This window comes from Sciurus vulgaris (assembly GCF_902686455.1).
Source record: "Sciurus vulgaris genome assembly, chromosome: 2".
Lineage (NCBI taxonomy): Eukaryota > Metazoa > Chordata > Mammalia > Rodentia > Sciuridae > Sciurus > Sciurus vulgaris.
Window position 1 is genome coordinate 39,568,612 of NC_136462.1, and position 1,153,433 is coordinate 40,722,044.

At 37.3% G+C, this 1,153,433-nt stretch overlaps 6 protein-coding genes, 1 long non-coding RNA gene and 1 pseudogene across 17 annotated transcripts; 4 read left to right on the forward strand and 4 right to left on the reverse strand.

The window, feature by feature from the left end:
• Nucleotides 1-505: 505 nt before the first annotated feature.
• LOC306653332 lies at nt 506-8,161 on the reverse strand. The gene is made up of 3 exons (XR_013761704.1): nt 7,835-8,161; nt 732-1,666; nt 506-623 (listed from the first exon to the last, which is right to left on the reverse strand). It is a non-coding gene; the product is annotated as an uncharacterized lncRNA (long non-coding RNA).
• Nucleotides 8,162-8,294: 133 nt separating this feature from the next.
• LOC306653321 (sphingosine-1-phosphate phosphatase 1) lies at nt 8,295-124,678 on the forward strand. Of its 7 annotated transcripts, none has more exons than XM_079126289.1 (3): nt 8,295-9,128; nt 30,580-30,669; nt 122,797-124,678. In XM_079126289.1, exons 1-3 carry the CDS (start codon nt 8,445-8,447, stop codon nt 123,988-123,990), a joined length of 1,968 nt encoding a protein of 655 aa, XP_078982415.1. In that variant the 5' UTR covers nt 8,295-8,444; the 3' UTR covers nt 123,991-124,678. The 7 variants fall into 7 exon arrangements, with proteins under 7 accessions (XP_078982415.1, XP_078982416.1, XP_078982418.1 ...); XM_079126290.1 differs by lacking the exon at nt 122,797-124,678 and adding an exon at nt 35,108-37,526; XM_079126292.1 differs by lacking the exons at nt 8,295-9,128; nt 30,580-30,669 and adding exons at nt 85,551-85,766; nt 95,227-95,366.
• On the reverse strand, nt 120,228-121,293 carry LOC306654039 (nuclear transcription factor Y subunit beta-like). Its single transcript, XM_079127251.1, is given in 2 exon segments — nt 120,228-120,719; nt 120,722-121,293. Coding segments are annotated over 2 exon segments (615 nt in total). The 5' UTR covers nt 121,089-121,293; the 3' UTR covers nt 120,228-120,471.
• A 40,698-nt stretch (nt 124,679-165,376) lies between the features above and the next one.
• PPP2R5E (protein phosphatase 2 regulatory subunit B'epsilon) lies at nt 165,377-320,889 on the forward strand. 3 transcript variants are annotated; one of them, XM_079126301.1, is made up of 14 exons: nt 165,377-165,999; nt 168,462-168,625; nt 250,686-250,882; nt 276,826-276,927; nt 283,484-283,576; nt 304,303-304,433; nt 304,582-304,641; nt 305,660-305,768; nt 307,370-307,423; nt 307,541-307,591; nt 309,567-309,686; nt 312,540-312,667; nt 315,437-315,523; nt 320,467-320,889. In XM_079126301.1, the coding sequence occupies exons 2-14, from the start codon at nt 168,469-168,471 to the stop codon at nt 320,564-320,566; spliced, it is 1,389 nt and encodes a 462-aa protein (XP_078982427.1). In that variant the 5' UTR covers nt 165,377-165,999; nt 168,462-168,468; the 3' UTR covers nt 320,567-320,889. The 3 variants fall into 3 exon arrangements, with proteins under 3 accessions (XP_078982427.1, XP_078982426.1, XP_078982425.1); XM_079126300.1 differs by having other exon boundaries at nt 165,379-165,999; nt 168,465-168,625; nt 315,437-315,538; XM_079126299.1 differs by having other exon boundaries at nt 165,380-165,999; nt 315,437-315,538.
• On the forward strand, nt 269,513-970,452 carry KCNH5 (potassium voltage-gated channel subfamily H member 5). Its single transcript, XM_079126274.1, has 13 exons — nt 269,513-269,523; nt 441,084-441,656; nt 615,197-615,391; nt 684,893-685,016; nt 699,352-699,458; nt 703,915-704,043; nt 714,065-714,180; nt 719,681-720,073; nt 741,725-742,151; nt 869,716-869,915; nt 908,427-908,679; nt 922,674-922,870; nt 967,550-970,452. The coding sequence occupies exons 4-13, from the start codon at nt 684,994-684,996 to the stop codon at nt 968,495-968,497; spliced, it is 2,793 nt and encodes a 930-aa protein (XP_078982400.1). The 5' UTR covers nt 269,513-269,523; nt 441,084-441,656; nt 615,197-615,391; nt 684,893-684,993; the 3' UTR covers nt 968,498-970,452.
• LOC306651725 (mitochondrial import receptor subunit TOM6 homolog) lies at nt 352,811-353,343 on the reverse strand (annotated as a pseudogene). Its single transcript has one exon. The product of its transcript is annotated as a mitochondrial import receptor subunit TOM6 homolog (transcript).
• Nucleotides 366,393-374,934, forward strand: GPHB5 (glycoprotein hormone subunit beta 5). 2 transcript variants are annotated; one of them, XM_079126588.1, is made up of 2 exons: nt 366,393-368,819; nt 373,227-374,934. In XM_079126588.1, the coding sequence occupies exons 1-2, from the start codon at nt 368,616-368,618 to the stop codon at nt 373,413-373,415; spliced, it is 393 nt and encodes a 130-aa protein (XP_078982714.1). In that variant the 5' UTR covers nt 366,393-368,615; the 3' UTR covers nt 373,416-374,934. The 2 variants fall into 2 exon arrangements, 1 of the variants encoding a protein (XP_078982714.1); XR_013761754.1 differs by lacking the exon at nt 366,393-368,819 and adding an exon at nt 372,484-372,729 and having other exon boundaries at nt 373,227-373,357.
• Nucleotides 382,859-470,737, reverse strand: RHOJ (ras homolog family member J). Its single transcript, XM_079126305.1, has 5 exons — nt 469,920-470,737; nt 408,453-408,511; nt 398,928-399,092; nt 396,992-397,087; nt 382,859-388,319 (listed from the first exon to the last, which is right to left on the reverse strand). The coding sequence occupies exons 1-5, from the start codon at nt 470,095-470,097 to the stop codon at nt 388,173-388,175; spliced, it is 645 nt and encodes a 214-aa protein (XP_078982431.1). The 5' UTR covers nt 470,098-470,737; the 3' UTR covers nt 382,859-388,172.
• Nucleotides 970,453-1,153,433: the final 182,981 nt, after the last annotated feature.

Genomic DNA, 1,153,433 nt, shown 5'->3' on the forward strand with positions numbered 1-1,153,433 from the left:
ATTTGTATGCATATACAACATAAAAATATAATTTGGTCAATACTATTCCCCAGTATCTTTCAGTTGTTTTAAAAATTCTTCTCACTTTTTCCAAGTTATAACATTTTTTTTTTTTTCCTTTTGGTACCAGGGATCGAACCCAGGGGCGCTTTACCACTGAGCCACATCCCCAGGCCTTTTTATTTTTTGAGGTAGGGTCTTGTTAAGTCCTGAGGTTGTCCTCAAACTTGTGATCCTCCTGCCTCAGCCTCCCAGGTCACTGAAATCAACAGGTGTGTGCCACTGAACTCAGATATATCCGTTTCATTTAAACATCTGAATGGACATATATTTAATTCTAAAATCAGACACACTTCACTCCATTAAATAGAGTAAGTGTTCTGATAAACTGAGCAAGGAAGGGTTTTACAGACAAAGAAAGAGAGAAAAAAGCAGAAACAAAGAATGAAAAGTGGATTGGTCATTTCAAAATTACTTTCCTTGTAAGGTGGAGACAGAGTAAGAGGAAAATTATTGGCTGACAGTTTATTTTGGGTTACATTTTTTTTGTGTAAGAAATAAGATACAGGGAACTTTATCGTCATGCCAATTGAAACTGGTCTGGTTGAGAAATTTGGCTTTACCTCTCATTTCTCTTGGTATCATGTATGGTTTTGTGTAAGAAATAAGATACAGGGAGCTTTATCGTCATGCCAATTGAAACTGGTCTGGTTAGAGAAATTTGGCTTCACCGTTCATTTCTCTTGGTATCCTGTATGGTCAGATCAACAGCATAGTTCTGGTTTGGTGAAGTAGAGCTTTCGCAGTGGGTGATTCCATTCTGATTTCCAGTCTGGTCTGTCCGGGTCTAAAGTAGAGGCCTTGTCCAGACAATGGCATCCTGTGGTTTTTATTCAATGCCTTGCTTGCTCTTTCTCTTTTTCTGTGCCTCAGATGTTTTTCTCCCCTCTGAATTTCTATCCAACACAAATGCTAAAAATACTCTTCCTTTCTTGTTTGGGACATAATTCCTTCTCTTATTATTCCCCTGGCCTTGTGTCTGCACCTCCGTTAAAACATTTAACAGGCTGGGCTTGCAATTCTCCCATCTCAGCCTCCCCATTGCTGGGATTTCAGGTGTGTGTCAGCAGGCCTGGCTTCCCATACAGTCTTTAAATCTCTCCTTCAAGATTATAAATTTTTTGAGGGCAAGACAGCGTTTTATTCCTGTATATCTTCTCTAGAGTTTAATAGGATGCTTTGCATTTGGTAATCACTCGATAATTGTTTGAGTGGAAAATGACATGGAGTCTCAATGGTTGCCTCCATGTAACATTTTGCACAGTATATATTTATTATACTTTAATGACCAACCAAACATAATATGAAAGTTCAGGACTCAGAAGTCGACTGAATGTTATTTTCCATAAGGAAATTAGAATTAGAATTAATTACAATTTCCTAAACAGTGATGGTAATAGAAGAGTAGAAAAGAGTCATTTTAGGAGTTCTTGTGCCAGGCATGGTAGTGTACCTGTAATCCCAGCAATCTGGGAGGCTGAGGTTGGAGGATCACAAGTTTAAGGGCAGCCTCAGCCACTTAGTGAGGCCCTAAGCAAGTTAGTCTCGAAATAAAAAATAAAAAAGGCAGGGGATGTAGCTCAGTGGGTTCAATTGTTCCCAGTACCTAAAGAGAGAGAGAGAGAGAGAGAGAGAGAGAGAGAGAGAGAGAGAGAGAGAGAGAGAGAGAGAGATCTTAGGAGACAAGAGCATAATGTATACTATAATGCATAAGAGTTTAAATTCTGGCTTTGGATGCCTTGGGTCCTAGCTTTAGTACTTACTAGCTCTGAAACTTGAATATATTTTTTAATGTTTTTGTACCTCTGTTTTTCACATGTGGGATGAGGATGAAAGAATACCTTACAGTTGTTGTGCAGATTGAATTAGTTACCCTCTGTAAGGCACATCAGATAAATACATGTTGCATAACAAGATCCAATAAATGTAACCACTTTAAAACTGGTTATCCAAGAAGGGAAATCTTCACTTTCTCATTGTGTCCAAGTTATAATTTAAATTAAATAATTCTAAAGAATTTATTACCAAACAGTTACTGGACACACTGGTTTGACCAGAAACGGCGGCATCTCTAGCATAGTGAGGCGTCCTCAAAGATTTGTATGAGGGCCTGGTGGTGTTGCTTGGTGGTACAGCACCTGAAGCCCTGGGTTGGATCTCCAGGACCACCAGAAAAGAAAATGAAAAAAAAAAAAAAAAGATTTGTATAAGGACTGAAAAAGAGAATGCCTTCTTAATATTCATGGTTGCTGTTCTGGGGCACAACTTAAGAAAGGATGGATCACCACTGAGAAGTCCAAATTTGAGAGTCTTTCATTAGCCAGCTGACTGAGTGTCTCACACAATGCCCCAAAAATGGCTACTGGGAGAACAGCCCTGATCACAGGGTTGTAGGGGTTTTTATACCATAAGTCAGTACATCCGTCATAAGTGTCTGTTGCTATGATTTAAAATTACAAACTAACATCATACAATCTAAAATCATTAGCAGAAGGGGAAGTGGGTCAAAATGACCTTACTTAGGTACAAATTAAAAATGGTTACTAACATCTAGACAATCACTGTAGACATCACTGCTGACATGGTACATTTAGGAAAATAGGAATCAAAAAGAGAACAATTTTTCATTATACAAGTTGCCATTTTGTGTTGCCAAACATGTCATGCTAAGCAACTGTTGATGGGTACAGAGGTGGGGTGTTCCAATGGGAGAAGTATTTCTCCATAACATAGAGTCTCAAGGTAAAATGGAGTCTGTTCAGTCATTGCCCATATAGCCTGGCCTATAACATTTCCATGGAGTCAAATATGTTAAACCGTCACAGTTGCCCTGGCAAAAGCCACAGCCAAACTATCAGGTTCATATGAGTTTTAAGAAGCTTTTGGATTTCAGTATCTTTATTTTTTAGTGCTAGGGATCAAACCTAGCCTGCTGGACAAGGTTTCAGTTTCTTTGGGGGAGGTCTATAGGAATTAATTTCTTTTCAGTACTGGGCATTGAATTCAGGGCCTTGCACATGCTAGTAGGCAAGTGTTCTACCTCTGAACTATATCTTCAACCTTTTATAATTTTTTATATTTTTTAAAAACTTGAGGCAGGGTCAAAGAGGTGAAAGATCTCTACAATGACAACTACAGAATATTAAACAAAGAAATTGAAGAAGACCTTAGAAGATGGAAAGATCTTCCATGTTCTTGGATAGGCAGAATCAATATTATCAAAATGGCCATACTTCCAAAGGTGCTATACAGATTTAATGCAATTCCAATTAAAATCCCTATGACATTTCTCATAAAAACAGAAAAAGCAATCATGAAATTCATCTGGAAGAACAAAAAGACTCAGAATAGCCAAAGTAATCCTGGGCAGGAAGAATGATGCAGGAAGTATCACTATACTAGAACTTAAACTCTACTATAGAGCAATAATAACAAAAACAGCATGGTATTGGCACCAAAATAGACAGGTAGACCAATGGTACAGGACAGAAGACACGGAGATATACCCACTTAAGTACAGTTATTTCATATTAGACATAGGTGCCAAAAACTTACCATGGAGAAAAGATAGCCTCTTCAACAAATGGTGCTGGCAAAACTGGAAATCCATATGCAGTAAAATGAAATTAAACCCTATCTCTCACCCTGTACAAAACTCAACTCAAAATGGATCAAGGATCTAGGAATTAGGCCTGAGACCCTTCACCAAATAGAAGAGAAAGTAGGCCCAAATCTCCATCATGTTGGCTTAGCACCAGACTTTCTTAACAAGACCCCCATAGCATAAGAAATAAAAGCAAGAATCAATAAATGGGATAGATTCAAACTAAAAAGTTTTTTTCTCAGCACAGGAAACAATCAACAATGTGAAAAGAGAGCCTACAGAGTGGGAGAAAATCTTTTCCACACACACTTCAGAGGAGCACTCATTTCCAAAATTTATAAAGAACTTAAAAAACTTTATACCCAAAATACAAAGAACGCAATCAATAAATGGGCTAAGGAAATGGGCAGACATTTCACAGAAGATACACAGGTGATCAACAAATATATGAAAAAGTGCTCATCATCCCTAGTAATTAGAAAAATGGAAATTAAAACCACACTAAGGTTTCATCTAATTCCAGTTAGAATGGCTATTATCAAGAACACAAGCAAAAATAAGTGTTGGCGTGGATGTGGGGAAAAAGGCACACTCATATATGACTGGGGGAGTTGCAAATTGGTGCAGCCTCTCTGGAAAGCTCTATGGAGATTCCTCAGAAAACTTGGAATGAACCCACCATTTGACCCAGCTATCCCATTCCTTGGTTTATACCCAAAGGACTTAAAATCAGCATACTATAGTGATGCAGCCACGTCAATGTTCATAGCAGCTCCATTCACAATAGCTAGATTGTGGAACCACCCGAGATGCCCTTCAATGATGAATGGATAAAGAAACTGTGGCATATATACACAATGGAATATTACTCAGCCATAAAGAAGAGTAAAATTATGACATTTGCTGGTAAATGGATGAAGTTGGAAAATATCATGCTAAGTGAAATAGGCCAAGCCCCCAAAAACCAAAGGCCAAATGTTTTCTCTGATAAGTGGATGATGATATATAACAAGGGGCGGGGGGTGACGGGGGAAGAGAAGAATGAAGGAAATTTGGATAGTGTAGAGGAAAATGGGGTGGGAGGGGGTGGGGTACAGAAAGATAGTAGAATGAAACAGTATTACCCTATGTATATGTATGAATAAAGAATGGTGTGAAACTACATTGCGTACAACCATAGAAATAAAAAGTTGTACCCCATTGTGTACAAGGAATCAAAATACAGTCTGTAAAAATAAATAAGATTTTAATTTAAAAAATTTTGAGGCAAGGTCTCATTAATTTGTCCAGACTAGTCTTAAATTTGCAATCCATCTGCCTCAGTCTCCCAAATAGCTAAGATTACAGGTATGTGTCACCTCACCCAGCAGGAAGTTCATGCATTTGTATTTTTAATCCATTCAGTTATTTGATAAACATTTTTGTGTTAGGTGCTAGGGATACAGAAGTCAAGATGCTGTTGTCTTCAGCTACCTCATGGTCTAATTTACAAAACAGTCTTGAAGGATTCAGTCAGGTGAGAAGTGGAAGGAAATGAGTGCAAGACAGAAAGACATTGTATAAACTACTAGGAATGCAGCTCTCTGGTAGGGCATGCTTCAGTCCCCAGACACACAAAAAGGTATGAACTGACACACAAGCACAAGCAAGTATGAAATATTCAGGGAACTTTATTTAAGAATTATTTAATGTAGGGTGAGAAGAACTGGATGCAGGACGGTCATAAGAGGAGGAGGCAGGATGAGGACCCTGCACAGGAGACCTTAAAAGCACCGGCCTTCTCTCACTGCCTGGGGACGTAGCTCAGTGGTAGAGCTGATACCAGAAGAAAAAAAAAATTCTATTTTGAGACAGGGACCCTTTAAATTGCTCAGACTGGCCCTGAAGTTGAACTACTCCGGCCTCAGCCTTCCAAGTAGCCCAGATCACAGGTGTGCACCCAGAGGTCTAGCTCCTTTCTTGTCTGACTTGAACTAGGGTTAGGATTGTGAAAGTGGGAACAAGGAAGAGCAGGTGGAGAATTCAGAGGAAAAGTCAAAAGATAACACTAACCTGGGAAGACTGCAGAAGGATAGCACTCTCAATGATTATATGAACACAGCATTTTGAAAACAGGATCTGTCCTATTACGGGCGTATCTCCAAGAACCTAACACAGGTGAATAAATCAAAGGACACTCTGTAAATGAGGAAATGAAGAAGATGGCCTATAATCCTCTTCCAGCCCCACAATTCTATTAGTCCATTTCTTTTCTTTTTTGTAGTTCCTGGGGATTGAACCAAGGACCTGGGGAACAAAAGTAAGTACTTTAACACTGAGTTACATCTCCAGTCCTTCCTTCTTTCCTTCCTCCTTCCTTCCCTCCTTTCTCTCTCTCTGTATGTGCATGTGGTACCAGGGATTTAACCTAGGAGTGCTCTACCACTGAGCCACATCCCCAACCCTCTCTATTAAATTTTTATTTTGAGACAGAGTCTTACTAAGTTGCCCTGGTTGGCCTCCAACTTGTGATCCTTCTGCCTCAACCTCCAGTACCACTAGAGTTATGAGTTCAAATGAAACAGCTAGTTTCCTAGTTTCAAAATCTTTTTCAAATCTTCCTTCTGTCTCCTGGAATGACTGTCCTGGACCAGGCACTCATTCTTCTCACCTGGTTCTACACTCAACTTCTAATTATTTACCTGGCTTTCAGTCTCTGGCCTCTGGCAATCCATCTTTGACTTCCTTCCCAGTTTTTTTTTTTTTCTATGTACCAAGGATTGAACCCAGGGGTGCTTTGCCACTGAGCTACATCCCCAACCTTTTTTATTTTTTTTTATTTTGAGACAGGGTCTCACTAAGTTGCTTAGGGCCTCACTAAGCTGCTGAGGCTGGTCTTGAACTTGCAATCTTCCTGTTTCAGTATCTCAAGACGCTAGGTTTACAGCTGTGTGCTACTGCACCTGGCTCCAGTTATCTTCTTCTTCTTCTTTTTTTTTTGCTTCCTCTTCTACTTTTCTTTCTGAAGCACAGTTCTGATGGGGTTTCTCCCTAGCTTAAGTCTTTTAGGGCTCCCACTGCCTACAAAATGAAATCCCTAGCTTGGGAGTCGAGGCTTTCCAATGTAGTTTTATCCCCCCTTTCTAACCTCTTTTCCAATAGTCCTACTCTGATTTCTATATATATATTTTTTAAACCAAATGTATCTTTGCACATTCCTATCCCCAGTCTTTGTTAATTTTTCTTCCTAAAATGGACTTCTTCACCTGTTCATATATCTTTAATTTCAAACAAGCTAAACAGGATCAGCTCTTAACACTTTTTTATTTTATTTTTTTGGGCACTGGGGATTGAACCTAGGGGTGCTTAACCACTGAGTCACAGTCCCAGCCCCCCCCCCCGCCCCCCCCCCCCCCCCCCCGCCTTTTTTTGGACACAGGGTCTTGATAAATTGCTTAGATCATCACTAAATTGCTGAGGCTGGCCTTGAATTTGAGATCCTCCTGGGATTACAGATATGTGCCACTGCCCACGACTTAACACCTTTCTTGCTGGCTCTGATCATACTTGTTTTTTCGCCCCCTCGGTGCACGCAGTTTGTCTCTTTTACATCTGTGCTGTACTCTAGAGGTGGTCTATCTCCTCTTTATACTGTCAGCAACTTGAGAATCAGGATGATGATTTATTTCTCTTTCTCTGGCCACAGCCCAGCAATTGAAGTAGGAGGAAGAGAGAGTAACCTTCCCTGGGAAATGAAAGTATTTCTAATGAAGTAAAGGCGAGGAACGTTTTCCAGTCAGTTTCTTGGGAGTAGTTTGAATTTTTTAATTATAGAAATAACTTCCTGGAATTAAGAGTTCAGAGACCTTAGAATAAAATCTGTCCTATCTAGAAGTCGTTTGTGCATATCAAACTCAAAATCCAATGTACTGTATTCAACCATTAATTACATGTCTTTGTGCGAACATCTTAGCTATTAGAATTTATTAAGAGGAAATTTTACATGTAAGAATACCTGTGCTCCCTCAATGTTTGATAAATGACACGATATTTTGAATTTGTAGGCCATTAGGTTTCCTTTGCAGAACACAACTGTTAATTTTACCGATTATATATCCTGGATCTGTCCTGGTATCACCATCTAATCTTGCCACCACTGGTCAACTGGCACGTGGCTTTCCTGACACCCACCTTCCGAGACAGCTCTGTAATTACTTGCTAATGACTTAAGTCGAACGATTCCGGGTGCATGGTGGTTATTTCGCCTCCATTCATCATTCACCATTTGACTCGGTGCCAACAGGATGTCCGGCTGCTTGGTCACCAACACTGCCAAAGATGGCATCAGGATCGTGGCCTCTCTAAGTCAACGCCTGGTAGAGGGAAGCCGGCAACACCAGTCTGCAGGGAACTGGGGCTGAAGATGGGGCAGGGAGACCTGCCCCGCCCGCCGCACGCCGCGACGCCTGGCGGTGGGCACTAGGGGAACCTCAGGGCGTCAGCCCGCGGAGCCTGCACGCCTGGCCGCCCGCTGCGCTCGGGCGGACCCGCGCGGCCCGGCACGCTCCCGGAGCGCGGCAGGGGGCGGGGCACGGCGCGCGCGCGCGGAGGCGGCGGGCGGCGGCGGGGCGCGCGCAGCGAGGGAGGGGCGCGCGGGGCGGGGGCGCGCGGCGGCCGCTGCGGCCTGTGGCGCCGTCACCGGCAGACTCCAGCGCGTCGAGCGAGGCGCTGCTGCCGCTGGCCAGGCGCGGGGACGGTTCGCTGCGCGGGGGCCCGGTCGCCTCCTGCAGGTCCCGTTATCATGTCGCTGAGGCAGCACCTAGCCCAGCTGGCTGCCTGTCTGCAGGAGCCGCAGAAAGTGGCCCGTTTCCAGCGTCTGTGCGGGGTGGAAGCGCCGCCGAGCCGCTCAGCCGAACGCAGGGAGGATGAGAAGGCGGAGGCGCCGCTCGCCGGAGACCCCCGGCGGCGAGGACGGCAGTCCGGAGCGACCGAGGGCCCCCAGCCGCCCGGGAGCGACCGCAATCAGTGCTCAGCCAAGCCGGACGGCAGCGGCGCCCCCAACGGCGTGCGGAACGGGCTGGCGGCCGAGCTGGGCCCGGCCTCGTCGCGGCGCGCGGGCTCCCTGCGACGCAACTCGCTGACGGGCGAGGAGGGCGAGCTGGCCCGCGTGAGCAACTGGCCGCTCTACTACCTGTTCTGCTTCGGCACGGAGTTGGGCAACGAACTCTTTTACATCATGTTCTTCCCTTTCTGGATCTGGAACCTGGACGCCCTGGTGGGGCGCAGGCTGGTGATCATCTGGGTGCTGGTCATGTACCTGGGCCAGTGCACCAAGGACATCATCCGCTGGCCGCGGCCCTCCTCGCCGCCGGTGGTCAAGTTGGAGGTCTTCTACAACTCCGAGTACAGCATGCCCTCCACCCACGCCATGTCCGGCACCGCCATCCCCATTTCCATGGTCCTCCTCACCTATGGCCGCTGGCAGGTAAGGCGCCCTCGGTTCCCCCGGGTCAGCCTCGGGGGAGTTAAAGAACTCGGAGTTCTCTGTGCTCTTTACAGTTATTTTAATTTGGCCATTCCCCTCCAGAATCTCTTTCCACAGGTTTTCACAGTGCCGCTACAGAGGCCCCTTTTCCGTTAAAAAAAAAAAAAAAAAAAAAGAAGTGTTGGGGGGAAACCTAGAAGATTTAGCCTGTTAAATTACATTTTAAGAGCGTGCCTTTCACGCCAAGTGTAATATTACACTTTTCATGCAGTAACATATTATCATTGGACTTGGGCTGAGTTTTCAAGTTGTTTGAATTCTTGTGATGCACAGTGGAAGTGGATTTTCTTAATTAATCACTTAGTAACTGAGACTCAGTTTCACTGTCATGTATGGTGCTTTACCCCCAAACTGATTGTTTCAGACGCAGGTAAAGTCGTTAGCTTGCATGTGAGATGGTGTTTACAAAACCGTGGTATAATTCCGAAATAAACATGCTAGTTCCAAGCCACGAAGTAACGAATTTTAAACGAAAGCTGCTCTTGCTGGAAGTTAATGGAGCAGAGACCGAATTCTGTTTTTAAGGGACGTGGTTGCTAATTTGCTGATAGACAAAGTTTAATTACCTTCTGGCTCACTGATCTGTAGAATCAAGTTTGTGAGCTATTACAGTACTATTGTCACAATAAGTGTAAAAATGCATGGTTTTTAAAAGTTATTCTTGAAGCTAGGGTTCTTAGACTAATGGTTTTATAAACATGGTAAGTATGACAGCAGGGTAAGAGCCAAGGATGAGTATTTGATCATTTTTATCTTGCCTATGTCCTTTGGCCTTCCAGTTCCGAGTTCTTAATGGTCCGTAGATGTTGTAGGTTTAGAAACTATCTTTCATAGAGAAGAAAAACTTGTGCTTCAATTACAGGGCTTGTTTTTATCCGTCTTAAGTTATATGATTTGTTAGTCTTGCAAGACCAGTCCCTTAAGAATAAAGCACATAATTATGGAGAATCTAAGGAAGCAGGTTTTCTTCGTTTTTTTTAAATGCACATGATGTTCTTACATTGAGAAATACACATTCTATGTAAAACTCCGTTATAATAAGCTATAATGAGCTTGCTTAGCCTGTATGCAATGTAAGTATAGGTAAAAATCTTGTCCCCATGGATAGTTCTGTGTAGTGTTTCTCTTATTGTAACATAGAGAATGTGTAATGTGGGTATTAAGAATGGCAGAATTAGGAGGGAATAGTACCATTGAAAGTTTTTTCCTGTTTAACCAAAGGGGACACACAGTGACATTCAGATTATAAACCATGCCTGTTTTGCATGATTGATAAATACCTCAAATTTTTCATTTAATCTGAATATTTCCAAATTTAAGATTGCCAATGAGTTGTATTTAGTGTGATATTTACTAACTAACTGATAAAACTTATTTTCATGCAACTGTCAGCATTCTAAGATTGGGAAGCCTTTTATAATGCCTCCTCAGTGAGTAGTTTTGTTGTGAGCTATTTAATATTAGCAATTGAAGTAAGAGAAAATAGTTACGTTTTACTCTTCATTTTTTAAGGACACATGCTAACAGGAAGTCTGAAAATAGTACTGCTGAATTGTTTATAGGATGTAGCTAGCATTTGAATTATTAGAATAAGCTTACTTATAGTTTTTGAACAACATAGTATATTTAATTCAATGTTTGAGGAATTTGTAAATATAGTTTTAGAAATTTGAGCCAGCAAAAATGTTAGAAATCACCTACTCTTAAACATGTCATTTTACAGATGTGGAAAGCGACCAGTTACATCAGAACTAATCCTGTAGTGGTTTATTCGTTTATTTATTTTTTTGTTACTGGGAATTGAAGCCAATGGTGCTTTATCACTAAGTCACATCATTAGCCCTTTTTATTTTTCATTTTGAGATAGAACTTGGTAAATTGCTGAGACTAGTTTTGAACTTGCTGTCCTCCTGCCTCAGCTCCAGAATCACTGGGATTACAGGCATATGCCAGTGTACCAGCTAATCTTATAATGGTTTAAATTTCTTATTTTATGTTATCTTTCCTCTAAATTTGAATAAACTCCTAAATTTGCATAATTGTTTTCTAATTGTTTTGGAAAAAAGCATCCCTTACATACATAAAAGTTCTTTCTTTACAAATGTTTGACTATAGTAACTCAGTACAAAAATCAAAATGACTTTTTTTTTGCCTTTATACTTTTCCTTATTATGTATGGCAAGCAAAAGTTACCTTCCTTTGCTCAAGTATTGTACTACACTGTAGGTTTCTATTTCCAGAGTGGGAAATGAAAAAAAAAAAAAAAAAATTAGAAACTGGGAGAAGAATTAAACAATGAAAGCCTGGTGTTTTTCTAATTAGCATCAGTTTTGGTAGACAGTCTTGTCCCTCTGCTATGACCCAGATACTTGCTTGGAACAGGTGTGATTACTTTTATATGTATATGATGCCTCTCAAAACTAAATTAGCTCATGTACCTTTCTTTAGGCTGGGCATAACTACTTCATTCCTCCCTACCACTTAATATTCTTACCCTCCTTGAAATTTGCTCAAGATTCATCTTATATATGGAGTCTTTTAAATTAATCCTTTGTGTTTTTTATTATTCTTCATTCTTAAAGTGACAGTACACAAAAACAATTAGCTGGGTGTGGTTTGAAGTGCAGATTTCTACAACTTATTCCCAGAGATTCTGATCCATTAGATAAGCGAGGAACATTGTATTTTATTGGAGTAAGTTCCAAAGACTAACATGAGCACCTTAGAATATATATTTCTCCAAAATAATCTTTTCTCCGGAGGCTGAGGCAGGAGGATTGCGAGTTCAAAGCCAGCTTCAGCCAAAAAAAAAAAAAAAAAAAAAAAAAAAAAAAAAAAAGGCTCTAAGCAACTCAGTAAGACCCTGTCTCTAAATAAAAAAATACAAAATAGGGCTGGGGATGTAGCTTAGGGGTCAAGGGCCCCTGAGTTCAATCTCTAGTACCCCCCCCCCAAATAATAATAATAGTAATGTTTTCTTAAAAAGATTGCTGTCTCAGCCTCTTTGCAATTCTAGTCTTCAAATCTTTGTAAGGTATATTATGTTACAAAAAAGGAAATTGGAGACATATAGCTGCAAGCTGTTGCCTAAAGACCTTTTTATAAGGGCTGGTAATGGAGCTCAGTGGTAGAGCCCTTGCTTAGCATGCATAAGACAGATGGGTTTGATCCCCAGCATTGCAAAACAAAACCAAACAAAACCTAAACTATCTTTTATGATGACATGAGATAGAATATGATATGGCATTCCTGTGGGGATTAAATAACTTAAGGTCCATTGGCCAAGATAATTGTTATTGCTCACATTTTATTTGGAAGTTTTTGTAGCTTGAACTGGGAAAAAAATTAAGAAATAAGGAGGGATTGGGGTTGTGGCTCAGTGGTAGTACTTTTGCCTGGCCCATGTGAGGCACTGGAATTGATCCTCAGCACCACATAAAAATAAATTAAATAAAATAATGGTATTGTGTCCATCTGGGGTTGTGGCTCAGTGGTAGAGCACTCACCTAGCATGTGTGAGGCACTGATTTCGATTCTCAGCAACACATTAAAAAAATAAAATAAAGGTATTGTGTTCATCTACAACTAAAAAAATTTTTAAAAAAAGAAATAATTTATTGTTGTTGTTGTTGTTATGCCCTTGGGCATGCTAAGAACGAGCTCCACTCCTGAACTGCACACCCATCCCCAAATTCTTAATTTTTAAATAATATGGCATATAACCAATTCTATTAAATACTTGCTTTAATAATGTATCTTCTTAAAAATTAGTTTTATCATACACTTGGTAGACAACCCATTTCCAACCAGTCTTTTCTACATATGCTTTCACTACTTTTTCTAATAATAATAATAATAATAATAATAATAGATATACATTACTATTAATATTTATTAATGACTTACTGTGAATGAGACATTGAAATATCTATTACCTCATTTAATTTACTTTTGTAATATTGCAATTTAGTCCTGTTATTAACAAGTTTATGGGTGAGGAAACTGAGATACAGGGACTTCATGCAACTCAACACAGGTAATAAATGGCAGAGGCTGGATTGAAGTGTAGATAGACTGACTCAAGTCATACTCTGTGTATAATTTTTAAAGTGTCTTTGTAATAATAAATGTTATTTTTGAAATAACAATTAGGTTCTTAAAAAACAAGAATAACTTTTTATGCCTTGAGAAGATAACTTGTGTATGTGCATATGTATGAAATAGCCACAGATATTTGTGTATTCTTTTGTTTTTGTTTTGAAATGGGGGTCTTATTATTTTGCCCAGGTTGGTCTCAAATTGGTGGGCTCAATAGATCCTCCCACCTCAGCCTCCAAAGTAGTCAGGATTACAGGTGCAGGCCACTGTACCTACCTCCAAATATTTGTGCCTTAAATGTGTTAAAATGTTCATTTGTCACCCTTCTTTCCCTCTATCTACCTAGTATAAATAAAAAATTCAATAAACATGTGTAATCCAGCAGCTAGAGATGCTGAGGCAGGAGGATGACAAGTTCTATGTCAGCCTTAGCATCCTAGTGAGACCCTCAACAACTTAAAGAGACACTGTCTCAAAATAAATAAAAAGGACTGGGGAAGTGGCTGAGTGGCAAAGTAGTCATGGGTTCAATCCCCGGTACCAAAAAAAAAAAATTTTTTAAATAAGCATAATAAGAGCTTTGGAAAAAAAAAACATATAAGATGTTCTGTCAAAATACAGTTTATTGTACATAATAGAGAAGGATATTGGTGGGGTCATTAAAAGATAGAAGGAAGAAAAACAAGGAATAAGGGTCAACGAAGTGGTTCATAAATAACAAAGACCAGAAGAAGCTACAGGAGCCAAGGGAAGTGTGCATGTATGAGAGTGTAACAACAGATCCCATTAATATGTACAACTATGATGCGCCAATAAAACAAGGTGGAAAAAAAACAAGGAAAATGGATTACTGTGGTAATTCTGGAAAAAAACACAATTTTTATTACATATTGTCAATACAATATTATGCTAGTTTTTAAGCTAGCATAATACTTGTGTTGGAAATGTACTTTTTCCTGATTTTACAAATGCTTTTCACTAATTCTTGGTTTAAAATTAATTGCCATTCTCTATTTAAATAAGTAATACATTGTTGAAAATTCCAAATTTACATACAAATATCAAGAAGAGAGTACAGTTCTCTTTTCTTTGTCCCAGTTATGAGGATTTCTTTTCCACAGAATTTATTATATTTTTCTTGTTTAGCTTTCCAGAGATAGTCTTTACTTTCATAGATGTGTATTTATATATTTCATTTTTCATACTAAGAGCAACATACTGTATTGTTCTGGCTCTCACTTTTTTTTTCTTTTTTTTTTACTTAGAAATATATTGTGAGGGGTTTTGAATGTAGCTCAAGGTAGAACACTTGACTGGGTTCAATTCTCAGTACCACAAAAATAAAATAAAATAATACACACACACACACACACACACACACACACACACACACACACACACACGATTTTCCTTTCTTTTACTCAGAAATTAATAAATGCTAATTGTGCTTGTGATTATTTTAAATGGTTTACATTACTTAATTTTTAATTTTTTTTTTTTTTTTTTTGGTGCTCAGGGTCACTCAGGGGAGGTCACTGAGCCACATCCCCAGTCCTATTTTTCGTATTTTATTTAGAGACAGGGTCTCACTGAGTTGCTTGGTTGGCTTTGAACTGATCCTCCTGTCTCAGCCTCCCAAGCAGCTGGGATTACGGGCATGCACCACCAAGCCCAACTTCATTCTTTAATCCCCATAAAATCCTATGAGAGTAACATCATCACTAGTTTTCAGAAGAAACTGAGGCAGAGGATGATTAAGTAATTTACCTAAGATCACTCAGAAAGTATTATAGAGCCAGAATTCAAACCAGGCATTTGACTAGAAATGGATATCAGACTATTGCATTATATTACCATGTAATTCATTGTGTTCTATAGAGAGAGATATCTTATTTTTTCACATTTGCATGATGTGTTCAATATATAAATATAACCTAATTTAATAAGTTGAACATTCCAGTACCTTTAGATTCCCAGTCATAACGTATAGGGAGACAGTGATTATTTATATGTATACTAACACATTACAGTGTCAAAAGAGTATGTGTATTTAAGCATGTGTTGGGATTTGCCTATGGCCCCAATTACTTGGGAAGCAGAGACAGGAGGACCACTTGAGTCCAGAAGTTTGAGACCAGCCTGAGCAACACAGTGAAACCCTATGTTAACAAACAAAACAGTATATACATCTGATTGTCAACAGGTAATGGAATATTGCCATTCATAAAGATTGTACCTATTTACATTTCTACTAGCAGTATATGACAGTACCTGGTTTCCTACACTCTTACTATTACAATATATTGTCAAACTCATTGATCTTTCCCCAAGATAATTTTAACAAATTTGCATTTTTCTTATCAGTAAAGTTAAAGAGTTTTATCTAAGTTTATTGACCATTTTTGTATCCCTTTTTATGAACTGCTTATTCTCTGGTTTTTTTTGTTTTTTTTTTTTTTTTTCTATTAGATCATGGGTATTTTGCTTTTTAGTTTTTTTAAAACTGTATTCCCTCTTCCCTCTTTTCAGTAGTTGCTCCCCTTTAAGTAATATACCACTCAGGTATAGCATAGAACCTTTCAATAGTATACTACCACTTTCCCTTCTCCCCTTTTTGTATTATAACATACATTTATATCAATGTATGTTATAAAGCCTACAATACATTATTATTTTGTATAATGTTCCAGGATGTAGTTTTAGAATGTGCTAATATAGGTTTGGAACTGGTGTAATTTTCTGCCTAAACAGCTTCTTTTCACATTTTTTTTAGTTTATATGTATTAGCAATGACATTTTTCTTAGTTTTATTCTTTGAAAAACATTTTGACTTAACTTTGGGAAAATATTTTCATGAGATACAGAATTCTAAGTTGATTTTTTTTTCTTTCACAACTTTAAATATGTGGCTTCATTATCTTCTGGCTTGCATAGATATCAGTATGATGTCTGCTATAATTTTTATCTGTGGTCCTTTGTAATATGTCTTTGCTTTTAAGATTTTTTTTGTCATTAGATTTGAGAAATTGAAAAATGATGTGCTTTGATATGATTTTCTTTATATTTCTTCTTAGAATTTATTGATCTTGTCTGTGGGTTTGTACTTTTTATTTTATTCGGAAGATATTTAGCATTATTTCTAGAAAAAAATTCTTCTTCCCTTCTATCCTCTGCTTTGGGAATTCCAGTTTCATGCATTATACTGTTTATTCACAGGTCACTCATGCTCTGGTTTTCGTTTTGCTTTTTGTTTGGCTCTGGCTTTGCTCTGTGTGCTTCCTTTTGTATAGTTTATATTGCTATGACTTCAAGTTAACTGATCTTCCACAGTGTCTAATGTTCTAGTAATTTCATCAAGTAAGATGGAATATAATTTCAGATACTGTGTATTTTGTATCCGTAAGTTCCATTTAAACCTTTTCCAAAGTCATTCATTTCTCAGCTCATTGTGTTTATAAGATTTTCAGTAGCTGTTTTAAGGTCCTTATTATTAATCCTATGATCTCTATCATCTTTGGGTGTTTTGAACATTTCTTCTGGTTATGGTTTGTATTTTCTTGCTCCTTGGTTCTTTTTACAGGTTTTGAACTTTGTTGTATTCCTTTAAATAGTGTTGGACTTTGTTCTGGAGGGCAGTTAGATTACTTGTCAACTTAATCCTTTTAGTCTTGCTAGGATGGGTCCAGAATAAACAGCCTAGAGTTAATTTAGCTTCATGACTTAGGTGGTAACCTTCTAACTGCTCTACACAGTTTCCTCTTTCCTCTGCTTGATAAGAATGCCAAACTTACATGAACTTTGGGAATTTGGGGCCTATTTCTTTCCAGTAGTTTGTCCCCAGTCTGGAGGACTTTCTCCCCATGCTTGCAGATTAGTACTTGGCCAAAACTTTGCACAGTTTCCTATACACATGTCCAGGGCTCATTCTCTGCACAGATTCCTCTCTCCAGTACTCTGTTCTGCAAATTATATCCTTTTTGACCTCTGGGAACAACAACTCCCTCCCCTTAACTCAGTGAGATGTTGGACTCTTGATTTCTTCTCCTGTGCTACCTCCTGGGACCTGCCTGCAGCAAAGAGCTTGGGATATATATATATATTTTTTTTAAAGTACTGGGGATTGAACCCAGAGATGTTTTATCACTGAGTTACAGCCCAAGTCTTTATTATTTTTATTTATTTTTTTTTCTGTTGAGACAGGGTCTTGGTAAAATGCTAATTGTCTCTAATTTGCAATCACTGCCTCAGTTTCCTGAGTAACTGGGATTGCAAGGGTTTACCCCTAGCTGTTTTGTTAGTTTTTTTTTTGTTTGTTTGTTTTTTTTTTGTTTTTTTTTTTTCATATAAAAGTTAATTCCCCACCTCCCATAGTAGGAGTTGAACTCAGTGATGCTCTACCACTGAGCTATACCCCTAACCCCTTTCAGTGTTTGTTTACTTATTTATTTTTTGTTGTGGAAGTACTGGGGTTTGAACTCAGGGGCTTTACCATTGAGCTACATCCCCAGTCCTTTTTAGAAAAAAATTTTATCTTGAGACAGGGTCTTGCTTAGTTGCCAAGGCTGACCTCAAACTTGGAATCCTCCTGCCTCAGCTTCCTGAATCTCTGGGATTACAGGCATGTGCCATTGCACCCAGCTACATAATAGTTTATTGATATGCAATCCAATACCATACTATTCACCCCATTTAAAATATATATTTCAACCAGATGTGTAGTCTCAGGTATTCAGACCTGAGGCAGGAAGATTGCTTGAGCCCAGAAGTTCAAGGCCATGTTGGGTCAGATCTCATATCAAAAACAACAAAGAACACAGTTCAGTGATTTTTTAGTATATTTATAGAATTGTGTAACTGTCACCACAATCAACTTAGAACATTTCATCATCCCCCAAAGAAAGTCCCTATTTATAGTAGTCACTATATTTTCCCCCAATCTCTAGGCAACTACTAATCCACCTTACATGTATATAAATTTTCCTATTCTAGGCATTTCACGTAAGTGCAAACATGCAATACGTGGTCTGTTGTGACTAGCTTTTTAAAAAAAAAAATTGTTTATAGTTGTCAGTGGACCTTTTTTTTTTTTTTACTTATTTATATGCAGTGCTGAGAATCAAATCCAGGGCCTCACTCATGCGAGGTAATGTTCTACCACTGAGTCACAAATCCAGCCCGTGACTAGCTTTTTTCACTTTGCATAGGCTTTTTAAAAATCCATTTACCCAGTATGTTTTTACATTTCACTCATAATGTAGCATATATCAGTGCTATAATCCTTTATTTCTTTTATTGCCAATTAATATATATTTAGGTGGGCATACCACATTTTACTTATCCTTTCATCAATCTATGGCCATTTGGGTTCACTTTTTGCTTGTTTTGAATAACACTGCTTCTAATATTTTTGTACAAGTTTGTACATGGAAATATGTTTTTCTCTTGGGCTGCTTAATGGTTTTGGTTTTGGTTTTTGTTATCAGGGATTGAACCCAGGGGTGCCTAACCAGAGTCACATCCCTAGTCCCTTTTAATATTTTGTTTAGAGACAGGGTCTCTCTGAGTTGCTTAGGGTCTCGCTAAGTTGCTGAGGCTGGCCTCCATCTTGTGATCCTCCTGCCTCTACATCTCAGGCATGCACCACCACGTTTGGTTCTTTTTTTTTTTTTTTTTTTTTTTTTTTAACTTATCTGAAATGCCACATCTGTACGTATCAAGTTCCCATATACGTATGGGTCTGATTCCGGGTTCTCTGTTCGGTTACACTGTTATGTTTGTGTCTTTATCAATATGGTTATCTTTCTTGCTTTAATTGCTGCTCATCCAAGTTCCCTACCTTCAAAGTTGTCTTGGCTAATTTGGTCCTTGCTTTCAGTATACGTTTTAGAATGAGCTCTTCAATTTCCAAGAAAAACTCTGTACTTTATTGAAATTACATTAATTACATTTATAAATTAACTTGGAGAGAATTGATGGCCTTACAATATTGAGTCTTATGTGTAATATGGTAAATCTACTTATTATATCTATCAATGTAGCTTTGTAGTTTTTTCCATATAGGTCAAGTGTAAGATTTATTTTTAGCTATTTTTTTGTTTCTATTGGAATTGATATTTAATTAAAATTCAGATTTGTGGTTGGAATATAGAAATGTAGTTGTTTTTATACATTGTTGAACTTATCCTTAATTTAATAACCTGTATGTAGATTCTTGTGCTTTTTTCATAAAGGAAATCATGTCAACTGAGAATAATAAGTGCATTTCTTTTGTTGCAATGATCTGTTTTTCTTCTCGTGGAATAAAAATCAAGATAATTTGATTCAACAAATATAATCTTTTTTTCTTGACAGATGTCGTGGCACACACCTCTACTTCCAGCTACTTGGAAGACAGAGGCAGAAGGATCGCAAGTTCAAGGCCATCCTGGGCAACTTAGCAAGACCCTGCCTCAAAACAAATAATAATTTTTTAAAAAGGGACTGGGGATGTAGCTCAGTGGTAAAATGCTTGTCTAACATGTACTGGGCTCAATCTCCAATACTGCAAAAAATTAAAAGTTGAAAAAAAATTTCTAGGCAATATGGTAGGCCCTACACATATTGGTGTGAATAGAACATATGGTTCATTTTTCAAGAATAGATTGGTATTTTAGGAAGATTCTCTCTGTTGTATAGAAAATGCACTAGGAGGAAGCAACACTGGCTGTAGGGAGACCAGACAAGGGAGGGGGTTATTTTACCAGTTCAATGGAGAAATGACAGGTACCTAGGATAGGGACCTAGATCAGTGGTTGGCAAACAATGGCCTGCCACCTGGTTTTTTGGGTTTTGTTTTGTTTTTGTTTTTTTAATTTAAATATCTTCTGCTTTTTGTAGTGTTAGGGCTCAAACCCAGCTCTTATGCATGCTAAGTACTTACCGTACCACTGAGCTATACCCTTATACCTGCTGCCTATCTTTATGTGACTTGTGACGTATAAGTGGTTTTCACATGTTTAAGTTGTTGTAAAAAGCCAAAAGAATATTTTGGGGCATATGAAAATTATGTGAAATTCAAAATCTTAATGTCTGTAAAGAAAGCATATGGGAATGCCACCACGTCTGTTCATTTTTATATTGTCTGAATGCTTTTATGCTACAGTAGCAGAATTAAATGGTTGTGACATACATGAACTGTACTGTCTACAAAGCTTATATTGTTACTGTCTGGCTCTGGTTAAAAACTGCTCAGAGCCAGGTGAGGTAGTGCATGCCTGTAATTTGAGCAACTTGGAAGCTGAGGCAGGAGGATTGCGAGTTCGAGGCCAGCCCTGGTAACTTAGCAAGACACAGGCTCAAAGTAAAAGAAAAAAGGATTGGGGATGTAAAGCACCCCTAGATTCAATCTCCAGTACAAACAAAACAAAACCTAACCCTGGTAGCATCAGTGGTAATAGAAAGAAATGGATGAATTTGGTAGATATTGCAGGTAGAATTGTTAGGACATGATGACTAATTGAATGGCAGTAAGGAGGGAAATAAAAGGAAGTATTATTCTTGGATATTGTGTTTGGGAAGCTGAGAGAGAGTAAGCAGTTTGATTTGTGGAGATGGAAGCAGGTCATAGTTGGGCCAGGTGCAGGGTAGAGTACAGAGATGATTTTACTTTTAGTTTTGTTGAGTGTGAAGTGTCTGTAGGACAGTCATCCACAATTCTCTAGGAGGCAGTTCTATCCATGAAGGACATCTGGGCAGTTTTGGTGTCATCAGCAGGTAGAGTGAAGTGACAGGAGTGGATAATATTGCCCTAGGAAAGGACACACAGAAGACAGAGGCTCTCTGGAGAAAACCACTTAAGATGTCAATATTTAAAGAACTGAAAGAGTAAAAAGAACCTGTAACAGAATCTGAGTCATTTGAGAGGTATGAAGGAGTATCTAAGGGTGTGTGTGTGTATAAAATAAACTATTCTGGACTAACTTAAGCAAAAAGAGGAATAATTATTATTTTGGGGTTTTTTTTTTGTTTGTTTGTTTGTTTTTTCCGTGGAGTAGAGCGGGGAATCTGATAGAAACCAAGGGCATGAAAGTGCTGCTGGGTCTTGTGAGAGATTGGAGCCAGTTTCAGGCATGTGAGGAGAACTACGTCTCGCTGTCTTTGCTCCTTGGGATTACATAGTCTCTCATTCCTGCTCCTTTCTCCTCTCTCTCTGCTTTGGTATGCATGTGTCTATGTCACCCCCGGTTCTATACTATTTACAAGTTCAAGCACACAGCAGAGATGGTCTTTCTGACTTTTTTGAATTACTGTCAGAAAAAAAAGAATCTGATTAGCTCAGACCCACCACTGAATCTGCTTCCCCAGTGCCAAGTATCCATGCCTAATTCAAACAGCTGTGATCAAATGAGCAGGATTGCACAGTGTAAGCATGTCTTCAGGCACACTGCTGGGTCTCCGTGGGAGAGTTTACAGAAGAGAGGGTATAGATTGGATAGTAACATAAAAAGAATATGCTGTATAGAGGGAAAAGAGGGGTGGCAGGGTTGGGGGGGAAGGGAAAAAATAACAGAATGAATCAAAGGATATTGCCCTATGTAAATTTATGACTTTCAATTAAAATTTAAAAAAAGGAAAAAAAAAAAAAAACCAACAAACAAACAAACAAAAAGAATATGCCGTAGAGGGAAATCAGAAATCAAAGTAAGAGAGAGGGTGTTTCTAGAGAAGAAAAGTAGTTAGCATTGTTAAATTCTGCCAAGAGGACAAGCAAGATAAGTACTGAAACTCATAGAAGACTTGGAAAATAAACAGAGTAAGGAAAAAGGCAGTATTGACATTTACAGAACTTTCCTTGAAATTTGGAAATAATTGGGGCCATACTACATATGAAGTTTATTTTTTAAATGTAATTTTATGCATAAAGCTTAATTTTTTTGTGAAACTTGACTAGTCTGCAGTACCCAGATTTTTAGTGAAACCCTATTTTAGAAGGTTTTGTGTAAGGTTTTTTTGTCCTGGGAATTTAACCCAGCTTTGCTCTTCCACAGAGCTACATCCTCCCTTTTTATTTTTTTATTTTGAGACAAGTTCTCACTAAGTTGCTGAGGCAAACCTCAAACTTGTGATCCTCATGCCTCAATATCTTGGGTCACTGGGTTACAGTTGTGTAGCTTTATGTTTTCATCTAAGAGGTTTATGGTTTAGTTTTTATTTTGAGTTAATTTTTTGTACATTATGTAAGGTTGGAGTCCATCTTCATTCTTTTGCATGTCGATATCCAGATGTCTGATTTATTTATTTTTTTTTTAAGACAGGGTCTTGCTTTGTTGCCTAACCTAGTCTCAAACTTCTGAGCTGAAGAGTAGGATGTGGTGGCACTAGTCTGTACTCCCAATGGCTTGGGAGACTGAGGCACAGGTTCAAAGTCAGCTATAACAACTTTGTGAAGCTCTAATCAATTTAGTGAGACCCTGTCTTAAAATAAAAAAGAGCTGGAATGTAGCTCAGTGTTCAATCCCCAAGCTCAAGTGATCTTCCTGCCTCAGCCTTCTGAGTAGCTGGAACTACAGGAGCATACCACCATGCCCATCTTGAGCAGTATTTGTTAAAGACACTGTTCTTTCACTATTGAATGGTCATAGCACCCTTGTTGAAAATCAATTAGCTGTTCAACAGCTGTTCTATCTGGGTTTACTTTTGGACTCACAATTCTGTTCCATCAGTCTCCTGTCTTTTATGCCAGTTTTATTTTTAGCTATTCAGGTCTCTTGTAATTCCATTTGAATTTGAAGGTTTATTATTGGGTATTTTATTCTTTTGAATGCTGTTGTAAATGGAATTGTTTTCCTTTTTTTTTTTTTTTAATTTGTACTGGGTATTAAACCCAGGATATTTTACCACTGAGCCACAGCCCCATCCTTTTTGTTTTAATTTCGAGGCAGCCTAAGTTGCTGAATTCTTGCTAATTTGTTGAGATTGCCCTTGAATTAGTGATTCTCCTGCCTCAGCCTCCCCAGTCACTGGAATTATAGGTTTGTAGTACTATACTTGGATAGATTTTCCATAACTGCAAAAAGGCAGTTAGAACTTTGATAGGGATTACATTGGATCTGTTTCATTTTGGGTTGTAGTGCCATCTTAACTATAGTATCTTCTAGTCCATGAACATGGAATGTCTTTTCATTAATGAAGTCTTTAATTCTGAAATATTTGTAGCTTTTGGAATAAAAGCCTTTCATTTCCTTGGTTTATTACTAGGTATCTTATTCTTTTGAATGCTGTTGTAAATGGAATTATTTTATTACTTTCCTTTTTAGATCATTTATTACTAGTGTATAAAAATAACTGATTTTGGTTTGTTGGTCTTGTACCTTACAGCTTTACTTTATTTAATTAACTAATTAATTTGTTTATTTGCAATGCTATGTATTGGACTCAGAGTCTCCTGCATGCTTGGCAAGTGCTCTACCACTAAGTTATATCTCCAGCCCATTTTTTTAATAACAGAAAAACCCATAATTATTGATACTGATATTATTGATAATTACATGCCAGCATGCTTAAACTAAAAAAAAAAAGGTAAACTCTCTAGAAACATGGTAATTATTTATTAGCATAGCAATAATTTGTTTTAAATAAGATTGAACATAATCCTATTTACCAAAATCTATAATGCAACTTCTAAGAATATATTTAGCAAGAAATGTACTTAGTGCTGGATGTGGTGGTACATACCTGTATCCCAGTGACTAAGGCTGAGGCAGGAGGATTGCGAGTTCAAAGCCAGCTTCAACAACTTATCAAGGCCCTAAGCATCTAATTGGGATCCTGTCTCAAAGTTAGACAAAAAAGGGCAGAGGTGTGGCTCAGTAGTTAAGCGCTCTTGGGTTCAATCCCCAGTACCAAACAAAAGAAGGAAAGATAAGAAAAGAAAGAAATGTACTCAGTCCTCTGTTTTGATTTTTCTTTGTTTGAGACAGATATTACCCCATGCTGGTCTTCAACTCTTAGGCCCAAGCAATTCTCCTGCCTAGGTCTCCCAAGTACCTCAGAGCACAAGTTTGTGCTGCCATGCCTGCCTGAATTTAACTCCTGTTGGTTGGGGTGTTTTTTGTTTTGTTTTGTTTGGTTTGGTCGGATCTTTGGGATTTTCAATTTTTTAGAATCATATCTGTGAATAGAGATAGTTTTACTTTTTCTTTGCCAATTTAAAAGTCTTTTCTTTTTCTTGAAAAAATGCTATGACTAGAACTTCTAGTACAGTGTTACATAGCAGTAGCAAGAGGTATCTTTGTCTTATTTTTTAAAAAATATTTTAGTTGTAGATGGACACAATACCTTTATTTTATTTATTTAGTTTTATGTGGTGCTGAGGATTGAACCCAATGCCTCACATGTGCTAGGCAAGCATTCTACCACTGAGCCACAACCCCAGCCCTCCTTGTCTTATTTCTAACCTTGAGGGAAAACTCTCGGTCTTTAAATATTGAGTGTGATGTTATTTGTATATATTTCATAACTGCCCTTTATCATGTTGTGGAACTTCTATTTCTTGTTTTTTGAGTATTTTTATTGTGAAAGGTGTTAGATTTTTGTCAAATGCTTTTTTTTTTTTTTTTTTCTTAAGTCAACTAAGATGTCCATATTGGCTTTATTTTGAGGCTTTGGTGCATGTATTTTTCTAATTGTTATATCCTCTTGTTGAATTGACTCTTGTATTATATATAACTCTCCTTTGTCCTTTGGAACAGTTTTTGACTTAGTCTATTTTGTCTGGCATTGGAATACCTACCTATCTCTCATTCAGTTATTGTTTGCATGGAATATCTTTTCCATTCATTTACTTTCAACTTTTTTGTGTCTTTGCATCTAAAAGTGAATCTCTTTAGGTAGCATATATTTTCACAATGTTTTTTGTTTTGTTTTGTTTTTTGCGGTGCTGGGGATTGAACCCAGGGCCTTGTGCTTGCGCGGCAAGCGCTCTACCATCTGAGATACATCCCCAACCCCTTCACAATGTATTATTCTTTCTACCAAATCTTTACCTAGTTGAGGAGTTTAAACTATTTCTGTTCAAAGTAATTGGTAATAAGGAGTGACTTACTTTTGCCATTTTGCTATTTTTTTCTATCTCTCTTATACCTTTTTTTTTGGGTAGTGTTTGGGGATCGAACCCAGGGCCTCATGCTTGCAAGGCAAGCACTCTACCAACTGAGCTATCTCCCCAGCCCCTTCTCTTACACTTTTTTGTTTCTCATTTTTTAAATTTTAGTCTCTGTGTCATGGTTTTTTTTTTTTTTTTTTTTTGGTAGTATGCCATTTGAATTCCCTTCTCATTTCCTTCTGTGTACATTTCTTAGATGCTTTCCTCATGGTTAACATTAGGATTGCAATTAACTGGATGAGGAGATGACAGAGAAATCTAGAGTTTAGGTTTGGTCATGTTAAATTTGTGATGCCTGTTAGACATTGAAATGGAAATATCAAGAAGGCAGTTGGACATACAACTCTGGGATTTAGGAGAGAAGTCCAGGCTAGAGAAATAAGTTTAAGTCAAGAGCATATGAACTGTATCAAGGGAGTGATGTAGAGTGGGAAAGGAAGTATACCTAGGAATAAGCCCTGGGGTACCCCAAAAAGTCATGAAAAAAAGGGGAACTAATAGATGACTGAAAAGGAGTAATGTGTATGTATGTGTGTACGTACATATATATATATATATATACATTATATATGTTTAATGAATTATATCGGTTTTTGGCAAAGGATAATTCCACATTATCCTTTCAGATCCATTTAAATGAAGACAGTGGTTCTAAATTTTTTTTTTAGAGATTTTTTAACATAAAATTAAAAGTAGATGTACTTTGGAAATTCATAAATATGAAGTAAATGTAATAGATGAATTAGTTATGCATAATTCTTCACTTGATCCCACTTTAGCTCTGTTGTTCTTAGTCTATCTAGTTTGCTTTATTTCATTTGGTTATTAAGATCTGAGGTCTTTTTTTGATCTCCTTTAAGATTACTGAAAATACTTTTTGTTGAGCTACTACTGGCTCAGACTTCTGTTATTCAATGGGGAGTTAACATGAAAGCCATCATGTAAGTCAGAACTGAATCAGGTGTTCCCCATAGGAATTTTTCTCAGAGAGAATTCTAGAGAAAATATCCTGAAGGCAGAGACTAATGGCCTCCCCGAAATCAATCAATTGATTAAAATGAAAATGATGTTTCCCAACTATTTGACTCCTAGAGGTGAAGTCTGAAAGTGCCATGGGTTAGGGTAAAAGGAAAGGCTAAGGAGGGGTTTTGTTTTATTTGTTAGGCTGTCTTTTGCTATTAACAATTTTTAAAAAAGATTAACAGAAATATCTGAAAGACTTGAGTCTTTACTATAGAGATAGAAACCGTGTTATAGAGATGGAAACCATGTTATCTCTCACCTAGATAATAACTAAAAGTCTTCTAACTGGTCTCCCTGTTACTACCTCTCATCCCCCAGATTTAATTGCAGCATAGCAGCCAATCTGACACTGCTGTAGTTAATTTTTGTTTGTTTTTGGTACTGAACCCAGGGTCACTTTATCTCTGAGCTATATCTCCAGTTTGAACCCAGGGCTTCACACAAGCTAGGCAAGAGTCTCACTGTGGTGCTGAGGGTCTTGCTAAATTGCTGTGACTGGCCTCAAACTTGGAATACTCCTGCCTTAGCTTCCCAATTTGCTGAAATTATAGGTGTGTGCCACTGTGCCTGGCTGGTGTTGCTGTGCCTCAAATCCTGCAGTGATTCCTCGTTTGATTTCCAGCAGAAGCCACGTTTCTTACAGTGGCCTCTCAGGCTGTTCTTAATGCCCTATTTCATTTCCTCTCTGACCGCTGATGTGTGCTCTTTCTGCTCTGACTGCACTCTGTTCCCTGCAAGTATTGTTTAGGGACTTGGCACCAGCTGATTCCCCTGCCTTGTGTGTTGTGGTCTTCCCTCAGTTGCCCTGCTTGGCTAATTCTCTCTTCTCCATCTGGTTTTGCCTCACATCTCAGCTGCTCAATCAAGCCTTCACTGACCTTCTTCTGTATGTCGTGGTAACAGTAACCTGCCCCACTAACACTTCCAGACTCCTTATCCCTCGTCTGTTTCTGTGTAAATGAAAGTAAGTTCGGTTATGTTGTGGCAATGACTTTACCCCCCAAATCTCAGTGATTCAGCACAACAAAAGCTTATTATCTCATTTGTGGTTACGTATCCATTATGGGTTAGCAAACAGCTCCGTTCATGTACAACCTCAAGGACCCAAGGTGATGAGTGTCTACCTACCTTGTTATGCGTCTCAACATGTGGTTTTCCAAATCACATCTCAGGGAAGAGAGGGCTCAAAGAATGATTGAAAGAGACCTGAGGTACCCCACTCCCCGATAAATAGCTTATTGTCCAAAACTAGTCACATGCCCCTAATCTAACTGCCATTGAACCTGAAATATAGAGCATGAGGAATGTTCATGACTTTTACAGTTTCTTTAACACCTGCTCTCTTTCTATTTTCTCTATACCACTCAATCATATTTTAATGTAATTTAAATTTATATTATAATTTGCATATTTCTGTGTTTACAGTTTAGTGTTTTCCCCATTAGGAAGAGAAATTTGTTCTCACTGCTCACAATTTCTTGCATATAGAAAAGCCTTTGCTCATCTGTTGCTGCTGTTTGTAATATTCTCCATCTTTTTGACTCTGTGTTTGCTCCTTCCTTTCTCTGATGAAATCCTACACATCTTTCTTTCAATGTTACTCAATCTGGGAGGCTTTGTTGACATCCCTAAGATAAGTGAACTGCTTATCCCCCAAGGGTACCTCTGAATGTTTCATATACTCTGGTCATAGTACTTACCTCAGGGTTAAATGTCTATTTGCCCAAGTAAACTAAGTTCCTCATGCATTGGAGCAGGGTCCAGGGAATCTGTGTAAGAGCAATATAAATAGGGATGCAGAAGAAATGATAGCAAGGAATATTTAGAAGGTAGTACGTGCTAAGGCTAGATTAGTCAAGCTTAGTTATTGGTTAAGTAGAAGGATAAGAAAAGAAGCAAGGATAATTCACATTTCTTATTTAGAATATTATGTAGTTTATGATATTTCCAAATGACATAGGGAATATGAGGGAAGGAACAAGTTTGGATGATAGGATGATGAGTTTGTTTTGAGATGGTGGGTTTAACTCCATAGGGACCTCAAGGTGGAGATACCTGTAGGAGTTGGATATTTGGTCCTTAACCTCAGGGAAATGGATGGGTCTTCATCATGCTCAGTAAAAGATGGAGACGGTTGGCAAGTCACCGGAGAAGTCCGCTTTATTACAAGATGAGGCTTACATATATACTCTTGGGGCTTCCGGGTTAAGGGAGAAAGTGACGTGTGGGTTTCTGATTGGTCCGGCTTGCCGCCGGCGGGAAAATAGGTGGCGGGAAGCCGAGACTTATGGGAAGAAGAAGCCGCTCAGGGGCCATCTTTGGTGTGGATCGGACTGCATATGGAACCTTACACTCAGTACTAGTTAAAAAATAAGAAGGGGTGAGGTAGGCATCACAGTGTACACCTGTAATCCCAGCAACCCAGGAGGCTGAGGGAGGAGGATTTCAAGTTCAAGGCCAGCCTCAGCAACTTAGTGAGATCCTGTCTCAAAATAAAATATAAAAAGGTTTAGTTTATTTCACTTAGCATGATATTCTCCAGCTCCATCCTATCTGCAAATGCCATAATTTCATTCTTCTTTAAGGCTGAGTAATAATCCATTGTGTATATCTACCACATTTTCTTTATCCATTCATCTGTTGAAGGGCATCTAGGTTGGTTCCATAGTTTAACTCTTGTGAATTGAGCTGCTATAAACCTTTATGTGGCTGCATCACTGTAGTAAACTGAAGGCCAGATGTTTTCTCTGATAAGTGGATAGTGATCCATAATGGTGAGGAGATAGGGAAATATGAAGAACTTTGGATTGGGTAGAGGGGAGTGGGGGGGGGAAGGGTATGTATGTGGGGGAAGGTCTGTGGAATGAGATGGACTTTATTAACCTAGGTACATGTATGACCACACTACCGGTGTGACTGCACCATATACAGCCAGAAGAATGAGAAGTTGTGCTCCATTTGTGTACAGTGTGTCAAAATGCATTCTACTGTCATGTATAACTAATCAGAACAAATTTTTTTTAAAAAATTGTCTTAAAAAAAAAAATATATATATATATGTGACTGAGGACGTAGCTTGGTGATAAAGTGTCCCTGAGTTTAATTCCCAGTACTCCCTCCCCAAATAACCTTATATACACTAATGTTTAAGGAATAAAAAGAGGAAGATACACTCTTGGATCAGAAACAAAAGAGAACTTGAGAGTGTAAAGGCATGGCTCTCAAGGGTATTTAGAGTTTCAAGAAAAAGGGGAGGGCCATGTCAAATGTAGTAGAGTAGTCAAACAGAAGAACTGTTACTAAATATTTACTACTCTCAAAATCTTAACTTCTTTCTTTCAACTTCACTTTTCCAACCATCTTGGCTTCAATTTGGTTTTCAAATTTTGAGAAAATTGAGGTATAAACTGCCCTGACTGTGCTTTCTCTTCTTCCTTTCAAACGTAGCATTATGTCCATCCATTCTTTGTTCTTTCCCTCTAATCTCAGGACATTCAAAGCCGATTCTTCCACTGGTGCCTTTGATATCAAGAGTTGCCTATACTTTCCATTTATGCTTTTTTCTTTTGGGGGGTTTTTGCTCTCGTTGTCTCACTGTGGATTTTTTTAATATTACCATTTGAAATTTTAGTGGAGGGCACAGAAGTGGAAAGCCAATTACTAATTGAATATTGAATATGAGGACAGGAAATGTCAATGCAAATTGAAAATAGCAGTCACTGATGGAAATTAGGGGGATAATGCCTTCTCCTCAGGGAAATGAGGACATTGACATGGACCAGATTTAGGTGCTGTTTCAGCAACTCTAATTTTGGAACCATTTAAAAATTTGTCTCTTACCTGTCCTTCTTCTGTAACATGCCAGTGATCAAATCTGTACTGTAGAAGCAAAAATGAGCCAGTTCCCAGAAAGAATAGTGTAGAAATATGAAAATTCAGTCATTCGTTCATCCTGGGAAAAGTATTTCTTTGGTGTGTGACATGTGCTGGGCTGTGAATTAGGTGCTGGGAGTACAATGGGGAGTAAAAGCAGTTCTCAGTGTCCTGCAGTTTAGTACAGTGATTTGGTTTTTATTTGCTTGTTTGTATCTATCTTAACCTAACCAATTTCACTTCTTTCCCTTGTAGTATCCTCCTGTATATGGACTGATTCTTATTCCCTGCTGGTGTTCTCTAGTTTGCCTAAGTAGAATTTACATGGGAATGCACTCCATTCTGGTAAGGAAAACATTGTGTCCTTAATGCTTTATTTTTTCTGACATTCATGAAAATTTTTATAATTTTAATCATTTGCAAGTTTATATGAAACCTAAATGAGAAAATAGTTATTTTTTTCTGTTTTACAGAAGTATCAGTATGATAACTTGTGAAGTATTAATGTAGTAATTATGTATTTCATAGAAACAGGTTCTAGTAATCACAATAGCAGACATTATCCTCAGTATAACATTTATTCCTTCTTCCAGTCTCAGTTGTATATTCCTTTAGAATCTCATAGGTGCCGCCCTTGTCACTGAACTGAAACCAAGGAGAGCTCTAAGTATTAGTCAAGATAGGGACTGGTAGCTGCTTGAACTTAAACTATCCTGATGCCATTTGTCTTTACATACGAAACCCTACTGTTCTTCACTTTCCTATCAGTATTTTTAGGACTCATATCATATATTTTATTTTGAGACTTCATTTACATTTGAAAAGCAGCAGCACAGGGAGGGGGTTGCTCTGTTTGCAGCCACACCTACTCACTTCCCATCCCTCTCTATTCTCGGTTCCCCTTGTTATCCCTCGGTTCTGGCCTGTGTCATGTATTGACCAGATTATTTCAGGAATTTCTTAATTAGTAGTCCTGCTTCAGTTTGACTGCTCCAGCTAGTACTCAGTCTCCTGGTTAGTAAATACTCACACAGATGTGATGCCATGCTGAGTTGCATTTACTTAAATGCAGTGTTTCTTGCCTCCATGACTTTAGGAATACCTTCGTGTGGAAGGCCCTTTCACTTTGCCTGGCTGACTCTCCCATTCATCTTTCAGGGCTCACTGCAGTGTTTTTAGCCCCTAAAAGCCTTATTACCTTCCCCGTCTTCCCTTTCTCAAGACTAGTTAGACGACCTTTCTCCTATTTATCCTAAATTGGGATTGCTTTCTTCCTTGTCCGTCATCTGCACTGGACTGTAAACTCCTTGAGAACATGACTCTATACTTGTATCTCTTCACCTCAGCATCTCATGTGGCCTCATATGTTTATAATACTCCTGGTTGGTTAAGAATAGATGCCAGCTAGGGAAGCATTCAAATTCAACCAGGACTAGTTAATTAATCCAAAATCCGAAAACAATCTAAATGACCATCAGTAGAAAAATGGATAAATTGCATAATCACACAGCACAATATTATACAGTTGTGAATATGATTGATCTACAACTATATATAATGAATGAATCTTAAAACCTTCATGTTAAGTGTAAAAAGCAAGTTAAAGGGACTACATGGGCCAGGCATGGTAGCATACACCTGTAATCCCAGTTGGCTCAGGAGGCTGAGACAAGAGGGCCAAGAGATTAAAGCCAGCCTCAGCAACTTAGTGAGGCCCTAAGCAACTTGGTTAGACCCTGTCTGTAAATAAAATTCAGAAAAGAGCTGGGGATTTGCCTCAGTAGTTAAGTGCCCCTGGGCTCCATCTCCAGCACAAAAAAAAAAAAAAAAAAGGGAGGGGTGCGGGATGCAGGGAGACTACATGCTGTATGATAATATTTTTACAAAGCTCAGAAAGAAGCAAGACTAGATAATATTTTGCATGGCGATATGTGGTAAAACAGTTTATTCAGCCAAAATTCAGACTTGGAAATTGCTTCTGGGAAGGATACAGTGATAGAATTAGGAGGCAGTGTACCCGTAGATTTTACAGTACTGGTAATATTATAGTTCTTTTGTTGGGCATTAATTTCATAGTTAGTAATTTTGTAATTTCACATACATCTTACCTTTTTTTTTTTTTTTTTTTTTTTTTTTTCTGTACTGGGGATTGAATCCAGGGGTGCTCTCTTGCTGAACTACAATGTAATAAAAATTTTTAATACAAAACCTTAAGCAGATAGTCTGTTACTTAATTATGCTGAATGCTGTTGAGAAGTGACTATTGTAGCTGGGTGCAGTGGGGCACACAATAATCCCATTGACTTGGAAGGCTGAAGTAGGTGGATCACAGTTTAAGGCCAGCCTGGGCATTTAGCAAGGCCCTGTCTCACAGTAAAACATAAAAAGAGCTGTGGATGTAACTCAGTGGCAGAGGACTCCTGGATTCCATCCTCAGTTGGCAGGTGGGCAGTGACCACTGTTTTTGCTAGTATCCATGAGGAGTGGTAGTTTCATTGCAGTGGTGAGTTTAGAAAAAAACAGGAAGTAAGGACATGGAGACCAGGACTATTTTTTTTTTTTTATTGTAAACAAATGGGATACATGTTGTTTCTCTGTTTGTGCATGGCATAAAGGCATACCATTTGTGTAATCATAAATTTACATAGGGTAATGTTGTTTGATTCATTCTGTTATTTTTTCCCTTCCCCCCACCCCTCCCATCCCTCTTTTCCCTCTATACAGTCCTTCCTTCCTCCATTCTTGCCCCCCTCCCTAACCCTAACCCCTCCCACCCCCCATTATGTGTCATCATCCACTTATCAGAGATCATTCGACCTTTGTTTTTTTGAGATTGGCTTATCTCACTTAGCATGATATTCTCCAATTTCATCCATTTGCCTGTAAATGCCATAATTTTATCATTCTTTATGGCTGAGTAATATTCCATTGTGTGTGTGTGTGTGTGTGTGTGTGTGTGTGTGTATATATATATCACAGTTTCTTTATCCATTCATCAATTGAAGGACATCTAGGTTGGTTCCACAATCTGGCTATGGTGAATTGAGCAGCTATGAACATTGATGTGGCTGTATCACTGTAGTATGCTGATTTTAAGTCCTTTGGGTATAGGCCAAGGAGTGGAATAGCTGGGTCAAATGGTGGTTCCATTCCAAGTTTTCTAAGGACTCTCCACACTGCTTTCCAGAGTGGCTGCACTAATTTGCAGCCCCACCAACAATGTATGAGTATACCTTTTTCCCCACATCCTCGCCAACACCTGTTGTTGCTTGTATTCTTGATAATCGCCATTCTAATTGGGGTAAGATGGAATCTTAGGGTGGTTTTGATTTGCATTTCTCTTATTACTAGAGATGTGGAACATTTTTTCATATGTTTGTGATTGCTTGTAGATCTTCTTCTGTGAAGTGTGTGTTCATTTCCTTAGCCCATTTGAGACCAGGACTATTAACAACTTTTTTGACAAAATTTTCAGTGATACAGAGTAGATCTGAGGATTTGGTTTCATGGTAAAAATTATGGAACATGTTTGTATGTTTTCAAGAATGATTCAGAAAAGTTATTTTAGTACTAGCTTTATTTCCTTCAGTAAATCAATTTCTTCTCTTTTGCTTCTTTCCCCTATTCAATTCATCACCAAGTTAAAATCAACTCTAATTTTAAAATATTTTACTTAATCCATCAACATAACTTCTCTTCATGTAGCTATGAATCATGTAGAGAGCAGAGCACTGCAGTAGCCTCCTATTGTTATCTTCAGTGGTTTCAACCTTTCCCCCTACACTCTATCGTCTTACAAAGGAGATGGAACTTTCTTTTAGGACTGTCAGTCACATTGTTACATTCCTACTTTGAAATCTTCCAATGGCTCTCTACCACTTCTTTTTAATGTGTAAACTTTAATTTTATTTTTATTGGTTGTAGTACTAGGGATTGAACCCAGGGTCTTATGCATGCCAGGCAAGCATTCTACCACTGAGCCACAACCACAGCCTTCCCTATCACTTTTGAAATAAAATCTAAGCTCTTTCCTTAGCTACAAGATTTCTACATGATTGGACTTCTGCCTGTCTCCTTGACTTTGTATCACATCCCTCTTCCTTTGATATTTGAGTCATGCTGAATTTCTCTCAGTTCCTTGAACTCACCACTTTCTTTTCTCCCTCAAGGCCTTTCTTTGCCTTTGCCTTTGCACTTGGTATTCCCTCTGCCTGGAGAATCTTTTCCTCTAGCACTATAAAGAAAGATAGAGCTAGTTCCTATCTAAAATCTAGTCTTCGCTTAGGGGTGACTTCCTCAAACAGGCTTCCCTTGCACTCTAAAAGGAACCTTCCCAGTCTGTTTTACTTTCTACACGTTTGTAACTATCTATAATTATATTTATCTGTGTTCTCACTTACATGGTTTTCTCCAGTCTTTTCCACTAAAATGTAAGCTCTATGACAGCATGTGATTGTTTCTTTGGATAATAAATGTACTTTTCAAAAACAAAACTGTCCAATGTAAGCATAGTTTATTGTTCAGAATCTGAATATAAATTGGTGTATAGTGTTTATGGTCTTAATTTATGAAAGGGTAGAACTATGAAAATAATCTTTTATTGTTACCAGTAAATCTTTTTTATCATTAAAACCATTTTTAGTTTGTAGTTTAATTTGAGAATTTGACTTTGTAAAATTTATATTTATTCAACCTTTGAAATGTGAAATATATACTATTTTTTAAATATCAAAAATAGTATTATATTAAACAATTATACTAAACAACTTTTATCTTTTCCCAGGACATTATTGCTGGATTCCTATATACCATTTTAATCTTAGCTGTTTTCTATCCATTTGTGGATCTGATTGACAACTTCAATCAAACTCATAAATATGCTCCACTAATTATCATTGGTCTTCATTTAGCTTTAGGAATCTTTTCTTTCACTCTTGATACCTGGAGCACATCCCGTGGAGACACAGCTGAGATTCTAGGAAGTGGTGCTGGAATTGCATGTGGATCCCATGTTGCTCATAGCGTGGGTCTACTATTAGATCCTTCTTTAGAGATGCTACCGTTAGCTAGGCCCCCCATTACTGTGACTCTGTTTGGAAAAGCCATATTGCGAATCCTCATAGGAATGATATTTGTACTGATCGTCAGAGATATAATGAAAAAGATCACCATTCCTTTAGCCTGTAAAATCTTCAACATACCATGTGATGATATTCGAAAAGCAAGACAGCACATGGAAGTTGAACTTCCTTACCGGTATATTACCTATGGAATGGTTGGTTTCTCCATTACATTTTTGGTTCCCTACATATTTTTCTTTATTGGTATCTCTTGATGGGGACATACTGTTTGTGATAAGAAAGTGGTTATCAGTTATTGATACCTAAAAATACACTCTAGATAAAAGATCAGAGTTAGGCTTTTGCAAGAATTTAACTTAAATAATTTTTTAAGTAAATTCTTAAGAGTCAGTGCTTTTTATCATTGCACATCCAGATTTTGTCCTAGGTGAGCTGAGCTATTTCTGTACTGAGAAAATGATAAGTATCTATTTAGAATGTTCATGTAATGTTGGAGAGTTCTGTGCTGTTATGGATTCAAGTTATATATAATATATATTGAGGTACATAATAGTAGATTATATATCTAATATATGTTATATATAAAATAATATACCTAAGTTTTTTTTAAACTGTGAGGTGTATTATGAAATCAATAATAATATGCAAACAGTTGTGCCTGTGTATTTGGAATTAATACAGGTATGTTATTAACAAATATATTTAACATTTATTTACTAGGGAGCCATTTCCTAATTGAATTGCATAATTAATAGACCAGAATTCATATGCTACCACATATTAATTTACTGCCTCTTTTTACACTGCCATCACCTTTCATGTTACCCATGATGTTGAACATGGGAGGCATTTTTAATGGACCAAATTTTCAGAAAAATTACTTTTTAGATTCCTTATTTTTTTTTAAGTTCTGTACACTGTGTTGAATGTATTTTTTTTGCAACTGTTTTGTACATCTGTTTAATAATTCAGGTACTGAATTTTATTGCTTGCTAATTGTGCCTTTCTGTTGTTGAATTAAGAAATGCCATGTATACTGTGATATAAAAGACTAATTCTATCTTAATTACATATAATCAGGCAAATATTTTAAAAATACATGTCAGACTAACAGGGATTGAACTAAACCACCCTTAATCCTTTAGTCCTTTATTTAGAAAGAAATGTGGAATGGGCTAAAATTTCTCACTAATTTATTGGAAAGCTAAGTGGATAAATATTTTCCATTTTTTGTAGATATTTTTCTGTGTATTGTAAGTTATAGGAACAAGATATATTTTTTTGCACATTGTCTTGATTGTTTATACTGCAGGTAGATATTTCCAGTGAACGAAATGTAGTTGAAATTTATAGATGGGACAGTGCAAATGCTTCATATGTAAAACCATTTTTCTAAATTTAGAAAGGATTGGATTTCCCACTGTTAACTTTTAATACTTACTTATCAGCTACTTAAGATAAATTATAAATCTAAAAATAATAAATATCAATTGTTTAGATTCTATTATTTTTCCAACTTTTTATTATTTTCACAGTGGAAAATTTGGGTATGGTATGTAACTTTTTCTTTTGTCTGTGCCTTTATATTTTCAAGTGTGATTGTAATTAGATTAACATAATTTTATTTGTAGTAAGATATTCATAAAGAAGAGAATTAACTTTCCATATGAATGAACATCAGGTATGGAATTACTGATTTTAGTGCAATATCTATATGATTATCCAGAAATATCAATTCAGATGTATCTATTTTGCATAGCATAACTTTGAGCTCATATTTTTATAATTCTGATTGAGAATTTAGGGACATGGTAATTTTTACCAAAACTGAATCTGATAATTTTAAATAAAGCAAATAAATGTGGGCTCTTTACCTATTAAAAAGAAACCAAGGCACTTTTGGAACCTATCGGTACGTTGGAAAATGTGAAAAGAGCTTTTCTTTCAAAATGTGTGGTTAATGAATGAATTTTGGGGTCTATGCTATCCTATTAATTTTATGTCCAGCTTAAAAAGTATTTGAAAATATTCCATTTCTTTGTGTTTTATTATTTTCTGTCCTTTGACAGTTCTATGCTAAATGTATTTTAAAATAAAAATCAAAGTCAAAATTGAATGGTGTTCATTTGTTTTGTTGGTATTCTATGCATCTGTCTCTATTATCTGGTACAGACTTCTAAAATAGTCTAGTATTTTCATTCTTGCTGGCTTTTACCCTGAAGCAATTTGTTCAAAATCAAAGTGCTGTCTTTAGCAAGACATTTAAGAAATTCTTTAAGATTCAAACAATCTTATTTATGATTTTTTTTTTTTTTTTTGGTATTGGGTATTGAACCCAGAGCCCCTTGCACATTCCAGGCAAGTACTGTGCTACTGACCTACCCATTTAGCACTTTTTAATTTTTTTTTTTAGACAAGGTCTTGCCAAGTTGCCCAGGCTGGCCTCAAATTTTGATCCTCCTGCCTCAGCCTCCCAAGTTGCTGGGATTACAGGAGTGCATCACCATGTCTAGTTTATACACTTTTTGTAAAAAATATTTTTTTAGTTGTAGACGGACACAATATCTTTTTTTATTTTTTATTTTTTTTAAATTTTTTTTTTAAGTGTGGTACTGAGGATTGAACCCAGTGCCTCACGTGGGCGAGGCAAGCACTCTACCACTGAGCTACAGCCCCAGCCCTCTAATGCACTTTTAGTGAGAAGTTTCATAATATTCTTTTTAAAAATTTATGCATAAGAATGTTTCAGTGGCAAATAGTATTGTAGGTAATTTAGTGCTATTCCATTAATGTCAGGAATTAATAATAAGGCTAGGAATAGGAACTTACAAAAATTGGTATATTACAATTATACATGATAGTGGAATTTATTGTGCCATATTCAAATATGTACAGAACATAGTTTGACCAATATCATTCCCTAGTACCTTCCCTTTTTCCCCTTCCTCCTTGATCTCATTATTATTTTAATTAGTACATTGTAATTTTACATATATAATAATCAGGATTCATTGTGGTGTATTCATATGTGGACATAGCATGATTTGGTAAATTTTGTTCCCCAGTACTTCTCAATGCCTTCCCCTCCTACTCCCCTTCCAATCCCTTTCCTTTACTCTCTTGTCTCCCTTCTATTTTTGTGAGATTCCCTTTTTTGTTTTTTTACTTTTTTCTCTTAGCTTCTACACATGAGAGAACACATTTGACCTTTAATTTTCTGGGTCTGGCTTATTTCATTTAGCATGATGTTTTCCAGTTCCATCCATTTACCAACAAATGACAAAATTTCATTCTCTATGACTGAGTAAACCTCCATTGCATGTATACCACATTTTATTTGTCCTTTTGTCTGTTGATGGGCACCTAGGCTGGTTCCATAACTTGGCTGTTGTGAATTGTGCTGCTATCAATATTGATGTGCTGGTGTCAATATAGTCTGCTGATATTAGTTCTTTCGGATAAAACCCAGGAGTGGGACAGCTGGGTTAAATGGTGGATTCATCCCTAGTGTCTTGATGTCTCCACGTGGTTGTACTAATTTGTAATCCCACCAACACTGCATAAGTGTACCTTTTCCCCCCACATCCTTGCCAGAAATTATTGTTATTTGAGGAACTTTTTAAAGCAAATAAAAACATGGACATTTCACTTTGTAACTCTAAAGTGCCATGATATATGAATTATAAAAACTAGGTCTGTCAAAAATTCATAAGACCTAGTATAAAATAATGCTACTATAAGAGTGAAATAGTTATTTTTATTTTTTAGCTTTCTCTGTAAGTAACATTTATTAAATATATCTTTAAAAAACAACAAAAAATTAATTCAATGAAGTGAATAGTATTTAAAGGTAAATTTTTCTCTCATCTTTCCCATCAGCCCTTTAAAGGATAATTTTCACAAAACATTCAATAAATATGAGTAAAATAGTAAAATGTTTTTTATTTATATGATCTTACAATTTTATACTGCAAAAAATTTTTATTGCTAAAGCAATTTCATTTTTGTCAATAGTTAACACTATTCTAATTTAAAAACCAAAATCAGTAAGAATCTCTTTTCAAAGTGTAACCTTATAGTTGAAGTATATTTTCTGAAGGGAGATTTTGTCTGGTAAGGTTTCTTAACATAGGAGATGTAACTGCTGGATATTTTGTCAAATCTTGGTTGTGTTCTTTCCACTGCTTTTGAAGTCCATGAGTTAAAAAGAAAAAACATTACTTGAATTTGAGTTGCAATTACATAAGTTATATATATAATAAAAAGTTGGTCTGGGATATAGCTCAGTTTGTAGAATGCTTGCCTGTCAAGCACAAGTCCCTGGGTTCAATCCCCAGCACTGCAAAAATATAAAACATTGTAACATGCTACTTGTAAAAGACATTTTAGAAAGCTCTGTATTGTTAAGCATATCTTCTAAGGAAACATGCCTTCCTTGTGAGACGTGCAGAAGGAAAAATCCAAAGAACAGTAAGAGACATTCTTTAAAAAGTGAAAATGCTGAAGGAAGTAAATAATATTTTAACCTCAGCTACTTGACTTTTCCCAACTTGCCCTTCCCCTGCCTCCTTTCTTCCCCAAGTAAGGAATTCTACATCTGATAACAACCTCAGGGAGAATAAAATGTGCTTTGATAACTGCTGTACTGATTGTTCACTCTGAGAACTCCGGGTGATTACGAGGGCTCTCTTGCCTATAAATAGGCTATCTAGATTCTTCCATTGCTCCAGGGGCTCTATTGACTACTTCTTTTTTTTTTTTCCTTTTATTATTTTTAGTCTTGGTGTATTTTCTACAGGTGTCAAGAAAGCCCATTTCCTGATAGAGTAAGCAACACGATGTGACAGAATGTCTACTACTATGTTTATTAAGTTTTTCCTCAAAAAAACTAAATTACTTTTTTTTTCCACCCCCAGTACTAAGATTGAACCCAGGGGCCTTTTAACCACTGAGCTACCTTCCCAGCGTTTTTATTTTTTATTTTGCAATGATCTTGCTAGGTTGCTGAGGGTCTCACTAAGTTGCCAAGGCTGGCCTGAACTTTCAATCCTCCTGCCTCAGCCTCCCGACTGTCTGGGGTTTCAGACCTGCGCTACCTTGCCTGGCAAGCCAGATTAATTTTAAAAGTTTCCTTCCTTGTGCCAGGTGTGGTGGCACACTGCATTTCATTCCTGGGCAAGCTTCTGTATGTTCATTTTTGGGGGGAGAATCTCAAACGTTCATCAGATTCTAGAGATGAATGATCTGAAAAATTTTTAAATTGCTCAGTAGTCTACCTTTGACTTCTTATTTTAGCTATTTTAAAAGTTTGAGTCGGCAAGTAAATGCTTCCAATTTATCTGGTAAGAATTTGGTCACTTTTCATACAAATATTTAAGGGTTAATAGTTTAGATTCTTGGAAAGCTTTGTGTGTGATTACTACAATAACCTGTTGTATAGAATGGAATTTGTATCCAGATTAGTTTTGAGACCATTTTTTAGAACTAAAATTAACCCTGAAAAAAAAATTCTCCAAATATAAGGATGTATTTTTCAGATCTAACAATAAGCTATGTGTTCTCAAGAATATTATTTTGTATACTCGATGTTTAATCTTTCATATAACCAGCTATTTAATTTAAACATTTTTAAAATTCTAATTAGTTATACATGACAGAGAATTTAGATTCATTGTACACAAATGGAGCACAAGTATTCGTGTCTCTGGTTGTACATGATGTAGAGTCACACCGTTCGTGTGATCATACCTAGGGTGATGATGTCCCTGATTAACTTGGATTACAAGTGTATGCCACCAGGCCTGGCCACCAAACACATTTAAATGAACAGCATTATTTGCTTGTTTCTGATTGAAATGTTGTGATGACAGTCTTAAAATTATAAAAGTTAAGAAACTAGAGGGGGACTTGAGTTGTAGCTCATTGGTAGAGCACTTGCCTGGCATGTTTGAGCCACTGAGTTTGATCCTCAGCACCCACATAAAAGTAAGATAAATAAAAAATAAAAGTATTGTGTCCATCTACATCTAAAAAAATTTTTTTTAAAAAGAAACTGGAGGTATAATCAACTTTTTCCACTCTGAAAAGCATTTCAAATAACTTTTACAAATTTTTAAAATATTTGTTTCTTTGCAGTATATTTCCAAAATCTTATTGAAATTATTCAAGGACACAGGGTGTAAATTTTTAAAATTAACTTTTTTATTTATAGTTATCATTAATTGATTATAAATCCAAATATGGCATTTATGTGAAATACTTGTCTACCTTTTCTTTATTTTTTTTGGGGGGGAGGTACTGTTGATGGAACCCAGAGACACTCTGCCACTGAGTTACATCCCAGTTTTTGGTTTTTTTTTTTAATACTTTCAGTTGTAGATGGACTCAATAACCTTATTTTGTTTATTTTTTTATGTGGTGTTAAGGATTGAACCCTGTACCTCACATGTGCTAGGCAAGTGCTCTATCCCTGAGCCACAACCCCAGCCCCGACCCCAGCTCTTTTTACTTTTTATTTTGAGACAGAGTCTCACTAAGTTGCCAAGGCTGGCCTTGAACTTGTGATCCTCCCGCATCAGCATCCTGAGTCTCTGGGATTACAAATGTGCACCATTGTACCTAGTATGCTGTGTATGTTAAAGGTAATGATAGCATTATAAAATATTTAAGGTACATATGGAATCTTAGAGCTAACATGGCAACTTCTTACCTAATTCATAAATCTCATATTATTAGCTGATTATCATGTAGAATATTTTTAAGTTCCTAGGTACTCAATCAGGCCAAATTGATAAGATATTCTATTCCATTGTCAAATAGTTCTAAATGAGGGGCTGGGGTTGTGGCTCAGTGGTAAAGTGCTTGCCTAGCATGTGTGAGGCACTGGGTTCGATTGTGAGCACCACATATAAATAGATGAATAAAATAAAGGTCCATCAACAACTAAAAAGATATATTTAAAAAAAAATAGTTCTAAATGAAATCAGATTTTGATGGTTTGCTAAAAGTAGTTTGGTGGGGCAGAGGATTTTTCTTTTTTAGGTCCCAAGAATGAAACCCAGGGTATCACACGTGCTGGGCTATACCACTGGGCCATCCATACCCCAGCCCGATGATAAATTTTAGGAGAATAAATAGGATCAACCAAAACCATAGAAATGGGAACAAGTTTGGCATGTCTGCCAAACAAATTAGATTGCCGTTTGTCTGGAACCTTGGGATACCTGGAAGCACAGCAGGATCCACAGCTGAGAAGTGGCCTAAGGCCTGGAGAAGAGCTACTTATTTAGCTTATAGATGCAATTACACCAGCTCTAAGCTAATCAAAGCTATTATTGGATAGATATTTATTAAATATTTCTTCCTTAAAGTCTAATAATAAGGGAAGAAAGGGCTGGGGTTGTGGCTCAGTGGTAGAGCGCTTGCCTCACACTGGGTTTGATCCTCAGCACCACATAAGAATCAAGTTATTGTTGTCCATCTACAACTAAAAATATTTTTTAAAAAATAAAATGAAGGGTGGGAGGGGTGGGGGGAAGGGAAAAAATAACAGAATGAATCAAACAACATTGCCCTATGTAAATTTATGATTTTTAATAAAAATAAAATAAAATGAAGAGAATTGTGTGTTTTAAGTCTTACTAAGAGGTGAAATAAGAAATATGTGTGTGTGTGTATATATATATATATATATATATTTTTTTTTTTTTTTTTTTTTTTTTTTTTTTCCATTTTTCAAGACCAGAACATTTACTGGGTGGCTAATTGCTGAAACTTTCAGGATGAACTGGATGCTGCAACAGCTGCCCTCCTGGGTGTAGGAGTTGTTCCTTCATAGAATCCACTCCTGAATTTTCTGTATACAATTTTTTGGTGCCTCATTCGACCAGTCCAGGCGACATCTGGTCATTTAGCCTTGGCGCTTCAGTTACACTTCCTCTTGCGCTTGGCAGGGCAGCCACATTAGCCTCAGGTGGTAGGCCTCAGAGCCACAGCAGCAACACAGTGTGTGCATATTATCATGACACCTTCCAAACCGTGACATTTCCCTTTGTCATCTCGCTTCTGCGAGACCAAAGATCACAATCCTATTTTTAAATCCTGGATTTTATATGTGAAAAATCTCAAGTCCCTTGCATTTTGGTGCTACTGTATCATGACCGCTGTAACTGAGGTGATTTAGAAAAGTAGACTTCAGGGAGTTAGGAGAACGTTGAATGCGAAGTTATTCTCTCACCTTCCAAACTGTCCCTGAAGGTTGTGGTGTGGGTCTAGGAAGGGTGCTGGCAGTCAGACACCGCAAGCATATTCTGTGTATTCTGTGAAATACACCCGTGGCCACCTATTTTTTTCTGATCCAATATTTTTGTCTAAGAAGGCTCTTGGCTTCCTCATTAGGTTGTCTATTACATGAATCCTAATAAATTCATGTCCATTTTTTACAAGGACAACCACACTTGTCTTATAAGTTGCCCAAACAAGTTACTAGCCGTTACAAATCACAAATATAGCTATACCATGTGTTATCATTCATCTGAAACTGTAAGGCCAAGGATAGTTTAAAAAATTTTTTTTAATTATAGATGGACACAATACCTTTATTTTATTTATTTTTATATGATGCTGAGGATCAAACCCAGTGCCTCACATGTATGAGGCAAGAGCTGTACCAGTGAGTCACAACCCCAGCCCCCAAAGAAGTTTTGATGGCTTTTCCATAGAACTGCTTCTTAAGCAGGGAGGGGAAAAATTACAGACTTCTGTTGTGGGGGTTAAGCTGTGCCATGTCACAATATGTTACACCATATTCTTGCCCTGTCATAACTCGCTTCAGATTGTGAACTTGTGAATAGGAGTTTTTCCCAGATCCTGATCCTACCACTTTACAGACCTCTTTTGCTCATTCCTATGAAAATTTTGGCACATCAGTTCCTTTTGCTTGAAGATGCTGGTGCCAAGCTGGTACTGACTTTTACATCCTTCCTTCTTTTTATTCTTTCTTCAATAAATAATAGTGAACAAAACAGATAAATTAAATAAAAGAAATAGACTCATGCCAGTACAGTGTAGATAAGGAAGTAATTATTAGAAGTCAGGAGACCAGGGCTGGGGATATAGCTCAGCTGGTAGCATGCTTGCCTTGTAAGCATAAGGCACTGGGTTCAATCCCCAGCACCACAAAAGAAGTCAGGAGACCAGGCTTCTGTAGTCTTTTCTATAATTTGCTATCCCTCCCACTAGGCACTAGCTCCACCTTCTGTGGCATATTGTTTCCTGACAGATAAAATGAAGAGGTAGGACTTGTTCTCTCAGGTCCCATTCAACATTAAAATTTAATAAGCTCTAGTAGGATGAACATACACAACCAGAGGGAGTATGTCTATTGTTTTTACTAAGATTCAGAAGTTTAACAAAGAATAATGAGGAATTTTCATTCACTTTCACTTAAGAAAATTACTACCTTTACTTATTAGAACATTTCTAGATTGTAACAGTGCTTGTTGCACAAAGGGATTTTTTTTTTCTTTTTTTTTTTTTTTTTTGGTATTTCATAAGAAGTTTCATTAGAAAAGATGAGGTTATTCTTGGGTATCAACTGTTTTCTTATATAGTAAAGTATTTCACAGAAATGGGAAGTTACTTCCTTACTTCCCATGAAAAATCATACAAGATATTTTTATAGTTACATTACTGTTTTTTTTAAATTCAAGTGATACAAGAACAGCAAAAGTCCCCTTCTTAGTATCATCACTATGGAAACCAATATGGCATTTCCTCCAAAAATTAAAAATAGAATGACTATATGCAATCCCACCACCAAGAAAATATCCTAAGGATTTAAATCAGTATGTCTAAGAGATATCTGTACTCCTCAGTTACTGCAACACTGTGTACAATAGTCAAGATACAGAATCAACCCCAGTGTCCGCCAATGGATGAAAGGATAAAAGAAATACAATATACATATATACACAGTGATATACTTTTCAGTCTTTTAAAACAAGGAAATGCTATCATTTGCAACAACACAGATCAATCATTTCCAACAGTACACCAACTTGCTCTGCCCCATTTCTTTTCCCTAATTTCTTGAGAATTGTCTTTATTTTCTCTCTCCTCTTTTCAACATCCATTCCCTCTGGTTTGTTTGTTTGTTTGCTTGTTTATACAAGGGATTGAACTCAGGGACCCTTAACCACTGAGCTACATCCCCAGTCCTTTTTTGTATTTTATTAGAGACAGGATTTCACTGAGTTGCTTAGGGTCTCACTAAGTTGCTGAGGCTGGCTTTGAACTCATGATTTCCTGCCTCAGCTTCCAGAGGGATTGGGATTACAGGTGTGCGCCACCACTCCCAGCTCCTCTATTTTATTTTATACTTTAAGAATTGCAGAAATGTGAGGGGAGTGAAGGGAGGGGAAGGGAGGGTGGGGGTAGGAAGGATAGTAGAGTGAAACAGACATTATTACCTCATGTACATGTATGACTGCATGACTGATGTGATCCTACAATATGTATAGTCAGAAAAAAGATAACACTCCATTTATGTATGATCTATCAAAATGTATAAATGCATTCTATTGTCATGTACAACAAATTAGAACAAATATTAAAAATGTTAAAAAAGAAATTGCAATGTTAAAAGAATAAATAAATATCTACATTCCCACTACGTGGAATGCACTGCCCTTAATATTTTGTCATATTTGCTTCAAGTCTTTTTTTTTAAGTTACAGATGAAGCTAAAGCACCTTTGAATCACTGCCCCATTCCCATCCTATTCTCCTGCTTTACAGAGGTAACTGACCTGAGTCCTTCCAGTCCACTTTGATGTGCATATTAGACATCCAGAACCAATATATGATATTGTTTTTTTTGTTGTTTTAAACTTTTTAATGATATAGCACACAAATTGCTTGTCTTTACTCAACATTGTTTTTGAGATATATCCATGTTATCCATATTTATCCATAAATTAGGTCATTTATACATCTAATTCATTTCATAACCCAGTGTATAGTATGTCACCATACAATTATACCACAATTAATTTATACATTTCTCCAGAATGGACAATTTAGATTGTTAACAATATTTCTTTAATTGAGCCTTTTTTTTTTTCTTTATAAGTTTTAAGTTCACAGTAAAACTCAGTGAAAAGTATAGTGAATTTCCAATACCCTCCCTCTGCTGTTGCTCCCCTCCCCATACTACCATCTGCATCAGTATAGTATGTGGGGGTCCTCTCTGCCACGTCCCCCGTGGATGAGAAGAGGGTTAACTGCCAGAGGATGATGTTGGCGGTATATCACTCAATTACCCAAAAAACTTATCTACTCAATAAACACACAAGAGCCAATACTCTTTTTAAATGAGGGGGCATGATGGGTCTGGCCATACCAACCCTGGCCTCTAACAACAACAACTCGCCCAACTCTCTTTTATTTATAATAGACAGGTAAAAGGGGCCAGGACCGGGTGGAGCCTCTTCTGTGATGGACAGGATAGGGTGTAGTTAGGGGAGCCATCCTTTTAGGGGGAAAATTCCAGAAGGAGACAGGGAACCACTCCCAGGCAGTGCCACATGCTTCCCAGCAGTTCCTAGAAGCCAGGCCTCTGTGTCCCGTGGCTCAACCTAGTCTGATTCTGCTAAAAAAGGATGGCTTCCCACAACAGTACCTATGCATAAAGTCCACAGTTTACATTAGGGTAAATACTGCAGGTGTGACAGTGTAAAGTGACATGTGTCCACTATTGTATTTACTTGCAGAATACTGCTCCAGATATCCCCTGTGTTCTACCTGTTTCTTCCTAGCTCCCCACAAGCCTCTGGCAACCACCAATATTTTCACTGTCTTCACAATTTTGTCTTTTCCAGAACAGCATGTAGTTGGAACCATGTGGTTTGTAGCCTTTTCGGACTGGCTTCTTTGACTTAGTAATATGCATGTATTTATTTATTTATTTATAAATAAATACATGCATATTGAACCCAGGGGTGCTTTACCACTGAACTATATCCCCAGTCCTTTTTATTTTGAGACAGTTCTCACTAAGTTGCTTAGGTTCTCGTTAAGTTGCTTAGGGCCTCACTAAGTTAACCAGGCTGGACTCCCAAATCTTGCCTCAGCCTCCCAAATCACTGGGATTACAGGCATGCACCACCTGACCTGGCTAGTAATACGCATTTTTACATTACAACAGTGTGCTTCAATGTGTAAGAGAAAGACTGAGGCTTTATGCAAACTATGGTCTTCAGTTAATAACTTATCAATATTGGTTCATCAGTTGTAATGAATGTATCACAATAATTCAGGAATTAATTGTGAAAATTAAGAGAGAATTAGGAGGTATATGAGAACTGTGTACATTTTCCCAATTTTTTAAAATCCTTTTTGTGCTACTGGGGATTAAACCCAGAGGCACTTTACCATGCAGCTATCTCCAGCCATTTTTACTTTTTATTTTGAAATAGGGTGTCCCTAAGTTGCCAGGCTGGCCACAAACTTGTTATCCTCCTGCCTCAGCCTCCTGAGTCACTAGGATTACAGGCATGCACTGTTACACCTGGTGGGTCAAAAAAAGTCTTGATTAAAAATAAAAATGAATGCTGCGAATGGTAGTACATGCTTGTAATTTCAGCAACTCAGGAGGCTGAGGAAGGATCCCAAGTTTGAGGCCAGTCTCAGCCATTTAGTGAGGCCTTAAGCAACTTAGAGAGACCCTGTTCCAAAGTTTAAAAAATAAAAAGGCCTGGGGATGTGGCTGGTAGTAAAGTGCCCCTTACTTTAATCCCCAGTACCAAATAAATAAATAAATAAAAGTGACAGGCCTTACAAAATTTAACTCAGAATGGATCAAGGAGTTAAAACTAGCCAGGTGCAGTGGTACACACCTGTAATCCCAGTGGCTCAGGAGACTGAGGCAGGAGGATCTTCAAAGCCAGTCTCAGTCAGCTTAGCAAGGCACTTAGCAACTCAGTGAGACCCTGTCTCTAATAAAATATAGAAAAAGTACTGGGGATGTGCCTCAGTGGTAGAGCACCCCTGGGTTCAACTCCCAGTACCAGGAAAAAAAAAGTTAAAACTATAGAATTCTTAGGAGACCTAGGATTGACAAATCTTTGTGACCTTGGATTAGGCAAGAGTTTCTTAGATATGACAACAAAAGCATGCAACTGAAGAAATAATAAATTGAACTTTATCAAAATTAAAGCGTTCTTACTGGGCACTGTGGCACACCCCCACAGAGTCAGGAGGCTAAGGAAGGGGCATTGCAAATTTGAGGCCAGCCTCAGCAACTTAGCAATACCCTGTCTCAAAAATTTAAAATAAAAAATAAAAAAGGCTGATGTAGCTCAGTGGTAGAGCACCCCTAGGTTCAATTCCTAGTACCACAAAATAAATAAATTTTAAAACATTAAAACCTCCTGTGCCTCAAAAAAGACACCATCAAGAAAGGGAGGAAAATTGACAGAAAGGGAGAAAACTTTTACAAGTCAAATATCTGATAATGGGAGGGGTACTCAGAATGTGTAAAGAGCTCTTACAACTCACAATTTTAGAAATCCAATGTAATAAATAAGCAATGGACGAATGACAATTTTCTAAAGGAGATAGACAAACGACCTGTAAGCACATGAAAAGATGTTTAACATTATTAATCATTAGGGAACTGCCACACCCATTAATTTGGCTACAGAAAAAAAAAGATGAATAATAATAAGTGTTGGTGAGATTTGGAGAAATTGGTACCCCAGTGAATTGCTGGTGGGACTATAAATTAGTGCTGAAATCTTGGAAAGCAATTTGACAGTTCCTCACAGGTAAGCATAGCTATTATAAGATCCTGCAATGTCACCCCTAGATTATAATAAATTAATCAAAGGGTGTGGATTAAAGAATGAAGCAGTAAGTATACTTCTGAGACTTGTAGATTTATAAAATTCATAGACATTACATGTTATAAGTAAATCTAAACTCAGATATATTATGACTATATCTAAATCAAGAGGAAAGTAAAACCTAAAGCACACAGTATCTGCCAAATTGCTGAAGCACCAGATCTTAAATTCTAGTGCCAATGATCTAACTTTTATCACATACTTTTCAAACAACAAAGGGAAAACATTGAAAATGTCAATGGAATTAAATTGGCTGAACAGTGATTCTCAATGTGCAATTCCTGTATCAGCATCACTTAAGAACTTACTAGAAATGCAGCTTCCTGGGTCCCATGCCAGACTTACTGAATCAAAAATTTGAAGGTCAAGTCCCAATGTGCTCATTCAGATGCACATTCAAGTTACTGTTCAAGTTATGTATTGTAAGCACTTTCTCATTAAATAAACGGTGTAGTTATTAAGTTACTAATTCATGTGGTCTGCTTGACCTAGATTCTCTAAAATCAAACCCTTTCAAGTGGTTAGAATGGATTTTTAAGTGTGTGTGTGTTCCAATATGGACTAAAGATCTTTTAAGGGTATTGTGGGCCACACTGGTCAGCTGTAATCTATTTAAAAAGCTCTGAGCTAGAGAAAAGATAATTTTTCACGTTGGAGGCCTACAAATTCCTTTAATCATCTGCAATCCCCACAAACGAGAGGACCTCCTCTCCTAACTCCCTCTGACTTGAACACCAAAGCCTCAGGCATCCAGAACCAACTTCTAACACATCAAGGTACATACTGTGAGGAACAGGCGGTTTTATCCAAAATTTTGGCTCACTGCCCATTTGTGACATCTGCCCCGCAACAGTTCTTCCCTTTTTTATGTTTATTTGTACATCTATGACATTGATCCAAAAATATTAAATGGAGAGGTCTATCAATTCATTCATTTCAAATTGTATGTCATTCTGAGTAGTGTGATGAATCTTTTGTCATCTGCTCCATCCCTTGCAGGACCTGAATCATCCCTTTGGCCATCCATGCGGTATAAGCTACCCACCAGTAACTGTCACTTAGCAGCCCTCTTGTCATCAGATTGACTTTCATGCTATGACAGTGCTTGTGTTCTACCCTTATTTTACTTAATAATGGTCCCAAACCACAAGAACAATGATGCTGACAATTCAGACATGACAAAAAGAAGTTGTGAAGTGCTTCTTTTATGTGAGAAGGGGAAATCTCTTGACCTAATAAGGGGGAAATGTCATTTGCTGACATTGCTAAGATGTGTGGTAGGAAGGAAACAAATTAATACATATGGAGTTCATACTCTCCAAGGGTTGGGGCATTGCAGGGTCTTGAAATGTACCCACTGGGGGCCTTGCAGGACTGTGTACTGCATTTCCAAATCAGACCCTTCGAAAAATCCCTTTATCTAGAAAGCCTTCTTCTCTTGTCAATTTCTCCCTTTCAGCCTTGTATTTAAGATTTTTACCTAAAGTAATTAACATCAAGCTTCTTTGTATCATAACATCCTAATCTCAGAAAAAAAAAAAAAAAACAGACTAGCTAATATTTGCACGTCATAGAGTTCACATTGCTAAACCTGTGCTGTGCTACTGCCCAAGGCCCTCTCTCGCTTCCTTTGCTAACTGGAATTTTTGTCCTGAGCATTTCCACTGGTCAGTCTGTGCTATGGGCATGAAGCCAGAAGGGGCATCTTTGCATTCGCTGATCCTGCAAGTGCGAGGAAGGCAGGTATAAGACAGAGCCCTACCATTCAAACCAATAACCACGGGATTTACTCTTGGCCACAACCTTAGCCCATCAGTGTTTTTTTTTAAATAAAAAATTGAAAATGCCCTTTAGTAATCAACACTTTTATAATAAAAATAACAGTATTAGTTTAATAGACTTCTGTACCTTCCACTTCAAAACATTTTTAAAAACAGCCTTATAGCAACGTCTTTCTCTTACAAATTTTGTCTTTTGTTTACTATGACTCTCAAGATAACCTATGCTTTAGTATGATCATGCAACCTTTGATTGTGTTTATGATTAAGTTTTAAAGTCATGTTTTCAACATATTTTCTTTTATTTATTTATTTATTGGTATTGGGAATTAATTCAGGGCCTCATGCTTCCTTGGCAAGTGCTTTACAACTGAGCTACATCCCCAGCCCTCTTCAAAATTTTTTTATGGGCTGGGGAGATAGCTCAGTTGGTAGAGTGCTTGCCTTACAAGCACAAGGCCCTGGGTTCAATCCCCAGCACCACAAAAAAAAAAAAAAAAAAAAAAAAAAAAAATTTTATGAGACAGGGTCGTGCTGAATTACCCAGGTTGGCCTGAAACTTGCAATCCTCTTGCCTCAGTCTCCCAAGTAGCTCGAATTACAGGTGTGTGCCACTGCATCTGGCTATAATTCATTTTTTATTTTCTGATATGTTTTTTAAAATATATTTTTGTTAGTTGTTACCTTTATTTTATTTTTTTTATGTGGTGCTGAGGATTGAACCCAGGGCCTCACACATGCTAGGTGAGTGCGCTCCCTCTGAGCCACAATCCCAGCCCATGTTTTTTTGTTTTTTAAATATTTTTCTTTAATTGTAGATGGACACCTTTATCTAATTTATTTATTTTTATGTGGTGCTGAGGATTGACGCCCGTGCCTCACACGTGCAAGGCAAGTGCTCTACCACTAAGCTAACACCCCAGACCTGATATGTTTTAAGTTTATTGCCATCAATCAAATGCAAGTGCATTGTTCTTTTTATATTTTAAATCCAAATTTCAATTAGTTGTATGAACAATGATAGATCATTAATGTTTATTGATAATCATACCACAGCACAAACTACCACATTTCAAACAATCTTCTAAATATTTAAATTGACAGTTTTATTGAAACATGTCAATATAAAACCATAACTTTCCCACCTCAAAAATAATACTAATAACTGGGTACAGTAGTGCATGCCTGTAATCCCAGCTAGTAGCGGGGCTAAGGCAGGGAAAATTGGAAATTCCAGGCCAGTCAGGGCAATTTAGTGAGACCTTTTCTCAAAATAAAAAAGTAAATAAATAAGGGTTTGGGGTATCGCTCAGTTGCAGAGCATTTGCCTAGCAAAGCTCTTGCCTAGTTTTTGCAAAATCAGGAAGTAACATTGACTTGTTCTAAGTACAAGAGTGGGAGGGGATAGGGGGCCCTAAGGATGAGGCTCAGGGGTAGAAGTGGTTGCCCTGGGTTCCATCCACAGTACTGCAAACAAAACAAAACAAAATCCTACATCTAGTGCGTTCAATAATATATATTTAATAAATTTAATTTCTTCTAAAATAAATTGAACACACTGAAATTTTTTACTTCCATCTAAATTTATCCAGATTGCCAAAAGAGCATTTTCTTTTCTGCTATGCAAGCTTTCCTCAAAGTTCTGAACTTGAAGTATTAGACTTTAAAAACACTTCTGGGCAGGGGAAGGGGAAGGACAATTCATTTCTATTGTGGAATTTTAAAAAACCACCAATGGTAACGTAATAGTTATAAAAGTAAAATAGCTGGAAACATACAATGCTCTTCCCTTATTGGAGCTCTGTAAGACTCCAGTGACATCTCATCTGCTCAAGGACTCAGCAGAGTTGAGGGATGTTTTTCCAGGTCTTAAACAAAGCAGTGACAAGAGGGTGAATTGTTTATTATTAACAATCCAGTTCAATTGGCCTAAAATGTATAATTACTAGATTGTAAATTAACTCTTGTCAGGCTTCCTCAGTTCTTCCTGCTCAAAAGAGAGTGTGAGTCATACTTTGATTGTAATTTCCAATATTTTATATCTCCCAATGTGTTACAAGGAATATTGATGGACATTAACCTGCATATTTTACCTTTTTAAAAGCTCTCGTTACATAAATATTTCACAAGTAAGTGTTCAATACAAATTCTGTTGCTAGACATTGGCATGTCTTAAAAAGATTCTGTTCTATTTCTGGATATGGTATTTCTAGAATAACAATTTCTCAATAGAAAAAGCTACATTTGGATTTTGAAAAATTAGTACCCAGTTTAAGCTCAAAAGAGAGGAACAGTAGTTGTTCCCCCCTCCACCAAATTACTATTTCTTTGCAGTTATTCAAAACACTGTGTTGGACATCTGCAAAAATAAGAAAGTAACATTTACAACTTACTTTCATTGTCCTTGATAGAGTAGTCCTAAAATAATCAGGAGTAAGTTGTAAATTCTACCATTATCTCCACGTTAAAGTGTATTAAGTTAGAGTTACATACCACTTAAAACTAACCAGAATGTTGAGATTTGAAGGGATTTGATAAACTTATTTTTAATTAGTTCAGTATTAAAAAGAAAGTCCTTTTTGATGAAAATCCTTTTAAATTTATACATAAACACTTCATGATTTTGTAATTAACTCTAATCTTCCTTTGACAATGGAGAGTCTAATCCCCTCCCCAGTCCATATCTGGAACAAAAAGTCTTTAGACCCTGACCTGGAAGTTAGAGGCAAATTTTTCTAAACAGGTATTTCAGCAATGATTTATTCTTTGGTACATGATGACTTTTTGCAGTGCTGAGGGATGGAACCCAGGAGCCTGTGCATGTTAGGCAAGCACTCTGCTGGTGAGCTACATCCCTAGCCCAGTACCTGACATTTTCATGTAACTATTTTATGCAGTTGTTTTGATGCATTTATTTATTTATTTTGCAGTACTGGGAATTGAGCCTGGGGCATTCTGCCACTGAGATACATCCCCAGTCCTCTTTATTTTTTATTTTGAAACAGGATCTCACTAAGGTGCCCCAGGCTAGCCTTGATCAGAAGATCCTCCTGCCTCAGCCTCCTAAATGGTTGGAATTCCAGGTGTGTGCCCAGATTGTATTAATGTTTTTAAAATTTTATCATGGGCTAATAAAACTTGCATATGGTTAAGTAAAAATTTAAAACAGAATTAAGAGGTAAAAAAGGAAAAATTAAAATCTCCTCCCACTTTTAGTCAAATAGTCTCACACCTCAGAGGTAACTAGTGTTAACCAGTTCTGTTGACTTTTTAAAAGTTTATACGTTGGCTTGCATATCCCTTTGAAAGTTATTTTAAGTAAAAATGAGCTACATATATGATTCTGTAGTTTTCTTCATTTAGAAATGTATCTGAAGTATCTATGTAATTTTAATGACTGCATATTATATTATTCTTATAGCATAATTCAGATAGCATTCTATTTGCACATTTAGGATTTTGTTGTTTTTCAAAATTGCAATATGCTGGGTATGGTTGCACATTTCTGTAATCCCAGTGACTTGGGAGGCTGAGGCAAGAGATTGAGAGTTTGAAGCTAGCCTGGGTAATTAAGTGAGACCCTGTCTCAAAGTAAATTAAAAGAGATGGAGTATAGCTCAGCTGGAGTATTACCAAGTACATGCAAGGCCCTAGGTTCAATCCTCAGTACTGGAAAAAGGAAAAAAAATGTAAAAATGAGAGTCATACAGTGACCATTATTGCAAACACACTTTATTCATTTATGGGAAGTGGAAGTGATTAGTCAGAACTTTTGCGGATTTTTTTATGTCAACAGATGTTTTCAAATTGCTCTCCAGATATCTTGTATCCATTTACATTGCCTTCAATGGTATATGAGAGGAACTCTTTCTGCATTCACCACCAGCTTTGGCTGGATGTTGTTGAACTTTCCTGATCTTCATTCTGAATTAAAAATGCCTCATTTTTATAATTATTTTTATTTTTTAATTTTGCATTTACTTATTTATAAGGTTAAGCATTTTCCCAAATGTTAATTTATTTATTTTTTGCTTTATATATTCATGTCTTTGTTAAATTTTCCTTAGGGTTTTTTTGTTTTGCTGGTTTGTGAGAGCACTTTGCATACTATCCCATTCTCTATGATACCTATCTCATAGAAATATTTACCATATTTTATATGAAAAACACTTATATATAATGTATACATATATAATATTACACCTATACAATATTGTATCCATAGTATTATAAAGGAATATTTTGAAGAGATAATAACAACAACAAAGGGGGCAACTCTATACATACTTACGTGGAATCAATTCCAAAGCATTTTCAAGAAAAAAAAGAAAGGGAAGAAAAGGATGCTCCCACTTGGTGACTAAAACCAGATATAAATCTATATTTATACCTACATTCATTTTATAATGTGTGTGTGTGTGTGTGTGTGTGTGTGTGTGTGTGTGTGTGCCCCTGCGCACACCCAGAATATCTCTGGAATGATAGGCAAGAAATTGGTTGTAGTGATTGCTTTTGGGAAGAAGAGTGGGAGACAGAGTGGGATAATATTCACTTTTAGGAGGCACTGGAGATTGAATCCGGGGGCAGTCTACCACTGACCCACATCTCCAGCCCTTTTTAATTTTTATTTTGAGAGAGGGTCTTGCTAAGTTGCTTAAGGCCTTGTTAAGTTACTGAGACTGGCCTCAAACTTGCAATCCTCCTGCCTCAGTTTCCCAAGTCACTGGGAATACAGGCGTGTACCACTGCACCTGGCCAACTGCTATTTTAAAAGTGTTTGGGGAATACTTTGTATTTCTAAACATTTTATCAGCCAGATTTTTATTCATCCATTTTAAGTGCAGTTTTGTGGTATTAAAAGTACATTCTCATTGTTGTGCAATCATCACTACCATCCATCTCCAGAATCTAGATAAATTCTAAGTAAATTTTGTCGTTTGAAAAAAAAATGCTGTTGGTATTCACCATTATATTCTATGTATAGGTTAATTTACATAGACATAATGCTCCCACAGTATTAAATCTTTTTCACCAAGCACAATACATGTCTTTCCTTTTTATTCATTTATTCATTAATTCGCTCAACAAATATTGAGTACCTAGTATGCCAGGAGTTTACTTTGCACTGGAAATATAAATGTAACAAAAATGTACCTGTTATCTTGGATTTCATGAAATCCAGAAGAGAAGAAAGGGATTAATCATACATTTGTACCAGTAAGCATAAACATCATGGTTTTAAATGCAATGCTAAGAGGGAGATAAATGTTCTTATGGCAGGTTTATATTAAGTGATTTTTTTATCTATGATGGGGAGTGGGGTCCAGACTGTTTCCTGAAGAAATTACAACTGAGCTGACTCTGAAAAATACGCACAAGTCATCTTCAATATCTTTAACTGACTTTATACCAGCCCATTGATTCCTTCCTTCCTTCCTTTTTTCTTTCCTTCCTTCCTTTCTCCCTCTCTCTCTCTCAATTTTTTTTTTTTCCAGCACGGAGGAGTGAACCCAAGGATGTTATCACTGGGTCACATCCCTATCCCTTTTAGTTTTTAATTTTGAGACAGGGTCTAAGCTACCCAGGCTGGCCTTGATCTTGCCCTGCCTCAGCTTCCCAAGTAGCCACTGTGCTCAGCTATTTGTCTTATTTTCTAACTTCCATTTTTTTTTTTTAATTTATGGCAAAGCTATTGAGTTTTGTATATGAGATTTGTAACCAGCTGCCTTTAGGATTTTATATTTTTAATTTTCATTATTGGTACATAATAATGACATATGATAGTGGGATTCATTGTGCCATATTCATATATGCATATAACATAATTTGATTAGACTCATTCCCCAGTAATTTCCCTTCACCTCCCCTTCCTCCCTCTCCTGATCTGCTGGCTTGATTCTACTGATCTCTTTTCTAATATTGTTTCAATTAGTGTGTTATAATTATATATTATAATTGAGTCCTAATGTCATATTCATGAACATAGCATAATTTGGTAAATTTCATTTCCTAGTACTTCCCTAAGTCCACCCCTCTTCCTTCCCTCTTGATACCCCTTTCTCTATTTAATCGGTTTCCCTTCTAATTTTTGTGATTCACTTTTATTTTATTCTTTTTTTTTCCTCCTCTTGCTCTCTAGGTTTCACACAAGAAAAATATTTAACCTTTGACTTTCAGAGTCTAGCTCATTTCACTTACCATTATGTTCTCCAGTTCCATCCATTTACTAGCAAATGACATAATTTCATTCTTCTTTATGACTGAGTAAAACTCCCTTGTGTATATACCACATTTTCTTTGTCCATTCATCTGTTCATGGGTATCTGGTTCCATAACTTGGCTATTGTGAACTGTGCTGCTATAAATATTGATGTGCTTGTATCACTATAATCTGCTGATTTAATTCTTTTGGATAAATCCCAAGAGGTGGGATTTGCTGGGTTATCTGGTGGATTCATTGCTACTCTTTTTAGGTCACCACACTGCTTTTCCAAAGTGTTTGTACTAGCTTGCAGTCCCACCAACCGTGCTAAGTGTGCCTTTCCCCCACATCCTCTCCAGCATTGCCATCTGTATTCTTGATGAGTGCCCTTCTAATTGGAGTACAATGAAATCTCAGTATAGTTTTGATTTGCATTTTCCTGATTTCTAAGGATGTTGAACATTTTCCAACATATATTTATTGACCATTTGCGTTTCTTTTTTTAGAAATGTCTGTTTAGATCATTTGCCCATTTATATGTTTTTTAGTTGCTGATGGATCTTTATTTTATTTATTTATATGCAGTGCTGAGGATGGAACCCAGTGCCTCACACATGCTAGGGAAGCGCTCTACCACTGAGCCACAATCCCAGTCCATCCTTTGCCTATTTATTGACTAGTTTGTTTATTTATTTATTTTTGGTGTTAAGGTTTTTTTATATTCTTTATACACTATCGTATCAATTCCTTGTTGGAAGAGTAGCTGGCAAGGATTTTTCTCCCATCTGTAGACTCTCTCTTCGCATTCAGAATTTTTATTCCTTTGCTATACAAAAGTTTTGGTTTTGGCCGGGCACTGTGGCACTCACCTGTAATCCCAGGGGCTCAGGCATCTAAGACAGGAAGATAGTGAGTTCAAAGCCAGCCTCAGCAACCTCGTGGTGCTAAGCAACACAGTGAGACCCTTTCTCTAAATAAAATACAAAAATAGGGCTGGGGATGTGGCTCAGTGCTTGAGTGTCCCTGAGTTCAACCCCGCTACCCTCCACCAAGTTTTGGTTTTGTTTTGGTTTTGTACTAGGAATTGAACCTGGGGGCATTTTGCCACTAAACTACGTCCCCAGTCTTTCTTATTTTTTATTTTGAGACAGGATCTTGCTAAGTTGCAGAGGGTCTCACTAAGTTGCTGAGTCTGACCTTAAACTTGAAATCATTCTGCTTCAGCTTCCTGAATCATTGGGATTACAGGCCTGTGCCACTGTACCCAGCACAGAAGCTTCTAATTTGATGCCATCTCACTTACTGACATTTGATTTTATTCCTTGAGCTTTTGGAGACTTATTAATTTGAGACCAGGTGTTGTGATGCTTCCTGCTCACTCTTCTTGCTCAGTATTGCCTTGTTTATTCTGGGTCTCTTACTCTTCCATATGAATTTTGGGTCTGTCTTTTCTAGTTCTGTGAAGAATTGGTGTTTAAAAAAATTATTTTTTAGTTGTTGATGGACCTTTATTTTTTATTTATTTTTATGCGTTGCTAAGGATTGAACCCAGTGTCTCACTCATGCCAGGCAAGTGCTCTAGCACAACCCCAGCCCTGTTTTCCTGATTTCTTTCTCAGCAGACTCATTGTTAGAGAATAGGAAAGGTATTGATTTTTGTATGATGATGTTATATCCTGCTACTTTGCTGAATTTATCAACTCCAGAAGTCTTCTGGTGGAGTTTTTTTGGGTCTTTTAAGTATATAATCAAACAGGTAATTTAACTTATTTTTTTCTTATTTGTGTCCCTTTAATTTCTGTGTTAGTCAGCTTTTTGTCACTGTGACCAAAATACCCGACAAGAAAAATTTAGAAGGTGAAAAGTTTATTTGGGCTCACGGTTTTAGAGGTTCAGTTCATGGTCAGCTGACTCCATTGCTCTGGGCCTGAGTTGAAGGAGAACATCAAGGCAGAAGAGCTAGACAGAGGACAGCTGCTCACCTCACGGTGGCCAGGAACAGACAGTGAGAGAGTGAGGAGCCAAGGGAAATACAAACCACCAGGGCACACCCCCAGCGACCTACTTCTAGACACACCCTATCGGCTTACAGATAAAAGCGGTGCTTTCAAATTATTAGTCCGTCAAATGGATTAATCCATGAACTAGGTTATAACTCTCATAATCTAATCATCTCACCTTTTGCCTGATTGCTGAGTTTCAAGAACTATATTGAGAAAGGAAGGGTAAGAATAGACATCCTTGTCTTGTTCTGTGTTTTAGAGGAAATGCTTTCATTTTCTCCCCGTTCACTATGACATTGTCTTTGGGTTTTTTGTAAAGAGTATTATGTTGAAGTAAGCTCCTTCTAGCCCTAGTTTCTTCAGTATTTTTAAAACGAAAGGGTGCTGGATTTTTTTGAAGGCTTTTTCTGCATTGATTGAGATGATCTTATGATTTCATCCTTAATTCTGTTTGTGTGATGAATTACATTTATTGATTTTCATATCTTTAACCAAACTTGCATCCCAGGGATGCAACTTGATCACGGGGAACAATCTTAATGTGTCTTTGAATGTGGATTGCTAATATTTTATGAAGAATTTTCACAGTTGTGTTCATCAGGGATTTTGATCTATAATCTTCTTTCCTTGATGTGAGGATTTTCTTGTTGTTTCTCAAGGAATCCATTCTCTCATTTTTGTACATTTTTGCCTCAGCCAATAAGATGTCTATCAAAACTTCCATCCTCTTGGAAATTTAGGGAGCTGCTGCTGACATCTCTACTTGTGTGAGTTCAAGAGTGGTTTACCTGTTTGGTTAAATGGTGAGAATATTCTGGGTCATCTTTCTTTATTGGGTTGTACTGTCCTGTGAAAGGCCATGGTTCCTAGTTACCCATCTCTCTTTCCTTATTGTGCGCTCTCTCTCTCTCTCTCTCTCTATCTCTCTCTCTCTCTCTCTCTGTCTTGTCTCTCTCTCTCTCTCTCCTATCTTTCTCTCTCTGTAGTATAGGGCTTGAACCCTGTGCTTTGCTCATGCTTGGTAAGTGCTGTACCACTGAGCTATATCCCCAATCCTTTTTTACTATTTTAAAATATATTTTTAGTCTTTAGGTATATAAATATACCTAAAATATATATTTTTTTAGTTGTAGGTGGACACACAATACCTTTATTTTATTTTTATGCGGTGCTGAGGATCAAACCCAGGGCCTCACGTGTGCTAGGCAGATACTCTACCACTAAGCCACAACCCCTGCCCTACTTCGTTTTGATATAGTCTCTCACTATGTTGCCCAGGCTAGCCTCAAACTTGTAATCCTTCTGTCTCTACTTCCTTTGTAACAGAAATTAATGGATGTGCCACCCAGCCCGACAAGGTCCATCTCTTTGACTCGCTATAGTCAACAAAGTGGACTCCAATTATTTTATTAATAATTTTCAAATATTTTGCTCTCACTAAAATATTAGTAATAATAGATTTTTAAAAAAGAATCTTGGTTTAACATCTCAGATATAAAGCTCCTGGTTTTACATTCAATTCAATTATTGGTTTTAATGTCTTATTGTAGATGAAAAGCATTCTTCAAAAGTTCCTCAAAAAGGTATCAACTTCAAAGGGAAGTTGATTTTGTTTTTTGAATTTTTTTACAGTGCTGGGGATTAAACCCATGGTCTTGTGCATACTAGGTAAGCAACTGTACCATTATACTACAACCCCAGCCCATGAGAATGATATAAAATCAGGATACTCATTTTTTTGGTTCCCTAATGTCAATCAGAAGATTTGGGGTATTTATGTTTGTTGTTGTTTTGGTACTGGGGATTGAACCTAGGGATACTTTACCTTGAGCTACATCCCCCATCCTTTTGATTTTTTATTTTGAGACAGGATCTCATGAAGTTACTTTGGGCCTTGCTAAATTGCTGAGGCTGGTCTCAAACTTGAAATCCTCCTGCCTCAGCCTCCTGAGTCTCTGGATTACAGGCATGTGCCAACATGCCTGGCTGCATTTTTATCTTTAGAAAAATAAATTCAAATCCACTGTAAGTCTTCATTTGAAAAAAAATTCAAACATATTTGACAATTCTGTTTCTAAATTTCAAGGTACTTGAATTTTTAGAGGTGACAAACTTACATAACTTTCAGCAATAAAATCACAGAGTGATACAAACATTTCAAATTATACTTGCTTTTGATAAGCAATTATTTTTCCATTCATTGTTAAAATGTCACTGTTACCTTGAAGGAACAGATAAGTGTTCTTTTATTTTTTTTCTTTCCTATTCCCAAAAATATTATCTGCCAACACTGCACAGCACTGAGACCCACTTGTTCGAACAGGATAGGTCAAGAAATAAAAAATACTTTTCTTTTTTATAAAGGGAAATTGCATTATTTATCTTCACGTTGGCATATTTTGTTAAGTACTTTGCCATAAACTATCGGTGAATCTCTCTGCTGTTTGAATAACTTAGGCTGCCACATCCACAGCACAGTTGTGCCAGGCCAGTTGGTTAGGTACTGAAAGGCTGAAGAAAGTCTAGGTATGGCATGGCAGACACATGATTTATTGGGAAAGGCTTACAAGAGAGCAGTCACTGCTCCAAGAAGACTTCAGCGGCGACAGGCTGAACCAGTAGCACCTCTGTCCTTCACGACCCAGTTCCAGAAAAAAATCTCCTCCATCCCTCCTGGCACTATGTCCAGTGGCAACTGGCTGGACAGCTGGCACATACCCTCTTAACAGCACCCTTACTTCTGTGCCCATCTCCTCTCAGAGTGGGGGTTTTATATGTTCGACTGCAGAAGCAGCGACAGCGTCAGCACAAGCTTGCTTATTTGGCTTGTATGACCAGCATCCCAAGGAGCAACGGGCCTGTGGTACATGCAAGAAAGTAACTTTCTACAGATAACACTCACTTGTCCTAGCTCCCCGTGTGCATAGAGAAAGCCTGTGTCCTTCAAGATAATATGTATCTGGACATTGTGGCCCAGGCTTGCTCTCACTGTTCCCTTAACTTGGCTAGATTTTAGGGACTAGAAAGGGGGCATTCAGGGACTTGATGTTTTACTGTCCTCCTTTTCCTTAAGGATGATGCACAGTCTATTTGACAGATCTCTAAAAAGTATTGTAAGGAAGCTATACTAAGCATTTAAATATTGTTTTTATTAAAATAACTAGATTGCTGGGCACAGTGGCACACACCTGTAATCCCAGCAGCTCAACAGGCTGAGGCAGGAGGATCACAAGTTCAAAGCCAGCCTCAGCAACAGCGAGGCGCTAAGCAACTCAGTGAGACCCTGTCTCTAAATAAAATACAAAATAGGGCTGGGGATGTGGCTCAGTGGTCAAGTGCCCCTGAGTTCAATCTCTAGAACCAAAAAATAAAAATAAAAAAATAAAAACAACTAGATCAATGATACCATAGAGAAGTTTGTGTAATGTGGTTCCAACCTTCTGGTTATAACTTGTTGGTGAAGACACATTACTACAGACAAGAATGTATATTAGACAAGACTGCAGTGATTTGATTCTGTATGTATTAGCATTGCAATTTCAGAAAATTCATTTGTTTTAATGAAGTCAGCTGCTCCACTAAAAAAAAAAAAATCAGTTTTATTTTCCCATGAATAAATAGTAAAAAATTGTTTTTTTAAACAGTGAGTTATTGAAAAAATAACCTTTCTGGGATAACTTTCTTTTCTTCTAATCAAATCTCTATTTGATTATCATTTTTTTCTTGGCTCCACAGCTGAAGCAGGAACTAAGACATAATCCTGAACAAAAGAAAGAACATGACTAAAAATTGAGGGAGGAAAAGAATGTTTAATTCAGGAAAACTAGGATTTTTATGGCTAGAATGGGGGGGGTAAATGACATATAATATCTAACTTTTCAAATAATGAAGACATTGATTCAACCAATATTTATTGGGCATTTATTAAACATCACGCCCCTACTGATGAATAACATAGCATTTCTGTCACTAAGAAGCACATCACTCTTATGGTGAAGGTGGGGAGGATAAGACATAGATAACATGGGGCAGGTTGCAAAAAGTTCCTAGGGCTCTTATCAGCCCATATGTCATAGCCACAGAAAGAACGAGCAAGAAACAAAGCTACACATGGCAAAACGTCTAGCTGTCAATGGAACACGTAGCACTTCCTTGAAAATCCTAAAAATATTAAAGTCATCCCAGTGGTTGGCCATGTCTTCTCCAACCCCTATCCCATATCCATAACATAACAAAAAGGGGGCAGGGCTTCTCCAAGATGGTAAGAAAAGTCATTTCCACTGCTGTCTTGAGTGGTCAGAAGAGTCACTTCCATAGACATCAGAAACAGGAGGAATTTTTCTGACAATGAGGGGAAATCTAAGATGAAGAAGCAAGTGGCTGATTTCAAGTTAGATCATCTTTTTGGTTCCCTTGGTAACTGTACTATTATTATTATTATTATTATTATTATTTGGTAGTGGGGATTGAACCAGATTCCCAGTCCTTTTTCTTTGGGACAGAGCCTCCATAAGTTGCTCAGGGTCGCACGAAATTGCTGAAACTGGCCTTGAACTTGAGATCCTCCTGCCTCAGCCTCGAGTCATTGGGATTGCAGGCATGCACCACTGCGCCCAGCACAAGAACTATAATCTTAATTATGTGGGTTTATTCATTGCTTTGTTCACTCACTGACTTACCAACTCACTATGGAATAACTTTCTTCTAATGATTAACAAAAAAATCTGTCTTGTATTTCCTTTTTGACTCAGAAGTTAGCAAATATGTAAGTTGGGACTTAGATACACTTTCACTTTCATCAAAATGAATAGGAACTTCCCACACTGCATACATAATTTAATCTTCAACTTATTTCTATAACTTTGCCATATTTTCTAAACAGATTTCCTTTAGTGTACATTAACTAAAGGATGTGAGTCGAGTTTTACTTTTTAAACAATTCTATAAATGACCTTATTTATTTTATTTATTTTTTTCTTGCGATACTGGGGATCAAACCCAGGGCCTTGTGCTTGCAAGGCAAGCACTCTACCAACTGAGCTATCTCTCTAGTCCCTATTTATTTTAACTGTGGCAGAAAAGAAATATTTTCTTAGTGGTATACAAGTTGTTTTCTTCTTAGTTTTTTTTTTTTTTTTTTTTAATTTTGTGATTCATTAAGAAATCTTGGTACTGGGTGCAGTGTCACGTACCTGTAATGCTAGCAACTTGGGAAATTGAGGCAGGAGTATTGCAGAGTTCAAAGCCAGCTTCAGCAACCTAGCCAGGCCCTGAGCAACTTAGCAAGACCCTGTCTCAAAATAAAACATGAAAAGGGCTGGGGATATGGCTCAGTGGCTAGTGCCCCTGGATTCAATCCCTGGTATCAAAATAATAATAATAATAATAATAATAATAATAAATGAAAAATAAGAAAAAGAAAAAAGAAAAGAAACTTTGGAAATAGGAAATATCAGTATTTTAATTTAGTAAAATTGTTTCAAGTGTTGCATTGATTCATACATATTAAACATTTTGCTAATAGTGATGCTTTTCTCTTTAGGTAATATATCAAACCACTATAGTCACTAAGGCAAGGTTCGATTGTTAGAAAAGTGGGTAGAAATGCATTTTTCAATTAGTCCTCTTTGTAATTTCAAATTGTTTTAGCTGACTTCTTGTTAGATTTCGTTAAACTGCCATTTGTCATACATTTTGGCGAGGAAGAGGTTTAGGGAAGTAGGACAAGAACTCCTTCTGCCATTGTGGCATTGTGGCTGTGGTTTTCGTTACTGATCTTTCCAATCCTTCTTTTCTTTGAATGACTATTCAGAACCATATGCTTACTGTTTTTGGTCAGGTTCTCAAGAAGCAGAGCCTGACATGGGGATTCTTGCACCTGGATTTTTTGAGTGAGCTCAGCTGAAACCAGGAAGGGAGTGAATGGAACAGAATAGCATAGGGGAAGAGGGGGTTCCACTGAAGTCTCTCCTAAATTTGACCCCAGAAGGAGCTCTGGAGTGTGGATGGCCCTGCAGACGTGTCTCACATTGAGGTCACAAGCAAGCCTCTTGCCTCCCATTATCATTCGGTCCTACAAGCCACCCAGGAGTGTCGGGTAGGGTGTAAGTGCCTGACCTTCAGGTTAGGCAGCTCCCTTCATTTACATAGTTCTCCCAAGCAGATGCAGGTTGTGAGCTGTTAGCAACAAGAGTGGGGCATGTGGAGAGTGGGAGCACTGACCCATTAGTGGGATGGGGCAGGGCACCCACACCTACTATATGGGGTAAGTTTAGTTAAAGCTAAATAATATAATCACAAATAGTAAGTAAATCTTTTACTTAACCATTGTACAGTGTGCCATAATGTGCTGAAAAGATGCAAACAAGTGAGGGTGCTCCTGTCCCTAAAACCCCCCACCTTATATAAACATCTGACTGGTAGAGAAACAATGTCAATCCACATACTAAGTTTCAGGAAAAATTAATTTTCAGTTGTTAGATTTTAAAATATATATATAAATAGAAAAGAAAAACAACAATAATACATATATAAATAGAAATTCTAATATTTTCTTCATGAACCCCAGGGAATCATTTTGCAAACTCCATTTTGGAGATCACTGTGCCAGTCATTAGTGACCAGGAAGTACAGGCCTATAAAATGTGAACCAGAAGAAGCTGATCTACATTCTTCCACCTGCCCTTTCAGTGTCTTTTTGCTTTGGACACCCTGTTCCAAATTTTCCCAGTGTCTTCCTACTATATGTATATCTTCAAGCTTGCCAGAATCCTCCATTTCCTTCCTATATGAAGTTTCCACACATCAGTAAAACCAATAATCCAATAGATAAATGTGAAGAAATCATTCATTGAAATGGAAAAATCATAATAGAAATGCAAATCAAGCCAGGCATGGTGGCCCACACCTGTAATCTCAGGGGTTCTGGAGGCTGAAATAGGAGGAGCACCAGTTCACAGTCAGCCTCAGCAAAAGTGAGGTGCTAAGCAACTCAGTAAGACCCTATTTCTAAAAAAAAAAAAAAAATACAAGATAGGGCTGGGGATGTGGCTCAGTGGTTGAGTGCCCCTGAGTTCAATCTGTGGTACACCCCGCCAAGAGAAAGAAATGCAAGTGAAAACTATAATGCAATACCTTTTTTTTTTCATTTAGCAGATGACAGAAAATAATTTCATAAAACATCGTATTAATAGGGTCTGAGAAATAGATAATTTATGGAGGTCAATTTTAGTAGTATCTATCAAACTGTGAAAGGTATATCACTTTGACTCAAAAATTCTGTTTCTAATAATTTATGAAGCAATACTTGTGTATATTCATGCATGAAGAAGTATGAATAAGGTCTGGGGATATAGCTCAGTTGTAGAGTGCTTGCTTCACATGCACAAGGCCCTGGGTTCAGTCCCCAGCACCACACACACAAAGTTATGAATAAAAGCACTTATTCTTTATAATAATGGAAGATCAAGCAATAATGTTATAGCCACAATAAGCAGCAATTGCTTTGCATGTGAACAAATCTCTAAGGTGTGTTGTTAACGGAAGAAAAGCAAAGTGTAAAACAGGCGGTTTATGCCACACAGGCACTAGCCAACACAGGCAGAATGTTTCTGCATGATAGACAAGAAATTGATAATGCTGGTTGCCTCCTACGAGAGAAACTGGTTGGCTGAGGGACAGGGGGACAGGCAGATTTTTTTTTTTCACATGTCTTTTAAACCATGTGCTTGAAATACCTTTATTTTTTTTTTCTTTATTTTTTTTAATCTCAAAATTTTAATGAAGACAAAGGTACAAATGACATAGGTGTGCAACCAAGAGCAATTGGCTCTTCAGATCTTTGTATCAACAATGGCCTTATGTTTTAACTAAAACACAGAAACCATACAATTTTTAAGATACCTAGATATCACAGATGATGGAAAATTTTGCAGCCAAAAATATCTACTAGTAGATTACAGGAAGAAGAAAGCAAATATCATACTGGTCTAGGTTACCAGATCAGTTAGTGCAACATTTGTTTGCAGATACTTAACAGTAATCATGTATTGATGGTGTATCTAAACTTTCAGTTTAAGTTGGTGTCCAGGGCAGTCACGTGGCACTTAACATAAAGGATACATTCTGAGATATTTGTCGTTAGGTAAATGTGTCATTGTGTGAATATTACAGACTATACCCATATAAACTCAGGTGGCTATATCACCAGAAAATGTAATCTTATGGGACCATTGTCACATATGTGGTCCATTTTTGACTGAAACATACACTATATGGCACGCGCTATATGGCACATTGACTGTATTTTTATTTGCTAACTATGAAACCCTCAATTGCTGGGATATGCCATATTTTATAATAAAACCATTCCCAAGTTTTACTCTGTCATCACTCATAAGAAAAAGTCAGGCTTTTTCTCTCCTTTTATTTTATTTTAGCAAAAGTAGATAGGAAGCCTATGTTGATTCCTCCTGCATTCTTTAACATTTTTGACCCTTCTAAGCCCAATAGCCTCAAATGTGGGAGATCTTCATAAGTCAATTATTTTCTTTTATTTTTTATTTTTTATTTTTTATTTTTTTTTAATTAATTAATTAATTTATTTATTTTATTGTAAACAAATGGGATACATGTTGTTTCTCTGTTTGTACATGGCGTAAAGGCATACCATTTGTGTAATCATAATTGAAATACCTTTAAAAAGGTTCTTAGCATGCATGAAGCTCTGTGTTCAATCCCCAGCACCAAACCAAACCACAAAACCTCACAAGTTCTCCATTCTCTGTTAGCTCTCACAGGAGCAGGGAGTGGGAGTAGTTACCTGACAAGCAGGTCCTGCTGGAGAGTTAAATAACTAGTACAACCTGGAAAAGGGAGTTCAAATGTGGACAAAAGACTCTTGAAGGTTCCCAAGACCCATTGAAGGGAAATCTAAAATTTCTTCCCCTTTCCTCCTCCTTGTCTCTGTGAGGCTAGATTTTCTTCAGATTCTTTAGTCAAAGCAACATAGATTGCGTGCAGAGGCAAGTATGAAAACCCAGGTTTCTTCTACATGCCAGACGTTAAGGAGATATGCAAATACATAAAACAGAACAATTCTTTTTACTATCCATTTTTCTCTATTTTAGAAGATATATTTTTATAAAATGTTTACATAGAGTGGATTTAATACTGCTAACTAAAAATGGATAAATATTGATTTTTAAATGTTTAATTTCTAACATAATAGTAAGTATTGATAGCTATAACCTGCTTAAATAATAGGGTAATCAATCTTTTGTTTGTTTGTTTGTTTTGATACCGGGGATTGAACCCAGGGGCACTTTACCACTGAACCACCTCCCCAGTCCTTTTTATTTGTTATTTTGAGATAGGGTTTCACCAAGTTCCCAAGGGCCTTGCTAATTGCCAAGGCTGGACTTGAACTTGCAATTCTCCTGCCTCAGCCTCCCAAATTGTTGGGATTACAGGCATGCACTACCCGCCTGGCCTCATAATTTTAAAGAGTCCCTAACACCAAAACGTTTGAGACTCTGTATTTTAGAAAAGTCTCTACTTTATTCACATTCTCCCTTTCCCCAGCACTATCATGTTCCACCTCGTTCATGCAGATTTGCATACCTGTGTCATTCCTCCTACTCGAAAGAAGGGACTTTCTTCACCACAGTACTCAGCAATACTTTGCATGCAATAGAGACTCAACAACAGAATTTTTTAAAAAATGCTTCCTGGTTTTCTTATAAATTTACTCTCCTTCTCAAATTCATCTTTGCTTGACTCTGATGCTTGTTACTGATAGCTGTTGACTCTTTTTCCTTTTATTGCTAAGACTTCTCAAATACATGGCCTTCTCTTAGCTCCGGATCAAGTGTGATGTCTTATCCAGTGTGGACTGTGGGAAGGAAACAGGCCAGGAATTCAGTTTTGTTTGCTGTTAATTTACATACTCACCTTGCTCAAGTATTGGTATTGGTTATTGTTATTCTTGCTCAAGAGCCTATATTATTCTTGCTCAAGAGCCTATAATGTAACTGTTTACAGCCTCAGGTATAAATGCCTCTGCCTGTGTTTATGTTCACAGCTTTACCCCACCTACCAGTTCCATTAACCCAGCAGAACACCTTCTCCAAGTCCGGCTGCCAGCCTCACTGGTTCCCACCATGACCTTTCCAATGGTACACCTTTGCCCTGGCCTCTCCCACCACATGGCTAGATGCCACCCATCCACCCCAGTGTTAGATACCACCGTCTCCAGGAAATCTTCTTGAATTTTCCTTTCTTTCCTCCCATACCATCATAGCAAACATGAACCTGGAGATATAGGCTCTGGGATAGGGACTAGTGATAAAGAGTCAGCTACATATAGTCCCTGTCATCATCAGGACATTTGGGGAGAGAAACGTGATGATCATAAATACTATGTTCCAAATATCTTAAATGCATTATCTCACATTATTCTTAAAATGAGCCTATTAGATCACAGGTCCTAGTGCCCCTGTCTGAGAAATGGAGTAACTGGGCTGGGGGTATAGCTCTGTGGTAGCGTGCTTGCCTAGTGTACACAAGGCCCTCGATTCGACCTCCCATACTAAAAACACAACAAAACAAAATAAAGTAACTGAATGCTCAGTGGATGGGTAGCTTTCCCTATTACACATCTGGGAAGTGATGAGAGTCTTTAGGACCCTGAAACTGGAGTTCTTAATCACTGCCTTGTAATTACTGCTCCCCAGCTGAAATAGATTCAGAGCATAATGGGTAAAGTGACTGGGGAAGAAGGGAAAAAAGTCTTTGTCCCTGGAAGGAGGGAGAGGGCAGGATTAGTAAGAAAAGCTTCATGTTGTACTTCTGTACATAGGCATGAGCGCACGCGCACACGTGCACACACACACACACACACAAACACAAACACACACACACACACACACACACACACACACACAAATCCAAACACACTGATCAGCATCATCAGGGGCGTGGAGCGATGAGTGAGACACAAACGTGGGAAATGTGTGGTTCTTTTGGATTCCCACGAAAGGTTGTTGTCCCTGCTTTTACATCAAATTCACTGAAGCATATTGATTTTCTATGCTTCTGTTCCTGCCATTAGGGATTCCTTCAGGATGGGGAAAATGTTTTATTCATCTTTCTATACCTGCTAGCACATGATAAGGGGTTCAGTGTGTGTCTTTAAAGGAATGAAGGGTCATCATACTAGGTGTGTGAAGCCGGAGGCAGAGTGCTGACAGAGGAGATCAGAAGGCAAGGGAAGGCCTGACTTTAGAGAGAGCGATGTGGAGATTTAAGTTAAGTTGCTGAGGATCTTGTTAAGTTGCTAAGGCTGGCCTTGAACTTGTGATCCTCGTGCCGCAGCCTCCTGTGGTGCAAACCTGGCTTGACATTATTTTAAAATATTTCTTTCGTATCAAAGCGGATGATTACTTTGTTCTGCCATGGCTCACCCCTTTCATTACTGTGGGTGATTTCTAGGTCTTCTCTGTAGGCCAAGGATACTGACATCTCACAGAATGTGTCTTAGTATGGGTTCTCTTTGTTTGGTCAAGCAGTGGAGACTTCAATCTTGTTTTCAGACACATTCTTATGTTATTTCTCTGACAAACTATTATTCTCTGTTTTATCTTTTCTATTTCAGACCTCATACTAATTAATCTTCTGAACAGATTCTCTCTTTAAGAATTTTTCCTTCTTTTTTCTTTCTATTCTGCTTTCCATGAGGTTTTTTTTCCATTTCCATGAACTTTGTTAATTTATATATACATACTAAAATACATAATATACAATGCATGCCAAGTTCTTTGTTAGCCGAGATGTACATTACAATTACATGTATCAATTAATAAGAAAGCTTAGATATTTATTCCATATATATTACAAAATATACATTTACATATACCTGTTACTGTTTTGAGGATGCAAATTATAAGTACAATTATTTTAAAGCTTTCCCTCAGTTGACCCTATTCTTCAGTTCTTTTTCTATATTTATTTGTTTAATGAAGACTATGTCACAAGTTTTTCTCAAATGTCTACAATTTTTTTTTTTTTTTTTTTTTTTTTTTGAGTGAGGAACTATGAAATGGGAGGTGGGGAACTGGTATTCCAATCACTTTGAGCACAGACTTTTGGTCCTGTGTCTAATGTTCTCTTGCAGACTTGATGCCGAGCCTCTGAAGCCTTCTTCGGGGCTAATTAGCTTGCTTTTCATTAACATTTTTAATTTTTGTTCTTTAAATTGTGACTTCCTCAACCCTGTTATATCAATTACCACACTTCCCTCCAATTTGCATCTTCTATAAATCCATTAAAATCTTTTTATTGCTGGGTGCAATGTTACAAGCCTGTAATTCAGGAGTGGCAGACGGCTGAGCCAAGAGGACTGCAAGTTTGAAGGCAGTCTCAGCAATTTAGTGAGACCCTGTCCCACAATCAAAAAGTAAAAAGGGGGGCTAGGGTTGGGGCTCAGTGGTAGAGCACTGCCTAGCACATGTGAGGCACGGGGTTCGATCATTGTCCATCTACAACCAAAAAAAAAAGTAAAAAGTGCTGAGGAGGTACTCAGTGGTAAAGTGTCCATGGGTTTACTCTCCAGCACCAAAGCCAACAAACAAAAAGCCTTTTTCTTCTTTCTTGTTTGCTTTGTCCTTAAGGATTAACTTTTAAAAATTCTTTTATGGTCATTTTAGAAAATGGGAGGGAAAAGAAGCTTTTGGGTGACTCCACAGTTTTAAACCAAAAGTCCACTGAAGTTTTACTTAAGTAGGAGAGTCAGGCATTTGCTGCACATTTTTATTTTTAAAGAGAGACAAAACAACTGCATGTGGTGGCATACGTCTGAAATCCCAGCGACTTGCGAGGCTCAGGCAGGAGGATCACAAGTTCCTGGCTAGCCTCAGCAACTTAGTGAGGCCCTAAGTAATTTAGTTAGATCCTGTCTCAAAATAAAAATAAATAATAAAAAATAAAAGGGACTGGGATGTAACTTAGTGGTAAAGTGCCCCTGAGTTCAATGCCCAATACAAAAAAAAAAAAAAGAATACACACACACACACACACACACACATATAATACACACATGCACATACACTTTTATTTACTTTGCTGAATCAAAGGGTCACACAAATTATTTCTAAGGTTGATATCAAGCAAACAGAAAGGTGCTTTAGAAACCCAGTTGCCTTGGAGTTTATTTAAACTAAGAGGAAAAGGTCATGTTTTTCTGCAACACATATTTGGTTCTTTAAATAACAATTGTGACAAAAAGCAGAAAGAAGGAAAGCTGAACTTGTGATCCATACAAAACACCAACATTTTGGGTTGAACATAATTAAATATATCACTTTTTGAAATACTGTGATAGCAAATACTTAGAGGAATGTCTTAGGTGGGTATAGGGATGCAGGTTAAAAATAAATTTTAAAAAATCACATCAGAACTATTCAATTTCTTTAAAATCGCTGAGCAACAAAAGCAGCACTGACCTTCCTTACTGATGTTACACAACTTCTATACGGTACCTTGACTTAAATCCAAGAGCAAAAGTTAAGACTCTCCTCTATTTGCAGTAAACAACAGCAAGGTAAATTTAGATGACTTCGCCCCTGGGTTTTACCTGGGAGGGGCCTTTTTAATATTTTGTTTAAAAGAGGGCAGATTTGGCACTTTAATACTAATGTCGCCAAAGTTAATATTTCTCAGATTTCTCCGATTTTGTGCATTAATGTGTATAATGACCTCATTCATGTTGGTCTCCAATACCATTCCCTCACCATTTCTACAAGAATATTGTGAACCTTATCTACATGGAAAATTAAATCCAGTTCACAGACATTTTCAAAAGATTTGTCTAATGTTTCCAACAATACTTGAATTGGACCTAAAATGCCAAGATGGGGGCTGGGGTTGTAGCTTAGTGGTAGAGTGCTTGCCTTGCATGTGTGAGGCACTAGGTTCCATCCTCAGCACCACATAAAGATATTGTGTACATCTACAACTAAAAAATATTTTTTAAAAAATGCCAAGATCACTCTCTGAAGAATCCACACAGAAGACAAAATATGGCATTGCATAATGTCTACAAATCAGTGTGCCGTCAGATCCTCCAGTTAATTATATTTAAGTTAATAGGTACAATATTCTTACAATTTAAGACTGATTATGAATTGGGCATGGAGGTGCACACCTGTAATCACAGCCGTTTGGGAGGCGCAGGCAGGAGAATCCAAGTTCAAAGCCAGCCTCAGCAACTTAGCAAGGGTGTAAGCAACTTAGTGAGACCCTGTCTCTAAATAAAATATTAAAAAGGGCTGGGGATGTGGCTCAGTGGTTGAGCACCTCTGGGTTCAATCCCCAGTACAAAAAAAAAAAAAAAAAAGACTGATTACAAAAATCCTCCTTCTGGAAAATTACATTATCAACATCTTCATCTCCTTCAGATACCCAACAGAAAGTCTTCCTCTTCCTGATGACTTGCTGTTGCAGATCTTCACTACAAGCTGGTAGAACTTGGAGAAGACAGGATCACTAGATGGGTGGGTTCTGGGGGCCAGGGCTGGGTGGGCACTTGTACCTGGTGTTCAGGATCATCCCCTTCCAGCTCTGCACTGGGCAAGTGCTGTACCAGGAGCTACATGCCCAGACCCTTGTTTTCCCTTTTTAAAAGATAAAACATCGGTGACTATAGAGAAAAGATTGGAGGAAGAGCAAGATGCAGGCAGACAAAGGTGGCCTAAAGCTCTAGCAAAGTCCAAGCAGAGCATGACAAGGGGCTGACTTGGTGCAAGAGTACAGGAAAATGCTTTTTCTTCCCTAGGCACCATCAACCAGTGACTGAACGCAGAGGATTAAGTCGAGGGTTAAAAATGATGTCAAGGCTTTCAGTGTAGTTGACTGGGATGGTGAACCACTAAGAGAGGGAACACAGAAGGAGGAAAGGGTTTGTGGAACTCTGGAGACACATTTAGGAGAGACAAAAGCACTTACAAAAGGGCTGGGGGTGTAGCTCAGTTGGTAGAGTGCTTGCCTCACATGCACAAGGCCCTGGGTTCAATCTCCAGCACCACACACACAGAGAATGGGATGTAGCAGAACCAAAGGGGAATAGTCTTTCACAAGATGGCTGGACAGTCATGTCAGATAAAAGTAGAGAAAGTTTTTGTATTTGATCATTAGGAGTTGATTTGTGACCTTCAAGAGAGGTTTTCATAGAAGCCTAGAGACTAACGCTATATTCTAGGAGATCAAAGGGAAATGATGCAGCATAAAAAATTTCATAGAAAATGAAATAATAAATTAAGAGTAGTTAAGAATCACTGGAATTTTTTTTTTTTTTTTTTTTTTTTTTTTTTTTTTGGTACTGGGGATTGAACCCAGGGGTGCTTAACTACTGAACTACATCCCCAGCCCCTTTTATTTTTTATTTTGAGACAGGGTCTAACTAAGTTACTTAGGGCATCGCTAAATTGCTGAAGCTGGCTTTGAATTTGCAATCCTCCTGCCTCAGTGTCCTGAGCCTCTGAGATTGCAGGCATGTGCCACCGCACACAGCAGGAAATTTTTTTTTTGGAACGGAAGAGACTTGCAGATTTGCAGGAAGAAGACAAATCTAGTCCTAAAAAATAGGCTAAAAATAAAATGAGGATATGATTGTTAGTTCAAGGCCTCAAAAGACATGTGATCAAGGTCATGGAATGAGATCAACTTTAGAAAGAAGTGCGCTTGTGAGGTTCCTAGGATCTCCCATCTAGTAACCTCTGCTCTCCTTAAAACTCACCCACCCACAAGGTTTGGGTCTTGTACCATTTTAATCTGTAGGAAACAATAACTCATTGTAATACATATCCTAAAGTATAAATTCAGTACAGAGCAACATTAAGGGGGCATCATCAGAAGAATCTAAGGTTAACTTTGGGTTTTTTTTGTTTTTCATTTTTATTGGTGCATTATAATTATACACAATTGTGGGATTCATTGTCATATATTTGTACATGCACACAATATAAGAATATGATTGGGTCAGTTCTAAGGTTAACTTTGGCACTCCCAGTTCTAGTCACCATCGAGGTCTCTTCATCATTGTGGGGTAAACAGATGTTTCTCATACTTTCCAGTCATCCAACAGATAACTGTTGTATGTCACATGCACAAGCTCCCAAGTCCACTGTACTTCTCAGAAAGTACCGAGTTACTCCATCACTTTCCATCCTCTTCGTTTGCTTCATTTTTCTTCATAACACCAGGGTTAATCTTCAGCTAATACACTTTAGCATGATTATATCAGTTGCTGTATTATTGGAATATTTTACTACCAAGCTGGTAAGAAATAGTCTTGGATCCTGAGTGCATCCACCCCTTTTCCTACTCCAGCATCTCCTAGATCTTCCTGTCATCCAACAACTAAAGACATAATGCCCAGTCACAAGGAGGCTAAGACTAGCCCATGCTCTGACCAGGGGCAAGGTGGGAGTAAGAAGGGAAGTGTGTGGGAACATAGTCACAGCTCAAATATATACAATAGTTCCCTGTTATTGGCAGGGGATATGTTCCAAGACCCCCAATGGATGCCTGAAATTTTGGACAGCAGTATATTTTTCTATACTTGCATACTGGTGATAAAGTTTAACTTATAAATTAGACACCATAAGAGATTAATAATAACTAATAATGAAATAGAACTATAATGTTATGCTGTAAAAAGGCTGCATCACTACTTTCGTGCTTTAGGGCCATTATCAAGTAAAATAAGGATTATTTGAACATAAGCATTGTGATACTATGATAGTCAATCTGATAATCAAGAGGGTTACTAAGTGACTGATAGGTGGATAGCCTATACAGCATGAATACTCTGGACAAGGGATGATTCTTGTCCCAAGCTGGATGAAGTAGGACAGTGTAAGATTTCGCTGAGCTATTCAGAATGTCACACAATTTAAAACTTACATTTATTTCTGAAATTTTCCATTTAATATTTTTGGACCATGGTTGACTATGGGTAACTGAAAGGGCAGAAAGTGAAAGTAGGAATAAGGGGGGACTATTGTATGGTAACAATTTATTGGGAAGTTCAATGTCAAGGAAGTTGGTGTGAGACGAAAAAGGAACTGAATCAGAGAAGGGAGAGAGCAAATATAAGGGAGCACAGAGGATGTGATACTAAGCTGGCCATACCTATGTTAAATAATTTGATTTTCAATCCCCACATCATAGTTACCATAGCCAAAATTACATTATGTAGTTTTAAATATAAATTATCAACATTGTTTTTCTGCCTACTAGAACACAAGCTGTGTGAGGGCAGGTGTCAGTTCCTCATTTTTTACCCTCCAGTCTTCTACTTATGCCCAAAGTTGTACTTGTATATAGGAATGAGGATCAGGGATGAAGCTGTATCTTAGTAGTAGAATGTGTGTCTTGCATGCCCCAGACCCTGGGTTCCATTCCAAGCACCCCGCACCTTCCCAAATAAGGACCATACTCATGACCATTTCCTATCATAGTCACTACACCTAGGGTGAGTACCGTCACCTATTCCAAGATCCAGCAAACCTTTGAATTCTTGCTTTTCCTTACCTTAGCTGACCAAATAGGTTATCAAGGCATCTATAAAGGGAAAGAGGAAGAACTGCCTACCTTCTATCCAGAGCATTCGAGAGTTTGGGAGCAAACAGTATAATTTATCCCACTTGGTATATATTTATGAATTTATTTTTATTTTTATTTTGTTCTTTTCTGTTTGGTGCTGGAATTGAATACGGGACCTCACATATGCTAAGCAAGCACTCTGGCATAGAACTACACCCCAGCCCTTGATTTTGCTTTTTGAAAGAAGTGCTTTCCTTTTTGTTCTTTTTTTTTTTCATTGCTCATTTTGTTCTAAGTGGTAGTCAAATAAGTTTTTGCAATGTATTTTTTTTTTAATGTGGAAGATTTCTGGAAGAAGTTATTACATGCTACAAGTTTAGGTAAGAAATGCTTATCAAAAGTAATAAATATTGTAGCACAAACCAACAATTATCATGCATCAATTTTTAATATTTAAACCTAAGGGTGGGAAATGTTAATTAATTAAATGAATATATTCATGTTGAGACTGTAATCTACTTACTGTTCCTTTTATCTTCTACCAAACCCAGGAATAAGTTTCACTTCATGAGCCTGACAGCAATCATCTATAATCATTTGTAATCATCTGATTACAAATTTATTCAAGCTGCTGGCTCTCATGGTGACTGTTTTATCTCCTTCATCAAAACTTTTTTTTTTTTTTTTTTTTAGTACTGGGGAATTGAACCCTGGGGTGCTTTACCACTGAGCAATTTCCCTAGTCCTTTTTATTTTAAAAAAATTTTTAAAATTTTTTAACATTTCTTACCCGAAAGTGGACATAATACCATCATTTATTTATTTTTATGTGGTGCTGAGGATCGAACCCACAGCCTCACACATGCTAGGCAAGTGTTCTACCACTGAGCCACAACCACAGCCCTTATTTTTTTATCTTGAGACAGGGTCTCCATAAATTGCTTAGGGCCTCGATAAGTCACTGAGGCTGCCCTTGAATTACAACCACTTAGTTGTTAGAATTAAAGGCATGTGCCAAAACACATTTTTTAAGCTTTTTTTTTTTTTCTTTTTTTTCTTTTCAGTACTGGGGATTGAACCCAGAAGATCTAGGCATGCTAGGCAAGCTCTCTTCCACTGAGATACATCTCCAGCCTTTTAATTCTATTTTAAGATAGAGTCTTCCTGAGTTTATCAGGCTGGCCTTGATTATTATTTTTTTAAGTACTGAGGATTGAATCCAGGAGTACTTTACCACTGAGCTACTTCTCCAGCCCTTTTTATTTTTTATTTTGAGACAGGGTCTCACTAGATTGCTGAGGTTGACCTCAATTTGCAATCCTCCTGCTTCAGCTTCCATGGCTGAAATTACAGGCATGTGCCACTGCACCCAGCAGGCTGGCCTTGACTTTGGGTCCTCCTGCTTTTGCCTCCCAAGGCACCTGGGATTATAGGTTTGCACCACCATGCTCACCTTAAATGTATTTTTAAAAATGAAAGAAATCATGTCATTATTTTGATATGATACTACTGTTATTGCTCATATTATTAAGATCCCTGCAATCAAGCCTGGGTGCAGTGGTCCAGGACTATAATTCCAGCTACTGAGGAGGTCTAGGCAGAAGGATCACAAATTCAAGGCCATCCTTGGCAATTTACTGAGACCCTGTTTCAAAAAGAAAGAAATAAAAAGGGTTGAGGATGTAGCTTAGTGGTAGAGCATCCCCAGCTTCAATTCCATCAAAACACACACATACACACACACACAATCCTGGCTAACATGAGTAGATCTATCTTTAAAATGCTGGGTATGTTTTAGAATATTGTATTAATCTGGCATGGAATTTCATTTAATATAATGCTTAGAAAATTAAATCCAACCTCCTAATAAAATTCTTTTCCAGGATAAGAAATTAGAGACACGTAAGATATAAATCCAAAGAGAGATAGACAATGAGTAGAGATACCATTGGTATTTGAGTCTGTGGTCCAATGGTTCCAGAAATCCTACAAAAGAAAATGGAAGGCTTTCATATTTCTTTTATAGCTCAGATAAATAGTTTTGTATTATATGTCATACATCAGTTAGAAATCATGTAAAAAAAAAAGAAGGAAAAATCCTAGGGATATTAGATTAGTATAGTAGTCTTATTTCACATAAATGTAACTCAATTTCACCTCAATTCTTTTTTTTTAACTGAAACTATCAAATTTTATTTAGCATGCCAATAAAAAATGTGGAATGCTTCATGAATTTGCATGTCATCCTTGTGTAGGGACCATGCTAATCTCTGTGCCATTCTAATTTTAGTATATGTGCTGCCAAAGCAAGCATCAATTCTCCTTTAAATATTGTGTACTACTCAACTTTTCTCTGCCTATAACTGATCTTTTTCACTTATTCTTCCTTAATTCTATTTCCCGGTTGTTGTACATTCCTAGTGCTATCATTTAACCTGTTTTTCTTTTTATCCCCAAGGATCACTTTCAACAATTAAAAAGCCCAGAAATATATCCTTGTTTTTGTCATCCTTCCTACAATCTCATAGAGCAGTGTAGGTGGAGCAAAGTTTGGAAATTGAATTCACAGTTCCTGAATGCTACAGGATAAGTATATTATTTACATTGTTATTTAATCTTATAAAATTCCTGAATGGGAGATACTGTCACCTGACCAGTAATTTGAGGTTTGGGGAGAGATAAGATAATTTTACTCAGCACACCCAGCTTTGAGTAAGAGTCCTTATTAAAAAAATCTGCCTACTGTGAAGTTTGTTTTTGTTTGTTTGTTTGTTTGTTTTTTGTTTTTTGCCTGTGCTGGGGATTGAACCCAGGGCCTCATGCATTCTACCACCCGAACAGTAATATTTACAAATGAAATAATATTTGGGATTTGTTTATAAATAATCTGACAGGAAATGTGGGAATGGGGGTGAAGGTATAGATAAAGTTGGTTCTAAGTTAAAGTTGGGTGATAGGGTCTATAATCAAGGTTCAAAGGCGATGGGTGTAGCTCAGAGCATGCAGGAGGCCTAGCAAGCACGAGGCCCTGGGTTATATCCACAGCGCCAAAAAAAAAAAAAAAAAAAAAAAAAGTATAACAAAGGTTCACAACACTATTTTTTTCTACTTTTGGGGAAACTTTCCATACTAAAAAATTTGTAAAAATAAATAATCTGAAAAATAGAATTAGAGTTGGGGGTGGTGGGACACGTTTGTAATCCCAGCAACTCAGGAGGCTGAGCTAGTTGGATCGCAAGGTCAAAGCCAGCCTCAGCAACTTAGCAAGCCCCTGTCTCAGGAGGCTGGGGATGTGGCTCAGTGGTTAAGTGCCTCTGGGTTAAATTCCCAGTATTAAAAAAAAAGGGAAGTGTAAATGTGTAGTTATATTCCTCTAGCAATTGAATAACTTTGGTTTTGTGTTTTGGTACTGGGGATTGAAGCTGGGGTGGAGACGGGGTGGTTCTATCACTGAGGTACATCACCAGGCCTTTGGTTTTTAAATTTAGAGACAGTCTTGCTAAATAGCTGAGGCTGACCTTGAACTTGCAGTCCTCCTGTCTCAGCCTCCTGAGTTGCTGCAATTGTAGGTGTGTACTTCTGTGCCAGGCAGTACCCCAATAACTCTTTCAGCTTTCATTTATATATGTTTAGAGTCAATCTGGCATAATCTTTTGATCAACTTCACACAAAAGAGTAAATATGCATTTTCACATCTTATGTAATGAAGAAATGAAAAAATTTTTTCATATAATTATTAAGATCCCAAGTCATTCCTTTTGGTCCTACCATATTTCTCTGTTTAAAATAAAGAAAGTCTGGTCCTAATCCTTAATTAAACAAAAGACCCAGACTCTGGGTTTTTTCTTTTTTTTCCTCCTGACTCCATACATTTGTAGCTATTTTGATCTTTGTTCATTCTTTTAATCTCAAAGTGGCAAGAAAAGAATAATGAAACTTAAACTAGTCAACTCACCCACTTTTCAGTAGCTTCGTGAAAGTTTTCTGGAGGTAGGTGGTGTTTTTGATTAGCATAATTATCAGTTTCATTACCAGCCCTACCTCCTCCTCAACTTTCATCTGTACAAACTGAAAGAGTTTAATAAAGTCCTTCTTTAAACTGAAGGAGTTTTAACACCACCACCTCTTATCTCGAAAAGAGCAGTCTGTCATAGTGACTGGTATAAAACCAGCCAGTACCTGTCACAAGATGATTTCACCACCCCCAACAAGGACAGCCTTGTTGACATTTCTGAAAGCTCCAGAGTTGATGACTTGCCAGCAAGTACTCCTTCTGTAGCAGAGGCAGTAGTAGAGGCATGCCTAAATGTAGGCCTCTATGTATTGGGCAACCTTCAGAGAGCTCTGGGATTCAAGATTTGGACAAAGGAACATGGTGTTCAGGACTAGCCCTTCAAAAGCCAGAGTTTCAAGGTTAGTCAGTGGAATAAGGCATGGAGGTAGAGAGCCAAGGCTAGAGCTGTTCCTTTCAGAGGTATTTTACCAGAAAGGGGAAAGTGAGATGGTTTATATATATTATATGCTTATATTAACCTGCTCCCACAAATGTAACGCAAAATATCATTGTTCTCTGAAATGAATTCCAAGTCTCAAGCCCTACTCTTCAATGATCTGAAGTTCTTCTATATATAGGACTGTAATAATCAGTTTTAAACCTGATAATCAGTTTCAATGTACCTAGCCTACAGTGCTCAGTTATTTAAACACTAATCTGTGTGTTGCTGGGAAGGTATTTTGTAGATGAGATCAATATTTCATAATCAGTGAATTTTAAGATTATCCTTGATAATCTGAGTGAGTTTGAATCAATCAGCTGAAAGGCCTTCAGAGCAAAACAGCAGAACAGGTATGCCCAAAGAAATTCTTCTTGGACTGTAGTGTCATGCCTGAGAATTCCAGCCTGCCTTTCCTGATGGGCTGCTCTTCTTTTCAGATTTGCCTAGCCAGTCCCTAAAATTGTATAAGTCAATTCCTTGGGGAGAAAAATTCCTTACAGTATCTCTCCTATGGATTCCATTTCTCTGCTTGAGCTGGTATAGTGATTAAGGGTAAGAACTTGAAAGTAGTATTAAGTACAATTTGGGCTTCACAGCACATTTTCTTTTTTATATAGTATATTTTAATAGTAGCAAATACAAATATTTTATGTACATGTGTGTATATGGGACTATATAATTATTTACCATTTTAATGGTAGTTTCTTAAATTATAACTTACCCCTTCATAATGTAATTTAAAACTATTTTTAAAAACTTTTAGTTAGCTCTTCAGTGATAAAGTTAAATTTATGAATAGCCTCTTTCCTTCTTTTTTGGGGGGTAGGTGGGAGATTTACTGGGGATTAAACCCAGGGGCTTTACCACTGAGCTACATCCCCATCCCTTTTTATTTGAGACAAGGTCCCACTATATGCTGAGGCTGTCCTCCAATTTATGATCCTCCTGCCTGACCCTCCTAAATTACTGGGATTAGAAGTGTGAGCCACTGGTCTCCCTTTATTTATTTATTATTAATTTTTTTAGTTTTTCAGTGTGTTTTAATTAGTTACACATGACAGTAGAATGCATTTAGACATACTGTACACAAATGGAGTATAACTTCTTCCTCTGAACATGGTCACACTAGTAGTGTAATCATACATGTACTGATTTGATTTATTTTTTGATTACATTACTTCTCAATAAAAAAATTACCACTTACTCCAATACAATATATTTTTATATATACATCAAAAAGTTTACACTGTTATATCATGTACAAGATTTTTAAAACACAGGAATGAAAAGAAAAATAAGGTTAAAATACAAATAGGTGTGCTAATTTCTCCCGTTGCATGTCAAGAGTCACCTCGTATTTACTTTGATGCACTCCTTAAACTATAGTTCAACAGATGGTGTACAAAGATGATTAAGAAGTTCATTGCTTTAAAAGCAGTAATGGTATCTGGGCATGGTGGTGCACACCTGTAATCCCAGTGTCTCCAGAGGCCAAGGCAGGAGAATCAAGAGTTCAAGACTAGCCTCAGCATGTAGCAAAGCGCTAGGCAATTTAGCAAGATCCTGTCTCAAAATAAATAAAAAGGGCTGGGGATGTGACTAGAGGGAAAGTGCCCCTATGTTCAATCTCCAGTACCAATGAATGAATGAATAAATAAAACGAATACTTAGGGCCTGGGGGTGTAATTCAGTGTCAGAGTGTGTGCTTAGCATGTAGTAGGCCTCTGTTCAATCCCTAGCACCAAAAAAAAAAAAAAAAAAAAATTGAACAGTTATCAAACAAACCAGCAATTTTACCTTTAGTTATGCACCCGAGAAACAGAAACACACACCAAACACGTATTAAATTTTAAAAATGAAATGAAATGGAACACTCTGGGATCCTCCAAAAGCCCTGCTCAGTGAGAACTTAGAAAAGTTTATACACAACAGCCAAAAATGCACACAGTTTATGCAGTTAGTTGATTTATCACTCAGCGAATCACTGCTAACCACAATAACAGCCTTGATGCCTTGAACCACAGAAGCCTTGATACAGTTTTTAATGGGTTTTATTCTTAGTCATGGAATATTCAATTTAGATCCCAAATGGATCAATGATTTAAAATAGTATGCAAAAACAAACAAACAAAAGAATATAAAACAAGATGCAAAAAGAAAATATTATTAAAATGCTGGTTAAGGAAAGCATTAAAACAATTTTGCATTTTTGACTTGGGGTATTCTTACTATAATGGCACATTTCACTTAGTACATTGCACAGAATATTAAAGTAGAACTACAGTGGTTTTACACCCAACTTGACTCTTCATTTATTGGTAATAGTTACATCTGTAATGTTTCATTTACAAACAACCTAGAACCTCTAATAATTTTGAAAAAGGGGGGGCAAAGATTTTTTAATAATTTTATTTTTTAAACAAAGATGTAATTCCAACCATCAGGCATAAAAGCAGTTTTTGCTTACCTTAATCCTATAAAGTGTGTCATTTTTAAATCCAGAAAAATGGAATTTTTCTTTTTTTTTTGTGGTACCTGGGATTGAACCCAGGGGCACTTAACCACTGAGCCACATCCCCAACCCTTTTTTATGTTTTCTTAGAGACAAGGCCCTCACTGTTGCTGAGGTTGACTTTGAACTTGCCATCCTCCTGCCTTAGCCTCCCGAGTCCCTGGCAATACAGACATATGGCCACTGCACCCAGCTGAAAAATTGAATTCTTATATATCCCACATCACGGTTTTTTTTTACATAAATGAAACACTTTGTATTACATATGAAAGAGTAAAAAAATATAGTTTGTCAAAAGAAGTCTACTCAAGAAAAGTTTTTCTATTTATAAATTGATTTTAACTTCTGCAAGACACAAAAATGATGAAATTCCTAAATGGGCTGTGGAAGTAAAAAGAGTTCATAATTCAGTAAGGCAGGATAACTCTATCTTAATAAAGGTTGAAAATTAACTTCATAACACAATCTTTAATAACATACACGTGTTCCTCCTGACATCCTTCAAAATTGACATTTTACTTACAGCACTATTTTCCTGTCAGAACAGCAGGCAGTTCCACTTCATGGCCTATCAACACTTGATTTATACGTAAGCAGTTGCTACCTAAGTCATATTATACATAATTACTAAGTTTAGATTTTTGGTTTTGGTTTTGTTTTGGGGGATTACTGGGGACTGAACCCAGGGGCACTTTACCATTGAGCCACTCCCTAGCCCTTTTAAAATATTTTATTTAGACACAGGGCCTCCCTACGTTGCAGATACTGGCTTTGAACTCACGATCCTCCTGCCTCAGCCTCCCCAGCTGCTGGGTTTAAAAGTGTGTACCATCACAGCAGGCTGTTCAAATATTTTCAGATGAACACCAATATGAAAATCAAAGGCCGTTTTGCTGTAATGGCAAAATTTTTATAATTTAATGCACAGTAACCATGAACACCTAACAGAGTGCTACGCACAGCTGTCAGTAAAAAGTCTGTTGAAAACACACTTATCTTTTATGAGCACACATTTTTCCATTTTCTTTGCCTTTGCCTTTATGGTGCTGATAAACCGAAGGATAAAAGCACAACGCATCACGTCAAAACCACAATAAACGTCAGCAGGTATAAGAACAATACGGAAAAACTCAGTTGCAATAACCGCACTAATCCTTTTTTGGACCTTAACATCAGGCACTACAAATCCCAGGGTACCCTGGGACTGAGGCGGAGCTATTTCCAAATTGACAAAGTTTTCGTCCAATGACAACCAGAGAGATCCTAAACCACAGTCGCGCCAGTGAGGACTTGAATGGTTCCTCCGCGTTCAAACACGGAATTACTTAGGCGTTCTGCCCACGTGATTTTTCAGGGCCTGACTCTTCCAAATTATGTCTCACCCTCAGTATTAGTCTCTTAGCCACCCGTGTTTGAACCAGTGGACGCCCTAGCGTCTAAACGCTGAAAAGAACCCACACATCCCAGTATCAACAGAAGCTCCGGGGAGCAGGGGAAGAGGAGGAACCTGTTTATTCTTGCGCTTTACTAAACTTCTATCCCAACCAATGGGGTCGTTCAAACTTCCTTAGCGTAGCGTATGGGCGGTGCTGCGAGGCGCTGGATCTACGCAGGCGCATATGTCCTTCTCCCGTCCAATCGGGAGCTAGCAAGAGGGGACCGCTCTTGGAGAATTCCTGGCGCCTTCACGCCCCGCCTTTTTCCTTCCGGGATTTTGGCCCGTCTTCTCCTGTTGACCAATCCTCTGCATTTCCTTTGCTCTTTTATCCAATCGTAGAGGTGGAGGGCGGAGTTCCGGGCGTCAGCTCTAAGCTACTGCTGAACTCGCGATTTTTCTCCAGCTCCAATTTGGGGTTTGTAGCTGAGGTACTTCTCCCAGGAGCGGGCGGGCGACGGTCCTGGGATGGGCAGCTCTCTTTTGACAGGCGACTGTAGCCCCAGTAGAGTCTAAAAAGCCGAGTCACTGAACTTCTAGGGTGGGAAACTCCGAGGGACATGGCAGATGCCGGGAGGAGGGAACACGTGTTGGGACTTCTCGCTTGGGGTCGGGGTCTCTGGGTCAAACCTGCAGCGGTCCTGCTTTGCGGGTCTTTGTGCAGGTCAGGCTGGTGTTGCCGACGCCGACCGTAGCTCCTCTGCTCTGGGTCATTTTCTGGTAAAAGCTAAGTTTCCAAGGAAGAGTCACGAGGACCGGTTTTTCCTCACTCTCCCTGTCCTCCCACTTTCTACGTTTGGCATTTTTCCAAGTTAGAAAGCAGATTTTCACTAGGGAAGAGACTTCGTATAGTATATATAGTATGTGCTATGATAACAGCTACTGTGCTAAGCACAGTGTGTGTATTTTAACACTGAATCCGCACAGCAGTCTGAAGAGGTAGGTGCTATTAATATGTTCATTTTCACAGAAAGAAACGGACTTAGACCCTAAATTACCTGTCCATGTGTTTAGCTTGTCTCCGATAACTTTATTGAGTGTGGCATTCAGCTTTCAGGGATGTAAAATTAAAAGATGATATTATTTGTAAAATATTACTAGTATTTTCTTCCGAGATTATTTTCAATCAGTACAACGTACTTGGAATTAAATTGATTATGATAATGGTGGTAAACTGATCAAGTAGAAAGACATCAGCGTGGAGGCAATTTGGCATCTCTGGTTAAGTCGTCCTCAGCTTCTTCAACTGTAGAATTAAAATCAGTAGCACATTTGCCTATTTCATACAGTTGGTGCGGATCAGATGAGAAAGTTTCTATAAAACGTATTACTCATATCAACTGCACCTGACTGAATCTGTGTTTCATATTCTTTTCTGACATCTTGACTGTCGTTTGAACCCACTGCACAGACTAGAACAATGATAGCATGTAGCATAGTGTGAAATACCTCTTAAGGCTATATAGACCATTTACCTCCTTGTCCAGGGTTCAGGACAGTTCCGTGTGCAGAACTGAGAAGTGTCTGGTTTGTATTCTTTCTTTAGACTATTCCATGTCTAAGGGAAAAGTAAATCAGCTCACATAACTGCTTTTCTGAGTTCTTTTCTCTCACCTTGTGTTCATCAGTATTTAAGTTGTATTTTTGTTTTAACCTAAAATTCTGAGTACCCTTTCTGTAGCTTCTATGTATTATAAATAGATTTTAAATCACAGCTCTTTTGCTACCTGGGATTGAACCCAGGACCACTTAAGCACTGAACTGCATCACCAGCCCTTTTTTATTTTTTATTTTGAGACAGAGTCTTGCTAAGTTGTTTAGGGACTTACTGAATTGCTGAGGCTAGCATTGAACTTGCAATCCTCCTGCCAAGTCACTGGAATTACAGGCATGTGCCCCCACGCCCAACTATTTTGCTTTTTCACCAAAATGCTTTAAAAGAACTATATTTGCAGTGATTTCTATGTATTTTCATTTATTCAGCAAAAACAAAATTTCTCTATTTCTGAAATGGGAGCAATCCTTGTTAATTCAGCTTAACATAGGTTGGATCATGTGTATGTCATTGCTGAAGTATCAAAAAGGTGTACTAATTTTGTTACCACAAACTTGCTGATAACACAGATGTATTATCTTTCAGTTTTGAAGGTCAGAAGCCTGACTGAAATAATTTTCACTGGGCTCAAGTTAAGGTGTTACAGGCCGGATTCTTTCTGATGACTCTGAAAGGAAGATCCATTTTCTAGTCTTTTTTCAGCTTGTGTCTTTTTATGTTCCTTCACTTGTGGCTCCTTCCTCCAAAGCGTATCACTCCAGTGTTTGCTTCCATCATCATATCACCTTCTCTTCTGTGGTCCAGTCTCCCTCTGCTTCCCTTTTATGAGGGCACTCCTGTTTACACATAGGGCCCATCCAGATAATCAGGGATAATTGCTAGGCTGGGGCTGTAGCTCAGTGGCAGAGCACTTGCCTAGCATGTGTGAGGCAGTGGGTTCAATCCTTAGTATCACATAAAAGTAAACAAGCAAAGGCATTCTGTCAATCTACAACTTAAAAAAAAAAAAAAAAAAAAAAAAAAAAGATGCTTAGTTTGTAAAGCCCACCTCCTCCTTTTTTTTTTTTTTCCTCCTTATTTTTGTCATATAATGAAACATAGGTTCTAGGAATTAGGACCTGGGTATCTTGAGTGTCATTATTCACTCTCCCACAAAGTATCTAAAGTTTTAGTAGGGAATATAGGAGGAAAAAAAACACATTAAATGACTGTTAAATTAGACTTTCAGGTTGCTGTGAAAAGAACTTTCAGAGTTAAAAGAGTTTGGTGCTTCTTCAACTTTTCCACTGGATTATCTCCAGCAGCTGAGGTAAATGAATATTCCTATGATATTTGCACTAAAAACCTGAATTCTTTTAGAAGAATAAAGCTTAACCAAATTCTCATCTTTTACCTTAAAAATTCATGTGACGTAGGCATTCGCTTTCATAATATGCTCATGATTGATGCTGTTTTTAATTATCACATCATAACATTGCAGTTTGTGGGAGAGACATTACTATTTATTCTGTGGTTTCTTTCCCAGTTTACTGTAGTCATAGGTTTGTGTCTTGTCAGTTTAAGTAGCATGATGTTAAGTGATGGGAATTCATGATAAGGAAATCGTTCAGACCATCCAGTCAAGCCTCTGAGTCCTGTTGCATCTATCCCAGAAGGCGCAGTAGACATTATGGAGAACTGGACTGATGGGATCCCCTGCTGTCTTCTGGCTCAGGATATGCTGGTGATTCATCTAGCCAGCTACTTACAACTTGCCTTTAGCCCTTAGTTTCCAGCCCTTTCAACTTTTGTTTTCTTTAAAACTTCCCTTGTCATCTAAATGTTTCTCTAGATAACCCTATTGGGCAAAGTCCCTTTTAAGCTGTTTCTGGACTTGTGATGCTGACAGAGCCACAGCAAAAGCCTCTTTTTTTTCTCTCTCTCTTTTCTTTTGCTACTGGGGATTGAACATGGCCATGTGTGCTTAACCACTGAGCCACATCCCCAGCCCTTTTTATTTTTTTATTTAGAGACAGGGTCTCCCTGAGTTGCTTAGGGTGGCTTTGAACAAGCCTCTAGGATTACAGACATGCACCACCATGCCTGGCTTAAATCTCTCATCCTTTGCTCTAATAAAGTCTGAGTATACAAGCCCATAACAGTGTAGTGCAGCCAGTTCTCCTTGTGCTATATGAGCAGATAGCCAACGCAGTCTCTCAGAATTTTTCAGCATGAATCCTATATCAGTAGTTTTCAGGAGGCCAGGTCAAAACCATGCTTATGCATGGTAGGAGACAAGGAAAAAATTCTACAATAGCCCCATAAACAACTTCCAAAGATACCCTTTTTTACAACTTCTTTACTCTGGTTCATATATTCTTCAACATAGGTGTCAGTATGAAACTAGTTGTGTGGGCCACCTCCTTTGTAAGCCCAATGTAAGTGGTCTACCCCTCAACTTCAGAGTGTGAGGATATAGTATACAATTATAGGCCACAAATTTTTAATTTTTTTTTTTTTTTTTTTTTTTTTTTTGTACTGGGAATTTAACCCAGGGGTCTTAACCACTGAGCAACATCTCTGGCTCTTTTTTATATTTTATTTAGAGACAGAATCTGGCTGAGTTGCTCAGGGCCTTGCCAAGTTGCTGAGGCTGCCTTTGAACTCACAATCCTCCTGCCTCTGTACACACCTGTAATCGTTGGGATTACAGGTGTGTACCACATCACCCAGCGAAAATTTTAATTTTTTTTTTTTTTTGGGTGCTGGGGATTGAACTCAGGGCCTTGTGCTTACAAGGCAAGCACTCTACCGACTGAGCTATCTCCCCAGCCCCGAAAATTTTAATTTTGATGTACTTTGATTTTTTGAAGAGTTTTCTTGATTATCTAATTATATAAATTTAAAAATAATTCTCTGCAGTAATCTGAACCTACACTATTTCACTTATTTGTTAAATGCTCACATTGGGTTCACTAGGCCTTTTTTTTTTTTTTTTTTTTTAAACCAGCCCTGTTTCTTTCTTTTAACCTTTATTTGATTTTTATGTGGTGCTAACGATCAAACCCAGGGCTTCACATGTGCTAGGCAAGCACTCTACCACTGAGCGAGAACCCCAGCCTCAGACCTGTTTCTTTTTTTTCCAGTGCTGGGGATTGAACCCAGGGCCTTGTGCTTGCAAGGCAAGCCCTCTACCAGCTGAGCTATATCCCCAGCCCTAGCCCTGTTTCTTGATCTAGTAAATTGCCTTCAACTGACTAAGATAAGCAGTCTGAAATTTAAAACTTTTTGAGAACCAACACTTGCCACAAATGGACAGTTTCACATCATGAGTTTGTTTCATGTACAAAATCACTAAAAACTAAAATTACCTTTAAACTATGTATATAAGGTGTGTATGAAGCATAAATGAATTTTATGTTTAGACTTGGATCCTAAGATATCTCATTATGAATATGGAAATATTCCAAAATCCAAAACACTTATGGTACCAAGCATTTCAGATAAGGGATACCCAATCCATACTGTTGCAGGACCACATTATTTCATATTTAAGCATTTAAAATTGGATTCACTTAGTTTTAAATGCAGATTTTTCTTGAGTTCCAGGTTCATTTTGGCAGGACTAAATGGTACACCATTCTAGTCAGTTAGATTGTACAGCAAATGATAATTAGTAAAACTCTATTAACATTTTAAAGATCATAAAACTACATTTTGTGTTCTGTATTTTCCACATTTTCTTGGCCAAGCATTAATTGTTGTGAAACAATTTTAAAAGTATAAATCATAAAATTGTTGGCACCATGGTGTGCAAAGAAGCACTTTGAGTCAGAAGATATATCTAGATCATGCAAAATGTTTAACTTTTCTAAGCTTTAGTGTATTCACTTGTAAAATAAGAATAATTTTTACAAGTACTTGTCCTACTCTCAGAGTTATAGAATCCAACAAAATGACAAATGCTGTCATCCTTTGCAAAATGTAAAATTCTTTCATAAACAAAATATAAGGATATATTGTCTATTTTACCTTTTTTGTTTGTTTTGTTTTGTTTTTGCAGTGTTGGGAATTGAACCCCGGGTCCTTGTGCTTTCGAGACAAGCACTCAACCAATTGAGCTATCTCTCCAGCCCCTCTATTTTACCTTAAAGAATTTAAATTTAGTGTTAGTTCTGTTTTAAATTCTACTAGTATGTGATTTTTTTAAAGCTCTATCAGTTTTCCTCTTCATAAATTGACTGGATCAAAAAATGTAAAATATCTGGTCTATCAGAGGTTTTAAGTTGATATTAGCGTGCCTCCAAATTTCATTTTGCTTTGCTAATACTGCAGTCATGGGGAAATTAGAAGAAACCTTTTCCAAAAGCTAATAAGCTTGGTGTGCCATCTTAACCAAAGACATTTTCCTGATAATTTAGTTCAGTCTGTCAGGTCTAGATATTTCTTTTATATGTTCCTTGGTGTTAGTAGGTTTTTGGGTTTTTTTGTTGTTGTTGTTCGTTTGGTTTTTTTTTGTTTGTTTGTTTTTTGTTTTTTTTTGTTTTTTGTTTTTGTTTTTGACATCAGGGATTGAACCCAGGGGCTCTTAACCACTGAGCCAATTCTCCAACCCTTTTTTGTTTTTGAAAAATGGTCTTGCTAAGTGGCAGAGGCCGGCTTTGAATTTAGGACCTTCCTGCCTCAGCCTCCTGAGTTGCTGGGATTGCAGGTGTGTGCCACCTTGCCCAGCAGTAGGTATCTATTGAAATAAATGATGACTCTAATCTTGTGAACATTCATCTCGATCATTATTTATTTATTCATTTACTTATTTTAATTTAAAAATTTGGGGGAGCGGCTACTGGGGTTTGAACCCAGGGGGTGCTTTACCATCAAACTGCACCCCCAGCCCTTTTTACTTTTGTTTTTCTTTTGAGTTAGAATCTCACTGAGTTGCTTAGGGCCTCACTAATTTGCTGAGGCTGGCCTTAAACTTGTGATCCTCCTGCCTCGGCCTCCCAGGTCACTGGGATTACAGGCATACACAACCTCTGCCTGGCTATGTTTTTTTTTTTTTTTTTTTTTTTTTTTCCCTGAATAAAGATTTTACCATTGTATGAATTGGTAGCAGAGCTAGAGGCTGAGCAAGATTTTTAACCCACCTACCTGTATTGAATCCTGACTCTAGTTACAAACTATGTGATCTTGGGTTATTTATTTGTACCAGATCTGTGCTTCAGTTCCCTCATCTGTGAAATTGGTAACAATAAGTACCTCATAGGATGTCATCAGAATTAAATTAGTGAATATTTGAAAGGCTTAAAACAGTGCCTGACGAATACTGTTAAATGTTTCTTCCCCACTGGAAGTGTTAATCAAGAGTTAATGTGACATAAGAAGGAAAGCTACACATGATGACTTTTTTTAATTTATTACATCTCACAACTGAAACTATTTAAAATCTTTAAGCCTATAAGCATTTAGAAACTTGTATGTATGCTACAGGTAACCACAATTTGCATTGGATTTCACATCATTGATATTTCCATTTCTAAAAATAATATATCTTTATTTACTATCAAGGTTTTTCACATGAATACACTTCAGTATTTTAACTGTATGGTTGTTGGAATTATGATTGTTATGATTATTTCCTTAATGTATTATGATTGTTTCCTTAATGTAAATAAGAATTGTAATAACACTTTACATTTGAATGGACATTTGAAAATGCTTGGTAATAGGTCCTTTGTATCATTCAAGCAGCAGTATAAGCACGTGTTTAAGAGTTTGGGCTCCTACAACCAGATTTGAGTTCTAATTCTTGCTCTGTATTTGTGAACTGAGTGACCTTAGGGAAATCACCTACCTTTTCTAAGCTTTCCTGTCCTAATTACAAAATGAGGGGAGTGTTCCTAATTTATAGATCTGTCTGGAAGGCTGAGGTGTACTGCATAATAAAGCATTCAGAACAGTGTGTGGCATATAGCAGGAATTCAGTCCATCTTACTTACTGTTGTATTACTGATGCACGCAAAAGAACCAGTCCGTAGAACAAATGGCATGGGGCTGGGCATGGTGGTGCTTGCCTGTAATCCCAATGACTTGGGAGGCAAGAGGATATGAGGTTTGGGACTAACCTTAGCAACCTAGCAAGACCCTCTTTCAGAAAATAAAAAGGGCTGCCGTTTTAGCTCAGTGGTATAGTACTCCTGGTTCAAACCCCAGTACCTGCCCCCTCCCCCCCCAAAAAGCGATTTGTGAAAAAACCAAGGTTCAGGTAGGATCTGAGATTTACTGGAGGCCAGCCCTCCCCCCAAAAAAGTAAGCCCCATCAAATTTCACCTCTTATGCAGATGTTTTCCTGTAAAAATACTGCCTCTTTTCCCACAGCATCCCCTCTTTAGCTCCCCTTGAATACCCAGGAATGGCACCTTCCTTTTCCATTTTGTTTTCTAATTCTTGTGTGTGGCAGTTCTCATTCTGTCAGAGCCCTTGCCTTTCTTCCTCCATCCTTCAGCCCTGCATTACTGAGACCTAGAGCTGTTAGCATAAGTAACAGCAATATATTTTCAAAAAAGAAAAATAGGCATTGAAGCTAAATTTTTCACATTGTGTGGTTGAGTCCCATCTCCTATGTCCTCTCACTCATTTTTATTTAATGTAACACTGAGTTGTTTTTATAAAGTTATATTATTTCCCCTAAACATCCTCCCTATTTTTCCCTGAAATTATAAAATTAAATTAATGTTTTTCTTGGGAACTATGCAGTTTTGAGAATGAGAGATCCCCTGAGCCATTTCTTTTTTTTTTTTTTTATGATTATAATAGGGTTGATGTTACTTTATTTTTTAAGTTAGGATTCCAGCACTCAGAATGGGCAAGTTGGGCATCTATTTCCCCCTTTTCACAGACTCAGATACCAATGGATTTAGAACTTATTAAAACATACAATTGTTTTTTGTTTTTTTTTGGTTTTTTTTTCTTTTTTTTTAAATTTTAATTAAAAATCATAAATTTACATAGGGCAATGTTGTTTGATTCATTCTGTTATTTTTTTCCCTTCCCCCTTCCCCTCCCACCCCTCTTTTTCCTCTATACATTCCTTTCTTCCTCCATTCCCTGAGCCATTTCTAATAAGAGGAATATAATTCGTGATTTATTGGGTTATTTTTTAAGTCTTAAATGATTAATAATATGGATTTTTTACATCAAAACATGTTTATGTCATAATATTTATTGCATACTGAAATTTGAGATAGTTTGAGTCTATAAGGTATTTTGTGAGATCAAAGTAGCATCTTGAATATATTATTTGAGTTTCTAGAACTAGCTAAATACTACAAATGTTTATTAAATACTTGCTGTTTCATTGGTTACTGCATAAGACTGTAAGGTGATGTTTCCAAATCCTAACCCTCTCCTTGGCTTCCTGATACTTCAGGAGGCTGGGGCAAATTCATCTTCTCAAAGTTATGGTTATGGATGTTCTATCGATATTGTTACTATTCAATTTATTCTTATGTAAGAACTTTACTTTCTTAAAAAAGGTAGGGGACGATAACTGCCTCTGAGGCTCAAGGGTTGTTTTTGTGAGCTATTTCCTGTTTAAACTGCCATTGTATCACATATGTATGTGATTCTTATCTTTGCCCCCTTGTTTTCCTCTACTGAGTATATTTCGTGTGGGTTGGTATGTATACTCCTCTTACAGGAAGTATATTTCTTAGACTGGTAGTAGGATTGATGTTAAGGAATTGGAGAACATGTTCCTTGTATTCAAGTTTTATACTTTGGGAAAAACATTTAAACATTATAAAAAACCATTTATAAATGGGAAAAACAAAAATATGTAAAATATAGAGATATGAACACTTCAGTATATTTAGCGTATGATTATTGCTGTATATAAATAGTATTTTGGCATTCAAAGCAAGTAAAAACTCTTTCTGTGCTGGATTAATAAAGGTATAGTAGAATTTGAAGTGGCTCTTGAGGTATGGGTAGGATGTAGGATTCTTGGAGAGACTAGCAGTCCTTTACTTTTTAGTTTGTGGGAAAAAAATATTTTACTGACCAAAGTAATACATTTTACTGAATAAAATATTGATGAGCCTACAAAATACTGAAATTCACAAGGTCAGATTTTCATTCAATATCTGCGACCATGCAGAAACAAGAAAAGAATGTTATGATACTTTACAAATATTAAGCATTGTTTGTGAAATCATCCATTTGCTTTTTTCCCAGGTAATGCCATCCCAAATTTTCATATTTTTTATGACACGAAATTAGTTTCAAAGAATAAAGTTCTTAGATTTGAAATTTCTCCTATGAGTTGTAAGAATTTATCCTATTCTTGCCATTTTGTGCAGGAGCCATTTAGATGTTAAGTAGTGTTTCTTGCCCTCTCTGTCAGGAATGAGGGAGGTTATTGCACTTACAGATGAGAGATAATGAGAAACAAAGAGGATAATGGAATGCCCGCAGATGGGTATGAAGGGCGGATTTCAAGGTAGGATTTATTAGCTAACTGACTCTTGTCTCTTGCTTCCCTTTAATCAAAGATGATTCTGATTCTGAGTCTAGGTGACTGAAAAGATTGTGCAGCTGACAGAGATTATAAGGTGTGCAAGTTATATTTTGCATATATTAAATTTGAAATTTTGGCAGCATGTTCAGATGAGGGGTTCTAGGCAGAAATACTGATTGGAATTTGGGGCAGATCAAAGTCAAGGTAAAAGTCTAGTTCATATGGAGCCCGTAATTTTTTACATTGCTCAGGGAAGAGAAGAACTGAGAAAATTTTAGTTCAATTTCAGTTATCATGATTAACAGCAGAACTTTAATTATTAATATGTTAAAATATCCTGTTTGGAGATCGGAGTTACATCTGATTTTTGCAGTTCTCTTATTTTTGTACCTGCTGCTAGATGGCAGTAGTAATCAGTGCCAAGGGCAAAGAAGGCAAGTATTGAAACAGTTTCATAGCAGAAGTCTGATTTGTAAGTTAGTTAAGATGCAGCTGACAGTACGTTATTTGTAGTCCTTTTCGTCCATCTTGTCAGTTCTGTAAAAGTGTGAAGTTTTTTCTCTTAATATCCGGCTTTTACAGAATTATGCCTTTTGTTTGTTATTCCTCTGATGTCAGGGTCCTCTACTGTGCTTAGAGGAGAGGAAATGAGTTTAGAACTTCCTAGATTCGGATCTTCCCATGACACAGCACAAGTGTTTAATACTTTATAGCACAAGTATTAGACAGGCTATAAATATTTATGTTTAAGGCTTTCACCACTTTTTTTGATTTCTGTTTCAATATATTCCTTTTGAATACGCTACGAATTTGGAGTTATTAAGTAGTGATTTTTACCTCAAAATGTTGCCTGGGTTGAGGAATGTAGCTCAGTGTACAGTGCCTCTTAGTATGTGCAAAGCCCTCTTAGTATGTGCAAAGCTTAATCCCCAGCACCCCCCCCCAAAAGAAGTTTATTGTATAAAATATGCTAACATGTTTATAAGCTATTCAGTGTCAGGAAGTTCTGGCTTAATCTTGTTTCAGTCGCTGGTTAACAGTGGAAGTTTAAAGAATCCTTAATGTAAATACGTTAAAAAGTATCTTTCTGCTTGGTAGGGTAGCATTTTTGGAGGCATGTTTACTGAATTCACTTTAGAAGTATCTAATTACCTGTGTGTGTGTGTGTGTGTGTGTGTGTGTGTGTGTAGAAATCTAATAGTTTGTCCTGCAAGTTATCGTTTTATACTATTGTGAAAACTTATATAAATGGAATATAAAATATGTATCTTTTTGGTGTTGTTTATATCATAGGTTTATTCATTTTTATTGCGGAATCAAAGTTCATTATGTGAATCTTAACATAATTTTCTTTTTTTCATTCACCAGATGATAGATATTGTTATTTCCGGACATTTGACTGTTGATGAATAAAATGGTGATGAACGTTTGTATACAGGTCTTTGTGTAGACATGTTTTCATTTCTCTTCAATGAATACCTAAGAGTAGGGGCTGGGGTTGTGGCTCAGTGCTAGAGCACTTGCCTAGCATGTGTGAGGCACTGGGTTTGATTCTCAGTATCTTATAAATAAATGAATCAACATAAAGGTCAATCAACATCTAAAAAATTAAAAAATATATACATATATATTAAAAAAATACCTAAAAATGGTATTGCTGGGTAAGTGTATATTTAACTTAAACTGCTTTCCAAAGTGGCTGTATCATTGTACCATCAGTGTGGTAAAGTTCCTGTAGATTTGCATTCTCACCAGCACTTAGTATTGTCAGTCTTTTTTTTTTTTTTTTAAGTCAATCCTTTTTAATTATAGTCAGTTTAGTAAATGTGTCCTAGTGCCTTATTGTGGTTTAAATTTGCATACCCCTGCTGACTAATAAGGTTCAACTTGTTTTCATGTGCTTGTTCTTTATAGACTTTAGTGAAGTATCTCTTTAAAATGTTTTACTACTTAAAAATTATTTTGTGGTCGCTGGCATGGTGATACACTCCTGTAATACCAGTGGCTCAGGAGTCTGAGGCAGGAGGATCACCTGTTCAAAGCCAGCCTCAGCAAAAAGTGAGGTGCTAAGCAACTCAATGAGACTCTGTCTCTAAATAGAATAAAATACAAAATAGGGCTGCAGATGTGACTCAGTGGTCAGATGCCACCAAGTTCAATCCCCAATACCAAAAAAAGTTATGGGCTAGGGATATAGCTCAGTTGGTGGAGTGCTTACCTTGTAAGCACAAGGCCCTGGGTTCAATCCCCAGCACCACACACAAAAAAAGTTATGTATTTAGCCATACTGTTGATTGAAACTAGTGTCTTGCATGTGCTCTGTAAGCCCTCTACCACTCAGCTACATTCTGTCTCCTGCATTTTTTGAGACACAGTCTTGCTAAGTTGCCCAGGCTGGCCTCAAACTCTTGGTCTCCTGACTCAGCCTCCCAGGTAGCTGTGATTATACGCATATAACACCAGGCCCATCTTGCATACTTTTTCCTTTTTCCATTTTGCTTTTTTTTTTTTTTTTTTGGTGAAAAGTTTGTGGTACACTCATCCCTTAGTAACTGAGGGCTCCACGTCAACAAGATTCAGTGAGGTTCAGATCCAGAACGATTTGGGGGAAAAAAAAGTGCATCTGCTTTAAATATATACACTTTTTTTTCTTGTTATTGCTCCTTGAACAATGCAGTGTAACAACTATTTACATAGCGTTTAAAATGTATTAGCATTTGTAAGGGGCTGGGGAGATAGCTCAGTTGGTAGAGTGCTTGCCTTGCAAGCACAAGGCCCAGGTTCAATCTCCAGCACCACAAAATTAAAAATAAAATGTATTTGCATTTGTAAGTAATCTAGAGGTGAAGTATATGAAGGGATATATGTAGGTTATATGAAAATACCATACCATTTTGTATAAGGGATGAGAATATCCTAGGTTTCGATGTCTGTGGGGGTTCCTGGACCATTCTGCCAGTGGGTATCAAGGAATGTCTATAATTCTCTCTGATTCTAAACGTTTTTCTGACTGCCTTCAAGACTTTCTTTGGTTTTCAGAAGTTTTATAGTACATCCAAAGTTCTGTGTGTATTTTTTCTTGAATTGCCTAGATCTGTAGTTTGCTGTCTTGTTAATTTTGGAAAATTCGTATCCACTTTCTTTAACTCCTTCTTTTGATACTTGAGTAACATTTACATTAGACCGTTCGATTTTTTTTTTTTTTTTCCCCATACTTTTTGGATGCTGCTGTGGTTTGAATGTTAAATGTCTCCAAAAGGCTCATATATTTTAATGGCTTAGTCCAAGATGGCCTTATTGGGGGTGAGGGTGAGTAGTGGAAACTGTAGGAGGTGGCACCTAATGGGAGGTCCTTTGGGTCATGGTGGGCATGCCCTCAAGTGGTACTTCTCCTGGGACTCAATAATTCTCTCAAGAGGATTGTTCTTAAAGCCTGAATTTGACTCTACTTTCTTTGCTTCTAGTTGGAGATGTAATTACTTGTTACTCCCACACAGGCTTAAGAATTGAGCCAGTACCATGCCCTTGAACCTCCAAGACAGTGAGCTAAATAAACAAGCCTTTTCTCATTATAAGTTAACTGCCTCAGATATTTTGTTGTAGTAACACAAACCTGACTAATACAGATGATGTCCTATGGGTCCCCCTCACATTTCTTCACCCTTTTTGGTGTTTTAGTTGGGATTTTTTTTTTTTTCCTTTGACACCAGGGGCACTATTTAGAGACAAGGTCTCATTCAGTTGCTTAGGACCTCACTAAATTGCTGAGGCTGGCTTTGAACTTTTGTTTGCTTTGGCCTCCTGAGCTGCTGGGATTACAGATGTGCCACACCATGCCCAGTTGGGATATTTTTTTTTTTTTTTTTTTTTGGTGCTGGGGATCGAACCCAGGGCCTTGAGCTTGCAAGGCAAGCACTCTACCAACTCCAGCCCCTGGGATAATTTTTGTTGTGCATCTTTTTTCTTTCTTTCTTTCTTTTTTTTTTTTTTTTGTACTGGGGATGAACCTAGGGGTGCCTTGCCACTAAACTGTACCTCCAGTCTTTTTTTTATTTAGAAATATGGTCTTACTAAGTTGCTTGAGGGTCTTGCTAAATTGTTGAGGTTGGCCTCAAACTTGCCTTACCTCTAGCCTAGAAGGAGGGAGTTGATTGACCATGCATGGACTTTTGAACCCATTGAGATCTTTGAAACCATGAGATAGAATAAACTTTCCCTTCTGGTGAGTTGTTCCAGTCAGGTATTTTGGTCATAGTGACAGAAACCTAACACAAGAAAAGTTAAATCTATTTATGGTGTACAACATGTTTTGGTAGATGTACATTGTGAAATGTTAAAGTAAGCCAATGAACATTTCTGTTACATATTTTTTAACTCAAAATCTACACACTTAGCAATTTTCAAATAGTTAATGTTTATCAACTATACTTGTCACCTTGTATAACAGTATATCTTCTGGGGGGAAAAAAAGAGCTTCTGAACATATTCCTGCTGTCTAACTGAAATTGTACATCTTTTTCATCAACATGTCCTCAATTCTTTCAACATCTCCTCAGTACTCCTCATCCACAGTCCCCGGTCACCACTGATCTACTCTCTGCTTCTAGGAGTTTGACTCTTTTTTAGAGTCCACAAATAAGGGAGATCATGTAGTATCTGTCTCTGCCTGGCTTATTTCACCCATGGTAATATCTTTCAGGTTTATCCTCATTTCATGAATAACACAATTTCCTTCTTTTTAAAGGCTGACTAATATCCCACTCCATATATATATACCACATTTTCTCTATTGATTCACCTGTTCATTGGTACTTAGGTTGAGTCTGTGTCTTGGCTGTTGTGAATAGTATTGCAGTGAACATGGGAATGTAGATAGCTTCTCGACATAACTAATTTCAGTCCCAGCTACGTAGAAGGCTGAGGAGGGAGAATCACTTAAAGCCCGTGAATTTGAGAACAGTCTGGACAGCATTATAAGACCTCATCTCAAAAAGTTTTTAAAATTAAAAAAATATATATGGCATCTAGGTTGGTTCCATAGTCTGGCTATTGTGAATTGAGCAGCTATGAACATTGATGTGGCTGTATCTCTGTAGTATGCTGATTTTAAGTCCTTTGGGTATAGGCCAAGGAGTGGGATAGCTGGGTCAAATGGTGGTTCCATTCCAAGTTTTCTAAGGAATCTCCACACTGCTTTCCAGAGTGGCTGCACTAATTTGCAGCCCCACCAGCAATGTGTGAGTGTACCTTTCTCCCCACATCCTCGCCAACACCTGTTGTTGCTTGTGTTCTTGATAATCGCCATTCTAATTGGGGTGAGATGAAATCTTAGGGTAGTTTTGATTTGCATTTCTCTTATTACTAGAGATGTTTTATTCTTGAAAGAGGATTTGATCTGAGGTCAGCCACTTCTTACCATCATAACTCTTGCCCAGAATTTTGCACAATTGTCTTTCCTATTTAAACTCTTGCTCTGAGGTCTGTTCTCTGGGCGGTAGCTAGAAGAATCTGTTCATAGTATCCTTCACTTACTGTCAACTCACGGTGGCCTTCTCACTCAAGTTATTATCTAGAGTTCCTGCCGTGGCTTACAAAACTCTTGCCTGACTCTTTAACCTACTTTCTCCTACACCATGCTTTCCTTTTCTGACTCAACTTTGACTGCATTGACGTTCTCATTTTTGTTTTGTTTTCTCCTCTACATAGAAGGTTCTTGCCCCACATACTCCGATACCTTGTTTCATCATTTCATTCTAGATTCAAATCAAATGTCACCTCGTGGGAAAGCCTTTTCCTTAATAATTAAATCTAAAAGAACTTCCTGCCTCATTTTTCTTGCCTTATCCTATACTTTTCTTACACTTATCACTAACTATTTCTATTATAATAAATTATTTGCCTGTGTGTCTTTTTGTTCTCTCGCTGTCTTCCCTGAGGACAGGGACTTTGTGTCTTTTGCTGAATTTAGTTAGGTCCTAGGCCTGTCATATCATAACTCTTCATAAATTATTTTTGAATTCTTTTTTGGTTGGGTTTTTGTTGTTTTGTTTTTATCTTTTGAGATGGAGCTTCAACATGTTTTCCAGGCTGGTCTTGAATTCTTGGGCTCAAGTGGTCCTCCTGCCTTAGCCTCCAGAGTAGATAGGACAATAGGAGTCTGCCACCAGGCCTGGCTTTGTTTTTGAATTCCCTTATAGGACTTTTGAGTAGATTTAATGTTAGAGCTTATAACTTCTAACTATGATTTGCATGCTATTTAATGTTTAACATAGCTTCTAACTATGATTTGCATGCTATTTAATGTTTTCATAATTTTATTATCTGTAACAGGCCTTTTTGTTTTTCCTTTTTTTGATATCAGGGATTGACCCAGGGGAGCTTAACCATTGAGCCACATCCTAAGTTGCTTAGGCCTCGCTAAATTGCTGAGGCTGGCTTTGAACTTGAGATCCTCCTGCCTCAGCCTCCTGGGCCACTGAGATTATAGGCGTGTGCCACTGTGCCCTTCTATTTTTTCCTTCTTTTTTTTGCAGATATTAAAGATAGCATTTGTTTGATTTTTTTAAAGCATCGTTTCAGAATTAGAAAAAGAAATAGTAAACATATAGTACCAATTCAAGAATTGGGTTATTCCACATTGCTTCTAACTGTTCCAAATTAAGACATCTGGTGACTGGGGAAGTTTTGGTTTCTTTGTGTTTGGTTAACCAGCTGGTTGTTCTGGAAAGGAAAAGGCAGTCACTGTTCTTGTTGAAAGAAGCTGGGCATTCATAGACTTACTGTAAAAGGGTGACTTTGGATAGGAGAGTTAATTGAGAAATTGGGCAAATCAGGATGTTATTGAGGAAATGTGTTTGTTTTTAAAAAGGTGTTTCGAATGTCATATCTGGAACCTGAAGGATAATCTTGAATTACATGATAAAGCATGTGTCATTCTCTTCTACCCTTCCCCCTTTTCCTTGGTAACAGATTCCTGCACTTTAAAATTGTGCTTTTCCTTAGAATTTTAGTGTACTTAATGCATGGGGTGCCATATGTTGCTACCACTAGCATCCTGAACATTTATGTGAATAAGAATAACATATTCACAGTCACTAAACTGGATTAATTTATGAAGACATTAAGTCTCAGTCATTAATGAACATGAAATTTAAAATTATATTGCAATTGTACCAGATGTCATTTTAGAATACCTTCTACTAAATATTCAGCACTTCTTCTCAATTTAAAACAAATGGTTCTTTGGCAAGTTGTTTAAAGCCAATTCTATGTTAGTTTAAAATGTCACACAAATTTCTCTAAATTGTTGATATAAATGTCTTCTTGGAAAGATTCTACTAAAGTTAAATCAATATATGCTTTTTATCCCAAGGTATCGTTCCCTCTAGAACACACTGCATATGCCCAGGAGTGATTTGTGCCTCTGTAGTCTTCCCAGTTTTTCTGAAATGTTAACACCCAGATTCCTAGGCTCCCCAGAGGTGCAGTTTTCTTTCAGATAAGCTGACATTAGAGATATGCTTGACAAATAATACCTCTCTTTAGCTTCCAGGGTAGAGCCAGTGTGACCGCCATTAGATTTTTCAGGTTTACCATTGATCTTGCCGTAGGTACAGGACATTAGACATTTAAAATTAATGATATATGTTTATATAAAGGTAATAGTATATCCCTATATTTTATTTTATTTATTTATTTATTAGTACCGGGGATTGAACTCAGGGGCACTTGGCCACTGAGCCACATCACTAGCCCTAATTTGTATTTTATTTAGAGACAGGGTCTCAACAAGTTGCTTAGCACCTTGCTTTTGCTGAGGTTGGCTTTGAACTTGTGATCCTCCTGCCTCAACCTCCTGAGCTGCTGGGATTACAGTATAATATACTTACTACAAAGGCATTTTAGTGTAGGAATTAATAGCCTGGTCTCTAGAATAAGAATGATTAATTCATAAAGTAACTTTACTGTGTATTGGCTGTGCTTTTCTCATGAGTCAAGTGGATATATAATACTTGGGGAGTTTTAGGATATTATTATGATCATTAAAATGTTCAACAATACAGAAAAATTAGAAAGCATACTACCCCTACATACACACACACACACACACACGTTACTTTGTTTTTTTTACCTGTTGATGGATCTTTATTTATTTTCATGTGGTGCTGAGAATTGAACCCAGGGCCTCACACATGGTAGGCAAGCGCTCTACCACGGAGCCACAATCCCAGCCTACTTCAGTTACTTTGAAATACATTTTATGAACCTTGTTCTAGAGACCTTCCTTTGCAATGGACAGAATATGCATGACTAGAAATATAGTTATACATTTTTCTTTAACATTCTATTTAGTTTAAGTTGGATTTAATACACAAAAATGAAAGAAATGACTACAAATCAGTAGTAGTACAAGATTCGGGTTCTTGAAAATTATTTCAAATTTAAGTTTTTTTCAAAAAGATATAATATTAAGAGGTTGGAATTTTAATTTTTTAATTTTTTATTTTTTTAACTACATGTTAGAGATATATACACAACTGATTAACTGATGCACTCAAGTGTCGGTTCCTGGTCAACTCTCACCCTTTCAAAGGGTGCTGAGAGGACTTGGTCTTCTTTTGCTTCATGGCTCTTCCATCCAGTGGGCCCTGGAGCCCTCTGCATCATGCCAGCAGGTAGATAAAGAAAAGACTTACCACCTCTTAGTCACCTGGCCTAAATGTGACACAGCATCCCTTTCACTGGCAAAGTCTGTTCTTGTGCTGGCGCTGCAGCAGTCCTTGTTGGGGCACCTGGGTTCCAGTTCTTTCTTCTGAGGTCCCAATAAGTTCCCTATAGCAGGTTCTACTTCACCACATCTCAAGGCATTCCTCTCCTGCGGGCTGTTTCTCATTTCTCAAACTCGGCGTGGAGATCTTAAAAAATTACATCCCTCACAGTTCTTTGCTGAGGCCCTCAGCGTAGACAGGAAGGTCTACTCCTGAGTTTTTCCAACGTTGCCCACCCACTCCCCCAACTAGCTTCTGCCCAGGTCAGAAGTGTTAGGATTCTTGAGCTTTATTTTTGCTTGTCTCAATAATGCTTCAGCAAAGGGAATATTGGCTTGGGGAAGGAGTTTCTGTTGGGCTGCTTTGCTAGCTTGTGGTAAAACAAGAGTTTAAAATGAGAATTTTTGCTTTGGTTAAACCCCTTGCTATTTTAATTGTACCACACTGGCAGGTTTTTGTTAAGTTAAAAATACTTCACTGCAATATTTACATTAAATCCAAGTTGACAATTTCTGAAAGTATTTATAAGAAACTGTTAACATTTATTGCCTCCTAGGAAAGGAAGGATGCTTGAAAACAGAAATATTCCAAAACAGTAGTTTTGGAGCATTTTGAATTTTGAACCTTGTTGACTATATTATTCATAAATATATGTAAACATTATTAGAACATACAGAAACTTCCCAGATGGAATTGTATATTAAAACATTTTAAAATCTATCATTTCAGTGGTGTGTTTATTTTGTTGCTGTCTTTAGAATCAGGGCTTCTACCATAATTACTGAGCATATTTTATAATAGAGTCTGCTGAGAATTCCTTTGTTTATCTTTTTTGCCTTTTTATTTTTTTATTTTTTTAATTTATTTTTATTGTAAACAAATGGGATACATGTTGTTTCTGTTTGTACATGGAGTAACAGCATACCATTTGCATATTCGTAAATTTGCACAGAGTAATGGTGTTTGATTCATTCCATTATTTTTTTCCTTCCCCCCCACCCCTCTCACCTCTCTTTTCCCTCTATACAGTCCCTCCTTCCTCCATTCTTGTCCCACTCCCACCCCCCATTAAGTGTCATCATCCACTTATCAGTGAGATCATTCCTCTTTTGGATTTTTGAGATTGGCTTATCTCACTTAACATGATATTCTCCAATTTCATCCATTTGCCTGCAAATGCCATAATTTTATTATTCTTTATAGCTGAGTAATATTCCATTGTATATATATACCACAGTTTCTTTATCCATTCATCAATTGAAGGACATCTAGGTTGGTTCCATAGTCTGGCTATTGTGAATTGAGCCGCTTTGAACATTGATGTGGCTGTATCTCTGTAGTGTGCTGATTTTAAGTCCTTTGGGTATAGGCCAAGGAGTGGGATAGCTGGGTCAAATGGTAGGTCCATTCCAAGTTTTCTAAGGAATCTCCACACTGCTTTCCAGAGTGGCTGCACTAATTTGCAGTCCCACCAGCAATGTATGAGTGTACCTTTTTCCCCACATCCTCGCCAACACCTATTTGTTGCTTGTATTCTTGATAATCACCATTCTAATTGGGTGAGAGGAATCTTAGGGTGGTTTTGATTTGCATTTCTCTTATTACTAGAGATGTTGAACATTTTTTCATATGTTTGTTGATTGCTTGTACATCTTCTTCTGTGAAGTATCTGTTCATTTCCTTAGCCCATTTGTTGATTGGGTTATTTGTATTCTTGGTGTAGAGTTTTTTGAGTTCTTTATATATTCTGGAAATTAGTGCTCTATCTGAAGTATGAGAGGCAAAGATATTCTCCCACTCTGTAGGCTCTCTCTTCGCATTGCTGATAGTTTCCTTTGCTGAGAGAAAGCTTTTTAGTTTGAATCTATCCCAGTTATTGATTCTTGCTTTTATTTCTTGTGCTATTAAGAGTCCTGTTAAGGAAGTCTGGTCCTAAGCCGACATGTTGAAGCTCTGGACCTACTTTTTATTCTATAATCTGCAGGGTCTCTAGTCTGATTCCGAGGTCCTTAATCCAATTTGAGTTTAGTTTCGTGCATGGTGAGAGATAGGGGTTTAGTTTCATTCTGTTGCATATGGATTTCCAGTTTTCCCAGCACTATTTGTGTTAGAGGCTATCTTTTCTCCATTGCATATTTTTGGCACCTTTGTCTAATATTAGAAAATTGTATTTATTTGGGTTTATGTGTCCGTGTCCTCTATTCTGTACCATTGATCTACCTGTCTATTTTGGTGCCAATACCATGCTGTTTTTGTTACTATTGCTTTGTAGTATAGTTGAAGTTCTGGTATTGCGATACCCCCTGTTTCATTCTTCCTGTTAAGGATTGCTTTAGCTATTCTGGGTTTCTTATTCTTCCAGATGAATTTCATGATTGCTTGCTCTATTTCTGTGAGGTACATAAGGGGATTTTAATTGGAATTGCATTGAATCTGTATAGCACTTTTGGTAGTATGGCCATTTTGACAATATTAATTCTGCCTATCCAAGAACGTGGGAGATCTTTCCATCTTCTAAGGTCTTCCTTAATTTCTTTCTTCAGTGTTTTGTAGTTTTCATTGTAGAGATCTTTTACCTCTTTGGTTAGATTGATACCCAACTATTTTATTTTTTATGAGGCTATGGCAAATGGAGTTGTTTTCCTCATTTCCCTTTCAGATGTTTCATTGCTTGCGTATAAAAATGCTGTAGATTTATGCATGTTGATTTTATAGCCTGCTATTTTGCTGAATTCATTGATGAGGTCTAGAAGTTTTCTGGAGGAGGTTTTTGGATCCTCTAAATATAGAATCATGTCATCAGCAAATAGTGACAGCTTAAGTTACTCTTTTCCTATTCGTATCCCTTTAATTTCTTTAGTCTGCCTAATTGCTCTGGCTAGAGTTTCGAGGACAATGTTGAATAGAAGCGGTGAAAGAGGACATCCCTGTCTTGTTCCTGTTTTTAAAGGGAATGGTTTCAGTTTTTCTCCATTAAGAATGATGTTGGCCATGGGCTTAGCATAAATAGCCTTTACAATGTTCAGGTATGTTCCTACTATCCCTATTTTTTCTAGTGTTTTCAGCATGAAGGGGTGTTGTATATTGTCAAATGCTTTTTCTGCGTCAATTGAAATAACCATGATTCTTATCCTTAAGTCTATTGACATGATGGAGTATGTTGATTGATTTACGGATGTTAAACCATCCTTGCATTCCTGGAATGAACCCCACTTGATCGTGGTGCACAATTTTCTTAATATGTTTTTGGATACGGTTTGCCAATATTTTGTTAAGGATCTTAGCATCTATATTCATCAAGGATATTGGTCTAAAATTTTCTTTCCTTGATGTGTCTTTTCCTGGTTTGGGTATGAGGGTGATATTAGCTTCATAGAATGAGTTTGGTAGGGTACCCTCCTTTTCTATTTCCTGGAATACTTTGAGAAGTATTGGAATGAGATCTTCTTTGAAGGTCTTGTAGAACTCGGCTGAGAATCCCCCTGGTCCTGGGCTTTTCTTGGATGGTAGATTTTTAATGGCTTCTTCTATTTCATTGTTTGATATTGATCTATTTAAATCATGTATGTCCTCCTGGTTCAGTTTGGGAGGAGCATGTGTCTCTAGAAATTTGTCAATGTCTTCGGTAGTTTCTATTTTGTTGGAATACAGATTTTCAAAGTAGCTTCTCATTATGTTCTGTATCTCAGTGGTGTCTGTTGTGATATTTCCTTTTGCATCATGTATTTTAGTAATTTGAGTCTTCTCTCTCCTTCTCTTTGTTAGTGTGGCTAAGGGTTTATCTATTTTGTTTACTTTCTCAAAGAACCAACTTTTTGTTATGTCAATTTTTTGAATAGTTTCTTTTGTTTCAATTTCATCGATTTCAGCTCTGATTTTAATTATTTCCTGTCTCCTACTACTTTTGCTGTTATTCTGTTCTTCTTTTTCTAGGGCTTTGAGCTGTAATGTTAGGTCATATAATTGTTGACTTTTCATTCTTTTCTGGAATGCGCTCCATGCAATGAATTTTCCTCTTAGTACTGCTTTCATAGTGTCCCAGAGATTTTGATATGTTGTATCATCATTTTCATTGACCTCTAAGAATTTTTTAATCTCCTCCCTGATGTTTTTTTGTTATCCATGTTTCATTCAATAGCATATTATTTAGTCTCCAAGTGTTGGAGGAATTTCCCTTTTTTATTTTGTCACTGATTTCTACTCTCAGTCCATTATGATCTGATAGAACACAAGGCAGTATCTCTATTTTTTTGCATTTGCTAAGGGCTGCTTTGTGGCATAACATATGGTCTATTTTCGAGAAGGTTCCATGTGCTACTGAGAAGAAAGTGTATCTGCTCGTTGATGGATGGAATATTCTATATATGTCTAGTAAATCTAGGTTATTGATTGTGTTATTGAGTTCTATGGTTTCTTTGGTTGGATTTTGTTTGGAAGATCTATCTAGTGGTGACAGTGGTGCGTTAAAGTCGCCCAGAATTATTGTGTTGTGGTCTATGTGATTCTTGAAATTGAGAAGGATTTGTTTGATGTACAGGGATGCACCATTGTTTGGGGCATAAATATTTACTATCGTTATGTCTTCCTGATTTATGGTTCCCTTAAGCAGTATGAAATGTCCTTTTTTATCCCTTCTGACTAACTTTGGCTTGAAGTCCACTTTATCTGATCTAAGGATGGAAACCCCCGCTTTTTTACTGGGTCCATGTGCGTGGTAGGTTTTTTTCCCATCCTTTCACCTTTAGTCTGTGGATGTCTTTTTCTGAGATGAGTCTCTTGCAGGCAGCATATTGTTGGGTCTTTCTTTTTAATCCATTCTGCCAGTCTATGTCTTTTATTGATGAGTTTAGGCCATTAACGTTCAGGGTTATTATTGAGAAATGATTTGTATTCCCAGTCACTTGGCTTATTTTTGGTTTTTAAGTTGGCTTGGTTTCTCCTTTGAGTGGTTTTTCTCTAAGGTAGTTCCTCCCTTTGCTGACCTCCATTGTTGTTTTTCATTTCCTCCTCATGGAATATTTTGTTGAGAACATTCTGTAGCACAGGCTTTCTATTTGTAAATTCTTTTAACTTTTGTTTATCATGGAAGGATTTTATTTCATCTTCAAATCTGAAGGTTAGTTTTGCTGGGTATAGGATTCTTGGTTGGCACCATGTTCTTTCAGAGCTTGAAATATGTTGGTCCAGGCCCTTCTAGCTTTTAGAGTCTGGGTTGAGAAGTCTGCTGCTATCTGTATTGGTCTCCCCCTATATGTAATCTGATGCTTTTCTCTCAAAGCCTTCAAAAGTCTATCTTTATTTTGAATGTTAGGCATTTTCATTATAATGTGCCTTGGTGTCGATCTGTTGTGATTCTGTGCATTTGGTGTTCTGTACGCCTCTTGTATTTGATTTTCCATTTCATTCTTCAGGTTTGGGAAATTTTCTGATATTATTTCATTGAATAGGTTGTTCATTCCTTTGGTTTGTATCTCTGTGCCTTCCTCAATCCAAATAATTCTTAAATTTGGTCTTTTCATGATGTCCCATAGTTCTTGGAGATTCCGTTCATGATTTCTTACCATCTTCTCTGCTTGGGCGACTTTATTTTCAAGATTAAATATTTTGTCTTCATTGTCTGAGGTTCTGTCTTCCAAGTGGTCTAGTCTGTTGGTGATGCTTTCCATTGAGTTTTTTATTTGGTTTATTGTCTCCTTCATTTCAAGGATTTCCGTTTGGTTTTTTTTTGAGAATCTCTATCTCTTTGTTGAAATGATCTTTTGCTTCCTGCAGGTGCTCTTTCAGCTTGTTGGTTTTATGATTCATTGCCTGCATTTGCTCTCTTATCTCATCCTTTGCTTCGCGAATCATCTTAATCATGTATAATCTGAAGTCCTTTTCTGACATTTCTTCTACCATACTGTCGTTGGATTCTATTACTATAGAATGTAGATTTGTTTGCATCATTTTCTTCCCTTGTTTTTTCATGTTGTTCGTGTATCTTCCCCTCTAGTGCTGCAGATCTGGGGTATTGCAGATTTCCCCCTATAGGCTTATAGTGGCCCTATAGGTTTCCAAAACCCTTTCTTTAAGGGGAGATCAATATTAGCAGAGCCCAAACCAGACACTATGCAATCCTAGACCAAATAGCCCCTATGGGAACAGTAACATCATGTAAATAAGGGAGAAAGCGACTCTGAGGGAACAGGTAAACAGAAGGAAAAGAGAGCAAGAAACGTAAAGAAATAAAAACTTAAATATTTTTTTTAAAAAAGGAGAAAAAAGAAAATCTACTGTATAATAGTCATATGCTAATGAAACCTCCCAGTGTTCAGTAGCCTGATGTATGAGAGGTACCTGATAATGAGCTTCAAGCCTCCAGCAGGCTTCTCGGGATGGGATTTGCCCCACCCGAAGATCGGAGCTACGGCTTCCAGGATTATCCAAGATGGCTGCTCTGGCTTCCAAATGTATTGGCAAATGGGGAGCTGCAGTTCAGGGGTGGATGTGGTCAGCTGGAGGTCCTGGAGACAGGATGCAGTTGGTCCTGGAGGTTGGGTGTGTTTGGTGTGGTTGTGGGATCCTGGAGGTCGGGTGCAATCAGTCGGTCTGAGTTCCCGGTGATAGGGCGCAGTCAGTTGGTTTGGGGGTCCTGGCGGCAGGGAGCAGTCAGTTGATGTGAGGGCCCCAGAGGCAGGGAGTGATCGGTTGGGCTGAGGGATCCTGTAGGTACTGTAACAGTGAACTTCCAGGCAGCAGCAGGCAGCTGGTTCTCCACTGGCGGTCTGCGGCCAATCTGCTGGCAGCGAGAAACTGATATCCTCTGCTTGATTCCGGCGTTGCGTAGCGACAAGGAACGCAGCCTCCCTCTAGACCGCCATCTTGGATCCCCTCAACATTTTCTTAAAATTTCCTGCTGTTCAGGTGCTGGTCCTTCTCCCTAGGGATCTTCAACCCCTGCACAGCAGAGCAACCTGGGGCTCCTAAGCAGGACAGTGAAGCCTAGAGCTGAATCTGCCTTTTTATTTTTAAACAAAAGCAATTGAAAGGGAGAGTGAAAGAGAGGGAGAATGAATGATCAAATTTCCTGTCTTTAATATGAATGAAATTGACTCCTGTGTGTTCCCTATAATTTTCCAAATTAGGTCAGAACTTGGTGATATATCTAAGATTTTATTTGATTATCTCTAATTAAGATGATTCTGATTGCATTAACAAAAATTCTGCAGCAAACTGACTTAAATAATCAGGAAATGTCAAGTCCCATAATGTGGTGCAAAAGTTCTGCCCATCTATTGGCTTGATTCCAGTTGAAAGTTAAGAGTTCTACATCTGGACAACTTCTTGTTGGGAGGGGAATGGATGCAGAGTAGCTTATTTGTAAGGTTTCTGAACCAATTAATGATAAAAGGAATAAGATGCTGTAGTTGGTGTAGGCTAATCAGGGTTGGTCCCTTGAGGTGGAGACAAGTCCAGAAACCATTCTGGGGCTTATGGGGATGAAAAGGAGAAATTAGAGGAATAACATCATTCTGTCCATTCAGGTTTCTTAATTGCTTTTCAAATGAAATATTACACACAACTGACTCCTGTTACTAACAATAACTTTTGGAGAATATAATTATTTGTACTGGATGAGAGGTACAGGGGGTTTCTTTTACTGTTCTCTATTCCATAACAAAGTTTGTTAAAATAAAAGTGGAATACAAAAATCAAAAGTAATCCCAGGGACTCAGGAGCCCGAGGCAGGAGGATTGCAAGTTCAAAGCCAGCCTCAGCAATTTAGTGAGTCCCTGTCTCAAAACATAAACAGGGGCTAGGGGCATGGCTCAGTGATTAAGCACACTTGGGTTCAATCCCCAGTACAAAAAAAAAAAAAGGGAGAGCGAGGACTGGTTGCCCACTGTAAGCTTTTCTAGGTTGGTATGTGTTTTCTCCATCATACTGCTTCCTTTTTCTCAAAGCCTAATGTGCTTATTCTTAAAGTTGATAATGAAGATTGAGTGTCTTAAGTGTTTCAGATTTTGGAATACTTTTTTTTGTGTGTGTGTGTGTGTGTGTGTGTATCTTGGGATTGGAACTCAAGTTTAAACACAAAATTAGAGCTGGAGTTGTGGCTCAGCAGTAGAGCCCCAGCCTCATACATGTGAGGTGCTAGGTTCAATTCTCAGCACCATATAAAAATAAGTAAATAAAAATAAAGTTTAAAAAACCCACAAAGTTAATTTGTTTCATATACATCTTATACACATAGCCTGAAAACAATTTTATACAATATTTTTAGTGCACCTGTATTTTGACTGTGCTCCAACACATGAGATCAAGCATAAAATTTTCTGTCATGCCAGTTCTACAAAGGTTTTGAATTTTAGAGCACTTTGGGTTTTTGGAGCATTTCGAGTTTTTGGTTTAGGGTTGTTAAACCTGTAGTATATTAGTTCAGCATAGCTTAGTATTTGAATGAATACAGATTCACAGGTTTTGAGGTTACTTGAATTTCAAACCAGACTCCCCCTGTGTACTCACCATGCTCTCAGCTCTGAGAGCATGAACAAGCAGGCTCTCAGCTTCAGTTTCCTCTGTAAAATGGTGATACTGTCTCACACATATGTATATATCAGAGATAAGTTTCTGGCACAGAACTGAGCATTTCTTAAACTCCAATTGTGATTTTCTTCTCTGACTCAATTATTCTGGTCCAATTTAATAGATGTAGTGGCATTATTATTGTTAAATTCTAAGTATGGATTGCTAAATTTTTGGAGCCCATTCCTGAATGACTTTCCCATTATACTTCTCTGTATTGGGGACATTTATATTTCACAATCATTAGAGCTTGGTACTTATAGTCAATAGGCAATATTGAGTATCAGTTGTGGGGAATTAGGATATCTAACCCACATCTGATAAACTGTCTCAAAAAAAAAAATCACACTTCCCAGGCAATTGTTACTTTTCAATATTAAAAAGGTAGTAATTCATGCTGCTTATGTTGCCAAATCTTTCAATTATGATGAACGTTCTCATGAATGTTCCTATCTGAAAAATAAAAATTGGCTTCTTTCTAAGGGTACTGCTAATATTTTATGCAAAAATAATATGCAGAAGATTTCATGTACTACATTTCATAATCAGTTTCTAAACAGGTATTTATTCTAATAATTTTTGTCTACTTCCTCTTTTATGAAGTTATTTAAACTAGGCCTTCATATATCATATTCAAACTGAACCAATTGAAGAATAAGCAATACTCAGTTGCAGTTATATTTATTTAAGATGTGTTTTATAAATAGGAAAAACATTACTTGGTTTCTTTTAGGAAATAAGATGAAACAATGTGATAAAAAATAGCTTAAATTTTACTTAGACAAAAGCTTCAAGAGAAGTTCCTACTTACTTAGGTTTAGTTATTTTATTACTAAGTAGTCAACTCTTAATTAGCTAAGAACAATGTTTCAGATCAGAGGTTAGTCAGCATTTCTCATGCAGTATTTTGCAAGATGGGCCAGGTACAGTAGTGCTACCGGTAGGGCATGCTTGTGATCCCAGCGTCTTGGGAGACTGAGACAGGATTGAAAATTCAAGGCCAGTCTCAGTACCTTGATGAAACCCTGTCTCAAAAAAGGGCTGGAGATGTAGCTCAGAGGTAAAGCACCCCAGGTTCAATCCCTAGTATCTCTCCCCCAGAATGTTACAGGTGGCCATTCATCATATAGTTACTGTTGGAAGCTTGCTCCAAGGTGTCCATTGGGGTATCTTTCCAAATCTCTCCCAACTACTACATTATATTCATACCAGAGAATTTTGTATTCCAGTAACAACCACAACAGCAGCGATGACTCAGTGCTAGGGCACTGTGGGTTTTCTGCTATTCTTGATCTGAACTAGGTGACTCCTTGAATTCTAGGCAAGATGAGATATTAGTATTTACCTCCATTCCCAGAACATGTAGGTCCATATTTAAATGGGTTGTGGTTGCTTGCTACATCCTCTAACTCAAGGATGAGGAATTTCTTTTCAGTGAAGAAAAAATTTTTCAGTCAAGCAAACTACTACAGCATATGACTTTTTCTTTATCTGGACTTTTTTTTCTTTTAATGTCAGTATTGGGAAAGGTATGGACAGCAGTGTGGTGGCAGTAACTCCCCTTTCACTTTTCTGTACTGTTCTCTTTCTGCCTATCTTCATTACTCTTTCCTTTGGTACTCTTTTCTTTCCCTCTGTGTGTGCATAGATGTATAGTGATAGAATAAAGTCTATTTTAGTCCGTTTTTTTGCTGCTGTGACCAGAAGACCTAACAGAACTTTTTTTTTTTTTTTTTTAAATACTGGGGATTGTACCCAGAAAGGCACTTAACCATTGAACCACTTCCCCAGCCCTTTTTTTGTATTTTATTTAGAGACAGGGTCCCACTAAGTTCCTTAGGGCCTCATTAAATTGCTGAGACTGGCCTTGAACTTGCAGTCCTCCTGCCTCAACTCCCTGAGTTGCTGGGGTTACAAGAGTGCACAACCATGCCCGGCAACAAGAACAGTTTTAGAAGAGGAAAAATTTATTTGGTGCCCTCTCCATAGTTCTGGGTCCGAGGTGAGGGAGAACAACGTTGTAGAAAGGCATAGTAGGATCCAGGTGCGGTGGCACATGCCTGTGATCCTAGCGGCTCAGGAGGCTGAAGCAGGAGGACTGCAAGTTCAAGACCAGCCTCAGCAATGTGGTGAGGCTCTAAGCAACTTAGACCCTCTGTCAGTGGTTAAGTGCCCCTGGGTTCAATCCCTGGTATCAAAAGAAAAAGAACGGCATGGTGGGAGAAAGCAGCTCTGGATGTAGCAATCAGGAAGCAGAGAGAGCTCCACTCACCTGGGACAAAATATAAACCCCAGAGGCATACCCCTAGTGACCTGTGTCCTCTAGCCACATCCTACCTGCCTACAGTTAATCCATATCAGTGGATCAATCCAGTGATACAATTTTAAGCCTCATAATCTCATCATTTCACCTCAGTTCTGGGGTTGTCTCACAAACTATTGAGATCTAGAATGCTAATTAAGCATTATTTTATGCATCTAACAAACATAAAAAGCAATTTAAATTATGTTAATTTTGTTCTCCAGGTGTGTTGGTTAGGTTGAGTCATATGAAATTGTCAGTATCATTTTGATCTACAGAAATAGATTTAATCTAATATTTCTCTAAGCAGCCTGCAACCCAAAAGTAGGATTTGGAGATTGAATGAATGGTCTGAATGGGAGAGTGAGATGTTTATGAGTATTTCAACCTTGGATAACTAGGTAGAACAAATGCCATCATGATGCCAATACCATTGGACAAAATGGAGAAAATTGAGACATGTAAGTTGTTTGATATTTTTTAAGGGGGAGGTTTTGGGAAGAGGGGAGCATGAATAACCACTTTTGTTTGGGAGTATAATAGGACACATCCAAGGAGAAATTGCTAGTGGACAAGTTGGACCTATGGATTTAAGTAGAGTTAGATAGGATTGTTCACTGATAGGAGGCACTTGAAAACATCAATATAAATGAGGTCACACTGTAAGTATGGAGTGAAAAGTTAAGTGCACATTTTAGGATATTTTGAATAGCTTGTGGTAAAAATTTATGTCAAATAATGTTTTTCTTCACAAATGTAAAATCTCAGTAGTTCCTTTTGTACTTTGCCATTATTTTACAAATTCCCATGAGTGGAGTTCCCCATGCAAACACAGATGCATGCAATATTCTTTTAGGTTTATTCTGTTGCTCCTAGAACTCTTAGGCTCTTAATGCATGAAAATCATATCAATTATGCATTGATTTATTCAGTGACCAGTTTTTAATGACATGAGTCAGATAATATTCATTTATAGAATACAGTTTTTCAAAAATTATATTGAATGTATAGTGTAAACTTCAAAGAATATACACATAAATGTGGTTCCTTTTTTGTGAATTCTTAATCACAGGAGTAAAAGTTTTAGTTGTGTGTATAATGTTTCATTTCTTTAAAAATTCTGAATCAAATGTGGCAAAAATGTTAGCATCTGTTAAATCTGGATATTACATATTTGGTTGTCATACTTTCTTCTACACCTCTGTGTACATTTGAAGTTTTCTATAATTAAACACTTAAATGTTTTAAATTAATAGAATAGGCAGTGTGACAGAGAACTTTATGCAGGTTGATGGGGAAGTTCTTTCTAGGGAGGAGACATATACTATGATCTGAATAACAGGAAGGAGTTATTCATGTAGAAAATGTGGGGAAGAGGATTCCAGGCAGAGAAAGAGCTATTGTTACAGTACTGAGGTAGGAGAAACCATATGTTCCAGAAAAAAAAAAAAAAACATTTTAGCCTGTTGGTTGGAAAACCAACAGCTATGCTGATAACTACCACAGCATAACTAGTCAGTGGTTCTGTAGGCTCTGAATACTTAAATTGAATGAAGTTCTATTTTTGGTCTAAGGTAATTCTTCCATAGTTTTTCCATGTAGGACTTATAGATTGATGGGATAATGTTATTAAAAAACAAAGTATTTCTCAGTGTCAAAACAGTTTGGATATCAGAGGCAACAAGCTCAGTGTGGTGGCTTGTGCCTGTGGTCCCAGCTACTTGGGAAGTTAAGCAGGATTTGCTTGAGCCCAGGAACACCAGGCCATCCTGTGCAAAATAATCAGACTATGTTAGGTTTGTATATATGAAGTATCCTCCAAAAGCTGTGTTACTGCAGGAATATACAGGGGTAAAATGATTAGATTTTAAGAGCTCCATTCAAACTAGTCCATCCTAGTTTGAATGGAGACTGGGTGGTAACTGTAGGCAGGGGGAGTGTGCCCTGAAAGGGTTCATCTTCCCTGGGAGCCCCATCCCACCTCTTCTCTCCTTTCTCTGCTTCCTGACCTGTCTTTCCTCCACTGGACCCTTGCCCCATGTTGTACTGCCTCATCTTGGGCCCAGAGCAATAGAATCAGCCCTATGTACAACTGAGACTTCTAAACTGTGAGCCCCAAATAAACTTTTCCTCCTCTAAGTTGCTCTTGTTGGATATTTTGGTTGCAGCAATGAAAAAGCTAACTAAAACAAATTCCCATCTAAAAAAAAAAAAAAAAAAAAAAGGCAATGGACTATTACACACTTATTAAATATAATTTCTTAGTGACAATAGAGAGGGGGAGAGAATCTTTTTTTCCCCCCCTAGATGAATGTCAGATGAGGTAGAAAGAATGATTGAATGACTGCCTAGCAGATCCCACTATAATCATTGATTAAGGCAAAGGTAATCAAAGAATGCCAAAATCTTTAGTTGAAAGGTTGTTGAAGAATAGCTATTATACAATCTCAAAGTATCACTGTATGGTTATTTACTAACTACAAAGGGAGAAGTTAAAGTGTATTTAATTTATCTAATGTAAAGTGTATTTAACTCTGATAGTGACCACCTTAACCAAGAGCTCATACTTGACATTATATTCCTCCCTGATGTGACCCAACAAAAAGTACTTAGTATCACCTAAATAGTGTCCCTACCCAACATGTTAAACTATTAGTCATGAGGAAATGGACAAATCGAGAATGTGGGATATCTTTTGAGACAATTGTCCTGGACTTTTAAAAACATTCAGTGTTATGAAAAACCAGGTTGGGGAATGTTCTTATGCTGAAGTATATAGAAATGAAGTGGCATTTTTTTCTGTGACTAACTTTCAAATGGTTCTCACACACAAAAAAGGAGTGTGTATAAATAAAGAAAGAAAGCAAATATGACAAGAAGTTAACAGTTGGGACTTCAGGAGCTTAAGGACTATGTGTATGTATATATGTGTTCAGCTTTTAGATTTTTTTTTTTAATTTTTTAATTTATATTTATTTATTTATTTAAGGTTCTGTGGATTGAACCCAGGGTCACTTAACCACTGAGCCACATCCCCAGCTCTTTATGTTTTATTTTGAGAGAGGATCCGCCTAGGACCTTAGGCCTTACTAAGTTGCCAAGGCTCATCTCAAACTTGCAATCCTCTTGCCTCAGCCTTCCCAGTCACTGGGTTTACAGACGACTGTACTACCATGCCCAGCAGTTTTTATAGTTTATAAATATTCAAAATTAAAAGTTGGGGGTAGTTCATGTACCAATTTTGAACTCAATGCAACTTTTTATTATTTTTGTCCACTGATTTAATTCTGCTATTTGAAGCCACTCTGATAAATCCAACTTCTTTATCATTTGGTGTTAGTGGCAAAGGTAGTGGTGATACTGGTTATTTTTACAGTATTGTTTATGGAATATGTACTATGCTCTATCAGAGATTGTGCACAAAACATCACATTATTTCAGTTAATCCTGTTAACTGTTGAGTTAGTAATCACTTAAAAATGAAAAGACATCTTTTTTTAAACGTTATCACTAGGGGCTGGAGTTGTGGCTCAGTGGTAGAGCACTTGCCTGGCATGTGTGAGGGCATGGGTTCGATCCTCAGCACCACATATAAATAAATAAAATTTTTTAAAAAAGTTATCACTAAAGCAACAAAAAATTTAAGAATGAAGATGTGAATCTGTGAAGCACGCTAGAATATTCATTAATGAAAAGTAACAAAGAAAAACTTTGACGAGCTAGACATGGTGGTGCATACTTGTAATCCCAGTGACTAGGGACACAGGAGGATCTCAAATTCAAAGCTAGCCTTTGCAATTTATTTATTTTATTTTATTTTTTTTTACCTGGGAAACATGTTTACAATATATTGTTAAGTGAAAAAAGCAGGTTACAAAACAGTATGCACAATATGAGCCCATTTTTATAAAAAATGTACATATTTAGCAAAGTAAAAGGACAAATGATATTTATCAAAATATTAACATTGGTTATTTCAACACAGTAGGATGATTGTGGATTCTGCTTAACCACCCTCTCCCTTTTTCCTTTCTGAATTTTCTATAATAAAGATTATTTTTTGAATGGGGGTAGGAGGCAAAGGAGTTACTGACCTCATAGATGCTACTCCCAAAGGTTTCTCCCAGCAAAGTGAACGTGCCTGTTCATCCTGTGTCTAGGAAAATGCTTCTACCTCAGACACCTGGGTGTCCCTCATATACGACGTCTACCCAAGCTTCCTTCTTGCACTGTCCAATAGCCATTTTGATATTACAATTAAAAAACCCCTCCTATTAATTATCACCAAAAAGAATAGATGAGAAAATACAAATCCTCACTTTAAAAAAGCAACGACCCAAGTACATACTACTAAATTATACAAAGTTACATTATCTAAGTTTAGTTTATTGCAAAGATCAGGGAGCACACTGCTTCTACTGCACGCTGCTCGCAGCACTCACTCTTCTCCATTTGTTCACTCATTCGTGCAAAAGGTCTGTACACACAATGATGTCCAATGTTTCTTGGTTTCCATGAGAAAACAGGAAACCTGATATTTCAATTAAAAAGGTAAAATGAAGACATTTATCATGATCTGTAAAATCCTCTTCTGGAAGAGGACACTGTAATACTTGAAGATACACTTTGAAAAAAAAAATCAAACACCAAACAAAAGGGGCACCATTTCAAGAGTGCTAGGACTACATTAAACTGAAATGAATTCCAACACTCGTAATAACATAAATCAAAAACAAATCTAGTGTTAAACAAAAGCTCCAGTAACTAAAACTACCTTAAAAGGCACAATGAACAGTGTAAACACTGTTAATGGGCACCAAGTTTAATAGGGCAGACAATATTTGCTTCTGCATTCACACTTAGTCAATTACATTTTTTAAAAAAATGGTGCTGCTTAAGCCATGAATGTTTACCCAAAAAAAAAAAAATTTTTTTTTAATAAATACAGCAAATGCTAAAAATCTAGGTTATCATGCAAGATATTACATACTAAGACAAACTCAAATTTATAATAAAGGCAACTTGCATTCAAAATGAACTCTACCCTTATATTTTATTAAAAGGGCAAACATCATGAATTAACCCAGCTGCTTACTTGAATTACAAAAATAATATGATTCAATATGAAAATAAGAAACTGTCTACAAATCTCTGACAGTAATAAATTGCAATATACAATGCATACAGGCGTCATACAGAGCAACAAACTCTTGTACAAAACAAAAATATTTTAATACCTTTAAAATCCAAATTTGTCTTTAAAATCATTCATGAAAAAGATTCTCATCTCAAGTCAGAATTAACACCTCAATTAGTCAAGCATCAGGAAGCTACATTACAGCTACTTAATATACAAAGAGACACCGCTTCACCAGTCATTTCCTCTGATGTCTCTGTTCCCGATTCGTACACGCTCGCTTCTCTCCACTCCCCATTCCATCATTTCTTCGGATCATGAAAACTGAATTTGTTGAACACCAGAAATCTGTTGATAGGACGTTGTGTAAACCATAACATTTTGTTGTTGACCATCTGCAGTTATTAAGCCAGCTGGTAACTGGTTAGTAAATGCCTCCTCTGTACGTTCTTCACTTAGTCCATCTGTAGCTGTGACTGCTCCACCAATTCCCTTCTCTCCTTTCATAGCTTCTCTGAATTTCTGAAGGTATAATTTCAGAGGTTCTACATAACTGTCGAACCTAAGGTAGACATGGCAAAGAGAATATCTTCTCCATTGATTGTCTTCCACTTCTCTTGATGGCATCTTTCACTTGCCTCTGATGTTATAAAGCTTATGAACTCACTCACACATTCCCGCACACATTCTTTGGCATCCTTTGCAATCTTTCCTGTTTGAGGTATAGCATTTTTCATTATCCTAGCCATGTTTGCAATTGGAAGATATATATCTTGTTCTCTGAAACTTTCTTTTGAACCATTTGTATCTTCATAATCATTCATGCTGTCCTCAGTATCATCGTGAGGCTGTATCACATAATGACTTCCTCCGATATAGTCTGCAGAAATCCCTAGTTGGGAAGCATCTGTTGTAGAACTGTCACCATCCATTTACTGTCATGAAATACTGTCAGAACGGTGTTGTGAGTGGTGCTCAAGAACACCTGTTTAAAATGGTGTCCAATCTTTGTCCAATTTCAACCTCCAATGCAGCCCTGGTTGGCTCCCGTCTCCAATCGGCTGTTTGGTTGGACAGAAAATGGCTGCGAAGGAACCAGTCCCAGCGCGGAGCTCCGCTTCCAGGACTCGGCCTCCCCTCCCTCCCAGCCTTTGCAATTTAGTAAGGCCCTAAGCAATATAATGTGGGACCCTGTCTCAAAATAAAAAAAAAAAAAAAAAAAGGACTGGGGATGTGGCTCAGTGGTTAATAAGCACCTCTGGGTTCAATCCCTGGAACCAAAAAAAAAAAAAAAAAAAAGGAAAAGGTTGTGATAGCTGGGTATGGTGGTGCACACCTGTAATTCCAAGGATTCAGGAAGCTGAGAGAGGAGAATTGTCAGTTTAAGGCCAGCCTCAGCAATTTAGTGAGACTCTGTCTCAAAATAAAAAATAAAACAGACTGGGAATATAACTCAGTGGTAAAGCATCCCTGGGTTAGATCCCCAGTACCAAAAAAGAAAATCTGTGATAAAGTCACTAGGCATGTATAATTTTCTGGCTTTGAACTTGTTATACATAAAACCTACCATGGAGAAGCAATCTAGTGTGGTGGTTATGAGTTCATTTCCTAAAGCCAGAATGTCTATGTTGAGATACAAGTCCCACCATTTATAAGTTGCTACTGCTTGAGATTTTTATCCTGGGAACTTATATTGGTTTCCTATTGCTGCTATAACCAATACCTGCGTATTTGATAGCTTGAAACACACAACCATATTTATTATCTTATCGTTCTTTACGTCAGAAGCCCAAAATGGATGTCACTGGACTAAAATTAAGGTGTCAGTGGACTTGTATTCCTGCTTGGATCCTCTGGAGAAGAATGTTTCCTTGCTTTTTCCAGTTTCTAGAGGCTACCTACATTTCTTGACTTAGGACACCCATCTTAAAAACTAGTGATGTTGTATCTCTCTGTGCCTTTCTTCCGTGTAACATCTCCCTCTAACACTTTGTGTTTCTCATCTACTTTTTAGAAACACTTGTGATTATATTGGGCCTACCCAGATAATCTAGAGTAATCTCCCTATTTTAAGGGCAGCTTTAAATTAGGCTAATTGGCAACCTTAATTCCATCTGCAACCTCAATTCTCCTTTTCAATGTAACGTAACATATTCTCAGGCTCCAGGGATTAAGGCATGAACATCTCTGGGGAACTTCCCCCCCCTTCCCTGGCCTGCACATCCCTGCTTAAATTCTAAAGTTGTATGAGTCATCTGGGACCAGAAGATGACTCACAGTCTTTGCCAAAATTGAGACTGTGAGCAGGACCAATAATTGGGTTTGAACTAAAAGGAACTACTAAATACATATATATTGACCTTTTCTTACTAACATAAAATACACTTGGTAAATGCAGCATTGAAGAGTAAATTAGAAGGCAACTGAGTTTTACTTATATTGTGATAGGAAAATGATTAAAATAGTAGAGCAACTTCTATTTCTGTTTTGTGCCTTTTTTTTCCCCCCCATTTACCAGGGATCGAACCCAGAGGACTTAAACACTGAGCTACATCCCTAGCTCTTTTTCTTATTTAATTACAACATTAGAGAAACTAAATTTAATTTAGTTTAATTTTAATTTTTATATGTCTATTACAGAGTTTTACTACCATTGGATGCTACGTTGATATGGAGAAGATTGAGGAACAATTTTCTAATCTGCATATTATTAAACGTTCCTCAGAACCTAAGGAACCCACTTATCTGCTTGACATAGACACATCAAAGACTGTAGAAGCAGAAAAAGGGAGCTTGGTTGCTGTTTTATGTTCTAATGGATCAATAAGGATATATGATAAAGAAACATTGAACATACTACGAGAATTTAATGGATATCCTGGACTTCTTAATGGAGTCAAATTTGCCAATTCATGTGACAATGTATATTCAGCAAGTACTGAGGGCACTGTAAAATGTTGGGACGCTCGATTAGCCAGTGAAAAACCTGTTCAACTGTTCAAGGGTTACACTTCCAACGTCTTCATCAGTTTTGATATCAGTTGTAATGATCATGTCATTTGTGCTGGTACAGAAAAAATGGACGATGATGCATTGTTGGTATTTTGGGATGCAAGAGTTAATTCTCAGGTTTCGTCTACTACTAGAGACCCACTTGGTGCATATTCAGAGACACACAGTGATGATATCACTCAAGTACGTTTCCATCCCAGTAATCCCAACATGGTCGTCTCCGGTTCAACTGATGGCTTGGTAAATGTATTTGATATTAATGTTGATAATGAAGAAGATGCACTAGTTACAACCTGTAACTCAGTGTCATCAGTAAGCTATATTGGTTGGTGTGGGAAGGACTATAAACAGATTTACTGCATGACACATGATGAAGGATTTTCTTGGTGGGATCTTAATCATTTGGACACTGATGAACCGATTACACGTTTGAACATCCAGGATGTCAGAGAAATAATTAACGTGAAAGAAGGTAATTTGGACTATTTGATTGGTGGCCTCTATCATGAAAAGATGGACAAACTGTTTGTTATTGGAGGAACAAACACAGGAAGGATTCACCTGATGAACTGCACCACGTCGGGACTGACCCATGTGACGACCCTTCAAGGAGGGCATGCTGCCACAGTTCGTTCTTTCTATTGGAACACACAGGATGATTCTCTGCTGACAGGTGGAGAAGATGCACAGTTGTTACTTTGGAAACCTGGAGCAGTAGAGAAGATGTTTACGAAGAAAGACAGCATGAAAATAGCATCTTCTGTGCACCAGCGAGTACGCATTCACAGTAATGATTCTTACAGGAGAAAGAAAAAGCCGTGATGTTACATTGGGAGTTTACTTGACAGGTTTTATAGTTTCGAGTAATTGTTTCTGTCTATACCTGTAATAGGCATGTTTAAACTTGTATGTAACAACAGATGAGTTAGCAAACAATCCTGGACAAATGTTGAGAATGGTTTAATTCAAGAGATCTGTTTGTATTCTTAAATATTTTTAAAGCCTCCAGTTGAATATGAATATCAATGAGTTGAAAGTAAAATTACATGCCTCATTTTAAAGACCCATCTGTTGAGTTAGTAAATGTTGGGTATGAAGAAATAGCTCGAATAAGGACTTTTTAGAAGTAGATAGCTGATGAATCTTAATAAAACAGGTGATTTGAGCTGGTTTTTTGTTGTTTTGTTTGTTTTGTACCAGGGATTGAACCTGAGGTGCTTAACCACTGAGCCACATCCCAACCCTTTTTTAAATATTTTTTTGAAATGGTCTTGCTAAATAGCTCAGGGCCTCAGCCTCCTGAGCTGCTGGGATTACAGGCACGTGCCACACCTGGCTGATTGTTTTTTAAGGTCAGTTTTTTACATTATAAATTATCTTCATTGTTTATAAAACCAAAGTCAGATTATTTTCTTCAATTGAGGAGATTCTACTTGCTTAATGTACTTAATATATTACCATGGAATATTTAAATGTAAGAATTCTAATGAATGTAAATAGAATTATTATTTTTTTTTTTTAGAAATAAAACAGGGGTTTGAGGTGTAGTTCAGTGATAAAGCATATTTGGCTTGCATGAGGCCCTGGGTTCAATCCCTAGCACAATAAATAAATAAACAAATAAATAGCAATGAATCATAGGCATTTACCTGAAAAGAGAAGAATATATTTAGTAAATATTTATATTGTTTACTTTTAGTTAAATAGTTATTGAAGTTATCTTGTGAAATTTATTTTGAGACAAAATATAAAAATAAAAATATCCATAATAAGACTTTATTTCAAAATATCCTTTCAATAATATTTGTGGCAAAATTTTCTTTTACAGTGTTTCAGCTTTAATTTTAACTTTATTTTTTAAATATTTTCTTAGCTGTTGATGGACCTTTATTATTTATATGTGGTGCGGAGCATCAAACCCAGTGCTTCACACATGCCAGGCAAGGGCTCTACCACTGAGTCACAACCTCAGCTTCTTAATTTTAACCTTGAAGTTTTGTTTACTGCTAATTTTGTCAGTCTTTTAAAAAATATTTCTGTAAAGAGTCTTAATAAAAGAAGTTGATTATTCTGAAGGTTTGGTATCTTTTCTAAAAGGTAAGAATATCTTTCTGTAGATACTAGAAATATTGTGAAAGACAAATATTGCATTAGAACCTTTTATATCTCTTTAAATGTGAACTAATAATGTCATCTTTGAATCTGTGATGCTAGGAGAAAATTTGTTTTTATGTAGAAAATGTAGCTTATATTTCGGCTATGATCTAGAATAGCTCACCTGAGACTACACAATACATAAATCATAGTTTAAAATATTCAAAGTATATAATTCTTTTTCTGTTGTTTTTTTTGTGTGTGTGTGATTCTGGGATCAAACCCAGGGCCTGATACATGCTAAGCCCACGCTCTACCACTGAGCTACGCCCCTGGCTTCGTTGCCTATTTTTATATGACCTATGACATATGAATGGTTTTCACATCTTTAAATAGGAGCAAAAGCAAAAAGAATATTTTGTAACATGTGAAAGCCTTAGTCATAATAGCCAAAGGGTAGAGATGATTCAAGTGTCCATCAGTAGATGAATGGATATGCACAATGTAGTATATCCATTCAGTAGGATGATATTTGCCCATTAAAAAAAAGGAATGAAGAACTGGTACATGCTTTGACTCAAATGAATCTTAAAAACATGCTAAGGTCAAGTAGTTGGCAAAAGATTATATATCATATTATTCCATTCATATGGGATGTGAAGGGTAGTAGAGATGTATGGAGAAAGAATATGTATTAGTGGTTGCTGGAGTTGAGAGCAGGTGGAGGATGGGAGGTTGGGGAAGTAACAGTTAAAGGGTATGAGATTTTTTTTGGAGATGAGTAAAAATCCCAAATTGACTAATGGTGATTGCACAATTGTGAATATACTAGAAACTAGTAAATGGTAATTTTTAAAAATTTTTGAAAAAAAAAATTGGGAGTAGTAGGGATTGAATCCAGATGTGTTCTACAACTGAACTACACCCCCAAACCTTTTTATTTTAAGACAGGACCTCATGATTTTGCCGAAGCTTGCATTTCTTCTGCCTCAACCTTATGAATTATAAAAAGGTCTATTTTGTTTATGAGTATATATGAACATTTAAAAATATTAAGTAACTCATTGTGACCAAGTGTAGTTCACCTGGTAATGTCAGGGTAACTATCAGAGAATCTATGATACATAAAGGAAAAAAGATGATTTTAATTGATACAGAAAAATATACGGGAAGGTTTTTATATCTATTTAAGAAAGAAAACAACCCAATCAGTAAATGGGCTAAGGAACTGAACAGATGCTTCACAGAAGAAGATGTATAATCAATTAACAAATTATATGAAAAAATGATCAACATCTCTAGCAATTAGAGAAACGAAGATTTCATCTCCAATCAGAATGGCAATTATCAAGAATACAAGCAACAATAAATGTTGGCAAGAATGTGGGGAAAAAGATATACATTGCTGGTGCGACTGCAAAATAGTGCAACCATTATGGAAAGCAGTTGGAGATTCTTCAGAAAACTTGGAATGGAACCACCATTTGACCCAGCTATCCCACTCCTCAGTTTATACCCAAACGATTTAAAATTAGCATACCATAGTGACGCAGCCACATCAATGTTTATAGCAGCTCAACTCACAATTGCTAAACTATGAAACCAACCTAGCTGTCCTTCAACAGATGAATGGATAAAGAAAATGTGTGTGTGTGTGTGTATATATATATGATAGAATATTACTCAGCTTTAAATGAGAATGAAATTATGGCATTTGCTGGTAAATGGATGGTGTTAGAGAATATCATGCTAAGTGAAATAAGCCAATCCCAAAAAATCAAAGACCGAATGTTTTCTCTGATATGTGGATGCTAATTCACAGTAAGTGAGGGAGATAGGGAAGAATAGAGTTACTTTATATTAGGTAGAGGTGAGTAAAGGGAGTGGAAGGGTTATGGGGGTAGAAAGGATAGTAGAGTGGAACCAGCATTATTATCTCATGTACATATATGACTGATGTGATCCTACAATGTATATAATCTGAAAAATGAGAAATTATACTCCATTTTGTATGATCTATCAAAATGTATAAATGCATTTTACTGCCATGTATAATAAATTAGAACAAATAAAACAAAAAATATAAATACCAAACTAGCAACAGAATCCTTTTTTTCTTTTTTTAAGTACTAAGGATCAAACCCAGAGGTGCTTTACCACTGAGCCACATCCCCAGCCCTTTATATATTTTTATTTTGAGACAGGGTCTCACCAAGTTCTTAGGGCCTTGCTAGGTTCTTGAGGATGGCCTTGAACTTGTGATCCTCCTGCCTCAGCCTCTCAGGTTGCTGGGTCTACAGATGTATACTACACACCTGTTTCTCTGCTGAAGGATTATATATCAAAAACCTATTGTAACTATTATGCTTAATGGGGAAATGTTATATTAAACACATGTCCTTTAAGAGGTAATAGTTAGGGGCTGAGGAGATAGCTCAGTCGGTAGAGTGCTTGCCTTGTATAGCACAAGGCCCTGGGTTCGATCCCCAGCACCCCCACCCCCACCCCCAAAAAAGAGGTAATAGTTAAAAAGCACTATTTTACTTTAATCAGTGTGCATCAAATGCAAGCGGTGTGTGGACTCCTATTGGACTGTCGTCCACAGAAGTAGACAACCTAAGTAATGACGTACATTAATATAACTGTTCCAGTGTTTACTGTGAATCCTGCAGAGGGGATATCATGGAGTAAGATGCAGTTTTGTCTTGGAAGAGGTCACAGATTATGAGATAGACACATAAAGCACATTTAAATGTAGCATCGTAAGTGCTGAGAGCATGAACAAAACGCCGTGTGAAACCTAGACGGTAAAGTGCCACAATATGTACCACTGTAGTGGCAAAGCACTTCTCTCCTTTGTCTTACTGTTCACTGTTCCTGCCTTCCTCCTTCCCCTTTCTTCTTATGCCTCTCAGTCAAGTAGGTATACTTTAGCTCTCCTTTTAGTGTTCAGAGTGACAGAAGTCTTATAGTGATTGATTAAAAGGTTTGCTTTGGAGTTAAGAGATTTTGCGCTTCTTCTGACTTGTTTTCAACATTGTATTAGTCAAAGTACCACCACAAATCTGTTTCCACACAAAGCTTCAATGTCTTTCCCTAACTGGTCTCAGGTAGGCTCTGAAACTATTGCCCTGCCTCATTTATAAGCCTGTATATTTCTACACACATACCTGCAGATAACTGCTTTCCTCCTCTAAGTAATAAAAAATCAAGTTGAAAACAAAGTCTACAAAAGAGCAAGAATTGAAGGTACCATGGATATATATAACATCTTTCTTAAAAAAATATATATATTTTTAGATGTCAATAGACCTTTATTTTTTTCATTTATTTATATGTGGTGCTGAGAATTGAACCCAGTGCCTCATGCATGCCAGGCGAGCGCTCTACCACTGAGCCACAACCCCAGCCCTAGATAACATCTTAATCTGTTGAATATATTAGATTGCATATCTTATTGACACTGGTGTTAGATGTTATCATTTGTTGTTTTCATATCTCCTGCCATTTCTGTTTTCTTAAATCTGCCCTTTTTTTCCTAACATTAATATTACTTCAATTTTTATTTTTAAGACAGGCTCTAAGTTGTCATTATGTTTTGGGTATGGTGTCCCCTAAAATCTTGTGTGCTGATGCAGGAATATTCAGAGATAAATTGATAGTGTTATGAGAGTTGTAGCATAATCTGTCCATCCTAATTTGAATTAACTGGGAAGTAACTGTAGGCAGGTGGAATACATGGTTAGAGGAAGTGGGTCACTGGGTTCATTCCCTGAAGGGATTCATCTTCCTTGAAGCCCTTCCCCTTTTCACTCAGTTTCCTGACTGCCAAGAATATAACAGTGATCCTTTACTACATTCTTCTGCCATGATGTTCTTCCTTGCCTTTGGCCCAGAACAAAGGAGTCAACTGACCTTGGACTGAACATCTGAAATGATGAGCACCAAATAAACTTTTCCTCCTCCAAGTTATTGTTGTCAGGTATTGTGGTCACAATGATGAAAACCTAACTAACACAGAAGTTGGTACCAGGGGGCTGAGATTGTAGCTCAGTGGTAGAGCACTTGCCTGGTGTGTGGGGGGCACTGGGTTCAATCCTTAGCACCACATAAAAATAAATGAAATAAAGGCATTGTGTCCATCTACAAAAAAAATTTTTAATTAAAAAAAAAAAAAATTGGTACCAGGAGTGGGGTCATTGTGTCTAACCTGACCATGTGGTTCCCAAGTCTTTGGAACTGATTTTTCAAAGGAATTTGAAAAATTTTGGAAATGCAAAGCTTAATAGGCAATTCTGGTGATGACCAGAATGTTAAGAGTGTAGCAGACAGTAAAGACTGTTCATGTAGTTTCAGAACAGGGACTCTTGGAAATAGGACTAGAGGCCATTCATAGTACATTATGGCAAAGAACTTATCTACATTTTGCCCATGTTCTGAGATTTTGTGTGAAGCTGAATTTAAAAAATGAGGAACTGTTTAATCTGGTGGAGAAAAATTTAAGGCAGCACAGAATTCAGGCAGTGGCATGAATTTTGATGACAGCTTTTAGCCATATTTACTGTGAGAATCAAGAACAAAAAACAGAGCTGAAGAATTTTCAAAATGTACAGTTTGTCCAGAAAAGTGAAGGTAAAACTGGGACCAAAGAAGTTGTGGTTGATAAAGAGAGCTCACTTCTTTCTGGCCACCATGAAAAGAAAAGCACCCTTCCACCATGTCCTTCTCCTGCAATGTTCTGTCTCACCTTCAGCCCAGAGCTATGGAGTCACCAAACCATGGACTGAACCCCTGAAACCATAAGCCCCAAATAAACTTTCTCTTGTTTAAGTTGTTCTCATCAGGTATTTTAGTCATATGATGAAAACCACAATTGCCCGGGCTGATCTGAAACTCATGATCCTCCTGCCTTAGCCTCTCAAGTATCTGGAATTACGGGCATGCATCATCACATCTAGCTCTTAAAATTACTTCTGTGAGTCAATCATATTAATTTGTTCTCTTCTTTAAAGATACGATAATTTGGAAAATCCTATCTTCCTTTAAAAAGCTTGAAGCTCAGCCATTGTTGTATGTAGTAACATATCCATCCAATTCTATTAGGTGAATTTCTGTGTCAGTTGTCGAAAGCAACTGTATTAGTCTGTCCACTGTAATTTTACCATTGTAGTACTGACTCACTTGTCCATATAAAAAAAAAAATAGGTGAAATCAGAAATACATATTATATACATAATTGCTTTCAGCTACCTCTTATCAGTTGGATTATAGAGTATTCAACCAAGGACAAGTATGTGAAGAGAAAGTTCATGAGAAATCATTTACTATAAGCCAGGCATGGTGCCACATGCCTGTAATCCTAGTGGCTTGAGAGACTGAGGCAGGAGGATTGCAAGTTTGAAGCCAGTCTCAGCAAATTAGAGAGGCACAAAGCAACTTTAGCAAGACCCTGACTCTAAATAAAATGTAAAAAATGGTTGGGAGTTTCGTGGTTCAATGATTTAAGCGCCCCTGCGTTCACTCCTTGGTACCAAAAAAAAAAAAAAAAAAAATTTCATTATAATACAGTTTTGGTTTGAAGTTTGGTATTCTAGTTGAATTCTACTGATTATTCTAATGGTCCTTTTTTGTGATTTTAATGCTAAAGCTATTTGTGATACTTTCTGTAATAAAATGATGATGAAGAAAAATTGGCATCACTAACTCTGACATTGGATCAGGTGTTTCTCTTGCGATGAGTTGTCGTCAGCTTGGCATCACAAACACCTCCATTTTAAGAGCCTTTTTTTTTTTTTTTTTTTCCATTGTAGAAAATTTAGGAACATTCCTCAGAACCCTCTTCCCCATCCATCTGGCAAATCTGCTAATAAGAGGTATTCATGTGAGTTTTGAAAGACAGAAAAGAATGAGGATATTATTATATAAAGATAGGTTTAGGCAGATGAATGGACATATGTGAACTTTAAAACACCTAATTGAGCTTCCAGTGAATCATTTTTTATGCTGTTTTATACTGATTTCAGAGAAGTTTATGATACTTCCTACAAATTCAGGAAAGGCTCTTATGAACTTTAAAATCACCAATGCAAATACCTGACATTTAATATCCTACAAATTACAATGGTTATTTTAACCTCCAATTGTCTATTAAATTCTTCATGGAGGGATGAATCGTCTCTGGTGGAAGATAATATCACACAATGTCTGATATTCAATAATAAATACATAGGCACATGAAAAGACAAAAGTAACTGAAAATCAGTGGAAAAAGACAAACTGATCTAGATAGTCTCAGACAAAGAATTACTAGATAGTATATATTAAAATAGATAACAGATTAAGAAGGAGGATAATTTTAACATCAAACTGTTTTTTGGGTTTTTTTGTTTTTGTTTTTGTTTTTGTTTTGTCTTGTCTTTTTTGGAACGGGGGATCAAACCAGGACTTCATGCATATAATGCAATCAGTTTGCCACTGAGCTACATCCCAGCCCTCAACATCACACTATACACACACACACACACACACGGACATTCAATCACTGAATTAAGAGCTCAATGAATGAATTTCATATCAGATCCTGCAGAAGAATGTATTAGTGAACTGGAAGACAAGTCAATAAAAAATACATAAAATGCAGTAAAGAGAAAAAAGCGTGAAAAAATGTTAGGAGACATGTGAGACTATAATAAGGTCTAACATTTGTATAATTTGAACTGTAGAAGCTGCAGGGAGAGAGAAAATGGAGCAAATCAAATATCTAAGAAGATAACAGTCACAAATTTTTCAAAAATGTTGAAAATCATCAATCCACAGATTCAATAAATTTAGTATTTCCAAACTGGATACATACAAAGGAAAGCATGCATGCTTTCATTATCAAATTTCTGAAATCCAGCTGAAGAACAGACAAGTTCCCTTCTCAGTTATAACGTTAGACTAACAACTAACTTAAGAGAAAAAATGGAACCGAGAGGGCAGAAAATACTTAAAATGATAAGACGAAAAATAACCCAGCCCATACAGAATTTTAAGCAGAAAAAATATTGTTAAAAAGGAAATTAAAGGGCTGGGGTTGTGGCTTAGAGGTTGAGCGCTCACCTAGCATGCGTGAAGCCCTGGGTTCGATCCTCAGTACCACATAAAAAAATAAAGGTATTGTGTCCATCTACAACTAAAACAAATATTTTTAAAAGGAAATTAAGATACTTTTTAGACAAACAAAATGAATCATCATCTGAACTGTTTTAAAAGAAACACTGAGAGAACTGGGCACAGTGATACATGCCTATAATCCCAGCAATTCGGGAGACTGAGGCAGGAAGATCCTGGGTTCAAAGTCAGCCTTGGCAATTCAGAAAGACCCTGTATCTATATAAAATATAAAAAGGACCAGGGATATTGCTCAGGGGTTCAACACCCCTGTGTTCAATCCCCAGTACCAAAAACAAAACAAAACAAAAAACCACTGATATCACCATTTCCCGGTGACAGGTTCTGTTTCCTCAGGGGTTGTAGTATAACATCAGAGACGCACACCGAGGCAAGCATATTAAGCAGGTTTTATTTAAAGATAATAATACAGACTTCTCCCTGAAGTGAGAAGGGGGCCATGGCTGATGTTCTAGAGTCCCAAGAAGTGAGCGCGCCCTACATCCTCTATAGGTTAAGGTCCCTTTTTGTTCTCCATCTCTTCCCCCTTAGCTCTCCTTCCTGCCTACTTACTAGACCTGGTTTTGTAGGTAAGATGTAAAAAGTGAAAAGGGGCGGGGCAAGTGATTCAGCCAGGTAAGAGCCCAAAGGGCATTAATTAGCAGCCTCTTGCCTGACAAGGGCAGGTAAATTTGATAATCAATGGGCTCTGGAGATCATTGACATTTCATTCTCCCAGGGCAGTCTCCAACTTCCAGAGGCAGATGGCTTTCATGGCCTCTATTTCTTCCATTTGACGGGATCCTCTATTTCTACACTAACTGCCTGTCCCCAATTCTGGCTTCACCACTATGAGGGTTATTCTGATAAAGGAGAGAAAAAATTTAAATACCTTAATTTATTTATCTTTATTTATTTTAAAAAAATCTTTTATATGTTGATAGACCTTTATTTTATTCATTTATTTACATGTGGTACTGAGAATTGAACCCAGTGCCTCACACATTATTGTTTCCCACACTGAGAGAAAGCTTTTTAGTTTGAATCTATCCCATTTATTGATTCTTGCTTTTATTTCTTGCACTATGGGGGTCTTGTTAAGGAAGCCTGGTCCTAAGCCAACGTGATAGAGATTTGGGCCTACTTTTTCTTCTATTTGGTGAAGGGTCTCAGGTCTAATTCCTAGATCCTTGATCCATTTGAGTTGAGTTTTGTACAGGGTGAGAGATAGGAGTTAATTTCATTTTACTGCATATGGATTTCCAGTTTTGCCAGCACCATTTGTTGAAGAGGCTATCTTTTCTCCATTGTAAGTTTTTGGCACCCTTGTCTTGTATGAGCTAACTGTACTTATGTGGGTATGTCTCTGTGTTTTCTATCCTGTACTATTTTGGTGCCAATATCATGCCGTTTTTGTTACTATTGCCCTATAGTAGAGTTTAAGATCTGGTATAGTGATACCTCCTGCATCACTCTTCCTGCCCAGGATTGCTTTGGCTATTCTGGGTCTTTTGTTCTTCCAGATGAATTTTATGATGGCTATTTCTGTTTCCATGAGAAACATCATAGGGATTTTAATTGGAATTGCATTAAATCTGTATAGAACCTTTGGTAGAATGGCCATTTTGATAATATTAATTCTGCCTATCCAAGAACATGGGAGATCTTTCCATCTTCTAAGGTCTTCCTCAATTTCTTTCTTCAATGATTTGTAGTTTTCATTGTAGAGATCTTTTACCTCTTTGGTTAGGTTGATTCCCAAGTATTTTATTTTTATTTTTTTTTTTTGAGGCTATTGCAAATGGAGTTGTTTTCCTCATTTCCCTTTCAGCTGTTTCATCGCTTGCGTATAAAAATGCTTTAGATTTATGCGTGTTGATTTTATAGCGTGCTATTTTGCTGAATTCATTGATGAGGTCTAGAAGTTTTCTAGAGGAGGTTTTTGAATCCTCTAAATATAGAATCATGTCATCAGCAAATAGTGACAGCTTAAGTTCCTCTTTTCCTATTTGTATCCCTTTAATTTCTTTAGCCTGTGTAATTGCTCTGGCTAGTATTTCAAGGACAATGTTGAATCGAAGTGGCAAAAGAGGACATCCCTGTCTTGTTCCCATCTTTAAAGGGAATGCTTTCAGTTTTTCTTCATTAAGAATGATGTTGGCCATGGGCTTAGCATAAATAACTTTTACAATGTTCAGGTATGTTCCTACTATTCCTATTTTTTCTAGTGTTTTCAGCATGAAGGGGTGTTGTATTTTGTCGAACACTTTTTCTGCATCATTTGAAATAACCATATGATTCTTATCCTTAAGTCTATTGACATGATGGATTACATTTATTGACTTACAGATGTTAAACCATCCTTGCATTCCAGGGATGAACCCCACTTGATCGTGGTGCACAATTTTCTTAATTTGTTTTTGGATATGACTTGCCAGTATTTTGTTAAGGATCTTTGCATCTATATTCATCAAGGATATTGGTCTAAAATTTTCTTTTCTTGATGTGTCTTTGCCTGGTTTGGATATGAGGGTGATATTAGCTTCATAGAATGAGTTTGGTAGGGTTCCTTCCTTTTCTATTTCCTGGAATACTTTGAGAAGTATTGGAATGAGATCTTCTTTGAAGGTCTTGTAGAACTCAGCTGAGAATCCGTCTGGTCCTGGGCTTTTCTTGGATGGTAGGCTTCTGATGGCTTCTTCTATTTCATTGTTTGATATTGATCTGTTTAAATCATGTATTTCCTCCTGGTTCAGTTTGGGAGGAGCATGTGTCTCTAGAAATTTGTCAATGTCTTTGGTATTTTCTATTTTGTTGGAATACAGATTTCCAAAGTAGCTTCTCATTATGTTATGTGTCTCAGTGGTGTTGTAAGGCCCCCAAAAAAGGAAACCCCAACTCTGTCCCATGGATGGACGGCAACCCCAATCAACCACAGGAGGCGTCACTTGATGCAAACTGCAAGAGGTGTTTATTCCAGCGCGCTGGGACCCAACTCGAGGAGTCGAGTCCCTAGCAGAAAATCTTGTAGGTTTATAAAGGCAGAAACCACACATCGGGAGGGGTCGCACATGAAAGGGAAAAGGGGGACAAAGCTGCCGGGAAATTTCAAAGGGGGTTCTGGGTTTGCTGATAACATACAACATGTTTCACAATGTTTTACAACAGGGCGTAGATTCTGGTCAATAGTTTCTGGTAATCATTCTGTTTGATCACTATCTGGCTATCTGGCTCAATTTACCCTTTTATTCTCTGTTTGGGGCTGTTTCTTGGAACAGCTTTAAGGGCTTTGTTCCCATTCCTGGGAGGGTGACCTTAGGGAGTTGAGATGACTGGGAGGGTGACCTTAGGGAGTTAAGATAACTGGGAGGGTGACCTCAGACAGCTTAAAAAAAGGTCCATTCTTTCAGTGTCTGTTGTGATATTTCCTTTTTCATCACAAATTTTAGTAATTTGAGTTTTCTCTCTTCTTCTCTTTGTTAGTGTGGCTAAGGGTTTGTCTATTTTGTTTACTTTTTCAAAGAACCAACTTTTTGTTTTGTCAATTTTTTGAATTGTTTCTTTTGTTTCAATTTCATTGATTTCAGCTCTGATTTTAATTATTTTCTGTCTTCTACTACTTTTGCTGTTATTCTGTTCTTCTCTTTCTAGGGCTTCAAGCTGTAATGTTAGGTCATTTATTTTATGATTTTTCATTCTTTTCTTGAATGCACTCCATGCAATGAATTTTCCTCTTAGTACCGCTTTCATAGTGTCCCAGAGATTTTGATATGTTGTATCGTTGTCCTCATTGACCTCTAAGAATATTTTTATCTCCTCCCTGATGTTTTCTGTTATCCATGTTTCATTCAATAGCATATTATTTAGTCTCCAGGTGTTGGAGTAATTTCTGTTTTTTTCTTTTGTCATTGATTCCTAATTTCATTCCATTATGACCTGATAGAACGCAGGGTAGTATCTCTATTTTTTTTGCATTTCTAAGGGCTGCTTTGTGGCATAACATATGGTCTCTTTGAGAAGGTTCCATGTGCTGCTGAGAAGAAAGTGAATCTGCTCATTGATGGATGGAATATTCTATATATGTCTATTAAGTCTAGGTTATTGATTGTGTTATTGAGTCCTATGGTTTCTTTGTTTCGTTTTTGTTTGGAAGATCTCTCCAGTGGTGACAGCAGTGTGTTAAAGTTACCCAGAATTATTGTGTTGTGTCCGATTGGATTCCTGGAATTGAGAAGGATTTGTTTGATGTACATTGTTTGGGGCATAAATATTTACGATTGTTATGTCTCCCTGATTTATGGTTCCTAAAGGGAAATTCTTTAAGACAAACCTAGAAATAAAAATAATAAAGAGACTGTGAATGGTAAGTATGTGTATAACAGTGGTTCACTTTACCTTTTCAATAGAGCTCTCAGGGCTTATTTTAAAAGGGACGTGTTTTTCTTTTCCTCTTTTCCCTCTCTCCCCCTCCCTAACCTGGGGACAAAAAACAAGATTACTTTTCCCCTCCTAGGGGGGAATTATCTGTCCTTCAGCACACACCTATCACAGTAAGGTGATGTCACTGGAAGATCTAGGCAATGACTATCTCCCAAATTATAAGTGAATTTCAACACACCAGCAGGGTGTATCTGGGGCCCTCCTGTCAAGGCACACCTGGAATGCAGCCTTTGAAGAGCTTCTTTAAAAGCCCTCTGTTCTTTATACAGCCTTTAGGTCAGAAGTACCCTGTGCTCCTTTTGCTAGCAAAGCAATAAACTTTCTTTTTCCTTTTCCTCAAACTGTATCCTTATTATTAAATTGGCATTGGGGACAAGGACCATGCTTTAGGTAACATGTGGGCAAGTGTAAGTTAATTATTGACTGTAGGCCAAGTGTGATGTTGCATGCTTGTAATCAATCCCAGTTACTCAGGAAGCTGAGGCTGAACAATTGCAAGTTTGAGGCCAGTGTCAGCAACTTAGTGAGGCCCTAAGCAACTTAGTAAGACCCTGTCTTAAATTTTTTAAAAAAGGGCTGGGGATGTATCTTAGTGATAAAACATCCCCAACTTGAAAAAAAAAAAAAAAAAAAAAAAAAAAGACTAGAAAAAGAAGTTATACTTTGCATATGAAATGTCCCCTCAAAGTTTCTGTGTTAATGTAGGAATGTTTAGAGGCAATCTTCTATCAGAGTGATGGGTGATGGGTATTGCTGGCAGTTTCTAGACAGGTTTACTATGAGAAATGGAAGCAAAAAGCAGAGCTAAAGGATTTTAAAAACTTACAGTTTGGTTAGAGTGCATATAAAACTGGGGTCAAGGAAAATGTGCTTGTTGAAAAGATTACAGCACCTAAAGAAATGCTAAGTACTTTGCACAGTGACAATAGGAAAGATACTTAAGGCATCTCAGGAATTTGCAAGATCATACCCTCTGCAGGCTCTAGGGTAAGGAAGGGAAAAATTCTTGCACAGAGGAGGGTCTAGGAATTTGTTTCACCCTGCTTAACTGTCTCAGCCACTCAGAGGCTGCTGCTTCCATGAGCTGGCAGCAGACCTTGGCATCATCCATATGGTGCTGGTTTTGCAGGAATACAAAATACTAAAGTTAAGGGGTCAGGGAGGCTTACGCCAAGATTTCAAAGGAAGGCCTGTGTGACCTGACAACGTGCGGCAGGGTCAGAGTCCTTGCAGGTTGCCCCTAAGAGGGCAATGCATGAAGTTGTGAAGATAAAACTAAAGCAGGAATGGAGACCTCAGAAGTTAAAAGATACCAGGAAGTTAAAAGCTTTACTACCAAGAAAAGTTTCTGACTGAAGGGAATTTGGGGGAGCCAGGTTAAAGAGAGCCGTAAAGTTTGAGCACTGCAAACATCAAAATGAAAGCCGTGGGACTGCCCAATGCCATTTAGAGAGAACATATCACCACCCTGTGTCCTGCATCATGGAGGCAGAACTACAGGAAGTTGTTTTGGTGTCATTCCTTTTTTCTATGTCCCAATTCCTTTCTTTTAGAATGAGAATGTTTACTCTGTGCCACTGTATATTGGATATATGTTACTTGCTTTTGATATTCACAAGGGCTCACAACCAAGGGATTGCCTTGAGTCTCAGAGAAGACTTGGGACTTGAACTTTGGGGCAATGTTGGAACTGTTAAGACAACGGAACTCTTGGAAATGGAATAAGTACAATTTGCAGTGTGAAATGGATGTGAGTTAGGAGCCAGAGGCAGGATGTTATGGTTTGGATCTCAGGTGTCCCCCACTCCCCCTGCAAAGCTCCTGTGTTACTGCAGAATGTTCTGGAAGTTAAGTGATTGGATTGTGAGAGTTTTGTGCCCAGATCATGAATCCTCAAAGACCACCAGGGAGCCATCTCCGATGCAAAAGCAAAAGGGTCTTTATTGTAAGCTGGAGCTCTGACTCACAGCATTCACTGACGAAGCAGGTACTGGCTGTGAGTACCGAGTCTAGATTCAGCGGGATTTTTATGAGCTCCACAGTAGAGCGGGAAATTTGAACAAAGCAAAGTACAAGATTGGCTGATCTTTCAGCATGTGTGGTTTGGCATGTTTCCATTGGCTTAGGGTACCCAGCTCTTAACATATTGACATATATGGTTTGGAATGTTAGGCATTGGCTTGTTAGCTCCTGATAGAAACCTAGGCCTGGAATCTTTCATGCTCTAAACGCAGCCTGTCATGGCCGTGGTTCAGCTCCCTTTTCAAAAACTATAGCCTAATCAGTTCATCTGGTTTGAATGGACTGACTGGGTGATAACTACAGGCAGGTGGGGCATGGCCTGGAAGTGTGCATCCTCCCAGCAGTCCCTTCCCCTCCTTTTCTCTCTGTTTCTTGGCTGCCATGGGGTAAGTAGTTTTCCCCTACCATGCCCTTTGGCCACCTCATCTTGGGCCCAGAGCAATGGAGTCAGCTGTCCAAACTGAGACCTCTGAAACCATGAGCCAAAAGAAACTTTCCCTGATTTAAGTTGTTCTTGTCAGGTATTTTAGTCCCAGTGATATGAAGTTGACTAACACAGATATACTAGAAAGATCTTGTGGAATTAAAAATATATGTAGAACTAAGATGCATGAAAGCAATGAAAAAAGGCAAGGAGAACATACATGGAATTAGGTATCTAACACTGTAGGACTGTTAAGATGCAATAAAGGTAGCTGGGAGCAGTGCCACACACCTGTAATCCCAGCAGATCAGGAGGATAAGGCAGGAGGATCGTGAGTTCAAAGCCAGCCTCAGTAATTTAGTGAGACCCTGTCTCAAAATGGAAAAAAAAAAAAAATAACAAGGACCGGGGACATTGCTCAGTGGTTAGTGCCCCTGGGTTCAATCCCCAGTACCAAAAAAAAAAAAGTAGTTAATGTAAAGATTTGTTTTAGATGGTAGTAAGTTAAGATGCATGGTATAGGGCTGGGGATATAGCTCAGTTGGTAGAGTGCTTGCCTTGCAAGCACAAGGCCCTGGGTTCAATCCCCAGTAGCAAAAAAAAAAAAAAAAAAAAAAAAAAAGATACATGGTGTAGTTTATAAGTTACCAACTGAAAGAATATACCAATTTAACAGAGGGGGCAATAGAATAGTAAGTAATATTTCATTACTTTTCTTAAAAGGAGGAAAAGAGAATCCAGGGTAATGGTATACACCTGTAATCCCAGCTACTCAGGAGGCTGAGGCAGGAGGATCACAAGTTCAAGGATAGCCTGGACAACTTTGTGAGACCCTTTCTGAAAATAAAATACAAAGGGCTGGGGATGCACGCAGTGGTAGAGTTCTTGCCTAGCATGTGCAAGGCACCTGGGTTCCAAGCTCAAGTACTGGCAGGTAGGGATGGAGCACAAACAAGTAGGTAAAAGAAAAGAAATAGTAGCATTGTACACATAAGGTTTACTAACTTTTCAGAAAACTTTGCAGACTTCCTGAAAAGGAGATGACATTTGAACTGAGACCTGAAGAATAAGAGGGAGTCAGTTATTCCAAAGTGTTAAAGGAAGCACATTCCTGGCAGAGGAAACAGTAAATATGCAAACCTGAAGTAGAATGAAAATAACTTGAATACTTTCTTGGAAGATGACTATATTGTAGCTGCTACATACCCATATTTTTCAATGAGAGGTAAAAATATTAGCATATGAGCCACATTTTTGATATTGTAATATGATCCAAGAAACCCCTGCTTGAGATCATTCTTACAATGTGCATAACCTTCACTTTAGTGTTCTTGCTTAATGCTATCTCACTTCCTGAAATTATGTAGTCCTTGAGGGCAAGGTTCTTGTCCACTGCTGATTGCTATGTCCCAAACCAATGCTTGATACATTAGTGAATATTTGTAGGTTAACTGAATCTTGTAAAACATATATTTCTTTTAGATTTGAAATTAGCAGACTGAATAGCAAGAATAATTTGGGGGCTGGAGTTGTGACTCAATGGTAGAGCGCTTGCCTAGCATGCATGAGGCCCTGGGTTTGATCCTCAGCTCCTCATAAAAATAAAGGTATTGTGTCCACCTATCCACCTACAACTAAAATAAAATATTTAAAAAAAAGAAAGAAAATGGAATAATTTGTAATTTTGCATTTACCATGCTCTAGAAGAAAGTATTCTATAAATTAAACATTAATATTGGGGAGAAGGGCCAAAGGAGAAACAAAGTCAAATTTGGGAAGTTAACCTTAAAAAACTAACCTGACCAATTGGAACTCTCAAACATTTTATCCTAATGGAGAAAACTTGGTTAGATGTTAATAATGCAAATAAAAAAGACCAAAAATTAGGATTTATTTGTTAATAGTGTTTGCCTCAGAGAAAAATGAACATGGCCAGGTGTGGTAGTGCACATCTGTAATCCCAGTGGCTCAAGAGGCTGAGGCAGGCAGATCACAAGGTGGAGGCCAGCCTCAGTAACAGTGAGTCCCTAAACAACTTAGTGAACCCTGTCTCAAAACAAAAAATTGTGGCTCAGTGATAAAGCACCTTTGGATTTAAACCCTAGTACCAAAAGAAAAAATAAATAAATAAATAAAAAGGAAGAAAAATGAGCACAGGAGTAAGACAATACAAATTATGCTCCTTTACTAGCAGGGCTTGATTAAACAAGTCAGTCAATTCTCCTTCCTTCAAGTTAAGGAACTGCATTCAATGAGGAGTAACTGCTTAAGGTTTTAGACCATTCCTAATCATCCAGGATGCTCTAAAAACCAACTTGAGGGCTAGGGTTGGGGCTCAGTGGTAGAGCACTCACCTAGCATGTGTGAGGCCCTGGGTTCAATCCTCAGCACCACATAAAAGTAAAATAAAGGTATTGTGTCCACCTACAAATAAAAACTAAAATACAAAAAATAAATAAATAAAAACCACCTCGATCTTAAATTTTATTTATTTATTTGTTTAATATTTTTTATTTTTACAAACTGCATTTTGATTCATTGTACACAAATGGGGTGCCACTTTTCATTTCTATGGTTGTGCACAATGAAGAGTCACACCATTCATGTAATCATACATGTACATAGGGTAACGATGTCCGTGTCTCTCCACCACCTTTCCTTCCCCCACCCCGTCCCTCCCCTCATTTCCCTCTACACACTCCAACGTTCCTCCGTTCTTCCCTTACCCACTCCCAGTTTAAATTTTAAAATATGTAATATTTGCTAATCTGTTAGCAACAAAGTTATAGGATTTGAATTCTGACACTTACATGATTAAGAAGAAAATGGGCAATGAAATGCACAAAAGTCAGGCAAGCGCTGAAGTACAGAAGAGACAATGTGTGAGGAAAATCTAGGCCAGAAAATTAAGTATTGGCTTGTGGAGTTGAAGGATGGATTTACCCAAGGGTCAGTAATTGATGAGCAAATTGATTCAATATAACATTGTTGATGATAGTGGCAGAAGATGACATAAAATTTGCCAGGTGGACCACAAAAATCATCTGAGACATTTTTTAGTTTCTCCTTTTAATTTTTCCAGGAATGTCATTTTATTTTTCCTATTTACTTAAACCACAATTTATTTTTCAGAAATTATGCCCCTTATTTATCAAAGGGGTGAAGGAATGACAAACAAGGGAAGTGCCCACCCTGCGAAGTCAAGCTAGGTTCTTAGACAGATGTTCCCATAACCCCAAGAGGCAGGTTTTATATTATTCACAAATAAGAAAACTGGGACTTAGAAAGGTAAAGTTAACTTTCTAATACGTGACAATTTGAAATGAGATGCGACTCTAGATTAGGCAAATATAATGGGAATGGAAAAATAAGGTGGTTGAGAGGCCACTTAGACATTGTACTCATTATCAGCAAGAAATTACTCTTCTTTCCTTAAAATGTGGACTTAAATGCCCATTTTAGGGCTGGGGTTGTGACTCAGCGGTAGAACGCTTGCCTAGCATGTGTGAGGGACTGGTTTCAATTCCCAGCATCACATATAAATAAATAAATAAAAAGTAAAGGTCCATTGACAACTTTAAAAAAAAAGTCCATTTTCCCCTTCAAGTGGTTGCATATGGAAGAAAATTGAATTTCATTTGACTTCTATTTGCCTGTTTATTATTGAGTGATAGGAATTCTTTGTGTATTCTGGATATAAATCTCTTAATTCCTTCATCAGATAAAACGATTTACAAATATCTTTTCCCATTCTGTGTGTTGTGTTTTCACTTTCTTGATTGTATTCTTTGAAGCACAAATTTTTTAATCTTGATGAAGTTCAAGTTATCTATTTTGCCTTGTACATACTGGGCAAACTCTACCCCTGAGCTACATCCATGGTCCTATTTTTTCTTTTATTGCTAATGTTTTTGGTATTAAACCATGGTTATTTTTGTAAGGATCATCTGATAAAGGTCCTTAGATATTGTTTTAAAATGCCTTTTTTCATTCTAGCTCTCCCAAATCATTTACATAGGACTAACAAGAATAGATCCATTTTACAACCAATTTCTTAAAATAAAATTATCTGCTATCTCAAAGCCTGTAAGATCTCATTGCCATCTGCCCAATCACTTGCCAACCCTCAGCTTACTATAAGTTTTATAGCTAGAAGAGATTTTGAATGTTTTCACCACAAAGAAGTGATAAATGTTTAAGGTGATGAATATGCTAATTACTCTGATATGATCATTATACAATGTATACATATATGGAAATATCACACTCTATCCCATGCATATGTACAATTACATGCCAATTTCAAAAAGAATTAGTTGCAAAGCTTGGAAATATATTTGGGAAGAGACTACTGTATTACCATTGATATCATTAGTTACTCTGACTTCTCCTTTCTAGAACCTTTGAGCAGGAAGGGCCCTGAGAACTCAATTTGTCTTGTCCTCTCATTTCATAGATAAGCAAGCCAGAAACGTTATGTGATCTCGTTAAGTCATACCTTAGCTCCCAACGTAATTGATGATGTCTTGCTGTAACACATTAAGACCTGCTGGATGGGCATGGCCAAGAGTTTAAAGTAGATATTTTGGGCTAGGAGGCTGCAAATTCCACCTGCTCCTATTGAAGCCAGCTTCACTCTCCTCCAGTGTTTCAAGAAACATCTTTTGTTTCTACTTGGGGTGCTGAAGCAGGAGGATCACAGGTTCAAGATCAGCTTTGGCAACTTAGTGAAACCCTGTCACAAATTTTTAAAAATAAAATAAAATAAAATAAAATAAAGGGTTGGGGATGTAAGTTAATGGTAGGAAAAAAAGAAAAGAAAAGAAAAAACAAAGACCTTGTTTCTAGTTCTATATCTGGGGCAGTAGCACTACTATTTTGATAGACTCCTATGGCTACCTGAATTGGCTATATACACATAGCAGGTGCTTAGTACAGATTTATTTCACTGAATATTGATCAGTTGTCCTTCACTGATTCTCTTTCCAAAATCATGCTGGCAAGATATTGTCTCCCTTCCCATTTTTGCTGTGGTTTCTTTGCATTTAAAGAGAAGTAACAGTAGGAATGGAGAGGCAGGCTGTTTCTCGCAGGTGGTTAGTGACATGGTCACTGCTATCCAGGGTCTCCTTTCCATTTCTGAACATCTTAAAGCTCAGTTTATAGAATTGATCAAATTACTGAGTCACTGAATACCCTGAATAGCATACAAAGTCATACCTTTATGATCTGATCTCTTGATTAACTTTCTAGCAGGCATTCTTCCTGCTTCACACTTTATGAATAAACCAAAAGAAACCACTTTAAAGTTCCTGAGTGCACCATGATCATAATACAACCATTCTTTGCATTGGTTTTGTCTTCTAAAAAAAAACAGGCTTAAGTCTATGTAGAGTATGTGACATAAATAAATAACTGTCGGGGATGGGTTGTAGCTCAGTGGTAGAGCACTTGCCTAGCATGTGTGAGGTACTGGGTTCGATGGATGGATGGGATGGATGGGTGGATGGATGAGTGGATGGATGGATGGAGAGGGGATATGTCAGGGAAATTGACTCTCATTGTGGAAGGCAAGAAATCCCCCAACATGCTATCTGCAAAAGAAACTGGAAAGTCAACAGCATGGTTCAATTCAAATCTGAAGGCTTGAGAACCAAGGAAGCTGATGGAGTAACTCAGTTCAAGGTCAAAGCCCTAAGAAAGTGTAGGAACACTGGTGCAAGACGCAGAGATTGAAGGCAGAGAAACTGGAGTTCTGATATCCAGGGGCAGGAAAAGATAGGTGTCTCAGTTGAGAGAGAGAGAGAGAGAGAGAGAGAGAGAGAGAGAGAGAGAGAGAGGAAGAAGACGAATGAGGAGAAGGAGGAGGAGGAGGAAGGAGGAAGAGGGGGGGAGCAGGAAGAGGAAGAAGAGGATGGGGGAGGGGGAGGGGGAGGAGAATGTGTTAGAACTCACCTCTCCTTTGCCGTTTTGTGCTATCCAGGCCCTCAGCCGATGAATGGTGCCTGCCCATTTTGGATGAGAGTAGATTTTCCCTGTTTAGTTCAGTGATTCAGATATTAATCTTTTCTGGAAACACCCTCACAGATATTATCAAGAAAGAATGCTTTACCAGGTTATCTATATATTCTTTAATCCACTCAGGTTGACACCTAAAATTAATCATCACACTTGACAAATTTATCCTTCAACACCTAGATCAATAGATCAGTCATTTCCTTTACTATGAAACATTTTCTGATACCCGAGGGATTTAAATCCCCCTTTGCTTCATTATGGTTCTTAATCTTGGGCATACTTTTATAGCAAGTAATACATTTTTGTTTATACATTTGTTCCCCTACTAAACCACTCTTTTCACTAAAGCAAAACAAACAACCAACAACCCAACAAACTGGAGTTCTCCCTTAATTAACATAAAAGTATCTCAGCTTATGTAGATTGTGATTCTGCTTTCAAACCTACTCTAATATTCAATGTGCCCACCCTGCAAACCACTGCTACCTACCCAGATTCTTTTTTTTTTTATTTTTTTTATTTTTTATTTTTTTTTAGTTTTTGATGGATCGTTTATACGTGGTGCTGAGAATCGAACCCAATGTGTCACACGTGTGTGTCAAGTGCTCTACCACTGAGCCACAACGCCAGTGCCCTACCTACCCAGATTCTGATGCACCTCTTTGGGTAGGCTTATCCTTTTCCCCTCTCCTGGTCTGCTCAGCTGATAGGTTGAGATGAATATGGCTACGGTCTGGATGTGGTTTAAGTGTATCTCCCAAAGATTGATGGGCTGGAAGCTTGGTCCCCAATGTGGTGACCAAATTTAAACTGTGCTGCTACAGTTTAAATTTGAAATGTTGGCCTAAGGCCCATGCGTTTAAAGGCTTAGCAGTTTGGTGCAAAGTGGTGAAAACTTTAAGAGGTGGGGACTAGCGAGATGGTGTTTTCTGGGAGGTTATGCCTTCAAAGGGGACAGTGGGATACTATCTCTCTGCTTCCTGGCTTCATGAGTGAGCAACTTGATCTACTACACACTCCCTGCCACAATGTAACATCTCACCACAGACTCAGAAGCAACAGGGCCAACTCACCATGGACTGAAGCCTTCAAAACTGTGAGCTAAAATAAACCTTTCCTCTTTATAAGCTGATTATTATATCAGGTATTGGTTACAGAATGGAAAGCTGACTAACACAGTAGTGGAAACTTTAAGATTCGGAGCCTAGTGGGAGGTAAGAAATGGGGCATGGCCTTAGGAGGGAATAATGTATTTCTCTCGGGACCTTGTTTAGTTCCCTTAAGTGGGAGTTGTTATAAAAGGAGAGACCTTGTTCCTGAATCTCTGTGGCTTCCTGTCTCACCAAGTGATTTCCTCCACACAAACTGCTGACATTGTGACATTGTCCACCATGGGTATTCACTAGAGGCCAAACTGATGGTGCTGCCCAATCGTGGATTTTCAGTCTCCAAAACTGTAAGCTAAAGGAACTTCTTTTTAAAAAGAAATTGCCCACCCTTGGAGATTTTGTTACAGCAGCAGAAAAATGGACAAATATAAGTACCTATTGAGTTGGGCACTGTAGTAGGCAATGCTAAGGAAAAAGGTTTAGTCTCTGCCCTGTACAGTCTGCAGTGTGCTAGGTTAAAGAGATCTTCAAATAATAATATAAGGCACACAGTGCAGAAGTAGAAGAGACAAGGGAATGAGTCATTTTTTTCTTAGCCACAGGGTATGAAAAGAGGATGCCTGGCCTGCTGTTTGAAAGGAACATAGTTTACCCAATAGAGTGAGAAAAGGAAAGAAAAGGGTAACAGAAGATAAAATGGGCAGAAGGAGTGACATGTGCAAAGGCGCAGAGGCATAAAATACGTGGTTAATTTTAATCACGAGGATTGAACTCAGGTCTTCCCAAGTTTCTGTGCAAACGCATTCAATAAACATTTCCTAGGGTGAGTTACCTCTGCAGATGGCTCATGTCATCTTTTATGTCTTGTTTTTGCACTATTTAAATTCTGAGGACAATGTTTCCCCAAGCTTGTTCCCTAAATTCAATACCACTAGGTGAAATTGTTCATATTACTATTTCTGGGAAAATGTTCCTTAGTGCCAATTCAAGGCCTACCATTGACTCATCCTGAAGTTGTGTACATTCCTTCCAAAAGCTCACTCTTTTCTCTAATATTCAGAGCATCTGCAAGAATGCCTTGTAAACACTTTCTGATTACTTTTTACCTGCACATTTTTAGTTAAAGGCAGGTTCCTCTGCTTCCTGCCTCTGTGTGTAGTCCTAGCCTAGGGGCAGTGCTTGCAGGGGTCTAGCTGGAGTCCATTCTTTTTGATTCTTGTAGCTTCCTCATTAATTAAACTAGACTACATGTGTGAAGTTGCCTCTGTGCCTTCAGATCTCTTCTCCAGGACAGAATAAAGGCTCCAGACGTTGCTGAAAGCTCAGTCCTTGTCCCCAATGCCAATCCAGTAACAAGGACATGATTTTGAGAAAAAGGAGAAAGAAAATTTATTGCTTTGCTAGCAAAGGAGAAACACAGGGGACTCCTGTCCCAAAGGCTATGATTCTGCCATCAGCAGCATATAGGAACTTAAGCTCACTTTGTTTGTAACAAATGATGCCCATTATACTTATCTTCCATCCCTTTGTTGGGGGAGATGGCTTAAAAAAATAACTTAGATTGAAAAAAAAAAAAAAAAAAAGGCTCCTTAGGACCTTTATAAATTATGTACCTTGGTTCAGAAATTGAATAAAGTCCCAGTAGGAAGTTCAACCAAATTCGCTCACCTGGAGACCCTCAGTGGCTGTGATTCCCACAGAGGTCACAGAGATCTTACTTTCAGTTTGCTGGACAGAGCTGCAACTGTCTGTCTGGCAACTCCTTTTAATAGTGGATTGATTTTTTTTTTTTTTAAACAAGGCTTAAAGACCAATCTGAATTTAAGCACCATCTGTAAGCAACTGTTAGTGCTGTTTTCTCTCTGCTTCCATTGTTTTTTACTCACACCTTTGCTGTTATGCATGCATATGACATGCCATGGATAAAAACCATTTCTTTCTGTTCCATGTGGTGTATGTAACCATCAACCATTACCACCAACGAATTCAGAAATGAATGTCTCATCTTGTGATTGTTTCTTTTATTTGGTGGGGGAGGTAACCAGGGATTGAACTCAGGGGCACTCGACCACTGAGCCACATGCCCAGCCATATTTTGCATTTTATTTAGAGACAGGGTCTCACTGAGTTGCTTAGTACCTCAATTTTGCTGAGACTGGCTTTGAACTTGCGATCCTCCTGCTTCAGCCTCCCAAGCCGCTGGGATTACAGGTGTGCCCAGTTTGAATACTTATTTTCTTCATGAGAGCTTGTTTGTTTGGCCACGACTGATAAGGCTAGATTGCTAGACCTTAGTGTTATTTGGTCATGCAAATGTACGCCTTAATAGAGGCTTAGTTCCTCCCCAATTAGTATTCATTGTGCTTTATAGCTAGATGGTCCTTTGCTTCTCTTTACTATTGTACCTGTTACAGAGCAATCAGCTGCTGGCCCTGGCTCTAGGTTTGATTCCTTTCCTATCATTGTGACCTGAGGTGGTGTTAGAAATAATCCTTGCGAACAACCTCATGAGTTAGGAACCATTAATATCCTCACTTTAAATATTGAGGAGACAAGAATTTATAGGGATGTTGCTTCTGACTCCGAAACTAGAACAAGAAGCCATGTAGGAAAGAGAAATAATTGGCTCCTGTTAGGATCAGGGCTCATCCTTAGAGTCATATATAGGAGGTAGTCACATGAAGTGGTTAAGTGTGGACTTGGATGCCAACTTTCCTAGATTTAAATCTATTTATTGGGGATGGGGTTGTGGCTCAGTAGTAGTGAGCTCGCTTGGCATACATGAGGTCCTGGGTTCAATCCTCAGCACCACATAAAAAAATAAAATAAAATAAAGGTATTGTGTCCACATACAACTAAAGAAAATATATATGTGTGTATATATCTATATATACACACATATATATATAAATTCTATTTCTGTGATTTGGGGGGGCAGGGGGCACAAATTACATAACTTCTCTGGGCTTTGGTTTCTTTGTCTGAAAAAAAAAAGAAAATTAATATTCCTTATCCCTATCAGTTGTTATAAGAATTAAACCTGTTAATGTGGGCGAAACACTTTCCATGGTGCTGTGGACCCGAAAAGTACTCAATAAGTGTTGGCCACCTCTACCACTGTCATCATCATTGAAACCAAGTTTGCCAGGTAGTGGAAGCCAGATGCAGTCAGATCCAGAGGTCCTAGTCATTGATTGCATGTACTTGCACAATGCTTTCCTCTCGAAGAACTTTCATCATTATCTTGCATGATCCCATCACTGCGACACTCTTAACTAGTACAATTATATCATCCTCATTTTATAGATTCATTTCTTCGCTACTGTTTTTTAAGGACTTTTATCTACTAAGAACTATGTTCTAAGAATTTGAAGAAGGAAACTCATGGTTTCTGCTCTTATGTTTATAAGAATGGTCTTTGGGAGATTTTTCAGGAGATATTTTGCTTCCTATACTCTGAACTTATATGACACAAATGTATCAATGTACTACTTTAAAGGTTCATTGGTAAAGCATTTATTTAGCATGCCAGAGGCCCTGGGTCCAATTCCCAGTATGTGTGTATGTATGTGTATATATATATAGTACATATATATATAAAGTACAACTTTTATGGTCAAAAATGAAGTTCGTGAGAAGAGGAGTTCATTGGGGAGGCAGGCATGCAAATAGCTGATTATAATACAATCATCTTTATTTAGGAGTAGACAAGGGTTAGTGGAGTCTGGGAGGAAAGTCAGGGATGAGACAGAAATGTTGAATATAAGTTTGCCAAATCAATCAAGAGGTGTTGGAGCACAGGAGATGTGAGTTAAGTTGTTTATACACTTTGCTTGATCAAAGTGAGAGACAAATGATGGAAGTTAAGGCTGGTTCCTTAAGCTGCAGTGTGAAAATGAAGGAATGTCCTATACAGAGCTATTCAGTTTGCCCTGTAGGCAAATGTGGGGGAGAAACATGATCAGATTTGCATCATACCACTAGTGATGTGGATAATCTGTACTGACAATCTGAAGATTTTTCTAAAATTCTGAAGTGGTCAAAGCACTACCAATTCCTGAAGTTAAGTGTTTTGACCCCAAGTTTAGTTGATTTTCCACTTAGCCATGCTGTCTCCTTTAAAAGAAATATATAGAAGGTCCTCACTATTTACTATATTGATTTGCTAGTGTGAATTTAAATTCCTGAATAAGAATGAGAAAAGATCCACATAGTCACTAAGCAACTTAACCTTGTCTTTCATTCCTTTTGAAGGACAAAATAGTTTTCTCTTGAATTCAGTCCCTTCTTCTGAATGGAAGAGAGTTTCCAATTCATTAACTCCTAAATTATGTGCAAGCATAATTTCTACTGAATAATTTGCTCCAGGGTCTACACTGTTTATAATTTGTGCACTTTTTATTCAGTGTGAATTTAATTTTTATTAATGCCATTAATAAAATCCCATTTCCTCCAGTTCCTTTCCTAAGATTATGCATCAAGTTTAAAGATGGAAGGAGAGTAGGAGAGCTTGCTCCCTCCACGAGGCAAAAACTACTTTAGGTGTGTTGAATTAATTCTCTCTCTGCCTTCATGCCCCAGGCGCCACTGGAGAGTGTCAGTCAACCTTGTGGTCACCAACTGGCCAGCAAAGAATCTGCCACCAGGTGTGATGATGCTTTTGCTTCCAGTGGTCCGTCAGGAGAGAAGGGAAAGGTGGTCCTGCCCTGTTAGCACTCTCTTCTGCCTTTTCCTTCCTGGAGGGCAGTTCTGCCAACCTGGCAGGACCTTATCATTAGGATTCCACGGGTTCCCAAACTCCCAATTGTTCATGGTTGGCATGATCTTATGTTTCCATCAGAGCTTTAGTCTGAATTTGTCTCAGGGATGGTATCGTCATTCTGGCAAAAATCATGTCATTGACTGTCTCTTTGCCATCTGTGTTCTACTTCCTGCTTGCTGGAACAAGAGGTACTAAACTATTCTCTGCTCCACATACTCCCCCCTCCAGGGTTAAGTTTGATTTCTTAAACTATGCTCAGCAACATGGCTTTTCATTCATGTACTTACTTGTTCTTTCATCCATTTTTCTGAGTGTTTATTATATGCCAGTTCTTTGGGGCACGGTGTTGAACAAAATAGGCCCTTCTATCCTGAATCTTCTGCTCTAGTGACCCTGGATATTGGGGGCGGGGGTTGTTAAAAGTGAAGAACAGCTTGTTAACTGAGACTGGGAGGAAATGGAAGCGTCTACAGTTGCCAACAGTGTAATTGATGCATCCTAAGTAAGAAGTTTAAACATATTTTAATGGTTATATATGAGCATGATTGCTATTTTCAATTTAATTAGAGGGAAGGCAATATGCCGCCTGTTAACATGTTGCAGTAGAGTCCATGAGAATGGGCTATTTGTTCAAAAGTGAACATAATTCCTCAAAAAATTAAAAATAGAATTACCATATGATCCAACAATCCCACTTCTATATACCCTCAAAATTTGAAAGCAGGATCTCAAAGAGATATTTGCACACCTGTGTTCATTTCAGCATGACTCACGACTGCCAGGGGGAGGAAGCAGCCCAAATGTCTACGGATAGATAAATGGATAAAGCAAATGTGGTATATACATATAATGGAACATTATTTAGCCTTAAAAATGAAGGAAACCCTGTCACATGCTGCAATGTGGAAGGACCTTGAAACATTATGCTGAGTGAAACAAACCAGTTTCAAAAGGACAAATATTCTATGATTCCACTTTTATGAAATATCTCAGGTAGTCAATATCATAGAAACAGAAAGTACAAGTTGTTCTCAGGGAGGGGCTGGTGGGAGCAAGAAATGTAAAGTTGTTTAATGGTTATAGAGTTTCAGTTTTGCAAGATGAAAAAGATCTGGAGATATGTTATACGATGTGAATATAGTTATCACTACTGAACTGTTCACTTGAAAATGGTTGAGGGGCCAGACGAAGTGGGGCATGCCTATAATCCCAGTGGCTGGGGAGGCTGAGGCAGGAGGATCTCAAGTTCAAAGCCAGCCTCAGCAACTTAGTGAGGTCCTAAGTAACTCAGTGAGACGGTCTCTAAATAAAATACAAAAAAGGACTGGGGATGTGGCTCAGTGGTTAAGGATCCTGGGTTCACTCCCCAGTAACAAAACAAAACAAAACAAAAAAACAGAAAAAATAAAATGGTTATATGGGTTTTGTTACCGGGACTAAAAATAAAAATCCTACATGTTTAAAAAATAGCATGATTAACATGGAAGCAGCTGTGGGTATGGTAGAAAGAATGGTGAACTGGAGTCAATTAGAAGGTCAACAATGTGTCTGAATGCATTCTGCTGTCATGTATAACTAATTAGAACAAATTTAAACAACAACAAAAAGAAGAAGGTCAAGTTGCAGAGTTGGCACTGTCAATTCCTAGCTGTGTGACCTGGCATTTACCCTGTAAGCCTCTTTATCCTCATGCTACCTACTGCATAGAGTGTTGCAAAGGTTAAACGAAGTGGTGTGTGTGCAAGTTGGCAGACATGAGAACTTGATTCAAGTGGAAGGCGTCTTGAGGGCAAGGACGGTGGTTTTCTGTCACCTGGCCTCACCACGGTAGTATCTGGCCCTTGCTGGGTCTGGTAAGCTGTTGAGGGACTAGCTCCTACAGTTTATCCTTTTCCAGTTTATCCTGGTACTTCCTCTACTTCAGGGCTCCAGACACTGAAAGTGGAATGCTAACATGGCTGCTGCTCCCTACACCAGCAACCGCTCTTACCGACTCTCTCCAGGCCAATTCTCCGTGTTTCCTTTTCCTTGTTTAACTTTAAACTCACAGAATCAGAAAGTTTGAAGACAGTCGTGTGAGGCAAGCGGACTGCAGTGTGAGACAGTGAGATAACTCCTGAGGAGGACCCAGAAGCAGCCCAGGCCAACCTGTGGAAGAGGGAAAGGTCTGAATAAACAAAACATGGAGAAGTGGAAGGAAGGGTTCAAATTCTTGGTGGGAGGGAACCTCAGGGGCGAGAGTTTGGGGTGAAAATAAATAAGGAAAGCTTGGAGGATAAGGAGAAGGGGACACCGGTTTGCTTTAAAATTTGAACCTGAAACATGATTGTGGGGGAGACTTGTGTTGCAGGCTGAGGGCACTGGATTTTATGCAGTGAGGAGCTTAGTCATTTAAGTTTGAGAACCCCAAAACATCAGTCTTGAAATTATTCATAGACCCAAAGTAATTATAGTGAAATTCCAATGGGTTTTTTAGGGCAGGTCTACAAAATGATACTGAAATTCAACTAGATGAATCATTAAGTGAGGATAAGAAAAAGATATAAGCCGGGTGCTGTGGTACATGCATGTAATCCCAGCTACTCAGGAGGCTGAGGCAGGAGGATTTTGAGTTTGAGGCCAGCCTGGGAAATTTACTGAGATTCTGTCCCAAGATAAAATAGGGGGTTGAGAATGTAACTCTGAGTAGAATACTTACCTGGAATATGTGGCCCTGTGTTCCATCCCTAGTAGTGGGGGCAGGGGAGTGTATAATGAAGAAGAGCAGGATTTGTCAATAAATGATAGCAGAATTGGTTATTTATACGTTTTCAGTTTAGGTTCTTTTCACAGACCACATACTAAGATTAATTTAATGTTGATTAGAATTTAGTGAAAAGAAAAATAAAACAAAAGTTAGAAGATAATATAGATAAATTTCTACTCTGGGTGAGTAAGGGTTTTTAAAAAAGCATTAGAATCTCTTAGATACTGCAATTGGTACAATTGTTAAGGAAAGGAATTTGCCACTTTTAGATACACACACTAGACAAACCACAGTACACAAGGAGTCGAGCCCAGGAATGTCCAAAGTAGTAAAATGCTGGAAATAATCCAAACCACACAAAACAGAGGATAAATAAACTACAGAGCATTTATAAATAGAATGCTACATAGCAGTGAGAGTGAATGATCTAGTGTCCATGTCAATATAGTTAAATTCAAAATATGATGAGCCTGGCATGGTGGCTCATGACTGTAATCCCAGACACTCTGGAGGGTAAGGCAGGAAGATCTCAAGTTTGGTGCCAGCCTGGGCAATGTAGATAGACCTTGTCTCAAAATAAAAAATTAAAGTTTAATGATAGAAAAACCCTGGATTCAATCCCTAGTACCACAAAAAACAACAACAACAAAAATATGATGTTGAATGAAAAATTAGGTTACAGAAGATAACATACAGTATAATACCAACTAAATACAATCCTAAAATATAAACACATGGAAACAGCACGAATCCCCCTACCCAACATTCATTTTGTGCATTATGATTCCACTGCCCCAGAGGTAATGGATTGGATCAGGTATGGGTAACTGACAGAAGCTGGGCCAGGGTCCCTTTCCCAGAAACTTCAAATTAAAACTAAAGGATTATGAAGGAAAGGATTCAATCAATACCCAAAAGTCTTTACTATTGTATTCCATATGTAGCCTTTCCGACCTTTTTCTACATATTTACAGGGTTACATCTACTCTAAATAAATGTCCAGATTTATTTTGTGTAGACCTATGGATGTATTGCATTTCTCAGGTTTTCCTAATATAAATAAGATTCTACTTTACCTATAATTTTGTGATTTGCTCTTTTTCCATTTAATATCATGGACATTTTCCCATATGATAGACATTTCCTTTATATTTAATACCTACATAGCATCCCATAGACTGGAGGTACCATAATTTTTTATTATCATTCAGCTAATACATATTTAGGTTGTTTCTATTTTTTTGTTATTAAAATTCTACAGTGAACATCCCTGTGAACCTTAGGAATATTTTTATATGAAAGATTTCCAGGGGAAGAAATTTTTAAGGGAAAGATTTTCTAAGAATTTATGTTTAGCAATGAAAAAAAATCCCAAAGGAAATAAAGTATACTCTTCTATGTAAAATCAATGTGTACAAAATTCACATAAGTAAATCACAAAGGCAATAAAACTGTAATAGAAAAAAATAAGCAAAAAACACCATTAATCAATTTGCAGAGAAAGAAATACAAATGACTACTAAATCCATGCAAAATATTTATATCTATTTTACCTGTGTAATTAAAGTAATGAGAGTTATAATTAGTTTCAAAATTTTTGGTCTATAAATTTAGACAAGGTGAGAAAGTGAGTCACAGGGTTGATAATGAGGCAGAACTTTATCAAGAACTTAAAACATTTAGATCCTTAGACTGTTAAATCTACCATCACAGCCAGATGTGGTGACACACACCTATAATCCCAGTGGCTGGGGAGGTTGAGGCAGGAGGATCCAAGTTCAATGTCAGCCTCAGCAACTTAGTGAGACCCTGTCTTAAAATAAAAAATAAAAAATGGGCTAGGGATGTGGCTCAGTGGTTAAGTGCTCCTAGGTTCAATCCCCAGTACCCCCCCAAAAAAAATCATAAATAAATAAATAAATCTTTAAAATCTATTGTAGGGGGCTGGGGAGATAGCTCAGTTGGTAGAATACTTGCCTCACAAGCACAAGGCCCTGGGTTCGATCCCCAGCACTGAAAAAAAAAAAAAAAAAAAAAAACAAAACAAACAAACGAAAAACTCATAAACGAAAAAAAAAAAAGAGAAAAAAAAATCTATTGTAGGATTGGGGATGTAGCTCAGTAGTAAAGTGCCCCTGGGTTCAATCCCCAATATCCCAAACAAACAAATGAAAAACAAAACAACCACCCCTACTATTATAAATTTAATTTGAAGAAATAATCAAAGATGTTGTAAGTAGACAACAATTGGGTGCATTTCAGGGATATGGTTTCCTCTTTTCCTCCTCTAACACATATGGAAATATCAGAGTTTATGCTTAGCAATGAAAAAAAAAAAAACCCAAAGTATTTATTGACCAACATTCATTTTGTGCAATATGACTCCAATACCCTGGCCAAAGTTGATTGGACCAGGTAAGGGTATCTTTCCCAGGAATTTTAAATTAAAACTAAAGGATTCTAGTCTAAGTTCTGGCTGCTCACTTAAATGGAGGTGATGCAATGTGAGAACTTGACCTGCCCTTTTGTACTACCAAGTCTGTCCCTCAAAGAAAGCAAGAGAAGAAGGAAGGAAGTACAATTATAGCAAGGGTTAGAGGCCAAAAAGGGCCTGCGATCTGATCTTCCCCGTTCTACCACTAGTCTCTGCTCCCTGAGATTAAGTGCATCCTTGCCTGGAATTCTAATTACAACTTCCTCCCTTTGCTTACATCAACTCCAGTATGTCCTCAGTAAGGCTCTTGGAGCTCCAACTGAAGAACAAGAACCCCCAAATCTATTCAGTACCTTGATATCACAAAGCATAGAAAGCAAGGAAAGTGAGGGTTCTAATTCCCATTTTTTTTTTTCTTCTAGTTTCCAATTCTGAAGGAAAAAGAGAAGAACATTAATACTGGTTGTTATGATTTGGATCTGATGTATCTCCCAAAAGCTCCTGTGTTAATGCAGGAATATTCAGAAGTGAAATGACCAGACTGTGAGAGCAACGTAATCACCCATCTTAAAGTTTGAATGGACTGACTAGGTAGTAACTGTAGGCATTTGGGGCATGGCTAGAGATGGGTTAATGTGGGTGTGCTCTGGCAGGATTCATCTTCCATTTCCCCTTCCCTTTTTCCCTTGGTTGTCATGGATGGAGTGGCACTCTTCCACCATGTCCTTTGGCCATAATGTTCTGGACTACCTTAGACCAGAGCAATGGACTCCATTGACCATAGACTAAATCTCTGTGACCTTGAGCCAAAATAAACTTTTCCTTCTCTAAATTGTTCTTGTTAGGTATTTGGATCATAATGGTGAAAAGCTAACTAACAAACACACTTAGTAAGATGAAATAAATATTCTCTGTGAGCCACTTTGGATAGTTCCTGTTCCACAGTAAAGAACACCTTAAACAAACAAAAACAAAGAAGCATGTCCCAAGCCAGGAGTGAACATGACTCTGAGTGTTACCAGTATCATATTTTTTTTTTCCTTATTATTTTTCTATTTTCCCCTCCTGGTCTTAAGGCATTGTACCAGGCTTTCATAATAATTAGCCCTTGATCATAACATCTCGTAATACACTAGAATGATAGCACTTACTGTCTCGTAGTCATATTTAAATTTCCCTAGAGTACAGAGTGGCTTCCTAAATGTTTAGGATGTATGTATGAAAGAGTGGTTAAATAAAATAATAAAAATGTGGTTAGGGAAATTCTCCTATATTAAGTGTTAGAAATAGTTGTAGAAATGTTCTGATCATCATGAGGATAATGATTTCTCTTGAACATTTACTATAGTTTGCTTGTGAAGTCAGTGGTTTTTAGCCAATTCTGACTGTATTTCTCTTAGGGGTCAGGACAGCTGAAATTTTATGTTTTCAATGAGTCTCTTCCAGTGCTTGTTTTTCAAAAATACTTGTTCATAAATACTTTGTTCTAGTTGCCAACTGGTTTGTTAACTGGGTCACCAACCTCCCAATTCTGAGAATATAAGCTTTCTTGACTTAGAAATACCATCAAACAGAACATTTTCAAATACTGGAGATGACGACAGTCTCTATCCTTGTTTTCAAAGTTCTTTAAACCTAAATTCTCTAGAAAATTAAGAGGAAGTTTGGTTTGGATCCATTCTGCAACCTAACTCTACCTGCTTCTCATCAAAGAATGGAGAATCTTTGTGTTTTTGGAAACACTTAAATATCAAGGAAAATGAGCTGGAAAGGCTTCATGTTTTCTATATATTCTATACAGCACCATATACTAACCATATTGTATGGAGACTTTCTGGGGGTGGGGGAAGGAAAGGCAGTAAAACAGGAATTTCAGTGCCTGACTCCTTCTCAAGCTTTGCTACTAGATGTATGACCTTGAAAGAGAACCGTCAGCTTCCTGAATCTTAGTTTCTGCATCTGTAAAGTGGGATGAAATATTTCTGTCCATGTGTTATTTTGAGCTGTAAACAATATCATACATATAAGGTGCTTGCCAAAGTTCTTGGCTCACAGTAATGCCGATGGGAAGATGTGGCCCACTGTTTCTACTTTCTTTAAGTTATGACCTCATAGAAGATATTTAACTGCATATTTTAGTAGCCTTTCCTTCTTTAAGAAGGAAATAATAATGTTTGATTACTTGGATATATCGTTAGCAAACAGACAGAGGTAACTTGGTAAAGTGTGAAGAGATTTGGCCCTTGGAAGTGTTTGAATTGTGATTCTACTAGATACTAGCTATCTGTCATTGGGCAACCTCCCTATTCTCAGTTTTCTTACTTATTTTTAAAAATATTTTTTAGTTGTAGATGGACACATACCTTCATTTTATTTACTTATTTCTATGTGGTGCTGAGAATTGAACCCAGGGTCTCATATGTGCAAGGCAAGCGCTCTACCACTGAGCTACAACCCCAGCCCAGTTTACTTACTTATAAGATGAAAACAATATGTGCCAACAGTTAAGGCTCAAACTAAATAGTACATATGAAACTGCGCTGCACTGCTATGCAGATGTTTGCAACTGTAATTACCAGTACCATGCAAGATTATATACATTGACCTTAAATGTTTATTTTGTTTTAGTATCAGTGTGCTCGGATTTAAGTTTGTACCCTCTTTTTGTTGTCTTGCTGTTTTAGAACACTTTAGTTATCATTTGTATGTTCACAGATTTTTACCCAATTTTATCACCTTAAAAACAATGTTCTTTCTCTATAAGAAATAGATAAGAACCCTAACTGTAGCTTTCAACTACAGATTTCATTATAGAAAATATGACCTTAGTGTTTCAAGAGAAAAAGTAAAAATAAACTTTTCGAAGTTAGCAGATAGTTTGCTAAAGAACAGTGCTGATTTTCACACTTGGTAGATCTCTGTTCAGTTCCTAGCTTACATATCTGTGTTCTAGAGGGACTCATACAACTCAGCTCTGCAAGTGTAATTCTTAAGAATACCTACTTTGAATCTGAACTTTAAAAAAAACCGCACAAATAAATTAAACTTGATGAGTTACATTAGGAAAGAATTCCTGGCAGGGTCACTTTAAATGATTCCCTTCCATGCATAAGATTAGATTTATTTATTTTTTAGTTTTTGGTGCCAGGAATTTAACCCAGAGGCACTTAACCATCGAGCCATATCTCCAGCCTTTTAATTTTATTTTTGATACAGGGTCTTGCTAAATTGCTTAGGGCCTCCCTAAATTGCTGAGGCTGTCCTTGAACTTGTGATTCTCCTGTCTCAATCTTCAAGACACTGGAATTACAGGTGTGGGCCACCTTGCCTGGTAAGATTAGATTTAATTTTAATACTTCATTTTGTTCAACTTGTAGAAAACCCCAAGTTCCAGGCTTAAAATAAATTGAAGCATGAAGCAGTTAAGTGGGACTTGCCTGCATATTATTATATTATTCAGAATTCTTTTGGGTGTACATTATAGAAACCCAACTCCACAGTGGATTAAATTAAAAGGGAAAAATTGTTTTTGGCTGATATATGGGAAATGAGTTTCAGCAATAGCAAAATCCAGCAGTTCCAACAATGTTATTAGAACTTGGTATATGCTGAGTTTCTTCCAAGGTGTTGGCTTCCTACAAGATGTGGCTTTAGTCACAAGTAGTTCCAACTACATCATTTTTTGTTTTTTTTTTTTTTGTTTTTTTTGTTTTTTTTTTTGGTACTAGAGATTTAACCACTGAGCCACATGGCTAAGTTGCTTAAGGCCTTAAGCAACTTAAGCAAAGCTGAGGCTGGCTTTGGATTTGGGATCTTCCTGCTTCAGCCTCCCAAGTTGTTGGGATTATAGGTGTGTGCCACTCCATCTGACTCCAATTTACATCATTTCTATGCAGATAAGAAAACATAAAGAAAAATTTCTAGGTGGATAAAGAGTGTTAAAAATAAGAAAATGAATGATTGTAATAACCGGTAATACCGAGTAATTTTTGAAGAGTTAACATATGCTAGGTACTATAGTAAATGTATAACCTTATTTAAATCTGATGACTATCCTATGAATTAGGAACTGTTAGTTTGCTTATTTCCAGGTGAGGAAACCGTGATTGAGAGGAGTGAATAATTTGCCTTAGTTCCTAACTGTCAGAGGTGGATAACCTCTGATCTCACTCTCTGTTCTTCCGGCATGTAAACAGCAAATCTTGGGGAAGATCCAATTAATTCCTTTGACTCATGTACCCATTTCTCTGGGGGGTAGGAAGAGGGAAGCCTTGTGACCAAGAGTTCCTCCAGGATCACATGAAATGTGAGAGAGTGTGGTCCTCAAAGAAAAAAGGGATGTGTGGGAAGCACATGACTATCACACTAAGACTAGACCATCATTAAAAGCAGGGCTAAGACTAGACACCAGTCCTTAGCTTTTGGTCCTAGTGCAGTTCTAGAAGTTATGGTAGGGAAGAGAAATAGAACAAAACTGATTTGAGCTTCTTAAGGGAATATAAATTAGAAATGAAGATAAAGCTCTGAAGTGATGTTGTCAACTTTTTTTTTTTTTTAACTTTCAGAAGTATATGAGCTATTGTTAATGAATGCTCCTACACATATTCTATCAGTTAGTGAGGAAGTGGATTGAAAGGCATGTCTCTGGTTTCCTTGCTCCTTGTTTTCTTCGTGCTACAAGAGGTATGTCAAAATAAAATTTTGAGGGGGAGGGGGAAGAAAGCTTAAGGAAAAAATTTTAGGTGGATGAAGAGTATTAAAGATAAGCAAATGGGGGCTGGAGTTGTGGCTCAGTGGTGAAGCACTCGCCTAGCATGTGTGAGGCACTGGGTTTGATTCTCGGCACCACATTATAACTAAATAAAAATAAAGATCCATCAACAACAACAAAAATAAGTAAATGGATGGTTATGGTAATAACTAATTATCAAGCAGTTAACATATGCGAGGCACTAGCATAAATGTATAACCTCATTTAAATCTGATAACCATCCTATCAGTTAGGAACTGTTAATTTGCTTATTTATAGGTGAGGAAACCAAGGTTGGGAGGAGTGAATAATTTGCTCTAGCTCCTGTCAGAGCTGGGTAACCTCTGATCTCAAGAGTCTGTGTGCTCCTCATAAGGTTTATAATTAGGCCATTTAATTACCTAAGTTGGCTATTTTACAAGCAAAAGTATTGTTTCTGGCACATTATTTTATCCTGTATGAAATAAAATGCTATTAAAACTGGTTTTCTCTTCTTTCTGCCCCCCACCAACTTTCCTTCACTATTAGTGATGGAAGGTCGCTCTCCCTTCCTTGACCCTGGTGGGTGACATGGGTCCTCTCCTGAAGACAATGCAAAGGTCTTCTGATAGTCATTCTGGATTGCAGCTCAAACTGCTAAGTAGAGAACTGGAACCTAAACATTTTAAACTTCAATCAATAATTATGTACATTAATCACATGGAAAGCTATGAAAAAGCTATAACCCTTGAAGCACATCCAAAAATGTAACTGCAATATTTAAATTATGACCCAAGAAATTGACTTCTAAAGGTATTTCCTAGCAGATGTGGCTCAAAGAAACATACCACACCGGGTGAGGTGGCACAAGCTTGTAGCTTGTAATCCTAGCGGTTGGGAGGCTGAGGCAGTAGTATCATGAGTTCAAAGGCAGCCTCAGCAAGGGTGAGGTGCTAAGCAACTCAGTGAGACTCACTGAAACCCTGTCTCTAAATAAAAATACAAAATAGGACTGGGGATGTGGTTCAGTGGTTGAATACTCCTGAGTTCAATCCCCAGTACCCCCCCAACCAAAAAAAAAAAAAAAAAAAAAAGATACCAAATGTTCCTTTTTTACACTAATTGTGTGTATGTGTGTGCGTGTGTATGATTTTTTTTCCCAAAGAAAACAGTCATTGCCTCATTTTTTTCACTGTATTTACAACAACCAGCCTCATGTACTCCTGTCCTCCACACAATCAATTTGGGCTTCTTTAACTCTGAAGATTGGTGTCTTATTGATTATTGGTTTGATGCTACTTCTATTTATTACCTTAGCCCTTCCTTAGTTCACCAGTCAGCCAAAATTTGATAGTCTGTGTCTTCTAATCACATGGCCAGGCTACCAATAGATTAATCTATATTAATGATAAGCTCAGCTTTCATATCTGGGAAGTGAATGCTTTCATCTGATAACAATGAGCTGCATTTTGTCACTTGATAATCATCTCCCAAATGGTTATAAAGTATTTCTTTTCATATTATCTAGCAGTCTCTAAACTTTTAAATCATGCATTCCTATCAGTATATTTTTTTGAGTATATTCTTCTAAGTATTTGTGTATTTGGTCATAAAGTACACATACAGTACCATCATTTAGCTTATAAGTCATGATATACAGTTGTTAATGGTAGTAAATGTAAATCCACATTTCAAATAGTCTTTTTGATGATTTTGTTACCTTTTAGTCAAAGTTTGGTTAGACCTATTAGAATGTCATTTTAATTTTGAAATGTGACTGTCAAAAATTTGATACTAAAAGGCTCAGTTCTATCATTTACTTGTTATACATTGTGGTTTCCTTGCAAAACTCTTGAAAAGTCACTTGTCTATTTTGTGGGTTCAATTTAATTAAACCTAGATAATATAGTTAGTAAATACACTTAATTTAACCCAGAAAACTGCAGTAAATTACAACAGGTTGATGGTGGTTTACTAGATGGGATCACCACTGCCAATCTCTGGGAATGAGTATCTCTTTTCCCTTAGGACAATCTCTTATGCTGCTCTTGCAAAGGGACCATTTCATGGACCAAGAGAAGGGCTGCTTGTTCTGTATATTATTAGTTATCTTAATGTTATTTTTTTTTTTGAGTAGAATTAAGCATAAGTAGATGCCCTCATTATTTTTTTCTCTTGTATAACAAATAAATTGCCTGGTAGTATCTTTGGAGTATACACACCCCTGGGATGCATGGACTGCCTTAAAAAATTATTGGTTCAGAAAATAAATTCTCACATAGGCAAGGATGTTTCCATTAAAAAAAAAAAACCTGCTCATTTCAGTTGCTCAGCCATTTTATAGAAAATGAAATGACTTTGAAATGAATTGTCTTTATAGAGATCCATAATTTGCAAGCAAAACCCTCACTCTACAAAATGTGAAATGTTCTAAGCAACAGCTGTGAGCATTTCAAACATGCACTACTTTTTAACGGTTCAACTGTTGCCAAGGGAAATTGAGTTGGCTTCAAAATCTTTCTTGGTTTTAATCCTACATTTACCCTCAATCAAGAGATTGAGGAAATAGGTTCTGCTTGGCTGGGATACTGAACTTTCATGAAGCCTAATATATGGAAATATAAGTTTCTTGAAGGTAGACACCAGACTGGTGGTATTCTATACAGTTTTATCTGGCCTACAGGTAACCATATCTATCGGAGCAAAAATGGGCATAAGCTTATACAGTGGCCAATCATCTGGAGACAGTAGGGGGAGCCGGTTTCCATCTAAGAGTCACCTTTTGGCATTTCCCATTTCAGTTTAAAGCAGGAGTATATTTATCTTTCATGGCACAAAAATCATTTTTCCACTCGAGTCATTTTTGGGCGCAGGCATATAAATTTGCAACAATTGAGTGTTAGACAAGAGAAACACAAATGCATTTTTTGCTGTCATTTGTACATGTGTTACACAGAACTTTATATACAGTTCCATTACCCAACCCTACAGAAAACATGATAATTATATCATGGGGAGAAATTATGCTACAGAACGCCACGTTAACATAAAAGGAAAAATATTCTTGAAGGAAGTACACCAAAATGCAAACGGTGGTTATCTCTGTGTTGAGGAATTCGGAATGTTTATTTTTTTCTTTATCCACCCCTCCCTCATGGTCCGAGTTTCAAACAATTGGCAGCCTGATGTTTGTAGTCTGCATTCAGGATTTCTTTTTTTCCTCAAAAAATGTATGTAGCATGCATTCAAACAGACGGACAATCTAAAAATATTCTCTGGAAATGCACCATTTTGGCCTAGGGTTCACCGAAGATGCAAGCACATTGGTAAATATTTTAGCACAAGTTCTATATAGAGGTACGTGAAGTCTCCTTTGTTAAACTGTCAGGGACTCAACTTGTCAATTGAAAGCTTCCATAGTTTGCAGTTGGGTCTTCCTGACTCTGAAGCAGCCAGCTGGCCAATGAGGTTAGCCTGGTGACAGTGTTCCCTTCTGCAAAAACGAAATGAACGCTGGCCACCACGAAGACTTGCAACGAGCTTCAGGGAGCTAATATTCAAAACAGACATTTAGGGAAAGGAGATGAGGTGAGAGAGAAGGTGAAGCGTTATCCAACTCTCGCCCAGGCCCTGGGGGTTTAAATTTCGGTGTCAGGCTCAGGCCTTCTACGAGGTTCTGTGGGGAGAGGCTGCTGGGGTTTTCCCAGCGGGATTCAAGGGACCCATTTATACTAGCAGTGGCACGCTAGCGCGGGCGGGGCATCTCATTTCTTTCTACGCGGTGTGTGGTTAGGTCCTGAATGGAACTCTTGGAGTCCCGAGGGGACACACTAGCCACTGAAGGGGGCGGATCAAGGCCCAGGGTCTCGCCCACCCGAGCCCTCGGAATCCCCCGGTTGAAGACGACAGCAGTCCAAAGGCTCCCAATGCACGGAGCCTTTCTTGCTGATATGCCAGTGACACATCTCCCGGAATTAAGGAGCCCCTCTCAGACTCAGCCAAAGTCGCTGCACCCTACTTTCACCACTTCAGCCCACCCAGCCGCTTGGCGGAAGCTGCGGCCGCACGGCCCGAGCTCGCTGCTGCATCCGGGTCCCTCACGCCTCGGCCCAATCCTGGGCCTCTTCTCTTCCCACCCTCCTGTTTCTCCGCCCCCCCCCGCCGCCAGTCCCTGTTCAGCTCTCAGCCGAACGTGCTGGCAGGGGAGTGAAGGCAGACGCCGGCCAATGAGGCCTCGCTTCCCGTTTGAAGTCTCCAGTGGGCGGGCGTCGGAGGCGGGCGCTGCTGGTTAGGAGGTTCGGTTGAGCGTGTGCCATGGACCCAGCCGCCCGGTGATATTGACAATAGGAGAGAGAAAGGGGCATTGACTAGGACCCACCGCGGGTAGCGAACGGCGGCTCTGGCAGCGGCGGCTCCTGCTCCAGCGGCTCCTCCTCCTCCTCCCGACTCCTCTGCCTGCTGCTGCTGCAGATCCAGTCTTCCTCCCTCCCTTCCCCCCCTCCCCACGTCGCCGCCGCCGCCGCCGCCGCCGCTGGGTCCGGGGCTACCAGCTGAGGCGCCGCCCGCCGGGAATGTGAGCGAGGAACCACCGGCGGAGCCGCAACGGGGTCGGTGCCGATTTGATGGGACGGGCCCGCGGGGGAGGATCGTGAGGCCGCCGCCGCCCCTGCCGCCGGAGCGCTGAGGTTCGGGTCCGGCCCTGAGGCCTAGAAGCGCCGCCGCCGCGGAACCGGAGGGACACCGCACCGGACAGCCGTCACCCCGGGCTCCCCGCAGCTGCCCGGACCTCCCTCCCCCTGCACCTCCGGGTCCCACCGCTCGCCCCCGCTGCGGCCCCTTCGCCCTTATCCCGCCCCTCGAAACCACAGATCATCTTTGGATTCTTCCCCTGAAGCTTCAAGGTAACTTCGTTCCTCCAGCACCGCGGCTTGCCCGCTTCCCTTCCTCCCGGTTCTCCTGGGGAACCTGCAGGGCACCGGACTTGGGAAGGCCTGGCCCAGGAAGGCGAGGGGTGCAGTGGGGTGGGGTGCGGGAGAGGAGCGGTCCCACTTGTCTGATTTACCTGCAGATGGTTCTGATGATACCTCATTCACTCTACCTCCCTCTCCCCTTTTTCTCCACCTTTGAGATTGGAGGCGTTTTCTTGTCCCCCTTTATCCACTGGCGGGGGTGGGGAAAGGGGGGGGTTTGGTGTAGTGAGGAGGATTCTGTAGCAGCGTGTCTTTTCCAGGGCTTGGGGTGTATGTAAGCATCCCTAGAGCTAAACCTCCCCCCACCCCCCGCGGGATTATCCTGAACCTTGGAACTGCCCGGTGCCCGCTGTTGAGAGGATGATAAAGCTTTGGGCTCCCTGGCTTAGGTGAAACCTGTTTCTCTGGGCTTTGCACAGACCCGCTGTTCCCTTACATTCGATTCAGCTATGCTTTTTAGGGTTGATATCCTTGACGTTTGTTCTAGGTTGGGGACATAAGTGGCCAATGATTTAAAAAAAAAAAAAAAAAAAAAAAGCTAACTTCAGATCGTCCTTAGAGGTGGGAGATGAATGAAGAAGAGACAGAGTGATGGAGGAACAGGATTTGCAGAAGTCTTGTGTTGTTAGGGTTAGAATGAAATCTAAATAATTCACTTTCAAGATTGGAAAATCCGCTCCTAAATTTACAACATACAAATGTGATGTGGCGCTTCTTGCTGATGCAGTCATTTTTTTTTTAAATGAGCATACATTTTCTATAGTATTCATAGTTTGCAATTCCATTTTGAATGTCACATTATGTTGAAGGCTAAGTTAGGTTTAAAAACAGTTTTTAATGAAAGACTACCAAGGAAATCTTCAAATTTCCATACCTTGACATCATAGGTATCCTGCACTTCTCTGTGCTTTTTGTTTTTACTTTGCCAGAATGCAGATAATTCAGGTAACTTTTTTTAGTCTTGCACATTCAGGAAGGAACTCCCATACTGTTATTATTTATTTATTTATTTATGTTAGTTGTAGATGGACACAGTACCTTTATTTTATTTACTTAGTTTTAGGTGGTGCTGAGGATCGAACCCAGTGCCTCACACTTTAGGCAAGTGCTCTATCACTAAGCCACAATCCCAACCTCTTTTCTACTCTTATGTAGAAGTTAAAAACCACTGTCTTATGTATTGGAATGACACATGAGTAATTGCATTTCAGCATTTCCCCTGTATATTTTATTTCTATCAGAGTCTGCCATTAATCTTGCATGGAATCTCAGTGCCATGCATCTATTTAACTTGGGGAATGAAATTGAGCCTAATACTTGTTACTTTTAGGAAACAGCCTTCAATAGCCTTCATTTTGATTTTTTGAGAGGGTTAGAAAGTAAAAGAACTGTTCAGTTCTATCAGTTTGACGGAACGAAATTGGTATTTGAACTTCAAAGTCTAAACCCCAAGGGAACTCAACTTGGTTGTCTAAGGCTGTGAAATTATGTTTTCAGTTCACCTTGGTGTGTGGTTTCTGATGGTTTTGATTATTATGCTTTAATAACTTAAGATGGCTTCATTCAAAAGGAAGACTTCTTTAAAATGATTTTAATTATGCCTTTTGTGTGTTTTGCTTATAGGAGATCTAGCCTGTCCTCATTTGCAGTGCAGTGGTTCATGGTAGCAAACACTGCAAGTTGTGTTAAAAGTCATACTTAGTTTCAATAACTGTAAATGCACCTTGCCATGTTACATTGGTGTAGATTCTTGAAGTACAGTAAGGGTTTCAACCCCAAAGTCTGTGCATAATATTAAATATGTTAGGAAAATTTATCTGTGGGAATTTTTCAGCTGCAGAATAACTTCAAAATTACTTCAACAACCATGAGACGAGCTTTGCAATTAAATTGGGCAGATAGCATAGAGGTCTTCAAGTCTAGATGAACATCATTTTATTGCTTTGAATGGAGTAGCACAAACATTTGGGTTATGATATTGTTTACATGATAGTAATTACTGTTTTTCACCAAATTCTCATGTTTTCTTGTAAGACTTTCTTTAATTAATTAACTTACTTTTTTTTTTTTAATGGAACTGGGATTAAATCCAGGGATCTTTACCACTGAGCTACATCTCTAGCCCTTTTTATTTTTTATTTTGAGACAGGATCTTGTTGAGTTGCTTAGAGCCTTGCTGAGTTGCTGAGGCTGGCCTTGAACTTATAATCCTCCTGCCTCAGTTTCAACCAGTTGCTGGGATTATAGGCATGCCCCACTGTGCTTGGCTTATTTACCTACTATAGCACATATTCTTTTTTTCATGATTATCATGTGTGAGAATTTTAGAATTTATGTAATTCCATGTATGCTTCCACCTTGGGAAAGTGTTTATGATACCTCTTTCTCTTCAGTAGGGATATGTCCTCAGCACCAACTACTCCTCCATCAGTGGATAAAGTAGACGGATTTTCTCGGAAGTCCGTCAGAAAAGCCAGACAGAAGAGGTCACAAAGTTCCTCGCAGTTTAGGTCTCAAGGCAAGCCTATTGAGTTAACACCTCTGCCGCTGCTAAAAGGTAAGTCTCATGACCAGGTGATTCTTTTTCAGTTGATCTTTTTGTATCTATGTAATTTCCTTTTTTGTACACTTTCATATCTGTTAAAATTTTGTGTTGCAAATTGAAGGGATGGGAGGCTTCAGACACATCAAGTTACTGGTGTGTGTGTGACCAAGTATACTTATTTTCCTTTTTAAAAAGCACAATTCATTCTAAATAGCTGTGGACAAATGAAGAGAAACTTATGAGGAGACTCTCAAACTAAGTTAAAAAACTTAATGGCAGAGTCTGGTTTGTCTTTTTCATTTTTTCTTTTCCTGACATTTAGGTGGATGCACTGTGTGCAATGACAACTACAAATTATATTGTCTTAGGAAGTAAAGGAGATGGTAACATGAAGAAAATGGTTTTGAAAAAAGCTAGTTTTAAAAATGAAAATTTATAATTGAGTAATGCATTCTTGTATTCATATAGTAGAAATAAAAAAAGTATATGATGATCATACTTGCCTAATAGTTCTTCTGGAGTCCATTAAAAACTGCTATTTTTCTAAATAAGATCTTTAATCTTTTGTTTTAGTATATGGATAGTGTTTGTCCTTTTAAATATTCATGTATTTGCCTCATGTTTATGAATAGACGTTATTTGAAATGTATTAGAACAATGGCTGTTATAATGTGGAAACTTTTAGGATCTACCTTTGAAGATGGAATTTTGACTGCTGAATATTTGAATGGGGAGGAAGGGAACATGAACAACACAATAGACTTGAGTAGTTTAGGGAAACCAGACATTTACTAGTTCATTAATGCATGTTTATTTTCAGATGATATAAGAAAAACTGGAATGTGACGGGAAAAGATCCTCACTGTTTAACCTAGGATATTTCAAGCCTGTTTTTCCCATGCGAACACTTTTTTTTTTTTTTTTTTTTAAAGAGAGAAGGCAATTCATAAATAAGATTCCAATGTTTATATTTGCAGTTGGTGGAAACTAAATAAATACTAATACTGTAAAGATGATTTATCTGTCATTTAGTAAAGATGGACTTTTATGAACTTTGGGGGAGAAGAGAAGATTTTTGCCTATAAAGATTTTGGTGGCCAAAATGACAGTAGTTTGTATGAGGCTTCAGAAGGAAAATTAAGGAAAAATTCTGGGATAAAACCACCAATGTTTGAAATTCACAGTTGGGGAGATGCATTAGATTCTTTAATACCATTGACTCTGAAGTAGACATGTAATTGCTATGATCATCTAGATCTGGTGAAGGTTTATTTTTTTTTTTTAAATTTATTTTTACAGACTGCATTTTGATTCATTGTACACAAATGTAGTACAACTTTTCATTTCTATGGTTGTACACCATGTAGATTCACACCAGTCATATAATCATACATATACATAGGGTAATACTGTGTCATTCTATTATCTTTCTTTCCCCCACCCCCTCCTGAAGGCTTATTTTTTGAAAGCCTAGATTAAACTAATTTGAAAACTTAATTATTGCATTAATTTCTCAGGGCTCATGGTAAACATTTCAATTAGAATTTAACTGACTATTCATAGCCAAGGTGTTGGTTTTATAGGTAGTGAAAGAGACATGCATGAGAATCACTTGAACCTGTATTAATACTCTGCTGTCCCTTTTTTAATTGTGTAAAATAAAATATAAAATGTACCATTTTAACCATTTTTAAGTTTGCAATACAGTGGCATAGAATATATTCACCTTGTTGTGTAACCATCACCACCATCCCTTTTTCACAATCTTTTCGTTTTCCCCAACTGAAACTCTGTGCCCATTAAACACTTTGTTTTCCCCTAACCCCCAGTTCTTGACAACCACCATTGTACTTTTTGTCTCTGAATTTCAGTCCTCCAGGTACCTCCTCTAAGTGGAGTCATGCAGTTGTCCTTTGGTGATTGGCTTAGTTCACTTAGCATAATGTTCTCAAGGTTCATTCATGTTGCAGCATATGTTAGAATTTTATTATTATTATTACAGTTATTACTATTTTTGGTACTAGAAATCTAACTTGGGGGCCCTCTACCTCTGAGCTACATTCGTAGTCCTTTTTATTTTTTATTTTGAAACAGGATCTCACTAAGTTGTTTAGGGCCTCACTAAATTGTTTAGGGCCATGCTAAGAACTTGTGATCCTCCTGTGTCAGCTTCCCGAGTCCTGGGATTACAGGTGTGCACCACTGTGCCCAGCTAGAATTTTATTCTTTTTTAAGGCTGAATAATATTTCAGTATATGTATGTATTACATATTGTTTACCCATTCCTTCATCAGTGGACATTTGGGTTGGTTTCACCTTTTGACTGTGAATAATGCTGCTGTGAACATGGGTGTAGAAATATCTGTGAAAGTCCCCGCTTTTATTTCTTTTGGGTACATACTTAGAAATAGAACTGCTGGATCATGTTTAATTTTTTGAGGAATTGCCATATGGTTTTCCAGAGCAGCTGCACCATTTTTCATTCTCATCAGTGATGCACAAGGGTTCTAATTTCCCCACATCCTCTCACTAACACTTGTTATTTTCCATTTTTTATTTTTTTCTAAAAATAAGATGCAAAGTGGTATTTCATTGTGCTTTTGATTTGCATTTACCTAATGATTAATGATGTTGAACATATTTTTTCATGTGCTTATTGTCTGTACATAATATTTTTCTCAGTTTTAGAGGCTAAATTAAAAGTTTTCTGACAATTCTTCTCTTCAAGAATATTATTTTTTGTGAATTTGTATATTTTGCCATTGTGGGAGAATTAGAAAACAATAGGATTAGATACCCACAAACCTGTTTCTAGATTGACTAAAATTGATTATTGTGTAGAAAGGATGTTCTAGGTAAATGTTCTGGAAAATATTCCGCAAATAAGATTTCCATATCTATAATAAAGAAGTATAATTATACGTAGAAATACGTATTTGCTGTTGATTTTTATAGTGAATGTAGAGTTTGTTAAATGACCTTTGTTTTCCTTATAGTGGATTCTGTGTGTCCTGTTCTCACTAACTTTTTGGAAGTAATTTTATAGAATACAGAAAGAATATAGGAATTTGTTTTTTCAGTCTTTTTTAAAATTTGAAGTAGGAAAGACCAGAATAAATTGTATATGCATGCTGAAGAATAGATAATTAATTTAATTTTCTGTAATATTTCTTCTACTAATTTAGAAGGTATTTGGGATACATTAAAGTTGCAATTGAATTTTATGAATTGCTTTAAAGAATAAAGTAAAAGACACATATCAAGCTCTTTAACTTCAGGGGTGTTTGAATATGGAAATTGTGTAAGCATAATTGTCTTTAATATGAAGTTTTTGAAATTTGCAAATATCAAACATTAATAATCACTTGATTTGTATATGTATTGTCCAAATGTTTATGCATTACAATGTTTGACACTTATAATACTACATTAATTCTTAGCATTTTTTTTGCGGTGCTGGGGATTGAACTCAGGACCTTGTACTTGCAAGGCAAGCACTCTACCAACTGAGCTATCTCCCCAGCCCAATTCTTAGCATTTTAAAAGTTTGTTTTCTGACAGTACTGTAACAAAGCGAAGGGAAAGTTTTGTATTTTGCCCTTTTTTTTCTTGTAGGAGGGGTTTTGAATTTTGCATCACTGTTATTTTCTGTAGACAGTAACAGCACCATGTAGTTCTGTATAAATATCTAGCGAGTAACTTGGCTCAGCTATGTGTAATGAATCACATGAACTTTACAAATTACAGACATTTTGAATTTTTCGGTTTTGATTTACTTTTGAATGTGTCTTTGGAGAGTTCTAACATTTTTTAACCTGAATGACTTTTCCTCATTTTTCCTGATGAGGAAAACCCAGTAGAAGTTTAACATTTTAGGTTTTTGATAAGAAAGTAAAGACTCGGACATTTTCTTTGTGTCTACACAGCAGGACATGCAGCAGTTTTTGACAGTTATCTAGGTAAGACTACAGAATAAAGACAGTCAAAATTAACACTTAGGCAAACACACACATACACACACACACACACAAATGCTCATACTTCTGTTAATAAGTAATAGTAATACCTGGTTAGGGGATGCATGTTTTTCCCTCCACTTTTTCTCCTTGCTGGGGATCGAACCCAGGGCCTAGCATATACTAAGCAATCTCTCTACCACTGAGCTATATATCTCCAGCCCCAAAATCACTAAAAAGAAAATTAGGCTTAATATTCAGCTTACATTTTTATTTTTTAGGGTGATAGTTTGTAAGAATTACAATTTAAAGGTGGTTTTTATGCCTTTCTAATGATTGAAGTCTTGGCTTTTGTATCTGCTTTGTGTAGTGTAAAACTGAAATGTGCAGTATAATTCCAGATTTCTATAAAGGGCTATGCACTAAGGTGCATTTATAGTTATAGTCTCTTAAATGTTTTAGTGTTTACCATCTTTGTGCTTTGTGATTCGTTGTGGTACGGGGAAAGTTGCATGGGCTTTGTTGGCCTGAAAGAGTCTTAGTTCACCCACAGCTGTGTTTGTTTTGGGCAAGTGAGTTAACTCCTGAAAGTCTTGGTTGTCTATAACATGAAGAGGATGATGCAAATCAATAGCTGTGGTGGTGCCACATTCAATAGACACTAGCTATTGTTATTTTATCTGGGATTTTGGAAGTTAGAATATGAATAGTATGGGATTATTTTGACATTTTCCTATCAAAATATCAAAATTGGAAATTTCTCTGAAAATTATAAACTGAAGCATGGTTTTGTAGTCATGAAATCCTTTTCAACCAAAACATTAAAAAAAGTGTAAATGTTTTGAATTTAGTAGGCTAGCTATTCTATACAACCTTATCAGTAGGTTTTCATATATAGCACTGATATCTTGCCATAATATTTAGTGTAACTTTTTAATTTACTCATTTTTTGTATAGGTTAAATACATGCTTTAAATTTCAAAAGGTACAAAAGTATGTGTAGTGAAAAATCTTCCTTCCTCTCGATCTTATTCTAGCTTTCCTTCCTAGCAGCAACAGTCATAATATTCTTCTATAGTAGGTATAGAGATTCTTAAAACTTTGATTGAATTTGAAATGTAGTGAGCAGCCTAAAATTATATTTACATATTATATGCATATGTCTATTTTTTAAGTGGGGTCATTCAGTACAATTTTTCAGATTCTCAATGGGGTATATAACTCTAAATAGGTTGAAAACCATTGATTTCTTTGTGCCTTGGATTAATGATTTTTTTTTTCTCCCTTTTTGGTACTGGGAATCCAACCCAGGGGCACTTAACCACTTAGCCACATCCCCAGCCCCTTTTTGTATTTCATTAGAGACGGTCTCACTGAGTTGCTCAGGACCTTGCTAAGTTGTGGAAGCTGGCTTTGAATTTAAGATCCTCCTGCCTCAGCCTCCCTAGCCACTTGGATTACATGCATGCGCCACAGTACCCGGCAAGATGTATGTTTTTTTGGCACCTAAATTGATGTGTGTGTGTGTGTTAAAAAATAATCATAAGCTTTGCTTTTGAACTGGAAGAATATGTTGAAGTTTAGTTTTATGCACTTTTGAGAGACTCTGGTAATATATTTTTTTGGGGAAGGAGTTAAAGATCTTGCCCAAAATCAAATGCCAAACTACATTATTTTCATGTGTGAATGATTACACTTAGTTGTAGCAAATATGTATTTTATTCACTTTTAGGTGGGAGTATGTTTTCTTTATATATCCTAATAGTTTGTTTCTGTAGTACTAAAAAAATTCCCATATAGTTATATAGGCCAAAAGCAATCGAGAGTGTTCCTGTCTTATTTATTACTTAAAAGTATAGTAGTGGCATGTGTTCATGTTCCATTCTATCTGTGTCTGATAATCACAGGTTGAGTACCCTTTAAGTGAAATGCTTTGGGACCAGATGCATTTCCTATTTTGGATTTTGGAATATTTACATATATATATATATATCTGTCCCTTGACTATCTACCTCCTCCCCTGTGCAGTTGAGAATCTGAGTATAGCATTTAAGAAATATTAAAGACCTTTATTAATAGGTACTTGGTATTTTGACTTTTAGAAAAAGTCAAGTTGGGAATTTTTACTACATACTGAAAATGAACTTCAAAAAATCTCACCTTGATCAGATATGAAACAATTTAAAAACCTTAAAGAGTGTAGTGAGGAAAAACCAGGCTTTAAAGTCAATCTATCTATTATTACTAAAAAGAGCTGTCTTTGAATAAAAATAATAAAAACCTCATGCTCTATAGGTAATAAAGATCATAAGTAATTAACCTGCAAAAAGCAAGCACTTAAGGTCTTGAGCTCCAGTCATTTTTCTTTTGGGTACCAGGGATTGAACTTGGGGACACTTGACCACTGAGCCACATCCTAAGCTTTATTTTGTATTTTATTTAGAGACAGGGTCGCACTGAGTTGCTGAGGCTGGCTTTGAACTCGCAGTCTTCCTGCCAGCCTCCCGAGCCACTGGGATTACAGGTGTGAGCCACTGTGCCTGGTTTGAGTTCCAGTCTGTATTTACTTTTTCTTTTAGCACTGAGAATTGAATCCAGGGGAGCTTTTCCTTTTTTCCTTTTTTATTTGGAGACTAGATCTTGCTCCATTGCTGAGGCTATCCTTGAACTTGTGATCCACCTGCCTCAACTCCCCGTCTGTGTGATTGCAGATGTGTGCCACCGTGTCTGGTTTAAGTTCCCATGTCTTTTGCATTTCATGCATTTCCTGTTCATTTCTTCTTGGGTGACTAGATGATGGCAGAGATGGTAAGGCCACATTTACTCAGCCTCCTGTTGCTTAGCCAAGGGAGTGCACACATACTCAGCTGGTGTTTGAGGTGTCTGCTGACCTGGGGTCTCATCTGTATGATTTGCCTTATTCTCTTCATTAATTTCCTCTCCAGGAGTTTTTGGTAAGACGGGCCCTGGGGGTCTATAACCCCCAAGTCTTGTTCTCCAGTACCTGGCTATTGGCTCTCTCCATCACTCACTTTCCACACAGGAGGGTTGCGATACTGTGATTGAGGCCCACAGGTAATAAGGGCCTCACATGTAATGAGGTGGGATCCTTCACCTGTGATAAGGCAAGCATTATTGGGCCTAGCCTTCAGAGCATTTCCTTGTTCTTTTCCCATTCTTACTGTTCTGATAATTGTCTAGAGAACCCCTGTGATGTGAATAGCTTCTGTAATGGTTATGGTCTTCTGCATATTTATTGCCTTAAACTAGAACTCCACCTAGGCCTGTAACATTTGCTACCTCTAGGTCCTTTTCCCTGTCAGCAACATGAGGCTCCACAGTCTATTAATCTGTGCAGGTACTTCCTGGGGTTATTCTTTCTGGCAGTCTTGTATATGGTATATCTGCTATGGTGTCATTTGTCTTGATAAAAGCATATCTATAAAAGCACATCAGTAAAATGTTGAGTCATTTCACTGTGCCTAAAACCTTCCTTGTAAAGACAGTAGAATGAATCTGACATAACTTTCTCATGAATATACCACAGTGAATCTCATCGTTGTGTACATCCACAAGACTGGGATCCCAATTAGAATAAGTTATATTCCATGTTTGTATAAATATATCAAAATAGATTCTACTACCATGTATAACTAAAATGATTAAATAAAAATTAAGAAAAAAACCAAAAACCTTCCTTGTGATGACTTTCTTGTCTCTGCCAGCAGTTATTCCTGGGCCAGTTTCCTGTACTGCTGTCCGTGGTGCTGGGCTTAGCATGGGACAGGGCGGGTTGCTGCTGGGGCTTGGCCTTACTGCTCACACTTTTGGTGGTGATAACTGTGGCCAGTGCAGGTGCTCCTGCTTCTCTGGGCATGATGGCAACTAGGCTGTTGGCTGAGCATAGGGCTATCTGGGTTCTGCTTGCTACCAAATGAATTTGGTGAAATATTTTTCTTTTTTTGGTAACATTGGGGATTTAACTCAGGGGTGCTCCACCACTCAGCTCCAGCCCTTTTTAATTTTTATTTTGAAACAAGATGCTACTAAGTTGCCCAAGCTGGCCTTGAACTTGTGATTCTCTTGTCTTAGCCTTCTGAGTCACTGGGATTATAAGTGTGTGCCACTGCACCCAGCATCAGTGTAATGTTGATTGTCTAGAAACTTTCTGCTACTAAGGACATGCTGTTGGCTGGAAGTCTTAACATGAACAGTCAATTACACATATTTAATGTTATATGGATTATATGTAGTGAAAAATATACAAGAAGCATGAGATATCACTTTTTCCCCCCCTTTTTGTGTTGCTGGGGACGAACCCAGAGCCTCACACATGCTAGGTTGATGCTCTACTGCTGAGCTATATCCGTGACCCAAGAGATTGCATTTGATGACACTTTGAAGTTTACTGGAGGGAAGGCAGTGTTTGCATGGAGGTATTACACAACTTTAAACCAATACTCTACTCCTGAGTTCAATGCAGAAGCAATAGAAGATGGCTATAAAATTATTATGGTAGTACAGGTGTACTACAGTAAATTTTATGTAGTTTTGCTTTAATATCCCATTTTTACATTTGTTTACCTTTCTCTTGATTGTGAATGGTGCCATGTACATTTGAGTTCGTGTGCATAAGTTTTGATGTTAACTTTTTGTAACTTTGTGTATGCTTTATGGTAGTAAATTATAAAATAGGGTGTTATATATTTTATGCATTCATGACATACATTTTTCCTAATTTTTTGACATTTCTAGCCTAGGAGCTTCATCTTTCTTTGTTTTCAAGTTGTTGCAAATCTCCAAAAAAAAAATTCCTTATGTAAGTGAACCCACACAGCTTAAATCAAGGGTCAGTGTAGTACATAATGAGATCTCTTGGGAATGGGACCCAAGTCTAAACATGAATTTCATTTATGTTTTATATATACCTCATATACATAGCCTGAAGGTACTTTTTATACAATATTTTTAGTGCATAAATGTTTTGACTGCGGCCTGTCACGTGCAGTCGTATGGAATTTTCCACTGTATCATCATGTTGGTGTTAGAAAAGTTTTCAGTTTTGTAGCATTTTGGATTTCAGATTTTTGGATTAGGGATGCTCAACCTACATTTAGTTCTTAACCTAAAGTACATGGTTTTTGGTTGGGACAATGCATCATGGATGGGCTTCAAGTTTCCAAGAATCTCCAGAATTTTATGTAAAGGTTACTTCTGTGGGCATTTTTATTTTGGAGGAGAGAATTCAGCCCTTCCATTCTTTTTCTTTCCCCTTTGTTTCCCCATAGTTTTTGACTTAGATTAAAAGATTAGAATTATTGTCATTGTTTTCTGAGTATTGTGTTACTTGTGTGTATGTGTGGACATTTATATTAAGCATTGTAAACTGTAAAAGAAATCACGAGTTGGGCCTGTCCAGTATGTAACCATAACAGGGCATGTAAATATTGAACTGCCAAATGAGTGTTCTCATAGGTGAGTTGGTCCTTTTTTACTTAGGACTTTCTTCCCTGACTCCGTAGCATTTTTCAAGTTTTAGCTCAGTGAGACTACCTTGGTATCTTCCTTGACGATCTTTAAGAACAGTCTTCTTTGAAGTTTATCTTCCTATTGTTTCTTATCTGAAATTATTTTATCTGTTTGTTACTTGTATGTTATCTGTCTCCCCCCATTAAAAAATATAATCTTTGGTGTAGAAACCTTATTTTTCTAATCTAGCCTTGTATGTAGTTTGCATTCAATAAATATTTCTTATTAGTTGACATCTAGGTGGAAATTGACTAGTTAAGTAATAGTAATATAGGCACAATATTTTTTCCTTTCTAAATAATAAAACATTTTCAAAATCCAGGCCAGCTTTATTTTAATAAAATAAATTTTAATGTAAATTTTGTTTTAACTTATAACTTGCACCAAATCATATGAATCTATTTAATCATATATGCACATAGGATCTGAGAGTGGTTTTGTGCTCTGGTAATTCCACGTTTCAGGTGAAAAAAAGAAGTGATGTGTTGTGGAGAAAGGATGGAGTAGATTTTATGTCCATTACTTTGGGGTTTATCATTTTGTGTTGCAGAAGTAAAGATATTAAGTACAATGAATCCCTTTTATCTGTTGGTGTTTGGGGATCAATTATGGGCTAATCAGATGACCAGACTTCATATAGTGCAAGAGAGATTAGCATATCTGAATATTATAATGGACTTTTAGAGCAGGATTTTATGATCAGTTTTCTCTCATTTGTAAAACTTATATTTTTAATAATGTTGGTTCATATTAGTAATAACATTTTGTAGTGCTTGAAAAAAATCAGTAAAGTTTCTACATAATTTCAAAAAGGCTCTGGGTAGTTCTTTTACAGAGATGGCATCCTATTACTATTAAATTTTGTTCCACCTTTTGTATTTGAAGATTGTTTGAAATCAAATATGGAATTTTATTCTCATGTTATAGTAGAATTGAGCATTTAATGAACATCGTATTTTTTTTTTTTTTTTGGGTTCTGGGGATTGAACCCAGGAGCCCAACCCCTGAGTTACACCCCCAACACATTTTGTTTATTATTTTGAAACAGGGTCTTGCTAAGTTGCTTAGGCTGGCCTTGAATTTGAGATCCTCCTGCTTCAGCTTCCCGAGTCACTGGCTGTAATGAGCATCTTAATTGGATGGTGTAATTTGCACATATTACTCAAGCAAGGCAGATGGTCTCTTTCACATAAGAATGTAGACACTGGGGTCATACTTTACCAGGGTTTTAATTTCTGGGACTACTGCTCACACCTATTTGGCTATTATGCCTTGATTTTCTTATCTGTAGTATTGAGAGAGTAATAGGACCTACCTCATAGAATCAGATTAAATGACATGAAACAGGTAAAATATAGTTCTGTCTGGGTACATTGTAGGAACTAGAGAATATTAACTACCGTAATTATTGGAAAAACTGTGCAATGGCAAATCCTTATTAGTGTTTTTCAGTTTGTTTTTTATTTCTTTAATATATTACATAGATTTATTCCCATTTAAGGAAAAAAAAATAAGAGCATATAGAGCTGTGAGAATTAGACTTTAATTTTTTTAGTTTGAATATCCATATATATTTTCACATATATATTCCTATATATGTTTATATGCATTCATGTATATGTATACATGAACGTACCTTAATGGCAACCAAATTGCTGCTTATACATTTTCATATATTTTCAGTTACAGAATCATAAACTATAAATAAAACAAATTGTAAGTATCCATTTCAAAAGAAAAATAACTATATACAAATTTATATTCATTTAAATATTTTCATGTATATTTTTACATATATATTCATATTTGTATTCCTATATATGGATAAAAATGTTCAATTCCTAAACTAACCCTAACTATTTTTCTACATTAGTGCTATACCTACCAATACACCTCAGAGAAACTGCTATACATATAAATCATAACATTTTACATGACTGTACCTATGTATTTGGGGATATAAATTCATAAATTCACATAAAACGTATAGATATTTTATATATCTACTCATTTCCATAGGCATAACCCAGATTTCACATGTAATGTAACAATATTGCTTACCTTAAAAATATCCATAGATAAAAGAATATTTATGAATTTTGATACATATTCTCTGTATTCATATTTATATTCATATATATTGATATATATGTTCCAGAGGTAATCTGTCCCCTAAACCAAAACTGTAACTCAGAACTAAACCTAACCCTACCCATAATTGTGAGTCTTTTAAACAAAAATTTATAAATATGACTGAATATCCATATATATATTTTCACATATATATTCTGTATATATTTATATATTCTCATATATATATATACATATATGTGTGTGTATGTGTTCTAATGGCAACCCAAGTCCTATCCATATATTTTCATATATATTCAGGTACATAATCATATCCATCTTACCAAATCTGTAAACATCCATCTCAAAAGAAAAGTAACTATATACAAATTAATATCTACTTAAATATTCATATATATTTTTACATATATATTCACATTTGTATTTATACACATGAATAAAAATGTTCAAACCCAATTATTGTGTTGTGGTCTATTTGATTCTTGAAGTTGAGGAGGGTTTGATGTATGTAGATGCTCCATTGTTTGGGGCATAAATATTTATGATGGTTATGTCTTGATGTATAATACCCTTAAGCAGTATGAAATGTCCTTCTTTGTCTCTTCTGATTAACTGATCTGAAGTCTACTTTATCTGGTGTGAGGATAGAAACCCTTGCTTATTTATGCGATCCATGTGAATGATGTTATTTCCCATCCTTTTACCTTCAGTCTGTGGATGTTTTTGCGATGAAGACGCACTTTGCAAGTGCATCTCTTGGAGACAGCATATTGTTGGGTCTTGTTTTTTAATCCAGTCTGCCAGTCTGTCTTTTGGTTGATGAGTTTAGACTATTATTGTTCAAGGTTATTATTGAGATATGATTTGTGTTCCTTGTCATTTTGGTTTATTTCTAGTTTTTAACTTGAATTAGTTTCTCTTTGATTGACTATTCCTTAGTGTATTTTCTTTCTTCATTGGTTTTCACTTTTTTTATTTTCCATTTCATCTTCATGGAATATTTTGTTGAGAATATTCTGAGTTGCAGGCTTTCTGGTTGTGAATTCTTTTAATTTTTGCTTATGGAAGTTTTTATTTCAGTTTCAAATCTGAAGCTTAATTTTCCTTGCTGTAGGATTCTTGGTTGGCATCCATTTTCTTTTCAGAGCTTGGTATTTGTTATTCCAGGGCCTCCTAGCTTTAAGGATCTGGGTTGAGAAATCATCTGGGATCTGGATTGGTTTTCCCCTATATGTAATCTGCTATTTTTCTCTCTTAGCCTTTAAAATTCTATCCTTATTCTGTATGCTAGGCCTTTTCATTATAATGTGCCTTGATGTGGGTCTGTTGTAATTTTGCACAGTTGGGGTCCTATAGGCCTCTTATATTTGATTTTTCCATTTCATTTTTTAGATTTGGGAAATTTTCTGATATTATTTCATTGAAAAGATCGTGCATTCCTTTGGTTTGAATTTCTGCACTTTCATCTATCCCAATAAATATTAAACTTGGTCTTTTCATGTTATCCCATATTTCTTGGGATTTCTGTTCATGGTTTCTTAACATCATCTCTCTGGTCACCTCTGTTTTCAAGGTTATATATTTTGTCTTCATTGCCTGAGGTTCTGTCTTCCAAGTGGTCTAAGTCTGTTGGTGATGCTTTCTATTGAATTTTTAATTTGGTTTATTGTTTCCTTCATTTCAAGGATTTCTGTTTGTTTTTCAGCATCTCTCTATTGAGATGTATTACCTGTATTAGTTCTCACCTCATCCTTTGCTTCATAGATCAGTTTAACTGTGTACATTCTAAACTCCTTCTCTGACAATTTTTCCACTATGATGTTGATGGATTCTGTTATTGGAGTATCTTGGTTTGCTTGGGATGGTTTGATCCCTTGCTTTTTCATGTTGTTTGTGTGTCTGCCCATCTAAAAGAATGGATCTGAGTCAGAGTTTCTACACTATGGACTAAAAGAGTGTCGTTGAAGGTTTCTAGTACCTCACTGTTTAGGGGAAGACAAATAATACCATGACCAATGCAAACAATACGCAGTATTACCCAAATTGTTCCTACTATGACATCTACAATGTTAATTATCACAGTAAACAAATGATATGATCATTTATTTCCTATAATAAAAATGGCAAGTTTGCAAAAGGGTTTACCTTTTGAAAATGGTGGACATGGAGAGAACAGAAGTGATATAGGATGTGATGATAATGAGGAAGGAGAGAAGACAGAAGTAAAAGATTAAAGGAAGAGTGAAAGAACAGTAGAAATTGTTAGCAGAAGAAAAGAGAATCAAGGGAAAAAGAAAAATATATAAAGCAAAAATTTAAAAAATTAAAAGAATACAAAACAAAACTAAAGCATACAAATCAAATATCCTGGTTCAGAAAAAACTAATCTATGTAAAATAACTGACTTCAAAAATGCTAGAGATAAGAAGAAAAAACTAGGAAACTATATAAATGTCCATGTACCATGAAGGTCATAATTAAACAGTGAAAAAGAGTTAAAAAAAGAAAAAGAAAAACTTTTTTTCTTTTTACTTTTTAAAATATTTTTAAAGATTTTGATAGACCTTTATTTTATTCATTTATTTATATGTGGTGTTGAGGAGCGAACCCAGTGCCTCATACATGCTAGGCAAACACTGTACCCCTGAACCACAACCCCACCGCAAGAAAAAAAAATCTTGATGAAAAGTTGAAGAATTCTTTCCTTTGGAGTTCAGAATATTCTCAGCTTCTCTTCTGAGCAGTTTTAGGTGGGGTCTTCTGGAGTGTGATGCTCCCTCCACCCTTTGGATGGCTGGAGTGAGAGGAAATCCTGTAGTTGGAGTTCCTGAAGGCAGGGTTTAGATTTAGGCGGGCTCCAGGTTCTTCGCTGAAAGCTAATTGGTCTGGAGATTTTAAATCAGCCACCTCCCCTCCAGCGCCCAGTACTTGCTGGTCTTTGCTGGAAGATTTTTACCCCAGGCATCTCCCCTGGGTTCCACTGATGTGGTGGGGGAGCCAACTCTTAGTCCCCTTAAGTCACCTGCAGACCCCATGTTTCCTGGTCTGAGGTTCAGTCTCCAAACAGTTTGTCTCCTCGCAGTCCTTCCGAGTTCCTATCCATATGGGTCTCCCAGGTGCCCCTGCAAGCAGTGAGATTGGGGTAGATTGGGTGGGGTAGAGCTGGGTGTGTTTCTGCGACCAGTTGTCTGCTGTGTAAACCTCTCTCCATGTTTGATTTTCTCCTGGTCACTTAAGCACAGCCTATATCAGACAGCGTGTGTTTACTGGGCCTGTATTTCGGGCCAAACTCGTGTTTGCCAGGAATCCGCCCTCTCCATTGCTGGCCCCTAAGCTGAAGCTGCAAAATGGTTCCTTCCTTTGTCCTCCACACGCTGCTCTGAGAGAGGGCGGTTTCTTTCCCCACACACGGATATCATGCAGCTGGTCCTTTAGTCCTTTTGTTGGGCAGTGTCCTTGGTCTCTGAATGCTTGGTACCAAACATGCCTTGGGCTTCCCCAAAGTGTGGGTTCCTTTAATTCTCTTATCCCTCTACTATGCTCACGGAGGGACCCCTCTGGCTGGAGCTTCCGCATGGCTGTGCTGCTGGGGATTTTTTCCTTATTATATCTAACCTCCTGTGCCCCTGGTCTGCTTTGAATGTCCAGTTTTAAGTTCCAGTAAAGTCCCTCCCTTTTTTTTTTTGTTCACCCACCTTGTGGAGAAGCTGCCTGTTTGCTTTCTTGGCTTCATGCCACGAAGTACAAAGGAATGTGACCTCTTATATTCCTCCATCCAAGAATTAGACTTTTAAAGCAAAAAGGAGAACTAGTTCTTATGGAACCATCTTACTATTACTGTTCTGCTAATATCAGTTTCAGACTGACTTCCTGTTTCTGAAATGAGAACCTACAGTGGCTATTACAGTTATTTTTAAGGGAAATTCCATTTGTAGAGAGTGATGAGGTAAAATTATTGTTATATAAACTAATTTTGATAGTTGTCTACCAGGGAAGGATCTCCAGACTTTCCTGTAATTCTTACTTCTAACTATTTCCCTTACATTTGTGCTAGTATACAACTATATAATATACATTAAAAATTCACAAATTTTAAAAAGATGATAAAGAAGAGTAAAATAGATGTTCTAATACTTAAGTTTTGCACCTGCCTTTTCCCTTGCTCATCCTCCACTGGCCAGAGCACAGCTTTGAGATTTTGTTTCAAAGAGAGAAACTTCTGCTGGGTGTGGTGGTGCAAGCTTGTAGTCTCGGTCATTTGGGAGGCTGAGGCAGGAGGACAGCAAGTTTGAGGAAGCCTGGACAACATGGTGAGATGTGTCTTAAAATAAAAATTTCTGAAAACACCTGAGGATATATCTCAGTGGTAGAGCATTTGTCTAGCATGTGTGAGGCCCTGAGTTCAATCCCCAACCCTGACAAAAAATGTGAGAAAACCTTTTTAAGTTTTAAGCTAAACATTGTTAGTTTTGTTGTATTTTGTTTTAAACCACAGTCAGGAATAGTCGAATGGGAACATTCGTCTTTTGCCTTCTTGAAGTTTTTGTCTGGGTTTTGAGTTTATTATACCCAAAGAAACAAAATCTGAATTGAGAATTTTACCAGTGTAAGAAGTATCAACCATGGCTCTTAGTTGAGGGTTCCTATCTTGTGGTTGATGGGTGAATTTTAGAGGGCCCTTGATCCTCTTGAAATTTCAGCTAGTATTTGGGATCTTTGTGCAGACTGACATGTGTTTGGGCAAAAGTGTAAAGCTTTCTTCAGATTCTCCAGGAGTTCACCAAAGGCAAGGAACTACTGCTCTGGGTGGGAGGGCATCAGTTTTCTCACTCAGAGCACAGAGAATTTGTCATTATAACCCAGGTCTGTATAGGGAGATCTCATGACTAGGAGTTTCTTATTCTGTATGTTGGTTCCATTTTTTAATTTGTTTGGATACCCAACAGAATTTAAAAAGATGTTCAAAGATAGAAATTACTGTGTGACTATAGTGTAATTATTTGCAGATTTTTTGATCATTTGAAAAAATTAAGTTGGGTAAGTAGGAGTACCAGTGGTAAAATTGAGTGTGCCTGTAAAAGAGCATTTTTATCCAGAACAGCTGTGGACCTAGAAGTTGAGAGGGGACATTCAGGTTGTTTTTGCTGGTAAAGAAATAGCTTGGCAACCTGTGAATGAGAGAAGTAATATATGTTGACTCTGCTGTATTGCAGGCATTGTACCACATGGTGTCTCATTTAAGCCTTCCAACACCAGTGGCAAGGCTGTTGCTGTTAACTGGGAACCAAGTAACTTGCCTACTCCTGCAGAGGGTGGGGGTTGGGACTCCAGGCTACTGGCTCCAAAGCCAGTGCATTTTCTGTTGTGGCCTGTAGCAATAAAGGAACCCAGATAATAATTGAAGCTAACCTAGCTCTCACTCATGCTGTGCTGGGATGATGTACTAAGTGAATTGTCTTACTGCCAACTCTTTATAAGAACCCTGAAAATTGTGAGGAGACTGAAGTAAGAAAGAAATCAGAAGAGCCATGGGAGCAGCTAACCAGCAGCAACACTGTGTGGGTGATGGGGAAAAGTCATGGTATAGCAGGGGACCAGGACTCTGGGCTCCTTGAGCAGGAAGTGGGGTGGGTAGAGAGGGAGAAGATGCTTCTCTGACTCCTATTTGATTCAAGACTGGCCCCATAAAGGCATGACAGCAACAAGGTAGTGCACAAGGGTTTGGTACACCGTGGCAGTGTCCTTTATTGTTCATTCATCTTTCTCTCTTTGGGGAACCCACTTTTTGTGGATAAAGGACTGGGTTCAAGGCTGGCCACTAATTCTGACTTTGTGAATTGAGAAAACTTATTTAACCTCTTTGGGCTTTAATTTCCATTTTTGTAAAATTGGAATCATATTTCCCCGGATGGTTGTGGGGTGTAAGGGAGGTAGGGTGGGAAACTGCATGGTGCATGGTTAGTTGCTTAAGAAATATTTCTTCCCTTTCTTTCTGTTTGCCATTCATCTTTTTTGGAGTCAGCCCTGTGGACCCAGATCTTATTCAGAATATGCAGTGTTGTGAGAAAAGAGGTATGGCAAAAGTACATTTGTTATGTAGTTACCAAGAAAAACTTATGTCAGCAATGTCAGATTTTAATTTAATTCAGGGTTGCTTTTGCCTGGGACACTGTTCTAAGTAAAATGATAAAACATTAAGAAGAACATGGAAAAAGATTGGGACTTGGCATCATTTCAGGTTAAAGTATCATCTTCTAATAAGGAAATATAGGCTTTGGAATTGACCTTTGACCAAGGGCAACGATGATAGGGGCTTCTCCTCTACCATACCTTATGAGGAAATTCAGTGAGAATTCACAGTGAGTTTAGCGGGCTTCTAAGGAGCTGTCTTGTCTTAGCAGTGTAGCAATCATAGCTGTTGCTGCCTTGCTCATTATAGGCACACAACACTTCTTTTTGAATGAATATTTTGAAACCAAGACATTTGTAGGAAAAGGGAAGTATTTTGAGGGTCAGAAGGCTACTTTCAGCCTTTGTCTCATTAAGTTACTTTTTCAGAAAGATAGACATGAATCAGTAAGATTGGTGTTTATCTCTAATTTTGAGCAACAGTTAAAATAACTTGGAAACAGAGTGACACGAGACTTTTTGAGTAAAAAGGAAGTTTTAATAGTCCTCCTTCTGTACTGTCTTTAATTTAGCTGTCTTAACCTCTTCAGCTCTATCTATAGCTGATGGAACTAACTGGTATGTAGTTTATTTTTTTTCCTTCCTTTCCTTTTTTTTTTTTGGTGCTGGGGATTGAACCCAAGCTCTTGAGCATGCTAAGCAAATGTGTTAGCATTGAACTACATCTTCAGCCCCTAAAGCCAATACATTTTAAAAATTATATCTATTTTTTTTAAATTTATTTATGTATTTTTGAGACAGGGTCTCCCTGTGTTACCCAGCTGATCTCAAACTCCTGAGTTCAAGTGATCCTCTTATCTCATCCTGCTGAGTAGCTGGTACTATAGGAACAAGGTCGCTTTGCTCTGCTTATATTTATTTTCCCAGTGGCTTGGGAGGCTGAGGCAGGAGAATCACCAGTTCAAAGTCAGTGTAAGAACAGCAAGGCATTAAGTAACTCAGTGAGACCCTGTCTCTAAATAAAATACAAAATAGGACTGGAGATGTGGCTCAGTAGTTAAGTGTCTCAGAGTTCAATCTCCAGAACCCAAAATTAAAAAAAAAAAAAAAAAAAAAAAAAAGAAAAGAAAAGAAAAATGTATTGACTTTTATCACAATATCACATTAATAGATACCATTTTTATGTTTTTATGTACCAGCTAGAAAATAAATATAAGCTGAGCAAAGCGACCTTGTTCCTATAGTACCAGCTACTCAGCAGGATGAGATAAGAGGATCACTTGAACTCAGGAGTTTGAGATCCTAGTGGCTTGGGAGGTGTGCAGCACTGTGCCCAGCCAAGTTAATACATTTAAAAAATTTTTTAAAAATTTGTTCTTTTTATACATAGCAGTAGAATGTATTTTGACATATCATACATACATGGAAATAACTTCCCATTCTTGTGATTGTAAATGATGTGGAGTTATATTGGTTATTCATATATGAACATAGGAAAGTTATGTCTCATTCCTTTTACTGTCTTTCCCATTCCCATCTCTCCTCCCTTCCCTCATTGCCCCCTGTCCAATCTGGTGAACTTCCATTCCCCTTCCCCCTGCCTATTGTGATCAGCATCTGAGTATCAGAGAAAACATTCAGCCTTTGGTTTTTGGGTACTGGCTTATTTCACTTAGCATGATAGCCTCAGTTCCATCTATTTACTGGCAAATGCCATTATTTCATTATGGCTGAGTAATATTCCATTGTCTATATATACCACATTTTCTTTATCCATTCATTTACTGAAGGGCACATAGGTTGGTTCCAAAGCTTAGCTATTGTGAATTGAACTGCTATGAACATTGATGTGGCTGCGTCACTATGGTATGCTGAAAAGTCAATGCATTTTTTTGAGGAATGTTAGTTTTGATTCCTTCCACTGCCCATGTAGTTTCCCTAAAGGTTGAGTCAAGGCACATCTTTAAGGTAGCCCTTTTGTAAAGAGTCTGTGCTTAATCCACAGTTAATCCTTGTCAGTGCACAATTCTTTTATGCGGCTTCTTTTATTTCCCTTTGAGTTTTGCACATACTTAGGATGAATTCAAATTCTCCACTGAAGATCTTTGGGAACTAATTTTTTTAAGCGGTTTACTTTAAGATCAGTTTTAGAGTAGATGAATCTGCTTGGTTCTCAATGTCTGACACTATTCCTAAACAGGAATGCATTCAAGTCACATTGATTTCTAAACTGTCACACTCAAGTAGTACACATCTATGGAATTTGCCATTATCTTTAATTGGACATCATGTTCTCAGGATTAAAACTAAAAAAACTTGATGTTCCCTTGAAAATTGGAATATTAAATCAGTATAACTGAGATTTCCCTTACATCCTGTGCTTTTTTTTTTTGGGCCTTGGGACTGAACTCAGGGGAGCTTTACCACTGAAGTACATCACCAGCCTTTTTTATTTTTTATTTTGAGACAGGGTCTTGCAAAGTAGTCCAGGCTGGCCTTGAAATAGAATCTTCCTGCCTCAGCATCCCGAGTAGCTGGGATGAACAGAACTGTACCACTGTGCTTGGCTCTATGTTTTTAGATTATTATCAACAATTCAGTCCTGGAATAATTCTTATGGTTATCAGTGCCCTCATCACTTTGAACTGTCCTGGGTATCATAATCTTTCCCCTTATATGAATCAAGATTTGTATTGAACAATGACTTCTGGATTACAAAGGGATTTAGTTTTTGTACCTGTCTATAAGTCTTTGTGCATAAGTTAAAAACCACACCCAAGTACTACTAATGCCTTTAATGGTAACCTGGCATTTAACAATAATTTTCATTTTACTTTAAGAAAGTTTAAAGATATTTTAATCAAAACCAATTAAAATGAAGTTCTAAAACTCAATAGCTTTTGTCTGGAGTGTGGCTGTCTTGAGAGATCTGTCTGGGACTTTTCAACTGTGAGGAACCCTCATGTAGACTTGGGCTGTTGAGAAAACTTTGTGCTTTACTTCTCATAGTTCTGATTTAAAAAAAATGTGGGACAGAACTGTATTTCATTGTATTTACATTTACGTCATAACATTGTAAAATATATTTCAAATAATTGTGGAGTTTTGACTTTTCTGGTTTAGTGAGATGTTCTACTTTTGAGATACTCGAGCTTGGGAATGGTAGACTCCACTTATACTTTTGAATTATGGGGAGGCTTGATTGAAACAGATTGTGTGCAAATGTTTTTCAAAGCCTGTATGAAGTAAACACCTAATAAAGGAATCTACATATGACCTGGCTAATTTAGTAGTCTCCTCCCAGGAATGTAAATTCTTATTTACGTACTTATGAGCTCCATATTATGATTCACTCATTCATAAATTTCTTTCAAGCAGTTGGTATATTACTGTTCTGGGAACATAGTGATGGGCAAAGTTGGATTGGTGTCTGTTATTCTAGGGAGAGAAGACATAAGTTAACTAAATGGACAATTCCAAGAATGCTAAGTTCTTTTGGGGAACTATGGTAGCCTCAGGGGAGATTTCTTGGAGGAAGTGATAATTAGCTGAGATTTGAAAGATGGAGCTTATAGGTTGATGTGGTTCTTCTCAAAAGGTCATGGGATCTGGAGGTCAGAGGGTGGGTGGGTTTTAAAGTTGTCAGGGGCCACATTATCCAGGCTGAGGTAGAGAGTTTGTCCTTCCTCCTAAGGGCATTTGTACATCCATAAATAATACAACCACAAAATATATCTATCACCCGTAGAACCCCCTCAGTTACAAGAAGTAACATTTCCCCTCATGTTTATATATTCTTGTGTTCTGCTTTTTTTGATGTGCAATGTGTTGATTAATAGTATTATGGTGGAAGCTTACTTTGAGATAGTTTATTATTGGAGTTGGAATTTTAAAAAGTTCTTTTGTCATGATGGCATTATGCTTGTCATATTTTATGGTCTTGTTTTTTGGAAAACAAATCACTTAATCATTGTTTTCTTCAGGAAAAAAAGAATAATTTTAATTTGAAAATGGAAAAAATATCAGATCTTTTAAAAATATAAGTGAAATTCATCTGTAGGTTTATCTCTACTCTGTAGTTGGTACTGTATTAGTAAGGTGCATAATGTTAAGTTTTCGAATATTTTTAATTCTCTGTTTTTGATTTACTGTTTGAGTAGTGGGGACACTAGATTTACTTATGTTTAGAAGATTAGAGCTAAAATTGTCAGTACCAGTTGAAGTTCAATAAATAAGTATATAAGCAGTAAGATCATACACAGGCAAAGCAATGAACTTTATGATGTTATAATTATTGTGAAGGTCAGAAAAACAAATAATTGAAAGTATTTCAAATTTGACAAATAGAATGAAGTTAATAATTGAATACACCTCTTTGTCACTTGCCAATTTAAAATTTTTATGAACTGTTGTGATGTAAATTATTGAAAGTTCTCTCTACTCCATTTTGTAAGGGCTGAAAATTGGAGTGTTTTTTAATACCAGTGCATGAAGTGGAACTGGACTTGTGATGGTCTACATATGGAAAAAAAGCATCAGTTATGATTATTTCAGTCTCTGACCTGTAGGGGTCTAACAACATAAATAAAAAGACTGTTGAATCTGGAGTTTTGATAGTCAGTTCTTAAATGACCACTCTTGCACCTAAATGGTCAATGTATTTCAAAATGATTTTAGTCATGGTTAGTCAGACAATGTGTATTCTGGTGAGTATAGATCTATACTTAATATTAAAATAATCTTGGTGAAATTATATTTCTTCGCAGTTTTACTTAGTGGCATATTCTTTTTTCATTTGTGTTAATGTAGTATATTCCACTTATATTTCTTGACTAGAAGAATATCCGTGTGTGTGTGTGTATGCACTTATTTATTTTTCTGAGCAAGGCTGTTTACAATTGTGTTTTTTCTCTCTCTCTGTCTCTGTTTCTCTCTTTCTTTTTTGGGTTCTGGGGAATTGAACTCAGGGCCACTTGACCACTGAGCCACATCCCCAGCTGTGTTTTGTATTTTATTTAGTGACAGGGTCTCACTGAGTTGCCTAGCACTTCACTTTTGCTGAGGCTGGTTTTGAACTTGTCATCCTCCTGCCTCAGCCTCCCAAGCTGCTGGTATTACAGGTGTATGCCACCGCACCCAGCTACAATTGTGTATTTTCTATTAAGAGAATAACGTCTAGGGTATCATAGTTAACAATTTTATACTCATTTCTACCCATAAATGTGAGGATAATTGACCAGGTAATTGCCTCTTTCCTTATGGGTGAATCATGAGGTTCTGCTTGATTGATTTGGAGATGAGGAATGATTAAGAACCTGGTGGCTATGAGGAGTGAATGAGTTAATGTAGCTAATGGTTAGAACATGTCCCAGCTCATGGTAAGTGACACACACACACACACACACACACACACACACACACAAATATCTTTATATAAATATTTATTTATATATAAATGTCTTTCATTGTTGCTGTTAATATCTATTTATAAATACTGTTATCTGAGTCTTAAGTGTGGTTCTTAAATAGATCATGTAAAGATGATTTTGTATATTGTGTTTAGGAAGGTGGGTGTTTGTTTTTTAAAAAAATTTTAGTTCATCCATTGATTATAGTAAGTAAAATAATATTTCAGTAGTACATTTCTTTGATAAACTTTAAAAAGCATTTAAAAAGAATTTTTGAGTGAAGTAACATTTGGAAAATGTCAAAATTAGTACATCACTAAACACAAGGACTAATCTAGCCAAGTGGGAGTGGCATTGCGTCATGATAGATGTTAAAGCATTGTGTTCACCTAGTCTTCCTAGCTGATGTGTGTGGTGAGTTGGAAGGGTTAGAGATTGGGGAATTGAAAGTATATGATGACAATGAATATCTTCACTGCGAAGCAGTAGTTGGGAAATAGCTATTAATCTTGCACTTTTATCAAGTGGGAGCATTGAGAAAAATCTTAAAAAAATTGAAAGAAGATACTAGGAATTTTGCAAAAAAGTATCTTTGAAGCAGGTGGCTTAGAATATGAGTTTCATGTGTTAAATTTTTTTCATCTGTGAATTTTTACTTAGAGCTATTTTTATGCACTGAAATTATGGAACTGTGCACATGTAATTTTGATTAGCGGTGAAACCTGTATTTAGTCTTTATACACACTTAAATTTTTTTTTTTTCTCCCTCATGGGATGCTATGGTTTTTACAGTGTCCCAAACTCTAATTTTTCATACTTATCTCAAGATAATGACTATCATCATTGACATGTCTTCAGCTTCTGTCAAGGCTAGAGAATGTATTCACCTTATGGATTTTTTCTTTCATAATAAATTCAAATAAAACAAGTGGGCGAATGAACATGTTCATAAAATCAACATGTACATGTTTTTGAAGTGTGCATATAATAAAGGAAATCAAGCCTTTAAGAAAGCATTGACAGTTCAGTATTTGAAAGTGTGATTGAACTGAGATGTCAGCCAGAATTCTTTCTTCCATGTTTCCTTCTTGAGCTGGAAGATGCTGAAGTTTATGTTCTACTAAAGAATTTGAGGGCACAGTTGTACAGGACTATGATCCTAGCAGTTCAGGAGGGCTGAGGCAGGAGGATCGTGAGTTTAAATCAAAGCCAGCCTCAGCAATTTAACAAATTTCTAAGCATCTTAGCAATACCCTGTCTCATGGACTGGGGATATGGCTTAGTGATTAAGTGCCTTGGTTCAATCCCCATTAAAAAAAAAAAAAAAAAGAATATAAACACCAAGACTGGAAAGTGAAAGCATTAGTCACTTTAGGTGGGTACTATTTGAATCTAGCTTTATTGAAGTTTGGGGCAGCTTCTATAGTTTTTTCCCCCTCCATTCCTTAACATTTTTTTTCAAAACTATAAAATTGATTTTATACTCTGAGAAATGACAATAAGTAAAGAATAATTTCCCAATAATTTTTCTCTATAAAATAGAAAGTAAATAATCAATAGCAGAAAATTGTGAAAACAAAACAAAACTGAAAGTAAATGTACAGAGTAAGAATATAGGTACTAAAGATGACTCTTCAAAGCTTCTAGAATACATAGGGCAGAAGTGATGCAGCCATCAAAGTTGAGCTGAGTAAATCCACTCCCTCCACACCCATGGGCAAAGATAGGAGATGTAGAGTCATTGACCAGTACAGTTGGCTGCAGCATTTTTGTTGTTTTTTAAAATTTTTATTGTTTTAATTGTCAGTGGATATTTATTTATTTATTTATTTATTTATTTGAGGCGTAAGACTTAAACGCAGTGCCTCACAAATGGTTGGCAAACACTCTACCACTGAGCCACAACCCCAGCCCCTGTCAGCAGCATTTGTAATGGTTCCAGAGGTCTTAGTGCACAGATAGTAGATTTCCTTGCTCTGGGCCACAGGTAAGGGAGAACATCATGGTGCAAGGGCATGGTGCAGGAAAGCAGCTCAGAACATGGAACCAGGAAGCAGAGAGGGAGAGACAGACACACACAGAGACAGAGACAGATAGAGGGAGAGGGAGAGACAGAGACAGAGAGACTTAGAATTTTATTTGAAAAATACATTTTAACTTTTCTTTTTTTCTTTTTGTATTTTCCCCTCTTTTAGTTGTTTTGAGGGCTTGCTTAGGCCATACAGAACCATGGCCAGGTAGGAAATACAAGAAGCATCATGGGATGCTAGGGAGGTTGGTGATTAAGATAAGATGTTTGGAGTTATGGGAAGAGGTTTATTTATTTAAAAAATTAAAAAAAAATTAATTGTAGATGAACACAATACCTTTGTTTTATTCATTTGTTTTTATGTGGTGCTGAGGATCGAACCCTGTGCCATGAGGTGCTAGGCACACATTCTACCACCGAGTTAAAACCCCAGTCCTGGGAAGAGCTTTATGAGTTAGACAGACATCTTGGAATTGCATCCAATTTTCTTTGTAAGCTGGATGACCTTAGTCAGAAAAATGACCTTCTCAGAGCCTCAGTTTGCTCATCTTGAATTGGTGCCAATATCTTCACCAATTCATTTGAGAAGTAATGTATGTGAAATTCCAAGAGCAGTACTTGACATATGGTAGGTACTTGCTAATTGACAGTTGTCATATTATTTCCATTGATGAGGTCAGGGTCCATGTCCATTCCCAGTGTCTGGGATAGTATCTCCTCACATTCTTACTGCTCAGTGAGTACTTGTTGAGTGAAACCATCCTTTTTATATTGTATATAAAGCTATACTAATTCTTAGTACAGTATTCATTCTTTTTTTCTAGTTCACATCTTAAATATCTTCTAGAGTTCCTTTTTTTTTTAAATTTTAAGTAGAGAGTGTTTTGTGTAAAGCATTTGTGTAATAAGCTGAATTTAGCTTTAAAGACAAAGTTTTGTGGTTGTGATCTGCTCTGCTAATAGGAAGGTGGCTTTGGACAGAGGAGGATCTTTGAAAGACCTGAGATTGTCAAAGGTTCCCCAACACTTTGAACAGCTCTGGACCTTCTGTTGAAAGGCTCTTCTGGTGTTATTGTCAGTCTCTTCAGCTGTGTCTGAGGCTGACTGTGTCTAGTATGTAGGAGATGTAGAATAAATGTTTATTGAATAAATGAATGTGGCAGTGGTTTAAATTCTTTTTTTTTTTTTTTTTTTGTATCAGGGATTGAACCCAGGGACACTTTACCCCTGAGCCACATCCCCAGCCTGTGGCAGTGATTTATATATTAAGATTTAGTGGGGTCTTTATTGGGTAGTGTTTATTTGATCAGTTTTGAAAAGCAGAAAACAGTATACAGGCATTAAATGAATATCAGTGCAGCCTTCACAATAAGACCAATTCAGTATCCTGTCACATCTTGGTCTTAGACTAGGTAGGTATTTGCCATTCCTTAAGAATTGCTATTGGTATGGAAATTCCTAAGAAAACTTGGAATGGAACTACCATTTGACCCAGCTATCCCACTCCTCGGTTTATACCCAAAGGACTTAAAATCAGCATACTATGGTGACACGGCTATGTCCATGTTTATAGCAGCTCAATTTACAATATCTAAACTATGGGACCAAACTGGTGCTCTTCAATAGATGAATGAATGGATAAAGAAACAGTGGTATATATACACAATGGAATATTACTCGCCATAAAAAGAATGAAATTATGGCCTTTGCTGGTAAATGGTTGAAACTAGAGAATATCATGCTAAGTGAAATAAGCCAAACCCCCAAAACCAAAGACTGAATGTTTTCTCTGATAAGTGGATGCTGATCCATAGTGAGGTGGGTGGGTAGGGAAGAAAGAAAGAACATTGGATTATGCAGAGGGGAGTGAGGGGAGGGGTGGGGCAGTGGGAATGGGAAGGGCAGTAGAATGAGACAGACATTATTACTCTGTATACATGTATGAAAAAAATTTTTTTAAATAAAAAATAAAGTGCAAAAAAGAAGAAAAAGAATTGCTGCTGGGACTGGCGTTGTGACAGTGGTGGAGTGCTCGCCAAAGGACGTGTGAGGCACTGGGTTTGATCCTTAGCACCACATATAAATAAATAAATACAATAAAGGTATTGTGTCTGTCTACAACCAAAAAAATTTAAAAAGAAATTGCTGCTGGCATTAACCCGGCACTTGGCAACTCCTCTCCTAAAATACACCCTAGGGAACACTTGTTTGGAACCCAGGACCTGAAGAGCATTGTCTTCCTACTGTCTTTCCTGGCTGGGTACATGGGGCATGTGTGAGTGGAGAAGTAAGCTGTAGGACAGGGGATGATATTCTAGGACTTTATCTTACCCTGGCCCCTCTTGCCTTATATGGATTTATGTCAGTTCAGACACCAATTCTGACTTACGATTAATGAAAGAAGCTATATGAAAGTTCCTATTCTGGTCTTCTGTGTAGTTTCTCTTTCCTCTTAGATGCATAACCTGTCTATATTTTTTGTTTGATTTGTATTCAGGAAATTTAAAAAGCTTCTTTTAACTTTAAACAAATGTAACTAAAAAAGATTTTTTTTTTTTTTTTTTTTTTTTTTTTTTTTGGTGTTGTGGATTGAACTCAGGACCTTGTACATGCAAGGCAAACACTCTACCAACTGAGCCATATCCCCAATCCAGGAAAAGTTCTTTTTAAAAAAGCAAAAATATTAAAAAAAAAAAAAAAAAAAAAGAAAAAATAAATAAAATAGGAAAAAAAAAAGTAAAAGGGAAAAAAAAGTTTGTGTTTGTTGTGATGGGAATCCTTTCCTTCCGCTATCTCCAGCCTGTGGAGGAGATTGTTACCTTTCTTTTAATACACTGGAAGAAGTGAATTTTAGGTAGTCTTTGCTTCTATTCCTTCACTATGGTGTATAATTAAGAGGTGGAAGGATCTAATGTGGTTTTCTAAATTCTTAACAGTAGAAGCATACTAGTTACCTCATATTTTTGAAAGATTTTACAGTATTTGGGGAGATTTTCTTTTATTAGAAACCTCATTTCTCAGGCTCTTCATTTCCCTGGGCATAATTTGATAAGACTTAATCTGTCCTTGTGCTTTGTACTTGAAGGCGGTGTGGTGTATATTCTGAATAGGCTAGTGCATGACCCGGAGAGGCCTTTCTTTGGTGAGTATATATTCAGAAGCAGGGGTAATCAGGATCTGTCTCCAGGAATTTTCTTTCTTCCAGGAGATTCATTTCCACATGTCAAATATAAACTGGGCTTATAAACTCTGGTGAGTACTTTCATTTAGCCATCCAAACAATTTCGGTTTTAGTTCCAAAAAAGGCAATTTTCCCCCAAGCCATTCAATAGTTAGGTTTCCTTTTTTGTTACTTCCTTTTTTTGCGGGGGGAGGGTAGGGTCTTATTGCTGTTGGCTTCTCTTGGGTGATCATGGATGAGCTGTTTGAGAAATCCAGCCATTTTAATGCTTAAACTGAACATAGAATTTAATGTTAGATTATAGAGTTTGGAAAGTTCTGATGGCAGAATACTCGTGTATAAGGACCATTCTACTTCTACTTGACCACAGGGGTAGTATGTGTGTGTGTGTGGGTGTACATATATTTATATATGTGTATTTACATATATATTTTTTTTCTTTATTATTTATTTTTTTGAAGTTCTGGGAATGGAACCCAGGGCCTGACACCTGCTGGGCAAGTGCATTACTACTGAGCCACATCCCAGCCCCATAATTATAGATATATAATATATATATATATATATTTTTGGTGGTGCTGGGGATTGAACCCAGGGCCTTGTGCTTGCAAGGCAAGCACTCTACCAACTGAGCTATCTCCCTAGCCCGATATATATAATATTTTAGTTTTGAAAATTGCAGCATCTGACAATTAGATTTAAAAGTTGAATTGGTCTAGAAGGAGATTCAAGGAAACTCTTAATGGTGTTCATCTTTGAGAAATAGGAATGTAAGATTTTATTTTCTACCTTGACATTAAAAAAATTAAAAAGCAGAAGAGTGGTCATACGTTTTAGATATGTGTGCTTTCCAACTAATAGGAAATGAGCAAATTAGTGGTAACAAAAATATATGAACACTGGTGATCATTAGGTTAAACCTTTATATAGTAAGTTACAATGTGAGGAAATACCTACTGAAGTCTTTGATTATGGTTTAAATGCTTCTGCTCTATTATTTGAGGTATATATGTTAGTCTGTCCTTCCATCCTCCGTCTATCTACCCATCATTCTTCTGCCTATCCATCTATATCAGCTAAGAAAGAAGTACAACTTGTGATTTCTTTGATAAAATTCATTTCTTTTCTGTAAGGAAAGAACTAAGTTGTTCATCTATACAGGTAATGTTGGAGAAGTATTATTTTTTATGTTGGGCAGGAGGGTAAAGTACTTGGTAGTTTTAAGAAGTAGTGTGTAGGACTTTGAAAAAGTAACTTCTTTTCATACGAAATTTTTTATTCTTTCTGTTTTCTGAAATTCTTAGCTTAGTGATTTTATTGCACAAAGTACTCAACTTCCTGACTGTCATACCACACTTTAATGAGCTACACAGTAATTTGTAATTATGCTCTTTCCTCTTCTGATCAACTCATCAGTGCTGTGACCATTCTGTGTAAATTGATTTTAGGATTGAATTTTTTGTGTGTGTGTGTAATGCCATTAGAGAGATCAAGAGAGCTTAGTGGTTTGCATTTGATTTGAGGGATAGTTACAGTTAGATTTTGTTGCTTAACAAACCCCTCCAAAACTTGGTGGCTTAAAACAACAGCCATTTATTTAGCTCACCATTCTGTGATTTGGCAATTTGGGCTGGGATTAGCTGTGCAATGGATCTTGTCTCCTCCAGGCTCACTTATGCACCTGTAGTCACCTGGGCAGTCGATGGCCTCACTCATGTATCTGAGGCTGACTGTTGGTTGGCTAGGGCTACAGGAGTCCCTGAGTCTGTGTCTTGTTACCTAGCAGGTTAGCCTGGGCTTCTCCACATGGTGTTTGTGCACTTCTCTAGAGCAGCAGGAGAGGGAAAAGCACATGTTAAGTACTTTTCACATCTTTCTTTGCATTATGTTTGCTATTATCTCACTGACCCAAGCCAGTTACAAGACCTGTGAAAATTCCAAGGGTAGAAAAAGATCCCTGCCATCATGGGAGGAGCTCTAAAACTCAACTACAGTGGCATGACCGTAAGGAGGGAAAGAATCTGTGGCCATTTTTGCAGTCTGCTATAGATGGTCTTGATGGCATCACATCTTGGTTCAGTGGGTATTCTCTATTTTGCAATATATCTAGAATTCAATCACTTTTTACTACATCCTCTGTCACCTCCTAAGCCACTATCTTTTGCCTCGTAACAGGGTCCCTGCTTACATCTTTATCCTTGTGCTCCATAGAGCAGCCATGGTATACTTTTAAAATTAGAACTCAGGCTGGGCATTGAGGCACACATCTGTAACCCCAGCAATTCAGGAGGCTGAATCAGGAAGATTGTAAATTTGAGGTTAGTCTCAGCAATTTAGTGAGGCCCTAAACAGCTTAGCCAGTTCCTGGTGCAAATAAAAAATGAAAAGGGCCTGGTTAGTTGTGGCTTGTCATGAGAGCTGAGGTGAGGGCTGAGTCTTTCAACCTTGCTAGAGGCAGCTGATCTCCCCTGGTCTGATGCTCAGCTAGACTAGCCTAATCTTTTTTTTTTTTTTTTTTTTTTTCCCCTTGTGTACTGGGTGCCACCGTGCCTGGCTAGCTTAGTGATCTTAATGAAGAGTTCATCTTATCCCCTTTAAAATTTTTTAACAGATTTTTAATTTGGTGAATTTTTGCCATTTTTCTTTATAAATGCGTGTCCTTTTGGATTTAGGAATATAATGATAGTGTGCTTCTGGTTTATATAAATGCATGAATATACATATGTATGCACTGTGAAGGAGGTTGTACAGGGAGCAGATGCTCTAAACCGGACATGGAGGCTCAGGTAGTTGTTAATATCTATCTCCTTGTGCTTTTGAAATTCCTGCAAGCCCCAAAGTCATTTTTACTCAGGCCTATGTATCAAAGTACGAATGTCCCACTGTGCTAAATTTCCCCTGAGCTTTACCTAACCCATGAGTTGCTGTTCTCCAAGTGTAATTTGTCTCTCACTTGACTTTCCCATAACTGATTCTGAGGCTTTGAATCTGGATTCTGTTCATCCATAGTTTACCATATGCAGGCATGTGTTTGTAATCTAGCTAAACTCTTATTTGGAATAATGAGATGGGATAAGAATGAATAGGAGGAAGGGTACTCTGGCCTCATAAAATAATCTGAATCATAGAATATTTAAAAATAAGGACAATTACATGATTTTAAAAATTATAGTGCGTATGATAGACTAAGATATAACTGGGACATGAGCCATGGAAGCAACAATAATAGAAAATATTTTTATTTTATTTTTAATGCTTTTATTAGTGCATTATAGTTATACATAATAGGGGGTGCATTTTGACATAATCATACATGTGTGGAATATAACTTGCTCCATTTCAGTCCCCATTGCTTCTTCTTTCGTTTCCCTCATCCATCTCCCTGGTCCTCCTCCTCTACTCTACTGGTCTAATAATGGAAGTGTTTATAATTCACAGTGGAATGATCTAAGGATTTTAGATCATCAGCAAAGTTTTTTTTTTTTGGTTCTGGGGATTGAACTCAACTACTGAGCCACATCCCCAGCCCTATTTTTTTTGTATTTTATTTAGAGACAAGGTCTCATTGAGTTGCTTAGGGCCTCACTTTTGCTGAGGCTGGCTTTGAACTGGTGATCCTCCTGCCTCAGCTTCTCAAGCTGATGGGATTACATGCCTGTGGCATTGCACCTGGCAGCAAAGTCAAGTCTTTTTTTAAGAGTTATTTGCCTCAGCATTTGAAGGGCAATCCAAAGACTCTGAGAAATTTGATTTCTTCAAACCTTTGATTTGAATTAGTTAATGATTTTCATATTAAATCCTCCCAATTTGTTAGTATCTGAAAATGTGCTCCTGTGTACTAATTTGTACTGGATTAGAATCATATTTATGAAGTCTAAAATGTAAATTTCGAAGAGGATGAACTAAGGCATGAAACTTACTGTCCTGGCTTCCTTCCTCTGACCATTTGGGTAATCCTCTTTGGGGCTGTCTCCTGATCCAGAGGTGAATGGGTGTGTACTATGTTTTGTTGTCCTAAAACTGGGTTTTAAATTTTGAGACAGGATATCACTAAGTCCCTGAGGCTGGCCTAGAATTTGTGATTCTCCTGCCTTAGCTTCTGGAATTGCTAGGATTACAGGCATGAGCCACTGCATCTGGCACGCTGGTTGAGTTAAGAAGCTGAGAAACAAGGCAAATAACTCAGTGAAATGAAGGTGCCGATGATGACTGCAGGGATTACTGGACTTTTCTGGACAGGAAGGGAAAGGACTAAGAATATACATTATGGGATCAGACTAGCTATAGTTTTAAATCCAGTTGTGCCATTTACTTGTTGCAGTGATCTTAGAAAAGTTATTTAACCTCTATCTGTCTCCATTTCCTTGGTGTTAAAAAAAAGGGGGGGTTGTTGAGAGAGTTTGTATCTTAGGGTTGTTGTAAGGATTAAGTGTTTTTTTGGGTAAAAGGCTTATTACTACCATAGGCACATAGTAGATGCTAATGCAATAAGTATTAGCTAATATTTAGAGGAGACATATTTTTCTCAGGAATTCAGGAAAATGATACTAGAGGGGCTTAAATGGTTATCTAGAGCACAGTCTTCTATGACATTTTGGCTCCTCCAAGAATATGGAATACAGTTTGTGAGAGGGACAAAGTGAAGGGTAACAGCCAGAAGGAAGAGGTTGCTCAGTCTTTAGAAAGACTGCAGCTGGTAGGAATAGTGAATGGGATGCTTTGTAGAGGAATGGGCAGGACATTTTACATGTGCATAGTGGCTCCAAATAAGTATGTGATATATACAAGGAGAGATGAACCCACACTGGTAATCGAGGTCAAGAGCTATAGGGGCAGGGAGAGAAACCTTGTGTGTGTAAGAGCATGTGTGTTTGGAAGTGGAGCTAGATGGGCATTTGACTGAGGGGTTTGCAGGCTTGGATCAGGCAATCACTTTGGATTCCAAGGGCAATTAGAAGCCACTGAAGCTAGGTTTCCACAAACAGGAATGATGTGAACTAAGGCTGAGGAAGACCTGAGCTTTTCCATTGGTTTATGATAGAGGCCTAGTGTGATGCTTCTCAAAGTTAACCAGTCAAGTGCTCCTGCAATTTCTTCGTGAAGTCTTGTTTTTATTTTAAAAATACAGGGAGTTCTGCATTTCATAATTAGTTATAGATGGAGTGTCCTTTATCTGAATGCTTGGAAGTAGAAGTGTTTCGTATTTCAGACTTTTGAGTATTTGCATATGTATAGTGAGGCATCTTGGGGAATGAAACCCAAGTCTGAACATGAAATTCATTTATGTTTCATATATACCTTATGCATATAAAAGGTAATTTTAGGACTGGGGATATAGCTCAGTTTGTAGAGTGTTTGCCTTGCATGCTCAAGGCCCTGGGTTCAATCCCCAGCACACCACGCGCACACAGATAATTTTATGCACTGTTTTTAGTGTGTTTGCTTTTTAAAAAATTTTTTTAGATGTTAACTTTATTTATATATATGTGGTGCTGAGAATTAAATCCAGTGCCTCATACCTGCCAGGCAAGTGCTGTACCACTGAGCTACAACCCCGGCCCAGTGTGCTTGCTTTTTAAAAAAAAAATTTTTTTTCGTTGTATATGGACACAGTACCTTTATTTTATTTATTTTTTATGTGGTATTGAGGATCAAACCCAGTGCCACACGCATGCTAGGCAAGCACTCTACCACTGAACCACAGTCACAGCCCTAGTGTGCTTACTTTTTGACTGCGACCTGTTACATAGGTCATGTTTGGAATTTTCCACTTGTGGGGTTATGTATGCACTGAAAATTTTTTGGATTTTCAGATTAGGAATGCTCAGTTTGTAGATTCTTTTTTTTTTAAATTCATTTTTATTGTAAACAAAAAATAGATCTTGTTTCTCTGTTTGTAGATGAAGTAGAGGCATACCATTTGTGTAATCATATATTTACCTAGGGTAATATCATTCTGTTATTCCCCGCCCCCCACTCCTCACAACCCTCTTGTCCCTCTATAGAGTCCCTCCTTCCTCCATTCTTGCCCCCTTCCCACTCCCTATATGTGTCATCATCTGCTTATCAGTGAGATCATTCATCCTTTGGATTTTTGAGATTGGCTTATCTCACTTAGCATGATATTCTCCAATTTCATCCATTTGCCTGCAAATGTCATAATTTTATTATTCTTTATGGCTGAGTAATATTCCATGATATATATATATATCACAGTTTCTTTATCCATTCATCAATTGAGGGGTCTCCACAATCTGGCTATTGTGAATTGAGCAGCTATGAACATTGTTGTGGCTATATCTCTGCAGTATGCAGATTTTAAGGCCTTTGGATATAGGGCGAGGAGTGGGATAGCTGGGTCAAATGGTGGTTCCATTCCAAGTTTTCTAAGGAATCTCCACACTGCTTTCCAGAGTGGCTGCACTAATTTGCAACCCCACCAGCAATGTATGAGTGTACCTTTTTCCCCACATCCTCGCCAACACCTATTGTTGCTTGTATTCTTGATAATCGCCATTCTAATTGGGGTGAGATTGTGTAGATTCTTTTCATTCTAAAAGTTGGTGTTTTTAGTAAAGTTAATTGTTTCAGGGAGTACTGCCAGATTTATTCTGTGACTTCTGAAAGGGGTCCCTGAAGGTAATTAGCAATTAGGGTAGTTGGATGGCGTGAAAGATGGGCTTTTAGCATTGACTTCCTTCTCAGAGTAAGTAGGCCTCTTAGGCCCCAGATAACTTCCTGTAATGCATCTGTGGAGGATTTGAAAGCCCATTCATAGTCCTTTATTGCTCAGTGCTTACCTGAGCTACTGAATTTTTTCCTCCCTAGCCTGTACTAGCACCCAGAACAGGAAGAAATGGGTGTGTTTAATATTCTTGTTCTGTCAGTGTCAGTCAGTGTGATGTTTCTAAGCTGCATTTCTGAGGTGGTTCCTGCCACTCACTCTGTTGACCTCTCTCCACCTTCCATCTTCTTTTCCCTGGCGTAAAATACCCAATCTCTTTTTGACTGCTTTTCGTTTTAACATTTTTATTGGGACATACTCATTTTGTTTATCCATTTATCAGTTGATGAACATTTGGATTGTTCCCACTTTTTAGTTATTACAAATAATGAGTTATGAACGTTCATGTGTGTGGACATAGTTTCAAGTTTTTTTTTCTTTGTTTGTTTTTGGTGAACACCTAGGAGTGGAATTGCTAGGTCATAAGATAACTCTGTTTAACCTTTCAAGGAACTGCTAATCTGTTTTCTAAAGCTGCCACACCATTTGGTATTACCACTAGTACTGTCTGAGGGATTCTGTTTCTCTATAACCTTGCAAACCCCATGCTCTTTTCTTTTTCATTATAGCCATCATGCTGGGGTGTGATTTGCATTTCCCTGATGAACATCTTTTCATGAGCTTCTTGGCCAATTTGTATATCTTTCTTTGGAGAAATGTTTAGTCAAATCCTTTGCCTTCTTTTGGGTTGTTGTTTTTATTACCCTGGGTTAAGATTCTTTTTGTATTGTGGGAGCAGGTCTCTAATCAGAAAGATCACTTGTGGATATTTTCTCCCACTCAGCGGTTTGTCCCTTCCCTACTCCTTATTATCATATTTTTTCTTTTGTTGACTGTTTTTGCTCATTGCTTTTTTAACCCCTAATTATTTTGAGTTGTTGAGTTTAGACTCAGATTACCTGGGTTTTGGTCAGTTTTGCCATGATCCTGCTGATAGCGGGCAACTCATCATTTGCCCTGCCACACCAGTCTGTCTTTTTATCTGGGCATGGTGGTGTATGTCTGTAATCCCAGTGACTTGGGAGGCTGTGATAGGAGGATCACAAGTTTGAGGGCAGCTTCTGCAACTTAGTGAGATCCTGTCTTAAAAATAAAAAGGACTGTTGGCTTATTGTTAAAAAGTGCCCTGGGGTTCAAATCATCTCCCCCCTACCAAGGAGATTTTTTCCTCAAAAAACCCAAGTTGATTGTGTTTCTTCCCTCTACACTAACATTCTTCTGTTTTCTGTCCATAAGGGATAAAATCTAATGCTTTTATTTGGCATTTAAAACTTTTGCAGACTGGTCCACTCTATTTCTTTACACTCCATTTCAAACATGTTGAAGGTCTCACCTAAACCTAATCAGTTATATCCTTGTCCTAACCTTCATGATTCTGTGAATTTTTTTTCTTCACTAAGAATGCCTTCCACATCCCCTACCTCTCTTTATACAGCAAATTCTCTGTTTATAATCTAGAGAAATGTTTATGTTGTACTATGCAGTGTACTATGTAGTAGAGAAGTGTTTATGTTGTACTATGTACTGGTGCATAATATGTGACCAGTACCTTTAGCTAAGTGAATGAATGAAATAAATAATACCTGTTCTTGAAATTCTTGCCTGACTTTTTATATGAAGTTGTTATTTCCTCTCTTGGGTTCCTAGGATGTATATATTTCATATTATAATAATCCTCAGATTGATTTGTAATTTATTTATATTTTCTTCCTCACCCAGTGATAACTTACACACTGTGTTCCCAGTTTTTGGCATGTGTAATAGTAGAGTAAGATGGTCAGTAAATGTCATCTGAGAATGCTTAAATTGCTCTGTGGAACTCTTGTCAAGTTAAAGGGAACACGTTTGCTTTAGATTACTGGTTCTCAGTTTTCATGAGCCAACTTTGATTATAATTGTAGAGTATATTCAGAAGGTTATGAAAACTTAAATGCTCGGTAAAGGATATTCTCCAGGTTGCATTCCAAAGTATCAGAGTCTCTTTGAAGATAGTTGGCACCAAGACCACAGCCTCCTTGCCTGGTCTTTTGAGTGTTGGGGAGGGGTGAGAAGAGAGTGAATGGTGAAACATTCAGTGTGTGAGTAGGTTGTTATTGTTACTATATTATGATAGCAATAGTTCATGTGAATTTCTTCTGTTTTAAAGTAGTCACCATCAGGTTTACCTTTTTATCTTTAGAGCCATAAAGCTGCTTTGGGCATCTTTGGGATTTACCAGATTAGATGATTTTAGTAATATTTTAAGATTTATTTTGGAGCAGTATGTGGTATAGTGCTGGTAATCCTAGTAACTCAGGAGGCTGAGGAAGGAGGATCACAAGTTCAATTTGAGACCAACCTTGGCAACTTAGTGAGGCCTGAAGCAACTTAGCGAAATCCTGTCTCAAAAAAGTAAAGGGGCTATGGGGTATAGCTCAGTAGTTAAGTACCCTCTGGGTTCAATCCCCAGTACCTCCCGCCCCCCAAAAAAAGTTTCTTTCAGTTCTAAGATTTCATGACTCAAAAGATTGTCTTCCCCATGAAACATTTTTTGATTACATTAATCCTCAGTGATTTCTGGCTTCTTAACCTAAGTCATACAAGACTTATTCATAAGAACAGTGTGGTATCATTTATTCAACAAACTTTGTGCTAGATGCTGGAGTGACAAAAACGACTCAATTTAACAGCGTTTATTGAACACATATTTTATGCTATGCCCTGGGAATGGAGTGTGACTAAGAAGGGCAAGGAACTTGCATTCTGCAGGTTGTTGCTTTTTATGGGTATTGGTTTTCTTTGCCCAATTAGACTATGAGAATTTTTTTTTTTTTCTGTTTCATTCCTGTAGATATCTAACATGCTGAGTAAATAATTCTTAAGAATTACTTGATTGACTTCTTAGATGGAGTTGTTTTGGTTGTCAAGAAAAACTCTGCCAAGGAAACATAAATGGTGTTTGAAGAAAACAGAACTTTATAATTTGTACAGTAGGTTCAGGGGATTAAATGCAAGTGACTATTCAGGTAGTATGGTAGGAATAAATCTGTACTCGTGACAGATTCTTTTGGAAGATAAGTTTGGAAGTAGCTCATCAGAATCATTCAGAACTTCTTATACTTCCTAGCCCTTTTCAAAAGATTTCATTTCTGAATAATAAACTTAGGTATTTAAATTTTGGACTCAGAGGACACTGGCATGTGATTTCAGAACTGCTTGCTTAATCAGAACTTCAAAGAGTTTTTCTGTTTTGCTTTGCTTTGCTCTTAAAACCAGGCCTTTCTTAGTAAAGCCCATTTGGGCTTTAAAGGGGTGCTTGAGCTGATTGGGAATTTTTCCAAATGTTTCCCTCTTATTCTACCATCCAAAACCTTCTAAATAAGGGCTTTCAAAGCCCTCATGCAGTTCTCACAGTTTCATTATATCTAAGAGGAGACAGATTTTGATTTTCAGATATGAAAGTCATTAAAGTATATAGTATTTTAAAATGCTTAGGTGAAGGATAACAGTAGGAAGTATTAAAACAACATCTTTTAATACAGTGTCTTTTCTTGCAGTGTCAATGTGTGATTTTAGTGTACTGTTTTTGCCTTTATTTATTTATTTTTCTTTTGGTACTGGGAATTGAACCCAGGGGCCTTAACCACTGAGTCACATCCCCAGCCCTTTTTAAAATATTTTGTTTAGAGACAAGGTCTTGCTGAGTTTCTAAGTTGCTGATGCTGGCTTTAAACTAGAGATCCTTTGCCTCAGCCTACTCAGCCACTGGGATTAGAGGTATGTGCCACCATGCCCGATTGCCTTCATTACTTTCTTATTGTGTCAATTCTGCTCTGGAACAGTTTTCAAATTCCATTGTGCTGAAGAATCACCTGAGGAAATGGTTCCAGTTGTTGCTTTTCATCTGTACTTCCTAGTGGTTCTTACTCAGTAGATCTCACTTGGGGAGGTGTAGGCCAGATGGTTTAGATGTCATGAGCCACAGATTGGCCATGTATTTGGAGATTTCACAGTGTTCTTTTCGAATCCCACATGGGCCTGCTGGTGCTTCACACCCCATATTTGAAGACCTCAGTGCCTTTGCTGTATTCATTTTCCCAGAGATGGAAATGCACTCTCTGTCTCCATAGGACTTGGCCTAGGAGGTAGATTTCCTGAGAAATCTTGTCTAATCTAGTTCACCTTGATGGTTCTTTCCTCTGACCTTTTCTATGCATAGGGCAGTTTTTCAAAGTATCACTAACTTTCCCTATGGGGTTCTTGTAGGTATTCAGTGTATAATTTTTGATTTATGGTCTGTAGTGCTCATCAGACCATTCCCATTTACTGTCCTACATTAGTTATCTATTTCAGGGTTCCCATATACAGTGTCAGGTGTACATGGTATAATTGGTGCTTTTTTTTTTTTTTTTTGGGGGGGGGGCGGTTGTCGTTTTTGAGATGGAGTCTCAAAACTTCTGTTTGCCCCTGCTGGTCTTGAACTCGTGAATTAAGGCAGTCATCATGCCTTAGCCTCCAGAGTAGTTGGGACTTCAGGCACGCACCCCTACCCTGGCTTTCTCTCTCTCTCTCTCTCTCTCTTTTTTTTTCCTGCCTGTAGATTTATTTATACAAACAGCACAGGAGGACACCAGTCCCCATAGATAGGGGCTCAGGGGTCACACCAGCCCTTCTGTCCTCACATTTACAACTTTTCATTATGGAGTCTTCGCAGGGACCTGGGCACCCTTGGGGGTGGGAGCCGGAGCCGAAGCTGATACTGGAACTGGAGTTGTAACCTGGGTCTTGGCTTGGGCTTTGGCCTTTGGCCCGCAGAGCCTGTGCTCCCTGGCCATGTGGGCATGAGCATGTTTCCCGTGCTTGGGATGGGCAAGCAAGTCAAGGCGATAAAGTTTGAACCTGGTACCCTTTGGCTTCTTGGCCTTAACCTCCTTAGGCTTTACCAGGGCTTTGACAGCCTCAGCACGTGCACTCATGGCCTTGGCGTATTTGCCTGCATCTTTTTCAGGCCCTTCTTTTTGTGCTTCTTGGCAAAACACATATTTCTCAGGAACTTGGGATCTACCCCCTTAAGAGATTCATATCTCTGTGATCGGGGTTTCTTGGTGCCATTGCTGTGCCACTTTTGGGATTTGTTGTGCGTGGTGTGGTTCTTGGACTTGGCCATGTCTGCACCGTAAGCTGCTGCTCCCAGAGTGGTTGAGACTGGAAGCGTCCTCTCTGTTTAAAGTAGAATAATCCATTTCTCTCTGTGAGATTTTAAATGCCTTAAACATAGGAATAACCTTCATTTTTTTTTGTTCTTCACAGCATCCAGTAACTATTTATATTTAGTTTTTTACTTCTAATGTTTTTATTATTCCCAGTAGAAAAATAGGATATGATTTTATCTTTTAATTAGAATAGAATTGTGCTAACAAATTGACTTAAGATTGACTACAGAGCCTTTAATTTGTTGAATGTGTCTAAAAGTTTTTTTTAGAGTTCTTTTTTCTACTTGTTTCTAACCTGTTACATTGAAAAAAAATTTTTTGTAGTCATAGATGGACAGAATGCCTTGATTTTGTTTGTTTATTTTTATGTGGTGCTAAGGATCTAACCCAGTGCCTCACACATGCTAGGAGCTACAGCCTCAGACCTCATGTCTGTTACATTTTGATAAGCATGTAACAAGTAGAACCACTGAAGTACTATTGATTGAATATTATCTTATGGAATGTATAATTGCTAAATATTTTGATGTAAAGATCCCAGTTAGAAACCGACAGACAGGTATTTCTGAATCTTGCCAAATAAATAAATAAACAAACAAACAAACAAACAAATAAATAAATAAATAAATCAGTCAGAGGCTTAGGGTGTAGATCAGTGGAACCCTAGTGGTTCCATCCTCTGCAGCACCCAAAGAAAAAGAAAGTACAAACTTAAAATATGTAAATAGCTGAATGTATGTATGTGTGCGTCTTACCTTCAAAAAGTTTTTAAAAGATACAGAAGTCATACATGTGTTCTCTTAGAAAATACAGGTAAACCTTGAAGAAGATTATAAAACTTTCAGCTCTGGAGATGATTGCCACTTCAAACATTTTGGTGTGTATTCTTTAAGCTTTATTTATTTATTTATTTATTTTAGTGGTGATGGCTCTATTTTTATGTTCTTGAAAGTAATTATGAATTTATTTCTAAATAGACACTATTTTGGAGGGCTGCACTATCGCAGTATAGTAGTCTGGTAATAAAAGTTTTAAAAAGTCATCACTATAACTTATATTACTGTCTTTTTCAAGTCAAATTAAGTAATTAGCTTATCTAGTTAGCATAATATGTTCTGATTAGATCAGTGTCTTAAACCAGAAGATAAGGAACTTTTGAATATAAAGCAGTGCTTCTAGAATCCATTTTGGGACCCACTGAGTGTTGTTTTATTTTTTTAAATTGGAAATCGAACTCCAGAACATTTATTACTTGTGGTTTGAGGAATGAGAGTATTCATGGTCAACTTATTTGCATTTTGGAAGATGGTTTACCACATAATATGTACATTTTACTAGGTATCTTCCTATGCTTCCCATCTTCCAGGCAGACAGGAATCCTCTTAATTGCTGACTAATGTAAATACACAGATTGACACCAGTTCATAGAAGGAATATGATAATAGTAGAAGAACAGCCTTGGATATTTGCTGCTTCTGTCTGTGTGTAACCTTCAGCAATTTTAACCCCTCTGAGTCACAGGTATCTTCATTTATAAGACAGGAATTAGCCCAAACAGAAAAGATTTAATTTGATAGATAAAGTCTGCAGTCCCATTCCATTTTATTCCTTTATTTCTTCCTGTGCCCTGCCATGAACTTATCTCCTTGTGATGATCAGCAGGTAGGAATTGTCTTGAACTACATTTTCCCTCTTATTTTGGTGAAGAAGGTATTCAGCCTGCTCCGTAAAATTCATTTTCCATGTTCTGGATTTTTCAGTGCTGCTGCTGGTCTTTGCTCATCTCTTCTGTTATCCTGGCTCTCTTTCTCCTCCTCTTCTTGGTGAACCTTCATTAATCTGACAGGGTTCACCTCAGATGTTACCTGTAGGAAGCCTCTTTCGCTGGCCTCAGGGAGGTGCCTGTCCCTCCTGTGTACTCTCGCAGCATCCCCAGTTCTCTTAATATCATTCTCCTCAATAATGGCTTTTGGGGATTTCTTGCCTGATTTCCTCACTCACTTTAAGCTCCCTGTGGACTTTGTTAGTATCTTATTTATCTTATGTAGAGTCTAGGAGAATGAATAGAATCAGTGGTGAATAAACAGCTGTCTAAAAAAATCCAGAAAAAAATGTTTTGCTTTAGTGGCAGTATTCAAAATGAGCTAAGATTCTGGACCATGGACCATGACGAACTCCTGGGACTTTTTTGCTTAAACCCATACCTCAGCTCAACCTGTGCTGTTTTGGCAAGGTCCCAAGTTGCTATTTCTCTGAAATGGGGCTAACAGTAATAGTATTTATCTTATACTATTATTGTGAGAATTAAGTGGCCTAATTAAGTGAGTAGTGCTTAGAACAATGTGGTACACGGTGAGTGCTCCCTCAGAATTAACTATTTATTGTTTTTATTACTGTATTACATGAGCTTTCAGGTATTTTCTGTTAATCTTCTGGTAATTTTGATTTTATGAAATATTTAATGAGCTTTCAGGTACTTTCTGTTAATCTTCTGGTAATTTTGATTTTATGAAATCTCCACACAGGAACATTTAGTCTTCCTAACAATGGTATGCAATTATTTGGGAAGCATTTTCATTGTATTACCTTTCATTGGGTTTTTACAGAAGTGAGGAAGTAAACAGGATTAGTATTATCACCCTCATGGGTGTTAGGAGGCAGGGTGTACCTTCTGTCTGTAAATCTGGTGCCCTCCACTACATGGTGCATTGATGGTTCCATTAAAGAAATAAAATAAAAAACAGCAGACACAGTGATGCATGCCTGTAATCTCAGTGACTGAAGCAAGAGAATTGAATTCAAAACCAGTCTCAGTAATTTAGTGAGACCCTAAGTAACTTAGCAAGATTCTTGTCTCAAAATAAAAAAAGGTTTGGGGATGTGACTCAGTGATTAAGTACCCCTGGATTCAGTCCCTGGTACCCACACCTTTAAGCCTAAATAATTTTAGGCTTAAAGTTGCAAAAATAGAGCCGAACATGATGGTGCACACCTGTAATCCCAGTGGCTCAGGAGGCTGAAGCAAGAGGATCACATGTTCAAAGTCAGCCTGAGTAACTTAGTGAGACCCTAGGTAACTTAGTGCGATCCTGTCTGTAAATAAAATACAAGAAGATCTGGGAATGTGGCTCAGTGATTAAGTGCCCCTGGGTTCATTCCCTGGTATCCCTCCCCCCCAAAAAAGAAGTTGTAAAAGTAAAGAATTCAAACTGCTTCACACATCATATAGTTCACTCATTTTAAATGTATAATTCAAATAGTTTTTAGTATATTCACAGAGTTGTGTAACTCTAGCCACAATCTAAGTATAGAACATTTTTGTCACCTCTGAAAAAACCCCTGGTCATTAGCTGTCACTCCCCATTCCTCTCTCTGCTTTCTTCCCAGCCCCAGGCAACCACCAATCTACTTTGTTTATTTCTAGATTTACTTATTCTGGGCATTTCGTATAGTTTTCTACCATCTTTGTATCTGGTGGACATATTCTATGTAGACGACAGGGCTAAAGTGCCTCCATTTAAAACCTGGATCTCCCTCTTATAAGTGTCTGCCTGTCTATTTAACATTTAATTTGTCTCTGCCTTGGTTTCCTAATTTGTAAAGTAGGAGATAATAATAATATGTGTATAGAGGGTTGTGAATACAAATGCATTAACTTGTGCAAAGCACTTAAGGCTATTTCTGACCCCAATAAATAGCAGTCTTAACTATTGTGGTAGGATCTGTCATGCTTCTGATTCATTTTGTAGTCTTCCATATTGGTGTTTATTGTTTATGTTGTTAACAGTTAACTTTCCAAGTATGTATATAAAAATTATTCAGATCATTTTTCATGTTGTGTCCTAAATCCTGAGTTTAGAATTTAGTCATTGTGAACTATGTTCTGTCACAAAGACTTAGTTGGTGAAGAGAATTGCAACATTTGGCAGTGTAATTATGCATCCTTATTTGGCACCTTGGTGAATTTATTTGAATGAGAGATGATGCACCCATCTGATTTAGTAAAAGTCAAAGAAAATCTAGGGCATTGGTTTTTGAAAACCAGTATTTTATTTTTCATTAAAGTGAATTTGTTTCCTGATAAGTTGCTTTTGAAACTAATTAAAAAAAAAAATTATTTCTCAGACTTCCCCAGATCAAAGAGAAGGTACATTCTTATAAGAAAAATCTCACAGTGCCCAAAATGTAGCCATCACCACCACCTCTGTACCTGAGAAGAGTGCTGATAATTTAAGTGATCTGCCAGATAGTTCAATGAAGCTTGAGAAATACCTCTTGAAAATAGTAATTCATTGTCAAAATAATTTTCAACATAAATATGAATTGAATTCAGATTAGAATTTGTGGGAGGGATTGTTAAATACCAGACAAAAATTTGAAGTCACTGGGCTTGGAATCAGGAGATCTAGGATCAGGACTTGGTACCACTCTGCTGAACGACCTAGGGCTAAGCCACCTAATGTTCTCTGAATGACATTTTTCCTCATGCGTAAAATGAGACAGTTGAATTGGAATAGATGATCTCTTGGGGCTTATCCAGAGGGAAAATTAGTTTATTTATTTCTTATGATTACTAACAAGATACTACGAACTGCTGATCAATTCTCTGTGCATTAGTAAGAAAAGGATGGAAGAGAAATATTTAAATGTGTATTTTTGCTGTACTTTTCATTGCTCCATGTTTATTGCCATAGCCTTTCTAGTTTCACAGTGTTGTATGATTTGTATTCTTAAATATATGCCACCATGTGTATTCTCTCTTTTTCACGCAGCTTTGTTTTTAGTTACCGATGCTCTGGCCAGGTAGTGGAGTACAGGACTAAACTACCTTCCTTCTTTGGTAGTGGAAGTAGAAGTTGGCACCTTCTGTGTTCCATTGTCTTTGAAGCCTTTCTTCGAGTAGCTGCATTTCTTAAAAATTACCTATGAAGTATTTGCCTGTATATAAATGATTTTTGTTACATTTTGATTTTAAATTTGGATTTGTAGTTTTATGGGGGAAAATCATTGACACTTAATACACAGTAACTTTTCACTTAAAATTGTGAATGTTTACTTTAAAGATCTATTCTGCTTGTAATTGGGAGGTTTTATATTTCATACTTTCTGACACTGGTTTTCACTTGTATGCCACTCAAACTAAAGAGGTATGCGAAATTATTGTAAGGGGTCAGTCATTCAAACAAATCCTCAAGTACAGACTAAATAAATAGTAGGTCTTGGGTGTTAATGCATTGATATTTTTCACATGTGATTTAAAAAGTTTTATTTAAAAGTACTTATTGGATTTATTAAAATCTGTCATATTTTCTTTAATGATATTAATGATGCAGTTACTATTATATGAAGATCTAGGAAAACCTTAAAACTTTCCAGAGTCACATACATGAAGCTTAAAAACATTTTTTTCTAAAACTATGTCAAGAAGTTTGTAAAGTGATCAGAAGGACCACCGATATTATATATTTACTTAGCTATTTGCACATGTTGAGTTTGTTTTAAGTACCAGAAACTTAAGAGAATTTAAGCAACCTTTGCTTTGTCACATAATAAAACCCACATTATCTTTTTAACAGAAAGTCTCAAGATAAAAACAATAAACATTCAGAAAAGCTTTCAAGAGTTGGTTGACCCTATCTAGACATGCTAAGTTATAAAGAAAAGATAGTAACTCCATTTATGTTAAGATGGTTAGTTTTGTTGACACTATTGGCATTTCACTCAAAATAAGATATAAACTGTAGAAACTAAATTCAGTTACCGTCAAAAGTAACACCCAATATATTATCATTTTGTGAATAAGAAAATGAAATTTGTTGGGAATTTGAATAGTAGAGAAATGAGATGCTAGATGATACCACCACCATGAGTGTGTTTCTGACCCTTAAAGGAGCATGTTCCATGACAGCTTAAATTGATTGATGATTTACCAGTTTCTGGATAAACTTTGAGCAGGTTCATGTGAAGCAGGTTCATTCTCAGTTACTTTCCCTGTATTCTGTTTGGAGGGGAAGAGGTGTGGTTAAATTCAGTGTATTGCTCACAGTCAGGGAAGAAAATACTGTGGTCTTTTGATGGGGAGCCAACATTTGTAAAAATCCCGTGGAGCCAGTCTTCAGATCCAGGGTTCTAACTGGCTAAAGACTTTCTTCAAAATTCTTTTACTTCCTTGCATTTTCAAAGGATAGGAAATACTGTCACACTAACATTTATGCATTTCTATATAAAATGCTTAGAAATGATATGAGATGGGTATTGCACATTTGTAATGATAATTCCCTGATTAAGGTCAAAATGTCATGGAAAAATGGAAAAACTTAAGCAGGAGAAAAGAGTTTATTTTTAGCAATTTGGAATGTTCCATTTAAAAGCAGTTAAACTGGCTAGAGCTATGGATGGGGGAGGGGTTCTGGAGTGGTTTAAAGGCCATCGCTATTATGGTGAGTGCCTGACATTTTGTTTTGAAGTGTGTCTGCCTGTGTATTTTAGAACCAGAAAAATTTCTTGGAAAACTGCCTTTTCTACTGTGCACCTAGATAATTTTTTTTTTTTATTCCAAATCTAGAATTAAGATTTTAAATTTTTATTAATTGCCAGGTCTGTCAATCTTTCAGACATTTTGCTTCTGTGATTATTCATTCAAGATTTAAGCAGAAGAAAAACCTCATCAATTAGTTTTGATCTTTTAGGTCCATAAATTGAAAGGGAAAGTTAGAATCATTTAAATTTGCATATAAGATTTTTCTAAATTAAACTATCAATGTTTAGTAAATATAAAAAATAAGGATTCTGCTAAATTAACCTACTCTGTATGTATTTTCTTAGCTGTTGATTGCTTATGGTTCAAGAGGGCAGCTGGGTGAGGTTTCTTAACTCTTTGAGGTTGATTTGGCAAATTTAATTACCCCTTAAGTGGATCACTCTTGAGGGCTTAACAATGTCAGTATAATGTTGATGGATAAATAATGAACACCAATGCATTCCAATGTATGATATAGAATAATTCACAAAACTTGATTTATAAAAGTAGTGACATTCACCAAAGCAAGTCTGAGACTTATATTTGAAAAATGAGGTCTGCCGACTCATTTAAAGTCTTAAAATGACTTTTGGCTTTAAAAAACCCACATTTTTAAATGTTCAATATCATTAGCATTACGGAACTGCAAATCAAAATTAAACAGATTTTATCTCACACCAGTCAGAATGGCAGTTATCAAGAATATAAATAATAATAAATGCTGGAGAGGATGTGGAAAAACAGGAACAGTTTTACATTGTTGGTGGATTTGTAAATTAGTACAACCACTATCGAAATCAGCTTGGAGATTCCTCAAAGACTAGAAATGGAATCATCACCTGACCCAGCTATACCACTCCTCAGTATTTATCCTGAAAAATTAAAGTCCTCATACTACAGTGATACATGCATGCCCATGTTTATAGCAGCACAATTCATAATAGCCAAATTATGGAACCAGTCTAGGTGTCCATCAGTGGATAAATGAATAAAGAAAATGTGGTATATATACACAATGGTGTTTTATTCAGTCATAAAGAAAGATGAAGTTAGATCATTTTATAAGAAAATGGGTGGAACTATTACGTTAAATGAAATAAGTCAAACTCAGAAGGTTAAGTAAGGGTCATTATATTTTCTTTTGTATGTGGAAACTAGAGAGGAAAAGGAAAAGAAAGTTGGGGGAGGATCTCATGAAAATCAAAGGGAGATCAGTAGAGGAAAGGGTCCAAGGGGCTAGAGACAGTGAGGGAGGGGGAAATGCTGGGAGGTGGTATTGGCCAAATTATGTTGTTAAATTGTGTATTGTGTGCATGTATGAATATGTAACAACAAATCCCATCTGTATGTACAACTGTAATACACCAATAAAAATTGTGGGGAAAAGAGAAAAAACATCTCACATTCTTGTAAAAAACCCAAACAAACCAAATTAGTATATATCTGTTCAGACTCTTTGTCTATGGATATACATATGTATGTGCATATTATTTTTACAGAAATAAGATTGTACTTTTCCCTACAGTCAGGCTATCACTGAATATTCTTGGTTCTGTTAATTTTTACTAATTGGATGGATCAGAAAGTTGTATCTAATTTTTATTATAAAACTGTAAAAAGTTCTTTTAAAAAAAAAAAAACAAATAATTTGAACAGATAACTATTAGAAGCAGGAACATTCTCTCTTCTGAATAATTGATCATCATTATTGCTGAGGTTGAGAAACCTTGTGTTATGGTTTGGATCTTAAGTGTCCCCCAAAGGTCCATGTGTGAAAGCTTGTTCTCTAGAGTGGTGCTACTGTGAGGTGGGGCCTAGTGGGAGGTCTTTAGGTCATTGAGGGCATGCTCTGGATGGGGAGAATGGGACCCCAGTCTCTTCCTCTTCCTCTCTTTTTCACTTCCCAGCCATGAGGTGTGTGCTTTTGCTTCACTACTACTTCTGCTATGATGTGCAGGCCCAGAGCAGTGGGGCTGATGATTATGGACTAAAACCTCCAAAAGTGTATGCCAAAACAAACATTTTCTCTTCATAAGTTAATTATCTCAGGAATTTGTTATAGGGACAGAAAGCTAACACTCTGAGTGCTATACCAGAGAGTTGTCTTTTTTCTTAAACTATTTCTTTCCCATTTTTTGTGACTACATGGCAGACTGACTTTTAGAGTGGTTGGCTAACTTGGTTACTTTTGAAGACTGTGTTGTAATTTCTAGTTTGAAAAAATGTATTGCTCAGAGATTGAGACTGGAAATTGAGACTGGCAGGTCTTTAGGTGAATTTTGACTAAGCAAAGCCTGGTTTCTTCTCTGAGTTGTTTAAAGAATCAGCTTCTGAGTTTTGGTAAGGCTTTTGGTGATTTTTGGGCTAGAAGGTTGGCTATCATTACTTTGATAGTAAATACCTTTCCTCTCAAATGCAGAAGTAAAAAAATCATTTAGCTCAACCCCTAAACCAAAATCAAAGAAAACACCCCAAAATGAAAACAAGATACTTGTGAGCAAGGTGAGCCTCAAAGTTAACTATTGTTATACCACATTTCATGTTTGTACTTGACCTAGGCTAGCATAAGAGAGACCTAACTGGTATGACTGTCCTGAGTGCATTTCCAGTGAAGAGGCTGGGAGAGTCCAAAAGAATGTTTTGAGTCATCAGATCCTTTTAAAATGCCAGATTCTTTCCATGGGTTAATTTAAACCTGTTATGACCCTTTAAAAAGTCTTCACAAGAGCCTCAGAGCTATAATAACATGGAATGCTGTTTGTTTAGTAGAAGTCTTTCAAAGGGCACATTTATATTTGACCACATTTCTTATATTATCAACCATAATGTATGAAAGAAACAGGAATTTTTGGGTTCTTCACTGGAAAGAACAGCCACTTGGAGCAGAGATTCTCATGAAGTTCTTTTTTTTGAATAAGAAGTACACTGTTCTATTGGAAAATAAGATAGACTATTCTTCCTTTCCCAAGACAATTAAGGTTTAGGTTAACATATGAAGTGTATATGAGGGGTGTAAAAATTTAGTGCTGTATTTACTTTAGATACACCTGTAATTCTTGTTCAGAGATATTTAACTAAGTTATGTTATTGAAGAACAAAGAGTCATCGAGTTTCTTTTATGATCACAGAGGAGAAAGTTTCTGGGTTACCCAAACCCAAAGGAATGTAAGTTTTCCCTTTTGTGTTCTGTTGTCTTTCTTTGTTCCCTTTGTTTCTTTCATTGTCTTAGTTTCATGCTCTCTAGTAATACACATTAATGTGATACAAACCCAAAATGTGAGCCACATATATAATTCAAATTTTTTAGGAGCCAGGTTTAAAAAAAAAAAAGGAAACAGATGAAATTAGTTTTAATAATATACTTTGTTTAATTCAATAGATCTAAAATATGGTTGGTTGGTTCCAGTTCTTCTGCAGATACCAAAATCGTTAGATGCTCAAGTCCCTTAAATAAAATAGTATAGTATTTGCATATGACCTATTAAACTCCCACATACTTGAAATCATCTCTAAATTACTTGTCAGTGCAGTGTAAATGCTATGTACATAGTTGAGATACTCAATCTTTTAGGCAATAACATTGAGGATTAAAGTCTGTACATGTTCACCACAGACACAATTTTCTTTTTCCAAAATGTTTGTGGTTCAAGGTCCTTAAATCTATGGATACTAATAAACTGTGTGTATGAAGGACTGATTGTATTACCTTTTTAACATGTAACTAATATAAAAATGAGTGATTTTACATTCTTGTTTAATACTATCTCTTTGAAATCTTATGCGTATTTTAGAGTCATAGCACATACAGTTATAGGTCGTTATATTCAAGTGGTCAGTAGTTGCATGTGGACCAGCAGTTGCCAAATTGGATAGCACAATTTTAGTTTATTTCCACTCTGAAAAAATTTTATACTTACTAGTTAAGACTCTTAGGCAAAGGTTTTCATATGTTAGCACATACAGTGTTAAGAAAAATACATATATTTTTTGTGATAACCTTAATTGTTTGCAACAATACCTCATGTTTTAGTGTTGTACTGATGGCATAAACTGGTATGGACTTTATTCATTTTATTTTATTATTATTTTTATTACTCTGGTTTATGTAATTTTTAATTAAAATTTGTTTATTTTTACAGACTGCATTTTGATTCATTGTACACAAATTGGGCACAACTTTTCATTTCTATGGTAGTACAAAATGTAGATTCAACCATTCATGTAACCATAAATATATATAGGGTAATACTGTTTCATTCTACTCTCTTCCATCCCCCACCCCCTGCCACCCCATTTTCATTTTGTTTGTTGCTGTACATGTTCCAATTTTGCAGTGACCTGTTCTTTGAAAACAGGTTTTGTAGATGAATAAAGCATTACCCAGAGAAAAGGAAAATAACTTTTAGTTGAATTAAATTGGTAAATACTCTGATAGAAACATTCAGAACCTCAGTGTCATCAAGAAGTTTGTTCATCAGTGAAATAAAGAAATTGAGTATTTGGTGAACAGCATTGAGTGTGATGCTACATAAATTTTTGAAGGAAAAAATGGGCTTTCATTAATGACTTTATAAATTGAAGATAGGACTAAGTTGGATTTAAACTTTAGTAAATGAAACTTGGAGTTTTGGGACAAAGATGTTTTATATTGAGTGAGGTATGTGAGAAGTAGTGACACTTGAATGATGAATCAATGTGTTTTTTCCTTCCACTTTTTAAAATTGATGCATTGTATTTGTATATAATGATGGGATTGATTGTTACGTGTTAGTATGTGTATACAACATAACAATGTAATTTGGCCACTATCTCTGAATTAATGTTTTATGCTCACTTTTTTTTTTTTTTTATCTTCCAAATGTTGTTTGGTGAGCTTGTATTACTTTTTAAATCAGAAATAAACTCTCAAGGAATTAAAGGAAGGAATTCTAAATGAAAGAAAAAATTTAGATCCCTAAACCACTAATAGTACACAAAAGTGAAGAGGTTTAAAGACCTAAATTATAATTCTGCTTCTGTCATTAACCATCTGTGTGATTTGAGGTAAGTTTGTTAATATGTACCAGTTTCTTTTGATTCATTTGCAAAACCAGAAGTTAAAGTTAATTAGATTCTGTAGATCTTTTTGGCTGCCTTTTGGGCAGGTTTTCTTTTTTTTTTTTTTTTTTTATAAGAAATGAAAGGGGTTAGAAGCTCTGCTTCTCACAGGGTCTGGGTACAGGTGTGGCTTTATGGGCAGCTGTATTTAAAATAAATTACTAGTTATAGAAATGTGGGTTTGAGACAGTTTATCTCTGTTTATATTATATGCCAGTATCATAGATACTGTAGGGACATAGATATAATTAATTTAATTCTCAAAGGTCATACCTTATTGCAGCATGAGGTCAAATTAAGTGCTATAAGAGAGATGTGAGTGAGGGACCCAGCAGCAGAAAGGAAGGGAGAAATCACATTAGGGTTAGGTATCAGCTAGGAAAGTCTTTAAGGAAAAAGCAGCATTTGAGGGGGCATCTATGTATGTGAGTGGAGAGGGATGAGAAAGGGAAGAGCATCTGATACCACCAGACTAGGGGAATGAAGGCTTGCATGGGGTGTGTGTTTGAGAAAGGTTCTTGCTGAATTGCCCAGGCTGGCCTAGAACTCAGGACTCAAGTGATCCTTCTGCCTTAGCTTCTGGAGTGCTGGTACTACAGGTACATGCCACTGTGCCCAGTTTATTGCACGAGCTTTTAACCTAACCATGGTAACCCCAGTTTGATTAGGGTATGAGTTTATATGGGATAGCAGGGAAGGAGGGACCAAGAAAGCAAGAATGGGATAGGAAAGGAAATGGGAAGGGAGGGATAGTGGAGTACTGTTCATCTCATGTGTTTTGCAGCTTTATATTGTGGTGTAATCCTAATAATGCTGTTAATAAACACTCGTAGTAGTTTTAAATCTAGTATGTGTATAATTTAGTACACATCATACAGTAAGAATGCTGGTATATGTACTTAATAGATATTTATTTATAGAATGAGAGAGAGAGAGAGAGAGAGAAAGTAGGGGGTGAGGAGAAGGGAGAACAGAAAGGAAAGAGGTGGTTTGAGAGAGAGGAGCTAGAACTAAAGGTAATTAGGGTACACCTTTTAGAGGAGATGCCTTTTGGGGGTTTATCTGTCACATATTTGTCATGTTTGTATGGTTACACAGACAATAACAAATTAATTCTTATAAATTATCTGTAGATTTTTTTCCTACTTGAATAAAAAGAAAACATGGAAGAGGCTACTCACATTTCATAGTTGACCTTGTTGCCAGTATGCTTTGATTTGAACAGCAGCACTACCAGCTTGCTTGTCAATCTGAGAGATATCAGGCCAAAATTGTACAAAAGAAATTGTTGCTTCAGTGGATAGAACATTTACTTTTGTAAAAACAAGAAAGGTGGAGAAGCTAAAGAAATCACTTTTTAAGTTTGGATATAATAATTGCTTCAGGGGAAAGATTTCTTTCTTTCTTTTTTTTTTTTTTTTTTTAAGTAAGGAGTTCCTTACTTTAAAAAGGCATTGTTCCTTAATATTGGAATATTGTCAGAAGTGTATCCTCTGAGAGAAGGTGAGCAAGCTTGCCAAATTTGCTGTGGGCGATTCTTTTTTTCTGCTTAGTCTTACTATGAATTAAAAAAAAAATCATTGGTGTACATGTGTTCATTGTAGATTATTGAAATATTAGGCCATAAAAATTAAACTGTGTGGTGCTGATTCAGTTGTTTTTAAACCTCCCTGTATCTTTAATAGCCTGAGAAAACTGTGAAGGACTTCAAAAATATACTTGGCCTAGCTTTAGAATTTGTGTTTGACCTTCTTGATCTTTTGAGTAAGTTCTGAATATTTTTTTTTTGGTTTGAATTATAATATTATGTCTATGGTACTGGAAATGATTTGTATAGCCTTATGTTTGCCATCGTCTCATTCTTAAGGAGCTGCTTTTAATGGAATCATTGCATGCTTAAGACAGATGAAAACATATTAATAGTAGTGTATGTAGACCAGTTCTTCCTGAAAAAGGGAATGGTTAGAATTCCTTGGTACTCTTTATACTCAATCCTGGTTGTCAGGGGAGGGTTATCATCCATTTGGGCGCATTCATTTTCCCCTCTTAGATGCTTAAGTTTATGTCTCTGAGGCTCGAATTTTCTCCAGTCCAGATTTGCTTTTCTAGCTATTGACTGGCACTTCAAATTTAGCATGTGCAAATTTCTCCAGGATCTCTTCTTTTGTGATTTTCCATTTTGGGTAAAGGCGCCACCCTTTTTTGTGGTTTGAGCTCCATCTCTCTGGTCCCGAGTCTTTCTGCTGAGCCTTCAATGGCTTTTTGAACCTCTCCTGCCTTGCTCTCCCACCACTGCTCTACTGCCTTTCATTTTTCCTATTGCTGGAGCCCCCAGTGGGTCTCTGCCTCCAGGTTGGTCCCATTGGAGCCACCTTTCACAGAGCTGCCTCATGAGCTGATAGAATGTTCTGTGGTCTTCCACTGTAGAAAATGAAAACCCCTTTGACTGCACCTGCCTTCCTTTCTGTGGCTTCCTATATCCATTTACAAATTTGTTGGACTAACTGCCAGGAGCTGTCTGGGTTGAATGCATTCGTCTCATACTCCTCTCTGCTCTCACAAGGCTGATTTCTGCCCTGGAGTGCCTATCTTCCTCTTATGCTTCTGGCCAACTTCTTTGGCTCTCCCAACACTTGGCTCAGATATATATAAGACGTGGAATTGTTTCTTCCTCTACATTCCCATTAGCTTTAATCTCCTGTGGTACTTAATGCTTTGGTGCTATAATTAGGTAAATGTCTGCTTTTTCCATAAATCTTATGAAGTTATTTTATTTCAAATTGTGAGCTTGCCCCTTCCCATTTCCTTTCCTTATTCTACTTTTTTCTATTGCTCTTGTCTTCTTTCAACATACCGTATAAAGTTCTTCTTGATAATATTTATTATCTGTACCCTGTTATAACACAAATTCACTAGGGCAGAGCTCTTCATCTCCTTGTCTGCTGCTATAATATCATTGCCTATTACTGTGTGTCACACTTAGAAAATACACACAAATATTTGTGGAAGAAATGTGTACTTGTATGTCCAGATTCCCACTCCCATTAGGCATTGGTAAATTGAACTGATGGTGAGCAGTTTGTTCTGTTAGACTTTCTAGGTGATGTCTGTCTGTGCTCTTGTTTGGTACTTAGAGGTACATTTAATTAAATACTTGAAAGGATTTTTATACATTACAACAGATTTCTCCTTTTGTACAAGTCTGAGGTACTATTAGTTTCATATGTCTTACTCTGAGATGTTTCATGCCTACTCATATTACCCCTCTTTATTCTATAAGCTGAAACTCAACAACTAAATAATTTAGACAATTTTTCCTTAAAGCTCCTGCTTTCAGAATACCATCCACATGGAGTCCAAAATCACACGTGCCCCATGGCAGCATTTTTCAAGGGTTTTTGCTTGTATAAGCTAGGAACAATTTTGTGTTTTGTATTGATTCTGATTTTTTTCACATAGCATGTTGCATAGCTTGTCATTTTCTGTATATTATAAAAATCAGTATTTAAGGATCATACTGTTTTATTCATAAATATGTAGCCAGTGGAATTTGTTACCATCATTATCTTCTAAAAAATGAAAAAAAGCTCTTTAGTCCTTTCTTGTTGGAAGTTATATTTCTGTTCGACTCTGCAAAATTTTATCAGAATAAAAAACATATTTTAGACTTGAAAGTCTTACTGATAAACCTTTTTATACTTTCTCATAAAAATCAGTTGAGGCTAAAAAAAAATATGAAAATCTCTTGTGACCATAAGGCTCTAAATGTTAATTCAGTCCAGAAGTAACAGAACTTGTAGTATTCCCATATAAATAAACCAAATAAAGTTATTACACATTTTGATAAATGTTAAAAATAGAAATTGAGAATTTGTTAGAAATACATCTGTTAATGAGGTAAACAAGTCTCCGCTTCTTTTTTTAAAAATAAACTTTTAGTATCTGGATGAATATTGATTTTTGCCAGACTGAGGATTCAGCATCAGTTCTAGTCCATATTTTTGTTTTTTTCTTCTGTCTTTAAAAATCACTCACAAATTCTATTTATATAAATAAAAGATGGGCATAGTCAGAATTCCGTAATTGTAGTGTCATTAAATTCTTCAGATTGTTTGAGGTACATGTCAAAAAATCAGTCTATCACCAAATACTATTTTTGATGTCAGCTGACTAGACTCTTTCAAAAGCAATGAAACTGCCAGAGTTGAAAAAAGAATTTGCTTTCAAATTGTTGGTTACTCATTTTCTTGATAGGGCATCAGGATCTCAGTTAGCCCTTTGATGAGAGTAAAGGAAGTAAGCTGTGCTAAGGTTGAGGATCAGTGACTGGTGTGTCTCTCCCCTTCATGAAGTGGTAAAGGAGATTTTAAAAGGGAAACTGGAAAAGGAGTCTCTAAGCTCAGTTTCCAACAAGATTTCAGGCAGTTGGGTTTTAAGAAGGAATACATAAGGAAATTAAAACTTTGGAAATGGATTTTCATAAAATGATGTATGGTGAAAGATTGGCAAAGGCTGTTGAAGCTGAGTGGTGGGTATGTCGGGTTATACTTTGTACTTTTGAGTGTATTTAAATATTTGCATAATAAAAAGTAAAATGAAACAAAGCAACAATTCTGTGGAAAGTGTTACTCTGAGCATTCCAGTTTGAGGACCGTTTTCTTTGATACCACTAATACTATTAGTCATAGTGCCCTGTTATATTTAAATGAATTAATATTTTTAAATTTTCTAATTTGATAAATATGGATAGATTTACTCCAATTAAAGTTCTTTGGAGTCCTTAATAATATTGAATAATAAAGGACCCTGAGAACAAAAGGTTGAAAATTGCTGCCCTAGAATTTCCTGGTTTTTTAGTTACATATTAATTTAGTTTCTTTAATTTTTAAAAATTTAACAGAGGACATTGAACATTTAATGTGTTTTTTTTTTGCTTACTTAAGTATCATATGTCATAATTTAAGACAATATTCTGGCTTTTGTGATAATATAGAACTAGCCCCTAAATTTTTTTGTCAGAGAGCTCAGTAAAGAACTTTACCTTTTTTTTTAATAATTTTTTAGTTGTTGATGGACCTTTATTTTATTCATTTATTTATATGTAGCGCTGAGAATTGAACTCAGTGCTTCATACATGCAAGGCAAGTGCTCTACCACTGAGCCACAACCCCAGCCCCACCTTTGGTCTTCTTGAATACTTAATGTATACTTCACTTTGCTATTTTCAACTTCACTTGGAGAATTGCAGAAATGATGTACGATTATCTTGTGAAAGAATTAATGGTGCTTGGAAATGGCTTTGAGTAATTTTTATGTTAGATTTTGAAAGGGTATCTGGACAAGGAGGTCTTCAACTCAGTCTCAGACAAGATTTCAGGCATGGGTTTTAAGAAGAAATACGGGAGCAGGGGGTGGAGTTGTGGCTCAGTGATAGAGCATTTGCTTGGCATGTGTGAGGCCCTGGTTTCGATACTGAGCACCACATATAAATAAATAAAAGACCCAATGACAACTAAAAAAAAAAAAAATCGAAAAAAAAATACATAAGGAAATTAAAACTTTATTGATATGGGGCTGGGGTTGTGGCTCAGTGATAAGAGTGCTTGCCTGGCATGTGTGAGGCCCTGGGTTCAATTCTCAGCACCAAATAAATAAAATAAAGGTCCACTGACAACTAAAAAAAATATAAAAAACAACAACAACAACAACAAACAACACCTTTGGAAATGGATTTCCTTAAAATGATCTATGGTGAAAGATCTATGACAAGGACTGTTGAAGCTGTTAGGTAATTTTTATGTTTTGAACACCACCACTGAACTGCTATAGTTTGGATCTGGAGTAACCCCCAAAAGCCTGTATGTTTAAGGCTTGGTTGCCAGCCTGTGATGTTATTAAGAGGTGGAAGAACCTTCAGGAAGTAGAGCCTAGTGGAAGTAAGTTAGGCCCTTGGGGTTGTGCCATTGAAGGAGATCCTGGGATCCTGACCTTTCCTCTCTTTCTCTTTTATTCCTGGTAGCCATGAAGTGAACAGAACTCTCCCATGAGCTGCTGCCATGATAGACTATGCCACCAATTCTGGATGTATTTTTTCAAGCCCTAGACTTTAAGTGGGTACTGTAATTGTATTCTTCCTAACCAATAGATTGAAACTTACTTTTCTTCATGAATTTTGATATACATTTGTATACAACTCAGATCCCATTTAATTAATATACTTCATTTTACCTGGAAAATAGAAGATTGCATAAAAGTAGAACTTTGCTGGAAAATCTAGAATGGCATTTTTAATTTTTTTTTTTTTATATTTATAGTAAAGAACTTGTTTTATGTCCTGACTGCAGTACACGCATCATATATATAAATGCAAAAGTATACATGCAACCAATATAAAAATTAAATAATGCACTGGGTGTGTGGCTCAGGGTGGAGTACTTGCCTAGCGTGTACAAGGTCCTTGTTTCAATCCCTAGGACTACACACACACACACACACACACACACACACACACACACAAAATTAAATGAAACAATGAAACAGACCTTTTTCAATAAGATCCTGTATTGTATTAGATGAGATACTCTATGTAGCTTATGGCTACCTTATGTTTATACTTTTCTTTGAAAGGGCCTGCCTTAAAATTAATCTTTGAATTTATTTGGAAGTTAACTTTTATAGGTAATATGTCTAACTTCTCTTTCCCTCTTTTTCCTTACTCCCTCTTCCTCTCCCCTTTTCATCTCCTTTCTCTGCCACTGCTTTGCCATGTTTTGTTTCCCTCTCTCTCCTCTCTTTTCCTTTCTCTCTCTCTTCCTTTCTCCCCTCTCTTCTTCCCTTCCTCCTTCCCTACCTCCCTTCTTTCCTTCTCAAAAGTGAATCAGTAAGATGATAGAAGAAGACATTTTAATACAAAGATTAAAGTAAACCTTTGGCAGGCATCATTTAACTTGATATTCTTTCTTAAAGTTTTGACTTTCTTTTTTATTCTGGAGGTGTTGTCTGTAGATCTGTTTTCTTTTCTCTTCTCTGCTTTCCTTATTTTTTCAGTGTTTTCCTTTTTTAATGATTGTTGTGAAGATGGAATAATATTGGTAAAAATTACTAGCATTTATTGAGTGATTCTCATGTGCCAGACATGGTTTAAGCACTTTATTTGAACTAGCCCATTTCATCTGCACATGATAAAGAAAGAACAGGGTTTCTGGTGCAGGGTTTTTCACTGTCGTTGTGACCCTGGGTAAAATACTTGGTCTCTACATGTCTTGGTTTCTCTATTTAAGTGTGATGCCATGCGATAATTTCTGTAAGGCGAATAGAACATTGTCTGGCACACTATAAAGATTCAGTATATGTCAGCTGCTATTATTTTATTTTTTTACCATTAAAGCAGGTTGGCATTTCCTGACATGTACTGAGTACTCAGTGAATGGTAGTTGTTTGCATTATTAATATTACTATATTTTATGTTTGCTTTTGAGTGATATAGTGAGTTTGGCTGAGGTAAATGTGAAATAGTATTCTTGTTTGTTTTCTTAATTTTTCAATGAAAAAAAATTTTAATGAAATGATGCAGAAGCTGATATTTCATGTCTGTGATCGTCATATTTAATAGATATTGTGGCCTTCATAAAGAATATTCCTGAGAATAGCCCATTATTTAAATGGGATTGGGGAGAAGATTTAGTCCTTGTAAATAACCATTTCAAAATGCAGATGTATTGGATGTGCGCGTGTGTGTATGTGTGTGTGTGTGTGTGTGTGTGTGTGTGTGTGTGTGTGTGTGTGTTTTAAAGTCATAGAACAAAAGACTAATACTCTATGGTCCAAATGATTCATCCCACTCTCATTTTCAGTTATTAGTGGACACTTGTCAAATAGAATAAAGCAGCTTTATATTTTGTTACATTTGTGTTAAATATATGATCTTATTCATGATATCCTGAAAAATACTTTGTAGATTGCTTTATGACTACTCCTTGTTAATGGGTTTGGAAGCACTTGAAATTCTTTTTCTTTGGATGGGGCGGGTACTGGGGATTGAACTCAGGTGCACTTGACCACTGAGCCACATCCCTATATTTTATTTAGAGACAGGGTCTCACTGAGTTGCTTAGCACCTCACTTTTGTTGAGACTGGCTTTGAATTTGAGATCCTCCTGCCTCAGCCTCCCAAGCCACTGGAATTATAAATGTTCATGAAAGCACTTGAAATTCTAAGAAACGATGGGAGCACAGTGTCTTATAATGATTTCTATGCCAGCAGTCTGAGTTCTGTGTGTTCATTAAGATAAAATCTCGCCACATAATTAATGAATTGTAACATAGCAATGTAGTAGAGCATCCAGTGCTTCTGAACTGATAATCATTTAATGATGAATGTAAATATTGAGTAAATAGTTGAATGTGGCTTAGAAGTCAAGAGTTTGGTATGTGGTGTGTGAACCAATTTCAGCAGGGATCCCTAATTAAGGGATATATTAATAAAAACTTCAGTGGAAGGAGCACTTGTAATGTACAAGATATAGACTTGAATGTGGTCCTGGTTACTTATACTGTGTATAATTTTGAACAAATCATGAATCTTTGGTGTAATCGACACTCCTCATTGCAAATGAGTGAGCCTTGTTCACAAAGTTGTTTGGATCAGTGAATGAAATAATACACTTTGAGGATGCTTGAAAAATTTTTGAGTACTACACAAATGTAAATTAGCATTCTTTCTGCTTTCAAATGGCAGGGGCATTGTTTGGGGAGTGTTCTGACACCAGTATGTTTATGGCTTTAATTTTTTTGCTATTTTGTTTAGGTTCATCAATACCAGTATAAGCCTTAATTTTCATAATCCTCTTTTTTTTTTTTACCACTAACTGTAATGAAGAATATATATATTTAAGTCTGGATGTATGGACATATGCATATGACAGCAGTGCTATAGTTAAGCATTTGTCAGAGTTTCCACTTTGAACTTTGTTTTGGCTGTGTTTTAAATTTTAGCTTGACTTTCTTGTGGGATAAAATAATAGGGCCTGAATGTTTTAGATGGAAACTTTTTTCTCTCTTTAGTAAGTAATGAATGTGTGCTATTAAAAAAAGTTTCATTTGATAGCATTTTATCACAAAAGGTTTAAAGATAAGTTTATAGGTAATTTGATTTCTTTATATCATTAAGTGTATTAAATGTTGTGACTCCATGGGCTGGGGTTGTGGCACTTGCCTAGGACATGAGAGGCATTGGGTTCAATCCCAAGCACCACATTAAAAAAAAAAAGTAAATAAAATAAAGGTAAATGTAGTAATTCCATATTTATAAACACTTTTCTTTGTTATTATAGTTTTTCCTTCTAAAATTATCACTGTCTTCAATGTGTCATCCAAATTGAAAGAATACAAGTAATTTTTGTAAACTAATTTTGTGATATAAAGAACCAGTGGCATATTGAACATCTAAGTACCCATCTTAAGACCAAGTAAACTGCTTGTAACTTATAAGCTTCCTTAGACTTTCATCAGTAAATGTGTACATTGGTCTTTGTTTTACATATTAGTAGTGTGTTAGACACAGACTTAGAATACCTTCATGCCCACAGACTCTTCTAATGAATGTCATGTGGTACCAAGTGCTCCGATTTTAGGTAACTTGTTGAATGACCTCCTGACTGAAGACTGTCCAACCTCTAGTCAAAGCAGTAATCTGCCCCAACAGATGCCCCGACAGATGAAATTGTCATGGTGGTCCAGTTAAAACCTTTCTCTAGGGAAGTTTGAATTTTGTCATAGAGCTGAAGACAGGAATAGAAGTTGAAAGACACAAGAAAATGAAGCCAAAAAAAAAAAAAAAAAAAAAAAGTAATGTTGATGGGGAAGGTGATCATCCTTTATCATTGCTTCACTGAAATTACTCTCATTAGGGCCGATTCCAAATGAGTACTTGCCAACAGCCGGTGATACTTGTCTGCATTCTCCTTGGGGAAACACTCTTTTTTTGCTTGGTTGACATTACCCAGGTTTTCTTCCTACCTCTGCTTTTTTTTTTTTTTTTTTTTGCATTCTCTTTGTTTGCACTTCCTTTGCTCAGTTTGTGTTAGATTACTTCAGGGCTCCTGGCTCACTCTCTGCTCTTGTCACAGGCAGTTACATCCATCCCCTTGGCTTTAAGTTCATTCTACATACTGTTGGCTTCACTCTGACTCTTTAAGTGCTGTTTTTTTAATTTACAGTTGTTGACTGTATATGTCTCCTAACCATCTCTGACTTAACATGCTCTTAGTAAAGCACCTGATGTCCTCTGCCAAGTGATTTCTTTCCTTTTACTTAATGGACAATCAACAGTGGTCTTTGATTCCTGACTCTCTTGCATCTTTTACTTCTGTACCCTTTCCTCAGAATACCTTTTGTCAACAAGTATAATCAATTCACTTTAGTTATGTATCTCTACTTTGTCCACTTTGTTTTCGATCATTATCGTGACTTTTACCATGGGCCTTCTATGTAGCAGTAGTCTCCTAACTGGTTTCCCTACTTTTTATCTTCCCACTTTTCATTCATACAATACAGATCATATATTTCCGGTTTTACCTTAAAAAAACTTTCCTCCCTTGGGCTGGGGTTGTGGCTCAGTGGTAGAGCACTTGCCTGGCACATGTGAGGCACTGGGTTCGATCCTTGGCACCACATAAAAATAAAGTTATTTACTTTTTTTTTTTTTTTTTTCAGTGCTGGGGATTGAATCCAAGGCCTTGTGCTTTGTATATGTATGATTACATGAATGGTGTGAATCTACATTGTGTACACCTGTAGAAATGAGAAGTTGTACCCCATTTGTGTACAATGAATCAAAATGCAATCTGTAAAAATAAAAATTTAAATGAAAAAGAGAAAAAATAAAGTTATTGTGTCCATCTACAACTAAAAATATTTTTAAAAATTTAACATTTTTAAAAAATTCAAATAAAATAATTTTAAATATTTAATTTTTAAAATTTAATATTTAGTATTTTAAAAAATTAATATCTTAAATACTTTAAAAAACTTTTAAAAATGCTAAAATGTTTTTTAAAAAATATTTTTTAGTTGTAGATGGACACAATGACTTTATTATTATTTTTTTGTGTGATGTTGAGGATTGAACCCAGTGCTCACATGTGCCAGGTAAGCGCTCTACCACTGATCTACAACCCCATTCCCAACTAAAAATATATATTTTTAAAAAAATCTTTCCTTCCTCTGATGTCTTGGAGTTACCTCACATTCTGTTGTCTTCAATACTAAAATTCATGAACTTCTTCAATCAACTAACTTCTCTGTGTAGTGATATCATTTTTAGCACTATCATCATTCTCTCATCCTGGAAACATTAGTGATTTTTGACTATCTTTCTTTTCCTTTGTGGCTAATGTGTGTGACACACACACACACACACACACACACACACACACACACACACACACACACACACACACACACACCCCTGTTTCCTGCCTTCTAAATGTGTCTAGACGCCTTCCATTCTTTCATAGCCATCAGCTCAGTGTAGGCCCTTATAACTCTTCAGGCTTGATTTTGGTGACAGTGTTTTGGTTAGTTTGTCTCTCTTCAGACCCCTGCAAAACACTTTTTCATTACGTTTGCTTGGACCCAACTTTCTCTGTTCTCAGCTAAATGATACCCATATTACACAACATTTTTCCAAATCCTTCATGGCCAGATAGTTTCTCTTTTTATCAAGGTGCTTCTTATTCTTCACTCTGGTTTCCTACTACTTCCAGTCAACTCCTGTGCCTTACACATGTGTATCTTCTCTCATTTCCCCTACAGTGTGCTCATTTTCACTTCTGTGCTATTTTTGTCTCAAATGTCTTTGTACCTTCCCTTTGTTTATCCCTTGTCATTTTCATGCTTTCCTTCATTCCCATCTTGAGCTGGGAGCAGCTTAGCCTACCTGAATGTCTTCTTGTAAGCTGTGAAGGTAAAGATGACCATTCAAGTTAGAATACTCAGACTCTACTTATCAAAACTTAGGAGGGATCAACAAATGTCAGGTGTTCTGGAACAAAATGAAACAACAAAACCTCTGTGTAGTTACATATCCCTGAAGAGTAAATTAAAAATAAACAAAGAATGTTTAAGTCTTTGAAGCAAGCCAGTTTAGGTGCACAGGAGGATGTTGGAAGGCCAGAGAAAACTTGAGATTATTTTTTTTTTTGAGAGATTTAACATCAACATAAAGGGTTTTTTTTTTTTTTTAATTTATTTTCATTGTAAACAAATGGGATACATGTTGTTTCTGTTTGTACATGGAGTAACAGCATACCCTTTGCGTAATCATACATTTACATAGGGTAATGATGTTTGAATCATTGTTATTTTTTTCCTTCCCCCCCCACCTCTCCCACCCCTCTTTTCCCACTATACAGTCCCTTCTTCCTTCATTCTTGCACCCCACCCACCCCCCATTATGTGTCATCATCCGCTTATCAGTGAGATCATTCGTCCTTTGGTTTTTTGAGATTGGCTTATCTCACTTAGCATGATGTTCTCCAATTTCATCCATTTGCCTGCAAATGCCATAATTTTATTATTCTTTATAGCTGAGTAATATTCCATTGTGTATATACACCACAGTTTCTTTATCCATTCATCAATTGAAGGACATCTAGGTTGGTTCCACAGTCTGGCTATTGTGAATTGAGCAGCTATGAACATTGATGTGGCTGTATCTCTGTAGTATGCTGATTTTAAGTCCTTTGGGTATAGGCCAAGGAGTGGGATAGCTGGGTCAAATGGTGGTTCCATTCCAAGTTTTCTAAGGAATCTCCACACTGCTTTCCAGAGTGGCTGCACTAATTTGCAGCCCCACCAGCAATGTATGAGTGTACCTTTTTCCCCACATCCTCGCCAACACCTATTGTTGCTTGTGTTCTTGATAATCGCCATTCTAATTGGGGTGAGATGGAATCTTAGTGTAGTTTTGATTTGTATTTCTCTTATTACTAAAGATGGTGAACATTTTTTCATATGTTTGTTGATTGCTTGTAGATCTTCTGTGAAGCATCTGTTCATTTCCTTAGCTCATTTGTTGATTGGGTTATTTGTATTCTTCATGTAGAGTTTTTTGAGTTCTTTATATATCCTGGAAATTAGTGCTCTATCTGAAGTATGAGTAGCAAAGATCTTCTCCCACTCTGTAGGCTCTCTCTTCGCGTTGCTGATAGTTTCCTTTGCTGAGAAAAAGCTATTTAGTTTGAATCTGTCCCAGTTATTGATTCTTGCTTTTATTTCTTGTGCTATGGGAGTCCTGTTAAGGAAGTCTGATCCTAAGCCAACAAGGTAAAGATTTGGACCTACTTTTTCTTCTATAAGATGCAGGGTCTCTGGTCTGAGTTCAAGGTCCTTGATCCATTGTGAGTTGAGTTTTGTGCAGGGTGAGAGATATGGGTTTAGTTTCATTCTGTTGCATATGAATTTCCAGTTTTCCCAGCACCATTTGTGGAAGAGGCTATCTTTTCTCCATTGCATATTTTTGGCCCCTTTGTCTAGTATGAGAAAATTGTATTTATTTGGGTTTGTGTCCGTGTCCTCTATTCTGTACCATTGATCTACCTGTCTATTTTGGTGCCAGTACCATGCCGTTTTTGTTACTATTGCTTTGTAGTATAGTTGAGGTTCTGGTATTGCGATACCCCCTGTTTCATTCTTCCTGCTAAGGATTGCTTTAGCTATTCTGGGTTTCTTATTCTTCCAGATGAATTTCATGATCGCTTGCTCTATTTCTGTAAGGTACATCATTGGGATTTTAATTGGAATTGCACTGAATCTGTATAGCACTTTTGGTAGTATGGCCATTTTGACAATATTAGTTCTGCCTATCCAAGAACATGGGAGATCTTTCCATCTTCTAAGGTCTTCCTCAATTTCTTTCTTCAGTGTTTTGTAGTTTTCATTGTAGAGATCTTTTACCTCTTTAGTTTGATTCCAAGTATTTTATTTTTTTTGAGGCTATTGCAAATGGAGTTGTTTTCCTCATTTCCCTTTCAGCTGTTTCGTCGCTTGCATATAAAAATGCTTTAGATTTATGTGTGTTGATTTTATAGCGTGCTATTTTGCTGAATTTATTGATGAGATCTAGAAGTTTTCTAGATGAGGTTTTTGGATCCTCTAAATATAGAATCATGTCATCAGCAAATAATGACAGCTTAAGTTCCTCTTTTCCTATTCGTATCCCTTTAATTTCTTTAGTCTGCCTAATTGCTCTGGCTAGAGTTTCGAGAACAATGTTGAATAGAAGTGGCAAAAGAGGACATCCCTGTCTTGTTCCCATTTTTAAAGGGAATGGTTTCAGTTTTCCTCCATTTAGAATGATGTTGGCCATGGGCTTAGCATAAATAGCCTTTACAGTGTTCAGGTATGTTCCTACTATCCCTATTTTTTCTAGTGTTTTGAGCATGAAGAGGTGTTGTATTTTGTCGAACACTTTTTCTGCGTTAATTGAAATAACCATATGATTTTTATCCTTAAGTCTATTGACATGATGGATTACGTTTATTGATTTACGGATGTTAAACCATCTTTGCATTCTAGGGATAAACCCCACTTGATCGTGGTGCACAATTTTCTTAAAATGTTTTTGGATACGGTTTGCCGATATTTTGTTAAGGATCTTTGCATCTATGTTCATCAAGGATATTGGTCTAAAATTTTCTTTCCTTGATATGTCTTTTCCTGGTTTGGGTATGCGGGTGATATTAGCTTCATAGAATGAGTTTGGTAGGGTACCCTCCTTTTCTGTTTCCTGGAATACTTTGAGAAGTATTGGAATGAGTTCTTCTTTGAAGGTCTTGTAGAACTTGGCTGAGAATCCGTCTGGTCCTGGGCTCATAAAGGGGTTCTTTAAACACTAAGAGAAATAATAAGCCAATTGGAGACTCTGTGGTCACCTCTGGTAGTTGCATTTTGCTTGGTACAAGAAGGACATAGATGACTGCATGCTTGTCTGCTTTAGTCTACCTTAGAGTCTGTTAAAAAGATTAATTCTTCCAAGAGGTCCCTTCAGTGTACATTATAGTATTAGATGAAAAAAATGAAAGTGGTTATTGATAAACCCACTCATGTTACTCTTTAGCAGAAGTGGTATACTGTATACTGTATATAGGTACCAAATGCCTGGTTCTGAAGTTAACAGGGCCCCATTTCCAGCTGTATGATAGTGGGTAAGTTACTAAACATCTCTAACTCAATTTCCTATATGTAAAATTATCCTATAGATAATGATATCTCACACAGCAGGGTGGAAAGGATGATAGGAATTAATACGTGTAAACTGCTTAGAATGGGGACTGCTACAGAGTAAGTGCTTGCTAAGTTTTTACTATTATTATATGTATATGATATGACTGGGAAAGGATGACTCATTTTCAGAAAGAACTATTTATTCTGAAATAGGAAATGGCTCTTGAGACTGAGTTCTTTTTTCATAACTGACCTGCCCTCAGCGACTTGTGTTTATTTTGGTTTATACACCCAGTAACACATATCTTTTGACATTGTTTATAGTATTAATGATTCTATATTAGAGGCCATCATATTTTTGATTGAGGATAGATTCTGAGAAATACTCCAGTGAGGATTGTATGAATGAGAATCTTCTGGCTCATCTGGATGTGGGAACCATCTGTACACAAAGCATCTGATTTCATTTGAATTTGAAATGTACGTATTTTTAATGTATTCTCTCCATTCCTACAGAGAGCCTGGTGTGTTTTTTTCCAGACTTGTGTAATACAAGAATTTCTGGAATATAAATGGATGTCTTTCAAAGTGGTCTCGGCCCTTTGCAAGGATACATATCTGTCATCAACATGCAGTGCTTCATAGCATGAGTGTTTTGATTTCAGGGAAGTGGCTCAGAAGCTGTTGCTTGGTCAACTTTTTGTTATCATGGTAGATCAGTGTTATAAGCAAGCAATGTCAATTGCTCAAACTCCAGAATAAGATACTTTCTTTTATTAAGGTAATTGAAAAAGTCTGTTGGTGAAGACTTGCCTTACAATCTTGAGAAAAGTAGAATAGGTGTGACTGGAGAGGCTTCAAATAATTTGCCCGTTCGGATGCTTGAAATTTTCTTTGTTAAAACTAGCCCATTGGATGATGCTATTTTGTTATTGTTACTATGCAATTCTTGTAAATAGTACAGATACTCTTTGTCCTAGGGTAACAACTACCACATTATCAGAGGGTAAGGCAGAATTTTTTTTTTTCTTTTTTTTTTAAGTGTGGGCAGGTTGTGAGTGCAGGATGTGATTATGGTGAAAGTACTTGTGTGTGCCTTGGGACGTTGGAGGTGGGCTATAAAAAAGCAGGAGGGAATGAGGAAGACAAATTCATTGCCCTGCAGTTTAAATTCCTGCTACCACATACACTGGTCTAAATAAATGTTGAGAAAGGGTTCCATTTTGATATAAATTCTGGTTTTATGTCCTGCAGCTATTTATATACCTGAGCATTGACCCATATAGTAAAAACTGAATATCTTGCAACCTCAGTTTTCTTTGTGTAAAATGGGAATATTAAGTCTAAGTTGCAGGATTTTTGCAAAGCTTCAATGAGAAGACACTTAGGAATATCCTAGCTATAATATTGTATAGCCATATACAATAACCAGACAGCCAGGTGCTGTTTTCCTTCTTGTTTCTTAACCTGGTCCATTTAACTTATATGTAAATGAAGGCTTTTTTTTTCTTATGCTAATCTTGCTTCCCACCAGACTATAACTTTTTTTGAGAGCAAGTACTATTTCTTTTTCATTCTCTACACAATACATGCTTCTGTAATACCTTAATCTTTTCTTACAGTGCAAGCCATTTTACTTTTATATTTATTTAAATGACTGCTTTATTATATTCTCCTTTTGATCTGTAAGCTTCTTGAAGGCTAGAATCTTGTTTGGTTTTGCTCAGTAAGGTATATTTAAGGCCTAGACTTGTGCCTGGCATGTAAAAATGTGTTCTGCAAATAATTGTGAAATGAATGAATGAAAGAATGAATGAATAAGTCACACATGGTAGATTCTAAATGAATATTTATTCTGGGAATTTTGAAATTACCTATCATATTCCTTCCAGGCTTAGCCTGAAGCCATAAAGGAGGATATTAAAATTGTAGAATTTTAGCTAAGATCTTAGATCTTTAAATAACAGGGTGAAAGAGAAAAGATGTTTACAAAATACTTTGAAGTGGTTCAGTATTTTGTTATTTTAGTGGAAGATCAGTAATGTTTGTTTTGAATATGTTGTAAAAAACTCTTAAGTGTAAATCACTATTACTACTTTTAGTTAGTAATTGTAAGCATTAACATCCATGAGTACTGATATTAATTTAAAATTTATACTCAAGGATGAAGATGCCAAACATTGCTTGTTCCTTTCCCTTGCATAGTCCAATTGTATGGGAAGGAATCTTTGGGGATGGGTTGTATGAGAACTGGTATATCCTGGGCTTGGCAATGCTCCTTTATAATTTTTTGTTTCTCTGTCCCAAATACTCAGTTTTTCTGCCATTTATTCATCCAAATGCTCACTGTCTTTGCCTTCCAGGATTTTGGCACGATGCTGATGCAGGTCCTCACAGCTGAATCATTCATTTCACATTGAGTCAGCACCTTCACCTTTCCTCTAATCGTATTACAATTTTTTTCTGAAGTATTCTCACTGGTTATTAGTAGGTCAAGCTCAATTTTGTTTTCTTCAAATATGTTTTATCCAACTGGACACACAAGAAAGCGGGGGAAACCCTATGTATCTCAGCAGTTTATATATTTACTGGTTCATTGTTTTTTTGAAGACTGACATTTATTGAACATTTTCCATATTCTAGACATTGTATGAAGTATTTTATATATTACCTCATGAAATCCTTGAGTTATCCTCGATAGAACTAATATTCTTAAACTCATTTTTATAAAGGCTACTTAAGCTTTGCAATGCTTTTTTAAAACATTAATTTAGCAGCTAAATTTTATTGAGCTCCAAACGCATTCCAGATATACTTCCATGTGATTTTATTTTAATTTGCTCATTTAATTCTTAAGTCTACATTATGTGGTAGGTACTATTCTTATGCCCTGATTTACACATGAGGAAAGGCACAGAGAAGCAAGGCCATTCTTCAAATCCAGGCAGTCTGACTCTATGCCCATTATCTATCTCAACATTACCTCAGATTGCCCAGCATGTACATAGTGGCACCTTATTAGGATTGTGCATGGCCCCAAAGGACCACCTTAGTCATCTGGAAGAATTTAAAATGGGTTTCCATTTCCCTCCAAGTTCCCAATTTTGCTGAAAGCAATCTAATTCGTTTGACATCTTAAAACTTTCTTTGATGTTTTTCCAAATGACAGTTGACAGACGTTTGTAAGAGTGGACTTTGTTGCCTAGCTTGGTTTTAATTTTATTACATTTAATAAGATGAACTGGTACGTCTCATATTTGGTCTAATTTCTTAAGTGAAAGATATGGTAATGAATAGCAATATGTTTTCTGAAAGGGAAAGTCATTTTCAGTGAAGACTGAAGAGAAAATGTTTGTACTACTCAGTGGCCTGTTTAGTTAAGCCCTAGAGTCCACCATTAGACATAGAACGCTGAATTACATCAAGATCTGGGAGAAGACTGTTCTTAGAAATGCATTATTAGCATACACATCTTTAGATTTTTCAGTACCTCCTCCTACTCTTCAGACATTGTGTTTTGTGGCCAGGGAGCCAGCAGCATAGAAGGAACTTACTTTGTAAATATTTTAGCTGTAGCTAGTATCAAATCTTAACTATTCAGTGATTTGAAGTATTATACTTTCCAGGAACATTCACTGCCTTTTAAAAATTTCTGTATTACTGTTCTCCAAGTTTTGGTTTTGGAGTCATGCACTCACATTTATATTTTAAGTACACACATAGAAGTTTCTCTTTATTGTTTTATGCTTGAACACTACTGTTTTTTATACATGCTAAGAAATTAACTTCTTTTCTGTTAATATGATATTTCAGACTTGAATTTTCTCAACTCATATATGGACTTACATTTGTATATAATTTATATTAGTATTCTTTGTATGAAGCATACATAATTAGGGTGGTGTACCACATACTGTCATGGATTTTATTGCCCAGATTATGACTTTAATTATAAATGTATTCTGTTTACTACTTTTGGGATTAAAGACCATTTCTCTGTACTCAGTCCAATGTCACTCTCAGGAGCTTATGGTTTCATCTTTAAAATCCCATCTGAGGATCAGAAATGGCATCTCTAAGCTGGCATTGCATCATTGGATTGACTGATTTTTTTTTTTTTTTAATTTTAAACCTTTAATAAAAAGGTTAATGGTGCCTTTGAGTGGTAGCAGCTATTAAGCTGTGAATTAACAGACATTGGACTTAATTGATGTTAATGTGTTATCTATCTGTTTTAACTTCAAATCATCCTGTTAAAACAGCTGCAAGTTCATGTTATTCTGAAATGAATTGTACTGGTGTTAATCCTCAAAACAGATGGAAAGTACATAGGCCATTTTTATCCCTGTAGAAGTTATCTCTTGGGAAAGGATCCTCAATTAACAGAAATGGTTGAAAATAATGTGTTCTTTTATTGTAAATTTGTGTGTGTTTATGTGTGTGCATGTGTGTGATGTTCAGCTGTTGAGCGCTTCCTAAAAATCCTTAATTCTATTAATTTCTTTACCTATAGCAGTGGCATAAGTAAAAATAGTCTTTTTTGAAGGTTTTTTTTTTTTGTTGTTGTTGCTCATATTTCTGAATCTGGATGAAAATTGAATTTCATTGATGCTCTTAGGCACATCCAGGAAGTTTGCTGTTTCTTTTTATCAGTTTATGATTTTATGATTTGCTTCTTGTCTTACAAGTCAAATATTTATGAGAAGATAAATTATAATTATTTCCAGGTTGTAGGTAGATAGCTTTTGTTTAACTAGAATAAAATTTTAACAAAATTTTACTGTTTCTAGAAAGACTTCAGAATTTATTTTCTAAATGCTTTTAAAATAATTTTGAAGGTGTGCTAAAAATAAACATAAGTAATTCTCTTCAGAAGGTAGTCTTAACAACAGTTATAGAAGAGGAAATTGATTTCATTCTGTATTGAAGATGCTTGATAAATGTTTGTCAAAGGAATACTATTTTGTTGTGAAAAGCACTTCCTTATAAATGACTTTTACTTAATCTCACTTAACCATGTAAAACATATTTTCTCATTTTTTTAGATAAGGAAACTGATGCTAAGAGAAGCAAGTGACTTTACTAAATAGTCTATCAACTATTTGGTAAACTGTGAGGGTGTGATTCTATTCCAGAACCTGGGTTTGCAGGCACTGGGATTATAGGCACGTGCCCCGCCCAGGTTCTGCCCCATCTTTTGCATCATAAATGTGTCATTAAAAGCTGTCCTTTTCAATCCCTAGTACTGCCAACAAATAAAACAAAACACAACTGTAGTTTTAAATTTGCACTTAAGGACTTTTTGTATTAATGTATTAGGAAGTAATGCATGATACTTTTTTCTTTCTTTAGTATAATTTTATTTCTAGAGAAATAAGTTCTAATTTAAATTTGGATACATGCAGAAATAAGATTCAATGTGTGTTTACTTACTCAACTAATATTTTTGTATACTTTCTATATTCTAGAAACTCCTACCAGGAACTGAGAATTAAAAGGTAAATAGGACATGTGAGGTGCTGTTTTAAAAAAAAAACAGGTCAAGGGCTGAGGCTGTGTGTGAGGTACTGGGTTCAATTCACAGCACCACATATAAATAAGTAAACAAAAAAAAAATCACAATATAATGTGGCAAATGCTCAAGTGAAGGCATGTACAAGTTTTGTGGTGATTTTGTGCTAGTTTTTAAGGGCTACATGGCTGCCATTCCTATATTGCAGAACATATGGTTATCTTCTCAGCGTTAAATAAAATTGAAACTAGTATTGTAGTTACAGACTGCTGTTTATACTTCTAGGAAAAAGGGGAAATGGGAGTAATGTGACTCAGGAGTCCCCACATCTAGAATTTACCATTAATGGGCAAAGTGAAAAGTAAGGAGACGAGAAGGAAAGGTCCGGGTAGAAAATACATACCTGTGTATATGTGCATATGTGTGCCGGGTTGCCAGCTCTCCTTTTTTTTTTTTTTTTTTAAAGGAATTTTTGTTTATTCTGAGATTGGGCTTTCTTTTTTGTTGTTATTTTAAAGGTCCTTTCTGCAGGGTCTGGTGGTGCGTTCCTGGAATCCCAGCTACTCAGTAGGCTAAGGCAGGAGGATGGCAAGTTCTAGGCTGGCCTTGGTAACTTAATGAGACCCTGTTTTGAGGGGGTGGGTTGGAGTGGGGAGAAAAAACAGCTAGCAGCTGGGTGTTGGGGATGACTGGAATTGTTCCTGAGTGGTAGAGCACTTGCCTAGCATGAGCAAGGCCGTGGGTTTAATCCCTAGTACCACTAGTGGTGGTGGTGGTCTTTCTTTTTATGAAACTATAGTGAAAGTGAATGATGACCAGTTTTTTTTTTTTTTTTTTTTAACGCCTAACTGGAAGAGAAAAAAATGGCAACGTACTTTTTTTTTTGTTTGTTAATTTACTGTTATGTAAAGTCCTCAAAGGAGGGAACCACTGACATGGATACTGTAGAATACTATGTAAGTTTTGGAACCCTTTTGGCACAGCCCAGCAAGGTCCAGGAATTCCTCGTGTTCAAAAAGTGTTGGTTTCTGTGCTGCTCATGTCTCCAAGCCTGGAATAAGCCCTTAGGAAATGAATTAATAATAGAGACTTTGACCTGGTGAGTCAGAGGCTTTGGTGGCCCCTGTCCTGTGGTGAGTTTGGTAATGGGAAAGTAATTTTCACCTATAATTAGGAGTTGGTCAGTTTCTAAATATTTTATTTCTTGTGTTGACAAATTTCAATGGCTCCCTTGGCATTAGAAGATAACACACGGGGAATAGAAAATAAAGTGTTGGAAACAAATATTTATCATGTGTGTATCTGTGTGTGTACTTGTGTGCTTATATATTCCCTCTTTATTTTGATTGAAATGTAGTGTCAGAATAACATGAATCATGTAATTTGCTGCTGAGGCTGCCATACTTGTCTGTAGTGACCTTTGAGTTTTGCTTATAAATCAGTGTGTGTGTGTGTTTTACCTTTTAGAAAATGGAACTGGAGAGCTCCATGAGAGAATAATAATAAATACATGTTGATTATCTCAGCTGGGGAAAATAGTTAATATATTATTATTAAAAAATTAAATTTATCCACCTACATTTGTTTACTTGTTTAGGGCTGATTTTATTCTATTGTTTTGAAACATCTAAGTATTTGAAGAAATATCTGTTAAATTTTCCTTATTTATTTATCTATTTATTTATGCAGTGCTGGGGATTGAACCCAAGGGCGCTTTACCATAGACCTACATCCCCAATCCTCTCTACTTTTTAGTAGGAGACAGGGTCTTAATCGTTGACCAGGCTGGCCTCAAACTTGTGAATCTCCTTCCTCAGCCTCTTGAGTTGCTGTGGATTATAGGTGTGTGCCCCTGTGTATGGCTTCCTTTACTTTTAGATTGGCAGTGGAAGTACATTTATAGTTCCAGTGGTGGCAATTATGACTGTTAGTCATTGTTATTTATTATAGCCATTATTGTTATCATTATTGTTATTGGTGTGGAACCTAGGATATTGGTGTGGAACCTGGGATAAGACTACCTGGGATCAGATACTAATGCAGCTCTTCCTAGTGTGTGATGTTGGGTAGTTGACTCAGCTGTTCTGGATATCAGTTTCTTCATCTGAAAAACTGGAATATTAATAGTTGCCACTAATAAATAGAGGATTAACTTAGTACAGTGGTTTACAATAGATAAATGTTAATTATACTGTTATTGCCATTCTTTTTACCTTGAAACTTCAGTACTGGCCTTTTCTGCTTTTCAATAGTCTTTTTTTTTTTCTTCCCCCCTTTGGATGGTACTATAGATTGAACCCAGAGCCTTGCACATGGTAGGTAAATGCTCTACCACTAAGTCACATCCACAGACTCCCCCTCTTTAAAAATTTTTTTGGAATCAGGGTTTCACTGCATTTCCCAGGCTGACCTCCAACTTGTTATTCCCCCTGCTTCAGCCTCCTGAGTAACTGAGATTACCCGTGTGCGCCTCCATGTTCGGCTGGTGTCATGCTTTTGATCCTGCTGTAAAATTTGTGCTAGCCTTTCTGTAATATATGTTTTGATATAGAAAAAGTGTGTGCTAATAGTTAATGAAGTGTTTTGCAAGTTTTCTAATAGATTGACAAGAGTTCTAAAAGCACCCAAGTCTTCATTTACTTTTTTATAGTCAAGGCCAATAAGAAAACAGATGTTTCCAGGGGTTTTCCTTAACTTGGAAGCTGAAAGGTTTGACTGCCAACTTTGAGTAAACTAAGAGAAAGACTTTCAAAGATAAAGGAGATGAAAGAGGATTTTAAAGTTCTTGCTCTAAAAACAGTGGTTTTCAACCCTAGCCACACAGAAATCACATGAGGGGATATGAATTTCTGGCAGTGGAAAAAACAACCACCACCACCATTTTCCAACAGCAAACATTTTTGAACCCACTAATTTGAATATAGTAATATAGTAATTGAAATGTTCAAGAATTTAATGCTTATTTTAGTTAATTGGCTGTATGTTGAAGTACCTTGTGTGATTCGAATGTCATGTTTGGATCCAGTTCCTAGGACATGAAGCCTAGTTTTATTATTTGATTCATTATGAAGATTTACAATTATGTCCTTGTTTTGATGAAATGTTATTGGTTAGATCTGTGATTTATCAGGTGTCAAAATCAATTTCTAACGGAAGCACAGTTCTAATAAAATGAGGTTCTTTTAAGATTTCCTGTAATAACGTGCTATACACAGGAATGACTCTGCCTATGTCTGTGTTTAAAGGTAACATTTGGTGACAATGAATTGGATGAACCCCAGGGACATAATTATTTTACCATGTGTGCTGGTAATCTAGTATTGTACTAAGCCTCTTCTTAGACCCAAGAGATACTATTCTTACTTTTCTCTAAATATAAACTCATGTAAGACTTAGTAAGTAAAATATTCATGAATTTTGTTTAAGTTTACAAAAGGTTGCCTATGAGGGACTGATAGCATACACGGACACTAAACGGCAATGTTCTAAGGGTTAGGGTGGCACGGTTAAGAGATCCTAATTTCCACGCTTGTTCTGTGTTGATCCCTGATTTTTTTTTTTTTTTTTTAAGTTGGAGAAGTGGAAGTAAAGGAGTTGAGTGATTAATATCTTAGAATGTTTCGAAGTGAAAAGCATCGTTAATTTAGAAGGATTCTATTTTAGATCTTTTGGAGGGAAATGTTACAAATATAATTTATAAATATATTTCATTGAATAACAGATACTGTTCATTAGGAGTTCAGTAATGTTATAGTTTAGCTTCTAATGCAAACATCTTATGGAAATATTTATTCCATGCCTTTATTTATTAAGTAAATGTTTATTCCAAACATTTATTTATTTATTTATTTATTTATTTATTTATTTATTTATTCATTCATTCATTCATTCATTCATTCATTCATTTACTTATTAAGGTACTGGGGATTGAACTCAGGGGTACTTGGCCACTGAGCCACATCCCCAGAACCCTATTTTGTATTTTATTTAGGGACAGGGTCTCACTGAATTGCTTAACAACTCACTTTTGCTGAGGCTGGCTTTGAACTCATGATCCTCTTACCTCAGCCTCCCAAGCCACTGCGATTATAGGCATATACCACCACCATGCCCTGCAACATTTACTTTTATTGTATTTCCCCGTGTATTTTTTATTTTCATTTTTATTGATTGATTGATTGATTGATTGATTGATTGATTGCAGTTCTGGGAATTGAACCCAGGGCCTGTGTGAGGCAAGCACTCTATCAACTGAGCTATATCCCCAACCTGTTCCCCATGTTTTTTTTTTTTTTTTGCGATGCTGGGGATCGAACCCAGGGCCTGTGCTTGTGAGGCAGGCACTCTACCAACTGAGCTATATCCCTAGCACCCCCATGTATTTATAATAACTTATGTATAAATAAGTTCTAGCCACATCTTTTTTAAAAATTAATTTTTAAAAAAAATTGCCTTATTTTATGATATGGCTAATAAATATAGTGATATGTACCTTCTACCTTCTTTATTTATTTTGTTGGCATATTTGCAAGTGTGAATTTAACATTCTGATTTTTAGTTGATTGGAGTCTGATAGCACCAAAACTAAAAGACACCAAACTTGAATTTTATTTCTTCTTCCTTGCTACTTGTTTGCTTTTCAGATTGCCAGTGCTTTTCATAGTTCTGATTGAGCCAAGCCTCAAGAGAAAGCTGATCTTGGATCCATGATCTTGTGCCCTAAACATTAGGTAGGATAATGGAAGTTAATGACTAGGGAATAATGAGCTTCTGCGAATGGTAAATAACAACCAACCTTTTAAGCCATAATGAGGGAGAAGGGAGTTCTCTTTCTCACTCCTATTATGATTTGTGGGTCAGGGAGAGGGACTGTGATTAAAATACATAATGGATCCTGTGGACTGTTCTTTAGATATAAGGAGAATCAGTTGTTGCCACTGAATCTGAATTTGTACTCTTCTCTACTCTTGACTGTGTCCATTTTTCCATTACATATCACACTTGTAAATTTTAAAGTTATTTGTGTATGAACACCTTGAAGGGGCGGTAGTCATTTGCTCTAATTGTTGACAGTTGTTAGCAATGCTGGGAGATGGTGATCTAAAAGATATATGGAAAAAATGATTAATGCTAAAAAGGAGAGTAAGACAATACAGTGAGAAATGTAACTTAGTTTGTCCCTACACTGTTTTCTTGGTGAGAAGCACATTTTGGAAATCAGTTTTAAGTGTTCTTCTAGATTCATGGAGTCTGACCTAATATGATTTTATCACCTGTTATGACCGGATCAGTTATTCTCCCCTTTAAACAAATACTAACATTGGATGGATAGTCATTGTGCTAATGACCTTCATGGTATTATTACATAACTACTTATTGATTCCTCGTTATTTATGGTATGATTTTGTGGGATTTTTCTCCCTGGGGGCAGGCTAGCTTTTGTAGACCAGGGGTTTCCATTGGAAGATAGAAAGAAGTACCCACTTTCTGATCTGCTTGGGGATTCTATGATGACCTTTAATTTTCTTTTAAGTTACTTCAGAAGTGTTTAGATTTTCAGGTGATTTGGATTTGGGAGGTGGGTAGCTAGTGTTATTTATTTAATGCATTGTGATTGGAATTTACTGACTATCTGCTTTCTGTCATTTATGAGATTTTTTTCTTTATGGTTTAGTAACTGATCCTTTTTATAAATGACTCTTTAAAAAGAATATTTATATCTGCTTCTGAAACTGGTTCCATACATAGATACTAAACTTCTTTAATTTTTTTGAAACCCTTGGGACTATTCAGAGTGTACCTTCGGATCCCTGCCTGTCCTACCTATTAATTCTACCTTTTCATAGTCCACAGGGGCTAGGTAGATGAGAGCAGAAGGATTGGGAGCAACATAGCTATGGGGGAGGAGTAGGACAGTTCAAGGGGCAGCCGTTACTGGTTCTTGCTTGGAGTAATTGTGGTTTTTGTTTTGTTTTAAAAGAGATAAGGTCTTGCTATGTTGTCCAGGCCAGCTTGAATGCTTGGACTTAAGCTGTCTTCCTGCTTCACCTACTCACTTTGTCCTTCCTGTAGCTGGAACTATAGGTGAGTTTCACCACACCTGGCTTTTGGAATGTTTGATAGGTTATTCTTTCCCCACAATGAAATAGTTTCTCTTCCTTTTTAAATCATTACTGTAAAGGCCCCCGCACCCTGCCTTGCACCCATCCCAGCTTTTGATTGCTCTTGACTGCCTAAGTTCTTCAATTTAATGGAGTTCATTTTAGAAGAATTTAGTTTGTGATGAAGGATGAAGCATAACTTTGACTCTGTATGTTAATCTCTGGGGGAAACACAACACCCCCCCCCCCCCCCCCCCTTTCTGGAATATAGTAACTTTCTGGCCGTTGATTGTGTTCGAATGGTACCTGGTGGTGATGAGCCCAGGCCTGGAGCCAGATTGCCTGTTTGAAACCTGTCTCCAGTGCTTATTAGCTGTAAGACAGATTACTGAATCAGTCTCTATCTTGGTTTATTTATCTAGTAAATTCTAAATAGTACCTACTGTGTAGGGTTGTTGTAGATATTAGAGATGTAATATGTGTGTTTAGAATAGTACGTAGTAAGTATACCCACTCTGTTCAATAAATGTGTATGCTATTATCATTATTCCATCTGCAAGTGGTTAGCCTGGCTCTCGTTTATCTGTGACATACCAGTTTGCATAAACAAAGGATAAATTCCAATTGCTTGACATTAAAAATGATCTAAATGTTACAGCCCGAATTTTTGAATTAAGTAAATGAATCTCTTGACTGTTATTGCAGTAACTACAAATATTAATTGTTGTTACTACTAAAATGTTGATTTGCTCTCAGAAAGGCCATCATTTACAGATGTTTTGTAATTCTTGTGTGCTGTGTTAAGGAGGTCTCCGTGTGAACAGTCTGATTTTTAGGCTTTATTAAAGTCATGATTTCAAAAATTGCAATTTCCCCTGAAGATTTTAACCTTTAACCAATACTCCATTTAATAAGCTTTTTTTTTTTTTTTTTTTTTTTACAGCATGAAAACTTTCATTCAGCTTAAGGTGTGGGGTCTGGACTATGTTGGTCCTGTGCATGTAATTACATACTAGTTAAGACTCTGCAGTCATATTCATAAGCAGCTGTATTTAGTTTTTGCTTATTTATTTATTTGAAATACCTGAACAGGTATTGCTTAAAGAGAAAGCTTGATCTGACTGTTGTCTCAGGCTAGATGTTTTAAAAATGATTGATTATAGGAGCACAGAATAAGCTGTATATTATGCCTTAAATCCAAAGTATTTGATTTTAAGATATATTAAGTTGCTGGGGACCTTTGGAGGTGTTGGGGTGAAGTGAAACTCACTGTTAAACAATTACTAAATTTACAACTTGTTTATGCCGAGAAGTATATAGTGGTGATACTACATACCTTCAAATGTATTATTGTTTCTTGTTCCCTAATATCCTTTGGAAAAGGTCTGTTTTCCTTTCAACTATGTTTTGTGGTTGGGGGAATTATTTATGAAGTCCAGGGTGACTTGGCTGGTGCCCTGGAGCTTGGGTTGAGGGATATGGGTAGGAGATGGGAGTTAATGGAGCTAGTTATGTGGATCCCGTGTGTATCAGCCTGAGGCTTGTCCCCGCCCTCCTCTATGGGGCTCTTGGCTATAAGGTGGGTTCTAGGGGATGTATCAATCCCCTCCAGAGAGTGGGTGACCTGCATTGCAAGGCCACTCTAGAGCATTTACTGGAAGACTGACAACTGAGGATGGTTGCTAGTGACTGGCCAAACACTGTTAAAATCTTTCTTGAGTAGTACGAAGGGAACCTGGGAGTATGGCTAGAGACTTGGGCATTGTGCCCAGCTCCATAACTCATTCTTATGTTGATCTCAGTGACTGTGTCTAATTTTCTTTTTGAAAAATGAAGAATAACCATGCCACCTGCTTACTTCTAAGGATATTCTGAGGAGTAATGAGTTAATTGTCTTGAGTAAAGGCAGCAGAGCCTACCTTGGTCATAATTTTCATTGCCTCTTCAGTGATGCTCTAGTTTAGGGAAATAAAATGGTAGAGAATATAGGAGTGGATTTGGTTGTCTGTAGCTCAATTGTGTATTTCAGATCCAACTGTAGAACAGACTCTTTTGTAGCTGGAGAATTTAAACTAACCTAAAATTTCTACATTTTTTTTTTTTTTTTTTTAACCAAGCCAAATGCCTGACCTGCTGTTTGCTTGAAAAAGAACAGATGTCTGTTCTGAGAACATATTAATAAAGACGTTAGTGTTTTTTTCCCCTGTGTAAGGGAAGAAGGTGGATCAAAAGAGAGTGTAGATGAAGGGAATTTGCTCTTATTTTCCTACTACTGGTGTGTGTGTGTGTGATTTAGTACCAGGGATGGAACTTGGGGGCCCTCAACCACTGAGTCACACCCCCTGCCCTATTTTATAATTTTATTTAGAGGCAGGGTCTTACTGAATTTCTTAGCATCTCACGGTTGCTGAGGCTGGCTTTGAACTCGAGATCCTTCTGCCTCAGACTCCTAAGTCTCTGAAATTTCAAGCGTGCACCACTGTGCCTGGCTGTTTTTATTTTTACTTATTTGTGTTTTTGTACCAGGGATTGAACCCAGGGGTGCTTTACCACTGAGCCACATCCCCAGCCCTTTTTATTTAAAAAAATGTTTTTTATTTTTTATTTTGAGATAGGGTCTCACTAAGTTGCTTAGGGCTTCGCTGAGTTGTTGAGGCTGGTTTTGAACTTACGATCCTCCTGCCTCAGCCTTCTGAGCCGCTGGCTTTACAGTTGTGTGCCACCGCACTCATGTAGTGTGCTCTTTTTTAGAGAGTTGTTATTTTTTCATTTTGTTAGGTTTTCAAGTGTCTTTGACAAAGAAACTTCGCAAAAACAAAACAGAAAATAAAAACACACAATAATTGCTTTTTAAATACCAAGGATGTCAGCATGAAATTAAAATGGATAGACTGACATTTCTGCTTTGAAATTTTTTTAGTAAAACTAATTTAAACCAACAGTGAAAACTTCTGACTTCATCTTATAAGGGGAAATTTGACATTTTTCAGTGTTTTTGAATTTAAGGGTATTGACATCAGTTTTTTGTTGTTGTTAAAATTTGCTTCAACCTTCTAATGGCTCTTGGGATTTTAGTCAATCTTTGGTTGCAGAATAGCAAACACAGTCAATTGTGTTGGTACATTGTAGTTTTTAGAACCAAGATCTCTGAAGTAGTGTATATGTTATCCCCTCCCCCCATGTGTAACTGTTAAAAAGAACACTATTGTCATGTGAATTCTTTTTCTTTTGAGCTTGCTTTTGAAGTAAATTTCGCAGAGAATTCCTGTTTCTTAGAAATTGATGACAGACTTAAACCATTTCCTTTTTTTTTCTTAGACGTTCCAACCTCAGAGCAGCCTGAACTGTTCCTAAAGAAACTTCAGCAGTGCTGTGTCATTTTTGACTTCATGGACACGCTATCTGATCTTAAAATGAAAGAATACAAGCGCTCCACTCTTAATGAACTGGTGGACTACATTACAATAAGCAGAGGCTGTTTGACAGAGCAGACTTACCCTGAAGTAGTTAGAATGGTGAGTTTCTTTTTTCCGCCGCTGACACTTTTAAGCATCTTCCGTAGTGACTCACATATGTATTTATTACAGAGTGAGGTCTCTGGAGGTTACCTTCACAAATGAGAGCCAACCTTCTGAGAGCTAAGTAAAAGTAGTCGGCACAATACTAGAATCTGAAGAGCATGATTTCATGAGGATGAAATCCAGAACTTTTCAACTACAGCAGCATTGAAGGAATCAGTAACTTCAAAATATGAAGCCAAGATTGCCAGGGTATTATTGGATTTCTGGCCTTGGAAAAAGAACAGACACAGGAAAATCAACCAAAGTTTTAGATCAGTGTTTGAAAAATATTCAATCCTGTTGGATGTCTTGCTTTTTGTCCTTCCCATTCATTGTGGTATATTAGAAATGCCTTTACACTTAATAAAATTGTGATTGTAGACTGTAGTAAAGCCCTCTCTTGGCTTTAGAACTAATCCTCTCTATAATCTCCTTGAAATCAGGGGTGATGCCTTTCACGATTTTAGAACGGTGTGTTACACTTTGTGTGTTTGTTAGGAATTAATAGGAAGAAACATTAGTATAGCGTGAGTAATTATGTTCTTATTGAGTCAACAGTTATATTAGTCTTTTAAAAGTTGAGCAAAAATATGGTTGTCTGTTAGATTTCTTTGGGAAGGTTGCCTTCCTAGACATCTCAGAAGATTTTAGATCTAGAAACATGCTATTTAGGGGTGGGTAGAATGGAGGATAGGGCTGGTGTACCTACTCCTGAAATTAAGCTGCAGAGGTAACGAAAAGGTCAGTGTATCATTGGGAATCCCATTGGGGGAACTGGCATACTCTCATATACTGCTGAACATCTATCTAGCTTTATTATTTAATTTATTATTTGTATTCAATAGGTGCAGAAAAGAAAAATTGTGATGGTTAGAAATGATTTGGGAAGGGGCTTGAATTATCTTGGCTTGAAAAACTGATATATGAAGGTTGTTTCAAAACTATGCCAAATATGCCAGATCTATAGATGAATGGGCATTGGAGTTGTTATACATCCTTGTAAAATACAAGAATGTAATGTTACAGTGTTTTGTAAATTACTTTTATTGTGGCTCTTGCAGTACTTCTTACCCTGAAGCAGTTTTACTTCACAGGGAACATTTGGCAATGTCCAGAGACATTTTTGGTAGTCACAACCAGGCACAGCAGGAGGATGTGTTTGGCAGTTAAGATGTCTAATGGTGCACAGGACAGACCACATAACTAAGAATTATCTGATCACAAATATCAGTAGTTGCACTGTTGGGACTCCTGCTCTTGAGTGTGTATGCTTTCTAATTTTATCCTAAAACTAAGAATTTTCTCTAGTCTACTTGCCTTCCCCAGAGCCCAGTCCCTTTGTTATATGTAATTGTATCCTCAGTCAGCAGAGGTATACACTGTTTATAACTTTTCTCCAAATCTTCCCATTGATAATTATGAATATATAAGAATACACATTTTTATAAATACTGTCTTTTGTAAGCACAAATGATGGCATACTGTATACCCTTTCTGCACCTTGCTTTTTTCACTGAGTAATATATATCAGTACATCTAAAGCTGCCATGTCTTTTTACCGATTACATTGTATTTCATTTTATGAATGTACCATATTTAACCTGTACCCTATGAATATGCTCATAACCACATCAGTTTGCCCTTGTATGAAAATAATCTGTATATTTGTTTATTCATTTTTGAAGATTTTAATTTTTTTAGAGCAGTTTTATGATTGCAGAGGGGATGTCCAGATATTTTCCATATATCCCTGCCCCGGACAGGCATAGCTTCCCCCAACACAATGGTACATTTGTTACAATTGATTAAACTTGCACTGGCACACCATAATCACCCAGGGCCCTTTGTTTAATTAGGGTTTGTGCTTGGTATTAGTATCTATTCTTTGTGTTTGGACAAATATGTAATGATGTGTATCTACCAATTTTTATCTCACAGAATATTTTCTCTGCACTAAAAATCCACTGTGTTCAGTCTTTTCATTATCATCCCCATCCCCAACTCCTTGGCAACCACTGATTTTTTTTTTTTTTTAATCATCTTCATAGTTTTGCCTTTTCCAGAGTGTTACATAGTTGGAATCATACAGTATATACTCTTTTCAAATTGACTTCTTTTACTTAGTAATATGGGTTAAGTTTCCTTCATATCTTTTCATTGCTTGATAGCTCATGCTTTTTAGTGTTGAATAATATTCCACTGTGAGGGTGTACACAGTTTGTCCATTGAACTGTGAAGGACAGCTTGGTCACTTCCATGTTTTGGCAGTTATGAATAAAGCTCCTGTGAACACCCATATGCAGGCTTTTGTGTAGTCATATGTTTTTTAATTCCTTTTTTGTAAATAGCAAGGAGTGCAATTGCTGAATCTCATGGCAGCAGTTATGTTTAGTTTTCTAAGAAATTGCCAAACTGTCTATCAGAGTAACTTCCATTTTACATTCCCAACCAGCAGTAAGTGAGAGTTCCTGCTTCTCCACGTCTTCTCCAGCATTTGGTGTTAATTTGTTTTTTAATAGCCTATTTCTGGCCTATCATGTACGTTCCAGCCCCTGCCTCTGATTCACATTTTCCTTTCAAGAGCTTATTTACAGTGTTGCCACTGTTTCAGAAAGCCCAGTGCTTTCTTTTTCTTTTAGGTCCTCTGCTTCTTGGCAACCTATCCTTCTGGAATTTGTTTGGTTTTGTCCTTTTACACACTTACCTAGTTTTTCTAATTTCTGGAGTTTTTGTGTGGTGCTAAAGAGTCCATAGGGTAGTGGGAAGAATGGTCTTAGTTTTTCCTACCCCACTTCATAAATATTCCATGTAAATAACATAATTCTGCTTTGTTTGCATATCAAGGTTCTCACCACCTCAGATGCACATACAGTTCGACATTAACAGTTAAAGCTCTGTAGGAAGACTGGGAACTAAGTCTCCCTTGATGCTCCCTACTACTGTGTTGTGACCACTTGTATATGTGTAGAAATTCTGGTGCTATTCACTTTCTTAATCCATGTCTTACCTACCTTTAGGGGGGTTTCGTGAGGATTGATGATAACTTATGTAAAGCTTTTAGAACAGTGCCTAACACATGACAAGAATTAGATAATATTTTTCTGTTTCAATAATTTTGTTATTAGATATTTCATTTTATAATCATTGGTGGAACCCACAATTTGTTTGTGGACTTAAAATGCTTTCTCAGATATGTCATTTTCCATTGCCTTAGTGGTTCTCATTCCCTAACTCCAGGATGATCCTGCTAATTGAACAGTTACTGTTCCCATCTCTTCCCATCTTGGTATTATAGAATGAAACTACCTGACTAGGATTAGTGAAGACAATGATAGTATTTTTAATGCAGTATCAATGACTGTTTCACAGGCCATAATGGATACTGACTTATAACCACATGGTGTGCGGTGTAAGCATCAACACCAAAAGCTCATCAGCCTGATGGGGACCCATACTATGAAGCTGGTATTCCTGTTAATGGGAAATAAAGTGACAGATGAAACTAATCTATGAGTTAGGGAAGTCATTTCGATGTTTAAATGAAGTCTGGATACCACCTGCAGACTGCTAGAATTAAGGAAAAAAACCAACTCTTTAAAACAAAACATAACAAAATAGTACATAACTTACCCACAGAAAAGTTGTATGGGAATAGTAGAAAGAGCCTCAGAAAGCGAATATGGAAGCTGTCCTCATATTTTATCTTTCACTTATGTAGCAGTGAGACCTTGGCTAAGTAATTTCTTCTTTTAGTCTCATTTTCTCATTGGAAGGAGTTGATGATGATGATCTTTCCAACTCTGAAAACTGCCAAGTATTGATAAACATAATCTAAAAATTTATGATGGATCCTGACTGTAAGTTTACAAATCATTATCTGGAATATATGCTTAGGTAAGTGGTATATTTCATGTATTTCTCATGGGGTCATATCTGATGGAAAAGTAAGAACTTAGACTTTTAGTTTCTTTAAGATTAGCTACCTTCTGCTTTCAGTCACTTCCAGTGTCAAACTTTTGTCCTTGAGGTTTGTGTGTGTGTGTGTGTGTGTGTGTGTGCGTGCGTGCACACAGGTGTGTTTTAAAATCACATTACACTAATACTGTTTTTGGTTCTGTTGCTTTGTATTTATTTGAAAGATTTCTTAGAATTTCTGGCTCTCCAAGTAATCCTGTGTAAATTTTTATTTACCCAAATCTGAGATCTGGTTTGGGAATTCCATATATATTTTAGTTTTTGGGTACTGGAGATTGAACTCAGGGGCACTCAACCACATCCCCAGCTCTGTTTTTTTTTTTTTTTTGTGGTACTGGGGATGGAATTCAGGGCCTTGTGCTTGTGAGGCAAGCACTCTACCAGCTGAGCTATCTCCCCAGCCCCCCAGCCCTGTTTTTTGTATTTTATTTAGAGATAGGGTCTCACTGAGTTGCTTAGTACCTCACTGTTGCTGAGGCTGGCTTTGAACTCAAATCCTCCTGCCTTAGCCTCCTAAGCCTCTGGGATTACAAGTGTGTACCACCGCACCTGGCATATTTTATGTTCTTTATATTCATACATCTTTTTCAAAAATATTTCTGTTGGGGGATACTTCAAATGTGAGATGAATTCTTATTGGTGAAGACATTGTTTTTGTTAATTCCAGGTAATATTTATTAAATGACTTACTGCCATGCTTTTGCATTTTAATTATTAAAAAAAGATGGCCTTGCTCTGCCAAGGAGCTCACAATCTGATGGAGAAAACACTTATATAAGCACCTTATAAGACAGTGTCACATGTACACTCAGAAATATGTACAAGGCAAGGAAGGAGTAGAGAGAGTGGGTGATTGATTGGCCATGTAGGGTGGTCAAAGCAGACTTTACAGAATGAGTGAAGCCTTAGTAGAGTATTAAAAAATGAACATGTGTTTTCCAAGTGGCAGAAAATGTTGAAATGAAAAAAAAACAAATTATATGATACAAAGGAATTCCCAAACCACATGATGAATACAGGGAGACGCTAGGAGTGCTATGTTGTTACAGCCTTAAGAGGGAGGGAGGTAGGGAGAGAGGGAGGAATGGAGAAAGAGAGGAAGAGAGAGAGAGAATGTGTGTATGCGTGCGTGCACGTTTTGGGGAGCAGGAGGAAGTGAGTAGTGGCAGCTGAAGATGTCCACATGAGATTCTGAAAGAGTGATAGGGTTGGATTGGCATTATAATGGCAGTAGGGCAGATAGAATGGAAGGGGCTGACATTGATGACAGAGGGGAATCATTCAGGGGAGTGTTGTTACAGAAGATGTGGAGTGCAGACTAGCATAGGTGAGGAAGTGGAGAAGGACAGGAGGGCTAACACTTGGGCTAGAAATGTCTCTCAGTGGTAAGCGCTTGCTGTTGTGTGAGAAAGGTTTGGCACCAGGGAGAGCAAATTTTGGATAGAAGAGCCAAGGAGTTGATTTTTGGTATGTTAATGTTGAGGTTCCCATGGGAGACCTAAATGTGGAGAGGTGGGAGATGGATTACTGTCAGCATGGAGTAGGGCAGGGGAGAGAAAGACCAATGAGAATACTCCAGATGTTGGCATAGAATCACTGTGTTTCAGTGCAGTGGTACAGGGGGGAGCCAATCCAGTGGATTGAGAGTGGATCACGTAAGGAAGTTGAGATGGTGACGATTGATAGATTGCTCCCGCAGTGGTGGAACCTATGTTGTAATATCTTCATTAGAGTAAAATCCTATAGCATTTCCCTCTTACAAAAAGTATTCAGCCTTATCACATGTTCACTGTTGTTATTATTTACCTGTTTTGTCATGACATGGGCTTGTCTTCATTTCTAAGTCTGCCTTACTCCCAGTCTGGTAAAATCTCTGTACACCTCAAATTGTGATTTTCCCAAAGCTAATGTAGTTTCAGTAAAATATGGTGAATGGTTGTTTTCTTCTTTTCTATTGAGCTCTTTCCTTTACTCCTTTATATTGTTTCTTGGCCACCACTAACTTTTTTTTTTCCCAATCTCAGATTATATCCTGTCACTTGGTTATCTAAGTACTTTATCTTTTATAAATTCTTTGATTTAATCAGAAATCATAGCTCTTATTAGCCTCTTAATAGAATAATATTATTTTGTGGGAGGTTATGAAGTCACAATTAAAGATCTCAGAGTTTGCCTATACATATTCTTAGAGTGCTTTGTTAACTCCATTACATATGCTATTGGCTGACGGAAAGAGGATTTTTTTTTTTTTTAATAGGATCATGACTATCTAAATGAATGATGATGACCTGGGAAAAATAAGAACTTTTCATTTTCCCTCTTCCTGCATCTGTTTAAGAAAATAACTATATATCCTGGCTAGAATTTGCCTTAATGGATTCAAAGATATTACAGGCTAGAGCTGGGGCTGTAGCTCAGTGGTAGAGCGCATGCCTAGCCTGCGTGAGGCACTGGATTCCATCCTTAGCACAAACAAATAAATAAAGATATGTTGTTCATCTACAATTATTAAAAAAAAGAAAGAAATTACAGTCTTATATTAATAGCATAGAGCCATTGGAGGTAAGTGGGTGGGGGTGGATTGCTTAAAATTGGAAATAAAAGTAATGCAGGAGAATTGAGTGACAGGTGAGAGGCACATTTAGTAACTGAAGTTATTGGGAAATTTTGAGGACAGGATAAAGCTAAGAGATAGGATCTGAGAATTAGATTAGAAAATTTAAGATTTCCTCAGTACATAGGAAAAAAGTTAAGATTTATTAATGAAAGTTACCCCAAAGACATTTTTAGAATATCAGGAAGAATTCACTGCTCAAGATTGGGAACTGATTGTTAGCATTTGTAATTTGTCAGAGTGTAGAGAAACTGGGAGGTACTTTGTTCTTTCCTGTATTATTGTCTTAAACTGTCTCTCTGTACTATTCAAGTTAATGCTCATTTAACAATATTTACTTAGCATCTTAGGGTGCCTACAGATTGGTTTCATGGGGTCAGTGAATATGTAAACTTTTGTATATTGTTAGGTATTTTTGTGGGAGAAAAATCATTCGCTTCTGATTAAACTTTCAAAGGTATATCTGACTCAAAATTGTTTGATTTTGCCATGTATGCACTAAACATCTATGCTAGATATTGCTTAGTTGGAAAAAGATTAGAAAGAAATAGTGTTCTCCCAATTTTGTCAGCAACTAAAGATGAAAAATGAATCTGTTAGAATGACTTCACCAGTGAAACCATCTGGGCCTGGAGTTTTCTCTATGGGAAAGTTTTTGGTAGTGAATTCAGTTTCTTAAATACATGTTTGACTGTTCAGATTTTCTGTTTTGATTATCTGTTTTGATTTTCTGTTCAGATTATCTGGTTCTGATAAATTGTTAGAATAGGCAGCTTAGAGTTTTAGTCCTATTTGAATGCTTACAAGTTCTGCACAAAGATGTGTAGTAATAAAAGAGGATTGCCAGCTCTTGTATACTTTCCATTGTTAGAAGCACAATAATCTGTGGCAACTACAGTGCGTGAATTAATTCAATCTTCACAACAACCCTGAGTATTATAGATACCACTTTATAGATATGGGAAAGGTAGTAGAAAAGTTAAGAAACTTGTCTAAAGCCATGCCACTCACTTGGGTAACTGAGCTTTGAATCCACAAAGTCTGGCTCTAGATACCATACTTTAGCTACTCTGCCATAATGTGTCCCTATAATCATTCTTTCCTGTAAAGAATGACGACTAAACTGGGGTTGTAGCTCAGTGGTAGAGCACTTGCCTGACATGTGGGGCCTTGAGTTTGATCCCCAAGTGTGCAGCATGTATGTTTGTGTGTGCATGCTAACACACACACACACACACACACACACACACACACACACAGAGTGAGGACTAAAGTCCTAAAGGTTGGAGTCCTACCTTGGTATTGTTTTGTTTTTCTTTTTCCCGTGAGCTGTTCTAAATAGATGAAAAGTCCTTCCCTGTATCTCTTGCTACTTCTGACAAGGCTAGTTTAAAATAGTAGGTTCTGGGGTTAAACAGCTTCCCCCTTTACTCCCTCTCCTCTCACCATCTCATTGCCCTGTACAATAACTTTACATGACCTCTGTGTAATTCTTAAATTGATAACACTGCTTCTCAGCCTTTCCCCTACCCTAACCGTCTTTTCCTAGTATGGGAAGATACATATTGACTTGGGTTAAGGAGGAGCCCAGGAGGAGGGTTTTGCTGTTCAAACCCCACTCTGTTCCACCAAACTACAGTTCTTGAGATGATTCTGTTCCCTAAGTTCACATGCTCCCTCATGCCACTTGCCTCCCTGTCCCACCATTACAAGCTTCATGTGGCTGATTTAGCTTGGTAATGTGCCACCTTTGCAGTCTTGTTTGTGGTTGACTTGGTTGAGCTCACAAGAGACTCAGAAGGGAATTCAAAGGGCCAGTGTATGAAGTTAGAGTGAGAAAAGCACTTCTCAGTAGAGAGTTGTTAGCATATGTAGTCTGCCATCTGTATCCATTGGTTCTGTATCCCTTTCAACCAAACAACTGACGATAGAAAAATATTTGAAAAAAATTGCATCTGTACTAAACATATACAGACTTTTCCCCTTCTTATTACCTAAATAATGTAACAAGTATTCAAATGGCATTTGCATTGTATTAGGTATTATAAGTTATCCAGAGATGATTTAAAGTATATGGAAAGATGTTGGTAGGTTATATGCAAACACTATACCACTTTATTTAAGGGATTTGAGCATCTGCAGATTTTGGTGTCCATAGAGGAGTCCTGGAGCAGATCACTCATAGGTACCCAAGGATTGTATTTGAACTATGCCTTCTCTCCCTGCAGGCAAGCTGTTGGGGCAGTCAAGGAATTCTTAAGTTGATTGGTCAACCTGCGTTTGGAGCAAGGGGAGTTTGATGATTTGCACATCATCATTCCATCTTTATGATGGCCCCTTTAATCCTTGAAAGCACTAATATACGTACAACCTACTTTTCCTTTTTATTCTCCTGCTTGAATAAGAGGTACAAATAGACCTGGACCCAACCTAGCCACTTAGTTGTGTGATCTTAGGTGTGTGGTCACTTTAGAAGGTTGTTGTAAAAATTAAAATATGAAAAATGTTTAGCACAGTTATCGTTATTCATGCTACCACCTATGATATCTCTGATAGACCTATCTTTTCCTTTAAGATGAATTTATACATTTTCCTGGTTACAGTAAGGTCTTGCTGGCCTGCAAGTTTGTTTGTTGTTTTTTTGGTTATCTTTGAGATGACTTCTTGGCTGTTAATTTTAAACTTGCCTTTTGGGAAATTTCATTTCAGGTTTTTAAATTTTTAAAAAAATTTATTTCTTTTTGTGAGAGAGGACCCCCTGTAAATTGGCATGTGCCCAAGTGTTTATAATTATATATGTTTGTGTATATACTGCCCTTAGTTTATCTAAATAAAAAATTTTCATGTCTCTCCTACATTAATAGTTTACCATTTCTCTCCCATAAGAATTCTCTCTTAAGGAGTTTGACAGTGATTTAAAAGTGTTTAGCTTTAATTTAAATATGCTAAAGAGAAGGGTTTTACTCAGGAAGCAACTATTTGCTTCACTTACAAGCTGTAGTCCTTGTGGCTTAACTGCTTTAAAGGTTGTTCAGAGTTTTCAATATACTTAAAATTGTTTGAAGCTGTGACTTGTCTAGTGCTGATATATCCAATAATATCATCTCATTGTAATGAGAATACATGCCTTCTGTCTCCTGCCTTCCCCCAAGAACTGACAGAATTTGCAGGATAAATTATAGTACTGCATTCAAGTTTTGGTTTCTCTTTTTTTCCTACCTTTTAATATGACCTTGAAAGTGAACATGTGGTTTAGAGGTTTAAGCAATGCTTCTGGAAAAATCTACCTTCTTGGTAGATTAATAAATGATAAAGTGGTTGGGAAATACTGCCTGTGGTATGTACAAGTGGGTCTTAGATAATTCTAGTGCTTGGTGTTAGTTTGTATGGTTTAGTTGTCTCTCTCCTGATAGAAATGAGAGAGATGTGTTGATTAATTCTCTAAGGAGGAAGCTAGTTACACTATAGTGGTGTATTTTTAGTGGGGGGAAAATGCAGAAACCTCGTGTCTTCAATGTGAAATTCCTAAAAAAAAATTTTTTTAAAGTTGTAGATAGACCCAATATTTTTATTTATTTGTTTTTATGTGGTGCCGAGGGTTGAACCTAGCGCCTCACACATGCTAGGCTCTACCACTGACCCACAACCCCAGCCCCCTCGATGTGGAATTCCTTTTTTTTTGTACTGGGGATTGAACTCAGGGGCACTCAACCGCTGAACCACAATCCTGGCCCTGTTTTGTATTTTACTTAGAGACGGGTTCACTGAGTTGCTTAGAACCTCCCCGGTGGTGCTGAGTCTTTGAACTCCTCTTGCCTCAGCCTCCTGAGCAGCTAGGATTACAGGCGTGGGCCACCTCACCCAGCAGAATTCTTGAAGCAAGAATTTGGCAAAAGAGAAGGCTGTGGTGGTACATGCCTGTAATACCAGCTACTGGGGAAACTGAACCAGGAGGATCATAGGTTTGCAGCCAGTCCCTGCAATTTAGTGAGATAGTCTCAAAATAAAAACATGGGCTGGGGGTATATAGCTCAGTGGCAGAGTGCCCCTGACTTTAATCCCTAGTATCCACCCCCTCAACACCCCCCCACCAAAAAAAAAAGGCAAGAAAACAAAAGAGCAGGTCATTTCCAGGAGGTGGTTGACAGCTGACCAATATTTAACGTCAAACTTTATCTGTAAATGAAGAAGAAACAGAAAAAATAAAAATAAAACAAATATGTATCCACTATCCAGTGACTTCTTAAAAAGTTTCTTCTGAAAAATGGGGAGAAGATAAGGCACTATGAGAGGAAAACCACAATTACACTGTTAAATACAGGGAGGCAGTAGAGAAAAGACAATAGGATGAGTTTCTGGCAAGGAAGAATTTAGCTATGAGAGCAAGGGATGACAGGTACAGGAAAAGATGTTTCTGAGTAAAAATAGGACTGGTTATAATTATCCAAAAAGTTGGAGAGCTAGGTATTTTTTTTAATAAAATGGGTAAGCAAGCTCTACTTTGGATGTATAGGTAACAAGTAGAGTGAGGCACTTAATGGGCACCTTTGGATTCCTGCAGAAGTTAAATCCTTTAGCAGAATAGGGTAAGCCCCATCTGGGATCATTCAGGCTTCCTCCTTTTGAGGGACTTTAGGCTTTTTCTCTTAGAAAAGTTTGAAAAATTGTTAAACTTGGACAATATAGAGCTGGGATACTGAGTTTTGTATTTGTGCTGCTCTTAACAGCAAAGCAGGGAATCTGTTATATCCTTTTCTGGAAGGATATGAGTAGTTATTTGAGAGACAGAATACTTAGAAAGCAGTGATGCTTAAGGGCACATTTAAAATGGAAGCTAATAGGAACTGTAGTCAGTCCCTATCCCAAGAGTCCTTTCTTGATTTTCTTTAGAGGAACTTGAACTCCAGAGGAATTGTCCTGCTCCCTAAGATGAAACTAGCACACATCAGCTGTCCTCCCTTGGAGTGGTGTTATGTGTTCCCCAATTTATTATGAGCACTAGATTTAGAGTAAGGAGCCTGTTAATCTATGGACAGACTCTGTAGTTGCATACAGGTCAAGTGCATTTTAATTATTCACCAGCCAGTTCAGGGCCTTTGTTTTACTAATGAGAAGTCACAGAGACAGTCATACCAACCCAGAGTAAGAGACAGTGACAGTTTTGACAGTATTTCCCATTTATTTTTAGTGATTTCAAGAACACATACCCAGTAGTCAGAAGTATACATTAGGAGCTTATGTGTTTTGTGTATGCTTTTTTAAAGTCAAAATTCAAGAGGTTTAATTTTTCTTGTAGTATTAGCTGATTTTGAACTATAAGATGTTCAGAGCAGCTATTTAAAATTTGTGTTCTTATAAAAGCCCAGTGTTGGTATTGTTTTATCAGCTTGTGTACTTTGGAAATCACTTACTTCACCAGATTTAGTAATTTTCTGGGATTTAGGATCCACAGTCCACAGAGTGTAAAGTGCAGCAAAACTCTACAGCCATAATGCTAGTGGATGTGGGGGTCACTGGAGCTTGACTAAGAGGAGGGCCCTGTGCTGCAGTTACACAGTAAGCACTGACTGTTGCAGTGTTCACATCTCTATTTTTGGATTCTAAGATTTAATATCAACAACCTTTACTTTTGAATTTACTGTTACATTTCCAGTTTTGGAGAGAGTGAAATGTAATTGTTTCTGTGTGAAACGTCATTTTCCTGTGATAGTTTTGTATGCGGAATAACAGACTCTAATAATTAATTTAACATTATAGTCATCATTTTAGCAGGTAAAAAGATGTCTCTTATTTGAGCAACATTTAATCTTGAAATAGAAGTCTACTGGGAGTAGAGGATTTTTAGTTGGAATTTGGGAGTGATGAGGTGGAGAGGCAGGGATGGGTCCAGATTAGAGGGGACTTGGCAAGCCAAGTAGAGAAAGTTAGACATAATCTTGTCAGTAGTGAGCAGGAAGTTGTAAGGGGTTTTGAATATGACGTGAAATGCAAATGATATTCTTGCTTTTCTTTCTTTAATTCCTACAAGAAAATTTTTGCTCCTCTAAGGAGAATGAGACTGGCATTTAACCCAAGATGATGAATAGTTGAGGAGGACTCTTGTCTTCATCTAGTCAGGAAGAAGAAATGGAGAAGATTATGTAAAGAAACTCTCCTTCTCCTGTATTTATTTCCCCAGGCTCATCAAAGAAAAGAAAGAAAAATCATTGATAGTTTCATTATTTCAATTCAATCACTATTCACATTTTGACCAATTTTTCCTACTCTTTTTTAAATGAGTTTGTCCCTTAATTTAAAAAAATTAAACATTTAATATGCATATGCAATAACTTTTTTTTTTTTTTTTTAAACCCAGGGGCGATCAACCACTGAGCCTTATCCCCAACCCTTTTATATTTTATTTACAGACAGGGTCTCACTGAGTTGCTCAGGGCTTTGCTAAATTTCTCAGACCGGCTTTGAATTTTTGATCCTCCTGCCTCAGTCTCCCAAGCTACTGGGATTATAGGCATGTGCCAGCATGCCTGGCTGCAGTAAAGTTTTAAGAATGGGTCTTAGGCAGTGAATGTTTGATGAATTTAATAATTGAATGCACTCATATGCATTACCTCAGTGAGGCCTAGAACATTGTCACCATCCCAGAAAATTCCCTTACACTCTTTTTCTGTTTTTCCTAAGTTTAGTATAAATAATTTTGGATTCTCTAAAAAATGTCTTGAGCATTAGGAAGTAAACATGCTTTCATGTAATTCAATATTTTTAAAAAATTATTATTCTTACGGCTGCCATTATCACTGTTCATTTAACTGTTTTTCCATTTTGGAATATTTAAACAATCCTCAAATTTCCACTATGAAAAATAATAGCACCATGAACACCAGTCATTTTTAAGCAATCATATGACTTGTTGAAAAAATGCTGACAGTAGGAAAAGGAAAAAAAGAGTTAAAGACAACTCTGAAGGGTTACAAGAATTGTGACCCACTGTGAGAATAGGGAAGGTAGGAAGAGAATTCTCCTTTAGGAATTAGTGGAGGTCAGTAAGATGAGGTTGGTTTTAACCAGACCAAATTTGAGGTGATAGGGAGCTGCTGTGTATAATTGGAAGTAAAGGACTTTAGGAATTCAGAATATCCATGTGCCCTGGAAACAGAGGCCATAGTGGGAAAGGTGATAGAAAACTGAGTATTGAGAAAAGAAGAGCAGTTTACCAAGGGCTGAACCTGTTCTCCTTTGAGTTCTAATGCTGAGTTTTTTTGTTTTGTTTTGTTTTTGTTTTTTGAGTTTTGTGCATTTGTTCTTTGGATGAAATGATGACTTGGAGGCATTCATTCGAATTCTGTGCTCAATATTCTGAGATACTGAATTTACTTTAATACTAATACCTACTACTAATGTGGTTGATGCTAATTCTGAGAAAGAAAGTGAATGTGGATCTCTTGTTTTGCCATGCCTAAAATGAGAATAACTATCATTTGATTTTTTTTTTTTTTTTTTTTTTTTTTAATTTTGCTGGGCTCTTTCCACTAAAAAGGGATTGGCATACTTGTGTAAGGAAATGAAATTACTTAAATTAGCAGAAGTTACTGGAGAATGGAAGAAATAATTTAATAGGAAATAATTACTAAATTTTGAGTAAATAGAATAGATTGAACAGATGTACCTTTACTTTAACTCTTTGATAACTCACCAAATTATTGGAAAGATGTAAAACCCCTAAGAAAAAGCAGAATGAAGAGATCTCAGAATAAACATTTTAGAAGATAGCAAGCAAATGAACTGCAGTTACTACCTTAATTGTTCAGAGAAAGCTGAACCTGAAGCAGCAGCAGGGGAAATCTGGAAGTAAGCCACATCATGCCGTCTAACCTTAAGGAGCTTCAGGAACACACCTCTCAAAAAGTACATGGGGGTGAAAACAAGGTGTCTTGCAGAGTTTGTGTAAGTATCCAGAACTCCTATCCCACCCCATTCCCAAATCTGTGTAAAAGACTGCAGGCTTACTCTCTGCAGAGTTGAACTGGGAAGAATCTGGACTTGGGAACTTTAGGCACAACTGAGAACAATGGGTATCTTTCTGAATGTAGAAAACCATTTTGGAAAGAATTTTTTCACCATTTTCTGCACTCAGCTCACTGATCATGGATGCTTTCTAGTCAGGAGATAGATGATTTTTCTCTGAAGGACCCAGAATGCCCAGGAGCAAAGGCCTAACTACACAAGTTAAAGGGGAATTCTTAGGGAGTGAAAGGGTGATGGTGATCAAGAATTAGCCCAACCAATCTCACTACAGGCAAGCCCAATCGTCTCCTACAGAGCCCCCGTCTTAAGTATCGTTGTATGTGGCACTGAGGTTAAGAGCACAGAGTTTCAGAGTTTTGAGTCCTCTTTCCTGACACTGCTGTGACATTAATATCATTAATTAGTTTTATCTGATTTTGAACTTTATATAAAATGAGTTAAACAATATGTATGTTTTATTTTTTTGAAGAAAGAAAAATATAATCTTTTATTGCTAATATCTGGGCCATAGACCTCAAGGGTCTGTACAAATGAAAAACCCATACTATTCAATACATATAAATATAGAAATGTTTTTCATATTTTTAAACATCAAAAATTCTGCAAATCAAAGTTTATCAATTGTAGTTTTAAATAGAGTATTCACTTAGTCAGTCATAGTCCACAGTGTATCCTTTGTAAACATTGGCTCAATATTTTTCTCTTCTAAGATGAAATTAAGTGTAGTTTGACTGGGTTTAATTTTTTTTTTTAAAGAAAACAATCAGATAGTAGTATGGCATAAATCTTTTGTCAAATTAAATTTTTTCTTTTAAGGTATTCAAAGATTCATGTGCAGGAGATTAGATGATTGTAAAAATAATACAGAGGGAACTTAGTCAAGTTTCCCCTAAAAAATAATCCTGCAAAACCATAATACACTATCACAACCAGAATGCTGACATGATATAGTCAGTACACAGAACAGGTATTTCACCAGGAGGGTCCCTCCCTTGCTTTTTCATAGCCACACCCAAGTTCATTCCACACCCAGTCCTCCTGAGCCACTGGAAAACATTGTATCTCTGTTTCTGTTATTTGCCTCTTTTTTTTTTTTTTTTATCTTTTATTTTTTATTTTATTTTATTTTTTTTATAATGTATTTTTTTTTATTGTAAACAAATGGGATACATGTTGTTTCTGTTTGTACATGGCGTAAAGGCATACCATTTGTGTAATCATAAATTTACATAGAGTAATGTTGTTTGATTCATTGTTATTTTTTCCCTTCCCCCCATCCCTCCCACCCCTCTTTTCCCCCTATACAGTCCTTCCTTCCCCCATACTTGCCCCCGTCCCTAACCCTAACTCTAACCCTAACACTAACCCTTCCCTCCCCCCATTATGTGTCATCATCCACTTATTAGCGAGATCATTCGTCCTTTGGCTTTTTGAGATTGGCTTATCTCACTTAGCATGATATTCTCTGTTATTTGCCTCTTAAAAAGTATAGATAAATACACAGATATATGGACCCATACAATATATAATTCTTTGGGGTTGGCTTTATTTTTATTTTTAAGGGCAGTGTGGTTATATATAACACTAGGGTTCATTTGGACATATTCATAAATTCATGTAAGATAGTTTTCTCCATTTCAATTCCGAGTGCTACTCCTTCCCTTTATATTCCCTCCCCTTGTTCTCCTCCTTCTGTGATATAGTTTTTGAGGGTGTATGCTTTCTTTTTATTTAACATTATATGTATGAAATATATCCTGTTTGTTGCATACCTGTAGCTTATTAATTTTCATGACTATTTACTGTTTTATTATATGCATGTATTATAATTTGTTTCACTGTTCAGTGAACACCTAGGTTGTTTTCAGTTGGGGGCTGATATGAATGCTGCTTCTATGGACTTTCTTAACGCTAGTTGACATTAATAATGGCTGTAAATGGAGGGAGCCCAGCAATGTCTTCTTTACCTTGAATCTCCTCCCCTAACCCACTGTCTATTTTCCTGCCCTGGGGCATCTCTGAAGTCTAATGACTGAGGAGAGTGAAACAAAAGAAAGTCCTTTCCTTCACCCACTTTCCCCCTTTGTCCTTTTACATTGAAATGTTGACATATTCCTTAAAATGGCTTTGTGTTTACATTTGATTTGTATTCAATTTCTATTGATTCTCTGTTCTTGCTGTCTGAGGACAGCTCCTTTTTTTTCCAGTTGGCAGTGCTCTCATCTTCTGAATGAAATTCAGCATCTAAAGGGATCAAATTATTTGCAGAAACAATCAGTACATGTAAAATCCAATTGTACCAATTCATCATAACAATTATCAGCTGAATGCTTCTGCTACCAATAGCAGCAGCAACAATAACAGTAAAAACAGATTTCTTTGTTTGGTCTTTGTGAACCTGTACAATATCATACACCCAGTGTGGTAAAAAAGAAATACCTAATAAAGGAAAAACAAGTAAAAATAATATATCACTGGAGAGTTAGGAAAATAGTACATGTCAAAAATTTCTATTACTTTAATATTGTTTTTGAATGTTGGCTGTATATTTAAAAATGCCAGTTGGGCAGAGTGTGTGTGTGTGTGTGTGTGTGTGTGTGTGTGTGTGTGTGTGTGTGTTTCTTTGTTCAATTACCTGTTAAGCTTATTTTTGTCATTTTAGGAAATTCCTTCTTCTTCGTTTCAGCAATCAGGTGAAATAAAATAATCACTGTTCTAGAGAGCCTGCTAATCCAGAATTATAGTATGACAATGCACGTGTTAACACTAAGATTGTGATCACTCACTTTAGAAATCTTTTAAATCTTAGAACTGTCAAAAGTGCATGTTTCTTAGCCCCATGCAAACCATGTACTGTGTATTTGGTTGAGTGGGTGTTTTCTCAAAGCTATGGAGCTTTGTGCTCAAATGCAGTTTTATCCTTACAATGGGAACAACCTTGCTTCAGTGGCTTGACCACATGCAGGCACCACAGTGTTTGAAATGGTCAGTGTGCTGCTTCAGCTTGCACTTGTGATAAACAAGGATGCAGTGGAAATTGTTTTGGCTCAGGGAATCATATTTAACTTAAGTGAACTTGTTTGGAATAATAACTTCTGTTAATTCTTTTCTGAAAATTATAGTTGTATTGATAATATGACATAAAAGTTATCGTATTTAGTTTGTTAGATAATAAAGTTAGACCTGCAGTACAGGGCCAAAGCCCAGGAAATTGTCAAATTGATTTGATTAAATTTTTGCCCCTTAGACTAGGGTGCTAAGGACATGCCATTATGCAATACTAAAGTATTTTGTTGCTTCCACAAGTTCAGATTACTTTTAGGTGGTTGTGATCATTCATGTTGATAATAAAGTTTATAAAGCATTTAGACTGTCTGAAGTTGAAAACTATAGATTTATCATGGTAATTAAAAGATAATTTGACATTGAAATTTATTGATTAAATGAATTGGTCAGTAAATTAAAATAAGTACTAATTGGAAACTTAATGTTTTTGCCATTTGTTTCCTAATCAAGTGTCATCTTAAAAGATATTTATCTCCATTTGATTCTAAGCCCCCTTGAGCATAGTTACTTTGGAATTTTTCTACTTGTTTTTACTTATCATATATTATTTCTCTACAGTTAATTTAAAAGGGTTGAGGGTCAGGTTTGAAAGTTATCATTGGGGCCATTAAAAGTTCTGAACTTTGGTGTTACCAAAAGCAACTTTGCATTATACGAATATTATTATTTATTATTTTTATTTTAGCAAATTTTGTTAGAACTTTAGTTCTCATTCTTAAGAGTTCAATATTTAATAGAAATCCTACAATTTGAAGTTTTATATGTGCAGTTATCTAATTTAGAGATATATTTTCCACATATTGTTTCAGTTGTAACTGTTTTTAAAATTAGGTATTCATGGTAAATGTTGATGGACTCCTATGAGATTGCCTATTTTCTTTCAAATCAGTTTTACCCTATCTACTTAGATTTATTATTAGTGTTAACATAAAATGTTTGAGAATAAAGCATGGTAACTTAGCTTCAACATTGAATTTACTGGGTTTCCCTGTGGTTGTAGATGCTTAATGAAATTATTTTGGTTTCTTTTCAGTATACAATAGATTATCGAATGAATAAGTTGGATAAAAAGAACTCAGGGATATCACTAAAGTTGTTACTTGAATGAGGAGAAATAATGGCACCTTTTAATTTGCTTGAATATTCTGTTTAATACCATTCCTGTAATTCTTTTTTGTTAGAAAATTTACTTTTTAGTTGTAAACTCAAGAAAATTCATTTTGTAGCTCTGTTGTCATTACTTTTGCTTTTATAATTGATATGTTTGTTATATAATTGAAATTATACCTTTACAGATAAAGGGAAGGGATGTTTTGGGGGTCAATGAATTTATCTGTTTTTTTCCCAAGACAGACATGAACGCCCAGTCATCTAGAAAATATACTGTAAAGCACAGAGATGATGGTTTAGGTTGATTTGTTATACTGTGGTACTGTAAGGCCCCCAAAAAGGAAACCCCAACTCTGTCCCATGGATCCACGGCAACCCCAGTCAACCTCAGGAGGCGTCACTTGATGCAAACCGCAAGAGGTGTTTATTCCAGCGCACTGGGACCCAACTCGAGAGTCCCTAGCAGAAAATCTTGCAGGTTTATAAAGGCAGAGACCACACATCAGGAGGGGTCGCACATGAAAGGGAAAAGGGGAACAAAGCTGCCGGGAAATTTCAAAGGGGGTCTGGGTTTGCTGATAACATACAACATGTTTCACAATGTTTTACAACAGGGTGTAGATTCTGGTGTCTTAACTGCCTGAATACTATCTTACTCCAATTACTCTTTTACTCTCCCTTTGGGGCTTTTTCCTGGAATAGCTTTAGGGGCTTTGTTCCCATTACTGGGAGGGAAACCTTAGGGAGTTGAGATAAAACAGACAGCTTAAAAAAATGTCCATTCTTTCAGTACAAGGGGTCCACCAATCATATTACATGCCTGTTTTAGCAATATATTAGCAGATATGTTTGCAAATTGCCTGCTAAAAGTTACATAACTAAAGGAAATTCAAAGTATTTATTAATTTTTAAAAACTTTCAGTACGTTGTCCTTTTTTGTTTTGTTTGGTATTAGTCTTGGCAGATATTTAGTGAGTAGCTAGCTACTAGATAACAGTCACACTCTTCTATTACAGTATGTTAGATCTTTGCTAGTTATTTTCTCTAAACAACAATAGTAATAGAAAAATGCCTACCAGAGTCATGGTGTAAAATTTATAGTTTCTGTAAGACTATAAAGGTTTTGGTAACAGTGAATTATTTTTTCTGCAGTAATTTAAATAATTTAAATAGTTAATAATTTAAATAGTTAGACATACTAACTGTTGTATTGTGCTGTTATAGGTACAAAAGTATTAAATTATTTAATCAAAAATTGATAAAAATTTGCCCGAGCATTTCTTGCTCTTTAGTTTATCAAGTCATAGATTTGAAAGCTCTGTAGTCTCCAATACCTTTTGACCAAATCTTTGAAATTTATGTTTTTATACCACAGTTAACAGTAGAAAGCAGTAAACTAAAATACTAGAATAATAACAAGAGAGCCAGGCTTTTAGAACAAACAGCCATTAGGTTCTGTTCCTTGCCTGCAGTACTATCCCCCCTTTGTTTAGTATCTATTTAATATTAAGAAATTCTTAATATTAGTGTAATTTTAGGGTTGCCAGATTTAGCAAATAAAAATATAGGACACCTACTTAAATTTCAGTTTCAGGTAGTGAATTAATTTTTTAGTATGACTGTCCCAAATATTGCATGAAACAGACTTTAAAAATATTTGTTGTTTATCTGAAATTGAGATTTAACTGATGTTGTAAATTTTATTTGGCAACGCTAGTTATTTCCATGTATTGTATATTAGGTACCAGGTGTTGAGACATGAGTAAGGAGCCCTTCAGGGACTTAAAAATCTAATTGGGGGGAGACAAGAAGAAGGTATGTGAAGAAGAGCAACACCAGGGTGGAGACCTTGCAGTAAAGAGGTGTTTGACAAGGAGATTGATACATTTTCTTGTTAATGCTTAGCAGGGTCATCTGGTAGGTAAACAGTGCCTGGGTGCTTTTGAGTGGTACTTGGAGGCCAAAAACCAAGGGGACTATGGAATAGGAGAGAAGAGAAAATGAATAGGGATGGGGGAAGTCAGGGTAAAAGGAGAGAAATAGAGAAGCTAAGGTTCAACTTTGGTCATCAGGGCCAGAATTGGGGTGGATTTGGTCCTTCAGAGAAGGAACCCTGAGATTCCTGCTACCTTGCAGAACTCAGATCTTCTTGCACCTCAGTTTCCTCTTTATAAGGAAAAGGGGCTGGATCAGAGTCTCAAACCTGACCTGATTCTAGAAACTCAGCAGCCGAGTTCCTAATCTTAGGGTTTCCACCTTTGAAGAAGGGTTTTCCAGGTTTTAACACCTGTTCGTCCCGTATTCTCAATCTTGCCTTCTGACCTTATAGCCAGTTTTTGGAGGTCAAACCAATGTCTTCAAGCCTTTAGTTTGATTCCAACACACAGTGTGTATTATGTGTTTGGAATGAAAATAAACTGGACTTCCTCAAAAGACATTTCTTAAATTGTCTTTGTACTAATATGAATGTAAATTAAAAGAGTTGAAAATAAATCCTAATGTTCTTTCTTTTGTTCATTTTTTATTATCTGTTCCTGAATGAATAAAATAAAAGACTTAGAAATAGTCTTAATATGTCAAAATAGATTTTGACATATTAGGGAAGCAGTTTCCAACTTGGGAAATACCTGAATGCCACACAGACTCATTACAAAACTGCTGTGTGCTGGGGAGTGATGCTGGTGGCTACTCGAGGTCATGATACATTGGCATAAACATGTAGCTGCCATTACTTATTTAATAATTTGTTCAACCCTGGACTTTAAATAAAAAATGATTGCCAGTGATAAAGGACAATTGAATGGAAGCAAATCTATTATTTGGAACAGTGATTTTTAACCTGTTTTAGATACTGGAATTTTTTGCAAATCTGAAAAGGTACTGGTCTTGGTTTAAGTTTGTGATTTTGGAACTCAACTATGCAGTTAAATAGGTCCATTCATTCAGTCCTTAAGTCATTCATTCATGAACTATTAAGCTCTGAGGTATAGCAGAATCTGATTTTTAGCTCTTTCTGGACAATAGTCTTATATAACAAACTTAAGAGCCCATTTTCATCTTGAAATGGAAAGTGTAACTCATATGCTGTGTTGCTAACTTAAACTTTTAAAAAAATTTTTGTAGTGCTGGGGATTGAACGCAGGGCCTCATGCTGCTCGGCAAACACTGTACCACTGAGTTGCATTCCAATCCCCATCCTCTAACTTAGTGTTTAAAGATTTAGAATTTATTTGGTGTGTCCCAAGAGGAATAAGAGCAACTATGTAGTTTATCATCCTTATTTCTTTCACTTCAATACAGCTTTTAATTTCCCTTTAGTTATCCATTTACATTCTTCATAGTTATACAGCTTTCTATTGCTTTTCCACCTAAATCTCTATTATAAACTTTTGTTGTGCTTCCATATAGCTATAATCTTTAAAGTGGCACCCTAGTCCACTGAGTTGATGTATGTGTGTGTGCAGGACAAGTTTATTCTAATTTTATGGTTTTTTTGGAGAATGTTATAAATGACAGCTTTATTTAGCTTTTTCAGTCTTGTCTTAGATTGGTTCCTTATGGTGGATTCTCAAGGATGGAAGTAAGGATTCATTTATTTCATGGCATTTTCTTGCGCACCTACTATATGCCAGGCTGGATCAAAGATTTGGCCATTTACTTGACACTTGATGTGCTTTATTATTCTTTCCCATTGTGCTTGAGAGCTTCTTTGCCAGTCTAGTCAACTCTGATTTATCTGGCCCAACAGACATGCATTCATCTGGTGAATGTTTACATTTACAAGTAAACATAGTAAAGCATGCAAGGAAGGTAAATCTAAACAGCAGCGTGTCTCTACGCCTACTAGTAGTTAAAATTATTTGTACAACTTCACCTTCTTTTGACATTATAGCTGAGAAATGAAACTTTGACCAAATCAAACTCTACAGACTTAAATATTCTTATAAATTCTTATAAATTATATTCTTATAAATATAACCTAGATTTATTAAAATCACCTAGAAAACTTTAAATTGAAATTTGATTATACTAAAATCACAATAAACAACTCAATATATATGAACTTTTATTTTGTTGAATGAATTCCAAGTATATATTAGGAAAAAATGTTTTGCATATTCTTGATTAGTTCTTGAGGGGTGAGAAGACGGAAAAGTGGACAGATAGTTGCTGCAGCAGATGGTGAGCACTGTAACTGAGTTTGTATGTCCAAGGGGACAGAGGAATAGAAGTTTTGAGGTCTCTTTACTCAGATTTTTCACTCCAGAGATGTCTCCCCTACCCTTCCTCCTTTTCCATGCCTTGGTAGGGGTTTCAGGGGATCCTCATTAAAGAGTATGGTACATAGAAAATGAAAACTCAATATTGAGTAAAGCATACTTGTGGATTGTCAAGTGCAATATGGCTGATTGGTTGAAGGAAGTCATAGTGGATGGATGATTGTCTGCTATGTCACTGATTTCTTCACAATCATAATTTCTAATAATCATTAGCAGGGACAAAAATAATACAACTGAGCATGCTTTATTAGCCATAGCAAGACAATCCAGTATGATCCCTTTTTTCTGTCTTTCAAACTAAAGAGCAAAAAAATTGGTCTCCTTATTTTTCTAGAACACTGTGGGAATCCTGACAATCTAGGTCCCATTGTAATTCTGCAGGTTGCTGATTGTAACCTGGGAGCTTAAAACACTTGTGCATCATTTCCTCAGTGGTGAATTGGGGACAGTGGTAGTACACATTTTACAGTATCCAGTAGCTATTGCTCTGTGCTCCTTAGCCTTTGAGAAGCATTTGCTGCTGTTGCCTTCTCCCTTCTTAAAACACTCTTTTCTCTCAGCTCCTGAGACCCCAAACTGGTGCTTCTCCTCCTGCTCCTTTTCATTTGTTGTTCTTGGCTTTACTTCTACTTCCATTTCTAAATATAGGATGGTCAAGGACTCTTTTCTGTTCCCTTTTTTGTCTGTTCCTTGTGGCTTTAGATATCTTCTATGGTGCTGATGAGTCCTGATGTGTTTCCTTTCCTGACCTATCCAGTTCACAAGTCCAGATTTGTATGCCTGGTTCTCTGTTAGATATTGCTCCTTTAATACATCCTTAGAAGAACTTTTGGATCTTTCCATCAAAAAAAGCAAGCAAAGAAAAATCATTTGCCTTTCCTAGTTATCTCTACTTTGGGTAAATAGCCTTAAAACTATGACTCATCCTTCATTCTTTCCTTTCCTTCACGCCATGCATTCAAGCCTGTAGCAGGTACCACCTCCAGAATCATATGTTTCCTCTGCCACCATCCTATTCTAGGTCAATATCATCTCTTGCCACAGCAACATCCAGGTTGTCACCTTCTTGTTCATTCTATAAATAGCTACTGGAGTGATTTTTTTTTTTTTAAAGCACAAATCAAATGATGTCTTTTATCTGTTTTAAGATCCACTACTATTTTCCTATAGTATGTAAAATAAAATCTCCTTTTTGAAGCTTATACATCTGATATTGGTTTCCATAGCTAGGAAGTGGGGCATGGATTTATTTATTTATTTTTGGTACCAGGGAATGAACCTAGGGTCATTTAACCGCTGAGCCACTCCCAGCCCCCACTTAAAAAAAACTTTTTTTTTAGTTGTAGATGGACACAATACCTTTATTTTATTTATTTTTATGTGGTGCTGAGCCACAACCCCAACCCCGAATCCCCTTTACTTTTTTATTCTTTTTCTTCTTCTTTTTTTTCATTTAATACCAAGGATTAAATTCAGGGGCACTCAACCTCTGAGCCACATCCCCAGCCCTATTTTATGTATTTTATTTAGAGATGGTCTCATTGAGTTGCTTAGTGCCTTGCTTTTGCTGAGGCTGGTTTTGAACTCTCTCCTCAGCCTCTTGAGCCTCTACCATGCCCAGCTGCTTTTTAAATTTTGAGACAGGGTCTTGCTAAGTTGCTGAGGCTGGATTTGAACTTGTGGTCCTCCTGTCTTAGCTTTCTGATCTGCTAGACAGGTGTGTGCCACTGTGCCCAGCCAGGAATGGATTTTTTTTTTTTTTTTGGTCTGCTTCCTTCATGATTGTTTTCCTTGTACTTAGAACAGTGTGTGCACATGATGGACAATAAATGCTTATCAGGTGAATAAACATATTCAGCTTATATGGAGCCCCTAAAGCTTTTCTTCTTTTCTCTTACAAAGTATTATATCATAGCGCAGCATGTCTGCATTACTCAGAAAGTCCGTGGAAGTGTTCTGTGCAATGTCTCCTTCCTTTTCCCTCTCACCTTCTACACATATTTCCCCTACCCCTGGTTTAGTCATCAGATCAGAAGATATTTGGGTCATTGGGAGAAGATAGGTGAGCGTGTAGGAAACGAAATAACATGGAAATTAGAAAGGAACCCTGAGAATGCTACTAACAGCAATTTTAAAATAAGCGTTAACTTTAGAAATCTGGTAGTAGTAGATAATGATAAATTTTCATTCTTTATCACACTGTTTGAATTGTCATCAATGTACAGCTGTTCTTTGAACAACTAGCATTTAATTTGGATATTGCCTATGGCAAAAGAATGTCTAGTTTATAGAGGTTTATAGCACAGATCTGCCTTATCCTGGGCATCATTACTATTTTTGTAAATCAACTGAGGACAAATTAGGTGTGATTTTTAAGAATATTAGAAATGTTCTGAAATATCTTTCATGATTTGTGTGTGTGTTGTATGTATATGTACGTGAGTGTATGTGAATGCCTAAAATTTGACCATTAGCTCAACTATAAATTTGTAAATTGTGAAAAAGCCTGAGAAGGGAAGTACATGTAACCCATTAACAGTTATTTATATCTTACTTTAAAGCAGTTAATTAGAAGCATGCTTAACTGCTAAGTAGCTAAGAGCTTTGATGGGAAGTCTAGAATCACAGGGACCTGGGATGGGGATTGCTAAATAAGGATGAGGGTAGGAAGGACTGCTGCTTTGCCTTAGTGGTATTTTCAGCCTCAAAGTATGTGGAAAGAAGTTCCTATTCCAGTTTGGTGGCGAATTGTCTGGTTTCCCTTTGGCTGACCACAAGTAAGTCTGCCCAGGATGTGCTTCCAGCTAACTCTGATGCTCATTTATTTTTAGGTATCTTGCAATATATTCAGAACTCTCCCTCCTAGTGACAGCAATGAATTTGATCCAGAAGAAGATGAACCTACCCTTGAGGCATCGTGGCCACATTTACAGGTACTTTGAATTAACCTATGTTACAAAGGAAAGATCCATTAACTTGTTCATTGATTTGCATGGGAATTCCTTGAAGGCCTTTATTCACCAAGAAGTTAAATTAGAATATATTGATGGAAAAACTGAAGAATGCTTTTTATGTTTCCTACTCTTCATAATTAGGATGTTAAAAAAATAATTTCAATGCAGTGCTTTTGTGTGGGGCTCCCCCATGTTGCAGGTCCAGCTAATATTTGTTACTCTTTTATTAGAGCTTATTTGCCATCGTACTCACTGGAGTTTTAAACAAGAACAGAACTTTTTTCACATTAACATTAGTTGTATATGATTAGGTCACAGAGTACATACCTCATTTTTAGCAGTAAGTACCCTGGTGACTTTGTATGCCTGCCTTTGTGATAACCACAAATGTGTCTCTTTAGTCCAGAAGGGCAAAAACCCAGTTGCAATAGCTATTTCTTCCCCAGGTTATAAGAATGAGAAACAACTGAGAAAGCTTGGGTGAAGGCCTCTTTTGTTCTGTTGCACTGAGAAGGCCAAGTCATACACTCATACTCATGTGCCAGATGGGTTAGTGGTATCACTATATCTCCTTTTCTAGCACCAGGCGCATCTATATTGTACTCTTGGTCATTTTCCAATTTGTCCTTTCTCTGCTGCCTTTTCTCAAGGCCAAAATTTCTCAAAAGAATAGAATGAGGAAATTTGAAAGTATCAAACCCCAGAATCATCTTTCTATTGAGTTAGAATGTCTGCAGTGGCTGGGAGACAGATAGCAAGGAGGGAAGGTATGAAGAGAAGGTGTAGAACCCTGTACATCTCCACCCCTAGGCAGAACTCACTGCCTCTTTGTAGAAGTATGCTGATGGTTACTAGTTGACGTTTTGAAGAGCTGAGGATTGTGCAGCAGAGAGTGATGAAGCCTAGATCGAGACATTTTTATGAATTTACATTTTTCCCCCACTTCTGAATTTTTGACATAAATTTGCAACTTGGTCTGTCCTACTTTTGCAGCTCCAGGTTGCTACAGGTTCATATGTATGCTGCTTCCCCTGGTTACACCAGAGCTTTCCGGAGCTGTTGTCTCAAATCTTACTCAGACATGTGATACATATGTGATCCTTCACCAGTGCCAAGATTGGTAGATTAAATTAGTTAAATTTGTGGTTGTTTGATTTAAAAATTGTTTAAAATTTACTTTATTTATTTGGCAGTAGGGATTGAACCCAGGGATGCTTAACCACTGAACTACATCCCCAGACCTTTTTATTTTTTATTTTGAGACAGGGTCTCACTAAGTTTCTTAGGGCCTGGCTAAGTTGCTGAGGCTGCCTTTGAACTTGTGATCCTACTGCCTCAGCCTCTGAGTTGCTGGAATTACAGGCATGTGCCACTGTCAAAGTTTTATTAATTTATTTTTTAAGATGCCAAACATACTGTCTGTGCATTTCATAGGTATGTCCCAGATCGTGACAAAATCCAATCAGACTCTTTGGAATGGGTGGGCTTCTTGTTCTGTCATATTCTTACTGCTTGACTCCAGTTCATTAGGTTGCAATTTAGTTTGGAAAAGAGAATCTCCTTGGGAAAGGCCCACATTGTATGGTAGAAAAGACAGAGAGAGGATAGCCTCAAGACTTCAAGTTACTGTTTTCTCTATATTCCAAAGAAGAGATCACTCTTGTCATTTGGAAGAGCATTTTGAACACCATAAATCATGATCATCATCATTTCTCCTAAAATACAATAAAGTTTAAGTCAGTATTTCAGGTAATCCTCCCTATGGTGAATGATTCCATAAAAATAGAATTAAATTAATTTCTGAAGCTATTAAATTTGTCACCAAAATTTCTAGCCTACATGTGTGAGAATATTAACCATAGTTCATCTGAAACCCTAAAACCCAAGCAACGGTGAAAGATAGTGATACGTACGACCTACGCCTTTTTGGATGTAGTCACAAACCATTTCAAAAGGCTGGTTTCATCTGTTTTGACATCTTATTCAAGCCTATAATCCATCAGGTCCCGTCTTTAGCTCAGGGGGAAATATGACTAAGACTGGATTAACTGAAGGAAATTTACTTTTAAAATTCATAAATTGTCCTTCATTCATAGTAAAGGTCAGGCCAGAAGGTGTTATCTTCGTCATCTCTTGCTTTGTGTTATCTTTGTACAGGCTCCTGACTTGTCCCAAGAGGCTGATGTTTCCTTTATACAGTCTTCTTGCACAAAATTAGTCACGTTTCCATTTTCATTGAGAGGTGGTTTTAACTGAGAGAGCACTCACTGAAAATTTCAGAAATCTTTTTTTTTTCTATGCATTATAGGTCATTTGTGTCATAGTCACCCTGAGTAAATTCAAAAGTTTACTTTTTAATTGATTCAGTAATCTCTTTTTCTGACCAAAATAGCATGATGTTAGATTTTATTCACTTTTTCTTAACTTCATAATGAGCAATGTGCTTCCTCTTCTGGACTGTATTTTACAAGGAAGCAAAGTGTAAATATCTAAGAATAGTAGCTAAGAACAAAATTAACATTGAGATGTGATTATAGGGTGGTTGGCCAGACTCATTGTACAGTTACTGTTCCTGCATACCTCTTCTTTGATTTAAATTTGTGGTCCATACAGAATTACTAATAATAAAAAAAAATCAATCTTTGGAGATATTTAAAAATAGACAAAATAATATTAAATCCACAAATTTTTACTTCATATATGTTAGTAGATTACTTGATCTTTCCTACTATCTATATTGGTGTCTTTTAAACTGGTATCATGTAGTTACCTTGGTCATTGTTTATGTATCTTCTGAAATTAGGTCTGTTTTTCCAGTAGAGTACAATTTGCAGGACTTCTCTTTATAATTAAGAAATTGTGCTGGGCATGGTGGTACAGTCCTTAACCCCAGTGACTCTGGAGGCTGAGGCAGGAGGATCGAGAGTTCAAAGAAAACCTCATCAAAAACCGAAGTGCTAAGCAACTCAGTGAAATCCTGTCTCTAAATAAAATACAAAATAGTGCTTGGGATGTGGCTCAGTGGTCAAGTGCTCCTAAATTCAATCCCTGGTATCCAAAAATAATCCCCCCCCCAAAAAAAAAAAATAAAGAAATGGTCGTGCTTTATACTTGAGCCTCAAAAACATGGATGCCGAATTCTTATTGCTTATGTTCCTTGGAGAATTATCTTATGTTCCTTGAAAAGTAATTTATCTCCCCTCTCCCCTCGGTCTTTCCCTTTAGAAACTCAAAAGGGAGATTTTTGATTCCAAGGTTTAATCTATCTCTTAAGTGCAGGGCACATGTGTGCTTATTAATAAATGTGTCTGAAGTGTTTCCACCAAACCGTTTTGAACTACAACTTCTTTCAAGGGACCAGAGGTAGGGAGAACACACTGCCATTCCCTCTGGAAACCCTTACCTTCCAGGTCAGGCATGAAAGATGAGAATTTTTCACTTTGTGGGAATCAGGAGAGGGTTGAAAACCACTTTGAAGAGGTCATTTGAAGAAGGCTGACATTCTGAAGTTACAAGGCTTCTTTAGAAAGTATTCAAGTTAATGATATTCTGTAGATTCTTAGGGGGGCCTGAGAGTTTATTTCCAGTGGCCTGCAAGGTCAGTACTGTTACTTGCCCTTTTCACTGAGTTGACTATTCATTGTACTATTTGTAGTATTTGTTGTAAAAGCAATAGTGGTTAAGACTGCTGTTGCTTTAGCATCAGTGAAAGGAGTTGTGTCAAACTGGTCAAGTAGTTACTGTTTTTCCTCACTACCAAGTATTTATACTTTAAAAAAGCCAGTTTCACTTGAGATAGTCCTTGAAGAAGTAGTAAAAATTGTTAATTTTATTAAATTTTAACCCTTGAGCACACATTTTAAAAAATATTCTGCATGATGAAATGGAATCTACATGAATCATGGACTGTGGGCTGAAGATGGTGGGCTATCTTGTGGAAAGACACTTGGGGTTTTTTTGAGCTACAGACTGAACTGTTTTTTTTTTCCATGAAACATCATTTTTATTTGAAGGAGTAACTAAGAACTATGGTTATTAAGATATGTGTATCTGATGGATATTTTTTCTAACTAAAACGAACAAGGAAACCAGTTGGTAACATTTATTTCCACTGATAGAATTAGAGCATTCAAAGCAAAATATAGAAATAGAATTTCAGAACACTTGTATCTGTTTTACATGTCACCTTAAGTATTACTGCTTCCCAAAGTTTAAAGACTGAAGCAGGGCAGATGTAATGTGATTTTTTTTTTTTTTTTTTTTTAAGAATAAAATTTAATGAAATGTGAAAGTCTTTGAATGATCTGCCTAACTCTGTGAACTGATATTTTCCAATTGGCAAATGAATGATGTTAGGAAGCCATATATGGATAAAGGGCCATTCAAACTGCAAGACAGAGGATTGGATTTTAGTGTAACAAAATATGAAAAGGCCACCGATAGTGTTTCAGATTCCGTATTGCAGCTAATTTTTAAGAAATGAAAATTTTTCCAGTTTTAGTGTAATATGAGAAAAAATACAATAGTTTTGTGAAAAGACTCAAATAATCTCCTGTATTCTGACTTCTAGATTGATAGGGTTTTTTTTTAAAGTGGATTTTTAAAAATAATTATTTTATTTTGTTTTGGATATAGTGCTGAGGATAGAACCCAGTGCTTCAGGAATGCTAGGCAAGTGTTCCACCGAGCCACAATCCTAGCCCTAATAGGATTTTTAAAAAATATACTTTAACCAAAAAAATACTCCACAACAGATTGAATACAGAAGCAGATGAGACTGTGTCTTTCATTAAGCCAGCCATTAAAGAAATTTGCCAAAATATAAAATAATACTTCTTAATAACTTTTTCAGAAAATAGTTATTTTCATAAAAATATATGTACATTAACATGTAATGCATTTTGTTGTTTTAAAATTATATAATAAATATCTATTTTTTTATTTCTAATTATATTTAAATATAAAGAATAATGGTACACAATTAATACATAAATCTGTCAAAAAAATAAAAGCTTTTAGAGGTCCTTGTTACTTACTAAATGTAAAGGAGTAAGATTGATGTGTTTGCAAATGCCAATTTAGGCAACATGACAGTGAATCTCTGTGTTAGTCATTGTGCAGAAGGCTTTGTGTGTAATATCACATTTAATCCTAGGGATTATCATCCCCATTATAAAACTGAAGAAATGTTTCAAAGAAATGAACTTGCTTTGTATTACACAGTAAGGAATAGAGTGGGCTTTTTAAGCTCTGTGCCGGTCTCTTTGAAGTTCTGGTTTTGATATACTGTTGTATAGCACACCAGCATTTAATAGAACTTTTAACATAGATTTATTACTCAAAAAATAAGAGAAAAAAAAGTAACTCCCCACTGTTTATCAAAAGTTATTTGAGGTTGCCTCTTTGTAGATGAGAATATTCTTATTCTTGGTTTTTTTTTTTTTTTTTTTTTTGGAGGGAGGGTACTGGGAATTGAACCCAGGGCACTCAACCACTGAGCCATATCCCCAGCCCTATTTTGTATTTTATTTAGAGACAGGCTTTCAACTGAGTTCTTTAGCTCCTTGCCTTTGCCAAGACTGAGTTTGAATTCATGATCCTCCTGTCTCGGGCTCCCAAGCCACTGGGATTGATTACATGCCTGGTTCTTATTCATTTATTTAAGTGAGGATATTGTGTCACACCACCATATGTTAATTGGAGAAATGTAAATTGCTATACATTTTCTGAAAGGAAATTTAGCCATGAATATCAAAAATTCTAAATGTTTGGATATCTTTTGACCTAGCATTTCCACTTTTAGAAATACTTGTGAAGTAATTGAAGAAGTGCACCCTGATGTATGTTCAGTAATCTGTATTATGTCATGATTTGATAGAGAAATAATTCAGAGAGACTTCTTAAATATCTAAGCAAAGGAGATTGGTTAAATTAATTATGAGTAATGGAATTATTCATTATAAATTATAATGATCTACTTATATCTACTGAGAATGATGGGCTTAGATATATTTTTTATTATAATTTTTTTTGTTGTTGTAGATGGACAGAATGCCCTTATTTTATTTGTTTATTTTGTGTGGTGCTAAGGATCAAATCCAGTGTCTCACACATGTCCCTGTGTTACAGCCCTAGCCCTGGTTTAGATATTATTGACATAAGTTGTTCACAGTGTATTGTTTAAATGGCAAAAGTAGTTTACCAATCTATGTAAAGATATATTTATAGTATATTAATATGTTGTAGAATGAGGTTTAAAATTAAAATGTTAACAGTGGTTGTCTCTGAATCATAAGATTAATGGCGAATTTTTATTTGCTTTGTTTGACTCCATTTCTGAATTTTTAACTCTGAAAGGTTTAAAACAAAAACATAACAGGAAGTATGAGCCAAAAAAAAAAAAAAAAAAGAACTAGCATGGTTCATTAATATCAAAACCTAATGTTTAAGGTGTTGTCAGTTTTGGTATAACAGGCTAGTGTTAGTTTTTAATATTATTCTTAGGGAATTATAACTTGATATTAATCTGTTACAGCTTGTATATGAATTTTTCATACGATTTTTGGAAAGCCAAGAATTCCAACCCAGCATTGCCAAAAAATACATAGATCAGAAGTTCGTATTACAGGTAAGCAAATTCTTGTGATTGTTTTTGTTATTCATTTGTTAATACTTTGTTTCATTTTCTCTTGGATGTTTGTTAAAAAAATAACTCATGCTGATGTTATAGCACCTCATAAATACACACACACACGCACACACACACACACACACACACAACATTAATTTCTGGTACTATTTAAAGAAATAGGCATCTCACTTATTTGTGGTAGAAATATATTACATTTTAAACAGCCAGAAATGCTAATGCCTAAACCCCTGTAGTTTTCTTTTTTAAAGTTTAATTATAAAGGAATTTCAATTATATAACCCTGGTGTTGTGAATCTTTATGTAGCTAAAAACTTAGATTTGCATAAGGATTCTTAAAGAATTGTTGCATAGATCTGTTAAAACTGAGTTGGAAAGATCATATTGCAGAGCATAAGTAACCTTTAATAAATATTCAAAATGAGAGTACTGGAGAGCTTTCCCTACTAGAAAATTGCCCAGCTTAACACTTTATAATTTCCCAGAAGGATTAACTCTACCCTGTGAGTTTGGAAATTCTGAGTGAGTGTATTTTTCCTGACTTCTCATTTTATGTTTTATAATCATAGACTTTATATTCCTTTTTACCTGGGACATGGAGTATTTTTATGGCAGTGAATTTTTAGAATCTCCTTGCTCCTCTTGTTGATATTCATCAATAGAAATGGACACTGGAGTCAGTTTGGTATAAAAAAATAAATATCTTATCTCCTAGGGAGCCAGAAATATAACTTCAGAATAACAACATCAATTTGGCAGAATATTGATGTCCGTTGCCATACCAGACAAGATAAAGACTGTTAACCTTCATTGATGTTCCTTTCCTAATTAAATTAATAAATTTAGAATTAAGGATAGACAGGTTGAGCCATAGCTTTTATTTTGACTGCTTTTGACACTCAGAATGTAGCAGAATCATAGGGTTCATTCCAACAGAAAGCCAGATGCAGGCTACAGAGAGTAGAGAGTCTTGAAGGCTTCTTTATGTACTGGGTAATGTGACTGAGTAGAGTTAAACCCAAACTTTAGAGCTCAACTCAGAACTAAAAAGGAGCTTTGGTGTCTTGTAGGGGAAGAACAGTGGGGATAACTCATTAGCACCTATAACCCCCTTCTAGGCAGATCATTGAGCTTTGCTGTACATTTGAGAATTTCAGCACAGCATTGGTGAGTCCATGGCTCACACCTTAACATGGAAGGCTTTGGATCTGACCTATTGGTTGTCAATATATATTCTCTGTCATTGGTTGCCAGTATGTGACTAAGTACTTAGTTCCTTCAACCTTTTTTCATTTGTCTAATTTTGAAGTCTGTAACATCTGAATGTCCATTTGTCTTCATGCATGACATGTTACCTTGGAACACAGTGTCCTGGTCCTGCCAGGACAGCTTAGATCTAGGTTTCCCATTCCCTTGTCTGGACTCAGTTTCTCCCCTTCCCCTTCCACCAAGGATTGAACCCAGTGGCACTTAACCACTGAGCCACATCCCCATTCCTTTAAAAATTTTTAAATTTAGAGACAGGGTCTCGCTAAGTTACTTAGGGCCTTGCTACATTGCTGAGGCTGTCTTTGAGTTTGTGATCCTCCTTCCTCAGCCAGAGCCTCTGAAATTACAGGCATCAGCCACACCTGGCCGTAATCAGTTTCTTAAATGGAAAGTCTCATTAACATTCTTCAGTTTGTATGATTTTGCCAACTTATGTTAAACTTATGGTCCTAACTGACTTATAATTGACCTTTGCATATTTTGCTACAAAACTGTTTTCCCTTGTTCTTGTTATGCAGCTTTAAAAAAAAAATAAGTATAGGAACATGGCATATATTTCCATGGAATATCATTTCTTTCTAGTCTTCGGAGGACTTTCTGTATCTTTTATTCTGTCATCAATCTTATTTTCTATACCTTGCATCTTCATGATATCTTCTTAAATGTGCTAATCGTTGGCATCCTCTAAGCCATAGATTAAAATTGTTAAACTTAACCAAGACTGGACATGTCTTTAGAAATGCCCTTATTTTAACATAGATTCACTAATCAGTAATCTTTGAATTCTTTTCTTGAAGTGGTTAGAAATTTACCTAAGTATGTTATCATCTTTCCTGCAGTACTTAGTTTTGATCACAAGGAGAACATCTTGTTAGATGCTATGGTAAAAGCCAGAACTTGTTGATAAGTGTTCCCCTCAGGTGAGTTGTATAAGTTTATCATAAAAAGGAATGCCATTCATCTGCCATGTCCATGTTAGTGAACTTCCAGGGCTACTGCTATTTGATCATGCTCTAAGTACTTGGCAAACCATGGAATTGTCTGTGTATCCCAGAGTTTTGCCAGAGATAAGAAATAAAGTACAAATATCGTTTGTATACTTTACTGTTTCAATGCCTTCCTCATTTTTTCCAACCTTTGCCTTCTTTATTTTCCTTCCACTTCCTTTCTTTACCCTTTAGTCTGCTGACGACTTAACCTGGGATCCAAACACCTTCTAAGAGTGAAGCCTCAATTCCCTACCTGGTTCTGAGCTCCCTTCCTGGATGATTTGGCTGACTTGGGTCCTGCTGGGACCTTGGAGCTTGAGAGGTTTTTGCTGACATTTCATTCTTTTACCCCCATCTGACCCGCATCCCTCCCATCCCCTACAGTATCTTAATTGCCCGTGCTTTGGCCACTTCTTCCCCCTTCTACACTCCCAGTTCAGGTCTTTTTTACACCTTCACTTTTTCCTTGCTTGTTTTCCCTTTGGTGCCGCTTGGTCCTAGTGTGTTTTGTACCTGTTTCAGTCCTGATGTGGAAACCCTTTTACTAATTTTTTGGCAATCCAGATGACATTTGCCTTATTTTCTTTGGGAAAATTTCTTATTTTCTGTAGGTTCTCAACAATCCCGAAAAGAGTTTGGTGATTTGAACTTAAAACTTCTTTATTCATTAAATATAATTTACGCCAGCCATGAGATTTAAACTTATTTTCTCTTGCAGTTAGATGTATTCTTTACATGCTTTTTTCTGACTCTTAAGCCCCCATGTCATTGAATACAAAAATAAAATAAGAATTGAGCTATTTTGCCATAATGTAGTAGAAAGTTAGGACACTCTGGGTTTGAATCTTGACTCCACTGTATACTATAAGTATATTTTAGGAGCTCAGACTGTGAACTATGGGGACAGAAGAAGCTGCATTTCAGTTCTGGTTCTTTTGTGTACTTGCAGTGAAACTTTCCAGTATGTACACTTGATTACCAAACCTGAATCTCCTCATTTGTGATGTGGGAATAGCAGGATAAATGAGATACCATTAAGTAAAATAGGAGACACCTCAAAATTAATAACTGTTAAGTCTGCCTAGTTCACTTTGTAGTTTGGACACAAAAACAGGATTCCTACCTTCAGTCTTAAACAGATTGAAAATCTTGGGCAAATTGTCGATGACTACCCTGAGGCTCACTGTATTCTTTTATAAAATGGTGGTAAGAATCACCTTTGTTATAAGTCACAAGTGAAATAAAATGAGATGTCTTGTAAAAGTGCTTTTTGGTATTGTATTGTGTATGGGCATAGTAGTTACTCATTAAATATTAATTCTTTTCATACCCTTATCATATTATCTACCCACATTGGCAGGATATCTTATTTTTCTTGCCAATATTAATTTACAAATCTTCACCTTTTGAAACCCTTTTTTGTTTTTCTAGTGCCAAGGATTGAACTCATGTTGTCGTGCATGCTAAGCATGTGTTCTACCACTAAGCTACATCCCCAGCCTTGAAACAAAATTTAAAAATCCATATGAAACTTGTACTAAACTTTTGCAAAGCATGCTTGAATAAATGCACAAATGTAACATATTTCTAGATGGGAAAACTTGCCATAATAAAGATACCTATAAAGTCTTCAAATTAGTTTATGTATTTAGTGCAGTTCTAATTAAAATTCCAGTAGCTTTTTTATTTGAAATGTTTAGAGTTCATGAAATAAACTTTTGAGAAAGATGACTGATGGTAGTTTACTTTACCTATTAGATAATAAAGCAAGCCATTTGTCAGAACTGCAAAAAATAAATAAAATCAAACATACTTTATAGTCACAGTTAAAACTGTTTTTTGAACAGGAAAATGGAGCATAATAGAAGCTCGAGTGGAGAAGACTTTTCTGAGTATGCTCTAAAACCCATAATAAGATGTGTGTGTGTGTGTGTGTGTGTGTGTGTGTGTGTGTGTGTGTGTGAGAGATATGTATATATATCTCAAATTGGTATAAGATCTGAAGAAGAAACCTGGTAGTATTCTGTCAAATTAAATTTTGACCCAGCAAGTCCATGAGAAATAATCAGTTGTGTATAAAAAGATAAACATAAAAATACTGAATTATCATTGTTAATAATTATTATAAAATTGGAAACATAATTCCTTAGTAGGAGTTAATTGAATAAACTGGACATTCATATAGTGAAATAGTCATCAGTAAAGAGAATGCAATAGAGTTACATAGACTTGTTTTTAAAGTGAAGCATTTATGTTATAGAACATGATAGGTTTTGAGCCTTCATCTGTTATTTTAGGGAAAAGGAATGTTTGTATTTTTGTCTTAGTCTGTTCGTACTGCAGTAACAGAACATGGTGGTGTCCCCCTTTATCCTTGAAAGATATGTTCCAAGAATCCTCAGTGGATACCTGAAACTGCAGATAGTATTGAACCTTACGTACAATGTGGTGCAAAGACAGTTGATATGATAATCCAGATGGCTACTAAGTGATGAATGGGTGGGTATCCTATACAATGTGGATGTGCTGGACAAAAAATAATTCACATCCAGGCAGGATGATGTGGGATTTTTTAGATTTTTCTTATGCTACTTGGAATGGCATGCAATTTAAAACTAATTATTTCTGGAATTCCTGTTAATAATTTCAGATCATGATTGTCTATGTATAACTGAAATGAAGTCACTTAAGAGGAGACAGCTGTTACCTGAGATTGGATAATTTATGAAGAACAGAAATTTGTTTCTCAGTTTTAGAAACTAGGAAGTCCAAGATCCAGGTGTTAGCATCTGGTGAGGACTTCTTACTGCAACCTCACATGGCAGAAAGGCAAGAGAGAGTGAACCCATTTGTGCAGTCGCTTTTTATAGAGGCATTAATTCATTTCTGGGGGTGGAACCCTTATGATCTAAACACTTCCCAAAAGGTATCACCTAAAATTGTGCATTGGGGACTAAGTTTCCAAAATGTGAATTTTGGGGGATACCTGCAGACCCTAGCAATATGCATGAATTTTGGAAGGAGATAAGCCAGATTGCTAATTGTCTGGAATGGTATAATTATGTATGATTATCACTTTCTATTTTATATACATACACAAATATATACTTGTAACTAAAAAATAATGAACATATGTGTTATAATCAGTAAGAGTTGTAAACAGATTTCAGTTGCGAGTACATTCTATATTCTTTTATTGCTCTGCAATTTTCATAAACCTGATCTGAATTTGTGCAATTAGCTTTCATAAACCTTTTTTTGGTAGGACTGTGTGTACCATTCTTTTATGTCCAGTATTCATTTTATTTCCTTCCTTTTGGCATTTGGATATGCCCTTTTAAAATTTGAAGCTCACAAGAAAGCTTCCTGTATTATCTCTAGAGTCTTTTCAATCCTTGAGCTTTTCTTCTCCATCAGGAAGCAGTATAGATTGGCGGTTAAGTATAGAGATTGGCTTGAACTCAGAATCTGACATTTTTTCATTGTGTGACCTTGAGCAAATTCTGTAACTTTTTTGTGTCTTAGTAGATGCAAAATATTTTTAATATGGTTATTAGATCATAAGGTTGTGGAGTTATAAAGAGTGAATATCATATAAACCCTTAAAATAGTTACAGACACAGGTAAGTGGTCAGTAAATGTTGTGCTGCTCTGTCACTAATATTTTTATTAAAATCAGTTCTTGTTTTGAGATCCTTCTTTAGTTGTATTTTCTTGAATTTTGTGAAGCAAAACACTGTTTTCTATCATGTCTCGAGTGTTATGAATTATTTGATATCTGACTCTTACTCAAAAAATCATTGGTACCATTTGGACTCTACTTACGTGATTCTTCTTGGGCTCTCAGGACCTCTCATATGTTATATGTGGTCTCTCATATCCCTGGGTTCTTACCAATTCAACATTGCCAGTTAGTGTCTTCCAGTCAATGTTAGAAATGAATGTTTATTAATGCCAGGAGCATATAAATTATAATGTGTGAAAGTCAGGGATAGCACATTCAGATCTTTACAGAGGACAGACAGGTGGTATATAATGAAGTAGTCTTGGTAGGATCAAAGGGAATGCTAGAAATTGGTAATTGGCCATTCCTGCTAACCAGCCAAGTGTTTCTGGATCTTCAGGTTTTTCAAGAGAAGCTGGAAATCCAGATTGTGTATGAGCCAGACAAAACATATTTTTTTTTTTTTTTAAACAAGGGTTTTGAAGGTTCTTATTTGAAGGGTTTTGTTGGTTTTTATGACTGGTCTACTGGAATTTCATTGTGATTTTTTTTTTTTATTAAATCTAGATTTACATATCCCTTAGTATTTTTCATGCACTCATCTAAGGCTTTACATAGAAGGCTGTCAGACACTTTTCAGGTAGTCATTTCATTGAATAGTGCCCTTGTGTCTATGATAATTGATTTTGACTTACATAACATGGTGATCTGCCTTCTAAAGCTACAGGTTGTAGACTACTCTAGGGTTATGGATTAATTTTGTCTCTTCTCAATAAAGATCATTTTCATCTGTGTTGGGAGGGTTGGGTTTCTTTATGATTTTTTCTGCTCCTTCTTTAGAGACAAATAAATTGCCAAACCCTGGATTATTTCATTGAGTAGATTATTATGGTCAGAGTTTTAGCAGCATATTTCTAAAGGTTGCTTTCAACCACTGCAAATCTGAAAAACAGTAGTTGCTAAGAGACATACAATTCAGGTATCCCCATAAACATATGTACTGCTGAAAATTGCTATTTAGTAATTTGTACTTCACTTTTACAGTCATATTTAACTGAAAGGTGCTGTAATTATCGTACAAATTATGCAAATCACCCAGCCTATCCTTAAAGATGATTTTTTTTTTAACTCAAGACAAATTGGACATGATACAGACCAAGATGTTAAAAAACTTAAAGTTCCGAACTGAAATTTCATGAAGGCTTGAATTTTAGCTTCAATAAAAGTTATTTTCCAAACAAGTTCCTCGAATATGTCAAAATGTTTACATTACTCTCTCAGACCTACAGCAAATCAAACTTTAGAGAATTTATTTCTGCCTAGAATTTTATCAGATAGACACTAGCAGTTAACAATAAATTGTCTCACCCTGTCCTGTCCAATATGTAACTTCAAAACCTTAAAAAAGGGAGTTGCTGCTCTGGCTCCTGCATCCAGAGCCAGCTTCATGGTCACACCTTATATACCGTTGCCTCAGTTCTCTGAATGGAAGAGACTTGTGCTTGATTTAATGCTCTGCTATTGCTGTAAGAACCCAGAAAACCATGCCGGAAACGGGAACTCATATAAGGGAGTTTATTAAGCACACAGACAGTGTCTCCCTGCAGGGTAAGAGAGAAAATGAGAGGAAAAGAGAAATGGTGCACGCGCAGGAGAGAGAGAAATGGAGGAGATAGCATGAAAGCTAGGAGGAGAGAGAGGAGCATGAAAGTGAGGAGAGAAGAGGGAGAAAATGGTGGGGAGCTATCCTTAAGCAGTCAAGTTCTGAGTTAATGGGACCAATAACGGAGAAGGATACTGATGAACCAATAGCTAGCTAGGATGTTCACAGACTGACAAGTAGTTAGGAGGCAGGGAAATGACTGCACAGGAAAGCGGGGGTGTGGGGTGGGGGGTAGCAACAAGAAGTTGTGAGGCGGGGAAATGAATGCAGCTGTAAAGGGGGGGCAGCTGTCTTGAAATTCTTTTTTTTTTTTTGTGGTGCTGGGGATCGAACCCAGGGCCTTGTGCTTGCAAGGCAAGCACTCTACCAACTGAGCTATCTCCCCAGCCCTTGAAATTCTTAGTACCAGATGTTCATTTTACCGTGGCCCCATGAATTACATAGCTGGTCTCTGTGTCTCAGTAGTGCATCATTTATACAACAGCTCTTTTTCAAATGCTGTCCAGATTAGTTGTCTTGAAATTTTAAATCACAAGGTATTCTTGAATCAGATAGAATACTTAAGGAAAAGAGGGAGGATGGACTTACCTAGTGTTTTGAAATGATTCCTGAAATTAGGAGAACAGTTTGACTTGGTAGAGTTGTTTGTATTTGTATGACTTAAATCTTTGAAAATTTTATACTTAATTTCCATATGGGTCTTGACATCAGAATTGCTAGAAACTTTTGACCCTTTGTCCCTGCTGTGCTTTTCTCAGTGGTTGCCCATAGGTTGCTTTATTTTATGTAGTGGTTTCCTTGACTCTTGATTCTTTGGAGTTGGGCTACCATTTGCTCTTGTTTCTTGATTCTGGGCTATTCTCAGTTTTCAGGTGTTAGAATAAATTAATATTGCTAACAAAGCCATAAATGTGGAGGTCTGATTTTAGTGTTCTTTGTCAGTTTGGATGAAAACATTTAGAATACCTATTTGAATGGTTATTTACTTAAAGATTTCTGATGTTCTTTAAAATCTTACATTACATGAAGCAGAGCAATTTTCTATTGTAGTAGAAGGCAACTGGATGTTTTGCTTGAAGTCTTTTGCTCCCAATGATTTTTAAAAATAGTTTTCATTAACAGTGTAATGTCTACTTTGAAAATTCAAAATTCAAATGTAGTGTTTGTTTTTTTCTTGGTGATGCTCGGAATTGAACCCAGGGCCTTGTGCATGCAAGACAAGCACTCTAATAACTAAGCTATATCCTCTGAAAATTCAAATGTATGGTCCTCTGCCTCATCCTTCCCTGGAAACTCTTCTAGTCATTCAAATCTAGATTTTTTCCATGTATTTACCTCCATATTTCTAAATACTATGCTTATACTGCTGTTTCTTGATTTTTCATTTTAGATTTTATCTATTTATCAACTTCCTGTTAGAAATTGTTGTGTATCTTCTTCTGTATTTCCCCGCTCCACATCCAGTGTAGTTGTGCTTGCAGAGTCCTAGGTAGAGACCTGACTGTGGGGAGCCAATAAATCAGGTCTGGTCCCTTGTCCCGAAAACCAAACAGAAAAGGTACAGTTGAAAAACATGAAAGGAACTTTAATCAGTGTAGCTACACTGGGAAGACAAGGGACCCATGCTCTTAGCCCTGTCTTTGAGGTACTGACAATGACCCTGAGGCTTTAGGAAGGGGAATGAGGGCAAGGATTAAGAGATTTGCACAGCTGGAGGCTTTTTACAGCTGCCAACACAGGTGATCTTGATCAGGTGTGGTCTGTCCATCATCTCACGATTGGCCAGGTGGGGTTTCTCCCTAATAAGAAAGTTGCTGTCGCCTGGGGGTAGCTTCCACTTATCCCAAGATGTATATAGAATCACCTATTATTCCTAGAATTCAAGGTACTGCAGAATGAAGGAGACCAATGCAAAATGGAGGCAGAAATGTCTTTTTTTTTTTTTTTTTTTTTTTAATATTTCAGGGACACATTAGCTTTATTTTATTTATTTACTTTATGTGGTGCTAAGGATCAAACCCAGTGCCTCACACATTCGAGGCAGGTGCTCTACCACTGGGTCCCAACCCCAGCTCGAGATGTCAAGTCTTTAATCCTGCTTTTATCCACCCATTAGACATTCACAGGCAAAATTTTTACAGATGCATCACAAAATTCAACTAAATCAAAGTTTAGTGTTGACTTTAGCATGACTGTATACATGTTGTTCATAATTACTTTTCTTGTGGAGCTTTAAAAACAAAACAAAACCTCAGAATTAATAGTTGCCTTATTGCAGAGCAAGGCCATATGCAGAGCTGAAAAGACTAGAGCTAGAGCAGAGGTCCTTGGTCAACAGTTCTTTGTGATCACACCATAAGGATTTTAGACAAGTCACTCAGGTAGCAGGCATGAATTTACTAGAAAGGATATGAAAAGGGAAACAGAGAATATTCTCAAGGGAAAAAGGGAGAGAGTGGGTCCTCTCAGAGGATAGGGATAGCACTCCCTTCCTGTCTTCCTATTTTATTGTGGGTTTCAGAGAAGCTTCCATAGAATCTTACCCAGGACATCTCTTGACTTCTTCCTGATAGCAGGATTTCATCAGACTTTCAGATATCCACTGTGCATGGTTTTACCCTATGTAGGGTAGATTTTACTATTATAATGACATGCTAAATATCCAATTCTAATTGAAACTTGTTCTTAAGAGATTTTGTGGTTGGGGGGCTTTGCTTCTAGTAATCCTGTTTCCCTTATTCCCCTATCTGATCTGTGTAAAGGTCATAAAAGTCTACCTTCAGGGCAGACCATACTCTGCTTATCACCTTGGGCCAGCGTTTCTCAAGCCCAAGAGGGCTAGAGCAGCCTCAGGCAAATTGCCTTTCAAAAGAAAGGATGGTGGGGTCAGCACAGTGTGTCCAGTCCATGGCACCATTCCTGCAACTTCATATTCCCACTGCCCATGTCGCCACCTATCAGTCATAATATTTGCTTGCTTTTCTGTATATTGGCAACTAATTTATCCCCTAGTTCTCTGAGATGGCTATACATCTCTTCTCATTGTGGCCCACACATCAGCTAATCTCTCAGTTCTTTATTTTTGCCCCCCTTCTCCTTCCTTGGAGGCCTCCTCCTGGGAGCTCTGGTCATCCTGCTTTGATTGCACTGGTGGCTGCTCCTAGGCTGTATTCCCTGTGGTCATCCTGAGACTTCCTTTTGCCACTCTTCTGGGCTTTGCCTTTTTTTGCTTAACTTCCACTCTTTCTAGGTACTTCTTAAGAAAGCATGAATGAGATGTTAATTTTCATGGAGTACTTGTCTGAAACATCTTTATTTTACCCACATACGTGATTTAAAATTTTGGCTAGGTACAAATTTATATCATTTGATTCATCTGCCCGAGGCATTTACAGAATTGCTTCATTGACTTTCAGCTTCCAATTTTGAATCAAGAAGGTGTGGGCCAGCAGAATGCCTTATCTTTTACAAGGATCTGGTTTTCTCTGTAACCTTTTGAGATCTTCTCTTTGTTCCCAAGCCCAGAAACTTCCAAGTGACATTCCTTAGTTTTAGTCTTTTTTTTTGTCCTTTTCTTCTGCGCCCCTGCCCCCCACCTGCTGGAGATTGAACCCAGGGCCTTATGCTTGCGAGGCAATCACTCTACCAACTGAGCTATATCCCCTGCCCTAGTTTTGGTCTTTATTCATTGCGTATCGCATCCAATGGGCCATATCTGTATTGAAATCATGCCCCCCCACCCCCCGAAAATTGCATTGAATTGGTGTCTGCCTTGGGTTATTTTATTTTCTGTTTTTCTATCCCTGTGACTCTCTGGATAACCTTTTAGTAATGTATTAGAACTTCTGAATCAATCTTCATTTTCTTATCTTTTTTTTTTTTTCCTTTTGTATGCTATTTCTTTTTTTTTGGTTATACTTTTGAGGGAGTAGATTTGTTCATGTTAATGTTCTAGTCCTTCTGAAATTTTTATTTACATTATATTTTAAATTTCTAAAAGTTGTTTTCAATTTTCTGAATGTTCATCTGTAATGCACTGATTTCGTTTCAGGGATCCAATGTGTTTGTTTTGTCTCTGAGACGGTTATAGTTTCCTTTTTGCAATTACTCCTTGCCTAGTGCCTGTTTCCTCTTGAGTTCCCTATGTTTGTTTTGTTTTGTTTTTATTTTCTGATCTTTGCTATTAATTCTAGTGATTCTTGACTTTGTAGTCATCATTACATATTATTTTATCAAAAAATTAATTGGAACCTGTGTGTGTGTGTGTGTGTGTGTGTGTGTGTGTGTGTGTGTGCAAGTATATATGTTTTATTTATGTGACACTTAGCAGCTGGTGACTTTCAGTAGGATAATTTGGCAGGGATCTTGTCTTTTTACTGAGAACCCCTCAGATGTTAGTTTACCTGTAGGTCTTTCCTCTTCAGGTTATTAGTTTCCCCAGAGAGCTTTTGATTTCTTGCCTTATCCAAAATTGAGGGCCTAATTAAGGAAGGCTGGCAGAGGTCTCAGGCTTAAGTATGTAGGGTTTCATTTAATTTTGTTAATTTCAATAAATGCCTCATCAGCAGGGTATGAAGCTCCAAGACTAGATACTTGGTCATTTATTCTCTCTAGACTTCGTAATGCTGCATGGGACAGGGATCCAGGGGGCTCGTTTCTGCTACAGGCTTTCAACCAGTCCTTCTGTTTGCATACTTCTCACACCCTGATCATCAAACATATCTGCATGCCTTCAATTCTTAAGTCCTTTAAGGGACCCTGATGTGAATTGGCACACTTCTTATCAGTGTTCCCCTTCCAGCAAAATGGAAGAACATGTAGCAAAATGGAGCAACAGGAAACCAAAGATGGTTACCTCTTGTCTTCTACTTCCCATCTGTGAAAAATTTACAAGTATGTTGGATCTGCTGTCCTCCCGTGTTCTCTGCTCTTTGGGTTTCTTCCATTGTTTTTCCTTCGCTGTCATTTCAGGAAGGTTTTTTGAGGGAAGTTTCAGTTCCCTATGTCTAACTGGAAGACCCTTACTATCCACATTTCACTATAGATTTATTATGAAGTTCAAAGAAGGGCTCTTTTGCAAAATCTCTGTGCAATTCATCCTTGTTAACCTGAGGAAAGCTGCTTTTTTTCTTTTTAAGTCTGGAGTCAAATGTGTTGACAAGTCTGCTTTGCTCTGTAATCACCTCAGAAACTCTCTTCTTTGACAACAGATTGCCTGTTATATTATGGATGGCATGGTTATAAATGCCGGGTTAATATTTCTTATTGGTTTTTCTGTGTTATATTTATGATATATTATAGAAACCCCCTTTTGGTCTTTGCTTATTATACTTTTTCTTTTGTCTTATACATCATAAAATCATCAAAATTATGTTGTATAGAGCACTAGAAAAGTAGTTTAATATTGTAGTTCATCTTTCTTTTTCATAGAACAGAATACATTTAATATTTGTGACTTTGTAATACTAGTCTGGGACCTGGTGATACCTTTTCTTTGAGAACTGTGTTACTTTTTTGTCCCTGGGCCTATTTTGTGGCACAACATTATGGTGGGGAGCATGTAACAGCAAAGCTGCTCCCTCATGTCTGCTGGGAAGGGGAAAGAGCATGAGAATGCAAGAGAGCTTGAGTGAGAGCAAAAGCTGGGGACCAGGGATATAATAGGACTCGTCCCCAAAACTAGCTCCCTTGAACTAGTTTCTACCTCCCCCTGTTTCCATCATCTCTCAATTGTCCATTCAGCTATGAATCCATAATGGACTAATCCAGTAATGAGTTTAAAGTCCTAACCATACCTAATGAAAACTTTAATTAAATAATTTTTATTTGATTATATGTTCATTAAACTCTTAAGATTAACTTCATAAAGCATAGTTGATTCAAGTTTTACTAATATTATACCCCCTCAAGCCTTCTCTTATGTTGACTGCAAATTAGTCATTAATCCCCCTTTATTATTTTATTTATTTATTTATTTATTTATTTATTTATTTATTTATTTTCCCCCCATCCCCACTACCCCACCCCTCTACTTACAAGGAACAAAGTTCCTTCACTCTTCCCTACCACCCCTTACTATGGATTAGCATCTGCTTATCAAAGATAAAGTTCGGCCTTTTGTTTTATGGGACTGACTTATTTCACTTAGCATGATCCATTTACCTGTAAATGCTATAATTTTGTTCTTTAAGGCTGAGTAATAGTCCATCATACATATATACTGCATTTTTAAAAATCCATTCATCTGTTGAAGGGCATGTAGGTTGGTTCCATAGTTCAGGTATTGTGAATTGAACTGCTATAAACATTGATGTGGCTATGTCACTGTAGCATGCTAATTTTAAGTCCTTTGGATATACCAAGGAGTGAGATAGCTGGGTCAAATGGTGATTCCATTCCATGTTTTCTGAGCAGTCTCCATACTGATTTCCAGAGTGGTTACACCAATCTGCATTCCCACCAGCAATGCATAAGGGTACCTTTTCCCCCACATCCTTGCCAACACTTATAATTGCTTGTATTCTTGATAATTGCCATTCTGACTGGAGTGAGATGAAATCATAGAGCAGTTTTGATTTGCATTTCTCTAATTGCAAGAGATGATGAACATTTTTTCATTTGTTGATCAATTGTATTTCTTCTGTGAATTATCTGTCGAGTTCCTTATCCATTTATTGATTGGGTTATTTGTTTTTTTGGTGTTAAGTTCCTTGAGTTCTTTAATATCCTGGAGATTAGTGTTCTATCTGAGGTAAAGATTTTTTTCCCACTCTGTAGGCTCTCTCTTCAAATTATTGATTGTTTCCTTTGCTGAGAAGAAGCATTTTATTTTGAATCTCATTTATTGATTCTTAATTTTACTACTTACACTTTAGGAGTCTTGTTATGGAAGTCAGGTCCTAAACTGACATGATGAAGATTTGGGCCTCCTTTTTCTTCTCTTAGGCACAGGGTCTCTGTTCTAGTGTCTAGGTCTTTGATCCACTTTGAGTTAATTTTTGTGCAGGGTGAGAGATAGAGGTTTAATTTTATTCTGTTACGTATGGATTTCCAGTTTCCCAGCACCATTTGTTGAATAGGCATCTTTTCTCCAATGTATGTTTTTGGTGCCTTTGTCTAGTATAAGATAACCATATTTATGTGGGTTTGTCTCTGTATCTTTTTTTGGTACCATTGGCCTACATGTCTATTTTGGTGCCAATACCATGCCGTTTTTGTTACTATTGCTCTGTAGTATAGTTTAAGGTCTGGTATTGTGATGCCTCCTGCTTCACTCTTCTTGCTAAGGATTCCCTTGACTATTCTGAGTCTCTTATTTTTCCAAATGAATTTCATGTTTGCTTTTCTATTTCTATGAAGTATATCATTAGGATTTTAATAGGAATTGCATTGAATCTGTATAACACTTTTGATAGCCATTTTGACAATATTGATTCTACCTATCCAAGAGCATGGGAGTTCTTTCCATCTTCTAAGGTCGTCTTCAATTTCTTTCTTTAGTGTTCTGTAGTTTTCATTGTAGAGATCTTTCATCTCTTTTGTTAGATTGTTTCCCAAGTGTTTTATTTTTGTTGAGGCTATTGTGAATGGGGTAGTTTCCCTTTGTTGCTTATGTATAGAAATGCATTTGATTTATGGGTATTGATTTTGCTACTTTGCTGAATTCATTTATGAGTTCTAGAAGTTTTCTCGTGGAATTTTTTGGATCTTCTAAATATAGAGTCATGTCGTCCGCAAACAGTGATAGTTTGAATTCTTATTTTCCTATTCGTATCCCTTTAATTTCTTTCCTCTGACTGCTGTGGCCAGAGTTTCAAGGATGATGTTGAATAGAAGTGGTGAAAGAGGTTATTCCTGTCTTGTTCTAGTTTTTAGGGGGAATGCTTTCAATTTTTCTCCATTGAGAATGATGTTGGCCATGGGCTTAGCATAGATAGCTTTTACAATGTATGTTCCTACTATTTCTAGTTTTTCTAGTGTTTTGAACATGAAGAGGTGCTGTATTTTGTCAGATGCTTTTTTGTGTGTTTATCGAGATAATCATATGATTCTTGCCTTGTCTACTGATGTGATATTGTAAGACCCCCAAAAAGGAGACCCTAACTCTGTCCCACGGATCGAAGGCAACCCCAGTCAACCGCAGGAGGCGTCACTTGATGCAAACCTCAAGAGGCTTTTATTCCAGCGCGCTGGGACCCAACTTGTGACTCACGCAGGAGTTGCAAGGAGTCAAGTCTCTAGCAGAAAATCTTACAAGTTTATAAAGGCAGAAACCACACATCGGGAGGGGTCGCACATGAAAGGGAAAAGGGGAACAAAGCCGCCGGGAAATTCCAAAGGGGGTCTGGGGTTTGCTGATAACATACAACATGTTTCACAATGTTTTACAACAGGACGTAGATTCTGGTCAACAGTTTCTGGTAATCTTATATCCTATATATCTTAACTGTCTGAGCACTATCTTGCTCAATTTACCCTTTTACTCTCTGTTTGGGGCTGTTTCTTGGAACAGCTTTAAGGGCTTTGTTCCCATCACTGGGAGGGAGACCTTAGGGAGTTGAGATAAAACAGACAGCTTAAAAAAATGTCCATTCTTTCAATATATTACGTTTATTGAGTTCCATCTGTTGAACCAACCTTGCATCCCAGGGATGAACCCCATTTGACCATGGTGCACTATCTTTTAAATATGTTTCTGTATGTGATTTGCCAGAATTTTATTGAGAATTTTTGCATCTCTGTTCATCAGGGATATTGGTTTAAAGTTTTCTTTCCTTGATGTGTCTTTGTCTGGTCTTGATATCAGGGTGATACTAGCCTCATTAAAAGAGTTTAGAAGGGTTCCCTCCTTTTATATTTCATAGAAAAATTTGAGGAGTATTGGTGTTAATTCTTCTTTGAAGGTCTTGTAGAACTCAGCTGAGAATCTGTCTGGTCCTGAGCTTTTCTTGGTTGGTAGGCTTTTGGTGGCATCTTCTATTTCATTGCTTTAAATCGATTGGTTTAAATTGTGTATGTCCTCCTGCTGCAGTTTGGGTAGATCATATGTCTCTAGAAATTTGTCAGTGTCTTCGAGATTTTTCTATTTTATTGGACTATAAGTTTTTCAAAGTAGTTTCTAATTATCTTCTGTATTTCAGTAGTGTCCATTGTGATATCTCCTTTTTCATCATAATTTTAGCAATTTCAGTTTTCTCTCTTTCTCTTTGTCAATGTGACTAAGGGTTTGTCAATTTTATTTATGTTTTCAAAGAACCAACTTTTTTTGTCAATTTTTTAAATTGTTTCTTTTATTTCAATTTCTCATTAAGCTCTTTGCAACACTTAAAAATACAAATCAATTAAAAAATAGAACTTGAAAAGTTAATCATTTCTATTAATAAGGAATAAAATGGGGTGATCAGGTATCTTCTGTCATTTTGAGGAAGTCCAGAGATAAAGAGATAAAGAGATACTGACTCCATCTGGGTCTTTTTTTTTTTTTTTTTGCGGGGTTTGGGCGGGACTGTTGGAGCCTCATGCCTTTTTTTTGTACATGGAATGTTGGCCTGTGGAAATGAATTGTTAACTTGCTTATTGCCTCCCGTAGTGAGCTCCAAGTTTGTTCAGCACTTTGTGTGTGCCCAGCAACAAGAACCATCCCTGGCACATGGAAAGAACTCTTCTTGTTAAGTGGGCAGAGAGGTGATAGGTGTTACCAACCGAATCTTCTATTTAGATAGGTTGCTGGTGAGGGTGTGTGTGTACTATTGAATCTTTCATATACATTGCTGTGGTTTGAGTGTCCTTTAAGACTTGGTTCCCTGGGTGGGGCCTAGTGGAAAGCTCGAAGGTCATTTGGTGTGTGCTTTTGGAAGGGATTATGGGACACCAGTCTCTCCTTCTTTCCTCCTGGTTGGAGACTTAATGATTTACTTGCATCCACATAATTGATTTCCACACCATGAGGTGATGCCATTAAGGGGTGGCCCTTGTCATAGGGTCTTTGCTATGCTGTTTGACCTTTTACCCTCTAAAACTGTGAGCTAAGTAAGCCTTTTCTTCTTCATAAGTATCCTGTGTCAAGTATTTTGTTATAGTGGTAAAGAACTGACAAATACAAACACTCTTGCCCCACCCCACTCTTCTAACTCCTATTTCTTCTTGGGTCAGCCTGGATATCACTTCCTCTAGATGCCTTCCCTGTTACTACACTTCTTCCAAATAGAGTAGTTAGGTCTGTTATGCATTTATATAGTTTCCCAAACAGTTTTTGCTATTTATTCACCTGTGTCCCCCATTAGACTAGGCTCTTTGAAAGCAGAGTGTGTCTGTTGGAACCATTGCTGTATCCCTGGCTCCTTGACCATTGACTGGGTCTTGCTAGACACACAATACATATTTACCTGAAATACTAATTTTCTTTTAAATAAATGATGGCACTGTAGAACCAAAAATGTTATCCTATTTTACTGCCCAGTTTTGAAGACTACCCTTCAGTTTGTGCTTCTTACCATATATGAAGGATCATTTTTTGTTCACAGTTCTTTCATTTGAAGAAAAGCATCAAACTGAAGCACATTCATTTTATTACTGCCTACCCAGTTATGCTTCTGCTGTCAATCTCAGCCTCATATTTTAACCACTTGAAGTTGTGCTTATGTATGTCTTGATAGCTTTTTTGATGCTGGTATTAATTTGCTTTCACTTATGTGCTTCCTTTGTTCTTGCAATGTTTTGCTATGAAAGACATTACTTTTGTTTTATAGCAATGGTAATGAATATATTTAAAAACTCAGTAAAAATCAGACCAATTTCCAAGTTTGTTCTTTAGCCAAAGGGACTTGCCCACTATCATTTTATAAGGTAACAGGTTTATTGAATTATAATTTATAGAACATAAAGTCACCATTTTAAAGTTTATAGTTCATTGGTTTTTAGTATATTTACAGAGTTGTGCACTTGTTACCACCATGTAATTGTAGGTATCTCCCAAGCAAATCCATACCCATTAGTAGTCACTCCCCATTGTACTTCTAGTCTATAGATTTGCCTATTTTGAGTATTTCATAGAAATGGAATCATATGTGATATGACTTTTTGTGTCTGGTTTCTTTCCCTAAAAATGATGTTTGGAAGGTTCATCCATGTTGTAAAAATACGCTGATACACACTACTTCTTTTCCTTTGATAACTGAATAGTATTCGATTGCATCACATGTTATCTCTCCCTTCATCAGTTGATGGACTTTTGGGTTGTTCCACCTTTTGACTGTTTTAAATATTGCTACTGTGAACAGATTTTTGTATGGATATTTGATTTTATTTCTCTCCATTGTGCACCTGGGAGTGATGTTGTTTCATCACAGAATAACTGGAAATTTTGAGGAACTGTCAAACTGTTTTCCAAAATGCCCATACCATTTTACATTCTTGCAAATAATATATGAGGGTTCCAATTTCTTCATATCTTGGTCAAGACTTTTTATCATCCCTCTTTTTAATTATAGCCGTCAAAATAAATAGTATCTTCTTCTTTTGCATTTCTGTAATAGTGCAATTGATCACCGTTTCATGTGTCTTTTAGCCATTTGTGTACATTCTTTAGGAAACACAAAAAAAAAACCTGTCCTTTGTCCATTTTTGCATTGAACACACATTTTTAGATTCAGTTATCCATTTTGAGTTGACTATATGGTATGGGGTGGGGGGTAGGGGTCTACCTTTATTCTTTTGCATGTGGGTATCCAGTTGTTACCAGCACCACTGGTTGAAAAGATTATTCTTTCTGCATTGTCTTGGCACCCTCGCTGAAATTCGTTTGACTAAATTTGAGGGATTGTTTTTAGACCCTTAGTTTTATTCTGTGATCTGCCTGCCTGTCCTGACAGTATCACACTCTGTTGATTACTGGAAGCTTTATACTGTTTTGAAATTGAAAAGTTTGGGTCCTCCAATTTTGCCTTCCTTGCAAGATTGGTTTGGCTTTCCTGGGTATTCCCATATGAATTACAGGATCAACTAGTCAATTTCTGTAAAAACAAAGCATTTGACAGGGAATGTGTTGAACCTGTAGTGCACACTGTCATTTGACCTGGGCCTTAGCTCATTTTCTTTTTTGGACTACATCTTTTAAGGCATGGTCTCATTATGAGTATATGGATGTGATATTATCAGGATTCTGTTGTTCACTTAAAGTTATAAATGATTGAGGGGGCTGGGGTTGTGGCTCAGTGACAGAGTGCTTACTTGGCACATGTGAGGCAGTGAATTGGTTCTTAGCACCACATAAAAAAATAAAGGTATTGTGTCCATGTACAACTGAAAATATTTTTGAAAAAAAGATTATAAATGATGGAGAACATAAAACATGTTATTCTCTTATAACAAATATACTGAAATAATGAGTGCTTACTCTGATGACTATTTATATAATGAGCATACCTATGTAACAAGAACCCAGATCTAAAAAGAACAATATAGGTATCACTGAGGACTTTTGATATTTTACCTTATTTTCTGGTAGAACTGAAAGCTTATCATAATTGTGTATTTGGAACATAATATTAGTAGGTAACATAGCACGGTGGTTTTTTTTTTTTTTTTTTTTTTTTTTTTTTTAGCATGGTGTTTTGATGTCATGCACTTCAGGCCTTGACTGCTTGGGTTCTAATCTCAACCCTACCACTTATTATCTCTGACACCGTAGCAAGTTACTTAACCTTTCTGTGCCTCAGTTTTCTTATCTGTAAAATTGGCTTATATAAACTACTTCATTGGGAAAATTCAGATGTAGATTGCTTAGAAAAGTGCCTGATGATCATAGTAAGTGCTATATGTGTTGGCTATTAATATTAATGTTATTGTTATTATTGTATTTCTCTTCACAACAGTATAAGCCCCTTGTCTGACTTATTTATCCCTATATTCCTGCAGACTAACATGGTACTTGGTGCATAATAGATACTAAATACCTTTCTTGAGGAAGAAAGAAATGAAGGGAGGGATTTTAAATAATGAATGATCATATGCCTAAATTCTTTCCTGAAATGACAACTGTACTGTTTTTCATTTACCACAGCTTTTGGAGCTATTTGACAGTGAAGACCCTCGGGAACGGGACTACTTAAAAACAGTCCTACACAGAATTTATGGCAAGTTTCTTGGTCTTAGAGCATTTATCCGAAAACAGATTAACAATATTTTTCTAAGGTAAGTGGAGGGTGGGGGAACAGTAGAAGCAAAGTTGGTGTTTTTATAGAAATATTAAGTATTTCAGTATTTGAACATAGTGTACTGACTATTCCAACTCACTTCCTTCCCTCCCTCCTTTTTTTCCTGCCCTCTCTTCGCTTTTAAGGTTTGTTTATGAAACAGAACACTTCAATGGGGTAGCTGAATTGCTGGAAATATTAGGAAGGTAAGCACTTTCTATGTAATTGTTAATCTCAGGTGAAATATCATTCTGAAGATTAGGTTCAGGTGGCACAGAGAAATGCTGACCTAGGTGTCTTGTTGTATTTAGACTGGGTCTTTCTCATTTGTGCTTAGCATGTTTCCCAACTGACTCTACAAGGCACCATTTCCTCTTCTTGTTCCACAATTATGCATTGCTCATTCCTCTAGAATGACTGAAAGAGCCAACAGTCCATTCATTATTGTAGAGACAGTATATCTCATTGTGGTCAGGCCAGTCACACCAAAACATCCTATGCATCCTAGCATAGTTTCTAGGCTACCCATGCTTTGCCATATCTATTGAAAGAAAGTTTATAATAGATTGGAAAGGTTGCCATTTTCAGTGGAACTATGTACCCAGGTGTAGTTCTAGAATAGCTGCTGCCCGGCGTAGTGGAACAAATTGGAAAGAGACAGCTGTTATGCAGGTTTCTATACACAAGGGAGCCTAATGTTGCTGGACAATGTGATTGCTTAGTCTTTCCTCCTGATATGAGGAGAAAAAGAAAGTGAACTCACCCAATTTTCTCTCATCGACCTCCTGAGGTTGGCCAGAGATTTCAGGAATGAGAAGGAATAATATCTGGAAATGGAAAGAGATATATTAAAAGAGGAAGTGAGCAAAGCAGGCATTATATGGGGAAGACGAAGAAGAAGGAAGGAAAAAAGAAAGGTTTTTTTTGTTTTGTTTTGTTTTTTTTAATAGAAAACTTTTGGAAACCATTGGACTAGTTTTAAGAGCACATGAGCCTTTGTTGGGTGTTCAGGGGTGATCATAAGCAAATTCACTTCTCTTAAACTTCTTCCTACTTAAATGAACTCTTTGAAGTAACTAAAAAGTCTTGACTGCCATTTTGGGTTTTGGTTATGTGTTTGGACAAACAGCTGATTAAGACTTAATCAGACTCTCAAGAACAGTTTGTTTCAGTCTCACATGTTGTGGTAACATTGCTAATTCATGTCTCTTTTCTTTTTCCTAGTATTATCAATGGCTTTGCTTTACCTCTTAAGGCAGAACACAAACAGTTTCTGGTGAAAGTGTTGATCCCTTTACACACTGTCAGGAGCTTATCACTCTTCCATGCCCAGGTAGAATTTTAAAGTACAACTACTTTTTAAGCCAGATGAAAAGTTTGCAAACTCAGTGTTTCTTCTGATATTGATAGTTCCTTTATTTATTTTGTTTAAAGTCTTGTTAAAGTTTAAAATATCCCTGAGGATAATTAGGATGTATAGATTTTTTTCTGTTTACAGTAGAACCGTGGGAATATTTTAAGATGGGAACAACTGATGTTCAGTCTTGTTTCTTTGATGATTTGCTCAAGTTCACCCAGATATTGAACATATTGCCTACAATAGAATGTATGTGGGCTCTTCAGATTTAGGTCTTTGGACATTGGGTAAAAATTTTTTTAATGTTCTCGAATATTTTGTCCTACCTCCCTTTGCATTGGACCATCAGGTGCCCTTTTGCCCCCTCTTATACTTCATTCACCATTTCTTTCTCACTTTGCACACAGAAATGAACATTCTCACAAGTAAACAAGTCTTCAGTACATTTTACATTCAGTACTTTTTACATTTTTTAAAAACCTTGATTACTAGAGAAAGCATATCCTGTCTTGTCCCCATTCTAATGTCTGTGCTAACACTACCTTGCATGGAAAGCGTGTCACTAAAGGGCAGATAAATGATCTAGTGGTATTTTTAATTTTAGTATTTCAAACCTCTGACTCCTTCCCTCCAGTGGAAATGCTTTGAGTTTGCATAAAAATGTAACAGTTTTCTGCATAATGTTCTTTAAATGTGAAATTCTGTGTTTTGAGGAAAAATTAGTCCATTATGGTTCTAATTTAGAACACTATCAAAATGGTGTTTCTGAGGGTGGACTTCTTGTCCAAGAATCTGACAAGGCCTTCACACATTTTGCCTTTTATTTTTGCAATAGTCTGTCTATCACATTTCGTGATCATTTAAAAGAATTCTTTCTTAGATGTGTTAGTATCAGATTGGGACTCCGCATTTCTCTAGCTTCTAACTATGGCAGGTACAGCCTTTTATCTCTTTTTGTGAAACTGTTAGTTTGTGTTTGCCATTGCAGGCAACCAGCTGGGACTTGAGAAAGTACCTACCTCCCCTGTAGAACTCTTTTGAAAAGCACAGTAAAACCTAGTACTATTGATGTTAGCAAAGAGAAAGGAAGCCCATGAGATGTAGCCCAAACTGTGTATAAATGTGATACTTTTGGAATATGTTTTTAGAATGTGATGTTTCACCTCTACTTTTCATTAGCTGGATGCTTCAAGTCTCAGTACTCTTTAAAAAAAAATCTCTTAGGACCATATTAGTGTTGGTTTTTGATTAGGAAAAATAGCTTTTAGCTGGGCATTGTGGTGTGTACCTGTAGTCCCAGCTACTCAGGAGGCTGAGGAAGGAGGATCACTTAAACCCAGGTGTTCAAGGCCAGCCAGGGCAACACAGCATAGGAAGACCTTGTCTTTTTTTTTTTTTTAAAGAGAAGAGCTTTATATTTTGTTTGATATGTTTTATTTTCATGAGAGTTAAAATGAATTCATTGTGAAGTTAAGACCAGACCTTGGAGACATTTTAGGAAGTTTTAATACTCTTATCTTTTGAGGCCTTGGTATAAAGAGTTCACAATTTTGTCTTTCACTGTTTTGTTTCTTCAGTTGGCGTATTGTATAGTCCAGTTTCTGGAGAAAGATCCTTCACTCACAGAACCAGTAAGCTTTCCTCCCACCCCCACCTCAAGTTCAGAATTTAACTTCAGAAAAATAACTTTTCATTAAAGTGTGTATTAAAAAGTAAATACCACATTTTTTTTTTCCCTTTCTTACTAGGTTATTAGGGGACTAATGAAATTTTGGCCTAAAACATGCAGTCAAAAAGAGGTAAGTGCTTACTGTCAAAGAGTAACAATCGCTTACTAAGTGCTTTGCTGAGTGCCAGGCATTGGGCTAAACATATAAATGTAAATCATCCAAAGCTCATTTGTAGCTCTATGAGGCAGGACTGTCCATCTCATTTATTAGTGATGATTTGAGACTTAGAGGGGTAGTAGCCCACTCAAGCATGCTAACAACAGGTGAGTTGATCAAAACCCACCTCCCTAACTCCTGAACTTGGGACTTTCATCCGCTGTGCCGATGGTCTCAGGTAACCCCAGATGAGACCCCACTCATGTGTCCAGTTGCCTAGTTCTGTTGTTGTCCCCTTCATAGTATGTAGATTTTGCTCTTCACTAGATATAGAGGCTATAGCAAACTGTTCACATGCCTACTTAAAACACAGTATAGATGGGATCTTAATGTGTATAATCTTAAATTATGTAATAGCCTTTAGTTTCATTCACAAGTAGCGCTAGGAAGTTCTGACCTATAGTCATTTGTATCTTTGTTGAGACCTAAGCAGGTACATATTGCTGTGTAAGGTTTTGGGGAATGAGTCCTCAAGCACACACCTTAGTGGTGAGCCTAACTGAATCTGCCCCCGATCTATAGCCACTCTGCTGAAAGGTTAGACCTATGTGGAACTTGGCCTAGAAACCAAAGTCAACTATTAGGTTTATATTTTGTGAGAATTTTAATCGAACTTTTGTGTGTCTTGACGAATGGCAAGGTTCAAAGTCCTGCTTTATGCAATTTCAAAAAGTCATGTAATTTCATGATATCTGTTAGGTAAACTTTAAACTGTGCATTGCTGCCCAAAACATCCCAAGATATGCCAGCAGGATCATTTTTCATATTTTACTTGCATACTTAATTTTTTCCTAGTTATTTTCCATAGTTAAATAGGTACCTTTTTAAATTTCCCCATCATTTTTCCATTATATTTAATATAGTTCACCAAATCAACTATTATTCCAGCTCCATCTTATAATCGAATTGCTCTGATCTCTAGGCACATTGTGCTGAGGCCATGAGATTCACTGTGCTCTCTAGAGGGCTTATGTTTGTGTTTGTGTGTGTGTGTGTGTGTGTGTGTGTGTGTGTGTGTGTGTATGTAAGTACAGAGGATGGGATCAGTGTATGTTGACAAGTTTAATGTGGCACCTTCATGTGGGTGAGTTTGCTCATTTGTCTTGTTCATTTGACTTTTTTCTATTCTGTTAATTGGTATATCTACTGCACAGCAGAGATCACACCCGCTCGGCAGATGGCTGCCTTCACCACTATGTATTTCTGCATGTCCACGCAGGAGGCCCCCCTCCCATTGTTTGAAAAAAGAAGAAAAGGTGGGGTAGGAGAGGTAGAGATAGCTAGGTTGCTAGCAGTAGATGGGAAAGCCCTACAGGGAGAGCCCTGTTTCCCAGGGGCCTGGTGCAGTGTGTGAGCGCCCCTTGTTCCCTGTCATGTGTAGCAAGTAGACTACTTTTTTCAAACTAGGTTGAATTCTATTTTCAATGTTGTAGGGAACTTTTGACATATATCCTGTGGTGTGAATTCTTTGTAAAATGAACATCTCTAACATGGGATAATGCATATGTTTTGGGTTTTATGTGCACATTTTTCACAAAGTGGGGTAAACTATCATTAATCCTCAATGATCATGTTGATTTTTTTTTTTTTTTTTTTTTTCTTCTCATTGGAGCGGCCTGGGATTCGAACCACGGCCCTTCCACATGCTAGGCGAACGCTCTCCGAAAGGAGCTATTTCTTCAGCTCCTCATGTTGATTTTTTTAAACATTGTTTTAGATGTTGATAGTCCTTTATTTGATTCATTTATTTATATCTGGTGCTGAGAATAGAACCCAGTGCCTCACACATGCTAGGCAAGTACTGTACTACTGAGCCACAACCCCAACCACAATCATGTTGATTTTTTAAATTAAGTGCCTCACATTTATGTTTTGCTTCTACTTATAGGTCATGTTCCTTGGGGAGCTGGAAGAAATTTTGGATGTGATTGAACCTTCACAATTTGTTAAAATTCAAGAACCTTTGTTTAAACAAATTGCCAAGTGTGTATCTAGCCCCCATTTTCAGGTTGGTAGTATAGAGTACATGAGCCAGAGTGGCCTATGCAACATGAATTGTTTTGCTTAGATTTTTATTTGTCTTGAAGGAGGTGTAATGGATGCCAGCTGTTTTTTTTTTTTTTTTTTTTTTTTTAATTTGCTATATTTTGTTTGTTGTTTTATTTGCTGTTGGTTTTTTATTTGAATTTTCTCACATATTGATTATCTTAACAGCCACCCTATCTTGAGCACCTTCTGCTTAATGGCCACTGTGATGGTGCCTTCTGTCCAGAATCTTGAAGTCCTGTAATACCTATAAGGAAGGCATTCTGTGTTTATAGATTTAAGATAGAAATACCAAAACTCGAAGTGGTAATTTATCTCAGGGAAATTGCTGGATAAGAAGTGGGCTGGTTGGGTTCCTTTTGAATTAGAAAGAAGCCTAAATAATACTTTAAAAAGAGAGAGGAAAAAAAAGATAACCCTAATATTCTATACTATGCTGGATGCTTTATGTACATTATTTATTTATAAACTTCACATTATGTATGAGGCTCTTTTCCATTTTTTTTAGATGAGACTCAGATAATGCTTTATACAAAGTCCCAAATTAATAGAGCATGGAGTTAAAATTTTAATCTTACACATAGCTTCTTACTGAAGCCCATGACCTTCCTGTGGCCTGCTCTGCCTCCTTGTGGCCACTGAGGGAGAACACAGGGAAGGTAGACCTTGGCATCAGCTTTCTTTGCTGGAGCCCTTGCTGCAGTGCTGTGGAACCTACCTAGAGAAGAAATGGGGATCAGAGTCGAAAGACACATTTGGTTTTATCCTCTGTCTGTCTCACTGAAGATCCATCTCATAAACCTAGAGGATTGGCTTTACATACTACCTGTCACATCAAAGAGATTTTTCAGATTGTGGTTTGCAACACAAAAGCACATTCAAATGGAGTCATTTGATGGGGAACTTTCCCCTAAGCTGTCATTATCCAACAGAGGCAGAGGTTGGCTCTTGCTGTTGTTTTAATTTTTGACCTGGAGACATATTCATTTGTCAAAGCAGCTGTCTTATAAGAATTTAATGGTTGTGCTACAAAGAAAGGGGAAAACAAGCAGAAACCATTACATGAAGTTTTCAGGTGATATAACACATATCTGGATAAAAATAGAAAACTGCAGAACATTATATAGGCGCTTTGCATATTACACCTGTAATGCTTAAACATCTGGATCATTCACCTTGTTTTTTCCTTTTCATTGGGATGTTTGGTGTAAGAGAGGCCAAGAAGCCAGGCTCTCTTTTAAATGGGCATCACTGGGGAGGTTTAAATGATGCTCAGAAGCTTAGAAAGGACAGACAATATAGTTGCTCAGGATGTTGTAACAAAATAGCATTGACTAAGTGGCCTAAACAACAGAGATTCATTTTCTAATAGTTTTGGAGACTGGAAGACTGAAATCAGAGTGCCAGCATGGTTGGTTTCTGGTGAAGTCCTGCTTTCTGGCATGTACACTGCCTCCTCACCCTGTCTTCCCATGGCCTTTCTTTGGTATATATGTGCAGATTATTCATTCAGTCCAGATTATTCATTCTGCTCTTTCTTCTGGTACTTTTAAAACTATATCTGATATAGCCTCTAACACAATTTATATTGGATAGGACCATAGATTCCTCTTTCCCTTACCAGGTGATCAACACCTTAAGGATAACAAAGTAAGGAAGTTAAGAGCAGAGGCTTTGGAGCCTGCTACTTGCTGGCTTATCTCCTCTAAGCCTTATTTTCCCCATCCTCAAAATAGAAATAATGGTACCAACTCTGTTGGTTCTGAAGTTTAAAGGAGCGGAACACTTAGCACAGTACCTGGCATATAGTAAACATTCAATAATGATTGCTTTCTCTGTATTCTTAGGGTCTAGCACCTAGTGAATCCCAGGAATTTTCTTGAACCAAGTGAAATAATGTAAATGGAAAGGTTCTAATTTTTCAGTCTGTTAATAGGGCCATCTTGTACCATTTTTGTCTGTGTAAGACATAATTTCTTAATCTGTATGAATGAAGGAAACTACTCTCCTTTTTCCTTCTCCATATAACTACTCTTTTTAGAGATTTGTTTTTGAGGCAATCCTTTAAATTAATAATATCCAAGATGAGCAATTCAGTCCCAACAGGCCAAGTAAGAATAAGTTGGTAATGTGGTAGGCAGAGAATGGGGATCTAAGACAGCAAGCTGATATTGCTGTAGCAGCGTCTCTGAGTCCAGAAACTAAGCAGCCATCTTTAAGCTTTAAGCATCCTCAGCTTTAAGCATTTACTAGCAGTGTGATTTTTGAATAGTTTACCCAATCTCTCCAAACCTCTTGAAACCTGCTTCTTGGATGGCGGTGAGGATGGTACATTGTACCTGCAGTGCAGGCTCACTGTGTGGCCACAGGAGGTGCTTAATAAACATGGCTGCTCTACAGGGATGGGCACCTGTGGGTTTTCCTGTGCATCTGTTGCTGAACGCCAACCATATGCTAGGCCATGTGGTTGCTCTAAAGTATGTGGGATGAGAGAGGTAAGCCAGGAAAGGGGATCTGTAAGATGGGATGAAATGATGGGGAAATAGTGTGGTATGTGAAAGTAGTATAAAGATGTTTGGAGTGTGAGTGCTGTGTAAGGGGAAAATGTGTAATCAGATGAGATGGTAGAATTAAAGGAGAATATAAACATCAGGTAGGAAAACCAATATTTTCCCCTTCCCTTATTTGATGAACTACTTTGTAACTTTTTAAGAGATTTTAAATCCATAAAAATGTTAAGTGTGATTAATGTTTAATTTTTACTTTTGATTGAATGATTTGGAAAGATTATAACTTATTTTTTCTTTTCCCAAAGGTGGCAGAAAGGGCACTCTATTATTGGAATAATGAATACATCATGAGTTTGATAGAAGAAAACTCTAATGTCATCCTTCCCATCATGTTTTCCAGTCTTTATAGGATTTCAAAAGAGCATTGGAATCCGTAGGTTTTTAGTTTCTTTCTTCTCCTCCTCCCTTCTTCTTCTTCTTCTTCTTCTTCTTTTTTTTTTTTTTTTTTTGGCACTGGGGATTGAACTCAGGGGCACTTGACCACTGAACCACATCTCCAACCCTATTTTGTATTTTATTTAGAGACAGGGTCTCACTGAATTGCTTAGTACCTTGCTTTTGCTGAGGCTGGGTTTGAACTTGTGATGCTTCTGCTGCAGCCTCCCAAGCTGCTGGGATTACAGGTGTGCACCACCGTGCCTGGCCGCTTCTTTCTCTTTTGCATAATAAAATGTCTTGAATGCTCACTGTGTGCCACATGATGTACTTGTTGCTAAAGATGGATATATGAAAAGGTGAAATCCCTACTTTTAGGAATTTGCTGACTGGTTGGGAAACTCTCAGGTAAATAGATATTTTAACAAAACAGCTCTGTTTTGGTTTACTTGTGAGACTTTCTGACCTGTCTATGAAGGTATATATTTTGGGGATATCTGAAACTGAGAGAATATTGATGGGATGGTAGCCCATAAATTAAATCTTAAAAGAATTTGGGGTGGGAAAATGCCTTTCAGACAGAGGTCCATCCATCACGTAAAATGACGCAAAGATGTAAAAAGCACCTACCTGTCAAGTTCTGAGACCTGTGTGAGGTTGGGAGGGCTAAGGCACAGTGTATTTGGACCAAGGTGCTGGAAGATCAGGTTAGCAAAGGGACATAGGTGCTGGGTGTGGTGTCACATGCCTGTAATTCCAGTGACTCAGGAGGCTGAGGCAGAGGATCATAAGTTCAAGGCCAGCCTCAGCAATTTAGCAAGGCTCTAAGAAACTGTGTGAGACCCTGTCAAAATAAAAACACAAGGGACTGGGAACATGGCTCAGTGGTTAAGTGCTGCAGGGTTTGATCTCTATTTCCATTGCCCCCCCAAGGGAAAAAAAGAAAGAAAGGAAGGAAGGAAGGGGAATTAGGCCCACACTAATCTTTACCAATTATATGATAAGGAGATACTGAAAGGTTGCAAAGAGGGAAGTAGTCTGAATAGATTTGCATTTTATAGCAAGATCTATTTTTTAACAACTAACTTGGTTACTAGACATATTCTACAGCGGGGAAAAAACTTTAAAATCTTAAGGAAGTTTAATCCAGTCCTGTGAATGTTAAAGCATTCTCTATTTGAATGACTTTACTTACTCTTACATGGAATAGAAGGAAAATTTAATGTAGAATTAAAGAATTAATAGATGTATTTGGTGTATCATGTTTTTAAAATTTTTGCATATTATAGTAAAATAGCACATTTCTCTATTTTCAAACTTGCTGAGTTTGAAAATAAAACTTGAAAAAATAAAGGAATGGTCAACAGTTAAGTCTCATTATATAAATGGTCTCTTGAGGACCTGGAGAGTAGTTTTTTGGAATCTCTGTATCTGCTCAGTATTTGGTGCTTCTCCAGCACTGCCCTTATGAGGAAGATCAATCTGGAACTTTAGCAGAAGTGAATTTAAGTTTTCCTTTTGATGGATACAGGGCAGATAACACTTCAGCAAGTACACTTTCTTATAAATGTTTTTAAAAAATCAGACTCATGGTTTTTTAATAAATGGATTAATTTTACCAATGCCTTCTTAGTAGTATTGGGAGCACATTTGTTGCAAGATGGAAATAACATTTTATATTTTTGTGAAGGGTAAAGCTGTTTAGATTCTAATATGAGTCTGTCAAAACCATCATGACACAGTTCTCACATTGTCTAAGGGCTTATTCTCCCACTTAATAAGCATTGGTCACCATTTTGGCTTTTAGTTGTATATGTTATATAACTAATAATGACCATCACCATCTGCTTGCCAGTTATCTATCTTGTCTGCCTCAATGTTGGTCAGCAAAGGAACTAAGCAGGAGTAGATGGACTATTGATGCAAATCACAACTGGAAAAATAACCGACATTAAACTGCCCAGCTTATAGGGATTTGGTATCATATCTTTGAGTATGAATATGTGTGTGTGTTATGTGTATACATAGATACATGCATATATCTATGTATGCATATATCTATGTATATGATTTGTTTCCATGGGGACAGCTTCCAATTTTGGTTTTATGTATATTAATACTTCAAAAGTGAAATTTTATGCAATTTCAGGTCTTTAAGGTTAGTCCTACCATAGTGCTTATTTTTAGGGTGAAGTTGCTTAATTAATCAATTTATTTATTTGCGGGGGGGCAGTGTTACCAGGGTTTGAACTCAGGGACATTTGACTACTAAGCCACATCCCCAACCCTATTTTGTATTTTATTTAGAAACAGGGTCTTTGCTTTTGCTGAGGCTGGCTTTGAATTCAGCGATCCTCCTACCTCAGCCTCCAGGGATGCTGGGATTACAGTTGTGCGGCACCACATCCAGCTGAAGTTGCTTTATTTTTACACTTAAGTTGCTTTATTTTTACACTTGCCTTTTAGTGAAACAAAATTATCAGGTGGCCTTGAGCAAGTCTACTCTGGGTACTAATGATTTGAAGGGTAAAATCAGATTTTTTTCTCACCTAATTCTGCAACCCCTCAGAAAGATCTTGCCTTGAACAGAATTTAAATCCCTTGATGTGGAAATGAACTATAGGTCACTTCTAGTTGTTCCAACTCTAAAAGGATGGGAACAGTTTGCATTTGAGCTCAATCAGACAAAAGTTGTGCTTTTGTTTTCTTCATTCTACATTCCATTATGTAAGTCTAACCAATATGTTCCCTTTTCTCTGCTTCACAGGGCTATTGTGGCATTAGTGTACAATGTGTTGAAGGCATTTATGGAAATGAACAGCACCATGTTTGACGAGCTGACAGCCACATACAAGTCAGATCGTCAGCGGTAACTTTTTAAAGCTTTTTTGTCTGCAGTGCATTGAACTATTGAGTTCTTTCCTTGTTCTTTGCTGAAGTTGCCTAGTTGTACTCCAAATCATAGCCAGCACAATTTTGTTTATTTACATATTCATTTTTGCATGCTCATTAGCTGTGTCATTATTAGTGTGCCACTGAATAATAAAGCTTTGTGACAGTGTCATTTTGATAAAGCCTGCTTTCCTCCCTTCCTTTATTTCAGTTCTGCCTCAGGGTTAAGAGCCTGGCACATAACTGGTATTTCAGGCCCACGTAAGGAGACCATCAGGTAGTTTGCCATCTGGATTCACTCCCATTCCTAACTTGCTGGGACTAGAATTGGACTGATGTTATACTACACTCCAACAGCAGGACAGATGAGACCCCATCATCTAGCTTTTTGGTGCAGAACTTACCTTCCGTTCTAGAATCCAAAAAATTCATTACAATTTAAAGTCAGTGAAAACAATGTGGAAGTTCATAGTCTGGTATTAGATGAATCTTGATATGTTTGAGACCGTAGGGAGAAAAACCGGTGGATACCTCTATAGTAGATCTTTATGGCTTAGTAAAGCCTTTCTTGACTTCATTTACACGATTCTCCAGTTTTGTTATTTCTTGTCCAATGTGTCCCAACTTTCCTAAAGACATACATGGAGAGACTAAGGAGTCTAGAGAACTCTTAGTTGTTTTGACCTCTGATTTAGCTTTGATAACCAAGAAACGAATGTAAGCTTTGTAGATCATAAAACCATGAATTTCAGAGGTGCATGTAAATGTTCATATCTAGGACCTTACTAAACCTCCTGGACAAAAGCCTATCATTTCCTTGCTTTTTTGCTCTGCCTGATTTTGAATGTATTACTTGTGTTTTATTGATTAAAAAGAGCAATGAGGGGAAGGTTTGGTGGCAGAGGGCAAAGGACCGTTACAGTGATATTTTTTTGTTTTCACCAGTGATATGGCTTATGATAAACAACTTTATTTTAGAATGTGGAAGTATTTAGCAACAGGCAGAGTCTGAGATTTTATTTTTTTTTTCCCGCAATATTGGGATGAATATCATTTATGGGATATGTCATGCCACACTTATAATTTAAATTATTTTTTCTCTTTTTCATTGGTGCATTATAATTACACACAATAGTGGGAGTTGTTGTTACATATTCATACATGCAAACTTTAAATTCACTCTGTTAGCAGTTGTTGCAAATCATTAAATTTTTAATGACCCTCCATGCCTCAAACTTAAATTGAATTGTTTTGTTTTTTTGGGGGTGAGAGGGGTGGGATATTGGGGATTAAACTCAGGGGCACTCGACCTCCAAGTCACATCCCCAACCCTATTTTTTGTATTTTATTTAGAGACAGGGTCTTACTGAGTTGCTTAGTGCGTTTTTTCTGAGGCTGGCTTTAAACTCATGATCCTCCTGCCTCAGCCTCCTGAGCCTCTGGGATTGTTGGTGTGTGCCTCTGTACCCAGCTGAAATCTTTTTAAAATGTTAACTAAGGGCACATTTTAATACCATGGTACAACATTAAAGAGTGTGTAGTGCCTAGCATTTGTCTTACAGAGCAACAGAAAACTTATTAATATTATCTCGCTTGAAAAAGGATTAAATCTATATAATCCCATCAATAATATTGAAAGGGCTGAGGCTAATAGCTCAGTAGCAGAACCCTTGCCTTAGCATGTGCAAGGCAGTGTGTTCAGTTCCCAGCATGCCAAAAAAAAAAAAAGAAAAGAAAGTTATTGAAGAACTTATTTCTAAAATATTCAAATTAATTGCTTTATATTGAATGAACAATGAAACTTTAATCATTTATGATCTAAACTAAATAGACAGATCCCTTGAAAAAGATAAGAATTAACCAAGGGGAGCAAAAATAGATAAAACTGTGAGGTTGATTCTGATAGTCTGACATAATAAAGTGAAATCACTTTATATTGAGTAGACTTTCTTAATGAGAGAAAGATTAAATTTTATTTTTGGTACTGTGGATTATCCCAGGAGTGCTTAACCACTGAGCAACATCACCAACCCTTTTAAAATATTTTATTTAGAGGCAGGTTCTCAATGACTTGCTTCACACCTTGCTTTTGCTGAGGCTGGCTTTTAACTGGCGATCCTCCTGCTTCAGCCTCTTGAGCTGCTGTGCAACACTGTGTGCAACTCTGTGCCTGGCTGAGGAAGATTATTTTAAAGCAAGGACAATACCTTTGTCAAATATCAGTAGACAGTTATACCAAACAAATGGAAACATTGGTCCCTTCATAGATTTGGGAATAGGAAAAGAGAATGAAGAGATTTATTTGGTACTCTCAGAGAAAAACTGAATGAATTTCTTTTCTGAATAGCCTAGAAGTTAATGGTTCCAGTTCAGAGCATATTTTTAATTATTAGAAATCTGAATGTGGTATCTAACGCCATTAGATACATACACCAACACTGGTGCTTTGTAAAATTGAAATTGGAAGAGAATCTGACAATATCTCCAGCATGACAATGTGATTAGATTTTAAAATTCTCACCAACAATGATATGGTGGGAGAAAGTGGGGGGAAGAATAGGGTGACAATAAACATGTTTGTATTTACAATTTCTGAAGCTAAAGTTGTATGAAGGCTTTATTAGAACTCAGCATAAATTTCATCTGGAAGAAAAACCCCACAAGACAAGCTGCACGGAATGCTGTAAAGATACTCATCAAAAACATTAATGAAGTGCTTCAGTAAGAACAGGATGAGTGTTGTAATGATATTAACACTTAGTTTAAATTGAAAATTAGGGTGATGCAAACCTGATATATGTTGAGCTGTTTTTCAGTTCAGTAACATTCCCACGCCCTTGCTCACCATCCCCTTTTCCCTCCTCATAAAAAGGTAAAATACATTAAAACTCAGCAGAATCTATAGATGAATTTATATGTGTTCAAATCAGTGTTCTCTGAGAACATTTACTTAGATTAATATTATCCCCAAACTGTATTGAGAAATAGAAAGTGATAATTTGCCAGAGAGCTTGCTTAACAGTGAAGAATCTGGATAAAGATTGGAGGATTATCAAATCTTGCTCCTTATTGCCCTGTAAATGCAATTTTTCAGGGTCAAAATTAAGAACTAGGTAATTCTTTGAATATGATTGTGTCTACTGAAATTCATATTATGGAAATTGCATTTGAGATAGCTGAAACCAATAGTAAACAAGGCCTAAATTTTCAAAGTAGCAATTATGAAACAGATTTTATCTAATATTGTGTAATTTAATATTTCTGCAAGATTCAAGTGGAATGAGAACAAAAAATTACTTAGGTTTCTCTAGAGTTTTTTTGTCGGGGAGTGGAGGGTGAAGATAAATGTCTATTGCTATAGAAGTTAGTAATAACTTTTCCAAAATTTTGGTGATACCATAAAAAGGATGAGACATTGGAATTATGCAGAAATTTCACTTAACCTGTATGAACTTCTCTCAGTAAAAAATTGTGTAGTGGCTGAAGTTAAATCTTTGCAAAGTAAAATTGTGCAGGGATCAATTCTCTCATGCCTGAGATGGCAGAGGAACCATTTTCAGATATTATTTGAATTCATGGATTCACATGGTTTTTACTAGCTCATTACAACACGAGAAAACTAGGGGTAATACAATGAAATCATTTATTTATTTATTTATTTAGGTACCAAGGTTTGAACCCAGGGGCGCTTAACCACAGAGCCATATCTCTAGCCCTTCTTTGTATTTTATTTAGAGAGAAGGTCTTGCTGAGTTGCTTAGGACCTTGCTGAGTGGCTTAGGACCTCTCTTAAGTTGCTGAGGCTGACTTTGAATTTGCAATCCTCCTGCCTCAGCTTTCTGAGCCTCTGGGATTATAGGCATGTACCACCTTGCCTGGCTGAATTATTTTTAATAAATATGAATTTATATAATTTACAACATAGTCATAAGTTCTTTGATTATGTAATTCCCACTTGGTTGATATTAAAAACATTTTTCCTTATTTTTAAATATATGGTTATTTCAAATGTCTTTTGCAAAGTAAAATTTATTGACCCTATTTTGTATTGTTTGGGTTTTTTGGTAAATTTTCCCAAACAATTAAATCTGAAAGTCTGGAAGTTACTAGTAAAATTGATGTTGAACCAAATTTGAAGTCTTAGTAATTTAAAAAAATATATAAAATACTATCAGCAAAGTTCCATCCAGATCATTAATACTAAAATTGCAAGTTTTCAGAAACTGCCAGAGTTTCAGTATATATGGCATAGGAAAAACTGATATGAGTAATAGAGTTTGCATTTTCTTGATCTTTGATAGTTCGTATTAGTGTCATTTCCAGCATCCTTTCTGAGATGAGTCCCTCTATTTAGGAACAAAGAGGAAGTCAGATTCTAACTAGGCCCCATGTAAAAATCACTAAGTACCCTTGGTTTTAGAACAACAGATACACATAAACCATCCTAATGTTTCTCAGTGATTTGAAGTTAATTTTCTGTATTAAGCTAAATATAAAGGAAATTATTTTGAAATCTTTAAATGGTCTTTTTTAAAAAATATTTTTTAGTTGTCCATGGACCTTTATTTTAGTTAATTAATTAATTAATTAATTAATTTATATGTAATGCTGAGAATCAAACTCAGTGCCTCACACATGCTACGCAAGTGCTCTACCACTGAGCCACAATCCCAGCCCTAAAATAGTCTCTTTTCCAATTCTCTTCATTAGTACTACTTATGTGTCTACATTTTTTTAAATGTCAGAAAAGAAACCCCATGAGAAAGAAAAACTTACAAGCTTAATGCCAAACTTTTCAAAGACATTTACAACACACCTCAGGGAAAATATGTGAAGGGGCAGTTATTGTTGAATAATCTCTTTAAACCTTCTCAGCTGCTTATATTGTATTCTGTTTTTTCCCAGTGAGAAAAAGAAAGAAAAAGAGCGTGAAGAATTGTGGAAGAAATTAGAGGATCTGGAGTTAAAGAGAGGTCTTAGACGTGATGGGATAATTCCAACTTAACAAAAATATGACAGCAACATTACTAACCTGTGGAGTCACATTTATGTAGTAGAAGATGGAGCAACAGTTTTCTGTATTGTGCAACTTTACAGTAGATTTCACATTTGTTTCATTATTACAACAGCACTGTATATACCTGTCTCTAAGTAAAGGAAAAAAATAAGGACTTCAATCCAAAGTTTGGACAGTAGATGGACTTCTCAGAACTTTGCAAACATAATCATTGTTCTAACCCTCTTAAAAAAAAAAAAAAAAAAGCAGTCTTCAAAGATCTGTTGATGAAAGATCTGTTATGTTAAAATTCCATTATCAGGAGTTCTTATTTATCACTAGCAGAGAGTATGATACAATTTTCAAATGTGAACAATCTTAAATTTAGCTTGTCTTTCTGCTAAGCTGTTAAATGTATTTATAGTAAAGGAAGAAAAAAAGACTGTCATTTCCTTCTAAGTTTGTATAACATCTTCCTCTGGATAACTTGACTGTAATTTGACATCTTTTCCTTTTGCACATCTTCATAGTTGAATGTCCACGTTGAATGGGACCCTTAATTTTAAAGGTCCCTGATGAAAGTTTTGTCTACTGGGGTGAACATCTTTCCAGTAACCAGGTAGTCCTGGTACTCCTTTAGTTTTAAAATTAGGAGTAAAAAGAGAAGAGGTGATAAACATAGTAGGGAAGGGAATTTTGGATTCATGCATCAGTTTATGGTGAATCCAAATCAATGTCTTGAATCCTTTGAAAACAGGCACTGGGACATCACAGGCTTCAGTACCTGACCAGTATTAGTTGTAGACATCATTGAACATACATACCAGAGACATTTTTGAAATGTCAGAAAGACATCCTTTTGGACCATATGAAATAAAGACAAACACTAAACAATAAAACCATGAAATTGATCGCCAGGATTGCGAATCTAATTGGGAAAAGAGTTGAGCAAACAGCTTGGACTGTTTGGAGTTGTTGCCTTACTTTTTAATATGTATTTATAAAGTATTCCAGCAAAAGAGGATGTAGCCTCTGGGAAAAAACAAACATGTTACAGTGTTTTTTGTAGATTCTCGTTCTATATCTCATCACAGCGCCAGCCCTGTTTTTAGCCAGAAAGGATTCAGGATAAACATTATGCATTCTGATTGGATGCATATTCCTAACTACTGTATTTGTTACCAAAAGTGGTTCTACAAATGCTACTGAAAAAAGCTGGAAATTCCTAATGTCCTGAGTATTAATAATAAAGTTTAAAAATGCTTTTATATCAAAGGTGCATCGTGACCAAATTGTTTAAGAAAAAAAAAAAAAAGTCTAGGGCTGTATTATAGATAGATTTTATTGGCTCTTTGCTTTGTATTAAAAGAGGAATCCTACATCTTGGGTAGGTAAATTGCTGGTAAAACTTGTGTACACCATGTTCTTACCTAATGTGGTTGCATTATTATGTATGAGAAGATATGTTTTGGGATTTGTTTCTAGGATGCTTTTGCTTTCTGTGGACATGGCAGCAGTGAGTTGATAATCTTAAGCCATCACTTCCAGCAGTGTTCACAGTATAGAGCTGATTCTCTGTTCATATGTTGAGTTGTGATAGTAGCAAACATGAACATATGAACTATTGTTGCTCTCAGTAGAAATATAATATAAATATGGGCTTGTATGTTTTCTTCCTTCCATTGAGATGTAAAGTAGAATATACAGTTTTATTGTTTCCAAGAAAAAGGGAAAAAAAAAAAAAAACACAAATGCCACTGACCTTTCTCCCCTATGAAGTGTTGCCAGATTATCAGGTCCTTGTGTATACATAAAAGTCAGCTAATTATGGATATTGTCATCTAGGTAACTGTAAAAAAAAAAAAAAAAAAAAGTGAATCAAAAGCAAAATTTGGCATTGTTATTCCTAAAAAGAAATAGCAGTAAAAAAATCATATGCATCTCCAACACAACATGGTTTAATGGAATGGATAGTTTTCAATTTTATTTTAAACAAATGAACAAGAACATTGATGGGGACTCAGTGTAATGTTGGCAGAGGCTGCCAAAAATGAAACACCTTACTTCAACAATGCTGGAACAAAGGTGCAAGTTCACATACTAATGATAAAAAATAAATTCTTCTCCTTTAGCCCTTTTGATTTTAGCCCTTCAGTTTTGACTCTGCATTAGTTATTTTTTACATGTAAACTTTTGTTTGCCATTAATTCATCTTTTAGATGGAAGGCATTAAAAATCACAGGTTTATGAAATGAGAAAGCCCAGGTTCCCTTTTTGCACCTTACCCTGTTAGGGTGAAAATGACACCGATATCCTTGATGTCAATTTTGTATGTTGACCCTTCCAAAATGAGAAGAATAAAGCCAAGTTTTAGACATATTTAAAGAAGCAATTGGAACTATCTGTTGAAAATTCTAGAGCAACTTCTGAGAAGAAACACTGTCTTTTTCTTTTTTTGTTTAACTGAAAGTGACAATGTGACATTTGTCATGTTGTGTGCGGTGACACGGAGTAACTTAGGTAATCTGACTGTTGCACTATGTGACATATTTAAGGACGTACTTGCTGCATTTGCAGCAGCCCTCTCTCTGTCCCTTCCCGCAATTCTGCTGTTGCTGCAACTTGAGTTAATTGTGACAAATGCATCTTTGTGTTATATTTTGTTTGCTTCATAGTTTTCAGAACTATATATAAATATATTTTTTAAATAGCAAATATTGTAGTTAGTGAGTGATGATCACTCCAACCTTATCCCTACCATATTGGTTTCAGGGGTAAGATTAAGAGTGTCCTTGGAAGAAAAAAAATATACACACAACCCTGTGGTTTAGAATGATGCTGAGGCCTTAGGCTGTGGGCCCAGAACAACTATGTGAGTGAAGTGACCCATCTCCTTTGAATCAAGCATGCATTCCTTTTTCTTATTGTACAAGTGTCCCCAGCTGTTTGTCTTCAGTGTTTAGTTTTTGTCCTTTCCAAGTTTGTTATATTTTGCTCTCCCTAACATCTGTTTTTTAATAAAAGAAAAAAATTTAAAAAATAAATAATACCCTTGATGCCGCTGGATACTCACAAGCAGGGTTATGCTCCTTCATCTTGGGCTTCTTTGCCTAATTGGAAGGATTTCACTGATTTTGTACCTCCTTCTATATGTGGGGCATTCCAGGGTGCAGAGCCAGGAATTGCTTGTAATTGCACCTGCTATACTTAAATGTATAGCCCTAGGCTCAATCACACTATGGAAAGAAAAAAAAAAAGTATATTTAGAGCTTTAAAAGCTTTTTTATTTTTTTGTGGGGATGGGGTGGGGTGGGAAAGGGATGTATGGATGTTAGGATGTTATTGGCATTTTTATGTGTTGCAGGATTTTGTTTTGTTGTTGTTGTTCCTGTTTCCCGCCCCCCCCCCAATTAATTGGATGCACTGACCTTGCCCAGGAAATGAAGAGATTCTCTCTTTTGATGCTGTTACCAATGTTATCACAAAGTGACAGTCACCTGTAGCAAAAAGGTGGCACCAGACATGATCAGTGATGTTTTATTTGCACATGAATATTTTTATTTTTGTATTCTGGCTCAGCTGCTTCTCTGAGTGGAGTTAAGGAATGAGCCACAAAGGATTTTTGTAAAAGGTATATTGGCAATGCATTTTATATTCCTCTATATTTAATTTTGAAAATCTAAAAGAAGGATTGTGCATCTTGAGAGAAAGTTGAGTAAACTTTGATCTAGCGGAATGTTAATTTGTGCTGCTTCTTGTGCACGATAGCAGCGGTAGTATCTCTCTTGGAAATGAACATCCCATATTATGATGTCTATGAATATAGGTTTCCTTTTCTTCTCTCCCTCCTTCCCTCCCTCCTTCTTTCCCTCCCTTCTCCCTCTCTCTCTCTCCCGTGTTTCTCCTTCTATTTCTTTCCTCTCCCAGCCTCTCTTCCCCCTTCCCTCTTTCCTTTTTTTTTTTTTAAATTTGAAATCACTTATTGTAAATAAGTTGTAATCCAGACCTCATGTATCAATGGGGAACTTTCAAATATAAATATTACCAATACATTTTCTGGTTGTGGTCTGATTTTTGACTGAAGTATAATGGGAATGATATGTCCATTGTTTTTAGTTTGAGAATTTTGCTTTAGCTTCATGAATCTTTTGGTATTTTAGTACTTCATTGTTTTAGCAGGAGAGGGCAGCAAAAGTTCATTTTCTCTGTAAGTAATGCTGTGGTTCTTGATTGGTTTTAAACTTAGTTGTGAGTGTGTGTGTATTTTTTTTAAACAGCATCTGTTTGTAGGTAGAGGTAAAAATTGAAACATTTTTGATATGAAAAGTTAAATATGAAAATTATAGACCGGTTCAACCAGACAGTGAAGACTTCTGATCCACATCAAAGTGAAAAGGCTACAAAACAATTTTCCAGCTCTGGCTGAAACATACTACTTCTTTTCAAACATGACAAAATGCAAACTGAGTCTTAAAACTCTTGGAATTTAAAATGTTCTTTGGAAATGATTTACTTTCTTCATAGTGGTAATAGAAACAAAAAATGAAGGTGCTCCCAAAAAGCAATGTAACCTTCCCCTTCACAGCTGTGTGAGAGGTTCTGTACTGTGGGTGCAACACAATAAAGCAGCAGTGAAGAGTTTGCAGGCGCCTGGCTGTTTCTGTTTGTTTCTGACCTCGTAGCCTTCTGGAGTCATACAGATGATAGATTCAATTAAGTTAATGGGTTTGGTGTATTCAGGCTTTCATTTTGAGAAAATCAGTTCATGACAAGGAGTAACATTGGAGAATGATCCAGTCTCTTGCTGTGTATTATACACTCCAAAAGGGTGGCTTCAAACAATGATAATATTTATTCTATCCACATATCTATAATTTGGGAACAACTAGGCAAGAATGTCTTGTCTCTGATCCTCAGTATCACCTGGGTGTCTCAAGTGGGACTGGAGAGTTTACTTTTAGTAACAACATGGCTCACTCAGATGACTGGCAAGTTGGTGCTGACTTGGCCAGGAGTTTAATCAGGGGTCTCAGGTCCTCCTCGCATTACTTCTCTATTGGGTTTCCTCAGTATGGCAGCTGGGTGCTCAGAGACAGGAAGTGGAAACTGCTAGTGCTTTGAGGCCTTGTCCCAGACAGTCAAAGCATCGCCTCCAACATATCTGAAGAGTCCCAGCCTGCTCAGATTCAAGTGGTGGGGACACAGACTCACTGTGAATCTGAGAAGGGTGTGAAATAAATTGCAGGCATCTTTATCATAGGATAGTTTATGTGTAAAGTATTTAGGTGGGATATATTCTCTTAATTAAATCACATCAAATTTGGAACCATGTGGAGTTAAATAGTTAAATGTTTCATATTCAGTTAATCCGGGAAGAGGAGGGAAAAGCTCTTAAAAGTTTCAAGCAATTTTGTATTTCAAAGCATAACTATTTGTAGCATCTGAAGTTCAACTTCTTGGCAAATTAAAAGAAGAAACTTGTACCAAAAATGCTTTACAATTCAAAGTTTTGAGAGACTTCAACAGAATGTCTAATCCATTGCATAATGTCTCTTCCTGCCTGTAAAAAATATTTATTAGAAGGGAGGCAAAATAAATTCATGGTCTATGGTCCAATTCCTAATTCCCAGATATTTACATAAGAAATGTGTCCTAGAGGTTCTATTAGATTAGTTCTCTTTAGACTTTTTTTTTTTTTTTTTTTTTTAGCAGACTAAAGTATGGGTTAGCTAAGAGAAATTAAAATAGGATTTTTTTTTCCAGATCGTGATACAAAAAGCTCCCATGAAAGTGTGAATCTAAATCTGGGTTCTCTGTGGTCCAGTGGTTGATTTGTTGGTCCTTATTCCAGAATCAAACTGTCATGATTACCATAGCTTTATAATGGTCTTAAATCAAGTTGTCTATGTCCCTTCTATTTTGTCTTTCAAAATTATTCTCAGTGTTTTAGGTCCTTCGTTGAAGCAGGGTACCAGTTTCTACAAAAGAGAATAAATGCCATTGAAATTGGGATTACAGATCTATAATTTCAAGAACTGACATTTTGGTAATACTGAGTCCTAAAATCTGTGGTTTGAATGTGCCCTCCAACAAAAGCCTGTGTTGGAAAAACTCCTGAACACATACAGGAGGTGGGGCCCAATGAGAGGTGATCAGACTAGAGACCTTCGCACTCACAAATGGATTAATGCTGTTATCAGTGGAGTGAATTCATTATAAAAGGGCAAGTTTAGTCCCCTTCTCTTTCTCCCTTGTCCCTTCTCTCACCCTCTTGTTTTCTGCCACGGGATGATACAGCACAAAGTTCCTCACCAGATGCAAGCACCTGGAAATCGGACTTTCAAGCCTCAAGAACTGTGAGAAATTTCTATTTATAAATTACCATGGGTATACTATGACAACGCAAGACATAATGAGCATGTTATATCTTCATTTATTTAGTCTTTAAATTTTCTCAGCAGTATTCTATGCAATATGGCTACCTTTAGTGCACAGGTCTCATATCTTTTGTTAAATGTATTACTAAGTATGTTTCAAAGGTATCAGTGGAATTGGTTTTTTATTTTTCCATTTTTCACTGCTGTTATGTAATAATACAGATGGTTTTGTATATTAACTGACATTCTCCAACCTTGCTAAATTACTTAATACTTTATTACTTCAATAATACTTAAATTACTTATTACTTTAATAACTTAAAAATGTCGTATAGTGCAGTCATCATTTTTATCTAGTGCCACAATACTTGTGGCAGCTGCAGAAGGAAACCCAGTACCCATAAAGCAGTCATTCCCTTGTTCTCCCCTCACCCCTGGAAACCATTAATCTGCTTTCTGTCTTTATGGATTTACCTATTCTGGATAGTTCATATAAACGGGATCATACAATATGTGACCTTTTGTGTCTGGCTTCTTTCACTTAGTGTAATGTTTTTGAAGTTCATGTCGTAGCATGAGTTGATACTTCATTATTTCCTATGTCTAATTCTATTGTGTGTAATCCCATATTTGCTTTTTCATTCCCCCAGCTGATGGACATTTAGATCATTTCTACCTTCCACCTACTGTGAATAGTGCTACTATGAACATTCATTGTTTTTGAACACTTTAATTCTGGGTGTTTTTGTAGGAATGAAGTTGCCATTTGATCTGTTGAGGAATTGCCATGCTGCTTCTGCAGCAGCTGCCCTGTTCTACATTCTGGCCTGTGGAAGGGTTCTAATTTCTCCACACCTGTGCACTGTTATTTTTATGTTTAGTATTATTATCATTATCATCTTAGTGGATATGCTGTTCAATTTTTTTTAAAAAATACCCTTTTTCCAATGTTCTTCCAGTTGGATAACTTTCATTGACCTATCTTAAAAGTTCTTTCTACTATCATTTTTGTTGATTGTTAATTACCCTATGGTAATTATTTTTAATTTGCTCTAGCAAACAGTTAACTTGGAAGAATTCAAAATTCAAACTCCTCTGGGTCAGCAGCTCCAATCTCAGTTCACTTCTTTATCTTTCTTCAGAGTTTGCTCCATGCAAGCAGAGATCAGGAGTTAGCCTTAGATTTGGGCTTAGTTATACACAAGATTTGAGTTCTTCCTCTGGACTTTTTCTTCAGGGTAGCCCCCTCCCAGACTTTCCCGTGCCTCTGGTTGTCCTGAACTCTGTTCTTTGGTTCTTCAGGCTAGAAAGATGGGTTTTCAATTGGTATTCGGCTTCACATAAATGTTGACCCTAGCCTAACGCCCATAAAAATAGAAAATCAATATCACCCTTTCTTCCAAGAGTTGATTTCCTTTTGCAATAGATTTTCCTCCAGAATGTGGCTCTGAATGCTTTCCTGGTGAGTTCATAGGTACCATCCCCACAACTTCCCCTTATAGTTTCTACACCATAGGGTATCATTCCTTGGTACAGCTATCTTAGATTCAGTGCTATTAACTAGCATACAGAACTTATTCCTATTTTACCAGTCTTTTCATTAATGTGACTTTTCTCTTCCAGAATCCAACTGAGAGTCTACATTATATTTAGTTGTTATGTCTCCGTTAGTCTCTTCTACTCTGTAATGGTTCCTCAATCTTATCTTTCTCACCTCACACTTTTGAACTTTTCTTTAGTTCAACTTTCAGTTGTTTCTTAGGAAGTTTCTCAAGTTGGGCTTTTCTGATGTTTTCTCATGATTAGATTGAAGTTATGCATTATTTGGAAGGATGTTTCAGATGTGATGTGCTTCTCAGTGCATGATATCAGGGAGTAAATAACGTGACATCCCTGTTAATTACTGGAGATGTTAACCTTCATCATTTGCTGAAGTTCTAACTGCAAGACTTTTTTTCACTGGAAAATTACTATGTTTGTTTTTATGATTACTAAATAATTAGGGGGGAATACTTTATGACTATGCAAATACCTGGGCTTAAGCTTTTGTCCACTAACTTTGAGTAGTGTTCTAAATGGTGATTTTCTGTTTCTTTCGTTGCTAATAAATTTATTAATTTTTTCTATAAAGAAGACTATTTGCTTCTTCCTTATTTAAATCTATGTGAATTCATTAATATTTTGTCTTTTGGGTTATAATCTAGTACTGTCATCATTTTGTTGTTCTAGGTTCCAACTTGGTCATTAGGAGTTTTTAGGTTGACTCCTATGATGTTTTGATGTACCCCCCACCTCCTTTTTTAAAACACTTTCTTACTTTTGGCACCACAAAATGTATTGTCCCTGCGTGAACCTCAGGGATTAACCAGTTCTTCTATAAGTCCTGGTTTCTTTGTTGGAGAATGGTACTAAGAAACCAAGATCTGGAAGGGAAACATGATCATTGCTACTCCTAGCCCCTCCCAGTAGATATTGTTAGGATATATCTGTACGTGTACTAATTCATGTATACATATATCTATATTTCTGTATTTATTTGTGTATATTTTTTAAAATTGTGAATAAAACCAGCACTACTGAGTTCATTCTGTCCTCTTCTTTCCTTGTTTATAATTCCTCTCTCCAACTGTAAACAAATTCTAGCAATATTATGAGTAATTTATTTGTTCAATTTTATTATACAGAAGAAGTATTTTCAGAGTTTGTAACCAGTACCTATATAAGAAACAATTTTACCACTTAAAGTATGATATCTGTGTATAGTTCTTTTTTCCCTCAGGTTCAAAGTCTTAATTATTTTTATTAGTGTATTATAATTATACATAGTATTTGGGTTCATTTTGACAAAATTATACATACAAGGAATTTTATTTCAGTTCCCATTTCTCCTTTCCACTTTTCTCCTTCCTGTACTCTACTGATCTTCCTTTTATTTCTTTCTTTCTTTATTTATTATTGGTACTTTTTACGTATATATAAAAGTAAAATTCTCTTTTGTACATTTATATATGTACATGATATGATTTTGTTAAATTCATTTCCATATTTCTTTCTCTTTCCCTTCCTGCCTCCCTTCCTCTTGTTCTCCTATAACTCCACTGATCTTCCCTCTATTTTTATGGTATCTGATTTACCCCGCTACCTTTACTTTAGTTTCCACATGTGAGAGAAAACATTCAACCCTTGTTTTTCTGAGTCTAGCTTATTTCACTTTACATGCTTTTTCTCCATTTTCATCCATTTACCAGCAATGCCATTACTTCATTCTTATTTATGGCTGAGTTAAACTCTATCATGTATATATGCTGCATTTTCTTGATTCACTCATCTCCTGATGGCCATCTGGGTTGATTCCATAATATGGGTCTTGTGAATTGTGTTTCTATAAACATTGATGTAGCTGTATTGCTATAGTATGCTGATTTTAGTTCTTCTGGATAAATACAGAGTGGGATAGCTGGGTCATATGATGGTTCTATTCCTAGTTTTTAAAGTAATTCCCACACTGCTTTCCAGAGTGGTTGTACTAATTTGCAGTCCCACCACCAATGTATGAGTATACATTTCCCCCCATATCTTTGCTAGCATTTATTATTATTTGTATTCTTGATAATTACCATCCTTACTAGAGTGAGATGAAATCTTAGTGTAGTTTTGATTTGCATTTCCTTCATTGCTAGAGATGTTGAACTTCTTTTCATATATTTGTTGGCCATTTGTGTTTTTTCTTTCAAGAAATTTCCGTGTAGTTCTTTTTCCCCTTTATTGATTGGGTGGTTTGTTTTTGGCATTGAGTGTTTTGAGTTCTTTATATATTTTGGATATTAATCCCCAGAGGAGTAGGTAGCAAAGATTTTTTTTTTCCTCATTCCATAGGCTTTCTGTTCACTCTCTTAATTGTTTTGTTTGTGGTGTAGAAGCATTTTGATTTGATGGCATCCCTCTTACTGATTCTTGGTTTTATTTCTTGAGCTTTAGGGGTCTTATTGAGGAAGGTGGTACCTGCACCTATATGATGGAGTATTGACCCTGTGTTTTCTTCTAGCAGTTTCAAGTTTTCTGATCTAATTCCTAAGTCTTTGATCCATTTTAATTTGACTTTTGTGCAGAGTGAAATATTATCCAGTTTTCCCAGCACCATTTATTAAAAAGGCTATCTTTTCTCCAACATATATTTTTGGCACCTTTGTCAAGTATTAGACAGCTATAAGTATATGGATTTGTCTCTGTATCTTCTGTTTTCATGTCTATTTTGATGTCAATACCATGCTACTTTTGCTACTATAATTTGAGATCTAGTATAATTGAGAACAGATATTGTGATGCCTCCTGCATTACTTTTTTTGGTACCAGGATTGAACCCAGGAGTGCTTAACCACTGAGCCACATCTTCAGCCCATTTTACTTTTTATTTTGAGACAGGATCTCACTAAATTGCTGTAGCTGGTGAACTTGTGATCTTCATGCCTCAACCTTCCAAGCCCCTGGGATTATAGGCATGTGCCACCACACCCACTCACTTTTTAAAATTCAGAATTGCTTTGGCTATTCTGAGTCTCTTATTCTTCCAAATGAATTTAAAGATTTTTTTTTTCAATAGCTCTGTGAAGAATGTCATTTTAGTGGGGATTGCATTGATTCTGTATATTGCTTTTTTAGTATGGCCATTTTGAGAATATTGCCTATTCAGTAACATGCGAGGTCTTTCCATCATCTGATGTCTTCTTCAGTTTATTTCTTCAGAGTTTTATAGTTTTCATTGTGGAGATCTTTCATGTCCTTGGTTAGATTTAATTCCTAGGTTTTTAATTTATTTATTTTTTGAAGATACTGAAAAAGGGATGTTGTTTCTGATTTCTTTCTTAGCTGAATGACTATTGGAATACAGAAAATCTGTTGATTTATGAGTGTTGATCTTGTATCCTGCCACTTTGCTAAATTCATTTATCAGCTCTAGGAGTCTTCTGGGGGAATTTTATGGGTTTTCTAGATATAGGATCATGTCACCAAGTAGTGATAGTTGGACTTCTTTTCCTATTTGTATCCCTCTAATTTCCTTCTCTCTCCTGATTGCTCTGGCTAGAGTTTCGAGAATTATATTGAATAGAGTGGACATCCTTGTCTTGTTTTGATTGTAGAGTAAAAGCTTTCAGTGTTTCTTCAGTGTGATGTTGGCTTTGGGTTTGTCATATACAGCTTTTATAAGGTTGAGGTGAGTTTCTTCTATCCCTAGTTCTCCAGCGTTTTTAACGTGAATGTTGCTGTATTTTATCAAAGACCTTTTCTATATCTTTTGAGATGATTATATCTTGTACTTAATTTTATTTAAATGTGAATTGCATTTATTGATTTGCATATGTTGAATGAACCTTACGTCCCTGGAATGAAGCCCATTTGGTCATGGTGTATTATTTTCTTACTATGTTTTTTAATGTGGTTTGTTAATATTTTACTAAGGATTTTTGCATCGATGTCCATCAGGTCTGTAATTGTCTTTCCTAGATGTGTCTTTGTCTGGTTTTGGTATCAGGGTTATACTGGCTTTATAGAATGTATTTGGGAGTGATCCCTCCTTTTCAATTTCATGGAATAATTTAAGAAAGACCACTGTTAGTTGTTCTTTAAAGGTCTGATAGAACTCAGTGAGAATGCATCTGGTCCTGAACTTGTCTTTGTTGGTTGGCTTTTAATTGCTATTTCAATTTCATTATTTGATATTGGTCTATTTAGGTATTCTATATTTTCCTGATTCAATGTGGGCAGGTTATAAGTATTTAGAAATTTGTCTGTGTCTTCTAGATTTTGCAGTTTATTGGAGCATACTTTTTCAAAATAGTTTCTAATGATTCTCTGAATTTCAGAAGTGTCTGTGGTGATATCTCCTTTTTCATCTCTAATTTTGTTGAAGGGCTGGGGATATAGCTCAGTATAGCTCAGTTGGTAGAGTTGATTTGGATCTTCTTTCTTTCAGTTTGGCTAAGTGTTTATCATCTTATTTATTTTTTCAAAGAACCAACTCTTTATTGCACTGATCCTGTGTATTTAAATTTCATTAATTTTGACTCTGTGTCTGCCTTCTGATTTTGAAGTTAGTTTGTTCTTTTTTTCTCAGGACTTGAGGTGGAGCAAGAGCTTATTTATTTGGGATCTCTCAAATTTTTTGATGTAGGCACTCACTATAATACATTTTCCTCCTAGTACTATTTTCATATGGTCCTAAAGATTTTGATATGTTGTATCACTGTTATCATTCATTTCTAAGAATATCTTGATTTCTTCTCTCATTTGTTCTTTGTTTCATTCTTCATTTAAGAGAGTATTGTTCAATCTCCAGATGTTTATGTGACTTCTATTATTTTTCTTGCTGTTGATTTTTAGTTTTATTCCATTACAGTCTGATAGGAAAGGGGATTATATTGATTATTTATTTGCTTAGAGTTACATTATGACTTAGAATATGATCTGTTTTAGAAAAGGTTCCATAGGCTGCTGAGAAGAAGGTAAATTTCTGCTGTTTTGGAATGAAATATTGTATTGATGTTTATTAGGTCCAATTGATTGACACTATTATCTAGGTTGGATATATCTTTATTGATTTTATGCTTTGATGACCTGTCTATTGGTGATAATGGTGTGTTGAAGTCACCCAGTATTATTGTATTAGATTCTACCTGGGAATTAATGTCAAGGAGTATTTTTCAAATGTAATTGGGTATGTTGACATTTGGGGCATATTTATTATTGTTATATCTTCTTGTTGGATTGTTCACTATACTAGGATGTAATGGGCTTTGTCTTTTTTTAATTTTTGCTTGAGATCAACTTTGACATACATGAGAATAGCTACTCCAGCTCGTTTATGGGCTCTGTTTGCATGGAATATTTTTTCTATCCTTTTACTTTCAACCTGTGAGTGTCTTTGCCTATGAGATAAGTCTTTTGCAGACAGCATATCGTTGGATCTGGTTTTTTGTTCCATTCTGCTAATCTGTGTCTTTTTTAATTTGTCAAGTTTCTTTATTTTTAGAAGTAATTTATATATTAGTATACATAATTATCATCAATCATAAATTAATCTATGTCTTTTAATTGGGAAGTTAAAACCATTGATATTCAGTGTTATTATGGATATGTGTTTTGTGGTTTCCTGCCATTTTGACTTTTTGTTATGTTCAGTTCTGTCTTGATTCTTACTTAGATAATTAGTCTTATATTAATCTTCATCTATTTGGGAGTTTTGGGATTTATTTCAGGGTTCCTGTATGCAGTTTATCTTTGAGAATTCTTTGTAGTGCTGGCTTGGTTGTCATAGAAAGTTTTAATCCTTGTCATAGAAAGTTTTAATTTCCTCATTGAATAGGAAAGAGAGCTTTGCTGGGTAAAGCAATCTTTGTTGGCAGTTGTTTTATTTTAGAACTTGGAATATCATCTTCTAGACCCTCCTTGCTTTTAGTGTCTAAGTGGAGGAGTCAGAAGTGAGCCTTATTGGTTTGCCTCTGAATGTGACCTGATGTTTTTCTCTTGTAGTTTTTAATAGTCTTTCCTTATTTTCTGTTAGGCATTTTGATTATGATGTGTCTTGGGAACTTCTCTTTTGCTCCGGTCTATTTGGGGTCTTGTATGCCTTCTGTATGTGAATATCAATCTCCTTTCTGATATGGGGAAAGTTTTCTATGACTTTCTCATTGAAACTGTTCTTAATGCCTTTAGTTTTTATCTCCATGTTCTCTTCTATCCCAGTGATTCTCAGGTTTGGTTTCTTGATGTTGTCCCAGAGTTCCTGAATATTCTGATCATGCTCTATTCTTTTTCCCTTTTTTGTATTCTGTGTACTCAAATTCATATATCCTGCTTCAAGTCCTGAGGGTCTGTCTTCAAGGACTGAAGTTCTATTTTCTACACAGTCTAATCTATTGGTGATGCTTTCAAGTGAATTTTTAATTTGGCTCATTGTGTCTTTCATTGTCAGGATTTATTTATTTATTTATTTAGTACCAGGGATTGGTCCCAGAGTTGCTTTACCAGAGTCACATCCCCAGCCCTTTTTATTTTTTATTTTGAGACAGTGTCTTGCTAAGTTGCTTAGGGCCTCACTAAGTTTCTGAGGCTGGCTTTGACTCACAGTCCTCCCATCTCAATCTCCCAAGCCGTGGGATTACAGGTTTGTACCACCGTGCCAGGCTTCATTTCCAGGATTTCTGTTTGGTTTCTTATCAATATTTCTATTTATGTGTTCTTTCATCTCCTTTATTTGCTCTCATAATCCATTCTTTAGATCTTCCTTTAGTTCATTGAATGTTTTAATAATTAGTTTTTTATAATCTTTCTCTGGAATTTCATCCTCTTTTATATCTGTGGGGTCCTTTATTGGGGGACTGTGAATTCTGGGGGGAGATTTGTTTGCCCATTTGCTCATGTTTTCAGAAGTCCTGGACTTGCACATCAATTGAGATAGATTCCCTTCCACTTAAAACTATAAGAGAAAAACATCAGGTCACATTCAGAGGCAAAGCAATAAGGCTCACTTCTGACTTCTCAACTTAGACACTAAAAGCAAGGAGCATCTAGAAGGTGATATTCCAAGTTCTAAAAGAAAACAACTGCCAACAATGATTGCTTTTATGTGTCCTATGTGTGTATTTATTTTTTTTTTTCTAGGATTTCTCTGTTTTTCACATATGGGTAGATGTTGAGGGTTGGAACCCGAAGTTCCCCTCTGGTTGTTCTTCCTTGGGACCTGGTTTTTGGTTTGGGATTTTTCTTTCCCCAGTTCTGTGAGTTGAAATAATGTTTAGGCTCAGGTGGGGTTAGATCAGGTGTGGGGTGAGAGTCACTGTTCCTTGCTGAATTGTGTTTCTTGCCAGCAGGATCTCTACTCTGTGATCTTGAAGTGCCCGGATCATTTTACAGCCCCTCTTAGAGATAGAGGGAGCCAAGAGTAGTTCTGATGTCAGCAACAGATGTATAGTTTTGGGGTAAATGTCTGGTGTCTACTCTGACATCTATAACACTGATTGCCACCTATTTAGAAATGGTAGGGTCAGCAATTAACATCAGTACCAGCATAGAAAACTGTGAACTAGGTTAGGCATTCCACAGCAAGTATCTACTGTGTCATCCACTGAATTAATAATCACAACATGAATGGGGTATGACTTATATAACTATATATAATTCTGTTATTTTTTGGAATTATAGTTTCTTAAGAGATTATAGGGTGGGGAGGTGAGAGAAAGAAATATTTCTTCAAAAAGTGGTCAGAGGAGAGGTAGGTGGTAGTTAGCAACTGAAAAGAAGAAGGAATAAAATATTCATAGAGAGTAATAAAGAGAGGACATGGGAACAGGAAAACTTGACTTTTAGTGGGGGATAAGAGTGATGAAGGGGAGACAAGAGGGACAATATCCCAGGTAGGGACAAACCAGCAACTCAAACCTACATATAATTGAACAAGGTTAAATAATAAACAGGAGCAGAAGAAAGCAATCAATTTTAAAGTAAAATTATACAAGTATACATGTATTTTCTGAACTATCTGCTCAGTGAGTACACACATACCCCCCACCCACACACAAAATCATACATGTTGGAAGAAAATACAAATAGTACAGTATGATGGAACGATGTTTGAAAAAATTTCTAAGTAGTTAAAATTTAAAAGGAATAAAAAGAATAGATGAAAGAATGAGAGTATAAAGAAAAGAAAAAAATGTTGCTGAGAAACAAAGGGCTTATTTCTGCTGAGGTGATCAAATCCATGGTGTTGAATGAATTTTCATTCTCTATTTGTTTTGGACTTTGTAACTCTTGGGTCAAGTGTTGGAGGTTAAGCCCAACATCTTTCTGTTCCTCACTTAGCTGCCCCATTTAGTGGCTAGGAGGCACAGCTGGTTGTAGTAGATCTCACCTTCCAGTTGGATAGCACAATTTGGATGCTGACAATTGTATATTTCTGTGATGGGGGTGTTGTAGAAGTTCTAAGGTGGAGATTCCAGTGATTGGGGTTTGGCCTAGACCAAATTTTGGAACTTTGTGGGTAGGTGTTTGAGAATTGCTCCACACTCCCTATTGCTGGGGAGATGCCTGTCTCCGCAGGACATCTAGATCTCTAGGGTCCCTGATAAAATCCACTTTTAGGGTGTAGGGACAAAACCTCCATAGATTTCACCTTTACCACTATAAGTATGAAATACTGGGTATCTGCCCTAGAGTGCAGGCACTCCTGTGTGGTCACTGTAGCACAAGCAACAATGGGAGCATTCTTCCTTGGGATCCAGAGCCTGAATGGTCCAGGCAAAATTTTCTTTGTGCCTATTTCAGTTTCTCTGGTTCAGGCACACTCTAGGAATTTTAATTTTTTTTATATTTTATTTATTTTTTTGGTCAGCTGCAGGAGTTTCCAATCTGCTTTCTCCTGTAACCCAAGTGCCTGTTTTCACTGACAGTGGGGAGCCCAGTGACTGTCTTCCATGCCCAGAATGCTTCCCCTCCCAGGGGAGTTGTTTTTGAATTTGCTTTCACTGATTTGCTCCCCTACTGATTCTGTGTCTATTAAAATTAGCCTTCCTCTCTAATCTGCAGGTTACCATGAGTCAATTCCTTATTTTCTAATTTCTTTATCCTCTGGCTGCGCCATCTCCCGTGTCTGTGCTGTCCTTCCCTTTCATGGCTGGCTCTGGTGCCCAAGATGGAGCTTTTCTAATGTATTACTTTTTTATATGTACTTTTTTTTTTTTTTTTCTTTTTACTTCTGTGACTGTTTTAGTCAGTTTTTTGCTGTTGTGACTAAATGACCTCATCAGCACAACTATAAAGGAGGAATAGTGTATTTCAGGGCTCCTGGTTTCAGAGTCCTAGAAGGCCAACTCCATTTCTTGGTGAGGCTGAATAAACATCATGGCGGAAGAGTGTGGCAGAGGGAGGCAGCTCACATCATGATCAGAAAGCAGAGAGAAAGAGAGTGTCTCCACTTGCCAGATATAAAATATATACCCCATAGCCACACCCCCAATGCCCCACCTCCTCCAGCCACACCCTCCACTTCAATTACCGCTCAGTATATCCCTATCAGGGATCAATTCACTGATTGGGTTAAGACTCACAACCCAATCATTCCTCCTCTGAACCTTCTTGCATTGTCTCACGTGAGCTTTTGGGAGATATCACATCTAAACCATAACAGTGACTATTTATTTTTACAATTTGATATTAAGTTTCATTGAGTTCCCTTATTTACCCACCTCACTGAGAAGCAATCTTCCCATTTTGTAAGTCTGGTGTTGAGGAACTGCTGGGAAGCACACTGTTCCTCTACTCTGCCATCTCTTCTCCCCAGCTACTGTCTTAATTTAAATCACTATTTCCCATAGCAATTTAGGTTAGCTCCTTTCTTCCCCAGCCCCTCAGTGTAGTTGAATGATTCATTTGTAATATAGTTGTCATTGTTTTCCATCTTTCCCTCCACATCCTGCCTGATATTTTAAAATTCATAAATAGCATAATTCATTTCTTTGTGTTAAAGAGACCTATGGCTTTGCCATGCATACAGTCTGGTATCACATCACCAAAGAGACCCAGTACCTGCCCCCAGGAAAGCTGCTTCGTGATCATCCTTATAAAAAGCCCTTCCAACTCCCAAGTCCTAAGAACTACTGATCTGTTTTCCTCTTCATAGTTTTGCTTTTCCAGAGTGTCATTTAAATGAAATCATACAATGTATAGCCATATAAATGGATCTGACTTAATTTCCTCAACAAAATGTATTTGCAGTTCATTCATGGTATTGTATGAGTAAGTAGTTTATTCCTTTATTGTTGAATAGTCTTTGTCTACCTGCCAGTTAAGGGGCATCTGTGTTGTTTCCAACTTTTGGTATTATGAATAAAGCTACTATAAACAATGTGGACTACTGTGTGAAACCAGGTTTTGTTTTTCTCGCCCCCCTTTTTGATAGATCTAGGAGTACCCAGATAAAGATATAGCCACCCCTGGGTGCCCATCAAAATGAATGAAAAAGATTCTCATCAAGGTACATGCTTGTGAAATGTTCAAAACATGAGGAATAAAAAGACATTCTAAAAACTTTAATCGGGAGGTAAAAACATATTTTAAGAATCAGAATGATAAATCAACGTAAGAGATTTTAGACATAAGAATATCCAGAAAATACTTCTGATGCATTTTTTTCTGTATTTTTCCCTGGTGCTCTCCAGCTGTTGATAATGATGGGGTTTGTTGTTACATATTTGTACATGCACACAAAATACAATATAATTTGGCCTATATCACTCTACATTCATGCATTTTACTTCAGTTCAAAACTGCTTAAAGATCTATTCCAGTACAACAAGAAAGCAGAAGAAACAGGACCCAGGAAACAGTGGCTCCCCCCAGGAAGAGAACAAAGGTCAACTGAAGACTTGTTGAGCAGGCCTAGAGAGCCCTAGCATCGACTGGAGCAGGGGAAGAACTGGTTCCAGAAGCCAAGGGACTTGGTAGAAAAATTGATGTAACATTTGGAAAAGATTAATGACATGTAGTTGGCAGATAGGGTAAGAGAAAAGGAGAGTTAATTAGAGACTCCTGGGGAATGAACAGCTTTCACGGGAAGAAATGTAATCATAGTATATTGCTGGACTGACGAGAATGTTTACACAGTCACATTACCACAGACTGATTGCTGATTTAATTAAAAATGGTGAAATAACTGTATTAGGATGAGCAAGGGGAGGGAGGAGGTATAAAAGAGCTAAATCCTTAATAGATAATGTGCGTAGAGTTGCTAAATCAAGAAGTAGCAATATAAGCAAATTGGAAATGTGGGAGTAATTGCTGACAGCTTAAGTTAAAATTAGTTAAAAGTAGTCAAAGGGGGAGAAAAGAGGATCATGCTAAGGAGGCATACTATCTTAAGTCTCAACACCTAAAAAAATAGGTCAAACAAATGGTATATATTCTTTTTTCAAAGCTCTGTGTAGCAGTCCTTACCTGACCTCAACAGCAGGTTGAGACATGCTTCTTGGTATAAAGGGCTTTCTCTGAGGCTAACATGATTACATCTGTAAGGACATGGCAGATCCAGGTCAAGCATCAGGAAGTAATGGGTTTGGCTAGTGACATCCCCTTCCCCAATTTATAACTAGTTTTTTTTCTTTTTTGAGCTTTTGAGAATGCAAGGGTCAAAAATTGATCTGTGCCATTGTGTTTATTATATTGTAGGTTAAAAGAAAACTGGCACAAATAGCGTCCTAGCTTGCCTGAATGAGGAAATGTGAACATCAGATGAAGTTAATGAGTTAGGAGCTGACAAGCAAGTTCACTGACACAAAAAGGATATTATCACCGTCCCTGTTACACTTCAGCACCCGGAGTGTCTCAGACAATAGTGCCTTCATATAACTGGTGAGCGATCTGAGGTGTCAGGGATGATGATGGAGCAAATTGAGCTTGTGGAATCAGAGGAAGGCCTATTTCTTTGTGAGAACCCCAGAACAGCATTGCCTCTTTCGAAAACTCAGTGCTGGCTTCAGGGGGAATGTCTGACTGGGAAGGGGCCTTGAGGAGGGCCTGAGAGGGGGCCACCAAGGGTGGGAGAGGAGCTTTGTTGTTTCTGCAGACTAAACCTGAGAGCCAAAGGTCACGAGGCATCGTGTGGGGTCAGCATCCCTCTTACTGGCAATTGGATAAGGAATTATCAGAGAGAGAAACCTCTGAAGATCCATAAACACTACAAGGACAGTTCAGCTCAATTATAGCCGGCAGGGGAGGGAGGGATGTGCTGGGGAGAATCATTTTAAAAGCACATCAATTTCGGAGGCTTTATTTTCATTAAGAAAGCATGCATTCTTTCATTCTTACTGTTGATTGAAATGTAGATATCCTAGCAAAAAAGTGCATGTGCCATACATGAACAGCTTACTGAATTTGCACTGATTTCTTTATAAAGATAAGAACAGGAAACCAGTGTGTGTAGAAGACAGGTTAGGAGAGACTGTGTTCTGTACGGTCACTATCTAGTGACCAGAGGCTGTAATGTGCCAGGATATCACTGATGGCCAGGTGTGGCTGCATCTCCCTGGAATCTTTTCCACTCCTAGAAAGACCATTAGGGATTTCCTTGGGTGTGACCCTCTGCAGGGATGCCCACAGCACCTGACATCCTGGCCAGTTTTGAGGTTGCACCCAGACACACCTGGCAATGCTAGAGAAGTCTTCAGACCCAAGTTATAAAAGAAATGGGACTAGGAACAAGTAAGAAATAAATGTTAAGAACTTCCTATGGTTTTTCCAAGAAACTCATGGTTTATTTCCATCCCATGATTCATTACTGATTCAAATAGGTGAAAAAGCCTAAAGGAAAGGCAGTGAATTATTCTAAATGCCAGATCATCTCACTGTCTTTCCTAAAGCCTTTCCATGACTACCTGATAGACAAGGAATAAAACCAGATTCTCCACCACAGTCTTCCTGGTGCCAAGTTACCTGGTGCTACTTAACTCCAGTTACCCTTACTCACCTGTCCTGATCCCGCTGGTCCCATCCTGTTTCTTGACCATGACCACTTACTGTTTCCTCTGCCCTAGGCATTTTGTGTGGTTGGCTTCTTCTCACCTTTCAATTTTTTTTTTTTTTTTCTTATATGCTGCCTCTTCAGTGCACAACTCTAACCTATCAAAAACAGAATCCCTTCTCCCAGATCAATCCCATCTCACTCTCTTGTTCATTGACTGAACAGCTAATCTCAATTTGAACTACATTTTATTTATTTGCCTATTTGCTCACTTGCCTCTTGGCTACCTCACCTTTCTAGAACGTCAACTCTTTAATGGCAAAGACTGTCTTCCTCACTCATGTCTGTAACCCAGCCCCTAAAATAATAATGCTTTGCACATGGTTGGTACTTAGTAAGCATTTACTTGCTTAGAATGCAAGAATAAGTGATATGCATAATAACATATACTAGGTTTAGGTATTTTCAGGGTGAGCCCAAGTCTTTCTCCTTTGGAAGCTCCCATGGGGCCTTGAAGATGTTAGATGCTCTACTTTCAAACCCCTGGAAATGGGGTTATTGAATTCTTTATTAGTTAACTATTGCTGCATAATAATTTACCACAAACTTGGCAACTTAAAACATCCATTTATTTTCTTATCATTTCTGTGGATTAGGAGTCTGGGCCTGGCTTAGCTAGGTCTGCTTCTTGGGACCTATCATGAAGCTTCAGTCAAGAAAGCCAAGGTTGTGGTCTACAAGGACTGACAGGAAGGCTCTGCTTCCAAGTTCTCATGAGGACAGAATTCAGTTCCTTGCAATTATAAGACGGAGGACCTCAGTTTCTGGCTGGCCATTAGCTGAATGCTACTCTCAGCTTTTAGCTGGTTACTGGCTGGAGGCTTTTCTCAGTTCCTTGCCAGTGGACCTCCCCAGCATGGCTGCCGGCTACATGAAGACAGCCAGGAGTCTGCTAGCAAGATGGACATTGCCATGTTATGTGCTGTAATCCCAGAAGCAGCAGATCATCGCCTTGATCATATTCTATTGTTAAAAACCGATCATTAAGTCCAGGCTGAAATCAAGGGGAGGGGATTACACAAGAGTGTGCATACAAGAAGTGGGGATCATTCATCTGTTCGAAGTCCAGAATCTCATCATCTAAATCAGGAACCTTACTCTCTGGGTGAACTTTCCCTGGCTCTATGAATTTTTGAAACTAGAGAAGCAAGTTATCACCCTGTTCCCCAGCAAGCAATTGTGGACTAGTTGTAGGATGAGAATGGTAGGTGATGGGAGGTACAAATGCATCCTGGGAATAATTCTTTTTGGTTCTTGGCTTTGTCCTCTGAGGTGGTGGTTCCACCCTCTGAATCATTCACCCCTTTTTATACCAGATAGCGCGCACATATAGTTTGGTATTCTTACCAACTTGCTTCCTGCAGGAGGAGCTGGGGACTCCACATGCCTCTTTTAGTTCGTAGTTATCTCTATTCCCTTCAGTCCAGGAGGGCAGTGTTTTTGCTGACATGACTTTCTTGAAAACCTTGTAGGTCTTCTGAGTATTTCACTGGGGCGCCCATCTCTCAACAAAAGTCATGCCTATGGATCTTTTTAAGATAGACCCTTTCTACCTTGGGCTCTTGCTGAGGTAGCTGAGGGACAAGGGTCCTAAGTTTCCCACTGTCCCTCTGATGTGATTAAGAAAATTGGTGAGGCACACCTTTAATGTCTTGAAAGGCTTCTTTGTGTGCCTGAGAATGATTCTGATCTTCTGCTCTGCCTTGAGATTTTAATGACAGGCTGCGCAGTCACACTGTTGGCTTTTTCTCTGTGCTAATAAGAAACCATTTCTTAATTCTAGTATCTTTTGCCATCTGGAAAGTTTAATAATTTTCAGTGATTAAGTCCTATTTTTTTTTTTTTTTGGTTGTTTAACATGTTTCTCTTGACTTATGTCTCCTCATATACTACAAGTAGTAAAGAGATTTCAGGGGTACCTTCTTCACTTTGCTTGTAGATCTCTTTCACTAAATGAAGTTCATTCCTTAATGTCTTGCCTTCTGTAAGACCTCAGGAGACAACTTTGCTAAGTTCCTGCTACTGCACAGCAAGTCTTTCCTTCTCCTTTCCAAAAACTTGTTCTTTATTTCCTTCTTGCTTCCCTCGGAGCCTTTACCAGCAGCATCCTCATAACCCCTTCTGTTAGCACTCTTTTTGAGCCAGTTTAGTTTTATTTTATTCTGTATAACTCAAAATTCTTGTCGCCTCTGCCCAATTTCACAGCCACTCTCACTTTAGGGGACATTTGTTACAACAGCACCGTGCTTCCATGTACCAAAGTTTCCATTGATAAGGCCTGTGCAGGTTGCTCGTGAAGCTGGAGTAAGGGAAGTTGACATTTGGGTCACTTTGATTCTCAGAGCATTGAATGAAAGCTTACTGTTCTCCCAACAGGGTGTCAGGTGTAAGAGAAGCTATTTGGTGGTAGTCATCTTTTGGGGCAAGGATGATGTTGATGTCCTGACCTTGTTATTCCATCACCTCCGACAGGTTTATTTTCCCTGCACATTTATATGCCTTTTGGGTTCAGTATCCCTGGTTCAGGATTTGGGAAGGATGAATTGAATTCCCTTGAAGCCAAGCCAGTGGATATAGATTCTGGGGCTTTTGGGAAGTATTAGCATCAAGGAAGACACAATTGGGTGAGAATGACTTAGGGGGAATCAGGAATGGGACATTTGGAGATGGGCTTGTGCTTAATGATTCCAATCCATCGAAAGATGTGGACTACCCAGCAGGCTCTTGGACCACAGCCCACACGTTTCCTCCAGCAGTCTGACCTTCCAGCAGGAGGAGCATTTCCTGTGATGACTGTCCCCTGGAGTGGCAGCCAGGGCACAAGAATCCTGACACATGATAAAGAAGCTTCAGGCTGGCAAACCCTCCTGGCAACACTATATAGCTTCTAAAAAGCGATGTTGTCAGTGGGTGCCATGGCCTGTGTCTACTCCTGGGGTTGTGTCCTGAAGAGCATGCTGCCTGGAGATCCCAGCCGGAGGCCTCCCACAGCTCAGGAGTGCTGCTTGGCATTCACGCTTGACCCCGGCTAATCTGGGATGTTTCTCTATAGCACATACCAAAATGACATACCCATAGGCATCCCAGTTCCCTGAGGATCATGCCTGTCAAACTTGGTATGTATCTCATGAGCTTAATTCAGCATGATGTCATGAATGCCATGGGCATGTCCTTATATCTTGGTGTCCTTGCATCTCGGTTGACTAAGTGAATCATTCTGTGTGGGAAATTGCTATTGCCTGAGCAACATCCATTCTTATTGAAGTTTCTGTTTCATTCAGGTCAATATATTTCTTAGTTCTAGCCAAGATCCTGGCCTCCACTGTTATGTGAATGCAGTAAGGATTCACACTTACTGCTCATTTCTTAGAGAGGTTCTTTCAATCATGGTGTCCTTTCCTGAAAGCCTTTGTCTAACTTTCTAATCAACTAAATTAAAATCTGTTATTGGTTTTCCTTTTTGGGGTGAATAGGAAAGAGGAATCTCAGGGACAAAGTATATGGGTAACAGTATTTTTAGGTGATGTGAGAAATAGGCAGTCTTGAAGTATCAGGTTAAGTAGAAAATTCAAATTCTTTAAAGGAAGATTCAATGGCCACTTATTATTTTAGTAACCCTATAAGAGTTGGTTTGCATTCAGGTAGAATGGCATCATTATTTCTGATCATCCAGCCTGGATGTAGTTTAGCAGAGGCAAGCTTACTGTTTGTCTCTGCCCATCTCCTCTGTGAGCAGCTGCACTCTCCTCTCTTCTCCTTGAGTGTTGTGAGTTGAATGTTGGTCCCCCAAGAGATGTGACCACAAAGAACCTGTAAACATGAACTTGTTTGGAATGGGTTACTGCAGATGTGCTGAAATTAATGATCTGGAGATCATTCTGGTTTTAGGGTGGGCTTAAACCCATGAAAGTTGCCCTTGTAAGAGAAAGACAGAGGTGGAAACAGAGAGGAGAAGGTGAGGTGAGGACAGAGACAAAGAATGGAGTTGTGACGCTCTAAGCCAAGAATACCAAGGATTGCCAACCACTCTCAGAAGCTAAGAGAAGGACAAAATGGATGGTTTCCCATGGGCTGCAGAAGAAAGCAACCTGGTGCACACCTTGGTTTTGGATTTCTAACCCCCAGAACCCTGAAAGGATAAATTATGATTGTGGTAATTCATAGTGACAGTTGTAGGAAAGGAATATGGCACATTGCAGAGATGTTAGTATTTGCAGTGTTATTTGGTGTGATGGGATAATATTTTTTCCCTTCAAGAAAAAGTACTGGATATGAGATATTATTTGGAGCTGGCATCAGGGGCCCAGAGTGGCTGTTACAAGGTCTTTGAAACCAAAGGATGCCAAGACAGGGGCTGAAGGCTGCTTTGGCCCAATAATATCAGGCAATTGCTTGAAAGATGACCAGAGGAGTATGCTTCTCTGAGTAGAGACCAGTTCATGCTGCTGGGACAAGATTTTTTTATCCTTAGATAATTTCGAGGGAACATGATCACAACCATTGTTGGTGGGGAGACTGAATTGGAAACTACCATTTTCCTCTCACTTGGAGAGTTGGAATACATACTTTTCCCCCTTAGGGATCATAAAAAAAATTTGTGCCAGTAATGCTAGTCATAAAAGAGTTACCCAGGCCCATTATAAATATATTTGTTTTAAGACTCATTGATCTAATGCTGTGGCAGAGTTCCTCCTAGCCCCAAATTGCTATAACTTTATGAGATAAAAGTTAGGAGTTAGATTATTATTAATTACTACTACTACTACTACTACTACTACTATTACTACTACTACTATTGCACTGGAGATTGAACCAGGACTTGGTGCATATTAAGCAAGTGCTCTGCCCCTGAGCTACATCCCTAGTCCTGGATTATTTGATATTTTATCATCCAGAGTTCTCTGCAAATACTGACACATCCTGATCCTTTCAGGGAAAAATATTTGGAAATAGTGTTAATGTTAATAAAGAAGAGAAGAAAAAAATGACTGATCTTAATTCCTGGTCGGCCATGCTGGAGAGTCTATGAACTTTCCTAATGATATCAGTAGAACTTGTGGAAGGGCCAGAAAATCTGAGTTCTAGCCAGGGACAAGCTCATAGATGTATTGTCTTCACTGAACTAGAACAGTTATTAGAAGCAGAGGAAAGAGATTGCCTGGAGACTGGGTTCCAGTTGCAGCTGTGATACTGATTTGGTACCATTTATTAGATTTTTCAATTGTCCAATAGAGAACTCCATTTTCCCTTGGAAAAATCCAGATCTCATCTCCTACCCATTTCCTAGGCTTTCGGATTCCTTCATCATGCTGTAATGGAGGTTCTGCTGGGAGCTTGGATGTCCACTGGAGAAGGTACAAGCAGAGCAGCTCAGTGACAGGTGGTGATGGTCCAGACCTGTCCAGTATGGTGGTGACCTGAACTGTCCAGGGCCAATAGTGTCATCTGGAGCAGATCAGTCTGGCTTTGTTAACGACAGCCTATTCTCCAGCTTTCCCCCTCATTTCTCTGAAGTCTGGCAACGCTGGTTTCTGTTGTTTAATACAGCTGTGTAATTTTGTGTAAACAATATGATAAAATTAAGCTTCTTAGAGTTTTAGAATGAAAGACTGGAAGCTAAAGGATTCAAGGGGCTGATTGTGGGGTTTGAATACTAGCATGCTCACACTTTTTCCTGATCAGGAGGTGAAAGACAAGGTTTAAAAGCAGTTGTATGTTATTCATTGCAGTGTGCTTTCTGGTAGCAGAAGATTAAAGACAAGGAAGCAATAGGGAACAGATGGAATATACTGAGGTTGACATGTAATGAGTTTATTATTGTTCCTTTGAAATGAACTAGTAGCTCCATGCTTTATAAAATTCTCAAGGGTTAATTTCCACTATGGTAAATATTGACAGAAAACTCTTGGGGGTCCTCAAAAACTCTTGGAGTTCCTCAATAATTTTAAGAAAGAATAATGGGATCCTGTGACCAAAGACTTGAGAACCAGTGACTTCACCAAAACTTGTATTCATTCATGTGCGCATGCAGGATTTCTCTTCTACTGAATAAGTTCATGTGATAAAGTCTTTAATTTAAAAATTCTCAGTTGAAGTGAAGCCTAAGCTAATATTTATATAGGACAACGAACGATCGAAACATTTAAAGTTGTAAATATCACCTTTAATAGTATAATATTCCCTTTTCCTATAAAATGGGGTTAATATCACCAAACTCCTGGGGTTACTGGGAAGAGATGGCATATGTAAAACACATGGCTACACTTGTCACTCAATGGCTTTGATTATTATTTTTCAAGTATATCTGTATATACTCTTGAACATGTTGGCTTAGCTGGGGTTCTATTCCTCTCTGGTGACTTTGCTACCACATACCCGTGTGGTTGTGTAGTCCTGAAGTTTTTCTCCTCTTCATAGAATAAAAATTTCACATAGGAAGTATTTTTAGACATTTTTCTTCATGCCCCATGAGGAGAGTGAGTCCAACTTGCAATTCCAAAGTAACAACTGTTGTCGCTTTTTGAAAAAGAAAAGGTAAAGAAGTCTGTTGCAGAATATTTCTTAGGGAGGGTTATATTATCTTGGAACCTCAGTGAATTTGAGTGACATGTTCCTAATGGGACATTATGGAAGTCTTTTAGTGTATTGAGAAATCCCTACTCACAACCTTTCTTTTTTCCTTTACTTGGCACATGATTCCTAAAAACCATACTATTACTACTATTTTCTGTTCTTTTCAGATTCATCTATGGCCTCATTCAAAAATCTTTGATGTCTGAGATTTCAGAACAGACTGTGGCTCATTATTGTGACTAGAAACCAGATCATGATATTTGTGTTTGGCTTAACTACCAGGAAGAAAAGTGCAGAAAGATGAGCCACATGTCTTTTCCTTTGATCAAATGTCATGATTATGAATAATAGAAATCCTGGTTTTGCTGAAGAGTTGACCAAACCGCATAGAGTTACTATGTTAACTCTGAAATAAGTAAACATGTCTCTCTGCTGTCTGTGATTTCTTGACACAGAGGCATTTTTTCAAAGTTCAGTGTTTTAATGCTGACATTTAATTGACAGCTTAGAAACATGAATTGGTAGAAGAGAAATTTTGGGAATGGCTGAAGAATGTGCCATTAACATGGAATATCCTTAAGGAGACTTTCCCAGGATTTGATCATGGAAGAAATAGGATGAAATCACCCCCCACCCCCAAGAGAGTCTTCTAGAGAAAAACTGAATAATAGACTTGGGAGAAACTTACCTAAAAGTCAACTTTTCCATATCATCTTATTCTCTTAAATTGACTTTGTTCAAACACTGGTTGGGTTTATTGTAGCAGGATTATTGGGGGTGTCTTCCTTTTCTGTCTTCTTACTTTTACCTACTGATATTTGCCTATTTCTTTAACATTAATACCAAAAGGATGAAGACAACACGGAAGTAATTCGCAGCAAGATGGGAGTCAGACGTTACAATTAGCTTGACTTTTCTCAGTTATAAAACGGGAACGTTAATATTCCCTACTCCATAGGATCATCCTGAGGATTAAAACAGACAATATGTGTAAAATGTTCAGCATGGTGCCTGGTACAAAGTAAGACTAACAAATATGAATTGCAAACCATTGCATGTGAATTTGTTTTGTTGACTGGGGTTGCATAATTGACTGAAACGAGGCTTAGATTTTATGTTTCCATCCATCTCTCCTGAATTTGCTTGACAGGGATTTTCTCATGAACCAACCCCCAATGATTGTGCTTCTGAACCTTCTAACAGAAAGACATGAATATTTCAGTTTTAATGAGTTAAATACTCCCTCCCACGTCACGGCAGAGGAGTGTGATGTGAAGCTGCAGGTGAGGAGTTCCTTTCTGTTGGTCTTATCGTATCCAATGAGATGGGGCTGCAAGTAGCAGGGACCAGTGGCTTACAAACAAGAGAGTTTATAAATTCAGGCATCTGAGAACTGGTTAAGTTGGTGCATCGGTGAGACCCAGGGACTTCTTACCACTCCACTGTCCTTATCACACCGACTTTCATCCATAGGCTTGTCCCCTCCTGCGTGCAAATGACTGCCACAGCTCCTGGCCTCGTGCCCTCATCATACTGAATCACGAAGGAAGACAACCTAAAGTTCTCTTCATCAGAGAGGAAATGCTTTTCTAGAAGTCTCCCAGGAGACATCCCTGTCTTTACTTGAATTCTCCATATGAAGAGCATGAGTTAAAGTTCTAGATTTTAAAGGACGAAGCAATGGAGACAATGAAGAACCCAAATAGGTAACAAAGGTTAATACTAATGGTGAATTTTACCTCATTGTGACCCTGGTACATAGGGCTTTCTGTGTCTGTGCATGCTTGCATGTGTACCGGTGGTAGTGTGTGAATTCATTCGTTCATTTCATTCATTTCATTCATTTATACATAAAGTCAATAATATTGAGCATCTACTATGCTGAGTGCTGGGGATTCAAGGATGAATGTGACGTATCCCTTGCTGCAAGGACCCTGTGGCCTGTCAGCCCTCTCCTGTCCTTTACTGCCTCTCTGTCTAGTTCACACCCCTGTCTCATTCCCTCCCCACTTTGAGGGCAATGGTGTTCTCGGCCCTCTAGGGTCCAGCTGACCTGAAGACCGTCTAGTCTGGGCTCAGTGGGACGCTCTTCTTTCTGCACTCTTGCTGACCTGGGCCACTGATAGCTGCAGAATAGTCTTGCAGACCTGGGAAGCAGCCTCTCTGCAGAAGTATAGCTTCAGGCTCACCTGGGTCCTTTTGCAGTTTGGCTGTCTAAGTTCGGCTCAAGCCCTCGGGGTCCTCGGTGAGTTCATTTTCTGTGAACTCCTAGTACAAGTCCATCCTCTCTCTGACTTTCTTTCCAATTCAGAGAAAAAAAAAAAAAAATGATAGCATGAAATGAATACTTCCTAAACTTCCGTTGGTCCCTGTCTGGGAAATCCACCTGCCCTTTTATTGGACTCTATTTTGGTACCACTCACGGACCTTCAATAAGGAGCAGCATGAGACACAGCCTAAGCGCCTAAGCTTTTTTTCTTCTTCTTTTGCTACTAGAGACTGACCCCAGGGTGCTCTGCCACTAAGATACATCCTAAGTCCTTTTTATTTTGAGACCAGGTCTCACCAGATTTTGATCTTATTTATTTATTTTGATTGATACATAGTCACTATACATATTTATGGGGTCTGATGTGGCGTTTCATTACATGTATGCAATGCACATGATCAGATGTGGCAAACGGCATACCCATCACCTCAAACATTTCTCATTTTTTTGTGTTCATAACCTTCAAAGTCCACTTACTCATCCTTTTGAAATATACAATTGATTGTTGTCTGCCATAGTTTTCTTACTGTGCCATAAACACTAAGATATTCCTCCTATTCAACTGCATCCCCTGCACCCAGTAACCATCCTTATCCATCTCTTCTCCCCCAATTCCCTTCCCAGACTCTGGGAAACATTGTTCTGTAGAAAACCAGATTTCTGTTCTGAAATAAGAGCAAGAGGGGCAGTGACAAGAGGTGTGTTCTTAGATCAAAATTTTGGAATCATGGCGGAATAATATTCCATTGTACATATATGCCACAGTTTCTTTATCCATTCATCAACTGAAGGGCATCTAGGTTGGTTCCACAATCTGGCTATAGTGAATTGAGCAGCTATGAACATTGATGTGGCTGTATCTCTGTAGTATGCTGATTTTAAGTCCTTTGGGTATAGGCCATAAAATTATGGCATTTGCAGGCAAATGGATGAAATTGGAAGATATCATGCTAAGTGAGATAAGCCAATCTCAAGAAACTAAAGGACGAATGATCTTGCTGATAAGCAGATGAGGACATATAAGGGAGGGTAGGAGGGGTTAGCGTTAGGATTAGGGTTAGGTTTAGGATTAGGGATAAGGAGGGTGGTAAGAATGAAGGAAGGAAGGACTGTATAGAGGGAAAAGAGGGGTGGGAGGGGTGGGGAGGAAGGGAAAAAATAACAGAATGAATCAAACAACATTGCCCTATGTAAATTTATGATTTTTAATTAAAATAAAAAAAATTCTGAAATCATGTGCTAAGGCTTGTAATTTCTTGAATTTGAAGCATGTTAGACTTGCTATTTTTCTGCCTCTTCAAGAAATTATAGAACAATGATTGTATATCATTGTTTAGTCAGCATGTATTAAGCATGTAAATATTCTTGGTTGTACATTTGAACCTGAGGAAACTAAATCAAATGAAGTTTGGTCTCTACCTTCATGTGAATTATGTCTAATGTGCAGGGAAATACATGGACTGGAAAATGAGGTGTCGGGTGATGGAACAGTGGGACCCTACGAAGGTAAGCACTTGGGCCAGGGTTAGCTGAGTGCTAAGCTCTGGGGCTCCTCATCCCACTTCTTGCCCTTTTTCTTCACTGCATATCTTCCCTGGGAGATCTTATTCATCCCCAAGGGCTCCTGAGTGTCCAGATGCAAGGGACAAGGTCGTCTTCTCACCCCGACTTCTCTGTGGGCTGCAAAACTGAGTGGTCCCATGAAGAGGCGTGTCTGTTCCCTTGCCTGGCAGGTATCTCAAAGTGAGCACAAAGTCAGCCCAACTATCCTCAAACCAGGTTCCCCCAGGTTCCCTGCTAGCTGGCAGTGACAGATGGGCTGCCTGAGATGTCTGCTCCTTCTTCCTCCTTTATCACTAGGTCCTGCTGAGTCCACCTCCCCGTTAGATTTCAGTTGCTCCCTCCCCGCTTACCCACACTCCCCTTGTCAGAGTCCATTCTCTCAGAATTTCTCCCTTCATTAGCTGGATGGTCTCATGTCGGGTCATGGAGTCTCTTTCGGCATTCGCGCCCTCCGTCACCTGCCACACACACTTCAGCCCTCTGGGTCGAAGGGATCTATTTACATCTCTCATGTGATCATTTTACTTCTCTGAGTAAAATCCTCTAGTGTGTTCCCAGTGGATCCTTGCCCTTGCTTGCCTTGGGGTGTACCCTCCATCTCATGTCACGTTGCCCAATGCCAGAATGGCTTTCCAGTTTTTTCTCACTTCTAAGTCTGCCCGGATGCCTCTTTCATTCCTCTGTGCTCGCTCTTTCTTTCTTTCTTTCTTTCTTCCTTCCTTCCTTCCTTCCTTCCTTCCTTCCTTCCTTCCTTCCTTTCTTTCTTTCTTTCTTTCTTTCTTTCTTTCTTTCTTCCTTCCTTCCTTCCTTCCTTCCTTCCTTCCTTCCTTCCTTTCTTCCTTCCTTCCTTCCTTCTTTCCTTCCTTTCTCTCTCTCTCTCTCTCTCTCTCTCTCTCTCTCTCTTTCTTTCTTTATCTTTATGTGTGGTCTTTATTTCAAATATTTCTTATAACACCATTATTATTCCTTGGAACAAGAACAAAGATCACCTAAGCAGAAACTTAGGAACGATGTACAGAACTTTACAGAACAGAGGCAATTGGGCAGAATATGAATGTTGACCAGTGACTGGAATTCAGCTGGGGAAGGGGAAGGTGCCCTCTGAATCCAACTTCAGCTGCCATCAGGGAATACCTTGTGCCAGTCACAGATTTTGGCTGTTTTTGGAAGGTTTGGGTGCAGCACAGGAATTCCATTTGTGTACTTGGTTAAACCCCTGGCTGAGATGCCGTTAGGTCAATGTCATTCAAGTATTGAGCCAGCCAGACTTCCGCTGCAAAGAGTCCCCAAATTCAGGATCAAGTTCCTCTGGAAATCATTCCTATCCATGGCAAAGCGGTAGACGCCCCCGAAGCCAGTCTCCTATGTTTTCTGGAATTTTGGGGGCTTCATTTGTCAAGCTGGTAGCGCTCACCGGAACCCCACTGGAAGCCATTAGTACTTTCGATCCCTCCTCTGTACACTTGCATGCCAAGTTCTTCACTTGCTCAGAACACATTACTTCTCTCCCTCCCCCGACTAGGTTAGTGCCTCTCCAAACCCACAGTCGCCTGTGCGCATCTCTCTCGTGGTGTTTATCACCGTTGTAATTCCTGACTTATCTGTTCCTTAGACTAAGAGCTCCTCAAAGGCAGGGACTGTCCCAATGACAGTAGTGCCCAGTAGATGACCTCACGGTGATGATGTTGAAAGAGACAACGAAACCCCCACATGCAGTGACCGTGTTCACGGATCTAGACCAGGCAAACGGCCTTCTAGCAGATCTTACAGAACTGTATGCAGAACTATTGCTAGTGAATTTTTGAGACAGGGCAGCAAGGGAACCAAGAGATCAACAAATGTTGCCCAAATTTTAAAAAGACATCGGAAGATGAGTTATTGAAATTAGAAAAATAATCCTGATGGGTGTGTGAGTACTTAGCGAGGCAATACTCACTGGCGGTCAACATGAGCTCACCAAAAATCATGCTGAACTCAAAAAATTTTAAAACATTTTTATATTTTATTTTTTAAGAGATGGGATCTCACTGTTCTCCAGGTCGAACTCCAACTTTCAATCCTCTCACTTCAGCCTCCCAAATAGCTGGGATTACAGTTTCATGCCACTGTGCCCTCCAATATTTCTGAGAAATTTATGCAGCTATTAGATGAGAAGGATTTAGTGCATCTTTATTTCAGAAAAATGTGTAAAATGTCCAATAATACCTTTTTTTTTTTTTGGCAAAATGGAGAGAGCCAAGATATGTGGTGGATACTTGATATTAGGAGCTCTGTTTGTAGCCCAATCTCTTCTTTCCACACATTCCCTTTTTCCTTTGGATCTCTTTGGGAAGGTGGAGCCATTAAAGTATTTTAAAAAGATTTGAATGAATGGGAGACTACTTTGATAGGTGTTCAGAGAATATGTCATCTATTTGCTGTGTTCTCTTTTTTTTTATGAGGCCATCTGTAGGGCCTTGGTGAGATCTTTGGATAGGACAAAAGAAAAGATTATAAAAACTTCTTTTTCCCCTCTCACTTTTATTTTAAAATATGTAAAATTTTAGCAAAGAAATATATTCCATGGTTAAAAATTCAAGTTCTATACTAACATTCTCTTTCTCTATTGCACTGCGACTCCAAGATCAGCTATCCAGGGGCAAATATCTTCAGTTCTTTTTAGCTGTTTCTCTTGTCATTTACTTCTCCATTTCCAAAGAACATGCCTATACTCTTATTTATAGGTGTATACATTTTAGACATTAAATACTTCATAAGATGAAAGTTGAGGGGGCAGGATAAGCCAGGGCATGGTGGCTTAATAGGTCACCAATCCATTTCCCCTTTCCCATCCTTCAAATGCAGGTAAACTTATTCCGGTTTGGATTTGTCGCTCTCCAGGCCTGCTGTTACACCTGTTATTTCTGGACTTCTTTTCAACTCTCTCCAGCCTTAGATTCCGGATTCTTAGATGAAATGTTTTCTTCTTCCCTTATTTAATTCCTTGTTTACACTACTTGGGAACTTACTGAGAAAAGGTATGTGGAGAATACAATTTTTGAGATCTTTCGTTTCAAATATTTCTTTTCTTTTTGGTACCAGTGATGGAACCCAGGGGCACTCAACCACTGAGCCACATCCCCGGCCCTTTTTTTGCATTTTATTTAGAGACAGGGTCTCACTGAGTTGTTTAGGGCCTCACTAAACTTCTGAGGCTGGCCTCAATCTTGTGATCCTCCTGCCTCAGCCTCCTGAGCTGCTGGGATTACAGGCATGCATCTGCTCCTGGCGAATATTTCTTTATTGTACTCTCACACTCAATTGAAAGTTTGGTTGGGTATGGAATTCTAAGGTAAAAACTGTTTTCATTAGAATCTTTGAAGGTATGGACCCATATTACTATGAAGGGAACAACAGTGGGAATATACTGTGTTCACTAAATGTGTTTATTCTATCTTCTTGGGTGGGCACGACAACCTCATTCCTCGGCCTTGTTTGCAGTTAGATCAAGACCATAAGACTGAGTTATGGCCAATGGAACTGGGTAGAAGCTGTGTGCCAGTTCCAGGCTTACCCAATTCTATAGGATTTCTCTTCCCCTTTCATGGTGGTAGAGGCCACATCTTGAAGATGGTGAGGCTACATCTTGAAGATGGTGATGCCACCAGCTGAGTCCTCAGTCCCTAAATGATTGCCAAGTCCTGCTCACTGCTTCTGCTGACCGTGAGCCATTTTATTGTGTTACATTGTTGATATTTTAGGGTTATTTTTAGCTGGTCCTGATGGATGAATAAGTCCTTTGCCATTCTTTCTAGTTCCTGTGCCTGTGACTTGCTTTCCATGTGAGGAACACAGCCTGTGTATGACATTTGGACATTGTCCTGAAGGATGAGAAGGAATCTTCTGGACAGAGAGGGCAGCATAAGCCAGGGCACAATGGTGTGAGAGAGCAGAGTGTGCTCGAAGGACAGAGAGGTCCACGCAACCAGTCATTCATTCACTCACTTACTGAGTCTATTAGATATTAGATAGAATCACTAGGGAATAGAGGGGAAATTTCCCCATATTGATTAATGGAAGACATAGAAATGTAAACATTTTAAAAAAATAATATTCAAATACTATAAGAGCAATATAACATAGCAGCTAAAAGCATAAACTCTGAACACATAATCTTTAAGTTCAAATTCTGGCTCTACCACTTTTAGCGTTATGACCTTGGCAAGTTAATTCAGTTGCTTTGTATGTAAAACGTACAGGATTAAAAGAGAGGATGCAATATAAAGAACTGCGTGTTGAACACAGAACACAGCTTTAAAATATTAGCTGTTATTGAGTTCATGTGGACATAGGCTGATACTTAGTTGGGAAAGACTTATTATAAGTCATGTCAAGGTGGTGTTAGGGCTGTACTCTGTAGACATTAGAGATTGTTTTACAGAGAAATAATAATTTTCAAAGAGGACAGCATTTTCTTAAACTCTTGTAAGCCTATTAATATGGTTAGAGTCAACAATATGCCAGAGCATATTTGTTAGGTCTTACTTTTATTGACTCTGCTTTCAAAGTTCAGAGTGCAAAGTTGAATCCCCAAGGCCAATGTAAGTCAAATTTGTTCCTTTCTCAACTTGTCTTAGGCTACTTGTGGTTCAATTTCCTGCTTGGAGACATTTGAATATAGTCATGGGCTCACAGACTCTTGGGGCTTGGAGATGCTCTCCTCCAGCAAAAAAGCCAAAAAGCCAGGGTGCTTTCCAGATAAAGAAGATGTGGCTCAAAGTGGATGGTTGATTTTATACCATCAACAGTGCTTCTGGCAGTAATTGTTAGTGTTGGGGATGATAAGTAGTCATGTTCCTTTGCTTGCTTCGAGCTTGGAAATGAGAAAGTGAGATGAGAGAATCTGACAAGAGGAGACAAAAATATTGACTTTCTTGTTGAGTGAAGTCAAATTAGAGAGTATAGCTTGATATGTAATCAAATTGGCCTTTGCCCTGAGTTGACAAGCCCGGATACTTGACAGACACTGGGGGTTGTCCACCCTACAGCAATTCCCTGCCTTTCTCCCTGGTCCCCAACTCTCCAGGCTGAAATGCGGGTGGTCTTTCTCATTCTCAGCCTCCCTCACGGCAGGTCGCCATCATGTGACCTGACGCTGGCCAAGGTGATCAATGGGGAAATCTGCATTCAAAAATAAAAGTTATTAAAGAAAAAATCTGCAGGAAACTTCTGTTAAAACTTTTGTCTCTTAAAAGAGAGATGCTTGTGACAAGATGCCGCCTTCCCTTTATTCTCTTTCTTTTCTGTTTTTGGGCATTGTGGCTTCAGGACACTAAGTCTGAGCTGGGAGGCTTGTCAACACTTGAGGGTGGCAGAGCAGAAAACAGGGAAGTACCTGGGTCTTTGACAATGTTGCTGAGCAGCACCACCACACTGGATCTTCCCAACTCTGGGATTCTTGTTATTTAAACTTAAAAACTGCATGCCACCTTCAGTACTTGAATCCATCCCAGCTGAGACTGAACGGAATCCAGGATGCTGAACCACCTGGACCATTTTCATTCTCCAACCTCATCATCAGATTAGAAACTCAGGTGGGAGTGTTGAGCAGAGAGACAGAGGCCAAATATTCTCTATTTTTTCATTTGCCTATTATGGAAAAATGAGAATGAAGATAAGTCTCCTGTTCCCCTCACCAAGCCTGATCATAACATTGGAAGGAAAAAATTAGTGTCTAAAAGAGCATTGTAATTTTTAAAAATTGGGACTTAGCTCTCTATTTTTATATGATAAATGGAGTTGAATCAAGCTCGTGTGTGTGTGTGTGTGTGTGTGTGTGTGTGTGTGTGTGTGTGTATTCTGACAGTCTTCCTAAAGCTTCACACTTTGGCTTAGTCTCCAGCAGGCCTCATCGATCTTCAAGGCAATTCAGAAAACAGAGCATTAACAAGAGTGTTAGGCATGCCTGAAGTAGGCATTTTGTTTCCAGAGCCCTGGACAAGAACAATGCAAAAGGGATGAATCTAGCGATGACATCTTTGAGGCACAGTAATTTCATTATGAAGTTTCCTTCTTTACTTTTGCCCCTGAGGGTAGAGGATTATTACAATTATGTCATTGCCCATCAGGCTGTCAGAAAAGCCCAAACTCTTTTTTTTTTTTTTTTTCCTTTATCCCAACTGAGATGCAGAATAGCAACGTGATGGAAGCAAATAGCTGGCTGTCAATCAAATCTAATTTCCATACTCTCTGCATTTCCTTGATGAGATAGTTCAAGTTGCAAAGATGGAAAAATGCTTGGTTTTTATCTCCCTAAGTAATAGACATTAGTAATAAAACCCAGCCAAACCGAGCAAGGTGCCAAGGAGTGCTGAGAGGCAGATGCCTGTCCAAACAAAGGAATCTGTTCAAATTGGTGTGGGTGGAAGTGACCAGGTTTAATGTCCTGTGTGGGAAAGGAGGTGAGGGAGAGTGGGTGCTGACCCAGCTGCGTGGGCCGGTGCTTCCAGGACCCCTGTTGCCTGGGTGGGTCCATGCTGTGCGAATGGGCCTGCACTGCACCCTCAAAGTTCTAGCTATTCCATGGGGACACCCATACCGGCCCACTAAGTTCTCATTTAGATCTGGGGAGACAAGTCTTGTCAGACGAATGGTTCAATTTTCTGAAAATAGATGTCAAAACTTTCATGGAGACTGACAAAGTTTTAAGTCAGGACAAAAATATTTGGTGTTGTCCACAATCATTGAGCTGTTTGTTTATTTACTAGGTGTTGATTGCTCACTGGGCAGGCATTGGAGACGAAAGGGTGAAGAGGACAGTCACACACAGCTACATGGAGCCAATGGTCTAGTAGGTAAAGAGACAAGTGAGCTGTTGGTGATGAGGTGATGTGAAGGAGACACCACAGGGGAAGCTCAGGGGGAGCATAAGTGACACAGGCACCCAGCCCAGACCTGGAGGATCAAGGGGACTTCCCAAGGGAGGCAGCAGCTCAACCAGGTCCCAGAGGAAAAGTGCAGGTGATGCAGAGGAAGGAGTTGTGGCAAGGAAAGGGAAGATGTCAAGGTCAGAGGAGAGGGGCCGAGGAGCCTGCTTTGTCAGGGAGTGTGTCTTTTATCCTGAGTTCCCAGGAACAACGAAGAGTTTCAGCCAGAATGTACAGACCAGGGTGAGATTTACATTTACAAAAGAACTTTCTAGCTCTAGTGGACTGAGAGGAAGGAGTCAAAGGCATCAGTAGAAGCGTCTTTGATGTTTCTGAATTAGGGAGACTGAGTCGTGCGGTATTTGGGAGAAAGAACTGACAAGCTCTGTGTGTGTTGGGGGGGTGGGGTGCAGGATATGTTGCAGGGACCTGTCTAGAATGAATCTCCAGTGGCTTCATTTACAGAGATGGGAAATGCAAGATGAAGAGGTCGGGAACGGGTCTGAGGAGAAAGACAGCAGGCTTTGTTTGGAACCTAAGGACATCAGGTAGCGTGTTTCTGTGACATCTGAGTAAGGAGCAGAAGTGGATGGTGAGGAAATCGATGAATGGCATTGGATGTTGAAGTGCTTCCTACTTCCTGCTGGGACTTGGGCTGTGTGTTCAGGGCCTTGTTGGTTTTCTATCCCGGGCCTCTTAACTCAGTCGTGGGGTTGAGGCCTTTACATTGCTCAGCTCTTAAGTCTTGACCCACCTCTCTAATCTTTGGCCAGCATTACAAAGGAGGGTGACTAATTTCAACAGATAATGATGCCAGGACCCAAGAGCCACAGCAGCAGGCAGAACTGAGCCTCAGATCAGTCTTAAAAATGCTGCTGTTCAATACGCTCACCCCTTTCATGGCTTCAGGATCTCTTTTGGTATTTTCCTTCTCCACAGCCTTTGCCTGTCCAGCCTGGGTGGTAATTTTTTTTCCCCCAATTCTATCCTTTATGATGAAATCTCTCTTGATTGTATTAGTTTCCCTTCTCTGGACCTGATTATTATTCTGGCCTCATTGCTCACTAAATGTCAAGGCCATCTCTACTTGGGAGGAATCTCTCTCTGATTCAATTTAATGCAGCCTCCTCAGCAACCTTAAGGTAAGGAGCAGTGATTCAGTCAGGCAAACAGGCACATTTCCAAAGATGGAGACTCTCAAGTAAGTCGTCGGGCTCAGCAGATCAGAAATCATCGTTCTGGATAAATAAGCATTTTGATACATTCTGAAAAACATTCTCTGTTATGGACTCCTTGCTGCTTTAAGCTTTGAAACTTTACGTGCACTGAGGCCTGGGCTCAGCTGGCGTGGGTTCAGATACTTCTGTAAGGCTGACCTAATAATCTCCTCATGAGTTTCTCGTTGGAACAAAGTTTCTGAAGCCGCCAGACACAGCCCAAATCAGTCAGTCCCAGCTGAGTTCAAATCCTAGTTCCATCTCTGACTAGCTGGGGGGCTGTGGAGAATTTGCTTAACTTCTTTGGGCCTCAGTTTCCTCATCATGAAGGGTAGATATTAATACTTAATAGGGTTATTGTTATTGGAAAAATAAATAAATATGCCACATGAAAAGGGTCTGGAAGGAGTTGAAATTAGCACTCTGCTGGGGAGCACAGCACTGTCCACCATGGCAGCCACGAGGCGTAGCTCTTGAGCACCTGACCTGTGGCTAGTGTCAATGAGGCTGCTGCCAGTTACATGTGCTATTAATGCACATTAGACTCCAAAGGCTTAGTGCATAAAACAAAGAACAGGAAGGGTATAAAACAGTTCGCCAGTTGCTGTTTATATTGATTACACGTTAAAATGTGAACATTTTGGAGAACGTTGGGTTAAATAAAATCTATTTTATTTTGATCACACTGGGATTAAGTATTAAAATTAATTTCATCTGTTTCATGTTTCCTTTTTAATGTGGCTACTGGAAAATGTAATACTTCCTTGAGTTCTGCCTCTATCTGATGCCTCTGCTGTCCATGTAGGATTATCCTGAAGCGGGGGCTAACGTCCGCAGCTCAGGTCAAGCACTCTCCCTAGTCCGCGTCTGCTCCAGTCTCTCGCCCTGCTGAGGTCTTGGGTTCTCCCACAGTCCTGACCTGCACCCCAACGCTGCTGCCCTCCTCTTTCCTGACTCTTCCTGAGCTCACCATTACAAACTGGAAACTCGCCAGACCCTCTGTTGTGTCTTTAGTGATTCATTCAATAAATGGTTCTCGATAATTAACTGTCAGTCAGGCAGTGTTCTACGCATTGGGGAAACAGCAGTGGACAAGACAGACAAAGATCCCGATCTACAGTAGTTTCCTCTGCTTGGAATGAATATCTTCTCACCTTCTCTGGGAGTCACCTCTCAAGGAAGTTTCTCCTGACAACATACCTTCCCACCCCCCTTCTTAAGCTCCCATTGATCCTATTTTCATTTTTGTCATAGCATTTATCACATTTTACATTGTGTTGATATTTTAAAATCAAATTATTTTGAAGTAATTGTTGATTTACCTTCAGTTGTAAGAGATAATGCAGGGATTCCAGGTACCCTGTATCAGTTTTCCTTAATGGTAACATCTTGTAACACTATAGCACAATATCACAACAAGGTTCTTGACATTGATACAATTTCTGATCTTGTTCAGATGTTCTGTTTTACTTGTATTTGTGTGTGTGCATTTGTCTTTATTTTTTATTTATTTATTTTTTTGGTACTGGGGATTGAACTCAGGGGCACGCGACCATTGAGCCACATCCTCAACCCTATTTTGTATTTTATTTAGAGACAGGGTCTCACTGAGTTGCTGTGTGCCTCACTATCGCTGAAGCTGGCTTTGAACTCTCGATCCTCCTGTCTCAGCCTCCCGAGCCGCTGCGATTACAGACGTGCACTTTTATTTTATGTTTTTCTCATGTATCTACCACTGTAGTCTGGAGAACATTGCCGTCATCATGAAAATCCTCATGTTGCCCTTTCATAACCGTGCCCCTTCCCTCCCTCTCCATCCCTCCGTAATCCTGGGCAAACACTAGTTTGTTCTTCATTTCTTTGTCATTTCACGAATTTATATGAATGGAGTCATACAGTATGTAACCTTTCAGAATTAGCTTTTTAAACTCAGCATAACTCTTGGGATAATCATCTAATTTTTTTTTCTATCTTTTTTAGGTGGTGCTGGGGATGGAACTCAGGACCTTGTGCATGCTAGGGGCTCTACACCCCCAGTCCATGGTCATCTAAATTGCTGTGTATTCTTTCCCTTTTATTGCCTAGTAGTGTTCATGACATAGGTAGGCCCACAGTTTGTTTAACCGTTCACCTGCTGAAAGGACACCTGCTGAAAGGAGTACCCAGGTTTGGGTTCTTATGAATAAAGCCGCTTTGAACAAGGAGAGGTTTTATTTTAATGTGAACATAAGTCTCCATTTCGGGATAAATGACCAAGAATGCTATTTCTTAGTCATAAGCATGCTGGTTTATTTATCATCATTACTGGGTATTGGCTCTTTGATGTCGGATTCTTAGCTCTATTCGTACTTATATCATATCTGGTTGTTATGTATCTGGCATATGGTAACACTCAATGAAATAATAATAGGAATATATGGAAGGATGGGAAGAAGGAAGGAGGAAGAGAAAAAGAAACAAAATCTGTCATGTTTGTTAGCTCTTCCCACCCCCAAGCTAACCAACATCATTGTCTTTTAATGTTTTCTAATGAACCCAGTGACCCCAGAGCAAGACAGTGTTTGGGACACAGTGGCTGCTTAATACGTATTTACTAAATGATGTAATGAATACTCTGGAGAGTAGACCAGCTCTCCTTTCCTCTCTCCTTCCTGCCTCCACCCCGCTCCACCAGCTCAGGAATGGGCACAAACAGACATATGTATGCATACTCTGGGGCCTTGATCCCAGGAGTCTTTTCTGGAACAAAGTCAATAGCTAACAAATGGAGTGCTGTTGCTTCAAAGCTTGCTAACCACAACTTGGGCCTTGTCAGTGTGACTACTTGGGGAATTACAAATGAGGGGCTTGGGGACCCAGCAGCTTTGCAGATGCATTCCAATGAGAATACGGGATGCACTTGAAATGAAGAATGCTTCTTTGTGACTCATTAAACTCCTCTCTGTTCTTCTCTATTAGGCATGTGTCTGCCATGCCCTGCAAATCTATGACACTCCAAAGTGGAAGAGTCAGGCGGAAATAAAAACATTTCACTTCAGCGCCTAAACCATGTGCCCCTTAATTTGAAATAAATCTGTGACAACCGACAGATACTTCTTTCAGACAGTCGTGGAGAAAGGCTTGACTTGTCCTAGTAAATCAGACACAGGCTTCATTATTTTTAGTCTCGTTAAAAAAATGTTACCATGGCAACATCACCATCATCTAGGGCAAATGTTATCTCTTTAAGTCAATAACACGAGGAGCTGAGCCACAAATACCTAGTGCTTTCAGAGGAAGAAATGGCTTTCCAATAAGATTAATTTCTTCTGAGTCTTCACCATTCATCTTCATTTGCAAACCCAGAAGTTTTCTTCCCCTGAAAATAACAGATATTAAAAGCAATATACAACTTTGCAAGATCCAAGGCTGACCTTTCTTGTACCTGTTTGAAAAAAATCATTTATTCTATTAGTTCCTTGAAACATGTAGCTTCGTTTGTGGCTTTTTAATTCGCCCACAGGAGGCATAATGGTAATTAATTGGACCCTTGGGCAAAGCATTGTGCTTTCTGAGAGGAAAGTGGGGAAAGCCACATTGGAGCAGGAGCAGCTTTCTGAAATCTTAAGGGATCATTTTAAGGGATGCAGCAAATAACTTAGTGCCTCTAGGCCTTGGTACCTGTGGAGCATGGGGGTGGGGCACTCAGTAAGTGCTGGTTAGCTTTGCCAGTTGGACTCCGTCTTTAGTCAGAACTGAAATTCTTTAGTAGTATTTGTGAAGATTAATTCATATATTGAATTTTGCAACTATGGTAAATTTGTGCCCCCTGCCCCTCCGGGTAAGATTTGGACCTTAAAAATTAAATCTAAACCTTCAAACTTCTCCTACCAAAAATCATGTTAATTTTAGTGTCAGATCAAAGCCTCACAGGTTGAGTGGGGTAATGAGTTAGAGCACCCTTGACCCTTTTTCAGACTTTGTGTCTATTCTCAGACTTATATTTCCCCCACTCTATCACTATCTCATACTTCAAAATCAGGATATGCTTAATAACTGCTGATATGACCCAAATTTTTATTGGCGGCTTTTGATTTCTTATGATGGTGATGCAGTTCCTGGGAAGGAAAGAGAAGTAACATTTATTGCCTGTGTGTCACCCAGAAAGCACTGGGATGTGCACATGACCCCTATGAAGGAGGTGTGTGAATGTGTGGGAAGCTGAGGCTCAGGAGGGTTACAAGACTTGTCTGAGATAGCAAGTTGGTAATTGTCAGAGTCAAGATTTGGACACAAATTGGATGACTTTATTGTAGTCAAATGACCTCTCAGATTTTCCATCTGATTTGCCCTCGGCTTGTTCTGTTTATAAAATAGTTTGGAGATCCTTACATTTGGAGCTGAGAAGTACCTTATGAGTCATGGGGTCCAACCCACCATGTTACAGATGAGGAAAGTGAGGCCGAGAGAAGCCACTCATCAAAGGTAAAGGAAGTTGTGCCACTGAGGATCAGCAGGGCTGAGCCAGGAATGGGAGATTTTCAGTCTCTTTCAAGGCCTCCATCTCAGCACAGTGAGGTCCCTGGGGACCAGGCTTGGGTGCTCAGCCACTCCTGGGCACTGACACTGCTCATTCCTGCTCTGTTGTCCTGTTCCCCCAGACCTCAAGATGATCACTCACACGCCACCCCTCTATTAGTCCATCTCTTGTTGCCAATAACACAATACCACAGGGTGAGTGAATTATATAAAAAAGAGAGAGAGAGAGAGAGAGGAATACTTTGGTTCCCAGTTCTGGAGATGCAAAGTCAAGAGGCTGCATCTGGTAATGGGCTTCTTGGTGCCAGAATCCCTGGCAAGAGAAGGGGAGTGTGTATACAGGTGCGTGTCCTCTGATCTCCTCTCTCTTTCTTATAAAGCCACTAGGATTCAATCACAGGGGCTCCACCTTGATGACCTCCCGCAGACCCTATCTCTGAACACCTGAGTCAGATTAAGTTTCCACCCTCTTACTATCTCCCAATGGGGAATATAATTTAATGCATGAAATCTTGGGGGACACATTCAGGTCACATCCAAGCCATAGCATTGCTTCTCCCCTTTCCTTTCCCCTACTGAACTTTTATCTTCTGATTTGTCCTCCAAGGTGACAATGAATCCCCATGAAGATGATAATGGAGCAGAGTAAGAGAAGCTTCTCCCAGGCCTGTGTGTGGAGACATGACCTATGTCTTTGCTATCTCAAGAAAGCAGGGAGCTCCATGTAGCTGGAAGAGAAGGTGGCAGGTGCACAGACCATGGTGGCTGAGGTATCCTGTAGGATCAGGGCCCTCAGCAGCCTTTACAGTCAAGCTGTCACCTCTCACTTTGCCTGTGGAGGGGTACATGGCATGGCAGAGTGCAAGGACTGCAAAAGGTGGCATCCAGACACCACTGCCCTTCTTGGTAGCCCTGATGCAGCTGAAAGGCCACTGCTGTCTGCATGCAGGGCGATTTCAGGCACCTTCTTGATACAATGCTCCAGGCAGCCACTTCGATGGACTGTAGTTGGTTGCAGAGAGGAGACCAATTGTCGTCCCCAATGTGGTTGAAGGTTTTGGAAGTAGGCACGTTACAAAATGACTCAGTCTCCACTTCTCCCAATGTAAAAAGGAGAAATGATGATTGACTTACAGAACTTTTGGAAGGTTTAGAGATGCCATATGTAAGAGCACAGCAGATTCCTAGTAGGGAACTGGTAAGTGGCCACTGCAGACGCTCATTACTGTAAGGCTAAAAGCTGACGGGGCAGAGGGCAAGGATGCCAGGCAGTTGGGAATGGTGACAGAAAGCTGCTCTTGACCTCCCTTTGCTGTCTGTCTTTATTTCGTGATATGCAGACGTAGGTGTGCACGTTTCAGGTCCGAGAGGCACGAGCAGCCCTCTTCAGAAACAGTTCTCAGCTGCTGGCCAGCTCTTTGCCTAGCAAGTCAGGGAGATCACACCATGCAGCAGTCTGTCCCCACGGTGTCCCATTCCTGGTTCTGCTACTCACAGACTGAAGGGTCACAGAAAGCCCTTAATTTTTTTTTAAATTTTAATTAAAAATCATAAATTTACATAGGGCAATGTTGTTTGATTCCTTCTGTTATTTTTTCCCTCCCCCTTACCCCTCCCACCCCTCTTTTCCCTCTATACAGTCCTTCCTTCCTCCATTCTTACCACCCTCCTTATCCCTAATCCTAAACCTAACCCTAACCCTAACGCTAACCCCTCCCACCCCCCCCTTATATGTCCTCATCCACTTATCAGCGAGATCATTCGTCCTTTGGTTTTTTGAGATTGAAAGCCCTTAATTTTAAGCCTAATTCCACTGTCTTCAAAATACATATGGTAACCAGATTCTGGAAATAGGGGTGGTGCTTTGATGAACACTCTGAGTGTTGTTATATGTTTTGAAGATTCAAACCTTTTATGAATACATTTAAAGAATAACTTTCTTTGCAGAAAACAGAGATGCTTTAACTTTTTCATTTAGTTTCATTAGTTATTTAATATGCGTCTTAAATGTCTATGGCTATGTCATGATTTACTATGATATGGAAACTCCTAAGGGCAGAGATGATGTCTGCTTCATTTGCTTTTTAGAGCAACCAGAAAAATGCCACAAACAAGTAGGTTTTTAATCCATTTGCATGTTGTTGTTGCAGACTGGAATATAAACTATGTTCCATACTCATAAAAATTATCCCAGTCTTATGTTAACCTTTTAAGATCAGAAATCTAATGGAACATTTCCACTAGAGCAATTCATGAAGTACAAATGCATAAATATTGCTTTATTGTAATTTAAAAATATTAATAATATTAATTGATTTTCTATAATAAAAATCTGGCCAATGTAGAAAATGTGAAAAATCTTAAAAAGCATAGAGAAAAAATGAAGTCATATTTTTCCTATATGATTCATTTAAAATGTTGTTAATAATATCTCCTATTTAACTAATTTTAAGACTTTCAAAAATTGTTCTTACTGTGATTTTTCTCTTCTAGTTAGGATTCCCATATTCTTCCCAGTAAGCACTAATGTTTTGTTTGTTTTCACTGTATTGAAGCACATGGTGATTCAAGGAAAGAGTTTACCATGAGCTGCTGGTGACTTCCCCTGCTTCAAAGGAAACTTTGAAAAGTTACCATGAAGGAAAAGTTAATCCATCTTTTGCCACTGCATTTGTTCTCTCAAAACCAGGTGAACTACCTCTGATTATTTCCTAGGATTATGTCACCCACCAGGGCAACTTTCTGTTTCAGTATGTGATGTTAAGAAACAAAACAACACCCTTTAAGTTAATCAGTTTTGGAAAATAGAGACTGGCTTTATATTCCACGACTTTGATGTGCGTAGTAGTTCCTGTAAGAATCGGCCTCCCTTTTGTTGTGATTGACAAGACCTTTCCTATATATTTGAGCAACTGAGCAGCCCAGTAACAGAGGGAAGAGATATTTATCCAGAGCTAACTTCACCACTCATTGCTGCTTTGTAAAACCCTGGGTACAAGTGTCAACTGTAAGTGTCAGAAGAGTTGGCTCCAGCAAGATCAGGTAAGGGCCTCTCCATCTTTGCGACTTCATTCCTCTCAAGGGGAAGCCTAGAGACCCTGCATGGTGACAGGTCAGACCTGTGACAGCAGTTTTGGAAATGCAGTCCCTTTTAAGCAATAGGGACGGGTGGGGGGGGGGCATTTCGTAAATGTCCTTTTCAGCCTCACTTCAACATCCACATGTGTTCTGCCTTATGGACCAAGCATGAAGGGCCCATTCTGGTGACTAGACCACGGGAAATGATCCTGGTCTGTTCTTTAGAGGATCCTCCAGATATACTATCTAGAGGGGGTAGACTTGACAGTAGACTGGGATCATGTTTTTAATACTCTGATGCTTTCTAGCATTTGAATTAATTTGAATCATGATGAAGTGCTTATTAGAGCAGAAGCATAGAGCAGAGGCAATTTGTCACAAGTAGGACACATTTTTATGAATGGCCATCTAGACAGGTGCCTGGTTTTATAAAATCCTCTGCATATCCACGTTGTGTGGTGGATTGAGTCAGTAACAACACATGCAGGGCCTACCTTTATTATTTATCTACTTCTCTATTCATTCCTCAGGCATGACACCAAAAATAAAATTTTGATCAAAGCGTGTAGCATGGGACCCAAATACCCTAGACCAGAATAAAAATAACTTATGTGTATTCATGTATTATGTCAAGATACGGAATTCTTTTGTTGTTACTTATATTTTGTGTTCATTTTGAAGAACACAAATATACAAGTCTTTAATATACAAGTCAACTCCACCACTTGGGTTACAGTAAGGTAAAGCCTTAGAATGCCTATCAAGGATTGGATATCCAGAAAGGTCCAGGGAATCTATACTGGAGTTGGTTACAGAGAACTCTGGGCACCCGTCTTGGAGTTTGCGGGTATTTAATCTTTCTTGGCCCCTTTTTTGTGAAATGCCAAGAGCAAGGTCCCTTTGACAGCAGCCAGTGTGCTCTTGGTCACCACACTGAGGGCAGCTGGATTTGTTAAACTTGATTTCTTTTTCCTCTTGGGAGGGACAGCATGAAGCTGGCATACCTGTTCCTTGGGGCCATGGCCCTCCTGCTTCTGTGTGGCTGTGGCTCTGTCCTCAGCACCTCCAGCGGGGACCTGCGGACCTTTGTGGGCTGTGCTGTGAGGGAGTTTACTTTTCTGGCCAAGAAGCCGGGCTGCAGGGGCCTTCGGATCACCACGGATGCCTGCTGGGGCCGCTGTGAGACCTGGGAGGTAAGTGGCTCAGGCCTGATTCCAGAGCAGCGCTCACCACTTTAGGGACTGGAGGTAGAACTGGACATCTGCCCTTTCCTATGGACTTAAAAACTCCCAACAGCATCGCCTAAAAATGATCTGCATGATGTTGCCCCTCTAACAAACATGGATAAGATTAATAGCTTTTTTTTTTTTTTTTTTTTTGCTGGGGGTTGGGGACCAGGGATTGAACTCAGGGGCACTCCACAACTGAGCCACATCTCCAGCCCTGTTTTGTATTTTACTTAGAGACAGGGTCTCACTGAGTTGCTTAGTACCTTGCTTTTGCTGAGGCTGTCTTTGAACTTGTGATCCTCCTGCCTCCGCCTCCCCAGCTGCTGGGATTACAGGTGTGTGCTGCCGCAACCAGCTAGATTAATAGCTTTATTTATGGTCTCTGGGAAGTCAATATGTGCTCTTATTTCACGCATTTTACACATCACAAGGAGGGATTGAAGGAGCAAGAGACTTCAAAGTCATGGAGGGAGTCACTGCACAGTTGGGAATAAATTCTTGTCTCAAACCTGTGACCAGATTACCTTCCTGTATTCCTTCATTTGTGATAAAGTCAACCATTTGCCAAGAAAGAGGCTGCTATCACAGCCCTGTCCCCTCAGATCCCTGGGGCCCTCGGGGATCATCATGAACAGATCTATGAAGCCCCTTTATATTCAAGTAAATCTGGCCTTTCAGTTAAAATGGGGATAAAAATCTCAAACACAGTTGGAATCCTACTGGGCTGAGATGAGGAATTGGTTAACTTAAAGAGGAAGAGGGCCCCTGAGTACCCCTCAAATCACACCACCTGTGGTTAGCTGACTCTTCTCACCAAGGCCCATGTTGGTAACTGACGGAGCACCAGCTCTGATCTTGTCAACCCTAGCTATCAAACTTTAACGACCACTCGCTCCTGTGAATTCAGTCACCAACTTTCAAGGTCCAGCAACGTGGCATCTGCCTGCTTTCCCAGAGACTACCAATATTCTTAGGTTTGGCTTTGTCAGGCTGAGTTTTAAATGTTTTATTAGACAGCCCTCACGAAATCTCATTTTGGTCCTCTTCTCCTATCCCGCCTCATTTCTGTCATATTATATTTATTCCTCAATGCTGAATCCCAGTGCCAACTTCTCTAAGCCTTGTCTGGCTCTGTGGTAATTCCTTGATTGTGTTCTACCTTTCGTTTGACCCCCGCCACATGATTTTAAGTGTTTTTGAGGACAGAAGTCCATGCTTGCCGCTTTCACAGCTTTTGTTGAAGTGCCATGTGTGGAAGAGGCAGTCCATAAATGTTTGTTAATTCAGAAGGGGTTGACCTCTTCCCAGAGGTGGCTGTCCTCTGATCTAATGGAAGCCAGCTTTGAAGCACGTGCTCATCACTAGAGGACTCTTCCACTAGGAAAAGCAGGCTTTTTTCAGGGACTTAGAGAGCAAACTGCTACTGCTTAAATAAAATTATGGACCTCTGAATGGAATTGGGTTATGATGCAGAAATCTCCAAACCAACTGAAAGTATCCCATCAAATTGGCTTCGTTTTTTGCATCATTCAGGAGCTTAAGAGATAATAGCCGGTGAAAATTCAGTTTTGCTAAGTAACTGTCTGTTGCCGTCTAATGACCTCAGGGAACTTGGGCACCTTCTCATGTGCAGGCCCTGGCCTGGCAGTGCCACCTTTGGTTGACTGTCCAGCCCTGGGCTATTGGCAGCTAGCCCTTGGTGTGCCATATTCGCAGCTCCTGTTTCTTCCATCCTCTTCTCTCAGTTGGTGACTGTCTTTAGCTGGAATATGGTCCCTCAGAGGAGGACAGAGACTGTGCTCTCACTGGAGAAATGGAAGCACCAAGACAAAGAAAGAAGAGTGTCCTTAATTTTAGCCAACTTTTATTTGTACCTTTACTGTGTTAGGAAATTGGAGGTTACCTAGGGAAATAAATACATATATGAGATTCATTTTCCTAGCAACCAGAGGTTTCTGAGATTAAAGCACTATTTTTTTTTTTTTTTTGTAGCCATACTGGGGAGCATGTCTGAATATAAGGATGTTCATGATAACAAAGTGGTTGAGTTTACTTTTGAAGTGGAGCTATTGCTGCAAATAGTGATTTCTCATGCCCTGGGTTTAGAGTTGCCAGATTTAGCAAAAGGAAAGCAAAACCAAACCGAAAAACAAAAAAACAAAACAACAACAACAAAAATGAATCAATGAAACCCAAATATCCACCAATCTCTGCTCCCCACCCTCCAAGAAAAACCCTGAACCAAAAGAAAAAAAAAAAAAAAAAAAAAATCCAGAGTGAAACTCAACAAAAGACCAGGAAGTCCAGATAAATTTGAATTTCAGATAAAACAACAAATAATGTTTTCAGTGTAAGTTTGTCTCAAATATTGCCTGGGACAGATTTATACTAAAGAATTAATTACCTGAAACACAAATGGAGCTGAGTGTCTGGTCCGCCCATGTTCCCAGAATACTGAGGGTAGGAAGACACAGAGTAAATGGAGGAAGATAGGAGAAAACAACCTGGGACAAATTCAGCTCTTCTACCTGGTCCTTGTTGAAGGCGAGGTTGTTATTTTCATCATCATGCAAGAACTTCATATTGGGCCTATCTATCATTTATGTATCTATCTATCATCTATCGTCTAGGTATCTATCATCAATCTACCTACCCATCCACCCATCCATCCGTCTATCCATCCATCCACTTACCTTTTTTGCCTAGAACAAGTGAAGGCACTGTCCTTTGACAGATGTTATCATTTTTGCCATAACTTCTAATGATATTAACGGAATACATTTATTGAACACTTATCTGTGCTAGGCACATGTCATCTCACCTTATCTCCACAACAGTACCCTAAGGCAGATGTCTTGTTTCACAAATGAGAATGCTGGGACTTTAAGGAGTTTAGTTGATTTCTCAAGGTCTTCAGTAAGTAAGTTGTATAGCTGGAAATTAAGCTTGACAGGTCTGACTACACAGCTCGAGATTTTTTCCCTTGACTTTTATTTTTCAGCTATATTTTAACTTTTTTTTTTTTCCCCCACCCTGTGATACTGGGGATGGAACCCAGGACCTTGTACATGCTAATAGGCTCCACCACTGAGCCATATCCCCAGCCCTTTTTGTTTTATTTTGGGACAGGGGTATGGTTAAATTGCCTGGGTTGACCTTGAACTTATGATTCTCCTGCTTTGGCCTCTTGAATAGCTGAACACCAGAGATATTTTATCCATATTTCATTTTGGTATATTATAGTTATACATAATGGTGGCATTTGCTGTTACATATTTGTGCATGCACATGATGTAAGGGTTGGAGAGTTTTAACTTCTACCTTGTGTTGAGTTTTCTCTGGTCTATATGCTCTGTTTATCAAAATTATCTTTGAATTCAAAGTTAATAAAAGGTGAGGGAAGGAAGTGAGTCCTCTGCTTGTCAGAGGGGCCCTCGAGTGTTCAGGAAGCTGCCTGGCACTCGTCTTTTGTTGACTCCCAGCAGATAGTTATGAGGACCTCCCAGGTTAGGTACTGGAGCACCACAGGGAGCAAATAGGCAGGAATTCTATCCTAACAGAGCTTACTCTCCAGAGTAGGAGAAATGTCACACAAAGGAATAAAATACCTAAGATATCATGTCAGGAGGAAAAGCAGGAAGGGGAAGAGGAAGCTCTAGGGTGTGGAGGGGGATGTTGTAGTTTTAAATAGCATGGTCAGGAAAAGCTTCCCTAAGAGGTTAGCATTTGACAAAAACCTAAGGAGCAAATCCTCTGGCAGAATGTTTCAGACAGAGGGAACAGCAAGTGCAAAGACCCTCGATGGGACTGTTCCTGGTGGGTTGAGGAATGATAGAGTCCACCGTGGCTGGAGCCTAGTGAAGAAGTCAGCAAGGTGGGGACTGTCACAATCCCATCAGGAGGTGAAGGTGTGGGGAAGACTGATGCAGGTGTTGGCTGGAGATCACAAGTTCTCTGGCTTTTACTGGGTGAGATGGGAAATGGGTGGGATTGGAGGGGGTGGAGTGGGTGGGGGGCCATGTCTGATGCTTTAGAAGGTCACTCAGATACCATGTTGCAAACAGAGGGCAGGGGTTACAGTGGAAGAGGGGGCACCAGTTAGAAGGCGTTTGTAGTGATCAAAATGATTCATTTGCTAAATATTCCGCCAGCACTTCCTGTGTGCTGTGGACTCTTCTGGGAGCTCAGGATATGGTAGTGAACAAAAATCAGCTTCCTGTTTTCCGGAGTTTGCTTTCTACTGAGAGGAGGCAGAACAATAAGTAAACAGAAGAAAACCAAGTTAATGTCAAGTAATGATAAATGGTGCCAAGAAAACGAAACAGGGTGGTATGTTCTAATGGGTTCTCTGTTTTCTCCCTGTGGGGACAGAAACCCATTCTGGAACCCCCCTACATTGAAGCCCATCATCGAGTCTGTACCTACAATGAGACCAAGCAGGTGACTGTCAAGCTGCCTAACTGCACCCCTGGAGTCGACCCCTTCTACACCTACCCTGTGGCTGTCCGCTGTGACTGCGGGATCTGCTCCACGGCCACCACGGAGTGTGAGACCATCTGAACCGATGTGATCGGCAGGTCGCAGCTGGTGGCCTCAAGCCTCACGGACCTACCTGCATGGGCAGCACAGACAGCTCTACCCCTGGCTTCGCTCAAGGACTGTTTAATTTGGCCATCCCTGTGGAGGTGGTTACCAGTCTCCCTTTACTTAGGTGCAGGGCCTGAATGCAGTATACTAATGTTGAAAATGCAAAACAATACTTGTTCCTTTACCAGAAGAATTTCTCTGGTTCATACACCTTCAAATTAGTTTTACTTTGCCTTCAGTCTTGGAACACAGTTTGTATATTACAGTCCTCTCCCAATTTGTACTGGTAATATGCCACTGACTTAAATGCACTGGATATAATTAGGAAATGGGGCTGTAAAGTCTTTTAAAATTCCTACGTTCCATTTAGCCACTGACCTTTGACTAGGATGAAAAGGCTAAAAGTTATCAACACCAATGCACTAGTCTTCATTACCCAAAAAGAAACTCGACTGCAAGTTTCCTTAGAAAAAATGTTCCATTTCCTTTTTAAATGAGCAATTATCTACCCAAGAAATAGACTGCTCAGATTGATAAAGAGCAGGGAATTGATCAAGAGAGGAGCTCAAAGTAGAAGGTTGGATTTGGCTAATTGTTTTTCCCCAGCAATATTCCTTAAGTTCCTGTAAGATCCTTACTATAAAGAGGCTCCTTTGTGATTAAAAACAAAAACAAAAACAAAAAAACCTAGGAAAAAAATTAGCTAGAGGCTATCATTTAGGTATAAAAACCTCTGAATCTCATGTTTTTGGAGTGTGATATTCTCCCAAAGCTATGGCAAAATGGTCATTTACAAATATTCTTCCTTCCTTAGCACATTTTAAAATTTGAATTGTAATTTATTAAAATCAGAAATTTTACATTTGTAGGGGTAAAACTGCACTGCTGGCTCAGAGGAGAAAAGTCTGTGATTGTCTAGCTCTTGCCCTCTCTAAAATCTTACAGCAGCTGGTTCTGTGACTTTTTTCTTAAACTCCAATTTTATGCAAATGTCTTTCATTCTGTCATTCTGGGGGTTGAATTTAACCTTGTTCACTTTTCATAATATGCCAGGAAAATCTATATAAATACCAATAAAGTGCATTCTCTTTTGAATTCATACAAATTTTCAGAAAAGTCTTTTTAGTCTTCACTATGCTTTCTCTAATGTTACAAAGAACACTGAGAAGGAAATATGAGGTTTTCTCTGGAGTGTTAACTTGGGATTTCATGGTCAGTAAGGGACACAGAGAGATGACTCTGGGTATCCCAAAGGTAGTAAAACCCTGGCACACTGCAACTGGGAGCTATGAATCTTCTGGAAAGAAGAATCAAGGAGTCCCCATGAAAAAACATGTTGAGATTGATGGTCAAGGACTGGGATGTGGGGCTGAAAGTCTGGGAACAAAGGGCATGGGCATGATTCACCCCAACCCTTAGCAGGCCTGTTGGTAGGAAAAGGAAGTCACTCTACATAAATAGGAGTCCAGCCAGGCATGGTGGCACATGCCTGTAATCCTAGTGGCTTGGGAGGCTGAGGCAGGAGGATCATGAGTTCAAAGCCAACTTCAGCAACTGAGTGAAGGCCCTAAGCAACTCAGCAAGACCCTGTCTCTAGGTAAAATACAAAAAAAAGGGCTGGGGATGTGACTCAGTGGTTGAGTTTAATATCTGGAACAAAAACAAAAACAACCCCCCCCCAAAAAAAAAAAAAAAAAACAAAAAAAAAACAAACAAACAAAAAGAAAGAAAGAAAGAAAGAAAGAAGGAGTCGAGTGCTGTGATTTCTGCTGGGACCATGGGTGACGATTGGGGACGACATGGATGGCCCCACTCAAATGTTTTTGCCCCATCTCTAGGAATCTTCTTTAGGATTTCCTGAAGCTAGTTAGAATTTGAGGAAAGATGACTGCAGCATGGTCCTGACAGCATAGACTCATGGGAGGTGGAGGGTCTGATAAAGAGGCTGTTTATAAATGTGTGGGCAGAGGAAGGGAAACCAGCAAGCAGGGTGAAACACGTCTGGCCTGGAAGCAATGGCCACCCTAGGCTGAAGGAACAAGAGAGGGAGTGGTTACTATACTCCAGAGAGAACTCCAGATAGGGACCCTGACAGGAGGTAGGAAGTGTCTGTGTGTGGGGGTGTGTGTGTGGGAGGGGTGGGGGACAAATGCCCCAGCCTCACTCTCCTTCCACCCCCTGGTCATCTGTTGAGTCAAATGGTAAAGCATGGAGTGAGGGACCCCTGATTTGGTCTCTAAATGTTGGCTTCCTGGGTAGGGGGTTATGGAAGGGTGGAGACTAGATCTAAAGGGGCAAATGATCAAATCCAGCAGAGTGGTCCTTCTGGGAGGTTCAGCGGCAATGCAGAAGGGTGGTAATGTTGGCTGTGAGAGCTACGGCGCATGCTTAGTGCCAAAGTGACTAAGACCTCCCAGGTGACTGGGGATGCACATGGGAAGGCAGGTACTCGCTAGTATCATGTGGATAACATTGGGCCACATGGGGTCAATGTGGGATTAGTAGCTTGTTAAATTCAATCGCAGCCCCCAGGGCATGCTGGGAAAGGTGAATTTGAAAAAAAAAATATTTCTCCTAATACAGCAAGAAGGTGGACTGTGCTGAAAATTAGTCCTAAGATCTGATTGGGAGAGCAGCTCGATTTTTTTTCCATCTGCATATCTTTATATTTTTACTACCTATAATCAGAACATGGGTATTGGTTTTAAACATCATGTACATTTTTTATAAGTGTATCATATTTTGTAATCTGTATGTAAATTGTTGGTTTTTAATGTAGTAAGATCTATCAATCTCTTAAGGTTTATACCTTAGAGGTTTTTTTTGATATTTTTGTATTTATTTATGCATCCTAATGATACAAAATAGACTCCCTGTGGCCTGTGTGTACATGTGCACAACCCAGTTGCCGGTGATTGCAGACTTCCCTTGCTTGGAGACCAGAAAGGGCCCCGTCTGAGGAGGGTGTTTTCCATGAAGACACTTGCCCTCCTCAAATGCTGCTCCCCTCCCCCTGAATCCCTTCCTCAACTCTACTTGTCTCCTTTCTATTTTCATGAGGTCCCTTTTATTCCCTCTTTTCTCTCCAGCTTCCTCGTGTGAGAGAAAGCATACGACCCTTGACTTTCTGAGTCAAACTTATTGGCTTAACATAATCCTCTTCCATTCCATTCATTTTCCTGCAAATGACATAATTTTGTTCTTTTTTAGGTCTAAACAAGTCTTGTGTTTATATATCACATTTTCTCTTTCATTCATCTGTTGATGGACAGCTACGCTATTTTTCATACTTTGGCTGTAGTACATTGCATTGCTATAAATGTGTGTATGTATATATTGCTATAATACAATATTTTTGGATTACTACCAAGGAACGGTATAACTGGATCATATGGTGGTTCCTTGCCTAGTCTTTTGAGGAACCTCTATACTGATTTTCATAGTGGTAGTATTAATTTACAGTCCCACTAACAGTGTTTAAGTTTCTTTTCTCCTGTAACCTCACCAGCATTTATTATTTGTATTCTTCATTATTGCAGCTCAATTATTAAAGAGACTGAATCTGCCACCCTGGAAGATCTCCTGCACTTATCACATGGTCCTAATAGGGAAGGAAAGGTACGCGGAGATCTGGAATGGGGACACTTAGGTGGAGGTGTTGAGGTTTCCCTGTGAAAGAGGCTCACCTGCTCTTCCTTGGAGACTATCAAGGTCCCCCATCTAAGGAGGATGTTTTACGTGGTGATGCTTGCCCTTCTCAAATATTGCTCACGGCCACTGTTGTTCCAGATGAATAATTAGCACCAAGTCTCAGGGTGGTCAGGCTGGAGAAAGGCTTGCCCTGTGATGGGAAGAAGGAGTTCCTGCACAAAGGAGCTTTAGGAATTGTAACCGGTATAACCAGGAGGAATTGGTAGATGTACTTGGCCATGGATCTTGAGAGTGCACCATGGGATAGAGAGGAGGGTGGCAGAGCATGTGACTGGATGAGAGGAGTTTACCTCTATGGAGCACCCTCTGCATTTCCCTTCACCATAAGGGTGCAGGATCTGGTCCCAGTGTGCTGTTGGGATGGCTCCTTCGAGCCTGGGGAAATGGCGGCTGGCATTAATGAAGAGCTGTCTGAACTGTCCTGGCAGAGCACTGAGGAACAGGAGGGTCTGCTAGCATGGATTTATTACAGGAGACCAGAGAGCTCAGCAGCTGGCCATGTTCATCTGAAAGGTTCAGAGAACACGCCCTTCAGGAGAACAGAAGGATGGCCCTGGCCAGGGCACTGCATCGCGGGAAGCCTCATGGCGGCTCTTCTCTGTAGTCTGGGCAGGTGCTGGGGAAGCTGCCGCGGAACCCGGCTTCCTGGTGTTGGCAGAGGTGATGGGGTTCTGAATTAGCAGCCACCAGGTGGTGACAAGTGGCCATAGGAGGCAAAGCAGACCTAATTGCTGTAGCAGGTGGCAGGACTACAGTGGCAACCAGAGCGCCGTGATCTGCAGTCTCTGTGGTGCTGGTCCATGGTGCTCCTAGGCTGTGGCATTCAAAAAACTTTTATAGTAAACATCCATCATAATCAGAAAGGTTATTAATGAAAAACAGAGGGAAATATATGTCAGGATTTATACCAGTGCTAAACTCGAATCTTTTTCAAAGGCCCTCTTCCCTCTTCCTGTCTTCCTCTGCCTTCCCTTCTGCAACTTTATCTTCCTTCTACAAATATTTATTTACTTTTTTAAATGCATTTTTAGTCGTTGATGGACCTTAATTTTATTTATTTATATGTGGTGCTGAGAATTGAACCCAGTGCCTCACACATGCTAGGCAAGCACTCTGTCACTGAGATACAACCCCAGCCCTACAAATATTTATTCAATACAATTTTGTGTAAAGCATTGGGAAATAAAGATATAAATATCATTATCATTTATGGAACCCCTACTGTAATCAAGACCCTTTATACTAATTCTTTTTTATTTTCTGTCAACCACACTAGTAAGCATTGTTATTGACATTTTACGATTACCATTTTATGGAGGATGAACCAAAAGCCCAGAGAGGTCAAGTAACTGGCTCAAATAACATAGCTAACAATCAGCACATGGTAGATTTCTCTGACCAAGAAACTTTCCCACTAGAACATGATGATTTTTTGGGGGAATTCTTCTTCCAAGTCTTTCCTGTTTGGAGAAGTCTTGGAGTGTATCCATGTTAGAGGATCTCACACTGTTGATGAGCATTTTGTCAGTCTTTCCTGGAGGTGGCTCAAGGCAAGGTCAGGTTGTTCTATGGGGATTGGAATTTTTCTCCGATTTCTTTTATAACCTCTAGTAAGATTCTGTTTTGCTGAGCTCAAATCAAATGTTACAACAGAAGACACCGAGTGAGCAAAGAAGCAGACGCTCAAAGGGAGACTCAGGGTCCCCTGCAGAGCTGAGGGCGGGCCCTGTGCTTGTTTCCCAGGCAGTGTGGAAACTGGGGCCAGGCAGTGGTGGCCACAGGGCCTGTTAGGGTGGCTCTAGGTAAACTAACTCTCAGCAACTCCTTATTCTGAAAATATGTTTATTTTGTAGTTAATGAAAGGCAAGGAGTGAGTGAGTCTGTGTGTTGCTGGGGGGGTCTTCCTGGATTTTTTTTTTTTTTTTCCATGAGAGTGTTTTTGAATGCAGAATATAAATTTTCATAACTGATTCTACTTCTGGCTTGATTAGATCCATTGCCTGAAGTGGTGATTCACACTTCCCTTCTACCATGGGTTAGGAAATGAATGAGCCACTAGGAAAGTACCAAGTCTTCAGTGGTGGCCCAATTAACTCTTCAGATTAATTAGGTTCTTAAAGTAAAAAGATCATTTCAGACATAACAAATGAACTGTGTATCTAATTGCAAATAATGTAGTCTTGATGAGAAAAGTTGTATTTCATAAAATTTTCCATGAGGACTGTTTTCTTCATCCAAGAGAATTTCTCCTCAAAATAATGTGTGCTTTATCCTTTTGGGTGCTATTCTTTGGTAGGGCATTAAGCAAACTATTAAGAGGTAACTTTTAAACCATTCTTTAGTAAACTTTTCCAATTTTATTTTCTGTTGTAAGTTTCTACTCGTGAAACAGTCTCCTGGATTACAAGAATCAAGTTCCTCAGTGGCAAGATGGATCTTCATTTCTTTTACAAAAAAAATCTTCCTTTGGTTTAACGAGTGGAATTATTTGGAATTGTGAACAGGGAAGTCAGGAAGGCTTGGAAGATCGTGGGATCCTGGAGGATCTAGAGGAGGTGCGAAAGTGTGCGAAAGTCCTTTGAGCAGGTGGTATCTAGAGACAGGAACAATAAACAGGGAAAGGACAAGGGAACTAGGGTGGGGGCAGGTGCAGAGTGCTGTAATTGAGAGTGCCGAGCAGACTTGTCTCCGTCGTGAAGGAATTTAGAGGAATCATTCTACTCTCTTTTCCAGGTCCTCATTATCAGAAGTAAAGTAAACCTTTCCCAGGCTTGTTGGCTTTATTTTTGTCCCTAAGTTCCTCCAGCTGTACAATTTCTTTCAGGCACTGAATAATTGAATTTAAAAAAAAAAGGTGGCTTCCTGACACACAGGATAAGTTATATGCTCTGGCCTTGATTGTGAGCCATTGCAACTTTTGGAAAATCATGTCAAGCCAAAAAGACAAACAACCTGCCCCCTCCCCAGGGGCAGACATTTCCCAGGGGACAAAAAGCATCTTGATTAACAAGAATATTAACAATACCAAAATCATAATGGTAATTTTCTTTTGGTGATGTTGAAGATAGGATTATAACCGAAGAATAAATGTGAATATCCCCAGGTCACAAAGACAATTTAATCATTTGGAAAGGAGAGTGATTAACTGAAAATAAACCCTGTATGTATACAATAAAACATATTAATGAATCATTGTTATCTTGAGGAAGTATACATGAGGATTATGCACTTGGAATGTTAGGTTCAAGTTCTTTCTGAATGAAATGTGTGAACAGATCATGCTTTCTTGGCTTTTCTGTGTTGCTTATGGAAAGGTCCCTGAGCTGACATCCCTTGTGTGGAGAGGAGTGCCATCGAAGTCAGGTGACCTGAGCTTCTTTCCAGGCTGTTCTGATCCTCACTCTTCCATTTCTCCTTGGATTCAGCATATTACAATTAAACTAATTTGGGGCACAGATTTTACCGAGTGGAATTAAAGCATCTAGCTTTTGAAAATACATTGGAAGTGTTTTTAAGAAGAAGATTTTGTTCCGTTTTTGGGTCCAGCTTTTTAGAAACAAAGTCCAATTGAAATAAACTGTGCATGTCAGCATTAAAACCATTTAAGCCAACTTCGGGACAAGGCCGAAGGTGGGAAGGACCATAAATTCACCCACACCAATCTCCACGCTTTAAAGTTGCAGAGGGAGAAGAAAGGAGAAGGCCCTGCTGATGGTGGGGGGAGGGTTCCCTTTTTCAGGCTTGATTATTCCAATGTGTTTTATTTAGTAGAAACCTTTCTATTCAAAAGAAGAGAGACTTTCAGATGGCTCAGACTAGGACTTCATGGTTACAGTAAAGGGACTACGAATCAAACTCAAAAATTACAAGTCAAAGGACTCTTGATGAGAAATCAAGGCTGATGAGAGTTTTCTCCCCCTCCTGGTTTCTCATGAAGAGAATCAAAACGGACTCTCCTTTGTGGCCTGGAGAAGGAAGGATGAAGGGGGTGCCGTGTGTCCTGCCAGGCTGTGGAAGGACATGCAGTCCCTGGTATAAAAAGTGCTTTTTGGCAGTTTGCATCAGTGGTTACAGGCAAGAAACCAGGGACCCATTTGCAGCAATGGAAATAATCTTTGGTTAAGACCCCATTTTTGAATTTGATCAAAGCCTTCTGAGAATGCTGGCTGCTTTGACTAGCCAAGCTGCTCCTGGAGGTAAAAGTGTCCCCGTTCAAAAGCTTCTCAGTGAGGGATCCTCCCAGGATTCAGGGGCGGGGATTCCTATTGCTTACAGCTTGAAGAAGGACACCTGACTATAAGCACTGAAGTAGGGCCTCTGTCGCGGTGTGAAGGGAAACCTGCTGCAAAGAGGGAGGCCCACAGCCCTCACAGAGGAGGCGGTCCCTTAGTGATGGCGCCTTGTCAATGCAGTCAGGTCTTTATTCTGAGATGGAATCGCTGGCGTCCTAGCCAGAGAATTAATTAGCTAGGTCATTTACATAGGGAGTGGTCACTCTTGTACTCTTGCTGATTTATCTGAAGAGAGGTGTGATTTGCATTCAGAACTTCTTCAGCAACAGTGGGATTTGAATAGGGCCGGAGGCTTCAGTGTGTGTGTGTGTGTGTGTGTGTGTGTGTATGTGTGATTTTAAGGACTTTGTACAGAAGGTGAGATCAAAGCGTGGTCCCCAGTGATGCTTAGTGAAGATATGTTGAGTGAGGGAATAAAGACTGATCTGTGCTTAAGACAACAGAGAAATGAGTCTGCAGAAAGGGTCTATGCCCTGCCCAGAGGATACGTTTGTTTGTGGTCAATCCTTATCTGACATCTAGAGATGAAGTCTCTAGCTTTGAATGAAGTCAGAAGCTTTGCCAAATGTTTTATGCCTTAGAAATTTGTTTTATCTTCATTTTATAAATTTATACTTTCATGTGATATGAATCTTATTTCTTCAGAAAAAGTAATTTCATTAAAAAAATTTTTATATGTATATTTTTAGTTGTTGATGGACCGTAATTTTATTTATTTATATGTGGAGATGAGACTTGAACTCAGTGCCTCACACATGCTAGGCAAGTGCTCTGCAAGTGAGCCACAACCCCAGTCCAGGAAAAGTAATTTTAGAGGACATTTTTTTCTCTCTCCCTTATCAACACCCCAAAGACTTACAGAACAGAAATACTTTAGATTTAGCAGATCTTTCAAACCAGATGCTGCTTTTCTGTTCAATTCCAAAATATGCATATTCCTTTACTGCAGCTGGGTAGCACATGACAAGAAAAGAAAGGACTTCTGGCAGCCCTTTCATTCATCCAAGAAATGAAAATGACTCAATATTAAGCTAGGGAATACCCATAAGGAAATATCTGAGAGACAGGCTAAGTTGACGGCTTCTTCGTCAGGCAGCTCTGTGTTTGGATATAGAGACTAATAATGAACTTGAGTGTCTCATAGACCAGTTCTCCCCCAGTTTTAATGTGCATACAAATTACCAGCGAGGGGGTTCTTATTAAAATGCAGAGTCTGACTCAGTAGGTCTAGACTGGGCCTGAGATTGTATGGTCCTAAGTGGCTCCAGGGTGATGCCGATGCTCCCGGGCTCAGAACCACAAGAGTAGCAAGAGGCCGGACAACTTCCCATTCTAAAAGCAACCGTTTACTTTTAGAAGGCCGTTTACTTGAGTTATCAATGGAGACACCTTCAGATGATTCACAAGGGACAGTAGGAAAAAGACTATTTAATGATTTGAAAGTCAGGACATGGCACAAAATAAACTGCAAGGTTAAAGAGTACATGAAATAACATTCCATTAATTATGAAAAAGGTATGTCGATCAGCCTTTACACAAGAAGCAGACTGTAGGAACACCGGCCAGTGAGGCGGCCAGCTGGACTTCCCTTGACTGCAGAGATTACAATGAGTAGAAGATGAACAGTTACAATTGGGAAATACTCTGCTGAGATATGCTTAAACAGTAATTTTTGTTTCCTCAGAGTGAAAGACGACTTAACCAGGTGATGAGAATGTAGAATTCATTAACTTTCTTGCCTGTTTGCTCCTGGAGGAGAAAAGAGTCTGTTTAACAAACAAACAAAAAAATTAAATGATGCTAGGTAGAGGTCATTGTAGAGTGTATTTACAAAGCTGTCCCAGCTCTGTCTCTTTTTTTCCCCTCAAAGAACAGACACACTGAAGACTGCCTAGTGCGGGATCCCAGGGAAGCGGAGCGTGCTAAGCAAGGTTGCCGACTATGGGAACCTTCTCCTCATGGTGTCCCAGACATTACAATCCCCTGTGACACTGATCAGATCCTATTCAGCTAAGATAACTGTGTTACTGAGAGACTTGGAGGACATAGCTAAAAATACAGCAAAATTACTCCAGCTGTCGCATCACAAAGCTTCTGAGCTACCACAGAACTCATAGAACAAAATAGAACTTCCAGGGTGGGATGCGTTTAAAACACACACAGACCAAAGCAATCCGGATTCTTGACATAATATCCCCTAAGGGGGAAAAATAGACTGTGAGCAGGATTAATCCTGCAGCTTTTACTCTAATTTCCTGTCGTGGAATTTCAAAGCCAAGAACAGTTGGCGAACTGCACCACCATTTCACAGATGAACCAAACTCTCTTTGACTCTTTCCTTCCCTGACCCAAAGGGCTACCCAAAGAGCACGGCAGAGCCCCTGATGGCTGAAGCGATGCTGAACACAGAGCTTGGTGCTCTGATTTTCTTTCTGGTCTTTGTTAACCATTGAAGCACCATGAATTATTGCTTTATCATATGCGATTGCATTATACCTATTAAATATGATCTTTCTTTTAGAAATGTCCCTCCGAGGATGAATAAATGCTATTCACACAAGTAACTGTCTTTCCAGATACTCCAAAGTCATCCTTTTCAGATTTTTAAGTCATGTTCGAGCTTAGGAAAACTTTCATTTGTTCAATCATATTTCTTGGTTAGGTTTTCCTTAATTGTCCATTCTGTATAAACAGAGATGGCAAGAGGCTGAAGTCCCACCCTGCTGTTCAGGACCCAAAGAGCATTGCCCAGGATTTTACTCATTTGTGGCGAATCATGAGTGGAATCGCCTAGCATCATGATCCGAGTAGCCCTGATGATCATGGAGTGCTCTTCACAGTCACGGTCCCTTCGTCCCCCTGCCTCTAGAGACCAGGCAGAAGTTGACCACTCTCCAGGAGAATTCTCAGGTGTGTCTTTTACCTGTGTATGTTTGGGGCTTCCTCTCCATCCTCTGTTACCTTTTTCCAAAAGGCCTAACTTCCTTTCTAAGAAACTCGGTTTCCCTGATCTTCTCTTTTCCTTTCCGTTTCTAATGGTCCTGGAAATGACACTATTTGGCTCAGTTTCCTTATGGATACTTGGGCAGCCTACTCAACGACTCTGAGAACAGCTGGTGCCCTCTGGTTCTCTCAGTTGAGAGAGAATACATATTTCAAATCCTGGCAAACTAAACAAGGGTGGGTTTTAAAAATGAACACATAACCGGTTAGATAAAAATCTCCAGCATGACGTCAATACACTTTTAAAGCAAACCCTCAATTTGGAATCCTCTATCTCTTTGGTCTCATGAATGAGCTCGCCTTTATGAATGCAATAGGGCATCTTCGGATGCTTGCTTTGAGTCAAACATAGTTATTCTTTTTGTAAATTTTTTTATTGTTCTTTTTAGTTATACATGACAGTAAATGTATTTATTCTTGAAGATGCTCTACTTTGCAAGGATACTGCTCAAAGCAAACCGAAACAATGACCTTTTTGTTGGATTCAAATTTTGGATTGAGCTTTATTTTCTCCTAAAATTGTGAGTATAATTGTGATTGCTCTTTTGCTGCCATTCTAATACTATTTCCATATTGGTGGTCGCACCCACTTCTCTGATGGATCATGCATCTTCCCAAAGTTACTTTGCATATCATAATCAGACATATTGCCATCAAAGTCTCAGTACTAAAGCCTTCTTGCCATATACGTATGACTTACTTTTTGACTTCCCAGCTTGGGGCTTCCTAGTTTAATGTTGCTGTAGTTAAACGTTGCTGTATACCCTGGATTCCAGGCATTGTCGAACATAGATTGAATTCTTATGTCTAGTTTTTCAGTAGTTTGATGGATTTTCTTATTTAAAGTGGCTTAACTACAAGAAGTTGTGGGTTCAAAATGTGTCTGGATAGTAACCTTAAAAATTTCATCTTCCATTATTTTCTTAGCTTGCTTGGACAATGTACTGTCAAATGCATTTTGTAGGGTATAAACTCTATCACACGGGATACTACCTTTCAGATGTCTTTATAAAATTTGTAATTATTATTAATAATATGATATTTATGTGGTCAAAAGATGTGTCAGGGTCTGCAGGATAAATGATGTAACTCCAATGATATACCTATGAAACTCCAACTTAATATCCATGTTAATGAATCAATTGGACTGTGGAGTTAAGGGCACTGAATGGGAAGAAGAGCCAAGATCTGTTTCAGCTCTGCCATGACACACCTCTCTTAAGTCATTTCAGTAGAGTCTCTCATATGTACAAGGAAGGACTGGACTAGAGTTTCTGAGACCTTTTCTAGCTCTGCAAAGTTAAGACTCCACCCTCACATAGAGATCCACTGCCGGTTCTTGACTTTGGGAGATAGTGTGAACCATTAAAGGATCCTTCTTCAGATTTCTATGTCTTTTTATATTTTTGGTTTCAGAGCACTTCATTCAACCTTACAGCAGAAACCGCTTTTTAGTGAAATGAACTAGGTTTTGACATCAAAGAGGGAATGAATGGTTAATTTGGTGGGATGCTAATTCACCTGAGTTGCTTTGTTCTATTTGGTAATTAAATCCTAAGGTGTCTAGGAGTCTGTGTTTCATTCAGACATCAACGGTCTCTGTGCAGGTTCTGGCTCTAGGCAAGTGTGATCTTCCCATCACCAAGGATTTTATTCCAGTGGCCCATTAGGGAGGTGATGACCTGGGAAACTATGTGCCTGTTCAGTGCACACATCTGGAAAATTCTCTTTGGTGGAGCCAAAGTACTGCCTTCAATTTTTCATCCACATCAATGAGAAGGAGTGGCCTTTTAGCAAGATGTAACCATACAACAATGTAACAAAACTGGCTAACAACACTTCCTTTATTACAGGGCTAAATGCTCATTATTGTTTGTAAAGGATGAACCCATAACCTCTGCAGTTATAGTTCATACATGGTTGATCTCCGTTTACAAAGGCTGAAAGTTCTTGTGCTCTCTAAATGTCAAGCTTTGACTTACAAAGCTCCTGTTTCCTTTTAGGTGGTGTGTGTGTGTGGGTGTGTGTGTAGTGTTTAAGAAAATGCTAGCAATTAGATGGGAGAGAAGAATAGTACTTGAAATGTGGAAGAAATGAAAACACATTTCAGAAATTTAAACTAACCAACCAATTAACCAATAAAACCAAAAGACTGAAGAGGTATCATGCAAGATCTTAAGAGAAAAGACCCATCATACAATTCTTTTCTATGTGGTTCTTCTAGGAGCCGAAGGGACAGAAACACGGGCTTTTTTCAACCCAGGGAGCTTGAATCTGGAAAAAATTGGTATAATTTTATACTGCAAAAACAGGCTTTGCTTATGCAATAATATAAAAACAATTAAGTGACTACCTGGGTGATTTCAGGGTATGTGTAAGCAAATAAGACTAATTAGAAGCCATTATAGTCTCTAATTAGAAGGGAGGAAGTAGCTTGCTCTGTGCCACAGGAATTTCTGGATGTTTGGAATTGTCATACAGAAAGGGCACACCATTCCCTACCGGGAGATTTCCTTTCTCCTAGGCCAAAGTCCTTGTAGTACATCATTTTGAAAATGGATCCAGAACTTGGTATCCACAAATTTGGTTCCTCAACTGACTTTCGGAACAAGGAATATGGAGAGAGAGGCAGTAATTTAATACCTGCTGTAACTGGAAAATGTCATTTAAATGAATGGAGTGTCCGTGGGACAAGCTAGAAGCACCTTCAGTTGAAGCAAGTAGAAAAATCAAGGCACTTTGCTTGAGCTGGGGGATTTGGAAACACTCTTTCATGGACAATGTGCAGCTCTTTCTTGTAGGTCAGGTTATGACTGGGAAGAACAAAAAGAATGGGACACAGGAGAACGTGTAAAATCAAGGAGGAAAAGGACATGCACCGGGGAGACAGGAAGTAGGAAAGTCTGTTCTGCTTAATATTTTAAAGGTTGGGTTCTGCCATCTTCTTCCTCCACTCAGTTCATCTTTAGTTTGCCCTGGCAATATTAGGTGGAAAAAAGCAGGTCACTTAACAATTTAAGCCCTTGTAGAGTGAATTTTTGGCCAAAATGGGGACCTGCAATAATTCAGATGATGTTTTCTTTTCAAAAGTTATTGCTCTGTAAATTTCCAAAAGTTTTAAAGTTTTCTCTTGTCTTGGTATAATCAGGCATTCAGAGGTACATGTTGGTTTCAATAACTTTGGTGGAAACATGCTGAAAACAGAAATGAACATAAACCATCTCGTCTGTAGGCTACTTTGGTATGGATTTGAAAAGGCCTGAGTAAATTGAGGAAATAAGGAAATGTCTTGAAAGAATGCAAATGAACATTAACACACGGGTAAACCAGCAGATTCAGAAGAACACGTTGGAATCATATTCCCAAGTTTTGTGAAAGATGTAAGGCCACCGATACAGGAATTGAGCTCCTCCTCTCCTGTCAGCTTTGTGCGTGTGGGCGAGGCAGGTGTGAAGTGCAAGGCGGCCCTTGACTCTTCCCCACGGGTTGGGCAGTGAAGTTGTCTGAGATCCCGGCTCCGCGTTCTCCTTGTGCTGTGTGGGTGCTTCTGGCCGGCAGGGGACGTGGCAGTTGGCTGAGGCTGTGCTGGGGAGCTCACAGGGTGGAGCGGCCTTTGTGTGAGGGAATTCATTTTGGTCCTGCCTTCCTTTTTGGCGGCAGCCGGGTGGCAGAGATTGGCTGCGGGTGCACCCTTGGGTGGGGCGGAGGCGAGTCTCCAGCGGCCTCAGATGATTGAGCAGCAGCCATGACACTCAGAGCAGCGGCTCTTCTTTTTCTTGGGGTGGAAAATGGTGAGGATTGCTTCGTCAAACACCGCTTTGAGACCCTTCTGAGTCAGGGCCGAACACTCCAAGTAGCACTGTGCTCCGATCTTAAATACAAAAGAGAGACAGGCCTGAGCAGGAGGAAAAGAAGAGCAAAACGCCGCGGGTCACCCCTCTGTCCCACCAGGTCTTCCGCCTGCCAGTCCCACGGACAGATTCTAGATTACGTCTTCTCTTCTGCATTTCAATTTGCATCTGCCGTCCTAATTTTTTTTTCTATATTTTATTTCTTACAGTCTTGCTTTAGCAATAAGTGGTTGTGGATCATTTTTGGTCAACAATAACTCAGAAAGTGATCTACAAACATTTTTCCTAACAGGAAAATACAATCGAGAGGATTGGAAACTGATATGATTTGAATATGTGTTGTGAACAACAGGACTGCATGCTATTGTTTTTAACATCCTCTCGTTGGTATGGCAGTGGGGAAGTTAAGTTCAAGTGAAAGGCATCTCCTGGATGAAGTAAGGCAGAGTCAACCTGGAGGACGGAGTGCCCAGCTAGGGTGTGGGTGATAGGATTTCTAGGTTATCCTTGATGAAATACTTCTGATAAGCTGTCTCTCAAGAAGGAAATGTCTGATTGGTATTACCATTTGCTTTCAACATACTTTAAACACATTTTAAAAAATTAAAAGGTGTATAAATATTTTTAAAAAATCAAAAATACATTTACTGACAGACAACTTCCTTCTCAGGGTACAGTCTGTATTTTTAAATGGTACAATTTGTACTTGCTTGGGGCTTTACTTCAAAACTTTTTTTTGGTGGACTACTGGGAATTGAACTCAGGGGCACTTGACCACTGAGCCACGTCCCCAGCCCTATTTTGTATTTTACTTAGAGACAGGGTCTCACTGAGTTGCTTAGCACCTCGCTTTTGCTGAGGCTGGCTTTGAACTCGTGATCCTCCTGCCTCAACCTCCCCAGCTGCTGGGATTACAGGCGTGTGTCACCACACCCAGCTTTACTTCAAAACGTTTTAATGATGTCATCTGATAATCACAAAATTCCTCTAAGAAACATAGACATTCAGGCCAGAACTATACGTTCTCATTAAGAAAATCACAGGCCATTAAGACCAGTCAGCCTCAATGTAGGAGACCCGAGGTAGAAATTGCTTGCAAGCTCAGTATTGAGCCAACAACATGATGTGGACCTCTTAAGATTAAGGACATCTGGAGAAATACTTGGGTTATTTTTTGCTTCACATTATGCGAACACCTTTGAAAAATTAAAGTAGATTCAGAAGAGGTTGACTGGACGGTGAGCTCTTGGAAACTATAGCTGATAAATGGCTAAATGGGGCAGCAAAATCATAGGTCTATGAGGGCCAATACATACATATATGAGGAAAGCAGGGTAGGTGTGAGGCAATAGGGAGAAGTGGGGACTGTGGTGGACTGACTGTAAAGTTCATGCCCCCTCCAGGGTGGGCAGTCTTATAGAGATGGTTGTCTATTTTTGTATTTTTCAAGAGGAGTTGAAAATCTGTAATTTTTAATTTAAGTTTATTTTGGTGCTCGGGATCAATCCCAGAGCCTCATGCATGCAAGGCCAGCACTTTACCACTGATCCATGTCCCTAGCCCCTAAATTTTTATTTAATATTTATTGATTTTTAAAACCTTCTCTGTGCCATGCAGACCCTGATGTGAGATGTATTTGTAACTAGCTAGTTTGCAGTTTGTGGACTAAAGAAAAACGGGGGTTTAGCTTAGACAAGAGTGGGAACAGCCCCTGGAAGGTAAAATGAATTGCTTAGGGGATTCAACTAGAAAGTGAAAGAATCAGACCTAAAATCTAGATCTCTTGATGTGTGTTCTTTTCCTTGTTCCATGACAGTAACTCTGATGCTTACTGCTCTACTCTGGAAGAAGCTGTTCAAGTTGACAGTTAGTGAATGAGGCTGCTTACTTATTTGAAAGGCCACAGCTATGAAGACTAAGAATGAAATAATGTTATTTTGATTGAGTTCAGAGACTATTTCCTAATATCTCCAATAGATATTGTGTACTTAAAAAAAAAAAAGTCATTTCATGAACCAAAAGAAAATACCAAAAGCATGATATTGAAACCATCAATGGAAAGCCTATTTTATGGCTTTCGATGGCCTTTAGATTAGGAAAGAACTTTTTAAGAAAATAAATAAAAACAGTAGGGTACAAAAGGGGAATAAAGAGCGAAGAAAAATTTCCTAATAATGTCATGAAATGTCAACTTTTTTGGGGAGGGATTGTGGCCATGCTTGATATGTTAATTGGTTAAGATGGAAATTCAACCAAGGTGCCAACTGAATCACTGCTTGTAATGCGATGGCTTGTGTCAACCAAGGCGCCAACTGACTAACTGCTTGTGATGTGATGGCTCGTGTCGGTCATGCTGAAGAAATACCTAGAAAGTACCATGGGGACGTTCTGTCTGGGGAACCTTCCCGCAAATGACCACAAGCCTAAGACTGATCCTGGAAATTCCAGGAGAGCTGGGTTGAGCCATGTTTAGGCCGGGGGTCCTGCAAGATGGGTGGGGTACTCTGTTCCCCGTCCGCATAGAGCTGTGGATGGCATGTCAGAGTTTGCCTTTGATGATGCAGGAGGAGCCCAAACTTGTCTCTCCCAATTCCAACATTACTGAAGACATGAAAGAGTAGATAAAGGCCTTGTTGTGTAACAAGGTTAACATAACATCATGCTGAACTGATAGTTCCAGGAAAAGTAGCCAAGAGATTTTGGGTGTGATTTGGGAAGTATGTGTGAGAAACAGAACTCAGTTATGAGGTAAGTACTGTTATCATGTTTCAAGGGCTCTGAGGGTCAGAGAGAAGAATTCATCCTGGTTCAGGGAACAGGCAGAGCCTGTTAGAGGGACTGTGGGGGAAAAAATCATTGATGTCCTCAAAGGTGTGAAATGGAAAACTGTCTCATGGAAATCTATTTTTTCTTACAGCAGTGATTTCATCTGCTTCTTGGTGCAAAATGACTTACTCCGTCAAATATGTAGAATCCATCTGTAAGTGCTCAGGATTTTGTTTAGATCCACATGTTAACAATCTGGAGCCTGCTTTAGCAAACTGACATGTTTTCAAGGAAAAAATGGAGATTGAGGATGTCGACAGAGAGAACCCTTTTCTGATGATCTTATAATGGCTAAAGTTTATTGTTTCAAAAGCTAGGAAATGGCTTTGAGCCACAAAGATACAGAAGATACAGGAGTCTGACGAGAAGGAATTAAAACAAACAACAAGCCCAGGGATTGATGACCAGTCAAGTGAAAACTACTCATTCTGCTGGATCGTCCTGGTGGCTGTGGGGAATGTGGTAGTGTGAGATTGAAAGTAACTGGAAGAAATAAAAGCAGAGAGGCCTTCCCAGCTGTCTGAAGGGCAGAACTGATTCAACAACTGTAGCCTGCTGACCTAGAGCTTGGAGAACATGAGTGCATTTCACCACCATAAGGACTGTACAAGGCAAGTCTATCACCACCCTCATTGTACAGCCTGAGAACCGATGTCCAGAGAGGTGAAGTACCAGTTGATGTTCATACAACTAAGAAAGGACAGGGATTAGTATTTGTCTGTCTCCTGAACCAATGGGAAAGTGTTTTGGACTTAGTAAGGGTGATAGGAAAAGGGACTGAAAAGTAGGGCATTTCTCATAAAGGAAGAGAAGAGGTACATAGAGAGGGAAACTGGCCAAGGGAAGGAACAAGAACAGAGTCCCTTGTGAAGAAATGTCATCTCAATCCATCAGTATCATAACCAGATTGATGAAAGAGGAAAAGCATTTCTGGGTTGGATGAATTTGATGCTGATTTCTTCAAGAGTATAAAGCAGAGATTGCCAGCTCGAGAATAGATAATTCCCTGGCATGGTGACGGATGCCTGCAATTCCAGTGTGACTCAGGAGGCTGAGGCGAGAGGATCGCAAGTTTGAGGCTAGCTTCAGCAACTTAGCGAGGTCCTAAGCAACTTAGTGGGACCCTATCTCAAAATAAAAAAATAAAAATAAAAAGGGCTGGGAATGTGGCTCAGTGGTAAAGTGCTTCTGGAATAAGTCCCCAGTACCAAAAAAGAAAAAAAAATGTAGATAAAGTAAGTGCAGTTTATGTCCACACAACTAAGAAAGGGCAGAGATTAGCATTTGTCCATTTTCTGAGCCAGAGTCTTAACCACTCATCTTTGGGGATTGTGGTAAATTGAAGGGTACATACCTTGTCTGTTTTAAAGTTTCAGTTGATGAGGAAATACTGGCTTAGCATTGCCAGGTCTTCTGGACTTTTTTTTTTCTTTTTTTTTTTTAGAAGCCAGAACAACGTATATTTGTGCAAAGTTTCCAAAGTGTTAATTTTTGGTCACTGAATTGCATTAAAAGTACCTGTGGGGCTGATCAAGAGATTTGTGGGTGAAATTTGGCCCATTAGTTGCTACTTTACTCTCTTCTGCTTTAAAGGATGACTTTGAAGGTACCGGTCTGGAATTTTGTCTCCTGTCCCCTAACTTTGTCTACTGCAGAAACTCATCCTCATCCTTCATGAAACCTGACTGAGATGTCAACCACTTCTAGAAAACTCTGACTCCTCCTTCCCTGAATGTCAGTCACTCCCTGCTCTCTGCTGCTTTAGAATTTGCACTCATGGTTTGCTCGTTCATTCAGCCTGTGTGTGTTTGCCTGCCTGTCTCCTCCTCTTCCAGCCTATGGGCCTCTGTAACCCGGATGGCAGTGGTGCCTTCAAAGACCTAACATTGATAGCATTTGTTTTTCTGCTTTAAATTCCACCTGTGCATATCAAAAAGGCAACAGGTAATAGGTGCAAAGTTAGAGTGACAATAAGAACAAAAGTTACCAGGGGAAGAAGATGGCAGGAGAGGGCGAAAAGAGGCCAAAGAGCCAAAAGAAAAATAGGAACGTGTGGTATCAAGAAATATGGGAGGCTGAGGCAGGAGGATCATGAGTTCAAAGCCAGCCTCACTAATGGTGAGGCACTAAGCAACTCAGTGAGACCCTGTCTCTAAATAAAATACAAGAAGGGCTGGGGATGTGGCTCAGTGGTTGAGTGCCCCCGAGTTCAATCCACTGTTACCTCTCCTCCCACAACCACCCCCCCCCCAAAAAAAAAAAAAGAAAAAAAAAAGAAGAAATACCTCAGGGAGTCTGAACTTAGAAAATCATGCTTAGGTTGTATGGGATGGAATTGAGATAGAGAACACACAGAGTACCATAATCTTAGAACTAATGTGTAACGTGCAACATAACACCTAGCACATAGTAGGTGTTTAATCAATTTTTCTGGAAAAAAATCTGGTAGTAATATGGACACTTATGAATGTGTCAGCTGAGGATTAAGAAACACAATAATTGAAGGACAAGGAAGGACAGAACAAGTTAAAGGGTAGCAAGGAATGTTTATGATAAATCGATGCAAAATATTTATGTGACTGTGGTTGGCTTTGGAGGTTGAAGAATGGTAAATATGGATGTTATGAGAATATCCTTTGTTATGGTTTGGATGTGAGGTGTCCCCCAAAAACTCATGTGTGAGACAGTGCAAGAAAGTTCAGAGGAGAAATGATTGGGTTTGTGAGAGTCTTAACCTAATCAGTGAATTGATCCCCCGTGGGATTAACTGAGTGGTAACTGGAGGCAGGTGGGGTGTGGCTGGAGGGAGTGGTTCATTGGGGGCGTGGCTATGGAGGGAGTGGTTTATTGGGGGCGTGGCTATGGAGGGAGTGGTTCATTGGGGGCGTGGCTATGGGTATATATATTTGTATCTGGGGAGTGGAGACTCTGCTTCCTGGTGATGTGAGCTGCTTCCCTCTGTCACACTCTTCCACCATGATGTTCAGCCTCACCTGGAGCCCTGAGGCAAGACCTCTGAAATCGTGAGCCCTCAAATAAACTTTTACTTCTTTAAAATTGTTCTGGTCAGATCTTTTAGTCGCAGCAGCAAAAATGCTGACTAAAACATCCTTTAAAAATAAAATGCCCTTTGAGAACAAAAAAAGGGATGAAAAATACTGGACAAAAGGACTCAGGTATGAGAACTCTGAATTCACAAAGCATTTTAAGTTCTGAGGAGAGTACGCACAGTCAAATATGGGTCTTCCGCACACGAAGACAGAAGCCCTCACTAAGGGCTTCTGTTCAGAGGTAGGAAGGAGGCACCGTGGTTAAAGCACTGCCTCGCATCCTAGCTGTGCGCCTCACTTCTCTGGGCCTCAGTTTCCTCTAGGCAAGTGGAGATAATAACAGACAACACCTGGGGGGGTGGCTATGAGGATTAATTAAGATGAAGCATGCGAAGGGCTTGGCACGCAGCCCAGTGCATTATAAACACTGCATAAATGCCGGCTGTTATCATAAACTACTTGACAGAAAAATCAAAGAGGAGAGAAACTTAGAGCATCTCTATAATTACATGAATTGTGATGAAACAAGTTAAAACCTTGCTTGGTTTTTCTCCTAAATTGGGTTTTGTAAGCTAAACATGATTCTCTCTGTATCTGAGAGCAGTTGCTAGGAGAAACTGGCAGAAGGCAATACAGTGGTGAACTCAGCCATTGTTCCTAAAATAAGTCTGAAATGAGATGGGAGGTTTTGGAGCGACTTCTTTTCAGAGGGAAGAAACAACTCCACAAGTGAGAAGTGGGGCTAGGAAGCTGACAGGCTGAAGGTGGAAGACAGGCTTAGAGGCAGGGAGCCAGGAGACCAGGCTCCTTCAGGGAGCTGGTGCTGAGCCACCCGGGACCTCCTGCTACCAGTCATACACAGTTATTTATGGAGCCATGTATTCGTATGTGTTAATGAGAACATTTGAAGCAGAATGTTGGGAGAGAAGGTAGAAGAACCTATAGATACATACTTATTTTCCCAGAGGAAAAGTAAATGGTTGGATGCAGAGCGCCATCCATGGCCTGCAAATAAAACCACGCTTGGTTGAGCCATCAGACATGGGAATCTGGCTCTCAGGAACTGACAATCATGAAATATTGTTCCAGATTGCCTGGAGTATGTGGTTTCTGAGCAGATTGGTTCACCGCCAGAATCTGCAGGCCCTAGATGTGCCAATAACCTGCTAAAGCAAAATGGCTTGCTTAATTTCGCCCCATCCTGTTTCTCACTGAAGAAGCTCCTCCAGGTCCCCCTTTGGCCTGTATCACTACAAATAAAGAGAGCGTGGGCTCCTCCATTTTGTTATAGTCAGTCCTTTTAGCACCCCTCAGCCCATCACGCCCCCTGATTCAAAAGATAATTTTCTCCTGTGCTTTTCTATTAAATAAATTTCTTAGCGATTAATTTACAGCCAGCCCATCCCTCCAACAGGAACCCTTTCCCTTGCCCACTGGGGATATACAGCAAGAGTTGGAGAACAGTTTACACAGGGTCAGGGGTACAGGTAGAGATGTCCACAGAGCTGGATTAGGTTCTCTGGTTTCATTAGGATTAACAGCTTGAATCAAACATGCTTGTCTCCCCAAGACTGTCTTTACTCACCTGTAAGGCGAGAGGAACACTATCCACTAAAGAGGGTTATACTGAGTATGCAGTGAGGTGGAGTTTATAAAATGTTCAGCATCCTAAAAATTGAGTGACTGATCCTGGTGACATTGATGTGACTGGGCAGAAGTGGGAGACTTCAAGTTGGGAGACATTCTCAGGTTTTGCATCATGAAAACAATTTTCTTTAATTCACTTCTAGCTAAGTGTATCACATTTATTTTTAGTGCCTATAAACAAGTTTTAATATGAGAAAAGTGTACATTTTTGTCAATGAGCAACTCACAGTCATTAAGATTCTCCACTAAGAGAGGGCAGTCAGCTGCTGAGGGCCACGCGTTTAACAGCGTTAGTTACTTAAAAAGTAAAACAAAAATTTAAAGCCTCCTACTTGTGTTGATGAATTTGAAACTAAATCATTGAGGAAGGGATTCAAATGATGGAAATGTGGTTTATAAGCTTTCTCTTGCATAAAATATTTCTGTTCTCTTGTGTCCATTTTACTGACTGCTTTGCATACACTTGGTAAAAATGGAGAGGCAGAGATTTGGTGTCTGGCAAATACTTGTTGAAGCATTTCTCCTAATGAAATCACTATACATGTTAATCTCTTAAGACTGAGAAAGGGCCTATGAAAATAGTTCAGCTCTGAGTAAGTAGCCATTATCTGTTGAGCAACTGCTTAGATTCCCCACCTAGTTACTTTTTGGCGTATGTTATTTTTCCATATGCTGTTGTTACACAACCTAGCTTTTCTAAGTGGCTATTCATTATATAATGAGAAATATTGTATAAATATAACCTGAATCTAAGTCTCTTCCAAGAAAAATCACAAATGCTGTAAATAGGGTCATTTAAATGAGTTACACTGCTAATAAGCAGTGAGATTTACAAATAGACATGACTCCCTTTAATTCATTCTAAATATGACAACTATTTTGTATGGCAACCTCTTTTTAGAGGTTGATAAATCAAAATGGTAAATACTTCAGCTGTTTAAATTCACAAAGTTTCTGTCCTAATGAAAAACACACAATCCTGGCTGACAAGAACGCTAACCAAATGGCCCCTTCAGTTTTTCTAGAAATGAGGGGAGTATATGAAGCAGAGAGAGGATTCTAAACATACTGCAGCTTAAAGCAAACCCTTAGGGAGACTGCCCACCCCAAAGCACACACCACACTCTTCTCTAGCAACCACTTAAAGCTGAATTAAAATCCAACAGTACCGCTTTTGCAAGCTTCACCCCGTGCTCATAAGTGAGTGGCTTCTCCTTCATATACAGCAGGCGGGCCAAAGTTTTGGGGTCGTCGCGGAGATCGATCTGGCAAAATACACGTGAGACAAAGTCATTCATTTTTTTCAGGACCTGACTGGATGTTTTAAACTCTGCCATCACAGTTTCCTTCCCCTGAACATCTCTGAAGTGGCTGAATTTTCTTTAAGAAAGCACTTGCATGTGCCCATGTTAAGTCTAAAAGGTTAGGTGATTTGCACTTGGCCACACCAGGATGTCCTTATACTTGCTCCTTCAGAGCAGTTGGCCTGGGTGCAGGTGGCCTACTTCAGTGATACTCGCTTCTAGTGATTTTGAAATTTTCTATTTATTTGCAGTTTTCACTGATAGGGCATACAAGAACCAGACACTTTTGTTACCTTTCAGGGATGATTTATCAGATCCCAATTTATATTATTCACTATTTAATATTCTATTCCCTGACTTCTTTTTTTCTTTTTTGCTTTTCCAAATCAAATATTCACTCTCAAATGGATGAAGATTTGCTACCTATCCAACTCTGCAAGCTCAGGAGGGCAAGTCCCAAGGAGGAGTTTCCAAAGGGTTTGCTTAATGAAGAATCTTTCCAAAAGTAAAACTGCCTTGAAGGGAACATGTCAGGTTTGATAATTTAATAAAGTGTTTTGATTGCTTTAATTTCGCTGTTTATGTGAACCTGAATGTGAGCACACAGGGCTTGTGTCTTAAAGAAAAAAACAATGTGCTCATATGTTAGGGTTCCATGGATAAACCCAGTGCTTAGCTCATTAAGTTGTGGTATTTGATTTTTGTTTTTTGTGTTTGACCTTAATTGCTTAAGTGCCTATCTGTTATAAAGTATGCTTAAGTCTCACTAAAGAGTTTGGGTGTCCAATCATATTTTGGCAGAGGGATTCAGCTCCATCAGTGTGTATAAACATTATCATCTGGAATTTAAGGCAAAAGACTTCATTTAAACAAATGATTGTCTTTCAGGGCAGAAGTATTAATTGTGTGCCCTGGTCTGTAGATAAGTGAATCTTTCACTTTGTCTCTGTTCAAATAAACACATATACTTTCTATCTGTCCATGTCTTCATTAGGCAGTTTTTCTTTATGGTTTTTAAACATTTCTCTTTGTCAAGCATGTAAAATGAGAAATAGAAAGAAGCAGCTTATGACACAGAAAACCATAAAGTCTCCAGCGTCATTACATTCCTATGACTTTGGAATAGTACTCCAGATTTTGAGAAAGCAAAAAACAAAATCCTTCTAAAAGTACAAAAAGTGAACAATCTTTAATCCATTTGTGCAAACTGACTTACTGCCAGAAATTCAAACTATGCAACTGTATTTGTTTTCAAAACACTTTAAAGGGCTTTATGGTCCAGGTTTGTTTATCTTGCATGTGTGTTTTTACTTCATTTCTAAGATGTGGAAGACTGAGAGGTTTAATGACAATAGAGTCATGAATTTGTCTTCCTTCTCCAAGAGTGTTACCAAGGAATTCTGTCATCATATGCCCATTTGGATTGCTAGGGTTGTTTGACATCCACACCTATTTTGTGATTTTAAAACAATTCTGGATTTTAGCTACAAAAATATTAGATGATACTACCCTCATTTTGTTACTCTGATTCAGGGCTGGAGGAGTGTCTATTTTAAAAAGATCACTGTTATTACAAAACACAATTTTTAAAGGACATATTAAAACTCAGTGGTTCATATTAAACATTTGTGGTCTTTTTTGACCATAAGCCTTTAATCAAGCATAACCGGAAGGACTCCCGATCATAGGAATGACATGTCTGAAACCACCTCCCTCAGTGTTTGGTAGAACACAATGTCAGTGATGTACCTAGAGTCTTCCTTCTTGCAGCCCACCCACTCTGCCATCGCCCTGTCCTAACCTGGGTCCCTATGAGGACGTAAGGCACGTGAGGCATGCAGTCCTTCAGCTCTGGCACCCATTCCTCCTGGACATTGTGGTAAGAGGCAGGATTCACGACAGAGAAGCAGATCAAAAACACATCGGTGTTGGGGTAGGAGAGCGGCCTCAGCTGGTTGTAGTCCTCCTGCGGGGAAGAGCAGACAAGAGTACGCAGGGCTGTGGAGGTCACACGTGGCTCTCGGGAGTGCTGACTCCTGGATTCCACTCCAGGCACTGTGACCCGCTCCTCCCCACCCTGGAGTCTGGTGTCTCTGCTGCTAGGAATACAGGGGCCCCTGGGCAGGAGAGCAGCTTTGTGTTGTGGATAGAGATTTGTATCGCCCTTATTTAGATGAATTTAAAAACTGTTTTAGCAGCTTTACTGAGATATAATTTACCTATCATAAAGTTCATCCACTTATTTTTCACTTTTTAATGGTATATGTTTAGGGAGGTTTTGTTATGCTACAGTCAAGCAAATTAGCATATTCATCTCCTCACATAGTTATCTTTTTAATTGATGACAGCACCTAAAATCTACTTTCTTAGCAAATTTCCAGAATATTACACAGATATTATTAACTGTAGTCCTCACACTGTGTTTACTTCTCTCTAGATTTATTCATCCTACATCACTGGGACTTTGTACCCTTGACCAGTATCTCCCATTTCCCCCACCCTGATAACAACCCTCTTACTCTCTGCTTCTGTGTATTCAAAAGTTTGTCCATTTAAGGGGTATAATCCAGTAAGGATCACTGCAGTTTCCCTGTTACACTGGACTGGTGGTGTATGGGACATGGGTTTAAATTAGTAGGCGGTTGACCAGAGCAAAGAAATCCCCTCCTTGTGTAATTTAAAAAAAGTTTCCAAATTTAATTTAAGAACAAGATAACCAAAATACAAAAAGTTGAAATCAGACACCACAGTTTTTGAAGAAATAGGTTGGGTGAGGGTTCAGAGCTAAGAATTTCAAATTTATTTTTAAGATTTTCTGAACACCACAGTGTGGCCAAATAAATAAAATGCCAGATTATTTTTTCTGTGGACTCTTCAGATCAGAATATGTTTCTGATTGAAAGTTTCCTGGTTTCACATTTGCATATCTGTTGTATTAGTGGAAGATGATAAATGCCTAATGTTATTCTTCTAAACATTTGATATTTATTTACATATATAATAAATACATGTTTAGTTGAAGAACAATTTGATATACTCTTGTGGTACTTATTTTTAAAATATTAAGAGGTTCTGAGAATATTTTTCATATGGACCTCACGATCTTTGTACTGACTCTAACGTGTTTATAAAAAGGAGTACACATGTATGCAGACACATGTGACTGGCTGTTACCTTAGAAGGCAAAGTGTGGTCATCTCTGGTTGGTGGACATGCACTGATCTATCACTGGGCTACTCAAAGTATCCAGAGGGCTCAGTGTGCATGGTCACCGCAGTTACTAAAATTCAGGCAAAGACTTTAGGTACCTAAATAGAATGCAATGCAAGGATGGAGCAAAATAGAATCTTAAAAACTCAACTAACCAACCAATAGCAACTCTGTGACTGTGGGCTCCTTTACCACATTTCTATTAAAGCAAGTAATCGAGAGTTGAGTACATTGATGAATAAACATTGGTCATACTGGGAAATTAGGCTAATCCTACTGGCTGCCTCTCAGTGACTCATGCCCATGTCTGGCTCTGTGTTGCATGTGGTGTAGGGCAGACAGCTGAGACAGTTCATCCTGTGGTACTACCTTCTCCTATTTATACATCTAACCCACAACACCAGACTTTCTCTCCCATGATGTCTCTGCCTTGCTCCTTTCTCCTTTGAGTATTCCTGCTGAAAGCAGCATGCTAAGAAATCGAGGTTATAATCTACAACTGTGCATGACACTACCTACCATCTGTTACTTTCCATCTGGATTGTCATAAGTGGATAAGAGCTCATGTTGACTATCCCCCCCCCCCCCCCCCATTTCCCACCTATACTCTTCTAGGGCAAATATTCCATGAATGTAGTGGACTCACTGGTAGAAGGGGGGTCTACAGTGACCTTCAAATGAACACGAAGTTTTCCTATGGACCATTTACTACCATGGCTTTAATTGGAGCTTTTGAAACATCTTGCTGTCAGGTAATCACTAGCAGCCACTCGCAATTCTGGGATGAATTAAATCATAATCTCTGGAGAGTGGACCTGGGTGGCTATGAATCCTGCATCAGTTGAATTGGGGTGGGCCTGGGCCATCATCTTTACCATCAACGGAGGCTGTGTCGAGGGCTTATAGCTAAGGACCAGGCATTGTTTCAAGCAGTTATATGAACCATCTCATTGAATTTTCACAATGGCACTGGAAATATGGCACCATCAATAGAAGAAAAAATTAAGGTTTAGAGAATCAAGCTCATGTTTCACAATTTCCATAATGGACCCATGCTACAGAGTTGTTGGATATCAGAAGGCGGCATTTAGCTGCATCTAGATCTGGCTCTTAATTGTGACCACGCTATTGCTACAGCTCAGAATTTAAGTGACAGATTAGGTATTTTCTTAAACTCACTTATCAAAGAATTAGTTAATGAGTTGCCCAGGGATCTAAGTGGTAGACTTAGGGTATGTGTGTATTTAAAAATTTTTTTTTAGTTATAGGTGGACACAGTACCTTTATTTTATTTTTATGTGGTGCTTAGGATCGAATCCAGGGCTTCACGTGTGCTAGGGGAGCACTCTACCACTGAGCCACAACCCCAGCCCCACGTTGTGTATTTTGATGGCTGCATCTGCTCAAAACCACCACACGATGGCAGCAGACACTGTATTTTAAAACCTCAAAGCCCCAGACCAAACCAAAACGCGATTGAGAGAAATGTCTGAAGGTTATGTAGGAGCAAATAATTGGACTGAAAGAATCATGTTTATTTGATTCTTTACTCAGCGGCTATCAGATTCATCCTGCTTACATTATGCAAAAGTTAGAGACCAGGGTTCGCTGGGCTAAGTGTAGGTGTGAAGGCGAGTGAAGTGTTTCTGATCCGTGGAAACCTTAGTCCTGTTGCGTAATTCCACATAAAACAGTTTGTTGTCACTGAATGCATAGCACTGTCAGGGATTCTATATGAATTATGCAAGGCAAGTAAGAATTGGTGTTGAGTTGGGAAAAGAAATGCATGAAAATTTAATTTACGTGAAATGAGGTGAACTTCTGCTTGCCTTTTGTTAGCTAGTCTGATAAGGTACCATCTGACCGAATTGGAAAATACAATGTCAAGGCTGGAGGATGACACCTTAGAGATGACTTAGTGCAGTGATTTCCAAACCGTGGTCCCTGGACCAGCAGCACTGGCATCACCAGGAGCTGATCAGGAATACACCTCCTCAGGCCTCGCCCAGCCCTCCTGAAGATGAGGCCAGGGGAGAAGCTGCTTCAAGTTTCAGAAGTACAGGTTACAGCTATCTCCCCCAGCCCCCCAATTTTATAGTTTCAGAAACCAAGGACTGATGTACTGAGGATTTAAACAGGACTACAGAACCAAAATACTTTCAGAGAAGGCTTCTGCCTGGGCTGGCAGGGGCTGGCCCTTGGCTATGGCTATGAAACATGGCAAGGGTATAGGACTGATAAAAGAAAGTGTTCCCTTGGGACTGTGGGCTTGGTGGTGGGAGGTTTTGAACTGATGCTAGCTGAGAGCTTGAATGATTTTTGTGACGGAGCACACTTTGACCCTAGCTTGTACGATCACGTGTTAAGATGACTTCAAGGGGTCTGAGGAGGGGCTGAATGATCCAGCTGTATTGAGGCCCCTTCTCATGTTGAAACTGAGAATGGAAGACAGGTGCATCTGAGCTTCTTGAAGAGACAATGTTTTAACCTGTAAGAGCCACTTGATGGGACTTTGGAGGGCTAAAGTGGACAAAGGGGTGGGGAATTTGGGGTTTTTGAGTGTTTTCCACCCAACTTTGCCCCATGGGCAAGAGAGTGTCCAGTCTGAAGGTGGATCTGATGCTCTGAGGTGGTGGTGGGGAACTATGGGTGATTATTTAAAAAGTGCAGAGGAAGCCTCAGCAGCAGATTGGACAAACACCTGGCTCCTAAAAATGTTTCAGAATAGCCACATCAAGATGGTACAGGTGGTGGATTAGTGAGGCCATTAGATCAGCACTTCTCAGACTTTACATACATTTGAACCACCTGGGATACTTGTTAAGGTGCTGATTCTTATTTTAGCAGGTCTGGAGTAAAGCCCAAGGATTTGTATTTCTAACAAGTTTTTGGGTGCCTACGCTGCCGGTCCAGGGACCACACTTTGAGTAGCAAGAAGAGTTGCACTGAGCCCGGCTCCCTGTTTCATACTCACATTAAAGAACTGGGAATAGAATTCTACGTCCAATTCTTTGTGGTTTTAGGGACATTTATTCTGCATTTTTCAGCACCATCTTGTTTTCATATTCTCCCACAGGGGAGGCTTGGTTTAGAAAACATGGGTATGCGTCATGGGCTGGGTGCATAGGATGGTGCTGAAGCACATAAACCGTGGAGACAAGTTCTCCAGGTTCACGTCCCTACCTTGCCTGTGACTATGATGTGATCTTGGGTAGGTTCTGCCTCCGTTTCCTTATCATTAAATGTAAATGATGATAGTGTTGGCCTCATAGGGTTGTTGTGAGATCGAAATGCGTTAGTATCCATAGACTACTTGGAATGGTGTCCTGAGCATGGGAAGCACTTTAATGACTGAGTGAAAGAGTCCATCCTCCATCTATGTCAACAACAGCTGCAGTTCTTGGCACTGTTTTCCTCTCCTCACTGGATACCAAGGCTGACTCTGAAATTGACTTTTTCTGAACTGAGTAGTAATGAGATCCACATGTTTGTAAACTCTGTGTCTCTCGGTCAACATCCCTCCAGTTTCATTTTTCATAATTTGTGGAGAAGTAAGATGGGTCCTCGGTTACTTTTACCAATAACCTGTCATGTGGGCTAACTACTCCCTAATCCCCCTAGAAACCACAGTAAATGCCTGTGAGCAAGGAAGTTTGAGTTGCTTATTGAGGGAAAATCATTTGTTCTGAGTTTTCAGGCAAACTTTCCACAGAGGGTTGAGGCCAGATCCCGTGCTCCAGATGGCTCCACTGGGTCAGCCAATAGCTAAGAGAAAGGCCTGTGTGTGTCCAAGTGGACCTTCGGTTTCCATTAATGAACCCCAGCTGTACTTCCCTCCTGCTGGCTTGTGTGCTTCTTTAGCCCTTGGGGGAAATAGGAGCTTCAGAAACCAGATTCTGGTGGAGCAGTGTGGCCTGCAGTCCTGGGTGAGTGAGGCTCTGGGCGGATGGCTTCCTGTCCCCACCATCACTGGTGGCAGCACCACACGCAGCCCCTACTGTGTCAGGATGGTGTGCAGAAAACTCTGGGATGGACCCTGCTGGGAAGTTTGGAGCCTGGGTTGGCTGACAGCTGGCTGCCCTTGGCTCCTGATCTCGGGAGGTGCTCATTTGTCCCTGGCAATGCTGCTACTTCCCATTTTGCAAATGCTCTTTGAGATATTTCCATTCTGGAGGTTGTCCCAAGAGGCCACCATATGAGCAGGGTGTGCTCATGTCGCTTGTCTGGGCGGGGTCCTACTGAGAGGAATGCAAGGTGTCTTGGTACCTTTGCTGGCTCCACTCTAGGTGGCCTGGCTCAGAAGCATGACCTGGGAATGACTCCTCCTCCAGATTGCCATTCTTTGGGCTGCAAATGCCCAGAGTTTGCTGCAGCATGCCTACTCTACCTTCCTCTCTCCACTCGGTCCCTCATGACATGCTTTAAATGAACTGGTCAGCACAGAGCAAATCATGGAAGTCAGCTCTGGGACTCTTTCTACAGCAGGGCCAAAGATCTGAGCTCTAGAAATTCTTTTCAGAGAGACTTTCAGTAACACACCACAAGAGGCATGTGCTGTAGAGGATCAGTTGGCTCTACCTAAATGGATTTGGCTGGAGGATTGGCCTTATCGCCTCCCTAGCATGATCTGGGGAGTAAATTCCCCACTTCATTGTCTAACCTAATGTTTGGAATTCTACCCAACAGATGGACCAGAGTTCTGCAGACTCTTTATCTTCAAAGGTCTCTGCTCAAAGTCCACATGTTAGCTTGTTTCCGGGGGTCGAGGAGGCAGCTGCCATGTGCTGACAGTGTATGTGTGTGACTTCACAGTAAAATGTCTTTATCAAGTGCTTGGCTCAACTGTGAAGGGGCAGGAGTGTCTGGAGCCAAGGCTTTGCTGAAGCCATGCCTGAGGCAGACCAGTACCTCAGAATAGGGGGAAACGGGTCAAATGATTCTGTGCAGGGCTGATTTTGTGGGTAGAAGTGATGTGTTCCCATCACTTTATCTTTCAAAACACATTTGCTTCTTAAGGTGGTTTTTGTTGACTCTGACCCATGGTTAGCTCAAGACAATGCTGAGGGGCACTGCTCTTTGGTTTATTCATGTAATAAAATCTAATTATTCAAGCAAGATGGAGCTCCATAGCCAGATTCAGAGACTTATTTAATTTTTTGTTGTTTAGAGATTATCAACTGGTTTGGAGATCATCTTTCTTCATTACTAATTGGCCAAGCGAGTAATCTTGAATTAGTTATAGATAGTCCTTAGTCCTGAGACCTCAGCAACATTTATTAGATAGAATCTAACCCAGGAGGGGTGAATTATCCTACCTAGGACTGGGAATGGAACTTTTGGAACAATGTTTCAAATTAAATTTACTAAAAGCCTTCTTGGCTGTACTGTAGGATCACAAGAATCAACTCTGGGAACAGTGCTTCAACCACCAAAGACTTCAAGAGTAGTGCTTTGCAAAGTTTAATGTGCATACAAAGTGAATTTTCAAATTCACTTTGACTCTGGGGAGAGGTCCCAGATCTGTGTTTCTAACATGCTCCTGGTGATGCTGATCTGCTGGTCAGTGGATCAAACTTTGAATGGCAATTTTCTAGAACAGTGATTCTCAAAATTTGCCACACAGACCAGCAACACCAGCACCAGGAAACTGCTAGAAATGTGAATTCTTGGGACCCAGCTATAGAATCAGAAACTCTGGGGATGGGTCCAGTGTCTGACTTTTAACAAGCCCTACAGGTGACTCTTATGGTTTGACAACTACCATTCTAGAAAATGAATGATGGATTATCCTTCAGTATAACATCCTAGTATTTGAAATCTTTCACTACTGAAAGTTCTCCCTTGAGTCTGGCCTCTTCCTTTTGCTTAATACTCAAGTTCTTTCAGGCTTTCTTGAAATTATCTTTTTAAAGTTCTAATCATAGAATTTTAGGCATAGAAGGAAGCTTAAGAGATATTCTTATTCCTTTTCCCTATGCTTTATACCTGCTGTGAACCTTGTTCCCCACTGACCTTTCAAAATAACTGGTGGAAGGCATTAAAGTCAAAGTTAAATTGAAGAAATATCTAGAACCCATTTGTTAGTCTATTATTAGTATTTATCACTTCTGTGTCAAAGGTTTGGGCAAATCTGCTTGCTTTGATTTGGAGTTTGATATTTTTATGTCTGAGAGCTTCAACCCTTATACTAGTATTATTTAAAAAAAATAAAGGACAAGAGCAGTGGAAAAAGAATAATTAAACTCCATAAGAGCTATTAAACAGTATTATTGGATTTGAAATTGAACGATGGCCCAAGGAGGAGGTTCTTGGGGCAATTAATGTACAGGAGCCGACTATTGTGACAGAAAAAGTGGAACACAGGTTGGACACCAGGGGCATAGAGGGCTTTGGAGAAGGCAAGGGAAACAGGGTTCAGAGTCATGAAAGAATTCTTGTATTGAATTTTTCAAACTGGATTATGTTAATAAAATTTGACTATAAACCTGGCACAGTGGTACATGCCTGTAATCCCAGTGGCTCAGGAGGCTGAGGCAGGAGGATTGAGAGTTCAAAACCAGCCTCAGCAAAAAACGAGGCGCTAAGCAACTCAGTGAGACCCTGTCTCTAAATAAAATACAAAAAAAGGCGAGGTTGTGGTTCCATGGGTAAGTGTCCCTGAGTTCAATACCAAGTCCAAAAAAAAAAAAAGATTATGAGGGAGGAGGGTGTAAACTCTCTCAGGCTCCGAGATCCCAATGAATGGGGACACCTCAATGATTGTGTGATTGAATAATAGTTGGCAATTCCAGTCCCCAAAACAGTGCACTGATATGGCTGGAGCCTTTATGTTGGAGGATACAACCTGTACTGAGGCCCTTTGACCTTAAAGCAGAGAAGGCGAGCTGATTTTTCCAGGAAAATGGGGGTGGCATCATTTTCTAGTTATGGGTCTTGCTACTGATGTGTGAGAGGTCACCCCCACTCCCAGCTGCCCATGAGGGACAACTGGATGCTCCTAGCGGCCTTGAGTCTGGTGCTAGATTTTCCAGGTTCCCTTTGACATCCTGCATACATCTTATATGATGGTCCTTGCAAATGCACATGGAACTCCTCGAAGAGATTCCATGTATTTATTTTCTAATGGGGAGTTTTCAGGTTGAGCAAAATGACATAACTTCAAATAATCATGGAAAAAGGGCTAGGCAAGTGGGTAAGTAATAACAATTACCAGGAAACCACAGTGGGAAATACCATGGTCAAATGTTCATTCCAAAGGACTTAAGATGTATGAATTTGGACAGGCTGAATAACCCGCTGATTTTGACCTAAATAAATGACCCACAACATATGATAACAAGCTCTATCCAAGAATTTGGGCCACCGCCACCAACTGCTTATTGCCTTCTCCTCCTCCAGCCTATGAACTTAGGGCATTAGAAACTTCATAGGATGCACAGGCACTAGGAAAGATAGCCAAGGTGATATTTTTACCCAATAGACTGTGCCAATTAAGAGTTGAAGATTCTAGTTCATGGTTTTATATTATTGTTTGCCCGGGTTCTCCAGCTTGAAGAAACATTTCTGTCAGAGTGGAAGTATTTCCAGAATCTTAGAGAATTTAGAGTCAACTCCCAGTTATTCACTTTGGAAAGCATCCAGAATCCTGGCTTTTCTTCCAACACTTAATCTGTTGTCTCCCTGCTGCTGATACTTCTTCTACCAGTCTCTTTTTAGACACTTTCCCAGTCCATTAGGCAATTCAAATGAAGGATGGGCAAAGAAAATAACATGAAAAAAATAGTAAAACTAAAATTTATGAGATCACCCCATTAAGCCTGGTTCTGGATTAGGTTTGGGTAGGAGGAAATTGAGACTTTTGGTCAAATATATTATTTTGGTTATTGATGGTTGTCAGTAAATGACTAAATCATTATCGATACTTTGGATATTATACTGATTTAGCTTTTTGTAATTATAAATTAAAAAAAAAATTAGGAATGTGAGTTTGATTGTCTTTTAGGTAGCAAATAAATTGGCCCCTCTGGTTAGTCCCCATATCCCTAGCCAAATGGGCCATTCTTTCTCATACACCCCCTTCCCTAATCCTTAATGAATCCAGATAATAAAAATGTACCTGTCCTGCAGTGTCATACAGTCCGAGCAAGTGCTGCTTTCCTCCCACGGTCACTGTAACTAGGGGAGAAGAGAAAAGGAGAACCCATCAAAACAAGCTTCAATCAGGAGCTCTCACGTTTCCTCGTGCCAGCATCTCTCTGGGCAGCAAGGATAAGCATATGCTTCACCCATGTTTATTCTAAACCAAGTTGACAGCATGATTTCCAAATGAAAGGCAACCTTGGGCTGCAGTGACAGCAGATGGGCTGAGCCAAGTCCAAATTTCTCCACCGAGATGGGTATTATTGGTGCTATGAGGGCCTCTGTAGGCTGCTCCCTGGTCCTTTTTAGGTTCTAGAATATCAAGCTCCTGAGGGAAGAAAACGGAAGCTGACACCTTTCAGGTTAGGTTATTGTCTTCTTTGGTTTGAGTCACCTTTTGGGAGACAGTATTGTGTACACAACTCCTCTGTTAGAAATCTCTCAGCTTTTATCTGCCTTTGAAATGTCAATAAAACCCTGAACACGAAGAATATTAACCCACCTCCATATTTTATAGTCTACAAAGCAAAGCAAATAATTAATTGAGAACAGCTTAGCATTTATTTAAAAAAAATTTTTTTTAGTTAAATATAAACTTGATTAAAAACATAGAAAAAATATCCCGTGCTTTAGTCCAACAGAGTTGTTATGATTTTGGTTGCAGAAGGAGATGTTGTATGGGTTCGATTTCACATCCCTAAAGGGAATCTAGAGAGTGAAAAGTAGTCAGTTTGATTTACCCAGCAGGCTTCTTGCCTCGCTAAGCAATTGTGTCCAAGAGTGAGAAATAATACAGGGATACAAAGCACTCTGTGCATGTCTGGAGATGAAATAAAGTCTCCACTTGAAACTAAACTGAGATGGGACAGATTGAAGGTAGAAGTTAGATAATTCTCTGAGTGAATACAAAGAGTAAATTTAAATTTCCAGAAAAATCAAATCTCTTTTTGGAAATAGGAAACAAAATATGAAGGAAAGGTGAGTTTTTTTTCTTTAGTTGATTAAAAAATGTGCAAGTGCAATGTAAAGATGTTTTGTGATTCCTCCATCATTAGCTGTGCAGGAAATGAAAGATAAACTTTATAGCAAACTTTGATAACCATATCTCTTATCTGTGCCAGCCAGGTTCTCTAGTCTTGCGACTCAGGGTTGCTGATTTGGTACTGAGTTTTACTTTTATTTTTACGTCTGTGGGCTTAATATATTCGAACTATTTCTATTTCTATTTCTTTTGTAATGTGGGGGATTGAACCTGGAGTCTTACACATTCTAGGCAGGTGTGCTACCACTGAGCCATGTCCCTACTCCTGTAAAACATTTCTTAATGCCATTTTTTGAAAAGAACTTGTTTAAAGGTACTGTCTGTCCAGACACAGGGAACTATTTTTCTAATCCACTCAGATTAACCTGTGTTCAGTTTGATAAAATGGCTCTAGCCACCCAGGTGAGTTTTTAAAGGTGCATTTTAAAATGGTGAGCCCAGCTCCATTGAATCTTGGTTACCATGCTGACAGAGGAAGGGCATTTAAACATTTTACTTCTGTTTATAAGTTAAGCTGGTTAATGGAAATGAAGGTGAGACCATGTGACCTGGAGTTCTTTGTCCTGTTTTATTTTCCTGTTTGTGTATACTTCAGAAGAGAGCTGGGTCAGATGTTCCTGAAAGCTGCCCAAATTATTTCTTTCATGACCAATTGGCTGCCTAGTCATGGATTAGGAATGAAGGGAAGCAATCCAGCCATTACAACATGAAATTTTCTGCCTCTAGGGAACTGGTACAAGTTGGTCAGGGCAGCTGTTCCTGAGACCCTTAGACTGTCAGAAGTAGAAGACCAGACACAGTTCCTCCTTTTACGGAGCATGAAGACAGGTGTTTTACAGAAAAGGCCTGGGCACAAGATAGTGAAGCATACGCTATGCTGGGGGCAGCGTGGAGGGACATGGGAGCTCACAGCAGAACTACTGTGTGTGCAAATGTGTACACCTGCTGGATCAGAGAAAGCTTTCTGGAGGAGATGTCTGATCTGAGTCCCAAAGAATCACCCAGAATTACCCAGGGTGCACCGGGGGAGATGGAGCTGAAGAACTGGGTGTACGGGGTCAGCTTGCCATAGTTCACTAACCCAGGTTTGTTAAGCTGTGAAAGTCCCAAATTCTTCTTTTTCCCCAAGAAAGTAAAAGAAAGGGGATTAAAACAATTCTTTTGGGTTAATGCAAAATGATGGTAGTGGAGAGAATACCATTTTTGGTGAGGAAGCCATGTTGGAGTTTCAGCTATGATGTGTAGTGGCTGTCTGTTCTGTGTGGGGTCAGCCCTGCTGGAAGAATTCTGAAAGAAGGGTGTGGAACTTGTGCCCTATCTCTAGAATCACTTTACACTTTCTTCTCTGCCCCTTCATTCTCTCATTCTGTTGGAAGGAAAATAAGTGGATCACATTTATGCTATAGGATTCCAAGGGACAGCCAGAGACGTATCCAAGCATCCCTGTGGGTTGTATCCATCAGTCATGGCTTTGTGAGTCCTTATCTGGGACTAGCAGTGGATGCAGTACTGCTTGCCAACCTGTGTCCTGTGAGGCTCCTTGGTTTGGAAAAGCACCAGTCACAACTGCACAGAAGGAAGATGTGTCCCTAAAATGCTAATGATAAATGTAGTAAGGTTGAAAGAGGAGGATCTCCCAAGTCAGACAGTTCTGCATTTGAATCCTGTTTGCTATTCACCATGGAAGTGACCTTGAGAACGTCACCTAACATCTATGAGCCTTTGTTTCCTTATCTGCTAAAAGAACTCGTGAGGAGGAAATGAAATGAGAGAATGCCTGGTTCATTGTAGGTGCTGAACAATTTTTCAACAAATGTTTATTGAACTCATTTTAAGGACAAGGGCACTGTCCCTTGCTTTCCACTGAATACCTGGTACACATTAACTGACGCATAATGGGATCTTAATATTTGTGAATTACTAATCACTTTCTGCCCTATGTGGTAGCTGTTTAGGTCTGTCTTATATCCTTGCTAGATAGGAAGACCCTTGGGACGTCCATATCCAGAGTGCTCCATACTACACAGCACGGTTCCTTCTGAACACGGTCAATGCTGAATACAAAGTACAGAGATGGAGCGCTGGGGGTAACTCAGGCCAACAGAAGCCCTTCAGACAGTGCAGACTGCAGCTCGATACTCCCTGGCAAGATGCTAACTGCTGGGAAGCATCTATAGCCAGCAAAACTGCCTGGCAGACAGTGGTCAGGCTGAAATCCCAGATCACCTTCTATTCTGGGAGCTATCAGAGTTGTTTTCTGAGCTTAGGGAGGTTTTAAAGAGAGGAGGTGAAATGACCTGCTAATAGCTCAGATGTTCTCTCAGTAAAGTGTGAATAGTTGTCAGTGACCTGTTAAGTATGTAAAATGAAGGCCTTCTTTCTCAAATCCATTAAACTCTTTGCTTCCTTGTGTTTTTTCTTTGAGTGAATTGGAGTGGTTAATTTTGAGGCACTTGTGAGGTACTAATGAAGCCTAAGTCATGGGTTTGCTCTCTGGAGCATCAGTTAGTTTTGCCCAGAGAAAAAAATATCCCAGGCAGGACCTACATCTCCTTCCCTAAGCATTTCAGTTATCTCACAAAACTGTGTGTCATAGGAAGATTAGTTGAGGAGGTATTGGTGATGCCTTATAAGGAACTCAGACCATTGGTCCAGTCCATTACCTGCACAGGGAACTGGTTCGAGGCCCCTTCTTCATTTGTTGGTAGGCTGTCTCAGTTACCAAGAGCAGGGTTTTGAGGTCAATGAATGAGACATGAGGAGTCCCAGGAGATCCCTAATGGTAGACATGTGGGTCAGTGAGGAGGGAGCCCTCAAATACCCTTCATCCAACTGTCTGCATCCCTTGTGTCCAGTGTCCCCTATCTGGTGAGTAGGATGAGGCCTTCCTGACTGTGTGGTGTGTGTGTGGTGTGTACCATAAAAATGCTATTTTGGAGGAAAAAACACAAGCTCTACAGTGTAGTGAGAAATAGAATTTTTAAAAACTTAAAAACATGACTCTCATGCAAATGTAAAATGAGTACGTCAAAGATTTATTAACTCATTAATAAGTGGACCAGTAAGATAGTAAATCTTGTCAAAGAGTATTTTGAGGAACTCAGTATTTATAGGTACATAAAAAGCAATTTATAGAATAAAATGGCTGAGTTCAATAGAAAACTGGTTATTGTCCTATAAAAAAGATAACCATTGATAATTTTTAACTGAACAGGAATTATTTGCTTCTCTTCCCAACAAGATTTACAAGTTAGCATGTAACCTCGCAGTCTAAACTTTTAGTTTTTAGCAGAATGAAACAAAGTTAGTAATCTTCCCCTAGATAATTAATTAATCCTGGGAGGCAGATGTGTTAACAACACCCAGCAGGACATTGAAAGGCATCTTGATGCTCATAGCCTCATATCTAAATTCCAGATAATTTTTCCTAATGTCTGAATTCAAGTCTGTGCTTTGCTACCTGTTTGTTGAGGTGTTGGGCAAGCAGTTAGTGGGCCTATGTCTCAGTTGAAAATGAACAAATCACCTTTACTCTAAAGGGGCAGAAGAGTCATTCCAAAGGCCGGGTGGTCATTGCAACAGGTTGTCTCTGTTTAGGGGGCTTTAAGAACTGGGGAATTTAAATGAGGATTCACAATTCTCCCTGCCTCGAGTTGTCTGGAGATCTTCAGCAGCGTCCACTGCCCCTTTCCCACCTCATCCCTGCTTTCTCTCCTTCCTTGTGTTCTGGAAGATACCGCCCGGGGGAGTGTAATGGTTGATTTGAATTGTCAACTTGATTGTATTAAGAGATGCTGATGATTAAGAAGCTTCTTGGTGTGTCCATAAGGGTGTGTCTAGCAATGATTGGAATGTGGGATAGTAACTGAAACGGAGACATTCCCTAAGTGTGGGCAGCACCACCAAATAGGATGGAATAAAAGCTGGAAGAACAAGGAAGCAGATGCAGATGAAAGCTCAGCTGTTCTTGAACGGGTTCTTGATCGCTGCTTCGATTGTCTGAGGATATTGCTTCTTCACTCTCTCCGAGTGGACTCTGCCAGTGATGCTCAGGTAGTTTCCAGAAGCCTCGGTCTTAGACTAGGATAGCACTGTTGATCTTTCTTGTTCTGGGGCTTCTGCATCTTGGACTGCGCAGCTGCTGGTTCTTCCAGCTCTCCAGCTGCAGATGGCCATTTTGGACTGTCCAGCTTCTGGTTGTGTAGGCCAACCCCCAAAAAATCCCCTTTTTATGATCATACTTCCTGTTGATTCTGTTCCTCTAGAGAACCCTGACTAACATAGACAGCAACCCTACTCTGCTCTGGTGTCCACTCCCACAGGCTGCTCAGGCACGCTTGCTACCTATTTTAAGCCTCACATACGTGCATGTGCATTTTATCAAGGATACATGCAGCAGTACCAGGGAGGAAGGTCCTCAGCAATCACGGGAAGTGAGAAAGCAGTTCATAGGAAATTAGAAACAACACTGCATTTTCCTAAATATGAATGGGGGCGAATTCCTCCCTGAGGGGAACACCTGTGTTCCCCCTAAACCTGCTCAAGCAACTTCTCGCCCATGGAACCAGCTTGCCTCAGCCAGCTCCTTTCTTGCAAAGGATTTCTCTTCTGTGTGTGTGGAAAAAAAAGGTGGCTGGGGAAGTTTCTTATTTAATGTGCTGGCATGAGGTCCTATTTCTGTGGAACCATGAGGAGAAAACCAAACAGGTTTCTTGAGAATCCACTAGGTTCTGAGCTGAAGGCTTCCTTTCCTTAGATCTGTCTACTCATCTCACAAAGACACGAGTCCTATTTGAACAGGCAGCATAACTGCCATGCATCTTCTAGCCTTGGTCCCGTTTCTTTAACCTGTCAGGTGTCTCTGTTGTGACCAGTGATTTGGCTTGTGGTCATACCATTTTCTAACCTCCGTGAATTTTAAGGTGGAAGAGCAGATTGGCACCCTGGACTCATTGTGAACAAACTCTGGGACTTTGAGCAAGTGACAGCTTCCCTAAGCCTCTGTTTTCTTATTGGCAAATTGAGGTTTATTCAAGGAACAAAGAAGATGGTGGATGTGAAAATTTTGTACACCCAAGTGACATCACTGAGCAGACGGCTTCCGAATTAACGGTATTTATGGAAATGGAGCTTCCTGGAAAGATGCTACCCTGGTTCTGGGTGTGGGGAAAGTACCTTCCCTCGTTAGGTACTTGTTTGATGACGGAAGGGGAGTGGGGAGAATTTTCTGAGTTCTGGACTCTTGAAACTGACTGGGGATGAGGCCAAGCCTAAGAAGGAGCTACGATTCCAAGACATCCACATTCTGGAATTTCAGTCTTGCTTGGCTCTACCCTTCCTTTCTCAACATCATTTTTGCCCACATCCTGCCATTTCTACCTGCGAAGTATCTTCAGAATCTCACTCTTCTTTGCCATCCCTAGAGCTGCCCCAACGTAGCCCCCAACCTCATCAGTTGGAAAAGGCTCCTAGTCTGCTTTCTTCTCAGTGTCACCAGAGGCAATGCAAGAGAAATCCACACATCTTCTAAGAGCACACAAAGTCCCTGAAGTCTGGCCCCTGGTTTGCCTTTCTAACTCTCATTTATTTATTTATTTTTGGTACTGGAGATTGAACTCAGGGGCACCCCAGTCCTGTTTTGTGTTTTATTTAGAGACAGGGTCTCACTGAGTTGCTCAGTGCCTCACTTTTGCTGAGGCTGGCTTTGAACTTGTTATCCTCTTGCCTCAGCCTCCAGAGCTGCTGGGATTACAGGAGTGTGCTACCACACCTAACTCTTTTATTTATTTTCTTAACCTTCCTGTAATCCAAACTTTCTGCAACCTATTATATTCATGATGTCTTTGCTTTAACTGTTCCCTCAGGAATTCTGGTAAAGTAGTTCTGGAATATTTTCTCCATACTTGGAAAACTTACTTCCATAATCCCTCCTTGATGCCCACCAATGGTCTCATGCCTATTTCCATGCTTACTTTCCCACAAAGAGGCTGCATGTTATTTTTTCCTCATGTCCCAGGGTCCTGCAGTGGCTGAGCATGCAGCTCCATAAGCATTGGTTGAGTGACTGACTTGTACATTAAACTCCAACCAAAGTGAATATTTTCTTTGAGGCATCTATTATCTCAGGTAAGTCTTTGGCATTCCCCAAAAGGTCACCATTAGCTTTCCAGACACTAAATGGCAGGATGGGGCCCCCAACCAGACACCCTACACTAGAGCAGGTGCACCTATTGTGAGGGGGCACCAAGCAAACTTGGCTCTGCTGGGTGGCATCTCGGCTCATGGCTGTCCTCAGCCAACTTCACCAGCTACAAGGCTGGACCAATGGGGTAGGACCTCTACCTCTTGTCCTGAGGTTACCATAGAAACCAGAGCACAGAAAAGTTTTGTTTTTAAAGTAAGATTCTGGGAAGAAGTGATTGGATTTTAATTGAAATCTGTTCATGGGGCCATGGTCCACAAACCAGTGTGCCTTTTGTTAAGATCCTCTGCATAGATATTTTAAAAATTTATACCATCTCCTTTAATCATATTTATACATTGCTGGAACCTCCCAGTAAGGAAGCCATCACTGAGGTGTGGTGGAGTAAGGACCTGATTCAGAACCCCAAACTTTGCACGTTAACTGACTTTGATTTGGTGATGTAAATGTTTCATAGATGTCACCAGGGGGAGCTAGTTAAAAATAGCTTCCTGGTTTTACAACTCCCTTAAGGATCTGAGGAAATAGGTCTGGTTAGGGCCCATAAGTCTGCATTTTTAAGATCTCCGATAAGTGATTCAGACCTATTCTCAGTTTCCTTGCCTTTAAGACGAGGATCATACTAACTGATGAGATAACATATGGGGGAAAACTTAAAATGTATAAGGCACTACACAGACATTACTTCTTTTGAGCATATCCAACACACAATATAAGAGTGAGACAGCCTGCAGGGAACAGTGCTCACCTGTCCTTGTCCAGAAGTGGTCACTAAGAAATTCTAACACCTGGGTGATGATAAAGTGGGCCAGTGAATTACTACTGTTAAGGGTTTTCAAAGAATTATTAGGCTCATAAAAGTTCTATCAGGTACCAGCTATCACTACTCAGAAAATATGGTGGAAACTTTCTTTTTTACAATAACAGCAAAAACTATAAAGTGTCCTGGAATGTTCAAGACCTTTATGGAGAAAGAGCACAACACTTTGCTGAGATACATAAAAGGATTGTTAAAATAGTTCCTGTTCTAGAATGTGAGCTCCGTATTAGAAAGAACCATAAAGAAAAAGATTGATACATTTGACTTTAAAAAAGGAAGGTAGATGTTCTGAAAAAAATAGTCACAATATGTGCAGGGTCAGAGAAGTTTATTATATTTGATACCTTAGCACATTTTCTAATCAATAACGATTACTTCAAAAGAAAATAAGGGGCTGGAGTTGTAGCTCAGTGGTAGAGTGCTTGCCTGGTTTATGTAAGGCACTGGGTTCAGTTGTCAGCACCACTATAAATAACTAAAAATAAAACAAATGTATTTTATTTAGTATCTTGATAACTAAAAAAAATTTAAAAAAGGAAATAGGAAAGAATATCGACATGTCACAAAAAGTAAACATAACATGCCAATAAATATTGGAGTAAAAATATTTTAAATTAAGTTGGGCATGATATACATACACAAGTCACAGCAGCTCCAGAGGCTGAGACAGGAGGATTGCAAGTTCATGGCCAGCCTCAGCAACTTAGTAAGGCCCTGCCCCAGAGATTAAAAAGAAAAAGGGCTGGGGTTGTGGCTCAGTGGTAAAGTTCCCCTGAGTTAAATCCACAGTACCAAAAAAAAAAAAAAAAAAAAAAAATTCAAATTAAACAAAGATACCATTTTCGGTCTATCACATTGGCAATGATAAAGGAATGATACCTAGTACTGGTGAGTGGATGAAGATGTGGGCACTCATACATGACTGGAGGCAATGTAAATTTGCTCAAGTTTTCTGGAAAACCATTTAGTAATAGAAATTAAGAACCTGAACACGACATTTTTTTCTCCACCCTTAACTCAGCAATCTTTTCTGTATTCTAAGTAATACTCATACAAGTGTGTAAGGATATATACATGTAAGAATAGTCATCATCAACACGTTTATAATAGCTGATAGTTGAAGGCAACCTAGCATTCAATAATTGCGATGGGTCCTCCCAGTTACAGAGCACCCTTACCATAGGGCTTTGTAAAGAATGAGGAACGTGGTAAAATATTGAGAATATCATGTCTAGATAGTAGGAAAATATTGTGTATGTAAAATATGCATGGAAAGCTTTGTTTTCAAACTTTGATACCATGAAAATTTAAAACAATAAAAAAAGATTGCTCAAAAATTATGCTTATTGGGCTGGGAATATACTCATTTGGTAGAGTGCTTGCCTAGCATGCACAAGGCCCTAGGTTCAAACCCCAGTTTACTACAAAAAAAAAAAAAAATTGTGGTTATTATGCTGCTATTATTGTTACATGTAGATTGGATTAAATGTCATCTGAGTGAATTCTGTTATTTCTTTGAGGTTAGCTCTCTGAAGTTTTTGTGTTAGGCTTGTCCAGATTTATTTTAGGCTGTAGGACCATGCCAGTGGTTTTACTAGGAGAGAGTGTGATGAATGAGTGTGTGCAGCAGTGGAGCTTTATAAACTGTGTTGCAGAGAAACCCATCTTTCTCAGAGAATTATGATGAACTGCTAATGTTCTACCTATACTTGCTTTTCAAAGGTACCAGGAAAATAGTGTGCATTTGAGAATTCTGGAGCCTACCACAATGTATTAGTTGCAAAGAGAAAGAAGTATATGGGCTGTAAGACAACAGTAGTAAATTGGTCCCAGATACAGTCCTTTATTGACGATGTCTAGGCAGAGGGAGATAAACTAGCCAGGTGATATTTAGAGTGTGTCTTTCTGCTCTCAATAACTTCTTTTCCAAAGTGTTGCAAGATAATTTGGAGAGCATTAAGTGATTTCTCTGTTTTTTACTTTTGTGTGTGGTTGTTATCCTAAGATTGTATTTATTTTCCTGCCTTTTTGTCATTCAGAGTCCTAGGAATTTAATGTATTTGTGGTTTTTTTAAAAACTTCATTTATCTTCATCTAATATCCCCAACCAGAATAGAAGTTATTTTCAGGTAATAAATAGGAGTTCTTTGCAGGTAAAAAAATAAGATAGCCTTATTTTTCATTTCTTAATCTCTGTTAAGAAATATTCTGTCAAGAAATATTTGATTACTATTTGATGGCTAATGGTGATCCAAGGAGGATGTGTGCATATGTATATATAAGTGTATATGAATTATATATAATTTGAGGTAAAACAGTTCTTGGATCTTTTCTGCAATAAATATATGCGAGACTATCTTTTCCTTGTAACTTAACTATGAAGCATGAACTCAGAGTTTGTATAAGGTAACGCCTACTGCTTTTATGTCCTTGTTCATGTATTTTTCCCTAATTGTTTTTCTTCAAACCACCTAAAAATAAACATATATTTTCAGGGATGCTTATCGGCAACATACAGTGCCCAGCTAGCCTGTTCTATCTTTAAGGTGAGGTTCAAAGTCATAAGGGACACACCGAACGTTGTCTACCTTTAGAGTCCATGGGATGCACTGTCATTCAAAGTCAAGAAGATGCTGCGTGCAGTGTTTGACACTTGGGGTCAATTGTGTTGATGGATTAGTAATCTGAGGCTTTGAATTGTTATTCTTGGTTTTGCTGAGGCTTTTTTTGCTGTTATTGTTGCAATGTTGTAGTGAAGTATGATTTATCTGTGTAATTAAGGGATTTCTACAATGTAACTCAAATATGAGTGGGGAACCATTTGGTACAATCCCAAGGTGTGTCCACATTCAGGGAGACACAGGGCCAACGGCCCAAAGTGCTTGTAAACCATTCTGATCTTTCCTGAAAACAAAGATACCAAGAGAGGGTTCAAGTCATAAGCTATCACGTGGCTTCTGAAAACCATCTTCTCTGTGTTTTCTGAAGCCTGCCACAGCCTTAAAGCTTCACCTCTACCCTCTGCTCCTCCCCAGACCACCTGTCAATGTTTGCACCTCCTGGCAGCACAGTAAAGCCAGAGCTTGCCTGGTACTTCTGTGTTTTCCTTTGGGCTTTGGGAGAGAGGGATCCTCTCCCAAAGGGTGAGGGGTGGGAAAGATGTTGCACTTTTAAAACTTAGCACCTTTTCTTGTATTTCTAACACATTTATAATACAGGCACCCCCCTAAAAAAAGAAAAAGGTCAAGGGGTCATTTGCTAAATTCTTTTATATCACTACTACAACTCTTTCTTAGAGCCCGAGTAGTTTAAAGGATGTTGTCAAAGCACTCTGACTAGCTGCGACTGCAAGCTCTGCTAGGCCACGAGAAAGGCTGGAGGTGGAAAAAGGAATTGGAGATCAGATGGTATCCTCTTGGAGCTCAGAGGCAAAATGAAGTCATGCCAGAGGAGTCCTGTGGACGTGGGGTGGGGACAGCCCTGTGTGGAGGGTGCAGAATCATCTGCTCTGCCCTTCCTTGTGAAGTCTATCATGAGGGCCTTAATGGCAGTAAGGTGGTGAAGGGTGGTATCCAGTGGTTTCCAGGACTATGGAGAAGTGACAAGCTTGTGAAAAAATCAGGGAGTAAAAAACTTGCTAGCAAAAAAGATGGAGTTAGGGAAAGAAGATGAAGAGGAAGGAAGGGGAACATGGGGAGGGAGTGGTTTACTCTGAGTCAATCTGTGGAAGATGGGGTGGCTCATTCCAGGACAGACCCTGCTCCAGGTGAGTTCAGGGAGCTGGTTCAATTACCCAGGCTATCTGGGCTTACAGCTTTTGTGACCTCTCCATGGTCATCCTAAACTGATCTGGTCACCTAGAGAGCTCTCTGACTTGTGGCCTCTCTGTACATCCCAAGTCTTGACCTATGACCCTTTAACTGGGAAAATGCAAACCACTTTGGAGCTGGTTGTGGCAGAATAGCATATGGCCCCGGGCTTGGATCTTATTGGGAGATCTCTCAGGAGTGCCAGGGATTGGGTGAAGAGAGAACAGAGGTACTCTTGTCCTCTCTGTCTGGCCTGTTCTTTCTGGGTGGACTCTCATACCACTGAACCCTGTCCTCTAAGAAGGAGCTGGGAAAGGGTCAAGGTTAGACCAGGGGTGTCACAGAGGGGTGAAGGGTTGGTACAGTGAGGAAGGCCACAGGGACACATCTGTTACTTTCACTGTGGCCAGGCACCTCTACCTTGTGAAGCTTGAGTTTCTCTCTCCTCAATCACTGGTGTCTAATGAGGTCTATGGTGGGACTGTGCAGTCTGAGCCACAAGCTCCCAGAGGACAAATGTCAGTGGAGTTTGGGGCCTGCTTTAGGGATTCAACAGATGGATAATAAACAGAAGAATATTTTTAATGACAGAGTTCATTAGATGATAACATGCCAGCTGCCAATTTGTGGTTACGTAGGGGGTAAGTGATACAGGGCATGAACTATAGAAACATGAGGTTGATGAATAAAAAATCAAGGTGCTATACTGATTTGCAAGGGCCTTGGCCACCCTTGACACAAAGCATCCTTCTATGGATGGTGGAGGAAATGTTCTTGTTGAAGTTCAAGGCAAGAGTCACTTCTTAAGACTCCAAGAGGTGTGGCTCCAAAACAGAGGGAGAGAAGATAACCCTTGGAACAGTGGTCAAGGAAGAATCCTTCAGGGGAGTCTGAGACAGGACAGAGAGCAGGGCTGGAGTTCTTTTCATCTCTTGCTGTGACCAAAAGGTGCCCTTGAATCAGGAGCATGCTTTGGTGTGCTGGGGATGGGGGTGAGGAGGTGGAGGTGGGGCTGGGATGGTGCTGCTGGTTCTTATTAAGTGTGGATTCTGGTTCAGTTGGTCTCTGGGAGGCTTGAGAGTTTACGTTTCTTATAAGCTTCCAGGTGGTGCCCCTGCTGCTAGTCTGCAAATCACACGGCATTGACAAGGTTCATCCTCTCTTAACCATGACCTCTTTGAGCCCCTCAGATGGTTGGCAGACATGTATGAAAGGGGGAAGTGCAGTCCACAGAGGAAACACAGGATGTTGGAATTGAACACAACTGAAGTACTCATTCTTATTTGCCCCCTCGCTGGTCTTCAGAAACTGAGGAGGGATGGGCATAAGTCCAGGAAGGGTCCTGCAAGGAGTCCCATGGCCTGCTATGGAACACCTCCTGGGAGGGCTGCTGGATTCCCAGTGGGGACTGGAGGCCTGGGAGGGACTTTGGCCAAGAAGAGATGAAAGAGATGAAATTATAAACAAGCAGTCTTGGGGTTTGGAAAGTCTCACTCCCCTGGGTCATCGCCGAGGGGATGTTGATCTCAAAATCCAAGAGCATGAATAAAGAGAGGGAGGCAAATGACCAGGGCAAAGGACACCGTGGAAAGGGCTACTTTTCCTACTCATTTATTTCAATATTTCAGGAGATGGTACCCAGCAGGTTGGATGGCCATAAAAAGCCAACACAGTTTCTTTTATATGGAGACTTCTGAGTATCTCTTTGAAGTTGTGACCTAATTTTTAAAAATGTACTTTTGGACCTGTGAGAGTCCCTGCTTTGGTTGTGTGTCCATGTGTCCCCCTGATGGTGGTGTGGACACGTCTGCAGGGGTAGCTGGTGATGTCAGCTTGTTCATCTTCTCTGGGTGAGTTCCCTCACCCTGTTTTCTCCTCTGTGGTCCTGGCAGTTGGCATCTTGTCTTCCTCTTCTTTTTCATTAAAATCTATCCTGTTTCCTTATTTCCCACACATTGAGGGACCTTATACATGGTGAGTGACTCACTGGACTGTGGACTCCTTACAAAGACAAACCCCTAGGGCCCAGCCTAGCATCTTGTGAGTGATGGATAATCAGTCAGTGGGTCTACAAGTGTCCTCTTGCAGTCTCCAGGAGGGCATCTGCTTCAAACAGGATCACTGCAAACTGATAAGCACAAATAGTGATCTCAGGAGCATCTGGTGGGTGGGAGGGGAGGGCGTGGAGTCTTACAGCTTTCCCAGCACTCAGGAAATCGCAGCAGAAGGTGCTGGTGATACTTTCTGGTGTGGATGCCAGGAGAGACAGTTGTTGAATTGAAACTGATCAATTCTAGAAAACAAGAAGGCCATTGAGCCATGGCTTGGGCACACTCCAAGATAGACAGTGATGGAGTGTTTGGCTAGCTCCCAGCCCAGGCAGGCCAGGCGCCTCTGACACAGTCTTGTGGGACATAAGGCAGCCATTGAAGCTGTCAGTTTCAGGGCCTGAGAGGAACAGCTCAAGCCCTTGACCCCAACTTTTGTAAGGGGCTGGCTCTGCCCCGGCTCTGCACGGTGCTACAGCCGCTCTGCTCCCCAGGCAGGAAGCAAAGAGAAAAATAGCAGAGCTCATCTGCTAATGATGTTCCAGGCTTAAAAAACCTAGTGAGTATAAATGACCATTTGAGACAAATTCAAACTTTTTGTTTTTAAATTCTCATATTCACTTGATACTTCAGGTGTCAGCAAAAAGTTTTCTCTTTTAGACTTTGATACATGGCTCAGTTCTTCCAGCTCACCGTGAGGTGTGGCATTTGTAGCTACTTGTTTTCCACATGTGATCGCAGAAACAGTGAGAAGGGAGTAGCCTTACAAATCAATAAGTGCTGACCTGCCTAAAAATAGAAATGGCTAGAGGAATGCAGAGGATGGCAGGAAAGAAAGAAAGGAAAGAACAAACGAAACTGCTAAAAAAACGATTTACAATATTATCTAAACCTATGTGCTCTTGAGGTATTCAGGGAAGGACACTATTAGCAGATGGGTGAATTATGAATGGGGACATGCAGGCAAGTGCCAGCCTGATGCTCAGGAATAAGAGCAAAAATGCAACCGAGTGACCCTTTATATGACATGACCCTGGATCTTGAAGGGCATTTACCTTGAGAATGAGAGAGGTCTGGACTTTTTTAGAGTTTGTTAAAAGAGTAAGGAAAGGCAAGAGGAATATATGATGAGTATATTAAAATACCTGGAGCTAAAGAAGGATTGGAAAAATTATCTAAAAATCAAGTCAAATCCCTTTTGAAAGATTATAAAAATTCCTAATCTCTCTGTTAAATATCATCTCAGCTTCACATTCTTCTTAAGAGGGGCTGTTTATCTCATCTTCATGACTCTGTTCTGATGCCACTGCATTATTAGGTGGTTGGGGAGGGTTTGAGGGACAACAGGAAGGGTGGCGGATTCCAGGCAGGAAGAATGACAAAAGAGCTGCTTTAATCACAGTGCAGGCTAGAGGGCTATTGATTAGGAAGCAATGAAGATTTTTTTTTTTTTAAGAGTTAAAAATCAGCATTTGGAAATAACCTTGGGCTACTTTGCAGGGTAAAAAGTATTTGATATCATGTCTTCGGGCTGAATTGTTTGAACTCATGAACTGGCTCAAATGGCTAGTACTGCATAGTAGTATTAGGTCTTTGTTATGATTTTAACCACATCTTAAATTCATGTCTGTATCCACAGACACCTAATTGTTTAGTGAAGCTGTGTTAGATGGGATAATGGTCCCCAAGGACGTCCATGTTCTAATTCTCAGAAGCTTATGTAGCAAAAGGGACTATGAAGGTGGTTTAAGTTAAGGATTTTTTTTTTTTTTTTTCTTTTTTGGTACCAGGGATTGAACCCAGGGGTACTTGACCACTGAGTCACATCCCCAGCCCTATTTTGTATTTTATTTAGAGACAGTTTCTCACTGAGTTGACTTAGTGCCTCACTAAGTTGCTGAAGCTGGCTTTGCACTTGTGATCATCCTGCCTCAGCCTCCTGAGCTTGATTAGGGAAGATTATCCTGGGTTATCTGGTGAACTCCATACAAGGGAAGGAAACAGAAGACTCAATTCAGAGAAGGTGATATCAGAACAGAAGCAGAGGTTGGAGTGACGTAAAGGGGCCATGAACCAAGGAATGCAGGCAGCCTCAAGAAGCTGGCAAAGGCCAGGTACAGATCCTCCCCCAGAGCCTGCAGGAATAGTCTGCTGGCACCTTGCTTTTAGCCTAGTGAGATACATTTTGGTCTTCTGAGTTTCAGATCAATAAGGTAATAAATTTGTGGCAATTTGTTACAGCACTATTAGGAAGCCAACACAATGACTTGTTACAGCTTGCTAGCCGAGATAAAGGTAATGAAGTCAATGATATTTGGGAAGAGAAGACAGCTTTTCTCCTGGTTTAGTGCTTCTGTGAGAAGGCACTCTTGGTCTGACTTCCCCCAGCGAAGCAGAGAGAATTCTTTGGTAGTTTGGGAGCAATAAACTGGTGCACACTGCTCAGCCCCTCCCCACTTCTCTTTGGGATCTGTGGGCACACAGCTTGCTGAAGTTTAGTGGTGAAGGAGCCACCCAACCCCCTTTGTTCTCCAGTGCTCTTAGTGATGGATTGGGGGAGCCCACTGCTCCCATGTACCAGGCTCACAGCTGATCTTTTTCTGACTCCGTTTTCTTTCTCTCAAGCAGGACATGCTATTTCTCAAATTCCCTGAAACACAACTTGCCACACAGCTATGCTTTCTTATTTCCCTGAATAAGTTTTTTTAAAAATAATTTATTTACTGTGTCTCACTTAGTTCCAGAGAGTATATAAGTTGGCTTATAAACATATAAGAATAAATGATAAGGAGATAGAAGGCAAATGAAGGCAGGGCTGATTAGATGGAAATGGAGAGATGTTAAAATGCAAAATACATAGCAGGAGAGCCTGTTCTGGTGCTGTCAGGGGCTGGGGTAGGTGAGGTTCATGAATTTGTCTCTGAGCTTCTCAATCAGTCAAAGGAAAGAGAGAAGTCTGATGGGTGGGTGAATGATTTATAGAATCGTTATGGAGTCAAAATATCATGATTTATGAATATAGTAGACAAACACCAACTGGATACTCAAGAAAAATAAAATTATTCCTAAAATGGAGATTGTGAAAAGCTCTGAGAGGTTTTTTTTTTTTTTTTTTTTTTTTTTTCCCTCTCTGGGAGAACACATATAGTGTAGGGGACAGGGTCCTAAATATTTTGAGTGAATACTGCTAGATATTTCAGAAGCTATTTCTTACAATGTCTCTCAGCAGAAGCAAATGAATAGAACTTTTCTTTCATGTACACTATTTTTTCATCATCTGCTGTGGGTCAGGGGTAAGGTTGGGTCCTAGGGCATACCTGGGTGAGCAAAAAAGAATCACCCTTGTCTTTGGGGACCTTACAGTGTGAAGGGGAGCCACATACTGTACAACCCCTCCCTAGGAAAATATGAAGAGGGCTGTGGGAATGTAAGGAGACTCACTCTTGATTAGACACCAGGGACACCTCTTTGAGGATGTGACATTTAAACAGAACCCCGAGCAATAAGTAGAGTGAGCAAGGCAAATAACGTTTTGTGTTCAGTGGGAAGAGGTCAGGTGAGTGTATGTAGAACTTTCTGGGCAGAGGAGACAGCACATACAGAGGCCCTGAGATGGGAAAGGTGTTAACAAAAAAAGAGACCAGTGTGGCTGGAGTGGAATGAACTAGAGGCAGAGAGCTTGCATGTTGTATAGTTTGAATTCAGTAAAAGATGATGGTAGCTCAGGTCATCCTCTCCAGTGGAGAGTGGGGAGGTGTGTGGGCTGGGACAGAAGCATGCTCAGGAAGGTGACTTGCTGTCGTGGAAAACATTTCTCCTGATTTCTGAATTTGATTTGATCTTGGGCCAACTTTGTTTCCTCACTGATTGGCTGTAGCATTTGCATGTGCAAATGTGGCATGTTACGAAGGAGACATCTCCATCTGTATCGAGGTTCTGCTCGGAGCAGTGGTTGTTACCCTTGGCAGCACCTTGGACCCATTACAACAGAGTCTGTTGAGACCCAGGCATTGCTATTTTCTGAAGCTTCCTAAGTGATTGCATTGGGAGACCAAGGTTGAGAACCACTGACTGACTGAGAGCATTAGATTGATGATGAGGTATAAAGAGTGAGTTTAGAATTAAATATAGTATTCAAGGTGGGAAACAGGGTAGAGGAAGAATATTTCTACTAGCATGAGTTTGGGTCGAGCTCTTTGCAAATTTCTCTAACCAGCTCTACATGGGGAAAATTAAATCATGATTAATTGAGGAAACTAACATCCTTGCAAACACTTTAACTTTCAGCAGCTCTTGTCAAATTTATCTGAAGCCCTGAACTTTATAAATAAAGATGAATTCTTAGGCACGGCATGAATCAAAGTGTAGGCTAATTGGACACGAAAGGTTTCACCTCTAAATCACTGCCAGAGGCCAGCAGCTTTGAGCATATGGTGGCTGCTCAGTGGTAGTTTTTAACAGAACTGCAGTCTGCATGCTGTTGCTCTGGGAAGATTCCCAGGGCATCAGAAGTGAGTCACATATACACTGATTGTCGAGTTCCCCTCATCCCATCAACTCTTTAGAGGCTATTAGCTCTGTAAGGACAGGGACCTTACATGTCTTGTTCCTTCCAGAATTAACTTCATGCCCTCTTCTCCTTCCTAAAAGTGCCCGAGCTTCTCAGCCATACGGAGTGAGTGCTGACTGGGTTGCAAGGGTAAGCTCTGATTGGCTTGAACCTTTCAGATGTCCTATGTCCCTGATTGGTTAGGAGTTGGGACATAGCCCAAGTCAGACCAATAGAGACCAACAAGATTTTGTTCTAGGTCCTTTATTTGAGCAATGGGGGAATGGGTCTTTTTGTGACTAGAAGTGAATGGAGTAGCTCCAGGAATTGCTGGCAGCCATCTTGGAACTGTGAGAAGAAACTCAAGAAGGCAGGGCAGAGAGATGTCCTGTGAGCAAGGTGCCAGGCTTCATCTGAAGCTTGGACTATTCTCAGAACTCACAGTAATAAAGACTGTGTCTGCCTTATTCACTCTGTGGCACCAATATGCCAATAAATGTGTCAAATGAAAAAATGGTGAAGAGAGAAAAGGATACAATGTTGGGAAATAGAAGTCAGCGTTGAGTTTATATAACCACAGAAGAAAAAAACCATTATATTAACAGCCAAACTCCCATGATTTTTCTGTCTCTGAAATGTACTCAAAATAGCAAAATATGGAATTCCCTTCTGATTACCTTAGAATGACAAAAGGAGCTAAAATGGAAAAGTTCAGTAATAAACAATGTCTGGCTATGGATGGATGGGAGGGAGCAAATTCTTTTTCCATAACACTAGTACCCAGGGAAGTCTGACTCAGGTTTAAGGCATGTAAGTCAATGAGTCCCCAAACCTAAGTATTTTATTATTTCTTCAGCTCTACAAATGTTCTTCTTTTTTTACCTTGATATAAATGATTAAAATGTACCCATATTTGAATTTGTAGAATCACTGGATCATGAAGAAAAATATGTACAGATTTAGATATACTACTCAAGACTGACATACCTCATCAGAGTTTCACATTACAATTTATTAATTTATTCACAGGTCCTATCAGAAGTCTGATGATCATGATGAAGCCTGTATCATGCTTTTACCTAAGGACACATTCAGATCACAGACACAATTCACTTTTTAAAGAATAAGCATAGTTTGCATTTGCTAATGAAAACTTATTAGTTTCTTCTCAGACAATGAAAAATTTTATCATTTCTTCCCTTAAGATTAGATTTTTGATTTTCAATCTTCCTCCGACCCCCTCTGCCTGCCTCACTAAAACATACCAGATTCTAAGGCTACAGGAAAGAAGGAAGTAGAAACAGAAGAAAAAGGAAAGGTTTTAATTTTAAAGATTTCTTGTCTGAAAACTCAGAAACTTTTGGTGAGCTGGCAGCCACCCTTGGAGATGCAAACTATCCCTGTCACATCCACCACTTTGGAGACTTACCAGGGGCTGAGGAGTCTACATACTACTGAGTGTGTACAATGGGAAAACCTGAGCACTATTTCAACATAATGCCACCGACTTTTGCTTAGTGTTTGATCTGGCTACTCTGTTCTTCACCTTGTTCTTCACTTCACTCAAGATAAAGGCCGAGATTCATATGTCTCCTGCAAGTTACCCTGAGTAACTCTGATTCTTCCTCATCTCAGACATGTTCTATAGCTCTTTCCAGTTCTCTCAAAACCTGTAACATGGATCTGGGTAAGAACACAGGGAACAATTAAAATGAATGAATGAGTCTCTTTCCACTAAGATCTGTCTCAAAGCCTTATCTTATAAACCCCTGAACAGACTGTGATCTAGTTTGATGAGTCGAACTTGAAACTTGGAATATGTTCATCCTCCCACCTCACCACTGCTAAGTGATGGGCTTTCAAGGTTAGCCCACAATAGCACATGATAAAGTGACTTCTTTTAAATACATATAAGAAACAGTTGGAGATTTTTTTGCTCCATATATTGTTACAAATTGTTAAAAATTTATCTTGAAACCTAGTGGTCAAAGAAAAGCAAGGTGTAAGAGATTGGAGGAAGGAAATATTTATAAGAGCTTAATGTTCACTGCATGCTTTTTGCCATGTAGACACTGCTAAGTGCTTCATGTAAATTATTTTCTTACTTTAACAGTGAAGGAAAAAGGGACCTCAGGCTTTGTGATTGTTCTGAGAATGTACTAGTAGTAAGAGTTGGAACTGAGAATAGAGCACAGCTTTGTCTGGTTTCAGAGCCCAGGTTTGCCTTACTATGCGGTTTTTGTAAAGATTATGGAAAAAAACCACTGGACACTTACAAGGCTCTTGATGTCACTAGTTTCTTATTAAGCCCAATTTCCCTAAATACCCAAGACTTTAATTTTTAATATTTTTATTGTTTCAGGTTGTGCTTTTCACTTACACAGGAAATGGAAGCAAAGATAAATTGCCCGAGACTAAAAGAAAAGTATTTTGAAGATGGAGTAGGCGTGGTTAGCAGTGAAGACAGGAGGGAAAGGAGGGGGACCAGTGCTTGAGCAAGGGATGGGTAGCAGACATGGGGTTGTGCCCTTCCTGGGAACCTATCTCAGGGCCCTTGGCTGTTGCCAGGAGAGAGCTGGGGGAGGAGGGAAGCAGGAGACACTCTTAAGCTGGGTCTTTGAAATATAAAGAATCCTTGCACTAGGGGTCTCTTTTGGGTTTGTAAAGAGGTCATAAATCATCTAATAGTGACATAAATCTTCTAATAGTAACATGGATAATAGGTGACAGAACTAGAATTAGAATTCTGGTCGGTCTGACTATTCAAAGCCCGGATTCAGATCCCTCCCTTCTTTTGACATCTTTGATGGTCTGAGTTACTGTGACTATGGACATCTTCTACAAGGTCCATCTCAAGTGTGGCTATGGAGTTTAGAAGTGTCACAGACCTTTCTGTTTGTAGGCATTTACCCATGATGAAATCAGTCCCAGATTTATATACTGGTTGATATGTAGGTCAGATTTATACAGTTAAAAAAAAAAAAACAAACATTTTTTTCCCCTGAAAAAGAGGGCTCTGTGTTGATGGAGCCAGTGTGTTTTCTGACATTCTTTGTAATGAGGCAAGCCAATTTTGAACTTCTCTCCATTATTGAGTTTGTACTGAGATAACACAAAGGTAAGGCAAAGTAAAGCTCAGAAACAACAGTCCTGAAAAATTTGATGCCTACAGAGTTGTTTAGAACAAGATAGATGCTTTGGGTTTTATATTTCCGAAGATATGATGGAGGTGATGGGAAATGTTTGGGTTTTCATTATTCAGGGACTTTTTATAGCTCAGGATGTTGATATACAGAGAAAGTCACACAGAAATAAATTCTGGACACTGTATTTAAATTCATGTTTGTGTGACTCTACAGCTCAGGTTGCTTTCAATGTGCTCTGCTCTTGGGAGTGTGTGGCATGTGTACACACAAATACCCGTGTGTGAGTGGACAGAACCAGAGGCTCACACAATGACACCAAAGCTGAGACTTTGCTCACCTGAAAACTCCTTTATTTATTTGTGGAAAATTAATTTTAAGTAGTTCTATGACCTTGGATGAATTATTTAATATATTTGAATTTGTTTCCTTGATTTTGAATTGGGATATTAATACTTACTGTGATATTATTTTAAGGATTGGAGATATCAGGCACAAATATCACAACACTGCTTGAAACTTAATTGGTGTTAAAAAATGGTAGCCATTGTTAATTTATAAACCTCATCATTTTCTACCAACATTACTTAGATTTGGTACCTTGATAATGTCCCTAATAGCTTCATAAGCAACTGTAATAACAATAATTATAATAGTTGCTAAAATTTATTGTCTTCTTGCAATATGCCAGTTGCCAAGCATTTTATTTGAGCACATTGTATCTTATGTATTCCTCTCACCAAACCTACGAGGTCAGAGCTCTATCATTCCCATCTTAGAGATGATGGGCCCAGGGATGAGAAGTTCATAGCATCATCTGTTTTAGTAATGAATGAATATTTTGAGTAGGGATATGTACAGCTAATCAACTGACATTAGTTACAGAAATTCATCTATAAAATGTGCTTTTTATCATGTTCACTGTCAGCATTGGGTCAGAGAAAGTGCCTTCTGCACAATGTAAATGATGGCTATATGCCTTGGAAGAGTTCTTGAGCTCTTATAACCAAATGGAGATCACTCACAATTATGTGTGTCATTGGGTCAAGTTCTTTCTGGTGCATCAGAAATATTGTTCCATGTTATATGTCACTCCAAAGAGCAGAGGAATAGGAGAGACTAGCCATGGTATTTCCTAGTGGGTCCATCACTACCACCTCACCAAGATGGTGAGGCCTGCTGGATTCCTTCAAGACCTAAGAGAAAAAATTCTTTTCTTGGATTCTAGAAGGCCTTGTTCAGATTGGAATGGTGAAAGTCTGAACATTGGCCACTTTTTTTCCTTCGACTTTTTCTTCAATTCATTTTTTATTTCAGTTAAAAAATTATCAGAATGTGTAAGTACTGTATTTCTCCATTTGTCCATCTTTTCATCTTAAATATTTCTGTGCCCACAATATACATTTCCATGGGTCCTGAATCTAGTAGGTTCCTTGTATTGGGTGACATAGATAATACAACATATTGACTTGAACTTAAATAAAGCTCAATAGAAAATGGAAGCTTTCTTTTTTTGACCCATTTGTCAGAGGTTTCCATTTATATAAAGAATATTGCGTGTAGCAAAGAGTTGTGACCATTCCATTTTACATCTTTGAGGTACCACTCAGCATAAATTCTAACATTGGAAGAGCTTATATATTTTTCACATAAAATGGAAGTGGTGATTGACTTAAAGAGAATCATGGCACAGAAACCTTTGGGGAATAGGAGGGACTGACCATGGAACTTGCTGCTGGATCCATCAGAAATGGACAGGCCTGGTATGTGCCCTCCTGTTGGAACCTGGCTTCTCAAACTGAATCTGAGTGGTGAGGAGTGAAGAGGGTGTTTCTTCCTGCTACATCAACATCCAACAGTACCACCAAATAGCATTTCATTTTGACATTAAAACAAAGATAGATATCTTATGGGTTAGAATGCCACATTCACAAGAGTATTAAAGATAAAACTTGCAACTTTAAAGAACTTCTGTCCTTGCCACTGCTGGGTGCACTCTTATCCATTGCCCCCCTTCCTTTCCCAGCATTCCAAGTCACTCACTTCCCTTGGACTTACTACCAAAGGATTTGCTTTGCAGTCATATTCTTACCAAAGAATGGCATTTGGTGGAAAAATTCCAGAGGTGCTGGTAATTTCACACATGCCCTTTAATTCACCAGAGGGTAATGTGGTCTTTAAAATGGTGTCCTCCTACCATTTACTCATTTATCTTTATTCCATGGAGTCTCCTGGCCTGAATATAAATTAGCTTGACATTTAGCCACTGGATCAACCAGCTCCTGCAGGGACTTTTCTCCTGAAGATACTCTGCCGGCCTCAGGCTGATTTTCTAGTTGGCTCTGGGAGTCGGCCTGCACTTTTGTCCTCTTAGCCCCTTAACAACTTCACTAACTGCTTTGCAAAGCTAAAAGGATATTGATGTCCTTGTCGTCTGTAAAGCTGCAGCAAGCACATAACGGTAGTTAATGTAAGTGTCTTTTTCTTATTCTTGCTTTTCTTTATATCAGTAAATCCTAAACCCTCCCTTGAAGCCACCAAAAACTACTGGCAGGTCATCTTTCTGAATGTGTGCCCAGAGACAGGGGAAGAAGTATTTGTTTAAGATATAAAATAAAACTGAAAAGTTTGATGAAATTAGAAATCTCTTCCTCTCTCCCTATCTTGGTGCTCTGAGTATTTACGGCTATCTCAAAGGCTCAGGAGGATGCAAATGATTTTTGGTACTTGCTTTCTCAGAAAGCTTAGAGGATGGATGATCAATACTATTAGGATGGCATTGTATTTTTAACTCGCTACTTAAAATCCATGTTTTATTTATGTGGGCTTCCAAATGACTATGGAAAGAATACACATATGGTGGGACTTCCCATTACACTTGACTCCCCGCCCCGCCCAGCAGTATTTTGTGAGCCAACTCCAGAACTGATAATACTCTCAGAGGAACTTTGCTGGGCAATATCCTCATCGCCTGGTGTTTCTGTATATTAGTTATCTCTCATGAGCTCTCTGGCAAGAAAACAAGTGAAATATTGGGAGAGGGCTTGCCGGGGGGTTGAATTTGTTATCGAAAGCTTTATTTATGTATGAAGTCCACTGTTGAACACATTCTTAGCAGATTACAGTTTCTATTTTCATGGAACCATTAAAGACATAGGAAAACGAATACAGCAGAATCCTGTTAAGATGTCTTAGTTATATATTAAATGAGTTGAATAATTTTTCTTGAGAAACCTAATTTCCTGGGGAAAAATCCTGATATAACTTGATTTTGATATATTTTTACTTGTTCTGAAAAGGCCAGTGGGCATTTATGAAGTATCTCTTGTGTGATCTAATAAGAAAAATGTAAAAGAAATAATCTTGTAGTTTGTAGGGTTGACTTTTTTAAAAAATATTTTTTATTTTAAATTTTAAATAATTATAAATACTTCAAATAAATTTTAACTTTTTAAAAAATTTTATTTTTGATCAATGCCGGGCATTGATCATCTACTCCTTTTCCTCTATGGTGTTCAGTATGAATATTCTAATATCTATCCGTTGTTTCTTCTCTGCTGCCTGGAGCCCTCTCCTTCCTCATCCAGATCTTTTTTTCTTTTTTCCTTCTCTGAGATCAGTCAACCAGCAAGTATTTGTTATGTTGTATTGTAGCAGGATTTGCAGGAATTAGACTATAATTCCTAAAGGAATGGGGAAGATTTCAGTCCAAATTGCTGTGCAGAGCAGTTAATATAGAAGTAGCTCATGCCAGAAAGCACTTAGAGGTTTTGATTACCATAATAAATATGTACCTTAGAAATGGATGGGATATTTACCTTCTTTTTAAAAAACACAACTACACTTGGACGATTCCAGAAAGTATATTATTATGAAAACTTTTTAATGTTTTTGTTTAATCACCAGACTTTACTAGTTCCTTTTTTTTTTTTTTTTTTTTAACATAAGGGAGTTTATTAAGCAAAGTGTCTCCCTGCAGGGTAAGAGAGAAAATGAGAGGAAAAGAGAAAGGGCATGCGCTAGAGAGAGTGGAAAAGCGAGGAGGAGAGAGAAAAAAAGCTACTGGTTCCTATTAATCAAATTCAACTTCTTTAGTGTTTTCTCTCTATTTTCAATGTTACAAATTATTCATTTTACCATTGTGCCAAATATTTGGAGTACTTATTGTATGGAATAAAATATAAAAATCTGTGACACTTTATACTGGAAATGTAAGTTGGGGGTCCTTGTCTCCTGAATATAGTGAGATTCTAGCCAGGTGTGTGGTGGTGCATGCCTGTAATCCAAGTGACAACAGAGGCTAAGGCAGGAAAATCGCAAGTTTGAGACCAACCTCAGCAACTTAGAGAGACCCTATCTCAAAATAAAAAAATAAAAGGGACTGGGATTTAGCTCAGTGGTAAAGTGCCTGCTGGGTTCCACCTGTACTAAAAAAACAAAACAAAACGAAACAGTAATGAGATCCAGATATTCACAAGGGTTGACTTGGTTTATAACCTCCTCTTTTCTCTGCCCTTAATTCCAGGAAACTTCACAGGTACAGACTTTAGAGAAGTCTGTATCTCTGTCCTGCAATAGACAAGAGTGGCTGCTGTAATGCTGCTTACAGTCTAGATGCCCTGACCTGGCCTTCTCACCCTTGAGCTACTTCATCTGTGTAGATCAGTCAAGTTCAGATCTGACAACCCAGTTAGTGAGTTCTAGTCAAAGCAACCTTCGTAAAAAGCTGAAAGCCATTTAAATTTCCCACAGAAGTCAGTGAAAGTATTTGCATTCCTGGCTTTAATGTTCTCAGAATAATGTGGGAACCATGGAAAGTCCGTGGGGTACCCCAATTTTTCTCTGATAACATGGGTCAAATTTATTGCATGAGAGTTCATTTTGGAATAGGTCATGCTTGGCCATGTGTAATAACCTAGAAAGACTCCTGGGCTAAGTTTGGGCTACCACTCCCTTAGCATCCAGTCTAGGGTCTGATATGCCTGTGTGGTTTTAGGTTGTGAGCATGGGCTGAGATTCACTCTGTTGCTTACTCATATGGAATGTGACCATGTCATATTTCCTAGTTGTGTTGTATTGTATTTATTTCCAGAAATGGGGAAATCACAACTTACCTACCAGGACCCCAAGGAATGTGTACTGATATATAGGGAAATCCTCCTGATAGTTCCACAAGCACCAGCAGAACTTAACAAACTCCATGCCCATAGAGGTTGACTATCCCTGATCTGAAATCCTTGGGACCAGAGGTGCTTCAGATTTCAGAATACTTTAAAATACATAATGAGATATCTGGAGGTGGGGACCTAAATCTAAACACAGAATTTATATGTGTTTCATGTATACCTTATACACACACCTGAATGTGATTTTATAGGATATTTTTTAGCCTGCATTTTGACTGTGATCTGTCACATGAAGTCAGGTGCTTCAGAATTTCCCACATGAGGCATCATGTCATGCTCAAAAAGTTTCAGATTTGGGGGCATTTGGATTTTTGATTCTCAAATTAGGGATGGTCCATCTCTATTCTCCTCCCCTTACAGCTAAATGTACAAGGCTGGAGACTTTCTCCTGACCCTGAATCTTCTAGAGCTAGCCTCATACCATGCCAATGGTGACTGTTGCTTCAACAATTTAGACAGCTTCCTAAAAGTCCTCTGGTCTGAACTACATTTTTTTCATATGCCTGAGGAAAACAAGGAAATAAAGCAAGTAAGCAAGAAAAAAAAATGCTGCATTACCTCTCATAATACTTCTAAAATAAATTTGACTTCAGATTTCTAAATATACTTGAACGCTACAATTTTTTTCTCATCTCTCACTTATGAGTTATCCAGAAAAATTTCTTCCCTACGTGAAAGATTTGCTGGGTGAAGCCATGATCTGCGGCTGGTGGAAACCTGAGCCAAGAGGTGAACTCATTAGCGTGACTCGAGTGTGGCGAATCTGGTCTGAAGCCTGCCAGTGCTTGGCAGCTGCAGGACCAGCAGGACAGAGCAGGGTGGGAGAACAGCCAGGCTTCAGTGGCAAGAAAAATTCCTTTCACACCTAAGTTGTACTTGCTAAAGAATGAGAGGCATGTGAAAAATCCCTTTATCTCACTATGCAGCCATGATAACAAGACCAGGTGTGATGGAGAGTTGAGGGCACACACCAATTCATTCAGTCTATCCTTCAAATCCAGTAGAAATCCATGACAAAAATCAAAGTGATAAAAATGTATAGCTAAAATTTCATCAGCATTTATCTATCTCTTGTGTCTGCCATATTTGGATGCTAATTGGGAAACCAGATGAAGAAATTGCCCCTTGGAACCATCAAGTTTTAAGTTAAACAGAAACTTCACAAGTGCGTAATTGGGGTTTTTGACTAATGGCTAACAGAATGCATGTCACACACCATTTTCCTGCTGTTGGCCTAAGGAAAACTAGGGGGATTTAGGAAAGGATAATGACTCTTAAGAACAGACACTTTTAATGTTTTAAATTTAAAAATTTCTAGGGACCACAATTGATCTGACATTCATACTGTTTAAAGTATTGTGTAGAAAACTTTGGAAACTAAAGAAAATCATCCTTTTTACATTTTAAAGTCTTTACTTGTGAGATAAACTGGACCTGGTTAATGTTTTGTCAAATCATACTTTCTAGGTTATGTCATCTTGTTTCTTCATAGGACCAAGCTCAGTGTTAAAAAAAAGGCGGGGGGGACTGATTATTTTTTCTCTTGCTCATATTTTCTCTTATTTTTATAGGCAAATTATATCTCATGAAACATCTGCTAAAGGTCCTTTGGGATAAAGTTCCTCACTGTGTGTGTACATGTGTGTTTCAAAACTCTATTGAGAGAGAATTCTGTGCAGGGGAAGAGATAGGGGTTAAATTTCATTCTGCTACATATGGATTTCCAGAAATGTTCTCTCTGATATGTGAATGCTAACACACCACAAGGGGCAGGTAGTGGAAGAAAAGATGTTCAGTGGATTAGACAAAGAGCAATGAAGGAAGGCAGTGGGGACAGGAACAGGAAAAACCGTGGAATGAATCTGACATAACTTTCCTGTGTTCACATATGAATACACCACAGTGAACATCCACATCATGTACAACTGCAAGAATGGAATCCTAATTAGAATAAGCAATACTCAGTGTGTGTATAATATGTCAAAATATACTCTACTGTTATATATATAAAATGAACAAATAAAAACAAAGTAAAATAAAAAAGAGAATTCTGGATCTTTTGTTTCTTATTGGCTACTGGAAAATATTCCATGTCACATGTAGACTTGGGAAAGGGTATTCTAGAAGGCATTAGCTGGGTCATCTACCAACACATCTGGTTCACACATCAGGCTTTGTTGAGGAGGTCTTATTCATAAAAAAGATACTATGTCAAGAGGGTCATGAAACTTTCATTCTCTTTTAGAACCTGAAAATTGTGGGGTGAAAGTAAGAAGAGATGGACGTGGAAGGAGAGATTTGACATATGTGGAAAAATTCAGAAACAGCTTAATGAATGCCATGTTTAGTTTTTAGAACATTAAAATAATGAAGTATATTTATGAAGGGGAATTTCTTCCATGTTTCCATATGTACATTTAGAGACAGACATTAGCTTGCCTTTTGCTCTTTCCTCCATAGGAGAAAATAATTCTAACCTCAGGTCTGTTTGATACACTCTAGAGCAGGATTACAGAAGGTACTTTTCTGACTTAAACATACTGTCAGCATTAATAATCAGAAACAAACCCTGGCATCTCTGTACCATTAGTTACCAAGAACAAGCTTACTTAGCTCTAATACCAAATGACCTCAAATTGACAAAGTGCTAGGTGTAGTACTCACAACAGGGGTTATTTCAAAAAATCTTCCTTCAAAGAGGATTTTATTCCAATGTTTTATTTTAAAAAATTTGAAACATACTGGAAACTTGAAAGAATGATAGGAACACCCAATATCTTCCCACCACCTAGATTCATCAGTTATTTTGCCACAAATGTTTTCTCTCTCTTGATACTTGTACACACCCCATATCTTCTCCTTCCCCACCTGCCTCTGAACAATTTGAAAGTAAATTGTAGACATGGTGACATATTCCCCATAAATTCTTAGCAGACTTTCCTAAGAAAAAGATCATTCTCTTATATCAGCACAATAGCAATAACATATCCAAGGAAATTAACACTAATTTCTTAATATAACCTAAATGATTCCATCTTAAACTGTTCTTAGTTGCCTGTAAAATGTATTTTTAAAAATTTTTTATTTAAAAAATTATTTTTTAGTTGTTGATGGACCTTTATTTAATTAATTTATTTATATGTGGTGCTGAGGATTGAAACCAGTGTCTGACACATGCTAGGCAAGTGCTCTACCACTGAGCCACAACTCCAGCCCTATAAAATATCTTTAATTTTTTTTTTTTTTTTTTTTTAAATCAGGATCCAGGTCTGCATGGTGGTACATGCCTGTAATCCCAGAGCCTCTGGAAACTGAAGCAGGAAGATTGCAAGTTCAAAGCCAGCCTCACTCAGCAACTTATCGAGGCCCTAAGCAACTTAGTGAGACCCTATGTCTAAGTGAAAAATAAAAAGAGCTGGGGATGTGGCTTGGTGATTGAACGCCCCTGGGTTCAATCCTTAGTTAAAAAAAAAAAAAAAAAATCAGGATTCAATCAGGTGAAAATACAGCATTTAATCTAGAACAGTCTCTTCACTTTTTTTCTTCTCCTGTGATATTGCCTGTTAGGCAAGTTTTCCTGTGCAGTGTGTCACAGGAAAACATTTTGATTTGCCTTTTGATAATTTAGAGTCTCAAAAGAAGAGAGAGCCCTAAGAACTTAGTTTGGTATGTTAGTAAAGAGACACCAAAGTACTTTCATGTTAGCATAGAAACCCCAAGAGATTTGATTGGATAGAAGGAATTTGGCAGAAAACATAACTATTTTGGGATCACGATTTTTCCAAGTTTACTGGTTTTTAGATATTCTAAAATCAAGCAGAAGGGAACTAACTTCTTTAACAGGTCATCATCCTTCAGTGGATATTTTTAGCCAATGTTTGGGAATGTTGATTTGGGCTTAAATGAGAGATTGTGGTTAAATTAAAGAGTTATCTATATAATAGTGTAATGGAGATCTGTGGATTCTTTTCATGTATACGAATTCATGATTTTTAGAAAAAAATATTTGTGAAAGTCAAGTGAAAAATTATTCTCTTATAGTAATGGTTTATTTTATATGTTTAAGTGTTTTCATGTTCAAATATGAAAGTATGATAACTCATGTACAAATATACATGTAAGTGTGTGAATGTCACAACTATTTTTTTTGTGGAGGGTACTAGGGATTGAACTCAGGGGCACTTTAACCACAGAGCCACATCCCAAGTGCTTTTTTGTATTTTATTTAGAGACAGGGTCTCACTGAATTGCTTAGGTTCTCAATAAGTTGCTGAGGCTGGCTTTGAACTCACGATCCTCCTGCCTCATCCTCCCAAGCTACGGGGATTACAGGTGTGCGCCACTGTCTGGCTACATATTCAATTACTTTGGATCTGAACAACTATAAAACTGGCATTACTGTTACTAACACAAAATTTATGTCTTTCATGTCAGGTTCTTTGCACTCAAGTGAAAGGATGGTTTGAAGGTAATGTTGTCAATATTCAAATAATCTCTTTAGTTCCCTTTTTTTTCACTTATCCAAGGAATCCTTCAGCACTGACAATATGTCAGGTGGTATACTCAGGACGGAAATGCAAGGAGGAACATTAGCACATGTCCCTCTTTTTGAGAGGTCACAGTTTAGCAGAAGGAAGTGGAAATGTACAAAGTTCTAGCTGTGAAGAGCTGCCATAATAAAGATACATAGGAGGTGTCATGTGCTGGCCCATATCAGGCACTCGGAAAGAATCTGAGGGATCAGTGGATGAGTAAAGATCACGAGCTGGAGTCACCCCAGATGGGGAGATAGAGAAGATTGAGTCATATCTTAAAGGACATAAAGGAGTGTTAGAAGTGGACATGGACAGTTGGACAGAGTAGGTAGTTTGTACACGTGGAGACGAGAGCAGCAGATGATGTGTAGTGCCATTTGGCCAATCCTAGGGTTCACCCTGGATGGTGGGTGGGAATGTGGTGAAAAGAGGAGCACAGAAAATAAGGGCATTTTGAATCTTTCTAGAACTTTCTACCTCTACTCTAGAAATGGTTGTGAGACCAGTCAGTACTGTTGATGGAGGACTGACATACCTGGGTTTGTTGGCTTGTTTAGAAAACCTCCCTGAGGGTGGTTTGGAGAATGGAAAGGGAGGACACGGGCTGGTTAAAAGTCTATTGCAAGTGATGTAGATTCCATACCACTCGTGTGATCATTCACGTACAACCAGAGAAATGAACGGTTGTGCTCCATTCATGTACAATGAATCCAAATGCATTCTGCTGTCATATATGACTAATTAGAACAAATTAAAAAGAAAAAAACCCCAAGAAGATATGTTCAACAACAACAACAACAACAACAACAACAACAACAACAACAGCAACAAAGTCTATTGTAAGCATCCGAAAAATGTTGCTGAATGTCAGGGACAACAGCAGTGGAGATGACAGACCAAGAGCGAGTTGGCCTGGTAGCCAGATGATACCGTAGCTGTTAGCTAAAACCCTGCCTGTGCATTTAGGGACTGAGAACCTAGATGAATTTATATAAGGGGCTGAAGCAAAAATTTCCCTACATCATTTCAGGGATTAGCAAATGATTTGGTTTGAATTTCAGTTTTATATTCAAAGGGATCACAACATCTTATACTTTCTTTCATTTCCAATTAGGGTAGTGCCTCCTTATCCACAGTTTTGCTTTCTGTGATTTCATTTATCTGAGGTCATCATGGTCTGAAAATATTAAGTGGAAAATTCCAGGAATAAACAATTCATAATTTTAAGTAACTTTTTTTATACTCTATTAGAATCATCCTATTTATTTTATTAGTTATTAACCATTTAGTGTACCAATTTATAAACTACTTTATCATGGAATTCATATATATGTAGGAAAAAAACAGTATATGTAAGATTCAGCAGTGTTTCCTAGTTTCAGTATCCACTGGGGGTCTGGGAGCAAATTCCCCACAGTTAAGGGAGGACTAATACGTTTTTTCAGCTTTTTAAAAATTGAGATATAATTCACACTATATAGTTCCTTCCTTTAAAGTGTACAATTCAATAGTTTTTTAGTATAGAGTCTGAAGCCACTCCAAAAAGAAATAGTTACACCTATTAACACAAAAGAAATCTTACACCTATTAATAATGGCACCAATTGTACCTTTTCCCTAGTTCATAGAAATCCCTACAGTATTTCTTGAAATCCCTGACTTAGAATAGTTCAACTTTTGACTTTTTGACTTTATGGTGGTTTGAAAGTTACTGAATGTTGTTTCTACTGAATGAATACATTTGAATTTTGATCTTTTCTTTAGCTAGTGACATGTGGTACAGTCCTCTCTCTGGATACTGGATGGTGGCATTGAACTGCAGCTTCCAGCAGCCATGAGTTTGTGAAGGTAAATTACCTACACCCAGGTAGCATGTCACCAGTATGTTTAGGATCCAGGTATTCAATAAACTACGTGAGATATTCAACACCTTGTTATACAATTGATGGGTGTCAGTTGAGTTTTGCTCAACTGTAGACAAGTGTGCTGTCCTGATCTTGTTTAAGGCTGGTGAGGCTAAGCCCTGATGTTCTGCAGGTTAGTTGTATTAAGTGCCTTTTCAACTTAGGGTATTTTCAACTTATGATGGGCTTATTGGGAAGCAACTCCATTGTAAATTGAGAAGCATCTGTAATCTATTTTCTGTCTCTAGATTAGACAGAAAATGACTTATTTCCTGAGTTCAAAGGCTATGTTTTTAACCATATCTGAGGATACAAAGCCCTCTACTCTTCCTCCCCATTACTTTCTCATTCATCTTAGAGACCATGTCTCACGATCCTCACATTCTTCTCAATTTGTAATGTCTGATCTGTCTTTGGCTACTTGCCTCGCCATTTGAAGATTTCAGAAAACGCATGAAACTATGTCCTTTTAAAGAGATGGTAATATTAATAATTCACTGTTTCCCTGTCTGTCAGACAGAGCTGGGGGGTAAACTCTGTTGTGAAAGTGGGTTGGGGTGATTCCTGTTTATCACTCAACTAATTGAGTAAGGCTTGTTACTTGAAAAGCATAGATATTTAAATAATTATTATGATAACTAAAACCATAGTTACTATTGCCTCTCAATGTTGAATGAGAAACATGATATTCTGAATCTTACCAATTGTGGTTTATGGAGTTTGGACATAGATTGCACAGGGAAGAGCTTCCTGCGGGGTCTGACTGTGCATTGCTTTTCTATTCTGGCAGACTACCTGAATGGTTAGGCAGGAGAGTGGCAGTAGGAAATAGACTCTTTTCTCCATTGCCTTCTTCCCAGGCATCTTAATAGAACTTTCTCTCATGTGCTATCACCTAAAGTCCCTTGAGATTATTTTGGACCAGCAAAGTATAATTGTAGGCAGATATGACAGATTTTCCTATTCTGAATTTAAATTTGATAAGCAATCTTTAATACACTTTAAATTTAATAAGTAATCTTTTAAAGGAAGAGTATACATAAATGCCCCAAAATTTAAGAATTGAATTGAAACTGGCAGCCTTGTCTCCCTAGTTGAAAATGATCTGATGAAACCCACAGCTTTGGGAGACTACACCAAAAAAAAAAAAAAAAAAAAAGAAAAAAAAAAGTCAGGAAGGGACCCGAAGAAGTCATTTCCTATGACCGGCTGCCTCAGGCATGTCAGTGTGCTAACAACCCAAGTACCTGCCTTTCTTCTTCAGGTGCCGGCCATACCTCCCACCCTCACTTCAGGGTCTTATGAACAGACAAAGCAACATCAATCCATACTGGTTTAGTCTCCAGGTTCTTTGTGCTATCTACTCTTTTGTGGATGTAGGAAGCTGACCACAGCAGGGAAAATACTGTTTATGAGATGAGATGTCACAGAAGGATGAAGTTGGACCAAGTGTATCTACCACCTGAATAGCAACAACAAAAAATAATAGCAAAATCCACTCACATTTATTAAACTCTGCTACCTATATTGATGGCTAGCTTTCTAAATCCTCATAAGTCCTAGATGAAAAAAGTTCCATTAGTATCCTTATTTTGCAAATGAAGAAACCATATATTAGAAAGTAAACGATTTGGCTAAGGTCAAACCATCACTGAATTACACAGGCGAGTGTTTAATTTAGGTATATTTGATGCCAAATCACATCTTCTTGACTGCTCTATGTGTATGCACTTATTCCTAATATGGTGTGTCTCATAATTGTAAGATGTACTTTTGCAAAAGCATGAGAGAGAGAGTCAGACAGACAGAGAAATTGCATGTGTGTTTCAACATACTGGTGGGTGCAGCATATTAGATGAGGATAGAGTGTATAGAAAAATAAAGCAAGGTAAATGAAGGGCAGCTCCTTTTTTACATGGTGTGATTAGAGAAAATCTTGGTGCTAAAGCATTAGGGCAGAGGTGAGCAGGCCAGTCACAAGGCTCACAGCCTCTGCAACAGACATAGGTATAGGGGGTGTAACTATTGAGCAGTGGGAATAGCAAAAGCAAAATCTCTAAAAGGGAATCTGCTTTCAAAGAACAGCAGAAACCAGATGGGTTGTGGGGGCGGGGGGAGGGGGGAGAAGAAAGTGCAACTCAGCTAAGTTAGAGATATACCCATTGTTGGACGTTAGTTTGCGATGTAGATAATGGGAGTTATAGAAAATAATTACTTGACTGTAATCCAAAGTGCTATTTGGGGAGAGTAGGTTTAATTTTAATAGTGTTACAAAATAGAGTAACTTATGATGTTAGGTAAAATTTAAAAGAAATAAGAAACAACTAAATGAGAGGGGGAAAGATGCCTGATTTTGAGGAGAGAAGAAAGTTCAGATGAAAAACAAATTTTCTTGAAAATATTTTTTTAAAGTATATATTAGTGAGGAAGAAAATCTGACCACATCAAATCTTGTATTACCTCTACAATTTACACTGCTAATGTTAAATGCTTAACATGTGTGTATGGCAATTGAGCATTTGATTCCCATTTTTGTCTTACATCACCACTTAAGCTGGTATATAGGCTTAGGAATGTTCCTGGCAGTCATTCCTACACTAGGAAGATTAGCAATAACTGTACATAAAAGTAGCTAAACCATACACGGAAGTGATTAAACCCTAATTCATGAAGCTAAAACCTATCTTTCCCTTAACTGGAGTCTAAAACATCCCACTAATTCAAGGATAAGAAGTTGATAAAGTAAGAGAGGCAAGAGAGAACTATCTTACTACACTAAAAGTAGCTTAGAAAGTATCTTCTGCAAATGCTACAAAGGCGTGTGGCCATGTAAGCACCTTTCTAGACCATCCATACCTTGGACGGTAGCCCTGAATGAAGGTCTCTGCAACTTAATCTTCATCAGCTTCACTGTAAATCTCCCTCTGGTGTTCAATGCTTTGCAAGTTGAGTGAGTAATTAAACTTGGATCTTTGTCAGATATGGTGTCCAAAACTATTTGTTGAGTAATTTGTTTCTCTTTCATTAAAGTCCCATTTGTCTGTTTTGACGTTTTACACCACACTATTAGATGTCAGTCTATGTGACAGTTCTATGCTGTTTAATACTGAGACTTTACAATTGTGCTTGAGAATTTGATAGAACTATTGTTCCTTGTTTTGTTTTGTTTTAGGGTTTTTTTTGCAGCAATTCCAGTTTGTTTTGTTTTTCATGTAAAAACATTAACGTTAGAATTTTTATTGTGACAGTGTTAAATATATACATTACTCAATGAGGAGTTCATCTTTGTTATATTGGTAGATATTTCTATTTGTTCTAATTGTTTTGATGTTTAAGGATATTTTGAAATTTTCTTTATAAAGATCTTATACATTTTTTTCAGATAGCTAATCCTTTGTGTTTAAATGGAGTAATTTCTTCTATGTTTTTCTAAGCAATGCACATATATGAATTAAAGGCATTGATTATTGTTTCTAAGTTTTATTAGTTCCCTAATTTAAAATATTTTTTGTAGTAGCTTTTCAATTGATTTTTCCAGGTGTACTATTTGCAAAGAGTGGTAGTTCTAGCTTTCTCAACCTTTTTTACCTTTAATATCTTGTTCTTGTCCAATGACATCATCTTGTACCTCCCATAAAATGTTAAATAATAAAGATAATAAGGGAATCCTAGCTTTATTCCTAAATTCAGGGAAAAACATTTCTAGCCTTTCTCCCTTAAGCCTGATCCTGACTTTTGGACTGAGATAGATATATCCAGAAAATATCCATACGTTTAAGTTGCCTATTGCTGCATAATAAGCTGCACCAAAATTTGGTGACTTAAAAAAACATTTTGTTATCTTTCACATTTCTGTGCAATGACTGGATTCTGCTGGGCTGTTTTTTCTGTCTCACGATAGATCAGCATGCAGTCGTGTGGGTTTGGCTGGGACATCCCAGATGGCTAACTATAGTGACTTAATTCTCATTTTTTGTCTTTCTGTATGCCTTGGATTTCACAGGATTGACAGAGAAATTTGATAGTTAGGAATCTTCATAGTTTTGTACAAGGGATTATTGTTAATTTTATAAAGCAATCTTTTCCTCATCTAATTTTTTAGAGAGCACTTATTCCTTGCAGTGATAAAATGAACATTTTTTTTTGTTTTCTTCTCTTCACTTCATTTGTGCATTGCCTGATTTTGATTGACAGTATTGTCTTAGGAGGATTTATCATATTTCTGTTTCTAAGTTGGTGAGCTTTCTGTTTTTTTTTTTTTGTTTGTTTCACTTCTGGTTTTTATGGAGAAAGTAATTGAGATGTGTGTGTGTGTGTGTGTGTGTGTGTGTGTGTGTGTATACATATATATTTATGTATATATTACTCCCATTTATTTCTTCTTTCTGTTCCCAATTGTTAATTGTGTCATTTCTACATTGGAAAGGCTATTACAGTTACATTCTGTTCTGTCAGTTTAATCTCCACATATGTTGTATCTTAGTTTTTCTGCCAAAAATATGTATGATAAACTTCTAGTGCTGTTTTGCAGATTCCCTAGTATTTGTTGCATGAAGTTTGTTCTGCAGTCATTTACTCCTTCAAGAAAATCTCATGACATCAATATTTCTGAAACTCTTGCATGTTAAAATCAGCTTAACTTTACTTGCAGTGTTGTTATAGGACTGAACTGAATATAAACTTGGTTGGCTTATACCTTCTTTCTTTGATTATCCTTAAATGTTACTCCATTATCTCCTAGCACTGGGGAGAAAATTTAGGATTACATATTTATTTCCTTTAATTAAGTAATTTGAGGCTTTTGTCTGGCTCTTCAAAGCAATCCTTCTTTGGATTTTCTAGAAGTTGTGTTAGTGTTGCCTTTCAGGTCAATTATCCTAGAGTAATCTGTTTAAAATGTAGATTTATTGTCTTCCATTCCAGAACATTTTTCTCAATAATTTAATTCTCATCTGTTTTATGACATTATTTTATTGTTTAAAAAAACTATTTGGGAATGCCAATTACATATATGTTGGATCTCCTTTGCCTAATTGTTGATATATCATTTTATTTATGTATATTTATATTTAATTTGTATATTACTTCACATATAATTTCTCTCTAATATTTTTAAACTATGTTATATTTCATTTACATTTCATATCTTTATGTGTTTTCTATGGAGTTTTTGTTTCTGTGATTTTTCCAATTTTTATCTTCATTTCTCTGATGGTTTTACTTTGCCTTCTGATTATTTTCTGGATTCTGATAGCTGACATTCCAGTTTCTCCAGCAGTCTTTCCATTTCTGCTTTTATTTCCTGCATTTTTGCTTTCTGATCTTTCATAATAGAGGTGATCATTTTATTAACTTTTTCTAAGTCATAGCAAAATGTTTGTTTGCAATAACCATCTGCCATGTGGCATTGCTCTCCTTAAGAGTAAGTCTTGTCAGTTAAGAAATTTGCTGCTCTTTCTCCTCTTTATTTCTTCAGGCATCTATGATTGGGTGCAGTGCTAGTTTATTTTAAAAATGGATTATTATGTAAAGAAATGAAGTTCAATGAAGTTCCCTGTACCAGCTATTTGTAAGTGGTCATTGAGAATGGGCTAACCTGCTATTCCAGGTTGGCCAATGTTTACAACAAAAAGGTTGATTGTTTCAGTTGATATAGAGACCTACATCTTCCAGTAAATATGGCTTTATTTGCATTTTTCTTCCTGATGCCCTTAGTGTCTGTGATCTGAACCAGGCATATGGAGACTGCTGATTCCTGTAAGATTAATCTCTTTTCTGGATCTCTCTTCTATACATGGGATATAGTTCTTTTTCCTTCCAAAAAAAAAAAAAAAAAAGTTTTCATTTGTAGTTTCTGAGATCTCCCCCCAGGGAACTTTGTCTCCTCAGCTTATTTCTACTTCTTCTTATTGTCTTTTCTGTGAATTCTGCTGGCTTTGGCTCTGTTTTCAAAATATCTTAGAATCTATCCTACTTTTACTGAAAATATAGTTTTTATTTTTCTCTTTTTTTCTTTTAGATAATTTTCAGTGCAAGAGAGGAGAAAACTAGATTTATATCATCATCATCATATTAAAAGTCTCAGTGAGATATTAATTTTACAGAGGTAAAACTGAAAACATGAAATTGATTTTCATAAGCTATCAAAAGGCATTTTAGAGTTGAAATTTCTTGAGAAATGAGACATTTCAATATTTATGAAAATAGGGATGAGATTATTTATAAGTGATTTTCTCTTCTTTTCCTGATAGTAAATATAACCATCATCTGGAAAATTAGAGGAAATTTATATTGCTCTAAAGGGATTTTTTCCCCCCTTGTCAACTTCTACTTTTTGGTTAAAAGTATGTTGGTTATAGTTGTATAGTGCATAAGGATTGTTTAAGTGATAAATGGCTTTCCTTGAAGATTGATCTCACTTTCAAAACTTCAATGGGGTTAAGAGGTTAAGTAGGTTGGGGGCATTAGTGAGAGTTTCCCAGAGTGGAGTTGTAGGATAAAACTAAGCACTAACTTCAGAAGTCACAGAATGCTAGGAAAATTATAAAAGAAGCAATTGCAACAAAAATCTTCCATCCCACTAAGTTCTGATCTATTCTAGTAGGAACTCTTACTTATAGTAGCACCTTTTAATTCATAGTTTTGTTATCTGTGGGTTCAGTTATCTATGGTCAACCATAATCTGAAAATAGTTAATAGAAAATTTTATAAATAAACAATTCATAAAATTTAAATTAGATACCATTCTGAGTAAGATGAAATCTTACACCAGCCCACTCTTTCTTGCCCAGGAGGTGAAAAGTGCATTTTTCCAGTGTATCCATGATGTACATGTCATCCTCCCATCAATCTCTCAGTAACCATCTCAGTTATCAGATTGACTGTTGTGATATTGCAGTACTTTTGTCCAAGTACCCCTCACTTAGTAGTCTAATGCTAAGTCACAATGCCTGCATTGTCCCCCTCACTTCATCTCATCACGTAGGCATTGTATCATCTCACATCATCACAAGAAGATGTTTAGAGAAAGAGAGAGGCAGAGAGACCACATTCCCCAATTGTTCTATCTTATTGTTAGTTATTTTTAATCTCTCACTGTGTCTAATTTATAAATTAAACTTTATTTGAGATATGTATATATAAGAAAAATAGTATTTATAGGATTCGATATGATACTATATGTAATTTTGGGCATCCATTTGGAGTCCTGCAATATATCCTCCATAGATAAAGGGGGACTACTATAGTAAGTACACTGAATTTGGTATAAAGCAGGCCTAGATTTTTTACTAGGCAACACATTGCTTGAGGTATAGTATCAACAGTAAACAGTATAATTACAATTATGTCTTTAGAATAGAGTGTTTTAATATCCAAATGTTCTTATTTGAGTCTTCTTAAGGTCATAAAAATGGATTTACATGCTTGATTAGGAACGATTCTTAGCACTGCAGCTGGGTGATCTGTGTTGTGGAGATCCCCTCCTCCATCCCCACTGCCTCTGAGATAATGCCAACAGCTCTGAGGCATTTCTATCCATAAAAGGAACCGGAGGATCATGTGTATAAGTTACAGCACACAAAGCAGAGACCTTCAGTTCTGAGCCCATATTACTTATGCATGTGTGAAGGAACAAATAAGATTAAGTACATTCTTAGGGATGTAGTGTTAGGGAAAGAGGATGTTTTTGGTTTTATGATTTTGCTGCAGCTTGTGGCTGATTGTACATTATGACATTCTACATTCATGGCACATTTAATAAATAAAGTGATTTATAACTAAAAAGAAACAATATTCTGTAGTGCTTTCAAGCACACAAATGCTGTCATGTTCGTTATATAATTTGTGATGTTTGGGGGTTTTTGGATAACACAGATAAGTTGCTTGGGGACCCTTGCAGCATTGAGTTGTCACAGAGTTACTTGATTTCAGTGCAAAATTACATTAGAGAGAGTTGTGGTAATAAACTCAACAAAATATTTTTAGAGGCTCTCAGGGTTGAGTGAATTTGGACTATGAAAAGAGATTATAAACACTTTTAAAGAGCTTTCATGGATCATACCACCTTTGCTTTCTTTCTTTTATTTTTTTATTTTATTTTTTTTACCAGTGATTGAATCCAGGGGCAATTGATCACTGACCCATATCCCCAGCCCTTTCTATTTTTTTTTTTTTAATTTGAGACAGGGTCTTGCTAAGTTGTTGAGGTTGACCTTGAACTTTCCATCTCCTGCCTTAGTGTCCTGAGCTACTAGGATTACAGGTTTGTGCCACTGTGCCTAGCTTCATATCACCTTTTTTTTTTTTTTTTAAACAAAACAAAACAAAACATGTTGAAGTCATCTTTTAAGAATGAGGTTGAATCCTAATTTGAAAAAAACAGATCTATGTAGGGTAACTGGAGGGCAACATCGAGGAATACATTAATAATTAACTCTGCATGGAGCAATCTCCCTATAAAAGAAACACTGGTAGAAAATGTGATGGAATAGGTTGGAATGGTTTTTTAGGAAATAACTCACTGAATGTGCTCCCCCTTCTCTTCAACTTTGTGGATTACTTAAGATGATGGCAGCAAAGGGCAATGACCAAACATGTTATGCATAAATGTAGAACTTGAATGAAGAGGAAATAAAAATGACCTGTAACACCATGGAAGTGCTATCTATCAATGGAGACAAATTTGGCACAGAGAAGATTGGTAGGGCCCTAAAGACAGGGAATGATTGGACCTCTTTCCTATGCTAATAGATCCTGCCAGGACCAATAATCAAGGTGGATAACCTTCAATTTTTACTTTTCAACCATACCCAACAGAGTGCATGAGACCTGGCGTAAGTACCTCCATGGAATACCACAGATGACTTGCACCTTGGAATTCTGTGGAAAATAAATCTCAGGTGTATGTAATTGTCCATGAACCCCAAACTCTGCCTTGACTCAATCTTGTCACTTGTCATTCAACGATTGTAGGTGAGATGAGAGTAGGACAGGTGATTCCGTTTCTTTCCTCCCTCCTTTGCCCCTCTGTGTTATCCAGATAGAATTGACAAAGGCAAGATATCAAATGATCTTTGAAAGAACTGCATGCTTCTTGAGATTCAGAGATGATATACTACGAGGCTGCTCTCATTGAAAAGTGAATCAACTCACACCAATATCATATCAGATCCTCAAAAGGGAGATGCTGCTACTATTTTGGAAATTATACAGCAATGTCATCTTCAAGCCTGTCTAGTTTAAATCCCTCATTTTATATTAAAACTTTTTTTATTGATTTATTTGGGGGGATGAGATCTTGCTATGTCACCTACGCTGGTCTTGAACTCATGAGCTCTAATGATCCTCCTACCTCAGCCTCCAAGTAAATGGGTGTGAGCCACCTTGCTCAGTTAAATTCCACATTTTGTAGTTTAAGATGATATCCTGGGTGCATCTAATGAAGAAAGTGAAAGACTTCTACAATGAAAATTATAAAATACTGAAGAAGGAAATTGAAGAAGACACCAGAAGATGGAAAGATCTCCCATGTTCATGGATAGGCAGAATTAATATTGTTAAAATGGACAATAGTACCAAAAAGCAACATACAGATTTAATGCAATCCCCATCAAAAAGCCAATGGCATTCTTCATAGAAGTAGAAAAAAAAAAGTCCTGAAATTCATAATGAAGAATAAAAAATCCAGAATAGCCCAAACAATTCTAAGTCAAAGAAAGCAATGTTGGACTCATTATAATACCTGATTTCAAATTATACTATAGAGCTATAGTAACAAAAACTGTATGGTATTGGCATAAAAACAGATATGTAGACCAATGGAACAGAATAGAATACAGAGAAACTCACTCAGATATAGTCATCTGATCCTTTACAAAGGTGCCAAAAACATACATTGGAGAAAAGATAGCCTTTTAAACAAATGGTGCTGGAAAACTGGATATACATTTATAGACGAATGAGATTAGATCCACATCTCATCTTGCACAAAAATCAATTCAAAATGGATTAAAGACTTAGGAATCAGAGAAGAAACTTTGCAAATGATAGAAGAAAATGTAGGGTTCACACTCCAACATACAGGCGCAGGCAATGACTTTCTCAATAGGACTCCTAAAGCTCAGGAGATAATACCAAGAGTTAACAAAGGGAATGACATAAAATAAAAAAGCTTCTGCAGAGCAAAGGAAACAAGAGTGTAGAGAGGAAGTCTATAAAATAGGAGATAATCTTTCCAAGCAATCTTTCTGACAGAGGATTAATATCCAGAATATGCAAAGAACACAAAGACCACCAAAATGAACAAAATAAAACCAGATAACCCAATTGGCAAATGAACTAGACACCTTCTCAAAAGAAGAAATGCAAATGGCTGAAAAAAATATATATATAAAAGTTCAATATCTAGCAATTACAGAAATGCAAATCAAAAGTACACTGAGGGACTAGGGGTGTAGCTCAGTGGTAGGGCACTTGCCTAACATGCACAAGGCCTTGGATTCAGTTCCCAGGACTGCATAATATAAAATAATAAAAGTTGCATACAAATCATAATTTAAAAAAAAAGAACACTGAGATTTCATCTCATTCCAGTTAGAATAGCAGCCATCGAGAATGCAAATAATTAGTTTTGGTAAGGATGTGGACAAAAAGAAACACTTTTACACTGTTGGTGGAATTTCCACTATAAAAATCAGTATGCATGTTCTTCAGATGACTAGGAATGGAATCACCAAATGATGCAGCTGTCCCCCTCCTTCGTATTTATCCTGAAGGATTAAAGTCGGCATCCTATAGCAACGCATGCATACCCATGTTTGTTGCATACATTTGTACACAATTCACAAGTGAAATTATGGAACCAATCTAGATGCCTGTCAAAAGATGAGTAGATAGAGAAAATGTGGGGTATATACACAATGGGATTATATTCAGCCATGAAGAAAAATGAAATTATGTCATTTTCAGGAAAATGAATGGAACTTGAGCATTATGTTAAGCAAAATAAGTCAAACTCAGGTCGGAGATCATTTTTTTTTTCCAATGTGGAAGCTAGAGAGAAAAAAGGAAAGTAAAAGGAAAGTGGGGTGGGTGGGGGAGTCTCATGAAAATAGGAGGGAGACTAGTAGAGTAGAGGAAGGTGAGAGGGATGGAGGAGGGGAGAGAAAGAGGAGGTACTGAGGAATGAAATTTACCAATATCTAACAATGAATATCTAACAATGAATATCTAACAATGAATCCTGCTGTTATATATAATTATAAGAATTAAAAAAAAATTTTTTTTAAGACAATCCCTTGGGCATGTCCAAGGAGGGGTATAACACAATTCTCATTCCTTGGGCGTACATTATGTTCCCCACACTGGAAAAGTTGCCATATTCTTTGTCACCATTCTCTGGAGTTTGATGTATGATGAACATGTACTATCAAGTACCTGCTTCTAAGCCCATGTTTGACAGGGGAAGCAACCTTAATAGGGGTCTGTAGTTGAGAAAAAATAGAGAGGGAGGAGGAAAGTGTGGGGGATTTTATTGCTTTAGAGACCAAGCATGACAATATAGATATTTAGACAAAGAGCATGGTTTAGGAAAAAATTCCAATTTTGCTTGTTGGATTTCAGTGTTTTAAATTATTGTATGATAGTATATATAAAGGGGGAAGGAATCCTGGAAGTGTGGTTAAGATGTCACTTTTATATTTCTGTGAACACTTGAATCTTTTCTAAAAATATCCCACTCTCTTGAGTTCATTTCCTGCTCTATCTAATAGACCAGGTCTCCATGCAGATCCTGCTTTCGAAACTCCTTCTCTTGGGTGGTAAGATGGTATGTTCCAGCTAGGGACCCAGAGGCCAGGTGGTTCCTGTGTTTATATTACTTCCTAGAATACCCTTCTTATTTCTGAGACTTGACAGGAGCAGACATGAGGGGAAATAAGAGGAGTTTTGCTGTCTTGCACCAAGGCAAGGAAGCTAATGAGCCTTTTTTTTTTTTTTTTTTTTTTTTTTTTTTGGTGGTGCTGGGGATTGAACCCAGGGCCTCGTGCATACAAGGCAAGCACTCTACCAATTGAGCTATCTCCCCAGCCCACTAATGGGTCTTAGTGGAAAAAGTATCAAGGGTTTGAGGCGGAAAGAATCTTGTCCTTGAATAATCACAGGAAAAATTTTTACTTAATTTTTTCTTTCCATAGATTTGATAGACATTGCTCTGGGGCAGACTCATGTTCTATCTTCTGAATTCCTGATTAATTCACCAAAGAAGAAATAGGCAGTCCTTCCTAGTTCCCCTTGCATCAGAGCATAATTTCCATAACTGAATTTCTATGATTCTCACATATACCATTAAAATGTTTCTTGAGTCTTTTTTTCCTTGATAAAGGAAAAAATTTAAATAGCATTAGCATGAAATTTGGCATATCAGAAGCTGCTCCTCACGTTGATATACTACGACCTTTCTCTTAGATGACACACATTCCACTCCATGTGGAGTTCAGCTAGAGGAAATCCAGAAGAGGAAAACTCTTCATGCACATATCAAAGAAAATTTAGGAGTCTTTAGAAAAGGAGCAAAAGAGCACAAAAAGACCAAATAAGAACAAACACAATTTTTCTTGATTAGCAGGTTATTGATTTTCAGAACTATGAGGGAAAACAGTCACCATCAACAGACACTTTGTTTAAAGGTTGTTGGTGCCCATTTACAAAGAAAAAAAAAGTTAGCATCTTTTAATGGGAAAATAGATTATTCTGTGGGTTGATCTTTTTTTTTTTATCTCCAAATGCTTTACTTCAAATCCCTCTGGGTCTACATTCATTGCAGGATTTGTGGGGGTAACTGTATATCTGTGAAAGTGGAGCTATTGGTCTCATCTGCAGAGTTTCCTTCTTTACTTCAGGGAGACAGGCTCCTGAATTGCAAAAACTGAGGCAGTAGTGATACCAGAAAAGAAAACTGTGGTGGCTTTACCAACTCCTTGTGACCCAGAAGGAAAATGAAATGTGTTTTTCCAAATGTATGAGGTATTGAAGGCATTTATTTATACCCAAGCCCCCTGCTACTCTTTTGCACTACCATAAGAGCTAACACCTGAACATCACTTGACGTTCTGAAAATTACCTGAGGACCCACATGTAGAAAAAGGTACAATGTGAAGTAATTTCTTTCACTGTGTGTATTACTATACTTAAGGTTAGTTGATAATATAGTAGAATCCAAAATAATGCATGGTCTCTTCTAAGTGCCTCGAGGTTTGTTTTTAGTTTGGAGTGCAAGATTTCCTGGATCCATAAAAATGCACTGAGTTCTATTAAAGGGATACGAATTGGAAAAGAAGAACTCAAACTATCCCTGTTCGCTGATGACATGATTATATATTTAGAGGAACCTGGAAATTCCACCAGAAAACTCTTAGAACTCATAAGCGAATTCAGTAAAGTAGCAGGTTACAAGATCAATGCTCATAAATCCAACACATTTTTATACATAAGTGATGAATCTTCAGAAAGAGAAATTAGGAAAACTACCCCATTCACAATAGCCTCGAAAAAAATAAAATACTTGGGACTCAATCTCACAAAAGAGGTGAAAGACCTCTACAATGAGAACTACAGAACACTAAAGAAAGAAATTCAAGAAAACCTTAGAAGATGGAAAGATCTCCCATGTTCTTGGATAGGAAGAATTAATATTGTCAAAATGGCCATACTACCAAAAGTGCTATACAAATTCAATGCAATTCCAATTAAAATCACAATGATGTACCTTACAGAAATAGAGCAAGCAATTATGAAATTCATCTGGAAGAATAAGAAACCCAGAATAGCTAAAGCAATCCTTAGCAGGAAGAGTGAAACAGGGGGTATTGCAATACCAGATCTTCAACTCTACTACAAAGCAATAGTAACAAAAACAGCATGGTATTGGTACCAAAATAGAAAGGTAGATCAATGGTACAGAATAGAGGACATGGACACAAACCCAAATACATACAATTTTCTCATACTAGACAAAGGGGCCAAAAATATGCAATGGAGGAAAGATAGCCTCTTCAACAAATGGTGCTGGGAGAATTGGAAATCCATATGCAACAGAATGAAACTAAACCCATATCTCTCACCATGCACAAAACTAAACTCAAAATGGATTAAGGACCTCGGAATCAGACCAGAGACCCTGCAGATTATAGAAGAAAAAGTAGGTCCAGATCTTCAACATGTTGGCTTAGGACCAGACTTCCTTAACAGGACTTCCATAGCACAAGAAATAAAAGCAAGAATCAATAACTGGGATAGATTCAAACTAAAAAGCTTTCTCTCAGCAAAGGAAACTATCAGCAATGCGAAGAAAGAGCCTACAGAGTGGGATAATATCTTTGCCAATCATACTTCAGATAGAGCACTAATCTCCAGAATCTATAAAGAACTCAAAAAACTCTACTCCAAGAATTCAAATAATCCAGTCGACAAATGGGCTAAGGAAATGAATAGACACTTCACAGAAGAAGATCTACAAGCAATCAACAAACATATGGAAAAATGCTCAACATCTCTAGTAATAAGAGAAATGCAAATCAAAAGCACCCTAAGATTCCATCTCACCCCAATTAGAATGGCGACTATCAAGAATACAAGCAACAACAGGTGTTGGCGAGGATGTGGGGAGAAAGGTACCCTCATACATTGCTGGTGGGGCTGCAAATTAGTGCAGCCACTCTGGAAAGCAGTGTGGAGATTCCTTAGAAAACTTGGAATGGAACCACCATTTGACCCAGCTATCCCACTCCTTGGCCTATACCCAAAGGACTTAAAATCAGCATACTACAGAGATACAGCCACATCAATGTTCATAGCTCCTCAATTCACAATAGCCAGACTGTGGAACCAACCTAGATGTCCTTCAATTGATGAATGGATAAAGAAACTGTGGTATATATATACAATGGAATATTACTCAGCCATAAAGAATGATAAAATTATGGCATTTGCAGGTAAATGGATGAAATTGGAGAATATCATGTTAAGTGAGATAAGTCAATCTCAAAAAGCCAAAGGACGAATGATATCGCTGATAAGTGGATAATGACTCATAATGGGGGGAGGGAAGGGTTAGTGTGAGGGTTAGAGTTAGGGTTAGAGTTAGGGTTAGGGAGGGGGGCAAGAATGGAGGAAAGAAGGACTGTATAGAGGGAGAAGATGGGTGGGAGGGGTGGGGGGGAGGGAAAAAATAACAGAATGAATCAAACAACACTACTCTATGTAAATTTATGATTACACAAATGGTATGCCTTTACGCCATGTACAAACAGAGAAACAACATGTATCCCATTTGTTTACAATAAAAAAAAAATGCACTGAGTTCTAATCACCCCAGTGTAGAAAATATCTTTTCTATACTACTGAAAGTCTGTAGTAATGATGAGGTTGCTAAATTAAGTTGTTTGGCTGGTGTGCAATATCCTTAAAAAGCTTTTAATGTGTTAACTTGTGGGAAGGGAGTGAAGCAGAAGAGTAACTCAGGGTGGTTTGCGAATTACTATATACTAAATCTAGTAAGACCTGAGCATCTGTTAAAATGACAAGAGTATTCAGTCTGTAAAACACAGTGATCCATGGTAACCGTGGTGACCACAATGTCTCCTATAACACCAAAAAAAAAAAAAAAAAAAGAAGTATCAACTTGAGTCAAGATTGTGTTCTTTAATGTGTGGCCCTTGTACTTATATGAAGATCTCATAGCTACATTAAACTAAGATCCAAACAAATTCTGTTTTTTGAAAGCCTTAGCATGATATTCCAATATAGATTGACTTGGGGATAATTTGATATTTATTAAAATGTTGGGAGAGAAATGTAATACTCTTGTATTGGTGGACTTCAGTTCTCTACCTTTAGTTAAGCTGACCTAAATCAATTTGAATGTCAAGAGTAAAAAGCAGAAGACTGAGTGATCTATGATCTAAACGATTGTTTAGTCTGGGCTTTTCCATCCTGTAGGACTGTGCCTAAGCATGTGACAGGATGCGCAATCCTCCTAAAAAGGTGCAAAAGCTGTGGGTTTGAAGTGCAAATTGTGAATCGCTAGAATTCATGAGAAGCTTCCCATTAAAAAAGGGGAAAGAATAGGTGAAATATAACGGGAGTTGGAAGAATCTGGGTGCATAGTCTGTGGGTAACAAGGATGAAAATTTCCTCGGTCTTCAAATACACCAGAAGTCATTATTGCGGGGATGATAATGGGGTTTTCTCCATTGCTGCTGAGCTCGAGGGATAGGAAATGACTCTGATCTGCAGCCTCAATAGATTCTGTTTATATCAAAAAGAAAAAAGATGGCATGGAGTATTATTAAGGGGATAAATGAGTGAAATGAATAGAGCAGAACATCCACCGCAAAGTTTATGCCTAATATTGGCACTTGAGATTTAGCATCCACTCTCTGTCTTTTTTGAAAAGTTGGTTAAAAGCATGTTTAGGATGAAAAGTTCTTAGGGCTCTTATTTACCTGCTTGAACTATTGCAAATGTCATCTGAAATTCACTTTAACTGAGGAGAGAAGCATTTTGGGCTCTTAGTGCATACTAATTCAATATGAGTAGAGGGAAGGTTCTGGAGAGAGAGCGAGCACAACCTCTTTTCTCCTAATACCTCTTGCTTTGACAAGTATAAAGTGCCCCATTATTAGTGTAGATGAACATATTCATTGCATCTCTTGCAAACATACCAGCTGAAAATTGCTATACTTTCTAAGAAATGAATAGCTGCATTATATAAACATCACTCATAATTCTTTGGAGGCTTATACATGGTGCATATTAAGGAGATCACTTGCTTGCTATTTTCCTCCTAATTAATCTCATTATTTGAAAGAAAAGTTATATAGCACATACTTAAGCAATTTTTTTTCCTCTAGGACATAGCATAAGAAAAACAGAGATAAAACCACTCCTTAATAGAATTAGGAAAACAACTTTATGCCTATTTAAAGCACTCAGAACTCACAACTTTGAAATTTGGAAGCAAAAAGTTTTGGAATTTTTTTTCCTAGAAAACCAAAAAAAATTTTTTATGAGTTTTAAACAAGGCCAATACAATCTTTTTGAAGATGCAATTGTGAATCTTTTTAGGACATAGGATAATAAAATAATTTCAATATAGAAAATTCTCCTAACTGTTCACCCAGGGTACTAACTTCAGTGAAGACTCATGGCTAAGATAGCGGGGCTGTTGGCTGTCATTCATTGGTTCATTCAATAAACATTTCTCAATGGCTATTGTATTTATTATATGCTCATCCCCAGGTATTGGGGACATAAAAGGAAACAAGGCAGAGAGAACTTTGCCTTCAGTAAGCATATTAGAGGGAGAACAGCAATGGACAATTAAATAAGCAAGATAAAATCTAAGGAGTACATAAACAAGTTCTGAAAAGGAGACCAATTTAATCAGCGTGGTCTGACCTCACTGAGGAGGTAACACGTGAACTAATAGATCTGAATCCCAGTTCCACCACTTCTTAGCCACGTGATGTTGGTCAGGTTGCTTCTGTGAGCTCTAGTTCCTCACCTGTGAACTCTACTACTCAGAGATAATGTGAAGCTCAAGCATGGTAGCAGAGGTCACACAGGGCCTACTGTGCTATTTAATATTAGTTAAGTATTGATTTTATTTGTTCACTGTGACTATTACTGCAAAAAGATCAGGAGCCAGTTTTGTTCATTGTGGAATGTTCTGCTGTGGCCACACAGCACTGTTGTGTTCTTCTCTTGCTGGTGAGTAGGATCATGTTTGGAGGCCCGGTTTACCAATTTGCATGAAGACAGCTTGAGAGACTCCAGGGGAAGGCTTGGTCCCCACCAGCACAGGGCTTGTCAACGGTTGTCCAGATAAGGGTGGCTGAGTTCCAATTATGCAATTTCTACCTCTCCCAGATTTTGTTCACTCTCTTTTTTCAGGAACCACATTTGAGCCTAAGTGGAGGCCTTTTTGGGCTCAGAGAAATTGTATTGTAGGAGGTTTTCCATTTTTGTTTTTTTTTCCTCCTCCAAATGTTAGGTCAAAGCATGAAGCAGAACAGAAGGGTTTGCAGAGGGGAAACAGATGTTTACTGTTCATTTCATAATCACAGGGCTGGATGGATATGGAAGAACAATAATAGTTTCCAAGGCAGAATCACACTCAAACTGCCCCAAGGATTCCAGGCTCTTTCCTGTTGTTTAAAACTCCTTTGCTTCTTCCCAGGAGAGTAAGTGTTTTCTAATTTCCCTTGGTGACCCCTCCAGAGGTTTTACGGTTGTCCTGATTTTTTTATGTGCAGCAGTCTCAGGGAAAAGGAATCCACACTCATGCAGCTTTGCAGGTCATGCTGAAGGTCAAGACTTTACTCCAAGCACTCGAGTTGACCTGGTCACTCTCTCACTGCTATGCCTGATGATTCCCATGTGCCCTGTTCCGAATTTGGAGGCTTCTCTACCCTCCCTGCACCAGCCCTCTCCCAATACTTGCTGATTCTGTTTTCTGAGTTCACTTCCTTCCAGGGTCTCTCTCCATGTCCCAACAATGGGTACAGATCTTTTTTGAGAGCACCCTGTTTCCTCATTTAGGAATCTGCTGGCTGTTTCTGACAGACTCTAGAGGCCTCATCTGTTTCACACAATCTGTTAGAAACTCCCAAGTCAAGGAGTTTCATATGCCTCTCTGTTTTTAAGTTGTTTTTTACTGATTGATGTTTGATTATAGAATTGCTCCTTTTGGCTTGATTTATAGGCATCTTCATAGCATAGAGAAAGGTTTGCCAAACTTGCCAAATTATATTAGCTTGAACTATATAGATTTATGATATTCAAGTGGTTTTGAACTACAAAATGGCAGTTTCACAGGTTCTATCTAATAAGAAATGCCCAAGGTGCTTGTCGAAGTTTATTGTCACAGCTCTGTCCTTACTGGGTCCAGTTTAGCAGCCTGGACATGGATTTCAGCATCTGCATTTTTGAAAACCATTTTTTTTTATGACCAGAAAAGTCTAGAAAATACACATATATCATCTATATTGAATAAGTAGCTAATTAAAAAAATGGTGTTTAGGGCAGTTTGTCTTGGTTACATGTGACAATTGTATTTGATAAAAGCAATTTCAGCCTAGTGACTGTAGTGAAGATTACCAAGTGTCAGTTAAAATCTGTCACTTTTTTTGGACACATAGCTGGCTTCCCTTGAAACGTGTGGCCCACAGTTCACATTCTTTTTGTGAGATGTGGACAAAAGGGAGGCAGGCCATGTGTGGGACTGGCCCTCACCACCACTTCTTGCCTTCATGCCTCCATCATCTTTCAGTTCCTGCCATCTAGATACAGAGCACCACAAGGACTTGGTGATGGCAGAGTCAAAGATGGAAAGAGGTAGATCCCTGAATGACCACATGGACTAGAACCACCTCTCTAACCTGAATACCTGCTCAGGTCTCTTACATGATCAAGAAACATGATTCTGATAGTTTGAGCCATTATATATTTGGATCTATTTGTTACAGCATCCTCACTTTCCTGGTAGTGTGATACCATCATTTAAAAAACCTAAAAAGCATGCCATTGGCTTAGCTGTTAAGTGGCAGATGGTGAGAAAACAGATGATTGGATAGATGAATTTGTAAAACTGTTTGTGAAACCTGGGTAATAAACTTAGTTCCTACTGAGTTCAGAGCATTCTATGAAAAGATTTAATAAGCAGAATGTCAATGTATATTAGTTGGTACTTTATATGTTTAACAGGACATTGAAGAAAGGCAAGAGCTGAGTTGGTTGCTTTTTTAAAGCAGAGATTGATAGACATTAGTGACCTTACAGAGCTTAAAAAAAAAAAAAAAAAAAACAACTGGATTCTGGATTCTACACAAATAGTAGATACAATTAAGAAAGAATTTGAGCATCAAATATCCATGAAGATGTCTGTTAAATCTGCTCTCTAAGCCTACTGTTTCAGACTCCATGTGGCTATTGTTAATTTGAGAGCAAAAGGAAGCACACAAAACATATTTAAAAAGTACATCTAAGAAGGACATGCATTGATTGGTCTTGGATGCAGCTGTTGGCACAAGGAACTTACCAGAAGCCTGGTAAGCACTTTTCTTTTTCTTTTTCTTTTTTGGCAGTTCTGGTGATTGAACCCAGGGCCTCGTCCAGGATAGGCAAGTGCTTTATCACTGATCTACAACCCCAGCCCTTTCAAAATTTTTCTTTTGAGACTGGGTCTTGCTAAGTTGCCCAGGCTGGCCTGAAATTGTGATTATCTGCTTCAGACTCCTGAGTAGCTAGGATTACAATTGTGGCCACCATACCCAGCTAGCCTAGTAAGATTTTAAAATTTCTTTTAAAGTTTTTAAAAATATTTTTTATTGGTACATTACCAGTTATGCATAATGGCGGGATTTCTTGTTCCATATTCTCACATGCACACATGTATAGCAATATAATTTGGCCAATATCATTACCCTGTAGTTACCCTTTTCCTCTCCTCCTCCCTTCCCCTGGTCCCTTTCTTCTAGTCTACTGTTCTTTCTTCAGTTTCATGAGACCAGCCCCTCTTTTCTTTTCCTTTTTCTTCTCCACATAGGAGAGAAAACATATGATCTTTGACCTTCAAGTTTTAGTTTAGTAAGATTTTGAGGGAGCTGCGTTTCCTAAGCATCTCCAAGCTTGGACTGAATATGCTTATGACTATAAAATGACAGTTAAACCCCCAAAATTACACAAGCAAGAAGCAGGCTGAGGAAGTTGTGTAGTCCCCAAGGTCCAATTCACATGTGGGTCATGGAGGGTAATGGACAAAGAGGAAAGGTATTTCTCCTAGGCCACAGCATCTGGGTTAATTCAAGAACCTTCCCAATGAAGAATCCCAATGCTTGCCATTAGGATTTTATTACTGCTATGTGCCTCCCAGTCTTTTTTTCTAAAGGTGGTTTTTTTTTTTTTTTTTAATATTTTGGTTCTTCCATTCCTATCCTACCATTGTATGAGGGGTGATTGTGCACATGTCCTAGGTAATTAATCTCTTGTTGGACAAGAGGGACCCACCTCTTGATCAAATTGAGAAAACTGTGCATCCCTATTCATGCTGGACTTGGCATGGTGGCAGTAACACTGTGGGATTCTGGGGAGAAGGGTGATTTTGTTTAACATGTGAGAAAAGTGTGTGAAGACATTTGGTGGCTGGAGAGATTGCTCATTACCATCAAAATCCATCCCCTCTTCTTTGGCACATAGATTGTCTTTTTCTCAGCCTCCCTAAAATGAGGTGTGGCCTTCTGACTGGAATCTCTTGTGGAAAGGAACCGGAAATGATGCCTGTTACTTCCAGGCCTGGTGGATGAAACTTTCCATTAGGTTTTTCTGTGCTCTTTCTCATTAGGATCATTGAATGCAGATGAACTATACCATCCTGGTGATTAGAGGGAAGTATTCTGAGTCCCTAGGTGACCACATCAAGGAAAGGAGGAAAGTAGCCCTGCTGACTTGAATATTGGACCAGAGGCACAATATTAGCAAGGAATACCCTGCCACTAAGTAAATCCACTATATGTTTGTGTCTGTTTGTTATAGCAAGTTAGTATGCCCTAACATTAACTTTTAAATTAATGTTATTAGTTATAATAACATAATTAATTTACTGCTTATATTGTTTGTTATTCTCTGGTCCCCACTTACTCCATTACAGGTTTTAACCTTGGGAAACTTGATTAATATTTTTGTGCACTGGTTTCTTCGACAGTAAAACTGAGAAAATAATGGCATCTCATAAGGTCGTTGTGAGGACACAGTGAATTAATAGATTAAAAGATACTTCAAATATGCCTGAATCCGTAGCACAGACTGTGTAAGTGGATAGCTCTTGCCATTTGGTTGACATATTTTCCATTGGCATCACAGTTTCATGATTCAAATCACCACACTGCTTGTGTGTGCATATGTGGCAATAATGAAAGGGATACTGTGTTCGAGAGCAAATAATACCATAGATAAAAGCTGTACTATGGACCAAAACAAAAGGCTGAGCAAAAGTACAGTAATCATATCCTTTTGTGAAAATTAGCACATCTAAAAAGTCAGTGGACTTCAGAGTGGACTCAGAGACAATGTCAGGCCACTCCGACTCAGAGTTGGCCCTTATTGAATTCACTATGAGACTTATTCCCAGAAAACATTTGGTTTTTGCTAACTAACCCAGATAGTATTTGTTTGTGGGAAAGAAGATTTTCAAACACACGAGAACCTGCATCTTAATACTGAGGATAGGACTTCCACAGATCCTTGTGGGTTTTGTGCTTGGGACTAAGGAGGGGGGTACTTTCTTGGAGTTTTCTGCCCTGTCCTTATGTTTGTTGCCTGTCTTCATGCTGCCTTTGTAGAACCGGGCACTTGTATCCCAAAACATGGGGGTTCAATGTACTGAGCTTACTCTAAGTGATATTTGCTATTTGCCCCACAGGAAGAAGAGGGTGGTTTAATAAAAGCTTTCCCAGCAGCTGTTTACCTAAGGTCAGCTTTATGAAGCAGTTCCTAACCTGCAGTCAAGGGACCCTAGCTGTGTAGAGTTAAGTCTTGCTCAGAGGGCACCTGTCCACCAGGCCTTGGTTTCTGTCCTTGGTGTGCTGCTGTTCAAAGCTGGAAATGCAGGACACAGAGGGGATGAGCAGATGCAGTGTCCAACCCTGAAGTGGGTTTTCCTTATGCTACTTTGGTCACAGATACGTATTTCTTTTTTCCCCTCATTTGTTAGTCTGTCTTTCTTCCTAGCAGGAAAAGAAGCTCACATTGTACCATCTCTGCAACATTTCACTTTCTGAGTGCAGTTTCCACTCTGGAAGCCTCTGGAGAAGGTAATGTGATTCCTAAGAATCACAAGGTAGACTGTGGAAGGAACTAAACAGCTGCTGTATGATTCCTGCCATTGTGTCTCCACACACATCACCCTGCCCCAGAAAGAGACACTTGGGTCTGTGGGGTGGGATGGGATACCTATAAGACTTCTTGAGTGTCATTGCATTTAGAAGGAACAGAGTAGGTGATTCAATTGGTCCTCTCTTGTTGCCTCTTTCAAGAACTTCTTATATACTTTTTTAAAAAAAAATATTTTTATGTGGTGCTGAGGATCGAACCCAGTGCCTCACACGTGCTAGGCAAGCACTCTACCACTGAGTCACAACCCCAGCCCCCTTATATACTTTTACTTAAGGTTAAGAACCTGGTGATTTATTTCATAGGTCCGCAAGAATTGCTTTAGGTTTTCTTATGGCTTACAAAAAATACTCATCATTTCTTTGGTGTCTTCAGAAAGAACAAAAGTGAAACTCCTGAATAAATTTTCCCATCTGAGAAGAACTGTGACACAGCTCTTTATAGGCCTGGGACACTGTTTTTATTCCCTCTTACTATTTTTATGTCATTTCCCATGCTCCCAGCCTGTGGACTGGACATAGTTTTCCCTCCTGCTCTGGTCATTATGGTTGTGACTGTATCCACCTTGGCTGACTGCTGTTCAATTTGGTGGAAAAAGTTAGCACTGATTTTCAGCTCCCTATGAGAGCTGCTTCCTTTTACACCTCACTCAGCTGATAGAGCAGCTGGATTTTCCTCTTTTCCATGAATTGTGTTTATTTCCTGCCTAGGCCGTCTGGGTTTGAAAAAATTGGCTTAATGAGAATTTTCAAATTTGATGGTTTTTGACAAAAGAGCTGTTAAGAGGGATGGGTTTTGGAGAAAGATCCTTAGCCAAAATACATTTTAATTCAAAGGATGGTAGCAATGGTAAGTCAGGAACCTCATAAATAGTTTTCAACTGGATTTGGCTTATTTTATATACCTGTATGCCCAAACATAAAAGCCATGTGTTCAACCTAACTTATTCAGCATACAATCAAACTAAACTCAAAATTCAAGTCTTATGTCATGTGTCACTCGAAACACTAATAGATAAGAATATTTTTTTAGGAAAGGGTTCACTATGAAATTTAAAGCTATAGATAAGGATAGGATAGGAAGATAAATGTGATTGCCTCTGGTAAACTGTGAAAGCTTTAAGTTGGGAGGACATCTTGTATCTTCCCAGGAGCAGCAGGAAGCAGGGCCCAGAGATGTTTTTTTAGGTACATGTGTAACAAACGTGAGTGACCCACTGCATGTAGCTACTCTGTAGCCCTAGCTCTCTTTGAATTTGGGTGATTCTGAAATGTGCTCTCTATATACAACTAAAAGAGTTTGAATGGTCCATCCAAAGTTTAGGCTAGGTTTTGAATGAAATGCAAATGGAGGAATACCAAGTGACATTTACACATTATGGAGTTTCACTGTAGACAGATCTGATACTGTCCACACAGGTCAAGACATTTAATACCGTATTATAATCACAGTAGGGATAAAATGACTATCCAAAATATGAACAAAATAGTTCAAAAATAGAACACATTTAATAAATGCTTTTATAAGTTTATTTCTAAAGAAATATCTGTTGGACCAGCAATTTGTTCACTTTTGTCATCAAAGTCCAAATGGGTCAGGAACTATCTAAGTGCTGGAGGCACCATTAGATGATTAAGACATAAATTAATTTATTCAATGACTATTGAGAGTCTACTGTTTTTCAGAAGGTGCTGATTTTAGAAGTTGGAGATAGCAAATAAATATGTAGTGTTCTATATCATGAAAAAAGATGCAGCAGAATAGGAGGTCAAAGCGAGCGTGTGTGTGTATGTGTGTGTGTGTGTGTGTGGCATATGTATTAAATAATTGAAGCTAAGGAGATCTAGGGGAGTGTCAGGATAGGCTGAGAGCAAGTGTAAAGTCTTCAAGGCAAGAGAAGTTTGGCACTTTTGAGGAATAGCGACTGGGCATGAACCTCAATAGAGAAGAGAGGACCAGTGGACTGAAGACTGAGGTATGCTAACATTTAGTGGTTGGAAAGAGATGGAGGCAGAGGCAGAGGAGATGAACAGAGGTTGCTGGTGAGTGTACTAAACACCAGTAGAATACGGTACCCCAGAAACAAAGCGCAGAAAATGTTTCAAGAAGGAGAGTAATAAACCATACAAATGGCTTCCAAGATGAGGACTAGATTTGGCGAGGCATGGCCCCTTCCTCAAAGGAGTTCACAGCACAGAGGAGGATGGGAAAATAAGGAAACATAAATTGTGATACAATGGTGTCATGCCTCAGAGCTGCGAACCTACTTCCGGAGATGGACTGAAGACCGAGCAGGGATTGTCCCTAGAGAGTCAAAGAAAGCTACATGGAGGAGATGTATTTTTGGATTCTGGGTATTTAGGAAGAAGGGCTTCGAAACCAGGATTCATAGAACTTAAAAATTTTTTTCTAGCTGCTTGTTGCTTTTTCTGCCATCATTTTACAAAACTGGTATTTCCTCTCCCAAATTAATATTCTACTTCTACAACTTCACAAACAGTTGCTAATTATCAGCACACGTGACACAATTATTTTGTAAGGACAATAATGCACTCCACCATACTCTACTCTTCTATAAGATATTCTTGGAATTACATCTTCCCTTGTCAGACCTTTATCTTTTAGTTACATTTTAATTCACTTTCACAGGGGTACACAGTGTATTGACTTTACTCTAAATAACAACTGCTAAAAAAACTATTGCTTCTCACATGTGAGGTTCTAAGAACTTTACATACAGTAGTTCATTTTGTTCTTACAACCTATTTAAATACCTTTATTGTCCCTGTTTTTATTTTGTCATAACTGAGACACAGAGAGGTTAAGTAACTTGCTCAAGACTGCAGAATAAGTGACGGAGCCAGGATTAGAACTGGTCACCTGACTTTGGAGTTCATTATCATATTGCATCCAGAACAGTATGTTGTACCTCCATCCTTACTGTTATATTTCTATGTTCCTGGGATGAGCAGTTAATTATTAGGGAAAGATCTTTAAGAGATAGGCTGTCTTTGATTTCATTTGCAATGTTTTAAGAACTCAGAACCTTGATGACAGGTTGTCATTTCAGAGTGGGTCAGGGGAACCCAGGAACTGGACACTGGATCCAAATGGAGAAGAGTGCCTTTAGGTCTTTAACAATTGATTGTAGATTGCCACATGACTGTGCATGGATGACCAGAGCGTGTGTGACGAGGGTGGTAGCAAAAGCAGCAAGAGTGTTGTGACAGAGTGTCCTCTGCTGATAGAGGTGTCTAGCGCATTATGATCCCAGATGCATGGGGTACACACCTTCATTTCCTTTTTAACTTTACCAAAGGCACAGGAGATGATTTCACATTTAAAGAAGTACAAAATGTAAGGCAAAGCAACTGTGGTTAGGAATGCCTACTATGTGCAAGGGATTGCTCTGGGTACAGTGGTTTTGGTTTCCAGGGTGCTTAAATAATACAGTGGCCAAAGTCTGATATGTTTTGATGCTCAAACCCCAGTCAGTGTGTGCATAATTGAAATAGAAGATAATTGGATCCTAGCTGAATCTAGATATGGTTCAGGCTTGGTTTGATCTCTAATGTGTCTTTTAAGAGGTCGATTTTATTTCTAACGATGGTTTTATCTTCTTCTTGACACCACTGCAATTGGTTTACCCAATAGATGAGGCTTGGGATATATAATTTTCTAAGCATTTGAAGCCTCCCCTTTTGGTAGATTTTGAGTTCTACCTTTGATCTAAAAGTTTCTGAAATAAGGTGCTCACCACTTTTCTCTTCATGGCACAAAGAAGATGTAGCATAAATAACTTTTGCTATGATGTTTTCAGGACCGGTTCATGAGTAACTTTCTGAAGGCATACAGCCATGAATTTTATAATTAGTTTTTCCCCCCAAGATGAAAGTATATCTGCTCTTCTCTATATTCTGCTCTCTTTAAAGTGCTTTTTTCTGGGCATAATTATTATATTTTCAGCAAAGTTTAAGGAATCCAGCATTAAAATTTTCTCATAGTATCAACAAGTGTAGAAAATTTGTTGGGAAACGGATCCTGTACTCAGTGTGGCTCTTTCCTTGTCTGCTATGTGGTAATATTCTTGCAAGTTATGTATGTGCATGAAGGCGGGGGAAGACGTAGGTGAATATCCAACTCTGGAAAAGAAGCTACTTCCTATGGAAGGAGAATTTCAAATGGCCACAGAGCCAAGCAAACACTCACACTGGCTTCCTGTGGGCCATTTCCTCTTTGTGAAACTGATCCAAAGCCAAGGTGAAGAAAAAAAAATATTCCTCTTTCAAAATCTCAAATCTCTGACAATTCTCCATTCCGAACACTGTTCAAAAGAAGTTCTAAAATGAACACTACTGTATGTTTGAAGAATTTCATGAATTTGCATGTGAGAAACTTCATAATATTTGTTTTGAAAATTAAGAGAACAAGTCAGAGTCAAAATTGGAAAATTCAAATCATGCTATTGCACTGACAAGTAACATCTATAAACTTCAGAATATTCAAAAACTGAAAGTCCACGGAAAGAAGTCATGACTACGATATCTTAACTGCCATGCTTTAAAATATCTTACACTTAATCTTGTCCTTTTGGGACATGCTTTAAGATATTCAAATTCTATTTGTACTTTTATTTTTAAAAACACATCAATTAAAAATGTTTCTTTTAATCCACGGTACAGATTACCTAATTAATATTTAAAAACTTTAAAAACTTTTTCTCCCCCCCTAAAATTCCAAGAAAGTGAAAGTACAGTATTTTGGTACCAAGTACTCTAGAAAAGATGAGTGTTTTATTTATTAATCTGAGCATTCCCATTTGTAAACAGCATGAGACGAAGAGATGAAATGTAGCAAGACATTTCTTTCATCAGGTGTGGTTTTTTTTTTTTGGAAAGGAAAAATTGTGATGCGATTACACTGTATCTTAAAATGTTCACAATAAAAAGTTGATGAATCTTCAAAGAAATGACTAAAATCTCTGGCCCAAAGTCTGGAGGGCAGTTCAGAGTATTTTACCAAGGGTTATTCATTTGCCTTGGTGGTGGTGGTGGTGGGGGGGTGTTATAGTACAATTTGATGCACAAATTCTTCTCCCCACAATCCTGGCAAAGTCCTTGGGTGTATTTTTTGCTGATCTCTACAGTGACTGCCAGGCTCCTACCTAATACTGACAGTGAACTCAGCCGGGCCCCTCTGAACTTGGGGTCCGGCCTCCCACACTGTGCATCTGGATGCAGGGAGTCCCACTTTTTCTTACCTGCATAGTGGTCGAACACAGTGGGCACGTAGTCCTCGGGGAAAGCATCATTGGCATAGCTCATCAGCAGGCAGGTTTTCCCCACAGCACCGTCCCCAACCACCACACACTTCAGCATCTTCTTCTCCTCGTTGCCACCGCAGCTGCAGCTGCTGTCATTTCCCTCTTTGCAGTTCATTCTTGCGGCTCCAGCTGCTGCTGCTGCTGCTGCTGCTGCTGCTGCTTCCAAAGCACATGAAGCGGCGGGAAGTGAGCTCCAGGCTGGAGTTTACCCTGCCTTACTTTGGCTACCCTGGGTCATGCAGGCATGTCTGGGGCTGGTATATGCCCTGTTGCTTACCATTCTAGTAAAGTAAGGTAACAGACACTTGGGGGAATTATTAAAAGGGTCCGTCTATCCCTCTTCCCTATCAGGTCCACTTAGGAAGCGCTGCTTTCCACAGAATTCTAGAGACTTCCCAGCAGTTCAGAAATTTCAGCAGCCTGAGGGTTTCACTCTGCTCTCCTCCTCTCCAACCTGGCTGAAGGCACGGCAGAATTTTGCTGAATTGTTCCCATTTTCCACCTCACATCTAACATGGAGGAAAGCTGGGCTTTTTAATGGAGTTTCCCCCCTGCTTCCTCTGGCTTGCCGAGTATCAGGAAATCATGGGTTTCCTGCTGCATTCCATATTAGGATCAGTGGGCTGGGGAAGGCTGCGACAATGGGAGCTCTGTGTGTGTGTTTGTACTTCTGGGGAGGATGCCAGGACGTGGAGTGGGAGAACACTAGGGGTCCCACTGCAGGCTGAGCCGTCAGACTTCCTGTTCTGTCCGCTGCCGGTCAGGCTGTTTGCTTGTGGCTGGCTGGGAAGAAGCTGACGAAAGGATGGAAACCGGGAACGGTCTGAGCGAGCAGAGAACCACACCAGCAATTGAAGGATAACACATGACATCATCCCTCACTGAGTCACCAGGGAAAAGCTCTGCAAATTAAAAACGGACAGTTTTTTTTTTAACTTATTTAAAATGAGAAACCTCAGGAGATTCTTTTCTGTCATAAAGAAGACAATCTCCTAGAGTTACATAGCTTCAAAAGAAATTTTTTTTTATAGGTCATAGGTATGGACAGTACCTGTGATCGGGTTTATAAGTTGCCGCATTTAAGTGCGATGATTAAATATGTATTCCAGACACTAACATTTTTTAAGGTTGTAGCACAGAAGAAATCAATGAGATGTGGGATGTTTGCATTTTCTTATTAGTAAATAAACACACATGTGTTTGGCTTCTATTTAACACCCTTGGAAACAAGAGGGTGAAGGATGGTTTCTTGGTTTGGGTCCCCAGGGCTGTTTTGGCTTGACCATCACTGTTTGATTTAGTCTTCTCCCCTTGGTCAGCCTGGCCCTCTTCAATTACAAAGGAGGCATTGGCAGCTAATTCATTTGTCTGTTGAGTCTCTCAAAATCAAGCCCCTTTGAAGTTCTGCATTTGATTAATGTACTTGGTCCTGGAAAAGAAGTGGCACTCGGCAAATGATTTTGACAAATGGATTAAAATGAGGGAACTCAGTTTTTCTTTGATATTTTGAAGGATTCAGATTATTCAATTGCTTTGAAAAGTTTTTCTGGGTGGGAGCGAGGTGGGAAAAGTCTGTTTTCTTAAGTGGTTATCTGTAGTATTTATACCTATGTTTCATATGCATACCATCGTATAATAGATATAGTACCAAATTTCTTCCGTTTTAGATTATAGTAGTATTTTCAATAATGTTTAGTGTCCCAACATTTCTTTCCTAAAAAGGAATGGTGTTTCAGTTACATTATGGTGTGTTAGCTAGGTTATGTTGCAGTAACAAACAACCCCCACAACTCAATGATTTAAAATAACAAATATTTCTTGTTTCCCTTGTATTTTTGTTTTGTATCACTGTCATGTTTACTCAGGGATCTAGGCTGATAAAGTGGTCATGCTGAGAACATTGATGATCACTGAGCCAGAAGAAGAAATGAATATTGTAGTGGCATCAATTTGTAAATCTTCCTCTTGGATGTCACACTTCTGCTCACATTTATTGACTAAAGCCAGTGATGTGCCCGTACTGGGTCAATAGGAGGGTCAGAAGTTTAATCCTGCCATGTGTTGGGGATCATATATTGGTGAACAGTCTGAATGACAACCAGAGAGTTGAGGTTATATTTGCAATATGAAAGTTGAATAGTTCATGTTCAGTGCCATTCTGAAGCATTTGAAGACATGTGTGATTACATGTGATTTATACAATTTTAATTTAGTCTTCCTGGAACACCTGGAATATGTGGTAATAAAATTTCAATTTGAAAATGCATGTTTTATTTTTAGAAAAAAGGTTTGAGTATGAAGATGGTAGCCAAATAAATCTGTGTAGGTGAGGGAGTGGTTGGCAGCGTCAACCATCCCTCCTGAGGATGAGTGGGATCATTCCAAGCACAGTGTGGAGATAAGTGTTTGGTGGAACTTTGACCTCACTCCTGAGATTTGTGCAGTAACTGTGGCATGATACCTCATTCATGGAACACTGAAACATGGCTACCCAACCTCGCCAACTAAAAGCCTGTGTCCCTACACCACAAATGTGCCCCTGTGTGCTGAGATCTTGGCCTAGAAAAAAAATCGAGACATTGTATTGGGGCGAAATTTTGCTATATCTGTGTATAACCTAAACCTTGCACCATCAGATAGGAATATTCAAGTCTGTTCTGATTACTAGGTGGACTGTGATTTGAGTCAGTTGAGAGATTTGAAGCAGCTAGTTATGGGTTCTTTATCTCAAACTCAAAGGATTGGCAATCTGCCCAATTGGATTATATACAAAGATTGGTTATGGCTATAGAGAATGTTGGCTCTATTTCTCAAAATAGACTTGTTTTTATCATTGTTTACTGCCTCCTAAATTTAATATTCATGGAGAAAAAAAGTTGAGACATCCTAGTAAAAATGAGGAAAGTTAAATAGCTTGCAAAGTGGATCACATTGTCCATGAGAATAAATCTTTTTAAATATTTGAAATATTTAAATATCAAAAGACGGACATGATCCTGAATAACAAATTCTTAAAAACAAGTCAGCATTGTTCTCATAGATCTGGGAGCCCATAGCATTATGTTTGCTTGCCCAGGTAGAATGGTCAAGAATATACTTTGATTCCAAAGATTTAAATGTGTAAATAAATTTGGAAGTGGTATGAAGACCACTGTGTAAAATACTCTACCAGATGCCTGTACTTTTGGGTCTTAGGTCATGTAAATGATTGAGTGGTGGTTACATAGCCATTAATTATTTGGTTTACTTCACCACCAAGTTTATACAAGCTTACCATCATGTGGTGAAATCGCTTTGGGTGATGTTTTCTGCTTTTCTCAAGAGATCTTAAGCACTGAATCCCTCTTGTCCTCTGAGCTTTGGCTTCCCAAGAATTTAAATACCAGCAGGGCTATTTTTTTTTTTTTTTTTTAATAACATTCTGATTCCTTTGATTGCTTCCAGTTTTCAGAGAAAACTTAGTAGAAGAGCTTAAACTCCCTGGTCTTTTTTTTTCCCCTTTTGTGCTTAAAACTAGAAGTTACGTGGGGTAAGTAATGCAGCAGGATCAGACACTCTGAATCTGGACCCGTCTGTGTAGAGGATGCTTTGCCTTTAGTTTTAGGAAAGTGGGATGTTCTGTGTTTCAACGATACCAGGGTGCTCAGCAGAGTCACGAGTCATCCCACTTCAGAGAAAACCCTCTCTGGGCCTAATCTGAAGTCAGATCCCTGATGGTGGTGGGTTGGGTATGGTGTGAGTTGAGAGGATCAGTGTTTGATAGTTCGAAGGCTGCTGATCCACCTCCCCGCTGAGCCTAAACTTTAAGACCAGTTGGGGATGTTAAAACTGAACAGACCGTCCTAGGACTGGCCTGGCCTGTAGCTGCGCCTCTCCAAGGTGGGTGAGCCATTGCCCTCAGGGAGGCTCACGAATCTGTTTTTCATCTGCTAGGCCATGGGCCCTCAGTCTCTGGCTATTGTCCATTCCCTGCATTGTATCATGTCAGGTACATCATCTATCAGCCACAGTTTCTTGGGTAAGATCTTCCCACAATTTTAGAATGACTGTCTTTTTCCTATTGAGAAGATTTCCCTTTTCTCTTCTAATATATTAATTCCAAGAGAGATATGTCACTCACAAATCATAGGTGAATGGGACTTCTTTTTGTTCTAGGAAGAAAGAGGCCCACTTAGTCAGTAATGATAAAGGGCTGGGTGTGTGTTTCTTGTGTATTGCAATATTTCATAGCTTAACTCTGACTACCAAACCTTGTCTAAAAGGGAAGAGGGTCTTGTGGGTTATTCTTCCACCAATGCCATTAATGGTAATAGCTTGCAGAAATAACTCTCTTGGAGATCAACAAAGATCTTTGATGTTTGCTTTGTCTATTTAGTGATTTGTACCCAAGAAGGCTAGACTCATTGGATTGGTCATTGGGTAGACAATGGTGTCATGGCCACAGGTTGAACTTCTGTGGGCACAGCATGTCATAGTCTATTGTTCTTTTTTTTGTATGTGGGATATAAAGTGAGAAAAATTGATGGAATTTTTCCACTTTTGCTAGAAAAACAACTCAGACTTGCGTTTTGGATTTGGATACATTGGTAGCATCAATGTCATATAAAAATAATACATAGGATGAGGACTTAAAAACATCAAGTATCTCAACAATGGCTGGGTAAATGGGTAAACTCTGGTATACAAGGATGTATTGTAGTTATGACTGGATTACACACAAAAAAGGAGTCCTTCTGAGAACCTGCATGATACTATCGACCCTCTGGTAAAACACTAAATATGGAATCTGATTAGACTATCTGAACAGCTCATTTGCTGGTAATCTGTATCTAAAATTCACCTGCATCAGAAGAAAGAGAGATATAAAGACAATCTAAATTTAAAGTAGATTATAGCTCAAATCTCAGATTTTATGCTTGTGCATGATAGGGACTGTGAGGAAAGATTTTGGAATTGAGTAAGTCGAAGAAGAAAAAGGTAAGGTAAGAAAATACCATCAAATACATTTATTAAAACTCCCAGGACAAAAGAAGGGAGAAAATTAAATATTTCCATGATTGTAACTTCAGAAGCCAGGGAGAGAGGATGGATGGACTTTTAGTATGGAAGAATGGACAGTGTTCAGGCTAAGTCCCAGAAAAGATTCCCCCACCCCTTATTGTCAAGAAGGAACATTCTTGCAATGTGTTTTTTTTGCAGATCTTCATGAAGTTTCTTTTTTCTTTTTTTTTGTTTTTCTTTCCACTATTGTGCTATTTAATTGAAAGCACTCTGGGTACTTTGATATTAAATAGTGGTTTTTTTTATTTGCTTCTATTGTTTTAGACCATATTGTATTTGGAGACTATTTGGTATTTTACCTCACTTTTTGGAAAATTAAAAAAAAATTGTAATTGTTTTTGTGAAATATCTCTCTTATCTACTCTAGAAGTCTGAAGTAACTTCTTTTTGCTTTAATTTTGTATGATAATCTAATTTTTATTGACTGTGTAACAGGAGGATAGATAATATGCTAAAAATATTTTGGTTTTTGTAAATTTCACATATACTCTTTTATCCAACCTTCATTTCATCCTTACATATCAAAAGAAAGATGATCCTTCAAAACTGCCTACATGTAGAAAGCATTCATTGGCTAATTCCAAGTGTAGCAAACTCAAAGTAGTATCATTTGTTATGGATATCCAAAAGATTTATTTCTGTTTTCATTTTTTATTATGTCTCAAAATCTTTCTAAACCTTAATCTTATTGAATCTTTTAAAAATTTGTTCTCATTAGATATACATGACAGTAGAGTGCACTTTGACACATTGTACATAAATGGAGTATAACTTCTCCTTTTTCTGCTTGTACATGATGTAGATTCACATTGGTCGTGTAGTCATATATGCCCATAGGGTACTAATGTCTGATTCATTCTACTGTCCCTCCTTCCCCCATACCCCTTTTCCTCCCTTCACTCCCTCTGCCTAATCCAAAGCACCTTTATTCTCCCTTAGTCCCCCACCCTTACTGTAAGTTAGCATCTGCATATAAGAGAAAACATTTGACCTTTGGTTTTATGGGATTGGCTTATTTCGCTTAGCATGATTGTCTCCAGCTCCATCCATTTACTGGCAAATGCTATAATTTCGTTCTTTAAATTTGAGTAATAGTCCATTGTGTATATATACACATTTCTTTTATCCATTTACACCTAGGTTGGTTCCTGTTTTAGTCAACTTTTTTGTTTCTGTGACTAAATGATCTGACCAGCACAATTATAGAGGAGGAAAGGTTTATTTCACAATTTCAGAGGTCTTAGTTCGTAGACAGCTGGCTCCATTCCTCAGGGCTTGAGGTGAGGCAGAATATCATGGCAGAAGAGCATGGCAGAGGGAAACAGCTCACATCAGCAGTAGCAGAGAGGGACTCTACTCTCCACATATAAAGTATATACCCCATAGCTATGTGCCAATTCCCACCTCCTCCAGCCACACCCTACAACTTCAGTTAATCCCATCAGGGTTTAATTCATTGATTATGTTAAGACTTTGTTACAACCCAGTCATTTCTCCCCTGCATCTTCCTGCATTGTCTCACATGTGAACTCTTGGGGGATACCTCATATCCAAACCTTAACAGTTCCATAGTTTAGCTATTGTGAATTGAGCTGCTATAAACATTGATGTGGCTGCATCACTGTAGTATGCTGATTTTAAGTCCTTTGGATATAAATCAAGGAGTGGGATAGCTGGGTCAAATGGTGGTTTTATTCCAAGTTTTCTGAGGAATTTCCATACTACTTTCCATAATGGTTTCACCAATTTGCAGTCCCATCAGCAATGTATGAGTGTTCCTTTTTCCCCACATCCTTACCAACATTTATTGTTGCTTATATTCTTGATAATTGCCATTCTGACTTGAGTGAGATTAAATCTTAGAGTTGTTTTGATTTGCATTTCCCTAATTGCTAGAGAGGTTGAACATTTTTTCATGTTTGTTGATCAATTGTGTTTCTTCTTCTGTGAAGTGTCTGTTTAGTTCCTTAGACCATTTATTGATTGTTTTATTTGTTGTTTTGGTGTTAATTTTTTGAGTTCTTTATAAATCCTGGAGATTAATGTTCTGTCTGAGGTGCATGTGGTAAAGATTTTCTCCCTTCTGTAGGTTCTCTCTTCAAGTTATTGATTGTTTCTTTTGCTGAGAAGAAACTTTTAAGTTTGAATTCATCCCACTTATTGATTCTTGATTTTACTTCTTGTGCTTTAGGTGTCTAGTTAAGGAAGTCAGATCCTAGGCTGACATGGTGAAGATTTGGGCCTACTCTTTCTTCTATTAGGTGCAAAGTCTCTGTTCTAGTGCCTTAGTCTTTGATCCACTTTGAGTTGAGTTTTGTGCAGGGTGAGAGATAGGGGTTTAGTTTCATTTTGCTACATATGGATTTCCAGTTTTCCCAGCATCATTTGTTGAAGGGGCTATCTTTTCTCCAATGAATGTTTTTGGCACCTTTGTATTTATGAGGGTTTATCTCTGTGTCTTCTATTCTGTACCATTGGTCGACATGTTTGTTTTGGTGCCAATACAAAATCTCATTGAATCTTAAAAGTTCTTTTATAATTATTAAATCCATTTTCCCAAGCAATAAAGGAATTTTAAAAAATAGGGATCATAGGCTGTGCCCATTTCATGAACACCATTATTCACTGTGCAAAATAGCAACAACAACTATTTACTATTTTTGTAATCAAGGTGGAGTTGTCTCTATGATGGATGCTGGTTGTTTTTACCCAGGATCTCTTCCCTTTTTGGTGATAGCATTCCAGTCCCTTTGAGGTACCCATCTCTTCTACTTTCGGTTCACATTGTTCAGTTGGGGCTGTCACACAACCCTGTAATCTGGGAGTGGGCCCACAATCTAGGTTGACAGATTAGAATTATCTCTGGGTTCTTTTCCCGAAATTCTCTGGAAAGAGAATTTCTTGTCCTATGGAATTTCTCACACTAAGTATCACATAAACTTATTGTTGGGGGTCATCTTTGCCACCAGATGAAAAGAACTTTCCTAATGTGGATAATAATGAATTATGACATAGTAATTTATATTTTTGAATTCATTCAATCCTCCCTTTAAAACCTAGGAGGTAAACATTTTTATTATCCTCATTTTTATGATTAAAAATATGGAGGTGCAGTTAGGCGATAAGGTGAGTGTAAAACAGCTAGTGGGTAATGGGTCCAAGATTCTAAACCTTGCAGCCCGCTTCTGGAGTCCATGATTTTAACCACTGTACTACAAAAAAAAAAAAAAAAAACACAAAAAAACAAAAAAACAAAAAAACAAAAAACAAAAAACAAAAAAACAGTTGAAAGAGAATGAAAAGCAGATCCCTGATCACATCATTTGAGCCCTTGACCCAGCTATTTCTTTCGTAGTCTGGGGTTTCCCTTTATAATGAGCCAATGCATTCCCTTTTGGTTTAAATTAATTTGGGATGGATTTCCATTATTTGCACTTGAAAGAGCCCTGAATAATGCATGAATGAAAAATGGGACGTCTTGGGTAAACTCTACTTTGCTATGTGATATTCGAGACAATGCATGTAGAGATGACTCGCTTAGCAAGTTTATGCTTGCTTAAGCCAGCTATGGAAGCTGGGGGAGCATCCTGGCACATGTGACGATGATCTAAGTTGATTTTCTTCTCAAATCTACTCTTTTGTATTTAATGGTTAAGACCTAGATCCAAATCTCTTAAACCCTGGTTTGTGTATACTCCTGATAGATTCTCATTAAATAATAACTTTTTGTCTATTAAAAGCATACTAATTACATCCATATCGAATATAGTCATGAATTTATAAGAATAAAAGATATAAGGATCTAAATTAGCTTAACTTAAATGATATTGACTTAATTCATTGAGGTTGCTATAAAATATCTTAGACTTGGTAATTTATAAACAACAGAAATTTACTGCTTATAGTTCTGGAGGCTAGGAAGTTCTAGATAAAGGCATTAGCAGAATCAGAGTCTGGTGAGACCCTGTTCATCATAGCAGGCACTTTCTATGTGTCCTTTCGTGGCGGAAGAGAAACCAGCTCTCTTAGACCTCTTTCTAAGGATGCTAATCCCATTTATGAGGGCTCCTCCCTCATGACCTAATCACCTCTTAAAGACCCCACCTCTTAATACTAGTGCTTTGGTGACCGAGTTTCAACATATGAATTTGTGCATGTGTGGGGGTGAACATAATAGGGTTTTATAGTCCTGTGACTGGACAGTCTAGGGAAGCTGGCTTAGGGTTTAGCTGATCAATGTTGCCACTAAGATCTATTCTTGACTTCTTATTTTGGGGTTGGCTCTATACTCAGGTTCTGCAAGTGGGCCCCTGGCATCTCTAGGTCACCCACAGTCACATGGAGGAAGTTTCACATCTTCAGCCCCCAAAGGGGGAGAGTATGCATTGTGGCATTTCCTGCACAGGGCCAGATTCTTCTGTTTTGGGTTGAGATATGCTGATGAGTTTAAGTCAATCAGACCCCACCTCTGGTGTCCATCAAACTTCAGGGCTGCAAATGATGAATGGAGATGGGAGAGGAAAGTCTCATCTCCATCTCTCATTATTGATGATATTGAGGTTAGGAGGGGAGTACTAGTAATAGTAATAATAGTCCTGCAGTAGTAGTATTTATAACAATGATAATAATAATGGCTAACAATCCAGTACTTACTATGTGTTGGCATTTATTAACACATCTAATCCCTGTCAAAAGTCTATGAGTTGGGTATCCTTAAGTCATAATTTCACAGATAAGGTAATTAAAACAGAGCAATTGGATTTACACAGCTAGGAAGCAGCAGGGTCAGGACTCAAATATTCCCTCTGGCTATAGACCTTGTACTGTTCGGTTGGCTATGTTAATCTCTGCAGCTGATGCCAACTATTCCTTAATTAAGGATGACACTTAAATAACATTGCCCCCATTTTCCTGGCTATCTTTTACATAATCAAGACAGGGTTGGCTGACTGAATAATATTCCATTGTGTATTTATACCACAGTTTCTTTATCCATTCATCTGTTGAAGGGCATCTAGGTTGGTTCCACAATCTAGCTATTGTGAATTGAGCTGCTGTAAACATTGATGTGGCTGTGTTACTGTAGTATGCTAATTTTAAGTCCTTTGGGTATAAACTGAGGAGTGGGATAACTGGTTCAAAAGAGGGGTCCATTCTAAGTTTTCTGAGGAATCTCCATACTGCATTCAGAGTGGCTGCCATAAAGAAGAATAATATGGCATTTGCAGATAAATGGATGGAACTGGAGAATATCATGCTAAGTGAAATAAGCCAATCCCAAAACACCAAAAGTCGAATGTTTTCCCTGATAAGTGGATGATGATACATAATAGGGGTGGGGGTAAGAGAAGAATGGAGGAACTTTAGATTATGTACAGGGAAATGAGAGGGAGGAGGGGCAGGAGTATGAAGGATGGTGGAACAAGACAAACATCATTACCCTGTGTACATGTATGATTACATGAATGGTGTGAATCTACATCATGTACAACCATAGAAATGAAAAGTTGTACTCCATTTGTGTACAATGAATCAAAATGTAGTCTGTAAAAATAATAAAAAGAAAACAGGGTTGGGATTGTAAGTGTGAAACTTCATTGCTGGATATGAGGACTACATCTTTAACAACATATTTCTTGAGTTGTTACAGAAAAAGAGCTATTTAACCTTTTGTTTTGTTTTGTTTTTCCTGGTACGTAAATTTAATACATAATAGGAAATGTTTATTTCCTTCTGTTTGGGTTACGAAAGCTCATGGCCAGAAAAGTGGACTACCTTTGTTAACATTTTTCAGGGGGAACTAAATACCATTTTATCCACTTTTCTTTCTTCCAAAATATATTTTGGACATGATATATATATTTTAAAAATTAAACCATCACATCCTCTACACCATGAAGAGGCCAACTTGATGAATATTGTAGTGTGTTAGGAGAATGATTATGTTTATGTCTGACGTTCTTTTCTTCAGTTAGCATCTGTTTCAGGTACTCGTTCTTAGTATTTTTTTTAATACCAGCACAATCAATATAAAGCTTAATCTTAGATTATTCTGAACTGAAGATCTTTTTAAAGAGTGTTGGAATTCTCTTTATGTCATTGAGTAAAGCTTCCTTGGAATAGATGTGGCCTTTCAAATCTTGTGGAGGGCATGGGATTTGTGAAGCCTGATTAGCTAGCCTTCTGTGGTCTTAAATCCAGGACTGAATAAACTGAAAGAAGGGACTCCATAAAATGAAGTGACAGCCCAATTGGTTTGATAAGCTTCTGTAGAAATACAGATTTTCCACTATCTTTCCTTAAGCCTTTCCGAACCTCAGAAATGATTCTACAATTGATGCTGATATAACACAGCTTCCCTCACAATTACGCACTGAAAAACCAAATGAGCATTTTGAGGAGAAAGTTCTTCTAGGAGGCAGTAGGCTGAACCTTTAAATACAGTATGGTAGATTCTGCTCAGTTGCTACTATCCTCTCTGGCAATGTCAAGGTAGTTGTCATGGCTGAATCTGGACCTGGCCACCAAACCCATCTCAAACTAGTAAAATTCTTTGCCATCCTTGCTCAATTTTCATGAGACAGAAAACTCCCCTGGAATCAAAGAGGAAGGAGAAATGGGAAATGAAGCTTATGAACATTTAATGAACAAATATTAGGTGTTAGGCATTGTGTTCAGAAATTTTATGCAATTATCACATTTAATTCTGTCAATAATCAGAGAGCTGGGAGTCAGGATTTTCATTATTCCTAAGTGGAAATGAAAGCTCAGACCCAATGGGACACAGCTGGCAGGTTAAGTAATGGAGCAGAGATTCAATCCAAGTCTGAATCTTAAGACCCTATCTCACATGTTCTTTAAGCCTTTATGAAATTAAATATTATTTATTTGATTTAAAATATATAGTACAGGTATATAGTATAGGTTCAGAAAAATGTCTAGACTAGTTTACCCAGACCTGTTATTTTCGTAACATATACTCATCAAGTATTTACTAGTTCCCAGGATATTATAGTGAACAAATCAGTAAAATCATCACTGTACTTTTTGAGATTAGTGGAAGGAGATAAATAATAAACATAGTAAATATATAAATTATCTTACTAGTGATAAGTGCTATGGGAAAATAAGAAGCCTGTAGTAAGCTAATGATAACTGGCCAGAAGAGAAGAGGGGTTTTGAAATTTGAACATTTAATAGAGAGTGAAAGGCCCTGAGGATTGATCCCCAGCACTGCAAAACAAAACAAAACAACAACAAAAAAAAAAAAAAAGAAAAGAAAAGAAAAAGAAAAAGAAAAAAGGAAGAGAAACCTGAATTATCATGCTTGTTACTCTGTCTTACCGTGTAATACCCTCTACCATGTTATGATGCACCAAGAAAGCCCTTACCAGATGCTGAACAGATGTCCATGTTCTTGGACTTCCCAGTTTCTAGAACCTAAATGAAGCTCTATTATTTATATCTCAGGCATTTCCTTATACCAGCAGAAAATGGACTAAAAACTCCAAGTGGAGAAAAGTGTTTCTTGGAGTTGGCAGTGATCAATAATACTATATATTTCAAAAAAGCTAGAAGAAAGGGTTTTGAATGTTTTTACCACAAAGAAATGATAAATATTCAAGGAGACAGATATGCTTTTACTGATTTGAACATTAAGTAATGCATACATGCATCAAAACATCAGATGGTATCCCATAAATATGTACAATTTTTATGTGTCAATTAAAAAAGGAAAATACCACCCAATGCTGCTGATGTTCAAGAATGAGGGGAACTGATCATTGGATTTGGTAATGTGGAGGTCACTGGTACTTTCGACAAGAGTGGTTTTGTAGAATTGAAGCTTAAGGAGGGATCAGAGGAATTAGAATTTTTTTTTTTTGAGAAAAAGTTACAGCATGTTTTTATGCTGATGTGAATGATCTAATAGAAAGGAAAAAATTAATAGGAGATGGAGAATTGCCGGGAAAAGAAAGGTGCTGACAAGTTTGTGCAGCGAGGGAAGAGATAAAAAATATTTCTTCGTGATGATCTGATGACAGCATTATGTCATTGGAATATGTTTTCAAATGTTTGCTCAAGTGGTGCGTCTTAGTGATCTCATAATCTCCAACAGTCTGATCTATTGTTGGAAAGCTGGCATATCATGATATTTAATGTGGAGGGTAAAATAACAGGATTCGTTACAAAGACTGACCTATTGTAAAAAGGGCTTGATTGCTAAGAATTTGATTATTTTCTCCCTGGCACATGATGATGTACTTCTCTCATCCCAGAAAAAAATGATAATATATTATTTGGGGACAGTTGAAAACTGTTTCTAAATGCTATTAAAGGTCCAGAAGAAATGCTGCCAAAATTGAATGTTGTCAGAGTGGACCGGGAACTGACTCATACTGCTCACCTTTCTGCTTTTGTGAGTGATAAGCTCCTTGACTCAGCATCTGAAAGCTTTGAAAGCAATCTTTAGTGAAAAATTACCCTGTAATTTTTGGGTTATCTACTTAATTATGAACTCTCTGAGAGATTCATTTTAAATTGGCATTCCTGATGATCTGTAGTTGTGATTTAAGATTTTACAGTTTATTCAAAATAAAAAATAAGAAAATAAACCATCTACATGTGGATGGAAATTGAACTAAATTTGTGTGGAGCTAGATGCCTTTCACTGGAAATGGCAAACCATATTCTCTCTCTCACTTCTGTACATCCATTACCATTCTTATTTTTAAATGATATTTTCATAACTCGATATTGGGATGAGCCTTTAGTGTTCTCTCTCTCTCTTTCTCTCTCCCTCTCTCTCTCTTTACCTAAAATTGACAGCACTGTGCTGAGGACCCATGATGTGATCTTCAGCAAAAGTGAAAAGTTGGAGAAATACTAGAGAAGTTCATGCAGAGACATGGTGGCTTTGGAAAAATGTTTGGATTTTATTCAGGAATAGTGGGGAATCACTGAAAAGCAGTAAACAGGGGCATAGCATGATTCTAATAGTGTTTTGTAAAGATCTGCTAGTAGTCGTGCAGATTAGAGAAAGACAAAAGTAGGGTTAAGCATACCAATAAAAAAACTAGTCTAGTGAACAGATGATGGCTGGACCACAGTGGATGCAGTAAGATTTACTACTCTTATAGTTGAGGACTCACTATCAGAATCCTATGATATAGATACCATTATTGGTCCCAATTTTACAGATGACAGGAGGCAAAATAACTTGTCTGAGGTCACACGGCCATGAGGTTGCAGGTTGGATTTCAATCCATTTAATTTGATTTGAGACTTCATGCTTTCAATCACCAAGCTTAGTTGCCACTATTAGATGAAAATGGGAGAAGTCAATAGATCACAGATATATTTAGAGATAGGATCAGGAGGACTTGGCCACTGATTGCATGTGGGTAGTGGGAAGACGGAATACTCAGAGGTGACCCTGATGTTTCTCTCTGAATTGACCAGAGGGGTTCAGTATGTATTGAAATACTGAAAGGCTGAAAGAGACATGGATTTGGAGTGGGGAGATCAAGAATTCAGCCTGTCAGGTTGAGGTACAGATGTTCATGCAGTATCAAGTGAAGCTACACAGTGGGCTGTGATCCATGTGGATCTGCAGCTCAGGAGAGAGGCCTGGGCTGAGATGCACAGTGTTATCAGAGACTATGGTCGTGATTTAGAATGATCCACAGAGGACATGGTGCCAGAAGTATACCAAGGACCCAGTTGTACTGAAGGAATGAATTTGTAGGGAAGCCATGGATCTTCCGATTTACAGTGCTTATTATAGTAGGCATTTCTGATATTCAAAGTTTAGCTTTCTGGATGTTTCAGGTGGATAATGTCTACTCAAAACATCACTCTTCTCAGATATTTCCAATGAGACCACTGTGAAAGAAAAGTGCTCTGAAAAATATCTAGTTCCAGCAAGTGTAAGAACACTTAAGATGGTCAGTGTAATGCATGGTTCTGATTATCTGTGCAATTAGTTTACTAAGAGATAAAAATCTTTTTTTTTTTTTTTTTTTTTTTGCTCCTGAACTTACCAACATTATTAACCAAGATAGTGGGTATTGGAAACTAATGACAGTTTTTCTTATCTTTTGAGTCTTAATAGCCTCATATTTTAAAAGTTAAGTTTAAACACTTTTAAATGTAAAATAAGTTTAAAATTAAAGCATTGAAATAATTGTACAAAGAACTCCCACAAATTTTGTATCCAGATTCACTGATTGTTAACATTTTGCCATGTCCGCTTTATCATACCTCCTTCCTTTACATAAACACTATATAACACTTTCTGAAACTTTTGAGAATGTTACAACCATGGCGTTCCTTAACTCCCGTATACTTGATCATGTATGTCCTAGGAATGAACACATTCTCTTATATAGCCAGAGTACAATTATCAAATTTAGGAACTATTAAATTTTTATAATACCATTTTATTCTGTATAATTCAGATTTAAATTTCTTTGTAGTAATTACCCTCTCAACAGAGGATCTAAGCTAGGATCATGCACGTACTTAGTCCTCCATGTCTCCTTAATCCTCCTTTCGTTTGGAAAGTCTCTTAGCCTTTATTTGCCTTTTAAGACATTGTCATTTGTGGAGAATGTAGGTAGTGTTTTGTAAAATGTCTCTAACTTTAGGTCTATCTGATGTTTACTCATGATGCATAATAAGATTATCTTCAGGTCTTGTATTTTTGGTAGGATTCCTATGAAAAAGATGATTACCTTTGGTCACTTGATCAGGTGACATTTGCTAAATTTTCTCACTATAAAGTTATAATTTGTTCCTTTATAAATATCAAGGAAATTGAAGGATTTTGTTTTTAAAGTAAAACCTTTCCCCCAGCAGCAACATCTCTTACTTAAGAGCTGGCTTCCTAACTGCCAGGAAGAGGATGCATTAGAAGTCTTGCAGCTGGTGACTGAATATGGTGGTGTGATTTGTTCAGCTTCTGATATGTGTTATTTAATCATACTTAGGTGGAGGTTGGAAGGTAGTGAGAGAAGACCATCTTCCTGATGTGTTTCCAGCCCATTCTGGTAGACAGAAGAAAACATTTAGTCTTTGTTCCATCTTTGCTCTCCCCATGACCCAATTTAAAAGAGTTTATTTAAGATCCAAATTATTTTGCAAAAATTATCATTGCCTTCTCTTCCCTCTTATTATATTAGGGATTCTAATATTTTAAATATTTCAGAATTAGGTATTGACTTTTCCTCCTTAACTCTTCCACACTTATCAACTTGAAGGTACTAAAACAGGCCTTAAAACATCAAGAACCTTTATCCACATCTGTCTATCTGAAGGTGTATCTAGCTGAAGAAGTAAATAACTATGCATGTTTTCATTTTACTCTCTTAGGCATGGCATCAGTTACTAAAAAAATTTGTAACAACCACAAAAACATGAGAAGGAACAACATACTTGTGGAAGACTTCATGCATATTTTAAAAACTTCAAGTGAGTCACCAAAGATGAATTTTGGCAGACCAGTGTAAAATAGCACAATTCTGCAATTTTTTCACACTCTGGTAACATTGGGTCATATTTTGTCTTGTTCCACAGCTGCTCAAAGCTTGCACCAAGTTTACCAAAACTCTGCTGTGTAAGAATGATGCTAAATATGAGATTTCAGAGAGAATTCTTTTAAATCATGAATATGTAAATAAGGTATTTGTGCATAATTCCTTTATAAAAAGTATCCATTTTTTCTTATGTTTCCAGTTGTTTAATACTCAAATGAGTGAGAGTGTTTTAAAAATAGTTCCCATATTGACCCTTGAGATACTGGAAGGAGCCACAAAATAGAGAGGAAGGTGTCCTGATGCTTTTGAGTGGTGTATCAACTGGTAAAAAATCAATCACCTTATTTAGCATTAATAGATAAAAATATTGAATATCCTAATTAAAACATCACCTCATTTGGTCAAGTATTGAGATTGAACACATCAGAAATATGCATTGCTAACGTGAGCAACTAATCTTAGCCCAATAATAGGTTGAATACTTTGAGTGCTCTTAGAATATTTTTCAATTAAAGTCAAAATTACAAAAACATTTTTAGCCTAGAATACATGAGAAGTTATAAGAGATTTTCTTGCATAACATTGTCACACTATCTTTTTGTGTTCAATTGAAGCAATATACTCTTCTTGTAGGGGAGTATCAAAAACTCAAATAAGTTCATGATGTTCCTATTATTTCCGCTATGAAGATAATATCAGTCAATTTCAAATTGACCTCAATCATTATTTGAAACTAAGGCACAGAGAGCATATTAGTTAGGAAAAAGAGTAAAGTTCTATAACAACAAGATGGAATGATACGGTGGCTTAAAGAGTATAGAGGCTTACATCTCTTCTGTAATCTGGTGGGTTTAGGGTGGGCATGTCTACTCCATGTAGTCATCCAGGAATCCATGTTCCTTTCATCTGGTGTCTCCAATATCTCATGATTAAAGCTAGGTTGTGGGAACATCTATTTTCTAGCACTTGGAAATGGCAGAGTATGAAGAGGCTCAGCATCTTAAGTCTAGGTCAGGAAATGGTACACATTTGTTCTGTTTACATGCTTTGGTCACGTGACCACTAGTGTAAGGAAAGCTAGGAAATGTAGTCTACCTGAGCAGTTGTATACCTGCTCAAAATTGTGAGTTTAGACCAAGAGGGACTTTGAACTTCACAGAGAGGTTGGAGAACTTGCCTATGGTTGTGTAGCTTGTGAGGGGGAAGATCTGGGGTTCAAAACCAGGAAGTCTTATTCCAGAGAACCTACCCTTAAATGCCATTTCAGTTTCTATTGCTATAAGACAACCAATTCAACATGTAGTTATTTGTCTTGCTTCTGTAGGTGGTCTGGTAGTTTTTCTGTCATCTGGCCCACTCATAGGGCTGTGTTCAGCTGTCAGATTGGTTAAGACTGGGTTCATCTGGAACTGTCAACTGGGGAAACTGGATTGTACTTTTTGTGACTTTTCCATATGATCGGTGTGGGCTTCCCCACAGGATGGGGTTCTCAAGGCAGCATTTGAAGAGGGAGTGTGCTTGGGGCATAAAACCAGGAGCTATGAGACCTCTGAGAGCCTGCATTGGAAACCTGACATCTTCACTTGTATTGTACTTTTTTCATTGAATCAATTCAAAGTGCAGATTTAAGGGGAACCTCCACAGATTTATGAGAGTAGTGGAAAACTGGAATTGCAATAGGGAGTTACTGTTGAGGCCATCTTTTTCAACGATTCACCACTATGAGGCAATTCTACTTCTCAAAATCTTCTAGGACCTAGGAGATTATAGGGAGCACCTAGGGAGATGATAATCTGAGAGAGTCTCTGATCCAGAACGGAAATTCACATGGGAGATATAGAGGTTCTGTGGTCTCATTCTCATTCTACTCCAGGGAAGGTCAGGACGGTAAGTGTGCAGGATTAGACTGAGACTAAGTCAGAACGAGTGACACACACCCTTGGCTTCCTGTGGCATAATGTGTCACCTTTGGTGTGTGTTCAAGGATTTCAGAGCCTAGCTAGTGAATCCTGTTAGTTGAGTTCCTGAGAGGGTAGCCGAAATTGAGAATGACTTCATGGAGGGTATAACCAAGGGAAGATCCTTCTTAAATTAAAAGACCTGGATCGTGGGGACTGGGATGCCTCTGAGGAGACAGTTGGTGAGAAATCAGGCACCTGGGCTGTCTAGGGCAAGATGGAGGAGACAGTATTGTTTGAAATAGGGATGCGGAGGGCAGTCCACAGTGGGAGAGAGGCTCACTGGGATGGCAGCGGAGGTGGACTATCAGGGGTGGGAAGAGGAGGACAGTGAGAAGAACTGAAAGTTCAGATGGAAACATGAGATGTTAGTCCCCAACTCCTCAGGGGTAGAAAGTGTATCCTATTTATTCTCACATCCCCAGATGCAAGCTGATGCTTTGCATATGGTAGTCATTCATAAGCATTTATTCAAATAAATGGATTTTACAGTGAGGAAGAAGAGAGAAATTCCTAACTGATAGAGTCAAATTGTGAGTACTAATGAAAATGCCAGGAGGTTTATTTGTTGTTGATGGTCAGAATTTGTGATTTTGAAAATCAGGGCGGGATTTGTCTTTGCCCATTTTATGGAAAGGGGCATTTAAAAGAGCCTTGATACTTCTCTGCTATAGCCTCTGATCTGACCACAAATGAAATCTCTCTAAATGTATCCCGGGGTATTTCTACAACATAATTTGTCTCTCAAACACAAATTTTTCAAATATTGGGGCATTTTAAAGGGGTTTTTCGAAAGCATACAGATAAATTCCCAAATTTTGAAGGTGACTGATCCCAGTTGTGTTGAATTATTGACTTTCAAAAACCACTTTAGTATTTTAAAGTCTTTTTCAGTAAGACAATGTTAAAAAGGCCTTTTCTTAACTGGTTCTATAGTCCTTTTCTGTCCTTAGTTTCAAGCACGCAATTGAATCTAACTTTAAAATTTCTCTTTTCTTTTTGGTCACTGATGTTTATCATTTTATGCAAAGTGAAAATCCCTGTGGACTGTTAGTCATCAACATTGCTAGCAGCTATCAATAACCTTTTACTTATATTGTCTAATGTTTATTATGATCTACTGGTTATATCAAAAGATTCTGTATTGTTGAACTGCAGTAGGACACATGCACCCAAGAACAATAGTGCAGCCCTTGAATATTTGTATAAAGTACCTTTGGAGTTTCTATATGTTTTATTACAAAGGTATATATCAGAACCAGGATAGAAAATCCACTTCTGATTATGATAGAGAAGAGGAAAGATATTCATTTCCATGGCAACAAAAAACCCAGGTAAAATTATTATTTTTACATGGGCTAGTGAAGAGGGGAGAACTGAGAGAAGCCCTTAGTGAGCGAGAAGTGAGGTAGCTGCTGTAGTTGGGGCAGGTCGCCACCTAGGTTTCAGAAATGGAGCTGAAAACCTGTCACAGAAGAAGAGGTAGGCATGAGAAATCAGTCAAGTACTAAATGACTTTGTGCGCTGGTGAGATGGATTGGAGTCTGGGAAGAACTCTAAGGTGAGCAAACTTCAAGGTTCAAAATTATCCCCTCATCTACTGTCCTTGAATATTGTTGAGAAAGTTACAGTAGATGAGGGGCTAGAAAGCAGAGAGAGATTGTACTGTTTCACACATTCTTGTGACACTGATTTCAGGGCTTGACCAGCATTGAATATACAGGTGTATAGAACAAATTTGTACATGAAGCCCAAACACTTCCCTGGTTGTCTAAGAGCTTGAAGTGTTTGAGGTCTGACCACTGCAGACTACCAAGTTAGCCTGCCACAGTTTCATGGATGCAGACAGGTGATACAAAACTCCTTGATCAAAGATGAAGAACAGCTTATTACTTGCAGCAGTAGCAGTAGCCAGAGAATCAGCACGTTCGTGTCAGTTCCCCAGGTCCCAATTCCCACAGGGTGATACACAGAGAGTGAGATGATGTCTGAACAGCCAGTAAGTTCTGTTATGGGAAAGGAATGCTGAGCTGAGAGAATCCAAGTATTTTTATGATAGGCTATAGCATACCTGCTTGTAGCTCCATGTGGATATACTATCTTTGTCTTCCAAGGCTGTTTGCTATACAAACATCCTTGAAAAGATAGCCTGGAACAAAGAGAATCAATGTCTTTCTCTGCAAGATAAGAAAAAATGTTAGAGACCAATGGGAAAACATCTCACAATACTGATGTGAAAAGTACAGCTGGCCAGGAGGAGAAGGTAATCTTGTATCTGCTATGTATGCAGTAAGGATTCTCCTATTGTTTTGAATATACATATTCCTGACTAGGAATTACTTTATAGATCTGAAATTTGAGTGAGATTCTGCTTTTCAAACTGCAAAGTACTAAATGCATTTGAGTTATTGTTATTTTAAATTTTTGTATATTTCTATGATTTCATCAGTAAACCATGGAACTTATTAATATCAGTTATTGCAGGACAATTAGAAAATCACAGATAAAGTCCCTCCCCCAAATCTCTATGGTGGTTGTAATACAATCATATATATTAGCCAACCATATTGTAATGTTTTGAAAATTAATATCGCTGCCATATTTTCATGTCATTCCGTGTCACTTAATGTGTACTACAATATTATTTAAAGACTGCATAGTGAATCACTACACAGATGTACATTAAATGCATACAATTCTGTAACCTTGAGCATTTAGGTTTTATATTCTTTATCATTATTCACCATTGTGCCTCTCTTGGTGCCCATTTCTAATTACATTTTTAAATAAGATTTTTGAGATTGCATTTACTCTTGATACATGCTTCCTAATTGTCTTCTCAATGGCTACACCATCTAATGAACTATTTCAATGTAACTTTTTCCTCTATAAAAATGGCTGGAAAAAATGACAGCCTTTCTATTGTTCTGTAGGCACAGTCTGAACCAGGAAATGTGCTGTTTTGATTTTTACAAAATCAAATCCAAGACAAAAGCTTTGTTTGGAAAAAAAAAAAAAAAAAAAAAAGAAGCGAGGTGATGCTCCAGTGGAGAATTCATGGCTCAGGGGTTGACCCAGAACACTTCCTTCTTCCTGTTTGGCCCATGTGTCACTAGAATCATGACATGGTTTTGTTAGGAGACAAAGAATGAGAAGGGCACAGTGGGTGACAGGATGAAGGGAATAGATTGATAGTTTAGGAACAGGGCAAGGAGATAAAGGAACACACTGTGGCAGGCAGATTCATGGCTCCTAGGAGAGCCACGTCGTAATCCCCTGAAGCTGTGAGTACGTTACTGCTCAAATCAAGAGGGATTTTATAGAAACAATTAAATTAAGGATCTTGAGATGGAGGATTATCATGGCTTATCTGGGTGGGATCAGTGTAATCATAGGGACCCTTAGAAGTGAAGGAGGGAGGCTTGAGAATTGTCAGAGGAGGTGTGATGACTGAAGTAGAGATTGGGGTGATCAAATGGCCGGTAGAGGGAGGCTACAAGCCGAGGGACTGGAGCAGCTTCTAGAAGGTGGAGAAGGCAGGCAGACCTGTCCTCTCCTAGAGCCTCCTGAGGGAGCACAGTCCTACCATCACCTCACTGTTAGCTCAGTAGGTCTGTTTTGGATTTCTTACCTCCTGAACTATAAGATAATAAATGAATTTTTTATCCCAGTATCTCGTGGTGATTTGTTACAGCAGCAGTAGGAAACTAGTATCATTTTTTAATTTAATGGGGGGGAGTTAGGCATTGGAAGAATGTGAACATTTGCAAATAGTTTGATATTTGGGTGGAGAGACAACAATGGAAGAGGGTGAACTATATGTGAACTTGGAGTTGAAAATATGCTTGCATAATCATTTATTTAATCATGTCTTTCCTTCTAGACTGCAAATTCTATGAGGGCAGAGACTGTCTGTTTTGTGTATCACAATATCCTGAGTAATCCCATAATAACTGATAATGGGCAGGATGAAGATTATAGTGAATGAGTAAATTGGGAGCAGATACCGATAGGTAAGTAGAAAAGAGAAGGCCTTGTAGATTGATGCATAACATTTAGCCAACTCCTTGGAGAGGTAAAACTCATTACATTGTCTGATAATGATTTTTAATCATTAGGCACAGCACCCTCGTGTACAGTTTTCCTTTGCAGTTCTGGTGAAGTGATTGATTAAGAGCAGGATGGGGCTTGGAAATTAGACTTCTTTGGTTGGAATTCATATCACTATGCATACTGTCTCTAGCATGATTAAGTATGTCTTTAACACACTGAAATGTGATACTTGTCAGTGTAGCTGGGAGGCTAAAGTGTAGCAAGAGGGCCCATTGTCCATCTGTTCATCCTTCTGTCCGACTGTCCATCCAGTGCAGTTTAGTGGTTGGGAGAAAAGCTGTGGAGCCAGACTCCTCAAATTCTGTCTCAGTTCTGCCAGTTACTAACCATATGACTTTGGTCACGTTATTTAAACACTCAATTTTTTGATCTGTGAAACAGAGGTCCTAATGTGGTTGTTAAAAAGATTAAATATAAAGCAATTAGAATAATTTTTATATAAAATAATTAGAATAATTTCTGGTGCATAGTCATTTTAAATATTTCTTCTTCTTCTTCTTCTTCTTCTTCTTATTATTATTATTATTATTTGAATAAGATAAATTTTGATTTAGTGGAAAGAACCAGAAACCATCTCTGCTATTTAGCTGTGTGGCTGTGGTTAGGCTGTACCTTTCTGGCCAAGGAAAGCATTACACCAGACCAGCGAGTCTCAATCATTTTTGTGCATATAAACTATCTGAAAAGTCCTTTTAAGATGCAGACTCTGACTCAGTAGGTCAGAGTGGAGGTTGAGACCCTGCCTTTCTAATAACTCCTGGGCGATGCTGATGCTGATAGCTCATGGCACATTTTGGGCAGCCAGGAACGAGGCAACCTTGAAGGCTCCTTCTGGCCTCAGTATTTCTGCCGTTGGTATTGCAATACTTGCAGTCTCCAGGCAATATCATCCTTTGGGTTTAGCTCTTTCTCCCTTCTTATTGTCTAAACCTAATCATTTTTAAATTTTTCTGATTCTGTTTCCTCCTTCAGAATGTCTCTTTAATGTTCACTGAACCTAACTTAGGATGCTCTAGAAAATTGATCAAACTGCTTGAGTAAGCTTCCATGTGAAAGTGTTACAAAGAATGTTCATAACATGGCAAAAATTATATAATTTAATGTCATGTATGACCAAATCTAAGAGGAAAAATCCTTATCATTTTGCATACTAGAAAAAAGGGTAGGAAGGAAATGCCCCACATGGTGCTTTCTCTCTCTCTTGCTCTCTCTCTAACAAAATCACACACACACACACACACACACACACACACACACACACACACACACACACAGAGGCACACAGAGACATATTTTTTTTTCTATGAGTATGGTATTCTGAAAAATAAAAACATTGTTTTGAAAGAGTTACTAGAACTGAGTCCTTCCAATCTAAAGGTATTTCTGAATTCCTTTGGGATTATTGCTCTCCGTTCTCTCCTAAATATCCTTGTGAGCTCCTTTCTTTGTTTTTTATCTTCTGGCTTCAGTGACAAAAAAAGGCCCCACTCTCATAAAAGATTTTTTTCCCTCTCTCCTGTGAAAGGAAACTCAATCATAACCTCCCCCACCCCCCAATCCTGCCTGATGGAAGGGATCAAACCTCATCTCCCAACTACAGCATGGTGACAGAATACTAGTCTCCACATGGCCAGGTCTCACTTCGATGTCTACCAAGCGCTGGGGGCCAGAATGCTGACACCATCCGGTCTTCTCCAGAATTTTCCTGTAATTTCTTTAGGGTCCGCCTGAAAAGACAGGCGGGGATGTGGAAAGATGAAGTCAGATGTTGCACAGCTGTAGCCGATGCCAAATGTGACTTGGGACGCAGCCCCACAGCTGCAAAGCCAGCCAAGCAGCCAGCCACGTCCACAGCCGTGGAGTCTCCAGGGGGATGAAAGTCACAGAACCAGATGTTGCTTCTAGAAGAAAAAGTGCTGCGCACAACTTGGCCTCTGAATGGTACTTCTGTCTAACTTATCTTCCACTTCGTCTTAGATAACAAAAACTCTGCTAGGAAGGCCTGGAAAAAAAACAGCAGGAACATAACTCGACCATGAGAAGAAAGTCATGAAGTACTAATGTTTTTGCCAAAACATTTATTCCAGAGTGTCTCAGATTTCTTAGTTTAAATTCAGATTATAAGAAACTTTCTGGGAGGAAAGAATCCTGGCGATTAGCTTCTAAGTAGGTTCCGCTTGATTCTGCTTTTCAGGTCCCATAGGACTCTAGGAGGAGGCTTTGTACTTAAGAGAAGTTCCCCTGCTCTTTCTAGAATGAGCTTTCTTCCTCTGCTGATCCACTGTCCTCTCCAGGTCTGCTGGGAGTGGTTTGACAGGTTGTTTACTGACCAAGGGAGGCTGGTTGAGGAATGTGTAGGAGGCCATCTTCCAGCCTGTTCTCTACACATTGCGCTGTGCCTCATATAGGTCTGTGCCCAAATGGGAGTGGTATTTATTTCTAAACAACAAAGATGCTATCTACTTACCAGACCCTGTGCCCTCAGGATTATTTTTGCCTGGGTAGGTAGCATAAAGGGTTACGTGGGGCCTACCTGAGCCCATCTCAGACCTCTTCCCTGGAGTAACTGCAGTCTTATTTAGGCCAGTCACACCCAGTCTCAAGGATGGACCCATTCTAACTGCAAATCAGAGTCTACAGGACTCTGTCCAGGGTCAAAGCAGCAAGTCTGGCCCTGAACTTGTATTTCCATCCTAATCAGGGAGTTTTCTTCTTGAGACCCAGGCCTTCCACTTACCCTCAAGAGATAGATCCTTGTTTTATTTCCTTAGCTAAATCGACATCTCTGATATCTGTCTGGTGCATCGCTTCTTTCGGAGCGAGGGATTTGTCTTGGTCTGGCCACAGGCATGCCAGGGATTCCAGCAGCGCTCTAGCTTCCTGGCCTGGCTGCTGCTCCTTGTTTCCCTGAAGATTCTTTTCCACTTGGATCTCTGCATGTGTCCTGCTCCGGTGAATCTCCTTATTGTTCCACCTGCCTGCCAATTGGAGTGTGTTCCTGAAGTGGACAGCTTGCCTGGACCATTTCCTTTCTCTGATGTCTGGAATCTTCTGGACACTATCTTTGACTTCTTGGACTGGACTTTTTTTTTCTTATTTGAGTTCTCTGCATTGGGTGGGTCAGGTTTTATGTCTGCTCTTTTCTTGGCTTGGCTTCATCCTGGGCTGGGAAGAAAGCACACACTGGCCATCAATGTCAGCAGCTAGCTCCAGGAAGCAACAACCTATGCGAGCAGATCATCACTTACATGTCACAGTGGACACTCTTTCCTGAAAGTATCTCTCTACCATGTCTGAAATTCTACCAATATCTTTACTCCTCCCAGGAGTCCTCTGAAGGAACAAGGGACAGGGACAATTCGGTCTCAGCACATATGGTTGTAAGATAGTATTATCATTATCTTACTAATTGCAAGAACCCAGGGCAGTATGGGAGTGTAGAAGGACCAGGGAGAGCAGAAAAGAAGAGACTTACACAGAGTCAAGTAGGGAGAGATACTGAAAACAAACCCTCCTGTCTTCTGACTTGACTTTGTCCTGGTTTTGGGTTGACAGCTTGTATAACTTTAGGTTTTGATGTAGTCTGGCAATTCGTGGGCTCTGAGAGAGTACTGGACAAAAGCATTGTCTTTTAGAGTCTCTGGGAAGGGAATGGAAATGGGGAGAAAAGTTGAAGAATGAGCCATAACTGTACCATTGAATAGATTATAATATAAAAAACAAAAGAGAAAAAATGGCTAGCATTAGAAATGAGTTGAGAATGAAGTTTGGAGGAAGGATGTAGGATCACAGGCAAGTCCAATAACAGTGCTCACATCAGTACATTAGGCTTTGAGTGACACTCTGACCCTCGCACAAGCACTCCCCTCTGGGACAAATTCAAACCCCTCACTTCCTCAATGTCATTAGTATGAGCAGTGTGGGTCAAGGGGAAGAACTTAATATGTGATTGGCAGATCACCAAGTAGGAGTTTGAAGACCTTCCGGTGATTTTCCTAAAGCACTAGTGTTGCTTTATGGAAATTAACCCACCCTGGCTGGTGGTCCAGAGGGGCCAGTCTTGGCTTTGGTGAAGCTAGGACTAGGTTCTCTCTAGTCTTGGCTCAAGCATGTACTAGTTGTATGTGCTTGGCCACTTACCTAAGCATCACTTCCCTCATCTGTGAATTAGGTGTAATAACAGGACATTGCTATAGGGTATTCTGAGGATTGCACCTGAGATCATATAATATCACATGATATGCTCCAAATTATAGTGGAGGGAAAGTGTTTGTGAATGGTTCCTCTCTTTTTATTAGAGGAATTCCCTATTTTCCTACAAAATAACATGGTGCTTCTGCTAGCAGAGTTTCTCCAAAAAGCTCAGAACACTTTAATTTTTGAATCTTCTGGTATATGGAAAAATGAAGTACTAAAGCATATATCTAGTTTACATAAGTGCACGTTAACAAGTGAATGCTGTTAAGGTATAGGCTCACACACAAAGTATCACACAACATGATTGTGTTATTCATGAGCTTCTGGTGCTCTACAAGGTAAGCCTGGAAGGGACCCAAGTTCAAAGTTGCATGCTCTTTCAGTCTTTCTATCTTTGTGTAACTAAATGTTTGACCTCATTTGCAGATAAAGTGAAGTCTCCATTTGAGACTGGGCTAATAGCTGTCCTAACTTCTCGTAAAAGCCCTGACAGTGAAAGATCAGTATTTCAGGAAGGTCATGGTATGAGACAAGCATGAGGAATGAGGTCTGAAGCCATCAAGCATCGTTAGGAGACATGGAGGAAGGTGCTCTTTCTCCAGGCACAAGTGTCCTGTCCTCTGGTGACAGAATTAGATTCTCTCTCATTTAATTGCCTTTTTTAGATTTATCATCCCTCTTCCTAATGTCATTCATCCCTTCATACATTTTTACCTTTTTATTTTTATTTATATAAAATGGATCATTTTTGGGCAAGAAGATAATCAGGTCTGTGAAACGGTTGTGACCCTTTTCCTCTCTGCCAACGTTGATCAATAGGAAATCAGGAAAACATTGTCTAATAAAAAGTGCACGTATTTGGACATGCCTAACTAGATGAGAGATAAGAAAATAATAAGTGTATAATTTTATTTGAAGAGAAGTTCAGAGTCTATGTTGAAGATCTTTTGTGAAAATAACTGAGGCATTAAAAACAGGACAGATGTGTAATCAGGAAAAGATTAGAAAGAAAAAGAATACAAGATCATGCTCTGATTTAAAGAGTTGAGAGAGGGACAACTGGGAGCGTCGTAGAGGAGGCTGCTCAGCACAGCACTGGGACTTGGAGCAACCACTGGGGCTCCGGCAGCTGCCCAGGGGAGGAGCGGCAAGGAGAGCTGTGTGGACTCAGAACAATGGGGCCTGCCCTGAGGAGGAGGAGGAGGAGCGTGGCCGCTTGGATTCGGAGTGACTGCACCAGAGCTATAGGCGGATGCCAGAGGAGGGGCTGCGTGGTGAGCTGTTTGGACTCAGACCACTTCTGAACACCGGGGCCTGCCCGGAGGAGTAGGAGGAGGAGGAGGAGGAGTGCGGCGGGTCGTTTGGACCTGCAGTGACTGCATTAGAGCTCCAGGCGGCTGCTCAGAGGAGGAGGCGATTGGTGAGTTGTTTGGACTTAAAGCGACCGCTCCTGAACACAGGGGGGCTGCCTGGAGGAGAAGTGCGGTGGGTCGCTTGGTCTCGAGTGGCCACACCAGAGCTCCGGGCGGTTGCCCAGAGGACCCGTGCAGTGGGTCACGTGGATTCAGAGCCACTCAGAGCGACCGCTCCTGAACACCCAGGGGGTTACCTGGAGAAGGAGGAGGAATGGGGCGGGTCACTTCGACTCGGAGTGATTGCCCCAGGCTACGGGCGGTTGGCGGGAGGAGGAGGCACGCAGTGAGTTGCTTGGATTCCTAGTGACTGCACCGGAATACTGGGCGGCTGTCTGGAGGAAGAGGTGTGCAGCGGGTCTCTGGGACTCAGAGCGATTGTACGGGGCCCCAGGTGGCTGCTCAGAGGAGGGGCCGCATAGCCAGGCGATTAGGTGCACAGCAGGGTCCCAGATTCTAGGAGGCTTCTTGGTGGAAGAGCCGCACAGAGACATGCTTAGGGGCAGAGTGAAGGTTCCAGGGCTGCGGGCAGATTCTCTGAGGAGGGGCAGCCTAAGGAGGTTCATCTGCAAAGGGTGAGGCTCCCAGGCCCAGGAGGTAGGGCTGGGCCCCTGGGAACGTTGCAGAGGAAGGCAGCCCAGCCCAGGCGGAAGCTGTAAATGGAGGGGAACCTCTAGGAGGGAACTGACCAGCGAGACCTCCCCACCGGGCGAGTCTTCCCTGCCGGGTGAGGTTTCCCCACAAGGACGGTAAAACCAGAGACACAGGCCCAAACAGGCCTTGCCTCAGCCCGCAGCCTAGTTCCCCTTTGGATGACCATTGGTCAACAAGTGGAGGCACCTCTGCCCACTAGCAGGGAATATACCCCACCTGAAGGCCACCACTCTGAGAGAGGGGGCTTCCTTGTGGAGCACCGCATTATCAACTTCCTCTAAGACTTCAGCCTACTGAAGGCTAAGAGGGGATATATATAGAAATCTTCAGGGACATTGTAAGTCGATAGAGGAAATCTGCAGTATCTCAGCAGTCCACTGATACCTGAACAATATGAGAAAACAAGGAAAGAAAATGCTGCAAACAAATCTAGATGTTATATCAATAAAACCTAATGACAGCATGGCAGAAGAAATGACAGAAAAGGAGTTCAGAATGTACATAATTAAAATGATCAGGGAAGTAAACGATGAGATGAAAGAGCAAATGCAGGCATTGAATGATCGCACCAATCGACAGTTAAAAGAGCAAATACAGGAAGCAAAAGATCATTTCAATAAAGAGTTAGAGATATTGAAAAAAAACCAAACAGAAATTCTTGACATGAAGGAAACAATAAACCAAATTAAGAACTCCATAGAAATCATATCCAGTAGGATAGAACACCTGGAAGACAGAACCTCAGATATTGAAGACAAAATATTTAACCTTGAAAACAAAGTTGAACAAACAGAGAAGATGGTAAGAAATCATGAACAGAATCTCCAAAAACTATGGGATATCATGAAAAGGCCAAATTTAAGAATTATTGGGATTGAGGAAGGCCTAGAGAAACAAACCAAAGGAATGAACAATCTATTCAATGAAATAATATCAGAAAATTTCCCAAATCTGAAGAATGAAATGGAAAATCAAGTTCAAGAGGCTTATAGGACTCCAAATACACAAAATTACAACAGACCCACACCAAGGCACATTATAATGAAAATACCTAACATACAAAATAAAGACAGAATTTTAAAGGCTGTGAGAGAAAAGAACCAAATTACATTCAGGGGGAAACCAATACGCATATCAGCAGATTTTTCAATCCAGACCCTAAAAGCTAGAAGGGCCTGGAACAACATTTTTCAAGCCCTGAAAGAAAATGGATGCCAACCAAGAATCTTATACCCAGCAAAACTTACCTTCAAATTTGATGATGAAATAAAATCCTTCCATGATAAACAAAAGCTAAAAGAATTTACAAAAAGAAAGCCAGCATTACAGAATATTCTCAGCAAAATATTCCATGAGGAAGAGATGAAAAACAAAGAAGCAAATCAACAAAGGGAGGAATTATCCTAAAGGAATTGTCAAATAAAGGAGGAAACAAGTTGTGTCAAACAAATAAATAAATAAAATTTAAAAAATGAACCAAATGACCGGGAAACCAAATCATATCTCAATAATAACCCTGAATGTTAATGGCCTGAATTCATCAATCAAAAGACATAGATTGGCAGATTGGATTAAAAAGAAAGATCCAACAATATGTTGCCTACAAGAGACTCACCTCATAGAAAAAGATACCCATAGACTAAAGGTGAAAGGATGGGGAAAAACATACCATGCACATGGACTCAGCAAAAAAGCTGGAGTATCCATCCTCATTTCAGATAATGTGGACTTCAAGCCAAAGTTAGTCAGAAGGGATAAAGAAGGTCATTTCATACTGCTTAAGGGAAGCATAAATCAGCAAGATATAACAATCATAAACATCTATGCCCCAAACAGTGGCTCATCCATGTATGTCAAACAAATCCTTCTCAATTTCAGAAACCAAATAGACCATAACACAATAATACTAGGTGATTTTAACATGCCTCTCTCACCACTGGTCAGATCTTCCAGACAAAAATTGAACAAAGAAACCAAAGATCTCAATAACACAATCAATAATTTAGACTTAACGGACATTTATATAATATACCATCCAACCAAGAGTGAATACACTTTCTTCTCAGCAGCACATGGATCCTTCTCTAAAATAGACCATATATTATGCCACAAAGCTAATGTTAGCAAATACAAGAGGATAAAGACACTACCATGTATTCTATCAGATCATAATGGTTTGAAGTTAGAAATAAATGAAAGAGTAAAACACAGAAACTATTCCAACATCTGGAGATTAAACAATATGCTATTATATGATGAATGGATAACAGAAGATATTAGGAAGGAAATTAAAAAATTCTTAGAGGTAAATGAGAACCAAGAAACATCATATCAAAATCTCTGGGACACTATGAAAGCAGTACTTAGAGGGAAATTTATTTCATGGAGCGCATTTAATAAAAGAAGTAAAACTCAACAAATAAACGACCTAACACTACAGCTCAAAGCCCTAGAGAAAGAAGAACAGACCAGCACCAAAAGTAGTAGAAGATAGGAAATAGTTAAACTCAGAGCTGAAATCAATGTAATTGAAACAAAGGAAACAATACAAAAAATTGACAAAATAAATAGTTGGTTCTTCGAAAAAATAGACAAAATTGATAAACCTTTAGCCACACTAACAAAGAGAAGACGAGAAAACCCAAATCACTAAAATTCGGAATGAACAAGGAAATATCACAACAGACAAGATTGAAATACAAAACATAATTAGAAGCCATTTTGAAAATCTATACTCCAACAAAATAGAAAATTTTGAAGACATCAACAGGTTTCTAGAGACATATGAATTGCCTAAACTGAACGAGGAGGACATAAACAATTTAAATAGACCAATTTCAAGTACTGAAATAGAAGAAGTCATCAAAAGCCTACCAACAAAGAAAAGTCCGGGACCAGATGGGTTCTCAGCCGAGTTCTATAAAACCTTTAAAGAAGAGCTCATTCCAATACTTCTCAAAGTATTCCATAAAATAGAAGAGGAGGGAACCCTCCCAAACTCATTCTATGAATCCAGTATCACACTGATACCTAAACCAGACAGAGACTCATCAAGGAAAGAAAATTTCAGACCAATATCTTTAATGAACAGCGATGCAAAAATTCTCAACAAAATTTTAGCAAATCGCATACAAAAACATATTAAAAAGATAGTGCACCATGATCAAGTGGGTTTCATCCCAGGGATGCAAGGTCGGTTCAACATCAGGAAATCAATAAACATAATTCACCATATCAATAGACTTAAAGTCAAGAATCACATGATTATTTCAATAGATGCAGAAAAAGCATTTGATAAAATACAGCACCCCTTCATGCTCAAAACACTAGAAAAAATAGGGATAGTGGGAACATTCCTTAACATTGTAAAGGCCATTGATGCTAAGCCCATGGCTAATATCATTCTAAATGGTGAAAAACTGAAAGCATTCCCCCTAAAAACTGGAACAAGGCAGGGATGCCCTCTTTTACCACTTCTATTCAACATCGTTCTTGAGACTCTAGCCAGAGCAATTAGACAAACCAAAGAAATTAAAGGGATATGAATTGGAAAAGAAGAACTCACACTATCCCTGTTCGGTGATGACATGATTATATATTTAGAGGAACCTGGAAATTCCACCAGAAAACTCTTAGAACTCATATGTGAATTCAGTAAAGTAGCAGGTTACAAGATCAATGCCCATAAATCCAACGCATTTTTATACATAAGTGATGAATCTTCAGAAAGAGAAATTAGGAAAACTACCCCATTCAAAATAGCATAAAAAAAAATAAAATACTTGGGAATCAACCTCACAAAAGAGGTGTAAGACCTCTACAATGAGAACTATACAACACTAAAGAAAGAAATTAAAGAACACCTTAGAAGATGGAAAGATCTTCCATGTTCTTGGATAGGCAGAATTAATATTGTCAAAATGGCCATACTACCTAAAGTGCTATACAAATTCAATGCAATTCCAATTAAAATCCCAATGACATACCTTACAGAAATAGAGCAAGCAATTATGAAATTCATCTGGAAGAATAAGAAACCCAGAGTAGGTAAAGCAATCCTTAGCAGGAAGAGTGAAACAGGGGGTTTTGCAATACCAGATCTTCAACTCTACTACAAAGCAATAGTAACAAAAACAGCATGGTATTGGTACCAAAATAGAAAGGTAGATCAATGGTACAGAATAGAGGACATGGACACAAACCCAAATACATACAATTTTCTCATACTAGACAAAGGGGCCAAAAATATGCAATGGAGAAAAGATAGCCTCTTCAACAAATGGTGCTGGGAGAATTGGAAATCCATATGCAACAGAATGAAACTAAACCCATATCTCTCACCATGCACGAAACTAAACTCAAAATGGATTAAGGACCTCGGAATCAGACCAGAGACCCTGCAGATTATAGAAGAAAAAGTAGGTCTAAATCTTCACCTTGTTGGTCTAGGATCAGACTTCCTTAACAGGACTCCCATAGCACAAGAAATAAAAGCTAGAATCAACCACTGGGATAGATTCAAACTGAAAAGCTTTCTCTCAGCAAAGGAAACTATCAGCAATGCGAAGAAAGAGCCGACAGAGTTGGAGAATATCTTTGCCAATCATACTTCAGATAGAGCACTAATCTCCAGAATCTATAAAGAACTCAAAAAACTCTACTCCAAGAATTCAAATAATCCAGTCGACAAATGGGCTAAGGAAATGAATAGACACTTCACAGAAGAAGATCTACAAGCAATCAACAAACATATGGAAAAATGTTCAACATCTCTAGTAATAAGAGAAATGCAAATCAAAACCACCCTAAGATTCCATCTCACCCCAATTAGAATGGCGATTATCAAGAATACGAGCAACAACAGGTGTTGGCGAGGATGTGGGGAGAAAGGTATACTCATACATTGCTGGTGGGGCTGCAAATTAGTGCAGCCACTCTGGAAAGCAGTGTGGAGATTCCTTAGAAAACTTGGAATGGAACCACCATTTGACCCAGCTATCCCACTCCTTGGCCTATACCCAAAGGACTTAAAATCAGCATACTACAGAGATACAGCCACATCAATGTTCATAGCTGCTCAATTCACAATAGCCAGACTGTGGAACCAACCTAGATGCCCTTCAATTGATGAGTGGATAAAGAAACTGTGGTATATATATACAATGGAATATTACTCAGCCATAAAGAATGATAAAATTATGGCATTTGCAGGCAAATGGATGAAATTCGAGAATAACATGCTAAGTGAGATAAGCCAATCTCAAAAAGCCAAAGGACGAATGATATCGTTAATAAGTGGATGATGACACATAATGGGGGGGAGGGAAGGGTTAGTGTTAGGGTTAGAGTTAGGGTTAGGGAGGGGGGCAAGAATGGAGGAAGGAAGCACTGTATAGAGGGAAAAGACGGGTGGGAGGGGTGGGGGGAAGGGAAAAAATAACAGAATGAATCAAACAACATTGCTCTATGTAAATTTATGATTACACAAATGGTATGCCTTTACACCATGTACAAACAGAGAAACAACGTGTATCCCATTTGTTTACAATAAAAAAAAAAAGAGTTGAGAGAGAAAACCTATAGCTGAAGGTGTTTCATTAATTTCTCAAATTTGGTTGGATATAAATGTCTTTTGAAACAGATGTTTTTATAAAATATTATTTATACAAGTTATTCAAAGATTATGGGCAATCTACTGATTAGAAGCTGGTCTTAGGGGGGTCAGGACTGGGTTGGTCCTGGTTTTCTCAAATTTTACCCTTAAGAGTTTTATTCCTTTAGATCCTAAGACCTTTTGTCCTTCTTACGTCCCGTTAAGAATGCAGCTGTTTCTTGATGGGATGATCAGTCCTTCATGTTTCCTGAGGGCAAAGGTGGTAGCTGAGGGTGGCTGCAGACTGGAGGCAGAGATGAAGGGGCAGAATCTTATTTCAAAGATATAGCTTGAGCTCCATTCCCTGCGGCTGTGCGGGAGGCTAAAGGCGGAGAGGCACAACAATAAGACTCATTAATTCAAATTCTGAGGGTTATCTTGATCAGAAGAGCATGGAACTCATTCTTGGAAAGTGAATGCATACATTCCAGGGAATACAGTAATGACCCCCGAGTGCATGAAATACTTGCCATCTCCATTCATAGAGATTCCTTTTGTTCCCGACTGAATCCAACCTACTGTCTAGAGAGTTACTAAGTGAATCTGGGGAGCTAAAAATTCAGTTCCCGCCTTTGCCTAGGGGGTCCCTGGGTATCTTTCTCCACCTAGTGGCCAGACCTTCCCGACCACAAAGCTAAAAGACAATTGGTTATTATGGCAATGAAACAAGGGAGGGTTCTTGTTTTGCAAATCCTAGAATGAAGAATATATTTAAGCATATGTTTGGAAAAGGCAGTGGGTGTATTAATAATGAGGTTGGCTCACATTGCATCTATTGTTCGGATGACATGCTTAGCATTCTAGTGGAGACAGAGTGGTCCGGAATGCTTGCTGATCAAGTAGTGTTCACGTTTGGTGAAGCCCGTGGTCAGCTTCATATTGCAAACTGTTCACGTCGTAGAACCCCTCTTTTCAAGAAGCAAAAGGGATGAGAAGGAAAGATTTAAAGGATCTTTAATTATTAATTTTACATGATTTTTAGGTAATCAGTCCCTATTATGCTCTGGGCACACTGCAGGTGTTTAATAAGGGGATATTGTATTGAATGGAATTTGATAGGGGCTTCTCGTCTCTCAATTTGTATGCATTGCTGTTCTTGTTTCTAATGTTTCCAACTAAAATAATATTTTTAAAAGACGAATGCATTTTTTTTAAAGTACATGTAGTGAGCATTTAAAAGTTGTTTTCATGTTGTTCTCTACAGCATTTGACACTGTTGAACACTCCCTCCTTCTGGAAAGTTTTCTCCTCTTCTCTGCTCTGGTTTCCATGACATCCACCCTCTCCTGCTTGCCTCCTGCCTCCCTGGTAGGATTGTTCTTTTGCATTTGCTTCCCAGCATCACACTCCTTCAAGGTCCCTTAAATACCCTGTCGTCAAAGGTTCTGCTCCTAGCCGTTCTCTCCACCTCATTTGTCTTCCTCACGTGTCAATATTTGAACTTTAATGTAGATACTTATGGTTCCCAAGTCTCCACCTCTAGCTCTCGCTCCTTCTCTCCTGAGTTCCAAACCAAATTTGTCTTCCTGTTTAATATCTCCACCACAATATCCTGCGGGCACCTGGAACCTTGTGCAATATTAATTGAGTCCATTATTTTTGGGCCTTTCTGCTCCTTGCTAGCCTGTCTGCATTTCCTAGCTGGGTGTTTGTCCATATTACTCAGTCTTCAAGACCCAAAGGATGCACCAGTTTCGTCCTTCTTACACCTCAGCGTTGCTGCTCTTACTACTACTACTACAATTTGTCAGGCTGTCACCATTTTGCACACCTCCAGCTTAGTGTTCTGCACATCACACCAGATAATGGATGAACCCACGCCACACTGCCTAGCTCAGCTTGATTTTAGGGCAGCTGTGGCGAAAAGCTCTGTGCTTATTGTCATCATCCCACCTTGAGGGACAAGTCTCAGCTCTCCTGCCTCAGTGAGTCCTTTGAAGCTGTGGAAGGCTGCTCAGTCAGCAAATAAGCCTCTGCTGTGCAGAGAAGTTCAAGTTCCCAGGAGTGAACCTCAGCAAATGGGGAGTGGAAGTCAGTGGATAAAGGCCACAGCTCCTCATCCTTCTGAGGCTTGAGAGCCATTGTATACGTCTCCTCAGAAGTCCCTCTGTGGGAGTGAGCTGCAGTTGCCAGAGTGGTAAACAGTTTAAACAGCATATCTTCGGTAGGTGTGGCAGCACACCAGCTGCCTTACTCTCCCATCTTCCGGCAGCACCTCCCAAACCAGCCATCTGAATTGAAGTCCCCACTCAGGCTTTTCTGGGAGAACCTGAATTGAGACACAAGACTCTGTGATCCTGGCAACAGAGCCGGTGTGCTGATGCTATCCCTAACCTTTTAGGATGGGGCGCCTGCAGCACTGCAGAGGTGACCCCACTCTCACAGTTATTCAGCCTAGTAGTTGAAGAGCTGAGATTTGAGCACAGGTAGTCTGACTTCAGAAGCTGCTGTCAACCCACTTGTCAACTTGACCTGAGGCAAGTAAGTCACCAGAGGGACACTAGGCGCGTGTAACTGAAGGGTCACGTATCTATACACTGTCTCGTCAATGGCGGGAGGTGATTTTTCTCAGTTTTTTTCAGTATGATGAGAATTCTCAGCAAATTTTTGGTTTGATGTCCAGTACACAGGAAAGATTTACATTCTAAAGAATGGTACATCTAAAAAAGAAAGCAAAGAAGACTTACACTTTCAACCGATTTAAAGGATATTAATATTTCACAAGGGGAATCTGCACGATTTCTGAAAAATTTGACACTTTGTACACTTACGCTTAATGCTTACATGTTCTTATGAATTCCTTTGATCAAGGACAGATGTGCCCAGAATGTTTTCATAGAATGGGTACTCAGTTTCATTGTTAAAAGGCAGTTTGTTTTGTTTGTTTTTTGGTACTAAGGATTGAACCCAGGCGTGTTTAATCACCAAGCCACATCCCCAACCCTTTTTATTTTTTTATTTTCATTTTGAGACAAGCTCTCCCTAAAGTTGCTTGGAACCTTGCTAATTTGCTTACGCTGGTCTTGAACTCACAATCCTCCTGCCTTAGCCTCCTGAGCCACTGGGAGTATAGTTAAAAGGCAGTTTTAAAGATAGGCAAATGTGATAATTTATATGAAAGTATGATAAGAGTTTTAGAAACGTTAGTGGTTCCTCATATGATCATTCTGACGGCATACAAAAGGAGAAATAAAAGGCAGAATTTCACTTCACAGTGGCAGGTAGGTTTTGAGTTTTTGAAAACGGAAATAGAATGAGGAGTAGGAATCTCGTGTTGCTGTGGGAGCTTTACCTAGGGGATCTTTCATTCTTCAGTGGCCATGCAAGCATTTTTAATCACTTTTTCACTTTACAAATGAAGAATTAAGCTTAAAGGATCTGACAAGATCCATTTAAGTCATGCAGTTATTAAGTAGAAAATCTGGGAATTAAGCCCTGTCTTTGGGTGGAAATAAAGTTGTATATGTGTGTATAGATAATAGGGTAGCTTTTAAACAGCTGAAGTCTATTTCTCTGTCCTAGATGCTGGCAAGTTCAAGGTGCAGGCAGATTTGGTGTCTGGCGAGGACCTGCGTCCTGGTTCATGGGTGGCATCTTCTCACTGTTACCTCACATGGTAGCCAGGGCTCTCTAGAGCCTCTACCCTCCTGTGTCATCATCTACAAAAGACTTCCATCTACTAAGGTCATCTTTGGTGATTGTATTTCCACTGGTGAATTCTGGAAGAACACAGAGCATAGCAATCCTGGTTTGAGTGATTTTCCAAACCATACTCTTTATGTTGCCTAGGAAATGGAATGCATGACCAGAGTATAAGGATTTTGTAGATGCAAACTTAAACATTTAAAATGTGTAACCCTTTCTAGGCTCTGTGATAAGCCACCCGAAGACAGATGGTGTGCTATAGGATATGCACAAATACCATTTTGGTGGACCTTGAGTTAATATAGATGATGACTTCCATTAGAATTGTACCTTCAAATTTTTCTGGCAACGCTCCCAGGAGCAATCAAGAACTTTACTTGTAATATCATCTGAAAACTATTCTAATTTAGAAAACTACCAACCGTGGCTAAATTACCACAGCAAAAGGAATTAACTTGCATTACTCCTTTATCAGAAAAAATGTCCAAATGTCCAATATGGGGTGTTATTTTATACTGTGGGCTGGCTCAGAGGCCAAACCTGATATGCTGCCTGTTTTTGAATAATCCATGAAATATAGGTTTTCACATTATTAAATAATTGAAAAAATCAAAATGAAGAATAATATTTCATGACATGTTGCTATGGTCTGTTTATGCCCCACTCCCAAATTCTTAGGTTGAAATTTGATTCCCAATGTGATGGTACGAAGAGGTAGGGTCTTTGGAAAATCATAGGTGGAGACCTGATAAATTAAGGATTAAGGTTCTTGTAAAAGAGGCCTGAGAGCTTGTCTGTTCCCTCTGCCATGTGAGGATACATTGAAGGCACCATCCATGAGAAATGGGTCTTCACAGACAGTCTGCTCTCACCTTGATTTTGGACTCTCTAGCTTCCAGAACTGTGAGCAATAAATCTCTGTGGTTTACAAATTACCCAGGCTAATGTATTTTGTTGTTTGTTATGGTTTGGATGTGAGGTGTTCCCCAAAATCTCACATGTGAGACAAGGCAGGAAGGTTCAGAGGAGAAATGATTGGTTTGTAAGAGTCTTAACCCAATCAGTGAATTAATCCCTAGTGGGATTAATTGAAGTGGTAGGTTGTGACTGGAGGAGACTGGAATTGGGGTGTGCATTTGGGGTATATATTTTGTATCTGAAGAGTGGAGACTCTCTCTCTCTCTCTGCTTCCTGATGATGTGAGCTGCTTCTTTCTGCCACATTCTTCCGCCATGATGTTCAGCCTCACCTTGAGCCCTGAGGAATGGAGCCAGCCTTCTATGGACTAAGACCTCTGAAACCCTGAGCCCTCAAATAAACCTTTCCTCCTCTATAATTGTGCTGATCAGATCATTTACTCGTAGCAGCAAAAAAGCTGAACATTGTTGTAGCCTGATCATACGAAAGTATACATGAAAATTACATGACATTCAAATTTTAGTGTGCATAAAGTTTTATTGAAGCACAATCATACTCATTCATTTGCATAGATGTTTATAGCTGTTTTTGCACAATGGCTGAGTTGAGTAATTGTGATAGAGACCATATGGCTCTCAAAGCCTAACTAAAAGGTTTACTATCTGGTACTCTACAGAAAACCTTTGATGATCCCTGTTCTATACTGTTTGGTGACTTGGTGCTTTGATTTCCTATGGCTTTGTTTTCAAAAAATTACTAAAATGTCTAATGCAAATACAACAGCCATCTAAATACTAATGTACATATCTATTTTGTTTATATACATTACATTTTCTTCTCACTTTCAAGACAATGCTACTTTTATTCTCCAGAGTGAACTCCAGCAATAAAGAGGCAAAGAAACACAAGAACTGGATTCATTTGGGGACTGAGTCATTCTTTGGAAACGGATTTGTTTGGTAGAAATAATCAGTGGTAATAATGGTTCTCTAACACTTTAGAGTTTAATGTCCATATACCAAGGCACATTTAATCTTGATATTTAACTTCTTGAGATCAAATTATTATCACTTTCTTTTTGTTTACATGTAAGGAAACTGAATCTTTGCAAGATTTATCTAAGACCCCAAAATTAGTGTCAGAGCCCAGACTCAAACATAGTAGGTTTTTTCCTTTCCTTTCATTTTTGGAGGACATGCATTATTGTTAAAAAGAAACATTTATGTTTTTATATCTATAAGCAATAAAAATATTTTATTATTAGAAAAGTGATGGGAACATTTTATAGTTTGGAATACTTTTTAGAATTTGGATTTTATTTTTGAATTGCTTTAGTGTTCTTCAAGGCAACTTCCTTTTCTTTCCATAATTGCCAATATTTACTTTATACCAGTTAAATATTCAGCACTGAAATAGATTTTGCAAATAGCGACATATGTGAGTGTATACTAAAATTATTTTTGCTCATAGGGGAAAGATGTTCATTTAATTATAGAAAAATTCCCATTCCTATATTTTTCTGAATGTTAACCACTATTTTAAATGAAAGAAGTATAATAAAAATAGTAAAAGTCTCAAGGCATCTGGATTAATTAGGTGTCCTAACAATAGTTTATTTGGATTTGTAGTTTATCTTAAATTCCATAGAATTATTTTATCATATTTATTTTTATATTTAGAGATATTAATATAGCACAGTTTTAGTGACTATGCCAGGTGCTTTTGACAGGGAGCTGATGCTGTACCTTTATTAAGTTCATGGAGACATTAGCACATAAAGAAACAATTACACAGCTGGGCACAGTGGCCCATGCCTGTAATCCCAGGGACTCAGAACGCTGAGGCAGGAGGATTGCAAGTTCAAAGCCAGCCTCAGCAACTTAGCGAGATGCTAAGCAACTCAGTGAGACCCTGTCTCTAAATAAAATACATAAAAGGGTTGGGATGTGGTTCAGTAGTTAAGTGCCCCTGAGTTTAATCCCCAGTACTAAAACAAACAAACAAACAAACAAAAAACAATTACAATATAACCTGGCTGGAATGCAATGGTATGAAATCTACACATTAATGCCATGTGTGTTAACTAATTATGGTTGGAAGATAGAAAGTTGTCAGAGGATGGGTTGAAAAATTGGGTGAATAAATAAGTCCATCTAAATAAAGAATATTGATGGTAAGTTTGGGTGGTGAAGGGTGAGTGTGAGTGGTAACTGGGTAAGGGATTGGGGTGAAGAGACCTTGGGGGGGTTGGTTGAACTTGTTCAACCTCTGACAGTCTAGTTGGTGCTGATGTTCAAAGAGATGGTACAATATTTCATTGAAAGGGCTGTAACTAATAGCATGGGGTGCCAAAGGAGGGCCGAAGACAGGCTTTTAATTTGACCAGAGAAGTCCAGAGAGAGAAACCTCTAAGTAAAGACTTAAAAGAAGAGCAAAAGTTACCTGGATAAGGCAGGGCCACCATGTTTAACTACAGCCACTACACAACTCCAGGAATACTGGTCATATGGACTAAGGTGTGAATGGAGTCCCCCAAAGTTCTTCAGTGCACAACCTGACCCACACATAGTGGCCCTTTATGGAGTGGGGATTAGATGCTCAACAGAGAGAGGAATAAAAGAGGGAGAGGCTCCAGGCACAGTTGGCCGGAAGAAAAGCTAAAGGCTCTGAGGCAAGACCATGACATGACTAAGGAACCAAACTCTGGATTTCAGTTTCTGTTGTGCAGTCGAGTTTTAAGGGGGGGTGGGTAGGGAAGAAATGTGAGAAGTAAAGCTAGAGAGAGCAATATGGCCTGTCGTTGACATCCTAGACAGTTGGAACTGGACAGAGTGTTGGCACATGAGATGGAGAGAAATGAGTGTATGGAAGATGGAGTGTGTAAATAAACTTGAGCTGTTTACAGGAAATTCTAGAAAATGGTGCCTAGTTAAAAAAATACTAAACATACCATAGCAGCTTTTTATGTTTTGGGTGCTCTCTCAGGTATTTTATATGTACATAGTTACCTAATCTGAACAAATGTCATACGAGGTGGGTACTATTATTCCTCCCCTCTCCAATTTTCCAGATGAGGAACTGAGGCACAGAGCTCAGATGGTGTCCCCACAGCCCGCAGCCAGGCAAGCTGGCTCCAGAGTCCACATTCGGAGTCCTCTTGGCTACCACGCCTCTCTCACCCTCTGCAGGAAGTCAAAATGACCAGATCGAATGGAAATCAGGCACCAGGGGGATGTGAATTCGGATATCGTCCACAGGTAGATACTTGGAGTCATTGGAGCAGATGCAGGACCCAGGAAGAAGTGAGAGGTAAGAAGCAGCCCGAGATGAGTTCCCGGGAAGGCCGGCCAGCATGCGAGGGGCGATGAGATGAGGAGGATAGTCCAGAGGGCTGGAGATGTGCTGTGTGAACACCATGTGATCTCACCTGTAGGTAGGATCCAAAAAATCCAACCTGGAGAAACAGAGGAGAAGGAAATGGGAGAAACGGGAGAGGCTGGTCAAATGGTGCCAGCTTTCATTTACGAGATGAACGAAGGCCTAACGCACAGCATGGTAATGGTAGTTAGTCATGGTGTATTGTAGGTGTGCTTGAGATTTGCTAGGAGGGTAGGTCTAAGTATTCTCACCACACACACACACACACACACACACACACACACACACACTGGTAAGTGTATGAGATGATGGGTGTGTTAGCTTGGTGACAGTGATCATCATTTCCCAATGTATGGATATATCGAGCTATCATGTTGTATACCTTAAATGTATTTTTGTCTGTCAATATATACCTCAATAAATCTGGGGAAAAAAAGGAATGAGGCGGGCAAAGGCTAGCACATGTCGGGTTGAAAGGTGAATGGGAACCAGAATATCAGAGAGAACCAAGATAGGTATTGATGGAAATGGAACAGAGTGCACTAGGCTGAGGAAGGGGTTGGCGGGGGCGGGGGGTGGACTATCTATCATCTATCTATCCCCTCTCTCTCTCTCTCTCTCTCTCTCTCTCTCTCTCTCTCTCTCTGTCCATCTACCTGTCTATCCATCTATCATCTCTCTATTTGTCAATCATTCTATCTCTGGACCCCAAGGCAATATGCCTGCCGAGACTCTGTGCCAGCAGGTGGGTTACTTTTGACACCTGCGGTATATTGGTTCTCAGTGTGCCTTTTCCTGATGCACCAGACAGAAACGAGGAGTCCTGCCTCTTTAACTGCTTTCAGCTGTCCCCCTCCGGCGTGCCACACTAGAGGGGGAGGTGGTACCTAGAAAGCTGTGGGAAGTTCCAGAATTTGCTCAGTGAGTTCTTCTTACCTCTCATACCTGCAGACCCACTTCACATGGCTTCCTGTCTTTCTTTGAACCAGTTGGCTGTCCTGGTTGGTCTAACTGAGAACCAGCTTGGAAGCCCTGTAGGGTGTACCATTTTTGGCCCGTTGGCACTGCTTGCCTTGCACGTGGTCCTCATGGGATTGCTGGTGAGGCTCACAGCGATCCTTGCAAAGAAAGCAATGAGTCGCCGAGTGCATTTCTAGGCATGCCTACAGACTGAGGGGAACACCAAGTGGAAGGGGATGCTTTGTTTTCTTGATTATTGAGTTTGTTTCCAGGGTCTTCTCAAATCCTTACATTTTTTTTCTCTTGCTTAAAAGAATTGTAGAGCTGACTCATATTCGTTCAGACAATGGAAAAATAAATGAACAGTAAATTTATGCTTCTTCTCAAACACTCTCTTCTTCCTTTCTGTATCTATCATTCTATCCAACTCACCTATCCAACTCACCTTTGTTAAGGTCTTAGAAAGTAGGAATGTTCCCCCCATGGGCAGTAGCCAATTTTGTGTTTCCAGAGAGATGTTTTTGTTCCATATATTTTAACTGGTGATGCTAGAAAGAGGGAGATTTATATGGAACCTACAATTCTGTCTAGGAAGGCTGATAGGGAAGTTTACAGAGTCATCTCAGAAGTATTTTATAGTGATCATCAAAACAAAGAGAGTCCTTGGTGGCTATTAAAGTCATTATGAAGTATCAAGTATCAATATATGATATTTGTAAAACATATCTATGAAAAGGAATTTAATTAGGAAAACTTTCTAAGGTCAGGAACTGTTTTGCATTTCTGTACTCCCAGGGCTTAGTACAGAGATTGTAAATAGTAACTCTTAATATTCTCATTGTTCGGTATTAGTTCAATTGATATTTTGTTCCTTTGCATTCATTTCTGCCTTTGTCTTTTGTTAATTTCATCCCATAGCTTTCTTTTGGTTTATTTTGCTATTTAAAAATGTTTAAAGCTGGGGCAGTGGCAAACTCCTGTAATCTCAGTGACCGGGGAGGCTGAGGCAGGAGAATCACAAAGCCAGCCTCAGCAAAAACGAGTGCTAAGCAACTAAGTGAGATCCTGTCTCTAAATAAAATACAAAAAAGGGTCAGGGATGTGGCTCAGTGCTTAAGCAACCCTGGGTCCAATCTCTGGTACAAAAAAAAAAAAAAAAAGTTTGAGTTGCAAGCTATAATTATTTCAATATTTTAAGTATTAAGGCCATGAATTTTCTTCTGAGTATAACTTTAGTTTTTTTTTAAACTGAAGTATCCTTACTATTGCCATCACTATTATTTTCTAGATGTTTTGTAGGTTTTCTTTGCATTTTCCATTTGACTTAAAAGAGTAGGGATTTTATTTTGTTTTCTGAGTAGAATCGTCTTCTCATTTTTAAAATTTGTAATCAGAAAACAGTTTATAAATTATGATGAGACTAAGTTTTCTGTGTTCTTTCATCTTTTTGGGAACTTATTAAGGTTTTCTTTGTGGGCCGATTTATTATGAATCTTCATGAATGCTCCAGGGACACTTGAAGATAAGGTATGTTTTCTATTTTCAGATACAAAAGCTGGCATTTACCCATCAGCTCTACGAGATAGATTATGTTGTTAATGCATATTCTGTAGCCTTACTTTTTTGCTCAAATTAACTACCTTAGACCAAGAGATGTAAACTGTCTCCTCTGATTAGTGCCTTCATATGTCATTTTCCTGTAACTTCTGTTTCGTGAAAGTCACTACTCTGCTTTTTAGCGTATGCGTGTTGAGGAAGGAGAGCAGTCCCTATTAGATGTCAGTTGGAACCTGTCCTTACCTGTCCTGCTTTGAACTTCCCTAGTTTCATAGATTAGCCACATCAGACTGGCAAAAACAAGGCCGCTCTGTTATCATGTGCAAGCAACGATGAAAATAAAAACCCTGCGCCTGTAAGAAAAATGACCACAGGTCACCTCTCCCCGCTAGCATGAGTGAGTGCTGCTTCACTGCCCGTTGTCCCTTTAGCTCTCCTTGGTCCTCCTGCCTCCAGATAAATGTCATCAAGACGCCTGGTTACAGGAGCCGACCCACTTTCTGACCTCACCTGGTTCCGATCAAAACCACACTTTCTTGAACCTGCCTCCTGATTACCTGACAGATCCCAATCCTCTACCTTACTTACCCCAGGGAGCCCGGTCTCCCTTGCAACAGTGGTATCAATGTACAACGATGGTATCAATCATCAATAAACTGGTAAAATAAAAAGGTATAATAATAAAAGAAGATAAAATGGTATCAATAATCAATGGTCACCCGTACAACAATGGCATCCATCATCAATACACTCAACCTGATCGCTGCACGTCAGATATTCGTGGCTGCTGTCCTCATTGTGAATCGTACCCTTAGGAACAGGGTGCCATTCTTTGTCTCTCTTGCTGCTTGACCTGAATTCTGCCTTGTTTAATACGACAATCTCAACCTCTGTTTTCATTTTATTTTTTCCTTTTGAACCCAGGGCCTCATGCACACTAGGCAACACTCTACCCTGACCTACATCCTGCTGGGTTTACAGGTGTGCAGCACGGCGCCCAGCAATAGGCCTGTGTGTTGTCTGGTCTTCGTTCTCTCATGTCATGTCACGTTTTCTGTGCTTACGTTTAAAGAGAGTTCTACAGTTTCATTTCTAGTTCCTTCCCCTTCATATACAGGAAGTGTTGATTCTAACCCAGGGATCACCTTTACTAATGGTTTCATTCTCTCCTCATTTAAAATGGTAACCGTTCCCACATGAGAAATAGCAAAAATTAATTTTTGTTTTCTTCTTCTGCCCCTCCACTTACCATCACATTTTCATTAATCCAATTTATATTTCTGTTTGCTGGAGTGTTTCCTTAAGAAACTTTCCAGTGAGCAGCATCTCCGGAGCTGCTGAATTTTCAGAACTTGAGTTGGTCTCCATTGCTGGTGGGTTCTGTGTTTGAGAAGGAGCCTGCTTTCTGAAGTCATCGGCGCTCTCCAGGTCCGTCCCTCTGGAGTCACGCACAGACACTTGCAGGGTGGCAGAAAGTCTGAGTCGCCCAAGGTGTCCAGTGGGCATTGTCTCAGCTGAGGTCTGCGTCCCCACCCGCTGGCCCCCAAACTCTCATATTGCAGGTATCTTTTGCATGATCAATTTAGTGACAGTTTTTTTTTTTTTTTTTTTTTTGTGGCAGTTTTGTGCTTTTGTTGGGGATTTCGCTGTTTAAAATGGCCCCCAGGCATTGTGCTGAAGTGCTTGCTAGCGTTCCTGAGTACAAGAAAGCAGGGAGGTACCCTATGGATACGCGTGTTAGGTGAACTTCATTCAGGTTTGAGATACACTGCTGTTAGCCATGAAGTGACTGTTAATGAATCAACTGTACAAATCAGGAAGGCGTCTTTAAGCAGAAGCACACAGAAAACCAGGCTGTGCCACATCAATGTTCATAGCTGCTCAATTCACCATAGCCAGATTGTGGAACCAACCTAGATGTCCTTCAATTGATGAATGGATAAAGAAACTGTGGTATATATATACAATGGAATATTACTCAACCATAAAGAATGATAAAATTATGGCATTTGCAGGCAAATGGATGAAATTGGAGAATATCATGCTAAGTGAGATAAGCCAATCTCAAAAAACTAAAGGACGAATGATCTCGCTGATAAGTGGATGATGACACATAAGGAGGGGGGGTGGGAGGGGTTAGGGTTAGGGTTAGGGTTAGGGTTAGAGAGGGGGGCAAGAATGGAGGAAGGGAGGACTGTATAGAGGGAAAAGACGGGTGGGAGGGGTGGGGGGAAGGGAAAAAAGAATGAATCAAACAACATTACCATATGTAAACTTATGATTATACAAATGGTATGCCTTTAACCCATGTACAAACAGAGAAACAACATGTATCCCATTTGTTTATAATAAAAAAAAATTAAAAAAAATTATGAAGCTAGAACCCGGAACTCCTACATACCTCACACTCAGTTTCTTCCTCTATTAACATTTGACATTAGTATGTCACATTTGTCACAATTAATAACCAACATTGATGCATAATTTTTAAATAAAATCCATACCCTATTCATATTTCCCTTAGTTTTAACCTGGTTTTATGTTTTAGGATCCCAGTCAAGATACCACAATACATCTTGGACTGTACTTTAAATTTTTCCTGGGTGTTTTTTTTTTTTTTTTTTTTTTTTTTTGAACCCAGGGCACATAATCACTGAGCCATATCTCCAACCCTTTTTTATATTTTATTTAAAGACAGGGTCTCACTATGTTGTTTAGGGCCTCTCTCTGAGACTGGCTTTGAACTCAAGATCCTCTTGCCTTAGCCTCCCAAACTGCTAGGATTACAGGTTTGCACTACTGCATTGGCTCTTAATTTTTAAAAAATGATTTATAATCACCACATAGTGTCAAGGGCACATATTATGAACATATTTGCAACTGTTACCACTAATCCTCATCATCTGGCTAATGTAATGATGTCAGGATTTTCCACTGTAAGTCTATTCTGCTTCCCCTTTCAAATACAGCACAATGTGAAAGGAAGTCGGTAAAAAAAGAAAAAAGAAAAAAGGAAAACCAGGCTGTGTATTGGTCAGTTGATGGAAATGTGGCTGGGGGCTTGTGGGGACCTAACCCTGTGGGAATAATGGTTTAGTATTTGTAGTAATTTTGTCAAATATATCTATTGCAAAAACACTGGGGGTAGAATTGACTGTTCCTATGGTTTGAACGTGGTTTATCCTCCAAAGGCTCATGTATTGGAGGGTGAGTCCTCAGTGTAGTGATAGTTGGAGGCAGTAGGATTTTTGAGAGGTGGGTGCCTTGTGAGAGGTCATTTCTGGCTATTACCTCCTTTCTGGCTTCCTATCTCACCATGTGATTTTCCCATCTCTTATCACAGGGATGCCATCCCTGTGAAGTCCTCACCAGAGCCAAGCCTAGGCAGTGCCCTGCCCTTGAACTTCCAGAACTGTGAGCTAAATAAACCTATGTACTTTTATAAAGTACTCAGCCTCAGGCATTTCATTATAGTAACAGCAAACAACTATAGTTGTCTGTGGCCTTTATACTTAGAGGAGAGTTGAACAGGATTTAAAATCCTTGGCTTTTTACCCTCTTAGTCACAAATATCTTGAAGGTGCCACTTTCTTGTCTTCTGTAGCTTTCACTGAATGCTATTTTCATCAATAAATCTGAACCAGCTTGATTTCTTTCTCTTATATTTGACTTATTCTTTTTACTTGATTGCCCAAAGTATTATTTTTCTTATTTTAAAATTCAAATAATTTTATTGGGTATGTCTCAGTGTGAATCATTCTGGCTCAATTTCCCTTGATACTTTGTGTGCCCTTCCTATCAGTAGATTCAACTCAGTGTGCCAACCTCTCCCTGACTCCCTCTGTCCTGTCATGCCTGCCTTTCTTTATTCCATTTTAGGAAAGTTTTTTTTTTTTTTTTTTAAATTGTAAACAAATGGGATACATGTTGTTTCTCTGTTTGTACATGGAGTCAAGGCATGCCATTTGTGTAATCATACATTTACATATGGTAATGTTGTTTGATTCATTCTGTTACTTTTTCCTTCCCCCCACCCCTCCCACCCCTCTTTTCCCTCTATACAGTCCTTCCTTCCTCCATTCTTGCCCCCTCCTACCCCCCATTATGTGTCATCATCCGCTTGTCAGTGAGATCCTTCATCCTTTGGTTTTTTGAGATTGGCTTATCCCACTTAGCATGATATTCTCCAATTTCATCCATTTGCCTGCAAATGCCATAATTTTATCCTTCTTTATGGCTGAGTAATATTCCATTGTATATATATACCACAGTTTCTTTATCCATTCATCAATTGAAGGACATCTAGGTTGGTTCCACAGTCTGGCTATTGTGAATTGAGCAGCTATGAACATTGATGTGGCTATATCTCTGTAGTATGCTGATTTTAAGTCCTTTGGGAAGTTTTTTTTTTAATTGAAAAACTTTAAATGCTTTATGTGTGTGTGTGTGTGTGTGTGTGTGTGTGTAGATAATCTCTATCTCCATTTATTTGTGATATAATCTCCTTCTTATGCTATTTTTTCTATTAATTTAAAAAATTACATAGTACTTTCCTGTCCCTATTTCTATTTTATTTGCACTTTGATTTTCTTATTTCTGTACATTCCTCTATCCTTACTGTGTTTTCTGAGGTGTCTCTTCCTTCTTGTATTCCCTGTAATAGTCTTGTATTTCTCCTTGCCTAGGTTCCTTCAGTTCCTTGCCTACAGTCGGCTCCTCTGGTCTAGCTGTCTCCTAGAGTCTCGCTATTTCTCCTTCACGGTTTCCATTGCTGTCACATTAGGCTGCACTTTTCATCTGCTTTCCCTCGGTGCTTACTCTGGCCTTCTCACTGTTTGTAAGAGGGCGATATTGCTTTTTCATCTCCCTTGTCATGTCTCTCTGTGAAGGTAGGGCCTATTTCTTCATTTAAATTTTTATTTTTTTAGTTGTCGATGAACCTTTATTTATTTTTATTTGGTGCTGAGGCTCGAACCCTGTGCCTCACACATGCTGGGCAAGCGCTCTGCCACTGAGGCACAACCCCAGCCCTGGCATATTTCTTAGCCTGTGGCCTTCCTGTGCGGTCCACCTACATGCATGGGTCTAACAGCCTTTGACTTTCCACCAAGGTAACCCAACAAGAGATAGAGTCCACCCAAGTCTTCAAGGGCCACCCGCTTTGCGATTCTGCGTATTTCGGGCTCTTTCTGAGATGACTCTGTAGCCTTCTTTGTGCTACCGTTCCTCACTTCCTCTTCTGCTCCACCTTTGGCAGTCAATCTGAAGTTTTCTGATTTTTCTTTCTTGCTTTCTTGAAAAACAAAGTTTGAGTGTTCCTTTTTGATTTCCTTGCTGCTTTTTAGGAAGGGAAGATTCAGAACTAAACGGTGGCTGTGTTCCTACCAAATTCGGAATTCTTCTGGGTTGCTTGTTCATGATAAACAGAGTCGGTATAACGTGGTGCTCATCAATTTTCAAATATCATTTCCATTTCCCAGAACTGCAAACATATCCCAAAAGCCACAACTGAGGTAAAGAATAACAGTTATTTTTAAGAAATGCAGCATAAGGATTCAGACAAAAACAGACTCCATCTCAGTTTTTGGAAATGCAGGGAACCAATGTATATTCTTTATTTATTTTATAGGAACTTAGGTATAATCTGGTAAATATGCAATTGATTTTAAAATTGGGATATGATTTGTGTACTATAGAATTTCCATGTGGAGTGCACCATTCACTGTTTTTTAGCATATTTATAAAGTTGTGCACTTGTTACCACTATTCACATCCATCATCCCCCAAAGAAATCCTACGCCCATTGGTGGTCACTCCCCACTTTCTCCTCCTCTGAGTTCCTGGCATTGACCTAGTCTACTTTTTATTGCCGTGGACTGGCCAGCCTGGATATTTCATGTACATGAAATCATAAAACATGTAGTCCTCTGTATCTTTTAATTAGTATGATTTTTTTCAAGGTTCTCCCATGTTCATCTTCCTTTTACTCATTTATTTATTTATCTTTGGTGCTTTATACATACACATAAAGTTGGAATTCCCTGTGGTGTATTTATAGATGCACATCATGTGATCTTGTTAGATTCACTCCACATTTCCTCCCCATCTCGTCCCTCCTCTCTCCCTCTTGACCTCCTTCTACTCCACTGATCTTCCCTATATCTTTTTAATATCTGAGCCCCTCCCACCTTTTCCCTTATTTTGTCCCAGCTAATACCTATGAGAGAGAACATTTGACCCTTGATTTTCTGAGTTGGCTTATTTCACTTAGCTTGGTGTTCTCCATTTCCATCCATTTAACAGCAGACACCCTGATTTCATTCTTCTTTACGGCTGAGTAAAACTCCATTTAGTGTATATACCACATTTTCTTTATTCTTTCATGTGTTGAAAGGTACCTTGACTGGTTCCATAATTTGGCTACTGTGAAATTGTGTTTCTATAAACATTAATGTGACTTATCACTACAGTAGGCTGATTTTAGTTCTTTTGGATTTAATTCTTTTAGCTATTATGAATAATGCTGTTATGAACATTCACTTACAAATTGCTGTGGATTATATGCTTTCAATTTTCTTAGATGTTTCTAGGAGTGGAATTGCTGGATGATCATATGGTAGCTCTATGTTCAACTTTTTTTTTTTTTTTTTTTCAATACTAAGGATTAAACCCAGGGCTTCACACATACTAGACAAGTGTTCTACCACTGAGCTACACTTTTATCCTTTTTCAAAAATTTTGTTTTGAGACAGGGTCTTGCTAAGTTGCTGAGGCTGGCCTCAAACTTGGAATCCTCCTGCCTCAGCCTCCTTAGTTGCTGGTATGACAGCTTGTGCTACACGCCCAACTTCTAGATTGAACTTTTTGAGTAACTACCAAATCGTTTTCCAAAGTGACTGCACTATTTTTCATTCTGATCAACAAATATGAGGGTACCAGTTTCTCTATATCTTCCACAATACTTTATTTCTATTGTGGTCATTCTAGTGGGTGTGAAGTCATACCTCAGAATTGGGATTTGCATTTCCAATTTGCATTTGATGATGCTGAGCATCTTTTCATGTTTTTATTGACTATTTGCATATGTTTTTTGGGAAAAAGTTTGTTCAGATCATTTGCCCATTGTTTAGTTGGGGGTTTATATTTTGGATACTTGTCCCTTAGCAAATATGACTTGAAAATATTTCTTCCAATTCTTAAATTGTCTTTTTATTTTCTTGATAATATCTTTTGAAGGACAAACATTTTTAATTGTGATAAATTTCAATTTATCTGTTTCTTCTTGTTTGTGCTTTTGTGTCATAACAAGATTAAAAGTTCACAGAGATTTATGCCTATACCTCTTTTTTAAAAATTTTATAGTTTAGATCTCATATTTAAATCTTTGATTCCCTTGAGTTAAGTTTTGTATAGGATGTGAAATAGAGAGTCCAAATTCAATCTTTCCCATGTGGATTTTCCAGCACTATTTATTGAAGACATTATTCTTTTCCCAATTGAATTATCTTGGCATCCTTACTGAAAATCAGTTGATCACAGGATTAGAATACCATATTTCTAGATTCTAATTATATCCCTCTGATCTGTATGTCTTTGTGCCAGTACTGTACTGTCTTTGTTGTGGTTGATTGGCAGTAAGTCCAGTCATACACAGCATAATGACAATTAAGTGATGGGCAGTGTATACAATAGCATTACCACCAGGTTTAATCACTTAGTGCTGTTGTAGCTGTGGTAGCTCAGGTAAGCACACTCTATGATGTTCTGTACAAAGAGGAAATGACCTAACAGCAAATTTCTCAGAATGTATCCCTGTCCTTTAGCAACACATGACTGCATTGATAACAGGAAATGTGAGTCTTCCAAATTTCTTCTTTTTCAAGATTGTTTTTTGTTATTCTGGTTCTCTTACATTTTCATATGAATTTTAGGATTGACTTGTAGTTTTGTATTGGCATTGACAATATCTCATCTTCCTACTCATGAACGTGGATGTTTCCCCATTTATTTAGATTTTTATGTAACTTCTTTTCATTCTCAGACTGTAAATTTTGCATGCCAAAATTAATTACAAGTATTTTATCCTTCTGGGAGCTATTATAAATGTTTTTTTTTATTATTATTTTTGGATTGTTTCTTTCCAGTGCACAAACACTGTTAGTTTTTGTGTATTGATCTTGTGTCCTGCAACCTTGCTGAACTTACTGGTTCTACTAGACTTTTAGTTGATTTCTTAGGATTTTTCTATAAATGTTGTGTCATCTATGAATAGAGATGGTTAGACCTCTTTCTTTCCAATTTGGATGACTTTTTAAAATTTTCTTGCCTATTGCCCAGGGTAGAACCTCCAGCTCAGTGTTGCATAGAGGTGGTGAGAGGGGACATTCTTTCCCCTTCTGACTCTGAGGCAGCCTCCAGTCCATCACTGTTAAGCAAGATACTTGTATCAGTTTAAGGATGGAATTGATTTTTAATAAGGAGAAGTTATGATATATGGGCTTCAAAGTTCTCAGTTTATTTTCATTAAACAATGTTCTGAAAAACCTGGCAGTTTCCAGGCTTCAATATCCATTGTTAAGAAAAATCTAATCAATGGTTTTCTACTCTGAGACTCCATAGTTCCTTCCCTGTTTTCTTCCCTTCCTCTCCCCTTCCCTCCACCCATCCGCCCCCTCCTTTTCTTCCTTTCTCCATCCCTACTTTATTTCCTCCCTAATTTAACATTCATTTCCACATTGGTTTACTTCCTAGAAAATAAGAGATTTGAAGATTCTATAGCTTTCTACTATATTTATATTCTAACAATTGGCTTAGGGTCTTAGATGAGTAATTTAATTATTCATTTGGACATTTTTTTAGGACAGCGTTCACATTATGTAGGTTAATACAACATCATAATAAATGCTGTTAATTTTATTATTTAAAAAAATTTTTTAGATGTTAATAGACCTTTATTTAATTTATTTATTTATATGTGGTGCTGGGGATCAAACCCAGTGCCTCACATGTGCTAGGCAAGTGCTCTATCACTGAGCTACAACCCCATCCCAAATGCTGTTAATTTTAAAGAGAATTCCATGTTAATAGTAGTAACCTTAAAATGTGATAATCTGGAACTACTTAACTAGAATTTGTTTTGCATTTCTTTATATTTTAAAATGATTTATATTATTTTTGAACCATTTAATATGAAAATTTTCAAGCACACACAAGTAGCGAGGATAAAATAATAAAAACTCTTAGATTGACAATTATTTTTCAAAGCATTTGTCTTCCTACTTTTTTGATGAAATGGTTTAATATGAATCCCAATTATTACATCATTTAACATAAAATGCACTATTTTTATTATGCTTAACATAATATGTGTATCATTGCTATACTAGGAATAAAAAATAAACCCAATCTTGGTCTTAGTAATTTCTTCAGTGGACATTTTTCACTCTTCACTGTTCTTCCCATGACTGTGTTATGCCCAGCTCGGCCACAAGGGGTGCTCATTGCTACTTGGTTTTCCTTATTTCTTAACCTGCACTGTCTGCTGAGCTTTAATGTAATTGTCTACCCATAGATGGTTTCTTTTTTTGCTGTTGTTGTTTGTTTGTTTGTTTTGTATAGGGGGATTGAACATTTAACCACTGAGCCACATCCCCAGGCCGCCCCGTTTTTAAAAAAATTTATTTAGAGACAGGGTCTCACTGAGTTGCTTAGGACCTCGTTGAGTTGCTTAGGACCTCGTTAAGTTGCTGAGACTGGCTTGGAATTGGAGCTCCTCCCACCTCAGCCTCCTGAGTCACTGGGATTACAAGTGTGTGCCGCCACACCTGGCCACAGGTGGTGCTTGATCACTGGAAATGTGGTTAATCCAAATTGAAGTGTTTTTTAAATTTAAAATAAACACTGGGTTTTGAAAATTTGGTATAAAAATGTCAGTCCTAACATTTTTTTTTTACATGCAGTATATGTTGAAATGAGACTATTTGGGATATATTGAGTTAAATATAATATATTATTAATAAATTTCACCTATTTCATTTATTTCTTAAAAATGTAACTAGTAGAAAATTTGCTTGTGTTATATTTCTATTGGGTGTTGGTGTCCTAGTTCTTTTTAGTGACTAGAACTAGATAATTCCTATATTTTGGAAAGAGCAAAATAAATAATGGTTTCATAATTATTCCTCATTGACACTAACAATGACATGGTTTTAAAATTTAAAAGGCAATAATTTTGATTTTATGTTTGTATCTCTTTCCTCTTACGCTGAATGTCATTTCCCAGTGACATTCTTCATTTGCTGTTTTCAAAGTAACAGTAGCAATACTTTTATTAAAAATATTATAACTGAATGCCATCTTTGATTTTTTCTTTATTGAGGTATAATTTACACATAAATCGTGTATATAGTATATAATATGATTATTTTATACATTGTGGAAATGATTATATGATGAAGTTAATTAATACATCTGTCAATCCACATGGTTATCTTTTGTGTGTGTGTGTGTAGAAAATTAGGATCTACTCCATCAGCAATTTTCAACTGCACAGTAAATTACCACTGATGATAGTCACCAGGCTATAAAATACATCGCTGAAATTTATCTATCCTGTACTCTAAACTAAACCTGTACCCTTTGATCAAGATCTTGCCATTCTTCTGCCTCCTCCAGTTCCTGACAACCACCGCTCATCCTTTTCTCTGATTCTATGAAGTCCACTGTTTAAGATTCCATGTATAAGCGAGATCGTTTAGTATTTTTTTGTCTTTGTGTACATGGTTTATTTCATTAACTGTAAAATACTTCAGGTTCATTCATGTCAAAAATAATGGGTCCCCTTCTTTTTTTTTTTAATTTTATTTGGGGATGCATACATTTTTTCAGAAAATATTATTTTTAATTATTTTTAGTTGTAAATGAACACAATACCTTTATTTATTTTTATGTGGTGCTGAGGATCAAACCCAGTACCTCACGCGTGCAAGGCAAGAGCTCAACCACTGAGCCACAACCCCAGCCCGGGTCCCCTTCTTTTTAAAGGCTGTGTAAAATTCCACTGTGTGTGTATACATGTGTGCATGTGCTCGTATGTGTGAAATTTTCTTTGCCTTTTCAACACTGAGGTTGGTACCATATCTTGGCTATTATGGATAATGCTACAATGAACATGGGAGTACAGATACCTCTTCAACATACTGATTTTATTTCCTTTGGGTATATATCTAGATATGGGTTTGTAGGATCAAATATTAGTACTCTTTCTTATTTTTTGTGGCATTTCCCTACTGTTTTCCATAATGGACATATTACTTTATATTCCACCAACAGTGTAAAGGGGTTTCCTTCTCTTCATGTCCTTGCCAACACTGGTTGTCCCTTGTCTTTTTGATAATCGCCATTTTAACGGTGAAAAGTAATATCTCATTGTGGTTTTAATATGTATTTCCCTGATGATTTGTGCTGTTGCGCATTCTTAATGTATCTGTTGGTCATTTTTTTTCTCTTCTTTTGAGAAATGTCAACATAAAAGTCCTGTGTTCATTTTAAAATAGAGTTGTTTTCTAGCTGTTGAGTTCTTTGGGCTCCTTATGTATTTTGAATGTTAACTATCAGAGGATGGTTTGCAAATACTTTCTCCCACCTCTAGGTTGTCTATTCATTCTGTTGATTATTTCCTTTGCTGTGCATAAGGTTTGATGAAATACCGTTTGTGTATTCTTGCTTGTTGCCCATGCTTTTGGAATTATCTACAAAAATAATTGCCAGACCAATGACAAAATTTTTCCCTGTTTTTTTTTTTTTTTTTCTCTTAGGAGTTTTATGTTTCAGGTCTTCAATGTAAATCTTCACACTATTTTGAGTTGATTTTTTTGTATATAGTGTAAGTTAAGGGTCCAGTTTTATTTTTTCATGGGATATGCATTTACCCTTATGACATTTGTTGAAGAGACTATCCTTTCCCATCATGTATCAATAGCACTATAATCAAAGGTTAATTGATATAATACATGGATTTGTTTCTAGTCCCCCTGTTCCGGTCTAGGTGTTTGTTTTGATTACTGCAGCTTTGTTGTATATTTTGAAGCTAGGTAGTAGGCTGCCTCCAGGTGTGCTGACTATTGGGAGTCTTTTGTGGTTCCATACATATTTTAAAGTTGTTTTTCTTTTCTATCTGGAAAAATCACAGTGGACTTTTGTTAGGGGTTGCATTGAATCTGTAGATTGCTTTGCATAGCATTGACATTTTAACAATATTCATTATCCTAATTCATGAACATAGGCTATCTTTCCATTTATTTGAGTTTACTTCAATTTCTTTCATCAGTGTTTTGAAAATTTCAGTATATAGGTTTTTCACCTCCTTGGTAAAATTTATTCCTAATTATTTTATTCTTTTTGATGTTACTATAAATTGCATTTTTTTCTTTTTTCTTTTTTTTGGTGTGTGTGTGTGTGTGTGTGTGTGTGTATGTGTGGTTAGTTCATTGTTAGTATACAGAAATACTATAGATTTTTCATATGTTGCTTTTGTAACCTCCAAGTTTACTGAATTCATTTATTGGTTCTACATTTTATTTTGCGGAATCTTTAGAATTTCTATTTATAACATAATGTCATCTGCAAACAAGACAGTCTTCCTTCTTTCTTTCCAGTTTGTATGTCCCTTATTTTTTCTATTGCCTAATTGCTTTGCCTAGGTCTTCTGGGACTATGTAGAACAGTAGAGGTGAGACTGGACATCCTTATCTTGCTCCTGATCTTACAGGAAAAGCTTTCAGCTTTTTCACCATTGAGTATGATGTCAGCTGTGGACTTATCATAAATGGATTTGTTGTGTTGAAGTAAATTCCCTCTGTTCCTAGTTTTTTTTGAGAGTTTTTATCATGAAAAGGTATTAAATTCTGCCAATTGCCTTTTCTGCATCTATTGAGAAAATCATATTCTTCGTTCTGCTACTATATTGTATCACATTTATTTATTTGTGTATATTGAACCATGGTTGCATCCCAAGAGTACATTCTGCTTGACTGTGTATATTTGGTTTGTAAGTATTTTGCAACATCTATTTGCATCAGGGATACTGTCCTGTAATTTTCTTTTCTTACAATATCCTTGTCCAGTCAGGGTAATGCTGGTCTCATAGAATGGGTTTGGGAGTATTGCCATCTCTTCAATTTTTTAAGAGTTCCAGAGGTGTTGACATTGATTTTTTAAATGCCTGGTACAAATCACCAGTGAAGCCACCAGGTCCTGGGCTTTTCTTCCTTGGGAGGTTTTTGTTTACTGGTTCAGTCTCCTTGTTTGTTTTTGATCTGTTCAGATTTTCTAGTTCTTGACAATTCAGTTTTGATGGTTGTATTTTTCCATAAATTCATTAAGACTACCTTCCTTCTGTTGCACATTTAAGTCTCTGAAATCCTGCTGTAACAGGGGTCCACTTTATACTTTGAATCCAGTCCTTGCTGCTCTGCCACTGTGACTTATTTTCAAAATGGACGTGTTTCTTTCTCTTCCTCTCTCCCTGCTCCTCCCTAATCTCTCCTCCTCAATAATCTCAGGGGAAACAGGATTACCTTTCTTCCCCACTCTAGGCAGAGTTATCTGTCCCTGAGAACACCCAACACAGGAATGAAGTAATCCAGACTTTGGGGATGGAACCAGAAGATCTCAGAAATGACTCTCTCTCAAACGAACAAGTGAATTACAAATCTAGACAGAGAACGCGTGGAATGTGGCCTTTGAGTCACCTCTTTAAAAGTCCTGCTGATGGGCAGAATCACAGCCTCTGGGAGAGGAGTCCCCTGTGTTTCTCCTTTGCTACCAAAGTAATAAGCCTTCTTTCTCTTTTTTCTCAAAACTGTGTCCTCGTTATTGAATCAGCATCAGGGAGAAGGACAGAGCTTTCGGCAACACTGCCTTCTCGTACTGCCCTCCAGTGCTTACAAATAGCTATTTAAAAATATTGTGTGCAGATTTTGTAATTTGATACCAGTTTCTCCATTACAGCTGTGTTTGGAAGGCTTGAAATGCATTTTAAGTGAAAGAAATAGGAAAATGAACTGAGATCAAGGATTTATTTGTACAAATAATTTTCACCCCTTTCCTTTCCTTGATTTAGGCTCTGGTATATCTATTTACAAGTGTTTGGTCACGCCAATCAGTTTGAAAAGTGATTGGGATTAATCACAGAAAATTTTAGGGATTAACAGTATTCTCTTAACCATTCTATAATGGTTAAACTTTCCAAAGTGAAACCTGAAGTGTGAATATACACACAAGACACCCCAAACACTATAGCTTTTACAAAAATCTTTTAATAAAGTGAATGTTTAATGTCATTTTCCCTATCTTTGATCCAAGTGTCTAGACTAGGTACTCTGAATACCATTGAGAGTATCTTTCTTGTTCAATACCCCAGGCAACAATCAAGGAAGATTCAACCATGAAGTTACTTTTTCCTACCTCTGTCTGACATTCTTGCTGTCATTTAAAATTTTGGTCTCCAAGCTTGAGACCCTTGCTATTTCCCCTGTTGTTTTACACAGCTATTTTGCTGCTGGGACTGAATGACCTGACCCAGCACAACTGTAAAAGAGGAAAGGTTTATTTGAGGGCTCAGGGTTTCAGAGGTCTTAGTCCACAGAAGGCTGGCTCCGTTCCTCAGGGCTCAAGGTGAGACTGAACATCATGGCAGGAGAGGGTGATGGAGGGAAGCCGTTTACATCATGGTGACCAAGAAGGACAGAGAGAGAGAGGGCGGGGGCGGGGGGGGGGGAGAGAGAGAGAGAGAGAGAGAGAGAGAGAGAGAGAGAGAGAGAGAGAGAGAGGAAGAAGAAGAAGAAGAAGAAGAGGAGGAGGAGAGGGGAGAGGGGAGAGTACTGTCAAGATACAAAATATATACCCCTCAGCCACACCCCCAATGAGCCTCTCCCCTCCAGTCACACCCTACCTGCCTCCATTTACCACTTAGTTAATCCCACCAGGGATCAATTCACTGATTAGGTTAAGACTCTCACAACCCAATCATTTCTCCTCTGAACCTTCTTACATTGTCTCACACATGAGCTTTTGGGGGACACCTCATATCCAAACCATAACACCTGTCATGAAGTGTTCCCATTTGTCTCCTCTCCCCGCTAACCAAGGTACTCTGAATGTGGCGCCATACATGCTTGGCACTTTCCAGGGTGGATTACATATCCTTTGATGGACTCAGCATTTACATTCTGTTTGACTGCAAACTGCAGTGTTACCCAAGCTCTGTGCCCCAGATAAATGGTAAATTTCTTCAAGAAACGGACTTGGTCATATGTACATTGGGTGCCTACCTCAGATGTTAACAGTCTGTTGGTTCCAGCTGTTCCATGAATGTGCTCACTAGTTGAATTTTGGATTTAAGTAACATCACCTTCAGAGTTGCCATGTGTATGATTTTTCAAGGTTATTTTTTTCTCAATGTTGTTGGTATTTAATTTAAAATTAATTCCTTTAGTAAACATTTTGAAATACAAAAGTTTCAAGGACACCATGTTGACATGGCAGCAACTGCCTAAGCAGTTCTTAAAAAAACAGGTTTTGCCAACATTTGCCTATGACCTTCACCTTCAGGGACTTATAATTTCAACAGTAAAATAGTAAAATAATATATATATATATATATATATATATATATATATATATATATATATATAACATTTAAGGATGCAAGAATTTATAGCACTACGCCTCTTTGGAAAGAGTGGCACAGCATGAGCAGCATGGTTGTTTTGCAGAGCTGGTTGCTTGGGTTGTGCTGTGTCATGTCTGGGGTGGGGTAGTCATTGCCATGCAGAACAGCCTTCATTTGTGAACCATTAATTTTTTGCCCTTGGCCTTCTTGTGAGCCGATTAATTGCAGTAGAAAAATAAGGACATTTTATAATGAGACTCAATTTATTCTGGAAATCGAAGACTCTAAATGAATATTTTTCTTCTTGTATTTTCTGACAAGATTTCAAATTGAAAGACAAAAATAAATGTAAGGAATATCTAGGAGTTGGTGCTAGAAATTAAAAATGATCACCAGCTCTTTGAATTACTTTTCTGTTAACATCAAGATCTATTCCTTATTCTGTCCACACTGAGGATTCCTCTTTTGTCAGAGATTAATGTTCCCTCCCTTTTGTACAAAAGATTAAAGCGGACATATAAATATGAAACATTTGCTTTTCATTAATCAAAGTTTTAATTCATCTTCTTGATAGACTTCAAAAGACAAATTGCTACATTAGAATTAGAATTGTATTATGCAACTAAAAAGAAGTGGACAGCTTTATTTTAAATATGTAAAAGCATTTAACTCATTTCTTTATTTTCATGATAGAAAAGGAGTGGTATGGTGAGTTATGGTCCTTGCCTGAGAGGAATCAAAGTTTCTTTATATAAACCTACCTCTTCTTTCTCTGTGTGAATGGCAAGGGTCTTGGTTGGTCACCATAGCCATAGAGAGGGGAAGGAATGTCTAGGTGAAGGTGAGTGGAGCCACCTTAGTGTGACAGCACATGAGAAGTATAGTGCTGTAGAAGACACTGGGGACCACCCATTCACGATCCCTTCGTTACAGACGTGGAAAACAGATTTAAAGTGGTAGTAGACTTGTACCTCTAGATGGCTGAGCAGAAACTAATCAGGAAAGGTGCTCTTTATCACCGGAATGCTCAGCCCATGCTCAGTCCCACAGTACTGCAGGGTGTAGAGAAAATGTCTTGGGAGGAAATCTTACCTTTCTCTGGTTGTTCCATGACCACAGGTAAACTAGGACTTGACTTCAAGATCTTTGTGACAAGTTATCGGAATGTCGAATGAGCACTTTCTCATGCAGGATGTCGGCCAGCTCCTTTCCAGTTACCTGTTTTCACACCTGGTGAGCCAGATCCCATCTGCTACTCCAGGAGTGCAGCTCAGGAGGGATTTTCCCAGAGGGAGAGGGAGAGCTAAATGCAACACTAATTCTAACTTTGATAAATTTTGCTGACTACTACCAGGTGGTTTTGGCATTGCACACAAAGGCAAAGTGATTAAAGTTGCAATTTTTAATATTTTAAAAATCCATGAAATTTTAAAAAATGATGTGCTGGTTGAAAAACACTTAAATATCACTGAAGAAATCTCCTCTTTCCCCATCCTTCCTTTCTTTCTCCCTGGTACCCACTGGTATCTGAGTGGTAAGATTTCAGGCTGTTTTGAATGTGTGAATGAAAGCATTAAAATTTTATTTTATTTAACTTTAATTTTTTTTTTTTTTTACAAAAGTGAACTGTATTCTGCATACTTTTCTTTTATCCCCTACGATCTTTCTTGGATTACATTCTGTTCTTAATTGGACAATGTTTCATAGTAAGGATATTCTACTGGGTACTATAGCTTTCTGTGTTGAAGGACACATAAATTGCCTCCTTTTTTTGGCTTTATATTATAAGTAGAGCTGGAATTAATGTCCTTCTATACATGTGCATGTGAACATGTGTGACCCTTTCCTTTGCTGAATCTGTAGAGGATCAGATTTTTTGATCAAAGCATTGAGGCATTTAAAATTTGTCTAGATACAATTCCCTCCCCCCCCCTTTTTTCTGTTTTGGATTTGATAAAGAACTGAAATCCAAGGCAAGGGGTAGCTTTATCTAAAAGTTATGAGTATTCTGAGTACATAGAGTTTATAGGTATACAGACACTAAAAGAGTTGGCCACTCTGACTTATCTTGATTTTCACTCAACGTGGCTCTGAGCCCACAGGTCTCCAAGATCACACTCAGACTGATGATGTGCCAGGAGGACTTGTGGGACATGGAGAAGTCCTGTTTATTACAATGAAACAGTACAGATTAAAATCAGCAAAGGTGAAAGCGAATGAGTGAAGTCTAACAAAAACCAGACACAAATTTCCAGGCAGCCCCTCCCAGTGGAGTTACACGGAGACACTTAATTCTCCCAGCAATGAGATGTGACAATGTGTGGGAAACAGATCAACCAGGGGAGCCTACCTGAGCCTTGTACCCTGGGTGTTTAACTTCGCAATGTTTTAGGTCAGTCTTATAGGTACTCAGCACCCATGTGACTGACCTCAGGTTCTAGTCTCCACCAGATCAAACAGATCCAGTGTAGCCCAAGACCTCAGGCGTGCTACAAAAGGCATTCACCACACATCACATGACTAGCATAAACCATCTGGTCAAACTGATGTAGCTTGGTCAAAGTCCTCAGGAATGCAAAATGTCTGAGTTAACCCTTTAATGAATACACTCTTTTAACTTCATTGGAGTGATTCTGTGATCAGGGGTTTTGATCCACTTGAAGAGAAGGAGATATGAAGGTTACTTGGTGGCTGTTCAATCCTTTCTTTGTTTTAGGACTGAGCAATTTCTGTTACTTCATAAAATGGAACCATAATGAACACCAGGGGTCCAGTGTCTCACCAGGGCAGAAGTGAATTGATATGAATCCTAGTCTAAACAAGTCTGAATTCAAGTCTGGAGACATTTTCCATTCCAGCAAAAGCCAGAGAGTTGTACATGAGAGCAAAGTACCACTTTCCAGGGGTGGGTAGACAGTGATGTGAGTCTGAAGGAAAGTGTGTGTTGGCATTGGTCCTTTGATAGGAAAGAAGGGACATTAACCAACATTCAAGATCCAACAAAAGTTAATATCAATTCAAATTGCAACCAAAAAATATTTCAATGCCTTTCACATGCAGGTGCTATGATATCCAAATGGGGACAGGACCAACAATAGGTAGAGTTTCAAGGGGATCAGCCCCCCAGTAGTATAAAGCTTTGGCAACTGTATCAATGACCCAGTTCTAAGGAGAATGAAGTCCAGGGGCAAGAATATAATCTCTTGGGTAGATTGAGATAGCAGGCAGAGAATTCAGACATTGTAAATCTTACTGTTGAAGGGAAAAAACAACCTATCCATGAGGTTCTGGACCCTAAGTTCTGAACTGAGATAAACAACAGTAAAGAGCCAGGGTAGGGATCCAGTCACTGGGTCTCGGTATATCAAGGCAGAAATTAATCACTGACAAACTAAAGTTTTCCATGAGTGGGACTAGATGTAAAACTGGAGGCCAGACTCCCATCTTCCCTGCGTAGGACCAAGATTGGTCTCAGAGTCAGGGAGGGACTTAGTGGCTCCATTTGTAACAAGCAGTTGAGGCTACACACCGTTCTCATGCCCATGGGTGATGCTTTTGCTTTTGTTTTGTTAAAAAGAAGTAACTTCAAGTGACAAAGAGTTCATCATATGATAGGAAAATACAAATGTAGCTGAGTTATTTGAGAGGGGAGATAGGTGGTGTGGACTGGGAAATGATAATGCAAAAACCAAGGGGGAGTATTCTAAATTTTGATGGTTATTAGTGGCTTATTAACCAAGTACCACAAATACATGGTTTAAGCCACAGAAATATATTGCTGCATGGTTCTGGGGCCAGAAGTCTAAAATCATGGTGTTGGCAGCAGACTGCAAGAAGCACCAATTCTACTCTTGTCCATTTTCAGAAAGACCCATCTCTTCTGTTATGAGCTGCATTGTATTCCCTTGAGACGTCGTCCCATTTTTAAAAAAGAAAAAAAGAAAATCTTCTGGAGTTCTAGACTTCAGCACCTCAAAGCATGACCGTCTTTGAAGACAAGGTCCTTTCCTAGGTAATCAAGTGAAAACAAGGTCGTTAGGGTGGGTGTTAATCCAATATGACCAGTGTCCTTACACAAGGCAAAATTTGAATGCAGACAGCAAGAAGATGTGAAACACAGGGAAAAGACAGCCATCTACAAGCCAAGGAGGGAAACCTGGAACAGCCCCTTCTCTCTCCGTCCTCAGAAAGAACCAACCTTGGCAACACCTTGATTTTGAACTTCTGGTTCCCAGAACTGGGGGGCAGTATATTCCTGTGGTCAAAGCCTGCAGGTTGTGGTAGTTTGTTAAAGCAATGCTAACAATGTAATATGCCTGGCACACCTGCCTCCTTTTCTTTTCTTCTTTTCTTTTCTTCTTTAGACCTGTCCTCTAACTCCAGGGCTTGGACCTTTTAATATTTTACCCTGGTCTGATATTTTCTTATCCATCAATTCTCCTTTAAAATAAATGTCTTCAAGTCAAAACTATAGATCAGCGAGATGGTATTAAGTAAATAATGATGTAGGCGTTAAGTAGAATGTAGCCTGGAAGTCAATAAAGAGGAAGATAAAGAATACAGTGGGAAAAAAGACTCGGTGGAGATAAAAGAGGAGAGAGAACTGACTTCAAAAGTCTGTCCTGGGGATGTTTAAAAGCCTGTCATTCATGGAATAAATAACTAAACCAGTCAACCAGTCTTCTACTATGTTTTTTTTTTTTTTTTTTTTCCTCTACTATGTTTTTTTTTTTTTTTTTACCCTCTACTATGTTAACACTACATTGCTGGTAAGTTTTGACATGTAGTGATTTTATTTATTTATTTATTTATTTATTTATTTATTTATCTATTACTTGGTACCACGGATAGAACCCAGGGGTGCTTAACTACTGAGGCACATCCCTGGGCCATTTAAAAATTTTTAAAATTGAGAGACAGGGTCTTGCTAAGTTGCTTAGGGCCTCACTAAGTTGCTGAGGCTGACTTTGAACTTGTAATCCTCCTGCCTCAGCCTCCCAAGCCACTGGGATCACAGGCACGTGCCACCCCATCTAGCTGGTGGTGTTATTTTTGTTAGTAATCTTTTTAATCGATTTTACTTCTATTACATAATACTTTTTTTTGTTGTTGTTGTGTATAGTTGGTTTATAAAAATGTAGGGTGGTTTGGTCCATTTGTCAACTCAAATTCCTCTCTTTGTGCTACGTAATACGTAAGTCTTTGTAATTGGTGTGTGTCCCTGGCTTACCTTTTGTTTCTGTTTACCTGATATGTATGATACCATCCTCCAGATTTTGACAGGAAGTGCCCCCAGCTGGGTTCTCTTGTCTATTGGGTGCTTGAGGCGGTGTGGTGGAGGGGGAGCTTACTGTAATGAATCATTGTGGCACATGAGGAATTATAATCCTCAACATCTTCTTCATCCAGGTTTCTCCCTTCCTTTACTTTGCTTCAAGATTTTGCCTCTCAGGATGAAATACAGCCTCCTTTCCTCCATCTATTTAGTTGTTTCCTTGAAGCAGTAGCCTGATAGATGCAGAATGAGATGTATTAATGTTCTGGCAATCCAGGCAGTGGTGTCTCAGGGAGAGGGACTTGCTCAGTTTTCTACTCGTGCAGTCTCTGAATTTCTGATCTGGGGGGTGGCAGGGCGCAGACAGTAGGAAAGAGATGCAAGGCCTACAGAAACATATTTGTATACCTGACGTTATTTTTGCCATGCCCTGTGTTTTCTAGTGCCAGATTTATGTATTTATTTTTTAAAGAAAACCATCCCCTCTCTGTTTTCCAGGGCTAATATGAAGTGGGAACAGGGATCTTCATATTCACTATAGCACGTTTGCTCAAAGTGATGCTCTTTTAGAAAATGAGATCCACAGAGATGGTGGCCAAGGCACAGCTTTGCACATCCCTTCTGTCCCTGCTGGTGGAACCTGGTGGTGAAGGCTGCTGTTTCACTCAGTCCTGTGCTTCTTTGGCTCCAGAATGGAGGTAGGTTGGTCTGGTCTGGCCAAAGCATTGTGGTGATTCATTCAAAGATCAGATGTGACCCAAGCGGAGCCAGTAAGACCTCAAGGGCCACCGCAGGAAGTCTGAGATCCATTCAGCCAATACAAGAAAATACAGAACCAAAAGATGAAGAGGAAATGAGACTTAATATCATTCCAAACCTTGGATTGAGTTCTGCCTGCACTGTCATGCTCATTTTAGTTGGATTGTTATCATCCAACTTAATTATTCAATTGGAAATAAAGGAGCAGTGACTGATAGTGGCAAGGGGATGCTTCTCTACCCTCTTGGGTCATTTTGCTAAGCATACTTTTGACATTAAAGGATGTATGGGACATCCATCATTCCTTGTCCCTACATTGGCTGCCTTCGGGCCACTGAAGTCCCTCACTGATTGTTGCAGCAGCACAAGAACAGCCAGCCTGTTTTCTCTCTCTGGTTCTTGTAAATGTTTAGTAGGCAGCTGTGTGAGAGTTAATGAGGGATTCTCAGGTGGGCAAGCTTCAGATGGGAACGGTGATGCTGATGGCTGAGTTTCATGGGGTTCTCTTTCTTTTTTGGGGGGAGGGGGTGCTGGGGATGGAACCCAGGGCCTTGTGCTTACAAGGCAAGCATTCTACCGACTGAGCTATCTCCCCAGCCCCTCATGGGGTTCTCATTTTGACAGTCTTTCAGTTATCACGCATTGATTCCTTATTAATCGGACTTCTTTTAGGTCAGCTGCATGTGGCAGGAAATCCAGGTCACAGTAGCTTCAACTAATTACTTTTGTTATTGTTTGTTTTTTTTTCTCATGGAATGAAGAAACCAAGATGGGTTCTGTAGGGTTGCAGGGAGTTCTAGTATGTAATAAGGGACCTGGCTTCCTCTGTCTTTCTGCTTAAATGTGTCAGGCACAGGTAATCAACCTCTAGGTCTTTGGGTCTTGACACAGACAGAACTAAAGACCGAGGAAGAAGCTGAGGTGCCAGCTGAGTGAATCCTTTTAGAGAATCTCCTTGGAAGCCCCATCCAGTGACTTCTCCTACTTCCCATTAGCTCTGGTTGTCACATAACCTCCCCTGGCTCCAGAGGAGGCTGGAACATACAATATTTAGTTGGGTTCCAAACATGAACAGTTCTTTTGGCAGGAAAGAAGGTGAGGATGGGGATTGACCTGGGCAGCTGGCAGCTTGTCTATGGGTGAATAGGTGCTGGGGGAACTGGAAGTCTCACCCGCCGTGGTCCTTAGTGCCCCACCTTTTCTACATCCTTAGTGCTTTGTATCTAGTCCTGTGGTTTTTGGTTATTAATATTCTCCATGGGAGTAGTGGTCAATCCTAAACATTTTATTTTATTTTTTAAAAAATGAAACTGTTAGGCAATGGTTACAGCATGCATACCTAGTGTCATAGTCACAAAATACCATCTTTCTTTCCTTCTTTCTTGCTTTCTTTCTTTCTTTTTTTTTTTTTTTTTTTTAGTTACAGGGATGAACTCAGGGCACTCAACCTCTGATCCACATCCCCAGCCCTATTTGTATTTTATTTAGAGACAGGGTCTCACTGAGTTACTTAGTGCCTTGCTTTTGCTGAACCTGACTTTGAACTTATGCCAATACAATCTTTAGGAAGAAGTAAGTTGCTTTGCATTGCTTACTTTTCTCCATATATTGGGGATAGAATTTTCAAACATGGGATGTTATTACTTGAATAGAAATATGTATAATATACATACATACATCTATAATCACATGTATGTGTAGTATTCATGCAGAACTTGAGTACACAACAAATCAATATTTTAAATTCTAGGATCGGTAGCCTTTGACATGATGGTTAGCCTTTGAGGCTGAATTATTATTGACTTGTTATCTAGGTTTTACTTCCAGTGGAGAATTTTTAGTTCATTGCACTTACATGACTATTGTTAATTAAAACTAAAAAATAAGGGCTGTATATTCAAAGATAAAATTTGAAGATCCCTGTTGGTGAAATACAGTCAAAGGTGATATGCATATTGATTTTCAGGATGAGATAGAAGAATATAGTATTTGGGGATTTCATAACTAGGGCTACCCAGGAAAATGATTCATAACATAGTACCAATAAGTAACTGTGCTCTCTTGGTTTGCCCTTGCCACTTTTAAGATTTTAACTTTTCAGGTTATTAACAAAATTATTGTATAAATTAGCCAATAGAATCTTTAGGTTTAAATAACAGATGGAAGGTTTATGAAGTGTCTAAAGTCATGGGCATTTTTGGTAGCATCGACCCTTTGCTTTACATTTGAATGTTGCATTCATTTTTGTTCCACAATTCATCTTCCCTGTCCAAATTTTGTTCAAATCAATGCCAGAATGACATTTCTAGTAGTTTGATGTCCCTTTGAGGAATAGTTTGTGATTCCAATGCAGTATCTTTGTTATCATTACTACTAAAGCCCCTTTGTTAGAATCCCTGCACATGTTTATGGGGAAAGTATTTTTTAAAGGCTAGAATGATACATGTGAGCATAAGAAGGTGGTCAGCTTGCCTGTGGAGTGATGGCAATAAGCTAACCATTTTCCAAAGACAGAGCTGAACCTAAGCTCCCTTGGAATCTGAACAGAAGGCCCATGAAATTGCCATTTGAAAACTGTGACCAACTTAGTCTGGACCTTGGAGACAGATCAGCCAGTAACCTAAAGCCATGTCAAGGACAGAAACTATATTGGGACTACAGCTATATCAATTTAAACATTAAGTGTAAGTTTCCTCTTCATATTTTTAAAGCATAGTCATAAACTCCAAGCTGAGCAGAATTGGATACTGAGTTACTAAGTTAACTGTATTCCTTCCCTTAGTTCTTCATCTTTCTCCTTTCCTGATCACAACTTAGGTTTTTAAGTTTTTGTTGTTGTTGTTGTTTGCTTAAAAATGGAATGAAAAACTTTCTGCCATGGATTCATTTTTCTTTGCAAAACTCCTGTTTATCACCTTATTTAAATGTAGATACTCCTTTATGTGTTCGAAATAAATTTCCTTGTATAATTAAAAAAATTCTCTATAATTTTTTATTGGTAGACTTTGAGTCTCTTTGCTACAGGTCCTTGTTTTCTGAAGTCTCTGAAGCTCATCTGTAAAAAATAAAATACTTGGGAATCAACCTCACAAAAGAGGTGTAAGACCTCTACAATGAGAACTATACAACACTAAAGAAAGAAAAAAGACACCTTAGAAGATGGAAAGATCTTCCATGTTCTTGGATAGGCAGAATTAATATTGTCAAAATGGCCATACTACCTAAAGTGCTATACAAATTCAATGCAATTCCAATTAAAATCCCAATGACATACCTTACAGAAATAGAGCAAGCAATTATGAAATTCATCTGGAAGAATAAGAAACCCAGAGTAGGTAAAGCAATCCTTAGCAGGAAGAGTGAAACAGGGGGTTTTGCAATACCAGATCTTCAACTCTACTACAAAGCAATAGTAACAAAACAGCATGGTATTGGTACCAAAATAGAAAGGTAGATCAATGGTACAGAATAGAGGACATGGACACAAACCCAAATACATACAATTTTCTCATACTAGACAAAGGGGCCAAAAATATGCAATGGAGAAAAGATAGCCTCTTCAACAAATGGTGCTGGGAGAATTGGAAATCCATATGCAACAGAATGAAACTAAACCCATATCTCTCACCATGCACGAAACTAACTCAAAATGGATTAAGGACCTCGGAATCAGACCAGAGACCCTGCAGATTATAGAAGAAAAAGTAGGTCTAAATCTTCACCTTGTTGGTCTAGGATCAGACTTCCTTAACAGGACTCCCATAGCACAAGAAATAAAAGCTAGAATCAACCACTGGGATAGATTCAAACTGAAAAGCTTTCTCTCAGCAAAGGAAACTATCAGCAATGCGAAGAAAGAGCCCAGAGTTGGAGAATATCTTTGCCAATCATACTTCAGATAGAGCACTAATCTCCAGAATCTATAAAGAACTCAAAAAACTCTACTCCAAGAATTCAAATAATCCAGTCGACAAATGGGCTAAGGAAATGAATAGACACTTCACAGAAGAAGATCTACAAGCAATCAACAAACATATGGAAAAATGTTCAACATCTCTAGTAATAAGAGAAATGCAAATCAAAACCACCCTAAGATTCCATCTCACCCCAATTAGAATGGCGATTATCAAGAATACGAGCAACAACAGGTGTTGGCGAGGATGTGGGGAGAAAGGTATACTCATACATTGCTGGTGGGGCTGCAAATTAGTGCAGCCACTCTGGAAAGCAGTGTGGAGATTCCTTAGAAAACTTGGAATGGAACCACCATTTGACCCAGCTATCCCACTCCTTGGCCTATACCCAAAGGACTTAAAATCAGCATACTACAGAGATACAGCCACATCAATGTTCATAGCTGCTCAATTCACAATAGCCAGACTGTGGAACCAACCTAGATGCCCTTCAATTGATGAGTGGATAAAGAAACTGTGGTATATATACAATGGAATATTACTCAGCCATAAAGAATGATAAAATTATGGCATTTGCAGGCAAATGGATGAAATTCGAGAATAACATGCTAAGTGAGATAAGCCAATCTCAAAAAGCCAAAGGACGAATGATATCGTTAATAAGTGGATGATGACACATAATGGGGGGAGGGAAGGGTTAGTGTTAGGGTTAGAGTTAGGGTTAGGGAGGGGGCAAGAATGGAGGAAGGAAGCACTGTATAGAGGGAAAAGACGGGTGGGAGGGGTGGGGGGAAGGGAAAAAATAACAGAATGAATCAAACAACATTGCTCTATGTAAATTTATGATTACACAAATGGTATGCCTTTACACCATGTACAAACAGAGAAACAACGTGTATCCCATTTGTTTACAATAAAAAAAAAAGTTGAGAGAGAAAACCTATAGCTGAAGGTGTTTCATTAATTTCTCAAATTTGGTTGGATATAAATGTCTTTTGAAACAGATGTTTTTATAAAATATTATTTATACAAGTTATTCAAAGATTATGGGCAATCTACTGATTAGAAGCTGGTCTTAGGGGGGTCAGGACTGGGTTGGTCCTGGTTTTCTCAAATTTTACCCTTAAGAGTTTTATTCCTTTAGATCCTAAGACCTTTTGTCCTTCTTACGTCCCGTTAAGAATGCAGCTGTTTCTTGATGGGATGATCAGTCCTTCATGTTTCCTGAGGGCAAAGGTGGTAGCTGAGGGTGGCTGCAGACTGGAGGCAGAGATGAAGGGGCAGAATCTTATTTCAAAGATATAGCTTGAGCTCCATTCCCTGCGGCTGTGCGGGAGGCTAAAGGCGGAGAGGCACAACAATAAGACTCATTAATTCAAATTCTGAGGGTTATCTTGATCAGAAGAGCATGGAACTCATTCTTGGAAAGTGAATGCATACATTCCAGGGAATACAGTAATGACCCCCGAGTGCATGAAATACTTGCCATCTCCATTCATAGAGATTCCTTTTGTTCCCGACTGAATCCAACCTACTGTCTAGAGAGTTACTAAGTGAATCTGGGGAGCTAAAAATTCAGTTCCCGCCTTTGCCTAGGGGGTCCCTGGGTATCTTTCTCCACCTAGTGGCCAGACCTTCCCGACCACAAAGCTAAAAGACAATTGGTTATTATGGCAATGAAACAAGGGAGGGTTCTTGTTTTGCAAATCCTAGAATGAAGAATATATTTAAGCATATGTTTGGAAAAGGCAGTGGGTGTATTAATAATGAGGTTGGCTCACATTGCATCTATTGTTCGGATGACATGCTTAGCATTCTAGTGGAGACAGAGTGGTCCGGAATGCTTGCTGATCAAGTAGTGTTCACGTTTGGTGAAGCCCGTGGTCAGCTTCATATTGCAAACTGTTCACGTCGTAGAACCCCTCTTTTCAAGAAGCAAAAGGGATGAGAAGGAAAGATTTAAAGGATCTTTAATTATTAATTTTACATGATTTTTAGGTAATCAGTCCCTATTATGCTCTGGGCACACTGCAGGTGTTTAATAAGGGGATATTGTATTGAATGGAATTTGATAGGGGCTTCTCGTCTCTCAATTTGTATGCATTGCTGTTCTTGTTTCTAATGTTTCCAACTAAAATAATATTTTTAAAAGACGAATGCATTTTTTTTAAAGTACATGTAGTGAGCATTTAAAAGTTGTTTTCATGTTGTTCTCTACAGCATTTGACACTGTTGAACACTCCCTCCTTCTGGAAAGTTTTCTCCTCTCTCTGCTCTGGTTTCCATGACATCCACCCTCTCCTGCTTGCCTCCTGCCTCCCTGGTAGGATTGTTCTTTTGCATTTGCTTCCCAGCATCACACTCCTTCAAGGTCCCTTAAATACCCTGTCGTCAAAGGTTCTGCTCCTAGCCGTTCTCTCCACCTCATTTGTCTTCCTCACGTGTCAATATTTGAACTTTAATGTAGATACTTATGGTTCCCAAGTCTCCACCTCTAGCTCTCGCTCCTTCTCTCCTGAGTTCCAAACCAAATTTGTCTTCCTGTTTAATATCTCCACCACAATATCCTGCGGGCACCTGGAACCTTGTGCAATATTAATTGAGTCCATTATTTTTGGGCCTTTCTGCTCCTTGCTAGCCTGTCTGCATTTCCTAGCTGGGTGTTTGTCCATATTACTCAGTCTTCAAGACCCAAAGGATGCACCAGTTTCGTCCTTCTTACACCTCAGCGTTGCTGCTCTTACTACTACTACTACAATTTGTCAGGCTGTCACCATTTTGCACACCTCCAGCTTAGTGTTCTGCACATCACACCAGATAATGGATGAACCCACGCCACACTGCCTAGCTCAGCTTGATTTTAGGGCAGCTGTGGCGAAAAGCTCTGTGCTTATTGTCATCATCCCACCTTGAGGGACAAGTCTCAGCTCTCCTGCCTCAGTGAGTCCTTTGAAGCTGTGGAAGGCTGCTCAGTCAGCAAATAAGCCTCTGCTGTGCAGAGAAGTTCAAGTTCCCAGGAGTGAACCTCAGCAAATGGGGAGTGGAAGTCAGTGGATAAAGGCCACAGCTCCTCATCCTTCTGAGGCTTGAGAGCCATTGTATACGTCTCCTCAGAAGTCCCTCTGTGGGAGTGAGCTGCAGTTGCCAGAGTGGTAAACAGTTTAAACAGCATATCTTCGGTAGGTGTGGCAGCACACCAGCTGCCTTACTCTCCCTCTTCCGGCAGCACCTCCCAAACCAGCCATCTGAATTGAAGTCCCCACTCAGGCTTTCTGGGAGAACCTGAATTGAGACACAAGACTCTGTGATCCTGGCAACAGAGCCGGTGTGCTGATGCTATCCCTAACCTTTTAGGATGGGGCGCCTGCAGCACTGCAGAGGTGACCCCACTCTCACAGTTATTCAGCCTAGTAGTTGAAGAGCTGAGATTTGAGCACAGGTAGTCTGACTTCAGAAGCTGCTGTCAACCCACTTGTCAACTTGACCTGAGGCAAGTAAGTCACCAGAGGGACACTAGGCGCGTGTAACTGAAGGGTCACGTATCTATACACTGTCTCGTCAATGGCGGGAGGTGATTTTTCTCAGTTTTTTTCAGTATGATGAGAATTCTCAGCAAATTTTTGGTTTGATGTCCAGTACACAGGAAAGATTTACATTCTAAAGAATGGTACATCTAAAAAAGAAAGCAAAGAAGACTTACACTTTCAACCGATTTAAAGGATATTAATATTTCACAAGGGGAATCTGCACGATTTCTGAAAAATTTGACACTTTGTACACTTACGCTTAATGCTTACATGTTCTTATGAATTCCTTTGATCAAGGACAGATGTGCCCAGAATGTTTTCATAGAATGGGTACTCAGTTTCATTGTTAAAAGGCAGTTTGTTTTGTTTGTTTTTTGGTACTAAGGATTGAACCCAGGCGTGTTTAATCACCAAGCCACATCCCCAACCCTTTTTATTTTTTTATTTTCATTTTGAGACAAGCTCTCCCTAAAGTTGCTTGGAACCTTGCTAATTTGCTTACGCTGGTCTTGAACTCACAATCCTCCTGCCTTAGCCTCCTGAGCCACTGGGAGTATAGTTAAAAGGCAGTTTTAAAGATAGGCAAATGTGATAATTTATATGAAAGTATGATAAGAGTTTTAGAAACGTTAGTGGTTCCTCATATGATCATTCTGACGGCATACAAAAGGAGAAATAAAAGGCAGAATTTCACTTCACAGTGGCAGGTAGGTTTTGAGTTTTTGAAAACGGAAATAGAATGAGGAGTAGGAATCTCGTTTGCTGTGGGAGCTTTACCTAGGGGATCTTTCATTCTTCAGTGGCCATGCAAGCATTTTTAATCACTTTTTCACTTTACAAATGAAGAATTAAGCTTAAAGGATCTGACAAGATCCATTTAAGTCATGCAGTTTAAGTAGAAAATCTGGGAATTAAGCCCTGTCTTTGGGTGGAAATAAAGTTGTATATGTGTGTATAGATAATAGGGTAGCTTTTAAACAGCTGAAGTCTATTTCTCTGTCCTAGATGCTGGCAAGTTCAAGGTGCAGGCAGATTTGGTGTCTGGCGAGGACCTGCGTCCTGGTTCATGGGTGGCATCTTCTCACTGTTACCTCACATGGTAGCCAGGGCTCTCTAGAGCCTCTACCCTCCTGTGTCATCATCTACAAAAGACTTCCATCTACTAAGGTCATCTTTGGTGATTGTATTTCCACTGGTGAATTCTGGAAGAACACAGAGCATAGCAATCCTGGTTTGAGTGATTTTCCAAACCATACTCTTTATGTTGCCTAGGAAATGGAATGCATGACCAGAGTATAAGGATTTTGTAGATGCAAACTTAAACATTTAAAATGTGTAACCCTTTCTAGGCTCTGTGATAAGCCACCCGAAGACAGATGGTGTGCTATAGGATATGCACAAATACCATTTTGGTGGACCTTGAGTTAATATAGATGATGACTTCCATTAGAATTGTACCTTCAAATTTTTCTGGCAACGCTCCCAGGAGCAATCAAGAACTTTACTTGTAATATCATCTGAAAACTATTCTAATTTAGAAAACTACCAACCGTGGCTAAATTACCACAGCAAAAGGAATTAACTTGCATTACTCCTTTATCAGAAAAAATGTCCAAATGTCCAATATGGGGTGTTATTTTATACTGTGGGCTGGCTCAGAGGCCAAACCTGATATGCTGCCTGTTTTTGAATAATCCATGAAATATAGGTTTTCACATTATTAAATAATTGAAAAAATCAAAATGAAGAATAATATTTCATGACATGTTGCTATGGTCTGTTTATGCCCCACTCCCAAATTCTTAGGTTGAAATTTGATTCCCAATGTGATGGTACGAAGAGGTAGGGTCTTTGGAAAATCATAGGTGGAGACCTGATAAATTAAGGATTAAGGTTCTTGTAAAAGAGGCCTGAGAGCTTGTCTGTTCCCTCTGCCATGTGAGGATACATTGAAGGCACCATCCATGAGAAATGGGTCTTCACAGACAGTCTGCTCTCACCTTGATTTTGGACTCTCTAGCTTCCAGAACTGTGAGCAATAAATCTCTGTGGTTTACAAATTACCCAGGCTAATGTATTTTGTTGTTTGTTATGGTTTGGATGTGAGGTGTTCCCCAAAATCTCACATGTGAGACAAGGCAGGAAGGTTCAGAGGAGAAATGATTGGTTTGTAAGAGTCTTAACCCAATCAGTGAATTAATCCCTAGTGGGATTAATTGAAGTGGTAGGTTGTGACTGGAGGAGACTGGAATTGGGGTGTGCATTTGGGGTATATATTTTGTATCTGAAGAGTGGAGACTCTCTCTCTCTCTCTGCTTCCTGATGATGTGAGCTGCTTCTTTCTGCCACATTCTTCCGCCATGATGTTCAGCCTCACCTTGAGCCCTGAGGAATGGAGCCAGCCTTCTATGGACTAAGACCTCTGAAACCCTGAGCCCTCAAATAAACCTTTCCTCCTCTATAATTGTGCTGATCAGATCATTTACTCGTAGCAGCAAAAAAGCTGAACATTGTTGTAGCCTGATCATACGAAAGTATACATGAAAATTACATGACATTCAAATTTTAGTGTGCATAAAGTTTTATTGAAGCACAATCATACTCATTCATTTGCATAGATGTTTATAGCTGTTTTTGCACAATGGCTGAGTTGAGTAATTGTGATAGAGACCATATGGCTCTCAAAGCCTAACTAAAAGGTTTACTATCTGGTACTCTACAGAAAACCTTTGATGATCCCTGTTCTATACTGTTTGGTGACTTGGTGCTTTGATTTCCTATGGCTTTGTTTTCAAAAAATTACTAAAATGTCTAATGCAAATACAACAGCCATCTAAATACTAATGTACATATCTATTTTGTTTATATACATTACATTTTCTCTCACTTTCAAGACAATGCTACTTTTATTCTCCAGAGTGAACTCCAGCAATAAAGAGGCAAAGAAACACAAGAACTGGATTCATTTGGGGACTGAGTCATTCTTTGGAAACGGATTTGTTTGGTAGAAATAATCAGTGGTAATAATGGTTCTCTAACACTTTAGAGTTTAATGTCCATATACCAAGGCACATTTAATCTTGATATTTAACTTCTTGAGATCAAATTATTATCACTTTCTTTTTGTTTACATGTAAGGAAACTGAATCTTTGCAAGATTTATCTAAGACCCCAAAAGTGTCAGAGCCCAGACTCAAACATAGTAGGTTTTTTCCTTTCCTTTCATTTTTGGAGGACATGCATTATTGTTAAAAAGAAACATTTATGTTTTTATATCTATAAGCAATAAAAATATTTTATTATTAGAAAAGTGATGGGAACATTTTATAGTTTGGAATACTTTTTAGAATTTGGATTTTATTTTTGAATTGCTTTAGTGTTCTTCAAGGCAACTTCCTTTTCTTTCCATAATTGCCAATATTTACTTTATACCAGTTAAATATTCAGCACTGAAATAGATTTTGCAAATAGCGACATATGTGAGTGTATACTAAAATTATTTTTGCTCATAGGGGAAAGATGTTCATTTAATTATAGAAAAATTCCCATTCCTATATTTTTCTGAATGTTAACCACTATTTTAAATGAAAGAAGTATAATAAAAATAGTAAAAGTCTCAAGGCATCTGGATTAATTAGGTGTCCTAACAATAGTTTATTTGGATTTGTAGTTTATCTTAAATTCCATAGAATTATTTTATCATATTTATTTTTATATTTAGAGATATTAATATAGCACAGTTTTAGTGACTATGCCAGGTGCTTTTGACAGGGAGCTGATGCTGTACCTTTATTAAGTTCATGGAGACATTAGCACATAAAGAAACAATTACACAGCTGGGCACAGTGGCCCATGCCTGTAATCCCAGGGACTCAGAACGCTGAGGCAGGAGGATTGCAAGTTCAAAGCCAGCCTCAGCAACTTAGCGAGATGCTAAGCAACTCAGTGAGACCCTGTCTCTAAAGAAAATACATAAAAGGGTTGGGAGGTGGTTCAGTAGTTAAGTGCCCCTGAGTTTAATCCCCAGTACTAAAACAACAAACAAACAACAAAAAACAATTACAATATAACCTGGCTGGAATGCAATGGTATGAAATCTACACATTAATGCCATGTGTGTTAACTAATTATGGTTGGAAGATAGAAAGTTGTCAGAGGATGGGTTGAAAAAATTGGGTGAATAAATAAGTCCATCTAATAAAGAATATTGATGGGTAAGTTTGGGTGGTGAAGGGTGAGTGTGAGTGGTAACTGGGTAAGGGATTGGGGTGAAGAGACCTTGGGGGGGGTTGGTTGAACTTGTTCAACCTCTGACAGTCTAGTTGGTGCTGATGTTCAAAGAGATTGTACAATAGTTCATTGAAAGGCTGTAACTAATAGCATGGGGTGCCAAAGGAGGGCCGAAGACAGGCTTTTAATTTGACCAGAGAAGTCCAGAGAGAGAACCTCTAAGTAAAGACTTAAAAGAAGAGCAAAAAGTTACCTGGATAGGCAGGGCACCATGTTTAACTACAGCCACTACACAACTCCAGGAATACTGGTCATATGACTAAGGTGTGAATGGAGTCCCCCCAAAGTTCTTCAGTGCACAACCTGACCCACACATAGTGGCCCTTTATGAGTGGGGATTAGATGCTCAACAGAGAGAGGAATAAAAGAGGGAGAGGCTCCAGGCACAGTTGGCCGGAGAAAAGCTAAAGGCTCTGAGGCAAGACCATGACATACTAAGGAACCAAACTCTGGATTTCAGTTTCTGTTGTGCAGTCGAGTTTTAAGGGGGGGTGGGTAGGGAAGAAATGTGAGAAGTAAAGCTAGAGAGAGCAAATATGGCCTGTCGTTGACATCCTAGACAGTTGGAACTGGACAGAGTGTTGGCACATGAGATGGAGAGAAATGAGTGTATGGAAGATGGAGTGTGTAAATAAACTTGAGCTGTTACAGGAATTCTAGAAAATGGTGCCTAGTTAAAAAATACTAAACATACATAGCAGCTTTTATGTTTTGGGTGCTCTCTCAGGTAGTTTTATATGTACATAGTTACCTAATCTGAACAATGTCATACGAGGTGGGTACTATTATTCCTCCCCTCTCCAATTTTCCAGATGAGGAACTGAGGCACAGAGCTCAGATGGTGTCCCCACAGCCCGCAGCCAGGCAAGCTGGCTCCAGAGTCCACATCGGAGTCCTCTTGGCTACCACGCCTCTCTCACCCTCTGCAGGAAGTCAAAATGACCAGATCGAATGGAAATCAGGCACCAGGGGGATGTGAATTCGGAGATCGTCCACAGGTAGATACTTGGAGTCATTGGAGCAGATGCAGGAACCCAGGAAGAATTGAGAGGTAAGAAGCAGCCCGAGATGATTCCCGGGAAGGCCGGCCAGCATGCGAGGGGCGATGAGATGAGGAGGATAGTCCAGAGGGCTGGAGATGTGCTGTGTGAACACCATGTGATCTCACCTGTAGGTAGGATCCAAAAAATCCAACCTGGAGAAACAGAGGAGAAGGAAATGGGAGAAACGGGAGAGGCTGGTCAAATGGTGCCAGCTTTCATTTACGAGATGAACGAAGGCCTAACGCACAGCATGGTAATGGTAGTTAGTCCATGGTGTATTGTAGGTGTGCTTGAGATTTGCTAGGAGGGTAGGTCTAAGTATTCTCACCACACACACACACACACACACACACACACACACACTGGTAAGTGTATGAGATGATGGGTGTGTTAGCTTGGTGACAGTGATCATCATTTCCCAATGTATGGATATATCGAGCTATCATGTTGTATACCTTAAATGTATTTTTGTCTGTCATATATACCTCAATAAATCTGGGGAAAAAAAGGAATGAGGCGGGCAAAGGCTAGCACATGTCGGGTTGAAAGGTGAATGGGAACCAGAATATCAGAGAGAACCAAGATAGGTATTGATGGAAATGGAACAGAGTGCACTAGGCTGAGGAAGGGGTTGGCGTGGGCGGGGGGTGGACTATCTATCATCTATCTATCCCCTCTCTCTCTCTCTCTCTTCTCTCTCTCTCTCTCTCTCTCTCTGTCCATCTACCTGTCTATCCATCTATCATCTCTCTATTTGTCAATCATTCTATCTCTGGACCCCAAGGCAATATGCCTGCCGAGACTCTGTGCCAGCAGGTGGGTTACTTTTGACACCTGCGGTATATTGGTTCTCAGTGTGCCTTTTCCTGATGCACCAGACAGAAACGAGGAGTCCTGCCTCTTTAACTGCTTTCAGCTGTCCCCCTCCGGCGTGCCACACTAGAGGGGGAGGTGGTACCTAGAAAAGCTGTGGGAAGTTCCAGAATTTGCTCAGTGAGTTCTTCTTACCTCTCATACCTGCAGAACCCACTTCACATGGCTTCCTGTCTTTCTTTGAAACCAGTTGGCTGTCCTGGTTGGTCTAACTGAGAACCAGCTTGGAAGCCCTGTAGGGTGTACCATTTTTGGCCCGTTGGCACTGCTTGCCTTGCACGTGGTCCTCATGGGATTGCTGGTGAGGCCTCACAGCGATCCTTGCAAAGAAGCAATGAGTCGCCGAGTGCATTTCTAGGCATGCCTACAGACTGAGGGGAACACCAAGTGGAAGGGGATGCTTTGTTTCTTGATTATTGAGTTTGTTTCCAGGGTCTTCTCATCATCCTTACATTTTTTTCTCTTGCTTAAAAGAATTGTAGAGCTGACTCATATTCGTTCAGACAATGGAAAAATAAATGAACAGTAAATTTATGCTTCTTCTCAAACACTCTCTTCTTCCTTTCTGTATCTATCATTCTATCCAACTCACCTATCCAACTCACCTTTGTTAAGGTCTTAGAAAGTAGGAATGTTCCCCCCCATGGGCAGTAGCCAATTTTGTGTTTCCAGAGAGATGTTTTTGTTCCATATATTTTAACTGGTGATGCTAGAAAGAGGGAGATTTATATGGAACCTACAATTCTGTCTAGGAAGGCTGATAGGGAAGTTTACAGAGTCATCTCAGAAGTATTTTATAGTGATCATCAAAACAAAGAGAGTCCTTGGTGGCTATTAAAGTCATTATGAAGTATCAAGTATCAATATATGATATTTGTAAAACATATCTATGAAAAGGAATTTAATTAGGAAAACTTTCTAAGGTCAGGAACTGTTTTGCATTTCTGTACTCCCAGGGCTTAGTACAGAGATTGTAAATAGTAACTCTTAATATTCTCATTGTTCGGTATTAGTTCAATTGATATTTGTTCCTTTGCATTCATTTCTGCCTTTGTCTTTGTTAATTTCATCCCATAGCTTTCTTTTGGTTTATTTTGCTATTTAAAAATGTTTAAAGCTGGGGCAGTGGCAAACTCCTGTAATCTCAGTGACCGGGGAGGCTGAGGCAGGAGAATCACAAAGCCAGCCTCAGCAAAAACGAGTGCTAAGCAACTAAGTGAGATCCTGTCTCTAAATAAAATACAAAAAAGGGTCAGGGATGTGGCTCAGTGCTTAAGCAACCCTGGGTCCAATCTCTGGTACAAAAAAAAAAAAAAAAGTTTGAGTTGCAAGCTATAATTATTTCAATATTTTAAGTATTAAGGCCATGAATTTTCTTCTGAGTATAACTTTAGTTTTTTTTTAAACTGAAGTATCCTTACTATTGCCATCACTATTATTTTCTAGATGTTTTGTAGGTTTTCTTTGCATTTTCCATTTGACTTAAAAGAGTAGGGATTTTATTTTGTTTTCTGAGTAGAATCGTCTTCTCATTTTTAAAATTTGTAATCAGAAAACAGTTTATAATTATGATGAGACTAAGTTTTCTGTGTTCTTTCATCTTTTTGGGAACTTATTAAGGTTTTCTTTGTGGGGCCGATTTATTATGAATCTTCATGAATGCTCCAGGGACACTTGAAGATAAGGTATGTTTCTATTTTCAGATACAAAAGCTGGCATTTACCCATCAGCTCTACGAGATAGATTATGTTGTTAATGCATATTCTGTAGCCTTACTTTTTTGCTCAAATTAACTACCTTAGACCAAGAGATGTAAACTGTCTCCTCTGATTAGTGCCTTCATATGTCATTTTCCTGTAACTTCTGTTTCGTGAAAGTCACTACTCTGCTTTTTAGCGTATGCGTGTTGAGGAAGGAGAGCAGTCCCTATTAGATGTCAGTTGGAACCTGTCCTTACCTGTCCTGCTTTGAACTTCCCTAGTTTCATAGATTAGCCACATCAGACTGGCAAAAACAAGGCCGCTCTGTTATCATGTGCAAGCAACGATGAAAATAAAAACCCTGCGCCTGTAAGAAAAATGACCACAGGTCACCTCTCCCCGCTAGCATGAGTGAGTGCTGCTTCACTGCCCGTTGTCCCTTTAGCTCTCCTTGGTCCTCCTGCCTCCAGATAAATGTCATCAAGACGCCTGGTTACAGGAGCCGACCCACTTTCTGACCTCACCTGGTTCCGATCAAAACCACACTTTCTTGAACCTGCCTCCTGATTACCTGACAGATCCCAATCCTCTACCTTACTTACCCCAGGGAGCCCGGTCTCCCTTGCAACAGTGGTATCAATGTACAACGATGGTATCAATCATCAATAAACTGGTAAAATAAAAAGGTATAATAATAAAGAAGATAAAATGGTATCAATAATCAATGGTCACCCGTACAACAATGGCATCCATCATCAATACACTCAACCTGATCGCTGCACGTCAGATATTCGTGGCTGCTGTCCTCATTGTGAATCGTACCCTTAGGAACAGGGTGCCATTCTTTGTCTCTCTTGCTGCTTGACCTGAATTCTGCCTTGTTTAATACGACAATCTCAACCTCTGTTTTCATTTATTTTTCCTTTGAACCCAGGGCCTCATGCACACTAGGCAACACTCTAACCCTGACCTACATCCTGCTGGGTTTACAGGTGTGCAGCACGGCGCCCAGCAATAGGCCTGTGTGTTGTCTGGTCTTCGTTCTCTCATGTCATGTCACGTTTTCTGTGCTTACGTTTAAAGAGAGTTCTACAGTTTCATTTCTAGTTCCTTCCCCTTCATATACAGGAAGTGTTGATTCTAACCCAGGGATCACCTTTACTAATGGTTTCATTCTCTCCTCATTTAAAATGGTAACCGTTCCCACATGAGAAATAGCAAAAATTAATTTTTGTTTTCTTCTTCTGCCCCTCCACTTACCATCACATTTTCATTAATCCAATTTATATTTCTGTTTGCTGGAGTGTTTCCTTAAGAAACTTTCCAGTGAGGCAGCATCTCCGGAGCTGCTGAATTTTCAGAACTTGAGTTGGTCTCCATTGCTGGTGGGTTCTGTGTTTGAGAAGGAGCCTGCTTTCTGAAGTCATCGGCGCTCTCCAGGTCCGTCCCTCTGGAGTCACGCACAGACACTTGCAGGGTGGCAGAAAGTCTGAGGTCGCCCAAGGTGTCCAGTGGGCATTGTCCTCAGCTGAGGTCTGCGTCCCCACCCCGCTGGCCCCCAAACTCTCATATTGCAGGTATCTTTTGCATGATCAATTTAGTGACAGTTTTTTTTTTTTTTTTTTTTTGTGGCAGTTTTGTGCTTTTGTTGGGGATTTCGCTGTTTAAAATGGCCCCCAGGCATTGTGCTGAAGTGCTTGCTAGCGTTCCTGAGGTACAAGAAAGCAGGGAGGTACCCTATGGATACGCGTGTTAGGTGAACTTCATTCAGGTTTGAGATACACTGCTGTTAGCCATGAAGTGACTGTTAATGATCAACTGTACAAATCAGGAAGGCGTCTTTAAGCAGAAGCACACAGAAAACCAGGCTGTGCCACATCAATGTTCATAGCTGCTCAATTCACCATAGCCAGATTGTGGAACCAACCTAGATGTCCTTCAATTGATGAATGGATAAAGAAACTGTGGTATATATATACAATGGAATATTACTCAACCATAAAGAATGATAAAATTATGGCATTTGCAGGCAAATGGATGAAATTGGAGAATATCATGCTAAGTGAGATAAGCCAATCTCAAAAAACTAAAGGACGAATGATCTCGCTGATAAGTGGATGATGACACATAAGGAGGGGGGGGTGGGAGGGGTTAGGGTTAGGGTTAGGGTTAGGGTTAGAGAGGGGGGCAAGAATGGAGGAAGGGAGGACTGTATAGAGGGAAAAGACGGGTGGGAGGGGTGGGGGGAAGGGAAAAAAAGAATGAATCAAACAACATTACCATATGTAACTTATGATTATACAAATGGTATGCCTTTAACCCATGTACAAACAGAGAAACAACATGTATCCCATTTGTTTATAATAAAAAAAAATTAAAAAAAATTATGAAGCTAGAACCCGGAACTCCTACATACCTCACACTCAGTTTCTTCTCTATTAACATTTGACATTAGTATGTCACATTTGTCACAATTAATAACCAACATTGATGCATAATTTTAAATAAAATCCATACCCTATTCATATTTCCCTTAGTTTTAACCTGGTTTTATGTTTTAGGATCCCAGTCAAGATACCACAATACATCTTGGACTGTACTTTAAATTTTCCTGGGTGTTTTTTTTTTTTTTTTTTTTTTTTTTGAACCCAGGGCACATAATCACTGAGCCATATCTCCAACCCTTTTTATATTTTATTTAAAGACAGGGTCTCACTATGTTGTTTAGGGCCTCTCTCTGAGACTGGCTTTGAACTCAAGATCCTCTTGCCTTAGCCTCCCAAACTGCTAGGATTACAGGTTTGCACTACTGCATTGGCTCTTAATTTTTAAAAAATGATTTATATCACCACATAGTGTCAAGGGCACATATTATGAACATATTTGCAACTGTTACCACTAATCCTCATCATCTGGCTAATGTAATGATGTCAGGATTTTCCACTGTAAGTCTATTCTGCTTCCCCTTTCAAATACAGCACAATGTGAAAGGAAGTCGGTAAAAAAAGAAAAAAGAAAAAAGGAAAACCAGGCTGTGTATTGGTCAGTTGATGGAAATGTGGCTGGGGGCTTGTGGGGACCTAACCCTGTGGGAATAATGGTTTAGTATTTGTAGTAATTTTGTCAAATATATCTATTGCAAAAACACTGGGGGTAGAATTGACTGTTCCTATGGTTTGAACGTGGTTTATCCTCCAAAGGCTCATGTATTGGAGGGTGAGTCCTCAGTGTAGTGATAGTTGGAGGCAGTAGGATTTTTGAGAGGTGGGTGCCTTGTGAGAGGTCATTTCTGGCTATTACCGTCCTTTCTGGCTTCCTATCTCACCATGTGATTTTCCCATCTCTTATCACAGGGATGCCATCCCTGTGAAGTCCTCACCAGAGCCAAGCCTAGGCAGTGCCCTGCCCTTGAACTTCCAGAACTGTGAGCTAAATAAACCTATGTACTTTTATAAAGTACTCAGCCTCAGGCATTTCATTATAGTAACAGCAAACAACTATAGTTGTCTGTGGCCTTTATACTTAGAGGAGAGTTGAACAGGATTTAAAATCCTTGGCTTTTTACCCTCTTAGTCACAAATATCTTGAAGGTGCCACTTTCTTGTCTTCTGTAGCTTTCACTGAATGCTATTTTCATCAATAAATCTGAAACCAGCTTGATTTCTTTCTCTTATATTTGACTTATTCTTTTTACTTGATTGCCCAAAGTATTATTTTTCTTATTTTAAAATTCAAATAATTTATTGGGTATGTCTCAGTGTGAATCATTCTGGCTCAATTTCCCTTGATACTTTGTGTGCCCTTCCTATCAGTAGATTCAACTCAGTGTGCCAACCTCTCCCTGACTCCCTCTGTCCTGTCATGCCTGCCTTTCTTTATTCCATTTTAGGAAAGTTTTTTTTTTTTTTTTAAATTGTAAACAAATGGGATACATGTTGTTTCTCTGTTTGTACATGGAGTCAAGGCATGCCATTTGTGTAATCATACATTTACATATGGTAATGTTGTTTGATTCATTCTGTTACTTTTTCCTTCCCCCCCCCCCTCCCACCCCTCTTTTCCCTCTATACAGTCCTTCCTTCCTCCATTCTTGCCCCCTCCTACCCCCCATTATGTGTCATCATCCGCTTGTCAGTGAGATCCTTCATCCTTTGGTTTTTTGAGATTGGCTTATCCCACTTAGCATGATATTCTCCAATTTCATCCATTTGCCTGCAAATGCCATAATTTTATCCTTCTTTATGGCTGAGTAATATTCCATTGTATATATATACCACAGTTTCTTTATCCATTCATCAATTGAAGGACATCTAGGTTGGTTCCACAGTCTGGCTATTGTGAATTGAGCAGCTATGAACATTGATGTGGCTATATCTCTGTAGTATGCTGATTTTAAGTCCTTTGGGAAGTTTTTTTTTAATTGAAAAACTTTAAATGCTTTATGTGTGTGTGTGTGTGTGTGTGTGTGTGTGTGTAGATAATCTCTATCTCCATTTATTTGTGATATAATCTCCTTCTTATGCTATTTTTTCTATTAATTTAAAAAATTACATAGTACTTTCCTGTCCCTATTTCTATTTTATTTGCACTTTGATTTTCTTATTTCTGTACATTCCTCTATCCTTACTGTGTTTTCTGAGGTGTCTCTTCCTTCTTGTATTCCCTGTAATAGTCTTGTATTTCTCCTTGCCTAGGTTCCTTCAGTTCCTTGCCTACAGTCGGCTCCTCTGGTCTAGCTGTCTCCTAGAGTCTCGCTATTTCTCCTTCACCGGTTTCCATTGCTGTCACATTAGGCTGCACTTTCATCTGCTTTCCCTCGGTGCTTACTCTGGCCTTCTCACTGTTTGTAAGAGGGCGATATTGCTTTTTCATCTCCCTTGTCATGTCTCTCTGTGAAGGTAGGGCCTATTTCTTCATTTAAATTTTATTTTTTTAGTTGTCGATGAACCTTTATTTATTTTTATTTGGTGCTGAGGCTCGAACCCTGTGCCTCACACATGCTGGGCAAGCGCTCTGCCACTGAGGCACAACCCCAGCCCTGGCATATTTCTTAGCCTGTGGCCTTCCTGTGCGGTCCACCTACATGCATGGGTCTAACAGCCTTTGACTTTCCACCAAGGTAACCCAACAAGAGATAGAGTCCACCCAAGTCTTCAAGGGCCACCCGCTTTGCGATTCTGCGTATTTCGGGCTCTTTCTGAGATGACTCTGTAGCCCTTCTTTGGTGCTACCGTTCCTCACTTCCTCTTCTGCTCCACCTTTGGCAGTCAATCTGAAGTTTTCTGATTTTTCTTTCTTGCTTTCTTGAAAAACAAAGTTGAGTGTTCCTTTTTGATTTCCTTGCTGCTTTTTAGGAAGGGAAGATTCAGAACTAAACGGTGGCTGTGTTCCTACCAAATTCGGAATTCTTCTGGGTTGCTTGTTCATGATAAACAGAGTCGGTATAACGTGGTGCTCATCAATTTTCAAATATCATTTCCATTTCCCAGAACTGCAAACATATCCCAAAAGCCACAACTGAGGTAAAGAATAACAGTTATTTTTAAGAAATGCAGCATAAGGATTCAGACAAAAACAGACTCCATCTCAGTTTTAGGAAATGCAGGGAACCAATGTATATTCTTTATTTATTTTATAGGAACTTAGGTATAATCTGGTAAATATGCAATTGATTTTAAAATTGGGATATGATTTGTGTACTATAGAATTTCCATGTGGAGTGCACCATTCACTGTTTTTTAGCATATTTATAAAGTTGTGCACTTGTTACCACTATTCACATCCATCATCCCCCAAAGAAATCCTACGCCCATTGGTGGTCACTCCCCACTTTCTCCTCCTCTGAGTTCCTGGCATTGACCTAGTCTACTTTTTATTGCCGTGGACTGGCCAGCCTGGATATTTCATGTACATGAAATCATAAAACATGTAGTCCTCTGTATCTTTTAATTAGTATGATTTTTTCAAGGTTCTCCCATGTTCATCTTCCTTTTACTCATTTATTATTTATCTTTGGTGCTTTATACATACACATAAAGTTGGAATTCCTGTGGTGTATTTATAGATGCACTCATGTGATCTTGTTAGATTCACTCCACATTTCCTCCCCATCTCGTCCCTCCTCTCTCCCTCTTGACCTCCTTCTACTCCACTGATCTTCCCTATATCTTTTTAATATCTGAGCCCCTCCCACCTTTTCCCTTATTTTGTCCCAGCTAATACCTATGAGAGAGAACATTTGACCCTTGATTTTCTGAGTTGGCTTATTTCACTTAGCTTGGTGTTCTCCATTTCCATCCATTTAACAGCAGACACCCTGATTTCATTCTTCTTTACGGCTGAGTAAAACTCCATTTAGTGTATATACCACATTTTCTTTATTCTTTCATGTGTTGAAAGGTACCTTGACTGGTTCCATAATTTGGCTACTGTGAAATTGTGTTTCTATAAACATTAATGTGACTTATCACTACAGTAGGCTGATTTTAGTTCTTTTGGATTTAATTCTTTTAGCTATTATGAATAATGCTGTTATGAACATTCACTTACAAATTGCTGTGGATTATATGCTTTCAATTTTCTTAGATGTTTCTAGGAGTGGAATTGCTGGATGATCATATGGTAGCTCTATGTTCAACTTTTTTTTTTTTTTTTTTCAATACTAAGGATTAAACCCAGGGCTTCACACATACTAGACAAGTGTTCTACCACTGAGCTACACTTTTATCCTTTTTCAAAAATTTTGTTTTGAGACAGGGTCTTGCTAAGTTGCTGAGGCTGGCCTCAAACTTGGAATCCTCCTGCCTCAGCCTCCTTAGTTGCTGGGTATGACAGCTTGTGCTACAAACGCCCAACTTCTAGATTGAACTTTTTGAGTAACTACCAAATCGTTTTCCAAAGTGACTGCACTATTTTTCATTCTGATCAACAAATATGAGGGTACCAGTTTCTCTATATCTTCCACAATACTTTATTTCTATTGTGGTCATTCTAGTGGGTGTGAAGGTCATACCTCAGAATTGGGATTTGCATTTCCAATTTGCATTTGATGATGCTGAGCATCTTTTCATGTTTTTATTGACTATTTGCATATGTTTTTTGGGAAAAAGTTTGTTCAGATCATTTGCCCATTGTTTAGTTGGGGGTTTATATTTTGGATACTTGTCCCTTAGCAAATATGACTTGAAAATATTTCTTCCAATTCTTAAATTGTCTTTTTATTTTCTTGATAATATCTTTTGAAGGACAAACATTTTAATTGTGATAAATTTCAATTTATCTGTTTCTTCTTCTTGTTTGTGCTTTTGTGTCATAACAAGATTAAAAGTTCACAGAGATTTATGCCTATACCTCTTTTTAAAAATTTTATAGTTTAGATCTCATATTTAAATCTTTGATTCCCTTGAGTTAAGTTTTGTATAGGATGTGAAATAGAGAGTCCAAATTCAATCTTTCCCATGTGGATTTTCCAGCACTATTATTGAAGACATTATTCTTTTCCCAATTGAATTATCTTGGCATCCTTACTGAAATCAGTTGATCACAGGATTAGAATACCATATTTCTAGATTCTAATTATATCCCTCTGATCTGTATGTCTTTGTGCCAGTACTGTACTGTCTTTGTTGTGGTTGATTGGCAGTAAGTCCAGTCATACACAGCATAATGACAATTAAGTGATGGGCAGTGTATACAATAGGCATTACCACCAGGTTTAATCACTTAGTGCTGTTGTAGCTGTGGTAGCTCAGGTAAGCACACTCTATGATGTTCTGTACAAAGAGGAAATGACCTAACAGCAAATTTCTCAGAATGTATCCCTGTCCTTAGCAACACATGACTGCATTGATAACAGGAAATGTGAGTCTTCCAAATTTCTTCTTTTTTCAAGATTGTTTTTTGTTATTCTGGTTCTCTTACATTTTCATATGAATTTTAGGATTGACTTGTAGTTTTGTATTGGCATTGACAATATCTCATCTTCCTACTCATGAACGTGGATGTTTCCCCATTTATTTAGATTTTTATGTAACTTCTTTCATTCTCAGACTGTAAATTTTGCATGCCAAAATTAATTACAAGTATTTTATCCTTCTGGGAGCTATTATAAATGTTTTTTTTATTATTATTTTTGGATTGTTTCTTTCCAGTGCACAAACACTGTTAGTTTTTGTGTATTGATCTTGTGTCCTGCAACCTTGCTGAACTTACTGGTTCTACTAGACTTTTAGTTGATTTCTTAGGATTTTTCTATAAATGTTGTGTCATCTATGAATAGAGATGGTTAGACCTCTTTCTTTCCAATTTGGATGACTTTTTAAAATTTTCTTGCCTATTGCCCAGGGTAGAACCTCCAGCTCAGTGTTGCATAGAGGTGGTGAGAGGGGACATTCTTTCCCCTTCTGACTCTGAGGCAGCCTCCAGTCCATCACTGTTAAGCAAGATACTTGTATCAGTTTAAGGATGAATTGATTTTTAATAAGGAGAAGTTATGATATATGGGCTTCAAAGTTCTCAGTTTATTTCATTAAACAATGTTCTGAAAAACCTGGCAGTTTCCAGGCTTCAATATCCATTGTTAAGAAAAATCTAATCAATGGTTTTCTACTCTGAGACTCCATAGTTTCCTTCCCTGTTTTCTTCCCTTCCTCTCCCCTTCCCTCCACCCATCCGCCCCCTCCTTTTCTTCCTTTCTCCATCCCTACTTTATTTCCTCCCTAATTTAACATTCATTTCCACATTGGTTTACTTCCTAGAAAATAAGAGATTTGAAGATTCTATAGCTTTCTACTATATTTATATTCTAACAATTGGCTTAGGGTCTTAGATGAGTAATTTAATTATTCATTTGGACATTTTTTTAGGACAGCGTTCACATTATGTAGGTTAATACAACATCATAATAATGCTGTTAATTTATTATTTAAAAAAATTTTTTAGATGTTAATAGACCTTTATTTAATTTATTTATTTATATGTGGTGCTGGGGATCAAACCCAGTGCCTCACATGTGCTAGGCAAGTGCTCTATCACTGAGCTACAACCCCATCCCAAATGCTGTTAATTTTAAAGAGAATTCCATGTTAATAGTAGTAACCTTAAAATGTGATAATCTGGAACTACTTAACTAGAATTTGTTTTGCATTTCTTTATATTTTAAAATGATTTATATTATTTTTGAACCATTTAATATGAAAATTTTCAAGCACACACAAGTAGCGAGGATAAAATAATAAAAACTCTTAGATTGACAATTATTTTTCAAAGCATTTGTCTTCCTACTTTTTGATGAAATGGTTTAATATGAATCCCAATTATTACATCATTTAACATAAAATGCACTATTTTTATTATGCTTAACATAATATGTGTATCATTGCTATACTAGGAATAAAAAATAAACCCAATCTTGGTCTTAGTAATTTCTTCAGTGGACATTTTTCACTCTTCACTGTTCTTCCCATGACTGTGTTATGCCCAGCTCGGCCACAAGGGGTGCTCATTGCTACTTGGTTTTCCTTATTTCTTAACCTGCACTGTCTGCTGAGCTTTAATGTAATTGTCTACCCATAGATGGTTTCTTTTTTTGCTGTTGTTGTTTGTTTGTTTGTTTTGTATAGGGGGATTGAACATTTAACCACTGAGCCACATCCCCAGGCCGCCCCGTTTTTAAAAAAATTTATTTAGAGACAGGGTCTCACTGAGTTGCTTAGGACCTCGTTGAGTTGCTTAGGACCTCGTTAAGTTGCTGAGACTGGCTTGGAATTGGAGCTCCTCCCACCTCAGCCTCCTGAGTCACTGGGATTACAAGTGTGTGCCGCCACACCTGGCCACAGGTGGTGCTTGATCACTGGAAATGTGGTTAATCCAAATTGAAGTGTTTTTTAAATTTAAAATAAACACTGGGTTTTGAAAATTTGGTATAAAAATGTCAGTCCTAACATTTTTTTTTACATGCAGTATATGTTGAAATGAGACTATTTGGGATATATTGAGTTAAATATAATATATTATTAATAAATTTCACCTATTTCATTTATTTCTTAAAAATGTAACTAGTAGAAAATTTGCTTGTGTTATATTTCTATTGGGTGTTGGTGTCCTAGTTCTTTTTAGTGACTAGAACTAGATAATTCCTATATTTTGGAAAGAGCAAAATAAATAATGGTTTCATAATTATTCCTCATTGACACTAACAATGACATGGTTTTAAAATTTAAAAGGCAATAATTTTGATTTTATGTTTGTATCTCTTTCCTCTTACGCTGAATGTCATTTCCCAGTGACATTCTTCATTTGCTGTTTTCAAAGTAACAGTAGCAATACTTTTATTAAAAATATTATAACTGAATGCCATCTTTGATTTTTTCTTTATTGAGGTATAATTTACACATAAATCGTGTATATAGTATATAATATGATTATTTTATACATTGTGGAAATGATTATATGATGAAGTTAATTAATACATCTGTCAATCCACATGGTTATCTTTTGTGTGTGTGTGTGTAGAAAATTAGGATCTACTCCATCAGCAATTTTCAACTGCACAGTAAATTACCACTGATGATAGTCACCAGGCTATAAAATACATCGCTGAAATTTATCTATCCTGTACTCTAAACTAAACCTGTACCCTTTGATCAAGATCTTGCCATTCTTCTGCCTCCTCCAGTTCCTGACAACCACCGCTCATCCTTTTCTCTGATTCTATGAAGTCCACTGTTTAAGATTCCATGTATAAGCGAGATCGTTTAGTATTTTTTTGTCTTTGTGTACATGGTTTATTTCATTAACTGTAAAATACTTCAGGTTCATTCATGTCAAAAATAATGGGTCCCCTTCTTTTTTTTTTAATTTTATTTGGGGATGCATACATTTTTTCAGAAAATATTATTTTTAATTATTTTTAGTTGTAAATGAACACAATACCTTTATTTATTTTTATGTGGTGCTGAGGATCAAACCCAGTACCTCACGCGTGCAAGGCAAGAGCTCAACCACTGAGCCACAACCCCAGCCCGGGTCCCCTTCTTTTTAAAGGCTGTGTAAAATTCCACTGTGTGTGTATACATGTGTGCATGTGCTCGTATGTGTGAAATTTTCTTTGCCTTTTCAACACTGAGGTTGGTACCATATCTTGGCTATTATGGATAATGCTACAATGAACATGGGAGTACAGATACCTCTTCAACATACTGATTTTATTTCCTTTGGGTATATATCTAGATATGGGTTTGTAGGATCAAATATTAGTACTCTTTCTTATTTTTGTGGCATTTCCCTACTGTTTTCCATAATGGACATATTACTTTATATTCCACCAACAGTGTAAAGGGGTTTCCTTCTCTTCATGTCCTTGCCAACACTGGTTGTCCCTTGTCTTTTTGATAATCGCCATTTTAACGGTGAAAAGTAATATCTCATTGTGGTTTTAATATGTATTTCCCTGATGATTTGTGCTGTTGCGCATTCTTAATGTATCTGTTGGTCATTTTTTTCTCTTCTTTTGAGAAATGTCAACATAAAAGTCCTGTGTTCATTTTAAAATAGAGTTGTTTTCTAGCTGTTGAGTTCTTTGGGCTCCTTATGTATTTTGAATGTTAACTATCAGAGGATGGTTTGCAAATACTTTCTCCCACCTCTAGGTTGTCTATTCATTCTGTTGATTATTTCCTTTGCTGTGCATAAGGTTTGATGAAATACCGTTTGTGTATTCTTGCTTGTTGCCCATGCTTTTGGAATTATCTACAAAAATAATTGCCAGACCAATGACAAAATTTTTCCCTGTTTTTTTTTTTTTTTCTCTTAGGAGTTTTATGTTTCAGGTCTTCAATGTAAATCTTCACACTATTTTGAGTTGATTTTTTTGTATATAGTGTAAGTTAAGGGTCCAGTTTATTTTTTCATGGGATATGCATTTACCCTTATGACATTTGTTGAAGAGACTATCCTTTCCCATCATGTATCAATAGCACTATAATCAAAGGTTAATTGATATAATACATGGATTTGTTTCTAGTCCCCCTGTTCCGGTCTAGGTGTTTGTTTTGATTACTGCAGCTTTGTTGTATATTTTGAAGCTAGGTAGTAGGCTGCCTCCAGGTGTGCTGACTATTGGGAGTCTTTTGTGGTTCCATACATATTTTAAAGTTGTTTTTCTTTTCTATCTGGAAAAATCACAGTGGACTTTTGTTAGGGGTTGCATTGAATCTGTAGATTGCTTTGCATAGCATTGACATTTTAACAATATTCATTATCCTAATTCATGAACATAGGCTATCTTTCCATTTATTTGAGTTTACTTCAATTTCTTTCATCAGTGTTTTGAAAATTTCAGTATATAGGTTTTTCACCTCCTTGGTAAAATTTATTCCTAATTATTTTATTCTTTTTGATGTTACTATAAATTGCATTTTTTTCTTTTTTCTTTTTTTGGTGTGTGTGTGTGTGTGTGTGTGTGTGTATGTGTGGTTAGTTCATTGTTAGTATACAGAAATACTATAGATTTTTCATATGTTGCTTTTGTAACCTCCAAGTTTACTGAATTCATTTATTGGTTCTACATTTTATTTTGCGGAATCTTTAGAATTTCTATTTATAACATAATGTCATCTGCAAACAAGACAGTCTTCCTTCTTTCTTTCCAGTTTGTATGTCCCTTATTTTTTCTATTGCCTAATTGCTTTGCCTAGGTCTTCTGGGACTATGTAGAACAGTAGAGGTGAGACTGGACATCCTTATCTTGCTCCTGATCTTACAGGAAAAGCTTTCAGCTTTTTCACCATTGAGTATGATGTCAGCTGTGGACTTATCATAAATGGATTTGTTGTGTTGAAGTAAATTCCCTCTGTTCCTAGTTTTTTTTGAGAGTTTTTATCATGAAAAGGTATTAAATTCTGCCAATTGCCTTTTCTGCATCTATTGAGAAAATCATATTCTTCGTTCTGCTACTATATTGTATCACATTTATTTATTTGTGTATATTGAACCATGGTTGCATCCCAAGAGTACATTCTGCTTGACTGTGTATATTTGGTTTGTAAGTATTTTGCAACATCTATTTGCATCAGGGATACTGTCCTGTAATTTTCTTTTCTTACAATATCCTTGTCCAGTCAGGGTAATGCTGGTCTCATAGAATGGGTTTGGGAGTATTGCCATCTCTTCAATTTTTTAAGAGTTCCAGAGGTGTTGACATTGATTTTTTAAATGCCTGGTACAAATCACCAGTGAAGCCACCAGGTCCTGGGCTTTTCTTCCTTGGGAGGTTTTTGTTTACTGGTTCAGTCTCCTTGTTTGTTTTTGATCTGTTCAGATTTTCTAGTTCTTGACAATTCAGTTTTGATGGTTGTATTTTTCCATAAATTCATTAAGACTACCTTCCTTCTGTTGCACATTTAAGTCTCTGAAATCCTGCTGTAACAGGGGTCCACTTTATACTTTGAATCCAGTCCTTGCTGCTCTGCCACTGTGACTTATTTTCAAAATGGACGTGTTTCTTTCTCTTCCTCTCTCCCTGCTCCTCCCTAATCTCTCCTCCTCAATAATCTCAGGGGAAACAGGATTACCTTTCTTCCCCACTCTAGGCAGAGTTATCTGTCCCTGAGAACACCCAACACAGGAATGAAGTAATCCAGACTTTGGGGATGGAACCAGAAGATCTCAGAAATGACTCTCTCTCAAACGAACAAGTGAATTACAAATCTAGACAGAGAACGCGTGGAATGTGGCCTTTGAGTCACCTCTTTAAAAGTCCTGCTGATGGGCAGAATCACAGCCTCTGGGAGAGGAGTCCCCTGTGTTTCTCCTTTGCTACCAAAGTAATAAGCCTTCTTTCTCTTTTTTCTCAAAACTGTGTCCTCGTTATTGAATCAGCATCAGGGAGAAGGACAGAGCTTTCGGCAACACTGCCTTCTCGTACTGCCCTCCAGTGCTTACAAATAGCTATTTAAAAATATTGTGTGCAGATTTTGTAATTTGATACCAGTTTCTCCATTACAGCTGTGTTTGGAAGGCTTGAAATGCATTTTAAGTGAAAGAAATAGGAAAATGAACTGAGATCAAGGATTTATTTGTACAAATAATTTTCACCCCTTTCCTTTCCTTGATTTAGGCTCTGGTATATCTATTTACAAGTGTTTGGTCACGCCAATCAGTTTGAAAAGTGATTGGGATTAATCACAGAAAATTTTAGGGATTAACAGTATTCTCTTAACCATTCTATAATGGTTAAACTTTCCAAAGTGAAACCTGAAGTGTGAATATACACACAAGACACCCCAAACACTATAGCTTTTACAAAAATCTTTTAATAAAGTGAATGTTTAATGTCATTTTCCCTATCTTTGATCCAAGTGTCTAGACTAGGTACTCTGAATACCATTGAGAGTATCTTTCTTGTTCAATACCCCAGGCAACAATCAAGGAAGATTCAACCATGAAGTTACTTTTTCCTACCTCTGTCTGACATTCTTGCTGTCATTTAAAATTTTGGTCTCCAAGCTTGAGACCCTTGCTATTTCCCCTGTTGTTTTACACAGCTATTTTGCTGCTGGGACTGAATGACCTGACCCAGCACAACTGTAAAAGAGGAAAGGTTTATTTGAGGGCTCAGGGTTTCAGAGGTCTTAGTCCACAGAAGGCTGGCTCCGTTCCTCAGGGCTCAAGGTGAGACTGAACATCATGGCAGGAGAGGGTGATGGAGGGAAGCCGTTTACATCATGGTGACCAAGAAGGACAGAGAGAGAGAGGGCGGGGGCGGGGGGGGGGAGAGAGAGAGAGAGAGAGAGAGAGAGAGAGAGAGAGAGAGGGAGAAGAAGAAGAAGAAGAAGAGGAGGAGGAGAGGGGAGAGGGGAGAGTACTGTCAAGATACAAAATATATACCCCTCAGCCACACCCCCAATGAGCCTCTCCCCTCCAGTCACACCCTACCTGCCTCCATTTACCACTTAGTTAATCCCACCAGGGATCAATTCACTGATTAGGTTAAGACTCTCACAACCCAATCATTTCTCCTCTGAACCTTCTTACATTGTCTCACACATGAGCTTTTGGGGGACACCTCATATCCAAACCATAACACCTGTCATGAAGTGTTCCCATTTGTCTCCTCTCCCCGTTAACCAAGGTATTCTGAATGTGGCGCCATACATGCTTGGCACTTTCCAGGGTGGATTACATATCCTTTGATGGACTCAGCATTTACATTCTGTTTGACTGCAAACTGCAGTGTTACCCAAGCTCTGTGCCCCAGATAAATGGTAAATTTCTTCAAGAAACGGACTTGGTCATATGTACATTGGGTGCCTACCTCAGATGTTAACAGTCTGTTGGTTCCAGCTGTTCCATGAATGTGCTCACTAGTTGAATTTTGGATTTAAGTAACATCACCTTCAGAGTTGCCATGTGTATGATTTTTCAAGGTTATTTTTTTCTCAATGTTGTTGGTATTTAATTTAAAATTAATTCCTTTAGTAAACATTTTGAAATACAAAAGTTTCAAGGACACCATGTTGACATGGCAGCAACTGCCTAAGCAGTTCTTAAAAAAACAGGTTTTGCCAACATTTGCCTATGACCTTCACCTTCAGGGACTTATAATTTCAACAGTAAAATAGTAAAATAATATATATATATATATATATATATATATATATATATATATATATATATATAACATTTAAGGATGCAAGAATTTATAGCACTACGCCTCTTTGGAAAGAGTGGCACAGCATGAGCAGCATGGTTGTTTTGCAGAGCTGGTTGCTTGGGTTGTGCTGTGTCATGTCTGGGGTGGGGTAGTCATTGCCATGCAGAACAGCCTTCATTTGTGAACCATTAATTTTTTGCCCTTGGCCTTCTTGTGAGCCGATTAATTGCAGTAGAAAAATAAGGACATTTTATAATGAGACTCAATTTATTCTGGAAATCGAAGACTCTAAATGAATATTTTTCTTCTTGTATTTTCTGACAAGATTTCAAATTGAAAGACAAAAATAAATGTAAGGAATATCTAGGAGTTGGTGCTAGAAATTAAAAATGATCACCAGCTCTTTGAATTACTTTTCTGTTAACATCAAGATCTATTCCTTATTCTGTCCACACTGAGGATTCCTCTTTTGTCAGAGATTAATGTTCCCTCCCTTTTGTACAAAAGATTAAAGCGGACATATAAATATGAAACATTTGCTTTTCATTAATCAAAGTTTTAATTCATCTTCTTGATAGACTTCAAAAGACAAATTGCTACATTAGAATTAGAATTGTATTATGCAACTAAAAAGAAGTGGACAGCTTTATTTTAAATATGTAAAAGCATTTAACTCATTTCTTTATTTTCATGATAGAAAAGGAGTGGTATGGTGAGTTATGGTCCTTGCCTGAGAGGAATCAAAGTTTCTTTATATAAACCTACCTCTTCTTTCTCTGTGTGAATGGCAAGGGTCTTGGTTGGTCACCATAGCCATAGAGAGGGGAAGGAATGTCTAGGTGAAGGTGAGTGGAGCCACCTTAGTGTGACAGCACATGAGAAGTATAGTGCTGTAGAAGACACTGGGGACCACCCATTCACGATCCCTTCGTTACAGACGTGGAAAACAGATTTAAAGTGGTAGTAGACTTGTACCTCTAGATGGCTGAGCAGAAACTAATCAGGAAAGGTGCTCTTTATCACCGGAATGCTCAGCCCATGCTCAGTCCCACAGTACTGCAGGGTGTAGAGAAAATGTCTTGGGAGGAAATCTTACCTTTCTCTGGTTGTTCCATGACCACAGGTAAACTAGGACTTGACTTCAAGATCTTTGTGACAAGTTATCGGAATGTCGAATGAGCACTTTCTCATGCAGGATGTCGGCCAGCTCCTTTCCAGTTACCTGTTTTCACACCTGGTGAGCCAGATCCCATCTGCTACTCCAGGAGTGCAGCTCAGGAGGGATTTTCCCAGAGGGAGAGGGAGAGCTAAATGCAACACTAATTCTAACTTTGATAAATTTTGCTGACTACTACCAGGTGGTTTTGGCATTGCACACAAAGGCAAAGTGATTAAAGTTGCAATTTTTAATATTTTAAAAATCCATGAAATTTTAAAAAATGATGTGCTGGTTGAAAAACACTTAAATATCACTGAAGAAATCTCCTCTTTCCCCATCCTTCCTTTCTTTCTCCCTGGTACCCACTGGTATCTGAGTGGTAAGATTTCAGGCTGTTTTGAATGTGTGAATGAAAGCATTAAAATTTTATTTTATTTAACTTTAATTTTTTTTTTTTTTTACAAAAGTGAACTGTATTCTGCATACTTTTCTTTTATCCCCTACGATCTTTCTTGGATTACATTCTGTTCTTAATTGGACAATGTTTCATAGTAAGGATATTCTACTGGGTACTATAGCTTTCTGTGTTGAAGGACACATAAATTGCCTCCTTTTTTGGCTTTATATTATAAGTAGAGCTGGAATTAATGTCCTTCTATACATGTGCATGTGAACATGTGTGACCCTTTCCTTTGCTGAATCTGTAGAGGATCAGATTTTTTGATCAAAGCATTGAGGCATTTAAAATTTGTCTAGATACAATTCCCTCCCCCCCCCTTTTTTCTGTTTTGGATTTGATAAAGAACTGAAATCCAAGGCAAGGGGTAGCTTTATCTAAAAGTTATGAGTATTCTGAGTACATAGAGTTTATAGGTATACAGACACTAAAAGAGTTGGCCACTCTGACTTATCTTGATTTTCACTCAACGTGGCTCTGAGCCCACAGGTCTCCAAGATCACACTCAGACTGATGATGTGCCAGGAGGACTTGTGGGACATGGAGAAGTCCTGTTTATTACAATGAAACAGTACAGATTAAAATCAGCAAAGGTGAAAGCGAATGAGTGAAGTCTAACAAAAACCAGACACAAATTTCCAGGCAGCCCCTCCCAGTGGAGTTACACGGAGACACTTAATTCTCCCAGCAATGAGATGTGACAATGTGTGGGAAACAGATCAACCAGGGGAGCCTACCTGAGCCTTGTACCCTGGGTGTTTAACTTCGCAATGTTTTAGGTCAGTCTTATAGGTACTCAGCACCCATGTGACTGACCTCAGGTTCTAGTCTCCACCAGATCAAACAGATCCAGTGTAGCCCAAGACCTCAGGCGTGCTACAAAAGGCATTCACCACACATCACATGACTAGCATAAACCATCTGGTCAAACTGATGTAGCTTGGTCAAAGTCCTCAGGAATGCAAAATGTCTGAGTTAACCCTTTAATGAATACACTCTTTTAACTTCATTGGAGTGATTCTGTGATCAGGGGTTTTGATCCACTTGAAGAGAAGGAGATATGAAGGTTACTTGGTGGCTGTTCAATCCTTTCTTTGTTTTAGGACTGAGCAATTTCTGTTACTTCATAAAATGGAACCATAATGAACACCAGGGGTCCAGTGTCTCACCAGGGCAGAAGTGAATTGATATGAATCCTAGTCTAAACAAGTCTGAATTCAAGTCTGGAGACATTTTCCATTCCAGCAAAAGCCAGAGAGTTGTACATGAGAGCAAAGTACCACTTTCCAGGGGTGGGTAGACAGTGATGTGAGTCTGAAGGAAAGTGTGTGTTGGCATTGGTCCTTTGATAGGAAAGAAGGGACATTAACCAACATTCAAGATCCAACAAAAGTTAATATCAATTCAAATTGCAACCAAAAATATTTCAATGCCTTTCACATGCAGGTGCTATGATATCCAAATGGGGACAGGACCAACAATAGGTAGAGTTTCAAGGGGATCAGCCCCCCAGTAGTATAAAGCTTTGGCAACTGTATCAATGACCCAGTTCTAAGGAGAATGAAGTCCAGGGGCAAGAATATAATCTCTTGGGTAGATTGAGATAGCAGGCAGAGAATTCAGACATTGTAAATCTTACTGTTGAAGGGAAAAAACAACCTATCCATGAGGTTCTGGACCCTAAGTTCTGAACTGAGATAAACAACAGTAAAGAGCCAGGGTAGGGATCCAGTCACTGGGTCTCGGTATATCAAGGCAGAAATTAATCACTGACAAACTAAAGTTTTCCATGAGTGGGACTAGATGTAAAACTGGAGGCCAGACTCCCATCTTCCCTGCGTAGGACCAAGATTGGTCTCAGAGTCAGGGAGGGACTTAGTGGCTCCATTTGTAACAAGCAGTTGAGGCTACACACCGTTCTCATGCCCATGGGTGATGCTTTTGCTTTTGTTTTGTTAAAAAGAAGTAACTTCAAGTGACAAAGAGTTCATCATATGATAGGAAAATACAAATGTAGCTGAGTTATTTGAGAGGGGAGATAGGTGGTGTGGACTGGGAAATGATAATGCAAAAACCAAGGGGGAGTATTCTAAATTTTGATGGTTATTAGTGGCTTATTAACCAAGTACCACAAATACATGGTTTAAGCCACAGAAATATATTGCTGCATGGTTCTGGGGCCAGAAGTCTAAAATCATGGTGTTGGCAGCAGACTGCAAGAAGCACCAATTCTACTCTTGTCCATTTTCAGAAAGACCCATCTCTTCTGTTATGAGCTGCATTGTATTCCCTTGAGACGTCGTCCCATTTTTAAAAAAGAAAAAAAGAAAATCTTCTGGAGTTCTAGACTTCAGCACCTCAAAGCATGACCGTCTTTGAAGACAAGGTCCTTTCCTAGGTAATCAAGTGAAAACAAGGTCGTTAGGGTGGGTGTTAATCCAATATGACCAGTGTCCTTACACAAGGCAAAATTTGAATGCAGACAGCAAGAAGATGTGAAAACACAGGGAAAAGACAGCCATCTACAAGCCAAGGAGGGAAACCTGGAACAGCCCCTTCTCTCTCCGTCCTCAGAAAGAACCAACCTTGGCAACACCTTGATTTTGAACTTCTGGTTCCCAGAACTGGGGGGCAGTATATTCCTGTGGTCAAAGCCTGCAGGTTGTGGTAGTTTGTTAAAGCAATGCTAACAATGTAATATGCCTGGCACACCTGCCTCCTTTTCTTTTCTTCTTTTCTTTTCTTCTTTAGACCTGTCCTCTAACTCCAGGGCTTGGACCTTTTAATATTTTACCCTGGTCTGATATTTTCTTATCCATCAATTCTCCTTTAAAATAAATGTCTTCAAGTCAAAACTATAGATCAGCGAGATGGTATTAAGTAAATAATGATGTAGGCGTTAAGTAGAATGTAGCCTGGAAGTCAATAAAGAGGAAGATAAAGAATACAGTGGGAAAAAAGACTCGGTGGAGATAAAAGAGGAGAGAGAACTGACTTCAAAAGTCTGTCCTGGGGATGTTTAAAAGCCTGTCATTCATGGAATAAATAACTAAACCAGTCAACCAGTCTTCTACTATGTTTTTTTTTTTTTTTTTTTCCTCTACTATGTTTTTTTTTTTTTTTACCCTCTACTATGTTAACACTACATTGCTGGTAAGTTTTGACATGTAGTGATTTTATTTATTTATTTATTTATTTATTTATTTATTTATCTATTACTTGGTACCACGGATAGAACCCAGGGGTGCTTAACTACTGAGGCACATCCCTGGGCCATTTAAAAATTTTTAAAATTGAGAGACAGGGTCTTGCTAAGTTGCTTAGGGCCTCACTAAGTTGCTGAGGCTGACTTTGAACTTGTAATCCTCCTGCCTCAGCCTCCCAAGCCACTGGGATCACAGGCACGTGCCACCCCATCTAGCTGGTGGTGTTATTTTTGTTAGTAATCTTTTTAATCGATTTTACTTCTATTACATAATACTTTTTTTTGTTGTTGTTGTGTATAGTTGGTTTATAAAAATGTAGGGTGGTTTGGTCCATTTGTCAACTCAAATTCCTCTCTTTGTGCTACGTAATACGTAAGTCTTTGTAATTGGTGTGTGTCCCTGGCTTACCTTTTGTTTCTGTTTACCTGATATGTATGATACCATCCTCCAGATTTTGACAGGAAGTGCCCCCAGCTGGGTTCTCTTGTCTATTGGGTGCTGAGGCGGTGTGGTGGAGGGGGAGCTTACTGTAATGAATCATTGTGGCACATGAGGAATTATAATCCTCAACATCTTCTTCATCCAGGTTTCTCCCTTCCTTTACTTTGCTTCAAGATTTTGCCTCTCAGGATGAAATACAGCCTCCTTTCCTCCATCTATTTAGTTGTTTCCTTGAAGCAGTAGCCTGATAGATGCAGAATGAGATGTATTAATGTTCTGGCAATCCAGGCAGTGGTGTCTCAGGGAGAGGGACTTGCTCAGTTTTCTACTCGTGCAGTCTCTGAATTTCTGATCTGGGGGTGGCAGGGCGCAGACAGTAGGAAAGAGATGCAAGGCCTACAGAAACATATTTGTATACCTGACGTTATTTTTGCCATGCCCTGTGTTTTCTAGTGCCAGATTTATGTATTTATTTTTTAAAGAAAACCATCCCCTCTCTGTTTTCCAGGGCTAATATGAAGTGGGAACAGGGATCTTCATATTCACTATAGCACGTTTGCTCAAAGTGATGCTCTTTTAGAAAATGAGATCCACAGAGATGGTGGCCAAGGCACAGCTTTGCACATCCCTTCTGTCCCTGCTGGTGGAACCTGGTGGTGAAGGCTGCTGTTTCACTCAGTCCTGTGCTTCTTTGGCTCCAGAATGGAGGTAGGTTGGTCTGGTCTGGCCAAAGCATTGTGGTGATTCATTCAAAGATCAGATGTGACCCAAGCGGAGCCAGTAAGACCTCAAGGGCCACCGCAGGAAGTCTGAGATCCATTCAGCCAATACAAGAAAATACAGAACCAAAAGATGAAGAGGAAATGAGACTTAATATCATTCCAAACCTTGGATTGAGTTCTGCCTGCACTGTCATGCTCATTTTAGTTGGATTGTTATCATCCAACTTAATTATTCAATTGGAAATAAAGGAGCAGTGACTGATAGTGGCAAGGGGATGCTTCTCTACCCTCTTTGGGTCATTTTGCTAAGCATACTTTTGACATTAAAGGATGTATGGGACATCCATCATTCCTTGTCCCTACATTGGCTGCCTTCGGGCCACTGAAGTCCCTCACTGATTGTTGCAGCACAAGAACAGCCAGCCTGTTTTCTCTCTCTGGTTCTTGTAAATGTTTAGTAGGCAGCTGTGTGAGAGTTAATGAGGGATTCTCAGGTGGGCAAGCTTCAGATGGGAACGGTGATGCTGATGGCTGAGTTTCATGGGGTTCTCTTTCTTTTTTGGGGGGAGGGGGTGCTGGGGATGGAACCCAGGGCCTTGTGCTTACAAGGCAAGCATTCTACCGACTGAGCTATCTCCCCAGCCCCTCATGGGGTTCTCATTTTGACAGTCTTTCAGTTATCACGCATTGATTCCTTATTAATCGGACTTCTTTTAGGTCAGCTGCATGTGGCAGGAAATCCAGGTCACAGTAGCTTCAACTAATTACTTTTGTTATTGTTTGTTTTTTTTTCTCATGGAATGAAGAAACCAAGATGGGTTCTGTAGGGTTGCAGGGAGTTCTAGTATGTAATAAGGGACCTGGCTTCCTCTGTCTTTCTGCTTAAATGTGTCAGGCACAGGTAATCAACCTCTAGGTCTTTGGGTCTTGACACAGACAGAACTAAAGACCGAGGAAGAAGCTGAGGTGCCAGCTGAGTGAATCCTTTTAGAGAATCTCCTTGGAAGCCCCATCCAGTGACTTCTCCTACTTCCCATTAGCTCTGGTTGTCACATAACCTCCCCTGGCTCCAGAGGAGGCTGGAACATACAATATTTAGTTGGGTTCCAAACATGAACAGTTCTTTTGGCAGGAAAGAAGGTGAGGATGGGGATTGACTGGGCAGCTGGCAGCTTGTCTATGGGTGAATAGGTGCTGGGGGAACTGGAAGTCTCACCCGCGTGGTCCTTAGTGCCCCACCTTTTCTACATCCTTAGTGCTTTGTATCTAGTCCTGTGGTTTTTGGTTATTAATATTCTCCATGGGAGTAGTGGTCAATCCTAAACATTTTATTTTCATTTTTTTAAAAAATGAAACTGTTAGGCAATGGTACAGCATGCATACCTAGTGTCATAGTCACAAAATACCATCTTTCTTTCCTTCTTTCTTGCTTTCTTTCTTTCTTTTTTTTTTTTTTTTTTTTTAGTTACCAGGGATGAACTCAGGGGCACTCAACCTCTGAGCCACATCCCCAGCCCTATTTTGTATTTTATTTAGAGACAGGGTCTCACTGAGTTACTTAGTGCCTTGCTTTTGCTGAACCTGACTTTGAACTTATGCCAATACATCTTTAGGAAGAAGTAAGTTGCTTTGCATTGCTTACTTTTCTCCATATATTGGGATAGAATTTTCAAACATGGGATGTTATTACTTGAATAGAAATATGTATAATATACATACATACATATATAATCACATGTATGTGTATGTATTCATGCTGCAGAACTTGAGTACACAACAAATCAATATTTTAAATTCTAGGATCGGTAGCCTTTGACATGATGGTTAGCCTTTTGAGGCTGAATTATTATTGACTTGTTATCTAGGTTTTTACTTCCAGTGGAGAATTTTTAGTTCATTGCACTTACATGACTATTGTTAATTAAAACTAAAAATAAGGGCTGTATATTCAAAGATAAAATTTGAAGATCCCTGTTGGTGAAATACAGTCAAAGGTGATATGCATATTGATTTTCAGGATGAGATAGAAGAATATAGTATTTGGGGATTTCATAACTAGGGCTACCCAGGAAAAATGATTCATAACATAGTACCAATAAGTAACTGTGCTCTCTTGGTTTGCCCTTGCCACTTTTAAGATTTTAACTTTTCAGGTTATTAACAAAATTATTGTATAAATTAGCCAATAGAATCTTTAGGTTTAAATAACAGATGGAAGGTTTATGAAGTGTCTAAAGTCATGGGCATTTTTGGTAGCATCGACCCTTTGCTTTACATTTGAATGTTGCATTCATTTTTGTTCCACAATTCATCTTCCCTGTCCAATTATTTTGTTCAAATCAATGCCAGAATGACATTTCTAGTAGTTTGATGTCCCTTTGAGGAATAGTTTGTGATTCCAATGCAGTATCTTTGTTATCATTACTACTACAAGCCCCTTTGTTAGAATCCCTGCACATGTTTATGGGGAAAGTATTTTTTAAAGGCTAGAATGATACATGTGAGCATAAGAAGGTGGTCAGCTTGCCTGTGGAGTGATGGCAATAAGCTAACCATTTTCCAAAGACAGAGCTGAACCTAAGCTCCCTTGGAATCTGAACAGAAGGCCCATGAAATTGCCATTTGAAAACTGTGACCAACTTAGTCTGGACCTTGGAGACAGATCAGCCAGTAACCTAAAGCCATGTCAAGGACAGAAACTATATTGGGACTACAGCTATATCAATTTAAACATTAAGTGTAAGTTTTCCTCTTCATATTTTTAAAGCATAGTCATAAACTCCAAGCTGAGCAGAATTGGATACTGAGTTACTAAGTTAACTGTATTCCTTCCCTTAGTTCTTCATCTTTCTCCTTTCCTGATCACAACTTAGGTTTTTAAGTTTTTGTTGTTGTTGTTGTTTGCTTAAAAATGGAATGAAAAACTTTCTGCCATGGATTCATTTTTCTTTGCAAAACTCCTGTTTATCACCTTATTTAAATGTAGATACTCCTTTATGTGTTCGAAATAAATTTCCTTGTATAATTAAAAAAATTCTCTATAATTTTTTATTGGTAGACTTTGAGTCTCTTTGCTACAGGTCCTTGTTTTCTGAAGTCTCTGAAGCTCATCTGTATTCACACAAGGAGATCATAAGTTTCTGTTAGGATAATATTTTACATATTTAGGCCACACCTGGACCAGTGGTATGCTGGATATAGAACTACTGGCCCTGAATACTGGTAATTTATAAGGTTCTGGTAATTTTTAAAGCCATTTGTAAAACATAGCCATCATTGAAAACTGAACCACATAAACTTACAATGAAATAAATTATAGCCCTGCATAGCCTAATGACATTTTGATTAACAATGGATCACAGAGATGATGGCGGTACCATGGCTTACATCGCCTAGTGGTGGTGTAGCTGTCTTTCTTTGTGTGAGTGCATTAGGATGTTAGCACAAAAATGAAACTGCCTAAGAACACATTTCTCAGCATGTGTCCCCATCATTAAGTGGTGCATGACTGTATATTTAAAATAAAGGAAATAGACACACAAAGCTGATCACTTCCTGGTTGTTCCACTCTGTATTTTCTCTGTTCTTGACATTATTTATGTTTATCTGTTTACTTGTGTTTTCTAAAATGCCCATGACATGGTGAAGATTATACAAAGCTGTGCTGCTGCCCCTCTGCTCCCTATTCTATGGCATCATGTTGGTAACGGGAACGGGCCATGGGGTTGGGGGAGTCCTGATACCATGGAAATTAGCAAAGGCTCCTAGATAATGCTTGAGTTTTTCTTTTGTTGATTGTTCATCTAAATCTAAGAAGGTGATGGAGAAGATGCTAATAAATGTGGGTTCAACTTAAATGTGAGGTTTTGTTGTGTATAGTCCCCCCCTGTGAGAAAATGTTCTGGTATTGGGAAACTTTATCCTTTTGTTCAGCAAAGAAGTAATTCACATGGATGATGGACTAGTGAAGTTTCAACTTACAGTTTAATTGTTTTGCATTTGTCTTACTCACTAACATTAACCAAAACAAACCAAAATGCAATTCAGAATCATGCTCATGACCAATAGTCAACCCAACATCGCTGGACCCTGCTTCTAACTTATACCTGCCTCTTAGTCTCGAATAAACTTGCCTGGCACTGTGTTTGCTGACTCCTTCCTTTGTGTGTGTGGTTTTCTTAAATCAGGTTATTCTTATTTCATTCATAAAAAAACAGGTAGTTGATAGATTATGTTCGATCTCCATGCAGTAAACCTCAGTTTTTTTTGGACAGTCATGAGGACCTACCTACTCCATTACTCCCAACTCATTCCTTCTCCATTACTTACGGGGTGTTTGGAACTTCCCCTCATTACACTTTCAGACACCCTGATGAACAAGCATGCAGATTCACATCACAGCCCACTTATTTGGCTCTAACTTTGCTCCAGTTTTTCTAAGATTGATCAAACTGAGGCAAATGAATAAAAAAAGTTGAAATTTGTAGTAATAGCTGATTTTGAATATAAGAGAGGCAGCAGTATTCTTTAGAACATGGACATTTGGGCATTGTCCATCAGCTCAGTAAAATAATTTTACCAAATCACTTTTTCTTGCCAGCCTATCACATTGTTGACTGCTAAGCTGGTGGTGTTTTCCAGATAAATAGAGAGAAATCTCATTAACTTAGACTCCACCACTGTGTAAATTTGAACAAATGCTGGTTTACCTGTATATCATTTATGAAAAACAAAGAATACTAAATGAATAGTCAAACAAGAAGCAAGAGTACATTTTTAAGTGCCTTAGCAGAATGCTTGTAAATGCTTTTGTTTTGCCAGTGTTGCTAAGTAAGCTAGCCATTAATGTAGCTCTTGGAGGCCTCTCTTGGCAGAGTTGTGTCAGTTGCTAGGTGTGTTCAACTTGGTAAAAAGCAATGTGATTGTATATCTTTACCAGACTCAAATTTTTCACTAATTCAGATGGGTATTTTTCTTCAACTAGGTATTATGGTATATGAATTTAGGCATAATTCTCAAATATTACACATATTGCATATAAGCTCATTGAAATGTATTTCTCAGGCTGGGTGTAGTGGTTCATGTCTGTAATCCCAGCAACTCAGGAGGCTGAGGCAGGAGGATCACAAATTCAAAGCCAGTCTCAGCAACTTAGGGAAGTCCTAAGCAACTTAGCAAGACCCTGTCTCTAAATAAAATATTTTAAAAAGGGGGGTGGTTAGGAATGTGGTTCAGTGATTAAGCATCTTTGGATTCAATTCCTGGTGTAAAAAAAAATCTATTTCTTATGTTATTAGAGTATTAGCATTTCTTTCTCTGCTTGAGGATCATAATCCTCAGTGGGCATTTAAATAATTGTGAGTGTGAATATGTATAGGTATGTGCATGTGTGTATTAAAAGAGTCTTGGGTTTCCTCCTTTCCTATTTACTTGATATCACTGCTCCCCTGGGTTTTACTTCTGTATTAGTCCATTATTTGTTACTATAACAAAATCCTGGGACTAGGACTTTATAAAATATGAAGGATTTATTTGGTTCATGATTCTAGAGTTTGATGGGTCTAAACATCATGGTTCTGGCAGTCTGTAAGATTCCCTAACTACATCACAATGTGGTGGGAAGAGAGTGAAGTGCATTCAGAAGGGACCAGGTATATTGTGTGGCCCTACTCTGCAACAACCCAGTCTCGCAAGAACTAACTTACTCTGTAGAGCAGCATGTATCCCTCTGAGGACAAGGACAGTGCTCCAATGACCTAATTGCCTTTCTCTAGAAGCCACCTCTTAAGTCACACCACTTCAACACTACCACAGTGGGTGCTAAGCTTCTAGTACATGAACATTTGAGGGACAGGCTCAAACCACACCCACACCATAGACTTCTCTACCCTCTCAGACTCATATCCTTCTCACAATGTAAAATACAATCATTCCAAACCCAACAGTCCAGAAGCCTTAATTTGTACCAGCATTGCTTAAAAATCAAAGTCCAAAAGTGTCATCTGAGGCTCAAAGCAAACACACTTGTGAACTTTAAAAAAAAGTTATCTTCTCGGATAGATTGGTGGAATAAGGGTAGAATAAACATTCTTATTCCAAAAGGGAGAAATACAGATGTATAAAGGAGCAATAGATCCAAAGCAAGACTGAACCTAGCAGGGTAGATATTAAATCTTAAACCTTCAGGTCTGGTTTCCCGTGTGCAAAGGGGCAGGATGATCCTGGTGGGGTGTCCAGCTGGGGTTCAGGTTCTTGGCATCTATGGGGGACTGCTCTGCTGTGCCCTGCGTGAATGAGAAAAGGGTTAACTGCCAGAGGATGATGTTGGCAATTTTTCTCTCTATTACCCAAAAACTTATCTACTCAATAAACACACAAGAGCCAATACTCTTTTTACATGAGAGGGGGCATGATGGGTCTGGCCATACCAGCTCTATCCTCTAACAACAACTCGCCCAGCTCTCTTTTATTTATATACAGGTAAAGGAGGTCTGGACTGCAAGGAGCTTCTTCTGTGATGGACAGGACAGGGTGGAGTTAGAGGAGCCATTCTCTTAAAGGGAAAATTCCAGAAGGAGACAGGGAACCACTCCCATGCAGTGCCACATGCTTCCCCGCAGTTCCTAGAAGCTAAGCCTCTGCATCCCAGGCTCAACCTAGTCTGATTCTGCTAAAAAAGGATGGCTTCCCCCAGACATCACCACTAAAGAATTGAGTAAGACACACAGAAATCACAGGTAGAGCATAGATTTATTAAAATGAAAGCAGAAGTAGTACTCTATAGAGTGGAGCGGCCCAGTTAGAGATAAGCTCAAGGGTGAGTCTTGTCTTATTATAATTTTATTTATTTTATTAAAACAATTTTTTTTTGTACCAGGGATTGAACCCAGAAGCAGTTAACAATGAGCCACATCCTCAGCCCTTTAATTTTTTTTAATTTGAGACAGGGCCTCACTGAATTGCCGAAGCTGGCTTTGACTTTGTGGTCCTCCCGCCTCAGTCTTGGTCTTATCTTAATGTTGAGTCAAGCATTGTTCTCTCCACATGGGCCTGATTGACTACCTGGCCTCATTTCTTCCTGTTGGTTATTTTCACCTAATTAGAATACAGAACCTGTGGTGGGAGTTGCTGTAGTGCTGGGTCCCATGGTAAACAGGGATATGATGACTCTTAGGTCTTCTTGTCCTCCAGTTGGCATTTTTCTTGTATTCTATCTCTACCATTTTGATGTCCCTAAATTCCTACCTCAAAGGGATGGGTCCCCAAGGCCTAAGGCTGCTCACCCCATGGCTTTGCTGGTTGCAGCCCATACAGCTGCTCTCTCTCGGGTGGCTTGCTGATGTCTGTGACCTTTTAAAGCTGGTATCGCACTCTGCAGGAGGCTCCACTGTTCTAGGGTCTCCAGAGTGGCAGCCCTACTCCTGTAGCTCCCTCAGGTATTGCAATGGAGGATCTGGGCAATGACTCTGACCTTGCAACTGGTCTCTGCTGGGCTTCCCAGGCTTTCATCTGAAACCTCAGTGGAATTCGCCATGGCTATACAGCTCTTGTGTTCTGTGTGTCTGTACAATTTATAATCATGTGGATGCCCCCAAGTTGGTCACTTGCTCCTTTTGGAATGGCAGCACGAGCTATACCTGGGCTTGCTTGAACCATGGCTGGAGCAGCTGTGGAACACTTTTCTGGAAAGCAGGGAACAGAATCCCTAGGTAGTCCTGGTCACTGAGCCCAGAGAAAGGGCCCGGGGCCCATTCCTTGAAAGAGTTTTTTTCCTCCGAAGCCTCTGGGCCCGAGATGGAAGACCAGCCTCAAGCATTTCTGAGATGCCCTTGATGATTAGTACCTGGCTCCCTTTAATCTGTCCTAATCATTTTTAGCAAATGCAACCCTTCTCTCCTAAACGAGATATAGACTTGATATAGACTGAGACTTCTCCAAATCTCTCCACTCTGCTTCCCTTGAAATTACACAAGCTGACTTTAGCCCATGGCTCTGCTCCTGAAGTCCACTGTATGCAGTTAAAAGTAGCTGAGCCACAGTTTAAGGCTTTGTTTACATCTTTCCTCCACCAGATATCCTGGTTCACTGCTTTAAATGTGGCCTTCCACAAAGCTCTAGGGTATGCATACAGTTCAGCCAAGTTCTTTTCTACTTCATAATAAGGATGACCTTTTCTCCGACTTTCTGTAGAAGATGCCTCACTTCTATCAGCATTCTGTTCATGACTACTTAGCTAATCTCTAAGACATTCTAGCTCCTTCTTGGTCCCCTTGTCTTCTGGGACCTCACTGGACTCACCCCTAACCTCTATTTATAGCATTCCCACCCTAGCCCTTTCAGCCTCTGCCCCTTACTCAGTTCCAGAGTGTCTACATTTTCAGCCCTCCATTATAGCAAAGGGCAGATATACCCTTTATGCTCCTTGTCGAATGATTGACTGCTTCTTTTCTTTCTCCCTCTGATGCTCTAGCATTCTGTTTCTCAAGTGCACACTCACCCCTGAGAACAATGCAAGTTCTCAGAGACAATAGAGTATAATATAAACCTACAGGATGGAAGAAGATTCACAACTACATTATAATTTGTGAGGCTACTCCTTTAAAACTGAATATTTCACTTTATCATGCAAAACATAGTTTACTCATCTTTACTCATTCCTCTCCCTTCCCTCCAAATGGTGCCCCTTCTGTACCAGGGACGATCACAACAAAGCAAATAATATACCTCTTAAAGAAAGGATCCAGTGACACGGTCCCAGCTCTAAGGGCTTTGTTAAGTTCTCAGTTACCAACTGTTTTTTAAAAATAGTCTACCTGAGCTGGAGGAATTTAGTTTTTTTTATTGTGCCATTCATACATAATGCTGGAACCTACTCATTCTTCATAACCAGATATTTTAAGCTTCACCCCAACTCTTACAATCCTTCCTTTGTGCTCCAACGTTACTTTATACATCTCCTCTATGGTTCTGGTGATGTCATGGGAGAAGAGGTGTCTCCAAGGAAATGTCTGAGGAGTTTCTGGAGAGAAGGGGGAACTGGCTCAGGACCAGTGGGGTCCTTTGTTCATGTGATGGAAGAAAATTTCAGCACAAGCCATTCAGAGGCAGAGATAGGAGTTTATTTGGGAAAGTAGATACATATTCAAGAAAGAATGCAGGAAATCTCAAGAGAGAGAGGCCTTTGGGGTAAAGTAAGGCATACACATTCAAGGGAGCATGTGGGCCATCTTGAGAGTGAGAGATGATGTTTCGGGGTTCCTGACTCTTCTTTTAAAGGAAACTTCAAGAAGAGTGGGAATAGGGAGGTATGTAGAAATAGCAATCTGGCCATTTTAAGGTAGTTTCTGATGGTCTGGTCAATCTCTGAATTCTTAGGCTGATCTTAATTAGCTAATCAGTAAATAGTACTGGAAAGTCCCCTAAATTATAGGTTTCTAAAAATATCATATCTCTCTTTACTTAATCTGTTTATTGGAGGGGGGTTAATTAATAGTACACAGGTAAATTTAAAGATTTCCCAGGAAATTGGGAGTGATCGATAGATCTAGAAATAATACTGACTGAGGGAATGACAGGCCTAGAAAATTTATGTGGAAATTCTGAATTAAAATTTTATTTCCCTCCTTTGTATCTATTTTCTACCAATTTTTAATTTCTTTTATCTTACCTCAGTGACCTGGTAACCATTTCTTTATATATTGGTTTAGACTGCCCTGTCTAATAAGGTAACCACTAGCTACATATAGCTACTTATATTTAAATTAGTTAGAATGAAATACAATTAAATATTCATTTCATCACAAATTATATTTGAAATTCTCCAGAGTCACATCTAGCTTTTGGCTACCATATTGGTCAGAGACGATGCAAAGCATTTCTACAATTGCAGACATTTTTGTGGACAGCTCTGCTCTAGAATTTAGACTGTGAACTCCTATATTAATAATTGTGGTTTTCCCTTCCCTTAGTGTAGTGCCTCTAATAGGTGCTCAATATATGCTTGTTGAATAAATGAATGGAAAAAGATTGACAAAGAATTTCTTTATGATGTTTCAGCAGTCTGAAATAAGTTTTCCATAAGTTTTTAATCTCATTTTTAAAAACTGATTGGAGATACAGTCTCAATAATTTGTTCCTGAAGCGTTGAGATTCCAGTAAAGTGACTTGGAACAGGGCTCTTTGCTTAGCAAATAAAACAGGGAAGGGGATCCCAGGAAGATGAAGTGACAGGAGCAGAGCATCAGCTTTATAGATAACTGATGATTTTAAAGTTAGCGGTGGTGACTGTAGGGGAGCACTGACTATGTGCCAGCGCCCTTCCACATACTCTGTGGATGGCGTAATGGTTCATTTGAATTGTCAACTTGATTAAACTAAGAGGTGCTGATGATTAAGAGGCTTCTGGGTGTGTCAGGAATGATTGGCATGTGAGACAGGAACTGAAGTGGAGCCTCTCCCTGAGCGGGGGCAGCCCTGCCCAATAGGAGGATGGCTTGGACAGAATAAAAGTTGGAAGAACAAGGAAGCAGATGCAGATGCAAGCTCCACTCTTCTTGAATGGGTTCTTGATTGCTGCTTTGATTGTGTGAGGATATTGATCTCTGGCTTCTTCATTATTATTATTATTATTTTTTACATTCATATTGAATAATTTATTCTCTTTTCTTTGGAATTAAAGAATAAGAATAGCTTTTTTATTATTATTTAAACAAATGGGATACATGCTGTTTCTCTATTTGTACATGGAGTCAAGGCATACCATTTGTGTAATCATAAATTTACATAGGGTAATGTTGTTTGATTCATTCTGTTATTTTTTTCCCTTCCCCCCCACCCCTCCCACCCCTCTTTTCCCTCTATGCAGTCCTTCCTTCCTGCATTCTTACCACCCTCCTTATCCCTAACCCTAAACCTAACCCTAACCCTAACACTAACCCCTCCTACTCCCCATTACATGTCCTCATCTGCTTATCAGCAAGATCATTCATCCTTTAGTTTTTTGAGATTGGCTTATCTCACTTAGCATGATATTCTCCAATTTCATCCATTTGCCTGCAAATGCCATAATTTTATCATTCTTCATGGCGGAGTAATATTCCATTGTATATATATGCCACAGTTTCTTTATCCATTCATCAATTGAAGGGCATCTAGGTTGGTTCCACAATCTGGCTATGGTGAATTGAGCAGCTATGAACATTGATGTGGCTGTATCTCTGTAGTATGCTGATTTTAAGTCCTTTGGGTATAGGCCAAGGAGTGGGATAGCTGGGTCAAATGGTGGTTCCATTCCAAGCTTTCTGAGGAATCTCCATACTGCTTTCCAGAGTGGCTGCACTAATTTGCAACTCTACCAGCAATGTATGAGTGTACCTTTTTCCCCACATCCTCTCCAACACCTATTGTTGTTTGTGTTCTTGATAATCACCATTCTAATTGGGGTGAGATGAAATCTTAGGGTAGTTTTGATTTGCATTTCTCTTATTACTAGAGATGTGAATATTTTTTCATATGTTTGTTGATTGCTTGTAGATCTTCTTCTGTGAAGTGTCTGTTCATTTCCTTAGCTCATTTGTTGATTGGATTATTTGTATTCTTGGTGTAGAGTTTTTTGAGTTCTTTATAGATTCTGGAAATTAGCGCTCTATCTGAAGTATGAGTGGCAAAGATATTCTCCCACTCTGTAGGCTCTCTCTTCACATTACTGATAGTTTCCTTTGCTGAGAGAAAGCTTCTTAGTTTGAACCTATCCCAGTTGTTGATTCTTGCTTATATTTCTTGTGCTATGGGAGTACTGTTAAGGAAATCTGATCCTAAGCCAACAAGTTGAAGGTTTGGACCTACTTTTTCTTCTGTAAGATGCAGGGTCTCTGGTCTGATTCCGAGGTCCTTGATCCATTTTGAGTTGAGTTCTGTGCAGGGTGAGAGATAGGGGTTTAATTTCATTCTGTTGCATATGGTTTTCCAGTTTTCCTAGCACCATTTGTTGAAGAGGCTATCTTTTCTCCATTGCATATTTTTGGCACCTTTGTCTAGTATGAGAAAATTGTATGTATTTGGGTTTGTGTCCATGTCCTCCATTCTGTACCATTGATCTACCTGTCTATTTTGATACCAATACCATGCCATTTTTGTTACTATTGCTTTGTAATAGAGTTGAAGATCTGGTATTGCGATACCCCCTGCTTCGCTCTTTCTACTGAGGATTGCTTTAGCTATTCTGGGTCTCTTATTCTTCCAGATGAATTTCATAATTGCTTGCTCTATTTCTGCAAGGTACATCATTGGGATTTAAATTGGAATTGCATTGAATCTGTATAGCACTTTAGGTAGTATGGCCATTTTGACAATATTAATTCTTCCTATCCAAGAACATGGGAGATCTTTCCATCTTCTAAGGTTTTCTTGAATTTCTTTCTTTAGTGTTCTGTAGTTCTCATTGTAGAGGTCTTTCACCTCTTTTGTGAGATTGATTCCCAAGTATTTTATTTTTTTCAATGCTATTGTGAATGGGGTAGTTTTCCTAATTTCTCTTTCTGAAGATTCATCACTTATGTATAAGAATGCATTGGATTCATGAGCATTGATCTTGTAACCTGCTACTTCACTGAATTCACTTATGAGTTCTAAGAGTTTTCTGGTGGAATTTCCAGGTTCCTCTAAATATATAATCATGTCATCAGCGAACAGGGATAGTTTGAGTTCTTCTTTTCCGATTTGTAGCCCTTTAATTTCTTTGGTTTGTCTAATTGCTCTGGCTAGAGTCTCAAGAACGATGTTGGATAGAAGTGGTGAAAGAGGGCATCCCTGCCTTGTTCCAGTTTTTAGGGGGAATGCTTTCAGTTTTTCACCATTTAGAATGATATTGGCCATGGGCTTAGTGTAGATGGCCTTTACAATGTTAAGGAATGTTCCCACTACCCCAATTTTCTCTAGTGTTTTGGGCATGAAGGGATGCTGTATTTTATCGAATGCTTTTTCTGCATCTATTGATAATCATGTGATTCTTAACTTTTAGTTGTTGATATGGTGAATGACATTTATTGATTTCCGGATGTTGAACCAACCTTGCATCCCTGGGATAAAACCCACTTGATCGTGGTGCACTATCTTTTTAATATATTTTTGTATGCAATTTGCTAAAATTTTGTTGAGAATTTGCATTGATGTTCATTAAGGATATTGGTCTGAAATTTTCTTTCCTCCATGTGTCTCTGTCTGGTTTATGTATCAGGGTGATATTGGCTTCATAGAATGAGTTTGGGAGGGTTCCCTCCTCTTCTATTTCATGAATACTTTGAGGAGTATTGGAGTGAGCTCTTCTTTAAAGGTTTTGTAGAACTCGGCTGAGAACCCATCTGGTCCTGGACTTTTCTTTGTTGGTAGGCTTTTGATGACCTCTTCTATTTCATTGCTTGAAATTGATTTATTTAAATTGTGTATGTCCTCCTCATTCAGTTTAGGTAATTCATATGTCTCTAGAAACTTGTTGATGTCTTCCAGCTTTTCTGTTTTATTGGAGTATAGATTTTCAAAATAGCTTCTAATTATGTTTTGTATTTCACTCGTGTCTGTTGTGATATTTCCTTGTTCATTCTGAATTTTTGTAATTTGAGTTTTCTCTCTCTCTTTGTTAGTGTGCTAAGGGTTTATCAATTTTGTTTATTTTTTCAAAGAATCAACTATTTATTTTGTTAATTTTTCCGATTGTTTCTTTTGTTTAAATTTCGTTGATTTCAGTTCTGATTTTAACTATTTCCTGTCTTCTACTACTTTTGGTATTGGTCTTCTTTTTCTAGGGCTTTGAGCTGTAGTGTTAAGTCATTTATTTGTTGATTTCTACTTCTTTTGTTGAATGCGCCCCATGAAATAAATCTTCCTCTAAGTACTGGTTTCATAGTGTCCCAGAGGTTTTGATATGATGTGTCTTTGTTCTCATTTACTTCTAAGAATTTTTTTTATTTCCCTCTTGATGTCTTCTGTTATCCATTTATCATATAATAGTGTATTTTTAAATCTCCAGGTATTGGAGAAGTTTCTGTCTGTTATTCTGTCATTTATTTCTAATTTCAATCCATTATGATCTGATAAAGTACAAGGTAGTATCTCTATCTTCTTGTATTTGTTAACAGTAGCTTTGTGGCATAAAATATGGTCTATTTTAGAGAAGGATCCATGTGCTGTTGAGAAGAAAGTGTTTTCGTTCTTTGTTGGATGGTATATTCTATATAAGTCGGTTAAGTCTAAATTGTTGATTGTGTTATTAAGATCTATGGTTTCTTTATTCAATTTTTGTTTGGAAGATCTATCCAGCAGTGAGAGAGGTGTGTTAAAATCGCCTAGTATTATTGTGTTGTGGTCTATTTGATTTCTGGATTTGAGAAGGATTTGTTTGACATCCATGGATGAGCCAATGTTCGGGGCATAGATATTTATGATTGTTATGTCTGGCTGATTTATGCTTCCCTTAAGCAGTATGTAATGTCCTTCTTTATCTCTTCTGACTAGTTTTGGCTTTAAGTCCACATTATCTGAAATGAGGATGGATACTCCAGCTTTTTTGCTGTGTCCATGTGCATGGTATGTTTTTTCCCATCCTTTCACCTTTAGTCTATGGGTATCTCTTTCTATGAGATGAGTCTCTTGCAGGCAGCATATTGTTGGATTTTTCTTTTTAGTCTAATCTGCCAGTCTATGTCTTTTGATTGATGAGTTCAGGCCATTAACATTCAGGGTTATTATTGTGATATGATTTGTATTCCTAGTCATTTGACTCATTTTTGTTTTTTGACATGATTTGGTTTCTCCTTTATTTGGCTATTCCTTTAGGCTAGTTCCTCCCATTGCTGAATTGCATTGTTGTTTTTCATCTCTTCCTCATGGAATATTTTGCTGAGAATGTTCTGTAATGCTGGTTTTCTTTTGGTAAATTCTTTTAGCTTTTGTTTATCATGGAAGGATCTTATTTCATCGTCAAATTTGAAAGTAAGTTTTGCTGGGTATAAGATTCTTGGTTGGCATCCGTTTTCTTTCAGGGCTTGGTAAATGTTTCAGGCCCTTCTAGCTTTTAGGGTCTGGATTGAAAAATTTGCTGATATTCTTATTGGTTTCCCCCTGAATGTAATTTGATTCTTTTCTCTTGCAGCCTTTAAAATTCTGTCTTTATTTTGTATTTTAGGTATTTTCATAATAATGTGCCTTGGTGTGGGTCTGTTGTAATTTTGCATATTTGGGGTTCTGTAAGTCTCTTGTACTTGATTTTCCATTTCATTCTTCAGATTTGGGAAATTTTCTGATATTATTTCATTGAATAGATTGTTCATTCCTTTGGTTTGTTTCTCTGTGCCTTCCTCAATCCCAATAATTCTTAAATTTGACCTTTTCATGATATCCCATAATTCTTGTAGATACTGTTCATGATTTCTTACCATCTTCTCTGTTTGGTCAACTTTGTTTTCAAGATTAAATATTTTGTCTTCAATATCTGAGGTTCTGTCTTCCAGGTGTTCTATCCTATTGATTATGCTTTCTATGGCATTTTTAACTTGGTTTATTGTTTCCTTCATTTCAAGGATTTCTGTTTGTTTTTTTCAGTATCTCTAACTCTTTATTGAAATGATCTCTTGCTTCCCATATTTGCTCTTTTAACTGTTGATTGGTGCGATCATTTAATGCCTACATTTGCTCTTTCATCTCCTCCTTCGATGCCTGCATTTGCTCTTTCATCTCCTCATTTGCTTCCCTGATTGTTTTAATTATGTACATTCTGAACTCCCTTTCTGACATTTCTTCTGCTGTACTGTCATTGGGTTTTATTGATATAGTATCTAGATTTTTTTGGGACATTTTCTTCCCTTGTTTTCTCATATTAGTCAGATGTCAGTGGGACTCTGTGATATTGCAGATTTCCTCTATTGGCTTATAGTGTCCCTGTAGATTTCCAGTGTATCACCTCCCAGCCTTCAGTAGCCTGAAGTCTTAGAGTAACTTGATAATGCCGTGCTTCCAAAGAAAGCTGCCCCTAGCCCGCTACTGGTTCCAGGGCTTGGAGCTGGCTCTTGTGTGGAAAGGCTCTCACTGGGGGTCCTGCTCCGAGAAGCTGGCCTTGTGAGAGGAGCCCACCGCCAGAGTGCACAGGGCTGCGTGGGGAAGACTCTAGCTGCCCTGCCCTACTCTGATAAGCTGCCCCCATCTGGGCATGCCATCCAGGCTGAGCTTCACCGGGTGGGGGAGACTCACCCCATGGCTCTATTTTAGTCCGAGTCTCTCAATGTCTCCCCTTCTTGAATCCTGGGTACTGGAGCGACTGGAGATGCAGTCACCCTCTAGTCCGCCATCTTGGATTGCCCCGTGGAAAAAGCCTGTGGCTGGATGGGACAGGTCCGCCTGGAGAGGTCTCTGGCTGCCCTGCCCTGGACCCAGAGGCTGCTTGTGGGTCGGAGCTCTCCGTTGGCTTGGGGACTTGTGGCTGGCTCTGTGTAGAAAGGCTCTCACTGGGTGGTCTGCTCTGAGAAGCTAGCCTAGAAAGGCGCTTCCTGCCGGAGGGAGCCAGGCTTCTTGGGGAAGTCCCTGGCTGCCCTGTCCTGGTCCCTGAAGCAACCTCTCATTATTTTTTTTTTAATTAATTTATTTTTTTTTGAATTTTTTACAGACTATGTTTTGATTCATTGTACACAAATGGGGTAGAATTTTTTGTTTCTATGGTTGTGCATGAAGTAGATTCATACCATTCGTGTAATCATACATGAACATAGGGTAAGATGTCTGTCTCATTCCACCATCTTTCCATCTTTCATACCCCCATCCCTCTCTTTTCCCTCTACGTAATCTAAAGTTCCTCCATTCTTCTCTTAGCCCCCACCCCCCAACCCCATTATACATCATCATCCACTTATCAGAGAAAAGCAGACTCTGCCAGTGAGTCTCCAGGTAGTTTCCAGAAATCTCAGTTTATGACTAGGGCAGTACCGTTGATCTTTCTTGTTCTGGGGCTTCTGCATCTTGGACCGTGCAGCTGCTGGTTCTTCCGGCTCTCCAGCTTCAGACAGCCATTGTGGACTATCCAGCTTCTGGTTGTGTAAGACAATCTAATAAATCCCCTTTTTATAATCATACTTCCTGTTGATTCTGTTCCTCTAGAGAACCCTGACTAATAAAGATTGTGTCAGTTAATTTTTTGAGAATTTTATTATCTCCATTTTACCAATGGGAAGTCAAAGGCACAGAGAGGTTAAATGAATTGTATAGGTAACTCAGTAAATAACAGAGCCAAGATTCATGCTCAGGAAGTCTGACTTAAGCGTGGCCCTAAATCAATATGTAAGGCTACCTCTTGCTATGAATAGGAAAGGCTGAAAGATCAGTTAGACTGGAGAGGAAATGAGAGCCAAATCATGATGAGGCTTGCTGGGAACTCTGAGGAATTTGAATTTTATCTTGAAGTTGAGGAAAAAGCTTTCAAGACAGAAAATAATTTTGCATGTTTATTTTAGAAATATTACTGGGGGAGCAGGGCATGGGTTGCATGCCTATAATCCCAGCATCTTGGGAGGCTGAGGCAGGAGGATTGTGAGTTCGAAGCCAGCTTCAGCAATTTACTGAGGCTCTAAGCAACTCAGTGAGACCCTTTCTCTAAGTAAAATACAAAAAAGGGCTGGGGGTGTGGCTGAGTGGTTGAGTGCCCCTGGGTTCAATCCCTGGTACCGAAGGGGGGAAAAAAAAAGAAAGAAAGAAATATTACTGTGATTAATGATGCACAATAATGCCCCTATAATGCAGGATGGATTATAGGGGCAGATGTACTGCCAGAAGATTTACTACAAAAAGTTAGATAAGCAGTGATGAAAGTAACCTGTGGGAGATAGTGTGAAAAGGAATCGAGGTGAGAGGAATTTGTGTGTGAAGGTGGCAACATTGGCGACTTTCAATGCGTAGGTAAGGAAAAGAGGGGACTGGACAAAGACTTGCCTGTTAATTGATGGGAAGACATTTTGACACTTCTGGAACCCCTGGAGGAAGAACAAGACTGGGTGGAGTAGGGAGACTGTATGTTCTGGGAGTAATCTTTAGATGTATGGATGTGGGGTGTTTGTGGGTCACTTGGAGACAACCAGTAGGTGATTGCAAGTTCCAAATCCAAAGCTTGGGAAAGAAGTGATGAATATCCATGTTTATCTTAACACTCAAATATTCCCATTTGATCCAGTGTTATGATCATCTGGAAGCTTAACATGAGCCCCAAATGCAAATTTGGGGTGATATATGCCTTTACCAGGTATTGACTTTGATTATTGGTCCTGAGTCTGGTATATTGTTTTGCTCTGGGACTTGAGCTTTTGTACATATCCTGTTTTACCAGGATATTTGGTCAATCTGTGACTTAAACAAAACATATAACCTTTCCAGGACTCAACTTTTCATTTCAAAAATATTAGACAAACTGGATCAGTAATTTTATTTTAGTCATATAATTCTTTCCTCAAATGATATATTATGTGAGAACCTCAATACACTAAAGAGAAAAACTGTAGTTGCTTTGGTTGAAATAGGGTCATGTGTAACCAAAACCTATACTCTTAAATAGTATGCTATCTCAATAAAGTTTTTTAGAACTAAATGTTAAGTTTTTGCTTACGTAGACCCAAGTCTTGATGGTTCATTTAGAGAAACATTGTTGGGCCAATATCATATATTTGATGACGGTGGTATTAGTTGGTTTTATTTTACTGCAATCAAATGAAATGAAATTATAAAGAACAAAGTTTCATTTAGCTCACAGTTTTGGTGATTCTAGTCCAAGATCTGGTGGCTCCATTGCTTTGGATTTCTGGGGAGCTTGCCAGACAGCAATGGTGGGGAGATGTGGTAGAGCAAACTGCTCTGGTTATGAGCCAGAAAGCCAAGAAAGACTAAGACCTGGGGTCCCATAATCCCCTTGGAAGGCATGCCTCTTCCCCAATGACCTAAGGACTTCTGCCAAGGCCCAGCCTTGTAAAGGGTCCACCACTCCAATTTGCACCTCTTGGGAACAGCACCTTCAGCACACGGACCTGTGGGGAACGCTATCCATAACCAGAGCACAGCAATGGTAACGGTGACGACAATGCCGGTCTTCTACGATGGACATTGCCCACCAGCCTTTCTTGTCCATCTCATCTCATTTCTCCCCACCCTTCAACTTTCCACTGTTGGCAGAGTTCTGATAGTGCTTCTTTGTTTTTCTTTGACTGCTAAAGAAAAGTCAACCTTCTATCTCCAGGGCATAGACCACACCTGCTCTAAGTCAGTTATGGTGCTCTCATTGGGGATGAATAGGTTGTGTGACCATCTTGGTCTGTAATCCTGCTGAGGAGCTCTGGGAAAGGCCTTTCTCATTCATAAAAAGAGCTGCATGAAGTGAGCACTGCTACTAGCGGGCTGTTGTCGTCCACCTGTGATGTCCATGCCGTAGCCATCCTGCGACTGTCAGGGGTGTCGCTGCCTGCTAAGAATCACAGAGCAGAGAGAAGGGATGAGCCTGGAGGCCTGAAGATGCTATTATGGAGCTGAAATAACTGACCCAAAGCTGCCCTATCCTTGGGCTTCTAGTTACATGATATAATAAAATTCTTTATTGTTTAGATCTCTGCTAGTTGGATCCTCCATTACTTGCAGCTAAAAGGATCATAACTGATTCAACTCTTCTCTTGTCATAAAGGTTATGATCCTGAAAACCCATTCATTCTTTTATACACTCAATAAATATTAATGGAAACTGTACATGGCAAGCATTGCTGAGGTGCTGAGTGTGGAGAAGAGCACAGATAAGGAGCTGACATCATGGAACAGAGTAGAAACAGACACCTGGTGAGGCTGGAGCATAGGGAGTCGTGTTGTGAGGTTCAGTTAGAGAGACCGGAGCCAAATTATGCACAGTAGTGTAGGTCAGGTTGAGGGTTTCGAATTTTATTCTATAAAGGGTAAGAAGCACTGAAGAATTTTAAATGAGGGTGACATAATCAGATTTGCACTTCTAAAAGATACTCTGGCTTCTGTATAGAAAATGCATTGAAGGAAGTCTAGCGTGGAGGCAGAAAGGGCAGTAATTCACCATAGTCCAGGGGGAGATGAAGTTGACTTGAAAAATGGTGTAGCATAGAAATGGAGGTAATGAGGCCACTTCAAGTTATAATTTAGTGGTAGAATTATTGGTCATGGTGATCAGTTGGACCTGCATGGCGTTGGAGAAACCCCCGGAGCATGATGGTACGATTTTTGAGATAAGGAATAATGAATGGGAAGGGAGCAAATCAAAGTAACAAAAGTTCAATTTGGGACCTGTTAATTATGAGGTAAGTGTGAGACATTCAAGTGGAAATATTAAGTGGGCATGTGAGCCTAGATCTCAAAAAAAAAAAAAAAAAAAAAAGACAAAGAATTTAATGATCTGGTGTTCCATTAGATAGAGTGATTTGTGATTTGTAGTCAACTTTCTGTGCCTAAAAGCATGCCAAAAAGGCATGTGTGTTCATGGGATCTCAACAGATCTTAAAACATAACGAGGAGCAAAATTAACAGGGGATTGTGTCTGTGTTCTCAGGGTCCTTGTCAGGCTGCAGATAATGTGAATTAACCTGCATCCATATGTCACCAGAGCACCTGTCGACACGACTCTCAGAATGGGTCCCCAATTCTATTTCTTTCTTTCTTTTTTGTTTCCAGTAGAAACCACTGAAGTTTATTGGCGGTCACAATGCTTAACCTGTATGCAGCAAACACCCTTATAAGTCTATCTGTGACCTGATCATGCAAGAAAGGATTCACCACACAGTCACCAGAGGAAAAGGGGGGGGGGGGGAGGAGAAACAGGCTTGTTTCTCAGGGTAGAGGAGAGAAATAAAAATAAAACCTAATTGATGAGTATCCCATGGGCAAGAGCTGGACTAGAGATGTGAACAACTAACAGCAACAATTGTGGAAAAAGTACAAGGCAAATAGCTTTCTCCATTAATTTTCTTCTGTAGGTTAATTTTTTTTATATTCAAAACATTTATTATGGTTTTCATTTTATAAACATGTATATTTTCAAGGGGTGGGAACTTGTTAAATACTTCAGGGTAGGTAGACCTTGTTATTAAGAACCCCTCCCCTGTCGTAACTCCCTCCAGTACGCACATTCACAAGTACCCAATTCTATTTCTTTTACCATCTTCACGACTACAGTCCTAAATGAGGTCATGATCATATTTCATCTAGAGCAGTGCCCTAGGCTTCTAGGGTCCTTTGGTAGAGCTGTTAAGAAGGCAGCTGGGGGCATGGTTGGGGGTCAGGAGAGAATTTGGATCAGAGATGTAATTTAGGTCCTTAGAATGATGGGGGAGGGGTCAATGCACAGGTAGTCAGGGCGGGGAGTCTTCCAAGAAGCGGGGGAGTGTGCAAAAGCACGGAGGTGTGAGAGAGAACTGATGGGAGGGCGAGCAGTTAAAAAAAGGAAACTAGTGTTGAGCACAATTAGCTACAGAAATAATGCTTGTACCTTAGATAAGTCATCTGCCTCAGGGGACGCAATCAGGTCTTTAGAATATGTATGGGTCCATGGGTAGTTGGTGGTGGATGAGAGAGATTAATAATAAGGCTGACTTGGGGCAAATACCTGGTCAGCCTTACATGCTACACAAGGTCTCCACATGTTGTGATGCTAAGAACCTATTTGTAAGCCCTGGGTGATGTAAGGGCTCTGGTGCTGGTGACCATCACCTGGAAGGGAAATGAGACACAGGAACTTCTGACGGCAGTACACAGTGGGACATGAAGCCAGAGGGCTTCAGGTCAGGAGGCTTGGGAGGGAAGACGGTCCAGGGAAGGGCGGGTAAAGAACCAAGGCCCTGGAGATAGCTTTTGTGAATAAGTGAGTGAGTTTGTGGTATGTGCGGAAGAGGATGGGACTGAAATCGTCAGTAGAACGGGTGATAGAATCCAAAAGAGATGTAGACTGGCTCTGTGAGTAAACCAGACCTTACCAACTCCAGCAGATAAAGATCTAGACCTACAAAAGATCAGTTAGGATGCTGTTACCAAATAACACTTGGTTTCAGGGAAGAAATCACTGTAGAAAAAAATAAGCAGTGCATTTTTCTCCAAAAATAAGACAGAATTGTATTTAATATGTTTATGCCACTCTTCAGCTCTCACGAGAAGCTACGGTTCTATGATCTTTGTTTTTTTTCCCCTAAAAACCAAACTGAACCTCCCCACCATACAGCACCAGCTCTTTCTTCCTTGGGTGCACGTGGCTATATGGCTACAGCTCTTCTCCACCAGCTCAAAGGTAACTATGGGTATGCACAAAGTGGATTAAAAGTGCAGGTAATGAAAAGAGATGATCAGCCTGAGCAGGTAGTAAGGCCTTTGCTTTGGGGGAAGGTGATCACTTTGTTTTAAGACTAATGTTGGTCAAAATCTGCCCAGGAGAGGCAAACCGCTTTTATCTGTCCTGCTGTCAGTCTGCAGACCATCAAACTGGTTTTGTATGCGTTTTGTTAATTCTGTGTTAAATCTGGATAATGCCATCAACATAAAACTGCAAGCTTAAAAATCAGAAAAATTTCAGAATTTACTCTGAAATCATGACAATGTATCTTAAGGGAGAAGAGAAAACAAAATGGATTTTGTCAAAGCTAGTTTGTTTTCCCTGAAAAAGTTGGGAAATCCCTCGGGTAAATCCCCCAAATTTATATTTAGAACATACAGGGGAAAAAAGAAAATCTAAAGATTTGAATACTGTTTAAAAACTTGTTCAATGTCTATTAAAAATTTGCCCAGTAAGGACTGTCTGCTGAAGTGGTTTGCTTTGGGGGGGATATAGGTTGGTGTCTCTTCCCGACTCTGTCAGCCATCAGCTTCACAGATTGGAGGTATACCATATCCTGTGTGTGCGCGTGTGTGTTTAAAGCTTTTGCTAAATTGGATTTTTTTCCTAGCAATCTTACAGGAGGATTTGTGGAATCCTTTCCAGATATGATATTACATTATTGTAAAAGCTTTGCTCCTCTTATCTTTGTGGGCAGAAGGGTCACAATGGACTGCATGGGAGGATTAAAATCAGCCTGCCTGGAGCAGAATACACTGAATGGATTACACAAAAAAACATTTTAACAAATGTGGAGGTCCTGGCTTTCCTTTAACTTTTACCTCTGAGATTTCAGAAGAATGTTCTGAGAACATCATTTGGTGGAAAGCAGAAATCAGATATAAAAATTCCTGTAGCCATGAAGGCTGAACTTAATAAAATATTGATCTAAGTTTCAGGAACCACTTAAATCCTTCTTCTTCTTCTTCTTCTTCTTCTTTTTTTTTTTTTTGTACCAGGGAATGAACCCAGGGGTGCCTAACCACTGAACCACATCACCAGCCCCTTTTTAATTTTATTTTGAAACAGTTGCTGAGGCTGGCCTTGAATTTGTGATCCTCCTGCCTGAGCCTCCCAAATTGCTGGGATTATAGGCATGCGCCACCACGCCTGGCTTTTTTAAGATAGTAGAAATAGTCTTACTTCTTCCTGCGTTGGGGAAATAGGGCACTTTAAGGTTCTGTTCCACATTCAACTCTCCCCTCTCTTTCAAAGGAGCTCATTCCCCTCCCCGTTTCCCTTTGTAAGCTACAAGTGAGGTGCTGAGCTTCCCAGCCATAGTCTCTCCAGAGCCCTCCTCACACCGGGGACACGGGGGCATAATATTTTCCACTGTCGGATGCAAAGTTCTGACACCACCTCTCATCCAGCCTAGCCAGCATATAGATCAGCCCCTCTGTAACTCAACAGTTACCAGTTATCTCTGAAGCTTTTGTGGGAAAGTATTCACTGGGGGGTGTATTGACAGCATTGGCTGGAATGAACTTGAAGCTTTCCCTCCAAAATGTTGCAACCTGAGAACAGCGTTGGCTTGCCGGTGCTCCTGGAGAATTAGTAAGAGCATTTCTTCCTACTTCCTTTCTGGGAAGATGAAGGTATAAACACATACTAAGGTCTAAGTCAGTTAAAAAAAAAAAAAAGCTTTTCCAAATTACAGTGAGCATCAGCTGACTTTTTAAGTGGGTAGAATACTTGATAAAGGTGAGGAGTAAAACCTGTACTGGGAACTGATGGAGGGGAGGGAAAGAAAAAGCAATTGAGCCTCTGTCCTCATTTTCTGGACACCTCCATCAGGGAACCTAGAAAAGTCAGTCTAGTGTTGAGCAAAGCACTCCTTCTTTTTAAAAAAATTTTTACAGACTGCATTTTGATTCTTTGTACACAAATGGGGGATAACTTTTCATTTCTGTGGTTGTACTCATACCTGTGCATAGGGTAATGATGTCTGTCTCAGTTTACTATCTTTCCTTCCCCCACTCCCTCCCGCCCCATTTCCCTCTACACAGTCCAAAGTTCCTCCGTTCTTCTCTTGCCCCACCCATTATGTATCATCATCCACTTATCAGAGAAAACATTCAGCCTTTGGATTTTTGGGCTTGGCTTATTTCACTTAGCATGATATTCTCCAATTCCATCCATTTACCAGCAAATGCCATAATTTTATTCTTCTTTATGACTAATAATATTCCATCGTGTATATATACCACTGTTTCTTTATCAATTCATCAATCGAAGGGCATCGAGGTTGGTTCCACAATCTAGCTATTGTGAATTGAGCAGCTATGAACATTGATGTGACTGTGTGACTGTAGTATGCTGATTTTAAGTCCTTTGGGTATAAACCGAGGAGTAGGATAGCTAGGTCAAATGGAGGGTCCATTCCAAGTTTTCTGAGGAATCTCCATACTGCTTTCCAGAGTGGCTGTACCTTTTCCCCCACATCCATGCCAACACTTATTATTTCTTGTGTTCTTGAAAATAGTCATTCTAATTGGAGTTAGATGAAATCTTAGGGTGGTTTTAATGTGCATTTCTCTAATTACTAGGGATGCTGACCACTTTTTCATATATTTGTTGATCACCTGTATATCTTCTTCTGTGAAATGTCTGCCCACTTCCTTAGCCAATTTATTGATTGTGTTCTTTGTATTTTTGGTGTAAAGTTTTTTAAGTTCTTTATAAACTTTGGAGATGAGTGCTCTGTCTGAAGTGTGTGTAGAAAAGATTTTCTCCCACTCTGTAGGCTCTATTTTTACGTTATTGATTGTTTCCTTTGCTGAGAAAAAGTTTTTAGTTTGAATCCATCCCATTTATTAATTATTGCTTTTATTTCTTGTGCTCTGGAATTCTTGTTAAGTCTGGTCCAAAGCCAACATGATGAAGATTCGGGCCTACTTTTTATTATATTTGGTGAAGGGTCTTGGGCCTAATTCCTAGATCTTAATCCATTTTGAGTTGAGTTTTGTGCAGGGTGAGAGATAGAGGTTTAATTTCATTTTACTGCATATGGATTTCCAGTTTTGTCAGCACCATTTGTTGAATAGGCTATCTTTTCTCCATTGTATGTTTTTGGCACCTTTGTGTAGTATGAGATAACTGTACTTATGTGGGTTTGTCTCGGTGTCTTCTATTCTGAACCATCGGTCTACCTGTCTATTTTGGTGCCAATATCGTGTCGTTTTTGTTACTATTGCTCTATAGTAGAGTTTAAGGTCTGGTATTGTGATAACTCCTGCATTACTCTTCCTGTGCAGGATGAGCAAATCACTCTTAGAAAAACAGTGATATGCCCAAATCCAGCCACAGGGAGCAGAGAGCTAAAGTGTTCTGCACATTGAACTGGGAGGTGAATTTCTAAAGAATCCCTGAGGAAGGGCTGCTTGAGAATCAGAGAAGTCTGGAGTCTTTAGGGAATGAATAATATTCAAAATTGTCATGCACACTCAATATTTGTTACTTAATATTTGTGTTAGTTTTCTGGTGCTGAATAAATACCTGAGGTAATCAACTTATAAAGAGAAAAGGTTTATTTTCGCTCACAGTGTTGGAGATTTCAGTCCATGATTTGGTTGTCCCTGTTGCTTTGGGCTGTGCATTGTGGTGAGTGTGCATACAGGAGTAAAGTCATTCACTTCATGGTGGGGAAGCTAAAAAGAGAGAAAGAGAGAGAGAGAGAGAGAGAGAGAGAGAGAGAGAGAGAGAGAGAGAGAGAGAGAGAGAGAGAGAGAGAGAGAAAGAGAGGAAGAAATAGGAAGAGACTGGTATCCCATAGTTCTCTCCAAGAAGCACCCCCCAATAACCTAAAACCTCAAACTCTTGAAGTTTATGCTAGTTCCCAGTAGTGCCACGCTGGGGACTAAGCCTTTACCACACAGACCTTTGAAGGACATTTAAGATCCAATCTATAGCAATCTTCATGTCTTGTATTTTGGATAGAAATCAAAGAAAAGGAGTTATGTTCATTCTCTGACAGAACTGGGAGGACAGAGTGAATGGGGCTAGAAAAGACGAAGCGATTCTTATGATCTCTCCTGCTTGGTCCTACCTCAGGGGAGATGGTCAAGATAGCAACCTCTTATTCTCAGAATGCATCTGAATTACACCTGGCCATGGATCCTGCTTGTCAGGTATTCCCAAAAGAAATTCCAGACTCGGTGGTAAAGAACATACTTAGAGAATAATCTTTAGGGCCCTCCTGACCTGAGTTTAAATACTGGATCTGAAAAGATAGAATCTGTGTATGACTTTGGCCAATTTTTAAGATTAAAAAAAAATGTTTGACTCCTCATTTCTGAATTAAGGATAGTGATGCTTGCTCAAGGTCTTGAACTGAATTTTATTTGACAATCAAGGGGCCCTGAGCCTGTTACATGACAGGTATGAAGCATACAGTGGTTTCTGTTAATATTGGCAGATGGGGTTTCTCCAGTGAAAGTTCGGGACACGCTCAGCCGAGATCATGGGAAATCATGGGAGGTGGCTCATCCATTTCTCCTATCCTCTCCTTCTTACCTTCATTATCATCTGCTCTCCCTGCTCTGTACTGGCACTGAGGTGAAGTAAACATTGAAGTCTGAACATTGGAGGTTCAGGTGGCTATCTGGTCACAGTGTGAAAACAGGAAGGGAATATAAAGGTGGGCCCTTAGCAGCACAGAGGAACTTCCTTGATCCTCTGGTCAAGTCATCACTTCCTGGTGCTCTCTTGACCAACTGAGAAGGAGGCCCTGCAGGCTGCAGGAACACCCTGTGGCCTGGATTTTTATCACAATAGGGGATTTTTGGCACACTGCTCTATCATTTTCCTGGGGCTGCTTTAACATATCAGCACAGACCTGGTGGTTCCAAATAACTGATACTTATTCTTTTCCAGTGCTGCAGGTCAAAAACCACGGTGTCTGCAGGGCTGGTTCCTTCCAGAGGCTCTGAGCCCCATACCTGCTCTGGCTTGGGTAGCTGTGGAAAATCCATGATGTTCTTGGCTGGTGGATGCATGGCTTCTGTCTCGGCTTCTGTCTCTGCTTCTATCTCCAGGTGGCTCTCTCTTGTGTGCCTCTGAGAATCTTCTACTTCTTGGTGTCTTTTAAGGACAACTGTTTTTGGATTTAGGATTTAGGATCCATTCTAATCCAGGACGATCTCATCTTAAGATCCTTACCTTCGTTAGGTCTAGAGACTTCATTTCTAAATAAGTCTACATTCACAGGAATGGGGGTTGGGACTTGGCTGTGGCTTTCCTAACATCAGATTATAGCAGTGATCTTATAAGAACGTAGCACAGTGATCACTTAAGTGAGCTCCTATAAGAATATGGTGTGTCAAGGATTGCTTTGGCTATTCTGGGTCTCTTATTTTTCCAAAAGAATTTCATGACTGCTTTTTCTGTTCCTGATTGAAACTAATCCAAAATAAGGGGTGGGTGGATAAAAAAAGAATAGAAGTAAGATCAGAGGAGTAGACAAAGAGGAATGTAAGGAAGGGAGGAGAGATGGGATAGGAAGTCAGTGGAATGAATCAGACCTAACTTTCCAATGAGCATATATGAATATACCACAGTGACTCTCACCGTCACATACATCCACAAGGAACTAATTTAAAAATAAAACTATAAGTCAGTAGAAAGATCAACAGAGTAGAGGGAAAGGAACGGGGTAGGAGAAAGGGAGGGGAGGGTGAAGCACTGAGGACTAAATTAGAACAAATGTGTATTCCGCACTTTCATAATTATGCCATGGTATATTCTATTGCCATGTATAACTAAAAAGGGTCAACAGCAACAAAAATAAACACCAACAGCATGGGAAAGGAAAAAACCAAAATAGAGCCTAGAAACAGGGGAGGTAGCCCAGAAGGCACACCAACCAGCATGTGCTCTCCAGCCTATTAAAATACAATTAAAAACCATGTTAATGCAACTATGAAAAATTTCAACAATGTTTATTCAGCTTTTTAAAAAATTAAAAAAAAAGCTTTTTAGATTTAAGATATTTTATTACCAGCTACTACAAACAGTAAGACAGCTCAATTAGATCACCAAGTACAAAATCAACATACAAAAATCAGCAGTTTACCTATATTCAAACAATCTTTTGGAAGATTTAATGGAAGAAAAGTTTTCATATATAATAGTAACAAAAATATATTAATATGTGTGTCAATAAAAATGTGAGTTCTATTGATAATAAAAATTAAAATATCACTGCAGCCAAAAAATAACCTTTTTAGAAATGGACCATATTATTGTGTAAATTAATTTGTAAATTTAACAAAATCTCAGTGAAATCTTAACATTTTTAAGCTATATCACCTGATGCTAAATTTAGTGAAAAAAATAAACATAGAAGTGGGACCAGCATTAAGACACATTAAGCCTTTTTAAAAGCCTAAATAATTTGAGTATCTTGTCTGTTAGCAAAACAGAATGCCCAGATGTAGTATACTCAGATACATATAGAAATTGAATGTATAAAGAGGACATCATCTCGAATCACTGGTAAAAAGAAGTAGTCAATAAATGTTATAGGGAAAAGTAAGTAATATCCCTGCCTTACCGAATATACTGTGATATATTCCATATGTACCAAAGATATTTTTTAAGTAACACAACCATTAAAATAAGAGGAAAACTTAAAAATTTTTTTCTTTACAAATCTGGAGTTAGCAAAAACTATCTTACACTTTTATGACTCAAAATCCCCAAGTCATAAATTATTTCACTGGTACTTTTTGTTACATAAAAATCAATTTCTTATGGAAAGAAGCATCATAAACAAACTTTAAAAAAAAAGACACCTGGGGGAGATTTTTACAGCTCAAATTACAAAGAGCTATCCTTCCTAACATGTAAATTGACAAAATCATAACTCCTTCAAAACATAGAAAAAGGAAATAAAATTTGCTATTAATAAACAAGATAGTTAACTTCACTCATTAAAAAAGAAATGTAAATTAAAAGACCATTTTCTCTCTTTCCATTGGCAAAATCCAAAGTTAGCTAACATACTCCATTGATAGGACTCTGGAGGGGAAAGCTTATTCTCATGCATTCTGACTGTGGTGTGTTAAAGTCACCCAGAATTATTATGTTATGGTCCATTTGGTTCCTGGAATTGAGAAAGATTTGTTTGACGTACATGTATGCACCATTGTTTGGGGTGTAGATGTTTATGATCGTTATGTGTTCCTGATATTTACGATCGTAATGGTTCCCTTAAGCAGTATGAAATGTCCTTCTTTATCCCCTCTAACTAAATTTGGTTGAAGTCCACTTTATCTGATATAAGAATGGAAACCCCCACTTTTTTATTGAATCTGGATGCATGGTAGGTTTTTTTGCCCATCCTTTCACCTTTAGTCTTTGGATGTCTTTCTATGAGATGAGTCTCTTGAAGGCAGCATATTGTTGAGTCTTTCTTTTTAATCCAATCTACCGGTCTATGTCCTTTGATTGATGAGTTCGGGCTATTAACATTCAGGATTATTATTGAGATATGATTTGTATTCCCAGTCATTTTCGTTTATTTTTGGTTTTTAACTTGACTTGATTTCTCATTTGATTGACCTTTCCTTTAGGTTAGTTCCTCCCTTTGCTGACCTACATTGTTGTTTTTCATTTCCTCCTCCTGGAATATTTTGCTGAAAATGTTCTGTAGTGCAGGCTTTCTATTTGTAAATTCTTTTAACTTTTGTTTGTCATGAAGGATTTTATTTTGTCTTCAAACCTGAAGGTTAATTTTGCTGGATATAAGATTCTTGGTTGGTGTTCATTTTCTTTCAGAGGCTTGAAATATGTTGTTCTAGGTCCTTCTAGTTTTTAGGGTCTGGGTTGAGAAATCTGCTGATATTCATATTAGTTTCCCCCTGAATGTAATCTGATGCTTTTCTCTCATAGTCTTTAAAATTCTGTCTTTATTTTGGATGTTAGGCATTTTCATTATAATGTACCTTGGTGTGGATCTGTTGTAATTTTTTGCATTTGGTGTCCTGTAAACCTCTTGTATTTGATTTTCCATTTCATTTTTCAGGTTTGGAAAATTTTCTGATATTATTTCATTGAATAGGTTGTTCATTCCTTTGGTGTGTATCTCTGTGCCTTCCTCAATCTCAGTAATTCTTAAATTTGGTCTTTTCATGATATCTCATAGTTCTTGGAGGTTCTGTTCATGATTTCTTACCATCTTCTCTGTTTTGGTCAACTTCATTTTCAAAATTAAATATTTTGTTTTCATTGTCTGAGGTTCTTTCTTCCAAGTGACCTACCCTGTTGGTGATGTTTTACATTGAGTTTTTTATTTGGTTTATTGTTTCCTTCATTTCAAGGATTTCTGGTTTGTTTGTTTTTTTTCAGAATCTCTTTTTGTTGAGATGACCTTTTGCTTCCTGCAGTTGCTCTTTTAACTATTTATTGGAGTGATTGTCCATTGCCTGCATTTGCTCTCTTATCTCATCCTTTGCTTCACAAATCATTTTAATTAAGTATGTTTTGAAGTCCTTTTCTGACATTTCTTCTACCATGCTGTCACTGGATTCTATTAATATAGAATCTTGGTTTGTTTGAAATACTTTCTTCCCTTGCTTTTTCATGTTGTTCATGTATCTTCCCCTCTAGCAGTGCAGATCTGGGGTATTTCACTTTCCCCCCTATAGGCTTATAGTGACCCTGCAGGTTTCCAAAACCTTTTCTTTAAGGAGATCAATATTAGCAACACTCAGTATAGATAATATGCAGACCTAAACCAAATCATCCCTATGAAGACATTAACAATGTTGTCATAACAAACAGAGAGGATGAGTTCAATTATTATATACAGCATAACACATAGATTTGTAATGAGGTCTACAGTTTATAATGGTGGACAAAGAGGATGGGGAGTGGGTGTAAGATGTAACTGTTAATAGGATAAGAAAAGAGTATATAGAAGTACTAGATCATAGGAGAAATTAAAGTGAAATTGAAAGAAGTTGGTTGTTAGCATGAGAAAAGGGAGAAAGAGACTCTGAGGAAACAGGTAAACAAAAGGAAAATAGAGAGTGAGAAAAATAAAGAAATAAAAACTTAAAACTTTTTCAAAAAGGAGAAAAAATCTATATTATGACATTCATATAGTATTCAAACCTCCTGGTCTTTAGTAGCCTGATGTATGAGAGGTACCTGACCATGAGCTTCCAGTCTCCAGCAGGCATCTCAGGATGGGATTGGCCTCACCTAAAGATGGCAGCTTTCAGGATAATCCAAATGGCCACACTGGCTTTCAAATTTGTTGGCAAATGGGGAGCTGCAGCATGGGGCATGGGAACTGAGTCCATATGGAGTGGGGTCAGTTGGGCTGAGAGGTCCTGGAGACGGGGCTCAGTCAGTCTGGTCTGGGGCCTTGCAGGTCCTGACTATCGCCCCCAAATGGCGGCAGCCATGTGTAACCAAATCTGCAGGTACTGTGACAGTGGACTTTCAGGCAACAGCAGGCAGCTGGTGATCCATTGGCAATCTGTGGGTGGTCTGAAGGCTACCAGTGGATGATTGGCAGGTGGACCTCTGGTGGTGGGTGATGGGTAGGTGAAAAACAAGAGATGGGCAGGCAAGAGGCCGGCAAATGGTCACTGGTGAATGATAGGCTGCAGTCAGTGAGTGATCTGCACTCAAAATGTAGTTGATATGCTGGCAGAGTGTGGATGATGGAGGTGGACAAATGGGGTAAACAGCAGAGGATTGATGAGCAGCAAAGACTGCTTCACAGAGAAATAGATTTTCCTCTGCCCAAAACCTGAGTTACAGAGTGACAAGGAACACAGCCTCCCTCTAGTCTGCCATCTTGGATCTCTAATCTGTTTATTCAACTTTGATGATATCTCAGACACTGTGAAGCCTTCTTGAAATACATTATTTCATTTAATTATTATCATGTTGAGATAGATACTCCATAAGAATACTGAATAAACTGAATGGATTACACAAAATATTTAAACAAATGCTTGGGGGTCCTGGCTTGCCTTTATCTTTTACCTCTGAGATTCCAGAAAAATGTTCTGAGGACATCATTTGGTAGAAAGCAGAAATCAGATATAAAAATTCCTGTAGCCACGAAGGCTGAACTTAGGTAAAATATTGATCTTAGTTTCAGGAACCACTTAAATCCTTTGTATTTTTTTTTTTTTCTTTCCCCTCAAGGTGAGGTGTCTTGAGTATCTATTTTGAAGAGAATTGGAAGCACAGTAAGTTAAGGTTTCTTGACTGAGGACCCATGGCCTACTACATGGTAGAACTGGACCCCCTAAAACCCTCTTGATACTGCCACACAGTCTTTGGTCCTTTCCCTTGTCAACTGTTCTTTCAGCAGGATTCTCTACGGATCCCCTCAAGCCTTCCGCCTCCCTCTAGCTACAGGAGCTCTCATTATTGATTCATACCTAGAGTCCTTTTCCATGGCAGAGATCATCTCCCTTTAGTTTTTGGTTTTTGTGTTGGTGTCTACACCTCAGGTATTGCTGAAACCTACTTCTCTCTTCACAGTGCACCTTCAAGGCTGTTTATGCAATGTGGTCTCTAGTCCTGTTTTATTTCATATCTCTATTTTATTCTCTGTTCCCACTCCAGGTTCTTCTCATATATACCATGGATATATATTGTGTGTATGTATTTATAGTTTCTCCTCATGCTAGCATTCTACAAATTCTATTTCTTAGTAGGTTTCTCTTAAGAAATATAGATCTAGGTCACAGTCTGGTTGCTGTGCAGTATGTTATTGTACACATTTTATTTACCTGTCCTTATGGTGGTGGACTCAAGAGTTTTAATAAGGGACATGCCCAGACCTGGGCCTGCAGTGAAGATGGCCAACAGGTGCGTTACAGATTCAGCATGTATAAATCTATACGTGAATCGGTTGTATGTACATTTAAACATCCAGAGCCTTCTAGAGAACACATAAACAACTGAAATTGTCTTCCCTGCCTGACCTCATTCCTCACCCACAGCTCATTAGCAACATACCCAGGAAAAGAAAAACAATGCTTATTATTTTCAAAGTAATCAGAATGTTTTCTTTCTCACTCCCTCCTCCTTTTCCAATCTAAATCCTTTTTTTGCCTTGAGTAAATGAAATCAGTCTATCATTACTATAATTTTGGGTTACAAGTGAAATTGATAACAAATAATATTTTTTGATGACTCTTATTTGGCCTTCAATTCCTGCTTCCACAAACAGTCTCATGAGGCACTGTATCATAAATACCTTTGGATATATTCTTAGGGTCATGGGAAAGAGTTTCTTTGAGAATCCTGAAAAGAATGTTAGAAGGTTGTAGGGAAAACAGATATTTGATTCCATTAAATACTATAAAATTTCTCATTAGTATGATCATATATTAATTCTCATTCCTATTAACCATGTAAGAGGGCTCCCATCTCACACATTTTGGCCCATGTTGATACTATTTGACTTTAGAATTTTTGCCACAGTGGCATTTCTCTGATTAAAATGATACTGAGCACCTGTTCATATGCTTGTTGGTCATTTGAATATTTCCTTCTGTGAAGTGTTTGCTTACCTTAATCATGTTGATTTTAAGGAATTCCTCCTACATTCCACATAGAAACTTCTTGTTGGTTTTTGACATTGCAATTATCATCTCAGGTATGTTAACTTGCCTGTAGTGCCTTTGTTTAATAAAATTCACATTTTTGATATATCAACTTTTGACTCTTTCAACTTTTGGTATGTGCTTTTTTGGGGAAAGGTAACAATTTATAAAGACTTCCCAGCATCAAAGTTGAGAGAATCTCTCTTACGTACCTTCCTATTAGCTTTATTGTTTACCCTTTCACATTTAGTGTTTTTTTTTTTAAATACAGTTATATTGAGGTGTAAGCAATGTGTAATGTATGCACATATTTAAACTACAGAATGATGAATTTTAACATAAGTGACACTCATGAACTCACTATATCAAATAACAGTAAGCATTTCATTGTTCCCCAGAGTGTTTTCACTTTCCTTTATAATCCTTGGCTCTGTGCGTTTTAGTCACCTTTTTTTTTACTGCTGTGACCAAAAGACCTGACAAGAACAATTAGAGGAGGAAAAGTTTATTTTGGGGCTCACAGGTGCAGAGGTCTCAGTTCACAGATACCCAACTCCATTCCTTGGGGCCTGAGATAAGGCAGAATATCATGCTGGAAGTGTGTGGCAGAGGAAAGCAATTGGGGACATCATACCAGGAAGCAGAGAGAGAGAGAACTCCCTACACCATAGACAAAATATCCACCCCAAAGGCATGCCCCCAATGACCCACCTCCTCCACCTTACCTGCCTATAGTCATCACCTAGTTAATCCCTATCAGGGTCCTAATGCACTGGTTATGTTATGGCTCTCAAAACACAATCATTTCACCTCTAAATTTTCTTGCATTGTCACATGAGCTTTTGGAGGACACCTCATAGCTAAACTGTAACACATCCATCCCATTCACAGACAACTACAGGTCTAGTTTCTATAATTCTAGTTATTTATATATGTTATATATATGTTATAATAGATATAAAATAGATTTCATTTTATATGAATGAAATCATGCTGTAATGTAATCTTTTCTGACTTTTACTCAGCATAATGGTTTGAAGATCTGTTGTGGCATGGATCATTAATTTGTTCCTTTCAATTGTCAAATTTTTTACATTGTATAGATGTACCATACAAGTTTAATCACTTGTTCATGGATATTTGTTTTTTTCCATGTTTTAGCTATTACAAATAGTGTTTTTATTGTTTAAGTTCAGGCTGCAATAAAAAATTATCATACACTCAGTGGCCTGTCAAAACAGAACTTTATTTCTAATAGTTCTGGAGGATGGAAGTCTGTTGGGTTGCAGATTTGTTGAGTTCCTATTGCATTTTCACATGGTAGAGAGAGAGAGAGAGAGAGAGAGAGAGAGAGAGAGAGAGAGAGAGGCGGGAGGGGGAGAGAACACTGGCATACTCTGGGTCTCTTGTAAGAGGGCATTAAACCTAGTCATGAGAACTTCACCCCACAGCCTAATCACCTGGTAGAGGCTCTACAGCCTAATACCATCACAGTGGGGATGGAGTGACATACACATTTTGTCCATAACAATTCTGAATATTTATGTAACAAGTCTTTCTGTGGACATCTTTTCAGTTCTAATTGGTAAATGTGTAGGAGTAAAACAGGTCAGTATATCCTAAGATTATCTTTAACTTTGTATGAAACTGCCAAACTGTTTTTCAAAGAGGTAGTACCATCTTAGATTCCCTTGTAAATTCCACTCATTCCACATCCTTGCCAGTAGTTGGTATGGCCAGTCTTAAAATTTAATCAGTTTTGGTGTGTACTTGGATCTCGTTGTGATTGTTGCCTATATTTCCCAGATGACTAAAGATGTTGGAGCATCTTTTTATTTTATTTTATGTTTTTTGGTACTGGGGATTGAACCCAGGGGCACTTAGCTACTGAGCCACATATTCAGCCCTTGTTAAAAATATTTTATTTAGAGACAGAGTCTCACTGAGTTAATTAGGGCCTCACTAAGTTGGTGAGGCTGGCTTTAAACTCCTGCCTTAGCCTTCCAAGCTGCTGGGATTATAGGTGTGTGCCGCTGTACCCAGCCTAGGAGCATCTTTTTATGTACTTAATTCGCCATTTATATATCTTCTTTGGAGAAGTGTCTGCTCAAATATTTTATATGTTTTTGGAGGATTATTGAGTTGTAAGAGTTCTTTATGTCTATTGGATACGAGTCATTTGTCAGATACAGGTTTGCATATATTTTTTCAAGACTGTAGTTTGCCATTTCATTTTGTTCTTTTGAAGATGAAATGTTTTATTTTAAAATTTTTATTCATTTTTAATTATGGTAAAATAACATAAAATTTACTGTCATAACCATTTTAAGGGCACAGTTTAGTGGTATTGAATACAATCACATTATTATGTGACTACCACCACGACCATCTGTGTCTAGAACTCCTTTCATCTTGTAAAACTGACACTCTGCATCCATTAAGCAGTGACTCCTCTTTACTCCCTTTCCCGTGCCCCTGGCCATCACTATTCTGTCTTTATGAATTTTACTATTCTAGGTACTTTATACAAATGCAATCATACACTCTGTTGTTTTGTGACTGGCTTATTTCACTTAGCACAATAGCGTCAAGTTTCATCTATGTTGTAGCATGTCCTAGAAATTTCTTCTTAAGAAAAACCTGAATAATGTTCCATTGTATGCATGTGTCACATTTTGTTTGTTTGTTCACCCCCTGATAGATGCTTGGGTTGTTTACACTTCTTGGATATTGTGAATATTGCTGCTATGAACATGGCTGTACATATGTCTTTTTGAAACCTTGTTCCCAATTATTTTGGATATATATCTAAAAGTGGGGCTTCTGGGTTAAATTTTAATTATTTTTAATTTTTTGAGGAGTCTCCATACCATTTTCCATAGCAACTGCATTATTTTCATGACCATAAACAATGTACAGGTTTCCAATTTCTTGACATTCTTATCAACACATTATTTTTCTGTGCATGTGTGTGTTTGGTAGTGGTCATCTTAATGGGTGTGATTTTTGTTTGTGGTTTTGAGTTTTGTTTTTGTGTTTTTAATTTTGGTGGATTCTAGTTTATTGATTCATTCTTTTATAGTTTGTGCTACTGTGGTCCTCTTGAAGGAATCTTTGTCTAACCCAAGGTCACTAAGATTTTCTCCTTTGTTTTCTTCTAGAAGTTTTGTAGCTCTATGTTTAGTTCTCTGATCCTGTTCAAGTTAGTTTATTTATATCTTATGAGGCATGAGACAATGTTCACACACACATACATTGTTTTGCATATAGCTCTTTAATTACTCCAGCACTATTTGTTGAAAATAGTCTTTTCCCATCAAATTGCCCTGTCATTTTTTCAAAAACAATCTGATCATATATGTATGTGTTCATTTTGGTACTCTATTAGTTCTGGGGAAAAATACATATAAATATATATATACTGGGCTTTTAGATTGGCATTTTGTTGAATCTATAAACCAACTTAGTGAAAACTGAAATCTTACTAATATTGATCTATTTGATCCATGAAATGATAATCTACTCATATACTTCGGTCTCTAGAATTTCATTCAGTATTTTTAAATAGTTTTCAAGGTACATGTCTTACACATCTGTTAAAATTTTAAGTACTTCTTTCATTGTTGTTTGTGACTAGTATTTTTTAAAATATAACTTCCAACTGTTCTTTGCTATTATAGAGAAATGCCATTGAGTTTTCTATATTGCTTGAAACCTTTCTGCTACATACTGTCTCATGCCTGTCCCTGTTCATATATTGAAGCCTTAAGCCCCAATGCGATCATATTTAAAGATGGGTTCTTTGGGTGGTAAGCAAGTTTAGGTGAAATCCTGTGAGTGGGGCTCTCATGATGGGTTGGTTTCCCATTCAGAGAGAGACACCAGAAAGCTTGCTCTCTCCATGTGCATGAACTGAGGAAGATCCATTTGAGTACACAGCAGGAAAGCAGCTAGAAAAATGGCCTTTACCAGAACCTGACCATATTGGCACGCTGATCTTGAACTTCCAGCTTCTGGAACTGTGAGAAAATTAATTTTAAGCCACCCAATCTGTGATACTTTGCTATGGTAGCCTGAGCTGACATTTGCTAAATTCACTTCTGAGATTCCTTAGGATTTCTTACATACACGATCAGTTTTCTGTGATTAAAAAAGTTTTAATTCTTCTTTTCTAATCTGCATGTCTTTTATATGTTAAAAACATTTTACTTGCTAGGACCTTTAGTGCAATGTTGAATAGAAGTAATGAGAGAAGATATTCATTACTTGTTCCAAATCTTAGACAAAAGCATTCAAATATTCAGAATGTCACCAGAATTTCATCCAAACATTCAGAACCTTCTCAAACATTCAAAATATTCTTTTTATTTTTTTTGAGGTTGAGATCATCTTCTATTCCTAGTAAGCTGAAAGCTTTTTAATCATAAATTGATGTTGAAGTTTGTCAAATATTTTTCTGCACCAAGAGTCAATCATGTAAATATATTAAGTTGAAGTTACTGATTTTCACATGTTAAGCCATCATGACATCTATTTGGTCTTGATGTCATTTCCCTTTCACATATTTTTGGATTCAACTGGATAAGATTTTGTTGTGGATTTTTGAGGTGGAATTGTCTGTGATTTACTTTTATGCACTGGCTTTGGTTTGGTGTCTAGGTAAGACTAGCTTCATAGAATGAGTAGAAAAGTGTTTTCTCCTCTTTTTCTGGAAGAGCTTGTGATGATTTCTTCTAAATATTTGTCATAGTTAATCAATAATTCCTCTGGGGGATTATTTTTCTTTATGGGGAAAGTTTTAAAGCAGGAAGGCAGCCATTTGCAAGCTAGAAAGAGGGCCCTTACCAGAATCTGAACCATATTGGCAGAAATTCAGTAGGTAATAGATACTGGGCTTTTGAGATTATTCTTGGCTAAACTTTGGAGGTTTGTGTCTTTCAAGTAATTACCTTGTCTGATTTAAGTTCTCACATTTATTGGCATTAAGTTATTTATAATAGTCCCTTTTTCTCTTTTGAATGTGAGTAGGAACTGTAGTTATGATCCTTTCTCAATCCTGATGTTGGTAATTTTCTCTTTCATGTTCTTGATTAGTATGGTTAGACCTTAATTTTGTTGATTAACTTTTGTTTTTATTATTTTATCTTTTTTGTTTTTTTATTGTGTTTTTCTTGTGCTCTTATCTTCATTATTACCATTCCTCTGCTTACATTGAACATGCATGAAGGCAGAGAAATGCCTGTGTTCAATCTGATATTAACAGATCCTTGTTGCTCTCTACCTGAACTTATGCCATTGCATCCTTCCTCTTGGGGAACTTCCTTGCACCTTTGTCCCCCATGTTGTTCTTTTCTAACAAATGGATCCCGCGGTTGCAATAACCAGGTTGACGGAGGTGGGAGGAGGGACTGGCCCATCCTGCAGTTTTGGCTTCCTCCTGCAGCTGGCTATTCCCAGGTGAGCCCTACTAGACCTCCCAGAGCCTATCAGGAGGGAAAATAACTTCTTCCAGCCTGTTCTCTGTCCATGGTGGCTGGGTCTGTTCTGCTCCCATTTCCTGCTGCCTCAGGTTCCAAATTGTACCTTCATAGAGACTTCTCTTGGCTTTTACTTTTCTGAGTTTTGCTGACTTCTTCCTGGTGTCTGGGCATCACCAAGCTCAGTTCAAAGATGAGAAAGCCAGCACTGCATGTGCTTTCCCATCTCCCTTCAGAAGTGTCCCATTTTGCTCGGGCATTACTTAGGCTATTGGAGAATTTAATTTTTGCATGGGTCTTTTGATTCTGAATGCATCTACTTAATATTGTAGACTCCTGGTTACATTGATTAAGAAAGAAGGGAGGGTGAGAAACTTTAGCTAAGGAGAAACTCCAGCAGGTGCTCATTCTGAGTACTAAAGAGATATTTCATAACTTGTTAAAAAACGAGAAAAAATACTTATAAATTATCTCACAGTCTAGTTTGACTAAAATGACAGTGTCAGGATTGCATTAAACTTTATAGGATAGACCAGGCACAGTGGCACAGGCCTGTAATCCCAGTGACTCGGGAGGCTGAGGTAGGAGGATAGTGAATTCAAAGTCAATCTCAGCAACTTAACAAGGCCCTAAACAACTTAGCGAGACCCTGTCTCTAAATGAAATATAAAAAAGGACTGGAGATGTGGCTCAGTGGTTAAACGCCCTTGGGTTCAATCCCTAGTAGGGAAAAAACAAAACACATGAAACAAAACAAAACAAAACAAACTTTATAGGTTGGGCATTATCAAAATCATAGAACTTGAGGTATGTCTCTTTATTTTAAGATCACATTAAAGTATTCCGGAGTCAAGATAAGACTCTTGGAGAAAAAAAAGCTAATAAAAGCTTTCATTGCAACATGCAAATTAGCTGTCTGGAGTGGTGGCAGAGGTGACAAATGCTGGCAATTTGGCTGATTTTGTTTCTTTTCTTGAGGGGAGGATTTGATCATCTGAAAGCACTGTGTAAAGGAAAACATTGTAATCGCAAATCATGTCTTTATGAGAAACAATGAAAAACCTATTGGAATCCGCTTAGTTGCAACATCAGCTTCTCTGAGCTATGGAACTTCAAAGTGTAATTAACTGAGCCCTGCAAAGACAATGAATTTTAAAAAGAAAAGCCAGGCAACCAAGGCAAGAACATTCCCTTGCTTTATGTGTAATGCACAATGCTTCTACACAATAAACTATCTTTGGGGTTTTCTAATCTTTAATAACATAACATTGTTTGGTGTGTCCAGAGAATAATTATTTTCCCTTAATGAGTGATAATAATTGTTCTGTACTGATCTTATATGGCCAGCTGATGACCTCTGTATTTCTGTTACACTTTTGTGTTTATATTTCTTATCCCAAGACATTTTTAAATGAAATTATCATATATGTCATGTCTATGCTCTTCAAGTGTACTTGTGAGACTACATAAAACATTAAATGTCAGCTGGAACGTTTACTAGCTGTGTTGTCTTGGTCAGGCTAATTAACTCCTTCTGCTTCCATATCCCCATGTGTAAAATGGGACTCTTGATGCTCAACACATGGAGAGAGGTTTTAGGAGACTTAAGAAAAGTCATGAGTGTGAAAATAGGTTTTACCATGTGATGCAAAATACAGACATGAGTTATTTTAATTATCCCTAATAAGATAATGATTACAGTCATTAGAGAAACATGTTCCTATCATTTACTGAATAATCAGGTTTTTAGAACACTCCATCAGGATTCAGTGGAACTTTTGTATCAAAATTTCACTGTGTTAAAAGCCCCTACTTCTTTCTATGTTTAGCTTTCACAATAAGCTTTTTTATTTCTCAGTGGTATAGCTCCCAATGAAGAGTCTCAGGGAAGAGCAACTTTGACCCTACATGACACACCCAGGACCGGTCTTCAGTATTGACCAATGTTTGAAAATGTCCTCCTTAATCAATGACCTTCATGCCAATATTTGTTTATTTTTATGAATCCAAAAAGTATGACTATATGATTTATTTTCCTAGATGGATCATCAAGACTCCAGCGTAGACGTAGGGCAGCAGATGTCCACTGATGGTTTTGCAAACTCATCTTACCACCGTGGGTTCTGCATCCACAGTCACGTGGTTCAAGTGGGCCCGCGTGCACCGTGCTTGCCCTTGTCTATGACCATGCTACACAGGAAGCACACTGAAGGCCAGATTCCCTCATCTACCAAGGTTCACTTTTGCTTACTCCTTGAATTTATTTGCAGGACAAATGGCATTTCAGAAGTATCTACATCACTACCACTTGCTTTATTTTGTTCAAATGACCTTATCCGGTTTTTGGGGGGAGCTTGCTCTTATGATCTAGGTTTGTGAACTGCTAGGTGTTAACGACAATGCTCATTTAGAATGACAGAGGCCCCGCCTATTTGAGTTGGTTTAAGTGAGTCCAGGCCTGAGAGCAACAAAACCCACAACAGCCTGGAGACACTGCCCAGTCTAGAAATAATATGGTCCCCTAAAGAATGACATACTTGCTTAGCCTATACCTAAAGGACTTAAAATCAGCATACTACAGTGATGCAGCCACATCAATGTTCACAGCTGCTCAATTCACAATAGCCAGGCTGTGGAACCAACCTAGATGCCCCTCAATTGATGAATGGATAAAGAAACTGTGGTACATATATACAATGGAATATTACTCAGCCATAAAGAAGAATAAAATTATGGCATTTGTAGGCAAATGGAGGAAATTGGAGAATATCATGCTAAGTGAGATAAGCCAATCTCAAAAAACCAAAGGATGAATGATCTCGCTGATACGTGAATGATGATACATAATGGGGTGTGGGAGGGAGGCAAGAATGGAGGAAGGAAGGACTGTATACAGGGAAAAGAGGGGTGGGAGGGGTGGGGGGGAAGGAAAAAAATAACAGAATGAATCAAACACCATTACCCTATGTAAATGTATGACTTCACAAATGGTATGCCTCTACTTCATGTATAAACAGAAACAAGTTGTACTCCGTTTGTTTACAATAAAAAAACTTTAAAAAAAGAATGTCGTATTTAACTGGAAAATGAAATACTTCATGGCATAGCCATACTCTCTGTTTCCTTTCATCTTCAATATTGTGAATTTGCAGAACAGCCTTTCTCTATGATCTATCTGTAAGGAACATTTACAGTTAAGTTCTTTGGGTTCCTGCTTGAATTTAAGAGGTGCTTATGCTGCAAGGTTCAAGTTGATGAAAACCAAACTCTTTAAATCTGTGCCTTAAAGTAAAAATATCTGAGAGAGAAATTCCTGAGAAAGATACATTTTTAAACTGAAACATAATTCTTCTTCATAGAAAGACAGCCAGGGGTTATTTTGATTTTCGATCATTTTATTCTGAGTTTCTACATATTCTATATGCTTTTCCAAGTATTTGCTATATACTTATTTTATTTTTTACTTTTAAGAAAATGTTTTTATTAGTGTATTATGATTATACATAATATTCAGGCTCATTTTGACATAATCATATATGCATGGACTATAATGTGCTCCATTTCAGGTCCCAGGACTTCTTCTTTCCCTCCCCCTCTCCCTCTCCCTGTTCCTCTTCTTCCACTCTACTGTACTCTTCTTACTATTTACTTAATTTTTTTTAAAATTGGTGCTTTATAGGTATACATAAAGTTGTTGTATATTCATATATGTGCATTGCATAATTTGGTCAATTTCATCCTATGATTCTTCCCTTTTCCTGTCCCTCTTCCCTTCCCCTCAACTCCCTTCCTCTACTCCACTAATTTCTCTTCTATTTTCATGGAACCCCACCCCATCTCCCCCACCTTATTTTGCTCTCGCTTCTGCATAGGAGAGAAAACATTTAAGCCTTTACTTTGAGTCTGGCTTATTTCACTTAGCATGATGTTCTGTTTCCATCCATTTGCCAGCAAATGCTATAATGTCATTCTTCTTTACGACTGAGTAAAAGTCCACTCTGTATATATACCACATTTTCTTTATCCATTTATCTTCTGGTAAAGTATGGGCTAGTTCCAAAGTATGGGCCGGTTCCATACTTTGGCTATTGTGAATTGCACTGTTGCTGTGTGTTTTTGCCTCCATATGTTCTTCAGTATATTTTTCAAATGTCAGTTGGTGGTCTACTTTGCAGAGTCCTACCTTTGTGAACTTAATAGTGCCTTCTATTCTTAGTTGAAGGGGCTGAACATGTATTAAGCCTGCCAGGTGCAAGTCACTATGCTAGGTGCATTATCTACATTATCTTCTTTAATCCATAGAGGGATATTATGAGGCATGACCTATTATCCTCATTATCCAAGTGAAAAACATAACAAAACAAAGAGCAGAAAGGTTTGACAGTTTGTTCCAGTTTCCTAGTAAGCAAAATACTAGATGACAGAACTTCTATTTGAATTTAGATGTTGGGCTAAATGAAAGACTATAAGAAAAACCAAACCAAAGTGTTTGTTCTTTCTCTACTGTATTTCACACAGCCAACACAGAATGCTCTGACAGAAGGTGTGTGTGGGTTTTTTCCTCACTTGCTGTGATGGTTAATTTGAATTGTCAGCTTGATTGGATTAAGAGATGACGATGATGAAGAGGCTTCTGGGTGTGTCAGTGAGGAGGAGTCTAGGAATGATTGAAATGTGGGATAGTCAACTGAAGTGGAGCCCCTCCCTAAGCGTGGGCAGCACTGCCCAGTAGGATGGTGGCTTGGATGGAATGAAAGTTGGAAGAACAAGGAAGCAGATGCAGATGCAGATGCAAGCTCAACTCTTCTTGAACGGGTTCTTGATTGTAGCTTGGATCGTCTGAAGATACTGGACTCTCACTTCTTCACTCTTTCAAAGAGGACTCTGCTGGTGATTCTCTAGGTAGTTTTCAGAAGCCTTGGTCTTGGACTAGGGTAGCACTGTTGATCCTTCTTGTTCTGGGGTTGTGCCTCTTGGACTGCTCAGCTACTGGTTCTTCCAGCTCTCCAGGCTGCAGGCAGCCATTGTGAACTATCCAGTTTCAGGTCGTGTAAGCCAATCTAAAAAATTCCCTTTCATAATCATACTTCCTGTTGATTATGTTCCTTTAGAGAACCCTAACTAATATACTTGCCAAGCAATGCTCTACTAGAGTCTCCAGCAGACACCAGCTAGATGTTGTCTAACTCAACTGAGGTCTTATGCTAGCTACCTGAAGGTGGTGGTAGCTCCCACTGATTGAGTGCTCAGTCCTACAAGGCTGTTCCCTCCCTCACCCTCAGAAGCCTTTTGGGAGCACAGGTTGTGATCTGTGTCTCTGACCAACTGACTATGGTATCCAGCTTCTGGTCGTGTAAACCAATCTAATAAATCCCCCTTTTATAATCACACTTCCTGTTGATTCAGGATTCCACCTCTTCTTTGGGGTTGATTTGTTTGCTAGAGTCACTCACAGAGCTTAGTGAAATACTTGCTTATGTTTTCCTGTTTATTGTAAAGAATCTTGCAAGAGATACAGTTGTTCATCCAGGTGGAAGAGCTACATAGGGAGGTGATGTGAAGCTTCCCTGCCTTCCCCAGATGCCCCACTCTCTAGAAACTTCCATATGTTCAACACATGGAGGCTCATAGAACCCAGTCTTTTTGAAATTTTAGGGAAGTCTCCTTACACAGGTGTGGTTGATCAAACCATTGGCTATTGACTAACCTTAACCTTTAGCACCTCTTCCCTCCCCAGAGGAGGTTTTAAAAATTGTGTTAAAATGTTCCATTTTTTAAATTTCTGCAGTGGCCCTGTGAACTACCTCTCAAATAGCTCATTTAAATAAAATAAAACATTTGAAAGAGATTGGTTGATTTTTCCGTGTAGTGTGTATTGATTGGCCCCAATGCTGGGTACACCATGGTGTGCAGAACCAGAGGAAGCTCTGGCCCCAGGACATCTTACAGTCCAGAGTGGAGATCATTATTTGCAGAGGCATATTGAAACCATTCTCTAGTCCCTTTTCTCGGGAGAGTTAATTCATTCAGTCCTGAAGAGTTTTTGAGTGTGGTAGGCTTGTGGTTACTTGGCTGTGAGCCAGAAGTAGTGCTTGTGAGTGAAGCTGGAACTGAACTTCAGTCAAGATGTTGCTCTCCTTGGGTTTGTTATGAGGAGATCTGAATGCTGATTAAGGAAAGCAACGAAGAACCCAGGTCACTTGGGAGATGAGTGAGAACTCTCTGCCTCCTCATGGATGCTGGGGCATGTTGGCTTCTGATATCTTGTTTCTGTGGGTTTTCCCTTATCACATTGACCTTCCAGAGCCCACCATGGCCCTGACAATATTTCCTGTACCAGATTCTGCTCTCTAGAACTAGCAACCTAATCATCGCAATAGTGTTTAATTTTAATTTCCAAGGGAGGAAACCTGGACAAGCTCATTGCTTTGCTCCAGGTCACACTAAATTCCCTGAACTGTGTAAGAAATGCTGCTCCTAAGTCAAGGCCATGTTTTTCATCCTATCCATTGTGGTCGGGAGTTCTAGAAGAGGGGCGAACAGGGAGGCCCTGTGGTGTCCGATGTGATGTGCCAGGTCTCAGCATGAAGCCTGGCTGAAGTATTTCTCCAGAGCATCTTTTTGTGTATTCACCAGACAACCTTCTGTTCACTTGTATGTCTTCTCAGGTTCCTGACTTTGGGGACATGGGCTGTGAATACTTTATAAATTGAATGGTTGCTGGAATGTGTGGTCACGCCACTGAAAATTAGCACATGGATATTTTGATCAAGGATCCATCTTTTGTTAGTGACCACCAATATGACCAGCTCTAGGTCTAGTGAAAAACTGGATCTGGTCTAGTGAAAAGCAGAGGATCACCCAGTGTGGGTCATCTCTCCAATTGCCACATTCTTTCTTATAATCTTATTTTTTAGTCTCACATTATTTGAGTATGGTCATGCTGTTTCAGTTAAAATTTGAGCACTAATTTGTTTGTATAACATATTTGAAGTTATTTGATGTTACTTCTTTTTAATACAAAAGTAATACAGAATAAATAGCTAAGCAAAATATAGAAAGTAAAAATAGCTATAATCCTTCCCCTGAGCAATGATCATTACTTAAATTTTTATGTGCATCCTTCCCAAAAAGGATAAAGAAAGCATGTAAAGCATAGATACTGGTTTGATTCCCAGCACCACAAAAACAAACAAAACAAAACAACAACACAAACCCCACAGAAAACAAACCAAACTAAACCAAACCATACCAAAAAACATATATACTGCTACATTTATAAAAATGGAATTTTAAGGTTGGGTGTCACAGGCATGCCTGTAATCCCAGCAATTTGAGAAGCTGAGACAGGAGGATATCAAATTCAAGGCCAGGATCAGCAACTCAGCAAGGCCCTTAGCAATTTAGTGAGACCCTATCTTAAAATAAAAAACAGGAAGGACTGGGCTGTATCTCAGTTGTACAGCACGCCCAGGTTAATCTCCAGGATTTTTATTTAAAAATACAAAATAAAGTAAAAATAAAAATGGAATTATACTGTTCATACTTTTGAAGTCCATCATCAATATTACTGTAAATTATTTCCATTTTTCTAAATGATTTCCTACTGTGTCTTTAGTGACTATAACACTCTGCTATATGACCAAACATACACTTCAAAAATTTTAGGACAACTTAGTTCTTGTTATTATAAATGGTATTATAAAGAATTAATTTAGCTAAACATTTTCCAGCCACCAGGAGTATTCCCTTGGGGGATCTAGCAAGCATGGTCCAAACCCTGCTCAGTCGCACACACATCCTCTAGTTTGTGTCTTGGCTGCTAAGGACTCATGACTAATCCCTTTCACCTGCTGGGTAGGTGTTCTCAGCTAATGGGAACCTGCTTGCTCCAACTGCTGGGGTCAGCTGCAGCCAACGACTGGCTAACATGGGGTGCCTAAGACCAGCCCTTTCAATTCAAGGTGGGGATGATTCTTCAGGGGCAGTTTAGGCTCCAAACTCCCATGGATCAGGCCAAAAGTGGACTTTTTCTTTGCTTTATTTTTTCTTCCTTCCTGACTTCCTCAGAAGTTCTCCTGAAGAATACTCCCTAAATACATTACCACCCACTTGAATCCACGAATCTATGTCTAGGGAACATGGATGGCTTAAGATAAAGATGAATACCTGCAAGTTATATATAAGAGCATAAATAAAGGACTGTTGATTTTTTGGATTATGTGTACTAAGGTAAAATTCACTACCATGTGCTTTATCCATTTAAAACTCTTGAAATATTCTAGAATATTTATAGTTATTGTGAGTATCCCCATAATCAATTTGTAAAAGTTTTCATCATCTTAAAAAGAACCTGGTACACTTTATCACCTTCCTTCTATCACCTTCCCCAGCCTTGAGGTGATGCTAACTTACTTTTGTCTATGTAGAATTGCCTAATTTGGACACTTCATATACCCGGAATAATGTAATTATGGTGACAGGCTTCTTTCCCTTAGCATGTTATCGATTTTTATAAACGTTATAGTATGTATCAGGATATCATTCCTTTTTATGGCCAAACATTTCCTTGTATAGTTAGAAAACATGTTTATCCACTGTCAAAGTCACTTAGGTTGAGATGGATCAGATGCCCTGGGTTCCTACATAAAGGAAATGAAGGTTAACTTTAGCCAGTTATGAACAGCCAGCTCAGCATTGGTCATATAATCAGGGACTTCACCAGGATAATCCAAACCAGGCAACTGCTCAAACTTTAGCTAATCAAATAATCTTATTTCTGTGTGCCTAAACACATGAACCTACCCTTTTAAATCCACCAGTCTTTTAAGTTATGTAGAAAACAAAATGTAAAGTGATAGACCACTGTTAAAATAATATTAGCTTTTATAATTCTCTGTGTATTTACCTAAATTGAGATCTTTATTTCTTCACAGGACTTTGAGATACATTTCTTGCAGGGCAGGTCTAGTGGCAACAAACTTCCTTAGCTTTTTTTCTTTTGAGGGGGAATGCTTAATTACTTCCTCACTTCTGAAGGGCCGTTTTTTTTTCTGTATATAAGATTCTTGGTTCACAGTTTTTTTTTTTTTTTTTTTTTCCTTTTAGCATTTTGAATATATCACCCTCTGTCTTCTGGCTTCAGTGTTTCTGAAAAGAAATCTGCTGATAATCTTCTTGGGGATAATTTTATGTGATTAATTGCTTACAAGATGCTTTCTGTCTTTCAAAGTTTGATTTTAAGTCTTGCTGTGGGTCTCTTTAAGTCCATCTTCCTTAGAGTTCATCTAATATCTTGAATGCTTATATTCATGTCTTTTGTCAAATTTGGAATGATTTTAGCCATCATTTCTTCAAATATTTTATCTGAATCTTTCTTCTCTCTTTCTTTCAAGACTTGCACAATGATTTTTTTGGCCCACTTGATGATGTCCCACAGGTCTCTTAGACCTTGTTCATTTTGCTTTGATTTTTTTTTTTTGTTCCTCAAATTTGATAATTTCTATTGTCTTCACTTCAAGTGCACCAATTCTTTCTTTTGCCAGCTCTAATCTAATATGGCTTTGAATTGTTTTTCCTGACTTTTCATTTTAGTTATTATACTTTTCAGCCCCAGAATTTCTTTTTGGTCTTTAAAAAAACTTGCCATCTTTTTATTTTATTGCTATTGTTGCTCATATATCATTTTCTCCATATCTTTCTTTACTTCTTTAAGTATCTTTAAAATGATTTTTAATCATCTTTTTTCTTAGTATATTGCCATTAGGTCTTCCCTCCCTCCCTCCCCTCCCTTTCCTTCCCCTCCCTCCCTCCCTTCCTTCCTTCCTTCCTTCCTTCCTTCCTTCCTTCCTTCCTTCCTTCCTTCCTTCTTCCCTCCCTCCCTCCCTTCCTTCCTTCCTCCTTCCCTTCCCTCCTCCTTCCTTCCTCCCTCCCTCCTTCCCCCCCTCCCTCCTTCCTCCCCCCCCTCCTCCCTTCCTCCCCTCCTCCCTTCCTCCCTTCTTCCCTGGGGAGGAACTCAGAGGTGCTTTACCACTGGGCTACATTCCAGCCCTTTTTATTTTGAGACAGGATCTCACTACATAGCTGACGATGGCTCTGAACTTGTGATCCTCCTGCCTCAGCCTCCTAGTTGGCTGGGATCACATCTGCACCCAGCTAACCTTAGGTCTTTTTCAGGAACAATTTCTATTGATATTTTCCCGCTTTCCTATTTCTTTGTATGCCTTGTGATTTTTTTTTGTTGTTGTTGTTGAAAGCTGGACATGTGAATCAAATAATGTAGTTAACTCTGGAAATCATTTCTCCCTCTGCCCTAGGGACAGCTCTCCATTTCTCTGTATGTTCGTACTAATAAATGTATGCAGGTTACACCAAGAACATGTATACTTGTAGCTGTCTGCGATGGGGTGGGGTGGGGTGGGGTGTGGGTATCTGCTACTGTGCTGTTAATTGACTAAAATTAGCCACTGTTTACATCCAAGTCTTCCCCTAGAAGTTGCAAACCTTCAATAACTCCTAAGTTCCAAAATAGTTACACAGGACACATTCTGCTAGTGTAACTGAATTCTAGGTTGGTAGAGAAATTCCCAGGGGTTCTTACTCTGCTATCTTTCCAGAATCAATCTAGGTCATTGATTCTTCTTAAAACATTTTTATTGGATATAATGTTAAGTTTACAGAAAAGTTGCAATGTACAGGGAACTCCCATAAACATTTTATTTGGATTCATTGATCATTTATATTTTGATTTTATTCACTTGCATTATCTTTTCTCTCTATAAAAAATACACACATCATTTATCTTTTTTTTTTTTTTTTTTTTTTTTTAGAGTTACCCATCATAGTTGGGTTCATTCTCACAAACTCACACAGGTGTGGAATTTGATTTCAGTTCAGGATTTCCCCTTTTCCCTTCCCCTTTTCCCTTGGGTCCTCCCTCCCTCTTTCATTCTTCTTCCTTTACACTCCTAGACTTCCTTTTGCTCAACTATTAATTTATATTTGGTTCTTTCTACCTATGCATAAAGGTAAAGCTCCCTGCCATATATTTATATATGTACATAACATGATTTTTAAGAACTCATTCTGCATCACCTCCCCTGCACTCTGTCTCTTGATCTCTTTCTTCTACATTATTGATCTTTCCTTCGTCTTTGTGTTATCCTATCTTTCCCTCCCCATTTCCTCACTTTAGCTTCTGCATATGAGAGAAAACATTTGACCTTATAGTTTCTGAGTTTGGCTGATCTCACTTAGCATGATCTTCTCCATTTCCATCCATGGCACATGTGGCACATGTCATGATTCCATTCTTTTTTTATGACTGAGGAGAACTCCATTGTATATATGTGATATTTGAGGACTCCCCGTACTGCTTTCCAGAGTGATTGCACTTGTCTCTGGTAAATGTAAAATTTGGCACGTCATGCCCCCTGAATATTTGAGAATATATTTTCTAAGAAAAAGAAGGTTTTCCCTATAGCACTCCAGTGCAAATATCAAAATAAAAATGTAACATTGATGAAGTGGTATTCTAGTTCACAGTTGATGATACAATTTTATTCTTCTGACATTGACCTTTACAGTTATCCCCCCACCACTATCACACCTAATCCAGAATCATGAAGCTTATTAAATTTACATGTTTAAAATTTCTATGATTTCTTGGTGGATTGACCTACTTATTTGACAGTATACCTCATCTAAAGAAATAACTTGGATATAAAGTTATTTAACTTGGAAGTTCTTTATGTAGTCTGGATACAAATTCTTTGTCAGAAGTGTGTATTGCAAACATTTTTTCCTGTTATATGGCATGCCTATTCATTTTCTTGATAGTATCATCTGATGAGAATCTTTCATTTTGATAGTCTAATTTAAGGTTATTTTTATGATTTTTATTTTCAATATCCTATTCCTATGTCTATGTTCCAAAGACATTTTTCCATTTCTTTATTTCAGCAGGTTTAGAGCTAAAGATTTATTGGCAAAGCCTTTTGCTTAAGTTTATGATCCATTTAAAACTATTCTTGAGGAGGTGTGTTGAGACTTATTTTTTCCATAGATGATATCTTCTATATATATGTATATATATATACATACATATATCTACATCTACATATACATATGTTTGCATTATTTGATAAATAAACTTCCTTTTGCCCATTGGATTGCTTAGATCTTTGTTTAAAATCAAATGATGAGAAAATTTTGCATCTGTTTCTATGATTCCTTCTTCTATTTATTTATTGGGTTACCTGAATGCCACTACACCGAAGTCTTGATTACAGTGCTTATAGTCATTCTTAATTTCATGTAATTGTCCTCCAGCTTTATTCTTCCTCTGTAAGATAGCTCTGGATATTTAAAGTTCTTTGCTTTTTCATATATATTTTAGAAAAACTGCTTCAGTTTCTGCAAAATACTTTCAGGGATTATGATTGAAATTGTGCTGAGTTGGTAGATAATTTGGACATAATTAACATATTAACAACACTATTGCCAATACATGAACATGGTGTATTGCTTCATTTATTTAGGACTTCTTCAAAATCAGTGGGTTTTATTATCGATATCTTTTGTTCATGCCTAATTGTTTACTATTTTTGATGCTCTTTTAAATGATACATATATATTTTTCTGTATCAGTACATACCATTTTTTCTTTTTACTTTTTTTTTATTGTAAACAAATGGGATACATCTTGTTTCTCTGTTTGTACATGAAGTAGAGGCATACCATTTATGTAATCAGACATTTACATTGGGTAATAGTTTTTGACTCATTCTGTTACTTTTTTCCCTTCCCCCCCACCCCTCCCACCCCTCTTTTCCCTCTATACAGTCCCTACGATTTTTTTAATATATTTTTTACTTGTTATAATTAGCTCTACATGACAGTAGAATGCATTTTGACATATGATACATAATGGAGTACAACTTCTCATTAATCTGGTTGTACATGATGTAGAGTTAGACAGGTCATGTAATCATATATGCACATAGTGTAATAATATTCAATTCATTCTACTATCATCCCTACCCCCATACCCCCTATCTCCCTTCACTCCCTTCTGTCTAGTCCAAAATACCTCTATTCTTTCCATCTGCCCTTATTGTGAATTAGCATCTGCTTATCAGAGAAAACATTTGGCCTTTGTTTCTTTGGGATTGTCTTATTTCACTTAGCATGATATTCTCCAGTTCTATCCATTTACCAGCAAATGCCATAATTTCATTCTTCTTTAAGGCCGAGTAATATTCCATTGCGTATATATATATCACAGTTTCTTTATCCATTCATCTCTTGAAGGGTACCTAGGTTAGTTCCATAGTTTAGCTATTGGAAATTGAACTACTATAAATATTGATGTGGCTGCAACACTGTAGTATACTGTTTTTAAGTTCTTTTGGTATAAACCAATCACCATAATCTTTTCCATACTGGTTGCACTAATTCGGAGTCCCACCAGACATGTATGAGTGTACCATTTCCCCCACATCCTCACCAACATTTATCGTTGCTTGTATTCTTGATGATTGCCATTCTGACTGGAGTGAGATAGAAGATCTGTGTAGTTTTAATTTGCATTTCTCTAATTCCTAGAGGTGTTGAGCATTTTTTGTGTGTATATTTGTGGACTGATCATAATTATTTTTCTGTGAAGTGTCTGTTCAGTTCCTTAGTACATTTATTGATTGGGCTATTTATTGTTTTTGGTGTTTTTTGAATTCTTTATGTATCCTGAAGATTAATGCTCTATCTAAGGTGCATGTGGTAAAGATTTTTTTTCCCATTCTTTAGGCTTTCTCTTCATGTTATTGTTTCCATTGCTGTGAAGACTTTTTAGTTTGATTCCATCCCTTTTATTGATTCTTGATTTCACTTCTTGTGTTTTAGGAATCTTATTAGGGAAGTCAGATCTACTTTTTCTTCTAGTAGGTGAAGGGTCTCTGTTCTAGTGCTTAAGTCTTTGATCACATTGAATCGATTTTTGTGCAGGGTGAGAGATAAAGGTTTAATTTCATTTTGCTACATATGACTTTCCCGTTTTCCCAGCACCATTTTTTCAAGAGACTACCTTTTCTTCAATGTATACTTTTGGCACCTTTGTCTAGTATGAGATAACTGTATTTGGGTGGGTTTGTTTCTGTCTTTAATTCTGTACCATTGGTTTATGTATCTGTTTTGGTGTCAGTACCATATTGTTTTTGTTACTATGGCTCTGTAATAAAATTTAAGGTCTGGTATTGTGATGCCTTCTGCTTCATATTTCTTGCTAAGGATTACTTTGACTATTCTGGGTCTCTTATTTTTCCAGATGAATTTCATGATTGCTTTTTATTTTTCTATGAAAAATGCCATTGGGATTTTAATAGGAATTACATTGAATTTGTATAATCCTTTTGGAAGTATGACCATTTTGACAATGTTAATTCTGCCTATCCAAGAGAATGGGAGATCTTTCCATCTTCTAAGGTCTTCTTCAATTTCTTTCCTTAGTGTTCTTAAGTTTTCATTGTAGAGGTCTTTCATTTCTTTTGTTGGATCGATTCTCAAATATTTTATTTTTTTGACATTATTGTAAACAAGGTAGTTTTCCTAATTTCTCTTTCAGTGGATTCATCACTGATGTACAGGAATACATTTGACTTATGGGTATTGATTTTCTATAACTAATCTGGTAAAATTTTTTGGATCTTCTAAATATAGTATCATTTGGCAAATAGTGATAGTTTGAGTTCTTCTTTTCCTGTTTGTATCCCTTTAATTTCTTTCTTCTGTCCAATTGTTCTGGCTGGAGGTTCAAGGACAATGTTGAATAACAGTGGTGAAAGGGGGCATTCTTGTCTTCTTTCAAGTTTTAGAAGGAATGCTTTCAATTTTTCTCTATGTAGAATGACGTTGGCCTTGGGTTTATCATATATGGCTTTTATGATATTGAGGTATGTTCCTACTGTCCCTAGTTTTTCTAGTGTTTTAAACATGAAAAGGTGCTGTATTTTGTCAAATGCTTTTTTTTTGCATCTATTGAGATGATCCTATGATTCTTGCCTTTAAGTCTATTGATGTGATGAATTATGTTTACTGATTTCTTTTTTTTAAATTTATTTTTATTGTAAACAAATGGGATACATCTTGTTTCTTCTTTTGCACATGAAGTAGAGGCATACCATTTGTGTAATCATACATTTACATAGGGTAATAGTTTTTGATTCATTCTGTTATTTTTTTCCTTCCCCCCCACCCCTCCCACCCTCTATATAGTCCCTCTATATAGTCCCTCCTTCCTCCATTCTGATTTCTGTATATTGAACCAAACCTACATCCCTGGGATGAACCCCACTGGATCATGATGTACTATTTTTTAAATATGTTTTTGTATGAGATTTTCCAGAATTTTATTGAGAATTTTTTCTTCTATGTTCATTAGGTATATTGGTCTGAGGTTTTCTTTCCTTGTTGGGTCTTTGGTTTTGGTATTATAGTGGTACTGGCTTCATAGAATGAGTTTGGAAGGGTTCCCTAATTTTATATTTCATGGTATAATTTCAAAAGTATTGGTGTTAATTCTTCTTTGAAGGTCTTGTAGAACTTGACTGAGAATTCATCTGGTCCTGTGCCTTTCTTAGTTAGTAGACTTTCAATGGTGTCTTCTTTTCCTTTGATCAAGATTGTGTATGTCCTCCTGGTTCACTTTGGGTAGGTCATATGTCTCTAGAAATTTGTTGATGTCTTCAGGACTGTCTATTTTATTGGAGCATAAATTTTCAAAAGAGCTTCTAATTATCTTCTGCATTTCAGTGGTGTCTGTCATGATATTTTCTTTTTCATCATAAATTTTAGTAATTTGAGTTTTCTCTCTTCATTAGTGTGGCTAAGGGTCTATCACTTTATTTTTTCAAAGAACCAACTTTTGTTAATTTTTTGAATTATTTCTTTTGTTTCAATTTCATCAATTTCAGCTCTGATTTTAATTATTTCCTGTCTTATACTGCTTTTGGTGTTGATTTGTTCTTTTTCTAGGGCTTTGAGATGTAATGTTAGATCACTCATTTGTTGACTTTTTATTTTAATGAATAAGCTCAATGCAATGAACTTTCCTCTTAGCACTGCCTTCATGGTGTCTTAGAGATTTAGATATAATGTGTCATTATTCTCGTTACATTTAAGTATTTTTTATTTCATCCCTGACTTCTTCTGTTTTCCATTCATCATTCAATAGTCTCCAGGTATTAGAGTAGCTTCCATTTTTTACTCTATTGTTGATTTCTAATTTCAGTCCATTATGATCTGATAAGATGCAAGGTATTATCTCTGTTTTTTTTTGTTTTTGTTTTTGTTTTGGTATTTGCTAAGAGTATGTTCTATTTTAGAGAAGGATCCATGTGTTGCTGAGAAGAAAGTGTATTTGCTCATTGATGGATGAAATATACTAGATGTCTGTTAAGTCTAAATTATTGATTGTATTATTTAGTTCTATGGCTTTTTTGTTTAGCTTTTGTTTAGAAGATCTATCCAGTAGTGAGAGAGGTGTGTTAAAGTCACCCAGCATTATTGTGATGTAGTCTATTTAATTCTTGAAATTGTGAAGTGTTTGTTTGACGTATGCAGAGGCTCTACTGTTTGGGGCATTAATATTTATGATTGTTATGTCTTGTGATGCATAATTGTCTTAAGCAGTATGAAATGTCCTTCTTTGTCCTTTCTGATTAACTTTGGCTTGAAGTCCACTTTATTTGATATGAAGATAGAAACCCCTGCTTGTTTATATAATCCATGTGAGTGGTAAGATTTTTCGCATCCTTTCACCTTCAGCATGTGGATGTCTTTTCCTATAAGGTGAGTCTCTTAGAGGCAGCATATTGTTGGGTTTTGTTTTTTATTATAGTCTGCCAGTCTGTGTCTTTTGATTGATGAGTTTAGGCCATTAACATTCAGGATTATTATTGAGATATGATTTGTGTTCCTGGTCGGTTTGGTTTACTTCTAGTTTATAATTTGCATTAGTTTCTCCTTTGATTTACTATTCCTTTCATGTGTGGTTCCTCCCTTTGCTGGTTTTCACTTTAAAAAAAAATATCGTTATGGAATATTTTGTTGAGAATATTCTGAAGTGCAGGCTTTCTGGTTGTGAATTATTTTAATTTTTGCTTATCATGGAAGGTTTTTATTTCATCTTCAAAACTGAAGCTTAATTTTGCTGGATATAGGACTCTTGGTCACAATTATAGTGAAAAAGAATTTTAAAATATATAATAAAAAAGAAAAGACAAAGAAAAAAATCTTGAGGAAAAGTTAAAGCGTTCTTTCCATTGGAGTTCAAAATGTTCTCAGCAGTTTTAGGTGGGGTCTGGAGGGTGATGCTCTGACCTCTGGATGGCTGGAGTGAGAGAGGTAGTCCCCCAGGTAGAGTTCCTTGATGCAGGGTTTAGGCTCAGGCAGGCTCCAGGCTCTTTGCTGAATGCTAATTGGTCTGGAGATTTTAATTCAGTGCACTTCTAGCGCCCAGTACTTGCTGGTTCACACTGGAAGACTTTACCCCAGGGATCTCCCCTGGGTTCTACTGATGTGGTGGGGGAGCCAACTCTTAGTCCCCTGTGCCACCTGCAGACCCCATGTTTCCTCAGTGTAAACAATCCCTCCCTCCCGCACCCTTCCAAGTTCTGGGCCAGATAACGTCTCTTGGCTGGTCCTACAAGCAGTTGGATTGGAGCGGGAGGGGTCGAGCCAGGTGGGTTTCTGCAACCAGTTGTCCCCTGTGTAAACCTCTCTCCACATTTCATTTTCTTCTGGTCACTTAAGCACTCTCTATGTCCCTGGTCCTGTATTTTGGGCCAGTCAGGTTTGACAGGAATTGGCTTCCTCCCATGCTGGCCCCCAGGGTGGAAGCTGCAAAATGGTTCCTTCCTGTGTCCTCCTCATACCACCTGGAAAGATGGCAGCTTCTTTCCCCATGTGTGGATATTGTGCAGAAGGTATTTCAGGTTTGTATGCCTCAGGCCTCCCAAATATATGGGTTCCTTTAATTCCCTTATCACTCTACTATGCTAACAGAAGAATCTCTCTGGCTGGAGCTTCCAGCTGGGTGTGATAGTGACTGTGTCACTGGGGATTTTTTAGTTATTTTATTATATCCAAATTCCTGTATCCCTGCTCTGCTTTGAATGTTTAGTTTCCGTTTCCAATAAAGTTGGTCCACCCTGTTTTTTTGTTCACCCACCTGTGGAGAAGCTGCCTGTCTGCTCTCTTGGTTTCATGCTACGGAGTAGCCAGGACTGTGACCTCCTCTGTACCACCATATTGGATCTTCCCTCTTGTGAGTGATATTAAAAATATTTTTTCCAATGGTAAATAATTCACTTTGGTTTTGTATATTAATGTTCTGTCCTGAGACTTTGCTGAATTCATTTATAATTGTTACAATTTTCTATCTAAACAGTCATGTAGTCTAAGAAGAGACTATTTTACTCCTTTCATCCTAATCCTATCTTGTATTTTCTGTTCATGTCTTTTTCCCCTGGTTAACACCTCCATCCAAGGTTGAATGGAAGTGGTAAGAGTGGACACATATGCTTTTTTCTTGATCAATTATGAGAGAGCAATCAATTTTGTATGATGGTAAGTGTCTTTCCTAGATACCCCTTTATTAGGTTAAAAATTTCCCTTCTGTTTATAATTTGCAAAGATTTATTATACATGACCATTGAATTTTGTTACATGCTATTTTTGTGCACCTTTTAAAATGATTATGTGGTTTTCCTTCTTTATTCATTTAACATGATGAATTGCATCAATTGATTTTGGCATGACAAACCAAACGTTTCAGGGGTACAATCTGAGTGATGATTCAGTGTTTTCCTTTTTATGTATCATAGATTTTATTTTGTAGTATTTTCTTGAAGAATTTTGCAACTATTCTCCTGAGGACTGTGTGCCTTGATAAAGCTAAATGTTTTAGTTAGCTTTTTTGTTGCCGTGACTCAAAGATCTGACAAGAACAATTTTACAGGAGGAAAAGTTTATTTGGGACTCAGAGTTACAGAAGTCTCAGTTCATAGATGGCAAACTACATTGCTCTGTACCCAAGGTGAGGCACAAAATCATGGTGGAAGGGTGTGTGGTAGAGGAAAGCGGCTCACGATATGATAATCAGGAGTCAGAGAGAGAGCTCCACTCAACAAGGACAAAATGTACACCCCAAAGACATGCTCCCAGTGACCCACCTCCTCTAACCATACCCTACCTGCCCAGTTAATCCATTCAAGCGGATTAATGAACTGATCAGTTTAAGACTTTCACAACCTAATCATTTCAATTCTAATCTTTCTTGCATTGCCTAATACATGAGTTTTTTGAGGGATACCTCATATCTAAACCATAACACTAAAAAAGAGAAATTTGAAGCAATAATATAGTGTTGGTTTATAATGTCTACAGTTAATGAATTGAAAACAGTAAGGAAATGTGTTAAAATTTTTGACAAACTTGAAAGGATTTATATATAAATGATGAGAGGTTTACAAATCCTCAATTGCAAATTGACAAATAGATTGTATTCACAAAGACTGAAACTAGAATTTGAGGTTTTTCCTGTTTTTTTTTTTTTTTTTAATGTAGAAAACTTATTCTGTATCAAGATAACAGAGATTTCTTTAAATAATTGTTTTTGGATATGCAAGTTATTTTGAAAAAAGATTATTTTTCTTAAGGTTAAAAATGCTAATAATCATCATTACTTTTAAGAAAATATCATATGTAAGTATTTTATTTTGTTTTTGGATACTTATGACCTATGTTCTTATCTTCTCTGCCAAGCCTTCTTGATTTTATCTTTCCCAAAAGCAGACCCCAAACTTACAATGATAAAATTGGTAGGATGACCCTTATGTTTAAAATATGTTTGAGTTTCCTGGAATGGACCCCAGGAAACACAAAGATTTCTTCCCCCTTATTCTTATTGTGCTTGCTTGGCATTCTTCAGATTTTAATTAATTCAAAGCTTATTGTGAAAGTGCTTTTGTTTGCCAAACTCAGGACAAAGAGCAATATATGAAACTGATGAATCAAAATAGAATTTCAGCCTTCTTGAGATATTTATGTATAAATAAAATGTTAATATGAATAGATTAGATGATTGTGCATCTTTCATATTAAAATAAACATTAGCATGTTCATTTATAAAGACTGACCCATTATCTCCAGAAAGTTTTTGTTTCTAGGTTTAAATATGCTTGCCAATCAAGGATAATCATAATACAGTTTATGGAGAGATTAAAGACCCAGAAATTTGTCTTTTTCTCACCTCCTAAAATATAATCTTTCTTTCAGCATAATCAGTGACTAAATCTTTATATAATCGGTTTTGTCTTATAGCTCAGTAGAAGATTCTATTCTTCATTCTGATATTATCAAGTGTTATAATAAATTAATAATATCATTGAATCTTTTTGTTTGCAGGGCTTTCTTCTCTTTATTTTTGGTTTATTTCATTCTTAACTGATAAATAATAATGATAAATATATATTTATGGGGTATTATATAATGTTTTGATACATATATACATTGTAGAATGATCAAATCAAGCTAGTCAATATATCCATTGCCTCGTATATTTATTATTCCTTTTGATGAGAAACTTTAAAATTCTCTTTAAATTTTTTTGGAAGTAAACAATACATTATTAACTACAGTCACCACACTGTGCAATAGATCACCACATTACATTCACCTAAAGTTCTCTGATTTAAGATTAGGACTTGGAATGTGCAAAAGAATCTGAGTGAGGGATTGTAATAGGTTCCCTCCCTCACTCTATTGTGAGCCAGGCCATGTGCAAGGCATTCCAACTGGCATTTCTTGCTAACATCTCCACTCACAGCCAGTCTAGACCATCAGATAAGAAATGAACGAACTTTAGATGACACCAACCCTTATCCTTCAGGTTGTCCCAGTAAAGCAGAGATGAGCTGGCTTTACCAAACCCTGCTCAGATGGAAGATCTATAGGCCAATTAAATGTTGCTTCAAGTCACTAAATTTTGGAGCAATTTGTTATGCATTCTTTGAAGTCACCAGGTCCAGTGAAGTTCTATGGGGTCCCTGAAGATGCCATGTGAGTTTTACGACATGAATCTATTTTTCTATAATTAAGATGTAAATAGATCATTTTGTGTTTTATATTTATTATCATAAAATACAAACATAAAGATAATTTAACCTCCAATTCTTTGTCATATAATATTTAGAATAGTTACCAAGACACATTTTCCCACTACATGTTATTATTTTTGTAGACTATCATCCCGTTTTGAGTTCCTTTAATAAACTTCATAAGCTTTCTTTCCAAAGTATATTTTTAATTTTTCCCTCTTCTCGTCCATTATGCACTTATTCATTAAATGTTGTTGGGCTCACTAAAAGCCAAACACTGAGCTAAACTTTTATTCTAGCACACCTGATTATATTTTTGTTGATAAAGTACTAGTATCAACTAAAGCAAGGACCATAAATTTTATATTTAAGGAAATAATTTGAATAGCTATGGGATGCATTGCCCAACTTACTCTTATTGACTTGCAAAGCAGACCTAATTTAGGGAAAAGTATTTTTATCACATTATATAAATCTTTATTGCACATTAATTTTCGTTGAAATTGCTAAATACATATTTATCAATATTTGAGCATTTTTGTGAATTTTTTTAAAAAACGTTAATCCTATACAAAAAGGAAAACCATTTTAAAGTGAGAATTATAGAAAAAATATTTAATGATCTATATTTAATAGTAAGGAGAACTAATGTCTGTAATCTGTAAAGCATGAAGGAAAATCTGGTAGGATGGTTCTTAAATAATTAAAAATTATATATCTTTTTCTGCTAAAAATTGATTTGTTGATTGGTAATAGTGCCCACAGATCCATATGTCTCAAATGCTTGGAAGTCATTTCCAATTTGAGACTGTGTTGACATAGAATAGTTACAGTGTTGTTTTTCATAGGTGTCTCTCTCATGCCTCCTGTTACCTCTTACCCCATATTTGAAATGCTGAAATCCTACCCTTGGCACACACCTCTGCCCAGCATGCACACTTTTTATCTCTTTTGATTCCAATTTGTATCCTTTCATGGTAATAAACTGCAACTGTGAATGTAACAGCTTCTCTGAGTTGTCTTTTTTTAATTTAATTTTTTATTTATTTTTACAGGCGGCATTTTGATTCATTGTACACAAATGGGGAACAACTTTTCGTTCCCATGGTTGTAACTTATCTGAGTTTTGTGAGTAGTTTTTAGTGAATCCCTGAGCCTGAGTGAAGTCTTGGGGCCCCTGATGTAGGATGACAAATGAACGGGACCTTCAAGGATGGAGTTGGATGCACAGGGCTTATTTCTCCCGTGATTGTTGAGTGATGGCACGTACAGAGCATGGGCAACCCGAAGGCCCACTGAGCCTGGCCGTTCAGAGCTTTATTGTGGGTCAGTCATGTCAGCATGGGGCACCCACGGGGCTGGTTTTACTCAGTCTCGGCTCACACAGAGTCACCCTGCTGCAGCATGGCCGAGGTCCTCACCATATATCATAGTGTTAGCCTGAACTTCCTGATGCTCCCAAGGCCCCAGGTATACAGAGACAATTTTATCACATAGGATGTTCTAAGAACTCAGAGGTTATTCCCCAGGAACTGACCAGGGGTTAGTCTTTTCTTTGTAATGTGCAGAGATTTAATAACTCTGTCCCACTGAGTCCACCCTTGACTGCCCACACGTTGTACTTGATGTATTGAAATCCTGCCCATCTTTTGAGGTACAGATTATTTTGTATCTCTCCATGAGGCTCTCCCTAAACTTCTCCCTTCACCTACTGGCACTAACTTCTCCAAAGTTAGTGTTTTAAAAGGACCTTTTATTGAACTTGTCTTTCTATAACACATGCAAATAACATGAGTTATAAATTAAGCTAGTATAATGTCTCCCCAGCACCTGAGATGACATCTTCCTTATAATAGACTAGTGATAACTGTTTATTGAAATGAAATATTATTATCTCTGCTCATGTTTTGGCATTCCTACTTCCATATCAAATTACTTTTTAGGACTACCTCATCTTAGCTTTAAAATAGGTACTGGTGACATTTATTAGTCATGTAATTTATTTTTGCTATCTCTGAGAAAATATAATCCCACGAAGATAAACATTGTTAAATGTTGGTAGTTGAAAATATCATGCTATTGTTCAACAGAGGAAGCAGCAAAGAGAGCAGAATAATAATTTCATTTTTTTTGTAAATCTCCTGTTATCACTATCTATATGAGGAAGCTGCATTATTGGGTTTAAGGATGCCAAGGAGAAGCAGATCTGGTGTATCAGAGATTTCGGAGCTCCAGAGGCAGTGTGTTATCTACTCACCCTGCAATCGCTTTATTTTATATTTTTAAAAGCTTTGCCTACATGGATGAATTAACACTTGACTATTTCCATTGCAATCGAATTAAATGAATCATTATTTTACCACCTAATACATCAGAGGTAGACACTTTTATGGTTGGCAGAAACTCTTGCATTTGAAAATTTCCAGTAATTGCTGAATATTCCTGAAAACTTCCATCTCCAACAGTGTTTTCCAAAACTATGCAGTTTGCTTTCCAAGTTTTAAAGCAGAAAACGTACACAATCTGATCATTTCGCTCTCTCTTCTTAGCAAAGAAAAGCATGTGCTGTCCCTGTTGGCGATGTTCCACTCTGGCGCAGACACTAGAGCCAAGGTCTGGTGTCTTCCACAGCACCATGCTCCCTTCTCACAACACCCATTGCTTGCTCCTGTCCCACTGATAGATGTATTTCTCTAAAACAGTAATGGTAGCAAAAATGATAACACACATTAATGTCTTACTGGTTTAGGCTCATCCCAGGATCCATACCTACTTAAAAAGAGGAAAAATACACATCAGCATCAATACTTCCCCACCTCTTCTGTCCGAAGTGTGGTGGATCTCTCCAATTTCATTTCTTTCCTCTCGTTCCTGCCCACACCCTTCCTGGTTTGTCAATCACAGTGAGTATTTGGTGTCCAGATGCTCTAGGCTAGTCCCTCCCTTCCTGCCTCTCTCCTTCTCTTTCCCTCAGTGCCTTGACTTCTGCTTTGCTATTTCTTTCTTCTTTACTTAGTATCATTCTGCTTTTACACCCAGGTTCCATCTTCTACATTCCCACCAAACTTCGTCTGTTGTTCTGTAATAGCAATTTTTTGTGCATTGTGATAATTGGACTACATACATGTGTTTCTTTTCCTATAAATTCCTCGCGGAGAGAATCTTGTAATAGTTCTCTTTTGCATTCCCATTGCTTATTACAGCAACATGCAAAAGATATTGAATGAATTAACAAATGACTCAAAAGCACAGGTTTAGTAATTAGACCTAAGTTGGAATCTCAGCTCTGCAGCCTATTTGCTGTGTAATCTTAGGCAAGCTATATGCCTTCTCTATACCTTCCTTCCATTACTTATGAAATGAGGATGTTAAAATCTTCCCCACAGATTATTTATGCAATTTAATGAGATTACATATGTGAAGTCCCTAACACAGAGCTTATTTTTCTTCTAGATAAAAGTAGTTCTATCCCTAACTGCAAAATATGTGTGCAGTTATGTCAAAATAATCAAATTCAGGAACTGATGATGGGATGGGAGAAAAGAAAATTATTCTGGGATTAAATAGTTGCTATTGTATATATACAAAATGAGGCATCCATATGTTAATTGGAAATTGCTCAAGGGAAGAGGTGGGAGTTAGGACTTTTGGGTAGATTTAGATTTGTCACCTTGTGTACCTTGAATTTAAGATGCATCTATAGCAATCTTCCCCTTGTGTACTTACTGGGGCTAGATGTCTGGTTTCTCACTAAGTTCAATCACGTTTTTCACTTTAACCAGTTACAGATCTTTTGGTTGCAATGGACAAAAAACAAAATTCAAACTAGTTTGAACATTCAAGGGAATGGATACGTCACCCTAACACATCCTAAGGGTACATGCATGGACTTCAGTTTGAACTCCGTCTAGTGACCTACAAAGTTCCAGGCTCTTTATTTTTACATAACAAAACGACTGCTTTAATTATTTGTAATCCACTCACTAGGGGAGAGAGAAAGCTTCTCTTTCCCAAGACTGTTTTGTAAAATCATTCTATATCTTCTTTGTTCTGACTAACTAGTGTGCTCATCTTTAAATCAATCGTGGAGAAAATGGGTAGAAAATGTTGATTAACTTCAGCTCCAATGGATCCCTCTCCTGGTGCAGTAGGGTGGAGGCAATCCACACAGTGTGGCTGAAATTGGGAGAGGGATGGTGCCAAAGAAATTTTGGGTACAATTCCAAAAAGACACGAGGCAACAGGGGATACAGTTTAGAAAGCGCCAACGTATGTCCTGTACACATCTGTTGACCACCTACCCTGTTACCTGGCACTGTGGTGGTAAACACTAAATTTTTTGGCAATATCTCTTCCAATTCTCAGGTAGAATCTTGCACCTGAAAAAAAGAGAATGCCGAGGGGTGTGGGAAGGGGTCTTCTTCTTCTTTTTTATGTGTATTAAACAGGACATGTTGCTAGCATCATCTTGGATATTACCAAAAAAGAATGAGCTTACTTTTTATTTAGAATAGAGTCCTTTTCTTTCATTTAATTTTTGACATCATTGTCAGCTGTTAAGTGTTTTCTCCAGTAAGTCCCTTGGGAAGCTGCCTTTTCTCCAGTTTTAGGGGTTACTTTCTGTTTCCTTCCATATGGAATATAGTTTAAAGCAGAATGGATTTTGAAAAGTCCTGAAAAAAGAGAGGTTTTATGAACATGACATATGTAAAATATTTTTTAAGTTCTGTGAGTGGTGTTAGCATTTTAATTCCTGATTTTATTTAGGTCTATTCACTTTGTTACACACAAGACAAAGTGATCTGAGGAGCTACTAATAGATTACAAAGTTCTATTACATTAATAAACATGAACTCGTTCTCTGGAAATTTTAAGTATTCCTTTTTGAAGTCGTGTAGGTGTCTGAATGAAAACTTCTTCATTTCTTTGTTGTATTTTGGTCGATTTTTCCATGTTTTGAATGTAAATAATAAAAGTGAATGTGTCATCTAGCACCTACTCTCTTTATAAGATGACAGATTAGTTTTCTTTATATAATCATTCCTAATTATTTTTTAAGGTATTTCTGAATCTCTGGCTCAGATTTTACAAAGAAAATTTGAGACCTCTGTAGGCAGGAATCTTAGATAAATCATGTGGATCTTTGTTATGGGCTAGATTGTGTCCCCAGAATTTTAGGTGTTGAGGTCTTAACCTAGTGCTTCAGAATGCAGCTTTATTTGGAGACAGGGCCTTTAAGGAGGTGATTAGCTTGTGAAGAAGTTCTGAGGGTGAGCCCTCATTCTACCTAGAGGTTAGGACACAGGTGTGTACAGAATGAGAATCCTGCAAGAAGCCAGCATCTGTAAGCCACGGAGAGCCCTTAGCACAAACCAACCTGCTGGTACCTCAGTCTGGACTGGCAGTTTTCAGAACTGTGGGGATATAGATTTGTTAAGCCACCCTGGTTGGGGTATATTGTTATGATAGCCCTCATAATTTTCTACAAATGTATGTTTAAAGCCACATTGTTTCCTCATGAGCTTATAGAGGTCAGGGACTAAGGTGGACTCATCTGCTTCCTCCCCACCTAACCAGAACCCATCCTGGGTAGGCGTGCAGAACTGTTGAATTGAACTGAACAAATACTATGTTTTGATCACAGCAGTAGCAGAGTAGCTGGCTGCCAACCTGACACCTGAAGTTTCCAGACTATCGCTTGTCTGATTTGTCCCAAGAAAAATGACTTGTTTGTTGTTGTTCTTTCTTTTTATGTAAAAGTGGAAGTAAAAACATACAGATACAGGAATGTAATTTGGTAAACCATTGTAAACATTGTAAAAATAATCTGGTAAAGCATTAAAGTATGGGGAAAGAAAAAATAAAACTCACCCAGAGGTCCTCCACCCAAAGTGATTCCACCAGTTATCAGTGATGAGTTCTGTTTCCTCAAATGTTGAAGTTTGAACATTAGAGAAGCACACATTTTTATTAGAGGCAAGCACATAGAGCAGGTTTTATTTAAAGGTAGTAACACAGACTTCTCCCTGGAGGGAGAGGCGGGCGATGGCTGGTACTCTGGTATCCCCAGAAGTGAGAGAACCCTCACTTTGTTCTCCTGTGCTCTCTCCCCTATCGTTCTCCTTCCTATCTATGTGACTAGGCCCAGGAGATGCCGGTGGGATGGCCAAAAGGTGGGAAGCAGATGGGCAGGGGGAAGGGACAAATGGAGTGATCCAGGCAGGTAGCAGCCCAGGGGGCATTAATTAGCAACTCCCTGTCTGCAACCTTTTGGGAGGGGGAGTATAGGCAGGTAATCTTGGTAATCAAAGGGCTCTGGAGACCCTGACATTCCAATCTCCCAGGCATGGTCTCTAACTTTCTGGTTCCAAACTGGTTTCCATTTTCTTGATTCCACCCAATCACCTATCTATCCTAACTGCCTGTCTTTAATTCTGGCTTCCAAAGTATCCACTATGCAAGTTTTGGGGTATGTATTTTTCTTCAGGATTTTTCTGGAAGGCCATATCAATACAGTTATCAACTTATTTTTCTCTAACTAAAAAAAAGTCATGATTTATAGAGCACATTTTTTACACTAGCCTTTCCATCCCATATAGTGCAGATTTTTTTTCATCCTAGAAAATAAAATAAATGTAGATTTATAGTAGCAATTTCGAGTAGCTGAATTATATTTCATTTAAGGAGTGTACAATAACTTATTTATCCAAGCTTCTGCTAATGCTAAGTAGATTGTTTCTTGTGTTTTCCTATGTGAATGTGCTGTGAGCAGTTGGTCTCTTTGTTGTGGTTCTTGTCACATTATCCCTCTTTTCATTTCTAATCTCTTTAGGTACTAATTACAAGACCGATGCCAACCAGCAAGCTCTAAGATATGGAGCAATTGTGAGCTTGTGGCTACAGAGGTGATGTAGATGTCTTCTGAGGATCCTTGCAGACTCCTCTTGACTGGGACATGTCCATCTGCTCCCAGAAACCAGAACCTCCCTGTGAGTTCTAGACTCAAGCACCAAATTGCCTCCAAGGCCTCCACTTGGCTGTATCAGATTCAGAATGTCCCCACTGCAGCTCCTGACGTCTGTCCTGAAACATGTCTTTCACTTATTGGCTTTTCCCATTTGAATCAAAAAAATAGAAATTGTGGATCCATTTGCTACCAGAGGAATGAAGGTGGGGTCTCTGTTTCCTCCCTTAACTTTACACATCCATTCGGACCCCATCAGAGAACCTCTGTTGATATTTTTTTCCCTCCACAATGCGTCCTCCACCTGCCCGATTCTCCCTGTCTCTGCACCTGTTTTGTTCCTTGCTAGGTGAGGGCCACCACCTTCCCAGGGGTCTCCTGTCTTCCCTCTGCTTCTTCCACGTAGCAGCAAAAGCCATCATGCTGTATAAAGACTCACCCATACCGCTATCACAAGATTTCTTTCATTCCGATTTCGTTATTTATGTGAATGTTTACTCGTGCTTACAGCTATAAAAATGAAAAATTAATGCATTGAATAGTTTTCCTTTTTATGTTTAATATTACTGATTTGTCATGAAAATTTAATCAATTGCATATTAATAACATTAATAGTGACTTCTCCCACTGAAAAGATCACACCATGGCCTATCTTAAAATGTCTCAATGGTTTCTCTTTATACTTTGATTTCAAGAAAAAGTTCTAGATCTTTCCTTTGGTCTACAAATTTGGAATGACAAGGCACTCATATGTGATTTAACCAGTGGTTTCCACTGCCTGGCCTGCTCTTCTTCTGGACTTCTTTCTTTCCCCTAGTTTGCTACTATCGCCCTCCACAGAGATACTTTTATGGAGCATCTAGTCTAAGTTCTGCCCCACCTTTATTTTTTTCTTTGATCTGAGCCTCTTGTCCCTGCCATCTTAGAACTATTTTTCTTGAAAAAAATTTTTTTTAAATTTATTTATTTTGATTTATTGTACACACATGGGGTACAACTGTTGTTTCTCTGGTTGTACATGAAGTAGAGCGGCACCATTTGTGTAATAATACGCATACATAGGATAATGATGTTTGTCTCATTCTGTTATTTTTCCTTCCCCCCCATCCTCTCCCCACCCCTCTTTTTCCTCTCTTCAATCCCTCCTTCCTCTATTCTTGCCTCCCCACACCCAGTTATGTATCATCATCTGCTTCTCAGACAGATCATTCTGCCTTTGGGTTTTGGGATTAGCTTATCTCACTTAGCATGATATTCTCCAACTGCATCCATTTACCTGCATATGCCATGATTTTATTCTTCTTTATGGCTGAGTAATATTCCATTGTGTTTATACACCACAGTTTCTTTATCCATTCATCAATTGAAGGGCATCTAGGTTGGTTTCACAATCTAGTTACTGTGAATTGAGCAGCTATGAACATTGATGTGACTGTGTCACTGTAGTATGCTGATTTTAAGTCCTTTGGGTATAAATGGAGGAGTGGGATAGCTGGGTCAAATAGTGGTTCCATTCCAAGTTTTCTAAGGAATCTCCACACCACTTTCCAGAGTGGCTGCACTAATTTGCAACCCCACCAGGAATGTATGAGTGTACATTTTTCCCCACATCCTCACCAACACCTATTGTTGCTTGTATTCTTGATAATAGCCATTCTAATTGGAGTTAGATGAAATATCAGGGTGGTTTTAATTTGCATTTCTCTAATTCCTAGAGATTGTGAGCATTTTTAACATATTTGTTGATCACCTGTATATCTTCTTCTGCGAAGTGTCTGCTCATTTCTTTAGCCCATTTATTGATTGGATTATTTGTATTCTTGGCGTAAAGTTTTTTGAGTTCTTTATAGATTCTGGAAATTAGTGCTCTATCTGAAGTGTGTGTGTAAAGGTTTTCTCCCACTCTGTAGGCTCTCTCTTCACATTGTTGATTGTTTCCTTTGCTGAGAAAAAACTATTTAGTTTGAATCTATCCCAATTATTGATTCCTGCTTTCATTTCTTGTGCTTTGGGAGTCATGTTAAGGAAGTCTGATCCTAAGCTGACATGATGAAGATTTGGACCTACTTTTTCTTCTATTAGTTGCAGGGTCTTGTCTAATTCCTAGGTCCTTGATCCATTTTGAATTGAGCTTTGTATAGGGTGAGAGATAGGGGTTTAATTTCATTTACTGCATATGGATTTCCAGTATTCCCAGCACCATTTATTGAAAAGACTATCTTTTCTCCTTTGTGTATTTTTGGCACCTTTGTCTAATATGAGAAAACTATTTATGTGGGTTTTTGTCTGTGTCCTCTATTCTGTACCATTGATCTACCTGTCTATGTTGATGCCAATACCATGCCATTTTTGTTACTATTGCTCTGTAGTATAGTTGAACCTCTGGTATTGTGAAACCACCTGCTTCACTCTTCCTGCTAAGGATTGCTTTAGCTATTCTGGGTCTCTTATTCTTCCAAATGAATTTCATGATTGCTTGCTCTATTTCTATGAGGTACATCATTGGAATTTTAATTGGAATTGCATTGAATTTATATAGCACTTTTGGAAGTATGACCATTTTGACAATATTAATTCTGCCTATTCAAGAACATGGGAGATCTTTCCATCTTCTAAGGTTTTCTTTAATTTCTTTCTTTAGTGTTCTGTAGTTCTCACTGTAGAGGTCTTTCACCTCTTTTGTTAGATTGATTCCCAAGTATTTTATTTTTTTTTGAGATTATTGTGAATGGGGTAGTTTTCCTAATTTCTCTTTCAGAGGATTTATCACTTATGAATAAAAATACATTAGATTTATGTGTATTGATTTTATATCCTGCTACTTTACCAAATTCATCTATGAGTTCTAGAAGTTTTCTGGTAGAATTTTTTGGCTCCTCTAAATATAGAATCATGTCATTGGCAAATAGGGATAGTTTGAGTTCTTCTTTTCCTATTTGTATCCCTTTAATTTCTTTGGTCTGTCTAATTGCTCTGGCTAGAGTTTTGAGGACAATGTTGAATAGAAGTGGTGAAAGAGGGCATCCCTGCCTTGTTCCCATTTTTAGGGGGATTGCTTTCAGTTTTTCTCCATTTAGAATGATGTTGGCTGTGGGCTTAGCATAGATGGCCTTTACAATGTTGAGGAATGTTCCTACTACCCCTATTTTTTCTCGTGTTTTGAGCATGAAGGGATGCTGTATTTTATCAAATGCTTTTTCTACATCTATTGAAATAATCATGTGGTTCTTAACTTTAAGACTGTTGATGTGGTGAGTTACATTTACTGATTTCCGGATGTTGAACAAACCTTGCATCCCTGGGATAAAACCTACTTGATGGTGGTGCACTATTTTTTTAATGTTTTTGTATGTGATTTGCTATAATTTTGTTAAAAATTTTTACATCTATGTTCATTAGGGATATTGGTCTGAAATTTTCTTTCCTCAATATGTCTCTGCCTGGTTTTGGTATCAGAGAAATATTAGCTTCATAGAATGAGTTTGGGAGGGTTCCTTCCTCCTCTATTGCATGGAATACTTTGAGGAATATTGGAATGAGCTCTTCTTTGAAGGTCTTGTAGAGCTTGGCTGAGAACCCATCTGGTCCTGGACTTTCTTTGTTGGTAGGCTTTTGATGACTTCTTCTATTTCATTGCTTGAAATTGATCTGTTTAAATTGTGTATGTCCTCCTGGTTCAATTTGGGTGGATCACATGTCTCTAGAAACCTGTTGATGTCTTTGAGATTTTCTGTTTTGTTGGAGTATAGATTTTCAAAATAGCTTCCAATTATTTTTGTATTTCAATAGTATCTGTCATGACGTTTCCTTTTTCGTCATAAATTTTAGTAATTTGAGTTTTCTCTCTCCTTCTCTTTGTTAGTGTGGCTAAGGATTTATCAATTTGTTTATTTTTTCAAAGAACCAACTTTTTGTCTTGTCAATTTTTTGATTGTTTCTTTAGTTTCAATTTCATTGATTTCAGCTCTGATTTTAATTATTTCCTGTCTTCTAGTACTTTTAGTACTAGTACTTTTGATGTTTATCTATTCTTCTTTTTGAAGGGTGTAATGTTAGGTCGTTTATTTGTTGACTTTTCCTCTTTTATTGAATACACTCCATGCAATGAATTTTCCTCTTAGTACTGCTTTCATAGCATCCCAGAGATTTTGATATGTTGTATCTTTGTTCTCATTTACCTCTAAGAATTTTTTATTTCCCTCCTAATGTCTTCTGTTATCCAGTCATCATACAATAGCATATTTTTTAATCTCCAGGTGTTGGAGTAGTTTCTGTTTTTTTTATTTTATCATTTATTTCTAATTTCATTCCATTATGATCTGATAGAATACAAAGTAGTATCTCTATCTTTTTGTATTTGCTAAGAGTAGCTATGTGGCATAACATATGGTCTATTTTAGAGAAGGATCCATGTGCTGCTGAGAAAAAGTGTATTCGCTCATTGATGGATGGAATATTCTATATATGTCTGTTAAGTCTAAATTATTGATTGTGTTATTGAGATCTATGGTTTCTTTGTTCAATTTTTGTCTGGAAGATCTGTCCAGTGGGGAGAGAGGTGTGTTAAAGTCACCTAGTATTATTGTGGTGTGGTCTATTTGGTTCCTAGAATTGAGAAGGATTTTTTTGATGTACATGGATGTGCCATTTTTTTGGGCATAGATATTTAAGATTGTTATATCTTGCTGATTTATGCTTCCCTTAAGCAGTATGAAATGTACTTCTTTATCCCCTCTAACTAAATTTGGCTTGAAGTCCACTTTATCTAATATAAGAATAGAAACCCCCACTTTTTTATTGAATGTGGGTGCATGGTAGGTTTTTTCCCATCCTTTCGCCTTTAGTCTTTGGATGTCTTTCTATGAGAGTCTCTTGAAGGCAGCATATTGTTGGGTCTTTCTTTTTAATCCAATCTTCCAGTCTATGTCCTTTGATTGATGAGTTCAGGCCATTAACATTCAGGGTTATTATTGAGATATGATTTGTGTTCCTGGTCATTTTCGTTTATTTTTTGGTTTTTAACTTGACTTGATTTCTCATTTGATTGACTTTTCCTTTAGGTTAGTTCCTCCCTTTGCTGACCTACATTGTTGTTTTTCATTTCCTCCTGGAATATCTTGCTGAGAATGTTCTGTAGCACAGGCTTTCTATTTGTAAAGTCTTTTAGCTTTTGTTTGTCATGGAAGGATTTTATTTTGTCTTCAAATCTGACGGTAAGTTTTGCTGGGTATAAGATTCTTGGTTGGCATTCATTTTCTTTCAGGGCTTGAAATATGTTGTTTCAGGCCCTTCTAGTTTTTGGGGTCTGGGTTGAGAAATCTGCTGATATCCATATTGGTTTCCCCCTGAATGTAATCTGATTTTTTTTTTCCTCTAGCAGCCTTTAAAATTCTATCTTTATTTTGGATGTTAGGCATTTTCATTATAATGTGCCTTGGTGTGGATCTGTTGTAATTTTTTGCATTTGGTGTCCTGTAAACCTCTTGTATTTGATTTTCCATTTCATTCTTTTTTAAAATTTTATTATTTTTATTTAGCATTTAATTTTTTACAGACTGCATTTTGATTCATTGAACACAAATGGGGTACATAATTTCATTTCTATGGTTGTACATGATGCAGATTCATACCATTCATGTAAACATACATGTACATAAGGCAATGATGTCTGTCTCATTCCACAGTTTTTAAAACCCCCTCCCTTTCATTTTCTTCTACATATTCTAAAGTTTCCCCATTATTCTCTCATTCCCTACCCCCACCACCATTATATATCATCCTCAACTTATCAGGGAAAACATTCAGCCTTTGGTTTTCTGGGCTTGGCTTATTTCACTTAGCATGATATTCTCCAATTCCATCCATTTATTTGCAAATGCCACATTATTCTTCTTTATGGCTGAATAGTATTCCATTGTGTATATATACCAGAGTTTCTTTATCCATTCATCTGTTGAAGGGCATCTAGGTTGGTTCCACAACCTAGCTATTGTGAACTGAGCTGCTATAAACATTGGTGTGGCTGTGTTACTGTCGTTTGCTGATTTTAGGTCCTTTGGGTATAAACCGAGGAGTGGGATAATTGAGTCAAAAGGTAGGTCCATTCCAAGTTTTCTTAGGATTCTCCATACTGCTTTCCATAGTGGCTGCACCAATTTGCAATTTCACCAGCAAAGTAAAAGTGTGCCTTTTTCCCCACATCCATGCCAATATCTATTATTGTTTGTGTTCTTATAAAAGCCATTCTAATTGGAGTAAGATGAAATCTTAGAGTTGTTTTAATTTGCATTTCTCTAATTGCTAGAGATGTTGAACACTTTTTCATATATTTATTAATTGCCTGTGCATCTTCTTCTGTAAAGTGTCTGTCCAGGTCCTTGGCCCATTTATTGATTGGGTTCTTTGTATTTTTGTTGTAAAGTTTTGTAAGTTCTTTATAAATTTTGGAGATAAGTGCTCTATCTGAAGTGGAAAAGATTTTCTCCCACTCTGTAGGTTCTCTCTTCACATTCTTGATTGTATCCTTTGCTGAGAAAAAGCTTTTTAGTTTGAGTCCATCCCATTTATTGATTCTTGCTTTGATTTCTTGTGCTTTGAGAGTCTTATTGAGGAAGTCTGATCCTAAGCCAACATGATGAAGATTTGGGCCTACTTTTTCTTCTATTAGGTGCAGGGTCTCTGGTCTAATTCCTATGTCTTTGATCCATTTTGAGTTGAGTTTTGTGAAGGTGAGAGGTTTAATTTCATTTTACTGCATATGGATTTCCAGTTTTGCCAGCACCATTTGTTGAACAGGCTATCTTTTCTCCATTGTATGTTTTTGGCTCCTTTGTCTAGTATGAGGTGACTGTATTTATGTGGTTTTTGTCTCTGTGTCTTCTATTCTGTACCATTGGTCTGCTGTCTATTTTTGTGCCAATACCATGCTGTTTTTGTTACGATTGCTGTGTAGTATAGTTTAATATCTGGTACTGTGATACCTCCTGTTTCACTTTTTCTATTCAGGATTGTTTTGGCTATTTGAGGTCTCTTGTTCTTCCAGATGAAGTTCATGATTGCTTTCTCTATTTCTATGAGGAATGTTATTGAGATTTTAATTGGAATTGCATTGAATCTGTGTAGTGCCTTTGATAGAATGGCCATTTTGACAATGTTAATTCTGCCTATCCAAGAACATGGGAGTTCTTTCCATCTTCTAAGGTTTTCTTCAATTTCTTTCTTTAATGCTCTGTAGTTTTCATTATACAGGTCTTTCACCTCTTTTGTTAGATTAATTCCCAAGTATTTAATTTTTTTTTTGATGGTACTGAGAGTTTCTTTCTATAGATTTGGGGAATTTCCTGATATTATTTCATTGAATAGATTGTTCATTCCTTTGGTCTGTATCTCTGTGCCTTCCTTAATCCCAATAATTCTTAAATTTGGTCTTTTCATGATATCCCATAATTCTTGTAGCTTCTGCTTATGATTTTTTACCCTCTTCTCTGTTTGATCAACTTTGTTTTCAAGATTAAATATTTTGTCTTCAATGTCTGAGGTTCTGTTTTCTGAGTGATCTAGCCTATTCGTTATGTCTTCTATTGAGTTTTCAATTTGGTTTATTGTTTCCTTCATTTCAAGGATTTCTGTTTGTTTTTTTTCAGAATTTCTATCTCTTTATTGAATGGTCTTTTACTTCCTGCATTTGCTCTTTTAACTATTGATTGGTGCGATCATTAATTGCCTGCATTTGCTCTTTTAACTATTGATTGGTGCGATCATTAATTGCCTGCATTTGCTCTCTTATCTCATTGTTTGCATCTCTGATAATTTTAATTATGTACATTCTGAACTCCCTTTCTGACATTTCTGCTGCCATGCTGTCATTGGATTCTATTGATATAGCATCTAGGTTTGTTTGGGACACCTTCTTCCCTTGTTTTCTCATGTTGTTAATGTATCTTCCCCTCTAGGAATGCGGATCTAAGGTATTGCAGTTCCCCCCCATAGATTTATAGTGTCCCTGTAGGTTTCCAATGCCTCACCTTGAAGTGAGAAATCAATATTAGCAGCACACCATAGAAACAATATGCATCCTTAACTCAAATAGCCCCTTTTAAGATATTAACCATACTGTCTTAATAAACAGAGATTATGAGTTCAATTATTATCTACAGTTTAGCCAACAGGTTTGCAATAAGTTCCACAATTTCTAATGCTGGACAAAGAGGATGGGGAGGGGTATAGGATATAATGAGATAAGAAGTGCATCTATGTACTATGTTGCAGGAGTAGTAAAAATGAAATTAAAAGAAATTGGTTGTTAGCATGTGAAAAGAGAGAAAGAGTCTCCAAGGAGAGAGATAGATAAGAGGAAAATAAAGAGGATGAGAAAAATATTAATAAAAGAAAAGAATAGTAGGAATAATAGTTGGTATAATAGAAATAATCAAAATATTACTACTAATAAAGAAAATCTACAATAAAAATATACAGTACTGTTCAAACCTCCTAATCTTCAGTAGCCTGTTGCCTGAGAGGAACTTGATAATGTGGAATCCCAGGAAGGGAACTGCCCCTCTAAGGATGGTGGCCTCCAGGTGGGCTATAATTCCTGCTAGTGGGCAGAGGCCCCCTCACGTGTTGATAGATGGGCACTAGACTGCAGGCTGGGGCTGGGCTGGGCCGGGCCTCGTGTCCATCTCTGGGCCTTGCCTCCTTGGTGCCAAATGTTAACTTTTATTGCTGTTGTTGTTGGCTGTCTAACTCTTCTACTTGCAGGTGGCTCCATGAAGGCAGGGCTGTGTCCGTCTCATTCACCAATGCACCTCTGGTTTGCAGCATAGAGCCAAGCACACAGCAGGCTCTCAAAAACCAATCTGGTGATTTTTGTTGTTTTTGTGGTTTTCTTACACAACCCTGCTTGGACAGCAGAGTCAAAGAGCTTTAACTGCAGGCTTAACCCCACTCCAACGCTGAGGCAGTCTTTGTCCCTAAGGAGAAATGTCCGTACTAGATGAGGTCTTGCTACCCTAAGCTCAAGGTCCAGTGATTGGGGATGAATTGCTAAGGGCTTGCAGCTTTTTGAGCTATAAACTTTCATTCTGCCCGTCTCCCTTTCTGTCTCGTGCCCGCCTCCTAGTGCCTGTTCCAACCATGGGTCTTCTGCCTCTGGTGTGGGTTTGAACTTACCTAAGTTGTAGGCTAAGACTCCTGGTTCCTTACCTAAGGACATACCAGGCCCTCTCCAGAAGCTGGACTTGTTCGTTCGCTTATCTGTGGCCTTGGCTAGGATGTGCCTCTGATCGGACAGATTGTCTTCCTCTCCTTGCTTTTCTACCCCTCCCTGCCTGTTACACTCACCTAGCTGAGAATATTGCCACTCTCTAGAGATTTCTGCCATGCTTCACCCCAGGTATGGACGACAGCCTAAACTGGACTCAAGTTCACCACTGTCATTTTGGATTTGGGGATTTGAATTACCTGCTGCCCAGTTTCATTGGAGGCAACTTATGGGAAAAGGCCTGGATTTGACTGTTGGTTTTGTCCCTTATTAGTTGCATGATCTTAGGCAAATTATTGACTTATTTGAGTCTCAGTTTTCTCATCTGTAATGCAGTGGTAAATAATGTCTACATTGAAAAGTTATAAGTGATTGCCCATGACAAGTATCTGGTGCAGAACCTAGCACAGAACTGGTTGAAGAAAGTGTTCCCAGTTTCCTTTCCCATCCCACTAGCCCATGATGCAGGTTTTGGCCTATGTCCAAGGAGTCACATGGGCTATTTCAGGTTGTTCTTTCTCTCTGAATGTGAACTGAGCTGACTTTTTTAACTTCCTGAGTTTCTGTTTTCTTTTGGCCTGTACATATCCTTTAAACAAAAGCTCTTTAAAAAAAACCTAGCTCTGGTTCATACATCTAAGCCACTTTGATCTATTTCTTTCTAGCATAAGAGCCATTTGTTCACCTTTGGAAGTGAGATACATGCCATAGTTTTTTCAAAGAACCCTGTAGACAGAGAAGATGTTGGCCTGGTTTCCCCAAAGATGGGTACAGGGTGGACATCAGTCATTACATTCATATGAGAAGGTTATTCTTAAAATTGGAGATATTTTTGGATGAATTTTAACACTATACTGACTTTATTCTCCAAATGAAATGCAACATAATGACTGTGATAAGAAACTTCTTTGGAATGACTTTTTATATGCACAATCTATTTTTTTCAAAGTTGCAATTGGAATTACATGACCATAGAACTTTTCTGGAAGGCATAAAACTGCTCTCTGGAGCTCAGCCCCCTCAGACACCTTGGTATGCATAATTTGAAGAATCACTGGGATTCCATATGTTTCTTAATCCCTCCTAGATAGTGCTGATGTTTGGGAACTTTTTCTTAGTTTGCTCTTTTGAACATGTTTTATTAATCTACTGAAAGAGGTAATAAGAACTATTCTTTAAAGAACTGGTACCATATTCAGGATGGAATGTTTGTGACACATTAGATGAACTTGTAATCAGGCTTTGTTGCCATTTATCAAATTTAGAGTAAACTGAAGAAGATCCCTAGCAGCTACCCCAACTTCTTAAACAACAGAAGCTTAATAAATGTTGGTAAAGAAAGAGTGAATGCATGAACAACTAATGGTTAGAACTCTATAAATTTAAATGAGTTCAGGATTATTTAATCTTAAAATGTCAGGGTGAATTTATTTTTGCTAGGTTCTTTTCTGGAGATGATCAGAGATTACAGTGGTTCCCATTCCTTGAGAACCTCCTATAATGGGTGTTTATTGTTTTTTGCTTGCTTAACTCTCTCTTGCATTTGGAGAACTGGGCCTGCCTCCAAAGTCAGTGAGACTATCGATATGGTATTGCTCAGCAACCAGGACAGAGTACATAGCCCAGACTAAGCTAGCGATAACACTGCATATCTTTTGCAGCTTTCCTGGTGTTGACATTGATGTGTAGACATGTGACTGCATTAGGAGAAGTCAGGGTCTTCTCTGGACTGAGGTTTAGATGATGGAATTGCTATAGTTTGGATCTGGGTGATCCCCGATGATCCAGTATTAAAGTTCCTAGTTTGGTGCTATTGGGAGGTAGTGGAAACTTTTAGAGATGGGACCTACTGGGAGGTCTCCAAATCATTAGGGGCATGCCCTTGAAAGAGATTGTGGGACCCCCCAGCTCCTTCTTCTTCTTTTTTTTTTTGTTCCCTGATTATGTGGTGAGCAGTTTTGCCCCCACCCAACAAGTCTCCCACCATGACATATTGCCTCATCAAAGGCCCAAAAGCAATGGGTCAATTGGTTATGGACTGAAACATCCCAAACTGTAAGCCAAAGTAAACATTTCTCTTTATAATTTGATTTGATATTTGTTACAGTAATGCAAACCTGAGAAATAGAAAAATTTCTTTTTACATTGAGATAGCTAAATTTAGACATGGTAGATCTGGGCTGTGGTGTATAGGTAAATATGTAAATGACTGACTTTCAGGAAAAAAATGCATATATATGTATATACATTTATATTTAAATTCATTATAAATTCTGATAGAAAGATGTATAACACATACTTTTCAAATAATATCAAAATAGTCAACTCTTTTGAATATTTCATCTAGTTCTTTGATTCTCATGGGAAACTTTCATTGATTTTTGCCCAATTCCTGGATCTATAGTCGACCTCTGGTTACAAGGGATAAAGATTTTGTTCCAACTTGAACATGGATTAGTATTTTCATTTATCTTAATGCTGAAAATGAAACAAAGTTATGTGCTAGAAATTTATACGTTTGTCAATGCTATCAGCAATTTCTTTCTTGAGTAGGATAATAATTTTTGAATATTAAAATAGTATTTCCTTGACTTTTGTTATTTACAATGTTGCTATAGTTTAAATGTTTATGTCTCACCAAAATTCGTATCTGGGTTATTGTCATTGTAGATCCAAGGTTTGGAAGTCAAGGTTTGGAGGTGGGACAGAAACAGAACTTCCTTACTCTGTATTTCCTCTCCAACTTGTCTCCCTTCCTTCAGCCCAGGGAAAATGTTCTCATCCAGGATGGAGTGGGAGAGTATGAGAAAGCTGTTTCTTACTAGATATTTTCCTATCTTTTGAGTGACACTATGGTGCAGTGGTTAAATAGAATGTGTAAGAACTTGGGCTCTGAAGGTGGAATACCTTATCACATACCAGCTATATCACATACCAGCTTTATGCCTGTTATTTAACATTTTTGTGCCCTAGTTTTATTTTTGGCTCAATAGGGATAATTTAAACACCTGCTAAGGTGCCTGGTGCACAGATGTACAATAAAAATTTGTTGAGTTGAATTAAATTCAATTTTACTCTATTATAATTAAATGAGAAAATGCATGTAAAGTACTTAGAACAATGTCTAACACCTGCTAAGAATGTACATGGCCTTTATTATAATACTTTTCTTATTGCATTTCTGTTAGTCTAATGCCTAGGCTTTTGAGATTCAAATGCCAGGAAGAGGTGAGCTGTGGTGAGGAGTGGAAATACAGTGATATCAAGAGGGCAACAGTAAATATGGGGGTCAGGGAACATTTGATGTTACAAAAATATCAACTCATCATATGCACTGGTCTGTTATCTGGTTTATCTAATCCTGGACTTTTCTCTCCCCAAAGCATCTTGTATTCCAATTTCATACAGATTTCTTTTCTTAAAATACCATGTCACTTCATGCTGAAAACATGCCTTTCATTGCACACAGAATAAAGCCCAAATTCCTTACGTTGGCTTGACAAACCCCCAGCTGTGCCTCCAAGCATCTCTCTCACTTTAAATACAAATTTTCTACTTCTTGTCACATATGACAAACTTTTCTTTCATAATGACTTTCCTTTTTTCCTTGTTCTTTTATCTAGACCCCCCACCCTGGCCCCTTCTCCCTGAGTTGGCCCAGAAAGGGGGCAAATAGATTCTGAAACCCAATCTTCTCCTAGATCAGTGTGCTCTGACTTGGTCCTACCACTAACTGTAAGAGGCATCTTTTCCTAATTCTCATGAAGATGCCACAGGGGCCAGTGGCAGTTCTGGTGAAGGAGGTACATAAAGTTTCAATTGTATTTGTAAACTTTTCTCATCAGCAGTGAAGCAAATGCTGGAAGAGGAAGCACAGGGTGGTCTTAGAACTAGAAGAAGGAAGCTCTTTTTGCCACGTCTTGGGGAACTCAAGTCTTCCTGGAGGAAGTGACATTTTTTCCTCTGATCTGCAGGGTATGGCTGGTAATACAGGATGTTGGTGGAGGAGGAGAGAGTGGAAGAAATAAAGAGGACAAGAGGCAGCAAAGAAGGATGAGGATGTGGGATTGGAGTGGCAGCCAGAGCCAAGACTGGACAGGTAAGCAGGAGTCAGTAGGGAAGGATGTAAAAAGATGGGGTAAGGGCTTTGGACTTGAGGGAAAAAAGGAATCTTAGTGGTATTGAAACAGGGGAGTGATGTAAACAGATTTGTGCTTTAGGAGGATCACTTTAGCCCCCATGCAGGGTGAAGAATTAATTGGGTGAAGTTTGGAGCTAGACTGGAGGATGCAGGAGCATACAGGAAGCAGGGAGACCAGTGAGAAGTCTGTTGGGGAGTCCACAGGAGAGATGAGGGGGCCTGGCCTTGAGTAGCACCAATACAGGGGGAGAGTCAGGGATAATTCTCAGAGACATTTGTGAGGTTTAATGGACAGAATCAGATGCAGGGTTGCAGAAGCCTTGAAGTTACTGACTTTGATACCTGGATGGATAGAGGGGGCAATCCTGAGGGAGAATATTTGGGTAGGCTACAATTGATGCATTTGTTTTGAATGTGTTGAATTAGGGATCCCTGTGGAATTGGGTTGGGAGTTAGGACATAGGCATGGGGGTCTAAATTGTAGGAAGGAGATCTGTGTTTTAGAAATAAGAAATTTGCGGATTTCTGTTTATTTGTATCTCCTTTTTCAGGGTTGGGGTGGAAATCCCTGTTATCAAACACATTAATATTTCAGCAGCAAAATGTGTCAATATTCACAGCAAGTGAATTAAGAGTCAACATTCATAGCAAATGGGATAAAGAAAGAATATAGATACCTACATGACAGCTCAGGTCAGGTTTTTCTGGCAAACAAATTTGTGGCAAATTTCTGAAAAATTTAATCAAAATTTTCTGCTTTGTAAATATGGACACAGGATTGTTTCTCTGTACTATCTGATTTAATTCTTAAATCAATCATGTGAGGCATTATTACAATTCCCTTTTTCACAGATAAGGAAACCCAGCACAGAAAGGTTCAAGTGCTGAGGTCACATAATCAGTATTCAAAGCCAGTCAGTCTAAGGTAGAAGAAGGTTTCCAGAAGAAGGGAGTGATGTTAGGGTCAAATGTCATAGGCAGGTAAAGTAAAATGAAGAATGAAATTGCCTCACTAGATTTGACAAATAAAAAAAAAATGCCCTTTTGGGGGGTAATTTCAGGAAGAAGTGGAGTGGACACAGGTGCATGGTGGGTTAAGGGGTGATTAGGAGGCAAGGATCGGAACACCCTCCAAGTACAAGGAAGCGGAGTACAGACTCCGCTTCTGAGATTGTCCAAGAAGGGGGGCGGGGGGAGAGACAGCCAGTTATGAAAATTTACTTTCTTTTTTTAAAATTGTTTTTATTTTGGCAGTACTGGTGATGGAACCCAGGGCCTTGCATGTACTAGGCAAGTGCTCTGCCACTGAGCTACATCTCTATCCCAATGAAAGCACTTGCAAAGCATGTTAAAAATTGAAGAGAGAAAAGAGGGGCTAGTCAGTAAAGTGAGGTCTCTCCGGAGGCACAAATGAATAGGATCCAGAGCATAGGTGGAGGGATGGAGACCAAAGTGGCTTCCTATTTGCTCAGAAGAAAGAAGAGAAAGGAAAAAAAAGAACAAAGCCAAGAGTCTAAGGATTGATAGCGTGATCTCTTCTCTGTGAGTCATCTTCTGAGATCGGGAGGTGAGAGGGTGACAACTGAAGTGTGAAGAGAGAGAAGCGCTGGGAAAGCTACTGCAGAGAACTGAAAATGCAGCTGATAGAGGATGTTCAGAACTGAGCACGTTGAAAGGGTCTAGTTAAGTTTGGAGGTCTGGAATTTATAGTTCATCAGTCTTGGAGGTTTTGTGATTCTCTCCTGAGATTCTCAGCAGCTACAAATATAGAAAGACCTGGGTATGTTAGGGTTGGGACTTTGCTGAGTCTTTGTAAGTAAAGATTTGATCCTTGGAAGCTGAGGCTCTTGGCATAATATCTAAATCCCAGAGATACTTCTAGAATGAGCATTGCTCTAGATAGTGACCCTCCATCCTGATGCACATTGAAAACACATTGAGGACTTCAAAAAACCAAAAAACAAAAAAAACTGACATCTGCATCTCGTCTTCTACTTTGGTTGATCTGGGCTATGGCCTGGACTTTAGGATTTTATGAACTAACCAGCTTCCCAGGTGATTCTTAAGGTCAGTCAAGGAGAGAAGTTTTGTTCCCCTAATTTTCTATGCCCAAAGAAAGTTCAGAACCTCTAACATCCAGGATAGGCTATGTCACGAGACAGTAACAAATTGCAGATCTCAGTGTCTTAACACAAGGAAAGTTTGTTTTTTGCTTACCTGATGTCTACTGCAGATCTAGACAACTCATAGGGGCAGCAGTTCTCCTTGTGCTGCTTGGCCTTCCTTAGTCTCTGAGGCAGAGGAAGAGGAGCATGGGAAACTGAGTCACAGCTCTTACACCCTTTTACCAGGGAGTAACACCTATCGCCTCTTAGTCATCCTTCATTGATCAGCACGAGTTGCACGGCCACAGCTAATTTCAAGGAGGAAGAAAAGGCAACTGGATCTTGGCAAACATTAGTAATGACCACCATCTACACAGAGCTTTTATTGAAATGAAAGAAGGGGAGGAGCAGGCTTATGTATTTACTTTCACACCCTTATATAGTGCCTATTGCATGCCAGATATCATTTTAATGGATTTCAAATAGGAACTCATTTAAACCTCATAACGGCCCTATTAAAAAGGTGATTTTATGTCCATTATTTTTTTTCAGAAGGGGAAATTGAGGTTTAATAACTTGCTCTAAGTCACATAAGTAGCAGAGATGAGATTGAAATCCAGGCAGTCTGGGTCCAGAGTCAAAGTTTGAGACCCTATTTTGCTGAGCCTCACTATTTTGCTTGCTGTTAGCTTAGATCCTCTGTGGGTGGGAGGGGAAAGTGTGGAGGTGGAAGTGTAAGAATAAGGCAGGATTTTGTGTGTGCAAAGGTACAAAGCAATGCTTGTACATGTCACTGCTAGTGCTCTAGAGGGAGGCTCAGAGTAAGGTTTGGGGAGGAGGAAGTGGAATGGACTGGGCTGCTGCTGAGACCAGCCCTGGAGAGTGACTTCTGACTCCTCCTTCTTCCCTTCTTCCATTCCTCCACCAGAGTTACCCATTCAGCATCTGCCGGTTGGATGGCACCTTGGCTCTGCACTGGATTTGCTCAGAAAAAGAGAGCAGGGGCAAGAAGAAAAATCATTCCCTTAAAGAGTAGTGGTTGGGCCATTTGTACATAAGGGATCAAACATTAACAGATTTTTCTGAAAATGGATGTATAATTATAGCTACTGTCAAATAAGGCATATTTCCAAATCCTCAGAGGAGGAGTGTTTGATAAGAAATATCATTTGGCAAATTGCAGATCCTAATATATCGATTTTCTAAGCTTCACTTTTATATTGGTTCCTGTTAAACTGGAACACACCTGCAGTTCAGCTTGCCTTCATTCTCTTGTGTCTTTGGAGTCAGAAAAATACTTCCAGGGATTGGAACCCTTGGTTCTCATTGATAACACTTCTCTAATTGCCATACATCAAGACAGAAAAAAAGGACGAATGATTTCACTTTAAAATGGACTTTTTTTTTTTTTTGTAATAAAATAAACAAAAAGAAGCCCTCTATATGACATTGAAGCTTTTAAATTCCTCTCACCTGTTCAATCCTGTGGTTTGGTTACAACATATGGACTCAGTCTGCAAAACACTTTTTATAATGCTGTATTGGCACCTTGCTGCAATCTGCCAGTACAGTCCTTAGGGTCAGGCAGTCCATACGGCGTTGATGCTCCATTTTCCTTAACTCTGTTTTGATTGGGAGCTGTTGCAAGTTGTTGCCAGGGCTTTCTCCTTTCTTGTGTTGCAGGAGCACTGGTGGCAATAGAGATCGCTGGATGTTAATGATTGCTGCAAACTAACCCACTCTCACAGGATCAGGAGACCTGATCGTAGCCTCTATGCTGAGTGATCCAGTGCACTGAGTCATCTAGCACAAGGCATTTCATCTTTCCATGTCTCAATTTCTTTCTTTACAAAATGAACATTTAAACTGTAAGATGAAGAAAAGTGTGTCATCCAATAATTTGATACTTTATAACCACCAATGGCTTTTTTTTATGGTCATTAAAATAATCTAAAAGTTACAATGCTGGGTAGTTATGAAGGACAAAGAAGAAAGGACAAATGTCATTGTAATTAAATCTACAGATGGAAATAAAGGAGGTCGTTCTACCAGTAATTGTGTGACTGTGTCTTAATGGAGTCCACAAGAGTTTCCTCTTTGGGAAGTGTGAGCTAATACACCCACAGAGGAATGATTAGGAACAGGGATATTTATACTAGATGGGAAACGCTGGGAAGCCGAGATTTTAAATCAGTACCCAGAGGCTAGATGTGGGCAGCTGATGATGTGCAAAAGAACATATAGATTTGAAATATCCCCTGTTAATTATGATGATGGAATTATCATACCATGCTAGATGTCTAGGTAGCAATCTGTGAGAAACACACACACACACACACATATGTATATATATAATATATATATGTATATATATGTGTATATATATATATATATATTTAAAATAAGCCTGTCTGTTTACTACCTCAGTCAATGAATAGCTGATTAGCTTAGGATCTTTTAACCCAAGTCATTTAAGACCCACTAGAGGGAAAAAAATTCAACTGTGTGGTTAAGGCTGGGGTGGTAGTGTGGGTTTTGAGTTTCCCTGCTGCTGTTGCACACCCTATCAACTGCAGCCAGGGAGCTGTAATCTCCAGTGACACATCCCTGATTCCTTCCTGAGGCTAGCTAAACACATGGATCCAATCTGTGACTGAGTTCCTTGTTATTTAACTGAAAGCACCCCACTATATTTAAAAAACATTCTAGCTGTAGGGGGATTAACTCACTTCCACTGCAGTGCTTTGGTAGAAAGCTAGAAATGCATAGTATTAATCGAGTCTCTGGAATTTTTTCCAGAAAGGATCTTAGCAGAACAAACCACTTTTGATTCCTGTCAACCTTCTGGGTTTGCTCAGATACCTAACATCTGGCTGGGCAGGTGGAGATTTCAGAGAGGAGAGGGGAAAAAAAAACACCCTAAGGTAAAGTCTAGTAGTGCATTTGACTGTTTCCCTGTCTCTGGACCACCAGTACTGCTCCTTACCCAGAGTGCTCTGGAGAGGGAGGGAGGAGTAAAGGAGGAAGATGGGCGCGGGGTGGGGGATGGTAAAAGGGTGAGTTACAAAGTCCCCTGAGGACTACAAAGTCCCCCAAGGGCAGGTGTCTTAGATGTTAACCCAACTACAGCCCAGGAAATTCCCTCTGCTCTGGCAACCTGACCATGATCATTTCTAAAGGGTTTCCTCACGCCTAATATTTTGAACCCAGCAAAAGTGAACACATCTATCCAACTAACCTTTCATCTTTGGCACTCAGGACTTTGCTATCACAAAGCTCTGACTCCGCTCCAGCACAGTTTGTGTCCCCCACTTACTGACTCTGCCTATACAGTTCACAGTTCCAGGTAGAGCCACCTGAGGGGACGTCTTGCTGGGCTTTTCAAACTTGAGCGTGTAACATGTTACCGGGAAGGCTCGTGTACAACAGTTGGTTAGGCTCCATTCCCAGAGTTCCCGGCTTCCTAGCTCTGGGGCAAAGCTCCAAACTTTGCATTTTTAACAAGTTCTTAGGTGATATTGCTGCTGGCAGTAGGAGACCACTTTGAGAACCAATTCCTTAGATAAAAGGAAGTGCCGCGGCTTGGGATCCCCCTTTCTTTTCATCTCTCTCCACCCCGTCCGCATTTATGCAATTTTCCCTCCTTCGTGTCAGTCCCAGCTTTTGGGCTGCTTTAGCGGTTCCACTCCTGTCCCTGGTTCTCAAAGTGTATGGTGGCGGCGGCGGCGGTGATGGGGAGGGGTTGCCCCTGCCCTAGCCTTGCACAGCTTGGTCCTCACAGCCTTTACTGATTTTCCACACAAATTGCGCCGGTCCTCCTGTCTCGCTTGGGTGTAGATTATCCACACTCTTCCTCTACTCCTTGCTTCAAGTGAAACCCTTTCTGCAACTTTGCAGCGGTGATAAGGCTTGCCGCTCGCCTCCCTGCTCTCAGCAGCCCTCGGGGAAGCTCTCCTGTGAGGCTGCACGCTCTCTAGCGCACCAGACCCAGCCTGGGGCAGAGGGACATTCCGAGTGCCAGCTCTGCCCTAGGACTCAATCTGGCTCCAGTTCGGGGCTGCGGGGTAGAGCCGGTGCAGAAAGCTCCAGTGTCTAGGCTTCAGGCGCTGAAGCCCGGAGGGGGGCGGTAGCAGCGTCAGGTGGCTGCTCTGCGTCCCCGCGCGCCGCCCAGTCAGATCCTACTCTGCGCCCTGCCTTGGCTGGAGAGGGAGTCGATCGCTACCTCTGCCGCTGGAGCCACGTTCCTGGGAGCTGCAGTGGCTTGGGATCCCGGCCGGAGAATGTGAGACGTGACCTCTCCGAGTCCCCATTGCCCTCCCTGGCACTCTCCTCTTCCACTCTATAGCCCTCATTGGACAGCGAGCGCTAGCCTCCACCTCCGGGGAGAGAAGAGCGGCGACTAGGCGCACAGCCCAACAGAAGTTGGGTAGTGCTGGGCAGCTGTGATCCAGCTGCTCCAGCGGGGTGGGCTAGGAGACCCGGAGAGGCAGGCGCAGAAGGGTTCTCTATCTGGGCTAAGAGGAACTGGGAGAGAGGGGACTTGAGTTCGTTCTTGCTCTCCCCTGGCCCCGGGGCGCGGGGCAGTGGGAGAAATGCTGAGCCCGCGCCCAGGCGACCGCCGCCGCGGCAGCAGCCTCAGCAGCAGCCTCAGCATCAGCACCGGCGGGACAGCGACAGCGGGGGTGGCGCAGGCGCACTGTGCCCGGCGGAGCCTGCAGTTCCCGAGCCCCGTGTGCGGCACCGCCACAGTCTGGGCAGCGGCGGCCGGGGGAGCGCTACTACCATGAACTGCCTGGTCCTCCTCCCCAGAGCTGCTCATCCGGGTCGGGCTGGAGACACAGTCAGGGGACCCCGCCGCCGCCGCCGCGTCCCCTCTTCTTTCGGCTCGATCTTCTCCACCTTTTCCTCCTCTTCCTCCACCTTCTCTTCCTGCTTCCCCCCCTCCCCCGCCGCGGATCCTGGCCGCCGCTCTCCAGACCCAGGATGCCGGGGGGCAAGAGAGGGCTGGTGGCACCGCAGAACACATTTTTGGAGAACATCGTCAGGCGCTCCAGTGGTAAGGAGAGTTGCAGTTCAGAACACCCCCACTTCCATCCCGCCCGCGCGCGCCCCCGTCCCATCCCTCTCCTAAGGGGGGAGGGGGATGCAGGGAATCTTACCTGCTGGTTTCAGTTACTAGTCGGACCTGATTCTGGTGGGTAGTGGGTGGGAGTGAGGTGATGGAAGAAAGTTAGTTGATTTCCTTCCTGGGAGTCCTACTCCCCCTGTCCCACCTGTCCAGAGCCTAGAGCTGGGGAAGGGGGTGGGGTGAGTAGAGTGTAGGTACATCGGGAGAATAGATTTGAAATTTAGCTTTAGGAAGGATACCTTTCTTGTTTTTCTCTTCCCATATTTATTCCCAAGTAGCCTGTATGGACTGACCAAATTTTTAAGAGTTAATCTCAGAGGAAGGATTTTCTTTAAATTGGGAATGGCTGCGAAAGTGGCTAATCAGATTTAAGTCTCTGGAAGGACTTTTGGTCACAATTGGCACAGCTGAAAGCTACCCAGTGTTAGGGAGAGTAGTTGGAGTTGAACCTAAAAAAGTGCTTGAAAAATTGGAAGGCATCACTAGGGTCAAATTTGTATTTAAAGTTTCTTGTTTTGATTCTTTTCATTGATCATTGATCTATATGATATATTTCATTTGGTTTAAACAAAAATGTAGACCTGAAGCAAGAGCTACTGTGCTTTAAATGCAATTGGAGAAGGAATTTTAAAAAAGCCATCCTATCTGGCTACTGATATGAAGGTTTTGTCTTAAAGTGTCTTTAAAATACCACTATGCATGTATTTCCTACAAGATATTCTGGATAGGAATAGCTATATATTTCACATTTGAGACCTATAAACTTCACGTTTTCACTGAAATCTGTATCTTCTACTTGTTTTTAATTCTTTTATAAAATTTGTAACCTCATAAGAAACATATATTGAGTATCCTTTAAAGTTTTTCCTTCAGAGGCCTGTTATTTTGTTTGAAGATCCCTTGCTAGCAGAATTAAGAGAAAGACAGTTCTGCCTATGGAGTACAGTAGACCTTGGAACAAAGCAGTGGAGACACTATGCAGTTCTGTAATTCCTTGTTTATTTATCACTCATCGAAACAATATGTATTTGGGTGCCTTATACAATCAACACTCTTTGAATCCTTTGGGTAAAAAAGTGACTGAGACATTTCCCCTGTTCTCAGGAAGCTCCTGCCTGGTGGGCAAGACAGTCACACTTAAATGATAATAAATAATCAAATGCAATGATGTTTTTTCTGAGTTTGTAGACTGATTCTTAGATTAGGATATTCTCTAATACTAGGCTTGCAAATATTTCTTCTGATTTGGGAACTGTATGTCCCAAAATGTTCCCCTTAAATCTCCAACTGGTATTGGGTTTTATTCCCAGGTTTGTGACTCCATTTCTTCCATTTTGGTCAATGCTTAGTACTATAGAAGTCTAGAGAAGCTGTCTTATAATTGGGTTGAAAAATGAGCTGGTATAACCTAGTCTTGTATGCATTTTCGTATCCACAGTATTTTTAGCATTCCAGTGTGATTCATATGAATTTTCAATTTTTATAATGTAAAATGTAAATTCATAGTGGCGTGTAATTTCTAAACTTGTACATTACTTTCTTGTGCTAACACCATACATAGATTTAGAATATGAGGGCATATTACTGTTAAAATAACCAGTCGTTGGGGAATTTAAAGGTTATTGGAATCAGTTGCTTAGGATGTATGAGTATTATTTCAGCTTTCTCATCCTCCTGGGTTACTTCAATTCCACGTAATTTGGTCTGTGAGAGGACTTTTCAGAGAAGGCCTTAGAAAATAAAACCCACAGACTCTATAACTCTGCTTGGTAAAGAAAATGAAGATGGGACTCCCTTGATGGAAGTTTACTAATATAGCATCTTGGGTTGAAACTTCTTATACAGTCTGGAATTATGAGCTAGGTTTTAAAATGTTTTGCTTCAAATATAGCATGAAATTAAGGTTTCTGTGACCCAGAAATATCTGCTGCTGTTGCCTCCATTTTACATCTACCAACCAAATTGATGAATATTTTATCTTTTCTATATTTCATACTCATAATTTTTTTGTTGGTTTAATGCTTATTTCCATGGATAACACCAAATGTGAGTGAAAATGTATCTGCTTTGGCATTTTAAAATCCCACCTCCAATTGCTTATGGTTAACTTTGAATAGCGCTACTTGAAACCCCTGAGCTTCATTTGAAATGTGTTTGAAACTTAAATATATGTACACACCTATATCTAATAAGTGAGGAAAAGTCTCAGTACTTCTTTCACAGGAATACTTCAGGAATGGAGAATTGGAGTATTCATGTGGGAATATTCCCACAGTTGTCATTTCTACATGATATGGCAGAGAAAGTGAAAAATTCATTGTATGAGATTGTTTGAGATTAACAGAACACTTCTTCAGGATTCTCAGAGATGGATCAGTTCTTTTTCACATGGAAGATTTTGTTATTCAATAACTTAACAACATTGAAGGTGATGTTTTGGCAGGGCTTTAGTGAGAAAAGAAAGTAAAAGAGCCAGCATTCCCAATCTATTTAAGAACTGAACAGAGACTTGCACTGTATATTGACCTGTACCCCATTAAATGCTTTTTCTTTCTGGAACAATGTCCTTTTCTCATGAAAACATCAGATCTTGTAGTGAGAGTCAGATAACCATAGGAATATATATATGTGTACACACACACACACACACACACACACACACACACACACACACACACGACATGGAAACATACAAATAAACAGACAGGCATCTGCCCAGACACAGAGACAGACACACAGGAGGCAAACTAAGTCTTTCTCTTTCACACACATAATGGGTAAAAGAGATATAGGAAAACACAGCAGCACATGGAGAGAAGAGAGAGAGAAGTTGGTTAGACATGAAAGGGAAAGGGGCACAAAGAAAAAAACATCAGTCATTTATTTTTGCCCCTGGGTAGCTAATGAACAGAAATCTCAGTCAGTTAGAAATCCATCAGAGAACTTTTTGATGATGCAGAACAAAGGAGCAAGAAGTATGGCATATTTGAATATAGCTTTTAAACCTTAGAATTTCCCAATAAAGTTCCAAACTCTTCAGCTGCAATTTCCCAGAATAATAGTGTATTTCCATCCCTGGAGTAGCAGCTATAACCTATTTGCTGTTATTTTACACCTCTTGAGATTGGATTTTTATTTTCCTTATTTAGTGGACTCTGTTATGGGAAGGGATTGCAACTTGTTACTGGTGATTCAAAGTCTATAAAATAAAATAATGAGAGCCCCTGAGTAGGAAGGATATCCACACACACACATGCTTTGTAGACAAATCTCAAAAATAGAGCCAGTAGGGAATTTATTTCTTTAGTATTAAGATTAAAGACGAGTTAAGATCATTTGTGGACAAGTAAAAGAAATTAGAATAATTCTTTACTTGTGATTCTAGTAAATAGAACACATTCTTACTTCAAGGAGTTGTAAAGGGGAAAAGTATAAAGGGCAATAGAAATGTTTAGATAAAAGTTTTTTAAATATATTTTTATTTTTGACTGACATAGCAATTACACCTATTTATGGGGTATAGTGTGACATTTCAATATGTGTATACCATGTGTAATGATCAGATCAGGGTAATTGGTGTATCTAGCAATTCAGGCATTTACCATTTCTTTGTGTTGGAAATATTCAAAATGCTCTCTACTAGCTATTTTGAAATATTGAACTAATTGTTATCAACCATAGTTAAGTTTAGATGAATTTTTGGCTAGCGAGATCAATATAAGTTGTTAGGAAGAAAGGGTTTGAGAACAATGTGTGAGTTCATTACATCTGAGCAGTGCCACCTACAAAGCCCCTGCCCCACGTCCATACTTACTAGGTCTGTGTCTGGAACATAATTAGGATTTCTTCCCTTATGTAAATTTTAATTATTTATGCAAGTTATTCATCAATGTAAATTGGACTGTAGAGAGCAGTAAACTTGTGGTTGGAAGTTAAATACCTGAAAGAAAGGAATTGTTTTAAGACTTTTAGGTAGAACTTTTGATCAAGAAGGCAAAAATAATATTTTGTAGCCCTCAGTCTGATTATGTCATATGTTGTCTTTGATTCCTTAATGAAGAGGCAGAAGTGATTAGCTTGAGTGACAGAAAACTAGGTTTCCATTTTAAAAAATTCTAACTACAAATTAGTATATTTTTATAAGAAATCAATTACTGTTTCTCAATATTTTAAGCACTATGCAAAATTAGGTATGTTTTTCTAGTTTCTTGAAAACTAGAAGTAATTTTCTCTTTGGAGGAAAAAATGGCTCAGAAAAGAAGAAAATAGAGAAGGTAGTGTTTTCTGAATCTCTCATCTTTCAAAAGGAGAAGCTCAATCTCCCCAATATCCTATTTTTCTAGAGATAGCCAGGTTGCTCAACCAGTTTTTTAATTCAGCCATCTTTTTTTTAAATAGAAAAATTGTTTTTGTGTTGTAATTTATATTTGTGAAAACCGAGGTCTTAAGCCTATGAGAGGAAACATAATTAGTGATTTAAAAATAATAAAAAAAGGATAATGACTTTTAAGTATTATTCATTTTAAAACAGATGGTGGAAAGCAAATGGTTTTTTTGTTATAAGTTTCTTGATTTTTTTCTTGAAAGACTTTCTGTAACATCTAAGACACTATTCAGGAAATATTGATAAAACCACATAGTGTTTTTGAAGCATTGGTTTACCCAGGTCTTATAATGTACCACTTTAACATTTAAAATGTCAAAGAGGTTGAAATTATACTGACCACTTCCTAAATTATATTGATAAGTAAGCCAGAGGCTGGTGTCTGGCTTTGGAGCCCACACTGTATTATATAATGAATGAAGAGCAGTGCTTGACTACAGGGTTGCTGACCCTGGGACACTGTTGACTGCACTAGAAATCTCCCTCTTTTTCTCTGTTTTGCTTGATTCCAGGAGTAGGATGTGTAAGAAATCCACTTAGCCATCTTTTCACTGGCCTAGTAAAAAACCCCACATAAAACCACTCTTTTTTAATGGAAGACAGTAATTTTATTTTAATTGATAAGGACTAAGTAGGTTTCCAGGAAGAAACCCTGTAGTTTAGTCAATGTTAATCTTTTACTTCCATCGTGATAAATAGCTGTTTCCTGGGTTGGAGAAATGGTGCTTCCAACTCCCCAGTTGGAGCCTAGGCAAAGGTTGTGGTGTTCACCGCAGATCTGTAGTTATCCAGTACCACAAGAGGTCACTGTAGGTTCTGGCACAGGTGAACCAGCAGTCAGTATCTTTCTTTTTCTCCCCACTTCCCTCTACCCCCACAGATCTAATCGGGAGTCAGTGTAGTTAGTTGTTGTTCTCAGAAGAAAATATCTAAAATATAAGACAGAAAAGTTGAGTGAAGTAAGGTACTTCTTTCTTTTAATTACTAAAATTTAATTGATGACCAACAACATTATATGACTAAATGAATGTGATATTAACAAAATAGTTAATATTATCATGTGATATTGATAAAATATTTTAGACTAATAGAATATTTACTTTAGCAGATACAATTGTATTATACAATATCAATGTCATGACAATGTATGTGAGATATAAAGTTTTGCAGAAAAATGCCTTGAGTATAAAGCTCCCGACCAGGCATATAACTACATATTTTCTATTTCAACCAAATTATTCTTCTACCAGATGTCTTCATATAATTTATGTTAAATTTGCAAGGTAGAATCAGTTCATAACAGTGCTTTAGTTTTGTTGGAAAATAGTTCACAGATTTATAGTTACTTCCCTGGGATGTTATGTCATTACAGTGTTTTGATGTTCAAATTTTAAAGTAAGATACAAAGTCGAAACAATTTATTTTCAAAGTTCTCCAGTTTATTAAACTCTAAAAGACATATGATTGGGGATATATTAATTCCTATCAATTAGCAAGTGAATTTTGATTTTAGGGATTTTTTTTTTGGTAGGTTTGGAAACTATGTTGACAGATGCTTTGAAATGTACCACATAAAGTTGGTTTTATTGGTAAAAATTAAAATATGTCAGAGTGCTTTAATGCATGAAAGGGATGTGTTATGAAATCAAGTAAACATGAATTACAAGTCTGAGACCAGTGGCATTTATTCTTGTGGAAACTGAGGTCAAGGAAAGTACCGGGGTTGATGGGCTTAAAGAAATGGACATTTATAAAACATATTCATTTCCCAATAACAGAGTGGAATTTTAGAACAATTCTCAGCATGTTCCACTAAATATTTTGACTTGACACCAGGCATGACAAGTAATCATTTAAATATTATTATTTTAGATAATACAGAAGTTAATATTGGAAAGATTGAGTCTTAAAAGATATTTGATCAAATGAAGGCAATGATAATTATTGGCATATAAATCAGCATTCCAGACGTTATTTTAGTATTTGGTTATATGAGAATATGGTTACCTAATGAAGTGACATAGAGCTGTGCAATCTAGATGGTAGTTTTGTGATGTGTTAAGTTTGTACTTGGAGAAAGAAAAGTAAATAAATGAGAAAAATAATTTAGAAAGAAAGACTGATTGGAAAACTATTTGAAATTTTACTGAAAATGTTTCTTTATCTTTTTGGGCCTGATCCAATCATAGACATAGGACCAGTAAGCCTCTGGACTTAGAGAAGTGATGTGAGATCTTATTCTGGACTTAGAGAAGAGATGTGAGATCTGAGCTTAAGTGTAAAATCATAGCTGCTTATAGTTATAATGACATATAACTGCTTATCTCCTATTCCAATTTGATGGGAAGCTGAAATATCTTCTAACTATTTTTGTTTTAATCTTCCAGGGCTTAAATGCTGGACTATTTTATATAAGACAGAACTGTTTACAATTTTGTAGATTCTGATTACTTTTTTTTTTTTTAATAATTTTTCAGTTAGGAGTTATTGATGGTGAATTTTATCCCTAGGAATCAATCCTTGCCTGATTAAGTATCTTCTGAAAGTTTTGCCTTGGGTCAAAGCTCTTACAGTCTAGCCTCAGATTGCTGAATTGAACTAAAAATTGATAAAACCCACTTGCAGTGAGGGGAAATGTTAAACTTTTTCCTGATTTTTTTTTTTTTTTTTCTGGAAGCCTTTTTCCCTGGGCTTCTCTGGGTCTCTGCAGGCACCATTTCTGCTTGGGGTAAGGTAAGCACAATGGGTTCATAGTCATATATTTGCAGCATTGTAACAATAGAGAAATTATACATTGAATGTTAAATAGTTTTAGAGTAAGTCCCCTAAAAACAACTCCTGTCTCTTTTCTTGACTCTCATGCCTTTTATGGTTAATTGTTCATTAATGTAACAAAATCTTATTGAGTGCCCACTGTGTGCCAGACTAGGATTCCAAAATCCTAGTACTAGGATTGCAAAATAAACACAATGACAAAATAATGTTTTTCCTTGAGGAGCAGTGTGCACATTGGTTAGGGGAGGACCACTTTTGAGTCCTGGCTGATGCTCATTAACTCTGTGACCAACTTACCTTACCTGTACATAGTGTCCTCATCTGTAATACACATAACAATAGTATGTAGATGTTGTGGGTTAGAATGAGGATTAATAAGCTAATATGTGCAAAGTGCAGAGAATAGTGTCTGGCACATAACGAGCACCATATCTATACCATTAATTATTATTATCATTTTGTTGTTTAAATCTTCAAATGCAACATCTGGGATTAATGCCTTTAAATTTGAGTCATCATTTCCTTCCATACCACTTGGCAGCTGATTTGTCTAGTTCGTAATGCTGAAACTTCCTAGAAGATTGTAAGTGAGCATTAAATTGTAAATCCAGAGACCTTTTTAAATCTGTATTTTTATGTCTGCAGGATTTTCTATGGCACTCCCCCACCCTCTCCACACACAGATACATCTGTTATCTTTCATACCTACATGCTCTCCTGCCCTTCTTACTGAATTCTTTCTAGTTTTACTCTCTTCTTCCCTTCCCTATCCTTCCTTGCTCTCCTAAAGATCAACCAGTTACTCAGGTTTCCCCTTCCTCTTTTTTTTACATCTTCATCCTGCTTTTCAGAGCAAGCTTGTCCTCTGTCATCATTTAAACCCCATCTTCATGCTCCAGTCCTTTGTTTGCAGTGGTATATGGAATTTCTTTTGTTCTTCTCCCAGGTCATCTAAAACTCCATATGCCCAGAACTGAATATTTCCTTTTGGCCTCAAACAGGATGATTTTCTTTGGTATTTTCTCATGTCTGTCAAAGGCATCTTTAATATTGTTGTTTTCTTTTATCCTCAAAATCTTAGGGACACCTTTGATTTCCTACTCAGTAGAACATTAGTCTCACTCCCAACCTGATTTCAATCCTAGGGGTAAGAGTTTTGCCATCTATTTCTCTCATACATCCTGAATGTGCTGTGTGTAGAGTAAGTGAATTTGTGCCATTCACTCTCCTGACTCATCTCAGGGTGTGAAACCTGACCATAACTGACCTCATATGCAGCCAATGCATATAAATATGACCAAAGATCCACAAGAGTTGCCTCATTAGCTGAGCTCAAAAACCAAAGATCTCCTCCAAGAGTGAAGAGTGAAAAATGGAACGTTTCTCTTCCTGGCTGCTAAAACAACCTTTTTCTCCATAAGATCAACTATGGTCAAGGTTGCTGGTAATCTTCCTGGATCTCTTCAGGGCACTTCAAAGGCTCAGAGACACTTGTCCTGGCCCTAGCCCTTGCCTGCAGTGATACACCAAGACTCTCCAGGATTATAACACCTACCTTGTGGAGTTGCTGGAAAGATTCAGTGCAGCAACAGATGTCATAGATCTTACACTGCACTGCATAAGAGGAAGGGCTCAAAACAGTCACCTTTTCATATTTTTCTAGATAAGGTAGGAGAATTTTTTTTTCTTTTTTCAGTTTCAAGAAAGTCAAATAATAAGTAATTGAGACTTGCCTAATGCAAGTTGAGCTTAAAAGCATTTGGGTTCACTTTATCAATGGTTTACTAATTTGGAGAAAAAACAAACAAACAAATAAATGACTCACCCCTGCTCATCTCCTTCCATGCCAAACAAAAACTTACTCTTTAGAGCAAAAGAAGCACCAGCAATGTTGACCTCAGAACCTGACAGTTCTTCAAGAAGCTGAAGAAGGAAGCAGGACCATTAGCCTCCTTTTGTAACTGACCCAGTGAAGACTACCAAGGAAGGAAATGGAATCTGTAGATCTGTATTTTTCTCTTGAATAACTAGCTCCTGTTGCATAGACTATAGGAAAAAAAAAAATCGAACAAAGCTTTAGAAAATTAATTGGATTGCAATGCATTTATAAAATCTCTTCTGTATTTGTACCATGTGTGCAGGTTACATCAATCTTTCAATTATAGTTCTTTATTAGTTATCTTGCCATTAGTGTTTGGTTGCCTTAAAAGGTTAACGTCAAAGAAAACGTGTAGTCCTTTCAGAAAAAATGTTGGTGTATAAAAAAAATTGTTTATTTGTAGGATTTAAAATGATTTCTTGAACACCACATATGTCATTCTTTTTTCCTGATAAAAATATCTTGACTTATTTTGCTTTTAATCCCCAATATTGTATAACCAGTGTATGTCTGAAGGCTTTAGGTATTTTAAGAAATTTCATCATAACAAAATTCAGTAAAAATTTGCAATAATCTATATCAGGGTGAATATTTTCTTCCGTATTAGAAGAATATGAATCTTATAGGCTATTATTATAGTTATGTTGTGCTTCTAATAATTTTGATCAATCTACATTTTAGAAATTCATCTTCTCATGAACCAAACATCAACTATTAAAAGTAAAAACTGAATTCTTGAACATTTTTTGGTAGAGAAAATATTTTCTGTAAAAAAATTTCTATTGTCCCTGCCATTATATATTAAAGGAGCTCATGCATTCTGAACCAGTTTGACTGGATGGAAAAATGATGGAGTTAATGCCATCAAAGAAACACAGAAACTTAAAAATGTACCTTTGATCTTGAAGGAGATGAAAAGTGGAGGCATATTTTTATCTTTGATGACAGCTGAACAAGTTTGAATAAATTAACAGATATTTTTTGCATATTTCAAACTCCCACAGTGGTCTGTTTAATGTTGCCACTATTATATAATAATTAGTCGCATTGTGGAAGGCACAAAGTGCATGTCTGTACACTTTCTGTGTTGCTATAGAATTGTAGGGTAAAGGTGTATTTTGTAAGGATATGAAAGAAACCAGCCTGGTATTTGGTTATTGACATAGAAACAGGCAAAGCACAAACCAGAGATCAACATTGTGAATGTGGGCATGACATATAAATTATTTATGCTTTTGTTTAGCCATCTGTACCAAGATTTTATTTAACCCAAATAAAATGTGCTGTGTGCTTCAGTGATTGCTCTGTTATGTGAAACTTAAATATATTTGTAGCTATCACTCACCTAGTAGACAAATTTAAACAAATGATATAGATTCCATAATTTAAATCCATAAGTTCCCAGATGCCATTCAAAATGCAGGGAATTCTGCTTTGGAACACCTATTACTATTCTTTTATAGTATGGCTGGTTCTTTGAAGCAGTAGCTTAGTCCTTAGCTTAGTCCTTGTCTGTATTCTTGACAGTATCTAAGCCTTGCTTTACAGTTGTTTATTGACTGTGTGACTTTAAAATAGGAATCAGAAATTTTTTATTTGATTGCTCACTCATCAAACATTTGTGGGTACACAGTAATGAACAAACTGACATGATTCTTGACCTTATTAATTTCATAGCCTGGTAAGGGAAACAGGTTTTCAATAAACCCACATCAAATATAATTTGAAGTCATGGGCAACATTTTGAAGGAAAGGGGGAGGGTCCTGTGATTATGTGTTAACAGGGACTAATTTTGATTGGAAAGTAGTGTTAGGAAGACCTTTCTAAGGAAGTCATATTATATTGATACCCAAAGTCAGAAGTGACAAGGTAAATGGGAAGCATATTTCAGGCAAAGAACAATACATGTGAGTAAAGCTAAGGAGGGAAAGAGAAAATGAATGGCTAAATCTATGAAACTCAAAGACTCACACAGTTAGATTATACTGGCTGTAAAGAGAAGAGGAGACGGGGAAGGAGTTTGCATTATATTCCACATGGACTGGAAGAACCTACTGGTCACAACGGTTGCTTGTTTAAGGACTGGAGGGAGAAGGAGTGAAAGTAGAAGACAAGCTATAAGACTGTTCAGATGGTCCAGGAATGTGGTGACGGTGGCTTGGCCTGGGGATAGGAGCAGTAGAGGTGGAGAGAAATGGATGTGTCTGACATGTTTTGTTGGTAGAACTATCATAAGGACTTAGTAATGAATTGGATGGCATGGATAAGGAAGGTGAAGGATGACTCACAGGGTTTTGGCTCCAGCATCTGTGTATAGCTGGAGATAGGGAAGATTTCCTTGAGATGGGAGAACTGGAAGAAGGCCATGTTTGGAGTGAAGCTCTAAAGATCACCTGCGTCATCACTTTGTCATATTGCTCTCTTTTCATTTCTTTGAAGAAAAGAAGACTGCAGCCAAAGGACACCTAGCTTAACATTGCTGGATAGAGGCATGATTTCTGCCTTCCACCTGCAGAGTTCAGAAAAACAGATATTGCATGTCAGGTGGTTAACGTGGACAGTCTTATTTTTCTTATGTAGCTTCAGATTTTAAAGGTTGGTTCAGGTGGGAAGCAAAGTAAACTCTGGAGTAAAACTAAAGTCCCAAACCATATCAAACTTTATAATGAATGGCAATCAGATTTTTGAAAAGGGCTCTTCCAGGAAAAGACATTGCTATGTGAGTTTTCAAATTTGCCTTCTTGGTTACTGATTTCGGAATGTTTATTCTTTAGCTCTTTTGAATCAGGATTGTGCAGAGTCCTGGGCTGTGAATGCATGGGACTGTGAGCACCTGTACTTGGTCCTCCTTCAGTGACAGGGAGCAGTGGAGAAAGCCCTGAGCTGGGCTTCTGGATTCCTGCAGCACCTTGTCTCTGCTGGAGGAAATCTGTCCCAGGCCTCGAGGGCTTTCAGGATGGCAGTGATGATGTCCAGAAGTACTTCTCCAAAGCGAGGACTACATGAACATGATCAGAGGGAAAGTACAGTTGATTTTCTTCAGAGGCAGCCCTAGACCTTCGCAAAGCTATACATTAGTGAAAGTGTTTTCTTCTTTTTGTGAAGTCCTCTCCTTTCCCACCTCCACTCTGTGTCTTCTATCTACCTTATACCCTAGAATTCATTAGGGTGTTGTTTTAGTCAACTGTTTCACCACTGTGACTACAAGACCAACAAGAACAATATTAGAGGAGGAAGGGTTTGAGGGCTCACAGTTCCAGAGGTCTTAGTCCATAGAAGGCCTGCTCCATTCCTCGGGGCTCCAGGTGAGGCAGAACATCATTGTGGAAAAGTGTGGCAGAGGGAAGCAGCTCACATGGTGATGAGAAAGCAGAGAGAGACCCCACTCTTCTGATCCATAATGTATACCCCATACCCACGCTCCCAAGGAGCCCCTATACCACTTATTCCAGCCATACCCCACCTGCCTCCAGTTACCACCCAGTTAATCCCATCAGGGATTAATTCACTGATTAGTTCACCCAATCATTTCTCCTCTGAACCTTCTTGCATTGTCTCACACGTGCGCTTTTGGGAAACACCTCACATCCAAACCATAATATGTGCCTTGTCATTTCTTAAGATATCTGAAAACTCCTGCTAATACTCTGAAATACTTCTCTCTAGGATAATGTGCATAAAAAAGTTTAGAGGGAAAATCAGCAGGGCCTTAACCCCCTTGCAAAGGTGTTTCATTACTATTTTCTTCTTTATGTGTTTCTTTTTTTTAAAATTACTGTATATGTTTAAGGTGTATCACAATGTTTTGATGTCCATATATATAATGACATTATTACTACAGTCAAGCAAATGACATTGTTATAGTCAAGTCATCTCCCATAGTTGCTTTGTGGTAAGAGCTCAAATGTGTCTTAGCAATTTTCAGTATGCAATACAATATTATTAACTATATTCCTCATGCTGTATATTTGATCTCTAGACTTATTCATCTTGCATTACTGCACATTTGTACCTTTGACCTCTCCATTTACTTCTCTTTCCTGCACCCATTGTTCATGTCTGGGAATTTCCAGATTCAAGAAGGGTACAGTTTTCACAAAAACAAAACCCAAAACCATAAAACCAAAAACGACTGTGCCCCCAGAATTGCTATAGAAAGGAAAGAAACATTCCAATGATTTTTTTTTTTTTTTTTTGGTGTTTTCATTGACTAAGTATAACCTCTCTTTCCCCCCAAATTTCTGTCAGGATTATTGATCTCCTGGTTTGAGACTTTCTCTCTGGGAATGGTATCAAGATAAAGTGCTATTAATCTAGATAGGATTATTTTCCTGTCGTCTGAAGAAATTGCTCTATAAAGACGAAGTGCCTCCTTATACTAAAAATTAAACAAAACAAACACTTGGACAGCAGTTTGGAAATACAGTGTGATAGAATAGAAAGTTTTAGACAGTGAGGTCAAGTTCTGTCTTTTCCTTACCAGATTCTCCCTCCTTTTAAAAAGATTATTGGTTCTTTTTAGTTATACATGACTACAGAATCCATTTTCTTGTCGTTATACAAGCATGAGATATATTGTATTTTAGTTAGGGCACCATTCTTGTAGATTATTTTAGTCAGCTTTTTCACTGCTGTGACTAAATGACCCAACCAGCACAACTATAAGGGAGAAAGGGTTTATTTGAGGGCTCATGGTTTCAGAGGTCCTAGTCCATTGAAGGCTGGTTCCATTCCTCAGGGCTTGAGGTGAGGCTGAACATCATGGCAGAAGAATGTGGCAGAGGGAAGCAGCTCACATCATCAGGAAGCAGAGAGAGAGAGACTCCACTCATCAGATACAAAATATATACCCCAAAGCCACGCCCCAATTCCTACCTCCTCCAGCCACACCCTTCCACTTCTACTAATCCCATCAGAGATTAATTCACTGATTGGGTTAAGACTTTTACAACCAATCATTTCTCTTATGAACCTTCCTGCCTTGTTTCACATGTGAGCCTTTGGGGGACCCTCACATCCAAACCATAACATCGATGTACATGATTATGGGATTCACTGTGCTGTTTTTCACATATGTACATAGGAATTATGTCACATTCATTCAACTGTCTTTCTTTTTCCTATCTTCTCTCCCTTTCCTCCATTCCCCATTGTCTAGTCTACTGAATTTCTATTCTTCCCCTCACCCCTGCCCCCTTATTGTAGGTTGGCTTCCACATATCAGAGAAAACATTTGACCTTTGGCTTTTTTGGGACTGACTTATTTCACTTAGGGTGATAGTCTCCAGATCCATCTATTTGCTGGCAAATGTCTTATTTCTCAACATTGCAGAGAGAGGGACATGCTCTCCTCTAAATTACTCTTTGATGTATAGAACAGTAGTTTTTAGGCTATGCCTAAACTGAGTTCTTCCATTTTGTAAAGCAATAGTTTGCCATGAGATACTCCATTTTGAGTACAGGTGCCAAGGTAGAATTACTCCACGCCTTGTTTGTACAAGTAAACAACCTCCTATCTGACATCCCCATAAGGCACACATTGAAAAATAATTTACACGTGCCAACTTATCAAACTAAATCAAGGAGTACCTGAACATGTGGACATTCCAAATCATATCAGGAACACCAGATATGGGAGCTTATCAACCTCATTTGATGAGAACACATCACTTGAGACCTATAAAAGGAGGAAACCCCTGAGACTGAACACAGTGGCACCTTGACCCCATCACCTGGTCACTCACCATGGGCCTTGCCCAGGAAAATTGTTGCAGTGACAGACCTCTGATCTCCTGTCCCCATCAAGCTTCAACAAAACGTGGTTTCTTCTGCCCGTGATGATCACAACACTGCCCACTCTGAGCTGACACCTTGAGCTGATCACTCTGAAACTGAAACTGCCATCTGTCTGAACCCTTTGTTTTGACAACTCTGTGGAACTGGTTCATTAAAATCCTTATCTTGCCATCTTCAGTCACTCTTTCCCCCTGCATTCATCTCTCTCTCTGTCTGCCTGTGCTCTGGGCTCAGCATCTGTGACCCTGAGGCCATATAACCCTGTCTTAGTCTTTCGGTGACTTATTTGTATATCATTGTGTGAAGTATGTATGACTTGAACATTTCACATAATAAAAATTAAGATGGGAACAAAAGAACCTGTGTTTGCCCAGCTTATGACTACCAGGTGACCCACAAGTATTCAGTGAACTGCCACTAATAAAAGTGGTATAGCATGTGAATTTATTGTTATTCAATAAATTCTGACATTGTGGAATAACACAAACTTGTTTCATCCATTTTAATGACCTATGTCTTGACCTATGTCCACCGGCCCAGTCCTGTAACTTTCCTGACTGGGTTTTCCATCTATTAAAAAGGAAGGCAAGATTGCTCAAGGAGAATACTTTCACATGCTTGGGAATCACCTGAGGATCTTGTTAAAATACAGGTCCTGGTTCAGAAGGTCTTGGGTGAGTCTCAGGTTTTGCATTGTTATAATCTTCTAATAATGCCTGGTGCATATTTTGAGTAGCATGGTACCAGATCAAAGTGTCCCAAACTTGACTGAGCATGAGACTTCTCTCTATGGCTGTATTTTTGTATTCTATCCTGAGGGAGTCAATTCAGTGCATCTGCATTAGAATTTAGCAATCTCTATTTTTGACACTCGTGACAAGATTCTATTGCAGCTGCCAGCATTTAGGAATTATTGCACTAGATTAGTGCCTCTCCACCCTGGTTGCACATTAGAACCACCTGAGAAGATTTAAAAATAAATATTAATGCTTGGGTTCCAGTCTAGACCAATTAAAACAGGATCTTTGGGGCATGGGGTCTGGGATGGGTGACCCCTATGTCCTCCTCCAATCTCTGTCACCATCTTGTCAAGCAAATGTGCAGCCAAGGTTAATAAACACTAATAATGATCCATGGGGGGTCATTTTTAAAAGATTCATTTTCTTAAATGAAAAATCATAATGGTATATACTTTTGGAGTCCAGTGTGATGTTCTTATTATTTGTATACATTGTGGAATGAACAAATGAGGTTAATTAGCATATCCCTTAAGTATATGTCATTTCTTTGTGGTAAGAACACTTAAAATTCTCTTTTAGCAATTTTGGAATATGTAATATATTATTAATAACTGTAGTCACCTTGCTCTGAAATAATCTGATAATAACTTTGTACCCACTGACCAGTGTCTTCCCTCCCCCTATTCATCTCTCTTTCCCAGTCTCTGAGTGAACCACCATTCACTCTCTACTCCTAAAGGGGTGTGTGTGTATTTCCTAAAACACTGTGTATATATACACCACACTTGTTAAATTTAATTTTTAAAATTTTTCATATGGCCTTAAGGGACCATTTTGAATCCAGAGCTTATGAGTTGGTTTTGAACCTTCCAACTCTTGAGGAAAAAGTACTTGTTTTATTTCAGGTCCATCTCTTAGAGGACAGTGAGTGGTCTTGAAAGAATATAATGTTTCTCAAGCCTAAACCTCTTGTAGGAATCCATTCAAGAACCTGCTGATGTGTGGAATTGCAGCTTCTGAAATCCTTCCTGCTGATGTGGATAATGCTCTGATCCTCAGGCACCCTGTATAGGACCATAATTGTGTATTTGAACCGTTTGAAGTTGAAATGTTTGTAAACATCTTCAAGGACTGAAGCAGCCTGGATGTTAAGGAAGGTTCCAGAATTCATGGCTCCATGCATACTGAGAGAGTGAGAACAAACCCAAACTATTTTCCGTAGTCTCAGAGTGATGACCCTGAGAATTCTGGGCAGTTTCCTTAATGACTTCATGGTTTCTGAAACTTCTGGGCTATCTCACTTTCTAGTATTGCAGCTCATCTGCTGTGCAGAGAAGCAATTCCTCTGTAATCAGATTTCTTTTCTCTACCATGTTTTAAAACTAAAGAAAATTAAATTTTTCTGGGTAACAATTTTAATTAGTTTGTTATCTTGTTCTTGATATTTATTAATAATATATTTCTAATTTGTTGAAACAAGAGGTTTTAATGGCTGTAAGGAAATGGAACAGTTATATGAATATTTCATATACGTACAATGTTTCAGTTAACATACAGATTTACAAAAGAAGGTCATGGATCCTTTAGGTTTTGGCATTTTCCATCTAATTTGGTCTTATTTTTAAAAACTCTCTTATTTCTCATTTTAAAATAGTGTAGTTTAGCTATTACTGATAAATATAATTTTATAGGTTCAATATTTAAAAGTTTTTCTCTTGCACATGCATGCACACACGTACCCTTGCATACATTGCAAACTTTTTCTCCATGTATGACACAGTTGGAAAAGAATTTTGCATACAATAATATTTTATAAAGACTTTCTGCTCCAATAGTTTGGAAAAACTTTGCTGATTTTATTAATTATTTAACCTCCATAATTATCCAGAGTGGTGGTTATCATTATCACTAGTTGGTGTATGAGAAAACCAATGATCAAATTAAAACTCCCCAGTTTTCCAGTTATTCTCTTGGTAGTATTGAGAAGGGATCCTAGTGTGGAGAGACTATTTGGGACAGAGCTTTTTGTGGTATTTGGATTGTTATGAAAATTTATCAGTTGATGAGTTCTTATATTAGCACTATGGCTAATTTACTCAACTATGGTTTTATAAAACACTCAGAAATGATAGAAGTAGTTCTTTTATTTGTCCTCCATAGGCGTAAGGTGCGTATTATTAAAGAGCAATCATTAAAGCTTTATGGTAGGGGCTGGGGAGCACTGGTTGGCTTACTTCACTCTTTGATGGCCTAAATTACTGAACTCAGTTGTGAAGTATAAAGATGAATGGAAAGCATGTTTCATGAACTATTTTTTTAAACTTTAAGTTGGTTTTAAAAAAATGCTGAGTTTCTAGGTCCGATTCAATATGCAAACAGATACTATAGAATGTACCTGGCAAATATCTAAATTGTTTTTATTCTGTTATTGGTTAAGATCCAAAGGATTTTATTTTGAAAAATGACCTTGAAGTAATGAAAAATATCCACTACCCACTTTTGATATAACTTTCACGTTTTCTTTTCCCTAAACACATCTACCTTGAAGCCAAGAAAGAGAATTAGTCTTCCATGCAGGAAGTTTATTTAGGTCTTTCCCTTCATGCCCAATCTTCCTTTTTTTCCATCCAAAGCAAAAAAGAGACAGTTTCCCCTAGAAAGAGTTTGAATTTGCAGATATCTCAGGCAAGAATTAAAATTTCAGGAGCATGCGTTCTAGTTGCTGCTTCTCGGTAGTCTGGGCTTTGCAAGTCTCTGGCTTATTGCTTGATGAGTGATCAGTAGAAGAGAAAGGGAATTGTTTTCTGGGTTGGAGACAACAGGAACAGCATCAGGCCCAAGGCCTCACATAGTGTTAGGGCACCATTCATGGTTGTTTTTGTTATTAATTTTGTTATTGGGTAGGGTTGTTTTTATTGGCATGTAAGTGAAATAATGTATCAACAACAAATGGGTAGTGATAGCTGGGCCCCGCTGAGCTGGACTGTTTTCTCCTTGCAGAGCTATTGAGAATAGTGTGGTGGGGCAGGGGAGGATTTTTAATTGCAGAGTCCACTAGGAACTGTTAGAGCTCCTGATTCAAACCTAACACTTGTCTTAAAAACAAGTTTGTTTATGAGAGAGGGAGGCCTGCAAAGCTTTTGGAGGGTTGCTTCGGGCATGTTTTTAAAACCATGAGATGCAACCCTTCATTGAGGTGTGAAATTGATTTAATGGGTTTTGACTTACACACCTCAGAACTGAAATAGAACAGAAAATGGTAGAGTACATCTCATGCAGTGAGTGTTGTCCTAAGAAATCTTTTTAGTTGTGTGTTCACATGGGTTCATGCCTACACATGTTTTGTGCATGTCTACACACCTGACTATTTATTTCTTATTATATTACTATATTTCTCTTTCTTCAGACAGTTAAAAAAAAAAAAAAGCAAGTCCGAAAAATACTGGGTTGCTAAAGAGTAGCAGAAGAGGTAAATCATGTTCAAAAAATTATGTAACGGATGTGACCTAGTCAGGAAAGATCCCCTGCAGTCATGCCAGTTTAGATCTAAATAAAAGTAGATGTCAACAGGTTGGGAAGGGGAAGAAATGGTGTTTAGGCATGGAGGATAGCAAGTGAAAAGTACCATGTTTGATAGGCAAAAGGTGGAGGGAAAGTATTTTGACTGAGTAGTGGGCATCACTACTCAATATGTTTTGGGAACACAGTGGAGAAACTGACATACTTCAGTAGCATAGGCTGTAGTAGTAATGAGATGCATGCTTGCATTAGTAGCAAAGGTGAGGCCAGATTTCAGAGGACTCTAAGTCTGCAAGGGAATTTGAGATTTGATAATGTAAGTTATTGGGATTCTCGAGGGGTCTAGGATGGAGGAGGCTTTCAAGGGGTCAATTTAAGATTAGTCTGAGCGTAAGAGTGAAAATCAGGAGGAGTTAAAGCAGGGAGACTGGGTAGCTATATGCCCGGCCATGGTTGTCTGATGGTGCAGTAGAAAGCTTATGGATTACAGAGGGTAAACTGACCTGGAATAAGAACGGAAAGAAAATAATTTTAGATGATTGTATTTATAATTGATACTACAAATAAAGAGGAGTTATAGAGGAGTTTATGCTTTCTGAAGCACTTTTGCAGCAATGGATTCATTTTGATCTTTATTCTAACCCCCTATAGGTACCATGGAGAGGTATATTACCATTCTCCTAGCTAAGCCTCAGCTCAGATGTCACTGTTTTCCTAAAACTCCTGATTCTCTGGTCAAAAGGGATTATCCACTCTTCTCCTTGAGTTTTCTTTTAAATCTATATGCAGTAAAATGCACAGATTACAAGTATATAGTTCAATGACAAATATGTTAACCTGTGCAAGTTATATCACAATAGAGAACAATGACAGCCCCCAGAATGTTCTTTTTTGCCTCTTTCAATGAGTCCCTTGTTTATTTCCTTCAGAAATTGTTGTTCTGGATAATTAGCATATCCTTCGCCTTAAGCATTTAACACAAAGAAAGAAAGAAATCATTGTTCTGATCCCTATCACCATGTTACCTTTGCTATATTTAAATTTATTTGAATGAAATTATTCAGTATACCTATATTAAGGTTTTGGCTTCTTTGGTAACTTTTACATGTTTGAGATTCCTGCATGCTGTTAACTGTATCAGAAGTTTGTTCCTTTTTTTAGAGCTGAGTGGTATTTCTTGTATGAATATGGCACAATTTGGAATCTGTTCTCTTGTTGATGGACATTTGCATTATTTCCAATGCTTTGACTCATATGAATGAATCTGATGTGAACATTTTTCTGCAAATCTTTTTGTTAACATATGCTTTTATTTCACTTGAATAAATACCTAGGGGTGAAATTTCTGGGTCATAGATGAATATTTAACTGTACAAGAAAATGTTTTCCAAAGCGATCATACCATTGTCTATCCTCACAAGCATTTTATAAAGAGGTCCAGTTGTTTCAGATTCTCATGCTTGTTTTGTGGTATTATCCTTTGTAAGTACTCTTATGGGTGAGCAGTGATATAGCATAGTGATTTTAGTTGTTACTCACCTCATGCCTGATGGTTGTGAATGGCATATTTTGTGCTTCTTACTGTTGCCTATCTTATGTAGTGAAATGTCTGTTCAAGTCATTTGCTTATCTTATCAATTAGGTTGTTTGATTTTTGGTAGAATTTTTAAAAAATATATTCTGGATTGGAGTTCTTATGGGATGTCTGTATTGTGAATATTTTCTCTCAGGCTGTAGTTTTCCACTTTATTTTCTTTACAGTAGCCTTGAATGCTTAGTTGATTTTAATTTTGCTGAAGCCTAATTTGCCAACATTTTTTTTTATGGTGATTGCTAAATGAGTCTTATATAAGAAATTTTTGTCTTCTTCCATATTGCAAGATTTCCTCCTGTGCTTTCTCTTAGAAGTTTTCTGGTTTATGCTTTTGTAGTTGGGTCTATGACCTTTGACTCCTTAGCCTTAAGAGACATTTCCACTGGGCCATATCACCTAATGAACTGTCCAAACTAAGAAATCCTCTTGGGATGGACACAGTTACAGGAATGTCTCACCTGATATATTTCTATTTTTTTAGTTTATTTATTTATTTTTTATTTTAGAATTTTTAAATTTTTGCCTACTTTTGGTTGCTTCCTAGTGTCCTTAAGAGTTTTTCCCCCCCCCTGATATGTTGTTCTGTGCTTCTTGATAGTATCTATTCCACTAAGTTGGATTTGGTTGTTGTATATTTGTTTTTCTAAACATGTAAATTTGTTGACAGCCAAGAGTATGTTTTATTTATCTTTATTTTATACCAGTGTCTGAGCCAGAACAATCCCTTTTATGTAGTAACTACAACTTAGTAAATGTTGAATTGCATTATTGTTTTTATGAAGACCAACTTTGAGACAGAACTTAAAATCTGCTACTCATAAGTCCATTTTTATTTTTAGTATACCACCCTGAGTATGAGCCCAAGGGGGATTGTTTTTAGTAGATAGTTTGAAGTACTGTATTCATGTTAGAATTTTTTAGTTTTTAAATATTTTTATTTTAAAATATTTTTCATTTTTATGTAAATATTTTAATTAATTAACTTTAATTTATGATCATGTTATCTACAAAACTGCTTAAAGTTGCTGTCTGAAATGATTGGATTTTCTATCAAGGTTGATACCAAAACATATTTCTTTTGTGTGTTAATTTTATACCTAAAGCAAACCTACTTTACTATATAAAATAGAGCAGAGATATTTCTTATATATAATAGTGACAGTTTCTAAATTCTGTGTAGTATGTGGTAGACAGTAGTATCTTGGAATAATTTTATTTTAAAAGAAGACCCTTTGGTATATGTACACAATGAAATATTGTTCAGCCATAAAGAAGAATTAAAATTATGACATTTGCAGGTAAATGGATGGAGTTGGAGAATATCATGCTAAATGAAATAAGCCAATCCCAAAAAATCAAGGGCTGAATGATTTCTTTGATACAAAACAGGGGGTGGGAGGGAGGCAAGAATGGAGGATGGATTGTATAAGGAAAATGAGGGGTTGGGGGGGTGGGGGGTAACGAAAAATAGTAGAATGAGACAAACATCATTACCCCATGTACATGTGTGATTATGTGAATGGTGTGACTACTTCATATACAATCAGAGTAATGATAGTTGTACCCCATTTGTGTACAGTGAATCAAAATAAATAAATAAAAAAGAAGACTTTGTTTTTTATTTTATTGTCAAAAGTTTTTTATTTGTTCTTTTTAGCTATATATGACAGTAGAATGTATTTTGACATAATACACATACATGGAGTATAACTTCCCATTCTTGTGGTTGTACATGATGTGGAGTTACACTGGTCATGTATTTATATATGAACATAGGAAAATTATGTCCAATTCATTCTACTGAAAATAATACCCGTTAGTACTATTTAAAATTAGACTTTTCAAGATCAATCTAATATACAAAGAATTTGTCCCATCATTTCAAAATTGTATTAATAGAATTTTTGGAGCGGGTCATCCAATTTGCCTCTGTTATCAAGTTGAGTATTTGTGGAAAAGTGACTATAGGGTCTTAATAAATTAATTCATTTTTAAGTGTAATTATTATAGTCATTAATATTATTTAGTAGTAATCACATTGTTTTCATAACATAGGGTATACTTGAAGGCAAAGAGGTATTATAATTTGGTTTCTTTTAAATGGCATTTTTAGTTTGTGTATAAAGCTTGTATTTATTGCAGATCTGTATTGATTACATCAATTTCAAGACTAGGTCATGTTACTCGTACCATAATCAGGCATCTGTTTGAATTTGCCTTTTTAATTACTTGAAAGAAATACATTTTTAAATAAAGCTATTAAATAACTTCCTTTTGTTTTTTCTTTCTTCCTTAGAATCAAGTTTCTTACTGGGAAATGCCCAGATTGTGGATTGGCCTGTAGTTTACAGTAATGACGGTTTTTGTAAACTCTCTGGTTATCATCGAGCCGACGTCATGCAGAAAAGCAGCACTTGCAGGTACGTTGTGGAAAAACTTAGGAATCTTTTCTAAAATTGAACAAAATTCTTAAAGTAGCTAAAAGCCTTCTACTTATTTGGATTCATGTATATAATCTATAGGGTAAAAATCGTATTAGAAAACTAAGAAGACTGAATTATCAATGGAAATATGCAGTTTAAGAGCCATTGTTAACTTTTGCAGACAGAGTTTTTTTTTTTTTTTTGTATCTGGGAATTAATTCGTTCATTCAACAAATATTTTTTGATCAGCTACAATGAGCTGGGAGCCAGTTAAAGATGCTGAGTGATCAGAGGAACATCCTATGTCAGAGAACCCTGTAGGACTCAGCACCGGTGAAGCAACTAAAATTGTTTTAAACAAAATAAAGATCAGCGGATGAGGACATATAAGGGGGGGGATAGGAGGGGTTAGTGTTAGGGTTAGGGTTAGGTTTAGGGTTAGGGATAAGGAGGGTGGTAAGAATGGAGGAAGGAAGGATTGTATAGAGGGAAAAGAGGGGTGGGAGGGGTGGGGGGGAAGGGAAAAAATAACAGAGTAAATCAAACAACATTGCCCTATGTAAATTTGTGATTTTTAATTAAAAAAAAAAAAGATCAGTAGAGTGGAGGCAAGATTTCAGGGAAGGGAGGAGGGGAGGGCAAGGGGAAGTACTGGGGACTGAATTAGAGCAAATTCCATGCTTTTATAATCATGTCATAATGAATCCTAATGTTATGTGTAACTAAAAAGAATCAATTAAAAAAAAAGAAAAAGAAAAAAGAATAAACAACCACCCTCCCAGGAGAACATGGTCCATGAGCATTTAAAGTGCATGAGAATGAAGTGCTTATATCCCGTGTCAATCACATGTGGTCTGTAATGTTGGCACATTGTACTGTTGCTATTTTATCTTATGTAAAATAGAATTCTGACATTTATATTTCTTATGGCAATTTTTAAAAAATATAGGTCATTTCTGCAAGTTTAAAGAGCGTATTATGATAAAAGGAGATGAGGAAAAAGAAAACTATATATAAGAAGCAATTTAGAATCTAAGACTTTCCCACAACATTTCAGTAAGGACAGATGGGGTGTTTTTTCCTTGATTTAATTTTTCTTTAAAGCTCTCAACTAAGCACCAAAATTAAATTATTTTAGAACTGTGAAGGATCTGAAATTTTTTTTTTAGTTCAATCCTGTTTTTCAGATGGGAAAACTGAGGTAGAGCTGTGTTAAGGAACTGACCCAGCAAAACAGTGATATACCTTTTACCTACACATTTACACTGAGACGCTATATACCTATATCTACCTGTGTCTACATCTACATCTGTATGTCCATTCTGAATCTAAAATGAAGCCAGGGATTTCATGTTTTACTGGTGAGTCTAAGCCTGACTAAACCTTAAAGAGCTTTTGCAAAACATAGATTTCCATACCTCTTAACTCTATTGCATCAGAGTCACCAAAAGTGGGTGGATGGGGTCTGATGGGGTCTGTAGTTAGTTTATCCAGGTTTGAGAAATAATCTGTTCAAGCATCCTCTTCCTTCCCTTATCTTTGCGTAGCTGTCCTCTCTTCTAAAGTCATGCCTACATTCAGTCTTTACTTACAGGTATGCAGTTGGAAAACAGGAGTGATGGAAAGTGTGGCCTTTGGTGGCACTGATGTCTTTGTGACGTTTTATCCATGGGGAAGGCATTGCCTTTGTCATTAGAGGTGTGTTGCCTGTTCTGGGAGAAGTAGCAGGTCTGTGTCATGCATCACCCTCCAGTGTGTCCCCGGCAGTTTTTAAGTTATGGAAAGGTTAAATTTTGTGGTCTACCTTGCCCTGTGGAACAGGCATGGTTGAGAGTCCCAGGGAACACTGATGCTCCCATACCTGCTGGCATCTCATTTTCATACCAGTTCTGTCTCAGGTGCCCTCTTGTACCTGAAGGTATTTATGATTCCCCCAACAACAGGTGTCTCTCTTTTCTTTGATTCCTCCTAGTTCTTTGTGTGGATTTCTGTTGACATACATGAGTTAAAGGTAAGTCTTTAACTTACCTTATCCCTTGGGTTTGAATTCTTATTGCTTTTGTTGTAAGTTTTGGACAAGGATTGCTGTTCCTATCTGGACACATCATGAGGTTCTGCTCACATTCCTTCTGTGTCTCATGTATTTGTCCAATTCCCCCAATTCCCAGGTAGTTCGATTTTGCAAGTGTAATTTTGCCTACAAAAGGATTCATTTAAAAAATGCTGGCATGTTATATTAACATATTTTCAGCTCTAAAAGAGCTACTTTCCCCTTCATTCCTCCAGTACCAGATTAAGTGCCTTGAATTCAGGAACTGATCTTACTCACTTTGTATATACTATAGAACACAGGACAGTGTTTTGTATCTTTTTTTTTTTTTTTTTAAATTAGATTGGCTTGTTTTGCAATAAACCCTAGCCAAAGTCTTCCAGGCTTCTGTAAAGCTTCCATTTCCTGCATTTCATTCAGGACATTTGAGGTGAGTGAGGGAGAGTGTGGGTGGGCTATGTTGGACTTTTTCACTGTGAGAAAAAGTGTGCAAGTCTTCCCCTAAGTCTTGCCCTATCAGAGATGTATTTTCAAAGTGATCATATTCTGAACATAAACCGTTTGTACTTGCTTGCGTAAAATGCCAAATGTGTTTTGCTAATCTAAAAATTGCAGCCAGTTTAAGGTCCACACAGAGCAATGAAGTCTAGCATCTGATAAATGAGCAAATGATATCTGAGCCTTGGCAGGTTTTCTTGGAAGCATGATTTATTTTAATGCATTCCCATTTTAAACTTCCTCATCCCCCTTTTAAAATTAAACTGCACCCACTTTATGTTTACTGCAGCATTATTTAGAAGAGTGAAGACCTAGAAATAATCAAAATGTCTAGTTGTGGGAGATTTGTTAAAAAACATTATGGCAAAGCCCTAACTTTCTAAATCATAGGTTGGAAGGATAGTAATGCTGGAAAAAACTAACAGCATATTATAAAAAAATAGAAAAGAAAACTTCAAAAATAAAAACAAAAAAATCCAGAAAACCACCTCCAAAATGTTTATAAAACAGTGTCTGCATCACTGTTCTGAGGTTTTGGTTTTGTTTAACATACAGCTTCCCTCCCACCATTTCTTAAATAAATCTATGAATATGCGACTTAAGAAAACAGAAAGAAGAAAATTATACCCAGATTAAGAGATATAGGGTTAATAATTAAAAATTAGTCTTTTGGAATCACTGGATTTCTACTGAATATGGGGATAAATCATTTGACGAGGAATGCAGCCTTATGAATAATTTAGAGACCTCCACTGATTCCATTATGACCAATTTTAGATGAACTCAAAAGAATGAGAAGCTACCAATCAGTGAGCTCCAGTTTGTGTGGGAAAATGTGGCTGGTGATGCTGTATATCTGAAAACAAAACAAAACAAAAACCAAAAAACAATCATTTCTTTAAATATTCAAATGTGAATTGTTTTATGGGAAAATTTTAAAAAATGTCAATTTGTGTTTTTACCATACCAAGAGGCTAGGGTTTCTCTTTGTTTCTTATTGTTTTCTTCTTTGTTCTTTCCAATTTCTCCCCATCCATTCAAATTAAACATACTTCTCAATTTGTTAGAATATTATCAATGTGCCGTCTTTATTTCTTTTTCAAAACTTTCTTTTCTGCTTCATCCCATCCCCCTTGCTCTTTCTATAGCTGCTCATTTGAGTGTTTATCGGAAGTCTTTTTAATCCATCTTTCATTTACTTATTGAATTTGTATGCTCTTGAAATGCTGCTGCTTTCCACGTGCTTGTTTACAAGACCCTCATCATCTCTGCTATGTGGAAATATTTATGTTTTTTAACTCCTTCCATTTAATGGTATGTTTTGAGATTTCTTTATGTCCCTGTATCACAGCCTATTTCATTATGTGTGACTGTTGCCTGTTGCTCCAGTGTCTTCATGGCCTTTCTTTGATTTATCCATCCTACTGGTCATGTGATCCAACTTCTGACTCTTTGCTACCCTGGACAACTTGGAGATAAACATCCTGTACACATCTTCTTGTGACCTGTGTGGAAGTTTTTTTTTTTTTTTTTTTTTTTTTTTGTCTGCATTCCCAGAAATGGGATTGATGGCTAATAGAACAGAGGCAGAATTTTAACATCAGGTGCTAGGCTATCATTCTCAGTATTATGAGTGAGCATTCTGGTTTTCCTGCCTCCTTGCTATGCTATTATAGTATATAAATGTCAATTAAAAAATCTGATATATGCTAGCTTCTATCTCATTTTTGTCTTAGTTAAAATTAAAAAATTCTATGACACATCCGAATGCCTTGGAATCTATTCCATTTTGTCATCTAATAATTGTATTTCCAAGCCTTGCACTGTTTTGCTCTTATTGGAGGATGCAAGAAGTATTGCAAGTTGAAAGGAAATTACAGGTTTGGAGGGAATGGCATTTCAAAGCATACAATCCTGCTTTATGACCCTTAAGAAACTCTGGCATGCAAGACATATTGTGATAGGTTAGGTTAGGTAGGATCCACTTTAGCCTTTTACTTGTCAGTAACCTGACACTTTAAAAAAACCTCTTGCCTTTTTTTTTTTTTAAATTTGGATAGAGGGGTAGAAGAGCAATCTTGTAGTGTTGAGAGGGGGGATTCAGGAGTAGTTAGATGCTTTAAATACATTTTTTTCTGGAAGGCTATTAACAATTTCTTACCTAAGCTATCAAATTAGACAACCAAGCAGAGTTACTGAGAGACATTTTCTGGGATGGATTTCACAAGCAGATTTTTAAACACAGGATTAACTCAGCAGCCAACATTATGCATGACGGATGAAAGTCAGGGTGGTTCCCTGTTTAAGGACTGTGTTCCTCATGGGGACATTGAGGAAAAGTGCAGGGGCCCAGGTGTCTCAGTGATGTCAGATTCTTAAGGCTGGAGGCATCCAGTCCTATCCATGGCTTTCCTTAATTACATGTTATTGATCTACCATTTATGACTCCATCTAAATCATTTTAAGATCGTATGAATTGATGGGTTGTGAAACTTTTTGGTAGTGCTTTTGAATTTTTCTAAAATTATGGCTTTGAAATTTTTGAAGGCTGTGTTCTTATTTGTTTTTAATTCTTCCTCCTTAACTCCTTTTCTCAGGCTTCCTCTTTTTTGATCCTTTGACTACAGATCTTAGTCCACCTCCCTTTAACCTTTTAATAATCCTACTGTTGCAGCCTCTTCTGAGCCAGAGACCATATTTACCAAGTGCATTAAATGGACTGTGTTGGTTCTTGGAGGAAGCATTTGGTAGTCTGTGAATTGCAGCTGGCATTTAATAGCATCCTTAAGAGTGGTAACTGAATGTTTGTGATGTTTTGGTCTAGCAACATTATCATCCAATAACAAAGGAAGATGGGTTGGTAGAACTCATGATTAGGTTGTGTTTCTTCTGAGATGTAAGGTTCTTTTCTTCTTTGGTGGTCCATCAACCATCCTTCCTGTGAGATATAATGAAGCTTGTTTGTGAGATTTTGGTATCAGAATAAGGGATCTAAGAATAAATAAATCCTTGAACTAAGGGGTTTAGTTTAGAGCCTTATTGCCTCTTTTTTAAACATACAGTTTTTAACAGAGTTTTTCTGTTTTTCTACAATATAACAGATGGAAGCAGAAAATTAAGAGAAAGAAATTGAAAAAAAAATCCTGCTGTAAGTTAAAGCTACCTATTCCTCAATTTTTTTTGGGACACAGACCCAATATTGCCACCAGTCAGTGGTGTGGCATTAAAGCAGCCAGATTATACAGCAGTAGTTTGCGGTAGGAGATTTGATTTCAAAAAAATCTTGTTGGCTAACAGAGGGAGATACCTAGAATTATTCTCTCCCTTTAAGATTTAGTGACTCTGGGTGCAAACAGGGCCCAATCTGAATCCTGGGATGGGAGAAAGGAAAGGAGTAGGTCTATGACTGGGACAGCGGGGGCGGGGGGGTCCTTCTGAGCCCACTCATAAGATACATTCCAGCAATGTTCCAACCGTTGAACAGCACATTGTACTTTGTAACTTCACGTGTATCATCCTTTTAATCTTCACCCTTTGAGTTGTGTTATCGTTATCATTTTACTGATGAGGAAACTGAGGGTCAGAGAGGTTATATGACATGCCCATGAATTACAGTTTGTAATTTTCCAAGGGCAGGGGTCTTCTGTTATAGCTACTCACTATTATAGCAGAGATGGATCACTTTGGTGAAACCAATTTTATTTTCCTTCCAATAAGATAGCAGCGCAGTTGTAGAAGTCATTTAGAATTACTAAAGGGGAACTTGGCATTCTGTGTAAGATAGAAAGTGGAAATTATATTTTTTATATACCCAATATATATTCATTGAATATATATATTTAATAAGAGGCATGAAAACAATAACAGTTTTATACATAGTTCTTCGAGCCTGATGATTACTGTTTTTTAAAATTTGGCTCTCCTTAAATTCCATTAACCATTCCAAGACTGTGTTGTGCTTCAGTCATCCTCTGTCAGACTGTGGGAGATTATGATCAGACATTCAACATTTACAAGTAACACAGCCAAGCAAATAACAAATGTGCCATGCCCAGAGAATGTGGAGTCATTGACTTTGTATGGTTTGGATAACTCTGGGTGGAAATCCTTTCCAGCATTTGAATTAACCTCTGGAACATTTGCTTTGGGAAGATGGATAGTACGTTTCAGACATTCTTTACAGTCCATTTAAAAACACCTTTTATTCTTGAACTGCTGTGTTTCACCACTTCAGGTATGTGTTCTGTCTCTAAAAATACACAGTATCATAAACTCAAAATGAAAAGTCTGAATGGAACAAGATAAGAAATACAGAAAGGACCTTAAAAAAGGAATTCAAAGTTTTAATAATTGGGATTTTTTTCCTTCAGCACTTTTACTTTGCTAAGACAAGCTATTTTAGCCTTGGAAGGGATGACTAAAGAAGATGAAGTTTTCATAGTTTACTTGAAAAGTTGCTTGTTTATTTTGATCTTCTCTTTAGACCTTTAACTACATTTGACTTGTGTTGTGTTTACACTTGTTTTTTTGGTACCCTGAATTGAACCCAGGGTTGCTTAACATCAGAGCAACATCCTCAGTCCATTTTGTAAAATTTTTTAAAATTTTGAGATTGGGTCTCACTAAGTTGTTTAGGGCCTTACTAAGTTGCTGAGGCTGGCTTTGAACTTGAGATCCTCCCACCTTAGCCTTCTGAGCCACTGGGATTATAAGCATACACAACTGTACCCAGTATTATTTTCTCCTAACTAGTAAATATTAATTTCTCAGATTCTTTTTATAAAAAATTGAGTTGTAACTTATATTTTAATCTTACTGCAGTTGATTTCTTTTACAATTTTTATCCAAGTTACTTGTTATAGTATGGATGCTTTCTTTTTCCATGTTTTTCTATTGGTCAGTTGTAAATTTTGTGTTTCAGTTTATTGAACTATAGAAACCAGTTATTTAGTGGTAAGAATAAAACGGTTTTATTCCTTCCTTTTTTTCTAAAGACCACAAACAGCTTAATTTCCCTTATCTTAAAATTTTCAATGGTCATTTTATTAAAGAGAGTATGTACATTAAAAATGAAAGTAAACAACTATCTTAAAAAAGTTCATTTTCCTATAAAAATATTTACAGTATTAAATTTTTTGGAGAGTGGGGAGGAATGGATTTTTGTTCTTTAACTGAAAAATTCTATTAACTGTAATGTCTTTAAGAGACTTTTGTAGAACTCATACAGCCTGAAATCTAGGCTTTGATGGGAACAGATTAATGGTATGGTCTGAAGTTTCACGTATTAGTCTGTATGCAAGATTTTGGAATTAGAATCTACCATTTTATTCTGAGATTCTTTTACATATTTTATATTATAACAACAATTTAAATTTTTCTTGTAAAATAAAATGTGGTGATATTGTAATTGAAAATGAAGGACACAGATTCCTCAGTGGTTGGACAATCTTTGGCCAGTCTTACCTATGTCCTTTGATTTTCTTAGTTTCTATAATGATGGTTGCTTAGGTTAGTGTTCCAGAAGACGGGAATGACTTAACTCTGCAATTGCTACTTGTAGTCTGGTGTTGCTATTGGATCCTGAGAGTCTTTGCTGGATCTTGGTAACAAACAATGCTTTTCATTGTTGTGAATTTTATAGATTGGTATATTCAGGGAAGATTTTCCATGAGGATATTGAAACTTCACCTATAGGGGCTCTCATTTGAGTTGGTGTCTTTCAATTGTCTAATTAATTGCATTTCAAGATTTTCTAGTCTTTTTCTTGAAGGGGATTCTAAAGATTGCACAGCTTCAGGCTCCACCACACCTGGATCTGTCTCTGGTCAACATGTGACTTCTTGAAAAATGGAAGTAAAGCAATAGCAAAGATAAACATTTGACACTTCAGAAACATTTTTATCTAGCAGTGTCACACATTCTTGGTGGAAAAAATGGTCTAGACAGTCATAAACTATTTTAGAATGGTACAAATTGGACTAGAAGCACAACTGATGATTTTGAAAGCATCACAAAAGGAGTTTTAGAGATGCGAGTCCTTGAAAGAGTTCCATCTTGTAGATTCTCAGATTTTTGCGAGGCTCTCTTATAAAAATGGAATGCCAGACATTAGGAAGCCTTTATACATTTTATTTTTTCCTTTTCAATTAATACATAAAAGTTGCCCATATCTCTGTGGTACAGTGAAATACTTCAGTACATGTATGTGATGTGTCCTGATCAAATGAGGAGAATTACACCATTTCCACCCCTGTGTTTCTTTGTTCGGAGCCCTGGAGCTCCACTCTTCCAGTTCTTCATAATATACATGATAGGTTACAATGAACCGCAGTCAGTCTAGTACACTGTAGAGTATTAGAACATATTTATTCTGTTTTGTTACCAATTATTCAACCTCCTTTTTCCCTTCTCCTGCTCCTCTAGCAAGTATTATGGTTATTACTCTATTCTATTTTGAGCTCAACGTTTTTATTTTCCACACATGAAAGAGAACATGTGATGTTTTTCTTTTTGTGTCTGTTTTATTTTACTTAATATAATGTCTCCAGTTTCATCCATTTTGCTTCAAATGACAGATTTTCCTTTTTAAATGATTGAATAACATTACTTTGTGTGTGTGTACATACCATATTTTCTTTACCTATTCATTCACTGATGGATACCTATATTCCATTTCGTGACTGTGAAGACTAACACTGCAATATACATGGGAATGCAGTTATCTCTTTGTTATGCTGAATTCATTTCCTTTGGATATATATTCAGAAGTGGGATAGCTGGATCATATGTTAGATATATTTTTAGTTTTTTGAGGCACTTCCATACTGTTAGCCATAATAGCTGTATTAATTTACGTTCCCTCCAGCAGAGTAAAAGAGTTCCCTTCTCTGCATCCTTGCTAGCATTTGTTATTTTTTTGCTTTTCTTATAATAACCATTCAGATTGGGGTAAGATGATGTCTCATTATTTCACTTACTATAATGTCCTGTGGTTTTGATTTACATTTTTCTGATGGCTAATGACATTGAATGGTTTTTCATATAGTTCGGACTATTTATATTTCTTCTTTTGAGAAATGCCTATTCAGATCATTTGCCCATTTTTAACTGAATATTTTGTTGTTGTTGAGGTTTTTGAGTATCTTTTACGTTCAGGATATTAAAGTTTTGTCAGATGAATAGTTTGAAAATATTTTCTCTGATTCTGTAGTTTTTCTCCCCATTCTATTGTCTCCTTTTCTGTGTGGAAGCTTCTTAGTTTGATATAATCCCATTTGTCTATTTTTGCTTTTGTTGCCTGTGCCTTTGGGAGTCCTATCCACCCCCAAATTCTTGCCTGTACCAATGTCTTGAGGTGTTTCTCCTGTGTTTTCTTTTCAGGGTTTATGTTTAGATCATTGATACATCATGAGTTGATTTGGGACAATTCATTCTCCTGCATATGGATATTCAATTTTTCTAGCAACATTTATTAAAGAGGGTTTAGAATTTGTCACACATAATTGTTCATAATAGCTCTTAATGATAATTTGTGTTTCTGTGGTCTCAGTTCCAAAGTCTCCTTAATCATCTCTGATTTTATTGTTTTGGGTCTCCCTCCGCCTTTTTAAAAAATTTGTCAGTGTAGCTGAAGATTTGTTAATTTTGTTTATCTTTCCAAAAACCAACTGTCCATTTCATCATTCTTTTGTGTGGTTGTTTTAGTTTCTATTTTGTTTATTTCTGCTCTAATCTTCGTTCTTTCTTTTTTTTTTAATTTATTTTTATTTTAAACAAATGGGATACGTCTTGTTTCTTTGTACATGAAGTAGAGGCATACCATTTGTATAATCATACATTTACATGGGGTAATAGTTTTTGATTCATTCTGTTATTTCGTTATTTCTTTTCATCTACTAATTTGGGGCTTGGCTTATTTTTACTTTTCAAATTCTTTGAGAGAAATTTTTTTAGATTGTTTATGTGAATTTTTCTATTTTTTTATGTTACCACTTATTGCTAGAACTTCCCTTTTAGTATTGCTTTTGCTGTGCTCATAAGTTTTGGCATATTGTGTTTCCATTTTTATTTGTTTCAGGAAATTTTGCAATGTCCCTTTTGATTTCTTCAGTGACCCACTGTTTGTATAGTAGCATGTTATTTAGTTTTAATGTAGTTGTACAATTTCTAAAGTTCTTTATGTTGTTGATTTTAATTTATTTTTCTCCTTGTGGTCAGACAAGATACAGGAAATTATTTAATATTTTTTGGATGTGTTGAGACTTGTTTTTTTTTTTTTTATGGGAATTAATTGTATTTTTTTTTTTATTGTAAACAAATGGGATACATGTTGTTTCTCTGTTTGTACATGGCGTAAAGGCATACCATTTGTGTAATCATAAATTTACATAGAGCAATGTTGTTTGATTCATTCTGTTATTTTTTTCCCTTCCCCCCACCCCTCCCACCCCTCTTTACCCTCTATACAGTAGTTCCTTCCTCCATACTTGCCCCCCTCCCTAACCCTAACTCTAACCCTTCCCTCCCCCCCATTATGTGTCAACCTCCACTTATTAGCGATATCATTCGTCCTTTGGCTTTTTGAGATTGGCTTATCTCACTTAGCATGATATTCTCCAATTTCATCCATTTGCCTGCAAATGTCATAATTTTATCATTCTTTATGGCTGAGTAATATTCCATAGTATATATATACCACAGTTTCTTTATCCACTCATCAATTGAAGGGCATCTAGGTTGGTTCCACAGTCTGGCTATTGTGAATTGAGCAGCTATGAACATTGATGTGGCTGTATTTCTGTAGTATGCAGATTTTAAGTCCTTTGGGTATAGGCCAAGGAGTGGGATAGCTGGGTCAAATGGTGGTTCCATTCCAAGTTTTCTAAGGAATCTCCACACTGCTTTCCATAGCGGCTGCACTAATTTGCAGCCCCACCAGCAGTGTATGAGTGTACCTTTCTCCCCACATCCTCGCCAACACCTGTTGTTGCTCGTATTCTTGATAATCGCCATTCTAATTGGGGTGAGATGGAACCTTAGGGTGGTTTTGATTTGCATTTCTCTTATTACTAGAGATGTTGAACATTTTTCCATATGTTTGTTGATTGCTTGTAGATCTTCTTCTGTGAAGTGTCTATTCATTTCCTTAGCCCATTTGTTGACTGGACTGTTTGAATTCTTGGAGTAGAGTTTTTTGAGTTCTTTATAGATTCTGGAGATTAGTGCTCTATCTGAAGTATGATTGGCAAAGATATTCTCCCACTCTGTAGGCTCTTTCTTCGCATTGCTGATAGTTTCCTTTGCTGAGAGAAAGCTTTTTAGTTTGAATCTATCCCAGTGGTTGATTCTAGCTTTTATTTCTTGTGCTATGGGAGTCCTGTTAAGGAAGTCTGGTCCTAGACCAACAAGATGAAGATTTGGACCTACTTTTTCTTCTATAATCTGCAGGGTCTCTGGTCTGATTCCGAGGTCCTTAATCCATTTTGAGTTTAGTTTCGTGCACCCTAAAATCTGCCCTATCCTAAAGTATGTCCATATGGTGATGTGAATGTGTATTCTGCAGCTGTTGGAAATGTTCTATGTCTGTCAGTTCCATTTGGTCTATAGTGTAATTTACATTTGATCTTTGTTGATTTTTTGTCTGAATGATATGTCCATTGATGAAGGTGAGGTGTTGAAGTCCCCAACTATTACTGTATTGTAGCCTCGCTCTTTAAATCTAATAATATTTGGTATACAAAATTGGGTTCTCTTGTATTAGGTACACATACATTGACAGTTATTATACCTCTTATTGAATTGATCCCTTAATCATTATATAGTGACTTTTTCTTTTTATTTAGAGTCTATTTTATCTAATATAAGTATAACTACTTATGCTGGCTTTTATTTTGTTTGTGTGGAATATCTCTTCCCATTTCTTCACTTTTAGTCCCTACATCTTTATTGGTGAAGTAGGTTTCTTGTAGCAGCATATCGTTGGTTTATTCTTTTTAATTCATTCATCTAATCTATGTCTTTTAATTAGGGAATTTAATGTACTTACATTCAAAGTTGATATTGATATGTAAAGATTTGTGCCATTTAATTTTCTTCAGGTTTTTTTGAATATCCTTCATTCTATTTTTCCTCTCTTATTTATCTTTGTGGTTTAATGGTTTTCTGTATGGATAAAATTTGCTCCCTTTCTCTTTCTCTTTTGTGTTATTGCTCTTCTGGTGGGTTTTAAACTTTCATATATTTTCATGGTGGTAATTCTCTTTCTTTCACTTCTACATGTAGATTTCCTTAAGCATAATTTGTAAGGCTGCGGTGGTGGTGATGAATTCTCAATTTTTATTTGTCCTAGAAAATCTTTAGTTCTTTTTCATTTCTTCTTAGCTTTGTTGACTATATTATTCTTGGTTGGCAGTTTTTTATTTTTTTCTTTCAGAACTTTGAGTATGATATCATCTTCATTTCTACTCTGTGAGGAAGTTCTAGTGCTAGTCCAGTAAGGATACCTTTAAATGTGACTTGATGCTTTTATCTTGTTCTTTTTAGAATTCCCTCTGTCTTGAACTTTGACAGTTTGTAATATGCCATGGAAAATACCTCTTGTGGTTAAATCTGTTTGGGGTCCTTTGGTATTTCTGGACCTGGATGTCTGTATCTTTCACAAGATTAGGGAAGTTTTGTGCTATTTCATTGAATAAGTTTTCTACACCCTTTCCTTTCTCTTTATTTTCCGAAATCCTCATATGTTTCATAAGTCTCCTTGTGTCCCATAATCTTAGAGTTTCTTTTTTTTTTCTTCTCTCTTTCTTCCTCTTTCTTTTCTTTCTTATGTTCTTTCTATCAGAATATCTTCTTGTATCCTACTGAACGTTTTTTACTTGGTACTTACAGGAAACACTTTATACTTTCTGGAATATCAGAATTGCCAGAATCACTACTTTTGCACTTTGGGACACTTGGTAGGTAAAATACGGGTAACTAGAACAGAAACACTGTAAAACTGCAACAATTGATTTGATGACTGAGGTGGCTAGAGAGTAACTAACTGGTGAGTAGCATATAGAATGTGGATACACTGGAGAAAGGAATGATTCACATCCTCGATAGGATGGAGAAAGAGAATCAGAGATTTTACCATGCTGCTCAGAACAGCACACAATTTTAAACTTATAAATCATTTATTTTGGAATTTGCCATTTAATATTTTTGTATCGTGGTTGACCATGGGTAACTGAAAACATAAAAAGTCAAACAATGGATAGGGGGAAATGACTGTACTCATGATTTATAGACTGAAGATCTAGCCGTGAAGTTTGTACTTATTCAGTTACTCAGTTAATATACTGTGGTAACTGAAATTTGAAGGTTGTTGTTATGAAACTGGTGATATTTAACTAACCTGTGATAATGGAAATCCATGCACATAGGAACTGTGTAAAGCAGGGACTCCTTGTCCTTCATACCTCTATCTATCTATCTATCTATCTATCTATCTATCTATCTATCTATCTATCACTTCTTAAGTTAACTGTGAGCAAGAAATCATGATTAGAACATGGTTTAGCATTTTCCTGTGTGTACGTATCCTACGGCATTATGTTGTAAACCTCAAATACCATAAAACTTATCTAAATTATGTTTTAAATATTTTAGCTCATTGTATGGGAGCAGCATTCTGTTTGTAGATAAGTTTGAATGCTTTATCAAAGATGACTGTATGATATTTATGTAGCAATTTAAAAGCAACACAAAACTGAAACTTGGTTTTTTTTTTTTTTTCTTTTCCAGTTTTATGTATGGGGAATTGACTGACAAGAAGACCATTGAGAAAGTCAGGCAGACTTTTGACAACTACGAGTCAAACTGCTTTGAAGTTCTTTTGTACAAAAAAAACAGTAGGTATTTCTTTTATCAGTAAGATAAGCCAACTCTTTTTTAATGTTATATTTTGGTAAATGGTAGTTAAGCTACAATGTAGAGAGAAGGTAAACTTTTATTACTTCTTCTTTTGGTTGGGGGGCAATTTACTGGTGAAATTAGATAACAAAATTTATAAATGATTCTACTAATGGAAAACAACCTTGTAAAGAATGGAAGAAAATAGGGTGCATTTTATTTCATTTTTAAAAATTTTGTTATAAATTGAAATATTTGTACATATTTATGGAGTACAAAGTGGTATCATGATTTATCATTCCAATGTAAAATATTCAAATTTATCTAATGAGCATATCAATCACCTCAAAATACTTTTTTTTTTTTTTTGTGGTGAGAATATTTGAAATTTACTCTATTGGTGATTTTGAAGTGCACCTTTATGAACTGTATTCACCGTGCTGTGTGATAGATCTCACGCACAGTTGTTTCTCTTGTTAACTGAGGCTTAGTACCTGTTGGCCATCCTTTCCTCATTCCCCAACCCTCAGTCTTTCTCTCCATTCCATCAGGAAATAAATCATCTCTTCATTCAGAGTATCCATACTCTATTCGTTACTCACCAGCTAGCCATTCACTGTTCTCTCTGCTTCTATGAGTTTGATTGTTTTAATTAAATTCCACTTAAAAAGGAGAACATGTGGTATTGTCTTTCTGTGCCTGGCTTATTTCACTTAGCATGTTTTCCTGTTCTATCCCACGTTGTTGCAAATAGCAAACTTTCTTTTCAAGGCTGACTAGTATTCCATTGTGTATGTGTACTCTGTTTTCTTTATCAGTTCCTCTGTCAATGATTATTTAGGTTGGTTCTGTAAGTGGCTACTATGAATTGTGCATCCATGTACCTGAGAAGGCAGACTTCTCTTTGAAACACTGATTTCAAATCTTTTGAGTTAACATCCACAAATGGGACTGCTGCATCATATGGTAGTTCTGTTTCTATTTTTATTTTTTTAGAACCTCCACATCGTTTTCCACAGTGACTGTGCGAATTTACATTCACAACAAGAGTATATAAGTGTTTCCCTTTCATAAGGGCCTTGCTAAAACTTACCTTTTGTCTTTTTGATAATAATCATTCTGATAGGTGGGATGGTGATAACTATTGTGGTTTTAATTTGCATTTTCCTAATGATTAGTAATGTTGAGTATTTTTTTTTTCCATGTACCTATTGACCATTTGTTATCTCTTCTTTTGAGACATTTCTATTTAGGTCCCTCATTCATTTTTTTAATGGAGGTTATTTGTTTTCTTTTCATACAAATGTTTGAGTTTCTTGTATGTTTTGAGTATTAACCCTTTATCATATGAATGGCTCATAAATAATTTTCCCCAATCTGTAGGTTGTCTCTAAATTTGGTCACTTACTTTTATCTCTTTTTGTTGCTTTCTCAAATTGTCCTTCTTTCTTGAAATGAACAGTCACTTCATCTTTAGAATCAACGCCAGAGGGATATATCTGTTTGAAGTCACAGCCAAATGTCATCTGGCTTATCATTTAGAAAGCAATCCATTTCAAATGATTTGCTCTTTCCTCAATGAGAGCAAAGGCTGTCTCAATGTGCTTTCTGGGTCTTTTTCATCAGTTCCAAATACACATTGTTAGTTCATTGGAGAACCGTATACCAAAACCCCTTTCATTTTTCATGAAATGCTTTGTTAGCCTTTGAATGACTTAGATATGTGGCCCAAGTTTAGCAAAGAATGCTAAGTCAAGAACACTCCATAGTACTAAGGTTATGCACTCTGACATTTAAACAGGACAAACAAATCTTTGCCTGCTTTCCCAACATTAGAACTGAGTCTGTAGTTTCTGAGTTTCTCAAAAATACTTTAATAAAATTGCTGTTTTGTTTACTTACTTTAAATCACATTAGTGGTAGCTTAATGTTCATAGTTCCAAAGTCTCTTTTCAAGGTGGTTTAGATATTTTACCTGATGTTAATGAATTTAAATTATTATCTGACCTAGTTCAGGCCTCTCTGGTTCTTTTCAGTTGGCTGTGTATGTGTGTGAGTGTGTGTATGTACATATGTATATATGTACATATATTTGCATGTAGCCAGTAGGAGGTGGAACCCACAGCACCATGGATCCAAATTCTCGTCTTTTTTTTTAAATACCATCTGCATTGAGTTTTACTTTTGTCTTTGCTTTATTATGAAGGATAGTCATCATCTTCATGTTATTATGGAGTTCTACTATTTAAAAGTAGCTTAAAAAAAAAACCCTTGTAAATGGTTAACTGAAAGATTTTGACCATGACTGAAAAAAGTATATTCTTGTGACTTCTAAAAATGTTAAACAGAGAAATTCTCATGTCTGTAGAAACTGTTTTGGAATGCTGGAATACCAAGTCCTCCCAACACTTCCATTATGTAAGTAGGTTAAACACCAGTTTGCAATGGGGGAACAGAGGCACCTGATTTAGTATGTCTCATGATTTAGGTCCAGTGCTCTGATTGGCAGGTGGCTCTTGCTACTGTGGGGAAAGAAATTGTAGCTCTGGAGTAATGATTTTGAATGGCCCTCTGTGTACACAAAGGCAGAACTACGATGACCAGGAGTAGTCTGAGTAACCACTACCAAAGCCCTGTGCTGAGTGTCCACTGACCCCCACCCCTGAACCTCAAATCCAGAATGTAAAGGATATTTCACCAGCTGCTCAGCAGATATTCAGCCTACTTGGGGAACTCTGGCTAGCAAAGTTTTAAAAAACAAAACAAAACAAACAAACAAACAAACAAAAAACTACCTTGATATCCGAAAGCAGCTTTTAAGACAGCTCTGTCTCTGCTAGAATTTGAAAAGTTGCTGTTTTCATAGGAAGGCATGAAATGTTACACCATCTCTTTCTGTTTAGATTTCTAACAGACCTTGGAAAACGACTTATTTTTATGCCCTCTTCTCTTTGTTTATGAACCTCTGCCTCAAGCTCACTGTGTTGGAACAGCCATAGGCCATGTATACACTGATGTCTGGGTCTGGTTATTTGTAAAACTGTTCACATCACTCACAGTTCTTGGACACGCTGGGTAAAATAAGAAACAGGAAGACAAAGAACAAGCCTCTGCGGGAGATGATGTGATTGTTTTCAAGGTCTCTGTCTCATCCTGCAATTATTTTGGAAAGAGCCATGTCCTTCCATAGCCCTGCTGGGGTTACAAAAGATGTGGTTGCCAGAATGGAGTATTCCCATGGAAATCTCCTCTCTCTCATTCTCTGACTTCTGTTAGTTAAGTCACTTCATCTTGTCTAAATGTCAAGTTCCCTTCTACAGGGGCATTGGGTGACATTTTCGTTTTTTTGGACATGAGTGTGAAGATGCTTCCTAATTGGTTTTCACTTGGAGTTGCTAAGGCTATCTACTCTCACCTGCAGACTGTTAGTAGCTGCACATTTTATTCTTCGAATTCTATACTTTGTGTCTTTAAGAGAGAATATTTGGAGGGGCTTTATTGTACTATGGTTTGGTGAAAATATGATGAAAAATGTGTCTTTGATTCTGAAAGAGCAAAAAGTGTTTTATCATTTAATGGACAATTATCCTTTCTTATTCATAGGTTTATTATCTGCTATATGCCAGGTCCTGGTTTATTCAAATCCTAGGCTTTGATGCTCTGAAACCCTCTCCCTGGGTCTACCGTAGCCATTCTTTGAAGAAAAGGGTGACAGCGTACAGCTCATGTATTGAGAGAGATGGGTAGGAAGCAGAGACTCTCAGAGGCTGGGAACACGTCTTTTATTCCTTTAAGGTTGCCTTAAAGGCTTTAGGTAGAACCTGAGTACATCAGGCATGAAGTGTTGTTGATGTCCTCTCTCTGATATGGGGATGCTATCAAAACCATGAAGGTGTAATATAACTCCATCTGACTGATGAGAGAGCCGTGGAATAGAAGAAGCATTTCAGATGTTCCTCCAGGACGAATACTTATCAGAGCATCAGGGATGGCTGTTGCTCTTAATTGGAAACACTTGTCAAAGTGACAAGAGAAGAGGAGCATGTAGGAATGATTGCACTTGGTGAGACTATCAACAAGAGACTGGCAGTGGTTTAGGGACCTAGACCCAAAGGTGATGCTGGCCTTACCTAGGTAGTGAGACTGCCTTCCTGTGCCTGGTTTGCAAAGTGAGACTCTATGCTTTACTTTAGAATTTTGATATCTTGGGTCGAAAAATGTTTATTAAATTTGAACAACTGGTAGTTGACATAAAAATAAAGGTTTTGGTTCTTTGTAGCCTTGAACATACTGTTGTTTCGGTGCTAATTCCTGGTAGAGCAACTGGAAGCTGAAGGAAGAGGGAAGGCAGGAGAGCATTGCTTTGACTGAGTCACATTATTGTCCCTCTGTCTCTCTCTCTCTCTCTCTCTCTCTCTCTCTCTCTCTCTCTCTCTCTCTCTCTCTCTGTTACAGGGACTCCTGTTTGGTTTTACATGCAAATTGCACCAATAAGAAATGAGCATGAGAAGGTTGTCCTGTTCCTGTGCACATTCAAGGATATTACGTTGTTCAAGCAGCCGATAGAGGATGATTCAACAAAAGGTAATAGTCAAAAGAATTACTGCACTTAATAAGTAGTCTATTCCTTAAATATCTAATTATTTTAGCAGACTTCACTGGTTTAACTGGAAAACAAAATTTTAGTATGCGGCCTTTCTTTGCTTCACATTCACACTATTAATTGCCCGAACCAGTCATATTCAGTCACCTTGTCTGAATGGAAATAGCATGGCTATTCAAAGTTGAAACAATAGTTGGTTAACTAACATAATAGGGGGAATTAAGATAAGATATAAGGAAGAAATTTAATAAGGCACCATTAATTTAGAATCAGCATAATTGGACTTTCAAACCTTGTACCATGGTAAGCTTAGAACTGAAAGAGTATAGAGTTCTGAATGATTTGGCTGAAGCTCAACTAAGGCTGTGTTGATAAGTTGATTGAATTTTGTCAAATCAATTAGAGTTTTATTAGTTGACTTTTTCGGCTTACTTTTTTATTTATTCAGTTGTTACATTTTCTCTTGAGTAGTTTTTGCTGGATTATGTAAAGTATAATTTTGTCATCAAGAGAGTGAGTGGCCAAATGCAAATCTCCCAACTGGAGTCTTACTGACTGTGACATCCAGAGAGACTACTATAGAAACCTACAGTGTGTGTGCTCTTACCTCTTTTCTATGTAATTTATTCCCAATTTATTCTCTCCAATTATGTTTAAATTAGAAATGTGTGTCATGTAAATGAAGAATTTCAAATACCCTTACAAGTAGTTTTTATGTTATTTTAAAAAACCTCTTAGCAGACTAAAAATGAGATGTTTTCCTTTTTACATTTGGCAAACATTGCCCCTTTTTAAAAATTTCTTTGAAGAGAACTGGCACAGAAGCCCTAAGCTTTCCAACTGTAATCATAATCATAGGAAAAAATCATGTCAGTTTATTCCTTGCAGATGAGTTCACATATTAATATTGTATCTGCTCAGTTTTTGGTTAGCATCACATTATAAAAGAAGAAATTTTGCAGTGTGCCAATTTCAAAGTATGACATAGAACAGTTCATATGTCAGTGTTTCTGAAAATGTGAATTGTATTAAAACATCTCCTGTAAGATCAAATAAAACATTCTATTTAGGACCCCATACAACCTTTATATATTGGTTCCTATGTCTTTACACAGAGAATGAATACCTGGGAAATTCAGGAAAAGTGTAAATGCTTTTTTTTTTTTTTTTTTTTTTTTTAACTGGAGTAGACTTCTAATAGTACTTGTTTTTTTGGTTTTAAAACTCATGATGCTTTGTCTAAAAGCCAGAGAAGACATATTTTTCTCAGCTTCATATGGAGCATTCATTAGATAGAACACACTCTGAGTCATAAAACACTCTTTGACAAATTTAAATGAATAAAAATCTTAAAATGTATATTCTCAGACCACAATAGAATTAAACTAGAAATCAGTAACAGAAAGACATCTGCAAAATCCCCAAATTTTCAGAAATTAAGCAACATGTTTCTAAGTAACCCAAAGGTCAAAAAAGTCTTAGACTTACATGGAAATATAATGTATCAAAGTTGTGGGATGCAGTAAAAACAGTGCTTTTATCTTAGGAAACTAGACAAAGAGGAGCATTTTAAACCAAAAAAGCTGAAGACAAGAAATAATAAACCTTAGAGCAAAAATCAATGAAATAGAAGACAGGATAACTTCAGAGAAAAATCACCAAAATCCAAAAATGTTTCTTTGTAAATATCATTAAAGGTAATAAATCTCAAGCCAGGCTAACCAAGAAAAAAGGGAGAAAACACAAATTATCAATATCCTAGAGTAAAGGTCCATCAGTATTTGTCCCTAGGATTGTTATGATCCACGCAATGGACCAGTTCCTTGAAAAACACAGACTACAAAATCTCACTGAAGAAAAAATAGACAACCTTAATTGCCCTGTATTTATTAAAATTTCAATCAATAATGAATCATCTTCCAAAACCAAAGAACTATTGTATGGATAGTTTCATCAGTGAAATCCAGTAGACAGTTAGGGAAGAAATAATACCAGTCTTCAAGTCTCTCTCAGAAAATGGAAGCAGAGGGAACTTGCCTAACTCATTCTGTGAGACCAGTACCATCCTCCTACCAATGTCAGAAAAAAGACATTACAAGAAATGTTTTTCATGAATGCAATAAAAAAATTTCCTCAACAAAAATTGAATCCAAGGTTTTTCATGAATATACATCTAAGAATCCTCAACAGAAACTGAATACAACAATGTATAAAAAATTACACATAACAGCCAAAAGGGATTTATCACCCCTATGCAAGACTGGCTCAGCATTCCAAAACCAATTCATGATAAAAACTCTCAGAAAAATAGGAATACAATGGAACTTTCTCAACTTGATAAGGAACATCTGGGAAAACTATGTGATAGTGAACTATTCATTAAAGTGACATTTTAAGATAAAAGACAAAATGATTGATAATTTGATTTGTGGCCCAATAAATTCTTCAAATGTATTTTTGTGGCTTTCACACAACCAACCTGAGTAAAAAGCTTTAATGTCCCACTCCCTGCCTCCCAATGTATATGTGTATGTGTGTATTTTTATATATGTGTACATATATGTATATACACATAAATACCTTTTGTGTTTGTATTGATGAATATTGTTTTCTGTTATCATATACTTTAAGTAAATGGAGCTAATCAAGAAAAGCACAGAAGTACAGTACTTTCTCACCACTCCAACCTGTTGAAACTTAATGGTGGAGTCAGCAACCACACACACACAGACACACACACACACACACCCATAAGGGTTGAAAGTTGTCAGCATTTTACAGTGAGATTGGGGGAAGGGGTGCTCATATTGAGGGTTTGACATTTACTTCTTAAAATGAATATCTCTTCTTTTATCTGCCACCACCTCCTTCTCTCTGCATCTCCATGTAGAATCACAGAGTACTTTGTAATGCATAGTCTCTGAGTGAAGTATTGTTTTATAAAAGAAACATGAATAAGCTCCATAACTTTAGAGTATGTGATTTTCAAACTATGGGTTCATTAGACATGTACTGTCAAATTTATAGAAAAAAATCAGATCCCATTGTGACAAGCATTAATAATAAAAATCTCTTTCCAGTGCCAGGATTTTTGAGGAGGAGCTCATTGTAAAAAAATTTTTGAGATTCCTCCACACTGTCCAGATGTGTAACAGATTACTGGAAGAGTATTGCATAATGTTACTATGAATGGTGTATATGGAGCTACTTTCTATTATTCATGTGAGCTGTATATTTAATATGAAAAATTCAAAAGAAATGAAATATTTATACAGTAAGTTATCATCCTATTGTATCTTTCTTTGAGCTAGCATGATGGGAAAGTGTGTTTTGAAATCTTGGCACAATAATATTTTTCCACTTTTCAAGCCAAATAAAGAAGACCATGGAACTCTTGGAAAGTAGCAGGTGAGACTTTAAGATAGCACCATAATATCAAATGATTTGGATCTAGAGCAAAAGCAGTAGACTTGCTTTTGACTTAGCCTGAGTACCAGAGTTCCTTTTCATGACCTTTATGGAATATTGAATTTCCTTTATTGTACATTTAGCTTTTTTTTTTTTTTTTTCATTTTCCTCCAAACAAAACTGAGGATGATACCTTTGAATTACAGCATAATGGAAAGTAGCAAACCCCACCAAAGGGGAAGGTATCAGCTTTGATGGAGTGGTTAATTTATGACAGGAACTTTATAATCATTATTGCTCATTCCTGCAATTTTGAAAATTAGTATTATTATCTCTGTTTTACTCTTAGAGAGACTGACATTCAGCATATGACTGATTTCAGATCCCATGTTCTCTCTGTTGTACTATACTGCCTCATCCTTTCCTTTGAAAACTTATGTTTGGGGTATAGCTGCCTTAATCTCCTGCTCTCTTTTCTTCCTATTATAACTAAACATAGGTTAGGAACACATTCAATCTTATAGAGTGGTAATGTTTGAATCAAAGAAATTAACTGATAATAATTCAAAGGGCAAATTATTCTTGTTATCTTTTGTTCCTGATATTGCAGTCTTGGAAATGTTGTTGAGCTAATCAGTCAATGGTATCTGATACATTATTTAAAATAACACCAAGGGAAAAATTACAGCCAAGAAATACATTCTGTTGATTATCCTTATGTGTTCTAAAATAGATGGCCCAAATCTCTGCCCATTTATACTGTACAGTATTTTCAAACAGACTCCAAAACTGCCAAGATAATTACAGTGTGAACTATCCTGTGCCAAATAGTTATGGCATCTTCTTGCCAATAATTGAGACAAAAATTCCTGTAGAATAAAAATAACTGCAAAAGTAGCAACCTTCTTATGAAAGCCAATGGTTTTCTTTAGAGAGGAGACAACAAATGAAATATGAGTAATTATACCATGTAGTCTCTTTGGCCAAGAGCATAATTGTTTACCTAAGCTTTTTTTCTTATAGATTAGAATCTTGTGTTGCAGTCTAGTAGATTGATTTAACTGCCTCTGTGACTTCCTTTTATTTTTAAGATTAGGCAGTCCATGACAAAGAGGTTAATTGCAACCCAATAGAGCTAAACTAATGTTTTATTAAGAAGGAGTTGGCATCCTGAGCTTTTAGGAGAACAAATGTTCTCATAATACCATGAACAACTTACAGAGCAAGTATTGGGCTCTTCATATTCTGCTGTCTGTTCATATTACCCCATATCGACCACATCTAAGTAACATCAGCAAACTGTGCTGAATAATCAGTCACACCAGTTAGGTTTATATAAAGGTGAGATCAGGAAATGTATCCCTGGGAAACATTAGAACTGCTGATACATCTTTTTTCTCTGACCTAGACAGTGTGGCTGCTCAACTTTTTCAAAGTTTGACTGTACATTGGGGGTGGTAAGAGATCAAATGAACTCACTTAGCTGCTAACGTAGTAATTCCGGATGTGTTCAAGAGCACAAAGCGATAGGCATAAGAAAATTCAGTGTGGCATTATTAATAATGGTGAAAATCTAGAAGCAACTGAAGTGTGCATGAATGGAACATATACATCATCAGGAAGGAGCAAATTCTTATTTCTCTGAGATAGAGGTGGAGGCAAGAACCAGCTGCCATTGCAGCTTGGTCTGGAGGTGGAAGGAAGAGAAGGGAAGTTGAAAGCAATTGTATTTCTTATGGCTTCTGTTTTATCTATCTATCTATCTATCTATCTATCTATCTATCTATCTATCTATCTATCTATCTATCTATCTATCATCTATCTAATCTATCTTATCTATCTTATCTATCTATCTATCTATCTATCTAATCTATCTATACCTACCTACCTACCTACCTACCTACCTACCTACTAGTGAAGTGTTTGGGTGTATGATGGAGTGAGGGGAGAAACATGGAATGGATGTCTTGAGAAAAATTGCTTATGTTTAGAACTGGGGGCTACAAGAAGGCCCTAACCAGAGATAGATTCTAGTGCTTTCATCACTTTAAATGTGAAACAAAGCGGTCCTTGGCTTTACATTGGTTCTCCATCTTCTAGAGCATCTTGATAGCAAACTCTTACATGATTTCTTGCTTTGACAATTACCTTTGGCTTTGATCTCTCCAGGAAGAATGAATCCTTTCCAAATCTCTCCTCCTTAATCTCCCAGTATGTGTGAGTCAGTTTTCCATTTGCCATTGCCTTTCTTTTTCTGCTAGTAGGACCTCAATTTTCCTTTTGCAGGCAAAACCCAGTTGTCAGAACTTCCAGCATTCCCCTCCCCACCCGCATCCTCCACTTCTACACTCCTGCTACCTTTCCCAATCCAAAGCTCTTCCTTAGGTTATAAATCATGCTAATACCTGCTAAAAGTTGAGCATATTTTCTTCTTTGTATTTTAATTTAACTACATAAAATGCAGATACATTGTTAATTCCTATTTAGCTTTTTTTATTCATTTCCTCATTCATTCATTCAACAAAAACCTATTTAATGCCCATTATGTGCCAGTCACCATTCTAGGTAACCAGGGATAGAAAGAATATGAAAAGTCATACTGTTTAGTAAGTTCTCTTTCCTTCTATGTTTAAGGTTAGTCTAAGGTGAGACCAACCTTCAATCAGGGTAAACTGATTGAAAATACTTTTAGAATGATGAATTCATATTGCATTTTTCTTGGGTTTCTTTCTATTATTATGCAATGGCAGGCCTATTTTTATCTTTGGAGAAAAAAATGCACCTGTTTTATTTTCATTGCTCCAAATTTTTTTCTTTAGGAAAATAAAATAAGGTAAAAAGAGAATATTCTTTGATCACATTACTTCTGATAATTACCTATTACCTATTACCTATTATTTTGATGAAGTTATACATGCACAGACATGTTTGAACAAGCTTTTGGGGGTGTTTAAATGAGGAACTACTGTTCTTTATTTAGAAATAGGCAATCAGAGAATGATAAAATTCCATTGATGTGTTTCTCCTTCTTCACACATGTACTTCCCTTATACTATGAAATGATATAACACATATCATTTAATAATTTGTATTATTCCTTCTATCATTGAATTTATTCCTTTAATGTCTTCTTTTATTTTCAGAAAAATTTTTTAGATAAACTTTGCTGTATGTGTGGAGTAGATATGGTTTTCTCTTTTAATCCAACTCAGATGGACAAAGGGGTACATTACCTATCTTAGAAATGTGAATCTTCAGATTGTCTTGGAAGGTTTTAGAAATCGTCTGTATAATATTCAAGTGATGTAAGATAGGGAAATCTTCATTGGGTAATTCTTTAATATGCTCGTGTCTAATGTAATCACTGCCATCTGAGGATATGCTTGCCACTTTTAGCCAACATAGCAAAACCAAACCCCTATGATAATACAGCAAAATGATGTTTATTCTTAAATCTGATTTTAATGTTACAAAAATCTAATTAATTTTAAAAATTTAATTAATCAATTATTTTTTAAATTACTTGTTGATGCCCTCTTTTATGGTAGGCTCTGTATCCAGTGCTGAGTATGGAGAGCTGAGCAGTAGTTTAGTGAAAGGGACTGTGTTAATCAACACCTGCACCAGTGTTCTTAGTGGTCTGGTAGGTAAAGTACGGCATGAATGTGAGACCAGAGATGACACCAGCGATGAGAATCAGATTCTAGGTCCCTGTTCCCCTGGTGTTGAAGATTGAAACCTAGAAACACCAAGGCAAGTGTAGAAAAGTAGTTTATTTAAAGGATAGAACAGAGGCAGACTTCCCCTGAGGGAGAAGGGGAGCCAGAGCTGGTATCTGAGAAGTGGGGGTGTCCTCCCCCTTTTATATATTTTAGGTTGCTTTTCTTTTCATGCCCTCGCCTCCTCTTATCTTGCCACTGTGACCAGTGACCAAAACCCAGAGAGAAGCTGCCCAGAAAGGCAGGAAGGGAGTAACCCAGGGGAACTCATTAACAGCTCCTTGTGGGGAGGAACAGTTCCCTGGAGGCAGGTGACCTTGGCAACAGGTTGGAGGAGGGGGAAGTGCTTTGGAGGTATTAGCATTTTATTTCCTTTGAATCAGCTCCCATCTTCCTGACCCAATCATTCGTTATCTATGCTGACTGTGTGTTTGCTCTGGCCTCAAATATACAGAGGAAGGCACTTCTCACTCATGGATGGATTGAAGAAGCTTCCAGAAAGAAGTAATCCTTTAATTGATCTGAAGGGACCAGTAAGGATTAGCTAAACAGATGGGGAAGGAAAAAGACATTCTGGGCAGGTAGACTGGTTATAACATGTAAAAACATGGAAACATGGGACATGATAGCAGTGTATACAAAGAATTTCTAGTAGATTTAATTTTATTTTGAATCTACTTTCACTTATTATGCTATTGTTTTAACAAGGCTGGAATATAATATGAGAAAGTGTCAGGAGACGGACATAGTGCAAATCTTTGGGATCAGAAACTAAATGGTCTATATAGCAAGGATATTCAGTGTTATCCTAGGAGCCTCAGATGGCTGTTGAAGGGTTGAAACAGGAGAGGTGAATGGTCACGTTAGTGCTTTAGAAAGGACTTTGTCAGCAATATGGATGTGGTCCTGAGGATGCTACCACCTAATTCAGGTAAAAGATGAAACCTTGTGTGACATAATAAGGATGGAGGGAATAGATTCAATCTGAGAGATATTCATGGACAAATTATAATCTATAGGCTGAGAAGTGATTGGGTGTATGTGCTTGTGCGTGCGTGTACGCACGTGTGTGGGTAGCAAAGAGTGAAAAGAGGATGGTGAATTTCAAGATTCTGATTTGTGCAGTTTGAAATATAATGAGGCATTTGATCAAGATCAGGAATGCATGAACAATGCAGCATTGGGGATGGGGGAGAAGATGGTGATGAGATGAATTTTGGACATGTTGAACATTCGACGTCTGTAGAGCATCTTAGTAAAAGGTGGCCAATGGCAAATAGACACATAGGTCTGATACAGAAAAGAAAAGTCTAGGCTGGTGATAGAGATTACATTTTTTTTTTTTAAATATGGGCACTGAGTTTTTACAGAGCTGGTGCTATCTCTGATCCCTTTGTGTCTCTACAGGGTGAACCTTAGGGCTGTATGTAATTCCCAGAACTTAACATTTTTGATTCTAGTCACTAGGATGAGGTCCATCAGTGAAGAAGAAAGAAGGACCTTCCATTGCTGATGGTGGTTTGCTTCTTTCCTAATCTAATTATTAAATACACAGAGGAGCTGGATTGGTGGGAGCAATTCAAAGTGGAAATGAAATCAGAATTAGCCTGAAGGATAGCAGTAATGTATAATGTGACCTTAGGTTGGTGCAAGCCCAGATTTCTTCATTAACCTTTTATCACATCATCTGAAATTTCATAATACCTTTAAAATCTTTCCTTTGGACCAGTAGAAGTTTTTCATTTTTAAGTTGTTTGGCAAATGTCCCATCAATAGGTAATACCATAGAAGTTATCTAATAGTTTTAATGAAATCTTTAATAGATGAGAGCTTTTGAGATACCAGAAAGGATAGTTGAGGTAGGTTCAGAATATAGTTGGTTTTATTCTGTTTGTTTGCATCTCATTGACATTCCTTGAAATTAATGATTTTAATAATGGCGATTTGAGGCCCCAGAAGAAATTTCTTTCCCATTAAATTCACATTCCTTTCTCCCAGAAGCTGCTGCTCTTTCAGAAAACATTATTAGAATTCTACATATTTCAAACATAATTTTTAGATATCACTGCAGTTCTTAAGAGAAAAATAACATTTTGCTGTTATAAGGACAATGGAAGTATGCAATATGAAGCAGAATATGTGAGATTTGTTAATATTGGTCTTTTTCCTTTTACCTGTGTATATGTGCACACACATATACTGTAGGACTATTTTTATTAGGGTACTACTAGCTGTTATAAGAGAGCAATAATAGTGTATTATTGCAAATAAAAAAATATTGATTTGACACAAAAGAAGTATTTGTATCAGTCCAAGCCAAGTGATCCTGGCTGGCATATGGCATTCTTCCATGCAGTGATTCAATGATTTTGCCATCCCCTAGGGCCTTGTCATTTGCATGAAGCTGGCATAAGGAGGAGACTGTGTGCACTTGCTTCTTAAGTTGCACCATGGATATGACACACGTCACTTCTGCTTACATTCCACTGGTGAAAATTTGGAATATGGACCTAGTTCCTGGCTGCAAGGAGTACTGGGAGATGCTGAAAAGTGGAAATAGGCAGTGATTTTCCAGCAACAAATCCATAACAATGAAAGTGGGAGCACGGAATTTTGTGAACAGCTATCTGCCTTGGATGTGTGATAGACATGGGCAAAACACAGAAGTCATACTCGAAAGTTGCTCATTACTTTGTAGGCACACTTCAGATATAAATTGAGTGGCGTCTGTGTCAAAATAAAATGCTTTAAGTTGATATTTTTCATTTGTCCCGGTGTTAGATGGTTGTGAGATCCTTTGAATGTTACCAAGAGCGTTGGATTCGTTATTCATTATGTATGAAAAACTGACACTTTTTTCCCCTTATGTTTTAAGGTTGGACAAAATTTGCCCGATTGACACGGGCTTTGACAAATAGCCGAAGTGTTTTGCAGCAGCTTACGCCAATGAATAAAACAGAGGTGGTCCACAAGCATTCAAGATTAGCTGAAGTAAGTGTGAGACGGACTTGGCTTCCCAAGATGGTAGTGCTGGTACCTTGTCTTGTCTTCCCCCATGTGACACAGTAGAACTATTTCTGGTTATTATATTACAAATGCTTATCTGGTGATTAATTTTTCCCTTGTACAAGTGTAGAAATCCCCAATATTTCTTTTTGTTCTCTTCAGTTTTGAAATGGGAATGTACTTCAGCACCTCTCAGTGATTGGTGCCTGTGGAGTGTGAGGTTTCTTTTGAGCAAATGGGATAAGGGATTCCTTTATCCCACCAATGACATCAAATGCTGATTAAAGGTTTGCTCTGGATGTGGCTCTCCGAAAAGGATGTAAAAATAAAGAAGATGTGGGTCCAGTCATCAAAGAGTGAAAGAGGTAGTAGAGAAGATTGATAACAATGTAGAAAAGCCTGTTACGGGGTATAGTGGGGGTGCATGGGTAGCATTGACCCAGGTTTGGAACTCTAGGGGAGGCTACCTGAATGAGCTGATACCTGGACTGAGTGAATATTGAAGGAAAAAGTGTATGTACTAGGCAAGTAGAGAAGGGTTGTCAGCATGAGCCAAGGAAGTACAAGGGCTTTGAGTATGACTTCAGGGGTCGAATTCAGCTCGGGAAGGGAGGGTTAGGGTGGCATACGGTGAGATGATGATCGTTGGTGTCTCATGCCAGGAAAATGACATGATCCCATTTGCGACTCAGAAAAATTTCTCAAAGGGAGATTGGTCCCAACGGTTTACTTTTGTAATCCCATGTTTTTATTGTATTAATTTAACAACATTCTAAGAAGTATCATTCACAGCTTTGACCAGATTGCCTAAGGAATCCAAGATTTGAAAATGTTTAGGATCCCTTGCTTGACCTAGTGGTTCTGTGGAGAAAGAGTAGGTAGGGAAAGCAGTTCTAGTAGTAAATTAACTAGGATAACCATGGCCCTAAGCAAGGTAGTGGTAGCAGAAGTGGGCAGATTGCAGATGAAACATGGAGTCAACACGTTCTTTTTCTTTTGGTCCTGGGGACTGAACCCAGGGTCCCATGCTTGGTAGGCAAGCACTCTGCCACTAAGCTACATTCCCAGCCTGACATATTTGTAGATAGAATAGAACTGAGTGTGAAACAAGGGCATGAGTCAAGGACAACTGTGTGGAGTATAGTTTTGGATGGATTAAGTGTGAAGTTCCCGTTGGAAATCCAAGTGGAGATGCCTAAAGGGCAGTGGAATTTGTGGGTCTGGCAGTCTGGAGGGATATTTGGGTTTGAGTTGTAGACCTTTCGGTCATCCTCATAGAAATGGATTTAAAGTCATAGGACAGTGTTACCCTGAGAGAGTGTGTGAAGACCAGAGAGAAGAGGGATGAGGGTGGGAGTCCCAGGCAGCTAACAGCTTTCTTGTCACGTGTCTCCTGTAATTATCACTTATTTTACTGGCATGAAAGATGCCAAGATGATAATTGCTGTACCTAAGCTATGCTGAGCACATAGCAGGCACTCAAAAAATATTCTAAGGTAACTTACCATAGAGTACAAAGATAACGGTAAATGCACGCTTATCAGTTTATTCTGCCAGAGAAACTGAGCTGAAGCACTCTAGGACAACTCTCCTTTCTAGTTGTTAATATGAAATCTGGTTTGCAGAGAGTTAGGAAGTAAAATATGTTCCCTGAATTTAGAGCGCTGTGCAGTTTTTGTTAGCCCATAGCTAACCAAGAGACTCATTATAGTTTTCTGCTCTAAATAACATTGTTAGCTTGGGGTAAGTTTAGTACTTTGAGGTAAAGACAAGTTTTTTAAAATTAAAGTAAGTCATAACATAACTAAATGTTAACTAATATCCATAATATTTAAAAAGATGATATGCAGTTAGTACAAGATTTAAAACAATTATATACAACTTCCTTTTTAATAGTGCCTGTTCTCAAGTACCGCTTGGTTTTGAAGCTATATCCTCTTCTGCCTTGTACATTTGTTTTTTTCTAGAAATTAGACTGAGGAGGAGGAGGAGTGTGTTTGACTGTTCAATGTCATGGTCATGATTGCTTCCAGGTCTTTTTTTTAATGATTACAATTTTATTATAAAGGACATACACAGAGGCCAGGGAGAATCTTAAATACAGAGCTTGCATGCCTTCTTATAGGGAAAGGTGTCACTTTCTTGGCACATCAATGTGTTCACCAACTAAGAAGATGCACTGAACTTTTATATCCAGAGATTTTATTGGAGCTTCATTGCACAGGCACACTTAATAGGTCATTGACCATGTGATTGAACTCAATCTCCAGCCCGCTTCCTCTCCCAGGAAGTTGGTCTGAGCTCAAGTCCCAACTCTACACTTTATTCAAAGATTTTATTTTCTCTGTTACACAGCAAGACAAGAACAGGTGATAGGGGATTATTTTAAAGAAACTACCTTGAATGGAAAGTTCATTTCCCTTGAGATCTCATCTTTTTTTTTTTTTTTTTTTTTACTTTTGAGAAACTTTGATTCCTGTTTCTTCCAATCTGATTTTGTTTTGTTTTGTTTTGTCTTTTGATTATTAGTACTTTCAGTTGGTCATCTCTAATTCATAAACCTAATTCTGTTACAAAATTACTTTTTGTCAGGTTTTAAGCTTATGTTTGGAGAACACACAGAAATAACCAGGTTTTCAATAGTAATTTTTAGTCTGTGGTCCACCACATGTGCTCCTAGAGTTCCCAAACCGGACCCTGAAGAAACACCAACGAAGCACAAGAAAGCTGCTTTTCCAATTAGACTCCAAGACTCATATCGTCAAGTGTCTGGTTTTGCTCTGGAATTTCAGGCTTTTTTTTCCATTTCCCAAGACAAGTAAATCTGATCTCAATTCCACCTGATCTCTGAAGTTAGGAGTTTCAGAGGTTCCAGACTCTATGTAAGCAGTTAATTTCCCACATGCATGACGTCCTGCTGACTTCCTTCCCCTGCTTCACATGTGTGCTGCCTGGGCTGAATGGCACCTCACCCCTGCCTTGGTAGAGCCTGACTCCCAAAAGTCAGCACTCCCAGAGCCTCCGAGAGGAAGAATGTGTGTGTGTTGGTATAGAAATACGTCAGGAAATGTGTTTTCATCCTCCTTCCACCTAGGGCTCACTGCTTCTGAAAGTGCCAATGAAATAACGAAGAGGAAGAGTTGTTACTCACTGCTCTGTGGCTGAGGCTGGTAACACAGCTGAGATTAAAGCAGTGATTTGCACATGAGGACAATCAAAGCCAAATACTTGTGTACCTTTTTGTTGTCCTCCTCCTCCTCCATCTCCTGAGCCCCCTCCTCCTCCTGTTAGTCCTCCCCATCCTTCTTTCCCTGTTAACATTTGGGGAGCACTTCACATGTGCTAGTCACTGTCTGAAGGACTGAGTAAGGAATGTCTAAAGAGACAGAAGATTTTACCTTGAGCTGAACCTTGTCCTTACCCGAAGGTTTGGGAAAATACAGATTTTCAGAAAACCTACACAAGACCAAACTGGAACATTCTTTGGGGTGGGGTCTGGGTGTGCACCCATGCTATACTTCCTGAAACATCCTCACATGATTCTGGTGTGTAGCCAGACTTAAGACACACTGGACAGGGGATGATCCCCTTCTTTCTCCACAGGAGAGGGTTTACCTGCTCCAGGCACTTACTTATTCATCAACACAGTAGGAATAGCGTTGAGGGCCCATAACACTTTTGGAACTCACAAAATGCTTTAGTTTCTATTAACAACAGAAGGAAAAATGAACATTTAAGTAAAAAGGTGAATATATGATGTTAGTGTAAACCACTGTAGTTATAAAATATAATTTTTATTTATTTCTTAATGGGAGGATAGGATCCAACAAGGCAAGAAGGTTGAGGTCCCAAGGAGATGGTAATGTCCTGTGGTGCTGAGTTTGTTCTTATTTCTCAACTCTGATTTCTTTGTGCTCAGACTATAGTCTGTGTAGCTACAGATGGTAAAATATTAATGTTGACTATGAAGGAAATTTCCATGTTTCACACAATGAAATTGGAGCTGATGGATCAGTGTTTGAAGGGTGAAGGAGAGGCCATGATTAGGTATGATTCTTTATATATAATAGTCCATCCCAACGTGAGGCTTACATTTTTGGGAGGGTCATTTGCTGCTGTGTAATTTAAGATCTTATGGGAAAAATAGGCCTGGGGCACTGAAAATGTAGGTAAAAACATAAACCATCCTTAAAAATAGTTCTCTAATCTCCCAAAATAATAATTATTATGCACAACAGAAGAGAATGCCACTGGTGTTTTTCATATTGAAAATAGCAAAATGGATGTTATACAGTTTTCAGTTATGTAAGTTCTATGTACAAGAGAAAGTAGGGCACTCTCCCAAGTTTCAAAAGATGCCCGTGCATTTGTTTTGCTTCGTGGCATATAACCCATAGAGTTACATGCTAATGAGTATTTTTGTTTATATCTATTCCTATATTTAAATTTTAATGCATTTATCATTTTATGCTTTGAACTTTTGGACTCAATACCTCTTGGTTTTCATTAGTTCTAGAGATACTGAATAATTGGTTGCATAAGATGGACAAAGTCTGTTGGAAATATTTAACAAATTCCCTCTTTTCAAACTCTTAACACATACACTGTCCTTAGCTTTATTGATGGCATGAAGCAAAGGTTTTTAATCAACTCTTTTTTGCAATTTCTATATTCCAGGTTCAAGAAAGTAATGCTAAGTCCTATATTTGTTAGCTTTGGCCAGGGGTACCCAAACCTGTAATCTTGCTCTGTTATCTGCTTTTTCTCTTTGTCTCCTTCTTTAATCAGACTCACATAACCTTGCACTGAAATTTTTCCATTTGTTAAAGAGGCATGAAGGAGCCTCTTTAGTATTATTATTTTTTTCCCTAAAGAGAACTTGCATCTGACTATAGAGACAATACTTTTCAAGTGCTGGTTTAAGGGAGAAAAAGGGGGGCGGGGAAACCAGGGTATAACACAACCTGTTAATACCACCTTGCTAGTCATCAGGGCCCTTGCTGAGTGTCACTCAACAGCAAGATTGCCAGCAGTGCCTGGGGTTCGCTGAGGCCATCAGAACTGAACATGTGTTTCCTCGGGTGCTAAGTATGTGTGGAGAATGGATAATAGTGAGTCACACAAATAGCTATCAGACAGTCACTGAGAGCCACCCAGTTCCAGGCTGGCTTGCAGAATGGGTGTCCAGGCAACTCTCTCAGGAGTGTAATCCAGCAGTCTTGGGGACCAGTCTTGGCTATTGGAGAGCAAGTCAGATGGAACAGTAGACAAATCCACTTTTGTAGAGAGGTTGGACTTGGAGTGACTTCCATTGAACAAACTTTAGGACAACTCAGAAGAGAGAGATGAAACTATGGAGCATGACTATCCTTAAAACCCAGAGTGGTGACAAACAGGTGGTGATTTGATTGTCAGTATGCTTGAATTCAATACGCACTATGTGGGGACATCCGGTTAATTCACATATACATTTTTTCTCTTTTAGGTCCTTCAGCTGGGATCAGATATCCTTCCTCAGTATAAACAAGAAGCGCCAAAGACACCACCACACATTATTTTACACTATTGTGCTTTTAAAACTACTTGGGACTGGGTGATTTTAATTCTTACCTTCTACACCGCCATTATGGTTCCTTACAACGTTTCTTTCAAAACGAAGCAGAACAACATAGCCTGGCTGGTGCTGGACAGTGTGGTGGACGTTATTTTTCTGGTTGATATCGTATTAAATTTTCACACAACTTTTGTGGGGCCTGGTGGTGAGGTCATTTCTGACCCTAAGCTCATAAGGATGAACTATCTGAAAACTTGGTTTGTGATCGACCTGCTGTCTTGTTTACCTTATGACATCATCAATGCCTTTGAAAATGTGGATGAGGTAAGTGTTTTAGTTTTGTTTATTTAGTGCACCATATGTTTTGAAAAAATCAGGATAAAAGAATTCCACTGATAATACAAACATCTTTTTAGCCTCCCACTTTCAATCTTCATCCTGTAAGCTATGTTACTATAAGTTAAATGTGATTACCTTGCTCTAAGTTACACTTGATTTTCATCCACGGTGGCTATGTATGGAGCTGGTTGGAGGAGGTAGGAGAAAAGTAAAATGGCAGCATTTGGAGTTGAATATAGTTTACAAACCAGACAATGGGTTAAAAGATGATGTATATGGGCTGGGAATGTGATTTAATGGTTAAGCCCCCCTGAGTTCAATACCTGGTACAAAAACAAACAAACAAACAAATGATAGATGTGTTTTTTTTTTTTTAATTGCAGCATTTTAAAACTCTGTACATCCATAGATTTTACTGACTTATACCCTCCAGATACATATGGTGTCAGTACTGGATTTAACATGGAGATGAAGAAACTTTCATGGAAGAGCAGTTCTTGAATTTTTGCCATTTTGGTTTCTGCTTTTGCTTTAAGTTTTGTCTGAATACATTTGTGGGTAGCAACTTATTGGATGACTTCTGATGTTTGGTCTAATTCAAGGGTCTGCTCTATTAGTGCAACAAGAAGTACTTAAAATATACAGTATCTTAAAAATACTACTTCATTTATAGGTTCTTAACCTTTAACTTAAGAGTGGGTGTTTTATCCATATATTGTGAACATTTTTCATGTTAACAAATCTGTATTGTGAAAAGTTGAGACTGGAAGATGCTAAGTTTGAGCTCAGACTGGGCAGCATGGCAAAACTCTGTCTCAAAAAAAAAAAAAATCCTTATCTAGAATCTCTCAGAATTTCAATGAATAAAAATCCCACAATTTATTTTAAAACAGAGTGGGTTATTTATAAGTCAGTACACCAAGCTATTAGGATTCAATGAATAATCTCAATATAGAATATAATCTCAATATGAACTATGGGTCAGTACAGAATATCTTTATTATTAAAATGCTTCCATAATAATAACCTTACTAAATTAATTTTACTGAAGATTTTGCCATGTTCACGTTAGAAAAAATTTCTGCTACATTGTCATCATTGCTGATGTGTATTGGGAGCCAGATCAAAACTTTTCTTTGGTGACTTTTTCCATAAAACTTCTACATTCAGTCAACTCTAATGATATTAAAATTGTTTTCTTCAAGAGTTGAATATAGACATTATATTCTGATACCATAGACATAATTGTTAGTTTAAAAATTATGGGAAAAGGAATCACAATAATTCATTAGATTCTGTCTATATCCAGATTTTAAAGGTATGTTTGTTTCTTTTAAATTTACCCTCTGGAAAGGGTACAAATTTTAAATATTTAAAATTTAAAATATTAGCTTGGCATAGCAAGCAAATTTGTCAATACCCATTTAGTTTTACCTGCATGTTTGTCAGATTCTTTGCTCACACTATATTCAGTGCATTCTTGGCTGTTTTTCTGCTTTAGATTCTGTAGATGGGCTCATTAGTATCCATTAGCATGCAGGTTCCTCATTCTAGTAGCCTTCCTGCATCATTCCTAAGCAGCCCTGATTAATACCTTCATCATTATTTCATCTTCACTCACGTACATATGTGCAGTTAATATAGTTAACATAATTTTGCTTTGTTGTTCAAGAGCACTGTAACAGTTAGTGGATGATCTGGGGTTCTTAGATTTTTCTAGGGCATATTTTGTCATAAGACTTTGGGATGGTTACCCTTTCTCAGTTTCCGTATTGGGAAAAGGAAAACCAATGTCTGTCTTAGATCACAAGTTGGTTATAAGAAGTAAATTGGAAAAGAGACATTAATGAATTATAGATTTCTGCCAGTCTGGTGGGATATTATTATCTTAGTTGCAATAATTTCATTTGTGTAACTGATTTACAAATTCTGTGATGGATAAAGAATGCATCTTCTGTCTCGTTGGTATGCCTTCATTGCATTGTGCACATCCTGGAGACTCACTGACATGAAGCAATTGAATGTTAGCAAGGTTTTAGTAAATTGTACAATGTCACAAAAATAAAATGGAGCTTAAGCATAATGAACTGCACTAGTGGTGACTTGGGAGTAAGAGAGCATAGAAGTCTGAAAATTGCAATTTAATGCTTTAAGATGATGGTGTGCAGAATGGCTGAGAGGACCTAATAATATTCTTTATTTTCAAGACCATCAGCATGCTCTCTGAAGGTAATTTAATTTTCTGGGAATTCATGAACTGGCTATGTGATTTTTTTAAAAAGTAAACCATGAGGCAGGAAAGGCAGAGTCCATTATAGAAGGCCTACTGTCTGAAAAGAAGGAATACAAGTTTCCTAGAAAGAATAAACAGAGGGAAAAGATGCTCCCACTAAGAATCAAATAGAACTGAGCTCTGTGTGCATTTGTGTGGACTTTGGGAGGTATAGGGAGCTTGATTCCTGGGAGCTTAGGGGTAGCTGAGTCACAGAACTTGAGAGAAAGATGGGTCAGCAGCAGAGAACACATTGGTCAGCATAGAGGCTGTAGGAAACATGACACACAGGGAATTCAGATGATGAGAAGTGCTGTTACTACCTGGTAAACATGATAAACTAGGTCAGAACAAAATGAAATCAGGAAAAAGATCCCTTGTGTGTTGATCCAGCAGGAAAAACAAATGAATCAGAAATTTCTGAGTGGAAGCATATAGATATTTGATTTTTGAAAAGTTTTTAGAAAGAAATTTCTGAATTATCATTTTTTTCATGAATTATGCTTGTCAAGCTGCCATGTGCATATTTCACTTTATATATTTACATTAATAATTTCATCTCTAGTCATCAAACAAGAATTAGAAGTCAGAAAGGCTAATCATGCTTGTAGATTTTAGTGACTCTTGTCAGCCTAGAATCTCTTTGTCCTTTTTGCTTCTCAGACCATTTACTGAAAATAGGTTAGAAATCATTATTTAATACCATTGGGTTGTCATTACTTTTCAAATCGAAATCTATAGATGATTTTGAATAATGCTTGAATGGCATAGGTAGGAATTACATAATTTTTCTGTAACAAAATGCCATAGGCTGGGTCGTGCATAAAAAACAGAAATTCATTTCTTACAGTCTGAAGGCTGGAGGTACAAGATCAGGGTACTGGTATTTGGTGTCTGGTGGGGGCCTTCCCATAGAGTTCTCATGTAACAGGGTGAGAGAGTGAACATTTTTATAGTGACATTAATCCATTTGTGAGGTTGGAGCTCTCATGACCCAAACACCTCCATCAGGTCCCGTTTCCTGACCCTATAGCATTGGGGATTGTGTCATCATGAGACTTGTCGGGGACAAACACATTCAAACTAGAGCACTGCCCAGTCCTCCTTGGAATCGGTTGATTTCTCTTTTTACTGTTTTCTAGACGATGGAACCAAGTCAACATTCAGTCCTACACAATCTTCTTTAACTCTATGAAGAGCATGAAGCATTCAAAAACAGACTTTAAGAGCAGTTTTAGGTTGACAGCAAAATCGAGGGGAAGATACAGGGATTTCCCATATGCCCCAACCCCCTTAATGTACAGATTAACCTGTTATCAAAATCCCACACCAGAATGGTACACTTGTTACAATGGATAACCTATGTGGATACATCATCATCATCCAAAGGTGGTGGTTCACTCTTTGTTTTGTACGTGTGCTGAATTTTGACAATGTATGAAGACAGGTATTCCCTATTCGATTATCAGGTTATAATTTCACTACCCTATAATTTCACTACTGCTTATTCATCAATACTTCCCTGCTACCACCCCTTAGTAACCATCGCTTCTCTATCTCCTTTGCCAGATGTCATGTAGTTGGAATCAAATAGTTTGTAGGCTTTTCATATTGGCTTCTTTCATCTATTTTTGTGCATTTAAGGTTCCTCCATTTTTTTTTTTTTTGAGTTAGCTCATTCTTTTTAGTGCTGAATAACATACATCGTTTGATGTACCACAGTTTATTTATTCATTCACCTACTGAAAGACATCTTGGGTGCTTCCAAGTTTTGTCAATTATGAATAAAGCTGCTATAAACATTTGTGTGAAGATTTATATGTGGATATAAGTTTTCAGTACATTTGGGTAAATACCAAGGAACATGATTGCTGTATCATATGGTAAGAATGTGTTTAGCTTTGTAAGAAACTGCCAAACTGTCTTTCAAACAGGCTGCACCATTTAGCATTCCCATCATCAGTGCATGAGAGTTTCTGTTGTTCACATCTCTTGCCAGCATTTGATGGTGTTAGTGTTTTGGATTTTGGCCATTCTAATAGCTCTATTGTGGAATATCATTTTAATTTGCAATTCCCTAACGATATAATGATATTGAACACTTTTCCATATGCTCGTTTGTTATCTGAATATATTCTTCGGTGAGGTATCTTTTTAGATCTTTCGTGCATTCATTAGTTAGGTTGTTTATCTTCTCATTGTTGAATTTTAAGTGTTCTTTGTGTATTTTGGTTAACAGTTATTTATCAGATATGTCTTTTATAAATATCTTCTACCAGTCTGTGGCATGTCTTTTCATTCTCTTGACAAGTCTTTCACAAAAGAGAGTGTTTAATTTTAATGAAGTCCAGCTTATCAACTATTTCTTTCATGGATTGTGCCTTTGCTATTACATCTAAAAAGTTTTCATCATAAAGTCACCTTAGACTGTTTTTTATTACTATGGTTTAGAATATGTTGTCTCCTGTGACACTCATTTTGAAATTTAATCACCCTTATGAGATACTCAGAGGTATAGCCAGGTGTAACATTTGAGATGTGCTTAGGACTGTGCCCCCATGAATGGATTAATCTATTTATGTGATGAATGTATTAATAGACTTTTGGGTAAACTCAGGAGTGGATCTTCTATAAAAGTCAGTTTGTTAGGTCTCTTGTGTGTTCCCTGGCTCTTGCTCTGTGGTATCTGCACTACCCCTGGACTCTGCCATCAAGAGGGCCACCATCAGATGTGGCTCTTTGAACAGAACCATGGACCACAAGTAAACTTCTTTTCTCTGTAATGTAGCTATGGTACTGTGTTAGCAACAGCAAATGACTAAGACATGTATTTTACCTTCTAGAAGGTTTATACTTTTGTGGTTCCATTAAAGTATGTGATCCATTTTGAGTTAATTTTTGCAAAAGGTAAAAAGTGTGTTACTAGATTCATTTTGGTTTTTTTTGTATGTGGATATCCAGTTGTTCCATTTCTGTTTGTTGAAGCATGGTATTTGCTTGATTGTATTGCTTTGCTCCTTTCTAAAAAAATCAGTTGACTATATTTATGTGACTCTAGTTCTAGGTTCACTATTCTGCTGATTAATTCATTTGTTTGTTCTATTACCAATACCATAATGTCTTCATTGCTATAACTTTATAGTAAGTTTCAAGATCAGGTAGCATCTGTCAGTCCTCTAAATTTGTTTTCCTTCAATGTTGGGTTGGCTATTCTGACATTTTTGCCTCTTCCTATATTTTAGAATTAGTTTGGTGCCATCCATTATCCGACTTGCTAGGGTTTTGATTAAGAATTTGTTGGATTTACAATTCAAATTCAGGAGAACTGATACTTTGACAATACTGAATCTTGCTATCCACAAACATGGAATATCTATTTATTTTGTTTTTTGATAGCTTGCATCAGAATTTTGTGGTTTTTGTCGTAGAGAGCTTGTATACATTTGTTAGATTTACACTTAAATATTTCATTTTGCGGGGGTGCTAACAAATTATGTTGGTGTTTAAATTTTCCTGTGCATTGCTGTTATGTAGGAAAGCAATTGTCTTTTTTATTTTTGTATTTTGAGATAGGGTCTCACCAAGTTGCTTAGGGCCTCATTTAGTTGCTGATGCTGGCCTTGAACTTGTGATCACCCTGCCTTAGCCTCCTGAGTTATTAGGATTACAGGCACTTACTCCCCCTGCTTTTTTTTTTTTTTTTCCACTGACTCATTTCTACATTGTGAATCATGTCATTGTTGAAAGAAGATAGTTTTATTTTTCACTTTCCAAATAGGGTATCTGTTATTATTTCCTTTTCCTGACTTATTGAATTAGCTAGAATTTTCCATATGATATTGAAAAAAAGTAGTGGGAGGGAGACATCCTTGCCTCTTTTTTGATCTTAGTGGGAAAACTTTTTAAGTTTCTCACTATTCAGCAGAATGTTTAATATAGGTTTTTTGGTATATTCTTTGTCAAGTTGAAGAATTTTCTCTCCATTATTAGTTTTCTAAGAAATTTTATCATGAATACGTATTGGATTTCATCCAGTGCTTTTCTAACATCTATTGATATGATCATGCAATTTTCTTTCTTTGGCTCCTTGATTAATTGATTTACAAATGTTGAACCAGCCTTGAATTCCTGGTCATGGTGTGTAATTTTTTTGTTCATTGTTAGATTCCATTTTCTAATATATTGTTGAAAATTTTGCATCTACATTCATGAGAGAGATCAGTCTATAGTATTTTTTTTTCGTGTAATGCCTTTGTCTTTGGTATTAGGCTAATGCTGGTCTCATGAAATGAGTTAGTAAGTCTTCTCTCTGTTTCTATTTTCTGGAAGAGACTGGAGAGAATCGGTAAAATTTCTTCCTTAAATGTGTGAGAGAATTCACCAAGCTCATCTAGGTCTGGTGTTTTCTGTTTTGAAATGTTATTAATTATTGATTAAATTTATCCAGTAGATTAAGTCCTATTTAGATTATTTGTTCTTGTGTGAGTTTCAGCAGATGTGTCTTTCCTTTCATTAGGTTGTCAAATTTGACAGCAAATAGTGGTTCAAAATATTCCTTAGTTACCATGTTAATATCCATAGGATTCATAGTTACTTAGTGGTATTCCCCCTCTTTAATTTCTGACATTAGCAATTTGTGTCTTCTCTATTTTCCTTAGTTAGCTCACCTAAGGCATATTAATTGTATTGATTTTTTTTCAACGAATCAGCTTTTGATTCTGTTGATTTCTTTATTGACTTCCTGTTTTCAGTTTTATTATTTTCTAATTTTTATCATTTGTTTATTCTACTTTGGATTTAATATGCTCTTCCATTTCTTGTTAAGGTGAAAGTTTAGATAATTGATATTAGATCTTTTTTATTTTCTAATGTATACATTCAAAACTATAAATTTCTCTCCAAGCATTGTTTTTACTATATAGCACAAATTTTAAGTTATATTTTAACTTCATATTATTCAAAATATTTTTAATTTCTCAAGATTTTTGACTAATGTGTCATTTAGAAGCATGTTATTTAACCCCTAAATGTTGAGGACTTTCCCAGATATTCTGTTATTGATTTCTGGTTTAACTCCATTGTGGTCTGAGAGCAGGCATTACATGATTCCTATTCTTTTGAAAATAATTATTATAAGAATAACTTAGTTATTATAAGAATAAAAAAAATGACCTTTTGTTGAGTATGGATTAGTGGTTTACTCATATTTCTTTCACCTTTTACTTCAAGAATTGAAATCCAGCAAAGACCTTTAGACAACTGAAGGTTAGGCACTGTACTGACTTGTGGAGAAATCAAAGGCAGACCTTATGCTTCCACAAGTCAGACTCTGTATTTCTAACTCATGGTTTTACAGTACCTACCATGATGCCTAGCACTCATTTGCCATTCTCTAAATATTTCTGTGGAAGCGAATGAGACCTTAAAGCTTATCAGATCTCCTAAATATACCTATTTCTTGTTAAGAATGGGAAACATAGGGCCAGAAGGAAATCTTTATAGCCTAACCTTAGCTGTACTCCTAACTTCTCATGGATAAGAGGACTGCCCACATCTCCTCTCACAAGGTCCTTCCCATACATACTTTTATGCTGGTATGTAAGAAATATTCTAGTTAGATGGCTTGTTCTGTCATTTTTTCATATATGTTTAGTGATCACCCTAGGGTTTAGGTCCCTCTGCAGGGGCTAGGAATGCAAAACATTGTGAACGAACAAAAGTTGATCAAGAAATAGTCTCTGGATGCAAACATACTTACCTTCTAGTTTAAGGGAAAAACTTGCTTATAAACCATTACTAGTATTAACAAAAGAGGGCTCAGAGTGAAGGTTGAGAAGAGGAAAAGTTTTGAAGAATGGGCAAGAATAAGCCTCAGATTCCAAATTGAAATATGGTGGTTATGATCTCAGCCTCTAACTTCTATTCCTGATGGGAATTGGTGGTGGAGGATGTTATCACAGTTGGGTAATATGTAGATTTAATGATAGACATTCTTCTTATATTTGAAAAATCTAGTCATGTTGCAGAAACATATTCTTTTGTATGAATTTTCCACTGAGACAAAGCAGACTGTCTAACTGAGGGAATTAGCTCTGAGAGAATAGGAAATAACAAGCAATAAGGATAGTAATCAGGCTCTTTATTTGTTTTTTTTTTTTTTTTTTTTTGTTTACCTAAGAAGAAACTTGTCTGTACTGATCTTCATTCATGATGAATGCTTCCTATTAAGCATTAGGGAGTGATTCTAAGAAGGCAAAGAATATTTAAATATGCATAAAGTCTGTATGCTTTAACTGTCTAAAATGTTTTCCTTTAACTGATTTTAGCTATAGGTTCTTTGTTGTTGTTATTTTATTTTATTTTTTTTGGTAGTAATTATCTCCTCGTTTGGGAAGTCATAGTTTTGTTACTCTGTTGTGAAAGCAAATTCTGGTGGAATTCATCCCTACTTCATTTGCCCTAATTATAGGGTCTCGTTTTATTCTGTGATATTACTTCTTTCAGATAACATGAAAACTCATGGGAATATGTTTATCTTTGTATTGGATTTCTTCATCTTACTATATATCATTGGTAAAAGGTTAATACACCATTTCCACCTCTGCATGTGAATTTGACATTTGGTCAATTGTCTTCTTTTATTACCCTGGGAAATGATGAAGGACATGTACCATCTATGTTTGTGTGCAATACAACTCATGTTAAAAGAAGACCCCTCATCAGTAAGTTGCATCTGGATGGTATGGAATTTTTACTGGACTATGTACATAACCTGATGAGGATACCAAAGCTTAAAGTTCCTTGACTGATGCAACTCTGAGCATATCCCATATAGCACTCTGAAACCTATGCCTGTACTATTCTTATTCAAGGTATTGGATTAGGTGGACTCTTTTGGCATGAGTTTGTCAAAGCTGCACCCCTAAACATAACCAGTATGACCTGTTAATAAGACAAAGCTGAGTTAAATTTATTGCTTAGCAAAGTAAGGGAGAATACTACCTCATAAAGGTTTGGCAATGCCTCCAAGTAGAAAAACAGGAACAGAATTTATAGAGAATTGCAAGTGGTCTTTAAATGGAAGGGAGAGGTTGGAGGAGTGGACTTCCTTAGGATTGGGGAAGGTTCATGGTATAATAGTCCAGGATTAGTGGAAACAGTAAGGTGAGGATTATTTAAATTTATTTATTTAGTTTTTGGTGCTGGGGATTGAATTCAAAACCTCAGGCATGCTAAACATATGCTATTGCCACTGGGTTACAGACCCTGTCATAAGGTAAGGATTTTGAAGAAAAAAAAAAAAAAAAAAAAAAAAAAAAAAATTCGAAGGATTTCTTAGTATAAGCTTTCTGTGGATGTTTTCCACCAAAGAGTTAATGGGTTTTTGGGAAGTTCTGGTAATGAAAGGTAATGAAAAATCAGACCAGCACATGAGCAGGAAATTTTTAGAAAAGTAAAGTCAGTCTAAGGGTAAAAGTCATGTTAATGTAGACAATAAGGAATGGTTTCAGGACTGAGAGCAGGAAGGGAGTTGGACAATTTCAGGTCTCAAGCCTTTTAGTCATACTGACTTTAGCCTCTTTCTCATTGGACTTGTCCCCAGGGCATGATGGGGCACAAGGAGTATAGCTCTGTGGACTGCTACACAGACTGCTAAGAGGTCAACTCCCACATAAGAGGTGCCTAATACTGCTGTACTGATAACCAGTGACTCCTGCCCTATATCCTTCTGAGTCTACTGATGAAAAGCAGGGTTTATGGGAGTCTTATGAGTCAGAATGTCCAAGTGGTCAGAATTGCAGACATAAATATAAACCTTGCTATTAGATTTCTAGTGTACATTTTTCTTGAAGATGCTAAGTTTTACCATGATTGTTTGTATTTAGGTTAATGTGTTAAAAAATATCAGCCATCTTCAGTTGCTTTTACATTTGTACACAAGATTATCCTGGGTTAGGAAAGGCCTTACTCAGAAGCTTTTGTTCATAACTTTACAGATGTTGCAGTTTGTTTTGGAGCCATCATTAATGAAGAGTTCTATATCACAGGAGCCTGGGCAACATTTAGTTTACTATAATAACACTTTTAGACTAGTTGAATTTTATGCTCAATATGGTGCTGCTACACATCAAAAAAAGAACACTTCAGATCAATATCACTAATGAGCATAGATATAAAACCATATTCAGAAGTACATCAAGAAGATAATACACTATGATCAAGTGGGTTTTATCCCAGGGATGCAAGATTGGTTCAACATAATGCAAACAGTAAATGTAATTCACCACTTAAATAGAATTAAGAACAAGAATCACATGATCACCCCAATAGATACAGAAAAAGCTTTCAATTAAATCCAGCACCCATTCATGTTAATAATGCTAGAGAAACTAGGGATAGAAGGAAATTAAATCAACATTATAAGGGTTGTGTATGAGAAACCCAAAGCCCACCTCTGAAAAGAGAAAAACTGAAAACATTTCCTCTAAAATCAGGAACAAGATAAGAATGTCTACTCTTATCACTCCTTTTGAATATAGATTTTGAAACTCTAGCCAGAGCAATAAGGCAAGAGAAGGAAATTAAAGGGATACCAATAGGAAAAGAAGAGCTCAAATTATTTCTGTTTACTGATGACATGGTCCTATATTTAGAAGACCTAAAACCTCCACCAGAAGACTTCTAGAGCTTATAAATGGATTCAGCAAAATAGCAGAATATTAGATCAACATACATAAATCCATCACATTTCTATAGTCCAATGATGAATCTGCTAAAAAGAAATTAGGAAAACTATTCCATTCATAATTACCTAATTAAAATACTTGGGAATTAATCTAATGAAAGATGTGAAGGACCTCTATAATAAAAACTACAGAACACTGAAGAAAGAAATTGCAGAAGACCTTACAAGATGAAGAAACCTCTCATATTCTTGAATAGGCAGAATCAATATTATCAAAATGGCCATACTCCCCAAAATGTTACACAGATTCAATGTGATTCCCATCAAAATAGCAATGACATTTTTTACAGAACTAGAAAAAAATAGTCCTAAAATTCATATGGGAAAATCAGGGATCTAGAAGAACCAAAGCAATCCTGATCAGGAAGGGTAATGCAGGAAGCATCATAATACCTGATCTCAAATTATGCTGTAGAGCTGTAGTAACAAAAACAGCATGAAATTGGCATCAAAGTAGACATGAAACCAATAGAATAGAAAACACAGAGATAAACCACATAATTATAGTCATTTGATACTTGACAGAGGTACCAAAAATATATTTTAGAGAAAAGACAGCCTTTTGTAACACATGGTACTGGGAAAGCTTGATATCTATTTTAGTCAGTTTTTTCACTGTTGTGACCAAAAGACCTGACAAGAACAATTTTAGAGAAGGAAAAGTTTATTTTGAGCTCAGAGTTTCAGAGGTCTCAGTCCATAGATGGCTGACTGTTGCTTTGAGTCTGAGGTGAAGCTGAACATCATGGCGTAAAGATGTGGAGGAGGAAGGCAGCTCAGGACACGGAACCTCACCAAGGACAAAATACATACCCCAAAGCCACACCCCAACAACCCACATTCTTTAGCCACACTCTACCTGATTACCACCACCACTCAGTTAATCCATATCAGGGAATTAATATACTGACTGGGTTTAAAGTATCATAACCCAATCATTTTACCTCTAAAATTTCTTGCATTGTCTCAAACATGAGCTTTTGGGGGGCATCTCATATCAAAACCATAGGAGGATCTATATGTAGAAGAATAAACTAGATCCCTGCACACAAGTCAAATCAAAGTGGATCAAAGATTTAGAAATTAGACCAGAAACTTTGCAAATGTTAGAAGAAAACAGGCTCACACTCTAGCATATGGTGCATACAACACCAATTTCCTTAATAAGACCTCTAAAGCTCAAGAAATAAAACCAAGCGGAATGACATAAAATTAAAAAGCTTCTGCACAGGAAAGGAAATGATTAAGAGTATGAAGAGAGAACTTTCAGAATAAAAGAAAATCTTTGTCAGTCACTCCTCTGACAGGAGATTAATATGTAGAACATATAAAAAACTCAAAAACCCTCAAAATCCTTTTAATACATAGGCAAAAGAACTAAACAGACAATTCTGAAAATAAAAACAAATGACCAACAAATACATGAAAAAATGTCCAATGTCTCTAGCAATCAGGGAAATACAAATAAAAGCTTCCCAAATATTTCAACTCACCCCAGTCAGAATGGCAATTATCAAGAACATGAATGATAACAAATGCTGCTGAGGATGTGGAGAAAAGGTACATTCATACTTTGTTGGTGGGACTGCAAATTAGTACAACCACTTTGGAAAGCAGTATGGAGATTCCTTAAAAGACTAGGAATGGAACTATCATATGACCCCACTATCCCACTCCTTGATGTTTATCCAGAAGAACCAAAATCAGCAGACTACAGTGATACAGGCACATCAATGTATATAGCAACACAATTCACAATAGTCAAATTATGGAATCATCCCAGATGTCCATCAATAAATGAATGGGTTAAGAAAATGTGATATAAATATGCAAAGAAGTTTTACTCAGCCTTAAAGAAGAATGAAATTAAGGTATTCACTTGTAAACAAAACTGGAGAACATCATGCTAAGTGATATAAGCCAGGGAGCTTTAGCAGTAAGCTACATCCCCAGTCCCTTTATTTTTATTTTTGAGACAGAGTCTCACTAAATTCTTAATTGTTGAGACTGGTCTTGAACTTGCAATCCTCCTGCCTCAGCCTCCCAAGTTTCTGGGATTATAGGCATGTAAACTACATCCACCAGAATATGACATTTTTAAAGGAAGGAAAGAAATCCCTTATGAACAGACTGCACAGAGTGAGACTAGAGATGTAGGTAAAGACAGGTTGTTTTAAGGAGTTTGGACTTTATCCTATAGACCAGAAAGTTATCAAGGAAAGATTGAAAGCATCTCCCAACTGGGTTTACTTGTACATATTTCATCATATTTGGGGAGAAAAGTCAAGGCTTTAGGCAATATACTTCTTTATAAGTTGCATATTTTGGTCAAACATTTTATTTACCATAGGCCCACTGTGTAGAGGGAAAAGAGGGGTGGGAGGGGTGGGAGAGGGAAGGAAAAAATAACAGAATGAATCAAACACTATTACCCTACGTGAATGTATGATTGCACAAATGGTATGCCTTTACTTCATGTACAAACCGAAAAACAATATGTATCCCATTAGTGTACAATAAAAATGAATTTTAAAAATGTCTCTTCCACAGCAAGAAACATTTAGAAATTTAGTACATTATGATTATTGCTAAAATCAATGCCTATTCTTTATATCTGTCCTATCTATTTATCTATCTAGACATGTCACTATAACTCAGGAAGGATATAAATTGGCTAAAACAGGTATTGTGCACAAATTATTTAAATTCAGATCCTTTGCTGAAGGATGCTAGCTAATGCTTGGAGTAATTAGAATTATTTCCCTATGGAGCTCTTGGTAGAATAAGTTGGAAAAGTGAGCTCTGAATAGGAAAGAAGCAAGAGAATTTGTTATCTAGGTTAGAGGTTCAGGTAACAAATGTAGATTGCAGTTTTCTTTCAGTCTTTAAATTGCAATCTACAAAAGGAAATGGAAATGGACTATGTAGTCATTCATGTGTAAAACCTATTTAGAAAAAGAACCCAATGATTATGAAACAGATCTTATTTTTGTTTTGTGGTTTCTATCTAGTTGCCTGATGTGGTCTACTTACGAAGATTAAACGACTCTTAATTATTTATTACAGTAGCATTGCTGAAGGAGTCAAAAGCGACTGTGAGAGCTTTATGTATTGATTATTTTATTCTTTAATTAGTGTACTCATTCTTTCGATAAACACTTGAGTGCCAACTATGTGTCAGAGAGTGCTAGAGAATGTGCTGGGGATAGAATGGTTGAAATACGATGTGCTTGCAATTCACAAAGAGACAATGTGAAGGGAGTGTTCATGGTCTTTTGAGATTACATAATGAAATGATCTGATCTAGATTAGAAAGGGAAGGTTCCCTGAGGAGGTGATGACTGTGTTCAAATCTAAAGTATTAACAGAATCAAGTAAGATAAAGGCAGGGGCAAGAAAGAGTTGTCGAATATCCTATTTAGAATGGATAGCATTTTTGTGTGTGTGTGATGCTGGGGATTGAACCCACGGTCACAGGTGTGCTAGTAAGTTCTCTGCCAGAGTCATACCCCCAGCCAAAGCTTCCTGCCTTTGGTGGAGCATGGCATATTCAAAGAATTGGAAGTTGGATGTAGAGTGGGCAGAAGAGTGGGAAAGGACAGAAGCTCTTGTGATAAGCATGGGCAAACTGTGGAAGTCTGTGTAAACCAAGCTAGATTTTAGAACAATGGAAAGCTATCATATGATTTTAAAATGAGAGTGTTCCTGAAAAGCTAACTATTTTGTAGTGTTCAGACAGATTGAATGGGATCAAATGAACACCTTGGAAACAGGAAATTTTCTTACATATAGGACATAGATGTTCACAGCATGATCTGAGGTGTTGACAGGGGAGATGGAGAAGTTAAAATTATTAAGATTTTTAAAGATAGATTAGGAGTCGGGGATGTCAGAGAAGGGATGACGAGGATACCTCTTGGTTTCTGATTTGCTTAAACAGATAACTGATTGACGGGAGTGCCAGTACCCCACAAAGCAAGGTTCCTGCTCAGAAGGTGTGAGCCACCTGAGAAAATGAAAAGTCTGAAATAATCAGTAAAAGATTAGAGACAAAGCCAAAGGTTAGATTTAATAAGCAGAGCTCCTGATGGGCCTTCCAGTCTTGATAGGAACTGGAACTGAACAACTGAAAAAGGTCCCAATTTTTTTTTTTTTTTTTTTTTTTTTTTTTTTTTTTTTTTTACTGTTATCATTTACTGCTTTTCTCCCATAGAAGGAATATTAAAATTTTTTTTTCAAAAGCACAGTGAGACCATTTAGATGTATCACTCTCATCTAGAATTCAACAAGCCCAAGTCTCAAACTCAAACATTTGATAATCCTTTTTCTGTTTCTAAAACAAGGGCGAGAAGAAGGCAGTAAAGGAATGTTGGTTGAATTATTGACCTGGTATTATTAGTGATGATCAATTGTGAGAATTGATTTGTATTTTGGATTATTTTATCATTTCAAGGTATTATTTTTTGCCAGTAACATCTCATATCTGTTTATTGTGTGAATCCACAAAAAATGACTGAAAGAGTTAATAGCACAGAGATGTCTGCTGGGTATTGTTCCTTATGCTACAATGGCCTGGAGGACTTGCCAAGTAAGGAAATTGGCTAGGAAGGTGGAAGGCTGATGACTGAAAGTTCCCCATTAACCCTGCTGTGTTCTATTATGCATTTGATGTGTTTGGTATTCTCTTCCATGAGAGAAACCCCAGGGATTCGTGTACTAAGAGCTCAGAGGTTAGGAAGAGGCAGAAAGCCACTGGAGTGCAGAGGAGGGCACAGAGGGATTGGAAAGTTTAGAGTGAAATGATGCAGAAAATGAATGAACAGAGAAGACGGGTGGAAGGTAGAGAATCAAGCAATTGTTATCAAAAGGGGGGAGTACAGAAGGAGGGCATTTTTTGAGGATCAAAACTACATGAGTGAAATTAAAATTGCCACAATGAATTAAATAAATGTTTGATGAGGTTATGTGAATCATTAAATAAGGAAAAATCTCTTATTTTGTATATTATGTTGGATATGACCTCCTAATCATATTAGGAGTAAGAAATCATTAATCTGAATCATGTACTGTGGTGAAATGTTAACCTGATAACAGAGAAGTGACTATTGGGTCTTCCTTAACCTTTAAACAAAATATTTAAATGTGATACACTTAAAAGAAGAGTACACCAATCTTAAGTGTAAAGCTCAAAGAATTTTCACAAAACAAACACAACTATTAATTAGTAGCCACCTTAGGAAATAGAATATTACTGGGACCCGCAGACCTTTCTCTTCTTCTTGGTAAAGTCCTTTCCGCAGCAGGAAGCACTATTCTTACTTCTAACCCCATAAAGAAGTTCTACCTCTTTTTTGAATTTGTCATAAGTGGAATCATACAATATGTGCTCTTTTGTGTCTTTTGTTTGCTCAACATGATGTTTTTTAGACTTATTATTGTATTTAATTCTAGTCTGTTCATACTAAACTTTGAGATAGTATTCCTTTGAGTAAATGCACTATAACTTATTTATCCATTCTACCGGAGATGGAAATTTGGATTGCTTCAAGTTTTTGTTATTCTACCACATTTTACAAATCAAATTGTTTCATTTTGTGTTTTGATTCTTAATGAGGACGTTAAATTCTTTTTTTTTTTTTTTTTTTTTTGTGGGGGATGAACCAGGTATTGAACTCAGTAGCAATCGACCACTGAGTCACATCCCCAGCCCTGTTTTTTTTTTTTTTTTATTTTATTTAGAGACAGGGTCTCACTGAGTTGCTTAGTAACTCCCTTTTGCTGGGCTAGCTTTGAACTCTCAATCCTTCTGCCTCAGCCTCCCGAGCTGCTGGGATTACAGGTGTGCGCCACCTTACCTGACTGTTTTAATACAAAGTAATGAAAATTGAGACTTTCCTAATAAAGTAAACTTTGTTATTTGTGTATATTGTTACTTTTGAATAACAGTTTCTGATTTGGTAAAAAGATGAAGGGAACACTATGGACAATTCGTGGTTATGTTGGGAGCAAAATGGAGTTGGTTGGACTGTTGTACTATTACTATGCAGAGGTAGAGTGGGAAGTGACCTAGCAGTGAGGCAGAGATAGGATGTGGGCACTGAAGGACTGCAAAAGAGATCATACTTAATTTTATATTCATGATGAGGCCTTGGAAGATGTGCTCAGTGATCATCTTTTGGAAGATTAATGTTACAGTGATTATGTAGGTTAGATTGGGGTTAGGGCAGGAAGACTGCATAGCTGCTGGTTACTGTAGAAAATGCACTAAAAATCTGGAGGACTGGGTCTGAGTGACACTTCCATTCCTTGCTGATTATCACTTTGGATGAGTTGTTTTCCCTTTCTGAGTTCACTGTCCTCATATGAATAATGAAGATAGGAATCCTATTATTCTGTGAGTTGCTTCATGTTAGAGAACTGCAGGCTACATGGAATTGTAGGGCCACCATAGACACCTTCTGGAGACTCCTGTTGTGACTGAGTGGTGAGAGAAGCGGGGCTTAGTCACTTAATCTCCTTCATTCATTCGTGTAGGGAATGACCCATGGTTAAAGCCAGTATTATAAGCTTTAGATATAGTGAGTTTCAGAGTGGTAGAGATTCTGCCTGTATTTGAATCTTGGATCTTCCTTACACTAGCTACATGAGCTTAGTAGAATAGTTCTATTTTCTGGGCCATGTTTTCATAACATTCATCATAGAAAGTAGTTATGAAGGTTAAATTAGTTGATCCATGGAAATCACTTTGGACTATAAATACTCAATGTTATTATCACCTTGACTGACTTTTCCAAGTAGCAATGAATGATCTAGCTTTTTTGGTTGGTTAACTGCATGGAACTGTATGGCACAGGTTTGTCAAAATCTCAACCATATCCCTCTCTCCCTTCAGCTCCAACTATGAGCCAGGTTACTCACATTAGGATTATATAGAATGGACTCAACATTCACGCCCTTTGTATCTGAATAAAGATAGGCCTTTCCCCATTCTCCTTTTTTCCAGTTTCTTCCACATTTCCTGATATAGTATGGCTTTTTTTTGGGCAGTTATCTGATAGATGTATGCAATGTATCTCTTACACATGTGGCCTGGTCAGTGGAAAGACTACACAGAATTTCTTCATACCCAATGCTATACTCTGTTAGTATAACCCAAAGTTACACTGACCATTTCCTTTCTATGTTATACTGTTAAGTCACATTGAGGTCATTATTGGTCATTATTGACCAAATTCCCAATTCACCCCTGAATTTGCTTGTGTTGCAGACATTACTCTCTCACTCATTGACTACTTAATCTAGTTCCACATGCCAGTGTTATAATTGATATTAGATAAACTTCTCAAGGAGTTTAGAATTTCCTGGGCTGTCATGCATGCAAATAGGCTTGTGATAAAGCACGATAGTGATCATTGTTGTAATAGAGGTGTGCAAAGTGTGTGTAACACAAAGAAAGGACACCCGTTCTCACAGTGAGACCAGAGGATGGGGATAAGCTTTTGGAGGAGTTGGTATTTGTCATCACTGTAAGTAAGATCTGAGCCACCAAGAAAGTGAGAGGGAAGGGTGCTTTAAGCAGAGGGAATGACCTGTACTGTAGCATGGGTCTTCTGCGAACTCTGCATATCTGAGCCTGGCAGCACCATTGCAAGCAAAGAGGAACTGGTGGGGGAGATACTGGCCATGTGGGCAAGTACCAGGCCCTGATGGACTTTGCTTGTCACAGCAGGGAATTCACATTTAATCCTATAAGCAGTGAGCTAATATGAAAAGATTTTAGCTCAGAGAGGGACATCATTAGATGGATATACATATAAAAAATACTGGATTGATAGCCTGTGTGATCAGTAGAGAGAACAGAGGGTGTCTCATGCAGAGGTTATTCCCATCACGCAAATGAGAAAAGAATAATGAAATTATAACCAAGGAAAGGCTGTAGGAACAGAAAGTAAGGAACATTTTTGAGAGACTCATTAAATACATTTTGACCACTTAGGCACTTGTAGTGAGATTGTCAGGACTTGAAAACCAGCTGAATGTGGCAGCAGAAAGGAGATATTGAGACTCAGCTTCAGGTCTGAGTATCTGGGTGAATAATGATGTCACTACCCAGATAAAGAACCCAGGTGGTAGAAGTAAAGATTCCCTTTGGGACCTATTATCTTTTGGATGTCTATGGGACATCCATGTGGAGATGTGCAGCAGGCATTTGGCTTATGTGTAAGTAACTCAGGACTGAGTACTTTTTGTGCTGACGAGTGAACCTGTGACTCATTCCTATGGAGAAGACTGTTGAAACTTGAATACGCAATAGGTGAAATAGAAGAAGGTTGAGGCAATCGTGATGAGAACCCTAAGCCATAATAGAAGCATGGAGAAGGTAGTCTAGAAAATTATTTTGGGGAATTGGTTAACAACCAGTTGGGAATTGGTTAAAAACCAGGAGAAAGGGTTGTCACAGAATCTATGCAAAAAGAATTTATGATGCTCACAAAATACTTTGTATTAAATAGAAGGAAGAACAAAGACCCACAGAGTAGAGGAAGGGGAGGAAAGTGGAAGTACTGGAGGTCAGAATGGAGCAAATTATATTGTATGCGTATATGAATATGTCAAAAGGAACCCCAGTCTTGTATAACTGTAATGCACTAATAAAAGCATTGAAACAGTATTTTGTATATTTAAGCAGTGTAGATATGGGTAGAGAAAATGTGCTTCTTAGTGAGTGACCTCTAGTGCAGGTGCCCTTCAGAGTGGGCCACCTCCTCCTGGAGATATCTGCCTACTGGAGAACAGAGGAATGTGTCCTTCCATCCTTTGAGCTTAATTCTAGTAGATTCTGATTCTTCACATTCTAGTTGTGGCTGTTTTTAGTTCAAATAGGGTGAAGATTTCTTTTGTTTTTCCTTCATTTTGTTTTCATAGAGAGCAATTCAGGTAGAAATGATTTTTCTATTTAGTATTTAAGCAGAAATTCCACAGTTCCTTTAAAAACTCAAGCTACCTAGAAAAAATAGTATTTACAGCAATGTTATTTTTATTTTTAAATTGAACTCTGAGTTTTTCATGCATTTTGATTATGGGTTCCTTTAGAACCAAAGCAAGATATATTTATCTTAATGTCCCCAGGGCTCAACTAGACACCCAGCCTACAGAAATGCTCAACAAACACTTATTTTTGTCTTTCATGTTCGTGATTACACAGGCCCATTTTAGAGAGCTTCTAAGCTGTCTTGAATCTTTTTACCCTGCAGCATCTCCTCACTGTATTATACTAATTTGTCTTCCAAATTTTATTGATCCTACTCCTTTTAACTACCTAAAGTTCAATATCTTTTTCCCTCTCCAAGTGTTCAAGTGAAATGAGAGTTTATCTTAAGGCTTCACGTATGACACAACATTTGAGAGCTCAGCTGAAACAGAGGCATGACTGAGGAAATCCAGGTTGAGACAGAAAACCGGGAGATGGATGCTTGCTGCCTCTTCATTTCTTGGAGCTCTCCTGTTCTCCTTTTCTGTGTTCTCTCTTTTTCTCACACTCTGAAATTATTATGGTACATTTCAAATCTATACTATATTACAGGGGATGGAATACAGGCCAAATGTGTTCTTAGCTTTCCCCACTTAACTATGGAGAACTTACCACTGCATAAAGAGGAGCCTTGTTGATGTCAGTCCTTTCCACTCCATCAACCAATCCTTCTGCATTGGTCAGAATTAAACTCCACCCTCTGGGAGACAGAATTAGCAGTAGAAAGGCATGGCCCTGATTTGAATTGTAGGTGCTGAGCAGATGAGCGCTACCCAGGTCACTGCTCTGACCTCCCCGCCTGCCTGTTTTGTGGTCTGTATCAGGAATGAGTTTATCCTGACGTCCCCCATCCCCAGTCTATTATATGTTAGAAACAAAATAAAACAACAAAACTTTGTTACTGTCTTAGTCAGCTTTTAGATGCAGTGACTAAAGACCTAAACAGAACAGTTGTAAAGGAGAAAGAGTTTATTTGAGGGCCCAGGGTTTCGGAGGTCTCAGTCCATAGACAGCTGGCTTCATTTCTTGGGGCGGGAGGTGAGGCAGAACACCATGGTGGAAGTGTGGCTAGGGAAGGGGCTCACATGATGATCAGAAAGCAGAGAAAGGGGAGACAGTCCACTCACCAAATACAAAATACATACCCCAATGGCATGCCCTTGGGGACCTACTTCCTCCAGCCACACCCTACGCCTACAATTAACACTGTTAATCCCATGAGGGGACTTAATTCACTGATTAGGTTAAGGTTCTCATGGCCCAATCATTTTTCCTTTGGTTTGTTTCACACCCGAGCTTTTGGGGGATATCTAATATCTAAACCATAATAGTTACTCTTTTTTTGAGACCTTTGCTGATGTAAGAAGGCTTATGCTTTTTTTCATTTGTGTAATGCTTTATTTGGTACATTGTTTTCCAAGGACTATGGTTTTTTTTTTTTTTTGCCGCTCTTCCATTTTGGTATTCTTTTCTATAACTATTGCTAGAGGATGTTCTTAGATCAAGTTCATGAAAGTGACCCATTACATCGTTTCCCTAGCTCGTTGTTTTCTGAAAGTGCGCTCTCATTTCTTATCTCTTGTTCAGGGAATCAGCAGCCTCTTCAGTTCTTTGAAAGTGGTGCGCCTTTTACGGCTGGGCCGCGTGGCCAGAAAACTGGACCATTACCTTGAGTATGGGGCGGCGGTCCTCGTGCTCCTGGTGTGTGTGTTCGGACTTGTCGCCCACTGGCTGGCCTGCATATGGTATAGCATTGGCGACTACGAGGTCATCGACGAAGTCACCAACACCATCCAAATAGACAGTTGGCTTTACCAGCTGGCCTTGAGCATCGGGACCCCCTACCGGTACAATACCAGCGCAGGGATATGGGAAGGAGGACCCAGCAAAGATTCACTCTACGTGTCCTCTCTCTACTTTACCATGACAAGCCTTACAACCATAGGATTTGGAAACATAGCTCCTACCACGGACGTGGAGAAGATGTTTTCAGTGGCCATGATGATGGTTGGCTGTGAGTATCTCGGTTTTTGTATTAAAAAAAAAAAAAAAAATACCATCCATATTGACAATTTCCTGGCTCCAATCTCTGATGGGATTAAAATGAACTCCTTTGTCTTCAGAGGGTGTTTTAATTGATATAATTTGCAATTAGTTTAGTTTTATGTGGTCTTAGAAAATAAAAATGTGAAATAACATTTTACTCTTTAGAATGTATTAACAGGTGTAAAACAGTATCAGGTAGATGGTGAGAAATTCAGAATGATTTCTTTTTTTTTTTATGAGAGAGAATAATTTAATTCTATTCATAGTGGTCTACCTGACAAAGCTCTCTTGAAGGAACCAGAACCAGCATCTAGTCAGGTGGCATCTGGCATATTCTGAAGGTTTTGTTGGCAGTACATTCAGTGCTGAAAAAGCAAACCGGATCTGATGTAAGATACACAGTTTAGAAAATATTTTAGTTAATAACTGAGTTTGTGAATTGAAGTCAACCCCAGGATACAGTTTTGTTTCTACAATTAAAACTAGTTCAGAAAAGTTTTATTAGTTTCTGTATTTAGAAACTCTAGGTTTATAACATTATGTGTTGAATATATGACTGAGAGAATGGAAGAATTAGTAAATAAACCCACCCAGCAATGGAAAGTATCTAGAATTTAGGTCGCATGCCTGGGTATGCAATGTTGATCCTATTCTTGGAAACGGAATGCCCTTTATAGAAGCCAAAGTCTCTACATTTGAATTGAGACTGGATGACATTAGAAGACCAGACTATTAAGGAAATACAAACCCAAGAAGCTGTTCTGAAAGCTCTTCAGGGAGACTTCACCACTATCTATGCCTTCAAATTCACTTAGATGATTTAGGCTAGTCTAGTTTTGATGCCAGGGAACTGTTGCACTGAAGGTGTGAATAGCATTATTAGATCATGGCCGTTCTCTTTGGTCTAAGCCATCTGTTTTTGAGATTGTCCATCAGAGAGGCTTAAATTGTGATAGGAAAGATGTTAAGAGTCCCAGGGTGATGGTTGACCTCTGAAAGTTGAGTGCCTTGGGTCTCAGCAGGTAGCTTTCACAGTTCAGAGGTCTGAGATCTGTTGGAGCACCAGTGTTAGCCACTGTCTGCCTCCCATCACCCTCGCCCTCCTGTGTCCAGACACGGAAGCAAGAATGCACAGGTTCTATTTGCAGGTAGAAGCCGGCAGTTAAGGGGAGAGTTAGCATTCCAAGTGTTATTTTGTTCAGAGGCTTTCAGAAGGAAATGTTTTAATATACACAGAAACCCTGGTGATTAATTCAGCTGATACCTATGTATCCAGAGATATATTGGCAACAATGTGCTTTATAAATTGTGAAGATGATACTTTGTCGGCTATAATACTTAACAACTATCTACTGTTAATGTTTGTGCAATACATTTTGCCTTGCATGTGGACATAGTTAGGTTTTTAAGTAAAAATTTTCTATTTTGAAGTATAGATCCACTTGAAGTTGCAGAGATAGTACAGAAAGGGCCTTTGTCTCCTTCACCTGGTTTCTTCCATCTTTTATGACTATAGCACAATATCAAAATTGACATCAGTACAATATATGTATATAGCTCTGTGTTGTTTTTGCACATGTGTAGATTCCTGAATTGCCACTGCAGCCAAGATATGCAAAACTGTCCCAACACCACAAAGATCTCCGTCATGTCATCTACCCTTTCTCTCTATCATTTCAGGTCCCTAATCGTCTATCTATAATTTTGTGATTTTGAGAATGTTATATAAATGGAATCATATAAAATGTGATTTTTTTAAAAAATGAACTCCCTCCACTCAGCAAAAAGCTATTGCCATCCATCTACACTGAATGTATCAGTAATCTGTTTCTTTTTATTTCTGTGTAGTATTTTATGGTTTAGGTATATCACTATTGAACCACTCATCTATTGAAGGACATTTTGTTTGTTTCCATTTTTGGACCATTACAAACAAAACTGCTATGACCATTCATGTACAGTTTTTTAAAATTATTTATTTTTTAGTTGTAGATGTAAATGCCTTTAGCTTATTTATTTATTTTTATATGGTCCTGAGGATGGAACCCAGTGCCTCTCATATGTGAGGCAAGTGCTTTAACCACTGAGCCACAACCCCAGCCCTCATGTATAGGTTTTTATAATCTCATAATTCTCTGGAATAAATGCCCACGAATGTAATTAAGTATTTACTTATTTTCTGAAGAAATGACCAAACTATATTTTGAAGAATGGATGTCCTAGCATAGTTTCTCATAAGAGAATCAAGGGGAAATAAAAATCTTTGTAGAGGTGAAAGGACACCATACACTTTCTTTCACAGGCTCCAGAGTTGGGAATCATCCACAATTCGCTTTTTTCACGTGTTACATCCATTGTAAACAAAACCCTTTGGTTTGACCTGCAAAATACATTGGATTGTTTCTCTGTGCTTCCTTACCTTAACACCCAAGGTCAGCGCACTGTCCTCACTGGTCTGGACTTTTGAAGCTACCTCCTGTATATGTTCCTTCTGTTTCTATTCTTGCCCCACAATCTCTCCCTAGAAGCCAGAATGTTCCTTTTAAAGTAAATAAAGTCACACTGTTCCCCTGCTCAAATCTCTCCAGCGTACATAAAATAAAACCCAGAGTCCCTGTTTCATCTTTCCAGGTCTTTCTGATGAAGCCCTGGCCTGCTTTAGCCACTTGACTTCCTACTAGTCTGCTTTGGCCTGTTTTCCTAAATCCATGCTAGCTACCTTGTTGTCTGCGAATTCACGAAGCTCAGTCCGGCGCTGGTGTCTTCACACCTGCTTTCCTGCTGCTTATAAACACTCCTTTCCTTTCCCCCAATCCCAGGCACCTTTTCAGAAATTCCTCCCAAAGCTAACTTACTCTAAAAACCATCCCAGTTCCAATCACTGCTGTCCTACTTCTTACCCCTTTTCTTCACTATTCCTATCAAGAGCTGGAGTTACCTGTACCCTGTTTTTCTCTTCCGTCAGAAAGGAAACTCCACACAAGCGATACCTTTGGTTGTCTTTTCCTACTTCTCTATCCCCAACATTTCAATTGTGAACAGCTTCACTCTCAGTCTCCATTTGTTATATGAATGAAATAAGTTGTCCCAGATAGTCATGATGAGGATCTCTTGTCCTTGCATCCACCCCAGTTAGGTGTCTGAGGAAGATACCTGCCAGGAAATTTTAGATTCTCATAGTCTGACCTCAGTTCTTTTGTGAGAGCCCTTGTGTGATCACCTGTATTATCTTCCTTTGGGAGTGCACTAGTTCCTTCCACTCACTGGATTGCCCAGTCCCAAGTCTTTCAGTTGGTCTATTAATATAATTTCCAAGAAGCTAGTCAATGGAAATAGCAACAGTCCTTTCTCCCATCCCTTTTTATTATCTAGCCTCATAATCTACCTATGTTGAAAATTTTTATATAGATTCAGTTGAATTTTCAAAACTTCATTTGGTTCAGTGTTGTTTTTTTCTTGCCTACTTCATGAATGGGCAGTTATACTTGCTAAATCTTAATTTCTTAGCGGGGCAGCCCAGTGTACACCGATCATCCCAGCAACTCAGAAGACTGAGGCAGGAGAACTGCAAGTTCGAGGCCAGCCTCAGCAACTTAGGGAGACCCTGTTTCATAAACAACAATAACAAACATATAAACCCCAAACTGAAAAGAACTGGGAATGTAGCTCAGTGCAAAGCACCTCTGGGTTCAATCCCCAGTACCAGAAAAGAAAAATTCTCTCATTTTCTGAAGTTCCTGTCTTGATTTCAAAATGAAAACTAGTTTTAAACCTGATCATTTTCTTCCCCAAGTTTCTGTGTCTTCTTTCAATGCCCAAGTGGCAGTTTTCTGCTTATATTCTGATATATTCTTGCCTATTGACTTTGGTTTTCCTTTTTTTTTTACCTCTGAATAAGTCCAGTTTCTGTAGCCAGAGGGTTCTAGGGAGATGCTTTTGAATTTCCTTCTTGGTTTGTGGGTTCTTGATGATTTCATGGCACGTTTCCCTTAAAATAAACAGATTATAGAAATCTGTCTAGATTTATGAAGCATTATAGTAACTGAATAATTCTGAAATTTATTAGACACACATGTACAGAATATCAGCCAATTGTGCATATTGTAGCTGTTTGTAATTTTAATAGCTTTTATCCCCTCATAATAATGCCAAGGACAACAAACAAAAACAGAACACCAATATTCTCACAACCCAATAGCTGTCGCTAGAGCCAGGACTTCAAGGTGTGTGTGTATGTCGAGGAAGGAGCGGGTAGGAAACAGAAGGCTTCGTGTGTTCATTTGTGCTGGAAATCCAGCCACTGTGTGCTGGCCACCTGAGAAACCCCACTTGAGACCTTATAACTCAATAACTGTGAAAAACCTTTTAACAAAAAGTTGATGGGCATACCAACTACTCCATATTCTGTGGAGAAAAATCACTACTACTGGTAAATGATAGGCTATTTTTCTGGAGAATCCCATCTGAAATTGTTCATACCTTCCAGCAAAATTCAGAAATTTCAGTGGCAGCAAATCCAGTTTCTAAGTCCCTTTGTAAGCCCTCTTGTTTGTTTGATGGCCTTTTCTTTTCTGCCACCTCATGCTAAATCACATGTGGACTCTATTTAGTCTCAGAGTTCTTCGTGTTGATATCAGACAAATCTTCACAAAAATTTATGACTGTGTCCTATCCCAATCCCCATCTCCTGGGGTTTCCTCCGGATGCCTCCTGTGTCAGCCGGATCTGGGGATATTTCTGTCACTTGCTACCTAGGGATTTCTTAGTCTGAAATCCTTTGTTCCTATGCCTTCCCAATGTGGAGGATCCTTTTGTTCAGACTGGTTCTTCTCAACATGCCTCTGCCACCATAGCCTTCACAGGTTCATCTTTCCCGTTCTGACCCGAGTGACCTCCGCCACCTAAGGACTAACCTTTGCCCTTACCCATCATCAAGTCCTCCCCATTCTTCTGCATCTGTCCATTCATCAGTGAACCTGACTTTTTCGCTGACTTTCATGAAATTCACTACCAAAGGTTTTCAATGAAACAGAATATTTTTGCAGTTTAGTTCTGCAGCAGTTGTGGAAAATAACAGATTTATTTATTTTTTTAGATCAAGATGTGGTTAATCTCTTTGCTAATTTGCTCAGTAAACACTTAATGATGCCTTCGTGAAATGTTTTCTAATCCATTTCATTTACATAATCTTATTATTGAGCCCCTAATAATTTTCCATTTTCCAAAGATTAGCAGACTGACTAATTCCTCTGCTATTCAGAAAGCACCTTAGTACACTGATAATTTGTTTTGATAGTTATAAAACAAAGGAATACAAGTATGGAATTTTTCTAATATGATTAGCCTCTTGTCTTAATGTATTTTTATGAACCCTTTTCTAAAGGTTCATTGAGAAAGCAATTACTCAGTTCCTTCTTTATTACTGAATCATCACACTACTTTTATTTTAGTTGAATCTAACCATCATAAAGAACTTGATGTTTGCATATTTCATTACAATTTTATTAAAAGAAAGAAACATAAAATAAAAATATAAGTTGTGGTTAACTTTTTTCCATAAATAATTTAGTGTTCAAATAAATCAGTATCTCCTCATAAGCATATATGTATTTGTTTGAATATATTATTAAATATATTATTAATATACGTCGAAAGCATATGTCAATGTTGAGCTTCTAGTATTTATTTTGGTTAAATGCAGCTCTTTCTCGTTGCTTGCTTAAGTTCTAAATGGAGCCTAACACACATGGTATATGACACTTAGTCTATGATGTGGGTTCTGTGATGCTACACAAACTGAGACTTGGAAAGCAAAGCAAAGCTAAAAATTGTAAATTAAAATTGCTGAGGTATCACTGGTAGACGAGAAACCCAGTTATAATGATGCTGATCTAGGATGTAATCGATGATAACTTAAACAGTCTGAAAACATTTTGGAATGGACTGATACAGCTTATAATCCATCAGGTAAATGGTTTACCACATTTAGAAGCATAGCAAGACTATCCATCAGTGGGTGTGTATGAAGGGAAATTGGAATCTCCATGTGGGTGGTTAAGGGCCACTGGAAAGCATTTAGTCACACTGATTACTCACCATCGCATAGAGGAGCCCAGGGCCACATGTCATGTTCTCAGGTTGATGAACTCATTTGGCATCCTCTGTGGAATTCATATAAAAGCCAAGCTGGGGTTATGAGTATCGCCATGACTCCTACCCATTAGAAAGGAAAATAAATAGAAAGTGGTAAGAACTAGAGGTTGTGAGAATATAGAATAAGTTGGGGACAAAGTCCTAAAGGACTACCTTAGAGAGTCTTCAAATCTGACTGAGTTCATTTGTGAAAAGCAGAAATTGTAATAAATGGCTTTTAAATTGTGGTTTTGTTTTTTGGTTTTTTGGTGCTAACATTCTATATATTTAGGAGTCTGTTAGTGCAGTTGCACCAATGTCCACAGAATGAGGCTGATTATGGGAGAAGAGGTTGATATAGAAGGAGGTAGAGTCACAAAAAGATTTTAAGATTTTTCATATAAAGGGCATACCTTGCTTTATGGAGAATAAGAAATCTCTTCTATGGAAAGTGTTCAGTAAAGAGAAAATTGTCAGGGGATATTATGGAGATAAGAAAATATGCTTTTGAAAAGAGAAGTGTTTTTATGTTTTTTTCCATGTAGAAATTAGTCAACTTGGAAGGCTGAAAGACATTGTCCCAGGGCAAAGGAGGGAACAAGGGAGATGTCTGTAGACTTGTCAGTGGAGACCTGGAAGGGTACTTGACCTACATGGATACCCAGACTGGCTTAAAACTGGGGTGTTGCCCTTTTCCAGTACTAAAATATAATGCTACAGATCTTAATATGACACCACAGTCATCTCAGGTATAATATTAAGTTAGAAGTTAAAGCTCTTCTTGCCCTTGCTTTTGTGGTGTAGGTAGGAAATGGAGTGTGAACATGCTGATTTTCATTTCTGGTTTTAGTTTTAGCCAGATGGAGAGAGCTTTAAGCCTAATGTTTATTTTGGAAACTGGGTCAATTCTTTGTGTCTGCTTTACCCTCGCTTGTAAGAAAGACTTTTCTTTTATCTTTTCTTTTCTTTAATGAGCTGAGTATCCCATGAGAAAAAACATTTTGTGGAGCCCAGAGTTCAGGGTTATAGGTACTTTTTATGGTTTAGTAGTTTCGATGTATTGTCCAGTAGTTAATAAAGGACTGTGTGATGTGCACTTTATTCCCTCTTTCTTACTCAGACCAGAATTTGTCTTTTGCAGGAAAGTTCTTTTCTATGTTTCTTTTTATGCACAGTCATATTTTCACAAATGCTCTCAGATTTTGGAAAAGTTGTTTTTCCAGAAAGTAACAGAAAATTTTCTCAGAGGCCTATTAACTCATCTGGACTTGTTACAGAAATTTTGGTCTCTGAAACTGAATTGTGTCCTTGTACCACTCAGAATTATTTAATTCATTCAGCATTGTGCCAGGTGGACTGGTAGGCATTGGTTCTCAGCAGTCAATAAGCTTGTGATATGGTGGGAGTGTTAGACAGCAGAATCACAGAACCTCTCTTTCCTCCCCTCCACTCTCTCCCCTCCTTCCCCTCCCTCTCTCTCCTTATATCTGTATCTCAGTGCCTCTATCTCCCTCTTCATACTGTGAATGGGAATAAAGAAGTTGGGTTCCTAAGATCAGGGTCTTTGTACTGTCTATCGTTGTATGTTTAGCATAAATCATTGTCTCTGAGTTGTCAGCTGTGCTCATTGAGGATGTTGAATGAATGTATGAAAATGTCACCTAACTCAGCCTGAGGGAATCCAGGAAGGTGTTTGGGAAGAAGTGACTCTTGAGCTTAGAATACAAAAATAAGCATGTAAACGAGTCAGGACTTATGTATTTTCCAGATAAAGTGAACATTTTTGAAAACACAAGAATAGGATAGCTTGACATCTTTGGGGAGTCTCATGTGTGTTCACTTTTGTTCAAGTGGGAAGTTGATGTGGCTGGGGAGGAAGAAAGGAACAAGAATGTCAAAAGACTTTTCATCATTTTATTATCTCTTATCCTGAAAACTGTGAGATAAATACGAAGAATTTGATTCTTCATTGTCCATGGTAAGGGCTGGGGTTGTGGCTCAGTGGTAGAGTACTTGCCTAGCATTGTCCATGGTAGATTGGAGAAGATGACGGCTGTGGTCAAAGAAACCAGTTGGGAAGCTGTTGAATAATCCAGGAAGAGAGACCCAAGTGGGAGGTATGTGGAGGGTGGCAAGTGACTTTTTTGAAAAGGGTCAGGTAGGACCTCTTCGCCTTCGTGGGACTTAAGGTGTCTGTTGCAACTGCTCATCTCTGCTGTTGTGTTGCTAAAATAGCCACTGAAAACACATAAACAACATGCATTGCTATGCTGAGCATGGCAATGTTCCAGTACAACTCTGAACAGGTGGCAGACCATATTTGACATGTGTACTGTAGTTTTGTGGTTTGTGAAAAGACTGTATGTAGACTTTGGAGTCAGACAAACCTGGGTTCAAGTTTTCTATTGTTGTGGGGTCTGGTTATTGATGCATAGTGAGACTACCAGACACTAAAATAGGAAAAAAGTTTATTTTGGGGAAAGAGAAAAAAAAAAAAAAAAAAAAAGGAAAACAGACTGATGTATCAGGACCACTACTCCAAGTGGGGCAGTAGTAGTGAGTGACTTCAGCAAGTTGGTTTTAAAGTGAAAACCATAAAAGAAATCCTGGAAGGCTTACAATAGGGGCCATTTTCCTTTTTCCCTTTTTTGTTTTTTGTTTTTTTATTTTTTGTTTTGTTTCCCAAGGAGTGCAAGCAGCCAGCTCCAGCTTATCTATTTCAGGATGCACCTGGCAGGTTAGCAGGGTGAGGTAGGTGGGGGGAGCCAGGCTGCCCATGTCTGAAACCGGCAGCTTCTGGGGCCTCCGAAGGGATGGGTTGCTTCACAGAAATGGTCACAATGTCCTTAACTCATGGCCACATAATTTTATCTCAGGTATTGTCATTGTTTTTACCACAGTCAGCACAAATCAAAGATTATATTCACACTCATTTAGTTTTGGTCAATCTTAACTAGATGTATTTGTTTTATATCAGAGGGTTTCTACCTTTTTCTTTTTATAGGGGGTCTCTACTCTTTCACACTATCATCACTTAGTAAGAACTTACGTCCATTATCTAAGCTGTGATCTATAAAATGGAGAGAACAGTCCCTACACTGCAGTTATTTGGAATATCAAGAGATTGTATGTAAATTCCAGAAACATTTTTTTTTAAGTTGTAATTGGTGCATCTATGAACATGTGGGATAATGTAGAAGAAGGGTTCAAATGGACTTGTAGATTTCTGCAAATTCAGCTGAATGCATGACAGAACACTTTCTTAAGACAGAAAAGAAGGCATACATAGTATTGGAGGAAAAGGGTAGTTCTTTTTCCTAAATGTCATTCTTTGGAGATATCTACTAGGCAATCAAAAATGGGATTTTGGGTTTCAGAGATGTAAGACATGGAGAGATGTCTGTGGGAATTACAATGTATAAAAAGTAATTGGTTGTCAAGGGAATGTAGGGGACAGTCAGAATGAAGCTGTCTGAGGGTGGGCACTTGACAAAGGAGAGCCACAGAGGGGCTGAGAAGAGAGCGGGAGGGGTAGAAAGGAAGTATGGCTTTGTTGGTGACAAAAGGACGAAAGAACTCCAAGATGGAAGGGGGAACAACAAGTCTACTAGGCCAGGAAGTCACTAGAGATCTTGCTGGCCTTCGGGGACCATTGGTGACTTTCCCTAAGTCGTTTCATTGGACAGTTGAAAGGAAAGAGGCCCTTGAGGAATTTGTAGAATTTTTTTTCCTATATGAAGGAGAGTAATTTTATTATTAAGTAGTAATCTAGTGGAAGTAGATGGTGCTTATATAGTAATTTTCACTGCCAATTATTCTTTTCTGATTCAACTTTTTAAAATATTTTTTATTTGTTCTAATTTGTTGTAAATGACTGATTCAACTTTTAGGTTCAATAAAATGCATTAGATTATTAGATGAGTATCATATACATGGGATTTTTCTTTTGTGTTATAAAATAGAAAATAAGATCGACTTGCAGAGAAATTTTTATGAAATCTCACTTTCTAAGAACAGGTATTTTAGTTAGAAGACAATTTTATTTTCTGATGATGACAGGAATATTTGGCAGTCTTCCAGTAAGTTTAGTTTTTTTTGGGGGGGCGCGGTACTGGGGATTGATCTTAGGGGCACTCAACTGCTGAACCACATCCCCAGCCCTGGTTTGTATTTTATTTAGAGACAGGGTTTCACTCAGTTGCTTAGCACCTCACTTTTGCTGAGGCTGGCTTTGAACTGGTGATCCTCCTGTCTCAGCCTCCTGAGCAACTGGGATTATAGGCATGTGCTTACTGTGCCCAATGCTAGGTTTAGTTTTGATTCCTAGGAAAATGTATATTGCCCAGGACAGATTTTTCTGGTAGGTGATATGATCCTGTGCTAAAGAAAAAAGGACTTAGTGGTCCTTAGATATGTAGAATCAAGGATCAATTGACATATGATTTTAATTTTGCTTGAAATGAAATATTTAGAATTTTTTTAAAAGTTGACTTATAAATCCATATATGAATATATTTAGAACTTGTTGAAATGCACGTCATACCAGAGACCCTTTATGTATAGATTTAAGAATTGCTTTGCTATGCGGAAAGAGGGGATTTCTTTGGAGCAATTTCTAAGCCTGCTCCTAAGTGACTGCTTCTTACCTACTCATTTAATATTTACATAAGTTGTGAAGACTGCCTTCGGCCTACTTAGGAGATTAGGTGCCAGGTACAACATGCAGACTTTGGGCTGTGAGAGGTAAGGTGATCTTTATGGAATGAGAACTCTATCCAGGTTGCCTCTCAGGAAATACTGGAGACTTCAACAATTGTCTTTGAAGCTATCACCACCCTTTTAGATGTTAGTTCTATAGTTGCCTTTTGAAATCCCATCTTCTTTAAAGTTGAATGTATTTTTAACAATCTCTGAAAGTCTTAATCTGTGGAGGTCTAATTTGGGAACATCACCAATTTAAAGTGAGTATTAAAGGGAGGACATTTATAATAAGTACATACTTCTACCCGGGCATCCACAAAGAAGGCAGGGAGCCATAGACCTTGAGAATTTCTCTTCCCTTGGGCTGCCTGTGAATTTGCTTGTCAGTTTCCTTAGAAAATACACCCCCAGACCCCTCTTGTAGGTGAGTTTCCCCACCTTCTTTCCTGATGAGGGCCTGGCTAAAGAGTAGCAGCCCGTCTTCCTGTCTACATACTGACATTCCACACTCCTTTTGCTCCACAATGTCCTAAAAACTGTCCCCCTGGATCTGCCTGCCTCTTTTCCTGTTCCAGGATTGCTGAGCAGTAGCTGGAGTCATCCGCACCGCCACCGGCATAGGGGCCACTTTAAAAAGGCATGGCTCAGGATCTTTTTTTTTTTTTTTTGAATGGTTTTATTTTTTTATTTTTTATTTTTTTATTGTAAACAAATGGGATACATGTTGTTTCTCCGTATGTACATGGCGTAAAGGCATACCATTTGTGTAATCATAAATTTACATAGAGTAATGTTGTTTGATTCATTCTGTTATTTTTTCCCCTTCCCCCCACCCCTCCCACCCCTCTTTACCCTCTATACAGTAGTTCCTTCCTCCATACTTGCCCCCCTCCCTAACCCTAACTCTAACCCTAACACTAACCCTTCCCTCCCCCCCATTATGTGTCATCCTCCACTTATTAGTGATATCATTCGTCCTTTGGCTTTTTGAGATTGGCTTATCTCACTTAGCATGATATTCTCCAATTTCATCCATTTGCCTGCAAATGCCATAATTTTATCATTCTTTATGGCTGAGTAATATTCCATTGTATATATATACCACAGTTTCTTTATCCACTCATCAATTGAAGGGCATCTAGGTTGGTTCCACAGTCTGGCTATTGTGAATTGAGCAGCTATGAACATTGATGTGGCTGTATCTCTGTAGTATGCAGATTTTAAGTCCTTTGGGTATAGGCCAACGAGTGGGATAGCTGGGTCAAATGGAGGGTCCATTCTTGGTGTCTTTTGCTCTCAGGCTGATGCCCTCTCAACGTTCTGCTGAGCAGCTGTGCCTCTGCCATTCTGTGTCTCTTTCCACCTCTCCCAAACCTGTGGTCGTCCTTCTTGATCTCAGTTGATGGCCTGTGTTTTTCTTATCTGAAGTAGAAGAGGAGAGCTGTCAAAGATGTGTGTGTGTGTGTGTGTGTGTGTTTGTGTGTGTGAAACAACCTCGAATCACTTCTTACCAAGATGGGCCAGGAGAGGCACAGCGTGGAGGACAAACCTTACAGGGCCTTGGAGGCCAGAGTAGTGTCTTTTATTCTGAGTCAAATGGGGAGGAAGACTTCTGAAGATTTTGGGTCCAAGAGTGGTGTGATTTGTCTTACACTGTATAAAGCTCTGCTACTGTGTGTAAATTGGCCAGCAAGGGGTCAGGGAGAGAAGAGGGCAGGCAGGTGAGAGGTGGTGGTGGTAGTTAGAGTTGGTTAGATTTCAGACATATGGTTAAGACCAATAGAATGTGTGTGTGTATATGTGTATGTGTGTGTGTGTGTATGAAAGAGGCGGGGGCAGGCACCTGGTCCCCAAGCTGCGCATTTGCAAATAGGCTACAAAAGGCTTTTGGTGCCAACAGCTGCTTTGCCAGGGTGGGATGGTTGTTTGGCAGGTCGGATGAAAGTTACATAGATGAGTCTGGAGTTTGTGGGAGTCTCCGATCCCTTGATAGATTTGCTTTGTAGCTTGCTTTTGTTTGCTCTTGCGGCTGTTTTGTCCTCATCTCTCTCTTTACCGGCTCTTTCTCAGCCAATAAATGTGTGTATGTTGCTTCAATCCTAAAAAAAATACCTACGTGAATAAAATTCTTGACCCTGCACTCTCTTTACCTTATTATCTACCAATGTAAAAGCCTTTTTTTTATTCTTCCCAAAACATGGGTCTTGCACTTACTTCTTAATGAGAGTGGGCTTCTCCTTACCATGCTCCAAGTACATTTATTAGATTTCTGACACTTTTTCATCCATAAAAAACACTCTCCTTAGCTTCTTTGGTGCCTTTCTCTCTGCTTTTCTCCCACCTCTCTTGCTGTTTCTTCTCTGCTTTGCTAGGTCATGCTACTCCTTCTCTTAAATGTCGAAAGTCGTGATATTGGACATGCATTATTGAAAGATCAAGGGCAGCTCTCCTGATAGGCTGAACAGTTTCTTCTGCAGTGATTTAGTGGGAATCAGCTAACACCCAGATTTTCCCTGTTGCTTGATGGTCCACTGTTAGAAATTCTGCTCTGTGTGTCCTTGACTCCATCTGGACCCTCTGAAACTGCTATTTTGTTCCCTAAGAGATGTGTCACTAGCCTGGATTAGGATACCCGCAGGGACTGAGTTTCACAATAGTGCCCAGTCATGGTGAAGCAAAACCAGGTGATGAGATTTCAGAGGAGGATGGAGAAAATTTTGGAGCACAGGGTGATGCCTGGCAGGCAGGGCAGGAAAGTGATCAGGTAATGATGCCAACAGGAAAGAGACTCTTCAATGACGCTTTCTCTCTTGTTTTCCCTGAGCTCTGGTGTGGGAAAAATAGTCAGGGATTGGTAATTCACAATACCTGTTCCCTGGTTCACTGTTATCTTCCCCGCCCCAGTTCTTCTGGAATGTCCTTGTGACTCTCCCTTTATCCTGTTATTATGGTCTGTAACTATAACCTTTAATTTTTAAATATTCTTACTGCTTGACTCTTCCAAGTAAAATGGGAGCCATGAAGGCAGGGGACTTGCTTTCTGGTTCATCTCTGTATCACTGGTGTAACAGGAGCAGAGTATGTACTCATTAAATTCTTTTTGAAGAAATGAGTACGTTTTGATACTCCCTTTTGGATAAGTTGTAAATTTTGAGCAAGGCCAAACCACATGAGTTCTCTAAACCCAAGTACTTTAGTGATGGGCTTAAATTTTTAAACAATAATATGTAGACTGTGATCATGTGGCTGATGCAGTTTCTCTAGAGCAGAGCTTGATTTGTGGCCCCTCCCCCCACACTTACCCACCTTTCGAACTGCTCTATCTGTCCTGCGGTTACACTGCCTGGTCTATGTCTGTTCCTTCTCCGTGTTCTGGTTGGGAGACAGAATATACTTCTTGGCTGCTTTTGGATTTCCCCTCAACCTATTTTCGGTTTCCACTGTCACCTCCTATTGTTCCCTCTGTTCTTCTACATATGTTCCACTTCCTCTACTCCGCTCACGTTTTCTGAAAAAAGAGGTAAGATTTTTAACTGTGAAAACAAAACATAACAAGAACAACAACGACAACAAAAAGCCCTTTGCTGTCTCAAAGGCCTGACATTTGCAATGGAAATCTATGCTTTCAAGATTATTGTTTTGGCTATAGGCTTTAAAAATGTCTAATTTAAAACTCAAAGCTAAACTGGTTTCTTTGTTCTCCTGCTATATCTACACTGCTCTTGGAAAATGACTGTCAGTTTCAGTGGGAGGAGAGCAGAGGGACCAATATTTGTGTGTGTGTGTGTGTGTGTGTGTGTGTGTGTATCCATCTCCTGTTCTTCATCCTTGATTACGGCTGAGCCCTGATATAAATAAAATTGTTGTATTTCCCAATCTCCCTTCCTTTCCCTTCTTCCTTCCTTCTTTTTTTTCTTTCATTGATGATAGGAAAGAACTACTTTAGAATTTAAATGGTGTTTTAATCAGCTTTTCCATCACTGTGACCAAAAAAACCCTGACTAGAACAACTCAGAGGAGGAAAGATTTATTTTGGCTCATGGTTTCAGGTGTTCAGTTCATGATCTGCTGACTCCATAGCTCTGGGCCCAAGGTGAGGCAGAACATCATGGTGGAAGGGCATGGCAGAGAAAAGCAGCTCAGGCAACCAGGAAGCAGAGAGAGTTCCATTCACCAGAGGCAAAATATAAACTCCAAAGCCTTGCCCCAGTTACCTATTTCTTCCAACCACACGGTACTTGCCTGTACTTACCACCCAGTTAATCCACATCCATGGACCAATCCACTAATTAGGTTACACATCTCAGAATCTAATCAGTTCACTCCTGAACATTTTTGCATTGTCTTACACATGAGTTTCTTTGGGGAAAACTCATAACTAAACTACAACAAATGTTTTAGAAATAATTGTACCATAGGAAGAATTTGTTGATGAAGTTTGAATACTCTCTATAATAGAGAGCAAACTAAGATTAGGACTGTTTCAACTTAAATTAGAAGTGTAAATATCCTTTCTGTTGTTTGCCAAGAAACAAAGCTATATACATAATAATATATTTTAGAAAACCTTATCTCTTGAAAGAAGTGTGTCCACTCACTAATATTTGAGCCTGGTCTTCCTGTGACTATGTGACTCTAGTTGCTAATTTTGTCATCAGACATTTCTAGTGGAAAAGAGATGATTGGTGTAATATTTGCTTAATATTACAGAAAACAGCTGAGATACAGGAAAGATCCAGGATCTTCAGAGGAAGGGAAGGAAATTCCAATATTTTCTAATCCTTGGGTTTATATGCCTTCTTTTTCATTTAATCTGCATGGTAATTCATATTATCTGCATGATTTTTTAAAAAAATAAGTTTTAGATCAAAGTAACACGTGAGCTTGTCTTACAGAGCCAAAAGAACTTTAAGGTTTATTTTGAGAAATAGAATTTTCCTACTGTACATGACTTTTTCCATTTCCCAGGGATTACTTTCAAATCACCTTCATTTTTCGGTGGTATTTCTCTCTTTTGTTCTGATATGATTATTGGAGAGCATTCTCAGTTTCAATCATTGTCAGTAGACTTTCATCTTTGAAAGACTAGAAATATAATTCTTTTCTTTCCCCTACCCCTTAACCATATATGTTTACCGTTTTCCAATTTTCTGTCTTACCACAGTGTTTAGATTTTGATTGAGTCAATAGTTTGTTTTCATTATCCACACTGTGTAAACGTTTTTTTAAAACAGAGTCATGTGGTATTGTGATTATATTCCTGTTCAACATTTGGTTTTCTTCAGGGGGATGGATGTCATGAATTTTTTTCTTAGTTTCCACATGCTTCTTTTAATCCATTAATAGAACTCTCCTACATTGGGTCTGTAATCTCAGTCTACTCATGGCATGTAGTTCACATGGGTGCACCTCTCTTTAAGCCTCCTGACTTTCTCCAGCCTGGAGCAGGCTCTATATAGGACACAGCACGACTCTCAGCTTGATATCTTCCTTCATCCATGACTTTCAGGGTGTTTCTACCTTCTCTTTTGTGGATCCTATTCCCTACATCTGTTTTGAAGGGACACTTCCTAAAACAGTCTTCAGAGAAAGATAATTTGTTTTGAGATTATAGATAGTCCCCAACTTAAGATGTTTTGATTTTCAAATTTTCAACTTTAAGATGGGTTTATTAGGGTATTAAATGCATTTCTAACAAGCTGTTTTCCATGTGTGATGGGTATATCTGGATGTAACCCCATTTTAAGTCAGAGAGCATTGGTATACATGTGTGCAAATATCTTTCATTTGTCCTTATAACTGAAGTGATAGTTTGTCTCTGAAGAGATTTAAATATTAGAAATAATTTTATGATACCTTTTGATTTTGAATTTGAGGGTCCTTTCCTTCCTTCTTGATTTCTCCCTTTCTGTACTGGGGATCAAACCCAGGGCATTGTGCATGCTGGGCAAGCGCTTTACTGCTGAACTATACATTCCCACTCTTTTTTATTCTTTAATTTTATTTTGAGACAGGGTCTCTCTAAGTTGCCCAGGCTGACCTTGAACTCACAATCCTTCTGCCCCTACCTTTGAATTTTCAGTGGAACTACTGAGAAGACAGATTACATTTGAGTCTAATATTTTAAAGTAATATGTTTTCCTTTTTTTCCTCCTCTCTGGAAGCTTTAAGAATCTCCTTTTGGCACCCACTGTTATGAAATACTATGACAATGTCTCTTGCTATTAGTGTGTTTTCATCTACTCTTTGAGTCTCTCAGTGGGCATGTTTCCTCATTTGGAAACACTGATTTTTCACTTCTGAATTATTTTCTTTAGTTATTTTATTGGAGAGTTCCTCCTGGTTTTTGTCTCTTCTTGAAACTCTTAGTACTTGGATGTCAGATTCCCTGCAATGGTTTTCTATTTTTCTGGTCCCCTTTCCTCAGTTCTATTTTTCCTCTATGGTCTAGAAGTTTTCTGCAGCTCATTTTCTAATCCCTCTAATCCATTTTTATTTCTGTTAGTCAGTATTAATTTCCAAGAACTCTTGCATTTTCTCTTTTCCTTTTTATAGCATCTTGGTTTTGTTTCATGAATACAAAATCTTCTCTTACTGAGGATATAAGATAGATTATGTGCAGTTTTCATATATCCACATAGTCTGTTTTCTTCAAAATGTTTTTTTGTTTGTTTGTTTGTGGGGTTAGGTGTCTGTTCCTCATTTTGAAGTTTTTCTGCAAATGTCTGGAGATCCTGGCTGTTTTTTTTAGGGCTGGACTTGTGGACTGTGTCCCTTAATCTGGGGAGATCTATTGGGTTATTTTTTGGGAAATCTTTAACATCAGTATTTGGGGTTATTTCTGTTGAGCTGCCAATTGACTCCGAGAGGAATTTTCCAGTCCAGGCTGAGGACTACAACCCTTGCATTTGGTTTTCTGGAAACTGAATAGAGGACAGTGCTAAGGATTTGATATTCATTGTGTAACTTTTCATATCACCCTCCTGACTTCAGTAGGAGACATCTACTTTCTGCTGTTCCTGCATTTTGGAGACCCTCTCTCGCCTTGTGATGAGGTGTGAAAAAGGAAACTGTCTCTGTGGAATTAGGGAAGGCTTTTGGGGGTGTGATGGACATCCATCTGCTTGTTAAATAGATGTTCAATGCATTCTCTGTATTCTACCTCACTTTTGCTCCCTCACTTTCTGAGACACTTGGTGCTGGCGATTCTTGGGATATTTTCAGGTTTGGTAGTGTAAATCAGGTTACTTCTTGGCTTCCCACTTCTGCTGGTCTAAGATTTAGCTTTTTTGGATCTGCTAAGTCAGTTATTCATTGTCCTATGTTTTCCAGTTTTCAAAAAATTTGTTGCTACTGTGTTTTCTTCTGTTCTCTTTGTGCTTGTGCTTTGATGACTTTTAAAAAATCCACTTGCTTTTATTTTGTGGGGTTTTGAGAAGCAGCAGAAGTACCTGCATGTGGTCCATCCTCTGTCTTTGACAGAGTCTGTCTCTTTGCATGGTTATCTTAGTTCTCCTGGCTCTTGCTTCTCTATCATTTGTTTATTATCTAGATTTGTACATCTCTTGATCAAAAAAAAAAAAAAATTCCCAGTTATTTACCATTCATCTCAAGCTGCTTGCCAGAAGGAAATATCTTATGAAACCCATCAGAAATTCATTGCTCTAACATCTATATAACCTGTAACTCTGCTTCTCAGCTATTCTGCATAGTCCCTGCTCTTTGGATGTTACACATGGTCATGCATAGCCTCTACTTGGTCATCTCCTTGTGATCATTAGATCCAATCTTTCTCTGATAATCATCATTCCTCGAGCCCATCACCAGCAAAGTATCTTTCCTCAAACCCTTAATTTATAGATTAGCCCTCTAAAAGTGATCTCACGCCCTTTCTCATTAGCTAGGTTTAGTTGGTGGTCTTAATTTTTTTCATGGATGGTTACCCCTTGAGAGTTAAAGGAAGGTATGAAAATTTCTAGCTTTGTGGATGAAGCTGGACCTACATCTCTTCAGTTTCTTAAAATCAGGATTCTGTTACATTCTTTGGACTGGAAGTGGTCAGCAGGACCCTAGTGACCACTTTATTCTGTGACTTGGGACATCTAGAGGGTTCTGAGTAGAAAATGACATGATCTGACATATTTTAACAGTGAGAAGAAAAAACACTCTCAGTTATATTGGCTAAATTTAATGCCATCTAAATTTCCTCTTTTATCAGCCTTAAATAAACAGCATTCTACAAAGAATTCAGCACAGTGCTGTTTGGGCTTTGTTGATAAAGCTGTTATAGATGTTCTTCACTTTATATTTGGGCTGAAAAATTGTCAGATTGGAATACTTCAGTGAGGCTGCCAATGCAGGATGAGAACATATGTGCCTTTGATGAAAGCTGCTTTTCAGTTAAAATCACTGGGATTCCTCTGAAGCTGTCTCTTGTGAACATTATTATATAAGCATCACCTTTAAAATCTTTGGCTTGAGTTACAGTGAAGAGGTTTTTAGAGTATGGGTCTGCTGGTCAAACGGGCATGAAAATAAAATGTCTTCTTGCGGTGCTCGGAAATTTTCTGTTGTCAAATTGAACTTGGTCTACAGTAATTTAAAGTAGGGAAGATTGACTAATAAAAGCCATCATAGTTAGTCGTAAAGAGAAAACTTGAAAAGCATTATGGTTCAAAGGCTGTGTCTCTATTACACATTAAATAACCAGAGTATCTGGAACAGCATGAAGAAGGGAGAAAATGGTATGGGACACTGGAATTGGGACCAAAATTGGGTAATGCTGTCTGTCTCATTCCTCCATTTTTTTATACCCCCTCCCTTCTACATAATCTCCTTCTATATAATCTAAAGTTTCCCCATTCTTTCCCTCCCCATCCCCCTTAAGTTTCAATGAGTTGTGTTAAGTTTGAAATGAAAATAGATGGAGGAGGAACATTCAATGAGTCAGGGAAAAACCCAGGGGTGAGAGGTATTGTAGGCCTGTCGAGCAGAGTGTTTGAAGGAGTGAGTGAACAACTGTGGGACTTTCTATTTACAAATCAGGCAGGACAATATCTGGGAATTTGTCATTATATTTTGCATTTGGTGGTCACTGGTGTCTCTGAGCAGATTTGATGCACTTTTGGGGGCCAAAAACTCCTACTAACCCCTATGAACCTTAGTTATATCATCTGTAAGATGTTACCTAGCTTCTAGGATTGTAGAGAAAACTAAATTCATACAAAATGCTCAGAACAATGCTGAGCATATTTTAAATGCTAAACAAATATTTGCTGTTGCTTCTAGAAACCTTATTCAGGTGCTCATTAATTGTCAGTCATGGTCTTTTTGCTGAGGTCATACAACTAATTAAGATTCCACCTACCTAATTGAGCATCTAATACCTCCCTGCCAGGGTGTCACTGAAGGCCTTGACCAGTATCTCACCAAAGTATAGGTAAAGTTGAGCAGTGTGATAACTCTGTTAAACAAGAGATGGATTATCTTAGCATGACTTGTGCAAGATCATGTGTTGGTCCTGGGGATCACTCTTGGTTTCTGGGTGTTCATCCATTAGATTGTGTCCAGTGTTGATTGGAATCAGCATTCTCCTGTTGAAATTACCATATCTTCTTATTCTTATTTGAAAACTGTAGTTGGGTTTGCCTTACTATTAGTTTGTTCCCCCCAATTCTGTCTTCTGCAAATCTAGCTGGCAGTGGCAGAGTTATGTCTGTGATAAGTTCTCTACAGTATCTTGGGATAAAATCTGATGGAGCCAGAACACATGAACTAACTTAGAGACTTTTTTCCCTCTCTATCTCCATTTTTTTGTGGTAAAATATACACCATGTAAAATTTACAATCATAACCATTTAAGTGTGCTGTTCAGTGTTCTTAAATATACTCCTGCTGTTACCAGTTCCTCTTCATAACACTTTGCATCTTATAAAACTGGATCTCTGTACCTATTAAAAACAACAACAACAACAACAACAACAAAACCTTGTACTCCACAGCTTAGGAAGCCTCCATTCTATTTTTTGTCTCTATGCATTTGACTACTCAAGCACCTCATAGAAGTTAAATAGTATTTGTCTTTTGTGATTGACTCATTCTAAACTTAGCATATTCTCAAGGTTCATCCATATCAGAGCTATGCCCGAATTTCCTCCCTTTTTTAAGGCTAAATAATATTCCCTTGCATATATTTATGCACATTATGTTTACCACATTATGTTTATTTATTCATCTGTCACTGAACACTTAATTGCCTCCACATTTTAGCTATTATAAATAATGCTGTTATAAGCATGAGTATTGTTTTAGTCAACTTTTTGGTTGCTCCTGACTCAAAGACCTAACCAGAACAATTGTTAGAGGAGGAAAAGCTTATTTGGGGGTTCACAGTTTTAGAGTTCTCAGTCCATAGACAGCCAGCTCCATTCCCTGGAGAGTGAGGTGAGGCAGAAACAACCATGGTGGAAGAGTGTGGTAGAGGGACATGGTTCACCTGATGATCAGTTAGCAGAGACAGGGACTTCACTCACCAGATACCAAATATATACCACAAAGGCAAGCCCCAGTGACCCACCTCTTCCAGCCTTACCCTACCCACCTTTAGTTACTGCTTATTTAATCCCATCTGGATTAATTCACTGATTGGGTTAAGGCTGTGTATAACCCAATCATTTTGCCTCTAAACCTTCTTTCATTGTATCACATAGGAGATTTTTGGGGGACATCTCACATCCAAATCACAACAGGTATACATATATTTCTTTGAGATTGTTTGGATATATACTCAGTAGTGGAATTTCGGGATATTTAAGGAACTGCTGTACTGTTCTCCACAGTGGCTTGCCATTTTGCATTGCTACCAACAGGGCATAAGAGTTCCAATTTCTTAACATCCTTGCCAACATTTGGTATTTTCTTTCTTTTCTTTTTTTTTTTTTTTTTTAGTAGTAGCCATTCTAGTGGGTGTGAGGTAGTACCACACTGCATCCTTCCTAGTGGTGAAGGATGTTGACATCTTTTCTCATGATGAGTGTCTGTATGTGTCTTGGAGAAGGATGTATTCAAGTCCTTTACCCATTTTTAAATTTTTTTTTTTGTTGTTGAATTTTTTTTTTTTAAATTTGTCTCCTGTGAGGTGTATGTCATTTCTCAGCAGTGTTTACTATAATCTGCATTCTAGTCCTGAATATCATTTTACATAACATGGAGCACAAGACAGAACAGGAGTTGAAGGCTTATGTGTTCTTCGTTATCCAATCAACCTTGGTCTATAGACAAAGAACAAGGTAGGGGCTGAATGTGCCCCCCTCAAAATCATGTTGAGGGTCCTTAGCCTTCCTCTAACTGGATTGGAGATACGGTGTTAAAGGATGTTACTGAGGTTAAATGAGGTGATGGTGTAAGGCTCAGATCCAGTAGAACTGGTGTCCTTGTAAAAAGAGACAGAGACAGCAGGGCTCTTTGTACACCACATGCAGACACAGTGAGAGGCAGCCATTTGCAAGTGAGGAGTAGGACCCTCACCATGAACCTGACCCTGGACTTCCAGCCTCCCAAAACTTGTGAAAAATAAATGTTTCTTGTTTTGAAGGCTCAGTACTTTTGTTAGGGCAACCCAAACAGATTGAGACACCAGAGCTCTTTTTTTCTTTCTCCTATTCATAATTTTAGCATTTTTAATTTTCGTAAGCATTAGTTCTTTTGGGGATTTCAGATATCTTAATAATGTAGTGAACCATCTGCATAGAAAACTACCCCTAAATTAGGCTTTGTGGTACTGGCAACTTCTTTAATTGACTCCAGTATAGTGCTTTGTGCCAAAAACCATCCAGAAGTTTCATGAATTTATCAGAGCAACCATGAAGTTGTCCTCCTCTTTCAGGTTCCACACTGATGCCTTCAGTTTTCTCAGAGCTGAGTAGAACCTACACTTCTAGCCTTCCTTCATTCTTTTCCTTTTCTCTCTCTTCCTTATTTTCCTTCTATACATCCATCCACTTGCATGCCTGAAACATTCTGAGATGTTTACAGTATGCTATTCACCCAGTATGGACCAGTATGTAACTTTTATCATTTTTAAAGCTTATGAAAATCTATATTGGTAAAAAGAAAATCTTATCTATGCCTCTAGTTTATGCATTGACTCAAAATGTCAGGACCTACAAGGGCTCTTCTCTGATTGTTCCAAATGACATTTTTCTTAATGTGAGAATTCATTCTTTAATATTGTATCAGAAAGCATGCAAACATTTCTGTTTGTAGTCTAGAAATCCATAATTGGAAATCCAGTTCCATATTACAGAATGATGTCCACAAGGGCCTTATGGCCACCAATCCAGTCTGTGGATCATGCCTGACATGTACTCATTGGGAATTTAAGGTTACAGGAAACCAGGCATATGTGCCAGAGATAATAGGAAGAGATTGGTTAATATTTATATCTTTGTCTCCTAACTGTGAAGTACAGAATGAATATGTATTTATGTCTATACCTCTATATAGCTTTATATATTATATCATATGTAAATATATATTTTAGGCTGACACAAATCTGATGTTGAAGACTGTTCATTACAATACTCAAGAGGATAAGGAAAACAGCATATTTTTGGAGAATTTTCAAAGAGGGGGAGGAAACATTTAGATGAAAAGTTAAATATGTGAGCTGTAGTTGTACAAAAGAAAGACCATATGGTTTAATGCCATACATTAGTTTGTTTCAAACCTTTTGAGGTTTATTTTCAGTTTAAAATGAAAGTGTGCTTTAATTAATCTGGAAGTGGGCTAGGAAGACATATGTCTTTCAGTTAAATAGTCATTTACATAGTATTCCCTCCCTTTCTCTTGTTGGTAGAGCCAAATTCTAGTTAATCAACAAAATTTTCACACAGACCAGGCCAAACAATTTTTTCATTTGTTTGTTGATTTATTATTTTCATGTTTTATTGAGGTACTTTCACGAGATCCCCTGCCCTTTACTTTTTCTTTTTCCTCCCATACTTTCACATACGAGAGAAAACATACCGTCCTTGACCTTCTGAGTTTGGCTTAGTTTGCTTAACATAATAGTCTCAAGTTCCAACCATTTTCCTACAGATGACTTAATTTCATTTTTCCTTATGGCTTAATAAATACATTACATTTTCTTTATTCATTTATCCACTGATGGACACCTAGGCTGATTTTATAGTTGGACTATCATGAATTGTGCTTAGAAGCAAACTTCTAAAACACCAATTTACTCATAATGAGGTGCATCCAGAATATATCATTTGCATCCTTATATTCTAGAATAAGCCAGAAATCGACCCTGCTTTTAGACATAATTGCTGTCAAACCACATGGAAGAACACATCATGTTTTAAACTTTAAAGCACAAAGAATTATTATTCGTGTTCTCAGAATACTCAAAATGCAACTCCTTCGTGTCTATCCCTGCTGAAAAGGAGCAAATTAAGATATTTTTTATTCATGATATCTTCATCCAGAGGCTGGCAGGTGAAAGGACCTGTTGTGCATTCTGACCTCAGATGGTCACCAGGCTGGTGGACCTTGAGAGATGGGTCAGTCCTGATTCCTTCAAGATCTTGAGAACAGCTAATGAAAGGGGTGGATTCTCTGGCTTGTTACTGTGGGAGAGTTGTCTGCTCTTCCTGTGTTCAGAAGTATATGGGGCTTTAAGTGGGTCATTTATGGTCTTGAGAAAGTACATGGCTTATTTGAGATTTCCCAGCATGCAGATGACTCAAGACTTGATAACACAGGCTGAGGTCATGTCCAGACTTTTCCCTATCACACTCAATTTCTAGGTGAGAGCCAATGGATTTTCTTTCCTTGCACTTTCTGGTCATTCAGACACTGTACACTTGGTCAGGGTTTTGAGATTTCACCTACAAAGTCATGAAACACAAAACTTTCCTTTTTTGAATGGTGAGCTTAATGCATCATCCTCGTATTTAGAGAAGTTATGGGTTTTCAGATTATATATTGCTTTTGGTTAATGAACAGGTTTTTGATAGAAAGAGAGTGAAAAATGAATCCTTATGTTCCTGTAACCGTGTTTAATTATGGAACATGCTGAGTTGCATTTGACCATTTTTTGTTTCTGAACTAATGTCAGCTTCTCCCGTCTGCCACCGAATATGTTTTGCAGCTCTACAACAAAGGATAAAATAAAATAAATGTTTGGGAAAGCACTATGAGATAGCTAAAGATAGCCATACAAAAGCACATAGGCTTTGGTAGGAATGACAAATTAATTGTGCTGCCTTTAAGTGATAACACAGAACAATTAATGCATTTAATTGCTTTATGGAAACAATGAGCTCTTTTGCAGTTTGCATAATTTCTTTGTGTGATGAGAATGCTTCATAAATTTATAAATTAATGCCTGGCCAAACTCTGACTTAGGGAGTTTTGGAAATGTATATCTCTCTGTCTTTTAAATTTTACTTTTATTTGAAGATAGAATTTTTCTTTTTAATTGTATAATTCCAGGTCTGAGTTCATAATGACATAACATTATAAGTAGTTAGGGGAAGAAAGAAAAGTGAAACTCTTAAAAAAATAACATTTGAATTATTTTTTGGCATTTCAAATTTCACGACCGAATGAATCTCATTTTCAACATTATAATTTTTACTTCTTAAAATGAACATAACATAAATCAGTTTATTTCAAGAATTCTTTTTAAGATTGAGAACCACACTGAACTTCATGGTCTTGAAGATGCACTGGAAGGTTGAAGATTTCAGAGGGTTTGCTTTGGCCCTGGGGTCTGGGTGAGGGAGGTGAGCAGGTAGGGACCCATACTGTAAGTTCCTTGAGGTGAGCGTACTCAGTACACTGGAATAAATGAATGACCATATTCATTCCTGCCCCTCCAACCCCAAGAGGCTCTGTTTTTCCTGTTTTCTTTATTGCAGAGTTTACTAGAGGAATTCCAGAGATGGTATAGAATCTCTCTGGGAGCTGCTAACCCATTGCCACTATGGACACATGTTAGTATTCTGGCTGCCCTGCCTCCATCAGGGAGCCTGATGCCTTCTATTTCCATTCATCTCCACCAATCTTCCTAGGACTCCAATTCCTGCACCATGTTCCCCAGTGGGAGCTGGTGTCCTACGGTACTGGTTGAACACAGTCTCTGTACCCCATTCGATTAGCAGAGTGAATGGGCAAGCTCCCTGGAAGCTGTCAGACACCATAGAGATACAAGGTATTAATAATAGTTTTATATAGGAATTTATTGATTTCTCAAAGTAAGTGATATCACCTTGCCAAAATTGGACAACCTCAGATATCCTGGAACTTTGGCTGTCTGGTATGCCTTCCTAAGCCTTCACTGACCTCTCTTTCTACCCTGGGTTTGGAGATGCTATATTTAATTTGAATTGTGTTCAATAGATGATATGACTCCAAGACAATTATTTTTCCTCTCATGGTGTCCTTAGGTGACATATAGTGAGTAGGCAGATGATAATAGCTGTGGTCATTCATCATTCTTCCATGATAGGCTGGGTGGATTTTGTATGCTATCTCACTACAAAACAAATAACTGACTGTTTTTAGGATGTTAACTGTGAATCTAAGTGTTTTACATACGTTGTTTCATTTCATCTTCATAGCAATCTTGAGGTCAGGGATCTGATTACCCATATTTTATAAGGAAGAGAATTGAGCACAGAGACATTCAGTAATTGCTGAAAGCCACCCAGCTAATAGGATGTGGAATGTGGTGGGTAGCCTTGGTCCAGTCTGGAGTGTGAGATATTCTCAGTTTAATCATCTCAGCAGGGCTTTAATTTCTTTTTCTGTTTTTCTTTTTCTTTTATTCTTGTGGGTCATAAAATGCATTTCTAGCTTTGTAAAACATAAGGAAGAAAACAGAACAGTTAAATCATTATTACATTATTAAAATATCCCCTCTGAGGAAGTAACTATATTTGTTTTCTAATAAGCTGAAAATAGTGTCATTTTTCTGGTTATAAAAATAATACATACTTTGAAGAAAAATGAAACAATACAGGAAGTACAAATGAAAAGCCATAATAGCCCAAATCTTCACTACTTAGACGTATTTGGAACCTGACATTTCTCTATGCACTTGTACACATACGTACATAGCACTTTATATGAGACTGTATTATATGTATTGTTTTATAATCTACTTATGTGTTTACATGTGTTGGGAGGTCTTTCTATGGCAATGAATCTAAGTACCATGTTTTTGAATGATTATATAGTGTTTCTTTGTATAGCTGTACTTTGAGCAATCCCATATTGAAGAACATTTAAATTGCTCCCAATATTAATATTGTAAACAACTTTAGGATAAACATGATTTCCACATATTTTGGGAACAATTCTTAAAGTTGGGCTTGTTAGCATAACAGTGATACATATTTTTATATGGGTGTATAGTGCCAAACATGAAAGACTGTAATGACCTAAGTTTGCCAACATATTTTTGAATATGCCAATTTCTCATTTCCTTGAAACTGTTAATGTGGTCCCTTTTATTTCTAATATATCAGTGATTAGTGGAGTTGAATGTATTTATTATAGTTATTGATATTTGTATACATTTTGTTCATTGCTTCTTGATGCGCTCTGATCGCTATTTTTATTAGTGTGCTGTTTCTTTTTACTGATTTTATGGTCTTTTTAAAAACATATTAGGGATACTGGCCTTTTATTTATGTGTTGCAAATGCTTTTTCTAAGTAATGGTTAGTTCTTCAGCCTTGTTTTAGTGGTTTGTTTGTTTGTTAGTTATTTGCCACACAGGAATTTTAAATTTTTATGTGATCAAACAAATCTTTCTGATCTGACTTTGGGCCATCTGTGATAATTGCCTTCTTCACCCTCACATTGTAGAAATGACTTCTTTTTAATAGGGCACAGAGCCAGGGCATTATTGCTTGTGTGACTGTCACTTTAAAATTTACTAAGGGCTTTCACAAATGCTATCTTATTTAATTCAGTGAATGATTTAACTATTAACATTTTTCAGATGAGGAAACTGAGGAGAAGAGAATAAGTAACTCACCCAAATCACACATGTAGTAAGGATTAGAATATAGCTTAGTTTGATGCAAAAGCCATGCTTTTAGCCCTGGATCCACACTATGATCCTTATATAGTTGGAAAATCAGAGAAATAGGAAGGTTACATGGCCTGCCTCACGCTGAGACGATTCTCCTTTTGATAGAAAGAGTAGGAGCGAACGAATCCTTGACTGTTAATATGATCCTTCTTGTCATAATCGGATTCCAGTTCAGTCTTTTGAAAGGAATATGGGTGGAAAAGCAATTAGATGTTAAAAGAAAAGAGCCATTGGAATGCTAAGGTATTAAGAATAATATGGGGTATGCTTTGGATTTTAAGAATTAAGAGGATGAGGTCCAAGTAGTTAAATGAATTTGTGAAATTGGGTCAATGAGAGAGTACCACATCAGAATGCTTGGTCCATTTTCAGGCAAGCATATTGAGCAAATTCTTTTCTCATCTCATTTCCAATAAATAGAGCAAGTATTAAGCAGGATTTTACATGTACAATTAGAAAGGGTTTTATGCTTGGTATTATACTGGATTTGGTGCAGATAAATTTCTCATTCACAGAACACTTTTTCAGTCTTCAAGTCAGATTTTTACTGTTCGAATAGAGAGGTGTATGGATTTTAGTTGATAGCACATTAATTAATTATTAGCGCTTGTGTGGATGCGTTGGCAAAGCACTATATTTGAGTTAATGCTAAAAAAAAAATATTTTTGGCTTTTTTTTGTCCTCCTCCAAGAATAAATTAGAGTAGGGAGCAGGAAGCACATGATTCCTGGTCTTGGAGTGAGATAGAGTTTGGTGTCATCAAAAACTGAAGAAGAAAGAAAATTCAATGTAGAACCAAAGAAGCTACATAGAAACATAAAGCTATGTAACGGTAGTAAAGCAGATTTAACACTATGACAAAACAAGGTGTCTTTGTTTTCTGATATACCCTCTCTCATGGTATTTGAATATGCCTTAACAGTAGCATGAACCGTGATTTTTATATTGCTTTGTATTTCTACTTCATAGTCTCGAATCCTTGAACTCTAATTTTTAGCATTTCTAGAAAATGAATCTCTTTCCCTCCCACACAAATTGCTTCCAGATCTTCTAGAACTCTTCTCAGTGATCGAGTTGATAGGAAATTGCCTATCTATTCACAGGCTCTGCTATATTTAACCTTCATCTGGATCTCTTCCTTTATAGTTGAATTAAATCAATAATTTGTTCCGACTGAGAGCTCTTAAAGATGGGAAGCCAGCTTTCTGAGTTTCCCCATTTATTTGCACTTGTGCCACCAAAGACTTACTGGCATGATCCATGTTGAGTTGTATTTTTGTTCCTCTGAGATCCAGCCTTCCAGGTGGAGAGCCTGTCTGTGTTCTTAATTCCCATTATAGTGTTATCTGGCCTGGAGGTTTTTAGGAGTTTACATGGCAGTGGGGAAAGTTTTTTTTTTTTTTTTTTCTTTTTTCATCAGAAAAGCACCTGGGTGGTGCAATAAACTTAATTGTTTTCAGGTTCTGATAAAAAGATTTCACAAAGCTAGGGGCTTTCCTTTGAAGTTAATTACATTAGGTTTGGACTTTCTAATAAAATAACACAGTGACCCTAACAAGATGCTGATTGTTTGACAGCGTTATAAAAAAATACGTAATGAATTTGATTATGCCCAAGAAAGTTATTGTCTGCTTTTATAGCTGTGCCCTTCTTTTTAATTACTGTTCTTTCAGTAAACCAATTATCCGGGTATGGTTGGGCTTAACACACAGGGACGTCAGCCACACTTGGATCTGAATCCTGAGTAGGCCAGTAACCATGCAGGTGCCTTTGGCAGGTTACTAATGCTAAATCACAGTTCCTTGTTTATCATATGGGAGTTATGACATCTGTATCTCATTAAAGTTGTCATTAAGATGGAATGAGGTACACAACATTAAAATGTTTTCATGAACCTGACACAAGTGAATGTTCAATAAAAATAATTTCATACTTTTTAAAGCACTTTTTTACCAAAATGGTGGTATTTCCGTAAAGAGCTAACCTTAAAAAATGCTTCTTGGAATAATATTTTCCCCTATTCCCTACATTTTCACTTCCATATTAATTGGGGTCTGCAATCAAGACCCTTCTAAAGGAATTCAGGAGAGAAACAAATCCGCCTTTGCTTTTACTTTCTTTACTTGTTTAGATATCATATGTGTACTTTTATGCCATTTGTAATCCTTAAATACTCTGCTTGGAAAGAATTGAAACATACTGTCCCTAAGAACTCCATTTTTTGCTGTGGTATTTATCCATCAGATTTCTTCTACAAATGATGGTAGTTTAGGGACCTTATAAACCTTAAATATTCTATTTGATGTGGTTCATGCTAAAGCATATAGTCCCCAGTTATGTTAGTTAGCTTTCCCTTGCTGTGACAAATACCTGTGATAAATCAACTTAGAAGGAGGAAAGGTTTATTTCGGTCATGGTTTCAGAATTTTCGGTACATGGTCGCTGACCATGTACATGCTTCTTGTAGGCCTGTGATGAGGGAGAACATCATGGTGGGCATGTGTGGTGGAGGAAGGGCTAATTTCATGGAAGCCAGGTAGCAAAAAAGAGAGAGAGAGGAGGGGTCAAGTTAGTGACCTAACTTCCTTCCATAGGTCCCACCTTCTAAGGTTCCACTATCTCCTAGGATGCCATGGTCTGGGTACTAAGCCTTCAACTCACTGACCTTTGGGGGAACGTTCAGTATCCAAATGATAACATCCCTCTTAAGGAATAGAAAGGTACAGTCTTAGAAGAATATGAAAATTCATTATACTGAGTGATGCCATTAATTGAGGAAATGGGGAAAAAAGTAATGTTAATTCTTTTTAAAAAAATTAAAATTTAAAAAATTTCTTCTTTATAGATATACATGACAGTAGAGTATATTTAAAAATTTTTTTTTAGTTTTCAGTGGACCTTATTTTATTTATATGTAGTGCTGAGGATTGAACCCAGTGTCCCACACATGCTAGGCAAACACTCTACCACTGAGCTATAACTAGCTCCAATAGAGTGTATCTTGACATATCATACATACGTGGGTATAACCTGCCATTCTTGTGGTCGTACAGGATGTGGAGTTACACCAGTGTGTACATATATGAACATAGGAAAGTTATGTCTGATTCATTCTACTGTCTTTCCTATTCCATTTCCTCTCCCTTCATTTCCCCTTTGTCTAATCCAATGAACTTCTTTTCCCCTCTGCCCCCCTTATTGTGTGTTAGCATCTGCATATCAGAGAGAACATTGTCTTTGTTTTTTTAATTTTTAAAAAATTTGTTTTAATTAATTATACATAACAGTAGAATGTACTTTGATGACTTCATATATAATGGAGTATAATTTCTCTTTCTTCTGATTATGCATGATATAGAATCCCATGATGTAGATCTTATAGTTATATGTGTACATAGGGTAATAATATCTGACTCATTCTGCTATCCTTCTTCCCCCAATCCTCCCTTCCCTCTCTTCACTCACCTCTACCTAATCTAAAGTAACTCTATTCTTCCCTAGCTGCCCCTTTATTGTGAATTAGCATCTGTGTATCAGAGAAAACATTTGACCTTTCGTTTTGGGGATTGGCTTATTTCACTTAGCACGATATTCTCCAGCTCCATTCATTTACTGGCAAATGTCATAATTTCATTCTTCTTATGGCTGAATAATATTTAATTGTTATATATACCACATTTTCTTTATCCATTCATCTGTTGAAGGGCACCTAGGTTGGTTCCATAGTTTAGCTATTGTGAATTGAGCTGCTATAAACATTGGTGTGCCTGCCTCACTGTAATATGTTGATTTTAAGTCCTTTGGGTATATGCCAAGGAGTGGGATAACTGGGTCAAATGGTGGTTCCATTCCAAGTTTTCTGAGGAATCTCCATACTGCTTTCCATATTGGTTGCACCAATTTGCAGTTCTGTCAACAATATATGAGTGTACCTTTTTCCCCACATCCTCACCAACATTTATTGTTGCTTATATTCTTGATAATTGCCATTCTGACTGGAGTGAAATGGAATCTCAATGTAGCTTTAATTTGTATTTCTCTAATTGCTAGAAGTATTGAATATTTTTTCATGTATTCGTTGACTGATGGTTTTTCTTCTGTGAAGTACCTGTTCAGTTCTTTTGCCCATTTATTGATTGGGTTATTTATTTTTTCAGTGTTTAGTTTTTTGAATTCTTTATCCTGGAGATTATTACTCTATCTGGGATGCAGGTGCAAATATTTTCTCCCATTCTGAAGGATCTTTCTTCACTTTCTTGATTGTGTCCTTTGCTGTGAAGAAGCTTTTTAGTTTGATACTATCCCATTTATTGATTCTTGATTGTTCTTCTAGTGCTTTAGGAGTTTTGTTGAGGAATTCACTTCCTAAGCTGACATGATGAAGGTTTGGGATTGCTTTTTCTTCTAGTAGGTACAGTGTCTCTGGTCTAATGCCTAGGTCCTTGAACCACTTTGAGTTGAGTTTTTTACAGGGAGAGAGAGAGGGGTGGGGATCTCATTTCATTTTGCTACACATGGATTTCTAGTTTTCCCAGTACCATTTGTTGAAGAGGCTATCTTTTCTCCAATGTATGGTTGTGGCACCTTTGTCTAGTATGATATAACTGTATTTATGTGGGTTTGTCTCTGAAAGTATATTAATTGTGACCAAATAGCTGGTAGGAACTTTCCATGAGTTTTATGGCCAGTTACAAAGTCACAGAGCCAATTAGGTATAAAAATTGTCACTTTTCACATATTGCTTGATCGTGAGAGGGTGATCTCTGGTTGAAATCGTGGTACATTTGATCTCATTCTGTAAACATTCACTGAGTGTCTGTTCTGTGCCAGGCATGGTTTCATCTCTGCAAGTACAAGGTGAATGTGGCAAAGAAAGATCCTGTCCTCAAAGAATGTGAACTCCAAAATCCAATGGGAATGTACCTGATAAGTCATGCTTGAGAATTCACTTCCAGCCTGTTTTTACTGCTCAAATGGCAAGGTGTGCGTGTTTGAAATGTGAATGTACTCATCAGTACTGCCTTGGCCCATTGAGCTGCTATAACAAATCACCAAAAATGAGGGATCTTATGAACAACAGAAATCTATTTCTCACAGTTCCAGGAAGTTCAAGGTTAAGGCACTGGTGATGTCTGGTGAGGGTTTGCTGTCTCATAGATGGTACATTCTTGTGGCGTCTTCATGTGGTGGAAGAAGAAAACACCTGCCTACCTTGGGCTTTTTTTTTGGATGATTGATTGATTGATTTAACAAGGAAAGCAAGTTCATGGGAGTTCTGCTCCAAAGGCTTAATTTTCAAGAAGTCCTCATTCCCTAATGTCATCATGTTGGGATTTAGGATTTTGACATGAATTTGGAAGGAACACAAACATTCACACCATAGCAAGTATTTTATCAAATGTGTTTGCTCTGTGAGATCTCAATGCATGGAGTTAATTGCCAGAGTATAAGGAATACTTGTGTATTTCAATTCACAGACACCACCATATTTAGAACTAGTTCACTTAGTCTAATGGTCATTACCTAAAAGTAATTTTAAAGATATGGAACATAAAGAAAACATCAACAAAACCAGATTTGTGATAATTTCTAATAACTATTTATCTTAAGTGCAATACTACGTTCATGTTCAAGGGGCAAAATGATACAAATAAAGATTGGGTGAAAACATGACCCTAATTTCCAGACTGTCAATCTTTAAAAGTCTTATTAACTTCATGTCAGTTTCTAGACTAGTATCAGGTTGACTTAATAATATGAGATGTCACTCTTCTAAAGGAGGATTAAGGGAACTGGCAGTGTAATGGGTTTCTTATGACAGATAGGTTCTTCTACTTGACTTCCGTACATCTGAAAGTGCTGGAAAATGGACTTTTGACTTGCACTCTTGTTCTTCCCATCAATATTAAAAATATTGATAATGGAAATGCTTATGTCCCATTCTTTCTCTTTCCTTCTCCTGTGTTTATTGAGCATCTATTTCTCTTCAGAGAGAAAGAGTCATGCATAATAATAACCTTCTTTTTCTTCTTTTTTTTTGAGGGGGAGGAGCAGTGGGATTGAACCCAGGGCCTTGTGCATTCAAGGCAATCATCCTGCCAACTGAGCTATGTCCCCAACCCATAACATTCTTCTTGTGTCCAAAGTGTAAGGTATAAATGTAGGTGCCCTAGTATTATGTAGTAGTAGTTCTGCCTCTGCACCTCCTGGTTAGGCTGCTTTTTGATCTTTCTAATATTTTGTCTCCATATCTTGGATAAAAGTGAAGTGTTATGAGGTTAAAGATGTTACACAGTGACCTCTTGGTATCTACAGGAGGTTAGTCCCAGGATCCCCTCAGATACCAAAATTTGCAGATGATGTAAAGTGACATAGTTCTGCATATAACCTACACTCATTCTCCTGTGTACAAACAAGTGCTATGTAATATCGCTATATTGTTTGGGAAATAATGACAAGAAAAAGTATATGTTCAGTACTGACACAGTTTTTGTCTCAGCTATTTTTGATCCATGGTGCTTGGATCAGCTGAAGTGGAAGCCATGAATTTGAAGGGTCATGTTCATTCATTCACTAAGTATTCACTGAGCACCTGCTGAGTGTCATCTGCCAGGAGATAACAGTGAACTAAACAAAGGTTCCTGCGCTCATGGAGCTCATGTTCTAAGAGGAGGAGACAGGCAAGAAAATAAGACATGGCAAATATGGAAATGGGTAGTATATTAGCAAGCGATAATAATTAGCAGAGGGAAAAAGGATAAATAGAACGGAACATGGACATGCAGGAATAAAGGGATCAGGGAGGGAGTTAGGGATGGAGTCAGAGAGGTCTATTGAAAAGACAGTATTTGAGGAAAGACTTGAAAGTTACCAGAGAGTTACCCTGTGGATAATCTGGTGAAAAGCACCTTCTAGACATACAAACAGCTAGTGCAGAGCCCTTTGTTGGGATGGAGTCTGCCATGTTAAATTCTGAGGAATAACCAGGCGTTCATCGTGGCTGCAGCAGTGTAAGCATAAGCAGAAAATGTGTGTCTCAGCAGTAAAAGGTGCTATTCAATTATATTATTACACAAGAGGGCTTGAGTGAACTGAGGTAGGCATAAAACTGTTTTTGTTGAATCATTTGACATATGCTTTAAGGAATAGATAGGACATAGACAGTATCTGCCAAGTAGCCTAAATCTTGTCATTTAATTCTTGCAGAGGCTAGGATTTTATCCCAAACTGTTTTATCATCATAGCAACTAAACTTCTTGTTTCCATTGTCAAAGGTCTGGGCATTATAAGATCCCTCTCCTCCTAATACCATGCCTATATCATATATATATATATATATATATATATATATATATATATTCCAAGAAACATGTGTAATATGTTTTATGTGTATGCAAAATACATGGAAATGTGAGAAGAGAGAAGAGAACAAAATAAGATTTCATTCTCTTCCAATGGGAAAATTTCAAGGAAATTAAAAGTTTTCATCACATAGCACAAAGCCACTGTGTACCCCTTCATACCTTTAAATGAAATTTTATATTACTTTAAATACCTGTTTATTACTCTCTTGTGGAGTCCAGTTTTACTGTGTTCAGTTACTTAACAAATGTGTGTGATTCAGATTCTCTCAACATAAAACAATGACTTGCCACAAGTAACTCAATTGATGTGGTTGTTAACAATTTTGTTTTTGTAAAAGGAATATGGTTAATGTCCAAGAGCTCTTTGTATATCATTAGCAAATTTAATTTTTTATCATAACCTTTTTAAGAACACACTAGAGTGGTGTTTATCTACTCCTGAAGATTTAGCCTTTTCACTCTGATTATCTATTACCAGAATTTCTGTGAATGTGTTTCTTTATTGATATTTTGTCAGGCTTCATAAAGTGAGGATTAATTTTTTTTATACAAATAGTGAGTGATTCTAACTTGGGAGTTTTCAGGCTAACATTATTAGTCCTGTGTTCAAGAGTATATTATGGAAAGAAAGCCAAGGTTAATTTTGTTTTTTTTAACCAAGAGATGTATTATTTCCCTATAGTTGCTTGAAAGAGGGATAAAATTCTTTGACAAACTGTTACTTTGGGTAATTTATGAATCATTAAGAACTAAAATGTTTTCCACTGTACACCAAAACCATTTTACCTTGGATTTTATAGTGCTTTTACACTTCAGCTTCTCCTGAACACTGTAATTATCTAGGTGGCTATATAAATTGAATTTAGAAAGAGTCTGTACTAGGAGACAGAGGCTGATTATGGGAGAAGAGGTTGATATAGAAGGAGGTAGAGTCACAAAAAGATTTTAAGATTTTTCATATAAAGGGCATACCTTGCTTTATGGAGAATAAGAAATCTCTTCTATGGAAAGTGTTCAGTAAAGAGAAAATTGTCAGGGGATATTATGGAGATAAGAAAATATGCTTTTGAAAAGAGAAGTGTTTTTATGTTTTTTTCCATGTAGAAATTAGTCAACTTGGAAGGCTGAAAGACATTGTCCCAGGGCAAAGGAGGGAACAAGGGAGATGTCTGTAGACTTGTCAGTGGAGACCTGGAAGGGTACTTGACCTACATGGATACCCAGACTGGCTTAAAACTGGGGTGTTGCCCTTTTCCAGTACTAAAAAATAATGCTACAGATCTTAATATGACACCACAGTCATCTCAGGTATAATATTAAGTTAGAAGTTAAAGCTCTTCTTGCCCTTGCTTTTGTGGTGTAGGTAGGAAATGGAGTGTGAACATGCTGATTTTCATTTCTGGTTTTAGTTTTAGCCAGATGGAGAGAGCTTTAAGCCTAATGTTTATTTTGGAAACTGGGTCAATTCTTTGTGTCTGCTTTACCCTCGCTTGTAAGAAAGACTTTTCTTTATCTTTTCTTTTCTTTAATGAGCTGAGTATCCCATGAGAAAAACATTTTGTGGAGCCCAGAGTTCAGGGTTATAGGTACTTTTTATGGTTTAGTAGTTTCGATGTATTGTCCAGTAGTTAATAAAGGACTGTGTGATGTGCACTTTATTCCCTCTTTCTTACTCAGACCAGAATTTGTCTTTTACAGGAAAGTTCTTTTCTATGTTTCTTTTTATGCACAGTCATATTTTCACAAATGCTCTCAGATTTTGGAAAAGTTGTTTTTCCAGAAAGTAACAGAAAATTTTCTCAGAGGTCTATTAACTCATCTGGACTTGTTACAGAAATTTTGGTCTCTGAAACTGAATTGTGTCCTTGTACCACTCAGAATTATTTAATTCATTCAGCATTGTGCCAGGTGGACTGGTAGGCATTGGTTCTCAGCAGTCAATAAGCTTGTGATATGGTGGGAGTGTTAGACAGCAGAATCACAGAACCTCTCTTTCCTCCCCTCCACTCTCTCCCCTCCTTCCCCTCCCTCTCTCTCCTTATATCTGTATCTCAGTGCCTCTATCTCCCTCTTCATACTGTGAATGGGAATAAAGAAGTTGGGTTCCTAAGATCAGGGTCTTTGTACTATCTATCGTTGTATGTTTAGCACAAATCATTGTCTCTGAGTTGTCAGCTGTGCTCATTGAGGATGTTGAATGAATGTATGAAAATGTCACCTAACTCAGCCTGAGGGAATCCAGGAAGGTGTTTGGGAAGAAGTGACTCTTGAGCTTAGAATACAAAAATAAGCATGTAAACGAGTCAGGACTTATGTATTTTCCAGATAAAGTGAACATTTTTGAAAACACAAGAATAGGATAGCTTGACATCTTTGGGGAGTCTCATGTGTGTTCACTTTTGTTCAAGTGGGAAGTTGATGTGGCTGGGGAGGAAGAAAGGAACAAGAATGTCAAAAGACTTTTCATCATTTTATTATCTCTTATCCTGAAAACTGTGAGATAAATAAGAAGAATTTGATTCTTCATTGTCCATGGTAAGGGCTGGGGTTGTGGCTCAGTGGTAGAGTACTTGCCTAGCATTGTCCATGGTAGATTGGAGAAGATGACGGCTGTGGTCAAAGAAACCAGTTGGGAAGCTGTTGAATAATCCAGGAAGACAGACCCAAGTGGGAGGTATGTGGAGGGTGGCAAGTGACTTTTTTGAAAAGGGTCAGGTAGGACCTCTTCGCCTTCGTGGGACTTAAGGTGTCTGTTGCAACTGCTCATCTCTGCTGTTGTGTTGCTAAAATAGCCACTGAAAACACATAAACAACATGCATTGCTATGCTGAGCATGGCGGTGTTCCAGTACAACTCTGAACAGGTGGCAGACCATATTTGACATGTGTACTGTAGTTTTGTGGTTTGTGAAAAGACTGTATGTAGACTTTGGAGTCAGACAAACCTGGGTTCAAGTTTTCTATTGTTGTGGGGTCTGGTTATTGATGCATAGTGAGACTACCAGACACTAAAATAGGAAAAAAGTTTATTTTGGGGAAAGAGAAAAAAAAAAAAAAAAAAAGGAAAACGACTGATGTATCAGGACCACTACTCCAAGTGGGGCAGTAGTAGTGAGTGACTTCAGCAAGTTGGTTTTAAAGTGAAAATCATAAAAGAAATCCTGGAAGGCTTACAATAGGGGCCATTTTCCTTTTTCCCTTTTTTGTTTTTTGTTTTTTTATTTTTTGTTTTGTTCCCAAGGAGTGCAAGCAGCCAGCTCCAGCTTATCTATTTCAGGGTGCACCTGGCAGGTTAGCAGGGTGAGGTAGGTGGGGGGAGCCAGGCTGCCCATGTCTGAAACCGGCAGCTTCTGGGGCCTCCGAAGGGATGGGTTGCTTCACAGAAATGGTCACAATGTCCTTAACTCATGGCCACATAATTTTATCTCAGGTATTGTCATTGTTTTTACCACAGTCAGCACAAATCAAAGATTATATTCACACTCATTTAGTTTTGGTCAATCTTAACTAGATGTATTTGTTTTATATCAGAGGGTTTCTACCTTTTTCTTTTTATAGGGGGTCTCTACTCTTTCACACTATCATCACTTAGTAAGAACTTACGTCCATTATCTAAGCTGTGATCTATAAAATGGAGAGAACAGTCCCTACACTGCAGTTATTTGGAATATCAAGAGATTGTATGTAAATTCAGAAACTTTTTTTTTAAGTTGTAATTGGTGCATCTATGAACATGTGGGATAATGTAGAAGAAGGTTCAAATGGACTTGTAGATTTCTGCAAATTCAGCTGAATGCATGACAGAACACTTTCTTAAGACAGAAAAGAAGGCATACATAGTATTGGAGGAAAAGGGTAGTTCTTTTTCCTAAATGTCATTCTTTGGAGATATCTACTAGGCAATCAAAAATGGGATTTTGGGTTTCAGAGATGTAAGACATGGAGAGATGTCTGTGGGAATTACAATGTATAAAAAGTAATTGGTTGTCAAGGGAATGTAGGGGACAGTCAGAATGAAGCTGTCTGAGGGTGGGCACTTGACAAAGGAGAGCCACAGAGGGGCTGAGAAGAGAGCGGGAGGGGTAGAAAGGAAGTATGGCTTTGTTGGTGACAAAAGGACGAAAGAACTCCAAGATGGAAGGGGGAACAACAAGTCTACTAGGCCAGGAAGTCACTAGAGATCTTGCTGGCCTTCGGGGACCATTGGTGACTTTCCCTAAGTCGTTTCATTGGACAGTTGAAAGGAAAGAGGCCCTTGAGGAATTTGTAGAATTTTTTTTCCTATATGAAGGAGAGTAATTTTATTATTAAGTAGTAATCTAGTGGAAGTAGATGGTGCTTATATAGTAATTTTCACTGCCAATTATTCTTTTCTGATTCAACTTTTTAAAATATTTTTTATTTGTTCTAATTTGTTGTAAATGACTGATTCAACTTTTAGGTTCAATAAAATGCATTAGATTATTAGATGAGTATCATATACATGGGATTTTTCTTTTGTGTTATAAAATAGAAAATAAGATCGACTTGCAGAGAAATTTTTATGAAATCTCACTTTCTAAGAACAGGTATTTTAGTTAGAAGACAATTTTATTTCTGATGATGACAGGAATATTTGGCAGTCTTCCAGTAAGTTTAGTTTTTTTGGGGGGGCGCGGTACTGGGGATTGATCTTAGGGGCACTCAACTGCTGAACCACATCCCCAGCCCTGGTTTGTATTTTATTTAGAGACAGGGTCACTCACTCAGTTGCTTAGCACCTCACTTTTGCTGAGGCTGGCTTTGAACTGGTGATCCTCCTGTCTCAGCCTCCTGAGCAACTGGGATTATAGGCATGTGCTTACTGTGCCCAATGCTAGGTTTAGTTTTGATTCCTAGGAAAATGTATATTGCCCAGGACAGATTTTTCTGGTAGGTGATATGATCCTGTGCTAAAGAAAAAAGGACTTAGTGGTCCTTAGATATGTAGAATCAAGGATCAATTGACATATGATTTTAATTTTGCTTGAAATGAAATATTTAGAATTTTTTTAAAAGTTGACTTATAAATCCATATATGAATATATTTAGAACTTGTTGAAATGCACGTCATACCAGAGACCCTTTATGTATAGATTTAAGAATTGCTTTGCTATGCGGAAAGAGGGGATTTCTTTGGAGCAATTTCTAAGCCTGCTCCTAAGTGACTGCTTCTTACCTACTCATTTAATATTTACATAAGTTGTGAAGACTGCCTTCGGCCTACTTAGGAGGTTAGGTGCCAGGTACAACATGCAGACTTTGGGCTGTGAGAGGTAAGGTGATCTTTATGGAATGAGAACTCTATCCAGGTTGCCTCTCAGGAAATACTGGAGACTTCAACAATTGTCTTTGAAGCTATCACCACCCTTTTAGATGTTAGTTCTATAGTTGCCTTTTGAAATCCCATCTTCTTTAAAGTTGAATGTATTTTTAACAATCTCTGAAAGTCTTAATCTGTGGAGGTCTAATTTGGGAACATCACCAATTTAAAGTGAGTATTAAAGGGAGGACATTTATAATAAGTACATACTTCTACCCGGGCATCCACAAAGAAGGCAGGGAGCCATAGACCTTGAGAATTTCTCTTCCCTTGGGCTGCCTGTGAATTTGCTTGTCAGTTTCCTTAGAAAATACACCCCCAGACCCCTCTTGTAGGTGAGTTTCCCCACCTTCTTTCCTGATGAGGGCCTGGCTAAAGAGTAGCAGCCCGTCTTCCTGTCTACATACTGACATTCCACACTCCTTTTGCTCCACAATGTCCTAAAAACTGTCCCCCTGGATCTGCCTGCCTCTTTTCCTGTTCCAGGATTGCTGAGCAGTAGCTGGAGTCATCCGCACCGCCACCGGCATAGGGGCCACTTTAAAAAGGCATGGCTCAGGATCTTTTTTTTTTTTTTGAATGGTTTTTTTTTTTATTTTTATTTTTTTATTGTAAACAAATGGGATACATGTTGTTTCTCCGTATGTATGTACATGGCGTAAAGGCATACCATTTGTGTAATCATAAATTTACATAGAGTAATGTTGTTTGATTCATTCTGTTATTTTTTCCCCCCCTCCCCCACCCCTCCCACCCCTCTTTACCCTCTATACAGTAGTTCCTTCCTCCATACTTGCCCCCCTCCCTAACCCTAACTCTAACCCTAACACTAACCCTTCCCTCCCCCCCATTATGTGTCATCCTCCACTTATTAGTGATATCATTCGTCCTTTGGCTTTTTGAGATTGGCTTATCTCACTTAGCATGATATTCTCCAATTTCATCCATTTGCCTGCAAATGCCATAATTTTATCATTCTTTATACCTGAGTAATATTCCATTGTAATATATACCACAGTTTCTTTATCCACTCATCAATTGAAGGGCATCTAGGTTGGTTCCACAGTCTGGCTATTGTGAATTGAGCAGCTATGAACATTGATGTGGCTGTATCTCTGAAGTATGCAGATTTTAAGTCCTTTGGGTATAGGCCAAGGAGTGGGATAGCTGGGTCAAATGGAGGGTCCATTCTTGGTGTCTTTTGCTCTCAGGCTGATGCCCTCTCAACGTTCTGCTGAGCAGCTGTGCCTCTGCCATTCTGTGTCTCTTTCCACCTCTCCCAAACCTGTGGTCGTCCTTCTTGATCTCAGTTGATGGCCTGTGTTTTTCTTATCTGAAGTAGAAGAGGAGAGCTGTCAAAGATGTGTGTGTGTGTGTGTGTGTGTGTTTGTGTGTGTGAAACAACCTCGAATCACTTCTTACCAAGATGGGCCAGGAGAGGCACAGCGTGGAGGACAAACCTTACAGGGCCTTGGAGGCCAGAGTAGTGTCTTTTATTCTGAGTCAAATGGGGAGGAAGACTTCTGAAGATTTTGGGTCCAAGAGTGGTGTGATTTGTCTTACACTGTATAAAGCTCTGCTACTGTGTGTAAATTGGCCAGCAAGGGGTCAGGGAGAGAAGAGGGCAGGCAGGTGAGAGGTGGTGGTGGTAGTTAGAGTTGGTTAGATTTCAGACATATGGTTAAGACCAATAGAATGTGTGTGTGTATATGTGTATGTGTGTGTGTGTGTATGAAAGAGGCGGGGGCAGGCACCTGGTCCCCAAGCTGCGCATTTGCAAATAGGCTACAAAAGGCTTTTGGTGCCAACAGCTGCTTTGCCAGGGTGGGATGGTTGTTTGGCAGGTCGGATGAAAGTTACATAGATGAGTCTGGAGTTTGTGGGAGTCTCCGATCCCTTGATAGATTTGCTTTGTAGCTTGCTTTTGTTTGCTCTTGCGGCTGTTTTGTCCTCATCTCTCTCTTTACCGGCTCTTTCTCAGCCAATAAATGTGTGTATGTTGCTTCAATCCTAAAAAAAATACCTACGTGAATAAAATTCTTGACCCTGCACTCTCTTTACCTTATTATCTACCAATGTAAAAGCCTTTTTTTTATTCTTCCCAAAACATGGGTCTTGCACTTACTTCTTAATGAGAGTGGGCTTCTCCTTACCATGCTCCAAGTACATTTATTAGATTTCTGACACTTTTTCATCCATAAAAAACACTCTCCTTAGCTTCTTTGGTGCCTTTCTCTCTGCTTTTCTCCCACCTCTCTTGCTGTTTTCTTCTCTGCTTTGCTAGGTCATGCTACTCCTTCTCTTAAATGTCGAAAGTCGTGATATTGGACATGCATTATTGAAAGATCAAGGGCAGCTCTCCTGATAGGCTGAACAGTTTCTTCTGCAGTGATTTAGTGGGAATCAGCTAACACCCAGATTTTCCCTGTTGCTTGATGGTCCACTGTTAGAAATTCTGCTCTGTGTGTCCTTGACTCCATCTGGACCCTCTGAAACTGCTATTTTGTTCCCTAAGAGATGTGTCACTAGCCTGGATTAGGATACCCGCAGGGACTGAGTTTCACAATAGTGCCCAGTCATGGTGAAGCAAAACCAGGTGATGAGATTTCAGAGGAGGATGGAGAAAATTTTGGAGCACAGGGTGATGCCTGGCAGGCAGGGCAGGAAAGTGATCAGGTAATGATGCCAACAGGAAAGAGACTCTTCAATGACGCTTTCTCTCTTGTTTTCCCTGAGCTCTGGTGTGGGAAAAATAGTCAGGGATTGGTAATTCACAATACCTGTTCCCTGGTTCACTGTTATCTTCCCCGCCCCAGTTCTTCTGGAATGTCCTTGTGACTCTCCCTTTATCCTGTTATTATGGTCTGTAACTATAACCTTTAATTTTTAAATATTCTTACTGCTTGACTCTTCCAAGTAAAATGGGAGCCATGAAGGCAGGGGACTTGCTTTCTGGTTCATCTCTGTATCACTGGTGTAACAGGAGCAGAGTGTGTACTCATTAAATTCTTTTTGAAGAAATGAGTATGTTTTGATACTCCCTTTTGGATAAGTTGTAAATTTTGAGCAAGGCCAAACCACATGAGTTCTCTAAACCCAAGTACTTTAGTGATGGGCTTAAATTTTTAAACAATAATATGTAGACTGTGATCATGTGGCTGATGCAGTTTCTCTAGAGCAGAGCTTGATTTGTGGCCCCTCCCCCCACTTACCCACCTTTCGAACTGCTCTATCTGTCCTGCGGTTACACTGCCTGGTCTATGTCTGTTCCTTCTCCGTGTTCTGGTTGGGAGACAGAATATACTTCTTGGCTGCTTTTGGATTTCCCCTCAACCTATTTTCGGTTTCCACTGTCACCTCCTATTGTTCCCTCTGTTCTTCTACATATGTTCCACTTCCTCTACTCCGCTCACGTTTTCTGAAAAAAGAGGTAAGATTTTTAACTGTGAAAACAAAACATAACAAGAACAACAACGACAACAAAAAGCCCTTTGCTGTCTCAAAGGCCTGACATTTGCAATGGAAATCTATGCTTTCAAGATTATTGTTTTGGCTATAGGCTTTAAAAATGTCTAATTTAAAACTCAAAGCTAAACTGGTTTCTTTGTTCTCCTGCTATATCTACACTGCTCTTGGAAAATGACTGTCAGTTTCAGTGGGAGGAGAGCAGAGGGACCAATATTTGTGTGTGTGTGTGTGTGTGTGTGTGTGTGTGTATCCATCTCCTGTTCTTCATCCTTGATTACGGCTGAGCCCTGATATAAATAAAATTGTTGTATTTCCCAATCTCCCTTCCTTTCCCTTCTTCCTTCCTTCTTTTTTTCTTTCATTGATGATAGGAAAGAACTACTTTAGAATTTAAATGGTGTTTTAATCAGCTTTTCCATCACTGTGACCAAAAAAACCCTGACTAGAACAACTCAGAGGAGGAAAGATTTATTTTGGCTCATGGTTTCAGGTGTTCAGTTCATGATCTGCTGACTCCATAGCTCTGGGCCCAAGGTGAGGCAGAACATCATGGTGGAAGGGCATGGCAGAGAAAAGCAGCTCAGGCAACCAGGAAGCAGAGAGAGTTCCATTCACCAGAGGCAAAATATAAACTCCAAAGCCTTGCCCCAGTTACCTATTTCTTCCACCACACGCTTGCCTGTACTTACCACCCAGTTAATCCACATCCATGGACCAATCCACTAATTAGGTTACACATCTCAGAATCTAATCAGTTCACTCCTGAACATTTTTGCATTGTCTTACACATGAGTTTCTTTGGGGAAAACTCATAACTAAACTACAACAAATGTTTTAGAAATAATTGTACCATAGGAAGAATTTGTTGATGAAGTTTGAATACTCTCTATAATAGAGAGCAAACTAAGATCAGGACTGTTTCAACTTAAATTAGAAGTGTAAATATCCTTTCTGTTGTTTGCCAAGAAACAAAGCTATATACATAATAATATATTTTAGAAAACCTTATCTCTTGAAAGAAGTGTGTCCACTCACTAATATTGAGCCTGGTCTTCCTGTGACTATGTGACTCTAGTTGCTAATTTTGTCATCAGACATTTCTAGTGGAAAAGAGATGATTGGTGTAATATTTGCTTAATATTACAGAAAACAGCTGAGATACAGGAAAGATCCAGGATCTTCAGAGGAAGGGAAGGAAATTCCAATATTTTCTAATCCTTGGGTTTATATGCCTTCTTTTTCATTTAATCTGCATGGTAATTCATATTATCTGCATGATTTTTTAAAAAAATAAGTTTTAGATCAAAGTAACATGTGAGCTTGTCTTACAGAGCCAAAAGAACTTTAAGGTTTATTTTGAGAAATAGAATTTTCCTACTGTACATGACTTTTTCCATTTCCCAGGGATTACTTTCAAATCACCTTCATTTTTCGGTGGTATTTCTCTCTTTTGTTCTGATATGATTATTGGAGAGCATTCTCAGTTTCAATCATTGTCAGTAGACTTTCATCTTTGAAAGACTAGAAATATAATTCTTTTCTTTCCCCTACCCCTTAACCATATATGTTTACCGTTTTCCAATTTTCTGTCTTACCACAGTGTTTAGATTTTGATTGAGTCAATAGTTTGTTTTCATTATCCACACTGTGTAAACGTTTTTTAAAACAGAGTCATGTGGTATTGTGATTATATTCCTGTTCAACATTTGGTTTTCTTCAGGGGGATGGATGTCATGAATTTTTTTTCTTAGTTTCCACATGCTTCTTTTAATCCATTAATAGAACTCTCCTACATTGGGTCTGTAATCTCAGTCTACTCATGGCATGTAGTTCACATGGGTGCACCTCTCTTTAAGCCTCCTGACTTTCTCCAGCCTGGAGCAGGCTCTATATAGGACACAGCACGACTCTCAGCTTGATATCTTCCTTCATCCATGACTTTCAGGGTGTTTCTACCTTCTCTTTTGTGGATCCTATTCCCTACATCTGTTTTGAAGGGACACTTCCTAAAACAGTCTTCAGAGAAAGATAATTTGTTTTGAGATTATAGATAGTCCCCAACTTAAGATGTTTTGATTTTCAAATTTTCAACTTTAAGATGGGTTTATTAGGGTATTAAATGCATTTCTAACAAGCTGTTTTCCATGTGTGATGGGTATATCTGGATGTAACCCCATTTTAAGTCAGAGAGCATTGGTATACATGTGTGCAAATATCTTTCATTTGTCCTTATAACTGAAGTGATAGTTTGTCTCTGAAGAGATTTAAATATTAGAAATAATTTTATGATACCTTTTGATTTTGAATTTGAGGGTCCTTTCCTTCCTTCTTGATTTCTTCCTTTCTGTACTGGGGATCAAACCCAGGGCATTGTGCATGCTGGGCAAGCGCTTTACTGCTGAACTATACATTCCCACTCTTTTTTATTCTTTAATTTTTTTTGAGACAGGGTCTCTCTAAGTTGCCCAGGCTGACCTTGAACTCACAATCCTTCTGCCCCTACCTTTGAATTTTCAGTGGAACTACTGAGAAGACAGATTACATTTGAGTCTAATATTTTAAGTAATATGTTTCCCTTTTTCCTCCTCTCTGGAAGCTTTAAGAATCTCCTTTTGGCACCCACTGTTATGAAATACTATGACAATGTCTCTTGCTATTAGTGTGTTTTCATCTACTCTTTGAGTCTCTCAGGGGCATGTTTCCTCATTTGGAAACACTGATTTTTCACTTCCTGAATTATTTTCTTAGTTATTTTATTGGAGAGTTCCTCCTGGTTTTTGTCTCTTCTTGAAACTCTTAGTACTTGGATGTCAGATTCCCTGCAATGGTTTTCTATTTTTCTGGTCCCCTTTCCTCAGTTCTATTTTTCCTCTATGGTCTAGAAGTTTTTCTGCAGCTCATTTTCTAATCCCTCTAATCCATTTTTATTTCTGTTAGTCAGTATTAATTTCCAAGAACTCTTGCATTTCTCTTTCCTTTTTATAGCATCTTGGTTTTGTTTCATGAATACAAAATCTTCTCTTACTGAGGATATAAGATAGATTATGTGCAGTTTTCATATATCCACATAGTCTGTTTTCTTCAAAATGTTTTTTTGTTTGGTTTGTTTTGTGGGGTTAGGTGTCTGTTCCTCATTTTGAAGTTTTTCTGCAAATGTCTGGAGATCCTGGCTGTTTTTTTTTAGGGCTGGACTTGTGACTGTGTCCTTAATCTGGGGAGATCTATTGGGTTATTTTTTGGGAAATCTTTAACATCAGTATTTTGGGGTTATTTCTGTTGAGCTGCCAATTGACTCCGAGAGGAATTTTCCAGTCCAGGCTGAGGACTACAACCCTTGCATTTGGTTTTCTGGAAACTGAATAGAGGACAGTGCTAAGGATTTGATATTCATTGTGTAACTTTTCATATCACCCTCCTGACTTCAGTAGGAGACATCTACTTTCTGCTGTTTCCTGCATTTTGGAGACCCTCTCTCGCCTTGTGATGAGGTGTGAAAAAGGAAACTGTCTCTGTGGAATTAGGGAAGGCTTTTGGGGGTGTGATGGACATCCATCTGCTTGTTAAATAGATGTTCAATGCATTCTCTGTATTCTACCTCACTTTTGCTCCCTCACTTTCTGAGACACTTGGTGCTGGCGATTCTTGGGATATTTTCAGGTTGGTAGTGTAAATCAGGTTACTTCTTGGCTTCCCACTTCTGCTGGTCTAAGATTTAGCTTTTTTGGATCTGCTAAGTCAGTTATTCATTGTCCTATGTTTTCCAGTTTTCAAAAATTTGTTGCTACTGTGTTTTCTTCTGTTCTCTTGTGCTTGTGCTTTGATGACTTTTAAAAAATCCACTTGCTTTTATTTTGTGGGGTTTTGAGAAGCAGCAGAAGTACCTGCATGTGGTCCATCCTCTGTCTTTGACAGAGTCTGTCTCTTTGCATGGTTATCTTAGTTCTCCTGGCTCTTGCTTCTCTATCATTTGTTTATTATCTAGATTTGTACATCTCTTGATCAAAAAAAAAAAAAAAATTCCCAGTTATTTACCATTCATCTCAAGCTGCTTGCCAGAAGGAAATATCTTATGAAACCCATCAGAAATTCATTGCTCTAACATCTATATAACCTGTAACTCTGCTTCTCAGCTATTCTGCATAGTCCCTGCTCTTTGGATGTTACACATGGTCATGCATAGCCTCTACTTGGTCATCTCCTTGTGATCATTAGATCCAATCTTTCTCTGATAATCATCATTCCTCGAGCCCATCACCAGCAAAGTATCTTTCCTCAAACCCTTAAATTTATAGATTAGCCCTCTAAAAGTGATCTCACGCCCTTTCTCATTAGCTAGGTTTAGTTGGTGGTCTTAATTTTTTTCATGGATGGTTACCCTTGAGAGTTAAAGGAAGGTATGAAAATTTCTAGCTTTGTGGATGAAGCTGGACCTACATCTCTTCAGTTTCTTAAAATCAGGATTCTGTTACATTCTTTGGACTGGAAGTGGTCAGCAGGACCCTAGTGACCACTTTATTCTGTGACTTGGGACATCTAGAGGGTTCTGAGTAGAAAATGACATGATCTGACATATTTTAACAGTGAGAAGAAAAAACACTCTCAGTTATATTGGCTAAATTTAATGCCATCTAAATTTCCTCTTTTATCAGCCTTAAATAAACAGCATTCTACAAAGAATTCAGCACAGTGCTGTTTGGGCTTTGTTGATAAAGCTGTTATAGATGTTCTTCACTTTATATTTGGGCTGAAAAATTGTCAGATTGGAATACTTCAGTGAGGCTGCCAATGCAGGATGAGAACATATGTGCCTTTGATGAAAGCTGCTTTTCAGTTAAAATCACTGGGATTCCTCTGAAGCTGTCTCTTGTGAACATTATTATATAAGCATCACCTTTAAAATCTTTGGCTTGAGTTACAGTGAAGAGGTTTTTTAGAGTATGGGTCTGCTGGTCAAACGGGCATGAAAATAAATGTCTTCTTGCGGTGCTCGGAAATTTTCTGTTGTCAAATTGAACTTGGTCTACAGTAATTTAAAGTAGGGAAGATTGACTAATAAAAGCCATCATAGTTAGTCGTAAAGAGAAAACTTGAAAAGCATTATGGTTCAAAGGCTGTGTCTCTATTACACATTAAATAACCAGAGTATCTGGAACAGCATGAAGAAGGGAGAAAATGGTATGGGACACTGGAATTGGGACCAAAATTGGGTAATGCTGTCTGTCTCATTCCTCCATTTTTTTTTATACCCCCTCCCTTCTACATAATCTCCTTCTATATAATCTAAAGTTTCCCCATTCTTTCCCTCCCCATCCCCCTTAAGTTTCAATGAGTTGTGTTAAGTTTGAAATGAAAATAGATGGAGGAGGAACATTCAATGAGTCAGGGAAAAACCCAGGGGTGAGAGGTATTGTAGGCCTGTCGAGCAGAGTGTTTGAAGGAGTGAGTGAACAACTGTGGGACTTTCTATTTACAAATCAGGCAGGACAATATCTGGGAATTTGTCATTATATTTTGCATTTGGTGGTCACTGGTGTCTCTGAGCAGATTTGATGCACTTTTGGGGGCAAAAACTCCTACTAACCCCTATGAACCTTAGTTATATCATCTGTAAGATGTTACCTAGCTTCTAGGATTGTAGAGAAAACTAAATTCATACAAAATGCTCAGAACAATGCTGAGCATATTTTAAATGCTAAACAAATATTTGCTGTTGCTTCTAGAAACCTTTATTCAGGTGCTCATTAATTGTCAGTCATGGTCTTTTGCTGAGGTCATACAACTAATTAAGATTCCACCTACCTAATTGAGCATCTAATACCTCCCTGCCAGGGTGTCACTGAAGGCCTTGACCAGTATCTCACCAAAGTATAGGTAAAGTTGAGCAGTGTGATAACTCTGTTAAACAAGAGATGGATTATCTTAGCATGACTTGTGCAAGATCATGTGTTGGTCCTTGGGGATCACTCTTGGTTTCTGGGTGTTCATCCATTAGATTGTGTCCAGTGTTGATTGGATCAGCATTCTCCTGTTGAAATTTACCATATCTTCTTATTCTTATTTGAAAACTGTAGTTGGGTTTGCCTTACTATTAGTTTGTTCCCCCCAATTCTGTCTTCTGCAAATCTAGCTGGCAGTGGCAGAGTTATGTCTGTGATAAGTTCTCTACAGTATCTTGGGATAAAATCTGATGGAGCCAGAACACATGAACTAACTTAGAGACTTTTTTCCCTCTCTATCTCCATTTTTTTGTGGTAAAATATACACCATGTAAAATTTACAATCATAACCATTTTAAGTGTGCTGTTCAGTGTTCTTAAATATACTCCTGCTGTTACCATTCCTCTTCATAACACTTTGCATCTTATAAAACTGGATCTCTGTACCTATTAAAAAACAACAACAACAACAACAACAACAAAACCCTTGTACTCCACAGCTTAGGAAGCCTCCATTCTATTTTTTGTCTCTATGCATTTGACTACTCAAGCACCTCATAGAAGTTAAATAGTATTTGTCTTTTTGTGATTGACTCATTCTAAACTTAGCATATTCTCAAGGTTCATCCATATCAGAGCTATGCCCGAATTTCCTCCCTTTTTAAGGCTAAATAATATTCCCTTGCATATATTTATGCACATTATGTTTACCACATTATGTTTATTTATTCATCTGTCACTGAACACTTAATTGCCTCCACATTTTAGCTATTATAAATAATGCTGTTATAAGCATGAGTATTGTTTTAGTCAACTTTTTGGTTGCTCTGACTCAAAGACCTAACCAGAACAATTGTAGAGGAGGAAAAGCTTATTTGGGGGTTCACAGTTTTAGAGTTCTCAGTCCATAGACAGCCAGCTCCATTCCTGGAGAGTTGAGGTGAGGCAGAACAACCATGGTGGAAGAGTGTGGTAGAGGGACATGGTTCACCTGATGATCAGTTAGCAGAGACAGGGACTTCACTCACCAGATACCAAATATATACCACAAAGGCAAGCCCCCAGTGACCCACCTCTTCCAGCCATACCCTACCCACCTTTAGTTACTGCTTATTTAATCCCATCTGGATTAATTCACTGATTGGGTTAAGGCTGTGTATAACCCAATCATTTTGCCTCTAAACCTTCTTTCATTGTATCACATAGGAGATTTTTGGGGGACATCTCACATCCAAATCACAACAGGTATACATATATTTCTTTGAGATTGTTTGGATATATACTCAGTAGTGGAATTTCGGGATTATTTAAGGAACTGCTGTACTGTTCTCCACAGTGGCTTTGCCATTTTGCATTGCTACCAACAGGGCATAAGAGTTCCAATTTCTTAACATCCTTGCCAACATTTGGTATTTTCTTTCTTTTCTTTTTTTTTTTTTTTTTAGTAGTAGCCATTCTAGTGGGTGTGAGGTAGTACCACACTGCATCCTTCCTAGTGGTGAAGGATGTTGACATCTTTTCTCATGATGAGTGTCTGTATGTGTCTTTGGAGAAGGATGTATTCAAGTCCTTTACCCATTTTTAAATTTTTTTTTTTGTTGTTGAATTTTTTTTTTTTTAAATTTGTCTCCTGTGAGGTGTATGTCATTTCTCAGCAGTGTTTACTATAATCTGCATTCTAGTCTGAATATCATTTTACATAACATGGAGCACAAGACAGAACAGGAGTTGAAGGCTTATGTGTTCTTCGTTATCCATCAACCTTGGTCTATAGACAAAGAACAAGGTAGGGGCTGAATGTGCCCCCCTCAAAATCATGTTGAGGTCCTTAGCCTTCCTCTAACTGGATTGGAGATACGGTGTTAAAGGATGTTACTGAGGTTAAATGAGGTGATGGTGTAAGGCTCAGATCCAGTAGAACTGGTGTCCTTGTAAAAAGAGACAGAGACAGCAGGGCTCTTTGTACACCACATGCAGACACAGTGAGAGGCAGCCATTTGCAAGTGAGGAGTAGGACCCTCACCATGAACCTGACCCTGGACTTCCAGCCTCCAAAACTGTGAAAAATAAATGTTTCTTGTTTGAATGGCTCAGTACTTTTGTTAGGGCAACCCAAACAGATTGAGACACCAGAGCTCTTTTTTTCTTTCTCCTATTCATAATTTTAGCATTTTTAATTTTCGTAAGCATTAGTTCTTTTGGGGATTTCAGATATCTTAATAATGTAGTGAACCATCTGCATAGAAAACTACCCCTAAATTTAGGCTTTGTGGTACTGGCAACTTCTTTAATTGACTCCAGTATAGTGCTTTGTGCCAAAAACCATCCAGAAGTTTCATGAATTTATCAGAGCAACCATGAAGTTGTCCTCCTCTTTCAGGTTCCACACTGATGCCTTCAGTTTCTCAGAGCTGAGTAGAACCTACACTTCTAGCCTTCCTTCATTCTTTTCCTTTTCTCTCTCTTCCTTATTTTCCTTCTATACATCCATCCACTTGCATGCCTGAAACATTCTGAGATGTTTACAGTATGCTATTCACCCAGTATGGACCAGTATGTAACTTTTATCATTTTAAAGCTTATGAAAATCTATATTGGTAAAAAGAAAATCTTATCTATGCCTCTAGTTTATGCATTGACTCAAAATGTCAGGACCTACAAGGGCTCTTCTCTGATTGTTCCAAATGACATTTTTCTTAATGTGAGAATTCATTCTTTAATATTGTATCAGAAAGCATGCAAACATTTCTGTTTGTAGTCTAGAAATCCATAATTGGAAATCCAGTTCCATATTACAGAATGATGTCCACAAGGGCCTTATGGCCACCAATCCAGTCTGTGGATCATGCCTGACATGTACTCATTGGGAATTTAAGGTTACAGGAAACCAGGCATATGTGCCAGAGATAATAGGAAGAGATTGGTTAATATTTATATCTTTGTCTCCTAACTGTGAAGTACAGAATGAATATGTATTTATGTCTATACCTCTATATAGCTTTATATATTATATCATATGTAAATATATATTTTAGGCTGACACAAATCTGATGTTGAAGACTGTTCATTACAATACTCAAGAGGATAAGGAAAACAGCATATTTTTGGAGAATTTTCAAAGAGGGGGAGGAAACATTTAGATGAAAAGTTAAATATGTGAGCTGTAGTTGTACAAAAGAAAGACCATATGGTTTAATGCCATACATTAGTTTGTTTCAAACCTTTTGAGGTTTATTTTCAGTTTAAAATGAAAGTGTGCTTTAATTAATCTGGAAGTGGGCTAGGAAGACATATGTCTTTCAGTTAAATAGTCATTTACATAGTATTCCCTCCCTTTCTCTTGTTGGTAGAGCCAAATTCTAGTTAATCAACAAAATTTTCACACAGACCAGGCCAAACAATTTTTTTCATTTGTTTGTTGATTTATTATTTTCATGTTTTATTGAGGTACTTTCACGAGATCCCCTGCCCTTTACTTTTTCTTTTTCCTCCCATACTTTCACATACGAGAGAAAACATACCGTCCTTGACCTTCTGAGTTTGGCTTAGTTTGCTTAACATAATAGTCTCAAGTTCCAACCATTTTCCTACAGATGACTTAATTTCATTTTTCCTTATGGCTTAATAAATACATTACATTTTCTTTATTCATTTATCCACTGATGGACACCTAGGCTGATTTTATAGTTGGACTATCATGAATTGTGCTTAGAAGCAAACTTCTAAAACACCAATTTACTCATAATGAGGTGCATCCAGAATATATATCATTTGCATCCTTATATTCTAGAATAAGCCAGAAATCGACCCTGCTTTTAGACATAATTGCTGTCAAACCACATGGAAGAACACATCATGTTTTAAACTTTAAAGCACAAAGAATTATTATTCGTGTTCTCAGAATACTCAAAATGCAACTCCTTCGTGTCTATCCCTGCTGAAAAGGAGCAAATTAAGATATTTTTTATTCATGATATCTTCATCCAGAGGCTGGCAGGTGAAAGGACCTGTTGTGCATTCTGACCTCAGATGGTCACCAGGCTGGTGGACCTTGAGAGATGGGTCAGTCCTGATTCCTTCAAGATCTTGAGAACAGCTAATGAAAGGGGTGGATTCTCTGGCTTGTTACTGTGGGAGAGTTGTCTGCTCTTCCTGTGTTCAGAAGTATATGGGGCTTTAAGTGGGTCATTTATGGTCTTGAGAAAGTACATGGCTTATTTGAGATTTCCCAGCATGCAGATGACTCAAGACTTGATAACACAGGCTGAGGTCATGTCCAGACTTTTCCCTATCACACTCAATTTCTAGGTGAGAGCCAATGGATTTTCTTTCCTTGCACTTTCTGGTCATTCAGACACTGTACACTTGGTCAGGGTTTTGAGATTTCACCTACAAAGTCATGAAACACAAAACTTTCCTTTTTTGAATGGTGAGCTTAATGCATCATCCTCGTATTTAGAGAAGTTATGGGTTTTCAGATTATATATTGCTTTTGGTTAATGAACAGGTTTTGATAGAAAGAGAGTGAAAAATGAATCCTTATGTTCCTGTAACCGTGTTTAATTATGGAACATGCTGAGTTGCATTTGACCATTTTTTGTTTCTGAACTAATGTCAGCTTCTCCCGTCTGCCACCGAATATGTTTTGCAGCTCTACAACAAAGGATAAAAATAAAATAAATGTTTGGGAAAGCACTATGAGATAGCTAAAGATAGCCATACAAAAGCACATAGGCTTTGGTAGGAATGACAAATTAATTGTGCTGCCTTTAAGTGATAACACAGAACAATTAATGCATTTAATTGCTTTATGGAAACAATGAGCTCTTTTGCAGTTTGCATAATTTCTTTGTGTGATGAGAATGCTTCATAAATTTATAAATTAATGCCTGGCCAAACTCTGACTTAGGGAGTTTTGGAAATGTATATCTCTCTGTCTTTTAAATTTTACTTTTATTTGAAGATAGAATTTTTCTTTTTAATTGTATAATTCCAGGTCTGAGTTCATAATGACATAACATTATAAGTAGTTAGGGGAAGAAAGAAAAGTGAAACTCTTAAAAAAATAACATTTGAATTATTTTTTGGCATTTCAAATTTCACGACCGAATGAATCTCATTTTCAACATTATAATTTTTACTTCTTAAAATGAACATAACATAAATCAGTTTATTTCAAGAATTCTTTTTAAGATTGAGAACCACACTGAACTTCATGGTCTTGAAGATGCACTGGAAGGTTGAAGATTTCAGAGGGTTTGCTTTGGCCCTGGGGTCTGGGTGAGGGAGGTGAGCAGGTAGGGACCCATACTGTAAGTTCCTTGAGGTGAGCGTACTCAGTACACTGGAATAAATGAATGACCATATTCATTCCTGCCCCTCCAACCCCAAGAGGCTCTGTTTTTCCTGTTTTCTTTATTGCAGAGTTTACTAGAGGAATTCCAGAGATGGTATAGAATCTCTCTGGGAGCTGCTAACCCATTGCCACTATGGACACATGTTAGTATTCTGGCTGCCCTGCCTCCATCAGGGAGCCTGATGCCTTCTATTTCCATTCATCTCCACCAATCTTCCTAGGACTCCAATTCCTGCACCATGTTCCCCAGTGGGAGCTGGTGTCCTACGGTACTGGTTGAACACAGTCTCTGTACCCCATTCGATTAGCAGAGTGAATGGGCAAGCTCCCTGGAAGCTGTCAGACACCATAGAGATACAAGGTATTAATAATAGTTTTATATAGGAATTTATTGATTTCTCAAAGTAAGTGATATCACCTTGCCAAAATTGGACAACCTCAGATATCCTGGAACTTTGGCTGTCTGGTATGCCTTCCTAAGCCTTCACTGACCTCTCTTTCTACCCTGGGTTTGGAGATGCTATATTTAATTTGAATTGTGTTCAATAGATGATATGACTCCAAGACAATTATTTTTCCTCTCATGGTGTCCTTAGGTGACATATAGTGAGTAGGCAGATGATAATAGCTGTGGTCATTCATCATTCTTCCATGATAGGCTGGGTGGATTTTGTATGCTATCTCACTACAAAACAAATAACTGACTGTTTTTAGGATGTTAACTGTGAATCTAAGTGTTTTACATACGTTGTTTCATTTCATCTTCATAGCAATCTTGAGGTCAGGGATCTGATTACCCATATTTTATAAGGAAGAGAATTGAGCACAGAGACATTCAGTAATTGCTGAAAGCCACCCAGCTAATAGGATGTGGAATGTGGTGGGTAGCCTTGGTCCAGTCTGGAGTGTGAGATATTCTCAGTTTAATCATCTCAGCAGGGCTTTAATTTCTTTTTCTGTTTTTCTTTTTCTTTTATTCTTGTGGGTCATAAAATGCATTTCTAGCTTTGTAAAACATAAGGAAGAAAACAGAACAGTTAAATCATTATTACATTATTAAAATATCCCCTCTGAGGAAGTAACTATATTTGTTTTCTAATAAGCTGAAAATAGTGTCATTTTTCTGGTTATAAAAATAATACATACTTTGAAGAAAAATGAAACAATACAGGAAGTACAAATGAAAAGCCATAATAGCCCAAATCTTCACTACTTAGACGTATTTGGAACCTGACATTTCTCTATGCACTTGTACACATACGTACATAGCACTTTATATGAGACTGTATTATATGTATTGTTTTATAATCTACTTATGTGTTTACATGTGTTGGGAGGTCTTTCTATGGCAATGAATCTAAGTACCATGTTTTTGAATGATTATATAGTGTTTCTTTGTATAGCTGTACTTTGAGCAATCCCATATTGAAGAACATTTAAATTGCTCCCAATATTAATATTGTAAACAACTTTAGGATAAACATGATTTCCACATATTTTGGGAACAATTCTTAAAGTTGGGCTTGTTAGCATAACAGTGATACATATTTTTATATGGGTGTATAGTGCCAAACATGAAAGACTGTAATGACCTAAGTTTGCCAACATATTTTTGAATATGCCAATTTCTCATTTCCTTGAAACTGTTAATGTGGTCCCTTTTATTTCTAATATATCAGTGATTAGTGGAGTTGAATGTATTTATTATAGTTATTGATATTTGTATACATTTTGTTCATTGCTTCTTGATGCGCTCTGATCGCTATTTTTATTAGTGTGCTGTTTCTTTTTACTGATTTTATGGTCTTTTTAAAAACATATTAGGGATACTGGCCTTTTATTTATGTGTTGCAAATGCTTTTTCTAAGTAATGGTTAGTTCTTCAGCCTTGTTTTAGTGGTTTGTTTGTTTGTTAGTTATTTGCCACACAGGAATTTTAAATTTTTATGTGATCAAACAAATCTTTCTGATCTGACTTTGGGCCATCTGTGATAATTGCCTTCTTCACCCTCACATTGTAGAAATGACTTCTTTTTAATAGGGCACAGAGCCAGGGCATTATTGCTTGTGTGACTGTCACTTTAAAATTTACTAAGGGCTTTCACAAATGCTATCTTATTTAATTCAGTGAATGATTTAACTATTAACATTTTTCAGATGAGGAAACTGAGGAGAAGAGAATAAGTAACTCACCCAAATCACACATGTAGTAAGGATTAGAATATAGCTTAGTTTGATGCAAAAGCCATGCTTTTAGCCCTGGATCCACACTATGATCCTTATATAGTTGGAAAATCAGAGAAATAGGAAGGTTACATGGCCTGCCTCACGCTGAAGACGATTCTCCTTTTGATAGAAAGAGTAGGAGCGAACGAATCCTTGACTGTTAATATGATCCTTCTTGTCATAATCGGATTCCAGTTCAGTCTTTTGAAAGGAATATGGGTGGAAAAGCAATTAGATGTTAAAAGAAAAGAGCCATTGGAATGCTAAGGTATTAAGAATAATATGGGGTATGCTTTGGATTTTAAGAATTAAGAGGATGAGGTCCAAGTAGTTAAATGAATTTGTGAAATTGGGTCAATGAGAGAGTACCACATCAGAATGCTTGGTCCATTTTCAGGCAAGCATATTGAGCAAATTCTTTTCTCATCTCATTTCCAATAAATAGAGCAAGTATTAAGCAGGATTTTACATGTACAATTAGAAAGGGTTTTATGCTTGGTATTATACTGGATTTGGTGCAGATAAATTTCTCATTCACAGAACACTTTTTCAGTCTTCAAGTCAGATTTTTACTGTTCGAATAGAGAGGTGTATGGATTTTAGTTGATAGCACATTAATTAATTATTAGCGCTTGTGTGGATGCGTTGGCAAAGCACTATATTTGAGTTAATGCTAAAAGAAAAAATATTTTTGGCTTTTTTTTGTCCTCCTCCAAGAATAAATTAGAGTAGGGAGCAGGAAGCACATGATTCCTGGTCTTGGAGTGAGATAGAGTTTGGTGTCATCAAAAACTGAAGAAGAAAGAAAATTCAATGTAGAACCAAAGAAGCTACATAGAAACATAAAGCTATGTAACGGTAGTAAAGCAGATTTAACACTATGACAAAACAAGGTGTCTTTGTTTTCTGATATACCCTCTCTCATGGTATTTAATATGCCTTAACAGTAGCATGAACCGTGATTTTTATATTGCTTTGTATTTCTACTTCATAGTCTCGAATCCTTGAACTCTAATTTTTAGCATTTCTAGAAAATGAATCTCTTTCCCTCCCACACAAATTGCTTCCAGATCTTCTAGAACTCTTCTCAGTGATCGAGTTGATAGGAAATTGCCTATCTATTCACAGGCTCTGCTATATTTAACCTTCATCTGGATCTCTTCCTTTATAGTTGAATTAAATCAATAATTTGTTCCGACTGAGAGCTCTTAAAGATGGGAAGCCAGCTTTCTGAGTTTCCCCATTTATTTGCACTTGTGCCACCAAAGACTTACTGGCATGATCCATGTTGAGTTGTATTTTTGTTCCTCTGAGATCCAGCCTTCCAGGTGGAGAGCCTGTCTGTGTTCTTAATTCCCATTATAGTGTTATCTGGCCTGGAGGTTTTTAGGAGTTTACATGGCAGTGGGGAAAGTTTTTTTTTTTTTTTTTTTCTTTTTTCATCAGAAAAGCACCTGGGTGGTGCAATAAACTTAATTGTTTTCAGGTTCTGATAAAAAGATTTCACAAAGCTAGGGGCTTTCCTTTGAAGTTAATTACATTAGGTTTGGACTTTCTAATAAAATAACACAGTGACCCTAACAAGATGCTGATTGTTTGACAGCGTTATAAAAAAATACGTTAATGAATTTGAATGCCCAAGAAAGTTATTGTCTGCTTTTATAGCTGTGCCCTTCTTTTATTACTGTTCTTTCAGTAAACCAATTATTCCGGGTATGGTTGGGCTTAACACACAGGGACGTCAGCCACACTTGGATCTGAATCCTGAGTAGGCCAGTAACCATGCAGGTGCCTTTGGGCAGGTTACTAATTGCTAAATCACAGTTTCCTTGTTTATCATATGGGAGTTATGACATCTGTCTCTCATTAAAGTTGTCATTAAGATGGAATGAGGTACACAACATAAAATGTTTTCATAGAACCTGACACAAGTGAATGTTCAATAAAAATAATTTCATACTTTTTAAAGCACTTTTTTACCAAAATGTGGGTATTTCCGTAAAGAGCTAACCTTTAAAAATGCTTCTTGGAATAATATTTTCCCCTATTCCCTTACATTTTCACTTCAATATTAATTGGGGTTCTGCAATCAAGACCCTTCTAAAGGAATTCAGGAGAGAAACAAATCCGCCTTTGCTTTTACTTTCTTTACTTGTTTAGATATCATATGTGTACTTTTATGCCATTTGTAATCCTTAAATACTCTGCTTGGAAAGAATTGAAACATACTGTCCCTAAGAACTCCATTTTTTGCTGTGGTATTTATCCATCAGATTTCTTCTACAAATGATGGTAGTTTAGGGACCTTATAAACCTTAAATATTCTATTTGATGTGGTTCATGCTAAAGCATATAGTCCCCAGTTATGTTAGTTAGCTTTCCCTTGCTGTGACAAATACCTGTGATAAATCAACTTAGAAGGAGGAAAGGTTTATTTCGGTCATGGTTTCAGAATTTTCGGTACATGGTCGCTGACCATGTACATGCTTCTTGTAGGCCTGTGATGAGGGAGAACATCATGGTGGGCATGTGTGGTGGAGGAAGGGCTAATTTCATGGAAGCCAGGTAGCAAAAAAGAGAGAGAGAGGAGGGGTCAAGTTAGTGACCTAACTTCCTTCCATAGGTCCCACCTTCTAAAGGTTCCACTATCTCCCTAGGATGCCATGGTCTGGGTACTAAGCCTTCAACTCACTGACCTTTGGGGGAACGTTCAGTATCCAAATGATAACATCTCTCTTAAGGAATAGAAAGGTACAGTCTTAGAAGAATATGAAAATTCATATACTGAGTTGATGCCATTAATTGAGGAAATGGGGAAAAAAGTATGTTAATTCTTTTTAAAAAAATTAAAATTTAAAAAATTTCTTCTTTATAGATATACATGACAGTAGAGTATATTTAAAAAAATTTTTTTTTAGTTTTCAGTGGACCTTTATTTTATTTATATGTAGTGCTGAGGATTGAACCCAGTGTCCCACACATGCTAGGCAAACACTCTACCACTGAGCTATAACCTAGCTCCAATAGAGTGTATCTTGACATATCATACATACGTGGGTATAACCTGCCATTCTTGTGGTCGTACAGGATGTGGAGTTACACCAGTGTGTACATATATGAACATAGGAAAGTTATGTCTGATTCATTCTACTGTCTTTCCTATTCCCATTTCCTCTCCTCTTCATTCCCCTTTGTCTAATCCAATGAACTTCTTTTCCCCTCTGCCCCCCCTTATTGTGTGTTAGCATCTGCATATCAGAGAGAACATTGTCTTTGTTTTTTTAATTTTTAAAAAATTTGTTTTAATTAATTATACATAACAGTAGAATGTACTTTGACACTTCATATATAATGGAGTATAATTTCTCTTTCTTCTGATTATGCATGATATAGAATCCCATGATGTAGATCTTATAGTTATATGTGTACATAGGGTAATAATATCTGACTCATTCTGCTATCCTTCTTCCCCCAATCCTCCCTTCCCTCTCTTCACTCACCTCTACCTAATCTAAAGTAACTCTATTCTTCCCTAGCTGCCCCTTTATTGTGAATTAGCATCTGTGTATCAGAGAAAACATTTGACCTTTCGTTTTGGGGATTGGCTTATTTCACTTAGCACGATATTCTCCAGCTCCATTCATTTACTGGCAAATGTCATAATTTCATTCTTCTTTATGGCTGAATAATATTTAATTGTTTATATATACCACATTTTCTTTATCCATTCATCTGTTGAAGGGCACCTAGGTTGGTTCCATAGTTTAGCTATTGTGAATTGAGCTGCTATAAACATTGGTGTGCCTGCCTCACTGTAATATGTTGATTTTAAGTCCTTTGGGTATATGCCAAGGAGTGGGATAACTGGGTCAAATGGTGGTTCCATTCCAAGTTTTCTGAGGAATCTCCATACTGCTTTCCATATTGGTTGCACCAATTTGCAGTTCTGTCAACAATATATGAGTGTACCTTTTTCCCCACATCCTCACCAACATTTATTGTTGCTTATATTCTTGATAATTGCCATTCTGACTGGAGTGAAATGGAATCTCAATGTAGCTTTAATTTGTATTTCTCTAATTGCTAGAAGTATTGAATATTTTTTCATGTATTCGTTGACTGATGGTTTTTCTTCTGTGAAGTACCTGTTCAGTTCTTTTGCCCATTTATTGATTGGGTTATTTATTTTTTCAGTGTTTAGTTTTTTGAATTCTTTATCCTGGAGATTATTACTCTATCTGGGATGCAGGTGCAAATATTTTCTCCCATTCTGAAGGATCTTTCTTCACTTTCTTGATTGTGTCCTTTGCTGTGAAGAAGCTTTTTAGTTTGATACTATCCCATTTATTGATTCTTGATTGTTCTTCTAGTGCTTTAGGAGTTTTGTTGAGGAATTCACTTCCTAAGCTGACATGATGAAGGTTTGGGATTGCTTTTTCTTCTAGTAGGTACAGTGTCTCTGGTCTAATGCCTAGGTCCTTGAACCACTTTGAGTTGAGTTTTTTACAGGGAGAGAGAGAGGGGTGGGGATCTCATTTCATTTTGCTACACATGGATTTCTAGTTTTCCCAGTACCATTTGTTGAAGAGGCTATCTTTTCTCCAATGTATGGTTGTGGCACCTTTGTCTAGTATGATATAACTGTATTTATGTGGGTTTGTCTCTGAAAGTATATTAATTGTGACCAAATAGCTGGTAGGAACTTTCCATGAGTTTTATGGCCAGTTACAAAGTCACAGAGCCAATTAGGTATAAAAATTGTCACTTTTCACATATTGCTTGATCGTGAGAGGGTGATCTCTGGTTGAAATCGTGGTACATTTGATCTCATTCTGTAAACATTCACTGAGTGTCTGTTCTGTGCCAGGCATGGTTTCATCTCTGCAAGTACAAGGTGAATGTGGCAAAGAAAGATCCTGTCCTCAAAGAATGTGAACTCCAAAATCCAATGGGAATGTACCTGATAAGTCATGCTTGAGAATTCACTTCCAGCCTGTTTTTACTGCTCAAATGGCAAGGTGTGCGTGTTTGAAATGTGAATGTACTCATCAGTACTGCCTTGGCCCATTGAGCTGCTATAACAAATCACCAAAAATGAGGGATCTTATGAACAACAGAAATCTATTTCTCACAGTTCCAGGAAGTTCAAGGTTAAGGCACTGGTGATGTCTGGTGAGGGTTTGCTGTCTCATAGATGGTACATTCTTGTGGCGTCTTCATGTGGTGGAAGAAGAAAACACCTGCCTACCTTGGGCTTTTTTTTTGGATGATTGATTGATTGATTTAACAAGGAAAGCAAGTTCATGGGAGTTCTGCTCCAAAGGCTTAATTTTCAAGAAGTCCTCATTCCCTAATGTCATCATGTTGGGATTTAGGATTTTGACATGAATTTGGAAGGAACACAAACATTCACACCATAGCAAGTATTTTATCAAATGTGTTTGCTCTGTGAGATCTCAATGCATGGAGTTAATTGCCAGAGTATAAGGAATACTTGTGTATTTCAATTCACAGACACCACCATATTTAGAACTAGTTCACTTAGTCTAATGGTCATTACCTAAAAGTAATTTTAAAGATATGGAACATAAAGAAAACATCAACAAAACCAGATTTGTGATAATTTCTAATAACTATTTATCTTAAGTGCAATACTACGTTCATGTTCAAGGGGCAAAATGATACAAATAAAGATTGGGTGAAAACATGACCCTAATTTCCAGACTGTCAATCTTTAAAAGTCTTATTAACTTCATGTCAGTTTCTAGACTAGTATCAGGTTGACTTAATAATATGAGATGTCACTCTTCTAAAGGAGGATTAAGGGAACTGGCAGTGTAATGGGTTTCTTATGACAGATAGGTTCTTCTACTTGACTTCCGTACATCTGAAAGTGCTGGAAAATGGACTTTTGACTTGCACTCTTGTTCTTCCCATCAATATTAAAAATATTGATAATGGAAATGCTTATGTCCCATTCCTTCTCTTTCCTTCTCCTGTGTTTATTGAGCATCTGTTTCTCTTCAGAGAGAAAGAGTCATGCATAATAATAACCTTCTTTTTCTTCTTTTTTTTTTGAGGGGGAGGAGCAGTGGGATTGAACCCAGGGCCTTGTGCATTCAAGGCAATCATCCTGCCAACTGAGCTATGTCCCCAACCCATAACATTCTTCTTGTGTCCAAAGTGTAAGGTATAAATGTAGGTGCCCTAGTATTATGTAGTAGTAGTTCTGCCTCTGCACCTCCTGGTTAGGCTGCTTTTTGATCTTTCTAATATTTTGTCTCCATATCTTGGATAAAAGTGAAGTGTTATGAGGTTAAAGATGTTACACAGTGACCTCTTGGTATCTACAGGAGGTTAGTCCCAGGATCCCCTCAGATACCAAAATTTGCAGATGATGTAAAGTGACATAGTTCTGCATATAACCTACACTCATTCTCCTGTGTACAAACAAGTGCTATGTAATATCGCTATATTGTTTGGGAAATAATGACAAGAAAAAAGTATATGTTCAGTACTGACACAGTTTTTGTCTCAGCTATTTTTGATCCATGGTGCTTGGATCAGCTGAAGTGGAAGCCATGAATTTGAAGGGTCATGTTCATTCATTCACTAAGTATTCACTGAGCACCTGCTGAGTGTCATCTGCCAGGAGATAACAGTGAACTAAACAAAGGTTCCTGCGCTCATGGAGCTCATGTTCTAAGAGGAGGAGACAGGCAAGAAAATAAGACATGGCAAATATGGAAATGGGTAGTATATTAGCAAGCGATAATAATTAGCAGAGGGAAAAAGGATAAATAGAACGGAACATGGACATGCAGGAATAAAGGGATCAGGGAGGGAGTTAGGGATGGAGTCAGAGAGGTCTATTGAAAAGACAGTATTTGAGGAAAGACTTGAAAGTTACCAGAGAGTTACCCTGTGGATAATCTGGTGAAAAGCACCTTCTAGACATACAAACAGCTAGTGCAGAGCCCTTTGTTGGGATGGAGTCTGCCATGTTAAATTCTGAGGAATAGCCAGGCGTTCATCGTGGCTGCAGCAGTGTAAGCATAAGCAGAAAATGCTGTGTCTCAGCAGTAAAAGGTGCTATTCAATTATATTATTACACAAGAGGGCTTGAGTGAACTGAGGTAGGCATAAAACTGTTTTTGTTGAATCATTTGACATATGCTTTAAGGAATAGATAGGACATAGACAGTACCTGCCAAGTAGCCTAAATCTTGTCATTTAATTCTTGCAGAGGCTAGGATTTTATCCCAAACTGTTTTATCATCATAGCAACTAAACTTCTTGTTTCCATTGTCAAAGGTCTGGGCATTATAAGATCCCTCTCCTCCTAATACCATGCCTATATCCCATATATATATATATATATATATATATATATATATTCCAAGAAACATGTGTAATATGTTTTATGTGTATGCAAAATACATGGAAATGTGAGAAGAGAGAAGAGAACAAAATAAGATTTCATTCTCTTCCAATGGGAAAATTTCAAGGAAATTAAAAGTTTTCATCACATAGCACAAAGCCACTGTGTACCCCTTCATACCTTTAAATGAAATTTTATATTACTTTAAATACCTGTTTATTACTCTCTTGTGGAGTCCAGTTTTACTGTGTTCAGTTACTTAACAAATGTGTGTGATTCAGAATTCTCTCAACATAAAAACAATGACTTGCCACAAGTAACTCAATTGATGTGGTTGTTAACAATTTTGTTTTTGTAAAAGGAATATGGTTAATGTCCAAGAGCTCTTTGTATATCATTAGCAAATTTAATTTTTTATCATAACCTTTTTAAGAACACACTAGAGTGGTGTTTATCTACTCCTGAAGATTTAGCCTTTTCACTCTGATTATATCTATTACCAGAATTTCTGTGAATGTGTTTCTTTATTGATATTTTGTCAGGCTTCATAAAGTGAGGATTAATTTTTTTTATACAAATAGTGAGTGATTCTAACTTGGGAGTTTTCAGGCTAACATTATTAGTCCTGTGTTCAAGAGTATATTATGGAAAGAAAGCCAAGGTTAATTTTTTTTTTTTTAACCAAGAGATGTATTATTTCCCTATAGTTGCTTGAAAGAGGGATAAAATTCTTTGACAAACTGTTACTTTGGGTAATAATTATGAATCATTAAGAAACTAAAATGTTTTCCACTGTACACCAAAACCATTTTACCTTGGATTTTATAGTGCTTTTACACTTCAGCTTCTCCTGAACACTGTAATTATTCTAGGTGGCTATATAAATTGAATTTAGAAAGAGTCTGTACTAGGGAGACAGACTATTGCTACATTACCTAAAATTCTGAATCACTTGCCTACCCTTGTTCTCCAAATATAAATTTACAATTTATTGTGAGCTATGATCTTTTCTTGATTTATATCACTATTGATTATTCATGGCCCATTTTATATCCAAGACCAGGAAGACATATTAGATTTATCCTGAGTCTTCACTTATTTTGACAAATCCACTCCCCCATCTTCCCATACATTTTTATTCCTTAGGAATAAAAGAACATTTTAACTAAGTACTGATTTAGAAGTCATTTTCAGATAGATGTTGTTAGGAAACATAAATTCAATTGTTAGGTATTTCTACTCATTTTAGGGGAAGAAAACCTTATACATTGTGTTCTCTGTAGCAATTTATATTCCCAGCAGGGGTTTGGCCTGAAGTAGACATAGAATCTATGAAACTTGAAGGTGAATGTATCTTACTACCTGTAAATGTTTAAAAAAAATTGAAGTTTTATTTTCTACACTTACAGTGGCTTGTAAAACAAACAATCCTGTATTCAACCATGTTGGTTTTTTATGTGAAGGATTTCATTTATAATCAATTATTATAAGAAATCAAGATAGAGCAGGATATAAAAAATAATATCACCAGGTAAGATAAAGTAGAAGACTGAATTCTGATTTAATTCTGCAAACATTCTAAGGACTAAAAAACAAGATTGATGGTTGTCATCAACCAATTTTCAGTTATTACTATTAAATTGTATAGTAATTATGTATACAGAAGTGACTCAGTGCTTGTTATATAAAGGTCATTTTTATATATTTATTATTCTTTTACATGTAGCATTTCATTTAACCCCCACAACAACCTTAATAGGAGTCAGGGTTAGGTAAAAATAATCTCAAGTTACATTTTGTAGGTAATGTAACTGATATATGTAAAGCACTTTACATTTTCTTTTAGTTTTAAAAATTAACTAGTTGAAAGCCTTCCTTCAGTAATCCGAAATACTCCTTTTTCCTAATACAAATCTGTCATATACAGGAGACCCACTTTTGCATCTTCTATCCTATTCAATGATCAAGTTCTCTATTTCAGTCAGTGTCATGTTTTATTAATTAATTTATGGAATGTATATTGATGTTTGTTAGGGAATAGTTTCAAGCTCTGGCTGTTCCTGTTCATTTACTCTTTTACATGAATTCAAAATTAGCTTGTCAAGTTTCATGAACATGTGTTATTTTACTCATAGGATTCTCCTGGATTTATACATAAAATTGAGACCATTGGCCTGCTTATACTATCAACATTTCTCCTCTATGAATATGGTATACATTAATTTATTCATGGATTTTCATGAATAAATTTAATTAGTAAATATTTTTGAGGACATTATATTTAGGGCACATTTCTAGATGTTGGTGATACAATAGTGGTCTCAGTGCTCCTACCCTTATGTAGTATTTTATATTTCAGTAGGGGAAGAGAAGAAACAAATAAGATACAAATATATAACACATTCCATTATGGTAGAATAATGTGGGGTTTAGGGTGAGAGAATAATAGGTCCGTATGTGTGCAAGCATTTTGTGTGCACATGTACACACGTGTACCCTGGTTAGGTGAGTCTGCTGTGGTAAAGTAATATTTGGGCAGACTTGACCCAGGGGAGGAAGCGAGCCACGTGAATATCTTGAGAATGCTCTGCTTTCCAGAGGGATGCTGCCAGCAAGTCTGCGAGGCAGGAGGTTGCCTGCTGTGTCGAAGAGACAACATGAGAGCCTGGTATGGTAAGGATGGTGAGTGAGGGAGAAACATTTTGTAGTTGTCTCCATAAAGATCTTGATCACATCTTGTTAGATTTGTTCCCAAGTATTTTATAGCTTTTGCTCTGAATGTCTTTCTTGTGTTCTTTCTAAAATCACCCTTCTCCTTGGATATTTCTGGTATATAGGAGAATTACTGATTTCTGTATGTTGATTTTATATCCTGTCACTTTACTAAACTTAGTGCTAGTATTTTAAAATTGAGTCCATTTGGTTTTCTATTAACCATCCTCCAAAATAACTATCTCCTCCATCCTAGACTACCTGTTTTCTTTTTTCATTATCTGACCACATTTCTAGGATACTCAGTAAAATTTGTATTAGTAGTCATGAAATGAGCATTTTTTCTTTAATTTAAATGAAAGGCTACTAATTTCACAACAAAGCATAATGTACAGTACCTTTTCAATGAAATAGGTAACTTTTCTTCTATTTATAGCTTAGTAAACATTCCTATATAAAAATTTTAGCATCTATTATGAAACTCATGTGCATAACATATCAATTTAGTGAATTCTATTGATATTTTCCTTATGTAGGACTGTTTTCCAATTCTTAGGCATAATTATTTCAAATATATTGTGTCTAGGTACAGCTACTCTTCTAGGAACTTGGGTTACATCTGTGAGTAAGGCACCTCAAAATTCCTGACTCCATGGAGCTTGTATTATAATGATGGAAAGAAAAATCCTAAGTGAGAGGATTGAATATTTGTTTAGGAAAGTACAGCGGAGGCAGAAAGACTAGAGAGCAGGTAAGGGGGATCAGGTGTGGTGGACGGAGTCTGTGCTCTGAGTTAAATGGCCTGACTTTTCATGGTTCTGAGCAGAGGCATGGCATTACTTCTGTAGGCTCACTCTAAAATAGATCGTATGGGTCAGGAAGATGAGAAAGGGAAGGAAAGTCTTACAGGTTGGATGTTGAATGTCCCCCAGAAGACATTGAAGGGTTGGTTTCCAGAGTGGTGCTATTGGAAGGTAGTAGAATCTTTGGGAGGTGAAGCTTAGTGGGAAGTCTTTAGGTCACTGGAGGATGCAGTCAAAGGGTTTGGGGAACCCTGGTTTCTACTTTTTCCTGTTTGCTTCCTAGCCACGATGAGCAGTTTACTTTGACATACATTCTCCCCATTGCCATCAGCACCCCCATCATAGCAAAGCAATGGGTTTGCTTAGTTTTGGACTGGAACTTCCAGAACAAACATTTTCTCTTTCTAAGTTAGTTATCTCAGGTATTTAATTGTAGTAATGTGAAACTGACTAACACAAAAAGGGAGACATATAAAGAGCTGATTATGGGAATACAAGAGGGAAATTATGGAGACACATCTGGACCATGGCAGTGGAGGTAAAGAACATCTACTATTTTGAAGTAGAACCAAATGGATTTTTATGACCAGTTGCATATAAGGTCTAAGAAGAAGAGAAAGGTTAAGGTTTTTCTCTCCAGGGTTTCAACCAGCTAGGAATCTGAGGTAGGAAGGAGAGATTCTAGCATGTTCTAAAACTGACATTTTGACCAAGCACACAGTAGTCACTTTTTGTTTTATCAAGTTGCTGTATCTGCAACAGGCAGGCATGTGAACAGGAGTCAGGCAGGTGCTTGGAAGTCAGACTTTTCATGTCTGTGCTCATCTCAGCTGCCCTGACCACTAACTAAGTGGTCAGCCTCTCTGAGTTCCAGTTTCCTAACCTGTAATATGGAGAATATAGCAGTCTTGAGAGGATGAAATGTGCAAAGAATCACAAGCAGTTTTATACTTAGTTCATATTTGATGTTTAACAAATATGTTTTTCTCTTTTTAGGTCAAATAAAGTGATTTTATGCAAACTGAATTTTAAACATATGAAATCTATTAACTCCAAGAGTTTGTTTAGTCTGTGAACATAACTGTGTTGGAAAATAATTTAAATAAAATCTTTTGTGACAGAAATAGTAGAATATCTAGAAAACCCCGGAGATATTTGGCAACATATTCTCAATACATTAAGTGGTAGAACTTGTTATAGTTTTGAGTATGAGAAGCTCATGTGTGAGACTATGCAAAAATGTTTAGAGGTGAAATCCAGTCAGAGGCTTAATCCACTCATATGGATTAATCGAATGGTAACTGTAGGCAGTTAGGGTGTGGCTGGAGGAGGTAGGTCACTGGGAGCATGACTTTGGGTTTACATTTTGTCCCTGGCGAGTGGAGCTCTCTCTTTGTTTCCTGGTTGTCATGTCCTGAGCTGTCCTCCTCTACCATGTCCTTTGACTAAGATGTTCTGCTTTAAGTTCAACCCAGAGTTATGGAGTTGGCTGATCCTGGACTGAACCTCTGAGTCCATGGTCCAAAATAAATGTTTCCTTCTCTATATTGTTCTTGTTAGCTATATTGGTCAGTAATGCAAAAACTGATTAAAACTGAAGTTGATCATCTTGCAGAGCATCATGAGAATCTGACAGCAGAAGAGCACTGGTTATTAGTTGATTCACTAAGTTCCTTGTTGTTCTGTACGGCAGGGACTCAGTGTGGATGCCAGATGCTGTTCTTTTTGCTTATCACTTGTCCCTCTAGGCATTCCACCTGAGCTTGAGAAGTGCTTCCTACTTCACAGGAAGGAATGACAGACAAATACACATGACTTAGTATTGAGATCCTACTTGCTTTTACTTGTTACTCAGACTCCTTGTTTGGGTAATTGAGTCTATTTCTAGACCCTGCAGGCATTGATGGATTGCAGCTACTTGGTGTCCTGTCCAGGATACTGATCACTTTAGATTTCAGGGCCCTTGTTATATTCTAACCTTGGCAGTTGCCCTTTCTCTCAATGCTTGCTTGAAGTTGTCATTGAGACCATCATGTGGGAGAGAATAAAAATGCACAATAAAATAGAAAACAGTGTGAAGACAAATCATGGCAGACTTATTTCATTTTCTTCTCTGATAGAGTGACAGGCCTCATAAACCAGGGGAATAATGGACAAGATCTATCTTGCTTCTCTGAAATCACTCCCGAAACACTCAAGGTATGACTAGGCCATATTTTATGTTTCCACATAGATGAAAACCAGGATCTTTGTCACAGGGCCTGATTAATCTGTCTCGTTTTCCTGAGATTCCACAGCCAAGCCAACATGCTGGTTAAGTTGTGCTAACAAAAATCAGGACAGCAAAATTCAATAAAGAACTGAAGAGAGAAACTGTCTATTTAGAAAGACCATGACTTCTTACATGTGGAAAATTATAGTCAGGAAACAGGATGGATTCAGGATTAAAAAAATATTAGGGGTTGAGGATGCAAACTGTATCTTGTTGGATTCAGGAAGAATTGAGATGAGGATGTCAATTTTTCAGCACGGGAAAAATTTTCGTTTTGTTTTTGAGATACCTTAGGTAAGGAACTTGCGAATGCTTTGAGGTGGGTTAAATACTTATTTCATCTTAAAACCTCTAAACTGTTCTTACAAATATGTAGCCTGTCCATGGGGAAAGTAGGATGAGAAAGAATATGAATGTCACTATAGAATGTGAAAATAAACACCTTCTTGCTAAAACAAAGCAAAACTCTTTTAAGTTGCCTCCTTTTGATAGTGGGTAAGGTACATTACTCTTACATGTGAAGGGGTCTGTGCCTCTAATCTTTATGAATTTAACTATTTAAATTGGAAGGGAAAAGGGAAAAAAACCCATCTATGTTCTTTATGGTTTTTTTGCTCAACAAAAATGAATGAATTTTATGCATTCAGTATCCGACCACCACCACTCCTCCTCCTCCTCCTCCTCCTCCTCCTCCTCCTCCCCCCCCTCCCCCTCCCCCTCCCCCTCCCCCTCCTCCTCCTCCTTCATGGATTATTTTCACTGCTCATGGAAACTTGATCAGTGTAGATCCAGGTGAAATAGAGATTTGTGTAAAAGAGAAGAAAGGGTTTGTGGTATAGGATGGGTTTCTGTGTTTGCTCTCCATCTCAGCCCAATTCCTGTTTCATCAGAGAGGTCTTTGCTGACCTTCTGGCCTAGGTCAGTTTTGCCTTTTATAAATCTCAGCGTACCAAGTATGTATGTGTCTGTGTGTCTGTGACACTCAGTGACATACACATCATATTCTGGCTCTTTTGTGTTATTTTCCCCACTGGACAGTCTAAACTGCACTGAACACAGGGAACCTGCAAGGGTTAGCTCATTATTTTCTAACCACAGCTTAGTATGGCATTGGACACTTACTGGACTCCTAATAATTAATGAGCTGAGGAATGAATGAATACATTCTAGATATTAAAATACAGAAAAGAAAAAGCCCCATGAGACTGAATAAAGCTATAGCTATTGCCAGTGAAAAGAGTTTTTATTTAAAGGTCAGGCATCTTAACTATTGAAGTACCCATGCAATTCCCCACATATGCGAAAGAGGGAGACTGCTGGGCAGGATCAGCTGTGCCACATTCTGAGTGCTGGCTGAATGTGACTTGGGCCTTGTTCCAGCCTCACCCTCAACCCTGTTTCAACCATGGTAACTGAATGTGTTTCTCTTTGATGGTGCCATTGAAAGCCTATTTAAAGCCCTCTGTGGGTCCTTTTGATATAGCAAGTGAAAGTGATCAAAGCCCTGAGAACTAGACATTGTTGGCATGCCTTGGACAGCCAGCTTCAGCGACACTTCTTCCTTCCCTTCCACTAACATCTGGTTCACAGAGCAGAAGCAGGAAGTTGGGATTCATGTACTGAGGAGCTGGAAAGGTGATAGGGATTTTCACAGCAATTGATCACAGTTAGCAGAACTTTGTAACATGTGCTAACGTGTGGAGACTTCATGGTTTCCTCTTTTTTGGGGAAGTCCAAAACTCTTAACTAATGTGTCACTTTCTGTTTTTCAAAGTGAAGGAGAAAATAAGATAGGAGATCTTCACAAGGGAGGGGAAAATAAGATGGAATGAATTCAAACTTTTTTTCTTGTAGTCACTATGGAGTTGAGTTCAGGATGATGCTGGATTTCATGGAGGACTTGAGTCATTCTAACTTGTTATTTTTTTTCTCTATGTCTCATTGCTTTTCATACTTATTAGTAGTTTTCTGTAGTGGGCTTATTATGTAAATGTTACCAGGCGTTTTCCTTTTGATTTTAAGCTAAAACAAAACAAAACAGGCTTAATTGAATTCCAGAGAATCTGATGAACTGACAGAGCTCAGAGATTTAAAAATAGGATGAGAAGAGAAATCGTGGCTGCTTGTTTGAACTTCTTTAGAAAGGAAGTAGATTTTCTTTCCTGAGCTTACTATGAGTACATTGCCATGTGAACTTGGAGCAACTGGCTTTGTGACTTTTCAATGACTCCTCTAGCTCTTTAATTCTGTAAGACATGAGAAAGAAATAAAGTAATACTCAGAAGTATATCTAGATCAATGGTGAACTAATTTTGAATTTTATAAATGTTTGTCTTTTACTGTGTAATTTGTAAAATGAGTTGCATTTGCTTCTAGACTTCTTTTCATCTAAAAACCAAAACTTGAACATGTTAGCCAGGAATTAGTATTGCTGATATGGTTTAGAGAATTTGGGCATCATTAAATTTCAGATGTGTGATCTCCATTTGGCTGGTGGTAGGAGAAAACTAGTTGAAATATAAACCCCACCTTGGAATTCAGCACTTCTTATTTTACTGGAGCCCGACCTTGGGACTAATAGTTTTTTAAGCCTTAGCATATCATCTGTGAAAAATAATAAATATGTCTAAAGGAAAAATATTATTTCTAACTTTGATAAGAGCCTGGTTTTGAGTCTGTGTGTGTGTACATGTGTGTTGAGGAATGGGGATGACCCAAGATAGCTTTGCCACATGAGGGAAAAGTGTGGATTTATGAAGACACCATTGAGTCTCATGGGGGATCAGGTGGAAATGTATTTGTGATTCTGTTGAAGATGAGAAAATCATTTTGGTTGGATGGGAGAAATCAAATATCTAATTATTTCAGGTGACTATGTTTCATCTGTCATAATAGTATACAAGCCATTCCTGACAGCTACATTCAGTGTGGAGACTCTTCACTCATGGAATAAAACAGATTAATACCAGGGAAGGAAAACATGTATAGTGATTAAGAGAATGAACTAACAGTGACATTCTCAATGTACACAGAATTTACTTAGGCTAAACAATGACTTTTGACCTACTTGCATTCTTAATGAAGATCTGAGTTAATGAAGATCTGGGTTACATTTGTGACAAATTCATCAAGAGTAGTCTTGAAATATTTTTATGGAATGCCATAATTTCTGACATATTAGAAAATCACATTCTCATAATTGCACCATGATATTTTGATTCCTTAAGAAAGTAATGTAGGTTTTCAAGATGGCGGCCTAGAGGGTGGCTGCATTACGTGTTGCTCCAGAACTCAGGATAAAGAGAGGAGATATTGAGACGCTTGGGACCAACTCAAAGTAGCCGGGTGACTCTCACCCCCTGGGGGGGCATCCCGGATGGGACGGGGGTCCCGGAACGCAGGAAACTTTGTGAAGTAGAACTGCCGGCGAGACGCCCCTCCCCCCGCTGGAGCGCCATAGAGGAGGCCGCTCGGCACAGCGCTGGGACTCGGAGCAGCCACTGGGGCTCCGGCGGCTGCCCGGGGGAGGAGAGGCGGGGAGAACTGTGTGGACTCAGGACACCAGGGCCTGCCCTGAGGAGGAGGAGAGGAGCGTGGCCACTTGGATTCGGAGAGACTGCGCCAGAGCTGCAGGCGGTTGCCAGAGGAGAAGCCGCGCGGCGAGCTGTTTGGAATCAGAACGACGCTTCTGAACCCCGGGGCCTGCCCTGAGGACGAGGAGGAAGAGGAGCAGCCGCTTGGATTCGGGCGACTATACGGGAACTACAGGCGGTTGCCAGAGAAGGGGCTGCGTGGCGAGCTGTTTGGACCCTGACCACTTCTGAACCCCGGGGCCTGCCCGAAGGAGTAGGAGAAGGAGGAGAAGGAGCGCGGCGGGTCCTTTGGACTCGCAGTGACTGCATTAGCGCTCCAGGCGGCTGCTCAGAGGAGAAGGCGAGTGGTGAGTTATTTGGTCTTAAAGTGACAGCTCCTGAACACAGGGGGGCTGCCTGGAGGAGAAGCGTGGTGGGACGCTTGGTCTTGAAGGACCACACCAGAGCTCCGGGCGGTGGCCCAGAGGACCCGTGCAGCGGGTCACGTGGATTCAGAGCCACTCAGAGGGACTGCTCCTGAACACCCGGGGGGTTATCTGGAGAAGGAGGAGGAACGGGCAGGGTCACTTCGACTCGGAGTGATTGATTGCCCCGGGCTACGGGTGGTTGGTGGGAGGAGGAGGCACGAAGTGAGTTTCTTGGACTCCTAGTGACCGCACCGGCATACTGGGCAGCTGTCTGGAGGAAGAGGCCTGTGGCGGGTCTCTGGGACTCAGAGCGATTGTTCGGGGCCACAGGTGGCTGCTCAGAGGAGGGGCCACGCAGCCAGGCGATTAGGTGCAGAACAGGGTCCCAGGATCTAGGAGGCTTCTGGGTGGAAGAGCCGCACAGAGACAGGCTTAGGGCGGAGCGAAGGTTCCAGGCCTATGGGCAAATTCTCTGAGGAGGGGCAGCCTAAGGAGATTCATCTGCGAAGGGTGAGGCTCCCAGGCCCAGGAGGTAGGGCCGGGCCCCTGGAAACTTTGCAGAGGAAGGCAGCCCAGCCCAGGCAGTAGATGTAAATTGAGGGGAACCTCTAGGAGGAAACTGACCAGCGAGACCTCCCCACCGGGTGAGTCTTCCCTGCTGGGTGAGGTTTCCCACAAGGACGGTAAAACCAGAGGCTCAGGCCCAAACAGGCCTTGCCTCAGCCCACAGCCTAGGTCCCCTTTGGATGACCATTGGTCAACAAGTGGAGGCACCTCTGCCCACTAGCAGGGAATATACCCCACCTGAAGGCCACTACTCCTAGAGAGGCAGCTTCCTTGTGGAGCACCGCATTATCAACCTCCTCCAAGACTTCAGCCTACTGAAGGCTAAGAGGGGATATATATAGAAATCTTCAGGGTCATTGTAAATCAACAGAGGAAATCTGCAATATCTCAGCGGTCCACTGATATCTGAACAACATGAGAAAACAAGGAAAGAAAATGCTGCAAACAAATCTAGATGTTACATCAATAAAACCCAATGACAGCATGGCAGAAGAAATGACAGAAAAGGAGTTCAGAATGTACATAATTAAAATGATCAGAGAAGCAAACGAGGAGATGAAAGAGCAAATGCAAGCATTGAATGATGAGATGAAAGAGCAAATGCAAGCATTGATTGATCGCACCAATCGACAGTTAAAAGAGCAAATACAGGAAGCAAAAGATCATTTCAATAAAGAGTTAGAGATATTGAAAAAAAACCAAACAGAAATCCTTGACATGAAGGAAACAATAAACCAAATTAAGAACTCCATAGAAAGCATATCCAATAGGATAGAACACCTGGAAGACAGAACCTCAGACATTGAAGACAAAATATTTAACCTTGAAAACAAAGCTGAACAAACAGAGAAGATGGTAAGAAATCATGAACAGAATCTACAAGAACTATGGGATATCATGAAAAGGCCAAATTTAAGAATTATTGGGATTGAGGAAGGCCTAGAGAAACAAGCCAAAGGAATGAACAACCTATTCAATGAAATAATATCAGAAAATTTCCCAAATCTGAAGAATGAAATGGAAAATCAAGTTCAAGAGGCTTACAGGACTCCAAATACACAAAATTACAACAGACCCACACCAAGGCACATTATAATGAAAATACCTAACATACAAAATAAAGACAGAATTTTAAAGGCTGTGAGAGAAAAGAACCAAATTACATTCAGGGGGAAACCAATACGCATATCAGCAGATTTTTCAATCCAGACCCTAAAAGCTAGAAGGTCCTGGAACAACATTTTTCAAGCCCTGAAAGAAAATGGATGCCAACCAAGAATCTTATACCCAGCAAAACTTACCTTCAAATTTGACGATGAAATAAAATCCTTCCATGATAAACAAAAGCTAAAAGAATTTACAAAAAGAAAGCCAGCATTACAGAACATTCTCAACAAAATATTCCATGAGGAAGAGATGAAAAACAAAGAAACAAATCAGCAAAGGGAGGAATTATCCTAAAGGAATTGTCAAATAAAGGAGGAAACAAGTTGTGTCAAACAAATAAATAAACAAAATTTTAAAAATGAACCAAATGACCGGGAAACCAAATCATTTCTCTATAATAACCCTGAACGTTAATGGCCTGAATTCATCAATCAAAAGACATAGACTGGCAGACTGGATTAAAAAGAAAGATCCAACAATATGTTGCCTGCAAGAGACTCACCTCATAGAAAAAGATACCCATAGATTAAAGGTGAAAGGATGGGGAAAAACATACCATGCACATGGACTCAGCAAAAAAGCTGGAGTATCCATCCTCATTTCCGATAATGTGGACTTCAAGCCAAAGTTAGTCAGAAGGGATAAAGAAGGTTATTTCATACTGCTTAAGGGAAGCATAAATCAGCAAGATATAACAATCATAAACATCTATGCCCCAAACAGTGGCTCATCTATGTATGTCAAACAAATCCTTCTCAATTTCAGAAACCAAATAGACCACAACACAATAATACTAGGTGATTTTAACACGCCGCTCTCACCACTGGACAGATCTTCCAGACAAAAATTGAGCAAAGAAACCATAGATCTCAACAACACAATCAATAATTTAGACTTAACAGACATTTATAGAATATTCCATCCAACCAAGAGTGAATACACTTTCTTCTCAGCAGCACATGGATCCTTCTCTAAAATAGACCATATATTATGCCACAAAGCTAATGTTAGCAAATACAAGAAGATAGAGACACTAGCATGTATTCTATCAGATCATAATGGATTGAAGTTAGAAATAAATGAAAGAGTAAAACACAGAAACTATTCCAACATCTGGAGGTTAAACAATATGCTATTATATGATGAATGGATAACAGAAGATATTAAGAAGGAAATTAAAAAATTCTTAGAGGTAAATGAGAACAAAGAAACATCATATCAAAACCTCTGGGACACTATGAAAGCAGTACTTAGAGGGAAATTTATTTCATGGAGCGCATTTAATAAAAGAAGTAAAACTCAACAAATAAACAACCTAACACTACAGCTCAAAGCCTTAGAAAAAGAAGAACAGAACAGCACCAAAAGTAGTAGAAGACAGGAAATTGTTAAACTCAGAGCTGAAATCAATGAAATTGAAACAAAAGAAACAATACAAAAAATTGACAAAATAAATAGTTGGTTCTTCGAAAAAATAAACAAAATTGATAAACCTTTAGCCACACTAACAAAGAGAAGACGAGAGAAAACCCAAATCACTAAAATTCGGAATGAACAAGGAAATATCACTACAGACAGGATGGAAATACAAAACATAATTAGAAGCTATTTTGAAAATCTATACTCCAACAAAATAGAAAATTTCGAAGACATCAACAGGTTTCTAGAGACATATGAATTGCCTAAACTGAATGAGGAGGACATAAACAATTTAAATAGACCAATTTCAAGTACTGAAATAGAAGAAGTCATCAAAAGCCTACCAACAAAGAAAAGTCCGGGACCAGATGGGTTCTCAGCCGAGTTCTACAAAACCTTTAAGGAAGAGCTCATTCCAATACTTCTCAAAGTATTCCATAAAATAGAAGAGGAGGGAACCCTCCCAAACTCATTCTATGAAGCCAATATCACACTGATACCTAAACCAGACAGAGACTCATCAAGGAAAGAAAATTTCAGACCAATATCCTTAATGAACATCGACGCAAAAATTCTCAACAAAATTTTAGCAAATCGCATACAAAAACATATTAAAAAGATAGTGCACCATGATCAAGTGGGTTTCATCCCAGGGATGCAAGGTTGGTTCAACATCAGGAAATCAATAAACGTAATTCACCATATTAATAGACTTAAAGTCAAGAATCACATGATTATTTCAATAGACGCAGAAAAAGCATTTGATAAAATTCAGCACCCCTTCATGCTCAAAACACTAGAACAAATAGGGATAGTGGGAACATTCCTTAATATTGTAAAGGCCATTTATGCTAAGCCCATGGCTAATATCATTCTAAATGGTGAAAAACTGAAAGCATTCCCCCTAAAAACTGGAACAAGGCAGGGATGCCCTCTTTCACCACTTCTATTCAACATCGTTCTTGAGACTCTGGCCAGAGCAATTAGATAAACCAAAGAAATTAAAGGGATACGAATTGGAAAAGAAGAACTCAAACTATCCCTGTTCGCTGATGACATGATTATATATTTAGAGGAACCTGGAAATTCCACCAGAAAACTCTTAGAACTCATAAGTGATTTCAGTAAAGTAGCAGGTTACAAGATCAATGCCCATAAATCCAACGCATTTTTATACATAAGTGATGAATCTTCAGAAAGAGAAATTAGGAAAACTACCCCATTCACAATAGCCTCGAAAAAAATAAAATACTTGGGAATCAATCTCACAAAAGAGGTGAAAGACCTCTACAATGAGAACTATACAACACTAAAGAAAGAAATTAAAGAACACCTTAGAAGATGGAAAGATCTTCCATGTTCTTGGATAGGAAGAATTAATATTGTCAAAATGGCCATACTACCTAAAGTGCTATACAAATTCAATGCAATTCCAATTAAAATCCCAATGACGTACCTTACAGAAATAGAGCAGGCAATTATGAAATTCATCTGGAAGAATAAGAAACCCAGAATAGCTAAAGCAATCCTTAGCAGGAAGAGTGAAACAGGGGGTATTGCAATACCAGATCTTCAACTCTACTACAAAGCAATAGTAACAAAAACGGCATGGTATTGGTACCAAAATAGAAAGGTAGATCAATGGTACAGAATAGAGGACACGGACACAAACCCAAATAAATACAATTTTCTCATACTAGACAAAGGGGCCAAAAATATGCAATGGAGAAAAGATAGCCTCTTCAACAAATGGTGCTGGGAGAATTGGAAATCCATATGCAACAGAATGAAACTAAACCCATATCTCTCACCATGCACGAAACTCAACTCAAAATGGATTAAGGACCTCGGAATCAGACCAGAGACCCTGCAGATTATAGAAGAAAAAGTAGGTCCAAATCTTCATCTTGTTGGTCTAGGACCAGACTTCCTTAACAGGACTCCCATAGCACAAGAAATAAAAGCTAGAATCAACCACTGGGATAGATTCAAACTAAAAAGCTTTCTCTCAGCAAAGGAAACTATCAGCAATGCGAAGAAAGAGCCTACAGAGTGGGAGAATATCTTTGCCAATCATACTTCAGATAGAGCACTAATCTCCAGAATCTATAAAGAACTCAAAAAACTCTACTCCAAGAATTCAAACAGTCCAGTCAACAAATGGGCTAAGGAAATGAATAGACACTTCACAGAAGAAGATCTACAAGCAATCAACAAACATATGGAAAAATGTTCAACATCTCTAGTAATAAGAGAAATGCAAATCAAAACCACCCTAAGGTTCCATCTCACCCCAATTAGAATGGCGATTATCAAGAATACGAGCAACAACAGGTGTTGGCGAGGATGTGGGGAGAAAGGTACACTCATACACTGCTGGTGGGGCTGCAAATTAGTGCAGCCGCTATGGAAAGCAGTGTGGAGATTCCTTAGAAAACTTGGAATGGAACCACCATTTGACCCAGCTATCCCACTCCTTGGCCTATACCCAAAGGACTTAAAATCTGCATACTACAGAAATACAGCCACATCAATGTTCATAGCTGCTCAATTCACAATAGCCAGACTGTGGAACCAACCTAGATGCCCTTCAATTGATGAGTGGATAAAGAAACTGTGGTATATATATACTATGGAATATTACTCAGCCATAAAGAATGATAAAATTATGACATTTGCAGGCAAATGGATGAAATTGGAGAATATCATGCTAAGTGAGATAAGCCAATCTCAAAAAGCCAAAGGACGAATGATATCGCTAATAAGTGGAGGTTGACACATAATGGGGGGGAGGGAAGGGTTAGAGTTAGGGTTAGGGAGGGGGGCAAGTATAGAGGAAGGAACTACTGTATAGAGGATAAAGAGGGGTGGGAGGGGTGGGGGGAAGGGAAAAAAATAACAGAATGAATCAAACAACATTGCTCTATGTAAATTTATGATTACACAAATGGTATGCCTTTACGCCATGTACAAACAGAGAAACAACATGTATCCCATTTGTTTACAATAAAAAAAAAAAAAAAAGAAAAAAAAAAAAAGAAAGTAATGTAAGAGTGATATTTTTCATTGAAGGAAATAACCTGTAATCTTCCTATAATCAGTATTTTCTGAAAAACAACAAAAAATAGGTTACCATGTAATGAAATTATTTACAGATGGCATCAGATCAACTTTTAAATATCAAAGTTGTAGTGGCTTCAGTAACTATACATTCTATATGACTTTCATAACTCCAAGAATGGAACCAACCATCTGTCTCTTTCTATCCAGTCATTGCTTTTTTCATTAGCTGTCTCCTTGGGCCTTATGAATGCTGCAGTCCAGTTTCTTCTTTGCCATAGTAGAATGGTCTTATTTATTTATCACTGAACTCTTGGAGTATTTCCTGCCACTTTGAGATTACTTCTTCTTGGCTCTTTGTGACCCTCAGCATCCTATATGAGCTAATGGCTTGCTCATGTAGAACTGAAGAAAAGGGTCTTACATGTTGTCTAGCTAAACTCTTTCTTGAAACAGAAGTCCAAATATAAAGTAATACCACTGCTGACATCAGACTCCTTCCTCTATATTCACTTTAATTGTCTGCCTTTTCAGCCCTCATCTTTACTTCCAATCTGATAAGAGTAATGGCCCCTCTTTGTTTCTAAATGGACAGTCTCTGCATTGGGTTCCATTCCTTCCTTTCCTAGAAATACTTAATTCTCATAATGAACTCTTTTTTTTCATTTTATTTTATTTTTTGATTCATTGTACACAAATGGGGTAGAACTTTTCATTTCTCTGGTTGTACACAATGTAGAGTCACACTGGGTAATCATACATGAACATAGGGTAATGATGTTTGTCTCATTCCATTATCTTTCCTTCCCTCTGCCTCCTCCCCATCCCTCAATTCCCTCTACACAATCCAGAGTTCCTGCATTCTTCCCTTACCCTCCCTCCAAAGCCCCATTATATATCATCATCCACTTATCAGAGAAAAGATTCGGCTTTTGGTTTTTTGGGATTGACTTATTTCACTTAGCATGATAGGCCTTCATAATGAATTCTTGAGGAATCTTCGTCCAGCAGAAAAGAATTTTAGCAAAGGAGAAATTATGAATGAACTGAGATTTGGTAGTGGGGAAAATAGGAGTGGGAAGGTACATGCTCTATTTCTAGCAATAATTTATAATATCTCTATCAATTTTTTATATTGTATCTGGCAATATGTGTATTCATGTCTAGCAATGATTTGTAGATGAAAGTGTGATTTGCAGATGAAAGTTTGTTTATTACTGCCATTTTTATTTTGCTTAATATTTGGCAGCATATCACTTTTGCAATTAACTTTCAACTTTTAAATGTTCTTATTATCTTTTAAAATCTCTGGTAAATGGTACGTAGTTGTATTCTTTAAAAACTTAAGCTTTCAATCTTTGTTTTTAACCCAAGGTCTTAGTCTGTTTACATTAATTTTAATTACCAATACTTTTAAATTCATGCCTATAATCTTGCTTTGTGCTTTCAATGTATAATTTTTTTAGTTTGTTTTTCTTCTTTCTACTTTCTTTAGGATTGTGTTTTTTTCCCTTTACTATTTTGGAAGTTATAATCTTTGTGTTTTTCAGTGATTTCCCTGGATATCTTAATGTGTATGCTTAACAAGATCTATTGTTAAAAGTATGTTTACCATTTGACAAGGCAATATAAAGCTTTAGAATTAAAAACTACTCACTCCCTCCTGAACTTTTATGCCATTGTTTTTTTCTGTTCTTTTATCTTTACTTAGTTTTTAACCCCAGACATTAGATATTACAGTGAGCAAAATATATAACATAGTGACTATTTTTTCCCTCCTACTTTCTAAAATGTAATCCTAGAATTTAACCCTGTATCAGTTACGTTTTTTAACCCTGTTGCATTATGTTTTTTAGTCTGTATTCCTAACACATTCTAAGGTCCTTAAGACCAAGTATCTGATGATATTTATTTTTTTTATTGGTCCACAGTGCCTGGGACAATGCCATACACTTAGCTGGTACTTAATAAATTCTTGATGACTCATTGACTCAGCGTCCAATTATACTCATGAGTTTCCATTAAATGAGAAATTTTAACATTCAAATCAAAACATTTAGAGTTTTTTTCCTCTTCTTTTCTGCTGTGGTTAGTATTGGTTTGCCATGTTCCATTTCCATGGGACTAATTCAAGTAGATATTTTCAGGCTAGTTTAGTGTAGGAAGTGGCGGGTGGGAAGAAGAGAGCTAGACAATGGGTAACACAAAAATCAGTGCTGTAGTTTTGTCACTATGTGAAAAGCAGTAAAACTAATATAGTTCCGCTTTTCACTTGCTACTCTTTTACCTAACTCTGTTCTTTCCTTTTTTTTTTTTAACTTATGGATATCTATTAATTCTCATAATATTTGCGTGTTGTAGAAGCAGAACTAACACATTTTATTCTTTGAACTTGTTTTGGGTCACCCAAGGCCATATTAAAGCTAAGACAAAATTCACATCTCTTTTCTTTTTATCTGTCCTGTTCTTTTCTGGAATTCCTACATCTTTTAGATAAAAAGCTTCTTTCTTCAGTATGTGTTAGACACCCTTGTTTATTTTTCAGTCTTATCTTTGCTACTTGGTTCATCTAGATAAACCTTTCCCACTAATAAAAGCACTTTTCTTGCTTTACAATATCTGATCCAAGAATAACTTAAAAATAAGCCTGAATTAGCTGAAGATAATATAATAAAAGGACTCCAAATCAGACATCTGTTAGTCATTATTTATAACCTATGGCTAAAAGTCATGCTAATTAGGAATTATTGCTATTTATTTTTCAGACTGCTCACAAGACTCATGCATTCTCATTAGTCACTTTCATGTTGCTTGTGATATCAGTAAAGTATAAGTAAAATTTGAGATGCATGCTCTTAAAGGAGAAGATGGAGCCAGCATGATAAAACAAGTTGATGATCAACATCTATCAGTTCTAACTACTGCCTCACAGTTACCTTTTATTATTTTTCTCAACTACTGAAAAATACTTGAAGTTCTTGGTCTTCAGTTATTGTTTTCTTCTAAAGAGAGGCAGGGTCTTGTATGAGGGTGTGATATTACTTAAAAATATACAATCCTTAGTGATTTTAAAGTCTTCCATTGAAATTGTTTATTGTGTTAAGTTACACATAGCCATTGGGACTCAGAAAGCTCAACAGATAACTTCCTATGGCTTCATGAAGGTCTTCATTTCTGAAAAACTCTTCTACTTAATTCTAGAGCATGTGCCTAGGTGGAAGGGAGGTCCTTCACAATTTCAAATATTCATTGGTAATGGGAAATACCAATAGTGGGCCTCTATTGTACATTCCTTCCTTATGCCCAGAACATGTTTATCTTAGTTATCTGTGATTTGCTGACAAGTGAATCAGACTACTTCATTATGTTAATATAGAGGACATCATGCCAATGGAATATACATCTGGTTGATTCATGTTTATAACATGTGGGTGGCCTATTGAGTTTTTAGATGGAAAGAGGATTTGCTTTGGACTGTCAATGACTATTACTTCCAGCTTTCCCCTTCTAGACTAAGTATTGCCATTAGGGAAAGCACTGTTCTTGGGACTGATGCTTTAGGTTCCTGGTTACTAGACATACATATTAACTTTTGGATTGAAGTCACAATAGAGATTTTCATCATTTTTGTCTACTGGAAAAGCGTATGGTGTGAAAGCAATTTCTTCCTTCTGTGGCTCTACCCTCAGTTATTATTTTTCCTACTACAAGAGTAAATTAAAAATGTACCTAAATAAAGTTAGGATTATGGGCATTACAGGAGCTCCTAGAGAACCAAGCATTCAAAGCAAACTCTCCATGCATGCTGAAAAGAGTTGCTCCTTGCTAGTGCTTGTGACCTTTAGAAGATCTCTCTTTGGAGTCTAAGTTATATCCTGAAATTTTATGAGAAAAAGGCATCTCTTCCAATTGTCTTGACTTCAGTTCTGTCATATCTGTAAACCAAGGAAACTATGGCTATAGATGTTTTATATGGTACATTTCAATTTGCTCTTTGCTCCAATCCTTATTCAGGAAATGTTTTGCTTTATTGAAGTCATGATGTTGATTGAGTTATTGTTGACTAATAGGTTTCTTAATCTGTATTGATGGCAAAAGAGTTAAATATGTGAGGCACTAGGTCATGAGAATGTTTCTATCATATTCTAGGAGACTGAGAAAAGTAAAGTAACAAAGGGAATATTATAGTGAACAGTGATACACTAAACTATCTCAAAAAGTGGTGTAGGAAAGAATACTTCCATCTCACATATATAAAGCTTTAAGGCTTATTAAGAGTTAATTGACACATGGGACCTTTATATTATTTATAATTTTATTAACTGAGTCTAAAATGAAAGAAAGGCTGAATGTCAAGTTCCTTTCATTATTAAGTTCAGTGTTATGAATTTAAGGTCTTTTGCTCTGTTTCTGACTTGTCATTATTGTAGATTATAGGGTTAGTTATCTATATATTCCAAGTTGTATAAGAGAAGGAAATGTATTCCTTCAGAGTTTTAGAAATTAAATTAAGAGGAGTTATCTTTTGAAATATCTGAAAAGTTTATTGAACCTTGGTAAGTTTAATTTCAGTGCATTTAATGGAAGTCAGAGGTGGATTTATTTAGTTAAGGGCATCAGATGGAGTTCAGTAGAGAGAAAGTAAGAATGGAGAATGACTTAAAATTAACCTTTTGCTTCTAATGCAGCAAATGGTCAGACAAAAGCTGTCTAGAATTGGTTGATTGTTAGTACAATAGAAATCCTTGGCAACCAACCTCATCCTCCAGATGTTCTAGTGGGTACAATTTGAATATTTATTTTAAATGTACTGATGAAAATATAGAATACTTTTCTGGAATAAGAAACTTGAATTGATTCTGTGGTGCTTCTACTCAAGATCAAAGAAACTTACATGAGGTGGTTGAATACACACGTGCAATCACACAAGAGGCAAATAAAAAGAACTACTTCCGTTTCTTGATTGATGACAATTTTTATTATTCAACAGTCTGAACTCCCTTCCCACTCCCCCATTTCCCAGGATGCAGGTGTCTTGATCTCTTCTTTTAATATTTAGATCTTGTGTGTATATGTGTATGCTTTGTGGTGTGTGTGTGTGTGTGTATGTGTGTGTATTATGAATACAGGGTTATTGGATTAGGGGCATGATTAATTATCTACTTGTAGTTTCAAGTCCTGATGGCTCATTGATTTTATGACTGGTTGATCCATGACATTTTTATGATCTGAAACTTCTAATTTTTCTACTTAGCTTTCTAATGCCTTTCAGAGCAACCATCATCAGTACGTGTAGCTTTGAGTTATGCATTCAACTAAAATACACTGGCCTGGCACTATGCAGGATAATTTGATACTGTACAGAACTGTTGTAATATGGGACATGGCACTTAATGGTTCAGTTATGTCTCACATCTGGAACACTGTGTCTGAGGTTAGAATCTGCCCTGCCCTCTTGCTTGTGATCTGCTCCTCTTAAGAATCAGAGAGGCAGAGCAATGGAAACTGAGCCAGCACCTGAAACTCCAGTCCTGCCCAACTGTTCCTGTGGCCATTGACTGCTCCTAGACCTCGCATCATCTTCTCCCAGTTCAGAGTATCTGCCTCCAGTTATTGACCTCCCCCTCGCTTCCTGTCATCTGGCTTTACCATTCCTGATATGCTGCTCCCCTGTAGTTGAGATTCCTTTGGTGCAGTCTGTCTTTTCTGACTGGGCCTCTCTCTGATTCTGTTCCGTGTGGGGACGGTTTTCATTCATTTTGTGCACACTGTCTTCACTTCCTGGGATGGTGCCTGACAGGTGGCAAGCTCTAAACTAATACGTATGTGCTGAACAAAATTTTCTGACTTTTGTTTCTGACTTTAGTTTCCTTCTAACTCTCACCTTTGGATTCCATCAATGATAGAATAGGGTGATACCAAAATTCCAGACAAAAATCTCAAGCGCTCATGCACATCCAGCCACTTGTGGTCCATGAGAGTCCACTGCATACTGTGACCCAGGATGGGTGTTATCACCCATTACAGTATTTTGTATTTGGTGCCTAAGGATAAATTTGTCACAAAGTGACTTTAGCCTTTCCCATATTAGATATTTTCATGACTAAGAAGTTCTTAGTTTTATTAAAGAACAATTTCAGGAGATGTTTAGGTAAGTGGACACATTTCTTTATATGCCTTAATTGGGTTGAAATCAATGTTTTCTGTGGCATTAAAAATTATCTATGGGAAGAGAGACATACATCTAAATGGATTATTCAGATGGATAACAGACATTCTGTGACTTTAGGAAGTCAGCAGTAACAATAACACTGTTATATGGGTCAAGATACACATAAACTCTTGCTTTTTAGTATCTTGTGGCACTATTTCTGCTACTGAGAAATAAACCAATAGAGTTCTCTGGGAGTGTTATAGTTTGGATGTCAGGTGTCCCCCAAAAGCTCATGTGTGAGGTAATGCAAGAAGGTTTAGAGGTGAAATGATTGGGTTATGAGAGCCTAATCCAATCAGTGAATTAATCGCCTGAAGGGATTAACTGAGTGGTAACTGGAGGCGGGTGGGGTGTGACTGGAGTAGGTGGGTCATTGAGGTCATAGCTTTGGGGTGTATATTTTGGATCTGGTGAATGAAGTCTCTCTCTCTCTCTGTTCTCTCATCATTATGTGAGCTGCTCCTCTCTGCCACACTCTACTACCATGATGTTCTGTCATACCTTGAGCCCCAAGGAATGGAGCCTGCTGTCCATGGACTGAGACCTGAAACTGTGAGCCCTCAAATAAACTTTTCCTTCTCTACAGTTGTTCTTGTTGGGTTTTTTCATCATAGCAGCAAAAAAGTCGACTCAAACAGGGGGAAATCTTAAAATTGTACAGGACTGAGTCTTATAGTTTTACAGGAATATGTACATCATCATTATTTGCCAACTTAAAAACCATAGAGATATAAAAATACAGATCTTGGAGCTGAAACAAATCTGAAGAGACCATCTGTTTTAGACGCCTGCCCACAGGCAGATTAAGTCATTTGAATTTCAGGCAAAGTTTCCGAATGAGACTCAAAAAGGTTGAATGACTTTCCTGCTCAGGGTCACAGGGCAATTTTTCAGCTTCAAGGACATAGTCCAAAAGGGAGACACATTCTCATAATTTCTTTTAAATTTTTCATTTCCTCTTGAGCTTCTACAACAATGTGTATCATCATAAACACATCTTCTTTAGTATGTGCAAGATTTTTCAGTCTTTCTAGTTTTAGCTGGTGGAATTACAAGATAAAGTTTGTTCTCTTTCTTCAAGGCAGGAAGTATATGTTCTTGGTACAACAAAGCACAAGAAATCTAATAAAATACCCTACCTGCAAAAGTTACCACCTGAACCTCAGACTCTTGTAGAATTAGTGTGACATCTCTTTTTTTTAAATAAAATATTCTCAGGTTAAAAAAATTAAATGTTCATAGAAACACACGTTAGGATTAGTAGAAAGATTGATAAAATTTCAGAGACAGCTGAAACTGAAAACCATATCATTTTTCTTTCTTATTTCAAGGAGGAAGAGCTGGGCTCTCTTAAGTGATGAGGCTACTAAATATTTGTTATGGTTTGGGTATAAAATGTCTCCTGAAAAGCTCTTGTGTTGGAAATGGGATAGCCAATGTAGCTATATGCAGAGGTGAAGTGATGAAATTGACAGCTGTAATTAATTCATTTGATGGATTAGTAATGGGAATGGACTACTGGGTGATAACTGTGGGCAGGTGGGACATGGCAGGGAACATGCCTTGGGAGATCATATTTTCCTGGCTGCTATGAGTTGAGAAGCTTTCCTCATCCCCTTGTTCCATGATGTTCTCTTTCATCTGAGACCCAGAGAAATGGAGTTGACTGACCAGGGACTGAACCTATGAAACTGTGAGCCCCCACACGTTTCCTCCTCTCAGTTGTCTTGTTAGGTATTTCAGTCACAGCAAGAAAAAACTGACTAAAACAATGTTTCAACGCACATCTACACACACACACACCGTGACGCGTTTCCAGAAATTTTGTGCTAGACTACTACTAAATGGCAAAGCCAACTCCAGAATGTTCTTCTGACCCTATTGCCAAGGATTTTGCATTTTGATGAAGTGAGCCCCACTTTTTTAAGCCTTAGATCATGCTCAGTATGATTTCATCTGATGTGTTCAGCACTGTGGTTTAAGTTGGGGCTTTATTCCCCCACTTTTTTCATTGAATATATCCAGATGATTTTTGAAGCATCGATAATAGGCAGATTTTTGTCTTTCTCTTTTCTTATGCTTCTGGAAATTTTGCTGGTTAGTCTTCAAATAGTGACATTGAATTGTGATGACAATAGTAAAATAAACATGTCATTTAAATAAGATAGTATAATAACTGTTTATTTAAGAAAAATTATGAGTAAAAGGGCTAATTGTGTATATTCACTTAAAATGCCCTTTCTGCCATTGTCAGAGATATCGGATTAAATAAACCAAATGTGGTAATTTGTTTAGTATCTTGTTATGTCTCGAAATATTATTGAAGTACTCCAGTGAAGTACAACTTCCTTTATTATCACTCACCACCAGTTCTAATCCTATCTAAATTTTCTACTATTGTTGTACATCATCTAAAATCTTAGCTGTTGTAACATTACTCCTCTCTTAGTTTTATTTAGTTTAGTTATATTCAGAGATATAGTAATTTACATATTTTCAAACTATTCATGAACGCAAACTATTCTGCACAATAGCTGAGTCATTGGAAAGAAATGTGCAGCCAACTATGTGTGCATGTTAGTGTAATGCTCCTGTTGACAGGAACCATATTTTCCCTTAAGAGCTTGATTTATGAAGTCATTTTGCAAACAAAGAGCTCATGACCAGTTTCTTTCAAGCTTCAAATCAAGTTTGACAACAGGAAGAGTTTCTTATAGCAAGTGGGAAATATTTATTTTAAAATTTAACTGCCGTCACGATAATTGTTGACTTCCAAACATATGCACACCTCACTCCCTGGGAAGCCCTGCTGTGCCAGAGCATTGGTGCCATTAAAAAGAGCTTGTGGGTGGTTGTGTCCATGCATCCTGCAGGATTCTGTTTTCTTTTAGTTCTAAGTGCAGACCACATGGTATAATATAACAATCAAAGCACCACTTCTTACATGCTACAGGTATTACAGTAGTTGGTGAAATCGCTTTATGCTTGGCAGTTATCTTTTGGGTTGAAAAGTTCCAGAGTAAGTCAGCTAGGCAGTTAGAGGTGTTTTGACACACTTGTACCAAAGTTGCTGCCTGAAGATACCTGGAGAGTAATATTCTCGTGTGGGGTGTGTGTGTGTGTGTGTGTGTTTTCTCTGCCGGTGTTAAATATTCAAGGAGAGAAGTGTTCAGCATGAGCAAACATGACTAATAATTGTGAGCTGTTTATATGCATACAGACAAGCTTGGCAGCACAGAATCCAAAGCAGAAATTACTGCTTTGTAGAAGTGCTTTGGGATTTGGGCTTTTCAGACTTTGCTTATAGTGCCAGGTCTTTCTTCTTAACATTTCTTTTTCTTTAGAATTTCAACATTTTATTTATTTGTGAACAATTAACACCATGTAATAAACTACAACTAACTTTCTATTTTAAATGTCTATCTTCAACCTATGACTCCAAAACACAAAAGAAAGCTTAGGTAATGATATTCACCACCCGCTCCCCATGCTTCTCTTCTTACAGTAAAGTACTGACTTATTGAACTGTGTGTTACCTCCCTGGAATCTTAACTCCCTGAGGGCATAGGCTGTGTCATTTCATTGTTTGTCTCCATTGTCTGACATAGTGCTTCAAGATGTTTTGAAAATATGTAATGCATGAACTGTTGTATTTTCACTCTTTGTTCAATATGTTTTCGCACTTTAAATATTTAAAGGTTTTATCTTCAAGTGTGATATGTATGGTAGTTCTCCATTAACCAAATCCCCACCTTGTCTAATCATGTAAAAAATGTGTCTCTATATGAATGTTTTCAGCTGTGATTCTTTAATGGTTATTTATGAATCTGATCTAGAGTAAAAATTGGTGATATTACTCACTATTCACACTGTATTCTCAGAATATGGAATGTATAATATTTTAATTAATGCAGTTGTTCTACAGCTGAAAAAGAATTTAGATGCCATAAAATACAAAGGAAAGATAGTTAAATGAAGGTACAGAGAGATGATTAGTATTATGTGGCACCATACTGGTAGATTTTATTTATCAGTTTTGAAAAGGTTGATTATATTTTTAAAACTTCTTCAAATTTTCCTGAGCATTAAGATCAGGCATAGAAATACTGTAATCCCTATCATTTGTCAATGCATTCTTCAATAACTGGTCTTCACCTTTATTAATTAAAATAGACTCCGTTTTAGATCCTAGGGATTTGAAATTATTTTGTTTTTTGTATACTGGCATCCTGTAAATTATGCAACTAATTCATAAATTATGTACCTTTCTTTTTAGTGCTTTATTTAAATCATTTAGTTTGTGTCTGAATTCCATTCTTCCATGCAGATGCTGACACAATTTTGTTACAGAATTCAAATGAAATTTTATAGACTTTGAATTTGTACTAATCCAAGCTTAGATTTTTAATGTTTTCATCACCAAAGATTTTCACTTTACTAACTTATCAAGCAGGTTGGTATTCCTTTATGTTTGTCATTTTCCCTTTTTTAAACAGCTGGAATATTTATAAATATCCCCTCTAGGCACATACCTGTGTAAATGGAATGCCTAGAGTAGTAATTTTCATTCCTTTTTTTTTTTAATTACCTTTCATTTCTAAGTTCATTGTTTGGAATGCAGAGCACAGACTGAGAGATCTAATCTTAGTGTGGACTATAGGCATACTTAGTGCTATTATTATCATATTATAAATACATTGTGGGTTCAATAGGATTTTGTAAGTTACTTTCAAGATTTATTATAATTTCAATGTGGAAGACATTTTAAAATCTAATGCAGAAATTGAAGAAAAATATTCCCTTTCTGCAGTATTAGTGGTTCTCTAAGTGGCAAATAGGACTGTAGCTATGAGGTTAGATATTTTGGGACTCCTAACTTGTAACTGTGTCTGAATAAGAAAAAAAACAACTAAGTGGTTCAATATCTAGATATAAGGATATAGACTGGGGCAAATTGGGAGCAACTATTAAAATCAGGTGCAAAATATTAATACAGTTGTTCTGCAGCAAAATACATAAATTGGGAGCAAAGGATATTTGTCTCCATAGCTTAAAGATTTTTTTTTTTTTTTTTTTTTGGAGTACCAGGGATTGAACCCAGAGACACTAAATACTGAGCCACATTCCCAGCCCTTTTAAAGTAATTTATTTAGAGACAGGGTCTCTCTAAGTTGCTTAGAGCCTCACTAAGTTGCTGATCCTGACTTTGAACTCGAGATCATCCTGCCTCAGCCTTTGAGCCGCTGGGATTGTAGGTGTGAGCTACCACAGCTTAAAGATTCTTAACTCACACTCCTTCGACTTCGTTCTTTGCACCTATTATGAGACATTTATCTTTGTTGTTGTTGTTGTTATTATTCTATATATTCATGTTGGAAAGAAAGAATAGCAGAGTGTAAAGTCTGCTATTATCTTTTCCTTCTCCCACAACTACCCCATTAGTCCTTTCCACAGAGGACATCAGTATTGTTAATAGATTCTTCTCTGTTTTAACAAAGTTTTTATATATCTACAAATATTATTTCACTTAGGTTATCACAATTTCAGCTTTTCTCTAGGTGCCATTTATAAGTCTAGTATTAATGACTTATCCCCAATATCCCAATTTTGGTGTGTTGTGGAATTTTGATTTTTAAATTTACATTCGTGAGCATCAACAACAGCAGTTTTAGCTCTGTCTTGAAGTTGGAAGTAATCACTAGTTAAGCACACACACTCATATAGACAGAAGATTTCTATTTTTTTTCCCCCAGACAAGCTCATTGCTTTTCCTGAGGTTTTCAAGGGACTAACTTATTTACTAGTTTTCTAAAGGGGAGCTAAATTTTCTTAGATACATCCTGAGTAATAGAATTCTCCTGAATTTGGAAATATATCTAATTCTTCCTCAAAAAGTCATCCTGCTTAGGTAAAATGATTAAATGGACCATAAGGATGTGGGAAAAGAAACATACCTTGAAATCAGAAAGCAAGCATCCATGGTTGCAACGCACCCAGGTTGGTGGTACAGCTCTATTGGAAGAATGAGTACAAATTAACCCCTTAAACAGTTCCCACTGCCATTCCTCATTGTAATTTTGGGCTAAATTGATGTTTAGAGACCTAGGATCTCACTGTAGAAGCTTATCATTGTGAAGATATTGATTTGATATATTAGAAAATTTCTTAGGCCACACTGAAGAGGAAGTGTAACACGGCTCAGGGCTTTTATTGTGCAGAAGGGGCTTTAAACATTTTTTAGTTTAGTTGCCTGAATGCCAATTAAATTGACCAATAAGAGCTAAATTTGCCTGTTTTATTGATAAGACCTTGATTGATTGTGAGTTCACATCTGTGTCCGATTTCTAAGAGTTATGCTGCTCAGTTAAAATCCACCCAGGAAGCAAGTTCAGCATGTATTCTAATGGTAAAACAAATACAGCAAACTGCATTGAAAAAGAAAAGAGAGAGTATTATGAGTCCTGATAGGAAGTGAGCCCTGTGTGACCAGAATGGTGATCCTGTTCCTCCATGACCGTTATTACACTGTAGATTAGAATTGTGAAAGCTTGCAGCTCTGTCTACTGTATAAACCTCAGGTTTGTGGATACTGTCCAGTTATGAGTGTCATGTGATTAAGCATGAATATGGTTACCAAGAATGTGGCGCATTGCTTGTGAGACTCGACTAAGGTCCCAGAGGTTGTGTGGCCTTTGGAGCAAATACATGATAGCATGCAACTCAATACCAATTCTGCAATCCACATTCAGTCTCCTTGGAGAAAATTGCTACTTTACGGGAAGAGATCTTTGATCTTCCTTAGTGAACCAGGAGGAGAATGACACTGAAGAGTTTTCTGTGGATTCCAGAAGACCCTCAAAGTGTTTAAATAAGATTTCTTAGGGTGCTAGAGGTATAGTTGACTGTCAAAATCATTTTCAGAGACATTACTTAAATTGGAGGGAGGGTTTTCAGAGGAAATACTCTGAAATTATTTATAAATGATGAAATCTTCCATGAAACTCTTTAAGCAAATAATGCGTATTTAGTTTCTTTTAGTTCTTATGTATTTTCCTTTTTTTAGAATTCAAGCTCTTGGAGGCTAAGCTGTAAGTCAGGATACTATTGACTACCTCCAATGCCACAGATGTGTGGAAAAATGTGATCCATTACGTGGCCTAACTGACCCCGTCTGCATAAGCATTTTATTGAAAGATGTTTCTGTGAAATGTCAATATCACCAATTGAAAAGTGATGAATTTAGATTAAGGCAGGTCTTACAAAATGGCTGGAGTTTTGCATCAATTTTTCACCATCTGTGTCAGTGAATAGAAGGACTGAGCCTTGTCTAAGTGGCTGACTGGTGCTATAGTGGAACCTTTGTCAGTTCTAAGTTGGGCCTGGGAACAAACACATCCTGGACTTCATTTTCATCTTAATAGGTCCATGTTTCTGAGATGTCTTCAAGTGAACAAACACTACACTAAATTGACAGTGACTGTTCATTATTCAACAAGAGTAAAAAAAGTAAAAATTGAGCACAATGATAAAGTTGTCTCTTAGAGTGATGTATTCTTCACTACCTGCTCTTCTCTGCTCACCTGGAGTCCACTTCTTCCATCTACCTTGTCCACAAGAACATTTGTACATCATTATTTTATTATCATTCTAAAAATGTGTGATGGTTTATAGTTTCTGGAACACAGTTGATACTTAATAAACACTTTTCTGAGGGAGATTTCCCTCTGGCTGCTGCATGCCACAGCCTCTTAAGTGAGATGCTCCGTGAGATCAAATAATTTCTTGTTCCACCAACATTTGAAAGTCTTCTGGTTTTTTTTGTTTTTTTTTTTTTTCTTTCTTTTTACATTGTGAAATGATTTTCAAAAATTGGTTTTGGGTCTTCCTTAAAAAATTCTATCTTTTGAGATTTTTTTTCTCTTTAATTTTGAAAATTTAGAGTGAGATATGTAAGCAGAACATGTGTGTGCATTTTGAAAGAGGTTGAGGTTTCAGCTCTGTTGTCAGTTCTCTACTGGTGAATGATTTTTCAAGTGCCACAGTTTGCTCTGTAGAAAACAATGACATGTAGAATCATTCCCTAATAAAGAAACTTTTGCAATGCCCTTAACTATGAAAGGAGGAGTAGGAATTGGATTGAATATTTAATTCAGTGTCTCTCATATACCATCACAATCAAAAATTGTACTGAATATGGATCTTAGGAATCTTAATTATATGCTTCATATAAATTTCTGATATAGAAATTTAGAATGCAGTGTTGTGCTATAGCTGTGTAATAAACATTGCTGAGATGATCAGTAAAATTTCTTTAGTAAAATATTCCTATAGAGCAGAAAGTAGATATAAAGTCCTGTCTTGATTCTGCAAATTAAAAAGAATTACCCTTTGGGCTGTATTCTGATTAGAAGACATGAATGGCATTTGCTTTTGTATTACACCACATGCACAGCTATAACTTTTACCTTTAGGTCTATGATCTATTTTGAGTTTCTTATATATGATTTGAGGTAAGAATCAAGTCTCATTTTGTTTTATGTGGAGAACCTGTTGTTCTGCCTCATTTATTGTGAATTACTATCTTTTCTCCATTTAATTACCTCAGCAAAAATCAATTGACCAAACCCATGTGTTTCTATTCCTGGATCTCTAATCTGTTCTATCGATCTATGTATGTTACCCTTTTGGCAATAGCATACTATCTTGATAAATATTACCATATAGTATATGATGTTTATAGACTTTATTCTCCAGGGTTTACACATATTTAGTTAGATTTATCCTTAAATATTTCATGCTATCTGATTTTTAAAAATTATTATTTTCTGATTTAATTTTCAATTAGTTGTTAATATATGATAATAAAATTCTATTTTTGTTCTCTTTGTCTCTTGCAATATGACTACATTCATTTTTGTGTTATTACTTTTGGTAGATTTCTTCAGATTTTCTATTTATACAGTCATGTCACTTACATATAAAGTATACTTTTCCTTTCCACTTATTGTCTTATATTTTTTTCTTACCTTATTGTACTGGCTAAGATCTCAAAATAATATTTTACAGAAATGATGAGAGTGAGTATGGCTTACTTCCCATCTTAGGGGAAAGTCTTAAGTCCTTTATTTTTAAAATATTTTATTATATTTTTATAGGTTCCCTTTATCACACTGAGACATTTTCATCCACTTTTAATTTTCTGAAAATTTTTATCAATAATGTATATTGAATTTTGTAATGTCCTTTCTCAGAATGTTTTGAGATGATTTTGTAGTTTTTCTGTTTTTATTTGTGACTGGTTGAATAAAATTCATTTTTCAGATGTGAAACCAATTTTATATTCCTGGGATCCATCATACTTGATCATGATATTTATCCTCTTGTACACAGCAATATTTTATTTGCTAATATTTTATCAAGTATTTTTGCATTAACATTTATCAGAGTATTGGTTTACAGTATTCTTGTAATAGTCTTAGTATCGGGGTATTGCTCGTGTCTCCAAATGGATGGAGAAGTATTTCCTTCTTATCTGTTTTCTGAAAAACCTTGCTTAAGTGTTTGAGAGATTCTCTAGTAAATCCATCTGGGTATAGAGTTTTATTTTTGGAGAATTTAAAAAATAAAATTTAGTGTCATGGATAGATATATTACTATTTAACTTTTCTGTTTACTTTTGTGTCAGTTTGATAAGCTGACATCCAGGAATTTGTTCACCTTACCTAAATTATTGGACAGAGATATTTATAATATTTATTATTAATGAAAGTTCCCAGTTTGATAATTTTTTTTTATCTTTTATTCTGGATTAATCTATCTACAGTTCTATCAATTTTATTGTTTTTATTTGAAAAGTTATCTTTTGGTTTCATTGATTTTTCTTTTTTTAAAAAAGTTTATTAACTTCTCTTTTTAATCTCATTATTTCCTTCCTTCTACTTTTTTAAAATTTATTTTAATTGTAAACAAATGGGATACATGTTGATTCTCTGTACATGGAATAAAGGCATACCATTTGTGTAATCATACATTTACATAGGGTAATGTTGTTTGATTCATTCTGTTATTTTTCCCTTCCCCCACCCCTCCCACCCCTCTTTTCCCTCTATACAGTCCCTCCTTTCTCCATTCTTGTCCCCTACCCCCATTATGTGTCATCATCTGCTTATCAGCGAGATCATTCATCCTTTGGTTTTTTGAGATTGGCTTATCCCACTTAGCATGATATTCTCCAATTTCATCCATTGCCTGCAAATGCCATAGTTTTATTATTCTTTATGACTGAGTAATATTCCATTGTATACATATACCACAGTTTCTTTATCCATTCATCGATTGAAGGGCATCTAGGTTGGTTCCACAGTCTGGCTATTGTGAATTGAGCAGCTATGAACATTGATGTGGCTGCATCTTTATAGTATTCTGCTTTTAAGTCCTTTGGGTATAGGCTGAGGAGTGGGATAGCTGGGTCAAATGGTGGTTCCATTCCAAGCTTTCTGAGGAATCTCCACACTGCTTTCCAGAGTGGCTGCACTAATTTGCAACCCCACCAGCAATGTATGAGTGTACCTTTTTCCCCACATCTTCACCAACACCTATTGTTGCTTGTGTTCTTGATAATCGCCATTCTAATTGGGGTGAGATGGAATCTTAGGGTAGTTTTGATTTTCATTTCTCTTATTACTAGAGAAGTTAAACATTTTTTCATATGTCTGTTGATTGCTTGTAGATCTTCTGAGAAGTGTCTGTTCATTTCCTTAGCCCATTTGTTGATTGAATTATTTGTATTCTTGGTGTAGAGTTTTTTGAGTTCTTTATAGATTTTGGAGATTAGTGCTCTATCTGAAAAATGGTTGGCAAAGATTTTCTCCCATTCTGTAGGCTCGTCTTCACATTACTGATAGTTTCCTTTGCCGAGAGAAAGCTTTTTAGTTTGAATCTATCCCACTTGTTGATTCTTGCTTTTATTTCTTGTGCTATGGGAGTCCTATTAAGGAAGTCTGATCCTGGGCCGACATATTGAAGATTTGAACCTACTTTTTCTTCTGTAAGATGCAGGGTCTCTGGTCTGATTCCAGGGTTCTTGATCCATTTTGAGTTGAGTTTTGTGCAGGGTGAGAGATAGGGGTTTAGTTTCATTCTGCTGCATATGGATTTCCAGTTTTCCCAGCACCATTTGTTGAAGAGGCTATCTTTTCTCCATTGCATATTTTTGGCACCTTTGTCTTGAATGTAATATAGACTTCCTTTTCTAAATTCATAAGGCAGATTTGGTAATCATTGTTCTTGTTTTACTTTTTTTTTTTTTTTTGGATACTGGGGATTGAACTCAGAAGAACTCAACCATTGAGTCTCATTCACAGCCCTATTTTGTTTTTTATTCAGAGATAGGGTCTCACTGAATTGCTTAGTACCTTGCTTTTGCTGAGGCTGGCTTTGAACTTGTGATTCTCTTGCCTCAGCCTCCCGTGTACCACCACGTCTGGCTTCTTTCCTCATTATTAATATATAGATTTTCATTTAAATCTTTGATTTTTAAAACTCTATTCAGTTAGAAGTATTTTAGTTTTCTTTGTGTTTTCTTCCTTAATATTTATGCTGCTAAATGTATATTTTAATTTTTAAATATTTAGATAATTTTCCAGATATGAATTTATTATCAATACCTAGGTTAATTAAGATTTTTATTTGGTCAGAGATGTTAATTTGCAGAATTTCAATTCTTTTTTTAACTCATTGAGGCATATTTCATTTCTTGATATATGGTTCATCTGGATGAATATTCCAACTCCACCTGAAAATAATATATATTCTGCCATTGTCAGAAGTAATGTTCTACTATCATCAATTAGGTCAGGTTGATTGATAGTGGTGCTCAGGTTTTATGTGTCTCTCTTGATTATTTGCTCTTTGTTTTATGAATTTCTGAGAGAGAAATTAGCATCTCCAAATCTATTTATGGAATTGCCTGTTTTCATTTTCATTTCTTTCAATTTTGACTTTATACATTTTGAACCTCTTTTTAGGTGTATATGAATTTAGTAATTTTTTGTGTTTCTGACAAATTCACTAATTTATTATCATGTAGTATTTTCCTTTATCTCTGTACTGTTTACTGCACTGACGCCTACTTCCATACGTCTGGGCCATCTAGTATTCTTATGTTTACTGTAAACATGACCATCCTTAAATTTCAAACTTCTTTGTCTTCATATTAAAAGTTCATTTTTTATAGATAACATTGAAGTTAAATTTTGTTTTTTTTTTCGAACTTGACAATATCTGTGTTTAAATTAGACTATTTAGATTATTTATTTTCAATGTATTATTACTATGTTTGGGTTCCTATTTACCACTTTGTTATTTGTTTTTGTTTTTGTTTCCTGTTTCCTCTCTTTTCTGTTTTGATATTTAATCAATATTTTCAAAATTTAATTTTATTGCCTTTATTAATCTTTTTTATTTAAACTTTTTGTTTTATTTTTCAACAGTTCTAGGAAATCCAGAATTCTTTCAATATAACAAACAAATTTCCTGAAATTTTGGGATGCCAGATATGGCTGATCTGCAGTCATGGTCTTGTCAAAAAAATGCTAAGGCAGTATTTTTGTGACTTTAAAATTTTTATATAGGGCACTATGATACTGAAATCAAATTTAGTTTCTCCATGTAACAATTTAGAGAGTGCAGACACAATTTCATTATTTTTTTTTTATTCTAGAACTACATCCTACTTATCTTGAGTGCTTTGTATATGTCAGTCTCTGTGCTAAACGTTTTATATGGCATTGTCCTATTCAGTTCTCCTCAAAATCATATGGATGAAGTGTTATTATTTGTGATTTTGTTTTGGCTGAGTCGACAAAAGAACTTAGATTTAAAACTTAGATTTAAAAACTTTTCTGAAGTCATAAACTAGTGCATGGTACTTTCCCGACTTGGATCCAGAGAGTGTGTGCTCTTAATCTCATTTAAAACACACATTTAAACCCAATGTACTCAGTGGCTCTTACTTTGAGTTTTTTTTTTTTTTTTAACTTTGTACTTGGTTCTTTCTTCTGTTTCTTTATATTAAAAATATAAATTATTATTTTCATCATTCACTTGAGGAGTTTCAGGCCTCTTGCATGCTTAAGAGTTGCTGAATATTGAGCCTCATCCCCAAATGCTCTGCCATGGTTGAAGCCTGGGCTCATAATGAAAAACAAGAGAAGGTAGGCTGAGGAGCCCTGGTTGGGCTGGGTGGGTATCACTCTGTTTGACAGCAGCAGACAGGTGACAGTCATCTTGTGTGGCTTACAGATTCTAAGGGCTGCTCTCATTTCTGACTACTTCTGTACCCTGCCACCTGATCCTCTCATTTGGGGAAAATGTTGAGAAGGATTTTTTTTGGCATTTATGAAAAATGGATAAGAAGTTTTATTCTATTCTTCTACTTTAAATCTCTCCAGAAAAGTAAAAATAAGTGATTTCTTATGTTCCTCCAGACACTAGTTAATGAAATTCCAAGCGTTGGATCATTAAGCAATCACCCTTCCCGACTGTAATGTCTCTGATCTAACCAGTCAACTCATTTTTATTGGATGCCTGAGGATGTGTGACATATTGATATGTGCTTGAATCTGATTTGGGTATTTTCCCTTGCAGCTTGAACATGAGTTTGCCTCATGATTGAAGCAATTACTCTAAAAAGTTGCAAAAGGCATTTCTTTCACTCGTCAAGAGCCACAATATAGGAATATAAATTGGTAACCATAGAACGAACTATCTTTCATGCTTATGCCACACCTTCAAATTATCATTATTTTGAAATGGTCTCTTTGTTTAGTACTTTAAAGAAAATCAGTATTTACACTGTGGCAGAGTAACATGCCACATTAGAAATTTATATTTCCTCCTCCTCCTCTTCATTTTTTCTCTCCCTCACCACACTCATGATTTCATCTGTTTGTCACCAGCTCAGTCGGTGAGAATGCACACTCTTAGAACTTTTCTATAACTCAACATCATGAATTTCTGTTTATTCAATGTCTTTACACAGTGTATACTGAACTAAGAGTTGGAATTTAAAAGATTGTATTTTCCTCTGTGTTAAAGTATTTTTAATTTTTTTTATTTTTACAGACTGCATTTTGATTCATTGTACACAAATGGGGTACAACTTTTCATTTCTATGGTTGTGCATGATAAAGATTCCTACCATTCGTGTAATCACACATGTATATAAGGTAATGATGTCTGTCTCATTCCACCATTTTTCATACCCCCCTCATTTCCCGCTATGTAACCTAAAGTTTCTCCATTCTTCTCTCACCCCCCTCCTTCAACCCCCATTATATATCATCATCCACTTATCAGGGAAAACATTTGGTTTTTTGGGATTGGCTTATTTCATTTAGCATGATATTCTCCAATTTCATTCATTTATCTGCAAAAATCTAAAAATAATATGATTTTTCTTTATGGCTGAATAATATTCCATTGTGTATAAAAACATAAAATATAATACTTTTCAGCGGTATAAGTACCTGAGGATTTAAAATCCATTTAAAACATCCAAACACCTAGATTCCAGGCTATTCTAAATACAGTTTATTGCAAGTAAGCAAATACTTAACAAGCTGAATGGAAAATTATTTGCGAAGTACTTTGTAAAGAATTCAGTTCATAGTATAAGCTCAATAAACATTAGGGGTATGTATAGTCATTAATACATTTTTATCTAAATGTCATTCCCTTTCCTTTTTAAATTGGTGTATAGTAATTTTATAGAAGAATGGGTTTCATCGTGGCATATGAACTACTTTGATCACTTACACCCTTTCGTTACTTCCTCTTTCCCTCCCTTCCCTTTTCTAATAATTTCCCTTCTACTTTCATGTCTTCTTTCTTTTTTATTTCCCTAGATTTCACATATGAGAGAGAACCTGTGATACTTGTCTTTCTGAATCTGGATTATTTCACTTAGTGTAATCTACAGTTCCATACATTTTCCTGCAAATAGCATGATTTAATTTTTCATTAAATTGGCTGAATAATACTTAAGTGTGTGTGTATGTGTGTGTGTGTGTGTGTGTGTGTGTGTCTGTCTGTCTGTCTCAGATTTTCTTTATCCATTTATCCATCAGTGAGCACCTACTTGGCTATGGCGAATTGTGCTGTGATAAACATGAGTTTTATCTCTACGATATACTGACTTTGATTCCTTTGAGGAGTGTATAATTGGCTTATTGTAGTTCTATTTTTAGTTTCTTGAAGAACCTTCATACTGATTTCCATATAGGCTGTATTCATTTGCACTCTCACCAACAGTGTTATACTTACTCCCTGAATCCTTGCCAGCATTTATTGTCTTTTGTATTCTTGATGATAGCCATTCTGTTTGGAGTGAGATGGACTCTCAATGTAGTTTTGATTTGCATTTCCCTGATGGCTAAAGATATTGACAAGTTTTCATGCAATTATTGGTCACTTGTACTTCTTTTGAGAAGTGTCTGTTCAGTGTCTGCCTGTTTATTGATTGGTTTTTTTGTTTTGTTTTGTTTTTGGTGTCTTTTGAGTTGTTTATACATCCTGAATGTTAATGCTCTGTTGGAAAAGTAGTTGCAAAGTTTTTTTTTTTTTTTTTTTCTTCCGTGGGCTGTATCTTTACTCTCTGGATTGTTTCCTTTTTTGTCCAGAGTGTGGAAGCTTTTTAATCTGATGCAATCCCATTTGTCGATTTTTGCTATTATTTCCTGAGCTATTGGAGTCCTAATCAGAAAGTTTTGCTTGTGCCTCAATCTCAAAGTCTTTCTCCTGTTTTCTTCTAGCAGTTTCAGTGTCCCAGGTCTTATACTTAAGTCTTTGATCCATTTTGAATTGACTTTTGTACAGGGTGAGAGAGAGGGATCTAGATACGATTTTGTATTTCCCTTTGTTTCTTTTATTATTTGGCACAGAAATCTTCAGATATTATGCTTTAATTTTTGGTTCTTATATTTGCCAGAGCCAGCTTTAGGAAAAAGGTTAAATTATATAGAAAGAATTATTTTGTTTTGTTTTGTTTTGTTTTGTTTAATCCAGTAAGATGATCCAAACCAGCGGCAGTGTGCATGAACTGAGACTGTTTTGTTCATCTCTGTGTTAACTGTGGGCACTATAGTATCAAGCACAGAGAAGCAAGCCAATGGATATTTGTTGAGTGAATGAATGAATGGATGATGAAATGATGTTAAAATTTCAAATTTTTTTTTCTTTCCCACAAACTGTCACAGACTTAAATGTGCTTACAGGAGGAAGAGAAAGTTCCTGTTGGGGGGGGGGGGTTCACTAATCATGAGGGAGAAAGAAGAGAGAGGCGATAGCATATGGCTTCTAAAGAATTTAATGGAATTCCAGCACTGCCGCAATTAACCTGAGACACCACTGAACACAAACAGTGACTCTGTTTCAGATTTGAAGTTTCAGATTTGAGCAACATGCTGAGTCTCCCCTGACGTGTCTGCGCAGCCAGCTGGAGCCAACCCTTTCCTGCCACAGTGCTGGCACAGCTCAACCCTGAGAGCCAGTACTCGTCAAAACCTGTACACCTCTTCCTCATCCTTTAGTTCTTGTCCCTCTTTTCTCATCTGTCATGGCCGCCCACGTTGTACTACTAAGGCCTTTTACTCGTTTCAGTTCCTTGTTCCTCAGAATCCTTAACACAGCTAATTTGTGGTGGAGTCAGCACTGAAACCCAAATTTCCAACTCAAGTCTATTGTTATCTCTAAATGAAATGCTAGATGTGAACTTCCCTTGTTTTTCACAAGGAGAGATTTAGTATCTCATGTTTTGATGGGGAACCATTTGGACTATCATTATCACATAGCCTGATATGAATTTTATCTATCATTATATTAGAGTCACACCAAATAATTTTAGAAAATACTTATAAATTGCTCCTTTAGGAAGCTTTTCTTAGGCCCCTGTGGTTGGGTCAGATGCCCCTCCAGTCAGTTCATATAGCACCATGTGGCAATTGTAGCATTGAACAGAAACCATTCATCTGGCTATAACTGAGAACTGTTTCCTTGAGGATGGATATGATCTCATATACCATTATAGCTCAGCATCTAACAAAGGTATTAGAACATATAAGGTCAAAATTGAATAATATCTAACAAACTAATCAAAAAATCTGAAGATAAGAGCTCAACATGTTTAACTTTTCATTACTTTCTCCACTTTCTTCATAAGTGGATGTTCAGTTGTAGTGAAAATAGTTTATAATGAAGTACATAGAAAAATAAAGAGTCTATAGTAAGATCTAATGGTTAACTAATGGTAAAAAATAAGTTTAAGTGTTTATTAAGAAGCCTCTGGGCTCAGACTACCTGGACTTGAATCTCGAGTCTCCCACTAACTGGCTCTTTGACCTTGGGCAAGCAGTTTAACCTCTCTCTCTTAAGTTTCATCATTTCTGGAAGGGAAGTGATAACATGTCTATATCCGAGAGTTATCTTAAGGTTAAATGAATTTATAAAAGTATATGACATATGATAATAATTGTATATCTATCATTATTTAATTGTGAGCATAACAGGGACATTTTATTAAAATCATGTTTTATATTTTTCAAGTGATTAAATATTTCCATGCATTATCTTGTAAAAAGATCCTCATTCTCCTGCTTATATTTTAAATCTGAGAGTTAGACAAAGACAGATTTATAAATAGAAAAAAATCAAATATTTTTTTAAATTAAAAAAATCTGTACAGATTGAACATCCCTAATCCAAAAATATGAAATATACAGTGCACCCAAATCTGAAACTTTTTGAGGCCCAACAAGATTCCACAATGGAAAATTGTGTGAATGACCTCATGTGATGGTTCACAGTCATAGGCACACTAAAAGTATTGTATAAAATTACTTTTAAAGGATGTGCATAAGATGCAAATGAAGTTTAAATGAATTTTATATTTAGACTTGGGTCTCCCTCCATGGTACCTCACTATATATATATATATATATATATATATATATATATATATATATATATATATATATATATACGAATGTTCCAAACCCTGGAAAAACCACACTTAACCTGTAATTATTTGTAGGTGTGGGACCCACCACTGATCAGAAGGCTTGACTTCTCTCCCATGCCATTAACATATGTCTACTTTGGACACATAGGTTTCCAGTCAGATGAGTCATTACTTCCTACTCTTAAATGTAAAAGGTTGATCTTTTAGATGAACTCACATATATTTATATTGAAGTTAAAATGTCAGTTTTTGGAAGAAATTATCAATTTTTCTAAGGAGTCAAGTAAAAGAACAATCACCCACTTTGTGAAATACATGAGAATGTTTACTGCAGTGTTTACATGTAGATGTGCCAAAGACATCTTTGAAGACTACTTTTTAGGTAGTTTGCTCAAACAAATGTGCCACTTGGTATATATTTTGGCACAAAGGTTCAGCATTTTAAAAGTAGTATAAAGAAAAGAAAATATACTTTAAATCCTGAATTTCAGCTACAAAATGTCCATTTCATAGCAGCTGTGGCATCAAGTAGCTATAGCTATGAACTTTAAAACTGACCTAAGGGCTGGGGAGATAGCTCAGTCGGTAGAGTGCTTGCCTTACAAGCACAAGGCCCTGGGTTCAATCCCCAGCACCCCCCCCCCAAAAAAAAAAAACTGACCTAAAAACCACAAATGTTGGGTTTGCATCTCTCCCTTGTTACTTCCCATTAGACCTCATGGCTTTTGAAAATTCATGCATCGATATGATATTATTGACTGTCACATGTCATGTCAGACACTTAGCTAGAGTCAGAGCACTGGGGGTCCTGATATAAAGAATGTGGAAGGCTGGGGTAGATTTTCAGTTAAAGCTTGAAGACAGAGTAGCCACCAAGTGACATCGGAGAAAGTGCACTATAGGCCTAGAAGGACAGGATTCTCCCTCCGTTATTCATTCTTTCATTCCATGTTGATCGCGTTAAGCTCAAGGAATGTCATACTGAATCTGACAGATAGCATCTGGAGCTCACGGAGCTCTCAGTACGGAGAGGGTGTCAGGCGTTACAGACAGTGAGCAGATTCAAAATGCGGCGTCGGGTAGAAGGGAAACAGGCAAGTTAAGGGTAAGGCATAAGGGGTTCCTGTTTTAGATGGTGACTTTTAGGAAACCTGAATGACATCAGGGAGGGTGTCATGGAAGCATGTTCTAGGAGCTGAAAATACAGGAGCTTCTGAGGCAGAGGTGTGCCGAGTGGACGTGAGCATCTGAGGGTCCAGTGCATGGAAAGATGGAGGACGGGTAGAGGAAGACAGGGCTGGGTGGTGCAGGCTTCGATGGGAACCCCGGGAAACTTTTCAACAGGTCAGTGACATGATATGATTGCATGTTAAAGTAATGTACTGGCTGTCGGGTTGAGAATATACTACTGGAGGCCTGGATGGGATAAAGAATAAGTTTTAGGAGGTAAGTGTAGAAGTATAGGAAAAAGATGGGTTGGACAAGGATGGTAGCTGTGGATGTCGTTAGAAGTGGTCATAATTGCGATTTGGGGGGGGGATTAGCAACCATGAAAATGGGCATAGAGTTCAAGAAGCCAACAGTTCAGGGTTTGTGGAGCTTGAATTTCAGGGTGCGAAGTATCAGAAGCTGAAGGTGGAGATTAGGCCTGGGCTCCCTGGGGAGACGCCTTGGAGGATGAGGTCGAGGAGTGGTATGAGCAGATTTGCAAGGCAGCAATCACCCTGGAAGAACCGCAGCAGGAGCAGGAGCTGTTCTTAATGATGGGATAGTTTGTGTACTCCTCCCCTTTCCAGCTTCCCTTGTGGGGATGTCACTGTGTGACCACGGGTCACACCAGGTTTGGGAGGAAGTGGTCTGCATGCCCATTTAATGCTCTCTTCTTTGGTGATGACCCCGGGGAGCCCATAGTGAGAAGATAGAGTTGGTGGAAGCAAGCTTGGCCCTGGAGCTCTGTGTGATCCATATTTACCTGGTAATCATGAAGTACAAGGAAAAAATTGGTTATTGTTAAACCACTGCATTATCAGGTTTTTTTTTTTTTTTCCATGTGTGTGTGTGTGTGTGTGTGTGTGTGTGTGTGTGTGTTCCCCTGGAAGAACCTGGGTATTGTCCAATTCTTCCAGTTGGGATGTGACTGTCGACAAGGATATCCATTAGGAGGTGATTGCAGTAAAACAGCTGAGAGATGATGAGTGCCCAAACTAATAAGGATTGGGAGAGGAGACAGATTCTCATCTGTAAGTGCAAAGGAATGCCTGCACCCATGTTTGTTAGAAGGGTTAATGGGAATGTGAAAGCACCTGTAAGCTGTGGAAGCTGGGAACTAGGTGGCATATTTCTTTTTCACAATGTTAATGATAGCTGTCAGCTTTAGTCACCCATCCTCTTCATGTAAATGTTCAGTTTTAACCTACTGTCAGGTTAGGTACTACCTGACAGGAGCCCTGACGATCTTTTTCATCACATACTTATTATAGTTGACATTCCTGCCACAATGATGTGCCCAGTAGAATGAACCTGATGTGGCTTTATTCCATACATGTCAAACGTTGGCAGTAATAATTCATTGAAAAGGTGAACATTTGGTACCAAGTGTTATTAGAAAAGAATAAAACCTGGTGATGTGGTAGATAGTAAGAGATTCAATAATGTATTGTGGGGGATTTCATTACATGCACAGTATTTCATGGGGTACACAGTCTTGAGAATTAGAAAGGTGGGGACTGTTTTATCAAGTCAGGACTTACAGTCTTTCAAACCTACTAAACCATTGCCTTTAAAAACAGGTTTGTATTGGCTCCATTCATTGTAAGCAATTTCACTTTTGGCCAGCTCTTAATGGATAGGCTGAGATGGGAAGTTTCAGTAGGCAGCATACTCAGTTTCTAGATATCACAGTTTCTACAAAGTGTAAGTAAAGCAATGTATTCTGCTTTTAAAATTTCCAGATGATAGTGTTTTCATGTCCCTATGTATATCACATGGACTTGTTCCTCTAATTTGATGATAATATTATGGTCACAGGCATTGTAATTTCATGGGTATTGCCCCTTAAAAGATGCAATCTTGTGTTATATGCAGGGTGGAATGTTACCATTAAAATAAATCAGCAAAAATGTTCCATCATATATGGAATAACTTAGTGTTTGCTTAATAGCAGTTAACTTGATATCAGTTAATTTATTGCTCCAAGTAATGCACACGATTCTTAGAAAATGTACAATTTATAGAAAATTTTCTTGCCTGTAATAAATTTACACTTTACATGGAGAAGCTAAAAGTACACATGGAACTGATTTTCAAAAGGGATTGGAAGTGGTTTTCAAAAAGGCCAATATAAAGGAAAATGATGCATGGAATACGCCCAGTGCCAGGATACCATGCGTGGTTCCCAGGAACGCAGGTCTGAAGGACTGTAACTGTGCTCAAGTCCTCTGAGTCATGCTGTCCTGGGGAGTCTTCCTTGTGTCTTTTGGTTTGTTTCTATCTTCATCTGCCCTAGTTTAGATCCTCATCATTTCTTTCTTCCTAGAGATGGTGAACAATCTGGTAGCTTCTTATCTGTCTTTAGTCTCTTTCCCATTCATTCACTATGTCTAAAACTGCAAATTGAGCTTTTATTTTTACCCTTTAGCTTTTACTCTTTATTCATCACTGATTTCAGTTATGGAATGCTACTTTAAGACCCAAAAGGTATAGTAACAGGGGAATAAAGGTATGTGTCTTGACCCAACAAGCCTTAGTAGAGGTAGCAACAGTGCCTCCTAACTCACATATATTGTTCCATACCTTGCTCTGTCACTGCCTGGGTTATTTTTTGGTTAAATTCATGTTGGGCCCTACTCTTGTCTTTCCTATAGGTAGACCTAATCTTGCATTACTTGTTCATTTTCTTTTTTTTTTCACATCAATCTATGATACTGGTTGATATAGCAACCACCTGCTTTTAGATTTACAAAAATGGACTCCTCAGTGCTGGACTAGCAGTATCCTGGGATTGTGGTGACAGTCTCTCATATGCCTTAATGTCTGCACCTGCTCCCTCTTGTCTACTGCAGTGATTGTAAAGTAGTTTTCCATGGAGATCTGCAAATGTTTATAGGTTTCCAATGATCAAAAGGAGTTCCAAGAACAAACAAGTATGAAAAATGGTGTCTTTACTGCAAGTCTTCCTAGAGCTTTTGATATGCTAATATGCATTGTGATATGCTAATATGAATTGGGACTCTCCAAGAGAGAGAATTAATATGCAACATTAATGAAGCTTATTTGATCCAGAAACTTTTTTTTTTTTTTTTTTTTTTTTTTTTTTTAGAAACATCTGTTACCATCACAGAGAATTATAGTGCTCCAATAGATGACAGTTAACAGATTTTGGCTGCTCCATCATATCAAATTTCTTCCATCTTTTCCAATTCATTTTGCCTTCTCTTTGCATACTTTTCTCATCTCATGTGTTAAAAAAAAAATTCACTGTTCATTTTAAAATCCCAGAGTTTGTAATCTGCATACAATCCCAGCCCCAGAGAAACAAAAACAAAAATACATAGTGGTTTTAGTTTCTAGAACCTCGTTTCTGTATTTTATGCTCATTCAGAGGAATGTAAAAAGAATTATGGAGAATAATTTTCTAGACCTGAGATAATGACATGAGTCATTTTAGGCTTCACATCAGGCAGTTTGAGAGATCCATTCATTCAAGTGATCGTGTAGGCACTTGTGACATGAGATGGTAGAGTGTGTAATCAGGGAAGCCACTTGAATTAAGAGGTAGGTTGTAATTCTGTGAATGGACAGACTTCCTCAGACAGTGAGTTCTAATGCATAATGATGAGCAGAAGTCCATATACCTTACCTTCCATAATGGGAGAAAGGGCCACCAAAAGAATTGGTATAAGGATAGAGTGGCCTGTGTTATCTCCGGTTTAACGTGGACAGCTCTCCTTATTTCCATTGTCCTAGCATGAAGTTACTATGCACGTGGGTCTTAAGAAGGCCTTCTTTCACTCCCCAAAAGGTCCCAGTTTGAGTGACTAATGTTAAGGGTACCTTAGATAAGGGAGGACACAAGAGCCAGAAGAGGAGTAGTGTGTCCCATAAGTAAAAGGGATAGCAATGTTATAAAGAAGAGAAATGTAAGCTGTCAAGGGCAGTGTTAAACTAGCAATGATGAGACTGAGTTCGTATTTTAATGTAGAACAATTTCAGTAGGAAAATAAGGTTAACCCATTTACCTTTGACCCTATTGACCTTTTCAGTGTATTTACCAACTGTGTTGTATTTAATGATTAGCTTTCTTATTGTGTTGCTATTTAATCAGCTTTCTAAAAAACTGTTCAGGGCACTTTTAAGGAGTATGAGAATAGTCATAATCATTTAATTTTATATCCAAATTGCTTCAAGTATTGGTTAAAACATAAAAATGAGTATGTAAAATTGCACTTCTGTTTATCTTCCATAACACTTAGCACTCAACGAATGTACTCAGTATGTTAGTGAACATCCTGCTTCCTGGCTATCGCATAAAACCTAATTTTATTTGTGAAATGTCTAAAATAACATTTGTAAATATTTTGACCACATACATACAATTTAAGACATCTATGCTCACACAAATTAGTTTTCTATTTTCCCAAACAACATTGTATTTCTTTCATGTTCGTTGACAACTTTTGTTGATAACCCACTTAATTGAGAATCATTATGGTTATATTTGATATGGAGGACTAGATGTCTCAGTGATCAGAGAACACATTACTCAGGAATTCTTCCCTCTCCTTTGATGAATTGTTTGCTATTCAGCATATGAGTTTTTTTTTTTTTAATATTTTTTAGTTGTAGACAAACACAGTGCCTTTATTTTATTTATTTATCTTTATGTGGTGCCTCACACATGCTAGGTAGGCACATTACTACCGAGCCACAACCCCAGCCCCAGTATATGAGTTTTTAATAGGTGGTAAGAAAATTCATGCATCATATCAGGCAGCTGGAGAGACAGTTGTATTCATGTTCCGTTATATGGTCAGGAAAAGCCTCACACCTCTTTTTTTTAATAGCAAGGCCAAATTAACTTTTATTTGTTCCCTGGGGAAAATTGTGACTTGATTGGTAAAGAAGTTAGGAATGTAGTTTTCTTCTTTCCAGGGGGCTCAGAGTCTATGTAGGGAACTGATAAATTATTTTTTTGAGGAAATATGAAAGTACTGAGTTTGACAGAAGCTTCCCATTACCTTAATTTTATAGGCAATGAGGATACATTAAAAGCATTTTTTAAGGAGGAAATTAAAATGACAGAAACTTGTTTTAGAAAATTTGGGGTATTCGACATATTGGATACACATTCATTAGTGTTTTCTCTGTGTAAAGATGATGTTAGGCCTTATGACTATAGAGGGGCCACTTTATATACTCGTTTTTATTTTTTGACTAATACTTGAAGCCATTTGGTTATAAAAATTTATGACCATGAGTTTTCTCAGACTCCTTAAAAATGTTCTAAACAATGTGCAGACTGTATTATAATGAACTGGAGACAGAGAACACTTAGGACGCTGTTGTGGTAACCCAGCCATGGGGTCAGAAGATGAATTTCTGGAACATTAATAGAAAGGAGAAAGTAGGGTTGTGAGTATAAAAAGATATTTTGAAAGAAGAAAAACTCTTCACAGTTGGTGTCATAAGAAGGATCCTAGGGAAAGAGTTGCTGCAATGGACCCGAGAAGGGTGGCGATATACTCACCCAGAAGGTGTGTCTGATAAGCTCACTCAGTTTCACCTTTGAAAGCTGTGACTTGGTCAGCAGTCTACCACGCAGAGGGGCAGAAGATCGCACACGTTGAGGAAATGTTCACGGAGTGAAATTTACAATGGTTCATCTGTCTTCTCAGCTCCAAAATGAACACCTGCACTCCAGCTGTCCAAAGAGATGTTCATCTGGTTTGAAATCTTGATTTTCAGTGTCATTTCCAGGGTAGAAGTGAAGTGAGTGCATGGGACTGGATAACAATAATGTAATGGGTCTCTGGACCTGGACCTTTTCAGTGCTTTAAAGAAGGAGTTTGAAGCCTGCTGGTGAAAAACATGTTCACACTGTTGATGAGTTCCATGGGCTGCTCCCAGTATTTAAGAAAATGAAGGGAGGAACCCAGCTGAAGGTGGGACCAGCCTTCACAAAATACTGGCAGAACTTCTAAACTTGATTGGGATGGAAAGCCAATGGAGGCAGCAATGATTTATATGAGACAGAATTTGAGGGCTGTGATTAGGGACACTATAAATGTTGGGATTGCATTGTTCATATTCCCTGGATACTTTGCCCTCCAAGATTCACTAATTGGAAATTGCATTCCATCATTAAATATATATCCAATTTTCTTGAATTTTTAATTCTTTTAAAGTAAAGCTTAACATCTGATTAGTAATTGTGTGTTATAATCAATAAACTTTCTTAGCATAAGCAAAGTAAACTAAAAATTTCCTTTTGTTTTGCAGAGATGTTAGTGAATTTTCTTTAGCATTAAACAGTTGCTTTGGGTAATACGGCACTCACAATGGATTTTTACGTCATTTTTACTGGTGAATTATGATTATACTTAACAGTGAGATTTGTTGTGATATATTGCGCATACCATAATTTGATCGGTTTCATCCCTCAGTACCTCCCCTTTCCCTGTCCTCTTCTCTTTCTCCAATCCTGTCCCTCCACTGTATTGGTCTCCCTTCTATTTTCATGAGGTCCCTACCACACACTTTTTTCTCTTTAGCTTCTACACATGAAAGTGAACAAACCCTTGACTTTCTGAGTCTGGCTTGTTTTGCTCAACATGATGATTTCCAGTTCCATCCATTTTCCTGCAAATGACATAATTATATTCTTCTTTATGGTTGAATAAAACTCCACTGTGTGTATTTGCTACATTTTCTTTATCAATTCATACTTTGATGGGCACCTAGGCTGTTTTCATAATTTGGCTACTGTGAATTGTGCTGCTGTAAACACAATCTATCTAAATAATAGATTTAACATCTCCTTGTATATATGATATCCCAACTTAGTGAGGGGCCCAAAACATCCATTGATTCATGCATTTTAAGGGATGCATACTGTTTCCACTTGGTCTGCATTCTAGTCTCTGGCAGTACTTAATTCTTTGAGGTCTGGTGTTCATGCTTAAGAACTTTTGTCTATATTGATGATTTCAAAGCAACCTTCATTGGCTACAAGAGATCAGCTGTGAGATTACAAAATCAATCTTAAAAACTGTTTAGAGTTTTAGGTTATGTAGTTGTTGAATTGACTTGGGTCAGATTAATTTCCTGAATTTCTTCCCTTATATTTCATGGGGATAAAATAATAATTTAGGGTGATCATATAAATTTGAAGAGATGATGCACATAAGGCTTGTAATAAGCACTAACTGAAGGTTTGCTATCAATTATTAAGTTCAGGTTTCTTAGTGCACTTCCATTAATATGTCACCTGGGAATTGAAGTAATTATACTTTAAAGGAATTTATAGCTTCAAACTTTCTAAAAAATTACATGAATAATTTATTTTTTAATAAAAATGTTTCATGTTTATTTGCCAAAAAAAAAAAAAAAAAAAAAAAATCAAATACTACAGAAATTCCCTGCAGTTCAAGAATCATACAGTAGAAGGAAGGGAACAGAGGGTGGGAGGAAAGGAGAGGAAATACTGGGGACTGAAGTAGAACAAATTATATTCCATGCTTTTATAATTATGTTAGAATATATTCTATTGTAATGAATAACTAAATAAAAAAAACAATAAAAAAATAAAAATTAAAAAGCCTCACAAATCTTATTACCCAAAGATAACAATTGTTAACATTTTACAGATATCCTTGTAGTCATGGTTTTGTGTATGCCCATAAATCAGCCTCCGCTATACACCTACAGATATATATAAAAAGTATGTGTAAAAACTTATGTAACTTTTTTCTAACAAAAATGTGCCATTATTTTTTCCTATTTCTGATCAGAGATCCCCATTATCATCTTGATATCTATTTTTCCATTGTATTACCATGCCCCATTTATATCCCCTGATCTTATTTTGAAACATTTTACTTTTTTTTCTGAAACTATAAATAACATGTCACTGAATGTCTTTATGTACTCATTTCATAATTCATTTGCAAAAAATGGAACAATTGGGTCAAATGGTATACCCATTTAAACTTTTAATCTATAGTTGGTACAGGCATTTCTTCTTGATTAATTTGTGATGAAATTTTTATCTCCACTATTGTAATATGGATTATTATTACTTTTATTTTTCATAAATTAATAAGACCTGGTATCCTTGGAATAGATTATTCTATTCTTGGAATAGATTAGTAGATAATTGTCACCCAAGCCATAGTATTTGTAATTTTATCCCTCTTTTTTTTTCCTTTATGAGTCTTTTTTTTTTAATTGTAAACAAATGGGGTACAACTTGTTTCTCTGTACATGAAGTACAGGCATACCATTTGTGTAATTATACATTTACATAGGGTAATGGTGTTTGATTCATTCTGTTATTTTTTCCTTCCCCCCAACCCCACTCCTCTTTTCCCTCTATATACTCCCTCCTTCCTCCATTCTTGCCTCCCCGCCCCCCCCATTATGTATCATCATCTGTCTATCAGCGAGATCATTCGTCCTTTGGTTTATGGTTTTTTGAGATTGGCTTATCTCACTTAGCATGATATTTTCCAATTTCATCCATTTGCCTGCAAATGCCATAAATTTATTATTCTTTATGACTGAGTAATATTCTATTGTATACATATACCACAGTTTCTTTATCCATTCATCAATTGAAGGGCATCTAGGTTGGTTCCACAATCTGGCTATTGTGAATTGAGCAGCTATGAACATTGATGTGGCTGTATCTCTGTAGTATGCTGATTTTAAATCCTTTGGGTATAGGCCAAGGAGTGGGATAGCTGGGCCAAATGGTGGTTCCATTCCAAGCTTTCTGAGGAATCTCCCTACTGCTTTCCAGAGTGGCTGCACTGATTTGCAACCCCCACCAGCAATGTATGAGTGTACCTTTCTCCCCACATCCTCGCCAACACCTATTGTTGCTTGTGTTCTTGATAATCGCCATTCTAATTGGGGTGAGATGAAATCTTAGGGTGGTTTTGATTTGCATTTCTCTTATTACTAGAGATGTTGAACATTTTTTCATATGTCTGTTGATTGCTTGTAGATCTTCTTCTGAGAAGTGTCTGTTCATTTCCTTAGCCCATTTGTTAATTGGGTTATTTGTATTCTTGGTGTAGAGTTTTTTGAGTTCTTTATATATTCTGGAAATTAGCGCTCTATCTGAAGTATGAGTGGCGAAGATTTTCTCCCACTCTGTAGGCTCTCTCTTCACATTACTGATAGTTTTCTTTGCTGAGAGAAAGCTTTTTAGTTTGAATCTATCCCAGTTAATGATTCTAGCTTTTATTTCCTGTGCTATGGGAGTCCTGTTAAGGAAGTCTGATCCCAAGCCAACAAGGTGAAGATTTGGACCGACTTTTTCTTCTATAAGATGCAGGGTTTCTGGTCTGATTCTGAGGTCCTTGATCCATTGTGAGTTGAGTTTTGTGCAGGGTGAGAGATAGGGGTTTAGTTTCATTCTGTTGCATATGGATTTCCAGTTTTCCCAGCACCATTTGTTGAAGAGGCTATCTTTTCTCCATTGCATGTTTTTGGCACCTTTGTCTAGTATGAGAAAACTGTATTTATTTGGGTTTGTGTCCGTGTCCTCTATTCTGTACCATTGATTTACCTGTCTAATTTTATCCCTCTTAATGTTTTTGTTTCTTTCAACTTTCTATCTCTTCAGATTTTCAAGTCATGATACTTTAGTGGTGTTCTTATATTTGAACTGAGGTGATTCTTATGTACTTGCTCTTTGCTACACAGGAGTATTTTAAGTTTAATTCAACTTCTGTTTTTCACTTGTCCAGAAGTGTGTGTGTAGAACTATGATACTGATAAAGTTTAAAAGGTATTTGCTTTCAATAACTTCACTTTGTGTATAGCAAGATGTGTTAACACATATACAGGAGTTAAAAATGTAAAGCAGATTTTTAAAAAATTTTTTGAATAAACTCCATACTGTTTATCCTAGTTGCATTACTGGTTAACATTTCCATCAACAGTGTGAAGTTTCCTTCATTTATTCTCCAGTACTTGATATCTTTTATCTTTTTTGTGTGTGAGGTGATAACCTCATTGTGATTTTGATTTGCATTTCCTTGATCATTAATGATGTTAAATATTTTTTAACACCCATATGGCTATTTGTATGTCTTCTTTTTAGAAATGTCTATTTAGTTCTATTGCCCACTTTTAAATTGAATCGTTTATTTATTTGATTTTTTTGCTTTTGAGTCTTTTTTAGTTCCTTATATATCCTGTATGTTAATCCCTTGTCAGATGTTTAGTTTGCAAATACTTTCTCCAATTCTATGGGTTGCTTTTTCACTCTGTTGATCATTTTCTTTGCCATGCAGAAGCTTTTTAGTTTTCTGTAATCCCATTTTCTATTTTTGCTTTTGTTTCCTGTGTTTTGGGGACCTAATCAAAATATTATTTTCTGTTCCGATGTCCTGAAGCATTTCCTCATGTTTTCTAGTAGTTTTGTAATTTTAGGTCATTCATTTAATCCAGAAATCCCACTATCGGGTATATCTCCAAAAGAGACAATATGCAGAGAACTCTCATGTCTATGGTAGCAGTATTTATAATAGCCAAGAAATGGATCCAACCTTCGTATCTATCAACTGATGAATGGATAAAGAGAATGTAGGATATATATATATATAGTGTGTGTGTGTGTGTGTCTATCTATACACACAATACTGTTTGGCAATAACAAGGATGAAATTCTGTCATTTGTGATTACATGGATAGAACTGGAAGACATTATGTTAAAGTAAAATAACAGGACAATTTATGGTTCTTCAGGGTTGATGATCATGGGGCAACATCCCAAGAGAGTGTAAGCAAAAAAGTACAAGTCTTCTTAAGGTCTAGCTCTGAAAGTTGCATAATATCATTATGCTGTATTCTTTTGGTCAAAGGAAGTCACAAAACCAGTTCAGACTCAAGAAGATAGATTCCAACTCTTGGTAGAAGAAGCAGTAAAGTCTCATTTCAAAGGATATTCATACCAAGATGAGAAGACTCTGTGGTCATATCTTGAAGTCCATCAGAAGAGAACTGTGTGGACAAAGATTTGGAAGCAAAACTGAGGGTCAACAAGATGCATTATAACCCTTTCTCAAAGACATAAAAAGCTTTTCACTGTTCCATGTGCACCACTCTCAGGACCCCCAACAGTTTATTTAGGTTGTTGGCAGAGCCACTTTGGTCTTCAGGTCCTGGATCAGCACTATATGTGTTTTGACAAAAAGATATTTCAGTATTACTCCAATTATTATATTAATGCTTCCATATTGAAATAAGCATAATAGTAACGCTAACTTTATAGATAAATAGAAAAAGTTACTAATGAAACTATATTCTGTAATTTTTGCTTCTTTTTATAATCTGATGCTAAAGACAACCAAAATGGATTATAGGTATCATTGTTGCAAAGCAAAGATTCTGGAGCAATTCAAATGTGTATCTAGTACAAAATAAATGGGGAACAGTCATTAGAAAGTCATTAGAAAAGAAATGTTTTCTTGTATTCTTTTTTTTTTTCTTTTGTAGCTGCAAAAGCTAGACTTAAAACCAGGTAAAGCTGGCAGTCTTTTCATTTGTTCTTTAATTTGAAAGACATAGGGATATCTCTGTATCAAAATATTAGATTACTGTAGAACCTGAAGTTTTGTCATTGTAGTTTTCTTGTTTTGTTTCGAACATTTTTTAAAAATAAGATTCAATACAAGAATTTATAAATATTTAAAAGATGCAGCTAATATCACTATCATTAATCATCAGCTGAGACCATAACTGCACTATAGTGTGTGTGTGTGTGTGTGTGTGTGTGTGTGTGTGTGTACAATAGGAAATGTTCCTTCTTCTAACTTAACAGAGGCAAATGATCACAAACAAAATAGAAGTGCCAAAAGCACATGCCATCAGTTATATAAATTGTAAAATATGTTATACTTAGTTATTTCTTGAATATATTAAAATAGCACATTTTAGAAATAGAAAATAAAAGCAAACAAAATATTCTCATTTGCCCAAACAAACTGTTTGGATGTGAGGTGTCTCCCAAAAGCTCACCTGTGAGACAGTGTAAGAGGGTTCAGAGGGGAGTGGCTGGATTATGAAAGCCTTACCCTAATCAGTGAATTAAGGACCTGATGTGATTAACTGATGGTAACTGAAGGCAGGGGGGGTGTGGCTGGAGAAGGTGGGGCATTGGGGCGTGGCTTTGGGGTATGTATTTTGTATCTGGCAAGTGGCATCTCTCTTCGCTTCCTGATTGTCACGTGAGCTGCTTCCCTCTGCCACACTCATCTGCCATGATGTTCTTCCTCCCCTGGAGCCCCAGGGAATGGAGCCTGCCAAAAATATATGGATCAAGACCTCTGAAACTGTGAGTCCTCAAATAAACTTTCCCTCCTTGACAGTTGTTCTAGTCAGGGCCTTTTAGCCACAGCAACAAAAAAGCTGATTAAAACCCAAACAAACAAAAAGCCCCAGTGTCAATCATGCTGTCTTTTCCAAGTTGGTGTTCTGCTCTTTGAGAACATAAACTTGTGTGTTGTGCTGACACTTGTCCAGTTCTGCATCACTTTGTACAAACCTATTTTATTTTTCCTTTAGTTATTTGTATTCAGCTGAAGTTTTAGTCTCTTTTTATAACTATGATTTTTGAAAACAATGTCAAAATAAAAATATCTCTATTTCCTTTTGGCAATCTCTGAGTGACTGTGTACTGACAGCCGTCTTCTGCGCTTTTTCGAGACTTGCTTACTTGTGTAGATAGCAGTGTGCTTACTTGAAATGGTAGTTCTCAGAGTAATTATTTGTGTGTGTGTCTAAGCTAGTCTTTGCATTAGTTGGGCAACTGTACCTACTAATACAGAGTTGGGTGTGATGGCATAAGCAATGGAGTGGGCACTGTCAGAAGGGAGCAGAGGGTGGTGAGAGGCACACAAGAGGAGGGGAAGGGACAGATACTAATGTGGAACCAAAGATAACACGGTTTAAATCTCTGATTGTCTCATGTTGCCTGACTGTTGACACATTGGGGACTATTGTATAACCCATGAGAAATGAGTCTGAAATAATCAGAACAGTATTTGTTGGGTGTCTCATCTCAGAGGCATTGTTCTGTATGGACTGACTTGTTTTTATCAAAGATACAAAAACTTTTATAGCTGTTAAGCAGGGAAGTATACTAATTTTATTAGAAATCTAAATGAATTGTGCTGTATTAGGGAGAATAAAGAAACAGGATTTACTCCATGATTATCTTTCTAAAATTCAATCAACCTTTAGGGTAGGTAGAAAATAATATCAATAACCATTGCCATGTAATTGTTGAGACTATTTTGAGGAAGATAGTTGATATTATAATCACAGGATCAGCTCTCAGCTCTCATAATATATCCAACATTATGCTAAAATTCGATAAATTCTAAAAATGGTCCTTTCTATGTCCTAACATCTCACTAGTTGACAGTTAATTCAAATAGTAATTCAGTGAACTCATTGTATTACCTAAAATTCCTCTTTCAAAATTCCAGCATCTCTGAAAGGGATAATATGTTTGACAGTTTTTAATATTGAAGACTTAACATATAGAAACCAGATTCACTTCTAACAATATAATTGGCATAGTGCATAGTATCTACTGGGTAGAGTGGGGGTACAGATTAAATGAAGACAAGTAAAAGGTGCGTCTGTATATATGCGTCATTGCAAAAGAGCATCCAGGGAACCCAGAAGCTGTTATAAAAGAGGTGGAGGAGAGTGACTTTGAAACTGAAGGTGTTTGAAGACGAGCTTCTTCAGTTTGTTCTAAGGCCAACTGGAACCATTTCAAATGTTTTACCAAGCTGTGTGCTGCACAGATAATCACAGATTGATGGAACATTTTCCTTCCGCATCTTAAATATCATTACTAAATGTGGACATTTTGAATATCAATAGAAAGGAAAATGATGGTTGGACCACTTATGTGTCCCTGTGGGTTACCAGTAATGCCTTCCTATGTCAGTATTTTAGACTGTGCGAGCCAAGGCCAATGGTCACTTGCCAAGACATACCAAAGGAGATAATTAGGGAAAAATGTATATTGGATGTCATCATGAATAGGCACAAAATCTAAAAAAGAAAGATTGTTAATTAGAAGACAAATGGATCTAATGAACAAACAAAATGAAATGACTGAAGAACATAATATCTTCAGAGATCTAGATATCATTGTTTTATCTACTATCATGAGCAACTCACAGAGAGTGGAAGCTGTTACAATTAATTACCTGAATGTAGATTATTGTTGGCTCTATGAATTCTTTAATCCTGAGAAATAAGCTGCAGTACTGTTATATCCTTGACATGGCTCTAATTTTTGGTGTGTGGATTTTTGTAAACCATGAAAAAGAAAATGTTAGATTTCTTTCAAAGAATATGATTTGAGATAATTAAAGACTAGCACTTTTCTTTAGGAAATAGTAGATACTCTTTGAGGTTGATGATTATGTTTGTCTTTTTTATCATTACATGCCCCTTGAGGTTACTGTGGTGGCTGGCATATAATAGGTATTCAATAAATATTTACAGAATTGCATAGTTCTTAAACAAATATTGATAGCTGTCATTAGTTGTAATAGCATTGTTCAATCTTTTAACCTGTGTCTTTTAAAAAGTACTAAATATTAGTTCATGACTTTAATTTTTATATTTAAAAACAATAGGTATTTCCCTACCCTGCTTTCCCAAGTCCTGTACTCAGTTGGGAATCCCCCTATTTTATTATGGCTCAGGTTATTATAGTTGTATAACTAATAAAACTTAGTGACTTAAAAACCCTACCGTTTATTATACACATGCATCTGCAATTTATGCAGGACTAGAAAGGCATGAATTATTTCTAGTTTGTGTGGTATCAACCAGGATGACTTGAATGGGCCAAGAAAATCTACTCCTTTGTTGAATTAACAAAGGAGCCAAATAACCGGTAAGCTGATGCTATCAGACTGTGTGCTGTACATATATTGATGGAACATTTTCTTTCACATTTTAAATGTCATTTTCCAATATCATGAATATAAATAGAAAGGAAAGTGATGGTTGAGCTACCTACGTAGTCTTAAATGTTATCAGAGATGTATACTCATAACCAGTGTTTTAAATTGCTTGGTCCTGGGCCAGGAATTAGCTGGGAGTTCAATAAAGGCTATTGTCCAGAGTCTACCCCTTTCCATGAGGGCATATCTAGGGCGTCCTCCCAACATGGAAACTGGGTTCCAAAAGGTGTTCAAACTAGGTGTTCAAATGATGAGAGGCTGGAAGTTTCTCAGCCTTTCTTAAGTTTCTTAAGGTCTAAGCCTGTACATTGTTACTTAATCAGGGTTACTACATCCTATTGGTTCAACAATCATGGAGTTTGCCTAGATTCAAGGGGAAGGGATAAAGGTTGTGCCTCTCAATGGAAGAGGTGTCAGAGAATTTTTAGGGATCTTTAACCTTACCATAATTATCTTCAAAATAATTCCTTTGTGGTGAATGAGAAAAATAGATGAGTTTTTGGATGAGATTTTACTGGTATGTATTACAGTATTATAAAACCATAAATATGAAAAGTTTCTGAAATTACAGTTCTAAAGTCTAAAAGGTTGCAAAAAGCAAATAAAAAGAGGCTTATGAATCTTCCTAATTATTAATAGTGAAGTATGTGAATTGGCTTTGTACCTAATTTCCGTTCAAAGGGCAAAATAATGTAACAGGTCTCTACAAAATTGACCAGACCAGTCACAGTCATTTATGTTTGATAAATGACAATGGGCCTTCTAATTTATTTATTGTCTTATTATGGCAAGGTCATGTATTGCTTTAGTTTCTAAATATTTCATTACTCTGCCTGCTTTAATAATGTATATTCTTTATATATTTTTGTATCACCAATCGTGAAATTTTTATATGAAAAAAAGAATGTTTCTGAAAAACTGTTTCTTAATTTTGTGTAGGTAAGCTTACTTGAAAAATATTTGAACAACTACTATGTTCCAGGAACTACTGTGTTTTGGAAACTTATAGTAATGAGCAAAATAGAAGTAGGTCCACACCTACCTTCGTGGAATTTGCATTCCTACTAGAGAAGATGGATAACAAACAAATAAACATGTAGTGTAAATTAAAGTAATGATAAAATAAACAAGCTCTAACAGGAGAACGTAGGGTGTGATGTTGAAGGAAGGGAATGTTTAGACGCTGTGTTCAGGGGAGCCCGCTCCTCTGAGATGAGTTAGGTTTTAAGCAGAGACCTAAATGATGAGAGGAAATAGACCATACAGGCAGAATATATTTTTGTGTGCATCTTTAATATACTCGGAAAGATAAAACATAATTTGTCATAGCATATACTTTTCTATTGATTTTTATTCATTCAGTCACTCTCTTTTACTTGGAGAATTTAATTCATTCAAATTTAAGGTAATTTTTGGTAAGTAAGGTCTTACTACAGATATTTTATAACCCATTTTCTAGTTATTTCTTTAGTTCCTTCTTCCTCTTTTGTAGTCTTCCCTTGCACTTAAGTGATTTTTCTCTGGCAGTGTGTTTTGAGCCCTTGCTAACTATTGTTGGTCTATTATAAGTTTCTGCTTTGTTGTTACCATAACACTTACAAAAAAACTCTTTCATTTATAACAAGACATTTTGAAATGATAGCAAGTTATTCATTGATCATAAACATCAGAGAAAAAAATACAAAAGATAGTGAAAACCCTGTACACTTAAATTGTTTTCCCCACATTGAATTTTTGATCTTCTGTTTTGCATTTTTCTATGTTGCCTCTTAACATACTAATTTCATTATTTTTAATTGTTTTGTTTTTAGTCTTTGTACTAAAGATCAAGAAGGTTTATGTGCTTACCATATTAAGTAATTCTGAATTTGTCTTTATAGTGAGTTTTATACCTTCCAATGTTTCCTGACTTGTTAGCATCCTTTTCTTCCAGTTTGAAGAGTTCCTTTTATCATATCTTGCAGGACACATCTGGCAGCGATAATAATCTCTCAACTTACTTGTCTAGAAATATCTTTATCTCTGTTTTTTTTTTTCTTTTTCTGAATAGAACAGTAGTCTTTGTTAGCATGTTTTTTTTTTTTTTTCCCCTCCCCTCTCAGCATGTGAAAATCCCATCCTGTTACCTTCCAGCCTGTAAGCTTTCTACCAAGAAGTCTATTGTTAGGCAGTTGGAACACACTTATGTGTTATTTGTTTCTTTCCTCTTTCTGCTTGAAGAATCCTCTGTTTGTATGTTACTTTTGAATGTTTGATTATAACATGTCTGAGGACAGACTTGATTGAGTCGTCTGACTGTGACCTTTGACCTTCATATACCTATGTATTTGTATCTTTTTCAGGGTTGGGAAGTCTTCTGTTATTATCTCTTTCAATAAGCTTTCTACCCCTTTTGTATTTTTTAAGTACCTTTTGAACCTCAGTAACCCCAAATGTTTGCTCTCTTAATGTTGTGATGTTCTGTAATCTTTCTTTATTCCTCTGCATTCTTCTTTCTTTCCTCCGACTACATATCTGTATTTTTAATTAGTGAGGGGTTTTTTTGAGCTTACTGTAACTTCTGTTGGATTTATTGATCACATTTTTCATTTCAATCAGTGCACTTTTATGCTCAAGGAATTGTTTTTCTGGATTTTCTTGAAGTTCATTGAGTTTCCTTAAAATGGTTATTTTAAATTCTCTGAGAGTTCCTACACACCAATTGCTTTATGTTCAGTTATTGGCACCTTGTTTTGTCTGTTAAGAGTGGTCATAGTTCTCTGAGAGTTCTTGATGCTTGTTGGCAGACAGTAACGTTTGCACTTAGAAGGGTTGGTTAGGTTTACTCTAGTCTGTAAACTAGCTTTGTTTGTGCTTGTCTTTTTAGAAATTCTAAGCAGACTGCTTATTTGAGCCTAGGATTATTGACTCTTTCATCACCAGTATCCTAAGTTCAGGTTTTCCACAAATCCGTAGTTGGCACATTGTCACTATTTCAGCACTAGAGGGCATCTCAGGCCCAAACTGGTCACATTCACCACTGTGTTGCTCAGAATGGACTGAAGGAGTGTCTCAATAGAATAGTTCATTCCTGCAAGTCTCTGCCACCAAGGAGAGCCCAGACACCTTGTTTACAGCCACTGACCTGTGGTCAGATGCCACAGGTTCTGCCTTATATTGGCTTCACTGTGGAGGGACTGGCCATAGGCTTCTTTGCCATTTGTTGGTTACTTACTTCTACCCCAAACCGATAATAAGGCTAAGTTGCACTGCCTGGGATTGAGTGAGGACTGGGGTGGGCAGTCCTGTGGCCATCAATGTCACCACACTTGTGTTGCACCTGGAGCCTACAGGACCAGTGCAGCACAGGATCAAGGCCTATGCTGCTATGCCCTGTGTGCTTCGGCAGTGTGTTCATGACTTGAGGCTACTGCAATCAGCCAGTGATGATGTTGGCCAGAATACGAGTGTGTCTCACCATGGACTGAGGTCTCTGTCTGACACCAGGACAAACCCAGGGGCTTTGACTATAGGTATTGGCCTGAGTACAGGGGTGGTTGGAATCTACCCCCCATGGATTTCACCAGCTGGGAACTGAGTACCAAGGTAAAACTTTGTTCTTACTTCTCTGTCTTGCCCTGTAAGAGGGAGAGTATTTCTCCACACAGTGCTGCCTGAAGTTGAGGGAGGTTGGTGGGGGCAATCCTTTGGCTGCCAGACTAACCTAGGTCAAGAGGCTCTGCTTGTGAGCACTGGCCAGGGGCCAAGGGCTCTGGGGCTCTGAAGAGCTGGGTTTCACGTTGGCAATTCTAGTACTAGTTCAAAATCCAAGGCTTAGATGTTATTCCTTCCCTCAACTGGAGGAGTGTCTCTCCACATAGTATCTCTCCACTGCTTGAAGATGGAGGAGGTATGTCCCAGGAAATTTTTCCTTTCTGCATTCTTCAGTACCTCTTTTCTTATTATCACGATAAATCCAGTGGTTGCAATTTCTTACCTGGTTTTCTTAGCTCTTTTTTTTTTTTAAATTTTATTTGTTCTAATTAGTTGTTCATGACAGTAGAATGCATTTATATATTTTGATAGATCATACATAAATGAAGGTAATTTCTCATTTTTCTGATTATACATATTGTAGAATCACATTGGTCATGCTGTCAAATATGTACATGAGGTAATAATGTCTCACTCTACTATCCTTCCTGCCCCCATGCCCCTTCCCCTCTCCTCACTCCCCTTTACCTAATATAAAGTAACTCTGTTCTTCCCTACCCCCAGCCCCCATTGTGAATAGCATCCATATATCAGAGAAAACACTCAGCCTTTGATTTCTTGGGTTTGGCTTATTTCCCTTATCGTGATATTCTCTAACTCCATCCATTTACCAGAAAATGCCATAATTTCATTCTTCTTTGGTTTCTTTAGCTCTTGCAAAGGTAGTTTTGAGTGTGGCTAGCTGTTCAAAGTGATGCTTCTCTGGGAGATGTTCCTCTGTTATCATCATGTTCCTCCTTAGTGTGGACATTTTTTTAAACTAGAAGGCAGTAGTAAGGTATGTGGCAAATGTAGCATCCTGCAAATATCTTGGGGTGCTAAATGAGTAAAATCATGTTTTGTAATAGTGCCCCATTATGATTAATGCATTATTTTATTAACCCTCGAAGTGTTCATTATTTTAAAAACATAAATTCTCCTTTTATTTTTTTTGCCTTTTCTGTAAACATGAAATTCCATTTTTGTTAGGTGGTTCTTCTATCATTTAGTTTGTCCACATTGCTTCTGTTCCTCTTTAGTCTTTATTACTGGCAACAAGGGCAGAATAGGGATGTTAAGTCTGTGATTACTTTTGTTTTGTTTTTATTTTTAAATATGAATATTCAAAAGACTCAGTTGAGAAATGTCAACTGTATTTCTACTCAGTTTTAGAAAAATATCATCTATCTTAAAAGTTGTCCTGTACTGGAATCAAAATCCCTACCTGTCTGCAAAAAAACCAGACTGTTTATAAAATAATAGCTTTCTATTATGAAATTAAAATTTGTTATACTCCAAGCTATTATGAAATTAAAATTTGTTATACTCTGAGGATAATAACTGTTGTTGAAAACACAAATGATTGCTCCAAAACAGTCTATTAAGGATCATCAGTTGCTTCACTATCTTGATTTTTCTACTAGTTTCATTAAATGGGATTTGGTTCATGCAGTTACAAAAAGAAACTCTGTTTAAAAGAGTGGTTTTCAAATGATTGGAGGATGCAGGATGGAAACGATCACCACCTGATATTCTGCTTACTGGTAAATTGCTTACATAATGCCTGTGGTTACTAAACACTGTATTACTGACTATGAGGTGGATAAAGTACTGTCCCCTTTTCGAAAGAGCTTCCTGCTAATGAACAGGTGAAACTAGAGTAGGAGACTGGAGGTGTGTTCGGTTCAGGCTAAACTCAACTACTTTAAAAATGTTTGAGTTGTCTTTATTTTTAAAGTGATGGGATAAAAAGACTTATGGCCACTGACGTACTGACATAAGTTTCATGACTCCAGGTACCTCCAGAGTTTTATTTTAGCTTTTAATTCCAATTCTGATTATCTTCCAAAACTTCTAAAAATGGAGCATTTTAATTTGGCTCCACTCTGTATATTTCTGATGTTCTGTCAAAAATATTTATAACCAGAGAAGTATTCCAAAAACTGGAAGCAGTCAGCAGTAAGAAGAAGCCTGCATTTATAAGCTAGATCATGAGTCCCTGGAAAAATTTAAATGCATTAGGCTTTATACATAAGGACAAGGCTAGAGGATAACTTTAATCCTAAAACTAAGGTAAAATTATAACTTGGGATCATCTGATTCATTATTAAATATTTTAGCCACTCTCACTATTTATCAGGTTGACTAGTATGATACATGCTTATAAAATCATGTTTATAATATGGAAGGTAACATTTCCTAAGTGAATACCAGTTATTAACCCATGTAAATTTATAAAATCATTTCTGTCAAATATTTACTGATTTGGTCAATTTTGTATTTTTGTGTACTTGGGATATTTGTTTTATTTCCTTCATTCTTCTCTTTCAGCTCTTCTTTATGCAACTATTTTTGGAAATGTCACCACAATTTTCCAGCAGATGTATGCCAACACCAACCGATACCACGAGATGCTGAATAATGTTCGGGACTTTTTGAAACTCTATCAGGTCCCCAAAGGCCTTAGTGAACGAGTCATGGATTATATTGTCTCAACATGGTCCATGTCCAAAGGAATTGACACAGAAAAGGTATGGGTTATTATTATTGTTGTTATTGTTTTTGTTAATTTTCTATGTAGATGGAATCCTTTGAAGAATATAACTTTACCATTCCCAAGTTGTCTGTGTGATTGCTTTGTAGATGGTACCCTGAGTTTTGTGACATTTCAATCCATCTTATTTATTGAGAACTTAAAAGGAACAAAGTACTCAACTATTAATCATCAATTAGAATTAGTCATGATACTTAATTTATGAAATTTGTTTCCTGAAAACAACTAATTATTCCATCTCTCTAAAATACTCTTATTACCACTCACAGTAATTTGCTGCATTTCTCTTAAACTCTCAGAGTGCTATCATTTCTGCTGCCAGATCTTACTCTGATTTCTTCTTTGGCTTTTTGTCCATTTAGACATTAAACTTAACACAAAAAATGATGTTTTCCATGCCATCCTCCAATTAAGTATTTCCCTTTTCACATGTTGTATAAAGTAAGTTATAAGCTTCTTTTTTCCACTTTGCCTTACATCTGTAAAAGGGCTGCCTCCCTATCCAATCATCTGACAACTCTAATTTCTTCCTTGTCTTTTCATGGAACTGCTTTTAATATTTTCTGTTGACCTCATATTTGGGCAAACAAGGACCCCAAATTCTCCTTATAATAAACTAATTTTTTAAAATTCTCACTTCCTACTGCTAGCTGGTTCACATCAAATATCAGGGATGACAAATAGAGCATGCATACACAATTTTGGAGGATGCCAATCTTGAACTATTTAATTTTACAAATGTTCATAGAGACTTCCTGTTAGGTACTGATTTTTGACAGATGATAGTCAAATAGCACAATACCTTCCTTGCAATTTTCTTCAAATTACTTAAAAAAAATTTTTTTTTGTTTTAGACTCATGAGTTTAATTAACTTGTGTTTCCCCGCTCCCAAGACCTGTGCAATAAGCTTTTTTATTTTTTTCTTAATATAAAAGAGAAAGCCCAATGACCAAAGTAGATGTTTAGTTAGGGGAATTTTGTAAAACAAGGAAGTAGTCTTAACAACACCTACAGCAGGTGTTGTTAAGCATAAGATGGTTGAGGGACAGACGCGTGTGGCATGGATATGGAATGTAACAGTTGGGGCAGAGGTGCCTTCAGAGGGAGTGCCTGTGAGAGATGATCAGGGGTGATTATATGAAGGAATTGTGAAAGGGGTTGAGATTTGGGATTTGATCTTTTAACATTTTACATGATGCAGTGTAGACTTTTTTATTAAATGGCCATATCGTGACTACCGAGGGAAAAGCAGAATTTTTATGAGATTTAATTAATATATACCTGAGCCAATATATGGTTCATCAGAAGAGTATCCAGAGAGGAAACAGGATCTTCATCAGGCTGAGGAGGAGAGCAACAGAGTTTAAGTCATCCAGTACAGTGTGTCCTTTGAAGTCTGCATAAAGTAAAACAGATCAAGAGGCAACCCCTGCCTTGTCAATCACTATCTCAGTGAGATGCTTTTCTTTCCAGAAAACACAATGGCGACACATGGCAGCTAACAGGAAACATCAGTGAAATGATGTAAGAATGACCTTTTGCATATTATAAAAGGGCTTGACCTAGGACCTATGCTACGAGGCAGATTTTGTTCTCTGTATTCCCAGATGTTCGATTGATTAGAAATGGAGCTGACCAGATTCTCTTCATGTCTCCCTTTGAGGACATGCTCAGCTGCCTAGTTCCCTATGTAGTTAGGGTGTAATGCAGTGGCATGGACTGTGTCTGCAGGTGCCCATGCCATGTGTCAGGAAATGATTTCTAGGTCTAATATCAAAGGTAAAATAAAAATCTAATTCTAATGCATGTGATGTATTTTTGAAGAGATATTGAAAATATTAAATGGATCAGCATTTGGGTTAGAGAATATCCGAGTGGTGATTTCTTATGATTATATTTTTCTTTTTTCTCTTTTTGCCTACTTAAAAAAGTCACACCTAATAATTATGTATAATTATGGGGTACAGTGCGATAATTCAATACATCTATACAATGTGTATTTATCACATCAGGATAATCAGCATTTTTATTTCCTTATCATTTCTTTGTGTTTAGAGCCTTCAAGATGTTCTTTTCTAATTCTTCATAAAATATGTAATAGGCTATTGTGAACTGTCCTTGGCCTACTATGTGAGGAACAGTAGAACTTATTCTTTCTATCTGGCTGTGCTTGTGATCTGAATAGACATTTCTCAGAAGAAGAAATACAAATGGGTGAGAAATATATGAAAAAATGTTCAATGTCATTAGCTGTCAGGGAAATGCAAATCAAACCTACAGCGAGAGAGCCTCTCATCCTGGTTAGATTGGCTATTATCAAAAAACCAAAAAGCAACAAATGATAGTAAGTTTGTGAAGAAAAGGGAAATTTATATACTCTTGGTGGAAATGTAAATTAGCACAGCTGTTATGGAGAACATCATAGAGTTTCCTCAAAAAATTAAAAATCATATCTACCATAGGATATCATGTATAGTCCACTTCTGGATATATATGATATGAAACTAAATCAGTATCATAAAGAGACACCTGAACTCCATGTCGATTGGAAGATTATTCACAATAGCCAAGACATAGAATCAGCTTAGGTGTATATCCACAGATGAATGGAGAAAGAAAATGCAGTATATGTACACAATGGTATATTATGCAGTCATAAAAATGATATCCTGTCATGTGCAACAAAATAAATACAACTGGAGGACATGATATTAAATGAAATAAGGCAAGTACCAAATGAATTTAGAGAGTAGAAGATGGGTGTAGGGACATGGTTAGAAGGAGATTGGATAGCAGGTTACCAAAAACAGTTTTTTGTTTTGTTTTGTTTTACCAATGGGAAAAGCAGATTTAAGTAATTGTGACAAATATAAAAGTTTTGTTATATGTATATAAAACATATTCCATGACTATTGATTTTTTTATTCCATCTATTAAGAAAATCTCCACCCAGATACATAAAAACTGGTAAAATAGCACTATACATTAAGAGAAGAAAGAAAAGACAGGCTACTTCTAAGCCTGCAAAGGGGGTGTAGAAGTTCCTAGTAATTACATCCTCAATGATACTGAATTTAAAAAATGGGTTTTAGACTGCACACTCTATGCTGTACTGGGCAAGAAGAAAACAAAAGTTGGTATCCACCACTCTGATTTAGTGGGCAACTAACAAGAGAGAGGGAGACTCACATGTTGCTGGGGTCCAGCCCCAGCAGGGGTCGTAGTGGTCACAGGTGATGGAGTAGACGTCGGCGAGGTGGAGAACAAAGCAGCACAAACTCAAGGAATGGATGCTAAGTTCTACATTTTATTTTTCCCAGCCAGCTTTTTATACATTAAAAGGTAGGCAGTTACACATGTTTTTTCAGAACAGGAAAAAGTCACAAGGAGAAAAACAAAAATATTTTGTACGATCATTACTAGACTAGACAATGAAATATTCTAATTATTCTAGTAATTGTTTACTTATGATAACCTATAACTATACAATAAGACATATTAATATTTAACTGATCATAAAGGTTAAAGCAAGTTCAGTAGGGTTGAATAAACGTCAGTCGTGTGACTCCTGCTGTAGTTAATAAATGCTAGACATTTTAAGCTAACAGATATATGATATCATCTTATACTGTGTGAACTTAACATTGAGGAACCCTTTATTTCTTCTGTTCCTGTTATTCCTTCCTGATGGGGTTGGAGTTATTTGCCTATGTGTTTCAGGGCATCTGAGAGTAGTCAACAGGGGATCGGCCGCTAGAATCTGTTTTTGTATTTTCTCATAGCAATCTTGGTTACTCAGAGTTTCATAGCAAATGAGTAAATCTGAAATCACTGTTCCATAAGAAGTCTGGTTTTTATGTTCTAACCCTGGTTCTGTTAAGACTCCTATTTTCAGGGAAACACATAAAACATTAATAGTAAACCACATATATTAAGCAAGCAAGGAAGGAAAGCCCACAACCCAAATTCCCCAATGAGATGAGACTTTGCAAACACCTTTATTACTCAGCGGAATCCTTGTCAAGCACTGAGGGGAATTGCAGGTGGCGTAACAACATGTCTGTTAGACATTCTGTTATTTAACAAGTAAATAGTATATATGAAATATAACTTTAAAATACAATATTAAAGTGTTAAGGTTTCAGACAAAATAACAAAGAGAATAAATATCTAAGACTAGACTTCACTCTAGATAAGACATGAATATAAATTAAGACAAACTGCAAAGTTATAATTGATATATTATATAAAATGATTATAAAATGAACTATGAATCTAAGAATATATTTATAAACACCTTCCTTCCTGGCCTAACATCAATATCAGAACTAAGAGTCAAATGTATAAAATAAGAAACAATAAACTATTAAAATATGCCGATATATTTGACTTATTTTTATACCTGTTAAAGTAATACATAACAGTGCAACTGATAAAGAGGCTTGGCTCACAAAATGTAAAACCTCTCCCACTAGAAGACCAGGGAAATGAAAAGGAGATAAAGGATTTGCAGCAAATATCACAAGTGAGAGATTTGTTACCTTAATATGTAAAGTAATCTTATAAATGAATAGGAATTAGAACACTTGGGGAAAAAATGAGCCAAAAACACAGATAATTTATAGAAGACAAAAATACAAGTCACTAATAAACATACAAAAATGCTTATTTTTACTTGTAGTAGAGTAAAAAAATAAAATATCAAGAAACCATTTTTAATGTCAAATGGACTAAGATAATGACCAACCTTAGCAAAGGCTATCATGGCTGATTGTATTTATTGCATAATTCTGGAAGGTGTATATATGAGTGGAGTATTTCATATATATATATACATATATATACATATGTACATATGTACACATATATATACATATGTATATGTATAATATATGTGTACATATGTGTATATATATATATATTAATATACATATTAGTTGTAAGTGGGCACAATACCTTTATTCTATTTTTATGTGGTGCCGAGGATTGAACCCAGGGCCTCATGTGTGCCAGGCAGTCACTCTACCACTGAGCCACAGCCCCAGCCTCTGAGTGGAGTATTTCTTGAAAGACCAAGATTGAATGCATTTGGGGCTATTCTAGAGCTCACACCATTTGCTTTTTCCCTTTTCTGTCTACATTCACTCTTTCAGTGGAACCATCCAATCTCACAACTTTAAAAATATGTGCAACAACACCCAAACGTACGTATTCATCTCGTTCCTGAACTAGTCTCTCCTGTCCTGCGCCTTTCTCAGGTCCAATGAACTTGTCCAAAATACAGCTCCTATTCATCTCCCCCAATTAAATTAATGGAAACCCTACTTTTGAGTTGCTTAAGACCAAGTGCCTCGCACTTAAACCTTCTGTCTCTTTCTCCATTTCTCACCACCTCCATTGCTGTCACCTGGTCCAAGTCATAGTTTTGCTCGACTTGAGTTATTGCCACCTGATGGGTGTGTGTGTCCACCTTTGTTCCTTTGCTTTTTTCTTAACAGTCAGTGAGCACATATGGAATTTGTCATAAAGTCTTCCATCTAATTGATCACATATGCATCTGTGCTGTAGATAAGATTGATAAGAGCCTAATTGATTAAACTGTTAAAATATAAGCATGGAAACAATACATTGAAAGTTCGGTGACAGTCATCATAAAAATTCTGTTGTAGCCACAATCTTAGGATCATGCATGTACTTTAGGGTATAACTGTAGTAGAGAACATTTGAATTTTAACTGTTATTCAGTATTTGATGTTAGGCTCTTCTGTTTCTCAATAAGCTAAATTCTTTGTCTTACCACAGTTTCTTATAGGACAGTTTGTTGATGGTTTCTTTCAGATATTTTATTAATGGAGTTTTTAATTAAATTTTATTATGAGTCTAAACTGAAAAACTAATTATAACATATAAAGCTCAATGTCTATTTGAATGCTTCTCTTTTGTGTTCTAAAATGTGTTGTTTTCAGTTCCACGTACAATTGAATTTAATGATGCATTAGAGCTAATTAGAGGAAAACTTTCGCTCCAATTAGAGATTTTCTTCCATCTTTTCCACATATGTAGTTTCATAGATTTTTGAATTTAGATTTAACCCACAAGCAAATTAATCACTGTGATATAATTCAGCCGTAACTTGCCTTATGTATATAATGTTTTCTCTAATTCTATTGTAGCATTAAAATCTGTACTGATGTGGAGACTAACGTTTCTATCAATAGATTTTATTTTATGCATAATTTTAAAAATATAGAACAGTGCCTCGATTCATTTTTTTTAATCTGACAATGTTTTATTGGCTATTAGTTGCTGGAGTTGCTTTAGATTCCTTTTACCTTAATAACCAAATCCATGCCCTGGATTTTGCCACTTGTTCCTACTTTGTGCACTTAAAAGAGGAATGGGTGGAATGAGTGAGGATTTGAAAGGGGAAAAAGAGTAGGGGAAAAAAAGAGCAAATATGGCTGAAGATCAGAAAATCTGTTCTGTGGTTTGAAATAACTTTCCTGGGAAACAATTCTAATGAAATAAACGAGGGACTTTATTTGCAGCTTTTGGGATGATGCAAAACATGTACAATGTATAATTTTTTCCCATCATACTGGTTTTTTTTCCCTGCATATTTTATAGAATGAAGCTTAAAACCTGATTATTTTTATTTGCTATTCTTACTTCCTTTTTATAACATGTGGCTTGGAAAAAATCAGTAGGATAAAAACCCCCTTGGTCTTCATTTTGTATTTTGTGTGCTTTGTAAAAGCACCACGTATCAGTAGGAAGATGCTACTAAATGGAACATTCTGGGAGAATTTTACAACACATTCGGGTAAAATTTTTAAAAATTGAGATTTTTGCATGTTTTAAAGTCTTAGAATTTTTAAACCAAGTCTATTACAGATGTACAGTGACTTCTTCAAAATAAGTAAGCAATATATATATTTTCTTTCTACAGGGTAAAGTATCTTCCTTTTGTCCATTTACATTTATGTTTTTTTTTTTTTTTAATTTGGAAAGTATTTCTTTGTATTCCTAAATGTGAAAAACAGATGAAGTTTTCATATGTGGCATCGGTTTCTTGGTTTAATATTTAAATTCTTCACAAGGTTGCTGGAGTAACTCAGGGGTGAAGGCACTAGACATCCAAGAGTTCTATCAAGAAGTGTGTTGCGTTAAATATGTCATGTTAACGTATCCACTTGAAGATCAAAATAAAAAAACAAGCTGGGCTGCTCTTACCATGCATTGAAAGTCCTCTTGTCTTTGGATCAAAAGAGATAATAATCATCCCAATATGGCTATATTAATCAGATCATAGATAAAATAATTGTGTTCAGCTTCTGAATGGGTACTTAAGTCTCAAATAGGAGCACACTTACCAGAAGGTAACATGCTGATCAAATTTGTGTTCTGGGAATCTTATTATATGGCAGATAGGTACAGGAAATATGAATATAGTTCAGCTAAGAGAAGACCTGGACTGAGATACGACAGGTAACTTGAAGGCTTTGATGTATTTAACCAGTGGAATGACTGTTTCAGAAAGATGTTCATCCCTGCCAGTGAAGGATTTAGACATAGAGGTGGAACTTAGTACAAAATAAACTCGCAGGTCCTGACACTCAGATTTGTGTCTGAATGATTTGAACTACTATTATATATCATATCTCATTTACAGTCCAGACACATACATTCAAGGGATTCTGTATGGAATTACAATAATTCAGTTATTATTTCCCAGCCATGTTTTGGTAATATGTCTATGTGTCATAATTTTACGAATGAAACTGATAAGCTTTTCAAAGGTGATAAATACTAGCTTAAAAAAATAATGAGGTTTCAGAATCTCTCATGGGACTAAACCAGGCTGGTACTGGGCAATTGAAGTGTTTTCCCCTGGTCTTTCAGTTACCTGCTTGTGGAACAAGAGACACAATGCCTGGCATATCATAGAAAGCTCTGCTTCAGACTGTTTTGTGAAACATTAAGCCCCAAATGCCTGAAAACTGTAACTTTTCTATTATTACCTCGTCATGTTAAGAGAACTCAGCTGTTGTGGCAGCCTTACATGCTCCTCAGTTGTTACCTACCGAAATAATAACAAGTGAGCATTCAGAGTTATTGTTGTCATTTCTCTTTTCTAGTGACCTGCACACTTTATCTGAGACAGTAAACTTTATTTGAAGCCACAATTATATTTTCTTCCATGTATCAGAAGTTAAATAAAATAACATTGATGAGTATTAGAAATATTAAAAGCAAATGAGAACATTAATATTTTCTGCAATGGTAATTTGGAGCAGTCAGGTGTACATATTAATTTGTCATGGCTGTGGCATAGTTTAAGAATTCTCCAACCCGAGCTTCATATTACTGTTAGCTAATAAAATTATTTAAACATTTTGCATGTCAGCTATTGGGTGGTATTATTTTTCTATAGAGATGATAAGGAGGCATTGTATAACTAAATGCTGAATGACTCAAACCTCTAGGAATAATATTAAGCTCATTCTTTTTGTATCATGTTGAAATTACTTTAGTGCAATGGTGCAGGCTAATTTGTATTTCATTTTCTCATTACTTGGTCATGAACCTCTGAGAAAGGTCTGAAAAACAGGAATGAGAAGAAGGAATTGCCCACATAGGTTGTTTTATCAACTTCTGTGCCCCTGTGATCGAAAGATCCGATAAGAACATTAGTGGAGGAAAAGTTTATTCTGGCTTATGATTTCAGAGGTCTCAGTCTATATATGGCTAATTCCATAGCTCTGGGCTGGAGGTGAGCCAGAACGTCATGGTAGGAGGACATGGTAGAGGAAAGCAGCTCAGGACATGACAATCAGGAAGCAAAGAGAGTTCCACTCACGAGGGACAAAATATAAACCACACAGTCACATCCTTCATCACCTACTTCCTCCAACCACACCCTGCCTGCCTACAGTTACCACCCAGTTAATCCATATCAGTGGATTAAGTCACTGATAGATTATAGCTCTCTTAATCTAATCATTTCACCTCTGAACATTCTTGCATTGTCTCACACATGAGTTTTTAGGGGATGCCTTATATCTAAACCATAACATAGGGCTATGAGGACTTGCTCCATAACTTGGTTGGGTTCCATCCTTCTGTGCTCATGTCTATAATAGTGATACTACCATGTACCTTAGTTGGCTGGGTGGGCAGTAGTAGGAGGTTTTCTAGTGACTTAGTCCATTGTAGTTGTAAAACATTTCTTTCTTTACTGGTCAAAAGCCACAAGGACTTCAACAGGCCAGGCATCATTTTCTTAGTCTTTTCTTGGTATTTAGTGAGTACTGTTGTACATAGATGAAAATAGAACATAAATGGTAGTATAATTTGGATGAACAAAATATTCCTGCATGTATATACATGGGACACAAATATATAAATATATGCCAGACTTTGGGGAAAAATTAAATCATGAATCAATCCACATGCAGATGATATCATGCTGTGAGTAGGTGTTTGTACCTAACCTATTATTTTGTTCTGAGCAGCCATGATTGATCTATTTTCAAACTCCCACTTGAGTAAATCTGCAGTAATGGCTATTGAAACACCTCTTTCTGAATGAGATCATAGTGCTTCCTACTACTTTTGCAGTTTTTAGATAAAGGTTGGATTATGAGATGATTGGATTTTATAAACTGAACATTTTTTTTAAAATGATGCTTCTCTTTCTGCAATTGCTGTTGTTATCATTGTTTATGTGAGTGTGCTAATTTTCTTCCAGGCCTTTGTGTTTTTTTTCTTCCCACCCACTCTCCCATCTCTTTCTTGGTTTTTATGTTAATGACTAAAAGATGCCTGTTTTTTGGCACAGGCTGATTGCTTTTGATTTTGTATTCTTTTATAATCCTATGAAGAACTGAAAATCCACTTTTAGTTCCTTTACTAGTAGTGCCAAATAACCATAGGCATCCCTGTCTGGCACAGCAGAAGGCAGCAAGAGGGTGGAGAAAAATGTTGTGAATAATTAAAAGGAGACATCATTATGCAAGAAAGAGGCTCCTCTGTCTATTCTCTGCCAGTTGCTCACAATACTGCTCTCTGGCCCTGCTCTGTGTGGTCTTGGCATCCAGGCCTGGGCCACATGACTGTGCAACTTGATGGTTTCCTCTCAGTTTTGCCTTTTATGAATCTTGACTTTGCCTGAGACCTTGTCATTCTCTTGTTTTGTCATATTAGCATCCTTGCTCATTTCTTTAGGTCTTATATTTTCTTGTAAAATGTAGGATGTTTTAACTTCCCTAATTTCTTCTGGGTCATCCCTGAGAGATAGGAGACATCAGTGAAGGAAGAATCTGTATTATGGTAGAATTTAAAATTGGGAAAGTAGCCATCCTTTAAAAGTTGCATTCATATAAAAAGAAAACATGATATTGTAGGGTTTTGTAGTCATTGCTATGGGTGGTAAATGAACCTAATCACAGCTTTTATGTTGTTCAGAGTCCAATGCAAGAGGAAAGACTTAAATAATTATAGAGAGAAATGTATGATTCCAAGTCATGATGATGCTTGCAATCTAATACAGGGTATAACATAAGATTTTTAAAAAGCAGGGTGAATAATTCAAGTTGTGAGGTCATAGGCTACAGAACATAGTAGGAAAGAAAACAATAGAATTTAGACAAAAAACTTATGAACTAAAACTTTTTATGAATTTTATCATAAAACTAAGTGCTGATAGTCAAGTGAAGGTGGAAATCAATAGAAAGAAGAAAAACTAAGACCTAGTGAATCTATTAACTATTACTAAGTCTTTAGTTAACTGTACATGAACTGTGCATTCCATGTATCATAGAATAATTTCATGTTGGTTTAAAATCTTAATAAAAAATCAATAACAACATATGTGTTGGTACAGGGACATGTTGGTACCCCAGTCTGATTAAGCTAATCAGCAGATGTTTGTTCAGAATATTCTAGAAACATGACATTGGTCTGGTGCCTTGGAGGGCATTCTTCACAGACTTAATTCCTATATACTGTGAAGGCACAGATGGCACAGGTGGTCTGTGGGGTAGGATCTGGAACATATTCCTGACCAGCAGATAGCTTTGTATATTCTATTACCACTTTTCTGAAAGGCGAATAAATGTTAGAAGACTACCACAACCCTTTCTGAAAAATTGGTGTGTGGTGACTGTACTACATCCATGATTATATAACTGTTTTGTTTCTAAAAATATTTATTTAATAGAAACACATGACATATAAAATTTAGACATAAGATCCAAAAAGAGAAGAAAATATGCTGAATCACTCATAATCGCACTACTATTGAACTATATCATGCCACATTTATTCTCTGTGATTTTGTGAACATCTGTTTATATTATAAATATGTACAGTTGAGTACCCTTTATCTGAAATGCTTAGGATCATAAGTATTTTGGAATATTTCCATATGCATAATGAGATTTCTGGGAATGGGATCCAAGTCTAAACAAGAAATTCGTCTAGTTTATATATACCTTATACACATAGCCTGAAAGTAATTTTATATAATATTTTTAGGGCCCCTGTGTTTTAACTGTAATCCATTGCATGAGACCAAGTGTGGAATTTTCTGCTTATGAGTTCATATTGATATTCCACAATTTTGGATTTTGGAATATTTTGGATTTCAGATGATTTGATTAGAGATGCTCAATCTATATTATGTAAACGTGTTCTATTTTAAGGAAATCCTAATATATCATTATTCTGTTGCTGGATAATTATGATATTTAATTATTACATTAAAATAAACACTAGGAGTAAGGTTTGCCATGTAAAAGGATGTGCACATTTAGTTTATATTATTTTAATCAATAACACTAATATAGTTATTATACATTATTATTTTATAGTTATTCTAACGATCAAATAAGCTACAGTTAATGTAAATTTGCATGTCATTTTTCCAGATAACATTGTCAATTCTAGATATTTATCTTTTCAATGAATTCAGTAGGCTAGTAATCTCAGCATGTGTAATATTTGCTCTTTCCAACACATATGTATGTAATTGTTCCTATTTACTAATACAGAAACTAGACCTCAGGAATTAAATTACTTGCCTTGGAAGAACACAAAGGATGAAACTAAAGCTTAGATCAGGCCTGTTTTGCAGAACCAGTAGTCATCCTCTTCTTTCCCAGCCTGAGTATCAATATCTGCTAGACAAGTATGTTTTTCTCACACTTCAGTTGTCCCTGTTATCACTTGTTTATTCTTCTAAGTAAACTTTCCCTCCTTATCCTACTTATCATCATTCTATAACCCCCTAAATAAGCCTGGTTAATTGCATTGTCATAACCTCAGAGTTTAAGCCACGCAGCAGAGGCTCCCTGAGAACATATTCGGGCTGCTTGGGTGAGGTGCGGTGGGAGCACGAGATGCCCTAGACATCTGGAACACAGCTCTTCTAATGCAGAATCAGAGGTTCCATTGTGAAGATGCAGGGGTTCCAGAGCTTGGGAATAAACCAGAGGTAGTGTGGACGGGGTTTAATGGATGAGATGCGACATTAGCAGTAAGGAGGCTCAGGTTCTAGTCCACTGGTCTCCCGGTCTAGTTGCCATATTTCTGGATGATCAGTCAAGCTTACTCTCCAAATATAGATTCTTTCATAATCTTGTTCAGGATTTCTAAAATGAAAATTTAAGTGCATATATGGGAAGACTTAGTGAGATATAATAGTAGTTTCTTTTTAGTACCCAGGAAAAGTCAGAAGACAATGCTAAAAATATTTTAATATTTCAAATTTGTTCTTGACAATAAATGAGAAGTTAATGGTCGTAAGGGAAACAACCCAGCCCAGCCACCAATGAAGAGCCCCCTCGTCTAATGCTAGAACATTAAAAGAGACTTTAATCTGGTAGTTATTTTGCTTCAGAGAGTCTTGTAAATCAATATTCACATGATTTTAGGATTTTTAAATAACATGTAAGTAGATAAATCAAAGTGTCATAGGATGAGTAGTGAATTTATTTAAACACTCTATAAGCAGCTGAGTAGCATCCTTCCATATGATAATGAAGCAAGTTAAACCAATATCTCAAGTTCCAGATCCTTTTTACTGTTAATAGTAAACACATCATGATCACTTAAATTTTAGGTTGAAAGGATTTTTCTTTAATAATAACTTGTTAACTTCAAAATAAAATTTTGTATGATTAAAAGAAACATGAAAAGTTCTTCTTAAAAGCAGGTAAAATTTTTTTACACTGAAAGTCGAGGCCTGAAAAGAAGCCTAGAAAAGAATTCACAAATTCATAGGTAGATATTGATGCACAAGTGGATTTAAAGATCCACTTGCCTATTCTGGTATCCAATATTAAATGTCCATTAAGGCCCTGCTTACATTCAAGACATGTTCAGTCTCTGGAATGACTATGGAGACTATAAAATAGTCCTGACACCTAGGACTCACAGCTGAGTAGGACTGAGCAAATGCACTTCAACTTTCTTGGACCTGCTAGTACTGTTTTTATGATTACACCAAGAGAAACTTCATCTTCAGACCTTTGGCACCTGGAAGAGTGTGGACCAAGAGTCAGAGGATAAGGGAGCATCTACTTAGAGAATGCTCATTCAAAGCTCTTTTTAGTGGGATGAATTCCTTCTCCATGTCATGATCTCAAAGTCCCTATTTTTAAAGATAAGAAGGAGGTTCTGAAAAGTACATAAATAAAATACCCAAGATGACAAAGCTAATAAATGACTGAATCAAAGTTTGATTCTGATTCTTAGGGTTCTGATCCCACAGTTCATACTCCTGTTCCTACAATCAATAATACTAACTTATGCTTATCTAAGTGTGTTCTAGACAGTATATCAGGCATTGGAGATGAAGCTGTGGATGAAAAACCCAGCATTTTTGTTCTTATGAAACTTAACAATCTAATGGGAGAGACAAAAATAATTACATGAATAATTAAAATTTTCCAATTCCCTAATAAAATTTTAAGTGATTATACAGAGTTACCATTTGAGATAAAGGGGGTAAATTCTTTTCTTTTTTGACTTTTTCTTGCTTAACACAGAGAGGAGTGGTTCTCACCTGCACTGAAGATGGTGAATTAAGTACACTATTCCTTTGGGGTTAGTTGAAATCTTTGAATCCTTATGAACATGCACCAGTTATGATTATTATTGCAAGTACTGTGAATCCAAGTATATCTGTTATTATTATAATTTTTGTTTCTGTTTTTATTAATTTATAAAAGGTATGTAATTTTGCTGAATTAAACTGGTATACTTATCTCCAGAAGCAATGAAGTTTGGAATTTTAGTGAGCTTGCACTGCTAAACTTGGAATGAATATTAGATTAATATTGAAAAAAGTTGTATTTTAATACTGCATTTAGGAAAGGCTGCTTTCATTTGTATAATTAGGATGTGACATTTTAAAAAACTATATACAAATTTTGTTTTCTTAAATTCCCTTGAGGACCTGAGTTCTCTTAAAAACATTATTTTAATGAACAGATTTCAGAAAGCCATGGGATCTTAGTTGAGCTAACAACCATACAGTGCCTCAAAATGATCCTCACACTTATGTAAAACACATGTGTGCAACCCAAAGTCCTGGTTCTGTAAACCATATTTAGTGGCATTCTAGCTCTAATATTCCTAATTTTAAATTTATCTATAATTTATTTTAATAAAGTTCTTCATAATGAAATTTCCCTACCAACCTACAGAAAAAGAGTTTCCTTTATTTGGATTTTTGAGGGACATTTTAAAAGTTTCAAATACAGTTAAGATAAGTAAGGAAACAAACAAAAATCCACAAGTCAAATTAGTGGAAATGTTTCTTTCCTGACATCTTATTTAAGTTATTATATAGGAGATCAGAAGAACTGATAGGAGAACCCAAATCTTAATGTTATGACCTTTATTTTCTAATTAATAAAACATGTGATCTTGCATGATCACTTTTTTATCCCCCCTTAGGACTGGGGATTGAACTCAGGGACATTCGACCACTGAGCCACAATCCCAGTCCTATTTTGTATTTTTATTTAGAGACAGGGTCCCACTGAATTGTTTAGCATCTCGCTTTTGCTGAGGCTGGCTTTGAACTTGTGACCCTCCTGCCTCAGCGTCCTGAGCCGCTGGAATTACAGTCATGTGCCACTGTGCCTAGCTCCAAACTTACTTTTTTTTTTTTTTTTTTTGTGGTGCTGGGGATCGAACCCAGGGCCTTGTGCTTGCAAGGCAAGCACTCTACCAACTGAGCTATCTCCCCAGCCCCAAACTTACTTTTTATACTGGTGTTTATGCATAGTGTGTGAGTGTCAGGGCATGGGTTATTTCATAGAAGGAAGTTTTTCCATGATTTGCACCACTAGGATTTATTTATTTACTTATTTACTTATATATTTATTTATAACAGGGATTGATCCCAGGGGCACTTAACCACTAAGTCTTATCCCCAGCCTTTAGAAGGATTTTAAATAAATTTTATTTAAAGACAGGGTCTCACTGAATTGCTTAGGGTCTCACTAAGTTGCAGGTTGGCTTTGAATTTGAGATCCTCCTACCTCAGCCTCCCAGGCTTCTGCGATTACAGGTGTGTGTCAGTGCACCTGGCCTATGCACAACTTTTTAAGCAGAATCTTAAGCTTTTCAAATGGCATTGCATATTTTCTTTACAACATTTTCATCACAAAGGAATTCGCTGCATGAACTTAGATGTACACTTGTTTAATCCTATGGTTATAAATTCCATAACAGAGAAAGGTAGTTTTGATTTAAGGATAACCTCTTAAAATAATTCACCAAACATAACTTTTCTTGATGTTTGTTCATATTTATATTGACTTTTACACAAAATTATAGGCTTCACATAAAATTAAAATCAATATAAAATGAGATAATAAAACACACACACATATCTATGTATTGAAGGATTAAACACAAATTGAGGTGTCCAGTTACCTGGAGTGTCACTGTTACTAAATCTGGTCAAATTGAGCCTTTGATTTTCTTGGCAGTTGAATTAAAAAGAGAAATGCTTTGGTCTTTTATAGGAAGCAAAATCACATTTATCAAAAGATATATATTTCTTTCTTTCTTTTTTAGTTCTGCCGTTGATTGTAAAAAGGACTTTTGCCATGTGGAGATTTTTGCTTGCAGGCAGTAGAGTATATTGGTTAAGATCAGGGATTAGCCAGCTTTTTCTGTAAAGGACCAGATATTAGGCCTTGTGTGCCATATGGTCTTTGTCTCTTCTACTCAGCTTTGCCAAAGAAACATGAAAAGAGCCATAGAAGATATGTAAATAAGTGAACATTGCTTTGTGCCAATAAAACCTTAATTACAAACACATAATTTTGAATTCCATATGTTTTTGCAAGCCATAAAATATTATTTTTCAAGAATGGTGCTTAGTAAGTGGTAGGTACTCAACAAATATTCATTCATTATGTCTGTGGTTATAATTCTGGGGTTCAGAGGGGCATGTAAATTTGGAAGCCACTGATATATGAAAGGCCTTGAATGCCTAGCTGTGATAACTCAGAATGACTCAGCTAGGAAAGAGAAAAGATCAAGTCTTGAGGGACGCTTACGTTTAGATGACAAGTAGATGAGAAAAAGTCAGAAAGGACACACAGGAGTGGCTGGTGATATTAGGTGAAAAGCAGGATTATTTGACTTTATGGAAGCCAAATAGAGAATGAATAACTGTCTTGAAGTCTTCTAAAATATAAGTAAAATAGAAAATGAGAATTCCATTCAAATTTTGTCACATGGAGGTTACTGGTGGGCCTGATAACAACAGATTCATTAGGGTATCATTGGAGCTTGGGAAAGAGTAATGTGGGGTCATTAGGACAGCGTGATTCCATCACAGAATGACCAAATTGACATATGATAACACATACGATGATTCTAAAATAACTCCAGACGTATACATTTATTGTGTGACAGAGATGGGCAAATACAGATCTGTGGGAAATGAGAGGCCATTCAAATAAGAATTATTGGGATTAATGGTTACCTGTGTGTAAAACATTCAGTTTAATCTCTTCTGTACTTCATATCTATCAACTCCAGACTGTAGAATTTATATATTAAAAATAATGACATTTTTGTTCACAGAAATAGAAAAAAAATCCTGAAATTCATATGGAACCACAGAGGACCCCAAAGAGTCAAAGTCATCTTCACAAAAAAAGAACAAAACTGAAGGTATCCCACTTTCTGATTCCAAAATATGTTACAAAGCTACAAAATCAAAATAATATGGTCCCAGCATAAAGACAGACACATAAACCAATGGATATAGAGAACCCAGAAGTAAATCCATGCCCATGGCGTCAACTGATAATTTGAAAAAGCACCAAGACTACACAATGGGGAATGGATAGTCTGTTCTACAGGTAGTATTGGGAAAATGGGATATCCACATTCAAAGGAATGAAATTAGACTTCTAGACCATGCACAGCAGTCAGCTCAAAGTGGATTAAAGACTTCAGTGTGAGATCCCCAAACTGTAAAACTGCTAGAAGAAAACAGAGGAAAAGCTTCTCAGCCTTGGTGTTGACAGGGGTTTCTTGGATATGACACCAGAAGTACAAGCAAAGGTAGAAAAGTGGGTGGGACTTCATCAAGTTCAAAAGTCTCTGCGCAGTGAAGGAGATAAGAGAGTGATAAAGAACCTATGAAATGGGAGGAAATACTTGTAACTTATAGGACTGACAGAGAGTTGGTATGCAGAGTCTTTAAGGAACCCTTCAACTCAATAGCAAAAATTGCAAATAATCCAATTAAAAAGAAGATCCTACCATATGTGATCAACATGGGTGACTCTTGAGTCTATAATTCTAAGTAATATATGCCAGTCACATAAGGACAAACACTGTGTGATAGCACTTATTTGAAGTATATAGAATAATCAAATGCAGAGGTAGAAACTGTAAAAGTGGTTGCCAGGGACTAAGGACAGGGGGAAATGGGTAGTTTTTCCATATTCAGTGGATATAAAGTTTCAGTTATGCAAAACAATTAAATCCTAGAGATCTGGTGTACAACTTTGTGCCTGCAGATGTACTGTATTGTACACCTAAGGTTTTCTTAAGAGGGTGTATCTCATGTTAAATGCTGTTGTCACTATTTAAAAGTAAGAATATTTAGAAAAATTTTAAACATTTCAGCTTTCTTAAACATGATGCAGTTTGGAAAAACAAAGCAAAGATTGATAAATTTTACTATTTAATAGTATATATTCATCCAAATACATGACAGAAAAATAATCTATAATCTGGGAGGAGATAGTGAAACATATACAATAAGTCCTAGGATATAGTATACATAAAGAATTCCTGAACATCAATAAGAAAATATAGATAACCCAATAGAAAAACAGACTACAGATGCAAGCAGGTATGTCTCAGAAAAAAGAATATAAATGGACCATGAACATATGAGTATATTTAACTTTATTAGTGATAAAGGAAATACAAATTAAAAACCTAATGCTGACCTCTGGATTTCTATAGAATAATTCAGGTGGTCTAAATTTGCTCAGAAATCTTTTCCCCAAATCTACAGATAAGGAGAACAAATAAAGTCACTCTCAGAGTATAGTTACAGTGTAGGTAAGAGACAGAACTGACCCATGGGAAATACATGTCCAAACCATCACTGTGGGATCTGGGACCCACACTGGAGCAGAGAGCCATGAGGAAGTTACACAGAAGAAAGGAAGAGGTAGAGGAGTCAGGGGGAGGTTCTTAGGACAGACACCAGGGTTCCCTAGCAGAAAGAAGAATGCTATCCTAAACAGAAATGCCAAGAAAAGGCCTGAGACCTGGCAGGCAAGGGCACATGCGCTTGGGGAGTGTCTGGGATGAGAAGAAGCAGGTTTGGGATGGACACACTTCTGGGTCAAAGGAAGGTCTGGGAAGAACAGTGCTTTTCTTGGAAGTCTAATGGTAAAACAGTAGAAGGAAGAATATGAACATAAGAAGCCTAACAAACAAGATATCAGAAGTCAGAGCTTCTGACAGTGTTGTCTATTGAAAAAACTGCACCTAACTGTAGTGACAGAAGATGATGCCTGTAAAAATTCTCCCCAGGAATGCCCCTCCTTCCTTACCCACCCCAGAGAGCACCTAGTATTACTGGTTACAAAAAATTCAATACAAATGATCATAAACAACAACAAAGAATTTACAGAAGATACCTGAAATCAGAAAAATAGAACTCTAAATTTTCAACCTGAAAACCCGTCCCTACCCAAGAGGTATGATGCAGAAGACAAACACAACACCCAGTTTGCAGTGAAACTAGCGATTTAAGATACGAAGGACCTTCATAACTCAGAAGTTCAGAAAATCAGTCTAGAAACAAAATAATAAGAGGCTGATCAGAGCCAGAAAATAAGTGAAAGTAAAAAGGAAAAATGAAGACCAAATTACAAGGTGACCCCATTTTTTCCTATGTCCCTGGAAGGGACATAAGGATGAATGTAGAGGATTAAATGAAAAGATAAAAAAAGAAAATAAATTGAAATATAAAGAGAGTTGTAAGGGAAACAAACACGTAATAGAGAAGATGAGCCCAATATATGTATAATTTGGTGCCCATCAAAACAAAACAAAGGGGCTGGGTTGTAGCTCAGTGGTAGAACGCTTGCCTAGCACGTGTGAGGCACTGGGTTTGATCCTCAGCACCACACAAAATTAAGTAAACTAAAGGTACTGTGTCCATCTACAACTAAAAACAATTAAAAAAAAAAAAAAAAGAACTAATTTTAAAACTATGATTCAGGATATCACTCTTGGAATGGGGGAAAAAAAAAACCAGAACACTCAGACTACTTATCTGTCCATTGTATACCTGGGAAAATGAATCTGTTTTAATCAACTTGAAGATGTGTCCTGCAAGAACTATTGATTTTAAAGTGTATAAAAATCAGATAAGGGCTGGGGTTCTGGCTCAGTAGTAGAGTGCTTGCCTACCATGTGTAAGGCACTGGGTTCGATTCTCAGCACCACATAAATAAGTAAAGGCCTTGTGTCCATCCGCGGCTCAAAATATTTCTAAAAAATCAGACAAAAAGACCTGCCCTCCCACCCTGCAAAAAATAAATGACTTAGCAAGCTGAGGCAGGAAGGTCACAAGTTTGAGGCCAGCCTCAGCAGCTTGATGAAGCCCTAAGCAACTTGGTGAGACAGTCTCAAAATTAAAAAAAAAAAAAAAAAAATAACTAGGTGCTGGGATGTGGTTCAGTAGTAAAGCAACCCTGGGTTCAATCCCGAGTACCAAAAAAAAAAAAAAAAAAAAAGAGAGAGAATGAAAATCAAGTTGATGTCAGACATTGTGATAACAACACAAAAGCAAAAGCAAAGTACAGTAGAGCCACAATCTCTGGATCCATCTAGAAACATAGTCTCTTTACTGAAAACAATGTCTGGCTATGGATCTGTTTGTATTGCTCTTTTTTTCTCTTGACTCTTTCTTTTGGTTTGCCTGATAATTTTTTATTAAATGCTGGATATGAAAAATCAAAGTGACTCTGTCTGATGTTAACTTCCTCCAGATAGATTTTTCTTTGCCTTCTGGAAGGCAACAGGGGAAGGAGTAGGTCAGTTGATAAATTAATCCCAGATTGAGTAGATTAGAGGAATTTAAAAAATTCTTTGAAGTAACAACGTAATTTGCTCTTCATAGTTCAGGAGTCAGCTGAAATGCTGTTCACTAATGCCCCTCTACCTTTGTAGTTCTTGAACTCCATGTTTTATTTTCTCAACACAGTAAGATTTCTATAAACTCTGTTTAGTTTCATACACTTTGGCCTGTGATGATTAAGCAAGCAAATGCCTTTAGGATAAAAGCAGCTCAGACTTTTTTGTTCTCTTGTCTGTGCTTTCTATCTCTTGAGATCCTAGATTGTCAAGTATTGGTTGTTTTGGTAGCCCTGAAATACTGAGAGTTCTATTCAGTGTCTCAGACTCTGCCTGTATCATTAGTGAATATATTCCACAGAGGAAAAGCAAAATAGAATTTGGAGCTCACCTTGGTGAATTTTTCTTCCCTCTGGGATTGCTGAAATCCTCTATGTCTTTCTATCTGATGTTTTCAGATACCCTTTTGTTTTTTGATTTCTCTTTGTATTTCACCCAGCTTTATAGTTGTTCTCAGTGGAAAGATTAGTCTGCTGCAAGATTGGTTATCAAACTGGATTTCTTCCAGAGTTTCTTGTTTTTAAATAAAATATGAGAGAAAATAATTAGTTGAGATTTAGGGGTTAGAATGAGAGTGGAAAGATTGAAGAAAGGGGGAAATGTACAAAATATTCATATTGATGTACATGAATGTGTGAATGTCCGGGATGTATACTAGAAATCTGAGATATTGATGAGTGCCCATTTAAGTTTATAGTCATTATCTTAAAGTGAAACTACTCAGAATAGTGTGATATTACCTAACCCAAGAGAGATAAATCAGATGGAATTTTCATAGGTAATACGATAGAGGAAGAATAACCCAATGTGTTTACTATGATGGACAATAGGAATCTATTTTTTAAATTTAAAAAGTGAAGACAGGAGGGGCTAAAAGATGGAGTTGAGGTGTCTGTGGTTTGCAGACATTAATGAAGTTAATGGACTTCTGCTGACAAAGTGTGCATGAATTTGACTGCCATACATTGGACTGTTGGATTTCATACCAGAAGGACTGTGTTGTTCACAGTACCAGTCTTTTGAGTGTACTAATGAAGTGTTGTATGATAATCTGTACCACGAGTCAGGGTGATGTATGGCTTTCTGATTCAGTTACTCTGAAGCAGGAAAAACTTTGAAAAGGGTTAAGCCAAATGCAAAAAATGATTGCATTTATTAAATCAGCAAATAAGATCAGATGAAGGGTCAATCTGAGGAGCAGAGAGAATACCAAAACATTAGGGAAGTTGGGGTGTGGACAGGTGGTCATGCTGCTGGAAAATGATGAGAGTGTTGTCATGCAGAGCAGGTGTGATGTCAAGACTCCCAGTATGACAGTCTTTTAGGAAATGTTTCCAGTAGGGCCAGGTGGGATTGTGAGAGTCATATTGGATAATATCCTAAATTAGACCAAGGTCCTGTAGTCAAGGGCATCTCCACCCAACAGATGTTGACCTGGGACAAATTTCTTTTGATTTTCTCTGTATCCAGAAGCAATGCTGTGTTATAGAAAGAACAAAAAGAAGTTATTCACCCAAACATAGATCTGTTATTGTCTTTGTCAAATAAAGATAATGGTATCTGTATTGTATGGCTTTTATAAAGATTAAATTATTGGTATCATTTTCCATTTCTTTCACTGTCTGAACCAATTGTATCCAAGAAAACAACCTTGAAATTCCCGTTGAGCTATGTTTGAACCTTTGGAGGGGGAAACTTTGTCCACAAAAATATTAGAAGCTGTGATTTAGAAATAGTCATTTTAAGATAGGTATCTTTAAGTCACATTTCCCAGAATGTTGCTCATATCTCATTGATATAATAGTATCCTATTTATTTGTTAAAATATCTGATTTGGTCAATAAACTAGAAAAATAGAAAGGTCATGGCAACCATACATTTTATATGTATGCACAATATATCTTTATCCTAACGATATTGCATATTTTGAGCATTCCTGAGTGACCACTGGATGAATGAATGAATAAATGAATCTGTGAGTGAATAAATAAAGGAGTCTAAGAGCAAATAAAACACAAATTATTATAATGGAATTGTTTTAGAGTGCTTGGAAACCCTTTGTAAACAGGGGAAGGAGTTACTTCCTTTTCTTCAATACTTTTTTCTCAGTGTTTTAGCTTTTTGGATCATAATCTCAGAGGTTTTCCGTCCATGGGTCTGTGGTGAGGTAGAACATCATGGCAGGAGTGCATGGTGGAGGAATCTGCTCAGCCCATGGCAGCGAGAAAGCAGAGAAAGAGAGAGAGAGAGAGAGAGACAGAAAGAAAGAAACAGGAGCAAGAGTCTGGGGTCCTTCAGGGGCATGATCCACTGATCAAACTTCCTTCCACTAGGTGCCACCTTCTAAAGGTGCAGGCTTGTTCCAGTAGTTCCACAAGCTGGGGACCAAGCCATTTACTTATCGCCTTTAGGGGAAACTTAAGATCTGAACTATACACTCAGTTTGTTAGATTAGATTAGATGAAATGTGCACACCTAATGTAAATAAACTAGTAATTAAAAGGAAAATTAACAGTATAAATATTTTATTCAGGCGTAAAACATCGCCAAGGGCAATTTCAATCAAAGTGTTATGGTATATTTCATAGAAAATTCTGTTGCAAATAACGGAGCTGTAAGTTGATTTCCCAGAGAAGTTTTTTGGGGAGCGGTGGTGTGGGGGGAGCATGGAGAGCTGAGAGCCCTTGTTTGTGTGTCAGAGGCTGATAATGGCTCAGGTCAGGTGTTTGGCATTCAGTCTGCCTGTAACTGAGGAAGAACTACAGTTTTAGATACCAGTTCCTTGTTGGATATATAGTTTGCAAAATTTTTTTCTCAGTAGTTTGTCTTTTCAGTCTCTTCACAGAGTCTTTTAATCATTTTGATAAGGTAGAGCTTATCTATTTTTCTTTTTATGAATTTTACCTTTGGTGTCCACTTTAAGAATTCTGGTTGGCCTTAGGTTCTTAATGTTTACTCCGATGTCTTTTCTGAAAAGTTTTTAGGTTTACATTTTATACTTCATCATGCATTTTGAGTTAATATGTTCAAGATATGGAGTTAAAGTTGAGGTTTCTTTATTTTTTTTGATCAATGATGTTAATTTCTCCAAACACCATTTGTTGAAACACTATCTTTTCTTCACTGAATGTTTTTTGCATTTTTGTAAAAAAAAAATGGGTTGGGCATTTTTGTGTTGGTCTATTTCTGTGTTTTCTATTCTGTTTCAACAATATATGTCTAACCCTATGTCAGCATCTGGATGACTATGCCTAGGTCATATCTTACAGCCTTGAATAAAGGAATTCCTGTTACTTTATTCCTTTTTGTCCAGTGATCTTATCTGTTCTAGGTCTCATGCCTTAATAATATGAATTTTAGAATATTCTTGTTATATCTACATAAAGCCTTTGTAGGAGTTTTGTTGAGAATTGCATTTCAATTTATAGATCAGTGTATGTAGGGAAAATCCATATATTTACTATGTTGGGCCTTAAGATTCATCAATGATATATATATAAATTTAGGTTTTTGATTTTTTTATTAGCATTTTGTAGTGCTCAGGATATACATCCCATTCATGCATTTTTAGATTTATACCGATGTATTTCATTTTCTTTGGAGTTATTATAAATGATTTTAGTTTTTATTTCTGTGTGTTCACCATGACATTTTAACTTTTGAACATTTCCTTGCCATTAGGCTGTCATCTATTGTTACTCCTTACAGTCAGCACACTCACCTCCAGCAACATTTCTATCAGAAATGCTGCCTCGGTCCTGCTGTGGGCAGAAACCAGAGCATGTTTGCAGGATCTGGGACTCGAGCGGGATTCCTTGAGGCGTTAAGTGATGCATGAGGGACCCTGTTACGTGTGAATCCTACATGCTTGGTGGCAGTCTTTCCCCCTACTCATTGTATTTTACTTACTCCAGTATTCATGGCTATTTCCTGGATGATGAAAATTGTGACAATTCTGATTTCTGAATAAACAGCATTACTGACATGTCTAATTTCTCAGCTATGAAGACATTGGCGACAAATATCAACGTAAATACTACATGAATGAAAATTCAAGTTATAACTCTTTCCCCCAAAGCCCCTTTTAATAATATCAATATAATGTGCTATTTCAGAGAGATGATAATTTGACATATGGGATATCGTAGACTACTAATGAGCATTGAAGGCATTTCTTAATATTTTCCCTATGCTACTAAATGGGATCATGCAAATGAGGAAAGATTGGTCCTAATACCATTTTAACCACCACGTCAGCATTTATAGTGCTAGGTAAACAATTCAATAACTAGAGATGGTCTCTGTTCTGTTTTGCTCTTGTAGTCTATCAATGACATTGATCCCATCATAATTAGAAGATTAGATTTTAAAACTAGCAATAGAAATTCATTATGATATACCAATTATTCAAGAGATGCTGTTTCTGCCATATAAAGCAAAGATAGGAGTTTGATAGTCATAAATTTAAAGAATTGCAAAATGAGCTAGTTTTCACTTTGCTTTGACCTGTGTAGACCAACTCCCACCTGTGTAGACCAGCTCCCTGTTTCTCAAACATTTCTCATCCCCCACTCTGAGCTGAATTCTTAATACAGCATGCTATCCCCTGTAACTTTGAATTATATTTTGTCTTGTTTTCCTGATGCAATTGACAGGTAACCTGCATGCAGAAGCTGTTTAAAGCTATTTTTTATTGCAACTCCTATACATGTTCCACATATAATAGACACCAGAAATATATAATTATGGGATGAAATTCAGTACTTATGTCTTCTGAGATGTTCTACTCTATAGATGATGCAACTCAATTTTGACCAAATTGACTTGTTTGTATTTTTAGTGGTTGGAGAATGTCATAGGAATGATTTTTCATATATTCTTCTATCACAGAAAAGTCTGCATACAAATACACATACAAACATAAAGGATACATATGATAGGTATATATACCATAAATTTTTACATATGTAAATACAATGTAAATGCTCCCAGGATCAAGATTAAAACATTTTAATGGACCCCAAAACCTCCTTTAGTGCCTTGTCCAGGCAGTTACTTCCATTCCCCATGAAATAGTCACATTTAAAAATTTGAGATTTAATTCATATATCATGTAATGCACCATATAAAATTGTACAATTCAGTGATTGTCAATATTTTTGCAAGGTTGTGCAACCCTCACTGTTAATTCCAGAATGTTTTTATCACCCAAAAGAAATTTTATTCCCTTTAGCAGTGATTTTCTGTGACCCCTTTCACTGAACCTCTGATGACTACTGTATTTCTTGACTCTATGAACTTATTTATTTTGGACATTTCATGTAAGTGGAATAACATGTGATCTGTTGTGACTGGCTTCTTTCGCTGGGCCTGTTTCCAAGGTTTATCAGTGTTGTGGTATATATTATTATTTCTCTTTTATGTCTGAATAATATATTGCAGGCATCTGCTACTTCTTTTTTTACCCATTCATCAGTTGGTAGAGAGTGGGGTTGTTTCCTATAATCACTATTTTGACCCTGAGCTTCATTGAAGTGAAATCATACTTTATGTGTAAGGTATTCAGTTGTATAATCTACTAAAGGTTATTTGTTTATTCTATGTCTGATGGACATTAGAGCTTATTCTAATTTTAGGCTACTGTAGGTTGAGCATCTCTTATCTGAAATGGTTGGGACAGGAAGTGTTTCAGATTTTAGATTTTATTTTAAATTTTGAAATACTTGCACAGACTTCATCCATTCAATATCCCTAATCTTAAAATTTGAAATATGAAATGCTCTAAAACCTGAGACTTAACATTGCTTGCACTCAAAATGTTTCAGCATTTGGAGCATTTGGGATTATAGATCTCCAGAGCAGAGATGTCCAATTCTTTGTATGTGTTATGGGGCATGTCTTTGGGTCATGTATTTTGTGTCTGGTGAGTAGAGGCTGCCTCTGGTTTCTAACTGTCATGTGAGCAGGTTCCCTCCTCACTTCTCTGTCTTGGTGTTCTGCCTTACCTGAAGCCCTGAGGAATGAAGCCTGCCATTTATGGACTGAGACCTCTGAAACTGTGAGCCCCCAAATAAGCTTTTCCTCCTTTAAAATTATTCTTTTTTGGGGGGGGGGGGGGTTTTATTTGTTCTAATTATTTATACATGACAGTAGAATGCATTTTGACAAAACAGGTCTTTTAGTCACAGCAGCAGGAAAAAGAAAACAACGGACTAAACAGTATGACAAAGATTTTGTGAAATTCTTATGTGTCGTTTTAAGAACATATCCACACACTTCTCTACTGTATACACCCAGGAGAGACATTGATGGGTTCTACTGTAGGTAGTTGGCTAGTTTTATTGGAAGTTGCCATATAGTTTTGAAGAGTGGTTGTAGGACTTGACATTGTCAAGTCATCAGACTGCATGAGAGTTGCAGTTGCTCCTTGTGTTCCTGAATACTCAGTGAATTGTTGACCAACATACATTCTAGCAATGTGGTGAGTGTGTACTTGCATCCTATTGTACTTCGGATTTGCATTTTCCATTCTTAGTGCTTTTGGCATCTTTTTAAATATGTTGTTTTTAAGGAACTAATTATTTTATTTTAAGTGTTAGTTTTGTTTTTGTTTTTGTGTTTTGTTTTGGTAAGGGGGATTGAACCCAGGGGCACTTAACCACTGAGCCATGTCCCCAGCCCTTTTTTATTTTTTTATTTTTTTATATCTGTAATAAATGTTTTAAAAATTTTGTGTTCTTCTGAAAGGGCATTTTAAATTCCTGAAAAATAATACCTTTGAGATTTCATGGGAGACAACAGTTGGGAAATTCTTTTTTTTTTTTTTATTGTAAACAAATGGGATACAAATGGGATACATATTGTTTCTCTCTACATGGAGTAAAGGCATACCATTTGTGTAATCATAAATTTACATAGGGTAATGTTGTTTGATTCATTCTGTTATTTTTTTCCTCCCCCCCCACCCCTCCCACCCCTCCCACCCCTCTTTTCCCTCTATACAGTCCTTCCTTCTTCCATTCTTGCCACCCTTCTTGACCCTAACCCTAAACCTAACCCTAACCCTAACGCTAACCCCTCCCATCCCCCATTATATGTCCTCATCCGCTTATCAGTTAGATCATTCATCCTTTGGTTTTTTGAGATTGGCTTATCTCACTTAGCATGATATTCTCCAATTTCATCCATTTGCCTGCAAATGCCATAATTTTATCATTCTTTATGGCAGAGGAATATTCTGTTGTGTATATATACCACAGTTTCTTTATCCATCTTTATTCATCAATTGAAGGACATCTAGGTTGGTTCCATAATCTGGCTATTGTGAATTGAGCAGCAGTGAACATTGATGTGGCTGTATCTCTGTAGTATGCTGATTTTAAGTCCTTTGGGTATAGGCTAAGGAGTGGGATAGCTGGTCAAATGGTGGTTTCATTCCAAACTTTCTAAGGAATCTCCATACTGCTTTCCAGAGTGGCTGCACTAATTTGCAACCCCACCAGCAATGTATGAGTGTACCTTTTTCCCCACATCCTCGCCAACACCTATTGTTGCTTGTGTTCTTGATAATTGCCATTCTAAATGGGATGAGATGGAATCTTAGGGTAGTTTTGATTTGCATTTCTCTTATTACTAGAGATGTTGAACATTTTTTCATGTGTTTGTTGATTGCTTATAGATCTTCTTCTGTGAAGTGTCTGTTCATTTCCTTAGCCCATGTGTTGATTGGATTATTTGTATTCTTGGTGTAGAGTTTTTTGAGTTCTTTATAGATTCTGGAAATTAGCGCTCTATCTGAAGTATGAGTGGCAAAGATATTCTCCCACTCTGTAGGCTCTCTCTTCACATTACTGATAGTTTCCTTTGCTGAGAGAAAGCTTTTTAGTTTGAATCTATCCCAGTTGTTGATTCTTGCTTTTATTTCTTGTGCTATGGGAGTCCTGTTAAGGAAGTCTGATCCTAAGCCAACAAGTTGAAGATTTGGACCTACTTTTTCTTCTATAAGATGCAGGGTCTCTGGTCTGATTCTGAGGTCCTTGATCCATTTTGAGTTGAGTTTTGTGCAGGGTGAGAGATAGGGGTTTAATTTCATTCTGTTGCATATGGTTTTCCAGTTTTCCCAATACCATTTGTTGAAGAGGCTATCTTTTCTCCATTGCATATTTTTGGCTCCTTTGTCTAGTATGAGAAAATTGTATTTATTTGGGTTTGTGTCCGTGTCCTCTATTCTGTACCATTGATCTACCTGTCTATTTCGTTGCCAATACCATGCCATTTTTGTTACTATTGTTTTGTAGTATAGTTGAAGATCTGGTATTGCGATACCCCCTGCTTTGCTCTTTCTGCTAAGGATCCCAGCCCTTTTTTATATTTTATTTAAAGACAGGGTCTTGCTGAGTTGCTTAGGGCCTTGCTAATTTGCTGAGTCTGGCTTTGAACTCATGATTCCCCTGTCTCAGCGTGCTGAGCCACTGGGATTACAAGTGTGAGCCACTGTGTTCCCAACTAATTTTTAGTTTTGAAAAATAATTGACAAAAATTATCTGTAGTCGGGGTGTGAGATATTGTTCTGATGTATGTATATATTGAGGAATGATCACAATAAAGCTAATTAACATATCCCTCACCTCACAGTTGCCTTTGTGTTGTATGTGGTGAGAATTCTTAAGATTACTCTCATAAAATTTGAAATACACAATATATTATTAGCTGTATTCACTAAGCTATACATTAGGTTTCTACAACTTAAGCACTGTACAAGTGTAAATTTGTACCTTTTGAAAGACCATTCCTCTGCCTGTAGCCCCTGGCCTTCACCTTCCTACTCTCTGTTTATATGGGTTTGAGTTTACTAGAGATCATATACCACTTGTATTTCTTTGTCTGATTTATTTCACTTAGCACAATGTCCTCAATTCATCCCATATTGTCAGAAGCAACAACATTTCTCCTTTTTAAGGTCAGATAATATGGCATGGGGTGTGTGTGTGTAAAATCAGAGAAACAATGCATGAACAAAATAAGAAGTTAAATAAAGAGGTTTACAAAAAGAACCAAACAAATTCTGGAGCAGGAGAAAACAGTGAATGATGCATGCAATATAGGACAACAGCAGACTTGACTTGAAGAAGAGGGAATCTGTGAAGTCAAGACAGATTTGAAAATACCAGTTAGGGGGGAAAAATAATGAAAAAGAGTAAAGAAAACCCATGGTACTTATGGGACAGCATCAGGTAAACCTACATATACATTATGAAAGTTTCAGAAAGAAAAGAGACAGAGAAATGGAAAGAAAACTTTCGAAAGCATTGACAAACACTCCTCACATATGGCCATGAACACACATGAAGTGCAAAGGTCTCTAATCAGGTTTAACCCAAAGCAGATTTCCTCAAGACACATTATACTTAACTGTCAAAAATCAAATACAGAGAACATTCTGCTAAGTGAAATAAGACATACACAGAAAGAAAAATACTCCATAATCTCACTTCATGTGAAATTTTAAAATAAAAGACATACACAGAGGTAGAGAATAAAATGGTGGTTACTGGGGCAGAGGAGTGGTGGGGAAAGGAAATGGGGAGATGGAGGTTAAAGAATACAAAGTAGCAGAATGTAGTGGGAAGTACAGATCTAATGCACATGAGGACTAGTCTTTAGTAATATTGTATAATATGCAGGAGTTTTGATAGAAGAGTAGATCTGAGATGCTCTTTCCACATGAATGTGTGACTGTGTATTAATTAACTATAGTAGCAATTTTGCTATGTATATGTATATCAAAATATCATGTTGCACATCTTAAATATATATAATAGGAAAAAATAAAAAGAGAATCTTGAAAGGAGCAAGAGAAAAATAGTTTCCTTCTAAGAAGAGGAAGTCCCATAAACCTGTCAGAGGATTCTTAGTAGAAACTTTGCTCTTCAAGAGCAGGATGGCCAAGTGCTTAAGAAAAAACTGACCAATGATTCTTTACCCTTGAAAGGCTGTCCTTCAGAAATAGAGGAGATAAAGACATTCCCACATCTTTTAAAATCTCATGCAGATGATCTCTTTTGTGATCTATTTAAGTATGCCTTTAAAAAAAATTTGTTCCCTTTTATGCTATGAATTTTTGGGCATTTTCCATAGATTTTTCAAATGATTCCTTTGTAACACATATATATTACAAGTATCTTTTTTCATTCTGAGGTTTAACTCAATTTTATTAATTGTAAAAATTATATTTGCTATACATGGCATAGGTTTATCATATTTATTATAATCTATATGTTGTTTATATTTTATATATGCATGAATTACTGTCATAGAATATTCTAGGGAGCATACATGTCCATATAAATACTTTTGTAACTATACTTCATTTTTCTCTTCTACTGGGTCCAGGAATCTAAGGTCTAGAAGTAAACTTTACTAAAAGTGAAAAGTTCAATTTACCAGAAAGCTCAAATATTGCTCTCCTCTTTGAACTAGAAGTAATAACATAACAGGCTTGACTTAGTAACAACATATCGATCAGGGACTACTCCGGTAAATGTCAGCATATTTGAAGAGGGAAAGAGCTTGTGCTCTTTGAAAGCTTCTGATTATATAGTATAGTCACTGGTTGTATATATGTGCACTCATACATACAGCATATCTGTCATCCATATGAGTGTGAGAGTAGTGAAAAAATGTTTCAATGTGATTTCAGTTGCTCAAATGTTGTTGTTTTGTTTTCTCAATTTAGCTTTTCTGCCACATAGTAATTCTCTAATCTTTTCAAAATAACTTCCCAGCTATTATTTTTTATATACTTGATGTTCAAATATTTCTATACACACGTGTATATGTGCGTATGTGTGAATATGTATGCACCATATGTGTATCTGAGAATATCTTTATATTCTTTTATACAATCAGCTCTCGAATTTTGGAATGGGAATTAGATGCAATAAAAATATAGTCCACCCACATATCTTTTGCTTGATTTACTACTCTGTGACCATTTTTGACTATCTTTACTTTCTATATTTGTGTGTGTGTGTGTGTGTGTGTGTGTGTGTGTGTGTGTGAAGTTATAGAAAGAATTTGAAAAGCAACTGATATGTACATTTAGGATTTTCAGTTTGTTCTATTGGAAGAATAGTAGATTTATACGTAATTTTTTGTAAGCACAGTCATTTTAGAAGTAAATGTTCCTATTGTTTTGGCAGCTTTACTTTCCATTTCACTTATTTTTATTCTTTAGATAATGCCTGTCTGTCTGAGGTAGCTTGATTTTTAAAGTAAACTCTTTTTACCTTTATTGAAAGGTAATTGACAAAAATTGAATGTATTTTTAGGTGGACCACGTGATGTTTGACAAATACATACCTTGTGAAATAATTACTCTACCAAACTAATTAACATATCTATCACAACACATTCACTTTTTTGGTGTGGTAAAAATACTTAACTGTCATTTGGTAAATTAAACCTTTGAAATTGTAAAATAAACTTTTAAAATTGAAATATTATATAATACTGAAAATTGAACTAATTGTATTATAAACTAACAGCTTGAGAAATTTTCGCAAAGTGAACATACCAGCACTCCCAAAACCCCATTACCAGTATCCCAGAGGTCCTCTTCTCCTGTATTCTACAGGCATTAACCAGTTATTCCTTTCAAGAGTAACTTGTATCTTGATTTTCAGTGCCATAAATTAATTTTGCCAGCTTTTAAACTTTAAATAAATGGAATCATGTACAATATACACTTTTGTGTCAAGCTGTTTCTGTTAACATTGTGTTGTTGAAATCCATCTATTTATTCTCACTACTCAATGGAAGTCCATTGTGTGAACATTCCACAATGTATTTATCTATTTAAATGGCTATGAATCTTGGGGTAATTTTCAATTTGGGGCTACTGTGAACAGTTCTGCTACAGACACTCTAGTCTATATGGTTTAGTGCATGCACATATGTTTCTATTGCACATATACCTAGAAGTGGAATCATTGGGTCTAAGGGTATACATGTGTTCAACCTGTGTTACTATAGCCAGATAATTTTCCAAAGCAATAGTACCAATTTACTTCCACTATGGTGTATGAGGGAGCTCATTCTTTTAAAGAATGGAAACATCGCTTGTCACAGGTGACTTTAAAAGATCATGACCAGTAGGAAAAATATTGTTTCCACTCTTCTGGGTAATTAACCAAATACATTAAAAGTATCTTTCTAATTTTAGAAAATGTTTTCAAATGTATAGAAAAATGGTCTTAGTAAAATATCTGCAAATAAGAAATTACAGACTAGAGACTAAGAGCAGAGCCCTGATTTGGGAAATTTAGTGGTTAAAAATATCTTTGACTTTAATAAGTTAGAAAATGGTGGTAACAATTGTTTGTTTTTACTCCTTAACTGAAAAACCAAGATGCTGAAAAACTTGGTACAGATGGTTCCCTATATTTTTGAAACAATATTCTTAGGCCTTTTGTTGGTAAATGGAGCCTGTTTCAAAGAAATTTGTCACTAAAGTGAGAATGGTGAATTTTAACCTATAATTCTTTACTGATTATATCAGGCTTCAGTTGCTAAATATTACCTTTTACTTTTAAATAATGGAAGTTAATTTGTTTTGGTTTCATTTCATTACATTGTTCCAGGGTTAATTCCTTGGAGTTTCTGACACCCCTGGAGATTGGCAGGTTAACAACGAGATGGCAGCTCCCTCTTGTTCTGCGTGACTGCCTGGTTATATTTTTCTTTTTTTCAATAGAAATGAAGTTTCTTTTCTCCCCATAAAACGAGTGAGAATAAAATTCCTCTGAAGAACTCTACCTCATTTTTTGCTATCTTAGGGCTTCTTATCTCTAGGAAGGACTATGAAAATGTTTTATGTGTAAATGTCATTTGCTTGACTCCTTCCGCTGATTTTCACTAACTTAATACCAATTCAGTTGGATTCCTGAGGAGAGATTAATTAGCAGTGCATGACTTAATTGCATGAAAATAAAGAGTAATTTTGAAGAATGTCAAGAGTAGCTTCATTGCCTATCAAAATGTCATTAATGCGTTTATATCCTTTGTTCTAAGAAAGAAAATGGGATCATTTTGACTTATCCATTATTATTAAAAATAGCTGATGCTCTACTCCCAATGGAGGATTTTCTACATAATCAATAAGATAATTTATCTTAGACCAGTAAGGGACCTCAGGAAAAGCCATGCTTAATTCGCTCCCTCCAGGTACTCATCTTCTTCATCCCCATTTGCACATTAGAGGTTCGTTATGGACAGATTAATAGTGGCCAGTCTGTGATTGCTGAACTGAGGAGCAGTAGCAGTAATCCACGGAGACTCAAGCTCTTACGCCTTATTATACTGTGAAATTCTATTTTTCTTTCAGGTGAAATTGCCTTTTCTCTTTCAAATCCATATGGGAGATTGAAAAGTGAGATTATTAAGACTGTGTAAGATACGCTCATACACAGTTGGTTGAAGTAATTTAGTACACCTTTTTCTGAGAAGCAATTTTGCAAGAACCTTAAACATGATTTACATTTTACTCACTAATTTTACTTCTAAAATTTTGTCAGCGCTTTGATGATCTGATCTAAGCAGGGTGTTTGTTGTATCCTGATTTATGAAAGGAAAAGCAGGAAATATTGATATCGGATGCAATGTGATATTTGTGCTATAACTATGATGAAACAGTTGGCAATGATTGAAATTATGTTTTTAAGTAAATATTTTATGGAATGTACATTGATTATAATATAATTTTGAGTGATAATATGAAATAAAACTTCAGCGAATTACAAAAGTTATTTGTATTTTTAATTTTGCATATTTTGTATAATGAATATTAGGGTGCATTTTAAAGTATATTCACAGGGTACATAAGAGAAAGGACAAAGCCCTATGTCTTTGACTCTCTGTAATCGACATTTCCTAGGTGGATTTTACTTTAATTTCTTGACTTCTGTGTTGGTTATCATGTTTACACTCCCTCTTTTTCTAAGATTTTGCAGCATTACTAACACCATAATGGATGAGGGAGATGGGGAGAGATACATTGATCAGAAGTTCACTCTGAAGCTCTAACTCAGGTCCTGTTCATATATTCACAAAAACTTGCATTTCAAATTAGATGACTTCTCCTTAGCAAATAGTAAGGGGTATAAATGACTTAGGAACAAATTCTTATGTCTTCATCGAAACATTCAAATATGCAATACATTTATTGAAGCTAAAATTAAAATGTGTAGAAATGGAAAGCAAATTTCCAACAAAATCTTGACTGTTCAGTGCTAGGAATGGGGGTATTAATAGTTTTCCAATAAATAAACTAGAGATTTGAATTATTTGACTTTAAATGATCTCTAGAAATCAGTATTTATGTTCTTGCAGTACACAGAGAACCAAAAAACATCAGAATGTGTTAGATGTTTTATTTTATTGCTGGATGATCTTCACTCAGGAATGTGGCTTCAGAGCTACAACTTAAGAGCTATTGCTTGTAACTTGCTGAAAAGACCTCAGAAGATCACGTAATGTTCATAAGATGCATTTGCCTTATCTATAAAATGGGGCAATGGTTAAGGTGCTGCATAGTACCAGCACCGGACAAGATGTAACCAGTGCTCAATAGCTGTGCCTGAGTGCATGGATGACTGCCCATCAGGGCTTCTTCCAGCATGGTGTAATGTCTAAGTGTCTTATATGTCATGAAGTAAGGTTTCATCAAAATACTGAAACATTATTTTACAGCTGAAAATAAAAGTGTGAAGTCTCTAGTAATAGTTCTGTTACTATTTTCTGTTATTAAAAAACAACAAAAACAAATCACATTTTTGTCACATTTCTAACTTCTGTGATGGAGCGGTGTAGAAACAATTTATGGTAGAGAAAGGGATGATCTGTGCATTGACAAATAAATCAGAGAAGACTTGGTAGATAAAGAGAGGATAGGTTATGCTAAAGAGGAAAGCACATGGGGGGCGGGGGAGGAGAGAACTTGGTGAGCTCAGGGTGGGGAGAAAGGTGTGTCTGGAATTTGGCCTTGGGTTGCTCCTGTGGTGCTGAGCCTGCTGTGCTTGGTTAGAACTTGGGCTTTAATTGTTGGGAAAGCAAGGCATCAGATATTTTAAGGAAGTAGTAATAACATGCTCACATTTGTTTTACTAAGAATTCTTTTATCCTAGTGTTGAGATTAGACTTTGGAGCCTCAGGGATATCTGCTGTGATACCACTTGACCTTGCTTTTCATGACTATCCTAAATAATATCAAAAAGTTCTCATTTTTCAGAACATGGCAATCATTTTTTGTTCAGGGCTGGTTTGCAGAGTTCTGCCTAATGGATCCTTATATAGTCATAACTCTTCCAAAGGGAAAATTTATTGCCTCTCTTAATTAAGCATCTATTTAATTTATTAATGTCTTGATGTGAAGAGGGGAGAAATAATCAACTCTGGAGACAAACAAAAGTCACTTTAACCTGAATTTTCTACTGCCATGTAATTGTATTTGTTGGTAACTATGAGATACCCATTAGGGAACCTGGGCAGAAGAAATTGGATCTGACAGTCAAGACAGAATACATTGAAATTGGGACCAATGGACTCAGTGTAAGAGCTAGTTTGAATGATAATTTTATTCTATCACATAAAACTAAATTTGCCTTGCTTAAGAAAGTTATTAGTGCTTTTGTTTCCAGGGTAAATAACTCTGTACTTACATTTTGATAGCAGACACACCATGTCAGGCACATACTCTATGTAGGGTGGGCAGGGAGCTTGCCACTGAGTGTGACTCTGGTTGACCTATTTTAACACTTGGTTTTGACTTGCCACTTTATGGCATCCAGACATAAGTGTATACCATCCATAAAAATGATAAATGAACTCCGGTCATAAGTGGAGCAAAACAAAATAGAGATGATGCATTTAAAATATAATAAAAATCCTCTTTTGACAAGTCACTTAACAGAGAATATTGTAAATATTGGAAGATTTTATTTGTAATATGAATCCTGAAAGAAAGTATTAAAAGAACAGAAAATGACTATTAACAAAATTAACCTAAAACAATGATAAAGTCCTGTGTGGTAAATGGATAGAAATAGAGCAAACCATAAATAGCACAACCCATTTCCCATTAAACTTTTCAGTGTAATATGTATGTACATGTATATTTTTAAAATATTTTTTAGTTTTTTGCTTTCCTAGACCTGGTTTCACTTTCAACTTGAGAAAAATTATCTCAACCAGTACTTGAAATATCTTCAGATACATGATAAAAAATTTCTATTTTATAATTTTTTCTAGAAATTTATCACTCTATCCCCTTCCCAAATGTAGGAGCGGGTGGGAAGTGAAAAAAGGAAGGTGCTAAGGTGCTTTGCTTTTCTTTCTTTCTTTTTTGGTACTGGGGATTGAATTTAGGTGCACTCAAACCACTGAGCCACATCCCCAGCCCTATTTTTTTTTTTTTGTATTTCATTTAGAGACAGGTCTCACTGAGTTGCTTATCACCTTGATTTTACTGAGGCTAGCTTTGAACTCATGATCCTGCTGCCTCAGCCTCTCAAATTGCTGCCGTTATAGGCATGCATTACCTCTGGCTGGAAGCTGCTCTTGAAGGAAACTAACACAATAATAAATTGTAGGAATATACATGTTCAACAGGAATAATGAAAGTTGGCAATTCTTTAACCCTTTAGTCAGGATAAATTGGGCTATATTCATGCCCTTTCACTTAATTTTTGTAATGAGCTTATAATATAAGCACTGTCATTATCCCCTATCAAAGAAAAACATTATAAAGAATAGTTTACCAAGGAGATTGGGCAAAATCTCTAAGTGGTTCATACCTATATCTCTGAAGTGGATAGTGGTGACATCTGTAATCACATCCAGCTCAGTGATGTTCTGATTAAACTTGATGAGGATGTCCATTTTAACAAGAGAGTTTAAATGCCCTGTTGGAAATAAAAGCCAATAAAAGCTCTCTGTGCCTCATTCTATGAATGATTCTGCCACACGTCCCTCTTCTAAAGGATGCCTAGAGCTTGAATTCTGCTCCTGCCCTCAGCAATCTCGCGGAGTCAAAAACTGGAAGGAGCAAATACTGCCAGGCAAAATGACATGTCCCCCGCTGTCATTGACATTTTCAGTTACCTAAGCCTTACAGAAGGCTGGTGAATGCCCTTTCTCCTCCTGAATAGAAATTTTTTGTGTGTAAAAGGAAAATCTTTCAGACAGAAGAAAACACAAGAGTGAAGATATATCAGCTAGCAAGTTGAGTTGCCTGGATGCTTTCATTTATTTTGTTTTCTTTCAGTTAGCAAATATAACTCTACCCCCAATGGATGGTTCTTGGTATTAAATTTTGATTTGGTTATGACACATTTGTGACATATCAACTAGACTAAAATGAATGTTAATGTCCTTTTTAGTTGACTCTTTGATGAAATAGTAGTAACTTTATTCTGAGGCCCTTTCTGACTACAAGATTGTGTTTTTGTCATGGAGAGACCCATTCTCTTCTCAAAACATTATCTATGGTGTGCTGTATCATAATGGTCCGTATGAACATCAGTCCATCTCACTAGATTATTAGCTCCTTGAGAGCAGAGCATGTCTTGTTAACTTCACCTTCCCAGTACCTGGTAGAATATGCCGTAGACATTGTCATAGTCAATAAATATTTGTTGAATGTCTTTTTTTTTTTTTTTTTTTAGTTTTGTTTTCCTGATGATACCTTTCTCTTTACCTGTCACTTACTCATCTCTCTTTCTTCAGGTCCTCTCCATCTGTCCCAAGGACATGAGAGCTGATATATGTGTTCATCTAAACCGGAAGGTTTTTAATGAACATCCTGCTTTTCGATTGGCCAGCGATGGGTGTCTGCGAGCCTTGGCAGTAGAGTTCCAAACCATTCACTGTGCTCCTGGGGACCTCATTTACCATGCTGGAGAAAGTGTGGATGCCCTCTGCTTTGTGGTGTCGGGATCCTTGGAAGTCATCCAGGATGACGAGGTGGTGGCTATTTTAGGTACTGTGATTTTTCCTAATGTAGTAGTAAATGTGAAATGGTTTTAGGGATTTTCACGTCTCACCTTTCTAAACAGAAATTTCCTTTGTTTGGTGATTTTGGAAATTAGGTCACTAATGAGGTGATGAATCTTAGTGAAAACTAGTAATGCTGCTTCAGCAAAGAACATTAGTATCAGTCACAGCCTAATGGGCTGTGTGAGGGTTTGATTAAACCTTGGCAATAGTAGAAAAGTACCTTTAAACTAAAACTGCTCACAGCTCAAGGTGCTTTGTAATCCCAAGTTGGTAAGTGTGACCTGGCTTTTGGAATGATTGTCAAGTTAGTAACTCAGGGAGTTAGTCTCAGAGGGGTAATAGACCTATCTAGTTCAACCCTTTCCTTGAGAGAAGAGCCAAATGAGGCCCAGAAAAGTTTAGTGACTTGCCCAGCTAATAAATAAACAAGTTAGCTCAAGTACAGATCATCTTACTCTGTATCTTTCTGCCTAATCACAGTAGACCTAAGTAGTGAGATGAAGGAGGAGGAGGTTAATGAGTCTGAGCCCTTACATTGGAGCAAGCACAATATGGGTTTGTAAACATTTAGGTTTAAAAAGCTGGTTCTGTCCATCCATCTTCATAAGTCAGGAAATTTATTGGTCTAATAATAACCTCATTCTAAAATTCAAAGACCCAGGAAATAGTCGTACTAAGAACAGTGACACAAAGGACTCAATGGTGCATGTGACAAAATAAGAAGTTTACAAATGTGGGCACAGTGCAGGAAATACAACTTGGTAAAAAAGTTGCTAAATGAACTTTGAGATCACTCTCTGCTCAAATATCTAAAGTAGGTTCATGAAATCCACGTAGGTATGCAAGGAGGCAAATGAGGTCAGACGAGAACCATCCCTTGTTTTTTCTTTTCAGGTAAAATAAGAATTTCAGGATGTCAACTCCATTTTGATCACATTTTTCATGGCTTGTGTCTCATGAAAAATGAGCTCAATCTTTAAACTATTGGATTTTTAGCTACTGAGGTCAACCTACCGTAGCTTGAATGCCACTTATTCTCATAAGGAAAAGATTGACTGATGGATTTTTAGAAACTTAAAAGCAAAACTGAAAACTGATTTCAAGTCCAACACAAAAATGAAAAACTGATTTCAAAAGGCACAATTACTTGAAGAAGACAGAATTCAGAATGGAGAAGAAATGACCTTTCTTAGGAAAACAGTTTCTGTAAAAATCGAGTGACAGAAAATGGATCAGGGTTGCGAATGACTGAACAGCATTGTTTGCAAACCTTTTCTTCACTGCTTATAAACATTACAGTTGCAATTAAACAACTTCTAGGAGCTGATTTTTTAAAAATGTATTCGCAAGAAAAGAACAGTGCTTTAGAATCAGCACTCGAACTGTGTTTAGTGCTCCTTAGTGCTTGTCTGCTTTGTTTATTGGAAATAAAAGAAGCATAGAAAATCTTTCATAAGAAGTGCATATATCAGCAACATGATCCTTTGTGGTAAAACAAAGCATATGCATGCTGCTACCATTCTTGTTTGCTTAAAGAGGAGGATAAAACACAAGTCCAAGACAGATGTCTTCTATTTACCTGAATGTTCATGTCAAAGAGGGGAGGGTGGTAAAAACAGACATCAAATATACTGCATGAGAGTGAGTACTGTCACCATAAATTACCTCAGCTGTAGATTCAGGGCTGTTTGTTTTGCCCCATTTTCTTCATTACAGCTGTACCTTGGTAACTCCTTTTCTGAAAGAAGGTTGGAGAAAGCCCTGAGTACAGTGCCTCTGGGCTGGGTCTGTTAAAATGGAATCATTTGCTCAGTGAGACAGACAAAATGCATTTTCCTTTCATTTTAAAATAAAATGGTAACTGGTTCTGCCCAATGACACAGTAAAAATGAACACGGGGCCCCTGGGTATCGGACAAGCCTTGTCATCTATCTGTCACATTCTATTTCTTGGAGTGTGTGCTTTTTGTGTTCTTCTTCCTCAAAAATGTTGTGATTCAGAGAATTTTCATATCTTGGCTTCATGAGTCAAATTACATGGGTATTTCTCCAGCTCCCTTCTTTCTTTTTATTTTTTCCCCACGGGTCTCTAAGAAAGACTAATTCAGTTGAGAGGTGATTAGACTGATTTTTTTTTTTTTTTTTTTTTTTTTTGACATTCAAGATGTTTGAGTACTATTTTAAGGAAGGGGGAGGGAAATACTAGTTTAACCAATATCACACCTGATACTTTGATGACTATCTCTTTCTTTTCTTCCTCATCTTAGTTTTTGGTAAAGCTGAAGGAAAAATTGTAAGCATTACCAGAGTGTCCACTGTGATCTCTTCTTCTGTCTATCTACTCATCCATCTATTTTTAGGTTCAACCGTAATGAATACATTCAGCAGGTTTTTATATCTTTACTTAGCAGGATTTGCTGTCTCTTATACTGATCCATTTGCCAGTTGAAAGGTAGAGAAGGGAGGTCATTTCAAAATTAATTAGAACCTCTGAATCCAAAAACAGGTGCAGTTTTATTCTTTTGGATCCTTGCCTCTATACAGTCTCTTGGTAGGTACATAATTCTTTAGAGTGTCAAAAGTGCTAAGGAGTTTAAATGAATAAGTTCTGAAGCATAACTAATTAACGGAAAGATAAAAAATGTAATCAACAAATACCTCCTTTTTTACACTGGAGGATGGCTTCAAGATGTTTTTCTAAATAGGGCATATGAGTATAATTGCAGTTCATGTCTTTTGCCAACTTGAAGTTCTTTCAGTTCTTACACCTCCACCTTTTTTTGACCTTCCCACATTTTCTGAAACACAAAGAATTCCAAATTAAGTTCATGATGCATACATAATATTTTATATTCTTTAATGCCGTCTTACCTTTTAGTCTCTACTCTATAATTACTTAATGTGAACAGATTTATTGGTATGGTTGAAATAGCCAGGTTACTTCTAACTATCTTGACAAGTACATTGTACCTTTCAGAGCTTATAAAAATAGCATTTCCCCACTAACAATAGACCCTATTCCTAAGACAGGTGTTTTGTTGTATTCACATTTCATCTTTTCTGTCTTTATTGATTATTAGAGTCACAGGATTAAAGTTCTTAAATTAAGATAATCTCTATCTCAAGCCTCCTATTTGTAACTTCAAATTTCTAAGACAACTATGCTTGTATATGAGGGGTTTGGGTGGAGGGGACAAATATGGGGGAAGGAGGCAAAAGAGAGGAAAGGAAAGACAAATAAACTTAGTAGTATTAAAAAGATAGTTTTAGTACTTGGATCAAGATTCAATTTAAATTAGCCCTTGCTATTTAAAAATCCATCTCTTGTACACATGTGTGCCATTATCTGAGAAAACTTAAACTATGGTTCACAAAATTCATAATCTGCTTATTTTTATTCCAAAAAGAAAAAAAAATCTGAAATGTGAATGAATAATATTTTGCTATTTAGAGAATCTGTGAAAATGTGACTTTCATGTCATGGTTAAGATTTGTTTTCCTGTAAGCTTGCTGAGAGAAGTCAAATGATTCACACTTTAAATCCTTAGAAGGGCTTTGCCCAAATTCTGAAAAATTCATTTTGTGTCCGTGTATGTCCACATTTTTGTGTTTTTAGATGCTGAACTGTGAAATGTTTAGGTTTGTTCTATGTGTTATATAGATAAACTGTTAATTCAGACATTTTTCTTGAGTAAAACAGTTGTTTACTTTTTTCCTCTTCAAATGCAAGCTTATTCTGTTTCAAACATTCTAAGCAACATTTATAACATTATTTATCTGGGGTTCAAAATATGTCCTTTCAGAGTTCCTCAGCCTGCAGATGATTTTTGGTGAAATATAAATCTTTAAAATTCTGGAGGTTAGGCTCAATTTCAGACCCTCTCCCAGAACTCTTTAAAACTAAATACTTTGTCCCTGGTATCTCTTAATCCCACCTTTGATATTCCTTCCTGTGATAGTTGTCTTTAAATAATTGGTCCTCAGCCATGACAGCCACCAGTCTGTCCTCAGTGTTAACCTCCATTTCTAGGTACTGTGCCACCAAGCTAATCATCCTGAGATAGCCTCCTTATTAGCATTTCTACCAGGGCCTCCTGCCACCTTAAGGACAAAATGTCACTCCAGACTGGCCTGTGAGGCCCCCTAGGCCCTGGTCTCTGCCGTCCTTCCCAGCCCATCTTGTGCCACTCCCTGTACCTGTTCTTTCTTACCACACTGGATGGCAGAAAGCATCCTGAGTCCTACCAAAACTGTATGACTGCTTCTGCAAGTACCATTTCTGTTCAGAACACTGTCCCTCGTCTTTTTAGTTTGTCTCTCTGTTGCTTCATTATCACAATCTGGGCTCAGTGCCTCCACGGTGGGCTTCCAGAGAGGATGACTTTCAGGACTATTCATGCCTCCTGTTTTTATGTTACCTGTGCACCCTCCCCCTGTGCTGGGAATGTTTTGTTCATTATTGTCTCACTGTCATCTGTGATAGGACCCCTGAAATAGGTTCTCAGTAAAGGTTTGCTCAGTGTGCCAAATCACTACTTTACTCTGTCATTGAACTTTTTTTTTTTTTTCCCCCAATTCTGGGTACCTATCAAAAATATTATGTTATGCTGGGTGTGGTGGCACAGGTAGTGCCTTGTAATCTCAGTGGCTTAGGAAACTGAGGCAGGAGGACAAGTTCAAAGCCAACCTCACCAACTTAGTGAGGCCCTAAGCAACTTAGTAAGACCCTGTCTCAAAATAAAACATAAAAAGGGCTGGGGATGTGGCTAGGTAGTTAAGCTCCCCCTGTGTTTAATACCTAGTACCAAAAACAGACCAAAACAAAACAAAACACCTATGTTGTGTGTTCTATTGACACAATTTCCATTTCCTCTGTATTTTATGTTGAGACACTGATTACCCTCTTTCTCTTTTGTCTAAATATTTATGGTTAATATGTATTTTCTAAAAACTTCCATCTTTAGCTTAGGTCTATTATGGGCTGGAGAAACTTTTTTTTTTTTTTTTTTTTGCTGTTATTTGGGTAGTTTGAACACAGAAAACAGGAAGGGTCAAGATATTGTAAGTTTATGAGGCCACTTTAAACACTGTAATGTCTTTCCTTTCTTGTTCTCCATCAATGATCCCTACTATTGAGAAATAATCTAATTGAGACCCTTGTCATGAACCATAGTAGGAAAACTAAATTACATCTATTGAATAGGATTTAGCTTTGATTCCTAAAAGTGGCACTTGCTTTGGCCAGCAACCTAAATGGATGGTTTTAAAAATTAGAAGTAATCTTGTTAGAAAATAAACATTTAAGAATTAAAAGACTTGCAGAAAAAATCATATTTGTGGTTAGTAAATGAGCCTCACCAATACCTAAGTAAAATGTAAAGTCTAATGATAAATTTTGATTTTAATATTTATTATCAAAACTTTTAAAGTATTTTTGAAGTATATACTTAGGACCCATTGAAAGTCTGATTTAAAATATCAATAGTTATTTATTAAAACTAATTTTATATTAATCATTACATCAAATCTTTTAATTAACCCTATAAACTAAGTATTGTGGTTATCTTACAGTTTAAGAAACTGAGACTGTAATATCAAGTGATTCACCCCAGATCACACCACATAAGGGTAGCCACAGGTTTTGAATCCAGATCTCTCCGACTCTGTGTCCACACTTTGAGCATAAATATTATGCTTTGATAACAGGAATTTTGGGATAGAATTTCAAAATGGTGCAATCGTTTGGCTTAGTCTGAACAGAAACCAGAGTGCCTATATTACCTTTATCAATATTTTCCTTTTATTTAAAAAGATTTCTCTAATAAACACTGCAAAGAACTGGACCATAACAGTATGTATGACAAAAATCCTTCACCAAATATTATTGGAGAAACTAGTTTAAATTTGAGCTAAGTCACGTATTAAGTATCTAAAATTGTGGTCTTCCTCCTTGTGACTGGTTTACCACTAAAGAGGTGTTTAGAACATAGGATGGAGATATTAAGTTCTGCTTACATCTTTCATTTGAGTCATGGAAGAATTGATTGCCCAATGAGTATGTATTAAAGAAGAAAGGAATCTTGTAAGAATGCTCCAGGTTACAAGCATGGCCACAATTGTTTGCAGTATCTACTAGGAAGAAAGTCTATCTGCACTGACCTTGCGACTTGAGTCAGTACTTCTGCTGGCATCTTTGTTCTTTCCTTAAATGTCAATATTATCTGTACAGGCCAGGGCTTGGGTACAATTTGGTGAGTTTGGACATATGCAAACAGCAATGATACCATCACAGCCATTAAGGTAATAATATCCAACACCTTCCAGAGTTTTCTTGTGTGGTTTTAATTTTTGTGTGCATGGGTGGTAAGAATACTTAACATGACATCTACTTTCTTAACAAATTCTGAAACTCACAATAACATATTATTAACTACAGGCTCTATGCCATATAGAAGATATCTATAATTTATTCATCTAGCATCACTGAAACTTTATGCCTAATTAACAGCAAGTTTTCATTTCCTCTATCCCTGTTTCCTGGAAACCATTATTTTATTCTCTGCTTTTGTGAGTTGGATGATAGTAGATACTTCATATACATGAGATTGGGTAGTATTTATCCTTCTGTGACTGGCTTATTTCACTCAATGTAATGCTTCCCAGGATCATCTGTGTCATTGCAAATGGCAAAAATTTCCTTCTTTTTAAAGACTCAGTAATATTCCATTGTGTATATATAACATTTTCTTTATCATTTATCTCTTGATGGACACAAGTTACATCCATATCTTGCTATTTTGAATAATGTTATAATGAACTTGGAGGAGCAGATATCTCTTTGAGATTCTGATTTAAATTCTTTGAGATACATACCCAGCAGTGGGATTGCTCACTCAATAACTTAGAGTGAGAGTTAGGATTGGGATGTCAGATGATTTAACTGACTGATGTAAACAGGACAACCATTATTTGTTTCATGTGACAAATGCAAAAATTAAAGATTTGGTTATAATATGAACATTATTATAGGCTTCAACTCCAAATTATTCCTTAGAAAAATAAAAGTTTCAAGAGGTAACTGATTTTCAATTTAGTCTTTTGTTTGGATTTCTTTTTTTATATTATCCTTCTAACATTCATAAAACAGTGCCTGACTTGTAATTCTCAGTCTGTCTATTATCATTTCTTCCACCTTCTTAAGGGTAACTACCACTGCCTCTTAATACTTCTTTTTATTTCTGCTTAATAAGAGAGGGAGAATTTGTTTCATTCTTTGTGTGTATAAATAAAAATACATGAGCAAAATCAGTTTTTTTTTCTTTCTGGTAAATAAGAACTATTAGTTTTTTCAAAATGCCTTCAAGATTTTAATCTGTTATAACTGTTTTCAACAAAATGAGTTTGTATTTAAGTCACTAAAGACTGGAAGGCATGATTTTTGTTTTAAAAGCTTTTATTCTAACACATATATATAATTTCTTAATTTTAATGGTTACTGTTTTGCTCTTTCAATTCCCCTTTTAAAATATTACTTTAGGACACCTGTAGTTTTAAAATAGTCAAAGTCTACTTAAAATAATATTATTTGAAAACCTATAGTATTGTTTGGTTAAGAAGGAATTTTTGTGCATATGGTTTTATAAGAAATGTTACGAATCAGCTGCAATGTTTACTTATTGCAAGGGACTGACTAATAAAGTGAACATAATAAAGTCCAGTATTTTTTTCTTCATTTTCTGTCTATTTGAGCTATCTGTTACTGAATGTGGGGTATTGAAGTCCCCTAGTATTATGACATTGCTGCCCACCTCTTCATTAATGTCCGTGAATATTTATATATTTAAGTGCTCCACTGTTGGGTGCATATGTATTTATAATTGTTATGTCCTTTTGACGAATTGACCCCTTTATCATTTAATAATGAACAACTTTGTCTCTTATGGCAGCTTTGACTTGAAGTCTGTTTCATCTGATTTAAGCATAGCTACCCCTATTCTCCTTGGGTCAATATTTCATGGAATATCTTCTTCCATTCCTTTACTTCCAGTCAACATGTGTCCCTAGATTGGTGGTAAGCAGTATACAGATAAATTTTGTTCTTTTTTATCCCATTCAGCCACTTTATGTCTTTTGATTGGATTGTTTAATCAATTTACATTCAATGTTACTATTTCACTATATGTTTTCTGGTTATTTTGTAGCTTCTTTCTTCCTCTCTTGTTCTCTACCTTTATGATTTGGTGACCTTCTGAAGTGCAAAGTTTTGATTCCTTCTCTTTCCCATTTGGGTACCTGCTGTAGATTTTTGCTATGCAGTTACCACAGGGATTATATGAAATATCTTACAGTTATAATAGATTATTTTAAGCTGATAACAAATTCAGTTGTATACACATTCTCTAGATTTTACCCCCCCACACACATACAGAATTTATATTTTTGTTAAAATTTACATCTTCTAATGTTGTGTATTCCTTAACAACTTCTTACAGTTAAAGTTGTTTTTGTTCATTTCGGAGTTTAATGTTCATACCAAAGATCTGAAAAATGTACACACCACTACTACAGTGATGAAATATTCTGAATATGACTATATATTTATTTCTACTCCTGAGTTCATTCTTTCAAATGTTTTCATGACCGTACTTATCATCCTTTCCTTTCTGGTTGAAGAACTCCGTAAGTTTTCCTCTAAGGCAGGTCTAGTAGTGACAACATCCTAATAGAGAACAACTGAAAGCTTTTCCACTAACATATAATAAAAGGCAGGAAGCATACTCACATCTCTTCATTTTAACATGGTATTGGAAGTACTAGCAAGAGTAGTCAGACAAGAAAGGAAGGAAGGAAAGGCATCCAAATTAGGAAGAAGTAAAATTATCCTCAGGCTCCTAAATGTAGAAAACCTCGAAGATTACAGGAACAGGTAGAACTAATAAATGAACACATTAGAGTTGCAGGATACAAAGTCAACATACGAAAATTAGTAGCATTTCTATATATAAGTATCGAGTTACCTGAAAAAGTAATCATGAAAACAATTCCATTTAAGGTATTCTAGAAAGTAAAATCCATAGGAATAAATTTATTAACCAAAGAGGTAAGAGATTTATACACCGAAAACTTTGATGAAGGAGTTAGAAGATCAATATGGAAAGATATTATGTGTTGAAGAATTGGAAGAATTAATACTGTTAAAATGTCCATATTCCCAAAAGCAATATACAGATTCAGTTTAATCCCTATTAGTCTCAATAGGATTTTCACAGAAATAGGGAAAAAAAAAATTCTAAAATTTGTGCGGAACCACAAAAAATCTTAAACAGCTGAAACAATAGTGGGGAAAAAAAATCAAAGTTGGTGGCATCACGCTTCCTGATTTAAAATTGTAAAGTTATGGTAGTCAAACAGCATGGTGCTGGCATTAAAAACAGAAACACACAAATGGAGCAGAGTAAAGAGCCCAGAAATAAATTCAAATATACATAGTCATCAATATTTGACAAGGACATTTAGAGGACAAAATAGGGAAAGGATGGTTTCTTTAATAAATGGTACCAGAAAACTGGATTTTCAAATGCAACAGAATGAAATTGAACCCTTACCTTACATTATACAGAGAAGTCAAAATGAATAAAAATCTAAATGTAAAACCTGAAACCATTAAATTTTCAGAAGAGAGCATAAGAGAAAATGACCTTGACATTGTTCTTGGCTATTATTTTTTTAATATAATCCCAAAAGTTCAGACTCTAAAAGCAAATATAAATAAATGTGACTATATCACACTAAAAGTTTTCTGTATAGCAAAGGAAACAATCAACAAAATGAAAAGCCAATCTGTGGACTGGAAAAATATTTGCAAACCACATGTCTGATAAAAAGTTTTTATCTAAAATTTATGAAGTCTTACATCTCAATAGCAAAACAAAGAAACAGAAACAACAAATAACCCTATTTAAAAATAGGCAAAGGACCTGAGCACTTTACTCCAAAGAAGACAGAATGGCCAATAGGCACATGAGAAGATTTTCAACTTCATTACTTATCAGGGAAATGGAAAACAAAAATCATTGTAAAATATTACCTTAGGCTTGTTAGGATCGTTTTTATTTTAAAAAATTTAATAATAATAAATGTGAGGGTGCAGAGAAAAGTAAATCCCAGTACACTGTTGATGGAATGTAGATTGGTGCAGCCACTATGGAAAACAACATGGGTGTTCCTAAAGAAATTAAAAATAGAACTCCTATATTATGACCCCCAATTTCTCTTTCTGGGTATATATCTAAATGAGGTGCAATCCCCACCTTACAAAGATATCCACTCCCATATCCATGTTCACTACAGCATTATTCACAACAGCCAAGATATGGAAACAACCAAAGTGTCTGTTAATAGATGAATGGATAAAGAAAATATGGGAATATATATAACATGCATGTATGTAACATGTATATGTATCATTATATATGTGATAGGGAATATAGAATATTATTCTACCTTATAAAATAAGATGATCCTGGCATTTTTCCCAACATGGATAATCTTGGAGGACATTATCCTAAGTGAAATAAATCAGACATATAAAGAAAAATATTGCCTGGTTTCATTTATATGTGGAATCTGAACAAACATACAAACAAAAGGCCAAATATAGAGATATAGGATAAAATCATGGTTACCAGAGTGGAAAGGGAGATGTAGGTTAGCAAATAGAAAATTATACATATGTACTATGAGCAGGTCTAAACAATTTGATGTACAATATGAGAACTATAATTGATAATATTGGGGTATTAGGGATTTTTGTTAAATAAGTAGATTTTAACTGCTCTTGGCATGCACACCTGCACACACAAACATATATGCACACACAGTAACTATGTGAGATGACAGTTAATTGCTTCACTGTGGTAACCATTTTACTATCTGTATCACCATTTTACTTTCTGAGTGTACCCCAAGCATCACGTTGTAACTCTCAAACAGATACAGTAAAAAGCATGAATATTGCACATCAGTTAAGTCCACTATGCAGAAAAATCATCAAATATAGCTATTGTTATACCCACATAAACAAAGGAAACCTCTAAGTAAAGTTCAAGTGATATTTTTGTTAGGTACCTGTTGGGTCTGTTAGTTAGCCATTCTCACTGATGAATAACTGATTTTTATGTATTTATTTTATCCGTGTCATTAGCTCACCAAATAACGTGTCTCACATTAGAAGAAAACAAATGCTGGCTGTAAAATCAACACTGTAGGGAACCATAATCCTCAGACATACTGTGGTCTGTATTACTCCTTAAATTATGCTGTAACTGTCTCTATTCTGTCTTTAAATTTGCATTTTCCTACTATATGAATCTTTAGCATTAACTTCTATTTTACAGTCCCATTTCCTGTGGCTTAGCAGTGAAATACTTCATAAGACTTGATGCAAAGAACCGAGAAAATATAAATAGACCAAACAACAACTTTCATGTTGAATGTGAGATTTTCTACTATTTTAGGACTTTGAGGGAGGTTAGTTCGCTCAAGCTCTAAAATGTTTATAGCTGAGACTACTTGCACCCAGCAGGAGCTGACCTAAAAAGCAACATCAAATATTCTAAAGTCATGAAAATGAAAGGAGTTTCTAGCCTTGAAAGTATGCAAAATCTTTGCAGTGAAGAAAAGGGTGCTTCTCTATTCAAAATTCCATGCATAATCCCACATCTCCACAAGGGTAATATGCCTTGAAGGACATTAGCCCCCTGTGCTGCATGGTTAAACTAATTAATTGACTTACAAGACAGCTATCTTCCCAGGAGTGTCATAAAAGTTTCTTGTGAATTGAGAACCTATTAGGTGACACAGAAAGTTGAATAGAGCAAACATACTTTGAAATGATTGATCAGATTAATATCTAATTTATATATTATGTATCCTAATGGAAAGTTTATACCATAAAAATTTAATATTGCTTATTGTGAAAAGTGAAATCAGATGTTGGGAGTAGAATCATCTGCATCTATTAATTTTGCTACACTATTCTAAAGTTTTTGGAAGAGAAGCCAGGGATGAAGTTTATCTTGAATTAATATTCTAGTTTGTTATTGTTTTTTACCACAGCACAGATTTATTTCCTCATGATACCAAAAAGATAAAAAATTTAAATTTTAAAATTTTGTTAGAAATAGGGTAAGAATTTTAATTTCATCAGTTAGGTAAAATAAAATGCATAAGGATATTTGATTGCCTATATAATTAAAAAGGTCTTCGTTGGGAAGGGGAAGTTACATTTATAGATTGAATTTCTTTAATCTGTTAACTATTCACTTTTAAAAATCAATATTTATTTGCTATTCTGCTTATCAATGCAAATATTTTATGGATTCAGTGTTATTAAAAAGTGTAAGGAAAAATCTTTGCTATTTTTAAATAAAGTTTATGCAGATTCATTATAGAAAATTTTGGAAAATATTAGGAGTACAAAGAAGAAAAGCAATAAACATCACTTGAAGTCAGTTGCTATTATTTAAATATATTTTCTTTTAGTCATATATCCTGTATTTTCCCACTTTAAAACTTCCCCACAGAAATCAAAGAAAGAGTGCAGGAGGCTGCACTTCAGGAGGCAGTCACTCTTGGAGAACTCCCTCAGCAGATGGGCATTTGGGGACCTCTGTTAGATGCTTTTCATTGCTGTGACCAAAATACCTGACAAAAACAACCTCAAAAGGAAAAGTTTATTTTGGCTCATGGTTTCAGAGGTTTAGTCCGTGACTGGCTGCCTCCATTTCTCTGGGCCTGAGGTGAGACAGAGCATCATGGCAAAAGGGCATGGCAGAGGAAAGTGGCTGTTCTCATACTGGCCAGGAATCACAGTAAGGAAGGAGTCAGGGGGACAAGAGATAATCCCCAAGAACACACCCCAAGAGACTTACTTCAACTAGTCACACCCTATCTGACTACAGTTGCCATCCAGTAACTGTACAGTAGTCCTTCAAATTATGAATCCATCGAATGGATTAATCCACCAATAAGGTTATAATTCTTATAATATAATCAATCATCTTACCTCTGAACATTCCTGCATCAACAAGGGAATTTTGGGGTGACATCTCATATCACTGAGATGATCATCATATCATCTCAACTGTAAAAGGACATTTGGCTTTTCCTCCTTCCCTGCATTTGAGCAACTATGTCCTCTTAATGTGGAATGTTGAATGCTTGAGTTTAGGCCACTAGTGGATAATACTCTGAAATGAATAGGTGAATTGTGTGATTTTTAGAACTTTAAAAAGTCATCTACATTTGACTGTAGTGTTGTATTCTTGATGAATGTGTTTGAAGGATAACGAATCTGTTCCTCCATGTTTTCTCCAACTCAGTTCCTTAAGCTTTGGAATTGTGTTTTGGGAACTCTCAAGCTGGGCCCTGAGACTCTGAGTAAGATTTCGCTAAGTGGAATGGGAAGGGCATCCTTTGGGGACTAGGTCAGGGCAAATTTTAGTTGGCTTGGAGCACAATACTTAGTTATTGAATAATACGACAATGTGTGTTTGCATTAGTTCAAGATTTATAAAGGCTGTAATACAAATCCTTATATATTGCATTTTATTGTCATCTTAACTAGAAGGAGCAGAAGAAAGGATGACACTAAGAGGTAACCTGTGTTCCTTCTGGTCAGAACAGGAAAAATTAAGGTGGCAGAAGATAATGAAATTATTTGTTTAAATGAAGATTTTTACTTCTCTGTTAGATTAAACAAGTATTCATGACTCTCTAGGTTTCCATCAAGAACTGAATTGAGGGTGATATTATTCTACTTGTTTTGTGAACATGTTGTACATTGTTATATGTACACCGATGGGGTACATATAAATTGTGCTAGAAAATTATTATCACATATGGAACTGAATGTCAATAGTGATCATGATAAGAACCCCTGTAGAGATTTGAATATGTATCTTATGCTGTTTTCCAGGGAAAGGTGATGTGTTTGGGGACATCTTCTGGAAGGAAACCACCCTTGCTCATGCATGTGCCAATGTCCGGGCCCTGACATACTGTGACCTACATATCATCAAGCGAGAAGCCTTGCTCAAAGTCCTTGACTTTTATACGGCTTTTGCAAACTCCTTCTCAAGGAACCTCACTCTTACTTGCAATCTAAGGAAGCGGGTATGTTTTTGAATCTACTTTCCCTGAGTATCTAGAGGGTTGACATGCTGGGCTGTTTTAGAGCTGAGCAATGGAAAAGTTAGTTTATTTTGCAGCAATATATTTTCATCAATATAAAGCAATATTGTTTTTTTCCCTTTATTTATATTTTGTTCAATTTTTAAGGAAAACTGATGTCCTTATTATATGAGTGAATATTTGAGCCTTTATACATTTCAGATGCAAAATGAAAAATAGCCTTGAGAAGAAACGAATGAATTGTAAACTAACAATGACAGTTCTTGGACTTGATAATACAACCATAAAATGAATACCAGTGTCTTTTACTTTATTACATAGACTCCTTTAAAGCTGGTAAGGTTAATCAAGCTGGTTGCCTATTTTACATTCCCAACCCTCTTAAACCATCCTTCTCATTTAATAATCAATTCACAAAACTTACTCTCCATTAATCCTTTCAAAGAACACTATCTCAAAAATTAATTAGCCACACTGACATATCCAACAAGTACATATAGGAATCCTTTATTTTGTACTGCTGCTCCAAATTTAATCTTCATTACCATTTTCTTTTTTTATTGATGAGTGTGACACAAATTTAATTTGCATAAAGAAATCTCCTAGCTATGATTTATAGGTCATTGGGCATTGACTAAGATTCTTTTATTGCCGAGAAGGAAATACGTGTTTGGATAACTGCACTTAAGGAATTCTATCTAAAATGATTGCTTCTCTATAGTGAAGTATTTTGAAATAACAATCTTATCTTTCCACTACCTCTTAAAGACAACCTTCCCTGTAGTTAACAAGGAGAAAAAAAAGTCAAGAGACAAATTAATGTCTATACTGTAGCAACATAGAAATGAACATAATTAAATCAACCTGATTCCTACTCAGGGTTCCAAGAGGAGACCAGAATAGCAGGAGCAGTATTTGTACCGACTGTGTTATAACATCTGATCTATATTTGAACAATATTTTCAGTTTATGCTTTTATTAATAGTCATTGAGCTTCCAGAACCTGTGAGACAAGTAAATAGCTTAGAGAACACAAAGACTAAACACAGATTCCATATACTCAAGAAGCTTCAAGTGTGAATATGCTGTGAAGCACAAGTAATTGAACATTTAGGCAATGCTGATGTGGAACAGTGATGTCAGACACAAACTAAATATAGACCTTTCTTGCTTGCTTGTTAGGGAGTGCAGAGTCTCTTTGGACTACTCTCTACTTTTCATAATGACAAGTTCCTATTCTACAGGCAGCCTATTAGGAATCTGAAAGAATGTCCTAAGTCTCATCAACCTAGAATTTTCCAGATCTGAAATCTTCTGCCTTCCTGCAAGATTACCAAAACCCCTATTCTTGGTCATTCCATCTTCAAGACAAATCTCATTTGTCATTGCCCTCCCGAAAACATGTTGTTTACACCGTATCTCATTTGATGTTATAATAGTCCTGTGAAATAAAACAGGAAGTTTTTCCCCTCTCAAAGTACGTGAGAAGCCTCAGGGCCAGAGGGATTAATCTTACATACCAACCAATATATTTGCAATGGTAGGTTGCAAAGAAGGACAATTAAAACAGATCACCAGTAGAAAATAAAAAATAAATGAGTTCATCACAAACCTCTATTCCTCTTTTTCTCTTATACACAAACTCTTTCCCTCTCTCTCTCTCTCTCTCTCTCTCTCTCTCTCTCTCTCCGTTGATTATCAGAATAGAATGTGCATGCCAATGTGGCTCCCTCTGAGAGGAACACAGTTAGAGATGGAAAACTCGTGCTGTTTTTTTTAATAGAAATTGGGACTGAGGTGCCTGTCTTCTCAGGTACCGAGGTGCTAAGTGACATCAAATGGCTCCTTAATAACCTGTTCCCTGGTATAACATGCCACTTTTTAATAATTCCAGCCCTTCTGCTCATGATGGATTATTTCAATAAGTGGGCAAATTGTGGGCACAGGGCATATCGTCAATGTCACCTTATTCTCAGCAAAATAAAAGTAAAAGAGAAACTGCAAGGAAATATCTTCTAATGACCAGTAATATAAACTATCATTTTGAGAGCCCATTTTATATGCCCCTAAACTTCAGCATATTTTACATATTTTTAATCTTATTAAATGTCAGCAACCCATATTAAAGGCGATGTGGTCTCCATTTCATCTGTGAAGAGGTCCAGGTTCTGAGATTGGGACAGGTAGTTGCCAAATAACTATGGGATAGTGTTGGGATTTGACTCTTATCTATGACTGATCCTCTGTTTCTCATTCACTTTATTCCCATTGATCTATTAATAAAAATATTTTGTTCTCATTGCTAAAAGTTTTATAGCACTGAAAATTTGTTTTGAATTTGGTATAATCAAAATTATGTCCTTAGTATGCTGTTGATCTAACTATCATAATCAATGATTAAGCCCATGCTTCTTGTAAGTGAGGGAGCAGATTTTGAACCATGTTTTTGGTCACAGTGGACTAGCTCTGGCTACAAAAGTTCTTACAGTGGCTCAGTGGAGAGGTTTGTATAGTGTGCAGTTTTCAGTGGCTGTCGGGAGGGATGGGACAGTTCTTTAGCTGCCTGAGATCATTCTCCATTAAGGAAAAATAAGATGCTTGCTGTGAACATGTAGCTTAACTATCCTTAAACTCCTCTGCATAAAAGTTCTAGAGCTCTAAGTCGTAATTTCATCCAAAATAAACTAGAGCAGAGTTTGGCAAACTTTTTGTTGCAAGAATCAGTAAATATTTTAGAATCTGCGGGCCAGTCTCAACCACTCAGCTTTGCTATTGTTCTATGAAAGCAGCTGTCTTAGTCACCCAGGACAAGATGGCATATACTGGTTGCCTCAAATAACAGAGATTTCTTTTCCTCAGTTCTGGAGGCTGGCAAGTTCAAGATCAAATTATCAGCCAGTTTGGTTCCTGGTGAGGGCTCTCTCTCTGGTTTGCAGATGACTACTTTATTGCTGTGTCCTCATATGGTAGAGAAAGGGAGGAAGAAAGCTCTCTGGTGTCTCTTGTAAAGGCACCAATCCTCTTAAGTGTTCCACTCTCATGACCTCATCAAAACCTATTTACCTCCATATCTTTGGGGGTTACAGCTTCAACATATGAATTTGGGAAGGAGAACAAAATTCAGCCCAAAGCAGAAGTCATAAAAATATGTTAATAAATGAAGATGGTTGTATTCTAGTAAAACATGGTTTACAAAACAGATAGCTGCCTTGGATCTTAAGTGCATAAAATGCTAAAGTAGGAAACTGGAAGTTAGATACCGGGTATACAAAGAGAATTCTCTCTTCCTTTATTAGATAGCAAATCTCAATTACTTACGAATCGGAAAACAATCACAAGCAGAAAATGCCTTAATGAGAGGAGCCAGGCAGATAGCGTGGAGGAAGGAGGCAGGCTTCTGGTTGCTGTGAAGACTGTGAGTTCCCACTGTATAAAAGGGGCAGCTTCTGCTTGTTCTTACCCTGCTGGAATGCCAGTGTAGTGTTTCTTGGTCTTCATATTTTTTTTTTTTCCCAGAGAAGTCAGAAGTATGAATTTTTATGTGAAATTATATTAGTGTGGTAATTTGGTTAATTTATTTTAAAAAGTCTGTGCTCAAAAAGTAAAATGAAGTCAAGCAACAAGTCTACTTGCTATTGATCCAACAGGTTGTGACCTAAATGGAATGATTTAATGAACTTCTCATCTCATTGTACCAGAAACCTGAGATCTTTTTTACCTGGAGACTATAAATTTTGATGAGAAAAAATACTATATTTTTATTTAATCTAGTTTATTACTGAAATTTAGCTTTCCCTTAAGTTATGAAATTGGTAACCAATTATAGTGTTATTAGAAGTGCCAAAATAAATCATAGGCATTTTCAGATCCTCTTGTATGTATTAAAGATACCTTGAAATGTTTATACTCATCACTGTTTATAAATTATGGTAGTTACTAGACCTGCTGCTAGATATATTGCTGTGTTAATAAAGCAAATGTGTATTATGAATCAATTCAAAATATTTCGATAACTGAAATTCAACATAATGTGTTTCCTTTGCAATTCTGTGTATTTATTTTGGGCTATTAAAACAGCCAATCTGAGAAGAGGCCCACAGACTTCACCAGACTAGAGGAGGTTAAGATCCCTGTGCGAGAGCCAGAAACTAAACTGAGTCGAGCCATAGAGCTGGTTGGTGTATTTTTTATTTAATAAGAGCACAATTCCATAGTTTGCAATAAGTTAAAGCATTCAGAAAAGTCATGAGAAAGAAATAAAGTTGATACACTTGCTGACTTTATGCATTTATTTACTTAAACAACTCAAGATACCGTTTCCTGGAATGATGTAATGGTGTTTGCTAAAATGAGAACTAGAGCTCAGGTATGGTAAACAGTATACCTAGCACAAATGATGACTAAATTTTAAAGGATTTTCAGTAGACTCTTAAAATAAGTGTTGTCCTTCTGCTCACTCTGCCTGGTTATCACACAATGGCATTTGCAACCTGTATGAAAACTATGAACCTAGTGGCCGTGACTGTTGCCCTTTCAAAGACTTGCTTATTAAGCCATCCTGTGGGAAGTTGGAGTTCATGTTGGTTCTTGTGGCTCACGGTATCTAAATGATCATTCAAACAATGCAACTTATGTGTGACTTCAACTTTCCCCTTCAGAAGTGTGGAATTTTGATAAGAGCCAGGTGGAGAATGACTATGTGACCAGTTCTAATAAAACACCCTAGGTACTGAGGGCCTAATGAGTTTCTGTGGTAGCTAACACTTCATGTGAGTTCTCAAGACTCTTGCTGGAGGAATTAAGGAGTGAGCCCCTGCAGCCTTGTGGGTGGCTTCTTCCAGACTTCTCCCATGTGCCTTTATCCTTTCCAGGATTGCTTTGTATCTTATGTTGCAGTTTAACTCTATGCTGAATCCTCTGAATTCTCCTAGAGAATCATTCAGGCTGGAGATAACTCCTGAGGACCACCAATAACACCATTTATAAAGGTTAATAAAAAAACTATGTTCTCAGAGGTCCTGAAATCTGCAGACATATTCATAATTTCATTGGATGTTTTTTTCCATAAAAGATGCAGAAACCTAAAGATATTATGTTTTATGAGTATAAGAAAATGAACCATTTAAAAATTGGTGGGTATATTTGTCCATGAGGCTGTCAAGAGAATTCCATTTCCTTGAAGCTTAAAATAAATGTTGCATTAGCACTTATGGCTACATTAAGCATGGCTGAAATTTTGAATTATTTCTGAATATTTTCTTCACTTTGAAGATAGCAAGAACATATTTTCCTCCAGATTGACTATTTAAATAGGATGGGTAAGGGATTTTATCTGCTATTTTCTGTACATCTTTAGATGTGATACTTTGTTAAAATGGGACACAAAAAACATTGGCTGGCTCATAGCATATTTGATATACTTCCATCAAGCTCCTACTAACAGGACTATGGGGTCATGGAGGGAAAAGGCCTAGTGCCTGCTCTCTAGGAGCCTACCAAATAATAAGTCATCATGAAAGGGTTACTCTCAGGTATAAAGGGGACATGAAGGAGATGAATCCTTTTTGTCATGGAGTGGAGCCCAATGGACATCAATAAAAAATGATGCCGAACTGACCCTTGCCCTTTAGTTGTGGTCTCAAAGAAATGCTCCATTTCAAGCTTCAGAGACTCATCTTGCTCTAGCTCTACAGTTAGTTTAGACTCCTTTGCACTGAACATCTCTGTACATATAGTTCAAGACACAGGCTAATCTGGGACCTTTAAACAATATTCATTTAATTCTCGCATTAGTTTGGTCAGGCTGCCATAACAAAATACCATAGATTGGTATTTAAACAACAGAAATTTAGTTTTTCACAGTTATGGAGGCTAGAAAATTCCAAAATTAAGGTGTCAGTAGGGTTGGTGTCAGGTGAGGTCTCTGAGTTACAGAAGCCTACTAGAATTCTCATGGTGTGCTTTTCCTGGCCTTTCTGCCAGTGCATGTGCATAGAAACTCTTTGGTGTTTCTTCTTATAAAGGTACTAATCCTGCTGAATCAGGACTCCATCATTATGACCGTGTATAACCTTAATTATTTCCATGGAAGCTCCATGTGGAGCATATAACCACACTGGAAGCTTGACCCTTGATATATGAATTTTAGGGGGATACCAACAACCAGTTCATAACAACCTTGTTTTATTTTTTAAGTTAAATATGAAGGAATAACTGAAAAATATTCTAAAATCAAAATGTATAGTTGAGAGCCAGGTGTGGTGGCTCATGTTTGCAATTTCAGTGACTAGAGAGGCTGAGGCAAGTTCAGGGCCAATCTCAGTAATTTAGTGAGGCCCTCAGCATCTTAGTGAGACCCTGTGTCATCCATGGCTGCAGATGTGGCTCAGTGGTTAAGTGGCCCTGAGTTTAGTCCCCCAGTACAAACAAAACAAAGACAACATATAGTCAAAGTAGGTCTGCATTACTGGGTTGTACAGCAATGTTGATTTTTAAACTATGCAGTGGATAATTGTCAATTCTGGCAAAACATTTCTAGATGCTTGCAAGATTTCCCATTAAAACTTAGAAAAATATCCCCAGGGAATGACCCAATTCAGATTATAAAATGGAAAAAACAGAACATAGGGATACTTGTAGAATCCCTTTCACCTCATAAAGCTGGGTCCCTTTTCCACAGGTGGTGCTAGTCTTGAGTAAACTCAAGTCAGCTGGCATCACGGAGCAGCACAGCACCATCCTGCGTGTTGTTTTTCAGTAGTAAGAAATCGTGGTTCGGTGCATTCTTGCATTTGCACAGCCTCGGATTCTTTTCTTCCCAGAAACCATTCTTACCATGGTGAATTCAGTAGCCCAGAATGTTTTTTTTTTTTTTTTTTTTTTTTTTTTTTTTACCTCTTCTGTGCACACTGAAGCATTTCAGCAGTGATCACCTTGGGTGAATGAAAAACATACTGGAATTGGATGTGAAACCTACCTAAAGTACTTGCTTGGTATTCGTGGGTTTCAGATTGTGTGGATTACAATGTTACATACGGGCATCTTTAGAGACATGGTCTAGGGTGACAGTGGGCATTCCAGTTTCACTACTTTGTCTTTTCTTCCCCATCCTCATGGTCTATCAGCTAAACACAATAAGAGAGCTCCTTTATTCCACAAAACTGGTATTTCTGATTGAAAAAGATATGACTGAAACATTGTCCATACTTGGGAAGAAGGATAACATGGCTTCCATAAAACTCTGAAATCCTGTGTATATCCATGTTCACTTCTCTCATGGCACTGATTGTAGTACTTTGGCTTCCTGTTTGTATTTTTGTTTTTTCAACTAAAGGATCGAGTTCCTTAAAGTAGGTATTCTCTATAAGTTTTTGATCGTGAGTGGCCAGAATGCATCTGCTATATAATCGAATGAATGAAGTGGTGAATGAATGAAATCTGAGTCTGTCGGGCTGCCCAGCACAGTTTTTATCATCAGTGACTATTATAGAGAAATAGAGAAATATTTTCATCTGGAGAAAGACACATGATACCTTTGACAACTTTGGCAAAGAGCCTCATGAAATAGGATTATGAAAATGACCATTACTAATTAGCGTTAAATCATGATTAGAGTCGACATCCAACTGCTGTTTCTAATCAGTTGTGCCTGCAGATTCTGCAGTCCTGTATACTGCTGCAGCTTGTCTACTGCTTTCAGAATAGTACAGCAGTTCTGACATCAAGGTGGAGTGAATTAAGATCATCTAATATCAGGAGCTGTGATGGCCAGAACAGTGCCTTCTTCCCATGCTAAAGGACTTTGAAGTGAGGGCATTTTCTTAGTTTCCTCTGAAGAATCTGCATGCCACATTTGAAGCTTGAGCGGAGAGTAGTTATAATTCTCATGACCTCAACTGATCATCAGGATTGCAAATTCTCTGTGCTTTACACGTCCTACTGACAGTAGCTCTGCTTATCAGTTATGGTTTGTAGAACCTTCACCTGCAAAATGATGCAGCTTGCTGCTTTGCACTTCTCACACCACAGGCATGATCTATCTCATTGGAGCTTGAAATCAATACTGTAAGGGAGGTGAGCTCAGAGAGGAGAGGGGACAAACTCATGACCACACAGTTGATAGTTGCTCTGTGGCTCCAGCCTTGGTTTTTCACCTCCAAGCTGGCTCTCATTCCAGTGATGGGGGTAGGAAGTGGCAGTCCTTCATCAATTCTAGAAGTTTGTCATGTGCATTTAGATGAAGCAGAGACCTAATTTGGAGTCTGTTGCGCCCTTAAGCTGCTTCTATTTAGGGCTCTCTGTTGGTCTGTTTCCAGACAGAATAAAAATTTTTTTCCACATTTAGTTGCCAGGACAGGACAGGGGTTCACAGATCCTTCACTCTTCAATATGCCTCCCAAGCAGTTATTTAAGGACTGAGTTTCCCAAGTTTCAGAGTAGGGACTGGATTCAGTAATTTACTAATACACTCAACAGCATACTATCTGTCATATGCCAGCTCTTCTTTTCAAAACTAGAATTTATTCTTATTGCAGGAAAGATGTATTTTAGTAGAAAACATGAAAGAAATAATAAGCCTCTAATAGATTGAAAAGTATTTAACTAACATAACATGAAAACGTAGACAGTTTACACATTATTTTTCTTAGGAGTCCTTGATGTATCTGACAGTTCAATTAAAGCATTCATTTTCATTTTAGGGCTGAATTCAGCCTTGTAATAATGCTTTTTCTAGGGTATCATTTATAGACTCACTGGGCTGTTTATTATGAAAGTGTCTACCTCTTAAACTTAAGGGTAAAAAAGGATTTTATGACTGTTAAGACTAAAATGTACATAGTATTTAGTTCCCTAGTGATTTTTGATGTTGATTTGAATTCAGATTCCATATAATTTTTCAATCTTATGTCTCTTTTTTCTCCTTCTTTCTTCTCAAAAAAAAAAAAAAAAAAAGTCAATGGATATTCTCCATTGCAGAAAGCATAGTATAACGTAATATATCAATTTACAATATTAAGTTTGAATCTTCTTCTGGATCTATTTTTTACGCCAAGTTCTTTAGAGAGTTCCTCCCTCCCCACTCCCAAGGCAACATCTGAATTTTGTCATGAAGTTTGTCATGTGTGATTTCAGTCATGTGTGGGGACTTCTTCCTTCACTTTTTGAACTGAATCAAGTGATTCAGTTTTTTCTGTCCTCTACGATATCTGAGAAAATATAGAGCTCATCAGATGTGTAGTTGAAAACCTTCCATGCTGTTTTTGAACAGTAGCTTCTAAAGATTTACAAGGGCACAGACTTTAGAAGCATTCAGTTATTCAAAAGAGAATTATTAAGATGTTTATAGTGAATTCAGTCAGACTATTAAAAAAATAAGTAAAATAAATACTATAATACTACATATGATTGTCATTGGAATGGTGAGGACTTTAGAACATTATATGTATTTTGCAAATGAGAAAACAGAGCAGCTCAGTAGGTAGATTGAATTTCCTAATCGTCGACCGTTCTGACCAAACGGTCTGAATTCATTGACTGTCACTTTTCTTTCCTTCCACCTGGGAGGTACATTTCATAGATTTTGACATTTCAGTCAAGTGAGCTTTCTCCACAGGAATCAAATCTAGTGATTCTACTAAATAGCCAGAGACACTCGAATGACCCAAGGAGACTACAGTAATTTCTCCTAGAGAAAATCATTCATTTTCTGCCTTTTCGTTCTGAATCAGGTTACAGTCCACTCACCCAACACATTTAGAGCTGACATTTTATTTCACTGGGGTTTCATCTGCATCCAAAGTTTTATCCACTAGAGAGTGATGTTATGTGTAGAAGTTCAGCAGAGGCACAGTCCCTTTGGAAACTTACAATCTGGAATGGAAACATCAGTGTTAAAACTGCCAATTCTGCACATAAGAAGCCAGTTTCCCCTAAGCTCAGCACACACAGGAAATGAGAGGCATTGGACCCTGACCAGGAATTTGCTTTCTCCTTTTAACCAGTACCTTAGCAATACTTTAGATATGATTGTGAATGCATGGTATCACAGGCACATTAAATGGCTAATATGTAGCACACATAGTTTGAAAGTTAGTTTCCCAAGACAGGAAGTTATAGACCTTCTCTTGCAAAACAGTGTTCTTAACGATCAGAATTCATGACTAAGTGAATGACTCACTTAGTCATCATAGAGTGTGCTAGTTCAAAGCAAAGGGTCAGTTGGGCCAGCAAAAAATGAATGGAAGAGAGAGGATCCAGCCTACAAAGGAGGTTGACTGCGGACGTGAGAGTCACAAAGCAGCTTGTTGCTGAAATCACACACTGAAAGGAATTTGTCTGTGGGCTTCTGGGAGTAAGCATGGAGACAGAGAGCTAAGAAAAATGCCTGACTGGGGCTCATTTCCTTCGTTCTGATCCAACTGTGTCTTCCAGAGTGTTTGAAAAGGTCTTCATACAGACTTTTTCTCTGGTGTGAAAGTAGATTTGGATTTGTAGTTTGGTAAAGCTGAAAACTCTGTTGTTGGGCTCCCAAGCCATTCTACTGGACACATTTCTTTAGAGGGCCATTTTAAATTTTGAACCAGCAATTCTATGGAGGTAAGTAACCTTAATGAAGCTCAAGTAGTGAGAGAGAGAGAGAGAGAGAGAGAGGGAGATCTGTAAGAATTCAGAAATTCCATCAATGCAAATCTGTCAGTCTAAAAGACTTGCACAAATGTAATGATATGAAATGTACCCTATTCTTGGAAGGCAGACAGCTTTACTATACCAAATAGATGATGAGATTTGGACAGTCAGCTTTTGAGCCAACTTTATAAGACAAATGTATCAAATGTCTTTCTGGAAGCACAGGTACCTCTCTATTTTCCATCGTCAATACCCATGCCCCAGAAATCAATTCACATGGATACCACAGAATTTCACATCACTAAAGCATTTCTTTCATTTTGTTCTAAGTCTCTTCAGGAAAATGTGTCCAGTTTTAAAACTGCTCTTGTAGTTTATCTTTCAGACAATGGGAATACTCAATCCTCTGGTGTACTCTGGCTTGTCAAAAATACAACTGATTAATTCTGGTTCAAGAAAATCTGAGATGCTTTTAATTTATTACCCAAATAAAATCAAACTAATACGGGTGACCATAAAGACAAAATACAGTCATTCATATGGCAATAAAAGTGGTTATTTTAACTGGGAACAAGGACAAGCATTCTCCTTTAATGAATTAAAAGTCTTTTTGTTCTCAAAACTAAAAATTTGAGATCTTATCTTTAAAGTATGGAACAATAAATTTATGAAATTTAGATAAACATAAGAGAAATTGGAAAGGAATATATTCTACAAGAAAAAAAATTACATGTCCTTTAAATTACTATTATATAAAAGAAATAATCACCTTATCCTAGAACTCTAGCTCTCTCCTTAAGGATCAACTTTGGTCCCTTGCTTTTGCTCCTCCTCCCCATGAGCCCCAGCCACACAAGGTCTCTCCTTTTTCTATACTCCAGCACAACCAAGCACTACATCATTTGCTTAGTATTTACTGTATGTTGCTTTGCAGGGTCCATTGATGTGCTGAACAGCTGCCCTGTCCCCAAACACTGACTGATAAGCACTTAAAGAGGCATGTCCCTTATCCCATGTACCCCACTGCTCTTCACAGTGACATTTGTTGATTGGGTAATAATATTGTAAAGTTCATTAATTTAATGCAACATGCACTGCTTCCATTTCTTGTGATAGAATTCGATACACATGAGAAAGCAAGTACTAAGAAGAGAATAGCAAGAAAAGAGGTATTTATTATATTTTTAAATTCTGAAATTCACAGGGGTTATTTGGAATAAGAATTTGCAGAGCTTACATTTTTTAGAAATTGGAAAATTATTGGAGGAATTAAAAATAATAAATTCAGACTTGCCAAGTTATTACTAGGAGCAAGTACATTTCAATTGGTTAAAACTAGTCCAGAAATAGTAAGGGGGCATGGTGACATTTGGGAGTCTCCAAGAGGCACCTGAAATCTTTCTTTTCCAGTATTGGCATTCTGTTTGGAATGCATCTTTAGTTGTTGAGTTGGTGAAGGAGAGGATGTGGAGAGGCTGTCCCAATGCCTCTTCCCTTCTCTTCTAAACATCTATAGTCAGGAGAAGTGGAGCATGACTTCCATTCAATTCAGAAATAGAAACAACCCTGATTTCAGCCACAGTCTAAGGCTATCTCTGCTCTTTCCTGGAGAAGTTCTCCCTTTGTAATGACTGTAGTGCTGGCTTTGGGTTCAAGTATATGATCGTGGCATTTGAAGTTTACTTGCTATGCTTCAGCTCATACACCTGCAAAATGAGATTAATAGTAGTCAATAAATATGCTAGGAGTACCTCTAATGCTAGATGTTTTTCTAGAACCAAAATACCTAGATGTGAATAAAACAGACATGTTCCCTGCCCTCCTGTGATTTAGGGTCTAATACCTCCTCATAGAGTTGTTGTCAGTATTCAGGGTAGAGACCAACCCCTGGAAGGTCTTAATGAAGGTTAGCAGCAATGATGGCAATGATGATGATCATAAAGGTGATGGTGAGGATGTGTTTCATAAATAGCAGTTCCCAAAATTCTATAAGAAAGAAAGGTCAGGATGTAATCTCAGTATAACTGGAGTCTGTTAGTCCTTGATGGTAAAGTAAGGAAAATATAAAAAATGCAGCCAGGTCTGATCGCTTTAGAAGATAGAATCCCCTTCTTAAAAGCTAAATGTTTTATTTAGTGGCAAGAAATTCTATATACTGTAATGGAATATGCTGAGAATTGCATAAATGCTTGCTCAGAATAATGTTGCATTTTCCCAAAGGAAATGCCTACTCTTCTGTTAACACAAAGTAGTGTCTTACTCCACTCCTTTCAAACCTTCACACACTCAGCATGACTTCCTTTGGGGTCAGATCTCAACTATGGTCACTCACATTTGATGAAATGACTTGGCTAGTGATACATCTGAAGAGAACAGGTAGAGATTAGAATGTTCAATTCAGTTTTTCACACTTTTAGTGTATGGATTACATTCATGTAATCTATGTTAATGAGCAAACTCCTGTGCTATTTTGCTGACTACACTAAGATAAGCATTAGCCGCCTGAACTTGATCTAGAGCTTGCACTTTATCTCTATGTTCTGAACTCATCATTAATTATGCCTATCACTTGACTTTCTCAGTCCCAAGCTATCTCCTGAAATAGTGTCTTTGTAACCATGCCCCCATGGGTATAGAGAGTTATCACACAAATGTGCTCTTCTTAACAGGACACACTTGGCAGAAACAGTGGAAAAATGGAAAATGCTTTGCCAATATGTGCTTAGTATTCATCTAGTAGTTTTGTAAACCAAGAGTTAAGTTCACTTTCTTATTTACAACTTCAAGTTAAATTTGAATTGTACTCTTATTTTGCTGTTTATTCATTTATTTATTTATTGCAGTGCTGGGGATTAAACTCCAGGCCTTGCACATACTAGGAAAGCTCTGTACCATTGAGCTATGTCCCAGTCCCTGAATTTCACTTTTAGAAGTAAAAGGAAGGTGTTTTAGTCAGCTTTTTCACTGCTGTGACTGAAATATCTGACCAGAACAATAGTAGAAGAGAAAGTTTATTTGAAGATACATGGTTTTAGAAGTCTTAGTCCATAGAAGGCCGACTCCATTCCTCAGGGCTGGAGGTAAAGCTGAACATCATGGCCAGAGAGTGTGGCAGAGGGTAGCAGCTGACATCTTGATCAGGAAGCAGAGAGAGACCACTGGCCCGATATAAATATATACCCAAAGCCACACCCCAATTCCTACCTCCTCCAACCACACCCCACCACTTCAGTTACCACTCAGTTAATCCCTATCAGGGGATTAAATCATTGATTGGGTTAAGACTCTTACAACCAATCATTTCTCCTCTGAACTTTCTCCTACTGTCTCACAGGTGAGCTTTTTGGGGACACCTAATATCCAAACCATAGCAGAAGGCACACTTTGCTTTCACAAAGTTTTAAATTGACCCACCCTTGGCCATTACAGCATATTTGAAGGAATTCATTTTTAAAATTATTATTTGCCTCCATTCATCTACTGGTTAAAGAACATAATAAAGAGGCTGCTGATGTGGGAAGAAAGAGAAATATTGCTTCAACAAGCTCATTCTACTAGTTAAATTTGTCAAAGAACAGGTAAACTAAAATCTTTTTTTTTTAAATTCCCTGCAAGAAAAATTTGCTCCTTTTATTCATGTCTGACATTTCATAGTAAAGGTAAAATTCATTTTTAATGAAAAATATTCCACAGGGTTATTAATTAAAAGAAACACAGGATGAGAGAACTGTCATTTTAAAAGAGCAACTCATGAATTAGAGAAAATCTTCAGCCAAAAATACAGCTCAGTGAAGTGCTCCCCAGGGTGGGTGACTGATCTGCCAGTGGAAATGACCCCTGCACCCTTCTTGGCCCCTGTGTCAACTGGGCATAAGACACTTTGGCACCAAAGTCTTGGTAATCTTAGAGAACTAGTTCCCCCAGTATGTGGCTTAAGTCTTTTATAATACTTCTAATTTTTGGTCCATGGTTTTTACCTAAGTGTAAACTAACTTGAACACAAAGACTGTGAATACTGTACTCATAGCACCTGGAGTTGTGTTTGTACTTTACTATAATGTTAAAAAAAAATTAACAAGCGAATCATTCCAGTGTCTTCTATTTGCAAAAATGTGATTCTAGTTATCACATAGATGGATTTATAGTTCCCTAACATAAATGATATTTGTAAGGAAAGGTTAAAGAAGACAGACTGGTTTAATTTGTTGAAGGAGAAACTAATGGCTATAAAAATGTGCAGCAAAGCCAAGAAAATTGAGATGTATAATTTCCCTTTGCTGAGTTCACATTGCTTCCTTCCCAACTCCTACGACTTCTAATCTTACCTCTGTCCTCACTACCCACTGACTTTTGATACTTAGAAATACCCAGTTTTCTGTAAATTCTGTCCATCACATACTTAGGGAGTTATAGACATTTGAGGGGTCCATGGCCCCTGGGGCCATCTCATATTTTGAACCAATTGAAATAACTAAATATGACAGTTATTTCTGATAAATCTTATAAGAGGATGTAGCTTTAGTGCTGTATTAGTGATCTTCCTAATAGTTTAACTCAGAATTAGGTATACTTACCATGCAGGCACTGGTCTGGCTGGGCAACCCTATAGTAGATAGTTGCAGTGGAATGCATCAGCTCTGCAGGAAGTTGGCTTCAAAAGGGGAGAGGAAGTGACTAAGCTGTTTTTTTTTTTTGTTCAGTCTCACAAACCAGAAAAGTCACCCCTTTCCTGGGAAGAAGGAAGTTAAAGACCAAGGGAATTGTTAAGAATATCAGCCTTGTAGAAATCCCTCCTTATGGATACATAAGAGGGGAGAGTAAACATTCTTCCCTAATATGTACAAATTATGAATTATTTTAATGTTCAGGTGTAATGTACACATGCATTAAAATACATAATGTAACATGTATAATATTTACATACACATACAACAATAAATACCCATAGATACAAATATAACATATATATGTTTATAACATGAGTATCTTTAAAAGTAGAAATAAGTGTGCGTGATATATATGTGTATACATGTATACACATATAAATCAAACATTTAAATCCACTTTAAAAGATTACCCAATCTCTAGTGCTAGAATTTCAAGCAAAATGATTATAAGCTGAAGGATGGTAGGCAACCTGGAGAAGAAGCAATGGAACCGTGAATATTTTGAGGGGAGGGCGTAGATCATGAATAGCCTATGTCAGACTCACTTGGGATGATGTTCAAGCTGTAGATTTCTGAGCTTTAGTTCAGATACACTGAACCATAGTTACCAGGTATGAGGAGGTAAGCATCATTCAAGTGTATACATAGCTTGGCTGACGTTGCCCAGGAGGCATCTGTCTTCCCTTTAGAAAGTGCAAAGCATTGGGACCACCTTTTGTCACCACATCTTCCCTAGAGAAAAGAGACAGAGAATCTGGTTCAGCTACAGGGTGAGTTATTTCAATTATGAATGAAGACATTCTGACAATAGGGAGGTAGGAAATGACTGTTCTGTGCGGGAACTGTGAAGAGTTCCAACTGTGCAGAATCCCCCACCCAGACATTCCTAGAGTTGACACTCATGCTAGGACATATGATCTGCTATGGGTTGGATGTGGACTTCGGTGTGGAGATGTTATGATGTAGTAGGACCTGTATGCAGTGGTACCTAGTGGGAGGTTGTTAGATAATTGGAGATGCACGCCAAGAAGAGATTAATGAGCATAGTTCTCAAAGGTCCCTAGTGATTCTCTGGCTACCTGTCGTACTATGTGATCTCTCCTCACATATGTGTCTTTGTAATGCCATTTGCCATGAGTTCCTCAACAAAGCCTAGCTTATGCCAGTGTCATACTCTTGAACCTCCAAGACTTTAAAATACTTAAACTTCTTTTCTTTATGAAGTTTAATGTGCCTCAGGTATTTTGTTGTAAGATAAATGGACCAATAAACTATCTGTGTGGGAAGCAGAATACCTATTCTTACCCAGATGACATGTGTTTTTATTGGCCTCTACGACCAATATCCTAGGCCCTCAATCCTGCATCATCTTCCCTACCCTATACACGGACTATACCTTGTAATCTCTCTGGCCTCTGACCAATATCTCTTTTCCAAAGAGGGTGTATTTAAATAAAAATAAAAGAAAAAAGTGATTGATCTTTGATCATTTCAAGGCACATATCATATAGGTATTAAATTTATACCTGTTGAGTTGATAACTTAGTGCTTTTGAACATTCTGTACCATGTTAAGAATTCTGAAAAAATACTGCTTTTGTTGGAAAGTCAGGCTTCACTTAATACTAATTTAGTTTAAGTTTGCTTTTTCTGGGATGATACCTTTTGTAGTGAGAGGACAGTGTGCTATTCTATAGAAGTGACATGACTGCTGCTCTGTCTAGGTTGACACAGTCCTGATTGCAGAGTTCTGATGACTTCTTGAGACTTGCCTCATGAGCTTATGATCCACACTGAGTAACCGGCCACTGAATTCATTTGTCACACAAGATAACTTTTGTGCGTTAAAAGCCTGGAAATTTGACCTTCACTCTTGATGGAAATTTGTGCAATGTCAGTGTCCTACAGGGAAGGAGGTGGTAAAGAACCTTCCTGCTAGACTCCAGGTCAAAATAAAATGTAGAGGGCACCTTCTAAATTGAAAAACTCTGGATGTTCCCTTGACAATCTCCCTGGTTACTTTTTGACTTTTCCTTCTTTCTCCTTTCATTTATTCCTCCTGCCCAGCAAATAGTCTTTGAATTAGAAAACTGTGATATTTTACTTGATTTTTTTTTCAAAGATTCAGATTCATCAGACTTCAGATATGGGCATGTGTTATAGAAAAAAATATTCCTGCTATTTTAGCCATTCCAAATGAAAGGAGGTTTTCCCAGAGTCCTTTGAATGACTGGTTTGTTGAGTGACTGGTCATGATTTCTGATCATGGTGCCGGTTGGAGACAATTTTCATTTAGCTTTTCTACTTAGTGTATTTCAAAAATCTGTAAATGTATATGGTTTCCTTTAGTCAGTTTCCTATTACTATAATAAAATACATGAGACAATTACCTTGTAAAGATAAAACACTTATTTTGGCTCATAGTTCTTGAGTTTCCAGTCTATGGTAAGGTAGACCCATTGCTTTGGGTCTTTGGCAGGGGTACTAAAAGGCAATACTGGGGAGTCCATGGTAGACCAAACTGCTCTTCACACACACACACACACACACACACACACACACACACACACATATATACATTTTAACCCCTGATTTAATGTTAGCAAGCCCACTGACAAGTATTCTGAGACTATTTGTAATATTATAAAGATAACTGATGAACTAGGAATTAGAAAAAACTAAATATTGACCATGATGACATTTCTTACATATTTCTTACCTTGATTGACGATCTTGACCTCTTTACCTTAATATGATCATCTTTAAAATGAGAATAAAAATAAAGTAATATCTGACACTTCCAAAATTCTTACAGTTTTAAAAATCTATTTTAAATGCAATATCTTATGTGTCCCTCAGGGAATACATCATTGTCTCCATTTTATAAATGAGAAAACCAGGACCCAGAGAAGTTACATGTCTTGTTTAGGATCCCTCAATATTAAGCAATAAAGTAACAGTACTGGAACAAAATCAAGTCTTCAGAAAGCTTTCTTGCTGTATGTAGGAAGGAATATACGTATCAAGGAATTATTTGGAGAAGAAAGTGAGGTAGAAGCAAAAGGTTTTTAAGATATCAATAGTTACATGCATGTTAATGTTAATGAGAAAGGATCATCCTTCAGTATTCTTTTCTCTTTAGTTCCTTGAAGTTAGAAGATTTCAAAGATGATAAGAGAATAAAAAAATTAAAACGGAGATAAACCTTTGGATAGCCATTCAAAAGCTTAATTTGATTTTTTTATTTCTTGAGTGAACCTACTCTTCCAAAAAAGGCTGAGGCTGTCTCGTGGCTTTTGTAGTGGATATAGACTGCGCTGGCAGCTGCTCTCAACTACACCTGGGAACTTTAGCTGGAACCAGCTTTGTCTTCTGGATAAAAGAAATCTCTCTCCCTTTCAAACCCTTGTTGCTCTGTAAACTTCTAGTGAGTACCACAGTCACTGGAGAATTAGGCCACCCAGACTGGGGGTGCAGTTGGAGTAGATCTGAGAATTATGAATATAGGTGGTGAGGCCCATCTTAGCTTCAGTAGGGAGGAGTGAGCATATAAGGAGTTTATGGCTTATTTATTTTGTTATCAGTTCATATTAATTATATACAATAGTGGATTTCATTGAGCATATTCATACATACATATAATATGATCAATTTCATTTCCCAGGACTTCCCCTCAACTCTCTCTCCCCTGAGACCCTTCGCCTGATTTCCTTTCTCTACACTCTCCCTTCCTCTTTCTTTTCTTCTTCTTCTTCATTTCAGTTCTATCATCCATCTATTAGAGGAAGCATAGTTTATATTTGGATACAGATTACTGAACTTCACATGGACAGTCTGTTGTGGGAAATAGACCCGTCAAGAAGCAGTAAGCAGCACCTGGACAGAAGGAGAACTCTAAACTTTATTGTAAGCCGGAGGGCTCAAAGGAAAATGAACTCCAAATTCTGAGCTCTGATCCACAGTTTCTCACAACATTTACAGATTATTTGGTGTCATCTTAGATCCATCCAATTATTGGGACTTTTATCCTCTTTCAAAACAAAATGAAACCCAACCAAAAAAAAAAAAAAAGAATATTCCTAACCTATGCAGCTGAAGGCCTTGTGCAGGGTCTCTAAACATAAAGCATGCTTACAGAAACCGAAAAGAAGAAAGGGCTCTTTTCACAGGCATCTGTTACATTTCAAGAGGAAGTGGTCAGACTCCTAGGGCAGTTATTTACAATACAGAAGATTGGAACCCATGGTTAATTAGGCTTCCAGGACAAAGGCTGATAGAGGGGAGGGCAACTGACCCTTTCCCCAGGCATTGGTTTCTTACCATAATGTTTTTATAATTTCATTCTGCAGCCAGGTCTGATTTTGACATCACAAGTCAAGGCAGGGACTCTTGAAGTGCTTGAGTGTGAAGTGCTTCCACACAGTCTGCACTTTAGAATCACCTGAGAAACTTTGAAAAAATGTACAATGGGCCTCACTCCTAAAGATTCTGATACAAATTAGTTTGGGACAAGGCATACTTTATTATTTTTTTAAGTTCCCTGGGTGATTATTGTGGGCAGCCAGAGTTGAAAAACATGATTCTAGGTCACTGATCATACAACTGTGCACAAGAATCACCTGAGGGGTGTTGACAGAGTCAATTTATACATTCTTTAAGTTCCCATTTTGGTTTTCATAAAGACAACTAGTACTACAGAGTAAAAATCATCCCAAATACACCATCAGGAGCTTTCCTTGAATACCAGTTCTTCCATCCTAATCTAGCCCATTGATGAAGCAGGCTCTTGTATTGGCAATCATCCTTTCATCTGAAAATACTATACAGTCATTTGTATCTCCCACCTCAGAAACATCAGCTACCTTACAAAGTACGTGAGGAATAGGCCTCTTTATCTGTCAGCATACTTGCTTTGCTGGAAAACTCCATTAGAAGCCTTCTTCACAAAGCAATCAATACAGTTTGAGATTATAATGGGGACCCTTAAAAATGTAAGATGGATATCTTTTACGTGTATAAGCATTTTTCCTTTCTTCATACTTGGAAGAAATCAGGGCATATGTTTAAGTGACTTCTATTTAAAAATAAGACATGTCAGGAAATTAGCAGATTAAGTTTAGTTAACTAAGTAATGGAAGGCACAAATGAGACTATTAAAAGCTTCCCATGAGTTCTCTGTTTTAAATTGCTGCACACAGCTAATCAGTTTGTATTGCTCTAAAGAGACAAGGGTGAACTTTGCATGCTAGAAGATATTAATTCCACTCTTGCTGTTATCCAAAGGTGATTCCTTGGCACTAGACAATCAGATGTGCAGTACTGAACAGCCCTTTCTTCCTTCCTTCCTTCCTTCCTTCCTTTCCTGGGTATTGAATACAGGGCCTCATGGATGCTGGGTAAACACTCTAGCACAGAGCTACATACCCAGCCCTTTGTATCTTCAGATAAGGTCCACTAAGTTGCACAGGCTAGCCTTGAAATTGCAATCCTCCTTCCTCAGCCTTTCTTGTAGCTAGGATTATAGGTGCATGGTACCACTTAATTTGATACATTCCAATTATTGGTTCTTGGTTTTATTGATTTATTTATTTATCTTTAGGAGTGTAATTGAAGAAATGGGTGCCTATGCCAATCTGTTGAAGTGTTGACCCTATATTTTTTTCTAGTTGTACTGTTTCTGGTCTAATTCCTAGGTCTTTAATCCACATCAAAATGAGTAAAATGAGTTTTGTGGGGGGTAAGAGATAGAGATATAGTTTTTTTTTTTTAAATACAAGTATCCAATGCCATCCTCATGGAACTGCCTTCTTAGTGTCCCAGAGATTTTAAAATATTGTATCTACATCCTCAATTATTTCTAAGAACTTCTGATTTCTTTCCTGATTTCTTTTATGACCCTTTTCTTCAAAAATGTATTATTAATTCTCCATGTGTTAAACTGGTTTCTGTTTTTTATCTTGATATTTATTTCTAATTTCATTTCATTGTGATCTGATAAGATATGAAGAAGTATCTTGATTTTTTTTGTATTTGCTAAGACTTTGTCTCCTTAAATATGGTCTATTTGGAAGAAGGTTCTGTGTGTTACTGAGAAGAAAGATAATTCAATGTCATTGAAAGGAATATGTTGTACGTCTGTTAGGTCCATTCAATTAATTGTGTCTTTTAGGTTTGAATAGTTTTCTTAGTTTATGTCTGGAGAACCCATTCATTAGTGAAAGGTATGTATTGAAATCACCCAGTATTATTGTATTGGAATCTGAGACTTTATGTCAAATAGTATTTGTTTTATAGAAGTAGGTGCACCAACATTTGGGGTATAAATATTTTCAATCATTATATTTTATCATTGTATAGTCCCCTGTACCAGTACGAAGTGATCTTCCTTGTTTCTTATGATTAATTTTGGCTTGAGGTCTGCTTCATCAGATACGAGAGTGGCAACTTCTGCTTTCTTTGGGTCTGTATTTGCAAGGTATATCTTTTCCCATTCTTTCACCTTCAGTGTAAATGCCTTTGACTGTAAGATAAGTCTTTTATAAACAACATGTAGTCAGGTCCTGTTTTTTAATCCACTCTGCCATTCCATTCCTTTTAATTGGAGGATTGAGACCATTTATATCCCATATTATTATAGAGACAATTATTAATCTTTCCATTTTGATTTGTTTCTAATGTTTCATTCATACTTGACTTTCTTTTACTTAGCCATACTCATCTAGTGAGATTCATTTCCTGTCTCTGAAATTTGCTTTTCTATTTCATTGGCATGAAATATTTTGTTAAGTATTTTCTGTAGTACTGGCTTAGTGGTCATGAATTCTTTTAGTTTGTGCTTATCTTAGAAGGTTTTTATTTCACCTTAAGTTATGAAAGATAGCTTTGATGGATAAATAAATCTTTTCTGGCTATCTTTCAGAGCATAGTGTATATGATTCCAGGCCCTCCTGGCTTTTCAAATCTGAACTAAGAGATCAGCAGTGATTCTTATTTGTTTATCTCTAAATGTGATGTGAAATTTTTCTTCTGCAACTTTGAAATCTATTTTATTCTGTATATTACACATTTTAATTATAATGTGTCTTGGAAAGGGTCTTTATTGATCTTACTTATTTAGGGATCCAGTGCTTCCTATATTTGGATTTCTATCTCATCCTCAAGGTTTAGAAATTTTTCTTATATTATTTGAGAAGTTTATGCATGCCTTTAGTTTGTATCTCACTGCCTTCCTCAATGCCTTCCTGTATTTGGTCTCTTAAGGCGGCCCCAGATTCTTGAATATTCTAGTCATGGTCTCTTATCATCTTTAGTTTACTACTGAGTTCTCAAGATTATGTACTTTGTCTTTGAGGCCTAGAAATTTGTCTTCTACAAGGTCTAATCTATTAGTTATACTTTTCATTGAATTTATGATTTGCTTTGTTGATTCATTTTTTTTCAGGATATCTTTTGGACTCTTTTTCAGAATTTCTGAATCTTTATTTAAATGATCTTTCACCTCCTATATCTTTTCTGTACTCTAAGGAATGAACTCTTAGTTCAAAAAAGAATAGGACACCCAAGAGATTGAATACTTATTGAGAAATGTTGAATATCATTGTCTTTGATAGTAACACTATAGTATATATTGCTTACCATTTGACATTGTTAATTTCCTCAAATTGGAGATGATCCCTAAGTATTCACTTTGCCCCTCAAATTCTCCAAGTTCTTCTGGAACATTTTTACTGCTTCTGTTCAAGTCATTTAATGGCATGCACTTACATCATTTTCCTTATTCTGCCCATTGATGTCCTCTAAGCCAGCAAAAATAGCATCATCCTTAAAAACTTTTCCAGATTTCCTCATTCAGAATTCATATTTTCCTCCTGCATACTGAATTGTTTTTATTATACATTCCTTTTATTGAAGAGCCTCTCATAGTCAAATATGTAATAATAGAAGTAGAATGCAAACTACTGTAAGAGAAACACTGTTTTATTTTATTCATCACTGCACTTTCATTGGGTACAGTACCAGGTCCTTCATAGGCATTAAGAAATGATTCCTATTTAACAAATGAATGTTACATTGACACCAAGATGTTTAGGACATACTTAGGTTATGATAGTAGCATGTGATAGGGAAATAAATACAAACTATATGCTATCCATTGAATATTTACTTAGCATATTTAAATCTTAGTGGGCAAGATGAATCAAGAAAACTGTCTTATAACATTTTAAAACATTTGCTTTTTTAAGGTTTTCCCTGATTTTTCTTATTTTTTAAAACTTTCAGCAACAATATTGAGTTTTATCACTATAAGGAACTCTTTGTGACACCAAGAAAGCTTTAATGGCCTGGATTATTTTAAGTATTTTGCTATATACAAAATAGTATATTAAGTAACTTCACAGATAATAGCTTAAGTATATTAAGTAACTTCACAGATAATAGCTGTTAATAATGAAAGTTGCATTTCACAGCTTCCATTTTAAAGAAAATTTTGTTTTTCTTGACTGGTATTCCTTTTACTTTTTTTTTTCTTTTAGAATCTATTTTCAGGAAGCCTGACTTCTGAATGATTAAGAATGTCAACTTTTATTATTAACTTCTTGACTTATAGAATCACTTTCATTCTATAAAACTGTGAATAAATTTATATTAATAATAGCTTATATTTATGTAACACTGTACAGATTCAGATCCACTTTTGTATGTACCATCCAAGTTGATCCTCAGAGCAAACATAGTGAGATAGGCTTTATTTTACTCATTTTAGCAGATGAATAAACTGTTTCAGAGGATACTTAGTCAAGGCCATTTACCCCTGTCCACTTTCCCCCCATAGGTTTTGTGTAGGTGTAAACCCCAGAAATTCCAACTCCAATAGTGAGGGTATTCATTTTGCTGCTTTGTGCTCCCCTACAAAAGATAAACTGCTCACTCAACAAATATGTCCTATGCATTCTTATGTATTCAAGGCATTTAGAGTACATCAGTGAGCAAAGCAAATAGAAATTAAAGTCCTTGTTGAGATTAAGTCTGTGTTTGGGAAAGCAAGAACTAAATAAAATATATTGTCTATTAGATGGTGGTGAATGTTATGAAGGAAAATGAATCAGAACGGGGATTAGGATATTTGTAGAGGGCCAGAGTTGCATCTCAGATAACTAAACCTCATAAAAAAAAAATGATGCTTGAGGAAAAGCCTAAAGAAGGCAAAGGGATACGTCTTGTAGGTGTTCATGGGATAAAAGCAGAGGAAAGAAAATGTAAAAGCCCTGAGATCTGAGTTTTTTTGGCATGTTTTAGGGACAGTGATGAGGTCATTTAGGCTGTACTATAGTGGACAAAGGAGGTGATAGATGGGAGATAAGGTCAAAAGGTATGGGGCCTTGGAATCTACTTTCAGGACTTTGGTTTCTATTCTCAGGTGGGAAACCATCAGAGGATTTTAGTAGAAGAGTGATAGGAACTGGTCTGCATGTTGAAAGCTTCACTGTTGCTTCCATCTTGTATGTTGGTAATAGATTACAGAGGTGGGGGTAGAGAAGATTTAGAAGTATAGAATAAAAGACCAGTAAAGATGCTATTGCTGAAACCCAGGCATAAGTAGCTGCATTAATGTGCTATGGCTGTCATAGCAAAGCATCAAAACCAGGTGACTTAAAACTGAAATTTATTGTCTTATAGTTCTGGAGGCTGAAAACCTGAAATCAAGGTTTGTCAGGGATATAGTCTGACAACTCTAGAGGAGAATCCTCCCTCAACTTCTCTAGCTTCTATTGTTTGCCAGCAATTCTTGGTGTTCCTTGATTTGTAGATGCATTACATGGCTGTGTGTGTCTCCACATCATCTTCACACTGTGCCTGAATTTTCCTCTTGAAAAAGGACGCCAGTCATGTTGGATTAGAGTTCCTCCTAATGACCTCCTTTTAACTTGATTACCTCTTTAAACACATTATCTCCAAATGAGGTCACATTCTAAGATTCTAAGGATCAGAAGTTTGTTGTATCATCATTCCAGTGACTTAAACCAGATTGGTATCGGTGGAAACAATAAGAAGTGGTTAGATTCTGGATATATTTTGAAGGTGGAGCTAACAATTGCTAATGATTAATTGGACTATATATATGATATTATAAGTGCTAATATGCAGTAGCTATGGTTATTTTGTTACTAAAATTATTATCATGGTCACATGATCACAGGAATGAAAGTTTTTGTCTGAATGATAACAATCTATGTCCCTTAGGTAATGTGTGACAAAGACATTAACAGGGAAAGTGAGGTGTCAAATCCATGTCTTTAGTTTAAGGGGTCTCCAGAGCATCTTACAACCTCCTAAGTGTCCTTGTCCTACTGTTCTTCACTGTCTGCTCTGCCCCACAACCAAGGCCATGATCACTCTTAAGCACAACTGAATCTCTTCCTGACTGTAGTTGTACCTCTCTCATTTCAGTCATCTCCTTACATCACTTACATTGATTCAGTTACACCAACTGTTACTTTTGACCCCAAAAGTTCTTTTACTACAAAATCTGCCTTCCACTTTCCAAAGTGAATATCCTTAACTAACTTTGTATACTGCAAGACCTCTAGTAGATCCTCAGGAACAGGAAATGGACATTGTCTCTCACACATGCCAGAAGCTATGGTACCTTACTTGGTCTTAATGCATGTAACTTTAGGCTAGCCTGTTCCAGGGGCTTGTCTACACTTGTATTGATTTCACATGAATGCCTAGGATAGGGCCTTATACTGGTATATCACTGCTATATACAGCATGTCAATTCAAGACTTGGAAAAACTGTACTGAAATGAATCAGAATACTAATTTTTTTCGTGAATTTTGAAATAGTTCAATGTATGTTTTCTAATGACATTGAGGCTAAAGAATAACAAGGAACTTGTTCTTAACAGTAATTGCTTTTATTTATAAAAAATGATGTTAAGTATTTGCTTCAATTCAGGCAACTAAACTGTGCACTTTTGGAAAGATGATTAAACCACGTTCCCTGCTTTAGAGCACTTAAAATTTCATGAAAAAGAAAGAGATGCTAACAGATCATTTATTTAATTTTTCTCTTTTTAAAATTTTTTTTTTAGTCATAAATGAACATAATACCTTTATTATTAAGTGGTGCTGAGGATGGAACCCAGTGCCTCACACATGCTAGGTGAGCACTCTACCACTGAACCACAACCCCAGTCCCCTCACAAATGATTTAAATATAACATTTTAAATTCTCGGAGAGATTTTATGATATTCTAGGAGTCCAAGGGTGGACATTTAGAAGCAGGAGGACAGTGATGAAGACATGCCAGTTGAAGCGGGTTGTGGGAAAAATAGGGGCAAGAAGAAGGCCTCCTAGAAAGGAGTGGTGCTTATGCTAAGACACTAAGAACAAAATCAGACAACACGGTCCAGTCCAAAGCATTCTGGAAATTGAGAGACTTCAAAAGGCATGGTGGCATAAAATATTCATGCCTTGGGTTAGACACTATAAGCAGTTGTGGTATTAATAGCACATAAATCACAAGACACAAGAGTTCTACCAGCTGAGACTGAGTATATAAAGATAAGGGTCAGAGCAGGTAGAAGTTACCTGTGTGTCTTGAAAGAGCTCAAGGTAGGGCCATTGAAGGTTCTTTAACAGTGGAAGGGCATCATCATATTTTCTCTTTAGAAATTTCTCCCTGATTGAGGTGCCGAGGTAATTACCAATGAATCATGACTGGAGGCAGATAAGTGGGTAAAAGATTGGATTACAGGATGACTTGGATTTCTGATTGGATAAATTAAGCCATAGACCAAGAGTGAAAAAATAAGAAGGAACATTTCTGAGGCAGACTGTATAAGGATAGAGATTCATAGGAATATTGATCTTAGGGCAAAATTATTTTGACATACTGAGTTTGAAATGTCATTGGAACATACAGATGGTTTTATCTAAAAGATGAGGATGGTGAGATCTGGACCATGTTGGGTATGGCAAATATCTTGAGAGTGGAGCATCTCATTCAGGAAAAAACATAATGTTAAAAGAGATTGGGACAAGGACTAAGCTATGGAGAATACCCATGTTGGAAGGAATAATACTTGGAAGAGCCTGTGAATGAGTTATAAAGGAGAAAAAGGATAGAAATTTATTAGATGAATAGAATACTTGGAAATGTCAACTGCAGCAATGACCACTAAGGCATGGAGTATGGACTGAATAATGTCCACTGGATTAGTCTATATGAAGATGAGTAATAGTGACCAGAGAGGAAAAAATAGCTTTAGTATAGGAATAATGGAGCAAAAGCTAAATTTTATGGATTGGTAACTGAATAGAAAGGAAGTAGTACCTCTATAACTTAGTATGGTCTGCTGTGATAAATTACTATAGACCAAGGGGCTTGAACAGAAAATGTAGTTCTGAAGGATGAAATGTCTAAGATCAAGGTGCTAGCAGATCATGTTTTTAGAAAGCACCTGCTATCTTCTCATTGTTTTCTTACATGGTAGAAAGCAGAAACAAGCTCCCATAACTCTCTTACTATAAAGCACTAATCCTATTTGTGAAGGTCCTACCCTCATGACCTAATTACTTTCCTAAGACCTGTCTTCAAATATCATCACTTTGGGGATTCAAGTTTCAGCATATAAATATTCGAAGGCCAGAAACATGCAGTCCATAGCATTATGTGTACTGTTCTTTCAAGAAAATTGTATCAGACTGAGACTCAGCAGGTAAAAGAGAGAAAAAAAAAATGGTAGACTCTCCTTGAATAATTTAAGGAGGAGTAAATGAAAGACTTATTTACAAAGTATAACCAAGTCTTGGGGTTTCTCTTTATAAGGAATCTGAATCACCCATGGGCTACTTATTGCACATCATTACCATTTATTGATGTGAAAAGATCAGAGAAGTGAGAGAGACTGAGACTATATCATGAAGGATGCTTGACTGGAGCTGTGAGCTTTAGTTTAGAAATTAAGCTGACCCATGAAAATACCTCAAGAAGAATTTCTCATAAACACGGCCCTGGTCCTCACCTTGCCTGCTTGTACCTTCTTGTGTCTGCCCTAAACATCCAACTGGAAGCAAGGCAACACATAAACCCATTGTCGTAGACATATGGGTCAGCACCCCAAGGTAGAGAACAGGGTAGAGAAGGGTGGAAAGCAGATCTGGAGGAATAATAGGGAATATATTCGGCAGCAAGTTAATATGAATGGAAAACAAGAAAATATTAAAGTGGCCAAAAACACAAATGAAAGGGTTGAGTTTTGAGTATGGTGAGCACTCCCCACCCCCAATATCATCTCCAGGATTGGAGAGATGAGCTAAAAGCAGAGGCAAAAGAAAAAAAAAAAAAAATCAGGTGCAAGGATAAGGAGAAAAGTACAAAGGGTTAGCTTTAAACAGAAGGAAGAAAATCTCATTCTTGTGGTGGGAAGAGGGAGAGGCTCAATGTGCTCAGTCTGAAAGTGGTATGGGGGACAAATGGGAAAGGCAAGAATTTAAAAGAACTGGTTGCTTTGCTCCCGTTTTCTTAATGGAGAGGACATGATTATCAGCTGATTGTAAAGAGCAAGGATCTGGGTGGGTTTTGAAGGCAGTTATGATTATTTGAAAGAGCCACTGAGAAGGATTTGAAGGGCTGAAGGATTTGACCAAAAGCCCTGTTGATGTCAGAGATCCTGAGCTATGACACATGCTCTGTGGGGATGTTTGGCTGAGGAATGTTCTCCTTCAGTGGAGCATGCACAGCAGCCTTGGAGTATAACTCAGGAAGGCCGGTTCAAAGGGTAACTCAAGCTCAGGGAACCAAAGGAAATGAGGCTAATGGCGATCATCCTTCACAATCCATATTAAACAACTGAGATTGTTTTGTTCTCCTTCTCTTCTTTGGGTGCTACTTTTTAAAAAGTATGTTCACAATATACTTGAATCCCGACAATAGTGATATTCTTAGAATTATTTCATAATATTTTGATAGCAAAATGCCTATGTGTATTATAATTAGCATTTTCATGCATAGTACAGCAAATTTCTTCTAGAAGTTAAAGCAAATATCACAAAAGGCAAATGAATATACTTGTGATTCTAATTTTAGCAAAAAGTCATATTCTATCTACATACCTATAATCCATGGGGAAACCATGAACACAGTTTGCTAAATCCATGCAGCTTATAGCTAACCATAATATTGTATTTCAAAAGAAAGAGAATTGTATTGAATTCAATGACATTTTCTCTTCATTTCCTCTTATTTTTATCCATGTGGCCACTACTTTTGAAAATGATCAGATATTATTTTTTCAAAATTCTATAAAGTTTATGTGTTTACAAACAAATTCAGTGGAAAAATAACATTGTTAAGCAGAATGGCATGTTGTAGCTACTTCTCTCACCTACCCTTACTTGTCGTTTGGAAAGTAGTTAAATATAACCCAAATGAAAATTAACCCTTTGTAATTTTAGTCTATCAGCTTTTGATATATCTGGACTTGCTTGGCAAATAAAAATTCTCCTACTAGTAAATACAGACTTTAATTGTATATATTATCTCAGTAGAAATGAAGATTTCTGTGTCTATTATGTCCTCAGATTCATTTAACAAATAAACACTCCCGTGTGTTGTTCCTGATTAGATATGGAAAGAGGTTTCATGCTTCTGCAGATATTAAACAAGAAAAGATGATTTGGAGTGATTTCTCTTTCCATATAGTAAAGAGTAACAGAAGGAAAAGAAAGAGGAGAAATCTGAGTCATGTAAATTGATTAATATGTTATTGATTGTAGTAATTGATCCACAGCGGACATTACTTCTTGTAAAGTTATTGATTTTTCTCTCTTGCATCCATTCTCCTTGTAACCATCAAAGGAGGTAGAATAATCAGATCTGTAGTAATCACTACTTCTCAGGCAATGCTTGAAATTAAATAACTTTATTTTAACAAGTAACTTATTTTGACCTTAGTAAAATAAGTATCAGGACATAATACTTAATCCACACTTTTCTTGTCCCTGCATACAATCTATTATGTCCTAAAACCATACTTTCATTTTAAGATATAATAGTAAATGCTCTGAGTAACTAAACATTTTTGTCAAATCTGAAAAGAAAAAGGAAAGACCTGTTTTGAATGCAAAGAAGGATAGATGATAACTTTTTCTTTGACTCACATTCTATAAAAATTAATATAACAATAATGAAATCAAATTGAAAATTTATAGAAAAACCATCAGCTCCTTTGCCAAGGAAATGAAAGCTACAACAATCATCAAATCGTCAAATTTAAGTGTCATAATAAAATTTTAATCTTTATTTATGTAACAGTCCAAAACAAGTATCTGATGGGCAGTCTTCTATAGGGGCATTCAGGAACCCAGATGCCTTTCATCTTTTGGCTCCTTGGTCCCCTGGATTCTCTAGTCCCGAGCTAGCTCATCTGTCCTATATGTATGACTGAGTGTTCTCCCATTAGTAGTGTATGCACAGTAACCAGAGTGTAACTCAAGAAGGTCAACTTCATGAAAGTGTGTCTTACTAGGAAATGATGATAGAATAGGCCTGGTCATGATGTACATTTCCTTAGCTAGAGCTCTGTCATGTGACAATTCCTATCTTTAGGTTGGCAAAGAAATATCATCTAACCTTGCACAAGGAAAGATGAGGAAACAGTTTGATAAAAAATTAGTAATCTGTGGCATACCAATGGAATGTATGTCCTCCTTCCTACACCTACAACTCAGAGTGGACAGCAGCAAATCTCTTCCAGGCACTGTATTCTGTCCAAAGTCTGGGTCCTCCAGCAAAGGCACAAGCCTGTTTCTCAGATGTAGAAATTCGAGATTCTGTTTTGAGACATGCGAAGGTTGAGATGCTGATCAGCTGAGTGAAGATATTAGTAAGTAACTGAAGGATATGGTGTCCAATATCTCTCTTTGCTTAGAGCAATCCTGATTTATGTCTGTTGTCTTAGAATAATTTATCGATAGCACCCCTGTTCCTAAAATATATTCCATTTACAGGACACATTATATGGATTTGAGTACAGATTTTAGGAAACAGACTGTGTCTACATAAAAAAGGTTCTTCAAGATATAGCTGTCTTTAGAGGGATGGAACTTCAGGTACTCTGACATTTAGAAATCAGGGGACATAGATCAGTGACTGGGAAGTGAACCAGGAGAATGTGGGGGATAAAGAAGAAATGGTGACTGCTTTTATGGAACTCAAAGTCTAATAAAAAATTTAAAAGTTAAATTTTAACATTTTATGATTAACCTTCCATTTCTTAGTCCCAGAAATATTTGACACCAAGAATATAGAATAGCACAAATTTCTTTAAATGTATCATGCTCTTGGTTTTCTCCACTTTTCTACTATCTGTATTTCTCTCTCCAAAGTATCTTTCATTCTTTATCTTTTTAATAATTTCCTACCTTTGATTCAAGAATCTTGTTCAGTGTTTATGAAGCTTTCCCCCAAGTCCCCATGCCAGGCAACACTGTGGCTTCATGTTGTGGACTCTCATTAGTCACACCTTGCTCTCTAGGTCCATTTTGTTTTCCTGCATCTCTGGTAAAACAACCTTTCTTATCTGATGTGATAGGGATCAGAAATATTGGTAACTAACACTGACCAAGAGGATGTATGGTCTTCCAGGCACTCTTCAAAAGTTCTTTAGACACCAAGAATATTTGTTCCCAACTACGACCATACCAGGAAGGTACTATTACTGTACCCCGTTTTTTAAATGAAATGAAGGATTAAAGAAATGCATAGAAAAGAAAATGAAGCACAAAATAACCTTGCCCAGAATCACAGAACTAAAGAATAAATGGATGGCAATTGGAGTCCAGAGCTTATGTAGCACCAGAGCTTAAGTTCTTACCAAAGTATCACATGTAGCTTAGTAATCACAGATTGATGAAATATGTCAATTAGATCTTTTATTTTAACTTAAAAATTTAGCCTGAAAAGGTGCATTCAATTACCAGTGCTTCAAGGTATTGATAATCTTTCTTATAAAAACAATCCTAATATAGCCTCTGGATTTCCAACTTTGGTTTCTTTAAAGCGGAGCAAGAGACTTCTGATAAGTACAAATATCACTAACTTGTTAAGTACAACTGAACTAACAGGTAGAGGCTCACATGTTTACGAGTCTGCACTACCTGGTGTGCACCATCAGTCAGTACATTTACATTCCATTACAGATAATGGAAAACAATGGTCAAGGTAATCATGTGGAAGTCAGTTAAAGAACCTCTAGTCTGTTTAGCATCTTATGCCTTCTTTTAGTTCACACTTACATATTGGGTTGAAATTCCCTGTTTTCATGCCCTGGTTCTTTACCAGACCGTACAACAATCTTATTTGATTTATCTTGCATCCTCAGCACCCACAAACTTTCCTACGTGTGACAGGGGCTCCTGTTCATCTTCTATGAATTAGAATACATTGAATTACCCCATGGTAGTGCAGCAACCTGCTTATGAGAGGGACTGCTCCCACTAACATGAAAATCCTTGAGGATGGGACAGGCACTTCTGCGCTGTTTAAGTAAACCTATTTTAGAAATATAATTCAAGGGTTGGGGCTATGGCTCAGTTGGTAGAGTGCTTGCCTCCCATGCACAAGGCCCTGGGTTCAATCCCTAGTTCCACACACACAAAAAAATGAAATATAATTCAGATATAGAAAAGTGTACATAAAGCGGACTTGGTCAATTTCACATGACTTGATGAATTTTTAGAAACCAAGTACACCCATGTAGCCAACATCAAACTGGAGAAATAGAACAAGAAGCAAATCAAAAGCCCATTTCTTACTCAATTGCATTCTCTATGTACCTCTGCCCAAAATTTAACTATTGTTATAATTCTTAATGCTATATATTCCCTTTTCAATTTTAGAGACATATAAGGGAAGTTATACAATATGTAAACATTTGTGTTTGACTTCTTTCATTTCATTTTTTGTAGGCGACATTCATATTGCCCATAGTTGTGATTCATTAATTGTAGAGATTTGCACTGAATAAGTATACTTCTATTTGTTTATCCATTCTACTCTTTTTAAAATTTTGTGTTTAATTGATACAGAATAATTACACACATTATGGGGTACAGTGTGATATTGCAATATATATGTACATTGTATAATAAGCAAATCAGGGTATTCAGCATGTTCATCTCCTTATAAATTCATCATTTCTTTGTAACAAGAACATTTAAAATGTTCTAGTTATATTGAACTATTCAATACAATATTGCTAATACTACTTTACTCTTGATGGACATCTGTCTGTGCAATTCAAGTCTATTATGAACCGTGTTGCCACAGACATCCTTGTACATGTCTTTTTATTTATACGTGTATAACATTTTTTGCAAGGGGTATATGTATATGCCTGAGAGTAAAATTTCTCAATACGAGTGTGCTTAGCTTTACTAGGTACTCATCTAGCAGTCGTCCAAATGGTTCTATGAATTTGCACACTCCAGCAGACTATGAAAATTCTGTTTCTCAACATCACTTGTTATTTTCTTTTTCATTTTAATTATTCTGGTGAGTGGTATGGGTAATACATTGTGGTTTTAAACTGTACTCCCTTGATGTCTAATTAAGAAGAGCACTGTTCCATGTGTTCCGTGGCTATTTATGTAACCCTTTTTGTAAAATGCCCCTTTTTCTATTGGATTTATCTGGATTTGTTCTTAACGGGTTGTAACAGTTCTTTACGGAGTCTGGTATGAGTCCTTTATCAAGTACGTATATGGTGTTCTTTCATTCTGCCTTGCCTTTTGATTTTCTTCTTAGTGTCTCACAAGGAACAAAAACAGTCTTCATTTTAATGTACTGAATTGTTTTCTTCTCCTTATATGGTACTGCTCTTTGTGTGATATTAAAAAAAATCTTTTTTATCTTAAAAATATCATGAAATTTTTATCCTGTATTTTATTTAGAAAACTTCATAGTTCTTACCTACCACTGTTGAATCGATAGTTTATTGAGTTGATTTTTGTGTAGAGTGTGAGGTAAAGAACAAGATATCTATATCTATATCTATATCTATATATATATTAATATATGTATATATATCTTAAAATATATATATCTTTAAAAAATATATATATTTTTACATAGATATACAATTTATCTCACACCTATATTGAAAAGGCTTTTGTTTTCCCAGTGTACTGCAGTATTACCTTCACCATTATTTAGTATCTAGATATGTGAGGGTCAATTTCTGGATGCCACATTCTGTCATTGACCTGTTTGTTGTACCAATACAGACTACCTTCATTACTGTGTTTTTTTAACTAGTAAAATAGGGTGCAGCATAAATTTTCCTGTTCTTTTTTTCTTCTTAATAAATATTGCTTTGGCAATTGTAGGCCTTTTGCACTTCCATACAAATTATAGAATTGGCTTGTTAATATCTAGAAAAGATCCTGTTAGTATTTTGATTTTGATTATATTAAATCTGTGAATCAATCAGGAGTTTCCATCTTAACTACCATCTGCCTTCCAAACCATAAATGTAGCATACACCAACATTTATTTAAGTCATTTATTTTTGTGGTCTCTGTAGAATGTGCCAGGAGTTCAAGTGATTGTCCAAAATCTGAACTCTCAACTTTCCCATTCTTATATCAGTGATCCTCAACTAAAAATATTCAGTTCTCTTTTCAAAGATTATCTTTCAGTCAGAGTCAAAACTGTCTGAAATATCAACTATGCTAAGGTAGTCTGTACTTTCTAAGAAAACAGGGCCAAGACTCTTCTCATATTTCCTGTAGATTATGTTAGTAGGAGACAGTTTCTCTAACTACAGAAATGTATGAAATTTGAGGTTCTTCCACCTGAGAGTAACACATTCACACAAGATAAATAGAATATGACAGTGGGTCATCTTTTTAACTGTGTAAAGACAGTTTCCAATAGAATAAATCACAGATATATATATTTTAATTAACATGTTAGATTTGGTACCAATTACATGAATATATAGGAAACTGCAGTGAAATTATTTAATTCTAATGATGATTATTTTCATAGTTCACAGTGTGTGGAACTGAGATCTCTTTTACCAGACTTTCCAATGATAATAGCTCAAACTTCACTTCCCAGGCCCCAGCTGACTTTGCTGTGTGTATTTGTGCACACATGCTGGTGGCAAATCTCAATCACTTAAACAAGCTCTACTCCTTTGAAAATTGTAAGTTTCAGCTCCTGGCAATTGCAATACTAAAGAGCCTGCATAGCTTCTCCTGTTCTTCTTTGACTGGAATAACTAATTACAGCTTAACTCTGTAGGGACAAAGTTATTAGCTACTACTTGACTCTAGACACAGCAATTCAATTACTGGCCAGCAATGTTTGGAAGCACAAACCTCGGTAATTAGCAGCAAATTTTCATCTTCTTTTAGCGCAGCATGTGAACAGTTTCCTCCAGAAGTAGCAAAATGAAAACACAAATAAAAGTAGACCTATAATTGTTACAGGGGTCATAAAAATCTCAGCAGTTGGTATAGGGAATGTTGTACACCTAGATAATGGGGCAACTCTTATCTTTGAGCAGGAAATTATGTTAGGAATAATTTAAAGAGTATAAATTGTGGCTTTTGAATTTAATTTTTTGTTGTTGTAGCATCGGGTACTGACCTCTTATGTATTTAAAATAGAGCTGAACTAAGTCAAGCTCCATCATTCTATCACTATTTAACTAAAGTCAAGAAAGATTATGGGACTTGCACACAAGGCCACATGGCCAGTTAGACCCCTGTCTAGGATTGGAACTCCAACCTTCAAATGACCACTGTTGCTCTACTGTTGCTCCACTAGATCCTCTAAACATTGTCTCCTTCAGAGGGAGTTTTCAAATTGGAAGTGGCAGTTATTACTAATGTGGCTCCTAGTTGCCTTTCCTAGATAAAATAAAATAAAATTCTTCAATTAAAATAGGGAAAATGGTCCAAATAGTCAGGCCAGAGTCACTTGCATGTCTGGTTTTGCTTCTGTAAAATTTTAAAAAATACAATAATGAATAAAAGGCCACTGCACCAAGATTTGGTTATGCTTGCTACCCCAAAATCGTTAAGACCCCATTCTCAATTTTGGACCTGGATGAACATGAACATGTGTTCATTAAAAGTCCAAGAATTGTATCTAGGAAAGAATTTATCATGAGGTTCCAAGCACATGAGCTGACTGTAAATGGATTTGCATTTCTCTAATGACTAATGATGCATATTTTTCAAGGGCCTTTTGGTCATTTGTATGTCTTCTTTGGATAAATGTTCATTCAAATCTTTTGATTATTTAAAAATCATTTTTATTTTGCCTGTTTATTATTGAATTATAATAGTTCTAGATACCACACCCATATCAGATATATGATTTGCAAATATTTTCACCCATTCTATGAGTTGGCTTTTCACTTTGATAGTATCCTTTGTTTAATTTTGATGAAGTTTACCATTTTTTTTTTATTAAAAGACTTCAGAATTAAGTGTCCATCTAAGAAACTGTTTTCTGATTCAGGTTTACTAAAAGTAACACCTTTTCCTTTTAGCTCTTATATTTAGGGCTTAGATACATTTTATATTAAAGTTTGTATATGGTCTGGGGTGGGTGTCCATGTTTGCATTTGGTGGATATGCAATCGTTCCAGTACCATTTGTTGAAAAGGTTATTTTTCCCTCATTGAATTGGTTTGGCATCTATTTCAATATATTTATCCTGATTTGAACATTAAATAATGTATACAATGTATCAAAATATGGTACTCCATACAAATGTACAATTGTATGTGTTAATTTAAAAAAAAAGACATAAATGCATGGGTTCATTTTAGGACTCTCAATTTTATTACATTTATGTATATTATCTATTTTTATACCAGCACCACATATCTTGATTACTGTAGCTTTGTATCAGACTTTAAATCTGGTAAGTACAGTCATCCAATCTTTTTTCAATGTTGTTTTGATTGAGTCCCTTACATTTCCTTCTGAATTTTATGGTCAACTAGTTCATTTCTGAAAAATAGGCAGTTGGAATTTTGATAGGGGTTGTGTTAAATCTATAAATCAATTGTGGGGATCTTGCCATGTTAATAATATTGTCTTATAATTTATGAACATGAGATGTATTTCCATTTATTTAGCTTTCCTGTAATTTATTTATCAATGTTTTATAGTTCTCTGTGTATAGGCCCAATACTTCTTTTGTTAAATATATTCCTAAGTGTTTGTCTTTTTGATGCTGTTGTCAATGAAATTATTTGTATTAACTTCATTTTCAGATAACTCATTGCTAGGGTATACAAATGCAACTGACTTTATATTAACTTGTATTCTGCATCCTTGCTGAACTTACTTCTTAGCTTTCATAGTTTTTTGGCAGATTCCCTTGGATGTCTATATACGTGATCTTGTCCTTTCTAGAGGTATTTTTAATTCTTATTCTCCATTCATGATGCCTTTTATCATGTTTTCTTAATAGTCTCCCTGGCTAGACCCCAATGTAATGCTGAACAGAAGTGGCAACATCATAATACTTATCTCTTTCCTGAACTTAGAGGGAAATTTTTCAGTTTTTAGCCATTAATATATGATGTTACAGGCCCTGAATTTTCATGTTGCATTTGACTCTGCAAATTATGGAACTGATTCTGCCTCATAAGGAAAGGCAGAGATGAGTTGATTATCAGAGGATAAGTAGGAATTCTCCAGTTCTCCAATGAGCCCTTGTAGAACTGATAGATCTATGAGTGACCAAAGTAAAGCAAGACAGCTGTATCTCAAAATAGTATGTGACACATCTTCATCCCCCTACCTGCATCTAAATTTGTAGAATGGTCTTCTGCAAATAGGTTATCATTGCAACCTTTATTATGAGCTCACTACCTCTGATATGCATGTGGTAGTGTTTAACAAATAATACTTTGTTGAATTAGTCCAGGTTAGAGTGGATTGAAAAGATTGTAGGTAGAATTAATAACAAGCTTTATGGGGAATTGTAAGAACTAAAAACCAACACAACCAGAACCCTGGAAAATCAGATGAACCAGATCTACTTGCTGCTTCCTGACCAGATAGCTGTACATTCCTGGCCAATTCCTTGGATTCACAGATCTGGAGAGTGATGGACCATTTCAGAGAAAACACCTCTATTTTTCTGCAAATTATATAATACTAAATCCATGTCATTAAACAAATGATTCTAACCTCTTTTTTCCCTTTCCTTTATTGGATTTCAAAGTTCAGTACACATTCAAATTATTCAATTTTGATATCACTTTTATGATCAAATGTCCTACTTTTGAAATGGAAAGCTCAGTTGGCCATGTTCCCTGTTAAGTTTAAGAAGCTTTTATCATTTAAGTAAATTAAACCTTCCAGCATGGGTTCCACAGAACATAATGAAGCACAGAGAAGAAAAGCTTAAATGAAATAAACCTCTTTGCTCATAGAAACAGGACAGACTATTATGCATGCTACCAATAATAGTGTAGCTGGAACCATAGCCTGATTTCTGATTTTTCTTTTTAAATTCTGTCCCTAATTTTCATGGTGTTCAACAGCAATCTGATTTGCCACTGGACAAAAAACAGATACAGAGTACATCAAGTACAAAGGATCTAAGTTATTAATGCTGAAGAAAAAACAAAGATTACATTTTTAAAGCTGGTTTCTCAATATTATGTTAATAACCATATATTTACCTTTTTTCTCTTACATTGTTTAATTCATACAGGTTGAACTCTTATGAACTCAGATTCGTTAGCATTTCTAAAAAATTGCTTATTTGTGGGTTTTTTTAAATGTTCATTTTCTCAAGAAACGTCATCCTCATTTCCATGTCATCATTGTATAAAATTAATCTGTGTGGTTTGTATCTTGAGTTAGCAGGAGACATTTTATATGACACATGAAAGTGTCATGCCATGAAAGACTCAGATGGATTATGAAGAATCTTACCTATAGTTTCTTTCAATGGCCAAAGAGCAGCATACAGAATTCTAAAACTCTAAATAAAAACACAGTATTTTCTTTAGTAGTGGGTAGTTTTCAGATTGAACTCAGGGGTACTCAACCACTGAGCCACGTCCCCAGCCCTGTTTTGTATTATTTTATTTAGAGACAGGGTCTCACTTAGTTGCTTAGCACTTTGTTTTTGCTAAGACTGACTTTGGACTCGCAATCTCCTGCCTCAGCCTCCCACTGGGATTACAGGCATGGGCCACCGCATCCAGCTAACACAGAGCATTTTTAATGGGTTTTACTAAATAAAATTATGAATCTTTTCATTATGTCCTTAAGTGGAACCATTTTATTAAGGTCTTGATAAAAAGTTAAAGGTAAAACACCACTTTTTTAAAGGAAATATTCAACAGAATTAACTTAAGAATGCTGTAATGATAATGTGGAATAATTACCATTGAAATGTAGTTTACTCAGTAATAAAAATCCAGTGTTATTCAAAATTGGAGTTTGGGCTTATGAAGTTATCTTTAAAACTATAAGAACTTGGAGGGTCTATTACATATAGTATTTTTGAAATATAGCAAGTTACACACATTAGGCATTCCTGATGTTTTATTTTCTTGTTTGTTAAATAATGTATTCTTTTTAACTTCAGACAAAACAAAAAATTACTGTACTTTTCATGTAAGCTATGGATCTACTAATGGCAGCACCTCAGTCAACTTGTCTTTAACCCTCATAAACATGATAAAATCAGCATTTCATTTTTTGTGTATGTGTTTTTTAATTTCAAGGTATATATATTCTCTTACCTTTCATTAAGAAAATTTGGTATTGTCATAAGCCAAAAATTGAATTTCTGATGGGTGGTGTTGCATCATTACAATGAAATTAAATATAATGATATAAGACCTTTTAAAAACTGACTTGAGGGTCAAAATTTAAGCCTGCCTTGACTCAACATGCATTTGTTAACTATCTACTTGTGCTGGGGTAGGTTGTAGGGATGCCACAATATACTGACTGCTTCCAAATAATAGTAGTAGACACAATGGACAATAATAATAATAATATAGATAAATGTTGGTTCATCGTTTGGAGAATGGAAAATAGTAAATGAATAGTAAATGAATGAGTGCTCATTATTTATGATACTTTGCATTCATAGACATCATAAACATACATTTGTTGAGTGTATGAGATTTACTGAATTACTGAACATTTATTTATTGAGGACTTTCAATGTGGTAGGCAATATTGTAGAGACTAGAGTACAGCTATTAACAAAATAGATAAATATCCCTATTCTCATTAAAAAAATGAATCTAGGCATGAGTGGGTTTGAGGATGGTGTCAGAGTCTAGGAAAAATCCCCTTTCCCCTTGCTTTTCATAAAGATTTATTGAATATATGTAGAAGGAAGTAAAAAGGAATACAAGGCAGTCTTGTAAGGAAACCAGAGACTACAAAATGGCAGCATGCATTTTGCCAGGAGATAGAGTGAAGTAAACCTACTGGCTTTGCCTTTGAGAGAGAGTCTAAAGAGTGTTTCCCATAAGCTCTCCCCAGCGTTTAGTTAACGCTATTATTTACCCAGCAAGCCCAAAACTTCTGTCTGTTTGATTCACTGCTTTCAGGGATGGTCTCCATGGCAGGGTTAACTGGGTATGAAGCTGCTGCATTGCTTCACCCACTCAGCTGTCCAGATTTCACAGAGTCCAGGAGCAAGTACTAAAGTCACCCTGAGGAGCAACAGAGTATAATGGTTAAGATTGTTTAGAATTCAATTCCTTGGATTTGTATTCAGGTCACTTACAAGTTGTGTGACAAGACAAACCACTTAGACTCTGTGCCTCCATTTTCTCCTCTGTAACCTGAGAAAAAGGCCTATCTCATACAGTAGTTATGACAGTTAATAAAAAAGAACATACATGTGTTGGTGTCTGAACTTTTTATAACTGATTTTCAATAAGTAATTATTATCAGTTCCAAATAAAAAATAATACTACAAATAAAACAAATTTAATTAATTTAGTAAACTCCACCCAATCTAGTAATTAAAAAAAGATACTTTCGACTTAAAACCTAGATATGTTTTGATCAAATCCAGTACTACTGCTTTCAGGTAGGCTCGTTCCACTTCAAATTATATACCTTGGGTAGGAGACCTTGCCATATCACTCTTCCCAACTTTGCCTCCATAGCTGCTTCTGATTCTACTAGGCTCAAGACTTCTATGAGTCTGCTCATAAGGGAAAAGGAAGAAGTAGTCTATTTCCATACCAGGGGCATATGTCTGAAGTGTGAAAGGCTTGTGAATCCTCAGAGAATTGGCTTTCTGAGCCAGCCATGCCCAATTGCTGGCTCTATTTATATATATATTTAATGGTCTCAAAGTCCCTAGCAGCTGGTGTTCTACAGAATGCAGTAGCCTCTCCCACCTCATGGAGTACTTTTGCTTGATCTGGCTTCTGTGGAGCTGAAATCACACAGGATATCTTCTGTGCCTTCCTGAGACCACATAGGTCCTGGCCAATGCCTATTCAGCCTATCAGGAAGTGAGACAAGAACCAAGGGCAGAGAACTTTTGCCCTCCACTGTGTGTTGCTGGCTCCAAAAAGTGATTGTGTCAGTCTTGTTGATCTGTAAAATTGAGGTGAGAAGTTAAGGCCAGTCTTGATGTTCATAAGGTCCCCAGAACGTCAAAGGAGCCTTGTCTCATATCACCTCATCCACTATCTCTCTGCATCAGAGATAGAGGAAAAAAGTGAGCAACACAGGATTCTGTCATCTCCTATCCCAAATCTTAATTTTTTCTCTCTCCCAGGTTCTTTCTCTGTCCTTAGTGGCAAATTTCCTGCAGATTATGTTAGTAGGAGACAGTTTCCCTAACTACAATGTTGTCTTCTTTGATCCCTGGTGCAGATTGGGGTTCTGGCCCTGTGTCAGGACTCCCTTCATACTAGCATGTTGGTATGTGGAGTCTTTGTTCTCAGCTTAATATTAGCAGTCCAAATACCTTTCTTTGTTCTTGGTTGCAGGGTGATGGTGGGCAGCTGTGGTTAAGTAATCTGGAAAAAGACTTTTCTTGGTATTTTCCACTGGCATATTGCAATCTTAAATTACTAAACACTCTGAATTTGGTAGCATGCAGTAACTGCAAGCTGTTGTTAGCCATGATACTGAAAATCTAAAAACTAAGGCTCTAACCTTAGAGGCCCATAAATTCTTAGTTATTAGGGATATCAAGTTATTAGGGATATCATTTGGGTTTCTAAAAGCTGTTAAGTTTACATGGCAATGCATATAAACATTATGGAGAATAATATTCTTGTTTATTACATACCAGTAGGGTTGTCAAATCTAGCCAACAAAAATGCAAACTTAAATTCAGATAGCACATATTGTTAGTATATCAATATGTCTTATTCAGATAAGAGAGTAATGTTTTTTGGTATGTCTCAAATATTGTATGAGTGTTCTGCATTTTATCTGACCATCCTATGTGTCTAGACCTGCTCTCTTCCTCTGATAGTTTGAAATAGATTCCTTTTCTCCAAATGTAAAGGCTGCTTTAAAAAAAAAAAAAAAAAAAGAGGAAGCTCAAAAGTGAGTTGGAAAAGTGAAATGTGACATGGCCTGTCATTTAGATTAGGCCTCTCTTGTCAGTTCATAGGAAAAAGTGAATGGCTTTTCAATGAAAGGGGATGAAATAGGAAAATAGTATCTGTGCTTCCATGTTAGGATGGTCCCAAAGAGTGTTAGTGTCTTGAAGACTTAGTCCTTGTTCCTGTTTGCTTAAGGATAAGAAGTATGTCAACCCTTGAAAGATTTCTAATTAAATTGTTGGAGCTTTGATGTCAGACTTCGAGATTAGTGTTACATCTTTTGAAAAGATACAATTTCATGTGCCAATAGAGAGGGAAATATATGTTGACCTTTACAGACAATTATTGAATTTAGAGAATATTTATTTTAAAATACAGTCATTAACATTTGATAAGCTCAATTTGGTACATTGAGCTAAAATTTAGAAAATGTGGTGCTACCTAGAAGAAGGCTTACTATCTCCCTTACTCTTCTATTAATAGTGGTCATCATTTGCCTAGTTTCTGGCCTGAAATCAATTTTTTCTGTTACTCCTGGAAGGTACAGAACCTTTGAAAGGTGATAAAAGTGGTTTCAAGTAGGAGATACTTTATGGGAGTACCAGGGGAGGGACCCACATGTTCTGAGAATCTTTTATGGGTAGATATTATGTGCGTTACATCTATTTCTGCTCTAACCAATGACCTGGAGAAGGTGAGAGAGGTAAGTAATTTTGCTTGAGTCCTAAAATTGTCTGATTCAGAAAGTGCTTTGTCTGATATAACTCCATCTTGAATTTTCCTTTCAGCCTCACCTAAAGTTTCTTTGTTTTTCAGGAATCTGAGCAAATAAAATAAAATAAACAAAATTCACCCTTACTAAATTCACTTCTAGCTGAAAATATACGTGGTAATTTCCATATAGCCACCATTTTCATTTTTCTTGATTTATTTATTATAAGTTCTGAGTGTTTTCAAAGTACCTTTCAAATAAAGTCATGTTTATGTATTTAATTGGGGATATCCATCTAACCTCACATGTACTATATATTTATTTTTATATTTAAAAGATGAAGAATCTTAGAATTTGAATAGTCCAACCTCCAATCCAGGTGAAAATGTGAAAATGTGACACAGACAGCATTCTTAGGTTGGCTAGAATATTTTTGTGGTAGGAGTTCATGTGTTTTTGAGGCAGTTCATTTAATAGCAGTTTGAAATGAAGTCTTAATTGAACTGGCACTTGCCTCAGAGAAACTTTTCAACATAGATCCTAATTCTGCATCTAGGACCATACAAATAAATTTATTCCTTACCCTCACCCAACCCAGGTGTCATGTTGGTAATCTCTGAATTTCAATACTTTTGTAGCTGAGAACTTTACTATCTGACTTCTAAAGAGAGGGTGATATTAAAAAGGTATTTCAATTATATTTATATAAAATGGGGAAAATATATAAAATACAGGGATGCACTACAGGGAAACCTAAGGGATATATATATTTTCTTACATACACACACAAATATTCAAACACATATACTAACATGTATACTCATAATTTCTCTTAAATGAGAACATAAAGAAGAAGCAAAGTACCTCTGCTCAGTTGTGTCAGTCACCTTCCCCCCACTGATATAGGAGGAAATAGAACACAGTGAGTAAGTGGGCAGTGTTTCCCCTTCAGAAAGGATCTTATTGTTTGTTCAAGACTTTTCTTTTGAAAACTCTGGCATGTCCAGTAGAGCATCACGCATTATAAATTCACCTGTTTGACTTTCTCATTCCACAGATCATCTTCCGTAAAATCAGTGATGTGAAGAAGGAGGAGGAGGAGCGCCTCCGGCAGAAGAATGAGGTGACTCTCAGCATCCCCGTGGACCACCCAGTCAGAAAGCTCTTCCAGAAGTTCAAGCAGCAGAAGGAGCTGCGAAATCAGGGCTCCACACAGAGTGACCCCGAGAGGAGCCAGCTCCAGGTGGAGAGCCGCTCCTTGCAGAACGGAGCCTCCATCACCGGCACCAGTGTGGTGACAGTGTCGCAGATCACTCCCATCCAGACATCTCTGGCCTATGTGAAAACCAGTGAATCCCTCAAGCAGAACAACCGCGATGCCATGGAACTCAAGCCCAATGGTGGTGCTGACCAAAAATGTCTCAAAGTCAACAGCCCCATAAGAATGAAAAATGGAAATGGGAAAGGGTGGCTGCGGCTCAAGAACAATATGGGGGCCCATGAGGAGAAGAAGGAAGACTGGAATAATGTCACCAAAGCTGAGTCCATGGGGCTACTGTCGGAGGACCCCAAGAGTAGCGACTCAGAGAATAGTGTGACCAAAAACCCATTAAGGAAAACGGATTCTTGTGACAGTGGAATTACAAAAAGTGACCTTCGTTTGGATAAGGCTGGTGAGGCCCGAAGTCCTCTGGAGCACAGTCCTATTCAGGCTGATGCCAAGCACCCCTTTTATCCCATCCCCGAGCAGGCCTTACAAACCACGCTGCAGGAAGTCAAACATGAACTCAAGGAGGACATTCAGTTGCTAAGCTGCAGAATGACTGCCCTAGAAAAGCAGGTGGCAGAAATATTAAAAATACTATCAGAAAAAAGTGTACCCCAGACCTCTTCTCCCAAATCCCAAATACCACTCCAAGTACCTCCCCAAATACCCTGTCAGGATATTTTTAGTGTTTCAAGGCCTGAGTCACCTGAATCTGACAAAGATGAAATCCACTTTTAATATATATATATACATATATATTTGTTAATATATTAAAAACAGTATATACATCTATATACATATGTGTGTATATACAGTATATACATATATATATTTTCACTTGCTTTCAATATGATGAACACAATATGGATTTTGATATGTACATATTGCATGTCCAGCTGGATTCTGGCCTGCCAAAGATGATGATTATTAAACATAGATATTGCTTGTATATTATGCAGTTGACTGCATGCACACTTTACATTGATATTTATTTATAATCCTCTATTCTATAATTTTAAATGTATGATTTTTGTTAACTAAGGCAATGTAATATTTGAAGAATCAGGGTCCAACCTGCCAATGTTGCCATGACAAATTTGATCTCAGGCTGAGTATATCGAGCTGTCATTTCTTCACTGTTATGTTAAAATTATAGATTAATGCCAAGGAAGTACCATTTTATGATCTCTCTCCATAGGATATTTTTCTGTAACTTAGTATTAGGTTATTTTCCCCTCCATTTAAATACTGTTTTGTTGCCTACGTCAGATAGCGGTGTGGGGTATCAAGAACTTATTGTTATGGGTTTTGTGCATGAATTGCATTTTCACTCAACTATACCTCTCCTTTTTTAATGTTATACTTAGATAGTAATCATTAGCTCTTATGTAAGGAAATCCCTATTGCCTCCGTCTTGGAGAACAGCTGCCATCTTATAAGCTGACATTAACACCGTAAACACTCAACTACTCATATAGTGTATATTATTAGAAAAATACTGCACCACAGGGTATAAGGGCCTTTTAACAATTCCTCTTAGAGATGCCAGTTTTCCAAAGGTGATGAATGTTCTACATTTGTATTTCTAAAACTTGTTCAAGGTTGAAGTTGAAAGGCTCCTTAGCAAAGTAACATACAAAAAAATTTTAAGCAAGCATATCAAAAATTTACCTATTGTGATTCAGAATTTTAAAAAAGGATGTACACTGATAGACATGTTCTGTTGTGTAAATGTAACTTTAAAAGAATGAAACACAGGTATGGAATTGCTGACACAGGATTGCTGACTGTAGAGATAACACAAGAAATGTAAAGCCAGCCAACCAATGGAGAAGTAGATGTTAAGTTGCTCAACTCAGATAACTGCTTTTCTATGATTTTATTGTGGTTACAGTTTTCTAAAGCCTTTTTGCACACAGTTCTACTGCTGGATTCCTGCTGAGTTGATACAATAGACTACTGTGGCTCAGGCAGATCCACTTACAAAAGGGGGTAACTAAAGACTGAATGTCATGGTCTTTTGGGTCACAAATCCTTTTCTTAGAAAGTGCCTATTATCAACTAAAAGAGAAGTAACAAAGAATTGTGTTGTCTATTGCTAGTCTTTCCAATGATATGCATTGAGAACAGAATACGCTTTCCTTTGTAAGAACTCAAAAGAATTTGTTTCTTTCAACTAAAGTACATTTTATGAAGACGTTCAGAAAGGCATACTTTTCAATTAGTGCATGCATGGCATTTAATATTGGGAGCAGGGGAGTTAGTAATGTGCATCAATTTGAAAATATCAGTAATTTGTATATTATAGGACCATCTGTACATATATGGTGACATATAAAATGATGGCAGAATCAAAAGAAATATTTTGGTTTACTGTACCCATTTTTATGAGCTTTTGTAATTACCTCCCAGTGTCCCCAGCCAACTCTGCTGGAACTGAAAGAGAAGTTATCATCATTAGACTGGAGAAGTGTGAAACTGTAATTTATTTTAAAAAGTTACTATTTTAGAATTTATATTTGAATTTCTTAATGCATCCCAAGTAGTGCCTGTTTAGGAGTCTCAAAACGTGTGTTATGTACCATGGGTTCTATCTTCTTTTCTTCATGCAAATCACTTCCATTTCCCGTGATGGAAGTTTTCAGGGGAACATATTTCCATCCTATGCTATGCTATAGTATCTACCTATCAGAGCCCCCCAACCAAAAAAAATAAAAAATAAAAAAATAAAAGATAAAAGAATAAAAGAAAAAAAAGAAATAAAAGATAAAAGAATAAAAGAAGTAATTATGGAATCAGCCTTGAAATTGAGATTTTTTCCTTCTTTCATCGTGAGGCTGGTTCCTTTTTCTTGATCTCTGATATTCACTGAATTTCAGGGAAATTTTTTATTTATTTAAGTCAAGTTTGGCTAAAGTTCTGAAAGGTGAACGAGTGGTTAAAATTTTTTTGAGTACAGAAATTGTTAGCTTAACTTTAATCAGATGTTTCAAAAATAATAGTCAATGTAAAGCTGTAAGAGAATGACTGTAAACAGCAGACTGATATGAAGTTGCCATCTACACCTTTACAAAGGGATGCAAATATTTGTTGTGTTCTAACGTTGACTCAGTTTTAACTAATTGACTTATAATATTAGCCATTTGTGTTCAGTATCTAAATATGTGCTCATATAGGTGGGAAACAGTGGTTTTTGACCTACTCCAGGCTGTCAGTAAGGGAGGAAGTATTAACTGTTTATTTATGGTGCAGTTATCACGGTATTCTTTTCCAGACACCTCTGTCCTCTGTGTGCATGTCATGATGTGGTGCTGAGTGCACTCTGCTGTTTTCAGCAGGATTGCATGTATTCAGCAAACACTGTATATAGATTAGTTTCTTTAGGTTCCCAGACTTCACAATTCTTCACTGTAGCATTTACTCCAATTTGAATAAAGGGTGAACACTTGCTTTGATACATGCAATAATCATGATACAATCAAGCTCTGTGTCGCCTCAACCAGCACACGGACAGTTGAGGCTTTATGGGGGACCAAACAACTGCATGTTTTATTCCTACACTGTATAGATGCTCTTGGTGCATCCAGAATAAAATTTTTACTATTATACTTCTGAACAATGTACTAATAAGAGTAAACGGATATGTATTTAAAATCCAAACATTTTTCCAAAGCAGCATACACATCTTCAATACTTTTCTATGATACTAATTAGTATAGAAGATCAGATGCTGTATCCTGTACAGGTGGATGTAACATAGTAGCAAAAGTCAAATGAAATGGGAAATGGGAACCTTGTAACATAATAGCAAGTTTTATCAGTGTATCAGGATAGGGTTGCCTGAAATGTGACCCAGTATATGAAGAACTTACAATAAAAAATAGAAATCCAAAAGGTCGATCACAATACCAAAGCTCCTGGTGTCCCACATTGATGTGAATGGTACTTAGAATTGTTTAGGCAGAGTGATTGAATATAGACTCTAACTTCATTGTTAAAATGGAAAAACGTTATTATGACACTGGTTTCATCTCACATTGAGTGTAGGAGTACAAGTATCCTAAGTATTAAGGTAAAAACCAAACAACTTACTTAGTGTGGATCAGAGGACAAAATTTGAAACCTGGAGTTGAAAATTGTTCCTAGGACTAATATATATTCCTACAGAACCCAGCAATTTAGTAGGACTATTGATTATGTCAAATAAATAACATGTCATCTTGAAAATTAACCTCATTGGCACCCAAATACAAATTGTATTTCCCCTTAGCTCTAAAGAGATTTTGTTCACATGTGAGGTCTGGTCCTTTGATGCTATATTTGAAATAACCCCCTTTTTTTTCTTTTTTCAAAAAATTCTTCCCCCTTTTTTTTTTCCAAAAAAAAAAAGTCTCCAGGAAAGTGATTGTTTTGAAGTGTGCAGTGGCTGATACTTGTGAAGTTATTTGTCCTGTTTCTAATGAATTCTGCTTTCTTGTAAAATTTTTATCTTTTAAGCTATTTTCTCTGATTCTCTTTTTCAAAATTTCATGTAAGTAATGAGAAAATTTGTCTAGAATGTATGTATCATACATGGATAACTCTAAAATATGAAAATTTTATAATTCTGTGAATGTTGTGCTTTAATATTTCTTAATTAGATATGGGTGTTTCTCTTGTGGTTTTGCTGGGAAGAGGAGAAGAACGATTTTATTTTATTTTATTTCATTTTTTAATAAACACCCTAGGACAAGTATCTAGGTTCTGTCTTGAATTCTGAATCTAGCTTTGTCACAATCTAGCAGGGTAATTTGGGGAGAGGTAACAGTTTTTAGTGTGCTCAACATTTCAATTTCTCCACCAATGAATACTAAAACAAAGCTCAGAACTGATCCCTTCTTACATCAAGATGCTATTATTTATCAATGAAAAGTCATTTTTCTCTCAGATGAAAATCAGAGGAAGACAAAATATCTTTTTTTTTTTTTTTTTTTTTGTAGAATATTAGCTATGATGTGCTTTCTATCTTCTGGGCTTTGGAAGAAATTTTTCTGAACAGAGATTGTTGGTGAGAGTTGTAGTTTCCTAAATAATTATCAGTCAGTAAAAGCATAAGACTTGCAAATTATCTAGGAATTTAGAACGACTGACCAAGTACATGGAGAGAATGAAGGTTTTTGAAAGTGGAAGAGAGGTAAATTTTTTGACTTTTCATAGTCCATTTAATCAAATTAGCAGAAATTTTCAATTTTTGAAAAACATACAAGATGTTAAATATTCAAGGTATGAAGTCGTTCATCTTTTGTCTTTTTACATAAATATAACCATGATTTACACAAGATATGTAATTCTACATGGACAGATGTTCTTACAACAAAATTCTTAACTATGAAATAATCCTTTCTGATAACCAATAGATTTTCCAATGTGTATCTTGAAGTTAAAAGAATAGGTTAAATAAAGGAAAGCCATTTGAATGACATTGAAAAACTACTCATTTGATGTGTACTAAGTTACAGTGTTTTAACTTAGAAAGTTATGTGATGGTTAATATTGGTAATTCAAAGAAGCCACTTATAGCGTGTGATTTTTGTAATGTTTGTTCATTCTGCAAAGATATCTTTGTGTCCTATACTCAAAGTGTTATTACCACATACTTACTTATTATCACCATATTTGCTATGACCTTTTGGGTAAAGAAAATAATAAGAGGACATAGAAGCAAAAAGGAAATATTTATGCACTGGAAGGAATATTTATAGTCAGATCTCTCATTGGGTTTTGCTAATCTTTTCACCAAACCACAACTTAAAAATTGATATTACAAATTAAGAATTATGCATGTTTTGAAAACACACATTATTGCCCATGTTTTTTTTTTAAAGATTAGTTTTAAATGTCTTGTATTTTTGAGTAGGGTTCAAGAGGGCTTTAAGGCATTGGTCACCACTGGCCTTGACATTTTTACTATCCACAGCAATCCTTTATCTTTGTTTGCTAAATGATTGTTTTATATTTATATTCACTGATAGGCCTATGACATTAAAACTGGTAGTTACTTTACATATGCATTCTTCACATATGTAAATAAGTATTTTCAATCAACTTTCTCTCAACATAAACTTTGTGCTCATAGCCTAAATGTTGTTAGCAGCTTACATTACAAAAACTTAATGACTATGGTATGACATTTATTCTATTTTTAGAGAGTTGATAAAGATCAATTTTACATTACAGAAAATATTTATCTTATCTTGGTCTAGGAACACAGAGAAATGATGTCCAAGGAGCTTCATACAATCAGAACAAAATAAAGGATTTGGGTTTTAAATGGGTTACTGGTGCTGGGCTGCATGGATTGTGGGAGTCCAAATCAAGCTTTGCATATCAATCTTTGGAACAAATCTACAAAGAGTGACACTGTGGAGGTTGCAATGTAGATGCAAGTAGATGTAAACACAGTTTATGGATGCAATCAGAGCAGCTGTGGTGAGCTTTGTAAATTCTTAAACTGTTTAAGCTTAACTCTATGGTTGTTCTGTGGAAGTATGTGCAGCCTTCTCAATGAGAGGACGTAACCGGGTCTGAATCTGATATTTGTTGTGAAAACACAAAAGCACAGGTAAGGGGCAAAAACAGGAACATTTGAACAGAAACAAATACATAGCATCCATTTTTATTTAGTTAAAGTATATTTTCTTTATTGGTATATCACCAAGCAAAATGAAAGAACAAATTCATATGCATTTCTCCAAGTGTCAAAATCCTCAAACATTTACATAATATGAATTACTGAACTCAATGCAATCCTAAGATCTGGACAAGAAATAAATTCAAATATATCCATATTGTTTATGTTATTCTGTAGTATCTGTTTTTCTTTAAGCAGAGGCTTTCTTATGTTTTTAGTTCGTAATAAGTAAATTGTGAAAAATGCAGTTTTTACAGGTCATAGAACTACCCTTATTCAAAGAAACACATGTTTAGGTTTTCCATACCTTTTTCTCATGAAATTTAGATCTTCATTAAAATATTTTTGTCAAACTCTATTTTCAGATTTATCACCCATAAATTTGATTAAATTTGATATTAATTTTAGTATTTATATTCCTTCCTTTTGGCATTTGTCATTTGCTAACTTTTCTATGCTAAGGCATCTATTATTTTTCCCCAAATTTATAAGATAATTTATAAGATAATTATGATAAATTTATAAGATAATTTTCTTATCTCCTGGATTTCACCCATTTTTCTCACTTAGAATATTTCTAGAACTAGAAACTGAGATAGGAAAACCAATGACTTTGCTTTTAATTCTCTTTCTGAAAATGTGAGTTAGCATGTTTAACATTTAAAAATCAAGACTTTTTTATATTAGTACAAAATACCTTCTAAATTTCAGTGGTTTTATTTTCCATTCTTATTACATTTCTCCTCAAATTACTTAAAAAATTCTTCCCTGCCCATAGTTCCCATTTCTACCTTGAAAATAATAAAGATAAACCATTATGATATTCTTCATTTTATTTCTATTATAAAGGAATTGAATACATAATTCCTATCATTTCAAAAATATGTGATATTTCACAGATTAAAGTCTGAATCAGTTTGGGGTTATAAAATCTGTGAAAATGAGAAGTGTTAAAAAAAACCTAACACTGCATTAACAACAAAATTAATTGAATGATGATACCTAATTAAATCCAACAAATCAATTTGGTAAACAGTATTCATGGTAATTATTATTAATAACTTTAATCTTCAAAGTATTTTATGCAAAACAGTTGGTTCTCAGCCATCTGGTGAGGGCAGAAAGTATCTCACCAAAGTCCAAAGGCCACTGAAACAGTATGGAATTCTCCCACAGTATCATTATTGTCCTTCTCCACATCTCAAAACACTTAGGAATGCACATAAACAGAATATTTCCTTCCACATAGAGTAAGGCAGATTTTTCATTCTTTATAGAGCATTTAACTTTATTAAACTGCATGATGGAGTTTGGGAATATTTGAAAAATTATTTAGGTAAAGAGAAAATAGCTACAAATCTGTGTCAACATACTTGTTTACATGGTGCTAGAATTTGTGGATGGTTCTAGATTCTAATTGAAATTCTGAGTATGTAGGGAAGAGGGAATTCACTAGAATTTTTTTATGTCATCTATGTATCAAATTGATCCGTATTCTAACTCAAGATTTTCTATCTCTTGATTTTTAAGATGAGACCTAGTGTGCATGTTTTCTGAGGGTCAGGACCATCGAGGATTTGGACTAGGAACCAGGAAGATGATGCAGGAAAGGTCTGAGAGAAGACTGAGGATCTGTCTGCTTCTGTATCCTTAGGCTGAGAAGTAAAATAGTAAGATATATACTGAGTGAGTGCTCACTATGTTAAGCACTTTATTTAGATTATCAAATGTAATTCTTGCATCAACCTTGTGAAGGAATAGGTTCTAGAACTTGTCCAGCATAGCTATAGCTAATGAATAGCTCACTAAGTGGTCAAGTTGAGATTGTAACACAGGCAGTCAGTCCTTGGAGAGAAAACTTCATCTTACTGAACTGACATTGTAAGGACTAATTCAGTCGTAAATTCTGAGTCTTTCAAGACTTATAAAATTTCCCTAAATTAAAATAATTAAAATAATTGTACTCTATAATATTAATGCAAATATTTGCTTTTTCATAGTAGGTCAGAGCATATGGAAGAAGTTGAAATCATAACTCTTATAAGTAAAAAGTGTCCTGTTCCAGCAATGGAATTTTCCTTCACTTCTCCCAAGTTGAAAGTCAGCAGTGGAGATAAATTGACAAATGTAGTTATAAGTAAGAAGTAAGTTTGACATATGATCACTGGTATCGATATTTTCTTTACTAATTGAACTTTAACTTGAAGAGGAAATGAATAATCATCAAGAAAAGCAAGAAATTTTCAGGATTTTTTCTATAATTTATTTTCATTTTTAACATTAAGATTTGGATAAGACCCACGAAAAATTTAAAAATTTATTTTTTGATTCACTGAGTTTTAAGTATATCATTCAGATCCTTTTATTGATTATACTGATGTTGGCTTCTAGTCCAAACCACTATTAAAATAAGTACATCATCCAAATGAAATGTTTCTGTTTAGAATGGCGATTTGTGTTATTTCCAAATTTAATGAGCTTGTTGAATGTATATTTGCTTTAGAGATATTAAATAATTTTCTCTAATGAAAAAATGTTAATTTCCAAAATGGAATTTGTTTGTATTGGACTTTGAAATCTTTAGAGCAAATATCTTGAGATACAGAGAAAAGAAATAAACAAATGAGATATTACTGCATAATACTCTGCAATTCTCAGTCCAGATCATGTTGTTTCACTTCTTTCATAACAGAGCCAGAGGTAACCAGGAAAAGGAACATCCTGTTTTTTTCTTACTGTGGAGGACCCAGTGACACTGTCAAAAGATTTTGACAGTTAGCTCACTTCCACCCTGGCTTCTACTTTATCACTGACTGTGTTTTTATTTAACTGAGGTCGTGGCTTGTGTTGATTGTTAAGACATTTGGTCAAAGAACAATTGACCTAAAAGTGCAAACTGTGTTCATAGTTATAACTGAGGAACAGGGAGAGACGGGAAGAGGTAGCAGTTGCTTCCTCCCAATGATTTTTCTCTGTGTTGTGCCTTTTTAATAATTTTCATTTGTTTGTATAGTATGTGTCATGACCACTAAGATTTTAATGAAACATTAGGAAGAAGTTTGAAAGCTTGTTAAATTTTTAAGTTATTATTATATTTTTGAAATACATGAGGGCCCCCCCTACCAATCAACAAGTTTAGAGCATCTAGTTTTTTTGACCCGGAAGCCCAGGTCCTGAAGCACTTGCCTGGTTGGGATACGTCTTGTTTGAGCAAAGGCAAGAGAATCCGACTTCTCTTTCATTTATGCAAAATCACTGCCTGTTGAGTGACTGGAAGGCCAAAAGATCCACCTTGATGTCTGAATAAGCAGACTGAGTAACCATAATGATTGATTTTAAAAATTTCATTGTCAAATATTTTATCCTTATTGTCAGATCCTTTAACCTTTTCTTTCCATGATCAGACTCTCCACTGATTTAGGGAAATTTGTCTTCCTGACAAAAACAACTAAAAGATGATTGCTGATCACAAAGCTGTTGGTGTCATAGACTCCTCATTTACTCAAATTTTACAACCAGAGTATAATGGAAAAGATTTTTGATGAGATCAGGAGTGAGCAAACAGGAAGAAGAGCTAGCTGACAAACCATGCAAAATCACAATAGAGATTCATTTTTAATTTCTTGTCAAAGAAAGTTGGGTAGATTTGAGTCTTTAATATTGATATATTATGTCCCAGCTCTGAATTAGCAACTTACACAAAATACAAATGTACTTTCATTTAAAATCATGATTAGCATATTCCAGTTTTAGGAAAATTAGTGTTGCGAATTGCCTTTTGATCTTGCCTGCATGTCTTCATGCTGTGATTCTCATGATCTTTGTCAGTTAGGTTGACATGTGCTGTTTGCTCACATCTTTTGGTTCACTGCACTGGCATCTTGATTCAGGCAATCTCCTTCCGCCTTAGGACCTATTCACACTAAAAGGAAGAAGGAACACACACTATTAGGAACTGATTTCTCAAATGATTGCTATCACCTTGAGAATGGAAACCAATTTAGAATCATTTCTCCCCTAAAACCATCCATTTGATGTATTGAAAGAGCAATGACTTCTAGAAATGCTTGGTACTCAGACAACACAAATTACATTATGCATATTTATGACACATGGAAAACTATAGATTCTTTTTATTCTATGTTCTTGTCACTTTGTTTACACTAGTTGCTTCACTTCATATACTATAATATAAATTCCTGACTGTAATACTTATGTTGCGATGGGAATTTATTTTTGCAAATTCATAAATGTTTTTGCCACTGCAACCATATTTGTGAGAACTTGGGGATATTAAAAATGCCTCTTCCTTTAGGGTTAATTCACTGGAAATAATTGATTTATGTATTGACCAAGGAAATGATGAAAAATTCATGTGAGATATTTTAATACCATTATGCTAAGTAGTACTTGTATGCAATTTTTGAAATCTGATTCATGCTAAGCAGATCTATCTTGTTTTCTACTTAAATCAAGGTATTGCAACATATAATATAGAAATTTTGTATGTACTGTTGACTTATCACCTGATGGCTAAGAGGATGTGTGAAAAAAATTAAATTTGTGACTTTAGGTTCTATTCTGGAAAATGTGATCAAAATTCTGTTGCAGTTGGAAAGTTTATAGTGATTATCACTTTATTTAAGGTTTGTTCTCAAGAAATAGTCATTTAAAAAAGTGAATTGGCAGGTGGAAGTTTCTAACCCAAAAGAATTATGGATTTTAGCACAATAAATATGCTGTATTTCATCAGGGAGGATTAACTTTGCGTTTTTTCACACTTTATTTAAATGTGGATATTTTTTCATGATACAGAATAAAATGTGCATTTTATGGAACGCATTTGAATTTGGTCTCTCTTGGAAATTGCAGTTTTTTATTTGGTTGAATAAATGAAAAGCTTCACAATACAGAAACAGGAAGGAATGGATTTAGGGGAAAGTCTTTTGATATTTTAGCTTCGCATACGTTACTTTTAAAATATTTTCCTCTGATAAATTATACTGGTTTTGTGTAAGTAATAAAATTGAAATAGTATCACATCAGAAGTTAATGTTTTAAGCCCCAGGAGGAAATTTGATTTAGAAGGTCTCTCTTCACCATAAATGATAATGATCAGATCTAAATAGAATTTTGGAGAAATTTTAAAATGGTATTTCTTTTAATGTTCCTTAATTCTATTAATATGTTAAATTCTATTAATGTCATGGCATGAGTTTATTTCAAGGTGTACGAAGATGAAAATAATGCTTTTTGCATTTGGGGGAAAATCATGAATAATTTTGTCACTATCCATTATTATTATTATTATTCTTTTGGTACCAGGGATTGAATGCAGGGGTTCTTAACCACTGAGCTACATCCCCAGGGTCTCCACAACCCACTTTTATATATTTTATTTACAGCCAGTATCTTGCTAAGTTGCTCGGGGCCTCTCTAAGTTACTCAGGCTGGTTTTGAATTAGCGATCCTCCTGCCTCAGCCTCCTGAGACATTGGGATTACAGATGTACACCACTGTGCCTGGTCATCCCTATTCCTCATTAAAAAGCAAAAATTCAATAATATAGGAAGACTTTAACATAAGAACTACAAATTTTTTTTCCAATTAGGGACATGTAAGTTTAAGTGATTTTTTTTCCCTACAACTCTGAAGAGTTATTCAGGCATATTTAGTTGTTCTCCAAAATTATATTTCAATTGGAGAGCAATTAAATAAAGTTTCTTCTCTGCTATGAAATTATGAAGGTATAATGGGGGTAATTCCACAGTCAGCTCTCAATGATACAGGAACCAAGGAATGGTAATCACACATAACTAACGAGGTAATCAGAGTTGAGGGGTGTTTTCTACACAGATTATCTTTAGCAAATGCTTCCTCCACTTTTCGTCCCTCTATTCCTTCTTATTTCCTCCTATGTACATATGGTTTACCATTCATCAATTGATTACAATCTTTTAAGTTCTATAACTCAGTTGAGAAAGATACCATTTTTTCAAAACATCATAAAACATACAGATGTCCATGAGGAAACACCCAGATACTAAATGCCAATAAATTGAGATAATACCAAAGTTTCTATCCTATGGGATATTTCTCCTGGGATTGTGATGAAGAATGGAACACATTTTCACCCCCTAACCCTCATTCTGGAGGCCAGAGTGCTTCTACTCCCAACCAGCAAGAAGGCTTTGCTTCATCAGATTGTTGAAGACAGTTTTCCCATATTGAGGACATTTTATTTAATCTAGACAAATAAGCAAGATGTGCTTTCATTTGATTAAATAAGGATGTGTCCATGCCAGCGACTCAGAACCAACTTTATATGACTGAAAGGGACATTGGAAGTGAATCAGTGCCATACCTACTTTGAGAGACAAAGAAACCAAGAACTAGAGAGGTAAGTAACTTCCAGAAGTTATATGGGCAGTTGGTGGAGGAGCTGGAACTAAAATTCAGTTGTGTTGACACCAAGTCTGATCTTTTTACCATGGTATCACATGCTTCTGGGGTTTTCCACAGTGTAACACACACACACACATGCACACACACACTCACATAAGAATATTAGTTGATGTTGCTGAAGATGCTGCTTGTCCCATCTTTGTTGCAGAAAGGATAGTTATGTGTCCAACTATGTGATTCAGGTAAATGTATGTATCCTTTATTTCAGTTTTTGCAAATTAATATTAATATCTCATAAAAGGTGTGTTTTCCCTCTTTGACATTAAGATTGCTATTTAGCATCCTATACTCAGGATCTGCAGTGTGCAGTTAAGAGTTTTAGAATCAGAACTAGACAGATCATCAGTTTGTTGTGTCTGGATAAGGCTACGCAGTTGGGCCACACTTCAAGAATGCTAAAAAAAAATTGTTTGGATACTGACCATCCCATATCACTGTGAGATGAGTAGAAACTGGAATTTCTGGGCTTCTTGACTTCTCTGGGGTCAGCGTGGATGCACCAAACACTGTTTTGATTCTATTGTTCTCTGGTGCCCAAACTTAATTCTTTAAAGTGTATGTGTGCACACGTGTGCACAGACATTCTCCTTAGTTCTTAAATAGTCTCTAGGACTATTCCCATGAAAAAGACATGTGTATCTATGTTCACAGTTTATAAACAGCAGTGCTTCATATAATTAGTGGGTGGTGGGGAAGTACTAGCTTCTGTCGTTTGGCTCTTCAACCAACATTACTCCCAGCTACGGTCTTGTTCTAAGCACGCCATCCTTACCACCTTCAGCTTCACCCAAGGCATGGATCTTAGGGTTGTCTGCCACAGCTGAATATTCTGTTTGCAGCCCAATATCAGGTTTCTGAAGAAATGCTTCAAGCTAATGCTCTTTGAGCAATTCACTGATTGACACATGTGCCAGGAACAATATCTGTGTTTTAGAGGGAGGGCAGAATTTTAGCTCTCTCAGGTCTCTAAGTGTCCATGTTCTCTTCCTGAACATCCTTCCCTCAACTCCTAACAACTTGAGATAGGAGAGAAGGGAGAGTTTCAGAGCCCCGGATCTCTGCAGCGTGCAGACGCTCACTCCTCTTCTCTGTAGTTTTCCACTCTGCTACGAGCAGGACAAGAAGAAGAAACATGGCAGGTAACCTTGAGCTGGTAGCTTTGTGGCTCCCTGCCTGACTAAAGAGAAAAGGGAGAACTAAGGCAAGATACCCAAGAATTCCCATTAACCCCCTGGCAGGAGTGGAGGGAGGGCAGGGAGCAGTGTGCCTTTCAGGACATCAGCAGCAAGTTAGATGCTTCTGTGCTGGAGTGGCCAAGAGCCTCTCTCTCCTCTCCCTTCAATATGCCAGTGTGTACTTCATGCTTTGTGTAGCCTAAAGTAGACTGGGGAAAGACCAAATGAGATAATAGCAGTGAAAGTGCTTTGAAAAATATAATGGGCTTTACACAGCTTGACATTTTCTTTATTTGCCATTGATTGTCCCAGGAGTCAAGAGTAGAGTACAGAACTTATTGAGATGGAACCATAAATATTAATAGCATACATTTGACACCCAGCTCCTAGTGAATTTCTAAGTTTTTCATATACATATATCTATCTATCTCTATATACATACACATATGTATATGTACATATGCATAAACATACATATGTGTGTATATATATATATATATTTCCATATATGTATGAAAAATTGGACAACTTCAAAGTTTGTCCAGACACAAAAGCTGGAATACTTGTACTTGCCTGTCAACTATAAGGGGGAATGCAAATATCACACACACCCTCCTCTCCCCTACCACACTTCAGGAAATATGTTTTCAAAAAAATAAACATATGGGCTATCACTTCATTAATCTTAAAATTGAATGAAAATTCTTCAGACAGCAGTATTATTTGAGTTTGTCACTTGTAGAATTAGTCACGGTGTTTGATGAGATTTCTGTTGCACAGATTAGGATTTGGATGCTGTTCTATTCCATTCTGATTTAAAATTCAGAGTTATAAAATAAATTCCCAAAGTTCATGCCAAAGCACTAAAGGCCATAGATGTTGAGTTAGTTTAGGACTCTGACTTAACTTATCTAGGTATGTGTGAAAGCCTAATGCTGAAGTTGACAATTTGAAACATTTATTCCTGGTATGACATAGGGACTACCTTTCAATACCTACAACTTCGGAAGACATGCTTCCCTTCTGCATATGCCCTGGCAGAATGTCTGTCTGTAAGTCTCACAGAACTGTATCTGTTGTGTTTTTATTCTTATCTCTCTTGCTTTATTGAATTGATTTTGATACAGAACCAAGATTCTCACTGTTTTTATGTGGAATATGAATGGGTGAATGCATATCTGGATGGGTAGATAGGTAGAATTATCTATCATTTGTTAGATAGAGTCCTAGATATTTTTGTGTGTAATACTCCCAGTAACCCCATTAGAGGGACAATGCATAAGCACTGGGTGATACACAGCCTTTTCCAACTCCACCTAGCAAGAACATATCAAAAAGAATTTCAAACAGATCTCTGACTCCAAATCAAGTTTTTATTTGCCTCAAAGATTCTCAGATCCTTTTAGAAAACTATTTTTCATATCAACACTCATATAAATATATGTTAAAATTATTCTTTGGAGAACTCTTTAGTAGTCCAGGGTCTTTCTGAGAAAGTCACCATCTGAGAACAGAATGTCAGGGTTTGACCTTGTGCTATAGTTCCTAAGGCAGGACAAATGTTAATTTGTCTTCTGTTATGGAATGCTTATTCACAGACATGGAGTTTTACCACTCACAGCATCAGCTTAATTTCTTCTTTGCATGATGTCTTTTGTGGCAAAGCCCCACAGGAGCATTGAGATCCCTGCTGGACACTCTTGTATGTAGATAGGGACTACTTAAAAGAAAGAGTTATGTTTTCTTCTTCCTTTATTGTTACCTGCTGTGTTTAGAAGTATGCACCCAGTATAGTTACTGCAATTAAAAGTCTTGAAAGAATGTTAAAACACAATTTTAGCCAGGCATCACCATGCCTGTAATCCCAGAAACTGGGAGGCTGAGGCAGGAGGATCTCAAGTTTGAGGCCAGCCTTAGTATGCTAGTAAGGTCCTAGGAAACTTAGTAAGACTCTGACTCAAAAATAAAAAAAGATAAAATAAAATGGGCTAGGGATATATCTCAGTGATAAGTACCTCTCAGATTAATTCCCCATACAAAAAGACTAAAACAAAAACAAACACAAAACAGTAACACACAAACACACACACACACACACACACACACACACACACTTTTGATTGAAAAAACATTAACAGATAACTCAAGCAGTAAGTTACTACTTGGTTTCTTTTTGCCTTCAAGATGAATGGAAACATCACAAAACACTTCCAACCATCTGAGCATTCTAAGGTCTCAGATCCATGTCAATGTGGTCTTGGTATCTTTGTGCCTCACAGGGCTCTAACGATCTAACCCCAGGTTATTCTGTCCTTGTAGATGTGATCTCCTCTCCCCACTCCCAGGGGAGAAAGTTCCTTACCTGGCTAGTTTCTTTATCACCTGGACTAACTACATTCCACCGTCCTCCACCTAAAAAGTCCATTTCTTTGCTAGCCCCCACATGTATTCAAACAATTAATGACATCCCCCTGTCAGACCAACAAGTCTCTTGTTACCACAAAGCCTTACCCCAGAGACCCCTTCTTGTTCTGTTCCTGAGTACAATCCCAGTGTGTCCTGCGTGGTGTGTAAGGTCCGATTCCCTCCAGGCTGTGGGTGTATGTGACTATTAAACTCTGTCTACTTCATCTGTCTAGTATTTTGTGTTTGGCCACCTTCTAATATTTAGGATGGGGCTCCCTCCCTCACCAATGGCATGACAACTGGAACAGAATGCTAATTCACTTTACTGAAGGGAATTTGAATGTACCTCAACTAATACCATGTCTTGAAAGTTAGCCCATCATCTCTTCTCACTATGATGATTTAATTATATTTGTTGTCAAATGTAGTAATAAAATCTGTATAAATTTTAGATTTTTTTTCCTTTGGCAGGTCGCTATGATTTCATAATAAATGGATTTATTTAGCTTAGATGAGCATCAGTCATGTAGTAAAAATCAGTCTCATTTTTATCTAGCTTGCATGCTTACAGGAAACACATTTCCTTCATTCATTGTACTTAATGCTGAAGTTTGTTGAAGCAATAAAATGGAATTAATGACATTTTACTTTTTTGCAAATATCTTCACTGTTCAAGATACTTTGAATTTCCTATGTATTAGCAGATTTGCATTTATTTGTACAACTTGATGGTGAAAAAATTACATACATTTTCAAAGTTTCTACACAATTTTTTGACCTCTCTAAAGAGTTTGGACTGACCATGTAGACCCATAGTTCTCAATGGGAGGGGGGACAGTTTTGTTCCCAGGGTCTATTTGGCAATTTCTGGGAGCATTTTTAGCTATCTGATTGGGGGAAGGAGTGCTCCTGGTATAGTGAGTAGAGACCAGGGATGCTGTCAAACATCCTATAGAGAATAGGACAGCCCTCCCTGCCAGGCATTATCCAGCCCTAGATGTCTGAGGTGCTGAGGGGGAAACGACACCCTACTTTGGATGGCCTGTGGCATGCTGCTTGCTCTTTTTCAAATTATAAAACCCATAATTTGAATGATTTGACCCACAAGTGGAGTCTAGTTGTCCTCTTCCGAAAGCAGACCCTGAGAAAATTCTTAGAAATAATCTCAAGCACCACAATAGCAGCTGGGGCTACAGCATGGCAGAACCAGCTCTCAATCTTTTCAGTGTATATGAAATCTACACCCCACTGACCTTGCCATCTGATGGAACAGAGCCACCCGTACTCTGCCATGGTGGAACAACAACTCTCAACCCAACGGTGCACCTTCCAGCTCAGCATAGACCTGTCAGAATATTTTTATCTTTTAATAGTTAACTATTCATATAATTACACTGGCTTCTTTCGTGTGAAATTTGTACATTGAAATATAATGAATGAGTTTTTAACTTTTATTTTGGGAGAGGAATTTGCTCAGCCGTCACATGACTCTTTTAAGTACCCCTCAAGTTACAAATCAGCCTTTTTTTTTTTTTTTTTACAAACCCAGTCTGTTATAGTTTAAATTGTAAGGGATCAATAAATGTTGGCATAACATGTTTCTCTGCACTCATTATAGTCATTTGAAAGAGAGTCTCCATGGATTAGCTGGAGCCAAGTTCCTCCCCTTTTTTGCTGTCTTTACCTTCTTAGTTGTACACAGCTCTGATTGATTCATTAAACAATCTTTGGAAGGAGAGTCTATGTTACAGGCAGCTATGGGCTCGCCTGAACACATCAATGCACAATTCATTGAGTATCCTGCTCACGTTCATGCTTCCATTACTAGTGTTATTGCAAATCTCCCTGAATGTGATGGCTTACAAATAATTACATACACATACATCTCATTCATGAGTGAAATACAGTTACGAGGCAATTAATAATGCTAACTGAATAGCAAACACTCTCATTTCTTTGTGAATAAGGCAATTTCTAGACTCCAGGAATCTTGTATCACTTAGTCTTGCTGGTGATTCACAGTTAGTTTGCAAATGAGTTTTGTCTGCTATTGAAACATTAATGCCAGGTGCAGAGATCTGTTGGAGAAGTTTTCATTACAAAACTTTATTGCCTTTTAACAAATAATATCCACCATTTTTATACCCCCTCCCTCTCACTTCCCTTTTAATAATCTAAAGTTCCTCCACTCTTCTCTCACTTCCAACCTCCCATCCCCATTATATATCGTCATCCACTTATCAGGGAAAACATTCAGCCTTTGGTTTTTGGGGATTGTCTTATTTCACTTAGCATGATATTCTCCCATTCCATCCATTTATCTGAAAATGCCATAATATTATTCTTCTTTATGACTGAATAATATAATTCACTTACTGTAAGTGAAAAATTCTATGATTTTTAGCAAATTTATATAGCTGTGCAACCATCACCATAATCTAGTTCTAGAACATTTTCTTTATTCCAAAAAGGGTCCTTCATGTCTATTTTTAGTCAATCTTCTCTACACACCAAGTCCCAGGCAATCACTGAACTTTCTGTTTCTATAAGTTTGCCTGCACAGATTCTTTTATTTAAATAGAATCATATATTTTTTATGTAAACTTTCCTCACTAAAAAATATGTAGGAGGTTAATCTATGTTGCATTTGTCAATAATTCAATTTATTGCTAAATAATAGCCCAATATGCAGTTATACCACACCTTGTTTATCCATTCACCAGATCATAGACATTTAGATTATTTCCAGTTTTTTCAGTATTATGAATAATACTGTTATAAACATTTATGTGCAAGTCTTCATGACATATGTTTTCATTTGCCCTGGGTATTTTTGATTTTCTAAGAAAATACTGAAGTGTTCTCCAAAGTTACTGTACCAATTTACATTTCCATTGGCAACATACAGGATGGTTCCAGTTTCTCTGTAATCTTACACATTCTAGTGGTTCTATGATGGTGTCTTACAGTAATTTGAATGTGCATTTTCCCAATGACTAATGACATTAAGCATCTTCAATGTGTCATTTCCACATCTTCTTTGGTAAAATATCTATTGGAATATATCACATTAAGAGAATGCTAAATCTCTCCTCTTTATTTTGCCTCTTATAAGTACTTTTAAAATTCATGGGTTAACATTTCATTGGTTTTTGCGCTATTAGACTGTGCTCATTTCAGATATTTTAGTAAATTAGCAGGGAGAGAGGTCAGAGACACCCACACTTGAGGGGATTTTCCCTTGACTTTACAAAGCTACTTCACTACTTAATATGTCTGAATATTTCCAGGAACCCACTTAGACTACTTACAAAATATGTCTGGAAAAAAGTTCCAATGCTGGTGGCACACAGCTGTAATCCCAGCAATTCTGAAGGCTGGGGAAGATTGCAAGTTGAAGGTCAGCCTCAGCAACTTAATAAGACCTTCAGCAACTGAGCAAGACTCTGCCTCAAAATAAAAAAAAAATAAATAAATAAAAAGAACTTGGGATGTAGCTCCATGGTAAAGTGCCCTTGAGTTCAATCCCCAGTAGCAAAAAATTTTAAAAAAGACTTTATCATAACCTCAAAGGCTGATTTTGAAGAGGAATTTAGGATAAATTTACCTGAATAAATGCTAAATTAAACTATAAGAAAGGTAAGTACCTTTAAAATTAAATACACACATCTAGGAAAGATTTGCTCCTTGGAACGCAAGACTGTTGTGCTGGACCTTTTTAATTTTCAAACTCTTTGTCATATCCTTTATTTTTTGGAAAAGTCACTTAGTGGTTCTATTCACCAGTCTCTTCAGTAGGCTGTGCTTTTCATTGTTGCATCTTTTAAGTTAAACTGAAATAAAAAGATTCTACTGACTTTATAAAGCAGGATATATGGTTTTATAATTGTATTCTGTTTAGAAAAATTATGATTTGATTGACCAGCTTAAGAAATGCAGTCAAATGTAATTTAGAAGTCTACCTTTGTTGATTTGTATTGCATACTTTTTCCTAGAAAGTTGTGAGGAAAATACTTTTATCCATTGACTTCCTGGCTATTGGTCATTTTTCCAGAATAATTTGATAAGAAAAATCTTGAACCCTTTTACTTCTTTACACTTAAAGGGGTTTGGTATTGCTCCAAATAAAGTCTTTTGACTTATATTTTGCTGCAACATCTCAAATCACAGTAAAGATTTGAAAGAAGATGCCTGTTGAAAGTGTTTTACCATCTGGGACCCCAGACTCTATGTTTCTTTGTCCTGTGCTTATAAAGTGCAAGCTGAGTCCTCACTAATTTATACAATAAAATCCCATTCCTATTCTACTGATTCTGTGACCTGATTCTTTGGAGGCCAAGGCTATATTTCCTGGGCTACCATTTCACTCCAACATCCGGCAGAATCATATATGTAGAACATATTGAGTAATGATTTATTGACTAAACAAATATTGAATGTTATCTTAACATTGTTAAATGTCAACACTATAAAATGTTGATGAATCTCTTAATACCTCACTGGCCTGGCTCACAGTCCTGTTCAGTATTTTCGTATTTCTTCAAATTTGTTCCTTTTAGTTCAATATGGTTAGAACAAAGAGACAAACATTTATATTCTGGTATAATGCACATCAATTTATAGAATATGTGGAATTACCAATATATAACTATACCACCACAATTCCGTAATTATTTAAATGTGTTTTATTTGACAAACATGCATTAGATTCTTATTGTATAAATAAGAATGCCTAGAAAATGAGAGTTACAGAAGAAAATCAGAGAGAGATCTTCCCTTTGGAGGAGCTTGGAATTTAGGGTAGGGGGCTGACGAGTTTTAAATAATACAAAGGACTAACTACAAATGGAAGGAATGCGGCCCAATTTGTATTTCCAGAGATTTTGAACTGCAAGGAGGATGGCAGGTGGACAAAGACACTACTCTTGAGTCTCAGTGGTGTGGATCATGGTCCATCCAGAGTGTGCCCTACATGGTTCAAGGGAGTGGAAGGAGAGTCCTGCCCTATCTGTGGTTTCACTTTCTGAAGTTACCTCTGGTATCAAAATACTAAAAGGAAAATTCCAGAAACAACTTGTACATTTTAAATTGTGTGCTATTCTTAGTAGCATGATGAAATTTGCTGTCCTGCTCCAACACACCTGAGTCCTGAATCATCTCTTTGTTCAGCCTATCCATGCTGTATACACTAAGCTCCCATTAATCGTTTAGCAGCTGTTAAAGTTGTCAGATCAACTGCTGCAGTACTGCAGTACTGAACTCAAGTAGTTCTTATTTTACTTAGTAACGGCCCCAAAGCATAATAGTGGTGAGGCCAATTTATTGTGTAACTGTGCATTGTTATACTTTTTCTATTTTGTTATTAGTTATTGTTATTAATCTTATCCTATGCCTAATGTATTAACTAAACTTTATTACAGGTCAGTAAGTATAGGAAAAACTCATAGTATATATAGGTTGAGTAGTCTCCATGGTTTCAGGTATCCACGGGGGGGGCTACTGGAACAAATTTCCAAAGGACAAAGAGGGACAACTATATGCAAATTTCCATACCTGATATATTACTTTTTCTGAGCACACCTGTATTAATTTATCTCATTACCCAAGTGTTTCAAAGTCTATTATTGGTTGGTTAAAGATTTGAAGTTTATGGAGACTTTATAATTTTATTGGATAGAAATAAGATTTGAAAATCTGTGGCCTATAGAAATAAAGATGTAGCATACTGTTTTCTAACTTTCAAAAGTGTTTTGCCATCCCAGAAGTTCATAAGTATTGCAAATGTCACCCCCATCCCAATATTACTGTCTCTTAGTAAATGAAATTTATATCATTTAGTAATATCCATTTGGGAGTAGGGCTGCAAAGCCTTTTGACATCTTTTCAATTCAAATTATGTATAAAAATTGTAATACTTTCTAGCACTAATTTTTTTAAAATATTTTTTGTTTTGAAGTAATTATAGAAACACAGACAGTTTATAAAGCAGTACAAGGAGGTCCTATGTATTCTCATTCAGCTTACCCCACTGTTGCATTTAACTTAATCATAGTTTATTATCACAACTAGGAATTTGATATTGGTATAATGTGTGTCAATAGTAGCAGATCATTGTATCACATGGGTAGATTTGTAGAACTACCACTGTAATCACACCACGGACCTGCATTGTCACAAAGATTTCCTTTGTGCTAATATTTCATGGTTGCTCCCTGCTTCCTGCCCCCAAGCCCTGACAACTGCAAATTTATATTCCAGGCCTATAGACTATACCCACCTATAATCCCAGTGGCTGAGGAAACTGAGGCAGGAGATCAAAAGTTCAAAGCTAGCCTTGGCAACTAAGTGAGGCCCTGAGCAACCTAGCGAGACCCTGTTGCTAATAAAAAAATGAAAGATCACAAAGTTTGTGACCTTTTGAGACTGGCATTTTCCAGTTGGAGCAATGCCCTTAAGATCCATGCAGGTCATCATATATAGTCATAGTTCAGTCTTTCTATTGTTCTGAAGTATGGATGCATCACAGTTTGTTACACCATTTACAAGTATTTTGGCTGTTTCCATTTTCAGATTTATTACATCTAAGGCTTCTATGAACAACTGTACACAGACAGTTGTGGGAATTTTAGTTTCATTTGTCTGGACTAATTGGTCAGGATACAAATTGCCTAGTCCTGTGGTGAGTGTGTGTGTGGTGTTTTAAGAAACGAATTCCTTCCCAGAGTGACTGCATCGTTTCATAGTACCACTAACAGTGTATGAGAGATTTGTTCTCTCCACACCCCTGCCAGGGTTTGGTATTGTCACTATTTTTCACTTGAATGGTTCTAATAGAAGTATGATATTTCATAGTAGCTTTAATTTGCATTTCCCTAATGACTAGCAGTGTTGAATTTCATCATTTGATGTCCTTATTTGCCATCACTATATCCTTTTCAGGGAAATGTCTCTTCATATATTTGTCATGTTCCAATTGAATTGTTTTTTAATTCCTGTTGAGTCCTGAGAATTAGTTATGTATTTATTTTAAATATGAGTCTTTTGACTTGCAATTATTTTCTCTCAGTTCATCATTTGTTTTCTCATCTTAGTTTTTTCTTCTTGTTTTCACCAAGTTTTACATGCTGGGCAAGTGTTCACCCACTGAGCCACAGCCTTAGTCATTTTTCATCCTATTAACAGGATCTTTCAAAAAGTAGAGGTATTTAACTATGTAATTGTAATTAAGCCCAATTTATAGATTTTAAAGAAGGGATAGTGTTCCGTAATCATGTCTCTAAACTCCTCATGAAGTCTAGTGTTCTATTTTAACTTGTAAAGTTTTAGATTTTTATGTTTTACATTTAAATCTATGATCCATTTTGAGTTTGTTTTTGTAAAAAGTATTAGAATTTAGGTTGGGATTTACATTTTTGCCTATAGATGTCTAGCTATTCAAAAGCATTTGTGGAAAAATTTATCCTTTCTTCATTGAATTAATTTTGCTAAGAAAATCAAGTGACTTTATTAATCTATCCCACTTATTTATGTGTCTTTCTGCCAATACCACATGATCTTGATTACTGGAGCTATGTAATAAGACTTAAAATTGGGTAGAGTATTTCCTGCAATTTATTCTTTTTTTCCCCCTAGTTTTAAAAGGTTCATTCTAGTTCCTTTCACTTCCCATGTAAATTAAAAAAAAAAATTTGCCTACATCTCTAAAAATGTAATTAAAACTTTATATAAATTTGGGGAAGAATTGATATCTTTGCTATGCTGAGTCTCCTGATCCATGAATATAGTATATCTCCCCATTTATTTAGGTTTTTTTTATATTTAGTCAGAATTATGTAGTTTTCAAGATATAAGTTCTGTATATGTTTTGTTGGATTTACAACATTTTGTTGGATTTGAGAGATCTTAAATAGTATTGGAGTCTTAATTTGGTTTTCATATGTTATTGCTAATATATAGAAATGTAATTGATTTTTGTGAGTTATCTTGCATTCTTTGACCCTAATGAACTCAGTCATCAATTCTAGAAGTGTTTTTGTAGCACCCCTGGCATTTCTATCTATACAATCATGCCATCTGCAAATAAGAACAGTTTTACATCTTCCTTTCTGATCTATATGCCTCCTCCTCCCTTCTGTTTCTCATCTTAATGTGCTAGGTAAAGCAGTTAGAGATGAAAGAAGACACTTGGGGTTATGGCCATGCTCAGATAACAATGAGAGCTTAACTTGATAGAGCAAAGGGTACAGATAGGTATCTAACTCTTCCATTAAACTTCTGATACAACTGGGAAAAGGGACAGGTGAGATGGTTACAATTACAAATAGGAAGGACCCTAAATGCCAGAGTAAATGATAAGGTCTGGTGTAAAAACAAATTAAGAAAGTAATTTGACATATTGGATAAGAAAACTGCAAACTAATATTTTTTGTATATTTTTTTCTTATTTTGCCCCCAAAGCAGAAGGCACAACCCATATTTTGCATTTTTGAAATATATTAGGATTTTATCCTCATTTTAGAGTCTGGAGTCTATAATCTTAAAAATTCAAGTAGCAGAAAGTTTTTTTTGAGGGAAACTTGTTTTGAAATGTGTATATGTGTATGCATGCAAAAATATGCTATTTAAATTTATTATTTTTACTTTTCACTTTTTATTTTATCATCTTTGTTAAACAAGAAATCTATACTTTCTTACAAATGTCCTTGCCCAGAATTATTAAATCTTTCCTTTATAGAGAAATCTATTAGAGAATGCTTGAAATATTTCTAAATAATTTACAAAGATTGAAAAATTTAAGTAACCTTCTTTCTTACTATAAATAAAAGTTGGTAAAAGAAAGCTAAAAATAACTTCTAGTCTTAGCATATTTATTAAAGGGTGGAGATTGTGTTAGATGTTATGAAATACAAGCAAACAAAAAACAACTGATAAATAAATTGCAATGGATGGCTAAAGCATCTTTCTGTTAAATCTTGTCATGAATACTTCTTTTGTATGCAGACTTGTGTTATTTCTTAGGGGATTTTGTTGTCATGACAACAAGTTTTACAAGAACACTTTCAACTTCCATAGTTAGAATTACACAGAAAGAGTTTGGCACAATGAACACAGGTGAGCTTTAGTTATTTTATTTGGCTAAAATCCCCTACTTTATTACAGTCATATCCTTGAAAAAATTATACATCTGACATCTACCTTCTTCTGCAAAATTAGGTCTTTTTGCTATAAGGATTTTTATTTCCTGAGAAAAGGAATTTAAAGGCTCAAAATTTTTCTCAGTTTAAATACTATTAGATTGAAAGGTAATTTGTAATGAGTAAGCCAAGATGACATCTAATACATGAAAGGACTTTGAAATTACATTGTCTCATGTAGAGATGAATTTTGATGAGGACTAGTAAGCCAAATATAGTTGAAAATATAGGTTGAATATGAAAATACTATTAAGAATGTGATGATAGTCATTCTGCATTGGACATATTCTTTTATCTTACTTGAAAATCTCATTAATATAGAAAAAAACAGTGGAAAAAACCCTCTGATCTTGCTTCTCCTTTGCAAATGACTTCAAGATATATGAAAAATCCTGTGTGTATGTGTGTGTGTGTAAAGTTTCAAGTCGTATACACCTATATTACTGGATTGTAGCTATGCACTTACAGATGGCAATTTCCTAAATAATCAACAAATAATGCTATATGCGGAATGTTTACAATCATTTTATTCCTAAAGAGGTAAAAGGTGGCAAATCTGTATTTGATGCTTTTAAAAACCTTTAATAGTCTAAAAGATTTAAAAATCACCATTTGAGTCAAGAGTATCATCTTATCATGGTAGCCTAACTGGACTCAGATTTTAGTGTTTTTACCTTTATCCTCCGTGTCATGTTGAGAATGTTTCTCTAACCCTAGACAGTCCATTCTATCTTACTAAGAATGCTAACATCCTAGAAAGATTCATTTTATGAATACCTAGCCTATGAATTAGAGTATCTCATACAATATATGACAATTTGCAGCTAGAGTTTGAGGGGGCTGCAAAGCATAGTGGCACAGTGGGGAAAGTTTCTCTGGGTTCTAGCCTACCTCTACCATATAGTAGGGTGGAGTCTTAAGCAAGGTTTTCCACTTTTATTTTTTTATTACCTTTTTTTTTTTTTTTTTTTTTTCCCAAAAATGGGGCTAGTATTACTATGTTAGAACTTTCAGGGACTCCTGTTCCTTTTAATTTTCTGATTTATCCATTGCAAGGTGGAAATCTGGATTGTAAAGATGGAAACTAGAACTCCATCCACATCATCTACACTCCAAGCAGCAGATCTTGAGGAAAGAAACAGGAAGAGTGTGCCCAATCTTTGAAAGGGATTCATGGAAGCAGCACACAACACTTCAGCTCACACCTCATTAGTAAATTGTGACATGACACTACTCAGCTGCAAGGGTGACAGGGCACATGTTGAGCTTTAGCGGGGTGGCAATATGGCTGGCCAAATATACTGCTACTTTTGCTAAATAGAATCAGCAGATTGGAATTTGGGCGATGGTTCTGGCATAGACTCCTAGAAAATGTTCATGGTGCTGTTTTACACTGCATATTCCAAAGCAGTATGTGAAAGAACAGAATGCATCAATTAGGAAGCAACTTGGTAAAAACATCTTTTTCTTTAGTGTATAAAGACAGGTAGGTAATTTGCTTAAAAGGACTTACAGAGCAGTGGTAAACAAATGAAGCTCTTCACTAATTAACTACTAGTCTTCAGAAAATCCCCCCGATTCCTACCTGTCTGTGAACCTCAAAACATTTACTAAGAATCATTTTTTTTTTTAATACTAAGCTTTGATTCTGCCTAGTCTAAGTAATGAGTAAGATAGTTTCATCCTGTTTATTGGAGGTGGGTGCAAAAATAACTAACCACTGTTTGAGGCACTAAAAGGAGGTATAAAGTAGGTTTGGAGGACAAGGGAAAGAGGGATGAATGGAATGGATAGAATTCCAATGGATATTGTGTTGAAAATTTAGGCTTGGAGGGAAGTAAAGATAGATGGTATGACATAAGTGAATGTAGGTATGTGGTAAATGAGGGATGAATTTGGAGGATGACTAGACCACACCAGGCCTATATTAGAAAGAAGGACATAAAACTTAGGGAAGCTTGAATAAGAAGACTTAGATGTTTTACTGAATGATGAATATATTCTCAATGCATTAAGAAAATGGCAGAGAATTGAAGGTGAAAGCAAGGAAGAGACAGGCAATGAATTCTACTGCAGTGTGCAGAGTGAATTAGAGATGATGAAAAGTGAAGGCAAATGAACTAGCACACATACCCTACTATGAATATGCAAATGAGGAGAGAACAGGACTTGAATAGGAGTCTTTAAAGGTCGTTGACTTGGTGACTGAAAGATTAGCATTACTATTAAATCTCAGTCTGGAAATGAAACAGGTTGGACATTTTTTGATAAGCCAAAATTTGAAATACCCATTGGAGGTTTCTGAAAGATGTTGAAAGTGATAATCCAGACTAAGTTCATAGATATTTATAGAGCCAGGTTCTGTGGGTTCAAATCTTCCTTGGCCACTTACTAAAGGTGTCATGTAAATGGATTAATCAGCCAGATTGTGTCTCAATTTCATGATGGGCATGATGGTAGCACCAGATTGTGAAGACAAGATGCTTGAATACCAGTCCCTAGCGTGTAGTAAGTAATTTATGTTAGTCACTGTCATAATGATCATCATCATTACTTGTTATTCAGATTTATTGAAGGGATCAAAAGGAAAATAAGAGTCTGGCAAGGAGGACAGAGGAAGAAGGAAAGCCAAGGGCATATGATGGCCTAGAGTTCACCAGCACATTTATAAGGCAGCTTGGTTTATAGAGTCATAAACACCCCAGAAAGCAAATTATGCCAATAGATTTGGAAGGCAAAATATTCTACATTTAGGAGAGGAATAAGGGCAGAATCCAGATTGCAAGGGGGTACCAGGTAAGGAGATAGTAAAGTGAAACGAGGTGATGTATCCTATTTGTTTAAAAGAAAAAATAGAAATTGGAATAGAAGAGAAGGAAAGGAATAAGTTTGAGTAGACTAAATGGCAGGAGAGAAACACATTTGAGATTGGTTTGTTTTTATGTGTTATAAAAATGTGAAAATACTGTTAAGGAAAAGGGAGGATGGCTAGGAGAGAACCAAAAAGGGAATCCAAACAAGAGAAAATACAGGTGAAAGAGGAGGGAAGAGCTATTCAGGATTGGGGTTTAGTTTCTGCTAAAAGAAGTGAATTAAAGGGATTAGAGGAAGATGGAGGAATAGAGGGGTTGCTTCCTTGGTTGGTCCATGCTGTGAACCAAGAAAAGCAGACAGGCAGCTTTTCAACAAGATAAGGGAATGATCAGGAATTACGGGGGACTTTACTGGAATTTAATACTGAACACTCAAAACAGATTGGGGGCTCAGGAGATCTTTTATGATAAAATAAGGGGGAGAAAGTCCCAGATCCACAGCTGCCAATAGTGGCTAAAGGCGTAAACCAAAATAGTCCCTATGTGAATGCAGTAAAGCAATAAAGGAATTAAAGGAAGCCCCAGTCTCAGGAAGACTGAGGCATGTCAGGGTACAGAGAGCTTAGAGATCAGAGACACTGCTTGGAAAAACAATAAGCTGTGCTGTACAGTATCCATGTATGAGAGGAAAGTCATTTAGCAGCCATGGAGTGGGAGCCAGCAACTGGGGGAGCTGATTCCTGGCAGACATGAGTCTGGCTCAAAAAATGAGCTTGTCCAACCCACTCTGTGTGACAGGGTATACCTAAGTGACCAGGAGAAAATCAAGCATGGAGAGAGTTTTTACACAATCTCTAAGACACTCATCTCATAGGCAAAGACATACACAGCTTACAGGTGAAAGGATGGGAAAAAACATATCATTCACATGGATTGAGTAAACAAGCAGGTGTTGCCATTCTCATACAAGATAAAATGGACTTCAAGCCAAGGTTAGTCAGAAGGGACAAAAAAGGACATTTCATACTGTTTAAGAGAATTATACATCGACAAGACATAACAATCGTAAATATTTATAGTCCAAACAATGGAGGACCTACGTACATCAAACAAGCCCTTCTCAATTTCAAGAACCAAATAGACTACTGTATAATAATAATAATAATAATAATAATAATAATAATAATAACTGACTTTAACACACTTCTCTCATTATTGGATATATCTTCTAAACAAAAACTAAAAAAAGAAATCACAGAACTCAATAATGCAATCAATAATTCAGATTCAACAGACATATATAGAATATTTCATCCATCATGAGCAAATACACCCCTTCTTCTCAGCAGCACATGGATCCATCTCTAAAACAGACCATATCTTAAGCCACGAAGCAGCTCTTAGCAAATACAAAAAAGTAGAGCTACTACCCTGCTTTCTATCAGATCATAATGGAAGGAAATTAGAAATCAATGATAAAATAAAAAACAGAAGCTACTTCAACTCCTGGATAAAATAATACACTATTGAATGATGAATGGATAATGGAAGAAAATAGGAATGAAATTAAAAAATACTTAGAGGTAAATGAGGACACCAGCACAACATATCAACTCTCTGGGACACTATGAAGTCAATGCTAAGAGGAAAGTTCATTGCATTGAGCTCATTCATTAAAATAATAAAAATAATAGAAAGTCAACAAATAAATGACCTAACATTGCCTCTCAAAGCCTTACAAAACAAATAAGAGCAAAAGTAGTAGAAGATGGGAAATAATTAAAATCAGAGGTTAAATCAATGAAATTGAAACAAAAAAAACAATTGAAAAAATTGACAAAACAGTCGCTTCTTTGAAAAGTAAATAAAATTGATAAACCCTTAACCATGCTAATGAAAAAAGAGAGAAAACTCAAATTATTAAATGTGATGAAAAAGGAAATATCACAACAGGCACTACTGAAATATGGAAGATAATTAGAAACTAGTTTGAAAATTTATACTGCAATAAAATAGAAAATCTTGATGACATCGACAAATTCCTAGAGATATAGGACCTACACAAACTGAATCAGGAGGACAAAAACGATTTAAACAGATCAATTTCAAGCAATGAAATAGAAGATGCCTACCATTCAGGAGAAGCCCAGGACCAAACAGATTCTCAGCGGAGTTCTACAAGAACTTCAAAGAAGAATTAACACCAATACTCCTCAAATTATTCCATGTAATAGAAAAGGAGGGGACCCCTTCCAAACCCATTATATGAGGCTAGCATCACCCTGACACCAAAACCAGACAAAGACTCAACAAGGAAGTAAAATTTCAGATCAATATCCCTGATGAACATAGATGCAAAAATTTTTAATGAAGTCTGACAAATCTCATACAAAAACATAATAGAAAGGTAGTGCACCACATCAAGTGGGGTCCATCCCAGGGATGCAATGTTGGTTCAATATATGGAAATCAATAAATGTAATTCATCACATCAATAGACTTAAAGACAAGAATCATATGATCATCTCAATAGATGCAGAAAAAGCATTTGACAAAATACAGTCCCCCTTAATGTTCAAAACACTAGAAAAATAGGAATAGTAGGAACATACCTCAACATTGTAAAAGCTATATATGCTAACCCCAAGGCCAACATTATTCTAAATGGAGAAAAATTGAAAGCATTTCCTCTAAAACCTGGAACAAGACAGGATGCCCCCTTTCACCACTTCTATTCAACATCATCCTTGAAACTCTAGCCAGAACAATTGAGAAAAGAAATAAATAAAAGGGACATGAATAGGAAAAGAAGAACTCAAATAATCACTATTTGCTGACATGATTCTATATTTAGAAGATCAAAAAATTCACCAGAAAACTTCTAGAACTAATAAATGAATTCAGCAAAGTAGCAGGATATAAAATTCAACACTCATAAATTTAATGCATATCTATTCATAAGTGATGAATCTTCTGAAAGAGAAATAGGAAATCTACCCCATTCACAAGAGCCTCAAACACACACACACACACACACACACACACACACACACACACACACGGGAATCAATCTAACAAAAGAGGTGAGTAACCTCTACAATGACAACTATAGAAGTTTAAAAAAAATAAATTTAAGAAGACCTTAGAAGTTGGAAAGATCTCTCATGATCTTGGACAGGCAGAATTAACGTTGTCAAAATGGCCATACTACCAAAAGCATTATACAGATTTCATGCAATTCTCATTAAAATTCCAATGACATTCTTCATAGAATTAGAAAAAGCAATCATGAAATTCAGTTGTAAAAATAAGAGACCCAGAATAGCCAAAGCAAACCTTAGCAAGAAGAGCGAAGCAGGAGGCATCACAATACCAGACCTTAAATTATACTACAGAGCCATAGTAATAAAAGCAGCATGGTATTGGCACCAAAGTAGACGTGTAGACCAATGGTACAGAATAGAAGACACAGAGACAAACTCACTTAAATTATCTCCTACCAGACAAAGGTGTCAAAAACATACATTGGAGAAAAGATAACCTCTTCAACAAATGATGTTGGGAAAACTGGAAATTCATATGTAGTAAAATGAAATTAAACCCCTCTCATCCTGACAAACCTCAACTTGAAGTAGATCAAAGACTTAGGCGCTATAACAGAGACCCTGCACCTTATAGACAAAAAAGTAGGCCCAAATCTTCACTAAGTCAACTTAGGAACTAACTTCCTTAAGAAGACTTCCAAAGCACAAGAAATAAAATCAAGAATCAATAAGTGGGATAAATTCAAACTAAAAGGCTTCTTCTCAGCAAATAAAACAACCAATAATGTAAAGAGAGAGCCTACAGAATGGGTGAAAATCTTTACCACATGCACCTTAGATAGAGCATTAATCTCCAGGATGTGTAAAGAACTCAAAAAACTTAACATAAACAAACAAACAAACAAACAAATAACCCAATCAATAAATGGGCTAAGAGTAAATACAGTCAGAAAATATATGAAAAATGCTCAATATCTCTAGCAATTAGCAAAATGCAAATCAAAACTACACTAAGATTTCATCTACCTCCAGTCAGAAAGACAATGATTAAGAATACAAGCAACAATAAATGTTGGTGAGGTTGTGGGGAAAAAGGTACACTCATACATTGCTTGTGGGACTGAAAATTGGTGCAACCATTATGGAAAGCAGTTTGGAGATTCTTCAGAAGACTTGGAATGGAAGCACCACTTGACCCAGTTATCCCACTCCTTGGTTTATACCCTAAGGACTTAAAATCTGTATATTACAGTGACACAGAGACATCAATATTTATAGCAGCTCAGTTCACAATAGCTAAACTATGGAATCAACCTAGTACCCTTCAACAGATGAATGAATAAAGAAAGTGTGGTGTACATACACAATGGAATATTACTCAGCCTTAAATAAGAATAACATTATGTCTTTTGCTGGTACATGGATGTATCTGGAGAATATCATGCTAAATGAAATAAGCCAATCACAAAGAATCTAAGACCAAATGTTTTCTCTGATATGCAGTTGCTAATTCAGAATAAAGGAGGGGGCTAGGGAAGAATAGAGGTGTTTTGGATTAGACAGAGAGGAGGGGGATTGAGGTAGGAAGGATAATAGAATGAATCAGACTTTATGACCCTATATGCATCTATGATTACACGACTGGTGTAATCTACAAGTAGAAGAATGAGAAGTTATACTCCATTTCAGTGTAATGTATCAAAATGCATTTTACTGTCATGTATAACTAATTAGAACTAAAACAAAAAAAGAAAAGAAGTGAATTAAAGTAAAAAGCTTAAATACAGAAATATACTTGAAATAGTTTTTTATTATAAAAGAATGAATGCTTGTTAGAAAAAATTAGGAAAATACTAGTAATATTCAATGAAAACTAACTCACGATCCTACCAAAGAAAGGTGCTATTAAAATTTTGATATATAGCCTCATAATTTGTTTTCAAAATTTGTATTCTGATGTCATTGTATTATGCACCTTCCTTTTGAAATCATTCTTTTTTAAAGGATACACACTTACATGTCATGCGGTCATGACAATAATTAAAAATTTAATTAGTACTTTGAACATTCTAATTGTCGGCAATACCTCATATTATTAGGGTTTCCATCACCCTCTGTATAAGTAAAATCTTCTTGGATTTAGTCTCCTACGATGAATAGTCTTTTTTTGTTGGTTTGATTTTGGTAGTGGGAACTAAGCCCAGGGGCCCTTTACCACTGAGCCACATCCCCAGCCCTTTTGATTTTTTATTTTGAGACAGAGTCTCACTAAGTTGCTTAGGGTCTCTCTAAGCTTCTGAGGCTGGTCTCAAACTTTCTATCCTCCGACCTCAGGCTCTGGAGTTGCTGGGATTACAGGCACGTGCCGTTGCATGTGGCCCCCTAATTACTTTTTAAAAATAAAATTACTGGATTAAGGAATATGAGCCATTTAGTGTTACTGCATCTGCCAAATTACTTTCTAGCAGTTGGTAGAAGTTTGTATCCCCACCTCTTACCACACCCTGCCCAGCTGCAGGATGGTCAGCTGTGAAGTAGGCAGGAAGTGAGAAGGCCCATTTTAGCTGGGCCACACTGTGTCAGACACAAGACTGAGGAGCCAAATTATCTGCAGAGAGTAAGGAGAAGACTAGTGGAGACAGAGAGATCTGAGAAATTCCTTGTGTGGTTGTGAGGTGGCTTTATATTGACAACCTTGCAGGAAAGCATTGTGTCAGAGAACCTGGGTGTACATACAGAGTTCTTGTTTTCCTTCGGTGACTTGCTCATCATTTAGATGAAAGGAACCAGAATGGATTACAAATGGAGGCGTATAAAATTTTTGATGTTTTGTGTGGATGGCAGCTGTTAAATCTTTCTTTTCACTAAAAAGTAGATGATAATCTAGCGGTGTTCTGTTAACATAGCTATGTCTCATTAATCAACCAAAACATTTTTTATTGGTTCTCTTGTAAGCAAGGTTGGGCCAGAAATAAAGGATTTCCTCTTTTATTGTGTGCATGAGACAGCTGGGAGTCTGGACATTTAAACAGACTTTCCAAAACACTGGAGAAATATATCTATATTTATAAAGTATAATTTGTTTTGCAATGTATTTATCTATTTTGGTGGGAAGCTTATTGCATTTAACTTAAAAGCTTTAATTTGTTTCAATGATGCTTTGTATCTTCATCTGATCAACTATCTTCCAAAGTTTTAAGAGTGAAGGCATTCACCTTCACTCTTCAGTAATCTGATCCATTTGGGAAATGTATGATCAGAGATATAGATTATTTTTAAAACTATAACTTTTTATTTTTATTTTCAAAGAACTATCATGACTGCAATTAACTCCATAAACATTACTAAGTAGATAACCTACCAGACTCTACTTTGGCCTTGTGACTTTATTATTATTTACCTACAAATAATTGGAGGATGACTTATGGAGCTACACATTGGAATTATTCTCAATGAGCACAAAAGAGGAGTGTGGTGGTCCTTCCTTGAAAGTTGGACTGATGGTAATTATCATCTGTGTGTGCCGTCTGTGGCTCAGGAGATCGATGGTAAGCAGCAGGCTTACCACACTGTACCCCTGCATCATTGATCTTTTGATTTGCGGCTAAAAACCATTGTCCACTATAATTTTACATCTGATAAACTGCATATACATTTTTGTGGCTGGAGGTTACTGATACTTCTTATTCAGAATCTGTATTCTCAGTACTTATGCTGAAGAAGGCAGGTGTAAACAAAATCGTCTTTGCAAAATATTCCTCACGTCTGAGGAACTAGGCCTCGGGCAGCCTGGAGACGCAGAATTTACTGATAACACAATTGCTCGGCCATCTCAGTTCCTACAGTGTTCCTCAGTGCCCAGAGAAAGGCCATTCTCCACCTTCTGTCTGTGTAGATGGCTACCTGCTTAGCGTCATGACCAGATCTGAGCCCAGAAACGACCCTAGTTAAGTCAAATGATGTGTCTTTGGTTCTTCCCTTCTAGCATAACCTCTCTTTCTTCTAATCAAAAAGTCTTACAATTTGTTATTTTAAGCTGTCTTGGGCCGTCTGAACCCAGTGTGCCCTGCTGCTCTTGGGGGAGTTAAAACTGTCCCCTTGTGTGGCTTTGTGACAGGAGCCTGCCTGCTGCTCATCTCAGAACCCCAAACCCAACACGAGCCTCCAGCCTCTGACCACGGAGAACCTCATGGTTTACACCAGAGTCATACAAATAAGTTCCCGCTTCTCATGTGTTTCTTTAAAGCAGTCAATCCACAAGCTTCAGGGGGAAACCCGAGGGAACAGGTTTAAAAGTTTCAGTCCTGTAATAGGTTCTCTCTCTCTCTCTCTTGTTCCTCGCCAGCTGGTAGAACTTCCTGCCACCTCCACACTCCCCGTCAGCCTCCTGCCTGTACCCCTCTTCTTTCTTGAATCTGTGAGTAACACATATTTTCCGTTTTATGCATTTTGGTTTCACCTCATTTTTGTGCCCCACCTGATACATCTTAACCTAAGTTTCCCTGTCAATGTTTTTCTAGAGAAAACATTACTCCAGAACGTCCACTCCTGACAGAGGCCTCAAGACCAAAATAGAAGGAAGCCACGACAATATTGAAAACAATCTAAAACTGGCATAGATATTAGATTTAGTAACCAAGAATATTGTAATAATTATTCCATCTCTTCAGAGACATGGAACAAAATGGGAAAAAATTGAACTTCTAGAGATTACAACTATCATATGTGAGACGGAAAACAAAACCCCACTGGGTTGGAATAGTGGTAGATTAGACAAAAAAGAAGAAAAAAACTTAGTGAACTTATAGAACAACAATACATTCCTAACAAAACAAAGTACATAGGAAACAATAATAAAAGAAAATGTGTAGGATATTAGTGAATCCGCAGGATGATTTCTGTGTCCAAACGTAAATGGAGTCTTTGAATGAAAGCAGAGAAAATACAAAAAATGCTTTTTAGAAATGTTGGCAAAAAATTTTTTTTACATTTGTATTAGCAACCAAACAGAAAGAGTTTGATATAAATATAAGAACAACAACAACAAAAAAAACAAATCACAGCACAGTCTCCACATACAAATTCATGTCAATATAGACTGGTATATATGACATGTTAACACATACATGATCTCATATCCCTTCTAAAAACCAAATCAAACAACGCAAAACATTGGCTTAGTTTGGGGCTGTGGTTTCACATGTCTGTTGGCTTTGTCTTGGAAACGTCTATGAGTTATTGTATTTCCTCTTAATTCAAAGGTCTCAGTACAATTTAGCAACTCTCGGTGCATCTCTCTGTAGACCTTTAGGTATCCAGTGCGCTTTTCCTAGCTGTTTTATTCTGTGAATTTCGAGGTCACTTTCTTTATGTTGACCTTTTCATGTTCTACCTCATGTGATCCAAGTCAGTCTCCCTCACAAGGTGTGACTCTGGCTTTCATTCCTGTTTTCTCTTGGAACCCCTTCACGATGCGGCATCAAAGTATACAGAAATAGCTTCCTTCTCCCCCAGGACCTTCCTTAGTTCCTCTCAGGACTTTAAGGCAGTAAATGGCCCCCTCTTCTGGACTCTTCTCTTCTTTTCCTCCTTAGCTGAACCTCTACCATGCCTGCTGGTATCTAGGGCAAATTTTGGTAATTGGCATGAGGTAAGTGAGAAGTGCTAACCCAAGTTCAGGAAGACCTATGTTTCCTCCCTGACTTTAGGTCCTAGTTTTTGTGCTCCCTGACCAGGATCCACCTTCTCATTCCTTTCATCTGAATACTAGCCTTGATTTCTTGACTTAATCCTTGCCATGATTTTGGCATTTTCTTCCCAACCATACATTCCTGCCCTTATTCTCCAGGTGACTGCTCTCTGCTGAAAGTCCTCTTCCTGTGAACTCCTGAAAGAGCTCTGTGTCTTCCTACATGGGAAAGATGAAGCTGATATATTTTTACCTTTATTCTTCTTGATCCCTCACTTCATTATTTAGTCAGATGCCACCTTTTATAGATATTTCTTTACATGTTTAAAGCTGTTTGTAACTTGATGCCAGTGTTATTATTCTGACTGAGGCTCCCACTATCTCTTTTATAAAGTTTTACATACAACCGGTATTATTATTATTGGTATTATTATTGTACTGGGGATTGAACCCAGGGGCAATTAACCACTGAGCCACATCCCTAGCCCTTTCTTACATTTTACAGACAGGGTCTTGGTAAGTTGCTAAGGCTGACTTTGAACTTGGAATCCTCCTGCCTCAGTCTGCTGAGCCACTGGAATTATAGGCATGCCCCAACATGCTTCACCATACAATTGGTTGTCTTAGTGATAACACTCTCTCTTCCCTAATTGTCTGAGTCCATTCCTCCGTGGAAACTTACATAATCCTCACGGAAAGAATTAATCACATCTCCCAAATGATCTCTATGAGAGGCAGACAAATGGACCAATGTAGTATTGGCACTGAATGTAGTATTGGCTATTCTTTTTGCTTTACAAATATTAATCCATTCCATGCTTAGGACAACTTTATTATTCTAGTATTATTTATTCTTTTGTATAAATGAGAAACTGAGGCATAGATATATTCAGAAACTAGTCCAAGTTTACCTACCTAATTCAAGAATGGAGTTATGATTTGACCAGATAGTCTAATTTCAGTGTCTTTATTTAGCTGAAGTTATTATCTTCTCTTCACAAATACTCATAAATACTCAAGAAGTTGTATATAACATGCTATAAATAATCTAATTTACTTTTTACTTTAAAGAAACTTCCTATTTTCCTTTTTGAATTCTGAATGTTATTTGGACAGATTTTCTTTCATTAGTAGAGATAAAGTATCTTTGGGTATTAGGAATTTGGGCATCCAATCTATGCAAGTTATTAAAATCTAACAGTGCAATACCACCATGAATAACAAATCTCCAAGAAGGGAGAGAATAGAGGTTAAGAATATTACAGGGCAGGTATGAATACCAGGGCTACATTTTTTTTATGTAGAAATTAGGAAAGCAGGAAGGAGGCATCTGAGGCCAGAGAGAAGGAAAGACAGAAGGAGAAAGAAGAGGGAATAAAATCAAGGGTTGTTTCACATTACTTAGAGGAAAGCAGTGGATGGTAAGCTCCAGCTCCACCTGTCCTTTTGGCAGGGGATTTTACTCTAGGTTAGACCCAGCCTTGCATAAGGCTTGCATCTGTAATCTAAGAGCATGCTTCTCCTATCAAGCCGACTTGATGTCAAGAGATGAAATGAAATTAGAGAAACAGAAAAAAACATACAGGGCAAGGCATTTCCAAGGGAAAATTTTTAAGTACTTTTTTTCCTTTCATAATCTCACTCAAGTGGTGATTGAAGGTCACAAGGATAAAACCTGAACAGTTAAATTATTTATCCAGATTTGGACTAAAGGCAGTTAACATATAAAAGTTTTCATTGTCACCAAGAGAGAAACCTGCCCCTGAAAATAGCAGGTATGCTGGGCTGCTGCACGGGGGGAGAGGTAGCGTTCTCCCTGCAGGTTAATACCTGTGAGTGTGAGCTCTGTGGTGTTGTAAACCATGCTTTTTTTACCTATGCTGACATATTCATTTACCTCTTATCAATTTATTCGATTAGTTAAAAATGAGAGATAAGGACAGTGTTGGGCTAAAGCATTTAGGCCTGTAACTAAGACATGAGACACTTCCTGAACTTTGGGTGAGATATGAGGGGGAAATAATTTCTAGAAGCCCTCTGTCATCTCTCTGCTCCCTGTCCTGACTTGGAAAAGCATGAATCCCGCATGAGTAGGATGATTTGCTGGTCCAGGAGGCAACCAGCAATGGCTGTCGGTACAGCTTCCCTATGGTTAAATAAAGAAAACAAACAAACAAACAAAAAAAAAACCAAAAAAACCCCACAAAACCAAGTTCCTGATTCCTGTATTTGTTCTACTTTGGGGCAGTCATGCCTGGCATTTTTATATCCTTCCTCAAGGCTAATAATTTTTAGCAAATGGAAACAGTTGTTTTCCTAAGATTACTTCTTTTAGTTATTAAATACAAATTCTGCCATAAGAAAAAAATAAAATAAATCAAATTGTAGATAGAAATGAGAGGGATGTAGATGGAAATCCAAGATGGCATAGATCATCCAATCCCTTGGTTCTGTTTCAGCCCTCGAGCCAGGGTTTTGGCAAGCAGGCAGTTCTCCACCTCTTGTTCCCGGTTTCAGGGTATTTTTGAACCAGCTGGATGGTCCTCACAAAGCAGCCATGCAAACTGCTCTCAATTAGAACGCTGACTGGGATTTCTAGGAGTAGAAGATTTCTGGCATCCTCTCTTTATTGAAATGCAAATTAGTAAGGAGTATTATTTAAGAAATCTTGGATCTTCCCTGTGTAAAAATCAAATTACCGATCATTTGGGACAGGCCAACTATTAAAAGTAATAACTTGTTCACACCATATGCAGATCTGATCATATCTATGCCTTTGGGGGCTCTTTCTTAGCTGGTTCAATTTTATTTCTCTGGAGAGCGTGCCTGATATGCTCTGCAAGCCATTAGCCTCAGAACCTGGCTTATTTTATTCAGTGGTATCATGAGTGTATTGACCCCCAGACACCTATTCCCTCTGAATGACAAAAATATTTATGGTACCGTATCATAAGCAAAAATATTATTTCCAGGTCTTAAGATTTATAACAGTTCATATTAAAGTGAAAAAATATTTTAAAGAAATTGTTCAAATTAGTAAAATAATTTTGCCTATGAACTAAAATTTTCACTTAAAAGTATTACACGTCCCAGTTTACACTGAAGGAAAATGGTAAGAAATAGAGAAGCATATATGTATAATTTTATGTGTGTATTGTATAGGTACAATTTTATATTGTATATGTGTATATGATTAAAACTCATCAGACACGCAGATTTGTTTAGAATTTAGATCAAAAATCATTTTGAGGATATTTGTAACTGATGTTGTTGAGATGTAATAAGGGCAAAACCTCCCCCTTCCCCCTAATGGAAGCTACTAGAGAGGACTTCTCTCACCACAGGCCTTCGTACTACTCTATTTGTAGACGATTTCCCAGTATTTTAAATTAACATCTTTTATATCCTTGTAAATAATGCAAGTATTTTAGGGTCAATGAGTAGTTTGGGGTACACAGAAGCCAGTCCCTCTTTCTTACCTCCACTCATGCACCTCTTTTCCAATGGTGATAATAAATGAGCTCCTGGGGATCAGAATTTTTCTTTTTTTTTTTTTTTAATTTTTTTGTAGTTATAGATGGACACAATACCCTTATTTTATTTATTTACATGGTGCTGAGGATCCAACCCAGTGCCTCACGCATTCGAGGAAAGCGCTCTACCACTGAGCCACAACCCCAGCCCTAGAATTTTTCTTATAAATGTTTCCTTCAGCAATTCTCTGTGAAAAGTAGAGTTCTGTTTGACCTAACAGCCCATCTGAGGATGATCCAGGTCATGAAGTGATTTTTACCCATGTTTCCTCTGGAAATTGGCTTAGCCCAATTCTCTACTGTATTAACTTTCAAAACTAAGAAGCCTGGAAACTTTTCTCTGCACATAGCTCAACTAGAAGAGAGGTTTTCCTGGTCCATATTGAATATCTTAAAATTATACATAGATGAAAGTCTAATAACCTAATACTCATTTTAAAACTGTTACCTCCAGTGAAGGGGAACAGCAAATAGAATATCTAAAGAAACATGCATGAACATCATATTAATCACTTTCTTGCTGGTTAGAACACAGTGAACAAAGAAAAGTAAATATAATAATCCAATAAGACTGAGGCTATTAAGATGAATCATTACCAAAAGGGGGCCTAAACCAATTATCTCTGAAGTAGAATCCCTTTGTGAACATATTACATCTCAGCAATGAAAATTTTTGTTTGCCGAGTCCTGAAGTTCTGTATTGAGAGCAATTGTTAAACTTAAGCAAGAAATTTAATTCGAAAACCTAGAAAGCTGCCTTTCCTGCATGCTTTTCAAACATTTCCTTACTGGCAATAAACAGCAGGTCCTCAGGAGACACATGTCTGAAAGTGTGGGGGCTGGGGAATTGAAAGGATATACATCTATGGACTCATTAGTTTTAAACCTCACTGTGTGAGTTCTAGAAGCATGAGAACCCCAAAGCAAGTTTAGTCAATAAAAATGTTTATAAACCTGTTTGTGTCAAAAATACCAAGTTTCAAGAACTAGAAAAGTGCATCTTATGTGGTATAATACATTACTATAAGAAGAGAAGATGAACTGGGGTTGCGGCTTAGTGGTAGAGCACTGCCTAGCACGTGTGAGGCAGTGGGTTCAATTCTCCGCACCACATATACATAAGGAAAATAAAGGCCCATTGACAACCTAAAAAATATTTTTAAAAAATGAAGAGGAGAAAAAATACTTATATATTATGTCTAAAAATTATTTTACTACATTGTAAGCAGTTTAGGGAATCACTGAACAGAATCTACCCTTTATAATGGTTATAAAATTGGGGTTAATATTGCTTCTTTGCATATGTAGTATTTATTATAAATGTCATATATGTAGAAATTATATATATACACATATGTATATGATACATACAAAATTGAGGCAACTCAGTCATCTACTTTCTTTTATTTTTATAGGCTGCAGTTTGATTCTCTGTACACAAATGGGGTACACATTTTCATTTCTATGGTTGTACACGATGTAGATTCATACCATTCATGTAATCATAAATGTACATAGGGTAATGATGTCTGTCTCATTCCACCATCTTTCATATCCCTGACCCCTCCACCCTCTCATTTCCCTCTATGTAATCCAAAGTTCCTCCATTTTTCTCTTGCCTCCCCCATCCCCATTATGTACCATCATCCACTTGTTAGGGAAAACATTCAGCCTTTGGTTTTTTGGGGTTGACTTATTTCACTTAGTATGATATTCTCCAATTCCATCCATTTACCTGAAAATGCCATAATTTTATTCCTCTTTATGGCTGAATAATATTCCATTGTGTATATTATACCACAGTTTCTTTATCCAGTCATCTGTTGAAGGGTATCTAGGTTGGTTCCACAATCTAGCTATTGTGAATTGAGCTTCTGTAAACACTGATGTACTTTTGGGTATTGTTTATTTATAATTCATATGCCTATTCATGTATAGGTTTTTATTTTTTCAACCTTCACAATTTGCCGCCCCTTCTCATTCTCTGACTATTGTGAGCTTCAGGAATCACTTGATCTTAGGGTACAGCACTGCTGGGACCAACGCTGACTCTAGCAAGGGAGTCCTCGGACTTGCTTCTTGTGCCTGAATCTCAAGATCAGAGATGGGCATAGATGAGGCTCCCCTGAGAATGGGCTCTTGATTCACCAGGAAGTCTGGACCTCAAGGAAGAAAAGATCATTCTTAAACCTGTCTTCCTGCGTGTTTCTCCTGCACCTTACAGTCCCTGCAATCTGGTACTCAGTTACAAGTTTGCTTTTCTCACTTTGTTCTGTCCTTTGAATTACATGGCATCCCTCGTTACCTTTCACAAAGTAGGTACTCATAATATGTGTACGGTTCTGGTTTCCAAAATTTTGGGCCTTCTACTTTGGTTGCCCTCTAAACTTGGTACTTTGGGCACTTTTCTGGATTATTACTTGTTAATCTTAAATCTTCTGCCTTTTGACAATTTGTCTGCCTGGAAAATTATACAGAAAATCTTTGATACCCAAAGATTGAGTCCGATCCTTTAATTTTACCTTGATCCTGTGCTTCTCAGCTCTGTCCCTGGTCTAATCAACTTAAATTTTCTAACCCTATCATTATAGTTTGGCTTTTGGCTCTGAATTATTTGCCTGTCACCAGCATCTATAAAAACAATGACTAATGTGCTTTTGGGACAGGAAGACTTCATCAACTGCATGAAGCAGAGGTAACAACACAGAGTTTGAATTTGCTGTCACAGGACCTTGTGCAACTATAGGCACTTTAACTATTTTGCCCTTCTAATTTAGGTAAGAATGAGGTCTTCCTGCTGGCTTAATTGGGCAATAATAGCAATGTGCCTGATCCAGAGCCTGGCACACCCCCTGTGTGAGGATTTGGTCAGAGAAGCAAACCATCAAGAATGAGATAGAATAAGGAATTGATTAGAGGGACCAGAAGTTGTGTAATTGAGTAGGTGGAAGATGGGATTCCTCTGTAGCTAATATCTGGAACTAACTGCCACATGACTACCTTTGTGCCTGGGATTTGAAGCTATGCTTTGTACTTCTTTCAAGGGTGAGGATATTTTAAAGCAGTTTCTGTATGGCTGTTTTTGCTTTTGGTGCTGTGCTTGAAGCAAGCAGGGAGCTGAGAAGGAAAGGAGATGTGAAATGAGGTAGAGAAAAGGCAAACTAGAATCCACGAGATGAAATGGAACCCACAGGAAACTGAGTGATCTGTCACAACCTTCAAGCCTTTAGTTTTGATGAGCAGGTGACTTGTAGGAGAAGCCTACACTGTGTTTCAGGGTCCTAAATATGTACCTGGCCCAGGAGTAGGAGCAACCCAAGGGAAGTGACCAGACAGAAGCCCACAAGTTGAGCCAGAATATCCACAACAACATATATGAACAATTTCTTTCATGGTTAGCTTTAGCCCAGAACTGTACAGAGGAAAGAACTCTGGGAAATGTAATGGAAGCTTAGCTAAACTGACTTGGTGTGGAGGCGCCATATGCCTTGGTTTCTGTCCAGCTGTGTTTCAGTCTATTGAGAACCAGGGGTGTTGAAAAATCATATATAAATTCTCTAGGTCTCCTTTACATGACCTAATTTAATTGGTGATCTCAGATTCCATCAACATGGTCAGTTTATTCCATTTGTAAGGAAACTGGACACCTGGTCGAGTCTTTTAGCCTTTGTTCTTTAAGCTGGATCAATTTATTTAACTTTTCTTTTCCAGTTATTTTGTGTCTAGGATTTAATACCACCACTGAGGCTATGGCTACAGCAATTTTGTACTTCTTTCAAGCATGATGGGAGGATAATTGGTTTATGACATTTGAGGCCCTTTTAAGCTTCTCTGGAGGGGGTAAGGGGCATCATGCACCCAGATTCATAAAACTGTTCATTTAATTGTTTTACTCATCCAGGCTCACTGCGGATAATCCCGATAAGAACACCATACATGGCTCTTTCAAGGGCAGGGTTATTTTAGTTTTGGAAAGGTTTAGAAAGCTTCCAGACCTTTTTAATCCTGTTTGCGCTCTGAAGGTCTGGAAGAGCAATGCATTTTTCACCACATTAAATAATACATTCAAGTGTAAGTGGCTTTCAAAGTAAGGAACTAAAGAAAAGGCCACCGGAGGAAGCCACTCTTGCTGTGTCTCCAAGGTGACTGTCACATAGCAATAGGCCTGCCCCTGACAGGGCTGGAAACAGTGGTCTTGTGGAGAGGTTTGGGACAATCAATATAACCCCAGTCCACGCTGTCACTCATAGTCTGGATCTGATTAAATGCCTCCGAACATTGGCTTTAGTTTCAGGAGAAACAATTTGGCATTGAAGTAAATAGATCAGTGTCCAAATTTAAAATCAAAGATGTAATCTTAGTTTTCTGAGGATGATTACCTTAAGAACTTAACATTTGTCACATTCGCAAGTGCATACAGGCGGCAAAATGTAGTGAACACATCCTCGACCAACATGAAATCAGCAGGAAGATAGAATCCTTCAATCCTACTTCAACTACTCAAGTGTCTCAATATTCTCTTCTCTGAAAAATGTTAACATTTCTTGATATTTAGAATGTCTAAAGAATTTATCTCTCTGCCAATATTTGGTTAAACTCACAATATTGAATCTGAGTTTAAGTATCATGTACAGATGATTCCAATTGCTAATTTTATTTCTACTCTCTAAAGAAACAGCTTCTGAATCTCCCCATAACACGTCTGTAATGTGCTATCAAATCATTTATTAAATATAGAATACTATATTAGAAATTAATTATGGTCAAACACGAACCTGGTTAAGACCCCTAGTATTCATCCAGAGGAAAATGTGGGTACAGAGAATATGACTGTGGGGCTCAAGAGGACGGGATGGAATTTAGATTCCCTCCTTTGCATGGAGAATGGGTGAGTAATTGTAGAGAAAAAATCCAATTTGGAGGTTTCTAGTTTGGACCATTGGGTAGATGATAATGGAAGTATCTGAGAAAGAAAATGCAGGAAGAGGAGCAGGAGGGAACTGAGATGAGTTTGTAACTAATATCTGGAACTAACTGCTCCTCACTGGGCACGTCTGGGGAAGTTCTTACTGGCTTTCCCATCAGTATCCATCTTTCTGAGCACCACAAAGACACTCACGTCTCACCATCTGCATCTAGTGAGGGGAGCTGCAGCTGCTTCCTCTGTCCCTACAGTTGGAAAGCCCTCTGATGCTGTCAGCGTTTCAGAGTGGTTGGTTGGCACTGGCTCGGTTTGTGGGTGGATTTCCTTGTGGATAATAATAGTGGTGTTGACTGTTTTCAGCACTGGCGATTTGTCTGCTACTTGGCATATGAAGCAAAATTGCTGAAATCAGGGCACCTGGGGGGAGCATCTTAAAATCGTGTCCTTTTAAAATGTTAACTAATGAACACCAGTTTGATGTTTTACCAGCACCCATGGGATTATGGGCAATAAAAACCGAAAAATGTGAAGTTGATGTGCAGGAAGCAATGATAAAATTTGCTTTTTATGCACTTTGAGAAAATGCATAAATGTTCCAGGTCAGAAGGCACAGTGGCTGTCATAATGTGTTGGCATCTTGTCATTCTTACATTTTATCCTCTGCATAGGATTGTGTTTATTCAGGCTCTGAATTGCATTAAGCTGCTCCTTATGAGAATAAAATATACTCAGTTCCATAAATACTGAACTAAATTCAGCTGGGGATTTGAGCACTTCTTTTTAATCTAACCTCTTGCTTTTTATGCTCGGTCTTAATAAACTCAGAAGCATTAAGTGATAATTGAGATGCTCTTTACCTTCTTATGTAATAAGCAGAGAATGGAGTCTCATGAATGTGGGAGTTACCTTTATTTTTTGTCACACAGTATATCTTTTCACAGAGTGGCCCTGTCCTTGCACACTTACTTTTGTGTTATTCAGAGTACTTACCTATATATAGTATGTGCTGAGAATGTTGGTCACAGATGTTTTCTAATTCAATAAAAATGAAGCAAGACAGAAGATAAGATTCTCTAAAACATCAATTTGGAGACTGATGGAGCTACATCTTTAAAACATCTGAACATGTTATATTTTAAAACCTTAAATCAATGCCCTGCTTTTTGCTGAAGTTACTTCATTATAAATAAGAAATTGACCACAGAAATACAGCCACATCAATGTTCATAGCTGCTCAATTCACAATAGCCAGACTATGGAACTAGATGCCCTTCAATTGATGAATGGATAAAGAAACTGTGATATATATATATATATACAATGGAATATTACTCAGCTATAAAGAATAATAAAATCATGGCATTTGCAGACAAATGGATGAAATTGGAGAATAGCATGTTAAGTGAGATAAGCCAATCTCAAAAATCCAAAAGATGAATGATCTCACTGATAAGCGGATGATGACACGTAATGGGGGGGTGGGAGGGGGGCAGAATGGAGGAAGGAGGGACTGTATAGAGGGAAAAGAGAGGTGGGAGGGGTGGAGGGGAAGGAAAAAATAACGGAATGAATCAAACATCATTACCCTATGTAAATGTATGAATATGCAAATGGTATGCTGTTACTCCATGTACAAACAGAAACAACATGTATCCCATTTGTTTACAATAAAAATAAAATAAATAAATAAGAAATTGAATTTACTTATCTGTAATGTCCTCTTTACTAAAATGCAGTGGCCATACCTTTGTGTCACCTCTGGACAGTCACTGAGTAGTTTGATTCTTGCTTCATATGTCTTTTCTACCCATTCCTTTTACAACCATGACACTGGCTAGGTCACCATCACATCAGCTCTGGGACTAAATAGCAGGGCTTCTTCTTCTATCAGATGAACCTTCTTTCATTTGGATTTCTTTGTATTATTCCTCTTTTTGGAAATCATCAGTGGATTTCCATGTGAAAATGAATCCATTAGCATTCGAGGATTTTCACAATTAAAAATTATCCCCCTAATTCAATATTTATTTCCCTCATCTATTACTGCAAAACAAGTATGTTTATTATTCAACCACCATATCTCCTCTTTTCCTTTCCCCATTGCTTGCCCTTGCCTATGAAGCCCTTCCAACTCCTCTGCCTATCTGGACTGCACCCTCCCTTCAATGATCAGCTTTAGGCCCCATTCCCCTCTTTGACATTATCCTTGAATGTTCTCTGACTTAATCTTTACTACACAGTTTAGCAGCTAAAAAAAAAATAAAATGCAATTTTAATATGTAAAGGGTTGAAATAAACTCACTTTAAAAAAATTTTAATTGGGGAAAAACATGTCAACAAAAATAAATCTAGACAATTTAGTATGTTAGGTATCCGTGTTATCCATCCTCTAGCTTCAATGATCACCAGCTCAAAGCCAGTCTTGTTTGATCTGTGTCCTATCCATTTCCTCTCCCATAATATTTTGAAGCAAATAGACATCATTCCATTTTATTTGTACATATACATGATGTATGTGAAACAAACTCCGACAGTACCATTTACCTGTTTTTAATTGCCTTCGTCATCTGAATCCATCCTGAAGTGGTCAGGAGGCACCTACCTAGTTAAAAAACCCATTTTTACATCCACTTCCATTCTATAATCATATATCTGTCTGCCTATTTATATATTTATCTTCATACATTTCTATATTTAGAAATATAGTCAGCCTTTCTCTATATAGTCAGACCTCCATACATGTGAGTTCTGCATCTGAAGATTCAACAAAAAATGGGTCAGACATATTTGGAAAGAGTTTTTTTAATACATACCAACTTTTTTCCTTGTTATCCCCCCTTCAAACTATATAGCATAACAACTTGTATTAGGTATGGTAAGTAATGTAGAGATGATTTACAGTATATGGGAGGATGTATGAAGTTCATATGAAAATACTATCCCATTTCATATCAGGGATTTGAGTATCTGTGGATTTTAGTATTGCTAGAATCCTGTAACAATCCCCAGTGGATACCAGGGACAACTGTATCTGTATCTATCTGTGTCCATAGTTGTATCTGTTTCTCTATCATATTTATGTGTACATTCTATATGCAAAGGAGGGTGCACAACCAGATTTGCTAAAAAAACCTAGACCTATATGTTGGAGTGAGGAGAGCTCACATTCTTGATTTAGCACAAGGATAATTAGATATTACAAGTGACATCTTTTCCACAATAGATTTCTCATATTCACCTCTTCTTTAAGGAGGCAAACTGATTCCCCAATGAAAGAATAATAATAAATTCTGGTAAGGATATAGGGGCAAAGGTACATTGTGGGTGGGACTACAATTGCAGGTTCCTCATAAAACTAGAAATGGAACCACCATATGGTTCCAGCTATCCCACTCTTTGGTATTTATCCAAAAGAACTATATTGCCCTTTTTTATTGTATATATTCTCTCAGAGTGATCTTCGGTACCCCATCCTGGTGACTGATAGTACTAAATCTAATTAAAGTATCTCTCTTGCATTGCAAGCTTGTATGTATCTAGATTTCCTGGGCATTCATTTTTTTCTTGCCAAATCTTTTATTCTTCTTCCCTTGGTAACTTGTGCCTCTGCCAAAGCTTGGTGGTCAGCCCAGCAACCTCTTCCACTCCTTCCTTCATTCTCTTTGTGCTCTAGTAAGAAAGCCTTACCAAGCCTTTTATCTTTTTCATTTCTCAACTTTCTCCTATTTTCCATTAATACTTTGACACCACTAACTTTGTTTTTTTTTTCTTTTCCTTAAAGTATTACCAAAAATCTATCAGAATTCCCTGCATTATTTTTCCCTTTCCAATCTATTCTTCATAATCAGAGATTCTCATAAAACACTCCTTCAAACATAAAGTGCAAAAAATAAAATTCTTCTGATCAAGAATTTTTACAGCAGAGCAGGGCCAGGCTCTGTTCAATGGGGACATGGAGTCGGAGGCTGGCGCTGCTGCCTCTTCAGCTGTGGATCTGGCCATCCCTGAGGAGATGTTTGAAGGCTGCTTCAAAGAAGAATAGATAGATGAATTAATGAATGTTGATCACCAATATCTAAAAATGGGATCAGATGTTGAGAGTAACCAATCTTCTGGAAGTCATCTGAAGTCCAGTCACTGACAGGTGTTTGTCTCAGAGATCATAAACATAGATGGATCTCAATGGAGGGTACGTATGCAATAGTTTATAAAGGAAAAAGTAAACTGACAGAGAAGTTGGTGGAAATTCTGTTTGGAACACAAAGAAGGCCCACCCAGTACAGCTAAAAGAGAAGTTTCACTCTTAAAGGATTTAAAACATGCAAACATAGTTACCTTACAAGACATCATTTACACAGATAAATCTTTGACCCTGGTCCTTGAGTATCTGATGTTTCTATACCAAATTCTACATGGATTAATTTATTGCCACAGAAGAATGGTGTCGCATGAAGACTTGAAACCACAGAACCTTCTCATTAATAAAAAAGGGGAGTCTGATCCTGGGCCGACATGCTGAAGGTTTGGACCTACTTTTTCTTCTATAAGGTGCAGGGTTTCTGGTCTGATTTCAAGGTCCTTGATCCATTTTGAGTTGAGTTTTGTGCAGGGTGAGAGATAGGGGTTTAGTTTCATTCTGCTGCATATGGGTTTCCAGTTTTCCCACCACCATTTGTGGAAGAGGCTATCTTTTCTCCATTGCATATTTTTGGCCCCTTTGTCTAGTATGAGAAAATTGTATTTATTTGTGTTTGTGTCCATGTCCTCTATTCTGTACCATTGATCTACCTGTCTATTTTGGTACAATACCATGCTGTTTTTGTTACTATTGCTTTGTAGTGTAGTTGAAGGTCTGGTATTGCGATATCCCCTGCTTCATTGTTCCTGCTAAGGATTGCTTTAGCTATTCTGGGTTTCTTATTCTTCCAGATGAATTTCATAATTGCTTGCTCTAGTTCTGTGAGGTACATCATTGGGATTTTAATTGGAATTGCATTGAGTCTGTATAGCACTTTTGGTAGTATGGCCATAGACTTCCTTAACAGGAGTCCCATAGCACAAGAAATAAAAGCAAGAATCAATAACTGGGATAGATTCAAACTAAAAAGCTTTCTCTCATTGAAGGAAACTATCAGCAATGTGAAGAGAGAGCCTACAGAGTGGGAGAAAATCTTTACCACTCATACTTCAGATAGAGCACTGATTTCCAGAATATATAAAGAACTCAAAAAACCCTACACCAAGAATACAAATAATCCAATCAACAAATGGGCTAAGGAAATGAACAGACACTTCACAGAAGAAGATATACAAGAAATCAACAGATATATGAAAAAATGTTCGACTTCTTTTGTAATAAAAGAAATGCAAATCAAAACTACACTAAGATTTCATCTCACCCCAATTAGAATGGTGATTATCAATAATACAAGCAACAATAGGTGTTCGAGAGGATGTGGGGAAAAAAGTACACTCATACATTGCTGGCAGGGCTGCAAATTAGTGCAGCCACTCTGGAAAGCAGTGTGGAGATTCCTTAGAAAACTTGGAATGGAACCACCATTTGACCCAGCTATCCCACTCTTGGTCTATACCCAAGGACTTAAATCAGCATACTACAGAGATGCAGCCACATCAATGTTCATAGCTGCTCAATTCACAATAGCCAGATTGTGGAACCAACCTAGATGTCCTTCAATTTTTGAATGGATAAAGAAACTGTGATATATATATATATGGATGAAATTGGAGAATATCATGCTAAGTGAGATAAGCCAATCTCAAAAAATCAAAGGAAGAATGAGCTCACTGATAAGTAGATGATGACACATAATAGGGGTGGAAGGGGGCAAGAATGGAGGAAGGAGGGACTGTATAGAGGGAAAAGAGGGGTGGGAGGGGTAGAGGGAGGGTAAAAATAACAGAATGAATCAAACATCATTACCCTATGTAAATGTATGATTACACAAATGGTATGCCTTTACTCCATGTACAAACAGAGAAACAACATGTATCCCATTTTGTTTACAATAAAAATAAATTTAAAAAATAAATATATAAAATTAAAAAGGGAAATTTAAAAAAAATGAATTTTTAGAGAGTCTCTATTACCTTACGTGATAAACTCAAAATTCCCTATTAGAAACAGGTTCTCCAAATTTTCACTCTGGTCCCCTAAACTCATTTCATTTCAGGATCCCACCTCTGCCTTCACTCACCTGCCCCCATTCTCTGTGACAGACATGCATTCTTTCATTTCCAAATCATGCTTTGCTGCTTTTCTTGTGCCTGGTAATCCATCCTCCTACATTTCCCAGGAAAACACTGCTTCATTTTCTAAGATAGATATTTTCTTCTGGCATAAGTAGATTTGACTTCTCTCATATTTGTACCTCCACTGAGCATCATACGTAATTTCATAAAGCACCCAAACCACTCTATTGTGGAATCTGTTTGCATATGTGTCATCTTCTACTGTAATGTAAGTTCACTGAGAGCAAGGACAGAGTCAAATTCACTTCTGAGTTCTCAATATTTCACAGAGTGCCTCATCTATAGCAAACACTGTTTATTGACAGAAAGGATGGAAAAATGGTGACATTTTTCATATGTATTTAATGTTATTCAGCTCCATAGTTGTATTCTTATACAGTATTTTGGGCCATAAATATCTGATTTTCTAAAGAATCTCTAGCAGTTTATATTCCTTAAAGCTACTAATATTGTACTATGGAGTTGGTAATTAATTTTTCTCCTTCAGATATAGGATAGCCCATGATAAAAACTAGGCATGCTGAGTCAACAAGCTCCAAAAGAACCATAATGAAACTTCAGGTTGGGTCTTTCCACCAACTGTAGTGGACAATAAGGGTTATGTTACTTTCTAGTATCTGAGCCCCCTTTCTGTTTCCTCCATGGATCTGAATGGAAGAAAAACCTGTATCCTACTAAAGACCCAGAAAGTCCATTTAGTCTCCACCTTTTCTTATGCCCACTCTCACGTAGGATAGAGACAAGATCCAGTCTTGGTCAACAAGACCAAAAATCTCTTAGCTTTTTTTTTAAAGGAGTGACACAAAAATCAGATGTGGAATGCATTCATTTTAACAGCAACCCAACCCACTTCCCAGGGTTGGCGGTGCAGCCAGGAATACTTCCTCTCCAGTGCTAGAGGAAGCACCATCCTCATAAAGTGATTCCTGTGGTTCTGGCATCCACCTGCTATTCCCTGTTCCTGTTCATTTTCCAAGTCTCATTCCTTAGCCTCCCAGAACATCCTGAGTTACTGCAACTGTCTTTGGTAAGATCATAACACCTAAATTGGCCAGAATCAGTGTCTGGGTTTTCTTTGGTCAACTAACAAAATTGATTAATGTTACTGATGAAGTTTACTTATGCAAAAGTGTTTAAGTGGACGATGATATGCTAGTGTGTCTGTAAATTAAAAATGAATGTATTTAGTTCACTGAATGCATTGGGCACAGCTATCTCAAGTAATGACCATAGAAGCAAAGTATTCTTCTAACACAACACCAGTGAGCAGACTCTGTGGGTTAACAATGTAAGTTATTTATGGACAATAACCATTGCTTTGCCTTCAGATATTTCTTTATCTCTTTTACACTACTTTCCCCAGGTGCCATCTGAAAGGGGAATAGTAGGCGGCTAATGAAGGTGTTCTCAGTGGTATTATTTGCAACCTTGAGAATAAGGAATGGAGCAATTGTCTGCAATCATAACCAGATGCTGCAAAGCTCTATAAGCCTTAATGACTGTTGTTTCAATACAGCTTTTTAGAAGGAAAAAAAAATCAATAACACTAAAATAAATTATTATGGGAAGCATTTACTGGCCATTTTTCATGAGAAAATTACTGTACAGAGATTTAATTGTGCTCTTCGGATATAGTTTGAAAGTTGGAAGCTGAAGAATTATGTTTGTGTGTTTAGTTTTTGTGAGAAGTTTTATGAATTATCATTGGGATATCTATTATCCTTTACTACCCAAAACCATGTGTGGTGTTGCATTTTCATCAACTTAAAATGATTTGAAAGAAAAACTATATCTTGTTCAACTGAAAGTATGCAGCACTAAATGAAACAGATGTAAGGGCTTGAGATTTGAATGTTATCAAAGCTATAGATTATTTCCTCTATCTTAAATTGGGTCTCTGGTGGCAGCAATAATAGTAATCAATATATACATGAAAATAACCAGATATTTTCTTCCTCCCATGACACTAGATTCATGGATAAACCAGGCTGTAAATTAGCAAGAAGATGCTGGGATCTGAGTCATGTTTTGAAAGCAAAACCTTATAGTTGCTACCAGTGTTTCCAAGGATGGCCCTTGGATCATATGTATTGGAGTGACTCAGTGGGCTTATTAAATGTACAGATTCCTTGGCCACACCCTGCACACTTGAATTAGGATCCCTGTGGGTAAAGTCTGTGCATACCTCTATGACATTCCCTGAGTGCTCAATGTGCTCACCATAGGTCATTGATAATGTCCCTCCTTCTTAAACATTCATATCAGGATCAGAATTTGTTCTAGTCGGAATTTGAAATCCATGTTTATAAGTAGAGTCTACCTTTCCCCCATTACCACTGCCACTCTCCCTGATTCACATTCCTCCCTCCACTTCTCTGTTCTTTTTTGCATAATTCATTATTTGAAGCCTTGTTCTACCCTAATGCCTTCTTCAGTGATTCCAGGCATGCAGAATTTGGCCATCGCATTCTTTAAACCCCCATCCTATACTTATCCTCAAACTGTCCTATAGCCAAATTATCTGAAGGAGAGACTGTTACTAACATGAGAGAGCTGAAGAAAATTTCTGGAATAATCCTTTTCTGGATTGACTCCCACATATTGAACAGAATCTCCTCCATGCAAAACACCTGATTGGTTGTCTTTTTCAAGGGAGCTGATAATATTTTTTAGCTAGTACACTTTTAATATTTGTTAAAAGAATAAAGGAAATTCAGTTCAAGTTGAAGGAAATGGTAGCATGATGGTAGGTCTATGAGAAAATGAAAACTTCTAGTTCAGTAATGAAAAGTGAGGAAGGATTTTCAGTGGCAGGTAAGTGATTTAATAGAAGTGTTTTAGTCAGCTTTTTTGCTGCTGTGACTAAAGGATCCAATCAGAACAATTTTAGGAGGAAGAATTTATTTGAGGGCCCATGGTTTCAGATGTCTTAGTCCACAGAAGGCTGGCTCCATTCCTTGGTGCTCCAAGTGAGGCAGAACAGCATGGCAGAAGAGTGTGGCAAAGGAAAGCAACTCACATGGTGATCAGGAAGCAGAGAGAGGGGGAGTCTACTCTCCAAATACAAATTATATACCCCATAGCCACGCCCTCAATGAACCACTTCCTCCAGTTACCACTCAGTCAATCCCATCAGGGATTAGTTCATTGATTAGGTTAAGGCTCTCGCCCAATCATTTATCCTTCAAAACTTCTTGCATTGTCTCACGTGAGCTTTTGGGGGAAACCACATCTAAACCATAACAGGAAGTAAAGTCAGAATATGCTCCACATGCTGAAAAATAGTCATGAGTCAAGTGTATGTTAGAGAGTCATCTACTGCTCAAACGAGGTGCCAAGGGAAGAACTGTGGCTTGGCATATGTGTGGGGATGGTGTGGTGCAGAAGGGCAGGATCATTTTAAAACAAACCCTAAAGGAATTCAGGTAGATAATTAAGAGATCATCTTGAAGGGTTTCCAAGTGAAAACAAAACAAGACAAACCAGTCTGAACAAGGCAGAAATGGAAGGCCCTGTGCCTGAGCAGTCAACACGGAGGTGGGAGGGAGGGGATTGCTCCTGGTAGCACTGAGGGAGAAAAATGCAGAGGGGATTGAGCACAGCTGTCTGTGGGTGTGTGAGGAGAGGACAGGCTGACTCTGCTTTCAAGTCCAGCTGACACTACACATATTCACAGTTTGACTGTGATAATAAACCTCATATCTCTATAAGTATTAAAACTATTTTCTTTGAAAGTCCCTTTCATGTAGAGTTGGGCTTCCATGCAGTAGTAAAAATATAGTTCCTATTTTCTACATTTCAGTTATTTGCTGAAAATATCCATGTGATAATTCTCTTACTATGGAATTGCCCTAAAAAAGTGTTCAGGAAATGGAGAGTGGGTATTTGAAAAATGCAGTCTGTTTTTTTTTTTTTTTTTTTCTCTTTCCAATAAGAAGCATGATTTTCTTGGTGGGACTAAAAATTAAAGGCCTTAATTTGATTTCTTTCCACCAAAAATATAGAGCATCATGATTGTTTTGTTGCTTCAGTGAAGGAAGAAACATTACCCATGAGTAAAAAATTATAGGGGGAAAAAAGCAAGAGAAACATAAGTTATTTTACATATAAAGAAATCAAAATGGTAGATCACATTTGGGAAGAACCCCCTTATCCAGGGAGCATATAGTGTCAAGTGGGAATTTGTTAATTCAATAATAAGGATTTAGGAAGAAAGTCACAAGTCTTTTTATTTATATAGCAGTCTTTCTTCATATCAGTTCATTTGGTGTATCATAGTTTTGAGATTTGGGCATTTAAAAAATAATCTATCTACAAGTTCTTTACATTCAACTTGTAGTTTTGATCCCCGGAAAAATTTTCTCCTATTTCAAATCAGTGAAAATTCTTCTAAGATTTTATTATTTTTTTTCTTGAAAAATTTGAATTTAACCAATCACACATAGGCATCCTGGTAAAGAGTGATATGAATCTTCTATATCGGTCACCTGGTCTCCCTCATTTCAATTTTAAAACCTCTTTAAAGTTCCCTTTGCCAGCTTGACTCAATTTTTCTTCAGCTTGTATAAAGAGATAAATTTTACTATAGAATAGAGAATAGATTGTTACTGAAGTATGCACATTTTAGGTCACACATTGCATATAAACAGAAAAATTGATTTTTGTTTCATTCTAACACAGTTAACCACGTCTCATAGGCTCAGTAAAAACATACTAGAAACAAGATAGTAGATTCTCTATTTGGAACGGATACCAGTCATCTTCAAGGCTTTCAATGGCTACAAAAATAAGCTGAGTATTTAAATATTTCTGACTGTAATTAAAGTGAATTCTTTACCCCATAGGGTAAAGTGATGTATGTATCTAATAAGTTAAACAATGATATTAATAGTTTAAACTTCTGAAACACTTTAGAGCTTTCACTTTTTTTTATGAGTTTATAAACTTGTTTTACTCTTCATAATAATACAAGGACCACATAAGGCAGGGCAGGTATTAGTTTTGATGTGTGTTAAAATTGAGCTGGTAAATGGCTACGGTTAGGTCTGACCGATGGTAAGTAGCATCGCCAGAACACAAATCTAATGGTCTTCCAACTTCCCGGGGCAAAGTGTCAAAAGCACAAAGGATGTAAGGTGTCTCTTAACTTTATATAGGAATTCAGAAAGAGGTTATCATTAATGTCAAAGGCACACAGATATTACAGCAATGGCTCTTTTTAATATATTTTATGTTTTATAAAGTACATATATCTTGTGAGAATGGTTTTTAACTTATTTTTAACTGAATAAAAATTATATATACTTATGTCCAACATGTTTTGAAACGTGTAAGCACGTAATGGTTAAATAAATTAATACATTACTTTACATACATATCATTGTCTCCTGGTGAGAACACTTAAAATCTACTTCCTTAGCCATTTTTAAGAATGCAATACATTGTCATTAACTGTAGTCGTCATGTTGTAAAGAGAGTCCCTGGACTTATTCCTCCTTTGTGATGAACATAGGTATCAGTCACTGCTAACCACCATTCTCTCTGCTTCTCAGTTCAATTGCTTCAGATTCTACATATAAGTGGGATCATGCAGTATTTGTCTACCTATGCTTTGCCTTTTTCATGTAGCACAACATCTACCAGGCTCATTCATGTTATTGCAAATGAGAGGATTTCCTTCTTTTTTTATTTTTTAAAATTCTTTTTAGTTATACATCACGGTAGAATCTATTTGATACATTTGTACAAGCATGAAATATATCTTATTCTAATTAAGATCCCAGGCTTGTGAATGTATACAATGTTGAGATTCACTGTGGTGTACTCATATATGTACATATGAAAGCTATGCCAGATTCATTCTACTGTCTTTCCTACCCCATCCCTCCTCCCTTCCCTTCATTCCCCTTTGTCTACTCCACTGAACTTCTATTCTTCCTCTCCCTTACCCTTGTTGTGGGTTAGCATCCACATATCAGAGAGAACATTCAACTTTTTTTTTTTTTTTAAGGGTTGGCTTATTTTACTTTGCATGATAGTCTCTAGATCCATCTATTTGCCAGCGAATGTCATAGTCATTCTTTTTATGACTGAGTAATATTTCATTGTGTATATGTACCATAATTTCTTTATCCCTTCATCTGTTGTTCTGCACCTAGGTTGGTTCCATCGCTTAGCTATTGTGAATCGTGCTTCTATAAACATTGATGTTACTGTGTCACTGTAGTACGCTGATTTTAATTCCTATGAATAAAAGGGGGATAACTGGGTCAAAGGGTGGTTCCATTCCTAGTTTTTGGAGGAATTACCATACTGATTTCCAGTGTGATTGCCCTAATTTTCAGTATGAGTATACCCTTTTCCCTATATCCTCGCCAACATTTACTGTTACTTGTGTTCTTGATAATTGCCATTCTGACTGGAGTGAGGTAAAATCTCAGTATACTTTCAATTTGCATTTCTCTAATTGCTGGAGATGTTAAACAGTTTTTCATATTTTTGTTGACCATTTGTATTTTCTTTTCTCTGTTTAGTTTCTTTAACCAATTATTTATTGGGTTATCTATATTTTGGGGTGTTAAGATTTTTGAGTTCTTTTTATGTCCTGGAAATTAGCACCTTATCCAAGGTGTGAGTGGCAAATAATTTTTCCCATTCTGTAGTCTATTCATGCTTTTGAGTGTTTCCTTCGCTATGAAGATGCTTTTTTAGTTTGATACCATCCCATTTATTTATTTTTATTTTATTTCTTGGCATTTTAGTTTTGTTAAGGAAGTCAGTTCCTAAGCCAACATCTTGGAGCATTGGGCCTATATTTTCTTCTACTAACTGCAGAGTTTCTGGTCTAAAAACTAGGTTTTTGATTCATTTTGAGTTGAGTTTTGTACAGGGTGAGAGACAGGGAATAGAGAGAGTAGAATTTCATTCAACTACATATGGATTTCCAGTTTTCCCAAAACCATTTGTTGGGAATTAAATCATCATACTACAGCATACATTTTTTCCAATGTATGTTTTTGGTGCCTTTGTCTAGTATGACATAACTATATTTATGTGCGTTGTCTTTGCCTTCTGTTCTTTTCCATGGGTCTTCCTGTCTATTTTAGTGCCAATACCATGTTGTTTTTGTTACTATAGCTCTGTAGTATAATTTAAGTTCTGGTATTGTGATGCCTCCTGCTTCACATTTCTTGTTAGAGATGGCTTTGACTATTCTGGGCCTCTTCTTTTTCCAAAAGAATATCATTACTGCCTTTTCTATTTCTATGAAGAATGTCATTGGAATTTGAATAGGATTTGCATTATATCCGCATAGCGCTTTAAGTAGTATGGACATTTTAACAGTCTTATTTCTGCCTATCCAAGAACATGGGAGATCTTTCCATCATCTAAGGTCTTCTTCAATTTCTTTCTTTAGTGTTTTGCAATTTTCATTGTAGAGGTCTTTCACTTCTTTGTTGGAGTGATTCCCAAGCTTTTTTTATTTATTTATTTTTTGAGGCTATTGTGAATGGGGTCGTTTTCCTAATTTCTCTTTAGTTGATTCATCATTGAATTCATTTATGAGTTCTAGAAGTTTTCTGGTATAGTTTTTTGGGTGTTTAAATATAGGATCATGTTAGTGGCCAAAGAGAGGTAATTTAAGTTCTTCTTTTTCTATTCATATCCCTTTCATTTCTTTCTTTTGCCTAATTGCTCTGGCTAGAGTTTCAAGGAGTATGTTGAATACAAGTGGTGAAAGAGGGCATCCCTGCCTTGCTTTAGTTTTTAGAGGGAACGTTTTCAATTTTTCTCTGTTTAATGATGTTGACTTTGGGTTTAATGCATATATTTTTGCAATGTTGAGGTATGTTTCTACTATTTCTCATTTTTCTAGTACTTTAAACATGAATGGATGCTGTATTTTGTCCAATGCTTTATTTTGTCCAATACTTTCTCTGCATTTATTGAGATAATAATGTGTTTTTTTCCATTTAGTCTATTTATGTGATGAATTACATTTGCAGATTCTGTATCCTGAACTAAACTTGAATCCCTGGGATGAAACCTACTTGATCAGTGCACTGTTTTTAAATGTGTTTCTGTATGCCATTTGCCAGTATTTTATTAAGAATTTTTGCATCTGTGTTCATCAAGGATGTTGGCCTGAAGTTTCTTTCTTGTTGTGTCTTTGGTCTGCTTTTGGTATCAGGGTGATACTAGCTTCAGACAATGAGTTTAGAAGGGTTCTTCATTTTCTGTTTTGTGAATAGTTTGAGGAGGATTGTTCTTAATTCTTTAAGGAACTGGTTGAACTCACTGAGAATCCATCTGATCTGAGGCTGTTCTTTGTTGGTAGGTTTTTTGATAGCATCTTCAATTTCATTACTGAAACTGATCTGTTTAAGTTTTCTGTCTCCTCCTGGTTCAATTTGGGTAGGCCATATGTCTCTAAAAATTTGTTAATTTCTTCAAGATTTCTAATTTAATGAAATGTAAATTTCTAAAAATAGTTTCTGATTAGCTTCTGTACTTCAGTAGTATCTATGGTGATCTCTTTTTATCACAAATTTTAATAATATGAGGTTTTTCTCTCATTCCTTTGGTAAACTTTCTAAGCAATTATCAATTTGTTTATTTTTTCAAATAACAAACTTTTTATTTTGTTGATTGTTTTAGTTGTTTTTCTTACTTTGATTTCATTGATTTCAGCTCTGATTTTAATTATTTCTTGTCTTCTACTCATTGTGAAATTGATTTATTCTCTTTTCCTAGGGTTTACAATGTAATGTTATGTTATTTATTAGTGACTTTCAATTCTTTTAGTAAATGAGGTCAATTCCATGAAATTTTCCTCTTAGAACCACCTTCACAGTGTCCCAGAGATTTTGATATGTTATATCACTATCTTCATTTACCTCTAGGTATTTTTAAAATTTCATCCCTGATTTCTTACTATCCATTCATCAGTCCAATAGCATATTTTTTAGTCCTTCAGGTATTAAAGTAGCTTCTATTTTTTATCTTATCATTAGTTTCTAATTTCATTCTAATCTGATAGAATGCAAGGTATTTCTTCTAATTTTTAGTATTTGTAAGAGTTGCTTTTTGGCTTAAAATATGATCTATTTTAGAACATGAACCATGTCCTACTGAGAAGAAAGTGTATTCAGTCATTGATGGATAAAATATTCTATATATGTCTATCCAGTCTAAACTATTACTTGTATTTTTTTTAGTTTGATACCATTTTTAATTTAGTTATTGTTTGAAAGATCATTTTAGTGATGAGAGTGGCATGTTAAAGTCACCCAGTATTATTTTGTTGTGGTCTATTTGATTTTTGAAATTGAGAAGTGTTTGTTTGATGCTCCATTGTTTGGGGCATAATATTTACATTATTATTTCTTCTTATATAATTCTCTTAATTATATGAAATGAGCTTCTTTGTCTCCTCTGATTAACTTTGACTTGAAGTCCACTTGATCTGATATGAGAATAGAAATCCATGCTTGTTTATAAGATCCATGAATGATGTTTTTCATCCTTTCACCTTCAGTCTCTGAATGTCTTTGCCTATGAGGTGAATGTCCTGGAGACAGCATATTATTGGGTCTTGTTTTTATTCCAGTCCCGCCATCCTGTGTCTTTTGATTGATGAACTTAGACCATTACATTCAATGATATTATTAAGAGAGAGATGCCATTTTGATTTATTTCAAATTTTTAATTTGTATTAGTTTCTCCTTTGATTGACTAATCTTCTAGTTAAGTTCCTCCTTTGCTGATGTAATGGTTTGGACATGTGAGACAATGCAGGAAGATTCAGAGGAGAAATGATTGGGTTTTAAGGATCTTAACCCATAAGTGAATTAATCCTGGATGGGATGAATTGAAGTGGTAGGGTGTGACTGGAGGAGGTGGGAATGGGAGTGGCTAATGGGGTCTATATTTCGTATCTGAAGAGTGGAGTCTCTCTTTCTCTACTTCCTGTTTACTGTGATGTGAGCTGCTTCCCTCCACCACCTTCTCCCTCCTTGATGTTCAGTCTAATCTCGAGCCCTGAGGAATGGAGCTGGCCTTCTATGTACTAAGACCTCTAAAACTGTGAGCCCTCAAATAAACCTTTCCTCCTTTGTACTTGTGTTGGTCAGATAATTTAGTCACAGGAGCAAAAAAGTTGACTAAGCAGCTGGTTTTTATTTTGATTTTTCGTTTCTTCTTCATGAAATATTTTATTGAGTATGTTTTTCTAGTGCAGACTTTCTCATTGTGAATTCTTTTAACTTTTGTTTCTCATGAAGATTTTTCATTTTTAATCATGAAGCCAAATTTTTCTGGACGTAGTAATCTTGGTTGGCATTAATTTTCTTCACAGCTTTGTACATATTATTCCAGGATCTCCTACCTTTTGGGGTTGTATTGGAAAAATCAGTGGAAATCCAGTTGGTTTACATCAAAATGACCTGCCATTTTTCTCTAGTAGCCTTTAAAATTCTGTCCCTATTCTGTATGTTAGGCATTTTCGTAATAATGTGCCCTGGTGTGGATCTGGTGTAAATTTGTATATTTGGAGTCATGTATGCCTCTTGTATTTGATTTTCCATTTCATTCTTAGGGTTTGAGATGTTTCTGAGATTATTTCATAGAAAATATGTGTAGTCCCTTAGTTTGTATTTCCAGAGCCTTCATACATCCTGATGAATCTTAAATTTGGTCTTTTTTATATTATTCCATATTTCGTGAAAATTCTGTTCATGGATTCTTAACATCTTTTCTCTGTGGTTCACTTTATTTCAAGAATGGTGTCAGTCTACATTGTGTTACAACCATAGAAATGAAAAGTTATACCCCATTTGTGTACAGTGAATCAAAATGCATTCTGTAAAAATAAAAGAATAATAAAATGCAGTTACTTACAAACAAAAAGATTATATATTTTGTCTTGGTTTTCCTGAACTTCTATCTTTCAAGTTGTGTAGTATGTTGGGTGATGCTTTCCATTGAATTTTCAATTTTGGCTTTATTGATTCCTTCACTTCAAGGATTTCCATTTGATTATTTTCAGAATCTTATCTCTTTATGAAGTCAACTTTCACTTCCCTGTATTTTCTCTGATTTCACCACTTACATTGTCTTTTCCCTTGCATATCAGTTTGTGACTTTCTAAATTCCTTCTTGACATTGTCCTCCACTGTAGTATGAATGGATTGTGTTATGGAGATATTTTAGTTTGTTTTGAGGAGGTTTTGTTCCTTCTTTTTCATTTTTTGTTGATACCTATTTATACTATGAATCTGAGGTGGCAGAGTTTTCTACCCATTGAATATATCGCAGTCCTAAAGTTTCTATACCTCATCATTTAGGGGGAAAACAAAAAATAACCATCATCCAGTGCAAACGATATACACCATTAAAGTAATACCTAGTTTCCTACTATGACATCTACAATGTTAGTTGGCGTAATAAACAGAATGTGCATGATAAACAATTGCCAACAGTAAAAAAAGAGTAAATTTTCAAGAAGTGTTTGCAATTTCAAAAAGTGAACCAGGATAATGCAGAAGAGATGGTAGGATGTGATGATTATGAGAGAGGAGAGAAAATATAAGTAAAAGTTAAGAAGGGTGAAAGAAGATAGAATCTGATTGTTAGCAAAAGGGAGAATGAGAATTGAGGATAAACAGATAAGTAACAAATGATACAAAGCAAAACTAAAAATATTCTAATCAAAAACCTTAGTCCTCAAAAGACAGATTATGGTCTGGGGATATAGCTCAGTGGAAGAGTGTCTATCTGACATTCATGAAGCCCTGGGTTTGATTCCTAGCACTGCAAATGAATAAATAGATACAACAGTGCTTCTGCTTTGTGTAGGTAGCTGCGAGTAAATAAGGAAAAGAAAGAAAGAAATATTTAACAATCATAAAAAAAACTATCTTCAAAAAATGCTAGAAATGAGAAAAAGTGAGACAAGTATGTATATTTATAAATATCATGAACCATTCAGCACATAAAAGGAGAAAAAGGAAAAGAAAAACCAATTAATAAATTTTTAAAACAAAAATATTTTATAAAAACTTTCTTGATAAAAATTAAGCAATTATTTCCATTGCAGTGGTCAAAAAGTTTCAATGAGAATGTATGTTCATTGTGTGCAAATGTCTGTTTTTTTTTCTTGTTAAGACTAGTAGTCACACAAGACTAGTGGCCGCAGGTTGTCAAATCCCTCCTCTTTTTGTGTTGCTCATTAAGGTTGCCAGTTGAAGTTCAAAAATTTTTACCTTTCCTTCTCAGCAGTATGAGTAGAATGAGTTGTAGAGGGTTGTCTTCTTCACTCTCAGGGTGGGATTGCTCTAGAATTATTTGAGAGGAGTTCATGTAGGTGGAGTTCCTGAAGGCAGGGTTAGATCTAGGTAGGCCCCAGGTGCATCTTGAATGAAGACTGGTCTGAAGATTTTATATCAGTGCAGCTCTAGGCCTGGCAGTTGCTGATTCATCCTGGGTGACAGTACCCCAGGAGTCTCCCCCTGGGTTTCCATTGTGTAGCCAAGGAGCCAATCCTTTTTTCCCTCGTCCCCCAAGGTTCCTGTCATTTCTGGTCTCCTGGTCTCACTTCCCAAGGTACAGTGTGCCCCCCACCCTCCTGAATTCCCAGACCACCCCCATCTGATCCTGTGAGCTCTCAGACGCAAAAGTGGGGGAGAGGGAGGTCGAGAGGACCAAGATCTCTGAGATCTCAGTGACTGTATTCCACCTGGGTAAATGCTTTCTGTTCCTGAATTTCTCCTGGTCTTTTAGGCACACTCTGAGTTGTTTGAAGGGCTATCTACCAAAAAGGGTTTCTGGACCCAGCTTGAATTTCCCAGGTCTGGGCTCCTGGACTTGCTCCCACAGCTACCAGATGTCATAGCACAGCAGAAAGATGGCTCCTGCTTTGGTTCTCCACAGACAACTGGGAATGCATTACATCTTCCCTGCACGAGGATATAGCATAGCATACCCTCTGGATCAGTCCCCAGTGTCCTTGATTTCTGATTTCTCTGCACCAAGACATGCCATGATGCCACCTAGTCCCCTTCACCGCTTCAGGGGTGGATTAGCTCTTTCAGGATGCTGTCGCTGGTAGGGGGGTTTCTTCTTTTATTTTATTCTGAATTCCCCAAGCTGTTCTGAGAGTCCATTATTAAAGACCAGTAAAATCTCTTTCACCCACATCACTGAGAAGCTGGTTTTCCCTTTCTTGTTTTCTTGCCAGACAACAGCTTGAAAAGAATCCTCCTTTACTCTGCCATCTTCCCAGAATGAGATTTTCTTCTTTTTAGGCTGAATGATACTCCCTTGTGGATTTATTTATCCATTGATGGATAGTTAGGTTAATTCCATATCTTACCTGTTGTGAATAATGCTACACTATATATGGAAATACAGATAACCACTTTGACATAACCATTTCAGACCTTTGGATATATATCCAGAAGAAGCATTACTGGTAGCTATGTTTTAAATTTAGGAGGAACTCCCATGCTGTTTTCCATAATGGCTGTACTACATGTGTCCACCAATAGGTTCCCTTTCTTCACATCCTTATCAGCACTTATCTTTCTTTCTTTTTGCTAATAGCAATTCTAACAAGTAGGAGGTAATATTGACCACTTTTTCACAGCCTATTGACTATTTGTGTACTTCTTTTAAGAAATATCAGTTGGCACCTTTGCCTGTTTTTAAATTGGGTTGTGTACTTAAGTCAAATTGAATTTCTTGTATATTTTGGATGTGAATAACTCGTGGGAAGTATGTTTCTAAAATTACTCCCATTCTGCAGACTGCCTTCATTGTGATGTTTGTTTACTTGGTTGTGCATTTTAATTTAATGTAAAAAAACCCACTGTATATTTTTGTTTTGTTGCCTGTGCTTTATGGTTATATAAAAGATATTATTCCCCAATTCAGTGTTGTCTTAGTCTGTCTGTTGGTATAACTAAATATAGCAGATTAATAATTTATTAGGAATAGAGATTTACTTGGCTCACAGTTTCGGTGGTTAGGCAGTCTAAATTCCGGCACCAGCATTTGGTGAGGGCCACCTTTCTGTTTCTACCATTGCGAGGACTTGACATGATGAAACCCAGCAATAATTCTAGCCTTTAGAACATCAGTAGTGTCATCATGTGACTCCCTTCTCACGACCTCATCTAATCATAACTATTTTACAAACTATCACCTCCAAATACCATTAGCATATAAATTTGGGGATTTTACTTCTAACACGTAAACTTTAGAAGACACTTTAAAAACCATAGCAGATATCGTGGAACTTTCCCCCTATGATTCCTTCTAGTAGTTACAGTTTCAGGCACTGTATATAAGTCTTTAACCTATTTTTGAGTTGATTTCTTTTTCTATAGAGTGAAATAAGGGTCTGATTTAATTCTTCTGCATATGGACATCCAGTTGTCTATAACCATTTATTGAACAGACTGTCCTTTTTCATTGTGTATTCTTGGCACACTTGTCAAAAATCAATGGAATGCAAATGTATGAATTTGTTCCTATTCCTTTGGTCTATGTGTGCTTTTATGCCAGTACTATACTGTTTTGGTTACTCTAGCTTTTTGCATAATTTGAAGTCAGGTAGAATGACACCTTTGGCTTTATTTCTTCTGCACAGTATTGCTTTGGTGGAGTCAGAGTCTTTTCTACTTCCAAACAAATTTTTAAAATGGCTTTTTTCTATTTCTGTGGAAAATGTCATTAAATTTTGATAGGGATTGCATGTATTTGTAGATTGCTTTGGGTGTATTGGCAATATCAGTTATTCCAATTCATGAACATAGGATGTTTCTCCGTTTATTTGTGTCTTTGATTTTTTGTCATCAATGTGTTTATAGTTTTCAATGTACAGATCTTTCATCTCCTTGGTTAAAATTAGTCCTATGTATTTCTTTTTATGTTTGCAATGATGGTTAGTGTTGCTTCCTTGATATTTTTTTGGATAGTCTGTTTTTAGCATATAGAAATACCACTGATTTTTGTATGTTGATTTTGTCTACTATGACTTTACTGAATTGCTTGCTAATCATAACAGTGTATTGGTGAAGTCTTTAGATTTTTCTCTATATAAAATCATGTTGTTCCACAAACAAGGAGAACTTAATTTCTTTGTTGGCAATTTGGATGACTTTTACTTCTTTCTAATGTGTTTTCTTTGGCTAGGACTTCCAGCAGTATATTGAGTATAACTTGTAGGAATGGGCATCCTTTTGTTTTCCTGATCTTAGAGGGGAATCTTTCAATTTTACCATTGGTTATGATGTTACCTGTGGGTTTATCTTGTATTGGGCTTTACTGTGTTGAGGTGCATTCCCGTTATAGGTAATTTCTTAATTTATAATGAGAAAATATTACACCTTTTCATGTATCTGTTGAGATGAGCTTGGCCTTGTTTTTCATTCTATTAGTGTGTTCTAACACTTTAATATATTTGCATATGTTCAAACATATTTGCATCTCGGATAAATCTGAGCTATCATAGCAATGATCCTGTTAATGTGCAGTTGAATTAGCTTGCTATTATTTTGTTGTAATTTTCATACCTCTGTTCCTCAGATATATGGATCTATAATTTTCTTTATTTGTAATATCCTTGTATGGCTTTCGCATTAGGCCCTAGCTGGACTCATAAAATGGCTTTGGAAGTATTCCCCCCACTGAGGATTTAACCCAGGACCTCATGCATACAAGGCATGCACTCTACCACTGAGGTACACCCCCAGCCCAATAATGAATTCTTAAATGTTTGGCAGAATTCAACAGTGAAACCATCAGGTCCTGACTTCTCTTTAGGAGATTTTTAATGCCAACTCAATTTCTTTATTCATTATTGGTTTGTTCACATTTTCTGTTTCTTTATGATTTATCTTGGTAGTTATATGTGTGTAGCTTTACATTCCTTTCTAAGTTACTCAAAATTTTTGAATATAATTGTTCATACAATTATCCTTTGTATTTTTGTGAAATTTCTTCTCCTTTAATTGTGATTTTGAGTCTTCTCTTTTTTCTTAATCTAGTTAGGGGTTTGTTGATTTTGTTTAATTTTTCAAGAAACCAACTTCTGTTAATCTTCCTTATTGCTATTCTAGTCTCTACTTCACTTATTTTTATCTTTTTATCTCCTTTATTCTAGCTGTGGGCTGTGTTTTTTTTTTTTTTTTTCCTAATTTCTTGGGTTGGAATACTAGGTTATTTATTTGGAATTTCTTTTTAGACAATTCCATTGGTTCTTCTAAGTTATACATGATAGTAAAATCCATTTGATAAAATTATACAAGCACAGAAAACACCTTATTCTAATTAGGACCCTGTTATGATTTGGATGTGAGGTGTGCCCCAAAAGCTCATGTATGTGACAATGCAAAAAAGTTTCAGAGGACAAATGATCAAATTATAAGAGCCTTGATTCAATCAGTGAATTAATCCCCTAATGAGATTAACTGAGTGATAACTGAAGGCAGGTAGGGTGTGACCAAGGAGGTGGGTCCCTGGGAGTGTGGCATTGGGATATAAATTTTGTATCTGGCAAGTGGTGTCTTTCTCTGCTTCCTGATCATCATGTAAGTCTCTTTCCTCTACCACACTTTTCTACCATGATGTCCTGCCTCACCTCAGCCCCAAGGAATGAAGTCAGCTATCCATGGACTGAGACCTCTGAAAACCATGAACCCCCAAATAAACTTTTCCTCTCTAAAATTGTTCTGGTCAGGTCTTTTAGTCACACAGTGAAAAATCTGACTAAAACAGACCCCATTCTTATGGGTGGGCATGATTGTGGAGTTCATTTAGGTAATTTCATATGTGTACATAGTAAAATTTTTAGATTTATTCTGTTTTTTGTATTCCTATCCCTTCTCCCTTCCTTTTGTTCCCCTTCATCTAATCTACTGAACTTCTCTTCTTCCCCTCCCCTTATTGTGGTTTAGCTTCTACAAATCAGTGAAAACATTTGACCTTTGTTCTTGTGGTATTGGCTTCTTTCACTTCGCATGATATTCTCCCGATCCATCCATTTACTGGCAAATGGGATCTCTTTTTTTTTTTTTTTTTTTTTTTTTATGTAGGCCTTTAATTACTATAAACTTTCTTCTTAGAACTACTTTTGCTGCATCCTATATGTTTTTTATATGTGTTTTTCCCTTTTAATTTCTCTCAGGATATTCTTGACTGCTCTTTTGATTCTTCCTTGAACCATTGGTTGAAACATTGACATTTAGTTTTCATGTATTCATGATTTTAAAAACATTCTTCCTGATTATATGATTTCATAGTTTCATGCCATTGTAGCCAGAAAAGATACTTGACTGAAGTTCAGTCATTACAATTTTAAGTCTTGATTTGATCCATGCCATGATCTAGCTTGGGAAGATTCTAGTGTGCACTTGAATGAATGTATATCTCTGCGGCCATTAAATGGGATTTTCTGCATGTTTGTCAGGTCCATCTCTTGTGTAGTTTAAACCTGGAGTTTCCTCACAGATTTTATATCAGGGTGATCGTCCATTGCTAAATGGTGGATGGTATTAAAGTTCTCTACTGTATTGTTTTACAAACTATCTCTTCCTTCAGAGCTGTTAATGTTCACTTTATATATTTATTTGTTCTGATGTTGGGTGCAGATGTATTTATAATTATTGTTTTGCTTGATGAATTGACCCTTGTATGATTGTATAATGACCTTCTTGCCTAACTTTAAGCTTTACTAAAAAATTGATTTTATCCCATATGATTATAGCTACTTTATTCTTTTGTTTTTCATTTAAATGAATATCTTTTCCCACCTCTTCACTTTGAGATGAAGTGAGTCTTTTCCCCCCTACGTTTAAATCTTTCAGCCAACCTTGTCTTTGGATTGCATAATTTAATACATTTTCATTCATGTAATTATTAATAGGTAACCACTTATTGCCATTTGTAAATAGTTTCTGGTTGCTTTGTAGCTCTTTTGTCCCCTTCTTCCTCTCTTGCTGTCTTTTTGTTATTAAGTGGTTTTCTCTAGCGTTTTGCTTTGATTCCTCTCTTTTATCTTTTGTGTATCTATAAGTTTTTGCTTTGTCATTACCACATGCCTTCCAACATTTCATATCATGGCCTATTTTAAGCTAATAACAACTTTCTTTGCATAAAAAATCTGCACACTTTTATGCCAACCGCTTTCTTCTTTAAAATTTCTGATGTTACAATGTATGTCTTTGTTGCATTGTATATCCCTTTATGAACTTCTGGAGCTATTAGTTTTATTTTGAAGTAGATTTCATTGTATATATTTAAGAGATACAATGTGAGATTATGAGATATATATGTTCATTCAATGTTACATAGTGTAGAAAATTAGTATTTAGGGCTGGAGAGATAGCTCAGCTGGTAGAGTGCTTGCCTCACAAATCACAAAGCCCTGGGTTCAATCCCCAGTACTGCAAAAAAAAAAAAAAAAAAAAAAAAAAAAAAAAAAAAAAAAAAAAAAAAAAAAAAAATAGCATTTACACCACACAATTAGCCATGTTTTTGTTTTTGTGACAGGTGGCAACTAAAATCTAATCATTTAGCAGGAATCCCAAATATAGAAAATTTTTATCAGCTCCTGCCCTCCTTTGTACATTCGATCTCTAGACTTGCTCATTCTACACATCTGCCACTTGGAAACTCTGAACAATGTAACCTCATAGTCCTCTTTCATAGTATCCTCCTTCATTCCTACCCCTGGTAACCACTGTTGTTTGCTTTATCTTTGTATATTCTGTTTATATTTTTGAAATCTGATTTGACATCATATCTTACTCTGTTTGTGCTGCTATAATCTCTGAGACTGGGTAATTTGTGAACAGTAGAAATTCATTTCTCAGAAGTCTAAGGCTTTTAGGATAAGATCACATTGTGTGGTAGGTGAATGGTAAGGATATGGTGTTCCAACAGATGGAACCTCACTGTTACATCTACCAAAGGTTAAGAACACGGTGTCCTCACATGGCAGAAGAGATAGAGAAGAGAACATATCCTCCAAACTTAGGTCCTCTTATAAGGGTGTCGGTTCCCTTTGTGAGGTGAAGCCTTGATGGTGTAATCACCTTTCAAAGAACAACATCTCTTACTACTGTTGCACTGGGGACTAAGATTCAAAGAACAGCAGTACATAAATCAGATCATGTAATAGTTGTCTTTCTGTTTCTGGTTATTTCAATTTGCAAAATGTCCTACAGTTCATCTGTGTTATGGACAATAGCATAATATCTCTTATTAAAGTGAGAATGATGTTTAACATATTTTCTTTATTCACCTGTTGACATAATTGAGTGTGACTAATGCTACAATGACAGGTGATGTTCAAAGATATCTTTACAGAGTGATACTTTCACTTCTTTGGGTATATATCCAGAAAAAGCTAGTACTGGGTAATATGGGAGGTCTAGATTTAATTTCTTTAGAAACAGTTATGCTGTTTTCTACAATGGATACGCCATTCTGAAGTTCCACAACAATCTGTAAGGGTTACCCTTTCTCCACACCATCACTGATTTTTGAAACTTATTGCCTTTTCTGTAAGAGTCAAACCAACTTGATGTGATATCTCATAAAATCTTAATTTACCTTTTTCCCTTGATGAATTAGTGGTGTGAGATCTTTTTCATATAACTATTGGCCATTTTAATGTCTTCTTTGAGATCTTTGTACATTCTGGATATTAATCCTTAATACGTGAGTGGTTTGCAGATATTGTTTTCAATCCACGGATTGCCATTTTGCCTTATTATTGTTTATGTTCATTGTGATGAAGTTTTAGTTTGATGATCTCACCTTTTGTTTTCAATTTATAATCCAAACTTTTGATGTGATATCAAAAAAATATCATAGAAGGACAGTGTTAATGCTTAAGGACAGTGTGATGCTTCTGGGTGTTCATGGTTTCAGTTCTGATCTTTATGCCTTTTATTCATTTTTATTCACCTGTATTTGATACATTAACCACAACTCCTCTTCCCATTAGTGATTTCTACTTTTATACCATTGTGGTTAGAAACAATGTCAGACATTATTTCAATCTTCTTACATTTTTTAAGACTTGTTTGTGGTATAATATGAAGTCTATCCAGAAAAATGTTCCATGAGTCCTAGAGAAAAATGTGCAATCTGCTACTCTTACATGTCCAGTTCTGCATATGCTGCCATGTCCATTTGATCCAAAGTGCAGTTTGAGTCTGCTATTATTAATTTCTGTCGGTTGATCTGTCCATGGTTGAAAGTGGGGTATTGAAAGTCCTCTACTATTGCTGTACTCTGTATATTTCCCCCTTTATCTCCATTAATATCTGCTTTATGTGTGTAGGTGCTCCAATGTCGAGTGCATACATATTTACAATTATTATAGACCCTCTTGATGAATTGACCCCTTTACCCATTAAATAATGACCATATTTTGTCTCTTGTGGCAGTTTTTTTTTTTTTTTTCCTACATATACCTATTTAACTCCAACCACCTCTACTCTTTTGGGTACCATTTACACAGAATATCTTTTTCATACCTTCATTGTTAGCTTGTGTGTTTCCTTAAAACTTAAGTGGATCTCTTATTGACAGCATATTGCTGTTCATAGTTTTTTCTTCATTCAGTCCACTCCACTTTTTCTGATTGGGTAATTTTTATTCTTTTCCAATCAAGGTTATGATTTAAGGACGTCTGCCATTTTGTTAGTTTTCTGGTTGCTTTGTATCTCCTTTGGTCTGGTTCTCCCTCTCTTATTGGTGTACCTTTGTTCCTAGGTAGCTTTCCATACTGCTGCCTTTTAATTTCTTTTCCTCACTTGTGTATCTGCTGTAGTTTTTGTCAGTTGTTAAAATGAGGCTTATATTTTGTAGTTATGATGGTTTATTTTAGGATGTTAACTTCTTTTCATATAAAAATCGACTTTAACCTCACCATCTGTATTTTGCTCTTAGAATTTATATTTTTAATTTTAATAGCTTTGGTTTTCATCTTTAAAGATATGGGTGATGTACACACCACTGTTATAGCATTAGAGTATTCTGATATTTTAGCTTTATACTTTCCATATATCTTCATTTTAATAATCAGTGCTTTTTACTTTTTAGCTTAAATACTTCCTGTCCCATTTCGTCTAAGATTTTTGGTGGTATATTCTCCAGTTTTTGTTTGTCTGGGAAGGCCTTCATCTCTTTTTTCAGAAGGCCTCCCTCCCAGGGCAGTGGTCTTGGTTGGCAGTTTCTTTCCTTTCAGTACTTTGAATAAAACACCTTACTCACTTCCTGATCTGTAAGGCCTCTGTTCAGAAATTGAGCTAAACTTTTTGAAACTTCCTTATGTTATTTGCTTCCTTCACTTGCTACTTTCAGAATCCTCTTTGTCCTTGATTTTTGACAGTTTGATCAAACTATGTCTTGGTAAGTCTTCTTTAGATTCTCTAAGAGGAAACTTTGAACTTTGGTATTTAACACTTAGTTCCTTCTCCAATTTGGAAATTTTCTGGCTATTATTTTTTAAATAAACTTTCCCGACTTCATTATCTTTCTCTTTTCTTCACAGCTGTAAGCTTTACACTGATGTCTGCATATCTGAAAATGGAAGGATTCATTCTAGTCTTCTGTTTTGAAGACTAGAGTGTATTTGAGAAAACTCTTCACTAGACACCCTTGCAACACCTGGAAAGGTTGTCTGATGTGATCTGAGGGTGGACTTGCTGCTAGAGTCCCCAGCTGGTCTGGCTTTGTGCCTGGGGAAGCAGGTGGGTGATTGTGCATGTTGCGCTCATGGGTTTGGACCTAAAACCTGCTTTTACTGAGGTGTATCTCTTGGATTAGATCGGCAGGGAGGCTGTAGTTTTTGATAATTAAATTCCCCTTAAATAGTAAAACATAAGGTTAGGTCCTTTCTTTTTTAAACTTTATCAGAAAATAGTTTGCAAATTAGAAACTGAAAATAAGGATAAAATTGTTAAATAAGAGGTTCATAATAAGTTACTTATATTGAATCATAAATTGTAAGAGGATCAATTTAAGTATTTATTCTTAAAGAAGAAAAAAAAACAAACAAGATAAATAGGGAAGTAATGACTCATTTCTGTGTCTTTTAGTAGCAAATACTATAGTTAGTCTAAAAATATCATCATTACAGCTTCTTTAGTTTTCTTTGAGTAAAGTTTTATTATATGAATATCCCTTATTTAAGGTCAGCCTGAAGTCAGCAATTAATAACAAGTTATAAGCAAAAATTCTTCATATTTTAAATTAGGATACATTTTAGCTCTTTTAATTTAAACAAAGAAAAATTTTCATCATATGTTTTCCCTGCAGCTACTTGTATCTTCCATTTGAGCTTTTAAGCTAAAAAAGATGACGAAAAATTAGAGATTAAAAATATTTTATGAGTATGCTTGCAGAGAAATATCCAACATTGAATGAGATTTCATGAAGGCTCCATTCAAAAGTTTCTGGTCAAAATGCCAAAGCACCTTGTTAATGTAGAAAGTATTTATGTGTACCATATAAATAATATGCGATACAGTTTTGGTATCAATTTCTAATTCTTTCTGAGAACGACTCTTTTGCCGTGTACAGTAAAAGTATCAGTTGTCTTTTCTTTCATTGTCCTATTTCTGATCACAAACTGACCTTTACAACCATGTCAATTGTGACTAGTGTAATCCACAATTGCATGGAAAATTTTAGTCTCTTTTGTGATTTTGCAAATTCCTTATTTAAACTAGGGATGTAGCTCTGTCCCAGAGCATTGCCTAGCATGCACAAGTCCATGGTTTGTCTCCAGCACTGCAAAAACAAACAAACAAACAACCCTCATCTATCTAATTCTTAATTGGTTTTAAAATTTGCTCTATAAAGCTCAGAGAAATTCCTATAACTTAAGAAGGGCATGTGACTTAATTTCTTTATAGTTGATTATCTGCAAAAAAATATCCACAGAGGTTCTTTCCCAGCAAATATAAGTAAATATATAAATACATTGTGTTCCTGAATATAGACTGTCCTGACTTTTAGTAAAGAGAACCTCTCAACCCCATATTCTTCACACACATATCCATACTATGAGAGTCATGGAGACCTCATTAAACCCCCATACAACACACCAGACCTTCTGTCAGAATTAGTCTGGACTCGTATCTCATGATTATGTTCATATTCATCTTAAACAGCACTCGGTCTTATAAGTAATTCATATCACAATGTTGAACAGGTATTGTTCAGTAAAGGAAATGAAGAATGAAATTTTAGGCACTGTGGCATGGCCAGAGGAAGATTTAGCACCCCTCGTCTGTGTCTTCAAGTGAGGATGATATAGATTAAGGATCTTTATCCAAATGACTTGTGAGAACTATGTAACATGAGAAAGAACTATGCTTTTGTTGCAGAAAGCAATGATATTCTGCAGTGGGTTTGGCTTTAAATCCTTCCAACAAAATCTATCATATCCTTACCAATGTAGGGAATCAAATAGAACAAACTGTAAAATTGATAGAAAAAATTAAGGCCTATATGCATATAAGATCTCTCATTCCATGAGGGATTTTCTCTGTTATTCATAAGCAGGTTTTACATTTATTTGGCTTGTTGGGGAGCAATTAAAATTGGTAAATTCAGTCTTGATATTTATACTTTATCAATAAGTATTTCACAGGTAAATTTATTGATGCAGGGACCATTCTGTAAACTATGTAGGGTAGCTTCCTTTGAAATGGCAGGGAGTGCAGTACTGAGTTATATTTAAAAGCACAAATAAACCTATTTAAAAAAACCTAGAATAGATAGGTTTGCATAATTTAATAATGATTCATTACTCTAACCATTTTTAACAAAAATACATATCAACCGATTAAAATCACTATTTTTTAGTATGTGCTTCTCAAAGGCTAGTATTTTCTTCTTTATTCTTCTTTTTTTTTTTCTCTCCATGTAATTGAAATCCATCCTTCTGCTCCATTAACCTTCAGAGATCCTATGTAACAGGGTGCTCAGCTCAGGTAATGCCAGGCCCTATTAAGATGCAATGAGTAACTAACAAGCACATATATGCTAATTTATCAGTGTATTAACATTGTAAAAGGACTGACTGGTAGATAGTGATGTTTATATTGTAATTCTTCATGTGACTTTGAAAATAATAAGTGTACTTACTAATCTGACATGTGGAAGAAAACTTTAAACTAGTTAGAGCTAGATTAAAAGCATTACAAAGGAATTAGAAGTGTTTTGATTGTTTATAATATTTTCCTACCATTATTGATACTTTAAGTTATGGGACTTCTTATCTCCTAAGAAAGATGGTACTGACATAAGAATACTCTCTTCCTAAAAATTATCATTGATACTACACTAAAATATACGATGTTTTAATAGCCCACATGGATAGAATGATAGTCAGAATCTTCAAGTTCTGTAAGAAGAGCAGTTATTCCTTTTATTATTATTTTTTAAATCACATATTGCTTATTTGTGAAAAACTCCATTTAATTTTTTTTTTTCTGCAAAAGAGATTAGCAGAGCACGTGTAATGTCAGGTGCCCTATTTGAGGGCTTTTAACGATAGTATTTTGATCTCTTAGGCTTAACAAGCAGCTTGTTTTATGCTTGAGCAAGCAATAAAAGCACTCCTTACTAGGTGACCTGAGAGTCTGAAGAGATTATGCTTCCTAACGTCATATCCACTCTGCCTAACTGAAAAGGGCAAAATCTATGAAAAGAAACCTGCGCAAGAGATTCTCACCTAATAAAATCAGTAGGAGAAATATTTACACATTTAATATGTTTAGTGTTTGGTTCTCATAGTGCCACTGGTGGCGTTGAAGAGTTCTGCTTAAACATGACCATCTGTTTGAAAGATTTACTGGAAAATGCATAATTGAATGTGTGTGTATATGTATATGTTGTGTGTGTGTGTGTGTGTGTTTGTGTCTATACATATACGTATATATATGGATATGCATACACACACACAATCTCAACATAAACACACACAGAGGAGGATTCATGTAATTTAATTTTCCCTTGTAAGATTCAAATTCCTAACTTTTCAGATCTAACAAGCTGATTGTTTTTGGTTCCAAACTTCCAGTTGACTGCCCTTCCTGAAATGTTCTTTGTGCTTCTTTAATCTTAAGCAGCTTGTATTGTTGCTTAGCTAGTCATCCCAGTTTTTTCCTTTTCTCCATTTTTGCCGAGAGAAAAATTGGGATGTGGCCAAGCTCAATGATTCAGGGGACTCGGGGATGGATGTTCTCCGCACAAAATAGTCATTATACTTCTTCTGGGAAACTGCTGGTGGCTCACTTCAATATGTGTCCAAATTGTTATTGTCTTGCTTGTCAAATTTCAAAATCATTTGTATTCTGAGATAGAAAAGCATCTATGTTGGGTCTGTGGAAAACTAGTATAGATAAGAGAAAGAATGAGATTATATTGTATTTGTAGCCAACAACAAAAGCATTACAAAGGAATTAGAAGTGTCCAATGAAGACAATATAATGAGGTTACAAATATTGACAAGTCTTCTTGGCAATACCTCATTGGATGGGCTTTTATTTGCCAATTCACAAATAGTTTTTTCTTTTCCCCCAAATGCATATCACTACTCCAATAGTGGAAATAGTCTCAATTTAAATTGTGAACTATTGCTATGAATGATAAAGTTTACAACAGACTCGCTAAATTGAAAAAAGTGACTAAGTTGTTCTTATTTCAAACCCAGCCTAAAAGTTCTCACATATGATTTAAGATGTATTGCATTTGTAATGAATACTAATATGGGTAAGTATGAGACACATGTCATTATTTTGATTAGTCAGCAATTAAGCATCTGTGTGTAAGACTATAGGTAAGCTAATCTATGCTCAATTATACATAGTACATACAACAATGCAGAAAGTTGGCTAAATTGACTAAAGTTTTCACAGCCAGCATCAATTCAATAACACCATCAATTCAAATTCCTAATTGAAATAATCTTAAAGGAGATGATAAGAAACTTTAAAGTAATCTATAAAACTTAATGGTTCAGGAAAGCACTGTTGATCTGATTGAATTTATTTACAGCTTAATCACAAACACTGTACAAATTGAAAGTAAAAACACCTGCTATTGATGCTGATGTGTAACAACGGTTACCTTAAGTGACTAGTTTCCCATTTACTCTCTGAGCCTCATCTATGAAGTGTAGTTAAAAATTATAATACCTACTTCATAGAATGAATGTGAGGACTAACCAAACAATGCACATTAATTAGTAAGTTAAGTGTTTTTGCAAATATAGAGTTCAGAGCTTTTTCCTCCTGTCCTTTTTAATTGCATTGAAAATAAAAACCAATGGTCCATCATAGCCTTTGAGGCCCTGAACATCTGGCACTTGACTGTCTTTGTTCTTACCTTCCCCACATGTGTAGTTCAAGTGCTAGGTTTCTTCTTGCATCCTGCACACACCAAATAAACTGTCCACCTCAGGACCCTTGTCCTTCTTGCTGCTTCTTCCTGGGACGGCCAGGGGTGCACTTGTTATCATGTCGGCTTCAGGTCAATGGTTCTCTCCTCTAAGTAAGCTTTCCTGATGAACAGAAGAAAGCCATTCAGCCCGTCACCCATGCCATCACCCTCTACCATATTAAACTAGCTCATTTCCTTCAGATATCAATCATCACGGTTAAAAGGTAACTTTCAGTAAAAGGTAAAATCACAAACATCATAAATAATAAAGATTAACATTTTAAAAGATTCTGTTCTAGCCCTTAATTAACATCCAGCAGATATCATAACGAATTAATCTGTAGATCAAATTCACCACTCAGGAATATTGACATGAGTGTGCAAATGAAAACTAATTTTCAAGGGGACAGGTAGAAAAGAGCTGAGGAAGAGCACTAGGCCCCTACTAGACAAGTAAGAAGTTGGGCGTGCATAGAATTGGTTTTGCACTGCTGTTTATCTGCAACTTTCAGAACTATGAAAGTATTCAAAGGCAATGAATGACTGGAATTGATATCCTTGTTGTGATGCATAATTTTCCATTGTGTATACCTTTATGCCCTTAAGGCAAGCTTCCTGAGGGCAGGCATTTTGACTTGTGCCTAGTGTGAATCTCAAGTGCATGGAAGCTGCCTGATATACAGGAGCCTGATTTAGAGTTGAAAATATAAAAGAAAAGTTGATACAGGTTGTTTTCACTATTATGTATGTAACTTTTTCACCTTTTCTGAAATTTGTTAAGTCTTGTTCACATTTTTTATTCTCTTTCTCTTCTCGTACTCCATTCTTAACATACTTAGAAATAGAAATTTAGAGCAAAGAGGAAACTCAAATTATCAAATTCAAATCCCTTGTTATATAAATAACAAAATTGAGGTCTACAGTGATTTGCCAAATGTTTGCTGGCAGAGTCAGGGTTGGAATCTGTTCTTCTGATATTCAGCCCAGGGTTCTTTCCCAAACAAAAGCCTGTTTTGTTTGTTTGTTTATAATTTAGCAACTACTTTAATAATAAAAGCCTGAGAACTCAAAAGCATTGATTTAAGACTCAGTCTTCACAATAGCTTTCAGTTCTGCATTATTACCCCAAAACTGTATTTTCTTTGTAACTGATAAATATGATTTAGTTTATCCATGGATTCCAGTTTAAGAAGCACTGCACCAAATTTATAACCCTCCAGCCAATCTGACATCATAGCTTTGTTCCTTTTTTCATTATCATTCCTTTGAATTCGTGGCTATTGGAAATAAGGCAGTATGAAACCGTGAATATAAAAATGTGGTCACTATCTCAAGAGATTGTAATCTAATGAAAGAACTAATTCAAATCTATAGTAATTAGAACACTAGGGAAAAATACTTGTATTACTGAGGATTCTCCTGAGAAACAAAACTAACAATATGTAAATAGCCATAAAGGTAAAATTTAATTCCTATAAATATTTAAAATATTTAAAGAATGGAAGAGTATGGAAGAGGCCACTGGTTTCCCTTATCTGGGTTCAGTTGATCTCTCAACACATGTTATTGAGCATTTACATGAGGGAGATGCTGTTTTAAGGGTGGAGCCTTCAGCACAAAGCCCTGTCCCCATAGAGAATGGATGTTCTGGACTCTGGACAGCATCTGCACTAAAGTCACCCGGCATTCCTTCCTGCTTTCCTGTGAAAACCTTGGACGTGGGAAAACAGCTTGCACCCTTGCCCACCACTGCTTGCCTGACATCTGTCTCACCTGCCGATGCTCCTGGCACATTGGCCTTCCTCCTGTTCACGCCCCATGCCAGCATACTCATCAGGGAAGTTGGTGAAGCATCCTATGTCTGGGACTGTTCTCTTTCTGCTGGCTGGTCCACGTCCTTATTGTCTTGGTGACCTTCACTATACCTGAACTACAAAGGACCCTCATGATCACTGTGGATAGCAGCATATTGAGGAACTGTGTGGCCCCTGGTGCTCTGTAAAACCTTTGTATGATTATCTACAATCTGTCTGTCTAACAGTATCTCTATATCTAAGGCCCTCTGTTATAGGTTATCACATTTTCACATGCCAGCAACCTCAGAGGATGGAGATTATTATGATTCCCATTTTGCGGATGAGAAAACAGAAAATTGAAGACATGAAAAAAAAAATCCCAAGGTCACACATCTCATAAACGATGGATCTAGAATTTAAAATCATATCACCTTGTTCTGAATTCCAAATCCTGCCTGCTCTGTTACTTTGTCTCCCCTGTCATAAGCCTCCTCTCCAGACATCTTCTATTAGCCTTCCTCCTCTTGGGCCCTTCCTTGTTTCCCCTTTTGTATCTCTTTTTACTACCTCTTTCTACTTTCTTTTCCTTTACTCTTTTCTAACTCCAAACCTGCTCAACTGTCTCTCTTGAAGGGGAAAAAAAGTCCTTAAGTCAAACAAACGAATATCTATCTGTCTAGCACACTATTCAGTAAGGACATCTATCAATCTATTTCTCTCTTCACGCCAACATGCAAAAACATATCCAAATTCAACTTTTCTTCTCATACATCTGTCTTTCTTCCAAACCTTGAACGTAGTCTAGAACTGTACTTCCCGGGGTGTTCATACTATCAAATAGAATGGCCCATTTTGAGCCTTGTGTTCCATGTGACCTCTGTGTTCTGCACACAAATGTGCTGTGGACTATAGTGTCATTTGGAGTATTTCACTGTATATCTCATCTTTTAACAGGGATAGCAGTTTCACACTGGGTAGGGGTGGGGTGCAATTAGTCCCACAGCACATTGTCAGTGTCTACAGATATTTTTTTATTGCCTTAACTTGGGGAGAAGGGAATAGCACTATCGGCTTGGAGCACATAGAAGCCAGATCTGCTGCTGAACAGCCTACAATGCAAAGAAAGCCCACTACAGCAAAGAATGGCTCAGACCAAATGTTAATAGTGACCAAGGTGAGAAACCTTTGGGAAGAACAAAGGGGAAGAAAATTCTTGAAATTTTCTGTGGGTCAAAAATCTATGTAGATACACCTGGTTTAAAATGCCATAATTGGGTTGTGAAAATTTTTCTCCCTTTCTGTTTTCCATTTTGGCATCTGGTGCAGCACCCAGGAGTTTGACAAAATGGTAAAGGCTGCAGACAGCACATCGTGACCAGGCTTTGGGTACATGTCAGTAATATAATGCCAGGTGCTAACTACCAGCTACAAATTCCTAAGAGGTTGCAGTCTGGCTGATTTTCAAAATCTACCTGTGTGCCATGATATCTAGGTCGGCTGCAGTGTCCTATTAGTAGAGCTCAAAATTCAACTTCGTGCAACTAATGCCAGGGAATTTTCCAGACAGCCTGTTCTCCTTATTTCTGCTCATTCTGACTTGACTTGCAAAGAACAACACCTCAGTTTCTCGTTGTCACTGCCCAGACAAAGGGGGTGTTTAGAAGGAGTTCACGGCAGACGTATTAAAAATAAGATTGTTGGCATTGTGGAACATGTGAGGAATACATAGCAAAGCACAGAAACTTAAGTTTAATTCCAGACACAAAAAACTGAAAATATGCTGTAGAGTTGGAGATTTTTAAAAAATATTTATTCCATGAACTGTGTTTTTTGCATGTTGATTCCAGAGGTTGAAGTTGCTAAGTGCCCCCTCTGAACCCCATGGTCTACTGCAATACAAGCTTTTTTTCATTTAGCTCATGGCCTGGTCCCCAACTACCCTCTGTGCTTTTCTTTCCCACTAGTGCTATCTATGAACTTCAACTCTGTACAACCAGTACAATTAAGGTCTCAATAATACTCAGTCTATCATTATATGTCTCTCTGAAGTAAAAAAAAAAAAAAAAAAAAAAAAAAAAAACTCCTGAAAATGTAAATTCCAGGCAATGAGGTCAATTAATTTTTTAATTAGTTTTGTGGGCAGAACTATAACATTACTACTAATAGTGTTTACAATAAGAAAATCTTTTGCACAAAATGAAACAAAACTGAGCTTATTCAAGAAACACATGTACATAGGTATGTACATAAATGCCTGTAGATGAACAGTGTCCTAGCCTAGGATCTGATAGTAGACACATGGAATTTCACCTTTCATACAAGTAGAGAAAGCTTGCCAAATGTTAACCTCCCTTTCTTCATCCTCTCTATGGTCTTCAGAGCATGCAAGAACCTTCATTTCACTACCACTTTGCCAAAAATCAGATCAACCTACCAAGTCGATTTATTTGTGATCATGTTCAACACTAAAGATTTCTCTTCAAAATATCCTTCTTCCATAAATGTAATGAAGACCTCTGCTCCTTTTTTGCCCAGTGCTGTGGAAGCTCCTTATTCTCCTAAAGTCCTGCTGTCCTGCCCATTTGCCATTTCTTAATTCCCCATGGCTAGTGTCTCTTCTTCCATTCCAAGTCCTCTCCCTCCCAGGAAGCTAATGTTATCCCAGCTACATTGGGCAGTCTACCACAGGATTAAGGACATTTTTGTTTGCAAATCACTTTGTTTCTGGATCTCAGTGCACACCTCAGTGTGTGACAGGGAGTTTGAGTCCTCTCTCTGAGGCTACATGGTTGCTGCTGATTCAAGCATGGACTCCGTATTTCAGGCTGAAAGAAAGGAAGGACCAACATGAAGGTCTTTCTCTTAGTCAGGTTTTATCTATGAAGGAAGGCTATATCTACCACCTTCTGGTTATTCCCATGGGCTTGAATAGTGCCATGTGCCTACCCTTAATGAAGGAAGGACTTGTAATTGGCTTATTTTGACTCCTGTTCATGTTACAGCAAATCGAGGGATAAAGCTCACAGGGTTACCCTTCATTCTTTGCCCTAAGAGGTATCCCTCATGTGGGAGTTCCACCAAAGTGGAAGGCTTGATATGACACCTCCCTTCATTTATTTAATCTCAGTGTGTTTTCATGTATTTAAAATTATATGCTCTTGTTTAGATAGATTCGTTGGTTATGTTAACCCATTTTTGTCCCATTGTCCCAGATGTGGAACACCTATAAAATCTTAAGTTGAGTAACATATATACCACTAATGGTATCTTCAAAATAATAATTATGTTTTAGAGGTATATTCTTTTGATAAAAAGTAATGCATGAAATGATTACAGCATTTGAAATTTTTCTTTTTTCCATATATATGAAAATATATATAAAACAGAGGAAACTCTAGGTTATGATTTCCAACCTATTGTAATGCATGTGTCAAATTTCATCGAAATAGTCACAGAATTGAAAACCTGGGAACTAACGGGTTAACTAATTATAGCTGAATGAAACTTCACATAAAGATCAAGTCACTAAAAATGATGCTTGCCAAAAAAAAAAAAAGCTATGATGTGAAGATGTTCACTATCACAACATTCTGAGTTTAGAATGATAATCTAAACAAATTAAAAGTCTGATGAGAAGCTTAAATTATCTAGAATTTTTTTAAAAACTTAAGGATGATTTCGTCATGTATATGGAACCTTGTACACTAGAATGAAGTCATCATGTTAATAGTTTGAAAAAAACCTCAGAATTTTAAAAACATGAAAATCAAGTGTTTGGATATGAAAATCAACCTCTACCATTATTTATCAAGGTTTAAATTCATGGGATTCTTAGTCCATTACTTTAAAATTTTCAGTGAATTTATTGACACATTTAGAATCATCTTTTTAAAATCTCTAACATAATAGGGAAAGACAAACATATCATTGGAGAAACACCTGTTCCTTTGCTACAATATCACTGACTGAAATGACATATGGAAAATAATATGGTATAAACTAAAATTAATTTCTCTGTCAGGAAATGCTATGGAGACTCTAGGGAAACCTTGCTGCTGCAGATTTAGAGAATAGTGAATGTGAATACATTATCCAGTATGGGAGCATGGTTATAGAGTTGGCTAAAGTGTTTTTAAAATTTCTCAGCTTAAGGTGTTTTAAAAGGTTATTTTGAAATAATGGCTATACAAATAATACATTTTGTGAACCATTAAAGGAAAAATACACCAGAGATTACATATTATCACCATAAAATGAATTAATTAATATATTCCTCAGGGGAAACTGTGCTATGATTTGGTAACAAATTAATTCAAAATTACAATGGCTTATTATATTGATTTGGCATGGGTATGATGGTTTCTCTTCAAGGGAGCTGTCTTCCAGGCAGTGACCTAGAGATACAATTTGCCTCCACTTTTGTGCACCATTATCTCAGATCACTGTGGCAGGAGAAGCAGGGGCTGGAGTTTCTCCCAGGGGCCTTGTACTGCCTTGGGCAGGAAATGACTCTGGCCACTTCAACTTACATTCTAATGGCAGAGCTAGCTTATGCCTCTATTAATGGCAAGATGGTGGGAAGTATAGTTTCCTGTGTGTTCAGGAATAGTGTTGAATGATGATGACTACCAGCAATGTTTGTCACTTTAATAAACATAATTTTCAAAGGGAGGAGTGTGTAAGAGTAAACATGATGGAGTAGTTCCTTTCACTGGAACAAGAAATAATCCCAGAGCAATATTTCAGAGATAGTACCATATGTAAAATTCATTTACTGAACTTTTCACAGATAATTGTATATTGTAATGAGTTAGAATTCACATTACCAATAAGGTTGAATTTAAAATACTAAGACTTTTCAGTACAGTAGGATCTTTGAAATATTCATATGAGATGGAAAGTAACCAGGAGAATCATTGGTATTCATAGAGGTTTGTTGGCAATCTCATGATAATGTGTGATCTGGTTGTAGAACTTAAAGATGAATTATGTATTTTTAAATAAAAAGTCAAGGGTTTCAAATTTGTTAAATTTTGTAAGGATGAATTACTGTTAGTTTTATGTTGACTGACATATTTTTTGGAATGGATAGCTTGGACCTTCAAGATAAATTATACATCTGATGTGTATATAACAACAACAACAACAACAACAAAGAACACTTAAAATCATGCTATGAAGAAAGCATTTTGAAAACATATTTAGAAATGTAGAGATACTTTACTCAATATTGAAAGCATCATGGAATAATGCCTACATAATCATTCATATCACTGAAAACATTTTAAATAGAATTTTTTTTAAAGTGCTGAAGAATTGAAGACTATTGATTGATAAGTAGAGGTACTTAAACAATGACTATACATGTGTGTATGTGTGTGTGTGTGTACACAAACATATATCTCTACTAAACATAAGAGTGGCAGTGGGCATCAGTGCCTTGTTCCTGAAACCAGAGAAGATTTTTTTAAAACTAATGAGTATGATATTAGCCGTGGACACTATATATAAATTATGCTAAGGACATGTCCTTCTTTTCCTTGTTTTCTATGAGTTTTTAATCATGAAAGAATACAGCATTTTGTTAAATGCATTTTCTCTGTCTACTGAGATACTCATGCGATTTTAATGACTTGTACTGTTAATATGGTATATAATATTAATTAATTCCCATATGTTGAACCATCCTTGTGTTTCAGGGATAAATCCCACAAGACAGCATTTTTCTGAGGATTTTTAGTATCTATATTCATTGTGGTTATTGACCGCTATTATTCTTCTTTTTACCATGTCTTTTTTAAACTTTGATATAAAACTAATACTGATCTTATACTATTCTCTCCACTTAAATTTCTTTGAAGAATTTGAGAAAGTTTAGTATTAGTTTTTTAAATGATTGGTAGAATTTGCCTGTGAATTCCTCCAGTCCTGGACTTTCTTTGTAGTGAGATTTATGATTACTGATTTCATTTTGGAATATTGTATGTTTTTTAAAAGTTTATTTCTTACAGATTGTCTAGTTTGACATGTAATTATTCATATTGGTCTCTACTATACTTATTGTTCTGCCATCAGTTGTAATGTCTTTAATTTCATTTGGTCGGATTCTAGAAATATTTAGAAGGAATATCATATAAGATTTGCATAAAAGTACGCTAGAGGGCATGAATCAAATTAAGCAAGAGAGTGAAGGCAAGGATTTTGATCTGAATGACTGGAAGAAAGCATTTTCATTTTGAGTCTGGAAAAACTAGGGAAAAGGCAGGATTGAGTTCACTTGAGGACATGTTAAGTTTGAGAGTCTTAATAGAGGAAGATAGCAGAAAAGAGCAGGTTGCTTTCCAAGCTGCTCTGTGGTGTGAGACCAAGAAAGTGGATAAACAGCTTCTCAGGGAGATGGGTGAAAAAGGAATTTTATTAGGATTTAATACTGGACTTTCAGAATAGCTTAGGGACTCAGAAGTTTGGCTACAATAAAATAAAAGAAGAAACCCACTGTTGGTCCTGGCAATTGCCATAGTTGATCCACTGCAGGCAAAACTGGGGGTGGGATTAGGGGAACCCACATTTTAGATGGCACAGTAGCATGTTTTGTTATAGAGAGATCAGAGATCAGGGACACTGCCAGATGATCCAGAGGATTTGCTAAATTATATCCTTGTATGGAAAAGATGCCATATGTCTCCCAGTTGTCCACAAAGAGCTGAGGCAGGAGACATCTTTCCACCACACTATGGCAACCAGAGCTGTGGCAGTAAGTCCAGGGGGATCTGGGAAATCCTAGCTGGGTCCAAAACCCAGATCAGCAGAAGCCCACCACAAAACTCAGAGTGTACCTAGGAAACCTGGAGAAATTCAGGTGCAGAGTGTTTTACCCAGAGAAATAAGGGTCTTAGAGACCTGAGAGATCCTGATCCTTCTCTCCCTTTGATTCTGGCACCTCACGGCACCAGCTGGGGTGGGCTGAGATTTGACCAACTGGGTGGGAATGGCTGTACACTTAGGGACTGAACCTGGGAGGCCAGGAAGGATGGGTTCATGGGCCTTGGAGGTGCACTGATTTAAAATCTTCATACCACTTGAAATTCAACAAAGTACCTAGGACCTACCTAGATCTAAACCCTGCCTTCAAGAGTTCTGCTTATGGGAACTCCTCTCACAGTACACTACAGCAACCCCACCCTGAGAGTGGAGCAAACAACATTCTCTAACCTGCTTCACCTCATACTGTTAAGAAGGGAAGCTGAGAATTTTTGAACTCAGCCTGAAGCCATTACTCTTGTGTGAGGTTCATACCTCAAGAAAAAATGAAAAGAAAGACATTTCAGAAGAGATAACAAACATATATTCTCACTGGCTTTTTTGACTACCCTAGTGGAAATAATTCCTTAATGTTTCATCAAAACCTTTGGGTTTCTCTCTCTCCCTCCCTCTGATTGTGTGCAAAAAGGTTCATGATATTTATACACATACATATTTGTTACACTTTTCTAATTTCTACCATTTTTAGAAGGTATTAATCATGATTCTGTCTTTTGATGGCTAAGGTTTTTGATTATTATACTTTGGTTTGCTTTGTACTCTTTGCCACTTGTCTGTTTCTCTTGATTCTCTTTCTCTGATTTCTTTTACTAACAGCCAAATTTGTTCTTTCACTCTTTCTTTAATTTCCACTTCTACTTTCTTTCCTTTTCCCACATAATCATCACATTCTGCATTCTTCCTATTTACCTTTTGAAATTGCAAATTTACTGCTTTTACTATTGCTAATTGTTCATCATATCATTTCTGTCTATTGTGCCACTTAACATTTTAGATATCATAGTAGATACTAAATATTTAGTTTAATGCTGTATGTTGTCTGCATTGGTGGTTATTATTTGTCTCCCCATAAATTGTGAGGTAAAGAAAGCTTCCAGGACACTCTAAGTTCATAGGATAAAATTTCTGCTGCCTCAGATTCATAAATGATAGATGGGTAAACACACAAACAATATGAAAAACCAAGGAAACAAACCTCACCACATAAATCAAAATATCCCAAAGACAGAATCCATTCATACCACAGTGGAGGAAATGTCAAGAAGGAACTTAGAAAGTTCATAATTAAACTGATATGCAAGGTAAAAGGAGTGAAATCAGAGCAAATACAGGAAGTGAAAGATGATTTCAATATCAAGGCAGAGATTCTGAAAATAATCAAACAGAAATCCTCAAAGTGTAGGAATCAATAAAGCAAATTAAAATTCAGTAGGAAGTATCAGCAAGTAACTAGACCTCCTGGAAGATAGAGTTTCAGACTACAAAGATAAAATATATAATCTTCAAAGTAATGTTGACCATGGAGAACAGATCTTAAAAGACCATGAACAGAATTTTCAAGAAATATGGGGTAACATGAAAGGTCAAATTTAAGATTTATCAGGATGGATGATGACTGCAATACAAACTAAAGGTATGCACAATCTTTTCAATGAAATATCTCAGAAAACTTTCCAAACTTTAAGAATAAAATGGAAAATCAAATATAGGAGATATACAGGACTGCAAATATACAAAATACCAACAGATCCACACAAAGGCACATTATTATGAAAATGCTTAATATGCAGAATAAGGACAGAATTTTAAAGTCTGCTAGAGAAAAACTACAGGTCACATTTAGAGGTAAACCAACCTGGATTTCAGCTGATTTCTCAACTCGGACCCTAAACTAGGAAGTCTTGAAATAATATATACTAAGCTCTGATAGAAAATGGATGCCAACCAAGTGTACTATCCATAGCAAAATTTAAGCTTCATAATTGAAGACAAAAATAAAAACATTCCACAATAAACAAAAGTTAAAAGAAATCATAACTAGAAAGCCTGAAGAACAAAACATACTCAATAAAAGAATTCTTGAAGACAAGAAAAAACAATGCAAATCAGCAGAGGGGAAACTACACTAGAAGAGTATTCAATCAAAGAAGAAACAACTGAATACACATTCTTGTCAGCAGCACATGGATCATTTTCTAAAACAGAGCATATCTTAGGTCACAAAACAACCCTCAACAAATTTATAAAAAATAGAGATAATACATGACATTCTATAATAACATAATGAAATGAAACTAGAAATCAATGATAAGATAAAAAATAGAAGGTACTCTAATACTTGTAGACTAAATAATATGCTATTGGATGATGAATGGATAACAGAATAAACCAGTGACAAAATAAAACAATAATTAGAAGTAAATGAGAATAGTGATAAAACATTAAAATATCTGGGAGACTATCAAGGCAGTTCTGAGAAGAAAGTTCATAGCATTGAGCTCATTCATCAAAAGAATAGAATGCCACCAAATAAATAATCTAACAATATATCTCAAGACCCTAGCCAAAGAAGAATAAATTAACACCAAAATCAGTAGAAGACAGGAACTCAAATCAGAGCTGAAATCAATGAAATTTACATTGAAAAACAATTCAAAAAATCAATGAGACAAAAAGCTGCTTCTCTGAAAAAATAAACAAAATTGATAAACCCTTAGCCAAACTAATGAAAGAAAAGATGGGGAGAAACTCAAATTATTAAAATTTTAGATAAAAAGGAAAGATCACCATGGATACTACTGAAGTACAAAGGATAATCAAACTATTTTGAAAATTTATACTCCAATAAATTAGACAATCTTGAAGGCATCAAAACATTTCTGAAGATGGAAAGGAGGAGAGGAGGAGGGGAAGCAAGATGGGATAAGAGTGAACCGCTGTATCATAATAAGGCATCAAGTAGATAACATCTAAAATTAGTATGTAAAGAAATAGCAATAAATCATAACATTTAAAAACATCAAGTTGCTTTTTTGAGAGCAGATTGCTCACTGTCAGGCATCTATCATCTGCCATTTGCCTGCCTCTGGCTGGTCCATCGCCTGCCTTACTCCTATCCATCACCCAACACTCCAGGTTCACCTCCCGATCGCCACTCATACTTCAGATAGAGCACTAATTTCCAGAATATATAAAGAACTCAAAAAACTCTACACCAAGACTACAAATAACCCAATCAACAAATGGGCTAAGGATATGAACAGACATTTCACAGAAGAAGATCTACAAGCAATCAACAAACATATGAAAAAATGTTCACCTTTAGTAATAAGAGAAATGCAAATCAAAACTACCCTAAGATTCCATCTCACCCCAATTAGAATGGCGATTATCAAGAATACAAGCAACAATAGGTGTTGGAGAGGATGTGGGGAAAAAGGTACACTCCTACATTGCTGGTGGGGCTGAAAATCAGTGCAGCCACTCTGGAAAGCAGTGTGGAGATTCCTTAGAAAACTTGGAATGGAGCCACCATTTGATCCAGCTATCCCACTCCTCGGCCTATACCCAAAGGACTTTAAATAAGCATACTACAGAGATACAGCCACATCAATGTTCATAGCTGCTCAATTCACAATAGCCAGACTGTGGAACCAACCTAGATGCCCTTCAATTGATGAATGGATAAAGAAACTGTGGTATATATATACAATGGAATATTACTCAGCTACAAAGAATAATAAAATTATGGCATTTGCAGGCAAATGGATGAAATTGGAGAATATCATGCTAAGTGAGATAAGCCAATCCCAAAAATCCAAAAGGCGAATGATCTCACTGATAAGCAAATGATGACACATAATGGGGGGTGGGAGGGGGGCAAGAATGGAGGAAGGAGGGACTGTATAGAGGGAAAAGAGAGGTGGGAGGGCTGGGGGGAAAGGAAAAAAATAACGGAATGAATCAAACATCATTACTCTATGTAAATGTATGAATATGCAAATGGTATGCTGTTACTCCATGTACAAACAGAAACAACATGTATCCCATTTGTTTACAATAAAAATAAATAAAAAAATAAAAACATCGTTAATTAAAAACAAAAAAACAAAATCATTTTCGAAGATACATGACCTACCCAAATTGAACCAGAAGGACATGGAAAAATTAAACAGATCAATTTCAAGTAATGAAATTGAAGTTGACATCAAAAGTTTACCACAAAAGGAAATCTCAAGACCAGATGGATTCTCAGCATAGTTCTACCAGACCTTCAAAGAACTAATACCAATCCTCCTCAAAGTAGTCCATCAAATAGAAAAGAAGGGAAACCTTACAAATTCATTCTATGAAGCTAGTAACATCCTAATTCCAAAACTAGATAAAGGCACATCAAGGAAAAAAAAAAAAATCAGACCAATATCCTTGATGATGTAGATGCAAAATTTCTTAAGAAAATACTGGCAAATCACATATAAGAACATTTTTAAAAGATAGTGCACCATAAGTGGGTTTCAGCCTGGGATGCAATGTTGATTCAACATATGGGAATCAATAAATGTAATTTACCTCATAAGTAGAGTTAAAAACAAGAATCACACAATTATCTCAATAGATGCAGAAATACTATTTGAAAAAAAGATAGCATCCATTCATGTTCAAAATACTAGAAGACCTAGGGATGGTAGGAAAATACCTCAACATTGTAAAAGCTATATATGTAAAACCCAAGGCTAGCATTATTCTAAATGGAGAAAAATTGAAAGCATTCCCTCTGACAACTAGGATAATGCAGGGATAACCTCTTTGGCCATTTCTGTTCAGCAAAGTTCTTGAAACTCTAGCCAGAGCAATTAGGCAAAAGAAAGAAATTGAAGAGATATGAGTAGAAAAAGAAGAGCTCAAACTACCTCTGTTTGAAATAACACATATTTTTATTAAGATTTTTAAAGTAATTCTAACAGAAAGCCTCTAGCACTCATGAACAAATTCAGCAAAATAGCAAGGTAGAATATTTAACATCCATAAATCAATTGTGTTCTTATACACCAATGATGAATAAGCTAAAAAAAAAAAAAAAAAAAAAAAACAGAAAAACTACACCATTCACAATAGCCTCGAAAAAAATTTTTTTTTCTTGAAATCAATCTAACAGAAGAGGTGAAAACAACAAAAACTACAGAACACTAAAGAAAAGTTCAAGAAGACCTTAGAAGATGGAAAAATCTCCTCTGTTTTTGGAGAAGAAGAATTAATATCTGCCATGCAGATTAATGCCATTCCTATTCAAATTCCAATGGTGCTTTTCATAAAAATAGAAAAGGCAGTCATCAAATTCATTTGAAACAACAAGAGGCCCAGAGTAGTCAAAGGAATCCTTAGCAAGAAAAGTAAATCAGGAGGCATCACAACACCAGACCTTAAATTATACTACAGAGCTATAGTAACAAAAATAGCATGATATTGATATAAAAACAGGTATGAAAATGAATGTAATAAAGTAGAAGACACAGAGACAAACCCACATTCGCAGGTAGCTCGTACTAGACAAAAGCTCCAAAAACACATTGGAGAAAATATAGCCTCTTCAACAAATAATGCTGGGAAAACTGGAAATCCTTATGTAGTAGAATGAAATGTAACTCCTATCTCTTAATCTGCACAAAAATCAGCTCAAAGTGGATCAAATACCTAGGTATTAGATCAGAAACCCTACACCTACTAGAAGAAACATGTCAACTTAGGAACCAACTTCCTCAACAAAACTCCTAAAGCATAAGAAGTAAAATCAAGAATCAATAAATGGTATGGTATCAAACTAAAAAGCTTCTTGTTAGCAAACAATCATAGCACAAAGTTAGATCCTACAGAATGGGAGAAAGTCTTTGCTACCTGCACCACAGATAGAACATCAATCTCTAGGATATACAAAAAACTCAAGAAGCTTAACACCAAAATAATAATAATTAATAATAATAATAATAATAACAACAACAACAACAAATGGAATTAGATACTTATCAAAAGAAGACATACAAATGGTCAATTGATATATAAAAAAATGTTCAACATCCCTATTAGAGAAATATAAATTAAAACAACAGAGATTTCACCTCACTCCAGTTAGAATTGCAATTATCAAAAAATATAAGTAACAATAAATGTTGGTGAAGAAATAGGAAAAAAGGTACACTCAAACATTGTTAGTGGGAGTGCGAATGGATGTAATCACTCTGAAATAAGGAGATTCCTCAACAATCTAGGAATAGAACTACCCTTTGACCCAGTTATCTCACTCCTCAGTATCTATTCAAAGGAATTAAAATCAGCATACAACTGTGACACAGTCATATCAATGTTTATAGCAGCCTAATTCACAACAGTTAAGCTATGAAACCAACTAGTGCCCATCAACAGATGAATAGATAAAGGAATTATGGTGCATATACACAATGGAACATCACTTAGCCACAGAAGAATGACTTTATGACATTTGCAGGTAAATGGATGGATCTGGAGACTATCATGCTAAATGAAATAAGCCAACCCCCCAAAACCAAAGGTTGAATGTTCTTCCAATATGTGGATGCTAACCCACAATAAGGGGTAGGAAATTGGAGGGGCAAAACAGAAGTTCAGTGTATTAGACAAAGTAGAATGAAGGGAAGGGCAGGGCAATAGGAATAGGAAAGACAACGGAATGAATCTGAAATAGCTTTCCTATTTACATATGTGAATATACTAGGATGTTGATGTGGATCTCTACAGAGCCTGGGATCCTAATTAGAATAAGATACAGTCCATGTCTGTATAAATATTTCAAACTAGAATTTGCTATCACGTATAACTAAAAAGCACAAATTTTTAAAAAAATTAGGCTGGAGAGAGGTGAATTGGGATGTGAAAAGATCGTTTTGATATATTGGGACCAAAGATCAGTGCAGAAATTGGCGCTAGAGCTGGATTTTTCGTAATTTTCACCAAAGTCATAATGTTACCCTCTGTGACACTGAATGAAATCATCTAAAAGTTCGAGGTGTACATGCAGAAGAGATGTGTGGATCCAAGACCCAAGGCACACAAATATTTAGAGGTGTTAGGGACAGTTAAGCATTAGGAAAGGTGACCAACAAGATACTGGAACTTACATGGAAGGACAAAGAAAATGGTATTCTAGAGTCCATGTCCACATAAAGAAAGAATCAGGCTGTATATCTAGTAGAGGTTGTTGATAGCCTGAAGAAGATGAGGCCTCAGAAATCACAGAGATTTTGGGTGGAGAGGTGCTGATGAAGGCCTGCTTGGGATTGATTCAAGAAATTATGGGACGAGATGAAGTAGAGGTAGCAACTCTAGAGTTTTGCTGTAAAGGAAATCAGAGAAATGTGCAGTAGTTGACTTAGTGTATGGAGTAGAGGCAGCTTTCTATTAAGACATGATATACTACCGTATACTTGTACAACTTTGGGAATTGTGGGGGGTTCAGCCACGTCCAGCGTGGATGAGGGAAGGAGTTTCTGTCAGAGGACGATGGTGCCAGCATCGTAATTAGTAATTAATTACTAATAAACTTATCTAATCAATAAACACGAGAACCAATACTCTTTTCAAATGGTGGGGCTGTGACAGATCAGGTCAAACCAGATCTGGCCTCCAACAAGATGGAGAAGCCCCACCTTCACATTTCTTTGTAGTCCCACAGGTAAAGGGGCCAAGACCGGAAGGTCTTCTTCTGTGAGGAACAGGTTGGAGTGGAGTTAGGGAAGCCATTTGCTTAGAGAATTAGCATATCCTCGGGAGTGAGCCTCTTCTGTACAGGGTCACCTACCCCTGGCTGTCTGAAACAGTCTCTCATGACTGCCAGTTCCTGGGAGTCAGACCTCTGTATCCCATGGCTCAGCCAAGCCTGATTCTGCTAAACATGGATGGCTCCTCATAGGAAATGATCCTGAAGAGAGTAAAAATTGATGTAGGGGAAACACAGCAACTGCAAGAGAGTTTGAGATTGAGTGCTCTGTTGGAGGAGTTGCTAGGTCTTATAAATGAAGGAAAGGTAGAGTGTATGCAGGTGCGCCAGTAGGCTGGGCAATGGAAACATGTCCTGGTTCCTTGGTTTTCCCAGTAGCTTATAACAAGGAATTTGAGCCAACCAAAGTTGGAGTAGAAAACAGACCTGTTGAAGGCCCAGTAAAAACAAGAAAATACAAAGCCTTCTATAAGGAACTTAGGGGAGTGAAAGAATTTAGGAAGCTTTCTTAGCAGCACTCAGGAGTTCTTACACCGTTTAACTCAGTTATGTGTTTTCTCCTTTCATGTTGATCTCAAGTGAGGTTCACTTTAAGTTCATATTTCTCTATACAGGCAATCTTGTCTAACAACAATAATAATCAATGTGCAAAATATCTGGATTTTTTTTTGTTGTTACTTCCTTAACACTGTTGTCTTAATGGGTGCGTGGCTTCTATATCAAGGTGCCGTGGGTGAAAATTGGCCAAATGTTTCATTGCCATAACAGTCACTGGTTTTTCAGTATGCAGTATGTGTGTCCTCTTTCCCATCATCCTGCTATATCAGTTCCATGCTATAGTATTCTCTTTCCTCTTACCAAATTCTCTTGGGGCAGATACAGTAATCAGAGGAAAACAGCAAAGAATACAAATAACATAGTTGTTCAAACAAAGTGGAATTTTATTTTTCATTAAAGAATATTCTGGGGCTATTAAACTCCTCAATGCCACCAACATCTCAGAATCTATCTTTGCATCTAGCTGTCTTTGGTTATTTATTTTCTACCAACTTTTTACACCTATTCTTCTCCATTCTGCTTCAAACTACTGGAGGTGGGTGTCTGAAAACTATGTTTACTAGACTCTTGTGTCAGCTGCTTTCTTGTTAAATTTAGTCAAAATGGAGCTCTTGGTAGACTTGAATGTGGGAGAAGGGAAGAACAATTCCGATTCTGGCTCTGACTGCATCAGCAGTTGCTCCAGTAGCTGCTGGTGGTTTTAAGAGTCAGGGAGACCAGATGGCTGCACATTTACTGCAGCAAGCCAACTCTTCATGCATTCCAGCTCTGGCAGGGGTAGCACTCTTGGGAAGTTCTAGTGCTCGCATATTAGAAAGTGCATGCAAATGGACTCCATTACTCCAGTACTTTCTTGATTTCATTGTGACATCTTTTCTTCCTTCTCTTCTCCAGCCCTTTTCATACATTTAAACTATTTCCTTTGTATTTAATTCTCTTTACTTGAAAGCATTTTTTTTCCCTGCATAGCTCTTGGCAGATAGTTGGCACCAGTAGAGGTGTCCTGAGAAAAAGATTATCAAAATAAGAATCTCATGGGACTTAAACCAAACGACGAGATCATTATCAGTGAAAAGATATGATCCTGATGACCCGTGACATGTTTTATTTTCACAATTAATGTATTATCTGCTGAAACCTGGGAAGGATCACCTTAGAAGACAGGGTCTGGGAGTCAAATGGGATAATAAGCCTGGTCATTACAGTGGTAATGATGGCTTAAGGGTGAGGAAATGATTTGATCAGTTCTGACTGCATTGGGAGAGCTTGCACAAAGAAAATAACAAGCTCAAGGACTGAAGTTTTCAGTATCGACAAGGACCCGATGCTGGCAACCAGACTTTGTTTCTATGGCTTATAAATTACAATATAAGTAGTATTTACACATTTTCTACGTCTCTCCTGTGTAAGTTGGGACCTTAATTAGAATGGAACACTTGGGTAAAATCTGAGAACCACAAACCACTCCATTTCCTGAGCATCCCTGCCAATAGAAGTTCTTCCTTTATTACGGAGATTAAGTTGTCTAAAGAGTCCCTGAAGCAGGTACCTTTTTTATTAAATTTATAAAATTTGTTCTAATTAATATCCAAAGCAGGTGCCTTTTAAGAAGACATCATTCTCCCCTAGAGGTACCCTACTACCTCTCGGTTTTTTCTAGAACTATAAATAGAGTCTGGATACAGAAAGTTCCAGAAGGAAAGGTGACAGTTATAACCATGATTGAGCTAAGTTTGAACTAAAAAGTAGAAAAACGCAAATTCGCAATAGCAGACATTTAGAAAACGTGTTGGAATGGATTCCAAGGGTCTTAGTGGGAGCTCACAGATATCAGCTGTTAAATGGAGTTTGACTAAAGGAGTCTGTTTTGCAGTGGACCTAATGATTCTATCTAACTATCCTGGTTATTTCCTTTGTTCTTAAATGTAGAGTTGGAATAGACATACTCAGCAAATGTGAAAATCATCACTTTGTTTCCTGATCTGTAGAGTGGTGTTTTAGTCAGCTTTTCTACTGCTGTGACCAAAAGACTTGATAAGAACAATTTGAAGGAGGAAAAGTTTATTTAGGGGTTCATGGTTTCAGAGGTCGCAGTCCATATAAAGCCAGCTCCATTCCTCAGTGCTCTAGATGAGGCAGAATATCATAGTGGAACAGTGTGGCAGGGAAGAGCAGGTCAAGACATGGTCACCAGGAAGCAGAGGGGAGAGAGAGAGAGAGAGAGAGAGAGAGAGAGAGAGAGAGAGAGAGAGAGAGAGAGAGATACTCTCCTCACCACAGACAAAATATATACTCCGAAGGCACACCCCAATGACTTACCTCCTCAAACCACACCCTAGTGGCCTAAGGTACTTCCCAGTTAATCTCTCTCAAGGGATTAATTCACCAATTAGGCTAATCTTTCACAACCCAACTATTTCACCTCTTGCATTGTCTCAAACATGAGCTTTCTGGGGACACCTCATACCTAAACCATAGCAAGTAGTATCTTTTGTTTGTTTTTTTTTTTAATAGAAGAATTTCTATTTCTGAGAATTTCTTCTTGTGAGCATAGAACCAACGCCACAGAATAGTGCTCTCAGGGACAGCAAGAGTTGAAGGGGTGATGATTCCTGTTACATTGAACTGCCCAGTTTGCCAAATGGATTATAGAGAATGAGGATGAAGTAACGTCAATCATTCAGCTGGAGATTTCAATGTGCAGCTTCTATTCCAGATGTGTCATACTTAAACAAATCCACACAGCCCTGGATAGCTGATATGCATACTAATCAGTTAAATGCTTTTTTAAAAAAATGACCAAACTCACTATTCAGATGTCTGTTTCCCCATGGCAATACAATTGTGTAGCTTTCTTATGTTTATATTATACATCTTTTGCCATCCTTTCTTTCAACTTCTTTGTAACCTTGTTTTAATTGGTTTCCTATAATGAACATAGAGTTGGCTCCTTCTTAAATAATTCTGATCATCTCTGCATTTTATTAGGTGTTGTACATACTATCAAAACTGATCATCTCTTTTATTGGCCCATTTACATTTAATAAATTATCATTATGGTTGCTTTAAAAAAATACAAATTAACATCAAAGACCATCAGAAGCAATTTGTTCCTCCTGTCAGGAAGAGAGTCATATCAACTCTCCCCCTCTCAGTCTTAATAGAGTGTGGAGAACTTTGACTGTCCTGACATGCCATGGACCATTCATGATACTGAGTGGGCCTGAAGAGCAAGCAGCACATGACTAACGTCCTAGAAGCCTTAATAAGACAAAGTGGTGCCAGAGGATAGGTAAGGAGCACCACGAAAGTGTCTAAAGCAGGTCCAAATGTCTGAGAGTTGTTGAGATGTTCTCTCCAAATTGAAAGACAAGTTTTCTATGATTAAGAAAAAAAACCCCAGTGATATCTTGGAATTTTGGAAGCAGTACACACCAATTTGAATGTGTTGGTCTGCCTTATTTTCTAAACTGACCCTTCGGGTGAGCCCTGCAGCAAAACAAGGTCTGCACTGGGTCCAGTTTCCAGTACAAACTGTTTTACCCTTTAGGTTTTTTGACCAAGCTGATATGGTCCTGAAGTCTGTGATAAAGAGAGATGGTTGAATGTGTGAGATCAGAAATATCGCATGACCTTTTTTCTGGAAATACAATCTGACACACCATTATGAGGGCTAGCTAAGCAGAGGAACTAAGCTCAAAGGTCTATTTTCAGGCTCAAGAATGGTTAACTCAGGAACTGTGGTAATCATTAGTTCATGAATGGGATCCATGGCGAAGTCAGTTACAGAGAGGTAAAAAGATGAGTCAAGGGCTTACTGGGGAAAAGGTTTGGCCTTTATTTATTTTATTCACCTGTAACAAATCCCTTTCTGCCTCACCTATTCCCTTTATGATGGTTGAGTGTTCTGCCCAAGTGTCTTTCATTGCAGTAACGAATCTTTACTGCCTTTTTTTGAGTGGGATTATATAAAATGTCCTGGGGATGAAGTTTATGAGAAAACAGCAGCACGTTGTTCCTACTCTGTCATAATTTTAAGAAAAACATTAATTACAAGTCATTTTATAAAGGCCAAAGACTAAAGAAGACATGAGGAAGTCAGATTATGCTCAGAGTGAAAGCCAGTCGTACCATTTTTCCTTATTTCCCATCAGAAGTTAGAGATGTAGTAGTTTGAGATGTCATCTGAGCACTGACACCCTGCATAAGGACAGCAAAGGAACAGCAATAAAAAGTCAGTAATGAATGATTATCTGAAAAATACCACATTTCCCCAGGCCACACTACCTCACTGGCTCATGGCAACCTGTCTTCAACTACTTAGCCCCTGCTCCATTGCTTCCCGAGGTATCATGGGTGATTCCCAGGAGAGGGAATGGAAGGAGGAGATGCCGTGTGTGTTGATGGATGGTTCCCAAATGTTCTATCTATTTTTGTGAGAACTCTCAATTCCATCCCAACATTATCTCTTGATTAAACAGCCAAGACCCCCTCATAGGGCCTATGATAGGTGAAACCCCAGGGGACCTCTTCTAACCACCCTGTCACATGTCATCATGCTGGACCTCTCACCATAACCTCATGAAACGATTTGTCCAACTTCTTCTCCATTAACCTGGTCACCACCCAAGAGGCTGGACTGGAGATGGACAGCTGAGACCAGTAGTTCAGCCTATTTGTTCTCTAGGACATAGCACAGACACCAACCATGCTTTCAGCTAAGCCTAGATGGTTTTGAATCTCAGTCTGGGCTCAGTAGTGGGCCTGTATTACAAATACCTACATTTTTTAATGTCCTTTAGTCTTCCCAGTGTTCCCTAAATGTCACATAGGGCCATGGGCAATGATGACATTTGGTGAGATAGGCAGGACCTGTGGCCTAGAAGAAAGCCTCTGAGTGTGGACTCAGGTTATTCTGGGAGGAAAACAAGGGGAGATTGGAAACAAGACAAAGCTAGTGATATGGTTGTCAGGAAATATAGCTTGAAATTCAAGTAGATACCTAAGGAACCAACCTAATAGTCACTTTCATTCTCCTCCCTTGTACCATGGGATTGCTAGATAGGGACAGAAGTGGAATCACCAGCTACAAAGGTTAAACAGTTCTACAACAGGACTTTCATATTTCTTTTTGATATCAGTCTTCTGGTGATTCCATATGGCCTTCAGAAGAAAATAAACAACAACAAAAAACTCTTAGTATATACTAGGACACCCCTAATCAAGTCTATGCCTGCTTTTCAAAGTTATCTCTTGTATTCATTGACTAGGGCTATTATAATAAGACACCACAGACAGGTGGCTCTCCTCCTAGTCTGCTTACTTTGTTCCTGCAGGTGAGTGACCTGGTTTCTCTGAATCTGTTTCTTCAAATATAAACATCAGCTTAATAATGCTGATTTTGAACTGATATTGTGAGAATTAGATGAGATAAGGTACAAAAGTAAAACAATCTTAGGTTTTAGAAATACATCAGTGAAGAAGCATTCAAGTATTTAATGTGAAGACAATAAAAATAAAAGTTGTTAGGAATTTAGTCTCTGGTATGAGCTTAACCATTTAACCAAAAATCATACACATGCACAGAAATTTAGGTGGGGGGAAAGACTACAAGTAAGTTTATCTTTTTGCCAGTTGGGTGTTCTGGGAAGAAGAAATTATGATGAAATCGAGTTTAAGTGGTTTACTGGGGAAATAATATCTGTAAAAGATAGAAAGGGGAGGAAGCAGGATCTGGCAGAAATAGCCTTCAGATAATTACAGATTGGATACCGTGAAAGGAAAATGCAGAGCACAGAATTGGACAGGGGGATTCACAAAATAGATGTGACAAAATTTCTGCCAACCAACAGAGAGCTGTGTAGGTAGACTGATCATTGAAGAAGTTCCAGTCTTGGCCAGGTCAAGACTTGTGTCCAGTTACTCACTGGTGCCACCTGGAAGAATGTGGTCTCAGCTCACAAGCTGAGGAATACCCCAAAGGTGTGACCACCTGGAAGCTGCCAGCAGACTTCATGCCTTGCAGCTCAACTGAATTCTTTTATGAAGGGAACCCAAGTGGCTTATCCCGAGTGGCCACTACTTTTTGTTAATTGAGCCATTCTTTCCATCACCTGCCTACTTTTCTGTGGTTTCAAAACTTCTTATACTACACTGTTCATTCTCTTTTCAGAGGCATATTTTCAATTATGCCCAGAAAAAATAATTCACTTTTCTTTCATATAAAGGATGATCTATAACAGTAGAATGGTCAACATTTTAATAACTATTATAAAAGCTAATTTTGGTCGAGCTCATTGTATGCCACTTTGCATATGCTTAGCCTGCACTCTCCTTTTTAGTTTCCACAACTGTATAATTTTTTTTCCATTTCATGTGTCAACATTCTCAGGTGCAAACAGTAGAACTGACTCTGATTAGCCTAGAGAAGGCGTTTGTTGGACGGACATGAGGACGCTAACAGTCTCCAGGAAGCCTGAGGGACGGGACAGGGAGCCAGGACCAGGGGCGGGAGTGCCTCTCAGTCAGATGTGGCTTTGGCTCCAGTGCTCTGGATGCCCGCCTCTGCCTCTGCTGCACTCCTGCCTTGTTGGGTCCTCCTCTCTCCTTAAGTGTGGGTGCCACCCCCTCCAGAGGCAAAAGTCCCAGCAGGCAGAGTTCAAGTTCACAAGTTGGAATCTCAGCCACAGGGTGGGGGGTCAAGAGGATATCTGGCCTCTTTGGCTTCTTCCATAGCAGAAAGATTAATAGTGGAGGATGCCTTAGAGAGAAGGAAGTGGTGTGATGCCTGGGATAAAGAGAAAGAGGACAGATAGAAAAGGAAAGGGAAGCAACAAGAATATAAGGAAAAACTCCTCCATTTTCATGTTACAGATGCGGTACCAGAGGCTAAGTAACTTCCTCTCAGACATCCAGATGGTGAGTAGTGGAGCCGATATTCAACAACAGGCAGCCTGGGTTCAGATTTTGGGTTTTAAATCATGCAACTCTTCCTGTGCCCCAGGTTTTGTCAAGTCAGAAACATAGAAGACGGTACGCTAAATACTAATGTCTGCTTCCAAAGGTCTCCCTTCTTCCTGGACTCTGTAGCAACCCAGACTGAGGGTACAATTGCACATGATTTTGGTTTGAGCACTATCTCTGTTCCTTAAAGGAAACATATGCTAATTGAGAAAATGAAGCACCCTGCATGCATGTTACAAGCCAGAAGGGCTGGGGAAAGGCTACTTCCAAGTGTAGACTCAGGATTTGAAGGTAAATCCACAATGGCCTCTTAAGCAGCTTTCCTCAGGTCTAGCTCACAGCCCTTCTTGCTGTCCCTGTTGCCAGGCAGGAGCACAAGGCTAACTGTGACCATTGTTTGCCTGCCTCAATTCTGTTCCTTGTATGAATTCCTGGGGAAAATAAATGAAGTATTGTATTTTCCCCCCAAAGACTGTTTATCCTTGTTTTCTTTTCACCTTGATACAATATCTCTCTTCCTGAAACGTTTACATGTTCGGTTTTTAAAATGAAACTTGTCACTAAGACAGTGACTTCTTTCCTCTCTCCTAGTGTATTGCTTCTAATGGATTTTTCATTCAAGTTCCTAATGTTCACGCTGTGTTTCTCAGTTGCCCAGACTTTCATCTCACAAAGAGGGAGTGACTCTGGCCACTTTCATTTCCTTCTTCTAACAGGCACTGTCAGCATACCTGAACGTGACACACCTTCTGCTCAGAGAGGTAAGAGTTGTTTCTGAGGTGCTCAAAAAACAGATGGCCACCGAGTTTGGGATATAGACAGTTATCCCAGGAATTGGAGTGAAGAACATCTTGAGGAATAAGCACCTTGCCATGGTGAAAAGAGCTCCTGCTTTCAATACAGGAGAGCTGGATTTGAACCCTAGCACTGTAAGGTAACTGTGCGTCCTGGGGCAAGACACTTAACTCTTCGGAGCCCAGCCTCCCTCATCTTGTGAACGAGAACACCAAACTCTGCCTCCGTGAGGGTGGTGAGGCTCCAGTTAGATGAAGTGTGATTGTGTCTGGCACTGGAGAGTGACACATAAATAAACTATCTTGGTTGTAGACAGTCTGGAAGAAGTCTCAGGAAGCTAGAAGATTTAAGGTTTTTATTTGCTTTAAATTTTTTGTTTTAATTAATTATACATGACAGTAGAATGCATTTTGATACATCATATATAATGTGAGGCAGAATTCCACCGGTCGTCTAGTTATGTATGTACCCAGGGTAATAATGTCTGCGTCATTAAGTTTTAAGCCTTCCTACTTTGCAGCAAATGTTTTTCTTTGACAAAACCGAAATATACCTCCCCTGGCAATGGCCAATCATAGGCAATCCTTTGGATCAAGGCAGGGGTTGTCTCTGGCTGTCAGGCAGCAGAATGATCCCTTTTAGGTCCTGGTGCACATACCAGTGGATCCCAACTCAAGCCAAATGTGGCTGTTCCACTCATGTGGGGACTGTGCAATGGTTAGCTCCCATCATTTCTAGGCCACTGCTCTGCATACCCATGCTGATGCTGGAGGTGAGGATATAAAGCTGCTTAGCATGCTATATTAGCATGCTCAGAAATTAAAACAGGAAACAATAGATGAAACAATATATATTATTTCTGGTGGTATTAGCAACTTAAATAATTGATTCTGTTCTGTATTTTTAATTTCATACCTCTTATTACTTATTATTGTTACTGGAATCCTGGCCAAAGTCCTGCTTAGGGAGTCCCAACAGACCACATCTCACCACTGCCTGCCCCTGCCCCCGCAAAAAAGAAAAACAAATGTAGAACAAAGTTGTGGTGAAGCAGGAAAGAAATTTATCCTCAGAGTGGCTGTACCAGGAAGATGGGGGTCTGGTGACCTAGTTCTGTCTCAGACGTGTTAGCAATAGCTCTGAGGATGCATAGGAAAGGGCAGTGGCAGGGTTCTGGGGTGTTTGGCACAGCTGGGGATCTTAGTCAAGCCCTGGTCTATTGGATGGCTATCCTGGACTCATTATGCTGGTCCTTGTCCGTGCCACAGAAATTGCTGCTGTGATGGGGACGGGGGGTTTCAATTTCCATCACAAGATGTTTGTCAGATCTTTGATCCTGAAATTTAAGATAAACTGAGAAAAAGAATACCTCAGAAAGGAATAGGTTAGAGAGAGTCAAAATGGAGTTAGTTAGGTCAATGATAGGGTTGTCCATTATAATTATATATAAATGTGAAATGCTTAGTGCTTTTTTTTCCCTACAGTGTAAGTTCATTGAGGGCGTGAGAGAAGTCTATCTTTAATTCTTTTGAATACTCAACATCCCACAAACCAGTCACTTAAGAATTTACCAATACACTTATACATAGTAAATACAGTAGTCTTAAAAAATTTAGGAAGCAAATTTAGGACCACAGTGTTATGTTTAAAATATTTGTCTTGAAGCAGCCTGTAAAATGAGAACCATAGGAGAGGGATAAAATTGATACTGATGCAGATGCAAGGCTTAGTGGAAATACTGTATTGTCTATTTCATATTTTAAACAATTATTTGAGTTGCTAATACCACCTGAGATAACATATTTTGTTTCACCCTTTGTCTCCTTCTTTAAATTTCTAAAGCATAACAGGGCTGTGAAGTATTTAAGCTTTTGTTTGCTCCTCAGATACCCTTTAGGAGCACTGTATAGTTAGACAGGCTCCCAGGATCCAGGGACACTGTTGCATAAGTATGTGCTGAGAGTCACCTCCTTGGTAAGGAGAGACCATTATAAAAACAGCTGGGAGACATTTATGGGCTGTGCAGAAACATTTCCCACCTCACTTCCCCTTTTCCATGTGCAGACATCACACACCTAATGACAGGCATAAATTTTGGAGAATTGTTTTATGTAAAGCATTTTCAAAGAATATCTAAAATTTGCCTCATGAGGCAAGAAATATGAAAATGCATTTTTTTCTTTATGATGGTTAAGAACAAAAATATGCTTTCTGAAATTCACTCTGGCATTGATTGGAAGGAAAAAAATGAGTTTTAGTAGCTCTGAGATACTTTCTCCTCCAAACATCCCTTTTAAAACCCCATCAGAAATTCAGAATTATGGTTGTTGCGTGAATTGGATTAATCATACAATCATGGCACTGTACTTCGCAGGCCTCCGGCAAGCCCAGCAACTCATGGTTTACAGCTGTCGTGGGTGCTCCAGTGGGGGCTAATAAGAAAAGCTCCAGGATGTCTATTAAAGCAACTGGAATGCAAAATAAGAAAACCAAGTTGTCAGAGATAAGGACTGATTTAATAGAGAGCTGGCACTTGGATGCCACTCCGACAGGGCATGTATGGAGGAGAGGAATTACATAAATAACGCCTGGGAACAGTTGCTTGGGCTTCTGCCAGAATTCTAACAGGTATGAGGAGAAGGGCGATAGAAGCAGCATGTTAGGAAGAATTTTGCACCCCCCAAATATATCATCTGTATGCCTATATCTATATATCTGCCTATTTCAGATAGACATGCTTGTGTTTTCAAATGCTACATGGATTTTTTTCAGGTTCCTAAAATTATTTTCCATGTATAAGTGAAAGCTGAAATTGGAGATCAGAAGGTCCTGGCCTCAAGAAGCTCATAGTATTGGCATGAAAAAAATTACACATTGTATAAAGGGAATAGACTAGAACAGGTGCTTCCTCAGAGGTAAGTGTGTATCTCTCTAGGTCCTAGCCCAAGACCTGGCATTCAAATTCAGTTTTTAATAAAGTCTGCAACTGGTGAGAATTGAAATGCTACTGTAGAGATCTAGACCGAAAGGTGAGAACAAACAGGTCAGAGACAACTTTACAAAGGCAATGACTTTTGAATGGATTTGTTAATGCCAGGTAGGGTCCAAAGAGGTTAAGAACATTCTAGGCAGTGGGAAAGTTTTTACATGATAGGAGAGTGATTAAAAGCAGAATATTTTCCTAGAGTTAAAAATACAGTTGTCTGTTATGTCTGCAGCACAAGGGAATAGTAGGAACTAGGCAGATATGGTGTAGACAGGTGGACAGAGACCAGATCTTTTATAATGTCATGCTAATGAGCTTGAGTTTTAACCTCAAAGGCAATTGAAAAACCACTGAAGCATTTTAAGCAGGAGACTGATATGACTGTGTATGTAGTGCTAAAAGACCGCTAATGATGGCTTTTGTGAAGAGTGCTTAGAGAAGCAATGAAATTGCAGGCAGGGTGTGATGGAGAGGTTCTGAAATGATTGAGACAAAAATGGCTGTTGACCTAATATAAAGGGGCGGCAACGAGGACACAGAGCTGTGTGCTAATTTGAGAGATCCAAAAGAGGTAGAAAAGGCAAAGTCTGAAGATTACATTGCAGGAAATGAGAAAGAAAAATGCTCAGGGTTTAGACTTGAGCACCTGGGAGAAGAGCGTTGCCATTTGTCCCTGTGGAGACTGGCAGGAAGGAGATTGGCCAATGTAGATATAAAATGGATTCTCTAGTGATGAACTGGAGGATCTGGATAAATTCAAACCAAGACACCCATTAGGCTGCTGAATATTTAGGTCTGTGGATTATAGTTTATCAGAGATCTCTAGGCTAAGGATGGAATTTTGAGAAGCACTGGTTTGTAATTTAAAATTGTAGCATGGAGAATAGAAGAGATCATGCAAAAGATTACATAGAACTGAAGGAGTACCTGGGATAGAGCCTTAAATGATCAGCAGAGGGAAAACTAAAGCTTTTCTGAATAATTGTTATGAAAGAAGCAGCCGAATAAAAAGCATAATAAATAAAGACATGTGGGCATCTGGGGGTGTACATATATCCATGAAAGGACCTGTACTACAAAAACAACAACAACAACAAAACAACAAAAAACACAACAGTACATCAAGGATGGATCAACATCTTCATTCTCAGGATATGGCTTAATTTTACATTTATTTTCTCCACTGTTCAGCAGTTCCAAATCATAGGTTAAACATATCAGATTTCCATCCTCTTTTCTGCCTTGGTGCAAGTGGCATCAAAATCAGCCTGTTAAGCTGATTTTGAGGGGGCACACATCTGTAATTCCAGCAATTTGGGAGGCTGATGCAGGACGATTGAAAATTTGAGCCCGGTCTTAGCAATTTTGCAAAGAGTTGAGTTAAGCAACTGAGCAAGACCCTCTCTCTCTCAAAAAAAAAAAAAAAAAAAAAAAGATAAAGGGCTGGGTGTGGTCAGTGATAAAGCACCTCTGGGTTCAATCCCCAGGACAAAAATAAAATAAAATAAAAAGGCCTGTTAGGTGGTAACCACAGTAGGTCCCAAAGACAAATAATTTCCTCTGGTAATCAAGGAATAATTTTAATTCAGCCCCATCTCTTCTGACAAGGCTCCTGAAGCTTATTTGAGTTTGTGTGTTGTTCAGGCAATGGGAGTCAAGTAAATGGAGTCTGAGGAGGAAATGGTTAAAATGTTACAAAATGCAGGAGGGTTTAGCTCTTTTTTCAATACAAGAAGTAAAGAAGTATACTTTTCTCAAAGTATGCTTCTTGTAAAGAATTTATTGCGATATGTGTCCACCATGTCTGGGGCGCTGATGGGCACCATGAGTTCAATAAGCTTTCTGTCACCTCAAGCACTGGGGGTTTTACAGCAGTTCTTTAAGAATGTTTTATGAGATTGTGTTTTTATAATGCTCTTTCTTTAATTAACTTGAATATTTTCACGATGTAAAATTTGCTTTATTTGTCACTCTTGGCACTTAATTTGATGTGCTTATTCCCACTTTAAGTGCCATTGGCAATCATGTTTAAAATGGAAATCACCAAAATGAAATCTAGAATATCTAGACTTATTATGTGGAGCTGAGAAGCCTGAAATGGCCTACCTAGGGCAAATCTTCTGTTAATTAAAAGAAAATATGACTCCTACCTAATTCTATTAATAAGTGAAATGATTATTTATAGTTTTTTCTGGGTATATACATTTCAGGGTATACTATATACAATAAAAGCAGCATAGACTGGATATACATTAAAATAGAAAAGCAAGGTCTTGTAAATAAGAAGGAAACAGGCCTCCATGCCTTCTTACAAGAAATATGTTCAAATTAAAGTGAAAACAGCAGTTTAAAAACCAATAGCATTATTTTCAAACACAACTACATTTTAAAAGTAATTTCACCTTCATTATCTCCTGACTTCCCTACCAACTCTCTCAATCGAGAGTTATTTTTCCCATTTTACAGATGAAGAACTGAAACAGGGAGATTGAAAGACTTAACTCAGAACAGATCAGAATTCAAACCCTGGTCTTCCATATTGCCAAAAATCATTCTTTATTCCACTGAGATGGAGAACTGATGATCTGTAATTCTGTTATTTAAGAAATGATTGAGAACTCATGCCCTTCCAAAATATATTGAAAGCCTTGGTGTTACCATCCTTGGGAAACAAATCTTTCTAGAAAAAGACAGGTTTAAATTTATTTTTATATTTGCTATCCATTAATTAAAATTTTCTTGAATATAACTGCATTTCACATGCAAATATTCTATTCTATCAAAAAGAATGTTTAGTAAGGAATGTAACGAGAGTCCTGGGTAATTTTTTTTTTCCTTTCAAATATGTGGGAAACCAAACTTAAGAGTACCCTTTGCTTGTTTCTTTTTGGTTTTATGAACTTATTTAATGGGAGTATTCCAGGATAGCCAATTCTTTGAATTCACCTAATTTTCACATACTTTAATACACCATTTTTGGGGAAAGCAGCAAAATGTTTCTAGCTGGACATGAGAATCATCTTACTTGTATGATTTATAGGTGATCTATATGTATGTGTGCTTATGTATCCCCTAAAGCATCTCTTTTTGGAACAATTTCTTATTCTTCTAAAGGAATAGTCAAATTATTTTAAACCAAGACCAAAGAATTAATGGAAGGAAGTCCAGAGCCTATATTATAATAAAGATTGAAATAGTTAACCATTTCCATGTGAAATGAGGTTAACGATATATTTCAGATCAGATTTTGTAACAAAGGTTTGTAGATGTTTAGTATTTAATGCATAGGGTAATTCAGTAATTTTGAACTGCATCAAGTTGACTGCTTATATAAAAATCAACTAAGATTTCTGTTCCTTTGATTCTGGACCAACCAGGCATTATACATATGCCATTGGCTTGTTTTAAGTGCCATTCTATAACCTAGGTAGGAGAATATTTCAAGTTCAACTCAAAAAATATTATGTGATGTTAGCATTATAATGTTTTAAGTGAAGTATAATGTATATATTGCTTATAGGAAAAGTTTATTTATCAAAATATTTCATTCAACATTTTATATTGATTATCAATACTGTTTCTTCCAAAATACAATTTAATTTTGGTTTAGGATGATTTAGCAAATGTTATTTATAATAAATGGACATTGTTCTTTTTAATTCTTGAAAATTTGGAGATCACTAGATTTTTCCAAGTAAGGTTATAGTTTAATATGTACTTGGAAAAAATAGCAATTTAGAAAGTTGCATTATTTTCTCTCTTGTGGCGGAAAATTTGTATCTCTGGAGAAAATGATCTTGAGGAAACTGAAATAGAACTCAGATTCATGTTCAGACAAAAAGACAAGCAAGAATGAGAGCAGAATAAAGGCTTTTTGTTTTATTTAAAAAAAAAGTTCAGGTATGCTCACTTGCCTCTATTCTTGAAAACATAGTCCTTATCAAACTTCTGAATCTATATGAGTTCAATGAATGAAAATTTCATATTTGGCATAGCTTGAATTGTTACGATTCATTTTGAATGAGACTGACAATTCTGATGCTATAATTTTCCCATGATTTCTTCTAATTTGTTGTTCCATTCTTCTGTAAATATTTAACTCTTTGATCCATTTGAATTTTATCTTAGTAAAATAGATAAATGTATTCTAGTGAAATGTAAATTGTGAATATGGTCTCATCTATTTCCTCATGGCTCTCTGTTGTCAAAATACCATTTATAAGTGTCCATTTTTTCCCATTAATTTAAAGTAATGCCATCATGGTAGATTAAATTTCTATATAATTTAATTCTCTTAACCGAGTGTCTATGCACCAGCACTTCATTGTTTTGAGCATTGAATGTCTTTTTAATTTTCCCAAGTGAATTATAGTTGCATTATCAGTTTTCTCTCACCTAAAAAGATCCATGCTTGTGCAAATAGAATAAATTTTATTGAAGTATTATTCACCCAAGGTAAAATACACCATTTTAAGTGAATGGTTTAGTGAGTTTTAATAAATAAGTTCACCAAATATCTTCATCCCCCCACAAAGTTCACTTATGTTTCCTTGCACAAATTTTCCTGCATTGACCCCAAACAACAGCTGATCTTCTTTCTGCCAGTACAGATTAAACTTCTGTATAAATGAATCACACTGAATGCACACTTTTGTCCAACTTATTTAGCATGCTTTGATATTCATCCACATTGTCAGTGCACAGTAGTTTGTTTCTTTTTATTGTTAAGTAGCATTCCATTGTGTGGAATATGATTTTAGTTTATCCATTCACCTGGGCAAATTCATGGAGTAACAGATAGGTCTTCAGCGAAGTGTCGTCTGTTTATCTGGCTAGGAAGTAGGCTGTTTGCAGTTTGTAGTAGCTGTGGATTCAAAGGTAAGTCTCTCCGGGGTTCTCCTTTTTGTTTTCTGTTTTGTTTTTGTTTTGCGGGGGTGAGTTCTTAAAGATGCCTGAAATAGGACCTGAAGCCTGGAATTCTTCAGGATGTAAGCCCTTGTCATTGTGCAGGAGCTTTGTTGGTGTGTGTGTGTGTGTGTGTGTGTGTGTGTGTGTGGTGTTGGGGGAGACATTTCATATTCCTGTGACTGGGTCTTTTACTCAACATCAGTTAGGTATTTCACTTCTCCACCCGAAAGGCTAGAAGGAGCTGGACTTGGGTATTTCTCCTCCCTCAGGTCAATTGGGCTCTGGTAAAATCATTTCTTTTTCCAGCAGGCCTTGTTAAAGAGAACAGAAAGCTCTCGTGACATTTTAAACTGGTTGCTTTTCCCTCTTGCTTGGAAGCACAAGAGTTCCTGAAGGGAAAACTCACAACAGAGTGGGGGCCCCTCCCAGCTAGGTCCCCTGGCAGCTTTTATTCTCACTAGCCCACACAGAGCTACCAGCCATCCGCCAGTTGCAGTTTAGAGTGTTTCGTTGCTTCTGTGTCCTACAGTGTCACTCCTGTTTCCGTCCATCTGTGTCTCCAGGTTTCAGGCTGCAGTAGGTCCTGTGGCCTTGGTTCTCCGATGGATTTAAGAAAGGTTGTTAATCTTTGATTCACTCAGCATTTTTCTTAATGTGAAGATGGAAGTGATTTCTAACATTTTTACTTGTCACTTTGGAAATAAAAGTCCTCTGGCTATCCATTTTTTATTTAGTTAGTCCCCTTATTAAAAAGTCTCTATATGTTCTGGATATATGTCTTGTCAAAGACAGGGATCACAACCAGTTTCTCTTTCAGTTTTCCTCTTCAGTTGTTCTCTGCTGGTACATACAAACGTTAATTTTTCCATGTTGACTTTGTGTCCTGAAAGATTGCTAAATTAAATGATCAGTTCTAGTAACATTTTTGTAGATTCTTTAGGGATTTTTAAATAAGCATGGTCATGTTTTCTGCAAATTGATGACCATTTTTCATTTTTATCTCTTCTTGACTTATCACATTACCTAGAACCTTGCGTATATTGCTGAATAGAAATGGTGAGAAAATGCATGCTTGCCCGGTTCCATCTTAACGGAGTGTTTATTTTTTGACCTTTAGTATAGAGTGGTAGGTTTTTATGCATGTCCTATATCAGAGTATTTTTTCTAGTTTGCCTAGTTTTCTGGGTGTGTGAGTTTTATTTTTGACAAGTACTATTTCTGTATCTATTAAGTTGGTAACACTTTTGAAAATTTTTCTTTGCTCTGGTAATAGGGTAAATTATATTGATTTTTTTAAGTGTTAAACTGATCTCACATTCTTGAAATCTAACAATCATAATAAATTATTCTTTTTCGTACTGTGCTGAATTCAATTTGGTAATATTTTGTTAAGGATTTTTGCAGCTATGTTGATGAACAATATTTTTCTACAATATTCATCTTTTTTGATTTTGTCTATCAAGACTAATAACTTATTTATTGTATTTTGTAGATGTTCTAGCTGTTATTTTTGAATAATTTCAAACTTACACAAAGGTTGCAACAATAATAATGCTTGTCCCCTGGATTTCCCACATATTAATATCTCCCACATGTGCTTTATCATTTTCTAAATATATACATATTACTATTATTTCAAGATATTTGAGAATAAGTATAGCTTTGATGTCCCTTTTTCCACGGATATTTTATCTTATGTCTTAACAACAAGGACATTCCCTCACATAGCCACAGCAAAATAATAAATAGCAGTAAGTTAATATTAATACAATAGAAACATGTAATCTACAAAATTTAGTCAAATTTTATGTCAGTGTTCTCTATAATGAACAAAAAATTGGGGGAGGATTAAGGTCTAGGATTTGATTCTGGGTGGATTGTCACACTTCGATGTCTCTTAGTGTCCTTTAGTCTGTAGCTGCTATCAGTCCTTCATCTTGTCATGACATCACAGTCCCGTGTTCATGTAGAAGGTACTTCCATTAAGTGTGTCTGATGCTTCCCAGTGGCTAGACTCAGCTTATGCACTGTGGGAAGGAAGGCCAGGATGCTGTGGTGTCCTTCTCAGTGTCGTATCAGGAAGTACATGGTGTGGATCACCCTGTTCTGATAGTTCTACTTTGATCACCGTTGGAGGTGATGCCTGGCAGGTATCTCCTTATTAAAGGTACTCTGTTTCCTCTTGGAATTTGTGAGTATCTCATGGGAAGGTTTGTAGAGATGATGCACATTTCCTAGTTCTCATCAAACTTTCACCACTAGTTTTGACACCCACTGAAAATTCTTATCTAAATCTGTGATTATTGTTAGAGGTGTTACAGGGCGATTTTCTAATTCCATCATTCCTTCCACATTTGTTAGTTGTCATTCTAGTTGAGGTAATAATTGTCTCTTTTCTTTCTTTTATTTATTCACTTATACAAGAAGGAACTCATAAGTTCTTATTTTACAGGTTAAAATCATGGCTAACATTTTGTATATTGATGACCAAATGTCATGAATGATATTCTAAGAAGAGTCTAAGACATAGGTACAAGTCATTCCCCCTTCTCAGCATAACATTTAGCTAACTTTGTAGCCTTTTTCAAGTATTAGGGTAATCCAGCAAAGAAGCTGCAGTAGTCTCCAAGACTGGGTGCCAGTTCTGCCTCAGTGATTTACTGAAGTGGAGCTGAAGGAGAAGTCATTCTATCCTGTTGCTGCCCGCAGCAACAATCCCGCGGGAAGGAATCGGAGGTGGACTGGGAATGAACTAGTTCTATTATCTTTCTCTGCTTGCTTGCTTATTCGCTAGTTTATAGAGGAAGAGAGGCTTTGCTTACTTTTAGAGGAAGAGAGGCTTTGCTTAGAGGAAGAGAGACTTTGCTTAGAGGAAGAGAGGCTTTGAGAGGAAGAGAGGCTTTGCTTAGAAGAAGAGAGACTGCTTAGAGGAAAAGAGGTTTTGCTTAGAGGAAGAGAGGCTTTGCTTAATTTTAGAGGTGCTACACTTTCAGAGAGGCTACGCTTTCAGAGGTCTGCTTCTTAGAGGTGAGTCACTTCTTGGAGGTGTGGGGTGTGCTGTGCGGCCTGCAGCCTGCAGCCTGTGTCCTGCAACCTGTGACCTGCAACCTGAGACCTAGAGGTGTGTGCTCCGTTCTGTGATCTCCTCCCAGGCGAAGAGAATGTCTTATATACCCTAAGGCAGCCAATCAGCTTAGGATTAAGTAGCAGGGTTGGAGCATGCACCACGGTACCAATCAAGAAAGAATGAGGAACATCTACTGACCACTAGTGCAGAGGAGACATTAACTAATCAGGCAAAAGGTCATAAGAGATCACACCACTGTGTTAACACTAATTATGCGGCCACCTCTTGGCCCAACACCAGCCGACATCTTAGGGCTACTTAAACATGTCTACACTCTCCTTAGAATCCAGGAGTGTTATATTGTTCTTAAGTCATGCCAATGACTCTGAAGCTGGACACTCCCCTAACCTGTGTGTAGAGGACTTCATAAAAGTTCTCATGGAGGTGGCCATTGGGGATGGTGGTCCATTTCAAGCTCCAACTTCAATCCTCAGAAATTGGAAAGTGAGGATTTCCTCTCCCATTCATGTCTCTGCTAGGAGGAAAGATTATTTTCCCTGAGACAATAGATAGTAGATCCTTGAAAACTGCTGATATACAGTATAATTCAAGCCCTTTCTTCTGAGTGCTAGAAAAGATTTATCCCACTGGATGGCAGAATTATGCCTTTTTTATCCTTGTATTTCCTCCAGTACCTTTTTCTACATTGATGTGAACATATGGTTTCAGAGGTCTCAACCCATAGATAGCCAGCTCCATTCCTCGGGGCTCAAAGTGAAGCTGAACATTGTGGTGGAAGAGTGTGGCCGAGGAATGCAGCTCCTGACATTTGTCTTTTACTGGACAGTGTTCCTTGGCTTCTGGTTGGGTTACATTCTGATTAAATCCTTCTTAAGTAGAAAGTATCATTGGTCAGACCATCATCAACCCACATGCTCCTCATTTCTGATGAGGTCATGTCTAGACAAACTCATTGCAAGGTCAAAGAATCACAAGTTGAACCATTATGAGTTAGGAACAGTCTCTCTCTCGCTCTCTCTCTCTGCCCTCCACTTTTTCCCTCCTTCTCCTGCTCAGTTTGAGTGTTATCAATTTTATTATTCTTTTTAAAGATTAGTTTTGGTTTCATTGATTCATTTTTTTTTAGTTCTTTCTAATATAATAACTTCTTACTTTAGGTTTAATTTTCTCTTGCTTTTCAAGGTTTTGAAGGCATAATTTTAGATCATTAACTTAACCATTTCTTCTTTTCTATTAAAATATTCTTTGCAAAACCACTTTTTAGCTGCATCCCACAAATTTTGATTGGATGTAATTCATCATCATTCTTCCCAATATATTTCCAAAATTATCTATTACTTTCTTTTTGGTCAATTTAAAAACGTGTTATTATCCAAATATAAGATTTTTGAGAAAACTTTTGGCATTTGTTTCTAGACTAAATATTTTATGATAAGAGAAGCATGCTGTTTTATATCAGTTATTTCAAATTAAAGAGTCTTCTTTTATAGCCTAGCTCAATGCTCTATATTGAACTTTTTTTCAAATGCACTAAAAAAGATTATGTATTCTATAGGTATTGTTTGGACTATGTCACCAATGTCAATTAGTTTGACTTTGTTAATATTGTTTCATGTCTACTATTGCCTTATTCACTTTTCTGTTTACTACTGAGTAAATATTATTGTAATCTTCAATTATAATTATGGAATTATTTCTTTTTTCCTTCAGGTGTCTCTGTTTTGGCTGTAAGCAATCTGAAGTATCAGGTAGTTGGACCTTTTTTTTACATATACATTTGGAAAATTACTTTCCTTGATGAATCTTTCCTTTATCATTGTAAAATGTCACCCATTTCTCTTGTAATATTACATGTTCTACCATCTTATTTGATGTTAAAACACTCTAATTTTCTTATGTTTGTATTATATATCTTTTCTATTACATATCTTCTACTTTTAAGCTGTATATTTATTTCTATGTTTCTTATAGGGTTGGGTATACATTTCAGTGGTAGAGCACTGACCTAGCATACCTGAGACTCTGGGTTTAAAGTCTGGAAAAAAAAAAAAAAAAAAAAAAAAAAAGAAAAAGAAAGAAAAAGAAAAAAGAAAAGAATGTGTTTCTTGTAGCCAGCATTATTTAGAGCTTGTTTGCATTCTGTATGGTAATCTTTGCATTTTAATTTGAGTGCTTAAAATATTTATTTTAATTCAATTATTTATATGGCTATGCTTAGGTCTATTATCTTTTTTTATTTCATTTTATTTTTAATATATTTTATTTTATTTTATTTTTTATTGTAAACAAATGGGGTACAACTTGTTTCTCTGGGTCTATTATCTTGATAGCTGTTTTTTCTTTGGTTCATATTCTTCATTCCACCTTTTCTTGTCTTCCTTCGGATTATCTTCTAGAATCCTAGTTCATGTCTCCTTTTGGTTTATTATCTCAGTCTCTTTTCATTGATTTTAGTGGTTTCTCTGGCATTTACAATATGCATATTCAACTTATGGTATACCTTCAAAGAATAATATGCCCTTTCTCAAGTAATAAGAAATTAAGAAATTTAAAGGTTGCTTCATTTATCACTCTTATACTATATGATCTTGTTTTTATGCCTTTTATTTCTCATATAACTAAGGTATGGTTATATTTTGTTTCCATTAGTGATCTTTTAAAGAAATTTAGAAAGAAAATATACTTTCTGTGTTTATCCACATATTTACCATTTCCAGTACACTTTATTACTTTGTGTAGATTCAAGTTATCACTTGAAATCACTCTCTTTTCTGGCTGTTTTTATAATTTTTCTCTTTATTTTTAGTTTAATAATTTGATAAGACACACGTTGGTATGTTCTTTAAAATGTGCTTTTCTTGATTGGAGTTTACTTATCTTCTGGGATATTTAAGATTCACTAAGTTTGAAAATTTTCAGTCATTTTCTTCTGAATTTTTTTTTCAGCTTGACACTCTTTTGGGACTCTAGTAACCTAACATTAAATTATTTTATATCTTCCTGCAAGTCACTGAAACCCTGCTGATTTTTTTTCCCCATGCTTTCACTCACCATGCTTCAAATCCTATACTGTTTATTTCAAAATGTCTAGAAGTCTCCCCGTTACTATTTTATTTCTATAGATTTAAATTTTAAATTATGATTTGACTATTTGATTTTTAATTCATAGTAAGATGTTAAAATATGAGAGGAATAAAAACATATCACCAAAACTGATAACAGAATTATGATATGTATTCATAAGCATATTTGTTCAAAAATTTTGTTGTCTATGCATGGCAGTTACCTTTCACTAATATAACTGAAAAACCAAAGATCATCAAATATGTCAGGAAAATCAACAGAACAAAAGAAGTTCAATATGAAGAAACAGAATAAATACCCCTGAAAAAAATTAAAGATAACTATGAAAAAATGATTATAATTAGTATGACCAGAGAGATTTGAAAGAATACTGCATTGAGAATTAACTGATCTAAAAGAGCTATAAAGAGTTTTAGAAGACATAGGTAAAATAAAATTCAACAGATATGATTAAAAATCACAGTTCTACTGCCTCAGGGTGTATCTCTGTATGCCAGTTAATACCAGTCACCTTGCAAATATAGAAAAATATTCACAACAGGAGAGAGATTAAGTGGTCAGCTCAGTAAATTTATTATCAGCTTTATTACTTAAGATAACCACAAAACTCCCTAGGTTGTCCAAAACATCATTTTGGTAAAGAAAGGACACCACCTTACATTGTGTTATAAATAACCAGATTTTCTCCCTAAAGCCATGCATGTGCTTTTATTTTCTGTCTGTGTATTCTTTGAGCAATTTCTAATTTCATTGTCTAGTCAGAAAAGAGAAATCTTCTCAGGTTTCTTTTAGAGCCAGAGGTAGTAAAATTCATCTATGAAAGGCAAAGATTAAGGAGCTGGAACTTAACTTTACCTTGACCAGCCTTGCTACATCATGAATCAGTAGTTCAGAGAAATTTTAATCTAGTTGTCTGTGCTTTTAAGAGTTAAGTTTTTAGAAATTAAATTCAGTAGCAGAATTGGAACTTCTGCCTACATCTGATACAATTATAAAATTAGAGTCAGTGCATTAATAAATAATTGTTTAAAAGCTCACAATAGAAGCAAGAGATGAATGTTATTGCTTGGACCAGTTTCTGGAGCATGGAAAGTTTACTTTGCATAAAATTAAATTACATAAACAAAACACTGATGAATGTTTAACACCAGACCAATGCTTACACTAAATCAAATAAGTTGTGCTACTATGAACTGGGTTAATAAACTAGACTAGACTTTTGTTTTTGTAGGCTTATTAGTATGAACAACTATCACCTTAAATCTGTTTGAGAGATACTTTTCATGAATCAAAATAATGAGCTTAAGTTATCCAACTGTCTCAAATAATCATCATTAGCATCTTGCATATTCTATAGCCAAGATACTTTGCAGTTAATTTTTTTTGTCAAATCACTGCTTAAGGGATTCTTGTGTCTTTGTTCAATCTTAGTTATTGCTAGTTCCAACCAAGGAGTTATTTTTCACAGGTTTGTTGAGAGGCCAGGGGTTTGGAAATCAGGAACTATGTTTTTATGGTTACTATATTAAAGAATTTTCTTATCATCAACTTGAAAATAAAATGAGTATTAAAAAATGTGCCTGTGTCTTTGGGATATTAAGACTCTGATGCTTTCTGTTTTAAATTTTACCTATCAGTGCAATTCTAAAAAAATTAGATATCAGTCATTCATTCCTTTGCTCCTGTTGATCTAATCGCAGAGTTATTTTAAGTGATATTTCTAATTTGAATCTATATGGCAACAATGGAATAAATGGAATATATGGTGTCAGTGGTCATGTCTAATACATGTTTGGGAAGGCATAAGTCCTTACAATTTTCCTTGACACATGTGCAAATGTATCTGGAAGACCATCAGTTAAAAGAAATTTGCTTTTGTACTTTAATTTTATGGAGAAGATGAACTGAAAGACATGGTTCATGGAGGCAGACACTTATAACCAAATAGTTGCTGGGAAGGATCTACAAGACATAGCCTGAGGTCTTCTTTTCCCACAAGAGACCTAACTGCTGGTCAAGGTCCCCCTTTCAGTCCTGTCTACAGAATTTGATCTGTATCCCCTAAATTTCTTTAAATTTCTTCATATTTCCCTTGCTATTAATCTTCGCTCATCTCCCTTCCCTGCCAGGCTATATTAAATGAGATTAAATAAAGAAAAGACTATCACCGTGATAACATGAACTTATTTCATTCTGAAGCAAAAACATGAAAGCACAAATGCCCTCTAGTCTTTTCATTCTCTACCTTACTTCCTTTCCTGTCCAAGTCTTGCACGCCATGAACTCTGATGATTCTCACTCTATCCTTACTTGCTCCAATTCCCTGCACTTGGTCCATTCAGTTCTCTTTGGTCACATAGTATAATGCTCATGACACTATTCAAAAGAGTGTAAATAGGACTATCAACCCCAATTCTAGTCATTCCATTGCAAGAACACAGGGCTTTTACTGTCTTGGGTGTTTCACAGTATACATTGGACTGACTCAGCACAACAGAGGCCAGAAGCAGCCAAGGACCTCCATGTAGGAATAATCAGTAAGAAACCAAGATGAGAAGTATAAGAAGCTTAAATCCACATCTGTAATGGGGTAGATCATAGGATGAGAGATGCTAGTGATTTCAGTCAGTTAGGGAAATGGGTTCAGATTTCTACTTCTTATTTAATTGTAGTTGATACTTGAAAATTGTACCTAATTATGGTGTACCATGTGATGTTTCAATACAAGGGAGACATTGCATATTATTTAAATCAGAATAAGCCTAACTCCTCAAACATTCATTGTTTCTTCATTGTAAAAACATTAAAAAACTTCATTCTTCTAGGTTTTTGAAGTGTGTAATATATTATCATTCTATAATCACTCTACTGTCCACTGGTCCATCTAACTACAAGGTAGTACCTACTGATCAGTTCTTCTCCCGTCCTACCAGTCTCTGATGACTACTGTTCTATTTTCCACTTCTATGAGAACAATGTTTTTAGAATCTACAAAAGAATGACATCATTTGATACCCGGGCTTATTTCACTTAAAATAATGATCTCCAGGTTCATTCATGTTGTCACGAATGAGTCTTTCTTTACTTTCCGTAGTTGATTATTATTGCCTGGTGTATATGCACCACATTTTCTTAATCCATTCATCAGTTGGGGGACACCTTGGTTGTCTCACTTCTTGACTATTGCTAATAGTGCCAAAACGAACATGGGCATTTAGGAGTCTCTTTGACATACAAATTTCATTTCCTTTGGATAGATACCCAAAAGTGGGTATTTTTAATTTTTTGAGAAACCCAGATGCTGTTTTTCATAATGACTGTACTGACTGACACTCCCCCACACATCAGTAATGTGCAAATGATCCCTTTTCTCCACATCTTTGCCAGCAGTTAGCTTTTGCTTTTCGGATAATAGGCATTTTGCTGGAGTGAGGTGATATCATTGTGATTTTGATTTTAATTGCCTTGATGAATATTGATGGTGAGCATTTTTCATATACCTATTCTTATTGGCCTATTTGTATGTTTTCTTTTGAGATATGTCTATATATGCCTATTGGTCAATTTTTAATTGGGTTATTTTGTTTTTTGCTATTGGATCTTAAAAATTCCTTTCATATTCTGGATATCAACCCTCATAATATACATCATTTACAAATATTCCGCCGTCCATTCTGCAGGTTATGTCTTTACTCAACTGTTTCCTTTGCTGCACGCTGCACAAAACTTTTCAGTTTCTTGTAATCCCATTTGTCTATTTTTATTTTTATTTCCTGTGTTTTTGGGAACCTGTATTAAAAAAAGTCCTAGCCTAGCCCCAGTGTTCTGAAGCCCTTCCCCTGTGTTTTCTGCTAGAAATTTCATAGTTTCTGGTGTTATATTTGTCTTTTTCAAATTATTTATTTTTTTATTTTTATTTTTTTACAGACTGCATTTTGATTCACCCTATGTACACATATGATTACATGAATGGTATGAATCTATATCGTGTACAACCATAGAAATGAAATGATGTAGCCCATTTAAGTCTTTAACCCATCTTTATTTGATTTTTATAAGTGGTAAGGAGATAAGAGTTCTGATTTCATTCTTCTACATGTGGAAATCCAATTTTTCTTCTCCATTTATTGAAAAGTCTCCTCTGCATGTTCTTAGCACCTGTTGAAACTCAGATAAACATGTGGGTTTACCTTTAGATTCTACTTGGTCCCATTGGCCTACATGTCTGTATGCCATTACCATGCTATTTTGATTACTATGGGTTTGAGATATCTTTTGAAAACAGATAATGTTTCTTATAGGAGCTTTACTCTTTACTCTTATAGGAGCTTTAGCTATTCAGGCTTTCTTGGTTGTTGTTGCTATAGTTTGTGTGTGTGGTTCCATATAAATTTTAAGATTATGTTTTCTAATTCTGTGACTAACATCATTGATATTTTGGCAGATATCATTGAATCTGTAGATCACTTTGGGTAGTATAAACATTTTAATGATACTGATTCTTCTATTCTAGTAACACAGGTTGTGTGTACATGTGTGTGTGTGTGTGTGTGTGTGTGTGTGTGTGTGTCCTCTTCAATTTCTTTCATTGGTGTTGTATAGTTTTCATTGTAGAATCTTTTCTCATTTTGGTTGAATTTATTCTTAGGCATTTTTTTTGTAACTATCCTAAATTATAGTGCTTTGATTTCCATTTTAGATGATTAGCTATTGTTATATAGCATTGTTCTTGATTTTTGTATGTTGATTTTGTATTCTAAAAATTTGCTGAATTCCTTGATTAGTTCTGATAGTTTGGGGTAGATTTCCCCTATTAAGCAGGATTGTATCATTTCAAATAACTTGCTTGCTTCTATGTAAAACATCTAAATAAGTGTCCTAGAAAAATGTCTGTTGAGATCCTTTTCCAGTTTTTGAATCAAATGATTTCTTTCCTTGGTATTGAATTGAGCTCCTCGTATGTTTTGGATCTAAACCTCTTATCAGACAAATAGCTTGCAAATAGTTTGTTCTATGGGTAGTCTCTTCACTCTGTTTGTCTTTGCTGTATAGATACTTTTTAGCTTGATGTAAACCATTTGTCTATTTTTCCTTTTTTTTTTTTTGCGGTACTGGGGATCGAACTCAGGGCCTTGTGCTTGTGAGGCAAGCACTCTACCAGCTGAGCTATCTCCCCAGCCCTATTTTTCCATTTGTTGTCTGTGTTTGCAGTTCCCCAAAATTCATCAAGTAGACCAATGTCCTGAATTTTTTGCATTTTCATCTAGTAATTTCATAGTTTTGTGACATATCTAATTATTTAATCCATTGTGAGTTGATTTTTGTATATGGTGTGAGTAGGGTCTAATTTCATTCTTTTCCAGGTACATATTGAGTTTTCCCAAGAGAATTGATTGAAGAGGCCAATTACTTTCCCCTTACATGTTCTTGACACTTTGGCAAAAATAAGTTGGTTTTTAAATGAGTAAATTTATTACTGGGCTCTTTATTCTGGTTTTTTTTGTTTGTTTGTTTGTTTGTTTGTTTGTTTTTTTGGTCTATGTGTCTATTCTTATGCCACTATCATGCTGTTTTGGTTTTTGTGTTAACTTTTTATCACTGCAACTAAAGTAGCTGATAAGAACAACTTCTGGGAGGAAATATTTATTTTGACTCATGGTTTCAGAGGTTTAATCTATGATTGGCTGGCTCCAAGGCAGAAGCATCATGGCAGAAGGATGCAGCTGAGGAAAGCTGTCAGCTCATGGCAGCCATGAAGCAGAGAGAGGAAGGGGCTAGGGCCAAGATGTAATCCCCAGTTGCATGCTCCTAGTAATCTACTTCCTCCAATCATGCCTCACCTGCCTACAGTTTCCAATTTGTCCCATAGTTCATTCAAATCATCAATCCATTAAATAGATTAATCTGCTGATGAGGCTACAGAGCCTTCATGATCCCATTGCTTCCCAAAAGACCCACTCTGGACATTGCTGCATTGGGGACCAAGTCTCCAACACAAAAACATTTGGGAGACATTCCAAATTCAAATAATAAGAGTTATTAGAGTTTTGTTGTATATTTTGATGTCAAGTAGTGAGCTTTGTTCTTTTTTATTCAGGAGTGATTAAGGCGTTTGGAGTCTTTGTGGTCACATATGAATTTTAGGATTGCTTTTTATATGAATTTTAGGATTGCTTTTTTTTTTTTTTTTTGCTTCTGTGAAGAATGTCATTGAAATTTGGATAGGGATCACAATGACTCTGTAGATAGCTTTGTATAGTGTAGGTATTTTAAAATATAAATTCTTTTAATCCTTAAATAGAGAATTTCTTTGCATTTATTTTTGTCTTTGAAATTCTTTCACCCAATGTTTTAGAATTTTCAGTATAGACATATTTATTCTTTGGTTAAATGTTTTCCTAAATATTTTAATTTTTTCTAGCTATTATAAGTGGAATTCTATTCCTGAATCTTTTTCACATAGTTTACTATTAGTGTGCAAAATGCTATTGATTTTTTACTTTTATTTTGTACCCTACAATTTAATGAATTTATTAGTTTTTAAGAGTCTTTAGGATTTTATAATTATAAGATCCTTTGATCTGCAAATTAATTTTTTTTCCAATTTGGGTGACAATTTTTTTTCTTTCTCTTGCCTGATTGCTGTCTTATACATTCAGTACTATATTGAATATAAGTGGTGAGGAAGCATTCATCTTGATCCTAAAGGAAAAAGTTGAAAGATTTCCCCATTGTGTGTGATATTAGCTACAGACTTTTCATATGACCTCTATTATGTTGAAGTACATTCATGTTATTCCTAACTTGCTGAGGACTTTTATTATGAAAAGATGCTGGATTTCATCATGCCTTTTCTGCATTTATTGAAATGAGCATATATTTTGCCTTTCACTATGTGACTGGGATGTATTAAATTTATGAGTTTGAGTATGTTGTGAAGTATTCTTTTTTAAATTATTTATTTATTTTTAAAATTTTTACAGACTGCATTTTGTTTCATATATACACAAATAGGGTACATTATTTCATTTCTATGGTTGTACATGATGTAGATTCATATACCATTCATGTAATCATACATGTACATAGGATAATGATGTCTGTCCATTTCACCATTTTTCATACCCCCCAGGTTTAATCCCATTTGTTCATGGTTAATCTTTTTTTTTTTTTTCTTTTCTTTTTTTTTAATTTTTTATTTTTATTTTTATTTTTTTTATTGTAAACAAATGGGATACATGTTGTTTCTCTGTTTGTACATGGCGTAAAGGCATACCATTTGTGTAATCATAAATTTACATAGAGTAATGTTGTTTGATTCATTCTGTTATTTTTTCCCTTCCCCCCACCCCTCCCACCCCTCTTTACCCTCTATACAGTACTTCCTTCCAAAGTATCATTGTATTTGGCTTACTAATATCTTGAAGATTTTTGCATCTTTGTTCATCAGAGAAACTGGTCTGTAGTTTCCTTTACTTATATTGTCCTTCATTATATTCTTTCCTGTTCAAGTTTTTGGAAGAGTGAGAGAATTGATGTTAGTTTGTTTTAAAATGTTTGGTAGAATTCATCTTTTCTTTGATGGAAGACTTTGCTTCTGATTCAATCTCTTTACTCTTATTGGTGTGTTCAGATTTTCTGTTTTCTCATAATTCAGTCTTGTTAGGGGTAGGTGTCAAGGACTCTGTTTATTTCTTTAGGTAATTCATTTTGTTGGTAATTATAAATAATAATCTCTTATTCTTTGTATTTTCATTTGTAATATCTCCTTTTTAATTTGTGTTTCTATTTATATCTTCTCTTTTTTTCCTTAGTTTACCCAAAAGTGTGATTAGGAGTTGTTTTTAAAAACAATTCTCAATTTTACTCATGTTTTTTATTGTTTTCCTATTCTCTCATTCATTTCTGCTATGATATTTATTATTTCCTTTCTTTTGACTTTTGACTTTATTCTTTCTAGTTCCTTGTGCTGTTGGTGTGATGCTTAGTCATTTATTTGGGATTGGTCTTCTTTTTATGTAGGCATTTGCTAGAAACTTCCTTCTTTTAACTTCTCTATCCCATAAGGTGAGGAATGTTATGTATTTTCTTTTGGTCTCAACAAATTTTTAAAGTGCTCTTTTAAATTCTCTGGTGACCCATTGGCTGTTTAGAAGCATGTTATTTAATTTTTATATATTTAAAAATGTTCCATAGTTCCTTCTGTAATTTTTTTCTAGTTTTATATCACTGTGGTCAGAATGAATACTTGATATATTTCATTCTCCTTATTTTTATTAAGACTTGTCTTGTGGCCTTATGTATGATCTGTCCTGGAAAATATTCCATGCACAGTTGAGAAGAATGTTGTTTTTTTTTTTTCTTTCTGCTGCTGTTGGATGGAATATTCTGTCTGTATTAGATCCATTTTATCTAGAGCACAGTTTAAATCTGATGTTTCCTTTACCATTTTCTGTCTGGATGATCTGGTGCTGAAAGTGGGGTGTTCAAGTCCCTTATTATTGTATTGCAGTCTGTATCTCCCTTCAGATCTTTTATTTCTTGCTTTGCCTTTTGGGGTGCTTTGATGTTGAATGTATATATAACTATTATATCCTCTTTTTGAGTTGAACTTTAACATTAAATAATGACCTTCATGGACTCTCTGCCAATTTTCAACCTGAAATCCATTTGATAAGTATAGCTGCCCCTGCTCTTTTGGTTTCCATTTGTATAAAATAACTTTTCTACCCCCTCACCTTCAGTTTAGGTACATCCTTAATGCAAAGTTTCTCTTTTAGGCAGCTATAGTTGTTTCTGGTCGTTCATCAGCCACTCTATTGTTTGGAAAGTCTAATCCATTTACATTTGAGGAAAGTATTGATAGGTAAGAACTTGCTGACACTTTGTTTATTGTTTTCTTGTTGTTTTGTGTGTCTTTTTGTTTTTCCCTCTTGTGGTCTTCCTTTTTGGTTAACTGATCTTCCCCCTCGTGTGATCATTTTCCATGCGAGTGTTTTTGTGTGCGTACTCACATGTGTGTATATATCTATTATAGTTTTTTACTTTCTTGCTTATTTTATGATTTTCATTTTGCCTTTGACAGTTTGAATAAATACATCTAGGGGTAGTGTTGTTTGTATTCAATCTTATTGGATATGTATCACCTTCTTGTGCCTGGATATTTAAATTTTTCATCAGGTTTGGAAAGTTTTCTCCTACTATTTCTGTAGAAGGATTTCTACCCCCTTTCTCTCTTCCTTCTGTTACTCAGATATTAACACTTGATTCTGATTTGGTTATGAGGTGTCCTCCAAAAGCTCCTGTGTTAATGCAGGAAGTGAAGTGATTGTATTATGAGAGCTATAACATGATCAGCAGATTAATTCACTTGATGGACTAATAATTTGAAAGGTAACTGTACGTAAGTGGGGCATGGCTGGAGGAGGTGGGTGGAAGTGTTCATTTTATCTGGGTCCCCTTTTCCTCTCTCTCTCAGCTACCCAGCTGCCTTTCCTCCACCACTTCCCTTCTGCCATGATGTTTGGACTTTTCTTGAGCCCAGAGCAATGGAGTTGGATGACCATGATTGAATCTCTGAAACTGAAAAAAAAAAAAAAAAAAAAATTCTCTGAAACCAAAACTTCCTTGAAATCTTTCTTCTGATGTATTTTGGTCACAGTGATGAAATGCCAACTAATTCAGATGCTTTCTTATAAATTGTCTATGCTTTTTCCATTATTTTTCCTCCTCAACTATGCATTGCAGATATCCTGTCTTCTAGTTCAGATTCTTCCTCCTGTTCATCAATCTGCTATTTATGCTCTGTATTGCATTTTTCATTCCATTCTTATATTTTCAGGTTTTCTGTTTGATATAAATATTACTGTTTTGATATCTTTATTAAATTTTTCATTCTGGCCAATTATTGTTTTCCTCATTTTGTTGCTTTATTATATTACTTTGATGTTTGCTGAGCTTCCTTTTTAGTTCTTAAGCAAATCATTCATTCATATCCCTCTATTTTGAGTTAGTATTATTACTATATTTTGCCTCTTTAGTGATGTCATATTGCCTTGATTTGTGTGATTGCATGTCAATGTATATGCATTTGAAGAAGGAGGTAATTTGGATCTTCATAGACTGGCTTTGTCTTGGAAAGCTCTTCAGCAGTTAACCGTCCAGAGATTACGACCAGGCCTTCTGGCATGGTTCTGAAGCCTGGGGCTGCTGAAACCTGTACTGTACTGGGTGGATCCCAGATCCTTGGGCCTGGTGGCCAGCACAGTATAATGCTGGGGTGAACCTGAGATTGAGTCCACCTAATAGGCCTGTGGCTGCAGGATCCTACTGGTTACCTGAGTGGTTCTGGAAACTCAGTTTGTGGGTGCTAGCCTGAGTTCTGAATCTGTGGGGGCCTTCTTGGTGCTGATACTAGAGTCTAAGACAAAATCTCATGTTCACTTCCCCACCTGCTGCTTGGGGTTGAGATGGAGGTGACATAGGTCACAGAAAACTGTCCTTTCTACCATCTTTTATGTGTCTTTTCTTACTGTGCCACAACCAAGTAAAGTGGTCACTGACCTGCTTTCCTTAGCTTGTGAAGGTATGCTCACATGTGAATAATTGTTCAAGTTGATGGATAACTATTCAAGTCCTATTCTGCCATCATGCTCTGCACCCTCATATATCTAGTTTTTATATTTTATGATACTTTCTAGCAGGTAGATATAAACCACTTTTGAAAAAAAATACCTCATTTTTATTGGAGTGACTTAGGTCAAAATTTAGAATTATATGTTTATTTGTACATTGAATTATGACTTTGAAAAAAAAAGGACTAAAAATGGTCTAATATTAATAATCCCTTATTACATAAACTTAAAATACTATGAGGAAAACAGATTTTCAACTCATTATTTCTTGCTAAACTCAGTTTATCTAAGTTACGATCCTCTTCTAAATTCAAACCTTCTGTATTGTTTTGAGTTATGAGACCTATTACTTACTTAAGAAAATGAGAGCAAAATTCTGAATCAGACTCAAGGAAATAGGCTAAAGGAAATGGAAGAAGAGTGAGAGTTAAAATCAGCATCATGTCACACGTAACACAGAAACAGAAATATGAGAAAAGCATACATGTGTAAACTCATGGTGTTTGGGGTGAGTAGATATCTGCAAACCAAACAAAATAAGAATACAAATAAAGCTAGCTAGAAAACTGACTCAAGTAACCAATATCAAGATGACTTGAATCAAAACAACTGCCTTACTTGGTTAAATACTTTTACCCCTATTGCTTAGAACTTCAGTGTCCAGTATGGTAACCCCTAGTTTCATGTGACTATTTACATTTAAATTGAATAATACTTAAAAACCCAGTTTCTCAATTGCACAAACCACATTTAAATGCTCAGTAACTGCATGTGGCCAGGAGCTGTTTATGAGGAAGCACAGATATAGATCATTTCCATTACTGCAGAAAGTTCTACCAAATAGAATTGGCCTGGAAATATTAATTTATACAGCAGTCAAACCTAAAATAGCATTTTAGATTAAATGTTATTAAATCAAATGTTTGAGTATAGTTTAAAAATGCTCTTTTAGGTTTGATTATAGTATAATATTTATACTATCAAATCAAATAGTTAACATTTATACATTAACTCAAAAAAAATCAAATAGGAAAACTCCACTATTATTCTTATATGCAGTCATAAAATGAATAATTTAAATGAAAAAAACTCTATTTAGGCATTGTACAACAGGTAGTATGAGACTAATTTTTAAGGGCTGGGCTGCAGAAGGTGAGATCTATTATCAGAATGGCTATTTTCCTGGAATAATGTTTTTTTTTTTCCTCTTAAAGTTTTTTTTATTAATTTTTTTTATTTTTACAGACTGCATTTTGATTCATTGTACACAGATGGGGTACAACTTTTCATTTCTATGTTTGTACGCAATGTAGATTCACACCATTCATGTAATCATACATACACATAGGGTAATACTGCCTATTTCATTCTACTATCTTTCCATCCCCCACCCCTTCCCACCCCATTTTCCTCTACACCATCCAAAGTTCCTTCATTCTTCTCTTCCCACCACCCTGCTACCCCTCCCCCCCCCACCCCCATTATATATTGTCATCCACTTATCAGAGAAGACTTTCGGCCTTTGGTTTTTTTGGGGCTTAGCCTATTTCACTTAGCATGATATTTTCCAAATTCATCCATTTACCAGCAAATGCCATAATTTTATTCTTCTTTACAGCTGAGTAATATTCCATTGTGTACATATACCACAGTTTCTTTATCCATTCATCAATTGAAGGGCATCTTTTTCACACACACCTCAGACAGAGCACTAATCTCCAAAGTTTATAAAGAACTTAAAAAACTTTACACCAAAAATACAAAGAACCCAATCAATAAATGGGCTTAGGAATTGGGCAGACACTTCACAGAAGATATTCAGGTGATCAACAAATATATGGAAAAGTGCTCATCATCCCTAGTAATTACAGAAATGCAAATTAAAACCACTCTAAGATTTCATCTAACTCCAATTAGAATGGCTATTATCAAGAACACAAACAATAATAATAAGTGTTGATGTGGATGTGGGAAAAAGGTACACTCATATATTGCTGGTGGAGTTGCAGACTGGTGTAGCCACTCTGGAAAGCAGTGTGGAGAATCCTCAGAAAACTTGGAATGGACCCACCTTTTGACCAGTTATCCCACTCCTTGATTTATACCCAAAGGACTTAAAATCATCATACTACAGTGATGCAGCCACATCAGTGTTCATAGCAACTCAATTCACAATAGATAGACTGTGGAACCAACCGGGAATAACATTTTGAACATAGCACAATGGGTCATAGTAAGGATGTTGAGCTGAGGAGTCTAATGTTGAAAGCTCCTTGAAGCTTAGTCATTAGAATATGCAGGAAAAGGTATTGGAAATAACTCAGTTGCACAGAGGACTATGCCTGGGAAGAGCATGATGGGGTATGGGGTTACTAGAAAGAAGCTGCTATGGAATTGAGCCTAGATAGAGAATAAAAAACTTGTAACCATCTTTTTTAAGCCATGGTGAGTATTCAATGAGACATCACAAAACTTCCACTTGGGGGTGGGGAACAGCTATATAGCAGATCTTGTTTTACCTTCTTTTTATTTTAATTTTTTGTTTATAGATATACATGACAGTAGAATGTATTTTGACATATTACACATACACAGAGTATAACTTATTCTAATTAGGATCCCATTTTGTGATTGAACATGATCTCAAGTTACACTGGTTTTAGTTAACTAAAACCAAGGTAAACATAAAGAAAAATACTCCTCGGTTTATCATATTCTGCATATAAAATTCAAAATCTAAATGGCATATAAATATATGGAGAGAAATGTGTTTATGAATAAGAAGACTCAGTATTGCTTCAATTTCACCTAAATTTAAGTTTAGGTTTAACAAACTCCTAGTTGAAAACCCAACAGGCTTATATTGTGGAAACTGATAATTGAATTTGGGAATTCAAATTAACTAGAATAATAATCAAAACCAATTGAAAGGAAGAGTAAAATTGATTTTAAGACTTTCAATACAACTATGATAATTAATGTACTGCATAACTGGCATAAAGGTAGACTTTTGAATCCATAGATAGAATAGATTGTTCAGAAATAGACTGACATAAAATATGTCATCGAAAATGTGACCAAACATGTAAACAAAGAGAAAGAACTTATTTGTTAAACAGATATCTTGAATGAACTGGTTATTGTTTCAGAAAACAAAATGAACATTTTAAATTGTCACCCTTTATATTTAGTCTGTGATCTATTTATTCTTCAAAGATGAAATAGATCACAGACTAAATATAAAGGATAAAACTAAGAGGTTTTGATGAAATAGAGGAAAATTGTGGAGACACAAAAACCAGCAAACAAACCCACTAACCATACAGAGAAAAACCCTATACTTTTTTTTTTTTAAAAAAAAATCAATTTAAAACTTTAACAAAAACCAATGACAAAAAAGGAGAAAAATGTTCACAATACTCATAGTTTCAAGAAAGAACTTCTTTATAGACTATATAAAAGACTTCTATAACAATAAGCAGAAAAACAGTTCAAATAATATAATGGGCCTGGAATTTTAACAGTTCATGAAATAAGATGTATGCATGGTCATTAAACACAGGAAAAAGTGTTCAGTATAATTGATCATCAGGAAAAGACGGATTAAGACTATAATGAAAGACCTATGAGAAACTGCTATAAGGAATTTTTAAAAATGATATTATTAATTGTTTTGGATAATGTGGGATAATGACAGAACTCATTGCTAGTGGAAAGGGTACAGTTTGGAAAGCATTTGGGTGGTTTCTAATATGGTTAAACACATATATCCCACACCTTACCAATTTTACTCTAAACAGTGATCCAAGTGAGAGGGGAGGAAATAAAAGCATGGTCCCTCCAAATTTGTACACAAATATTTAAAGCAATTTTCTAATAGCCAAAAGGAGAATCTATTGAAATGTCTATCAGTAGGTAAATAGATTATTTTGTTCGTGTCCTCTTGGAAGCATATGCCAAAACAATGTGTTAGAAGAGTGTATTAGGGGAAAACCGCTAAAAGATAAGGAGATAAGGGAGCTGGAATAAAATGGAAGCCTTCAAGAACATAATGTGGGTCTCATATGTGTGAAAAAAAGCTCAGCCCTACAGTATAAAGTGTGCTCAGTAATTATCTGGAAGAGCAGATAATCCAGGAAGAGCAACACTTGCCTTAAGCCCTGGACAGGATGTACAGGCAGCTGGGGGCTGGCAGCTAACTGCACCATGCAAATGATTCCTCATTTATGATATGTTCACAAAAGAGATCACTCAGCAATGAAAAATTACTTACATATGCAACATCATTGGATGTGACCTGGAAAACATAGAAACACTTAAAAGAATGATTTTATGCTATATATATAATCATCAAAAGACCACATGCAAATGTTAGTGACTCTCACCTATGTTGTACATAATATATGTTACATAAACATTATTTTGTTTGTAAATTTTAACTTTACATTAGGATCACTTCCCCAACTTTAAAATATTAATGCATACATAATTTATTTTTGTATACTAATATGTTCTGAAATTCAAAAAGATCTATTTTCTTCTATAAAAGGGTTTAGAACCTGGGTATGTTTACATGTTACCTAAATTGGACATAAGAGTTTTTCCCTCCATTTTTTAATATTAAAACTATAATGAACCTTTATACCTTTCTTTGTATTTGACTATTTTCATAGGGTGGTTCTAAAAGTATGATTCCAGAGATGGACATTTTCAAGGCTTTTGATACATATTTTTAAGTTGCATTTTAGAAACATTATATCAGAATAGTTGAGCCTGCATTATCACATTTCACATCTTGGAAAAATCACATTATTGTAGAAATCTTTGCTAACTTAAGCTCAAGAATATTAAATCTCAGAATTATATTCATTTACTTTGAATTTTAATTTATAAGGAAATGGAAATTGTTTCAAACATCTGTTTACTGTATTTCCTTTTATATGAATTATCTGTTTCAACTTTTTGTCTATTAGACTATTTTACTCTCTCTTGGGGTTTTATATTCTTAATGTTTTACTAATTAACATTATGAATTTTTATATATTGGGATGTTTTATATTCTGTGTTGTAGGATATCTTTTAAATTATATTTCTTTTGTAATTCAATGCCCTTTGGGCATGAAAACAAACATCCATTTATTTCTTGACTCATCATTTACTCATTACTTGGAATTGCTACTTTTACAATAGCTTATCCATAATTTTATACAAATGATTCCAGTCGACATTATTTCACATCTTTGTAGAGACTGTTATTATACAGATCTTTAAATTATGACTGCCACTTGGATCTCATTGACTTTCAAAATTTTATTAACTCAAAACTATATTATTTACTCTTGTTTTAAAGCCCCACTTTTCCACTTATCACATATGCAATCAACCATGAAACTCACCTGCATGTGGTGCTATAAATAAGTAAAAGCATAAGAAAGCACTGAAAAAATAAATCCCATGTAAACAATCAAAAGAGAGCTTCAGTGGTATTGATAGTAGTATATTAGTGGACTTCAGATCAAAGATAAACAGGGATAAGCATGTCAATTCACCAAGAACATAAAACAATGCTAAATAATCACACACCAGATAAAAGATTTCCAAAAATACATAAATCATATGCTGTATATAAGACCTGACAAAACTGAAAGTGGAAATCCTAAATCTATAATTATAATTAATAGAATTCCCTCTCTCAATAATTTATAGAATTACTAGGCAGAAAATAAGTAAAGATATAGAAAAACTATACATCATCTAACCAGCTGGATCAAATAGAGAATTCCCCATACATCAGCAGAATGTACATTCTTTAAAAGTGCCTGTGTAGTGTCTACTAAAGTGGATCTCATAAAATCAACTAAAAAATTAAAGTCTTTAATTCATGCAAGTATGTTCTCTGATTTTAATAGAATTAAATAGGAATTTTTAAAATTTTATATTTTTACATACTGCATTTTGATTCATTGTGCAAAAATGGGGTACAACTTTTCTGTGGTTGTGCACAATGTAGATTCACACCATTCATGTAATCATACATGTACATAAGGCAATGATATCTGTCTCATTCCACCATCTTTCATACCTCTCCCCCGCCCCTCTCTCATTTCCCTCTATGTAATCCAAAGTTTCTCCATAAATAGAAATTATTAGCAAAAAAAAAAAAAAAAAAAGAGAGAGAAAAACCAGGAAATCTGTATGTAATTTAAACAACCTATTGTAATTAATCATGGGTAAAAGACTGTCTTAAGGGAAATCATAATTTGTATATTACTTAAAAAATGAAAATCCAACTTATATCTAGCAAGTGCAGCTAAATCAGTACTGAGACGAAATTTATGGAGCTAAATATTTATATTAAAAAGAAGATAAGTTTCAAAATAGTCTAAATCAACTTTGGTAAACATTTTCTATAAAAATCCACATAGTAGTTTACTTTTTGTTTTTTTCAGCCACATAAGGTTTCGGTATTCTTGCTATTTTTAAAATTCCTTAAAGTGTAAAGAAAGGAAATTAGCCTACCAGTTGCATAAAATTGGCTGGGAAGCATTAATTAGCCTTACATATCTAAGGCTCCCCTTCATGAATCAAGAAAAAAAAAAAAAAAGAAAAGAAAAATAAATTCAGTCAACAGAAAAGGAGGAAGAAAAGATCAAAGATCATGCAATGGAAAATACAAAAGCATTAAAAACAACGAAACCAACATTTGGTTCTTTCAAACTATCAATAAAATTAATAAACTTTGTAAAGAATTAAAAAAGGATAAAAGGGAGGAAGAGAGAACAAATGTAAGTTTTCACTAATAAGAATTAAATAAATATCACTATACTTTCTGAAACATTAAAAGGATAAGGAAATATTCCACACATATAAATTCAAACAAATGAATTGGACCATTTCTTAAAGATTATAAACTTCTAAAAGAAATTTAAATTGAAGTAGATAATCTGCATAGTACAGGCTAGTTAATTAGTAGTTAATATCCTACCAAAAAGAAATTACACACCCAGATTGGTTCACTGATGATTTTTTTTAACCAACATGTAAACAATACACAACTCCAACTCTACACAAATCTGTGGAAAATAGAATAGCAATCAATACTTTTCAACCAATTTTAGGAAGCTGTCAACATCTAAAGCAGATAAGGAACAGTAAAATCAATATCTTTCATAAATATGGTCACAAAAATCCTTCACAAAATTTAATTAGAATAAGATATAGTCCATGCTTATATAATTATATCAAAATGGATTCTATTCTCATGTATAATGAAAAAGAACTAATAAAAAATTTTAGCAAATAATCAAGCAATAAAATAAAATGAGGTTTATTTTGAGAAAAGCAAAGCTCCTAAAACTGCTTTGATATGTAAATTTCAATCAATGTAATCTACATTCTAATAGTCTAATAAAGAAAATGCTCGTGATCCTATTACTAGATGCAGAAATATATTTAAACATTTATGCCAAAAACTCTCTTCAAACTGAGAAAGAAACTTCTTTAAACTGATGAGTATCACAAAGCCTCTGTTTCTAACATCATATTTAATGGTAGCAGAATGACTACCCATCTGATCAGGAAAAAGGCAAGAATGACCATTCTTACCATCTTGATTCAACATGGAACTGTAAGGGCTAGCCAGTGCAACAGGGCAGAAATGGAAACGTAAGACAGATGGAATGTAGAGGAAAAGGTAGACACTGCTCTCACTAGTAAGATGACATGACAGCCTATGTAGAATGTCACAGTCTATAAAGATTCCTCAAACTTACAAGTTATTTAACAAGGTCAAAGGATACAGGATGGACACACACACACACACACACACACACACACACACACACACACTAAATCAATCATATTTTTATATACTAGTAAGGAACAACTTAGTTAAAAACAATTCCATTTAAAATAAGACATCACAGGTATACTTGTTTTAATAGAGTTTTATGTAAATATTATGTAAAATATGTCTTAAAAATCAACAGTAAAACTAAATTAACTGATGAGAAATACTGAGCTCATACATTGGAAAACTCAATATTTAGATAAATGAATTTTCATTAAATCAACTACAGATGAATACAATTCCAACTTAAATCCCAGTGTTTTGTTTTTTAGCTATAAATAAGCTGATTCTAATATTTAAATGAAAGGACAAAGAAACTAGAATAGCTAAAACAATATTTTTAACAAGTTGGAAGAATCATGTGGTTTTATTAAGACTTACCATAAACCTATAAATACCCAAGACATGGTGATCTCAATGAAGGGGTAGACACATAGCCATGGAAAAAAATAGTCAAGAAATAGACCTCACATTTATGACCAATTTAATTTTGACAAAGTTACCAAAGAGAGTAAATGGAGCAAGAGTGATCTTTTTCAACATACAGTATTAGAACAATTAGATATTCATATTCAACAAAAATCTAAACCTCATACCTTATATAAAATTTCACTGACAATGGATCATTTAAATAAGTGTAGAATTGCATGTATTTTTAGAAGAAACCATAGAAAAATATTTTTTCAACTTAGGATACATCAAAAGTACAATAAAAATGATAAAATGGATTTAAAATTAAAACCTTCTGATGGTAAAAAAAAAAAAATCTATTTTAAGAAAATATATAGGCTAGCCACAAACTGGCAGTATATGTTTGTGAAACATACCAGAAAATGTACTGGAATCTAAGATATAGATAGATAGATAGATAGAGAGAGAGAGAGAGAAAGAGAGAGAGAGAGATACAGGTAGATATATAAATATATAGGTGATAACCCAAAGAAATAATCAAAAACAAAATTTGGGCAAAATTTTAGACAAACACTTCAACTAAAGCATGTCCATAAGAAAATGCTCAACATCATTAGTTCTCATCAGGGAAGTGAAGATTAAAATCAAAATGAGGCACTTCTACATACTCACTAGAATGGATGAAAGTTAAAAAAAATAAACTTGTATAAGAACATTCATTTATAATATTTTATCAGAGTCAAGTACTGGAGAGAATTCAAGTATTCATCACTAGGAGATGGATAACAAACTGATGTATTCATTTGATGGGTTGCTATTTAGCAGTAATGGACAAACTATTGACTCATAACTACATGGATGAATCTCAAAAACATTGTGTAAAGAGGCCTTATGCAGAATACAGATTGTATGATTGTCTTTATCTGAAGTTCTAGAACAGACAAAACAAAAATAACTGCCGAAAATTATACTAGAACAAAACTTGCCTCTGGGAACAAGAATTGCCTAAGGAGAGGCATGAGGAAACTTTCTAGTGTGTTCGGTAACTCAGTAGGGATAAGAGGCTGGGACACGCTGTTTACAAAATGTAAAAAGTATTCATCTCTTTGTATGTAAATTGTATCTCAGAAGAGAAAGAAATGTGGACCAAGGTGGTACTTTACTTAATGTAGGTACATTGAAATATTATGGGTAAGTGTACCAATACTTGAAGATGTACTTTGAAATACATAAAAAATTAGATGGCTTTATGTATTGATAGAGGAACAAACAGAGGGACAGATAGGTAATAAATAACATTATATAGTGGTCATTATAGAATCCAGATGTCGGGTATATGATTTCCACAGTAATGTTCTTTCGACCTCATGTTTTAATATTTTAATAATTAGCTGTTGGATCAGGCTTTATTAGACAATGTAACTACATTTTAAAGGAAGAACTAAGTTCTAAGAAAATTGTTAGAACACCTGTCAGAAATAAATTTCTCTTAGATGGGGGAAATATTAAGGTGGCTGACAATATTGCTACATTGTACAGCTTGAGGAGATCCTTGTGCACCACTGTGGCTGCATTAGTTTTCAGGCTGAGGGAGGGACTGTAACACACTCACCCTCACCTGTGTATTTTTATTTGACAAAGTAAAAACTTTTATCTCCATAAGCATGATATCATTGGTTCAAAAAAGTACCTTCCTATAAATTTGACCAAATATTAACTTCTGTTTTCTCAATTTTTAAAACTCAGGGTTTGGGAGAAGTTTTATTCAAAGGGTATAAATTCAGTTATATAGCTATGAGATCTTATTTATGTATTGAAGTTTCACTTACAATTATTCTAATTCAGTACACATATATTACACAATAAAAATAACAGAATAGGATGACACTCTTCTGTTTCTGCATTATTTTGTGATTATCCTGAATACTTGAATTTGTGATCAAATGAAATTAGTTTATATCTGATGCATTATTGGATCAGCAATTGTAGAAAGATATATTTGTAGTAAATAAAAAATGAATCCTCAAACTGATGACATACCTTTTATGCTTGTTGACAAGATTTCTATTCATTGCTTTATTCCTTAGATGCAAGGACATGTATCTTTTGACTCCAAAAGATGCACCAAACAACTCTTTTGGGGGGCTTCTTTCATGAATAATACATTAACAAGCTTTCAGAAGTTCATAGTCATCTCTTTGACTTAAAAATGAGAAGAGAGAAGGGAGGAACTAATTTATAAGAGGAAGAAATTCTGAGTTTTCTACTGACTCACTTTATAAATTCATCCCTTTGAGTCTCTCTTTGCATTCAAAATAATGGCATATACTTTATCTTATCTAAGTTAGCATTGAATACAAAGCTTTACAAAACTAAAATTCTGGTAAAAGTGGTGCTTTTATCTTTGAGGAAACATCTCTGTTTCACATAGTGGTAAAGTTTTTAAAAATATCTATAAGTATCTGTGTGTATTTACTTTAAGATAGGGTGTATGTTGTGGAAACCTGATAAATTATAGAACAATTTATGGAGAAAAGCAATGAATTTCACTTAAAGAACTAAAATGTATAGGGCTCACATAATTATAAATCTACATAGAAAACTATGTTGGTGTTGATTTTAAAATTTTTTCTTGTGTGTATGTTCTCCCCCAGTTTGTTGCTAAGTGGGTCATGGAGAAGGCCAGTTGATAGAAATAACAATAGGTATGACCACACCAAGCTTGGCTTCTGTAGTTCCACCAGAAGGGACCTGATTCATGGAAGAGCAGACTCAGAGCACTGTGCAAATGATAGGATAGATATAAGTCAGAATGAGCAAAGATTAGGAGTAGGCAATGGAAGGCTTGTTCGCAGTGGGAACATAAACTACGCTTCCAAACAACCCTACAGTCCTGAATGGGGAGTGTGAATTTTGTGAAATAGGCTATAAAAAACTCAATGGGGAAATTGCATGGGAAAGTGACTAATGTTATGGTTAACTCATCCCCCTGAAGATCATAAATGCTTAGGTTTTCAGCACCACGACACAGAGATGTCAGAAATCACTGATGTAGGCTCAAGCCCATCCCAGAAAACTTAAAAAAAAAAAAAAAAAAAAAGGTGTTATAAGCTCAGTGTTACATTTTCTTTAGTTTCCTCCCTATTCTCTGTGCTCTCTCATATCACCATGTATCCAATGTGGAGGAAAGGGAGATAATGATTGCCTTTTCCAGTTTTATTTATTTAGAATATTATTAAATGTCTCCTATATACTATGCATTTACTTGGTACAATTGTGAGCAAAATGATGTTCAATCTATGCTTTCATGGAGTTTACAGGAAGGAGGAGAGAGATTGATATTTTTAAAATCTCATAACTAAATACTTTGAAATTCTGATTGTCTGAAGAAAAGAGCATTATTCTCTGGGGGCTTATTACACAAGACTTGGTCTAAATTGTGGTGTAGAGAAACTAAGTAAGACTGTGGGAGAGATCTGGAGGGTGGGTGGGAATTAATGTAGTGAGGACTGTTGAGAAGGTGGTTTTAGCCAAATGTGTTACAGACCTGTGATAGGAAAGAATTTGTTTACTGAGTAACTAAGGAAAGACTAGAGAAAAGACTGAGAACAACAAATTGGCACCAGGCTAAAGAGGTGGCCACTCACCAAACCAATAAACCATTCTGAACTTGCTACGCATTTGTGTCTTTGTGCTAAGATCAACAGGCATTGAAATGCTTTAGATGGGTAAGGAGTGTGACATAATTTTGATATCATATGCTGTAATTCAGGAAATGAATTGTGGTAGGGAGCTTGTCAAGGTCAACTTAAAAAAAAAGAAATTGGTAGACTTCAGCAATAGTCCCAGCAAGAGATGATGATGGCAGTGACAAATGGAATGGATTTGGAGGAATCCTTACACCGATCTTTAAAGGAATATGGAGGTCATCTGTAACCTTTAAAAGAACTACTTTGAAACGTTGATAGGGAGGCAGATTGAGAAATAAGTAGAAAGCAAGAAAATGAAACAGAAAAAAAATAACTATCTCTTTTAAAGAGTTTGCAAAGGGGAGAAGCTAATTGGAGCAATAGAAGGAAGATTTTTTTAAAAAGGTAAATCTGTAAAACCTGAAGATGTTTTAAATGACTTTTTTTCTGTAATCTTTTTTTTTTAAATTTCACTTATTTATTTATTGTTTAACTTTTATAGATTGCGTTTTGATTCATTCTACACAAATGGGGTACTTTTTGTTTCTATGGTTTTACATGGAAGGATAAATACCAGAGAGATGGATCAGTAGGATGCAGTTCCTGAGCAGGCCAGAAAGGGTCAGAACCAAGGCACCAGGGCAAGGGTTGGATTTAGATATAAGTGTGTTCATCTAATGACTTAAGAAAAGGGTAAGTAGAGATGTAGGTAGGTTTACTAGTGTGTCCACAATGAGCTGATGAGGTTTCTATCTGAGAGCTTCAATTTTTCCATGTGATTTATGAGTTTAGGCTATCTGCTGAGAAGGTGGAAGGAGATGGGGGAGATGGTACATTATTCTGAAAAGAAGAGAGAGGTGGGTGACTGTAGAGGGTGGAGCGGAGAGTTGAGCAGGACCTGGTGAGATGTATGCATTACCAAGCATCTATTTGAGACTGGTAAGCCAGCCTCTGAAAAGAAGCTGATTCAAGACTTTCTCAGCATAAGACTGATCTCATTCTCAGATAGACTATTACACCCTCCAAACAAACTGGGACAAAACAGTTCTCCTTGGCATCCCCTTCCATGTTACAAAATCATTATCATTCTAGCACATATTCTGTGAATAGGAGAAGATACCTCATTATTATCCCTTTGCTATACTTCTATTCTTCACAGAGCACTCTCTCACCTAATTTGGAAGTCCTCAGATGGCAGGAAAGGCCCTCTCAGCTGGTTACTATGAAGACACTCCCTCGCTTTGGGCTTGCCCATTTTACCCTTGCTCACAACATTTTCATTCTTTCCTTCTTCCATTTTAGTTGCCTTCCGTGCTCATTCACTTTTCTTCTCATACCTAAAGCAAACAACAGGAAAACCACCATGCAAACTGTCCTTTGTGGAATGTCATATTGATTAGGAAATCATGTCTTAGCAGAGCAGGGAGGAAGACCCAAAGTATTTTTCCACCTGATTTCAATCAAATGCAATTTGAATGTTAGGCCTCCCTAAACTGAATGTCCAGATTCTGAAGCTCCACAGGTCTGCAGAATTTTAAAAGTAAGGTCTCTAAAATACTGTAAGACAAAAGAAGATTAAAAGAAAAAAAAAAGAATTATGTAAAATACCTTTTTAGTTTAAGTTGTTAAAGATGGTTTGCTACAAGCCGGTTCTTTAGTCTATAAGCCTTATCCTTTGAAAAGAGTTGATTTTAGAAGACAGTGTTTAATGTTGCTGTTCTCACAAGCCTCAGAACCAGAGAAAAGCCAAGGGAGTGGAATGAGGGAAGAATATTACTTTTCACTTCAATTAGAAAAAAAAAAATCCAAAAGAGTTTGAAATGAGTCATTCTGTATAGGTAAGTGATTATATATACTTTCATGGTACAAATAATTTAAAAACCAAATATTTGTGCACCCACCGCCAGCTAAAAAAGTAGCGTGTTCTACTTTGACTTCTCTGTCATCTCTGAATATATCATCAGAGAAAAGGAAAAGGAAAGATTAAAAAAAAGTGAAATTGCCTGAGATCAACTACTGACCACATGAAAGTGACCCCAATTACCCCGGGAAGCTCTCAGCTTAACCTCCCAAATGATATGGCAAGATTCTTAAATTGCATGACTGAAGGAAAACCATGGGGGGAACCAGCCTTAGAAAATGGGGTCCCTAGAAGCCTCACAAAGCTCTGATGTTCTTTGCCCCACTATTTGTCAGATTCTAAATAACCTGCTAAAAAATAAATTTCAGGTGAGATGTTACAGGGACTGTCCCTCGATATTACTCTTGCTAAAAGAAGCCATGATGAAATTCTGGGCTGATAGTTTAACATCTATTTTAGAAGGATGCTGTTTTTATTCCTTCTTGACTGATGACAAAATGAGAAGAGAAACATGTCAAAATCTAATAAAAGTATATCTGTCTCTGTGTATGCACAATTCTAAGCCAAATAAAACAACACATACGGTGGCAGGTGGTACTTCCATTCTTCAGAAATGTTAACCCCAAAGTCTTCACAATCTAACTTCTAAAATAAAAGTTTTGGTTTCAGTTATCCATGTAGGACTGAATCATTGAGCCCCAGATTAAAACATGCCTCAGGCAACAAGCAAATTTCTGTGTTGCTACTTTCTCTCCACTGCCTGACTAGTGGAGTATGTCAAAAGCTTCTTAAGTATCTGAACTGCAAGTTTCAACTAAATAATTAATAGCACCTAGTGCGGTTTCTTTTCTCTCCAGTAATGCCTGGCTATTCTGCTTCCCCCCGACCCCCCAGGCTGAATTCTTCCTCACAGAACCTGGCTCTAAGGAAGCTGGAAAGTGAGATAATGTTCCTGTAATAAAAGATTGCCTTGAATTCATGGGAACACATAATGGACATGGAAGTTCTTAAAAAAAAAAAAAAACAAAACTCCTTGTAAACATTAAATTAATGTATAACTGTTAGACATATAAAATCAATTTATAAAAAATGTGAGTATTGAAGATAAATTCCTATTTCATATTTTATTGTGTATAGAAAAGAATCATTTAAAGTTTTTATCTAAACAGAAAGGTAATGTGATATGTGAATTGTAGCAGAAAGTTCTCTGGACCAGGACTTAAAAAATAAGGATCTGACTGTTCAAAGCAGATTTCTTCAATCAACATAATGTAATTCTGTTGATTAAATAATTCCTGCCTGAATACCACCCAATTAGGTAGCATGTGGAAGTGTTTTGACAAATACAAAAATACTATATGCATGGAACTATTAGACTTCTCTTATTTTTATTCATTATCTTTCATCTTCATCAGTTAAACTAATTCTCACTAAAATAATTTGATTTTATTGCCTTGAAGACATATCCCTGAATATTACATCCTCTGAAAAAGAATAAGGAATAGAAATTAATATTAAAATTTTATAGGTAGAAAAAAAATATATGCATGTGTATGTGTTTATAACTGTGTGTACATACACAATATTCACCTTAGTAGACATGGTTATCCCCATTATTTACCAAATTTTTCTCCTCTCCCCCACTTGGACATTGCCTCAAACTACTACATTTCCCAGTTGACTCAATTTTGTAGGTGTTGTTCTGATCCACCTGAAAATCTGAATTTTAAAAATTCTCTCTGCTTTGCCAAGAGAATCAGACAGTCCACTCATGTGTTTGCTTTTACATGCCTGAAGTCCTCTCTCACATTTTACTCTCTTCTTTGGTGGATTTTCCTTGCCTTTTATGGACATTTGTTTGCATCTTTTCACCTAAAAAAACTTTTGCATCTTTTCTGCTAAAAACCATTCCTTTTGATTCTGCTCCCCACTCACTGTACCTCTCATTCTAAACACCCAATGCTATAGAACATCATCTCTTCATTCTCCTTCCTCAGACTTTATGCACCAACTCACAGCAGCTTGGATTTGGCTGTGCCATTGTCTCTGATTCTGCTTTGCTAGTATGCATCAAGGCCTACGTATCACCAGAACCAACAGGTGATGTTTGCAATCCATCTGACTTGGCTTGGTCACAGCTTGGACCATTATTTGCCACTTTTGTTTCTCCATGCCTGTGTTAGTCAGCTTTGCATTGCTGTGACCAAAATACCCAGTAAGAACAGCATAGAGGAGGAAAAGTTTGTTTTGGGCTCACAGTTTCAAAGGTTCAGTCCAAGGTCAGTCAACTCTTACTCTGGGCCTGAAGTGAGGCAGAACATCATGAGGGGAGAAAACTGCCCAGCTCATGGCAGCTGGGAAGGAGAGAGAGAAAAAGAAAAAGAAAGAGAGAGAGAGAGAGACAGAGGTATAAAGGGAGAAAGGAGGAGAGAATGAATGAATGAGGAGCCAGGGACAAAAGATAATCCCCAAGGATATACCCCAAGTGACCTACTTCCTCCAGTCACATTCCACATGCCTATAGTTCTCATGCAGTAGTCCACACAGATGATTAATCCATTAAGTGGGTTAATCCTCTGATGAGAGTATACCTCTCATAATCTAATCTTTCATCTCTGAACATTCCTTCATCGTCTAATGTGAGCTTTTGGGGGATACCTCATATTCAAATCCTAACACTGCCTTTCTGACTCCATGTATATGTGCCCTTCCTTAATGGATCCACTTCTGAAGTCAACTATCACCAACTTGTGTCTTCTCAAGTTCTCTCCCTAGTGATGGCTGCATTTCCCCCCCTGGGTACCTTCATCCACACATACAAGTCAAACTCATAAACTAAATGTAGATTCTCAGATCTACCTATCCAACCCCAGCTTCTCTTGATTCCAGATTAGAATTTACAATAACTATCAAGACATCTTCACATGATGAAAAACTATTAACAACCAATCCTAGTTCTATGTCCAGTGTCTCTGAATTGAACTGTTTACTTCAACTCTTTGTAACTTCAATTTGTTTCTCTAAGCATCCAAAGAACTGGAACATAGAGCATTACCTTATCCCTACTGCCTACGCCCTAATATGAAGCCTCATCTCTTCTTGCCTATTATGCTATTATTTCTTCCAACTATTACAACAGGCCCCAAACTGGTCTCTCTCCATCCCCAAAGTAGCCACAGCATTATCTTCCTAAGGCTTCGTTATGATCATGACCTATTACTGCCCAAACATTGCTACTGTTTCCAAATTTTCTAAAACAGTGAAGTCCATATTCTTCAGTATTTATTTAACGCTACCAACATCAGTTTTACCTCTTGCTAAAATCTCCCCTATCCGACCCCCAGGCATGGGGTCATCTCCCCAATTTTATGATCTCTGTTCCTTTCACTGTTTCTATTGTTCCTTCTGTGGGACTATTTATCTTGCTTTCCTAATTTCTTTTCTATGTCTGAATCCAGATCTGGGTTTACCTATGATCCCCTTAATGGTTCCTAAATATCAGTATTGCATTTAATTTATATTTTGTGCTTACAGAACACTTTGCCAAGTAAGTAAATTGTATACATATAGTTTTGAATTTTAATGTGTTTTCCCCACCAGATTCTCCACCAGATTTTTTGTTTTGTTTCCTTCACCAGTTTCTCAGCTCCTTTCAAGAAAGGAAGAACATGTTATCACTAAATTCCTCCATGGTACATGTCTTTTACAAAGAAGAATTTGATTAATATATTTGAATTTCAAATGTAGTTTACGAAGAGATTTTTCATAACCCTGAACAATATGAAAAATGTCATTAATAGTAACAACAATCTATTCCTATTGTGTAGGAATGCTCAATGTGGAATTAAAAATTTTGGGGGGGTTAAGGCACATCAAAATTTCCTTATACAAAGTCATATAACTTTTTAGATGCAATAGGAGCATGACCACTAATCATATTTTAGAGATCACTCACTAAATACTTGTTCAAAAAAGGTTCAATATGTATATATGATCACAGAGGTCATTTTCTTTACTTTGTAAAAAGTGAAGAATTATATTGCCAAACACGGGATTAAAGGGAACGTTTTCAGACGAGGTTCCAGAGGAGGCTGCTTTCCTTTCACACCTGACTAATAAAGTACTTCAGGGCTGACATCCAAGAACTCTTTTCCTTATCCCAGAAGGCAGCTACTCTCCAGAGAATGGCTTCATTTTCTCACAGCTGTCATCTTTTAACCTTATTTTTAAAATCAGATCTAGGGGGGTGGGGGATAAAAGCGTCTGCATTTCCAGCAGGTGCATGGGGTCAAGCTTCAGTCAGAGCCAGCAGGAGTGTCTCCTTGAGCACCATCATCTCACAAAGATTAGTGAGGCCTGCACAGTGGCACCCTGACCATGCAGCTACTATTTAATCCTAAGCGTGCATTTCTGAGCCAGTCCATTTTAACGATCACTGTTTGTGACATCTCATAGCAGCCTAATTACCCAGTTGAAAATGCTCTGTAGTTTGAGTCTCTGGGTAAGTCCAACTCGTTTTTCTTCCCGCCACATTCTGCTTGACAGCAAGGAAACATTTCATTAGCAATAAGAATGACTTTCATTTTTTTCTTCCATTTTCAGCTTTTTGAAGAATTCTTCTCTGAATGAAAATGCTAGCAAAACCTGATTTTCATTTCGACTCATTGTCACTTTGATTTATTTCTCTAAGCACCTAGTGAATGGGAACATAGAGCAAGCAATAAAAATGGCATTCCACTTCTTTTTAAAAGAATGCTTTCATTTTGGCTTCAAGGAAACTTCTCTAGTAAACTGAAAGAGTTGATGCAAGAATGCTTGGTTAGGCCTTAAATTAACAAAGTCACCCACAGCAAGAGAAATTTATGAATTTTACTGAGATGTTTTGTTTCTGCCCTGTGGTGTGTGTGGATGTACACACATATGTATGCAACATATATATTTATCATAGATACACATATACTGCTTTATATGCATGTACATATTCAGATATAGTATGTACACATTCACATACTAAAACAAATTTATACTATTTTATACAAAAATAAATTAAGACAAAAATATTTATTTCAGCTCATTAATTCCTACAACCCTAATTTATTTTTCATCAAAGGTCTTTACAAACCAGAGGAGAGGAAGTACAAGAATGGATAGAACAGATTTGGAAGTTAGATCTGAGTTAAAATTCCTGTTATGTCATATCCTAGCTCCAGAATTTGGGCCATATTATTGCTCTCTCAGACTCCATTGCTTGATTTACAAGAGAAGGATCATTTTTATTTGTGAGGCTTATGTGATAAGGTATGTAAAGTATTTAACATGAAGTCTAGAACACAAGTCAGTGCCTACCAATGTGTATCCACAATATAATGATGATTCTTACTTGGAGGGTTGTCATGTGATATTGGAATATTCATAAATAATATGTGTAGATTATGGAGGAAGTCTCCGTCCTAGTCCCCAGCCACCCTTTCACCATGTGAGCTCAGTTTTCAGGTAGACCGATCAACAACAATGGAGCAGTTCTGCCCCAAAAATATGACCCCAGGCTCTCAGGGTTGCAAAAGAGCTTAAAGGTCATCTGACCCAACCTCCCACTGCCCTTCTTTTACTTAAATATCAAATAAACTCTTCCCAGTTGAAGAACTGTCCTCTAAAAATTACAGTTTCACTTTAATTGGTAAGAGGTCATGGAGTAACCTAAGAATTAGTACAGATTTCTTATTTTCCTTCTCCTCTATATTGTATCCAACATCTGGTCCTAATAACTATACCTCCAAATTATGTTGAAAACATGCATCTTTCTCATCCCTTCTGCCACAACCTTAAATAAAATTACAACCACATATGTGAGCTCCTGCAACAACCCCCAACTAACCTTTTTGCTTCTCCCTTGCCTCTCTATAGTCTATTCACCACACAGCAGCTAAGGTGATTTTCTTAAAATAATTCAGAACCCTCTAATGTTGCTTAGGATAAAATCCAAAATCTGACCACCAGCTTCCAAATGCCACCTCTCAATTTCATTTTTGTACTTGTTGCCTCATATACCTGCTCCTCAAATATACCTCGTTTATTTCTAACTAACATTTCTAGAACAATCCACTGAAATTTGTCCAAAATTCCAGTCCCTATCACATCACTGTTTGTTTATTCTTTGTTTATACCTTTTCATTCATCTCTTTCTCTTGCAGAATGTGAAGTGGAGGAACCACATTATCCTCTTTCCTACCATGTCTGCACTACTTACAGCAGTCACTGGAGCACAGAAATACTTAAAGAATCGTTCATATAAATTCTATACATTATAATTACTAATATTTCCTTAAGTGCCTCAAGGATTAGTATCATATTTCATCCAAATATGAATATGGTTCAAGAAACATAAGACATAGTGCTGTAGTCTCTACTTTTGGAAATAATCTGTGGGAGAGATAGAATGTCAAAGAATAAATTAACAAGGTCGTTCTAAGTCATGAAAGTATCATGGAAGACACAGTTATATTAGTTTCCTAGGGCTGCTGTAACAAAGTACCACAAACTGGGTGACTAAGAACAACAGAAATTCATTGTCTCACAGTTCTGGAGGACCGAAATATGAAGTTAAGGTATCAGCAGTGCTGTGCTTTCTCTGAAGGATCTGTTCTAGTCCTCTCTCCTTCCTTCTGACAGTCCCTTGGCTTGTGATAGCATGATTTCAATCTTTACATGACATTTTCCTTGTGTGGTCCTCATTGTTAAAGTTCCTTCTGGGCCTGCATTCTCCTCTGTGTTCATCTGTAAACTTCACAAAGTCAAAGACCATGTTGATATTAGTTATTCATATAAGGGACCTTATTGTGTTTCTTTTAACAACAATGATATGTTTAGTTGTTTTAGAATAAGAGTGTGTTTTTGTTTTTCTTGGCTTTACTATGATATAATAGTCTCATGCAATTGTCTTCCGTACCTGTCAATAAACTAAACAAAACAACTAATGTGTTCATCGTACTTGTCCTAGATCCTAGGCCTCCTCCTACCCCTCTGTTTATTAACATCATGTTCCACATATAAGACATACTGAAATGAACACATAGCTAGAAGCAAATGGGCTCATTTTATTAAAGAGAGCAGTCAGGAATGAATTTGCAATTCTTATTAGAATGGATAGATATTTGGGAATGGCATTTAAATTTACTCTTATCTGACATCAAAAGAAGATGGAAATAATTGTTCATTAGGAAAACTGATAATTCACTTTCAACATATCTTAGTATATACTTTTAAAGGTAGGAGTACACTGAAGAATTGACTTGTTAAACAGAGCTATATCTACAGATCCACAAATAAAAGACACTATACCTTCAAGCTTTCTTTCACTTCTCAGTTAACTAATGGGTTTTGTAGTGTCATTAATTTGAGCTCTATTGCAGTAATCAGCCTGCCGTATGTTTCCCTACCATTTCACTGCACTTTGTATGCTGTTGCTGATGTCTGCCTTTATAACTCCTTGGAATGACCTTTACTAGGGAAGGCAGATGGGCAGAGGAAACTTTTAGCTTTTCAGGCTCTCCTGGGACAGGCCTTAGGGGTCAAGCTCGTTAGCTAAAGAAAGATGTTGTGCTATATAGGAACTGTTCCTGCCCAGGCCAATTGAGATACTTGAATTCTGAAACTCAAGTCTTGTCATTTGATGATTCTACCAGGTGTACATAAGTCTGGAAACAGATGATTTCTTTGTGCATTTATATATCAAAGATGTCTTTCATGATCTTCTGCTTTTTCTTAGAATTTTGCTGGACTTTCTAGGAACTTGTAGAGAAATAGGCTCTTCTTAAGGGAAATTAACATTTCTTGGTACAATTTTCTAAAAGAGTTTTTCCAGTGTTTATTGAATACTAAATTAGTACTATCTTTTCTTGAGGGCAGTTTGGCAATCTGTTCTAAATGTATTTTGTATCTCATATAAATTAATAATTCCTTCTGCAGGAATTCATCATAAAAACTTAGCTATATAAATATTTGCCTAAGTTCTTATAAAAGGGAAAGGTTTGAAACATTGCAGGTTGTATTTAGTTGTAAGGCACAACAAATGCTCTTAGGAGTCTCAAGGTAGTGTATTCCTGGTTTGGTTCTGTGATCTCTCCCATCCTCATGTGGTGACTTTGTCTTTATCTCCTTTGGCCATAAAGTTACAGCCACAAATTCAAGTAACATGACTGGTAGATGGTAAGTTGAGGAGGAGTGATATTTCTCAGAAGTCTCCCTATCCCAGCAGTCTTGCCTTTCCCTCTTATTTACCCAAAGTGGATCATGTGACAGATTCTGGCTGGGGGGAGGTGTGGTAAGTAGGTATCTGGAAACACAGATGTTCCATGATTAAATGGGAATATGCTTCTTTCCTAAGGAAATTCAACCCTACCCCCTAAAACAGGATCATATTATCAGGGAAAGGAGAAAGAACAGCTATTAGGTGATACTAACAATGTCTGCCAAGTATAAATAGGTACGGACACAAAGAAACTTTAAAATAATGTTGTAGAATATATTTAATGATGTAGGACATGATCATTATATCAAATTACAAGTAATTATTACAACACTGTGTACTTTGGAAGATTGCATTAACAACAATAGCAAAGCCTTCCTGAATTCATATCATAAAAGAAAGATATAAAGGCTTTGCACAAATTGTCCCAAGATCATTTCTATAGATAGGGGGAACTGTTAGAAACTAGAATATCATGCTTAGAGATGATATTTGATCAGGTAATCAAGTAATATTGAACCCCTGCCCCATATTTTGGTCACTTTTTTACATAAGTTCTCCAAGAAACAACACATTTGGTTCTGTGCCTGAACTCCCAATAGAATGGTTGACCCAAGATAAAGATCTAAAGCATCACTTCTGAACTCAGTGTCCACTGAACTCTCCAGTTCCCTCCATCCCTAAGCTCAAGATGCATATTGGAACCTTCTATGTTCTCATGACAAAACAGGAGAGAAAAGGGGACAGTTGGGTTTCATAGAGTCTGGGTCCAATGCCAGTTTTTGCCTTCTGTTTGGGAGTGTGAGGAGAACAAAAAAGACATCCAGTTTCTGACCTTTTAAAATACAGGGATTCTGACCGCTAGAAAATACGCCCTAGGAAGCATTCCAGACTATTTCCTATCATGTTAATCTTCTGTTTCAGAAAACAAAAGGGGAAAAAAGGGAAGGGTGGGGGAAAAATGATTCCTTTCCCAGACTGATGATTTATATTTCATCTGAACCTACTAAATTTGCTGCAATGAACATATTTTATTCTGTAATAAGAAAAAGATGTTACATTGGCACAAAAATTTTGATACATGTTGCATATTTAATGAGGTGTTATCTTCTGAAAGAACATTTGTTTTCCACTCTTTGTTTCCTTGATCATAAATTTTTCCTGCAGTAAATAATATGCAGCAACAGATACAGATGTAGTGATACATTTTGCATCTGATATGTATACAAGAAACAAAGAGAAATAAATGAAATTTTTATAACTTAAAGGAGTAGAATCAGGAAAAGGAAATTAAACATGACAGAAAAATAATATCTCAGATTTGAAATGAAGCTTAGACATAATCTACTTGTTCCACTTTTTGCTTCCGAAAAGGAATCTCCTTCATGATGTCTCCAAAATCCAGTCATTTAAAGTCTGCCTGAATGCATTCGGTAACATTGTCGCCAAAGTATTTAATGTAATACATTTTACATTATCAACATATATTATTTCTCATTATATCTTGGCTTGTGCCCAAACCTTCTAAGAACTTTGTTTTCCATCTCACAGCTTCAAAATGTAAGCTTTTCCAAATATGTGCCCCATAAGATGGATGTACAACTATGATGTGCTTTCTGAAAGTTTCACATTATTTTTGTTCCAAAGATAAAAATTTCTACCTCTTTCCATTCCTAAGAGAGTATTTAAATTCTCATTTTTTCAATGTTAGATATAATTCTGGTTTTCCCAACTGATTAATTACCAGATAATTTTCTTGATCTTTTTCTTCTATGAAGAAAAGAACTTCCTTTTATGTATGTTGCAAATTCCATCCCTTTGTATGATTTTTTTCTAGATCTGAGTTCCTTGTCTTTATGTTGTTTACCCTTCTTTTTGATGATTTTAGTTCCCACGCTCTTTATTCTACTTATTGTCTATCTATTATTATGAAGCTACGTCCAATACAGACCATAGGTTTTTCATTTAATTTTTTTTCGACAACATTCTATATCATTTCTATAACAAGCAAATAACACTTACGTTACAGAACTTGTTCCAGGGTGTTTTGTCTGTCAAAAATGTAGATTGAACTTGTATTGCCACACAATAATTTATAGTCTTCTACATGTAAGATTTTCTCTACATGGTTGTATACAAAGGAGGCAGACTCTACCCTTAAGTCATATCATACATGCATGTGTATATACAGCATATACATGCATATTTACATATTCAATAATAAGAAATTTAGACTGAATATAACAAAACAGAACTATTTTCTTGAACTTTTAAGAAGCTTCAATACAAACAAGACTGAAATCACTGTGTTGTCTTTTTCTCAAGTAATGTTTGAACTATTTAATTCTTCTTTTAGAACTGGGTTTCTTGCTCCTGCTGATAATTTCTTGGGGGCACTGAAAAAGCTTTGAACAAAAAGGCAAGTATTTCAGAAAAGACTGCTAAGTGAAAGAGCAATTCCAAAACTATGGAAACAATAAGGAAGTTTGACTCACAGCCATACAGCAGAGAACAGGATTGATCTTCTTGCCAAAGTAATGCTCTGTACATCTTGTGCATTTGCAGTTCTTTCATATAAATAGGATCATTTTTGGAATATGCCAAGAAGGATGCTAATCTATGCATTTTTCCATAATGGTGCATTTGCTGTTAAAAGACAACTACAAAATTACTTTTCTTCATGCATCATCACACAAATATAGACACCCTGTCTGGTTTTAATTAGTAATTCAGATAAGATACAAGTTGAGCCTAAAGAATCTTGGATTTTCTATGTTGCTGATTTGTCACTTATGATGCAGACTCCAAGTTACCCAGTACTTCTCACAGATTATATCATGTACCTTATTGGGTACCACACAACTTTGGAAGTCTAGTATTCATCTGCTCTAATTAAAGATTTCACACTTGATCTCTCTCTTCCCAGCAAATATATACAATTCCAAATAGCCACCAATGTAAATTCTGGTTAGGTAAGTCTCCTTCCTTTGAAAAAAATTGGTAAGGAAATAAGATACCTAGATAAATATTATAGAGAAAATAAAAAATATGGAAAGCTGGAAAATGCACCAGTGACACTGCTTCTGTGATTGACTTAAAGGCAAAGTGCAGAAGGCACTATGTAGTTTTTGAGGTCACTCACACCTGAATCAAACCAGATCTGTCAATTCCTAGAGGTGTGACCTAGTGCCATTTATTTAACTTCTGCTGCTTCCCTCTTGTCTCTAGAATGGAGATGATATCTTGCAGCACTGCATTTAACTAATAAGACTTAAATAGTTACATTGCTTATAAAGAACTTAGCTTATTGCCTGATATGTAATTTTTTATCATTATCATCCGTACCAAATATGGTCTCTCTCCTAACCCAACTTCCTGTCTTTTCTTTTGTCCTCACATAGTCTATTCTCCACAGAGAAGTGACTGACCATTTAAAAACTTAATTGTACCAAATGACTTTATTACTGAAAATCTGTCTATGGGTAAATAATCTAGAAAAAAACCAGAAGCATCTCCTTGTCTAAAAAGCACTGATGATCAGGGTTTTGCCTGATTTACCTTCCCCCCATGTCTCCTATTCCAATCATAAGGATTTTTCTGTTTATAAATTGTGACAAGCTTGTTCTTATCAAAAGACTTTTAATTTACTGCTTCCTTTACTTGGAATGCTTGATTTTTCACATGAATTGATTTTTCATTACATTCAGGCATTGGCTCAAATAGTCTGTTTTCAGAGATGTCTTCTCTGACTTAGCCTACAAAATATCCTCTACCCAACCCCATGTAATCATCTGCACCTTAAATCTATTCGTTTTGCTTCACAGGGTGATTATTACCTGAATTTATAGCACATATTCTTTTTGTGTGTTTGTTTTGTTTTCCATACATCTCTCCAGAGTTTAGGTTCTATGAAGGCAGGCATTTTGCTTTTGTCCCCCAGACAATAGAATGATGTCTGCAATATATGAGACACTTAACAAATATTTATTGAAAGAACATCTAAAATGTGTATTTATATATCAAATAACATTATTAGAAGAGCAATGAATAATAAATTCATTGTATAAAGTATGATTTTAACACATCCTTTCCAAAATTTGACATGAAAATGGACAAAAAACAGTAAGGATATGGCTTTATCAATTTAGGTTTAACCTCATCAATTCATTTAACCAACTGAGGTCGTTTAAAACTCTTTGTGTTTAAATAAAAAAGAACAATTAAAAAAGAAAAAAACTCTTTGAGGTTATTGTGAATGGGGTAGTTTTCCTAATTCCTCTTTCAGTGGATTCATCACTGAGGTATAGAAATGCACTTGATTTATGGGTGTGATTTTATATCCTGCTAATTTACTGAATTCATTTATTAGTTCTAGAAGTTTTTTGGTGGAATTTTTTGGATCTTCTAAATATATAATCATGTCATTGGTAGATAGTGATAGTTTGAGTTCTTTTCCTATTTGTATCACTTAAATTTCTTTCTCCTAATTGCTCTGGCTAGAGTTTCAGAGACAATGTTGAATAAAAGTGGTCAAAGAGGGCGTCCTTATCTTATTCCAGTTTTTAGAAGGAATGCATTCAATTTTTCTCCATTTAGAATGATGTTGGCCTTCAGTTTAGCATATTTGGCTTTTATAGTGTTGAGGTATGTTCCTACTATCCCTAATCTTTCTAATGTTTTGTACATGAAGGGGTACAGTAGTTTGTCAAATGCTTTTTCTGCATCTATCAAGATGATCATATAATTCTTATTTTTAAGTCTACTGATATGATGAATTTTGTTTATTGATTTCCATAGATTGAACCAATCTTGCATCCCTGGGATGAATCCCACTTGATTGTAGTGCATTAACTTTTTAATATGTTTTCGTAAGTGATTTTCCAGAAAAAATAAAATACTTGGGAATCATTCTAACAAAAGACGTGAAAGACCTCTACAATGAAAACACTAAAGAAAGAAATTGAAGAAGACCTTAGAAGATGGAAAGACCTCCCCTGCCCCTGGATAGGCAGAATTGATATTGTTAAAATGACCATACTACCAGAAGCATGATACAGATTTAATGCAATTCCTGTTAAAAATCCAATGACATTCTTCGTAGAACTATAAAAAACAATCATGAAGATCATTTGGAAAAATAAGAGACCCAGAATAGCCAAAGCAAGCCTTAACAGGAAGAGTAAAACAGGAGGTACCTCCCTACCAGACCTCAAATTATACTACAGAGCTATAGTAACAGAAATGTCATGGTATTGGCACCAAAACAGACATGTAAACCAATAGTACAGAAGACACAGAGACAAACCCACATAAATAGTTATCTCACACTAGACAAAGGCGCCAAAAACATACATTGGAGAAAAGACAGCCTCTTTAGCAAATGGTGCTGGGAAAAATGGAAAGCTACATGTACCAAAATGAAATCAAACCTCTATCTCTCACCCTGCACAAACCTCAACTCAAAGTGGATCAAGGACCTAGGAATTAGACCAGAGACCCTCACCTAATAGAAGAAAAAGCAGGTCCAAATCTTCATCATGTTGGCTTAGGACCTGACTTCCTTAACAAGACTCTTAAAGTACAAAAAATAAAATCAAGGATCAATAAATGGGATGGCATCAAACTAAACAGCTTGTTCTCAGCAAAGGAAGCTATTAATAACATGAAGGGAGAGCCTACAGAATGGGAGAAAAATTTTACCACATGCACCTCAGATAAAGCAATAAACTCTAGGATATAAAAAGAACTCAAAAAACTTAACACCAAAAAACAAAGAACCCAATTGATAAATGGGCTAAGGAACTAAACAGACACTTCACAGAAGATCTACAAGCAATCAACAGATTTATGAAGAATATTCAACATGTCTAATAATAAAAGAAATGCAAATCAAAACTACCCTAAGATTTCATCTTCTCACCCCAATTAGAATGTCTATTATCAAGAATACAAGCAACAATAAGTGTTGGCGAGGATGGAGGGAAAAAGTTACACTCATACATTGTTCGTGGGAATGCAAATTATTGTAACCATTGTGGAAAGCTGTATAGAGATTCCTCAGAAAACTTGGAATGGAACCACCATTTGATCCAGTTATCCTACTCAGTTTATAGCCAAAGGACTTAAAATCTGCATATTACAGTGATGCAGCCACATCAATGTTTATAGCAGCTCAATTCACAATAGCTAAACTATGGAACCAACTTAGGTGTCCTTCAACAGATGAATGAATAAAGAAAATGTAGTATATATGTATATATACAATGAAGTATTACTAAACCTTAAAACAGAATGAATTTATGGGGTATGGCATTTGTTGGTAAATGAATGGAGTTGGAGAATATCATGCTAAGTGAAATAAATCCAACCCAGAAAACCAAAGACCAAATATTTTCTCTGATATGAGGCTGCTAGTTCACAGTAAGGTGAGGTGCTGCTAGGGAAGAATAGAATTACTTTAGATTAGGTAGAGGGGAGTGAAAGGAAGGGAAAGGGTATGGGATTAGCAAGGACAGTAGAATGAACAAGACATTATCACCTCATGTACATATATGATTGCATGACCGATGTGATCCTACAACATATACAATCAGAAAAATGAGAAATAATACTCCATTTATTTATGATTCATTAAATTGTGTAAATACATTCTATTGTCATGCATAACTAATTAGAACAAATTTAAAAATTTAAAGAAAATACATACTCTTTGTATTAATTATAACGATTGTTCATACAGTTTAGAGAAAGTCCCCAGGTGGTAGGAAAGACAATGCCAAGCTGGTAAATGCAGAAGAAACACCTAACAACCAGCTCTGCCTTCAAACCAGTGAGTCTGGGTATCACTAAAATCATGCCACATCTCTTGACCTCTAAATCATCCTGAAAGAACCAGAACCTTGGTAGATAATTTTAAAATGTTATGTTAGTCCCATCAGAGTGCTATAGCAACAGAAATTTATTCCCACATTTCTGGAGCCTGGAAATGGTGCTGCTGAAAACATCCATTGACCCGAACTTGGGTACTGGGCTTTCATCACCAGACAATAGCAGATATAGATGTGAACTGAGATGACTGACCCTGATCAATGGCATATATTGGGAAGGAAGAAATACATCGTTCTCTTCATAGACCATGTAAATGTCTAAGTGGACATGCCCAGAGAGTTTACAAAAGAGTTTCTAGAACTAATATGAGTTTAGGAAAGTTGTAGGATATGAGGTCAGCATACAAATATCAATATTCACTTACAGGGTAAAATTTTAAAATATTGAATTAAACAAAATTCCAAAGTTGAAATCTTTAGGTGTACAACTAACAAAACATGAGCAGGTTCTCTATGCACAGTAGTATAAAACACAGATGAAACAAATCAAAGATGATAGAATAAGATGGTATACTATAACTTGGAGTGTGTTTCTCAAAATAGTTATCATTTTTTCCAAACTAATATAAATTTCACACGATCCTAATGGAAAATTTTTGTAGCTATACATTAGAGAAGCTGATTCTAATATTTATGAAGAAAACTAAAGAAATTTGAATGGTAAAATAATTTCAAAAGAATAGTCACATTACTCAATTTAAGAACTTACATAGAAAATTAAAAAATGAAGACAATGTGGTATTAATGAAGGAGTGGTAACATGTTTCAGTGGAACAGACCCACAAAAAGATCAGCTGAATATAAAATTCATAAATGGATCCTTGCAAAGACAGCCAGTTAATTCTTATTGTGATTATACCTAATAAAATTTACCACTTTAGTAATTTTAAAGCATATAATTCAGAAGAATATCGTTTAGTTGACAATTTTATTTTTATTTTTATTTCTTTTTAGAGTATCAGGAATTGAATTCAGGGACGCTCAACCACTGAGCCTCAGCTCCAGCCCTATTCGGTATTTTATTTAGAGATAGGGTCTTACTGAGTTCCTTAGGGCCTCGCAAGTTCCTGAGGTTGGTGTTGAATTCATGATTCTCCAATCTCGGATTCCTGAGCCTCTGAGATTACAGGGGTGCGCCACTGTGCTGAGGGGCAATTTATTGTTGACAAAGGTACAAAATAAAATCTGTAGAGAATGAATAGACAACAAATGGTGTTAGAACAATTTGACACCCATATGCAACAAAATTAATCTTGATTCAAACCACATCTCTTACACCAAAAACAAAACAAAGTGCTCAAAATGGATCAAAGAACTTAAATGAAAATTTACAACATGAAACTTTTGAATGAGAAATATGCATTCCTGAAATTTAGGTGTAGGTATGATATCAAAAACCCATAAAAGAACAAGGCATTTGATAAAACAAAAACAAACAAATAAACAAAAAAAGACATACACTGAACTTAAAAGCAATTTTTTTTTTTTTTTTTTGTACTGCTAAATGCACTGCTAGGGGAATAAGAGGACAAGCTTCCAACTAGAATAAATATTGGCAAGTCACATATCTAAGAAAACATTTGTATCTAGAGTATATCAAGATTATATAAGTAGCCCCCAGATTTCAATAAGAAACAAACAATTTTTTTAAAATGGGAAAAAATCTTGAGAAGGCACTTTATTCAAGGATATATACAAATGGCAAATAAGAACATACAATAATGGGATCCTAATTAGGTATAATATGTCAAAATACATACTCTCATGTATATCTAAAAAGAATAAATTTAAAAACATGCTATATCATGCTACAGAACATGATGCCAAAGTAGAAGTCCCCAGTGATCATTCCTCAAAGAAAGATAAATTTTAACAACTGTCCACACATGAAAATAATCTTCACAAGAGCTAGGGAAACCAGATGAAAGGTCACAGTACCTGGTGTAGCATGGTAAAAGGTAGGAAGGACAGTTTTATATTATCCATATTGACCTTCCTCCAACTTCAGGAAGCCCAAGATGGGGAGAGATCTTTTGGTTGAGAGAAAGGGAAGTTAGCACTGAATTTTGCCCTGGATCCCAATATCTGCCCATCCTATTACAGCCCAACACTGGGCAAACCCAACCCCATGGCTCTATATTTCAGGCCAATACCTGTTGATGAAGACTTTCGACTTTCCAAAGCCAGATGGGACCACACGGCCCATCTGGCTGTGTTCAGTCTCTGACCTGTACCACTCTTAGCTGATGTTGACATTAGGTTCCAGCCATCTCTCAGCAGTATAAAGGCCTCAGCAGCCGCTGGCTTCAAGCATGACATAGCACAGCACAGGCAGCATCTCCCCTGTTCCTCCCTGGGCCTACCCCAGTATTATATCTATCATAATAGGCTCAGGATTTTGGCAGCAACATGCCAGACACAACTGTATCAGGCTTCTGGCATGCTTAGGACCATGCCTACCTCAAGATGTTGCAGACAAAGCCAATCTCTGAAGCCTGGAATAATAATTTACTTCTTCAATGGCTCTGACACAGATACATGACCATGAGGATCAAGAACACTGAGAGAAACATAAGTCGCAGGAACTGACCCTAAAGAAAAGGAGATGTAAGAAGTGTATGAGAAAGGATTAAAAATAACTGTCAAGGAAGTGCAGTGAAGTTTCTATTAATTCAATGAAATAAGGAAAACTGTAAGTAACCATACTGAGACATTTAATAGAAAAAATGAAATGATAAAAAATAAATTAAAATGTTAGAGATGAAAATTTACAAGGAGTAAAATGAAAAGTGCAACAGAGCATCAATAGCAAAACTGATCAAGGAGGATAAAGAATTTGTGAATTTAAAGATAGCCTATTGACCAGCATAGGGTGCCAGGGACTCCCCCAAGCAGCCTAGCCCCCTCTGGTGGGAAGCGCCTCTCCAGGCTAGCTTCCTGGGGCAGACCACCCAGTGAGAGCCTCTCGACGCAGAGCCAGCCACAAGTCCCCAAGCCAGCGAAGATATTCGACACGCAAGCGGCTTCTGGGACCAGGGCTGGGCAGCCAGAGACCTCTCCAGGCAGCATTGTCCCCCTCCAGCTGCAGGCTTTTTCCATGGGGCGATCCAAGATGGCAGACTAGAGGGCAACTGCATCTCCAGTTGCCCCAGAACCCAGGATTCAAGAAGGGGAGGCATTGAGAGTCTCAGACTAAAATAGAACCACGTGGTGAGTCTCCCCCACCCAGCGAAGCTCAGCTGGGCGGCAGGCCCAGATTCGAGTGGCTTATTAGAGTGGGACAGGGCAGATAGCGTCTCCCCCAGGCAGCTCGGTTCAGTCTGGTGGTGGGCTCCGCCCACAGGGACAGATCCTCCAGCCTCTCGGAACAGGCCCCCCAGTGAGAGCCCTTCTGCACAGAAGCAGCGTGTCCAGCTCTGGCCCGCCCCGCTGTCAGCTCCAGCCTGCCCGCAGATTGCTTCAGTGACCAGCACAGGGCGCCAGGGACTTCCCCAAGCAGCCCAGCCCCCCTCCAGTGGGAAGGGCCTCTCTAGGCTAGCTTCTCGGGGCAAATCGCCCAGTGAGAGCCTGTCTACACAGAGCCAGCCACAAGTCCCCAAGCCAGTGGAGACCTCCGACCTACAACCAGCCTCTGGAACCAGGGCTGTGCAACAAGAGACCTCTCCAGGTCTCTCTCCCTGGAACCAGTAGCGGGCTAGGGGCAGCGTTCTTTGGAAGCACTGCATTATCAAATTAATCCAAGACTTCTGGCTACTGAAGGCTGGTAGGTGATACACTGGAAATCTACACGGTCACTATAAGCCAATAGAGGAAATATACAATATCACAGAGTCCCATTGACATCTGACCAATATGAGAAAACAAGGGAAGAAAATGTCCGAAACAAACCTAGATACTATATAAATAAAACCCAATGACAGCACAGCAGAAGAAATGTCCGAAAGGCAGTTCAGAATGTACATAATTAAAACAATCAGGGAAGCAAACAAGGAGATGAAAGAACAAATGCAGGCATTAAATGAACGCACTAATCAACAGTTAAAAGAGCAAATAACGGAAGCAAAAGTGCATTTCAATAAAGAGATAGAGATCCTTGAAATGAAGGAAACAATAAACCAAGTTAAAAATGCCATAGAAAGCATAAACAATAGGATAGATCACCTGGAAGACAGAACCTCTGATATTGAAGACAAAATATTTAATCTTGAAAACAAGGTTGACCAAACAGAGAAGATGGTAAGAAATCATGAACAGAATCTACAAGAATTATGGGATATCTTGAAGAGGCCAAATTTAAGAATAATTGGGATTGAGGAAGGCTTAGATAAACAAACCAAAGGAATGAACAATCTATTCAATGAAATAATATCAGAAAATTTCCCAAATCTCAAGAATGAAATGGAAAACCAAGTACAAGAGGCTTATAGGACTCCAAATATGCAAAACACAACAGACCTACACCAAGGCACATTATTATGAAAATACCTAATTTTCAAAATAAAGACAGAATTTTAAAGGCCGAGAGAGAAAAGAATCAGATTACATTCAGGGGGGAAACCAATAAGAATATCAGCAGATTTTTCAGTCCAGACCCTAAAAGCTAGAAGGACCTGGAACAACATTTACCAAGCCCTGAAAGAAAATGGATGCCAACCAAGAATTTTATACCCAGCAAAACTTACTTTCAGATTTGACGATGAGATAAAATCCTTCCACGATAAACAAAAGCTAAAGGAATTTACTAAAAGAAAACTGGCATTGCAGAACATTCTCAGCAAAATATTCCATGAGGAAGAGATGAAAAACAACGATGTAAATCAGCAACGGGAGGAACTAGCCTAAAGGAATAGCCAAATAAAGGAGAAACCAAATCATGTCAAAAAACAAAAATGAGTCCAATGACTAGGAATACAAATCATATCACAATAATAACTGTGAATGTTAATTGCCTGTACTCATCAATCAAAAGACATAGACTGCCAGATTGGATTAAAAAGAAAAATCCAACAATATGCTGCCTGCAAAAGACCCATCTCATAGAAAGAGATACCCATAGACTAAAGGTGAAAGGATGGGAAAAAACATACCATGCACACAGACACAGAAAAAAGCTGGAGTATCCATCCTCATTTCAGATAATGTGGACTTTAAGCCAAAACTAGTCAGAAGGGATAAAGAAGGACATTACATACTGCTTAAGGGAAGCATAAATCAGCAAGACATAGCAATCATAAATATCTAAGCCCCGAACATTGGCTCATCCATGTATGTCAAACAAATCCTTCTCAATTCCAGAAATCAAATAGACCACAACACAATAATACTAGGTGATTTTAACACACCTCTCTCACCGCTGGATAGATCGTCCAAACAAAAATCGAATAAACAAACCATAGATCTCAACAATACAATCAACAATTTAGACTTAACCGACTTATATAGAATATACCATCCAACAAAGAACGAATACACTTTCTTCTCAGCAGCACATGGATCCTTCTCTAAAATAGACCATGTTTTATGCCACAAAGCTACTGTTAGCAAATACAAGAAGATAGAGATACTACCTTGTACTCTATCAGACTATAGTGCACTGAAATTAGAAATATGACAGAATAAAAAACAGAAACTTCTCCAATACTTGGAGATTAAATAATACACTATTATACGATGAATGGATAACATAAGACATCAGGAGGGAAATTAAAAAATTCTTAGAAGTAAATGAGAACAAAGACACATCATATCAAAATCTCTGGGACACTATGAAAGCAATACTTAGAGGAAGATTTATTTCATGGGGCGCATTCAACAAAAGAAGTAGAAATCAACAAATAAACGACTTAACACTACAGCTCAAAGCCCTAGAAAAAGAAGAGCAGACCAACACCAAAAGTAGTGGAAGACAGGAAATAGTTAAAATCAGAGCTGAAATCAACGCAATTGAAACAAAAGAAACAATCTGAAAAATTAACAAAATAAATAGTTGGTTCTTTGAAAAAATAAACAAAATTGATAAACCCTTACCCACGCTAACAAAGAGAAAAAGGGCGAAAACTCAAATTACTAAAATTCGGAATGAACAAGGAAATATCACAACAGACACGAGTGAAATACAAAACATAATTAGAAGCTATTTTGAAAATCTATACTCCAACAAAACAGAAAACCTCGAAGACATCAACAAGTTTCTAGAGACATATGAATTACCTAAACTGAACGAGGAAGACATACACAACTTAAATAAATCAATTTCAAGCAATGAAATGGAAGAGGTCATCAAAAGCCTGCCAACAAAGAAAAGTCCGGGACCAGATGGGTACTCAGCCGAGTTCTACAAAACCTTTAAAGAAGAGCTCATTCCAATACTTCTCAAAGTATTCCATGAAATAGAAGAGGAGGGAACCCTCCCAAACTCATTCTATGAAGCCAATATCACCCTGATACCTAATCCAGACAGAGATACATCGAGGAAAGAAAATTTCAGACCAATATCCTTAATGAACATTGACACAAAAATTCTCAACAAAATTTTAGCAAATCGCATACAAAAATATATTAAAAAGATAGTGCACCACGATCAAGTGGGTTTTATCCCAGGGATGCAAGGTTGGTTCAACATCCGGAAATCAATAAATGTCATTCACCATATCAACAGACTAAAAGTTAAGAATCACATGATTATTTCAATAGATGTAGAAAAAGCATTCGATAAAATACAGCATCCCTTCATGCTCAAAACACGAGAAAAAATTGGGGTAGTGGGATCATTCCTTAACATTGTGAAGGCCATCTATGCTAAGCCCATGGCCAATATCATTCTAAATGGTGAAAAACTGAAAGCATTCCCCCTAAAAACTGGAAGAAGCCAGGGATGCCCTCTTTCACCACTTCTATTCAACATTGTTCTTGAGACTCTAGCCAGAGAAATTAGACAAACCAAAGAAATTAAAGGGATATGAATTGGAAAAGAGGAACTCAAACTATCCCTGTTCGCTGATGGCATGATTATATATTTAGAGGAACCTGGAAATTCCACCAGAAAACTCTTAGAACTCATAAGTGAATTCAGTAAAGTAGCAGGTTACAAGATCAATGCTCATAAATCCAATGCATTTTTATACATAAGTGATGAATCTTCAGAAAGAGAAATTAGAAAAACTACCCCATTCACAATAGCATCAAAAAAAATAAAATACTTGGGAATCAATCTCACAAAAGAGGTGAAAGACCTCTACAATGAAAACTACAAAACACTAAAGAAAGAAATTAAAGAAAACCTTAGAAGATGGAAAGATCTCCCATGTTCATGGATAGGAAGAATTAATATTTTCAAAATGGCCATACTACCAAAAGTGCTATATAGATTCAATGCAATTCCAATTAAAATCCCAATGATGTACCTTACAGAAATAGAGCAAGCAATTATGAAATTCACCTGGAAGAATAAGAAACCCAGAATAGCTAAAGCAATCCTCAGTAGAAAGAGCAAAGCAGGGGGTATCATAATACCAGATCTTCAACTCTATTATAAAGTAATAGTAACAAAAATGGCATGGTATTGGTACCAAAATAGAAAGGTAGATCAATGGTACAGAATAGAGGACAGGGACACAAACCCAAATAAATACAATTTTCTCATACTAGACAAAGGTGCCAAAAATATGCAATGGAGAAAAGATAGCCTCTTCAACAAATGGTGCTGGGAAAACTGGAAAACCATATGCAACAGAATGAAATTAAACCCCTATCTCTCACCCTGCACAAAACTCAACTCACAATGGATCAAGGACCTCGGAATCAGACCAGAGACCCTGCGTCTTATAGAAGAAAAAGTAGGCCCAAACCTTCAACTTGTTGGCTTAGGAGCAGACTTCCTTAACAGGACTCCCATAGCACAAGAAATAAAAGCAAGAATCAACAACTGGGATAGATTCAAACTAAAAAGCTTTCTCTCAGCAAAGGAAACTATCAGTAATGTGAAGAGCGAGCCTACAGAGTGGGAGAATATCTTTGCCAATCATCCTTCAGATAGAGCGCTAATATCCCGAATCTATAAAGAACTCAAAAAACTCTACACCAAGAATACAAATAATCCAATCAACAAATGGGCTAAGGAAATGAACAGACACTTCACAGAAGAAGATGTACAAGCAATCAACAGATATATGAAGAAATGTTCAATATCTCTAGTAATAAGAGAAATGCAAATCAAAACTACCCTAAGATTTCATCTCACCCCAATTAGAATGGCGATTATCAAGAACATAAGCAACAATAGGTGTTGGTGAGGATGTGGGGAAAAAGATACACTCATACATTGCTGGTGGGGTTGCAAACTAGTGCAGCCACTCTGGAAAGCAGTATGGAGATTCCTCAAAAAGCTTGGAACGGAACCACCATTTGACCCAGCTATCCCACTCCTTGGCCTACACACAAAGGACTTAAAATCAGCATACTACAGAGATACAGCCACATCAATGTTCATAGCTGCTCAATTTACAATAGCCAGACTGTGGAACCAACCCAGATGCCCTTCAGTTGATGAATGGATAAAGAAACTGTGGCATATATATACAATGGAATATTACTCCGCCATGAGGAATGACAAAATTATGGCATTCGCAGGCAAATGGATGAAATTGGAGAATATCATGCTAAGTGAGATAAGCCAATCTCAAAAAACTAAAGGACAAATGATCTCGCTGATAAGCGGATGAGGACATACGGGGGCGGGGGGGGGTAGGAGGGGTTAGTGTTAGGGTTAGGGTAAGGTTTAGGGTTAGGGATAAGGAGGGTGGTAAGAATGAGGAAGAAAAAAATGTATAGAGGGAAAAGAGGGGTGGGAGGGGAGGGGGGAAGGGAAAAAAATAACAAAATAAAAAAAAATAAAGATAGCTTATTTGGAAATACACATTTAGAGGAGAAAATAATTAAGAGGAATGAAGAATGCTATGGGAATGTGGGGACAGCATCAAAAGAGCGGAAAAAAAAAAAAGTCGTAAAAGTTCTTTAGCAGCAGACCTTCAGAAGCTTTCAGAAACCAAGGAGAAAGACTTTTCTAGAACAACAACAACAACAGCAAACAGAAGCTGAAGGAGTTTCCCACCACGAGACCTGGGTATATAAGAAATGCAGAAGGGAGTGCTATAAGCTGAAATAAAAGGATGCTCATTAGTAACATGAAAACATCAGAAAGCAAAAGCTCACTGGGAAAAGTGCACAAATTCACAATACTCTAATAGTATAATTGTGTTGTGTAAACCACATATGTAATTCGTATAAAGGAGAAAAGACAAAACCACTTAATAATAACTGCTAAAACAGGTTAAGTGTTATACAGTATGAGAAGATAGACATTATAACATCCAAAATTCAAAATTTAGGGCTAGTGGAGCAAAAGTGTAAAGCTTTGTTTTTAGAAGGTTTTTTTTTTTTTACTTTTGTAAATCAAAGTTAAACTGTTAGCAGTTTTAAATAATCTATTATAACTTGAAGATATTTGTTGTGAACCTCATAGTAACCACAAAATAAAAACTCATATTAGACAGGGGAATAAAAGAAGAATTGAAAACATACCACTAGAAAATCACTTAACTACAAAGGAGACAGCAACGAAGGAAGAAAGGATAAAAGAATTTGGAAAGAGATGAACAGAATGGCAAATGTCCTTACCTATTAATAATCATCTTGAATATAAATTACCTAATCAAAAGATGCATAATGACTAAATAGATTTTTTTAAAAAAGGCCCAACTGTATGTTGCCTACAAGAGACTCACTTCATTTATAAGGCTCTACATAGACTGAAACCCCCCTCGTCACCCCCCGGGGGCTCAAGGTCAGGCAGCATTCTTCCTCTCCCACTTCTTTGTTCTGCCAACATCTTTGTTCTGCCAACATGCCCCTGCTTCTGTGCCCTTCGCCCTTGCAGTTTGGATTCTACAAAGGCAGGAGCTGGGACAGGGCTGGGCTTCCAGATGTTCATGTGAGATCAACATATGTGGAAAGAAAGAAAGGAAGAGGGCAGACAAGCTGTAACACAGGCTCTACATAGACTGAAAGTCTAGGGATGGAAAAAGATATTCCATGCAAAAGGAAACAAGAAAAGACATAAGGACATTAGATCAGATAAAACAGACTTTAAAGTCAGAAACTATAAAAAGAGAGTAAGAAAATCATCATATAATAACACATGGGCTAATTCAGTGAGAGGATGTAAAACTTGTAAGTACATATGCACCCAACATTGGATAATAGATAAAGCAAATACTAATAGGAGAGAGAGACTGCAATACAGGAACAGTGAGGGACTTCGGCACCCCACTTTCAGAAATGGACAGCTCATCCAGACAGAAAATTACAAAGGAAACATCAGACTTAAGCTGCAGTGAAGGTCAAATGTCTGTAACATATATAGAACATTTCACCCAAACACATTTTTTCCAAACCAAATGTGGCAGAAAACACACTTTTCTCAACTGCACATGAAACATCCTCCATGACATATCATATGTAGGCCACAAGGCAAGTCTTAAAAATGTAAGGAGACTAAAATCATATCAAGTATGTTTTCTGACCACAATGGCATAAAACTAGAGATGGAACTTAAGGAAATTCAAAAACAAATAATCAACAATATGTTCCTCAACCAACCAATGAAGTCAATAGAAAGAAGGAGAAATTTAAAAACTTATTGTAATGCATGGAAGCGGAAGCACAATATTCCCAAATCTCTGGGGTACCATACGAGCCGTTCTAAGAGGGAAGTTTATATCCGTAAATGCCTATATTGAAAAAGAAGAAAGACATCAAATAACCTAATTTTGTACCTCAAGGAACTAGAAAAAGAAGAAAAACCTAAATCCAAAGTTAGTGGAGTGAAGGAACTAACAGAGTAGAAAAAGAACAGAAAAGATGAATAAAACTAAAAGGCATTTCTTTGAAAAGATAAAACCAACAAACCTTTACCCAGATTAAACAAAGTGATGAAAGACTCATCAGTGAAACCAGAAATGAAAAATAAGGCTGTATCACTGGTAGAGAACAAGAAATCTCAACAGGCTGTTATGAACAATTCTACGGCAAACAGATTACATCACCTGGAAGAGCTGGATGCATTCCCGACACACAGCACTCCAAGACTGAAGGGCGAAGGAATAGGGAGTTAGACCCAAAACGGGGAAGGAGATGGAAACAGAAGTCTCCCATCCAAGAAACGCTGAGGATGAGGCCTCCATGGGTGTGTTCTACCAAGCACCTGAGGAAGAACTAGTGCTTTTCCTCAAACTTTTCCAGATGTTGAAGAAGTAACACTATCCAACCCACTTTATGAGGCTCATGTTGCTATGATGCCAAAGCCAGGCAAGGACACTAAAAAACAAAACTGGAGGCCAATAGCCCTGCTGAACACTGATGTATAAATCCCAACAAAATCCTAGCCAAGCAAAGAGCAGTACATTAGAAAAAATCATTTTCCATGATTTATCCCAGAGATGCACAAATAACTCAACACACATAAATCAATAAATGTGATATATCATATTAATTGATTAAAGGAAACAAGTCATATGATCATTTCAATAGATGAACAAAAAGAGCTTGATAATCTTCAACAACCTTGCAAAATAAAAAACTCAACAAATTAGGTATAGAAGGAATGTACTTCAACACGATAGGGCCGTATAAATGTTAAACCCACAGCTAATATCACACACTAAAGAGAAAAATTAAGTTTTTCCTATAAGATCCAGCCACACATAAAAATAATTACTTTCACCACTTCAATTCAATGTAGTACTGGAGGTCAGAGCCAGAGCAAAAAATGAAAGGAATTTAAATTGTATTAGACAAAGTTAAATTGTCCCTGTTTGTGGGTGACGTGATCTTATACAGAGAAACTCTAAAGGCTGTGCCCCAAAACTCTGAGAATAAATGAATTCAATAAAGTTTCAGGATACAAATTTAACACACAAAAATCAGTGGTGTTTCTGTGCACTAACAAAAACTACATGAAAAGAAATTTTTAAAAATCCCATGTACAATAGTTATAAAACATATAATACTTAGGAATGAATTTAGTCAAGGATAGCAAAGATTTATATACTGAAAACTATAAAATATTGATGAAAGAAGTTGTATACACAAATAAATGGAGAGTGATCTCCATTTCATGGACTAAAAGAGTTAATGATATGATAGTCACACTGCCCAACATAATCTAGAGATTCCATGTAATCCCTATCAAAATACCAATGACATTCTTCACAGAAATAGTAAAAATATTCAGGCATGGTGGTACTCATTTGTAATTCTGGCTACCCAGGAGGCTGAGGTCAGCCTGGGCAACTTAGGGAGACCCTGTCCCAAAAACAAAATAAAATAGGGCCAGAAAAATAATTAATTGAACATAAATTTCCTAGCCTTGTATTTGAATAGAGGACCAGGGTAACACTTCAAAATGTACTACCACAAGAGTGGGATCCTAAATAGGATAAGTTATACTCTATATATGTATAATTTGTGAAAATGCATTCTACAGCCATGTATAACTAAAAAGAAAATAATAATAATAATATTGTTTGTGTTCTTGATAATAGCCATTCTAATTGGAATAAGATGAAATCTTAGAGTTGTTTTAATTTGCATTTCTCTAATTGCTAGAGATGTTGAACATTTTTTCATGTATTTATTAATTGCCTGTATATCTTCTTCCTTGAAGTGTCTGTCCAGTTTCTTGGTCCATTTATTGATTGGGTTCTTTGTAATTTTGGTATAAAGTTTTATAAATTCTTTATAAATTTTGGAGATTAGTGCTCTCTGTGGGGAAAAAGGCATACTTTTACATTGCTGGTGGAGTTACAAATTGATGTAGCCACTCTGGAAAGCAGTATGGAGATTCCTTAGAAAACTTGGAATGGACCCACCTTTTGATCCAGTTATCCCACCCTTTGGTTTATACCGAAAGGACTTAAAATTAGCATACTACAGTAATGCAGCCACATCAATGTTTATAGCACCTCAATTCACAATAGCTAGATTGTGGAACCAACCCAGGTGCCCTTCAACAGATGAATGGATAAAGAAATGGTGGTATATAGACATAATGGAATATTATTCAGCCATAAAGAAGAATAATATTATAGCATTTGCAGATAAATGGATGGAATTGGAGAATATCATGATAAGTGAAATAAGCCAATCCCAAAAAACTGAAGGCCAAATGTTTTCCCTGATAAGTGGATGTTGATACATAATGGGGGGTGGGTGGGGGTGGGGTGAGAGAAGAATGGTGGAACTTTAGATTACATTGAGGGAAATGAGAGGGAGGAGGGAGTGAGGGTAATGAAAGGTGGTAGAATGAGACAGACATCATTTCCCTATGTACAGGTATGATTACAGGAATGGTTTGAATTTACTTCCTGCACAACCGTGGAAACAAAAAGTTGTGCCCCATTTGTGTAAAATGAATCAAAATGCAGTCTGTAAAAATAAAAAAAAATTTTAAAATTGCAAGGTCTCATTGCTGGTCACACCAGGACATAGCACTTTAAAGGGAGCAGCAGCCATTAGGACTCTGCCTTCATGTTGCAAATGGTGAACCTACACAAGGAATGTGCTTTGTTTTATAGAACTCTCCTTTTGAGGGAAAAAGCAAATTCTCTGATGTGTTGTTAAAAGTATGTTAGGAGGTACAGAATTTCTTATCAGGTTCTCTAGGGACTCAGACCAGATGTCAGCAGCAACCCTTGCAGATTTCAAAACATGTGGGCTTTGATATAGAGTGTTTGGCATTAGATTTTTATTCCTTGACATAAAAATAATAATAATAATAAAGGTCTGGGATAGTTCAGTGAATAAGTACTTGCCAGGCATGCATGAGACCCTGTATTCAATCCCCAGTATCAAAGAAAGAAAGAAAAAAAAAAAGGTAGTGGTTGGGGGGGAAAGTAGGAAATAAAAAAGGAAAAAAAGTAGAAAAACAATCCAAAAATTTCTATGGAACCACAAAAGACTCCCTAAACCAAAGCAGTCCTGAGTGTAAAAGACAAAATTATCTGATTTCAAAATTGACTACAAAGTTATACTATCCAAAACAGCATGGTACTGGCTTAAAACCGACACACAGACCAGTGAAACAGAATAGAGGGCTCAGAAATAATTATACACTTGTATCTATGGCCAAGTAATCTTAACAAACATGCCATGGATATGCAATGGAGAGGAACTGCAAACAATGGTGTTGAAAAACTGGATATTCATATGCTAAAGAATGAAATTAGACCCTTATCAACTCAAAATGGCATAAAGATGTAAATGTAAGACACAAAACTGTGAAACTACTAGAAGAAAACATAGGTGAAAATCCTTACCATCATGGCCAGGACAAGAAGGCAAAAAAAGGAAAAAATGTCAGATGAGATTATGTCAAACAAAAAGTTTCTGCACAGGAAGGAAACATGAGTGCAGAGATAACCCAGGAAATGGTAGAAAATATTTGCAAACTATACATCTAATATGAGACTGATATTTGAAATAGGTAAAGAACTCAACTGAGAAAACACATCATTATATTTTAAAAATGGGCAAAAGACTTAAATTTCTTAAAAGAACACACAAATGGCTAGCAGGGTTTTTTTTTTTTTTCTTTTAAAGAAATGCTCAATGTCACTAACTACAATGAAAGATCACCTTCCACCTGTTGGAGTGGCTATAATAAAAAAAGGAAAGCAAGTATTGACATAGAAAAGATGGAACTCTTACCACACTGCTGGTAGGAATGTAAATTGGCACAGCCATTATAAAAAATAATGTGAAGCATTCTCACAAAATTAAAAATAGAACTACCTTATGATCCAACAGTCCCACTGTGTATATATCCAAAGGAAATGAAATCAGTATGTCAAAGAGACATCTGTACCCACATTTTTTCCAGAAATATTCGCTATAACCAAGATTTAAAATCAACCTAAGTGCCCATCAGTGGACAGAACCCTGGGCTGTCCACCCCCTTATTTCCACCTTTCAGAGTCTTTCTTTTCTTGTTATGCCCTATCCAGGGTTCTTTTACTTTTATCAACTGATTTTGGACAAAGTCATCAAAGCAATTCAATGAAAATTCAACCATATTCAACATGTGGCTTTGAATGTGTGAATTATTGAATACACGTAAACTTCAACCACTATGTTCCACCATATACAGAAACGTTTTATAGAAAAGTATGGACCTAAAGATGAAAGATAATGGTATATAGCTTCTAGGAGAAAACAGAGTATCTTTGTGCCTATGAATGGACAAACATTCTTAAGGCAGAACACTGAAAGGAATAATTAGAAAAAACAAAGTGTGCTTAACCAAAATTTAAACTTCTGCTTATCAAAATAAAAACTTAAGAAACTTTTCAGGCAAATATTCAGTTAACATGCATCTGACAAAAAATTATATTCAAAGAATTGCTATAAATCAACAAAAATCCAATTTTTTTCTGTTTGTTTATTCTTACTGTGGATTGAACTCAGGAATGTTCTACCTCTGAGCTATGTCCACAGCTCTTTTTATTTTATTTTGAGACAGTTTTGTTAAGTTGCTGAGGCTGGCTTTGAACTTGCAATCCTCCTGCCTCAGCCTCCTGAGTCACTGGGATTACAGGCATGTGCCACCAATCTTATAAATGTATACCAGACTTGAGTAGATCCACTACAAAGGATGATATTATAAGGATATACAAGCATATTCAACACTATCAGTTTTCAGAAAATCAAATATCAAGCCATATTAAGACACCATTTCAAATCTACTAGAAAGGCCAACGTTGAAAAAGCTGTCAGTACCAAGTTTCCATTAGACTAGAGAACAATTCTAACTCTCATAAATTAATAGTGAAAGAGTAAAATAGTAAAAGAACTTTGAAAAATAGCTTGGCAGCTTAGTAAAGTTAAATATATACTTATTCTATAATCCAACAATTTTACTGAAGGATTTACCTAAGAAAAATAAAAACATAACCCCATAGATACTTGTATAAGGACATTCACAACAGCTTTACTCATAGTAGCAATTAAAGTGGAAACCATTAATTATTTATCAAATAATTAAATTTTTATATAATAAAAAAATGGAATACTTCCCATAACAAAGAAAAACACATAACAACATGCAAAATCTCACTGGCATTTTGTGAAGAGAAAGGAGTCAAAGACTGCATCCTGTGTTACTCCATTTGTAGGAGAGCCTAGGACAGGCAAAATTAATCTACGGTAAATTAGGAAAGTTTGGTTTTTGGTGGGGAGAAATTAGATGGGTAGAGCATGAGAAAATTTTCCAAGGTAATAATCATGTTTTAAGTTTTGACAGGGGTGTGAGTTACAGAAGTATATGCCATTTTCAAAATGCTTAAATTCATATGCTTGTCATTTCAATGTAGGTAAGCTTTATTTCAAAAGACAAAAAAAGAACTGTGAAAAAATTTTGAAGTAGAAAATTTTAAATTCTAGGACGATTGATTGGAAGCTTCTGTTTAAACTTGTGGAAAGAACTTTAGGGCAAAAGAACATGTTGGTAATATAGATAATGGGAAAAAATATCAATTAACATTTTTCTCTCAGGAAGTTATCCAAGAAGACAAAATTAATACATCCAAAGAAATAATACTAAGAGAGATAATAATGCTACCTCTCAGGTTTGTGTAAAGATGGTCCTTGTCTCCGGCACAGGATCATATTGTGTGGTGATTCTGTTGCTAATGGTGGTCAAGGTCTGGAGAAGGAAATCTGAGTGGGCACGGAGGGTGGGTGGGTCTGGTAAGAGTGGAGAATGAAGAGCTCTGGTTTCAGGAGCTGTTTTGTCCAGAATCACTTATAAACATATTCATGTATTCATTTTCATATGGAGATAGAAGAGCCAAATCTTGCTCTCAGTTTGGGTTATGTCCTTATTACACTGAACAACAATTTTAAAACATAAGGAATTATGCTTAGACCTACAGATTTTTGATTAGGCGAAATAATTTCCCAGATCTAAAAACCTGTTGAAAATCTCATTGGGATAATAAGGAATTTATTGGAATATCCAATTTCTAAAATAGTACATATATTGAATTGAGATGTTACCTCTGGGCTTTGGGAAGGGTTAGGTGATCTATGAAAGGGGTATCTTAGTTCTGGAATTCTTTGGCACCTTTGAAAAACTTGTTAACAATCATTGTAAATATTTTTTTGACAGCCAGAACATTGATCTCTCCTTTACATACAATTCTGCAGATGATATCAATACTCTGGGGCATCGCTTCAAAGATTCATTGCCAGAATGTCAATTAAGCCTAAATGCTACACTATGAACACCAGGACATACTATTTCAAAGATGGCCTATTTCTTGACATTGCTTTGTGCTGTTCTGGTTGCATATACATTTCCCTTTATTTCAAATCAAAACTGCATCTTAAGTAACTATTAGTAGTGACTATAAAATCACCGTACATGGAGAACGCTCTGATCCTCTCAATAGGCTACTAATAAATTTTACCCTTTGATTGTGCCACTAGGAAGTTGAAGGGAAGTGTGGGCTGTCCCTGTAGGTTTTAATGTGTTTATTTTGCATTTATTTGTTCTTACCTAGAACTAGAGTTCATTAGTGGTAATGATACTGTATTAGATTATATCAAAACACAACTTTCCATCATATTCCCATTAAAAGTGACAGCTCTAGTCAATTCTATGTTCTTAGGAAGCATGCACTTTTTATGAGAATGAGCTTGACTTGAACCATTATTACCCTGCTAACACTACAACATTGCCAATAATGGCAATGGAAACTGCTATAATTTCTTATAATGGTCACATGTTAGACAAGGATTAATTAAAAATTAGATGGTAGGTGTAGCAATTGTTATTTTCCTCTTGAGAGAGACAATTGTGTAATATATGAAGTTTGAGTGTAAGCTTGTATTAGCAATGTATTTATGCTATAGGCTTTAAATGCTATTGTCTCTAGGACCCTCAGAAATATTAGAACTTCTGTGGCATTCTTAAATATATTTTACTGTAACACATGAAGATAAAACTTTTGATAGAGCAATATTCCTCAAAAGGCTCTAGATTAAAGAAGTATATTTCATGTTCAGATTGTATTCTAGCCCTAGGACTTTGCTTCATTTACTTCTGGAGGCAGACAGAGGAAGACATTAAACCAGGCTTCACTAGGTCCTGAAGATCATGTTCCCTTAACTTACCCCAAACGTAATTTTCTCCTTGCAGTGACTGGTTTTTCAGCACCAACAAAGGCAAAAGTTTTCTTGTAAATTATAGAAGAACACTGCATACAGGAGTTCTTCTTCTTATATATTTTGTTTTGAATGCCAGAAAATGAGTTAAGTGCTGAATTCTAGGTTTCAGGTACATGAGTAGTTATGAAAGGAAATTACCAGAATAAAGATTTTTTTCTGTGCAGCAAATCTATGTTCCTATCAGTTGGTATTTAAACTAGGGACACAATAGTGAACTGATGGTAATTCCTTAAATGATTGCAAATAGCTGGAATTTTTCAAGCTATAATACACTTAAGTATATAATAACTATGGCAACAGCATGAACAAAACAGTAGAAATAAAATAACATAATAAACTGTATTTACAATCACTTCAAAGCTCCAAGTAGAATGAGAATGATGGCGTATAAAAACCTGTACTAACTCTAAGGGCTTTCTTTGACTTTGTAGAATGAAATTCTGAGTTCTCACCTACATGATCTTTCTACCTTGTATGAGATGCTTTTAATTAATTCTAGCCACAGAGTAGATCACTACCAAACAGGGCCTCAGGAACAAAGGGGGAGAAAAACCTCCTCAACTTTTGTTTTGTTTGGCCTCCTGGAAAGACCTAGAAAATAGTCCAAAATTTCTCCTTTGGGACACAAATAAAATGTTCTCCTTGTGAAAATAGTGTATGGTCTTAACATGATCTTGAACGTAATTTAACAAGCACTCACTAAGTGCTAGTCTATGTTATGCACAATGCCAAAACCTGAGCCCAAATATAAATAAGGTACAAGTTTTTGCCTCAATGAACTCAGTCTGTTATGGGAAAGAATATCTTTAAGAACTAACTATAAAGTGAAGTCCATGTTTGAAAAACAGCAAACATTATATTTATAGTATCCCAAATGACCTCATTAGCCATCATTTATTTAGTCTTTTTCAGTTTTTTTTTTTTTTTCTTCATGTGGTTTTATGTTAACTGGAGGACTTATGAGGCTGTTCCAGAGAATAAAAAATTTAAAGACATCCTTATACAAAACAAGTAACATCTTTGCATGAATAATGAACCTAGGTAATTTTAGTTTCTGATCAATTATACAAAAGGAAATTCATAGAAAACAGTACAAAGCATAGATGTGAATAATACCAAGTAGCTCAAGGAGATGGAAATGGAGCAGAATATTCATACTGCAGATGGAAATGCTAGCAAAGAGGGCTTTGGTCCCTTGCCATTTTCTTTAAGGCTAGAGAGTACAAGATGATTCTAAGTATCTGAACAATAAATTCATTTATGTAGATATCTCCTTTTCATCCTCATATTGAATTGGAAAACTAAGCCAATTGCAAGCAGGTGTTTTAGAATCTCTGCTATCTTTTATCTTGTCATGATTGACTTTTAAACCATTGATTTAGACAACTTTTCTGGATTCTTTTCCTGAATTCTGTATTATTTCAGAACCTTTTTTTCCCCCCATCTTTTAATGGATAGACTTACAAAGAGTCATCCTAAATTGAGCATAAGAATGGAATTCTGCATAAAAGCTATCCTGGCTTCATAATGGGCACCAAAGGGATTGTCACTGGGAATAGTTAATTGAAAGAAGAATTTCCAGTTGGACTTGGTGGCACACACCTGTCATTCCAGTGACTTGGGAAGTTAAGACAGGAGAATTGCAAGTTGGAGGGCAGTCTGTGCAACTTTGTGAGACCTTGTCTCAAAATAAAATTTAAAAAGAGTTGACCGAAGATATAGCTGAGTGGTGAAGAATTTGCCTAGCATGTATGAGGTCCTGGATTCAATTCCCAGTGATACATACGCACATACCTCAAAGAATTTGTGGCGGGCGAGACCCCAGGGCCCAGGGTTACGCCACGTGCATCTAAAAATGGTGACTGGCAGAGAGCAAACGGTGTCCTAATTATGCCTGGAGAAAGGCAGGAAGCGTTTACAATTGGCTGTATGATAATCAGTTCAGCCGCGTAGCGCATGGACAGATATACTTTACATGTATGCTTGAGCGAGTGATCGCTTGACCTTTAACAGGATTGGATGGACATATCTGGTTACAATTGCTTATGCATGAGACTGCTTATATATTGAGGGTGTTATCTGAATAAACGGGAAGCTGCTTCATGAACTTCTGAAGAGTACATGTCTTTTGTCCCCCTGGTCGGGCTGAAAGAGCGAGAAGCGGCAGTGAGCCGCTTGAAGCAACCCGGGCAAGAAGCGGCGGTAATCAGTAGAATTTCCTATAACAAATCTATCTTATAAAGGATAAAATGACTTTGGTGGATTTTGTTTCAATTGTGACTTGAAAAGGACATAGATTTCCTTTGAGGACTCAGGGTTGCTGCTCAAGTTAGGAGTTTTAAATGTATACACATTCTGACAGACTTGAAAATACAAGTCATCGTGCATAATACACAGATGACTGAATTCAAGTCTAATCTCACTGTGTGCATGTCAATAAGATGGCAGTCATGTTACCTTCTTGGTTTTGAAAGGGGAGGAAGGGCTGTGAGAGAGGGTGGGTAAGAGGATGGGGGTGGATTGAAAGTAATGGTGAGAAAAACCTAGTAGATCTCTGTTTCTGTAGTGGGTTGAATAATGTCCACTCAAAATTCATGTTCACCAGATCCGCAGAATATGCCCCTATTTGGAAATAGGGTTTTTGCAGATGTAATTAGTTAAAATGAGGTTATGCCTAAGGAGGTCTTAAATCCAGTGATACAGACATTTCACTGAGAAGTGAAAGTCCATGAAGACACTCAGGTGAGGACTGGAGGGATAGGACCCTAAGCTAACACACACACAGATGGCTGGTAAACGCCAGGAGCTAGGAGGACCACCTACGTCAGAGTACCCTCAGGGCCTCCAGAGGAAACCAACCCTGCCATCACCTTGATTTTGGATTTCTAGCCTCTAAAACTGTGAAAAAATAAATTTTGTTTTGTTTTGTTTTCAGCCACAGATTTTATAGTAATTTACATTATTCATAGGAAACTTATACAGATCCCAACTGTTTTCATAACCAAATACCCTAAGCCTCATTAATATCTGGGTGGATAAAGGGTCACACATATAGTAATGACTTAAATTTGTTATTCATTCATAACTTCTGATGCAAGATACCCACACTCTTTGAAAATAATTCTCCATCCTCAAAATCAGGTACATCAGGGAGAATTCTTGAGGAATGCACAAATGGAAATCTGTTCCTAGTAGATCTCACGATTGCCCCTGTAGGTGCCACTGAATAACACATCATGTCACACCTTCAGGGATCCTTGAAAAAAGGTCACCAAATCAGCCTCAAACCTTTCTATGTCACATGGCAATGAAGGGGTCCTAAACATTATGAAATACATTAAAACAGTTTTGATTTTTAATCACGATTGGCAAAGGGTTAGGAAAAGAACAGGGGAAAATTCAAGTCATATTTATGACACTGAGCCTGTCACTGCCCTCTCCAACAACTAAAAACCCAAACCTGGTTAGCTCATCATTCTTCTCTTGAAATGATTTCCCTTAAATTTTCATACTCCTTGCAAATAGACTGCATAGTCCACCTACCAATTCTGAATTCTAGCAGTGAATAAATAAGAGGAAATCCTGATGACATGTTCAGATGACTTCAGGATAATATATAACTTTTTCTTTCCAGAGAAGAATTCTTTTTAAAATTCTATTATTTTTCATAGTTCCTCTGAATTCCCAGGAGAGTCTCTGGAGACTCTGATATAGTATTGTGACAGTTTTATGTACCTGCTATCTTTTTTCCAGAAAGAGGTTAAAAAAAAAAGAGTTGAAGAGCAAATCTTAGGTTTGCCCTAAAAATAAAAAGTAGCAAGCATTATTCTAAAGGCAAATACTCCCCAGTCACAAGAGCAGGTGCCAAACCCCAGTCATTCACGTCAGGGTTCTCCTGGTCTCATTGGCAAACAAAAGAGCAATCTGACTGACTCAGAAAAGACTTCCTATGAAACAGACTTGCTTGCTTGTTCTCTTATTTAGTAGTAGACATGGTAGAAAAGAAACAGAAAATACCACACTTTCCATACTGATCAAGAACTTTATAATTTTAGAATGATCTTAGCACAATAGTAGGGAAGGGAAGAATGGACTACACTTGGTGGTCTGGGTGGGTCCACCTGGGACAGGCCCGAAAGTTTCAGTGATCACTAGAGGGCGCTGCAAGGCCTTGGTCCTTGTTTTTCAGTCCCCAGGAGACTTGGCTCTGATTCTTTAACTTCTTTAGCCACATGCTTTGTATAATAATTGCCACCAGTTGTGTTTGGTGTCATACTAGGTCTCTTCAGGCTTTAAATCTCACTTCCCTCTAAATGACCCACATGGATCTTCCAATTCATGGCAATTCCACACACCCAGAATATGTGTGTGGAATTTGGGACATATCTTTCATATCTACCTTTATTCCCCCCCATCTCTTTTTTTTTTCCCCCATCTGCTTTAATCCTCCTCCAGTAATTGTAATTTCCTTAGTTCTGTAAGCCTGAATTCTTAATATTTTTCTCTATCCCATTGAACTCATCTAAAAGAATTGCCTGAATCTCCTCTAGGTCCCACATACTGCAGTCAGGAGACAATGCAACATGCAAACTTGAGTCTCAGCTCCTAAGGCCCAAGTCCCACATAAATGGGTGATAGGGAAAAAACAAAACAAAACAAAACAAACAGGAGGAATGGTATCATGAATTTGAGCAAGACTGAAAATTTTATAAAGCTTTGGTTTTCAAAAACCTTACATTTGTCATCTACTGTCTTTCTCATTAGCTAAACAAAACACAAATGTAGGGAGTCAAAGTCCCTGAATATTTAATAGTACCTTATTCTCTGAGCAGGCACTGGATTTTTATATGGCCAGGAATCCAATGGCTCAACTTGGGAATATAATTACTTTTACTGAAGCAAAGCAAATGATGATAATTAGGCAATTAATCTAATCTTTATGACTATGTTCAAGATCATATTTACTTAGTAAGAACTGCCTAAAGAGAGTAGTTGATTCAAACAATAGCATAAATGATGGATGACAGTGATGGTGAAGGAAATATTAATTTTCTATCAAAATGTGCCTTGTGCATAAACCAAATTATCAGATTCTTCCTGTTTGTTAAGCAAGTGTAGTTGACTTTATTATATCACCAAGGAAGTCATCACAGCTCAAGGGCATTGCATTTTATCCTTGTTGTTTGGCTTCTGGACTTTTCTTCTTCTGTGGCCAATGCTGGACATGAGTCCCTGATTTAGTCGGAAGACCTGGGTTCCACCAAGTGTCTCCCTGTGAGTTCTGGACTAGACCAACTTGACTAAGCTATAGAGCTAGAGTAAGTTTCTTACAACTTCCTTCCTTCCATGATTTTGGGTTTATATAAACTATGGGAGATATTGTGTAAGATTTGGAAGATGGAAATGAGGTACAGTGCACAAAGCAGTCACCTACTGCCCAAGTGAATATGCAACCACAGGTTGGAGGCACCAACTTATCTTATAGGTCCATGGCATTGGGTTTGGATATAGCAAGAATCAGACACTAGTTTCAAATATTTTTTTTTTTTTTTACAGGTTCCAGTTGCTCATTGTGTCTTGGTCCATTCTTGCAAGTGCTTATTTATCCTTGCTCCCATCCACATCCAGTTTTCCTTTCTGACTTCTAATCTGGCTGACTCGTCAAGCTTAACAATACATATGGAAGCAACAGCTTTTATAGACTTCTGTAGCTCACAAAGTTGCATAAAGTCCAACCCCTATTATGAACCGCTCATTCTGCATCACTCAGAGCAATTCTGATTCTATGATATAACTCTGCTTTGTACACTTTCAAATAAGATAAGCTTAACTATGACTCATTTTCTAATTCTTTTTTGAGGACCAGTAGACAAATATCATATGGAAATTTTTGGAGAATTTCTTACATATGAAAAATATGTAGGTGTGAACAGACATATATGCACAAATTTTTATATACAAAGTAGTATATCATCACTGAGTTTGGTTTTATCTAGGACTAGGTTTAATTATTATCTTAATGAAAGCACTTGAAGCCTCATGTTAATTTTAAGATTTCCAAACAAGTGCCCTGAGGAATTTCCTTGACACATGCAAGTAATATTGAAGATTATCAAGGAAGATAATAGAAAGCTATGGAGGTATATGGAAATGCAGGAGATTATTCAATGGAATGATATGTATTTTTTCTTTTCAAATCAAATTTTGCTTGTAAACTAACTGCCTTAAAGTTTTTACTTCTGACATTTAAAAAGTCATTCTTCCTGGGTTTTTCTCCAGAACTTTCTGGAAAACAGTCACGATCCAAAGTTTGTGTGACCTCTCATCTTTTCTTAAAGGAAGAAATGAGATCTTTGCACATTGAAGGGATGAAACTGGGCATGGTGGTGAATACGTATAATCCCAGCAGCTCAGGAGGCTGAGGTAGGAGGATCATGAGTTCAAGATGAGCCTCAGCAACTTAGTGAGGCCCTAAGCTATTAAGCAAGACCCTGTCTCTAAATAAAATATAGAAAAGGGTAGGGGATGTGGCTCAGAAGTTAAGCCCCCCTAGTTCAATTGCTGGTACCAAAAAAAAAAAAAAAAATTCATCAATCAATGCCTTCTGTGTGATAATAGAAAATATTGTAATCAGAGGTCAAGCCATACAATATTGTGGACTATATGAGCTGAAGAATTTGATGAGAATGAGTAAGCATATTTTAGATTCAGAATGTTTTCATCAAAAAAGATTAAGTTAATTAAGTTGTATTGTACATGTGACCCTAAAGTTTTATGCAACAGCATGCCATATACAGATTTTTCTTAGGGACTATGCAGTATTTCGACTACTGAACTCCTTGTTTTTATACAAATGCCTGAAGCTCTTGTCAGTTTTTAAAATAAGAATGATTAGAGCACAAAACCAAAATTTTGCCTTGATGGCCTACCCTTGTTATACCCTTGTTATAAATGTTTGTATGTGGATGTCAATTTTGTGTATTCCCTTAGGCAGAAGAAAGAGATCATGGAAAATTTCAGTCGCCAGAATTGCGTTTATAGCCTGTTAATACCAAAAGGCACCAATTTCCCCTTTCTCCTATTGTAAATGAGTGCACAACTCCAAGGAGATATTTGCCCTGAGTGATAGAGTGAAATGTCTTTAATTTTATGGTTCTTTATGGGGATAAAGAAGTCAATTGCACAATGGGAGAGCTCTTAAGAGCAGAAGGTCAGGAATGCTACTGGAAAGTCTTATCTTTGAGAGAAATTGATTTTAAAAAGCTTTGTTTTAAATAGGTAATGATCAGAAATGGGCACTGTGTAGACCAGAGAAAAGGCTATGTATTAGTAAATTGGGTCATTAGGATTTGGTCTAAATTGTTTCAAGGGAACAGGGGACCAAATGGGAGATGGTAAAGATCCACTAATGCCATGTTATCTGGTGCTTAGAAATCCATAATATAGCTATTAAAATTGATATTACAGTTCTTTCATTGAAGATGAAAATTCAATTTCTGAAGAAAATTTATGTATGAGGTATCATGGTTGAAAAACTATGATTAAAAATAAGCCAAGATTATTGAGGCATCAGCCCAAATCCACTGAGAGCATAGGGTCTGTGTTACCTCCCCTTGAATTTGGGAGACTTGACATATTTCTAGGTGACTTGTGAGGATAAAGCCAGAATTGGTGACAGGCAGTTAGTGTAGAAATAGGGGATCCTGTCAAATGGAAGAAATGGAAGCCATGAATGTCACCTGAACCTGGAATTTGGAGACGGCCCCTGGGAGAATGGAATGTCAAGGATCTCTGGAGTCCATTGATTACCAAATTTACCTGCCCTTGTCATGAAGTACAGGCAAGGAGCTGCTAATTAATGCCCCCTAGGCCCTTACCTGGCTGAATCACTTTGGCCCGCCCCTGCCCATCCACTTCTCACTTTTTGCATCTCACCTGCAAAAGCCGGCCTAGTCACTTAGGCAGGAAGGAGAGATAAGGGGGAAGAGAACTGCAGAACAAAAGAGACCTTAACCTATAAAGGACTATAAAAGACCTAGGGCGTGCTCACTTCTTGGAATTCTAGAACATCAGCCATGGTCCCCTTCTCTCTCTCGGGAGAAGTCTGAATTATTACCTTTAAATAAAACCTGCTTAATATGCTTGCCTTGGTGTGCTTCTCTCATGTTAGACTTTAACGCCTGAGGAAGCAGAACTTGTCACTGGTAAACGGCAGTATCAAGGACACATCATGAAAGAGAATAAAGCTACTCCCTTGCTCCCTGGAACACTTGTGCAAGAGCCCTGAGGTAGCCATGCTTTGGGAAAGGCCTAACCATCCTATCCAAAAAGATTGCACAACAAGCTCTTAAACTCCATGTATAGAGAGGACCCAAAGGATGGCAGTTACTGCTCCAACACCCTTAACTTTCATCTCCAGCAACTATGCAAATGAAACTTTCTAAAAGACACAAAGGCAGAACTAAACTGCCTTGCCCTCCTGGAATTCCTGAACCACAGGGATTATGTAATACAGCAAAATGATTGGTTGCTCTGTTAAGTCATTATGTGTGTTATGCTTTAGAGATGAAGTATCCACCAAAAGCTCATGTGTGAGACAATGCAAAAAAGTTTAGAGGTGAAATGATTGGGTTATGAGGAATTCAACCTAATTAGTTTATTAATTCCTTCACAGGGATTAGCTGGGTAATAATTATAGGCAGATAGTTTGTTGTTGTGCATCATTGGGGGTATGATTTGGGGACTTATATTTTGCTGTGGCTAGAACTCTCTCTCTCTCTACTTCTTGGTTCCATGACCTCAGCTGCTTTCCTCTGCCACACTCTTTGCTATGGTGTTGAGCCCAGAGCAATGGACTTAGCCCCCTATGGACTGAGACCTTTGAAACCCCAAGTAAACTTTTCCTCCTTTAATTTCTCTTGTCAGATCAGGGCAACAAAAAAGCTGACTATAACTGTGTGTTAATTTTTCATGCAGCAACAGCTAACCAGAATAAATTTTTGTATCTGGAAGTGGAGTGTATCTGTAGCATAGACCTAAAACAGCTGGTGTTGGCTTTGAGCCTAAATAGTGGGCAGAGAGTGAACTTGAGGAGACTGTTAATGGAAGCTGAACAGGCCACAGGAGATTGTTACTGAGGGTTTAAAGGAAATAGAGAAAAATGACATTTGAAGTTAAAGGATAGGAGATTCATTGTATGTAGTGGCATTATGTTTATTAAAACTCTTACTTAGGTTAATATTGAAAATAAAAAAAAAATGTTTCTCATGAACTGGTTGCTCTGGCCATGGATGTTAGACCTATAAGTATTTTTTAGAGTCATGTATAAGGTACAAATACAGACAAACAGAGAGCAGATATTTAGTTTTCTAGCAAAATTTAAAGGAAAGAGGAATGATTCATATCCTGATGGGTATAGAATAAATCATTTTTCATTTCTTATTTCTCCAGATGGCAAAAATAATGCAATGTTCAAATTAAGAAATGGCTTCAGGGCATAGATCACACCCAAGGTGGAACTATAAACATCCCTAAAGACCTCAGAAGAAAGTATGTTTGAAGTTGCATTGACCCTTTCAAACCCAGCCTTCCAAAAAGAAGCCCTCTGGAGATTTTAAGACCATGCCTTCCCTATTAAACAGTAAGACAGACATTCCCTATTAAACAATAAGCTCTGTAAGAATCTTATGAATGTTTTCCCATAGAAGACTCATGGGAACTCAAGGAAGAAAAAAATGTTTACATTGAAAAGATTTGTGAGTATGGTCTGTCTGTTGGAATAAACTCTGGACTGGTATATAAAAGGCCCGCCTCATTTTAGGAATGATTGTGTCCTTGTGGACAGGATGGGACACAGCACAAAATACAAAAAGGCACTGGGATCCTGGAATTTCTACAGGCAGGAACCAATCTTGGAAAATGACTCCATTGATCACACGACCTCCTTCCTATTTTGGGGAAAGGAAGGATGATGATTCAAGTGATGGAACCAAGATCCCACAAGACAGAGCCAAGAATTCTAGGAATAAATCCCAGGGAGCAGGGTTAGCTCCTGATGAAAGAACTAGAAACCTGTGTCCAGCTGGGTCTCAAAATCATCTTTTCCTAGAGAACTTAGAGCTTCCCACTTCCCCTATTTATAATTAGTCTTGCCTGTAGCATTTGTCCTAATACCCTTTTTAAATTTATTTTTTAATTGACAAAAATCAAATGTATTTACTTTGTACAACATGATTTTTGTTATATGCATCCCTTGTGGAATGGCTTAATATGAGGAGGCAAAGAACTTTTTATTTCACACATCTCGAACTGCAGAGGAACCACACCTAAGAAGATGTATCCAAGCAAACTAACCCAGGGAAACCTGTGTCCATGTGTCATGGTATCCTGAACCTCAAGCCTGAAATTCAACCAA

Bases quoted from the DNA above. Each gene is read 5' to 3' on its own strand.
- KCNH5 (XM_079126274.1), top strand. From the start codon at position 684,994: ATGCAGAAAAGCAGCACTTGCAG. The intron at 720,074-741,724 runs GTAAGTGTTTTA...TCTCTTGTTCAG, and splicing joins CCTTTGAAAATGTGGATGAG to GGAATCAGCAGCCTCTTCAG. The intron at 742,152-869,715 runs GTGAGTATCTCG...CTTCTCTTTCAG, and splicing joins GGCCATGATGATGGTTGGCT to CTCTTCTTTATGCAACTATT.
- LOC306653321 (XM_079126289.1), top strand. From the start codon at position 8,445: ATGTCGCTGAGGCAGCACCTAGCCCAGCTGGCTGCCTGTCTGCAGGAG. The intron at 9,129-30,579 runs GTAAGGCGCCCT...TTTCCCTTGTAG, and splicing joins TCACCTATGGCCGCTGGCAG to TATCCTCCTGTATATGGACT. The intron at 30,670-122,796 runs GTAAGGAAAACA...TGTCTATTACAG, and splicing joins TGGGAATGCACTCCATTCTG to AGTTTTACTACCATTGGATG.
- RHOJ (XM_079126305.1), bottom strand. From the start codon at position 470,097: ATGAACTGCAAAGAGGGAAATGACAGCAGCTGCAGCTGCGGTGGCAAC. The intron at 408,512-469,919 runs GTAAGAAAAAGT...CTTCTCCCCTAG, and splicing joins TGTGTTCGACCACTATGCAG to TTACAGTGACCGTGGGAGGA. The intron at 397,088-398,927 runs GTTAGGACAGGG...GTATTTTGCCAG, and splicing joins ACGTCCTCATAGGGACCCAG to ATCGATCTCCGCGACGACCC.
- GPHB5 (XM_079126588.1), top strand. From the start codon at position 368,616: ATGAAGCTGGCATACCTGTTCCTTGGGGCCATGGCCCTCCTGCTTCTG. The intron at 368,820-373,226 runs GTAAGTGGCTCA...CTGTGGGGACAG, and splicing joins GCCGCTGTGAGACCTGGGAG to AAACCCATTCTGGAACCCCC.
- PPP2R5E (XM_079126300.1), top strand. From the start codon at position 168,469: ATGTCCTCAGCACCAACTACTCCTCCATCAGTGGATAAAGTAGACGGA. The intron at 304,434-304,581 runs GTAAGTGGAGGG...TTCGCTTTTAAG, and splicing joins ATTAACAATATTTTTCTAAG to GTTTGTTTATGAAACAGAAC. The intron at 304,642-305,659 runs GTAAGCACTTTC...TCTTTTTCCTAG, and splicing joins TTGCTGGAAATATTAGGAAG to TATTATCAATGGCTTTGCTT.